We start from the raw sequence: 1,153,433 nt of genomic DNA on the forward strand, positions 1-1,153,433 counted from the left end.
CCTGAAGGACCGGACTTCTGACAATGTAGCATTCCCTCAATACCACACTGAGGTGTCAACTCTATAGAGTGGGGCTTCAACCTCTCAATTTCTTGACTTAGAGGCTACCCACTGAGTAGAATTGATACTTTTGAACATTCTAAAATTGGTCACAAGCATTTGTGAAACAAACAATTATTCGCAGCTAATTTTAAAAATGAACTATCAAAGAATAGGAAAAAATTAAATGAATGGATATCTCTTCAATATATTACTGTAGATGCACGTTAGGTCTTTATATCATAAATAAACTCAAAAGTATGAAAGATCAATTTACCCTTCTTCCAGCCTCATTGTTATGCAGATTCATGAATGTCCTGGCGCTATCATATGTTCCTTTCTGATAGATCTTCTCCCTCTCCCTGGCATCCACAAACTCCTTTGCAAACCGGTAGCCATACTCTACATTATCTCCACAGCCACCCCATAGCCAGTCACGTGGTAAATCCTTGGGCCGTGCAGCACGACTACAGCCACATGTGGCCAGCTCCCCTTCACGACAAGCCCGGCTGATAGCATGCACCACTCCAGCAGCAGAGATCCCATAGGTGAAAGCAGTCTCTCGGCTTCCTAATGGAAAATATAAATGGTATCAATGCAGAAGAGTAAATCAAACATTCTGTGTTTTAAAAACACACATTCAAAATCAGTTTGATAACCTAGTTCCTACATATAATCATGGCTATTTATGCAAGACCCAGAAGGCTCTTAGTAGTTGGAAAGATGAAATAATTGTACACATCACATGATAACTAAAGGAGGGAGAAGATGCTACCCTGCTAAAGTAATGCTACATGCCTCATTCTCTCAAATACATTGCAGTAGGGCTCTGGAATACATTTAAGAACGTGTGGATTATTTCTAGAGTATTATCAAGTAATGCACTAACCAAGATCTTCTTGGGGAATTAAGACCAGAAAAAATGGAAAATAGAATCTAACAGAGCTATTTGGAATCTTGTTCTGAAAATCCTTTGAAAAAGTAACAAGCATTGCTTTTGTAGGATAGAGCCATGTCATTGTCAGTCAACTTAACCAAGACTTTCCGCTTTGAGTATAATTGGAGATCCAGATGCAAATTGCGCTCAAAACTGTGCCACTTTTAAGACTTTTTTGCTCAAGTTCCCACTCAAACTTATTTGCATATCACCGAATGTACAATCAGCCCAATCAGGGAATGTTTTAGAACATTTTTTTAAATTTCTTTGCATCAATAAACATTCCTTATGTATTTAAGAGTAGTAAGCTAGTGTAGTTTTATTAATGCAGCTGAAAATGGACACATTACAAAAAGCAACCATTTTTAATCAGAGTGCTTAGTCCATTACCTATGAGTAACCCAATTTTAAATGACTTTAAAAAATCTACACAGAACCAGTTACGAGTTAAGTTGGTGGGACAGTAGTCAGTTTCTTAGTAAGTTAACAAAAATAAACTTTTAAAAGGTGCCTTCATTTTAAAAGCCTCTTCGTAAGTCTTCAAAGAGGAGCAATTAGCAGAAATTCGCAATAGTGATTAATTTGATCTGGGGCGTGGCCAATTTTGTGAGTTAGGGCCGCCTCCCAGTAGGTGTTACTAAAACTAGTGCAGAACATTACAGAAACTTGACTTGCACTAGACATAATTTGTGCTTGAAATTCCTCAATCTTCCAGCCAATTTCAAACAAATTGCACTGGAAAAACAGTGCAAACTAGCAGAAACTCCTGCCGCCTATTCAACTGTACCAAAATTCAAAATTCAGTAAACATTCAATAAGAGAAAAATACACACAAGTAACTCCAGTTAAGATTGGTACAGGATTTAGTGCCATTATTAGATAAAAGAAGTTTGTAAAGATTACTTGCCATTTGGGAATAATTAAAATCTAGATTAACTTTTCACTTGTCATTTGAAGAAGTAAAATTGTATAAAATATTGCTTAGGTATGGACAAGGAGCTTGACTGATGGTTATAGAAGTGCTACAAGGAGCCACATAAGTATCAGATGCAGAAGAAATGCAAAGAGATCACAAAGGATTCCACGTGGATGCATGCAGCTTGAAAACAAGCTGGTTCCTTTGCTTTTCAGCTAGCCAAACCTACAAAGTAATTAGCCCTGAGGCACTTTGCCAGTGGTGCCATGCAATAGCTAAGGCTAAAGTGAAAGAGGAAAGTAATAAAAAAAAGTAACATCATAAATTATACAGAAACAGATATAAAATGATTCTGAGTCATTATATCAGCTCGTGCACATGAGCGATGGGCAATATTTGTTCAGATTTATCGTCAGATTATGGTTTTTAACTGGTCTCCAATTTGTAGTAAAACACAAACAGGAATTGAAGTTATTGCAGTTCCCAATACATCAAAAAAACTAAATCTATGGTGTCACTGGACACTGGCCAAAACTGGATACGTGAACTACAACTGAAGGTGTAAAGAACACAATCCCTGCCCATGACTAAAAGTGCTGCTAAACTATAATTTTTCATAGGCTTGATTATGCTGAGGTTAATTAGGATGAAAGTTGCCTTGAACATACAACTTGGTTCCATGACAGTTCTTTGAGACTAGAAGTCAAGCTTCTCATACCTTATAAAAGAAAGACATGCATTTATTTAATGCCTTTCATGACCTCGGGACATCCCAAAGCAATTTACAGTCAATGAGTTACTCTTTTTGAAGTGTTGTCACAGTATTAATATAGGAAATGCAGCAGCCAATTTGCTCACAACTAAGTCCAACAAATAGCAATGTGATAATGACCAGATAATCTGCTTTTAGTGATGTTGATTTAGGGATAAATATTGAACTGAATTATAGAATCAAGTTAGCAAACATTAAGGGTAAATAAATGTATATGTTTGCATGAAAGATTCAAAAAATCCAATTTCAAACATAAATAGTCTAAAACCCCGGCAGTTTGAGCATGGCTCTTTTCCTGGTGTGATCTGCCAAAGGCCAACCCAAAACCAGATGAAGCCTTAACTGTCATCAAACCACATTCTTTATCTAATGCAACTGTGCTGCTCCAAAAGATGTGATATCTCCCCATCAAGTTGTGAAAGACATGTAGAATCCACATGTTTGATGAAGTCAATTATGGTGAAGGGATGAGTTTTCAAAAACTAAATTAAATAATGAAGTATAAATCTCTATTTGTTTTAGCTAATATATGCCCTTAACCAGTAACCAACTATGAGTAAAATAGGCATACCTATCCTGACTCTATAGACGTTAATACTTCTACCATCAAGCTGAACTCTGCACATGCACATGCAAAGATTTCTCCCGATGATGGAAGTGTTATTTGGAAACCAACAATGTAACATGGGTCTTGCTAGCTACTTTGCACACATTGGTCTTAGAGTGGTAGCACAAAGTAATTACAATTTATGTTTGGTCAGGTCTGTCACTGAGTGGAATATTTGAAATGACCTAATTTGTTTTCCTTTAAGTATGATGGGCCATTACTTGTAGTCAATTTATGTTTTTACCTGTTCTGCTGTTGTTTTGTTTTACTAAAGAGTTGTTGTCATTAAGATTTTTTCTCATACAGGACTTTGTGGAAAAGTGAAAAAAATATTAGTCATACAAATGCATCAGATGCATTAAAAGGAAAAAATAAAAGGTGAGCTATTCAATAAGAACAGAAGGGCTTCAGGAAATTCAAGCAGGAAAATAGTAAGGAAGTCTGCAACAGGAGCTGTGCGAACAAACACAGATAAGATGAGTAAATTTGTATATTTCTTGTAGTGCAATGAAAGAAATGCAAATATAATTATGCAAATATACACACATGCATGCACAAACTACAATTTCTAACACAACATGATTCTTTTGGGGAAATGTACCTATCTGCATGACCCTGCCGAAGACAGATGTGTTATCAACAGTGCTGCAGTTCCACCGTCGGTGTCTGAATTGATGTTGGCATTCCTTGATGCCAGTTTTGGCACCCTCTCCAATATACTGCATGTGATCCCGGTACAATTGGCAAAGCTTCTTCTGGCCTTGCGAAAGCCCAGCCAGCTGGCTACACAAAGGCTGGGCTCCGATAATGTACACCTCTGGTATTTGAATGGGATTCATGGCTAAAGACCTGAAGTGGAAAAAAAAAAGTTTGGCAAAAGATGTCATCTCCATTCACATCATTTCCATAGTTTCAAAGGAAGACCTCTAAGCATTTCATAATTTTGGCCAGGGAGCTAAAAAAAAGAAACATAATCTATGAGCTCTACAAGGGAGAGATTGCAAATGGTGAAGACAAAGTACTAAAATCATTCAGGATGTAGACTTTTGGTGTTTGTGAAAATTGACTCACTTAGCATACATTTGGAATAAAACATTAAACATTTGAAAATTAAATCTGTTTTAATAATTAGGAAGTGTTGCCAAACCATTTTTATTCCTCAAATATCCTTGTCTAAATCCATTCGAGTGGGAAAACGACAGCTATAATGTTCAAAAGTTGGTTGGGTGTAACAGCGAAAGGCATTAACATAGAAAAAAATCTCAGCAGTTTTTTTCACAGTTCGAATTGAATCACTTAAATTAACTCGACTTATATCCACTTTCTTGCAGCCAATAATAGTTGTCCCGGCGTTCTGCTTTAACAGTAACATTTAACATTGCCAAGTGATGTGCAATAGAAATAATTATCAGAATATTTCAGGCGATTGCGGCAAATCAGCTCTTTAGGAACATGCTGCAAGTGGGTTACGAGCTGTGTTAAGTAACAAAGCTACGTTCACTTTTATTAGTTAACTAGTACATGTTTCGACAAAAATGGTTGTGAGGAAGGACATGGTGAAATTTGAAATTGAATGACTATCCAGGCACAGGTTTTTTTTTAAAAACTCTACCGTAAAGTTACAGGAGAGGGGTAGAAATGTCTTTTCGTTCAAGAGGAATTCACTTTCCTGATGTGGCAGAATTCCTAAAAAAAAAAGGACAGCCGAGGAAAAATTCACCTGCACAAGGGAAGTCTTTCTTTCTGTCAATTACTTTGAAGTTCCCCGAACCTTCATTTCTTATCTCAGGACATTTCAACAATGCCACGAGTCCGCCACATCGCATAAAGCAACTCAAACGGCAGCATCCGCTTCGCCGCAGACAGTCCGATTTCCAAATTTTCTACCTGGACAAGCACTTTGGGGGGAATGGACCCTGGATTCCGCAAGTTGAAGCATAGATATCAGGGAATGAATTTCCTTTGCTAGTTAAAACCCACTAAACGGAAGGCTACACTGAGATAAGTATACACAGACGGAGTTGCACTGGGGTGATGTCTACGTGTGTACACATCGATAACACCAGTGTGTTTTAACGGCTTTGCCCCATAATGATGCAGCTCAGACACAAAATATGAACCCATGACGTTTATAATGAACACATATTCGCGCGTTAGATTTTAAAAACGTGGAACTCACCACCACGAGCTTGCTTCTACTAGGACCTGTTTGCAGCCCGATAAGAGAGTGGCAGTAACGAGCAGGTATTTCCAGGCCATGGCACTTTTTAAAGCTGTGTAAACCGCTCCTTGCACTGTCTCTCCTCCACTCTGCACAACATAAATCATAACCCATGCACATCAAGGAAGCCGGGGAGGATAGACAAACGTCCACAAGAATTATGACTAGTAATACAATAATGTTAACACGTAACTTTAGATGAAAAGGTGGCTCCTTGTGTTCAAGGACCATCTCTAATCTCCCATTGGCTGACCATCAATTACACTAGCTCACACACATCTGGAATAATTTACCAGATGTGTTCGAATCACTGTAATTGGCGGACAATTGCAGTCCAGACAAGATAGTCTTAAAAAGGAACATTTGGTCACAAAGCTGCTGTACCGACTCGATGAGGTAAAGAAAGGCGCAATATTCTGTACAGAAAAGAATATTAAAATGTGACCTGATCACCTACTTGGGACAAGTACCAGCAGCAATATATTAGCTTAGCTTGATCCTTAATACATCATAGTTAGGCAAAACTCTTGTCACTTTGGAGAGTTGCTGTCATTTTGAGAAGTCTATGTAAGTGCACATTTCAAGCCTCTCAACATCCCCAGCCCCGTTTGCTAAGACTCAATTCAACTGATCCTTGCACGGGGTTGTCTTTGGTAGTTTTGAAATATAGCCAAAGTAACCAAGCGAAAAGGGAGAAGTCTTCTTAATTATTCTCAAAGGGGGTGATAATTTATGTGTAAATATTTGCCAAGAGGTGGTAACTCCTAGTTTTGAGTCGGGAGCATAAAAACACCATGAGAAGATCATCGGAAGGGATTTGTCCATATACTGAAATGGGATTCTTCCAAATACCCTCAATCATTCTAATCTTCGTGAAGCAATACATATTAAGTAATAATTGTGCTTTAATGTCGTCGGTACTGTCCTTCAGCCGACCTTTTTACAAATTGGTCGTTACAAATTAGATCGGCTACGTAGAAGCGATCCAAAATGAGATGGGAGCCCTGGCGTCTAGAGAAGTTTATATTCACGAGGACCGAAACCATTAGCCCGTTTTGTACAAGAAACCGAACTGCAATAAGAAATAAGCCGCTGGATTTCATAGCAAGAGACTAAATAGGTGGTTCTTGTAAAAAACAATGTTTTTTTTACTTATTTGCCCCAGTAATTGTGCCGTTCCTTAAATTTATAAGAAGGACTTCTAACAATATTTGCACTACTGGATGGGAATGCAGCCTCTACTTAAAATTTCACAAGCGAATTTTGATAGTCAATTTAAAGATCTAATCAGATTTTTTTTGAAAGGCGAAGGTCGACGAATTACACGTGAAATTCTGTAAGGCTTTTATTCCATTTGCACAGGCAGTTTTGGCTAACTAAGTAGGACGGAAGACTTGAGTTCATGCCTCAACTGATGCGGGATGTTTCCCCCGGGAAGAAACACTTCACTAGCAGGTGGCAACTACTTAGAAAATCTTAAAACATTTTCCCGAACGATTTAAAACAAATTAAATATAGGAAAGGTCAGCCAGCGTCACTTTCCAACACAGATAAGATTTATGTATGAAAAAAAGAATGAGTCTATAATGATGCGACGTCACTTTAAAGTGCAGCAATAGGGAGACTGAAAGAAGGTTATACCAAAAAAACAGCACAGCAAGCAATTTTATTAACTTTCTATTGTGCACACACGTCACATCCTAAAGAAATCCCTGTGATGTGCAGGGAGAATGCTGGTAATTGAGAACATGTCGAACTACGGGCCATCCTAGAGAACGTACTGCCGCGTTTCTAGTGGAGGGACATTGCATTAAACCTCAAATTGAACCCCCTTTCCCTGCAGACCCACAACTAGCGCACAGCCTCGTGCACAAACGTTACGGTTGCGAATCAGAATTACGCACACACTTTCTGAAATACAGTCTGCCGTGCCTCACACAGAAAATAATTTATGTTAACAAACCCCAAATCTATCAGTCGACTATAATAGAAATCAACTCAATATATCCGCCACAGCTAAACTAGGCGGTTACAATCCAAATCGCACACCGCATCCAAAACACAAACGCTACTTAAAACAACCCTTTGGCAACGTTGGAACAAAGTAAATTTACTGACAAAGTACTCACCCAAAATGTATTTAGTTAGTGCGAAGTTAAGCCAAAACTTGAAAGGTTTGGTTTATTCCATAATTAGTTTATTCCCTGCACTTTGTCGACCCCGAGTTAACTGTCAAAGTATGAAATTTCTAAAGTATTTTATTTTCTACAACGCCATATAAATGCTTCCGTCACCAATGTTTAATCAAATTCGACCATAGAAACATCTGTTCTCTATGTTACCAGACTGCAGTGCAGCTAACTTTTTTTTAATCCTAAATAGAACTGCACCGCGCCCATAAATTAAAGACCCTTTCAATTTCCAGCCGAGCTGGGCTCATGTTTCCAATTTCAGACTGTAGTTCTACAGGAGTTGCACAACTCCTCTTGCTGGTTTCTATTGGTGAAGCTTGATATCAAATTGTTAGACATAAGTTTTCATCAGCAATTTACATATTCAACATCTCATTCTACTTTTGGCAGGCAGCGGGCAAACGACGTTTGTAATTCGTCCCATCTTAGGGCTGTACAACATCAAATACGTTTTGCAAGCATATTAAAATCTAAAGCAAAGGGCTTTCTCGAATATCTAGGTGACTTTTAAAATGTTTGGGTTTCAACTAAAACCCTCCCACTAAGCAAACAAATGGACAGAACAGGCAGTGAATTGCGGATCCACTTGCAAAGTAAAATATTTAGCCTGCTTGCCAGAACTGTGCATGCTGATATGATTGCATTGATCCACAAGTTGTACTTCTGGCGTGAAAATGTATGAGAACTTGCTGCCAACCGACCCATAATGCTGAACAATCATGACAATGTGGCAGGGCAATGCGGTGCGAGTACAGCAAGAAGGAGCCCGTTAACTGGGAAGAAAATTAATGGATAGCTTCTATTGAACTAAAGTACCAACACAAAGGTGTCGCTTTCAGATTAAAAGTTCCTAGTAGCCTTTCTTCTTATGGCCTGTAATAGATACCTGCAAGTTATAATAGGATTTTGAATAATGAAATTGGTTGCACTCATCTCGCCCATTTATTAACATAACATCTCTCTTAGTATAGTAAAGGTAATATAGCTTTCCACAAACTTAAAACGGAACAGTATTTTGCCAATAGATTAATTAACGGCGAATAATTAACCTTGTCTGTTTGAAATATACCCACATGTGGTGTAATACTGAATATTGAGGTACTGCATCAGTGCCTCTCCTCTAGAAAATGATCTTTCAGCTTCAAGCCGCCCTGCAAATCAGCTTTCGGTTAACCCAAGAAGAATACTGGATGCAAGAATTTTTTTTTTTTACCATTGGTAACAGGGACCACTCCAAGAATTATAAAGAGAACGTCATGCCTCATATCATTTTACAATACCGTCTAGTTTAGTTCAGTCTGAAAATAAATGTATTGCAGCAAATAGGTCCGCTGCTCTCAACAGGTACTCTCTCTAAATATTGCTAAGCATTAAAGAAAGTTATTTAAGAATGGAAATTAGATATTTTATTCCCTCCATTTACAGGCAGAGTTTAATAGAGTCCATTTTCAGGTAGCTTTAATTTTGGACCAAAAAACAATCTATGGTGTCACAAGAGATTAGAATAACACTGTTCTAAATATCTCTATCTTCCTCAAGGTAAACGTAAAGAAAGTCGTTTGCGCCTAAAATTCATTGGAATTTCCCCACCCACTTTTCAGGTATTATTTGCAGGCCAATGAAAGGTCTACAACAGCGCATGAACCTGGTTCCTTGCTTATAAGGGGCAGGTGTTCCTGTCCTCCTCTGTGCAAAAACTATAATACAAATGAACATGGAAAGGTGAAAAATCTGTCAGCAGTTTTTTCTTACGTAGCCTTCACTTATCGCCCATATTCACTCATGAGAATATAAGTGGAAGAAGAATTTGAAATATTTGAATGTTAATATCATTACTTCGAACTGCTGAAAGCGAAGTACTGCGTTTTGTATAGGTGTTAAAATATTGCATTGGATCAAACATTTAAAAGTTTATTAGGAGAGAATTCTGGGACACACTGATTTTCGCAACAACCGACCTAGTGTAGGCTAATTTGAGACAAAGGGCATGTTACAGGGCGTTTACAAGCGACTAGATAGCAAGGTGTAAACATTTAATCAACTAGTACTGAACATAGATAGAAACAGAAAGGTAAACTTCTCTAATCTTGAGCGCATCTTCGTTTTGAGAAACAGATTCTATGCATCAACATGTGCCACAAACTACCGACTAATTGACTACAATAAAGCACCAAACGCTAGCTCTGGCTTCCAAAATTTCTAAGGATAATTGAAACCTCTCGAAATAATTTCCGAAATTAAGTGTGAACTTTAAACCAAGAGGTTGTGATAGTATTGAACTAATTGACAGATCCTAATCAATGTAAACTTAGTTTATATTGCAACACGAAAGTCCCTTTTAAATGGTGAGAGGAAAGTAAACTGTGTGATCACACAGTTATACTATTAAAATTATAAAATTTATTAGCTACTACATACAGGAGTGTTCAAATACACTTTTTAAAAAGGTATATAATATCCGCCTTTGATCACAATGATGAAGATCAATGTAATCAACTTGAAACATTAAGAGTAAAATTGGCCTGACGCAACTGAGGTAACGTTTTTACTTTACCTCGAGAAAACATCTGCGAATAGCCGAATATTTTAAGGACTACTTCTAACAAACGAACTCACCCTGCAGAGAACCAAAGAAGTTGTTTTGTGGAAAACTGACCTTATGGTTAAAAAAAAATATAAACATAAAATGATCAAGCATGAAATATTTGTCTCTGTGCCCAGAGGCAGTTTACGGTAACAGAGGTTCCAGATAGTGATATAAAAATAAACGCAATTTCACCGGGGTCCCTAATATTTTAGTGAGCAGTACGGCTCACGTTAAATTCCAGTGTTTAGGCCGATAGATAACATGTTCTGTGGGCTCTGTACTGCTTTTTATGTTTTATCACTGAAATACTCAGACTGCAACCTGATACATTAACAGATGATAGGATTGTACGGAGTCAACCGTCCTTCCCTGGTTGTTTGATGATAATCAATGCTAGATAAGTGCACTACCGCTAGTCACAATATTTGTTTATATAAAATGTACTAAGTGCACTTAGTACATGTTAGAAGAGCATCAAAAAGTTATGTAAATATCTTCTTAAGCAGAAATATTTAAACAGGAAACTGATTCAATCACATCAGCTGGGTGGAGGTTACAGAACACACTCCAATGCGTCTCTAAAGTCCTGATTTCCAAATTACAACCAGTGACAGAGGGAAATGGGGATAATGATTGACAAGTAAGACACCGAACGAAGAATTATTTACACCTATATGGTTCAGTAGTGCCCTACACTCATCAGTTCTGGAACAGGAACCATTTATTACTACAGGCCCGCGGACAACCATTGGACTTGCTGGCCTCTTTATGCCGCTTCTACCGTTCCATTGGAGCTATCTGCACATCCCATTCCTGTGACCTTTCTGTTAGCTTTTTTATATTCTTAGAATGCAAGTAGTATCAGTTTTTCACTGGACCAAGTTAAGGATGCCTTTTTTTAGAAGTGGGAAGAGGGGAAGGAGATAACAGACTGCCGGCCAAACATCTTTACCGAGTTTGTTCCTGTCCAGTTCCCAAACATGATGGAGCACAGATCAACTTCACCTTATATCCGTATCCCGGTATCAATCACCAAGATGTCACAGCCTGTTCATTTATCACTAAACCTGTCTCCAGTTACACTTACTTATCTGAAAATTCCAATGTCCAAAGCCAAATTGAAAAGCAATATCGAAACCATCGCCTATGTACACGAGGTGCTGGGGCCGGAAAACTAGGGGCGCTCAGCTGTCAATTTATAGAGAAGGACTCAATGCGGTTTCCAGCCAGCGACCACTTTGTACAGCTCGGGCAGACGGCTGCACCGCAACTCGCAGAAAGTGGATGGATGAGGTTTCCTTACGATGCAAACTTTACTTCCGTAATACGATTATATGATAACGATCAAAATGAGAGACGCGAATTCAACCGTATTCATTTGGGGTTTTCATGCAGGAGCTTTTCAAAGGATATCCTGAGGGTATTTATTTACATTTTCTACAGCCATTTCTTTCATTATTTCGCTGTTTTGAAATCGGCGATTATTTGAAAATCACAACGCTGAAAGGGGAACTACCAGAGAGTAAGGTTAACTCGGAGAAAGGGGAATCGTAGAGGATGTGTGTTCAGTCAGAATCTATTTACTATGTTAAACGAATGCGGAGGATTTGAATGAAAAATCGGTGGCTGTTAAGAAATTTAGTTTCAAAGTGTGGAACCTAACCCCCCCCCCCCCCCCCAAACTTCCCGTCAAAGTGGTGAAGACCGACCGAATTTTCAAAATCAGCTTGGGGCTGGGGTTCCAAACGTCCCGTGTTCAACACACGGGGGCTCCCTTTCCCCTTGAATGATCGAGCGGGAGGGAGGGAGGGAGTCCACCCCCCGAAAACAAAGCATCTCTGAATGCCAATGGAGCCCAGTGAGGACACTGCTCACTTCCCGGCTGTGTGACTCCGGAATACTTCCCACTCTCTTTTTCACCAACATTAATCGAAAAGAGACCTTCGCCAAAATGGTGAATTAAACGCAATTGCTGCACTCCCCCAAAAAATTAACTACTTTCAAATTCAACTTATTTTTTTAATGTTGGGGAGTCGATTGCATTGGTTCAACTGGACATGTCACACGGCTTAAACTGAGATATGGGATTTAAAATATATATCTGCAACTGCTACAGTATACTTGTTACATTGCATTCTTTCAATCGTACAGGGTCCGTTTCAACATATGCAGCACTAATCATTTTAATAAGCAATTTAGAAATACCTCATGTATCGTTTTAACTGTTTTATAAGCGAAAATGTTTCGCGCAGATAAATTTCTACAAAGTTACTGGCATTGTAACTTTGACTGTCCAGTCAAAATGTAAACAAAACCAGTTAAGGAGGCAGGAGTAGTTAGTGGGATGTGATGTCTTTACATTTACAAAAAATAAACAAGTCTCAAGCATTGTTATAAGTCGGGACAATAATCATTATTAAAATTAATATGCAAAGATGTTGAACTTTGGAAGTAGTAATTATCTAGCAGTAAACACAAAACTAAGCTTTTTTTGTCTGAAAGCATCTTTTGGAGAAATTAGTCTCAACTATTCAACTGCTACTAAAAAAAAGTCTCTTTTTGGCGATTCACTTGGGGCTTGTTTTGCAGTTTATAAAGGTGGGGGGGGCTGGGGGTGGAGGTGTGTGGTATGGCGGGGGGGAGACAAGATAACCATCGCTACTAACACAAGTCCCGAAGACAGAGTTCACCGCGCCCACTAACATCCACTCTCCAACTCTCTTCCAACAGCAGAGCCTGCCACCCATACTCCACAGCACGCAGTTATTGACATTCACCCGCTTGCAATGGCAGGGATCTTATACTGTGCTCTTATCTGTCTCCCCTTCGCTTCCCCCAGCCCCCCATGCTAGTGCCTCCTTCTCTTTGAGGGATTCAGAAACACCAGCCAATTATAGCACGTTATTCCTACTATATATCTACTCACAGCAGATAGCCTATCGATTTCATTGACAACCATCACCACCTCCTTCCCCCCCAACCCACCAATCAACAGTAACAATAGCTTACTATTTCAGAGACTCGGGACTGCTATTCGGCTATAAACTACTCCTGTTAACAAGGCCCCTTCTTCCTCCACCCAAGCGCAAGCAACTCGCTGCTTCTAAAGACATGTCCCCCATTAGTGCCTAAACCCCTCTAATTTGAGATATGTGGGATTCGTTTATACATGTACAACCCCATTAAAAGTGAGTCGGCCAATTTTACGAATCAAGGCCATTGTAAAGGTTAAGGTCCGACTGAAATAATAATAATTGAAGTAATAATAATGCAAGTCTTTTTATTTTAAACTCGTCCTGCGTCGGTAAATAAAGCTTGGAGAGTGGGAGCCGAAAAGCTGCTTCATTCGACTATTTTATTATGTTTTGCTTAAGTCATTAGCGTTAAATTCGTGATCATCCGGGAGCCTTAAAAGACAAACAACCTCAACGTCCTACAAGCAAAGAATTTCAATCGTTCTGGAAAGTACTGTTGGGCTTTTTTATAGTGCGAATGATCAATTCAGTCAAGCCCTTCATTCCGCTTGGTTCAATCGACTGATAGAGCAGCTAGTGTTTTAGACATTGTGGTTTCCTGATAAATGTGGAATTCCAGCCACGCGATCTCTGCAAACTAAGAATATCTTGCATTTTAATCGTTGCTTTCCTTTCTAAATGATTATGTTTCCGCGTAGACTTGTGAATGTCATTTCCACGGCACTCAGAATGCAACTACCTTCAAATGCACCAATTTCATTTTTATTTGAAGCTGCTAGAAAATCCAGGCCTTGCCTTTGTCCACTCGGCCAAACTTTGATTTTGTTTGGAATGCCGTGGTTTCTGAACACATACATTTTATCTGTCATTCTTTGCCAAACTCCAAATCACAATCTTTCCGAAGTCCAGCGTGCCCGGGGTCAGCAAGCTGGGGTTAACAAGTACTTCAACTCACTGGTCATCTGAGACTAGTGGACGGCTCAATTTTCTTTGGCACAATTAAAATCGTGAAATTAACAGGTTGTAAACCAAATCATATTCGTTCTAGTCACGGGTTGTTGCTCTTTCGGCAGCAGTGGGCATGTTGAAAAACTAGGAATCATGGCATGGGAGCAGCTTAGTGTAGTTATAGTTTTCCACTTTTTCCAAACTGACAGGGGCCCCTTAAGTGGGATTTAAAATCACCACTTGGCTTTCAACCTGATGTCTGATGGGGAAGTAAAGCGTTTGTTTGCATCAGATCCGCCTTGTTAGTATACAATCCCTTGGCGTTATGGTGCTTTCTGTGACATTTTTAAAATCGTCTTTTGAGCTTTCTGTGGCTTTTTAGCTGGAACTGTGCGTGCTTAAAAAGATTTAACTTGAGAGGTTTTTTTTGGGAGAGAAACTATCGCACGAAGAGAACTCCACACTAGATGGAGCTGCACACCGTTTGGCAACACAGTTAGGTTACTGCCCACTCAGATTGAAAAATATATTTGTAACATTTCAAATATTTAAAATGTAATTAAGCACACACTCCGTGTTTTCACGTCATGAGTAAGTATTGTACATCCTAGAAGGGAAGTGGAGCATTTATACGCTGCGTGGACTGCAATACCTGCTCTAACATTTGAGACAATGTGCATGTTTATCCAAGTTGAAACGAGTTCTCTTCAAATCATGGTATTGTTATTACATCCTGTCGTACAAAAGTAGGCGCAATAATTAAAACTAAAATAAAGAACCCTTGAGATGGTGTTAGTGAGCGCTTCAAAGTTATATCAAGGTCTCAGATGGCGTATCAATCGCAATCTGCCCGTGTGCAACTTCTAAAAGCCACTTAGTGTCCGCAAAAGGCTCTTGTAATTTTTATACAGTACTGAAGCAAGAAGCAAAGGTTCCCGACTAAAGTTAGAGCCAACATACACTTGTAGTGCCCGACGTTAGTTTACTGTTACACCCGATGTTAGAAATGGTCACTATTCACACAGCTCCTACACGCTTATACAAAAGGCTGCGCAGAGCATAGTTGCAAGAGTCCCTTCGTAACAGAACAATAACAAAATGCACATCTCCGCCTAAAAAAGAGCCACGAACGATGCTGCAGTCTCAAGGCAGACCTACCCCCATATTTCTTTGGCAAAGCGGTCACCAAGTAATCCAAGATTACAGTATCAAGCAGGTAATTCCTCTGCGCTGATCTTGTGCTTAACGTCTTGATCCCTATCACCAAAGCATGAAACGGGTTAAGCACGAGATGTCCTTGGCGTAAGGGCTCCGAGGATCAACACGATGAAAATTGCCTTGCAGATCGAATGATTTAAACCCGGATCAATGAATTTAAGCGTCTCAACCGCAGTCCTTTTTTAACTGGTGCAAACGAAGAATACCGCCACTTAGTTCTCTTCCAAGGAATGAAGGTTATTTACAACAATGTCCATCTGCAATAGAAATAATTAGTGCTCCTAACAAACTGTGGGCGTGATGTGCGGAAACACTTTGGAAGAAATAAAATATTCAGGAACAAAATGCCTTTGGCCAGATCGTCAGCAATAAACTCCTAGCGCTTTACCCCAGCTTCCCCCCACCTCCCCCCCGCCCCCCCCTCTCCAAGCCCCCGCACACACACAACACATACACACACACACTCTTGATCTCCGCTGGCACAGGTTTCAAATAGGCAAGCTTCGGGAAGGTCTCCTTTTTCCAGTCCAAGTGAAGTTTTTTTGTGTGTGTGTGTGTGCTCGGATTTTGCAGCCGTTAAAAAACCCAATTCGCTGATAGCAAAGTGCCTCGCAAGCATGGTCCAGAAGTCCTCCCTGACATTCTGAGGCTGTGCTCAGAAGGCAGTGCTCCGGAGTTTGGAGATTCTTCCACCCCCAACCTCCTCCTCCCACCCCCCCCCCACCCCCCCAACCAAAAAAAAACCCCACCTCCCCACCCCCTGATTGCAGCCACGAAAGTATTTGCTGAGCTCCTCTCTGTGCGGCTCTCACCCTCCGGACCTGCTCCAGGAGCCCCAAGCCCAGCACATTAATCCACTCGCGTCTGCAGCAAAAGGGGGCAGCTCAGGCAAAGGCTGCGCGCTTCCCACCAGGATCGTTCTCCGCCACTGGCTTCTCGGCGCTTCGGTCCCTCTCGCCCCTCACCTGTCCGCTCTTGATTCTCACTCGGGCTCCTTCTCCTCTCCAACTCGGAAGCTCTGACTCCTCCCGCGGGCGAGCGGGGCGCATGCGCGCCTCCCTCCCCGCCCGCCCGCCCGCCCGCCCGCCAGCCTAACCCGCCCGCCCGCCAGCCAGCCTAACCCGGGCTCTGGGCAGAGCCGAGGCTTCAAGCTGGGCTGTCCCCCCCGCCCCCCACCCCACTGTGCCCGGCACCACACAAAGACAGTGGGGGGTGGTGGGGTGGGGGCAGCTGGAGAAAGCGCCCCTCCAGCGTCGGGAGAGCGATGGTCGGTTTCTCAATGAGCTTTTTTTTCAAACAAAACGAGGTTATTCTCAAAGTGAGCGATTGAGAACCACAGCATTGCTGCATGGAGCTGACAATTTCACTCACATTACAATTGGGAGTAAACTGTAAACAGGTAATTATAGTGTTTGTTACAAACTAGCGCAATAAGGAATGTGTGTTATTGATGATTTTCATGCAACCATGGGTTCATGTCTCTGGTGCGTTTTTTTAAAAATTCATTCACGGGATGTGGGGTTCGCTGGCTGGGCCAGCATTTATTGCCCATCCCTAATTGCCCAATTACAACGGAAGGAACCCCCACCACCCCCCCATTACAATCTACAGGCAATGCAGGGTGAAGTTCTAAGGGGAACATATGAAAAGGCCCAGTAGATGAGAGGTACCCAAACTTGGTTCTTGCTTACATACTCGGGTAACACGGAGCTCTTGGTGATGGACCTTTAGTTTGATATCATTAATTTACCCATGCATCAAGTTGCTGGCAGTTAGAGACGCTGGTGATCTGATTTATCGATCAGCGAGACAATTACATGAGCAAAGAGCCTTCTCCAAAACTCCAGGCGCAGAAAATTCGAACAAACTGAAGCAGTGAGCGAGAAATGTAAACACAAATCAGACCAAGGTTGCTTTGGGCTTTGGAGGACAAGAGCTCGTGGGCCGCATGCTGGACATCCTTGACTTTAGATGTCATGTCATATATGACCTAGATCAAGGTTCACAACTGATGAGCATGTTAAAGTTGCTAAAAACAAAAACATTGTGTCTCTCCGCAAACCCCCCTCCACCCACCCCCAGCTCCCCATAGTTTGTTCCAATGTTACTTTGGGACAAACAGTAAGGCAACAAAACGAACCCCTGTGTTTATTCTGGGCATCTTATTTTAGGGAACTGGAAAAGCTTCATTTCACGGTTCAAGGCTGCAGGAGAGAACAAGCGAAGGCTGCTACCCCACAGTCAGCGTCTCTGATCACTGAACTTTCCAACATCCAGGAAGTTGCAAATGAAGTTAGTGGAAAATAGTCGAACTCGGGCTGCGTTCAGAGAAGTGTCGCCCCATCATTGAATTACATCACATCAAGGTCGGCAGTCTCAACACACAACCGCTACAAGAAGATAGATTAGAATCGTTTCATACGACCGACTTCAGTATCAAAGCCACAGGATCGTTGGTTTTCTTATCATCTTTTATTGGCAGAGCCTGTGCCTCATACTCTGGTCTCCCTCAGTGTCGTTCAGTTCCTAATGCAGCTCCAATGCTGTAATTACAGACGGCCTTATTTCCGGAAAGGGTGGGAGACAGAGGGAGGGAGAAATCGCTGTGGTATCTTGTCCCCTAAGGCTAACGTTTTCGGGTTTACAGCAATAGCACATTACAAGGGTGATATTTTACACTAAATAGAGGTTTCTAATCAAACTAACCGTCTTAATGGCTGTTGGAAGGCGGTCCACCTTAGGAAAACAAAAGGGAACACTGCTCTGTTTATAGACGTATCTCTAAACAGGATGTAACCCCTTTAATTATTTGTTTGTCAATTGCAGTTTTCACGACGTTTTGACTTTTCTTTTGGATCGGCTGAAAGCAGCCGAGATCTGCAAACCGCCGCCAGAATTCATATCAAATGTGCACAATGTCTGGAAACAAAACTTTCAGAATTGCGGAAATGTCGCTGTATTGGTGCTAGAGAGCGGCTGATGAAAACATTACTCGCTGTTTAACCACAGGAGAGTGAAAACCAGATAAACACTCAGCTAAAAAAAAATTCTCAAGAGAAACACACACAATATATTAAAGCTTTCAGATGCTGCTAGACAATTTACCTAATCACAAACACTATGTAATAAAACAAAAAAAAAACATTCTTTAAGTCATAATTGGCTCGCCAGACAACATTTTGGTTTAATTTTTGTAACTGGAAAATTGAGTGAAATGCTCGATTCAGGAGGGTTATGCAATGTTTGTGTTTTTAATCGCGGATGTCATGGTTTGTTATATCTATGAATAACATTTCTAATGTTGTGATATGGTGTAAAGTTGGGCTGGATTTAATGCAGCCTTTTTCAGCGGGAATCATGGCGGCCGGGTTCATTTAATCTCAGGAGAGGCACCGCTTCAGTCTCCCGGCGGCGCGAAAACCTCCTGTGATTAAGTGGGAGGGCGGAAGGGGCTGAGGCGGGATCCCCGGCAGGCGGAATTAGACTCATTAATGAAGCAATTGGCACTAAACTTACTGCAACCTTGTGGTGCTTCAAGGATTAAGTGGAGGACGAATGGCAATCAGGTTGGTCAGAGGCTTCCCGGGCATCCTTCATAGTCAGGAACTCTATGCCCGATCAAGGGACCTGGCCTCTGGCAAGGGTTATTAGCTGAAAGCCACCCGCTACCCTTTCCGCTGACTACCCTGCCGTGCGACCACAATCATACAACCCCCATCCCGTCTTCACTCACTTTCGACCTGGGCCTTTGGTGAGTGCAATGCTGGCACCAGCCACCACTCCTGCTAGAGCATTTGATTGGCCAGCAGATCTCTGCGGTTGGGACTTGTGCTGCCAGGGAACCCAACTGCGGGTAAGGTCTGACAGTGGCCACTTAAGTGCCTGAAGGGCATTTGATTCCATCGGGCCTCCCCCACAAAACACATGAAATAGGAGCAGTAGACCTTATGGCCTGTCGAGCCTGTTCGCCATTCAATGCAATCATTGCTGATCCTGGACTTCAACTCCATTTTCCCACCGGCCCCATATCCTTTAATACCTGAGAGACCAAATATCTGTCTATCCCAGCCTTATATAGCATTCAGCGATGGAGCATCCACAACCCTCTGGGATAGACAATTCCAAAGATTCACAACCCTTCGAGTGAAGTAATTTCTCCTCATCTCAGTCCTAAATGATCTTTACCCTGAGACTGTGCCCCCGTGCTTTAGATTCCCCAACCAGTGGAAACAATCTCTCAGCATCTACCCTATCAAGACCCTTCAGTATTCTGTATATTTCAGTGAGTTCACCTCTCCTTCTAAACTCCAGAGAATATAAGCCCAATTTATTCATCCTCTGATCATAGGACAGCCCCCTCATCCCAGGGACCAATTTAGTGAACCTTCACTGTACCGCCCCAGTGCAAGTAAATCCTTTCTTAAAATGTGGGGACCAAAACTACGCACAGTATCCCAGAGGTGGCCTCACCAAAACCCTGTACAATTGTAGCACGACTTCTTTATTCTTGTACTTCAATCCCCTTGTAATAAAGGCCAACATGCCATTTGCCTTCCTAATTGCCTGCTGCACCTGCATGCTAACTTTCTGTGTTTCTTCTATAAGCACGCCCAAGTGTCTTTGAACATCAACACTTACAAGGTTCACACCTTTCTGCTTTTCTAGGACCAAGCGAATAACATCACACTTCCCTACATTATAAACAACCTCTCAGCATCTACCTTTTCAAGCCTCTTCAGAATTTTGCAGGTTTCAATGAAACCACTTCTCATTCTTCTAAACTCCAGACAATATAAGCCCAATTTACTTAGACTCTCATCATAGGATAACCCCTCACCTCAACCTTCACTGTACTGCCTCCAATACAAGTATATCCTTTCTAAATGTGGGGACCAAAACTGCACACAGTATTCCAGATGCGGAACTGATGGAGATTCACCACCTGTCCTTTGAATGGTGGCTGAGGTCCCTGTCAGCCTGACAAAATTCCAGCCTTTAATATTACTCATCTTAGAAATGGAATTTTCTACAGGATAAAATAGCAACTTGAATCTATTCATATACCTATTGTTGAGAGATAAATTATTCACAATAGCATGCTTACTGATCAGTCTTCAATGGTAATATATTTTGGGACAAGGTTACCAGAGTTTTCCACCAGAAGATTGTGGTACAAGTATATGGAGGTAGAACATGCAGCACAATCTAGTAACACAGTATCTGCATTAACTAATGAAAGGTTTGAGGCCTTTTCATGCTTTGTGGAAAAACACTATCAACAACTTATATTTATATAGCAACTTTAACGCAACAAAATATACCAAGGCATTTCACAGAGCATTATAAAACTAAATATGACACCAATCCACATAAGGAGTTATTAGGTCAGATTGTTAAAAGCTTGGTTAAAGAGGTAGGTAGTGTCCTAAAGGGGAAAAGTGAGGTAGAGAGGCAGAGGGGTGTAGGGTGGGGAATTCCAGAGCTTGGGGCCTAGACAACTGAAGGCACAGCCGCCAATTGTGGAGTAATTATAATTGAGATTGCGCAAGAGGCCAGCAATGGTATCTTGAATAGCTCTTGGTGTTTATAAAGCAATTTCCTTACAATAGAAGGTGCAAGGAAAACTACATCGGGATTACATAGAAGCAGGGATTATAAAAAGATGTCCACAAACTATTATAATACACTGTTACTCATTCTGAAATTTTCTTTTGAGCAACTCAAATTGCTTTAAACACAGTCAAATCAGAGGTATAGAGAAACAGGAACTTGCACAGAGGTATAATGAAACTACTAAACCTTCAAGGTTTATTCAAAATTCCAGACAGAAAAGATTTTAAAATAATGCTCACATAAAATGTGAGCTCAGTCCAGGTATAGCCCCACAAATGCTCTCTATTGTAATCGATTTTAATTTAACCTTTGAAGAGGCAAATAGATTGGCAGCTGAGTGGCTTTCTACTTTATCATTGGTTTTGCAATGCTAACTGGAAGATGTGGGGAATGCATTCCATTGGCAACCCAGCACTTCTTTCCCTAATGTGGCTTTGTTCAAAGTTTTCCTTTCATAGGATCAAATTATTTTTTGTACCTAGCTTTCAGTGATTTCTGTACTTGGAGTCTTAAATGTCTCTGCTCAACCATAGTTTCTTGTTTCTCATCATTTAGAAAATACATTGATCTACCTTCACATGCCCAAAGTGGATGACCTCACACTTTGCCACATTGAGCTCCATGTGTCACAGTTTTGTCCGCTATACCTGGACTGAGCTCACATTTTATGCGAGCATTATTTTAACATCTTTTCTGTCTGGAATTTTGAATAAACCTTGAAGGTGTAGTGGTTTCATTATACCTCTGTGCAAGTTCCTGTTTCCATCTACACTAGTTACTAGACAACTTAACTTAGTGTAACCAGTTAACAAAGATAACGGCTCTCTATTCTTTTATCCAAGTCACATATGAATATGATAATTGCTCCAGTAGAGACCCTTGGGAATATCACTTGTCACATTCTGCCATTTAAGTCTCCTCCCTAAACATCTACTGTTATTTTTTTTTTGACTGATTAGCATTCTAGTTGCAGTGGAAGAGAATGCTCATGGCAATAATGAGCTTACCATTTAGAAAACAATGTCTCTTTTAATAACCGATTTTTATTTGTAAATAGGATGCTGCAGAATCAAAACTCTTTTCCTTTCTGGGAAGTGTCCCATACAATAAGGACAGAGAACGAATGTCCAGTTGTAAGTGGCAGTTCGAAAGCCATGCATTCAATGAGCAAAGGTCCATGGTGCTATTCAAAAAGAGCAAGAAGTTCTCTCAGTGTCCTGGCCAGAATCTTTCCCTTAACTACATCTGCAAAAACTGATGAATTAGTCCCATGTCTAATTGCCATTTGTGGGATCTTGCTGCATACAAAATTACTTGCCAAATTTCCCTTTTGAAGAACAATCATCTCAATTTCAATACAATCCATTGCATGTGAAGAAAGTTGGAATGTTTTGGAGAGGTTAATATGCACTAAATAAATGAAGGCCTTACTGGTCTATGGAATCAATGGAAAGAAAAGAAGGATGGAACTGTTTTTAATATTTTATTCATAGACCTTTGAGGGATGACTCTGTTGGCTTTATTCCTGGAGCTGGAGCTGCTCAGTTTCCTATTTCCTTTCACGATGAAGTGACCTATCTGTCTGCAATACCATTTCTTGACTATCTGCTTTGCCACTTCCTGATGAGCCCACTAGCAAGGTTGTGCTGTTTTAATTTTCAGAAAAGTAGTCAATTCTCTGCTTTTGTCAAATGTTGGACCAATAAAGATATATTTTCAGATATTGTAGTGACACACGATATTCAGAGTATTTTGCCATCCAATTCTTATTTGATCAATTTGTGCTATGAGTCAACCAACCGATTGACCTCATATTTGAAGATGGAAAAATCAAGAGCCAGCCAAACTACTATTAAATGCAATCTATCTGTTTGCCACTTGAAAAAGAACATGTTCTCTTTGCTCATCTGTTCCACACATGTGTTGCCTAGTTAGTCAGGAAGGAATCTGGCAAATATCAAACCAGGCAATGAATGTCAAACGCTGACACCCGCCATAACTGTGTCCCTTTTCTCTGACCATTGAGAACCCTTTACAGATGCAATATCCATCCACACTAGGTGAGATGTAGGAGAGCCTTTGGCTTGGCATGTAATCTGTTGAGAAGTTTGCAAAATATTTATGGACATTCAGATTGCATTCTTTTTGCAGCAAGATTAATCCAAAGATAATATGGAATCTGGTACCAAGGAAGTTAATTGCCTTGAGGTTTTTCACTTGAGACTTCAAGAATCATGGAAACTAAAGTACAGAGAGGGGCCATTCAGCCCACATCTGCCACCATCAGCTCTTTAAATGAATCTATCAACTCTAGTTCAATTTCCCTGCCCTTACTCACATCCACGTTCTTTTAAAGATGCTGGAATTGTCTGAATACCCGCTGTATTTCCTTTATCAATATTCTCTAATAATTAAGTCGCTTTCATTAGTCAAGCACAAACTGTCCTTTAGAAATTCATGTTGACTGCCTAATCAGCCTTTGCCATTCTAAGTATTCATTATCTTCATCCCATATTATAGACTCCATCTCTAAATGACTATTATATAAATGTTCATTAGTGGTAGGGAGTCTGACCTATAAACTATGCACATCAGGAAATTGTGGATTGGCTGCTCATGATTTTCTGTCCATTCAAATGATTTGATGAATGCATGCTGCCCTTCCTATAATTGGCATCAGAAAATTGTCCCTTAGAAGTTTGCTTATAAAATATGGTCAGGCAAAATGGCCTCTTTTTTGAACATGGTTTCATATCTTTTACCTTCAATCCTTAAGCACAGAATAATTTTGGAAAAAATTTGATTACTTAAAATCAAATTATATGGAATATACAACAGAGAGCAAAAATAGGGCAGTCCTGTGAGGGGACGCAGTAGCATACTGGCAATGTCACCAGGTTAACAATCCAGGGGCCAAGGCTAATGCCCTGGGGACAAGGATTCAAATCCCACCATGATAGCTGGTGGAGTTTAAATTCAATTAATAAATCTGGAATTAAAAGCTAGTCTCCATAATGATGACCATAACACATTGTGATTGTCACAAAAACCCATTTGGTTCACTAATGCCCCTTTAGGAAAATCTACTGTCCTTACTTGGTCTGGGCTACATGTGACTTCTGACTGACAGCAATGTGGTTGACTCTTAAGTGCCCTCTGAAATTTCCTAGTGAACTACTCAGTTGTATCAAACTGCTATGTAGCCTAAAAGGATGGATCAACTTAGGCACCAGAAATGACAACGGCAAACCCAGTTCTGTTGACCCTGCAAAGTCCTCTTTACTAACAAGTGGGGGCTTGTGCCAAAATTAGAAAAGCTGACCCACAGACAAATCAAGCAACAGCTTGACATAGTTATACTCACGGAAGCATACCTGACAATATCCAAGACACCACCATCACCTGGGTATGACCTGCCCCACAGACAGGGCAGAGGTGGCGGCACAGTGGTATACAGTTGGGAGGGAGTTGTTCTAGGGGTAGAATTCTCCCCCATCGGGGGAGGTTATGCAAGGGCTGGTGCAGGCAGGCGCAGACCCAATCCGCACCCTCGATCGGGTCCGCACCACCATTTTACGTGAGCAGGCCAATTAAGGCCCAGCCAGTGTGACGCACGCCCAAAAGCGTTCCCTGTGTGGGCGGGGGAGAGGGGGGAGTTCCCTGAGTCAGGGTCTGCGCTCGCATGCGTGTGAATGAACCCAGAAATCTCCCTGAGGCACAGAGCCTCCTCAGGGAGATTAGTTTAAGTTCCAAAAATTTTAAATGAAAGACATGTCCCATCATGTGACAGTGTCACATGAGCTGGGACATGTCAATGAACTTTAATGAAAAAATAGATTTAATTTATAAACCATTCATAAAACCTCACCCAGCCCGTGGATGAGGTTCCATGAAAAATGCAAAGGCCGCCTGGGCTCTTTGCCTACCCACCAACCTTAAGGTTGGACGGGCAGCTTTCTCAAGAGGCTTAATTAGTTCATTAACGGCCTTAACAGGCTTTTGACAGTTCAGCAGGCGCACAGCTGAGTTAGCTGCGCGCCCGCCGAACTGAAAATCTAAATGACACCCCGCCCCCGCTCGCCGAGCCGAAGATTCAGCCCTAGGAGTCTTCAACATTGACTCCAGGCCCCATGAAGTCTTATGGCATCAGGTCAAACATGGGCAAAGAAACCTCCTGCTGGTTACCACCTATCAGACATTAACCCCCACCATCCACCCTGTCTCAGTTAATGAATCAATAGTCCTCCATGTTGAACACCACTTGGAGAAAGCGCTGAAGGTGGCAAAGGCACAATGTTTATTCTGCGTGGGGGACTTCAACATTCATCACCAAGGGCGGAATTTTACCGTCCCATGCTGCAGGGGTGGGGCTGTAAAATGTGGCGAGCGTTCAAAAGTCCATTGACTTCGGTGGGACATGAAAATGCCGCCAGTAGGAGTGGCTGTAAAATTCTGCTGCAAGAGTTGTTCAGTAGCACCAATGCTGACCGAGCTGGCCAAGTCCTAAAGGACATAACTGCTCAGCTGGGTTTGTGTGAGGTGGTGAGGGAACTAACAAGAGGGAAAAACCTACTTGACATCACCCTCACTAATCTACCTGTCACAGATTCATCTGACCATGGCAGTATTGGTAGGAGTGACCACCACACAGTCCTTGTGGAGATGAAGTCCTGTCTTCACGAGGATACCCTCCACCATGTTGTGTGGTGCTACCACCGTGCTGAATGGGATAGATTTCAAAAAGATCTAGCAACTCAAGACTGGGCATCTATGGCTGTGTGCCATGAGCAGTAGCAGAATTGTTCTCGAACACAATTTCTAACCTCATGGCTCAGCATATCCCCCACTCTACCATTACCATCAAGACAGGGGGATCAACGTTGGTTCAACAAAACTGCAGGAGGGCATGCCAGGAACAGCACCAGGTATACCTAAAAATGAGGTGTCAACCTGGTGAAGCTAAACACAGGACTACTTGCATGCCAAATAGCAGAAGCAGCAAGTGATAGCCAGAGCTATGCAATCCCACAATCAACAGATCAGATTCAAGCTCTGCAGTCCTGTCACATCCAGTCATGAATGGTGGTGGACAATTAAACAACTAATTGGAGGAGGAGGTTCCACAAAGTTCGCCATCTTCAATGATGGGGGAGCCCAGCACACTGATGTGCAAAAGATAAGGCTGAAGCATTTGCTACAATCCTCAGCCAGAAGTGCCAAGTGGATGATCCATCTCAGCCTCCTCCTGAGATTCCAGCATCACAAATGCCAGTCTTCAGCCAATTCGATTCACTCCATATGATATCAAGAAATGGCTGAAGGTGTTGGATACTGCAAGGCTATGGGCCCTGACAGTATCCCAGCAATAGTACTGAAGACTTGTGCTCCAGAGCCAGCCGTGCCCCTAGCCAAGCTGTTCCAGTACAGCTACAACACTGGCATCTACCCAGCTATGTGGAAAATTGGCCAAGTATGTCCTGTTCACAAAAATCAGGGCAAATTCAACTCGGCCAATTACCACCCTATCTGTCTACTCTCGATCAGCAGCAAGTGATGGAAGGGATCATCGACAGTGCTATCAAACAGCACTTAATCAGCTCACTGACACTCAGTTTGGGTTCCACCAGGGCCACTCAGCTCCTGACCTCATTACAGATTTGGTGTAAAATGGTCAAAAGAGCTGAACTCCAGAGGTGAGGTGAGATTGACTGCCCTTGACATCGAGGCAGCATTTGACTGTGTGACATCAGGGAGCCCTAGCAAAACTGGAGTCAATAGGAATCGGGGGGAAACTCTCCACTGGTTGGAGTCATACCTAGCACCAAGGGAGGTGGTTATGATTGTTGGAGGTTAATCATCTCAGTCCCAAGGCATCACTGCAGGAGTTCCTCAGGGTAGTGTCCTAGGCCCATCCATCTTCAGCTGCTTCATCAATGACCTTTCTCCAACACAAGGTTAGAAATGGGGGTGTTCACTGATTGCACAATGCTCAGCAGCATTTGCACCTCCTCAGATACTGAAGCTGTCTGTGTCCACATGCAGCAAGACCTGGACACAATTCAGGCTTGGGCTGATGAGTGGCAAGTAACATTCGTGCCACACAAGTGTCAGGCAATCACCATCTCCAACAAGAGAGAATCCAACCATTTCCCCTTGACATCCAATGGCATTACCGTTGCTGAACCCCCACTATCAAATTCTTGGGAGTTACCATTGACTAGAAACTGAACTGGACTAGCCATGTAAATACTATGACTACAAAAGCAGGTCAGAGGCTAGGAATCACGCGACAAGTAACTCACCTCCTGACTCCCCAAAGCCTGTCCACCATCTGCAAGGCACAAGCCAGGAGTGTGATGGAATACTCTTCACTTGCCTGGAATAGTGCAGCTCCAACAACACTCAAGAAGCTCGACACCATCCAGGACAAAGCAGCTCACTTGATTGACACCATCCACCATCTTCAACATTCACTCCCTACACCACTGATACACTGTGGCAGCAGTGTGTACCATCTACAAGATGCACTGCAGCAACTCACCAAGGCTTCTTCAACAGCACCTTCCAAACCCACAACTGTTACCACCTAGAAGGACAGTGGCAGCAGATGCATAGGAACACTACCACCTGCAAGATTCACCCAAGCCGCACATCATTCTGACTTGGAACTATATCGCTCTTCCTCACTATTGCTGGGTCAAAATCCTGGAACTCCCTTCCTAACAGCACTGTGGGTGTATCTACATCACATGGACTGCAGCGATTCAAGAACACAGCTCACTAATAAATACTGGCCTAGCCAACAACGCCCACATCCGTTGAAAGAAAGAATAAAAAAAAATGAGTCCAACTAGTTTGTGCTGGTGTGTTCAACTCCACATGAGCCTCCTTGACCCATCTACCTCATCTCAGCCTTGTAGTATACTTTTCTACTCCATTAGCTCTCGCATACTTGCCTAGTTTCCTTCTGAAAGAATCTAAGCTATTTTCCTGAGCCACCTTTTGTGGTCGCAAGATCCACATTCTAGCTACTTTCTGAGTGAGGTCTGTTCACCTGTATCACCAAATCCCTTTGCTCTTCCACCCTATTCAGTTTCTTATTTTCTCAGATGTAAGTGATACTTCTATTTTTCCAACCAAAGTTATCTATGCTAAAGTTCATTAGAGAAGACAATGCTGCTGATGTAGCAGTAAAGGAGGACACAGGATATTGGATAGGGTAAAAATGGATATGAAGGAGGTGCTTAAAAGGTTGGCCATGTTCAAAGTAGAAAAGTCACCTGCTTCAGGTAAGATGCATTCTAAGTTACTGAGGAAAGAAAGAGGGGAAATTGGGGAGGCTCTGGCCACAATCTTCCCATCCTTGTTGGATATGGGGGTTATTTCAGAGGACTAGAGGATTGCAAATATTACAACCCTGTTTAAAGGCCGGGGGAGAGATAAATCTGACAACTACCGACTGGCCTGTCAACTTAACGCTGGGGATTGGAGGGGGCAGGCATTTAGAGACAGTAGTCCAGGAGAAAATTAATTGACATTTGGAAATGTATGGACTAATTAATGAAAGTCAGCACAGGTTTGTTAAAGACAAATTGTATTTGACTAACTTGATTGTGTTCTTTGATAAAGTAAAAGAAAGGGTTAATGAGGGTAGTACAGTTGATGTGTATAAACTTTCAAAAGGTGTTTAACAAATTGTCACATAATAGACTTGTTAGCAAAATTAAAGCCCATGGGATTAAATGTGCTGTGGAAGTATGGGTACAAAATTGCTTTTCAGGCAAGAGGCAAGTGGTGTATTAGGAACATTGCTCTCATTTTAATGACCTAGACTTGGATATACAGGACATCATTTCAAAGTATGCAGATGATACAAAACTCAGAATTTGCTAAACAATCGGAGGATGATAACAGGCTTTAGGAGGACATTGACAGACTGCTTAAATGGACATATGACAAATGAAATTTAACAAAGAGATGTGTGAAGTGATCCAATTTGGCACCAAAAATGAGGGGAGGTATTATGAACTAAATTATACAATTTTGAAGGGGTACAGGAGCAGAGAGACTTTGGGCAAATTTTTGAAGGTGGGAGGACAAATTGAGAAGTACTGTTAAAAATATATATGGGAAGTTTTGCTTTATTAATAGGGGAACCAAGTACCTAAGCAAGGAAGTTATGCCAAACTTTTATAAAACACTAATTAGTCTTCAGGTGGAGTATTGTGTTCAATCCTGGGCATCACACTTGAAGAGGATGTCAAGGATTTGGCGGGAGTGCAGAGGAGATCAACAATTATGGCACTAGGTATGCAGGACTTCAGTTATGTGGAGAAACAAGAAAAGGTGGCATTGTTCTGTTTAAAAATAGAGAAGCTTTAGAGAAGATTCGATAGAAGTGTTAAAAATCCTGAATGGTTTGACAGAGTAAAGAAAGAGAAACTGTTTGCGGTAGCAGAGGGTTGGTGACCAGAAGGCACAGGTTTAAGATAATTGGCAGGGGCAACATAAGGAAAAGATTTTTTTACATAGTGAGTTGGTGTAATTTGGAGCACACTGCCTGAAGCAGATTTAATCGTAATATTCAAAAGAGAATTGGAGGGTGGGACTAATTATTTCGATCCACCAAATAGCCATCACAGGCACAATGGGCTGAATAGCCTCCTTCTGTGCTGTATCATCATATGATTCAATGATGCTATGATTCATTTGCTACTCGATTGTCCAGTCTACAAGTTTTCTGATACCATCTTGTCCCATGTTGCATGCTTCCTCAGCGTTAATTATACTTCTCAGTTTGGCATTATCTGCAAATTTTGATATTGAGCTATTTATTCCTAAATTCAAATCATGATTATAAATTATGAATATTAGCAGTCTCAACACTGATCCTAGTGGATCACAGTTTTCTACCTTCCTTCAATCTGAATAACTAGCCTTTACCCTCATTCTCTGCTTGCTTTTTTTAACTGATATGCCATCCATTCAGATATTTATCCTATAACTCCACATCCCTAATCGTCATGAGCATAACTGAAGATTAGTGTCTCCACCCCAACTTCTTTCAGTATTCTGGGTTGTATGTCATCTGGACGTGGTGGCTTCTTAATTTTTAGTCATATTATTGGTTCAATGTATTTCCTTTTGAATATTTAGTTCCAATAGTGGCTCTTTCACATCCTCCTCAGGTGCTCCTGCAGTCTCATTTACACATTCCCCTGTAAAGACTGAGGCATTTCTGCCATTCACTCATTCCCAAGTGCAAGTTGCCCCTTTCATCTCAAATTGGTCCTACCAATTCTTTGACCATATATACTTATTAAAAAGACTTGTTATTTTCATTTCATGTTGGCTGCTAATCTTCTTTCACGCTTCTGTTTAGGTTTCCTACTCTCTGGGCAGAATTTTATGCCCCACAGGTGGGCACATGCCTGACCCGGCTGGGAGTAAAATTGCATGCGATGACGCCAGGCGAGCGTCCCGACATCATCGCACACTCGCCAATATTTCATTCGGCAGGCGCACACAGGTGCCAGAGCGGCGGCCGCCATTAATTAAGCGGCCACTTAAAGCCCTTCACAGTCCAATTGACTGTAACTTTTCCTTGTCTGTGCGATTTTCTGCTCATCGCACGGGCAAAACGGGCAGGCGGCCAGCCGACATTTTCACAAACCTCATCCACGATTGGGATAAAAAGGATCAGCAGCATTGCCAGTGTGAGTAGTGATGGGTTTTGGAAATAGTTTGCAGCTGGTTGCTTATTGGTACTTGGCAGCTTCATATCTGCTCAGAGCTTCATTCTTAGCATTTCTAGGCTTCATTTCAGGACTCATTGCTGTCTGTCAGGCCCCCAGAAGATTCAGACTGTGTGGGCCCTTCCAAGTATCAGACAGCCTTCTGTTACCCTGGTAATGGGGATTGCTGGAGGCACCTCCTCTGAGGAGGAGGTAGAGAGGGACAGAAGGGAGAGGAGGCCAGGTGTCCCAATGCGGCTTCCAGGGGAGGGACCCGTGGGAGGAAAGGCACAGCCACAAGGGGCACAGGGCAGCAGGCAATCCAAGACGGAAGGGGCCGTAGAAGATGCCACTATCCTGCTGCCAGGGTTTACAGGCGGCAATGCAGCTACCTCAATATGTCCCAGTTGCAATGCCAAAGGAGGCTCCGCCTCTCAAGGGAGACCGTAACCTCCATTTGGTGAGGTGCGATGGCCACCTACTCTCATCCCTGGGGGCAAGGGCATCCCTCCTGGCAGCCACCTCCTCCAGAAGGATGGTGAGCCACTCATCAGAGAAGCGGGGGGGCCGAGTGCCCACCCGACCTGCCCTCCGGCCTGCCGTGTCTAGCTACACTTGGGTCCATAGTATCGGTTCAGGGGATGTCCTCTGTAGCAGCCCAGGATGCTTTTAAACTGACTGCTGGTTTGCCATTGAACCCAGCGGCCGACAGGCCCTGGCCCCTGCTCAGCCCTTCCCATCCAGTGCCGAGATGCATCATGGCGGCTGTCCATTTCATGGCCACCCCCGGGTGCAGCTGCTCCCAAGCCCGCCCACCGCGCCCGCATGACCACCAGAAAATCCTGCCCTCTGATTTTCTTGCCTTGCACATATTTTTAATATAGTTTCCTTCTGTCTATGTTTATCATATGCCTCTTTTTCAAATTTAATTAGAAACTAGTTTTGCAGTTTATCCAAGGAATCTGAGCCTTTTCTCATCCACTTTCTCCTGGGCATGTATTTAACCTGGACTTTATCCATCTTGTATGTGTTAACTTTCTACTGCCAGTTCACTGCTTCATCTGTATATTTTCTCTTGAGCTAGTTAATGTGAGCTAAATCCACTTTTATCCCATTAATATTATCTAATTCTAAAATTTTACCATTGACTCATCCTTTTTCTCAACCTATTTCAACTTTAATCTAATAAAATAATGGGAATAAAATTGGTTAGACTCAGAGAACAATCCCTGCACTGGAATAGGTGGGCCTGAGGCACACCAATATTGGGCCTTGGACCTCATTTAATTTACAGCAGGGAGCTGCAGATGCATGCTGCATATCACCAGGGAGCTCCTAAGCAAGGCAGATTTATATTTTGAGCTGCTACATCGCTGGTAGTGGCCCTCATACAAGTCCTGAGGTGGTGGAGGTGATTGGGTGTTGAGGGATGGGGAGATGATCAGGTGGGGTGTAGGTGATTGGGAAAATGAGAAGGAGATCCAGAGGGGGGAGGTGATTAGGATGATTGGAGGTGAGTGGGATAAGCCCAGATTGGGCTGGCAATGCTCACCTGATATTGCCAAAGAGTTGGGAAGAGCACTCTTGCCGGTTCCGGTTCCACATTCAGGTAAGCATATATTTTTAAAAGTTACCTTTTCAGTCGCAGCCACTAGGACTCTCTTCAAGGATTGTTGGTTAGGCCACATATAGACATGATTATCCTGAACATAACTATTTTGGCGCCCGAAACATTCATCACAGCTCAATTTCAGGAAGGTGGGCCTCAAACAGATGTTAGGCCCCCTTTTTTGCATATACAAAGGGTTTAGTGGCTGACTCAGATGCTAGTCCTGGTCACTACACTTCAGCTTTTACCACTATGTCATGTGGCACACTTCCAGTGTGGACTGCATGCACCCAACAAGCTGGAAGCTTATGCACCTGTTTTAAGCCTATAAAATGGGAGCAACATCAACTAATTTTTATGCATGGTCATTACTCCTTTGGTGCTGTCCTACCTTCATGCCATTATATACCCTGCTTCATCACCCAGGACCAAATTTGCCAATGCATTTTTCTTTGTAAGACATGCAACATATCAATTAAGAATATTATTATTATCAATTAAGAACTGCATTCTAAGAACCCCTCCTTGTTCTTATCACAAACATTTGTGTCATCCCAATTAGCCATATGATGGTTAAAGGTCCCACTGTTACAAGTCTGGTACTACTGAAAACTTCTCCATATTGCCTACAAATCTCAATTTCTTTCCCATTATTTAGTGGTCTATAACATACTCCGAATATGGTAACCAGATCCCTTGTTAATTTTAACTCAACCCAGAGAGGCTTCATCTGAATACCATCAGCAATGAAAACTTTTCTTTCTACAGCTGTGAACATGTGCTTCTCCTTTTTTTTCATTCTTGTCTCTGCTGAATGACAATCAGATTGCTACACATTCATGGCTACCTAATGAACAGTTCCCCTTGTCCCTTTTCTGAAAAATTGGTCTCATGAACCAGTCATCTAGATGTGGTTGCTCTTTTCAGTCACATGTGTATCAATGTTAGGCATCAAGTGTAGAATCTGGACTGAAGCAAGGCCAAAGGAAATGTGTTGTATTGGTACCATGTGCCTGCCTTTTTTATACTGTTCTTAACTTCTAAGTTGTTGTACGTACTACATCTTCTCTGAGAATGCTGAATTCTAAAGCAGGTTTAAAACGCAATACTAATCAGCTGCAGGCAAGGATAAAAGTCTCTGGAGAGATTGTTTATGAACTTCTGCTTGCTGATTTCAGTGCCCTAATGGCCCAGTCAGAACATAACTTCTAAAACATCACGGACTATTTTGGATCTGCAGATATATGCTTCAAGCTTGCCAGAAGACAAAAACAGAAGCAATGTTTCATCCAACCCCTGACAACCAGATAGTGGCAGCAGCTGTAAACAGTCTTCCAATTTGAGAAAAGGAGAAAAAACTTGCATTGATATAGTGCCTTTCAAGACCTTAGGACAACCTAAAATCCTTTTTAACCAATGATGTACTTTTGAAGTTTAGTCACTGTTGTAATATAAGAAAACTCAGCAGCCAGTTTGTGCACAGCAAGGACCCACAAATAGCACTGAGGTAAATGACCATTAGAATTATTGCTTTAATGTTGGTTGAGGGATACATATTCACCAGGACACCTACCTTAACAGCATATTTTGTCTAAACTAATGTTATCAGGACATGAGAACTGATGATGAGGGTATATCTTTAATGGCCAGGGCATGTCTTGCAGGCAGATGTCATGAGTTTGGCAAAACACACTTTCTACAGTAAAAAGCATGATGGTGCCTGCAACTTTCTCAATCAATGAAAGTGCTACAAAGATATCGTGAAGATAGCTCTGAAAGTTTGCAAAATACCACTAAGGAATTAGAAAGAAGCAGATTAGTCAAGTTAGTGAAATCAGCACTGACATCAGAGGAAATTTGCACAGGCAGTAAACTATTAGAAACTTGTCCAAATTCTTAAGGATGCCTGCAATGCCCATGGGCATTTATGGTCAATTTCTTCAAAATATGAGAAATTTGTACAACATTTGTACAATTACAAATATCGTTAGAAATTTGCACAAAAGCCTGCTTAAATGATTACTTATATCCATTTCCTAACACATTGCCTGCTTTGAGATTAAAGAATGCATGCAGGCAGAGGGAACAAACACATCTCTACTTGATTAGGGCCAGATCATTGTTTTCATCATCATGGCACTGGTGAGCTTTTTCAAGAATCTGCTTATTGTCACATTGAATAGCGCAAATAAGTAGTTGTGGAGGTAGGTCTTTTGTAGGTTAGATTTCTTTAGTTGAGAAGCAACAAGAGAGGGAAATTCAGAGGGAAACTGGCCATTGCAATCTTGACAAAATAGCAAAATACAAGAAGGTTATAATGGAGAAGGAGAGCGAGAGATTTAAAGCCTGTTGAATGACATGCTGTTTCTTACTTCTATCCAAGAGTAGGGGAGAAATGTTGGACAGGCCTCTCCATTGAGCAATGTTCAAGTCTTGGATAAAACTGTTTTGCAAGAACTATTGAAGGAAAATATGTTTTTCACGGAAAATAAGCCTCTTGAAAGCTATTTTAAAAAAAATGAAGATGTCAGAGTTCCATTTGAGATTACCAGATATGAAGTAAACAAAGTAACAGATGAAGTACTAATGCTGGAACTAATAGATGATTTCTGCTCATCAAACTTATGAAAGAAACCATGGGGCAGGATTTTCGTTGCTGAGGTGGGGAATGGAAGTCAGGATCGTCTCTGGGTCCCAAACCCAACCGAGTGAAGAAACAGTCATTGACACTGAATTTCACAGCAGCATCCCCTTAATTGGCTTGGAGATAGGATTTGGCAGCCGCAGGTCGGGGGGTGGGGGAGCAGGAACAGAGTCGGCCCTCAAGTGCAGATCATGGCAGCCATTAATGTGGTTGCCTTTTTAGTGCTGTAGCTTCCGTTTAGAAGATATTAGAGTGAAAGCAATTTGAAATGACTCAGGAGAGCCAGAGGCCTAGGATCCGGGGTAGGAAAACCCCTTGATTCTCTGACGTGGACCTGGAGTAACTCACCTCCTGACTCCCCAAAGCCTGCCCACCATCTACAAGGCACAAGTCAGGAGTGTGATGGAATACACCCCACTTGCCTGGATGAGTGCAGCTCCAACAACACTGAAGAAGCTCGACACCGTCCAGGACAAAGCAGCCCGCTTGATTGGCACGACATCCACAAACATTCACTCCCTCCACCATCAACGCACAGTGGCAGCAGTGTGTACCATCTACAAAATGCATTGCAGCAACTCACCGAGGCTCCTTTGACAGCACCTTCCAAACCCACGACCATTACCATCTAGAAGGACAAAGACAACAGATAGATGGGAACACCATCTGCAAGTTCCTCTCCAAGCCACACACCATCCTGACTTGGAAATATATGACCATTCATTCACTGATGTTGGGTGAAAATCTTGGAACTTTCTCCCTAACAACACTATGGGTGTACCTACACCACATGGACTGCAGCGGTTGAAGAAGGCAGCTCATCACCACCTTCTCAAGGGCAACTAGGGATGAGCAATAAATGCTGGCCCAGCCAACGATGCCCACATCCTGTGAATGAATAAATGGGAAACAATGTCCTCCTAGGGACTGTAAAGGATTGGAGAGGTCCTCGTCCTGGAGGATAGAAGCAGGAGAGCACACAGCCTGACTAAGCAGGCATGCATGAACAATCAGCAGAAGAAATGTGGTCTGAAAAAGTTGAGTCCAATGTTGGAAGATGGTCAATGATCTGATACACTCTGGCAAGGTGAATGCTACTCCCAACCCTCAGGGAAGGACAGGCCTCTTGGTATTCAACTTCCGGCAGACACACAAGCTGTGGAGTCTCAGGGTGCATAGCCTAATTACTTACTAACCCCTCAAAATTGCTCAGAACGACAGTGCTGCTGTAACCATGTGCAGCTTCTAATGAATAGGAGCAGTTGGCATTGGCCATGGCGGTCAGCAGTGCCTATCACACTCTCTTTTTTTTGGTGTAATGGGTTTATAATGGCTGGGAGAGGGCCCAGGCTGTTGGAGTGGCCCCCTACCTTCACATGATCACAGCCACCCACGAGGGAGCCATGGAAATAGCCAGGATCAGAGGCTATAAGGAGGTTGGCCATGGTGTGATCAGCACTCATGGTGGAGCTAGTGATTAGAGAGGGCTATGAGTTCATCAACGGGCTGCATCCTGCTCCACCCTATCTGACAGCAGGCCAGACGCTGAGTTGCACTGGGAAGCCTCAGCACTGCAGAGATTCTGCTCTCCAAAGCTATTTCTCATGATCTCTTCTTGTGTCTCCCACAGGCACAGAAGTCAAGCTGAGGAGCCATTTCTTTCACCAACATCAGGCCAAGAGGAACAGCAAAGCTCTGAAGAAGCAGTGTCATGCCTTACAAATTCACTGCCCATCAGTGTAGATACACTCACCTCAGTGGGTCCTTGTACATAGTTAGATAGGGTGGCACTGAGTAAGTGCATGGCACAGGTTTGCGGGTGGAAGTGCCAGAGGCAGAGGCAACTTTGGGCAGCTCCCCTCGGAGAAGGGATGGCAGACACAACTCTGCTCAGCTGGGTTCAGACCAGCAGCGGAAGATATGTTCCCACATGTCAGAGTTTCCTGAGGCATTGGGGTCATGGGCAGAGGCTGAAGGAGTCAATCTAGTGTATGTGCACCACAATGGCTCAGGGCCTTGAGTGCATGAGCTCACCCACTGAGAGAGTGATTAACTTCATGGAGAACCCTATGTAGCAGCACTGGGGAGCATGCAGGAACTGGATATACAGGATGCCTGCCACACTATGTCATCTGACCTGGTCAGTGGCATTGGTGGCAAAGGGATGTTTGGGATGCCAGTTGCACCTCAGCTGGTGCTCCCCGCCAGTCATCCAGAATGCCAGGCAAGGGCTGAGGATCTCACCAAGGAGGGTGAAGGGGGCACCCCTGGCATGGTGTCATCATCATCGGTTTTCATGCCCCTGCTGACTAAGAGCAGCTGAGCAGTAAGTGGAGGTGCCAGAGACAGAGGCAACTTTGGGCAGCTCCCCTCAGAGAAGGGAGGGCAGACACAGCCCTGCTCAGCTGGGCTTCATACAGGGCTTCAGGAGTCATTGCTGACTGAGAGAGGAGCTGGGCAGCAGGGCCCAGTGATGGAGACTGCCCTTGCTTTGATTCAGGTGCAGGCAGTCTCTGGATATCCCCTGACAGGCATCTCCATGACTAGGACATCGGCTATGTGCATCTCAGCTGCAGGCAGAGTCAAGTGAGCAGGCTGCATCCACCTTCTCCAAGGCCACAAGAAGAACACTGTGTAGAAGTGGCCCAAGTGCAGAGGCCACCACGTTGCAAAGAACACTGAGTGGGCCACAGGGGGGTCGTCTTCATGTAACTGTGCACTGTTTCCCTTTATGAGCACTGTGTAAATGTTAACACCTGAAGCCAGATGTGTGAGCATCATTTTATTAATGGTGGGACAAGGAAAGAAGTATGAGGTGATGAAGAAGAGCAAGGATTTCCTCAGTTCCTTGGCCAGCTTTGGGATGGCAGCTAATCAATCCTGGCTCTGCTTAACTAAGACTAGATCTATCCATAATTCAAAGTGCTGAGGATGAAGAAAGATAATGGAGGAATGCTCATGAAGGGGTTAGGATTGTTTACTTAAGCGTTATAGTTGGATCAGAATGAAACAGAAAATGGTTTGTACATTGGAATTTTCCAATCTCTGGGCAGATGTTCATCCTTCAGTAAGAGATTACATGTTCCAGCTGCATTCTCAATGAAAGTGTTGGCACAGGCGCCTCAGTGTGACTTCCAGACTACGCTGTTCATAAGTCAGTGGGACTTATTCCATACTTGCCTGTATCAGCCAATCCCTAACATTGATGATATCCTGATGAAACCCTTGAGCCCAGCATCAGTCCAGCCATCTCCCTGTGCAGTCAGTACACCTTGGTGTTCTGTATCCTCCCCCTCTGCCTCCTCTTCCATGTCCTTCTCCTCCTCTTCCTCCAATGAGCTGTATACTTCCAGGGTCTCACCATCCTCCAGGCCCATACTTCCCTGAAGGGCCTTGCAGGAGTGCATTGCAGGGTGCCACCCAATCTGCCCAGGCATTGGAACCAATGGCCTGCTCAATGGTTGCCCTATTGAGCAAATGGCTCCATTGTAGCACCTCTGTGCCTTTGTCTGAGGCTCACATTGAGGAGTGGGTAATCTCTTCAACGGGTAACCCTTGTCCCTTCGAGTTCATCCATGCAGTTTGATTGATGACTTGAAGAACTGTAGCAGCCTGGACTGCCAGAGGTTGAAGGAGTCATGGCAGTTTTGAGGAAATTGAGTGCAGACACAGAAGAAGCTCTTGTGGTTGTATAGCAGCTGGATGTTGAAGCACTAAAAGTCCTTCCAGTAGATAATTCTCACTGGGCACTCAGTCAGCATCCTGATGACCACATGGGTGTAGTCAATCCTGGAAAGGAGCCAGAAGTGAAGAAGTTCAAGGCCACTGGCAGGGCATGGTGAGCAGTGCTACGAGGTGTGAGGGCTTCAGTGTCAAGGGCACAGAACTCCGTGATCGGCAGCTTGGAGTGTCACAGTCTCCTGTGACACTGGTTCTGTGCGGACAAGTTTGTCTTCAGCAGTAGATTCTTTGCTGAGGATGTGGCATCCATGCCTTTCCTGCCCCTTATCCCTCTCCTCTGCCCTCCTGATGCCTGGGCTTCTGCCCTTCCTGCAGAGGGTGTTACTTCTGATTGCCACTGGGATCCAAATCTGAGAGTCATGTCCCTATTGCCAGCTGCAGCCTTCCTCATGCTCTGCTGGCCTCCAATTTTGTTTGGCAGCCTTGCCACAATTCCAGGAGGGCAACGATCCCTAGCATTCCTCAAGCACTTAATGCCCACTCTCTCCATCACCGTGCTGAGCCGATGGCACCTGTTTCCAAATGGCTGAGACCACTTTGCACTATTCACCCTTTTATGGGCTCCAAGTAACTCCCATGATTGCCTACCTGCTGTGTGTCTGCCTCCATTCGGCTGGTCGGTCCCAGACAGTGTGATATGTGAAAATCACAACGTGCCCATTAACGAGCTCTAAATGAGTTCTTTAAAAAATGTTAATTGGCCTTTGCAATGGATTGGCCGAATCTTGGGGCCACCCTCATCCCCCACCGCGTGAAACTCTCAGTATCAGAAACAGCATTGGGAAACCAACACACCGGCTGGTACCAGCTCCATTCATGCCCCCAGCAGGACCCGAAGATTCAGCTTGTGTCATTGAAGGACTAAAGTAAATTTCCAATGCTTTAAATAAGTCATGAGCAGATCAAAATGTAGGCTCGACAATGTAGCATCCTGCTGATTCACACATTCTCAGTGTGACATTCATCCCAATGCATTACGTGCAGATTTATCAGTACAGGTCACAATGATAAAGTCATAGCTGCACTCCCCTAATCATGGCTACACAAGGGTTAATCTCATCGTTCAGATTGATTTACAGTGGCTCAAGACAGACAGAGAAATAACAGCCTAAACCATTACATGTGGTACAAAATATAACAAAATAGCCAAACTTTGCACAAACACTTGGTTGCCTGTGACATATTTAGCTTATAGTCTAAACATAGTGATCTCTATACTGCTATTCTCTCAACATAGATACCTTATTAACACACTAAACATATTACATAATTGTAGAGCAGTTTTCTGGAATATTGACACAGGCTACCAGAGGTATGCTGTTGCCCTCAGGAAGCTTTCGAATTGTGATGTCAGACAAAGGAGCAACATACTCCCTGTACTGACGGGAGGTGAACTCTGCGGCTCCGTTAATGACCCAACCCAACTTTTTGTTGGCTTGAAGAATGGAAGTCTGGATACTCTGTGGAAAAGAAATCTATTTTCCCCCACTGGACTTCAAACAACAAGGGCCCACATTCATTTTCAACATGCTGCTGCAAGTTAAAAGGGAGGGTGGTGCTTGGAGCTTGCAGGTCTCTGCTTGAGCATCTCTGTCCTGCAACCTGAGCAAAAAATATAGTACTTTTTACATTTTCACCACTTGCTGGGGAGCGTTGGGGTGGGCAGGGGACGGGTTGGGGGTAGGTGGGTTGGCGGGGGGTGTCAGGGTTAATCTCAAAGGCAGTAGAACATTCCAGTTCAAGATCATCAATCGCTCAGAACAATAGGATTCACTGTCTCCTTAATACCCATTTCTATCTCTAAAAATTTTTTCTTTTGTTTTGTCAGATCAGCTAACTGGCCTATTTGGCTCACTTCACAGTTTCTTAATTAGTCTCTTCTAGCAGCAGAGAAAGTTTAATGACAGAACACTTCTTTTTTATTTGTATTTATTTGTCTGACTATATGACTACAATAGTTATAAGTTAAAACAAAGGCTGCCATTCCATTAGCAGAAGTCCACTACCACCCCATTTTGCTAAAGCATCTCACTGTATAAACAGACTACTTTAAATTCATTGTCAGGTTAAGAGGTAAAATGCTTTCAGATAAGAGATGTTTTTATTTTCATTTGAAACCTGGCAGGAGCCTTGCATTCCTCAGAAAGTAAATATGGTGGTGGTTTGAACTTTCCTGGCAGTCTGTTTCTGCTATGGGTTTGGGCAACGATAGTGAAACCAATGGTAGCTATAGTATGGGTAGCTTCTGTACTGGCTTTTGGGTGGTATTCTACTAGGTCAGATTCAGAGTAGACAGGAACAAAAGTAGAATAAAAAGAGACACTCACTGTAAATTCAGGGCAGACACCACAGAATATCAACAGGAGAACTTGTCAAATTACAGCGCCCCCCGTATAACAAAGAAAACGATCCCATCACAAAATTCCAATGTACAAACCATTTCCTGTTTCATTCTGATCCAACTATAACACTTAGGTAAAAAATCCTAACCCCTTCATGAGCATTCCTCCATTATCTTTCTTCATCCTCAGCACTTTGAATTATGGATGGATCCAGTCTTAGTTAAGCGGAGCCAGGATTGGTTAGCTGCCATCCCAAAGCTGGCCAAGGAACTGAGGTCAGTTCATATGCATTATCTGGAATTCATATCATGTTTTTGGCCTATAGTTGAAAGCCAGCCTAATGGCAGATGTGAAAAAAATGTCTAGCATTCAACTCTTAAAAGGCAGCAGCTCAAACATGAGGGACTGCAGCTGCTTAATGGCAAATGGCTGCATCCAAAGGCAAATATTGTTTCAATTCTGTTAAATATTTGTCAGACTTTGCAAAGGCTGGAGGGGAAGAAGGAGAAATCAAATGAACCCCAGTTTTGAGGCATGAATCTGACTTCCTGGACAAGAGTTGGAGTCGCACAGTAGACATGTTTGATGGCTGGTGAGGTGGACATGGTGCTGCAGGTGTTACCCTGTTTGACGCTCCAGGGAAGACACCTCAGAGGACAGCAGTGCACCGTTCCTGTCAGGAGGTGGCAGCCAGACTCAAAAGTCTACACAAGATCTGCTGCACCTGGGAACACATGCAAGAGATGATGGTATATTTTAAGTAGCATGATGAGGTAACATTTCCTAATTGTACCATTTACAAAACCAAGAGTCCAAGACATTACCAAAGCCTTGGGGTCACTAGAGCCATCACTGAGCACAGCATTCAACTGTTCAAACAATGCTTTCACTGCCTGGGCTGGTTTGGGGATTCTAAGCAGTACAGCCCACAAAGAATCTTCTGCCTTGTAGTTGTGCGCTGCATCTTGCACAATTTTGGTGTGCAATAGGGACTACACATGGAACCCACATAGCAAAAAAACCCCAGGATATATTGATGAAGATCCAGTTGATGGTGAGGATGGTGCAGAATCAGAAGGGTGCTGTTTTGGTAGGTGTCCCATCTTCCATGCTTCTTATACTTAAGCTCATCCAAAATCCTGCTGTTCATACCCTAGCTCACAACAAGTCGCATTTATCCATCATCTCTGTGTTTGCTGACATGCATTGGTCCACCAATGCCTTGATTTTAAAATGCTCATCCTCATATTCAAGCTTTTGCTCTTCCCTATTGGAGTAACCTTCTTCAGCCCTACCTATGCCCGAGAACTCATCATTCTTCCTACTCTGGCCTCTTGTGCATCCCCCACTACCTTCATTACACCACTGGTGGCCATTCCTACAGCCATCTAGGCCCTAATCTCTGAAATTCTCCCCTAAGCCTATTTGCATCTCTGCTTCTCTCTCCTCCTTCAAAACTTACTTCATTGACCAATTTTTTGGTTATCAGTCCTCATGTCCCTTTCCTTGGCTTCATGTTAATTTTGGCCTGATCAAACTCCTGTGACGTGCTTTGGGAGGTGTTATTATATTAAAAGCACTGTATGAGTGCAAGTCGTTGTTTCCAAAATTTCAGCTGATCTACTCCTTCCGCTCACTTTACCATGCTCTTCTACAATACAGTATCACTCTTCAATACTCTTTCACCCTGTAATAATACTGTATAAAAACCAACTATAAAATTAAATATGTATATTTTTTCACTTATTTAATGTGAAACTTGTTGCTGGTGCTGAGCAACAATTCTGCCAAGACATGGAGGTATCATCAACAAGCACTCACACAGATCATGCTCAATGTTCAAGCTAGCTCAGTTTTGCTTAATTTGGTAGACTGCTGTTGAGGCTGGTAGACTGTCACTGTAAGATTGGTAATGAGTCACTGAGGTTGGACTGTCACTGTGAGATTGGTAGGCACTCAACAAGGTTGGACTGTCATTGTGAAGTTGGTAGACAGTAGCTGAGGTTGGACTGTCGCTGTGGGATTGGTGGACAGTCACTGAGGTTGGACTGTCATTGTGGGGTTGGTAGACAGTTGCTGAGGTTGGACTTTCATTGTGAGGTTGGTAGACAGTCGCTGAGGTTAGACTGTCGCTGTGAGATTGGTGGACAGTCACTGAGGTTGGGCTGTCATTATGTGAGGTTGGTAGACAGTTACTGAGGTTGGACTGTTACTGTGATGTCGGTAAACTGTTGCTGTGAGGTTGGGGGACTGTCACTGTGAGGTTGATAGACAATCACTGAGGTTGGTAAGCTGTCACTGTGAGATTGGTAGACTGCCCACTTCTGGTATTTGTCTAGTAAACCTTCCCTGAACTGCTTCTAATGCATTTACATCCCTCCTTAAATAAGGAGACCAATACTGTACACAGTACTCTAGCTGTGATCTCACCAATGCCCTGTTCAACTGAAGGCTAACTTCTCTACTTTTGTAATCAATTCCCATCACAATAAACGATAACTTTCTATTAACTTTCCTAATTACCTGCTGTACCTGCATTCTAGCCTTTTGTGATTCATGCACTAGATTCTCCTGAATCTCAGAGCTCTACAATCTCTCACCATTTAGATAATAAGCTGCTTTTTCATCCTTCCTGCCAAAATGCACCAATTTCATATTTTCCCACATTATACTCCATTTGTCAGATCTTTGGCCACTCATTTAACCTATCTATATCCCTTTGTAGACTCCTTATGTCCTCTTTTCCTACCTATCTTTGTGTCATCAGCAAATTTAGTATCCATACCCTCAGTCCCTTCATCCAAGTCATTTATATAAATTGTAAAAAGTTGAGGTCACAAGGTGGGAGACTTCCACTGTGAGGGTGGTAGACTGTCACTGTGGGGTTGATAGACTGTCACTGCGAGGGTGGTAAACTGTTACTGTAAGGGTGCTAAGCTATCACTGTTAAGTGGGTAAACTGTCACTGTAAGGGTAGTAGACCGTCACTGTGAGGATGGTTGACAGTCACTTTGAGGGTGGTAGGCTGTCATTGTTGGGTTGGTAGACAGTTACTGTGAGGGTGGTAGACAGTTACTGTGAGGGTGGTAAACTGTCGCTGTAAAGGTAGTAGACCATCATTGTGAGGATGATTGACAGTCACTGTGAGGGTGATAGACTGTCACTGTGAGGGTAGTAGACCATCACTGTAAGGGTGGTAGACTTGTCACTGTGAGGATGGTAAACTGTCACTGTGAGGATAGTAGACCATCACTGTGAGGATGGTTGACAGTCACTGTGAGGGTGATAGACTGTCACTGTGAGGATGGTAGACTGTCACTGTGAGAATGGTAGACTGTCACTGTGAGGTTGGTAGACTGTCACTGTGAGGATGGTAGACTGTCACTGTGAGGTTGGTAGACTGTCACTGTGAGGGTGGTAAACTGTCACTGTGAGGATAGTAGACCATCACTGTGAGGATGGTTGACAGTCACTGTGAGGGTGATAGACTGTCACTGTGAGGATGGTTGACAGTCACTGTGAGGGTGATAGACTGTCACTGTGAGGTTGGTAGACTGTCACTGTGGCATTGGTAGACTGTCACTGTGAGGATGATAAACTATCACTGTGAGGTTGGAAGACTGTCACTGTGAGAATGGTAGGCTGTCACTGTGACGTTGGTAGACAGTCACTGTGAGGTTGGCAGACTGTCACTGTGAGGTTGGCAGACTGTCACTATGAATGTGGTAGACTGTCACTGTGAGAGTGGTAAACTGTCACTGTGAGGATAGTAGACCATCACTGTGAGGATGGTTGACAGTCACTGTGAGGGTGATAGACTGTCACTGTGAGGATGGTTGACAGTCACTGTGAGGGTGATAGACTGTCACTGTGAGGTTGGTAGACTGTCACTGTGGCGTTGGTAGACTGTCACTGTGGCGTTGGTAGACTGTCACTGTGAGGATGATAAACTATCACTGTGAGGTTGGAAGACTGTCACTGTGAGAATGGTAGACTGTCACTGTGACGTTGGTAGACAGTCACTGTGACGTTGGTAGACAGTCACTGTGACGTTGGCAGACTGTCACTGTGAGGTTGGCAGACTGTCACAATGAATGTGGTAGACTGTCACTGTGAGGTTGGTAGACTGTCACTGTGAGGTTGGTAGACTGTCACTATGAAGGTGGTATACTGTCACTGTGACGTTGGTAGATTGTCACTATGAGGATGGTAGACTGTCACTCTACGGGTGGTAGGCTGTCACTGTGAGGATGGTAGACTGTCACTGAAGCTGAGAGAGTGCTGGTGAGACCGATATGGTTAATGGCCACACTGGCTCTCATCTCTCCTCTTGATCTGAGTGTGCTTGCTCAGGCTGGATGGAATCTTCTTGACAACACAGTGGACCATTGACTTTGAGCTTCCGGGGCCAAGCAGTGGTTTTTGTTTCTTTACATGGAACTGAAGTGATACCTGGCTGGTGCTTGGATACAATAACCTTCGGGGATCAGCATTAAATTTACTTGAAATTGCAGTGGTGACAGGGAGCCACTGGCAGATTCCATAAAAACTTTGCATGGATTCCTGGTGGGGGCTGCAGATCCCCAGTTGAGAAAACCTGTAATAAAGAATCTCTGACCAAATTTCATTAAAAAAACACCTGACATTGCAGACTCAGTGGTTATTATGAAACCACATTGCAGACAAAGTTGCAAAGTCAAAAGCTGTGTTCTTTTGTAATGGCTAACATGTAACCATCATATTATATTGACACACAGGTGCCACTGCGTTTGTCTTAAGTGCCATCTAACACTTCCATGAGGTGCTCCCTGGGACCTACCGCCTTGGTGCTGGAAGGCCGGTGATGTTCAGATGACAGTCCTCGAGACACTTGTGGTCAGTGACATCTAGCGACTTAGGTCTGAATGGTGCTTAGTCAGGTTGATGACATCAGGCACAAAGCTAGATCACCCTGTCAACTGCCCTCTTATAAAACAGCTGCAATTAAAATTGTTCCTACAGTGCCTTGGAGTACAAACTCTGGTAACCAATATTCTAACATTTATACTGCTCCCATATGCATGCTTGCATTTTCTGTGTATGTCTCCTTGTATTTTTGTGCTTATGCTCCTGGATCTTTTGGGTTTTGGTGTTCACAAGGTGGCTTGCTTCTTTGTGTATAAGGCCTGCTGATTTATTTGTGTCAGGATACCTACCTACATCTGTATGGGCCTTATATTTTTTGTGTATACTTCTTTAAATCAACTCTTAAAGAACCAAAAGGAAAACTATGGCTAAAATGCAGGATATTACAGGATGATATTAGCAGATTAGAAAAGTGGGCAGACTAGCAGCAGATTTTCTTTTATTTGTTCCAGGTATGTGGCAAGGCCAACATTTATTCCTCATCCCTAATTGCCCTTGACAAGCTGGTGGTAAGCCACTGCAGTCTATCTTGTGCAGGGACCTCCAGAGTGCTGTTAGGAAGTGAGTTCCAGGATTTTAACCTAGTGACACTGAAGGAACGGTGATATAGTTCCAAGTCAAGATGGTGTGTGGCTTGGAGGGAAACTTACAGATGTTGGTGTTCCGATGCATCTGCTGCCCTTGTCCTACAAGGTGGTAGAGATCGTGGATTTGGAAGGTGCATTTAAAGGACCCTGGGTGAATTGCTGTAGCTCATCTTGTGTATAGTACACACTGCTGCCACTGTGCCCTGAATGTGGAGGGAGTGAATGTTTAAGGTGGCAGATGGGGTGCCAATCAAGTAAGCTGCTTTGCCCTGGAAGGTGTGGGCTTCTTGAGTATTATTGGAGCTTCAGCTTCACTCCTCCAGGCATGTGGGGAGTATTCCATCACATTCATGACTTACTACTTTTAGATGGTGGACAGGGAGTCAGAAGGCAAGTTAAGGATAGTATAAAATTAAAAGGAAAGACATACAATGTGGCAAAGATTAGTGGTAAACCAGAGGATTGGGAAAGTTTTAAAAAACAACAAAAAATGACCAAAAATAAATAAAGAGGGTGAAAATAAACTTTGAGGGTAAACTAGCAAGTAATATAAAAATGGACAGTAAAAGCTTCTTTAAATATATAAAAAGGAAGAGAGAGACCAAAATGAACATAGGCCCCTTACAGAATGAGGCTGGGGAAATAATAATGGGGAACCAGGAAATGGCAGAGGAGTTGAATAAACACTTTGCTTCAGCCTTCACAGCAGAAGATACTAATAGCATTCCAATACTAAATAATCAAGGGGAAAAAGAGAGGGAGGAAATAAATACAATAACTATCACTGGGGAAAAAGTACTAGGGAAACTAATGGGGCTAAAAGCCAATAAGTCCCCTGGACCTGATGGGTTGCATTCTAAGATATTAAAGGAAGTAGCTATAGAGATAGTGGGTGCACTGGTAGTAATCTTCCAAGAATCCTTAGATTCTGGAAAAGTCCCAGAGGATTGGAAAACTGTCAATGTAACACCCTTATTCAAAAGGGGAGGAAGACAAAAAACAGGTAACTATAGACCAGTTAGCTAACATCTGTCATTGGGAAAATGTTAGGGTCTATTATAAAGGATGTAATGGCAGAGCATTTAGAATTACATAAACAAATTTATTAGAATTCTTTGAGGAGGTAACAAGCAGGATAGATAAAGGGGAACCAGTAGTTGTAATATATTTGGATTTCCAAAAGGCTTTTGGTAAGGTACCGCACAAAAGGCTACTTAATAAGATATGAGTCCATGGTGTTGGGGGTAGTATATTAGCATGTATAAAGGATTGGCTAACTAATAGAAGACAGAGAGTTGGGATAAGGGGGCATTTTCAGGATGGCAACCTGTAACTAGTGGAGTGTCACAGGGATCAGTGCTGGGGCCTCAATTATTTACAATATATATTAATGACCTATTGATGGAAGTGAAAGCACTATTGGCAAATTTGCCGATGACACTAAAATGGGTGGGAAGGCAAGTGGTGAAGATGACACAAAGAGCCTGCAGCGGGATATAGACAGGTTAAGTGAATGGGCAGGAAATTGGCAGATGGAATATAATGTGGGAAAATGTGTTATGCACTTTGGCAGGAAGAATAGAGGAGCTGAATATTATTTAAATGGAGAAAGACTGCAGAAGGCTACAGCACAGAAGGATTTGGGAGCCCTTGTGCATGAATCCCAAAAAGCTAACATACAAGTTCAACAAGTAATAGGGAAGGCAAATGGAATATTGGCCTTTATTTCAAAGGGAATGGAGTATAAATATAGGGAAGTCTGGCTAAAACTATACCAGGCACTAGTTAGACCATACCTAGAATACTGTGAACAGTTTTGGTCCCCTTATCTAAGGAAAGATATATTGGCATTGAAGGCAGGCCAGAGAAGATTCACTACGTTGATTCCGGCTATGGAGGGATTTTCTTATGAGGAGAGGTTGAGTAAGTTGGGCCTGTACTCATTGGAGTTTAGAAGAATGAGAGGCGACCTTATTGAAACACACAAGATTCTTAGGGGGCTTGACAGGGTAGATGCTGAGAGGGTGTTTCCCCTTGTGGGAGAGTCTTGGACCAGAGGGCATAATCTCAGAGTAGGGGGTTGCCCATTTAAGACAGAGAAGAAGAGGAATTCCTTCTCTCAGAGGATAGTTAATCTGTGGAATTCTTTACCACAGAGGGATGTAGAGGCTAGGTCGTTAAGTTTATTCAAGGCAGAGATAGACAGATTTTTAATCAGTAAGGGGGTCAAAGGTTATGGGGAAAAGGCAGGAAAGTGGAGTTGAGGATTATCAGATCAGCCATGATCTCATTGAATGGCCTATTTCTGCTCCTATGTCTTATGGTTTAAGTTATTTGTCGCAGAATTCCCAACCTTTGACCTGATCTTGTAACTGCAGTACTTATAATGCTGGTCCAGTTAAGTTTTCTGGTCAGCGGTAAACCCCAAGATGTTAATGGTGGGATGGTAGTTGAGAAGGTTAGATTCTCTCTTGTTGAAGATGGCCATTACCTGGCATTTATACTGTGCAGATGTTACTTGCTGCTGAAGCAGCACAAGCCTCAATATTATCTAGGTCTTGCTGCTTGCTGGCATAGGCTGCTTCATTATTTGAGGAGTTGCAAATGGAACTGAGCACTGTGCAATCATCAGTGAACATCCCCACTTCGGACCTTATAACAGAGGGAAGGTCCTTGATGAAGCAGCTGATGATATTTGGGCCTAGGACATGAGGAACTCCTGCAGCGACGTACTGGAATTGAAATGATTGGCCTCTAAAAACCATTACCATCTTCCTTTGTGCTAGGTATGACTTCAGCTACAGAAGAGTTTTCCCCCAATTCCCATTGGCTTCAATTTTAATACTGCTATCAATGCTGCCTTGATGTCAAGGGCAGTCACTTTCACCTCACCTCGGGAATTCAACATTTTGTCCGTGTTTGGACCAAAGCTGTCATGAGGTCTGGAACTTTGTGGCCCTGGCAGAACCCAAACTAAGGAACAGTGAGCAGGCTATTGCTGTGCAAGTGCCGCTTGACAGTGCTGTCAATGACACCTTCCTTCACTTTGTTGATGATTGCAAATAGGCTGATGGGGCGTTATTTGGCCAGATTGGATTTGTCCTGTTTTTTTGTGAACAGCAGATACCTGAACAATCTTCCACATTATCAGATAAGTGCAATATTGTAGCTGTACTGGAAGAGCTTGTCTAAGGATGCGGCTAGTTCTGGAGACATGTTGTCAGCACTAGCCCTGGGATGTTGTTGGAGCTCATAGACTTCGCTGTATTCAGTCCACTCATATTTTTCTTGACATCATGTGGAGTGAATTGAATTGACTGAAGAGTTTTGATCTGACCCTTTGGCTGTGGGAGTGCTTATCTCTGACTATAGCATGCTGCTTCCACTGTCTCACATGCCTACAACCTTAAGTTCTAGCTTCACCAGGCTGGCACCTCATGTTTAGGTATGCCTGATGCTGTTCCTAGCATGTTCTCCTGCTTTTCTTATTGAACCACAGTTGGTCTCCTGGCTTGATGGTAATGGCAGATTGAGAAATATGCTGGGCTATGAGGTTACAGGTTGTGGTTGAATACAATGCTGCCACTACTTCTCCTGATGTCCCACAGTGCCTTGTGAATTTCCAGTTTTGAGCTGCTAAATTTCTGAATCTACCTCATTTAGCATGGCTGTAGCACCACACGACATGGTGAAGGATGGGACTTCATCTCAACAAGGACTGTGCGGTGGTCACTCCTATCAATACTGTCATGGGCGGATGCCTCTATGACAAGTAGATCAGTGAGGATGAGGCTGTTTTTTCTACAGAAGGTCAAATTCTACACAAATTATTCACCGCATGTAAACAGATGATGAAACAGTTATGTCCAAAGATTTTGTCCAAAGAACACATACAAGTTCTATTGTGCCTTTGTTTCCAAGTTAACCAAATTATAAGCTCTTTGAAGTGTAGGGAAAATTTCAAAAGCTGATTCCATTCCAACCACAAAAACAGAGGGCGGAATTTTCCTTGCCCACTGGCCTTGGGCGTAATGGTGGGAAGGCCAAAAATCCGTTTCACAATGCCATGAAATCAGTTTTCAATCGTCCACTCCACCCATCAATGGCAGGCCGCATTTCCCACTGCCGCATGCCAGGAACTTCATTGTAATACATCTGCATATTATTATAAACCCAGCTTGCTGGAATCATCCCCCTATAATGGATCATCCAGGTATGCTGGTGTGATCGCACGCCAATGCATTTCACAACTGTACATAAGCGACATGCATCTGGCGGGCTGCACTTCGCTTGGGCCTTTAAGGTTTGTTTATCTACCTTGCTTTGGGCAGCACTCATGGTCATCAGCGCCAGGCTTTGCAGGCAGCACCATATCACTTTTAGGGAGGCTCATGGGCAGGTCTCTACTTATGAGACCAGGTGTGGCTTTTCAACAGCTGCAGCGTTGGGCTTGCTTGGGGAAGGGAGAGAAGCGGTCTCAGGAAAGGGGAGAGGCTGCAGGGCAAGGGATGGGGTGGGGGTTTGACACAGGGTGTGTGTGGAAGTACATGTTGATCTGTGCAAGTGGCCTCAAGATGATGAGGGCTGAGGAGGCAGTCTCCAGAGGAGATGAGGCCAGATGGAGATGTGAGGGTGTGTGTGAGAGAGTGAGTGGTGATGTATCTTGAGCTGGCAGTGAGTGAGGTGCCAGTGAATGTGTGATGGGTTTGTGAATGTGAGAGTTTAGAGTGATGAGACGGTTGCCTTACCCTGGCGACCCTACCTCTTTCTGCACTGGATGGCCGACCTCTTCTGTTCAATGTTGGCACTGCCCACCTCTGCCACCGCCTCCCAAGCCGGAGCGGTGACACTATTGGGCCTCCTGCAGCCAGAGCGGGAGTAGAGGGCATTGCGGTGGGCTCCAACTGTGTCCAGAAGGTATCCCAGGGATGTGTCACTGAATCAGGGGCTGCAAGTCTTCTTGTCTTTTGGGGGTCATATATTCTGTGCAGTTGGAAGCACTGAGAGCTGTGCACACAGCTGCACTTCAAATATGGCACCCGGCATGTGGAAGCGGAAGGTGATGGTGTGGCGGGCGAACGAATGCCCGCCCACCACCGAAACGGTGTTTCCCGGGAATGCATGATTAATGAGGCAGGCATGGGACAATACAGCGTGAAAAGCTGCCATCATGGCCGGCAGTAAAATGTTCTTTTTCCCGCCCGCTAACGCACAGTGCAAATCTGGGACGATTCTGCCCAGACTCGTGTTTTCCAATTGTTTTCAGGTGTCAGAAACAAACCATTAGGCTGCCCGGGAACCTCAGTTCAGACCTTTCTCTCCTGAATGCTAAAAGCATTTTGGCTGTCTAGCAATAGAGAAGTTGTTGTTTGGCCCTCAAAGAAAAAGATACCTCATGATCAACTGTTTCTCGGGACTTGAGTTTCCTACATTTCCTTCACATTGAGCCAACATAGAAACTCGAGATGCAATGCTGTCCCATGATCAGCATCTGACCATTTACGAAAATTTACTGCAATGATTTTGAACATTTTTTGTTTCTAAACACTTCAAAGGTTATAGAGGTATCCTAGGTAGTTTTATGCTTGTGTAGTTTATACAATGTCTGGCTAAATCTAAATAGCTTGAGCCTGTGCATATTAGTCTACTGGTACATTTTTCCTTGCTGGTGATGAGAAAATGCAGTAGAGTTCAATGTATTCTTCAATGAGTGATATAATTGTTAAACTTGTTCTTCAATACACAGACAATAAATACACAGGCTCACAGAGACTCAGTCTACATGGGGGCTGCAGTCTAGTTGAGAATGCAAGAAAAAAATGTTGAGGATAAAACCTGAACTGCAAAAATAAGTTGCTTCCATACTGCATGCATCAAACAAATTACTATTTGTTTTAAACCAAAATTCCCAAACCATAAACTATTCAAAGTCTTTATCTTTATCGGTCCCAATCAGATCGGAAGATAGATTGACAAATGCTTCATATTAAAAAGATGATCTTCGTAAAATTAGTGTGGTGCTTTGCCACTGTGAACATCTTGAATCATGTTACGATGCATACTAATTTCAGTAGAAATACAACATAATTACTTTCATTTAATAAAAATAAAAAAATGTGTCTTGGAGGCGGTCCACTGATGCCACACTGCAGAAAGATTGCTACTTGATATTGTTGTATCACATTTCACTCAGTCATGCCCCCGCCCCCTCCCCCTCCCCAAATTATTCTTTTGACAACTTAAATCACACTTTATTGGAGACCGAGTGCTGAAAATGAGAGAAAAATTATTATCGGCGCTCCCTAAAATTTATTTCTGCGGCAAGTTTTGGGCCTGTGCTAATCTCTGAAAATTCACCTTAGTACATTCTCTATTGGCTTCAGGAATTTAAAAAACTCACTTCATTGTAGAGAACTGCAGTTCATCTTGTCCAGTGTAACCTAAGGATTAAAACCGTCAGCGTGGAGTTTGCTGCCTTTCAGATCTCCATTTTGATTAACAATCTTAACTCTGTGGTGAAATTTAATGGAATTGTCACCTCCTTTAATTTTTTTCACAACATCATTCATCCTGGTTCAATTCCTGACACTTGGTGAGATATGCCCTTCTCTCAGCTTGAAATATTTCAGCACTAATTTCTGTCTCTCTTAACTGTTATACAAAGATACTAACCAAAATTGGAGTGAATCATCTCAATATATTTGTTTCCAAATTAGTCCACACTGCTCAACATACAAGGGAGAAAGTCATGATAATGTTATCGAATCATTTTAAAATGTAATCTATGTCATCTTGGAAGATTATTAGCACAATTGTCTTCCTTAATGTCAAGAAGTGAAATGGCCTTTTTAATGACTTAGTTAATCTTCTTACTGAACTCTTACTCATAATCTTTAGTGGTCGAAGATTGGATTTATTTTGAGCTGTTCAGAGGTACTTTACAGTTGCCTTGTCCCTTTCATTAGCCATTGAACTGCAAGGGGTTTGAGTGGCAGGCAGGGTAGACAAAATAACCCATGTTGATGAAATTCTACACAAATGCTTCCTTTACTATCTGGAGTGCATTGAACAATAGGGTCTCTTCCCTGGGTATAAAATCAATTCTGTTAAGAACTCAGCCACTATATTTGGTGGTTAATGATTATTTTTCTCACTTCATTGGATGGCTTAGGGATTCCAGTATCTAGATGCCCACTGTTTCTCTTCACTTATGCCATCTTTATTGAATTGACCTTTTTTGTGGAAAACAAAAATTGGATAAGATCCATTCTCGGCAAGGTTTTGAAAATTGACATTCTGTTTAACAATAACTAACATATAAAATAACATAAAGAACTAGATTAAAGATATAAATCTTCATTTGGAATGTTACAAGGCCCCACATTAGTTGAAAGCACATGCAATTCCTGATGGAATGGTGTAATTTTGCATACACACCATGAATGGAGATGAAGCAGAAAAACTCATCCACCTTGCCCAACTCTCAATTACCTAATGATGGGACATTCCTATGGATGGTAAAATTCCTATGGAAATTCCATATCCTCATATCATTGAAACTATCTGTGGATCTGGTGTGACCATTTTCATATTCCTGACAAATAAAGCAACGGAATATGCAATAAACGGGAAGTTATTGAGGGTTGTTAAGGAAGTAAGAGACCTTGGAGTGCATGTCCACAGGCCCCTGAAGGTGACAGAACAGGTGGACAAGCTGGACAAGAAAGCATATGGAATGATTTCCTTTATTGGGCGAGGCATTGAATACAAAAGCAGGGATGTAATGATGGAACTGTATAAAATGCTGGTTAGGCCACAGCTGGAATTTTGTGTACAGGTCTGGCCACCACATTACAGGAAGGATAAAATTGCTCTGGAGAGAATGCAGAGGAGATTTACAAGAATGTTTCCACGGCTTGAAAATTGCAGCTATAAGGAGAGGTTGGATAGGCTAGGGTTATTTTCCTTAGGACAGAGGAGGCTAAGAGGTGACCTAATTGAGGTGTACAAAATTATGAGGCCCTTAGCTAGGGTAGACAGTAAAGTCTTGTTTCCCCTAGCTGAGGGGACAATTGCCAGGGGGCATAGATTTAAGGTGATTGGTAGAAGGATTAGAGGGGACATGAGGAAAAACTTTTTCACCCAGAGGGTGCTGGGTGTCTGGAATTCACTGCCTAAGTTGGTGGTTGAGGCTGAAACGTTCAACTCATTTAAAAGGTACCTGGATCTGCCTCTGAAGCGCTGTAACCTACAAGGGTACAGACCAGGTGCTGGAAAGTGGATTTAAAATGAGCGGTTAGTTTATTTTTTCTCTTTTTTGGCCGGCGCAGACACAATGGGCTGAATAGCCTCTTTCTGCACCGTAACTTTTCTATGGATCTATATTGTACAAAGTCTGGTCTTGTCATGGAACAACCCAGAAATTCCACTAGTTGCTAGTGGGCAACTTCCATAGATGACATGACATACCTTTTTCATTTAGTGGGAAGGGCATCTGCCTGGTCCTTCATCGTTGGACAATGATTTGCAGTTAAAGGTTTTGTAGCTTTGTGATATTGCAAGGTCTGCCATTTCCTTTTATCTCCATAAACTTCCTGTAAAATTTCTAGACAAGTGACAACCCTGGAATCCTTTACTTCTATTGCAAGAATTAAACTAATTCTGTCACCATATTTGCATATGTGCCAACCAACAGCTCCCTGAGCAGACAATAGTTTTACAACCCATGTGTCAACTTCAAAGCAGTTCACAAGGCAAATCTTTTTTTCTGCCGTGATTGGGGTTTAGTGGAATGAATCACCCAGATCAATTGGAGGATGGAGCTAAAAGCTATGAAAACCCATTGATCTCTCTCCTGTGCGCGCAAACTTGTGCCCAAGTTTGAGAGCTGCCCTTGCAGGTGTTTTTATTTATTTCTTGTACCCAAATGAAGTTGAAGATAACAAATACGCTGCTAGGTTGCAAATTTTAGGAACTTGCCATATTCCTGAAAGCTGTTATCATATACAAAGTTTGATTTTGAAAAACTGATGGCAGTCCTGTTTTTGAGATAAGGTCTTCCCTGCTCCTTGTCACTGCGCTGATGGAACAGCTGGTGGTTGGAAACATACATGCTAACCATCAAGTTTCACACGGATAGTAATGTGTTGGTAGCCCGGTCAGCATATCAGTGTTTGCTGACACAAATCAGCAAAACCAGACTTTCCTAGCCTCTTTGTGCTGTTCAGCCCGGTGAATGCATGGTGAAGAGACGGAGCCATGCATAGTAAGGCAAGGCTATGGAGGCAGACGTATATCAAGGGGAATGAGCAGAATTATGGCAAGGCTTAGAGGAGGTAGAATTGGTAGCAAGAAGGGAGGGGAAGGAAGGAGTGAATGACTATGAAATAAGGACAAGGCCAGATGCTAGTGAAAGAGGGTAGTGGATGGCAGTGAAGTAGTGGTGAAATAGGTTGCAGTGAAGGGGAGAGAGGAAAGTAAAAATGAAGGGCTGAGAAAAGAAGTAATGATAGAAATAGAGGGGAGGTAAATCTACGGCAGTAAAGGGAAGGGGGAATTTTTGGTAATGAAGGGAAGGGGCAGAATTAGCAGCAGGGTTTTGGTGTGAGGTTGGGGAAGAGGGGAGAGGCTAGGTGTTGCACTTCAGGGTGGGTAAGGAAGGAGTCTGCCAGCATTGACAGAGAGAGAGAATTCCAGCTTAAATTAGAGATGTCGGCAAGAACACGGGAAGGTGGAGCTGGTGGTTGGGGTTGGGGGTTGGGGGCAAGGTGGTGGTAAGAATGTCAATTTGAACAGAGAAATGAGTAAGAAAAGTATCAAATTATTTCAGGTGGATGGGGAGAAGAGTGCCAGGTTGAATTGAGGGAGTGGAATAAAAGTGCCCGTGTGACCTGGAAGGTTTGAAGAAAATAATTTCTCATAAGATGGTTACAGATCAGAAAGACTTTTGCTTTTGCTAATTGGGGTGTTGTGGGATTGGATGTGGAAGGGTGGTTGTTGTGAAAGCATGTGTTATTCCATTCCTGGACCCCAGATATCTTGGAATTAGAAACATATTAAATAATAGCAGGAGTAGGTCTTTTGTCCCTTGGAGCCTGCTCCACCATTCCATATGAGCATGGCTGATCATCTATGTGAACGCCATAGTCCTGCGCTCTCCCCATACCCCTTGACGCCATCTGTTAAACAGTTAGCATTCTTTTGTAATTTTTTGTGCTTGAACCAAGGTTTACCATTTTGGGGAAACTTAAATCCATAACATTCATCAGCTTTGATTCCAATCCCATTACTGAATCTTGGTCTGTGGCTTCCTGTCAGGAAGATATAATAATTGTCATCATGTTATTGGAATTTATTGTTAAACAGAGTAATAGTGGGGCTTGTGTCTATGTCTGTGTCTGTGTGTGAGTTAATTGAATTAAAGGCAGCTGGTCTGAAGGCTTTGATGTATTAGAAGATAGCTAGGTTTGAAATGTTAAGTAGGTAAACATTGGGGTAAAGGGAACATTTGCATTTTTAAATAAACCAGACTAGATTGTTTTCAAAGGTGAGGTGAAAAGTGTCACCTAGCCAGGTGAAGTTCAGAAACAGAGGGTGGAATTTTCCCAGATTTGCACTAAGTGCGGCTGCAGACGGGTAAAATGACGTTTTACCCGCCGGCCACGATGGTGGGTTTTCACGCCGTATCGCCACAAACCTGCCTCATTATTTATGCACTCCTGGGAACCATGCCATTTCCATGGAAGGAGGGCTCTCATTCGCCTGCCGGTCATCACCCCACCACTGCATCACGCAGGGCACCATGTTTGAAGTCCAGTTACAAGCACAATGTTCACTGCTTCCAGCTCACCACTGCTGCCTGGGAGACATGGCCAGCAAAAAGAAAAAGACTGCAGCCCCCCCCGCTTCAATGATGGATCTCTTGAGCGACTGCTGGATGCCGTGGAGGCCCACCGGGATGTCCTGTACCCCCAGCTCTGGCCGCAGGATGGGCAGCAACGTGACCGATCTGGCTTGGGAAGTGGGGCAGCGGTGGTCAGTGCCAATGCCCTTTAGAAGAGAACAGCCACCCAGTGCTGCAAGAGGATGAATGATCTCCTCCAGGTAAGTCACTCTACTCATCACTCAGCTCACACACTCACAAACCCGTCACATATCCACAGGGCCCTCACTCCCTGTCAGTTCAAGGGACATCACCATTCACTCTCTCACACTCACCGTCATTGTCATCATCCTGTCCATGATACCACTCAACACCCACACATGCCAGTCATACTTATCACCTGGCCTAGCAGACATCCTGCTTACACTCTCTCCATCTCTATCCATTCAGGACAAGCTGGCACATAACAAGAGAGAGAGGTTGCAGACCATTGGTGGAATGCCCACAGTCAAGGTCATCATGGACTTTGAAAACAGAGGCATCTAGCTGGCTGGCCACGGTCCGGACTGGTCCTGTGCTGATGGTGAGGTTGGCGCTGCTCTACCAAGTGAGGATCCAGCAGTGCAACATCCATCAGACAACCATGCCTTGAGTGATTTGTCCTGTTTCACAGGCCATTGCCATGCACTAATTATCTCTCCTTGCTTTGGTAAGGGAGGTGATGGCGTAGTGGTATTGTTGCTGGGCTGGTAATCCAGAGAGCCACTCTCAGAGGCCCCGGGTTTGAATCCCTCCACGACAGATGAGGGAATTTAAATTCAATGAAAAATGAGGAATTTAAAGTCTAATGATGGCCATGAAACCATTGCTGATCATCATAAAAAAAACCCATCTGGTTCAGGAAATCTGCCGCCCTTACCTGGTCTGGCCTACATGTGACTCCAGACCCACAGCAAGTGGTTGACTCTGGACAAGGGCAATTAGGAATGGGCAATAAATGCTAATGCCCACATCCCATGAATGAATTTTTAAAAAAAAGGCACATCTGGCAAACAGCCGACAGAGCCCATGACCCAGGGCCTCCAACCAAGCCCTGAAGAAATGTCTGGCGAGGAATCTGGAGGCACCCTCCCTGAAGTCCCGGCACAGCGGTCACCCACACGGGGGTGACCAGCGCAGAGACACACACCTCAGTGGGACCTAGCTTTAGAGTAGTCTCTGGATCACAATCTGATGAGCGCATCACTCTGTCTGATCCACAGCAGGTGGCAGAGATTTCCCTGGCCTCCGGAACTCGGAGGACAGCTGCAGCCCAGAATATTGGCTGAGTCCGAGTCAGATGACGAGCCTCTGAACTCGGTCAAGTCACAGTTGCTGGAGTTGCAAAGACAAGCTCAGGAACATCAGGAAGGGATGTCCGCTGCACTCCTCAGATTGCAAGGCACAATGGTGGAGTCTGTCCGCCTTCAGGCTGAGGTGATAGCATTGGCATGCCAACGCACTGAGTTCAACACTGGTAGGATGGCGGCCGCCATGGAGACCTTGGTCCAGGGCTTTGTTCCTGCACTGCTGCATGGGCTCAACTCTATCACTGATGTCATAGTTGGCCTCCAACAGTGTGTATGCAAGAGGGGTGCTGGGCAGCTCAATTTCACTCCAGCTACCCCTGCTCCTCAAGGAGTCAGCCTGGGGCCCCCGGGCACTCATAGGGAGGAGGATCAGCAGGTGCACACTCCGGGCCCATTCATCCAGGTGACTCAGATTGTCCAGCCCATCCAACTCCCCTCTTCCTGTGACCTCAGTAGCTCCAGCTCCACAGGCAAGGAGGGTGCCACAGCCACACAGCAGGACCCCGAAAGCAGGCCGGGGCCCTCCATGTCTCGGTCCTCCAGAGGACGCACGCCAAAGTCATCACAGATAGGGCGTTGCAGTCAGCAGGCTGCCTCCACCTCCGCTGTGGATGTCCAGAGAGGAAAGTTAAGGAGAATTAATTCTTTTGAGTCAACCAAATAAACTAAATTAACAAAATAAGGGACAAAATAAATGCAGCCCCTAAATTAGGGAAACTGCAAAAACAAAGACAAAGTTTAAACGAAACTTGCAAACATTAAACCAAAATGTGATTAACAGGGTCAATAAAGCACTCCAGTCCCCACGGTGCCCACCAGGCATGGAAGGCCTCGACAATGCCGGCAGACACCGTGCGCTCTGTCTCCAGAGGCACCCGGCTGTGATCATAGCCGTGGAAGAGTGGCACAGTCAGTCAGGTTGGACAACCCCCTCGATTGCCCGCTGTCTTTACCTGTTAATGGCTAATTTGGCCAGGCCCAGGAGCAGGTTCATAAGGAGGTCCTCCTCCCTCCCGGCCCCCCTCCACACCGGGTGCCCGTAGATCAGGAGCGTGGGGCCGAAGTGCAAACAAAACATCAGTAAAGGATCTTTTAGATAACTGAAAAGGGAGTGCAGCCTACAACACCCTATATATACATGGTCCACGGACTCCACAAGGCCGCAAAAGACGCAGGTAAGGAGAATTAACTCTTTTGGAGTCAACCAAATAAACTAAATCAACAAAATGAGGGATAAAGTAAATACAGCCCCTAAATTAGGATAGCTGTGAAACCAAAGACAAAGTTTAAAGAAAACTTACAAACATCAAACCACAATGTGATTAAGAGGGTCGATAAGCATCTCAGCCCCCGCGGTGCCCACTGGGCATGGAAGGCCTCGATGGTGCCAGCAGACACCGTGTGCTCCCTCTCCAGGGACACCCGGCTGCGAACGTAGCCGTGGAAGAGGCGCAGACAGTCAGGTCGGACAACCCCCTCAATTGCACGCTGCCTGGACCTGTTAATGGCTAACTTGGTCAGGCCCAGGAGAAGGTTCACAAGGAGGTTCTCCTCCCTCCTGGCCCTCCTGGCCCTCCTCCGCACTGGGTGCCCGTATATCAAGAGCGTAGGGCTGAAGTGCAAACAAAACATTAATAAAGGGTTTTTCAAATAACTGAAAAGGGAGTGCAGCCTACAACACCCTATATAAACATGGTCCACAGACTCCACAAGACCACAAAAGATGCAGGTAAGGACAATTAGTCGCACAGCCTGGGCACAGGTGTTAATTACTTGTACATACTGTTCACTATTGTCAATAAACTCCCAAGAATGTATCCCTGCCTATGGCTCCTTGTTCTGATGAGCAGAGTTCTTGTCACTCAGATGTGAAACCTTTCTGCACAAGGTAAAGGCAGGTGTCTCAGTCCAGGGCCTCTTACCTGTGCTCTGTGCAGCCTTCAGACCAAAGTGATGGTCCATCCTCACACTTCTTGGAAACATTATTGATGCCTGCACCTCGGTGGTGCTGGTCATTGCTGCCAGAAGATATGGGCAGGCACCACAGAGTTCCGTCATTCTCTCGATGTGCTCTCAGCACCGTTAAGGTGGGGCTGTCCCCCACCTCTTCAGTATCTGTGGCCACTGATGCTGTGCCCTGGCTCCTGAAGGGCTCAGGTGCTGAAGGCGGACAAGACATCAGATGCTTCTAAAGTTTCATGGCTGCGTCTCTATGATATGACCCTGATCATAGAATGCAAGTGAGCTGCTCTTGGCCAGACTGGATTCAGACATTCTCAGAGGCTATGTGAAGATTTGTAGGGTGTCCTCACTGCATGTCGTCATCATCCTCCTGCAATCGAGCGACTATTAGGGCCTCCACTGTCTCTCCATGACAGGAGCATTCTCACAGAGGGTATTGGCACTGCCATAAGCCAGACTGGAGTCAAAAGTTCATAAATGCAGTGAGGGACTAGGTCACCTCACTACATGTCTTCAACATCCTCCACAAATCAGCAGCTATGAGGGCCTCCCGAGTGCACCTGCCTCATCTAGCCAGTGCGTGGGCCTCATCCCCATCATAGTCGCCTCCAAGGACCTCCTCACCCTCATTCCCATTGGCGTCCTCCTCACTGGAGGAGACCTCCAGCAACTTCATCTTCTCAGCCAGCTCCTCTCCCTGTTGCAGTGTCAAGTTCTAAAGGGTGCAGCAGACGGCAACGATACATGACACTCTCTGTGGACTGTATTGCAGGGCTCCACCAGACCAGTCCAGGCACCAGGACCTCATCTTCAGCATCCCGTTGGTCTGTTCCACCAAGTTGCGAGCTGTTGTATGAGCCTCTTTATAGCGTCGCTCTGTTGCAGTCTGAGGCCGCTGCATGGGTTTCATCAGCCACGGCCCCCCTTGTCCCCGAGGAGCCAACCCTGCAGCCTCTGTGCCCCCTGGAAGACTCCAGGGATCTGTGACTGACTGTGGATGTAGGAGTCATGGACACTTCCTGGAAACCGTGTACACTCCTGCAGGATGCATTTCTGGTGGTCGCTCACCAGCTGCACATTTAGTGAGTGGAAGCCCTTGCAGTTGATGGAGTCCACTGAGTGTAGCAATGGAGACCTGAGCACCACATGAGTGCAGTCAATCAGACCCTGCACCTGTGGGAATCCCGAGATCAGGGCGAATCCAATGGCCCTTGCATCCTGGCTGTCCCGGTCCCGGGTGAAATGCACAAAGTTGTGTGCCATGGAGAAGATGGCATCCGTGACCTCATGGATGCTTTTGTGGGTGACAGATTGTGAAATCCCACAGAGGTCACCTGTGGAGCTCTGAAAGGAGCCACTAGCATAGAAATTGAGCGCCACGGTCACTTTCACAGCTTCTGGCAGTGGATGCCCTCCATGTTCCCTTGGCGCCAAGTCCTGCTGTGAGTGGCAGATGTGAGCCACCAGGTCCCTAGACATGCGCAGTCATCAGCAACACTGGTTCTCAGTCATCTGCAGGAATGACAGGCAGCGTCTATAAACCTTGGGTGTCACTAGGCACCAACCAGCCATGGCTCACTGTCACTCCTGGGCAGTGTGTGCGGGAGCCCCTGCTGCCCCTTCTTCATGAGGTTGCTGCTCCTGCCTTTGCGCAGCCCAGGAGCCTCAGTCGCTCTCTCCTCCATGTTCTTTGCTCTCCGTGGGCCATCAGGCATACAGCTAGGTCACCAGGCTCCATGCTCCTGATGTGGTCCCCCTGCGGCACGAAAGAGAGACGTATTTAGCATGGGTGAACTTAGCACCTTTCCTGACCCTGTGTGACGGCCCCTTAACACTTCCCGGAGAGTGCTGGCTACCCCTCGGATGGCTACAGATGAGAGCGCTGCATGACTGCCCTGTCAACCTGTGACATGGGAGAGGCTGCCTCTAACCAGGATGTTCAGATTGCACGGGGCTGTGACTATTACATTGCCAGCGTCAGCAAGGAGATTGTACAACATGTGCAGTCCAACTGCTCCGCGGTCCAGTAAAGTGGTGGTGGACTCGCAGTCTGTGCTGGGCAGGGTGTGGGGTAAAGTCTGGAACACTTGGTGGCACATTGCTTGTGTGGGTGGGCAGTCTAGGAGCCCGACCCCAATCATATCACTGTGGCTGCTCCTGAACTGTCTCAGCTGCAGAGGCATGGTCGGTTTGTTCAGGTGTCTCTATTGCGCAGCCACTTCTCTCACTTACCCTGCCCCCCACCTTGATTTCTTGTGCGCGGGATCCAACGCTAGGGAAGCAGTTGCAGCCCCCACCCCCCCACCCACAACAGTCCCCTCCAAGGCAGGGCAGCAGTTGCCCCCGGATACCCTCCCTGACGACAGTTGCCTCTGTGGCAGGGCGGCACTTCACCCCTGCTCCCCAGTGCCCCTGAAGCCTGCAAAGCAACAGGTGACCCTGGCGAGCTCTGCAGAACGATGCTGTTCACTCACCTCCAGTTCCCCTAAAGTGAAGGCCGTGAAGTGCATGTCGCCTGTGTGCTGTTGTGAAACACGTCGATATGCTTTCCTGCCGACGTAGACGGGCAATTTGGTGGGGGTGCAAGAGCCTGGCAGGATGGCCTTTTAATGATATGCTGATGTATTACAGTGAGCTCCCTGACGACCGTTGGTGGGAAACACGGCACACCGTTGGCAGGCTGAGCGGACGATCGAGACCTGCCTTCACGCCGTCGTGAAACCGATCGCGCCAAATTGTCCGCGCACTCCACCTATCACGCCCGCTGCCAGTGAGCACAGAAAATTCTGCACAGTGTGTTTATTTTTCCCAAAGATTACTGGCAAAATTAGTGCTATTAGATTTTTATTATCAGAGAGGTAAAGTCTAAAGACATGGTCGAACAATGGGAATTTGCATTCAAAGGGGAATATATGTATTAAGGAGTGAAGTGTGTGTAAGGAGAGGCATTCTAAGATCTAACAAATGAGGAAAGCCTTCAGCATCTATGCCTCAAGCTGCTGTCTATCAAGTGCTGAAGTTAAGGAAACTCATTTTGAATTGGATTGTTCAGGCTATCATGTTTCTTTGCCTTGGTCTTTTAAAATGTGTGTGTCTTACCATTGTCTTAACAAAAGTATAACTGGGAGTTAGATTGATTAAGGGATTTAGAAGTTATCATAGTAGCAATTTGTAGATCTATGTATGTATTTAAAATAATTTCTTCTATTAATAAAGGTTTAATTTAGTTTTGTAAGAAACCTATAAGACTTGGTCGTCTTATTGCTACTGAATTCAAGGCATGCATCTCGAAATTTATACAAATTGCAAAAAATTGGCAGTTGTTTTAAGTTTCCCTCTGGGATTTGAGCAGCTCAGTATTTACCATTGGCTGTGCCATAACACTTCTATCATTCCCATTAGACAGTTTGATGACCAGTCATATCTACCTTTGCATAAAGTTTTTTTAATTTTGGAACCTTATTTGTAAATTGTCATTTTGGAACATTTTTCGCAGTGGTGACCAATATAAAGTTACTATTGAATGATATTGCTACCTCAAATAGCTTTTTGCTGGTTTCAGCAAGGTTCAGTTGGTAAAACTCTTAAGTGAGGTAGCTGCCAGCTCAACATCTGCTTGCATACATAATCTGACATGTCATTTAAGTTCAGGGCTACAGCATTGCCGAAGTTATCACTTTTTGGATGAGATCTGATCTGCCTCTTCCAATGAACATAAAAATCCTATAGCATCGTTTGTTACGACTGGGGTGGGAGGAGAACATGAATTATCAAGCCCCACAACTCCGCAGGCCATACCATTAATTTACATGTTTAATTTTCTCACTGAAAAGCTCAATTGTGTACCTATACCTCTAGCACCCAAAGGAAAAGAGACTCTGACCAGGCTTCTTTCAAAAACTCAGAATGATTAATTTATTTTTAAAACCAAACTTCTTTTAACAAGTTGCAAGTTAACACATTGGTTAACACACAATTGTAATCAGGAAGTATAATGATCTATCTCTTCCTAAAAAATTCCCCCAGCATACGCACATACAAATAAAGGACAAACAGATAGAGTCTCTCTGCAGAGATGGGCTTTGGAGGATGGGCATAATAAAATAAAGGATAAAGTCCACAGGGTCTTGACGCTGTCGACCTGGAGTTCTGTCGTGAGCAGACAGGCCGCTGGTCCTGGTAGAAGCCTGGAAGTTTCTACCAGTTGATCTCAGCTTTGCAGGTCCGAATGCAAACTGGTTACACTCAGATGAGGGTTCTCTGACTACAGGTTGATAGCCACACACAATTTTAGCAAAGTAGAGAGAGGGAGCCTTCTTTCCTCAGCTTGTTCTCCAACAAGACTACCTTTCAAAAAAGCAGGTTTACAACTTAAGCTTTTCTTCTCTCTCCCCATATGATTGCCTTTTTTGTCTCCCAGCTTCATTAATTAAATTACTTTGCAGCTCAACACAAATAAAACTCCTTCTCAAATATCATATAGGTCAGGTGATTTCTTGGAAGAGGCCTACTTGTTAACAGTTCCAAGGTGAACTTATGACCTTTTAAAAAAAAATCCCAGGTTAACATCCAGATAATACCATGTCCTTCCATTTTGTAAAAGAAAATTTCAGTCTTGAGAGATATGATTCAAACACATTTGAAAACTAGAGTCCTGACCAAAATTTCTCTCTGATATAAGAACATAAGAAATAGAAGCAGGAATAGACTATATAGCCCCTCATGCCTGCTCCGCCATTTTGTATAATCATGGCTGATCTTCTGCCTCAATTTTACTTTCCTGCCCCTCTCCCCATATTCCTTGATTCACTCAGACAAAAATTCTGTCTGACACTGCTGAACACATCAATTTATTGCATTTGCAGGAACTTGCTAGGCAGAAATTTGTTGCCATATTATCCAAATAACAATACTTACAGAGTAATTATGTGAAGGACTTTGGGTGTCTTCAGGATGTGATGAATGAACTATATGAATGACAATTATTTCAATATTTTACAGGGCTATGTTCAGATGGAACTCACAACTGGGATGAAGCTGCTCAAAATGAAATGGTGAAAGCCTTCTCTTTCACTGGCTGCCAGGGCCAAATTATAAAGACATTGGCAGTTTCAACCTTTCCAGAGTTCTGATGACCTGTAAAGCTGCACAGATTTATTACCAAGAATATGTATTCATATTAGCAAAAAATTCCCAAGACATTCATTGATAGGGCTTAGGGAAATGGACATCAACCATAGAAGAGCATGCTTGAAAGTGTGATTGAGAAAATGGATTTTTAGGAGATTATTAGAGACGGAGGTGTCTATGGAGAGATTTCCAGGAAGAAAGATCATGGCAGGTTCCAATGCCAGCGCTGGTGAGACAAAGGAAGGTACACAATGGCACGGTAAGGACAAGACAGATGTGGGAAGGGATAGATTTTGGAGGATGAATTTGTAGGTGAGGACAAGGATTTTAAATTAAATTTGTGGGGAGCCAATGTAGATCAACAGGGATTAGGGTGGTGGATGAAAGGGACTTGATAAGAGACAGGATAGAGGTGGACAGAGTTCTTTGAAAGTTTGAATTGTGAAGGATGGGAGGCCAGCAAAATAATGCAGTGTTGTCTAGTGTGGGGATGACAAAGGCATGGTGATATTTTAGTGGCAAAGGATTCACGTTGACACAGAATAGGAAGCAGTGTGGCTGATAAACAGGCTGTCGGGTTTCAAGATCAGCTTGGCGTTGAACAGAACAGCAAGACTGTGCATGACCTGTTTCATAGTGGCTGGAGTGAGGATGGAGTCAATAGCAAAAGAATGAAGTTTGTGGTGTGGGATGAAGTCAATTCTTTGGCTTTCTTGATGTTGAGCTGGAGAAGGTTGTGACTCACCCAGGACTTAATGACGGATAAGCAGAGCTGCAGTAATGAGAACAATTTGAATTCTATTGCAAACTTGTAACACTGTATTTCCCAAACAGATTAATTCCTGAAAAATTAAACTATAAACCTAATATCAACTGATTCAATGCTTTCTATTTTATGGTCTGATATTTCACTCTTTATCTTGACTTCTCATCTAGTAGTCATCATTTGGTGGTTGCAACAGATGATAAAGATCATAACAACAAAAGTCAGCTGTGATTGTACAAAATCTCAAATTGCAAATGATGGCAACAGTGGGGAAAGATCCAAAACTCCAGCAAAATTTCACAACAGCAAATATTAAAACTGGGTCAGTATCACAGGTGCACAAAGTGAAAATCCTAAAATGAACATATTCTGGAAAGATGCTACACAGTATTTGCAAATTGTTAGCCTTCCCCCCATTTGTGCTCCTTGAACAGGAAATAATAATACTGTAACTTGAGTTCCATAATATGCAGCTTTGTCCAATGAATTGGAAAAAAAATTTCACTGTATTGTACAAACCAGCTAACTGAAAAAAAATGTTACACACTGACATGACGGGCCTGATTTTGACTTCTGTTCTGAGAAATTTATAAAACCAATTGAGTCTTGGCACTGCTGTTCAGGGCATGATTGGAAATCCTAACCTGAATCGTACAGGTTTGGAACACATCAACCTTCTTGTTCTATATGCAGTAAGTGTAGTCTGAATGTACACGCGCAAATGCTATGTGTTAAATATATTTTTGTTAACATTTAGAAGTCACAGTTGCACAATCCAAGTAACAAAAATTCCACCAAAAGTTCTTATGTAATGGTTACTTAGAAACAAACACCAGCTGACAAACAGGTCCTCAGACTGCACTGTAAATCGGCTACAAGCTCTTATGTTAACAAGTTGCCGAACAGGAAATCAGTTCCCCCACACACCAAATATCCTTAATCATGTCACCCTACTCCAATCGCACTGTATTAAAAACATTCACTGCAAAATTTTTATCTTTCCATAAAACACACCGCTCACCCCAAATTGAACCTGAAAGGATCCCCAAATTCAGCATCATAAAGCTGCATTTTCATTTTTTATTCTCGGTGCGCAACCCAACAGAACCACTTAAAATGCAGATTATTAGATATGTGGGTGACTTTTGTAGTATAGGGGTCTGACACATTTAGGGTTAATGTGGGGCTGAGTACAGACCAGCCACACAGTGATGTAAGAGAGCACATGACCTGCATCCAAGGTCAGTTAGTGTTGGACAGAGCTGTCTGTACCAGCAAGCATAGAGACAGCTCCTGGCCAAACCCTTCACTGTATATTTGTACATAATTCTAAGAGTTAAAATAGATTTGGGCCAGAATTTTCCCTGAATTGCACCAAGTGCGTTGGTGGCCGTGAGAAAAGACGTTCTTCCCGCCAGCTGTAAGGGCGGGTTTTGCACCATATTGTCCGCTTCCTGCTTCATTAATTATGCAGTCACAGGAAACATGCTGTATCGCTGGCGTGCGGCCTCTAAATCGCCCACCACATCGTTACCTCACTGTTTCCTCACTTCAGGTGCTGTGTCTAAACTGCAGCCACACTCTCAGTTCTCAATGCTTGCAGTCCCGGACTGCTCCAGTGAAGACATGGCCCTGAAAGCCAAGAAGTGTTCACTGGAATGCCTTTTGGAGGCTCGCCGTGATGTCCTCTACCCCCGCTCTAGATGCAGGAGGTCCACCAACTCATTACTCCGGCTTGGGAGCCAGTGGTAGTGGTGGTCAGTGCCAGCGCTGTACAGAAGAGGTTGGCCATCCAGTGCAGAAAGAGGATAAATGATCTCATCTGTGCCATCAGGGTAAGTCAACCCATCTCATCACTCTAAACCCTCACAAGGCCATCACACATTCACTGGCATCTCACTCACTGCCAGCTCAAGGGACATCACCACTCTCACGCTCTCATGCACCCTCACATCTCCATCTGGCCTCATCTCCTCTGGAGACTGCCTCCTCAGCCCTCACCATCCTGAGGCTACTTGCACAGATCAACACATGCCCACACACACCCTGGGATAAACCCCATCCCCAATACAGCCCTCGCCCTGCAGCTTCTTCCCTTGCCTGAGGCCACTTCTCCCTTCCCCAAGCTAGCCCTAGCCCTGCAGCTGCTGAAAAGCCACCCCTGCCTTACGCTGGTCCGGTAGGTACAGACATCACTTTTAGGGGGCTCATGGGCAAGATAGGCAAACAAACCTTGAAGCCCCAAGCAAAATGCAGCTCGCCAGGTGCACGTCACTTAGGCATAGTTGTGAAACTCTTCGGTGTGCAATCACGCCAACGTAGCTGGATGATCCAGCATGGCGGGGGTGATTCCATTGAGCAGGGCTTATAATGAGATGCTAAAGTATTGAAATTAGGTCCCCGGCGTGCGGCGGCAGGAAACACCACCCCTCCCTATTGATGGGTGGAGTGGACGATTGCAAACTGATTTTACAACGATGAGAAACTGATTCTTGCGATCACCCGATATTTTCCGCTCCCGGCCGCTATTTTCCGGAGTGGAAAATCCTGGCTTTACCGTCAACCTACATTTGACTTCTTCAGACCTACCGAACTGTAACCAACACCCTACAACAGGGGGACAGCTTGTGGAAAAAAAACCCCAAGACCTCCCTGAAAGTGCAGAGAAAAGCTAAAATGCTGGAAGTCAGAAAAAAAAAAAATTCAACAAAGCAGCCTGACCTGTGAATAAGATTCAGAAGCAGAGCTGCAGAGGAACATTCGCCAGGAAAAAGCTCCGGATAAAGATTTGGAAGCTGGAGGCAAAAATTTAAAATTCCTTACTGCAGCACAAGACTCCATTGAATCTCCTTTGGAAGTCCAGCTTCGTTTCGACAAATTCATGACTTTAAAGTAAAACACTGAGCAAGAATGCCGCAGACAGCCAATCCAAGCAGCCGTTGTTGAAATTTTTTTTCCAAGCTGAGTGCGATTGCCATTATAATGGAGCCTGCCAAAACTGGCAAGTGTGGGAAATCGCTTTGTCTCCAAGTGAACGGCGATGCCATCTTGAAATCCAGAAAGCTCTTAAAGCAGAACTTATACTTTCAAAAATTTAACCATGGATCAGAATTCCACTCTTCCAGAGCAATTTAGACTTATCCAGGGGCCAAACCTAACAAAAAATTGGGCATCCTGGAGAAGAGAATTTCCAAACCACTGGAGTACATCAGGTCGAAGTATGAAGTCAGAAAAAGTCCAGATTAACCCCTTTCCATACCGGTTTGGTGGACTTGCTGATGAAGTAATCCTAATGCAGTGCATTGATGAGTCCTCAACTGGCTTTGATGAAATATCAAAAGCCTTTGACAAATGTTTAACCTTCAAGTTGTGGAGTGCGCCAGAGCTTAAAGAGAGGGATAGAAAACCCTCAGTAAAGCTATGGAAGGTAAAAAGACAATACCCGAGCAAACCACATGTGGCCGCCAGAGAGGCAAAGAATTTTCTGGATGTCCCAAAAATATACCTTTTTGGAAACCCTGACACATTACTCGAACTGCAATAGCAGGTGGCAGTGCAGAGTGAGCAGCTGACTGTGAATGAAGGAAAACCATCAGATGAAGTCCAAAATACACAAAACCCTTCAAAGAGAAAAATGAAATAAGGTTGGAAAATGTTCGCATCAAAGCTGAATTGGAAGATTTGAAACACAAAACTCAAGTTGAGTTTATACCATTGAAAATGCATGATAAGCTTCAATGAAGCAAACTGTTCGAGATCTGGACAAATCTTGGAGTTGTCACAAAAGTACCAGGAATAAATAACAATTCTGAATTCCATTGTTGACAAATCGAAGCGGGAGTTAGGAAAACTCAACCAGAAATACAGCCAAGCATAATTGCAGGCAGAAAATGTACTCAAAGAAGTTGCGGCCTTGAAAGGACTGATGAACCAGTCGGCAGAGAAGACTCAGGAATATTCTACATTCCAGGAAGAAGCTAAGAGGTATAAAAGAGAGACTACAGAGCTGAAAAAAATGATTAGAATTTGGAAGAAAACTTGGGAAAACATTACATTTCCAAAGATATATATGAAGAGATGAAAATTATGAACCTATAATGGTAAGCGGAAACAGCGCTTCTCACAGAAGAGCGTGAAGAGTCTCAGAAACAATTGGCAGAAGTGCAATTACAGAATGAGAGCTTGAAGGATAGCACAGAGGAATTAAGCTGGGTTAAAGAAAAACTGATTAGCATAAAGAACCAGCTTTCACGTATGAAAGATGAGTTTGTAAAGGGAAAATGAGAACTGATGAGAACACTGGAATGTTGCTCACAGGAAATAGAACACTTGAAAGAGGACTTGAAATGCTTAAATGACAAACTTGTAGAAGCACATTCAATAAAGATGGATCTTCAATTAAAACTTGATGAACTTCAAACATCAGAAGTCTCTTGTAAGCATAGTGAAAAATGACTGGAAAAGGAGAAAGAATTGCTGATGCATCAGAACAGTTGATCGATTGCAGAATTAACGACCAAAATTGATGAACTTTGGTCCAATCTGAATAACATGAAGGGTGAGATATGCAATATGGAAGAGCAAACCCAGACTTTGAAAGCAGATAAGGGAAATTTTACAAAACAGATTGACGATCTAACAAGTGAATTGAAAGAGCCCGAGGAGCAGTGACCATGGAATAAAGATTCTGAACAGAACTGAATGCCCAGGTGAATTTGTCAAACTTATATGAGTTCTGCAGATAACTCTGAAACAAAGACAACTCAGCTTACCAGAGTAGTTGCTGAGCTGAAAAGATTTGTAAGCTCAAAAAACAGCTGGAAAATAAGAAAGTGCTCAAAAATTTGGTAAAACTGTGAAATAAGTGGGAATGAGGGTTCAGTTTTTGAAATGCAAATTTCCACATATATCGTGACGGACCACACGACGATGGAAGAAGTGAGAAAAGCAACAAGGAGACGAACACAATGTTCGGTCACCCCGCAAGAAACGAGTTGGAGTAGCAACCACTGACCGGCACTACAGCTGAAACAACCAAGTGCGATTCAACATGAAAGAATAGATGAAAAGGATGCAAACATACCCAGATGCCAGAACAACCTTCAAACCTACAGGAAGAACCAGCAGCAACAGAGCCTACCACTCCTCTGACAGTAATGTGAATGAGATATGGAAGGGTTATAAGGCCTCCAGACCGCCTGAACCTTTGAATTCAAGGGTTTGAGGGGGGAAATGGGGTAGTGATAATGTAGTAATGATAATATAAATGTATGATAGTAATAATAAGACTTAAGGCAAACTATAATCACATAAAATGCATTGGATAAAGACTTGGGGGAGGTGTAGTATAGGATCTGGCACATATTGGGTTAATGTGGGACTGAGTGCCTTACCGTCCACAGTGTGATGTAAGAAAGCACATGACCTACATCCAAGATCAGTCCAGTGTTGGACAGGGCCATGTGTACCAGCAAGCATAGACTGCTCCTAGTTTGAACTCCTTACTGTATATTTGTACATAGTCCTAAGTTAATGAAGACTTACAGTTAATCTACATATGACTTCAAAGACTTCTTTAGGCCTACCATACTGTAACCAACACCCTATATCAACTTTCATTGGCTCTTTCCTTCTTAATGTCAATTAAGCAACATGCTGTCCTTCAGTTTCTGATCCCTTGTATTCAACTGCTTAAACTCACATACTACTAGTTTCTCCCAGACAATTAATTTAGGCTTGCATTATTCCAGTAAATCTTCATTGTGTCCATTCCATGTATAATATTTTTCTTTTAATGGGCACTATTCCAAACGTGGTCTCATCAATGACTTACGCATCAGTATTCTGGAATGCATAGTCAGATTCCTCTAAAGTCTGCACCATGGGAGTCCAATTGTGCATGTCTCCTTTGTAAGGTTGATATTCATTGAGCCAAATAGAAATTGAGCCAGTTATTGATGAAATCTTATTTGCAGTGTTCCAAACCGATGTAGGTGTAAACATCCTGAAAATTAGAATTCTGTAGATTATGCAGAATATTACTTATACGAAGAAATTCCTCTACCTGCATGGAATTCCCAACTTAAGAGACATTGACATAGAAATTCAATTGCACCTTAAATGCTTGTGCTGGGGGTAGGTCGTGCAATGCCTATGCTTGTTCATGTGGGTGCACAGACAATGTGAAAATCATTTAGGCAGCTCATAATGAGTCAGTTGTGCAGCCAGAGCTACACATTGGAAAATCATGGGTCTCTGACACCATCATAAGGCAGCCAACATCTTTTAGGGGGGAGGGTGGGTGCAGGCTTCTCCTATAGTCAGCAGGGTAACTTCAGAGGTGGTAAAATGGCTTTCCGAGATGGCACCTAGGTCCTCTGATACAGTGTTAAAGGCCCTAGTCCAGGCAGTGAACTGAAGAAGGCAAATATATGGCTGATGGTGAATATGAACATCTGCTGTAGGATGGACACACAAACACTGCCCACCATGTTGGACCCTAAGGTCTCTGTTTTATACTGCTAAAATAGACTCAGCATGTTCCAATTTCTAGGACATAACGCAGAATGTGACTCTTCATGATAGTATTTGCACTAAGTTGCTTGTTTATACCACTGCCGTGAAAAAGAAGCTTGAAGGGTTTTTATGTATATTTACGTACAGTTTTTAAAAATGCTTTCTCTGGGTTAATGGCATTGCAACATTGGCAAGGTCATCTTATTTATTGCCCACCTGGGACTGAAATCACATGTAGGCTCGAGTGGGTAGCACATTAGTAAACCATTTAAGTTTTCAAGAATTGGTAGTTTTTATGGTCATTTTTTTCTGGTGTCCAGTTCACAAATTACTAGATTTAATTAACTCAAATTAATAACTTGCCAAAGTGGGATTAGAACTCATGAACACTGGAATCATTGGACTAGTCCTATAATTTTGATGTTACCATACCCAAAAATATATCTTTAATGAAATGGATATCCAGATATGCTAATTAAGAGGTTCAAACATAAAGATAACTATAAAGAAGGGGTTGATCAATGAAATTCAGACATGAACCAATGTATCATTTTGCCAATTAGGTCTATAAAGACCACAAGAGAATACTTCTGTTTTTAACATTGATCTATCATGCTTGGATAAGTTGCACATTATTTATCAATTTAATAAATTTACATGGTCTCATATAATCTATTAATAATGTATTAATGAATCACTTAGTAAAAATATATTTTGTTGAATACGATGTTTGCTAAACTATGCTGAATAATGTTTTTCCACAGTTATTATAGCATAACTACATTATTGGGCTGCGTATGGAGCTCTCAAATATTCAGCACATTAAAAACGTGTTTTCCTCATTGTTTTACAGAACTTCTTTGCTCCTATAATAACTGCATTACTTAGTCATGCTTTCATTCAGCTACCCCTTGATTTTTATTGGCCAGTATCTATTTAGTTCTACTTAAATTCTACCGTGATCTTTCCATTTATATTTCAAGCCTATAAATCCCTTACAGACTAGCAGCCAAAAATGAGATGGCATGGAAAATAAATAATTACTGACACATTTTACATATAATTTCAATACCTGGCACATGCAAAATTAAAACAGAACATCAAACTACATAAATATTTTCAGATTTGCTTTGTTTATAAAAATCAACATGACCTCTACAAGAGAAACAGCTAAACTGGAGAAAATACTGGAGAAATGTGTTCTCATTTTCCATTCTGACCTTTTTGAAGTCTCAAAATGATTATGTACTAGTAAATCATTTCCCTATATATAGCACAAAACATGTTGCTAGAATCAAGCCACTCAAGCAACTGGATGATTGACTTCCAGCAAGTTCGCCAGATCAGGACCCAGTTTACTTGTAACTCAAATTCAGTTGCTTGACTTTGGTGAGTTTTTGACAGTTCTCAGTTGGCTGGCCAAGGTGATGGAGTGCTAAATGAAAGCCAAGTTACAGCTTTGAGAAGGGAAAAATTGACGTCTTCTGGCTCACTCAGCTTGAAATTCATTCCTGCTGGCAAATCACAGTTATATTAATGCCCACTGTGGAGAAAGCAGTCCTGAGTAAAGGTCATTACATGGACAATAAGCAGTATATGAAAGGGGAAAGCAGAGAAGCTATTGTATGTTAATTTTCATATAATGATAGCTTTGGATTTCTCAAAATAAACATTAAAAAAAGCTGTATTCCACAAAAAAAAAGTTTTCTTTATTAAACAGCAACGGTGATATCAGAAAGAAATCTTTATTTAATGAATATATAAACAAGCTGGGCAACGCTAAATATTTCTTGCACATTGATAACAATGTTTTGTACTTTATATACCTCTAAATGTCCACGAGATAATGATGTACAGTAACAGTTTTAAATCATGCCCATGGTGGTTAACCATACTCAAGGATTCCTTTTGGTACCATGTCAACATCTTCACTATATATCAACAGCAGAACCCATGACATGCCACAAACTTGAAAATAATAGGACCAGAGGTGTTACTAAAATCTGACAGGACATTTAAAAGGGGCTACCTAGGGTATTACTGATCTACATATTCCAGCACATCACATTCAAACACCATTCTACACAATTACATTGCAGATAAGCATTGTGTCAACATTTTTATGATCTGCTTGTTCACACTATTTGAAAATTAAATTTTTAATCCACTTTCAAATGAAAGTCAAACTGAAATTGCGTGCTTTTTGATACACAAATCTCAAATACAAAAATTACTGTACAGAAATTGACACGGTATATCATACAGGAGTAATAACAATCAGAACACCAGTCAAGTTAATTATTTGAAAACAAGCCAAGAGAAAAGAGAATTTGTGTTAATGGTAATCATTTTATAACACTCAAAGCGAGATGTCTACCAATGACGCATAAATAAAACATTACTGTCAGTTTGTCACAGTGTTTATTTTAACCAGAGTTCTATGCCAAAGTATCAAAAGAAAATATCTTGAAATTCTGTAAAACATGTAACGAGAAATGTCCTTCTTCATTTGGTAGAACAGTTTTCTTTTGCCCAAAAAGTCTTGTTTTGATGCCCTGATTTATGATCCATATTTCTATAATCTGGGAACAACATAATTTCTCCCAATACAATAACTGTTCCAAATTGGCACATTACATATAAATGATCTAACAGCTAAACATCATTGCTTTTATGCTTTTACTATGACATTTACTTAACATTAGGTCCTTGTGGTAAGAATTTCCTACTTCAAGTATTCAGTTGTACTATAGAACAGAGAGAACTGCTTGTTAGGGCACTCAAAGGATCACAACCCCAATGTGACAACAATGTTACATACTACTTCTTGTTGCCTGCGTTCTCCAGGAGTGCAAAATATGCCAGATGTGCTGAACATATTCCAAAGAACTTTGCCCCCTTTACTGAAGAAAGCTCTGAGGTTTGGTTTCACTTAAGCAGTAAAAAGTTTTCTATTGCATTTCCACTCAAAGCAGTAAAGTTCCTCTGCCACTGAGTATGATTATGCATTAAGAACTCAAAATTATACAAATGCACAAGTTGCCATACGTAGAAATCAGCTGCAAGATGCTGTTAAATTTCTTCTGGAATCTTTAATAATGGCATAAAGTACAACCATTACCATCAGAGCACTTTGCTACATCAGCAAGAAAGAATTGCACAACAAATTCTGCTTCTTCTTCCTACTTGCTGACATGTGCTTTACATATAACAATCCCAAGCTAGTGGGCCAGTTCCAGAATTTTAAATACTCTTCCATTTTAACAACGCCTCTTGTAAATTGATCATCTAATGAACATATTCAGACGTACAGTACATTTTGAGAGGCACAGGTTTCTTTGTTCAGAAGGATAATCCTTGTCAACTGTTTGATAATTCTTTCACCTTTAAAACTGAACTTTTCATCGCACAAAAACAAGTTTTATATTTAATGTATTATCCACTAAAATGTTAAGATTATAAAAGTTCTTGTCACTTTCCTACCCACCTAGAAATTTAGATGTGAGTGTAGCTAAGGTACTAGAGAGCAAGGAAAGATTACCCGTGGAATTCCCTGAACCCATTGTAGTTGCTGAGCCAGCAGGAGTTGACAATAATGGGTTAAATGCTAAAGCTGGGTATAAAAACTCAAACAATAGGAATCTCAAGAAGGTAGTCAAGGCAAAGCTGAACACCCACCTAATCATAATAAAGGCTTTTCAGAGTACAGATTATTTCCATCTTTCTTGATAGTAACAGAGCATCCTATTATTTCCGGAATGATATTCCAAATACTGTTAAAGTATACACAAATATAGTTGGATGAAAATTGGCTTTGAAATAATGGTGCAGTGTTTAGTGGTGCAAATGCTGGATGGGTTTTTCCCTTTTAATCACTTCACAATGAACTAGCACAATTTCAATACTGCCTCCCTTTCTGCTACATCAGGCTGCTTCTTCCAGCATTTTGATGACTTGCTCCAGGACATCAGGACATAGATCGGAGATTCGTTGAAGCAAGTTGTCTGTGTACTCCTGTAGTGCCAGGTTTTCCTTTTCTTCTCTCTCCAACTCCTCTGCTAGCTAGTAAAAACAACAATAGACAGTTTAGATTTTGTACACAAATGGCTATTTAGAACAAGTTGACCTTTATTGTCTTATACTGCTAAGAGCAATGTCATTCATAATAATGAATAATCAAAAGTAAATAATGGTCGGGATTTTCTGGTCCCGCCAAAAATCAAGGGATGTTTTGCTGGGTCACCAAATTTTCCGTACCACCCAGGACAGGTCCTGGAAAATCCCAGCCAACATTTCTGTGCTATTGAATTTCTTAGACAACAAACACCCCAAGAGCTTGTGTAGATTCCACTCCAAATTCCTTAATGGACCCTTAATGGGTTCAAAGTGGAAATTAATGTAGGTTGTATATTTTGTTTCTTTTAATTATGTATGGAATTTTAATTACCTGAAGGTTAATTATTCAGGTATGTTCAAGCAAAGAAAGAAATGGCATACAGGTGCAATATGTGTTGTAATTTTAAGAATGATAGGTACTTTTGGCATTTATTTTCATGAGACACCAAGGCCTTCAAAATCGCCAATGGTTAATAAGCAGAAATATTAATTATTTTGCTTTAATATTACCAGGAAGATAGAAATAGGCACACATGTATTTGAATAATGAAATGAGTGATAAGATAAGCGCATTTCCAATTTAAAAGGGGATATATTGAATAAAGTAAAGGACAAAACCCCTAGGCCTGAATTTTTAGCTCAGCGGGTGGGTGTGATCGGTGGGCCTGGGATCCGATGGGAAACGGACCGCCAACCACCATTGGCCCCTGACCGCGATTTCACGCTGGCCTGTGCGGGTGAGCGCTGAGAGAAAGCTCCCTGAAGGCTGAGAGCCGCCTCAGGGAGCTGCAGATTCGAAAAAATTCCAATAAAGTTTCAAAAAGCGGAAAAAAAACGTCCGAGCATCACAACCAGGCACCTGAAAATATAGATGATAAATATGCTGCCCCGCAGATTTTTATTTTTACTTTATTTCATAACGGAAACTCTCATCCCACCCTTGGATGAGGTTTCATGATAAATGTAAAGGCCGCCTGGCCAATTCGCCCATCAGCCAGCTGTAAGGTTGGACGGGCAATGAAAAATAGCAGACAATGGCGCAGTTAGTGGGCTTGATTGCCCTCGTCGGTGGGTGCGCTTCCGACTTCTGCACACGTGCATGCACCAAGCGAAAATCACGCAAATGTGTGATGACGTCAGGACGCTCGCCCGACGTCATCTCACTCGATTTCATGCTCGGTCGGGTCAGGTGGGCGCCCACCTGATGAATGTAAAATTCAGCCCCTGGTTTGGGTGGATTACATCCATGTATTTTAAAAGAATCTAAGGAAGAGATAGCAGAAGCATTACTACTCATATCTAATAATTTGTTAGAAAATATAGCTAAGGTAATTCCTATATTTAAGAAGGAGGATAGATAGAAATGTCCAGGGAGTTGTAGACCAGTCAACCTAACATCAATGGTAGGAAAAGTAATGGAATCCTTACTAAAACAAAGAATATAAGAACATCTAGAAATGAGAAATATAATAATGAATAGTCAGCATGGATTTCAAAAAGGAAAATTTTGCTTGACCAACTTTATTGAATTTTTTGAGATGGTTACAAAGAGAGTAGACAATGGCAATGCAGTGCATGTAATTTATCTGGATTTTCAAAAGACCTTCGATATGTGCAGTCAGGGGATAAGTGGCAGAACAAATTTCTAGCTGGTTTCACGACAGAAAGCAGAGAGTGGGAGTAAAGGGCAATTATTCAGAGTGGCAGAAGATGGGAAGTGATGTTCTACAAGGATCAGTGCTGGGGTCACTGCTGATCACAATTTACATCAATAAGTTGGACTTTGGAATCAAAAACACAATTTCTAATTGCGTAGATAACACCAAAATGGTTGAGGATCGTCAATACTGAGGAGGACTGAAACAAATTATAGCAGGACATTAATAAAATTGCAGAATGGGCAAATAATTGGCAAATGGACAGTTAAATATAGGGTACAATATTCTGGTAGGAAGGTGCAAGTCTAGGTAGGTTAGAGGAACAAAGAGATCACAGATTACAACCACACCAATCACTAAAAGTTGCACCACAGATTAGCAAGGCCATGAAAAAAAAAGAAAGCACTAGATTTTATTTCTAGAGGGATAGAATTGAAAACAAGGGAAGTTATGCTAAAACTGTATTGAAACCTGATTAGACCACACTGAAGAGTACTGTGTGCAGTTCTGCCTACCATATTATAAAAAGGGTATAGAAGTACTGGAGAGAGTGCAGAGAAGATTTACAAGGATGATACTAGAAATGTAGGGCTACACACATAGGAAAGGATTGACATGCTGGGTCTCTTTTCTTATGAAAGGAGTAGGACAAGGGGTGGCCCAATAGAGGTCTTAAAAATTATGAAAGGTATTGATAGAGTGGATACAAAGAGAATGTTTCCTCTTGTAGGTAAGAGCATAATTAGAGGCCGTCAATATAAGACAGTCACCAAGAAATCCAAGAGGGAGTTCAAAGAAACTTCTCTACCTAAAGTGCTTTGAGAATGTGGAACTGGCTACCACAGGAAGTGATTGAAGCAAAAAGTATGATTAATTTAAGGGGAAACTAGACAAGCATATGAGGAAACGAGGAACAGAGTGTTATGCTTGTAGATTTAGATGAGAAAAGATGAGAGGAGGTTTGAGTGGAGCACAAACACCACATGGTCTAGTTGGGCCGAATGGCCTGGTTCTGTGCCGTATATCCTAAGTCATGAGATAAATCAGCAGCTGTGGACAGGTGATACAAAGCTCATGTTTCATAAGCTTTAAGATGGAACAAAGAAGGAAAATCTAAGGTAAGTAAGGAGTTCCAAAGCTTTAAAGTTCTGAGGAAGATCAAGTTAAAGTAGGAGGTTGCATGGTAAGTCTTGATTTCATCATAATGTGGCTTGTGGAGAGGTGAAGTAGTGTGGGGAAAAGTGTTTTTGCAGCTTAGGAGGGATGACTCAAAGTTGAGAAAAACACCACATGTAGCAGTCTTAATGAAACTGAGAGCCACTAAAGGCTGAGTGGTTAACGGCTATAAGTGCCTAAAGATATTTTTATTCACACGGGATGTGGGTGATGCTGATAAGGCTGGCATCTATAGGTCTAAAGCGTGAAGAAAGTTGACAAATGTAAACCATAGTCATTATGACAGGGAAAGATAACACAGTGATAAGTGGACATCATCACTGATGTAATAAGAGGTGCAGGAGAAAGGATAAAGCCGTGATAAAAGTCAGAGGATGGGCCATCAATTACTGCATCAAAACAGCGATTTGAGAGGAAGCGGAGTAAATCAAGCATATAGAATGGGTATGGGGCCATATTATAGCAACTGGTTTATAAATGCAAAGTGCCAGATGCCTGAGAGGTTTTTCCAATATTCAAGACAACAATGGACACTTTACCACTGTTTGGAATCAGAGACCCAAACGTTCTGAGCAGCGGCAATGCTGCTGTGCATTTCTTCCAGGATCTTCTGGAAGGAGATAGGACATGCCCCCTTTTTATGGTACTTGCTGCCATATTTTGTCTGGTAAGTTTAAAGGTCCAGGCTTTGAGTGTGGGATGGTGAATGGGTGAGTGGGTGAATTGGGTAGGTGAATTAGTGAATATGTGCTGAGGTGAGTAGGCGGATGAGCGGGTAGGCGGGTGAGGATAGGTGAATGGGTGAGTGGGTATATGGGTCTGAGTGGGTGGGTGGGTGAGTGAGTAGATGGGAGAGTGGGTAGCCAGCTGGTTGAAGGTAGTCAGGTCAGGTTGGAGGGGATAGTGGGGGTAACTGATTGGTTGGCATCAGTTGTGAAGTTACCCAGGTGTTAGACCAGGTTTTAGTCTGTCTAACATTTCCTGGGTAATTATCCAGATAAGTACCATGGAAATGCCTCAAGTCCTGACTTATCTCAGAGGTGGACATTTTCGCAGAGGGTTCCAGGGAGCAGGGGAATTGTTCATCAGAAGTTTAAATTTCCTGAGTAATACCCAGGTAGGTCATGTGTCAGGACATCCGCAGTGTCCTGGCACATACCTTCAGTTGATCTGGGGACCAGAAGATTTGGGCCAGAGTGTCAGCATAACCAGCCAGATCAGCGGAACAGTCATGCAGAAAATTTTTTACTGATGATTACTGATGAAGCCAAAACTTTCCAAATGACGGATAAGAAATGGGAGCAGGAGTAGGCCAATGGCCCCAGACCTGCCCTGCTATTCAGTAAGATCATGGCTAGTCTGATTGTGGCCTTAACTTTACTTTTCTGCCTGTCCCCATAATCTTTGACACCTCTTTGATGAAAAACCAGTCTAACTCAGCCTTGAATATATTAACGACGCAGCCACCACTGCTCCCTGGGGTAGTGAAATCTAAAGATTAATGACCCTCATAGAAGGAATTCCTCATCTACGTTTTAGATGGGAGTCACCTTGTTCTGAAACTGTACCCCGCCCCTTGGTTTTGGATTCCCCCACGAGGGGAAACAACCTCTCAGCATCTACTCTGTCAAGTCCCCTCGAATCTTATATGCTTCAATTAGTTCACCTATCATCCTTCCGAACTCCAATGATTATGGGCCCAATCTGCTCAACCATCATACCTAAGAAAACCCTTTCATCCTAGAAATCAAGCTAGTGAATCTCCTCTGAACTGCCTCCAATGCAAGCGTGTCCATCCTTAAATAAGGAGACTAAAATTGTATGCAGTGCTCCATGTGCAGTCTCACTAATGCCCTGTACAGCTGTAGCAAGACTTCCCTACTTTTATGCTCCATTCCTCTTGTAATAAAGGCCATCATTCCATCTGCCTTCTTAATTACTTGCTGTATCTGCATGCTAACCTTTTGTGATTAATGTATGAGGATACTCAGGTCCTTCTGTACCGCAGCATTCTGCAGTTTCTCTCCATTCAAATAATATTTTGCTTTTCTATTCTTCCCACCAAAGTGGACAACCTCACATTTTTCCACTTCTACTCCATCTGCCAATTTTTTGCCTTTAATTAACCTATCTATATCCCTTTGTGTCCTCCTCACAGTTTGTTTCCTATCTGCCTTTGTATCAGCAGCAAATTTGGCTACAAAACACTTGATCCCTTCATCCAAGTCATTAGTGTAGATTGTAAATAGTTGACACCCCAGCACTGATCCCTGTGGCACTCCACTAGTTACAGCTTGCCAATCTAAAAATGGCCCATTTATCCCGACACTCTGCTGTTAGTTAGCCAATCCACTATCCATATTAATGTATTACCCCAGACACCATGAGCTCTCATGTAGTAACTTTTTACATGGCACGTTATTGAATGCCATTTGGAAATTCAAATGTATTACATCTACTTGTTCCTTTTCATGAAGTGAATAACCACTGTCAGGTAGATTGTAAGTAGCATGCGGGCTATCAGACTGCCTTACTTTATCAACTGCCCTCTGTGCCAGTATTAAATACTGCCGAGATGGAAAACTCTTTAACCTCAGTTATCTTCATGCCAAAACTAAACCCACCACCATAGATATACACGATCTACAGTTTATGGATGACTGCAGTGTCATTGCCCACTCTGCAACAGATCTGCAAACCACTCTCCAATTCTTCAATTCTAGATTACATGGAACTTGGCCTATCCTTGAATGTTGCCAAAACAAAACTCATATCAATCCACACCTGGTCAGCTCCACCTCCCATATATGTTGAAGGAGACACTCTGGAATATGTTGAGCACTTCCCATACCTTGGCAGCTACTTCTCTTAAAAGGCAACCATTGACAAGGAGATCCAACACTGGGTCGGCTGCGCCAGCTCAGCCTTCTACAAATTACGGCAGCAAGTGTTTGACAACAAAGATCTCTGCAAGTCTACAAAATCTTGATGTACAGAGTAGTTGCTGTCACCACACTTCTGGTACTGCAGTGAGTCCTGGACCGTGTATCAGTGATACATAAGAGCTGGAGAAATTCCAGAAGCAATGCTTCCACCGCTCCTCCGGATTCAGTGGGAGGACCAAACAAACAAACGCTAGTGGCCATCTTGAAGACGGCTCCACAAGCATTCAGGCAAAACTCCTGCAAAATCAACTACGGTGGACTGGACTGCATCCGGAGAGCCAAAAAACATTTCCCTCGCCAGGTCCTGTTTTCTCAGTTCTCAAATGGCCAACGCTCAGAGGAGGACAAAGAAAACACTACAGAGAGACTCTGAAGCTCTCCTAAAAGCACAACAGCATTGGCATTAATGACTGGGAGGAGCTCACTGCTAATCGTTCAAAATAGTTCAAGCTGCATCACGCTCTGAGTCACAATGATGAGGCAGGGTGGCGGCAGGGAAGGGAAAAAAGGAAGCAAATCCTACACTCCGGATCCCACTGCTTAGTGGGACATGCTGTCCCAAATGCTCAAAGTTCTGTGGGTCGAGAATTGGCCTGATCAGTCACAAGACCCATGGCTGAAACTCGCGACCCTGAGTAGAACTCATCCCCAAATCGAGGGGACAGCTGACAACAATTGGTTCCCCTTGTTATATCCTCAAAGAGCTAATACATTTGTCAATCACTATTTTCCTTTCATAAAACCATGTTGATTCTGTGTGATTGTATTATGATTTTCTAAACGTCCTGCTACTCTTCCTTAACAATGGATTCCAGCATTTTCCCAATGACAGGTGTTAGGCTAACTGGCCTATAATTTCCTGCTTTTTGTCTCCCTTCTTACTTGAATAAAGGTGTTACATTTGCAGTTTTCCAATCCAAGTTGGGTTTTTCCCCAGAATCTCGGGAATTTTGGAAGATTACAACCAATGCATCCTCCATCTCTGCAGCCACTTCTTTTAAGCCCTACAAGAATTTAATAAATCAACATAGATTTCCATAACAATAAAAAGAACAGATGTAATAATAATAATATTAGAGTGGTTTGAAGGTTAAGATACATCGCTCTGCTCAGGGATTAGCGAAGGCAGGCAAACTTTTAAGGACAGCTGGGTTTGGAGTGCAAAATAATTGAAAAGTTTGTGTAACATACGGTTCAGTTTGGAGGGGCATATCATGACTTTGACAGGACAGATATGCTTGGAGATATTTTATTGGAGCGCAGAGAACGTCCAACAGATGGGGAAAAGTAAACCTGTTATCAGTCATAATGGAAGAGTAAGACCATAGGAAGGAAATTATTTGCCAAAGTCATGAAGATTAGTGTTGGCGGAGGAGAAGAAAACCAAAAAATGTTAGCTTTCCTCTTTGGGAAAGTTAACAACTGGGCCACCAAGGCAGGAGAAAGCTGCAAAAGAAGAACAGAAAGTACAAGAAGCATGTGCTGTTGTGACAGGAAGACTGCAGTTCATGCTTCTTCTCAGTAAAGTTTATCTGGCAGCGGTAACAGCAAATTTCTAGAAATTACGAGCAAAGATAAATTTAGCTTTGAATGCTGCAGACTGATCAAGACGTTAGGGGCCAAATTTTGCTCACAAGGCAGGAAGCTCAAGTTGGGAAATTTCCCAATCAGCAGGCCCGTCTCCACACAAATGGCGCCCCCACACAGTATTTTTGCTCCAGGGGATGGGGGTATGATCGAGTTGGGCCCACCGACCCTGGAGCAGTTTGGAGGTGGCCACAGAGATGTTTGAGTGCTGAGGCAGGCTGGTTAGAAGGGCTACCCTGCTTCTCGGGGTCTTCGGCCCAGTTGTATTAAAGACTACTAGGTCCTTTAGCCCTCACATCACTTCACTCCCCACCTCTATGCCCCCTCATATCCACTATGCCTCTTCAATGCCTCTGCATCCTCCATACTCAGTGTGCACAGTGTATAGAACCAATGAGCCATATAATGACAATAGCAAGTCTTGAAATGCTCATGGAAACAAACACCCATTCAGAAACCTGCTTTCAGAAAAATGCTGCTCTTACAGCCTTAAAAACTGTCAGACATTGCTATTTATAGTTCCAATAGCAGAAGCTTTACCCCACTTCAAACCTCTTAAATTTTGTCCAAATAAACATCGACACCGAAAAAAACTGGTCAAAGAAAGAATTATTGTAACCTCATAAAATATCAATAAATTAAAGCCAACACACAACTTCAGCACGTGTAAACAGACCCCTGAGCTGATCCATTAGTAAGTCTTGGAGCTCAGCCAAGCATTCATAATGAGGCCATCTAGCAATTGTATCAGCAAAAATAGATGGTCAGACATCTTTTTCTCCAGATGGCCTCATTCTGAATGCTTGATTGAGCTCCAAGACTCACCTATGGAATGAGCTCAGCAGGAGCCTGGTTATACAGGCTAAAATGGAGTGTTAGCTTTGATTGATTGACATCTTTACGAGGATATAAGAAGTTATTCTTTGATCTGGTTTTTCAATGTCTGAATGCTTATTTGGGCATAATTAAGAGGTATTGAAACTATGAATGGCAAGTGTTTGGCTGATACTTTTAGAAATTTGTAAGAGCAGCAGCTCTTTCAAAGCAGATTTCTGAATAGGTGTTTTTTTCATGACCATTTCAAGACTTGTTACTGTTATTGTATGGTTCAGTGGTTCTGTACATAGCGCACACTGAGTGAATGTGCATGAAGGATGCGGAGGGGGAGGGGGGCCGTTGCATGGGAGATAGGAGAGAGCATGGGAGGTATTATGGAGCATGAAGGGGGCATAGGGGACATGAGGAAGCATGAGTAAGAACTTTTAAAGACCTTTCAAAAGGTTCCTGAATCTGACCTATGGTCCATGACTCCTCTGAGGTGCCATGAAACACGAGCCCCTGAGAAGCTGGCTGGACCCCGCGAAACCAGTATGGGGTGTGGTAAGAGATGCCTAACCCCACAATGGAACTGGCCAGGTCACGAATGCAGGGTATGGGCTCGCTTCCACACCAGCAAAAATTGTCAATGCCGTGAATGAGGGTGGGAATCCTGGAAGCGGGTCTCGTCCACCCTTTTTAATGGCCTCCAGAGTTGACCCGACGCCAGGAAAATCCGGGCCCAGGTGTGATTAGCATACTAGATACAGCAGCATGGGAGGCATGATTTAACCAAAATGTAGTATATGATGGAAGGAAAAGAGTAGGGTAGAACACATTCTGTGCCAGCCAGAGCAACATTAGTTACCTTACAAGCACAGACAAGTGGATCAGAAGAAAGGAAAAAATAGCTGGCTAGGCAAAAATATGAAAAATTCTCAAAGGCTATTCCAGTTGGCTGACTTGCGAGTTCTTGCCCATGGCAAGGTACCAGACCCACTGCATATTCAGGTGAGAAAATCATGGGTCCACAACCTGTGATTTTCTGACTCACACTATCAGCTGGCCAAGTATTTTGCCACAGGCAAGGATTTGAACGATTGACAATATAATGCGAATAAAGATGGAAGTCGCATGCAGAATGGAATATATTCCAGGAGGAAGAACATAAAACAATGGTCAAGAGTCCAGTAATTATTGATAGAATGGGAGTAATGATATTTTAAATCCAAATACAAAAATGTCCTCAACTCAGTGTACACCCAAGATGCAACATCAAGTCTCAGAATGTCAATTCTGTTATTAATAATGGACATGAGCAAAATGTTTCAGAGGCGAGGTGCGTACTGGTGCAAGTGAGATCATTAAACACAGTTCTTATATCCAAAACAAAAACAGAATTACCTGGAAAAACTCAGCAGGTCTGGCAGCATCGGCGGAGAAGAAATCAGTTAACGTTTCGAGCCTTCATGGCCCTTCGGCAGAACTGAAGCATAGTTAGAAGAAGGGAGAAATATAAATTGGTTTAAGGTGGGTGGGGGGTGGGGGGAGAGACACATTGAGGGTGTGGTGATTGTGGAGATGAGCAGATAATCAAAAGATGTCACAGACAAAAGGGTCAAAGAGGTGTCGAAGGTGGTGACATTTGTCTGAGAAAAGTGCTAATTAAGAATGGAAGACAGGATATTCAAAGTACAGCTCTAGTGGGGGTGGGGTGGAAAGACTAACAAGGTTTTAGTTTAGATTTAAAAATAATGGAAATAGGTGGGGAAAGAAGAATCTATATAAATTATTGAAAAAAAAATTCCCCTAACTTTTCTAACATTTCCCCTAACTTAGTCTACTGCATTCGTTGCTCCCAATGCGGTCTCCTCTACATTGGAGAGACCAAACGCAAACTGGGCGACCGTTTTGCGGAACACCTGCCGTCAGTCCGCAAGAAAGACCCAAACCTCCCTGTCGCTTGCCATTTTAACACTCCACCCTGTTCTCTTGCCCACATGTCTGTCCTTGGCTTGCTGCATTGTTCCAGTGAAGCCCAACGCAAATTGGAGGAACAGCACCTCATCTTCCGACTAGGCACTTTACAGCCTTCCGGGCTGAATATTGAATTCAACAACTTTAGATCTTAAACTCCCCCTTCCCCCCATCCCCACCCCGTTTCTTCCCCCACCCCCCCCTTTTTTTTTCAATAATTTATATAGATTCTTCTTTCCCCACCTATTTCCATCATTTTTAAATCTAAACTAAAACCTTGTTAGTCTTTCCACCCCACCCCCACTAGAGCTGTACTTTGAATATCCTGTCTTCCATTCTTAATTAGCACTTTTCTCAGACAAATGTCACCACCTTCGACACCTCTTTGACCCTTTTGTCTGTGACATCTTTTGATTATCTGCTCATCTCCACAATCACCACACCCTCAATGTCTCTCTCTCTCTCTCTCTCTACCGCCCCCCCCCCCCCCCCCACCCCACCCACCTTAAACCAATTTATATTTCTCCCTTCTTCTAACTATGCTTCAGTTCTGCCGAAGGGCCATGAAGGCTCGAAACGTTAACTCTTTTCTTCTCCACCGATGCTGCCAGACCTGCTGAGTTTTTCCAGGTAATTCTGTTTTTGTTTTGGATTTCCAGCATCCGCAGTAGCTTTTAGCTTTTTGTTTTTAACAGTTCTTATATCACTATTTGATGCAAAGTTGCCACCTGAATAAAAATGACAAAACATAAGTAACACAGCAGGGATTAGGATTAATATATGTACTCTAATGTGGCATTTCCAAAGGGAAATGCAAACTTTGCTGTGCGTCTATGGTTTTAAAACAATTGTCTCCACACTACTTTAACATCACCTTCTCTTCTCTGAGAAATGTGGATACTGTTACCAAAAAAAATGACATTCCATCACTGTTGAAACTCAGGCTGGGATTTTCCAGCCCCACTGTGCCGGGATCTGCCACAGGGGATGTGGTGGGCCAGCCAAAAGTCCACTGACTTTTGGTGGGGCCGGAAGATTCCGGTGGTGGGCAGGGCTGGAAAATCCCAGCCTCAGTCCTTTTCAAGAACTTTTAAATTAATTTATTGCGCATTCAGGTTTCATCCTTTCAAAAGTTACTTTGATACCGATGCAGGAAGAATAATTAATTTAGAAAGAAAACTTGCCAATAAATGTTAACGCCCAGCATGACATTTCAAAGCTATCTACAAAACGAAATAATTAAAAGGGTACTAATGAAAACTCTCTCTTCAACACATGGCTTTATTGAACATTTTAACCTTCATTAAAGGGAGGAATCCAATGATTAATGATCTCAATAACCCAACTGAATTGCAAGGCCAATAGTACTTGTGACTATTTATTTTTTATGACCTCATTAACAAACAATTTCTCTACCCAATTTGCTAGGTTTTTAATGAGTCTGCTTTGTCAAATTTCATTTTAATATTTCTCCACACTGAAAGTACTTGCGTCCCTGCAGAGATAAAGGTCTTGCATACATGTAGATCTACTCCTCTCCAGAAAGTAAACTTTTAAAAAGTATATAATACAGAGAAATGGGACACAGTTATGATTGCAATTGGAGTCTTTATTTTTCTTTGGTTCAGCTACAACATTAAATGTTCTGAAGTCACATTACCTATTTTCCAATATTCAAATTACACCACTGCATTTCAAAATATTAAATAATAAATTTGTATTGAAATATCAAGTGGACCATTTACCAGGAACAACTGGTAGCCCTACTAAACTTTCGCCCACATATTTGTGAATCCAAGATAATAGGATCTCCTGACAAATCTAATTATGTCTTTTTAAAAAAAAGCACAGTAATCATGCTTGTTTTTCATAAAGATTCAGTATTTTGGTCCTAAAAATGAAGTATGAATTAAAATAATTTATCTATATTTCAACAGGCACAGTCAGCTTAAACTGGGCACATTTAAGCACACTTCCATTTCTACATACTTCACGTTCCATAAAGTATCTGTTTTGTGATGACCTCAGATCTGAAGTAAAAACCCCTCCCCAGTTACATGTGGCCAACAAATGTTGCTTTGAACATGTGTCCAGATATCAAAAAATCCAGGAACAGCATTTGAAGAAACAGCTTACCCTATTTCTAATAAGACACACATGGTACCTGAAGAAAAGACTAAATATTGATAGGATAAATTAGCTTAACAAAACAGAATAGTATTATTTTATTGTTTAAAATGGAGTTTCCAGCCGAGCTATGGTATTAAGGATGTCTCTATCTAAAGGTCCCAGCAGGCATTCTCTCTGTATGAATTCCAGAACTAAATGATCGTATCATAACTTGTCATCTTAGAAATACTGCCTCAATGCAATTCTTTCTTCCCTCGAGGTTTATTTGTTGTGTCTGTGATCAAAGGAAAAATGCTTTTTCTCAATTACTTATTTTTCTTGATGTGATTAGATTACTGCGAAAGTAGTAATTCAAAGATTTGACTTCTAACTATTATTCTTTGTGTCACCTTAAGCTAGCCCTGTGGTATTTAATTTAATAATGCAACATACTGAAACTGGGAAGCATATCCAAAACCCATGTTTTTGATGTGGATTTATATCTGATGCTTTTGACAGCCATGAATAACAAAAATTCTGCCAATATGTTTTTCATCACATTCTAATATAGTACAACGGCACAGTTAAACCTAGGTTTTACAGAACTGTGTACTTTGGAGGACATGATGACACGGTAGGTTAATGCACTGTCCTTTCACCTCTAGGACCTGAGTTTGATTCCAGCCTAGACTGATGGCATAAACATCAAATGCCTTTGTGAATTGAGTTCGGAAATTTTAATCTAGCTCCCAGTGACATGACCCTACAATAAAATCTGCCTTAGTTAATGATATTTTTGGATCTTACCCGAAGTGGCCACATGTAGAAATATAACCACTATACTGGCGTAACAGGAGTTGAGGTGTAGTGGCTAGATCTTTTCGAGGAAGACTGAGCTTGTATCTAAACCATGCACAAAAGGTGGAAAATTATTCAATTCCTAGCTATATCTATAATCCGGAGAACAACTTCCTTCTACAAACAACAAAAATACATTAAAAAAATTCTGATAACAACAGTTTAACGTTAATATTTGCAATATTTCCTCTCAAACTTCAGGCATTTTGTACTTTTAATCTCTTTGGATACAAGTAGCAGAAAATGACTTGTAATCTTGCTTTAGCTACATGGGAGTTTTGAGGAAAATAATAATTTGGCATTAAATCCATCCTCCTCTGGGAATGACTCACTAATGGTGTCCCCGATTCTGCATGATCCTTTACTTTCATTTTATTAATTTCTCTAGTATATAAGCACAATGTGTATCTGGGGGAATCCATAAAACCTATGGAGTTGGTGCTTTCCTCAATATGCTGTATTTTGGAAAAAAGCTTATTCCTGATAAAACATCGCAATACATCAGGTTCAGGTGTAGGATCCAGATCTTGAACCTTACACTGCTCTCTTCTCTGGATCATCATTTCTGCCAAACTGGCAATCATTTGATGTCAAATGGACTGCTCAAGAGAACAGTTGGACCTCTGATTATAATCATTGTGCCCAGAACTCATTGCGAAAAAAAACTAAGCATTTTTGTTCATGGTTCATTGGGGTATTAGTTTCTTTCTTCCTGTCATGGTACACAAAGTTAGAAACCAGATTCAATCACAGAAAATGGCCCAGCTTGTTTTGATATACAAAACCTTGAAAACAGATGTTATGTCTTTTTAGGTAACAGAGGAAGGGATAAAGCCAGTCAATTCAAATACAAGTACCAGTATGAATGTTTGATTGGAGGATCTTTTTGAGTTCAAAAAAAGCAAGTAGATTTCCTTTGTCCTTGTCATTTAAAAATATATTCTTAGGCCGTCTTGCTTAAATTGAAGAATCCTTCTGAAGGTAGCAGTGACAGAGAGATAGGTCAGAGAGACTCTGCTGGCAGTAAGCAACAAATCATGGGGCAGAATTTTTCCCTCATCGGGCGGGCGCGTGCCTGACCCGAATGGGAGTAAAATAGTGCGCGATGACACCAGGCGAGCGTCCCGACATCATCGTGGACTCTTGCGATGTTTCAAGCGGCAGATGCGCTCAAGAGGCCTGTTAAGGCCATTAATCAATTAATTAAATGGAATTTTCGCTGCCCGTCCAATCGTTTGGTTTGTGGGTGAGCGAATAGGTCAAACGGCCTTTGCATTTTTTGCGAAACCTCATCCACGGGCGGGATGAGGTTTCAACCAGTGATTAAAAACAAACAACTTTTAAAACTCATTAGCAATGTGTTCCTGAGGGGACATGTTTTCCTTATTTTTTAGGTCTTTATTTTAATGAGGAAAATTTTCAGCTCCGAGGCAGCTCTGTGCCTTCAGGGAGCTTTCTGTGAGCGCACCTGCTGACTTCCGCGCTTGCCCCCCTCCCCGCCAACCCAGGTAGCGCTGAGTGTTTCAGTGCACAATTCACACTGGCTGGTGGTTAATTGGCCAGCCAATGTGAAATCGCGGTCAGGGTCCGATTGTGAGTGGCAGGCTGTTGCGCGGCCACTCCCAGGCCCACCCACTGGCCCTGCCCGACTAGGGGAAAATCCTCCCCATGAAGTAAAGGTAATATTCAAAATCATGGGCTCAAAGTTCGTCTTGGACAGTAGCACAAAACGTATTGCTTTGGCACTCCACTTTACAGCCTGCCTGATATTCAGCTACAGGGACATCACCAACTTGGCACTGCCTCACAAGCCAAATTTCAACCCCCTTGTGTCCAGTCCAGCTTACGCTGCAGTTTTATGCAGTCGATACAACTTTCATTTTTTTTTGTCTTTTGAGGTGGGGATATTAAGCCTCTAACTACTGGAAATCCAATTCAATCTGTTTGGCAGTTTATAGCCAGAGTCCTGATCTAGTCAAGTTTATTCTATTGCCTTCCAGAATTGAAAAAGATCATGAAGACACATGATATGGCGAGCAAGCCAAAACACTATAATATGGTTTTTGCATTCGATCCCGGGGCTCAGTACAAATGGTTTTGATATGGGAAGTAAAGGAACACGCTGAGCCACAGGGAACGAGTGCTTGCCGATGGGAGAGATCCGAGATCCTGAATCCAAGAAAAACAAGTAGATTAAAAGCCTAGAATGCTGATATTGGTTATTATTACTTTAATAAATACTGAAGTTTTGTATTTTTTTTAATGTTGTTGCCAAAGCTGCTGGCAAAATTTGTTGGCAGCAAAAACAAGGAATTAATAGCAAGTCATTGTGCCTGTCAGTAATGTGGAAAGGTTACCTGCAATTAATGCAGTTTTAAATACCTTTCCTTCTTATGTCACTTCACACACTACATGTAATTCAACTGGAAAAATGAGAGGGCTGCATTTCTATTCATGTACTAATGCAAGCAGTATAATTGGCATTTAAGTAACATGTTGACCCAATCAGATGCACAATACTGTATCACATCATGCCCATTGAGTGATCTCTGTATTTGCACTAGAAAAGTTAAATCAACAAATCATGGTGCTTAAAACTTTTTGTAAGTCCTAAGTACCTCATTCCTTATCTATCTGATTAGTTTTTATTTCCTAGATAAGATCACTCTTATTAAGCAGAGTTCCAGGTACACATGTTTAGACATTGTTTTTGACACTTCTCTTTCAGATTTTGTAAGTAATTTACAATATTTACTGGCCCTCAATTTATTAAGACGAAAGATCAAATGATTTGTTCTGCTTTTCCATGCACCTTGACAAAAGACAACATGTGGCTTTAATACTAATGGGAGCACGGCCACATAGTTCGCAGGGGGATGACTACACATTTATTTTGACTTTGCCAACGTTTAAACCTGTGACTCACCCATTCCGACCCAAAATTGGTCTATCACATCCTACTGAAAATTCCCAAAGTGGTCAACCAAATCCCACTGAAAGTAATGGAAATTCCTAGAATGTCTCAGGGGTGAAAATTTGTAAACCACAGCGGCATTAAACTGTTTCAGATATGTTCAACATATTGGTTGGTTGAATTTCAATTAATATTCAAGATTTTAGTGGTGTGGACAGGGCAAAATTCACTTCTATATTAAACCTAACTAGATTAAAATGCAAAATGTAGAGACTATTAAAGTGTTTAATGGGTAAATGCACTGCATGGGATGTAGCAAGTCAAATAGACCAAGATGATCCTGGTTTGAATATCTGAGCCTTGCAGAGCTTGATCTCACCAAGGTAGGAACACGGGCTGATTTGCACTCCCCGGCACCCTCCATAAAGGTCTCCAACGTTGAGCTCAGGGTTGGATACGTGGGACTTTCCTGGATACTCACCTGTTACATAGTTTAATACTTGGTTTAACTCAGTGGTTAGCTAGGTAACTGAAGTGACCACCACAAGCAGCAGCCCCCGACTACCCGACTATCCCTCCGACCACCTGATTAACCCTCCCCCCAACCATCTGACAACCTCCCTGACAGGTTAGACTACCATCCTGACCTAACCAGACTAACCATCCCCAACCAACTATCCACCTACTCACCCACTCATCCATTGACTCACCTACTTACCCATTCGCTCATCCACTCATTCATTAAAAGACATGAGACCTTTAAGACTTAACTGAATGCGGCAGCTACCGTCACAAAAAGGGGCCGTTTTCTCCTCTTCCCCCAACTCTCCTATGCTGATCAGTCTTCTGCGTGAAAAGCTTTGCTGGTCCATTTCTACTTCAATCAGGATGGAAGTCCCAGCTGAAAATGAGTAGCATCACCGGGTTGGAGAAAACATTGGCTTGGCCAATGTATCTTCTCCCACTTTGATCAAATGCTATTCTTCCAAAGAGAGCACTGGAGGCTGAGCCATAGGGAAGAATTTTCGGGTCGACGAGCAGGGGTGGGGCCTGCTTGCTGACGCGGGGCGTGCGCCCCGATGGCACCGCGCACCATTTATATTGTCAGTTCGGCGGGCGCGCAGCTGACTCAGCTGCGCGCCCGCCGAACTGTCTAAGGCCTATTAAGGCCATTAAGAAAGTAATCAAAGTTGTTAAGAATGTTGCCCGTCCAGCCTTAAGGTTGGCAGGCAGGCGAGGAGTCCAGGCGGCCTTCACATTTTTCATGAAACCTCATCCACGGGCGGGATGAAGTTTCATGAAGGGTTTACTAATTAAATAAAAATTTTTGAAAAAATTAATGGACATGTCCCAGTTCACATGAGGGGACATGTCCTTACATTTTTTTTTAAACCTTTTTTCAATGTTTCATAAGTGAAAGTAATCTCCATGTGGGTCGGAGGTTTCTGCGCTCTTTCATGCGTATGCGGCGCAGGTCCTGACTCAGGGAACCACCCCCCCCTCCCCAATACAGGGAGCGCAGGGCGCTTCCGCATGTGCATCACACTGGGCGGGCCTTAATTGGCCTGCCCACGTAAAATGGTGGTGTGGTCCCGATCGGGTTTGCGCCCGCCTCCGCACAACCCCCCCAACGGGAGGAAATTTCTGCCCATAGGATATATTCAAGGCTGAGTTGATCTACAAGGGAGTCAAAGGTTATGGGGACAGGCAGGAAAGTGGAGTTAAGGCCACAATCTGATCAGCCATACTCCTATTGAATGAGGAAGCAGGCACAATAGGCTGAATGTCCTACACTTGCTCCTATATCTAATGATCTTATGATCTTACTTTAATGTTACTCTTTTACAGGTTTTACACATGAACAATGGGTACTTAGGCAAGCTACCAAGAGGTTGCCGAAATCATTTTTTTATTCACTCGTGGGATGTGGGTGATGAGTTATTGACCATCCTTAATTGCCCTTGAAAAGATAGTGCTGAGCAGCCTTCTTGAACTATAGGTACTCCTATATTGCTATTAGTTAGAGGGGGATTTCTGGAAATTTCACCCAGAAACTGTGATGTATTTCCATGTCAGGGTGGTGACTTAGAAGAGGTCTTGCAGGTGATAGTGTTCCCATACACCTGCTACCTGTGTCCTTCTAGGTGATAGAGGTGGCAGGTTTGGGAGGTGCTGTCAAAGAAACCTTGGTGAGTTGCTGCAGTGCATTTTGAAGATGGTACACATAGCTGCTAAGATGTTTAATGAATGTTTAAGATGGGGTGTCAATTAATTGAGTTGCTTTGTTCTGGATGGTGTTGAGATTCTTGAATGTTGTTGGTGTTGTACTCATCTAGGAAAGTGGAGAATATGCTATCACATGCCTGACTTTGTAGATGGTGGAAAGGTTTTGGGGAACCATGTTAAGAGTCTCTTGCCCCAGAATACCCAACCTCTGACCTGCGCTTGTAGCAGCAATACTTATGTAGCTAGTCTGGTTAAATTTTCTAGCCAATGGTGACCCCAAGGATATTGACAGCGGAGGATTCAATGATGGCAATTCCATTGAGTGTCAAGGGGAGGTGGCTAGATGCTCTCTAGTTGGAAATGGTCAATGTCTGGCACTTGTGTGGTGCAAATATTGCTCGTCACTTAGAAGACCAAGCCTGGACATTGCCCAGGCCTCACTGCATGTGGACACAGATTGCTTAATTATCTGAGGAATTACAAATGGAACCGAACACAGTGCAGCCATCAGTGAACATCCACCGTTATGAGTTTATGATGGGCAGAAGGTCACTGATGAAGCAGCTGAAGATAGTTAGGCCAAGGGCCTTGCCCAGGGACTCATGTCCCAGGGCTTAGATGATTTACTTTCAACAGCCACAGCCATCTTTCTTTATGCTTGGTATGACTCCAGCTAGTAGAGAGTTTTCCCCCCGATTACTATCAACTTCAATTTTACTAGAGTTCCCTGAAGCTATACTCAGCAAAATGCTGCCATGATGTCACCTTAATTCTGGAACTCAGCTCTTTTATCTCTGGTTGGACCAAGATTGTAATGATGTCTGGACCCAAAGGGAACCTAAGCAGTGCGCAGGTTATTAGTAAGTGCCACTGAATAGTCCTGTTGATGACACATTCCATCACTTTGCTGATGGCTGAGAATAAAAAGATGGGATGTTAACTGGTCAAGTTGATTTGTGGACAGGACATGCCTGGACAATTTTCAACTTTGGGTAGATGCCAGCGCTGTAGCTCTACTTGAATAACTTGGCTAGAGGCGTGGTTAGTTCTGGAGCACAAGCCTTTGCTGCATTCAGTGCACTCAGCTGCTTTTTTGCTATCACGTACAGTGGATTGCCTGAATAATGGCTTCTATGATGATTGGGAGTTCAGGAGGAGGCTGAGGTGGACCATCCACTCAGTACTTCTGGTTGAGGATGGTACAAACTTCAGCTCTGTCATTTGCATTCATGTGTTGGGCTTCCTATCACTGAGGATGATGACGTTCATGGAGCATCTTCCTCCCATTAGTTGTTTAATTATACGACAACATTTATGACTGGATGTGACAGGACTGCAGAGCTTTGATCTGATCCATTGGTTGTGGGATTGCTTAGTTCTGTTTATTGCATGTTTTCCTGTGTTGTAGCTTCACCAGTTTAGCACTATATTTTTCAGTATGTCTGGTGTTGCTCTTAGCATGCTCTTGAATGTGCCTCATTGAACCATGGTTGGTCCTCAGGGTTGATGGTAATGGTAGAGTGAGGCATATGCTAAGCCTCAAGGTTATAGAGTGTGGTGGAATGCCATTTTCCAGCTGCTAGATCTGTTCTGAACTTATCCTATTTAGCACAGTGGTAGTGCACAAAACAAGATGGAGGGTGTCGTCAGTGTGAAGTTGGCACTTTGTTTCCACAAGGACTATGCAGTGGTCACTCGTACCAATATTATCATAGACTGATGCATCTGTGGCAGGGAGATTGGCGCGAATGAGGTCAAGTAGGTCTTTTCCCCCTTGTGTTGGTTCTCTCACCACCCACCACAGTCCTAGTCTAGCAGCTATGTTCTTCAAGGCTCATTCAGTAGAGTTGAAGTTCCCCACACAGAGTACACTGTGTGGTGTTCTGCCCTCAGTACTTCTTCCAAGTGGCATTCAAAAGGAGGGTACAGATTTATCAGCTGAGAAAGGTCAATTGGTAAATTCCTTGCCAACGAGACTTTATGGTAGTGGAGTCAATGTGAGAACTCCTATGACAACTCCCTCCAGACTGTATACAACTGTGCCACTGCCTCTTGTGGGTCTGTCCTGCCAGTGAGACAGGTCATATTCAGGGATGGTAATGAAGGAGTATGGGACATTGCCTGAAATGTAAGATTCTGTAAGCATGACTATTGCCTGCCTAGTCTGTGGGACAGCTCTCCCAATTTTAGCAAAAGTTCCCCGATGAAACGAAAGAGAACTCTGCAGGGCTAACTGGGCTTGATGTACCTTTATCATACTCACTGCCTAAGACGATGCCAGATGATCCATCCATTTTTATTTTTTTTTATATAGTGGTTTGATACAACTGTGTGGCTTGCTAGGCCACTTCAGAGGGCAGTTAAGATTCAACCACATTGCTGTCAGTTTGAAATGACATATGGGCTAGAATGGATAAGCATGGCAGATTTCCTTGCCTAAAGGACATTCATGCCCAGATGGGTTTTTTTTTACAATAATCCACTAATTTGATGGCCAGCATTACAGATCTAGCTTTTTTATTCCAGATTTATTTAATTAACTAAATTTAAATTCTCCAAATGCCATAGTGGGATATGAGCTCATGTTTCTGAATCATTGATGCAACCTCTGGATGAGTACTCAAGTAACTTAACCTCCATGCTACATGGTAACAATACTATTTACGTCAGTAACTTTCAAAATATGATGGGAGCAAAGGGAAAGGAGGTAATTGCCTCCACATCATATGGTGCAATGACTAATACATGTCCAGAACTCGACTAGCAGAATAATATTCAAGAAGCACAAGTTGTGTCTGTGTGGTTTGTTGCGTCTTCCAATAGAAGATATGACTTGGGCCAGGAGGCAATTGGTGGGGGCGTTTAGCGGAGGATCGTGGGTTGATATTGCAAATGGGTCCGATGGACTTCTCTGGTGTAGTTTGCATGTTCATGTACTGTTTTGAATGTTGTTTTTTAAAAAAAAACAGAATTACCCTTTTATTTTAGGCCATATAATACCCCAGGCCTTTGCCTTAGGAATTGCCACAATTAGCACACTTCTAATTCTCTGTTCCAAATGGGTCACTTTGCAGAATCAGAGCCAAAGAAACTTTTTATTTTTTTGGCCTCACAAGTCCTTGTTAGTTGCAATTGCTTAATCCAGCTACTTTTAAGTACTCCCACACAGCATGAGCACGTTTACCATCTAGCACTTCATTCATTCACAATTGTAAAATACCATTGTTACTATTTTTCAACTCTCTGTGCTACTGTGTCAAAAATCCAGACGCTGGTTGCTAAGGACACTGAAATTCTAATAATGTAGATCAAGGCAAAGTGACATAAAACCATCAATCTTCCAAATGTTCAGCAAGAGCAAGGACATAGAGTACAATTTTAAGTGAGTGATTTTATACAGGGTATGGGGGAAAGGGATTATAAGAGTATTGAGGTTTTGAAAGCAGACCAAACCTCTAAGGTGGTCCTGTAAATCCAATATTTGGCAGTGGGGAGTACTGATCAGAGATTTAGGTTTAGGGAGGCATATATATGTGGCAAGATTGAAGTGGAATTTTTTTGGCCCATCTTCTGCTGGGAGTGCCATGGCAAGTAAGTGCATTCCTGGTATTTCATAAGAGGATTATTTCCTGCCAAATTTGGTTTTCAGCTAAGAGAAAAGTATAAGCCAGTATAAAAGATGTTTTCACTTTTTCTGCTTTCCCTCAAATCTGAAAGCAGCAGTTCTGGAAGAAAAGCAACAAGGTTTTAAATTATTGCACAGCTTAGTTAAGCTTCCTGGGTTTAATATCCTGTATGTAAACCAAAGAATCAACATTCATTTAATATACATTTGTTAAATCATACCAAACTTTACTTAATATTTGTGAAAGGTTCAGCCATAGGTAGTTAAACTCTAGACAACAAACTGGAGAACGACGCAAGGTGAAGATCATCTAGTTTGCTTGTGGAACAGGACAAATGTGTTAAAAAAAAACCTGGCTTTCACAACATACGAATTCGGAGCAGGAGTAGGCCACTCGGCCCCTGAAGCCTGCTCCACCATTCAGTAAAATCATGGCTGATCTGAATGTAACCTCAACCCCACATTCTTGCCTACCCCGATAACCTTTCACTCCCTTGTTAATCAAGAATCTATCTAGCTCTGCCTTAAAAATATTCAAAGACTCTGCTTCCACTGCCTTTTGAGGAAGAGAGTTCCAAAGACTCACAACCCTCAAAGAGAAAAAATTTCACCTCATCTCTCTCTTAAATTAGCGATCCCTTATTTTTAAACAGTGACGCCTAGTTTTAGATTCTCTCACAAGAGAAAACATCCGCTCCACATCCAACCTGTCAAGGATCTTAAAGGTTTCAATTAAGTCGCCTCTTACTCTTCTAAATTTCAGTGGATACAAGCCTAACCTGTCCAGCCTTTCCTCATAAGAAAATCCGCTCATTCCTGATATTAGTCTAGTAAACCTTCTCTGAACTGCTTCTAATGCATTTACTCTTTCTTTAAAAAAGGTGACCAGTACTGTACATAATATTCCAGATGTGGTCTTACCAATGCCCTGTACAAATGAAGCATAACCTTCCCACTTTTGTAGTCAATTCCCCTCACAATAAATCATAACATTCTATTAGTTTTCCTAATTACCTGCTGTACCTGCATACTAACCTTTTGAGATTCATACACAAGGGCACCCAGATCCCTCTGCAATCTCTCACCATTTAGATAATAAGCTTCTTTCTTGTTCTTCCTGCCAAAATGAACGATTTCATATTTGGCCACATTTTACCCCATTTGCAACATCTTTGCCCACTCACTTAACCTATCTATGCCCCTTTGTTGCCTCCTTACCTCCTTTTCACAATTTACATTCCTACCTATCTTTGCATCGCCAGCAAATTTAGCAACTATTCCTTCGGTCCCTTCATCCAAGTCATTTACATAAATTGTAAGAAGTTGAGGCCCAGCACTGATCCTTGTGGCACACTACTCATCACATCCTGCCAACCAGCAAAAGACCCATTTATGCCAACTCTGCTTCCTGTTAGCTAGCCAATCTTCTATCCATGCCAATATGTTACTCCCTACACCATGAACTTTTATTTTCTGCAATAACCTTTGATGTGGCACTTTATCAATGCCTTCTGGAAATCTAAGTACAGTACATCCAACGGTTCCCCTTTATCCACAGCACATGTGACTCTCTCAAATAACTCCAATATCGGTTAAACATGGTTTCCCTTCTCCTAAACCATGTTGACTCTGCCTGATTGCCTTGAATAAGTGCCCTGTTACAACAACTTTAATAATAGTTTCTAACATTTTCCCTATGACAGGTGTTAGGCTAACTGACCTATAGTTTCCTGTTTTCTGTCTCCATCCCTTTTAGAATAAAGAAATTATATTTGCTATTTTCCAATCTAATGGAACCTTCCCTTAGTCTAGGAAATTTTGGAAAATTAAAACCAGTTCCTCAATTATCTCACTTCTTTCAAGGCCTTAGGGTGAAGTCCATCTGGACCTGGGGATTTGTCAGCCCTCAGCCCCAACAATTTGCTCAATACCACTTTGCTGATGATTATAATTTTCCCCGAGTTCTTCCCTTCCTTCAAATTCCTGATTTACAGTTATTTCCGAGATGTTACTTGTGTCTTCTATAGTGAAGAGTGAAGCAAAATACCTGTTTAATTCATCTACCATCTCCCTACTTTCCATTATCAATTCCCCAGATGCACACTCCAGAGGACCAATGCTGACTTTGTTAACTCTTTTCTTATTTAAATATCTATAGAAACTCTCACTATCCTCTTACTCTTACTAAACTCTTTCTTTATATTACTAGCTAGCTTTCTCTCATCCTCCAATCTTTCCATCCTTACTAATATTTTTGTCATTCTTTGCTTTCTTTATATTCTTTCCAATCTTCTGACCTGCTTTGCCCACCTTTGCGCATTTAAACATATTAACATAAAAGAAGATAGGTCATTCTATTAACCAAATTTACTACGTTTTTCTGGGAGCAGGGTTCTCAATGAAAGTTTTTTTTGCTGAATTTGTGACCCCAAACATTGTTTCACCACAACATACAATCCATAAAAGAAGCCACAAGCTTCCCTTCAGTGCCTCTGGTTCATACCAAAAGGACAGCAATCTGAAAAGAAACTAAAGCATCTGCTGTTTGCTTCCAGAACCTTACACAATAAGCAACCACAGCAAATACCTAAAACATTAAAATCTGTGTCTGCACTCTTCAGACTAATGAGAGCAAACATGCTTAATTTCGTGACTTGACAATTGGCATTTTAACAACGTTGGGCCATGTGCATGTGAAAAGTCCAGCTTTTATGTAACTGCAGTCCATCAAAATGCACCCCATGTCACCTGAAACTGCTTTTCATAAAAGTTTCACATAAAATGTTAATCAGTAAAACATCTTTAAGTGTACCAGGAATTATAAAATCCCCCTTGCTTTTTTCTTTAAACTGTCCTAACACAATGACAATGTAACAAATATAATGGCTAAATGAAAAAAAGATGGAAATTGCTGTTCTGATTCTTCAAGCTGCCAGCGCAGTTTGAAAATTAGTAAATGAGGAGACCTGGTAATAAATAGTTGGCCAAGACTTTTTTCTTATTAGCGTGGCATGCCATTTACCCTTATGCAAGGGACTAATTAGGAGTCTATGAGAACATCAAGGTTTCAAAATCTCTGGTTTTTAATAACATAGTGTGCCTGTCTGCCATCTGGGAGTGGCCCAGGTTCTCTCCAACAGCAGGCACTGCCCTAGGGCAAAAGCAAGTGCAGACAGGAAGTCCAAGATGTGAACACTGCTGCATGTGTGACCCTATACACAGTGAACCCATGCTCTCCCAGATTTCTAATCAAATGGCAGGAATCTTATTAGGAAGTTGTCATGCTCTATTTGCCCTTGCCTGTGGCTTGTCTACTTTACTCGACTCCTGCTGGGACATTTGTGGTTATAGATGGTCACAATATATGAGCTGCATCTTCAAATGGACTGGCAAACTTGATGCTGAGTTTCCAAAATTGTAGCTTACAATGACACAGCTTTAACTGCTAAGTGCAAATGAGCTGTACCTCCTCTCTGCTGACATATTTTAGAGTCTGTGAGTTGTGATCATTGAGCCTATTAAAGCAACAATGTGGTAGCAACTACTTCAATGTGTTTTCAACATGTTTAAGTGACTGAACACATTTTCAACAATATATTTTTGTGAAACGACACCCTACAAGTCTATGAAATGGAAGAAAGACACCATAACAAATACTGAGCCCCTTCCTTCTCACATGAAAATACAAAACTCAGCTTTTGTCTGCAACAATTTAAATCTTTTAAATTAAATTTTTTCTGTAAAAACCTTCAGGAATGTGGTAAATTGTTACTTACAATCTTGGCCAAGCACCTTAAATGCAGCAATTAAAACCTTTACAGTTAACTGCCCGAGGAGATACTGTACCATACTTTTGAAGTTTTTCTACTATACATTCAACTAATCATGTTGAAATGTCCAAAACTTATAATCATTACCACATTAATATAGCAGAAAACTATGTGTTAGAAACATGAATGTTCCCACTTTATAAGGAAATGATTTTCTCTAGAACAAAGCTACTCTATCAAAACTTTTACTTACAATAATGAGGGTTTGAGATTTCTAATATTTAACTCTATAAACACAAAACATCAAACTCCAAGCATTAAACATTTAATCTTCCTTCTTTCCAAATGGCTGGCTCCAAAATGTTGCAGATGCCGGTTAACGAATATTCGACTCCAAAGAAGGGCTGCCTGCTTCTTTTGGGAAAGTAAAAGGATTTATTGGAAGCTTTTTCAAGGAATGTATTTTCTTGGGATGTGGACGCAGAAACTAACCCATTGACATTACCCAACCCTATTTTTGCTGCAACTGAGTGGCTAGCTAGGCCACTTCAAAGGACAATAATAGGCAACCACATATTCTGCGGCTTGAGTCATATGTAGGTTAGGCTGGGTGGGAGTGGTAGTTTCCTTTCCTTAAAGGACATTAGTGAATAAGTTTGATGTCAATGACAATCTGGCAGCTTTTATGGTCATTTTTTCTGATCTAACTCATGAATACTGGAAGACGTGTCAACAATTTTATTTTCACATCACCAATAAATGTCTTTTTAATATTCATAAACAAGGCAATCATTTTTATCAGGTGTAAGAGATGCGTAATAGATCAGAAATCTACCTTTTAAAAAAATATACTAATCTTTCTTTGCATAAATTTTCAGGAAGTTGGGGGAGGGGATGCGCGATGTAGGCAACAATCACTGTCCATCTACATTCCTGTGTTGACGGGCTAAGATCAGCTTCCATCTGGTCTTAATTCTGCCACTGGTAACAATGCCGTAAAACAAAAAAGTATCGGATAACTGGTTATTAATAGAATTGGCCACCAGCCTACTGTCTGACCAAAGCACTGTCAGTGAGTTCCTTATTTCCAGCTCTCGGAGATATTGGACAATTGCATGCTGAGCAGTATTATGGAAGTACCATCGCCACTCGGACATAAATCACCAATACCCTCGACAGTAGCAGTGTTTGCTGAGCAAGAAAAATCATCCATCAACTGTTTAAAAAAAAAAGCACTGTGGGATAATTTTGCAAGGGCCCACTCCTGGTGTGAAGCTTCATCAAAGGAAATTAGACTACAATGTTGTGGCTCCCTCTGTTCTGAGAATTCCATGCCAAGTGTGTGCCGCCACAAAATTTAGAACTTGATTTGCTGTTCAATTCATGTTTTCTTTGCACCAAAGTAACCAATTTCCTCTGATGGGGAAATCCAGAGCAAGAAATCACATTCTTTGGAGCTAAGCTATTAAGAAGCAAAATTAGAAAGGGCCTCTTCACATAAAAGGTGGTGGAAATCTGGAATGTTCTCCCCTCAACATAGTGAATGCTGGGTAAACTGAGATTTTCAAGACTGAGCTTGATAGATTCTGATTAGGTAAGAGTATCGAAGGATATGGATCAAAGCCCAGTAAACAGTTGAGGTATAGATCAACCACAATCTAACTGAGTGGGCGTGGTTATGAATAATGCCATAGTCCACAGATGGTGAACCAACTCCAGAACCCTGCAAGTGTGCATGACCCATGATTGCCATCTTCTGTACCATATTCATCTCTATGGTTAAAGATGATACAATATCTGAAAACAAGAACCTGACACCCCACCCCACCCCCCTCCAGCCACCAGTAAGTGAGGAGGAATGGCAAAATGTATAGAGGTCCCTTTCCCATACCTACAGAAAAATGAGCAAGGACTAAATTCATATATCTTATGTACTGCTGCACCCAACAAAATCCACAAACGTTATCCCTCTTTTCAGCCATCCTGTACAGCTGTCTAGGAGATCACAGAGGCCATGTTGAAGTTTTCAATTCCAGAGAACACAGCTCAGTGCTTGCTTGAACCCTGGACACTGACAGCCCCTGCAATGAACAGATTTGTGTAAATCTTGCAATTAACTACAAGAAGCTTCATCCTCTTTCTGTATTGAAGAACACCGCTGCCCAAAACAAATACATGAAGAACATGTGAGACGTATCCTAAAAAGAATGACGATGCCCAGCCTTGCCTAACACTGAATAAATACAGAACACCTGGATTCAAACAACACAAGCTACTCTCTCTTTCCCACCACTCACCAACATAGCAACTCACCTGCTGACAATGGAAGACAATGATTCCATTGGCTATGATGACGAGTAATCAGACCGCCTCCCAGCCTGAGACCTAGTTCCCAGAAACCAAGTTCAAACAAGGTGCCTCTGTCTCTGCATGCTCCCAATACATGCCAAGGAATGCAGATATATCGGTGCAATTTTCCCACAAGTATCAAAGAATCAAAATGTATAATGCTACATTTAACGTGAATGTACACTTTTGAGAAATCAATTTTAAAAAGTCACAGTTACATTATGTTCAATTCAAGCAGTTGGAAATTAAAGCGACTAAATATCAAGAAGCGCAAAAAACTTGTAAAACACAAAGGGCGGGATTTTCCGCACTCGCCCGCCGACACGGCTTTCCGGTCCCGCCGCAAGTCAACAGACTTCTGGCTGGGGCATCGCCTCGCCCGCGGCGAGTCCCGCCCACAACAGGGCTGGAAAATCCTGGCCAAGGGATCATAGAACTTGTTAGAGGCCAGGATGATGAATATACTTGAAACACAATGCTGCAGTGGTGATTAACAAGCACACAATACTTCATTTCAGGCAGTTTAAAATAATGCCAAAACCAATACCCCAAAGGAGGGAAAGATAACTTAAATAAATAAAGGGGAAACAACTAGATTGAACTTGTACATTTGAATTAGGGCTGTTATATCCCTGGATAAAGCATTCATATAGGGCACTCTTAATATAATATAGAATGCTTTCCAAAGGAGGAATATAAATGTGTATTGCTGAAAAAAAGAGACATGACTAAGCTTTTCGTCTTGCACTCATCAAGACACTTGCAGGAATACCAATATAAGGGGAAAAACAACAACTTATATTGGTATTCTTGCATGTCCTGATGAATCCAAGATGAAAAGCTTAGACATGTCTCTTTTTCAGCAATGCTCAAGTTCTGTACTACCAAACGACTATGAGTATAAATATATTGTGGGTAAATAAAAATAGAAGGTGCTGTTAGAATTTGAATTTTTTTCAGTATCAGCATGCAAAGAATGAGCATAATATTTGACTTGAACAAGATGTTATTGGAGTGGTGCTTATAGAAGGCTACCAATATTGCAGACAACTGGAGAGCTCACTTGGGAAGAATAATCGTGCGTGAGAAGGATGTTCTGCATGTACATAAAATGGCAAACTAGGCTGTTGACATAATTCGTAAAAAGTGGACTGGAGTAATTTAATCCAGATTTGGAGGGGAGCAGTAAACATAGAGGAAAGATTGAACACAAGGGTTATTGCTGGCCAAGGGGAAATAACATTGTTTTGTATAATGAAAGAAATGCAAATATATTAAAAGATGCAATCAGGGGTAACAGTGCTGGAAGGATAAGCTAAAATTCTAATGTACCAATGCAAGGAGCAATAATTAACTACTGAAAACTATTGCAATTTGCAAAAGTATTGGCATCATAGAAATATAATTGCAATTGGAAGATAAAAAAGGACTGGAGCAGAAGATAATCAGAGGGCTGATGTTATTCAGAAAAAAATAACTTCTTTTTTTACTATAGACAACAGAAGTAGTCTACCACAAGTATATAAAAAGGAGAATTGCTAAATTGGTCACTCAGAGGCAGAGACAAGAGCAATTGTGTGGAATGAGGTAATGCCAGGGCTGAATATTTTGTATCTGCCCTCACAGAAGATGACACAAATTATGTACCAGAGAGGGTTAGCAAGGGGCCAATAACAGTCAAGGTAATTAATTAAGGTAATTAATATCAGCAGAGAAAAAGTATTAGAGAAACTCCTGGACTAAAGGCCAACAAAACCCAGGATGGATGGCCCATTTCCTTGGATTCTAAAAGAGATAGCTGCAGAGGCTATGGATGGTTATGATTTTCCAAAATTCCCTCAATCCTATAATGGTCCCAGCAGACTGGAAGTTGAAAATGTACCATCACTATTCAAGAAAGGAAGGAGAGCGAAAACAGGGACCTACAGGCCAATTAGCCTTACGTCAGTTATAGGGAAAATGCTGGAATCTACTACTAAGGTGCTCTTGACAGCGTACTTAGAAAAGCACAGTGTGATCTGACAGACTCAACATGATTTTACAAAAGGGAAATAGTGTGAAATAAATTTATTTGAGTTTTTTGAGGCTGCAACTAGTAGGGTGGATAAAGAGGAGCCAGTAGATGTTGTAAACTTGGACTTCGCTAAGGTGCCACACAAAAAGGTTAAGATTAGGCTCACTGAGTTGTGGGTAACATATCTGCGTATATGGATGGTTGGTTAATGGGCAGGAAACAGAGTAGGGATAAATGGGGCATTTTCAAGATGGCAAGCTGTAACTAGTGCTGTGCTGCACGGGTCAAAGTGGGGGCCTTATAATCTATATTAATTACTTAAACAAAAAGACAGAGTAATGTATTTAGGTTTGCTGACAATACAAAGCTGAGTAGCAATTGTAAAGTGGACAAAGAGGCTGCAAAGAGATATAGACAGGTTAAATGAGTGGGCAACAAGGTGGCAGATGGAGTATAATGTGGACTATAAAGTGTGAGGTTATTCACACTAAAATAGAAAAACAGAATTTCTTTTAAAAGATGTATAGCTTCTAAATGTTGATGCTCAGAGCAGCTTGGGTGCAGTCTTCAAGGAACGTAGAAAGTTAGCATGCAGGTACAGCAATTAGGAAGGCAAATGGCATACTGGCCTTTATTCCAAGGGGGCTGGAGTACAAGAATAAGGAACTTTTGCTACAATTGTATAGGGCATTGGTGAAACCACACCTGCAGTATTGTGCGTAGGAAGGATATACATGCAATGGAGGCGGTACAGCAAAGGTTCACTAGTTTGGTTTCTGGGTTGAGTGTGTTGTCCCATGATGAAACGCTGAGTAAGTTGGGCCCATATTCTCTGGAGTTCAGAAGAATGGGAGGTATCTCATTGACGCGAAAAAGATTCTGAAGGGACTTGACAGGGTAGACATGGAGAGGTTGTTTCCCCTGGCTGGGGAATCGAGAACTCGGGGCATAGTCTCAGGATAAGGGGTCGATCATTTACGACTGAGATGAGGAGAAATTTCACCACTCAGAGGGTTGTGAATCTTGGAATTCTGTACCCCAGAGGGTTGCGAATGCTCTGTCATTGAGTATATTTAAATCTGAGATAGGCACATTTTTGGTGTCTCAGGGACTCAAGGGATACGGGGAGCAGCCAGGAAACTGGAGTTGAAGCATAAGATCAGCAGTGATCATACTGAATGGCGGAGCAGGCCCGAGGTGATGAATCAGTACTCTTCCATGTTGAACACCACTTGGAGGAAACGCTGAGGGTGGCAAGGGTGCAGAATGTGCTCTGGGTGGGGGAATTCAATGTCCATCACCAAGAGTGGCTCGGTGGCACCACTACAGACTGAGCTGGCAGAGTCCTAAAGGACATAGCTGCTTGAAGGGCCTTCGGCAGGTGGTGAGGGAACTAACAACAGGGAAAAACCTACTTGACTTCGTCCTCACCAATCTACCAGTTGCAAATGCATGTGTCCATGACAGTATTGGCAGAAGTAACTACCGCCCAGTCCTTGTGCAGACAAAGTCCTGTCTTCACATTGAGGATACCCTCCATCGTGTTGTGTGGCACTACCACCGTGCTAAATGGGATAGATTTCGAACAGATCTAACAACTCAAAACTGAGCGTCCACGAGACGCTGTGGGCCATCAGCAGCAGAACTGTATTCAACCACAATCTGTAACCTCATAGCCTGGCATATACCCAAATCTATCATTACTATCAAGCTAAAGGATAACCCTGGTTCAATGAAGAGTGCAGGAGGACATGCCTGGAGCAACACCAGGTATACCTAAAACTGAGGTGTCAACCTGCTGAAGCTACAACACAGGACTACTTGCATGCCAAACAGTGGAAATATGTGATAGACAGAACTATGCGATCCCACAACCAACGAATCAGATCTAAGGTCTGCAAGTCCTGCCAGATCTAGTCGCGAATGGTGGTGGACAGTTAAACAACTAACTGGAGGAGGAGGCTCCACAAATATGTCCATCCTCAATGATAGGGCAGCCCAGCACATCAGTGCAAAAAACAAGGCTGAAGGATTTGCAGCCATCTTCAGCCCAATGTGCTGGCTTCTCGGCCTCCTCCTGAGGCTTCCAGCATCACAGGTGCCAGTCTTCAGCCAATCTGATTCATTCCACGTGATATCAAGAAATGCTTCAGGCACTGAATACTGCAAAGGCTATGGGCCCTGACAACATTTCGGTAATAGTACTGAAGACTTATGGTTCAGAACTAGCCGTTCCCATGCAGCTACAACACTGGCATCTACCTGGCAATGTGGAAAATTGCCCAGGTGTGTCCTGTCCACAAAAAAACAGGGCAAATTCAACCTGGCCAATTACTGCCCTATCAGTCTACTCAAGATCATTAGCAAAGTGATGGAAGGTGTCATCAACAGTGCTATCAAGTAGCACTTACTCAGCATAACTTGCTCACTGACACTCAGTTCTGGTTCTGCCACGGCCACTCAGCTCCTGACCTCATTACAGCCTTGGTTCAAACATAGACAAAAGAGCTGAACTTGTGAGGTGAAAGTGACTGCCCTTGACATCAAGGCAACATTTGACCAAGTGTGGCATCAAGGAGTCCTGGCAAAACTGGAGTCAATGGGAATCAGGGGAAAGCTCTCAACTGGTTGGAGTCATACCTGGCACAAAGGAAAATGATTGTGGTTGTTGGATGTCTATCACCTTAGTCCTGGGATATCACAGAGTTCCTCAGGGTAGTGTCCTAGGCCCAACCATCTTCAGCTGTTTCATCAATGACCTTCTCTCTATAAGGCCAGAAGTGGGGATGTTCGCTGGTGATTGCACAATGTTCAGCACCATTCACAATTCTTCATTTCCTGAAGCAGTCCATGTCCAAATGCAGCAAGACCTCGACAATATCCAGGCTTGGGCTGACAAGCGGCAAGTAACATTCATGCCACACAAGTGTCAGGCAATGACCATTTCCAACAAGACAGAATCTAACCATCATTCCTTGACATTCAATGGCATTACCATCACTGAATTCCCCCCACTGTCAACATCCTGAGGGTTACCATTGACCAGAAGCTGAACTGGACAAGGGAAGGTGGTGGAATAGCGGCATTGTCACTGGGCTAGTATTCTAGAGACCCAGGGAAATGCTCTGGGGGCCCAGATTCAAATCCACCAGGGCAGATGGTGGAATTTGAATTTTTAAAAAATCTGGAATTAAAAGTCTGCTGATGACCACAAAACCATTGCTGATTGTTGTAAAAACCCATCTGGTTAGGGAAGGAAATCTACCGTCCTTAACTGGTCTGGCCTACATGTGACTCCAGACCCACAGTAATGTGGTTGACTCTTAAATGTCCTCTGAACAAGGGCAATTAGGGATGGGCAATAAATTCTGGCCGAGCCACCGACGCCCACATCCCATGAACGAATAAAAAAATGGTGCAGGAATGGGGAGAGAAGCCAGTGCAGGTGATTCTCTGGCTACAATTCGATCGGTAATAATGGAACCAAGCAAGGGGATTTCCACCTAATTGGATAATGGGAAGAGACTTTGGAGGAGGATGGCATGGTCAATTATGGCAAAGGCTGCCGATTGGTCAAGAGGATGAGGAGGAATAATTTACCACAATCATGATCGCAAATAATTACGTTTGTAATTTTGATAAAAGCTGCTTCAGTACCATAGCAAGACCAGAAACTTGACTGGAGGGATTCAAACATGGAATTGTGGGAAAGTTGGGCATGGATTAAGGGGGTGACAACATAGGCAAGGACTTTAGAAAAGATAGGACAATTGGGGATAGGCAATAGTTTGGTTCAAGGGTCAGCCCTTTTTTGGAGTGCGCCATAATGTTGATAGAAGAAGCCTAGAGCCAAGACAGTGAATATTACAGGCTTTTTATTCACAGGGGATTTCATAGCCATGTCAAATGCAGTCCTCACTCAATGTCCACATTGGTGATCAAGAGTAGGAACCCTAGCTGATATTTCCATACTTAACCAAGGAGACTGAGGCCAGCTGTAGCATCTCTATTGTTGCCTCAGCTAAACTTAGTTAATTCAGTGCAGGCAGTTGATTGAATGTAGGATTTCCTAGTCAAAAACCAAACATTATTGAGTGTAAATCCTCTCTCTTTCTTTTAGCCATATGGGTGATATGAATAGCCCCAATACCCATGTGGAGTCTTTACGCTTGAGGGAATCCTGTCACATAGAAAATCTTATATCCTATCCAACTAATGATTCCTTTTCCACAAAAAGTGAAGATCTTGCCATAGCATTTCTCAGTTCCCTGAACCATGTGTGCACTGCAGACTGTCCGCTGTGGTGGATGTCTCTTGGGGTGGCTTGGAAGGATGTGGTAGCATGAAAGCTTTATACTGTGGTAATAGTTATTTATCTGGTTAGAGTCAGGTCTGATCCAGATGTTTTATGTAAACCATTTTTGAACAGATGGTACAACTCTGCAGTAGCCTTATTCATTTATTCAATCTTGAGATGTGGGAGTTGCTGGCAAAGCCAGCATTTATTGCCCATCCCTAATTACCCGTACGAAGTTTGTGGTGAGCTGCCTTCTTAAACCGCTGCATTCTATGCAGTGAAGGTGCTCCCACAGTGTTGTAAGGTAGGGAGTGCCAGGATTTTGACCCAGTGACAATGAAAGAATGGTAATATATTTCCAAGTTAGGATGGTGTGTGACCTGGAGTGGAACTTGGAGGTGGTGGTGTTCCCATGTGCTTGCTGCCCTTGTCCTTCTAGGCATCTTATGAAGGGAATCTAGCAAAAACAGGGCTCTGTTGAAATGTCCAGGTACCATTCTGGGATAGTAATGGGTATGGCCAAAACGATTCAGGGGTCACTGCAACTCTTCCTCATCTTAATTATATTGTCACACCACTGCATCAACAGCCAAAGTACAAGGACCACTTTATTTGCGAGAGATTTGCATTTTGAGCCACAGTCTGCCCAATGGAATAAGATTGCAGTGTATTAAAATGAAGCCGTACATCCAAAAAGCTAGTTGAAAAATTAGATGTGAGAGATCTGGTGCCTAATTTTCTGACTTGCTTTGGCTGTATGCGAAGGCTTATAAGCCCAGTCTTACATTACTTGTGGCTTTTTTAATATCCAGTTGTTTCTGGAGTTGAATGTTAAATATAAGAGAATTGTCACCTAGCACTTTTTATTTTATTTTAAGTATGGTCAACAAATGAGTATCGAGCTAAAGTAAAAGGCTTACACCAAGGCAAGGATAAGTGACTAGGAGAATTAAAAAGATACAAGCAAAGTAGTGAGGTGCATTATGGGAATATGACAAAAAACTTTTAAATGATATCAAAGTTAACAGTAAACACTTTTTTGAATAAATAAAATAGATAAGTGGGGAAGGGAAACGTTGCCACATTAAAGATATAGATGCAGACAAAACTTTAATGTGCAACAGGGAAATGGCAAATCTGTTAAATTAGCATGTCGTATCTTTTCTCATCGTGGAGGAATAGGGCAAAATAGTACAAGAGATGGTACAAGGGAACCTAAAGATAAGTCTAGGGGAAGAATCTAGCGTATTTAGAAGCTTAAAAAAGTAACGGAGAAAATGATGGGATATCAAATATACTCATCTTTAGGACCTGATTGTTTTGATAAATGGTTTCCACCATAGGCTACTAAAGGAATTAGCTAAGGAAACTGTAGCTGCAATAGTCATAATTTTCCAAAATTCTTTGGATTCGAGGATTGTGCCGTTGGATTGCAAAATTGCAAATGGCACTTCATTATTTAAGAAGTGTGGGAAGAAGAAACTAGAAAGCTACAGACCTGCCAGCTTAACATCAATAATGGGAAAATTACTGAAACCTATCATCAGTGTAAGTGTGACAGAATACTTGGACAAGAAATAGCTGATCGAAGAGGGTCAGCATTTATTTGTGAAGGGTATGCCATGTCTGACTAATGTGCTTGAATTCTTTGAGGCAGTCGTTAACATGGGCGGATAGGGAAGTGTCTAACGATACGATTAATATGGAATTCCAGAATGTATTTCAGGCGGTTCTGCACAAGAAAATTATTGCTGAAAATGAGAGTGCACAGAATTGGAGGTACCTTATGACATGAGTTATTAATTGGTTGGAGGAAGGAGACAGAAAGTAGTGATAAAAGGTTTGTTCTCTGATTGTTGTAGGTGGCAGGTGGTGTTCACTGGAAATCTGTACTGCAGTGTCAACTATTCATATTAATGACTTGTACAAAGGAATAGAGAGTTGTGTATTCAAGTTTGCAGATGACACTCTTTTCAGAGGAACAGTAAGTTTTTGTTCGGGAGAAGAAAGTTGCAAAGAGACATAGACAAATTAAGTGAGTGGGCAAACCTACGGAAGGTGGATTCTCATGTGGGTTAGCATGAGATTATCCACTCTGACTTGAGAAAGACAAAGCAGGATGTTTTCTTAATCAAGAGAGATGAGAAGTGGTGGAGGAGCAAAGGGATTTAGGTGTCCATGAACCCAAATCACTAAAAGCTAGCTAAAAGATATAAAAGGTAATCAAAAAGATGAATGGGATGTTGGCTTTTATCTGCCTTTAATTCTAGTTAATTTAGTTCTACTGGTTATTAGTCAGCTGTTAAAATTCATTAACAGGCATTCAGGTCATATGGCACGAAGAGCAAATATTTTGCAAGCTACAAGAAATCCCAATACTCCAATGATTACAGTGTCAGGTAAAAAAAATGACAGCTCTGAAAAAAATCTGTTCTGCTAAAATCAGGCTCTGGTTAAGTACTCAGCAGGAAAGGAACAAACTGTATTGTATTAACAACGTTCAAAATTGATTAATTTATGAAATTGGAAAACAACAAAGTGATAAAAGTTGGAATTTTATTAGCTTTGGACAGGAGTAATAAAGAGCTCTACATTGAGCTCTTTATCAATTGATAATGTATTTAAAAGTTAAGTGGCTACAAACTACAACATGGATTACCTAAGGGGTTAAATTAGTGCCCTCCTTCTCTTCTGATTTTACTGTCACTGTTAACTTAGGTGTTACTGACAGAGTCCAGTCTCCAACAAAAGTGCGAGTTTATCAACATCAAAGGCTATGCTGTCTTCTTTCATTTTTTTAATTACTCAAACAGCACAAAAATAACCAGTGAGCAGCCTAGATTCTGCAAAATATATCCGAGAATGAAAAATCAGCATTGCAATCCTGATTTCTTTTTTTTTGTTTACTCAGAGTCAGATCACCGCTTGAGGTATGATGTAGTGTTACAGCAGGGAATACATTTTGCTGATGTTTCGGGAATGGTCGATCTGCGTTTCTCCAACGGTGCTGACATTTACTTGGAGAAGACTGAAAGTTAGAATAGTTTGATTCTGAGATAATTCTTTTAGTTTGTGTACTCAGTTACAGCTGTAAGTTACCAGTGTTAACTCCCTCTGGATCCTATTTTAAACTAATCTTTTCATAACATTCTTCAAACATTCACATTTCCACATTCTTCGAATTATTTAAGTATTGTTTTTACAGCCGATGGAAAGTGACAGAGCAACAAGCTTCTAGTACCAAGAAAGAATTGCTTTAAAAGAGACAGCATCTATATAACTTATGAGTAAAAGAGAGCTATGTTTGCTTTTCAGATAGGCCCAAATCACTGCAAGCTTTAGATAGGAGAAAAATATTTTTGCCTTTATTTGATGATTACTAATTTGATCTCTTATATCTTTCTCTCTTTGAAGCGTTAGACGTTTCAGATAAAACTAATGTCTGACAATCAAATCAAGCTGAAAAGATTTTGATGATTGAGTCAATTATTAATTGAGGAAGGGAGTGGGCTCTAAGGTAAATGAAAAACATCTCTCAAATAATATGGAAAGATCCCACTACTAATTACATAATTTTCTTCATCTGAGAAAACAGAAGCTGAGAGAATGCAAACAGTACCACACAGAATGATGGGATGAAGTACATGAATTGTGATCTCGGTCGCTGCCTCTGAACTACAGTGTAGGTTTTAGCAAAATGCATTTTTGTTTTTAAAATATTCAATAGCTTCATACATTTAAATTTTGTTTAAATGTTATTCTTGGATTACTCCAAACCTCAACATTAAAAAGGATATAACATTGTAAATTTGTGATTTCTCCAATACATAATACCCTTTCTACATTTATATTATAAAAATCTTTGGAATATCATTTTGCATTTCATTATTATATTTAGCATTTAAAGGATGTTAAATAACGTTCTTGTAGATCATTGTAATTACACACAATTTGTACTACAAAACATCAGGTAAATAACATTAAATCAAAATTGAGATACAGAACAAACTTACTTATAAGACCACTATGCTGAGGAGCAGGAGAAAGAGAAAACTCACGGCAATTTATATTTTCAGTAAAATCATTGACAAAGTGCAACAGGCCTAATAAATGTATGCTTTCTTGTTGCCTGGAGGAGGTAGTGGGTGGAGACTTCATTGAACTGCACATCTGCATAACATCAAACACATCTAATTCAGCAGTGCATCCTTTGTCCTCAAGGGACAAAGGAAACAAATAAATTAGAAGTTGAGAAAATTATGATGTTATTATGCAATTAAGATTTTGCTACATTTATTAACTGCAACATGTCAGTTCTTTGAATTGAATTTCGGCTTAGGAGAACAACTCTTTGTGGCAAAAACAATTTGTGTGTTCGCATTAGCAACAATTTGCTTTAAATAGTCATTGAACAGATGTAAAATATTGCTACACAACTTCCTGTTTCCCTGGAATGTATGTGGCAAGCTTCCTTGGGAAACATAATCTGTAACACCTTCTCACCAATGCTACGCAAACCATTAAACCATGAAAAAATCTGTTCATGTTCCTAGATTGGAGCATAAAATGTGGAATTCCAATCCTACAACACTTCAGAAAAATAAGGATTTGGATTTATTCTAGCTTCCTCATGTTTGCTGTGTCTAGATTTCCAGTGAAATACAGTTTAGATATAAATGCAGAGAATTGAAAAACGCACACTTCCAAATTGAATGCGTCTTCGGATCTGCCAACATCTGGGAACAAATCAGCTAATATATCATATAGTTACAATAAACTATTTCATCTTGACTATAATGAAGCACAGGACAGCCTAAACTGTCTGTCCAGTATATGGGCACTATCAATTACTCTCTGAACTATGGGGACTCTGGAACCTTGAAACGTTCTATGGTTAGGTGAGCTGATGCTAACCTTTAACTTGGAAATGATGAAGCTACAACGTTAGCTTGGCACCCCTGTGGACAGCTGATTGGTCGATTAAATATAGGTCACAGACTAGTGGCTCGAAGAATTCAGTGGTGTAAAGTTTCACACAGTGGCTATCTTCACACCCATAGGCAAAGTCATCTCTATGGTATAAACTGTCGACAAGACTGCTTGAAAGAAATGTCGCAGGGACGCCGGAGCCTCCCTTGCCAAACGAGAATAAAACTGCCCCGAAAATGTTACAGAGACTTTATTTACTGGAAGTGTTTGTGAGGCATGACTCAAATTTTGGTGTTCAGATAGTCACAACTGGGCTTGATAGCAATTTATTTTACTTTATTTCAATTACCCATTACAGACAGCAACAAGTCTCCATCTGCAGCTCCATAAAACCTAGTAACACCCCTAGTTTCATTACTCATTGTCTCGCTCTCTCCTTTGTCCTTGTTACAATGGTTAATGCTATAAACTGCTGCTTTATATTTGATATCGCTAAGTTCCATTCCAATGAAATCATAACTAAGGAGTGCTCCACAAAGCACTGCTCCCATTCACATTGCCCAATTTGTAAAAGGCTGTTTTTGGCAGTAAAAAACAATCCTGCTATGACCTTCTGACTCAAGAGAGAGTGCTATTAACTGAACTAAGCTTCCTGTACCTATGTATTTAATTTTTTAAAGCAGTACATACAGAGGAAGATGGTAGGCCACACATAATAGACAAAAATACAGGGGGAGAGGTACTGTGGTGATTTAAGACTGGTAATTGGGAGTGCTGGACTTTAATAGCAGAGTGCTAACAGAATTGTACAAAAGTTCAATAGTGCTTAGGGATGCAATGGAGATGGAGTTTATTGGGAGATTCCTGGAGTTTGACATTAATGTGAATATCAGGTATGGCAGCACTGGGTGGGGTGGGGGTTGCTGGGTGGAAGTAAGTACCACCATCTGTAGGCCAAAAGCGCAGTATTGCAGAGGATACTGGGTCCAGCATCATGGCAGGTGTCCTATGGTGTGCCAAAAGTGGAGTGATACTAAGGATTGGCAGCAATTTAGAGTCAGGTCTTGGGCAGGGGACTCTCTCATTTTTTTTGGGAGTGCGCGAATGATTTATTTAAGTGCATGGCTCCTTTCATTTTCTATTTGCACAGCAACTTAAAGGGGCCAGCTTGGGCACGGACTTTCGGGTTCCTACACAGCCTACAAGGAACATTGGTCCTGAGGTAACAAAGACAAAAAATGCTGGAAAAACTCAGCAGGTCTGACAGCATCTGTGGAAAGACAGAGTTAACGTTTCGAGTCCATATGACTCTTCTTCAGAGCTTGGTCTTGGGTATGTCTGTACTCAGCAAGAGGGAAGGCAGGGGGCTTGGGTGTATCAGGAGGTGGTGATAGGTTCTCCAAGCAACAACATAATGGGTATTCCAGAGTGTCGGAGCATTTTTGAAAAGGTTTTCCTGGGCCTAGGAATATTGGGGAATGGCCCCTGGAATCTAGCCAGTGGATTTCTGATATATTTTAGTATTGCTGAGGAGTGATCGACCTGGGACCACTGAGAACAGGTCCTAGAGTCTTCTAGCATGAATGATGAGATATGGCACTTCTGTTGGGATCTGAGAACAATGGAAGAAAGTTGTGGAATTTGGAAGCTGGGGGTTTCTGGGGGGGAAACAATTATGAAGCAAAGGTCAATGGCAGATGGGAATTTTGGATTTGAGAGTGGGTTGCACTTAGTGGACTTAAAATGTATTAGTTGGCTCCGGATTGTTATGTTTGTATCTTCTGTTTTTGTTGTGAAGGTTGGATGTACTGTTACTATGTTTTTATGTTTGTAATGTTAAGGTTTTCTTTGTTTATGATTATGTTTATTAGAGGTTGCAAACGTGGTGAGAACCATGCATAGAAATTAAATTATGAGGAGTGCAGTTGGTGGAGAAGGCCAAATGACATTAATGACATATATCTATAAAGATTGACAGCCATGCAATCCTACTATGCTTCACTGGCCTGGGTCCAGGTTGGATCTGTCCCCTCCTTAGTTACATCCTGCCAATAATGTCCTAGTTAAAATGAAAAAAGAAAAGAACCAGACTGAAGTAGTAAAAAGAGAGACCGAATCAGGTAGAAGGAATGAAGAGAAAAGAAAATGCAATTGGGAAACATAAGAGCACAGAGCCCAGCAAAACAGAACAGAAACAAAGAAACAGATTTGGACCCAACAGTAACAGAATGAGACCAACTCAATGGAAGAGGAAGAGGCAGAGAGAGAGAGAGAGAAGTACAAGACCAAGAGGAGGAGAACAGAAGAGAAAGAAGATGAGAACATAGACAGAGAAGCAGAAACACAAAGATGATAGTGACAGGTGAGAGAAAGGCACCCCAACTCACTGTTGCTAGTGCGTATTGGAACACCAGCAACTGGAAAAGGAGGTGAAAATGGATAAAGTTAGGTGGCCATGATAAATTGAGAGGTGGGGAGACAGAAAATAAATGACTGAGTTTGGGGAGAAGAGAAAGTTGTGAGGACACAGGAAAATCAGGGAGATAGAAGGAGATATATTCAAGTATATATATTTGGAGTACGAGGGAAGAAGCATAAATAAGTGACATATATTTGATGTAGTGATATTGTAGGCCATTTAAAAAATAAAAACATGCTTTTCTTACCATCTCATTTATAGAGAAAGGGGTGCATTGCTGCACAACCATACCTCCTGCCAAAGTATTAAACACATACTGAAAATTGCTGTTAAAATACATTATTGATTTTGAGACAATTCTCCAAGCTAGAATACTTAGTAAAATGCCTTATTTCATAAGGGTTACAATCCCCCATTTTGAGTTTGAGAGTAAACAGTCCGGCCTTTGAATAGTATCAGGCAGGCCTAAATACCTCAAGCTCCTTGCCAAATCCAGATGAAAATCCAAGCTTGTGTGTCAAACAAATAACTCTATTAAACAAAATGAACTTGCATTTATATAACACTTTTCATGTCACCAGAGTTTTTATCAAGTGCAATCGCCAATATTATGTAGGCAAACACAGCAGCCAATTTATGCAAAATAATAAATGAATGAATGACCAGTTAATCTGTTTTCGGCAGTGAACATACAAACAGTATATGCCAGAGTTTGGCAACAAGAACTGTTGATCTGCTGATGTGGTTTGCACAAGACCCAACAGAGAAGCCAGTTTAGCTATGCTGATTGGCACTGACCATGTTTGGAAAATCCACTGTCACTTTACTCCAAAAACAGAAATTGATGCACTGTAAAACAGATATGCAAGTATAACAATATTTCACTGGTTGAGAGTCTGGCTTAAATTGTACTGAAATTGTTGTTCACATTTTCCTTTTATTGTTGCTGCAGGCAATTGTTAAATTTTGAAAAAATACAGTAAATTCTTTACAGTTAAACGTACTGCTTTGTGGCATGCATACATTTTATAAACCCATTTTATGCCAGAACAATTATTTGTAAATTATTGATCTTGCTATGAATGAAAAAATATTTTGTCAGATCCAAACAGTTCTGAACTGCCAAATAGTGCTCTCAATCATTCTTCCAGTTCCATAAAGAGAGTAAATATACTTTTGAGCAACAAACCTAAAGTGAATAAAATTCTCACTAGCATACTGGTCAGTGTTTTTGGAGAGAGACTGTAGAATGTTGTGGTACAGAGGGATCTGGGTGTCCTCCTACACGAATCACAAAAAGTTAACATGCAGGTACTGCAAGTATTTAACAAGGCAAATGGAATTTTGGCCTTTATTGCAAGAGGAATGCCGTATAAAAGTAGGGAAGTCTTGCTACAGCTGTACTCGCTTTGATGAGACTGCACCTGGAGTATTGCGTACAGTTTTGGTCCCCTTATATATAGGAGGGATATATTTGTATTGGGGGCAGTTCAGTGAGTGTTCAGTAGACGGATTCCTGGGATGAAGGAGTTGCCTAATGGGGAAAAGTTGAGCAAGTTGTGCCTACACTTGTTGGAGTTTCGAAGAATGAGGGATGATTTTATTGAAATATATAAGATTCTGAGGGGGCTTGACAAGGTAAATGCTGAGAGGATGTTTCCCCTCATGAGGGAATCTAGAACTATGGGGCAGAATTTCAAAATAAGGGGACTCTCATTTAAGATGGAGATGAGGAGGAATTTCTTTCCTCAGAGGTCATTAATCTTTGGAGTTCTTGACCCCAGAGAGCAGTGAAGGCTGGTCCTTTGAACATATTCAAGAGTCAGACAAATTTTAAGGGAGTAAAAGGTTACGGGGGCAGGCAGAAAAGTGGGATTAAGACCACAATTAGAGTAGCCATGATGTTACTGAATGGTGGAGCAGGCTCGAAGGGCGAAATTGCCAACTCTTGCTCCTATTTCTTATGTCCTTATCGTCAGCTTGTGTGCCCACATACAAGTGTACCCTGTCATGGCAATTTAACTCATCTGGTAGCACATAATTGAGGCAGAGAGTTTAGTGCAGTAAGAGGGGAGTGCTGAGTTGGCAGAGGTGCTGTAAGGAGATGTTAATCTGAGGCCCTGTCTATCTGCTCAGACAGACACAAAACATACCATGGCACTTTATCAAAAAAATGTCGTTTGGTAGCACAGGACTTGAGTATTGCTGAAAAAAGAGGCATGTCTAAATTTTCGTCTTGCATTCATCAGGACACTTCACAAGAATACCATTACAAGGGGAAAACAACAATTTATACTGTATGTGAAGAGTGCTGATTGGTTGGCAAGTGTCTGTGATCAGTGGAGGTGTTGCCATGGAGAATGCACTGTGATAAAGGCTGACAGTTAACTGCCAAGCATTGTTTAACCAGGCAGCTTGACCCTGATCGGTCAAGGCATTGCCCTCAGGAATGAGTTGGCAAATGCTGTCACTCATTTTGTTTAGCTAAAACAGGCACAATATGTGTACATGTTCTTTCTGTCTGCAAAGAACAGGGCCCCATGTATTAATATATGTAACTTCCAGCACACACAAATGCACCACATTGCGAGCCTGACTGATAATCTTAAATTGGTTGTCAGTGTAATTCTTAGCACACTGAGGATTATCTAGCAAATGTTGTCCAATTGTGGAATCACAGCTAATGTTGGACACTGTGTTTTGTAAGCACGGGCTGGTTGGGAACAGTCTGTGAACAACGGCTAGGACATGCTGTTTTATATGATCCATCAGTCTTTGGGACATACGGCCTACATACCTAGTATCACACTAGCATTGAAATCCATATACCTCATTACTCATTTGTGACGTCTTTTTGGTTTGACAGAAGCATCCTGATAGTGGCAAATACCACTCATGTTGCCACCATATAATAGCAGTGTGAAACATCTAGCTTCACCTGTTGCTCAAATTTTTGAGTTACCTTGCCCTTCCAGGGCAATCTGAGGTAGGCTGGGCACTTTTCAGGGCTGAAAGCAATGGCCTTAGGCCTGCTCATGAGTTTGCATGGCATGCAGCATGAAATGATCTGAACAGGGTAGCCATTATCAAAATAAGTGACAGCCATTCACTAACTCATTCCTCAGGGCAATGCCTTGACCAATCAGGATCAAGCTACTTGGTTTAAATTTCAAACAATGCTTGACAGTTAACTGTTAGTCACCATCGCTGGTGCATTGTCCATGGCAACGTCTCTGCCAATCTCAGTTCACTTGCCAACCAATTAGCACTCTCTTCACATACAGTATAAATTGTTGTTTTCCCCTTATATTGGTACTCTTGCAAAGTGTCCTAATGAGTGCAAGACAAAAAGCTTAGACATGTCTCTTTTTTCAGCAATTGCAAAAAAGCAGTGGGTTTTCCTGGCAAACATTCCTCCGACAAACAATGTCACCAAAAAGATTAGCTGGTAATTCATTCACTTATTCTTTGTGTGACTTTACCTATAAAACATTGACTACACTTCAAAAGTTTTCCATTGGTTGCAATGTTATTTGGAATATCTTGAGAATCTGAAATACATCATATAAATGCAAGTTCTTTCTCTCCTGCATAAAAATTGCAAACAAATAGATGCATATATAGTGCTATACTGGCAAAGGTCAAAAAGGTATTCTTTAGTCTGGAATAGCTCCAATGTCTTTTTGGAGTGTTTATGTAAAACTTGCGTGATTATTGTCAGTACTTGGTGAATGGAATAAGCAATAGCTCTTATTCTATTACATATATGACTAGTGATGTCATGGAGGGCTCCAGATTTGCTGCTCCCTCCAATATTGTGGCTGCATCCTTGAAGAAATGCTGCCAACTACAGACTACAACATCTGGGTGCACTTACTTTATAAAATAACTATTTAAAGAGTTGTAGGTGGCTCCACTGAAATGATCCAAGAATTGTAACCAGATTTTGATGTCATCTTCAATTCCTCTGATTGCAGCAAAAAAAAACTTTGCCGTGGATAATACAAGCATCTGTTGAATACGCTGCCAATAGACACAATCCTACAAGTGAAATTAAATTATCTGAGAATATACTGCACACTTTTCTTATCTGCATCTTGTGCAAGTATAGACTATAAACCTTCTCATCTAGGAACCTTGAAGGCATGATTATTGCTCTGCAAAAGATGAACATATTTACTGAACCCAACAGCCTCAATACAGATACAGAAACAAAAAGTATTTACCACTTGTTGCAGTGGTTCCTACCTGCTCAAGCTGGGATATGTAAACCATGAACAAAATGCCATCCAATGATAAAGGCAGCTTGACAACATTAGTCTTAATGAACAGCACAGATTTGCATAATGCTGTGTTTCCTATAGTAATAGAGCAGATCCAACTAAAATCTAATCATGCAATGAACAGAAATATATTCCTTAGTTAGCAAAAACCTTGTATTATTTCCTGAATAATATCAATAGCTGTAGTGCAAAGGGTTAATGTTAAATATGTAAATAGACAGACTACATCATCAGTGATGTAAGATTACATGACAACAAAGCGTGGTGAGAGATAGTTCTATGGGAAGCCTTGTGCCAAGCCTTATCCTGTATACAGTTAGGATGTTTAATAAAAGATAACTTTTACCAACAGCCTTGCCTCCCACAGTCTCTATCAATCCTAACCAAGGAAACTAAAGCTAAGAACCACAGCGATAACAGATGGTGACAGCAGAAAAGACAATGGAGAAACCAGCAAGTAAAGAGCCCAGTGACTGGAAAACGCAGCAAGAAAAACAACTGCAAGGAAAGGACAGCATGGGGACAAATATCCAACAGAGTTCAAAGAATAGCTAGAGTGCTGAAAAGCCATGGAGAAAATCTTCCCCTTATCAGAGTGCTTTGAACACATGGAAGGCTTGGATCAAGCCTAGAGATGGCAGAACTGGTGCCATAAGTTTACCAGGTACAGAACTGCTTCGGGACTAACAGAGAAGCCTAGCAAGAAAGAGGGCAGCACCCTTCTCTACACCACAGGAAATAGTGCAGATGGTTTAGTGGTCAGACAAGGCATAAACGAAGAAGCAGTGACTTACAAAGATGTTATAAAAGCTTTTGATGCATTTTTCAGCCTTAGAAGGAACACAATCATAGAAAGGATGAAGCTCAATAGACATACCCAAAGACTGGGAAAGAGCATAGATTTCTTCATTAATGGTTTATATCAACTAGCTGGGAAATGTGAATATAGAGCCTGAAAGATGAATTAATTTAGGATCACATTGTTGTAGGAGACTATCAGATTTTCTATTATCAAGGGAAGATTTAACACTAGCAGAAGCTGCGCAGTTGACAAGGCAGGCAAAATTGAGAAAGCAAAATTGTGTATTTATTCAAGGTGACAGAGAGATTCCGTGGAGAGAAAAAAATTGACACTCCAGTTTCTAGAACACGGAAGTAGCAGCACACCTATGCAAAAACAGGGAAGTAGCAAAGAGGGCGTGGGAACCGCCATTACTCAGTGTTCTCGCTGCAGTGGGAAAAGGCTGCGTAGGCACGAAGAGCGTCCCGCTAGAAATGTGGAGTTCCATTCCTGTAAGAGGAGTGACATTTTAAATCTGTGCTGCAGCAAAAAGCTCCGAACATAGAAATTTGAGGAACCAATTAAGGCATGTAACATTCATGAAATTGAAAGTGTGAAAGACAATGAAGTGCCATTCTTGGAAGAAATTACAGGATCTAATGGGACCTATTGGAGTGCAAACATTATTGTCAATGGATAGAGAACTAACTTTAAATTAGACACTGGAGCAGAAGTTTCAGTTCTTTCTAATGCAGAACAGTGGCTAAAGTAAGACTGAATTCAGCCATCGACCATACAATTCCATGGACGAGGAGGCATTCAACTGAAAGTCAAGGGATAGTTGACTGCTATACTCCAGTACAAAGGAATAGAAATCGCAGGAACTTTGTATACGGTCCAAAACCAAGAGTGCTCACTATTAACCTGAAAAGCTTGTATAGATCTACAACTCATCCACAAAGCTGACATATTGGGGAGCCAAGTCAAACTGAAAGAATTCAGGAAAGAATTTCCAAACTTATTTCGAGGTCTTGAGAAGACTGAAACAAGTGCTCTGAAGTGGGATTGCCAGAACCGAATAGAATCAAGTGAAAACCTCGAGAAAACCAGGCAGAAGATTTTCCCGTGAGCCGTAGGTGAAGGAATCACATGTTAATTACAGGGAAGGGCAGCTTGCATCAAATAAGAAATGGATGGACAAACCGGAACACGAGAAGAGAGACATGCCTGAACAAGAGGACATAAACTTTGTCGAAGATGTGGAGTCCTATACTTCACTGACCCCAAAATTTCTATCAACAACAGCACAGAGGCTAAATGAAGTTCGAAAGACACAAGGAGCAGATGAAGAATGTGCTAAAATTTGGGAATACTGCATTAAAGATGGCCAGAATAGGTTCCCAATAATTTCATCCTGAAGCAACACTTTCAGCAATGAAGACATCTCAAGTGTCGTGGATGACATGCTGATTTATGATGAGAGATTGGTAATACCTAGAGTCTGCTCGAGAATACACCAGGGACACCTGGGCATTACAAAGTGTCATGCTAGAGTGCAAAATTCCATTTTGTAGCCAGGGATCTCAAAGTCATTAGGAGAAATGTTTTTAAACTGAATCACCTGTGCTATCGATTGTCAGGAGCAAAGAGAACCACTGATGGTATCCTCATTTCCATCCAGGCTGTGGAAACATCTCAGAATGGATATTTTTCGAGCTCAAAGGGAAGAGATGCCTCATGGTTGTTGACTGTTACTCCAGATGAATTAGATTAAGTGTCTTCGTGGTCCCACGTTGGAAGTTGTCATTATGATTCATTGCATTCCAGGCCTAGTCATTTCAAACGATCACAGAATCACACAGTGCACAGTTTGCCAATTAATGTTTTAAGCAGTTCACAGAAGCCAATGGATTAGTCCAAAAGTTTTGTTGAAGAAAAATGACAATATCAACTTGGCCTTATTGAGCTGCCTTTCCACACCACTCCAGGATAGTCTGGCTCTGTCCGCACTTCTAGTGGGAAGATGACTGCAGACTCAACTTCCTGTTCTTCGGGAGACACTAATGCTGTTCCTCAAAGCAGCAGACATAGAGAGAGTAAGGGAGAAGGAGGATTATCATGCAAATCAAACCAGAATCTATAATCAACACTACAGAGTACATGACTTACCAGAACTCCAGCCAGGGGAATCAGTACAGATTCGTGATCAGAATCCTGAAGGCCAGGTTTTGGATAAAATACTACATATACGATCTTGTCTTATGGAGGCAGAAAATGGAATAGTGAGAAGAAACAGAAGCACAAGACAACCTTCAATGGAATGAACTAGTTACCCAGAAGTTCAGGAAGGCAGCTCGAATAGAGAGCTGGCAGTCTCTGATGATTCACATAGTATTCTACCAAGATAATGAAGCAAATAATATATTCAACAGAGTCAGGGAGTAGGTGTGGTGTAAAGGGTTAATGTTAAATATGTAAATAGATAGTCTACATGATCGGTGATGTAAGATCACGTGATAAAGTATGCTGAGAGATAGTTCTACGTGAAGCTTCATGCTAAGCCTTATTCTGTATAGGGTTAGAAGAATGTTTTATAAAAGGTAAAGTTTACCAACAATGTTGCCACTCACAGTCTCAATTGACCTTGACCAATGACAACCTAAGACAAGACCCACAACGATGATGATAGCTTGGTTCTCTCTTTTTTCTAGAGATTATTTCTCAACATCATCTGCCCTCTAACATATTGCTAAATGACCATTCTTCATATGTGAGCTTTGATAGTGAGCACGAGCAGGGTATTTAAACAATGCCAGACCCAACAACTGAGCTCAATCAGCTTACTCAGCACAGACTAGACATCAAGTCTGCAGCCTCTCTGTGCAGTAAGGTAGTATTAGGTGCTAAATTTACCCACCCAGTCTTTAAGGTGAACTTGTTCTGAGGCCTTTGAAATTAATTCCAAAAGTTTGTGAAAATACAAAGGATAAGAACTGATCGCTGTTATAAAAATGTTAGGGGGAGGGATCAAGAGCTGTGTGATATCTCTGCAATAAACTGCTTTTTTTTGGTATAGTTTTACTTTCTGGATACAGGGAATTTTCTTTATATTTTGGATTAATCCCAATAAAGTTGATCTTGTATGTACAAAAAGAAACAAAGGATAAGAACTGAGTTTATTTGTCTCATAATTACCCATGTAACACTAATGCCGAGGTTGGGTGCTTTCTTTCCCATGGTCTTTGAAGTACATATCTTTTGTGGGGTCAAATATTTATTTACACATTGCAGCTGTTTACCAGTAGCACTTGTAAAAGTCCTTTGCTAACAGGCAAAGCATAGTCTTCGGGACATAGTCATAGGCTATATTCCTACAATAATGACAACTTGCGTTGAAATAAAGCCTTTAATGTGTAAAATATGCCAGGCACTTCACAGGAACGTTACTGAACAAATGTTGACACCAAACCATACAAGGAGATAGTAGGATAGATAATTAAAAGATTTTAAGGAGCGTCTTAAAAAGAGGAGAGGGGTAGAAAGGTGGAGAGGTTCAGGGGGGCAATTCCAGAACTTAAGACCAAGGCAGCTGAAGGCATGGCCACTAATGAATGATAAAGTGATTAAATTGGAGATGCACAAGAGGTTAGAATTGGAGGAGCACTGAGCTCTAGGGAAGATAGAGAGCTGGAGGCAACAGAGATTGGGAGAGGTGAGGTTATGAAAGGGTTTGGAAATAAGGATGAGAATTTTAAAATTGAGGCATTGCTGGATGGGGAGCAACATATGTCAGCAAGCACAGGGGTTATAGGTGAATGGGACTTGGTGCGAATTAGAATATGGAAAGCAGAGTTTTGGATGAGCTCAAGTTTATGGTGTGTGCAAGATGGGAGGCCAGCCAGGAACGTATTAGAATGGTCAAGTCTACAGGAAACAAAGGTATGTATGAGGATTTCAGCAGAGTTGGATGGTGTTATGGAGGTGGAAGTGGGCAGTCTTGGTAATGGGGTGGATATTGTCATGACCACGGATCATAGCCCCGAATTACTTATAGACATATTGGGCTTTAAAGTAAGATATGTTTTTGAAAAAAGGGCCTAGAAGCAAAAGCTGACTGAGACTATAAAGTAACCACTTGCTGGAAAATTCCTATGTGGATTACATGTGACCAACTAGTCCAGAGAGAACGGAATGTCACACCTATAAAGGTGTCAAGGCCTCCTTCAGACAGAGGCACTTCAAAGGAAGACATGCAATGCTAAAAAACTGATTACCATCCCAGCAGAAGTCATCCCCTGTTGAGTTATACCACAGACTACAGCCATGATTTGAGTTGAAAGAAAGCAGCTTCTGGCCGAAAGACATGGCTGTTTTTCCCTTCCAGGAATACACAAGAAAAGCCAACTGCAACCCTGGTTTCGGTGTGCTAGTCCAGTGTTCTAGTTCTACTGTGCTGGTGTGTGCTGTGAAGGTCACAGCTGAAGATCATCAACTCGGAATCCTTGTACTTGCAGGTAAAATTGATTGCTGGAAGCAAGTCACAAGTCAACAAAGGCACAGTCGAAGGTGAAACAGGACAACTCCTTTCAATAAACCTGCAGAACCAAGAATTTCCAAACCAATGGCTCAACTGCCCAAAGTCAGCTGGGATTATCCAACTTAACGGCCATAATTCCCCACGGACAAGCCAAAGGCTGATTTGTATATTTGTAAACTTCAATTTCTAGACTGACTTCTCATTTTTAATCTGTATGTATGTGTGTTGCGTTTTTATTATTTTTTTCTCATGTTTTAGTAACTAATAAACTCACTCTTTCTTTAACTCCAGAAAGCCTGGTTAAATTGGCTCCTTTTAAAACAAATACATTTGGACCAGGAAAAGGTATCCACGAGGGAAGGGCTCCTTTTTAAATTAACCTTGTTGCGATCAACTGAAGGGGTTGAATAAGGAAGAGGAGCCAGTTCATCCTTCCTCACCCGGGAGCATAACAGTTTGGGGTACCTCGTCCGAGATCATAGTCAATCTGGGGAGTTGGGGGGACCTCGCCCGGGACCGGTTGTGACAATATTTGGTTGCAAACTCATCTTGGGATCAAATGCAACACCAGAGTTGCGAATAATCTGGTTAAGCTTCAGAAAGTTGCTGGGGAGGGGCACGGAGTCGATGGCTAAGGAATGGAACTTATAGCAGGGACCATGCACAATGGATTCAATCTTCTCACTATTTAGTTTAATTTTTGTTCATCCAGTACTGGATATTGGACAAGCAGTGTAATGAAGTAGAGAAAGTGGAGGGTCAAAGAGGTGGTGGTGAGGTAGAGCTGGGCGTTATTAATTTACATGTTGAACCTGACGTGTTTTCAGATGTGTCAGCAAGGATCGGCACGTAGACAAGAAAGAGGATGGGGGGCCCCAAGAATAGATTCTGGGTGACACCAGAGGTAATGGTACAGGAGTAGGAAGAGAAGCCAGTGATTCCCTGGTTATGACTGGATAAATAAGAATAGAACCAATGTCTGAGTCTCAATCAGCTAGACGATGAAGGAGCGATGTTGGAGGAAATCTGGAACCATTTGTAACATCGGGCGCCTGCTGAACAGTTTGGAAATTTCTATAAATCTCCCTCTGAGCCTAAAGATATTGAGATCTTTGTGTGCTATAAATTGGAAGGAAATTTGGCCTTAACATCTTGTCAAGTGAGGATCAGCCATTGATTTGTTGGTTGTAATGCACCATTTGTGCTCTGAAGCAGAAGCGAATCAGTGATACTTTACCAAGCTGGGGTGGTGTCAACAATAGCTGGGAATATGATAACCATTTAAGGAAGGCAGGCGTACAACAAATAAAACTCTGCTGGAAATGAGGAAATAATTGCTTTGAAACTAAAAATCTATGAGATCTATCAACTGGAAATAAATCCTCATTGATTTTACTTTAGCTTTTTTTCAAAACTGAGCCTAAGTCTTTTGATCTTTTACTTTTCCCGTCCCTTTTCTCTCATAGGAACTCTGTCACACACCCCTCTATTGTCTACGTTATTTCTTGACTTCTGCCCTCCAGCAGTGTACAAATATTCTTTGAACGTTATTCAAAGACTTCCACATCCCCCAATTTCACTGTTGCTCCTCTCTGAAAATAAAATTCTAATACTTATGCAAGATTGGTTCAGAGGTCAAGCATCATGGTGCTGAAAGTATTCCAGCATCTTGTCGGTTGAGAATATAGCTTATGATTCTTGTCGCACCGCCGAACTATGCACAGCTCTGGTTGCTGTGACTTAAGGGGCCCATTCAGGTTGTAGAGGCAGCACAGAGGAGAACAATAAGGCTGATCTCTGGTGTCAGAGAAGGAGCTATGAAAAACAACTTGATAACCTTGTGCTCATTAGGCTTGAAAAAAGATGTCAGAAGGGACCCTGAAGTGGTAAACAATATACTAAACAGGATAAAGAAAGTGGAGTGAACCATTACTCTCAGATATGTTGCTTCAGCAATATGTATCTCTTTTCAGCAACTTTCAGATATGTCAGGCAACAGGACAATAGAACGGATACTCAAGAGTTTTCAATGGCAAATTCAGGACAGACATCAGGAAGCATTCTTTTCAATAGAGTGTGATCAACAGCTGGAACGGATTGCCAGAATTGGCGGTTGAGGCCAAGACACTGGACTCATTTAAGAAGCAGTAAGATGTTGTAATGGCAAGATGTCAAAGCTGCTATTTTATTTTGGAAGTGTGAAGTCAAGTGGGCTGAAGAGCCTTTTTCATCCAAGTACATTATGTGAACCAAGTGAAGTCCTAATTAACCCATAGGTCAAATTACACTACTGACTTAAATAATTCAGCAGACAGGAAAATGTCATTTTCTAAATACGAAGATACAAATAAAGAAAAAAAATCTTTAGATAACATGCTTTTCGCAACCCAAAATTAGAGGGTTAAATTTGATGGCCTCTGAAAATGGGGGTGGGGGTTGCAATGCATGATGAACCCAAGCCTGTTGCTTCCGATGCACACTGCAAACTAACTTTATGCCGACTGCTAATTATGCATTTACAGGATGCAGCCAGCACTAACTGAGCTAGTGAGTGGCTGCATGTCTCAGCAGGGGGTCCAAAATTGACAGTGGCTGGCATGATTTACAGCTAGTTTGCGTTACTTAAAGCCAGCCTTCACCTTTTAAAGGAGAGGTACATTGTGACTGCAGTAGGTGCTGGAAGTGATTTTACAACTGATTTTGACCTGGAGAAGACAGAGAAAGGAGATAATATGGGGGAGAGCCTGCTCCAAGATTTTCCGAGGCTGCGCTGGAGGCCTTGGTCAAGGGGGGCAGAGGAAGGGAAATGTGGTCTACGTGTAGGAGGTTGGGAAGGTCTCCAGGCAAATTCCCAGAAGGCAGTGGGAGCTGATAGCTGTGACAGTCAAAGCCAGGAGTCAAGCCCCATTCACCTGGATGTTGTGCAACACAATGTTCAATGCTTCAACACAAATTTTCAAGGTCAGTGAATGAATCTTCAAATGCCATTTTGCACCAACTACATCACTAGCCTCATACACTGCTTGATGCACTGCACCCCTATCGCTTACCCACCAACAATCTTTATCAATCAGGATTCATGCGTAATATTTATAGCTTCACTTCACCCTCACTTAGCACTGCTGTAAGCTTCTCACCCCCATCTCATAGCTTGCACACATTGCCAGCCATTCAACCATGACAGCCATATCACCTTTTTTTAATTCATTCACAAGATGTGGGTTACACAGGCTGGGCCAGCATTTATTGTCCATCCCTAGTTGCCCTTGATGGTGAGCTGCCTTTTTTAACCACAGTCCATGTGGTGTAGGTACACCCACAGTGCTGTTAGGAAGGGAGTTCCAGGATTTTGACCCCGGGACAGTGAAGAAACGGCGATATATTCCCAAGTCAGGATGGTGAATGGTTTGGAGGGGAACTTCCAGGTGGTGGTGTTCCCATCTATCTGCTGCCCTGTCCTTCTAGGTGGTAGTGGTGGTGGGTTTGGAAGGTGCTGTCGAAGGAGCCTTGGTGAATTCCTGCAGTGCATCTTGTAGATGATACACACTGCTGCTACTGTGCGGCGGTGATGGAGGGAGTGAATGTTTGTGGATGTGGTGTCAATCAAGTTGTCCTGGATGGTGTTGAGCTTCTTGAATGTTGTGGGAGCTGCACTCATCCAGGCAAGTGGGGTGTATTCCATCACACTCCTGACTTGTGCCTTGTAGGTGGTGGACAGGCTTTGGGGAGTCAGGAGGTGAGTTACTCGTCACACGATTCCTAGCCTCTGACCTGCTCTTGTAGTTACAGTATTTATATGGCTAGTCCAGTTCAGTTTCTGGTCAATGGCAACCCCCAACATATCGATAGTGGGAGATTCATTGATGGTAATGCCATTGAACATCAAGGGGTGATGGTTGGATTCTCTCTTGTTGGAGATGGTCATTGCTGACTCGTGTGGCACAAATGTCACTTGCCACTTGTCAGCCCAAGCCTGGGTATTGTCCAGGTCTTGCTGCATTTGGACATGGACCACTTCAATATCTGAGTTGTGAATGGTGTTGAACATTGTGCAATCATCAGTGAACATCCCCACTTCTGACCTTATGATGGAAGGAAGGTCATTGATGAAGTATCTGAAGATGGTTGGGCCTAGGACACTACCCTGAGGAACTCCTGCAGTGATGCCCTGAAGCTGAGATGACTGACCCCAACAATCACAACCATCTTCCTTTGTGTTAGGTATGACTCCAGCCAGTGCAGAGTTTTCCCCCTGATTCAGTTTGACTCCAGTTTTCCTAGGGCTCCTTGATGCCACACTCGGTCAAATGCTGCCTTGATGTCAAGGGCAGTCACTCTCACCTCACCTCGGGAGTTCAGCTCTTTTGTCCATGTTTGAACCAAGGCTGTAATGAGGTCAGGAGCTGAGTGGCCCTGGTGGAACCTAAACTGGGCATCAGAGAGCAGGTTATTGCTAAGCAATTGCCGCTTGATAGCACTGTTGATGACCCTTTCCAACACTTTACTGATGATCAAGAGTAAACTAATGGGGCAGTAATTGACCAGGTTGGATTTGTCCTGCTTTGTGTGTACAGGACATACCTGGGAAATTTTCCACATAGCCGGGTAGATGCCAGTGTTGTAGCTGTGCTGGAACAGCTTGGCTAGGGGCATGACAAGTTATGGAACACAAATCTTCAGTACTACTACCTAAACAAATGCAAAGCACTCACTGGCACACTTCCTCTCTCTTGCAGGGCAAGGTGGTGCAAAACTAGAGGCATCAGAAGCTGCTCAGCAAGGAACAGGCACAGCTGTTTGGACTTACATTGGCTATTATTGGAGTGGCCACTGCTGAGGCCATGGCCAAACACAGAGCTGAAACTATTTATAGTAATTATGGTTTTATTAATGTGAAATGTATGTTTAAGAATAATACTTGTTAGGCAAGATCATATGATTTCTAGTAACCAATAGGAGAGTAGCGCGGGTTACCTCAGCCGTCAGTGTAGAGATAGAGTTGGAGTTGAAAGCACACATGTTGTTGCTGCTGAGTATATTGTAAATAAAATTAATGTTTCCATCCAAGAAATGTCTGCAGATCAACTCTATCACTAATAGTACAACTCGGCCACCCTACAACAAACTGGCGACGAGGATAAAACAGGATTGAACAGAAGAGATCAAGTTAAAAAGAAATCGGCACTGTACCAGTGACTGTAGGTAGCAAGCGCCATTAGAATTGAAGAAGTTACCCTCTCTTCAAATGCCACAATTTGTGAGAACTGATCCTTTTCAACCAGTCACAGACAATTGGTCTCATTACATAGAATGCCTCTTGTTCTTTTTCCAAGTGAACAAGATTACAGAGGAAGAGAAGAAACGAGCGATCCTCTTCAGTAATTGTGGGAGCAAAATCTACGGTTTGATGCAAAGTTTGACGGCACCCAGTGCCCCAGATTCAAAAAATTTTGAAGAATTGACGGACCTCGTGAAGGGTCACTTTCAACCCAAGCCCTTATGCAGAGGTTCAGGTTTAACTCGCGAAATAGAGCCCTGGGTGAGACAATTGCATGCTACATCACAAATTTGAAGCAGCAAACGGAACACAGAGTTCGGTACGATTCTGAATGACATGCTGAGAGATCGTTTAGTATGTAGTGTGAAAGAGGACACTATTGAGAAAAGACAATTGTCTGAAGTGAATGTGGATTTCAAGAAGACGCTAAAGATAGCGCTGGCCATTGAAAACGCAGTAAGAGATTCAAAAGCAATACAGGATGCGCAAAATGGTGCCATCCTCTACATCGGGCAGGAAATCTCAGCCGAAAAAGGCGCGAGGATGTGAGACTCTACCAAAAAGCAGGAAACAGCCCCTTCTAGCCAAAGAATAGAGAAAAATAACTTAGCAGTGAAATCAAAGAATAATTTTAATAGAGGTGGAAAGTCAATCTTTTAGCAATTGGCAGTTTAAAAAAAATCGAATGCTACTATTGTCACAGAAATGGACATATGATGGAGGCAGTGCAAGGAAAGATTCAAGCAGGCTTGTAAAGAAAAGAAGCCCAATGAAATCTACAACGTAGAAGAGCCTGAAACAGCAAGTCAGATATTTACTCGTTTTTTAATCTGTAAATTGGAAAGACAGAACCAATATTTGTCATAGTGAAAGTAAATGGCAACCCTGTTAGAATGGAAGTGGACACAGGAGCTTCCACTACAGTAATTGGGCAACATACCTTCAGATATTTGAATAATGGTGAAGATCGATTAAGTTTAAAAGAAACAGCTGCCAAGTTAAAAACATATACGGGTGAAGACATTCAAGTAAAAGGCATAAGCAGAGTAACTGTCCATTGTGGAAGCCAATCGACAAAGCTACTCTTGATGGTGGTAGCAGGTGAAGGGTCAAGCCTCCTGGGGCGAAATTGGTTAAAGGAGATTAAGTTAGAATGGACTGAAATTTTCCAGTCGAGAGCAAGTGGGCTACCAGAGCTGCTTAAGAAGTACTCCACTGTCTTCAAGGACAAACTGGGGAAAATCCAGGACCTGCAGGCCAAGATTCATGTGGGTCCGGAAGCAACTCCTTGCTTCATGAAGGCGAGACCGGTGCCATATGCCCTGCGAGAAAAAGTCGACATTGAACTGAACTGACTAGAGAAATTGGGCGATATACAACCTGTTCAGTTCTCAGAATGGGCAGCACCCATAGTCCCCATCCTTAAACCCGACCAAAGCTTCCAAATTTGTGGAGACTACAAACTGACGGTCAATAAAGTAGCTAAGCTAGACAGGCACCCCATTCCAAAAATCAAAGACCTATATGCTAAGCTGGCAGGAGGGACAACGTACACAAAGCTTGACACGAGTCATGCTTATCAACAACTAGAATTGGATAATGCCTCCCGGGAATTTGTCACAATTAATACCCACAAAGGGTTGTACCAATATACACAACTGCCTTTTGGTGTCTCCTCCGCTTGTGTCATCTTTCAGAGAACAATGGAAAGCTTACTGCAGGGACTGTCCCAGGTTATAGTCTATTTAGACAATGTATTGGTGATAGGATTCACTGAAAAAGAGCATCTGGCAAATTTGGAAGTCTTAAAACGTTTCTTGCAAGCTGGGGTGCATTTAAAAAAAAAGTGCCCATTCCATGTGATGGAGGTAAACTATTTGGGTCACAGGGCCTCCACCTGGCTGAGGAGAAATGAGAGCCATAAGAGAGGCACCCGCACCAAAGAATGCCTCAGAGCTCAAATTATTCCAAGGAATGATCAGCTATTATGGGTGGTTCTTACCCAATTTGTCTACAGTGCTGTCCCCCCTGCATTCTCTACTCAAAAAGAACCAATGTTGGTCTTGGGAGGCACCTCAGAAAGAAGCTTTCATAAAGGTGAAACAATTGTTGCACTCGTCCAATCTATTAGTGCATTATGACCATTATGACGAAAAAATTGGTGCTGACAGGTGATACATCTCCCTATGAAGTGGGAGCAGTGCACTCTCATTGGATGGACGACAGCATAGAACGGCCAATAGGTTACATATCAAGAATGCTCACCGCAGTGGAAAAGGGACACTCGCAGAAGAAAAAGAAGGCCTCTCCATCTTTTTTAGTGTCAAGAAATTTCACCAGTACATACACTGCTGCCATTTTACAATTGTTTCAGACCACAAACCATTGCTAGGACTGTTTAATGAGGACAAGGCTATGTCACCCATAGCCTCAGCAAGAATACAATGGTGGGCTTTAATTCTGGCAGCATACAAATACACTTTCGTACATAGGGCTGGCAATCAAATCACAAATACCGATGCCCTTAGTCGTTTTTGCCTTTACAAGAAAATGATGAGCACGTCTCAGTTCCACAGGAACTTGTTTTACTGTCAAATTTCTTGGATTCCTCATTGGTATGTGCTCGACAGATCAGAGACTAAACAAGTTAGGACCCAGTCCTATCTCAAACACAAGGCCAATGCTACATGGTTGGTCACAGGAGCCCGTATCTGACTAAATGAAACCGTATTTCATTGGAGACATGAAAAATGCCAGGCAGGATGGCATCTTATTGTGAAGAGCACAAGTGATAGTTCCTCCAAAGGGAAGGGAGCCACTTTTAATTGAACTACACATTGCCCATCCAGGAATGTCCCAAATGAAGACCATAGCACGCAGCTATCTATGGTGGCCTGGTATGGATGGCGAAATAGAGAGTTTAGTAAAGCACTATGTGCATTGTTAGCAACTGCAAAGGTTGCCAGTGACAGCTCCATTACACCCATGGGAGTGGCCAGGTAGACCCTGGGTGCGGTTACACATTGGCTATGCTGGACCTTTCCTGGAAACAATGTTTCTGCTCATTGTTGATGCCTATTCAAAATGGTTGGACATACATGAGATGAAGTCACCAACGTCGGTTGTTACAATAATGCTGAATTTAAAGGGGGGAGGTGGAAAGGAGTCAGGGAAGCCAAAAAACTAACGACTGGCATAGTCGTGAGAGGAAATTTACCATGGGAGAGCCAGTATACGTGAAGAATTTTGGGGAAGGACCAAAGTGATTACTGGGTGAAATAAGCGCGGTGACTGGACCTCTATCTTACCACATGGAGGTGGAAGGCCAGATCATTCGTAAACTATTTAAGAAAGAGAGACACAAATCACCAAGATTTGGTTCCACTAGTGATCATGACCAGGTCTGCGTTTCCTGTTGAGGATACTCAACCCAGGACTGACGTGTCTGATGTTCCTGTAAGAGTTGAGGATACAGAACTGAAAGTGCCCACCGAAGCACCTGATGTTCAGGCAACTCTGGAAAACGAGTTTCCGGACAAAGAATCTGACGCTGTGGAGCTGCGACATTCCACATGTACCAGGAAACCACCTGAAAGACTGAACCTGTAAATTCCTTACCCAGCGTAAATATTATGTTGTCTTGAAAAACGTGTACTTGTAAATATAATATGGATAGCTGAGTTAAAGGGGGAAGAATGTAGTAATTATGGTTTTATTCAGTGTGAAATGTGCCTTTAAGAAAAATACTTGTTATGCAAGAACACATGATCTGTAGTAACCAATAGGAGAGTACCTCAGCAGGCAGTGTAGAGATAGAGTTGGAGTTGAAAGCATGAGTGTAGTTGCTGCTGAATATATTGTAAATAAACTTAAAGTCTGCTCCCAAGAAGTGTCTGCAGATCAACTCTATCACGAATAGTACAATTCGACCACCCTACAACACTACTGAAAAGGATGGTATCCTCATACCTAATCCTTCTTCTCACATCTCACTTCCCCTCATCCCACAATCTCTTCTGATTTAGAAGCTGCAGATGATATAAGTATGTGCCTCTTACTTCTCCCTACCCTTCCCTCCATTGCGGCACAAGCAGAAGCCACCAAATGTCTGGGTTTTATAGTGGAAGCTCAGACTGCTGCAGTGGAAGCTGAGACTGCTGACATCATGGCTGTGGAAATCAGTGTTCAAAAGGGGCTTCCAGTGTATCACAGTAGTTCAGCAATCTGTCTTCCAAGAGGTGACTAAAATTGTTGATGCGCTGCCCCAGGAGAATAGCAGGGGCTTTGTGCAGTATCATCCATTGTCCTCTCCAAGGATAACAGCATTCACCCTCCCACTACTGTTTCTCTGCCAATACCCTTGCTGCTTTTGATTAGCTAGCCTGCAGACCACTGCTGCACATGCCAAGATCGTGTAGTTCAATCAGCTGCTCAAGGATATTCTCCAAGTTCATCTACAGTCTCCTTGATTGAAAGTCAGGCAGCTTCCCAGCAACCACTCTGCAGCCACTGGGCTAACAGTGCACAATAACACTCAGACAGGCACTAATAGAAGGATGATAGGATGACATTTGTATGTTAAATAGCATGTTTTGTTTTATAAATTTGGTTTGGAATGTTTATTTCGTATTGTGATTAAGCAGATGTGGTGATGGTCAGTAATAGAGAGAAGGATAAATTGTGGGACTATTAGTGAAAAGGAAACTGGGGTTGTGTTTACTGGTATTACAGTCAAGTGAGTCATTCACGGGCATCACGGCCAGAGTGGGGCTGTTTCAGTTGCGTCCTCCTTTCTTCTTCCTCCTCAGCTGCTCACTGAATAGCTGGTAGCAGGACTGTGCCTTATACAGCAGGCCACCACGAATCTCGACACATAGTCTGCAAGTACAGGAGGCCTCCTTCAGAACAGTCCAGGCTGCGGATTCTGGCAGAGAAACGGTAGTGGGAGGGTGAATACTGTCATCCTTGGAGAGGGCAATGGATCATGCTGCACAAAGCCCCTGATGTTCCCCTGGGCCAGCACATCAACAATTTTAGTCACCTCTTTAGTGATAACTTTAGTCGCACAGTAGCCACCCTTTGGTTTATCGTAGTGGCTCAAATGTAGGTGGCATAGCAGACTGTCACAGAATGAAGGCATTATGATTGCTCCAGGATACCAGGCACTGATCTGCAAGATTTGCTGTATATGGTCACATGCCAGCTGGATGTGAGGGAGTGGAATCCCTTACTGTTGTGGTACAGCTCAAAGTTGACATGCAGCACCCACAGAGCAATGCACATGCAAACAGTGGCACCCTACATCATGGGAAGGCCTGCAATATTCGCAAAGCCATGTGCTCACTTTGCCTGCTTCTCTCTGGCAAAACAGAAGAAAATGTAGTCAGCTCTCTTTGAACAGAGCACGTCAATGACCTCCTTTATGCAACAGTGAAAAGCAATCTGCATGATGTTATAAATATTGTCTGCTCCAGACTGCAAGGAGCCCAGTACATACAAGTTGATGGCCACAATCACCTTCATAGCCACTAGCAAAGTGATTCTTGCCCTGCTCTTTGCAGCAACAGGTGGTAGATTTCTGGGAGGATGTCCTTAATGAAGCACATATTTCGCGCTGCACAGATATTGCCTCCTGCCGAGAGCCCTCCTCCCCCCCTCTTCTAGCAGATTGCTCTGCTGCGTGCCCTCTGCTAATTCACACATACTGTATCCTGGGAGCAACTGGTTTGTGCGTAAGCCTTGAAGTCAGGGCCAACTTTTTAAACAGCATAATAAAAGCATAATGCTGCGGATGCTGGAGATCTGAAATAAAAACAGAAAGAGCTGGAAAAACTCAGCAGGTCTGGCAGCATCTGTGGAAAGAGAAACAAAGTTAATGCTTCAAGTCCAATATGATTCTTCTTCACAACATTTTTAACACCTGCCATATTATTGCCTATAAACTTCTGCAACTTAAAATAACTCTAGAAAGCACTAAAGACTTGTAGAAATGTAGAAACACCAGAAAAAAAAACCCAGAAACTAACCTCAAGTTAATTGATTATTCCTTTTAAATAGTGATGGTATGGGGATACTTCCTGGTTGCTGAATGTGCGGTCAGCCGTGCATGGTCAAGAAGAGGCATTAGCTGAAGCATTGAGCTCCAAAATGGCAGTGCTGCACTGCACTGCACAGGAAAGTCAGTGTTTCATGCTGATTGACATCATAACCTTCCTACTCTGCATACCTCTGGTAGACGCTCACTACGTGCAAACTAACACCCTTACCATTTTGGCATCCCAGCGCAACTCGCACCAGAGTGTGGATGAGTGCTCCACTGGCACCATTTTGCATCTCTAAGGTCTCTCGTAGCAACCAAAAAACAGGCATTATGCACCTGAATTTTGCGCTGGCAGTCTTCCCTGATATTACAAATTCTTGATTTCAGCTGTTGGGAAGATGTGCAGGGTTAAGTCATTTGTCTATCAGCTGAAGTAGAAAATTGAAGGGCAAGGCAGCAAGAGGATCTTTCATGAACCTTAAGGCAGTTAAGTAAAAAAAAAATACTGATGCTTGGAAAGCATATCACCCGCCTGTCATGTGTATTGAGCACCAGGACAGAAGAGAGGCAAACATGTTGTAGAAGAGAGAAAACCATAGTCAGGATATGAATATGAGGAAAAAAATAACAACTAGAAATTGTTGAATTTTTAGAGTGGTTTTGTTTAATTTTTTTTAATAGTGACACTTTTTAAAGAGACACAATGCAGCAACTGTTTGGATGTTTGAAAGTGCTGTTAATTATTATCAACAGTATGTATTTGCTGAAATACTTGCATAATTGTTTTTGAAGTGAAAAAGTAATTATAAGATAGAAAATGGAAGTTTGTTAATGATGGAGGTGAAATTTTATAAATATATATTTCAATGCGCTGAGATTTCAGGTTTTTCCCGTTGTTCAGTTCACTGAATGCTTAAAAGGCGTTGTTTAAAGAAATGAAGTACTACACCTGGCCATTAAATCTTTCGTATATTTGCTAAAATTACAGATTGCTCTACTGTCCAAATCCTTCAGTCGCAATTGGTTATTTTTTTTTGAAGAAAGCAGGAGGAAAACAAGGCGTGAGAAGTGCATCAACATGTTTAAACTACTGGAGGAGATATCAGTGGTGGCTGAAGTGTGCAAATGTAACTTTTATTAACAGCCTATGAAAGTCAAAAAAATAAAGCACACTCCTTTCCACTATGGTTAAAAGATTTATGTCTTACAAGCCCACATGTGGGAAATGTTATCATTTATCTCACAATACACAATCTACTGCATGTGGTTTAGGATTTTTATAATAGAACTATTCTAAAATCTCAGACATTAAGTCTTAAGTAGTTAAACAAAAGAAAGCCAGTGTTTTGGTGTTCAACCGGAAAAAAAGAATTTTGCCAGCTTGTTTTTGAAACCTTTGTTACGTGCTAAGAAGAACAGGTGACTTTTCTGCCTAACTTGTTGTTCCATCAATCATAATCTGATCACTTGGCTTTCTCCGCCAGGTTGGTCATAGAAAACATTATCAGCACTCAGTTCACAGAACAAACAACAGAAATATGAGGAGACATTAAAAGATAATCAGAAGAGTATCCAGTAAACAAGTCATGAGGCCAGCACCCTCACCCCTCAACAATGAAAACTCTCAACAGATCATGGTCACAAATTTGTACGTGGCTTGATTAAAGAAAACAAATTAGGTTAATATCCAGCTGTAGATTATTTCAGTAAAATCTGGCAAGAGAATGTAAGAATACTTGGATATTGTGATAAGCTAAGTACTTAAAATATTTACAACACATAAGAAACCCCCATAACAAGTTCTGCATGTGCATCTAGCACCAGGAATCTAGCAAATCAAAACTCGTGCTTGCCGAACCATCTTTGAGGATGCATAAAGCACAAATTTCAACACAGCTTATGTTGGTATTCAAAGAAATAATGTTATCTCATAATATTGCTTTGAAAAATCTGATTGATGATCTGAAGCGCTGACTTTCCAGTGCAATTTGTACTAACAAATTTTGTGTAACGTGACATACATCGCCATACAACTGTGATGGCTGTTAGTGAGTTAGAGGTAATTCAATGAAGCCATAACTGTCTAGCGCACATGACCGCATCTCTTTGCTCGCCACTTATAACTCTTAGTTACAATTTGAAAAAGTTTACTTGCTACTCACGAAGATTTCTGTGACTTAACCCTTTTTATGATATTTCAGCCATATCTTCCGATCCTGGCTGAGATTGGGATTAAAATATCGCCTCATGATTTATGACATAGGTAGAAAGAGGGATGAGGTCTTGCATCAAGAATTCAGGGAGTTAGGCAGTAGACTAAAAAGCAAGGCCTCTCGGGTTGTAATCTCTGGATTACTCCCAGTGCCACATGCTAGCGAGCTCAGAAATAGGAGAATAGCGCAGATGAATACGTGGTTTAAGAGTTGGTGCAGGAGGGAGGGTTTTAGATTCCTGGATCACTGGGACCGTTTCTGGGAAAGGTGGGACCTGTACAAGCGGGACGGTCTACATCTGAACCAGAGCGGGACTAACATCCTTGCGGGCGGGTTTGCTAGTGCTGTTGGGAGGAGTTTAAATTACTTCGGCAGGGGGAGGGGACACAGATTGTAAGCAGAATAGGGGCACATCATAATACAGTAAAACAATCAAGTCAGAGGGAGTACAGCTGCAATAAGCTTCAAGGGAATAATGCAAGGCTGGATGGCCTCTACTTAAATGCCATGAGTATTACAGGTAAGACAGATGAGTTAAGGGTGAGGATTGACACGTGGAATTGTGACATAGTAGCCATCACAGAGACATGGTTGAGGGAAGGACAGGATTGGCAGCTCAACATTCCGGGATGTACAGTCTTCAGGCGAGACAGGGGAGTGAGTAAAAGAGGAGGAGGCATTGCATTATTAGTTAAGGAGTCAGTTACTGCAGTAAGGAGAGATGATATCTTGGAGGGGGCAATGAATGAAGCTTTGTGGGTAGAGTTTAGGAATAAAAAAAGGGGCAACCACATTATTAGGTGTTTATTATAGACCCCCAGATAGTTAGCGGGAAATTGAGGAGCAAATATGTGCACAATTTGTGGAGGTGTGTAAAAACAATAACAATAAGGTAATTATATTAGGTGATTTCAACTTTCCCAACATTAATTGGGATAGACATAGTGTCTTGGATGGAGTGGATTTCTTGAAATGTGCACAAGAGAACATTTTAGGTCAATATGTAGAGGGTCCAAAAAGGGGCAGTACATCGCTGGACCTAATTTTGGGGAATGAAGCCAGACAGGTGGCTGAGGTGGTGGTGGGTGAGCATTTTAGTGATAGCGATCACAACATGGTACAGTTTAAGTTTGTTATGGACAAAGAAATCAACAAGTTGCAAAAAAATGTTTTGGATTGGGGGAGAGTGGATTTTAGTAAAATAAGGCAGGATCTGGCCAAGGTAGACTGGGAACCGTTACTTGTGGGGAAATATACAGAGGAACAGTGGGAGTGTTCAAAAAGGAAATGGGGAGGGTACAGGCTCAACATGTTTCCTCTAGGGTGATAGGAAGGAGTAACAAGCCCAGAGAACCATGAATGGCCAGAGATATTCAGGTTACGATGAGAAGGAAAAGAGAGGCTTTTAGCAGGTACAAGGGGAGCAAATCAGCAGAGGCATTAGTGGAGTACAGAAAGTGCAGGGTGGAGCTTAAGAAAGCAATTAGGAGAGCAAAGAGGGGATATGAGAAAGCTCTGGCTGGTAAAAGTAGGGAAAATCCCAAGATATTCTATAAGTATATCAATGGGAAGAGGATAACCAGTGAAAGAGTAGGGCCCATTAGGGACCAAGGGGGTAATCTATGGGTGGAGCCAGAGGACATCACTAGAGTGTTGAATGAATACTTCACATCCGTCTTCACCCAAGAGAATGAGGATGAAGGTATTGAACTCGGGGAGAGAGACTGTGAGGTTCTTAAGCAAATTGATATAGGGAGTGACAAGGTATTGGAGGCGTTGGCAGGCATAAAAGTGGACAAATCTCCAGGTCCGGATGATTTGTGTCCCAGATTGCTGAGGGAGGCAAGGGAGGAGATCGCAGGGGCTCTGACCCAAATTTTTAATTCCTCTTTGGCCACAGTGGGGGTGCCAGAGGACTGGAGAACAGCTAATGTGGTTCCACTATTTAAGAAGGGTTGTAAAGATAAGCCAGGGAACTGCAGGCCAGCGAGTCTCACGTCAGTGGTAGGGAAACTATTGGAGAAAGTTCTGAAGGAGAGAATCTATCTCCACTTGGAGAGACCAGGTTTGATTAGGGATAGTCAGCATGGCTTTGTCAGAGGGATGCCTAACAAATTTGATTGAATTTTTTGAGGATGTGACTAGGTGTGTAGACGAGGGTAGTGCAGTTGATGTAGTTTATATGGATTTCAGCAAAGCCTTTGACACAGTCCCACATGGGAGACTTATAAAAAAGGCAAATGTACATGGGATACAGGGGAATTTGGTAAGGTGGATTCAAAATTGGCTTAGTTGTTGGAGGCAGAGGGTGATGACAGAAGGATGCTTTAGTGACTGGAAGCCGATGTCCAGTGGCATACCACAGGGATCTGTGCTAGGTCCCCTATTATTTGTCATCTATATAAACGACATAGATGACTATGTGGAGGGTAGGATTAGTAAGTTTGCGGATGACACAAAGATTGGCTGGGTGGTTAACAGTGAGGTTGAGTGTCTTGGGCTCCAGGAAGATATAGATGGGATGGACAAAAGGGCAGATAAGTGGCAGATGGAATTTAACCCTGAAAAATGTGAGGTGATACACTTTGGAAGGAGTAATTTGTCAAGGAAGTATTCAATGAACGGCATGGCACTAGGAAATTCTGAGGAACAAAGGGACCTTGGCATGTGTGTCCATAGATCTCTGAAGGCAGAGGGGCACGTTAGTGTGGTGGCGAAAAAGGCATATGGGACACTTGCCTTTATCAATCGAGGCATAGATTACAAAAGTAGGGAGGTCATGTTGGAGTTGTATAGAACCTTGGTGAGGCTACAGCTGGAGTACTGTGTGCAGGTCTGGTTGCCACATTACAGGGAGGATGTGATTGCACTGGAGAGGGTGCAGAGGAGATTCACCAGGATGTTGCCTGGGATGAAACATTTAAGTTATGAAGAGAGGTTGGATAGACTTGGGTTGTTTTCGTTGGAGCAGAGAAGACTGAGGGGCGACCTGATCGAGGTGTACAAGATTATGAGGGGCATGGACAGGGTGGACAGGGAGCAGCTGTTCCCCTTAGTTGAAGGGTCAGTCACAAGGGGGCATAAGTTCAAGGTGAGGGGCAGGAGGTTTAGGGGGGGATGTGCGGAAAAACATTTTTACCCAGAGGGTGGTGATGGTCTGGAATGCACTGCCTGGGAGGGTGGTGGAGGCGGGTTGCCTCACATCCTTTAAAAAGTACCTGGATGAGCACTTGGCATGTCATAACATTCAAGACTATGGGCCAAGTGCTGGTAAATGGGATTAGGTAGGTAGGTCAGGTGTTTTTCACGTGTCAGTGCAGACTCGATGGGCCGAAGGGCCTCTTCTGCACTGTGATTCTGAGTTGAAGTTAAATTGTTTTGTATAGCACAGACTATAGAATTACAAGCATTTTTGACAGTGAATTACTTAGAAATAAAATATATGAAGGCAACATTTTCTCTTCTGGCCTTATTATTACAGAGATTATTTTCTGCTTTACTTGGGGGAGGAGAGTTTATCAAATGAAATATTTCCATGGAATTTGGCTGAATGACTGAAGAACGTTAAAGAATTTGCACTTTGCCTTGAATAAAAGCATTTTCTGGTAGGTGAATTGTTGACCGCAGACAAGTCCATGGCCTCCAAAACTGTGCCTGCCACTCATGGCAATGAAATATGGCCCAAGGTAAACCCATGAGGATTTTTTCTCCCTTCTGATTGTCAGACAGTGCATATCCACTTGTTAATGCCCCAACTGACGAGTAAATAATAATTATGTTTGTTGTTATGTAACTTTTCAAATATTTTTTTTGAAATATACATTTGTAAGTTTTTTAGGTTGTCCATTCCTGACAGGCAGTCTCACGGACTTTAGACATTATGCTTGGTTAGGTACAGTGCTTTGCACGCTGTTATGGGCATGATGCCAGGCTGCAGGGGACTAGAATGCACAAATGGAATTCCCCACACTAATGAGGATTTAGGCTGGTAGCCCTGGCAGAAGAAGTGTTTGCTTTTTTTTAAAACATTAAGTGTGATGTGCTTAGCTCTTAGAGGTTAGTAGCTGAATCACTGTTAGTGACTCAAATGATGGAAGAAGGAATAAGACACTGGGGCCGGATGGTTTGCATCCACACATTAAAAGAAGCTAGGGAAGACAGCAGAGGCACTATTAGAAAGATATAAAAGATCATTAGAAAAGAAAATTGTGTCAGAGGACTATCAGACAGCTAATATGATTCCCATATTTGGAAAAGGAGAACGAACAAGTTCAGGGAACTATTGACCAATTAGGTTAAAGTAGGTGGTATGAAAGATAATGGCATCCTTACTCAAAGATGTAATTTAAAGAATCTAGAAACAAAAAATTATAGTTATCTGTATGGATTCCAAGGGGAAGGTCACATTTGACCAAACTTACTAAATTCTTTGAAAGAGTAATAGAAAGGGTAGATAAGGATAATGCAGTAGGCCGGATATATTTGGATTTTCGCAAGGATTTTGATAAGGTGCTGAATGGTAGGCTCATGACTAAGATCAGGACATGTTGAGTCAGGGGCAAGTAGCGAAATGTAACAAGCTGGCTACAAAACAGGAAATCAGGCTATAGGGGTTAAAGGAAGTTACTCAGGCTGGCAAAAGGTGGAAGTGATGTGCCACAGGATTAGTACTGGGGCCACTAATGTTCACGATTTTCATAAACAATTTGGACTCTGGAATCAGAAGTACAATATGGAAAATTTGTGAATAACTCCAATTTGGGTGATGTAGTTAATATAGAGAAGGATGGCAACAAAACACAATAGATTAATATACTTGCAGAATAGGTATGGAATTGGCAAATCAACTTCAATATAGATAATTGTGAGGTATACATTTTGACAGGAAGAATACGGATGCCACCTATTCCTTGGAAATTACCGCTCCATCTCCAACTTCCCTGTCCTCTCCAAAGTCCTTGAACACATTGTCAGCTTCCAAATTCATACTCATCTTTCTTGGAACCCCAGCTTCAAGTTCCCCTCCAAGCCAAATGTCATCCTGACTTGGAACTATATCTCTGCTTCTTCATTGTTGTTGGGTCAAAATCCTGGTACTCCCTTCAGTAGTGCAAGTACAACTGTGGTTGTACTTACACTACATGGACTGCTGCGGTTCAAGAAGGTGACTCACAACCACTGTCTGAAAGTCAAATAGGAATGGGCAATAATTGCTGGCCTAGCCAACGATGCCCACATTCCGTGAAAGAATAAAAAAGAATCCTTCAATCAGGTTTCCACCCCTGCCAAAGTACCAAAATACTTCTTATGAAAGTCATAAATTACATCCTGTGTGAACATGACAAAGGCAATCTATTCTTTCTTGTCCTGTATGGAGTCTTTGACTTGGTTGACCACATCATGCTCCTCCAAATCCTCTCAACTGTCATCCAGCTGGTTAGGGCTGCATTCTCCTGGTTCCATATTTATCTATCTATCCTTAGCTTGAGTATCACCCGAAATGGCTTCGCTTCCTATTCCTGCACCATTATCTCTGGTATTCCCCAAGGATCTACCCTTGGTTCCTTCCTACTTATCATCAATATGCTGTCCCTCGGCAACATCATCTGAAAACATAATGCTTGTTTTCACATGCAGGCTGACGACACCCAGCTCTACCTCTCCATCACTTTTCTCACTTCTCCACTGTTGCTAAATTAGGAGTTTTTATTTTATTCATTCATGGGATGTGGGTATCATCGGTGAGGCTAGCATTTACTGCCCATCCCTAATTGCCTTTGGGAAGGTGGTGGTGAGCTGCATTCTTGAACTGCTGTAGCCCATGTGGTGTAGGTACGCCCACTGTGCTGTTAGGGAGGGAGTTCCAGGGTTTTGACCCAGTGACAGTTAAAGAACGGCGATATATTTCCAAGTCAGGATGTGTGTGGCTTGGAAGGGAACATCCAGGTAGTGGTGCTCCCATGCATCTGCTGCCATTGTCCATCTAGATGGTAGCAGTCGTGGGTTTGGAAGGTGTTGCCTAAGGAGGATTGGTGAGTTCCTGCAGCGCTCCTTGTAGATGGTATGCACGCTATCACTGTGTGTCGGTGGTGGAGGGAGTGAATGATTGTGGAGATGGTGGTATAGTGGTAATGTCACTGGACTAGTAATCCAGAAGGCCCAAGCTAATGCTCAGAGGACATGGGTTCAAATCCCACCACGGCAGCTGGTGTAATTTAAATTCAATTAATTAAAAAAATATCTGGAACATAAAGCTACTCTCAGTAATGGTAACCATGTTGACTACCATCGATTGTTGTAAAAACCCATCTGGTTCACTAATGCCCTTTAGAGAAGGAAATCTGCCATCCTTACCCGGTCTGGCCTACATGTGACTCCAGACCCACAGCGATATGGTTGACTCTTAACTATCCACTGAAATGATCGAGAAGCCACTCAGTTCAAGGGCAATTAAGATGGGCAACAAATGTTGGCTTTGCCAGCAACACAAATATCCCTTCAAAAATTAATTTAAAGAAAGGCTGCTTGTCTGCCATCCAGTGCTGGATGAACAAAAATTTCCTCCAATTAAATAATGGAATGACCAAAGTCATCGTTTCCAATCTCCACTACAAACTCCATTCCCTATTCAGCAACTCCATCCTTCTCTCTGGCAACTGTCTGAGTTTGAACCAGACTGTTTGTGACCTTGATGACATATCTGACTCTGAGATGTCCATGTTATCACTAAGGTGACCTATTTCTACCTCAGTAACATTGCCTGGCTCTGCTCCTGCCTCAGCTCATCTGCTGTTAAAACCCTCACCTATGCCTCCGTTACCTGTAGACTTGACTATTCCAAAGCACTCCTGGCTGGCTTCCCACAGTCCATCCTCTATAAATATGAGGTCATCAAAAACTGCTGCCCATGTCCTTACTCACACCAAATCCCATTTACCCATCACCCCGTACTTGCTGGCCTACGTTGGTTCCTGGTTCAACAATGCCTCTATTTAAAAGCCTCATCCTTGTTTTCAAATCCTTCCATGCCCTTACCCCTCCCTGTCGTTGTGTTCCCCTCCATCTCCACAGCCCTCCAAGATTTCTGTGCTCATTTAATTCTGGTCTCTTGAGCATTCTCAATTTTAATTGCCCCATCATTGGAGACTTTGCCTTCAGCTGCCTAGGCCCTAAGCTCTGGAATTTGCTCCCTAAACCACTCTTTTCTCCTTTAAGATGTTCCTTAAAAGCTACCTCTGTGACAAAGCTTTTGGTCTTCTGCCCTACTTTCGCCTTATGTGGCTTGGTGTCAAATTTTGCTTCATAACACCCCTGTTGAAGAACCTTAGAATGCTCTATTATACTAAAGGCACTATAGATACAATTTTTTGTTATTGTTGGAAAATAAGTGTCTAAGAGGATAGAGAGTACAGGTGTACAAATCACTAATAGTAGTGGTATAGGTTAATAAGGCCACATAAAAAGCAAACAAAGCATTAGATTCACTTATAGAGGGATAGAATTGAAAAACAGAGACATTAAGTAAAATTTGTACAGGACCTTGGTTAGACCACACTTAAATCATCAACAGTTCTAGTCTCTATATTATGGAAGAAATATAGAGGCATGGAGAAGGTGCAAAGAAGATTTACTATAATGACACTAGAACTAAGAGGTTATACCCATCAGGAAAGATTGAACAGGCTGGGGATCTTTCTCCAGAAAAAGTCTGAGGGGTGAGCTTAGAGAGGTCTTTAAGGTATTGAAAGAGTTTGATCAAAAATAGAGAAGATGCTTCTATTTACAGGGAGACCAAAACTAGAGCCATAAATATAAATTAGTTACAAAGAAACCCAATAGGGAATTCAGGAGAAATGTATTTGCCCAGAAATGAATAAAATGTAAAACTATATCACAAGGAGTAGTTGAGGCGACTGTCATGGGTGCAGGTAAGGGAGAGCTCGGTAAATACCTGAAGGAGAAAGGCATACAGGGATTGTTATGGCACAGCCGATGGTAAATGCTGAGTTGTTCAAATCCCAAAGGGAAACTTGAAGCAACTGCCACAACTTGTTTTACAATTTGTACACATTTCAAGATGTGTGCCTTGAATTCAGTAGTAATAAGACCACCAAGTCTTATAGGTTTTTACAAAACCAGATTAAGCATTTATTAATAAAAGAAATGATTTTAAACACATACATAAATCTACAAATTACAACTATGATAACTTCTAAATCCCCTACTTAATCTGACTCCCAGTTACACTTTCGTTAAGGCAACAGTAAGACACATGGGGCAGGATCTTTAGGTGGGCAAGCGGGGGCGGGGCAGGCTTGCTGATGTGTAAAATGATGCGGGATGACCTCGGGCAGAACTCCCGACGTCATCCCACATCATCTCCATTTTCAGGTCAGCGGGGTCACAGCTGAATCAGCTGTGCGCCCGCCGATCTGTCAACAGCCTATTGAGGCCATTAAAAAAGTCATTAACCTATTTAATGGACCTGCCCGTCCAACCTTAGGGTTGGCAGGCAGGCTGGGAGCCCTGGCAGGCTTCAGAAAAAGCGGGCGGGATGAGGTTTCATGAGGGTTTTTAAATTTTTAATAAAGGTTTAAGTGATGGACATGTCCTAACTCATGTGACAGTGTCACATGAGGGACATGTCAGGGAAATTTTTTAAGCATTTACATTAAAAGTTTTAATTGTGAGCCAATCTCACTGAGGCAGCACTTAGCCACAGGGAGATCAGTGCACTCTTTCGCGCACGTGTGCGAAAGTGTACACTGCTGGCTGAGGGAATCTCCCCCCCCCCCCCCTCCCCCACCAACCACCACCCCACCCCCGTGCGCACAGGGAGCGCATAGTGCTTCCTGGCGGACGTCACACTGGGCGGGCCTTAAATTGGCCCACCCACATAAAATGGCGACTCGATCAGAGGTGCGCCCACCCGTGCCCGCTCCAGCACTTCCCCCCCGCCCCCCAACGGGGGGTAAATTCTTCCCATTGATTTTAAAAGACCGAGGCAAAGTGACACACAATACCCTGAACCAGTCGAATTCAAAGCGAGTTCTCTTAACTTCAGTTCTTTGAAAACAGCAGTTTGAGGCATCGATGCCGAAGGCTTTTTACACTTGTTAGATCTTAGAACGCCTACCCTTGGTCTTTACTTTTCTGATTTAAAAATCTCTCATAGCACTAAATTTTACTGTAATCTTTGGGGAAAAATAAACACACTGTTTCTAAACTTCACCTGGCTAGGTGACACATTTCACCCCTCCCCTTTGAAAACAATATAGTCTGTTTTATTTAAAAATGCAAATGTCCTTTTACACCTTACATTCTAAACTTCCCCCATGTTTACATCAAAGCCTTCAGACCAGCTGCCTTTAATCCAATTAAGTCTCTCTCTCACACATGCACAGATACCGCTATTTTATAATAAATTCCAATAATATTATGAAAATTATTATATCTCCCCGACAGGGATATGTTGATGGGGTTAGATGAAGAAGGATACAAAGAGGCTTGTGTGACGCATGAATACTGGATTGGTTCTGTTAGAAAGAATGGCCTGTTTCTGTGCTGTAAATGCCATGTAATCCTTGCACAGTCATTGACAGCGGAGAGCTGAATTTTTGCTCCCGGCAGAGGAGGGAAAATTCTCGACTCTGCAAACCCAAGTGAGGAGAAAGTTTTCTGAATGATCTGATTTTTGTTCCTGGGAGGTGGGTGCAAACTGGAGTTGGGCCCGATGCCCTTGGAAAGAGTTCAGAGGCAGCCACAGGGGCTGCCGGTTTCTGAGGCAAGCTAGTTAATAGGGTCTCCATGGTGCTCCAGGAAGCACCAGTTGTTCATCCAGTTGTTAAAAAAAACCAAAACAGCCCTCAAACCCTCACCCCTCTCACACTCCCCAAGCCCCATCCATGCCAACTCATGCCACCTTATGCCCCCATCCAACCTTCCATGGTCCCTATACCAACTTTGTACCAATTCATGCCAACCCATGCCCTCAACCACCACCATCTTTTGGTCCTGTACCCTCCCTGCCAACTCACCCAGCATCCAACATGAGCAGACCTCAGAAGCCATGGTGAGATGAAATAAAGTTTTAAGCTTATATTTTGGACTCAAAAATACTCATTTATAAAATAAATTTGTCACATTCAATTTTTTTCAAGTGCTTATCCTTTATAAAAATAAACATTTCCTTGAAGTACTTAATCCCTTATGAAAACAAACATTTATATCCGTAGCCCCACGTCAAAGACAGCTCATCTTTTTATAAGTACTTGAAGCTGTCAAACTGTGTACTTACAGCACCCCCTACTCTCTCTGGCTCTGATAGTGATTGCTTCCACAACCTATCACGCAGCACTGATTCTATAATGATAATCCTAAGGTTTATGGCAATTGACAGCTAGTGAAATTACAAGCAAAGTCACAGCGGGCTGTTTTTCTTCAAAAATTTAAAGGGCTTGGAGATTTAAATGACTTGACAGCTTGACAGCTCCACTGGGCTTAACCACTTTTTATACACTTTCATGTCTACTCTTAACCATCCCAAAGTGGTACCTCACCTCTCTCAAAGTGGTACCTTACTTTTCCAAAAAGGTACCTGGCCCTTTCCAAAGAACTATGGCAGTTTTAGACCTTTTCCTCAAATGTCTAAAGCCCACAAGTCATGTTTCGGATATCCCAAGAAAAAAAAATTACAACTGTCTTAAGGCGGCTGCACTTTTACATGTGCAGCTGCCTCCGTGAACCACGGATTTGAAAACTACAACCTGCCCCTGTGTCCACCCGCCGCCACCCCACCCCCACCCCCAGTGAAAATGGTGGCTGTTGGGTTGGGAGCGGTTCATCCTTCCAGCCTTGTGATAATTCAGGCCTAAGTGTTTGTTTCCACACCACTGATTGCAGCTGTGTGAGAAGGTATGGGTATGTAAATGTGATATTCTGTGTATTCAAGAAATGAGAATCAATTGCTCACTTGGGTTTGAAATGGTGAACTATTTTGTTCCCAACAACAATACACTGTATGGTTAAATTAGGTTGCAATTTGTGTGTTTTTCTCATTAATAATACCAGGCCTAGCCTTTCTCTAAAGTTGAAGGCTCTATGTAGTCAAATATTAATTGTTGTCTATTTTGGTAATCAGGTGCATAGAAGAAAAAAGGCCGCATATTGATATATACATTTCAGATGACCACATGTCAGTAATAAATAATCCAATGCTTCAATCCACACCAATGAGCTAGTTAGGACCACTTTCATGCTCATGCATGATCAAATATATAATCTGCTTATTTTCTTTAGCATTTTATTTTGTTCCATTCCTCATTAGATTAACCCTTACCAGCTGATGGGATGACCATCTGACGAGTGCTATTCTGTAAATCGTAACTGATAATTGCAAAACCCCACAACAGGGATTCCATTTATTTTCCATTTGATGTCACCCTCTGACTCAATGGGTTAAATCTTCGGCTCGGCGATCAGGGGCAGGGCCTGCTCGCCGAGGCGTAAAATGATGCGCGGCAACGTCGTGTCATTCAGACTTTCAGTTCAGTGGGCGCACAGTAGAGTCGGCTGCACACCCGAACTGTCAAAGGTCTATTAAGGCCATTTAACTCTCAATTAAAGTAATTAACGGAGCTGCCTGTCCAACCTTAAGGATGGCGGGCAGGCGAAGAGCCCAGACGGCCTTCGCATTTTTCATGGAGCCTCATCCACGGGCGGGATGAGGTTTCATGAATGATTCTAAATTTTGACAAAAATTTTTATTGAAACTAATGCACGTGTCCCAGCTCATGTGACAGTTTCACATGAGGGCACATGTCATAAAAATTTTCTCGCCACTTTATTAAACTTTTTGGACTTTCGCATGCGCAAAAGAGCGCACTCCCGACTCGGCAACCCCGCTGCCCCCCCCCCTGCTCGCACAGGGAGCGCACAGCGCTTTCGGGTGCATCTCACGCTGGGCAGGCCTTAATTAGCCCGCCCATGTAAAATGGCGGCGCAGACCCAAGCGGGTCCGTGCCCGCCTGCTCCCACCCAGCCCGCCCAGCTGGCAGAAAATTCTGCCCAATGTCTTATATCCTGCATGGCAGGATGTTGGATCCAAACCTAAATAATGGCTACTCCCTGAAAGATGCGGCAGTTCTATGTTCCACAGGCTGAATCTTAAATTAAGACAGCCTTATATATATGATGCCAAACATCACTTAAATCAACTTTTGTACCTATAGTGTTGATCCTCAATCAAGGTACAACATATATGCAAGAGTTATTCATGATTCTTAGGTGTTAGTAACTAATCACCAGCTGTTGTATTGCATTTATAGGTAAAGACCATGCATTGCTCATGGAATAGATTCACAAAGAACAGCAGGCTCAGAGTACCAGATTAGTGATTAGTGCTTAACATAATGGCCGATCTTGAAAAAAGAGGATTATGCACTTATTTTGCATCTTAATTTTTTTACATTCACTGCTAAACTATAGAATTTCTTTAATTGTACTGTTTCAATTTTCCAAATCTTCTCTTTGGTTCTTGTCGTTAACAAATGAAATAGTACAACTAATCACAGGGAGTTATTTCTATTTATAGGAATTTGTTATATACGGTTAAGGTTAGGATTGTATCATTTAATCCCCATGAAGAGACAGCTACTGATATTTGACAGGTATATTTATAACGTAAGGGCAGGAGTGTGAATCGATTTCTGCTGTACACCAATAGCAAGCATCCGCTAAGAGTCGGGATCTAACTTTACTTGCAAGAAAAGTGAAATGAGATTCCCTGGGGAGGAGGCAGTCTCATACCTCTTGGGTTAGATATCAAATGAAGTATAAATCCAGTGTTGTGTCAAACCTGGCTTACAAAATCATGAGTTACGCTGGACCACTGAACACTTTGTAAACCAACCAACTCTTATAATTGAAATGCATACAGACGGAATTTCTCCCTCTATGCCCTTTGCACAGTTACACTTTTAAAATGTTAGGCGAAAGTTCTGTATATGTAAATGTAGAACTCGCTCCTGGGCAGGATGATTTAGAGCTCCAGCCAGATAGGAGCCAATCAGTGTAAATAGGGTCCTGCCTGTATGAAATCTGAACTGCAGCTACTGGTCTTGTGCTCCTTTGCACGGCTTTAAATGAGTGAAAACAAGCATTTAAATTAAATATTAGAGCTGACCCTCAAACATGGTCCCCAATCTGCCAAAAAAAACATTTGCTGAACCCTTACAGCTCAATTAACATTTGTACACGGCTTGTTTTACTTCAGTTTGGCTCCAAGTTTGGAACTTGCATTCCTAATACGGAAAAAAAGCTTTGCAGCAACTAGCACCATACCACAAATAATATTGGAAGCGCGGAACAGATGTAATTCTCGATGGAAGTATTTTGATGCACAATCAATAGGCATCTAGCAGTGAACCTGTGAATGGCAGTTCTCAATGACACAAACCAAAGATAATGCTCTTATTGCTTTGAGCTAAAATTTTGAAATTGTGCATTCAGTGCCGCCTTGGGGGGACTGAGGACAATAATACTGCCTCTGCTATTGCATTGGTTGAGATCAAACCTGCAACTTTCATAGTTTGTATGGTTCAGCTTCTCAAGATAAAATTGCTGAAACTTTGGGGAGCCTATATTTATTATTTTGATAACATTTATTTCATTCTCTGATTATAGCTGCAAAAGATGAAGCAGATAGAAAAGGCCGTCGAGAGTGTCTGTCACACCCAGATATGTACCATGGGTATGGGTCTCTAACTCGAGGCTGGATTTGAAGCTTTTCAGTAAATATTCATCTCATTTAAAATACACCAAGCATAATGCCAAAAACAACTAATTACTTGAAATAAGATTTTTTTTCTTAAAGAAAATAAAAGAACTTGTATTTAAATAACACACCATAACATCAACACACTTTACAATGTCGACAATGTTGTGACGTAGGAAGCATAGCAGCCAATTTATACTTAGCAGAGTCCTACAAACAACAGATAAATTATTCTGTTTTAGAGATATTGGTTGAAGAATAAATATTGGTCAGGTCAATAAAGAAATTTCCTGCACCGCTTCAAAAAAAAGGTATTGGAATCTTTTATGGCCACCTGAAAGGGCTTTAGCTTCATGTCTTGGCAAGTCAGGCAATGCAGCACTCCCTCAGTACTGCCTTGAAGCGTCAGACTAGGTTAAGTGGCCAAGGACCGAATTTTGCCTCTGTTGGGCAGGCCCGGGAGTGGCCGAGAAACCGGCTGCTGCCTGCGATCGGCCCCGACTGCGATTTCATGCTGGCCGGCCAATTAACAGCCAGCCAGCATGAAACGCGCGCTGCAGCGCTGCCGGGGTGGGGGTGGGAGGAGCACGAGCGCTGAAGTTCGCGAATGCACACAGTAAAAGCTCCCTGAGGCACAGAGCTGCATCAGGGAACTGAAGATTTTTATCAATAAAAATAGAGACTTTTAAAATAATGAGCAGGGACATGTTAAATATGACTGTAAAAAGTTTTTTATTTTTTTTTAAATCACTGGTTGAAACCTCATCCCACCCGTCGATGAGGTTTCGCCAAAAATGCAAAGGCCGCTTGGCCTTTTCGCCCGCCCGCCAACCAAATGGTTGGACGGGCAGTGAAAAATTCCAATCAATTAGTTGATTAAGGGCCTTAATAGGCCGCTTAACTGTCGGCAGGTGCACTGCCGACTCCTGCACGTGCCCGCTGACCGAAATATCACGCGAGTGTATGATGAATTTGGGACGCTTGCCTGATGTTATCACGCGTCATGTTATGCTCAAGTGTGTTGGGCGCACGCCTGCACGCCAAGTGAAAAATTCTGCCCCATATCTCTGGGATGGGAATGTACTCCTGACTCTATGGGTGGAATTATGTGGCCCCATTGCGGTAGGGACAGGACCGTAAAACGCAGCGAGCTGTTCAAAAGTCCATTGACTTCAGCGGGACCATAAAATCCCACCGGCAGAAAATTCCGCCCTATGACTCTGCAGTGAGAGTGCAACCACAATGACAGTTGGCACCTAAAGTCAGCGATTATACAGGTTCTTAATGTTTTGCAACTACTGTTAAAATTCAGAATAGTTCAAATTTTAGGTTATAAAATTAAAAGCAACAGCCATTTATTTATGAATATTTATAATACTTTTTTTTCTAATTTAAACTAGGCTAGTTTCTGATCAGTTAATCCTACATGTGGGCTCGGCATTAGGAGGTGATGATTCACAGTTCAATTGCACAAATTCAATAACCCATAAATTGTATGGAACAGGTAGTAATGCTCTGTATTCATTTACTGCATAAATGCGATGGAAAATGGAAAGCATTACTGAGTACATTGTCGAATAAATTGCATTTCAAATAAAGCTTAAAAATAGTAATATTAATTCATACTGAAATTCAATTACTTAAAAATCATGCAATGGTATTTAACATTACAAAGTGAATTAAAAAAATTAACGGTCAGTATAGGGTAACTCAGAAGGCTGTGGGTTCAAGTCCCCCTGCAGGACTTGAGCACAAAAATCAAAGCTGATACTCCACAGCAGTTCTGAGGGGGTGCTGCACTATCAGAGGTGCTATCTTTCAGTTGAGACATTACGCTGAGGCCCCAGCTGCCCTTTCAAGTGAATGTAAAATGTCCCATGGCAATATTTTGAAGAAGATCAAGGGAGTTATCCTCAGTATCCTGGCTACTTAACTCTCAATCAACAAAAGCAGATTATCTGGTTATCACATTGCTGTGTGTGGGAGTTTGCTGTGCGCAAATTGGCTGCAGCATTTCCTATATTACAACAAAAAGTACTCCATTGGTTGTAAAGCACTTTGATGCTCTTTGGTTGTGAAAGGCAATATATAAATGCAAGTCTGTCTTTTCTTTTATTTGAAAAAGAAATTGAAAGATAATAGAATTTATAAATATAACCATCTTATTTATCCCCAAACCATTAAAAACGCGGCTTAGCTTTGTATTACACAAAGGTGAATGCTGGAAATAATCTAAAAATGGCATTAAGGCAAAACATAAAAATACTTGAGTTATATCTTTTTAAAAAAAGACTACAAATCACTGTACAAAGTTGTTGGACCAGAGTGAAAGCAGTTACTTAGTCTGAATTAATTGGTTATTGGCCATATGACCAAGAATTGAGAATTCATAATCACATTGGTACACACATACTATATGTGTACAGGTAATGTACAAGAGCTCCCGTCAGCTGTAATTCAATGTAAAGGTGCCAAAAGGGTAACATGAAACCTTGCTGGTGAGCGTGCAGGCGACTTGAAATAAAACCCCAAGTGAATGGCCCAGGCCTCTGTACCATGACTCCAGCACACCTGGCACCTTGACATTGATCGTCATTTAACTTGTTAAATGATATGCTATTTTTTTGCAGCCAGCCAAGGAATGGCACGCACTACAGGTGCTGGTGGAGGAAATTTGAGTGGAAGTAATATTTGTGTAGCAAGGTTTTAGCTGACTGTCAGTAATTATTGAACATTCCAGGTAGACTGTGCAACAAAGCACTCACCACTAGTCCATTTCTGGACAGATACAAACCTGACAGCAGTAAAAGATGTTCTAATTTAAATCTATATACAGAGGAGCCCCTGTCTGTACACTAACACTTCATGCAAGACCTGCATGTATTCAGTGCATATGCCATTTTTTTGACTGGCACAGTTCAAATAATGTTGAAGTCAGAGACTTCACCTAGACTAATACAACACACGTAATGGTGTTTCTGTGGGACTTAACATCTGTCTATCAGAGGAAAAATGCCAATAGAGTGCTGTTGCTTCAGGACATGCAGAGACATTCATTTTAAAACCTAAAAACAGCTGTGAACCTGGCAGTTTGCGCAATCCATATTAGAAGCAAACATTGTTGGAAGGCCAAATACTGTAGGGCACTGTTTTGGAGCAGAAGTTTACCTGGACTGACAAAATGTGAGACTAATTTAATTTTAAAAGATATTTTAACGATGATCAAGATGACCCTGCTCCTATATTGAAGTTTGAAAAGCATTGCCAACTGCAAGAGTATTAAATTTACAATGAAAGTCGGAATGCAACTTAGCATATCTTTAATTCTATAGTACCCTTATTAATATTCTACAATGTACAATTCTAAAGTGCAACTGTTCCTATCGTGCACAGCAAAGTCGCAGGATAGGACATGTTTTTAAAAATTTTGTTCATGGGATGTGGGCGTCGCTGGCTAGGCCATCATTGATTGCCCATCCCTCATTGCCCTTGTTCAGAGGGCAGTTAAGAGTCAACCACACTATTTGGGTCTGGAATCACATGTAGGCCAGACAAGGTAAGGATGGCAGATTTCCTTCCCTAAGGACATTAGTGAACCAGATGGGTTTTTATGACAATCGGCATTGGTTTCATGGTCATCATCAGACTTTTAAATTCCAGATTTTTAATTCAATTGAATTCAAATCCAGGTCCCCAGAGCATTAAACAAAAACAGAAAATGCGGTGGTGGGGTCATGGTCCAGGGGAAGGTAGGAAGAAGTATCTGAGAGTTGGTGTTCAGCCTCTGCGAGGTAGAGGTCAGTACGCCAGACAACAACCGCACCACCCTTGTCAGGTAGTGCTTCCGAAAATCAAGCCATTGTTTCCAGGACTGTAACTGACCTCATCTCCTCTGGAGATCTTCCCTCCACAGCTTCCAACCTCATAGTCTCCCATCCCCGGATAGCCCGCTTCTACCTTCTTCCCAAAATCCACAAACAGGACTGTCCCGGTAGACCAATTGTGTCAGCCTGTTCCTGCCCCATGAAACTCATTTCTTCCTAACTTGACTCCGTTCTCTCTCCCTTTGTCCAGTCGCTTCCCACCTACATCCTCGATTCCTCTGATGCCCTAGGTCATATCAACAATTTCCAGTTCCCTGGCCCTAACCACTTCCTCTTCACCATGGACGTCCAATCCCTCTACATCTCCATCCCCCGCCAGGATGGTCTGAGGGCTCTCTGCTTCTTCCTTGAACATAGGCCTGCACAATCACCATCCACCATCACTCTCCTTCGCCTGGCTGAACTTGTTCTCTCACTAAACAATTTCTCCTTAAACTTGTCTCACTTCCTCCAAATAAAAGGTGTAGCTATGGGTACCTGCGTGGGTCCCAGTTATGCTTGTCTCTTCATTGGGTATGTGGAACATTCCTTGTTCCAGTCCTACTCAGGCCCCCTCCCACAACTTTTTTCTCAGTACGTCGGTGACTGTTTCAGTGTCACTTCATGCTCTGGTCTGGACCTGCACAAATTTACCAATTTTGCTTCCAATTTCTACCCCTTCAGCACCTTCACATGGTCCATCACTGACACTTCCCTTCCCTTCCTTGACCTCTCTGTCTCAATTTCTGGTGATAGACTGTCCACCAATATTCATTACAAGCCCATCGACTCCCACAGCTACCTCGACTACAGCTCCTCACACCCCGCTTCCTGTAAGGACTCCATCCCATTCTCTCAGTTCCTTCGTCTCCGATGCATCTGTTCTGATGATGCCACTTTCCAAAACAGTGCTTCTGACATGTCCTCCTTCTTCTTTAATTGAAGTCCCCCCCATCCACCCCCACCACTGTAGTTGATAGGGCCCTCAGCTGTGTCCAACCCATCTCCCACGCCTCTGCCCTCACACCTTCCCCCCCCCCTCTCAGAACCATGATAGGGTCCCCCTTGTCCTCACTTTTCACCCCACCAACCTCCGCATTCAAAGGATCATCCTCCACCATTCCTGCTAACTCCAGCATGATGCCACCATCAAACATATCTTCCCCTCACCCCGTCAGCATTCCGTAGGGACCGTTCCCTCCGGGACACCCTGGTCCATTCCTCTATCACCCTCAACATCTCAGCCCCTTCCCACAGCACCTTCCTATGCAATCACAGAAGGTGCAACACTTGCCCCTTTACCTTCTCCCTCCTCCTCGTCCAAGGGCCTAAACCTTTCAGGTGAGGCAGCACTTCACTTGTACCTCCTTCAATCTGGTCTACTGCATTCGCTGCTCCCACTGTGGTCTTCTCTACATCGGGGAGACCAAACACAAACTGGGTGACCGCTTTGTGAAACACCTTTGGTCTGTCCGCAAGCATGACCCAGACCTCCCTGTCGCTTGCCATTTCAACCAGTCATCCTGCTCTCATGCCCATATGTCCGTCCTTGGCCTGCTGCAATGTTCCAGTGAAGCCCAACGCAAACTGGAGGAACAGTACCTCTTCTTCTGATTAGGCTAGAGATGCAGAAGTCCTGCTGAAATTAACGGGAAAACCTCATAATTTTTGGCAGCCAAGCAAAATCAATGGCAGGAGGCCTCAGCTAGGTGCTCTTGAGAATGGTTGGCTGCAAATCTGGGCTAGCAAGATAGAGCAGTGGGTTGCCAATCACAGCAGGGGCTGAAGAGAGGCCATGATCAGAAGGAGTTTTGAAATCTTCCCTAAGGGGCTGAAGACAGGACTCCTGCTCCCCTGGCCCATAGAGTGCGCTATAAAAACGTTCTTGAGCCAAGAGCTATTTTGCTACTGTTAAATTTAAATCAGACTCCTAATAGCACTGAATTAATTATGTTAATGAAGTGTCCCACTTCTCAGTGCTGGGCCACTTACAGACGTCACCATCCATGCTGTAGACTCCAATGGGTGCACATGTGGCAGATAGGGAAAGAATTTCCCATCTTTTACTGTAATATCCCACTCCAGCCTGGTATGGGGGATTTACTGTTAAGGCCAATAACCGTGGCCACCAAAGTGGAAGGATGGCTTGCTCTTAGATCTCTCAAATGTTGATTCAGAATATGGGGAATCCAATGACTCTCCTGAATCTTACAGAAGGTTACTACCTAATACTATAGTATCTTTCAATTCCATGGCACTGCACAGTAATACCTTGTGAGATGAAATCCAAAGATCAGTTTCTTTTCAATATAAATTGATCACAGAGGGCAGTTGGACTCTTCATTGTGATGAGATTTTCAAGAAGGCAGCTACTTCTTCTAGCAAAAGGTGAAGATCAGCTCATAAGTTCTATAAAAGACTAGAAGTACTTGTAATTTCCCCATAGCAAAATATTTTTTCTCCTCCAATATTCATTCTGATTTTCTCTCCTTAGCCTTATTCTCCTGATAAATGTTTGAATTCACTTCCATACGTAGTGGTAGCAGAAGCAGCTTGACAGCACATTGCCAAAATGGGTAGTCATGTGTGAACCTGAACACAGTCAGGAAGTTATTCAACAGTGGCGCCTTCATAGATCCTCACTGCATTCACACATGCCACTTCCAACATAAACATCAGAGAATAATCTGAAAGCAGGAACTTTACCCATTTTTTCCATTTCTCCTCAGTCAGGGTGTTGACATCAACTGTTATGCCCATGCCACCTCCATTGTGATCAGCTGAATCAACACTGCCAAGATTTATGCCTCAAAACTCCTGGCTTGTATGGTTCAGTACCATATCATATAATGCATTAGGTTTCAGGCATAGCTCACAGGGCAGTACTTTCACCTCCGAGTCCGAAAGCTGTAGTTCAAATCTCATTTTGGAGGTTAGAGCAGAAAATCGAGACTGATACTCCAATGTAGCACTGAGAGAGTGCTGCACTGTCAGGGCTGCCATTTTCGGATGACAAGTTAAACTGAAACCCTAACTGCCCTCTCAGATGGCCGTTAAAGAACCTATGCACTACTCAAACACTCCCCAGTGCCCTGGCAAAAAAGTATCCTTCAACCACTATCGCTAACAGAAATTATCTGGCCATTTTCTCATTTCTGTCTGTGAGACCTTGGCCTGAATTCTCACCGTGACGGAGGGCCTCTCCATTGTGCCAAAAATGGCAGATGAGCTCGGAAGTCCTAAGTTCCGCCCCCAAACATGGTACTTCCTATTATCGCGATGGTGGGACTGGAGTTGGGCCAAGGTTCACGCAAGAGAGACTTATGGAGAGAGCTGGCCATTTAAATCATCAGCTGCCTCCACTGAAGTGGGATTCTGGTAGGAGTGTGAAACCCGATGTCTGCCGATTGGGCTAGGTGAGAGCTGGTCTGAACTTGGTTTGTTTGGATAGCCAGGGTACCCCTTTGGAGAGGTAAGGTACCCCTTTAGATATTGCCCCAGGACCCTTTTGGGAGAGGTAAGGTACACTTTGCGGGTAGGTAAGGCATCCTTTGGAATTGTTAAAAGTATACATGATTGTGCATAAAAATTGCATGAATTCATTGGAATTGTCGAAGAACTCTCAATGCTGTCAAAAAAAAACAAAAACTCATCAGAGCTGTTATGCGATTTAACTCTGCTGGGCTTTGAATTTTGAAACAAGTGTGGAGTTTTTAAAAAATAGGTGCTTGATATTTTATTCTGTCTGTTGACATAACCTGAGGGTTATCATTATGGGTTTTTGTGCTGCATGACTGATTTTACAACCTAACATCATCAATGGGGCGCTTGTTAAATCATCAGTTTGATTGACAGCCCCAAGTGGTTATAGAGTAAAAATGTGTTTCCTTAAGAGATTTCACAAGGAATTTCAATGTAATGAATGTTTCTTAATCAATGAGAGAATTTTCTTTTAAATAATGACACCATCAATAGATACAACTTTATCCTATGTCAGCATAGCTCCTGATGTTTGTCCATGGTGGAAACTAGATGTGTTGGCCTGGAGGGGTTCAGGGCACAGTGTGGTGAGTGGTGGTCATGGGTTGACACTAAATTAGCATAGGGGCTATAATGAGCTATTGGGATGAGTGTGGGCCATAGGGGGTCTGAGTAGCCATGGGAGTGGATGGAGAGGTATGGGTTAATATAGGGGTATGAGGGGCATAGGATGGCATGGAGGATGTGAGGTGCCATACTGGGTTGGGTGGGGGCATGATGTGGCTTAGATTGGCATGGATGGGGCATGGAGAATGTGTGGGTAGGGGTGAGGGCTTTTTGTTGTTTTAATCATTTTCTTCATTAAATTCAACAAGGCGCCAGAGCACAAAGGCATGCCTTCTGCCCAACCCACCTCAGCAGCCTACGCAATTTTTCCAGGGGTGGCTGGTCCAAGTGCTAATAGAGCCCATTTCCCCGGAATGAAAAACAGAACTGCAGGCTATTGTTTGGATAGCCAGGGTACCCCTTTGGGGAAGTAAGGTACTCCTTTGGATACGGCCCCAGGACACTTTTGGGAGAGATAAGGCATCCTTTGGGGTACGTAAGGCACCCTTTGGGATTATTAAAAGTAGACACGACTGCATGCAAAAAGTGCATGAACTCATTGGAACTGCCAAAGAACTGTCAAAGCCGTCAAAGAACTGTCAAAACTCATTGAAACTGTCAAAGCTGCCAAGAGACTTAACTCTGCTGGGCTTTTAATTTTAAAAAAATCAAATTAGTTTCTGTATTTTCTATATTACAATAGTGAAGTCTGAGGTTGTGAAAGGTGCTACATAAATGTGGGTTAGAATCATAGAATGGTTACAGCACAGGCTATTCAGCCCATCAAGTCCATGCTGCTTCTCTGTGAGATCAATTCAGCTAGTCCCAGTCCCCTGCCCTTTTCTCATAACCCTGCAATTTTTATCTTCAGGTGCTTATACAAGTCCCTTTCAAAAGCTCCCACTGTCCTCTCAAGAATTGCATTTCAGATCCTAACTACTTGCTGCATTCAATAAATGCTTTCTCATATCGCCTTTGGTTTTTTTTCCAATCACCTTACATCCTCTGGTTCTCAAACCTTCCACTAAAGCAAAGAGTTTCTCTCAACCTACTCTGTCAGCACCCCTCACGATTTTGAACATTTCTTTTAAATTTCCTCTCAACCTTTCTGAAAGAGAACAGCCCCAGTTTCTCAAATCTATTCTTGTAACAGATCATCTCTGGAAACATTCTTGTAAATCTTTTCTGCACCCTCTCTAAAGTTTTCACATCCTTCCTAAAGTGAAGTGCCCAAAATTGGGCCAGCATTTATTGCCCATCCCTAGCTGCCCTTGAGAAGGTGGTGGTGAACTGCCTTCTTGGACCACTGCAGTCTATGTGGTGTAGGTACACCCACAGTGCTGTTAGGAAGGGAGTTCCAGGATTTTGACCCAGTGACAGCGAAGGAACGGCGATATATTTCCAAGTCAGGATGGTTAGTGACTTGGAGGGGAACTTCCAGATGGTGGTATTCCCATCTATCTGCTGCCCTTGTCCTTCTAGATGGTAGTGGTCGCGGATTTGGAACATGCTGTCGAAGGAGCCTTGGTGAATTCCTGCAATGCATCTTGTAGATGGTATACACTGCTGCTACTATGCATTGGCGGTGGAGGGAGTGAATGTTTGTGGATGTGGTGTCAATCAAACGGGCTGCTTTGTCCTGGATGGTGTCAAGCTTCTTGAGTGTTGTGGGAACTGCACTCACTCAAGCAAGTGGGGAGTATTCCATCACACTCCTGACTTGTGCCTTGTAGATGGTGGACAGGCTTTGGAGGGTCAGGAGGTGAGTTACTTGTCGAAGGATTCCTAGCCTCTGACCTGCTTTTGGAGCCACAGTATTTATATAGAACAAAGAACAGTACAGCACAGGAACAGGCCCTTCGGCCCTCCAAGCCTGCGCCGATCATATTGCCCATCAACTAAAACATTTTGCACTTCCGGGATCCGTATCCCTCTATTCCCATCCTATTCATGTATTTGTCAAGCTGCTTCTTAAACGCCACTATCGCACCTGCTTCCACCACCTCCTCTGGCAGCGAATTCCAGACACTCACTACCCTCTGCGTAAAAAAACTTGCCCCGCACATCTCCTCTATAGTTTTCTCCTCTCACCTTAAATCTATGTCCCCTAGTAATTGACTCTTCCACCCTGGGAAAAAGCTTCTGACTATCTACTCTGTCCATGCCACTCATAATTTTGTAAACTTCTATCAAGTCGCCCCTCAATCTCTAGTGAGAACAATCCGAGTTTCTCCAACCTCTCTTCATAGCTAATAACCTCCAGACCAGGCAGCATCCTGGTAAACCTCCTCTGCACCCTCTCCAATGCCTCCATATCCTTCTGGTAATGTGGCGACCAGAATTGCATGCAATATTCCAAGTGTGGCGTAACCAAGGTTCTATACAGCTACAGCATGACTTCCCAGCTTTTATACTCAATACCCCTGCCAATGAAGGCAAGCATGCCATATGCCTTCCTGACTACCTTATCCACCTGCGTTGCCACTTTCAGTGACCTGTGGACCTGTACACCCAGATCCCTCTGCCCGTCGATGCACTTAAGGGTTCTGCCATTTACTGTATAATTCCTGCCTGTATTAGACCTTCCAAAATGCATTACCTCGCATTTGTCCGGATTAAACTCCATCTGCCATTTCTCTGCCCAAGTCTCCAACCGATCTATATCCCGTTGTATCCTTTGACAATCCTCTTCACTGTCTGCAACTCCTCCAACCTTAGTGTCGTCTGCAAACTTAATAATTAGCCCAGTTACATTTTCCTCCAAATCATTTATGTATACTACAAATAGCAAAGGTCCCAGCACTGATCCCTGCGGAACTCCACTAGTCACAGCTCTCCATTCAGAAAAGCACCCTTCCACTGCTACCCTCTGTCTTCTATGACCAAGCCAATTCTGTATCCATCTTGCCAGCTCACCTATGATCCCGTGCGACTTTACCTTCTGTACCAGTCTGCCATGAGGGACCTTGTCAAAGGCCTTACTGAAATCCATGTATATAACATCCACTACCCTTCCATCGTCGATCATCTTTGTCACTTCCTCGAAAAACTCGATCAAGTTAGTGAGACACGGCCTCCCCTTCACAAAACCATGCTGCCTCTCACTAATATGCCCATTTGCTTCCAAATGGTAGTAAATCCTGTCACGAAGAATCTTCTCCAATAATTTCCCTACCACTGACGTAAGGCTCACCGGCCTGTAATTTCCTGGATTATCCCTGCTACCCTTCTTAAACAATGGAACAACATTGGCCATTCTCCAGTTCTCTGGGACCTCACCCGTAGCCAGTGAGGATACAAAGATTTCTGTCAAGGCCCCAGCAATTTCCTCCCTTGCCTCCCTCAGTACTCTAGGGTAGATCCCATCTGGCCCTGGGGACTTATCCACCTTAATATTCTTCAAGACGCCTAACACCTCCTCTTTTTTGATCTCAACATGATCCAGGCTATCTACACACTCTTCCCTAGACAAAGTCCTTCTCTTTGGTGAATACCGATGAGAAGTGTTGTATGGCTTGTTCAGTTCAGTTTCTGGTCGATGGTAACTCCCAGGAGGTTGATAATGGGGGATTCAGTGATGGTAATTGCTGGAGTCTGGAGTCACATGTAGGCCAGACCAGGTAAGGGTGACAGATTTCCTTCCCTAAAGGACATTAGTGAACAATACTCAGTTAAGGCTGGAACAGTGCTTTATGAAGGTTCATCATTACAACCTTCCGTCTATGCCCCTACTTATAAAGCTCAGGATCCCATATGCCTTTTTAAGCAGTTTCTCAGCCTGCCCTGTCATCTTCAATGATTTGTGCATATAGGTCTCCCTGTATCTGCAGCCCCTTGAGATTCCTTTAGAATTGTACCATTTAGTTTATATTGCCTCCCCTTGTTCTTCCTACCAAATGTATGACTTCACATTTCTCTGCATTAAATTTCATCTGACATGTGTCAGCCCATTCCACCAGCTTGTCTATGTGCTCTTCAAGTCTATCACTGTCCTCCTCATAGTATACAATACTTCCGGGTTTCTTCCGCTATTCTATGAACACATTTTGCATGAGATTATTCAATAGGGAAATTGCATATTTTTCTCGCTCACGGGGAGGGCTTGAACAATATATAATCACATAAACCTTCATCCATTAAGATATCTTACTGCATCAATTCATTCAGCTGGTGAGATGTGCAGTCACAGAACATTTAGTTAGTCGATTTTAGTTTTACTTTTAGTGAAGGATTCAACAAATATGTTAAACATCAGCAGAACTAAACATGCACAATTCTATGCAATCTTCTCCATCAATTAGCACAGACAAACAAGGGATTTAATAACTTGCGCACTATTTCATGCAACAGCATTCCTTCCAGGATACCATGGATGGCTTTCAAATCTAGTTCAGTGATCTACAAATTCTCAACTCAGCTTCAATGCTTAATTTAGTATCTGTTTCACAGTAGAAAAATGTCATAAATAAAAGAATATTGCCTCAAGTGAACTGAAAGAGTGTGCAGAGGGTGTTATAACAAGCATTATTGTACACAAGAGGCAACTTGAAACCAAGAGGGAGAAATAATTTTTCTACCTCTGCCAGAAACTAATGCAGTCACTGTTCGAGTATACCCCCAGGCTCAATTACTGGTCAAAACAGGAGAGAAATCTACTGCATGGTCATGGATAATCAGCAGCCAATATTCCCAGTGTATTTATGAATGTTTGGTTTAATGATACTCGAGGTCAACTACCTTGGTTCATTGAAAGTATGAGGGCAATAATCCTGTTTTAATAATAGCAAAGACAACACAAATACAACTGTGGTTCTTTAGGCAAGAAAACAGAGGAATTAAACGGAAACTATTTTACTTTTCATGACATTTCGCTTTAGGCTAAACAAATTTAACTTGGCCATGTAATATATTTACCATCTTCACCTCTTGTTGAAATCTCTCATCCTAGCTCATTTATTCTTTTTTAAAATCCTCAGTTTAATACAGTTTTCTTTTTGTGTGGTCTCTTAAAGCCCTATACTCAACACTGTATTACATTGTTCAACAGCTGATTCTTTTAGGTTTGTCCATGTATTAACACAACAACTTATATTTATAAAGTGCCTTTAAAATAATAAAATATCCTAAGGAGCTTCATAGGGGCATTATAAAACAAAGTTTGGCACATAAGAGATATTAGGTCAAATGACCAAAATTTGGTTAATGAGGTAGGTTTTATGGAGTTGCTTAAAAGGAGGAAAGTGAGGGAGGGGGCTCTGGTCCCTCTAAGGTGCGTGCGCGGGGGCTGAAAGTTGAGTCCCAAGTGCAAAAACTCAAGCAACTGGAAAGAGCAGGATAAATGCAGCTGCGATTGGAGGAGCTTCAAGCGTGGGAGCGAGGTATCTGATTGGAGAGGATGGAAAAGCGTGAAGTAGTATAGCTTTGACTGGACAAGCAGCAAGTTTGAGGGGAGAGCAGATATGTCCTGAAGTGAAAGCTGGACAAAGTCTCAAAGACCCACGATAGACTGAGTTTAAGAAGGTGAGAGTGCTCCAGATTCACAGGTCAAGGGTTGTGGCATGGGGAGGTTCAGGAAAATGCCCCAGTGTCAGTCAGCCTGTGAGGAGAGTGGGGGCAGGCTTGAACTGAATGAAGGTGTTGGGACCTGCGATTCAGGAGTGCTCAGATCAGCCTAATCCTGTTTCTATACCAATCACGAATGGAGACTTTGGTTGACTTTCCTTCTCTCTACTCTATGAATATAGTTATATTCCCAGCTAACTGCAGTGGCTGAGATCAGACAACCCGGCCCAGGCTAGTGACAGCGTTACGGTTTTCCTGGTTTGCTTTCGTTGTGCTACCTTCTTCACAGTTGAGTGGTTTTCAGCGAGTAAAGCTTAACTTTTTTTTTACAAAAACAAATGGCTTCATTCAAGAGTAACAACTTCAAGCTCTGTGTAATGAACCCAACAGAAACAATAAAACCCAGAAGATACATCTATGTTTTTTTTCCACATATTGTTTCAGCTCTCTCAGGCATTCAGTACAGAATCAAATGGTTGCCAGAAAATACTATCTATTTATTTACTTGTTACTTCTTATGCCTGACAATCGAAGACAATAAGCTTCATCAAGTGAGAGTTGTCAAAATGAATGAGACATTTTCTCTTCTGATTGCACTTTAATTTTGTTTTCTTTACGGGGTGGGGTGGGGGTACGGGGAGTCGGTGGAAGGTAAACGTCATTCCATTATTTTAAGTCAGCTATATGAGACATCCTTCTCCTCAATTGAAAATAATCAAGACTCTTTAGCAATTACTCTTCAAACATAAGGCACAACAATAAACAACCCCCTCAACAAGAAACAACGTTCTACTCAATATGAGAAGCTGAAATGTGAATTACATAAGGAATACTAGCAGTGCAGGCTAGTATCACACAATGCTGCAACACACAATGCTACGACCTGCAAGAATCCTGACAAGTCGATAACAGGCGTTCCACTGCAAATTAGACTGTACGTAGGCAGTAGAGAGGGTACAGGAACAATTTACTCGTCAGGACAGAGTAGATACAGTGAAATTGTTCCCATTGGCGGAAGGACTGAGAATCAGAAAACACTGATTTAAGTTGATTGGCCAAAGTACCAACGGTAGCATGCGGAAAAAACTTTTATGCAGTGAGTGATTAGGATCTGGAATGTACTGCCTGAGAGTGTGGTGGAAGCAGATTTAATCGTGGTTTTCAAAAGTGAATTGGATCATTATCTGAAGAGAAAAAAACTGTAGGGGGAGAATTTTCTGCCCATCGTGTGGGCTGGGCGGGAGCGGGCAGGCGCGCAGCCGATCGCTGCCCGCCATCAGCTGCACGCCACCATTTTATGTGGGTGGACCAATTTAGGCCCGCCCAGTGTGATGCGCACCCGGAAGCGCTCAGTGCTACCTGTGTGGGCGGGGGGAGGAGGGAGAGTCAGGGCATGCGAAAGAGCGCAGAAATCTCCAAGGCACAGAACTGCCTCAAGGAGATTAATTCCGTATTTAAACTTTGAAATAAAGAGAGAAAAAAATTATCTTCACATGAGCTGGGACATGTTTATGTATTTCAATAAAAATCTTTATTTAATTTATAAGGCCTTCATGAAACCTCATCCCGCCTGTGGATGAGGTTTCATGATAAATGTGAAGGCCGCCTGGGCTCCTTGCCTCCCACCAGCCTTAAGGTTGGACGGGCAGCCCTGTTAATTGTTTCAATTGGTCATTTAATGGCCTTAATAGGCCTTTGACAGTTCGGCGGGCGCGCAGCCGACTCCGGTGCGTGCCCGCCGAACTGAAGATCGGAATGACACGGGGTGACATCGGGACGCACGCCCAACGTGAATCCGCGTCATCTTACGCCCCCGCACGCAGACCAGCAGATTCAGGCCCAGGACCACGGGGAAAAGGCAGGAGAGTAGGATTAGCTGAGCTGCTCTCGCAGAGAGCCAGCACGGAAATGACAGGATGAATGGCTTCCTTCTGCGCTGTAACCGTTCTATGGCATATGTAGTACCTTTCATAACCTCAGGATGTCCCAAAGACAATTCAGTACTTTTCTCTATTCATGGGATGTGGGCATTGCTGGTAAAGCCAGCATTTATTGTTCATCCCTAATTGCTCTTGAGAAGGTGGTGGTCAGCCGCCTTCTTGACAAGTGAGTGGCTTGCTAGACCGTTTCAGAAGGCAGTTAAGAGTTAACCACATTGCTGTGTGTCCGGAGTTACACATAGGTCAGATAATTAATATATTACAAATAGTTTTTTTTTGCCTCTACTGGTGGAGCACATCTGCACATCACTTTGATATTGGTGCACATAACAAAGTTCATTCTGCCCAACACAGGAAAAAATGAGAGAGAAAATCTGTAAAGAGGCCAAGAGGAGCATGGAGGGTGTTCCAGAACTTAGGGCCTAGGGAACTGAAGATGCTGCCACCAGTGGTGGAATAATTAAAATCAGTGATCTCAAGAAGGCAGGATTAGAGGAGTGCAGATGTCTTGGAGACTTGTAGGGCTGGCACAGATTACAAACATAGGGGAGGGTGAGCCCATGGAAGGATTTAAAAACAAGGATGCGAATTTTAAAATCAAGGCGTTGCTTGAACTGGCCAGTGTAGTTCAGCAATCACAGGGTTGATAACTTGAATCAAGTAAGGTTCACCTAAGACAAGGGGAGCAGAGTTTTGGATGACCTCAGGTTTATGAAGAGTAGAATGTAGGAGACCAGCCAGGAGTGCATTGGAATAGTGAAGTCTGGAGTTAACAAAAGCATGAATGAGGGTTTCAACAGTAGATGAGCTGAGACGGGGCAAAGTTGGACAATGTTACAGAGGTATAAATAGCTGGTCTTAGTGATGGTATGAATATGAGGTCGGAAGCTCATCTTGGGGTCAAATGTGACACCAAGGTGGCATACAGACTAGTTTAATCTCAGGCTAGTGACAGAGAGTGGGATGGAGTCAGTAGCCAAGGAATGGAGGTTGGAGTGGGGACAGGAAACAATAGCTTCAGTCTTACCAATATTTAACTAAGGAAATTTCTGCTCAGCCAGTACTGGATGTTGGATAAGCAATCTGATAATTTCACAGAAAACCAATGCTGTGCTTTCAGATGTTATTGTCAAGGGGCAGTATGAGAAAGAGGAGGGGGGCAAGGATAGACCTTTGCAATTTTGAACTTATTACTGATATAAACAATGATACTATGGTAAAGTAGTTACAATGCTAACTCGAAAACAATGTTGCAGGTTATATTCTTAAGGTTGTGTATAATGGGAACCAACAATACAGATGAATTTGGAGGCACAATCATCCTTCCCACTAGGGTCACATAAACATGGACAAGATAAACGGGAATAGGAGAGGCTACTTCGCCCATTTTAGTTCATGCCCAGAAAAGACATAGACCTGTTATTACAATTACAAGATTATTATATTTTGGGACTACAACTTTAAATTTACAATAAATGAAGGGGGTCATAAAACCTGTTCTGAAGTCTGCCTGACAGTAAGCCTGGGTAGTTTTGTTAGAGATCAAAAGAAGACTTAGATTGTTTTACTGTGAAGATGATGCAAGGTATTTACGCTTAAAGACAATAGCAACAGTCTCTGAGTTTGCAATGAGTAGACTCTGAGCATCTCAAAGTTCCAGAAAGGTGTTACAGGTATTGGGTTGTAAACAGTTGTGCTGTGAACTGTCACTTTACTTTCAAGATGAAAGGGGTATTGGGGTCAAAATAGCTAATTATCATTTCTACCTGAATGCAAGGTTAACGTGTTTCATGTTGCCACAGGGAAGAGGGCAGAGGAAGCAATTTTTTGAGATCAGGCTACAGGCTTCCCTACAAATCAATGATTATCACAGGCAGACAGCAGACGTTCTGTGCGGTTAGCAGAGAGAAAAGGCTGCTTTGGCTTTGCGAGCTACTATAGTCAGATGTGGGAGGGAGATGGTCGCTAGTCAAAGGGACACACCCTGTAGCCTTTTATGGATTCCGGGAGATTTGTTCTGGAATGTCGGGGGAAGAATAATCATCGGAATAGTGCTGACGGGGGATTTAAGAATGTATCCGAAAGCCAAGTAAAGTGCCTAGAGATGGTTACGCAAAGTTACTACTCAGTAAAGCAGGGATACAGAAACCCACTAGAAGCTGGGAGCAACTGTGGTCTGCTAGTTAAAAGGCCCGTGATACCATGAAAAGTGCTATAGGTAATAAGTATACAAGGGGAATGCCACTTTCTGTAGTTTAAAATACAAGTTGCCTAAAAAAGAAAATAGTGTTTAGTCAACAGTTTTTTCCAAGTCATGTGTTACGGTAGAAGTTTTAAAACTTGAGATCTTAACATGTTCATTCTTTCAGCTGTTAACCGGAAGTTCGAATTTCTTTTTAAAAGTTTTCGGTCTTTACAGAGATTGTAACACCCTGTCATAACATTATCTAAATGTTTCTTACATGATTGCAAGGTCATTGCCTCTACTACATGACTTAGAAATCCATTGCATCCACTGTTCGTTTTCTGTGAAGAGCTTTCTGATGTCAATACTAACTTTGCCCTTCATCTGTTTGAATCTGTGCTCTTTGTCTTACTGCTACTGTTAGAATAAATATATTCCTTTAAGGTGAATAGGGGCTGCATTAAAATTTAGGGTTTCAGGAGTAATAGAGATTAAAATCAGGCTTAAAAAGAAGGCATGTGATAGTTATGGCTAACAATACTAAATATAATTATGAGGTATAGAGATAGGGGTAGAGAGAAGATTAAATGTGTTAAAAGGAAGTAAGAAAAAAATGAGTAAATAGTAATGATTTTTATAAGATTGTAAAACATAAAAGAAAATTGAAAGGGACAGTTGGACCACTCAGGAATGAAGGAAGGAGTTTAATCTACAGGATGAAGATATGACAGGGATATTAAATAAATATTTTGCTTTGGCTTTTACAAATGATGGTGGAGGCAAGAACAAAAATGTACTGGAGGATAATATGGCACAATTAGTAGGGTTAACAGTGGAAAGTAAATCAATCAGTTTAAAGAAAAGCAGAACTCAGGTGGAGAGGTCACCAGGCCCTAATGGACTGTACCTGAGACTGTTATGTCAGAGAGAAGACAACAAAGGCACTGGCTAAATTTATCATCGTAAATAGGAAAATTGTGTCATAGCATTGTAGAGTAGAGTTGTTTAAAAAGGGAGAGAAAAATAAACTGAGAAACTATCAACTAGTTAGTCTAACGTGAATTGTGGGAAAACTATTAAAGCGTATTATTCGAGATAAAATCAATAAGCAGTTCAAAAGCAAGGATGGTCCACATGGAATTTTGAAAGGCAAGGCAAATTTAATTTTTCTGAAGACGTGACAAATTAGACAGATAAAAGGAATGTAATTGATGTAGGGGTGAACGGAGTTAACTCATTTGCACTTTCATTAGAGTTGTGATTGGCATAAATCTTGTGTAGAATTGGTGTAATCTGCATGGAAATTAAAGTGAAGCCTTTTAAAATTCATTTCTGTCTGAACATGTCAGCAGCAGGTATGATGGTGCAATACTTGGCTCAGTCACCTGACTCTCAGAAAATTTCACTACATGCCTCATCACTCGACTGATATTTTGAAGAATAGCAGGAACATTGGAACAATCAGCTAAATATGGCAGCAGGGCATGGGCATACCATCCAGTATTTTACAGAGTTGTATATCCAAACACTTCTGGAGATAATAAGAAGACACAGACCATCTGGTATTGTGCCAGTAAATTTGCCACCTGGATAAAGCACTGATTGTCTCACCCTCAGAGCAGCAGGCCAATGCCACAAGAACTATGGATGTTAGCCTGTGAGGCTGACACAACCAAAGCAGAACAACTTCAATAACCTCACCAGGGGAGGCAAGGTAACACACCGGATGGCTCTACTTTTCTTTCCCTGCTCACTTTGGGCACCAGCACATTCTTCAACATTTTAAAAGAGGAGTACTTGTACATCCAACCATTCATAATGAATTCTGGTTATGGGGGGTTGGTGGGGGTGGACGGAGAGACTTGATTTTGGATTCTTGCACTTTAACGCTGCCTGTTCTCCTTTGTATTTCTGATCCTCCTCTTCCATGATAATTGCATACAAGGGTATGCTTATAGGGAATGCCATACTTGCTCCAGAAAAACTTTCATATGGACAGAGATTTGGGGGAATTTGGCAGTGCCGTCATATGCGGTGGGAAACAATTTTCAGGTCTGTAAAGGTAGAATACCAAAAATCATTCTGAAACATGTTTTTAGTGCTAGAAATCACTAATCAGATTCTCTAGACTCTTCAAGCTTATTGCTGCATGTCTCAGCTGATCCTGGCAACTGGTGTGTCAGATAAATCTCAGCCTGCGTTATCCTGAGTGCTTTGAGAATGCAAAAGCCATTGACCTTCATTACTATATATTTAAATGAGAGCACTTGGCTGGTTCAGGGGAAGATGACAGAAGTAAGCTAATGAGGGAAATCTGGCAGAAATTACCTCTGCTCAAATTTGCTTTCACAAAATTTTACTCGCCCTGATTATGAAATGGAAAAACAGCGAGGAAATCCCTTTCATGTACAGGCATTTTCAACAGGCATTCAATAAATTCAGGTGTGTGTTACAATAAGAAATTTGCACTATGGGTAAAAGGTAGTCTTATAGAGGGGAAGCAAATAGGCAAAATTGGTGGAGTTCAAGTTGGAGAAAGATTGTAAACACTGAACCCCAGATTAGTGCTTCAATCCACTTTTGGACTCTGTATACAAAGATGATTTGTACTTGGCTATAGGGAACACAATCTTAAAATTTGTTGGTGATAACCGAAATGCTCATTAGTGCAACAGTGACAAGGACTATAAAGTAATTTTGGGGCATGCAGGCTAATGGGATGGCCAAGCAGATGATAGATTTTTAAAAGGTTTTTCATGGGATGTGGATGTCACTTGTAAGGCCAGCATTTGTTGCCCATCCTTAATTGCCCTTTAACTGAGTGGCTTGCTAGGCCATTTCAGAGGGCAGTTAAGAGTCAACCACATTCCTGTGGGTCTGGAGTTACATGTAGGCTGGACCAGGTAAAGATGGCAGATTTCCTCCCCTAAAGGGCATCAGTGAACAAGTTGGGTTTTACAACAATCGATGATAGTTTCATGGCCACCATTATTTACTTATTAATTAATTGAATTCAAGTTCCACCAGCTGCTATGGTGGGATTTGAACCCATGTCCCAGAGCATTAGCCTGGGCCTCTGGATTACTAGTCCAGTGAATTTACCACACCACCATTTCCCCCAAATTTAATGGAAAGTTTGAGGTGATTCTTTTTTGTGAGAAAACAAGAATTGTAGGTATATACAATAAATGGAAAGGCACTGAAGGATGTGAATGAACAGAGAAACATAGGAATTAGTATCAGCTTGGTGGCTTAACTCACCTTTGAATCTGAAGACTGTGGGTTCAAGCCCTACTTCAGAGACTTACGTACAGAAATCTCAGCTGACACTCCAGTGCAACACTGAGGGAGGTGCTATCTTTCAAATGAGACGTTAATGCGAATTCCTGTCTGCTCTCTAAAGTGGTCATAAAAAGGTGGCAGCATCGGCGGAGAAGAAATCAGTTAACGTTTCGAGCCTTCATGGCCCTTCGGCAGAACTGGAGCATAGTTAGAAGAAAGGAGAAATATAAATTGGTTTAAGGTGGGGGGGGGGGGGGGGGGGGGGGGAAGAGAGACACATTGAGGGTGTGGTGTGATGATTGTGGAGATGAGCAGTTAATCAAAAGATGTCACAGACAAAAGGGTCAAAGAGGTGTTGAAGGTGGTGGTCTTTGTCTGAGAAAAGTGCTAATTAAGAATGGAAGACAGGATATTCAAAGTACAGCTCTAGTGGGGGTGGGGTGGAAAGACTAGAGGTTTTAGTTTTAGATTTAAAAATGATGGAAATAGGTGGGGAAAGAAGAATCTATATAAATTATTGAAAAAAAAGAGCGGGGGGGTGGGAAAAGAAACGGGGTGGGGATGGGGGGAGGGGGAGTTTAAGATCTAAAGTTGTTGAATTCAATATTCAGCCCAGAGGGCTGTAAAGTGCCTAGTCGGAAGATGAGGTGCTGTTCCTCCAGTTTGCGTTGGGCTTCACTGGAACAATGCAGCAAGCCAAGGACAGACATGTTGGCAAGAGAACAGGGTGGAGTGTTAAAATGGCAAGCGACAGGGAGGTTTGGGTCTTTCTTGCGGACAGACCGCAGGTGTTCCGCAAAACGGTCGCCCAGTTTGCGTTTGGTCTCTCCAATGTAGAGGAGACCGCATTGGGAGCAACGAATGCAGTAGACTAAGTTAGGGGAAATGCAAGTGAAATGCTGCTTCACTTGAAAGGAGTGTTTGGGCCCTTGGACGGTGAGGAGAGAGGAAGTGAAGGGGCAGGTGTTGCATCTTCTGCGTGGGCATGGGGAGGTGCCATAAGTGGGGGTTGAGGAGTAGGGGGTGATGGAGGAGTGGACCAGGGTGTCCCTCAGGGATCGTTCCCTCCGGGACACCCTGGTCCACTCCTCCATCACCCCCTACTCCTCAACCCCCACTTATGGCACCTCTCCATGCCCACGCAGAAGATGCAACACCTGCCCCTTCACTTCCTCTCTCCTCACCGTCCAAGGGCCCAAACACTCCTTTCAAGTGAAGCAGCATTTCACTTGCATTTCCCCTAACTTAGTCTACTGCATTCGTTGCTCCCAATGCGGTCTCCTCTACATTGGAGAGACCAAACGCAAACTGGGCGACCATTTTGCAGAACACCTGCGGTCTGTCCGCAAGAAAGACCCAAACCTCCCTGTCGCTTGCCATTTTAACACTCCACCCTGTTCTCTTGCCAACATGTCTGTCCTTGGCTTGCTGCATTGTTCCAGTGAAGCCCAACGCAAACTGGAGGAACAGCACCTCATCTTCCGACTAGGCACTTTACAGCCCTCTGGGCTGAATATTGAATTCAACAACTTTAGATCTTAAACTCCCCCTCCCCCCATCCCCACCCCGTTTCTTTTCCCACCCCCCCGCTCTTTTTTTTCAATAATTTATATAGATTCTTCTTTCCCCACCTATTTCCATCATTTTTAAATCTAAAACTAAAACCTCTAGTCTTTCCACCCCACCCCCACTAGAGCTGTACTTTGAATATCCTGTCTTCCATTCTTAATTAGCACTTTTCTCAGACAAAGACCACCACCTTCAACACCTCTTTGACCCTTTTGTCTGTGACATCTTTTGATTATCTGCTCATCTCCACAATCATCACACCACACCCTCAATGTGTCTCTCTTCCCGTCCCCCGCCCCACCTTAAACCAATTTATATTTCTCCTTTCTTCTAACTATGCTCCAGTTCTGCCGAAGGGCCATGAAGGCTTGAAACGTTAACTGATTTCTTCTCCGCCGATGCTGCCAGACTTGCTGAGTTTTTCCAGGTAATTCTGTTTTTGTTTTGGATTTCCAGCATCCGCAGTAGCTTTTAGCTTTTTGTTTTTATAAAAAGGTGGCTCTATTTGGAAAAGAGCACGAGAGTTATCACCAGTGTTCTCGCCACTATTTATCCTCAATCGGCTTCACAAAAACAGATTGTCATGTCCCTAAGACATGAAAGAGATCATAAACTGTTAAATCAAACCTTATCTTTTTGCTTATTATAAAAGTTGGCTTTGCTGAACCAAAAGATGGCTGGTACAGGTCATATAATTCACAAGTTGGCTGCAGTTTCTGGAAATTTCCAACATTAGTTGCAGGACAAAAAACGTAACCCTCATCCTTGTGGAATCTCACACCTCTCATTGTGAGGACACATGACAATCAATGAAACTAGGGACCAGCAGACAACTTGTCTCCCCAGCCTTAACTATAACAAAGGGAGAGCCATCAAAACTCGTTATACCTGCATAGGCACTAAATGCCACCATCACCTAAAGTAAACAATGGATTTTGACCAGAGGCACAGAACCTGTTTGTTAGCCTGCAACTGACTCATTAATGGGCCACATCACATGACATACACTTCTAGCCTTTGAAAAGTCATAAAATACACTTCGAGACTCGCAACTCAGCCTGCTGTCTAAACTTCAGCTTGCAAACATCAAAGCAGGGTTCCAGGCTGAGCAACAGTCTGCATCAAGTCTAAACTTCCTTGAACCCTGTTTCTCCAGGAGATTCCTGCCATCATCTGCTGAGCAGATCAAGTCTCTGTGTACCAACCTCATCTCGCTGCGTCACCACCAACTTTAAAAGAACTCTGCAAAACCCTGCTTCAGCTAGCTGAACTGTGGCTCCTCTGTGAAGGAATCCTCGCCTGTCTCTGACTTCCCGGACTCTAGCAATCACGTGAACTGATAACCATATCTGTGGTGCTTTTAAGTTATTCATAGTTGTAAGAACTCCTCTTTCTTATCCTCTTATTCTGTGCTTGTGCGTGTGTGTGTGTGTGTGTGTGTATGAAGTTGCGACCATTCCCGAGGTTTAAATTTGTGAATAAACTTTACTTCTGATTTAACCGTAAAGAGAGTTTGCTGCCAGTCACTTTAAAAATTGACTTCACAAAACAGTTTGGGTAAACACACCACAGCCTATTTCAAAAATTAAAACACCTCTGCTAATGGACAGACGGCGAGAAAAATAAAGGAATTCAGTTTTGCCTCCCTCCCCTGTCTGTAGCAAGGTTATTTGGCCATTATCACATTGCTGTTTGTGGGAGTTTACTGTGTGCAAATTGGCTGCCATGTTTCCTACATAACATCAATGACTACACTTCAGAAGTGCTTTGAGACGTCCGAGGTTGTGAAATACACTGTATTAAGACATAATTCTCTTAAGCGCTAAGTACAAGTAAATAAAGCCATAAGAGCAATAGAATTTTATGTTTTATAGATAGGAGCAGAGAACACAAGATGGAATGATTAATTTGTATAAAATATTGGTTAGTTTACAGTGCTGTGTGCAGTTTTGGTTGCCCCATTATAGAAAGGATGTTAAACTGACAGTGCCCAGTGTAGATTTAGCAGGATTATGCAAGGGACAGGAAACTATAGTTAAGAGGAGAGATTTGAGATGCTGAAACTATTTCCGCTGGTGCATCAAAGGCAGGAAATTTAATGGAAAGTTTTTAAATTATTAAGGAGGGACTAAGGAAAAATCTGCTCCTTCTTGTTACATAGTTAATAACAAGAGGGTTTAACTTTAAAGCTACCATTAAGAGAGTGAGGAGAGGAGCAATCTCTTCATACAGAAGACTGTTGGAGCACGAAATGCTTTATTACAGGGTTGAGAACAAAACCATTAATCTTTTAAGGGAAAGATTGGATGATTATTAATATCTACTTTTCCCCTTTTGCCACCAGATTTCCTTTTTTTTTCTTGGGGTAGAAGATATTTGATAAGATGCCACACAAAAAGTTAATGTCCACGATAAGGGGCTCATTGAGCGCCACAAGGATCAGTGCAGTGGCTTCAGCTGATTACAATCGATATTACTGGCTTCGGTCATGAGACCGAGAGCAAGATATCTAAGCTTACTGACGATACAAAGTTAGGTGGGAATGTAAGCTCTGAAGACAGAGGCTGAAAAAAATTTAGGGTTCGATTTTCAATCCGGGGCCGGGAACCCCATGCCTGGAAAATTTTCAAGTCTTGACCCTGCGACGCCATCTTCAAAACTTTAATACCCTAATTGGGCTGGCAGCGAGCTCAGCACCCAATCAGTGGCACTGAGCTCTGCCTGGAACTACCTGCAGAGCAAAAGCATCTAAGGGAGACAGGCAGACATGATGGTACCTGCTACTGCCTTGCAGAAGAGAGGAGGCAGCACATCAGAGGGCCAGCAGCCTCATCACGAAAGTGGCCATTTAAGGTCCAATACACAACAAAAGTCCCGTGGCAAAAAATCTTCATCATAAAGAACGTTATGTAATTGTTCCTCTCGTTGAGCCTGCCCGGTGTGCACCTATGTACACCAGGCTGTTCAGGTTTGATGATTTCTTTCTGGCTCTGAAAAACTCTTCCAAGAAGCTTAGTGGACAGTTAATTGGAGTGTGTTCTTGATTCCAACCTCATCCATTCTTGCTTTGAAAATTCCAGCGCCACCCAGAGGTGTCAAGATTTTGACATGCCATTCAGGAGCACTATTTTCAAAGCGTGCCCAAGCCCGACCCCATGAACCACAGGTGGCTGAAAATCCTGGCCACCAACAGATTAAGTGAGTGGGCAACAAGGTGGCAGATGGAATACAATATGGGTAGCATGAGATTATTCATTTTGGTATTAGAATAGAAAGGTAGAATTGTTTTTTTAAAAGGCTTGAAACCTTTTAATGTTGATGTTCAGAAAAACGTGGGTGTACTCATACAAGAAATAGAGAGAAACAGTATGCAGATGCAGCAAGCAGTTAGGAAGGTAAATGGCATGTTGTCCTTTAATGCTAGTGGATGGAGTACAAAAGAAGGCAGTTTTGTGGTCATTGTATAGTGCTTTAGAGCATACATGGAGTATGATGTGTAGTTAAAGGTCTCCATACCTAAGGAATGATATACTTGCATTGGAGTTGTTAGCATGAAGATTCGCTAGATTGGTCCCTGGGGTGAGAGGGTTTTCCTACGATGAGAGGCTGAGTAAATTGTGCTTATACTCTCTGGAGTTTAGAAGAATGAGAGTTAATCTCATTGAAACCTAAAAGATTCTAACAGGGCTTGACAGGGCAGACAAAGAGGCATTTTCCCTGGCTGGGGAATGTAAAATATTAAGGCATAGTCTCAGGGCTTTTGGAATTGTCTACCCCAGAGGGTTGTGGATGCTCCATCCTTCAAGACTGAGATTCATAGATTTTTGATCTTTCAGGGAAGCAAATATCTGAAACAAAGAAAAAGCTTCCCAGATGTTGCCACAGCCAAAATCTTTACACTCAAGAGTCACACTGTCAAGTTGCTGCATTTCCTTGGAGACTGACTTCAGAACCTGCAAGGAGGTAGGATGCTTCTCGAAAATCCTTCTTTTCAAACAAGTATCAGGTCTCATGATTCTGATGTTAGAAGCAACCTTCTCCTCAGCCTCCAGTGGAAAGATGCCACATCCTTACCCACGGGACGATGGGGAGCAGGCAGGAAAGTAGAATTGAGGCAGAAGATCAGCCATGATTGTGTTGAATGGTGAAAGAGGCTCGAGGGACTGTATGGTTGCTTCCTACTGCTATTTCTTATTTTATGTTCTTAACTTGCATTTTATGGTGCCTTTAACATAGAAAAACATCTCAAGTTGATGAGGCATAATCAGGCAAAATTCCACATGGAGCTAAAGGAGACATTAAATAGGATAACCAAAGGCTCCATCAAAGAAGTGTTTTAAAGAAGGTCCTAAAAGAGGTAGAGAAGGAACCTAGAACCAGAGTCACCTGGGATGGTTGTAGGACTGGAGGATGTTACATGGGGTGAGGCTAAAAGGATTTGAATCTGAGGATGAGAATATTAAATTGGAGGCATCAGGCTAGTGAGCACAGGGTAAGAGGGACGAGGTGTGGGATGGAATATGACCATTAGAATTTTGGATGAGCTGAAGTTTATGGAGATCAGAGGACAGAAGCTGGTTGGAAGAGTCGAGTCTGGAGGTGACAAAGATATGGGGCTGGATTTTATGGTGCCCCGCCGGGCCTGATTTTGGCAGGAGCGGTATGGAAAATATGACGGGTGGGTAGCGCCTTTCTTTCCCGCACATCCCCAACCCAGTCCCTAAAATATGGGAGGGTGGGTAAGGTGCCCACCAGCCTGCTTGCCCTTAGGCCTATTGTGATCCTTAACTGCCCAATCCGCCTGGACTGCCATAACACACTGGGCAGTGGAAAGTGGCAAGAGTGGGAAGGCTGTTTTTTTCACCAATGTTGGTAGAAAGGCAAGAAGGAAGGTGGGCACCTCCTTTGCAGGTGTCCTGTGAGCATCAGGGATTACCCCCTCTAAGATCGTATCCCGCCCCCCCTTTATGCCTCTCCACTTCCAAAATCCCTCTCTCCCTTGCGTGCCCAATCCCTCCCAGCACCAAAAGCCCAGGATTTATCTGGGTTCAGTCGCCATTGATCTTCTTTGTGTTCCTCCTTCAGTCCTTGCATCTGATTGGTTGGCAGTGCAGCTCCCGAGGGCAGGACCTCCTTCCAGTGAAGGGAGGAAGTCCCATTCAGAGCTTCTTAAGGCTTCCCACAGTGTAATATCGCTGCGGGGGCAGTCTTTTTTTTAAAAAGTTGGTTGGTTTGCGACCAGGGCAAACAATATGTTCCTTCCCCACAACCACCCCCACCACCTCCCAGTAAAATTGACCCCATGGATAAGGCTTTTAGGTAGGGTGGAGAAAGGCAACGTTCTGGAGGTGAAGGTCTTTGTAATGGAGAGGGTATGGGATCGGAAACTCAACCACGGGTGTAGATTAACTGAAGACAGGGAAGGGGCTGAAATTGGTGGGAAGGGTGCAAAGTTTATGTGGTGACTGCTCCCATTGGTAAAATGAAGGATTATGCTACTCTCCCAAGATTGGGTGTCCAACAAACAGTATTGGTTTTATAATATATTTATACAAGTAGTTTAATTTCCATCCTATTGATACACAAAAATGGCATTTGTAAAAATAGTTATCATTCTGAAATCATTTTAATTTATTTTCCGTTACCACTTGAGATAAAAATGCAATACAATTTAAGCAATAAAATGACCAGAATGGAGCCGTTTGAACTCAAAAACCACAGCCCAATCTCCTTAATTTCAGGTTAGAACAGGCTTTTAAGTAAATAATGTTGGAGTAAGCAAGCAGGAAAATAATCCATTCACTATGTGAAAATGCAACCATTACCTGTATTCATCATCCTGGTTAGTAATGATCAAGCCGCTGCCTTCCATAGCTGGAGCTACTCAAACAATGCCACTTCAATAAATTATTACTTGGTCTTATGCAGAGGACACTAATGCCACAAATGTATTGTTGTGATATTATAGATTTTGTAAAAATGCTAATCTTCCTTTTAAATGGACGCAAGAACCCTTAAAGATGGCTGCCAAAAGTCATCCGGCCTTTTACAATTGCAATGTGGTCAAGCTTCTAGAAGGCTCCAAGTGGATTGCAGGTGGACATGTCCAGATATGTGAAGATATTTGAAATTCAACGTGCATCGCCACAGGGGTAAACAGGAACTCATTGACAATGACTTCCCTGGAGGTGTGAATAGCTCTTTCCTATCTCACCAAACCTGGGAGAATGGGAACCATTCATGTTAATGGATGCAGCATTTATAAGGTTAATTACCTCAGCTAAAAAGACAATGGATGGGACAATGCCCCTAAGGCCAGGGTTAACCCAATACCTAATATGGAAGAAAAACAAAAAATGCTGGAAAAACTCAGCAGGTCTGACAGCATCTGTGGCGAGAAAGACAGAGTTAACGTTTCGAATATGAAGAAGAGTCATACGGACTCAAAACATTAACTCTGTCTTTCTCTCCACAGATGCTGAGTTTTTCCAGCATTTTTTGTTTTTGTTTCAGATTTCCAGCATCCGCAGCATTTTGCCTTTAACCTAATATGGAAGCATGATTCAAAAGTTTGGGATAGTTACCATTTTGTGTTTTTAGATTGCATAAAGGAGGCTGTAAGAAGCCATTTTGCATGGTAGTGTGAGAGACAACAGCAGCACACAGTTATCAGTTTAAATAGCCACGAGTCACACGGGAAAGCTGGGGTTCCCTGCCATCGGGAGTTACAGAATGAGGTATCCAGAAAATCATCCCCGAGCTGCTGAGAAGAAACCAGGCAATCTTCCAGTGTTGGAACTGCAGTCTCCAGTAAGGAAAGGGGCCTTTACACTCTTTCAGCATCTGCTCTGCTTCACAAGTCCACCTACAATGGAAAACTCTGACTCCAACTTCACAAGCCATCACAGCTGCTAAACAAAACCTCAAGTTTCAACTCCTTCACTTCGGAAAGAAACAACTGGCCTGCAACAGCATCCCTCAGAGACTGATTTGAAATCTCACCTTTAAGTATCTTCTTCTCTTTCTCTGCATTTTAATCCTTGTATCTGTATTTTAGTTAATAACTTTATCACTTTTACTTAAGTAGCTTACAGCAGTAGCTAATAAACTGGCCTTTATCGTGTTTAAGACTAAAGCTTTGCTGCTGGTTATTATTAAATTGAACCACTTATAAATTAAAAAGGGGCTACATTCAAACATACACAAATTCTTAGCTCATGGACCAATGAGGAAACACCTTTCACATGTCCCTGACACTAACAGTTGATAATCTAGGCAGGTCATTTGTTCTCTGGTACTTTAATGGTAAGCACGCGTCCATTTTTTTTTTGGTGAGGAGTAAGAACAGCATTTAACCACCATTTGACTAATGGCAGAATATTTGTACAATTACTGTGGGGGTGCTGGCCAGCTTTTTGGTCCAGGGGAGAGGCACCAGGTTTAGTGAGGGTGAATATGAATTGAATGTCTGGTAATGTGCAAGTTAGCATACAACTATGTTTGCCCAAGGTAACTTGTGGAATTGATTATTTACTTACTTATAACCTAATTAAAATCTTCGAAGTCAACGCTGTTCTTAACGCTAAAGAATCACAATGCGTTATCCATAATTCCTATCCTTTTGAAGGAATACTCCATAAAAGGCTGACAAAATTCTTACTTGAAGTTTTACCCCATGTATCTACCATTTCACTGTGTAACAAGTTAAAGTTCGAACTTGCTCAAATTACGCATTCGATTTTTTTAATCTACAAACTGTTAAACCATATTACAGAAGGATTGTAGTTATTAGTTTGCTCCAGTGCTGATTTTCAGAGCGTTATGGTACCTTAAAATAACATGAAATAAAATGGGAAAAGCAACTGTTGAGCCCAGCACACTTCCAATTTCAGTGCCGAGTCAAGGACTTAACTGAAACAAAAACTTCATTACATGATGCTCCCTCGGTGGTCAGCTCTTTCACCCCCTTCATTTGATGGGAAGTGTCAAAAGACTGTTTTCAGTGGGAGAGCAGTATATTGTCACCAAGAAGTTTTTTATTTCAGTTAAACCTTTGATTCAACTCTGAAGTTGGATGATTGCTGGAAATGCTTGGTTGAAGATGGAGGAGGACTGAATTTACTTTCGAACATTCCTATATCATACTACAATTCTGCAGCAATCTTAAAATTAACCCAGGAACGGGCTGATGGTTGTTATCAACCGGGCAGAGCTGGTTATGGATTACGAACAGAATTTGACTTCGCTTTCCAGAAGAAACTGACAAATATTAGGGAATAAATTCAAACAGGATTTCGCACAGCCTTGCACATTCCTTCAGGCTTTTAGTGTATGAAAATAATTTTGTTCATTGGGAACCCTGACTTTTTGTGGATACAGTGGGAATGTTTCCTCTACCTGTCAATCTTAGTGTCAGGCAACAGTATGGATTCTATTATCTCGGACTAGCTAGGATTCATATCCTGTGAAGGTCAGGGGTTAAAACAATGCAATTATTTCTTGTTGACAGATTCAACACAAGATCAATAAGTTAGTGTTTTCAAATAAATACTTCAAGAAATATTAACTTGGACCTTTGCGTCTGTAATATCAGACACCATGGGCTTGATTTTCAATTTGGGGTCGGGAATCTGATGTCCGGATAATTTCCAAGTCCCAACCCAACCATGCTATCTTCAAAAGTAAATGCCCATATTGGGCCGGCAGTGAGCTCAATGCCCAATTAGTGGCGCTGAATGTTTCCAGAAGGTGGGAGCTGCCTGCAGACCATGACCCATGAGGGGTAAAGGCAGACGGCAGCCATGAGGGGACCTGCTGCTGCCTTGCAAAAGTGGAGGCAGCACCTCGGAGGGCCTGCACCCTCAATGTGCACAAAACAAAAGCAACCAAAATCGCCAAATGAAAGGTAATGTGCTCGATCTGATGCAAGATTCCCCAGGTCTTGAAATTTTTCAGCATAACAAAGCTAACTTCTGCCTGCATTGAATTCGACAGCTGTGCACTAATGTGCACCAGACTATTTGGGTTAGGCAATTTACAAATTGAAAATCGCCTTCTCGTCCTCCCCGTCCTGTTAACAAGCTCCTTAAGGAGCTTAACAGCCCTTTAATTGGAGGCAAGCAGGTTCTCCACTCCCTTCTGCCCAGCCTCACTTTGAAAATTCTAGCATATTCCCAGAGGTGTTGGGACAATGGCATGCCACTTGGGAGCAGAAATTTTAAAGCGTGACCACTCCTGTTCTGGCCCCAACAGGAAATTGCAAATCCCAGCCCATGTATCTGAGTAAGAACCCAATCCATTGCAATCTCAAGAAATATCAGAACCACAGAATAATGTCTGCATTTCTTTATTTTTGGGTTTGAGTTCTCTACATGCATTACTTGAAAAAAAAAGACAATTGCTGCATCAGGAAGCAATAAGATAATACAATGCTCCAGGTCCTGGATTTTGTACAAATTATTGTTTTATAGCAGCCAGTTGTGCTTTCCAACTGTACACAGGTAGTTGTTAAATGTTTTGATGTGCTAATATATTGCTAAAAAATGCATCTTTTTGCAATGGCTGGGAAGGTCTGTGCAGACCAATGAGCACTTTAACTATTTCACTATCATGTATGGGCAGGATAAATGCTCAGCCTGTCAGCAGTTACAGAAAATAGCTGCTCCCATCTGCAAGCACACATTCTGCTTTTGTTACCAATAAAGCAACAGCAGAAACCTTGCTATCAGTAGTGAATGGATTGTTGCAAAGGTGTGCTATTCACATTGTCGGTTTTCCATGGGCAGCAAAATCTCTCGTTGATGCTGACCTACTGATGTAAATAGTACATAAGGCTCAAACACAGATGAGAATGTAGAAGGTTATTTAAAAACGCCACTTAAAAAAAAATGTGCTTCTTTATAGAACATAAAAAAGAATGTCGCACATTTTTTTAAAAAACGCAGTTACTTTTCAATGTTACCGCAACAGAGGGGTTCTCTCACAGTTATCTTTCATATTATCAGCTTTCTAAAATCAGAATGTGTTTGCAGTTACTCAGCTGTTCCCATAGTTTCACATTTCATGAGCTGTTGTTACAGTTTGTAGTTTCCCATGTGACTGGATTAAAAGCTACATAATGAGCTATTTAATAGCTCAAAGTTGCTTTGTGTACCCACTGGTGCATATGTTCAGATTGCTTAACTTTTATTATTGTGAAGCAGCAAAATCTGAAAACCTCTCTTTATTTTCAATGGTCCAGTACTTCAATGGATTCTTTGCGATTTACTGATACTACTCAGCATGGCTTGGGTGAAGAGGTCAAATACCTATATAACAAATTCTCCAACATCTTCTCATTCTCAGTGTCCATAAGTTCAATAGAAATACCATTCTCATTCTTTTATCTACAAATAATTCAGGTTAATCACAGATAAATATTCCATAATAGCACAAGCGCACGTTGCTCGCTTATTCACTCTGAAGCGACCAAATTTTAAGCTAATAAAGATTTTATATCTTACAATCAATTGCGAAGAGCACAGTGATCAGTCTTTGTCATCCTTGATTTTAAGAAAAATTAACATTTCTACCAGCAAATGAAATACTTTAACATCTTGCTTTCCCCAGCTGTAGGGTCTTAAGCAATTTTACAACATACAAGGCAATTCTGTGAAGGATGTAATTAGAATATCTTACCTGTTCAGGTGTCAAACTTTGCAACTGACGCTCCCGGGAAACCTCATCCTCTTCTTCCTCGTTGACTGGTAATGATGGCAATCCTGCCAAGACTTGTGGATTCCGCTCCAGGCAAAGTGTGGTCAGGTGATCGATGTACAGTTTTAATTTGATGCGGTGGTTGAATGCTTCCAACAGTGACTGGATCATCTTAACATAAAACAGGATTGAATTACAACAGAGAACTAAGGAGAAGTACAATTCTTCATCACATCTCTCAAACAATTTTGGGCTTCTCAATTATATGATATTACTCCTCATCACTCTTGTGCAAGCATTTATTTTGTGATTAGTTGTCATTGAAGGGCAGAATAAAGTTGGTTTCTCATCTTAACTATTACACTCAAATTTAAAACTACAAATGTGAGGAACACAAATTTAAATTTTAGCTAATCTGAAATATTGCAAAATTAGGCTGTTCGCATTTGTCGCACATTAAAAAATTTAGAGTTTCTACATTATTGGTGTAATTAAGCATGATGGCAACAATTAGTGAACCGACAGAGCTTTTGTAAACTTAATTACGTTCAATTATAAAAAGCACCATTTCCCTGGTAATATACTGATAAATTATATCAGAAATGATAAACAAATAGCAAAACATTTACGCTGGAATCTAGAACTACCTTAGGTCAACATGATTAATCTTCAAATGCAATTTATACCAGCAGCTACTGTAAGACTATATTTTACACAATAAACAATAGGCATTTGAAATAAGGTACAAGGGAGTGCCAGTAATTGTTCACAACTGTTTCCTTATAAAGGCACTTAGTTTGTACTTTACACTGTTTTATGAATTTTCAAAGACAAGAATGGAAACATCATATCACAATATTTTTCTATATTTCTTTGTAAACATAACAATCAAAGTTTGTCAGAGTGCTTAGAATTAGCTGGAGTATGAAAAAGGCATACATACCATTTAGGATAAAACATGCTAAATATTCTTGAAAGGAAAGGGGTTTGAGCTACAACATTTTACCTTAAACATCAGATGTAAAAGAGATTGTAAACAAAATATCACGGGCACATGATTGCTTTGAATTTGACAAATCCACTTATGTACATTTTATAATCCTGATGTGACTTTCAAACAACCATAAATTTCAACTAATTAAGCGCCGCTATTGTATAGTTAACACAGGTCAAGTTCCACCATCAAGAGCCCAGATCATGCAGAAAAACAGGTGTTTTGCACAGGACTTTTTGCATTCGAACAATGAATCCTAAAGACTGTAATATTTCTATTTCCAACATCTATAATCTTCATGATATTCTTGAGGTGAACAATCGTCTGCAGTCTTCAACCGCTCTTCAAGTTATGCAAATTCGCTGTACTTTTGCACTGTCTACTTACACCACCACAATGACAAATGGAGGTATAGACACTTTTACATTCATAATTAGTGACTTTCCCGATCAGAAAAGGGTGATGCCCATGTACTTGTTCCTGAAGGTAGAATCACAGGCCCACTTTTTGCTTTAGATGTTTATGATTTTATTGTCTGGATAAAGCTGATTTGTACCATGCTAAAAAAGCATCAGTTTAATAAACCCTTAAAATTGCAACTAATCATAAGGCCTAGCTGAATACAAATAAATCTCTCTAAGTGTTCTAATTAACCACACACCCCAGAAAAAATGTATTTGGAAATAATTGGTAATTAAAGATGTGCGACTTTATACAATGCCTTTATTATAAAAAAAAGTTCCTATGTGCTGCACAGATGCACAATCAGACAAAGGAGGAGATATTAGAAGTGGCCAAAAGCTTAGTTAAAGAGGTTTTTAACGAGGGTCTGAGGAAATCAGAAGAGCTGAAGGCACAGCCACCAATGTTGCCTGAAGGGAGAGGAATGCACAAGATGACAGAGTCAGAGGAATGGAAAGTTCCTAGATAGTTTTAGGGATGGGCCGGTTTGAAGACAGAGGTAAGGGTGATCCCGTGAAGGGATTTAAGCAGAAGGATGAGAACTTTAAATTGGATGTGTTGGGGACTGGAAGCCAACACAGATCAGCAAAGACAGAAGTGTTAACTGATTGGAACTAGGTGCAGGATAGGAATATGTGCAAAGTTTTGTTTGAACTGAAGTTTAGAGCATGGAGGATGGGAAAGCATTGCAATTGTTGAATCAAGAGGTAACAAAGGCATGGATGACAGTTTCAGCAGCAGGTGGTCAAAGGTATAGTAAGTTATGGGTGTGGAAGTAAGTGGCCTTGTAGCTCGAAGCTCAGCCCAGGGTTAAACAGAACACTTAATTTGCAAACAGTTGGGTTCAATCTGGGGCAGTGGCTGGTGAGGATGCTGGAATCAATGACAAGGTATAGAGTTTGTGGCAATGGCTAAAAACAATATTTTTCATCTTCCCAGTGTTCAATGGCTACAAATTCTGATTCATCCAAGGCTGGATGTCAATTAAGCAAGTACATCACTGATAGGGCGGAGAGGTAAGAGAGGTGGACCTGGGCGTTGTTTGTATACACGTGAATTCTGCCACCATGCTTTGCCCACTTTCTGAATTGTAAAATGAATGATTGGGAAATGCATTTTGGATTCTGATTTCTCATGTCCATTCTACAAGTATATCAGTCACTATATTAGAAGCAGGCTCCATTCAGTTGGTGTAGTATAAGGGTCTGGCACATATAGGGTTAATGCGGTACCGAGTACAATCCCGTCCACGCATTTGAGCGTTGGACAGAGACGTTTGTACCAGCAAGCATGGAGACAGTTCCTAGGTTGTACTCCTAACTATATATTTGTAAATAGTTCCAAGAGTCCATAAAGACTTAGAGTTAACCTACGTATGACTACAAAGACTTCTGCAGACCTACCGAACTGTAACCAACACTCTACAACAAGTAAAAACTTTATTGCTGGAAATCAGGATCCTAATACTGGTTGTGGATCTGCAACACAGAATTTGGGTACACAAATGGACATGTCTGGTTGCACCAGGTCCAGAGCGGTCTAACCTGCAGTCTTTAAAAAGACCACTGGAGGCTGCTCAAGAAATGGCCAGGCCAATTTTTATCAGTCAGTTCTTTGGAGGCAGGAGGGGCACTCATACTTCTCCTGGCTGCAAAAAAATACCGCTGGTTGCTGCCCAGGTTGGGATTTATTCCCGTCTATTTCTGCTCTTCCTGGAGCCAGGCAGAATTTGTCAAACCCTGACTGCTGATTCCCTTTACCACACACAATTAATGCCTTCAACTCTCCAGCTTCATCCAAATGAAATGTTGCCAAATTTTGCTTGCGGTGTCAGGCCAGCAGGTGTGTGAAACATTGTACCAGCTTGCCACCCATTTTGCGCACCAAGCAAATTTCTCATCCATTGTCTTTAGATGATGTGGTTGAGGGGCAGCATATAAACGGGAAAGGAATCATACATAGAAAGATACATACTCGAAAGATTCCAAACATAATGGCCTGAATTTTTTGGATGGTGGGGTCTCGTTTCCCGCTATCCAAAGAGTCTGCACATCCCTGCCGATTCCGAGTGCCCTGCGATGGCTGCAGGCTGGACTTGTGCCCGGGAAGTCCTGCCTTAGAGATTTGCCGACCAATCTGATTGGCTGGCAGCTCTCCAGTCCCTGAAGCAACAGCGATGCAGTGGACAGAAGAAATGCAGGAGGATGTCAGAGCCTAAGTGCGGGCACAAGAGGCCCAGGTAAGTTCAAGGGGTCGGGGTTGGAGTGGGGGGGGTAGTGAAGGCCTTATTATGGGGCGGGGGAGGGTGGCACAAAGAGGACGATTGGGGACTTGGGGTAGAAGCCTCAGGGGGAGGGAGGTCCGGAGGCCACTGGACCTTGAGTGGGGGCACCCCAAGTCAGAGAGGGGGGGGGCTCCTGATGGAGGCTCCCCCTCCATCCAAGGATCCAACTATGTTCTTTTCTGGGCTTCCCCCACAGATGTTCAATCCTCCTGCCAGTCTAAAAATTGAGGCTGGGTGGGAAACGGCCCTTAAGTGGCCGAGGCCTTACCAGCCTCAGCGTAAAATCTTTGAGTGGCCGGGGCAGATGGGAACCCGGAGGGAATCCCGTCCCTTCAGTTTCACGCTCCACACCACCCCCACCTAAAAACCTGCCAGTGGGGGAGCATAAAATTCTGGCCATTGTCTAGGAAGAGGGGAAAGGGAGGAGAAGCCACTGCTCTGGATGTTCTGGATAAGTGCTCCTGAGGCGGACAATGAAACAAAGATGTTGCAGGAGTATGGTATGGTTGATTGTGTTAAGGATGGCAGAGTGGTCAAAGAGATAGGCAGATGATATTAGTTTGACATCATGTGACGTTGAATAACTAGCATCCTTTTGGAAAATTCTAATTATTTCTAATCAAACTTGATAGGTTATACATCATTGTCCAGCTTAACTGCTGCAACAACCATGTCTGTGTGATCTGAAAAGTATTTTTTGATTTTGAAATTATTTAAATATCTTTGAAAAAGGGATGTTGCAGATTATGGAAATGTTCATTCCCCTCCATTACAACAGTGGCCATACTTCAAAAGTAGTCAAGTAGTCAAGAAGTAGTTCAAAAGTGTGAGATACTTTGGAATATCCTGAGGTTGTGAAAGGTGCTTGTAAATGCAAGTTCTACTCTTATTACATGCCACAATTTATTAAAGATGTATCTACATGTCTGGAGGAAACGGATATGAATAGCGAGAGCTATTGAAAAGTTATGTTCTGTGAAGGAAAAATGGTAAATTTTGATTTAAAAATTATTTTAGGAAACACTTTAAAAAAAAAAAATGGAGCATGCAGACTAAATTATTATCAATACGATCTGAAGTTGTGATTAGAGAGTATTCAAGCATGAAACATGCCTAGTCATTTTTCACTGCCCATTTTATCCAGCCAGACAGCTGTAGGTGGTTTTGTATAACTGGCAATGTGTGGTATGAAGAAAATTATAAATGAAGGTTATTCAAATTCAAGTAACAGCACTTAATTTTTTAATCATCCTCTCATACTTTAATGCTCTACCCCCTAACCTTTGGTGGTTAAAAGTAATATATAAATGACAGGCAATGCAAATGCATTTATTTCAGTTAGTTGTTGGGGTACACAACTAAACAAGTGCTGTAAATTGCGATTGAAAAATACTGCTAATTTGTTGGCCTGGTTAGTACTACAAAAAGGGTCATGACCACACATCTATCAATTTTACGCTGACTGAAGTGGTTTGGGGATAGGTGATGCATGAAAATCTTTATATAAATTCTGCATGTACACACATGTATTTGTATACATACTTGTGATTTTTTTTTGGAAAGTGTGATTTGAGATTGCATTTTGGATCATCTAATCTTCCTTTCTGTAAACCTTAAATAGTATCACATATATCACAGTAGGAATGAAATTCACTTTTAAATAAATATCATTGCCCCGCATGCAAACTTGCTTAGGTGTTTTAGAATATAAATATCCATCTTTCATCAGAAGCACTGCACTATTGAGGGAAAACCTCTGCCTCTCCTTAAAAAAAAATTTCCTTGATCTCTCTGTCTTTGCAAACAACAACTGCTTATCCAACCTCCCTTTCCTCTTCAAAGTCACTGAGCATGATGTCATGACCACATGTTTCAAATCTCTGTTTGAAACTCTCCAAGTTTCTGCTGCTGCCACACCACTAAAATTGCACTTACTGTGGCTGTGACCATGATGTATTACTCTTGTTCATCCTGTTGAATTTTGTCACAGAATTTTATACGGTTGACACAATCTTCCTCCAAAATATTTCACCTTAAACATTCAATTTCTCCACCACTAACACACCATGGCAACAGTGTACACCATCTACAAAATGCACCGCAGCAACTTGTCAAAGTTCCTTCAACAGCACTTTACAAGCCACAACCTCTGCCACGTAGAAGGACAAGCGTAGCAGTCGCATGAAACACCACCACTTGAAGGTGCCCCTCCATCACTATTGTGACTTGGAAATATTTCCATGTTCCTTCATTATTGCTGGATCAAAAACCTGGAACTCCCTTCCTAGCAGTACTGTGAGTTACCTACACAATATGGACTACAGCTGTTCAAGGAGGTGGCTCACCACCACCTTCTTGAGGGCAATTAGGGATGAGCAATAAATGCTGGCCTAGCCAGTGATGGCCATATCCCATGAACAAATTTTAAAAATCTCCAATCTATTATCCAAGCTCTACAACTCCCTCCCATTTCCCACATTACATCAGTGACTACTCATCAAAAGTATTTAATTGGTTATAAAGCGCATTGAGATGTCCAGTGGTCATGACAAGTGCTTACAGAAATGTAAATCTTTCATTCTTTCCAACTCTTCATTCCTCTGACTCTGGACTCTTGTGCATCACCCCTCCTTTTGCTTCATCATTAGCATCAGTATCTTCAGCACCCTGGGCCTCTTGGTCTGGTATTCTCACTGCCTTTCCACTTCCTTTTAAACCTATCTCTTTGACCAAGCTATTGATGAACCCTCCTAATATCTGTTTTTGGCTCAGCAATCATTTCTTTGCACATTCTTCTATACTATAGACGTTTCTATATACTATAGGTGCTATATAAACACACATTACTTTTCAATTTTTTCCACGCATTATGTTTCTACAACACTTATTTTTGGTTTTTCTCACTTTAACAGCATCATTCATTTCCTTCCTCCTTACATTTGTGCTGAGCCTCTTCTTGCATGTGCTGTCCTTTTTTACCTCCTCTGAATGAGCTAATTCCAATTTTCCATCCCCATGTTTCTGAGCTCTGGCCTCATTTTTGCTGGTGTTTGCTTCTGGTAATTTACTTTACTTTGAATAGCCTATTTTAGGTCTGCAGTTGAAACTTATCCCACACAGATGCAAACAATTACAAGTTGGGCACTCTTCCAATACTCTTTATACATGTCCAATTCAAAATGCAACTTCCTTGGCAGACTCATGCCTTCTATGATCCAAAACTTATAACTTTATGCATAGAGTGAATAGCCTCACAAGTCATAGGATTAACTAATAGCCTTTTAATGAGTTATATCACACCAATGTTCCATGTAGGTTGCTGACAACTCACTCTTGTCCTCTTCAATAAATGGGGAAAGGCAAAGCAACAAAAGCATCTGCATACTTTTTTGCAGTCTTTAAATTGAGCCTGTTGATCTTTATATATAGAGCATGGTATTTCCCCCCACAAAGTTCTATTTCACCACTGTGACATCAAAATACAGTTGGATTGAGTAATCCTAGAGACCTAGGATTGCCACTCAGATAAACTCTTCATTTCCTTTGATGTGAAGGCCATGATCTTTGAGAAAACACTTTCGCCAGATTAAAGCAGGCTTTTCCTGTCACAGGTGTTAATTTTGAGCCAACAACCACCTTCTCCAGCAAGATACTCCTAAGTAAGCCCTTGCAGATAATGACTGTTTCTCCACTCGCAGTGACAAAATTGCATATGCTGCCTAAGGATTTAGTTAAACAATTTCAATCTGGTCGGGTCTCGAATACAGGGCATACCATAAATAGAGGCAGGCTTTCCTCTTTGTATCAGAATTCAGCTTCTGGTCCACTGTTGACAATTACGTATACCCAGGGCTTAGTGTCAAGATAATAGAAATTTCTACACCCATAGTACATGTAATTCTATTAAAAATCCCAGTGTATTCAGCTACAATTTCAGATAACAGAAAAATTTTAATAGATGACACAGAAATAAACCCATGTCCATCACGCTTTTCTTATCCAAAGACAGATCAAATGCAAAAGGTTAAAAATACTGCATTTATATGCACCTGACAAAATACTTGGGTTCTATTCTTCAAACTTCAAACTGTTTTGTGACAACCCATTATCAAAGGCTTGACTCGCATTCTAAGCTAAGAATTTTTTTGATAAAAAAAGTAGAAATTGCAGAACAGCTGAATTTAATTAAAGGTCAAGGATACAAAGGTTCTTCAAACATGTGATTAATTCTGATAAAGAGAGTCACTGTAAACAGCAGACTGTGGATACACTAAATAAATCCTGTCAAGTACTGGCTTGCCATATAGTACTCGAATAAACTTATTAAATTTTCCTTTTACATTTCTAATGTGTTCTGTGAATCATAATTGCATATTCTATTAATTCATTTTTAAGGCTGTTGCATTTACATAGAAGTGGCTGAAAGCTTTGTCTGAAGTTAAATCTGTTTGAAAACGCAAGTCCTCCAGGATATTGTACTTCAGGTGATTCATTCGATTTTTGAGGACTACAGAGCCAAGAATTGTTCAATATTTTCTTCTCAGTAAGGGTTATTCTTCTAACACCATCATCACAGGTTATATTGCTATGTAATCATTGTCTGAGAACAAGAGGATACTTTGACCAGTGAAAGCATTGTGCTTAGCTGCTTTTAATGACATATCAGAAAGTGACTGGAAAGTGTGAAAACTTGTGTGTTGTATTCACAGAACACCACTCACAAGACAAAGAAACTGACAATGTAAGAAATGGTTTATGTCTAGTGTAACCCTACCTTGTCTGTACACTCATGATGAAGTATGTGCACATTATCACACATTTACTTCACAATCTATCACAATAATCTCTTTAACCCTGTGCACTCAATATTTTCAACAGTATTTCAAACTTTAGTCTCATTTTTGGGGAAAAGGAAGACTGATGACAGCAACTGGTTAAAATCAACATTAGCAGCTCAGTTCAATTTGTTCTTAAGTCTAGAATATATCATGAGTCTGAAAGATCCAAAACACGAAATCTGCCTTTTCAGTTTACTCAGCAAAGGAAAATTATTTAATCCATTCTAATCTGATTGACTGCTCCATAAAGTAGGCTCAAAAGGACTGTTCATGGGTTAAGATTCACTACATACATTTAATCCATGGGTTTATCGGCTTTTATTCAGGTACGCATACTTAAAGGAGCCATATTTGTAACTATATATCACTTTTATCCAAACCTGTCACTTTCACATGGGGGCAACACTTGATGTTCAGGCCTTTTTCACGAGATTAGGAAGACAGCTGAAAGATCAACCTAATTTAGGATCAACTACTTCTTCTCAGTTCAAAGGCAATGGCCCCAGCAATGGTTAAATCATAGGCTTTGCTTTGAAGACCTGCCCTCAGGTTCATTAAACAAATCTTGGTTAGTTATTGCAATTTTCATGTTATAAAAATGTAATTGACTTTTAAAGTGTTGCACTAGTTATGATAGTCTGCTTTACGTTAATATTAACGTAATAATAATATTGTCACAAACTTTGAACAACATGCCTTTGGGACAATATAATCCGCTGTTGCTGTTCCCATAGTACGATTTCTCTGTGCTTAATAAAATGTTTGTAGCCCCAACCGGAAATCCCTGCTGTAATAAAATATTTCAAACAAACATAAAGGGGCTAATTTTCCTGATCTTAAGTAAAAGTGGGCAGATATTGATAACATTCCTTTTAAACTGTCCTTGGATTTCCAGAGTTTCTTCTAAGGGGTGAGGCAGTGCCTGTAATATGTAGATGTGGCGAGGGGAAATTTACAACCTCCTGTATCAATTTCCTGCATTGCACCCCAGGTGTGCAACAAAAACTTTGTGCTGGGGCCTCTCTCAGTCTGGGGCACATAAGGATGTTGGCCAGCAAGGACTCCAAAATTTTTTTTAAAACAATGACCAACCAGAGTTTTGGGATCTTTCTGCCGTTTTCCAGGGTAAGCTGCTACGACCTTTCAGAATGATCATTTTCTGTCTGTTTCCAGCTAAACAGTTCTGCCAGGAGGCTGGCCTGTGACTGAGCCATTTCAATGACCCAGCCCACCAAACTCAGCTTGCCTGTTGTCATGATAATGAAGCAAACACATCAATTTGTGTCCGGAAATATTGGACTTTAAAAATACAACCAGGATTGTTAAAATGCACACAAGCCACTGGCTGGAATACTACAGGGTGACTCCCTAAGAGGCAATGGAACTCCACCCTGTTGCCAGACAAGGCACTTCTAAAGACATCCAGAAGCTAATTGCTCCCTCCGGTAGAGACAATGGGACACGATAGGAGATGAGTATCACCTCATCAAGAAATCCTTTGGGCAATGTCCAGATAGATTTGTGAATTTGCTTCCCACTTGGAATACACAAAGAAGGGGTTAAAAGTGAGCTGAAAAGCTGCCCCAGTGTCTATCTGTTGGTGAGCGTTCTGAGAGAGAGCAAGTGCTGGAAGTTTGACTCAAAAGTAACAGAGCTGCAACTGGAGGTGGGTCGTAACACTGTCCACACTAAGGCAGAGGTGGGGTGAAAGGCAGGTGTGTTGGGGGGGTTAAGGTATGCATGTATGTGAGGAAATTCTCTTCCAAAGCTCCTTGTACATATTTGAAGGTAAATTTCCCCACTTCAAATATCCTGAGTATTGCTGTAGAGAGAGAGATATTTTTTGTCGAAGCTTTTCATCTTGCACTCATCAGGGCAATTCACAAGAATACCAAATGTAGCACAATGCCTTGATCAATCAGAGTCAAGCTGCCTGGTTTAAATTTTAAACAATGCTTTGCAGTTAACTGTCAGTAACCATCAACTGGTGCACTCTCCATGGCAACACCTCTACCAATAAGAGTCCACTTGCCAACCCTTCTTATATAGTATAAATTGTTGTTCCCTTTACATTTGGTATTCTTGCGAATTGTCCTGAAAAGTGAAAAACCTCAAAGCTTTGACAAAAAATGTATCTTTTTTCAGCAATACTCACTTTCTGTACCACTAAGCGACGATTCAAATATTTTCTTATAACTGATGATTATTATTTCAGAGGTGCATAACTTACTTAAATATATTTAAAATGATCCAAGGGTTAACAATCCTGAATATACTGAATTTCCTCAAGAGTACCATTCAATATTTTGACAATTCATTTATCAGCTCTTATATCAATCATCTCCGGTCATTTATTATTTTATTATCATTACGTTATTTAGCTGCTATTCAAAATACATGTATTTCTGAATAAAACATCTGCTGAGGAACCTTGACCTTTCAATTTTTGAAGACCAAGATAAGCCAAGAAAATTAACTGTATCAAATGAATAGCCGTTAAAAAGCTAACTGTAATTAAAAGCAATGTAAGTAATAGTGGCACGGATTTCTCTGGTGGAAGACAAAGCTCTGTAATAGGAATCTTAGATCTTTATCTCGGTGCAAAGTCTGTCATCACAAAGCCAAGCTTCTATCCAGACTAGAGAGTAAATACCAAACTGATTAAAAAGTCATAGAGAAACTGATCTCCTTCCTGTCACCTAGCTTTAACAGATTTCACAAAAGATTGAAGTAGAATGCATGTTGTAAACAAAATGGAAAAAGCCCAAAACAAGTTTTCCCTTGGGTATAAGCACAGATTTACCACAGCTCTGGCTCTGTTATCAGTTTTTTTTCCCCTCAGTTATTGGTTTACCTCATGAATACCACAATCCTTCAAATATGCATCTTTATTTAAAGGCTTAAAAGGATTAAATATTGTAGACAACCTACTGCACTTAACATCCAAGTATCCGATTTCCAGATTTGCACACAAATGAGAAAAGAAACATTTCTGACCACAACTACAAATGACGCGTTTTTTTATAAAAAAACTGAATTCGTAAATTGTTGGCAAAACAGAATGGATTGTAAAAAAAAAACTGCAATGGTTGTACAGTATAATTCTTGTCTCACGTAACTAATAGAAAACAATCTTTCAGTTTTCATTGTTCTTAGACCCAGTTCAAATTTGTCAAATGTGTTTTTGATTTCTTCCTGCTGTAACATGTGTCAAACCAAGCTGCCATATCTCAACTGAAGATTGGCCTACACTTTAGAAGTCTTTTCATAATCGACATGCTAATTTCAATCCTTGAAAATTTCAAACAAGGAATGGTCTCAATGTGGTAACTTTAAGTCCTTTAGGCATTATATTAAATGCATCAATACAATTAAATCTTTATGAAAGTGTGGAAAGCAATATTCAAGTTTCAAACTTCTGTTATGAAATGGCACAGAGTGGGAACATTTAACCACTGAAAATTAGGAGAGCAAAGGGGATATGAGAAAGCTCTGGCTGGTAAAAATATGGAAAATCCCAAGATATTCTATAAGTATATCAATGGGAAGAGGATAGCCAGGGAAAGAGTTGGGCCAATCAGGGACCAAGGGGGCAATCTATGGGTGGAGCCAGAGGACATCGCTAGAGTGTTGAATGAATACTTCACATCTGTCTTCACCAAAGAGAATGAGGATGAAGGTTTTGAACTCGGGGAGAGAGACTCAAAGGTTCTTGGGCAAATTGATATAGGGAGTGACAAGGTATTGGAGGTTTTGGCAGGCTTAAAAGTGGACAAATCTCCAGGTCCGGATGATTTGTGTCCCAGACTGCTGAGGGAGGCAAGGGAGGAGATCGCAGGGGCTCTGACCCAAATCTTTAATTCCTCTCTGGCCATGACAGAGGTCCCAGAGGACTGGAGAGCAGCTAATGTGATTCCACTATTTAAGAAGGGTTGTAGAGATAAGCCAGGGAACTACAGGCCAGTGAGTCTCACGTCAGTGGTAGGGAAACTATTGGAAAAAATTCTGAAGGAGAGAATCTATCTCCACTTGGAGAGACAAGGTTTGATCAGGGATAGTCAGCATGGCTTTGTCAGAGGGAGGTCATGCCTAACAAATTTGATTGAATTTTTTGAGGAGGTGACCAGGTGTGTAGATGAGGGTAGTGCAGTTGATGTAGTTTATATGGATTTCAGCAAAGCCTTTGACAAGGTCCCACATGGGAGACTTACAAAGAAGGCAAATGCACATGGGATACAGGGTAATTTGATAAGGTGGATTCAAAATTGGCTTAGTTCTAGGAGACAGAGGGTGATGACAGAAGGCTGCTTTAGTGACTGGAAGCTAGTGTCCAGTGCCATACCACAGGGATATGTGCTGGGTCCCTTATTATTTGTCATTTATATAAACAACATGGATGACTATGTGGGGGGTAGGATTAGTAAGTTTGCAGATGACACAAAGATTGGCCAGGTGGTTAACAGTGAGGTTGAGTGTCTTGGGCTACAGGAAGATATAGACGGAATGGTCAAATGGGCAGATGAGTGGCAGATGGAATTTAACCCTGAGAAGTGTGAGGTGATACACTTTGGAAGGAGTAATTTGACAAGGAAGTAGTTAATGAACGGCATGGCACTAGGAAGTTCTGAGGAACAAAGGGACCTTGGCGTTTGTGTCCATAGATCTCTGAAGGCAGAGGGGTATGTTAGTGGGGTGGTGAAAAAGGCATATGGGACACTTGCCTTTATCAATCGAGGCATAGATTACAAAAGTAGGGAGGTCATGTTGGAGTTGTATAGAACCTTGGCGAGCCCACAGCTGGAGTACTGTGTGCAGTTCTGGTTGCCACATTATAGGAAGGATGTGATTGCACTGGAGAGGGTGCAGAGGAAATTCACCAGGATGTTGCCTGGGATGAAACATTTAAGTTACAAAGAGAGGTTGGGTAGACTTCAGTTGTTTTCGTTGGAGCAGAGAAGACTGAGAGGCGACCTGATCGAGGTGTACAAGATTATGAGGGGCATGGACAGGGTGGATAGGGAGCAGCTGTTCCCTTTAGTTGAAGGGTCAGTCACGAGGGGACACAAGTTCAAGGTGAGGGGCAGAAGGTTTGGGGGGTGGGATGTGAGGGAAAGCTTTTTTACCCAGAGAGTGGTGACGGTCTAGAATGAGCTGCCTGGGAGGGTGGTGGAGGTGGGTTGCCTCACATCCTTTAAAAAGTACCTGGATGAGCACTTGGCATGTCATAACATTCAAGGCTATGGGCCAAGTGCTGGTAAATGGGATTAGGTAGGTAGGTCAGGTGTTTCTCACATGTCAGTGCAGACTCGATGGGCTGAAGGGCCTCTTCTGCACTGTGTGATTCTGTGAAAACTTGGAAATCAATTTGAACCCAAAATGGAAACCCATCTGTTGGAGCAAAACAACCAAGGTCAGACAATTTTTTGGAAGCATCTAGATTCGAAGCATTTTCTTTCATATGCCGCTTTTACTGTAATAACTTTTGAAGACGGGAGAAGGACCTGGCAATGACAATAGGTACAATGAGACACTTAACCTCTGATTTTACAAAGAATCATACAGCACAGAAGATGACCATTCGACTCATTGTAACTGTACTGGCTCTTTGATAGAGTTATCCAGTTAATCCCATTACTCTACTCTTTCCCTATAGCCTTGTATTGTTTTCCCCCTTGAAGTATTCATTCAATTCTCTCTTGAAGATCACTATTGAATCTGATTCTACCACCCTTTCAGGCAGTGCATTCCAGGTAGATCACAACAACTGGTTCTACCTTTGGTTCTTTTGCCTTAAATCTGAGTCTTTTGGTTACTGACCCTTCTGCAACTGGAAACAGTTTCTCTTTATTTACTCTAAGCCATTCATTATGATGAATATCTCTATCAAATCTCCTTTTAACTTTCTCTCCTCATAATGCATCGATTTTTCTTTGCATACTGACGATTCTTCTCCATTCCCAAGTGTCTGCCCTTTTCTTAGCATTCTGAAGTGTGTTACTATAAGGTCCAATACATATAAAAGTTCCACTTTCTTGCAGTTTTTTTTTTAAATGAGGGAGGAATTTATGTGCCAGAATATCCAGACATTTTGTCATCTGGTTGGCCTGCGTAACCTGAGGTTTAACCGATGTACTAAGTATTGTGCTAATTCTGGACATTTCTGTTCACTGTCTTCAATTTTCATGAATCAGAAAAAAACATGCAAGACACAAATATCTCAAACTATTAACTAGCTGCGAATGCAAGTCCTTGCACATGGACAGCATATCACATTTACAAAGCAAAGATCTTAGAATAACTATTGCATACGTGTCTGCAACATTCCCTTAGCCTTTACAAAACATTCCTGCCCCTTTTGCAAAACATCCCTTGATGTTGAGTAAAAAGATGTCAGACGGAAAGCATCTGTACCAGAGCTAAGCTGAGTGAATGAGGACAGGAAAACTTTCCAGGACACCCATGAAATTAAATAGGATCAGCCTAAATTACTGGCTGCTGATGACTGCTGAAGCACAAGATCAGCCACTAACCAGACCACTCAGAGTCTAAAATAATCATAAGCATCGACCACTAACCAGACCACTCAAAGTCCAAAATAATCACGATCAGTCATGCATGATAAACAACTAATTTAAGACTCTTTTAGGCACATTGCTTGACCATGGCCAATGAGCTGAATAACGCAAGCAAACTATCTTGAGTTTTTTTTAATTCAATCATGGGATGTGAGCATCGCTGACTAGGCCAGCATTTATTGCCCATCCCTAATTGCCCTTGAAAAGGTATATTCAAATATATCCCAAAACTACAGGCCGTTTGTTTACAGCAGTCTAAAAATTAAAATAACTGTTTAAAATCCAAAATGTTAATTTTTTAGTTAAGGCTTTTAGTCTTCATTTTTGAACATAGCAAAAATTTGGAAAAGATAAATTTATATTAGAATACTGTATAGGCTCCATTTGAAACTTTTGCCCTACAGCTGCTGGGTCCTTTGTGTATGGTACAACTATAAAAACCCAAAGCAACTGAATTAATAGGTTGTGGGGTTTCATAATAATGAGTTAGTAAAATACGGGTACTTGATTAAGAAATTCAGCTTTTCTACCAGTTGTCATATTTATATTTGTATTTTATATGTCTGTTGGTTATAAATGACATGTCAAACAGGCAGGTTATCTAGGGTACCCATGCTCCATCACCATTCCTTTTAGTGCTATATACCCTGTGAACATGATGTCAAATGGCCAGACGTCCAGATACATCACAAAAAACCCTAAGCTGACACCAATGTTTGATAAAAGCAGCTGAAGACCAAAACCTTTGAAGTCAATCTGCAAAGCCAACCCACTTATTTAGCTAGCAGACAATTCAAAGCTGAATTACAACATTGCTGGAGACACACTGTAGACAATCTTGTTGAATGGAGAATCCTCTTCATCTGGTAAATATATACAAAGCATCTGCTATCAAGTCAGGTGTCAACATTAGGGCTTTTCCTCCCCAGTGTTTAAAAATATAGCCTCGTGAAATATGAAAGGCAAATCACCCATCTTAGGTTTGAATGGGATCTTCAGAATGTGAAAGGCTATGGCACAGGCCAACACATTTAGTAGATTTACATAGAAATCTATAATCTTTTAAGCAGCAAAAATGAGGGTTTTTTTTCAAAAGTGTAACTCTCACTCTTTTTCATTGACATTCTAACCTGTACATAAAATGTCTGTAACACTTTTATTCATGAAGAATAATTACAAAGCCATCACACCTATAGTACATATCCCTTACAAATGCTGACAAAAGAAATTGACTAAGTTGGCATCCAACTTTAAACTCAACATAAGATTGTTTCTCTGTAAACATAATACTCACATTATAACACAGAATCTGCACTTTACACACATCAGACATTTGAATTGTAAATTCTACTTAGATGGCAAAACAAAAATGGGGGACCTGGCTTAAAGCAGTGCAAAAATTCTGAACATGTTGAAGGAGAATTATAAGTACTGATTGTGCAGACACCTCTAAAGTCAGTGACTTTACAGGTGGTGTGGATAATTTTAAGTTTTACTACTGCAGCTGACACCACTAATTCTGGGCCCAGTGCAGACATCTGAGAGCTAATGGCAAGGCATGAGTTTGGTAAGCAGACTAGAAAACTGTTTTAAAAAAAAACAAAAAGGGGTAGTAGTGACTTAATGGCTGAATTCAAAATGAGGGATGGGGTGCGGCCAGGATTCAGCACAAGCTAGGGCAGGTCAAAAGATACCTTGATTTGACAAGCATCTGCTGCTGTTTATTTTAGGTCAGGAACTTAGAAGTCCATTTTATCAACAAAGTTCTTGAGACAGCCTGCTCAACTTGAAAGATATACTTACAGGAAGTAAATTTCCTCAGCGTTTCTCTGCTCTGTTGCCATAACTTCACTGGAAATTTGGCAGAAACACCATTTATGCAGGTAAATGGAGTTTCAATCACATTTCCAGCCAAGTTACTGCAACAAAACGGAAGAACCTGAGGAAATTTATCCCCATTGTTTTTAAATTTCAAAGTAAATTTGTCTATAAGTGACACCGAGACCCTGAAATTCCATGGGTGGTGGATACATGGAACATACAACACAGAACCAGCCCATGTCAGGATTTATGCTCCACTCGAGCCTACTTTCATCCTTCCTATTCTAACCTGAATTCTCACTCTATCGACATAACCCTCTATTCCTTTCTCCCTCATATGCTTACTTAACTTCCTTTAAGTGCATCTAAACCATTTGCTTCAACCACTCCCTGTGGCACCGAGTTCTGCATTCTCACCACTCCCTGAGTAAATAAGTTTCTTCTAAATTCCCTATTTGATTTCTTGGTCACTCTGTTTTTTTGATGCCTCTAGATTGCTCTGTCCCAAGAGTGGAAACACTTTGGGCAGGATTTTTCCGTGCCGTGGGGACCAAATGGAAGTCTTGAGCCTGCACTTGCTGAGAGTCAAAGCAGGGAAGGTATTTTCCCAGAAGTGGCTTCCTGTTTAGCTGCTTCCAGTCCAATCAGAGAGTTGGCAGCTCTGATGCCTCAGCAGCCCCACCAAGAGAGATGGACAATGCTGAGGCAGGTAGGAGAAAGCAAGGGTGCTTCAAAACGGAGGCACCCTCAGAAGAGTGAAAATAATTGCTATTGCTTTTAAGAGGGACTAAGCAAGTAGGCCCCTCCGATCTGAGGGGAAACCCCTCCAGTGGCAGCAATTGTAGCACGAGTCAGGCCTTTGCTGCCAGCTGCTCCCACTTTGAGAAATGGCATCTCTGGCTCTGATGGCATGCTAGACTATTGCAGGGAGGCTGCTTCCATTGAGGTGGCAGCCTCCCCACATGGCAGCGGGCTGTACTGCTGCTGGCAAAACTCTGGCAAGCATGCCAAATAGCTTTTTACTGGGGTCTTACATGTACAGATTGGCTGCACATTGCCTTGCAGCAAGCAGCCAATCCACATTCCTGCACAACTTTGGGGAAACTCATCTCACCTCATGGGAAAATTCTGGCCTCTTGTCTATCTTACCAAAACCTTCCAGAAATTTATAGATGTTCATTAGGTTACCCCCGCAACCTTCTCCTTTCAAGAGAAAAGAAACCCAACCTGTTCATCCTTTCCTGATAAGTATGGCTTTTCATTTCTGGGATCATCCTTGCAAAGCTTTTTTGTGCCTCTGTAAACATATAATATGAAATTAATATAACCAGAAATGTACACAGTATCTAACCAAGCTTGATACAAATTTAGCAAAATATCTCTACTTTTCAATTCTATCCCTCTAAAACTAAACCCTAGTGCTTGGTTTGTTTTTTCAAAAAGGCTGCACAAGGATCGTACTTCCTGGTGCCCTGCAACTCTGACCCCACCGGAGCTTCCAGGTCAGTAAGAGATCACCTCATTTATATGGGGCTGGTGGGTGAAAATAACGCTTGGGGAACACCTTTTGACGCCTCCTACTCCTTACAACAGGAAACGGAAACAGCCACCTATCTGCAGTTGAGGGTAAACTACCTGGATTTGCCCATCACCTCAATCACTGCATTAATCCAGAAAGCAATTTTCTTTAGGGTTGCTGGTCTGTCATTTGCCTTCTAAGCGGTGGGTTGAAGTCCCGTCTCCTACAATTCAACATGGAAACTGATCAAAACACTGAAGACATGAATAAACCTGGGTGCTCTGTCTCCTTTGGGAACTTTGCTGGTCTCCTACCGAAATGATGGCTGGAGACGGTTTGAATCTATGTGGCATTTTGGGGCCTGCGCACTCAAAGTACTGTAGGGAGTTTTCATTAATTTTCAAGATGAATCTTCTACAACTGCATTGCTCTCACATTACTTCATATACTCGATAAAAGTGAGACAAACTAAATAAATTTTAAAAAATTAATCCCTTCAAAAAATATTTTAACTTAGTTTGCTTATAAACACTACCTTTGCTTTCAAGACCATTATTTCAGCGTGACAAATATTACACAATGTCATTAAACTTGTTTATCAATCTTAAAACATAGCTACCCTAAGAGGACACTTTAAAAGTGTTCGAAGAACTGGATGGCATACAATGGAGCCAATCATGTAAAGGCAGCACTCTAGCTATTTTCTAATTATCATCTATTATCAGCTCTGTAAGGAAACATTGGTCTTTTTTTGATCTGCACAGCTTTGATTCCCCTCCAATTCTTTATTTCCATAGGCCGATGGTTGAAAAGTTGATATGCACCAAAACAGTCAGGGCCAAGAGAAAACATAAGTGCTCAAAGGGCAGCCAGCAGCCCTTCCATACCTACAGGTGCCTGAAATACCACCCCCTGTGATCTTGTTGAGCTCCTAGTGCATCATTATGTGCAGGGTGCCAGCAAACTATGCTGATTAGTCAAGCTCACGTTATAGGGCAAGGTCAGCACAGAGCATCTGACGAGCAGAGGTTTTGGCACCACCAGGACCATATTATTAGTCCAATGTGTCAGAACATGTGAATGTTTCTTTTCTAAGTTAAAAGGCTACGATTATCTGTTTCACTGCAGGTGAGACTAGTCATTTAAAAAATTGTTTCCAGTTTACGTGATACTAAACAAACACTAATGCTCTGGAAATAATGTTATTCAAAATACTATTAAGGTGTAGCCTTGTGACTGGATTATGAACTCTAAACCACAAAATAAAGTTTTAAATAAAAATGATTTCAAACATTTAGCTTACCTTGCCTAAATTTCCCTTCTCCCAATCTATTATTATTTTAATTTCTTTCCGCAATTTAACCTAAACCAATCTCTCTACTCCAACCTTCTCTCGAGAAGTAAGCCTCTAAAACATGTTTAACAAATGAACCAATGCAGGAATCGTAGTCACAGGAGTTACAAGGGTGAAGGAAGAGAGCACAGTCACACAGGATGTAATTTGTGACTTTGACTAGGACCGTTGCAATGCTCTGGCGGGGCAAATACCTGATTAGAGAGGTTCAAACGTGGGGCAGGATCTTTTGCTCAGCGTGCGGGCGCGCACCCGACACGCCCGAGTGTGAAATAAAGCGTGTTGAAGTCGGCCGAGCGTGCTGGTGTCAACATGCACTCTCGCAAAGTTAGGTTGACGGGCGCGCGCCGGAGTTGGCAGCATGCCCGCTGACAATTAAAAGGCCTATTAAGGCCTTTAAGTTATCAATTGTGCTGAACTTTTCATTGCCCATTCAACTTAATGCTTGATGGGCAGACGAAAAGGCCAAGCAGCCTTTGCGTTTTCTAGGAAGCCTCATCCACGGGCGGGATGAGCTTTCCTAAAGCAAATAAAAATAAAATAAAAATGTTATACTTGAATTAAAAACATGTCCCCAGTTCACGACATTTTTATTTTGTTCATTAGTGTTTTTAAACAATGCTTCATCTCCCTGAGGCATGGAAGCGCTCTTTCGCACGCATGCGCAAAGTTCACGCTCGGCCTGCTCACCACCCCCCCACCCCGCCCCCCCCAACCCGCCCGCACAGGCAGCGCTGAGTACTGCCACTCGCGCTCCATGCTGGGCGGGCCTCAATTGGCCTGCTTGTGCAAAATCGTGGTGCGGTGCCAATCACGGGTGGCAGTCAGCTTCCTGACCGCCCCCGCCGAGCACCCCTGCCAAGGACAAAATTCTGCCCATGGAGTTTTGGGAAAGATGGTTCTGGATTTGGGAGGCGGCAACAGGTTTAAGGACTTGAGGGGAAATGGAAATTAGAGGTAGTTTGGTAGTGTATTATAGCCAGAATAATTTGTGGAGGATTTATTGCTGAAACATTAGAGCAGTAAAAAAAAAATAAAATCCACCAGCAAATAGGAGTGTTCTGATTTCATGTTCATGTATTAGGAAATTTGCAGCCCACCTTGATTTTATAGTTCAAATACTGGCAAAGTAAACTGTAACATAACCCAAGTGATTTTAAAATGCAAGATGTGGTCCCACATGAGTTACCTGGAACCGATCTAAAATATGTACAAACATTCGTTAGAAAGAATGAATATGAATGACACAGCCACTTAATCCATTCATACTGACATCTCAGCTCAGGATTGTAAAATCAAACCATCACTGTAAATAGTTACTGAAGGAAGAATTAATCAAATCTTTGAATATTTTAAATGGCAAGCTTTGCTTTTCAGTAACAAAACTAAATCAGTTCTAATTTCTGTAGACACCTGAAAGAATGCAGAAATTGTTTCACTCGTGTGATTAAGCTGCTAATTCAGTACCGTGAAATCAAAAACCATGTTTTGTTGAAGCAAGTATCATTTAACAGTTTACAATCAAAGTTCAAGAGTGCATTCCAAAGCCTAGAAACATTCACTTATGCAATAGATAAAATATGGTACTGAAAAGGTATGTTCCTTGTTCTTCATCATAAGAAAAATACCTTATTGCTGCATGAGTGATCATTTTTAAATGCGTTGTCAGTAATGCAAGGTACTATATCAGATTTTAAAAGTGATTTACCCATTGTGGATTTCTTAGTTGAGGTTATTTTCATTGTCCTGGGCTGAAAATCTCACTTTAACAATGAAAGCTCATTTTCTTCACTCACCATATCAGAAAAAAAATCTTGTTTCAAACTCAAATGTATTTGAATCACCCTTGCATGCTCATATATATTTATTTAAATTTGTTGCAAAAACTCCCATCCTTTCAACAATCCTTCTTCCTAATTTACTTTCCTTTAAAAGGGATGCAATCGCATCACAGCTTTTATTTTTTTTGTGCTTTCCAATTGATTTTTGTGAGTTTTTACCTTGTCCTTTCTTTATACTATTCTTTAATCTATTTACACTCTTTCCTTTTCTTAGAAGTCCGCGTTCCTGGCTTGACTCAAACAATCCCATGACTGAGAATGATGATTGCAGTTCTTGGATTACTTAGGTTGACCTAAAGCCTGCAATATGTCCTTTTCTGTCTCACTCCACCTGACAATATTTTCAAAATTGACCCAAAAATGTTAAAAGTAGTGTCGTGGAACTAATTACAAAATAGTTGTGGCATGAAGGAGATATTTGGACTCTCTTGGTGTGGGTGTATACACATGTGATGATCAAAAAAAAGCTGATAAAATGTTATCTCAAGAGGATAGGAATACAAAAGTGAAGAAGTAATGCTTCTGTTGTACAGGACTTTAGTTATAGCCCATCTGGAGTACTACCAGTGTTGGCACTGTACCTCAGGAGAGTCCTGGAATGGACATAGCACAGATTCACCACCATTCACCTAAAGGATTAAATTATGAGAATTATCAGAATGGATTTCATTAACTTAGCTTGTACTCCTTTGGGTCAGAAGGCTGAGGGCTGCTCTAATCAAAGTCTTTAAAATGATAAAGGGGTTCAATAGGGTAGACATGGAGCAACTATTTCCTCTGGCAAGGGAACAAGGGGAAACAATGGTCAATGTCTTTTGGAGCTAGGCCTTTTAGGGGTGAAATTAAGCAACACTTTTCCAGAAAAGAGTACTGGAAATTTGGAACTCACTCCCCTACAATTAAATTTTCAAAGCAGATCAGTAGGATTTTGTTAGTTAAGTGCATCAAGGGATACGGAGCAAAGTCAGGTAAACAGACGTACAGATCAGCTGAGGTCTAAACAAATGGCAGAACAGGCCTGAAGGTTTGAATAGCCTACACATGTTCAACGCTTCCTCTAATTCTCCTTTTGGAATGTGTGGCCTTTTTATCTTTTTGTGTGGATGCACATGCATCATGCTTTGTTGCACGTAGCCTGCATGGGGACTTTCAGGTGGCTACGCGGCCACACAGCTCACAGGGAACATTGGTCAGGATCCTATGTTCTTATCACTAGACTATAATGTACATAGATTAAATGGCTGCTGACTTTTTTAATCAAGGGTAACACATGATCAATAACTACTTGGGCGAGATGCTGTACAATGACTAGATACACATGAAACTGCTATTCAGCAAGGACTCAATATCTAAGGTGAGAAGGCAGAAAAGGAGACAATTGTAGAGAAAATATACAACTCGGCAGTTTAGTGAAAAATAGCCATGGAGTAAAGTAGTTTATGTGATTTACTTGTTTTTCACAAATGTGGCTTTTGCAGCTTGACGTGGTTTATGGTTTGAGAAAATGCCAAGTGTGATTATGTCATTTTAATTTTGGTGAAGAAAGAACTTGCATGTATACAGCACCTTTCACAACCTTTCAGGACATGCCAAAGCATTTTACAGCCAGTTAAGTATTTTCTAAGTGTAGTTATTGTTGTAATGTAGGAGTGTAGGTAAATGTTACCTAGATGCCTGTATCAGCTGGAGCTAGTGTAAACTTGTACATCACTTTTTGTGATTTCATAGGCATTGCTTATAGTAGTAAGATATTGATTCTCAAAATATAGACTTATCAAAAAGGCATCAACTGTTCACACTTCATTGTATTAGAGTGGACCCTCGCCCATTAACCAAGGTGAATATCTGTGAGACAGCATAAAGCACACACTCATTACGTACTATACAAAGATGCTCACCATAAATAATTGCAAAATAAGAGCCTTTCATGAAGCACGGAATAGCCAATGAATTAAAGCACTACTTGACAGCAACTGAAAACTGAATTATTTGAGGAATTAATCTAGTTCTATCTAGAATATGGTTTTACATGTGCAGGTTTGGATGGGTATTGCAAGTGCAACAGTGTTCATAAAGCCATTCTGCCACAAATCATGTTTGATGCCAGGTCTTTTATAACCCACCAAAAAGGGAAAAATCACAATAAAAAGGCACAGTCCTGTAAGGTAATGTTGTTTCCTTATTTTGCACATTGCTTTTAAGAATTTCTTGCCAAGAAGGAGAAAGCAGAATATTTTGGTAGGCTATCCATCTAGTAAGGCTACAAATAAAATATCGGGTCAGGATTAATTTTGGCATTCATTAATTATAGCTAAATGTACAATGCCAAGTCGTACTTATTGAGAGATAACCGTAGAATATATCATAGTTATCACCATGGGCGGGATTTTCCACACCCGCCCGCTACCGTGATCTTCCAGTCCCGCCGCATGTCAATGGACTTCTGGCTGGGGCGCCGCCTCGCCCGCAGCGGGTCCCACCTCCAAGGCGGCTGGAAAATCCCAGCCCATAGGTCATTTCAAAAAGTCATGGTTACAGCCCAAAAGAAATTAGCCAGTAACTGTACGTCTCGGGAAGTTTTCAAAGCCATCATTCAGATGGCCAGGAGCTGCAGACCAATGAAATTTGATGGCTTCATTATCTCTGTAAAAAATTGGTGTGTAAAGTAGACGACAAATCCAGGGCTGGATGGCATAGCCAGTCTAAATGCTGTCCTTTTACCCTGGGCATGGATTCATATTGAATCTGTCAGTCCAGAAAATGTATATTTTCCAATATTTAAAATATATGCATTTCATTAGCTGCCTAAAACAGAAATGAATCATTGAAGCAATGTAAATAGCTGTATGAAAAAAGGATTCAAAAAGTGAGAGCTCAAGGTTCTATTTTTTTTTACTTAGGTTCAGGTAACTACTCTCGTCTCTGCACATCTAACTTAATCAGTCAATTACACCTAAAGTTGGATTTTTTTCTTAATTACCATCAACTTCTGTTAGAAGAATGTACGTCAATGTATATTTCACAAACCATTCGTATAAAACATATAGCAAATTAATAGTTTCAACAATACATAGCTAGCTCTCATTCTGGGGACCTAATTTTTTATCTGAAGCTTAACTTAGTTGAATTTTGTTATTGCAGTGGGTGAGTTTTCTTGAATCTAAGCCATTTTCCTAAGGCATAATAGTGGGAAAAAGGGAAAAATGCTAGCAGGTGACGAATAAAATATATGCCACATGATCCTGGTCACCAACCCAAACAAACATGATTTGTGTGTTTGTGGAGAGAGGAAATAGTGAATCGAGGCTGAAAAGTGCATATATGATTTTAAAAGTATAAAAACAATTTTCCAGAATTCTTGCACTATGCAAGACCTTCCCTGTTGCGCCATTATAGGGAAATGCCAAGTTTTCAAGTCAATATTGGGAAGAGAGAGAAAGTAGCCCTTTTGCTGTATTTATTTACCCTATGTGTTGGGGGCAAAGAGGAAAATTCTAGCTGTTGTAAAATTTTCTACCTTAGCCAGGCTGAAATGGCGGGATGAGGAACTACCTCATCTCTGCTCCATCTGGAGCTGTATCAGCGACTCACTAAACTGTGACTCCAGAATCTTACAAGGTTCCACACCTTGTTTTCACATTCATACTGTTAGGTTCCAACTGTAACTGTTCAGATAAAATGATGTCAACACTGGCATTTTGCTCATCCTGGCGTTTCAGCTAGTAACTATGAGGCCAGCTATGCTGGAGTATCATTTTCATAGATGACTCACTCAAAATCAGTACTAATATATGGTATATAATGATTCAAAGAAATTTTGACTCTTCTGGATTTTGTATGAAGTTTTCAGGATATTTAGAAAGCTAAGCAAAGAGCAAATCTTTTTAACTAATTCAGTTACCTCAAAGCATGGGTCTGATTATTTTTCAGTAGCACGTTGTTCTTTTAAGTTGTCAACTTCTATTAAAACTGTTAGGCTTTTTGAAGTATTACGTCAGCTTTTCTGCGGTTTGCAGATTGCCATGTATGTTGCCTGAAAAGCGCATGGCCAAAAGAAGAGCTGACTGGAATTGGATCAGTGCACAGTCTACATTTGTGGTTGGACAATTTATACTTTTTTTTAAAAAAAAAGGCATTTTAGTTTTTTTGAGGACATGCAGCTGAAGTTTTCAATGGAAGAAAAGCCCAATTGGCACATCTTTGGAAAACATTATACAACATATCTGAGTGAAGTCACTTCAGCACAATTTCTTCCAATTTGTTTCAGTTAAAAAAAACTTCCAAAGCTGAAATTATGGTTTGTGAATGACATTTCAGCTTAAAAGCTGTAACATATACTCATGTCTTCTGGTCTTTTTTAATCTGCCTAATTGAAATAGCCTGACTACATTGGCAGAATTTAATCTTTTCATTATTGTAAAGACGCAAATAAATTTTCTTGATGTCTACATTTTTCTAGAGTATAAAGAATAAACTCTTTAAATCTATTGTGGCCATTAAACCAGGTGGCCCTCTTCTTTTCTAGTCCCTCTATATCACCCATTATCAGAAAAGTACCAGTAAACTTTCAGGTAGGACCACCTATTCTGATACTGCATTAATGTGCAGGTCTACTATCAATTGCTTAGTGGGAGGACTCCAATCCCCAAATAACAAGATTTTTCGCTCCACTTCTATCAGTGACCCACAGTGGCTGGTCAATCATCAACTGACCAATTTTGTTGAAATGTGGATAATAAAATAACTTCTGTTGATTTTTGTCTTCTAAAAGCCAAACACCTCTTGGATTACTGCACACCTGCCTGGTTCAAGTATCAGATTACCAAATTTGTCAAAAGGTTGACTTTGTCCTGAATTTGCATTGAGTGACGTATCATCTGGGAGCCACCTCTACCCAATAGAGATTTTGCTCAACTCTTCTGTCCCCTCGGTGATTGACACTATTTAGTAATCTGAGCATTTGTGGATTCCATTCCATCCTTTTAATCTCCTCAGGGTAAGTCCTGCTTACATATTCCCTGATCCTAAAAGGTTATCAAGCAAAACTGCAGAGTATTCACCCATCCGTATGCCCTAGCATGCTACATTAGAAAAGAACCTTCTACCAAACCTCCTTCCCTGGCTTTACCTAACATCTTTTTGGAGTATCTAATTGTCTTTGTTTGAATTGCTTTTGTGGGAGACTTCCACATACTACTCTAGAGAAAAGTTTCTTCCAATTTCATGAGTTTCAATAATTTCAAATCTGTCTTTTATCTATCTATACTGAGTCTAAATCAACCAGGCTTCTTCCATCCACACAGTTTCTGTTTTTCAGACTATTGGTACAACTCGCACAAAAAAAATCAAAAAAAAACATACATTTTTGTCCCTAGGACAAGGAGCGTTACAACTAATAGTAACATGGGAGCAAGAATAGACATTTAGTCCCTTGCACTTATTCCACTATTCAATGTGTTGATGGCTGCTCTGCGATCTATCTACAAATACCTTTGCCCCATATCCCTTCACACCTTTGGCTAATAAAATTCTATCAATCTCAGATTTAAAATTTACATTTGATCTAGCATCAACTAGTGTTTGTAGTGATAACTTTTGAAGTATAGTCACTATTTGCCAGCAAAAATATAGGGTGGAATTTTACAGCCCCTCCCGCCAGCGGGATTTTCCAGTTCCATTGAAGCCAATGGACTTTTGAATGGCTCGCTATATTTTCTGGCCCCGCCCCGCCATGGCCAGGCCAGGAAATTCCACCCATAATTTCAGATTAATTCCCAGACGACTTAAAAAAAAATTGTGCACGTTAGCACAATTTAAGAAAAAGGTGATTTCACGTCGGTCATTTTATTTTAGAATCCATTAAGGAACAGAACGTCTGGGAAGAAACTACTTTTGCCCCTTTCTGACCAATTACAACGTGTACGGGTGCTCAGCTTAAAGCTAAATTCTGTTTTTACTTAGTTCTGTTGAAGGGTCATACGGACTCGAAACGTTAACTGTGCTCCTCTCCACAGATGCTGCCAGACCTGCTGAGTTTTTCCAGGTATTTTTGTTTTTGTTTTGGATTTCCAGCATCTGCAGTTTTTTGCTTTTATTTTTTTTAATTAAAGCTAAATGTAACTTTTTGGTGGTAGTAATATTTGAACAACACGAGCAATTTTTGTTGAAGTGTGTTTTTTCTTGCTTTATGGAACTGATTTTGAGATTGAGTTATATTTGAGACTAATTTTAAAATAAAGTTAATATGCATATTTAAATAAAAATCTACAGGCGTTGGAGAATGTGTATTCACAGTTGATGACAGAGGATAACCATGAATGTTAGCTCATTATAAACAATAATACATTGTGGCGAGGGTGATTTTTATTTATGTGGACATGTCATTACCTAAGTACAGAGGTTAAAATCCCGAGAGGAGGAAATCAATTTTATAATAGATATGGTTATGGTGTGGGAAGGTGATTATTTTATTATCTATATAAGTTGTATTAACAACACCACCCCTCCATTTCCTGAGAATAGAATTAACAGAGAAAAGAGATTGGAAATACAGGTTTTAAACAGGAGACTGCAGCTCACAAACCAAGGCTTGGTGCTGAATCCTAAAAGAAATACAGGTCAGTCAGTGTTTGCATTTGGTCATGGTCTGAAAGAAAGGTTATGCAAATAAGTCAGCCCTCAAGGGTATGTGTTTTATTACTTTTCTATGTTTACAAGGAGAGAATTGAAAATCAGCTACGTAAAGGGAATTTGCCTTGCCTCTTCATCTGCTGTCTGTGAAATCGAGCAGCACAACAATTTACATTTGGCTTCACCTCACTTAGTGTTTCTCAATCCTCCTTTGGGAAGATTGGAGCACTACCTGAGGGCACATGCAAAAGAAATGATATCTAGTTCCGATTATGAAGTGAGTCTTTTTATTACTCCCTTACACTATTGCACAGTTAGATGCACATCTGTAAACAAAAAACACTCAGACTGCTCACAAGACCAATCAGCAGTACACTAGGGAATATCTAATGCAAACTCCAAACTAGCAAACGCTCAAAACACCTCTCCTTGCTTTTGACCACTTATTTTTATCCACCAACAAAAGACATCCTCTCTATGTAATCCTAATTTTATTGTTCTTAAGTACGATAAACTACAAATCTAACATGTTACAGACTCGTTATTGATGATTTCATCCCAGTGAAAGACTCTTCTGCAATATATCTCTAAAGCATATTGCTTTCAATCATATTGGACAAGAGGGACAAGTCTGAATTAGTTTGTAATCAGTTTTCTAGAAAATAATATATAGAAAGAATATGTGCTTAAGCATTGTGACCAATGGTGCCAGTCACCTCCATTAGTGGTCTGAGTGGCTTTTATGGAAGGTGAGCCACAACACTCTAAATCTATTTGAAAGATAATGTAACCCCAGAACTTTGCAATAGCGTCCCATTGTGATCTGAATTAGATGCTCATTTCTTTCACAATTGTGCTTCTTCAATTTCTTGGAAATTGGACCAAGCAAATACATTTGTGAGATTAAGGCTGATATGAATTGATATTTCACACTAGGGGGAAAATACAGAATATCAGCATTAATCATGTGCATTTAATTCCATCAGTAACGTACCTTTGCATAATAACACAAAATAAAGAACATGCCATACATACCCACATTCGTGGGTCATCTTACTTGATTGAAGATGATGTCTGATTATTCTCCCCTGTGGTATTACCTTCTTGAAACATTTGTGGCCTGACGGCCTCACAACATTCCATTTAAGAAACCTGGCTGACTGCCTGCCTGTGCTTGATCTTTAATTATTCATAGCAGAAAAGGGGTTCAAAGGTACAATGGGTGTGAGGTATTTTTGATTACTCTGACAGGTGAAAGAATTGCTTACTATATTCTTAGCCTAAATCAGCACTAGCTTATTAGCATCTTAACTACGTATTGTCCACACCCTAGTTTTTAAACTCAAGTGAATGCACTAGGATTTTAAAAGCCCAATGTTTAAATAACTCTCTTTCTGAATCCTTTCAATGATAAAACATTAAAAAGAGACCCCAGATTGTGTCACAAGGCAGAAAATAAATTATTCTACAATTAACATACATTCACTCGGGAGGGGTTTTACAGTAGCCACATACAATCACGTAGCTCTGTGTCTGAAAGGGAGAAAGCAAGAATGATTCAGCAAGATATTTTTTCAATATTTGTTCTTAGGAGATAGACACCCTATGACACTAGGTAGGAAAGTTCAAGATATTGATTGAATGGCGATGAAGAAGAATGTTGATACAAGTCCAAATCAGGATGGTGTGCTGCTTAGGAGGCAACTTGGAGGTAATGTTCCCATGACATGACTGCTCTTGCCCTTCTGGTATAGATCAAAGTAACCATGATGTTGCTGCACTGGAGACTGTACTTACTTCAGCCACACTATGCCAGTGGTGGATGGGGTGGATGTTGCGCCCAGTGGCAAGGACACAATTAAAGTGAACTGCTCTAGGTTGGATGGTACTGGGAAGTGTTGCAGTAGCTGCACCTATCCAGGCAAATGTTGAATATTCCAATACACTCCTTGCTTAAGTTGTGTAGATGGTGCACTGGCTTTGCAATGAGCCATTTCTCACAGGGTAACTAACATCTGTTTGGTCTTGCATCAATGGTGTTGATCCAGTTAAGTTTCTAGTCAATGGTAATGCTCAATGCTAACAGCGGGGGAATGGGGATGTTAGTTGAGAAATTTCTCCAACTCCTGTACTAATGTGCTAAGGCCTTAATGACTGGTCTTTGACAACCATTACCCTTTGTGTCAGGCATGATTGCAGCCACTGGATCCCCATTGATCTCAGTTTTCCTAGGTCTCGCTTCAATGTTGACTTGATGTCAGAGGCAGTTACTCTCACCTTTCTACTTTCAGTCCATTCTTGTATCCACATCTGCTTCAAGGCTGTGACAAAATCTTGAGCTGAATAGTTCTGTCATACTTTAAGTTATGAAGAGAGGTTGGATAGACTTGGGTTGTTTTCGTTGGAGCAGAGAAGACTGAGGGGCGACCTGATCAAGGTGTACAAGATTATGAGGGGCATGGACAGGGTGGATAGGGAGCAGCTATTCCCTTAGTTGAAGGGTCTGTCACGAGGGGATACAAGTTCAAGGTGAGGGGCAGGAGGTTTAGTGGGGGATGTGAGGAAAAACTTTTTTACCCAGGGGGTGGTGACGGTCTGGAATGCGCTGCCTGGGAGGGTGGTGGAGGCGGGTTGCCTCACATCCTCTAAAAAGTACCTGGATGAGCACTTGGCATGTCATAACAGTCAAGGCTATGGGCCAAGTGCTGGTAAATGGGATTAGGTAGGTAGGTCAGGTGTTTCTCACGTGTCAGTGCAGACTCGATGGGCCAAAGGGCCTCTTCTGCACTGTGAGATTCTGTGATTCTGTGAATTGAATAATGGTGATCAGGTCATTGATGAGTAGTGAACCCTTGCTGGAACTATCAATGACTCCTTTCATTACTATATTGATTATTGGAAGAATGAGCAGATATTGGCTAGATTAGATTTACTGTAAATCACGGCATATAAGACGACCTCATTTTCCTTCCCCCAAAATCATGCTTTTCATATACTTGGCGTATAATTCGACCCTCCTTGCTTTTTCTGTCATGCATACTATACTTGCATTAGTAGTCACCTTTAATTTTTCTCCCCACAAATGCGTCTTTTACTTACCGGTACCGGTGTAAAGGGTCAAGCAGGCAATACGAGCTGTGTTGTAAAGCTGTGCGAGAGTTTAAGATATGCCCACTCTGCATTGGAAGCAGATGACTTTTCAAAATGCTGACCATCTATACTGGCATAACGCTTTTATACTCCGTGTATAAGCCGACCCCCATTTTTGGAGGGATTTTTCGAGGCTTCAATGGTCAACTTGTATGCTGACATCTTCGGTATCCTGTATTATGTGAATAGGACATACTGGGCAAGCTGATGCCAGTGTTTTATACATCTAGGAGTGACTTGGCTAGGGAAGCATATGGCTCTCGTGAACAGGTCTTCAGCATTACAGTCAATTGCTGCCAAAGCCTTTGCTATGTCCAGCCACTAAGAGATTTTATGAGATCTAAACTGCATCCTAATACACTGGAATCCCATTAATCAAACTTGGAATTCCAATAATTACTTTTATTTTTTGTCTCCTTTAATTTCTTCCTCCTCCAATTTTCTTTCTTTTATGCCTGTCAATATTGAAATCATGTGACAGATCACAAGGTTGGGATTCAGAGGGCTGCACCTGGACTAGGACCTGCATGTAACCAATCCATACATAGGTACAATATGGATAGGATCTTATCAAAAATAAGCTGGAACTGATTTAACTGAAGGTGTTACATTTTTCAACACTTGATTTTTCTCTATTTTTAAATATTGTACAATTAGCATTAAATCAATACTGGTGAGCAACAACTTAAGTTAGGTATCTTTCTCTGACAGAAACATAGGGCAGGATTTTCCCATCGGTGAGTGGGAGGCGGGGCCTGCTCACCGACGCGTAAAATGACATGCGGTGACTTCGGGCAGAGCTCCCGACGTCACCGTGCCCCATTTAAATTTTCAGGTAGGCGGGGGCGCAGCAAAATCAACTGTGCGCCCGCCGACCTATGAAAGGCCAATTGAGGCCATTGACAGAGTCATTGAAGCAATTAATAGACCTGCCCATCCAACCATAAGGTTGGCGGGCAGGCCAGGAGCCCTGGCGGGCATTAGAAAAAGCATGAAACCTCATCCACAGGTCTCATGTAGGTTTTTAAAAATTTAATTAAAGTGTTTTTAAAAGTTATGGACATGTCAGTGTCACATGAGGGGACATGTCAGGGAAATTTTTTGTTTCTATTTTTAATGTTTATGACAGTAGAGGCGATCTTCCTAAGGCAGCACTTAGCCTCAGGGGGATGAATGCGCTCTTTCGTGCGCATGCGTGAAAGAGCGCACTCTCAGGTTTAGGGATTCCCCACCCCACGCCCGCACAGGGAGTGCATTGCGCTTCCGTGCGGACGTCACGCTGGGCCGGCCTTAATTGGTCCGCCCACGTAAAATGGCGGCGCGCCTGTGCACGCCCGCACTTCAACTTCACCCCCAACAGGGGGGAAATCCTGCCCATAAAATAGATCAACTGAAAAAAAGTAATGATTCTGAAAATGCCTTTTCATGATAACATGATGCAACTGCAGTGACATTCCCATGTAGTCTCGTGAGAAATGGACAAATACATTTAAATAAAAATCAATGGAAATCATCTCAGATTACAGCTCGTCAAACAAACATTTCCCACTTGCTAAATACCTACTCTTGTTACAAATACCACCTTTAAAACAGTATCAAATCGAGAAGTATGGACTGCAGACAAGGGACTTTCTTTAATTAGTGACTTCTATTGAAGAGTAGATGCTAAAACATGCTGCTCTAACTAAAGTTCACACTTGATGCTAGTGAAAGGTGATAGGTCAGTGACATTCATGACCTACAGGTGTAACAAAGCCCAGTGGCCTTTCTGACAGGAAACACAGAAAAGCAAACAAATAGTCACCCCAGGCACTGTCCGCTTACTTAAGGCTCTATGTGATTGGCAGTTGTGGCATTATGTCAAGGGCTGGCTAGGGAAGGACACTTGTCAGTACTCCACAAAGCACCCAGATAAGAATGGTTTAAACAGCAACATAGTGGAATTGATCTTTTATTTAACACAGCAAGTTAACATGTAAACAGAACACTGAATAGCCTTTGAGCCCTCGAGTTTCACATGAGGTGACAGCACAAAACAGATCACTTAGTTCTGATCTCAGCACCTGTTTTGGGAGTGTACTTTTTAAATAGTTTTAGCTTGTCTGTTTCACAACATAAAAGGATTCTAGTGCATACTGACATTTACTAATTGTTTAGATGGTGTACAGAGTACAATAGAAGTTAATTATTTAAAAATGGCAACATCTACACTTAGTATATGTGGAAAAACTGCAATTGGGGTAAAAATAATCTTCAAATGATAGCAAAGCTCATTTTTTGATTACGTTTCTTTAAGAACTATCAAGCTGTCAATTTCAGACTAGTTTATTAATTTAGAATGAAATCACATAATTAAATTGGATTATTCCATTAAAAAGTAAGAACACAAGATATCAATTGACTCAGCAATGGGAATACAATTACACAAAGTGACCAAACCCTCCCACCTCAAGTTACAAAGTTATAGGACGAAACCAAATTTAATGGCACTTTTAGCATTTCTTTTACTCTTGCCTGAGGAGCTCCCAGATGTGTTGTGATACCTTAGATTCAGAGCTTTGTTAACTGATGCTAAAGAATAACAAACAGAGGTTTTTTAAAAAAAACTGCAGGGTTTTTGATAGGTTGTATAGGGAAAGACTATTTCCTCTGGTTGGAGAATCAGTGACAAAGGGCTGTCAATTTAAAATTGTCACAAAGGGAGTGAAGATAGGGGTTTGGAGAAATTTTCATTACACAGGAAGTTATTTCAGCATGGAATGCTATGTCAGTGGGAATAGTTAATGCAGGAACCATTGCATCTTTTAAGGGGCTAGCTAATAGAGAAAGATTTGGAATAAAAGAAAATACAGCACTATTGAGAGAATGCATGGCACTGGGGTTTAGATTGACCTAGCAAAGATTCAGCACAAATGCAATTGGCAGACTGGTCTCCTTCCACAGGGTGATCTACTCTGGTTTCTGTACAGGATGCAGAAGTCTCCTAAAACCCTTAAAATCATTTTTTATGATAAGGAAAAACTGAATATCTTCTATAAGTTACTCTGATTGAATATTAATTATACACAAACTTACTAACATTCACAAATAAATGTTATCAAACCTTTATCCTTTTCATTTTAAATGATGTACATTTGTAATTTAAGTTATTCTGATAATAGTGCAAATTTAACACCTCAAATGTTAAGGGTACACTCTGGCATCGTGGTAATAGCACTGGACTAGAAATCCATAGGCCTAGGCCATTGTTCTAGGGACATGGGTTCAAATTCCCCGCCATGAAAGCTGGTGGAACATAAATTCAATTAATAAATCTGGAATTGAAATCTGATTTCAGTAATGGTGACCATGAAACTAATGCCATCTAGTTCACTAATGCCCTTTGGGGAAGGAAATTTGCCATCCTTACCCAGTCTGGCCTACATGTGACTCTAGGCCCACAGCAATGTGGTTGACTCTTAACTGTCCTCTGAAATAGGCTAGCAAGTCACTCAGTCCAAGTGCAATTAAGGATAAGCAACAAATGCTGGCCTTACCAGCAATGCTACATTCCATGAAAGGATAAAGAAAAAAATGTATCTTAAACTGTCTGTCTCAGCTCAGTAGAAGCACTCTTGCTTCTGAAATGACACTCGAGAGACTAGAGTTGAATCATGCAGTTCTGAGTGAATGCTGCATCGTTAGGGGTGCTGCCTTTCAAATGAGACATTAAACCGAGGTCCGCTTGCCTTCTCAGATGGGTGCAAGAGAGCCAGTGACACCATTCAAAGAACAACAGAGGAATTCTGCTGTCTTGTCCAATATCTATCCCATACCCAATATTACAAACAGATAGTTTGATCATTCGTTTCACTGCTGTTTATTGGACAAGGCAAATTGCTGCTTTGTTTCCCTGGTGTGATTACACTCCAAAAGTATTTCATTTGGGACATCCCAATAATGTGAAAGGTACTAAATAAATGCAAGTTCATTCTTTTAAATCAGTGCAAAGTGATAACTTATTTTATGTATGCACATGTTACATACTGTATAGAAAAGGTGACAGTCTTGGTGCCAGATTCGAATTGGGGGAGGAAGTTAAGCTCAGAGTCAAGCAAGGTGATCTTGCTAGAAGGTAATTTCTAGACAGTGAAGTGGAAAGGAAGGAAGGATACAAGAAGGGACACATAACTGCTGACCAAGACAGAGCAGTGCCAAGAAGATAGGCTGCATTTGAAAATGGAGTAGGCAATGGTGGGGAAGATAGTAGAAAGGGTGAGGAATGTAAGGAATGATGGTGATCCATAATCACAATTACACAGGATGTCTGTGATTGGAAATTGCATTGGGTGGACTTGAACAGGGAACTGTGGAAGAGGTGAGGCCATAACTGGGTGATAATGGTATTTCCAGGCATGTTATAGAAGGTAGATTGGAGATGCAGCTGCAGAAAATAGTGGAACTGAGAGTGGGATTTTTAAGAAGGTGGGAAGGGAAGAGAGTTGTGTAAAGGACGGGGACAATTTCAGATAGAGATGTGATAACAATATTGCCACTTATGGGGCCAAGAATTGGAAAGGTGGGAAGTGAGTTGGGATAGGTCAAGGGAGCAGATGCTAAGCTTCATGAAGGTAATAAGTTCCATGAGGACCTGGGAAGATAAGAGGGAAACTACATGGTTGATAGAAGTGGGGTATAGGGAAAGGAGCAGGCAGAGGATACTGAAACAGCCATATGAATGGCCTTAATTTTGGGCACATTATGAGTGTCTCTCACATTGATATTAAAGGTAATGATGGAAGGTATGGGGAAAGAAGGTCAGAGAAGGTAGTTTATGGAGATCTTATCTAAGTTTCTTACAAATTTGTTCAATATAAGGACAAGATATCAGGACTTCACTCATTCAAGAATTGAACGTACTGTGGACTGGTTCCCAACATTATTTGCCTAGCATCTATAATGTGGGCTACTATGGCGATAGGAAATTTTAAAGGATTTATTAGCCATTTATAATATATTTGCAAATATCATATACTCAAAATAACATTGTTTCACCTTTAAAATAACATTAGACCATTTATTACTTGTTTCAAACTAACACAAGACAACTTTAGAAACATAGGAAATAGGAGCAGGAGTAGGTCTTTTGGTCCTTTGAGTCTGCTCTGCCATTCGATATGATCATGGCTGGTCATCTATCTCAACGCTGTACTCCTGCACTCTCCCCATTCCCCTTGACACCTTTCGAGACCTGAAATACATCTATTTCCTTCTTAAATATATTCAGTGACTTGACCTCCACAGCCTTCTGTGGTAGAGAATTCTATAGGTTCACCACCCTCTGAGTGAAAACGTTTCTCCTCATCTCAGTTATAAACGACCTACCCCGTATCCTGAGGCTGTGACTCCTTGTTCTAGAACTCCAGCCAGAGGAAATATCACCCCTGCATCCAGTCTGTTCATCCCTGTCAGAATTTTATATGTTTCAGTGAGATCTCCTCTCATTCTTCTAAACTCCAGTGAATACAGGCCTAGTCGGCCCAATCTCTCCTCATACGACACTCCTGCCATCTCAGGAATTGGTCTGGTAAACCTTCGCTGCACTCCCTCTATGGCAAGTATATTCTTTCTTAGGTAAGGAGACCAAAACGGCACACAATACTCCAGGTGTGGTCTCACCAAGGTCCTGTATAGCTGCAGTAAGGCATCCTTGCCCTTGTACTCAAGTCCTCTCGTAATGAAGGCCAACGTACCATTTGACTTCTTAACAGCTTGCTACACCCGCATGTTTGCTTTCAGTGGTTTGTGTACAAGGACACCCAGGTCCCTTCGTACATCAACATTTCTCAATCCATCACCATTTAGATAACGCTCCATCATTTTGTTTTTCCCTACCAAAGTAGACAACTTCACACTTATCCATGTTACATTGCATCTGCCATATATTTGCCAACTCACTCAACCTGTCTAAATTGCCATGAAGCCTCTTAACACCCTCCTCACATTCCCACCAAGTTTCGTGTCATCGGCAAACTTGGAAATGTTACACTTGGTTCCCTCAACCAAATCATTGATATATATTGTGAATAGCTGGAGCCCAAGCACTGATCCCTGCAGTACCCTACTAGTTACCACCTGCCACTCCAAAAAAGACCCATTTATTCCTACTCTCTTGTCTGCTAACCAATTCTCAATCCATGCCTATATATTATCCCCAATCCCATGTGCTTTAATTTTACACACTAACCTCTTATGTGGGACTTTAGCAAAAGCTTTCTGAAAATCCAAATACACCACATCCACTGGTTCTCCCTTATCTATTCTGCTAGTTATGTCCTCAAAAAACTCCAGCAATTTGTCAAACATGATTTGCCTTTAATAAATCCATGTTGACTTTGTCTAATCCCATTGATATTTTCTAAGTGTCCTGTTATCACATCCTTTATAATAGACTGTAGCATTTTCCCTACTACTGAGGTTAGGCTAACTGGTCTGTAATTCACTGTTTTCTCCCCCGCCTCCTTTTTTTATATACTTTTTAAAATAGTGGGGTTACATTTGCCACCCTCAAATCCACTGGGACTGTTCCAGAATCTACAGAATTTTGGAAGATGACAATCAATGCATCCACTAGCTAACATTTATTGATTGATTAAGAATTCTGCATTACCTGGTGGCTTAGTGGCAAATTTATTTTTAAAAATGGCATTAACATTCTTTCAGTTAGGTTGGATGAAATGTTTAAAGCGCACACATATTACCAGAACATTAAGACTGACTTTATATAGTTTCCATTTGAAGCATACATCTAGTTTTCTGGATTCTCCAGAACATAAATATTATAAACTGTTCCCAATTCAGTTAATTATATTTTAAAAATTCAATGAATAATGGCTACGGTAAGAATTGCTTTGCAGGTCGTGGTTCTCTCCAGTGACTTCTGGTGTCCACCCACCCTCAGCTCCTTCTACATGCTGCCCTTGGGTGACATCATCTGAAAGCAAAGCATCAGTTTTCACATGTTTGCTGATGATGCCCAGCAGTACCTCACCACCATCCCTCTCGATTCTTTCACTGTTGCTAAATTGTCAGATTGCTTGTCTGACATCCAGTACTGGATGAGCAGAAATTTCCTCCAATTAAATAGTGGGAAGACAAAAGCCTCGTCTTCAGTCTGTGTTACAACCTCTGTTCCCTAGCTACTGACTCCAACCCTCTCTCTGAAAACTGTCTAAGGCTGAATTAGACTGTTTGAAACCTTGGTGTCAAATGAGATGAGCTTCACACCACATTGTTGCGCCAACAAAAAGATTGCTTATTTCCACCTCCATAATTTCTCCCAATTCCACCCCTGCCTCAGTTTAGCTGTTACTGAAGCCCTCATTTATGCATTTGTCACCTCTAGATTTGACCGTTTCAACACAATCCAGGCTGGCCTCTCACATTCTACCCTCCATAAACTTGAAGTCATCGGAAACCCTGCTGCCTATGTCCTACTTACACCAAGTTTCTTTCATGTTATCACCTCTGTGCTCACTCACCTACAATGGATCCTAATTCAGCAATGCCTCAATTTTAAAATTCTCATCTTTGTTTTCAATTCCCTTCGCTATTTCTGGAACCGGCTTCAGCCTCACAAACCTCTGAAATCTCTGTGCTCCTCTAATTCTACCCTCTGAGCATCATGATTTTAACTGCTCAACCACTGGTTCAGCAGCCCAGGCCCCAAGCTCTGGAATTCCTTCACTTAACTAACTTTGCATCTCTTTCCTCCTTTAAGTTGCTCCTTAAAATCTACCTCTTTGGCCAAACAATTGCCTATCTGCCCAAAAATCACCTTAGATGATTCAGTGTCAAATTTTATTTTATAATGCTCCTATGAAGTGCCTTGGGACATGTTGTAATGTTAAAGACTTTGTACAAACACAAGCTGTTGTGCCGTTGATTCCAGAATCAGTCCCCTGCAAACAATAGCATCTACAAATGTAAATCTACAGACCTCTACATAAATGACACAAATAAAAACTCACTTTTTGTGGTTCTCTCAATTTACCATTGGAACCAGAACTTTTGCCTGCTGAGCTCCTAAATTCAGAGTTTAACTGAACGTTGTCGTGCATCATCAGGACACAAGGTTGCAAATATAAGGCACCATCTTGATGACACTGCAATATGTGTAGCTCATGTGCAGAACAAATGTCACTGCACCAATATAAGGGAACCATACATGCTCGGGACAGCACATTTATATAACTGGTTATACAGAGGTCAAAAGTAATTTACTGTGTAAGCACTCACTTGACACTTGAACCCTGATAAAAGTTAAAAGCAGCTATACTTGCCTAGCTCATTAAATCATTCTAACACACTTGCTCCCCTGCTTACTCCTAACTCCTTTGTCATTAATCTTAAGTAATTTCCACAAAGAAATGGGGCTTAAATATTGGACCAAATGTCACAGCAAAACTATATACATATAATTAGCATTTATTAATCTTCTAATCAGAAGTGTAAAGTAAAATCATAGAAACATACAATAATACAGCATAGAAAGCAGCCATTTGCTCACTGAGTATGCATCAGCTCTTTCGAAGAGCAACCCCGATATTTCCTCTCCCACACTCGTCACATTTCTGCATTTTTTTCTTCAGTTATTGATCCAGCTCCTTTTTGAAGACAATTTTTGAATCTACATTCACCCACCTTATCAGAAACTGCATACCAAATCCTAACTACTTAGGATTGCGTAAGAAAACTCTTCCTTATGTCACTTCTGGTTCTTTTGCCACTCACCTCAAATCTGTGCCTGCTCGTTATTGACATTTCTGACACTGGAAATAATTTCTCTTTATTTATTCTATATAAACCCTTATGATTTTAAACACCCCTATCAAATCTCCTCTGAACCTTCTCCGCTCTAAAGAAAACAATCCCAGCTTCCCCAGTCTATCCACAAAACTGAATCCCCTCCTCCCTGGAACAATTTTTAATAAATCTCTTCCGTACCATCTCCAAACTTTCAAGCCCTTCCTGATTTGTGCTGCAAAGGATTGGACATAATACTCCAGCTGGGACCAGAAAAATATTTTATATTTGTACAACTTCCTGTCTTTTGTCCCCTATGGTTGGAATTTTCCAGCCCTTCCTGCTGGCGGGATCTCCCGGTCTCACTGAAGTCAATGGACTTTCAGCTGGCTTGCCGCATCCACTGTGGCGGTACCTGCTATGCTAAGGCTGGAAAATCCCAGCCTATGTCTCTATTCATGAAGTTCAGGAACCCATATGCATTATTAACTGCTTTGTTAACCCATGCTATCGCCTTCAGTTATTTGTGCCAAGGACCTCCCAGATCTCTGTCTTCTTGCCCATCCTTTGACATTGTGCCCTTTAGCATGTATTGTTTCTCCTCATTCAACCTACCAAAATGTATCACCTCACACGATGCATTGAATTTCATTTGCAATGTGCCCTCACATTCCACCAGCGAGTCTGCCCCCTTGAATTCTGTTATTATCTTGCTCACTTTTTTCTGCACCTTCAAGTTTCGTGTCATCTGAAAATGCTGACATTGTGTCCTGTGCCCCCAAGTCCAAAACTTTACCACACACCAAACAAAAAGCAGTGTTTCTGGTACTGAACCCTTGGGACACCACTATATATTACCCTGCAGACTGAAAACAGCAAATCTGCAGTGCTGCATAATTACATTTTTCAATACAGGAAAAAACAATTCCTAAACTTGAGATTTTCTTTGTAATGCCATTTATTCTGCAGATATTCCAAATTCAGGATTAAAGCTGCATTGGACTACAAGTCCTAATTGCACTGTCATGGACTTTGGCAGTGTCTGACCAAGCGCTCCTCTAACTGAACTTTGCTAAGAAAACCTGGAAGTTTAAATAAAAAAATTGCCACTTATACATTGAGAAACTGTAATTATGGGGCACTGCAGCTGTAACCACACACTATTCATGGAAACATGATGCTCTTATTAAATAACTTACATCACTGGGGCAGCTTTAAGTACTAACTACTAGATAATAATAAAGACCTGAAATATTACCCTCATTTCATGCAGGTTTAAGTTCTCAGGTTTAAATCCAAAGTAGACTCTAGTCTAAATGCACAATTAGTTTTTAAAGAAACAAGTCAGTTGTGTTGCCTGATACTAATTCTGTACTTCTTTTTTAACCTTTACTTTCATTAGTTAAAATGAATATTGTAAACTGGTGTTGCAACACAGCATACCTTCATGTACAGACTTATTCCATCAATCACCAAGACTGCTGACTCCAACTCTGCAAAATCTTTCACCTCCGCCCTATCTCGCTCCCAGTGCTGCCAAAACCCTTAAACATGCCTTTTCCACCTGTAGGCTTGATTTCTCTTTGTTGACTTCCCATTCTTGAACCTCCATAAACTTCAACAATTGCAAAACTCCACCACCCACCTCCTATCCTGTGTGCTCAACATCTCCAACATTGTTGGCTTCTATTCTCTACTGCATCAAAACCTTATCCTCATTGTCAAGTCTCTCCATGATCCTGCCCCACCCTCCTCTGCAAACCCCTCAAGTCTTGTATCCCTGCAGTACGCTTAGGTCCTCCAACCCTTCTTAACCCTGCCATTGGTGGCAGAACTTGTAGCTGCTTCAGCCCCGCTTTCTGGAACTCCCTTCCTAAAACTACCATCTACCTACTTATCCCTCCATTTTTAAAAACTTTCTTGCAACACATCTCTTATTTATGATCATCTCTCCTACTCTGGATGCCATATTTTAGTTTCTGATCCATTTTCCTTTCTGTAGAGTGTCTTTGAATGTTTGTCAATGTTTCTGGTTACATAAATACAAGTTGTCCTGCTGTTTAGAAAACATTAACATTTCACTTACTTCTCAATGTTTATTTGGATGAGTTCCACAAACTGTAGACCCAACACTTAGCTAGGCAAGAAAAGTTGGTGGCATAAGTCACCTCAGGGCGCTTATAGAACTTCTTATGGACAGCTATGCTGCAAAATTGGCAGGAGCATGCTAAGCACCTGGCCTTTTGTTTGTGGACGTGTGTGTGTGTGTGTGTGTGAGATATCAGTATAGGTATGATTCTAAAGCAGGAGAGCAAATTAGGCTTAAAAAAAAAGTTTGTTCCAATTAAGTGTTCACCCTGGTTAAACGGTTTTTTTTTAAAAAAGGGCCAAATTTCTCTTTTCATTATATAATTTTGCTATAAACTTTGGCTGAAACTTAAATCTTTAAGCATCAGGTTGACAAATTTGGCTCTCACCTTTGCTATTGCAAATTTGCTAATTGTTCATTAAGGGGTCAGTTTAAGACTTCATTATTCACTAAATTATGCCACTTTTGATGTGGAGCAATAGGTTTCTAAATAAGCTTCTGTACTAAAGAATGTCTAATCTGTACTCTTTTAACATCATGTCTCTGTCAAATATATGTGTATTGTGAAAAAATAATCAGCTTGAAGTATAATAGGCTATTAAAAATTAACATGAAAACTGTGCTACAATAAGCACAAATACACCAGGAAAATCTTAAATTATCTACATACTTCCTTGTATGCGTAAGATGACAAACTTCAAATAGTTAACACTGCCTTGTCACTGTTGTTTAATGTGGAATGTACTTGTGTGTTAATCGCCTGCTGGGTGGAGGTAGGTAACCTGTCCTTTGATCAAAGGGACAAGTGATGGTTTTACTTTACATCCTGTCTCTCTTTAAAATGACCCATTGCTGCAGGGATAAATTTCAGGATTTCTCTTTATACTGAGTATTTTGTTACTTATTGCATACCATCACTCAAGGCATCAGGGTATAATCCAAACACTGTTTGTGGTCCTTTCACATGATGGCCATCAAAACCTTACCAATTCAAATCAACCTTAAAGGATTTCAAATGTTGAAAAAGGACTAACTCCTTTCATTGACCAAATTGTAAATGTTTGCTTAGAAATTTGTTTCTCTTTTGTTTACGTTATCCAAAATTCATGTCTACCATTGCCATGTTTAAATCGAATAACAGTCAAATTGGTTAAGCATTTATTGCTGATGGTTTCAACGAAATTACAGAGAAAATACTAAAAGCTACACCTGCAGTAAAACTTCATAGATATAATATTCAAGACAAATGAAACCAATAACAAGGCACAGTCATCTAGGACTATGCTTCACAAAACAAGTATAGTGTTATACCACTGGGATGGGAGGAGTGCGCGAATTATCAAGCCTCACTACTCCGCAGGCCGTACCATTAATTTAAATGTTTAATTATTTTTCACCAAAATGGCTAATTATGTACCTATACCTCTAGTACCCAGAATAAAAGAGACTCTGGCCAGGCTTCTTTCAAAAACTCAGAATGCTTAATTTATTTTGAAACAAAACTTCTTTTAGCAAGTTGCAAGTACTGGTTAACACACAATTGTAATCGGGAAGTGTAACTATCTATCTCTTACTAAAGAATTCCCCCAGCGCGCGCGTGCACACAAACACACACACACACAGACAAACGAAGGACAAACAGATAGGATCTCTCTGCAGAGATGGGCTTTGGAGGATGGGCATTATAAAATAAAGGATAAAGACCGCAGGGTCTGGCGACCTGGAGCGCTCTCGTGTGAAGACAGGCTGCTGGTCCCAGTGGACACCTGGACGTTCTTACCACTGGTCTCGCTTTGCAGGTTCAAATGCAGATTGGTTACACTCAGATGAGCGTTTTCTGGCTACAGTTGATAACCACACACAATTTTTGACAAGGTAGAGAGAGGGAGCCAGTCAAGGTAGCCTTCTTTCGTCAGCTTGTTCTCCAACAAGACTGCCTTCCTAACAAGCAGATTCACAACTTAAGTTTTTATCCTCTGCCATGTGATTGCCTTTTTGTCTCCCAGCTTTTCATTAATTAAAGTTCTTTGCAGCTCAACACAAATAACTCCTTCTCAAGTACCATAGAGGTCAGGTGATTTTGTTGGAAGCGGTCTGCTTGTTTACAGTTCCAAGGTGAACTTATGAAATTCTTTTTAAAAAATCCCAGGTTAGCATCAAGATCATGCCAAGTTCTTCAATTTTGTAAAAGAAAACTTCAGTCTTGAGAGATATGATTCTAACAATAAGTTTTCCATTTAAGGGCACCCCAGCTTTCAATACTTGCAAAATCTCACTGCTTCACACAAGTATTTGTGATGATTATTTTTGTTTACTTCAAGCAAAGTAGAACCAGCTTGAATACTCAAGTTGTTGAAATGGGACTCCATGGTTACCAAGAAATTAGTTAACTTTGGATCTCAGTTTATTCAGAATCTGTATTAATCTATCTTGATTTGGAAAACTAATCTGAAAAAGATAATTTTCAGTGGGATGACCCATTTAACAGGTTTCAATTTATTTTTCTCATCTTACATATCATCATATTCTTGGAGTGCCTAAAATTAGATAAACATATTCAGGTCCTTTTAAGTTCACTGTTCAAGACCATTTTGTGAAATGATCAGGAATTTGCAGTACAGGAAATGTCAGTGTGGCACGGATTATAAGTCTATATGTAAACTGAAAGTTGTGAGGAGAAGTTGCACTCCAGAGACTTGAACATAAAACCTAGGCTAACACGTCAGCACAGTACTGAGGGAATACTGTACTGTTGGAGTAGCGCCTTTTGAATTAATTGTTAAACTTGGGCCCCATCTGCCTTCTTAGATAGATGCAAAAGCTCTCAGGGCACTATGCAAAGTAGAACAAGGGAGATCCCCCCAGTGTCCTGGCCAACATTTATCCCCCAATCAACATTACTGAAATGGAAAACAAAAACAAAAATACCTGGAAAAAGTCAGCAGGTCTGGCAGCATCTGCGGAGAGGAGCACAGTTAACGTTTCGAGTCCGAATGACCCTTCAACAGAACCCTTACTCAAATGGAAAATCTGGTCATTATTGCATTGCTGTCTGTGGAACATACAAACAGAAGCAGAACCATTCAGCTCTTCAGCCTGTTCACCCATTCAATTAGATAATGGCTGATTTGTACCTTAACTCCAACATCTGCATTGGCTCTATATCATTTTATATCCTTGGATACTAAAAATCTATTGATCTCAGATTTAAAATCAATTGAGCTAACATCTATTGCTTTTTGGGGGAGAGCTCCACACTTTTACCACCCTTTGTATGAAGACATCTCTCCGGAATGACCTGACTCTGATTGTAAGGTTATATATCCCCTTGTCCTAAAATACCCCATCAATAGAAAAGGTTTCTCTCAATCTATCCTATCAATTCCTTTAAAAATCCTAAAAAAGCACAATCAATTTACCCCTCTTCACCTTCTATATTCTAGGAACTTTGAGAATGTATGAATTAGCTGCTGCATTTCTGACATTACAATAGTAATAATACTTCAACAGTACTTCATTGGCTGTAAAGCTCTTCAAAATACGTACAGATTGTAAAAGACCCAATATAAATGCAAGTCATTATTTATTTCTGTTTTCAGAAACGATTACCTAGTCCACCTGTTCAGTCCTGTTCAGCCCATTTCCTCAGATATATTTCCAATTCCCTCAATTTTTTTCACTCTGCAGTCTGTTCCATTGGTTTACCATTTGCTGTGGATTTAAAGTGAAACTTCCTGGGCACGTTCCCACTTCCAAATAGATCCTTGTTCCCTGGTTCTAGTGTTTGAGGCAATCTCAAATGTACCATCAGGGTTCAACTTATCTATTTCTATTGAGAATTAACTACATAGAATCTATAGTGCAGAAACAGGCCATTTGGCCCAACTGGTCAATGCTGATGTTTACAGTCAACCCAAAGCTTCAGCCAGTTCAGTTATTCTTCCCATTGGCCCCTTTATCCTTTACATATGCATCATCTTCCCCTCAAATACATCAATGCTATTTACTTCAAACAGTCTGTGTGGCCATGAATTCTTCATTCTCACTACTGTAAGGACACTTATTCTAAATTCTTTATTTAATCTCCAAGCGGCTATCTTACATTTATGTCCTTTGATTCCAGGCTCCCCCATGAGTGGAAATGACTTTTTTCCCCCAAATGCATCATATCAAACCTCTTCATAATTGTGAAGACTCCATCAGGTCTCCTCTTGGTATCTTTGCCAAAAGCAAAAATTCACAGCCTGATCAAACTTTCCTGATAGCATATCCCTTCAATCCTGGCATTGTCCTTCTAAATCTCTTGCGCACTTTCTTCAGTGCTTCAATGTATTTTTTGTAGTATGAATACCAGACAGCACACAGTACTCCAAGCAAGGTCTAAGCAAGGTGTTACATGAGCCACCGAGTTTATATTCCCATAATATATATTTCCCTTTCCAAGTCTTGTTAGCTTGTACTCGCCCATGTTAAATGCTGGTTTCCACTTATGAGTCCAATTCATCCAGATCCCTTTCTATTTGGTTTACCAGTTTTTAACTATAACAATATTTGAACTGCAGCAATTCTACCTGCCTTAGAAGGTTACATGGAGTTTAGAACACTGGTAAAGGAACAATACTTAACAAGTTCATTCATTGAAACAAAATTAAAACCCAAAGTAATTCAGTTGGTTTAATGATTAACTGTCCCTATCATATGAATAAATACTGCAAAGAACTCTGGCACTGTGTTCAAAAGCAAAAGTCAATTTTTGTCAGCTGACATGCAAGAAATTGCATTTATTACTCAAACAATCCCGTTTTGCTGGTCTGATTTAAAACCAGAGGTTCACTAGCAACATTTGACAAAAAAGTTTTGTGATTTTTTAAAAGGAAACAAATGCAGCTGCTGAACACCAACGTGTGAACTAAGGACTATTTATACTCTGGTGGTTTCAATGATCCAGATATTCTGATATGCAAAGGCAGCAAAACTGAGCTAGACCAAACGATCAGGTATGTTGCATCGACATGAAAGTGAAGGCCTCAGAGATGTTGATTAACAAATATTCTAACTTTACTTTGAATTTTTTATGCTATATAATTACTAGCCATTTTTCTCCAAGAGATCTGCACCGGTTTTTTGTGCAAACTTTGATAAACCACGCTATGAAATATAAACCATGTAGACCGGATGCATCAGATTATAAAAATCCACAGCAGCTGTTAAACTAGAGTCTTCAATGGATGTATTTGTTGCACATCAAAGTTCCATGTCCTTGCATTTGCTTATATATCAGGATTTTATAAACTAGACAAAACTCAAAACATCCAATAAAGAAAACTTTCAATGAATAGTGAAAGCTTATTAACACATATTAGGGATATGACACACAAAAACATTTGAGATGAATTAGTAAATTATCTATTCAAAAAGTAACCTTCAGTGACGCTTATCAAAATAATTCAACTCTTTTTTCTTAGGCACTTTACATTTGGGGCTTCCATTTGCCATCCCTACTCCTGGCCGTGACTTTAAGAATACACAACAAATTAATCTGAACACTGCACTTCTGCCATTTGTAAAGGAATCACGCTGTTTCTCTATGTAAGGAATGCTATAAACATACAAAAAAGTCACTGACTTGGTTCTATCCCGGCCTCACTCATAACCTTGTTAGTTCAAATTCCTTCTTTGCATTGATTGTATTTCAAACCAAGTGTTGCCACATGCAAAGAAAACTTGTTTTTTTCAGAACATACCACCCCCCCGCCCCCCGCACACCTCTCACCCACCACCACCAGTTGCAGTAAGTCACAAGTGGCATTGGATATGTTCAGGAACTGAAATAGATAAATAGAAGTGAAGAGCAAGCAGGAAGTAAGAAAAATCAAGCTCCAATTATTGCCGAAAAGGAAGACTTGCATTTATATAATGTTTTTCACGACCACCAGCCATCTCAAAGCACTATACTGCTAATTAAGTTCTATTTGGAGCGTAGTCACTGTTCTAATGTAGGAAATGTGGTAGTCAATAATGCACACCGCAAACACACACAAACAATAATGTCATAAATAATGACCAGATAATCTGTTTTTTTTGTGTGATGGTGATCGAGGGATAAATATTGGTCAAGCCACCAGGCATAATTCCCCTGCTCTTCTTCAAAATAGTGCTAATGGGATCTTTAGCATGCACCCAAAGGCAGATGGGCCCTTGGTTTAAAGTTTCATCTGAAGGACGGCACCTCTAACAGCGCATATAGTAAACTTCTCTATGCCTGATATCCCATTTCCTTAAATCTATTCCATCCCACAAAAAAGATGGTCAACTCCATGATTCTGTACTCCAACTGGGGAAGCCATGCTGAAAATGAGCACAGGTCTGAGACAGGGTTCACAGTATTCCCGCCCTGATTCTCTCACCTGCGGTCTTGCTAAGTGTAAATGTTACATTTTGCTGAAGACAGAATGGCACAGTGGATGAAGTATACTGTCCCTTTAGCTCTGTAAACTGGATTTTTAAGCAGTAAATGATGATGGGAATAGGTCCTCTCTTTCTGCTGACTGTAGAAGACCTACAAAAATTGCATTTACGTGCTTAATCAGTAGAGTTTATATGATAATTTTGTGCTGCAGCCCTTTTCCCCACTAATAAGTGTTGATCATGTTCCTGTGAAGTGCCATGAGACATTTTGTGTAATATAAATGCAAGTTGTTGAGACTTGCCAAAAACTTAATTCAGGTAGGATCCTTATGGGCAGTAGAGAAAGGAAATTTCTCATGCTATGAGTCTGCATTTCACTCTAACGCAGTGGTAAAAGAACAGTCTGGTTAATCCCAAGCATGAGTTACAAGTTTTACACTGCAAATATTCACTTATTTTTAATATTTTAAAACTGTAAATCAGTAGCTGTTCAAAACCTGCTGCTTATTGAAAAATGTGCAGTTATATTTATTTTATAGAGTTCAAATGTGGTTATAATGATACATGGAGATGGGTTATAGTCAAAACATTTTTCAACAGGCTGCCGGGGCCCAGCTTCTAATTAAATAACAAACAGTTCCTGACAAGGGTGGATATGGCTAAGAATGCATTCATATGTAAAAACAGGTTATTATGAACTATGAACATAAAATTATGTACCTTCAGAAATAAACAGAGCATTGTAAAGCAGCTTGTGCTGGCGGGTAGTGTTGTTTTCAGTATACCCAGAGCAAGTGATAGTGTATTTGAATGAAGTTTTTGTTCATTAAGTGCAAATTACCAGGTGGTGATGACATAGGTTATGTCTGTAAAAGAGTTACCTGCAAAACTATGATACAATTTAACAGGTATTAAAACCATTTGTATATTTATATTTGCATATTAACTATTTGCCAAAACAGTGAACTTTGCTATATTAGCAAACATTATAATTCAGCATCATATTGCTAAATTTCACATACAGTTCATTCGTATTTCTCATTGCACACGTTTCAGGATTCAATTTTATTCTTTTTTTCAGATTCCACATTGATGAGAGCTGGATGTTTACCCACACAGCTTTTTATTATTGCTGGATGGGGATATGCAAAAGTCATCCAGCTCTTGGTCCTAAAAGGCTTCAAGTACTCTGGTCCCTCAGACATTTGATCCCCACCTTAATATGACCATTTTATGTCAACAAAATTAAAAAGGTTTTGTATAATAACTTAACATGGAATGCTAGATGAACAACTGCAGCAGTATATATTTCAGTCTATATTGTGGAGGGCAGATAAAAATCTACAAGGTGCACACTGGATCCTGGTACAGGCCCCATCAGTTGAATTGTTATAGTGTCACAGGGGGAAACGAGAAGCCTATTCCATATCTTAGGGATATCCCTGTGTATCAAACCACACAAAAATAAAAACATGTCTGTTGAAATAAACATAAATAACAAAATGCCCTTTTATGACTTATTTAACGTAACAAAACACCCCAATGGACTTCACAGGAGTGTTATAAAACACAATTTGGCACCAAGCCACAAAAGGAGATACTAAGCCGATAAGGTAGGATTTAAGGAGTATCTTATAGGATGAAAGAAAGGTGGGGAGAGTTGGAGAGAGAGAAAGTTTCAGAGCTTAGGACTTTGGCAGTTGAAGGCCTGGACGCAAATGGTGAGGAATATCGCTGTATAGGATGCTATTTGGAGGTTCTTCTTGACCCTGGCATGGATTGCTATTAACGGTCAGTTCTTACAACATGATACTGTTGCTTTCTAGTCACATGTCACAAGTAATGAATGATTTCACTATGTTCTTCCAAGATGACATGGACAAGCTGGCTGAACCACTCACTCTAAAATTGAACCAGAAAAATTATACATTCACCTGTTCCCTTCCTGGAGTGATGAACAAAATCCCTAGGTATGTTACTGAAGATAACCTTCTGGATGCTCTCAAAGACAATGGAAAAAGTTGTAGTCTAGGACTTGTACCCAACCCATTCCCAAAGGGAGGTGATGGGGGTCACTGAGATTGCATCCACTGTAAAATTACTAACAAGAAATACTATTTGTTAAAATCTAACTTTATTATTAGAAACTAAAATCTAGATTTTATGGAATATTCTTTGTGGAAGAGTAAAGTGGGAAAACTTAGAAGTTGGACACAATATAACAAAGATGCCAAGGCAGAGGGATTCTGGGTGCTTGTGTCAAATTTGAAAATAACTTATTTGCAGCAAAAGAACAAGAGCTTGAAGGTTGTCTGTGGAAAACTGCTTGTGTGTGAGATTGGGATGTAGATGTCTCTCTTTACCAGGGAAGGAATCATGGCATATAAAAGCATTGGGATACAAAGTAACTATGTAAGGTTAGCAACAGTCAGGTAACCTATTCTTGGTTGGTCAAGGGAAGTGTCCTCACACATGGAGCTGAAGATGATTGGGGTGAGTGGGGAGTTAATTGGATAGCAGCCAAGATAAAGGATGACCTGAGTTTGTCTTTTTGGTGGCAGAGAGGAAGACCATCTAGTGTAAAGGAAATGTTTTGTCCTAGTATTACTGTGGGATACTGAAGCAGGCTTGTGTGTGCGTGTGGCTAATTTAATTAAACTGAAGACAGTCACACTGCAAGGTTTAAATCATCAAAGGGTTTAGGTGTGAAATCAGGCAATTTCAAATGGAAATGGATGAGCTAACATTTGCATTTGTAGATAAGTTGAGAGTTATTTGAATTTCAGAGACATTACCCGAAGTTTTACAACTGGCAAAATCATAAATAAATAACACAAAGTTATTGGGCAGGATTTTCTGACTGCTGGGCGGCCGGACCCGACCCAATCTCCGGCGGGTGGGGAGCCAATCCCTGCCAGAGAAGCGGGCCCCGCTGCCATTTTATATGGGCGGGCCAATTAAGGCTCGCCCAGTATGATGTCCGGCAGGAAGCGCTATGCGCTCCCTGTGCAGGCAGGGGGGGGGGCGGGGGGATTCCCCAAAAGCGAGAGTGCGCTCTTTCGCGCATATGCATAACAGAGCGCACATCTCCCTGAGGCTAAGTGCTGTCTCAGGGAGATCGCTTACACTTTTAAAAAGATTAAAAATAGAAAAACAAAATTCCCTAACATGTCCCCCTCATGTGACATTTTCATAAATTACAGTAAAACTTTATTAAACTTTTTAGAACCCTGCATGAAACCTCATCCCGCTGGTGGATGAGGTTTCATGTTTTATCTATTTGCCGCCGGGACTCCTGGCCTGCCCGCCAACCTTAACATTGGATGGGCAGGTCCTTTAATTGTTTAAATGATCCTGTCAATGGCCTCAACTGGCCATTGACAGGTTGGCGGGCACACAGCTGATTTTGCTGTGCCCCCGCCTTCCTGAAAATTTAAATGGGGCGGGATGACGTCGGGGGTTCCGCCCGACGTCATCCTGCATCATTTTATGGGTTGGCAAGCGGACTCCGCCCCCTGCTCGCCGATGGCAAAATTCTGCCCATTAAGTTTATTTTTCCCCAAAAGTGCTGGTCATAATGACAACATGAAAGATTTTTATATTCTGGGAAAGGTGACTTCCAAGGAAAGTTTAGAACAATGGATTTACAGTTCAAAGGGGATAAAAATATTTAAGGAAAGATTGAAAGCTGTATGGGGGTGCGGCCTTGTGGGATTGTGATAGGTGGGCTGTGTGAAGACAGGCCTGGGAAATGCAGCCTCTAGTCACCCCAGAAAAGTGCTTGTTTGTTTCAGAGAGCAAGGTTTTGTTAAAAGCCTTGGGTTTCCATTATCGAGTGAAAAGGAGAGATAAGCTGTGAGATACCCCCCTTATAGCAACAGTGGGTGCTTTGTGGTAATATTACTGGATGTTTTATAGATTAAGAATCTATTTGGACTGTTGCCTGGAAAAAGGTATATATTTGGGAGTCTAGTTAAGTAGGAGTCTTTTGGGAAATGTTGTAAGGCCAAGTTTAACTGTGTAACTGCAATCTTATGTGTTTAGGTTTTATTTTCTTTTGTTAATAAATGTTTTAATTTAATAGTAAAAACTCAAAAACTGCTAGTGGAATCTTTACTTCTAACTTCAGTGCACATACCTTCCCGTAATAAAAATACAAATTGCAAATTGTTGTGATAGCGTGACCAGGTTTCCCGTTGGGATTTGGTCAGCCCAGCATTATCACCTGCTATATCATAACACTAGAGAAAAGAACAAAACAAGACAAGAGACAAGGGAGAGAGAAAGAGAAGCTCAAAGACCAAAACTGAGAGAGAAACCATTTTGTGCGCTCTGCTGTCCAGATCTTGACACGGGAGTCGATTCCATGTTAAACTATAAATCACCACCCAAGTTTGTTAACATAGTTTATCTGAGAACTTAATAAACTTGTCCAGGTTTTGTCTCAATTAAGTCAATTCACAACAAAGCTTTCTGGCCAAGTCTGTTCCTGTCTTAAAGGGGTGCAAAGACCCCCAAAACATTACAGCACAAAGTGGTTTTTACCACTTAACTGTCATAATAACTCTTTCAACATATCTAAGTAAACAGTGCATGAAAAATCCTCCCACAACACTAAGTTGGTGTTCATCCTTGTCATGAAGCTATCAATGTATATATTATTGGAAAATATTTTTCTTTTAAAATAGAGGTTTAGTCTGTGGGTGTGTCTTAATTGGATTAAAGCCAGCTAGTCTGGGTGCTTTGATGTGTACTAGTTTTGATATGTAAGAGAGATAGTGTGCATTTTCACTTTTTTTGAATAGAGCATTCAAGTGGGGTGAAAACTGACACCTATCTAGCAGATACCAAGCAATATGTTTATATTACTAATAACATTGGTACTATGAAAGGGGTTTTACTGTTAGAAGAGGCTAGTGATACAATGAGAATTTACATTCAACAGGCAGTGGTAGGTATAACTTCAGCAGTTTTGTGTGTACAGGGCAGAGGCAATGTGAGATCAAAAGGCAGCTGCAAGCCTCCAACTGTCTCCACAGAAACCAAAGTGAAAAGAATCTCATTTGAATTCATAAGGTGAAAATACTTTGCCTGGTGTCTGGTTAAGTCTATGGATTGCTGTTGCCTTAATGGAGATTAGTTTAGGAATTTGTTAAAATTTATGAAAGCAGTAATTTATAGCCATGTGTATGTATATTTTAACCTGTGTAAATTAATAAATTGTTTTATTTAGTTTAATGTAAAACCTCCAGAACTGGTGGTCTGATTCCTGAATTTAGAGTCGCATCTCAAACATAACACTTAAAATTATAGGTTATGACAGTTGTTTAAAGTTTCCCTCTGGGATTTTTAAATAACTCGGCTGTACCAACTGCATCGGTCATAACATTCCTTCTTCCTAATTAGACAGGACAATCTTACCCTGACTTCCCAAGCCAAGCAACGACCTGGTAAAAGAAGCATTTCTTTTCACATGGCAAAAGAAGCATCAGGGGTCAGTGTAGGCCAATGAGGACAGTGGTGATGGGTGAGTGGACATTTGAGCATAGGATGTGAGCAGCACAATTGCGGATGAGCTAAAGTTTACAGAGTGTCTAGACTAGGAGGCTGGATAAAACATTGGAACAGTTGAATCTGATTGTAACAAAGGCATGGAAGAAGGTTTCACTGACAGTCGGGGTACAAGTTAAGGTAGAAAAGGAAGACTTAAATTTATATAGCGCCATTCACAACTATGGGATGTCTTAAAGCACTTTACAATCAATGAATTACTTATTGAAGTGTAGTCACTAAATATGTAAGAATGTAAAATGAAGAAAAATTGAATATAAGAAGTGGGTAATTTTATGCAGGTGGAAATGGCAAGCTTTGTGATAGAGAAAGACTTGCATTAAACATGGGCACCAAATGGAGAGTGACAACACGTTTGAAAACGTTGAAGAGGAAAGAGAGATTGCAAATATAACAGTAATATGCAAAGGCAGGGGGGGTGAGAAGTCAGGAGCATTTTTTTTGAGGAAGGAGGCAATAATGGTGCCTTGAAAAGAAAAGGGCACAGTACCAGAGGAGAGAAAAGCATTTAAAAAGTCAGCTAATATCCAGGAGGCAGGCTTGTACCAGTGGTCCAGCACAATCAATTGAACTGATAGTCTTAATGACAAAGGACCCCATGGACTTCATGCACTTGCTGTTGGTGCTAAGCCACATTCACACACTCCTTCACATCAATCATCAATGTCAATATTGACATTAATACAGATAAATATCAAACTTGCTATGATTTTTATGTTTAATGACAACAATGCATCTCACTCTCAACCTTTTGTGTACTTATATATACATCCAAAATAGAACTGTAGCAAGTTGCAAACAAGACAGACAGTAGCACCTGGTACAACCTCAATTCCTAAAACAGATCGCATAATTGAGGTGGCTTGCAAGTTTTTAATGTCACGAGTAAAGGCAATAATCTTCTTAAAATTTTTGGTCAGGCAGTAAGAGTGATTAAAGTTCTAAACACATCATGTCTGGGCATTACCACGATTAGCACAATCCTATTTCAGCAACTGGCAGATGTAAAATTTTGGTGCTATGACAGTATCCCTGATAGGTGTCCAAAGGAATCCAATTTAATTGTCTGATTACAGAGAATATTTGATGGATGGTTGTCTACCAAATCAAGGTTAGGTGCCTCGGCATCTGAAAACAGGTTTACCTCAATGCACTTCCTTTTAGAGGTTAATTACCTCATGCTGACCAAGTGTGAGATGAACGCACAAAATAACAAAGGTAGGTCTCTTTTTTGAAGAAATTAATTTTATGTTTGTTTCATAAGTACTATGATGCAGAGACCAAGAAAGGTTGACACCACAAGGAGGAGGATAATGCTATGAATTTCTAGTGCTTCTCACTAGCCTGCATTAGGCAGGAGAGTGAAAATGCATTTATGGAATGTGACTCTCAGCGCTTGGGATTTAAAACCTCACCCACCTGAGGCCTGATGGTATACTGGAGATGGTGGAATGACCGTTTCTTAATTTCCTTAAGTAGTACATTAGAAAATGTGAATGATTCAAAAGAGCACAGGGAATGTTGTTTATCAGGTGCAGGAAAGAGCTTGCACAGTTATGTAAGCTGTTGATAATTTGTAAATTGTTCGAAAGTATTGAATTGAATTTTTAAAAATTCATTCACAGGATGTGGGCATCACTGTCTAGGCCAGCATTTATTGCCCATCCCTAATCACACTTGAGAAGGTGGTGGTGAGCAGCCTAATCACTAAACTATTAATACAACTCAACAAAATCTCCAAACTAGTCCAAAACTAGGCACAATACTGATTGTGTGAAAGTAACAGAAAGGTGACCAAGAGGATGAAAAATAAAGGTTCATCTAAACAGTTGTTAATAAGTTAGCTCTGATGTTTTGGTTGCATAGTTCAGCTAAAGCATTGTATGGGGAAAGGCAAAAAAATAGATGCCCAATGCGGATGATATTGAAGAGAAATGGATTGGTGTGGCTGGGAGCCAAGATGGACAGAAGCTGTTCACTCCTCAGGAGTGTGAAACCTGAGAGATTTTAACTTCCAGGCCTCAGCTTTTGATTGAAGTCCATTTCCAACATGAACCCAGTGGAATAAACCACATGGCTGCTAAGAGGGAATGAGATTTCAGACAGCAGAAGGCTGCCCTTCAAATCGAATGGTCTCCAACTCTAAGTGAAGTGCTTGGGGCAAGTGGTTGGGCAGAGAGTGAAGCCTGGAGCAGGAGTGGGGGGTTGCAATATTTTTTCGTGGAACATAGAGGAGCACTCCTATTCTAGCTGGTCCACAAGGAAACAGGTTTTAAGAAAAAAATCCACCTTTCTGGGCCCCTTGTGGTCCTGGATTCGTTTCCCAATTGGCCTGGCCCAACAGTCAAGCCACCAGTGTTTCCCTGTTCAGGCTGATAGTTTAAGACTGCCGTGGGTCCCAATTAACATCATTGAAACTTGATCTACATATTGTTACAAATATGGATTTTGTAAGATTGTTATGGTTTAGGACTAACTCTTTTTATTTAGGGTAAAATGGAGAAATGAAGGGGTCATGTGACCTGCTCTGAATTCTGCCCAACAAGAAGCTTGGGCAGCTTGGTTGTTAAAAGTTAACAAAGGGCCCAGGTTGTCTTAATGGGACGAAGGTATGAGATATTCACACTTGTAAACAATGGCCACAGTAACCGTGCTGATGGTGGAGACTTTTGGTCTCCAGGTCTCACAGGTAGGTGTGAGGAATGTTAGATTTTATAACCAGTAGACTTTAAACGGTCTATTTAATTCCATGAATTGGGGGTCTGGAGGATAGCTCATTTGCATTTCTACCTGGATACATGCGATTCACATTGCCGTGGACATGGGATTTGAGAGGAGAAGAGTCCATAGCAAGCCATAATAGTATGGGCTTACACGGTTTTCTAAGATTTTTGTTACAATCCTGTTAGAACTACCAACGTCCAAAAAAGCATCCAAATGCCCAGCAATCATCTGAGAGAACTACACCATGTGACTTCACAGTTTTAAACAAGAACAAAGTTCATTGTATAGCAAAAAAAACAAGGCAAGCACCACCAGCATAACACAATAGCTTATAAACTTATACTACAAACTCAGTTCTACTTTTTACTCCCCCCCCACCCCCTGCCCCCAAAAGAGTTCCCATATCTTGTGACATTTTTAAGATTCGTTCACTTTCTTTGGGACCAAACTAAAAGGTACAACACAGCCTCCCAGAATTTACATTAATTCTCCTTGGTATTCCAGCTATTCTTCTGAGGTAGGATTCTATGGGGGTTCTTCAATGAGCTTACTGGTTACATGACCTTCCACGTTTTCCCTTACCAACCTTGTGACTGGGTGCCATAGCTTCTTGTTCAGGCTGTCGGCAGATCAACATCCCTTCTCACAGCTTCCCAAGCTAACGCTGCTGATTGTTTTCTGCCATAAGGCTCTGTGAGGACCACTGTAGATTATTTCTGCTAGCTGCAAGCTAAAGCCAAACTTCCAATTTCTTTTTCCTTATGAAATCCAAACTGAGATAGAGCCTCAGCCGCATTCTATGCAGTTCACAATGAAGTTAGTATCTTCTCTGCTTGAAATGCAGGTCTAACTGACTATCACCTCCTGTTGGCTCTCTCAATCCAGTGAGCTGCAGTCTTCAGCATAGCAAAGCTACAACTGCCTCTGTCTGTTCCCAAACTGAACTGAACTAACTACCTGCTTCTGTCAGCAAACATACACAGGCAAATTAAACATAAGAACCTTCTAACCAAGGCTATACCCTGAATCACTATTTCTATAACAACATGACACACAACCTGTTCCTAGATAGAAATGCAAATGAACTACCTTTTAATTCCAAAGCTTTCCTTGATTCTGGGAAACCATGTGAATAATTTCTACATCTAACAGAGTTTTATGATCCTTTTTCCCAGAATTGTTCAATTTTAGCTTTTTTTAAAATGGAGATAACGATAGGTACCCTGGCTCTACGAAGACATCCTCCCCCTCTGGCCTTGTAGGATAAACACAGGATAAATTTTAACTGCAATTATTGCCAATTTGTTTGAATTTCATTCATTTAAGGATTATTACTAGTTTCTCAATTAGGATTTTGCATTTACCTTACATTGAACACTTTAACTTACTAAAACTAAAAGTTATATTTTAAAACATGAATTATAAACTAGGTATTAATAACAATATCACTGACAGACAGGTCAGTTTGTAAAAAGTTGAGAGAGTGGGGAAGGGGAGAGAGAGAGGAGAGATGGAGGGAACGGAGGGGAGAAGGGGGCGAGGGAGGGGGAAAGAAAGGGAGGGGGGGGAAGGGAGGGAGAGGGGAAGGAAGGGAGAGGGAGAGGGGAAGGGAGAGGGGAAGGGAGAGAGAAATGAGAGGGAGAAGGGAGAGAGAATGAGAGGCAAAAGGGAGAGAGAATACAATAGGCATAGAAGTTATCTAGCTGGAAAAAGGAGGCAAGCTATCGGGAGCTGAAAATAGCCTTGGATTGATTCCTGGAGAATTAAGTGCCCACCTAATTGGCAGAGTAAAGTATAACCATGGGGGGTGGGGGGGGGGGGGGTTTCAGTCATTTTTAAAGTTAAATAGGGATCTTGATCTTGTCTGTAGTTTAGAGTATAAGTTGCCTACTGAATAGTGTTTAGATAATTTTGCTTTTAGTTTGTTTATTACAGTCAAAGCCATAAAACTTGAAACACTTGTTGTGTGATTCTTCCAGTCTGTCACTGGAAATTCAAGTGTTTTTTAATGTAGTTATTAGTCTCAAAAGGGATCATAACAATATTTATGGCAAGTCCTTGCTGTCTTCCAGCAGGTGCCCTGCACTCCTGCTAAAAAGAACTGGTTAATATTGGATTCTATAGGGAGATGGTGGAATCAGAGGGCATCAGCCACGAGGGGCATTTTAACTGTGCCTTAACTTTAACTCCCATCAGCATCCATCCTCACAATGTGAAAGTGCTGTAATCTGTGTTCAATACCCAATTTATTCCAAATGAAAATCTACTAAATATATATATATATGCGAAGGTAAGCTTGAAGCAGCATCATTACCCAGCAGTAAAATTATTTCTGGTAAAATGTTGAGGTAAGGAACAAAACTCAACAAAACTCTGTAACTGACACCTCCAGACATGAGAATGGAATTTCAAGATCAGATGAGAGCTCAACTGTTCGTACAACAAGATGACACACTGATTCAAAATGATTCTCTACAAGAATCTCTAGTTTCACAGACCATAAAAATTCCTGCACAAGCAACATAAAACTGTCAAAACAAATTTGTATTAAAACTCTTGCAGAGTACAGAGGCAGGTATCTATAGAAACCTTGGTTCTTCGTTTGTGTTTCCTTCCATCTAGATTCAATTGCAAAACCACAGGATATTAGAATTTATTAGTGATTTTTGCAATCGTGCAATCTTTATTTTCATGCGAAACAATTATAAATTAACAGTTAAGTAGCTCAGATCATCGCCATGCTATTTTGTTCAAACATTCCAGTTTTCGTTGAGCCAAAGTTAGTTTAACTTAATTTCCACCTCTTCGGGTCAATGTGAAAGCTGCTAAGGAATGATTTGCATTGTCTTTTGAACACAGGTGTGTAAAAGGTACGCGAACATCAACTTTCTTGATTTAGTCGATCACTATTTTTAAAAGTGCAGATATCTTAACTCAATACATGATTTCACAGAGCAGTTAACTACCTTTAGCATTTGCCCTCTAAATGACATTAGGGAAAATCTGCAAGGTTCACACAGTATCTCAATATGGCCTCTGCTAATCAAGTAAAGAACAAAAGTAATTATCTCGGCACAAGTCTGTGAGGGAAACTGTCCATGACTTGATCAGGTTAGGATTAAAAGTTCATGGGAGAACCTCCACTATGAAGTAGTAGGTTAACAACCTAGCTTTCAAAGTATAAGCCCAATTTTCCTTCCTTTTCCTTGACCTTCACTTCATTCTTCCAAACCTGTTTCCTCACATTCCTCCAGTGAAAAATTGGCCACAAATTCAATCCCTGATTTAAAAAAATTGCTTTGTGGAATTATCTGTTAGCAGATGCAAGTATCACAATTAACAATTTATTTGACTAATAGTAAATTTTATGTTTATATCTTCAGTAGAATGCATACTTGTGGTATGTCACTTGATTGTTATGTTACCAAGGCCTTAAGTATTACTTCTTTTAACATCACCAGAACTGATGCAAAAATCTACTGTTGTGAATAATTTCTCATGTGCGCTGCCACAAAATCAGTTTCTAATTGATGTTTCTTTCAAAGGCAATGTGGACAGAGAGACAGAAACAGTGACACAGGAACAACAAACAGTAAGTAGAACACACACAAAGAAACACTGCACAAAGAGCAGAACGTTTGAGCATTACAGCATCCAGTGCAATCTGATCTGAGAAGAGAAAATCCAGGCTCTCACCCCTCAGAACAAAACTGTAGCTTTGGTTCATGTGTACTGTTACGCCCATATGCCCTCCTCATCATCCTATTGGTCGATATGTTTGAGGACATGCATGGCAGCATTGGAATGAAACAAAGAAAGGGTTAGTCAGTTTGGTGCATTAGAACATTTTTTTATCTCTGTTGGTAGAAATGTGAGTTTGTTTAAAATAGACAGCCTGCAGCTTCAGCACAAAGACAAACAAACATACAGATTGTCTACAGAGACAATTTCACCCCACTGGAACCTACAAAATAGAAGCCAAAGCAAAAACAAGCAAAGAGTAACCAGAATCCATTTTTTGGAAGTGCTTACCCAGTGTAAGAGTTTATCAGTTTAAAGCTGCCTCTTGACTTTTGTAATCTCTATACATTCTATAATAAACAAATATTATCCTCATAAAACAGTATAGGTTAGACTGTGCATTTTCAAGATGCTGTCAGACATCTGCTGCAAGTCATTCAATTAAAAATATCATATTGTGCAACTTCATTTTCAACATAATTTCTTTGGAATCATAAAAAAACAAATTTCAAATCCAAATGGATTTTACCAACTACTATAATAGAGGAGTGATGGGCCATACTTAATAATTAATGTGAAAGATAGATTGCAGGTCCAGAAGTGTATTAAAAAATGCTTTTTTTTTAACAGAATACCAATTTGTTGCTGATTTTGGTCATCCCAGCAATTAGGGAAACTTAAGATTCAGCTATTTGGAAACATGTTACTGCATCTGAAAAGCCAGAGATTAAAATAAATAATCTGGACAGTGGAACATATTGGTGTATGTTCTGGCCAGGCTAGATGTGTACTAAATTCCTTTATATGCTTTTTAAATTCTGGTGTTTACCTGTTTAAAGTAAAAAGTTTAGCACATGTTAAAAAAGAATGCAATCAATTAGGTATTTGTAGGGGAACAGTACCGATTGGAAAATATCCCTGTAAAATAAAGATGGTATCTTTTAATTTCTAATAGAAACAATAACTTGAAATCAAGATATTCTTGTACACTCAAAATTCAACACACCAATAAAGTTCTAATATGTTGTAACAGTGCCTTAAAAATAGATTTAAAATAGACACACCAATCTTATTCACTCCGACATATAATTAACACATCTTGCACTTTGAAAATTTAGATAGTTGTGTTCCCATGGCACCTGGGTCAAAGGTGAATAACATAAAAAGGACACCCAGAAATTCAGATGGAGTTTTAGGTGTGAATTGGTTATATCATTGCAAGAATGGAGAAACCAATTTGAATATGCAGCTCAATAGATTCAACAAGGAGCCATGTTAAATTGTCTTTAGCAGTAGACTATGAGAACTTTGGTACTTCTAGTATTTCACCAAAAAAAATGAAGATAAACACATACAGGCTTAATCACAGCAACATTAGGAAACAGATGACCCAGCTAGATGCCTCTATGAACACCAACTGCAATTATCTACTTCTGCCACTTAGCATGGATTGGTAAGTTAATCACTTGCTTCTAGTGAAACAAGTACTGCCCATTTCACACACTAATACCTACCTTGTTACAGCCTCAGATCAGTTTGCTTTAATCTCCACTCAGAAATTGCAATAGATCTTCTCTTTGCTTTGGTGATTACAAGTCAGAGTCAACCCTTTTTTTTGAAAAAAACAGGGGGATGTTTTATTTTGAAACAGCAGGAGTGCAAAATAATCTTTTGTACTTGGTCACAGAACCAGTTATCCTTTTTAAGTACGTCAAAATGAAATGAACTAATGCTGCAACTATTAAGGTGTACCAGAAAATCCTTGGTACTGCCTGCTAAAATTTGCCTGCCGTCAATCTGAACACTGGAGGAAATGGTAGGACCCAGGAAATGTCATATTGCTCTTTTAAACATACATGTCTGTGATGTTTTTCAGATTCCTTAGCTTTTTCATTTTGAAGTTCTGATTAGCTCAAACTCTCTCTGCAAACGCAATGTTTCAAACCACTTCATTCTGAAAACACTTTACTATGATTGATGCAGCGAGGCTTCAGCTAAAACAAGTTAAAAGATATAGGAAGAACTTTCAATATTTTCAATAGAAATGTCAAATCTACTGAGAAAACTAGAAAAAGCTGCCAATTACAATAAAGTCGACGCAGCCTACAAAAACAATCTTACAGCACACAAAACCTTGCTGCCCAATCAATCTGATTATCAAAAGGCATTTGACAAAGTACCACATAACCATCTTATTCAGGATTAAGGGGATGACTGTAATGGGTACTTAATTGGATAAGGGATGGGGCATAGAGAGTAGTGATGAACTGATGTATTTCTGACTGGAAAGGCATATGCTGTGGGGTCCAACAAAGAGATCGTTACTAGGATCATTGCTTTTCCTGTTATATAAAACTTGGACTTGGGGACTAAACTTTAAAGTCTAAGGATGATACAAAGTTCGTCAACATAATAGTGAGGAGAATAGAAACAGACATCAGGAAGACGAAGATAGACCGGTTAGATGGATAGACACATGACAGATGCAATTTAATGCCAGTAAGTGTGACATGATGCACTTTGGGAGGAACAAGGTGGAGAGGCAGCATAATCTAAATAGTACTATTGTGAGCAAGTTTCATATTCACATGTCGTTAAAGATGACAGGGCAAGATGGTTAAAAAAAAGCATATGGGATACTTGGTTGTAAATAGGAGCATGAATACAAAAACAAGGGAGTCATGCTAAACATTTACAAATCACTGGTTAGGCCTCAGCTGGACTATTATGTACACTTCTGGGCCCACACTTTAGGAAGGATGTCAAGGCCTAGGAGAGGGCACTGATGAGGCTTACCAGGATGATTCCAGGAATGAGGGACTTCAGTTTCATGGTGAGATTGGAGAAGCTGGGATTGTTCTACTTAGAGTGGAGAAGTTTATTGAGACCTAATTGAGATATTCAAAGTTATGATGGGTTTAGACAGAGAAAGTAGGGAGAAACGGTTTCCTTTGGCAAATAGATCAGTAACAAGAGGTCATAGATTTAAAATAACTGACAAAAGAGCTAGAGGGAAAATTAGGAGAATTTTTTTTTTGCACAGGTTGTTAAGATCTGAAAGGGTGGTAGAGGCAGGTTTCATAGGAAATTTCAAAAGGCAAGTAGACATGAAGATGATCAATTTGGGGGGATATGGGGAAAAAACTGGGATGCAGGTTTAAAATCAGACATCAGACAGCTCTTTCAAAGAGCCAAATAACCTCCTTCTGTGCTGTAAGATTTTACAATTGGTTTCTGGTTGACTAAATCCCACCTTTCAATGGCTCTGGTTGTTTCCAGTTCCAATTTCTAACAAAATTGATTGTTGTGGGTTCATGTCCCACTCCCGGAAACCAAGAACTGTAATTGTACTTGGAAGAGTTGCAATCTGTGACTGTTGATAACTCGAAAGAATTTTTAATCCTACTAAATTATCTACCTGGATGAGATATGGTAAGAGGCTGGTCACTCTTCTGCAAAAAAACATATATGACTTTTTTTTTTAACCGATTTTCACTTAGGTTGAATGTATGATTAAATGGGCTATGGTCAAATGATCTGCAATGTGATTGTTTTCAGCTACAGGTTAAAGGCACAGAACATGAGTAAGTCAATCATTCCTTCAAGTCAGTCCAACCATTCTATTAGATAATGGAAGATCTGCACCTTAACTTCATTCACCTGCCTTTGCTCCATATTCTTCAATATCCTTAATAGACAAAAAAAAAATCATCAATCTCAGATCTTGAAAACTGTGTGTGTGCATGGAAACACAAATCCCTCTGGCTCCATCACAGCTCCTAGTCTCACACCATTAAGGTATTTTGAGTTGTCTTTCTCAGATCCACAGTAGATGACCTCAACTTCCCCACACTGAACTTCATCAGCAAGTTGTACCTACTTACTTGGTCTATATTGCTTTGTAACTTCCTGCTGCCATCTACACACTTTATTGTGCATTCTTATTTAGTGACATCTGCAAACCTGGATACACAGGACATTATTCCTTTACCCAAGTCATTTATAGTTGGTGAAACGCTAATGTTTCAATTTACTTCCCAGAGGAAGGCCACTTATCACACCCTGACAATCAGAGTACATTCCCTTGACCAATACTCACCAACACTCCTATCTCCCAACACAGAATTATGTCAAACGCCTTCCGAAAGTATATGTAGACATCAACTATGACATTTGCAATTTTCCAAAGCAAAAGAGTCTAGAGAGCTTTGCAAAATTATGGATGTCTCTACAATTTCCTTATCTACCTCATCAATTTCTTTTCATAACCTGGAATGAAGATCAGGTCCTGTAAGTTTGTCTACACTGATTCCCATTATTTTCCCCATTACCATTTAAAAAGCATATTACATTCCACCCCTTGATGCATTTTTAGGTTCTCTTGTGCCAATGACGTTTTGTCCTTCTCCTCCACTGTGGAAATGGATACAAAGTACAGATTTAACAAGTCGACCATTTCCTCATTATCCATTATAGTTCAGCTGTATCTGTCTTTAATAGGCCCACTGTATTTACCATTCTATTCCTCTTACTATGTTTACAAAAATATTTGCTGTGAACCTTGATATCACATTCCTTGTTTACACCTTTTATTACTTTCTTTGTACCTGTTCTTGCTTTTGAGGTGCTCTCAGAGGCTCCTTGCATTTGTGTAAGCTTTTTCTTTTTTAATACTGACTGCTTTCCTCTTTTATTGACCATGTTTGTTTAACAGCACAAGTCGAGCTTTTGCCTTTTAGGTGCTATGTATTCGTTTTGTTTTGTACCAAATTCCTTCTTGATGACTTCCCTCTGTTTGCCTGTAGGTTTACCCTGTTCAGACCAGTTTACTGTGCTCAATTAATTTCTCACCCTTCAAAGTTCACCTTAATTACATTTAAAACGTTGGTTTGTGACTCTCCCTTCTGCCCCTTAAACCCAAAATCAAAATCAAACATATTGTCGTCACTTTTCACAAGGTGCTCCTTTACAGTCAGATCATTAACAAATTCTGGCTCATTACCCATCACTAAATATAGTATGGCTGATTTCTTGTTAATTTTAAAACATATTGTTCTAGCAAACTGTTACATATACATTCTGGAAATTCAATGTCTTTCTATGTGAGCTGTTTGGTTTCTACCAGTCTGTACAATAACTAAAATCTCCAGATGTAATTACCTTGTCTTTGCTATGTGTTTACCTGATCTCCGTATTTATACATCTCCCAAATACATCAGTATTATCAGGAAGTCTGTTGAAAGTTCTTACCACAGTCATCTATCTTTTGCCATTCCTTTATAACAATGGCCTTAAAGGGGCATAGGGAGGTGAAGAGGCAAAGCGATTTTGGGAGGGAAAATTAGATCTAACCCACTCAAATGGATTAATTAAAATCCTTAAACCAATTGCAATTTTCTTATGAAGTTAGACCTTTACATCTTGTTCATTAGCTGAAATGAAGAATACCAAATAGAATATTTTAGAGACCTGAATAAAGCAGATCATTTACTTGGGAACTCTCAAATGTTATATCAAATGTATTCAATGCTAAAATGTACCAACACCTTTGAGACAGCACAAAATGCACATTTAAAAATACCACACAAGCAGTAAAACTATGCACAATATTTTATGGCAAAAAAGGTGTTACAGATATAAAGAAATGGACACTTTTTAGAAGTAAAAAGTTTACAATGGCTCCACAAACATTTTGATGATTGTATGATTTCTCCAATCGTCTGTCGGTTTTCTCAGTGGGAGGGAGATAGCGGTGGGAGAAGACAGTTCTTCTTTATAAAAATTCAAATACGTGGCACTTGAGAGTTTGTATTTATGAGCGCGCTAATAAACAGGTAACCAGTTTGCCATTAAATGTTATGCTTGGATTCAGATCTTCATTTTTCTTAATGGTGAGAGACTATGAACTGTGGAGGAGCAAAAAGATTTGGGTGTCCATGTACACAATTCGCTAAAAGCTAGTACTCAGGCACAAAAGGTAATCATAAAGTAATCATACCACGATCTGTACAGTGCGATGTTCATCCAGCAGAGCCACATTACAGGTCACATTGAGTTCTGCGTCTGCCCACTTGGATGCACACAGCTCTCTGTTCATGGGGCAGCTAATTTCCTATGTTATCACAGTATGGGTAAAAGTATTCAATACCAAGTTTATAAAGTTCAAGGGAGGTTCCACAGACCTGGATAATTTTTTAAAATGGTGTTGCATTGGGCTGGAGTTATAAAATACTCCATCCAAGTGGTATGAAATGACTTAAAAAGAGGGTGTCACATATTGGTTCAGTGCACTTAGGAATCAGACTGGAAAATGACTCCTGACTTCAGGGCACTCCAATTTTTTGATTTATATATAATCTGGAAACATCTCACATCAATACAAACACGAAGGCAATAATGGCAGCTTAAAATATCCCATTTCCATTTGTTATCCGAGTACAAATCAAAGATGTATTTTCACTATAAAATCCTTACAATCTATATACTTTTGAACCATTTAGTTCTGATTCCATGCTTCTCAGGATCTTTTTTTAGTGAAGCTACACTCTTTCATAAAGGCCACTGTGACATTCTAAAACTGTTACATTATCACCCAAGTCAAATTTATGAAGTGTGCTTATTTTGAATTAGAAGTTGCAAAAATGGTAAAAGACAAAGTTAAAGGTGCTGTATCTGAATGCACACAGTATTCATAACAAAATGAATGAATTGTTAGCACAGATAGAAATAAATATGTATGACCTGATATCCATTACAGAGATATGGCTGCAGGGTGACCAAGGCTGAGACCTGAATATTGAAGAGTATTTGACATTTCGAAAAGGCAGGAAGCTAGGAAAAGGTGATGGGGTTGCTCTGTTAACTAAGTATGCCATTAGTACAGGAGTGATAGTGTAATGAACGCATTGGAGACAGCGCAGAAGAGGTTTACAAGAATGGTTCCAGGGATGAGAAACTTCAGTTATGAAGATAGATTGGAGAGGTTGGGAATGTTCTGCATGGAGGGGAGAAGGCTAAGAGGAGATTTGATAGAGGTGCTCAAAATCATGAAGGGGCTGGACAGAGTAGATAGGGAGAAACTGTTCCCGCTCGTAAAAGGATTGAGAAAGAGAGGGCACAGATTTAAAGTGATTTGCAAAAGAAGCAAATGTGATGTGAGAAATAACTTTTTCCATACAGCGAGTGGTTCGGGTCTGGAGTGCACTGTCTGGAAGTGTGGTGGAGGCAGGTTCAATCGACGCATTCAAGAAGGCATTAGATGATTATTTGAATAGAAACAATGTGCAGGGTTATGGAGAAAAGGCAGGAGAATGGCACTAAGTCACAATGCTCATTTGGCGAGCCGATGCAGACATGATGGGCCGAATGGCCTCCTCTGCACCGTAACAATTCTGTGATTCTATTCTGTGATACTGTGATAGATGACCTTAACTTGAAAGACCCAGATGTAGAATCAGCTTGGGCAGGGATTTGGAAAGATAAGATGTCACTTGTGGGAGTAGTTTTAAAAGCTCATGGTTTAGGCCATAGCATATTAGCCTGGATAGAAGATTGGCTGGCTGGCAGGCAGAAAACAGAGAGTATGCATAAATGGGCCTTTGTCTGATTGGCAGGATGTAAAGAGTGGAGTCCCGCAGGGGTCTTTGCTGGGGCCTCAACTTGTTACAATTTACATTAATGATTTCGACGAGGGGAGCGAAGGCATGGCAGCTAAATTTGCAGACGACACAAAGATAGGTAGATAGATATGTTGTGATTAAGACATGAGGAGTTTGCAGTGAGGAGTTAGATAAGCTGAGTGAGTGGGCAAAGATCTGGCAGATAGAGTATAATGTGGGAAAATGCAAAGGTGCTCACTTTGGCAGGAAGAATAAAAAAGCAGAGTATTACTTAAAAAGAGAATGGCTGCAGAGTTAGGTGTTCTTGTGCATAAATCACAAAAAGTTAGAATGCAGGTACAGCAAGTAATTAAGAAGGCTAATGGAATGCTATCCTTTATTATGAGAAGAATTGAACATAAAAGTAAGGATGTTATAAGAACATAAGAATAGGAGCAGGAGTAGCTCATTCAGCCCCATAAGCCTTCCCTGGCATTCATAAGATCATGGCTGATCTGCCCCAGGCCTCAACTCTTCTTTCGTGCCAGCTCCTCATAGCCCTCAACTCCCCAATATTTCAAAAATCTAGCTACCTCCTCTTTAAATACTTTCAGTGATCTAGCCTCCACAACTCGCTGGGGTAGAGAATTCTAGACATTCACTACCCTCTAAGTGAAAAAATTCCTTTGCATCTCAAGTTTTAAACGAGTGCCCCCTTATTCTGTAACTATGTCCCATAGTTTGAGATTCCCGCACTAGTGGAAACATCTCAACTTCTACCCTGTCAAGCCTCCTCAGAATCTTCTACATTTCAATAAGATCACCCCTCATTCTTCTAAACTCTAACGAATAAAGGCCTAGCCTGTTTAGCTGTTCTTGATAAGTCTACCCCTTCATCCCAGGAATCAGCCTAGTGAATCTCTTTTGAACTGCCTCCAATGCCAGTATATCCTTTCTTAAATATGGGGACCAAAACAGCACACACTACTCCCAGTCCTGGTCACCCTGCAATCACGTCTCTGTAATAGCTATCAAGTCATATTCATTTATTTCTATTTGTGCCATCAACTCATCTATCTAGTTACAAATGCTGCGTGCATTCAGACAAAGAGCCTTAAACTTTGACTTTTTAACCATCATTGCTCATTCTGGTTCTGATTTTTGCTGCACTCTTATACTTATATTTTCTGCCCCTTCCTGTCACACTTTGATTATCATTTGCCTCTTCACTACCCTGCACCTCTGCTCTCTCGCTTCTTTTTGAATTTTTTAAACTTCCCTTCAATTGAACCCTCCCCCCCCCCACCAATTAGCTTGAAGCCCTATCTACAACCCAATTTGCCAGGACACTGGTCCCAGCATGGTTCAAATGGAGCACATCCCAACGGAGCAGCTCTCCTTCCCCAGTACTGGTGTCAGTGTCCCATGAATCAGAACCCATTTCTCCCACACCAATCTTGAAGCCACACATTTACCTCTCTAATCTTATTGACCCTACCCCAATTTGCACATGGCTCAGGTAGTAATCCAGAGATTATTACCTTTGTGGTTCTGCTTTTTGATTTAGCCCCGAGGTGCTGGGAGTCCCTCAGCAGAACCTCTTTCCTAGTCCTACCTATGTCGTTGGTACCTACATGGACCACGACAACTGGATCCTTCCCCTCCCACTCCAAGTTCCTCTCCAGCCCTGAAGAGATGTCCTTACCCTTGGCACCAGGTAGGCAACACAGCCTTCAGGACTCTGTCTTTGCTGCAGAGAACAGTATCTTATTCCCCTAACTATGCTATCCCCTATTACTACTACATTTCTCTTTTCTCCCCCCACTTGAATGGCGCTCTGGTACTGTGGTCAGCTCGCTCATCCTCCCTGCAGTCTGTGCCCTCGTCCACACCAGGAGCAAGAACCTTGTACCTATTGGACAAGGGCACTGGCTGAGGCTCCTCCAAAGCTAGTTTTGGATCCCCATACCTGCCTCACTTGCAGTCACACCATCCAGTCCCTGACCACGGTCCAAATTTGATGTAATTAATCTAAGGGGGTATGACTGTCTCCTGAAACACAGTGTACAGGTAACTCTCACCCTCCCTGATGTGTCGCAGTGTCCGCAGCTCGGACTCCAGCTCATCAACTCTAAGCTGAAGTTCCTCGAGCAGCCAACACTTGCTGCCGATGTGGTCACCATGGATCGTACCAGCATCCACCAGTACCCACATACTACAGCTGCAACACTTCGCCTGCCCAGCCAACTCTATTCTAATTAATTAATTAATTAATTTGGATGTTAAATATTTTAAAAGTGAATGTCTTAAATGTATTCTTCAGCTGTAATAACATCTCCTGATTTAAACCACTTGGCCAATCAAAAGAGACACAGAAGAGATACCCACCAATCACCTACCTGTTTTCCTTTGACGTCACACTTCGATTCTGACAGGTAGAAACAGGTCCTCCTCTTGCACTCTCCTCTAGGTGTTGTTGACTGCTTGTCCCAGGGTCCTCCTCTCTCACTCTCCTCTAGGTGCTGCTTCAGTTATACAGGGCATTGGCGAGACACGTCTCCAATACTGTGTGCAGTTTTGGTCTCCTTATTTATGGAAGGATGTAAATGTGTTGGAGGTAGTGCAGAGGAGGTTTACTAGATTGATACCTGGAATGAGCAGGTTGTCTTTGGAGATTGGACAGGCTGGGCTTGTTTCCACTGGAGTTTAAGAAGAATGAAGGGTGACTTGATTGAAGCATATAAGATCCTGACAAGGTGCGTGGAAAAGATGTTTCCTCTTGTGGGTGAGTCCAGAACTAGGGGCACTGTTTTAAAATTAGGGATCAGCCCTATAGAACAGAGATGAGGAGGAAATTTTTCTCTCAGAGGGCTGAGAGACTTTGGAACCCTTTGCCTCAGAAGGCAGTGGAGGCAGGGTCAATGAATATTTTTAAGGTGGAGGGAGATAGATTCTTGTTAGGCAAGGGAACCACAGATTAACAGGGGCAGATGGGAATGTGGAATCAAAACACAAACAGATCAGCCATGAACTTGGTGAATGGCAGAGCGGGTTCGAGGGGCCAAATGACCTACTTCTGCTCCTATTATGTATGTTCCTATGTTTATACATCCCCAAACGGTAGTTAGAATGTAGGTCAGAGTATACAGGAAGAAATAAATGGGGCGTGTAAGAAAGGTACTACAATAATCATGGGTGGCTTTAATCTGCATGTGGATTGGAAGAAGTAGATTGGCAAGGGTAGCCTAGAAAATGAGTTCATAGAGTATAATCGGGACAATTTCTTAGACTAGTGTGTTCTAGCACCAACCAGAGAGCAGGCTATTCTAGACTTGATAATGTGCAATGAGACAGGATTAATCGATAGCCTCATAATAAAAGAGCCGCTAGGCAACAGCAATCATACATGATAGAATTTCATGTTCAGTTTGAAGGTGAGAAGTGTGGGTCTAAGACTAACATTTAAAGGCAATTATAAGGGTATGAAGGCAGAGCTGGCTAAAGTGAAGTGGGAAACTAGGTTAAAGAGTAGGACAGTAGAGATGCAGTGGGAGACTTTTAAGCAGATATTTAAAAACTCTCAGCAAAGATTTATCCCAGTGAGAAAGAAAGACTTTAAAAACAATCTAAATTAGGCAGCAGATTGTGCAAAATGTTTGGTCAAAGAGGTAGGTTTTGATGAGCAGAGGAAAATGTAGGAGTTTAGGGAGGGAATTCAGAAGCCTGAGGGCTAGGTAGCTTAAAATTCAGTGCCAATGGTGGGATAAATAGAAGGGGAAATGCATGAGGCCAATGTCAGAGGAATGGGGTTGCCGGAAGCCACAGGAATAGGGAGAGAAGAGGCAATGAGGAGAATTTTAAATTGGAGGCATTGGGGGAACCCAAATCAATGCAAGTCAGCAAGGGTAAGATTGTTAGTTGAGCAGAATTTGGGTGATCTCAGTGGAGGATGGAGGAAGAAGGATGCGTGCCAGGATCGGAGAGTGTTGAAATAATCATGTTCAGAGATGACAAATATATGGATGATTTATCAGCAAAGATTGAGAAGGGGCAGAGGCGGTTGATATTAAGAAGATAGAAGGTGGTGATGGAGGCGGTCTTTGTGATGGAGAGGATGTGTCAAATAGAATACTGAGATTGGTTCAGCCAGAGGCAGTAGCTGGGGAGAGAGTGGGCTCAATGGCAAGTTTAGGTAGAGGATGAGACAATGGCTTCTATATTCCCAAAGTTTAACTGGACAAAACTGCCACTCAGCCAAGACTTTATGTCAGATAAGCAGAATAACAACACACAGGCCATGATGTGGTTGAGAAAGGTGATGAAGAAGTAGAGCAAGGTGTTGTCAAGGTACAGATGAAAGCTGATCCGTTGTCTGTGGATAATGTTGCCATGGAGCGGCATGTGTTAGAAGAGATGGCGGTAAGGATAAGCTCTTGGGGAACTCCAGAGGCAGTGGTGTAAACCATTACTAGAGATGCTTTGGGTATGATTGAATAGGTAAGAGTGGAACCAAGCAAAGGCAATCCTACTGACTGGATAATAGAGAAGAGTTATTGAGGAATATGGTGTGGTTAACCATGCCAAAGGCTGCACTGAGTTCAAGAACAAGGGAGGAAAGTACCATGATCAGGGTCACAGACAATGTCATTTGTAACTTTGATTAAGGTAGTTTCTTTCCTATTGCATCAGTCCTCTCTAACTGGAGAGACTCAAACATGGAGTCGAGGGAGAGATGCACATAGATTTTTGGGAGATGACATCATGTTCAAGGACTTTGTAAAGAAAATGGAGTTTGGAGAAGGGAATGTATTTTAAGGTGAGATAGGGGCTGAAAGTTTTTTTTTTGAGCATGTGTTTATGATGGCAGATTTAAAAGTGGGAGGGGCAGTGTTCAAAAAATAGGGAACTATTTTGAATGTCAGCTAGTATTGGGATCTGTAAGGAAAGAGTCAGTAATTGAATGGGAGTTGAGTCAACAGAGCAGGAGGTGGGTCTGGAACAAAATATGAGCCACAGAGGGCATACGGAAAGATGGGACAGAAACTAAAGAAGGGTGTGTGGTCTGCACTAGGCGCTATTCAACCCTGCCACTCCTCTTGCCACACCCTTAACCAGGCCAATGAGCCTGGTGGGAGGTTGGTGAGCAAAGGGAAAGGGCAGGGGTGAAGAGGAGGAAAGAAGCAGATCAGCTAAATGGTTAGTCACATTCTGAGTGCTGGAGGTGAGAGAATTGGCATGGGTGAAGGGACAAAGGAGACAAGAGCTGGAGTTATCTTTAATCTCCAGTATGATTCTGAAGTCATGGTGTGCTTTGGTTTCGCAGGGGAAACTACAGCACGATGATGGTTCAGTCAGATACGGTGATGGACAGATAAACTAATCACGTTTATATAAAAATAAAGAGCCAGTATTTAACCAGAGGCACCAATACAGATTTTTAGCTGATCACTACAACTATTTAAGGTCTGGTCTCTATCAACCAGGCCCTGGAGATAGTGCAGGGAGCAGGAAAGCTGATCCTTGGTGTGAAAGGAAAGAGCTAAGAAGAATGAGCTAATAATCTAAGGATCACTGACTTGCAAGGAGGCTACTCAAAGTGGATCTTGTAACAGTACATCAAGTAGGAGGGTTGTTCAGCAAGTTCGCGGATGACACGAAAATTGGTGGGGTGGTAAATAGTGAGGAGGATAGCCATAGATTACAGGGGGATATAGACGGGCTGGTCAGATGGGCTGATCAGTGGCAAATGGAATTTAATCCAGATAAGTGTGAAGTGATGCACTTGGGCAGGCCAAACAAGGCACAGGAATACACGATGAATGGTAGGACCCCGGGAAGTACCGAGGATCAAAGGGACCTTGGTGTGCATGTCCACTGGTCCCTTAAGGTAGCGGGACAGGTAGGTAAGGTGGCTAAGAAGGCATGTGGGATACTTGCCTTTATTAGCTGAGGCACAGAATATAAGAGCAGGGAGGTTATGCTGGAACTGTATAAAACAGTATTGTGTGCAGTTCTGGAATTTGCATTATAGGAAGGATGTGATTGCACTAGAGAAAGTGCAGAGGATATTTACCAGGATGTTGCCTGGGTTGGAAAGTTTTAGTTATGAGAAGAGATTGGATAGACTGGGGTTATTTTCCCTGGAGCAGAGGAGATTGAAGGGGGACATGATTGAGGTGTATAAAATTATGAGGAGCGTAGATAGGGTAGACAGGAAGGAACTTTTCCCCTTGGTGGAAGGATCAATAACTAAGGGGGCATAGATTTAAGGTAAGGAGCAGGAGGTTTAGAGGGGATGTGAGGAAGAATTTTTTCACCCAGAGGGTGGTGGGAATCTGGAACTCTGCCTGAAAGGGTGGTATAGAAGCAGAAACCCTCATAACATTTGAGAAGTATTTGGATGTGCACTTGCGATGCCATGGCATGGCATACAAGGCTATGGGCCTAGTGCTGGAAAATGGGAGTAGAATAGTTAGGTACTTGTTTGACCGGCGCAGACTCAATGGGCTGAAGGGCCTTTTTCTGTGCTGTACCCCTCTATGACTCTATAAGTACTGAATGAGAAAGAGGGAAGGAAACTGTTTTTACAGATGAGGCAGCATGGCAAGAAAATCCAGGTTCAAGGTTTTGGAGGGCAAAATTAGGACAATGTAAGGAAGGGTGTTTGGAACTAGGAAATCTGGGCAACAGCTGGGTTCTATGTTGGGAAGATTATTCAGTTGGTATTCTCAGATGATAAGACTATATAGACTTGAAGGGCCTTCTTCTTATGAGCTGGACTAGTGACCTTTTAAACGCTATACAAGTATCTCACTTGATTCAATTCATAAACAGTAATATAGCACTAAATCTAATTGTATTTGTACTTGTCAACCAGCATGCACTTTATTGACCATTAAAAATACTGCTCAAAAGCTCTTTGGTTAAACTTTTGATCAAGGCACATTCACTAAAAACATAACTTCAGCTCCGAGTAACACTTGTTATAAAACAGTCTTGGATAAAAATATAAATTATTGTCTGAACCACCAAGCAGCGATGAAGATAATCCATGCCTAAGTTTTTGACTCAGTGACCATGCCTACAAGGAAAGATATCTTCTGATAAAGGATGGCAAAGACAAGGCATTTCCACAAAATAATGGAAAACATATGTCATAATCTTGATTGAAAATATATCTTTAAATAACAAATCACTGAATTTTATCATTAATAAAATGAACATTGATTATCAATGATAGATCCATATAAACCTGGCATCTGTTGCGCAATCCTTTTATTGGTAAAATAATCTCTGAAGCATCCAGATAAGGAAAATATTATCATTCCTTTGTGAACCAAATTTCATATTAGAGCAGATGTTCATAATCCCATCATGTAGCACGTAGAGCAATTACTTTCTGGTTAACGAGGATTAGGGAATAGTCCTTCAATTATGCTATTCCATAGTAAACTACGAATGCCTAACCTCATTCAATTTGATGTAAATATATCCAAAACTATAAAGAATGATTTGTATTTTGCTGTGAATAATAGAAAAGTAAAAGGCATGTTAAAATCGGAAGATTGTTCCATGCGTGCGCACAAAACTAAACACCATTATTCACAAAGATTAGTTTTCCCCTTCTTGAAACTTAAATAACAGCAATATTCAGATGGCAGATGAGTACAAGCAGCAAGCACTTTCAGTTCGTGTAATATATTTGCCTTGTTGACTGAACTAGAAAACAACTGTGACAAAGATTGAGCTTGTGTCCTCAGTGGCTGGCGCTTCTTGTTCTAATTTGTCATGGACGCAAAATGGAATTTATCAAACGGTCGTTACAAACTGACCCAATAGAAGATTACAACAGTTTATAGATAAGACTGCTGAAGACTCACCTGATCAGGAGAGGGTCTATGGTTACTGTGCTGTGATCTTGCCGGTGAACGATGGTGATGGTGGTGATGGTGATGGTGGTGGTGATGATCATCATCATAATTGTCTGCCATAAGTTTCATCCGATTCTGTGTCTAAGGAAAGAAAAGCGACTAATTAAATGGTCTAATCTTTCAAAGACTTCTTATAGGATAAAAACAAAAATGCTTTTAGTATTGAGGCTGATTCAAAGCAGAGCCAATTACTAAAACAAATTAAATTAGGAAAAGAGCTGCATGCTGGAATTCCGCTTTAATTTGGGCTTTCATTCTGTAAGCATGTCATTGAAGAGAGAGAAGAAAACAGCCAACGCATCTCCTCCAAGTCATGGCAGTGCACTTGGTTTTCAGGTAGTCATGCAGAAATTAACAATATTTTTAAACATTAGTAGATACTTGAAGAAAAGCAACATCTGATTCACAATAGCCAAAGCTTTCATTTAATCACATTCAAAAGAAAATCCTAGAGGAATTAGAACATCCTACTTTCACAAGTAAAGATTAACCTGGTTAATTAAAATTAATCCTAGAAAATATTAGCAAGAAAATAATATGGCATTCATTCAGATAGTTACAACATACAATGATGGCTTCTACCATAAGCCTGGGCTGTGTGTCCAGGGCATCAATCAATTGTATGCCTTCCTCCATCTGGAAACAGGATACAGCATTAACACTAGATTCAATGGTACCTACCATTAGAAACAAAATGTACAGTGTCTCTCACTGCATTTATTCTTCCCAATTGTTGTTTCATCCTGAATGGTCAGGTCATCAATAATAAAACATTTGAATCTTTAAGTAACATTCTACCCTAATGTCAATAGCATATTTTAATTCAGGAAACCTGCTTTCCGGTATTTGGACCCAAAGTCAAGGTTTACTTGAAAGCATCTTTAAAGACCAAAGATTGCATGGTCCCATATTAAAATACTGGAAAACTCACCTACCATTTTCAACTAATTAAATAAAAACAGAAAATGATGGAAACTCTCAGAAGGCCAGGCAGCTACTGTGGAGAAAGGGAGGTAGTGTTAATGTTTCTGGATGATGAGCTTTCGTTGGGGGGGGTTCTGAAGAAGGATCATAGAGCTGAGACATTAATGTTACCTTTCTTTCTCCAGAGAAGTTTCCTGACCTGCTGCGAGTTTCCAGCATTTTCTTTTTTTATTTCAGATCTCCAGATATGGCTGACCTCATTAATGATGAAGCCAAGTCTTGTAATGAATGATTAGGTCAGCTCTGTTTCGAATGTGTTTTCCTTAAGTCTAATAGCCACAAATGCAATGTAGATCAGGCAAGGGTGCTGAAAGCATAGATTAAGAAAGCAAGTGAGTAGGTTGACAGTGGTAGAGGTGTCATAATGTGTGCAATATAAGAGGAAAGGGGTTTGGGAAGTTGAGAGTTAACGAGGAATCAAGGACAGTTCTATTCCATGATAAAGAATGAACAAAATGGAGGTGGAGAAAAGCTGAAATTCAGGGTGGTCAGGGAAGTGAGCAGTGGTCAGAGCTGGTCCCATTAGTGATTGATGAAGAGGATGAGAGATGTGGTGAAGCTGAGAAAGTCCTTAGGCCCATACATGACAAATATCCTCTCTACCTCAGCCAAAATGGGGACAAAGTGTCATCTATAACTCATGGGCCGGGATTTTATGACCCTTTCTGCCCAGTGGGGTATCAATGTCCCGCCGAACTGAATGGAGATTTAAATGGCTCGCCGCATCTGCCAGGGGGAGACACGCTGCGGCGGGGCTATAAAATCCTGGCCATGATAAATGTTGTGGAAAAGACAGTGACACAGAAACTTGGAAACAGTGAAATTGCCAGCATTTGGAATGAGCATAAGCAGCTTCTGCCACAATTGAGATTTTTGGGTTCCATCCACCCACTCCCCCCCCCGCCACTAAACAACGAGCAAAAAGTATTGGGCTGTACTCAATTCCTTACCCAATGGTCTGAATTCCCTTTCCTCAGCACTTCACCTTCACAGCTGGACAAAAGTTCCAGTCACTGGCAATACCCTTCCGGTTGCACGGATAGGATTTCCCAGATAGAGACATTCTCACCACTGTCGTGTATTGCACTGAGAAAAACTAACATGTTCAACTGCAGGCCACCATTATTGAACTAACTTTATTTACACCGCCTCAACAAAGCAGGGAGGACAGCTCTACAATCTATTACACCCTTTCCCCACTTTAAAATGTAAAATGGTACATGTACATAGTTTCCCAGAATATAATATGATTTAACCAATATCAACAATACCTGAAAATTTAAAAGATTGGGTTGCATATTTTTGCTATTGTAACCAAAACAGATATGACCAATACTGCCAGGGTAATTTACATGTCAAAAAATTTCCTTAACACTACTGTGTGTTTGCTAAAATTATAATTTGACAAGAAATAATGAAAAGAACAATTTTTTTCTTCTTTCTTCCTACATACTTTCAATTAACCTATCTGGCTTTGTTCTCTTTCTGTCTACGTATCTCTTTCCATTTCCATTAGCTTGACTCTGCTCTCTTAACATCTCTATGTCAAATCTGAACTTTGCGACTATGACATTGATTGATTTGCCTTAATCAAAAACCCTAACTCACTCTGCTCTACCGGTGGATTCTGTAATACTGGCAAACTTTTCGTTCCTTTTTGACATTCACTTTGGGCTGTAGGAGGAATTAGGACTACTTGAACTAATAGATTTCTCTTTTCTCCCTTTGTCAGATTTCCTCTTTCAAGCAAATGATCTACATGATGCTGATGGAGTATCTCTCCAATCTCCACTAGATATGTAAATGCACCCAGTCTCTTGACAATAACTCCAATCACATAACACCTTGGTGATTTTTCACCATGACCTTCTGACCAGCTCTGAAATCTCCAAGTTTTGTGTCTGGTATATCATGATTTATCTTCGATTTGTCTTGCTTTTCTCTTATTTTGCTATCGAAGTCAGGTTTAAGCAAACTAAACCTTGTCGCAGGAGCATGTTTAAACACTGACTCGTAAGGTAAGCAACCTGTTGTAGACTATAGGGCCATTATCTGACACCAACATCTCTGGCAACCCATAAAATGCAAACCAACTTCTCAAAGCCTTAATAATTTTGGCACTTGTAGTACTGGGCATAGACTCACCATTAACGCACTTGCTAAAGCTACCAACCAAAACAAAGTACTCTTTCCCTTCCAAGTCAAAGAAATCAATATGTATTGTACTTGTTCCCATGGTTTTGTGTTTGACCATGGAATGAAAGAAGCCTTGGTTGGATCATTTCTTATTCTGAGACACACTTCATAACTTTTCACCAACTCTTCAATATCTGTATCTACCTTTAGATACTAAAAATAGCTTCTTGTTACTGCTTTCATACAGATTATTCCTGTGTGCTCTGAATAAAGTTGCTTTAACAATCTCTCTCTAAACCTTGGCAGAATAATGGCTCCTAAACCCCATAGGAGACAGACTTGATCGACACTTAGCTCATTTCTCCATGTGAAATGCACCTGTAATTTCTCATCATCACACTCTTTAGACCAGCCATTCATTACATAATTGAGTACTTTACTGAGCACCACAGCTGTGTGAGTTTCTTCACTAATTTCTCTGGCAGACACTGGCATATCATTTGTGTATGTAAAGTAATTCACAGGCACCTCAGTAGTTAAAATTGAATTAGTCTTCATGGGAAATATTGAAAGAACATTTGCATTTGCGTGACCTGCTGACTTATGATATTTAATATCGTACTGATGGGCCATAAAAAATCAACACACATCTCTGAAGCTGTGCTGCCGCTATGGATGGTACTCCCTTCTTTGAACCAAACATGATCAAAAGGGCTTGGTGGTCAGTTAACAAAGTGAGCTTCCTACCATACAAGTATCTGTAGAACTTAGTAACAGCATATATGATCGCTAATGCCTCTTTCTTAACTTGGGTAATTTTGCTCTGACTTCATTAAAATGCATGAAGCATATGCTACAGGCTTCTCCACACTGTCTTCCATTGTGTGAGATAACACCCTGTGGTAAAACATTGCACACTAAAATCATTTTTTTCTTGGGATCATAGTGAGTCAAAACAACATCACTAGTCAGTACTTTCTTCACTTCTTCATATGCTTCCTGACACTCCACAGCTCACTCTCAATCTATTCCATCTTTCAGCAGTTGATACAGTGGAGCAAATGTATTAGCTAACTCGGGGATGAACTTAGAATAATACACAATACTCCCAATGAATGGTCTAAATTCTTCATTCTCTGGTCTCTTTGATCAAAATCTCCTCAACCTTCCCCTATGTTGGATGGATACCTTCACCATTTATTTGGTGACCCAAGTATGTTGCATGTGACACCATGAAGCAATGCTTGCACTTTTTAGTTTCGATGTCATACTTTCAAAGTCAATCTAGGACTTTGTTCAACATTACAATGTGCTCTTTCTCTGTTTTACCGCTAATTAGAATGTCACCGAAGGAGCACAATCCTTTCATCCCACTTTATACCTGATCCATGACACTCTGGAACACTGCAGGAGCAGTAGACACCCCAAATGGTAACTTTGCGTACAGGTACAGCTCTGTGCATATGAATGGTAAACAGTTCCTTGCTCTTGTCAGTTAACTCTAATTGAAAATATGCATTTGACAAATCTACCTTACTGAGCATCTTTCCATTGGCTAAATTAGAAAACAAATCTTCACTGGTAAGCAAGCAGTGGGTAAGTATCATTCTTGATCACCTTATTTATTGTTTGTTAATAATCTACACAAATCTGAACGGACCTGTCTGCTTTTTGAACGCCCGCAATGGGTGAGCCCATTCACAGCTCTTCATCTTCTTAATTGCTCAGTTCTTTCTGATCTATTCAGCTCCTTTGTTTACTGCTTCTAACTGTGTACAAGGCACTGGCCTAGCCTTGCAAAATGTTAGCTGTCCATTGCCCTTGTGATACCTAACCTTATTATTTGGCCTTCCTTGCTGAAAGACAACTTTGTGCTCTTCGCACTTTCTCACTGTCAGACAAATTCTTACTGATCTCAACTGTAATCTGTAACTAACTTGGTCCAGTTTAACTGTATCTTCTTAAGCCAATTCTTTGCCATCAGGGAGACGTTGTTCCATCCTACCACTACCAATGGCAAGTAATAGGATGCATCTTCATATTCCAGCCTAACACTAACTACACCTAACACTGGAATACTGTTATTGGAATAACTAGTCAGTTTCACACCAGCTTTGCCTAAGGCAATGTAATTTAGGGACTTTTGTATTCTTCTGAGATAACAGACACTGCTGAAGCATTACCAATGATGAACTAAAGTTGTGAATCTCTGACTTTTATTTCCACTGTGGAAGCTGGAACTATATCTTCAGCTCTATTACTCTCATCTTCATGTGCTGTTTTCCTTGCTCTCTGACTGAATACAACTCTTGATCTTCCTGCTTGATAACATCAACTTTTGTTTCCACATCTACCATATGCGCATTTGAGGATTTCCAGACTCCTGAACTAGACTTAATTCTACCACGACCTCAACCTGGTGCACGGCTGTGACCTGGAGTTTAACCATGACGTGCAGCATTGATGCTTCCTCTTTTCCTGCATGTCATCTGGATATGATCAACCCTCCCACAGGCATAGCACTTTGACTGGAAATGGGGCATTTAAATGGTTGGTAACTACCATGGCAATAGTAGTATCTAAATTTCTGTCCGAGACTATGAACCTGGCTGCCGTGGCCTGGATCCCACTGAAATCAGGTAGATCTCTCCTGCTGGCCCAGGAAAATAACTTGATCACATCCAGATGGTGTACTGGAATAGAAGAATCAGGAAAAGACCTCCCCTGCAATTTGCAACTCTCTCTTTCTGCCATTTCCATGGCTGTGGCCTCTTTGCAGGATTCCTTTCATGTCAACTTATTGCCTTTGCACAAAAGCTTGGCCTAGATTTTGTTTTTCTTTAGTGACACATTTGTAGGAAGCCTAAGGTTGAATCCCAAGTTCATGCCATACCCACAGTGATGAAAGAGCTCCAGTAACTCAAGAATGTAATCTGCAAGTCTCACTTGGCAACTGTTTCCTTTTATGGAATACAATTCTCAGTGCAATCTCTTTCTTAGTCATGTTCTAACAGGAATCCAGAATCTCACTAATTTCAGAATAGTCCATCATACTGGGGCATCATAGGCAACACTGGTTAGACACCACCTCAAAAGCACCTGGGCCCATCATGGTGAGAAAAGCATTTACTTTATCCTTATCTCCTATTTTATTCACTTTCAACTAAATGTGTAATCTTTGTTTGTAATTACACCAGTCCTCGTTGTTAGGGTTGAATTCCCCCATTGTCTCCAAATATGTCTTCAGTGCCATTTTTTCAATAACACACTATGCTACCTCACCGTGTACCTGAATATGATGTGCACACAGAATAGCCTTTCACATCCCGCTCAAACTTCTCAAAGTCAGAGTTTCAAAAAGTGTGACACAATGTTCTTCAGTCCTTAATTTCTCAAATTAAGTGCTTAAAAGCGTTCTATCCCAGCCTCGTTGTCATCTTTCTGCTGTCTATTGCACTGAGAAATACATGCTCAATTGCAGGCCGCCATTATTGAACTAAATTTATTTACACCTCCCCAACAGAATAGTGAGGGTAGCTCCAGTATATACTACTTCCATCCCTTCCCCTTCCCCTCTCCTCCACCTTTCCCTTTATCTCCTCCTTTCCCCACTCCCTCTCTTCCTCCATCTCCCCTTTCTCCCTCCTTCCTATTTGTCTCCTCCTCCTTCCCCACACTTGTTCTATTATTTCCCTTATTTATTACACACTCTTAACTTTGATGGACCTAAAAATTCAAATTGATCTGGGCTATCCAAGGGCAGAATTTTCCGATTGGCGTGCGGGGGCTGGCCCAACATGCCGACACGTAAAATGACGCGCGATGATGTCGGACATGCGTCCCGACACCATCGTGCTCAGTAGCAAAGTTTCGTTTGGCGGGTGTGCACCGGAGTCGGCTGCGTGCCTGCCAATATGCAAACGACCTATTAAGGCCATTAAGGATCTAATTAAAGTTATTCTAAACACTGCCCGTCCAACCTTAAGGTTGGCGGGCAGGCGTAAAGGCCGCCTTTGCGTTTTTTAGGAAACCTCATCCACGAGCGGGATGAGGTTTCCTGAAGCGTTTATTCAACAAATTTTTAAAAATTCATACATTTAAAAACATGTCCCAACTCATGTGACACAGTCACATGAGAGTACACGTTTAAGTACATTTTTACACCTTTTATTTAATAATTTTATTATCGATTCAACCTCCCTGAGGCAGCTCCATGTCTCAGGGAGATTGTTGCGCTCTTTATCATGCATGGGCGAAAGAGTGCTGGCCCCGACTCTCCCTCCTCCCCCCCGCCCACACAGGTAGCGCTGAGTGCCACAGGCTGCGTATGACACTGGGCACGCCTTTGCCCGCCTGTGTAAAATGGCGGCGTGGAGCCGATCTTGGGCAGCAATCGCCGAGCCCGCCCGCCATATGAAAAATCCTGCCTCGTGAATTTGACTAGCAAATTCAGAACAAAGGAGAGGAAAGAAATAAAATCTCTTCCTGTGGAGGAAATAATTGTAACAAGCTACAAGAAACAACATTTAATAGCAATTCTCATAGGAATCAAGTGCCACTTATAGCCGATTTTCTGCATGCCTGAACTTCCCCCATTTTAAATAGGACTTAATGTCTGCCAACAGTAAATAGCTCCTCTTTCTCTCCCTTCAGTTCCATGGATGGAGCACCTAAAAAGCTGTCTGATAGGCTGTGCATGGCTTTTAGAAATTAAATCCAGCATACGTGGATTTATTTCTCAATTTGTTCTGAGACAGTTTATCTCTACCTAATGTTTTGAGTGATCAGTTAGCAACAAATTATCAACTACTGATGAGACAATCTCTGAACAGAGAAACTGTTTCTTCACAAACTTTATTTGCTCTTAATCACTGAACGAACTTAATAGAAAATAGTCGCATACCAGTTAATATTATGTAAGGAACTACATAGATTAGAACATGATACCAGAATTTTAACTAATCATTTGATTGGGCAGCTAAATGCCTTTTAAAAATGATATATTACTAATAATCATCCAAACTACATGGAGAATAATGGGTATCCAGCTGTGATCACAAGGTACCAAACCATCATTTTCAAGTAGTTTTGCCAAGTCCCTTATGCTTCCACAACAAAATCAAAGAAAGAAATTTAACAAAGACAACTTTCTGAAATAACATTAAACTATAATACTACTTGCAGCTGGACTGTCACAGAATGTAGCGTGTGTGTTTTCAAGCAACTTCAAAGATGCAACTGAAGTTGAGAGAGTGATGCAGGATCCTGGAATACCAGGTTACCATCTGTTACAGAAATGCACCTGCAGATTCGGCAAGTTCTCAATCTTTCCCACAAAATGCCCAGTCATTTTAGAGGGGTTTGTCAGTGAGAAAAGAAGACAGGGTTTATACTTGCATCCCAGGACGACTCTGGAGTAATGAGCAGTTTTAGTAGAGACAAGCAGGGCCTGATAGTGCTTATTTGGTTAAGCCAGAGCTGGAAATGAATGGCTAAACCAATTTTGAACAAAGTACATTTAAGTCTGTGAGGAAGCAAAGATAGAGGCCATACCAGAAAATGGCCAGGGTGGAGAGAGTTAGGGTACTACTGAGGATGAAGACAAAGACCGGTGAGGGAGTGATAAAGTAGACTGACAGATTAGTCTTCTGGCCAACCGAGGGCCAAAGTTTGGGAGTTTGAAAATGCAATTGTAAACCACTTGAGGGAGATTTTTCAGGGTGGACACAGAAAGGATGATAGGCTGTGGGGAGGGGGATGTGTGTGTTCAGTGAAACAAGAAAGAAATCAAGGATGGTCTTGTCTGTGTTTGAAATGATGGAAATAGAGAAGGCAAGGTTGAGGGGGGTAGCTGTTAATATGAGCAGGAGTTTAAATGAAGGGAGAGGTTAAGAGAGTACATGGGGGCAATGAGCTCAGGGAAGGTAGGGAGGGCAAGTAAGTTGAGTTTGCAATTCAGATTACCAAGGATAAGGAATTGACCATTACAGTGGCTGAGGGAAGTAAGGAGTGAAGATACCTTGGTGAGAAACTCTGGATGAGGCTTGGGTAAGTAGAAGAAAATTGGGATTTTAAAGGAAAGGCAAGAGGGGTGCAACAATGTGAGGTGTTAGGGAAGGAAGATGCCAGAAGAGTAGTGGGGAAGAGACCAAGGTGAGATTCGGTGTTAATGGTCACATTACCTCTCCTGCTTTTGCTGCTGATAGGCTCATAGTGAGTGAGTGAGTGTGAGAGAGAGATAGAGAGAGAGGGAGTGTGAGAGTAGAGTGAATGAGAGAGAGTGAGTGAGAGTAAGAGTGAGAGTAAGAGAGATAGAATGAGAGATAGAGGGAGAGAGTGAATGGGAGTAAGAGAGTGAGAGAGAGAGAGAGATTGAGGGGGAGGGGGAGAGAGGGAGTGAGAGAGAGAGAGAATGAGAGAGCGAGAGAAAGAGTATGAGAGAGAGCTGGATGCACACACTCTGACCAACTAGTGGTCATCTTCATTAATTTTTTTTAATATTATCAATTTATTGCTTTGACATTGCTTTATTTTTGCTCAGCAAGTTGTTTATTTTCTTCATACTCGACTTTTTAAAAGATTCACGTATCTTTCCAAAATTTGCTCATCAGCCCCTTGAGTGAGAAAAAAAATGGAAATATGGGCCCGCATGCAACAAGGTTGGGCCAACCTGGTCTAAGGCATCGGTGATGGGAAGGGTGAGTGTGCTCTGTGCAGGAAGATAGGCAACAAGGATGGGCAATTGTTGCTCATAATAAGGCATAAGGATATTGAGAAAGACACTGAAAGTAGCTGTGGGCTTATCTAAGATGGTTTCAAATCTGGGATTGTACAGAGTGTAGGGCAGCAGAGGAATAGTGAAGATCAGGGTAGGGCAGTGGTATAAGGGTTTGGCCAGGGGTTTGGGGGTGGGAGTGGGTAGAAGGTAAAGTACCTGGGTGGGGAGAAATGACATGAGTATGTGGACAGGAAGGGTAGAAGATAGGAGAGAGGGACCCAAGAGGGATAAAGAAAAGAGAAAAAAGGGGAGACGGAAGAAATGGAATCCGATTCGAATATGCAGTCAGATCTGCATGTAAATGGAGATGGAGAAAATTCAAGTTACATAAGCATGTCAAAGATTAGGATAGATATGTGCCTGCTGTAGACAGAAGATGGGGATGAGATAGTAAGGTTGTGGGCAGAATTTTAATCTGCCAGGGTGGCTGAGTTCCTCTGTGGACGGCAGGTTAAAACACCAGAAACAGTGTGTCAAGAAGGCTGCAGGAATCTGAGCACATTCTTCACCAAGGTACAGGTGGGTCTGACACTTAACTATGTCCAGTGGTAATGAACTGCAGTTTGAACCCAAGATTCTGACTTTATGTGGATGGGTTTCCTGAGCTTCCTGGAACTCGCTAGGTAAAACAAGACAGGAGGACAGTGAGAATTCATCGGGCTAAGCAACTAAGACAGGAAAAGGCTTTAAATACTGAGATCTGCCAGCAGTTTCCTTGCCTAAGTGAAAGCTTTTTGCTCACAGGACTTGTTCTGAGAGTGTACTTTCGATGCTTTGAAAGTGATTTCCAAGGCTATGGAGCTAATTTCTGTTACGTTGGTGTTTTTACATTTGATCTGCACTTCACAACTGTCAGCCTTCACATCAGCTACTTGGGCATCTCTATCCTGGAACACTGATGAGGAACAAGATGAGAAATCACAGCAAAACCACCAACAGGAACAGCAGCAGTAACTGCTGCTCAACCACCTGCCACTCCACAGGACAGAGGGGCTCAGCACGGAGCTGCAGCTCCAACAAAGGTATGTAGGCAGAACAAAAATAAAAATACCTGGAAAAACTCAGCAGGTCTGGCAGCATCTGCGGAGAGGAATACAGTTAACGTTTCGAGTCCGTATGACTCTTCAACAGAACTAAGTAAAAATAGAAGAGAGGTGAAATATAAGCTAGTTTGGGGGGGGGGGGGGGCAGAGTGTAGAGCTGGATAGAGGGCCAGTGATAGGTGGAGATAGCCAAAAGATGTCATAGACAAAAGGACAAAGAGGTGTTGAAGGTGGTGATATTATCTAAGGTATGTGCTAATTAAGGGTAGAAAGCAGGACAAGCAAGGTACAGATAGCCCTAGTGGGGGTGGGGTGAAGGAATCGAAATAGGCTAAAAGGTAGAGATAAAAAGAATGGATGGAAATACATTTAAAAATAATGGAAATAGGTGGGAAAAGAAAAATCTATATAAATTATTGGAAAAAAAAAGGGGGGGGGATCGGAAAGGGGGTGGGGATGGAGGAGACAGTTCATGATCTAAAATTGTTGAACTCAATATTCAGCCTGGAAGGCTGTAAAGTGCCTAGTCGGAAGATGAGGTGCTGTTCCTCCAGTTTGCAGACAGAAGATCAGTTTCCTGGACATGACTGAACAACTGTCCCTCAGGAGGCCGAGACTTTTTTTGGTCAGGCGGTTGTTGACTTTGCAGCCTCCTGCAAGAAGATCTCCTGCCCAGTGGACTGGGTGGGCATGCATTGTCAGTAACCAGCAAGGTTCCCATAGCCCTTAATTTCTTCACCTCCGCACCTTCCAGGAAGCTGCTTGTGATATTTGTTGTATCTCTCAATCTGCTGCCCACAAGTACATCAACACAGGTGACCAATAACATGTTTGTCAGGGTTGGCAGGGTTCTTGCCACAGTTTCTGTCCCCTAGCCATCAATTCCATCCCTCTGCCTAGGAACCATCTGGAGGCTGAGCCAGACTGCTTGCAACTTTTGTGTTGCATTTGACCTCAAGATGAGTGTCCCCCTCATATCTGTGCTGTCACTAAGGCAGACTATTACCACCACCACAACAATGTCCGACTCTGCCCCTGTCTCAGCTGAGCTAATACCCTCATCCATGCCTTTGATGGCGCTAGTCGTGTGTATTACAACACATTCCAGGCAGGCTTCCCATTTTCCACCCTCCATAAACTTAAGCTCACCCAAAACTCTGCTGCCCACATCCAAACTCTCACCATGTCCTACATGCCTTGCTCCTCCCTATCTGCGTAATCTCGTCCAGACCTACAACCCTTTGAGATCCTGTGTTCCTAAAATTCAGGCCTCTTGCGCATCCCCAATTTTAATCTCTCCATTATTGTTGGCCATGCCTTCAACTGCTGAGGACTTAAGCTCTGGAATTCTCTCCCCAAACCTCACTTTCCTTCTTTGAAATACTCCTTAAATCCACCTCTTTGACCAATCTTTTCGTCATCTGCCCTAATTTCTCCTTATGTGGGTGGGTGTCAAACTTTGGCCGGGATTTTCCATGCCCGCTGGTGTTGGGTGTGTTCGGTGGCGTGAGCAGACAGTATGGCGTGATCAGCTTCACGACAGCATGAAACCAGTTTGCGATGGCCCGCTCAGCCCACCAATGGAGGGCTGCATTTCCCACCATCGGATGTCGAGAACCTTATTGAAATACATCAGCATATCATTATAAGGCCAGCCCGCTGGACTCATCTCCCCTACAATGGCGGGAAAACACGCCGATGTGTTTCACAACAGCACATAAGCGATGTGCAGCCCGCCAGGTGCACATCACTCAAGACTTCGAGGTTCGTTTTCCTACCTTGCTTCCGTCAGCACTCAGTCAGAAAGCGGGAAACTACAGGCCAGTTAGCTTAACATCTGTCGCAGGGAAAATGTTAGAAGCTATTATTAAAGAAGTTATAACAGGGAACTTGGATAAGCTCAAGGTCATCAGGCAGAGTCAACATGGTTTTATGAAAGGGAAATTGTGTTTAACCAACTTATTGGAGTTCTTTGAGGAAGTAACATGTGCTGTGGATATAGGGGAACCGTTGGTTGTATTGCACTTAGATTTCCAGAGGTATTTGATAAGGTGCCACATCAAAAGTTATTGCGGAAAATAAAAGCTCATGGTGTCGGGGTAACATGTTGGCATGGATAGAAGATTGGTTGGCTAACAGGAAGCAGAGAGGAGGCATAAATTGGTCTTTTTCAGGTTGGCAAGATGTAACGAGTGGCGTGCCATAGGGATCAGTGCTGGGACCTCAACGGTTTACAATTTATATAAATGACTTGGATGAAGGGATTGAAGTGATTGTTGCCAAATTTGCTGATGACACAAAGATAGGTGGGAAATTAATTTGTTAAGAGGACATAAGGAGGCTACAAAGTGACACAGATAGGTTAAGTGACTGGACAAAAATCTGGCAGATGGAGTATAGTGTAGGAAAATGCAAAATTGTCCATTTTGGCAAGAAGAATAAAAAACGAGCATAAATGGTGAGAGATTGCAGAGCTCTGAGGTGCAGAGGGATATGGGTGTCCTAGTGCATGAATCACAAAAGGCTAGTATGCAGGTGCAGCAAGTAATTAGGAAAGCTAATAGAATGTTATAATTTGTGAGGGGAATTGAATACAAAAGTAGGGAGGTTATGCTTCAGTTCTACAGGGCACTAGTGAGACCACATTTGGAGAACTGTGTACAGTATTGGTCATGTATTTTAAGTAAGGAGATAAATGCGTTGGAAGCAGTTCAGAGAAGGTTTACCAGACTAATACCTGGAATGGGTGCGATGTCTTTTAAGAAAGATTGGACAGACTAAGCTTGTATCTGTTGGAGTTTAGAAGAGTAAGAGGCGACTTGATTGAAACATATAAGATCCTGAGGGGTCTTGACACGGTGGATGTGGAGAGGATGTTTCCTCTTGTGGAAGAATCTAGAACAAGGGGTCACTGTTTAAAAATAAGGGGCCATCCATTTAAAACAGAGATGAGGCGAAATTTTTTCACTCAGAGGGTCGTGAGTCTTTGGAACTCTCCTCCTGAAAAGGTGGTGGAAGCAGAGTCTTTGAATATTTAAAGGCAGAGGTGGATAGATTCTTGGTAAGCAAGGGGGTGATAAGTTATCAACGGTAGGTGGGATGCAGATTTCAGGTTACTATCAGATCAGCCATGATCTTATTAAATGGTGGAGCAGGCTCAAGGGGCTGAATGGCCTACTCCTGCTCCTTGTTCGTATATCAGCGCCAGGCTTCACAAACAGCACCACATCATTTTAGGAGGGGCTCATGGATAGGTCTCTACATACAAGATCAGCCATATGTGGGTGGCTTTTCAATGGCTGCAGGGCAAGGTCTTGCTTGGGGAAGGAGAAGAAGTGGCCTCAGGCAAGGGAAGAGGCTGCCAGGTGAGGGCTATTCTGGGGAGGAGGGTATCCCAAAGTGTGTGGGGGGCATATGTTGATCTGTGCAAGTGACCTCAAAATGGTGAGGGCTGAGGAGGCAGCCTCCAGAGGAGATGAGGCCAGGTGGACATGTAAGGGTATGTGAGAGAGAATGGGTGGTGATGTCCCTTGAGCTGGCAGTGAGTGACATGCCAGTGAATGTGTGATGGGCTTGAGTGTGAGAGTTTAGAGTGATGAGATGGTTGCCATACCCTGGCCGCACGGATGAGATTGTTCATTCTCTCTCTGCATTGGATGGCCTACTTATTCTGTGCAGTATTGGCACTGACCACCGCTGCCATCGCATACCAAGCCAGAGTGGTCTTGTAGCTGCCCCTCCTGTGGCCAGTGCAGGGGTAAAGGACACAGAAGGCCTCCATGGCGTCCAAAGGCGCTCGAGGGCTGCAGTCTTCTTGCTTTTCAGGACCATGTCTTTCTTGCTGCAGTTCTGGGCTGGAAGCACTGAGCATGGCTGTACTTTAAATGTGGTGCCTGGCATTGTTTTACCCACCCACTACTGCACGTAGTGCAAATTTGGGACAATTCTGCCCTTTGTTTGATAATGCTCCAGTGAAGCACCTTGGGATATTTTACTATGTTAGAAGTTTTTATATAAATGCAAGTTGTTGTTGTTGTATTAAGTGACAAAGCAAAGGTAACTTGGCAGTTATGAAACAGAAGCCAGATAACAAGATGAAAGCCAGCAGCAACAGACCAGGGCGAGTTCAGTGGAGTGGAACATTTTCAAAAGAAGGTTCTTCACTAAAGTACTTGATAAGAATGCAAGAGTAAAAATTTGTTAGCAGATGAACCATTCTAGGGCTCCTAACTCTTAAACCACAATTCAACTCCTGTTACGTTCTATTGATTTTTGCAACCAAATCCATTCAGTTCATGCAGGACTGCAATTCACTAATCAGGGTACAGGGGACTAATTTTATTGATTTTAGTTACAAAGAAAACATCGGTACAGTGAGTAGTACAAACACTAGGGACAAGATAAAAATGTTGGCAATGTATATCTGTAGACATGCATTTTCAACATCTGGTGATTTACTATTATATCTAAGTTTACAAACTGGGTTCTGATTGGATGGCTAGTCTTTCGTGTTCATCCTTGTTCTCTATCAGGTTGCTATGGGATGTGAAAATGTTCCACTAGATCTCTTAGGGTAGTTTTCAGGATTCTCTCACTGTTTTACAAAACCTCCACCTTGCTTAGCAAGGGAAGCACAGAGTAAGTAATACCACGCATTGTAAATCAGTGAGGAGAAACTTCAGAAGGCAGGAGAAAAAGGCATTCCACATCAAATTGGCAAAGCCAGATTTTATTGCCAAGACAGTTCTAACTGGCATTCCCATGAGTTGTTACATTCTTTACCCGCAGCAGAGCTGTGCTCAACAAGGTGCAAAAAATCTTGCTTGTCTGTGAAACACTGAGAAAAAAAAAATCACTGCTAATCTCACTGAAATCCTCATGATCATCATAAGCAAGGTCAAACACACTTGCACACATAGGAATGAATTCATAAAGTAAGATTTGATCTGTGGAGTCGAATGGTCATTATGAGTGGTGAACATTAAACCTGAATTTAACGGCAATGGAATTTTGGCTCACCTCTGGACAATGTGCCAAGAGGCAGCATCACAGGTGGGACATTAAAACCAGGAATGCACAGAAATGACCGAGTAGATGGCTGATGCTGCTGGAACTTCACAGGATACCAGCAGCATGCATCACCCACCACTTCTAGGAATCCTGGTGGAAAGCACTGCCAGGTGGAGATTCTTGATAAACTTTTGATCTTTTGGAATGCAGTATAGTTAGAAAAACTTGAAATTGAATCTGGCTACACCAGGGAATACAGGCTGAAAACAAACCTTATGCTGATAAGCTTGTGCTGGTTAGGGAGCACTTAAAACATGAACCCACACTTCTCCTTCAAATACTGGCAGACCTTTGCATTTGCAGAAATTTCTGATTTTACACTTATCAACGGCTGAACTTTTTCACAAAAACCGCACCCAGAAGTGAAAAACCTGAATTCAGAATTAAAAGCCAATATAGTATTTCACAAATTCCACTATGTGGGGCCTACCACATAATATAGATTTCAAAATATGAATAAACAAATGCTCTCCAATTTTGCTAGAATAAAGCTGTGATTTTCAAATGATCTCTAGAGTAGCCAAGAGTCACCCAGAAAGGAAAGATCCTGCACATGTGGAATGCTGCTACTACTTCCAGCAACTAGTCTAACAGCAAAATACTGCAGATTCTGCAAATCTGTAATAAAAGCAGAAAATGCTGGAAATACCCAACAAATTTAGGCAGTGGCTGTGGAGAAAGAAAGAGTCAATGCTTCAGGTTGATGACCTTTCATCGGGTGTTTTCTCTCCACAGATACTGCCTGACCTGCTGAGTATTTCCAGCATTTTCTGTTATTATTTCAGCAACTAATATATCTGGCCTGTCTACAGAATATCTACTTTGTTGGAATAACTTAGTGTGTTGAATATAATGACAACATCAAACAAGTCAAACCTCTCCACATGCAAATTACTTTCACCTTTGGTGCACATTTTGGTACACTAATTTTGTTTAAATAGATTGGAATTGAATGTTTCTAATTTACTATGCTTACCCTTTGAGACTGCAACATCTGATAATGATACGAAACCAAACTTTTCCACAGCACACTGTTTCCATATTTCTTTTTATATCCTATTCTGTAATAGCCAGTAGTATCTTCACACAATACTATGCACATCCAATCACTTAAAAACAAACATGCTTGTTTCTCAGCGAGATTCAAATATTTGAATCCTCAACCAGAAGTAAAAAAAAAATAATTACAAAAAACTACAGGCCAACAATTAAAATTTTGGTCCATATGAAAGTTTTACGTTATAGTCAACCGTTCATGTATTAACAGACTCTTTCACATGAAAGAAAGTGAAGTATTCCTGCATCATTAATTTGTCTCATTTGTATCTGACAGGTTCTTTGAAGGCTTGTGACAAACCTGCATGATCTGAAGAGCCTGCATTAATGATACTTTTTTTTTTAAAACAGAGAAGGAATTTAAAACGTAATCTTTTAAAACATTAATAAGGTAAGGTAATTAGCAAGGCTTCTTTTACAGGACAGTTTTTTTTTTTCCATCACCATGTAGTTCTTTCTGATTTCAACAGGACCATCATCAAGGCATCTTTACTGCATATTCCTGTTTATTTGTGCAATTGTCCCTTATATTTTAGTCATTCTGTGTATGTTTTATGCAATAATTGTATGACTTATAGAATCTGTTGAATGATAGTTGGTCATAAAATTGTAGAATTAAAGTGTGTATTTTTGTTGCTTTTGTAGAATGGTTTAGCACAACACCAAACACAATGGAACTACAACACCAAACACAATGGAACTACAACACCAAACACAATGGAACTACAACACCAAACACAATGGAACTACAACACCAAACACAATGGAACTACAACACCAAACACAATGGAACTACAACACCAAACACAATGGAACTATAACACCAAACACAATGGAACTACAACACCAAACACAATGGAACTACAACACCAAACACAATGGAACTACAACACCAAACACAATGGAACTACAACACCAAACACAATGGAACTTGCCTGCTGTTTCAGCTGTTGTACTAGTCGGTCCTTCTCACGTTTAAGAGCTATCACTTCATCTTGTGTCTTTTTCTTTTTAGAGGCAGACAATTCTAATAAGGCGATGTTTGCATCCTTCTCACTGATGGCTGCGAGCAGTGCTTCTTGCCTGCAACAAAAATTAGTCTGGTTAAAGAATCGTCACCATTATCTGACATTGGCTATGAGGAGCCAGTATTGTCTGTTTATAAATTTCACCGTTCACACAGGAAGTTCCTATTAATATTCGGGTTTCTACAAATATGTTCATTTTTGGAGGGAGGGGAAAATAATCTGTTTGTTAATTTCATAATTCTCGTCCCCAAATGCACAGCAATACTTCATCAGCTTTGCTCCAACAAGGTACTTCAGCTACAAACTCAAAAGACCACTCCCTATAAACCAGAGTGGCATATTATATCCATAGCAATTACACTAGCTCAGTCAATGCCAACTTAAATGTAGTGTTGTGCTGTAGGCCCATGCCCACTAAAGTCTTGCAAACATGGGCACTAATCTGCAACTAATTTTGTCACTGGCGGATCAAAGGAGGCTGCTGTAGGAAATTGTAAAAATATTACGCTGGTGTAGTAGGAGACGCCCCTGTGAGAGTCTGAAGCACTTTGTTGAGGCAGCAAGGAGGGAGTATGTCTCTGCATTTATCTATGCTGCACATGAACGGGAAAGGTTTGAAATGGACACTTGAGGCCAAATTTTTGTGGAGTCGTAGGGATTCAAGGGCAATTTAAAAACGTCGGGCAGGACCCAGTTCCAGGATTCCCATCCCCACTCCCGGCATCCCAATTTTTGGTGTTGTGGATTAAGATTATGCATGGTGAGCCCATACCCTGCACTCCCAAACCTGGCCGGGTCCATTGCAGGGGTAGGCATCTCCTGGGCCCCTGCAATTTCCATGCAGTTGGCCAGTTTCCCCATGAGGACTCCTGCCCTCAGAGGAGTCATAAGTCATTGTCTGGATTTTGAAACCTTTTGAAAGGCAAGGTCAAATGCCCCATGCCCCCTCCATGCCAACTCATGCCCCCACCCAACCCCATGGCCCTTCAAACCCTCCATGCCAACCCATGCACCCCACCCATGCCCCCTCCCTCCATGCCAACTCCATGCCCATTCACTCACAGAACCAATGAACCCTATAGTAACAATAGGATGGAAAGTGTTTTAAAAAACCACCCGTTCATAATTTTCTTTAAAAAACTGCTGTTGCTACAGCTTTATAAAGGTATCAATCGACCAGACCTTTAAGATTTCAATTACAGAAGTTGCAAGCACTTCTTTTTCCTGTGCAAAAGAGATCATAGAAAAAAAAATATGATAAAGCTTTCAATCCAGCAAAGGTTTCCTTTCTCTGCATCTGTGTCAACAAAATTAATCCTTTTCTGGGAGTCTGGGGCTCTCAGCGAATCGTCATTATGCATGAGCAGGCATGGAGGGTGGCATGGGAGTAGGTGGGGGGGGGGGGGGGTGGTGTTGGTAAGGGGTTGTGATGGGTGTGAGGGCTTGATGGCCTAAAATAGAAGGAAACAACTGCGGCAATGTCCCAGAGAGCCGAGGCGGACCTGTTAACCAGCCCACCTCAGCACCTGGCTGCCCCCGATCTGCTTCCGGGGGCAGCGGGCCTGACTCTATTCTAGCCCCGTCTCCCTGATGTGAAAATTGGGTCTGAGAGGGCACTTCCTACTGAGGCGAGTCTACTGAGTTGGGAAATTTCCCGACTCGAGCTGCCCTCCTCAGTAATGAAAAATCTAGCCCTTGGGGCAGAATTTCCCCATCCTGCCAATGGTGGGTTTCGTGGCGGGTACCAGCGGCAGGCAAAAAGTCAGAAACCTGCCGGTGTAATAACAGTCTGCAATTCTTCCGATGGCGGGTTAATGGTGGGTCGGTTATCCCGCCGACTAGTGGCGTAAACTCCATTTGCATTCATTAACATATCACGAATGCTCACCAAAACAGCTGCCCACCAGAATCTTGCCGCGCCTTCCAGTCTCACATCATGCCTTTGGGAAATTACGTCAGCCTCAAACCAATTTGAAAAGGAGTGGGCGTGCACAAGTCGGACTTCAGCTCGCTTATAACTTCGAAGTAAGTGCAACATACATAGCCAACTAGCCATAGCACTGAGATGAATGCCACACCACTGGGGCTGCAGGGTTGGTTTGCTCCTGCTCTTTGCCTACATTGTACCGAAGAACATCGCTGTGTTGTGGTACTCATGCAGGCCTCCGCTTTCAGACAGTGACCAGTACTGCAGCCGGGGTTGGGGACTGCAGGGTTCTTCTACTCCCGGTGGTTGAGACCGTTGTCCGCTGTGCAGTGGTAGTCAGGCAGAACTTCACTTTCAGAAGCTAACACTTCAATGGGCTGTGTGGCGAGAGTGGGGATGACGAACACAAGGTGAGCAATGGGGAAGGGAAGCTGTGGAATGGCAGTGAAGGGGAAGGGCAAACAGAAGTGGGCCTTTCTGGGGTCGCCCTCTAACTTGTTACCGCAAGAGTGAACAGGAGTCTGCTTGGAAAGAAAGGAGGAAGACCTCCTTGTGATGAAAGCCAATGGCTTCATTAGCACTGTTAAAGGGCTACTCAGAGCTCAGTGGCTTCACATCACAGTCATTGCATCTCAAGAGTAACACACAGGAATTTAGAACTTGGGATGCAGGAAATAGTGAAGGAGGCACAGCTGTATCATATATGGCATCCTATCAATGAAGGCCTGTCACATGTTCACCAGATTTGACATTCCTAAAGGGTCAAAGGACATCCAATCAATGACCAGATACTGGAGCACAGAGCTAAATTGGGTCACTCATCTCAATTAAACCTCATCATCCCACGCAGGGCTCAAGATGTTACATATCTGTGACGCCATCTTGGGCACCTCGATGTGTGTGCTAGTGTCTCAGGGACAAGGCAGCATCAGCCACCATGCAAGTAGGGCAGGAAAAACTATGGACCCTTACAGTTGGCATATGTTTCATCTTCTGAGCTTCACTTTCTTGCCCCTTGAATCATTAATGTCTTCAATGTTTCCTTTCTGAGAGAAGGCAAAAGCACAAATGGATCCAGGGCTCAATGCTGCCTTTGTCAGGGTCCTAATGCAATGGGGGAGGTGAAGGAGGGAGAGGTGACACCATGTGCAGCTCCAGCAGGACGCCATGGGGGATATGGTCAAGCGGAGCCAGAGCATGGACAGGAGGGTCAAGGGGTGAGACCCAGACAATGGAGACAAATCGACAGACCTAAAGTTTATCATAGAAGAACTTCCTATTTACAAATGAGTAAGTGGCAATGCTGTGCATGTCTGCGCCTTTCCCAAGCTCTGGTACATCACATACGTCACAAACTTCGTGGAGTTGGAGGGTATTCCCTGCCAGTGGCTTTGAAGGTGACTGCAGCGCTCAATTTCTTTGCCTCTGGGTCTTTCCAAGGATCAGCAGGCGACCTGTACAGTACCTCTCAGTCCGCAACACCTTGATGCATGAAGGCGGTCACAGATGCCCTTTACAGGATGGTCCATGTCAGGTTTGCTCTGGATGAAGATAGCCAGGCTGCGAGATTGACTGGCTTTGCCACCTTCTCAGGCCTCCCAAAAGTGCAGGGTGCAATAGACTGCACCCATGTAGCTATATGGGTTCCACGCCAGCAGGCTCTAAATGTTTATAAACTGCAAGGGCTATCATTCCATCAATGTACAACTGGTGTGTGATCACCGGAAGCACATACTGCACCTCTGTGCACGGTACCCTGGGAGTTGCCATGACTCCTACATCCTGAGTCACTCCCAGGTGCCTGAGATTTTCGAGGGGCTATTACATCTGCAGGGATGACTGCTTGGGGATAAGGGGTACCCACTGAAACGCTGGCTGATGACACCAGTGCATCGCCCACTGTGTCCTTGTGAGGAGAGGTATGACGCTGCTCACATGTCCACATGCTCCCTTATAGAGCAGACCAAAGGGCTTCTGAAGATGCACTTCAGATGTTTGGACCGCTCAGGTGGCTCACTCCAATACACTTCCGACAGGGTTCCCCGCATCATCGCAGTGTGTTGCTCCCATCACAATCTGGCTATGCGAAGAGGTGACCCCCCTGCCAGAGGATGACCTGGAGGAGGATGAAAACTCATCAGAGAATGAAGATCAGGAGATCCAGGAACCTCAGGAGGCTCCGAAGGTCAGTATGAGCACGATCACGCCATGAAGGAAGGGAGACTTTCCCGTGATAATTTAATTGCTGACAGGTTCCAGCAGGAGTAAAGTTAAGTGAGGGAACATGACCACATCTCTCCTAGCCCTCAATGCCATTTACTTTCAACTCAGGGGATGTCCAACCACTTGCGAGAACGAGTCCCGCATTCACACTTGCGCGTTCTGGCCTCATGAATCGCCAGGCCATGATCTCTGCTTTGGTCTGCGATGCCCTGCAAGTGAGCTCACTCTGGGAACTGAGAGTCCACTTAGGAGCAAGAGCGATGCAAGAGAAGACTTGAAACCTTCGCTGCCATCTAATGATGCAAACACTGCTACGACTGATGTGGACATGCCTGGGGATCTCCTCCTCCCGTGCATGTCTTTTCTTCTGCCAATGCCACTGAGGAGACACAAATGCTGCTAGAATATCAATGCTGATGAGCTGCCCTCACTCAATGGTGTTCCTTGAGAAGAAGGATTAGAAATGCTTACATCACACACTTCCAACAAAGATTTAAACACATCTCCCTAATTCACACAAGGGGTGCGGAGACCAGTTAACCGAGATTGCCACCACAGGAATGCTAATCACTAGGTGGGACACTATCATGGAATGGGAGGATGGCTAAACCTCGACATAAGAGAATTCCAATGTACAAATTCACAATGCCTTCAGTTGATCAAAACATTTACATAACAATCAGATGTATTCACAGAAGTGCAATTTCTTTACATGTCTAGCACACCAGTGACCCAAAAGTGACATCATATTTTCTTAACTTTCCTAATCCTACCGCTACACCTGGGTGCAGTCCTGACAGCAGCAGCAAAATTGGAGGGAGCCTGCTGACTGCAATGTCCTGATGTCTGTGATGACCTTGGTGGACGTCTGCTGGTGGCCTGAGGCCCTGAGGCCTGGAGGGCACCAGCCTGATAAGGATCACTTTCTCAGGGGCAGAAGCGTCCTCAGCAGCCTGAGCAGCTGGTGTGGATGGGGTCACAGGCAGAGGGGACTGTGAGCGGCTGCACACCTTTGCAATGTCCTGAATGGAGGTCCCCCGGGGTGTCCAGATGATGTTCAATCTCCGTGTGTGCCCGAGAGCCCCGCTCTAACTCATGCAGGAGATGGTGCACTTAGAGGGAGGTCAAGGTGCCTTGTCCTCATGTTGCCTATACCTTGATGGTGGTGCGAACCAGGGCGTGTGGCCATGGAGTGCAAGGCCAAGCACAAATCCGGCAGGACCCACTGGACCAAGGTCTCCATGGTGGTCGCCAGCCTTCCCATGGTGACCTTGAGGTGCTCGCATGTCAGAGTCACAACATCAGACAGAATGTGGATGGACTCCTCCATCATTCACTCTAGTCTGCTGACTGACTGTTGAATATCTGCCTGATGTTCTGTCTGCCGTTGCATCTCCAGCATTGGGTTGGCGGTCACTTCCAGAGGCTCATCATCTGACTTGGACTGAGCGGGTGGCTGGTCTCCAGCAGCCCTCCAAATACCCAATTGGGCTGTCCCTGACTCCGACTGCTGCGGGGACATGTCAGTGAGGTGTTCTCGAGAAAGTGAGCGCGAGCCTAATCTACATCTGTGCCCCACCGACATGTGTCTCTCTGAGTTGGTGGAGGGTGCGTGTGAGTGCTGCAGCGTTTCTTCCAGAGTTTCCTCTTTGGACATGGTCTGAGGCCTCGGATTGGTGCTCAACTGCCTTGGGGACCTCCATCTGCTGGTGCCTAGAAAATAGAATTTCAGTTAATGAGCATGAGCTATATAAGACTGCCTGTGAGTCAGTGTGATTGTCAGGATTTGATGAAGTGATGGAGCTGTGATCCATACTAGGTTGGTGGGAGTGGCCGATCTCTCCTACCCCACAGGAGCGATCCTTGTCCTCCCCAGCCAGCTCGGCTGCAGCCTCCTCAAACTCATTGGCGACAATGATGTCAGCTGTCCCTCCCTCCAGTCTGTGATCTCTCGTGTCTTGTGCAGCAGCTTGGCCTGTGTGAAGGTGAAAGAAAGGCATGTGATGAGACAGGGTGGAGCAGAGTTTGGGGTAAGATGCATGTCCCGTGTATGGTGAGCCCTCCCCAGAAGGGCCAGAGGATGGAGTGTGAGCAACATGATAGATGGGATGGTGGTGATGTGAAAGTCTTGATGAAAGAATGAGCGTTGATATGTCTCCCCGCTAATGGTTGTGTGAGATCCCTGAAGAGAGTAGCCATTTGAGTGCATGATGCCATGATGAGAGTTTGATATTGGAGGGAGTTGAAGGACGATTAACCCTGGTGAAGTGGATGAGATCATTCAGTCCGTTCCTGCATTGGATGGCGTTTTGGGTGCGGTTGCCAACTGCACTGACCTGCTCTGCGACAGCCTCCCAGGCCGGAGACGTGAGGCTTGCTGCACTTCCTGTGGCCATCTCTGGGTTACAGGACATGACTGTGTGCCCGCACTCCTCTCGTCAAGGCCTCGAGGGCCTGGTGGGTGAAGCGGGTGCTGACTTCTTCTTGTGGCTGGAAGACGTCTCTGCCTGTGTTCTGAAGACAGGTGGGCTGGAGAGTGAGATGTGTGTTGGAATGGCGCTTGGATCTTTGACCTCGCCAGCTGACGGCGGGCAGGTGAATCAGCTCCCGACCTGCCAGGTGATTTGGCACGATACTTGCCTGTGCATAGTTAATGAGCTTCCAGGTGTGGAATCCGAAGTGAGTTCCCACCATTCCGGTCAGCGGGGGTAGGCGCTGCCAAAACTGTCCGCCACCACACTTAATCCTTTAAATGAAAATTTCTGCCCTTGGTGTCTGACGCCAATTCCCCAACACTACTATTCCATACCCCTCACTTTGAGTAATATAATCTGTTTTTAAAAGGCATGAGATACATTTGCTTTAAATTTTCTGTTAAATTAGATACATTTTTCTGGCCATTTCATTCAATGTTCTCCTAGGTGCCAGAGTAATTATTCAGCGATAGTTCAAGGCGGCACTCACCACTACCTTCTCAAGGGCAGTTAGCGATGGGTAACAAATGCTAAGACTCTAACATCCATTGAAAACATTTTTAAAAAGCCGCGTATTACAAAGCTTTGATAAAGAAGTGTTTTCCAAAAAAAAACCCCAATATTTTTCTTAGTGTTTCTACATTTGTATATTTTTGCTCTCTGCACAAAGGAGTAGTCAGCTGTTTCAACTTCAAATCAAGCAGAGTAATCTCAATTGAATTAGAATGATTGAATTTTATTGAATAATTTACCCTGTACAGGCTGTATTACTCTAGAGAATAGACTTTTGGCTTGAAAGGTTATGCACTCAAAGCAGCTGGGAATCCTTTCAGTGGTCAGCAGATAATGAACTGGATTGTGGTACTGCACTGATGGCAGTGTTCTTAGCTGGGGAATTCCCAGCATGGAACAGGAGTGATGTCATTAACCTGCCCAGGGAGCCAATCACATTAAAACATTTTCACAGACACACAATCAGGAAATAAAAGCAGTAAAATAAAATCTTTCATCTTTTTTTACCCACAGCAAATTAAAGACTGGGACATACAAATGGGATGCTGCTAAAATATTCTGAATAAAATGTTTATAAAAATATTAGAACAACTTGGTTTTAAATAATTCTGCTAATTGATCTACTAACAGCACTCCATGAGCATAAAATTAAGTTTTCAGGACCAGTGATATTGTTCATCAAATTTTGTTAATCACATTGTTGTTAAAAAAGCCCATTGCACCTGACTGAACAAGGTGTATTCTTTTTATGGGGTTTCTGACAGTGATGTGTAAGTGGGAAAGTTGAAGTTCTCACTAATTTCAATGATTGCTGGGTCCCACAGAGCAACCGATGTCGGAACCAAGTCACAAACTGCAACTTCCAGGTGACCACGCTAACCTGTGCACGCTCAGCAACCGGAAGTTATGGTTATTTTCAGAAGGGTACTGTCAGTGAATGCTGACAGTTTGTCATCAACCCCTTGCTCCCATGCAAAATCTAGACCAATATGACTTTGGGGAGGCTTCATCTTCTGTTCAAAAACAAAATCTAGACTAAGGAATCGGGGCTGAACTATATGAGGTGCCAAATTCCATCCTCCCCATCCCCCAACCCCTGGCTAAAATGTCATTGGCTTGTTAATAGGCTGAAGGTGAGATTTCCATCCCTCAGTAACAGGAAGTCCCACCTCAGAGAGCTGCCAGCCCATCAGAGTCTAGCAGCTCCCTGGTACTTTGGGACAGAGATACACGGTGTTAGATCAGGATTTGGGTAAGAGTTTGGGGGTCTTGCTGGGTGCCTCAATTGGCCCACTGGCAGGCAAGCCACCTGATGCCACCCTGATCACTTGTATAACTGCAGTACGGTCAGGGGCAAGAGGGTAGGTGACAGGCAGGCAACCCACTGGATGTAACAAGCTCCCCTGTCTTCAGACCTGCTGGAAGTGGAGTATAAAATTCAGCCCTTGGTCTACTTAATGCACAGCTCATTAAGACATTAAAGCTTTGTTGGAGCCTACATTGACTTTTTATTAACTGTTAAAGTCAAATCTAACTGATGCCATTTTAAACCGTTTCTAGTCTAAACAAAGCACGTGGTTTCCACACATTTTCTACTATTACTGGGAGCTTAAATAAAAGAATGAAGTTAAATCCATATTGAATGTTTTGTTTACCATATAGCGGTTTCAAGAGTCAGTTCAAAATGGATCCATGCGGTTTCAAAAGGGATATGCACCCTAGTTCATCTAGTCCACTGAACATTGAAAACATCCAAGGATAGGCACTAATTTTTTTTTTTAATTACAGTATATAAGGCTTGGGTTTCTTGTCTGCATTCTACAAACACTCTAAAAAGACATGAGAAGCATCCATTTGCTGTTGGCCATCCAAGTAAACTTTGGCTGATAGAACAAGGGAAACAACAGCTACACAACACTTCTGGTGCATGCCACCCTCATTTGAAGTGGCTCTTCAATTAAAAATATCAGCCATCCAAAATTTCTTCTTTAAAAATAAAGGTCAGTTTTCACATTTTAATCCATACAGTAACTTTGAAAATAAACAACATTACTCTTCTGGAATTCAGCACTCACGATTTTGGGTACAATTATCTGAAGAAAACATCTGGACTTGGCTAGTATATTCAATTAACTATGTCTAGCACAGAATCCTGGCTCTGATTCTATGCCTAATCGCAACATTAATCATTTGATTCAACTGCCTCAACTTAATATTGCTCTGTCTCCAAATCCTTTCATTCTTAGTTTACTCAAAAAGAATGAACCAGAATAAACAAGCAACTTGAGAGTAGTGGAATATAAATCCACAAAATAATGTCTAGGGTTACAGAATATGTACTTAGCTTAAGAAGGCTATAAAACAGAAAAGGTATACTCATGCAAAACACAATTCTTGGGGCAGCTGGTAAATGATAGGGAAATAATGGGGAAACCCAATACCACAAAAAAACAGATAAGACGACACACGACCAAAGGGCAAAACTCCAGAAAACTGGGCTGCTGAATACTGATAAAAAGGAGTACAGTGTATTATTTTATCAAACTCTAGCCTAAACAGCTGTCAAAGGAATAGTTCTTAAACAAATATGGGCAAAAATGGAAGATGGTGTGTAGTGCACCATCAACTTATAACAAATGTCAGAATTGTCAAGTTAATAGCTGTCAAAAATAATGAAAAAGAAAGGTAGAGAGAACTAATTGGTAAATAGTAAGAAAGTTATTGAAAAACTTTTAACAATTGTACAAGTCAAATTTAATGCAATTCCAAAATGCTGCAACGCCATCAATGTTATTTAAAAAAAAATTATCACCCATTTTTCTTTTCTCTGAAAACAGTGTCTCCTTATAGTTCCACTAACAACAGTTACCCACTGGTACTTCATCTATGTAGCCATTGTTCATGTATGAGCTTTCACAGCCATTTTCACAGGATGCTATTCAGCCAGTTGTGGGAGGGTGGGGGATGGGGGGGGGGGGGGGCTGTGGTGGCATTATGAATTCTATTCATATCCAATGTATTCTTAGTGCACTCCAAACAGAGGTTGCTGATAACATATAGCGAGACCCATGGTCGATTTTCCCCTTCCTAACCCAAAAGGCACTGGAGTTAATTGCTGCGTCCCTAATGAAGCCATGACCGAGAGTTGCTAATTTAACATGGACCAGAGATTGATCCTGGGGCCTTTCTGGGTTCTACAGCTCAGCTATTCACTCTAAAGTTTACTAAGCCACCAGGGTGGCCACCAACAATATTTAGTCTAGAACCAGTAGTTCACGTTTAGTGAAGCTCTTTGCCCTCAAAGAAATCCTGCAGTAAAATTATTTTTAATAGATTTACTGGGGATAAGCAAACAAAATAGGCTAAATATTACACAATGAGACCCAATCTAGTTCACAGAGTGGTCAAGTTATATCCTACATTAAGGCTTTGATGTACTCAAAAGGAACAGCCACATTTAAATACTCAGACTCTGTACACATTCTTAGGTTTAAGAGTGGGTTGAAAAGAATGACAACTCCTAATAAGAGCAATCTGTGTGTAAGAGAAAAACAATCATGGCACACTACACAGGACACTGTTGTATCCTGAAAAAAATAGTTTTTCAACGACATCACAAACTGGCTTGTGTAAAAAAAAATGGTATACTGTTTATCAAACTCATATGTAGGACAAGTGAAAGGGAAACAACAGACAATTAATCAGCGCACAATAGTAAAAAAACAAAAAAAAAAATGAAGCACAAAATAAATAGCCTGAAGGCATGCATTTCAATCCACTGAATTCCATCAATTATGATATTTTTCAAGTAATTTGAAATGTTCATTTATTTTACTATATTGGGTCTGTCTACATGTATCAAACAGAACTCTTGCCAAATATTACAATATAGCAATAATTACCAGGCCTTGCACCAAATTTTTAATAGCATTTTGGAGGTAAATTCTTGGAAGCTAACTGATGTTATTGTTGAATCTAGCTCTAAATATGAGCTCACTCAGCTTTCTACCAAATAACAGCTTCCCCTTCCAAAAGATCAGACTGAAAATCAGTTAAGCTCCTGTTTGGAATGGAACATCGAAAAACATGGATAGTAATGTGCTGAGTGAGCTGGAAAAAACATAGATGGCACAGGTTACAAAGGACCAGAAGGAACACAGCCGTATGATATCCAGTGACAGCCAAGATCTGTTGTACACTGTCAACATAGAAGCAAAGTAAAGCAAGGTCATACTTTAATCATTCAGAAATATTTTACATTGAAATTAAACTGCAATTATGCTACCTTACCAGCTGTAATAATTTTGCTAGACTAGTGATTTATTTGAAACAAAAACACATATCTTTAGTCATTACAGGTTAACTATGTTTAGCTCTTACCCCTACTGCACTTATTTACTAATTATTTGGACAGACCCACTAATTTCAGGATAATTTCAAGGATTTGTGAACAGGTTTCCACAAAATGACAATCACGGAAACACAGAGAATTGTTGGGCTGGGAAATGATGCAATATCAGCATGAAATCTAATTTACTGTGCAAATTCCACCATTACAATTGCCATCATAATCAGAACAGAAAATAATCAGGAAACTGGATATGTGTGAGGTTCAGTTACCTGAAAAAGCACAAGAATACAGAATTGCATTGCACAATATTAAGATTACCCACAAGTTAAAATGGTCGCAGCTTTCAAGTACTTGCTTTGATTATTATTGTCCATTCCTAAAACAGTGGTTTAACAGTCAACAGTTCTGCTCAACAGCTCAAACTAATTTATTTAGGTGTATGGCCAAGACACTATTTCAATCATAACTGGAAATGTTTTGCACCCCTTCTTTGCATCGATGATACCTAACACTTTTTTCTACACTCAGGCACTCAGCCAAGTCTTGGAAATATTCTGACAATGCATTAAATTACTCAATACCTGAAAGTAATATTGCTTTTGATTAAGCAACTTAGTATGCAAATGATTCTTCTACAATTGTGCAAAATGTTCAGGGTCATACAAACTCTGCATTCTGACCGCTGCCTTTTCTCTACTCCTCACCAATATCCACTGGCTCTCTATTCCCTAACAAATCAAATTCAAAAGCCTGCCTACTTTTCCAAATCCTTCTACGGCTTTGTTTGTTTGATTCTAGCCCCTCCTCCGATTCTATGTCTGAGGCCATGCCTACAGTACTCTCAATCTTTCAATATGTGCTTCTCTTTCTTTCAGCCTTAATTATTCAGTGGCAAAGTGCTCAACAGTCTTACTGTCTAAAACACTCCCTAAATCTTGGTCTTTCTAATTCTCTATCTACCTTTAAACATCTCCTAGAAGCACACCTTTTAGTCAACTTTCTAGTTCTTCTACTACTTGGTGATGCTACCAGCTGTCCTCAGAATATATTTGGACTCAGACACTCAGACCACATTGTAAATAAGAATATCTAGACTAATTTGAAATAGGCTCGTCTGCTCAAATTTAGCAAGTGCGATGGGCAAACTTTCAAGAATTCATAGGATGAACATGTATACTTCATCAAATTACCCATGAGAAACAGAGTAACACACTATAAACTAACAATTTGAAATACTGCACAGGGAGGTGTGTACTTTTCCATTGTAGGATAATCGGTGACAATATCATCAAATTGTTATTCAAAGTTGTGGAGACACTGTGTAACTGCCTACAGTGCTGTATTGAAGGATCGCATAATATTTTTCCATTACTTCAGCACCAAAAAGCTGCAGGACATACCAGAGACACTTGATAGTCAACATCCAAAGTAATGGCGATAAATTAAGTGATACAGCCAGCCAACTGAAGCTTAAAAAAAGAAAAGTTAATTCACCACATTGGACATTTCACTCATGCTTAACATGGTTTTGCAACAATATTCTGTAAATCATCAACTATCTCATGTTCTGTCCTCTTATCTTGTGTCCAATTTTCTTCTTTTGTCAGCAGTGCAGCTTCCCCTCAACATTTCATGAATTTTCATTTCACTTTAATTCTTCTCACTGGCATTCAAATTCTTTCACTTCCTATTCATCAAGGTAGTGTGATAGAAACAAAAGGGGAATAGAGAAGGAAACCAGAGCACTACGAAAGAATACAAATGGGGGCAGAGGTGGAAGAGAACAAGAAAAGTGAGGAGAAAAACCAAGAAAATATAAATGGGGGTAAGGAATATTGATGAAAGCAGCTGATAAAAGAGTGAGAGTTCAGAAGAAAATAACAGGGTCAGCGCAAAATCAAAGGAGTGCCATGAAACCCAAAGAAAGCACACAGGGAATGATGCAAACCACCAAGTCAAAGCACATCAAACAACATATATGATGATGAAAATAGGGACTTAGTACAATATGAAAATGAATAGCCATTGCTGAAATTCTCAGTATAAGGGCTTTCATAGCAAGCACAAGACTCTATTTGTATGTACGAACAAGTAGTAGTCATAAGTCTGGCAAATTAATCAGTCAACTTAATAAGAATAGCTCACTTTAAGCATCTGAAGCTCAGATCAACTGAACAAAGCTTCACAGATTAAAAATAAATAAATATGGAATGTTATGCACTGTGGACACATGCCAGCTATGGATCTAGTTTTGAAAACCCAAACAGGGGCAATTTTAAACCTGCTTGCCCAGAGGGAAAAAAGCCAAGTAGGCAGTTAAAATTGACTGACTTAACCACTGATGTCCCTCCTGGATCCTGCACTCTTCTATTCTAACCTGCATTTCTCAGCAGGCAGTAAAGCCAATGGAATCCTTCCCTAAACATGCAAACATCATTGGGCTGCCACTAGAATTTTCTCTCTTGTCGGAGGGGGCAAGCAACCCCAACTTTCCCCTCAGGTGCGTTTTCTTTTTAATGTTCCTTTGAAGGGCAGAGCTGTAGCGCTCTGCCCGGCCACACAAAAGAATAGGCCTTCCCCTTTCTTGCCATGAGACACATCTGGAAACCCTCCTACGGCTTACCACGTTGCCAATGAGCCTCCTTTTGGCCCTGCCAGGAAGCCTCCTGCCACCCAAACCACTGCTCTCACCTGCCACTTTCCAACTGTTTAGGGCAAGAATCTGATCAGTGGCATGAAACAGTTGCCCTAGAGTTAAAATCACCTGGGCCTTACACAGCCAACATCGGGTGCATTGGCCACTCATGCTGTTTCCCAACCTCGCCCCTCCCCTACTGCCACTGCCAATTAAAATTTGCCTTTCAAAAGCAATAGAACTGGTAGACAGGAAAGAAATTTACAAACTGAGAATTTTTAAATCAAAGATTTCTTAAACAATAATTAAAAAAGATTGTTTCTATATTCATTAAAAAGCCTCACAAAATAGTTAAAAGACTTGGAGATTGTAAGAAGTTTTAGTGCTCACGCTCTGGCTTTCAGCATTTCAAAATGGATTTGCAGATGTTAGTGGCCATGTGAAATTTCGGAAACAAGATCTAGTTAACATACTGATTCTAGAATTCCAGCATGTTTTTAAGAGGAGTTAGATACAAGAGCCTTACATGACTTGTTAAGGCTGTTATGTTAAAAGAATGTAGAGATCAGAAAATTAGTATACAATGACATACCTGGGCTCAGCTATATAGGAATGCCAGGTTAAAACTAGTAGCTGAAGTGTGTGAAAAGTTGCTGGCAATACCCAAGTTATAATGTGGCCCGCAACCCACTCTTTGCCAAGAGTGGAAAGCTCTGCGCATGAATATTTACACACATGTGGGGAGCTCTGTTTCCCCATGGCTATTATGTTATACTTTGGGAGAAAGAGGTGGGAGCATCTGTTTTCTCATAAGCATGAAAAAAGTTTAAAAAGAACTCAGGAAATCCAACAGACAATCTGAATGCTTTTGAAATTGGATGGAACGTAACACTGCTCCTAGGCCCAATGGCTTGATATGTTCTTCTGCAGGTGGGCTCACGAAACTTTGTCTCAGTGCGCTACTGCCCTAACTCCCAAGTTGTACTGTCATTTGTGTCAACCTGTCCCTAAAACTGTCTTATATCAATGCTTATATGATTGCAGACTTGGAACAAAAATTCTTACTCCACTACCGGATCTTTTCCAAAACATGAATATACAATTATCTTTTTATAAATTATCTTTAAATCAGAGAGTGGCATTAATCAATAATGCACAATGAAAATGACAAAATAGAAGAATATTTGAACAGAAGGAAAAATAAAATTTAAATAAAGGAGCTGTGTTGTGGAAATTGTGAATTTCCCAGTAGATTGCCTCTCTTCTCTGGCTATGTGCTATTGTCAAATAAATACCAGTAATTTAAATCCTGTGTGTAAATTGACATGTTATATTTACAAGAAATATGGAATTCCTCAAATACCATGTTGTGTATAATTTGCTTTCCAAACTGAATTTGAATCAAGAGATTGTGCTTTGATTACTTTTTGCTGTTCAATATATGATTGGTTTCTCAAAATGCTACAGTATGAAGTTGGTTAATTGCCAACATCCCATCCCATTATTCTCATTCCAAATCTTCATACCAGTTGGTTCTGACCAGGGGTGTAGTGAGAACCAGAATACTAGTGGATGTCAGATATATTTATTTCATCCAATTTGTAACAATTAAATTCTGCAGGGGTGATATAGTCAGAGGGATTGCTGCTTTTGAGGAACTTAGGCTGTTTATCTGATGGGGCAATAGTACCTTCAATTCAGCATGAATTCAGGTGACTTGATGGGGCAATAGGTTCCACTGTAATTCATTGCAAATTTTGTCCTGTTTTACACTTTGTGTACTCAGAAATAGTGGTTGTTAAAAGTTCTGTTCAAAGACCTGCACAATAAAAATCTTCACAAACATGAAAACTGAAAACAGTAACACAGCATTTTTACGAATCATGCTTGAAAGCTTTTCACAGTGAAACCATGATAGTGCCACTTCATGCTCATCACTTTTTTGGCTGCTAAACTGGAAGTGACAGCAATAGGAACCCAGTGCTCCCTGGCTGAATTCTGCTAAATATTTGGCACGTTTGCAGAATATTTTATGCTTGGATCAGGATTTCTGTAAACTGCAGATGAAAGGGCCAACTTTTGGATCTTTGTATCAGAGCTTATTAGTCATCTGTCATGCCATTTAATCAAAACAAAAGCAACAATAAAAAAAAGTACTCTATACAAAAAATAATTTAGGACTTCACAAACGTGTTGTTGCCTCCAAGTGAAATTTGACAATGTTTGAATCATACTTAGCTTGCAGATCTTTATAAAATTGATATCATAAATTAATTTAATGCATAGAGACTAAAGAAGCTGTGATCTGCCACCTTGCACCTCAATGTTGGGATCATGCATGCACTTACACAGGACAGGCGCAATTTGCTGTCTCCCCTCCCAGAGGAGAGTTCGGGGGCGGTGAGGGGCAGAGGATGTCATTTGACTGGGTGGGACATGGAGACCCTGTCACCTTCCCCTGGTCAAGGTCTGGGAGGGGAGTGGTGGCCTTCCTGCTGCAGGACAACTGAGCCCCTTAAGTAGCCACTTAAGAGTCTCGTGCTGTTGTGACTGGAATTCTACTAGCAGCTAGTGGATAACTCACCAGGCGAGACAACTGCATAGGATGTGCCTAGGCCAACTAGGGCGGTTTCTTGTACTCGGTCACTGTGTCCAATTGAGGGACCTGGCATCAGGAAGAGGGGAACGAACCCCCTGCTCTAGCTGTTGACCAGGATCCCCACCCCTCCCCTCACTGGTATCCACATCCTGCCCCACTTACATCTCTGCAGGGTTCCATTGGCGATAGAGTCTCATCCCGGCATTTGGCACCACTCCTGGTGGCTGTGCTGCTGCTGGTAAGCTGCTGACCTCTGATTGGTCCGCAGCTCTTGGGGGTTGGAGGTGGGATTTCTATCCCGCACCAGGCTTAATTCAATGGGAGATCCAACACTGCCCAGGTAAATGGCTGCTTCTTACTAAATTGCACTGGGGCTCCTGAAAATGTTCATTGTGGGGTTCCGACCGGGTTTCCAGCCTGTGGGCTGGAACACCACCTTGAACATTAAATTCTGCCTTTTCTACTTTCTTTGATTAGTGTGTTTGCTGCTTACAGCTAGAAATTCTTGGAATGTGTTTTTACAAGTTGCATTTTAATAAATCCAGAAGGTTAAAAAAAATACAAGCTTCACAATAAGGTCATGAGTAGACTAGCTTCATGGAGGGGAAGAGCAGGATGACAACTTTCTCCAAGGTCTCCTGCTAATACTACATTGTTTTGGGCTCCTGATTGCTGTGTGGACAATAGTCAGCTTGACGTACCATTCAACCGAGCAATGTATCCTGCCTCCATCAGAGGCAGAATTCAGAACAAAGTGTATTTATGGGGAATGATCACTACAAAGCCACACCATTTGCCACCATTTTTGACTGTTACTTACAATTAGATCATACAGTATATTTTAATTTGGTGAAAAGGGGAAAGATATTCTTGACATGGCTTGCAAATGATCACAATGTTGAGTTGTGTCATAGTCAGTGTCATTGAAAAAGAAAGTTAAAGCTTAATGTAAAATCAGTAATGCATGATGGTAAGATGTATAGCATGAGTTCCTAAATTACACATCATGATGTGATATCAAATTCATTTAAAGATAAATAAATTCATAAATCTGTCAAAATGACAACAACCTGAAATGTTAACTGTTTCTCTGTGCTGCTAGACCTACTGAGCATTTCCAGCATTTTCTGTTTTATATTTCAGATCTTCAGCGTCTGCAGTAATATGCTTTTAAATAAATGTAATAAACTGGCTCAGCCCCCAAAAGCAAAAGGGAAAACTACATTTTAGTTTTTATACCTTGTGTAGCAGAGGAAGAAATTATAGTCGTAACAGTGGAAATCTTTTAAATTTTTAATCTCAAAAATCATAAACCTTACAGATAACCTGAAATGAATTAAATGTGTTTAACTCAGGTCAATCCAATTATAATAGTCTCTGACCAGGAATCACGATTTAGCTTAAATTTGCAGTGTACCAATCGTACTGCTAAGAGAACCATTTATTTAACTTTCATTAATAGCACCTTGAAAGATGTTTTAAAAGTCTCACTTCTTTAAAACCTTTAACTTATTAAACTAAATGTACCTTTTACACATTGCTGTGTAACAGGAATAACCCCAATCATATGCCTATTCTTCAGATATAGCACAATATTTTCAATGTGTTTCGAAATCCAGTATCACTAAAAATCTGCTTTCTATCTTTGGTTGAAGCTTTTGTTGCATTTTTCCAACAATTGAAAGAGAGAACTGTTCCAGGGGACAAAAGAAACAAACTTCTGAACCATTTATACCAGCAAACACAAGCTACATTAACCCACAACCCAATTACCAAATATAAGTGGCACTTTTTTTTCACTAATTCAACTTAAAAGATATTGGAGAGTTTCAGGTCATAGATGAAACATTGCATTCAACACCACCAGAATTTACTGGCTGTAGAGTAAAATTAACACAGATTTTGAAGTCAGTGGTGAAGGAATGGCATCGCCATTCATCATGTTTACAGCTGTCTACATCCTTTTCATAAACTTTTGCCCAGCAGCTTACCATTACTAGAGATTATTTTCAGCACTGAGTCATCTATGGGGCATCTGTTGCGTGTATGAGCTGGGCAACCTGGGCACATTTCTTCAGCTTGAAAGATTCTCACTGAGACACAGAGCTAAAATTTGGTTATGGCCCATGTCAGGCGTGGGGAGTCATGGTTTGTGAGCTGCAAGTGCCCATTTCCATTCAGTGGGTAGCACTCACACTTGGTGCTGCCTCCCCACTTGCCTGATTGTAACATTGGTCTGGACTTGCCTGTAATATTGGTCTGTACTCAATGGCCTAAGCTGGCTCTTGGTTAAGCAAGGCCTCGGTTTTTAAATTCTCATTCTTGTTTACAAATTCTTCCATGGTCTGAATTGATCTGAAAGCTCTACATGGGGGCCTAACAGTGAGCGCCGATGGAAAGTGGTGTAACCAGCATGCTCCTCTTAAAAACAGCATGTCCTTCTTAGAGGGAACCTGCACTGAATCACAGAAGGCTGCTGATAAATGCCAGTGCTGCAATGCTAAATATGAGTTCAGTGCCCTTCTATCATCCCTTAATCTGTCCCTCCATGTATACCCCCCAACCCATATCCATGGCCTCGTTACTTCCATAGCATCAATTACAGATAAGGCCATGTCCAATAACTTCCTCTTATCGCTCTCCACCCACGTGCAGCTTCCCCTCCAAAACTTACTCCCTTTTGTATCCGCCTTTGGAAAAACTATATGAAAGTCACCTACAACTGCACTCTCAAAACCCTAACTTCCTAGTCTTTGGCCCTTTGTTCACCTCGACATTTCTGCAGTTACCAGTTTGCTCAGCCAAACCCTCACTCCACCTTTCATGCTCTCTTCCCCATTAAAGCCACTACTCTCTCTGACCCTGACCATGTCCCGGGAATGGCCCTCACCTCTGCTCCCTTAAGACAAAGATACACAGACTTGAAAGGATGTGACGGACAGCTACTTTAGCCATTCCCTTCTAGATCTGGCTGGACCACCTAAAGAACTATTAGGTTTTGCTCTTGCCTGTGAAAACTGATGGCTATTCTAAGATCATCCTGGAAAACAAAAGTGACCCCCACCCCCAGCTTCTTTTCTTTACTGCAACCCACCTTCTTAAACCCCTGTCCTCTGCAGTCTCACCTCCAACTAGTGAGAGGAGCTCAGGGACTTCTTTGACACAGACATTGAGACAATCCAATCAACTGCTTCTGCCAGTTCCCTCCATTCCCCTAGCCTCCCTGGCCATCCATAATGCTTCTCCCTGACCTAGCCCTCACATCTTCCTCTAGTTTCTCTCCTAAATCCCCTCGTGCCCCCTCTGAGCTCACCTTGTGCACCTGAGCTCACCTTCTGTTCTCTGAACTGTATTCCCACTAATTTACTAACCACTTGACTTCTCTCTCTGGCTCCCATGTTATCTGACATTGTTAATGGTTCTCCATCCTCAGATTCTGAGCCTTCATCCTTCAGGTGTGCTGGCAACACCTCTCTCCTCAAAATATTAACCTGTGACCCCTCTGTCCTTGCAAACCACCATCCCCAAACTTCCTTTTCTCTCCAAAGTCCTTGAACGTGTTTTCACCTCTAGAATTTGTGCCCATCTTTCCCAGAACTCCACGTTTGAATCTCTCCAATCAGGTTTCTCCCCATGCCACCGTATCAAAAGGCTCTCATCAAAAGTCACAAATGACATCCTCGAGACTGTGACAAAGGCAAATTATCCCTCCTTGCCCTTCTCAATCTGCGTTTTTTATATTCGTTCATGGGATGTGGGCATCGCTGACTAGACAGGCATTTATTGCTCATCCCTAATTGCCCTTCAAAGGGCATTTTAAGAACCAACCACATTGCTGTGGGTCTGGAGTCACATGTCGGACAAACCAGGTAAGGACAGCAGATTCCTTCCCTAAAGGGCATTAGCAAACCAGATGGGTTTTTACAACAATCGGCAACAGTTTCATTGTCATAATTTGACTTTTAATTCCAGATTTCTATTGAATTCAAATTTCACCATCTGCCATGGTGGGATTCGAACCCTCGTCCCTAAAGCATTATCCTGGATCTCTGGATTTCCAGTCCAGTGAGAATACCACTACATCACCGCCTCCCCAAAGGCTGTTGGCAGCCATTGAAATAATTTATCACACCACCTTGCTCCAACCCCTCTCCACCATTGTCCAGCTGGGTGGGACTGCTATCACCAAGGACCTACCCTCAGTTCCCTCCTATTTTTCATCTACTGGCTGCCCCTCGTGAGGTCATCTGAAAACACAATGTCAGTTTCCCTATGTATACCAATATAACCCAGCTTTCCTCCCACCACTTCTCTCGATCCCTCCGTTGTCTGTAAATTAACAGACTGCTTGTTTGGCATCCAGTTCTGAATAAACAGAAATTTCCTCCAATAAAGACTGAAGCCTTTGTCTTCGCTTCCCACACAGACCTGGCTCTCTGGCCACGGACTCCAGCTCGCTCCCATCCGACCGCCTGAGGCTGAACCAGATTGGGTGCAATTTTGGTGTCACATTTGATCCTAACATGAGCTTCTGACCATGTGGCCATGCTGTCATTAAGACAGCCTAATTCCAATACCGTACCCTGCCTTTGTTACTTCTGGACTTGACTATTCTAAAGCGCTCTTGACCAGCCTCCCAGATATATCCTCTGTAAACTTGAGGACATTCAAAATTCTGCTGACCTGTATCCTTATTCATACCAAATAACATTCACCCATCAATCCTGTGTTCACTGACCTACACTGGGTCCCAGTTAAGCAAGGCCTCAATTTTAAAATTCTCATTTTGATTTTCGAATCCTTCCATGGCCTGTTTCCCCCCCCTATTTCTGTAATATCCTTTCGCCCTAGAATCCTCCAAGCTATCTGCACCCCTCTAATTCTGTTCTCGAGCATCCCTGATTTTCATCACTCCACCATTGGTGGCTGTGCCTTCAGCTGCTTCGATCCTAAGTTCTGGAATTCCCTCCCTAAATTTCCCCACTTCTCTACCCTGCTTTCCTCCTATAAGACGCACTTTAGAACCTACCACTTTGGCTTAGCTTTTGGTTATCTGCCTAATATCTCCTTATGTGGCTTGGTGCCATAATTTGTTTTGTAATGTCTTGGTAAAGCATCTTGAGGCATTTTATCATGTTAAAGACGTTTCATAACTGCAAGTTATTGTTAAAACTGGAACACCAGGGCAGATAACGTTCCCAAGTTCAGCAATGCAACACTGGGGGCCTTAGTGATGGAAATGGAAATGAGGAGAGAGGCCATGTTCCCAAGGAGAGCCAGGGGGCCCCCCAAGTACCAGCCTCTGGAGGAAATGGGAGCAAGTGGCCAGGTAAGTCAATTCCCAGCAGCTGGACCCAAGGAGCTGGCAGCGGTGCCACATGAAGTCTAATGATCTCATGTGGGTGTTAAGGTCAGTGAATGCATCTCCACATGACATCTCATTCACACCTCTCACATTGCTCAATGCAACACAGCTCCATATCACTAACCCAGCACCAGTCCATAGCGCTCAGGGCCAATGTCCCCTCTATTTATTTTCCATTTTGCATAGCCTGCTCATTTCAATGCATGGTACTTTTAAATTTTTTTGTGCGGTGTATTAAACTCGGAACGTCAACTCTTTTCTTCTCCACCGATGCCGCCAGACCTGCTGAGTTTTTCCAGGTAATTCTGTTTTTGTTTTGGATTTCCAGCATTCGCAGTAGTTTTTTTTTATCTCTGTGTTTAATTGACTGCCACTCCTCTTCAAGAAATGCCTACCTTGAAGAAGTATTGCTCTGCTCTCCGACAGGATTTCCGCCTGTCTCTTCTGCCTTGTTCACCTTCATTGCTTTCCATTTCTCTCCTGGTGTTTGACAAGGTGTTTACTAAAACCCGCTTTCACAGCCACATTTCCTTTCTCAGTGACTGTCTCATCTTTTGATTATCTGCTCCTATCACTGCTTGCATGTCCCTACAACCACGCCCCCCCCCCCAACTCTCCCCCACCCCCCCCCCACCTCAACCAGCTTATATTTCACCCCTCTCCTAACTTCACTCCGTTCTGCTGAAGGGTCATGAGGACTCAAAACATCGACTCTTTTCTTCTCCACCGATGCTGCCAGACCTGCTGAGTTTTTCCAGGTAATTCTGTTTTTGTTTTCGATTTCCAGCATCCGCAGTAGTTTTTTGTTTTTATCTCTGTATTAAAACTGCTTGATGCCTTCTGGGTTGCTACATGGCCATACACATGCATAGCTTACAGACAATATTGCTCAACACTATGCCTAACATCCAGATGCTTCATCTCCATCTCACACACCCTTTAATAATGCCAGGTTCACACCTACCTCTCATTGATTCCAAGCACTTCCAGCTATTCAGTTATTTCATTCGCAGGGGAGGTGATGGTGTAGCAGTATTGTCACTGGGACTAGTAATCCAGACACCCAGGGTAATGGTCTGGGAACCCTGGTTCAAAACCCACAGCAGATGGTGGAATTTGAATTCAATAAATATCTGGAATTAAAAATCTAATAATGACCACGAAACTATTGTGAATTGTCGTAAAAACCCATCTGGTTCACTAATGTCCTTTAGAGAAGGGAATCTGCTGTCCTTACCTGGTCTGGCCTACGTGTGACTCCAGACCCACAGAAATGTGGTTGACTCTTAACTGCCCTCTGAAAAATGGCCTAGAAAGCCACTCAGTTGTATCAAACTGCTAAAAACAAGTCAATAAGGAATGAAACTGGACGGACCACCCGGTATTGACCTAGGCATCGGAAAAGACAATGGCAACCTCAGCCCGGTCGACCCTGTAAAGTCCTCCTTACAAACATCTGGGGGCTTGTGCAGACTAGCCAAGCAACAGCCTCACATAGTCATACTCATGGAATCATACCTGACAATGTCCCAGGCACCACCATCACCAATCCTGCGTATGTCCTGTCCCACTGGCAGGACAGACCTGGCAGAAGAGGCGGAGCACTAGTATAGAGTCAGGAGGGAGTTGCCCTTGGAGTCCTCAGCATCGACTCTGGACCCCATGAAGTCTTATGGCATCAGGTCAAATATGGGCAAGGAAACCTCCTGCTGATTACTGTACTGTCCCTCAGCTGATGAATCAGTACTCCTCCATGTTGAACACCACTTGGAGGAAGCACTGAGGGTGGCAAGGGTGCAGAAAGTGCTCTGGGGGGACTTCAACGTCCATCACCAAGAGCACCACTACTGACCGAGCCCTAAAGAACATAGCTGCTTGACTGGGTCTGCGGTAGGTGGTAAGGGAGCCAACAAGAGGGTAAAACATCCTAGACCTCATCCTCACCAACCTACCTGTTGCAGATGTATCTGTCCATGGCAGTATCGATAGGAGTGACCACTGTAAAGTCCCTGTGGAGACAAAGTCCTGCCTTCACATTGAGGATTCCCCCAATCATGTTCTGTGGCACTACCATCGAGCTAAACGGGATAGATTTCAAACAGGTCTAGCAACTCAACACTGGGCATCCATGAGGCGCTGAGGGCCATCAGCAGCAGCAGAATTGTACTCAACCACAACATGTAACCTCATGGCCTGGCATATCCCCCACTCTTACCACCATTACCACCAAGCCAGGGGATCAATGCTGATTCAATGATAAGTGCAGGAGGGTATGCCAGGAGCAACACCAGGCATACCTAAAAATGAGGTGCCAACCTGGTGAAGCTACAACACAGGACTCCATGTGTGCTAAACAGCATAAGCAGCAAATGATAGACAGATCTAAGCGATTCCACAACCAGCGGATCAGATCTAAGCTCTGCAGTCCTGCCACATCTCAGGCGTGAATGGTGGTGGATAATTAAACAACTCACTGGAGGAGAAGGCTCCATAAATATCCCCACCCTCAATAATGGGGGAGCCCACACCAGTGCAAAAGGTAAGGCTGAAGCATTTGCTACAATCTTCAGCCAGAAGTGCCGAGTGGATGATCCATCTCGGCCTCCTCCGGAGGTCCCCAGCATCACTGACGCCAGTCTTCAGCCAATTCGATTCACTCCAATGATATCAAGAAACGGCTGAAGGCACTGGATACTGCAAAGACTATGGGCCCTGACAATATTCCGGCAATAGTACTGAAGGCTTGTGCTCCAGAATTTGCCGTGCCCTTAGCCAAGCTGTTCCAGTACAGCTACAACACTGGCATCTACCAGGCTATGTGGAAAATTGTCCAGGTATGTCCTGTACACATAAAGCAGGACAAATCCAACCTAGCTAATTATTGCCCCATCAGTCTACTCTCCATCATCAGTAAAGTGATCGAAGGGGTCATCAACAGGGCTATCAAGCGGCACTTGCTTAGCAACAATTTACTCACTGACGTTCAGTTTGGGTTCCACCAGCATCATTCAGCTCCTGACCTCATTACAGCCTTCGTTCATACATGGGCAAAGGAGCTGAACTCCCGAGGTGAGGTGAGAGTGACTGCACTTGAGGCAGCATTTGACTGAGTGTGGCATCAGGGAGTCCTAGCAAAACTGGAGTCAATGGGAATCATGGGGGAAACTTTCTGTTGGTTGGAGTCATACTTGGAACAAAGGAAAATGGTTGTGGTTGTTGGAGGAACTTCTCAGTTCCAGGACATCACTGCAGGAGTTCCTCAGGGCAGTGTCCTGGGGCCAACCATCTTCAGCTGCTTCATCAATGACCTTCCTTCCATCATAAAGTCAGAAGTGGGGATGTTCGCTGATGATTGCATGATGTTCAGCATCATTCGTGACTCCTCAGATACTGAAGCAGTCCATGTCCAAATGCAGCAAGACCTGGACAATATCCAGGCTTGGGCTGATAAGTGGCAAGTAACATTTGCCCCACATATGTACCAGGCAATGACCATAGCCAAGAAGAGAGAATCTAGCCATCGTCCTTCGACATTCAATAGCATTACCATTTCTGAATCCCCCACTAGCAACATCCTGGGGGTTACCATTGACCAGAAACTGAACTGGACTAGCCATATAAATACTGTGGCTACAAAAGAAGGTCAAAGGCTAGGAATACTGTAGTGACTAACTCACCTCCTGACTCCCCAAAGCCTGTCTACCATCTACAAAACATAAGTCAGGAGTGTAATGGAATACTCTCCACATGCCTGGTTAAGTGCAGCTCCAATAACACTCGAGAAGCTTGACACCATCCAGAACAAAGCAGCCCGCTTGACTGGCACTCCCTCCACCACCGATGCACAGTAGCAGCAGTGTGTACCATCTACGAGATGCACTGCAGGAACTCACCGACGCTCCTTAGATGGCACCTTCCAAACCCACAACCGCTACCATCTCGAAAGACAAGGGCCGCAGACACATGGGAACACCACCACCTGGAAGTTCCCCTGTGAGCCACTCACCATCCTGACTTGGAAATAAATCGCTGTTCCTTCAATGTCGCTTGATCGTACACAGGGAGTGTACCTACACCACATGGACTGCAGCAGTTCAAAAAGGCAGCTCACCACCACCTTCTCAAGGGCACTGAAGGATGGGAAATAAATACTGGCCTTGCCAGTGGCGACAACATCCCATGAGGGGATAATAAAAGAGCACAAACACAATGCCACATAATCAATGACATTCTACCCTCTCTCATGCAGGACGAGGTTTCTCACAACAGAGGGCAGCAGAACAGGACCAGTGAGTGACAATGATGCCTCCATCCCCTGAACCCTCGGGAGGAGATGATTCGCTGCACCATGGGACTAGCTGCAAGGAAGCCTATGACATCAGGTATCACTGAGGGTGGTCTAAAGCAGGAAGCATAAGATAGAATGTTTAGCTCAATGTACAATCAAGTGCATAAAGCAGAATACAGAGAGGGAAACAAGGATGGGATTAAACAAGAGATAAAAGAGAAATAAATCTCTAACAATTAAATTCAGAGGGAATAAGGTCCAAACTTGTAAAGTTACATTTTCAGTGCCAGAGTAAATTAAGACTTATTATTGTGTTAAAACATCACTTACACCTAAATATACCAGCCTTAATTTTTTTCTGGTGCATTTAGTGGGTAAATATCGCAACGTCACACCCATCATTTATTTTAATGCCAAACCTATTGGCAAGCTACCGGTGTAGCAAAGCTCATGATGGGACAGGGAAAATCGGTTAGCAACTTCCTGAGTTTTTGCATTTACTTGTACATGGGTGAACGCCAGATCTTGCAGTCTGATTTACTCCATAATAATGGTAAGCACGGATAGCCTTGCCATTATTCTTACTGCAAAATCCGGGCCATGCAGAGAAGTGAAACTTTCCAGTAAGTTATTCCAGAGTTGCTATTCTTGCCACGTGTGCATACTATTAAGTGAACCAAAAACAAAAATCAGTAAGTTGCTTGAAAGCAGATCGTAACTGCTTCACTGCTTGTACCCGATGACTTTTCGATATCTCATACATTTGAAATACTGCTTTCTGTTCCTAAACTGATCATTCAATATCATTGAGAAAACCTGAGTTTCAGTCCACAATGTGTATGTAAACAAAGCACATGACATAAAAATACTAGTTGGAAAGGGATGGTTTATAACATAAGTTTCAAATTGGAAACCCTGGGCTCTAGGGGAGGAGATCAATGAAGAGATGCCAAGATTCCCACAAGGGCAGATTTCTACCCATCTGCTATCAGGTTTCCATATTTGTCTGCATTTGTTGACTTATTAGGATGTTATTTCCTTCCTGTATGGACTTTTTTTTTTGCAACGTAGCAGTTTTCCTTTAGGTAGCCGACATTGTCTTTTCTAAGTAAAGACAGGAAACCCCAGGAGTGTGTCAATATTTGCAGGAGATTTCCGACACAAAATTTTTTTGGGGTTATCTAACAACTTAATTCATGATACTGACTTTAGAAGGGATTTTTATTTACCAAGTATGACAGTGTTTTCTTTCTAAATCATTATCACATATGCTATACTAATGAAATGCCATCTCTACTGATCTTTTTAAACAAAGTATTGATACAATCACATCCAAATATTACTCTATCATAACACAACAGACATCTGGTACAATACACTGAAAAGAGAACAGTTGAAATCAAAACTATTTCAGTTTGTTCAATCCCTGTGTGGTATAACCAGAATATACACGGGAGACCGCCGAATACAAAATTTGCTCAACTAGTGATTATGACCTCAGCTCACTTGACAGTTTACAGAATTAATTCTGATTCCCAAAGGCCACCATAATGCATTCTGTTCATATGGAATACATTTAATAAAATCTGATGAATTAAAATAGACATTCAGAACTGGTTTCTTTTGAAAAGGCAAAGTCAATATATGAAAGTAATCAAATATAAAATCAAGGTGCCTAGCTTTAATCCCCTTTACTTTTGGGGGCAAAGTAATGCTGACTTAAGTTTGCCAGGCTAATGCTGTTTTAAGGTGCACTAATAATAGCCAATATCCTTCATGTTTCTTTTTTTTTAAAAAGTCAAAAGATCATTTTTACCTCATGGTCCGTGATAATTAATTCCAGTTCTTAACACAGCCATTTAAAACCTAAAATAAGAATACAGAACACATGCAAGAACCAGACCACTCCAGTTACTTGGATGCAATAAAATTTTGTTAAGTAATATATAGATGTCTCATTAGCACCACAATGCACTACACCAAACCTCAGAGATAATTAGTGCGATTTTCAAACATAATGGAGTTAAAGAAATCCCGTGTTGCCCAGCATCTGTTCAACTTGCCTGGGTCCATTCTTATCCATCTAACCATAGCCAGAATATCACCTGAGGTGGTTTCTCTTCCCACTCGTGCATAGTTACCCCTTGTGTCCATGGATCTATCCTTGGCTCCCTCTCACTTCTCATTTAGATGCTATCCTTCCACAGTATCAAAAACACAGCATCAGTTTTCACATGTATGCTGTCACCACCCAGTTCTACCACAACATCTCTTCCGACTGTCCCACTTTTGCTAAACTATCATACTGCTGCCAGACATCCAGTACTGGATGATCAGAAATTTCCTCAAATTAAATATTGGAAAGATAGAAGGCATTGTCTTAGCTCTTGCTACAAACTCCATTCCCTAGGCACTGACTCCATCCTTCTCCCTGGCAACCATCTGAGGCTGAACCAGACTGCAACCTTAATCTCACATTTGATCTCGATATGAGCTTCCAACCATATACCCATGCCATCCGCATGACTGCCTATTTCCACCACCATAACATCGCCAACTCTGCCCCTGCCTCAGCTCATTAACTGTTCAAAGTCTCATTCATGTGTTAAGATCCCCATGGAGATCGATAACTTTTTAAAAGAGATACGAATTTCCCAGTGACCAACTCAGGGAATCACACGACAAGATTTCATGCGTTAAGACTTTTACTGTAACAAACTAAAATCAACAGTGACTAAACATTACTTAGTTGGCAACCAATATACTTAACTACAGGCAACCAATACACCAAATTAAAAGGTATCCCCCTTAACTTATAAACACAACAGAAAACCCACACCCTGTTTATATATTATACCACACACTCTGTGGACATGTAGTCTTAAGTTCAAAGTACAAATCCTGACAGAAGGACAGGACAGAAGAGCCTATTCCATTTCAGTTTTAAAATTGTGCGAATATCCAACGTCAAGTGAAGAATGTGCTTTTTCAGTATATCAAATTATTGTATTATATTATTGATTCTGTGGATTTCTTCAAAGAAGATATTACTAAGTGTGAACTACTTACTTTTCAAAATGTGAAAGGCATATAAACAAACTTAATTTTTAAAACTGGAACAGGGCAAGTGCCTAAATTATTGATAAAATATTTTAAATTTCTATTCACAATATAGTGGAGTGGAATTCTGAATTCTTTCCTCTTTATAAGAGTAAAATGCAATTAATCCTACAATGACTTATACATGAAAGGTTTTAGTTATAGACTATGACCCCTGAAGGATGGCATACATGTTCAAGTATTTAATTTCTATTAGGTTTAGATTCTGTACCTTGACCACCTTCAGACTTTGTTGCAGTTTTATTACCCTGGTCCACTTTTAATGGAAAATTATTTGTTAAGGTGCTAACTAAAGTCTTCTACAGCTAAACACTGTGAATGAGTTCCATACTGCTAACATGTGGAGAAATGCCAATTGGCACAATCATAAGTGGCCCATTCTTCTTGATTCAGCCATCACCATTAGTTTCTGGATATATCCCCAACAGACTGAAAAATACTTAAATGCTTCTTCTTTTTGTCAGGAAACCCATGCACAAGTTGCAGTCTAATTTATTAACTGTTTTATATCCATGACAAGTAGCATCAGAAGAGAGAGAAATGCAATCTGTAGTGGATATAACATGATTTATTAGTTGGAAGTCCTCCAAACATATTTTTAAATCATTAGTTTCTTCGTATTCCAAAGCTTGGCTTGCCATAGAGAATTTAATGTTAAGTATAAAAAACATACTATCGATACTGTGCATGGTTTATGTTTATTCTCCAGTATGACACATTTCTCAGGAAATGAGACAAGTTGAGAATAGTTAACACTAGTACCCATGTCAGCTTACAAAAGTAAATGCGTAACTACAAAAGAAAACCCAAGTGAACATCGGATCCAGGCTCAGCAAGCTAAATCTAAGTTTGAGGAAAACCACAATTAGGAGCTTTCCAAGCTGCAACTTAAGCTCGGATGAGATGCTAACTCACATTATCAATGTACTGGAGTCATTTTATCTGATCTAGTGATACCAAATACTACTTTAACCTTTTATAAATCTTTGTGTCAGCTGTGGCTCAGTTGGTAGTACTCTCACCTCTGAGTCAGAAGGTAGTGGGTTCAAGTCCTACTCCGGGACTTGAGCACAAAAATCTATGCTGACACTCCAGTGCAACACTTAGGAAGGTGCCATCTTTTGGGTGAGATGTTAAACTGAGGCTCTGTCTATCCTCTCAGGTAGATATAAAAGATCCCATGGTGCTATTTCAAAGAAGAGTCAGGGGAGTTATCCTTGGTTTCATGGCCAATATTTATCCCTCAATCAATATTACAAAAACAGATTATCTGATTATTATCACATCACTGTTTGTGGGAGCTTGCTGTGCACAAATTGGTTGGCACATTTCGCACATTACAACAGTGAGTACAGTTCAAAATTATTTTATTGGTTGTGAAGTCCTTTGGGATGTCCAGTGGTAATGAAAAGTGTGAAACAAATGCAAGTCTTTCTTTCTTTAAAGAACAGAGCATATCCTGGATTTTGTCCAAATAAAACTGCAGCCCATTTATTTTCCCCAAACAGTGATGATCAAATAAAACCCACAAGGTTCAATGAAGCTGTTTCTATGTTGACTCTAAAGGCTAAGCAAAACTGCTCTGTCACAAACATAGTTAACTGAGTTAAAAGCAAAAAACTGCGGATGCTGGAAATCCAAAACAAAAATAAAAATACCTGGAAAAACTCAGCAGGTCTGGCAGCATCTGCAGAAAAGAACACAGTTCACGTTTCGAGTCCGTATGACTCTTCAACAGTTCTGCTGAAGGGGCATACGGACTTGAAACGTTAACTGTGTTCCTCTCCGCAGATGCTGCCAGACCTGCTGAGTTTTTCCAGGTATTTTTATAGTTAACTAAGTGATAGGACTACTATAAGAAGTATGTGTGCTAAACCTCCAAAGGAACACATTTGCTTTAACTTTATTTTATTTAGAGTATCAGCTTTATCCAGAGTAGTTAAGTTCTTTTTTAAAGAGGAAACATGATTGCTGCTGTAACAAATCTGCAGCTTCAGAAGAAAAAAAAACAGGTAGACAGAGATAGAGATAACAAATGGTGCAAAGGGAAAAAAATCCAAGTATCTTAGTCCTGCAAATAATCTCATAATGTTACATGACAGTGTTGTGCTGAAAAATGTTTCTAACCTTTACATACAGAAATACAAATGCAGAGTTAACCAGAATTGAATGAATTCAAGTTGGAGCAAGGATTTGCCCAAATGAAATTTGTTTTGCCTGGTGACAGTTTGTAAAATTAGAGCCAAGCAGTTATTTTGCTAATATTAAGCTGTGTGATTTAGAACCACCCCTGCCACTGCCATCCCTTACACCCCTCCACCCAAAAGGAATAAAGAAAAATTGCTTCTTTCTCTAATTTTAAACTTTTTTTTTAAGGTGAAGTAGCATAAATTGTTAAATCACTAAACAACTTCTTGCATTTACATTGTGCTTTCAGCATAAAAAACATTCCCAATATTTTGGCTAAAGGAACATGGGAATGACATTAAGATGGTAGAGATTAGAAGAGGTGCCCAAAAACTTAGCTAAAGAGATGGGTTTGGTGGGTGATTTCAAAGGAGGAGTGTGAGCTGAAAGAGGAAAGAATTTGGGAGGGAAATTGAGAATAAGACCAAAGTGGCTGAAGGTCCTGCATCAATGGTGGGCTCGAGTCAGAGGAATGATGTGTTCAACAGGAGTCATAGGGTTGAAAGCGATTGTAGAAACAGAATGAAATCAGGATAATTTGTTGGGGCATTGGGAAATAACACAGGCCAGCAAGGTCATGAATGATGGGTGAGCATGACTTTGCGTAGGATAAGCTATATACAGCAAATTTCAAAAAATTAGTGTCTTTGGATGGTGCAGGATGGAAAGTCGCTAAGGAGAATGTTAGAGTAGTTAAGTCAAGAGAGTAACAAAAGTTTATATAAGTGCTTCAGGGACCGAGCTGGGCATGATTTAATTCTTAAAAAAATATAATTTAAGCCCATTTCCAAAATGTGGTAAAGTTTCAGATGTTGTTTATTACAATGTTATCTATAGTCTTATCAATGCAATGTGAAAATTAAGATTCAGTACTAATTTTATTCAGCTAAGCATAAAAAATTACAAATCACTCCAGGTCAGTACAGGCTAGGAATGGAATTGTATATAACCTGAAAAGTGACAGTTTCCCAAGATCTGTTATAGTTGAATGAAACTAAACTTGAAATATTATAGACTTCAGGTAGAATATATGCTCCAAAAAATCTGAACTCTCTTGCTATCAACTCATTGTTTCGATTCAATCCACAGGATGAACCAGTAATTTCATTAAATTGAAAAAAGTATACCTTTTCAGGATTTACAATTTCAGGACTTCAACTTAATGTCAAAAAAATTGAAATCAATAGTCTAGCCAACCTAACAGTTTGAGTCAGAATCAAACTTCTGACGATTGTTAAGTTATTTGAAGAGTTTCCTAGCAACATGAATATCTGTCATGTGTGAGGAGTCAGCGATAATTGCAATGCCGTTCTGGGATTGGGAATGGTACAATCCAAGATTTGAGGAATGAGTTGCTGTCGGTATAGCAACAATAACGCTGTCCTGACTTTATTCTGTCTCCTGCTCAACCACAATTACTAATCCCAGTCTCTTGTCTGCACTTGGTTTAAGAAGTGCCAGTCTCCAAGACGAGGAGGTCTCTTTTGTTTGTGACCTCTATTATTTGATCTACTTTTCAGGAAACAGATATCCTTCAGCCAACTCAGCCATCTGCTTTGCAGGCTACATTTTAGTGCTTTAATAATGGGAAATGCAAGCTTTTAATGGGGGAGGCACATTTGCTTTTTTTTGTTCCGAAAGTTCTCTCCAATTCCTCCCTTAATCTTCAGACGGCACTAACTTCTTGCTGGAATACTTCTTAATGGTTGCTGGAAACTTTCTAACGCTAATACAACTTACATCTATATAGCAATGTTAACATTGAAAAACACCTTTAAGCACTTGACAGAGGCGTGAGAGAGTCAGAGAGCTGACAAGTGTCCATTTGCCTTAGTTGCTGCAAATCTCGCCTCAGAGCCTAAAAGTTGTGTATTCAAGCCCCACTCCAAGATTTCAGAAAATAATCTAAACTGACACTTGTACCAGAAATGCTCTCTTTTTAATGAGACATTACACTAGGGGCCTGCCCACCTGCTCAGATGAACAGAAAGATTCCATGGCACAATCTTAAACAGAACACTAAGTGCTGATGCTCCAGATCTACTGAGTATTTGCAGCACTTTTTCTTTATTATAATAAATTGACCTGACCAAAATTTCTCCTTCAACCAACATCATCAAAGGCTCCAGATTAACTGACCATTCACCTATTCTTTTCCATTTGGTGGGGCCTTACATGCAACTGACCCTACGTTGTCTTACATACCAAGCGATTTCACTTCAAAGTAATTAACCTGTTGGAAAGTACTTTGAGGAGGCATGAGGAAATAATAACATGTCATATAAATGAAATTTCTTTCTGGCCTATGGTGCCCAATAGAAATTATTTATATGTGAACTTCCATAGTCCAAGGGATGCAGACGTGAAAGGATATGGTCGACAACTGGTTTAGCCATCCGCCGCCAGATCTGGTTGGACCACTTAAAGCTCTGTCAGGTTCTTCTCACTTGCTAAAATCACTATTCCAGGATTGTCCTGGAATGCAAAGATAACCACTGGCTTCTATTCTCTACTGCAAGCCATCTTCTTAAACCCTTCTCCCTTCACCAACAATAAGTGCAAGAAAATCACGGATACATTTATCACTAAGATTGAGACAATCCAATCAGCTGTCTCTGCCCTTCCACTAGCCCTCCAGTTTCACCCCTATCTCCCCTCAAGTCGTCTCTCAACTCCTTTTGTCCATCAGATCTACCTCCCATGATCCTATTCCCACTAAACTACTGACTGTCCAACTTCCCCTCCTGGTCCCCATGTTAGCCGACATTGTTAATGGTTCTCTCTTCAAATGTTGACCCTCTCTCCTGTAAATCTGCCATCATCACCCCTCCTCAAAAAATCCCAACCCTCTCAACTCCGTTGTTGTTGCTAACTACTGTTCCCTGTCCAATGCCCCCATTCCTCTCCAAAGTCTTTGAATGTATTGTCTTCCAAATCTGTTGTCATCTTTCCTGGAACTCAATGTTTGAATCCCTCCAATCAGGTTTCTGCCCCTGGCACAGTGCTGAAACAGTTCTTAGCAAAGTCACAAATGACATCCTACGTGACTGTGGCTCATCCTTCTTGGCTGCCTGCAGCCTTTGACAGGGTTGATCACACCATCCTCCTCCAATGCCTCGCCATTGTGTCCAGCTGGGTGCGACTGTTCTCCCCTGGTTCCACTCTTATCTATCTAATTGTAGCCAGAGAATCATTTGCAGTGGCTCCACTTCCTGCTTGCAGACAGCTGCCTCTGGTGTCCGCCAACGATCTTTCCTTGGGCCCCTTCTATTTCTCACCTACATGCTTCCCTGCAGTGACATTATTCGAAAGCACAGCATTAGATTTCACATGTACGCTGATGACACCCAGCACTAGCTCACCACCACTTCTCTCTCTCTCCTCCACAATTGCTAGACTATCAGTTTGTTTATCCGACATCCAGTATTAGAAGAGCAGAAATGTTCTTATTGTTTGAATTAATTATTGGGAGGACTGAAAGCATGGGTTTCAGTTCCCTTCCAAACTCTATTCCATACCTACTGACTCCATCCCTCCCCCTGGCAACAGTACGTTCACAAACTTGATGTCATAGTTCACACTAAGGTGAGCTTTGAACCTCATATTGGCATCATCACAAAGACCACCTATCTTCACCTCTGTAACATCATCAGCTTTGCCCATGACTAATGAAACCCTCATTCATTCTTTCATTACCTCTAGACTTGACTATTCGTATGCACTCCTGGCTGGTCTCTCACCTTACATCCTCCATAAACTTCAGATCATCCAAAGCTCTGCTATGTTTTAGCTTGTACCAATATCTCATATACCTATCACTCCTTTGCTTGCTGACCTACACTGGCTTCCAGACAAGGAAGGGTTTTAAAATTCTTATTCTTGTTTTGAAATCATTCCATGGCCTCGCGTCTCTCTATCCCTGTAATCTCCGTCCCACAACCCTTCGAATATCTGTGCTCCTCTAATTCTGGGATCTTCAGCATCCCCAATTTTAATCGCTCCATCATTGATGGCTGTGCATAGACCTTAGGCTCTGGAATATCCTCCCTACACTTCTCTGCCTCTCATACCTTGCTTTCCCTCTTTAAGATACTCCTTAAAGCCTCTTTAAGTAAGCTTTTGGTCATCTGACCTAATATCTCTATGTGGCACAGTATCATATTTTATTTTATAATGCTCCTTTAAAGTGCCTTGGTATATTTTAATACTTAAAAGGTGATATATAAATATTGAAGAGCAGGCAGGATGTAACAATTTTGGTGTGAGTCATAAGCTCGCTCTATAAGCAGACAATATTTGCTAGCATCTAGAGTGCAAAGGGACTTGGGAGTCCTAGTCCAGGATTCTCTTAAGGTTAACTTGCAGGTTGGGTCGGTAGTTAGGAAGGCAAATGCAATGTTGGCATTTATTTCAAGAGGACTAGAATATAAAAGCAGGGATGTGCTGCTGAAGCTTTATAAGGCTCTGGTCAGACCACATTTAGAATATTGTGAGCAATTTTGGGCCCCGTTTCTCAGGAAGGATGTTCTGGTCCTGGAGAAGGTCCAGAGGAGGTTCACGAGAAGGATCCCAGGAATGAAAGTCTTAACTTATGAGGAACGTTTGAGGACTCTGGGCCTATACTCGATGGAGTTTAGAAGGATGAGGGGGGGATCTGATTGAAACTTACAGAATACTGAGAGGCTTGGATAGAGTGGACGTGGGGAAGATGTTTCCATTAGTAGGAGAGACTAGGACCCGAGGGCACAGCCTCAGAGTAAAGGGAAGACCTTTTAGAACAGAGATGAGGAGAAACTTCTTTAGCCAGAGAGTGGTGAATCTATGGAATTCATTGCCACAGAAGGCTGTGGAGGCCAGGTCATTGAGTGTATTTAAGACCGAGATAGATAGGTTCTTGATTGGTAAGGGGATCAAAGGTTACGGGGAGAAGGCGGGAGAATGGGGTTGAGAAACTTATCAGCCATGATTAAATGGTGGAGCAGACTCGATGGGCCAAATGGCCTAATTTCTGCTCCTATGTCTTATGGTCTTATGAGTCTGAACTAGAGTTTTTGTGAAAGCAGCACTTTATAAACAGAGTGAAGTTGAGAATTTGGTGCTGGTGGGAGTTCAGTGCAGAGGGGGAAGAAATACTGCCTTTTATTCTTTTTGTTTTACATCTAACAGCTGTTGAGTGTTTTCCTTTTGTCTCTAGGCTGGGAAACTGTAACTTGCTATTACTTTACTAAATTAGTAACTAATCAACTAAAAAAATAAATAGACAGACACGGTCAGGCACGTGGAGTGCCTAGCTGTGGGAGTTTGTGGACAGCGCTCAAATCCTGGACAACCATATCTGCCGTAAGTGTCTGCAGTATGAACAAGTTCATTTCAAAGTTGCTGAACTGGAGTCTGAACTGCAAACATTGTGGGGAATTAGAGAGCTACCTGGACACTTTGCTCCAGGTGGCAGTTACACCCCTTAGGTTAAATGGAACTTTTAGAGTTGGTCAATGGTCAGGGATAGGAGTGTGTGACTGTTGGTATTGGGACCCAGGATGTAGTGATGGGGGAGCTTCAGTCCTAGACTTTGACTATAAACACAAGGTACTTACTACCTCTGTGAATGGGCAAGCTGGCCATGGTGCAGGATGCCATTCAAGCGGAGAGAGTTGTAAAGAATATGGTAGTGATAGGGAATGGTTAAAGTCAGGGGGGATAGATACTGTCCTCTGCAGCTGCAACTGGAGTTTGTAGGTTATGTTGCCTACCCAGTCAGTACTAGGGCTAAAGACATCTCCTTACAGTTGGAGATGAACTTTGAATTGGAGGGGAAGGACTCAGCTGTCCTGGTCCATGTAGGAATCAAAGGAATAGGTAGAACTAAGAATGATGTTCTGCTGAGAGGGTTTGAGGAGTTAAGAGTCCAAATTAAAAACACAGAACCTCAAAGGTAATATTCTCTAGATTGTTAACTGAGTTACACGTCAGTTAGCATAGGGTGAAGCAGATTAGAGAATTAAATACATGGCTCAAAGAGTGATGTGAGAAGAAGGGGTTTTGATTCATGGGCACTGGCGCCAGCATTGGGGAAAGAGGAAGCTGTTCCAGTGAGATGGGTTCTACTTAAACAGTGTCCTGGCGAATCATATAATTGGGGCTGAAGATAGGGCTTTAAACTAAAAAGTGGGGGCAAGTGCAAGGGGGTCAGGTGAATGGAGATTTAGAAATCTAAAGAGAAAAGTCAAGGCAATAGAGCAGTGTAGTGATTTGGGTAAAGACAAGTAGAGTGGGACAGGTAGGGATGAAGGGTTAACGGCAATGGTGCATCAGCAAATAAGGCCCATGCAAAAAACTGGTTAAAAACATAAAATTAAAGCCTCCTTTATTGAATGTACAAAGCAATCATAATAAGGTAGATAAGGTAGCAGCACAAATAGAGATAAATGGATTTGACATAACAGACATGGGGCTGAATGTTACGTACCTCAGCAGTGGACGGGAGTATGACCCAGAAGTACATGGATCACCAACTCCCAACCCCGCCTTTGAAAGATATTGGATAATGCATGTAGGGGCCAATTAAAGGCTACCTGGTGGGAAGCCGGCAAACTGCATGCTGGAGGGGTGAGCAAGCACGCCCAATCAACGATCGGAAGCAACAGAAGAGGCAGATGGTGAATCGGAAGTCAGTTACCGCCAACCATTTAAAGGCACCCCTGGCACGGGACTGTGGCGGATGCGCTAGAAAGCATTCTTTGGAGGAGTAAGCTTTTTGTATGAAAGAATATGAATTCCAGTATCCTACTGCAGTAGTTAAGAGTTCTAAGTATGGATGATTATTTTGCTAGTTTTAAAGCATTCAGACCTTTACCAGGGAAGAAATTCCTTCTTAACTGCGGCTGACTCATTCCCCTGATGAATAGCAAGTGTTTAGGGAGTTATTTAAATTTTTGTCTCTCCACAGATGGCCAGGAAAATGAAATCAGGAGCTGGGGAGGGCCCTAGACCACCTATGGGAAGAGGAGACCTCCCAGCCAGACAAAAGCAGCATGGACAGAGGTTGCAGGAGAGGTCAGCAGCCTTGCGGTCAGCCAGCAAACCTGGCTGCAGTATGGAAAAGGCTCAGTGGCCTTTTGGGATCTGCAAGGGTGAGTGTGTCACCATTCTGGTGTGTAAGGGTGTGATGTGGGTCAGTTATGGGATTGTCTTGTGTGTTGCCCAAGTGTGTAAGGCGGCATGATGCAGGCATGCCATGCTGCATGGCAACAAGGGTCTTGGTTGGGGAAACTGCAACACCTGTTAAGTTGGTAGAGAGCACTGAGAAATGTGCACTGACAAAAAAATATATAATGGTCACACATTTGAAGTCATGATTGTAGCAGAGCATTAACATTACAATTTCCCTCTTTATTTGCAGGAGAAGAGGGCGCACAATGACAGGAAGAGGAACACCGGAGGTGGCATACAAAATGTGGCCATTTTGACAACCATTGAGGGGGAGGTCCTGGAATTGACTGCCAATGATTAGAGCTGGGCCATAGGTCGAGGCAAGGATGGAGGAAGGTGGTGAGATTCCAAGGGTGCATATCTATAATTCTTGCAAACAGTGCTGAAGGGGCTGGGATGGTGAGGGTGTTGGAAACTGGGAAGCTGTCAGGAAGGTAGCATTGATAATTTGTGACTTTGAAGGCTTGCAGAATTCAGGGAGGAAGGTATGCTTCTATGTTGAAGGGTCTAGGGTTCAAACGCTAGTTAACATCTCCCAATGGTTCCAGCATTTGCAATGAGGAAGTGTCTCTCTGCAAACTCACTTTAAAAGGATGAAGGTGCCCCTATTTCTCCTTTTTGTTTTTGGTGCAGCATTGGCAGCTGCAGTTTACAGCCCTGAGGGACTGAGTCTTACCTCTGAGGAGGAAGAGGAAGCCTCAGAGGGTGCAATGTCATATCTTTGCTCCGCACCTAGCAATGGTGCAGATACATGCACCAGTATGAGGAGGTTGGGTTCGCAATCTGACGTCATGATACCGGATTTTACACATGCGCGGGGCTCTGTGAACGTAAAATTCAGCCCATGGCTACAAGCTGACCAGAGTTGGGAAATTAATATTCCAGACGCACAACATTTCATAAAGACAGGCAGAATGTAAAAAGAGCAGCCGCCTGATAATAAAAGACAACATAAGAACATTAGTGAAAAAGGATCTTGGCTCAGAAGTTCAGCAAGTAGAATCAGTATGGGTGGGGATGGTGAGAAAACAGTGATAGGATAGTTTATAGGCCAAATGATTGGTAGTTATACCATTGTACAAAGCATTAAGTTGTAACAAGGGCAATGCAATAGTCATGGGGGACTTGAATCATCATATAGACTGGGCAAAGGAAATCTGAAAGATGAGATTCTGGAATGTTTTCATGACTGTTTCCTGGAACAATACACTGTGGAACCAACTCGGGACAAAGCTATTTTAGATCTACTATTGTGTAATGAGGCAAGTTTAATTAGTACTCCCATAGTAAAAGAACCTTTGGGAAAAGGTCATCATAATACAACTGAATTTTACATCGAGTTTGACAGCGAGATACTCAAATCCAAAGCAAGAATCTTAAACTTAAACAAAGTCAATTACAAAGGTATGAGGGGGGAAGCTGGTTAATGCTGATTTGGTAAATAGAGCAAAAGGAATGGTGGTAAATAGACATAGGGAAACATTTAAAGAAATTATTCAAAACTTTAAACAAAAATACCTTCCATAAAAAAACAGCACGAAAGATCCATTCCTGGCTTACTGAGAAGTTAAGGACAGTAGAATATTAAAAGAAGAGACTTATAATATTGCGGAGAATTGCAATAAACTTGAGGACTAGGAGAACTTTAGAAACCAGCAAAGCAAAACCAAAGCACAACTTTTTATAGAGCTTTTTATAGTTTGGTGTTGCTGGGGGAAATTGGACCTTGGTGAAATCCAGGGGCAGTACCAGCCCAGTGAAGCTAGCTGGCTATTAAAGGGCTAAAATTGCACCATTAAGTAGAGGCTGCAACGCAGACTCAGAAATCCAGAGGAACGGCGTCTTAGGAGACGAGGTTGAAATCCTGGGAGATGCAGTCATTGAGACAGTTCAAATTGGAGCAGCTTTGAGGGAAATCAGAGGTTTGATTTTTGAAAAGGAAAAGTCTGGAGTCTCTCATGAGTGAGACAGAATTTCAGTGAGATTAGTTGACTCACAGTGTTTTCTGATGTCTGGGTGGGTTGCTGAGAAATCCTTGGGATCTGTCTTGGTCACATTAGTTATTTATTGTACACTGCGGAATGTTCAACTGCAGTCTGTCCGTTAATTCATGTGTGCCTCATATTAATCCTGAATGTTAGCGTATAAGGTAGATATTGTCAATTGTTTTATCTTTCTGACCTTTCATAGTAAAGTTCATTTTTGTTTATTCATAACCCGTGGAATCTTGTGACTTTATTCTCTTAGCAAGTGTCTTGAATCTCAAACCTTGTCTACTTTAAACAAAATGTTTCTGGACCCTAACCAGATCTTACCAAAAACTTGGGGGTCTGGTCTAGGATCATAACATGTGTTGAACGTATGGTAGCTAAAGTTGCTGATGACCCAAAGATAGATAGGAAAGTAAGTTGTCAAAAGAGGTAGAGAATCTGTAAAGGGATATAGACAGGTTAAGTGGGTGGGTAAAAATTTGGCAGACAGAGTATAATGTGAAAAAATGTGGACTTGTCTGCTTTGGCAAGATGAACAGAAAAGCAGTGTATTATTCAAATGGAGAGAGATTGCAAAACTCAGTGGTACAAAGGGATCTAGGTGTCCTGGTACATGAATCATAAAAAGTTAATATGCAGGTACAGCAAGTGATTAGGAAGGCAAATGGAATGTTGAATTTTATTGCAAGGGGAATGGAATATAAAAGTAGAGAAGTTTTACTGCAGCTATACATGGCTTTGGTGAGACTACATCAGAGATTTTGTGTTCAGTTTTGGTCTACTTATTTGAAAAAAGATATAATTGCATTAGAGGCAGTTCAGAGAAGGTTCACTTGACTCATTCCTGGGATGAGGGCTTATTTTATGAAGAAAGGTTGAACAGATTAGGTTTATGCCCATTGGAGTTTAGGAGAATGAGAGGTGATCTTAAGTTCCTGAGGGACATGGAGAGACAATAGAAAATAAAGGATACAATAAACACCCAGGAGCAAAGCAACCTGGGTGTATATGTGCATAAGTCATTGGTGGTGGCAGGACAGGTTGAGAAAGGGGTTAATAAAATATACAGTATCCTAGGCTTTATTGATAAGGGCATAGATTACAAGAGCAAGGAGGTTATGTTGAACTTGTATAAGTCACTAGTTTGGCCTCAGCTGGAGTACTGCGTCCAGTACTGGGCACCATACTTTAGGAATTGGAGGGCAAAGGCATTGGAGAGAGCACAGAAAAGATTCACGAAAATGGTTACAAGGATGAGGAATTTGAGTTCTGAAGATAGTTTGGAGAAGTTGGGTCTGTTTTCCTTGAAGTAAAAAAGGCTGAGAGGAGATTTAATAAAGATATTCAAAATCATGAAGGGTCTGTAAAGAGTAGATAGGGAGGAACTGTTCCCGCTTGTGAAGGTTCAAGAATGAGAGGGCACAGATAAAAGTAATTGGTAAAAGAAGCAAAATTGATACAAGAAAATACTTTTTCATGCAACATGTGGTTAAGTCCTGAGAGTGTGGTGCAGGCAGGTTCAACTGAAGCATTCAAAAAGGAATTTGATTGTTATCTGAAAATGAAGAATATGCAGAGTTATGGGGAGAAGGCAGCAGAATGGCACTAAGTGAATTGCTCATTCAGAGAACCTGTGCAGATATGGTGGGCTAAATGGCCTCCTTCTGCACTGTAACAATTCTGTGACTTGATGTTTCCACTTGTGGGAGAGACTAAAACTAGGGGATGCAGTCTAAGAATAAGAGGTCTCCCTTTTAAGACGGAGATGAGGAGAAATTTTCTCTCTCAGAGGGTCGTTAATATGTGGAATTTTCTTCCCCAGAAAGCAGTGGAGGCTGGGTCATTGAATCTATTCAAGGCAGAGTTAGACAGATTTTTGATAGACAACGGAGACGAGAGTTACAGGGAGCAGACAGGAAAGTGGAGTTGAGACTACAACCAGATCAGCTATGATCTTATTGAATGGTGGACTAGGCTCGATGGGTTGAATGGCCAACTCCTGTTTCTAAGTCCCATGTTCCTGTGTGCCTGTAAAAATGCTGTCGAAGGATCAGTTCATGTGACATGTAGGGACGCTGGAAATGAAAACCTGACAGCCTTGTCATGGCAACAACTGAAGGGGAGATTGAGGGTAAAAACAGAGCAGGAAGAAGAAAAATCAGATGAGTGGATAACATTGTGATATTGACTGAGGGAGGCTTGAAGAAAGCCAGAGAAGAAGCAAGATGATGCCAATTGCCCAACCAAGGCTATGATGACAACGAACAAACAAGACATGTTCTGGCAGAAACAAGCTATACAGATGTGACGGGCTTTACTTAAATCAAATAGTAGCAATATATTAGGATTTACATAACCATGGCAGGAGGGAGGAACAAAGTGCACAAATCTAGAAAGACGGAAAACAAAGGGTGATGAATGTAAAAGAAGACCCAGAAGCTAGACATTATTTAAGAGAGAAGAATCTGATACAAAATTTTGGTACAGCATAAGGAGTATAAAGATAACAGGCATATGGGCACCAAGAAAAACATAGTTAGTGTCCTAACACACAGCAAACACAGTTTGCCCATCCCCCCCCATGCTTGCTGGCCTACACTGACCAGTTCCCAGTCAAGCAACACATTGATTTTAAAATTCTCATCCTTATTTTCAAATCCCTCCACGGCCTCGCTCCCTCCTATGTCTGTTCTCCTCCAGCTTCATAACTTTCCAACATATTTGCACTCCTCTAATTCTGGCCTCTTGAGCATTCCCAATTTTAATCACCCCAACATTGGTGCCAGTGCCTTCAGCTGCCTGGGCCCTACGCTCTGGAATTCTCTTTCTAAACCTCTCTACCTTGCTTTCCTTCTTTAAGGCAATCCTTTAAACCTACATCTTTGTGGTCATCTGCCCTAATATCTCCTTATGTGGTTGCATGTCATATTTTGTTTTATAATGCCTAAAAGCACCTTGGTATGTTTTATTATGTCAAAGGTGCTATATAAACACAGGTCTGTTGTTGTTGTTGTGGACCTTGCCTAAGAACTCATGCAGTTTTTATGAGTGACTTCAGTTTATCACGGAACTACGTGAAGCCTATAAAGGATGCAACTGAATGAAGACTTCTTCCAGACACAATATTGGAATGTTAAATGGAACAAGTAGTCATGGGCCCTGAAAAAACAGGGACCTGATTTTGAGAACCAGGGAATGGTCAAACAAGTCAGAGAACACCTTAACAATAGTAACTCGCAAGTGATTTAGGAAACTGAAAATTTCAGATCTCTTCTTAATTTATAAAGCAAGTAACTGTTTTCCAGGTGGAATTCCTGAGTCCATACACTATTCAGCTGTGACCAAATCTTCACTCAAAACCTGAGACACAAATATGGAGGCGGTTCTAACTTTGAATCTCCCTACTCTTCTGTGGGATATACTTGTTTTCTGCTCACTTGCCTGCAGCAATAGGGCTGAGATCAAGAATGAAGTGCTGTGGCAGAAATACAAAATAAGCCCATACCCTATCACTTCAGACAGCTTTTGAAATAAAAATAAGCTTTCGAGTTTTTCTGTTTTTATTCCAATTTTTTATTACAGGTTCCATAAGCTAAAAAAAAAACATGCTGTGATTATTTTATGATTTATTAATTGCATTTCTTATGAATCACCTTAAAAGAGTGTGCTACAAATGGATTGCCCTTTGAGAACTATAAATGGATCACAGACTGTTTGCTATAATAAATATAATAATAATTATTACATCTTGCACAAAAGGTGTGTTCACCCTGTCACAAAATAATTAATGGCATTCGAACAAACACATACCTTCAACCAACAAAAGATCCAGGACTCATTTTCAGCCCTAGAAACCACAATTCAGGAACGTAATGCAAAAGTTAAAGAGCCAGATATACGTGAGCATTAGGTCTGTTTACATTTATAAGGTACCAGTAAAAAATAAATAACATCAAAGGAAAACATTATTAGTACTTTTTGTTGATACTGGTCTCAAACGTTAATGTCCGTGCTTCATGTATAAAAGTAAAGCAGATGAAGCCACACTTACACATTTTGAAATTATTAGTTTAAATAAAACATTAACACTTTAAAAAAATGTTCACCACTGCATCTGTTACTTAAGAGGATGTGAAGAGAAGAGTCTGGGTTTTAAACTGCCTGGAGGCTACAAATGTGTGTGTCTTTGTTGTTGGTGCCAATTATGGCATGCCTGGTTTATTTGATACCACAGTTGCATGGATGGAAGAGTTTGCGGCTGTGAAAAACAAAGTAGCAGGAAGAGTTTATTTTTTAATAAAAATCCATAGCAACTTTGGTCCTTTTATCCTCAGACACGCAAGAGGTAAAAATAACTATCCCATCCTGTTTTAAACCTTCTGGCAGATTTAGAACACACTGCCAAGTATCATTTCAGTGTCAGTACCAAAGAAATCGAATAGTCACAAGGAAATTAAATTTATACTGCATCCTGCAAAAACAACACTGACAGAACTTAAGCTTAATTGTTACTGTGAAATTTTATCTAGAACACAGACTGGAAACCTTTTTAATATAGAGAATCCAACATCTCAGAAAAACAGTCTTGAATGTTTTCTACCAGATATGTGATTGCGCAGTTTAACCTTTCTTAGAATAGAACATGTCTTGAATCAACTTATGTAATAGTGAACAAATAATGCGAACAAATCACATCAACTGCTGTGCGCTAGAGCCATAACATGCAGCATTATGGACAACAGTGCATTGAGTAGTTCTCCACAATACCCCTCTCCATCTCAACCTCGGCATTCTGTGAAATCTTTAGTAGATTCTGCTTAATTTTCCCAGTTCTGGTGGCGGAGAGGCCATGCACTTTTTAAATGACTACCGGACACCAGGTCATCCCTTTTCCTTTAGGTGGCAATAGCGTGGTCCACCAGCCAACCACAGGAAGCAGCAGGGGGGGAGGGAAGAAGAAAAGAAATCTCTCTCGAAAATGTCAGTTAAACACAGATTTATGTAATAGAATGTGTTACTCAGTGCTACTTTAAGCATGGCAGTAAGTGGTAATTTGGGCAAGATATGGGAGGGGGTATAGCTCACAATAGTCCCAGATATCTGCAGGCTGTGAGCACAAGTGAGGATAGATTCGACAGGGGTTTCTCATTCTCTTCTTTCACATCTCCAATTCCACAGCTTAGCACTAAAGGTAAATGGCAAGCAATCTCAGATTGCAACATTTAGATGCACACGCTTTTAGCACTCTTTTTTACCCTGATTTTCTTCACCCTCTGCTGAAAAGCCCAAGTGAGTCAGATATTCAATTCCTCATGGGCTGAGAGCCTGCAGCATTAGATTAATTCTAGGAAAGCAGAACACTGGAAGAGATAGATGCTTGTGAGGGAGCTGGCGAGTTGAGGTCATTTGGCTTTATTTTCCCTCCTGATTTTCGATACTGGCAATCATTTTTCTAGATTCCTTAGGGGAGATTGCCTAACAGTGAAATGACATGAGCCAAGTTATATTTTATACTTCTCAATTCACAGTCTATTACTACAGGAGCACTAGGTGGTTTAAAAAAAATAGCACTTGCCTTTGCAAACAGTGGTGATTTCACTATGCAGCAGGTCAAGCCAAGTCATGACTGTTACCATGGCTACTGACACCTCCATATGGAGAGGGGGGTGACTGTATTATATAAAACAGCAAGAGATGATAGATTGTTACACAAAATCTTGGTGCTTAGACTGCCCTCCAGCTTTGTTCTTTCAATCTTCATATCATCTGACCCCTTGAATTGTGTAACTACTTTACAATTCACTTGTACAAAGATAATAGACATGAACCCTTTCAAAACAGGGGATTCTTGTAGCTGTCATGCTCTAGATGTCAACCAAAGAAATGACAAGCGGGTGACAAATAAAATAGTATTTCACTCAAATAAAATGCAAAGTGCATCTCAGAGAAATATTCAAGATAACCCATTTACAAATAAAGTTGCAGATCGTTTTATATCAGTTGACTGACCAAATAGGTTTAAAATTTAATTGGATTTGAAGCTTTGTATAAAATTAGAAGTTAATAGGGGAGCACTGGCGTGCAAAAAAAAGAGGGTGAAATTCAACTTTGGTGGTAGCAAAAAACGGGTGATAGTAAATTAGCGATCAACTTTACATCCTGCCTGATATTCTTATCTGCTGATGAAAAACGGACAAAGTCCAATACGGGCAGCAGATTTGCTATTGCCCATTTTGTACCACAACAAATTTGAATTTCGCCCTCAAAGACTTACAAGGATCATAAGGTGGAAAAACAGTTCTATTAAAATGCTGCAAAACATGCTCTCAATGTTTTAAGTCAGAACACGTGACCACACAAGTGCACTTGTACTGTCATTTCATATACTGATAATGTTAGGCAATCCATGAAGAGGATTACTGCACTTCAAACAGAGGGAGGGACTACCTCCCTAGGCTATTCTCATACACTTCCTATTATACAACTCAATAGTGGCATTGCAGACATCATCAACATGTTGCCTTACCATAGAAGTTTAGGAGGGGCTTAAAGATACGTGATCAAATGAAGCAAATAAAATCAAAAATTCAACACAAAATTTCAAACGTTTAGTTTTGTTTTTACCCTGTTTCTTCACGGTGTGACTCCCCCCACCCTATTGGGGCCAACAATAAAGAGTAACAACTTGCACCAAATAGTTTTCCCTATTCAGAGAAACGTCTTAGAGCACTGCCTTTCGTAAAAGTTGGGGAATTTGAAGTGAGCAGGAGACACCAAAGACATGGTGAAGGAGATGGATATTTAGGACACCTTTGAAAGCAGGAAGAGAGGCAGCAAGGTGAAGATCTTTTGGAAGAGAAGTCTAAAGGCTTGGGACACAGCAGCTGAAAAACTGACCATCATTTATAGAGCAGGGAACACGATGTAATTACCTAATGACGTAATAATGTGACCCGCAATTTTTAAAAAATATACTTCCCACTGATCTTAAAAGTGACGATAACTGTGAAACTACATAACCCTCGTTACAATAATTATTTCAAAAAAGCTAAATATCAACTAAACTACTCTTGTAAATTATTTGTGCGAATAAAATATTTTAAACCTCGCATTCACTTCTGAAAGATTTCCAAAGTTGTGTAAAGCAACAATTGAGGTCAATTAACAAAGTGTTAAGTAAATATAGGCCATGTGATATTCTTAAGAAAACAGATGAGCCTTGGTTGTGTTTTCTTTGTATTAAGCTACCAAGACACATTAACAGAACAAAACATTATTAAGTGTATTTAATGATATGACAGCAATAGGCACTGGACTTGTACTTACATTTGGAGGTTTTTTTTTGACTCTTTATATTTTAAATGAGAGGCAGCATACATTACAAATTATTCAGGTCAAAATTCTTTTTCAATACATATAAACAGAAAAGGTTTTCTATTCCTATTTATTTATTCAGGTTAACTTCAATGGCTACTGTAACTCGTGTCCTGCTTTTAATTGGCACCTTTTCACAGATTTAAAGAATGGAAATGACTTTAAAATCTATATCCTTGAAGTGGTTTGTTGGATGAAAAGCATTGGCAATACAAATAAAAATGTTAAAGAAAACAATGCCCTTATAGCAATATTGTAAAATTCAAAGAAGTGATTCAAAAAAACATGCAGATCCGTAACACTGCCCTCTGAAATGGCCTAGCAAGCCATTCAGTTTGAGGGCAATTAGAGTTGGGCAACAAATGTTGGCCTTGTCAGCAATGCCTACATCCCATGAAAGAATTAAGAATAAAAACATCGAGACCAAATTTCATTTTAACAGTAAAGCAAGTTTTCAGTATAGTTGACCATCTCACCATTAATTAAAGCCACATAGTCATAAAATGAGCAGAGCATAATCCACGGTTGTTTCAACACATTCCAGTTGCCTCTCAAATTTCATATTTTAAATTAAACATACCAAATCAATACATTAGGGTAGATTCACGCTGCACATAATTAAAATAATTGAACATCGTTTTCACGAATGACGTTCAATTGGAGTGTGCATTTAAAATTAGCATCAACTTTTGTATCTGCTACCAAGCTATAAGCAAAATGACTAATCTCACATTGCACGTAAAGAAAAGGAAGCCATCAATCAGTTATAATTACTGCTCTCTGCAGCAAAACATGGTAAAAATTGCAGTAACTAGCTGTCACATTTTTGCAATGGCACGGAAATCTTAATACTCCAAAAATGTAAAGTCATACCTCCTTCTAAATCCATTACCAGACTGCATTAAATATTTGTGTGTGTGAGAAGCTCTGAACATCAGCATTTAATCTACAGTAACTGATGAGGCTCATTCATCAATCAGTGCAACTCTGTTTGATCACTCTGAAGTATTGGTTGGTGTTAGTATTTAGGGAACCTTCACAGTTGAATCGCTTGGAATGGATTCTAGCCAAGTTTACTTTTTCCTGCTGCTAATGCTTCCATAAGTATGCTGAAATTAATTAGACATACTTACAACAGTTTTAGACGCATTATTAAGAGGTTTCTGTGCATTAGGTAATGGGCAATAGGAGACGGACAGATAAAGATGAGCAAAGAACTTGAATTTGACAGGCCTGTTTAATGGGCACTTAATGCTGGTATTTCAGTGTTTTCTGTCAATCCTGTGCACCTAAAAGTGCTATATTTTTACACTGCATTCTTTTGTTCCATTATCTTACCTCTAAGAACAAAGAAGAACTCTTATGTGGATGAGAAAAATGAGGGATGGAGAATGGTTTATTGTGGTTTGACTTGATACGTTACTGTAGATTTAGTTTATTTTATAGCTTTGGGGGCAGCAGACTTTATTTTAATAAAAGCACTTGGAGAGTGGTTTTATGTCGGTTTACATAAGCATTTGTTGTTACTGTAGACATAGGTTGCTAGAGTACAAAACTAATTTATACGTACACATCTGTTCTGATGAGAGGTCATTGACCTGAAACATCAAATCTGTTTCTCCCTCCACAGATGCTGCCTGACTGGTTGAGTATTGCCAACAATTGCTTCTTTTTAATCAAGGATGCATAGCTATACTGCAAGTCTTTGGGAAGGTTTGCAAAAGATCAGCCCAAGAGACTGATTTATCTTCTCTAATTTCCAGTTCCGACAATGGGTTTACACTCCAAATATTAATCTGTTTTGTCTTTCAAGATGTGGATGAATCTGATGTGCACTTTTAGCATTTTAAGTTCAATTTCAGAATTCCAGCATTTTTCATTTTCTTCTTTTTTAAGAAGTGTTTTTGATCGGTTCTTGAAACTTCTTGTGCCTGGTGCAGCTCGTAAAAATGCCCTTATACCCTTCTCATATCATATCAAAATAAATAAATACCTGCAAGTATCTTGGGGGAGTATTTTATTTTTATATGCTTGTCGCTGTGAGTTGCTGGCAAAGCCAGAATTTATTGCCCAGCCCTAACTGCACCTGAGAAGGTGGCAGTGAGCTGCCTTCTTGAACTACTGACATCCATATGGTCTTGGTATACCCACAATGCTAATAGGGAGGGTGTTCTGGGATTTTGACCCAGCAACAGTGAAGGAACGGTGATATAGTTCCAATTCAGGATGGTGGGTGACTTGGTGGGGAAGTTGCAGGATGTAGCGTTCCCATGCCTCTGCTACCCTTGTTCTTCTAGGAGCCAGAGGCCGTAAGTTTGGAAGGTGCTGTCAAAGGAGCTTTGGCAAGCTGTTGCAGTACATATTGTATATGGTACACATTGCTGTTACTGTGTGCTGGCGGTAGAGGGGCTGAATGTTCAAGGTGGCAAATGAGATGCTGATCAAGTGGGCTGTCTTGTCTTGGATGGTGTTGAGCTCCTTAAGTGTTCCTGGAACTGCACTCATCTAAACAAGTACAGTGTATTCCAACACATTTCAGATTTGTGCCTTGTAGATGATGGACAGACTTCAGGGGGTCGCAATGTGACTTAATTGCCGCAGAATTCCAAGCCTCTGATCTACTCTTAGCCACAATATTTATATGGCTGGTCCAGTTCAGTTTCTGGTCAATGGCAAACCTCAGGGTGTTGATAGTGGGGGGTTCAGCGATGGTAACGCCATAGAATGTCAAGGGGCGATAGTTAGATTCTTGTTGGGGATGGTCATTGCCTGGCACTTGTATGGCACAAATGTTACATGTCCCTAAACAGCCCAAGCCCGAATGTTGTGCAGATTTTGCTTATCTGGGCGTGGACTGCTTCAGTGTTCTGAGGATTTGCAAAAGGTACTGAATCCTGTGTAATTCTCAGCGAACATCCCCACTTCTGACCTTACATTGGAGGGAAGGTCATTGATGAAGCGGCTGAAGATGGTTGGGCCTAGGACACTACCCTGAGGATCTCTTGCAGAGATGTCCTGAGACTGAGATGGTTGACCTCCAACAACCACAACCATTTTCCTTTGTGCTAGGAATGACTCCAACTAGTGGAAAGTTTCCCCCCGCCGATTCCCACTGACTTCAATTTTACTAGGGCTCCTTCTCTTTACCTTTAATATCCAGGGTGTGGATTTTGATAATAAAGAAATGCATAAAACTGATCTTTATATGAGGTATAAAATGATCAGTGGGGATTCAGGAAAGGCCTTGTATGAGCCAGTGGCTGCTGTGTTTTCTGAACCCAAGAAGAATGCTGACCAGAGTAGGCAGTGTGACCAAAAACCAATGTTCACACCATTACAGCTCAATTTCTTTTCCAGGCTTTGACCTTTAAACAAGAGTAAACAAATTTGACCCTATGCAACCCTGAGCTTTGTTTCTGATCCCATATCTTCCCTGTTATAAAGTCCACCTATTTCAACCTCCATATCATCCATCTCTGCTCCTGCCTCAGCCCATCTGTCGCTGAAGCTCTCGTCAAGTTTTTTGTCATCTCCAGTCTTGACTCTGCCAATTCTCTCCTGGCCAGGCTGCTTTTCTTCGCATTCTGTGAACTTTAGCTCATCCAAAAGACTGTCGGAGGGATCCCATCCAAAACTGTCCCACTTACCAATAACTCCTGTGCTTGCTGACCAACAATGGTTCTTCTTTTTCATTTAATGATAGATTTTGATAACGACTCCTACTTTGGTTTGTTTTTAAATATCCTTAATAATTGCGCTATTTTCATTTTCTACCTATTTTCCTTGTATTTAATTAGTATGTTTTCTTCTTCAATTGCAATGTGTTGCTTCTTTTGCACACAAACTTCGAGTGAATCAGTTACAAAAAATCCCTTTTATATATATGTTGGTGTGTTAGGTTGCATTTTAAATATAAAATATTCATTAGTAGACCTTCCTCGTCATCGCTAAGAGCATTCTGATGGTATGCTGCTTTATGACAGGAAGGTTATATTATGTAATGCATGGTGTATTATCATTTTGCTGCGGGGGAACTTTTTTTCAAGTAGCCTCTCCTTTTCGGCAAGCTTGTAAGGTAGGTTTAAATAGCTTGAAATTAGTCACAATGTAAGTGATTAAATGTACTCATTTTATGTAATATTTTGATCAAATTTATGGCAACTTAAAGAAGTAGAGCTTATTGCAGCATAGGATTATTTTCTGCAGCAAAGGCTTAGAACCTGGGAAATGCAAAATTAGATTTGTTCAGCACCGTAATGGTGAAAACGTATAACTACAGCATGTCAAATTTACTTTTATTTATTTGTTCATGAGACATCACTGGCAAGTATTTATTGCCCATCCCTAGTTGTCCTGGAGAAGGTGGTGGTGAGCTGCCTTCCAAACCTGCTGCAGGCCTTCTGGTATAGGTACACTCACACTTCCTTCACTGTCACTGGGTCAAAATCCTGGAACTCCCTTCCTACCAGCACTGTGGGTGTACCTACACCACATGGACTGCAGCGGTTCAAGAAGGCAGCTCACCACCACCTTCTCAGTGGCAACTAGGGATGGGCAAGAAATGCCAGCCCAGCCAATGAAGCCCACATCCCATGAATGAATAAAAAAAAACACTGCTGTTAGGGAGGGTTTTCCAGGATTTTGACCCAGCAACAATGTAGGAATGAAGGCAGTTTTCATTATCACAGCAGACAGAGAATACAAAACAAGAAAGCAACACATCAAAAGAATACAAAATATACAGACAAGAAAAATTCAGTGATGTCTGAAAAATGCAGAAAATTAGGGCACAACAGAAGTGGAGAACATCAATGAGGTAGAGATTGAGGACAGGCTTATACAAATAGAAAAATAGCACTGGGTCAGAACCAGCCATAACAGCTACTGGATTTACAAACATACTTATGTCAGTTCTTTCATATAAAATAATTTAGCCTATGTCTGTGGCAAAAGGAAGCAAGTTTTTTTCTGACATCAAGGTGTGGAACTGCTTATTCCCTACTTCTGGCACAAACTCCCATGCCAAATATAGCATACATAGTTATAGAATAGAATTTGTATTCAGATAAAAATATGCCTCAGCCACAACATCCGAAAAAGCACACCTAATGTACAGACGTGCATTTTATTTCTCACACCAATCGTTCCTTTAAATTTTTTAAGTCAGATAGTCAATTTAGTAACAGTTTGTGTGTTATGAACCAGGTTGACTACAAAACAGGTCAAGACTGTTGAAACTCATTGGAATATTGCAGAGAAAAGACTTTTAACCCATTGGCCTGAAGGGGAGTCATCACGGACTTGAAACGTTAACTCTGTTTTCTTTCCACAGATACTGTTAGACCTGCTTAGTTTTTCCAGCATTTTTCTGTTTTTGTTTAACCCATTGGTCTGGAACATAGTTTGAGCAGTAAGTCATTCGGCCCATCAATCTGTCCTACAGTTTCTTTGTTTATATCAGCACTCTTTAATCCCAATTGTCTTCCTTTTCTCCAACCTGTAATACTTTTATTCCCTTCTAGCTCCCTTCTAAGCACTGCAATTGGCTTTGGGTCTATAATCTACAGAGCCAGAGAATTTGCATTCTCATAATAAGACTAAACGTCACAATTTTAAAGGTGGTGCAGGAATAGAGTGTTAGAGAGGATGCAGGAGAGATTTACTGGAATGGTACAATAACATACAGTTTCAATTATGTGGAGAAGCTGGGGTTGATCTCCTTAAAGCAGTGAAGGTTAAGGGGAGATTTTAAATAGGTGTTCAAATTCATGAACGAATGTTCATCACATGAACAAAGTTTTCCTGGATTTTAACTGACTTACCTTGAAATTTAAAGGTAATGTACTCATACCCTGGATTTCCTAGTGAATATTTTTTTCTAATTATCCTCATCAAGGACTTCCATTATTTGCATCACATCAATCAAACCATCCCTGAACTTCCTTATCTCCAGGGAAAGCATTGGCCAAGCCTGCCAACAGCGCATGGTGGCCTGCTTAATGCAGCTGTGTACTGCAGAGTGGAAGATATGACTGATGGCCCTTGAAGAAGACTAGAAGGAGCTGGTGGTAAAGAAGCTAATGACTGTAGTAATTTTCATAGTCACTGGCAAAGCATGATCTCTGGTCCAACCAGTAGAAATTCCTGCTGCAGGAGGCTGCAGAGATCTGAGCACCTTTCTGATGCACTGCTCTTCAGAAGAAAATAAGTCTTGGCATGTACATCATGTGTACTGGTGGGGCCTCCTACAAGCAATAGTTACAGAAGCCCAGCTGCTCCTGACACTGGTTGCTGATGCTGCACTTTTTCTCCCAATGTTCCTCCATCCAAATTAAACTAGCAATAATAGCACCCTAAACAAGATAAGGCTTACACATCAAAAAAAAGAGATAGGAGTGTTCTGAAAGCTGAGAATATAAGTCGTGACAATATAAATAGCCACTGATCCTGCAATCCAACCAGTTACAGGTGAATATCCAATTAAAGCTTCTGTGACTCAGAGCAGTCCCGCCAGCCTTCACTGAAGTTTGGGCATTGGGAAGGTATTGTGTGATTTATAGTTAAGATGGCAGTCGATGGGAGAATGTTGGAAATGCAGCAGCAAGCACTGTGCCATTATTTTAACCACCTGCCCATCCCATTCTCATTGGGTGGGCAGCGTTAAGATTGGGGCTTAATCACATATCACAATAGTGCACTATAATGAAATCCTGAACGTGAACTTAATGTACTCCATGCCCACTCCACATTTTATTTCTAACACTGGAAATTTGACTGTGCAGTAGTAATACTCAAATAAAACCAACTGATGCATTTGTACCATGGACCACCTACCTTATCACAAAAAGCACTGTACCTAGATATGAACAAAATAAGTCTGCACAGAAGATAAATGGTGGGCTAGAACAATGCCCCAGAATTCTTCTTTGATGAAATGTTCATCAAAGTTGTTCTTTAGCAACCTTTATGTTATGGGTAACCTCTTTGGCAACAAACACAAAATAAACACTGCTGCAGCTGGAACTCAGAAAATGTAGGCTTATTTCAAAACTTTTTAAGCTGAAGTTTGTGTGAGATAACTATGGAAGAAACATCTAATCTATCACTTCTGGCAGTCTCCAGTTTTGACATCCAACTGATCCAATTGTTTGATACTGACAATCTATAATCCCAATGAGAAAAAGTACATTTTTCTTATGAGTTCAGATGTTGATTGCCAATTTATAGATGTGTTAATTAAGGAAACAAAAGTAGTTACATGGGCTTCATTTCTTTCGTTGGTGATCTAACCTCAAAAATTGCATTAACCAAAATCTTTGACAAAATGCACCTACACCAATTCTAATCAACCATGCATTCTACATTCACAAGGCAAAATTTGTTCATTATCACATCTGTCCCTGTCCTGGACCCCATGGCAGCCAGATGAGAGATTACCTAGATTGTTAGTTTGCCGATCTAATTGCTTTAAATAAGCAACTACTTTCAGGTAGTAAGGTAAGTGAATATCAAAACAAAAATCTTTAAGCTGACTTCCAATCAAGGCCACACCTGAACATGAACCCACCTTTCTCTCTTTAAGAAGCTGTTCAATCTACTGCACAATTCATGCATTTTATATTTTTAAAATGTTATAAAGCACAAGGTTAGAAATTATTCTTGGTGATGAACATTTCAACATATTGATTTGTTCTTCCTCTGTCCTATTTCTATTTAAAGTAGGCATTAACCCGTGGGCTCGTTCAGATTTTTTGCAAACCCTGCAAGCAAACATTATATACAGTAACAAAATAAGGCCACCTTTCTTTGTTCTTCACTTGCAATGTGCATGGGTGACTAAATCCCAGACTGGTGTCATGAAACTAACATTTTTTTTCAAAATATTTTTCTGGTTTATTGTGAAGTTAGGTTTATGGGGGTAAGTATAGTTGGGTCTGTGTGTGATTTAATTACATTTGTAGTCAAGTAGACTGCAAGCTTTAAATCATCAAAAGAAGCCAGGTGCTTGACATGCTAATGAGTAAACATGAATGCTGGCTTAGCATGTAAGGTGTAAAGGGAATTTACATTTTTAGATAAATGAAGGGAGATTTGGATTTCAAAGGGATCTTAATCTGTTTACAACTAGCCAGATAAGCAAGGCTAAGGTATGCTTTTATTTTTCCCAAAGGTTACTGATAACATTGGCAACATTAAAGTTTTTATATTATGAGGAAGATGCAGTTTCAAAGACATATGGAATAATATAATTTGCATATTAAAAAGAGAGAAACACATATAAAGGAGAATTAAAGGTTATGTGTGAGAAGACCATGTAAGATCTAACAGGTGTGTGTGAAATAGCCTTAATGAAGCCTCCAGCATTTGTGCATAAGTCTGCTATCTAACAAACCTGAAGCTGGAGAAAAGCCATTTGGAATTTCATTGTCCAGTATACTGTGTTAACTTAAAAACAAAAAGCTACTGCGGATGCTGGAAATCCAAAACAAAAACAGAATTCTGTTTTTGTACCGTGTTAACTTGCTGAGTTTGTTTTAAATCTAAAATCTATTTTTGGACCACTGTCTTAAAGCGAGTGTAACTGGGACTCAGGTTAATTCGAAATCTTAGGAGTTGTTATAGCAGTAATTGTCTTATGTATGTACTTGAATTCTTATATTTTGTTAATAAATATTTTAATTTAATTTTTAAAACCTCTAAAGGTCTTGGTGGACTTACTACTTCTGAATTCAGTGTACACATCTTGTATTAAATACAAATTGCAAAACCGTAGTGATAGCATGACCAAGTTTCCCTCATGGATTTGGTCCATCTGGTGCACATCATCTGCCACGTCATAAGGCTGGCTCATGTTCTAAATTCCAATTGGTACTAATTGTTTCAAAATGGTATTTACTGGCCCGAATGGAATTCGAAGCAGGGATGATGAGAAAACAGAAAAATTGAGACATCTGGAAACAGTGGCAGTTTATTAACAATTTCAAATTCATCGTTTAGCTGTGTGTAAAAGATTTGTTAATTATGCCCATTAACAATTCTGAACAGCAAATAAATTCCTCGTATCTAAATGTCTGATGTTAGTTAAAGAATCTTCATGAACATAAACTGGTGTTAATTTTGAGATATCATTTTGTTCACAGAATGCTTACAGCACAGGAGGCGGCCATTTGGTTTGTCGTGTATGTGCTGGCTCTCGGAAGGCACAATTTACATAGTCTGTCTTCACCCCATAGCCCTGAATATTCTTCTTTTTCAGATAATAACTCAATTCTCCCTTGAATGTCTCGACTAAAACCATTTCCATCACTCAGACAGTGCGTTCCAGATCCCAACCACTTGCTGTGTGAAAAAGTTTTTCCTCATGTCTCCATTGCTTCTTTTGGCAATTACCTTTAATCTGTCCCCTCTTGTTCTTGACCCTTCTGCCAATGGGAACATTTTTTTCCCTTATCTACTCTGTCCAGACCCCTCATGACTTTGTATATCTCTATCAAACCTCCTCACTACCCTCTCTTTTCCAAAGAAAACAGTTCCAATTTCTCCAAACTATCGACGCAACTGAAGTTCCTCAGCCCTGAAACAATTTTCATGAATCTTTTCTGTGCCTCTAACGCTTTCATATTTTTCCTAAAGTGTGACACCCAGAACTGAACACAATATTGCAGTTGAGGCCGAACCAGTGTTCTACAGAAGTTTAACACAACCTCCTTGCTTTTGTGCTCTATGCACCTATGAATAAAGGCTAGGATGCTGTATGCTTTAGCAACAGCTTTCTCAACCTGTCCTGTCATCTTCAGTGACTTATGCACATATACACCCAGGTTCCCCTGCTGTAGCCCCTTCAGAATTATTACCTTTATATTGTCTCCGCATGTTATTCCTATCAAAATGAATTGCTTCACACTTCTGTATTAAATTTCATCTGCCATTTGCCTGCCCGTTCAACCAATTTGTCTATGTCCTTTTAAAGTTCTACACTGTCCTTCACAACAATGCTTCCAAGTTTCCTGTCATCCACAATTTTTGAAATTGTGCCCTATACACTAAGGTCTCGGTCATTAATATATGTTAGGAAGAGGGATGGTCCTAATACCGACACCTGGGGAACTGGATGAAGCAGTAAGTAGTTGTCTCTTGACAGCTTGGATGAATCCACATGGGGTGAAAACTTTATTGGCAGAGTGAACACAAGTGCAACTTCTGATGCAAAACACTAAACATTTAACATTGATTAATAGCGAGGTAAAGACCTACCGTCATGTCTTCTTTGTAGCTGAAATGTTTGTAGTTTAACCAAACATTTTATTTTAAAACCTCTCAGAAATGTGGAACATCTCTGGTCAAGGGTTTAATTATTTAAATCAAAATTCTGCGGGGTAACATCTGAAATAGAGAAATTAATTCTTTTATAAGACTAATCATCCCAAGCAAGACGATATTCCCATCTATACATAGCAGTGGAAACTTTGCAGGTATTTAATAAATGAGGGGAGGAAAAACAGTGCATAACGGATACAAAATTCACTGGAGCAGGGCAATAGAAGAACACTGGAAAAGGAAATTGTTATGTTTACTATGGGGTCGCTTTGCTTGTGAACTGGTTGCAAGCTAATCTGTCTGCGGGTGAGTTGCTAATACTATACTGCAGACGCAGAGACCAATATGAAATGAAGCGCATACTATTTATTTACACAAACAACAGAGCACTAACATGACGTGTGCTTCTCCAACCAGACCCTGCTGCAGACTAACATTAACAGGGTGGCCCGCGCTTCACAGCTTTTGGGTCTTACAGTCACGTGGTCAACCGGCTCACCTTCACTTAAAGGTGAATATTACGCATCAGATTAGCACATCCCTCGCCCTTTGCCTGAAAGTACATTTTACAAAATATTAACTATTTACAAAAATGAACTATTTACAAATTTAGTCTGTCAGGAGGCTTTTTCAAACGTGTCGACCATCGTAGTTCTACGACTTCGGATGGTTTATCTGAGGCCTCCCTCTGGGGAGTTCTGGGCTCCCCAGAAAGAACCTGCAAGTTTGCCTTTTCGACTCTTTTAGGCTCAACGGGTTCTACAGGTACTTCCAAAGCAAGAGGAATTCCATCTACCTGTGGTGTAGACTCCATCAGGAATGTTTGGCGCACCTTTTCTTGTGGATCTGTTGCCCGTTTCCTGAGGTGATCTACATGTCACCTGATTATCCAACTTTCAACCGATATATGGTAGGTCAGGGGTCCTGTCACTGCACTATCACCTGATAGCCATTTCGGCCCATCTAAAAAGTTCTTTGCAAAAACTGCTTCTCCTACAGTGAAGTTTCTTTCCCGACTGTAGTAATCGTGTTCATTTTTCTGGGCCTCCTGACTTCTCTTTATCCTCCCCGCTACATTTGGCCTTATGAAGCTTAACTGTGTCCTGAGATGTCTCTTCATTAATAACTCTTCAGGGGCAATGCTGGTGGTTGTATGTGGCGTAGTCCTGTGGCTGAGCAGGAAGCGTGATAACTTCGTTGCTATAGAATTCCCTTCTAGTTTCTTCATTCCGGCCTTGGAGGTCTGCCCTCTTGGCCAACCCATTGGATGCAGGGTGGTATGGCAAGGTCTTGACGTGTTATACCGTTGAGAGTTGTAAATCTTTGGAATTCCCTGCTAGTGAATGCCATCAGACACTATTATCTCTGGTAAACCCATGTATTGTGAAACTCTGACGCAATCTGTCTATGGTGGCAGATCACACCTCATATACATCCATCCATTTGGCGTGGGAGTCGATAAGTAAGAGGAACATTGTGCCCGAAAAAGGCCCCACCTAGTCAAAGTGGAGGCAGACCCATGGCCTTCCTGGCCATTCCCAAGGATGCAGTGGAGCAGGAGGAGGCAATTTCTGCACCATTTGGCACTGCCTGCAGCTCTTGGCCATGTTTTCGATTTCAGTGTCCATCCCTGGCCACCATAAGTAGCTGCGCGCCAACATTTTCATTCTGGAAATGCTGGGGTGAGCGCTATGCCATTCCATCAATAATGGTTGTCTTCCTCTGGGATGCAAATGACTCTCGCTCCCCACAATAAGATGCCTTCCTGACAGGTGAGCTCGTATTTCTTGTTAAAATAGGGCTTCATTTTGTCTGACTTTGGCTCGTTAGACCATCCCTGCAAGAATAGTTCCCTGACGTGAGGCAAAACTGGATCGCGGTTTGTCCATTCTCTGATCTGTTTGGCATTCACTGGTGAAGAATCCAGACAGTTTAATAACAAGACAAGTTCTTGAGGGATGGGGATGTTTGCATTGCTGTCCTTTAGAGGCAATTGGCTCAGCGCATCGCCATTGGCAATCTGGCTTCCCGACCGGTGGATAAAAGTATATTCATAAGTGGCTAGAATCAGAGCCCACCTTTGGATGCGCGTTGAGGCGATTGGGGGCATTGCCTTATCTTCCCCCAACAAGCCTGGTAGTGGCTTGTGGTCGGACACTATGGTGGAGTGGCGACCATGGATGCATTGGTGGAATTTCTTAACTCCAAATACAATGGATAAGCCTTCTTTCTCTATTTGTGATTATCTTCGTTCTGCCACACTGCGTTTTCTTGCAACGTAGCCAATGGGCCGTTCGGAGCTATCCGCCATCCGGAGGGAGAGCACTGCCCCTGTCCGTAAGGGGAAGCATCGCAGGTTAAAATTGTTTCTTTGGGTCGAAATGTACCAACAGGGCTGATGAATGTAGTAACTGCTTTACTGCCATAAAAGTCTGTTGTTGTGGGGCTTGCCAAGTCCACCTGTAGTTTTTCGAGTAACCCGTATAATGGAGCCAGTACTGTCGACAAATTTGGGAGAAAACGAGCGTAGTAGTTAACCATTCCCAAGAAGGACTTGAGTTCTGTGGCATTTTTCAGGGCTGGCACCTCATGAATAGCTTTCACCTTGTCTTCCACTGGGTGAAGGCCCTGCGAGTTGACCCTACGACCTAAGTAAATCACTTCTTTTGCTTGGAAGATAGGTTTTTACCTTTTCAAGCATACTCTGGTTTGTGAGAAATGCTTCAAAACCTCTTCCAAGTTAGCCAGGTGGTCTTCATCAGTTAGTCCTGTTACTAGGAGATCGAGATAAACCACCACATGGGGTAGATCTTGGAGCAAATTTTCCATAGTCAGTTGGAAAATGACACAAGCCGATGAGGCCTCCGAAGGGTAACCTGGTATACTGGTATAACCCCCTATGTGTTGATAGTCACAAAATCCCAAGAGGCCTTTTCTAACTCGATTTGCTGGTAAGCTTGGTTCATGTCGAGTTTCGCATATGCGGTGCCCCCCTGCCAACTTGGAGCACCTGCCAACTTGGAGCACAACTCATTAATTTTTGGTATAGGGTGCCTGTCAAGTCTGGTTACTTTGTTAATGGTCAACTTGTAGTCCCTGCATATTCGCAGACTCTGGTTAGGCTTTAGCACTGGAACAATGGGCGCTGCCCATTCGGAAAATTGTACAGGTTGTAAGACTCCCAACCTTCCCAGCCTGTTTAATTCAACATCCACTTTTTCTCATAACGCACTGGGGACTGGCCTCGCCTTCAAATACCTGGGGGTTGCTCCGGGATCCACGTGGATTTTAGCTTGCAGTCTCCGAATCTTCCCGAGCTCTTCCCTGAACACGGGTCTATTTCTGTAATAATTTTTGCAGATCCTTCATCCTGATTTGAAAAATCTCAGTCCACTCCAACTTTATTTCCTTAAGCCAGTTCCGACCAAGCAGAATTGGACCCTCCCTGCTACCATTATCGGGGATAGATTAGCAGAACGGCTTCCATATTGTACTGGAACCTTGCATATATCTTTCACTCATATGAATTCGCCAGTATCTGTCTTTAGCCTGGCATCTGAGTTTTCCAGCTTTAGTGAGTGGCCTCCTCCATTCGGATACTTAAACGTGTGTTCCCTTATGACTTGTCGTGGGTGCGTATCCACCTCCATTCGAAGGGGTTTTCTGTTGGCTTCTACTGTCACGTAGATTGGCTCTGTTTTACCTATTTTTAAATAGTGTAGCGAATAAATATCTGACTCGGTTTCTTCTTGCTCCTCCATTATGTAAATTTCTTGCCTTCTGTCTTTTTGTTGGAAATTTGGCCTCAATCTTTCTTTACAATATCGCACAATGTGCTCATTGCGATGGCAGTAGAAGAACTCGGTTCTTTTAAATTGTCGTTTGTTTGTAGGCTGTCTGGTTCCAATCCTGCTATTATGGATGTGGTTTTTATCCGTTAAACCATTGGTTTTTGCTGGTCTGTTAGTGGCATCTGTTTCCCGCCTTTCCGCGGAGCCCTGCGCATCCGCGCCATTTCTAGCTGGCGCCTCCCTCCTGATGTGATGAACGGCATAATTTTGAGCTCCCTTGATTTCTCCTGAGTCCCTGACTGCGCTTTCCATTGCGAGCACCAACTCCAGTGCCTTGCTGAAATCCAAATTTGTCTCTGGTGGCAACATTTTTTGAATGGTGTCTTCGTTAATCCCACACACTCTTAACATGTCATTAATTGACGTCCCGAACTCTCAGTGCTCTGTCAATTGTTTTAAGGCTGCTGCATAACAACTGACTGTTTCTCCAGGGGCACGACACCTCGAATTGAATTTAAAACGCTGCATTGTTACCCAGGGTTTCGGCTGAAAGTGGCCTTTCACTAGATTCACCAACTCATCAACGCTCTTGGAGTCTGGAGTGTTGGGTGCCATTAGGCTATGAATTAGGTTGCATGTTTTACTGCCACATGTTGATAAGAGGATCGCTCGCCTCTTCACCTCCCCCAATATGTCGCTGGCCAAAAGGAAAAATGCAAGGCATTCAATATAATGTGACCAGTCATCAGTGGTCTGATCAAACAGTTTGATGCGGACAAACTGTAGCATACTGGAGGGCGATAACTTTGACAACTATGGTGAGGGTTTACAATTGTAATGTACTTACAATTGGCCTGTAGAGCATGGCTAATTCAGCACAGTTGGTTTTCCTTGGTGTCGTCGACTGGTCGTGTTTTGCCTCGTCACTAGTTGTTATGTTTTACTATGGGGTGGCTTTGCTCGCGAACCGGTTGCACGGTTATCTACCGGCAGGTGAGTTAATTACAATATACTGCAGACGCAGAGACCAATATGAAATGAAGCACGTACTATTTATTTACACAAAGAACAGAGCACTAACATGATGTGTGCTTCTTCAACCAGACCCTACTCTGGACAAACATTAACAAGGTAGCCCAAGCTCCACAGCTATTGGGTCTTACAGTCACATGGTCAATCGGCTCACATTCTCTTAAAGGTGTGTTACACCTCAGATTACCACAGAAATATGTGGAATTAAGAGTCAAATTAGGTATAAAAGGAGAAATAAAGGGGGAAAGAAACATTGGATTATGAGGCAGAGAATAAAAGAGAAAGGAAAAGCAAGAAAGAAAATAAAAATGGGAAAGATCTCTAAATACAATTTCCAACCTGCAGGACTGAGACTCCACATTTCAACTGCTCCATCTCAGGGCGTAGAGGTTGAGTGGCATTGCAGGAGCATAAATATCGTCATTAAAAGGTTTCTTAAGCTGTTAACTCTCAGCTCCAATGTTTTGCAATGAATTTAATTCGCATTCACTGCACAAATACAATAATTTCTTGACGCTGACAACAAGGTTGACGGCCAGCTGCAATGTCCCCGAGTCTTAAGAGTGGAGTGGCACATATTGTTCAGTAATTTGTGATGATTCGCAATTCACGGAATATCACTTCCTCTCTACATAATAGTTGGATGATTTACACTTTAATAATGTTGTGCCTTAAACTCACTTATTTTCCAAGCAAATTCTGTGCCAATTATCATTCAAAGAGTAGTCAGAGATAACTGGACATAAAAGTGCTCTCAAAAATGCAAAAGGCAAAAAAGCATGAGTTAACTATGCAGCTTGAGCTCATAATTGCGCTGCATTTATACACTCAATAATGAGTTTTCAGTGCAAATATGATACAAAATATGATAAAGCGATAAAGTTAAAAAAATCAGTAAAGAGCCAAGCACGATTTTCTGATTAAGGAGAGAGATGTCTGCGCTGAAGTATAGAACATTTTCCTACATTAATCTACCAATGTCAGCATCAAGTGCCCTTAGGTTTGGCATTTCAAGACCTTTTACACAAACAACATGCTGTGAATCCAACCTCAGCACTGCACCAATGTGCTAATACATATTTCATATTCTACAGCAGCCGCCCATGCTGTCATTTTGAGTGAAGTTTTCAACTTAGTGCTAATTGGTATAAAATTATGGATACCTTGACCTGATTTCATCACCATTGAGAACTGATTCTAGGCAGCTCAACCTTGTTTTGGGAAGGACACTATGCCAGAAGAACAGACATATCCCAACAAGGCAGCTGCACTTCACACCCAGGTTCCAGAGGTGAAGTGTGTCACTGGGATAGGCTTTTGTCTTTACTGCTTGGATGCTAATAATTGCCTGGAGGAAGTGCAGAAAGGAAAATTTGGCCGTCGGGATTACTAGCCATTTACAGAGTCAGCCCGATTTTCCTCTATGAATTTCAACGCAAGGAAAATCAGGCACGTTCTGCCACTAACGTGTGATCTTCACCACATTTTCCTTTCTGGGTTCCACCCAGGTGATAATTAGCACCCGGGCATCTTCTAAACAGAGGGATCTCTCATGCCTTTATGTGAAGTGTATTTTATTGCTCAACAGAAAATTATGATTACCATTTTGAAAATAGGAACTAATGTTCAAAATTATACGCACGTACAAGCCATGATAACTGTTTTACAAAATCATTTTAAATTTATAACTTCTTTAAGGTCACAACAAATATATTTTGCTACTAATTTTATCTCTCAGTCCGTGTACAACTCCAACACTGTGATAGAACTGTATTAAAACGTTCAGTTTTACTTGATCTCAAAAAAGTAACCACAGGCATATTTCCAGATACAATGGAATGGAAGATCGTCCATTTCTGGGCCTACAATCGCAGGTGTGTAGACAGCCTGCAGCCCAACCAGGAGGCACACAATCGGCTCAAAGTTGGACTTTGGATTCAAAATTTTTTGCGTAAGCTACTGGCACCTGTGACACCTCCACAAGCAGCTCAGCCATTTACTAACAAGAATATTGCCGCCAGTGGCCTGAACTTGAGGCCCAAGGCTTTGAGTGGGCAACAAGGGTGGGGGCAGGGAGGAGGATTGCAAAGAGATTGATTGTTAAGGACGAGTTGGGGGTGATCTCCTACTCCACTTGGCTGTATAGGAAGTTGTTTATAAAAAAAATCAAAAATCTACCTTTACTTGGAGGATGCTGAAGTCACAGCAGCTGCTGAAGACTCCTGAGTGAAGCAGGTCCTACAGCCCTTGTTTTACATATTGAAGCGACTGAACGCCTGTTTTCGACGCCTGAAAAATGGCCTCAACCAATTTTAGGTTGGACTTTCTTTTTTAAAGGCATCCTTGCATTGCAAAATGTTGATGCTCATAATTAAACCTCATTGCGTCCTTTATCGACCTATAAAATGAGCACAACAAAGTTCAATTTCTAACTTTTACCTATTGATCAGTTTTCAGGATCTGTTCACAGTGCTGAGTACAGAAAACAAACCAGGTACTCAAAACAATAGATTTTTAGGACCACCATGTGTATAAATTATTCAAGAACTTCAATGTGTGTTTTGTTTTTTTCAAAAAGGTGTATTTTAATCGATTTCCCTTAAATTGCCTGAAGCAGTTTTTTTTTTATATATTTGTTCTTCAAGGTGTGAATGTCACTGGCGAGATCAGCAGTTATTGATCATCCTTAATTGCCCTCGAGAGGGTGGTGATGAGCCACCTTCGTGGACAGCTGCAATCCATGTACATTGACAATGCTGTTAGGAAAGGAGTTTCAGGATTTTGACCCAGCAACAGTAAAAGAATGATAATGGCCCGGGTCTTCTGGTTAGTGTCAATGCTGTGCGTGATTTCCACGACCCAGCCTTTTTGCGATTTTTCAGCCAGGACTTCCGAACCCGGCTGAAGTATTGGTGGGTTGGCGCAGACATCCATGGAGAAGACCATCACGTGCAAGGTTAGACTGGTGAAGAGAGCACACACCCCCTTTTCTATGTTTTCACGACATTGCTGCTCTATTCAGCTCAAATTTTAAGAGTCTCAAGTCTTCGAATGGGGGTGACTGAGGAGGGCGTGGGTGGCGGCATGGGTGGGTGAGGGGGTGAGTGACTGAGTGGGTAGTCGGATCAGGGGTGGAGGTAGCCGGGCCTGGGTCGTGAGATAGTCAGGTCATGGGCGAGTTGGATCGGGGTCCATTCAGGTTGGGGGATAGTTGGGTTGGGCGCTAGTTGGAACATGTTGTTGGGTAGTCAGATCGGTGTTAGTTGGACCCCCCCCCCCCCCCACCAGTTGTCAGGTCAGGGAGTAGTCAGGCTGGTGGGCTAGTGGGTTCGGATGGGGTATGGATTCGGTTGTGGTGTTCAATACAGTTACACTGGCTAATCACCGAGTTAGGCCAGGTATTAACCAGCGTAACATTTCCTGGGTAAGTATCCAGGTAAGCCCCACATATCTGGCTCAAGTCTCTGGCACTGAGTTCAGCATCAGGAGACACTAGTTGGGGGGTTCCTGGGTGGCAGAAATCAGGCCATTGGAAGTTTAAAGCTCCCGGGCAATTTCTGTGCAGATGTGTGCGTCAGAACCTCTGCAGAGTCTTGATGCACATCTCCCAACTTAGGTCAAATCTCCGACGATATGGAGACTGGAAGGTGTGCGCTGATATAGTTCCAAGTCAGGACAGTGTGTGATTTGGAGGGAACTTGCAGGTGGTGGTCTTCACTTGCTCTTCTAGGTGGCAGAGACCACAGGTCTAGAAGATGCTATCAAAGGAGCCTTGGTGAGTGCATCTCATGATGGTACACACTGCTGTCACTACATGCAGTGATGGAGGGAGTGAATATTTTGGGGGGTGGATGGCATGCCAATCAAGTGGGCTGCTTCGTCTTTAATGGTGCTGAGCATCTTGAATGTTGTTGGAGCTGCACTCATCCAGGCAAGTGGGGAGTATTCCATCACATTCCTGACTTGTGCTTTGTAGATGGTAGACAGATCTTCAGGAGTCAGGAGGTGAGAGACTCGCCACAGAATTCCCAGCCTCTGACCTGCTCTTGTAGCCACAGTATTTATATAGTTGGTTCAGTTAAGTATCTGATCAATGGTAACTTGTTGGTCTTCCAGCGCAAAGAGTTGTCCCTGACCGAGTGTTGCAGACTGGCACATTCCAAAGTCCAGGACTATGTGCTGAGGGGCGCACTAAAGCTTGGGGCAGCCGCCGCAAAGGCGCAATGGGGAAAGGTCGCTGTCTAAGACCTTTCTGCCACAGTGCACCGAGGGGCTGGGAACTGTTGAGAGCCCCTTGCGCTGTACAGCTCAAAATGAATGTATGCAGTGAATACTAATTGTATTATAAATGTACTGAAGCACCTCAGAGTGCAACATGATGCATGTTGATAACTCCAATACCTTTGTCTGATTGTCTGCATTGACCATATTGAAATGATTGTAATATTCATTGATTGTATTGATGCACCTTGTGATCCATATGTAAAAGTTGAATCTGATTGTACTTATGTGATGGTGATTTTGAAATGTTTTGGAATGTTCTTCCAGATATTTTATGAATAAAGTATATTTTTCAAAAAAAAAGTTAAGTATCTGATCAATGGTGACCCACCCTCCCCCCAGGATGTTAATAATGTGGAATTCAGAAATGGTAATGCTATAAAATTAAGGGAAGGTGGTTGGATTCTCTTTTTTTTTAAAGGAGGTGATCATTGCTTGGCAATTGTGTGGCATGAATCTTACTTGCCACTTATCTTATCAGCCCAAGCCTGAATGTTGTCCAGGTCTTGACGCATGCTAGCAAGAACTGCTTCAATATGTGAGGAGTTGTGAATGGCACTGAACATTGTACAATCATCTGTGAATATCCCCACTTCTGACCTTATGTTGAAAGAAGGGTCATTGATGAAGCAGCTAAAGATGGTTGGGCCTCGGGCACTCTCCTGGCGAACTCCTGCAGCGATGTCTTGGGGTGGAGATGATTGGTTTCCAACAACCACAACCATAGCCATCTTTGTTTGTGCTAGGTATGATTCCAACCAATGGAGAGCCCTCCAATTCCCACTGGCTTCAATTTTGCTAGTGCTCCTTGATGCAACATTTGGTCCAAAGCTGCCTTGATGTCAAGGGCTGTCACTCTCATCTTACCTTGAGTTTAACTCTTTTATCCATGTGTGGATCAAGGCTGTGGAATGGAGTGGAGCGGAATGATACTGCTGGGGCCCAAAATGTGCAACGTGCAGCAGGTTATAGGTGAGTAAATGCCACTTGATAGCACTGTTAACGATACTTTCCATCACTGTGCTGATGATTGAAAGTAGACTGATTCGGCTGCAATTGGCCAAGTTGGATTGGTCATTTTTTTTTATGGATGGGATAGATTGGAACAATATTCCACATGGTAAGGTAGATGCTAGCTTTGTTGCTGTACTGGAACAGCTTAGCTAAGGACACAGCTAATATGGAGCACAAGTCTTCAGTAATGCTGTTTGGATCTTGTCAGGTCTCATTGCCTTTGCAATATCCAGTGTCTTCAGCTGTTTCTTTATATCACATGAAACAAACTGAATTGGCTGAAAGAAAACTGACATCTATGATGATGGGGACATCAGGAGGAGGCCAAGATGGATCATCCACTTGGCACTTCTAACTGAAGGTGTTGCAAATTCTTCAGCCTCATCTTTTGCACTAGGGTATTGGACTCTGCCATTATTGAGGATGGAGATGTTTTTAAAGTCTCTTCCTCCAAGTTAGTTGTTTCATTGCCCACCACTTTTCATGACTGAATGTGGAAGGACTGTTGAACTTTGATCTGTGGGATTGCTTAGCTCTGACTGTAGCATGCTGTTTCTGCATGTAGTCCTGGATCATAGCTTCAGGTGGGCCTGGTGCTGTTCTTGGCATGCTCTCCTACACTCCTCAGAACCAGGTTTGCACCCCCCCTCCCCCCGCCCGCCCAACAGCTTGATAATATTGGAAGAGTGAGGGGATATGCCAGGCTATGAGGTTGCATGTGGTGGTTGAATACATTTTTGCTGATGGTGGCACACAGTGCCTCATGTATGCCAACTGTGAGATTGGTTTTGGGTCTATCCCTTTTAGCATAGTAGCAGTGTCATACAACATGATGGAGAATGCCTATGTGAAGATGGCACTTTGTCTCTACAAGGACTGTGCAGTGGTCACTCCTACCAATATTGTCATGGACAGGTGTATCTGTAACAGGTAGATTGGTGAGGGTGATGTCAATTAGGTTTTTCCCTATTGTCCTGCTAAACCTGCTGCAGGCCCAGTCTGGCAGATATATCTTTCAGAGCTCAGCAAGTTTGGTCAGGAGTGGTGCTACCGGGCACTACTCTTGGTGATGGACATTGATGTCACCCATCCAGCATATGTGGTAAGATATGCCCATTTTATCCTCAGTGCTCCTTGCAGGTGGAATTCAAAATGCAGCATGATTCCTCAGTTAAGGGAGGGGAGTAGGTGGTAATCAACAGTAATTTTCCTTGTCCATGTTTGATCTGATGCCATGAGATCTCGTGGGGTCCGGAATCAATGTTGAAGACTTCCAGGGCCACTCCCATCTGACTACGTACCACTCTGCTGGGTCTGTTCTGCCAGTGGGGTGGGAGATACCTAGGGATGGTGATGGAGGAGTCTGGAATATTGGCTGCAAGTCACAGGCTGTTGCTTGACTTGAGTGCAAGACCAGCTCTCCCAATTTTGGCACACGCTCCCAGGAGGAGGACTTTGCAGGATCAACTGGGTAGGTGTTCCTTTGTCATTTCTGGTGTCAGGTTGATGTTTGGCGCTCCATCACGTTTTATTCTTACTCAACCTTTCTCTAGTGGTTTAATGTAACTGAGTAGCTTTCTAATCCATTTCAGAGGGCAGCTAAGGGTCAACACATTACTGTGGGCCTGGAGTCACACGTAGACCAGACCAGGTAAGCATGGCAGATTTCCTTCCTTGAAAGACATTAGTGAACTAGATGGTTTTACATCAATCCGGTAGTTTCATGATCATGAAATAATTCTTATTATTCCAGGCTTTTAATTGAATTTAAACTCTCCCAGCTGCCTTGGTGAGATCTGAACACATGCGTCTGGAGCATTACCACTCTGCTACCATGCCTGTTATGTGTATATAATGACAACAACTGCAATTCTGTATTCCGAAAACCCCAGGGTAGCAATGTTCAAGATAAGAAAGTGTATAAACAGAAAAGCATATATAATGTACTGATGCAAATATAAATCCAAGTTTCAGAATACAGAATTACAATTGTAGTCATTACCTCCACATAAAGTGATGCAATTTTCAAATTGGTGCAATTACATCAGTTGAGAAAGAAAAATTTGCATTTCATATATATATATATATATATATATATATATACACATATATTAAAACATCTCACAATTTTAGGCCGTCCCCAAAGTGCTTGTTTAAAATTCTTTCTAGGGATGTGGGTGTCACTGGCTAGGCCAGCATTTGTTGCCCACCCCTAATTGTCCTTGAGAAGGTGGTGGTGAGCTGCCTTTTAGAACCGCTGCAGTCCATGTGGTGTGGGTAAAGCAATGAGGCGCTTTTGAAGTGAAGTCACTGTTGTAATCTCAATTTACAGAGCAAACACTCACTTTAAATGTAGCGACTTTTTCTTAAATCCATCATAGAAGACAGTAATGACACAATTAGAAAAAGAACTGATGCTGCTTGCACAGATCACTGCCTCCAAGTTATTTGCATCATTTCCTCCAACTACTGCCAGGCCAGTAGCTGTATTATTCAGGTACTTATTTCATCACAATGCCATTTTTAAAAAACAGTTCCTCAAAACCTTGGATTTTTAAAATATTATTCAAATTATATTCATGTACACACATACATAACATTGTTTCTTTTTGTAATTGTGACAATAATAGTTTTTTGGGTCTAACATTAAGGGTAGTGCTTAAAGAGCTGTGTAGTTATTATTGCATTCTATAATCATCCCACGTTGACTTTTATTAAAACAAAATTGCTAATATAGGAACTTACCTTAGCAAATCTGAACTGTTTATATTGTTTAATTGTACCATGAATTAACTTAAGTTTTATATTCACAAACATATTTTGCTCTGTAGTCACTCTGCACAATTTTTTTATATTTTTCTAAGGTTACTATGCAAGTACTGTTTATGTGTTTATTTTAACTTAATGTCGTACTGACGTTTGTGCTTACATAGTCATTACAACTTAGTCCCATTTGTAAGAATTGTTTGCATATTTAATTTTACTCAATAGTGGGCCAAAGTTTCAAATAAGCAGAATCATAAAAACATGACTTAAGGCCAGATTTGCCTCAGGCAAATACCTTCCCTTCAAGGGTGCTGGGAAAGAGTTTGTTAGACCATTGTTTTGTATTAAAAACTCATGTGTTTGTTCAGCACAACATGGGTCGTTGCAATGAGTGAATGATGTCTTTGACATGGCAAACCTCTAATTGTAACAAGTCCATACCGACTAAGTTTTACCAGATGCTGCAATGGGTTTGATTAACAACCACACTGGATTCCATGTACAATCTGATAATGATGGTTTTACTACTCAATATTAAAAACCTCAGCTTTTATAAAGGAAACATTATGTCAGCAAAATCAGGATTACAATTTTCAGACTAAAGTTCACCTCTACCCTACTTACCATGGAATTCTTTTAAAGAGACAGTATCCTCTTTCACAGGCCTATCCAAAATATTTTATTCCATAATAAATATTTTTTTAGAATTGACTATATTTTGCTGATATTAGAAATTTGGTGCATATTGGTTTATCCTGGTTTCACAAACAATAATACTATAGGATCAAGCACTTATGATTAGTCTCTAAAAGACCAAATGCAATACTCCTGACAATACACATTTACATACCTGTGTATAAATGTAAATATTGCTTAATTATTCAATGAAAATATGTCAAGTTGAACACAAAGCATACAGTTTATACGATTGATAAAATGCATTTGGTCTAACATTCCTTTAAAGGCATGGCCAAGTTCAGTAATGCTGTAACTTACCCTGCGTAAACTTATTTAACATACTTTGACCTTTACACCAAGCTGACAGGAAAGTTACATAGGTCAGGACCTAATCTATATGAACCAACAATGCTTCTAAAACATAATCCTTAAAGCAATACAGCTACTCTCTTTAATCTCAGTCCTAGATTTCATGAAGGCATGTGCACTTCATGACGCTTTTCATTCAAACTGCCTTAAGTTTTCTAATTTTTGTTCATGTTTTGATGCCAAGGGTTGAATGATTGAAGAGTTTAAACTGGACTCCACACAATGCTCTCAATTCTCAACAGGAATGCTACAGATAAACAGTCTTTGCAATTTCAAGAATCATATCTGCTAGAAGGAGCAGGTGTTCTACTCTTCTGCCAGAAAATGAATTTCCTAAGAGCTTACGCACGTAAAATGGAAAAGAGCAGTATAACTGTTTCACTGCTGGTGCACAGGTCAGTGCTTGAAAGATATAAATTAAGGTTCTACCTTAGTTTTTTTCAAAGGTCTACTGAACAATCTTATTTGAACATATTCTTCCTTTACTTGAATTTAATGAACCAAATAGCTGCAAGTTTAGTGAAACAACTGCAGAAGAGGCCACAGGCGCAATCTTCTGTCAATTTTTCTGTCATGAAGGCCAAGAGTGCAACATTCAAGAAAAACAACTGGAATTCTTATCTCTGGAAATTCTAACTTTCTACAATAAGAACATGATGATCATTAGTAACAATGAAACATTAATAAGGATATACTGCAAGGTGTTGGGTGGAGATGGGGCAAGTGATTGGGTATGTGCATTAACGCAAGAAAACATTACACCACCATGGAATCAACGCCTACTGATGTTAATGAAGATAGTGAAGATCAAAGGTTCTGAATAATGATCTTTCATTTTCTAATGTCGAAGAAACAAAGCTACTTGTATTTGCCACTAATTGGGCTACATTTCTACAATTCTTAGGATAGTTACTCTAGGAAATTGAAAGATAATAATCACACAACAGCAGGTACCTTTCGAAAACTGAGATTTTAGTGAACTGATTATAGGTGAAAGCATTTTACTCACGCAATATCAGAGCTGAGAGTAAGCTTGTACCTGGAGATAACACCAGAAGGAAAAAAATTCAATACATATTTGAGGATGGTATACAATGCTCAAAGGAAGTGTGAGAATTTTATGAAACTATAGAATTAAAATAAAAATCAGAGATAATCTTTGGGGTAATTTTTTAAAAATTCTTTCACAGGATGTGGACATCACTGGCTAGGCCAGCATTTATTGCCATCCCTAATTGCCCCACCTTCTCAAGAGCAATTAGGTATGGGCTATAAATGCTGGCCTAGTCAGCAATGCCCACATCCTGGGCAGCATTTTCCCCCATCAGGGGGGTTGTGCGGGATCGGGCGGGTTCCTGATCGGTGCCCCCGGTCGGGGGGCGTGCCGCCATTTTATGTCCCCCCGGAAGTGCTGAATGCTCCCTGCTCGGGCGGGGGGGGGGCATTCCCTGAGCAGGTCTGTGCGCTCTTTCGCACGTGCGCGCGGAAGAGCGCACAGATCTCCCGGAGGCAAAGTGCTGCCTCAAGGAGATCAGTTGAATTTTTAAAAATTTACTAAAAAGGTAAGAAAAAATTTTCCTGACATGTCCCCTCCTGTGACACTGTCACAAGCTGAGACATGTCCATTACTTTTATTTTAAAATTTTCTGAACATTTTAAATCCCTCATGAAACCTCATCCCGCCCAAGGATGAGGTTTCATGCTTTTTCGGAAGGCCACCTGGGCTCTTCGCCTGCTCGCCAACCTTAAGGTTGGACGGGCAGGTCCATTAATCATTTTAATTACTTTTTCAATGGCCTTGATAGGCCGTTGGCATGTCGCCAAACTGAAAACCTAAATGACGCGGGGTGATGTTGGGACGCACACCCGATGTCACCCCGTGTCATTTTACGCATCGGTGAGCGGGTCCTGCCTCTGCTCGCCAACCGGAGAATACCACCCCCTGTGAAAGAATAAAAAAAATTTGCGGTTGACCTGGTGAACAATCAGAATTTTTTTTATGGGGTAGAAATTGGATCTCAATGTGCCCTTTAACACAAGTAAAACGGGCACAACATGGGCTTTTTTTGGAACGAAGTCCTGTGTTCCAAGGAGACATGTCCAAACCAAAATTGTGTCAGACCATTTCGCAGGCGATGGCCAAAGAATGGTGTCAGACTCTTTACATATGTAAGTGAGAGGGCTGATATCTGTTTTAGGCCCACTTACAGATATTCAAAATCATGGATCCCTTGTTCAGATGGACAATAAAGATCACGCTGAATCATTTCGGAAAGATCTTCCAATGTCCTGCCAACATTAATCCCTCAATCAACACCACAAGCAACCAATGCCACAGAAATCTCCACAGAATAGCCAGTCATTCGTCTTATTGCTGTTTTTGGTACTTGGCTCTGTGCAAACTGGTTGTCACATTTATTCGCATGAAAACTGTAATTGCTCTTCAACAAATTCATCAGTTGTGAAACGCTTTGAGATACAGTGAGGAAAGGGAACATCTATATAAATAGAAGTTCTTTTTGCCTTTCTCTCTTCATAAAGTTCCTAAGTTCAGCATGTGAGAAAATTCAGGTTTCTGTGGGTCCTCTGTTTCTTCTCCATTACTTCAGTTTTTGATTTACTTCTGATATAGTTTTTGCAACCATTTTCAACCATAAGTGCCAAGTGGGTGATCCATCTTGGTCTCCTCCTGAGATTCCCAACATCAGATGCCAGTCTTCAGCCAATTCTATTTGCTCCACGTGATATCAAGAAATGGCTGAAAGCACTGGATACTGCAAAGGCTATGGGCCCTGCTAACATTCCGGCAATAGTACTGAAGATTGTTAACTGGATCCACGCTGTTTGGTGAAGTTAAATCTGAGGCACAGTACCTTTCTTTGCTGGAGAGAGTTTATTGACTCAATTCACAGTCAACATTACTCCCCCAGTGTCCCAGCTATCCCCAGTTATAGGTGTTCCAATGCCCATCACCCATTTAACAACATAATTGACATTAAACCCTAACAATGCAATTGATAAGACATTGACAAAGACTTGTGCTCCAGAACTACCCACGCCCCTAGCCAAGCTGTTCGAATACAGCTACAACACTGGCATCTACCCAGTTATGTGGAAAATTGCCCAGGTATGTCCTGTACACAATAGCAGGTCAAATCCAACACGGCCAATTCCTGCCCCATCAGTCTACTCCCAAATATCAGCAAAGTGATGGAAGGGGTTGTCGACAGTGCTATCAAGCAGCACATGCTCAGCAATAACCTGCACAGTTTGGGTTCCGCCAGGGTCACTCAGCTCCTGACCTCATTACAGCCTTGGTCTAAACATGGTCAAAAGAGCTGAACTTCAGAAGTGATGTGAGAGTAACGACACCTGATGTCAAGGCAGGATTTGACTGAGTGTGGCATCAAGGAGCCTTAGCAAAACTGAAGTTAATGAGAATCGGGCGAAAACTCTCCGCTGGTTGAAGTCATATCTAGCACAGAAGAAGATGGTTGTGGTTTTTGAAAGTCAATCATCTCAGTCCCAGGACATCACTGCAGGATTTCCTCAGGATAGTGTCTTAGGCCTAGCCATCTTCAGCTGCTTCATCAATGAACTTCCCTCCATCATAAGGTTAGGACTGGGATGCCCGCTGATTATTGCAAAATGTTCAGCATCATTTCTGACTCCTCAGATACTGAAGCAGTCCATGCCCATATGAAGCAAGACCTGGACAATATCCAGGCTTGGGTTGATAAGTGGCAAGTAATATTCGTGCCACACAATGCCGGGCAATGACCATCTCCAACAAAAGAGAATCTAACCATCTCCCCTTGACATTTAAAGGTATGACCATTGCTGAATCCCCCACTAACATCATCCTGGGGGTTACTATTGACCGGAAATGGAACTGGACGAGTCATATAAATACTGTGGCTGCCAGAGCAGGTCAGAGGCTGGGAATTCTGCAGCGAGTAATTCACCTCCTGATTCCCCAAAAAAGCCTGTCTACCATCTGCAAGGCACTAGTCAGCAGTGTGATGTTATACTCTCCACTTGCCTAGATGAACATACCAACATAGGAATTAGAAGCAGCAGTAGGCCACTAGGCCCTTCAAGCCTGCTCCACCAATCAATGAGGTCATGGCTAATCTGAATGCAACCTAAACCCCACATTCCCACCTACCCTTGATAACCTTTCACCCCCTTGCTTATCAATAACCTATCTACCTCTGCCTTAAAAACATTTAAAGGCTCTGCTTCCACCGCCTTTTGAGGAAGCGATTTCCAAAGATTCAACCCTCAGAAAATATTTCTCCTCATCTCTGCCTTAAATGGGCAACCCCATTATTTTTGAAGTAGTGGCTGCTAGTGCTAGATTCTCCCACAACAGAAAACATCCTGACCCCATCAATCCTGTCAAGACCCCTCAGGATCTTAAAGGTTTCAATCAAGTTACCTCTTACTCTGCTAAACTCTAGTGGATACAAGCCTAGCCTGTCCAACTTTTCCTCATAAGCCAACCAATCCAGGTATTAGTTTAGTAAACCTTCTCTGAACTGCTTCCAATTCATTTACATCCTTCCTCACATAAGGAGGCCAATACCGTACACAGAACTCCAGATGTGGAGTACATTTCTGTGTTTTCTCTACCTCAAGTTTGTATTAGTGTTACAGGGATATGCTTTTTAAAGATACAATTTCTAATGTTTTCTTTTTCTGCCTGGATTTGAAAAAAACCGGAACCCTCTAAGAGACAGTGATAAAACTGTCAAGCTGCTACAATGCAGAAAATTTTGCATCCCACCAAGTGGGATGAAAAAACACACTCAACTCCTTTGGGAGCATGAAAGACCCCACCCCCTGTTGACTTCCTGAGACTTTACAAATGTTTCTGAAATGAAACATCATAATGCAATTACCTGCTCTGAAATAATAACTGCAGCAGACATGAACTCTAGAATATACAGCCAGCAAAGTACTTTAAGGACCCTTTACCAAGCAGGACTGAACCTAGGTTGCTGAACCTGTGAGCCTTGTCTGCCTCTCTCTCTCAGAAGTGATGTGTCTATTTTTGCAAAGTAGCTATCCTGAAAAGAGAAATCTACCGCGACCCGAGAGCTTTTGACAATAAAATCTGGCTCCATACAACTACACCCAGGAAGACAACTGAACAAAACAGCAGCAACGTGGAATCACCGCATTGAGATCAGCCAAGGAACAACCAACCATATAAGCCTTTGTTTTATTTTTCACGAACTGCAAAAAATCCTATAGGCCTATTCTCTAACTCCGTCATCTGTACCGATGTGTGTGTGAATGTGAGAGGCATATAAATGGTGGTTGCGAGTACAGCTCCAACAACAACACTCAAGAAGCTCGACATCATCCAGGACAAAGAAGACCACTTGATTGGCACCCCATCCACCACCTTAAATATTCACTCTCTCCATCACCGATGCACAAGGGCAGCAGTGTGTGCTATCTACAGGATGCACTGCAGCAACTCACTAAAGCTCCTTCAACAGCACCTTCCAAATCCGTGACCACTACCACCTAGAAGGACAAGGGCAGCAGATGCATGAGAACACCACCACCTGCAAATTCCCCTTCAAGCCAAACACCATCCTGACTTGGAACTATAACAACATTCCTTCACTGTTGTTGGGTCAAAATCTTGGAACTCTCCATCCTAACGGCACTGTGGGTGTACCTACACCACATGGGTGCAGTGGTTCAAGACAGCAGCTCACCACCTCCTTCTCAAAGGCAATTAGGGATGGGCAATAAATGCTGGCCCAGTGATACCCACATCCCGTAAATACATTTACAAAAAATATACTGACTAAATAGTTCCTTTTTAGTAACTTTCTGAATTTTGTTCACTGTAAAAACATTTCTGATGGCTCCCTTTTTATTTTTTCCATTTTGCTTCTAATTCAGGACAAAGAAAGACAACATTGATGATGAACAGAGATTTTTTAAATTAAAAACTAGGGATTTTTTATTCATGCCTTTTACCTCAAGGTTATTGGGAAAGGAAGTCGACCAACCCTTTACCAAATATATAGCATGTATTTGGTGTTTTTGTCAGCTTGTGAATGAATTTCAAGTACTTGAATTGAAGGTCAAACGTGTACAGCAGAGAAGGCCATCACTCGGCCCTGGGTCTGCACTTTTGAACAGCCACCAGTTAGTAACACTTGCTCGCTCTTTCCCCATATTCCTGCATTTTTTTTGTCCTTCAAATATGTATGAGATTCCTTTTTAAAAGCTACTATTTAAAACGTTCCCACCACTCTGTCAGGGACTGCATTCCAAATCCTAAATACTTGTTACGTAAAAATGCTTTTCTGCATGTCACCTCTGGTTCTTTTGCCAATCACCTTAAAATCTGTCTCCTCTGATTATTGATCCCTCAGCCATTGGAAACCACTTCTTCATTTACTGTACCTGAAATCTTCATGATTTTAAACAGCTCCATCAAATCTCTTAACCTTCTCTGCTCTCAGGAGAACAATCCCTCTAAGTCTATCCATGTAACTATAATCTGTCATCCCTGGAACCATTTAAGTTATGTGAGATAGCTCTTGGTGCAATGTAAGAAATGAAGGCCAATGAGCAATACACTTTAAAAAAACAAATTTAAGGAAATGTGAGGCATTGGACTATCATGCGATCAAAGTTTTATTGAGGGAGGGAGAGAGGGGGAAGAATTATTTAGATGGTATGAAATAAAACCAAGTGCACCACAAGCAAAACTTGTCAAGAGGGTGAGGAAAATTGTCGAGGGTGAGAATAAAAGCCAAAAATTAATAAATAAAATCCTCTAAAGAAGTTGTTTGGCATTAAAATAGTAGAAAAAAGTTTGTAAACTCCTAAAATTTGGGATCAACTGTAAGAAAAGTTAAAGAGTAGATTTCAAAATAAATGTGCAACCAGAAATGTCAATTTCTAGAACGAATGATCAAGAATACCTTTCAGCATCTTGCCTTAACAAGTCCTATTGAGGTCTAAGAAAAATGTCTTGCATCTGCGCTACAAACAGAAAATGTTGCAGCCAGAACTGGACAATGTTAACTCTGTTTCTTTCTCCACAAATTTTTCATCACTGCCACTTCTCTTCCAGGACTGGCCCACTTGAAGTTTTTATTCTCTTATTCTATTTCATTCTTTCTTCCCTTCCTCCATCTATCTTTCTCTGCCTCTGTGCCTACTTAAAACGTGCTACATCTGTAACATTTTCCAGTTGTGGCAAAAGATCACCAGCCTGAACCGTCGTTAGCTCTCTCTCTCCCCAGATGCTGGCTGAGCTGTTGAGTATTTCCAGCATTTTCTGTATATCAGATTTCCGGCATCTGTCATATTTTGTCTCTGGCATCTGCGCAGTGTGTTGAATAGAGCATGCATCTGTTTATGCACACTGAAGATAATCTCTGTACATTATCTCTGTTATATATCTTTCCATTATAATTATGCCCATTGCCACACACACTTGTTGACATTTTGTATCATACCTTCTGCATTGCTTCCTCGTAACATTTCACACCCAAGCATAGGCAAATTGATTCTAGCTATTATAGATATGCCCAAATGTATTAATCTATAAATTCCTTCCTCTGGTTAGGTCATTTTATCACATCAGTGATCACCAGCCCTGAATCTCTTAAGTCCCAAGCTTTGACAAACATTAATGGCTTTGGAAAATCAAGTTATTACAACTTTGTTCTCACTAAAATTATTATTAATAAGTTCATTAATTGTGACTTTTGTTGGCAGAACAGCCTTACCGCCTTTTTATTTATTTTCTTGCCTTTTTTTCTACATTTACTTAACTGAAGCATGACCTTTCCTGCTTACTTATTTCCCTAATTACTGTCACTTTGAATAAACTCTCATCCCACATCTAGTGGGATTGTGAGAACAGATATACAGCAAGTTTAAATTATCAACTAGACTAAGCATCGGAGTGAATACTGAAGTCACAGTCTCCACTGATCACACAGATGGCATCATTAACACCTGTCTCTGTAACCCAAACAGCAGGCTCTTAACTTTTTTTTATTTGTTTATGGGATGTGGGCGTCGCTGGCTAGGCCAGCATTTATTGCCCATTTCTAATTGCCCTTGAGAAGGTGGTGGTGAGAGGCCTTCTTGAACTGCTTCAGTCCATGTCTTGTGGGAACACCCACAGTGCTGTTAGGAAGGGAGTTCCAGGACTTTGACCCAGTGACAGAGAAGCAACAGCGATATATTTCCACGTCAGGATGGTGTGCGGCTTGGAGGGAAACTTGCAGGCGGTGGTGTTCCCATGCATCTGCTGTCCTTGTTCTCCTAGGTGGTAAAGGTCGCAGGTTGGGAAGGTGCTGTCAAAATAGCTTCGGTTGAAAGTGCATCTTAACTCACTGCAGTGCCAGTTGCAAAACATTCTAATTTCACCTTGCTGGCTCTCCGGGAGCACAATTCATTCATGATTTTCTTCACAGCTCTCATTTCTCAGAGAAGCTTCTAACTGGAGCTTCACAAAAGCAATTATCAAGTAAGTGACAGTAAGTAAGCATTTAACTCATATTTCACTTCGCCACAGCAGTCTGCGCTAATTGCATTCAGTGATCCTGAAATTATCCGTTACATATTTGCTTTGTGTACCATATTTCTTTCAATATCTTTTTTACTGTCCATAAGTAAAAATTAAGTCGCAACTTTAGTGAAATTGCACGGATAGATCTCTAAAGCACACAATTTTGCTATTCCCAAATTATGTGAGGAGAGTGTAATGTGCATGCACTGTATGCTGACACCAATCAATAACTGACAACATTAGGTATGATAGTACGGAACTCTGCTGTTATTTTCTCAGTTATTAATTTTAAGGTGCTGCTTAACAAGCCAAGTTTACAATTTCCCAGCAGCACCTAATTTGTATAACAATTATGTAGTAATTAAGGTAGGCTTCTTGGGCTGGCTTCTCTGAATAACAATTCTATGATGTGTGATTAAATGTATCTATGGTGCTTTCAAAACTTTTAAGACAATTATCTTCCTCATGAACTTCATCTACTGGTATAATGGGAACCTGTAACCAATTTGTTAATGACATCTGCTCAATAACATCCACCATTTGAAATGGGGCAGGGGCAGGCTTGTCTGAGGGATTTTACTCCATAAAGACATAGGAAACCAATTTAACTTGTCAAGGTGGCAGCCATTAGCTCGGAAAGGTTATGCAAATACTGTAGAGGGATGAGAAACTCCAGGCCTCTCTTACCGTGTCAAACATAAATAAACCCCAAAAGGAACCAACAGCTAACATGTTTGTTGTGCATTTCAGGCAGGTGAAGAAACACCTTCATGGTAGATTAGTCTGGTGACTCCCAGAGGCACCGGGTCCCCAGATTAAAATCTAAGGACATTTGATTTAACTGCAAAGCTCAGGGAATTTCAAGTTCTTTTTGCCTCTCAGCTGATATGTCCAGGCTACACTATACAAGCCCATGAGCTTGTTGTACAAGCAATTTCATTGCATTAAAACTATTTCATAGAGAAACATATACAGCAATGCAAAAGGTAGTTTAAACTTTTCAAATAAATCCTCATACTGTAAATCTAGATTTAAAGTCTTGCATCTGCAATATCGATACTGCAATGAGCCACGTAATGTTAAGTCACATAACATTAATCTCTGATTTATGCTAATGACATACCAAATGGATCCCAAAATTAGTCAATGCCAACCACATACCACCACAGACGAAAAGAAATCAGCCTATCCCTCTCTCCATAAAGAGTCTCCCTCGAACCTTTTACCCAGCCTCTGCTGTCTTTCTTTTTAGACCCCCTCCTCTTCTTTTTGCATAGATCCACGCTACCTTATCACTGCACGCCCCCTCCCTCCCACCAAGATCATCGCTGTGTGTGCTTGGAGAACGGTGAACCAGGTACTGCCCAACCAAAGCTTGTGCAGGAACCAGTTACCCACCAGAACCACTGTCAGCTCCATTGCAGTTGGCAGAAGACCCCCACCCCCCGCCGCCCCCACTGGCTCAACCTAATCACGATCAGTCCCTGGGAACCCCTACTCCACCTGGAATGTACTTTCATCAGCAATGGACTGTTAACTATTAAAATTGCAGTATCTTTTTAGTTCTTTCTGTTATGACTATGTTTACATTCTTCATAGCCAAGTTTATTTTGCTGCTTGCAATGCATTTTGAAGCTTTATGTCTTTGAAGCTTTGAATATTTATAATATTTACTGATTTATTTATTGGATGTGTGTGTCATAATTTATAATAGAATAATTCAATTATTCTGTGCCTGGAGAACGGATACAAGAAGACTGCGTTGACATCCAGCCATATTCTCGCCTGATGGCAGCGGAGTTTCACCTCAAGGCCTGAGCTGATGCCACCACCACCCACTCTGCCTTCCCCACAATCTTAGCTCTGACAAACAGGAGACCAGACTCTGTCCTCCCAGTACTGGATTAACATCCAGTGGGGAGTGGTATGGTGAGCCCTCCACCCTGTCACTGATTTATGGCCTCATGTTTGATTCATCTGCAACAAAATTCTATTAAGCATGAGATGAAATGTATTCTCAACTGGGATATGCCCTGAATGCAATCACAATTTTCATTATAAAAACAAACTGCTGAAAAACTCATGCAGGTCTGGCTGCACCTGTAGAGAGGGGAACAGAGGTAACGTTTTGAGTCAAATGTGACTTGAAGAAGTGTCATATTTGACTGGAGACATTAACTTTGTTGCTCTCTCCGCAGATGCTGCTAGGCCTGCTGGGTTTTTCAGCACTTTCTGTTCTAATTTCAGATTTCCAGGGTCTGTAGTACTTTGCTTTTATTTCACGATTTTTAATAGCTCGCGGACTACATTGACAGTTCTCAAAATCTCTTATCTATCTGTTTAAGTGTTTCAGGAAATTGGAACAAAACATGAATAATCTGTGTTCAAAATTTCTTCAAAAACTTTATTTTGTTGTTTCTTGATACTTCTGCTTTTAAGTGAACTTTTAGTGAACGTATACCCAGCTCCCAAAGTATACACAGACTTTCTTCAACACAATATTTACACATCATTTCTATAGACTGTCAACATTTAGCAATATATCAAGGTGCAAAGTGCATGTGTATATTCAATATTGAGATCAAAATATTAATTTAATAACATAGTCACATTTTGAGATTTTTTGAGCAATTGCCCTCAGGAAAGATTTGGAAAATGGAAAAATAACTAATTGTTGTGCTCTGAAGCTTGGTGTATTCAAGAAAACCAGAGATCTGAGGTAATAGTTTTCACATTTCCTCAAAAAGTGTGAATAATAAGCAATTCACAACTTGCCTGGTTACTAGAGAAACACTTCACATCCATTTTATTAAGATTTTGATTCCGTTTTGTTGCTGTGAACAGTGAGAGATACAAGATGGAGTCAGGGACTCAAACAGGATGTTGTGCAGGCAGTTTTTTTTAAATCCCTAGAAAACAATGAAGTAGTGAGTCCCAGAAAAAGACTTAAGAAAAGTATACAATGCAGGGGCAGCTAGATATTATAACCAAGTATTTATAATGTTAAGTCATCAATTGTTAGAATACACATGTTACAATTCTCATAATATTACACTAGTGACTGGCTCTGAATAGGCTTGATGTGTTCACATATAGTTAAAAGGCATATAATGTTATCATTAGTCTAATGTTCTACGTTGTCTCGTGTGATGCAAATATATAGCCACAATTAACAAAAGATTGAATAATGGCATATGCTATTTCAACCAGCAAAACAACTTGCTTGGTGGAGATTAGAAAGAGATATTCTGGTTGTAAATATAGGACCTTCCCTTTTACTCCAGCTGCCCTGTATTGAATGGGTCAAAAATTTGTTTCCTGAATGTTACAATAAAATGTTACAACCATCAGCCTGTAAGTCCACAACTTCCCTGGATCAACAACCTCACCAAACATTAAAGCACTCAACAAGTAAAGTTCAGTCAGATTCTCTCTGCGAGGTCAATGGGCAAAGAGCCTGATTGCTTGTCTGTTTTAATTTTATTGGGTAAAGGCACCTTGGTGTTCAACTCTCAGTCAGTATATAGTCATCTTTCTCTTTCTAAGTTCCTGTCGGTTAAGGTTGCAAGTTATCATTGGACATATACCTGGGGATTTAATTGTGTGGCATTTGTCTTTAGCTTGCATGCACTAATACATTTACTTTATAATAGTTGGATCTTCCATGGATGAGAGCCTTTATTCCCTTTGATCCTCTGAAAATTGTATTTATTCACTAGCAGGGGCAAACTGAGTTTTAGAGAACTTTGAGCATTCCTCTAAGAGTTGATCTTGCTGACCCCAGAGACCCCAAAAGTTACTCCCTTGGACCACAAGTACCTGAAGAGTTGCTCTCTCTCACCCCTTGGTGCCCTGAGGGTTGCTCTCTCTGACCCCCCCCACCCCCCAATGCCCAGAGAGTTGCTCTCTCTGACCCCAGTGCCCCAAGAGTTGCTCTCTCTGACCCCAATGCCCCAAGAGTTTCTCTCTCTGACCCCAATGCCCCAAGAGTTGCTCTCATCACTTAGAGTGATCTCATTTAGAGTTGGGATCTCCGATCCCCTATCACACTATTCAAGGAAGTACAGAAAAGTTCTCCCAAGTGTCCAGACCAATATTTGTCCCTCAGTCAACACCCAAAACAGATGATCTGATCACGTAACTCATTGCCGTTTGCGGGACCTTGCTGTTCACAAATTGGCTGCCATCTTGCCCTATACCATAACAGTGATGGCATTTCAAAAGTACTTCATTGATTGTAAAACCCTTTGGGATATACTAAGTTGGTGAATGGAATTATAATAAAGTGTGAGCCTTTTCCTTTCTTTTAATATTGGAAAACATTAAATTTAAAGTTTAGACTGCGCATGTGGAACTGATGTGCCACAGGCATCCACTTAGAAAAGAGTTACAAAAATCATTTTGAAACAAAACAAGCCAAGGTGTATAGTATTTTGTAAATTTAATATATACTGTTATTCTCTACATTTGCAATTTCCATGGGTAGGCTTGGCATTTGAGTTGATTTACATAAGTTTCTTTTATAAAATTTATTAATTGCTGTTTTTCAAATTATACTAACAGAACTGTAAGTAAGCCTAAAAAAAGTGCAATATTTTTTTTCAAATTATATGGATTTTTTTCAAATGCTAAAAAAAATTTAGTACCACAACAGCTTCATGTAAAATAAAACGTAAAGTAAAAATATTATTTTGAGCTCTGTGGATTCCAGGTCCTTTCTCACTACTAGCTTTCAATATCGCAGCAAAATGTTCTTCAATTCTCTAAAAGCAACATTTTGAAGGCAACGCTAGGGCAATATATTTTTATGGCTGGTTCTGTTTGCTTTGCAATAAAAGTGCAGGTCTGTTTGAGTACATTTCAGTGTTATTGGACACATACACGGTCACACACCTACCAGTCCATTTGCAGGAGAGAGTAAAACACAGAGACATTAGCCAAGTTGTTTAAAAGATAGTGAAGCATTTTCAGTTGAGATGACTCCTTACAGGTTTTCAAACCTGACTCAAGAGCAATGTTCCCTCTAAGCTTCGCAGCCATGCAACAACTGGGAAAGTGCCATGGAGAGAATAAACAAGCTACATACAAGCAACATTCCCTTTTAAGTACATGCATGCTCAGCCACATATCAATCTTAAAGATTTGCGCAGTACAAAATGCTGTCCATGTACAGCAAACAGTAGTTAGAGAGAACATTGCTCAGGGATAGTGGAATGCATAACCAGTTCTGAAAGGCGTGCAGCATTTAACAAACTGAAGACACGAACAAAGCTTGGTTAATATCAAGTGTTTCATAATATAACAGCAACTTAAATTTATGTAGTACCTTTAACATAATCAAATGTCTCAAGGGAGCATTATAAAACTTAATGATACTGAGCCACATAAGGAGATATTAGGTCACATGCCAGCTACACTCACATCCCATGAATGAATTAACAAAAGTTGCTTTTGTGCTTGAAGAAGTTTATCTTACAGGAAAAGTCGGATCGCCAGAGACACGTTTCAAGGTGTAAGACCACTTCTTCATTATGTTAATCTATTTCTTTTGTGTCGTCAGAATTCAGAGCATTACTCTGAAGTCACTTGCTCTAAAGAACACTTGTTAGCTGTGCAATGAGCAAATCAAATAACAATCAATACCTGTGTCCACAACTTCCTATACACTATTTCCCCTGTTTTAAAATTACAAGGTATATCTGAAAATAGGCCAGTTCTGCCAGCTAGCCATGAGACCACTGTAAGCCTCTGGCTCTAATTGGATGATGTGGTGCACAGTTAGAATGAATAAATGCTTCTTCCACAAGGACCTAATGACAGTAAGGCAAGCCTGGCGGTGTACAGGGATGACCACAAGCTCCACATGTTGGTTCAAAAATGCAAATATCGGGATAAATGTTCTCGTGGTTATCAAGAATCTTTCTTTTGCAATTTACAGCGATCTTAAGTTAACTCAGGTTCCCATTCACTTTACTCAGTGCAGTTTTCAAATGAATAACCAAACTTCTGGTGAATGACTGCACAGCAGTCACATTAACCGAATTATATTTGGAACAATTTAGGGAGAGTGCAGTTGACGATACATGTCCCCAAGTATACATCTAAACGTCTGGATTCGGTTCGCATTCCAAAGATCAATGAATGTTTTACTTCAAGTTGTACTCATTCGTTATGGATATAAGAAATAGCTTTGCTAGAATGCAATGCCTGCTGGCCACAGATAAAAAATTATCTTTTTTTTCTTTCAAACAACTATTTAGCTGTTAGAACTTAGTCTTTCCCACGAGACGGAGTAGCTTGCCAACTACAACCATGCCTGTAAAATGCAAATTGTCTAGACGCATTTTCCACACTAGAACTAAATAAAGATCGACAGAAAGAATATTTCACTATTATCCCAAGCAAAAAAATGAAATAAACTTTTTTTTAATAGTATGTTATGGATGAAAAAACAAGTTTTAACAAACAGCTTATTTCTGGCACACGCTCATCAAAGTAATTTTCAATTCTAATGCAACATTTTGCCACGCATTTTTGTACTATGAGTGAGATACAGTGCAAATCCTACACAGAACATGCAAATATAATGGGGAAAAAATAGAACTTAAAAGTAATGGTGCCTTTGTTCCACAATCTGCTGAGATTTGTTCATAGAAGTGGAAATAGATCTGAAACTTTGCAAAGTAATTCAGAATTTATAACGCAAAAATATTTAAAAGGCTGTACTTACTATTAGACCTGTAAGGCATCTTTATTAAATCATGCTTACTACTGGAATTTGTATTAATAGAAAATCATATTAAAAGACACAGTTACTTTAGCACACCTTTTACAGGAAACTATACTGCTGACATCATCTGAACCCCAATTAAAATGTTTAAATCAACCAAGTGCATTTGCTTTTACAATAAAGTTATTGTAGGCTCACAAGACCGCATTTGTAAATAGAGCGGACTTGCATGGCCCATTCACAAGCTCATAAAGTCTTAAAAGTGCTGCCCAGCCAATGAAGTGCTTTTGAAATGTAACCACTATTGTAATGTAGGAAAGCACAATGGCCAATTTACACATAAAGTCCCACACAGCAATAAGATGAGTAACCAAAAATGGAATGTTGGCAAGGGGTCTGGAATTCAGAAGTGATTGCTGCATAGAGATGGTCAGGTCCCGTCTGGATTATTGCATTTAGTTCTGGGCACTGAGCCTCTGAAAATTTATATTGGCTTTGGAAGATATACAGCAAAAATCCACCAGAATAATACCAAGGTTTAAAGGGTTAAACTATGGTGACAGATTGCATAAGCTTGGCTTGAACTGTTTTGAGTTTAGAAAATTGAGGGATGTCCATATCAAAATATTTAAAGTGATTAATGGACTCGATAAGGTAGATATACTGAAACTATTTCCTTCAGTGAGAAAATCCAGAACAAGAGGGCATAAACATTATGCTGCTTTGTGAAAAATGCTTCCTGATTTTTGTCCCAAAGGGAAGTGGAAATGCAGAATTCTCACTCCCAAAAGATTGTGGATGCTGGATCAATTGTAATTTAGGGAAGGTGTAAGTGACTGCTATATCAAGGCAGCATTTGACTGAGTGTGGCATCAAGGAGCCCTGGCAAAATTGAACTTAATGGGAATCAGAGGGAAAACGCTCCACTGGTTGGAGTAATATCTAACACAAAGGAAGGTGGCTGTGGTTCTTGGAGGTCAATTATCTCAGTCCCAGGGTATCATTGGAGGAGTTCCTCAGGGTGGTGTTTTAGGTACACGCATGTTCAACTGCTTCATCAATGGCCTTCCCTCCATCAAAGGTCAGAACTGGGGATGTTCGCTGATGATTTCAGTGTTCAATGCCATTCCCATTGAAGTATTGAAGTAGTCCATGTCGAAATGCAGCAGGACCTGGACAACATTCAGGCTTGGGTGATAAGTGGCAAGTAAAACTCATGCCACACAAGTACCTTCTCTCCAATGAGAGAGAATTTAGCCATCTCCCACTAACACTGAACTGCATTAACATTGTTGAATCTCTACTATCAACATCCTGGGGGTTACCATTGACCAGACACTGAACTGAACCAGCCACAGAAATACTGTGGCCACAAGAGCAGGCCAAAAGCTGGGGGTTCTGCAACAACTAACTCAACCCTCAAGAAGCTTTACACCATCCAGGACAAAGCATCTCACTTGATTGGCACTCCATCCACCACGGTAAACATTCACTCCTCCCACCACCAATGCACAGTGGCAGCAGTGTATACTACATACAAGATGCAGTGCAGCAACTCATCAAGGCTCCTTCAACAGCACCTTCCAAACACGCAGCCTCTACCACCTAGAGGGACAAGGGCAGCAGAAGCATGGGAACACCACCACCTGCAATTCGCCTCCAAGCCACTCACCACCTTGACTTGGAATTTTAGTGCCAATCCTTCATCATCACTGGATCAAAGTCCTAACAGCACTGTAGGAGTACCCACGCCAGTTGGACTGCAGCTGTTCAACACGGCAGCTTACCAGCACCTTCTCAAAGACAATTAAGGAGAGGCAACAAAGCTGACCTTGCCGGTGATATCCACATCCCATGAAAGAATAAAATAAAACTAGACAAGGTCAATAGAATTTTATTAGGAAAAGGTATCAAAAGATATGGAAAGGAAGCTAAAATGGAATTGAGGTATAGGTCAATTTTTAAAAATTTATTTACGGGATGTGGGCATCGCTGGCTAGGCCAGCATTTATTGCCCATACCTAACCACTGTCCGTCGGTGGTGGAGAAAGTGAATGTTTGTCGAAGAGGTGCAATTCAAGTGGGCTGCTTTGTCCTGGATGGTGTCGATCTTCTTGAGTGTTGTTGGAGCTGCACTCATCCAGGCAAGCGGAGAGTATTCCATCACACTCCTGACTTGTGCCTTGTAGATGGTGGACAGGCTTTGGGGAGTCAGGAGGTGAGTTACTCACTGCAGGATTCCTAGCCTCTGACCTGCTCTTGTAGCCACACTATTTATATGGCTAGTCCAGTTCAGTTTCTGGTCAATGGTAACCCCCAAGATGTTGATACTGGAGGATTCAGTGATGGTAATACCATTGAATGTCAAGGGGCAATGGTTAGATACTCATTGGAGATGGTCATTGCCTGGCACCTGTGTGATGCGAAGGTTACTTGCCACTTGTCAGCCCAAGTCTGGATATTGTCCAGGTCTTGCTGCATTTGGACATAGACTGCTTCAGTATCTGGGGAGTTGTGAATGGCGCTGGACATTGTGCAACCATCAGCGAAATTTGCCACTTCTGACTTTATGATGGAAGGAAGGTCATTGATGAAGCAGCTGAAGATGGTTGGTCCTCGGACACAACCTTGAGAAACTCCTGCAATGATGTCCTGGAATTGAGTCGATTGACCTCAACAACCACAACTATCTCCCCCTGTGCTAGGTATGACTCCAACCAGCGGAGAGTTTTGCCCCAATTCCCATTGACTCCAGTTTTGCTAGGGTTCTTTGATGCCACACTCAGTCGAATGCAGCCTTGAAGTCAAGGGCAGTCACTCTCACCTCAACTATGATCTGAATGAATAGTGGAACAAGCTCACCCTAATGTAGAATAATCTGTATTTGCAATGCTGTTTGAGGGTTAAAAATCAGACAGAACACAGGGGCAACTTCCTGCTCTTTTTCATGTAGTACCAATTTTTATGCCCACCTGAGAAGGCAGCCAAAGTTAAAAGCAGCACCTCCAACAGTGCAGATGCTTTGTTCACTAGTCACAATAGAACATATGCCTGGCCTTCTCTTCCAACTATTTCCATAGGCGAACCAGCTCTGTGATACACCACTGAATAGGAAGTCGAGAAAGGATGAGGGACGAATATTGCAGCACGAAAAGCTGGTATTGGAGGAGATGTGGCAAGTGCTGGACAGAACAATAATTTATCCATGAGCTGTACAACTTTCTTTTTCAGATGTTTTGAATGAAGCTGTACAGCCAATACGGATGTGCGGTCAATAGTTATAAAAGTGGTAGTTTTGAAGGGACATTATTGTGCATCAAGGCCACGGAATGCACTCACATCTCTGTCTAGTACAATAACATCAGACAGGGATTTTAAGACTGTAATCTAAACTTGAGATTCAGATACCAGTTATAAACTGAGAGATTTTGGCCCTTGACATCACCCAATTTTTAAATTAGATGACAGCTTTTTAATCACTCTTGTTATCTGTTATGTCCTGGTAATTAGCCATGCCATAAATAACCATAAATATCATAGTATACAATAAAAACAACTTTGGTAATGTATTGTAATTTTAAATTGTCACTGCAAATTATGTAAAAGCACTGATTTCAACATTAAGCATAAAATCCTGAGCGCAATTTCCTCGGGTGACAACTATGTTCGATTTCATCAGCTAAAAATTAGTTTGAGTGTTTAACAGGTACAAGTACTTGTAAAAACACAAATTAAACGCTTTTGCTCTCTTTTAAAAGAATCCAAATTCTGCAGAACAATATCTTTGTAATTTTAGCTTGACAGTTTGACTTTACTCTCTCTTGCCTTCAGAAGTCCCACCAGGGTTCTCTATACCCTGTGGTACAACTATTTAGGTCTAACCCTTTAGCTGAATAACTAGCTCAGTGATGTTACAGATTTCTTAATGTAACAAAACAGGATTATTTAATGCCATTCTGAACATGGAGCTGAGCCAAATTACATGAAAGAGGAAAAGACTGTCAAGAATCCTATCGTAAACATATTGAAATTGTCCCATCATAACCTAATTCTAGATTCATACAGACAAGCAATTAAGAAATAAGTGGAATCATATGGTGTAGAATAGGAACACTTACACTACATGGGAAACCTTTTTGGAGTTGGTCTGTTAATATACCTTTGTTAGCAAAAAAAATCCCCATTTAAAATATGAATAACATCATTACTACCAACAATTTGTAACACAGCACAACATGATGACTAGGCACACAGGTGTTACAAGAAAGAATGCCAACAACTGCCCACATGTTAAATTTCAGCAGAATTAACAAATCATATTGTTGGCATGAAATACAAATTATCTGTTTTTCAGTCAAACAGTTAAGTGAGGTTGCTAAAAAAATGCAGCATTTTCAAATTACGGATTCCAAAAGTAAAGCCATGTTTTATTTCAAGTGCTTTCTTTTAAGCCTTTCTCCATTGAAGGTCACATTCCAAAAACTTGGAAAGCATTCATCTTTCACTTGCACCGTTTAATATTTGCAGTTTTTCAGAGGTTGAATTTCTTGTCCTTATAAATGGTAGAGCCATTTCTCCTGGATTAAATGTATTAGACTGTTGGATGTCAGTATGAGAAATATGGCACGCTATAGGTGGCTCTACTGCTGGCATGCGGTTCTAATCTAAGCTTGCTTTCCTGCTGTTGAATGTGAAGCCTATTACAGCTCCAGCACTCAATACTGCATGAAGCCCCATAGACTTATATGTAACTCATTTCCCCTTTTTAAAGACCACACAGAATGCTGTACACAGCTGAAAAGGTTACCTGCGTACAAGAAAACGTCCTTAAAACAAGCACTAAGACTTAAATCTTAGGAATGCATTGTAATTCATTTCATACATAGTCAAAATGATTCGTTTTTAAACCTTTCATACCCATACCTATTAGTAGCCATAGCCACAGACATTTAAAACAATCCAAGTTACAACTCAAGAACATATTGCACTAGCTCAAAATGAGATAGAACGAACTTTGTTCTCAACAATTCAGACTATCAAAACCACATGACTCATGCTGAACTCAAGGGAACACCAAACTCAACCAACCCATTTTATAATTTTCAAGTACATGCTATGTGAAATCTATTTTAGTACTTTGAGGAAGTATATTTTACTTTAATACAACCAGAATCATAAATTATCCTGTTCTAATTTAAAACCTGCCATGGTTTTTCTATTCCTTCAACTAATATTCCTTACTGCTAAAAAGAATTTACCTAAATTTCATCTGACACCCCCAATTTTAAACTGCACCCTCATTTCTTGAAATCTTGCGCTGTCCAGAAATTGTCTAGATCTAAAAATGTCCAAACAGAAAACATCTTGAAGCCTCTACCAAGTTCCACTCATCCTCCTCTTCGCCAGTAAGTGATGCCCCCAAGTAAACAATTTTTCTTCATGATGCAGCCTCCTCTTGAGCAAGAATCAGATTGTCAGCTTTCCTCTGGACACCCTCCACTAACCCTACATCGTACCTGTTACTCCAGATGGAGCTTTACCAAAGGCATATGTAACTTCAACAGCACAGTCGTTAAGTTTGTAAGACACACCCTTGGCTATACATTACAAAATTTGATTTCCTTTGACATGTCTGACGAGTCCCCACAACCTGAAGGCCTGTATCCAAGGGTCTTAAAAGAAATGGCTGCTCAGATAACAAATGCATTGATTGTAATTTTCCAAAATGCCCTAGATTCTGGAAGATTCCAACAGATTGGAAAATAGCAAATGTAACTCCGTCATTCAAGAAAGAAGAGAGATGAAAACAGGAGACTACAGGCCAGTTAGCCTAACATCTGTCATAAGGATAATGCCAGAATCTACTATTAAGAAGGTTATAGCAGAGGACTTAAAAAATCTTAAAGCACACAGACAGGGTCAACATCGTTTTGTGAAATGGAAATCATGTTTGATTAATGTATTAGAGTTCCTTGAGGAAGTGGCATGCAGCGTGGTTACAACACAAAATAAGTGCTCGTGGTGTACGGAGTAATATATTAGCACGAATGGAGGATTGGTTAGAGAACAGAAGCAGAGACAAGGGATAAATGGGTCATTTTTGGGTTGGCAAGCTTTAACTAGTGGAGTGCCACAGGGATCAGTGCTGGGGCCTCAACTATTTACAATCTATATCAATGACTTGGATGAAGGGACCGAATGCATGGTTGCTAAATTTGCTGATGACACAAAGATATATAGGTAGGAGAGTAAGTTGTGAAGAGGATATAAGGATTCTGCAAAGGGATTATAGATAGGTCAAGTGAGTAGGCAAAAATTTGGAATATAATGTGGGGGAATGTGAACTTGTCCACTTTGGCAGAAGGAATAGAAAAGCAGTACATTATTTAAATGGAGAGAAATTACAGAACTCTGCTATGCATAAGAATCTGGGTGGCCTGGTACATGAACCACAAAATGTTAGTGTGCAGTTGCAGCAAGTGCTTGAGAAGGCAAATGGAATGTTGGCATTTATTGCAAGGAGAATGGAATATAAAAGTAGGGGAGTTTTGTTACAGTTGTACAGAGCATTGGTGAGACCACATCTGGACTACTGTGTACAGTTTTGGTCTCCTTCCTTAAGGAAGGATATAACTGCATTTGAAGCAGTTCAGAGAAAGCACACTCAACTGATTCCCAGGATGAAGGAGTTATCTTATGAGGAAAGGTTGGATAAGTTGGGCCAGTTATCCATTGGAGTTTAGAAGAATCAGAGATGATCTTATTGAAACATATAAGATCCTGAGGGGACATGACATGGTGGATGCTGAGAGGATATTTCCCTTTATGATAGAGATTATAACTAGAGGACACAGTTTAAAAATAATGGGTCTCCCATTTAAGACAGAGAAGAGGAGAATTTTTTTCTTTCATTGGGTTGTTAGTTAGTTTATAGGGAGTAGACAAGAAAGTAGAGTTGAAGCCACAATTAGATCAGCCATGATCTTATTAAATGGCAGAGCAAGCCAGTGGGGCCAAATGGCCTGCTCCTGCTCCTAATTCGCATGTTTATACCTATGTTCATATGTTTTCTTCAAACACTGAAAAATAGTTATAATGATCTACCCACCAAAATCCCCAAACCTTGACCTATCTGCTACTTTAAGCACCTTACCATATAATACGTAAACTATATCTTTGCTTCCTCTACTTAATCTCATGGCTTTACACTTAGCTGTGTGAGAACTGTCACCTCTTTGGCCACTGACCCAGGCTCTCCAGATCCCTTTAGATTTTCATACATGACTTAACATCACTGACCAATGCATCCAATTTAGCATCATCTGTAAACTAAAACATATGGGACAAAATTCTGATTTATGAAAATTATAAGCAACTGTGGCCACAACAATACCCCTGTGAGCTTTCACTGGCAGCTAGTTTTCAATCTGATATGCCTCCAAACATCTCAACCTTGGATGCTTATCTTTCAGCTATGTATCACTACAAAACATTTCATTCACATTGTTATGTAGCTTGGTGTTAAACAGCCCCCCTGAAATCCAGGTAGATAATATCCACTGTCTATCATTAACCACTAAATCAATGCAAAAGTCATGCAATAAATTAACTAACGTGACCTCCCATTTCTTAACCAATGCTATCCCCTGGTTGTACGATCTGCATAATCAAGGTAAGACTCAGACCTGGAAATTGAGGGTTCATACATGTCCCCTTTTTAAATAATGGAGTCAAAAATGCAATTTGCTGATCGATTGGGAATTATCGTATCTAACACGCTTTGAAAGATATCAGTGAATTGCTTTATCCAACTACACCAACATCCTTGGATGGAATGTCATGAGCCTGGAGCCTTGTTTATCAGTTTCCTGAGCCACAATACAATGATTTTCCTTGTGATACTAATAGTCAGCTTTCCCCTTTATATTACTTTCTTAAATCAGGCATTTCACGATTTATTATTTCATGGGATGTGAGCGTTGCTGGCAAGGCCAGCATTTGCTGTCCATCCTCAATTGTCCTTGAACTGAGTGGCTTGCTAGACCATTTGAGAAAATAGTTAAGAGTCAACCACATTGCTCTGGTCTGGAATCACATGTAAGCCATACCAGGTAATGATGGCAGATTTCTTTCCCTAAAGGACATTAGTGAATTAGATGGGTTTTTTTAAACGATTGACGATAGTTCCATGGTTACCATTGCTGATACAAGCTTTCAATTCCAGATTTATTAATTGAATTTAAATTCCACCAGCTGCCATGGTGGGATTTGAACCCCTGTCCCCCAGGACATTATCATGGGCCACTAGATTACTAATCCAGTGACATTATATTTCCTCCCCCACACCCCACTGGCTTTCACTGACACCACTTTCCAATGTTAATGACAGTCACAAAGTAATTCTTCAAGTTCCCTGGGTTCAGACAAAAAAGTAGTTTTAATTCTACCTGCTTGCCAGGAACCAAGCAGTAGATCACTAAAATCTCCCAGGTTAATTGGCTTCCACCAGTTCCAGGACAGGCAGTCAGTTGCAACTTTAACCTACTCAATTGAGCAAATGGCAAAGTCAACAGGGCCCTTTTTTGCTAAATATAACATATGCACGTTGGGCCCCGATGTTAATTCCCAATAATTGGGATCTGAAATTAACTCGGCAACCTGAGTGGGAACCAGCTGTGGGTTTCCCGCCAGGCCAATCCAGCAGTGAAGTTGATTGAGACCAGAATGGACTGAAAAATACAAATATTTTCCTCTTTCCTTTTCTTTAGCTTTCCTTGCCTAGGATCGACAAGGAAAGCTTTGATCTCCTATACCCATGGACTGATAACACCTTTCCATTCTTGAGACCCTCATTTCTGGAGTAGTGACTAGGTTTCTAATTCAGGTCATTGCCAACTTGCCCCTACACCCAAAGACAACTGTCAGGGAGTTAAAAACAGGGCATACTTCTTCACTAGTAAACTACTGAACAATACCTTAAACCATTCTTTTGCTCCAGACAAACTTAAAATTCTTTGTTTTTTTGCGCTATATTCTGCACATGTTGCCTCTAAGTATCTCATTAGTTTCTTGACCTTTCCTGCTCCATACTTCATTTATAGCTCCCTTTAACCTATTGCTTTAAATTACCTTCCTTTCTTCATAATTATTGCTTTCCGTAGATTCAGCTTTCATCCTTTCATCCAGTTTTTCTCTTTTGTTTGGTCCTGAACTTGTTTTTTGCTGATGGAACACTCCCATTTTCCCTATACATCCTTCCATTTCATCTTTGTAAAACATTACAGTGCATCAAGGTTTGCTCTTCTGAAACTGAATGGCTTCATTGTTGATTTTATTTGTTTTACTTTAATTAGAATCTTAAATATTGACAACTTTATGATCACTGATCACCTGACCACCCCTCCAGCAGCCCACGCAACCCCCGCCCCCCCCACCCCCCCAACAACAAACCCACCCAATTGGTCTCATTATTCCCTTCTTTAGTATTGCCTTCCTCATTGAGTAAGAGAACCTTACAACTAGTTTCTCTGGACTGGTTTCAAGCAGCAGTTTGTGTGGTGCAGAAGGAATTGCTAGTTTAGAGAAAAAGAGAGGTTCGAGGATTAGATATGACCATTAATCAGTTTTTGAGGAATCTGAGCCTCAAACATCAATGTGGCGTATTTGAAAGAGAACAGATCACATTAGTTGTACTGGTTGAAATGGGACATAAAGAGCTTAAAAGAAATTGAAATAAATGCTTATGGCCATCGACATAAAATCATCACAGCAGTTGAGCAACTAATAGCTGGATAGCAAGGCATCAACCCATATCTAAAAATCCTTGTGGATTCCATCACCTGTCATTTAAGAACTCACTAATTATTTAAGAAAAAGTGCTTTAAGTGCTACAATAAACTCCTTCACACACAATGACGCCCACCAATATACATCCCAGTCCACGTCAGGAAGATGACATGTTTGCAACTGAACCTTAGTATCATTATTTTCATCAACTCCTACAGTAGTATATTATCTTTGTTTTACTTATAGATTATTTATTTAAAAATGCAATAAAATAACTTAAAAATCTAGCACAATATTATTTGGTAGCCACTAGTGATTAAAGACATTTTATGGTTAGTTAGCAAGGCCCATTTACAAAAAGGACACATTTTTTATCTTTAAGTGATGCATTTTAAATCATCCTCTAACTGCCTTGTGGAAATTCTACCACTTCAACAGATCTTGTATGAAATGTACATTTTTTTTGAACAAACAAGGGTTACATGAAGCAGTCTATAGAATATGTAGTTAGCACTTACACAATTTTTAAAATAAGATTTTTAAAAATAATTTAATGAATGCAACTGCAAATTAACATTTGGTTTTGCTATAGCTATGTACATTTCTTTCCTACATATTGCAGGTAGGAGTGCTACTTCTTTCTCGACAACATCAACAAAGTGAATATGAAAAACGGAATGACAGTATGATTCAGAATAAAATTAAGTCCCTCGATTACCCTTTGCGTTTCATAGGTGAAAGGAAAACTCCTCTCGAGCACAGTTCATCCTTATTCCAAATGAACACCCCTAAAGTAAATATCCTTAAATGACGATGATCAAAATAATAATGCTTTAAGGAAGTGAGTATTAGCTGTGCTGCAATGCAAAATGTCCTCCAATGCAGCGTTCTTTTAATTACTTAAACTGATCCACTGGGTGGAATGTTACAGCCCTGTTGCGCAGGGGCAGGGCTGGAAAATGCGGCGAGCCGTTCAAAAGTTCATTGACTTCCGCAGGACCGGAAAATCCTGCCGGGGGGAGGGGCCGTGAAATTCCGCCCACAATTTCCATTTGGCAGCGGGGGCAGATACATTCTACCATCTAAAAGACCCAGTATGTTACACCAGGTTTATTTAATGCCTTATTTTTATAGATGGTACACAACTGAAGCAATTTCCCAACACTTCATTCCGTCAACATAGCAGTTGCCTTTTCATATCCACACCCCAGATTCGTCTGAATGAGAAATACTGCTTTCCCAAGGGAAAATTCAAGTATGATCTCCAGCAGATATTCAGAATAAAATCTGAATACTGCTTCTTCCTAATACCCAAACCGCCAAGGCAAGTAACTCAAAAGAACTGGATTTTAATCCTTTATTTAGTAAACTTTCCAGATACGAAAAAACTCTCATCACATATAATGGGATTATACACTTTATCCTGGCATCAAGTAACTTTTTTTTCCTCAGTATACCTATGTATATATGTTTTCTAAAATCAAAAAAAAGTATGTCACCTATAGAGTAGCCCACAAACAGTTAATCTCTTTTGTTAGCTATTCAAACAAAGCCTATTGCCAATGCAAAGTGCCAAACCTCTCCTACTTATGAAAAGTTGCTCTTCCTAGCCTGGTTTAACAAAGAGGTGAAACTCCAGGAGGAAAAGGAAGTTTGAGAACCACATTTTGCATGGCCAACATTCCTCTGGCAGGGAGACAGGAATCCGGGTTCCATGCAGGTTATATAACATAAATTCCATCTGGGATTTGGCCAATTTACCAAGAAAACAAACTGCCTTAAAGTGGAAATAATTTGCCAACAGCTTTCATTGCTTAGTGTGTGTTATCATCAGCCAAATACGCACTCAACTCCTTCTGGCACTGACATCTCACTGAAACATATACATTGTAAAGATTCTGGACTCTGATGCTATAAAGGGTGTCATCCAGTAACTGTAACACATCCAGGATTTTGAAGCAACGAAGTTGAAGGAACAGCAATATATTTCAAGACAGCATGGTGTGCAACTTAGAGAAGAACTTGCGCGTGGTGGTGTTCCCATGCACTTGCTGTCCATGTTTTTCTAAGCGATGAAGGTCACGGATGCCTCAGTGCATTGCTGCAGTTCATCCTAAAGATGGTACATATGGCAACCATGATGTGCTGTTGGAGGGAATGAACATTTGGCCTAGTAGGTGGATGGGGTGTCAATCAGGCAGGCTGGTTTGTCCTGGACGGTGTCAAGCTTCTTGAGTGTTGTTAGAGCTGCATTCATCCACATAAGCGGAGAGTATTCCATCACACTCCTGACTGTTGTCTCGTAGATGGTGGATAAGCTTTGGAGAGTGAGATGTGTTTTCCACTGCAGAATTCCCAACTTTTGACCTGCTCTTATAGCCATAATATCTATGTGACTGGTTCAGTTTAAGTTTCTGGTCAATGGTAACCCCAGGATGTTGATGATGGGGGTGGGGGTTTAAGGCTGGTAACATAATTGAACATCAAGGAGAGATGGTTATACTCTCTCTTGCTGGAGATGGTCATTGCCTGGCACTTGTGTAACATGAATGACACTTGCCACTTATCAGCCCAAGCCTGAATGTTGTCCAGATTTTGCCGCATATGGACATAGACTCTTTCACTATTCGAGGAATCTCTAATGGTACTGAACACTCTACAATCATCAGCAAGCATCCCCACTTCTGGTCTTATGTTGGAGGGAAAGTCATTGATGAAGCAGTTGAAGACAGTCGGGCCTAGAACATAGTCCTGAGAAACTCCTGCAATGATTTTCTGGAGCTGAGATAATGGGCTTCCAATAACAACAAGCATCTTCCTTTGTGTTAGGTATGGCTCACAGTCAGTGGAAACTCTTCTCGCTTAATCGTATTGACTTTAATTTTCCTAGAGTTCCTTGATTTACAGCCAGTCAAATGCTGCCTTGATGTCAAGGGCAGTTATTCTCACTTCACCTCTCAAATTCAAGCTTTCATTCATGTTTGAATCAAGGCTGTAGTGACATTTGAAGCCAAATTAGATTGGTTCCTGGTGGAACCCTAACTAAGCAATGGTGAGCAGGTTATAGGTGAATAATTGTTGCTTGATCGCACTGTTGATAACATTTTCCATTACCTCATTGATGACAGAGTAGACCGACAGGGTAGTAATTAACCAAGCTGGATTTATCCTGCTTTTTCTGGATAGGATATATCTGGGCAATTTTCCACTTTGTCACGTAGGTTATGGTGTTGTAGATGTACAGAAACAGATTGACTAGAGGCACAGCTAGTTCTGTAGAACAAGTTTTCAGCACCTGCAGCCGAGATGCCGTCAGGGCCCATAGCCTTTGCTATATACAGTGTGCTCAGCCATTTCCTGATATCACATGGAGTGAGACAAATTGGCTAATGATTAACTTCGATGCTGGTGAAGAGGAGGCTATGTTGGATTATATACTCTGGCTGAAGATGGTTGCAAAGGCTTCAGCCTTATCGGTTGCACTCACGTGTTGGGCTCCTCCATGATTGAGGATCTGGATGCTCACGTAGTTTCCTCCTCCCATTAGTTATTTAATTACCCACACTAATCATGACTGGGTGTGGTAGGGCTGCAGAGTTTTGACCTGATCCATTGGTTGTCGAATCACTTTTGTTACAGACAGGAGGGGAGTTAATTTAAACGCCTGTTATCTCCTCTCACCACCCCTCCGTAAACAGAAAGGTGTTTTAATTCGCTTCCCCCTCTATAAGTGATGACGTATTTCCCAACCCCTCAGTTTTGGTGTGATCCAATTTCTATGAATAACCCCACAGCAAACTTGAGATAGGATAAACTCAGAGGGCTAGTTTATTTTGCATACACTCAAAATGTGGGAGAGGGGTGGTCACAACGTAACCCTTGGCGCACTCATACAGCAACAGAGGGATAGGGAAAGAAAGTTTTACCCGGCAAAGACCACAGAGAAATGAATTATGGACTCATGTGTACCCAGAGTACAGAATCAAAGTCCAATGGTATATTCCTTCACAGAGGTCGGCAGGCTGAACTGATGCTTGATAATTCACTTTTGTTGGTTCGCTTCCACGATGAGGTAGGTACGCGGAGGTGAATCAGTTTTGAAGGCGATGGTACAGGAGTTCCAGTCAAAACAGTGTAGATGGGGCCAGGCATTCAAACCAGTACAAATCCCCTTTTCTGTGCTGCTGCTAGGTAGATGGAAAGGCAGCAAACTGAGCTTTGCAGCTCCACAAGGCAATATTGCAGGTTTCACCAGCTAGGGGGTCAAGTCACATGACTCCCATCTCTCCACTCTGGCTTTGACAACAGGTGTGCGTCCTTTTGTCTGGGTCCATGAGACTGTTAATGTTCTAACCTTTAAGCTATAAAGGGAGCTCGTAGGATCCTTTGTCTTAGCAGATGAATCGGCTTCAGTTAGCCATGGCTGGCTTATGAAATGTAGATGGCCTTGTACGGTTCCTTTTGATTTTGGTCTCTGCAGCTCACAGGGGGTTGTTAGGGTCTCTTCAGAGATAACGAGGTGTAAGCTTCTTCAAACCTGCTAAAAAGCTCCTTTTGTTCAGGCTCACAGACAGACATAGCTTCAGCCATTTTAAAAGATCATTGTAGTTTTTTTAATTTTAGAAATTAGCCATCTTAGCCCCCGACACTTAGCTCAGTCTACAACATGCTGCTTCCACTGTTTAGCATGCATGTAGCCCTGTCTTGTAGTTTCACCAGGTTGGCATCTCATTTCTATGTACACCTATTGCTGTTACTGGCATACTCTTCTATATCTTTCACTGAGCCAGGGTCAACCCCCTGGTTGATGGTAATGATAGAGCAAGGAATATGCCTGGTGTGGTTACAGATTGTGATGAAATACAATTCTGCAGCTGCTGATGACCTGCAGCGTCTAGAGAATGCGTGGATCATAAATTGGCCATAACATGTCAATCAAACTATCATTCAGAGGTGCCTTTGCCACATATCCTTTAATATCTTTGGTTAACAGCTGTAGCTGGTAGTATTCTTGCCTCTCAGGTGGTTATGAGTTCAAGTTCTACTTCTAGAACATGAACACAGAGATCAAAGTTGATACACTAGTGCATTACTGAGGGAGTGCCTCACTGTTGGAAGTGCCAACTTTCAGATGAGATGTTAAACCAAGGCCCTGTCTTCCCTTTCAAGTGGACATAAAATATCTTATTACAGTATTCCAAAGAAGAGCAAGGGAGTTATCCCCGGTGTCTTGGTCATTATTTATCCTTCAATTAATATGACAAAGACAGTGTTAAGTCATTGTCACACTGCTATTTGTGGAAGTTGGCTATGCACAAATTAGTTGTTGTGTTGCTTACATTACAACAGTGACCACATTTTAAAAGTACCACATTGGCTCTAAAGCATTCTGGGTTGTCCCGCAGTTGCCAAAGGCACTGTATAAATGCAAACCTGTTTTCTCTTTTTAACAATAATCTATCAAACCCAAATTTAAAATTTACCCAGCATTAACTGCCACACGCAGAATAGAACTCCAAACTTATACCATCCCATGCATGTGGAAATGTTTCCTAACCTCACTGCCTAAAGGCCTGGCTCTATTTTTTAGGCTATGCCCTGGGTCCTAAACTAGCCAACCAGCAGAATTAGCTCCCCTTTATCCACCCTACCAGTTCCCTTTAATACTTTAAACAAATCACCCCTTAACCTTATAAATTCCATGGAATAGAATCCCAGTTTGTATAATCTCTTCCTGTAATTTAACCCTTAGAGTTGAGATTACCATTTTAGTAAATCTATGATGCACTCCCTTCAATGTCAATATATCTATCCAAAGGTTTGGTGCTCAGCACTCCAAGGTTTCTGCTTGGTAACTTAGCAACTTTGAGGCATTTTTACTCAGAACAGAGATCATGCCACTTGTTTTCAGTCCAAACACAACCTTTAGTTCATTGTTGTAACCTTTCAAGCTCTTTTAGTCAGTGGCTGCATACAATACCTCAGCATTCATCTTCCTTCAGAGAGCAAAGGTTAGTTTGAGCTTGCTGCTTTAATTGCTGGTATGTAGTCATCTTCAACAAGCAGCTTTTGTCATTAATCCAGGAAAGGGGGGCTGTGTGCGTAGAATCCAGAATTCCTGGTCATTGTCATCAATCCAATCTTTTACATTTAACAAAGCCAAATGCTTCTGTGGATTTTGCGTATACCGCTTTCTTGATGATTGTCTATCTGCTTTCAACTCATTTGTTGCTCAGGTGTGTCACTCTATAGCTCACTTGATTACAGGACTTTCTCCACCTTACTAATTAGCTCAACACAGGTTTGGTGATCTTTGGGGGAATGGACACTGAATGAATAGTAATGGAAGCTTTATTGGTCTCTTGTCTTTCCCAATGCTACATTTAATGAAAATTTATTCAGTGTGCTTGCATTATCGGAAGGCGAAGTGAAGATGCATAACCATTGGTTTTGACAAATCTGTACCTGCCCCAAATAATGACTATTGTATTTATCTATATTGCTGCTCATTGGAAACGTATTTCACAATGAATGTAACCTGTGTTCGGTGGTACTGGAATTACTTTAAACGAAAGGTGCACCATGAGAATGACCATCTGGTCAGACCAGCAATTAGAACCATGCAGTATATGGTTTATTCCAACATCCTGAATGTTGCACTGGCACACAATAATGCGGTACAGTAAGGTGCCAGTGGACAAAATGAGGAAATTGCCTTGTGTTTGTTTAAACATGGTATAGGTGATGGTTAGCTGGTGCTCCATGTATCTGGCCAGGAGAAGAGTGCTACTGGAATTGTTGCTGTCAATTCTGTAGAAACACGCTCTGGGAGGCTACTTAGTCAAACAAAACAAACTTTATTTACACGAGAGCTTCCATGGGTGCTTGTATACAGCCAGCCCTTTACAGCCATCTTCCCCACGAAACTGCTCGCTAGAGTTTATTCCTCCGCACTAGCCGCGCATTGGTTAACAAATCACGTGACCCCCCTACTCAGTTGAACTGACCTTAAAAAGTGACAGTCATCACAAAGTCCACGCTGTATAATTACCTTTTTCGTGAAATGTGATTGTAGCAAACACAGGCATTCAGGTCTGAGGAGTATTAGCTGATCCTTTCTTGGGAGTTGATCTGCTAATTTTGGCGGGAATGACTCATTGGTGACTCCTGACATACACTGCCACTTTTGTATCAATGCAATCTTAAAACTGCTTCTGTACAAAGGCAAAAGTTCCAATATAATTTCACCCTTGGCGTAATTCAACGTTTAAAGGGAGAACTTGGTGACAAAATATTGTACCTGATTTATGTACATAGGTTATATTCACTGCAACTAAGTTTCCAATGGGAGGTAACCATATATAGATAAATAACAATAGTCATTATTTGGGCAAGGTAGAGAGAGATCTGTCAAAATGTACAGTCACGCATCCTCATTTCATTTTCATGCATGTACACTGAATAAATTTTCATTAAATGCGGCATTAACAAAGACAAGAAATCAATGAATTTTGCTTAATTTTTCCATTTTTATTATGGATATCATATTATCCAATCCAGTGACAAGCTTTTTAAAAAAATCTTTTGACCCTAAAAGAATAAGCTCTCTATTAGTGATTTGCCTACTGAAAATTGATATTAAGAGGGCTTTCAAAACTATTGTATGATTGCCCCATAAATTGAAGTTTAAGTAGCGTTCATAAAACGTACACAGAGAAAGAGAGAGTTGGCAGTGTGCTGCCAAAACAGACTAAAGCTACAATGCTGTGGTGAAGTGGTGGGGAATGGGTTACATCTTCAATGTCCTACACAGTGAATTGTTGATTTCAGGGTGGAGAGAGGTGGTGGGTGAAGCAATTGACAGAAACCAGGTTCACCACATAAAGAACAGAACAACAATTAGTGATGGAGTCATCCACCCTTTTGGACCTTCTAATCACCACTTCAGTATCCCTTTTTTAGCTGGAGCTATAATACATAACCTGAGACACCAAAAGACAAGAGGAAAATTAAAATATTATGTTGTGCAAAACAAGGGAGAGGAAGGAAGTCGAAGGGGCCCTGAACCTTAAAAATGGAAGTGCCACATCAACATGGGTGTAAAGTTCAGCATTTTGAGTTATTGAAATATTATGAAGTATGGCTCCATGCATAATGTTAAAATGCATCCAAAAAGTCAGAGAGAGACATTATAGCTGGTAAAATATAAAAAAATATTAGAGCTAAGAAATCACATAGACAGTCAAGACTCAATGTGCTCCTTTTTAAAATGGAGCCTACAATTTAGGGTTGAAACCTTGTCGGACAGTTATGGGAAGATAAGTGGCACTATACATAAAATGCGATTGTTTTGAAAGGTCAAAATTTAGTTTTAAAATATCTTAAAATGACAGGCTTTTTGAACATGTTATTTTAATGCTCCCTCTAGCATTAAAAAAGACTGAGCCATATTGTAGTCTCGGTGCACCAGCAAATAAAAATCAACCACGTTTTCTCTTCCTGATCACTATCCATTGATCCCTACTTGGAACTGCAGGTGCGTGGACTGAAGGAAAACTGCAACAGTGAAGCCTCCATAGTCAAATAGCTTCCTGGCATTCACTAAGCCCATACATGTAAAGTGGGTACTTGCGGAAAATAATTGAGGACTGTCACTGTTAGAATGTCATTGCCTTTGGGTAAGAAATTTGGAGGTACAAAAGGAAGGCTAAACAAAACTATACTGTTGCCTAAAAACATAGCACTGGTGTGTTGAAATTTGAGATCCTGCAAACTATTCATTTTAATTTGCTGTATAAGCTCTGACATAACCACATTCCAAGCAAAATTATTAGAAATGCCCCAAGCCATGTTTAAACTCTATATTTCTCAAGTTCTCACTGAATTTAATTTTAAGGAGAGTCTTGATTATTTTGATGTGCTGCTGCTGCTATCTCACTATGAATAGATTTCAGCCAGGAGAAGATGTATGACTTGGAAACATTCTCAATTAAAATACTTGGTTGGGTTTTCAGAGGCAACGCAGGCACACAAGAAGAATCTCTAGAAAAAAAACAAATCCCAAAAATGAAAACTACAATTGCTCAATCTGATGCATGAGTCTCTAAATGACATTTTGGGAACCTTGCTGTGAATATGGTTCTGTCCAAGTCTATAAATTTTACTGCTTAGTACTTATATCAATTTTCCCAAATTGTTGCCACTTGGGGAGAAAAACCTAAATTTACAACAGTATATAACCTTTTATTTTGAGGGGGAAGTGCTAAATGAAAGAAAAGGTATAATTTCACATTGAAAATAGGAATAAGCACTTACAACGGTCCTTAAAGGAACACTTGAGGATATTACTGATGCCTGTTAATTTTGTTCATGCATGTGTAGGGCGAGTCGCCTCAGCATGACAATGCTATTAAGAAAATGTCATGTTGTTGTATACAGCTTTAGAAATGCCACAAAAAAGTAAAAAGGAACACAAACCATTTCAGAATGGGTTTTCAGAAAGGAGATACACTTAGTAACATATAAAAACATTGATATGGCCACATTTTCAAATAAATGTTTAAGTATGAGTCCAATACTAGGGTATCCTTTAAAGACTACACATTATCCCAAAGCAAGGGTAGGTGGCAGGATGACTACAGTATCAATTTCATTATAAGTATCTTGATTTAGGATCTTTTGACTATTTTTCCACAGAAAGGATTTGAAAGGAATAAGTTATTCAACTGTTGTTTTGTAAAAGTATAAAGAGAGAGAGTGTTCAGTTACACAGAGGCATACGGGAGTTTTGCAGCAGGAATGCACCATACCCCATGCAGGGAGTCACAGCCCTTGTCTATATGAGAGAAGACATGGTAAGTCACACAGCTCACTCCCTTGCTAAGGACAGCCACTCACTGCACACAGCTACCTCATCCAAATGGTGTATGAAAAGGTGGAGGCAACTTGTGATGGAACCCAGACGAGCACCCATCTGGGATGAAGATGGGTGTCAGCTGGAATGAAATGCTAGATACAATACTGCCAATTCAAGACAAACCATGCAGTTTGGCTCACATAGTGAGAGCAGCTCAGTGAGCAAAGGGGTGTACCTAGTGGAGATGACATGTTGTATGGCTCACAAGCAAGGGATCCACACAAGGGGTGGGAGCAATTTAATGTATCTTTGATCTTTTGACCATTTTTCCAGAGGTAGGATTTGAAACAAAAGAGTTCATCTAAATGCAATTTTTTAAAGGAATAGTGTATTTGAGCAAGTTTTAAAATTGGATCTGAGATAGTAAATAACTAGCTCAGAATGCAGAAAAGTTAGTGCATTTTAAATTATAGAATCATAGAATGTTCCAGCACAGGAGGTCATTTGGTCCACCGAGCCAATGCCAACTCTTCACAAGTGAAATTTATCTAATCCCATTCCTCTGCTCTTTCCTCTTAGCCTTGCAATTTTTTTCCTTTCAAGATGTTTACCCAATTTCCTTTTGAAAGCCATGATTGAAGCTGCCTTAATTTCCCTTTCAGGCAGTGCATTCCAGATCATAACCTCTTGCTGCATAAAAGAGTTTTCCTCTTGGTGCTCCAGCCAATCACTTTAAATCTGTGTATTCTGATTCTCAACCCTTCTGCCAATGGGATCAGTTCCTCTATTTCTACTCTGTCTATATCCCTCATGATTTTGAACACCTCAATCAAATCTCCTCTCAACCTTTTCTTGTCTAAGGATAACAACCCCATTTTCTCCAACCTGTGTAATTGAAGTCCCTCATCACTGGAATCATTCTCATAAATCTTTTCTGTACCATTTCTAAAGTCTTTAACATCCTTCCCTGAGTCAGATGATCCACTTAGATAGGATAGAGTAGCATATCATTAGTGGGGGATTCAGTGATGGTAAGGAGCTTGAATGTCATGGGGAGATGGTTCTCTCTTGTTGGAGATGATCGTTGCCTGGCACTTGTGTGGCACGAATGTTACTTGTCACTTAGCAGCCCAAGCTGGAATGTTGCCCAGGTCTTTAAGTATGTTGGCACACACTGCTTCAGTACCGGAGGAGTTAAAAATGGTGAACATTGTGCAATCATCTGTGGCCATCCCCATTTCTGACCTTATGATGGAGGGAAGGTCACTGATGAAGAGGCTGAAGATGGTTGGGCCTAGGACACCACCCTGAGAAACAAGCAATGTCATGGGGCTGAGATGATTGACCTCCAACAACCACAACCATCTTTCTTTGTTCTAAGTATGACACTAACCAGTGAAGAGTTTTCTCCCTGATTCCCATTCCTAGGGCTTTTTGATGGCAGACTCGGTCAAATGCTGCCTTGACGTCAAGGGCGGTCAATCTCACCTTAGCTCGAGTTGAGCTCTTTTGTCCATGGTTGTATGAAGGTGTAATGAGGTCAGGAACTGAGTGGCCCTTGCGCAACCAATGAGCATCAGTGAGCAGATTATTCAGAATCACAGAACTGTTACAATGCAGAAGGGTGCCCATCTCACCTGCACCAGCTCTCCAAATGAGCAATTCACTTAGTTCCATTCTCCCGCCTTCTCCCTGCACATTCTTCCTTTTCAGATAACAGTCCCCTTCAATTCCCTTCTGCATGCTTCAATTGAACCTGCCTCCACCACACTCTCAGGCAATGCATCCCAGGCCTTAACCACTCACTTTTTCTCATATCGCTTTTGCTTCTTTTGGCAATTACTTTAAACCTGTGCCCTCTCGTTCTTGAACCTTTGAGTGGGAACAGTTTCCACCTATCTACTGTGTCCAGACCCCTCATGATCTTGAATACCTCTATTAAATCTCCTCTCAGCCTCATTTTCTCCAAGGAAAACAGATGCAACTTCCCCAATCTATCTTCAGGACTGAAGTTCCTCATCCCTGGAGCCATTCTTCTAAATCTTTTCTGCACTGTTTCTAATGCCTACACATCCTTCCTAAAGTGTGGTGCTCAGAATTGGACGCAATACTCCAGCTGAGGCCAAACTAGTGTCTTATACAAGTTCAACATAACCTCCTTGCTCTTGTAATCTATGGCCCTATAAATAAAGCCTAGGATATTGTATACTTTATTAACTCCCTCTTAACCTGTACAGCCACATTCAATGACTTATGCACATATAAACCCACATTGCTCTGCTCCTGCACCTCGTTTAGAATTGTACCCTTTACTTTATATTGTCTCTCCATTTTCTTCCTACCAAAATGAATCACTTCACATTTCTCTGCATTGAACTTCAATTACCACCTGTCCATCCATTCCACCAATTTGTCAATGTCCTTTTGAAGTTCTGCACCATCCTCCTCACAGTTCACAATGCTTCATAGCTTCATATCATCCACAAATTTTGAAACTGTGTCCTACAAACCAAGGTCGAAATCATTAATATACATCAGGAAAAGCAAGGTTCCCTACACTGACCCTGGGGAACTCCACTACAAATCTTCCTTCAGACCGAAAAACCACTAATCTCTGTTATCTGTCACTCAGCCAATTTTGTATCGACGTTGCTACTGTCCCTTTTATTCAATGAGCTACAATTTTGCTCACAAGTCTGTTGTGTGGCATTGTATCAAATGCCTTTTGTAAGTCCATGTACAGCACATCAGCAGCATTGCCCTCATCAACCTTCTCTGATATCTCTTCTGCAAGTGAACTAAACTATTTTCTCTTAAGAAATCCCTGCTGGCTTTCCTTAATTAACCCGCTTTTGTCCATGTGACTATTAATTTTGTCCTGAACTAATGTTTTTAGAAGTTTCCCTATCACCAAAGGCCAGTAGTTGCTGGGCTTATCTTTATACCCTTTTTTGAACAAGGGTATAACATTTGCAATTCTCCAGTCCTCTGGCGCCAACCCCATGGCTAAGGAAGGCTGAAAAATTATGGCCAGTGCCTCTGCAATTTCCACTCTCACTTTGTTCGGTGTCCTTGGATGCATCTCATCCAATCCTGGTGTCTTATCAAATTTAAGTACAGACAGCCAATCTAAAACATATTCTTGAACAATTGTAAACCCTTCTAGTGTCTGAATTACCTCCTCTTTCACCATAGCCTGGGTAGCATCTTCATCCTTGGTAAAGTCAAATGCAAAGTGCTCATTTAATACCTCAGCTATGCCCTTGGCCTCCAAGTGTAAATGCCCTTTTTGGTCCCTAATTGGCCCTACTCCTCCTTTTATCACCTTTTTACTATTTAATGCCTATAGGAGAGTTTGGGATTCCATTTTATGTTGGCTGACAGTCTCTTTTCGTAAATAAAAACGAAAAATTCTGGAAAAACTCAGCAGGTTTGGCAGTATCTGTGGAGAGACAAACAGAGTTAACGTTTCGAGTCTGTATATGGACATACAAGTTAACATTTCAAGTCATACGGAGTGCCTAATGGATGCCTAGTTTTAAGCTGCTAGATCTGTTCCAAATCTATCCCATTTAGTACTGTGGTAGTGCCACACAACACAATGGAAGGTATCCTCAATGTGATGATTGGACTTTGCCTCCACAAGGACTGTGCAGTGGTCAGTCATGTCAATACTGTCATGGATAGATGCATCTGTGACAGGTAGATTGTGAGGATGAGATCAAGGAGGTTTTTCACTCTTGTTGGTTCCCTCATCACCTGCCGCAGGCCCATTCCTGTAGGATTCGGCTAGCTCAGTCAGTAGTGGTGCTACCTTTGGTGATGGACCCCACCCAGAGACATTCTGTGCCCTTGGAGTGCTTCTCCCAAGTGGTGTCCAACATGGGGGAGCACTGATTCATCAGCTGAGGGCAGTAGGTTGGGGAGGGGGGGTGGTAGTGACAGGGGTGGTAGGTGCTAATCAGCCAGATTCCTTGCCCATATTCGACCTGATGCCATGAGACTTCATGGGATCCGGAGTCAATAGAGACTCCCTGGACATCTCCTTTCCAACTACATACCCCTCTGTCGCCATCTCTGAAAGGTCTGTCCTGCTGGTGGGACAGGACGTACCCAGGGATGATGATGCTGTGCCTGGGACATAAGGTATGATTCCATGAGTATGACGATGTCAAGCTATTGCTTGACTAGTCTGTGAGACAGCTCTCCCAATTCTGGCACAAGCCCCCTGATGTTAGTAAGGGGACATCGCAAGGTTGACAGGGCTGAGTGTGCTGTTGTCGTTTCCAGTGCTGAAGTCTATGCCGGAAGATCCGGCTGGTTTCATTCATTTTAGACTTTGTAGCTGATACTGCTGAGTGGGCTTGCTGGGCCATTACAGAGGGCATTTTCAGAGGGCAGTCAGGCCAGGAAAGACATTGGTGAGCCAGATGGGTTTTTTACAACAATCAACCATGGTTTCATGGTCACCATTACTGAGACTAGCTTTTAATTCCAGATCTTTATTAATTGAATTTAAATTCCACCAGCTGCCATGGCGGGATTTGAAACCACGTCCCCTGAGCCTTAGCCCATAATACTAGTCAAGTGACATTACCACCACGTCACTGCCTCCCTCAGTGACTTAAAATTATTCTGTATGACTTAAGCATTAAGAAACCAAATAAGAACTCAGGCTGTACTTGAAGAGAAATGGCCATCAAGCTCAGGTGGCAGATATGGCTGGTAGCGAAAGTATAACAGACTACAAATGTCTCTATTGTTTCATGTTAAGGAGTAGCTTGCTGGAGATAATTCAGAACAATTTACGAATATGGTCACTTGATATGTCTATAAAACTCTTGAGTAGCTAGGCATACATACTGATTACTTTACAGCCTCACAAAAAATCGCACGAGTTGGAGATCAGATACCTCATGATATCCTACCAATAAACTGCTCAGGAAAGGGAGAACAACTACGGGTGGTCTCTTGGTTGCTCGAATGGTACTAAGGCAGAGTTAAACAGTTTCTGCTGATATAGCCTGGTTGACTCTACCTTCACCCAAATGCAATGCACCAGAGGAAGCTGTGAGGCACTGACTGCTCATTCACAGTAGTATATGGCAGAATGCTGAAGGGCTACCGCTACATAAATGGAAAAGTTTTTATTTGGGCACTGTAGATGACCACAGACGTACACATGGCCAAAGACTGACTGTAATATTTTGGTTATGTGGGGGCCATACCAAGAGGAGATCACATATCCATTTTATTTTATGGTTTAATAAGAAGTGAAGAAGTTAGAAAAAGGATTATTGACAAACACCTCCAGGAGGAGGAGAGTTTGGTGATGTTGTGTAGAGTTGGCCTAATGAACCTAGCACAGGCTACCTCAGAAGGTGCTGACCAGGTTTCACAATGCCTAGCGTTTCCCACAACTCTAGACCTTCAGGAACTTAAGGCAATTTCAATTGGAAGGCTTGCTGGATCAACTTCAAGCAGCATGGAGGTGGACAGGGAAGCAGCAAGCAGGACAAAATGATTCCAGTGATTTCAAAGTCAATATATCAGAGGATAGTGTCATGTCCAGTACAGATATGAAGGTATTAAAAATTTTAAAACTATATTTTAAAAAAGCGAACACAAAAGCTATAAACATGGCTGCAGCATACCATGTGACTTTTTGGCATTTGAACTATAGACAGTAGAGTCTGTAGCCAATGCCTCATTAAATATGGACCAAAACCTACAGGCAACGGGGTCCACAGACAACTTGTCTCAATGTTTCACCAGGGACATTGAAACTCAATGGGTGTCAGACGAATGTGAAATGGATCCCATTGACCTTTCATTGTATTGAGCTGGTCCCTTATCCAAACACAAAGACCTTGGCTGTCTCAAACTCTTAAAGTGGGAAAAGCCCCAACACAGGATGTTTATTAGCCTAACGCGCCACCTTATTTGGAAAAGGAGTTTGGACTTGTAACAGGTCACAAGGGTGAGACAGCCATGTTCGTTGGCTGCTTTTAAAACAACAAGAATCAGCTCTGCAGAGACAGAGAGATGAGCAGAAATCTATCAAGCTGACTGCAGTCAAGTAAACAGCCATGGTAATAAACAGAAATACCTTGAAAATGGAAGGAGGGCTCACTCCAACCTGTTCCAACTTCAAGTTCACCTTAAAACCAACCTCCTGGCAATTAACTACAAGAAGCCTCACAGCTTACTGAGAATCCTCAGTTTTCAAGATGTTCACTCCAGCTAAAGCATCAACTCATGTAAGAATCTACAGGCCTGCTACGAAAGAGACTGAAATAATCCCAAATTGTAACCGTATTGCTTTTTTCTTCATCTGTATCTAATCTTTGTATGAGAAATAGTGTGCACGAGGTGAAATGCTTTGCAATCTCCAAGCAAGCATGGGATAATAAATAACATTCCTTATTTTAAAACTCGCAAAAAATCTTGCTGTGGGAATTATTTAGACTGGGACAACCACTCTGAGGGTGAGAAAACACACATACCTCACATACAAACACTTTGATCACAGGCAAAAGTAAAACACACAATCTCAGTCTGTGACAATAGATTGTTGTCACACAGTGAAACGGGTTTTCAGGCAGCATGTTTGCACTGTACCTTGTGCAGGAAGACATAGTGTGTTCTGTCTTGACAACTCAAGTGAAAGACATGGTAGGCCATGTGCTTCTCTAGTTGGGGGCAGGGAGACCCAATGACTATGTGCATCTACTTTATCTAGGTGGTGTATAGGTGGATGGAGATAAAGCAAGTCAGGACCCAGGAGCTACACCCAGTTACTATTCTGGAACAAAGCTGGGGTTGTGTGGGAAAATGACTAGACGAGCAACAATGGCAATTTGGAGGTTGCAAGATGGTGCAGACATACCCCATCACACAATAAGTTACTGCAAGGGATAAGGGACAGAAGGAAAAGGGACTGCATGTCCTCGAGCAGTTTTCCATGCAACACATGGTTTCTGGGTGATTAGCAAGCCTAGACCATTTTTATTTCTTTCAAATATTTCTCTGTGTGTTTATATGTTGTGTTTTAGAAGATATAATGCTAGTAAGCTGACTTTGGTGATATTTTCTCAGATTATAAATAGTAAGTAATTTGGTCACTTATTTCTGTATTTGACAATGGATTCTGTTAGATTTGCTCTTGGTCTGTGTACAGTCAAGAAAAAGAGCAAAGCAACTATATCTAAAAGGCAGCCCAGTTGCTACAATAGAGAAGCCACCAACACAGGAGGTTCACAGAATGAGCGGGTTCGAAGTGTCAGTATAAAGAGTGATCAGATATGGCCCAATCTATGACTGGTGCAGTGAGGCCATGCGAGATGGTGATTTGGGAGTGGCTGTGAATTTGGGTTGGGGAGCTTATATGGAGGGAGGGTTTAAGAGAAGTTAGGAGGGTGGTGAGCTCAGGAGAGAGAGCAGGATGAATTAAAATGGAGGTTGAAATCACAAAGAATGAGAAGTCACATGATGCAGAGGCCGAGGAAGAAAGAGGAGTGAAGACATTTTGGTGAGAAATTGTTTTTAATGATACTTAGAGGGCAGTAAAGAATAATGATTTTAGATAAAAGGTGAAGGGGTGGAACTAGGTGTGATGCTCAAAAGAGAAGTGCCAGGGGAGCAGGGGAGCAGGGGGATAGACCAAAGTGTGATTTGTGGATAAGAGTCACACTTCCGCAGCGACGGTCTGGGTTGGTTAAGTAGTGTAAATTAATGCCAAGTAGGGAGGTTTCATCTAGGGGGAAGGTGTCAGCACCCCTCAGCTAGGTTTCCATCAGGGCCATGATGTCAATTCAATAATCCACAATAAACTCATGGATTTCAAAGGTCTTGTTCACAAATAAATGGACATGCTGGAGAGAGATATGGAGAAGGGCGATGATAGCTGATCACTGGCAGAGACCACAGGGACAACAGGGGCAGGTGAGTGTTAGACAGGGAGGTGGTCGGAAAGGTCAGCTCCCAGCAAGCATGTTAGATGGGACGATCAGCAAGAGAGGAGGATGGGGCATTTCGAACCGCTGCATATCAGAAGACAGTGACAATGCCTCGTAGGCCTTTGGAAGGATGCCAAGAGAGAGACACAGAGGAAAGCTGCAAGCTTATCTTAGAGAGAGTCAAAACCTGGGATCTTGATTATGATGCAACGGTTGCACAATGTGGGTGTGGACACAGTTATTGCTTCGTATATTCCCCTTCTGGTAATATAAAGTTGCTTAATGGTTCCAACCAAGCGTTGCCTGATATCATGTTAATTTGGTCTTGCTTCAAAGGAACTGGTCAAATCCGTGTGCAAAAGCAACAAAGATCCAGTTCAGATTACAAGAGATACTATTACTATATCACTGGGTTATGTTCTTGTACAAGTAGATTTAGGGCAATATGAGCCAACTTCCAGAGACATTCAGACTTTTTAAAAGGAAAGACATCAGCGAACCCAAGGTGGTATCTATGGCAGAATTTGTAACCAGATGATGGGATAAATTGTTGTCCATTAAAATCTGATCAAATATGTTTCTCAAGAGTTCAAAAATGCAATCAAACAGCATTTTTCAGAGCCCTGTACACATGAAGCTAACACTTTCACATATTTTTCAAAACAGAAGTTAAAATTGCATTCCCACTACAACCTTCAATATTTCAATTTCTTTACAAACAAGAACTTATTTGCCTTAAGTTTGCATTAAACAATGGATTCAGTTAGTGGATGTAATCTACAACTTTTCAACACTTGACAAAAAGGCCATTCCTATTTCGAAAGCTAATTTAAGTCATTATATAATTTATTTAACGGAGGGTAACATTTTGCTTTTGTACCATTTTATTATGTAGTACTTCCGTTACTATGTTGCATTCCTCAAAATATAACAATTCATCACCAAAACAACAATATACTGGCATTGTATGACTATAGTTCCATGGCATACATTGGGAATGTGTTCCAAACATAGCCTCGATTTTATTACTGGTGAAGCAAGAACTTAACTCACTGAACTTAAAGAAAGCCTCACAGAGATCTGGCCATCTTTGTGTTGAGAACTTTACCTCTGTTTCATTGTAATGTTCTTTAGGCGAATTCTCAACATAGAGCTGCAATGATGTCATCAAGCTGTCCAAACAGCCAATCACATTAAAGAATTCTCACAGACAGCAAATCGGGAAATGAAAAACTCTAAGATCAAATCACTTATTAAAAGTTTTATATAGGACAAAGGAGAGTCTGGGACATACACAAAGGGAGAAGGTAGAGGTTGAAATATCATGAAACAAACATTTTTTTAAAATGTAAAATATCTAGCAATTAATCAAAAAGGAGGCATTTAACAATATTCCATATATTGTTTCAGGGTCAGCTCGCTATTAAAACCTGGCTACAGCTATTGAATAAGACTTAACTTTTTATGGAGTTTCTAACAGTGATACGAGCGCAGAATAGGGGAAGTTCTGACGAGGCCAATTGATTTAACTGATTTGCTGGGTCAGGGTGGGACTACACTGTGCAGCCTATGGCATTCATCTGTGTTTATGCCAAATCCTGAAGTTGCGGTCAGATTCAAAGCAGTAATGGCGATGAACCCTGACACTACACCGTCAAAACCCCCGCAAATTGTGGGTCAATAAACACTGCAACAATGTCATAGCAACCACACTTTGTTTTGAATTGATTTGAGTTTTTACTGCCAAATAAATGACCACTATCCTTGGATACATTCTTATTCACAGGAGTTTACTGCTTTCTGCCCATTTGCTAGATCCTTTCACGTAAGAATTGCCTCACCTTACTCCAATATATTTCATCTACGCTGTGAACAAAGCCTTTGTTTAGGTTTCCTCTAATCTTTACAATGTTTACAAGCTTGTGTGAAAAGAGTTGGTCAAGGACTGTTGTCTTACAGGCCTGCTTAGGTGCAAACACTGTCATAGACTTTCCACCAAGTAGGTGGTTTTTTAAGAATGTCTGCTACAATTCAAATAACTTCCTGTGGAAGTCACAGTTGTATCAACATCCTGCTGTTTTGTGTGTCATGAAGTATTTAACTGTGGATATGACTTTATGTTCCCAGCATGAATTCTACAAACGAACTACTTGAGGGCAATTCCCTTTCTGTAGAGCGTATTCCAGTTCCAGATGGAAAATCCAAAAGAAAGTAATTAGGAATTTTATATATGTACATTAATACGCTTTCTTGATCAATTTATTATGCAAATCTATCTTCAAAACGTTCACCCACAAGCTGATTTTGTAACATGACATGTACCATGGTAAACAGGTTTCAGGAATTACTCAAATTTAAATTGATATTTCAGTGACATCACAATGATATGCAAAGTGAATCAGTGCAATATTTTTGGACATTACTTCCCATGTGCACAGGATAACTATTCAAAATTCTTTGTAGCTGCCGCAGTCGTGAATTTATTGTACAAAACTTGCATAATCCAAATATTATCCAAAATAATAAGTAAAATGTTAGCTGTATTGCTCAGCTGTACTTGTAAAGATGCTAAATTCATAAGTTGCTGTTTTTCAAAATATGTATCATTTAGTACAACTGACCTCCACTGTGTTAGTGTTCATGGGTTTTCTTTACCTCTTGACCCCCTACCAACCAGCTGGCTACAACTGATTTCTGTCTGTCTCCTCATGGCTTCATCCATTTTCAGTCTCAGTGAAAGTAATGAGTCTTATAGCTAGGCGGCTACAGTGTTAAATAGACCAAGTTCAAATCACAGTCTCATACTTAGCAGTTCTTTAGAAGGAACATTTTAATAGTTTTGGCTTTATTATATGAGGAAGGAGAGAAAATCCATTTAGGGAAGGAAGCCACTTCTGAAGTACACCACCTGGTGGGTCAAGTTAGGACTAACATTCACCATGTCCATCAACTTGCCTGCAGGCCAGTATAAAATATTAGCACCTGACAGTTGTTGAAAACATAGCAACTGAACAGGATTTGTCTGTGAATCAAGTACAAGCATTGGCTGAAACAGAAAGTTTCAAGAATCTGGGCTGTGCCAAAGTCAAACATTCCAGCAAATTTTAACTCCAACGTAGACTGAAAAGCATTGCTCCCAAATAGCCCAGTGAACAGGAAAACTCTACTGAAAATTTTCTTTGCACAGAAACAATAAAATGTGATGGTGGCATAAAGGTAGTGCCAGTGGACTAGTAATCCAGAGGCCCAGGCTGATGCTCTGGGGACACAGGTGCAAATCATGGCAGATGGTGGAAGTTAAATTCAATTAATAAAGAAATCTGGAATTGAAAGCTGATCTCAGTAATGATGACCATGAAACTATCACTGATTGTCGTACAAACACATCTGGTTCATTGATGCCCTTTAGGGAAGGAAATCTGCTATTCTTACCTGGTCTGGCCTACATGTGACAGTCTAAACTGCCCTCTAAAATGGTCTAGCAAGCCACTCAGTTCAAGGACAATTACAGATGGGCAACAAATGCTGGCCTTGTGACTGATCCCCACATCCCATGAAAAAAGAATAAAAAAACAAATGCATACTTCAGTCTGGATCAGGCCACTCATAGCTAATGTAAGCACTTCAAACTTGAGAGCAATAGGGCTACATATGGCCTTATAAATGAACCAGCTAAAAACCAGACAACATTTTTTTATACCACAAAATAGTCTAATTGCAAGTATTTCTTTTTACAAGCTATGTTCATAGTTTTTGATAGTTTACAGGAAAATACACAGAGATTGCTTAGTACTACCCAGGGATATTTTGGAAAAGTACAAAATTGAGCTGGAATTCAGTTAGTGTAGCATTATCTGTTTTCTATGCTGATAGTCAGAGTGCTCTAAGGTGATGATAAGACAGTACAAAAATGAAACCCCAGGTTGAATAATGAGCTGGAACGAGTGTGTATCAGAGTTCCCTGTTGCCTCTTCAAAATACAGCTTTCAAGATGCATCATTTCAGCATCTGTCAGTGCGCTTCAATGACCAGAACAGGAAGATGACGGGAAAATAAAAACATGAATTTAAAAATCAGGTAAATAAAAAAATACAGATTTTAATAAGACGTTCTTTTTAACACATTATTGGTACCTTTATTAAGACTAACTCAAGATGCAATTATGTTGTCACTTTTGTGATTTTACCTCAATCTCACACTCTGACTTGGAATATGCTAAAACCAAGTAAGATATGAAGCCAGGGTAAAAGAAAATGCTCAGTCCATTAGACTTTATGGACACTTTATGAATTTACTGTAAAGTCTTCTTAATATTAAAGAAGTCTGACCATTTCCACCTGTACTTGCAGATGAACGAACATTTGCTAATTGAGAAGAGGAGCATGCATCTGAGGCAAAAACGCAATATGGTTTTGACATTAAAGCATGTGGTTTTGACATTAAAGCATGTATTTTAAGTTTCTGTACTTTTTTACAAGAGCAATATTGACACTTACTGAAGCCTCAATGTGTTAATAGTTGAAACTAATATTTGCAAGTTAATTTCATTTGCACTGATCCTTAGCTGGGATTTCTCAACAACCTTACTCAGCCATTGAATATAGTTTACTCTGACTCAAAGCTTTTTTTTTTACAAATTATAAGGCCTCAATAATAAAACAGTGAAATGTAACTCATTCCACAAACCTTTTAATCAGCTAACAGATCAATTTTAAGAAGCTTTTGTGACTTAAAAATCTTACTTGTTCCACACTTTCACTGAGCATGTTCAGATTTGAAAAGAGAGAATTTGCTAGTCTGTTCCATTCCTTTCACAATCAAATAATTTGAAAATTACCCAATATGATAACTTTCACAAATCTTATAATCCCAATCTATGAAAAACTGGCTGGTTGACAACAACTGATGTTGACAACATGTTCAAGCTTCATACAGCAACTGACTATTCATGTAATCTCATCAAAGAATAAGTCATTTTGACCAATACAACTACAATGACAACTCATTTAATTTTGTTAGAGAACACTCATGAAGAAAATCTTTGCAATGATGGCAATCGCTGAAGGTAATATTGCTTTAGATAAATCACAATAAGAATTTTAACGCACATTTGACCTTGGCAGAAGTGCTTTATCATTGTACTTAAGTCAGTAGGGCGGTCTCTAACCATTCATGGCTACACTGGTTTACTCTTAACCCAATCAGAATAGTGGCATAAGCATTTAAGTTGTAACTCCAACATCAACTAAGAAAGCTATCTACTAAATTGAGCCAAACCCAACAACTGACTCACTCACTTTGCAAAGTGTGAATATGTTGTTCTACAGGGCTCTATCTGCCACAACTCCATTAGGTGCAAAATTAACAACACCAACACTATAATGGGCATAATAATGAGAGCATTCCAACCTATGTAAAAACAATAAATAGAACAAACAACATTCAGTTATATAACAGTACTGATGTAGTGAAACATCCCAAGACACATCACAGGAGTGTTAACCAAACAAAATTTGATACTGATACATAGAAGACAACATTAGACAGATGAGAAAAAGATTGATCAAAGAGGTAGGTTTGAAGAAGCATAGGTGGTGGAAATAAAAGAGGACAGGTCAAAGCAGGGAATTCGAAGCAGCTAAAGACACAGCCACCAGTGGTGGATGTGCAAGGGGCTGCAAGTGGAGGAGCTCAGAGATCTCAGAGGGTTATATGGATGGAGGAGCTTAGAGGTTGAGAGGGGCAATGCCATGGAAGGATTTGAAAACAAGGTTGAGAGTTTTAAAATGGAGGCATTGCCAGGCTATGAGCCAATGTAGTAAGTGACAACAGTGGTAATGGGTGCATGGGAATTGGAGAGAGTTGGGGCAGAGTTTTGGATGAGTTCAAATTTATGGAGGGTGGAAATGGGAGGCCAGCAAGGAGAGCATTGGAATAACAAGTTCAGAAGTAACCAAGGCACGGATGAGGGTTTCAGCAACAGAGGAGCAGAGTCTGGGACCAAGGACAATTGCTTCAGTCTTCTCAATATTTAGTTGGAGGAAATTTCTTCTCACCCAGAACTTCTTGTTGGACAAGTAGTGTGACAAATTAGGGACAATAGGGGGGGGGGCAAGAGAGGTGGTGGTAAATTAGTGTTGGATGTAATTGTCACCAGACATGCAAAACCAAACTTCTATTTTTTTGGATGATGTCACCAAGGGGCAGCATGTAAATGAGAAATAGGAAGGGGGTCAAAAGTAGATCCCTGGGGTCACCAAAGGCAACGGTTTAAGAATGGAAAGAGAAACCACTGTACATGATTCTTAGAGAGATAAGAATGAAAACAGGCAAGGACAGTCCAACTCAGCTGCAGGGGAGCTTTTGGAGGAGGAGGGTGCGATCAAGATTGATAAAGGAGACAGATAAGGAAAGATACTTTACCTTTGTCACAGTCACATGTGATGATTTATGACTTTTATAAGGGCCATTTCAGTACTGTAACAAAGGAGGAAATTTGATAGGAGAGATTAAAACATGGAGTTCCAGGAAAGATGGCCATGTATTTGGAAGACGGCAACACATTTAAGGACTTCTGATTGGAAAGAGGTTGGAGATGGGTGGTAGTTTGCAAGGTCATGGGTTTTTTTTTGATGACAGGTGATGACAGAAGATTTTAAGTGAAGAGACGCATGACTGGAGGAGAAGGAACCATCAACAATATCAACTAACATGGTGCCAGGATCGGAAGTTGGGTGGTCAATGGTTTGATGGGAATAGAATCAAGAGAGCAGGATGTGGGTTTCACGCACAAGAAGAGACCAGAGATGGCATGAGGAGATACAGGAGAAAAACTGGATAAAGATGCAAGTGCAGGACCAGGGCAGAGGGGAACTTTACAGGGAAGTTTAATCCAATGGGCTAGGAGATAGAAGGGAAGCAGCAAAGGCAGCTGACCAGATAGTCTCAATCTTAGTGACAAGGACGACCATGATCTTACACTTCTAGTGATACTATGAATTCCTAGTAAAATAAAACTGAAAATCACAACTTGAAAAACTATCGTCAATTTATGTTCAAAAGAGCACTATTCTTATTTTGTAAGCATCTTTCATTCCATTTACATGAAATCTATAAAGAATTAAAGCAATTAAAGCAAACAATTTTTCAGTTAATACTTACTTCATCTCTAGCACCTCTTCTAGTTGTTTTCTCCGCTCTATCCGTAGATTCGCAAGGTGTGCCTCCCTCTCAGCAAGAGATTGCTGTGTTGAGGTCAACTTGACCTTGGTGGAATCCAGTTCCTGTCTAGTCTTCTCCAGAGTGGCCATTAACTCTTCTAACTGTAAGCAGAAGCACAGTAAGACTTCAAATAACATCTTAAATTCACAAGCTAGAAATAGTTCTGTGATCTATATCAAAAGCAATGATGTCGTGACATTTGCTTATCTGAAATTTCTGACGGTGTCTAACAACAGTGGAGCATACCAAAGCTTGTTGGCAGATAACTGAAGTTATTTAACCGTGTTCAAATGACCCAATCTTTTCATTTAAACTCATCTATATTTGAATTTTAGACATTGAGAAGATTACATAAAGAATTGAGGCAATGATCCAAGAATAGCAACAGGTCATTGACTGTTGGCAGGTCTCCTTTTGAACTAATATTGGGTCAGAGGATATGATGTTTTATAAGTAAAGGAGAATTATATGATTTAATGAGCAATCTATGTGCAGGTTACTGTACCCCTTTAAGGCCACAGGTGTAATCAGCATGCATTGCTTAGAACAGTGAGACAAGGCCAGCTCTCTTGCATTTGTTTTTAGAAACATGTGGCATAAAATTTGAATATTTGATACCTGACATGTGACGGAGATAAACTAGTATTGATTGATTAAATCCTATTCAAAACTTTCCAGATCAGAATTCTCTAATTAGATCATAAATAGGTCGCACTTTGTCCCAAATCAATAGAAAAATCAACGCATGAATAAAGAGGGTCATAGCTCACGTGGACCGACTAGGTTTTTGTTCCATGCCCATACTGGCATAAATTCCAGACCTGTGGTGATTGGGGAGGGAGAAATGTGCCTTTGTACAATAATACTATCAATACCTTCATTGTAGCATTATAGTAGTCTCCCATTTTCTTGAATTAAAAGCAAAATAGCCTAGATTTTCTGATCAGCATTGACACTGATAGTAACTATTTATTTTAAATGGGTCACCATGACATTAAAATGATGCTAATTGGAAAATATAGGTTGGTATGTCAAGAAAAAGAATGCTTGTGCAAACATGAGCCATATCCATATAATAGTGAAATATAATATATGCTCTTGCAAAAGGGCAACAAATACACATCATTATGTGTTATATAGGTTTGTTTTTAGCACCCTTGGTATTATCTCTACAACTTTTCATCTCTAGCATGCGCATCCCATTTTCTGTTCTTGGGAATTTCGCCCACTGAACCCAAGACAAGAATGCAGTCGGTACTGGCTAATTGCACATTTTGAAGGAAATTAAATTCACATAATTTAAGTGATTTAATATAGTGTAATTTATCCTCTAATTTATAAAAATAGCTGATAAAGCATTGAGCGAGTAGTTTTTACTTTCTTAGTCTGGTGTTTGGCAGACTGGCCCAACAACATCAAGATAAACAGGAGCCTGGGATATTGGATTTTATCCACCTTTTGCGTCACTTTGGCGCAGCTATCAAGGAGTTAGGAGAGAAGTGACCCGGATCTCTGGAAAATCTGTGCTTTGATCACAACAGGGATCAGCAAATTCTCTCGATTATGTAGTGTGTGTTTGGCAGCAGGGGGGGGTAGGGGGGTGGTGGTAAGAGAGTGTGAGGCTAGCATGTGTTTTAGCTAGCCACTAGTGCTTAAAGGCAGTCTGTCCCTCTTAAAGGGAAGCTACACTGGAGAAGAAAGCTGAAAAAAATAGAATGTTGAAGATCGAAGGTGAAGAAAAATGAAGGCGAAGGAGAGGGTTCGAGGATGCAGGGTTGTCATGCTGGAGAGGCACTAGTCTCAGAAGTGCACTCAAAGTGACAGGGTATTCAGCAGCGCCGGAAAAAATTTAATGGCCTCACATGCATGGTCATTAACCCCCATTAATATTTACTAGCACTCAGGACTCACACCTAACATTCACAAACTCCACCTCATCCACACCATCCATTGATGCGAGCCGACACATAACCCCAGCTATTCGACTCTGGCAGGCACATCACCTAAACAAAGTGCCACACAGTCACTGCCATTCTGACCTTTTTCGCAGGGCAAGTTGGCCCATAACTGCAGGGAGAACCAAAGAAGCTGGCCAGGGAGATATCCCGTGTCACTGGGACCATTGAGGATGACAGTAAATTAATGCCTTCCCAGCTCTCTCCTCAGTCTGAGATTCGGAATAAAGTGAAGGTGCAGATGGTGTGACAATGGGACTTGTGCTTTTCTCTCCAGCCTCCTCACTTGCCCCAACCCTCCCCTTCTGCTTTTAAATACCCAATGACTGCTGCCTGGCCAGCCACAGCAGACCCAGGAGGAGGAAAGAGAGCAACCCCATGCCAGAAATGAGGTAGTACCAGCAATTGGTCTGACACTCTTGGCCATCAGCTCAGATACTGGCTCTGTGAGAGGCTTAGAGCCCAGTATGGAGTTGGGATCTGATGTTTTGTGTCAATGGATATAAGTGAACCAGGGCAGGGGAAAAGATAGTTTGTGTATCAGTTCACCAGAGAATGAGGTTAAAGAAGACTTCTGCTACAGGGGACTCAAAGGAGGACTTTTATGGAGCAGCATACACAAGAATGTCGATGAGCAAGCACAAGATGGCAAGTCTGTTAGATAGCCTGTCATGGTCAAGGAGCATGGAGGAGAGCGTGAAGCCCATCCTTTCCAGTGTGAAACTAGAGGTCAACCCCATGGCTGCGCTAACAGAACCAACTATGATTGACTGTTCATGAAGGGGAAATCATGCCTGAAATTTATTAGAATTCTTTGAGGAGGTAACATGCAGGATAGATAAAGGGGAACCAGTAGATGTAATATATTTGGATTTCCAAAAGGCATTCGATAAGATACCGCACATAAGAGCTCATGGTGTTGGGGGTAGTATATTAGCATGGATAGAGAATTGGCTAACTAATAGAAGGCAGAGTTGGGATAAATGGGGCATTTTCAGGATGGCAACCTGTAACTAGTGGAGTGCCACAGGGATCAGTGCTGGGGCCATAATTATTTACAATATATATTAATGACATGAATGAAGAAAATGAATGTACTATCGCCAAGTTTGTGGATGACACAAAAATAGGTGGGAAGGCAAGTGGTGAGGATGACACAAAGAGTCTACAGAGGGATATAGACAGGTTAAGTGAATGGGCAAAAACTTAGCAGATGGAATATAATGTGGGAAAATGTAAGGTTATGTACTTTGGTAGGAAGAATAGAAGAGCTAAATATTACTTAAATGAAAGCCACAGCACAGAGGGATTGGGGGTCCTCATGCATGAATCCCAAAAAGCTGGCATACAAGTTCAGCAGGTAACAGGTAAGGCAAATGGAATGTTGGTCTTTATTTCAAAGGGAATGGAGGTATAAAAATAGGGAAGTCTTGCTAAAATTATACAAGGCACTAGTTAGACCACACCTAGAATACTGTGAACAGTTTTGGTCCCCTTATCTAAGGAAGGATGTACTGGCATTGGAGGCAGTCCAGAGAAGGTTCACTAGGTTGATCCTGGGTATGGGGGGATTTTCTTATGAGGAGAGGTTGAGTAGGTTGGGCCTGTACTCATTGGAGTTTAGAAGAATGAGAAGCAACCTTATTGAAACATATAAGATTCTTAGGGGGCTTGACAGGGTAGATGCTGAGAGGTTGCTTTTCCCTTGTGGAGATTCTAGGACCAGAGGGCATAATTTCAGAGTAAGGGGGTCACCCATTTAATACAAAGATGAGGAGGAATTTCTTCTCTCAGAGGGTAGTGAATCTGTGGAATTCTTTACCGCAGAGGGTTGTAGAGGCTGGGTCATCAAGTATACTCAAGGCTGAGATGTACAGATTTTTAATCAGTAAGGGAATCAAAGGTTATGAGGAAAAGGCAGGAAAGTGGAGTTGAGAATTATCAGATCAGCCATGACCTAATTGAATGGTGCAGCAGACTCGATGGGCCAAATAGCCTACATCTTATGGTCTTACGGTTTGGTGGCTGCTATCACAGTTTCCACAATGCTGCAGTGGCAGTTCAGGCAGAGATCATGAGATGCATGCAAGCCCAGTTTGGTGCCATTCAGCCTCAGACTGCTGCTTCGTGGCTAAAGATTGCAGTGCTCAAAGAGACATGCAGACTTTCACAGAAGTCCAAAAAAACCATACTGCAACAGGTTATTAGGATTGCTGAGGTGCGGTCCAGTGGAATGGCAAGGGCATCAAGGTGCACAAACCTGCTGTCCTTTCTCAGGATAACAACATTCATGGTCCACCACGGCCACTCTGCCTGTGCCCTTGCTGATGCCGTTCAGACAGCCAGCCAGGACTGCTGCCACCTATGCTGAGGTGGGGCAGTCTGAAGCTGTGCCCCCAGGGTCCAGGACTACTCAAGGAAGGGCATGCTGCAAAGCTATCTACAGCCTATCCCACTGAAAGCCAGCAGCCATCCACCAGCTATGCCACAGCCACTGGGTAGCACAAGAACAAGCACTTGCAAAACCGGCACTAAAGGCACACACAAAAGTGGATAGTTAATTTTTCTTTGTACAATTGGATGTGTTGTAGAATAAAATGTATAATGGCTTTTATTGTTGGATGTTGGCCAAAGGGTTGCTGCGATGGGGTGTCTCCAATGGATGCAATTGTGGGCAACAGTTCCATGTTGGAGTACAAAAGTTCATCCGATCTCTGTCCCTCTGGTTACAAGGGACCTAGGATGCCTCTTCCCCACTAACTCCTTCTCCTCCTCCTCATCCCTCCAGAGATGGACTCTGGATTCTTGGAGGTAATGACTGCAGCTCATAATGCTAAATTTGTGGAAAACAGCAGAGCAGCACAAACTGCTCAAGTCTCACTCTGACATGTACCCCAGTGCCCCCCAAGCAGTCAAGGCAATGGGACTATTGTTTGAGGAGGCTGGCTGCCTTCTTGACAATGTTCTGAGTGGCTCTGTGGCTCTAATAGCCCCGCACTGTTCATGTGATGGGCTGAAAGTGGGCGATCAGCTTTGTACAGAGGGGATTGCCCTTCTCTTCGAGCAGCCACCCTCTGGTTCCTCTAGGGGGACTGAAGAACGTTGATAGGGCTGATTGGTGCAGGCTGCTTCCAATGTGGCTGCTGCCAGGATAATTGGCATCCACCAAAATGATGGTCTTAACAAGAACACACACACCAACCATCCATTTTTGAAATGAAAGCCCTTCTGGTTCTTAAACCTTTCCCTGTTGACATGTGGGGCCTGCAGAGTGCAGTACGTGCAGTATCCTACACCATCAAGAATCTTGGCAAAGCCACATGCCCTCTCATCCTGCTTGCCCTGGCTCAATGAAAAGATGTGAACCATCTTTGACTTGTCTCCATGACTTTCAAGATGCTGTGATGGACGGGATACTGTGAAATGTTGCCAATGCCTCCCACTCCTCTCCAGAGACATAAAGATGGAAGGTGACAGTGACCTTCATGGCCACCAGCACCTCGTCCTGCTGCAAGGCTCCAGGTTGAGTTGTAGGGATGGCACAGTCCAGTGACTATCTCCTTGTTGAACCCAGGTCACCTCAGACACTGCTCCTGCAAAGGTTTAGGTCGCAGGCGTGTTCTCAAGAAACTCTTGGTGAGTAGGACCTTCTGAGTAGAGCCCTTCTTCTCCTCCACCTCACTGAGCTTCCCCTCTCTGCATCGTTGGTTTCATTTCCTATTCATGTTGCAGACCAAGAGACAGCGTCACCATGCCCACGTCAGAACCGGGATCAGATATTCCTTTGTCCCCCAGCCCTCAAAAACCAACTCCAAACAAAAATCAGGCGATTCCACAAACTCAGCCTAAGCAGAACTCTGTCAAAAGCACCTCAACTGGAGCTTGTTGACTAGCTCTGTAAACAGCGCTGCTGCAGGACCACCTTGCAGCTGAATATGCTTGATCTTTGTTGAGTGGCATTGAAATTTGCTGAATGCTTTGCGTAGTCCAAATTTGGGCAACAGGTGGCACATGAGTTGGTATGGCTATGCCATGTCACAATCACGCCAGTTCCGTTGCTTCCAGCACTCGAAGTGGACGCCCACGTCAGTGCCTTTCTCAAGCTGGAGCACCACACAGACCACATCGGAATCAGCTGGCAACATAGCACGCACCCCCAAGGGGGCATTCGGCTTTAGTATGCCACCTCCTGACCTAAATCGTAAACTCTTTTAAAAAAGTGGACTGTTTTAAAATTTTCTTTATTCTGCAAAAATTGATTTTTTTTAAAAAGAAATCCATTAATTATTGAAAAAGAAAAGAAAAATGTATAACCCAATGGACAGAAAACAGTTAACTTAAATCAGGTTTGTAGTTCAACAAAATCAGTTTCCTATAATAGAGTGTTTAAAATTCTTTATTGGATTCAAATCAACTCATGCTAGCATAATTTAGCTCTAGGACGTGGGAAACCAGATCACATGTTTAACACAATTATAAAAATACTGGTCCAGATTTTGCAGTAGTAATGACAGCAAAACTGTCAGTGTTTGCTGTCCTTACTCCTGAAAATGACAGCTACTTCTGGAGTCCGCACATGCGCAGTTAAACGCAAAAAGCCAGAAGTTGCTGTCAATGAGTTTATGCTTTCAGAGGGTGCGCCCCACAGTAATTAATTGGAACTCATTGAACTGGTGAGAACTTTCACTCTTATGCTCTTTGTCTCACTGTAAAAATCCTTGAAAAATTTACACCTTATTGAATGCAGTGTAACTGGGGAACTAAGTTCATAATTACTGCTAAACAGCTTCACTGCACTTAAGGAGTGATTTTATATTTGATGACTATAAAATTTCTCCATTATAAGAAGTTTCATATTTTTAAAAAGTTTGATACTTTAGCTTCTACCTAAAACCCATATGTATGTTTCAATCATTTATTTTGTTATCTGTAGAATTTATAAGTGAAAAAATACAGTGGTTTTTCACTTCTGGTTTGCCTTATGTGAGACTACTTTGATGTGACTGGCTACTTACCCTGTTTCATGACATCATTGTTGCTGGACACCTGGAGATCCTTGATAAGTGAGGTCAGGAAAGGAGAAGTCTGCTCTACAGAGATCGCTAGAGTTTTGTGGAAAACTTTCTTGGAGGTCAGTGGCTTTGCCAGAGACTGTAAAATCCAGTCTGTTGGGTTATTACTAAAGCACACAAATTTCCTCCAACGGTCACCTACTGGGTTAAAGTACTGCTCAGTATATCTTCCAGGTACTGATTTTCATTTTGTGTGGAGTCTGTTGGTCTCAGTCAGTATATCAATTGTGAAACTAAAATTAACTTTACTACCTTGGGATAAGGAGGCCAAAAAAGTCAGATTTGCCACTGCTGGTTGCTATGACTGTCTGACCATGCTGGAAGGTGCATAGGGCTCAGCTAAATAGTGCATATGGTCAAAGAGCATGTCAACATTCACCTGACTTGTGTTTACATAAGGCAGTTGCCTGGGCAAGAAAGCTGCTCAAGAATTTGGCATTTTTCCACACTTACATCTCTCCTCTTATCTATGGATTAGAAATTTAGATAATAATCCACTACAGCTTCTGGTCCCAATTCAGCATTCTCAACTGAGGGGCAGGAAAGAGATTTCTAAATATTAAATGATACTGTGTCACTTTTTCCACAAAGGCGACTTAACAGTACAGTACAGTGCTAATAAAACCTCAGCGCACATGTGGTTGGCAGTTTAAGAGCCTCAGATGCTGTGCTACCCAGCTTCTTTTAACAAGTTAATTCATTTAAATAATGTACATACTGCAGGCATGACCCAACTCTTAGGTTGAAGATTTTAAGTAGAGGACAACTAAATTTCAGCAGCCATTTTTGCCTGGAATTTCAAGTTAATTTTGAGGCGGTTAACTTGCAGGACATCATAATTTCAAGATGACATAGCAAGTGACCTAAAATGCTTCACAGAGGCAAGAAGTAACAGGAGAAGGATTAGGGAGGGGGAAAGCTTTGAAGAAAGTTTGGAAAGGTGGATAGTGAAGCAAGGAGTCAGGGAGAACGGAGAGGTCAAGGACGCTGAATGCTCCACCATCGGGTGGAGTTGGGGAAGGGAAGGCACTTTGTGCCCCTAAACTCAGAGAAGAAGTGAAGTCAGTCATTGCTTACAAATTTATTCTCTCTGAAAAACACACTGGGCAAGAAGCCAGGGGAGTAGCGAGGTGGAGGAAGGAGGAAAGGGAGAGGTAAATGACATAGCTGAATAAAATAAAACCAAGATCTGTTGTTTTCCAGTGGGTTTAGATCAAATGTGTCATATACTTCGCTTATATTCACAGAAAATAGTAAAGGACTAAGGACAGAACAAACCAGGCCCTGTTTTATTATTTATACACTAAGTAAGATGAGTGACGACTGTCTGGTGAATGAAAACTTTTTTTACTTCAGATTTGTGTGCTGACATTCAAAGTCAGATAAAGGACAACAAAAATAGCCACAAATGCTTCAATTAAGGGTCTTAGAAAATTACTTCCTATTGCATTTGTGTTGGCACTTCCATTCTTATCTCTTTCGGAATCAGATTCTAGAAATAGTGAGGAATTTGAGCAGTCTTGTGCTGGAATGACTTTTCCACAGGGAACTACATTCAGTTTGCTGACACTTATTTTGCTATATCACAGGTATATATTTTAAATAATTCAAATATATAATCCTATAAATGCCAGAGAAAATGCACCCATACTTTTAAGCAGAGTGTCAAATGTTGCATTTACTCAATGTGAAACTCTGGTCTTGAGTCTGTACTCGCTAAGTTTTTTTTATTCCATTGCACTGTTACTCCAGGAATTTACGAGCTTTTATTGCAACTTAGCTAGCCATTAATGCCCATTTGCACTGCATTTTTAACCCTGTCAGTAAAGAGAGATTATCTGAAGCTGTTCTGTGATGCACATTTGTTTATGTAACAGTGTGTGACTGGAATTATCAACCCACCCCCATTATAAAGAATTGTCTGGAAAAGCTCACACAGAAACAAATTCTTCTGATCTTGTACTGACATAGCCTTCATATTAAGTGAAAATTGCTCATGAGAGATATTAACAATTATAAAATAGGCAAATGGAAATTTGAATAAGATAACTTGGTTCCTTCTGTCGCTTAGCTTTTCTGCTGTCTTGAGTAACAAGCAGATTTTTATTTTACTTTTACCAAAAATTCATGTTTATATGTCAAACCACCAGGTTTGCAAAAATGGGGGGGAAATAGGCACAGCTACTCCTTTCTGCATACAAGGATTAAACAAACAATATTAACTTTACGTGAAATCATTTAGTTTAACATCCCTCTTTAAAACATAGGGAATTGGCGGCATGTGAGTGCCAGTGAGAGGAGCTGGATTTTACACCATGCAATTATACAGTACCGTCAATCTGATCACTGCACAATGTCAGCAGCACTAAGTGCAGACCTTAACTAAGGGGTGCACCGCTGCTGAGCTATAGAAAATGCTTCAAATAATATGGCACAGTTTTCGTCTCTCTTATAACATGGCCATAGTAAATCAGGGTGAATCAAGGAAAAATTATGCAAGATAATTGAGTGATTAAAGATGATGGCTTCACTTGGATGGCAATAATGCAGAGGTAAGGTATAAACTTTATGTTAAAAGCAGTGAATTTTGGTGCCTCTAGAGCTGTCATTTTTTTTTCAATGAAAGCCACCTGGATTCTTCTGCAGAAATACTGCAATATTAAATACTCTTTGGTTATGATTGTGTCATGCTGCCAGAATGCATGGAACAGCTGCACAACTGAGCTCTTGCCTGAGGTAAAATGATCATCAACACCTGTGTGCAAAATTACTGGATGCTGGTAGGTACTGAACCCATCCTGCCACCCATCCCCCTACCCCCAACCCTCTTGTGGATGTAAAATTTATGATATTAGGGTAAAAATTACTTCAATTCAGAATATTTAATTCAATGCATCCAATTATCAACTATATAATGTGAAGAGATTTGGATTTTTCTATGTCCTTTGTAAAAATTGTAGCAAATAGATTTTGTTTGCAATTAATCATTTATTTCTTCAAAATATTAAATCAATCATGGGCTAGACTGTCTGCTTCTTTAAAAATGGGTAAAAATACTTGCTTATCATTTTAAGCTATGAGCCTCTAACAAAATTAGTGAAACCTACATTTCTGAAACATGATTCCTGAGAGTACAATTTCATTAGCAGGAAAGGAAAATTAATCATGATAGCGATCCTGTAACCCTTTTCAAGCAGTTAAGCAGTCGCTTAACTGGTATAGATGGTGAGAAGCTCATTAATCCAGCTGCAGAGTGTGTAACATTCTGCTCAACGAAAATTGTGAAAAACCCAATTTTGCAGCAGCCACTGGTAATCTCTGACATGGAAAACTGAGAAAAGTCTGATGTGGTATTACCTCCCATACATATAGGTAACCTCTGTAATGTATTATCATAATCGGATTTTGGCAAGAGAGGACAGTGCTGAAATATGTCAATGAGCTAACAGGTTTGTCAATTCATTACTGTAAAAGAACTCCTTGTCAGACACACAGGAGACCTGCCAGAATGTACAGAAGTTACATGACTTAAAGAGTACAAAGGTAAGATCTTTAGAATAGTGAAAGCTTCATATTCAGTTAAAGTCAACAAGTTATTTAAATTGGACATTGAGCAGATGACTGAAAGAAATAATTCGCACTTAAAAAGAGCTTTTTGTGTCCTCAGATATCCTAAAGCCCTTCACAGTGAGTTCATTAGTAAATAAGTTCAACGTCAATATTAAAAAGGGAGGCAACAGTCAGAGATCATGGTACTTTACCGAAAAATTGATGAAGAAAATGTAGCAGATGTTGCATGAGCAGGAAGGTGGTTAAAGGAATGAAATAGAAGTAATGGTTAATGGATATTTTCTAAACTGAAAGGGTGAAAGCAGTTGCGCTCCTTAGTTCAGCATTCGGACCACTGTTCATCTCTATATGCACAAAAATAAACATTCCGAGTTTGTGAGTAGAAGGCACAATATAAAACCATACAGAGGACAGAAAAATAGCACGCAAACTTAACTGTGAAGGAGACTGTAAGCAACTTCAGGGAGGCAAACAAAAGTTAGCAGATTGGACAGATATCAAACAAAAATGCAGAAAAATTCCAACTGATAGACTTCTGAAGAATAAGAGCACTAATTAGTTCATCTTAAAAAGGATAGTGTTAGGTGTTCAGATAAACATTTAAAAGTTGAAGGACAAGTTACAAAAGCTGTTAAAATGCACGAGATCCTAAATTTTACAAAAGGGGTACAGAGTATAAAAGCAAAGAACTAATGCTAAACATTTACGTATCATTGGTTTGTCCACAGTGAGGGTGTTGCATCAGGTTTTGAGTGGTTTAATTTAAGTTATTCATCAAGGCCATGGAAAGGACATAGAAGAGATTTACTATGATGATATTATGGGTTGAGAGGTTTCAGTTATGATGAGAAACCAGAGAAACTAGGGTTCTTTTCATAAGAAGGTTAAAATGTGATCAGATAGAGATGTTCAAAATTATGAGGTTTTGACAAGGTAAATCCGGAAAAACAATTTTCACTGGTTATGGAGTCAGTAATGAGAAGGCAAGAATTTAAGATTATCACCAAAATAACAAAGGGAAACATTAAGAGATTTTTTGTTTCGTTTTATGGAGGAAATTTGTTAGGGCATGGAATGTCTTATCAGAAATGTTGCTGGAAATTAAATCTATAACAGTTTTTAAAATGGAATTAGATAACTATTTTGAAAAGGAAAAAAAAGGTATGAATGCAAGAAAATGGGACTGAGCACATAGCTTTGCGAGAGTCTGTGCAGATGTGATGGATCAAATGCTTCTTTATGTGTTGATATGACGTTTTAAAGAACTGTTTTGATATTTCTTGAAAAGGAGGGTTGAGGGTTGTAGAGATATTAGTAGTAGCACTGCTTAATTCTTTACCCCCACCTCTCTCTGGCCAGGTAGGAAAATTAACCAAAATCCTCGGACATGCATGATTCTATGCTCAAGAAACCGGTGGCAAATGTAGACTAGCAGAGGAGTGCTCAGTGGATACTCATCTATGTGACAGTTCCTTGCCATCGCATAGTCCCGGATAAGAGGCAGTAGTGCCTCTGAAAGCAGTAAGCCTACGTCAACTCCAATAAGAAGTCCTGAAGCATTGATGCAAGGATGAGAATCTGCAATTAACTCTACTTATTCATGAACCTATGCAACTCATCTTTGTCATAAATACTAATGAAGGAATTTTAGCTCCTTGCTCCAACATGGAAATCGGAGTGGGGGGAGGGAGTGGGGTGGTTAAAATGGACCAAGGCACATCCCTCTAAAGTCTGCTGCCCCAAGTTAACCATCTGCAATTTTAAACTGCAGGGACCAAGGAAAGCACCCTGCTCTCTCCACTACCACCCCCTCACCCCCACTCCTGCTCCCTCTCCAGTGGAGGTGTTGGTTAATTTGGATTGATTTGTATAATTATGTCATTGAGTTATGCTCAACTCAAATCATAACAACAATAAATGCCCTAGTGGCTTATGGTCAACCAGGACAAACCTATCGTGAAGTGAATCCAGGTCAGAAAAGGCCTGGAAAAATAATTATTTTTTAAAAATTAGGTTTCCTTGTGGACCAGAAGCAGAAGGTGTGCCTTCCATCTCCACCCTCCCTGTCCCTGAACATGGTCCCATCAGAACTCATGCCCTCAACCCTTCGTGTCTGCAACCATTCTTTCATGCCCTTGGTAGCAACCTCTGTCTATAGAATCCTGCTCATGCACGCTGGCCAGGAAGCGAATCCCACCAGGGCATGGCAAAAGTCTAACCTCCAATATGGAGATGTAGTCCAGGAGCTGAAATCCCTCCATCCCTCTGGGCCTCAAGCAGCAGCAGGTTTGGCAATCTATTTGTCTCCCTCCACACCCTGTCAACCAGTACTACTTACCCCGCTCCCCACCTCTCCCCCATCCTGAAACATACCAGCCCCACTGGCCAGTAAAATCACCTGCCAGAAGTACCCACCTTACTTCAAGTCTTAGAACATAACACAACACAATTCAATCACAATGATAAAACATTGGTCTTTGGCTTGACTTAAAGATGCTATTTCCTGAATTGTCAAATTGAAATAAAAAAAATTCCTTATTATTTGAACACCTCTACCAAAAAGCAACAGCTAAAGCAAACATGACAATAAAACTGTTCACAAAGCAGTAACAGAAATGACAGTTGCATACATTTCTTAATTAAGTAAATGGCCTCATTAGCAGATGAAGCAATAGCGAAATCATTACTTCATTTTGGATTTAACTGCTTAGCAAGTAAATGTGCAGAAAGAGAATAAAATAATTAAAGTTAACCCCACAGTATTGTTATGCTGATGAGCTACACACCAATGGAATAAAATAAGAAGAAAATAGTAAAGGTATTTAAGGCAACTGGAAGAAATCAAGAGGTTAGTTAAGGTTTCTTTAGCAGTCCTACAGTCATTTGTGGGCACAAAGACACCATTTTCACGTGGACGAAGATAAACAAAAGACCAAAAAGTGCAAGAGTCAAAGGGGTACCTGGAACACAGTGGGGTTCCAATATATGTTTGGCTTTGGTCAAGATATCCAGATAAATTACATCAACAGTCACAATATAACTCTGATACGGTTAGTTTTAGAGAGGACATGCAATTGTAGATAGATAGAATCAAGAACAGAAATGTGTGATTACATGTTGTAATCATACAAATCACACGTGATAAAAGTAACAGGTGCTTGGTGCAAAAAACAGAAATAGAATTACAAGGAAAAAGTACAAACAGTAATAAGAGGTTAGAAACTTGCTTTAGTAGGTATGCAGCTGATTCACTCCAACAGCATATACTGCATGTTTCTAGGCAAGAGATTCATTACTACAATTGCCGTTTTAGCCATCTGTGTCAACCTAATAGCTCTCAAAAATAGTGAAATTGTTTTACAATCGGTCATTTAGCCTAAACTGTTCTAACGTTCTCAATTTAGTTTTATTCTGAATATGACCACTTTCCACTCTTAGAATCAACACTTTCTTTAGTGATCTAAGCTGGTCTGAGACTATATCAAGATTTATGCTATGTAATTTGGCTGCTTAGAGCCATTAAGAGTGAATTTCACTTCATTTGAAAAAAAAGAGACATGTTTATATGACATAAGTACGTTTCCTCATGTGAAAATCATGAAACTGTTATTAAACTGAATAAACAATAAGAGCCATACTTCCACTTCACAAACTAAAGCTGTGCAACAGAAATATTTCCTTAAAAGTATTCATATACGTTTTGATTAATCCTTGTGTAGAAGTTTACCAATAGCTTACACTCTTTACAGCGTCTCTGTAAAGAGAGGAGCAGAAGAAGAGCTAGTGAATCTAGTGGCACTGGCCAAGACCTAGTAGCATTCATCTTGAACAAGTTATCTGCCTGGCTCCATGCTTACAATTATTACATGAAGCCTGGCTGAAAGGTACAGAGAATGAAAAATACAGGACATGAAAGAACTTTAGGCTTCTGTCAGGGAACAATCACTGGTTTTATGACGGATGACAAGTATGGCGACACTGAAGGTATGGGATCTCATGAAAATACCTGTGAACTATGTTTCCATGGTTCTGAATTCAGACTATAACAATAGAGAAAATACACAAACAATAAAAAATATTTACATGATTAACATGTAAGGGTTATTGCAGTTTTAAAACAAAGCCATAATCTAGCTGAAATACTCTGAAAATGAAGCATTTTGGTTGGTTGTTCAAATCAAAGCACAATGTAAGATTCAACTAAAGATGAACAAAAATGGCACTTTCACGAGCTTGAAAGGATTCTGCCAGTGGGTAGTAGAGCATGAGTTCTCTGAGAGAGAATTGCAACTCTCGCTATGCTATTGCGGGAAGGCTTGGAGCAGAGGGCAGGCACATCCTTAATGTGGAATTTATAAGAGAGGCAAACACCTCCAGATTGCCATCTTGTGCTCTATCAGTCATTTACAGCGCAAATCCGCAGTCTGCATTCTTTGTCTAGTGACAGGATTTTAGAACGAAATTAAGCACAGCAATTTAGTGGGAAAAAAAGGATACTTTATGAAAAGGAAATCTAGCACTGCACATTTAATGCTGTCTATATCATTGCAAATTATTTGCATGATGTCAAAAAGGGAACAATTAAGCTGAACTCTTACAAAGGGACATTTATAAAGTCTTTAAAATTAAGTTTCAATCTAACTATAGTATTCAACCTAATGAGATACATACTCTTAATTTTTTTTTTAGGAGGGTCAAAAAGTAAAATATTGCAGAGGCTGGAAACCTGAAAGAAGCAAACCGAAAATGCTGTAAGTACTGAGCAAGTCAGATGGCATTTTTCTAGCCAACGCAAGTTGCACTTGAGATTTGGAACCCTTTCTCAGAAGTGAAAGATGTTACAAGTATTTAAAATTAATGAAGCAATTTTCTTAATAATAAAAAAACTCACACAATGGAAAGGTGTGTGGGGGGATTTTAAGAGCCACTGAATGTCCCCTGACATTAAACCATCAAAGGCAAAGAGTGAAAGCAAGTTCTCTCATGCAGACCTGTTTCTCTGCAGAAGATCTAGAAGCTTCTTCCTGGGCGAGAATCACCTCTCTCTCTGCAGTTATCTGCACACTCTCACGCAGGGCTTCTTCCAGCTCCTCAATTCTCTCGTCTTTCTGTTGTACTGATTCCTGGGAAAAAGCAGGAAAACTATGGAATATTATTCCAATGGATAACTGCAATAGATTGTTAGTAGGTTCGCCAAACCTTTTCCATGGTGCAACTCTACTCATTAAAATATCAGGATCAAATCTGAAATGGTAAAAAAGGTAAATTATCACCATCTACCAAAAAGTTATTTTATATGCATTAAACACAGCACTGATTAATGGTTCTGCCCTGGAATTTTCAACTTTCTACCGCTCATCTGTAAATGTAAGATGAGTATAAAGGTAAACCTGCAATTAAAAAAGGTTAAGAGAGGGCCAATTCAGTCCAAAGTATGGAACTGTTGGTTTATAGGCTAGACATTGAAAAATGGTACACATAAGACGAAAGTTAATCAAGTCATGAAACGGTAAGGAGCTGTAGACTTCTAATTTCTGAAAATGGTTCTTTTCACAACTATAAGTGAAAACAAAACAAAAACAAATAAAAGATACATAAGCTGTTGTTGGAACTGGCTGGTCACACAGGGACGCTGTGTGCTGGTTATCCAACATACAAATTGAATTTGACAGCAGGCTAGCAATTTAATTCACCAAAATCAACAGTGAACGTGTTATCCATCTCAGTACTGAAGGGCCAATTTTAAACCCATATGTGGAACCTGACAATGGTGGTATTTTCAGAGTTTTGTAGCACATTGGTGAAACAAATAAAGGCTTTTCAACAGACTGCTTTTAACTGAGATATTTAAGTACAGTCAAAAACAGAATAACAAAAGCAGAGACAAATTATGCAAACTTAGCGCTAGTAAGCATTGTACTTGTGGAAAAAGAAGTGCAATTATGATTTCAAAGTCAAACCAAATTATATGATGGAACAGTGATGTACTTCATAAATGCTACCTTTCAAGATAAACTAATTATATACTTAGCAAAAATATTATGCAAACAAAATTTAGTATTAAGATTTTATGATATAGGTCATTAAAATCTTAGTGTTATTTCATATTTAAACTTAATGTTCAAAGAATGCATCATACACCTTTAAACTACTCTTAACAATATATACATTTTTAAAAATGCTCTTCTGCCTGATGCTCAAGTAAATTCAACCTCACAAAGAAAGCAGCAGGGAATGAGGGTATTTAACCACCGTGTCCATACCAACTCTTCGCTAGAACAATCCAAAATAAATTCCACTATGCTACTTTCTCTCCATAGCCCAGCTTTAATTTTATTTTTAACCCAAATCCTCCAGCACTTCATGAGGATTTTAAAGTGACGATTCCTCTTCACTTAATTCCCAAGCAAAAAAGAGAGATACCATTCACCCCATCATAATTTTAAAAGTCTCCACTAAATTTCCTCTCAACGTCTCTGCCACAGTGGAACTACCTCGGATTTCATCTTATCACTGTACATTCACCTGTGGCCATCCATCTTAGTTAATGTACACCGTACATTCCCTATAGTGGAGTGCCCAAAATGTACACAGCACTCTATGACATAGTCATTGCCTTGCAACAAATGTATTGTTCCTTGTCATCCTTACACTCTGTACCCCTGGATTTAAAACACAAAATACTACTGGCCTTTTAAGTGGCAATATCTACTTACGCCCGCATTTTTAGACAATTGAGTATTTGAAATCTCTAGGGGGAGAGTTTTCTCCCCATTGGGGGGGTTATGCGGGAGCAGCCATGTGCGCAGCCGATCGCCGCCATTTTACGTTGGGGGGGGGGCCAATTAAGGCTCGCTCAGCGTGACGTGCGCCCGAAAGCGCTGAGTGCTCCCTGTGCGGGCGGGGAGGGTTGCCTGAGTCAGGGCCTGCGCTCTTTCGTGCGCAAGCGCAGAAATCTCCCTGAGGCACAGAGCTGCCTCAGGGCGATTTAGTTAAAGTTTTTAAAAATTTTAATAAAGGTAAAAAAAATTTAGGACGTGTCCCCTCATGTGAAACTGTCACACGAGCTGGGACATGTCTATGAATTTTATTAATATTTTCTTCAAATCTTTAAAAACCTTCATGAAACCTCATCCCGCCTGTGGATGAGGTTCCATGAAAAACGCGAAAGCTGCCTGAGCTCTTCAGCTGCCCGCCAACCTTCATGTTGGACGGGCAGCTCTGTTTATTGTTTTAATTAATAGTTAACTGGCCTTAATAGACCTTTGACATTTCGGCAGATGTGCAGCTGACTCGGGTGCGTGCCCGCCAAACTGAAAATCTGAATGACTTGCAGTGACGTCGGGACGCACGCCCGATGTCACCACGCGTCATTATACGCCTCGGCCCCGCCCCCACTTGCCAAGCTGATGATTCTGCCCTAGGTCTCCATCTTTCCACACCCTTCAGCACCTTTCTAAATGGGTACTTCCATTCTTTGTTTTTCCTCCGAAAATCAAACTTAGTATTAAATTGTATTTGCCAATTATCCACGATTTCCTTTAAACTATCCATGTTCTCTGGAAAACATTGCAGTAGATTTAAGTTCTTTTTTCCCCCCACTGTCAGCATTATGTTGTATTATGCTGCTCATACCCAAATCAAAATCACCATCTATAGCAAGAACCATGAACCATGGGGTTATCATACTTTCAATCACGCTTCCAATCCATCAACAATCCATGAACTCCTTACTTTTTGCCCCTCCAGCACCTTTCTATCCATGTGCTACATTTCTTAACACATCTATTCCATTACTTTTATCTACTAGTCTCTCCTTCAAAAGAACTCTTATTAAATATTTAAGTTTGCACATGCACATTGAAACAAATTATATAAAGGTACTGCATTTTGGTGTGATTACAGGATATTTCAAACTGAAGAATTGCTTCAGATTCCATGTGTCCCTGTTCACTCGACATGGAGGAAGCATTTTGCTGTTTGCTGTAGGACAGAGACATTCATAATTTAATTAAAAGCAGTAAACAATAATTGCCCACACTAAATCGATTAAAAGTAAAGTTACACACAAATTAAAACATAGGTGTATTCCACATTATGGACTAAATGTATGGTAGACTCAGCTCTCAAATGCACTTGTACCATAAAGCTTTGATTGCTTAGCCTAGAAGATTTGTTTATGGGCTTATTTCAGCAAATTTTAAAATGAATCCTTGGTAAAGCTGTAAAATTAAAATAGGTAATGGGTGAATTATTATTTTTCCAGCAGCATGTCCTCCTTGTATAGTGAGTGTGAAGACTTACACATTATTTATCAAAATGGCATCATGTTGAAATATTGCAATGCATTTCAATGCAATTTATGCTATCATGCTCTATTCTTATAAAAAATGAAAAGGATTTCCTAACACACAATTTTACACAAAACAGCACCTCTTTAATTTAGTGATTGGAGTCTCTGCAGCTATACAGGACCATGGGTTATATCCACAAGCTGATTTACAACATTCCTGGTGTTGCAAATCAAAGCTTTTTTACACATTAAAGATGTTACTGTCAATACAAATTTAAATATATTGGTGTGAATTGCTAGATTAATCTCAAAAAAGAACCTAGCTTGACCTAAAAGAAAATTATTACATATCTGTGTGCTCATCAAGGTAAGGTGATGGTTCTCAGAAACAGAGCATGTTTCCACTGCACGCTTGGATCGAGGGGCTGCATTATTGGATATTTCATTAGTCATAATCTCTGTCAATCTTGGTTATAAAGTTGGCAGGGAAATCAGGGTTCTAATTTCAAAACATTGTATTTTTTGTCTAATTCCTTAGTAGATTGTGTGACCGCATTCAAGATTTGCAAATATTTCTCAGTTTTTCAAAGCCACACATCGGCCTGGATTTTGCTGTCAATGGCAAGGAATAGCTTTCACTGTTCACCTCGCATACAGTTACCCAGACTCGCCAGTGGAAACTTCTAGATCTCCAGTGATTCCTTTTAGAAGGCATCGCAATGAAACAACCTGTGGTGTCTGAACAGGGCAAGCAACGGCAACGTTCTTCAACCAGTCTGAAGAATCCCCACTGAGCCACAAATACTAAACCATGAAGTAAAACACAGGGAATATAAGTTACATTTAAAGCATGTACAGAAAGTGAAATAAAGATTGGAAAATGCTGGAGGGATCAAGAAGGTAGTCGAAAAAGAAACAGGAAAAGTTAAAAAAACATTTAATCTATAACATTAATTTTCTTCTGAGGGAATGATATTCCACGTTTGTTAAATTAATTTTTCAGAGCCAAAGGAGTTATGTATAAGTAATTATCTCTTATTACGAACTCGCTTGTTCCTGAATGCATTAGCCCTAACTTTTTCAACCGCTTTATTGTGGAACTAGCGGGAAATACAGCAAGTTCAGGACATTACAGGGATTTTAGTGCTGAGTCCATCGCCGAAGACGGCAGCAATGCACTCCGTAACTGCGCATATTTGGATACCAGAAGTTACTGCCAGATATACACTGTAATAATGATGAGTGCTGATAGCTCTACCACATCAGATCAATCAAGTATATGAAAATTAAATAACAAATGTCAATGTCACTCTGACATTCTAAACTCAGTGAATCAGGAATAAGTTTCCCCATTACATCACTGTAATCCAATTCACTGCAATTTGGCTCCTACTGGCTTTTGAATTAATTTAAAATTGATTCCAATGAGCAAAATGCATGTAGCATTGCCTGGAATTGTGGAGAAATACTTGTGCAGCATTTACACATTCACAATAGAAAATATGGGGCAGAAATTTCCCCCCATTGGGGGGGTTGTGCGGGGGCGGGCGTGAACCTGATCAGCGCCCCCGATCGGGGCCGTGCCACCATTTTATGTGGGCAGGCCAATTAAGGCCTGCCCAGCGTGACACGCGCCCGGAAGCGCTGAGCGCTCCCCGTGTGGGCGGTGGGGGGATTCCCTGAGTCCAGGCCTGCACGGAACTGCCTCAGGGAGATTAAGTTCGGAATGAAAGTTTTTATTAAAGACAAAGAAAAATTATTTAGACATGTCCCCCCTCATGTAACAAGTCTCACATGAGCTGGGACATGTTTATCAAATGTTTGAAATTTTTAAATTTAATTAATAAACCCTTCATGAAACCTCATCCCGCCTGTGGATGAGGTTTCATGAAAAATGTGAAGGCCGCCTGGGGGCTCTTCACCTGCCCGCCAACCTTAAGGTCAGACGGGCAGCATTCTGAACTACTTTAATTACTTTCTTAATGGCCTTAATAGGCCTTTGACAGTTCGGCGGGCGCACAGCCGAGTTAGCTGCGCGCCTGCCGGACTGGAAACCTAAATGATGCGCGGTGACGTCGGGACGCCCGCCCGACGTCACCGCACGTCATTTTATGCCTCGGCGAGCGGGCCCCGCCCCCACTTACCGAGCCGAAGATTCAGGCCATTGTATAAGACGAGAAAAAAACCTTTCAAATTCCTCAATGATCCGGTTGTACCATAAAAGCTGTGCCAATTAGCTTAACACGCATTATTTTCTTCATTTAAGACAGCTAGCATTTCTGTTCCCATCTTCAACTCCTATAGTAAGGTACATCTGCTAACCGTTGTCTCACTCACAAACAAGGTGGTCATGCTGTTTTAATACTTAAAAAATGGGCTTTAAAAATTCCGATTGGCACTTAATGTCTGACTGTAGCTCAGTCGTTCCCTGTAAAGTCTGATTAGATTATCTCTTCCTGCGTTTAATATTTGTGGCACAGAAGCATTGGCTTGCATTTTGTGGTCGGTGGAGAATGAACAGCACCAGCTGTTCAAAACACTTACACACTTGTCCACAGACTGAGGTTTTGCACTGGGACCTGCTGTAATTGGAAAGTCATTTAAGCACAGAATCCTCTCGAGGGGATAGATGACCTGTGTGAACAGGACAAACCACTGTTGATCTCCTCAACGAATCAGACTGAAGAACTGTTACTGAGCGGTGCAGAGTCTGAACCAGGAAGCTGAAGTTAAAATATTTAATTCAATTACAAATCAAGTGGAGAAAGCAAAACAATGAGTCAGAAAAATGGGATTAAGTGAGAGATAAGAGACAAAGGAAAAAGAAAATAATTTTTGTTAAGTTTTGAGATCTCCAACAATAACTAAAACCTGAAGGAGAGAAATTTCACAATTATGGAAGTTAATTTTGTGTGTTAGAGATGTTGTTTGACAGTAATTAAGACTTAACACGCCATTAGATATTAACTTACACTTGAATGGACAAGCCCTAGCCTTTTCTGGCAAGCTTCACGGATTATCATGTAAGTATAGCAATTTAGGACTGTTCCATATGTTTTAATGCAGAGTCCCTTGACAAGATACTGGTGTAGCAAAGCTTCTGGAAGAATGGGCAACTGGGACAGAAACCTCCTGATTTTGACATTTAACTGCCGGAAGTTGCTGTCTGCTTGACTCTTGAATAATGGTGAACACTGATAACCTCACCATTATTTTCACCACAAAACCCAGCCCTTTAAGTATGGCATGGATTGCTATTACATGATTGAAATGGGTGTACCATACACTTTTAAGTGAAGAATCTAAAGATGATATTGTTTTTAATCTCCATTTGCTCTAAATGTTTGGCTGTTTTAATTTAAAACAGCAATATGCAATTGAAAGTGTAGTCTTAGTATTAGCTGTGAAAAATCAGGATCCAGGTCTTGTTTATCCAGACCATGTACAATACCTAACATGCACACAGAAAGGCAAGTCGTTTGGGAAATCACATCTGTCTATTTGCATTTTCACCTGTTATATGCTGGTAAACCAAGCCACACCATGGAGTATTTTGCACTCAGACAAACAAAACAAGCACAAAAAACATGATTTTGAACAGTTCAATTTTTTTTTTGGCTCTGCTGGCATCTGCTGATGTGGGGTCTCATCATCATGCTTTAGAGTCTCCAAACCTAGATGCTGAGAAATTCAGATAGGTAAAATTTCAATTGGCCTGATTTGGAGTGCACATTCTATCCCAACAGTAATACATCTCACTTACCCAAGTTAAGAGAGCAGAGGCCAGATTCAAATGAGCAGCAGGGAGTTTATCAGTGTTATATGCCAGTAAGCTATAAATAAGCACACAGCACTGATAAGTTTCCTGCTGCTTGTCCAGCTAGGACATTTCTACCTGTTAGGCTAATAGTTTACAGGGCTATCGGAAGTCAAATGGTAAAAATTCCAGTGGCTAGCCTATCACTATTTCTGATTAACAAGGTGGTTATTAGCTAGTTGGTCAGGTATCAATGATACTCTGAAATACTTGAAGGTTAGCTCATTTTCTATTGGTAGACATGTAGCCTTGGAGCCAACTCAACCCACTTCCAGAGGTGATAATTACTTTTTGGTTATGCCTATTTATAGAAACGTTAACATAAATCACGGATCTTAATAATGTCATTTCATATGCATGCATGTGTCTTCATATTGCAATGCCACTTTATATAAATGGCTAGTTATTTTTCTGTTAAGAATGACTAAAATAATCAGTTACTTGAAGTAGATTCTATTACTGTTGGTACATACTTATGTAATTAGTCTGTTAAAATTACTACAGATTACCCATGTGCAGAATTTTCTCCAGATTGTTGCATTTAATACCAGACAGCTTTGTACGTTGAAACATTTTCCATTTGTAACATCTGAATTTATGAAGTCAGCACTATTTACAAAGGGATAAATATCACTTTGTAGCTGCCTCTGTGGAAGTCAATATTTGTACATTAGTTTGCTCTGCACTGACTTTAATGACCTGTGCAAACTTGGCTTTTATAACCTTCCTGAGTTTTCCCCTCAGCTGCAGATTTCTTCAAATTAAATTCTTTCAACAATGGTACAGTTTTTCTCCTGAGCAGAGGTTTAAAACTTTGGCTGTAGTTCAAAACACATTTCAGCAGCACATATGGAATTTATCCACTACTTAATAGAACCCCCACTGGTCAAGTGAAGACAAATGCATACAAGCTCATCAGAGTTAACAATCCTGAAATATTAATATTTTAGTTAGTAACTAGATAAAGGCCAATTGGTTTCAAACAGTGATTGATTTAAAATGCGGCCACAGTGAATTATATTCCATTGCATATTAATCATTTATAGATGTTGGTCTAATTTTCCTTCATTGCTTTAGGATGTCACGTTTGGGACTAGGCTTACTCCATATCATGTGGCAAGGCAGAAAAATATCCTTTTACAGAGAAGATGCTGAGGTTGTTTCTAAATCCTTATAAAGCAAAATTAGATTGAAGAAAAATATTTTATGCAAGAGAAATTTGGAGTCTGATGCACCAATTCTCACCTTTACCCTTAGCCTTGCATTGTAATTAAGCAAAACCATCTAAATCAGTTTTCAGCTGTATCATCCATGGAGATCTATGCAGCTAATCTAACAGAACTTTCAGGACTCTGTTTGAAATAACCTTAGACCATCTCATAAGATAGCCAGAAATCAAACAAGCTGAAACTGAGAGGTCCTGTAGCACAACAGCCATATTAATATTTTAAGATATGCCCATGTGTTAATTTTTGTTATCCTCATTTGGAAAGCCTTTGTGGCATACAAATGTTTGGGCAGAAAACTACAGCAAGCAATGAAGAGCGTGAAATTTGGGGGTGAAGCCAGCGTTGAAAGTCTTGCAGTCTGATAGACATATTTTAAATAGTGGAGAAAAATGCAAGTTCTACAATGACTGTCTAGCAGTTGAATATCTACAAGCTAACACAAGTAGACTAATTTTCAGTGGAAAAGAAAAAGTAAATCATATTATATAAATGAAAGGGAGCAGATATTAGCAAAGCTTAAGTAGGTAAATCAAGGGTTGAAACTGAGAATACTACAATTTCTGATATATTTTAAATCCAGATGTTTAAATTAACCATTAGCCAGGTACACACTTCTATTTTCTTGGCACATAACACGCCAAAAATGTGCAAATCTATCAAGCACTGAAACAAAAGCAATTTAGCATGACAGATGTTATGTATATTATAATCATCAGATCTTGCAACTTTCTGAGAATAATGTTGTCCACTGTGATTTCATGTTCAGACTGATTCATGATTTGCCAGACTGTACCTAATGTGGCTAAAATGGGAAAAGGTCCTCTGAACCACTTTCCTATATTGACATTACATTTATGATCTACATGGAAATTCTCTCTGATATCTACAATTGGTTTCACTAAAGGAAACAAAATCCAAATGTGAACAAGCGACTTTAGTAAACCATTTGGGCCTAATTTTGCCTCAGCAGTCAACTTGCACAGAATTTACAGCACAAAAATTGGCTATTTGACCCAACTTATCTAAAGGACATTTCCACACTGCAGTCACAAATGAAAATCTAGTAAAGCGGCAGCATCCAGGGAACTCCCACACTGGCTGTCCTGCCACAATGCAAAGGAATTCATCAGTCAACACTACAAATATCCAGCTTTCTGATTTTCCTCCTTCTACTTCACTGGATAAGGCTATCACCTGAAAATAGTTTCTAATTTGCTGTTATAACAATTTTACTGCAAAACAATACCCAATAGTTTTTAAAAATTCTATCCACTGATACAAAAAAGTTAAGCTTCATAATACTTGCTTTAAAACTCCGTAGGGTTATCTGTTATTTTGAAGACCTTGTTCCTGAACCCATTTCCAACTGTGCACCAATATCCAATGACATTTCCTAGCTCAAACACTGTGGTATGCCAGGGAACATCAGATTAGCAAATGATGACTGGAGACCTGGTCGACAGAAAAGCTGAGTTTTATAGCCGCTTAGCTACACAAATAAATCGTGGGTCATTGTAGAGAGCAGAGACAAGAATGACTTGACATCTAACATTTGAAAAAATGATTAATCATTCATTTTCTTCACAATGCTTTGAAAATTTAAGTTATGTATTTGATCAGCATCTTAAGATTAAATTGTCCTGAGTTGACTTTAGATTCTTTAGGTAAGTTTGTATATAAATGAAAACTTGATTGTTATTACTACTTTCCTGGGGGTTAGATCTCTAATCTATATCCATACAAAATATTGCCTGTTCATCTTGAGCTTTTAAATGTACATTTGGAATTCAAGGGTGTGTGTATATAAATAGCGAAGATAAGAAGCACTGAGGCGGACTGACAATCTTACACAAAACGGAGATCAATCAACCCACCTCCATTTGCTGCGAGTTATCGGTCAAGTTGTCTTCCCGTTTGCGAGCTTCCTCCAATAATTGCGCATTCTTCTTCTTTTCCATCTGCTCTTTGTGTTTCAAGTTGGCGACTTTTTTATTCTGGTCCTTTACTTGTCTGAGAATTTCAAAGAGGAGTCACTCAAGTAATATAGGTTAATGATAAAATGCTATCTTATTTTATTCTTAAACTTTCACCCCCAACCACAACGACACCCACCCAACACGTAAAAATTTCAGGAATTACTTTCAATTATACCATGTGCTCTGACTAGTTTGAGAGGGCCTTGCAGCCATTTCTCCATGTTCATCATCAAACATGGCACCAAAGGTACCCGAAAAGGCCAAAATCTCTGGCGAAGTGTCAGTTCCATGTTCAAATAGCAGTGCATTATAATTTTTATGCTCAATGTTGAATATTGGAATATACTTGTAGAAATGCTCATGCAATTGTAATATCCCGATAAGAGCATATAATTTAACTGTTAAGCTTATCATACTAAACAATGAACAGAATATTCTGAGCAAATGAATGATAAAGATGATGAACATTCTAAATTATGGTTAATTAACTGTAATTTAAAAAACCTTTAAGAGGGGTTCACACCACTTGCACTGCATTTAACAAAGTCCTCCAGTACTATAAATGGAGGAATAAATTGATGCATTTGCCTATGTGAACAAACAGCATTTGTATTTTCCTCCACATAAAATTATTTTTAATAATATGCCAGTTTGACTTAAAAGGTTTTACAGACAATTAATTATTAAATTTAAGCAAAGATATCACTAAATTAATATGCACTGTTATAACAATTCTCAAGGGCAATTAGGGATGTGCAATAAATGTTAGCTTTGTCAGCAATGCTCGCATCAAGGACAAATTTTTTAAAAATAAAAAAAATACAATAAGCCCAGTGTCTGTGTTTGCACTTGGCAAGTTCAGAGTTGTAGTTTCCATTTGCACATCTATGTTACACAACCATGAACAAAACCAGTACTCTCTTTAAAGCTGTAACTTCAGTAGCAACAAAAAGATCATTGTCATTTTTTAAAAATAGACTAGCATCACTTCAAGTAAATGTTCTTACGAGGACTCGATCCACGCAGAAGTTCTTGAAATCTGTTGCTCACCAAACAGAAAGGTGAAATACAGAGACTACACAATAGTTCTCCTGCCACACCTACACCATATTTCAAGCAAAGTTAGAGAACTGTTTTCCAATAAACAGATTTGCGCTATCCATGCTGCATCAAAATAAAGAAATGCTGAACACAGCAATTTAAGTTTAACTATTCATAATGAAACTGAACAATGTATAATTATTTAAAGAAAGCTCTTGCTAAAATTGCCAAATCTATAATCTACACATTCCACTTCATTTTTTTAATACATCAGTCCTACCATCCTGAACCCACAAAACATTTGACATATTATGTGGCAGGGCTAATTCTTTTAAACCTGAATGAATAATGTAAAGGCTATGTAACACAATGATCTGAATCATGAACCATTCACACAAGATTCATTTAAGTATTTAATTATTAGCATAAATAAAAAGTGGAAACATTCTTTTTACAAATAGATACAGAAATACAAAGTATTGCTTATCCACTTTGCTAAAATTTCATATCAGCAGTAAGTGGGTGCAAGAAATCTTTTTCAAAGGGAAGTGTTTTTTTCACTGTTTTTTGGACTATTTAAGTGATAGCATCTAAATGAGGCACAAAAATTATTCCGGTTTTAGATAGAAAACTTCAAAAAGCATGCTTGTTTTTCTTTTAAAACCAGTTTACTATCTTGCCATCATTGGTGTGTGGTTGACCTGAGAAAAAGTTTTCCTTTCACCATGCACTTCAAGGCTGTAAATAATTTCCTGTTCATACAAAAAACAAAGAAAGGCCTTTCTACAGAATTAAGCACCTAGGCTTAGCCATTGAATGGCCATCAACTGAGTGGCCATTGGCTCATTAACCTACTTTTGAACTAGAAGTGGATATCAACTCTAGTTTCAATGGAAGTTTTAAAAAATGTAATGCAAAGTGCACAAATGCATACTTTTTGCAGAGTTTAATGCCTATTCAAGACACACAAAACCAATAACAGGGTAAATTTGAACAGTGAATAGTTCAATTGGTGAACTACAAACTTTTTCTTAAATTGTCTAAATTTGCTTTATAACCTAACTTTCCAAGGTTTGCTAAAGGATAAATTAGATAGGTTTCAAATAACCTTAAACACATATTTCTTATTTACATAATCATTATCCTACATAAGCAAGCTATCAAATTTACTAGAATGTTTGATGATGTTAACTAGGATACTATAATAAAATCACAGCTCGATTTTTAAAGTATCTCAACAAAGCCTCGTCAACTTAATTGGCATAATTTACCGTGGAAGTACTGTCTACCCCAAGGAGGGCTGGGAGCCCTGAAGCAGAATTGTAAGTGATTTCCAGTTTATTGGCATGCTATCTGGCCTGGCACAGAATAAAGCTATCACTTAATTTGTTACCCAAAAGAAGCACACATATTCATCATAAGTCCAACAAGCATGAAATGTTGACAGAGATTCCTGCCATAAATATTACTTCTAAAAATCAATCACAGTAACTTCTGTTAAGAGAGTCTATAACATGTGATGAATATAAATATGGATGATCAGAATGTCAAAGCTTAAACTGCAGTGATATCCTCAGACACAGACATGTAAAAGTATGGAATCTGTAGCCAGGTACACCTCCAATGCTCTGATGTAGAAATTAGCCAAAACTCTTCTGCCCTTCTGGAAATTAATCAGATAATTTTGATGCTTTAGAAATAAGTTTTCATGCAAGGACATTCTCTGAACTTTTATCAGAAATCTGACTTCCACTAGTGGAATATCTTGAAAATTCCCTAATATAAACTCTCTCCATTCACGAAGATCATCTACTTATCATTTGGAAAAACTACCATCTCTTCTCACTATCCCATAACATCTGAAGAATAAAATCATAAGGTTTTCAGGATACCCCAAAATATTCTGTAGGCTCTTAATAGCAATAATCAAGATGGAATTTTTGGGCTTAACGTTTTCACACTTTTTTGTGAGAAAAAGAAAATCCAAATTTCCTCCTCAGTCCCTTTGACTTGCCTCAGCTATGCAAGAGGAGAACAAGCAATTTACTCCTACATAGTCCACCAAGGACACTCTAAATCATGCTCTAGTTTATGTCCAATGATGTTGACATTATGATTGAAAACTTGCAAAGTAGAGATATTCAACCTCAATTCAATATTCTCCTGGCAGCATCACAGAATACATCAGATATTTCAGTCTATCTTTTATTATTTTGTAATCAACATTTTTGTTCTATCCACTTCCCCGTCACACTTTTCCTTGCTCAATCATCATTCAACAAGCAACTCAGAAAAATAAAGCAAGTTGTGTCACACAAAAGTGCTTTCCAATGGGGCAGAAACTACAATTTTTCAGTTTGACAGAACAGTATTTATCTGGTCTTGTGGTATATAGTGACGGAAAGAAATGCATCAGCATTAACATTTATTGGTTGTTTTTCCATAATGCAATGGAAGAAAATCATCAGGAAAAGGAGGGAGAAACAAAGACCACATATATAAACTGTCTAATACATTTTTCTGTAACATACTGATTTGGAAATATTTTTTTAGTTTAAGATGTGATTTGTCTGGAATGCCTTTATTGATATTAACAAATTTAAAAATGTTGTGCTGATTTATATATAGACACATAAAACTCTGATAGAAGCATAAAATCATGCTTACATCATTTTAAAAAAATTCTGGCCTCGAGCATCCCTGATTTTTAAATCGTTTCACCACTGGTGGCTGTGCTTTCAGCTGCAAAGGACCTAAACTCTGGAATTTCCCTCTAAACCTCTCTTTTTCGCTTTCCTGCTGCAAGATGCTGTCTAAAACCTACCTCTTTGACCAAGCTTTTGCCCATCTGTCCTAATAGCTCACTGTGTGGCTCAGTGTCAAATTTTTGTTCTCTAGCACTCCTGTGAAGTGCCTTGGGACATGTTACTATGTTAAAGGTGCTACCTAAGTACAAGTTACTTTAAAAAAAACCAAAGTTGAATTGTGACAGGGGGTGGAAGCAGAAGGAGGACGCTGGTTGGGGATTAATGGACCTATGGTCTCTCAGCAGCAATATTTGGAGAGAATAAGTGGATGGAAGCTTAATGCTGAGGTGAATAACGATGAGGAGGGGAAGATAAAAGGGCGGGGGCGAAAGGAAAAATGAATTCAGCAGATAGCTTGGAGGGAAAGAGGTAGGGGTAGCGATGGGATGAGGATGTGGTAGAAAGGAGATGGGCATTAGGAACGTGAATAGGTAAGGAATTAAATGGAATTGAGAGGTAGAGAGTGAAGTATTTGTGATGGGGGGTGGGGTGCAAGAAAATGAAAGGAAAGATGCTGAGAACCACATTTTCTCCCATCCCTAATACAATCTGTAGTTGTAGATGGCGCAGAAAGATCAGTTCAGGGCAGAGAAACAGAGGAAAAAGAAACAGACAGAATCAGAAAAGGAGACAGAGAATAAAACAGCATTTAGACAACAGAAACAGGTAAGCAGGAGACTGTATTCTCTGACTTACCATGTACAACCACAGGATGTTAATTAGTAATATATTAAAAGCTATTACAAATTTCCTGTAAATTTTTTTCCATTGTAAATTCTACACTCACAGGAGGGTGTAATAATGGTGTGATATGTTTGCGTAAATGTTTCCATTATAAACGTGGATGTAGGAATTTATGATAGAAATATAAAAATAAGGACATATTGTATGACTTTGAAATAGGGTGGGAATTGCTTATGCATACTTTGGAGCAACTGTCCTGATTTTGAGCCTGTTTCGCCTCAAGATTACGCTTTGCCTTAACTTGGCATGTGCGATGCCATAGAAGATCAAATAGCTCAAAAATGATGTTTAACAATGTTTTTTTTTTTGCTTTAATTTTGAATTTGATTTATGTGTTTCTCAACTGCTGCACTTCACTGATTAAAACTTTAGCAGTTGGTTTATGTCAAGAAAGGTGCTAAAGTAGTCCAAAGCACCTTACACTCCCATTCTTCCCCCTTTTCCCTTGAGCAGGACGTGTCCTTGACTTGGCACCTGCCTGGCAGTGTTGCTGATATCAGGAACTTGGTTTGTGGGTGTTGTTGATTTGATTCAATGTTCCACTAAGCATCCATGGAGGTGTTGATAGGACTTCTAGGAACCAGACAGATTTCTAAAGCAATCAGCAAACTACAAGGACACGGACAAGATTTCCTTTAAACTAACACATATTTTTCCCAGAAGAGATAAATGATCCACACCCAGAAATCCAGTTCTATTATTTAGCAGTTTAATAGCATAAATATATAAATGTCAGGTATGTACCATTTGTTATACAGATGGATTCTCAATGCTGATGTGTGTACAAAACAAAATTCAAACTGTCATAAGGAGGATTTCTGAAAAAAAGGCAGTTAATTTAACTGCGAATTAATTTGGTGTGAAGAAACAGTACTAATGAGCAAGAAAATATTGGACTAACAGTGAAGTTGGCTCAACATCCACAGGACCAGTGGTTGGTCCCTATAATTTCTGAACTATATCAATGAACTAGACACCAAAACTAATTACAGACTTAACCAATTTGCCAACTACACCAAAACAGGAAGTGTGGTGAAATAGTGAAAAAAGTTACAGATTTAGATTCGCTATGACATTTGTCTGCTTAGTGGCAAACAAAAATTAACACTGATAATTATTGCATATCAGTCAAAAAAAGTACACAGCAATGTAACAAAGCATTTTTTTCAAGATAATGATATTAGTTTTAGCTCTGAAACAGTGCACGAGGGATTTAAAACCAGCTTCACTCATAGAAATCATGTTCCACTTTAACCTGATACAATTGATTTCAGTCTGTTCCTGATATTCAGAAGGAGGGGCCTGGTGACTGAATTCAAATATAAACATCTGTTTTGTGTGTTTGGCAGCTTTTTTGAATTAAGAGTTATTTAAATCTGTTTGGACTCAGACACTTTTTTGTAGGTATTTCAGAAGCTGTCCTATTCAAACCAGGAAGTCTTGTTTGAAGCTTTAGCTCAGAAGAGAGAGTGAGTCAGGGCAGAAAAGCTTTGTGGATTATCAGATCAGCCATGATCTCATTGAATGGTTGAGCAGACCCAATGGGCCGAATGGCCTACTTCTGCTTTTATATCTTATGGTCTTATAACCAGTCAGAAACAGAAGCAAACTGCTTTGCAAAAATATTGCTAAAACATAGTTTAGAACAGCGGTTCTAAAATATCCATGCTCTACTTCGACCAAGCTAAGAGCTAGTTAAGTATATTAATTACTGTAAAAAAAATCATGTTACTACTACTCACTTGATCTTTTACTATTAAATAAAGCTTAATTGCTATTAAAGCCCAAGTCAAAGTTCACGGTAGAGTTAGTGATTTTCCTTGTAGTGGTAAACTAATTAAAAAGCAGTAGCTGACAAACAAAAGGCAGTTCACTGTTCAATCCCTGGTCTTGCCTATCTAGAATGAAAATTTTCACTGGGAAACAAGAGTGCTAGAGCTCATCAGCATATCAGTCTGAGACAAGCTGGTTATAAAAAAAATCTAAAATTAAAAAAACGTTTTTTAAGCATAACAATAAGTATACAATAAATAATGGAAGAGGGAGATTTAGAAAGGAACGTGGAAGAAAGTGTGCTATTATCAATTTCAATGTCCAGGGAAAGTGGCTATATAATTATAAACGTAAATAGAATGCCGTGCTGTAAAGCAGAGCATCAGAGGACAATTGTTTAGAGGTTATGTTATGCATTTACATTGCATTTGCCAGGCCTCACTTGGAGTATCACATTTAATTCTGGTCACAATGCCAGAAATAAACGGTGGGCCAAAAGGACATGAATTTAAATTGGTGAAAAGAAAATTTGAAAACAGATATATTAGGAAGGACTTCCTTACTCAAAAAGTACTAAATGTTTGCAATAATCTGCCAAGTGTGTAGCAATAAGAAAACATGTGATAGCTGTTCAAATGTACCTGGGTGCAAAAATGCATTTGTTTTCATATTGACATTGTGTACAATCACTTTCAAAGCGCCGCAGCTCTTTTGTACCATTTGAGAATACGCCAGAGCTCTATGACATTTCATCACAAGGACATTATGTGCGAACGGGGACATCAGAGTGCACTTCAAAGTGATTTGTCATTGCACACTGTCCCTAATGACATACATCAGGATTCAAAATACACTGGGGGGCGACAGGCGAATTTATGCTGGACAAATGGCCGAACGGATAGCAAATTGGCTTTTAAAAAAGCAGAGAGTAGGGGTAAAGTGTATCATTCAGTTTGGAGCAAGGTAGAAAGCAGTGCACAATGATTAGTCCTGGTACCATCGTTTATAATTTACATTAATAATTTGGACTTAGTAAAGAAACTCAGTACCAAAATTTGCAGATGTGACTCCCAAACTGTGGGTATATAGCTAACACTGAGAAAGATTGCAACATAATACAAGATGACAGAAAAGTTGCAGGCTGGACAGTTAACCAGCAACTGAACCGTAACATCAATAAATGTGAGGTGTTGCACTTTATTAAGAAAAGTTGAATCATAACCTATACCTTTAAAAATAAGAAACTGAATGGGATAGGGGAGCAAATGAATCTAGGGATACTGGTAAACAAATCATTAAAAGTTGCATCGCAGGGCAGCAAAGCAATTGAATAAAAATACTAACAAAGTGCCAGATTTATTTCCAGCGGTATAGAATTCAAAACTAGTGAGGTTATATTAAAACTGCATAGGAGTCTAGTCAGGTCACATGAATACTGTAGACTTGTTCTTGTCTCCAAACTTTAAAAAAGACATGGAAGCACTGGAGAAAGTGCAAAAACAATCAACAAGAATAATACCAGAACTGAGAGATCACAGCCATCGGGAAAGATCGATCAAGTTAGGACCTTTTTCTTTAGAAAAGAGAAGACTTAGAGAAGAGAGATCTTTAAAATTATGAATGCATTCGATGTGGCAATATGGAGAGAACATTTCCATTTGTGCGAGAATCCAAAACTAGGGACCATAACTGTAAAGTACTTACTAATAAATTCAATGGGGGAATAAAAAGGAATTTCTTTACTCAGAGTGGCTGAATTGTGGAACTTACTACTACAGGAAGTGATAGAGGCAAACAGCTTAGCTTATTTCAAAAGGAAATAAGATGAGAACATGAGTAAAGGAAATAGAAAGTTATGCTGGAAGATTGAGCTGAGGTAGATGGGATGGGAGAAGACTTGGTGGTGTATAAAAACCATCACTGGCAAGGTGGCTGAATGGTCCGTTTCTGTGCTGTATATTGTATGTAACTGAAAACAAGTGATTGGTTCTGAATAAAGTAGGCAGTGATGAGTAATACGTACATCTAAAAACTGTATATGTTAAATACCAAAATCAAACATGTGGATTCGAATCAGTTAAATAGGTACTTGGATGAACACTACCTCCACATGCAGTACTAGTGATTGGTCCACTTACCTGCACCAGTGAGAGTAAACACCAAATATGTAAATGCTTCATTTTGATACAATTAATGAGTTTTCCATGGCCAAATTAAAGTTTATTCAATATACATCACCATTCATCTAACTTTCAGATCAACCCCCAGTCTGCTTAGCTGCCACGATATGAAATTAAAATGTGCTCCCAATCCCCAATAGCAAGCAAAATGCTCAATATAAGGACATTTGGCTCAACTAATGACACCATGTTAATGAGATTGCTTAAAATTTTGGTGACTGGCATGCTTCCATCTGTGACAGATGATGGGACACACCTCAGAGCTTTGGTGAGGAAAAATGAGATCATCTGCTGCACTTCTCTTGATTGCTGAACAAGCCGGTTCTGGAAAGGCAAAGTCTGCCACGAGTGCCACTCATCAAGTTTTCTGTTGCCGGTGGCACAGGATAATCTCTGCTGACCTCTTTGTTTGCAGGGCTGGCATCTGCTTTGGAGCTTCTGAATCCACGTGTGGTGGTGATGGTGAATTCCTGTTATTGTTACCATTCGTATTGACCATCAACTAGAGGTTCCCACTGGTCATGATTGATGTCGATGGTTTTCATGCCTCCTTTGATAGAATCCTTGAACTGCAGCTTTTCGCACCCTCTTGGCACACTCTACCTCCACATATAGCATATTCTTGGGGCTGTGGCCATCTTCCATCCTGTGCACATGTCGAAGCCAGGAAAGCCTTATTTGCTTGATCAGCGCTAGCATGCTTCACATGCTTCCTTGGTGACTTGGGGCTATTTTTTTACGACCGAGGTGGGTAGTTCAAATCAGGAAATTTCCCTACTTGCCAAAGCCAAAACCCACCTCGGTAAAGAGTACCCTGAGAAGCGCAATTTGTGTGTGTGTTGGTGTGCGCGTGCTGGTTGTGCGGGGGGTGCTGCCAAGCCTGGAAGCAGAGCATAGGCAGCCTTGGGGGTGGATGAGTGCTAAGAGGTACTGGTTAGAAGGTTGGCCTCAGTTCTCTGGGACTTGGTCCCAGTTGTTTTACAAGCTGTTAGGCCCTCTGGTGCTCACCCCTCACCCAACCTCCCCCCACCGTGGCCCTGCATAGTTCCCATGTCAATCCAATACCGACTCATGACCTCCAACTAGTCACCAACTCCCCCCATGTCCCATCATAGTCCCCATACCATCTTAATGCCAGTTTATGCCTCCCACCCACCATGTCACCAAATAGCCCCCATGCCAACTCAATGCCACTCACCCAGAATCTGCCATGGGAGACCATGTGAAGATTTTTAAAAAAACTTTTAACAATCTAGCTTTCACTCATACACACTTGATAGTGAAAAACTTCCATTCATAAAATCCATTCAAAGCTTTTAATTCTCAAGTACTTAGTCTCTTATAAAAACAAACTTCTACTCAGACCCCATTTCAAAGACAGCTAATTCTTTAATAACCTCTTTAAACTGTCAAACTGTGAACTCAGAACCCCTACTGAAACAGTTATAGATTTTGAAACTCAGCCAAGCATTCATGACATAATAATAGCCTTGGGAGATGTTTAAAGAACCCTTCTGAAACTACCCAACCAGATGCTATTGTTTTTTCCTAACCTACACCAGATAGTCTGTCAATAAAAGCAGTTGAGCACAAATGTTTTTTTCAAACTGTTAGTGACAGCTTCAGCCTTTTTTAATGTTTAAAGAGCAGGACATTTAAAAAAACTTCAAATCATAACACTTAAACAGACCTTATCTGCTTCCAAGAACGTTCTCATCGACTCCACCAATCTGAGACTCCCACACTGTCGGTTAAGACCCTTGCAACAGCCAAAATGGGGTCTGTTTGAACTCAGCACTAAGTTCAAATGGCCCAGCTGATTTTGGGTTTCCTGCCATGTGAATCACCCTTTCCCCGACTGGCAAAAATTGGGTCTGTCAGAAATGATGGGAGGGACTTCCGCATCTGTGTCCCGTCCACCATTTTTAAAAGATGGGCAAAGTCTTCCCAACCTCGCAAAAATCTGGCCCTTTGATGCCAAGGATGCATCATAGACACCAGAGACGGAAGTTATTGAGCCTTTTATCGTGATAGGTGCAAGCTATCCAACTTCACTGCCATACAGCAATGTGCTGAGGATATAGGCTTTGTAGATAAGCATTTGGTTCTGCAGGTCAGTTTTTGTTTTTCCATCTTGTTTTGTTAGTCGGCCGAAATTGGTGGTGTGTGGAAAGTTCAGTGTTTGTCAGAGAGTGAAGACAGGGATTTTCAGCTCTGAAATAAGAAATGCTACAAGGCTTCTGAGAGACTGAGTTTAGGGAGCTCATGCGTTTGCTCTACAGTTGAAGCAATAGTAAGTGTAAAGTACAGTTCTGGGTGTCTTGGAGAAAGATACAAGTTGGGTGAGAGGCATCAAGTGAATGCACATGTACCAATCGCAAGCAATGAGCCTTTGTGTCAAGCTGATGGTAAATTCACTTGTTTGTGCATCTGTAAAGATATTGCTGGGTAAAGGAATATTGGGAAATTGAATCACCTTGTATTGAGATCTTCCCAACCTTTTTGTCTGGTGTAATATAGTTTATTTTTCTTGTTTTAATAAATATTTTATTCTATGTGTTAAAAGTTCATTAACAAACTTCTGTGAACTTGTGCAGTAACTTTCCTCCATGGTTTAAAAAAAATGTTAGGATCTATCAAGCCAGGTTTCACTATGGGATCGGACATGTCCAGTATCAACATCAGCTGTGATCAAAACACTATCCATGCTGTATTCTCATGTCATTTCCTCACCAAGGACAAAGATTGGTTACTTTTTATCAGGCCCATGTAAAATCTGCTCTTCAACACAGCATAAGTATGTAAGAGTGGGAGTGATTTGCTAGTTGTTAAATATTACTCAACTAAGCCCTAAGGGAAAAGAATATGGATAATTCTAAATAGGGGGAAATGGGAAAAAAGAGATTTTGTAGATGATCCAACCCTGGGTTAGTGAAGGTTCTTGAAGTGCCCAGTCATCGCTCATTCCAGAGAGTGATCATTCCAGACAGTCTTTTTTGAATTGTGAAATTCTTAGGCTCCCTAGACTCGGGATCATTGACAGAGACATGGAATGGAGAATGCTTAAATGTGGCAGAGTACTACACTTAGTGTTGACACTGGCAAGGAATTAAGTCCTATAGCATTGGAAAAGCACAGCTCCAAATGGAAAATTAAGAGTGGGTCAATGTTATTAGATATGGCCAAGTTCGAACATATTGCTTTTATATCAAGAGGCCAATTTTCTTAAATCTAAGAAATTGTTGAAGAAAAATACTGAAGAGGAGATAACACAAAATGGTACCAACGAGCAACCATTTGCTTAAGACAATTTTTTCGTGAAACTATAGTTAACAGGATTTTCATATATGTGAAAAATAGATTTTTTTTTTAACAAAAGAAATATAAATTACTCTGCTGGATTTGAGATCATATAATTATCATCTCAACAAATCAAAATGTATGCATTAACAAGTATAAATGCAAATTTATTGTTATTGTTTCATGGGATGCGGATGTTGCTGGCTGACCAGCATTCCTTGCCCATCCCGAACTGCCCTCGAAATTGCCTTTCTTGAACCACTGCGGTCCATGTGGTGCAAGTACACCCACAGTGCTGTTAGGAAGGCAGTTCCAGGATTTTGACCCAGCGACAGTGAAGGAACAGCGATATAGTTCAAATTTGGGATGGTGGCTTCAAGGGGAACTTCCAGGTGGTGGCAATATGCTATTACGGTACTTAAGTACTAATAGGTATGCAACATAGAAACTCTTGACCATCAATTTGAGCTCACAGCACTGGCCTCAAGTAAAAATTTAAGAGTTAATTTCTATCTACAGCCTTGCCTTTCTTTAATTAAGTAATTAACTAAAAGTTGCTCTTTGGGTTGGGAGGAGGAGAGTTTTAGTCTAGCCTTAAAACATGACTCATTCAGGCTCTGCTTGCAGCTAGTTAATTGGATAACTGGTTTAAACAGGTTTTCAGAAGCTAGATGCAGGGGCCATAAAAGCAGGCCATCTACAGTGCTGCCTTGGGTGCACAGAGTGCTGCCTAGGGCTGCATTTGAGTGCTTCAGTTGGAGTTTGGTGAGTAATAGAGTTCAGGGAAAAGGGGAGGTGATAATTTAATTTTCTACTTTGCCAGAGAAAAAAAGAGCAGTGGCCTTGCTAAGTAGGACTTGTTCAGTATTTCTACTGTCCTTAATATTCTCTAAACTAGAGGAAGTAAAAGTAAAGGGAGTAATTTAAGGGTAAGTCATGGCAGGGCAGCTCAGTGACATGGAATGCTCCTCTTGTGCAATGTGGGAAGTCAGGGGCTCTTCCAGTGTCCATGGTGACCACATGTGCAGGAAGTGTCTCCAGCTGCAGTTACTTGAAATCTGTGTTTTGGATCTGGAGCAGTGGCTTGAGTCACTGTGGAGCATCTGCAGGGCTGGGATCTTCGTGAATAGCACGTACAGTGAGCTGGTCACACCGCAGGTAATGAGTGCACAGGCAGAGTGGGAATGAGTGACTGCCAGACAGAGTAAAGGCACTAGGCAGGTAGTGCAGGAGTCTCCTGGGTCCATCTCCCTCTCTAACAGATTTTCTGTTTTGGATACTACTGGGGGAGATGCAGCAACAGCCAAGTCCGCCGCACCATGAGTGGCTCAGCTGCATGTTTTTTTGGGGGCGGGGGCGAGTGGCAGAGCAATAGTGATTGGGAATTCTATCTTAAGGGCAACAGATAGATGCTTCTGCAGCAGCAAACATGACACCAGGGTGGTACATTGCCTCCCTGGTGCCACGGTCAAGGATATCACTGAACAGCTACAGGACATTCTGAAGCGGGAGGGTGAATAGCTAGAGGTCAACATCGGTACCAACGACATAGGTAAAAAGAGGGATGAGGTCCTGCAAGCGGAATATAGGGAGCTAGGAAATAAATTAAAAAGCAGGACCTCAAAGGTAGTAATCTCAGGATTACTCCCAGTGCTACGTGCCAGTGAGATCAGGGGAATAGGCTGGATGAATGTGTTGCTGTAGAGATGATGTAGGACTTTAATCTACACATAGATTGGGTAAACCAAATTAGCAATAATACTGTGGCGGATGAATTCCTGGAGTGTACACAAGATGGTTTTTAGACCAATACATCAAGGAACCGACTAGGGAATAGGCTATCCTAAATTTGGATTGTTGCAATGAGAATGGCTTAATTAATAATCTTGTGTGCAGGGTCCTTTAGGGAACAGTGACCATAACATGACAGAATTTTTCCTTAGGTTGGAAAGTAAAGTAGTGCAATCCGAAACTAGGATCCTAAATCTAAACAAAGGAAACTACAAAGGTATAGGGCTTGAGGAAGCTAAAATAGACTGGGGAACTTCATTAAAAGGCACAATGGTAGATAGGCAATGGCTAATATTTAAGGAACAAATGTATGCATTGCAACAGTCATATATTCTTTTCTAGTGCAAAAACACAACAGGATAAGTGGCCCAACCATGGCTAACAAAAGAAATTAAGAATAGCATTAGATCCAAAGAGGAGTCATATAAAGTTTCTAGAAAAAGTAGCAAGACTGAGGATTGGGAGCAGTTTGGAATTCAGCAAAGGAGGACCAAGAGATTAATAAACAGGGGAAAAATTGAGTATGTGAGTAAACTTACAAGGAACATAAAAGTGGATTGTAAAAGCTTCTATAAGTATGTAAAAAGAAAAAGACTGGTGAAGATGAATGTTGCTCCCTGACAGTCCAAAACGGGAGAATTTATAATAGAGAACAAGAAAATGGCACAGCAATCAAACAACTACTTTAGTTCTGCCTTCACGGAGGAAGATACAAATAACTTCCCAGAAATAGTAGGGAATGGAGGGTTTAATGAGGAAGGGGGAATTGAAGGAAATTAGTATTACCAAGAAAACAGTGCTGGAGAAATTAATGGGACTGAAAGCCGATAAATTCCCAGGGTCGGATAATTTACATCCCAGGGTACTAAAGGAGGCAGCCATGGAAATAGTAGATGCGTTGGTTGTCATCTTCCAAAATTCTGTAGGTTCTGGAACAGTCCTGGCAGATTGGAGGATGGCAAATGTAACCCCACTATTTAAAAAAAGTAGGGAGGGAAAAAACAGGGAATTATGGACCAGTTAGCCTAACATCAGTAGTAGGGAAAATGCCAGAGTCTATTAAAAAGGATGTGATAACAGGATACTTAGAAAATATCAGTGGGATTAGGCAAAGTCAACATGGATTTATGAAAGGAAAACCATGTTTGTCAAACCAACTGGAGTTTTTTGAGGATGTAACTAGCAGAATAGATAAGGGAGAACTAGTGGATGTGGCGTATTTGGATTTTCAGAAAACTTTTGATAAAGTCCCACATAAGGAGTTAGTGTGCAAAATTAAAGCACATGGGATTGGGGATAATATATTGGCATGGATTGAGAATTGGTTAGCAGACAGGAGACAGAGAGTAGGAATAAATGGGTCTTTTTCAGAATGGCAGACAGTGGGGTACCACAGGGATCAGTGCTTGGGCTCCAGGTATTCACAATATGTATCAATGATTTGGATGAGGGAACCAAATGTAATATTTCCAAGTTTGCTGACGACACAAAGCTAGGTGAGAATGTGAGCGGTGAGGAGGATGTTAAGAGGCTTTAAGGTGATTTAGACAAATTGAGTGAATAGGCAAATACATGGAGGATGCAGTATAAGATGAATAAGTGTGAAGTTATCCACTTTAGTAGAAAAAAAAACAGAATAGAAGAGTATTATTTAAATGGTGATAGATTGGGAAATGTTGATGTACAAAGGGACCTGGGTGTCCTTGTACACCAATCACTGAAAGCAAGCATGCAGGTGCAGCAAGCAGTTAAGAAAGCAAATGGTGTGTTGACCTTCATTGCAAAAGGAATTGAGTACAGGAGCAAGGATGTCTTACTGCGGCTATACAGAGCCTTGGTGAGACCATACCTGGATTTTTGTGTGTAGTTTTGGTCTCCTTAACCAAGAAAGGATATACTCGCCATAGAGGGAGTGCAGCGAAAGTTCACCAGACTGATTCCTGGGATGGCAGGATTGTCATATGAGGAAAGATTGGGCCGACTAGGCCTGTATTCACTGGAGTTTTAGAAGAATGAGAGGGGATCGCATTGAAACATACAAAGCTCTGACAGAGCTGGATGCAGGGATGATATTTCCTCTGGCTGGGGTGTCTAGAACAGGGGGTCACAATCTCAGGATAGGGGTTAGACCATTTAGAACTGAGATGAGGAGAAACTTCTTCACTCAGAGGGTTGTGAACTTGCGGAATTCTCTACAACAGAGGGCTATGGAGGCCAAGTCACTGAATCTACTTAATGAGGAAATAGATAGATTTCTAGACTCTAAAGGTGTCAATGGGTATGGGGAGAGAGCTGGAGTATGGTGCTGAGATAGAGGATCAGCCATGATCATATCGAATGGCAGAGCAGGCTCGAAGGGCTGAATGACCTACTCCTGCTTCTATTTTCTATGGTTCTATCAACAAAGATAAAAGCCTTACATACAGTACAAGGCAAGATATAAAGAGATTAAAATAAATTCTACCTTAAAGTTTACTTTCAAAAATAATCATGATTAATAGGTCTCCTGTTGAGCCATCATGTTAAAAATTAAAATATGTATTGCAACTCTACTGAATTAATGAAGTTATGATGCCCCAGTTTGTTGCATCACTGGAGTTAAGACACTAGATGGTAATTAACTGAGATTCAACTCATAACATCCTCAGGGTGCTATTTCACTAACAGCAGAGCAAACAAAGTGAACTAGATGATCTCAGGACACCATTTCAATATGGAATCAATTAGTGCTCAGGAATTTTAACATTTGGAATAACATATCTTACCCAAGAAACCCCCCAGAAGACACAAGGCAAGATAGGTTCCATTCCTGTTACTATCGTAACTATTACATACAAATTAGAGTACAAAGACTAAGGACACATGCATGATTAATGTGTTAATGTCTTGTACTAACACTCTCCCAATTCCACCCATTCATTTCTAAGGTAATGCTATCACAAATGTCATGATCTTGGTTGAATCTGGGATGTGCCCTATTACGGTGGTGCAATACAGTTTTAAATCATTACACATTTTAAGTGAATGCAGAGATGCTTCCGAGATGGCAGTTCTCAAGAACTTACTTCAGGCTGTTTTAAAATCCTTGCTTATCATCAACCACGAGGATACTGCAACTTACTGAATCCAACACAATTACTACTTCTTTCCGGAACTAATTACAGAAAACTTTATACATAAACAGTTTAATATTTTCTTGAACTTCTGAATGGAAACGTATCAAAATAATGCATCTTGAAAAAAAAATATTCCCTATTCATCACAATAGTATGTGAAGTCATAGAAGTCAAGGTTCCCAATCTTTAGCAGTAAATCCTCCTGGGAAGCCAAAACTAAATGACAGAAATATAGGGAATGCAGCCAAAAACAAACTTGAAAGAAACATGAAACTAGAATTCTCCATGGACAGCTGATGGAGTTCAACAGTATGCAGTTTTAATTCAACTTGCCAATCAAGCAATTTACAAACTGAAGGTTTTTTTCTTAAATCATAGAACTGTTTATGTTGGTAACTACAGCTATTTGCAAGACTGGTGAATAATTGTTCCTTTTGATATTAATTAGTGATTTGTAAATGAGGCACCAATTTAACCACAATTAAAGTAGTTTTATGTTCTGATGCTTCATCTAGGTGGTGCTAACCTGCCAAGTCAAAGAACCTCTGGGCAATGTTCAAACCAACCAGAAGAGCTGTCAGAGGTGGATATTTATAGGAATAAACCTATCCTACTACTTGTGAATGTCTTTTGGGACATTATGTCAGAAGACCCATTGGAGCGACTCAGGTGATTTGCAATTTCAATTATCTACGACCAGCTAGGGCAGTGGTTCTCAGTATTTTTTTTAATCAAAAGACCCCTTTTCAAATGCATTAGTAATCACAGGCCCACCATCTAAATTATACTATATAATACTCATAAAAACACAAGATCGTCCAGATATTATGTCCTTTCTTTGGGTTTAAGTCATATGTAGTACCGGGTAGTGCTTTGACATTTAAAAAGAAACTCCCCTTTCTTGAACAATCAACTCACCTGGTGCTCACCAGCAGCCTTGTTAACCATTGCAGTCCAAGAGCATAAGAAATAGGAGCAGGGGTGGGCCCTTCAGCCATTTGAGCCCACTCTGCCATTCAATTAGATCATGTCTGATCTTCTACTTCAACACCATTTTCCCTGTATCCCTTGATGCTTTTAATATGTAGAAATCTATTGATCTCAGTTTTGAACACACTCAATGGCTGACCCTCCACAGCCCTCTGGGGCAGAGAATTCCAATGATTCACCACGGAGTGAAAAGATTCCTCCTCATCTCTGTCCTAAATGGCCTGCCCCTTATTCTGAGACTGTGACCCCCAGTTCTAGATCCCTAGTCAGAGAGGAAACATCCTTCCTGCATCCGCCCTGTCAAGCCCTGTAAGAATTTTCTATTCTCTGGAGTGCAGAAAAATGAGAGGTGGTCTCATTCAAACATAAAGGCCCAATCTATTTAATCGTTCCTCATAGGACAATCCCTCCATCCCTGGAATTAGTTTGGTGAACCTTAGCTGATCTCCCTCTATGGCAAGTGTATCTTTGCTTAGACAAGGAGACCAAAACTGCACACAATTCTCCAGGTGTGGTCTCACCAAGACTCTATATAATTGCAGTAAGAAATCTTTACTTCTATACTCAAATCCTCTTGTAATAAAGGCCAACATACTATTTGCCTTCCTAATTGCTTGTTTTTTTTTTAAAACGAAGGCCCTTTCTAATGCTCCAGATAGTTCAGATGAACATCGAAGATCCCATTCCAATATTCAAAACAGGCAGCTCCGCCAGCCAACCTTCCTCCCTCAGCTAACACCATCAAATTGATTAGCCAGTCATACACTACATTGCTGTCTATGGAATCTTGCTGTACAACATTTGTTTATAGAATAGCGTTCTGAAGTCATTCATAAAGTGAAATATGAGATTATGTAAGCATGTATATATCATACAACATATATATGTGAACACAATTTTTTAATGAATGAAATTTGAAGTGCAATGAATTCAGACTTAGACACATGAAAACACTTTGAGTTACGTGTAATTTTCCTAAATAAGTCTGGTGCCAACATGTCTACCTGGCAATCTCCTTGTTGCTCTCAGCACTTCTCCATGCACACTGCCCTCTGAGGTGAGACCACTAGCATGCTCTGCACTGTACATGGTGGCTGCACTCCATTCCAGGTACCCAGTTCACACCAAGCATGCCTCCAGTCGCCACTCATTCGTGTAATGATGGATTATTTCGGCAGACCCCTGGAAAGTCTCTACAGAAGCCACTTTTTTAGGTACACTAAGCCAAAAGGCACATTCTTCTATTGTTCTGCAAAAATATTCCACAGATAAATGGAGCATATTCTACCCAAATCACTCCTGTTCTTTAGGCACCCCTGTCCCCTGCCCCCATGATGGGCATGGTTAGTTAAACATTGAAATATGTTTTCTGTGACTCCAACCCAATGCATATGAGCCTGCCAACATTTTCACACAGTGAGACATTCGAGTGTTCAGGATTGAAGGCAGGATACTTCAACAACATATTTAAAGCTGGCTCCCATAGCACAACTGGAACCTTAATTTAAATTCAACTCATGCTGTGTGGGTTTCCTAAGGTTTGAGAAACACAGCAGTGAAATGGAGGCTGGAGTTGCTGGCTCCAGTCGTTAAATGCATTTGATAGTGCCTCTTGTGGGCAAGACAGGCCAGGAATGATCCCCCAGCCTTCAAAGAAGCCTTTGTCCTCGCCTCTGCAAATTGCTGCCTCTTTCTAGCTCCTGCCACAATCACCAACTCCCCCACGCCCTCCGATGTGCAGCCTGTGATCACAACTGTGCCCAATCTGGACCCCTACCACCCGGAACCGGGGCCTATGATCACAGTTGACATCACTGCACAAGCACCAATCTGCAGACCATGCTTGCGATGATACGCCCCCAAACCACCTAAAGCTCCAATCTGTGGACTGCTCCCTTTCCGATCGCTGGGACAGTTCCCAAGGGCCCCCTCCAGCTGCAGCCCTCCTGTCACTGGCTTTTCCACCTGGCAGGCAACCTGTCAATTCAACTTGCCTGCTGGGCAGGAAACACAAAGAAAATTATATTGCCTCCTTGACCTTTCCTTCACCCTACCGTGCACCTCCCTACCTCCCCTGAAATATCAGAGGATTTATATACCATCACATTTTCCTATCCATTCCACTGTCAGAATTCATACTTGGCTAAAATGAAGAGTCAAATTTACTTGTAAGTTAGATAATTTTAGTCAGGCAGAATAAAAAAATCAATTTATTAATTGCACGTCTACTTTGAAAACAAAACTTGAAATCTGTTCACATAAGGTTAAACATCATCTTCCATATGTCTTATTTATTGCACAATCCAATAGTTTGCAAGGTTTTGCAAGGATACAATCCATCACAGACTGATACAATCTTTGCACATTAGTCAAGTGATGCTCCTGTTCAGCACAGAGTGCAAGTGACAGTTACAGTAACTGACAGAGTTAACTGCTAAAGAGCAGAACTGAAACACTGCAGCAAGCCAGCACATATGTCAGCCCAAAAGCCAAATGAACCTTAAGCTCTCTCAATCACATTCAAAGTTACAAAAGTGCGTTTTGTGCACAGAATCACATAATTACAGTAATAGTTCTCATTTTGTCCAAACCTCACATTTCTGTTAATATTTAAACCACACATCAGGCTGCTATGCCTAATATATATTGAAGATTTGTATCTAGTACTAAGCAATAGCATCCTGACTACTGTAAAGAATCTTCCTGCATTAGCACAAAATGCTTGACACTTCTGATTACTGTAAATATTCTTAGAACACAAAGACAAAATAACTCTTAAATGTACAGTCACTTGAAACCAATTTCAAAACACAAGTCCCAGCTTCAATACCCCAATCTAGCCTGAACTATCTAGGATTTCAATAGAGATGTTCTGGATGTACATCAGCTCAATTGCAACGCTGTCTCTGCAAGCTTTTAGACAGAATAGGTGGGGGAGGAAAAATCCTGTACAGAGCTTGGGCATAAGTGTCTTCCCAATTGTTCTGCAGCTTAATAGAATGGCAAAAAAATCTAAAATTTCATGTAAAGCTGAGGGGCTGAAAACCTACAACCCTCCCAACGCACTCCTGCTATGAGACTAGTGAGTATGCAAATTTGGCCAGATCCTACTTTCTCCAATAGATACCATATGCTCTTGTTAAGTGGAATGTAACTGGAGAAGTCTCCCAGCCCAGCAGCAACACTGTCTCCAGCTTAGCAGCCTTTCAAAGACCTGGTTGGCTGGAGACAAGGATGGTAGGCACAGTGGCCTGATTGGCAGAACAAGGCCAACCTATGGTTACAGGCATGGGTTCATGGTGAAAGACTGTGAAAATAATGCCACTATTTTTCTGTTTCCTTATAAAGGGGACCAATAGGTGTTACAGAGATGTTTTGTGAGGTTTAGAGGGATGATGAACCTTGGCTCACATCTCAACCCCATGGCACGTCTGGCCACAATTTTCAGCCTCTCTGGCAAATGAATGCTTGAGATGCTTCCCTAGTAGTGTGGGGCCAGATGTCTTTATATTAATTAGCAGAATATTGTTTAAATCTCACAAACGCACTTCATACACCTTGCTTTGTGCTCAACAGTACAGAAGAATTTCACAGCGAGCTTCTTAAAATATATATATGGAAGTGGTATAATCCTGAAATTCAGGGCCAGAATTTTACATCCCGCGGGTGGGCGTGTCCGACCCGCGCAGCTGTGAAATAGCACCTGACAACGTCGGCCGAGTGTCCCGACATGATCGTGCACTCGCGCAATATCTCGCTCTATGGGTGCATGCGGCAGTTGCCACTGTGCCTGCCGACAATTAAGTGGGCAATTAAGCCCATTAAGGAGGCAATTGAAAGCGCTTTTTCCTGGCCAATCGGCCAGGCTGCCTTCACATTATTTCCTCAAACCTCGATCCAGGGCGGAATGAAATCTCTGTGGGGAAATAAAATAAAAAGAGAAATATTTGGGGACTTTTTTTTTAAATGGAGGTATGTTTTCAGGTGTTTGGCTGTGCTGCATGGACATATTTTGCAGCGTTTTGGTTGTTTTGTTTATTCTGTGGAGGTCTGCAGCTCCCTGAGGCAGCTGTCCGCCTTCAGGGAGCTCATTGGAAGCGCTCACCAGCACCCATGATGACATTGGCACCTGCCCCTACCAGCAATGCTGAGCCTCTCTCAGAGCGTGTTTCACACTGGCTGGCCGTTAATTGGCTTGCCAGTGTGAAATCACGGCCAGGGGCCAATTGCAGTCAGGGGCCCATTTCCCATCCACTTCCGGGCCCAATGATCACATGTGCCCGACGAGTGAAAAATTCGGGCCCAGGTTACACATACAAATTTTTGCACTTCACTCATATGATCTGAATATCACTAAGATTGCCTTGTAGTCTATTCACTCCTTCTGTATCTACATGTTATTCCAAATCTGTCCAACTTCTCAAGCATAGCTGTGAAATCTGCAAAATTGCTGCATTCTGCTATTAAGCTAATTCCTGGATTTTGGTTTTAGCCATAACTGAAAAATAAAGCTCCATCTTGAATATAAATTTAAGCATAATTTTCCACCATCACATATTTTGTACACAGTTATTAAGACGAGATTGTTGGTAAAAAACCTAAACATTAACCAGGTCATGCTGAATATTCAAGTGATGTGTACATTGCTTATAATGGCCAAGAAACAAAAATGTGACTTCTGCATTATGTATCTCTTCCATTTTATTTCAGTATGGCTTGCCATTTGTTACCGTGCATCAGAGTTCTGGATAACATTATTTATCAAAAAAGCTGTCTGCAGAATGAACTTTAAACATTAACCAGAATGCACACTGAGTCAGAGTGTTGCACAATGATTGTAACACAAAACTTGGATTCATGAGAAAAGTAAATATTCTTAATTCTCTACAGTGTCATGGACAATAACACTATGTAATTATAGTCTTATCTACATAATCCTAGACAGGAGATACAATGATACAGCACTAGGATAAACCAATGCATTGCAGCATGAATTACATCAGGCTCCTAATCTTGAGCATGTCATTAAGAAAGACATTGAGCAAAGGAAATGTAATGAGCATAGGAAAGAGAGAAAAACAATAAGTTAGGCACCTTAGCCACCTTCTCAAGTCTTTGTTTCAGAGCTGGTGCCAAGTCCAAGTCACCAGCCTATATGAGCAACTGTATTTTGTTTGAACACAAAAGGACTGACTGCAGGGCAGGATCAATTTTTTTTTCAATGCCTGGTTTGGAGGAGTACCCTGTCTGAACAGCCATACAATAACCACAATACTACACACAAAAAAAACATAAGTTATTTTGTAGGTACAGTATACATTGGAGATTTGCACTTTATTGGAATGGTTTACAATTAGAAATACTTCAGTGCTTCAAGCTGCATGTACTGATGAAGCTGAACTTTTCTTGTTAAAAACCAAAATAACCAGCTGTTTAGTACAACAACCTATAACAAGATTGTAGGAAGCACATTATTGTTTGTGATTCCTCTGTGTTTGAATGGCAACCAAAACGTGCAAACAAATTAATATAAAGAAAATTTTGGTTGCACAGGCGTGACAGAGATTAGACAAGATATGTGGCAGTTGTAAACTGAGAACATGGAAAAGACTATATGAAACAGTCCAAAGTCTGAAAGCCAGGAGACAGTAAGGGGTGAAACTTGACTACAGGCAACACAAGGTCAACTTGGAGCAGCCACCAACCAATGACCGGAATCAATAGTGGAGAGTGGTTAGATCAAATAAACAGTTGACAGGAGGAGAATAATAGCTGACACATTTGTGGAAGGTTATCTAGTGGGTTGAGGGAATTAAGGAGGACAAGAGTCAGTAAAGGATGATTCTGAGGTCCACTGGAGAGGTATGGTGGTCTCAGTTACTCAGAGTTCCCTCCAGCAGTGTAAAGCAGTAGGAGTGAAATCTACAGACTAGGGGCCACAAAGGTCATGGAGTCAGGGTAAGGTAAAATGTAAATCTGCAGGTAAAACTTAAATCCAAGGGTCAAGTCCAAGGAACAATGAGAAGCGTGCAAAATCGGAAGCAGTAGTATCAGCACGTGAATCAGTATAGCCAAAATTGATGGAGAGGTGCAGGAGACATAGCACAAAGCAGATTAAGCGGCCATGGAATAGTGACTGATACTGGAATTGTTTTTGCCCTGTCAGTATGAAGGGACCAACAGCCACAGCAGGATGGGTGCCAGCAGAAGTCAGAAGAACAGGAGTAGGCCATTCAGTTCCTCAAGCGAGTTTTGCTATTAAATAAATTTACAGCTGAAGTATACCCTCAACTCCATTTATTCACCTATTATCTATATTGCTTAAGCCAGCTGTAAGTGCAAAGTTTCAGTGGTGGAGCAGAACCTCAGCCTGCAAAAACAAATAGAAGCAGGTCATATAGTTGAAATGAAGAAAGGGGATTTCCCACCGAGAAGCCCATTATCCCAACACTGAGGAAATTAGAAAAAAACCAGTGTCAGAATACTTGGCACAAAGCCTTCTGATCAACTAAGTGAAAATAAACAGAAAAAAAGCAAGGTGACAGCTTGGAAAGAATCTGAACTGGTGCTACAATTCTTATAGGGCTCTTTAAATGCACTTTCATAGAGCACACTTTAGGAGCCAGGATACTTATTTTTATGGGCTGGTAGACAACAGAGGGCTATATCAGTGGAAACATTGAGAAATTGTGTGGACTTCTAAATGACAGAATTAGAGTCCAATTTTAATCTAATGAACTGTAAAGTAGGGTATACTTCTGCTGCCAGCCAGAAAACTAATTGGGTGCTATAAATGGATGGAAATTTGGCATTATGGAACTCCACCAATTTTTTGATCAATTGCACCCAATTTACATCCATTAATCAGGTGTAACCAATTCAAAACTACTTTAATAGTTCCCCAGGAACTGTCTTAACACCGTTGTTAAACATACACTTAGTAAACTTTTTTTCTAAATAATTGCTGGGTAAGTTCTGGGGAAAAAAGGTACAAGTGTAAGATACTATATACACTATTTATTTAGCATGATCACGTACGATGGACTGCATTAAAAGCTAGTTAACAAATCAGGGGATTTTATGAAACGTAAAATGAAGAAAGTGATATTTGACTAGATGAACAACACAACTCACTCCAGAAAAGGGCTTACGCTGGAAATGCTATAAATTGTTCTATTTGTGGAGTATATAAACATTTGTGAGGTGGTTTTATTTCATATCCATTGAGGGTTTTTTTCAAACTGGATTAGATGGCACAGCAAACAGGGTCTTGCGATTGAATGGCACCATCTGAACTGCAGCGTCAGCTTGGTTCAGTTGGTAGAACCCTTACCTCTGATGTAGAAGGTTGTGGCTTGAGATCCCATTCCAGGTTTTCAGGAACTCAGCACATAATCTAAGCTGATCTTTAAGAGCTGCACTAAGGAAGTGCTATGTTGCAAGTGTTATGAATGTGAAATTTTATATGATGATTATGTTTTGGGACTCTCTTTAATTTAAGGTAAAGTGGGGTAGTGAAGAGAGTCATATGATCTGTTCAGAGTTCTGCCTGACAACAAGTCTGGGTGGCTCAGTTACCATGCGGACGGGAAGACAGGGGATGGGGCAAGTCAAGAGTTACTAAGAGCAAGCTGCAAAATGTTCACACCTGAAACAAAGGCAAGAGCAACTGAGGCTGACCGTGGGCAGACTTTCTGTCCCCGACATTTTGAAAAGAATGATAAAGTGAGAGAGTGAGTTGGGGGGGTCCCAGAGACAAAAGGCTACAGCTAGTGTGGTCAGCAGAGAGGAGTATGCTGCTTTTCTGTGAACTCTTAAGCAGAATCGGGATGGAAGATGTCCCTGGTCAAAGAGCCATATACTGTGGTAATCTAAGGAATTTAGAAGATTCATCCTGGTACGGTGGTGGTTTGGGGGTGGGGTCGCAGAGAGGGAGCAGGGAGGTGGTGGAGGGAAGAATCGCCAGATTGGGCCTTACTGCTGATATTTGGTTTGGGACTTTTCGGGACACTGAGAGAAGCGCCTTTTGACAGTCACTCAATGTTATCACTTAGCAAAATGGGGAGAGGGCTACTCGTTGGAAGCTGGGAACAATGTTGGACTGATTACTGTGAAAACTGCAATTCTGTGGAGCGCAGGCAGTTAAGTGTGATGTGGAGTTATTGGTCAAGTTAAAAAGTTACAGAGAGGAAATATTTTCCATAGTTCAGTGTATTAGTTGCATACTAAGTAGTGTTTGATTTACCTGATTTTAGTTCATTTGTTACAGTAAAAGTTTTAAAACTTAATGTTGTTGTGTGATCGTTTAAGTTGATGACTGGGAATTCGAATCTCTTTAAAAGTTATCGGTCTCTACTGTGATTGTAAGACAAGATGAAATGTTAAACCCTGCCTCTGGCTGCTTGATATGAAAAATCCTGTGGGCAATATTTAAAGAATGGCAAGGAGTTCTCTGGCCAGCAGATCACTCTTCAACCAACACCATCAAAATAAACACAGAATAACAGGTAATTATCTCACTACTGTTTGAGTGATTCCATTGTGTCACAATTACCTAGTGGCTAGAAATCAAAAATGGTTTCTTTGAAGCCTTGACATATTTCTCAGAGATATAATGAGATGGTACATACAATGCCTGATACAAAAGCAAAATAATGTTCCAGGTTGATGACCTTTCATCAGAACCTGTAATACTATATATGTATTTCTCTCCCCCACCGATGTAGCCAGCCATGCTGTGTACTGTATTTCTGGCATTTTCTCTTTTTATTCCAGTCTACTGCTTAAGTAATTTTGCACTCAAAACAAAATTAGCCATTCGCTTAAATTAAGCAACATATATAACTAGAAAAGTCTCACAAGGCCATGAAATGGATAGCCATTCAATTATAAGCTTATCCCATTATATGAAACTAACAGTAGCAAGTAAAAAAGTGGGAATTCAATGTTGGAAAAAATTGAAACAACAGAAAATTGCTAATTAGTTAACTTTAAACGAAGAGTAGATTGTAAATAAATGCATGCCTGTCCATTTGTCTATCTATCTCAGTGACATCAAGATTTATTTCACTGGGCAGAATTTTCTGAATTTTCGGGGGGGGTTGTGCAGGCGCGTTTGTGGGCGGGCGGTTTCCTGATCGGCGCCCTCGGTCGGGGACACGCCACCATTTTACGTGGGCGGGCCAATTAAGGCCTGCCCAGTGTAACGTCCGTCATGAAGTGCTGCCTACTAAAATTGGAACGATACAGAGAAGATTAGCATGACCCCTGCGCAAGGATGACACGCAAATTCGTGAAGCGTTCCATATAAAAAAAAAATGAAGTGCTGCCTGGCTCTCTGTGTCTGGCCGCCATGGGTCATCAGCAGCTTTAGTGGTCCCAATCTAGGAAATTCGGCCAGGGCTCCCGCTCATGCCGAGTCTGTGCAAACCGACACGGCCTGATCCGGAAATATGGCCTCAACACGTGCCGCCAGTGCTGACAATACGCTAAAGATATCGGCTTCGTCAAGCTGGACTAAATTACAAAAGGAGCAAGAATGCATTCCAATGTAGTGTGAAATGGAAACACAGCATGTGTTGAACAACTTTCTACTGTCTTCACCGGGAAGAAGCAAACTTGTGATGCTCCATTTTTGTAAATAAAATCAAATTGTCCTTTGAAAAAAAAAATGAAGTGCTGCCTGTGTGGGTGGGGTGGGGGGAATCCCCTGAGCAGGTCTGTGCACTGTTTCGCGCATGCTGGGACATGTCAATTACTTGAATGTTAAAACTTAATAAACATTTTTAAAACCCTCATGAAACCTCATCCCGCCCGTGCTTGAGGTTTCATGTTTTTTCGGAAGCCCGCCTGGGCTCCTGGTCTGCCCGCCAACCGTATGGTTGGATGGGCAGCCCTGACAATGACTTCAATTAGGTAATTAACAGGCCTTAATAGGGTTTTGACAGTTCGGCGGGCACGCAGCCGATTCAGCTGTGCACCTGCTGAACTGAAAATCTAAATGATGTGGGTGATGTCGGGAAACACGCCCGACGTCACCCTGCGTCATTTTACGTGTCGGCGTGCAGGTCCCGCCCCTGCATGCCAACCGGGAAATTCTGCCCACTATGTTATAAAGGGACACTAAGGCAAGTGTAAGTCTGAACTGATGAGACACTCCTGCAAGCTAGTTCACTGTCACCAAAAATCCCATTCCTGCCTTTGTCACTTCCAGGTTGATTACTTCAGTGCACTCTTAATCTTGCCACTCAACACCCGCCACAAATTTTAACTTATTCAAAACTGTGCTCCCCATATTCTCTTCTGCACCATGTATTACATGGTCATTTCACTCACGCGCATTGACCTACATGTGTTCCTAGATCCCACTTAAATTCAAAATTATCTTATGTTTAAATCAGTCCACAGTGTTGCCCATGCATATCACTGTAACCTCCCTGGTCCTCGAATATTTTCCCTGAATCTCTGTTCCTCTGATCCTCCCATCCTCTTAAGCTTTGTTTTGCCTTGTGTCATGACCATTGATCATAGCCCCGAATTACTTTTGGACATATTGACATTTGGACATAAGTAAGACATTTGTTTTTTTAAAAAAGGCCTGCAAGCAAAAGCTGACTGAGACTGTAAAGTAACCACTTGCTGGAAAATTCCTATGTGGATTACACGTGACCAACTAGTCCAGAGAGAATGGAATGTCGCACCTAAAAAGGTGTCAAGGCCTCCTTGAGACAGAGAAACTTCAAAGGAAGAGATGCAATGCAAAAAAAATGATTACCATCACAGCAGGAACCATCACTTGTTGAGTTATATCCCAGACTGTGGACATGATTCGAGTTGATAGAAAGCAGTTTCTGGCAAAAGATGTTTGTTTTTCCCTTCCAGGAATACAAAAGAAAAGGGATTAAAAGCTAACTTTAACCCTGGTTTCTGTGTGCTAGTCTGGTGTTTTGTTCTGGTGCTATTGTGTGCTATGAAGGTCACAGCTGAAGAACATCAACTGGCATCCCTGCAGCTGCAGGTTAAATCTCTCCTCTCTCTGATTACTGTAAGCAAGTCACAAGTTATCAAAACCACAGTTGAAAAGGAAACAGGACAACTCCATTCAACTAACCTGCAGAACCAAGAATCTCCAAACCAACTGCTCTACTGCCAAAGCCAGCTCTACCAGAATCACTCAACTTAACGGTCACAACGTTTCGCCATCTACTCCTCGCAGTCAAGCCAAAGACTGATCCGTATATTTTTTTTTCACTTATATTTTTGGGCTCAATTTCTCATTTCTAATCTGTGTGCATGTGTGTTGCATTTTTATTATTTTTTAGAACATTTTAGTAACTAATAAACTCACCCTCTTTGACTCAAGAAAGCCTGGTTAAATTGGCTCCTTCTAAAACATAAATACATTTGGACTGGGAAAAGATATCAATGAGGGAAGGGATCCTTTTTAAATTAACCTGTTGCGACCAACTGAGGGGATTGATAAAAGAAAGGGAGCCAGTTCACCCTCCTCACCCGGGAAGCATAACAATTTGGGATATCTCATCCAGGATCACAACAAATTGGGGGGAACCTTGCCCCGGGGTTCGGTCGTAACACCCAACACTAACAATCGTGTCCTCATTGTGTAAGTGGGTGAGGAGGTAGGATAGCAGGTGGGTGGTTAAGGGTGGGTCTGGAGGGTAGTCAGGTTGTCATGGGCTGTAGTTCTGGTGTGGTGGGGGGGGGGGGGGGGGGGGGGGGGGGCGACAGTTCCATAATATACTAATCCAGAAGTTAGAACTGGTTTTAATCATTCTAACCTTTCCTGGGTAACTATTCTGGTAACTAAGTCGGAATCATCCAAAGTGTCCGACTCTAATTCAGAGTTTCAGTGGGTTCCAGACACAGGGTAATTGCCCAACGGAAGTTGAAATTTCTGTTTCTGTGTCTGTGTGTTGGGACTTCCAAAGGATCTCCTCGCACATCTTCCAGGGCACCTCTGGGTTATGACCGCCCAGAGACTGGAAGATCTGGGCCAATTTGTTGTTGTAGTCTATTTGATTTTCTTCAGGCAATTTTTTTCAGTCTTTTATAAGTCTTAGTTCACAGGAAACCAGAAGAATCTGCAAAATCCTCCCAAATTATTTTTTTTAAAGATCTCCATGAATGCTGTGAACATAAAGGGAGGTTTGTGATGTAAAATAAAACATTTAATCATGGCATCATTCCACCAGCAAGCACTTCTGGGTTAGGTATAGCACAATTACATGTAGCATGAAACCCTCACTACTAAAAAGTATTTGCACTTATATTATGTGTTATGTTAAAATTCTTCAAAGTACTTCACAAAATTCATTCCTTTTTGAACAGCAATGACTTGGATCCAGAAAAGTCATGCACATAAATTAGGCAAATACTTCTCTTGTACTGCTAGTTGAGTGACACTTTCCATTATATTCATCATGTTACGTACAAGTGAGATTGTCAATTTACTGCTAAATCAGAGGTGTTGTGATGCTGCAGACTGATGTCCATTGGGGCAATTGGATTAAGACTGTCATTTCACATAGGACCTATACAGCCCAGAGATGGTGGAATGCTTAAACGATTTGAATGTAGCGAAAGCTCACTATCTAACTTACTGCCTAATTTAGCCCAAAACAATAACTCTGTAATCCCATCCAGGAAAAGAGGAGATCGTCCTTTCCCAAGAGATCGTCCTAGCATGAGCTCCTCCGTGCTAATCTTTTCAGCTGAAGACCTGCAATGGTCTTTGGAGCCCAAGGCTTCCAGGTCTTAAATGACATGAGGCTTGCATCCATTTGCTGCTTCATTCTAAAAATTCAGCTGATAGTGGTAGTTTGGTCAAGTGTATCAATCTGCTTTCTGGCATTATTGTGTTGTAGTTTGCTGAGGCAGCTAGCTGACTTGCCCTTTTGTACTAGCTTTTAGTTTAGCTTCATCTTATAGTTTGGTTGAGTATTTTTTTTGGAAAGGTTTGCTACATCCTTCCTACCCAAGGTACAAAATTTTTGGTTGGAATCCTTACATATTGTGTGAAAAAAAACTGATACAGTAATTTGTACTTAACCTACCGAGTACCATCCAACATAATTGGAACTTGAAGCTATTAAAGAGTTATCCATTTGTCTGTAGCGGTTCTGATTAATTCTACCAAGTATGGTTCTGAAGTACTCCTGTACACATTCTGGGCTTTGACAAAAGAGAAGTGCTTGGTCCAATATCTTTGTTATAAGGGGTGCACTGTATTCTGCCCATTCTCTGGTAAACCACAATCAAAAGCAAATAAGTCAATCTCAAGTTTGTGTGCCATGTTTAGATATCAACAAACCTTGTGCACATAAAGAAATATATTAAATGTCTGAGAGTAAAGTCTAGTTTCTCACTGGTTATTGCACAATGGAACAAAATTGCCACTGACAGACAAACAGAACTGAGAAAGTGCAACATGCAGCTCGATACATTCGATCTAGAGTCACAATTAAGTTAAATTCTTAAAAGAAAAGGCACAAAACAGCTCTTGCTATGCAGAATAGACTCAAAATTAAGCAGAGTTTAAATGTTTGAGCTGCGAATTTATGAGATTATTTACATTATTGTACATGCTATTATCTTAATTGGGCCTGTTGTAATTTGAATTATAAAGATAAATTCAAAGCAATTAAATAAAACATTTAAGTAATTTCAAAATGAAACTGCTAGATTAAACAGCCTCCACTTTCTGATTTAAGGGGTTTTCTTTAACATCTGGCAAGCTGAAAATTGTTCTAATGGTTTATCACCATTGGGCCACTTATTCTGGAAAATCTGTTCTCCATAATAAGTTAGTCTACATTTTACTTGCAACTGTTTCACTACCTGGATAATTATAGCGGTAATAAGACACACTGATTTTCCTATCACATATCAGATGTACAAATCAAGTTTTCTCTTCGGTTGAAACATCAACATAAGCTCTCTGGGACAGCTTTAACACCTCTCACTCAGACCATTATTAGGAGGTGCAAGGCTCGAGTCTCTGACAGGGGGAAAAAATTAGAACCAGTCCTGCCTTATGGAAGCACATTTTTTACCATCTAATGGCAATTAAGAATGGTAGTAGTCCAACCGGGAAATCTGCATCTCTGCCACCTTATGCCCAACTTCACAACAGTGGAATATTTTGTTTTCTTTTGGGAGTGATGCTCTGTTCACTAAAGCTGAATCTCTAGTTATTTGATTATGGGGTGCGGCAATGTTGTTGTACAGAAATCCATGATTCAGACTCTTTCCCCTTTGTGAAAGACGACTGCATGGAAACAAACAAAATTTTTGGTTGACAGAGAACAATGGATTAAAAGATCATAGATGTAGCTTCCTTGACATCTCAATAGCTGAAGCCACTAAATGGTGGTCTGCTGATAGGGGTCAGGAATGTCTCAGGAATGTCTCAGGGTTCATCCATGTTATTAATTGAGCCAGCCAGGGTAAAATAGGCTGTGTTTCTGATATATGAAGAAAATTACAGAAAGGATTCCTACTCCTGCTTGATATTCATTAAATATCTGTTGGAAGTGCAAATACATGTACAGGGCAAGGCATGCATAATGCCTCCAAGGTTGCACAGCTTGTTGGCGTAACCATGAAGAATGGACATCAGTAAGATTGTCGAGAGCTACTGCCACTTGCAGAATTATATTCCAGCATGATAGGACAAGAGAAAGGAAAACAAAAAGCTACAGATAACAATACATTTATAAAGGGCTAGTTTTGTCATACACTTCTAATCAGAGACAGAAAGAGTGGAAAACTATTTACCATTAAGGAAATGCTAGGTCAATAAATATTATCAAGGCCTCTTTGGACCCTTGCTAAAAAGTCTATTTTCAATTTTGAGCTCATGTTACAAGTCAGGCTCGCACCTTTTTTTCTCCAAGGAAATTATCTTCAATCAACACATTCAATCTGCTCTTGAAACTACAAAGCTGTCATTTGTCAATGCTACATTTGGTCTAAAGCCGAAGGCTACTAAATTCTCTTCAAGGGCTGAGTTAACATGAGTCTTTGCAGTCTCTTTTCACCTCCCCAAAAACTACATTCCATAAAACTAAAGCCAAGGATGGCTGCACACTCATTCTGAAATCCAGCTACTGTAGGTGAGGTTTAACCCTTTCACCATCACAACCCAAGATTTATTGAAATATGTAGAAAAAGTGTCTGTTTTTTTCCACTCAATTTTTCCCTTAAATAATTATTTCACACGTGCATGAGAAAAAGTCATGAACTTAAGAAAAAACAACACTCTTGACAACTACAAGAAGAAAATATTAACTTGCAAATTCTTGTTGCATAATGCCTGGTCAATAAAAGGATTAATTGCAAACAGAAAAGAATGGTGACCTATTTGAATTGATTTAATGAAAATGTGGCTATCAGTTTAAATTCTTAATGGAAAAAATACAACATAGATTGCTTAGCTTTTGAGTACTTAATAAACTAATTTACTATGGTATTCATTACACCGATATCTCTACTAAATCAGACAGGAAATTATCACACCGCTGATTCAAAAGCAACTATTCCAAATTTATTTCTGGCTTTGCAGGTAGCTCCATTTTTCTGAACAGTGGGTAAGGAAACAATTATTCAGCATCAAAATAAAAAATGCTTTTCAAAGTATGCATCAAATGGCAACCCATCATTTTTCACAGTTTTGTATTAGTGAAATAGTTTCAGAAAATTGATATTTATTCCTATTGCATGAAATAATTGAAGTTTGTTCAATCTTATGACACCGCAAAGAAACAAATTCACAAATACGTAATTGTAGAATGCAGACACTACAAGAACTAATTTCCTGTCTCCTGACACCAAAAGCATATGCACACAAAGAATATTTTACTGAGAAGAGACAGGCATGTTTATTTTATAGCATGTAACGAGAAAGCATAATATGTAAAACCCACTCTATTAGGTATGTGTAGAAATAGTACAATTTCTGTCTATGAGTTAAGGAGTACATGTTCAAAATTAATTGCAGGAATGTCAACCCCTCCTACTACCTATTTTTCACAATTGTAATGAAATGGAAAATTTCTGGTCTTATCATAAAACAAATAATGAAACTTCAAGAATGACAGATTTAATATTTGAGCTATCTTTCCTCCCTTGGTGGGTGAGTATGAGGCATGCAGGGGTACCTCTGTAGCTTATAATTCCCACAATAGTGCAAAGGTTACCATGTATAAAACCACAGGGCATACACAACAAAAAAAATCAATTTTGTTCCCCAATTATTGCCTATTTTTGAAATCCTCACAAGTGTTGGTTTAATTCACAAGCTCCACAATAACACAGGAAGTTTTGTGTTAAACTTGGAATTAAACGCAAACAGGCTTTACCTTTAAACAATGCTCGGTTGGAGCTCTGTCTAGATCATTCAGCTCTTGACTTCATTGCAGCCTTGGCTCAAACAAAGAAACAGGTGAATTTGAGAGGGGAGGTGAAAGTGACAGCCCTGGACATCAAGGCAGCATTTGACCCAGTGTGGTATCAAGGAACCCTTGTAAAATTTAAGTCAATGGGAATCGGGGGAAAGGCTCTATACCGGTTGAAGGGTGGTTATGTTTGTTAATGGGCAATTATCTCAACCCCTGGACATTGATGCAGGACTTCCTCAGAGCAGTGTCCTAGGGCCAACCATCTTCAGCTGCTTCTTCAATGAACTCCTTTCCATCATAAAAAATAGGAGCAAGTGGTAAGCCATTTGGCCCATTAAGCCTGCTCCAACATTCGTAAGATCATGAATTGATCATATACCTCAACTCCACCTTCCCACAAGGTTAAACTGGGGTGTTTGCTGATGACTGCACAAAAGTTAGTTTCATTTGCAACTTCAGATTATGAAGCAGTCTGTGCAGCAAGACCAGGACAACATTCAGGCTTGCACGGATAAGTGGCAAGTCACATGCACACCACACATGCGCCAGGCAATGATCATCTCCAGCAAGATAGAGAGATATTGTAACCAACACCCTGCAATCTCCTTGACATTCAACAGCAAAACCATTGTTGAATCCATCATCAACATCCTGGGGGTCATCATGACCAGAGTTTAAGGGGACCAGCCACATAAATACTGTAGCTACAAGAGCAGGTCAGAGGCTGGGTATTCAACAATGAGCAACTCACCACTGGACATCCCAAAGGCCTTCCACCATCTTCAAAGCATAAGTCAGGATTGTGATGGAATACTCCCCACTTGCCTGGAGGAGTACAGCTCCAACAGCACTCAAGCTCAACACCATCCAGGACACTTGATTGGCACCCAACCACATGTGACTGACACGTTCACTCCCTCCACCAGAAACTCACTTAGGTTTCTTCAGCAGAACCCCACAAACCCACAATCTCTATCACCTAGAAGGACAGGGCAGCAGGCAAATGGGAACACCACCACTTCCAAGTTCCTCTCCAAGTCATGCATCATCTTGACTTGGAAATATACATGTTCCTTTATCGTCACTAGGTCAAAATCCTGGAACTCTGTCCCAACCAGCAGTGTGGGGAGAACCTTAACCACACAGGAATTTGGCAGTTCAAGGTGGCGGCTCACCACTGTTTTTTTCCAAGAGCAATTCAGCATAGGCGATAAATGCTGGCCTTGCCAGCAACGCCCAAATTCCATGAATGAATAAAAAAAAAAATCGAATGAATCTCTCGATACAAAATAAATAGATCATTTCATATACGCAGACCATATAAACTTACTTATAAAAGTCTGGAAAGTGAGCAACCTTCACTACAAGTTGCTGTAACTATACTGTAAAGTGTTGTACATTATCACTTGATTAATGCCATAATTTATTCATTTAACTAGATTAAATGATTCATGCTCTAAATCTTATGAAAGCTTGTTTACTTGTAAAAGTAATAGGCTAAATATCGGAAAAATTATAATATTCAGCAAGCAGTTGTCAGTTAGTCTTTCTAGTTTATTTTATTACTGCAGTCTAAAAAAATGTGTTGGAACCAAGTAGTACAACACTTATCAAACACTAGCTAGACAGGGAATGGCACAAAAGTGAAGATAGCAGAAGGTACTGACCTGGAAGCCAAGCTGGTTGAAGCAAGGAAGATAGGAGGTTGGAGTATAGACAGAAGATATCAGAGAAAGTTGAGAATAATGTAGGAAAAGATTAGTTTAGGGTTACTCAACATAATTATGCAAACATAAGCAACTAAGAAGCATTCAAATATTCTAAAGGACCTGGCAAAGTCAATATAACCAAACAGGTCAGATTAAGTTCAGAAATTTAGAGCAACTTTTACAATAGTCACTAAGATTTTGATAAATATTTGGTCATTGAAAATATCCAGATGCTTGATAACTGATCAGTACAATAATATCTAACATGCTTTTCAAATTAAACAACACAAAATTCTATAACTTAAGGCATGAAAATTTTCCACAGCTGTCATATATGCACATTCTTTTTTTTTTTTTACACACTATTTTATGTAAAGTAAATGTTGCAAAGAGCCATGGAGGTAACAGATTTTTAAAAATTACTGACCCCCATACTCTATGCTCATTCCTCTGATTTATGTTTATTGTACAGCAAAAATAAGGGTGGAAGTTGTGACAGATGAGGGTCATCCAGTCTCTGGTTCTTCCCACAGCGGTTAGGAGAGTAACAAAGATAAAGTGGTTGAATGTTTGACTCAATTTAACTTGCTCAGTGTGTTTTTTTTTTAAAAAAAAAATTATTTAGGATTTTTTTGTTGGCCTTCATTTTTTTTTTTCCTAACAGGAAAGGACGATAGTAAGTAGTTGCATCATTTTAAAAATATATTTTAAAAATATATTGTTTTACATAATTGCCGGGGCAGAAATATTTACTATGGTACAATCGATAATGCGTAATTGTAAACTAAGCTGTCAGGTGACCAACTCTTTAATGTGGCCATTTGTTTAATGTCCTGAAAATATATACAATCTGGTCAAGTGTTTGCAATGACCAATATTAAAGAAAGGACTGGTGTAGGTTCATTCTATCAGTATGGAACGAATTGCTCACTTGGCAGATGAACAGCAAAAGATTGCAGTGCAAACTTTCAGTGTTTTACAACTGGCTTTACTGAACCAGGACTGCAGAGATATATTTATATTTATGCCACTGATCCATGTGGTCATGAAACAAACAAATACAGAAGCAAAAAAAAGCTTTTTAAACAAAAAATCAAGCTCAGTAAGAATTAAAAAAATCAATGCAATGTCTCATTTTGATTAGCAATATCTAACAGGTCAAAGTTTAAACCCTCCACAGGTTATTTTCCGACTGACTGTTCCATGAAGCAAATTTCCCAATACACAGTTAACTCACATTCATGAGATTTCAAAATGCCACTATGAAAAGTTTTTTTTAAAAAAAGGAAACAAAACTATCTTCTCTATGTCCCTGAAAGTCTTAATTCTAGTTGGAAAGGGTTAATCGTTTGAGCTGGTTGCTGTTGGTACTGCTCTGTAATCAGTTATGTGAAGCATAACTTAAAAAGGGGGTAGACAGGATCTGCCAATTCACCCTTCCCCCTCCTAAGATAAAATTCCATGCTTCTGTATGGTGCCCCATCCAGCAGCCAAGTTGAGAATGTAAACTTCAATCAAACAGTGCAAAGATGTATTTTTTCCTCCTTTCCCCTCCTGAAGACATTGACTCTTTGCTGCGATAAACTTCAATTGGTAATTAATTTAATTGGTCCTTTCTCACGTGCGCCTGCCAGGAAACTATTCAACCACAGGACAATCCAAGCCGAGCCTGTCCTTACCTATCATTCATATCTGTGGGCACGTGCACACTTCCAGTAGTGTGACTAAGTGGCAGCCTAGTAGAACAACACTTTGCCAGCCAATCCCAGCTCGCTTCCATCACTAGCCCTCTGCCTTTCTAACCTCTTGCTGCCATCTGAGACTTGAATCTGTTTTCAATAAGACCACTGTGACCCTCTGCTGCCTCTCACAGCATTTTCTGAAGAGCCCATCATGGCACCTACAGCTTTCTTGCAAGTAGCAAACCCAACTGCTCCATTCTCTTCTCAGCAACCTCTCTGTCCTATGCACCCTGTTGAGGGGCAAATCTCCTTCCCATCCTGCATATTTCTTCCACTGCTGAGCTCCCTCCACCCATCCTTTCAGCTTTTGCCAGCCCATAGAAAATCACCAAGCCTCTTCACATTTCTCTCCAGAGTGTCTTTTCAGTTGTATTCTACACTACTGCATTAACATCCTGGCTTTGAACCATGAAGTCACCCCCTCGTTGAAGCCTCCCTACTGCCTGTTCCTCCAAAACTGCATGGGTATCGGTTGAGTTTTTATCATCAAATCACACTTTGCTCTCTCTCCCTATTCCAGTGGCACAATTCCTCCAAAATCCTCAATCTCTATCACTCCCTACGAACCCTACCTGAGCTTCTTATCAACATCTCATTTCCTTTCTCAGCCTCTGCACTATTATTTCTCGTCTTTAAAGATTGGAGTCTCCATCTCAACTCATCTTGCCCTCTGCTATGATTTCACAGCTTTCCTATCCTCCCTTAGTCTCTCCCCTCACATACGCTCTTCTACCCACATTCATGGCCATTCCTTGACCTCGCTATCTTAAGTGGACTCTCTACTCCCACCATCTCAATTACATGAGGTTATCTCTGACCACTTCCTTGAATCCCTTACCTACCTCGCTTCAACCCCACTTCCTTCTTCAACCAGAAAAAAGCTTCCCACATATCACTGGCAACCTCACTTGCAAATACCCATGTGTCTTCTTCGACCCCCGCACACTCATCTCCAAGGTGTGAGGAGTTCATGAGCTTCTTTGTGACCAAGATCAAGAATATCTATTCAACTGCCTCTGCCAAATCCTTCTTCCCCATTGCCCATTCCAAGTTTTCCGAGGTTTTTCCTACCAAAGCCCTGAACCAGTATCTTTCACTCATTTCCGCCAACTCCCCTCATGCCTTTACAAATCTCGCCTCATTCATGAGACTCATGTCATGCCCCATTTCAAATGAGCTTCTGATTGCCTTCTGACCACAATATTTGCCAGCATCGTAAATAGTTCCCCCACCACATGCACTGTGCACTACCTTTCAAAACCAGCATCACTCCTTAGCAAAAAATATAACCTGTCAAATCAGTGCCCCATCTGAGATCTATTTTTTTTCTCTCCAAAGTCTTTGAACATGTTAATGTCTCCAAAATCTATGCCCAAGTTTCCTGCAACTATCCGCATGAATTGCTCCAATCAGGCTCCCGTCCCCACTAAAACACCTTGAATCAAAGTTACAAATGACATCCTCTGTGACTATGGCCGCAGTGGGCCATAATTTAAATCTCTTCATGACATCACCCTATCTATATAACCTTTGATATGTCTGCTAGGCTTTATAGGACGGTTATGTTTTAAGCTGTCGCTTTTAAGTTAAGGTAAAACGGAAAATCCTGGAATGGGGGATGGTATGGAGTTGTACTGATCTCTGCTTGAAAGTTTGTGAAAGGGAGGGCGAGAGCGTGTGCATGCGCAAAGCGGGGAACTACAGCTGTGAAAGCAGAAAAGTGGACCTTATGTTCGATTATGCCCTGAAGATTGAGCGAAGCGGACCTGTGTTTGACAGTGAAGACTCACTCTGATGTGGCAGGGAGAAGAGAGCTTGCCGAAATGCCGGGAGGGATTTGGACTAGGATTTGGATCTCTTCAGTAGTTTAGTTTATTAGTTGTCTACTAAGTAAAGTGTAGTCGATGTTGTTGATTTTAGTTTGTTATCGTAAAAATCTTAAAATGATAAATCTTGTCCTATGATCCTTTTCGTCGGTCACTGGGAAATTCACATCTCTTTTTAAAAGTTATCAGTCTCCACAGGGATTGTAACACAGGTCCTTGTTCTACAACCCTCCAAGAACTCGTGTTCCTTAAACTCTGGCCCCTTATGCATTCCTCACTCTTTACCTTCACCATTGGCAGTCATGCCTTGAGTCATCTAGGCCCTAAATTCTGGAATTTTCTTAATGTCTCTGCCTCTCTCTCCTCCTTTAAAACTCATACAGACCAGGTTAGTCACACCTTGTAATACCTCCTTTAACTCAATGCCAATTATTGCCTGGTTACACTTTGGTGAAATATCTTGGGACTTTGTTAATGGAGTACAATATAAATGCAAGTTGTCTTGTTGCTACTTAAGACTTGCTTTCCTCTTGTAACCCACATGCACTCAAACTAGCTAACACTGCACACACCAGGAATTAAACTTTGCCTCCTCTAATCCAAGACATGACCACTTACTGTTGTAAGGAGTTGTGGCATCAAAAGAACTTTCGTAAGTTTTAAATTAAAATTTACAAGAGTACACGTACCTAATTTTGACACATTTGAGACTAAATTAGGTTTAGCCTTATCCCATAAAAACTAGCATGTTGCAACCACATCATGTGGCATATTCACAGTGGCAGGGCTCCAAGATTTGACTCCCATGTTTCTCACATTCTCATCTGAGTTGCAAACTCAAACTCTACCAAATGCACACTAGATGCTTCATCATAGAAATGAATGCTCTTACACTCTTAAATATCTCGTAGTGACTGGAACAGAACAACATTAATAGAGGTCTGATGTGAGAATTTCACCCCCATCTCAGCCCATGGAGATTTATAGGGTTTACTCTCAAAGTAATTTTAAAGGGCAATGTTAATGTCTCTTTGTGCACAGTGCTGTTTTCCTAATCCTAATAAATTCTCTTGATGAAAGAATGAATGAGACAAGGACTTTTTAAAATAGCATTTAAGTTTATTTGCACATGTTTTCAAAATAACTGTTGCAGCGTAGACAAAATGTCACGATTGGTCTTTCAGGTGAGATGATGTAACATGGCGTAGAATAATGGGACTAAGGCTTGAAAATACAATTCATCATCTCCACTAGCAGGCAGATCTCATCACATAGGCAGTTTGATTATAAATGCGGACATAAGGCGTTACAGTAGGAAAAAGTTGACAGGAAATGTGCAGATATAAGACACCCAAACTTTTACACCTGCATGAATTTCCTGTCAGCTGGATCTTATTTCCTATTGTCAATTTTCCTATTATACTTTCGTATATACACAGTTATAATGGAAACTATCTTAGTAAACTTGTCATGATATAATTGTACCTTTTCACTAGTGAAGATGCAACCATGCCTTGTTTTACACAGTTAGTTTCCGAGCCTGCACTATAGAGAAATTCACTGGTGATGTGGTTGTGCCTGTTTCTCCATGTGGTGTAATTTAGATCAAGGGTGAGGTTGCATTTTTCTTTGGCAGTTCAATTTCAAGACAAAACAGATTGTATTGATCTGAAGAAAATTATACATTTGGACACTCATTGCTCCTAATAATATGGCATCCCAAGAGTAGAGGGGACTAAGCAGTCTTATTTCAAACTTTAATGTTGCAGAGAGTGGTATTATTTATTTTCGGCACAGTGGAAAGATGTCTGTCTATCCAGCAGATTATAGTCTTGGGCACTGGCTAGTATTATGTTTGAATTTGAAAACTAAGGTTCAATAACCTGCCAACATTCACTGCCTTGGCCCATGCATGAAGAAAGCCCAATTGGGTACAGTAGTGCAGATAGCCAATGTCCATGTCACCACCTTCAAGAGAAAAGTTTAAAAAAGTCACAGAAAACAGAAAAGTGCCAGAATATCCAGGGATTTTGTTTCCTTAATTAAAAATCTAAAAATAAAACAAAGAAAGAAATAAATGCACTCACTGGTTATCTCACCTCTCCTTTCAAAGGGAAGTGTTAAGAAAATATTGAAACCGCATTTGGTATTTTTACCTTCAAAATGAACATTCTGGTCCAGATTTTGTGGTAAGTCTTGAGTTAGCTATTGATCAAGGTTATTGAACTAATTGGACAGAAATTTCTGCCATCCGACATATGCAGTTAAACGCAGAAACCAGGAACTGGTTGTCCAATTTATGCTGCTTTTCCACAAGCTTTGCTCTGACAGTACCTCACAAAGAGGTTCGGCATCAAAACACATGCAAAGATGTGAAGTTTATTTACTTATTCAAAAAATGGTCACTGAATACACCAAAAAAAGTTAGGGTTTATCCATTAAAGTATAAGTGAATTTTTAGCTCTAAGTCTTAACCACTGCCAAACAATCTCTGGCATTGAAAAGTTACTTTAGATGTGTGGAGTTTTATTCCTTTAGTTGCGAATTATTGTTGGAGATTTGAATAGAAGTTTTTTTTTTAAACTTTGTCTCTTATCTCTCTCCCAATCGCATTTTACTTTCCCCCTCTTAATTTTGATTTCTGTACATGATTTTACATCGGATATTCTAATTTATATTCCCTGGTTTAAGCTCTGCATTCCTGAGTAAGAATTCTTTAATCTGATTGGTCGAAGATACATTTCTGTTGCTTGTCCTACTCACATAGATCTCAGATCCCCTATAAAGGGTGCTTTGCTGTTTACATTGTCTGATAATAGCAAACTGCCATGTCAAAGCCCATATGAATTCTATGGGCAACTGCAAGTGTAATGTTCACCATTGACCATAGCATCCAGGTCACTGAAAACTGCAGCATTCCTAGAGCTACAGAAACTGCATATTTCAGGAATCCACATGGATATTTTAACTGAATTGCAAGTATGATTTGATGGAAGCATGACAGAAACATGAGAAGAGCAGTAGCGAAAAGAGGAAGACAGCACAAGAAGCTCCTTGGAAAAGGCAACAAAGCCAAAAAGTAGGAAAAAGGGAGTGAAATTGCACAAGAAGGAAGAGTGCAAGAGCACAGGAGAGGGGCAGTGAGTAATATGGAATGGGGAAAAGAGCATCAAGGCTGAGATAGTAGGAGAGCATGAGGATGAGAATGAAAGTGGAAAGGAAAGAACAAAGAGGGAGAACTCAACGATTGAGAAAATAGGCAAACCAATAACTCTATAGAAAAGTGTTAACTTTTTAAAGTTCAGTTCTAGTACGATATGAAATTTTTCCTGTATTTTGTTGGTGATCTTTGCTACACATGTACACAGGTTAATTACTTCCATACTTGGTGTAAGCTCACTATTGTGTGAATGAGAAAATACACACTGAACCCACCAGGGAAATACTAAAAGTAATGAATCTCCGGGAAATGTTTGATCAGAAAGGAATAGATATACTATTATCACCAGGAAAGTGAAGCTACCATTAAGGACAATCTTTATTTAGTTTTACCCAACTATGATATAAAGAACTAATTTGTGGCAGAAGGATGCAGCATAACATTTGCTACCATTTAAAAACATTAAGGCAAACACACTAAATTCCCTTAAAGATCAAAGCACGATTGTTGGTTATATTTTACTGCACCAGATCAAATACAGTTTTAAAATGAAGACAACTTCTGATGGTAGAAAGTCAAACAAAAGTTTGCAGCAGTCACAAAAATATAATGGACCAGTCATGGTTATATAATGCCTCATCTGATTACCCTTCCCTTTCAAAAGGAAGCAAGATTTCAGGGATTGATAGTCACATAAGACTTGGTAAAGTCTAAATGCACAATTTTAAATCTTAGCAGGGATGTTTTCTGCTTTTAGAAACCGAGATGCTAATCTCATCACTGTCATTTTAATGGCAGTGGCTAGAAATATTCATTCAGTTTTTTTGGTGGGTAAAGTCATAAAGGCTGAACTAGCAGATACCTAGGCAATCAGAATTCAATAATATTGTTCATGCCTCAAGAGCCTTAACAGCTGTGTAAATGCTTCATCAGGTCAATTCAGCTCAGGGAAATATACAGAATTAACAGTTGAAAATTCAGGGAGTCCAATTTAATGACATGGTCATTCCCAGATTTTGAAAGAATATTTTATAAATATATGGCACTTGAACCAAAATATTTGTTCTTCTGCATACGATCAACCACTGAGCTCTGAAATCAGGGATACTGAATAAATTAGAATTCTGGTTTTAAAACTGTGTAAATCATCTCCTCTGAATCATCTGTTTGGTTAGTTTGTACTGAAAATTTTATTTGTTCATTTGGTTAGTTCTGGTCATCTTTGTCTTGCAATGATTTACTTAAACACCCAAATCTCAAGATTTTTGGACAAAGAAAATGTAGCTGAGCAGCGTACCAAACAGTTTAAAGAGCTTTTAAACAGTTTGCCATTCATCAGTTTAAAGTTCCCATGGGTAAATCACTGCCCAGCTAATTGAAATGGTAGTGACTTCAACATAGCAGAATGCTTGGAAGCCCTGATAGTAGTTGGTGGAATGGGTGCTTTAGTTCTGGTGGGTGCCACCTCGCATCCATCAACAGCAACATACAACTAGTTAATACAATAATTGCAGCAAAATTCACCTGGAACAGATACTCTGCCAAAGAGGTTAGCTGCTCCATCACTGAAATAACTCTAATTTATACTGTAAGCTGAATTCTACATGATTGTTTTAATTTCCCTCAGCTGAAAAATGTCACCTTTCTCCAAAAGCTCATCAACAAATCTTTGATGGGTCTTCAAATGATTTGGTGAATCGGTTGTTGCCTATTGTTACAAATTGTGGCAGCGGTGGAGGGCAGAAGGTGGGGGAATATGAAGGAAATGTCTCTATCCCCTGTTCTCCCTAATTCTGGGCTGTCCTTTTTCTCAGATGGCTCAATATGTAATAGAAATTTGACATATTTGACATACTCTTGATAGATGCAAGAATGAGAACACAGGAGTGAGGATCTATCCACCTTTAAGCAGTATTTCCTCATCAATTTTTTTTCACAACAGTGTTAATCAATTTTGCACTCCTAATCTAAAGGTGTTGGGATAAAATTCCATAGGCAAGAGAAAGAACTTGCATTTATATAGACCGCAATACATCCTGAAGTGTTGTAGTGCTGTACTTTCAACAAAGTACTTTTGAAGTATAGTCACTAATGTATCATATGAAACACAGCAGCCAATGTACGCACAGCAAAGTTCCAAAAACAGTAATATGAAAATGGCCAGATTATCTGTTTCAGTGATGTTGTTTGAGGGGTAAATGTAGGCCAAGACAGTGGGGAAAACTCCCCTCCTGCTCTTCGAATTGTGCCTTGGGATCTTTTATGTCCAGCTCGGAAGGTCTCCATTTAATGGCCTCCATTTAAGGTCTCATTCAAAAGATGGTACCTCCAGCAGCATTGCACTTCCTCAACACTACATTAGAGTGGGACTTCAATCCCACAATACTTTGTCTCAGAGGCAAAAGTACAACGACTGAGCCATGGCTGGTACACTCTAATAACTGAACTAAGTAGCCTCAATTCATGTGTGCACCTTATTGTCAAGCGTCAGCAAGCTATTCATTGACTGGGACCTGGATTCTATCCTAGCCAAAGCATTTATACCAAGGATCATTCTGGACCAAGGTAATTGATCTCAGCTTTAATGCGTTAAATTAGGAAGTGCAAATTTCAGCCAAAGCATAAAGTTTTTCAGTTTCAACAATAGGAGCATCATATTACTTTGCTTTTGTTTATAACAGTGTTTATTATTAGCTGTTGTTGATGTATCAAGGGTAAAGCAATCAATAGAATGGGGAGAATTCATATCTTTAGATGTTTGCTACTGTATCCAACATTGTCTATCATTTGAAATCTTAATACAATGCAGGTGCCAATTAAAAGTTCCCATTTGACTTGATACTAAAAAGCTGTTCATTTTTTTGCCGTGAATTAATGGTTGTTGTAGGCCAACAAAAACTGGACACTGCATGTTTAACAAAATGCAAAGTGTAGGAAAACCACAAGGAAGTCATAAGGCGATTTGCATAAACAGCACAGCATATTGTACATTTGCAATGCATGCTGGGGCAAAGCACTCACTTTCCCAAGAAATCCCAGGCCAACCCCCCTATCTGCTGTTGGGCTGAGACCGAGAGGTGCTGCTGAGTGCGTGCTCTGCTACTGAACAGGAAGAGATAAAAATAGCAAGACAGATCTCATCAACATACTTATCAACTTTATACAATACTACACATAACATATCAGCAATACTGTTCTGCGAATCTCCATGTATAGTATGCTTAGAATAGTGGCAGAACAATTTATACAAATCTCCATATATTTTGGTATCTCAAACAAATCGCAGTTGCAAATAAATCAGAATCTACTGCCTCTAATTTTGGTTTCCATAAATGCTATGTTTCGCAATTACCTTCATATGTAAACCCTGTGACGATGGATGATGGTGAATGATTTCGTAAACTTATTTCTGGTTTAGCTGTAAATGTAACCCGGAAAACTGAATATTGCACTCTCTCTGGTGTATTCAAAGATACTAAGTACCTTCTTTACCTTCATTCTTTCAGGAAGTCAAAATGTTGATTATCTAATCCATTCTTTCAAATTTGTTCTTATTCGGATATTGACTAAACATCTATTACACCTTCCACACTAATTGTCTCTGATGCCCATTACAAGTGTACCTAACATCAATAAAACAAAATCCTTATCTGCCTCAATGTATTGTATGGCCAGACATTTTCAACATTTTAATTGTGTAGTATAATCTTCTATAAATGGATATAGGCCAATTATTTTTCACTCACTCAGTTGGTCATATAACTATTTTTTCAGACCAGACTGATTTGTATGACTCAGTAAGAACAAGTTTCAATATTACATTGCTTTTCAATGCTGTAGCAAAATGTCTTAAAATCTACAAATTAACAGTCTATGAAATTTCAAAAGTTAAGGCATGGTCTTGTAGGAATAAATATTATGTAAGCCAATTTTTTTTTAAATAAAAGTTGGAATTCACATAAAGAATAGGTAGTTCCCAATTGGCTTGCTGACTCAATGGTAACATTTTCCTATAAGCTGTACAAGTCAATTAACATTTCTGAAAAACATCCATTCACTTTGCCCCAGACCTCATTACAGCCTTGATCCAAACATGGACAAAAGAGTTGAATTCAAGAGATGAGCATGACTGCCCTCCATGTTATGGCATCAGCTGGCCAACTGTGGCATCAAAGTGCCCTAGTAAAATTGAAGTCAAAGGGAGTCAGGGAGAAAACTCTCCACTGGCTGCTGTCATATAGTGCATAAAGGAAAATAGTTATGATTGGCAGGGGGCCAATCATCTCTGCCTCAGGATATCGCTGCAGGAGTTTCTCAGGGTAGTTCCTAGGCCCAACAATCTTTAGCTACTTCATCAAAGACCATCCCTCCATCAGAAGGTTAAAGGTGGGAATGTTTGCTGATAATTGCATATTATTCAGTTCCACTCACAACTCTTTCAGACAATGAAGTTCATACCCACATGCAGCAAGACCTGGACCACAGTCAGGCTGGTAAATGGCAACTAACATTCATGCCACATAAGTGCCAGGCAATGACCATCTTTGCCAAGAGGGCATCTAACCATCTCCATTTATCATTCAATAGCATTGCCATCATTGAATTCCCTACAACATACACCCTACCAGGTCCCAACTGACCAAAAGTTTAATTGGGCTGGCTATATAAATACTGGACCTAGGGAGCAGGTCAGAAGTTGAGTATTGGGCAGTAAATCACTCACCACCTGACTCTCCAAAGCCTTTCCAAAAAGTGCAGGGGACAAGTCAACACTCTTCGTCTGCCTGGATGAGCGCAGTTCCAACAATCAAGGTCGATCGATATCATCCAGGACAAAGCAGCCCACTTGATCTGCACTCCATCCTCCACCTTAAATTGTAACAACCTCCACCATCAGCATACTTCAGTATATACAACCTACAAGGTCCATACCAGCAACTTGCCAAGACAATTTCAACAGCAGGTCCCAAACCCATAATTTCTACCACCTGGAAGAATAAGGGTAATGGATGCATGGAACACCACCACCTTCAAGTTCCCCTCCAAGTCACACACCATCCTGACCTGAAATGATACCACTATTCCTTCACTGTTGCTGGGTCAGAATCCTCTAATTCCCTCCCTAACAGCACTGTGGGAGTACTTCCACCACACAGACTGCAGCAGTTCAGCACCACCTTTTCAAGAGTAATTAGGAATGGGCAATAAATGCTGGTTTTGCCAGCAATGCCAACAGCTCATGAATGGCTAAAAAAGTAATTACAATTGAGAAATAACCAAAGCCAAGGCAGGTCTATGTGGTTGACCAATTATCACCAAATAACCTCCGGGAACAGTACTTAGTTGAGCCTGAGATCTATAAACAGGTTATATGACTTTGTCATATTCTATAGTTATATTTGTTATGTCTCTAACAGAACTGAATAGAAAAAAAATTGCATCAAAATTGCTCAAACCACTAGAAACTTGAATTTTTTTTATTCATTCGCGGGATGTGGGCTTGGCGGGTTGCCCTTGAGAAGGTGGCGATGAGCTGCCTTCTTGATCTGCTGCAGTCCACGTGGTGTAGTTAGCCCCACAGTGCTGATAGGAAGAGAGTTCCAGGATTTTGACCCAGCGACAGTGAAGGAATGGCCATATATTTCCAAGTCAGGATGGTGAGTGACTTGGAGAGCTTCTTCCAGGTGGTGCTGTTCCCATCTATCTGCTGCCCCTGTCCTTCTAGGTTGTAGTGGTCGAGGGCTTACATAAGAACTAGGAGCAGGAGTAGGCAATTGAGCCCCTTGAGCCTGTCGCGCCATTCAATACAATCTTGGCTGATCTCATTTCAGCCTCAACCCCAATTTCTCGCCCTCTCCCCATAACCTTTCAACCCGTTACTAATTAAAAATCTGTCTATCTCCTCCTTAAATTTATTCAGTGTCCTGACATCCACTGCACTCTGAGGTAGTGAATTCCACAGATCCACGACCCTTTGAGAAAAGTAATTTCTCCTCATCTCTGATTTAAATCTACCACCTCTTAGCCTAAAACTATGTCCTCTCTTTCTAGAATGCCCCACAAGGGGAAACATCTGCTCCACGTCCGCTTTGTCTATCCCCTTTAGCATCTTATATACCTCAATTAGATCTCCTCTCATCCTTCTAAACTCTAGCGAGTATAGGCCTAAACTGCTCAATCTCTCCTCATAAGACAAGCCCCGCATCTCTGGAATCAACCTAGTGAACCTCCTCTGAATCGCTTCCAATGCAACTACATCCTTCCTCAAGTAAGGGGACCAAAACTGTGCACAGTACTCCAGGTGCGGTCTCACCAATGCTTTGTACAGTTGCAACAACACTTCCCTATTTTTATACTCTATTCCTTTAGCAATAAATGCCAAAATTCCATTTGCCTTCCTTATTACCTGCTGTACCTGCATACTAACTTTCAGCGATTCATGCACGAGGACACCCAGATCCCTTTGCACTGAAGCATTCTGAAGTTTCTCTCCATTTAAATAATAAGTCGCCTTTTTATTCTTTAGGCCAAAATGGACAACCTCACACTTATCCACGTTAAACTCCATCTGCCAGATTTTGGCCCATTCACCTAACCTGTCCATATCCATTTGTAAATTTCTTATTTCTTCATTGCAATTTACTTTCCCACCTCTTTTGGTGTCATCTGCAAATTTAGCTATAGTACCTTCTATCCCTGAATCCAAGTCATTAATATAGATTGTAAATAGTTGGGGCCCAAGGACCGAACCCTGTGGTACCCCACTAGTTACAGCTTGCCATCCAGTAAAAGACCTATTTATCCCGACTCGCTGCTTTCAGTTGGTTAGCCAATCCTCTATCCAAGCTAATATATTACCTCTAACTCCATGTGATCTTATCTTGTGTATTAATCTTCTGTGTGGCACCTTATCAAAGGCCTTCTGGAAGTCCAGATATACTACATCTGCAGGATCCCCATTATCCACTTTGCATGCCACATCTTCAAAGAACTCTAGCAAATTAGTCAAACACGATTAACTCTTCGTAAAAACATGCTGACTCTGATGGATTGCATTTTGACTTTCCAAATACCCCATTACTACTTCCTTAATAATGGATTCCAACAATTTCCCAACGACAGACGTTAAACTAACTGGCCTATAGTTTCCTACTTTCTGCCTTCCCCCCTTTTTGAATAAGGGCATTATATTAGCATTTTTCCAATCCACTGGAACCTTTCCAGAATCCAGGGAGTTTTGGAATATTATAGCCAATGCATCCACTATCACCACTGCCACTTCCTGTAAGGCCCTGGGATGTAGGCCATCGGGTCCTGGGGACTTGTCACCCTTTAATCCCAATAGTTTGCTCAGTACTTTTTCTCTAGTGATGGTGATTGTTTTAAGTTCCTCCTTCTCTATACCTTCTGCACTACCTGTTACTTTTGGGGTGGTACTAGTGTCCTCCACTGTGAAAACGGAGGCAAAATATTGATTACGTGTCTCTGCCATTTCGGCGTTCCCCACTATTAACTCCGCAGTCTCATCCTCCAAGGGGCCAACATTCACTTTAGCTATTCTCTTTCCTTTTATATACTTGTAGAAGCTTTTGCTATCAGTTTATACATTTTGCGCTAGTTTTCTTTCATAATTTACCTTTGTTCTTTTTATTATTTTTTTAGTAACCCGTTGTTGATCTTTAAAAGTTTCCCAATCTTCCAGCCTGCCACTGACCTTTGCAATTTGGTATGCCTTAGTTTTTGCCTCTATGTTATCTTTAACTTCCTTGCTTAGCCATGGATACTTTTTCTCCCTCTTACCATCTTTCTTCCTCTTTGGAATATATTTTACTTGGGAGGAATTGAATATCTCCTTAAATATCTGCCACTGTTCATCAACTGTCCTACCTTATAGTCTTCCTGCCCAGTCCACTAGTGCCAAATATGCCCTCATGCCTATGTAGTTACCTTTGTTTAACTCCAGAACACTAGTGTGGGATTCTCGCTCTCAAACTGAACTTGAAATTCTAGCATGCTATGATCACTCTTCCCTAGAGGATCCTTTACTGTGAGATCATTAATTAATCCCATCTCATTACACAAAACCAAATCCAGAATAGCTTGCTCCCTGGGCAGTTCCACAACATATTGCTCCAAGAAACAATCTCTAATACACTCTATGAACTCTCTCTCGAGGTTACCCTTGCTAATTTTATTAGTCAAGTCTATATGCATATTAAAATCACCCATGATTATTGCCGTGCCTTTCTTACATGTTGCCAGTATTTCCTGTGCCCTACAGCTGAACTACGGTTTGGGGACCTATAGATTACTCCCACCAGGGCCTTCTTTCCCTTGCTATTTCTTATTTCTACCCAGACCGACTCTACACCTTACTCTCCAGTGCCTATATCATTCCTCACTATAGCACTAATCTCTTCCTTTACTAACAAAGCTACACCACCTCCTTTTCCTTCCTGCCCATCCTTCCAAAACACTGAGTACCCTTGGATATTCAACTCCCAAACCTGTTCTCCCTGTAACCACGTCTCAGTAATCGCCACCAAATCATACCTATTTATCTCTATTTGCGCTGTTAACTCATTAGTTTTATTCCGAATGCTACACGCATTCAGATACAAAGCCTTTAAGTTTGCCCTATTGTCAATTTTCCCTACTCTTATATGATTCTTTGGTGCAATATAACTTTCACACACTCTGTCCCTTCCTTTCACTTTTTGGTAACAATCAGCCTCGTCACTAACCTGCACTCTTACCCTCTCCTTAAACTTTAATTTTTTATATTTCCATGCAACTGAACCCTCCCTGCCAATATTTAGTTTGGAAGGTGCTGTTGAAGGAACCTTGGTGAATTCCTGCAGTGCATCTTGTAGATGGTACACACTGCTGCTACTGTGTGTCAGTGGTGGAGGGAGTGAATGTTTGTGGACATGGTGTCAATTAAGTGGGCTGCTTTGTCCTGGATGGTGTCAAGCTTCTTGAGCGTTGTGGGAGCTGCATTCACCCAGGCAAGTGGGGAGTATTCCATCACACTCCCGACTTGTACCTTGTAGATGGTGGACAGGCTTTGGGGAGTCAGGAGGTGGGTTACTCGTCGCACAATTCCTAGCCTCCGACTTGCTCTAGTAGCCATAGTACTTATATGGCAAGTCCAGTTCAGTTTCTGGTCAATGGTAACCCCCAGAATGTTGATATTGGGGAATTATGTGATGGTAATGCCATTGAACATCAAAAGGCGATGGTTAGATTCTCTCTTGTTAGACATGGTCATTGCCTGACAATTGTATGGTACAAATATTACTTGCCAATTGTCAGCCCAAGCTTGGATGTTGTCCAGGTCTTACTGCATTTGGACATGGCCTGCTTCAGTGTCTGAGGAATCAGGAATGGTGCTGAACATTGTGCAATCATCAGCAAACATTCCCACTTCTGACCTTATGATGGGAGGAAGGTCATTGATGAAGCAGCTGAAGATGGTGAGGCCGAGGACACTACCCTGAGGAAATCCTGCGGTGATGTCGTGGAACTGAGATGACTGACTCCAACAACCACAACCATCTTCCTTTGTGCTAGGTATGACTCCAGCCAGTGCAGAGTTTTCCCCCGATTCCCACTGACTCCAGTTTTGCCGGGGCTCCTTGATGCCACACTCGGTCAAATGTGGCCTTGATGTCAAGGGCAGTCACTCTCACCTCACCGCAGGAGTTCAGCTCTCTTGTCCATGTTTGAACCAAGGCTGTAATGAGGTCAGGAGCTGAGTGGCCTTGGCGGAACCCAAACTGAGCATTAACGGGCAGGTTATTGCTAAGTAAGTGCCGCTTGATAGCACTATTGATGACCCCTTCCATTACTTTACTGATGATCGAGAATAGACTGATGGGGCGGTAATTGGCCAGTTTGGATTTGTCCTGCTTTTTGTACAGGGCATACATGGGCAATTTTCCACATAGCCGGGTAGATGCCAATGTTGTAGCTGTACTGGAACAGCTAGGCTATGAGCGCGGCAAGTTCTGGAGCCCAAGTCTTCAGTACTATTGCCAGAATATTGGCCAGGGCCCATAGCCTTTGCAGTATCCAGTGCCTTCAGCCGTTTTTGGATATCATGTGGAGTGAATCGAATTGGCATCTATGATGCTGGGGACCTCCAGAGGAGGCTGAGATGGATCATCCACTCGGCACTTCTGGCTGAAGATTGCAGGACCTGTTTCAGCCTTATCTTTTGCAGATGTGCTGGGCTCCTCCATCATTGAGGATGGGGATATTTGTGGAGCCTCCTTTTTCAGTGAGTTGTTTAATTGTGCACCACCATTCTTGACTGGATGTGGCAGGATTGCAGAGCTTAGATCTGATCCGTTGGTTGTGGGATCACTTAGCACTGTCTACCACTGGCTTCTAATGCTGTTTGGCATGCAAGTTATCCTGTGTTATAGCTTCACTAGGGTGACACCTCATTTTAAGGTATGCCTGGTGCTGCTCCTGGCATGCCCTCCTGCACTCTTCATTGAACCAGGGTTCATCCCCTGGCTTGATGGTAGAGTGGGGGATATGCCGGCCCATGAGGTTACAGATTGTGCTCGAGTACAATTCTGCTGCTGCTGATGGCCCACAGCAGCTCATGGATGCCCAGTGTTGAGTTGCCAGATCTTTTCGAAATTTATCCCATTTGGAACGGTGGTAGTGCCACACAACACGATGGAGGGTATCCTCAATGGCTGTGCTGTGGTCACTCCTACCGATACTGTCATGGATCTGCGGCAGGCTGAGGATGAGGTCAAGTATGTTTTTCCCTCAGCTGAGGAAGGGTGGTAATCAGCAGGAGGTTTCCTTGCCTATGTCCGGAGTCGATGTTGAGGACTCCCTCCCGACTATATACCACAATGCTGCCACCTCAGCTGGGCCTATCCTGCTGGTGGGACAGGACATACCCAGGTGATGGTGTGTTTGGGACATTATCTGTAAGGTATGATTCTGTGAGGATGACTATGTCAGGCTTTTGCTCCCAATTTTGGCACTAGCCCCAGAGGACTTTGCAGGGCTGAAACTGCCGTTGTCGATGCCGGGTGGTCCGTCCGGTAACTTTGTAGCAGTTTGTTACAACTCCTGGCTTGCTAGGCCATGTGAAAAGGCGTGTAACAGTCAACCACAGATTTCCTTTCCTGAAGGACATTACAACAATCTACAATCTTCTAATTCCAGATTTTTATTCCATTCAAATTCCGCCATTTGCCATGGTGGGATTCAAACCCGGGTCCCCAGAGCATTACCCTGGGTCTCTGGATTATTAGTCCAGCGACAACACCACTACGCCATCGCCTCCGTCCCAAATACTTCATTTAGCAAAAAATCCAGAATTAACGCTGCTGTAGTTCACATCTCAAAAATCACCCCAAAATTTACGAAAGCACATAATATTATGTAGTATTAATTAACTTTGTCCTGAAATTACAAGTGGCACAGTGAGTGAACTGATCAACTGCAACCTATGAATTTACAACATATTTCAACAGAATAGTGTGCTTTGTAATATTTGTTAATAGCTGCAGCTATTATAGTCTGTATGTAAGGTTCAAAATACGTAAGAGGAAATGTTGGCGTTCTACTTGGAGTTATAAATGGAGGCAACATTCCTCCTGAGGACTGCATATATAGCATTTTTCTTCAATTCAAAATATTAATCTTTCACAGGCAAAACATTTTACTAACTAAATACATTGAAAAGGTTAAATAAAAACAGAAAGCGCTGGAAAAACTCAGCGGGTCTGGCAGCATCCATAGAGAGAGAAAGTAAACGAGTCATATTCGACCCGAAACATTAACTCTATTTCTCTCTCCACAGATGCTGCCTGACCTGCTGAGCTTTGCCAGCAATATATTTTTAGTTCAGGTTTCTGGCATCCTCGGTATTTTGCTTTTATTTTAACAATATAAATATTTGTTCATTGCACTAAAATCTAAGTAAAATCATTACTATTAAAATACTATTTCAGAGATTCTCCTGCAGTGGCTTCTCTTACCACCCCTGCACAATTACCTCTGGAGAACACCAATGATCTATCCTTGGCCCCCCTCTTATTTCTGATCTTCACGCTGCCCCTTAGCACATCACCTGAAAAAACAGCTTCAGTTTTCACACGTACACTGATGACACCAAGGTCCATCTCACCTGTGCCCCCCCCCTCAACCTGCCTTTATGTTATAATATTGCTCATCTGACATGCAGCCCTGGATGTGCCAATAAATCCTCCAATAAAACACTGAGAAAACTGAATTACTCGCCTTTATAACGCACATTTAACGTAGTAAAACTTGCCAAAGCACTTCACAGCATGTAATGAGACAAGTTTGCAACAAACCAAAAGAGGAAACATGAGAATAGGTGGCCAAAAGCTAAGCCATGGAGTTAGGGTTTTAAAGAGACTCTCAAAGGAGAGGGAGGTGGCGATGCAGAATGGTTTAGGGAGTTGGGGGGGCAGGGGATTGGAATTCCAGAGCTTAGGGCCTAGGTGTCATCATTGTCCAGCAGTCCCGGCAACAAAATCTATTCCCCAGCTACTGAATCCATTCCCTTCCCTTACCACCGTCTCCAACGAACCAGATTGTTTCTCACCTCCAGACTTGACCATTCCAATGCTTTCCTGGCCAACCCCGCATCTTCCACTCTCCATAAACTAAAGATCATACAAAACTCGGTTCCCCCTATCCAGCCCCACACCAACCCATTCGCCCATCACCCTCAGCCTCCCACTCCCACGCTTGCTGACCTATATCAGGTCCTTGTCCACCAAGGCCTCGATTTTAAAATTATCTTTGCATTTAAATCCCTTCATAGCTTCGCCCTCATCCATAACTCTGTAACCTCCTGCAACTCTACAACAATCTGAAACCTCTGCGTTCCTCCAAATCTGGCCTATTATGCATTTTCCCCCACTTTGTTTCCCGCCACTTGCAGCCAGGCACCTGAACTTCTTCCGTAAACTTCTCTGCCTCTCTCTATTTTATAATGCTCTTTAAAGCCTACTTCCATGACAAAGCTTTTAATCACCTCTCCTATTAGCCCCATTTTTGGCTTGGTGTCAACTTATGTCTGTTTAGGCTGCTGTGAAGCCCCTTGGCTTGCTTTCCTATGTTAAAGGCAGTACATACATGCAAGTTGTTGCTACCAAAAAGGTTGCAAGTGTTTCCCTGGAAAACCATTCAATAGTACTTCAAGACAACCTGCTTCAGAAAACATAGTTCTACATAACATAAAATAAAAAATAAAATATATTTTGTGCCAAGTGGCATGGCATGATTCATTGTAGTGATTTCCTACATATTGTCAACACCCCAGCCCACTGGTGTGCCAGAAGAACAGGATGTTGGGGGAAGAGAAATGATTATTCAAGAAGCCAACTGTTGGTTCAAGTGGAGAAACAGCAGGCTGTTGCTTATGGTGAGCATAAGAACAGTCTTGACAGAGGTTGACGAACAGATCTCCAGTTCATCTCATTAGCGAGCAAGGGAGTAGGGCATGCAAGGGGAACTGATAATCATGCAAGAAAACAAACAGGTTTCAAAGAGAGAGAGAGAGAGACAGTAAATTTAAGTGACATTTGAAAGATCTTACGCCTTATTTATCTTCTTGAACAAATTCTTGTATAAATTGAGAATGGCATTACAATAGTCATGCTTTAGATATAGCAACAGCTCAGCTTTAATTTTCATTGTACCCCCTCCACTTAATAATTTTAACAATAGAACATTAACTTCCAGCTACAGTAAAACTACTTGCCCTGGTATCAGGTTTACTTAAGTTCCATTATCATGTTAATTAAAAAGCTGATGCTTACCTCTCAAGCTCTGCTATTTTCTTATCTCTCTCGTTTTTCTCAGTCTCTACTTCCTTCAAGATCTCTAAGAGTCTGTCAACTTCAGCCTGGGATTTTCCAGACTCCTCTTTGTAGTATGCCACATCCTTCTCAAGTTGTCTCATTTTCTCACCCAGCTCTGGGTTCAAATGAGCATCCTCCTCAGCATCATGAGCCTTTGCATGAAAAAGTAAAGAAAAATGAAAGTGACACCATAAAAATAAATACGTTTTAATTTCGGAAATGATATTATAGCACAGCACTTCAAAATTCATTGAAAACACAAACGCGCACACACAAACTCCATGAATTTCATAACAAGCCCACCACACATGCTTTAAAGTAGAGCACAGTTTTACCAAGAAAAGAATTCAAATACATTATCTTGGATGGGGACTGGATTACTATGAATGACAGTGCAGGAACATTTGCAGCCAAGGTTTTTTTGGTACTTTAGACTTCAAGCAGGCACACACAAAATAACAAAACCAAAAAAAAAAAGCACGGCAGTATTTGGCCTACCCTATGTTCCTCATAATTCCTAATTGGTATCTTGAAAATAAAACCAAGCACATAAGACAAACAAAGATGAAAACAGAAAGCAAACTAAAACAAATTGCAACTTACAGGATGAGAAAAGTATAGCATTATTCTTCTGAGGATGCTAAATTTCTTTGTGGTGATGTTTTGTATTATTAAATTGTATTAGATGCTAAAATGACCAAAAGGGTAAGTGTATGATCCAATCAAGTATTGTTAGTTACTTTAAACATTTTTATGTGTTGGATAGAAACTGCTGGGCTTTGTTAACACATTCCTAAACATTAGGAGCACTGTTACTAATTATGTGCATTTTTTTCAGTAAACTTGATTCTGTTGTAAATTTTACGGCCAAACTAAGCAACATTCTGTTGTGTATTATCATTCAGAGCTATCTAAACATGTGCCATTAAAACCAGTGGTTTATTACCTCTTATTTATTAGGTATGTAGTAACTGATTGAGAGAGAGGAGACGAGAACAAATTCATCATTCATTACCAATTTAAATACAACTGAAATAAATCCAGAAAAGAAAATGCAAAGTAGATTTTGTGGCACTACAGACACGTCAGCAATAAAACATCTTAATGTCTGGGTTCAGCATTGAAGTGTTCTTCATTTATTGTCCTTTATTTATATTAGAATGGCAGGATGAAGAAAAGCAGATTGACCAGCTTTCCAAAAGGTAATGAACACAATGAAACGAGTTACTGTTAACAGTATTAATTCCATGATCTGAGTCTCAAGAGAGCATAGTTAACATATACTAGTTCATTCAGATGCCAGCAGTACATGGATTCAGTTTAAGAATTAATTGACTTAAGCTAATTCTTCAATTATTGTCTAATCTCAAAAGTTGTTGTATGTTTGTGAGAAAGCACATGCCCAGACATAAGAGATCACAATTTGAATTTACAAGAACCTAAAAACAGTGATATTTGTGTAGCATTCACAAATTTGCACATGAAGTTCACAAAAACAGCAAGAAAAGTAAATACAAATCGTTAAAGCTGATGAACAAAATTAGCTACTTAAAATATTAAGATTCTGAATAATTTTGTGAAAATAAATCAGTCAAGTGCAGAAAAACAGGAGTTTAAGTGATTGAAAAACAAAGAAACTGAAACATGCAAACTTGAACTAATTTAATTTGATTATAAAAAGTTAACCCTCTAAGTGCTCCCAATTCTGCAATGAATTCCTATGTCTGACAACAGTCTAGGCACAGAACAAAAGGTGTCTGTGTTCCTCATTATGGTTCTTCATGACAATCAAGGATTTCATTAACAAGAATTTTGAATGTAAACCTTTACTATAAAACTTGCCAGTGTTACCAATTTGCCAATTATCACATCCTAACAAGTTGAAAATATTAGGGCATGCCAAAATAGAACTAAATTTGGTCTGTGCATAAACTGTCAGTCTGCCAAGGCTTTGTAGACTTAAAGGCAGTACCGCAAGAAACAATACCATGGTTTCACTATGCCAGATTCTAAATAGTTAGCATTTAAGCATCTGCAACCAAGACCTTGAAGTCTACATAGCTTACTTATTCCAGTATGACAGAAAATTGCAATCGTTTGAAATGTTTGCAGAGCTGCACTTTGGTATAAGCACAATATTAGGTCAATGGGTCCTCATGCTTTCAAATGTTACAGAGGGCATTTTAGAACCACTTACTGGTATGTACATCTGATTGAACAACTGCTCAGCTTGCTACATTGCAAAGTTGGGAAGGAATGAAGCACAGACAGGAAGAAGGAAAGATTCAGGAAAACAGCATTAGCTCAACAAATCCAATGAATTTACACAGAAAATGTCTCTTAAAAGTAGAAATTTAAGTTTCCAAACATTCCACAGTGAAAGTGAGAGGCACTAAGGAAACATAAATGTTGGTTTTGGCTCATAAAAAGAATAGCTAGAGTAAGAATTTTTAGCTTAGTGTTACTTTACTCTTTTCTCCTCCCAGAGCTAAATATTCCATGAAATAAAGCAAGCTTCCAACCACTGATGATACATTTAAACGTTCTGCTCAAGTGATGAATCACTAAAAGCACTATTGGTTTATAAAGGTTATAATTAATCAGAGGGCTTCAAAGTTGGTTGTGAAGATAAGCTTGATTAAATCAGGTTATTAAATTTGAAGTATATTATTTTTAATGCAAAGGTAATTTATTTAACAGATTTCAAAGGAAGTGCAATCTTGGCAGGACAACAATAGATGTTGATTGTTCTCAACCCGATTAACTTTGGAATTCGTCATCAACATGCTACTTCTTTAAAGTGTTAGTTTACTTCTACAATAAGTTTGCATTCGTTCAATTCTGATACTTAAATTTTACATTTTAAAACTCTCCAAAAGTCAAAAGGGCAGCTCTTCTAATGGAAAGGCCCATTTTGTCAGGTCAACTCCATAAAACAATGGCATTATATCATGTAAAGTGTTTCAAAACAAATTGCACATTACAAAAAAAAACTTACAATTTTTAATAAACAACATCACGATTTCTTGCTGAAATCAAATTAATTTGGTGAAAATTCAGTGGCACATTTGGTCAGAGAAGGAAATGCCAGGATTGTAACAAACAGGACTGCAGATTTTATGGTAAAATATGACAGTTTGATTGACTGCACAATTAAAAGCAAGTTTATGTTATTGTTCTAATAAAATTTGTGTTACATTTTCATGGTAACTGTATTTGTACCAGCATTGTATAAATGTAGGATATAACTTGTTCACAAAATGAGTCATCATTTGAGATTTTAATGAAATACATTTCATTGTTATTTTCAGTCTAAAGGAGTATATTAAACAGTTTGTCCTCATTATCATTGCACTGCTTCTGGCTATGTACCAGTGCGACTGCGAACTATATGGCTATACCGCCATTCACTCCACTGTGCGGAATAGGAAATGGATACATGTTCAGTGCAAACACTGTCAAGCACATGCATGGGACTGTGATTTATGTTGTATTGCCGTTCTATTGCTTTCTGATTCAGAGTTGCCTTTTCTATTAATTTTACAAACATTCAGCCAGTATGCATGACACTGAAAGAGAATTTTCTACAAGATAAAGTGAATTCAACTGTAGGATGCATTTTTACAAAGGTCATTGCAGTATTGGTACTACCATGGTACACTTAGAGGATCGGCATAAGGAAGGTCTGTGACATAATAGCAGCCCCAGGGATGTACTGCAAAAGATAGGCAGGGGTGGGGGGGTGGGTGGTAAGGTTTGGATACTAAGTAACTTTCCTTCCATAACTTAAAAAACAAATGAATGTAATTACTTTAAGCAATAAACTGCGTTTGGTTATGACATAAATGTTGTTAAAATGTAAATTATTACAACATTTTATAGCTTTAACTGTGCCAACAAAATGATGTAAAAGTAACCATATTGTGTACAGTATAAAAAGCTGTACACACCAGGTTCAGCCTCCAGTTTGAATGCTCATACTGATCGTTTGTTTGTAATATTTGCCTTTTTTTTAAACAAATGTTGTGGTTTCCGAATTCAATTAAGAGTTTTAAGAGTGATAATGGGAACATTCGAGCTTTGTTGCATTAATAAAATCCGATTCTTCTGAAAATGTGGGTACAGCAGAACTTCTGGAATTAGTGCTATACAATTATGGAATGCTGTGCAGGAAGAACTTTAAATTTCAGTTTTTTTAACAAAAGGGTGCAAAACTATTTTAATGACAGTCTGACTAATGATTACATAAATTGCTCAGACATTTTCTAACATTCTCCACCTTTTTTCTTGGGGTGGGGTGGGGGCAGTGGTTGGAAATGGAGAAAAATGAATGCCATGTGATGACAGCTCTATGAAAAGTATTTTTAAAAATTAAGCAGACCCTATTTGCTCCGCATGATTTTTTTTTCAAGAAAAAGTTACATGTAATAACAAATTGCTACAAAAACCACTTGATAAATGAAAAGGATTTTCTGAAATCTAATGTATTCAGCACTAAGGAAGTAACCACCAAATTATTTAAAGAAGTTTCTCATCCATGTTAATGTAATTTTGTATTTTATTTTATTCATGTGTTTTGATATTCTTATTGCAGACTTTCTTATTGGACAAGTTCAAACGTTTTTAAATTAACATAGATACATTATAAAAATCAATTGGCCATTTGAATAGGGATTTTCTTTAAAAATGCTCATAACTGAGCTGAAAACCAACAATAATAAAACATCAAACAGCAGACATTTGGATTCTGTCTACATGACTTTCAGCCAAAATAAACTAAGTTACATCACAAAAGGAGCCAGCAAAAATCACAGGGCCAGTGGAATGCTTATCATCACATTATTTTACATTTCTAAGATAAGTATCACTTCACTGAAAATCAGCAGCAGTGATTCATATGCTCTAGGTGAATGGTATTCAGCTTTCCAAAGGTTCTTCCAGAGCAGATTGAAAATAGTTTGTTTGTATTTGTTATTTGTCTTCATTTGGTAATGAGCATTTGCCAAGTGTTTACGTGAAAATTCACATGTTTCAGTTGTTGCTTTACAAACTCTCTTTGTACTTTGCCTGTTTTGATAACAATCAGTTTGGATTCCAGAAAGTAAGAAATTGCGAAGTATTGTGGATCTTTGCAATGTTTACTTTAAATAAAATTGTATGGTCTGAAAGTTCCTCTTTTAATGAGCAATGAGAGAATGCATGGTGCTCTCTGCAACTAATGCCTTGCCAAAGAAATTGCAGGAATGTGCAATTTCAAAACGTGCTATTTCTGGGAATGCAATTTTTGCTAATTGCAGTGGTAAAAACTGCATTTTACAATTTTTCATCAAGAGTCTCACCCCAACATGTTAAAGATCCAATTTACCTCTTGTAAATCCACAAAATCACCTTACAGAGGGGAAATTCATTCTTTCAACGGGGAAAAGGTATTTTCATGCTGGGATTCGGTTAGACATTTTGGAGATCAGAACTAAACAAAAGTTAGGTTTTATTGCTCTCTCCTATGCTAAGGCGCTATCCTCTCTATACTGAGTGACACAACTCCTGAAGAGATCATCCACTGTTCTGCAGAGACTAGACAAGAGGAGGCAATTTTTAGTAGTGTAAAAGATACTTCTATACGCTATGACATAGCAAAAAAGAGAATGAAAGCTATTTAAGGCATTTGGGTATCAGCTAATGACCAAACAGAGTTCAGCTTCACAAAATCACTTCTTTATGTGCATAAGTGCTGCTCCACAAAAGGAACAATAATATCCTCACACTGAGGAATCTGGTTAGATCAGGGGTTGGAGAAGAAAAACACGTATAATATGAAACCATGACTGTAAAGAACCCTATTATCAATTGCTTTCTGGAAAATGACTCGTCTAACCAGTTGTGAGTGACCTCTCTCTCCTGAAATTCTAAGAGCTACATCAACAAGCAAGCTTGAGGTGCATCTTGGATGATTTAACACATTTGTAGCATCCACAGTAAAAACATCAAATACATTATTTTAAAACAAACTGCATTAGAAAAAATCTAATCTGAGTTTTATTCAAACCTCTCACACATCTGAATTTCAAGGGTTCCTTTCAGTTTGGGCTATTCTGAATATTCATCAATGTCTATAGCAATCCTTCTTTTATTAAAAATTTATTGGATAATTTCCAAAATTATAGTTGAAACCTTGCAATAAAACCACATTCATTAGCTTTAGTTCCAGGTTACAAAAAACGTGTAATTGCATCCAATAAATTTATATTTCTAGAAGGTAATTTGCACGGTAGCAGGTCTATCTCCAGATGGATTTCAGAAATCCTATCTCTTGAATAATCAGTAATTCAGGACTCGTAATATAACTATGTATGCATCATGTGGAGATCACATGAGAATTGGAGTTTTTGCTTGCTAAAGTATAATTATCAAGCTAACTGGAAATTTGTTGCACATTAACTTACCAAAACTATTTTTCTACTTCCAATAATTTTTGACATTCTTGATAAATATGTTCAAAAGCAAAAGATAAAGCAACAATCCTATATAATCAATCATGAAAGGGCAAACAACTCAAATCTCTTGAATTATGTGTTGAAAAATCATGGAAAAAGCCTCCTTCCCACCAGGAAAAGGAGCGTGGGAAACCTGAGGAAGAGCTCCTCTGAGCAAAACAGTGAGAAAGTTATAAGGAATCCAGAGTGAAAGAAAGGTACTTTACATAGAAAAGTAGAAATTCCATTTCTACCAGAGTCAAGGAGAAGTATAGGTGAATATGCAGAGAGTTACAGTGCCGTTTCCTTAAATGCAAAGGCAATCTAAATATTTGGTTAACACAATATAATTTGGGGGAGAGGAAATTCATGGTCTTTAAGACATGTGGCCCACACTGATTCAATGTCAAGGTCTTAATTTTTTTGATTATATCCTAGCAGGAATTCTTCAGTGATCCAAGATTAAGACATGAAAAAATTTCGGATTAGCACCAGTCTGTACAAATATTAACCAAGAGAACGTTTTTTCCCCCAATTTGACACTTACCTTCTTTAATTGTGCTTCCAACTTACTACATTCTTCTTTTTTTTGCTCTATGGCTATTTCTAGAGATTTTAATTTGGAATCTTTCTTTAAACCTGTTGAAGCCAATGAGGATGCATGTTCCTTCAAGTCAATCAAACTAGACTGAGAGAAAACAAATAATTATTATTGAAAGTAATGTCCCGTAGATTACAATCGATTTTTACAAAAATATTTTCTCAAGTGTATTATTTAATAGTATTTAATTCTGCATATATATTTAAATCATTTTCCTTTTAAATCAATAGTAATAAATTGTTTTATATAGAACTCTATAGGATAGGTTAGCATTCCCGGTGGCAAAACTGCATTTGAAGGGAATGACAATGAGAGAAGGCTATAACATTGCAGCCCTGATTCTCTGAATTTCACTGCCTTTGAGTGTAGCTTCCAACTGAGTGGAGTAAAATTGTTGAACCTTGCAAAGTATTAGGGAAACTCTAATCAGCTGAAGTGGATTGCAACAAAACTACGCTAGGCTGTTAAAATTTCTCAATATTTAGCTCACTAAAATGTAGCTTCAACACAGCAGAAATTCATCCAGCAGTGCTAGATTTAAAGATTTTCTTTAAAAACAAGGTTTTACCCCTATGCCCAGATTTTGCAGTCAGTGACAAAGTGACGGTGCTCACTGCTGACCTCAAAGAAAACTGCCCACAAAGATTTAGCAAGCTTAATGGCATGGATTTCACCAATCCCGATGTTAATTTCATTCTGGCACCAGTTATCGGAAATCTCTGGCATCCAGCAACAGTGATGCCATCAAGCAGATTAAACAGCCAATCTCATTGAAGGGCTATCACAAACAGCAAACCAGGAAGTAATAAGCAGGTCTTATCATTCACTTTTTATAATCTTACAGAAAGTGAAATAAAGATTGGGATATGCAAATGGGATTAAGATAGAAGCTGAAATATCAGAAACTTTTTTTAAAAAAAGTTATGGAAGATTTACGATAGAATTGAAATATTTGACATTCCATAAATACAGAACTAGTTTCTTAGAGCCAAAGAGTTTGTTCATCAGTAATTATGAGTTAGTGCACTGTTAAAAACCTAGTTACACCTCATCAACAAGGCTTAACTTCTTCAAGAATTTTTACAGTTAGGCTAATAGCATTAAAAGTAGAAGTTCACATCAAATCAGTGATTTCTAATTTATTTCCATCTGCAGGGGCTTCAACACCACATCCTGTGGCAGAACCAAGAAATCACTGACAGCAACTTCTTGATTTCTACTTTTAATTATGCATGTGGGGGGGCACCAGAAATCAGTGGCAATTTCACAGAGTAATGACGGTGAAAACTGAGTTTCATTATAACCATGAAATCTCGGCCATTGTTAGAAGGGCTACTGTGACAACTCTTGAAATTCAAAACATAACCTCAGGTTACTAACTAACCTCTTTTTCTGCTAGCTCAGCTTGCAAATTGTTAATCTTCTCTTTAAGGTCCTTATTTTCTTTTTTATATGACTCAACCTCTTCCAGTCTTTCACGATCATCTCTTTCACGTTGCTCCTTGAGACGTTCTATAATTCTTTCCTATAAGTGCCAAAAGTGAACCAGGCAATTAAAGGCAAAGTCATTTCAAATTTTCAATCACAACATGTGTATGAAAGATATATATGTTTTTTATCCACTATAAGTTTATCAATATTAGTATTTATGAATGCTTTAACAAGCTATACATTGGAACCTATCCAGTCCAGAAATCTATTGAAATACTAGCTGTACGAAAAAACTTTCAGCAAACCATCAATGTCATTGGCATCATTTTGGTGCAGTACTTTGGGAACAGAAACATGGAAGATACAATATTTGGATAAGCAAAACAAGTTTTATTACTGCTTTATAACATTTTATCATGGTTTTATGTTTCAGGTAAATATATCTAGGGCCAGGATTTTATGGTCCCAACGCAGCATGTCTCCCCCTTGGTGGATGCGGTGAGCCATTTAAATCTCCATTCACTTCGGCGGGACCGTAATATCCTGCTGGGTGGGCGGGGCTGTAAAATCGTGGCCCATGGTATTTCGGGTTCCACACATGTGGTTAGGCAATCCTATGTCATTCCATACTTCAAAAAATTCCAAAGTCCAGAAATGACTTGTTCCCAAGGATTCCAGACTGGAGAGCTTACAATGTAATAGGCATTTGATACATCTTTAAATCTGGTATTGTAAATAATTTCAGAGTGCAAAAGTTTCTAGAATTTATAACCCTGTAGTAACTACTTAATAAAACATTGTTTTGAGTGGTGTAAGCATTTATATGCTGCTATCAAGTCATAAAACTTGAATGACGAACTATTATTTTGCATTGGAGAGATTGAATTTTCAGTCAGCATACTTTCAGAAAATATTTGTATAGTTTCCTAAAAGTGCTTGAAAAATGTTTCTGGTTAGATATAATAAAAAAACACCTTTGATATTCAGATTATTTTAGTCATAGTAAAAATTGCATCCTTTCAAAGTGACCGTATTTCTTGCAACAGTCAGATCAAAGATTGGAGCCAATAACTGCCAAATTACAACAATGTTGTACTAACAGCTTTTAGCAAAACACCTCATTGAGAAACAACTGAATCTCATCATTATAAACTTGTGGGGACCCGGGAAATATCAATTCTAATCATGGATTCATGTAATTGAGGTTTGAAGTCCTCTCTTGACTGTAATGGAGCCTTAAGCAGAACCATGGGGGATAGGGGGGAGGGGAACAAAGAATGCAATAACAGAGTTTATTATAATAAGGTTCTACGATAGGCCACAGCTTCTACAACTCAACCACAAAAATTTTTGTTGTTAAAAAAATGTAATCAAGCAGTTGGTTTTGAGCCTCCAGGGACTTTGAATGTTTAAAGAGGCAGCACAGATGGGGAATGATCTCTGAGGCAAGCTTGCTTCTTGGCAAGCTCCGTTACTCCCTGAACTTTCGCCAGGACTGGTCAACTTAGGTCTGCCTATGCCAGACTTGCTATAGCAAGACACTTGGCTCAAGGGGAAATAAACTTCGCAAGTGATTGGGTGTTAAAGTGTCCTTCATTTCTGACAAAGCTACCATCAACTGAGTTCTCAAGGAATGCCTTACTCACTCCCCACTAATTCAGCCAGGGCATCCAAAAATGCTCGAGGCATGCATGTATCGAAGGAAATTGTAAAATTTCATCTATTCCGGCTGCAGATTCAAGTGGAAGCAAGAAGCTCTTTCTGTTCCAAAGTGAATTGAGATGTCTACATAGTACTCTTTTAATAACATGATTTGCGGATACATTTGGCAATTAGAGATGCTCCCTTTGCAATCTGAACTGAACAGGCGGGATTTTACAGCCCCATCGTGCAAGGGCGGGGCCGTAAAATGCGGTGAGCCGTTGAAAAGTCCATTGACTTTGGCAGGTCTGGAAAATCCTGACGGCTAAAGGGGCTGTAAAATTCTGCCCAACATCTTTGATTCCTTGTCTGCAGGAGTGGCTCTGGAAAAGTTAGTTCAGGCCAGGTCCTCTAATCTTAAACTGTTACTGTGTCAAAAGTGAAATAAATAACTTAACCAATTACTTCTCAAAATATAAAGTATATGCAATAAGCTATTGCAGTATTCTATGAGCGGAATCCTGTTGATTGGTAATTCTTGAAAATGCTGCTAGGAAAGCACAGCAAGATTCTCAATCCACCCTTGACCTAGCAAGTCGTAATACAATAAACAAGCACCATCCTTATAATCTAGAGTCAAGGGCAGAACTGAGGATCTTGTGCGGGTTCCATCTTTGTACTTATTGCACAATTAGCTTCTTGATACCAAAACGTCTGAGACCAGCTTAGACTTGTGGAGTAACAGGAGTCACCAGGTGAACTGACAAGACATATTCCTCAAGTACTACATCAAGATACCCTGTTGCAGTTTATGCAATTGTGATTATATTAACCGGTTGAAAATTGCTTACATTCTATCCTGCAACACAAGTGCCAGGGAACTCAGTATTGACAGCCTATAAATTGGCTTTTCAAAGTAACTATTTAGCATTCTGAATCTGAGCTGATTTACTGTTATTAGCAACTTAATTATCAGGGAAGCCAGTAATCTCACTGCTATTCTTTATATGAAAGAAAATCATAAAGCCAATCATATGATGAAAAGAACTAATTGGTCCAGATGGAGGAGGATAGGTAACAGTGCCAGAAGTCAGATAGGATCAGTTGAACAAGTGCTTAAATACAATAAATTGGACGAAAAAAAAGTTGGTTTACATTGTGCGAGATCAGAGCTTTTGACAACCTAAATTTGGTGTCTCAGTTCTGTTGATTGCAGAATCTCACTTCTTTGTTGTATTTTTTAATGCTCTATGAATTGTAGTCTCAATTTTTTTTTACATAAAAATTACTTATCATTGGCAACCTATTTATTTTAATCACGTTGATTAAAAAACATAGGCTAGTGATTGTTCTGAATTTGAAGGGTGAGTGTAGAAAGTGTCATTTATGGCATACAATTACTGGATGGGTCACATTGATCCAAAAGCAAAAAGATAAATACCTGGAACTCTATAAGTAGTGCTGAAACAAACAGCAGCTGAGAATATACCAGTTGCCACTGTTATTTATTTATTTTATTTTACTATTGGTGTAACACAACAATGCCATCAGTAACGATACTACACTAATACCTTTGCTCAGTTTTTAACAGATGTTTATAAAATAAACATGTACTCAGTATGAATACTGCTCAAGGTACTATCAAATGCAATAGTTACTTCACTTAGAAAAGAGGCTGGAACTTGAATTTGAGAAGATGTAAAGATCTCCTTTATGAATTAAGATCACATTTAACAATTTTCTTTGCAATATGCTTTTTCTGAACCAAAACAAAAAATACTTGGAAAAACTCAGGTCAGATGCTGCCAGACCTGCTGAGTTTTTCCAGGTATTTTTGTTTTTGTTTTGGATTTCCAGCATCCGCAGTTTTTTGCTTTTCTTTTTGCTTTTTCTGAATACGAGTGTTGCAGGCTAAACAAAAATAAAACATTAATGCAACTTGCATTTTATGAACTTTTGATCTGTGGTCTCTATCTTGCACAAATAACTGCATATTAAGTCAACATTAAATGTAGCGAAATCCATTACAGTCAAGAGAGGAAAGTAATTTATGTTCTAAACAAGTCTGTGTTTCCTCAATTATAAGCGAAACAAAAGCATCCTAGAATCTAAAAGAAGCCTAGTTCATTCGCTTTTCATGATCATAAGACATCTTTGACTAACCATCAGCAGAAAAAGCGTGGCCTTTACACCTTTCAATGGTCTCTGGCTTACACCCAAGCAACGCTTGTCTTTGGCAGGACCATATTGATTGGACTGGGGTCGGGGGTGGGGGGGGGATAACAAAATATACTTAAGCTGAAGATAAATAATTTTAGTATTCCATTGTACTGACTGAAATTTAAGCAAGTACAATTCCTGGAAATTGCAATACTAAACAGATGCAAGATAAACTGCAAACATCCTAGGATGATAAGATGGTGCACTGTTAATATCATCGCTCTAATGGAAAGGCAATGATACAAATCACGCCAAATGGCAAATAACAGAATCAAATTATAATCCATCATTTTAAATGCACAAATCAGAACACAGAAGCAACTAAATCTCACTCAGCCCTATACGAAAGTAAATAACCATAACATTCCACCAAACCAATTCTACAGCTATTAAGATAACAGAACGTGTAAAAAAAATAAATACATAAAGCAGAATCATACATCAACACGACTTTTTAAGGTGGCTAAATGTAACTTGAACTTGGGCATTTGATTGTTTTACAAAATTATCAAATTCTCTTGGGTACCGTATTAATGCCTTTATGATACTATTTATTTTCCTGGGATTTTCCAAGTTATATTATGTAACGCAGACAATCTTCCAATGTTATATTTTTACCTTTCTTCACCAAAATGTAAATTACAAAACACAATCATCCAAATGTTGAACATGGGAACACTTCTGGAAAAATGCATATGCCACGAGGATGAGGTTCAGGATATTAATTGAATTGGCTTTCGTCACAGTAAAATTACTTCATGACCAAGCGCTTAAATATAAGGTAGATCAATTTATCGCATTATTCTCTGCCTTCTGAGTCCTGTTAAGCTGTCCTAATCTGGGCTAACTTTATCTGGGTTGAATAGATGGCTTGATAAAAGGCTTGCCTGTGGGACAATTGACTTTTCACCCTGTGATGCTACACTGGTATGCTTCAGGCCATAAAACAAGTAGCACACCTGTTCAGCTGCAAAGTGCTTTATATTCATGATCAAGTAAGCATATTCTTAAATTATCTGAATCTATTTCCAAAAATCTATCACTTAACATTAGGTGACACGCATGTTGTAGTCTGTTATGTTTTCATTCGCTAGTCAAAGCTTCCAATGTGTTCCAATTCAACAACCAAGTCTGTGTACACCAATCAGATTCTTCCAGTTTCCTAAATTTTCACTTGCGAGCTTCTGGCATTAATGATAATTGTAACTATAATAAGGCCATAAGACGTAGGAGCAGAAGCAGGCCATTCGGTCCATCAAGTTTGCTCTGCCATTCAATGAGATCATGGCTGGTCTGATAATCCTCAACTCTACTTTCCTGCCTTTTCTCCATAGCCCTTGACCCCCTTACTGATTAAAAATCTGTCTATCTCAGCCTTGAATATGCTTAACAACCTAGCCTCTACAGCCTTCTGCGGTAAAGAATTCCGCAGATTGACTACCCTCAAAGAAATTCCTCCTCGTGTGTCTTAAATGGGCACCCCCTTACTTTGAGATTATGCCCTCTGGTCCTAGGCTCTCCCACAAGGGGAAACAGCCTCTCAGCATCTACCCTGTCAAGCCCTTCTAAGAATCTTATATGTTTCAATAAGGTCGCCTCTCATACTTCTAAACACCAATGAGTACAGGCCCAACCTACTCAACCTCCATTATTTACAGGTTGCCATCCTGAAAATGGCCCCTTATCCCAACTCTCCATCTTCTATTAGTTAGTCAATCCTCTATCCATACTAATATACTACCCTCAACACGATGGGCTCTTATCTTATTAAGTAGTTTTGTGTGCAATTCCTTACCGAACGCCTTCTGGAAATCAAAATATATTACATCTACTCATTCCCCTGGATCTATCTTGCTTGTTATCTCAAAGAATTCTAATAAATTTGTTAGGCATGATTTCCCCTTCATGAAGCCATGCTGACTCTGCTTGATTATATTATGTATTTCTAAATGCTCTGCTATTACATCCTTTATAATAGACTTAAACATTTTCCCAATGACAGATGTTAAACTAACTGGCCCATTGTTACCTGCTTTTTGTCTCCTTCCTTTTTTGAATAAGGGTGTTACACTGGTCGTTCTCCAATCCTCTGGGACTTTTCCAGAATCTAAGGATTCTTGGAAGATTACTACCAGTGCACCCACTATCTCTGTAGCTATTTCCTTTAATATCTTAGGATGCAACCCATCAGCTCCAGGGGACTTATCGGCCTTTAGCTCCATTAATTTCCCTAGTACTTTTTCTCTACTGATAGTTATTGTATTTATTTCCTTCTGCCCCCACCCCCCAGCTTTTCCCTCTTGATCATTTAGCATTTTTGGAATGCTATTAGTATCTTCTACTGTGAAAACTGAAACAAAGTGTTTATTCAACTTCTCTGCCATTTCCTGGTTCCCCATTATTATTTCCCCAGCCTCATTCTCTAAGGGGCTTATGTTCACTTTGGCCTTTCTCTTCCTTTTTATATATTTAAAGAAGCTCTTTTGATAGGGTATTTCTATTACTTGCTAGTTTACCTTCAAAGTTTACTTTCTCCCTCTATTATTTTTTAGTCACCTTTTGTTGGCTTTTAAAGCTTTCCCAATCCTCTGGTTTACCACTAATCTTTGCCACATTGTATGTTTTTTCTATCAATTTGATACTGTCCTTAACTTCCTTGGTTAACCATGGTGGTTTATCCGTTTCCTTGAATCCTTCTTCCTCACTGGGATATATCTTTGTTGCGAGTCATTAACTATTTTCTTAAACTTCAGCCATTGTTTATCAACCGTCTTTTCTGCTAACCTGCATTCCCAGTCCACTCCAGCCAACTCTGCCCTCATTCCATTGTAATTACCCTTATTTATGTTTAGCACAGTTGTTTCTGACCCAAGTTTCTCACTCTCAAACTGAATGCCAAATTCTACCACATTATGGTCACTGTTTCCTAGGGGATCCTTTACTCTGAGATCATTTATTGAACCCGCCTCATTGCACATTGTCAGATCCAAAATAGCCTGATGCCTGGTTGGATTCACAACATATTGTTCTAAGAAACTGTACTGAATACACTATGAATTCTTGCTCATGTCTACCTCTGCCAATTTGATTTTCTCAGTCTACATGAAGGTTAAAGTCAGCCATGATTAATGTACTGCCTTTTTTCACATGCCCTCATTAGCTCCTGATTTATTCTTTGTCCTACAGTATAGCTACTGTCAGGGGACCTATAGACTACTCCCACCAGTGTCTTCTTTACCTTGTTATTTCTTAACTCCACCCGTATGGATTCTACATCTTCCGATCATTTCTTGCTATCATACTTATTCCATCCCGTACTAACAAAGCTACCTACCCCACCATCCTTTCCTTCCTGCCTGTCCTTTCAAAAATTCACTTACCCCTGAATATTTAGTTCCCAGTTTTGATCTCCTTGTAACCACGTCTCCATAATGGCTATAAGATCATGCCCATTAACCTCTATTTTTGCCCTTAATTCGTTTATCTTGTTTCGAATACTACGTGCATTTAAGTAAAGGGCCGTTAATTTTGCCTTTTAACAGTTTTTTCCCCCTTTGACCCTATTTGCTGCTTTTTTTTAATGTTTGTACACTCTGTCCCTTCCTGTCACGCTCTGGGTATCATTACCTAAATAGCTGCCCTACAAGGCTGCCACATCCTTTTGCTTTCAAATAGCACATTTGGCAAAATAATTCTTCACTAGATCAACACTAGGAAATATAGTACTTTTCTGTTTACTGATGGTAGATAATTAACTATATGCTTTTCTTACATAGGAACACAGGAATGGGCCATTCAGCCCTTAAAACCTGTTCCGCCATTCGATAAGATCATGGTTCTTTTGATAATGGTCTCAACTCCACCTTCCTGTCTGCCTCCCATAATCCTTGACTCGCTTGTCTTTCAAAAATCTATCTAACTCAGCCTTGAAAGAATTCAAAGACCCAGCAGCTTCCACTGTTTTCTATGGAAGAGAAGTCCACAGACTAATAACCTGCTGAGAGAAAATCTTTTTCCTCATCTCCATCTTAAATGGGTGACCTCTTATTTTTAAACTGTGTCCCCTAATTCTGGTCTCTCCCACAAGGGGAAACATCCACTTGGTATCCAACTTATCAAGTCCCCTCAGGATCTTATATGCTTCAATGAGGTCACCTCTCATTCTTCTAAACACCAATGGTTATAGGCCCAACCTGTTCAATCTTTCTTCATAAAATAAACCCTTCATCCCAGGAATGAGTTGAGTGAACCTTCTCTGAACTGCTTCTAATGCAATTATATCCTTTTTCAAATAAGGAGGCCAAAACTGTACACAGTACTCCAGATTTGGTCTCACTAAGGTCCTGCATTAAAACTTTGCTACTTCTATATTCCATTCCCCTTGGAATAAAGGCCAACATTCCATTTGCCTTCCTAATCATTTGCTGTATCTGCATACTAATTTTTTGTGATTCATGTACTAGGACACCCAGATCCCTCTGTACCACGGAGTTCTGCATGTTCTCTCCATTTAAATAATATACTGCTCTTCTATTCTTCCTGCTAAAGTGAACAAGTTCACATATTCCCACGTTTATACTCCATCTGTCAATTTTTTGTCCACTCACTTAACCTATCTATATGCCTTTGTAGACTCTTTACCCCCTCTTAACAACTTACTTTCCTATCTATCTTGGTGTCATCGGGAAACTTAGCTGCCGTACATTTAGTCCCTTCATCCAATCCTTGATATAGATTGTAAACAATGAGGCCCCAACACTGATCCTTGTGGCACTCCAATAATTTCAACTTGCCAACCCAAAAAATATGTATTTACCCCTACTCTCTGCTTCATGTTAGCTAACCAATCCTTTATCCATGCTAATATGTTACCCCCTACACCAATGTGATGAAAAACTAAGAACTGAAATAACTGAATAAAATCACGAATATCACCTCCCTCTCTAAAATCTGAACTTCACTTTTTACAAAACTGAGTCAAATGTTGCGCAACGTCACCTGCCAACGATAAACACCGCCCTGCTCATTCAAGAACAATTCTCCTTGCTATAGAATCTGCAAAATTTACCTGCTCACTGCTGCTCTCCATGTCACAATAAATTACACAAACTTGCCCTTTGAAATGTGTATATTTCATTTTATAAATGAGTATCGCCAAATTTAAGTTCACTAATTTAGAAGGCATAATCCCTTTGCCTCTCTTCAACTTTCCAGACTCCGACCTGCTGGAAACTAACCGTTCTAGAAACACTTCTCTTCAAACCACTCCACCCCCTCCCCTTAGCTCTCACGACTGAGGATTGGTTTGCCAAGCTGCCAATCAAAGTGACAACCTTGAATAACTATCTCGGCTTGGTGTTACAGCCATGGCAACGTACAATGCCTGCTTTTATTCTTCTTGCAGTTTTATGAAGCACATTAGGAAGTTTTTCTATGTTAAAGGTGCTAATTAAATGCAAGTTGTTGCTGCTTTTAGCTAAGCTCCCTGGTGGTAACTCTGAAAGAAAACTAAACCAACTTTACAGCTGCAAAACTCTCTGGAATGTGCTAATAACAACCTGTCCCTCCCCATTCCGCCCCTTGTCTCAAAACCAGTATGGATAACAGTTTCAATGGCTAAGCCGTTTCTTCTTGGGAAGCCATGAACATTCTGAGCCACAGAATTGCAGTTTGGCTGCAGCTTGAGTTTTTTTCTCGCAATCAAATCAGAAAAATACGCTGGAATTCTGGAAATTATTGCTTTGCAACCTGAATTTGACATCAGAAATATGTAAAAATATCAAAACGTTACATACACAACTAATGCTTTAGCAGATCGTATATTAAACGTGTTTCAATTGGTAGAGGAGGAAAATGGGTTTCTGAAATTTTCAAAAACAACTAACTAATTAAATTTTAAAAATAGCATTCACAATGATTATTGATGTTTGGGATAATGTTCTCAACTGCTATTTTTCTCCAAAGCAACTAGCTCAATTTTAGGACAATCACACTTTTCAGAGAGTTAATAACTGTTATTTATTAATAACTCAGATTACTTTTAAAAGATTACTTTTTTATATAATAAATGGCACAAGTCATTTAGATTGGCTCTCTAAAAATAAATTATAAAACCAAAACATTAAAATGAATATCTTACATAGTTAATGACATTGAAAACATTTCAGAACACCAGAGAATAGACTAATTTGAAATCTGGTTACGTATAGGACAGATGTCAAAAGTAATCTAAACAGCCTATGCTAAATGACTGTAATATTGTGTTATACTACATTCTACTCCATATTTCAGAGGCAGTAATCGCAACAGTATGCTCTTTTATCCATCTTATTTGCATTGGCAACATTTAACTTGCACATTAATCCAATCCCATTCATCATAGGAGCAGGAACTGAATTAAACCAATATGTAGTTTATTATAAGGCTCGTCGCAATGCTTATCAGCTATGTGAGTTTTACTTTGTTAAAGTTCTTTGCTAAAGCTAACTTAAGCAAAGATAAAGCTAATTTATTCATATTTACAATCTAAAACTTCCTCAGCAACATTTTTCCGCTTTCCCCCAAAGCTACGTTATAGGTTCAACAGCACGGCATTATAGCCATGAGTGGAACTCACATACATCCATCCACATTTGGCAAAACTTACAACAAATCTGACTCAAAAAACAGTATAGGAACTCAGCTCCCCTAAAAGAAACAAAATGGTAATAACTCAAGAAATGGAGACAGAGAGTCGTAATAGCTATTTGGGCAATTCAGGTCTGTAATTTGGGATTCCCTAAATCCAGAAGGTCAAACAAAAAGCCAGTGACTTGGAAACATAATTTCTCCAATCTACTATGGTAAGATAGGTAACCTGTTCTGCAAATGAAAATGCCAGACAGCACCACTATGAGAATTGTCCAATCCTAATACACTAAATCACCATAAGAACAACATAAGAACTGCAGGAGAAGCACTGACTACATTAAAAAAATCTTCAAAATAACATCCAGTGCATAAATCTGGTACTGATAAGAAATAATAGCATTACTTTTCTGTGTGATGCATGCAGGAGGATACACGTTGATTGAAAAGTCCTACAGATGCCAAATAATGATTTATGTAAAAACTAGAGTGCCTGGTCAAAACCAATGTGGGTCTAAAAAGGCTTGACCATGTCCTAACAAACCACTGCTGAAAATAAATCTCTGAGCCTTTCCTTTAATCTTTTGATGATGATCTTAAATTTATGCCTTTAAGTTACCTATTTCCAATTCATGAAATAAATAAAACAGTTTTCTCTATTCAATTGATCAAATGCTTCCTCTTAGCTTCTATTATAAGTGCCCAGATGTTCTCTTCATAACAAAAACTTCCCATTCTCGATGTAATTTTAACAAATCTCTATTACCTTCTCTATCTCCTTGGCATCCTTCCTAAATTATGCATCCAAAATGGATACAAAATACCAAGACTGTTTAGCCAGTGATTTGTATAGTTTAACATTCTACCTTTGATTTTGTATTCTATCCTCCTATTTACAAACCCTAGAATCACCCAGGCTTTCTGTAAAATAAAACTTTATTAACACATCCTCCTCAATTTTAAAGAATTTGTACTTGAGCCCTTAAGTCATTCTGCATATCCACTCCTTTTAAAATTTTACAATTTCGTTGCATCTTTACCCTCATCGTTATGATGGCCCATGAGCTTTTGGGAAAAGCCTATATTTTATGTCGGGGTGACGGTCCCTTTAAGAACTACGCATCTCTGGAAGATGATTTCTGGTAAAAGGCAACTTGCTGCTAGTAACTGATCATGTGACGAAGCTGCCTTAGAGATAAACAATGTAAACAACAGTAAAAATGGTAAACAAGGAGTTAATTACAGGGGGGAGTAGATTCCTGTGGGTATGGTTCTGATTTGAAGCAATTTAGTTCAGAACAAGATGGCTGCAGAGAACATTTCCTTCAAGCCAAATTCAGTTGAAATTCTGTGTATTGGCTAAAAGGGTTTAAATCCTTTGATAGCTTTAGTAACAGTGAGTTGGACTTCTGAGATAGCCAAGTGGAGGGAGCGGAGAGAGTGAGAGAGAGAGAGAGAGAGAGGAGAGAAGGAGAGAGAGGAGAGAAGAGAGAGAGGGAGAGAAAGGGAGAGGAGAGAGCTCCTAGATGTAAGATTCCAGAGTTAAAGAATATTACAACCTAGATAGTTTTTTCCCCCTTAGTGTCTCTACACTTAAGGCACTCATGATGCTCATGTTGAACTAGGAGTCTACAACCATGGGGTGTGTGAAGGAGACTTGAAGGGATAACCTTGCAGAAGCAAGCAGGGGCCCAAGAAATCTTAACCCTCATTGGAATCATTGAAATAGTACTCAGACTAAGTGGTTAATCTTCCAATTTCGAATGAGTATCTGATGAGTTTTTTGGGAGGTGTGAATCAAATGGGTGAAGGAGGAAATTGAATTAAGTTCATTTTAGAGAATAGGTACTTAGTATTTTTAATATCTTTAACATAACTGACTATTTAAAGTGGAGTGTAGTTATTAGTATTCATGTTCTTCGATTTTTGTTTAAAACAAAATAAATTTTACTGCAATGAACCTTGTGGCTTCAGTCTTTTAGTAAGTAACTAAGTTTTTGAATTTCCAAACAAAAACAAAATGTTACTGGTCTCTGCCGAGGTCATAAAAAATGGGGGCTCTAGCAGGATCATGAATTCACAGATTGTGATGAATGTGCTGGGATTTGCTTAAATTTAGGCTAACAGGAGTTCATGGTGAATTTTACTATACTTAGTAATCAGCAAGATGACTGTGTCAGTTGCCAAGACTATTCAGGAGAGAAAAGATTTATTCCTGGGTGTTTTGCAACAATTAACCAAAGTTAGGCTAAGAGACTTAGCAGAAGAGTTGAAAATGTAAGTAAAAGCTGGCACCTAAACAGCCAAAAGAGTGCATATTTTAGCATAGCATTTGGAATTGGAAGAGGCTAAAGCAGATAAAACACAGCTTGAGATAGTTAAAAGGCAATTGCAGATGAGGCAACTTAAATTGGAAAGGGAGGTGTCAGCTGTGGCTCAGTTCATAGCACCCTCGCCTTTGAATCAGAGGGTTGTGGGTTCATGTCCCACTCCTGGAAACCAAGAACTGTGATTGTACTCGAAAGAGTTGCAATCTGTGACTGTTGATAACTCGAAAGAGTTTAAATTGGAAAGGGATCGAGAAAAGCAAAAACTCAAAAGCAAGAAAAAATGAAAAAGAAACTGGAATTGAAATGAAAGGTAAGAAAATAGCAAATGGAACTTTTAAAAATTTGAAATTGAATGCCAGAGAGAAAAGGCAGCAAGGAAGGCCCAAAGAAATCTCAACTCTTATACAAATCGTTGAAACAGTGCTCAGGCCAATTGGATAATCCTCCAATTTCTGATGAGTATCTTACTTGAGTGTTTTTGGGGATGTAAGTCAAAAGGGTGTAGAAGGAAATTTGAGTTAACAAGTTTGGTTTAGAGTGCAAGTAACTGTGTTAATAACTTTAATGTAACTGACTACAATACAGTGTAGTTATTAGTATTCAAGTGCTTTGATTTTTGTTTTGTAATTTTTTCTTGTAATTGTGGCTTCATTCTTTTAGTAAATATCTGGTTTTTCAGATTTAAAAAACAAAATGATACTTTACCAAGATCACATATCATTTTTCCTCTCAAACCCCATCACAGAATCACTACATTTCATGCTCTACACATTTTTGTGTTATTTGCAAAGTTGCCTCCCAATAACAAGTTCAATTCACTTATATTTTTGATATGACCAACAGTCCCATACTGACCCCAAAGGATTTACATCCGTTCAGTCCAAAAATCATGCTTGGATATGTATATCCTACCAGGGGATTGCATAGGTGCAAATCTAACACTTCTCTTAAGAGGGGGTCGGTACTAGAGCCACTGTTTTTCTTGGTATATATTAATGGCTTGGGTGCGCAGGTCACTTCTTCAAAATACTGAGATGTCACAAAACTTGGAGCTGTAGTGACAGTGGAGAGAGTGATAGAATTCAAGAGGACATAGACAAGCTGGTGGAATGGGCAAACACTGGGCAGAGGAAGTGCAAAGTGATACATTTTGATGGGAAGAACAAAGACAGACAATATAAACTAAAGGGCACAATTCTAAAGAGGGTGCAGGGACAGAGAAACTTGCAATTACATGTGCACAAATTGTTGAATTTGTCAGGGCAGGTTAAAAAAACAATTTTAAGAAAGCACACAGGATCTTGGGTTTTTCAAATAGAGGCATAGGGGACAAAAGCAAGGAAGTTATAATGAACCTTTATAAAACCACATAAATTATGAGGGGCCTAGTCAGAGTAGATAAGAGGGAAACTGTCCCTATTGGCGTAAGGGTTGAGAAACCAAGGGCAGCAATTTAAGGTTTTCAGTCAAAGAACCAAAGGTAACCCAATGAAAAACTTCTTTGCGCAGTGAGTGATTATGATCTGCAATACATTGCCTGAAAGGCTGGAGGAGACAGATTCAATTGTGACTTTCAAGAAAGAATTAGGTAAATGCATGAAGGGGGAAAAAAAAATATAGGGCTACAGAAAATGGGCAGGGGCATGAAACTAGCTGCGTTGTTCTTGCAGAGTCAACACGAGCTCGACAGGCCGAATGATCTCTGTCTGCGCTTTAACTGTTCTGTGATTCTGAGAAGTTAACATCACTACTGACCAGCAAGGTTAATATCAATGGTGGATAAGCTTCTGATGGCAGGGTAAAATTAATACTAAATTAGAAAGGTGTGGATTAATTAAGGGGAGTCAGCACAGATTTGAGAAAGGCAAATCATGTTTAAGAGCTCTTTGAGGAAGTAACAGTGTATTCATAAAGAAAATGCAGTAGATTAAAATAAGATCAGAAAATGCTGGAAAAACTCAGCAGGTCTGGCAGCCTCTGTGGAGAGAGAAACAAAGCCAACATTTTGAGTCCAATATGATCCTTCTTCGAAACTTGCAGTGGATGTTTGTATGGATGCTTGTGTGGATTTTTCAAAATGTATTTTTAAAATGCCTCTTCAGAGACATGTTGTTGAATTCAGGTGCATGATATCAAATGGAATGTAGCCCATGGATTGACAGAACACAAGACAGTAATGATTTATAAATCAAATAATATCACAATGTATTTCATTATAGACTGAAGATTTAGCCACGTGCTTGTTTTTAAAGTCTAATTTTCTCTTGACCTCATTACTTCAGAAGGGAGATTTGTTCTCAATATTTCCAATTGGCCAGGTTTGGCGCTCAGTGGCAAACAAATGGCAGCAACCATTCACTACCCTTGCCCACATACTTTCTATGTGGTTTTGCACTCGAATTTACTGTCATTAGGGGTCCAAAATAGCATGGCACCCTCTACAGGGGATTTGGCACACGTGTTAACAGAGCAAGCAATTGTATCTCCTTAACCAATCAGACTGAGGAATCGCTAATGGGCAGCACAGATCCTGAACTAGGAACTTTCTAAATCAATACCAAAGTACGTACAGAAAGGAAATTAAAGCAAGGAAAACAAGGATGGGATTCAGAGAGATACAAGAAGCAAAAATAAAAAGTTCAAAAATAATTACTTAAATTATTTTTTAAAACCTCCAACAATAATTAAAACCTGAAGGAATGAGACTTGGCAATTATAGAAGTTAATTTTCAGTGCTGCAGAGGTCATCTGGCAGTAATAAAGACTTCATTCAAGATATTAAAAATTTACTTCTGCTGGAATGGACAAACCCAAATTATCCTGGTGAGTTTAGTGTGCATTTTTCAATGTGTATTAGCAGAGCAACTCTATGCCATTCCATGTATTTCAATGCTGAGTCTCTTGGCGAGCTACTATTACAGTGCAGCTTCTGGAATAACAGGGCAACTTGCTGATTTCACATTTAACTGCACATGCATGGTTGCCAGAAGCTGCTATCTGATTTATAATTTGAAACCAATGAGTGCTGTTAGCTTTATTATTATTTTTAAACAAAATGCAGCCTATGATAGCTGATGTGCTCTTGGGGGAAAAAAGCCTCTATTTTGTGTTGTAGTGATGGTCCCTTTAAGAACTAGATTTCTCTAGGATGAGATTTCTGGTAAAGTACCCAGCTGCCATTAAATGATCATGTGACCAGTTTGCCTGGGAGAGAAGCAATACAGGAATAAAAGGCCGACATAAATTCATTACAAGAGTGTGATTCCATGTTCAAGAACAAGCTGTTTGCAGAAGTGAAAATATCTTAGAAACAAAGTTCAGTTGAAATTGTGTGTTGGCTGAAAGAGCTTTAAATCAAGAGGGCGAGGGAGCAATGACAATACTTAAGATGCTAGTGGCACCTATGTTGAAGGGGGAATTTGCAATCATAGGATGGTTGGAGGTGATTTGAAGGGAAAACCTTGCCAGAAGAAAGCGGAAGGCCCAAGGATCTTAAACCTTATACGAGTCTTCAAAGTAGTACTTACTCTTCCAATTTTTGCTAAGTATCTGACTTGAGTTTACTGGGGGTGTAAGTCTAATGGGTGTAGAAGGGAATGTGATTAAGGAATTTGGTTTAGATTATACATAATTGAGTTCATTGTACTTTTATTATCTTTAACGTAACTAACCATTCAAAACATTCACATTATTTGAATTCGGTGAAATAAAATTCTTTTGATTTAAACCATGAACCTTCTGGTTTCATCCTTTTAGTAAATACCTGCATTTTCAGATTCTAAACAAATAAAAACGCTACTGATCTCTACCAAGTTCATAAGTCCAATGTAGAATAATAAGACAAAGTTGACAACATCCTACAACAGGAATTGCAAACCTTTCCCTTGGGAAAGTTAAATAAATCAACTAAACAGATCAGATAAATAAATCAGGTAGAACTTATGGCATAATTATATTGCATATTGGCTGCCACAATCGCTATATATATATATATATATATATATATATATATATATATATGTATATATATATATATATGTGTATATATGTATATATATATATGTGTATATATATATATATATATATATATAGTGTAAAACAATGTGCTTGTATTTATACTGTAGTAGCACTTTGTGTAAAATAGCAGTGTGAAACTACCATTGATGATGGCAGGCCACAACAAATCAAATTTTAAAGATCCTTGTAGCTGTAAGAAAACAGAATTATTATTCTGGTGTTTACTGATTTGACTGTGTGTTAAGACTGCTCAAAATGCTGAAATAACTATTGTACAAGGCCCTCAGATCTCCAGCAATGCTGCTTGTAATTTGGCAGCTCAAAGGTGTGCAAGATCAATTTCATTCCAAGACTGATTTCATTTTTTCCTCACTCCCGGGGGGAAAGTATCCACATTCTGCTTGGTTCTTCTCCCCAGTGGCATAATCGAGATCAACTGTGTGGGAAACTGCAAACACAAAGCTGCATCCTACTGCTTTATATTATAGCTGGTGTAACCGGGTGCAGTATCAGCTCAAGACATTTGATGATGAATAATTTTCTTTTATTTCAATATGCTTCATGAAGTTGATATCAAGCTATAAAGTAAGCTGGTTCTATCTGGCAGATGTAGGAAAATTGATTCATACATAAGCCCGTGCTTCAAGAACAAAGGAACTTTTGCTTTAGCAAATGTTAAAAGTTCAAAGTGTCAGATTGAGCAAGGTCTGTGATTTCCAGAGTAACTTGATGATTTCTTCTGCACGAGCATACAGCACTGCATTTCCACTAGCATTGCCCAAGGATTTAATAAGATGGTATTCCTTTTTCTATTTTATTTGGAATATTTGTACTTTAACCAGTAACTGAAGATGAAAGCAAAACATGGAAACAGAGTAGAATATAGCTGTTGCAATGTAAAAGAGGACTGGAGAGGAGATCCCAGCAGAGACACAGATGAAGTCCCTTCACATGTGAGATGACAATGACAGTGAAGAGCTGGCACGTCTCAATTCTTTCAAGTGGATAATGGACAATTCATTTGTCCACAAAGTGAGGAAAAATTGTTACTTTCAGGTCACATATTTGAACTCACATGAAGACCATTATCTTACTGCAACAATTCCTGTAGGAATATAGTCTTTTGCTATAGTTACTAAACCACTCTGACTCAAGTCTAATATGTTCTGAAGACAAAAAAGAATTTTAAGGATTTTCCCCATATAGCAGGACATTTTTTTCTGGTGTCACATTCTGTCAGAAAACCTATGCTTCTTGCTGTCAAATACCACTTGGGTGGTAGGTTTTCTTTATGTAATAACAGTCAGAATTCCTCTTTCTGTAGGCCACTAGCACTTAACCCCTCTCACTCAATTAGCATGCAGTCAGTTGGGTTGGCGTGTGGAGAGTTCAGAACCTCCCTCCCATATGGGACTTTAAATGTTCATCGTATGGTAAAGAAAAGGATCGAGTTTTTAACTGCAACAGCTGGTACAAGAATCTAAGCCTGCATGGCCACAAAGGGGCTATCAGAGTGGTTTTCCTGAAGCCAATTCCTTCAGTTTCGAGAGACCTGAGAGGAAAGGGAGGAACTTCATTCAGTGATTTTCCCAACCAGGGAATTAGCAGGCTGTCAAGAGCTAAGGCCCTGCAACGTCAACCTTTGAAAATTTTTCATCTGGGGCTCCCTCAAATGTTTTACTGAATAAATTCACTTCATGGTGTACAGCTGATGCACAAAGACCAGAAAGGTCCCCAATTCAATTTCTAATCTCCACAGACACTAAAATTGGCCTCTGTGCTCAGATAAACGTTGGATAAAAATCTTGCCATGATCACTTTCCACCAAATTCCACTGAGAAAATTTGACTTATTTTTGTGCACATGGGTGGGTATCGATGGCAGCATTGGAACGGTGTCATTGCTGCATGAGCAAAATGCAGCCAGCCAACCGCAATCACGCAGCAGCTGTCCGGTTAACAACCTGGGGGTGCAGGGCCCATCCAATGGACAAGTGAGGGCGAGCCACAGGGCACCGAACTTTTCGACACCTGACAGAAAGGCACAACTTTAAAGGCCTACCAGTCCTGCCATGCTTAACTGGATCACCACAGCAGCAGTCCTTAGGAAGCGTTTGCCTCTAGTCTGCACCTCTGTCACTGAAGTCAAGACCCCTGAAGAATCCTACAGGCTCAAACGAGAACTCAAAGAGCAGACCAGGAGGCAATGTGGGCAGCAATCAGGTGGCCTCCTTGATGCCTCCCTGCAGGTTCTCTTCCAGGCTGCAAGGGCAAGGCAGGAGGGCCTTTTCCCAAGGGGACAGCAAGAAGAGACCTTGCCATCTGACCAAGCAAGTGTGGACAGAGACTACAGAGGAGATGAGCAGCTTTAGGATCATCCACCCCCCACCTTCGCTCCCCCAGGGTGAGTTCTCCATACCACTCTTGCATGTGGCAACGCAAGTTGGGGGAGGAATGACCACCCAGAGGGTGGCAAGGGAGTGCAGCAGTAGCAGATCCTTTCAAATGCTTGGCTGCATCTCAACAGGAGGCAGCTGTCTGCCTTTGGAACACCATGAGTGTGGATGTATGTCAGAGGTGTTCAGGAGCCCTCATCATGGGCCAAGGGGATGCCACTTGCTTAAGTGTTGTGCTAGGCTTCGTGGGAAACTTCACAGTGTCCTCCTTCTGCTTGCAAGAAAAACAGGCCCAAAATAACAAAGGGACAGCCCAAGGTTGGCGGAGGCATCCACAATATTCAATCTCTGATGTTGACAGAGGAGGCAGCCCTAGAGCTGGCTCACTTGGAGGAATTGCACAATTGCTGATGGTGAGACATGAGTGTCAGCCCAACAGAGTGAGGAAGCACAGTACCTGTATCCACCACTGGACACATGGAGCTCCACATCAGCCATCGTTGGGATGAGGAGACGTGAAGCCTTTGAACACTACATATTCTTGTGTTCTCTCATGCAGGTCTAGGCAATCCTGAAGGATGTGCAGCTGGAAAGCGTAGGTGTCATCTATCCACCTGTGAGGAAGAGGCAATATCCAGAGGGTGCACTGTCACATCATTTCCCCCACACCCTTCACCAGCACAGGTACTTTCATGTTGGTGGGACTGCACTCATGATTAGATTCAGAATCACAAGCTGTTGAGCCCATCATAGGCGTGTCAAAGCAGCGGACAAAGGCAGTGACAGTAGAGGTCGCTGATAGTCAGACTCTGTGGGACACCAAACCCATACTGACTTCCAGGCTGGTGACATGCTCTGAAATCAGCAAAATGGCACCTGCTGGAGCTGCAGTGTGAGCTGAGGGAACACAAGGTGATACTGCCAGATGCTAAGCACAGCCATGCGCCGACGATGAAAGAGTCAGGAGTGCTGCCATGTCTCAGGCGTGTGCATGCATGGCTTCCTCCATGATGAGGCTGGTGACCTTCATTAAGAGTCAGATCTAGCAGATTACTTAGTGGATGCCAAATCTGCGGGCAGACCTGCATCCCATCACCTTGCCCATGAACTCAACGCAGCGGTGGCAAGCTGAGAAGGAGATGAAGCAAGTCTACATCAGTTCTTTGTCCTTCTCTGGTCAGCAGGGAGGTGCAAGTGTACTTTTAAAGGGAAGAGGGGTGGCTGCATTTGGCTTCTGGGGGTTCCTCTCAAGGTGCTATCAGTGATAATGGCAGCTCGTCAACCCCTCAGTCCAGTAGCTGCAATGACAGGGGAGGGTCCTCCACCTGTGCCGCCAAGTTTATCCTAGTCGATGGGGCAGCCCGATCGGCTGCCTACCTCCAATTCAGCTGTGAGACAGGGGTCGCACCTCCTAGGAGCACTTGTTCAGAAGAATACGTAGTTGCACTTAGGGTTCATGGGTGTTTAAACTTTGCACTTAAGCCCTGGTAGAGTAGTGCAAATAAATCTGTGTCACAGTTACTGTTGTCAGTCATCCCTGCATTTCCTGCTGCCTTGTCAGATGTCATCCACACCCTTGCTCCCTCAGTGTTTGACCAGCTCCCCAGCTGCATCAGTGCAGGCCGTGAACCCACACACTAGTAAATGGATGTGAGATGAATGAGGTGACAGCAGTCTGCATTAAAGTAAGTCTTTATTGCACTAAAGTGCATCAGGGTCACAGGAACTGGGTATGTATGAGTGCCTCTTTTCATGTCTGTCATTGTCCCTCATCTCTGGTGCAAGGGGTTCCTCATTCTGTACTGCCTACTCAGCAGCCTCCTCCACATCCTCCTCATTGGATGAAGAGTGACAATCAATGATGTCCTCATTCTGCAAGGCCTCTCCCCCTTTGCAATGCTAGATGGTCTGCTATGCTCTGCACAGTCACAATACATGAGCCCCTTGCTGGGGAATACTGAAGAGCTCCACCAGATAGGCTAAAGCACAAGACTCTCATCTTCAACAGCTCAATGGTTGCTCAGGTGGCCCCATGGCAGGTAATGTACATCATCTCTGCTGCAGTACAAAGGCTCCTCATATTCATGAGGAGCCGTGCCTTCAATGGGTAGCCCTAGTCCCAGAGAATCCATTGCTGAAGGTGCACAGGGGGTCTGAAAAAGCTGTGGCATCTGGGACTATCGAAGTATGTAGGTGTCGAGCCTACTTCCCAGGAACCGTGGAAACACCTGAAGGATCGTCGGTGGTTGCAGACTAGTTATACATCAATGGACGGCTGGCCTGTTCATGGGAGTTTTGATAGCTGATGACACCCTTACACCTGGAGGAATCCAGCAATGGTCCCCACTCCAATGGGCCTCACTCCTGACTGTCTGGATTGGTCCGGTAGAGTGGATAGTCACCGTCCCGCCCGAGCATGGAAGGGGCCATGCCTGGGAGATCCCACATATGTCTCTTCAGGGCCGTGGGCATTCGTTGTCTGCCAAAGCCACTGTGTCTCACCTCATTCTGCAGCGTTTTGCAAAAGTCAGTTACGGACTCCTTAGCGAGCCTCAGTCTTCACTAACATTGCTGCTTGGGCATCTGCAGATAGGTGAGTCATGTTCAATACACTGTCTGCTACAGATAGTCCCTTCTTTGCATGGCAGGCTGTTGGCCCTCCACTCTGCACTTCTCCAGCTGGCCCTCTTGCTGCTCCTCCTGTTTCTGCTGCGGAGCTGTTGATGCTTGGTCCTCCTTCCCTCTGCACTGCTCCTCCTCGGCACAGGATGGTCCCACAAAGACTGCGTGTATCATTCCCACGTCACTTATTCTCTTTCCCTCTCGTGCGCTATTCTTGCAGTTGACCTCCCCGGAGCCTTCTCCTTGCCACTTCCTTTTAATGACGTGCCAATGCCCCTCTGCATTCCTTGCAGGCCCCCCAACACCCGATGCAGCTTCCATTCTTCAAGGTCACTGGTGTCTGCCTTCCACTCTTCCCTTTCTTACCAGCGAATATTTTCACATTGGCTGGCTTCCAGAGACGGCACTGACGCCACGCCTCACTGCCACCACCTTTAACTAGTCAGGGATCTGAAGCCATGATCTCTGTGCATCGTTCATTATATACATGACGCCCCATAAAGTTATACTCAAGTGCATGCAAATTCAGCTTAATTACCTTCTCAACTTGCTAGATTGATGCCCGGGGAATTCTGCCCCCTATCTTTCCCTCTGGTCGTAAAATGCGGGGTTCCAGACGAGAATGTCCCCTCGCAATTTTTCATCTCACCCGCCTCCTACCCTGCTTTTCCAGGACCATTAAACATCAGCCCAACATATGTGGATGATGGGAACGTACAAGATCAGGCTCGGATGTTTTCCCTGGTAATTTGTTTAATAAATTCGCATGTCAACAACGATACTTGGGTACAGTGCCAGAGAGCTGCTGTAACCCACAGTAGCATGCTCTAGAATTTTTTTGTATTTGTTCATGGGATGTGGGTGTCACTGGCCAGGCCAGCATTTATTGCCCATTCCTAATGGCCCTTGAGAAGGTGGTGGTGAGCTGCCTTCTTGAACTGCTGCAGTCCATGTGTTCTAGGAACACCCACAGTTAGGAAGGGAGTTCCAAGATTTTGACCCAGTGACAGTGAAGGAACGGCGATACAACTCCAAGTCAGGATTGTGTGACTTGCAGGTGGCGTTATTCCAATGTATCTGCTACCCTTGTCCTTCTAGGCGGTAGAGGTTGCTTGGAGGAGCCTTGGTGAGTTCCTGCAGTGCATCTTGTAGACAGTACACACTGCTGCCAATGTGCATTGGTGGTAAAGGGAGTGGATGTTGAAGGCGGTGGATGGGGTGCCAACCGCTGCTTTGTCCTGGATAGTGTCGAGCTTCTTGAGTGTTGTTGGAGCTGCTCTCATCCAAGCAAATGGAGAGCATTCCATGATACTCCTGACTTGTGCCTTGTAGATGGTGGTTAGGCTTTGGGGAGTCAGGTGGTGAGTTACTTGCTGCATAATTCCCAGAATCTGACCTGCTCTTGTAGCTGCAGTATTTCTATGACTAGTCCAGTTCAGTTTCTGGTCAATGGTAACCCCCCAGGATGTTGAAGTGGGAGAGTCAGCGATGGTAATGCCATTGAATATCAAGGGTAGATAGTTAAATTCTCTCTTGTTGGAGATGGTCGTGCCTGGCATGTGTGTGGCATGAATGTTACTTGTCACATCAGTCCAAGCCAAATATTGTCCAAGTCTTGTTGTTATATGGACACAGGCTGCTTCCGTATCTGAGGAGTTGTGAATGGTGCTGAACATTGTGCATCCCCACTTCTGACCTTATGATGGTGGGAAGGTCATTGATGTAGTAGCTGAAGATGGTTGCGCCTAGGACAATACCCTGAGGAACCACTACAGCAATGTCTTGGAAGTATTTCTCAAACAAGAAACTGCACTAACACACTGAAGCTCAGTTCCCATGATGGTGATCAAATTGATAGAGCACAGGAGGTGGCCATTTGACCTACTGTGCATGTGCCCTAGTTTCTTTTCAAGAAAATTTCTGTTTTGAACTACAGTCCTGAAAAAAGTGCTCAAAAATGCCTGATTCACAGATCTGAACAAACATATAAAATTGAAGAATGCTGATTGGACAAAGTGCTCTAATTGAAGGCTATGGATCTAATTTTACCCTGAGGAGTAGTAATACCTTGAGTAGTTATACACATAGAATTGTTTTGAACCATAAGAACCTTTCTGTGGCTTCTCTGATGGTTTGCAGAAGTGTAACTTTTTGATACAGCTGTCTGTGTCACACATACTCATTCGAGTGACGACAAGCATCATAGCCAGACAAAATAACCAAGATTAGAGTGGGAAATCTCTGATGCAAATCCTAATTCTGTACAACTGGTCTGTTTGTTGTTACAACAGGGAGACAATGCTGAATATCTACAGTTTACAATCTTGCCAAGATCAGGGAACGCTGATGGGATACACAGTGCTAAGAAAATCACTAGAAATCATAGGTGTGGACCCGCGTCCTACCAGTCTGGGGTAATTAACTAAAATATGTATAGTTTTGACAGTAATCTACCAAGCCATCATTACGTATTTGTTGGGGGAATGAAGGGCTCTCTCTCGCCATTGATTGGGATTTTCTTTGCCACTTATAGGAAGAGGTCTTTAGAGGAAAGTTCATAAAGCAGATGCACATTTCTGTCAATATTTTGATGACTGATACTTCAGGAAATAATTGTAAAATATTGACATTGGCAGCCTGACGCATGTTCGACATTATTGTTTCAGCCAACTTGCATTTTCAAATCTCCTCCAAGGAAAAATGTTGATAAAAATGTACAAATACATATTTGTATTCCAGTGGAAGGCACCAATTCCAACTATGTGACAGAGAAAGTATCTGTAACTAAAATCAATTTTAAAGCCAGAATAATCCAAAATATTTGCAAATTTTCTATTTGAAACTAACAGAATGTTAAGATATTGTAACTAGATACTAGATAGCCCAGCCTAAAATAGAACATATTACTTCTTCCATGCTGTCAGCGCTGAAAATGCAAAAATAAACAAAAAGGTAGAATTGGTAATGCATCACTAGAGAGAATGAATAAATGGAGCCCATTGCACGCTAGGATAGTACAATATTCTATTGAGTGCACAGCTGTACAGAAATTTTTGCTAGTGGAGGTCAAGTATGTATATATGTGTTCAAATTGTCAGAGTGGGAGGGGCAATAACCAAGGTTAGCACATCACTGAAGAGCTAACATTTATGAAGTTGTAAATATTTGCACCACACATCTTCTCAGCCATCAGTCAGAGATTGTTAAAAAAAAGCGGCTGCCCTGTCAATAGCTGTTTTCAAGAATGCATATTCTCAGTCAATAATTCATTTTTGTACAATGCAATGAAAAGCTGCTTTTGGAAACGAGCTTTAAACCAGCACGACAACACAGCCATTATTTCATTAGCCCCCTTAAAGTATTTCAATCGGAATTAAGGCCTCAATCTTCAAATTGTGAATGCCCATGATTAGTATATTGGTGGTAGCAAGTGATACTACCGTTCGTTTTTTTTATTTGGTCACAGCCATTTCTTCAGCTATTTACAGGTCTTCCCACTCCACCCTCATCTAAAATATTAATAAATTGCATACTTCTACATCTGCCACTTTATTATCAATTGTTTAGCAGATGGCAAATGTGGGTAGCTATAAAGAACAACATTTTTCAAAGATATTTTGGTTCTTGATGTAATGCATATATCTTGTGCATGGTATGGTTGCTTGGAATAGGTAGGGCCAGAGAGAGAGAGATAAAAGCCATCTACTGATAGGTACATGCTCCAATCCGGCAATCTAGTGGATCCACTCTCCGTTCTCAGCATCACTATTTTTCAATTCAAAGCTCCAGTCAGGATTTCCAAATTTGGTGCTGATTCTTGAAATTCATATATTGAAAAATCTATAACTTTATCAAAGATGCCTCGTGGTAATCTAAATTACTATTTTTTTTTTTATTCATTCATGGGATGTGGGCTTCGCTGACTGGGGCAGCATTTAATGTCCATCCCTAGTTGCCCTTGAGAAGGTGGTGGTGAGCTGTCTTCTTGAACCGCTGCAGTCCATGTGGTGTAGGTGCACTGTGGTTTCTTTACAATCCACTGGGGCCAATTTTAACATTTTTCACCGTAAATGCGGCAGTGGAAGCCTGAAAATGGCTTGGGTTACTCACTGACCCATTTACACTGGCAGGCTGCTTGGGTAGCAGTCCTTGCAGGGCTGAGAATGATCGCCTAATTCAGGTATGAAGCTACCTCTAAAGGTGCAAATTAGGGTTTAGAACATGGGATCCCAATTATAATTCTGAAGTAGAAATAGGCAAAGTGCGTGCTGCCAACACTCAACCCAGTCGTACTAACGTTGAGAAGCTTCAACAATGATCCTTAAAGGAACAGCTAGATGCTGCTCCAAAAACTAAAGAAACTTTCCATTTGTACTACTGTGAGGCCAAAAGAAGCAGGAAAGCACCCCTGGCCACCCCCAGCAGCACCACAGAAATATTCCCCAACATCGCTAGCCCCATTTTTACCTTCTCCTAATACATAGAAGTCACGTAGACATTCTGCAATTCCCTGACAGTCTACAGTTATGCTCATTTGTTATTTCATAACAATAGGGGTGTCTAACAGGTCTAACACCAGTGCTGCTAGCTTAGCTACTAAATAAATAAAATTCCATTTTTATTAAATGCAATTCTTGGATTTTTCCTGGCCCTTTGGGGATTGAATTGCACCACTTAGCTTTTTTTTTCATTTTACAGCTTTCTAGGGGCTAAATGAGAACCTTATGGTGAACCCCATAAAAGTGGTGTCTGCGAACAGCATTAATAATTACAGGATGTCATTTAGCTTAAATTTATATTTTTTAATCTCTTGCTTAATTGCTTGAGTTTAGGAATGTTCAAAATAAAAGCTGGAAACAAACCAGATTTTTAAATTGGTGATAAAAACTGCCCTTAAGCATTTTGTGCACTGCAATAAAATCATATTTATTGAATTTTGTATTTGTACAAGTGTCACTTCCTGTGCTGGATAGAAGGTTGTGTTTATTTTTGGTGAGCATATGACAGTGGGTGTGTCAAAGAATTCTCAGGGAGGTTGTGGTCATCTTGTAATTTGTTATGAGAGTGGTAAATTGGCAGTGTCATAGTTGGGTGGGGGTAGGTTAGGGAATGTGGTCTGAGGGCTGGAAGGAGCAAAGTAATTTCTCCCCATTTAGTGCAGAGATGAGGAAAAATTTCTTCACACAAAGAATTGTGAATCTTTGGAATTCTCTACACCAGAGGGCTGTGAATGCTCAGTCATTGAATAAATTTCAAGATGGAAATTGATAGATTTCCACAAACCACCATACATCTGCCACGGATTCCATCCCCTTTCCTGGCCAACATCAAGCTGAATCAAACTATTCACAATTTTGAATTTATTTTGTATCTACTTATTGGTAACCAAGTTAAAAAGGACTACAGGGAAAGGGCAGGGAAGTGGATTAACCGAGTTGTTCTTTCAGAGAGCCAACAGGGACACAGCGGGCAGAATGGCCTCCTTCTCTGCCTTAATCATTCTATGATCCTTTGACTACAATTTACGCATGGCAGCTAAACTTACTTAAATTTTCAATCTTATTTTGCCAAAGTGAGACAGAAAATATTGGTTAATGTATCCCTTCCAATCCATCCTGAAACGATGTGAAGAGGGAAAGCGCCACTAAACTTTCATTATTTTATATTGGAAGAAAAGTTTAAATGCTTCAATAAAATTTAGCAAATATTCATCCATTAGATATGTTTCATCTGAAAAGTAGATGTTTCAGAAATGCTTATTGGAAAATGTTAATTTTGTTTTATGCACAAACGCCATAATAAATACATGAATATTGCTTCAAGGGTTACAACATAATCCATTACCTTCTCTGATAAAGCTTCTTCTAATGTTGCCAAAGCTGTATCTGTGTTGCTGGAATCTGTCTGCAATGACTTAACACGGTCTTTCAAATTGTTAAGTTGTTTATCTTTGTCTTTAAGTTGTTCCTGAAGATTTTCTATCTGTAGGAGAAAACAAAGAATGCATTTTAGTTTAAATATGTATTTCCTTCCGTTTCACAATGTATACACAATATCTGCATCTGAAACACCAATAGATTATTTCCTGCCATTTATCATCAACATAATTAGGAGTCAACTGGGCCACAGGCACCTAAGATTTTTTTTTAAAAATCTGTTCTGTTACCTTATGTATTAACTATAAATATTAGAAAATACAGATCACCTCCAAAATGTAATAATTCATAAGAATAATTTTTTTATAACAACTGATTAAACTGGCAGGTTGGAGATGTGCACTGGGATGAAATCCGGGCCAATGAAGCTCTAAAGCTGGCATTTACAAAAATGATTAACTTGGTTCTATCATTTAAATAAGGGCAAGGTTTGTTTCAATGCTTCATAGATGCATTTCTTGTAAATGTATAACAATTCAATTTATATTATTAAGTCACAGAACAATTTTGATTACAGTTATGATTTTTTTTGTTATTTCCTTTCTTCATTTGAAATAATTTCCTGGGGCAATTAAATAAATTTAATTGAGCACTTTAGGCAATCTTTGAACAAAATACATTTTTAGCATCTAGGACTGTTCAGTCTTGTGAATAAGGTCAATACGTCCATATTTTTGGATCACCTTTCTTTACATCGCTTTAAATGTAGGCAACAATAATTGACAATTTACCAACAAAAAAAAAAGCAAAACCCATTCATGGAACCTTGTAATCGCAAACTGCTGTGCAAGTAGCAATGAAAAACGACAGTTGCTAATTTGCAGGATATAATAGTTGCACACAAGTTGTTAAGAATTTTCCACTGTTCTCATACTTTTAAAAAGTCTCTTCTTTTCTAAGTTTTCATGTACAATGTAAAAAAAAAAAACAGCAAGCTGGCCTGTTGCTTTGAGGTCTGTGCGAATCAGTTGCCAGGAGGTGACTTCACAACAAAAAGAGTGTAAGTTGGATGAGAAGAGATACCTGCCTGCCATGCTGCTCCCCAAATTACAGAGTTTAGTATTTTTTTTCAGTCATTCACAGGATGTGACCATCAACAGCAAAGTCAGCATTTATTGCCCATCCCAAATTACCCTCAGAAAGATGGTGGCGAACTGCCTTTGTGATCTGGAGCAATCCACATGGGGATGGCTTTCCTACAACGTTGTTAGGGGTGGAGTTTCACGATTTTATCACAGCAACAATGAAGGAACGGCAGATGTTTTCCAAGTCCAGATGGTGTGTGACATGGCGGTGGTGATGCATTCCCATTCATCTATTGCCTTTGTCCTTCTGGAGGTCGCAGGTTTGGAAGGTGCTGTCGAAGAAGCTTCGACAAGTTGTTGCAGTGCATCTTATAGATGGTACACACTGTAGCCCTGGTGCACCACCAGTGGAGGGAATGAATGTTTAAGGTGGTGGATGGGGTGCCAATCATGTGGGCTGCTTTTCCTGAATAGTGTTGAACTTCGAGTGTTGTTGGAGCTGCTCTCATCCAAGCAAGTGGAAGGTATTCCATCACAATCCTGAATTGTACCTTGTAGATGGTGGACCGGCTTTGGGAAGTCAGGAGGTGAATCACTCGCTGCCGAATACCCAGCTTTTGACCTGCTCTTGCCATATTATCTATGTGGTTTGTCCAGTTAAGTGTCTAACCAATAATGACCTCCCACAGAATACTTGATGGTGGAGGATTTGACAATAGCAATGCTATTGAATATCAAGGGAAGGTGGCATGGCACTCTCTCTCACAATTAGTTATTGTGTGGCACAAATGTTATCAGCTGAAGCCTAAATATTGTTCAGATCTTGCTACACACAGGCATGGGCTACCTTATTATCTGAGGAGGTGCAAATGGAACTGAACACTGTGCAATCATCAGCAAGCAGCACTTTAACCTTATGATGGAGGAAAGGTGATTGATAAGGCAGCCAAGGTGGCTTAGCCTCAGACATTGCCCTGAGGAAATTCTGTAGCGATGTCCTAGAGCTGAAATGCTTGGTAACCATCTTCCTTTGTGCCAGCTGTGACCCCTGCCAATGGAAATATTTCTCCCAATTTCCCATTGATCAGGGATTAGTAGTCTGACAGCACAAACCTGCATTCTACAACTTTGGAATACATGTTGTAGCACCAGAAGATCGTCCAGTCATTTAAAAATACATGTTTATTGGCTAAAATGAAGTTCCACTGAAGTACTGCAGCTTTTTGTGTTACAAGTTCAAAGTTCTATACCTTCAGAAAAATTAAAGCAATAATATGATGTAAGACTCTTCCAGCAAATTTACCAGACTGAGTTCTTTTTATAAAATCTGCATAATTTCTCCAAGAATCCTAATAAATCCAATCTATAGCTTGTCTAAAATGCAACATCAAGTATAATCCACAGATTGCAGTGATGATATGCAGTGATTCCAACACCCACATTTCTACAATTGAGTCCAACTCAATTGAATCATGCTCCAAAATGTTCTGAACATAGAATGGAAAGGTGAACACTTTATGCTATTTTATATCTACACCACTCTGCAAAATATTATGTATTTCATTAAAAATATGGTCAACAGTGTGCACATCTATCTTACTTCTTGAATTACAATTTTCAGTCATGCTTTTTATGCCAATTTCTAAGGCCCAGATTTTGCTGTGGGAATGATGTCATTACTCCACTGAAATTGACAGCAACTTCAGGCATTAGGATATGTGTAGAATAATGTAGAAATCCAAAGTTAATGTCGGGTAAGTCTATACTCCTTCACTGAGTGTACTGTAGAGGATCCCACACAGTGCAACCTCCATTGCAATCAGGAATTGACAAGAACTTCCACTCTTATGCTGGTAGTTTCTCTGGAAAAACCATGGAAAAAGTTACACCTTGTTGAATGATATGTGGCTGCATTTTTAAACATTGTACTAACTTCATAATTACTACCAAACATGCTGACTGGCCCTGAAAAGTTATGATTGGGAAATGTCAAATTTCTCCACAATGATTAAAAATCCCCCATTTCTTAAAAATCGGTTTACCTTTAATTTAGCTTATATCTTAATACAGTCAAATATTTATTATGCTGCCTTAAAATGTAAATTAAAGTGAAGGATTTTAAGCGTTTCTAACTTCCTGAATTGCTGCCCGAATACTTCAAATTTGGTTGCCTACCTGTTTACTGACATCACCTGTGTTGGGAGATCCCTTGATTTGGCACCAGATTCAAACTGCTTTGAGGAGAGGGGAAAACCATGCCACAGAGATCACTAGATCTTTGTGGGCAACTTGCTTTGAGGTCAGCAGCAAGCACCCTTGTTTAAACATTTAGGCCAATGCTCATAGTGGAAATCCAGGCATCTGTATTATGCTCAATGCCAACAGTTCACTGTCATGTCTTGTTGATGAGCCAATCGAATCACTCAAAATATTTTTTTTAATTAAATTTGTTTGCCCTTTTGTTCCTCTCTGAAGTTGTAATTTTTAATGTACGAAATAAGATTTTAAACATTTTTAACAATAAAAATGTATATTCACAATTACATGACCAACATTAATTTTTTTCGTATCTATTAATCCTCATCTTTACTACAGACCTTGGCATCGCAAAGCTTAGATTTAGATGTGCTAATTCTGCCTAGAGTGGAGACTCTATTGGCTGAATGAGAATCCTGCAATCTGAGCAAGTGTAGTATGCAAATTCCCAGGATATATCAGTAGTATTTAATTAGCCAGATGTGAGAAACAGTGAGAGAGTGAGTAAGAGTGATATACTATCAAAATCTATTCGGTTGTTTTTCGAAATTATTTGAAGCAAACCTGGAGGACAAATTTTATTCAGGTGCACGTTGAGCTGAGTTCTTTTTTAAAAACTTAAGTGGTGAGCTTGCTTGAACTGATTGGAAGAGAAAGGGAACACAGGAAACCATATACTAATTACATGCCTGTTAGATCTCTTGTTGGTTTCAAATTATAACAACACTATGAACTTCAGAAAGCATAAACAGGTCGTGTGTTTAGGCATGTGTGTGACAGACAGTGAGGGAGAGGGAGACAGGAAGAGCAACTGATGGCGGGGGGGAGGGGGGAGGAAGCGATGGAGGGCGGAGGGATAAGAGAGAAAGCGACGGAGGACGGGGGAGGAGAGGGAAAGCGACGGAGGGCAGGGGGAGGAGAGGGAAAGCGACGGAGGGCAGGGGGAGGAGAGGGAAAGCGACGGAGGGCTGGGGGGGAAGGGATAGAGCAACAGGTGGAGGTGGAGGTGGAGGTGGGGGGGGGGAGAGAGAGCCAGGGCAGGGGAGGGGTGCGGAGGGGAGTGAGAGCGACAGACGGTAGAGGGACAGATGGTAGGGGGAGCGAGAGCTACATAGCTGAAGCATAACGTCCCTACTCTTATATTCAATTCCCCTTGCAATAAAGGATAACGTTCTATGAGCTTTGCTGCACCTGCATACTAACCTTTTGCGATTCATGCACTAGGACACCCAGATCCCTCTACATCTCAGAACAATCTATCACCATTCAGATAATATGCTTCTTTTTTTTATTCATCTTGCCAAAATGGACTACCTCACATTTTCCCACATTATGCTCCATTTGCCAGGTCTTTGCTCACTCACCTAAGCAATCTATATCCTTTTGTAGCCTCGTGTCCTCTTCACAACTTACTTTTCTTCAATCTTTGTGTCATCTGCAACTTTATGAACCAGTCCCTTCATCAAAATCATTTATATAAATTGTATAAGTTGAGGCCCCTGCACTGATCCCTGTGGCACACCACTCACCACATCCTGCTAACCAGAAAATTACCCATTTACGCCTGGCCTCTGTTTCCTGGTAGCTAGCCAATCTTCTATCCAAGCCAATATTACCCCCTACACCATGAGATTTTATTTTCCGCAACCTTTGATGAGGCACCTTATCAAATGTCTTCTGGAAATCTAAGTACAGTACATCCATTGGTTCCCCTTTATCCAGTGCATCTGTTACTTCTTCAAATAACTCCCATAAATTGGTTAAACATGATTTCCCTTTCAGAAAACCCATGTTGACTCTGCCTCATTACCTTGAATTTATCTAAGTGCCCTGTTATAACATCTGTAATAATAGCTTCTAACATTTTCCTGTGACAGATGTTAGGCTAACTGGCCTGTAGTTTCTTGCTTTTTGTTTCACTCCATTTTTGAATAAAGGAGTTACATTAGCTATTGGAATTATTATCTAATGGAAACTTCCCCAAATCTAGTGAATTTTGGAAAATGAAAACCGATGCATCAACGAGCCACTTCTTTTAGTCCCCTAGGATGAAATCCATCAGGACTCGGAGTTGTCAGCCCACAGTCTGCTAATTACCCTAGCATCGCTGGTGACTGTCATTTTCTTGAGTTCCTCCCCCCAATTCACCTGCCATTTCCTTATTTTCCATTATTAATTCCCCAGACTCACTTTCTATAAGACCAATCACTTTGTTAACTCTTTTTAAAAATATTTATAGAAACTCTTACTATCTGTCTTTATATTTCTAGCTAGCTTTCTCTCGTACTCTAATTTTTCCCTCCTAAATCAATCTTTTAGGCATTCTTTGTTGTTTTTTCATATTCTGCCTGATCTTCTGACCCACCACCCATCTTTGCACAATAAATGCTTTTTCTTTAAGTTTGATGCTATCTTTAACTTTTTTAGTTAATCACTGATGGCGAGTCCTCCTCTTGGAATTTTTCTTTGTTGGTGGATAGATACATGCTGCATCTATTCTGTGTACTCTGAAATATTCTCTTAAATTTCTGCCACTGCATTTCTATTGACCTACTACTTAACCTAAATTGTCAGTTCGCTTTCGCTGGCTCTGCTTTAAGTTTAAAATACTAGTCTGAGACCCATTCTTTTCTCCCTCAAACTGAATGTAAAATTCAATTATATTATGATCACCGCTACCTAGGGGCGCCTTCGCTATGAGGTCATTAATTAATCCTATCTCATTGCACAACATCATAGCCTACACCCTCGTTGGCTCCAGAAAGTGCTGATCTAAAAAGTGATCCTGAAAACATTCTATGAATTTGTCAGCCACATTACCTTTGCCCATCTGATTATTCCAGTCTGTGTAGATTATAATCCCCCATGACAATCGCCATAGTTTTTTTTGACAAACTCCCACCATTTCTCTTTTGATACCTTGTCCTACCATGTGATTACGGTTCAGGGGCCTGTACACCATTCCCACAAGTGACTTCTTGCCTTTATAATTTCATCTCTACATCCTTATTTCCTGAACTTAGGTCATCGCTCTCTATTGTGCTAATACTGTCTTTAATTAACAGGACCACCCCTCCACCTTTTCCTAGTTTCCTATCCTTCCTAAAAGTCACATGCCCTTCAATATTCAGGTTCAAATCTATGCCATCCTGCAGCTAAGTCTCTGTAACGGCTATCAGTGCAAATACCGATTTATAAGCATGATCTATCAGTTCATCTGTTTTGTTTCGAATGCTACGTGCATTCAAATACAGAGCCTTAAGTTTTGTCCTTTTATTATTTTTGTAACCTCTAGTAACCTCTTATCTGTTTATTTACTCTTAGACATGTATGCTCTGTCCCTTCCTGTCACAGTCTGTTTATCATTTCCCATATTAATACCTTCCTCTCTTCCCTTGTTTCTATTCTTTGATATACCACATCTGCCCACGTTTGACCCCTTGCCCATACTATTTAATTTAAAACCTGCTCTACTTCCCTTGTTATGCCGTTTGCAAGAACACTGGTCCTAGCACGGTTCAAGTGTAGACTGTTCCAACTGTACAGGCCCCACTTTCCCCAGTACTGACGCCAGTGCCCCACAAACCAGAACCAACTTCTCCGCCCAAAGCCTTGTATGCCATGGCATCGCAAGTGCACATCCAAATACTTCTCAAATGTTATGAAGGTTTCTGCCTCTACCACTCATTCAGGCAGCGGGTTCCAGGTTCCCACCACCCTCTGGGTGAAAAAATTCTTCCTCACATCCCCTCTAAACCTTCTGCCCCTTACCTTAAATCTACGCCCCCTGGTTATTGATCCCTCCACCAATGGGAAAAGTTCCTTCCTGTCTACCCTATCTATGCCCCTCATAATTTTATATACCTCAACCCTCAATCTATTGTCTAGCTCCTCATACTCTCTACGCAGAACCTCCTTCCTAGTTCTACCTATGTCGTTGGTACCTACATGGACCATGACAATTGGATCCTCCTCCTTACAGTGCAAGCTCCTCTCCGGTGCCAGGGTTCAGGACATCTGCTCAGGGCTAGCCAGGCAATACAGCCACCTGGACTCTCTCTTTGCTGCAGAAAACAGTGTCAATCCCCGTCACTATACTGTCCCCTACTACCACTACATTGCTTTTTGCTCCCCCAATTTGAATGGCTTCCTGTGCCACGGTCGGTTTGCTCATCCACCCTGCAGACCCCACTCTCATCCAAACAAGCTGAGAACCTCAAACCTTTGGATAACTGCAGAGGCTGCCACTCCTGCTCTCTGGGTCCCCTTACCTGCCTCACTCACAGTCACATCCTCCTGTCTGTGACCAAATCAGAAGACCCTATCCTAAGTGGCGTGAGTGCCTCCTGGTATAAAGCATCCAGGTATCTTTTCCCTTTCCTGATGTGTTGCAGTGTCTGCAGCTCAGCCTCCAGCTCAATGACTCTGAGCCGAAGCTCCTCAAGCCGCAAACACTTAACGCGGACGTGTTTGCCCTGGATCACACCGGCATCCAGGAGCTCCCATATGCTGTAACCTTGACACATCATCTGTCCTGCCAACATTAATGCGTTTTAATTAATTATTTCACTTATTTCTGTTGTTTTCATATATTTTATTAGCTTTAACAGCAGTTTATATACTATTTGAAACCTTAGGGCTGGAGCAGACCTTAACCACTTCCCAGATACCCAACAAGCAACTAGCTTCTTTCACTGTAGCAGAATAAGAAGCAATTTCTGCATTGTGGGAAAGGTAGAAAATGTGGCCGAGAGGCGGGGAGGGGGCGCGGCCGAGAGGCGGGGAGGGGGCGCGGCCGAGAGGCGGGGAGGGGGCGCGGCCGAGAGGCGGGGAGGGGGCGCGGCCGAGAGGCGGGGAGGGGGCGCGGCCGAGAGGCGGGGAGGGGGCGCGGCCGAGAGGCGGGGAGGGGGCGCGGCCGAGAGGCGGGGAGGGGGCGCGGCCGAGAGGCGGGGAGGGGGCGCGGCCGAGAGGCGGGGAGGGGGCGCGGCCGAGAGGCGGGGAGGGGGCGCGGCCGAGAGGCGGGGAGGCGGCGCGGCAGAGAGGCGGGGAGGCGGCGCGGCAGAGAGGCGGGGAGGGGGCGCGGCAGAGAGGCGGGGAGGGGGCGCGGCAGAGAGGCGGGGAGGCGGCGCGGCAGAGAGGCGGGGAGGCGGCGCGGCAGAGAGGCGGGGAGGCGGCGCGGCAGAGAGGCGGGGAGGGGGCGCGGCAGAGAGGCGGGGAGGGGGGGCGGCAGAGAGGCGGGGAGGCAGGGCGGCAGGGAGGCGGCGCGGCAGAGAGGCTGGGAGGGGGCGCGGCAGAGAGGCGGGGAGGGGGCGCGGCAGAGAGGCGGGGAGGGGGGGGCGGCAGAGAGGCGGGGAGGCAGGGCGGCAGAGAGGCGGGGAGGCAGGGCGGCAGAGAGGCGGGGAGGCGGCGCGGCAGAGAGGCGGGGAGGCAGGGCGGCAGAGAGGCGGGGAGGCGGCGCGGCAGGGAGGCGGGGAGGCAGGGCGGCAGAGAGGCGGGGAGGCAGGGCGGCAGAGAGGCGGGGAGGCAGGGCGGCAGAGAGGCGGGGAGGCAGCGCGGCAGAGAGGCGGGGAGGCAGCGCGGCAGAGAGGCGGGGAGGCAGCGCGGCAGAGAGGCGGGGAGGCAGCGCGGCAGAGAGGCGGGGAGGCAGCGCGGCAGAGAGGCGGGGAGGCAGCACGGCAGAGAGGCGGGGAGGGGGCGCGGCAGAGAGGGGGGGAAGGGTCGGGGCAGAGATGGGGAGAGGGGTCGGGGCAGAGAGGGGGAGGGGGCGTGGTGCGGAGGGGGGGAGGGACGTGGCAGAGAGGGGGAGGGGGCGGGGCAGATAATGACAGGAGGAACGAACGGGGATACAAAGTTTCATTCCCAGGGAACAATAACAATCTCAAGGCAGCAGTTTTACTGTTTGTAGCAGTTGCTTAACAAAAAAGAAAAAGCTGCATTTATGTAGCATACTTTACAAAACCACAATTGCCATAGTATTTGACAGCCGGTGTTGTACTTTTGAACTGCAGTCCCTGTTGTAATCTTGGGAATGTGGCAACCAGTTTGCACACAGCAATCTCCCAAAAAGAGTCATGTGACAATGACCAGAAGACCCCTTTTCCATAGGGCTGGTGGAAGGATAAATATCGCAGGGCACCAGCAACCACTCTCTCTGCTCTTCTTTAAAATGTCGTGGGATTTTTTATGTTCACCTGAACAAGTGCATGGAACCTTGGTTTAACCTCTCATCCAAAAGACATCACCTCCTCTGGTTCCACACCCCCTCAGTGCTGCAAACCAGTGCTGCCAGATTTCAGTCACTGCATTATCTCCCCCCTCCCCCACCCCACACCACCACCACCAGCCCCACTGTTCCCACCCACTCTCCCAACCAGAATCAGGTTTGGGATTCCCTCTCCACAATGTTGACAGCAGCAATCCATTTGCAAGTAAAATTCGCCATTGCCTTTTCCACCAGTTTTGCCAAAATCCAGTCTTCCCCTTCATAGTCAAGTCAAGCAAAAGGATCCTTCCTCACATCCGGTCAAATCCTAGCATCCCCAACACAGTGCTGCCAGGCCTTCCCTCTTGTTCTACTAAAATCCAGTCCTATTCTCCAGTGCTTCAAAGCATGTCCCTAGGGCCATCGAGGTAGACTGCCTTCAGAACAGCTCGGCCCAAGCTCACCCATCCCTATACTATGAAATACCAAACATTTCACTCCAACTGGTACATATTACATACCACCTTATTATGTATTTTTAGTTATGTATCCTTTAAATCTAGTAACAGATAAAAATTAGAGTCTAATGATCCCATATATATTTTTTAAATCTTATGCCATATTTTCTGACAACTTATTCCATCCGGCTAACACTTCATAGTACACCACCACCATTGGCAGAAGTCTATAATTACAAGTTTATGTAACCAGCTTCCATTATACATGTGGATATAGAAATGTGTCTTAGAAATATAAAAAAAACGGACAGAATATATCATTTTAAAATTATGACTGGATATTCTGGTCCAATTATCTGTGCGTTTTAACTCAATTTCACCTGAAGACTACATTTGGTTTGATCCCTTGTGCGTGAAACGATGAGAGATTGATTAGTATGTGTAAAACAAATGCGGCTCATTTACCAGTCAACAACTTGCATTTATAAGGCACCTTCAACTTAGTAACAAAGCCCACAGTGCTTCAAAAGAGAAATTCAATTAGAGCTTCATTTGGACTTTATTTGAAGTCCAAAGTCAAGATATTGTTTAGCACTTGGTTTGATGATTTTAAAAAGTCCGATTTTTAGAATATTTAAGGACTTGAACTTTCATTGTTAAGGCTAAATAATTGCATGCAAAGTCTCAGCATTTTGCTAATGTAAAATGACCACCAGCAATACAGTGGCACATTAACTTAAGTGATACTCGTCTCCCACCATTGCAGTCATAGATTTAAATTACAGCATTCCCAGACATTCAGATCTACTTTTCACATACATATTGCATTTTATTAGTTATAACCTAGCCTGCCAGCTGGACTGCCTCACAGAAGGAGAGTTTCATCTGAGGGAGGAGAAGGGAGATCTGTCATATTGTGTCTTGCCTGCAGCAAGTGCACTTTAACAGCTAAAGCAAAAGGATAGTTATGATGAAAGCTGCAGAGAGGCATGTAACCCTTTCCCGCAACTGTAAAATGGAAGAGAGCTGGGAAGGACATGACTGAAGGGGAAATCGGGGATAAAGATCTATATGAGCAAAAAACGTAAGAAAATGGATCATCTCAATAACATTTAAAAGCAGCCTGAGGAAAAGGCTATGACAACATGTTTGGTGACAAAAAGTACATATTTTAATTGCTTGCCTGTTTCAATCAAAATTTTTACGATTGAAAAACGCAATAAATTAGTTTGAAGTACAGTTCTGAAATGTTCATTTGGAAACTTTAAATCTGCCACCTTGTGGTTGGTCAGAGCTACTACATATTCAGTAGTCTCATATTTTTCTTCCGACAAAAGAATTTCAACATTGAAGGCAGCTCCAATAAGTTTGCATTCAATTGAGAGTTCTCACTACATAATTCTAAAATATATGTGCGTAAAACAGGTACATTTCTTATAAATGCAAACACAGTACATGTAGAATCATAATAAATTACAGTCATGACTGAACTCCTATGCTGGCTGAGGGCCAGCGTCTGCTGAGCATGTCACACTTGCACACACAAGCCCAAAACTAACAGATCTACAAATCATTTCCCTGCTACCCACCATAACATATACAGGTATGTTTACATGCCTAGCTTGTGCAAAAAGGCTAATGCAGTGCCAAAGAAACATGACTGCACAGGTGAGATTACTAATCAGAGAGATACATTGCAATGAGTTTATGATACCAGAGGTGTAGAATTATTAAAAATAGTTGTAAATTCTGACAAAGAATATAAAAAGACCTATTTATTTGGAAGTAGAGGGAGATGAATCAGAAACTACAATACAACCCCGTGAGTTAAATTTACAGTCAACATTTTTAGGGTTCATCATTCCATTTGCATCTGATCAACATACTTTCAATATTTGCCAGTTTTAAACATTTCTAGGCATCAATCACTAACAGTATTAAGAGGATACAACACATAGGAAATATATGTGGATGTTCAGTTTTAACTGCTGTTCTAATAGAATATTCCAGCTTCCTTGTTTTGTATCTATTAACTTTTACTCTAGAATATTTTCAAATAAATACTACAGTTGATTTTGGATGAGTACTTAAAGAAAAGGTATATGCTTTTCACACCATAACACTTCAAATGCCCATTCAATACTTCATACCGACTCAATTATATTAAATGCAGCCCTGGTTTCTCCAAACACATTTTAAAAAATATTACAGGGCAAGATATAAAAAGATTTTAAACACCAAGCCAACCTTTAATATTCTTTTTGCATCGTACAAAAATCAGGTCAACTCCAAGCATTCTTTCACGTTATCTATTCTGTCAATAAACTGAATGTGCTAATCTTGTTGTTTTAGTGACTGGATGCTGAATGCCCCTTAAGTACTCTGGGGATTACAGTAAATCTTACCTATAAACAGGCTGCATTGCTATACACTAAGCTTTTGCACTCAACTGTATTCTGCATGTCTAGGTGAACCAAAAAAAGTGAAAATGGGGGAAGAACAAATTCTGAAAGCACACTTCAAACTTTATGTTCCAGCTGTGGAACAGAAGCTTTTTTCTCAGTACCAACATACACACTACTTATCTTTTTCTGATTTCTATTGAACTTTGTACAAGCTTACAAGGTGCAACATAAAAAAAGATGCTCAGGCGTTCTTTATGCTAGATGGCACCAGTTCCTTTTCGAACCAGATTCCAGGAAAATTTAAGCATTTCGCTCCAAATGAGCTTACTGCCCAGCATTAAAAAATCAAATCTATAAATTGGTGGTTGAGAAATATTATCCTAAATGACCATACAGCCCTTTACATGGTTTATACATCAAAACTTTCTGTAACATGAATAATTCTACACACTTATTGAACAAGTGAAAATTGTACATTGCATAAAGGAGCTGAATTTAAGAGACAAAGTGAGAATGGCTGCTTTTGATATCAAGACAAACTTGGAATGAATTTGACTTAAAGCAGCCCTCTGACCAGGTCTTGTAGCCACAATATTTATGTGGAACAGCCACAAAAATACTGTGGCGATAAGAGTAGGTCAGAGCTGGGAATTCTGTGAAGAGTGACTCACCCCTCATGATTCCCCAAAGTCTTTACACCACTTAAAAGGCACAAGTCAGGAGTGTGATGGAATACTCTCCACTTGCCTGGGTGAGTGCAGCTCTAACAACTCGAGAAGCTTGACATCATCCAGGAAAAAGCAGCCTGCAAGATTGGCATCCCATCCACCACCTTAAACATTTGCTCCTTCCAACAGCAGCTCACCATGGCAACAGTGTGCACGAAATACAAGATGCACTGCAGCAACTCATCAAGCCTCCTTCAACAGCACCTTCCAAACCCACAATCTGTACCACCTAGAAGGACAAGGGCATCAGGTGCATGGGAACGTCACCAACTGCAAATTCCCCTCCAAGCCACACACCATCCTGACTTGAAACTACATCGCTGTTCATTCACTGCTCCTGGGTCAAAATTCTGGAACTCCCTTCCTAACAGCACTGTGGGTGTACCCATACCATGGAGTACAGCGGCTCACCAGTGTAGTGTAAAGGGTTAACATCAGGAACGTACATGATACTGATGTAATAATGATGTCAGGTCACATGACAGAGAAGCAAGAAAAGTCTGGAAGGAGAAGCTCCAATCTCGTGTAGAGGTCCAAATGTGTAAATTCTTTGCTGCAAATAAAGGGTAATTGTTTTGAGAAATTCCAGACTCGGGCAGCATACTTTGGGAGAATAGACAATCTAAAAAACACCCGTCTAGATTCCGACCACACAACAAAACAACCAACACCTTCTCAAGGGCAATTACAGATGGGCAACAAATGCTGGCTTAGCCAGCAATGCACACATCCAGTGAAATCATTTTTTTTTAAAAAAAAAGCTCAATGTCCTCAACATGTGTAATTGTAACTTCAAATGTCATACCCCATCAATACACTGCTAGCCTCAGACACTGTTGAATGTGCCACATCCCTAACATCCACTTACCCACAATCTCTATCAATCATAACTCTTACCAAACATTCATAGCTTCACCTCACCCTCATTCACTTAGTACTGTTGCAAAACTCACACCCATATTCATCAGCTTGCACGCACTGCCAGCTATGTAACTATGACAGCCACATCACCCAACACTCATCAACACACTTCATGCTCTCTTGCAGTACATGGTGGCACATAACTGGTGGCAGGAGCATCTACCGGACTGGGGACAGGCATGGCTGCATGCCCTTACCAAAACGAAGGAGATGGTGGCTGCCACTGCTGGAATGGCCATGATTGAGACTGTGGCCAGTGGCAGTATTAAAACTATGTCAGACGTCTACATCCTCATACCTAATCCTCCTCTTCACATTCACAATGTCTTCTGAATGACAAAATCCATTTGGTTTAAGCATCTCTGGTTTCCCTGGCCACCCCTCAGCTGCACACTCACCTCATCACACCTCAACCTTACCCTTGTACTTTTTTCCTTTCAGTTACCCAAGAACTACCCAACTGGGGTGATAGTGGTAGAAAAGCAACAGGTAGAGAGGAGTAAGGCGATGGAGAAGAAACAGTCACTCAGCCTCTCACTTGTGCTCAGATACTGGCACTCCACATAGTTTAGAGGATAGCGGTGAGGTAGGATCAGCAAGTGGCAGGTCACTGGGCACAAATGACCTGCAGCCAGAAGAAGAGTAGCACATGTGCCAGCCCACTATAGGGCAGAGTCACACATGAGTTCTGCTGCAGGGGCCCAGGCAAAGATTGAAAGCTATGTCAGACTTTCTGACAGTCTGCCAATGTCAAGGAGCACAGAGGCAGCAGCAGCACCAAATTGACACAGAGCTTTGCGCAGGGCCTTGATCTATCATCATTCCCAGCATGGAGGTGATGGCCAACTACATTAACACTTGACGACCTTAATCCAGCATTTGGTGGCTGAGGTGTAAGCTTATACTGAAGCAGGATCACAAGCCATCCAATGTCTGGGTGTTACAGCAGTAGCTCAGATTGAAGCCACAAAACTCAGACTGCTATCATCATGGCAATGAATGCCAGCGTACAAAGGGTGTTGCAAGGTGTCACAGCAGTCTGGTAATCTTTCTTCCAACACGTTACTAGGATTTAGTGGTTTGATACAACGGAGTAGCTAGCTAGGCCATTTCAGAGGGCACTTAAGAATCAACCATATTGCTGTGGGTCTGGAGTTGCATGTAGGCCAGGCCAGGTAAGGACAGAAAATTTCCTTCCCTAAAAGGGATTAGTGAACCAGGTGGTTTTTTATGATAATCAAACTGCTTTCATGGTCATCATTAGACTTTTAATTCCAGATATTTATTGAATTCAAACTTGGGTCCGGGTCCCCAGAGCATTACCCCGGGTCTCTGGATTACTAGTCCAGTGACAATACCACTACACCATTGCCTCCCCATCACCTGTCCACCGACAGGACAGACCCACCAGATGAGGTGGCACAATGGTATACAGCCAACAGAGAGTTGCTGTGGGAGCCCTCAATATTGACACTGAACCTAAGTAGTCTCATGGCATCAGATCAAACACGGGCAAGGAAACCTCCTCCTGGTACCACCTACTGCCCCCCCACAGCTGATGAATCACCCTCCTCCTGAAGCCCCTAGCATCACAGATGCCAGTCTTCAGCCAATTCGATTCACTCCACATGATATCAAGAAACAGCTGAAGGCACTGGATGCCGCAAAGGCAATGGGCCTTGACAACATTCTGGCAATAATAATGACAACTTATGCTCCAGAACTTGCCGCGCCCCCAGCCAAGCTGTTCCAATACAGCTACAACACTGGCATCTACCCAGCAGTGTGGAAAATTGCCCAGTTATGTCCTGTCCACAAAAAGAACAAATCCAACCCAGCCAATTACCACCCCATCAGTCTACTTTCCATCATCAGTAAACTGATAGAAGGGGTCATCAACTGTGCTATTGAGCAGCACTTGCTTAGCAATAACCTGCTCACTGACACTCAGTGCCAAAACCAGAGCCTTGGTTCAAACATGGAAAAAAGAGCTGAACTCCAGAGGTGAAGTGAGAATGACTACCTTGACATCAAAGTAGCATTTGACGAAGCGTGGCATCAAGGAGCCCTAGCAAAATTGGAGTCAATGGAAATCAGGAGGAAAATTCTCCACTGGTTGGAGTCATACCTAGCACAAAGGAAGATGTTTGTGGTTGTTGGAGGTCAATCATCTCAGCTTCAGGACATCACTGCAGGAGATCCTCAGAGTAGTGTCCTAGGCCCAACTATCTTCAGCTGCTTCAATGACCTTCTCTCCAGCATAAGGTTAGAAGTGGGAATGTATGCTGATTGCACAATGTTCAGCACCACTCGCGACTCCTCCAATACTGAAATAGCCAGCAATGCCACATCCCGTGAAAGAATGAAAAAAAAAGCTGCTGCTTTCAATATTGAGATGGTGTAGGCATTGTATACCCAGAGCTGTGCAAGGTCATCATCATCCATGGACATCTGCAGTCTCCCCACTGAAAGCCAGCAACCTTCCAGCAGCCATGCCTCAGCCACTGGGGTAGGATTCGGAAACGCAAAGACAACCACAAGCCAGGCACTAAAGGAAATGCACAAGGTTGATTAGTTGGCTGTTAAATGCAATAATGGTATGGGTTTGGTACGTTTATTTTCTGGTAGCTTTTACTTTTGCATTATGTCTAAGCAGATAGTGATTGTTAGTATCAGAGGGAAGGTAATGTGTGAGACTACAGAGACAGAGGGGGCGGCAGACAGAGCGCGAGTGAGCAAGAGAGCAATGGGGAGAGAATGAGTGTGAGGGAGAGAGAGAGAAATAGATAGAGCGAGCAAGAGAGAGAGTGAGATAGAGAGTGAGGGAGGGTGAGAGCAAGATAGAGAGAGAGAGAATGATAGAAATAGAGAGGGGGAGAGAGAGGGGGAGAGAGGGGGAGAGAGAGAGAGGGGGGGAGAGAGAGAGAGGGGGGGAGAGAGAGAGAGAGGGGGAGAGAGAGAGAGGGGGTGAGAGAGAGAGGGGGTGAGAGAGAGGGGGTGAGAGAGAGGGGGTGAGAGAGAGGGGGTGAGAGAGAGGGGGAGAGAGAGAGAGAAAGAATCGGTTTATTGAAAAATCATCAAGGCAGCAGGTACCAAATTGTGATGACAATACAATTAAGGCAGTAATTGACTCATAACAGATATAGATAATTAAAATAAAAATAAAGTATAAAATAATAAAAGAACTGCACAATTATGATCATTTCAATATACAAATAATTACAATATGTTGCTCTGCTGAGTACTGCTGAGTTCCTCCAGAGCCATCCAGGCAGCAATATTGTTTCAACCTGCCAACGATCTGCTCGATTACATTTTGAGTGGCAGCATGGCTCTCCTTATATGCATGCTGTCCTTGCGTGCATGCATTGCATCCTAGAAGCATAAATCATGCCATCAATGATAGGCCCCATCACCAACATCCCTGTGGGATTGGCATGGTGGCTCAAAAGCAGATGGCATAGTGGACTGCCACAGAATGAAGGCATCATGACTGCTTTCAAGACATTAAACATTAACCTGCAAAACACACTTCCTATAGTTGCACACCAGTTGGACATTGTAGAATCCTTTTCGGTCGAGGCACAACTCAGACTTGTCATGCACACCTGCAAAGCGAAGTGTGTGCAGTCAATGGCACCCTGCACTATAGGGAAGCATGCAATCCTCTCAAAGCCACGTGCTCGCTCAGCCTTCTCTCTGGCAGGATAGAATTAAATGTATCCAGCTCTCTTTATGTACAAAGCCTCAGTAACCTTTGTAATGCAACAGTGGGCAGGAAACTGAGGGATGTTGCAAATATCACCTGCTACATGGACCCAGAGCCATAAAAGTTTATGGCCACCTACTGAGGCTGCAGTTTTGAATGTAGCGGGTGACAGATTTCAGTGAGGTCATCCTTAGGGAAGTGGAGAATTCTGACAAGCTGTACCTCACTGAGGTTCAAGTAGCAGACTTGCAGATACCCTGGGTGGATATGGACTCCTACTGAGAGCCTTCTTCTCCCCTCCTCCTCTTCCAGCAGCTTGTCATGCTCTGTGTCACCTCTGTTCATTCTTCCCATCATGCAGTACTCCAAGGGGGATGCATTCTACTGACACCCATGTCTGGGAGCAAGTGATTCCTGTAGAAACTGTGAAGTCAGGACAAAGCACATGCTACATCACATCCTATAGGCTTCAGCAACTTATAACTACCCTGGAAACCACCAATCACATACGCAATCACAGCAACAGCCAGTATAAATCAATCAATCAGTAACAAGCCAAAAGCTAATTAATGATTCATTTAAATTGCACTGGAGGAGTGGTCCTTCCTGCTACTGAATGCATATACAATTGTGCGAGGTTAAGAGAGGGTATTAGCTGATGGGGTTGAACTCCAAAATGGCAGCACTAGCATCAAATCAGCATTACATGTTGAGTGATGCTGCAATCTTGCTACTCTGCATACTTCTGGCAGACACTCCCTGCATGCACAGGAACACCCTCAACAAAATGGTACCCAACATAGATAGCACCAGAGGTAAAAGCATGCACTGCAGGCACCATTTTGGAGGCAAACTGACACTCAGCACCAAAAGATTGGGCAACAAGGAGCCAAATTTTATGGCACTTATGTTCAGTGTTAAAGTAAAGAAAGCAATTGAACCTGCATATAGTCACAGACTGTGAACTCTGAATGTTTCCACACAGAAGCTTGAGTTTTTCAAGCTCTACTGATTCAGCCAGCAGCCATGTTGGCCAAGTTAAATAAAGGTGGTAACTATTAAAATATACAATTAGATTTTAAAGTTCTTGTAAATTTTATTGCTGATTAAACCGCACCTCCAGTCCCCTGATCACACTTTGTGGCTCCCCTAACACCCTTCCCCTGATTAAATAATTTTGTCCAGTCCTATCCACTTGAGATCCATCTCACTACCCAGCACATGCCCTTAAAGCGTCTTAAACCATCTAGTTACTCAATCACCAAATTGTTTCACTTATCACATCAAGCGGCCAGAATGATATTGCTCCCCACTTCTGATCAACATCTTGACTCATTTCCACATTTGCTTTTTTTTTGACTTTGCAAACCCCTCCTCTCTTGCTCTGCCAACTTCTCCCCCTCACCCCCCTGCACATCATTATCTCTCCCTCGCAGTGACCAGCCTTTAGAGTATTAGCTTTGGCAACTCCCTGCATCCTGCACCCACTTCCCTGCTCTTCCTTCTATACTTCTCTTTTTCACTCTTCTTTTACCCTTCCCCTCCACTGGTTTCACTATCTGCCTTCCTTACTTCCTAGTCCCTATACCATCTATCTCCTCCCCTCCCTTTAACCTTCTCCCACCTATGTTGTTATCTCCCTCCTCTAACCTTGCTTGGTCGCTACTTGAATGCAATTCCCCATGTCCAATTCTACAGGAGATCAAGTAATTGTTTTTAAAAATCAACAAAAAATGTGCAACGCTTAGGCATTCCTAAATGTATATTCCAAATTGTTCAGTCAAACTGGTTGACCAATCTATGGTTAATCATGAATACAGCGTGGATTTTCAACTGAAGCTTTGATGATTTGCGAGTATCATTATATCAAGATGGCTCAGGATGATTAAAATAAATCGGGCAAGTGTGGGTATATCTATATTATTTGTAGCTGCAAGAATACAGGTTTTTTTTAAGGAATTAATGAGGAGTAGGAATTTATGATAAGTTCCCCATCAACTAATCAGATTGCAGAATCAGGAATCAAAGCATATGTGGAAACCACACCTCTAATGCAATTTTTGACTGAACCTTTAAAAGATCAAACTCTATCCAAAAAATAAATTCTGTGCCATGAGAATTGACCATTTCTCCTTTCCTCATCTCCGAAATTGCTGTGCATTCTCCTGCACGTCTCCAGGTCCTACTACTGTTTTTAGCCATTTGCTAGCACAGTAGCATCACTGGTGGGAGGGTTTAATTGCAATGAAGCAAGGTTATGTTAGCAGTTTGCAAACAAGTGTGGTTAAAAGAACTTTAATTTATACGGTCTTCATGCAGAACTTTAAAATGGGATTGAATTGTATCTTCATGCCCATCATCTCGAGCCTTTAACCCCACTTCACCTGAAGACCACATCTGGGCTTGGTTTCTCATGCACAACATAACAGGGGATATTATCATCTAGTGATAATCTATATTAAAAAGGCACAGCTTAAATCCCATGGTGTTTCGGAGATACAATGATGGGAACACATTTCTCCCCCCAGAGAAAACAACATTTACCACAGTGTTGAAGATGCTGGTTCAGTTTTGAGCAAGAACAGTATTTGGCATTTCCTAGTATTATAATGAACAGATGCTTATAAGATGCATCTTATCCAAGATCACCGGAACATGAGGTCAAGTCGGTCAGGAGTTTGACATGGAGATTCTGATCCAAGTGAAATAATATTGTATACAGTGTATGTTTGCTTCTCTGAATGCCTAAAATATATGTAGTTGTTACTGTCTTTACAGCAGTACTGCACTTCATTCCAAACTACAGAAGGTCTACTCCTCCACATTTTATGTAATTGGTGTCATATGCAATACTTTCCACGATGGAATTTGATTTCTCCTGACCTGCTTGTGACCCAAGATTCTAATCTCCTTCCACTCATCTTTTGGCCCCGATCTCATTCCCAAACTTTCTGGCCTACAGTGACTAAATTATCCACAGCATCTATATTATCCACAGCATCTATATATATTTCCAATATGATCTTTACTTTTTCAGTGCTGTTAGTAAGAAATGAACTTCGTATTGATGAATACCTTGCTGGAATCCTGACTTTCATACAAACCTATTCTTGCTAGAAAAATATCTGAATGATGTTTTATCAGGATCTGCATATTAAAGTCACGACCAATTAATAAAATGGATAATCACTAGTCAACCTCCTTTGCCAAATATACAGTTGGCATGTTGTGCCCGACATGCGGAGGTGTTTACATCTTAAATCTGTATAGGGTAAAATATTTAATACTAGCACATGATATATGCTCCCTCAACAATTTTCCAAATATTTTTGCTGCTCTTTAGACAAGATTTCCCACGAAATGGAGGCAAGCTGACCAGCAATGCAAGAAATCATTAATCCTCCCCACTGTATATTTTTATAAACAAATTTCAATACAAAGCTGGAGCTGTACATAAAAAAGAATACTCGATCAGGATGGAATTTGGACTTCGGTCATAGTTGGGAAAGCTCTCAAACAACTACAGCTCATCAAAACATCAATAAAAGCACCAATTTCATCCTTAACGGTGTATATGTTTAATCTACTTTTTTTTAAATCAGGTAGGTTATTTACTTTTATGAAGAAACAGCATTGAACTGGTTTATCAGATTACAGATAATATAACCAGTATTCCAAATAAAATTCCACACAGAGTTACAAGACTGGCATCTATTCTACACCATACAATGACAAATGACTTAGAATGTATCATTTGCCATGAAGCCCATGGTTTAAAAAACTGTAGCAAATGAAAATAGATTTTTTTCCCCCCAAGCAGCAAACACTTCACTGGTGCAGCATAAGTTAGAGTAGGTGGTTTGAGAAAAAGAACAAGAGCAGCTCCAGCAATAAACATTTGAGTAATTTCACCAAGGAATCCAATTGAAAACCTGTGCTTACCACGAGTATTGGAACATATTGTGGCTACATAGTCTATCATAGCCAAAATAAGACCAGTTGCTGTTTAAAAAGTATTTATGATCAGTACAAATTCATTGTCACCAAGTAACCCTCACTCAATATGGCAAATACAACTTATTTTGGGTTTCCAGTTAGGAGTGATTACTAACGTACAATCTTCAGCAGCCTATTTGTTTGTACCAAGTGCTACAACTTAATTTCATTTTCATCAGGGCGAGCGTGTTTGAGAGAAATATTGAACCTCATTATCAAAATTCAAATGGCAATATCATGAATTTGACAGTTCTTATACTTTTTTGGGGGGAATGAATGCTAACAGTATCCGGCCTGGATGTACGAGGTCACATTTTCATGGACCATGTATGGTATCATGGATGGTCCATTATTTAACTGATTTAGGGTAGGGTGGCCACTGATGGGCCTCAGGAATACTGGACACCCCTGCCAACACTCAATCACACATGCGGACCTTTTTTAAAATTAAAATACCACACAATGTGTCTTAGAGAGAGCTAAGCTTGAAGAGCTTATTCTAGCTAATGATGCATCTTGGAGTTTCTAAGGCAGGTTAAAAACAAAAACCGAATAAAGTTTTTAATCAGTTTTTACCAAGCTGTCATTGTACCCCTCACACTCTCTCCTCAGACCTCATGGTAACTACTCTCTCGAATGCAACATGCTATATGCATCAGTGTGCCTGTATGACACAGCGTTAGTACATCAAAATGGACGTAAACACTGATGTGGCCAGTTCCCACCCTCCCCACAAACACAGCCAGAGCTCCCTTCTCCTGAATGCAGCCAGGTTTTCCCCCTCCCACCTGCCTGATAGGCCTGAGGATCTTTGCAGGGGTGATACAGTGCTCAAGAGACAATAATTTCAACTTTAAACGGTTCCCTAGAGGCTGAGGTGGTAGGTGCTTTAAAAATACTGGACAATAAGACGTCCAGTTCAAATTGGGCATTGGACAGGGCACAACCCACCTGAACACCTGACTGTCTAGTATAAAACCGACAAATGACCATACTAATTTAGAGATATGAATATTTATAAGCAAAGCTTTGCAGAAAAAAAAGACAATTTTTCCGCATTAATAGAGAATAGTGATAATTGGTTGTTTTTCAGATTGTAGGAGGGTTTGTAGCGGAGTTCCTCAGGGGTCAGTGTTGGGACCCTTGCTCTTCACATATATTAATGACTTAGACTGTGGTGGGAAGGGCATGATTTCAAAATTTGCAGATGATGCGAAGATTGGAAATGTCCATTGTGAAGGGGATAGTCTTGAACTTCAAGAGGACATAGACATGTTGCTGGATTGGGCAGACAAGTGTCAGATGATGTTCAATGCAGAAGAGTGTGAGGTGATTCATTTTGGCAGGAAAAATACAGTGAGATAAAATAAAGGGAGAGCCTCTAAAGGATGTGGAGGAACAGAGGGACCTCGGTGTATACGTATATAGTTCACTGAGAAGATGACAGGGCATGTTGAGAGAGCAGTTAATAAAGCATATTGTATCTTAGCCTTTATTAATAGAGGCATTTGAGTACAAGAGTAAGGAGATCATGTTGAACTTGTATAAGATACTAGTTAGGCCTCATCTGGAGTACTGCGTCCAGTTCTGGGTGCCATACTTGAGGAAGGATGTGAAGACATTGGAGAGAGTACAGAGGAGATTCATAAGAATGATTCCACGAATAAAGAACTGTAGCTACAAGGATAGATTGGAGAGGTTGAGACTCTTTTCCTTGGAGAAAAGAAGGCTGAGGGGTGACTTGATAGAGGTATTCAAGATCCTGAGGGGTATGGACGGGGTAAATAGTGAGAAACTGTTCCCACGCAAGAGAACATTAAGAACTAGAGGGCACAAATTCAAAATAATTGGCAAAAGGAGCAGCAGTGATGTGATAAAAAATGTTTTCAACCCAGAGGGTGGTTGGAATTTGGAACAAACTTTCTGAAAGGGTGGTGAAGGCAGGTTCGATCGACATATTCAAAAGGCAATTGGATTGCTACCTGAAAATAAAGAATGTGCAAGGGTACAGAGATAAGGCACGGGAGTGGGACTGGGTGGAATGCGCTTTTAGAGAGCCAGTGCATATTCGATAGGCTGAATGGCCTCCTTCTGCACTGTAAACATACTGTGGTGTGGTACCTCAACCTCGTGAATCATCTTGGGATCATCTGTGCATCTGTTTGTGTTAGCTTTGCACAACTTCCCAAAGTGTCCTAAGTGGTTGCAATTAAAACACTGCTGGACTGGTAGACATTGCTCACGCCTGTGGAGCTGCTTGGCCTCCTTCTGCACTGGAAAATACTGTGATACTGTGATTATCTGGCCTAAATATATATTCTTATGCTTACCTCTAATCAGCTGATTTTTTTAATGGGTTAATAAGCACACTAGTAAGTTTTGGTGGGATTCTATCCACATATGTACATATTCCTACAACAGTGACTACAATCCTTCCCTAACAGCACTGTGGGTGTACCCACATCACAGGGACTGCAGCGGTTCAAGAAGGCAGCTCACCACCACCTTCAACAAGGACAATAAATGCTGACCTAACCAGTGGTGCCCAGATCCTATAAATGATATTTTTTTTAAAGCTGTAAGTAGTGAATTGGCTGCAAAGTGCTTTGTGGCACCCAAACTTTGTGAAAGGCGGCATATAAATGTAAGGCTTATTATTCTTAATAATGTACATATCCATAAGGGATATCTGACTGCAGTACATATTTTGAAGTTAAAAATTTAAATAAGTTGTACACGGTATATAACTTACAAAAGATCTACAATCCAGGTATATTTTTGAGCCCTTTATATTACAAGTAGTGGTTTGACATCGTTACTAATTTAACAACGATGTAAACCAACAGAACTGAATTACACTTCTGACTACATTGTACTCAAACCCTGCTGGTGATGTTCTGACTGCCATGTTGGTTACTTGAGTGCAACGAGTGTCAAACTCAAATATTCCTAATTTCCTTCAGGTGAATAAAGCTTAAAGCTTTTTAAAAATAACCTTAAGAAATTTTCTTAATTTCTCATTTTTCCATTGGCCACAATATTTTGCAGTAATAACCATTTGTTCTAAACTCTAGAGCTTGAAAAATGCATAATTTGAGATTGAATAAATACTCATGTTCCACTTTGCTTCCTCTCGCATAACTGGATGCGCAATTCATCACTTCTCCATTCATTTGTCTCCATGATCATACTACCACACATTTATATTACGACTGTAGCTTTTTGATGCATCAAGAATTTGTGTATATTTAGGAATGAAGTTAAACAATTAATCAAATATGACAATCTTCTGCTTTACAGAAGTATTCACATTGGACACAAAATGTCTTAACTCTGTTTCTCTCTCCAAAGATGCTACCACACCTGCTGAGCTTTTCCAACACTGTTTTTATTTACATTGGTTAACCTGGATTATAGCATAAACAAAATGTGCATCATCATCCTAACCATGTTACATATATGTAACATACTCCTGTTCTTGCCGAGATCAAAAAAAGCTAGATGATTAAAATATCAGCTGTCTTACTGCACTGTTTAATACTCTTTGCAAATAAACAGAATCAAGCTTGTACCATGTAATCATGCTGAACTGAAACTCAACGCACTAACAACACTGACTTGAAATACTATTTCAAAATATCGAGGGATGTGGCTTGGTTAAAAAAAAAATCACATTTTTAACTACAGGTAACTTGCTGCAGAAGTTAAAAAGATTAAACTAAATCTCTGCCAATTCAAATTTATGCTGACAGGTTCAATGCAGGAAATGATTTAATCTCACGTTGAACTGAAATTATTGCACCAAGGGAGATATTGAATTGCAAAGAAGTTATCAAGTTTTCTATTTGACAATGGCTCATGCAGTGAACTCAAACTTATCTAATGAACTGGGGCAAGAAAGCTTTAGTCTGGAGCTTGCAATGTTCTCTGACCACTGCACAAGTGAAATATCTGTAATATACCGATAATAGTCAACAACATTTCTCAGCAGGCAAGTAAAATGCTCCAGGGCATTACAACGGGCTGTCACAGTACTAACTTAATTGAAATATCAGTTTCCACACAAAGTTAAAATCACCTGCAATTGACTGATTTGTCCCAGCTCAAGGGACATGTCTCACGAATTACACTGCAAAGAAGGTGTTAATATACTTTCGTCCCAAAAAAAAGTCATGAATGATGCCAGCATGAAAACCATTAGATACATGGGGCGGAATGTTACAGCCCTGTCGCGGTGGGACAGGGCCATAAAATGTGGCAAGCTGTTCAAAAATCCATTGACTTTTGCAGGACCATAAATCCCACCGGTGTAAAATTCGACTCATGGAATTCCAATATTTCTCTGGGAAATCTACCTCAAATAGTGCTTGGTGTTAGACGTTATTGATTTATTTTCGAATAAATCCTACCCATCCATTCTTTCAAGGGCTCTCAACTGGACCAGGCCAGCCTGCTGAAATGTATTTTTTTGCAGCTATAAGACATCTTTAAGAAATACTATCTATATCTATTTTAATGCAGCCTATTTTAAGTTGAGAGGTGAAGCGTATTGATCAATATTAAATCTTTTGTTAAGTTAGTTGTGGTCATTTTGAGAATGTTCATGAGTTAAATTTTGATACTGTGAAATGTGTAACTAACTAAAAATGCAGAGGCAATCCCAAGTCAAGGTTTGCTAATACTAATTCATTTACTGCTTTATGATAAAAGGGAGTTCTTTATTTGCTGCAGGGAAATACAGTTCCCATTGTGAAAATACTTCAAATATACTATTTTTAATCAATTGTTAAGAGACCTATTATGTAGGCAACCTTCCAAACCTTCAAAAAAAAAGACCTGAATGATGGAAAGTGGTATTTTTGAAATTTTTGGAGAAATGTTTTGAACTCTGTCAGAAAGCCAATTATTTCTTCATCCTGGGGAATTAATAATGGAAACAATATAAAGACTAAGAAAATAAGTTAGTGCATGGAGTTATTTTATCTGTTATTATCTTGTTATTATATACGTCACTTCAGAGGGAAGTTAAGAATCATTGCTGCAGGTCTGGAGTCACATGTAGGCCAGACCAAGTAGCGATGGCAGATTTCCTTCCCTGAAGGACATCAGTGAACCAGATGGATTTTTACGACAAGTGATGGTAGTTTCATTACGGAGACTAGTTTACAATTCCAAACTTGTTAATTGAATTTAAATTCTACCAGCTGTCATGGTGGGGATTTGAACTCGTGTCCCCAGAGCATCAGCCAGGGCCTCTGGATTGTTAGTCCAGTGACATTACCACTATGCCACCATCTCTGCCAATAAACACATGCCCAAATTTCTGACAATGCTAAGTAGGTTTGTACCTACCCATCTCGCTAACAGTTAAAATTAGTGAAGTGTTGATGAACATAAAGGTACTCATTTAACCTGAAAGAATTCCAATGTCAGATCAAAATAACATCTAGTTTGTAAACTTATAAAAGTTGCTGGGGCATTGACTGATTTTGCGCCATAGACTGTAACCTCCTTTTTCTTAGGTGCTCTGGATCGAGGATGACGTGCTTCCACTCCAAGTTTGATGGGTTCGGAGATGTCTGGTAAGTCCAATGCGCGATCGGCAGACTCAGCCAAACTTGGGGCAGCTGGTGCTTGAAGGGTTGAGTAAGTGAGTTGTTTGGAGGTTTGTGCACTCCCTCTTTCTCCTTGACTTCACCTCTGCAGGTTCTCGACAAAGTCTCTCAATGTGTTCAGTTACTTCCCGAGTGAGCCTTCTCCATTTTGGTGAGTCACAAACCTAGATCTCCCATGAGCTGTTGGGTATGTCTGACCTCTTCAGGGATGCTTTGAGGACATCCCTAAAGCGTTTCCACTGTCCTCTGGGGAATCTCCTGCCACGACTAAGTTCAGGGTAGAGCAGAAGGTTTGAGAGACTAGTGTCAGGCACGATTGACATGTACCACGTAGTGGAGCTGATTTTGAATGATTAGGGCCTTAATGTTGGGCAAGTTGGCTTGGGAGAGGATGCTGCAGTTGGGCCGTCTTTCTTGCCATTGGATTTGGAGGATCTTGCAAAAGCACTGCTGATGTTACTTCTCCAGTGCTTTGAGGTGTCTGCTGTAGGTTGTGCAAGTCTCCGAAGCAATAGGAGCACTGGGATCACTGCTGCTCAGTAAACCATGATCTTGGTCTCAGGTTTGAGGTCCTGATCCTCAAAATCCTCCTTTTCTCAGTCTCAAACCCATAGACAGTAATATAGACAAACTGACCCAAATACCTGAGTTCTGCCCATTGTGCAAAAAAATTAAGGCTACAGTGAATATTTTCTGAATAATACCTTCATACTTATTTTGACCAATTAAATCTAGGCCTTTACATTTACTGGAAATACTTTAGTGTGCGAAAAAGATTTAACCTCCTTAAATAAATATATACTTAACATTCATCCAAGCATAACAGATAATCAATTTCAATTATCTTAAGATTAGATCAACCTATTTTTCTTTCAAACAATGAGCTCAACTTTTACAAGTTTAACTGAGTAAAAAAAAAAACATTCATTACTTTGCTGTCCCATTGTCACATTTCTGTCTCGAATACGTATATCTGTGCCACAGGAAGAGCATCTGTAGCAACACTGAACCTATTTTTTAGAATTACAGGTTTCCATGCATTAATTCATCCTATTCTTCATACAGAACCTGTTGTTAGGCCAGGACAGACGTCTGATATAGATTTTTTCAATTCTTTTAGCATAGTGGTAAAAGTGGTTTTCAAGAGCTGTCAAATTATTTGGACTCGGAGGGATTAGGAAAAATAATACTTAGACAACAAAGAATTTTCATCACCGCTGCCAAACGAAGGAACAGAAACAGCTGCTACTTTGTGACCTGGAATTTTCTGAAGTGCCTTTTTTGTTATTATCTAATTGCCAGACAGCAGTAGGAAATCCAACATTCACACAAATGTGTAATGATCTATCCACAACCTTTGGTCCTTTTACAGATCGTACCATTTTGAACGTTTCTTAAATGAAAGATTGCTGGCTTCATTCAAGAAGCTCGTAGATCTGAGTTGGCTACACTACAAAAGGGTTAATAGGAAACTTTACAAAATCATTAGTAAAGCTGATTGAGCTCCAAATAATTAAGTAGCCGTCATAGGTCGAAGTACTACCAAAATCATTTAAATTGGCTTTCTTACACGTAGCATCATTTATGTCAATTATAAATGTTTCTTTATCAATTTGAATAATTCAACATTATTCAAATATCAAATAACAAGCACAAGTTGTCATATCTGAAGTAATTAAAATATTAATTAACTAGATGCTTCCTTACTCGCTCAAAGTAAAAGTCAGCAAATTAAACATACATGCATCTGGAAACATTATTTTTCTACCACCAAAATTTTGGAAAGCTATTAAGGCTAATTTGGATACATTCAGCCAGGAGTTAGATACCATCTTTAAAAGAATATGCAAGAAAAAAAAAAAATCACAGCCCACCCACCCAACACCACCATCTATACAGCATTTAGAATACAACTAATAATATGTATATAATACCACAACCTTGCCATAACCTGGCCACATTAGGTTATCAGATAACCCGATGCTCCAGAATGTTCTACTTATGCTCCTTATATCTGATCCTCAGAACTCAGATGGAAACCATTAAGATGAAAGAATTAAAAACTTCTATGATCTTCCCAAGTTGTGTTCTTACTTTGACCTCTGGCTACAGATCAGCAAAGCCCTTCTGTACACAGGAATCTTATTGTTCTACATACTGTTCTTTAGTAAGTTTTTTTCTACTTTTCAGAAATGGTATTTGCTTCATAGGCATTCTTTCCTTTTCAAAAAAAAGACTGAAACAGATTTATATTTTATCAGGATTCCATTGCTCAGATCGTACCCACTTTTCTTCAAAGTGAGCTGGAACAGCAATATTCACATATCAAAGTGCCCCGTTTTCTGACTGACAAAATAGCTGCAGAATTTTGACTCCATTTTATTTTGAAAAGTAAATTGCAAACCTACTTTCAAAATACATACTTTTCTTTAAAGTATTGTATTGAAAGTGGATCTGGACCCTGTTGAACAACATCCATTTAATATAATGGGAAACAGGAATACTTTCAAATGGCCGAATTTTATTGATGTAATCACACAAACTCCTTTGGCAAAAATACAATATAAAACTAAAAAAATCCTAGATTTTGGAAGATTTTCATGCTATAGAAGAAAATGCATCTATATTAAAAAGTAAAGTTCTGCTTACACTGTTTTTCCAGAAAGTACCAAAGAAGACAGTGTTACCCAGGCCATGGTGAAGGAGGAGGTAATTCAGATGCTAGAACTGATAAGGAGGTGGCACTGGACAGGCTATCTGTACTTAGTATAAAATAAAAACAGAAAATGCTGGAAAAACTCAGTCTGGCAGCATCTGTGGAGAGAGAAACAGGGTTAACATTTTGAATCCATATGGCTTCTTCAGAGCTTCTACCTGCATTTAAAGTTGATAAGGCACCAGGACTGGATGAGATGCTATCCAAGGATACTGACATATAGAGACTGGCAATTGTGGAGGCGCTAAACATAATTTTTCAGTCTTCCTTAGATTTGGGGTGGTGCCAGGGGACTGGAAAATTGCAAACATTACACCCTTGCTCAAAATAGGGTGTAAAGATAAGCCCAGCAACTGCAGGCCGCATGGAAACCTGCGGATGGGGGAGGGGGCTGCAAAATTCTGGCCGTGGGTTTCAACTAAGCAGTACTTAGAGACAGATGCCCCTGTGGTTTCCCAAATGAATAGGGTTCTGGAAGGTTGCATTTTTCAGATTGTCATCGGATTGTAAGCTATCTGACGTTTTGTACCTTCTGGAAAAACAGTGTAAACCGAACTTTATGCATTTTTCTTTTATACCATGAAAATCTTCCAAAATCTAGGATTTGTTTAGTTTTACATTCAGTAGCAGGAAACTTCTACAAACAATAATCAGGGACAAAATTTATAGTCACATGGACAAATGCAGATTAATTAAGGAAAGTCAGCAGGGATTTCTTAAGGGGAAATTGTATTCAATTAACTTGTTGAAGTAGTATCAGAGAGGGTTGATGAGTGCAATGCAGCTGATGTGGTACATATGGACTTCCAAAAAGGCATTTGATACAGTGCTGCACAACAAACTTGTGAGCAAAGTTATAGCTTGTGGAATAAAAGGGTAAGTAGCAACATGGACATCAAATTGGCTGAGTGAAAGGAAACAGCAAGTAGTGGTTAATGGATGTTTCTCGCACTGAAGGAAGGTTTGTAGTGGAGTTCCCCAGTGCTGGGACCCTTGCTTTTCCTGACATATATTAATGAACTAAAGGTCACAATTTCAAAATTTGCAGATAATACGAAACTTGGAAGCATTGTGAACTGTGACGAGGGTATTGTAGAATTTCAAAAGGACAAAGAAAAGTTGTAGGTATGGGCAGACAGGAGGCAGATGAAGCCCAATGCAGGGAAATATGAAGTGATTCATTTAGGTAGGAAAAACAATGTAAAGTAAAGGGTACAGCTTTAAAGGGGGTGCAGGAGCAGAGGGGCCTGGATGTATATATGCATAAAAGTCATTGAAGATAGATCAGGTTGAGAGGGTGGTTAAAAACATACAGTATCTTAAACTTTATTAATAGGGGCATACAGTGCAAGTGCAAGGTTATGCTGAACTTGTATAAGTCACTAGTTCGGCCTCAGCTGGATCCAGTTCTGGGCACTGCACTTTAAGAAAGATTTGAAGGCATTGGAAAGAGTGCAGAAAGATTCACAAGAATGGTTCCAGGGATGAGGAACTTCATCTGAAGATAGATTGGAGAAGTAAGGACTGTCTTCCTTGGAGAAAAGAATGTTGGGAGAAGATTTGCTAGAGATATTGAAAATCAGGAAGGGTCTGGACAGAGTAGATGGGGAGAAACTGTTCCCAATCTTGAAAAGATCGAGAACAAGAGGGTACAGATTTAAAGTCATTGGCAAAAGAAGCAAAAGTAATATAAGAAAAATCTTTTTCATGCAGTGTGGTTGAAGTCTGGAATGCACTGCCTGAGTGTGTGGTGGAGGCAGGTTCAATTGAAGCATTCACAAGGGAACTAGACAATTATTTGAAAAAGAACAACGTGCAGGGTTATGGGAGAAGGCGGGTGAATGACACAAAATATATTGTTCATTTGGAGAGCCAGTGCAGACACCGTGAGCTGAATGGCCTCCTGCTCTGAAAGTTCTGTATTTCTGTGATTCCAAAGGGTTTTTCTTTTAAAATGGTACAGGAGAATAACATTGAAGCTGAATTTTGGCTACAAAATTAAATCAGTTGGTAAAAAAGCTTTCATTACAACCAACATGTACCTCCCCTCACCCTTAACTAATATCTTCGAGATGTTCTTATGCAAATTTTGGGAGCATTCAATATTTTTTCTGCACGCTTTCTTAAATGCTTCAGCATTTCATCAAACATCGGTTGGCCATGGCTAACTCGGTTTAAACCGAGAAATACTAGTTGAAACATGTCTTTCCTTTGTTTCTCCATGCGCATTTTCACTACTTGGAGTTGGTGAATATTCATCAATTTTTTTGCCTTTGAAATATTGAGCCAGCTCTTCCACTTAAGGATTGGATTCTACTGTCCCATAGGTAGCCTGCCAGATTTCTTTAAAACTTCCCTCAATACCGGGAAATGTCCCCATCATGATTTTAGTTTGTCAATGTTGAAGGCATTCATTAAGACATGTCCTCCTTACGGCCAATGTTGTGGAAGTCTCTGCAGCAAACAGGCGAGCTACATGGCAACACAATTGAAATAGTGCATCTCTGGAACCCATACCAGAGAGGTTGAAGGGGAGTTGAAATATTATAAATTTCTTACTCACTAAAAAAACCGCTAAGTTCCTGTATACCACAATACTTATGCTGAATTGTACTCAAAGCAAGATGACAAAGGCAACACCACAAAGGTATTTTACAAAGATTAGCTAATGATGTGTGAACCATAAATAACGCATGTTATCTAAAAGGCCACATTATGTTAAGGGCATCGGTGAAGTTCCAAGTATTTATTGCATAACACAATTTTAAAAGAATATGCTTATTATTTCAAGTACTTATTTAATATCTTCATTAAATGCCTTTACCATTGGGTATCATATATATAAACAAATATGGCTGGCTTTGAACAAGTGAAATATTGCAAAATCAACAGAATGTTCACAATATTTCAATGGGACTAAGTATTCTGATCTGGTTGAAACTTGAAATACAAAGGAGCAGGCAACTTGGAAATGCAAGGCCAACGTCCCTCCAGCAGTTGGTTCACTACTAATCTTTACAGTGGGTTAACAATATTGATCCTTGCAGGCACTAGTACTGGTCTTGTTTTGCGGAACAGACAACTAACTTCTGATGCATTCTTCCGTTCCTAGGGCGGGATCTTCTGATCCCACCCACCGCAGATCATCCAGTCCCACTGAAAGCCAATGAACTTTTGACTGGGCCTCGGAATCTCCTGCGGTGCATCCTGCCGCGGACGGGGCCAGAAAATGCCGGCCCTGGTTTCCTCATTGCACCTGCTTCATTGATTGCGAGCAAATAATGGGAACTGCTCTTATGTGGCAATGAATCAGGTCATCTCCTCCTTGCCTTCCTCCCTCCCTTTGCCCCACCCACATCTGCAATGCCTCCAACCTCCCTCAACACTGCAGCCCACCTCTGGGCCTAACTTAAAACTGGTAAACCGACACATACTGGTTGGAAACAAAAATAAAAATTGCTGGAAGAACTCAGCAGTGGATCCACAGAGGCTGTCAAGGCCTGCTGAGTTTTTCCAGCAATTTTTGTTTTTGTTTCAGATTTCCAGCATCTGCCGTATTTTGCTTTTAACATACTGGTTAGTGCTTAAATGTAAAGGCCGTGGTCAGAATTTGAATATTTATCCAGAGGGAGAGGATGTAAACGTATTTGTGCAAAGGATATGAAAAAACATAAATGGTAATTAGCACATTTAAGTGTGGGAAGGCCACCCATGGTTTAAAGCGTCATCAATGTAACTCAGATATGTACTGGTGTCACTGGCCTTGGACTGCAGCTATTCTTGTAAAGCTTCTGATGTCTTGCAGCACATTTTTTAAAAAAAAAATCTTTTCAGCACCCCAAACTCTTACCCTAATAAGGATCAGAAAACAGGAGGTTGTCTTGATAACGAGATATACGGACCAAGCAACACAAATTGTATCAGCTGGAATTACTCCGATGTACTGAAACATTTCCTTGCACATAAATATACTTGGCAGAGGACAAAAGTACAATGTTGCAGTTCATTTTTCTGTTAAAGTTAAATAATTCATCTCTGCAAGACTGACACTTTTAAAAGCACCTGGGGCGAAAACATGAAAAATTACTTTTCCCTTTTCAGTCATCAAACTTTCTCAACTGTGGTTTTCAGTTTCTTAATTCTTGAGTAGTACAGTTAACATTCTTTTAAGATTGTAACTATAAAGGAGAGATTTGACCCGTGAGATGAAAGTGAGAAACAATATAAAAGTGCAAATTTTATCCTAACAAAATTTGAACATATTACAGTGAATTTGATGGATGCTCATTTAAACCTTGAGTACTTTTTTTTTTGCTCTTTAACTTTTTTGTAGCACTTGTCAAAAGTCTCTCCTCTATCTCTGAAGACTTACCCTGCTTGAGCGCAGTTTTAAAAGCCTAAACACCCTTCAGTCCACCCCAAGGATCATTCTTCATCCGGGAGTCTCTACAGTTATTGCCAGCTGGCTGTTCAACTAAAACTGGTTTCACATTTACACATGATCCGCTCCTTAACTGATATTCAGGCATGAATACTTCTACTAGGATCAGAAGATAACAATTAGCAGTGGAAATTTTCCCTTCTGTTGAGCGCAGAAGGCTCAAACCTTTGTAATGCCCTTTTGGCTCCTCTGCCCAAAAATCAAGTAACTCAGCACATAGTTTTGATCTAAGTGGAGGCCTACTTAGTCTACATAATCACTGGGAAACACTCAGCCAATACGGGAGTCCTTCAGTGGGAACACTTCGAACTCTGAAAATATACATGCCTTCCAAACCCGTATAACATAGAAACATAGAAAATAGGAGTAGCTCATTCAGCCCTTCGAGCCTGCTTCCCTATTCAATATGATCATGGCTGATCTTCTATCTTAACGCCATACTTCCGCTCTCTCCCCTTACCCTTTGACACGTTCAGACACCTTAACAAGGAAATCTATTTCCTTCTTAAATATATTCAATGATTTGGCCTCCACAACCCTTTGTGGTAGAGAATTCCACAGGTTCACCACCCTCTGAGTGAAGAAGTTTCTCCTCATCTCAATCCGAAATAGCCTACCCCGTAGCTGAGGCTGTGACCCCTTGTTCTCGACCCCCCCAGCCAGAGGAAACATTATCCCTGCATCCAGTCAGTCCAGCCCTGTCAGAATTTTATACGTTTCAATGAGATACTCTCTCATTTTTCTAAACTCCAGTGAATACAGGCCTAGTCGGCCCAATCTCTTCTCAAACAACAGTCCTGCCATATCAGGAATCAGTCTGGTGAACCTTCGCTGGACTCCCTCTGCAGCATTCAGTAAAGAGTGCTAAATTAAGAGTATTCTTTAACTGAACGCTCAAGTTATGAAACTTGAATCCAGACTTCCACCAGCATTCATCCTGAACATGCATCGGGAGTTAACTTTGCTAATCTTGGCTGGGTTTCACAAGGGCAGAGGAGGAGAAACACAAATACTGCGGCTACAAGAGCAGGTCAGATGCTAGGAATCCTATGGTGTATAACTCACCTCCTGACTCCCCAAAGCCTGTCCACCATTTACAAGGCACAAGTCAGGGGTGTGATGGAATTCTCTCCATTTGCGTGGATGAGTGCAGCTCCAACAACAGTCAAGAAGCCTGACACCATCCAGGACAAAGCAGACCGCTTGACTGGTACTCTATCCACAAATATTCACTCCCTCCGCCACCGATGCACAGTGGCAGTAGTGTGTACCATATATAAGATGCACCACAGGAATGCACCACAACTCCTTAGACAGCGCCTTCCAAACCATGACTGCTATCATCTAGAAGGACAAGGGCAGCAGATACATGGGAACACCACCACCTGGAAATTCCCCTCCAAGTCACACACCATCCTGACTTGGAGGTATATTGCCGTTCCTTCACTGTTGCTGAGTCAAAATCATGGAACTCCCTCCCTAACAGCACTGTAGGTGTGTCTACACCACGTGGACTGCAGCGGTTCAAGAAAGCAGCTCACCACCACCTTCCCAAGGGCAATTAGGGATGGGCATTAAATGCTGGCAAAGCCAGCGATGCCCACATCCCATAAATGAATTTTTTAAAAATGCTGCCGAGGAGATCGGCTTTGAGAGGGGAAGAGTCCATTGCAAGCCATTGTAGTGTTGGCTTATAAGGTTTTCTTAAGGTATCACTGAACCTAAGAGAAGTAGGTCAGTCCGCAAGAAGCAGAGAGAGAGTAGAGATAGAGGCAGCCGGTCTCTATTGGTAACCCGCAGAATGCAGGTGGGAGCTTGGTCAGATTGAAGAGACCAAGGTCATGAGGATTTAAACTCGGCTGGAAGGTTCACCTAGCTTCGGCTAGAGGGAGGAATTTCCAGAGTAACACTCACCGTGTAGTCAGTTCGGGGATTAGAAGTTACCTTGTTGGAAAAGGAAAACTAAAGTTATCAGGAGCCGAGAATAGCTTTGGACTACTTCCTGGAGAATGAAGTATCCACTTAAGGGAGACAGTAAAACCGTGGAGGGGGATTTTCAGTAATTTTATAAGTTAAATGGGGATACTTTATTGTAGTTTAGTGTATAAGTTGCCTACTGTCATAGTGTTTAGTCAATATTGCTTTCAGTTTGCTTGTTACAGCAAAAGTCTTTAAACTAGAAATCTTGTTGCATGATCCTTCCAGTCTGTCACTGGAAATTCAAACATCTTATTTAAATATTATCGGTCTGCACAGGCTCATAACATTTTAAATCCACTGAATTACTTGTTGACATTTAATCAGTTGTGTGGGTTATCTGTTACTATGAATACATAAAACAGCTCATGGATAATCGAGTGTGGAAAATTACATGACTGAAACTGCTACAGATGTTGCAATTAATTCCCTTCCTTTAATCCATTTTTAATACAATGGCATAATGATGCATTTAGCTCCAAACTCACTCCCTCACCTTGACCTGTGTTGATTATACTTGTTCTCTGCAAAGCCCTCTGTCTGCAATGCCAGCTGTTGCTCCAGTACAGTCCCTTTGTTGCTGCCTGAATCCAACGGGCATAGTCGTGAACAGATGCAGCAGACAATTGGCTTAGTCCTCGCTTTCCAACTCTTTGTCATCAACTCAAGCAATGGCTCCTCTTACCGCCCTGCCTTTTGGGCCTTAAAGTGACCCATTATTAGTTTGAACCCATGCCCCAGTTCTATTCCACAGTTTAATTTAAAATACTCAGTGTTAACCAACAGGCCATATTAGATTTAGTAATGCGTAATGTGCTTGAAATTGTCAATAATCTAATGATAAGGAAACCCTTAGCCATTTTAAAAATATTCCTAGAGATCATAGATCTTTATTTCACATTAGCCTCCTGGTCTGGCCTCTATTGCTTCTAGCATTAACATATATATGCTTTAATACAGATCTAACTCAGATAAAAAAAAAGTTGTCTGCTTATTCATGCACTCCTACACTGTTGCTAAACTATCTGACGGCTTATCCGACATTCAGTATTGGATGAGCAGAAATTTCCCCCTCCAATTAAATATTGGGATGATAGAGGCCATTGTTTCCAGTCCCAGCTCCAAGCTCTGTTCCATAGCCACCAACTCCATCCCTCTCCCTGGGAGATTAAGCCATTCTGTTCATAGTCATGGTGTTGCATTTGACCCTGAAGTGAGCTTCTGCCCATACATTCATGCCATCACCTATACTGCCTATTTTCACTTCTGTATCATTGCCCAACTCCGCTCCTTCCCCAGCTCATCTGCTGCTGAAACCCTCCTACATGCAGTTGTTACCTCCAGACTAGGTTACTGCAACACACTCCTGGCTGGTCTCCCACATTCTACCCTCTGTAAACTTGAGGTCATCCAAACCTCTGCTGCACATGTCCTTAATTGCACCAAGCTGGTTCACCCATCACCTATGCTCGCTGACCTGCACTGGCTTCAGCTCAGACAATATTGTGATTTTAAATTTCTCATCCTTACTTTACCATGGCCTCACCTCTCTCTGTAATCTTATAATTTCAAAGCTAAACATCAAGATCTCTCCCTGCTGGATGCCCGCAAAGCAGGAAGGTCAAGAAGCGTCTCACTGTCTCAAGGCTCAAACAGGTCGCCATGAAGAAATCTTTCTCAGAGAAACTTAAAGTTGCCTGTGTACAACAAAAATGGACACTGTATTGAGGATGACCAGGTGACCTTCAGTGATACAGTGTACTCAAATGCTCTAGAGGCCCTTGGCCCTACCTCTCACAAGCACCAAGACTGTTTTGGTGAAAACAGTGAGGTAATCCAGAAACCACTGGAGAAGAAAAATTGTCTCTACAGAGCTTTGCTCAGTGACAAGTCATCACTATTCATGAATTATGCCTACCAATACATCTACAGGACTGTCCAATGCAAGCTCAGAGGGATGCAAGGCATTTGTCTGAATCAGAAAGCAGACAAACTTCAGCTACGTGCATCCATAAAGACTGGAAAAGATTCTATGATGCTCTGAAATCTGTCTATGGGCTGCAGTCTACTAGTTCATTGCCAATCCTTATGCCAACAGGTCAACATTGCTCACAGGAAAAGCCCAAAGATAAAAAGATAGTGTTACGACCACAGCGGATGTTATTTGCTGAGAAAGCCAAATCCTAGAGGGAAACTTGCCTTACTGGTCATAAACTTTATTTTTGTATTTTGAAAAAGAGGGAAAAACTACTGATCACAGAAGCATAGAATCCCAGTGGGGGTCGGTTAGCTTAGTTGGCTGGATGGCTGGTTTGTCATGCAGAGTGATGCCAACAGAGCAGGTTCAATTCCTGCACCAGCTGAGGTCATCCATGAAGGTCCCACCTTCTCAACCTTGCCCCTCACCTGAGGCGTGGTGACCCTCCGGCTAAACTCACCACCAGTCGTCTCTCTCTAATGAGAGCAGCAGCTCTGGGACTATGGTGACTTTCATTTTTCAGAATCCCAGTAACACTTATTAACAAGAAAAAACAACTTAAGCACACAAGATTAAAATTACACACTTGAACAGTCATACAAAACATTCTCCCCCTAGCCCCCCCAAAAAAACACTTTGTCAGAACACACAAGTAAACTACTTGGCAACAGCTCCCTTATATATTTTTAACCATAAAAATCCAGTAATATTAACCAAGGCACAAACTGCTGCTACTTTACTAAAGTATACTATACAATTTCTCACTCTCTTCCACTCTGCTGTGGAAATCAAAAAGAAAGGTTCAGAAACAGGCTGCTTTTTGAAAACAAAAGACTTTTCTGGCTTGAAACTGAATGGCTGCTTCAAATACACAACGATTCTTGGCACAGGACTGGTCTCAGGGCATCTCCCCCACACAGCCAACACAACTCAACTAAACATCTTTCTTTAAGTATCCTTTTTTCCTTTCATCTTAGACTCCATTGTTCTCAGCGCCTCTTTGAACTCAACTTTTCCAAAATACAAAAATCTATGCCTCCACTTTCGGGTCCAATAAAATTTAATAACTTTCCCTTGTTTACTTATGAAACCTTTATAAGTTGTAAAAGTCCCTTAAACTCCCTTTGAAACTTAGCAGCTGAAAAATCAAATCCCTACCTATCACCTAATGCTGCCTCCATTGTCCATCGATACAAGTGGAAAGGAATTTACCAATCCTGTGACAATCTCTATCACTGGCAAAATCTTTGTCAGAATCCTTCTGAACCGCTTAGTGCAACATTCAACCAGGATCTGCTGCCAGAGTCAGTGCTGTTTCAGAAAAGGCTGAGGAACCACTGATATGGTGTTTGTAGTTAGACAGCTCCAAGAGAAATGCCAAGAACAGAACATGGACCTTTACACGATGTTCACTGACCTGATTAAGCCTTTGGAAGGTAATGGAGAAAGTCGGTTGCCCGAGAAATTCATCACAATGGCTTGATAGTTCCATGACAGCATGCTCACAATTGTCCTTGATGATGGGGAGTCTTCTAACACATTTCCAATCACTAACAGAGTTAAACAGGGCTGTGTGCTAGCACCAACCTTTTCTGCATGTTTTTCTCCGTCATGCTCTCCAATGCCTTCCATAATGGGTGGTGATCCTGGCATTGAAATAAGTTTTATGTGGACAGGAAGCTACTCAATCTGAGATGACTCCAGGCAAAGCCCAAAGTCTCCAAGGACATACTTTGCAATTTCCTGTTTGCCGCTGACTGTGCAGTAGCTGCTGGTTCAGAGCGCAATGTAGCATGGACTTGTTCTCCAATGCACGAGACAACTTTGGCCCTATGATTAGCATAAAGGAAACTGAAGTAATGTACCAGCCTGCTCCAGGAAAGCCCCAAGGATTCAGTCCACGACCAGAACCCTTCAGCAGTGGAAAAGTTAATTATTTCAGCATCACACTGTCTCGAGATGTCTACTCGGACAATGAGACATGTGACAATTGCAAAAGCAAGTGCAGCTTTCAATAGACTTCAAACATAAGTCTGGAAACAAAGAGGTTAAGTCTGCCCACCAAACTAAAAAGTCTATAGAGCAATAGTCCTGCCCACTCTGCTCTATGCATGTAAGACTTGCACTATGTACCAAACATCATGGCAAGAAACTCAATCACTTTCACTTGAGCGGCCTTTGGGAGTTTCTGAAGATCAGATGGCAGGACAAAATACCAGGCACTGAGATGCTCAGCTGAGCTGGCATGCCAATCATGCACACCGTATTGAGACAGTCACAACTGAGTTGGACTGGTCATGTAGCCAGAACCCCTAACACTCATTTACCAAAGCAAATCTTCTTCCCTTTGAGAACTTGAATCTGGGGTATGCTCTGATGGAGGACAGAGAAAGCATTGTAAGGTCACTTTGAAGGCTTCACTTCGGAGCTTTGACATCGACTTTGAGTCTTGGGAGAAGTTCACCCAGGAGAAAAATGATGCTGCCTCCTTCGAAAGCAGACAAGAAAAGTGTGGAGAGGAAATCCTTGGACCTTGTCACAGCATGAGAGGGCTGCTATAAGCAGAAATGGTTAAGGGATGTCTGGTCACAGAATGTCAATGAGATTCACATTGACTTGGACAAGACAAGAAGGGTGCACAATGAAAAGGATGCATGGAATTTCATGGACACCATTCAAAATATCGTTAAAACTTGTGATTCTTACATGGAGACAGATCAGTTGTATCAAATTACATCACATAAGGCAAGTTTCACCAGCACCTGTAGTCAAGGACCTTATAAAGGCCAAAGAAAAGGGAGAGGAACAATTCATGACATTTTGTTAGAAGTGACTATAACACCAAGATGTCAACTTTCATGATCCTGTCAAGATGGAACTGAAGACTTTTCAAGGACACAGGAAAATATACAATAACCAAAATTAAGGGTGGGGAGATTGCTCAGAAAGATGATCAAAACTTGCCTGTCAGAATATTAGTTGTTGGAGCAGTGAGAAAAGTGGACAATGATGAGATGCCAGTTCAGTCATTGGGAACAATAGCCTTGCCCTTTTCTCTTTAAATGTATTTTAATGTTTTTTAAAAAATTATTTCACAGGATGTGGATGTTACTGGGGCTAGGCCAGCATTTGTTGTCCATCCCCACTTGTCCTTGAGAAGACGGTGGTAAGCTGCCTTGGTTCATGCTGCAGCTGTATAGAACCTTGGTTAGGCCACACTTGGAATATTGTGTGCAATTCTGGTCACCACATTACCAGAAGGATATGGAGGCATTGGAGAGGGTGCAGAGGAGGTTTACCAGGATGCTGCCTGGTCTGGAGGTTATTAGCTATGAGGGGAGGTTGGAGAAACTCGGATTGTTCTCACTAGAGCGACGGAGATTGAGGGGCGACTTGATAGAAGTTTACAAAATTATGAGTGACATGGACAGAGTAGATAGTCAGAAGCTTTTTCCCAGGGTGGAAGAGTCAATTAATAGGGGACATAGATTTAAGGTGAGAGGAGAAAACTATAGAGATGATGTGCGGGGCAAGTTTTTTACGCAGAGGGTAGTGAGTGTCTGGAATTCGCTGCCAGAGGAGGTTGTGGAAGCAGGTACGATAGTGGTGTTTAAGAGGCAGCTTGACAAATACATGAATGGGATGGGAATAGAGGGATACGGACCCCGAAAGTGCAAAATGTTTTAGTTGACGGGCAATATGATCGGCGCAGGCTTGGAGGGCCGAAGGGCCTGTTCCTGTGCTGTACTTTTCTTTGTTCTTTGTTTGTTCTTTGTTCTTGAACTGCTGCAGTCCAAGTGGTGTAGGTACACCCACAGTGCTGTTAGGGATGGAGTCCCAGGGTTTTGGCTAAGTGACAGTGAAGGAACAGAGATATAGTTCCAATTCAAGATGGTGTATGGCTTGAAGGGCAACTTACATGTAATGGTGCCTCCAGCTAATCATGATGGATCCCTCATCAAGACAAACAAAGCAAAGCTCTTACACTTTCATGGGGAGTCAGTCAACCCATCTCCATCCATTGATGTGATCCTAAGTGGTACATTTGTGTGGGCTGCTATGGCATTGATTAAAGACATGAAAGCACAATCAACATCTGCACAGTTTGCTGGCAAAGCAATGAGAGTTCTTGAAATACACAAGTGATGTCTTCAAAACATGCCAGAAATCCTATTCCAAAGACCATGGTTTGAAACTAGAAAATACTGTAATTGTCAGAGTCTGGATGACACTCCAAGCACCAGCAAGTGTAATGGAGACGGCACACTGTTCATGCAAAAAGACACCGTGTGCACAAGGACAATGCTTTTGTCTTCTCAGCAAATTACCTCACACCGACATCTGCTCACGTGTAGATTGAGAATGTTACGTCTTTGCCTGAGACTTCTAGAGCTCAGGAAGTGGATACCCTCAACTCGGATAATGATGATTCATAGATGAAAATGTTAGTCAAAATTTGTAAAGAAGTAATCATGAATGAGGAAAAAAATTATGTGGAAAGATACCACCCCACCTTGGCCACCAATCTCAACCTCTTTACACTTTATGACCAGAAGACTATATTCAGCTAAATGGACAAATATGGGTGTGTTAAATGATAAATTAGCACAAGAGTCCCTCTGAAGTTTAAGCAATCTTGCATGGAAGAAATGGTTGTTATGGTAGCTTTATTCCTTAGCAACAGATATGAAAACAACTTCGGTTTATGTATACGTGCACCATAGGAAAATTCCACATCTCAGATGTCATCGGTTATACCTCTTTTAACCATTTCTTACGCTACCAGTGTTCAAAATTTAGTAGTGGTAATGTGTCACCATCGCTGGCAAAATGAAAGTCCTGGAATGTTTGTTTTTCACTTTTTTTTTGATAATTTATCTGTAACATTCAATTTTCAGACTTTGGAACATGCAGTTGTTACTTAAGGTACATATTTTAAACAAATTTACACTGGTTCTAGGTACTTCACAAATAGGACCACTGAATTCAAACACATCAAAACGGGCTTTGACCCATGGTCTATAAAGTTTACAGATGATGGGAGGCCAGCCAGGAGAGCAGTGGAGGTGTGGAGTCAGCAGGTGACAAAAGCACGGCTCTGGGTTTCAGCAGATGAAGGCATAGATGGTGACAGCTGCTGTTGTGGAGGTGGCAATAGGCGACCCTCATGATGGAGGGAATATGGGATTGAAAACTCAGCTTCGGATGAACGACAAGGTTGCAAAATTCAACTACTTCGTGACAAAGTTCAATTCTCTTACACATTGCAGATAACTGGTCAGTCACTTCTTGCTTTTAAGAGGCTATATATGATTAATTATGAGCAATCTAAGTAATGACTTATGATCCTGATCCACATTAATCAAGTACGAGAAAATATTACTCTTCTGAATCTCGAATATAAGCAGAAACTTGCTCATCTTAAACATTTTCACTCATCGAATAATTTAAAGATGCTAATCATAAGAAGCCATGGATAAAGGTAAAAATAAAACCTTTCAAAACTCCGACATCTTCTAAAAGCAAAACAGAACTGCAAAAATCTTCCAAAACAAAAATAAAAATACCTGGAAAAACTCAGCAGATCTGACAGCATCTGCGGAAAGGAACACAGTTAACGTTTCGAGAACTAAGGAAAAATAGAAAAGAGGTGAAATATAAGCTGGTTTAAGGGGGGTGGGACAGGTAGAGCTGGATAGAGTCAGACCTGCTGAGTTTTTCCAGGTATTTTTATTTTTGTTTTGGATTTCCAGCATCTGCAGTTTTTTGCTTTGGCAAAAATCTTCCAGTTGCCCAGTTTTTCATATGCAAAGAAGTTTAACATAACACACTTCTAGCTATGCCAAACCAACCAGGTTATGACAGCAAAAGATTTCAAATGGCAGAGAGAATCAAAAGAATGGCATGTGTCATGAAAGACTTTTGGTAAAGGAGAAACAAAATCAATGCTGTCAGGTTTCATGGTGACCTGCAGTGCATTGCTAGTGCCATTGCCTTTAATATATAATACAGGAGTCTCACTCTCTTGCCACCCTGCTTAGCGAATGATGTGACAAACAACAGGCGTCCTTATTTAATTATCTCGGAATACGCGAGTGATAAGCAATCATTTGGTGTTAGTTCTGTTGAAGAGTCATACAGACTCGAAACGTTAACTGTGTTCCTCTCCGCAGATGCTGTCAGAGCTGCTGAGATTTTCCAGGTATTTTTATTTTTGTTTTGCATTTGGTGTTAGCTTTGACTTAGTGATAACATTCTTGGCAGAAGTTTATGGGCTCAAGTCGAACTCTAGACATTTGAGCATATTGTCCAGGCATTTCAGTGCAGTGGCAAAGAACTGCTGCACCGTTGGAGGTGCTTACATTTGGGATAAGACATGCTTATACTCGGAATTCAGAAAAATAATATTTTCCCGTACCTGGTTAACGTGGATCAGGAACATAAGTCATCACTTCGATTGTTCATAATTAACCATATATAGTCCCTTAAAAATGAGAAGCGACTAATTATCTGCAATGAATAAGAGAATTGAATTTTGTTCACAAAGTAGTTGAATTTTGCAACCTTGGCGTTCTTTTCCACCCGAAGCTGAGCTTTTAGCCTCACATTTCTTCCATCACAGGGACTGCCTACTGCCACCTCCAAAACATTTCATATTTTCCCTCTCTGGTGGACATAAAAGATTCCATGACATTAGCTGAAGAGCAGCACCATTTTCTGGGTGTCCTTGCCAAAATTTATCCCTCCACCGCCATGACTAAAATAGACCAATGGGTCACATACCTCACTGCTATTTGTGGAATGTTGTTGTATGTACATTGGCTGCCACGTCTCCATACCTTAAGAGTCTACACTTCAAAAGTACTTAGTTTGTTGTAAAGCACTTCAAAATGTCACAAGGCCGCAAAAGAGACATTATTTCTTAGCGTCGAGTGTGACAAGTTCTCATTATCAAAGTCAGCAGTGAAAGTAAACATTAAAAAAGTGCTTCAGATGTCTACCTGATCAGTCAGCAATTATAAAAGATGAATAAGTTAACATTTTAAATGGAATTCCTCTCAAAATTGCTTTCACTTTTAAATGCAGATACTTTTCCAATATTCACAATTGCTTTCTTCTAGGCAATTGTTGATGGATGATGCTGACAAGGCCAGCATTTATCACCCATTTCTAATTACCCTCGAGAAGTGAGAAGGTGCTGGTGAGCTGCCTTCATGAATGTCTGCAGTTCCTGCAGTGAAGGTACAGGTGGTATTAGGTAGGGAGTTTCAGCATTTTGGCCAGTGATGATAAAAGAATGGCAATGTATTTCCAATGCAGGATGGTATGTGGCTTGGAGGGGAACCTGGAGGTGGTGCACTCGCTGATCTTGTCCTTCTAGGTGATAAAGTCATGGGTTTGGGAGGTGTTGTCAAAGAAACCTTGGTGAGTTGCTGCAGGGCATCTTGTGGATGGTACACATTACTGCCAATGCGTACAGGTGATACAGACGGTGGATAGGATGCCAGTCAAGTAATCTGCTTTGTCCTGGATGGTGTCCAGTTTCTTGAGTGCTGTTAGAGCTGCACTCATCCAGGCAAGTGGAGAGTACCCCATTATATTCCTGACTTGTGCCCTATACACGGTTGTCAGGCTTTGGGGAGTCAGCTGGTGAGCCACACTCCACACAATATCCGGCCTCTGACCTGCTCTTGCAGCCACAGTGTTTGTAACTTGTCCAGTTAAGTTTCTGGTCAATGCTGACTGCCAGGATGTTAATGGGTTGAAGTAGACAATGGCGATGCCATTAAATGTCAAGGGAAGCTGGTTAAATTCACGCTTGTTGGAGGCAGTCATTGCCTGGCACTTAAGTGGCACAAATGTTACTTACCATTTACCAGCCCAAGTCTGATCATTGTCCAGGTCCTGTTGTACGTGGACATGCACTGCTTCAATATCTGAGGAACTGAAAATGTGGCGAAGCACTGCAATCATCATTAAACCTCCACACACCTATCCTCATGATGGAGGGAAGGTCACTGATGAAACAGCTTAAGATGCAAAATCCAAACTGAACATCGCTAAGTAGGTTATTCCTGGATAAATGCTACTTGATAGAACTGTTAACGACACCTTCCATCACTTTGCTGATGATTGAAACTGGACTTATGGGTGGTAACTGGTTAGATTGGGTTTGTCCTGCTTCTTGTGGGACAGGACAAACCTGGAGGATTTGTCCCTTTTGTCAGATAGATGCCAGCATTGTAAATGTATTGAAACAGCTTGGCTAGAGGTACAGCCAGTACAGAAGCTCAAGTCTTCACCATGACAACCAGGATGTGGTCAGGGCCCATTGACTTTGTCTTATTCAGAGCACTCAGCCATTTCTTGATACCACGTAGAGTGAATCAAATTGGTCAAACACCAGTTTCTGTGATAAAGGGGACCTCAGCAGCAGGCAGAGGTAGATCAGCCACTCAGCAATTCTGACTGGATGTAGCTGCAAACACTTCAGCCTTGTCTTTGCTATGCTATCGTTGAGGATGGGAATGTTAATGGAACCACCTCCTCCAGCTGATTGTTTAATTGCCATACGCCAGGGTATGGAAAGATGGGAGAGTGATCTGATCTGTCGGTTGTGAGATTGCTTAGCTGCTTACAGCATGGGGCTTCCCTGTTTAGCATGCATGTTGTTCTGTGTTGTAGCTTCACCCAGGTTGGCATTGCTTTTTTAGGTATGCCTGGTGCTGCTCCTGGCTTGCTCCTCACAGAAATAGGATTAGTCTACTGGCTTGATGGTAATGACAGAGAAAGGGATATGCTAGGCCAGAGATGGCAGGATACAATTCTGCTGCTGCTGATGGTTCCATGATTTATGGGTGCCCAGTTTTAAGCTGCTAGATCTGTTCTGAAACTATCCCATTTAACACAACATGAAAAACGTTGTCCTCAATGTGAAGGCAGTCGTTAGTCTGTGGAATTCTCTTTCCTTGAGAGCAGTGGAGGCTGGGTCAATGAATATATTCAAGGCTGAGTTAGATTTTTGAGCGACAAGGAAGTCGAGGGTTATGAGAGATGGATGGACAGGAAAGTGGAATTAAGGCCACAATCAGGTCAACCATGATATTAGTGAATGATGGAGTAGGCTTGAGGGGCTGAACAGGAACATAGAGCTTAGGAGCAGGAGTAGGCCATTTGGGTCTTCAAATGGCCTACTCCTGCTACAGTTCTTGTGTTCTCTGCAATAGGTAGGTTGAAGAGGATGAGGTCAAGTAGGTTGTTCTCTGGGGTAGGTTCTCTCACCATCCAGTCAGGCAGCTATCTCCTTCATAACTTGTCCAGCTTGATCAGTTGTGGCGCTCCGAGCTACTCTTGGCGATGCCCTTGTTCGTCTCAGTGCTTCTTCCAAGTCGTGTTCAACGTAGCAGAACAATGACTCAATAACTAAGGGAGGGAGGTAGGTAGGTAGTAATCAACAGGAGGCTTCCTTACACATGTCTGACCAGATGTCATGAGGCTTCATAGGGTTGCGAGTCAATTTTGAGAACTCCCAGGGCCACTCTTGCACAAATGTATACTACTGTACTGTCACTTCTATATTTTGGTGGGAAAGTATATACCCAGAGATGGCGAGAGAGGAATATGGAACGCTGATTGAAAGGTATGATTCTAAGAGTATAACTATGAGGTCTTGCAATTTTGACACCAAGTTCCCCGGTGTTAGTGAGAAGGGCATTGAAGGTTTTACTGGACTGCATGTGCCTTTGTTGTGTCCAAATCCAAAGTCTAGATCATGGCCAGTGACCTGTCCAGTTTTATTCTTACAATATTGCACTTCTCTGTAGCGGTCTGGTACAACAGAAGACAATTAAGAGTCAATCACATTGCTTTAGATCTAAAGTCACATATAGGCCAGACCTGGAAAGAGCTGCAGATTTCCACTCCTAAAAAATCTTGGTGAACAATCTGATAACTTCCGGTCACCATTAATAGCTTTTAATTCCAGATATATTTAATTGACTGAATTCAAATTTGTAAACTACTTACTAAAGTGGAATTTGAACTTGTGTCTCCAGACTGCCCAGTAACATCACCACAGTGCCATCATAAGTGACATGTTAGTCACATAAGTAAAATTCAGATCTCAAGCCAACTTTTGGGAGAATCTAAACTTGCTCATTTACTAACAGTGTTGATTTCCTTTATCTGTGGGTGTACAGTGGGCTAAGACAGTGAAAATGCGACAACATTAATCCTCTAAAGTCAGCTGTGAACTGCACTGAAAAGCCAGTTAATCATCTGAAATTGTACTGGGAAACCAAAGCCAGCTGCTTATTCAATGTGTTGCCAAATGAGAAAAGCCAATTTAGCATATCAAGAGCCTGCAAATGAACTTGCAGGAACTCAGGGAGAGAATGCATGCAATTTAAAGGACTGAGAAGCTAATTCTCCCAGAGGCACCTAATGCATCAGGCAAAGAAGCAGGTAACTTACAGTAAAATTACCAGTCGACCATATTTTTGGACATGCACATGACTCAAGTGCTTAACCCTCAAAACATCGAGCCCATGGAAGCCAGAGCTCTGAATGAAACCATAAAGCCAGCCTTCACAAGGCAATTACTGAAATGGAGCAGTTGGTGAAGTGGTGCACTTCAGGAATGAGGCATTAGAATCCTATTCTGTGCCAAAGCAAACAGCCTATTTTCATGCATCATGTAGTTGAGAAAATAAATGCATTGTGTTGATGTTTTATTTGTCATTGGTTATAATACAGTAGAAGTCTAACAAAAGATAGGTTTAAAAGCTGGGGGGGGGTGTGGGGTGTGTATAAATTATCAAAAGCTGACGGACGGGCACAAGAAAAAAGTAGAAGGCTAATGGCATGTTTATTTGGCGGGGGCTGGAATACAAAGTGGGAGGAATGCTTTGTTACAGCTGTACAGAGCTCTACTTGATCCCATCTGGAGTACTGCATTCAGTTCTGGACACTGTTCCTCAGGAAGTATATACTGGTCTTCGAGGGTGCAGAGCAGATTCACCAGGACAGCACTGGAGCTAAAGGGTTAAATTATGAGGAAAGGTTGCATAGACCAGGCCTGTATTCCCTAGAATATAGAAGATCAAGGAGTGTTATAATTGAGGTGTTTAAGATAATTAAAGGATTTGATAGGATAGATATGGAACAACCATTTCCTCTGGTGGGAGAGTGCAGAACAAGGGGGCATAACTATTAAATTAGCCAGATAGTTCAAGGGTGATGTCAGAAAGCATTTCTTGACACAGTAGTGGAAATCTGGAATCCATGCCTCAAAGCGGTGACACTAGGTCAACTGAAAATTTTAAAACAGATTGTTCGATTTTTGTTAGGCAAGGCTATTAAGGGTTACAGAATCAAAATGGGTTGTTGGGAGTTAAGATACAGATCAACCACAATGTAATCAGTTGGTGGAACAGGGCATAAGAGCTGAATGGCTAACTCTTGTTCCAATGATAGCGAGAGATTGTATTTGAAAAACTGTGTATGAAAGTATAAGACAGGGTACCTTGAGCATAGTTACCTAGCAGGCATAGCTCCCCCTTTAACAAATAGTCTGCCAGCCCTTAGAAGGCACCAATTTCCCCTTCAGAATGCTAATTCTTCTCAGGCATTTTCACCATCTTAATCTATTACAGCTTTTACAGCCATCAACATGTATGCTGAGGACTTTATTGAAGGGGAAATTATGAAGCATGCAGCAAACGGCAAATTCTGCTGGGAACCCTTCCGAACACGTGGGTGCAGGGGCATTTGCACTGCAAGGCTGCCCCAAATGGCCGACACCTGTGAAATACTGCTTCAAAAGTAAAGAACTTTATTGCACTTCTATTCTATTTCTAAGGTTACTGCATGGGTGGTTTGATCACAGAGGGAAGCTTCTATCTCCTTGGTGTCATCTTTCCAGTCTTCATTCTGCTTCAAATAAGGGCATCACAGGTGATTGTCATATAGCGTGTATATAGTAGTACAGTGGTTATTGGTACTGGAGTTGTAACCTCGAGGTCAAGAATTCAAATTCCTCTGTGGCAAATTGGGAAACTGAGTTCGCAACCTGTAAACAACAGCCACAAAAACAATGGGCTCAGATTTAGTGCTCCCAATGCAGGTCCTGCTCACTGGTTGGGGGGAAGTCCGATCGAATTAAGTGTCTATCAAGTCCTTAAGTGGCTAGTGTCAGCCCTCCCCCAGGTTTAAGGACCCGGGGGGCAGAAATCCTGCCCGACAAGAACTGCCGGCCAATCAGAGGCTGGCAGCTCTCCATTCGAAGTAGCACCACCAGGAGCAATGGCTGCTGCAGGTACTACAGTGAAAATTTCACCAGAACTCATTGTGGGATTCCTGGAGGGAGGCGAGTGGTCAGGTTGGTGGTCGCAGGCATTGAGTTCCCAGCAAGGGGAGGGAGGGGAATCTAATGCAAGAGCAGGGGAGAGACTCTCAGTGGGCACTCATCCCCCCTTGCCAAGGGAGCAAATGTCGTGGACTGATACGTTCCATCACTTGATTATACTGGGGTCTCCTGTACGAGATAGAAGTACTTGGTGATGTGGGATGTGTCGAAGTGGCTGAAATTTTACAGGGATTCATTGGCAGAGCTGTGCCACCTCCTTCATAAAGATCTCAGCACCATGTGTAACATCTGTACAGCAGTGCCATCAGGCACCAAAGAGGCAACGGAGCTCGCTCAGGGGGCCATTAGCAGCCCTAATGGGGTTTGCTGGGCAACCTTCAGAAGTCACAGGAAACCCATGCGGCGTTGGGGAGAATTCCGAGCCCTCACTAAAATTCATTGGGCTCAGGGATAATTACCTTAAGTGGCTTGGTAATGAGCTAACTAGTTAGTGGCAGGCACCTCACACCAGCCCATTCTCGCCGTTGATTTAATCGAGATCAGTTTTCCTGTCGATAGGAATGGGATATGCAGCTTCCCCCACAATTATGTGGGCCCACCCGCCACCTAGCCCACTCTAACGGGTTCCATTAAATCCTGTTCAGTGTAACCGTTTTGGAAGTTCCACCATATTAAATGGATAAAAGCATCCTTGCCATGTTGCCTACATCCAGAGACGAAATGAAAAAAATTTTAAAATACATATTTCATGTATGGCTATGCACTGCCAATTGCACAACATGCTCACATTTGAATTAAACCATTCATAGTCTTGTGCCCAGAAACCAATAGCAACAATGGGCACAATTAGAGACCCTCTGAACTCTGTAAGCTGGCAGTCTTTTTGAAAATACCTGTGGGCACCAAAAAAGTTTACACAACAGATATTTCCCCAGTGATAGCCTGGAAGGAGCTTGATACATAAATATTGAGAGCCATAATGACTTTGACAACTGATGGCACTGCTGTACAGATGTTACACATGGTGCTGAGATCTTTATGAAGGAGGTGGCACAGCTCTGCCAATGAATCCCTGTAAAATTTCAGCCACTTCGACACATCCCACATCACCAAGTACTTCTATCTCGTACAGGAGACCCCAGTATAATCAAGTGATGGAACATATCAGTCCACGACATTTGCTGCCTGACACAGGCAGCTCTTTACTGCTCTTGCATGTTCTACATACGAACTAGGTGCAGGAGTAGGCCACTCGGCCCTCAAAGCCTGCTCTACCATTCAATAATATCATGGCTGATCTGATTGTAACCTCCTGCCTACCCCTGATAACCTTTCACCCCCCCCACATTTATCAAGAATTTATCTAGTTCTGCCTTAAAAATAGTCAAAGACCCTGCTTCCACTGCCTTTTGAGGAAGAGTTCCAAACACTCAGGATCTTCTGAGAGAAAGAATTTCTCCACATCTGTGTCTTAAATGAGCGACCCCTTATTTTTAAACCGTGACCCCGTAATTCTAGATTCTCCCACGAGAGGAAACATCCTCTCCGTCAAGGCCCCTCAGGATTTTAAAGGTTTCAATCAAGTCACCCCTCACTCTTCTAAACTCTAGTGGATACAAGCCCAATCTGTCCAACCTTTCCTCATAAGACAACCTGCCCATTCCTCGTATTAGTCTAGTAAACCTTCTCTGAACTGCCTGTAAAGCATTTACACCTTTCCGTAAATAAGGAGACCAGTACTGTACACAGTACTCCAGATGTGGTCTCACCAGTGCCCTGTACAGCTGAAGCATAACCTCCCTACATTTTTATTCAATTCCCCTTGCAATAAACAATAACATTCTACCAGCTTTCCTAATTACTTGCTGTACCCACATACCATATTTTGTGATTCATGCACTAGGACACCCAGATCCCTCTAAATCTGAGCTTTGCAATTTCTCAGCATTTAGATAGTATGCTTTTTATTCTTCCTGCCAAAATGGACAATTTCACATTTGACCACATTACTCTCTATTTGCCAGGTCTTTTCCCACTCACTTAACGTATGTCAGTTTGTAGCCTCCTCACACCCTCTACACAATTTACTTTCCTACTTATTTTCGTGTCGACAGCAAATTTAACAACCATCTGTCCCTTCATCCGCTACTCAGTCCAATGCCACTAAGGCACTGAATGTAGTCTCTCTGGTGGCTTGAATGTCAAAAACGAGAAAGAAAATTAAAATTAAGATCAGCTTTTGAATGACAAACACTATTTTCTTTGTGCGATCTTTCCCTTTACTCTATCTGAAGAAAACTAATATATTATACCAGCAAATCATTACTACAGCAACATGGAACAACTTCCCTCTAAATATCAAATCTAGCCTCTTAATTACTGCAATGCACAAGTACAGCACATTTGCCCTGAACTTCTAAAAATGTTTTTAGTGTAGAGAAAAATGCAGTTAGCAAATGCTGTACCAAAACTTTTGGTTTGCGGAACATCGCAGTCAGTTTGAAAGCATGATCCAGGGCACCTGGTCATCCGTCATTTCAATTCTCTGTCCTACTCTAACCTCTCTGTCCTCAGACTCTTACTTCTTCATAAAAGCTCAAGAGCAGCATATTTTTATTTTAAGTATTTTACAGCCCTCCAAGCTCAACATTGAGTTCAACAATTTCAGAATCTAACATCTACTATATTTTTTCTGGACAGCAGCTGTTGGTAATGATTTTGCTGTCCCTATTTACACCTCCTCTGGACCCATCTTTTGTTTCTTTACTTGTCCACATTACCAGCCTCTTTTGCCTTACCCTATCATCCATTTTGTCATTTAATATATCCTGGTTTCCACCCTATCATACACTTTTCCCTTTTGTTCTTTCCCCCCCCTCCATTCTTTCAATGCATCTGTAGTGGCTTAAACCCTCTTACACCTCTAACCTTTACCAGTTCTAACGAGAGACTGGTGACCTGGAATGATGGCCTAGATTTGCAGTCATACTGATAGCAGCGCTGTCAGCATCACTGTCGATACTCCTTTGAAACTGAAAACAACTGTAGGAGCCCACGTGGAAATCCAGAAGTTGCTTTCAGTGATTCGCACTTCTCCATAGGGTGTGTTGCCGAAGTCTCCACAGATGGAAATCAGAGTGTAATCACCAAACAAGACCTTCCCCTTTTACACTGTAATATCGCTAATAAAAATCCCAGGAAAAGTTACACTTCATTAATGATGTTTAACTGGGTTTTTTTTAAACAGTGTACTAAATCACAAATACTGCTAAGCAACCTTTCTTGCTCCGGAAAACTCATTTTATATTTATGTAATGTCAAATTTTTTCATCGTGGTAAATTTATTTTAACAAATTTCATTTTAAGAAAAAATATCTTGATGATATTTCAGCTTTTAATGTGTCCTCCCCAATCTTCATTTGGGGTTTTCTATAAAATTTGAAAGGATAATCAGTGCAGTTGACTTCCTGGTTTGCTGTCATAGAGAATTCTTCAATGTGACTGGCTGCTTATCCTTCTCGATGACATCACTGTTTCTGGATACCTGGAAGTCCCCTTGACTAAGCTCCAGGTTCAAATTATGTCAGGAAAGGTGAAAATCTGGGCCACTAACTTGGATTCTCTCTCCATAGATGGAGCCTGACCTGATGAGCGTTTCCAAGTATTTTCTGTTTTGCTTTAAAAATGTTGTTGAGTCCAAATACTATTAAATACAGAGGAGGAAACAGATTTAAATCTAAGACGCTAAATCTAAAATCACGGCTGATAATTTTAGGGATAAATTACATATAATTGTGTTTTAACAAAACTTAAGAGTAAGTTTCAAACATTCACAGCAGTTCAAAACTCCCCCGACATTATTTAGAATATACACTTTATGGCCATTAATTATAATGTTGAACAAATACACATTATTGATCAATCTTGACGTACTGCCAAAATGTCCTATTTTTAAATCCAATCAAGTCAGTGTTGTTGATGATTTGGTCATAAGTTCACAAATAATTTAATATAAAGACTACGGAGAAAGGACCAGAGTTTGAGGGCATGAAGGAATTTTGTTTTTATTTGTTCATTCACAGGATGTGAGTGTTGCTGGCCAGGCCAACATTTATTGCCCATCCTTAATTAACTTTCAGAAGGTGATGGTGAGCTGCCTTTTTAAGCAGCTGCAGGTCATGTGGTGTAGGTACACCGACAGTCTGGTTGGCAAGGGGGCTCTAAGAATTTGACCCAACGACAGCTAAGGAATGGCAACATAGTTCCAAGTCAGGATAGTGTATAGGTTGGAGGGGAACTTGCAGATTGTGCTGTTCCTATGCATCTGCTGCCCTTGTCCTTCTAGGTGGTAGAGATCGTGGGTTTCGAAGGCGCTGTCAATGGAGCCTTGGTGAGTTGCTGCAGTGCACCTTGTAGATGGTACACACTGCTGCCACTGTGCATCAGTGGTGGAGAGAGTGAATGTTTAAGGTGGTAGATCAGGTACCAATCATGCAGGCTGCTTTGTCCTGGATGGTGTTGAGATTCTGAGTGTTGTTGGAGCTGTAATCATCCAGGCAAGTGGATAGTATTCCATCACATTCCTGACTTGTGTCTTGTAGATGGCGGACAGGCTTTGGGGAGTTAGGGTGCGAGTTACTCGCTGCAGAATTCCCAGCCTCTGACCTGCTCTTGTAGCCACAGTATTTATAAGGCGAGTCCAGTTCCGTTTCTAGTCAATGGTTACCCCCAGGATGTTGATAGTGGGAGATTCAGCAATGGTAATGCCATTGAATGTCATGGGGAGATGGTTAGATTCTCTCTTGTTGGAGAATTGGTCATTGCCTGGTATTTGTGTGGCATCAATGTTTCTTGCCACTTATCAGCCCAAGCCTGAATGTTATCCAGGTCTTGCTGCATATGGGCACAGACTGCTTCAGTATCTGAGGAGTTGCTAATGATGCCAAACATTACGCAATCATCGGCAAACATCCCCACCCTTGACCTTATAATGGAGGAAAAGTCATTGATGAAGCAGCTGAAGATGGTAGTTTGGCATTATCAAAACCTATTTTAGGAAATAGAAAGGCTTGCTTCAGAATCACTTTGAAAAAAGCTGTGAAGATGTCAAGAAATGCGAAACCCAATGTTGATCCTTACAGAACACAGATGATTGACCAGATCACCAGAGGGATTATGTTACATTATAATAGCTATTTGGCTGAGCCCTCTTCATGCCCTGCATGCAGTATTATTTGAAAATAAGAATATGTGTATTTAAAATACTACAGTGGATTAAAATAGTATTATTTCACCGATAGAATGTGTATAGAAATATAGCTTAATTAATGGAACAAAAGCTTCTTCTGATATAAAAAAGATAAATAAATCTGATTTGTATGGATTCTAGGGACATATTTAACAATGCCTATGCAGTTCATCATAATTAAGCATTAGTTGGGCAATCACCCTCAGGGGTCAGCTGAAGTGTAAAATTGAAATGTTCTAGAATGTCGTGGCATTTTATAATATTAATCAATCAGTGGGAAAGGAGCTATAGACTGCACATTTCACAGAATCTCAACATTTTAACGGCACAGGAGGCCATTTAGCCCATTGTGTCTGCACCGGCTCTCCAAATGAGCATTATGACCCAGTGCCATTGCCCTGTCTTTTCCCTGTACCCTTGCACATTGTTTCTATTCAAATAATCTTCTAGTGTCCTCTTGAATGCCTCGATTGAACCTGCCTCCACCACACTTCCAGGCAGCGCATTCCAGACCTGAACCACTTGTTTAAAACCTTTTCTTCTCACATCACATTTGCTTCTTTTGCAAATCACTTTAAATCTGTGCCCTCTCGTTCTTGATCTTTTTATGAGCGGGAACAGCTTCTCCCTATCTACTCTGTCCAGGCCCCTCATGATTTTGAACATCTCTATAAATCTCCTCTTGGCCGCCTTCTCTCCAAGGAGAACAGTCCCAACCTCTCCAATCTATCCTCATAGCTGAAGTTTCTCATCCCTGGAACCATTCTTGTAAACCTCTTCTGCACTCTCTCCAATGTGTTCACATCCTTCTTATAAAGTAGCACCCAGAACTGTACATAATATTCGAGCTGAGGTCTAACGTGTAAAAATTCAACAAAACCTCCCTGTTCTTGTACTCTATGCCCCTATTAATAAAGCCCAGGATACCAAATGCTTCATTAACTGCTCTCTCCACCTGTCCTGCCACCTTCAATGATCTATGCACATAAACACCCAAGTCTTTCTGTTCCTGCACCCCCTTCAAAATTTCACCCCTTATTTTATATTGTCTGCCCATGTTCTTCCTACCAAATGCATCGCCTCACTTTTCTGCATTGAACTTCATCTGCCACCTATCTGCCCACTCCACCAACTTGTTTATGTCCTCTTGAAGTTCCACACTGTCCTCCTTGCAGTCCACAACACTCCCAAGCTTTGTATCATCCACAAACTTTGAAACTGTCCCCTGCACACCCAGACATAGATCATTAATATATATCAGGAAAAACAAGTGTTCCAATACCGACCCCTGGGGAACTCCACTACAAACCTTTCACCAGCCTGAAAAATAACCATTGACCATTATTCTTTGCTTCCTATTTTTCAGCCAATTTTGTATCCACGTTGCTACCATCCCTTTTATGCCATGAGCAATGACTTTTCTCACAAGTCTGTTGTGTGGCACTGTGTCAAATGTCTTTTGAAAGTCCATGTACACCACAACAACAGCATTACCCTCATCAATATCTTCTGCTACCTCTTCAAAAAATTCCAGTAAGTTTGTAAGCACGATTTCCCCTTTAGAAATCCATGCTGGCTCTTCCTTATCAACCCATATTTTTTCATGTGACTACTAATTCTATCTTATTGTTTCTAGAATCTTGCCCACCACTGAAGCTAAACTGACTGGTCTGTAATTGCTGGGCTTATCCTTACAACTTTATTTGAACAAGGTAACATTTATCTGACTTGGGAGGTGGAAGGACTAGCAGTGACATCATCCTTAGCTTTCACAAGTACAACATTTACCCATTCAAATCCAACAATAGCTTGCATTTATATAGGACCTTGACCATAGTAAAACATCCCAATATCCTTCAGAGGAGCATAATAAGACAAGAAAAACCCAAAACCCATTGGTTTTGTTCCATACGTGTCAGCAAAAGGATATCTATATTGACATACTGGACCTAGGGAAAAATACAATAACAGGCCACTGTTTTATTTGGTCAATCACATAATGTTGTCAAGTAAATTGCTTGTGGACCTACACCTCTCCCCAGTCACTGCCAGCATCTATTTAACGCAAGGTTTCAATTTTGAAAAGTCCATTTACGTGGGATGGAGAGAGAAGATGAAGCAAATTGTGAAGAAATCTAAAAAAAATCCAAAACTCTTTTGTGGCATGGAAAATGATTTTCCATCTTGCATCACTATCACAGTGTCTATGAATGAAATCAAAATAAAGAAAAATTAATTTTCTTTAGCTACCAAGCAAAACAGCCTATGAGTTCAGCTGGGCAGCACCCATTTTCAGGCACTGACTAGCCTACTAAATTTCTAATATGGCAGGCAGAAAGCACAGACATATTTCTGGTTGCAATTGCATCATTGGCTCATTAGGAACAGAGGTTGCCCTGATATCATGTCATTTTGTCAACAACTTTGAAAGGAATAAATAATTTATTTAAATTAGGGTCCTGCACTTCTTACAAACTTTGGCCATTTCGTAGTCAGTGTATAAGCATTCACTTTGGTGGTCTTGACAGGAAGGATAAGGGTTGTAAAATAAACTGGAATTACTGGGATTAGATTTTTGGACTCAATTTTCCAAGTCTCAATATTCAAACGCTCATTCTAGGACATTTGAGGACCAAAAATCTAAGGGAAATACCATGAATGTTATTATACATAGCAGTAAAACACCTAAGACAAAAAAGGTTGCCTCTTGTCAGTCTGATAACAAGTTGGATGCGTTCAGATGAATGTTGAATAGCAGAGGTATACCAAAGCTTTTTTAGTTGATGTCATCAATACTTTGCACTTTGGAAATGGCTTATTTACAATAGCATGGAATCCACCCAAGAAGAAACAATTTAACACCACAGCACTTACCCACTGCAGTTATCTTCTCTTTTAAAAGAAAAATGGAGAACATGCCTGGGAATTTTGGAAGAAAATTGTTGCAGCATAGCAAAATAAAATGAAAAACTATTTGAACAATTATCTGAAATGCATAAACAATGAATGGCACATGGCACTAGTAAGGCAACATTTGGCACCACGTGGTCCATAGAGATGGACACTAACCCAAAAATCTCCACAAGCAAGTTTTACACTTTTCACCAAAATCCAGTTAGAAATGCGTTAGAGAGACTGGGAGTAAAATCAATACATTCAGCTAGAAATAGATCTGCCAACATCAGCAACACATTAGGCATAACACATAACCAGTATGTGGCCAAGTCAAATATATGGCATTCTGCTCATTTATACAAGGGAAGCCAAACAGCAAATTAGGTGTATTTTAAGTATTTGACACCTCTAATGTCCTAACACCAGATTTCCTGTGGTGTTGTCCACAGTGATTTGGAGGACATGCACTTTTCATAACTATGGAGCTGATTTTGTCACCTGTGCAATATCAGAGGCACTGATTTACAGTGGCTGAATAATCCATTTCATTTATTAAATGGCATCCTGGGATTTTTGCTGGTGCTTTCAGGAACAAATTCTATGATTCTGCCCATTATATAGTGACAACCACAAATGAGTTGCACATTGCATATTGTATTCCTTGATCAATGCATTTCATTTTTATTTTAAAGGTTTCAAAATACACAGCAAGACACATCTATACTGCTAAATTAGTGGTTTGGAAAAATATGCATTAACCTCTACTCTGTTCCTACACTTTAGCAAACTACCTTTGTATGCTACCATAGCCCTTAAATATCATCATTCACCAGCATGCCTCCTAGCCAGTAATTCTTTGAAAATGTACATACACGATGTCCACTATTTTGCCTATGTCAATACACTAAATTTATCAAACATAACTTGTCCTTTACAAATCCTTACTGGCTGTCTTTAATTAATCCAGGTCTAAGTGACAATTAATTTTACCCTATATCATTGTGTGGAAAAGTTCAGGTGACTGGTCTAGTTACCTGGTTAATCCCTTTGCTGAGGCATCTGAGCTGAGCCCAGTTACAATCCTCCCCCAGTGACCATGCACACAAGTACTCTCTAGCAGCAATCATTAGGGCAGAATTTTTCTTCTGCTTTACCCAATGCTGCTGAAGTAAACTATAGCACCGTCACCACCTGCTTTGCAAATGCCAAATCAAATCTGAGATCTTTTGGACATGTAAGGTTAAGTTCCAGAAAAATGATACATTTAAAAAAAATAATTAATGCTAATGTTCCAAAATGTAGATCAGTGCATTTTTGCCCTGCAGGGAGGCCATGATCTGAACATTTTAGAATTTGAAGATGTGTTGAACAACAAAATCTCCATTTCAGTGAACAATACATTTCCAATCCATCGTTTCCAACAGTTGTTTATAACTATTATTGAATTGATCAGGTGCCAATAAAGACAATATATTTTTCAGCTTTAACCCTTTAATACAAAAGTGTTTCTACACAATCGCTAAAAATAATCTAGGATTTTGTGTATTTTAGTTCCCACTGCAGTGAAGAATATTCTGCAGTCTTTTACATCTATCCTTTTACAACTAGGGTAGCTAATGAAATGCTTTCTAACTTTCAAACTACATAAGGCTTGTAAGTCATAGAAAGACATTAGTTTTGATGCAAGCAGTTACTTGGCCATCAAGCAAAAGTTTCTTTCTTTAATCTTTGAAGTATTTATTGAAAAAGGGAACTGAACTCCTACAGTAAAAGTAGTTCCTTTCAAAACTTGAGTCACATTTCTTTCTTTTCAATTATTATTTTTCAGCTGTTTCTTATTCTACTGCATGGTCAGAGCACTTTGTACTAACTGATTCATGTCATCCAGGTTGCATTGACATTTTTCCTCCTGCAAAGAATTATGGGAAATTATATTGTTGCACCCTCACACAATTCCATTCCCTAGAGTTGAGTCCAAATCTGAAGTTGAAACTTAGTGCCATTCAAATCCAGCCACTTCAGATAAATCTGAGTTTCATCTGCTTCACATTTAGGTTTTGGAAAGCTTTAAATTCTTGCTTATGCATTCCCCCTCTCCAGTGAAATGCATTGGGGTCATGCGTGTGGCTGGACTTTTTCACGTAGGGTCTCATTGTGTGGCTACATGTGCTCAGCTGCAGTTTTTGATTGGCTGGGTGACATGAAACCCCCACATGCTCACAAAGGTTCTGGCATTTGGATAGTTGCTTGGCTGCAGATAAGACATGTTGCTTGTTGCTGTAAATAAAAACAATGTGTGGAGAGAGAATTAAATTTTGAACTTGCCAGAAGCGCTTTAGCAGAATTGAATTTTATGATTCAGTAGGAAGTGGTGAGATTTGGAATGTAAAAAAGGTCATTTATCTGTGGGGTTTCGTTGGGCCTATTGGGTCTGTTAAATGTAATGGGGGCATCACTTGGAAAAATAAAGATTGCCATTTCATATTCAAAAATGATGCAGTGAACATGCAAGCAGGACAAAAATTATACTGCACAATTAAAGCAGCGGCAGAAATGTTTCCAGGATCCAAACAAGAACACAAAATAAAATGCAACTTGGTTAGAAATAGATGCGTTAGCAAGACTTAAAAGCATTGCACTTACTAAATACGAACCTATTGCTGGAAATTTTGGTTTCTGTGCCACACAAGCTCATTACCTCTATCTCCCTTCCCCACCCTCCATTCTCTTGTAGCTTCTTGGGCCCCTCATTCACATCTCCTCCTCTTTCTCTGACCCAATCATGTTTCTTCGTTTCTCCCCTCTCAAGTACCGTACTCCTTTAAAAACTTACCCCAACACTTATTATACCTTGCTCTTCCTACTCTCCTACCACCATCTCAGGCTTCAATCTCCTTTGGATAAGCCGAAAGCTGAATTCCATAGCTCTCTCGGCAAAACATACATGTGCTACATAGTTTAACTAGTCTCAAAAGCAAAATTTTTATTAAAAATTACTAATGCTATTATCTTTGTAAGTTCAGCCTCTTATCACAGACAGGCAGAACATCAACGAATTTTACTATTGCGGAATTTTATCCAGCAACGGTCTTCAAGGTAGGGTAGAACACAGTGCAAAATTGGGTGCTACAGGGACAAAGGATACCAATGACCCAATTGACATTCTTCAGTTCGTCTTGACAATTCAAATCCACTTTTGTAATACAAACACTGTCCAGAAAGCAGAAAAATATCTACTGGTTTTTTTGTTCAGAACTGAGATTTTAAATGATTATCAAAGAAACTTGGTTTATGTTTGAATCCCTCCAATGAGGCCATAATACCTGCCACAATACAGAAACACCTCTCATAAAATTCACAAATGACATCTATTTTCTCTTTATTCTTTCTTAGGATGTGGGCGTCACTGGCAAAGCCAGCATTTGTTGCCCATCCATAATTGCCCTTGAACTGAGTGGTTAGTTAGGCCATTTCAGAGAGCAGTTAAGAGACAACCACATTGCTGAGGGTCTGGAGTCACATGTAGGCCAGACCAGGCAAGGATGGTAGATTTCCTTCCTTAAAAAGGACATTAGTGAACCAGATGATTTTTTACAACAATCAATAGTTTCTTGGTCACCATTACTGAGTCTAGTTTTCAATCCCAAATTTCATTAATTGAATTTAAATTCTACCAGCTGCCATGGTAGGATTTTAACCCATGTCCCCTGGACATTAGTCTGGGCTTCTGGATTACTAGTCCAGTGATGTTACCACTATACCATCGCCTCCCCCATATCGCTGTGTAACTGCGATAAAGGTAAGTTTTCCCTCCTGATCCTTCTCAACCTGTCCACAGCTGACCACACGATCCTGCTTCAATGCCTCTCCACTGTCATCCAGTTCAGCAGGACTGCTCTCACCCGGTTCCATTCTTATCTATCTAAACATAGTCAGGGAATCACTTGCAGTGGCTTCTCTTCCTGTTTCCGCACTGCTACCTCTGGTGCCCCGAGGAATATACTCTTGGCCCCCTCCTATTTCTCATTTACATGCTATGCTGCCCCATGGTGACAGCATCTGAAGGCACAGCATTAGTTTTCACATGTACACTGTGACTACACCACCATTTCTCTTGACCCCCAACAATGTTGCTAAATTATCAGACTGCTTATCTGACGTTCAGTACTGGACAGGCAAAAATGTCCTCCAATTAAATGTTAGACAGACTGAAGCCATTGTTTTCCTTCTCTGCTCAAAACCCCATTCTTTAGCTACCGACTCTATCCCTCTCCCTGGCAACAGTTTGAGATTAAAGTAGTCTGTAAGCCGCCTTGGTGTCACATTTGACCCCGAGCTGAACTTCCGACCTCCTATTCATGCCATCACAAAGACCACCTATTTCCACCTCCATAACATAACCCAACTTCACCCCGTCTCAGCTTACTTGCTACCATAAGCCTAATTCATGTCTTCATTATCTTTAGTTTCGACTTGAGGTCATCTACTTGCAGTAAATTCCATTCCCCTGACCTTCAATGCCTCCCAGTCAACCAACATCTTGGTTTTAAAATTTTCAACTCAGTTTTTAAATCCTTACACGGCCTTGCTTTCTTTATCTCTGCATCTCCTCCAGCCCCACAACACTCGAGATATCTGCACTCCTTTAATTCTGGCCTCTTTGCATCCCCAATTTTAATTGCTCTACCATTGCTGGCTGTGTCTTCAGTTGCCAAAGGCCCCAAGCTCTGCAATTCACTCCCTGCCCCTCTCCACCTCGCTTTGCTCCTTGAAGACATTCCTTAAACCTGTCTCTTTAACCAAACTTTTGGTCATTTATCTTAATATCTCCTAAAGTGGCTCAGCGTCACACTTTGTTTCATAATGTTCCTATGAAGCACCTTGGGAGATTTTATTACGTTGAGTGGGTTGCATAAGTTGTTGTTGTTGACATTAATAGACGTGGCTGGAGTGAGCCTCGATTTGCACTTAAAATTTGTACACATCTCTACTTTATGCACTTAAGTTAGAGTTCAGTGGTAGTTTGTGGAAGAGAGTAGGCAAAGAAAGAGCCATCAACTAAGCTCAACAATCTTCTTTTTAACTTAGGGGCAGCAAAGAGAGACCTCTGAAAACTGCCAATAACTTAAACTGGTAACTTCTGCTTACTTTGATATTTCAATTAAACTGATATCCAATGAAATGATTAGTAAAGAATGCATTGGCCTGAATTTTTCCGTCGGCGATTTGGGGGCGGGGCCCGCTCGCCGATGGGAAAATGACGCGGGATGACGTCAGGAGGAATCCCCGATGTCATCCCGGTCCCTTTAAATCTTTAGGAAGGCGGGCGGACAGCGAAATCAGCTGTTCGCCCGCCAACCTGTCAATGGCCAATTGAGGCCATTGACAGAGTAATTAAGATAACTAAAGGCCCAGGAGCCCTGAAAGCTTCTGAAAAAACATGAAACCTCATCCACTGGTGGGATGTGGCTTCATGTCCATTTTCAAAAACTTTAATACATTTTATGTGATATTTATTAACATGTCCCATCTCGTGTGACATTGTTACATGAGGGGCATATGTTAATAGATTTTTAATTTTTCTATTTTTAAAGTTTTTGGGACTGTCAGTAATCTCCCTGAGACAGCACTTTGTCTCGCGCATGCACGAAAGGGCGCACTTTGACAGCTGGGGATTCCCTCTCCTCTCTCCGCGCCCCCCCCCCCCCCCCCCCCCCCCCCCTATAGCGCATCCTGTCGGGCAGGCCGCTGGGCAGGCCTTAATCGGCCCACTCACCCAAAATGGCGGAGGGGCCCCGTTTCGGTGGCGGGGGTCAGCTGTCCGCCAGCCGCCGAACCGGTGGGGCCCGCACACCCACCAAGGGCAAAATTCTGCCCATTGTCTCTGTGAAACAACTCAGGATCAGACACAAATTCAACAATAGCATCAACCCTAACTTGCTCTTAAAAATGCACCTTTAACATAGTAAAACATCCAAAGGCATTTCATAGGAGCAAAACCAGAATAAAAATTGACACCAAGACAAATGGGGACACATAGCTACAGGTGACCAAAGGTCCTCTGAAATGAAGTAATGCGATCTTTTACTAAGCTACTGTTTATGACTTCTGCTAAACATTAGAATGTCGTTTCAATTAATAACGTTTTAAAATTAACTTACATGAGCACATCAGGTGCGAATTTCAACCCTTAAAAATACAGGGGGTGGATTATAAATTTCGCTGCCAGGTGGAGGAGTAGCAGATGGACTTCAATAAAAAGGAAAATTGGGCAGGATGTATAATTGGCCGTCAATCTACTACAGTCAGTTTTCTGCACTTCGGAGAAAATTAAAATCTATCCCTAGCTGTTTTCTTTTTTAAAGAACAGTGATTAGCTGTTTACAGCCCTCCACAAAAAGGTTAACATACTATTTTACTACATGCAAAAAGCTTACTTTAAACACAGGCATTGGCACAGCATAGCTGAATCAATTTAACTTTTACAAACCATTATAATCAGTACAGGGTATTTCAGGTTAACTGCTGTAAACTATTTTCTCTCAAACTTTTTCACCAATCATGAGTTATCCAGTGAGTCACAGAGTCCTGCAGACAAGCCAAATTTTATGCTTCATTCTTGCTTTGTGGTAGAACAGCTTTAGAGAGCATCAGAATTGGCCTCAACATGCCTAGATTAAAGGAGGGAGAAAATTGCCAGGGTTCTGGCTTATCACTATCCAGGGGCTGCTGATAGAAATATGTTTTAACAGACTTAAAATAAGGGCGAGATCAAACCTTGCTCTGGTGCCCCTATGTAAAATAACCTGCTGACACACCTAGCCTTGCAGATTAAAAACTGACACTGGGGCAAAGTACCAGAAAGGGCAGCTGATGGCTTGGAATCCAACACGAACAAGAAGCCAACACTTTTAGGACAGGTGAGAGAATGAAGAAAACAAATTCTGAACTAGTACTGGCTTTACAGAGGAATGCAATAACCTTCTTTGAACATTATCTGCACTGAAATGATTGTCAAAATAGCCCCATATGCTGGAACATTCATGATAAATTTAACTCTAAAGTTCCATAAAATCACAGCAAATGAAAGGCTGCAACTTAATATTGGTGTTCTGATAGTGCTTCTTTTTTTATGCTGTTAATTCCTTGGTTAACTTAGAACTTGTCAATCTATTTTGGAATTAAATTACTATCTGCTTGTAATATTGACTAGAAAAAGCTACAGTTGCTGAATCATCACAAACAAGTGGTACGACACTTGCCTGCTCTGACTCTGGAGAGATATAGAAACAGGCTATGAGAAAAATCTAATTTTCACATAAAAGCCAATAAGAAAAATAAATAAAAACACAAAATGCTGGCAATAGTCAGCAGGTCAGGCAGCACCTGCCAAGGGATAAACAGAGTTAACATTTCAGATCGATGACCTTTCATTGGAACTGGGAAAAGTTAGAAATATAAGAAGTTTTAAGCAAGTGATCCGGGGGGAGGTTAGGGAGAAGAATACAAAGGAAGCTCTGTGATAGTGCAGAAGACAGCATGGATTAAATGATAAAATAGTTGCTGGTGCAAGGCCAAAGGGAGTGGTAATGGGACATGTCAAGAAATAAAGTATGCATCTGGAAGAGGTGTGAATGGCAGAATGAACAGCTTCTGTGCTGAAGCAAAAAGAAAAAGGAGAAAGAGTGAGTAAAAGCAAAACCAGCAATGAAAAAGGACACAAACTGGAAACAGAGGTTATGGTCTGAAATTCTGGATCTCAATGTTGAGTCTGGAAGGCTGTCAAGTGCCTAATTTGAAAGGTGAGGTGCTAATTCCTCAAGATTGGAGGCAGAGGACAGGGAGGTCTGGATAGGAGCAAGGCAGAGAATTAAAATGAAGTGACTAAAAGTTCAGGTCATGCTTGTACACTGAATGGAGGTGTTCAACAAAGTGATCACCCAATCTGTCTTTGGTCTCCCCAATGTAGAACAGACAAGGTTATTACCAGCAAATACAGTACACTAAATTGAAAGTAGCACAAGCAAATCACTGCTTCACCTCGAAGGTGTGTTTAGGGACTTGGATGGTGAAAAAGGAAGAAGTATATGTGTTGTATCTCCTGCACTTACATGGAAAGTGCCATGTGAAGGGGAGGGAATTTTGGGGATGACTGAGGAGTAGACCAGGGTGACATGGAAGGAACGGTCACTTCATAATCCTGAAGATGGGGGAAGATGTGTTTGCTGATGGTGCAAATGGAGGAAGATGATCTGATTAATACATGACTGATGGGGTGAAAGGTGAGGACAAGGGCGATCCTATCTTGATTCTGGATGGGAAGGGAAAAGGGTGAGAGCAGAAGTGCAGGAAATGAGACAGATATGGTTAAGATCCCTGACAACCATGGTGAGGGGAAATCTTCAATTGAGGAGAAGGGAAGACATATCAGAAACACTGGTATGGAAGACAGAATCATTAGAACAGATGCAACGAGGTAGAGAAACTGGGAGAATGAAATGGGGAGTGTAATGGAGTGTAGTCGTGGAAGCTAAGAGAGTCTATGGGCTTATTGTGAATATTAGTTGATAGCCTATCCCCAGAAATGGAGACAGAGAAGTTGAGGAAGGAAAGGCATAGAGTCAAAGATGGGCCATGTGAAGGTGAGAGAAGGGTGGAAATTGGAAGCAAAGTTATTGAAATTTTCCATTTTAGGGAGACAGCAGGAAACTGCACTGATACCGTTATCAATGGACTAGGAAAAAGAGGTGAAGGAAGGGGCCTAAGTAGCACTGGAACAAGGAATGTTCCATGTATTGCAAAAAATGATAGGCATAGCTAGGATTTGCATAAATACACATAGCAACATCTTTTATTTGGAGCAAAAGAGCAGAGTTAAAGGAGAAGTTGTTCAATGTAAGAACAAGTTCAGTCTGGCAGGGGGGGGGATTCGGCCTCCAGTTAAGGGAGAAGCAGAGAGCCTTCATTCTGTCCTGGGCATGGTGGAGGTGTGGTGGGTGGATGGTTGGAAGTATAGAAAGATTGCATATCCATGGTGAGGAGGAGATGGTTAGGACCAGAGAACTGGCAACTGTTAGAGTGATGGAAGGGCATCGGAAGAGTCACGAAAACAGGTAGGAAGAAGTTGGAAAAGGGGAGAAAATGGAAATCTGTTTAATGTGGCAGAAACAGGCTGAAATTATAGGTCTACAAGGGCAGCCCTGTTTGTGGATCTTGGGAAGGAGGTAGAAGTGGGCTGTTTGGGTAGGAGGCTCTGATGGGAAGTTCTCCAGGAGAGATGACATCAGTGAAAGCCCTGGAATATCAGCGGTGGCCTCAGCCCACCGAGAGGTCAGAGGTAGGATGTAGAGGTCGGTTCACAAGGCAATAACATCACCAACCTTGTCATTGGATTTGATGACAATGTTAGGGTTGGACCTAAGCGAGCAGAGTACTGCAAGTTCAGAGGGTGGCAGATTAAATTGAGTGACTGGAGCAGAGAAATTAAGATGGCCAAAGTCACACCAGCAGATCTCAGATTCAGACTGAGAAAGGAGAGGGGGGTCCAGGCGGAGGGAGAATACTGAAGATGGGTAAAAGGGTCTGCCGTGCAGGAAGGCAGGGGAGGACTGGTGTGGGAAGACTCCTCGCCAACAAAGTGGGGATGGAAGCGAAGGCCATGGAAGAAGATATTAGCCAAGCTTGAAATTCATTGATGTGGGAAGGTAAGAACATGAAGCTGGGCCTTTGCGGAGGATAGACTGTTCAGGGTCAGAGGAGGGAAGGTCGGAGGGTATTGTAAATAGGTGGCAATGGTTATTAGGAACAGGGATGGAGTCAGAGGAAAGTGAAGGGAGGAGGAGGATCCGGAGGGGCGTTGGTACCCGAGTTGTGGAAATTAGTGACCCTTCATATCTGAAAGGAAGGAAAAAAAAACTATTTTTGCAAAAACATTGAATGAGACGAAGGATAAAATGAAACTGCAGACGAGGACAGCTTTGAGATTGAGTAGTCAGTGCTGCTGAAGAGAGAGGTCAAGAGCTTGCATGCAGCAGAAACATGGCATTGAGTGCAGACCTCAGGATTCAGCATGAAAGGCAGTTCAAGAAACATCAATGTCTAGGAGATTTATGTAATCACAGGTGGATCCAAAACACAAAGGGTAGAATTTCAGTTTCTTTCTGCTTCTCTCCCCACAGATGCTGCCTGACCTGCTCGTCTTTTCAAGCACATTCTTCTTTTATTTCATATTTCCAGCATCCACAGTACATTGCTTTTGAGAAAGGTAAATGCCAGCAGAGGACAAAATTGCAGATAGATCTGGTTCAAGATTGAAATAAATGTTACTTTAAAAATCATATGAAAAAATAGATATTTAAAAATACAAATGACTATATGAACATACAGGGGATAGATATTTGTATTTATTATCTGGGTATTAGGCATCTCCAGGGCAGAGTGTTACAAGACAAATCCAGGAAGATCACAACGACACTAATAGAAGCCACCCAATTTTCTTTCTATTCCATTCAATACAGGAAAAGCTGGCATGTTCAATAGGAGGGGAGGTACCTTCTTGATCAATCTGTGCTCTCCCTCAGTAATCCTTATGCAACAGATGAAAATCTACCTATTTAATCAAATTCACACCAACCTCATCACAATGTTCCTTTTTATATATAAAAAGAGTCCATAAGGTGGGGAAAAAAATTGTTTGAAAATTTTTTGACCATACAGGGACTTAAATGTATACGAAAGCAATATTATTTATTGTTATTTACTCATTCACAGGATGTGGGCATCTCTGGCTAGGCCAGCATTTATTGCCCATCCTGAACTGACCTTGAGGTGACGATAGGGAGCTGCCTCCTTGAACCGCTGCAGGCCACCTCGTGTAGGTACACCCACAGTGCTGTTCGGAAGGGAGTTCCAGGATTTTGACTCAGTGACACTCAAGGAACAGCGATATAGTTCTAAGCTAGGATGGTATGTGGCTTGCGGGAGGAATTCTCAAATGTTGGTGTTTCCATACACCTGCTGCTCTTGTCCTTTTAGGTGGTAGAAGTCACAGGTTTGGAAAGTGCTGCTGAAGTAGCTTTGGTGAGTCGCTGAAGTGCATCTTGTAGACGGTATACACTGCTGCCACCATGTGTTGGTGGTGGAGGGAGTGAATGTTGAAGGTGGTGGATGGAGTGCCAATCAAGTGAGCTGCTTTGTCCTGGATGGTGTCGAGGTTCTTGAGTGTTGTGGGAGCTGCACTCATCCAGGCAAGTGGAGAGTATTCCATCACACTCCTGACTTGTGCCTTGTAGATGGTGGACAAGCTTTGGGGAGTCAGAAGGTGCATTACATGCCGCAGAATTCCCAGCCTCTGACCTGCTCTTGTAGTCACAGTATTTATATGGCTGGTCCAGTTCAGTCTCTGGTCAATGGTAACCCCCAGGATGTTGATAGTAGGGGATTCAGTAAAAAGATTATATTGAACATTGCATTTATTCTGAACATCAAATCATTAAACAATATTGCATTAGTCTTTTCTTTCTTCCTAACTTCAAAATACAGAAAACAGTTTTAAACTTCTCCCAGGACCAGGGTTTCACGTCTCACAGGCAGGCACAAGTCCGACTGCAAAATAATGCGCAATGATGTAGGGCGAGCATCCCAATGTCATTGCGCACTCGCGGGATATCTCGCTTGGCAGGCATGCGCAGCAGTCAGAAGCGAGCTTGCTGACAATTAAGCCCATTAAGGAGGCAATTGAAAGTGATTTTCGTGGTCCGTCCACTTTTACGGTTGGCGGACAGGCCAATCGGCCAGGTGGCCTTTACAGTTTTGCTCATCCAGGGCGGGATGAAATCTCCATGGGGAAATAAAACAAAAAAAGAGATATTCGGGGACTGGTTTTTTTTTTAAAATGAGGTACGCTTTCAGGTCTTGATTGTGCTGCACGGACACATTTTGCAGCATTTTCTGTTGTTTCGTTTATTGTGTGCGGGTCTGCAGCTCCCTGAGGCTGCTGTCTGCCCTCAGGGAGCTCACTGGAAGCGCTCACCAGCACCCGTGGTGATGTCGGCACCCACCCTCTTCCCGCCCCCACTGCTAGTGCTGAGCCTTTCTCAGCACGCCTTTCAGGTTGGCTGGCCATTAATTGGCCAGCCAGCGTGAAATCGCAGTCCGGGTTCAATCACGGTCGGGAGTTCGTTTCCCATCCAATTCCAGGCCTGCCAATCGCACATGCCCAACGAGCACCGATGAGGTGTACAGGATTGCTTGATTCAAGCACAATATTCTTGCTATACATTGCAGCATTTATAATATACTAGATTCACTCAGTGTTACAATTTACAATTGGATCATGCTGCAATGCGGTGACAAATTATTAGCAAAGAACAGGCAGCATTTGGGGAAAATATTTCTGGATTTCTCCCCTTAATTGGACTGAGGTTTTATTTGGCTTTACACCTCTCCCAGGAGATTACATTTCTCCTGGTGTATTGTAGACTGCACATGTTACAAAATTTACTGTATGGAGCAAGCTGCATTGGCCAGAAGGATTTTTATTAAAATGGCCAGAAGGATTTTTATTAAAATGTTAGCCACTTTTGCATGATCAAAAATGCATTCATATCAATTGCTTTTCTCGGCAACAGGACAAAACATTTTCAAGGGCTTGCATGAGTCATTGAAAGCTAGGCACAGCAAGTAATCTGCCATAGAGACCAAAATCAATATGAAAATGCAATTAAAAACACAAAATACAATTATGGCATCAGGTAGTTAGCCTTTACTAAAGATCTGAATAAAAGTTACTGCAATGTAAGGGTCCAGCATAGAAAGGGTTAACATGGGACTGGGTACAGTACTGCCCACACTGCAATGTAAAGGAACATATGACCAAGTCTAGAGTGCAATCTTGTACTGGACAGAGACATGTATAGAAGCAAGCATGGGGACAGCTACTAGTTTAGGCCTTGTAACTGTATACATGTATATAGTTACAAGTAGTTGATAATTACTTACGTTAAACTATACAGGAGTCAGAACCTCTTTGTGAGACCAACAAAACTACACAAGACATCTTATAACATGGAGGCAGCTACTGAAATAACCAAGAACCTTACAGAAGCTGGAGCAGAGATTTAAAACCTGGAAGATTGAAAAAGCAGCATTCTGACCTGTCAAAAAACACCAGAAACAAAAGCTCAGAAGGAGATTGACAGAGAAAAAAACCAAAGCAGGGCTGGAGGCACAGGGCAGAAGTGGGGCTCTGTGCTGCAGCAGAAGACGCCATTGAATCCTGCGGATGTCCAGGTTCAACACCCAGAGAGTGCAGAGTCAGAAGACCAAGTAGGATTGAGCTAAAAACTTAAATTCTTGGCCACAACGAGTTTAGTAAAGCTCCTAAGTCAGCAGCAGTCAGAAATGCCATTTTAAAATGTTCTGTGAACAGCACAAGTCCCGAATCGGTGCCTGAGCATGTGGCTGCCAAGCTCGCCCCAATCAAAAAAAATATAATGAAACAAATAATCAGCAGTTTCAAAAGGAACCAGTACTTAGACACTGAGGGAAAGACTCGGAATTGTCGATCAAGGGAGTCATTGCTGAAAATTTTAAATCTCAGAAATTGCGAAAGCCATTACTGAGGGAGCCCGCCGAAACTCATAAGCGCGGGAAACCTCGCTAAGAAGCGTACAGCAGCTCCATCTTGGATTTCCTAACAGCATTAAAAGCTATACACACATTTAATTTTAAATGACCATGGATCAAATATCTACCTTACTGGACCAATTTGGACCCATCCAAGGCCCAGGCCAGTCACAAAATTGGGGACACTAGAGAAAGAGATTACTTAGATACATGACTGTTTCAGGTCTATACAAAAAGACAGAAGCTGAACAGGTTAACACACTGCTTTATTTGGTAGGCCTAATAGCCGACGATATAATAGCTTGACAAGCAATCAATGAATCCTCAGCAAAATTTGACAAAGTTTTAAAATCCGTTGACACATATTTTAATCTGAGTAGCAACAAGATTCTTGAAAGACGAACATTTAGCAAACATGTCCAACAGCCAGGACAACCTGTTGACTCTGTCATTAATGAGCTGTACAGAATGGCTGAAGGCTATGACTATGTTGACCCAAATCAAAGCTAATCAGGGACAGAATTGTTGTTGGAGTGCTGGACAGTGCTCTCTTAGACATGCTTCAAGCTAAGGAAGATTTTACTCTTGGAAAGGCTATTCAGATTGTCAGGCAATCTAAAATCTGTTTACAACACAGATCCATCTTAAGGAGAAAAGGCAAATCAGGTACAGAGCAACCCCCATTGTCCAGCTAGTAAAACAGCAGAGGAGCAAGGACACTCTAGGCCGAGGGAAGCAATACCCTAACTGACCACTAGAGGGCGGATGAGCATACCAGCGCTGTGCAGCCAAGCAACCCCATGGGCGTGATCAATGTCCGGCAGTCTCAACACAGTGGTTTAATAGCAACCACTTGGGACACTTCGGGAAGTTATGCAAAGCTAACACAACCAGATGCACAGATGATCCCAAGGTGATTCATGAGGTCGAGGTACACACCACAGTATCTTTACAGTGCAGGAGGCCATTTGGCCCAACTAGTCTGCATGAAGGAGCATTCCACCTATTCCCACTCCCCTGCCTTATCCCTGTAACCTTGCACATTCTCTCTTTTCAGGTAGCTATCCAATTCCCTTTTGAATACCTCGATCGAATCTGTCTCCGCCACCTTTTCAGGAAGTTCGTTCCAGGCTCCAACTACCCTCTGGGTGAAAACATTTTTGCTCACATCACATTCACCCCTTTTGCCAATTATTTTGAATCTGTGCACTCTAGTTTGGAAGTTTCTCACTATTTACCCTGTCCATTCTCCTCAGGGTCTTGAATACCTCTATCGAGTCTCCTCTCAGCCTTCTTTTCTGCAAGGAAAACAGTCTCAACCTCACCAAACTATCCTCATAGCTACAGTTCTTTATCCCTGGAATCATTCTTGTGAATCTCCTCTGTACTCTCTACAATGTCTTCACATCCTTCCTCAAGTCTGGCGCCCAGAACTGGATGCAGTGCTCCAGATGAGGCCTAATTAGTGTCGTTCCAGGAACTCTTGCCCCTCTTGTCCCTTTGTATTATTCCTATCCCAGTCTATATTTGGATAATTGAATTCCCCCATTATAATTACTCTACAATTCTTGCACCTTTCTGTAATTTCTTGACAAATTTGTTTCTCCACATCCCTTCCACTAGTTGGTGGTCTATATGCTACACCAATCAATGTATTTTTATTCATTCATGGGATGTGGGCTTTGCTGGCTGGGCCAGCATTTATTGCCCGTCCCTAGTTGCCCTTGAGAAGGTGGTGGTGAGCTGCCTTCTTAAACTGCTGCAGTCCATGTGGTGTAGGTACACCCACAGTGCTGTTATTCATTTATTTTGACTCAGCGACAAGAAGGAACGGCCATATATTTCCAAGTCAGGATGGTGAGTGATTTGGAGGGGAACTTCTAGGTGGTGTTCCCATTTATCTGCTGCCCTTGTCCTTCTAGGTGGTAGTGGTCGTGGGTTTGGAAGGTGCTGTCAAAGGAGCCTTGGTTAATCACTGTAGGGCATCTTGTAGCTGGTACACACTGCTGCTACTGTGCGTCAGTAGTAGTGGAGGGACTGAATGTTTGTGGATGTGGTGCCAATCACGTGGGCTGCTTTGTCCTGGACAGTGTCAAGCTTCTTGAGTGTTATGGGAGCTGCGCTCATCCAGGCAAGTGGGGAGTATTCCATTGCATTCCTGACTTGTGCATTGTAGATGATAGACAGGCTTTGGAGAGTCAGGAGGTGGGTTACTCGTCACACGATTCTCAGCCTCTGACCTGCCACTGTAGCTACAGTATTTATGTGGCTAGTCCATTGCAGTTATTGCACCTTTTTCATTCCTTACATCTAGCCAGAGAGATTCCTTCCTTGAACACTCTGGAGCATCCTCTCTCTCCAGTACTATAATACCATCCTTAATCAATTCTGCTACTCCACACCACCACCCCACTTTCCTCCTTTCCTGTCTCTCCTAAACACCTTGTCCCCAGGAATATTTAATGACCAGTCCTGCCCTTCTTTGAGCCAGGTCTCTGTTATAGCAATAATATCATAATTCCATTTGTCAACCTGTGCCTGCAGTTCACCAGTCTAATTAAACACTCTCCGTGCATTCACATATTTTCATATTAGCCCCAATTTAGACTTTTTTTTTACTTTTCCCCTTATTCTGGCCCCATGTAATGACTTAGTATTGCCTACTCTAATTCTACCAAACTCTCCAAGTATTCTGTCTATCTTGATACTGCTCTATGATACATCCTCGTTATCAGTTGAAACTTCGCTACTTCTCTCTGCCAGGTTTCTCCTTTCTGCTCAGGGTTCCCATCCCCCTGCCAGTCTAGTTTCAAACCTTCCCCAACAGCACTAGCAAACCTCCCCATGAGGACATTTGTCCCAGTCCTGTTAAGGTGCAACCTGTCCTTGCACAGGTCCCACCTGTCGCAGAACCAATCCCAATGCCCTCAAAAAAAAATCTAAAACCCTCCCTTCTACTCCATTTCTTTAACCTTGTGTTTAATTGCTCAATCTTCCTATTCTTATGCTCACTAGCATGTGGCACTGGGAGTAATCTTGAGATTACTGCTCTTGAGGTCCTACTTTATAGTTCCCTTCCTAACTTCCTAAAATCTGCTTTCAGGACCTCATCCCTTTTCCTATCTATGTCATTGGTCCCAGTGCGGACCACAGCCTCTGGCTGATCACCCTCTCCCAAAAGACTGTCCTACAGCCGCTCTATGACATCCTTGACCCTGGCGCCTCGAAGGCAACAAACCATCCTAGATTCACGTCTATGGTCACAGAAACAACTGTCTGCTCCCCTAACTATGGAATCCCCTACCACTATAGCACTTCCACTCTTTCTCCTCCCATCCTGTGCAGCTGAGCCACCAGCGGTGCCACGAACCTGGTTCTTAGACAGTCCTCTGAGGAACCATCTCGTTCACCAGTATCCAAAATGGAAAAGCAGTTAGAGAAAGAGAGAGATAGTCTCAGGGGATTCCAACACTACCTGCCCATTTCTCTTTGAAACTCTGGCGGTCACCCATTCCCTCTCTGCTCGTGTACTTTATAAACTGGTGTGACCAACTCTCTAAATGTGCAATTCACATAATCCATAGCCTTGCGGATGTACCACAGAGACTCCAGCCGCTGCTGAAGCTCCGCAGCTCGGGAGCTCAAGTTTCTGCAGCTAGCGCCACTTCCTGCAGATGTAGTCATCGAGGGCCTGCAAGACTTCCCACATCCCACAAGATGTACATTCCACATTGCCGAGCTGCATTACATACCTTAAGCTTTATATAAAACGTTTACTACAGTATTTATTTACTGATTTATTCTGATTTACTTTAATTATTTTCTTAATTAATTTGGAATTTTTCTATGTATACTACAATTTACTGTGTTTGTTAAAAGCTAGTACCACCCACAATTACAACTAAAAGTTATACATTTCTTAATTACACAGTTGAGTGTTTTAGATATTTATTTTCATTATTCTATTTTAACCATTGTTTGCTATTTATAGATCTACCTTAGCTCCTGTATCGTAAGCCAGCATTTAACACACTGTCCCTTACACCAAGCCCTTACCCGGCCGATCAACGTACTGGCGTCCTGTGATGTCACAGTCCTCCTCCTCCTGTGATGTCACAGTCCTCCTCTTCCTCCTCCTGTGATGTCACAGTCCTCCTCCTGCTCATGTGATGTCATAGTCCTCCTCCTCCTCCTCCTCCTGTGATGTCATAGTCGTCCTCCTTCACCTCCTCCTCCACCGCCACTGCCACCATTACTACTACCACTCAGTCTCTTCAGAAGCTGAAACGTTCCCAGTTCCCAACCGGTCTCTGCTCCGGTCCCAGGTAGGAAAGTACATGCTCCAATCCCCAGGCTCTATTTATGCTGCTCCTGGCTCCCGACCTGCCTCTGCTCTGGTCCTAGGTAGGAAAGCCATAAGGAAACACAACCATGTTTCTTAGGTGAGGTCAAAGGTCAGGGATTTTCGTTCTAGAACACGGACAGCTCAGTTAATGGTCATCTCGTAAACTTTAAATTGCACATGGGAGCCAGTGTTATGGTCCTCGCAGACAAGGAACAGTGGCTGAGACACCTCTGGCTACGAAAGTCAGACACATCACTATGGGCCTGCAGGAATCTGACTTCTGGCTTATAGGCATGATTCTGGAACCATTAAGGTACGGCAGCAAACAAATCTTTGAAGTCACGTACATCATCCATAACCAGTCTTTTTCTCTTCTGAGCAGAGATGCGTGTGATATCCTGAGCCTTTTTAAAATGGCAGAAGACACCAGAACAACCTCTGTCATCAATTACGTCAAACTGCAAATTCCCGAGAGCCCCAACAGAAAAGATACTCTCCACTGGGACTTCAGCTAGGAACTGTCTTCACTATTTGCAGAACCAGTTTGTCCATTTTCTTTGCAGAGGCCAGAAGCTCCTCGTTGGTCAGACCAGCCAACCACTCAGATGGTTACCATGACGCCTCGAGTGGAAGACAACCAAGAGATGAACCAGCAGCAAGAAGAGCCTCAGTCTCCAGCTCCGACATCTGCTGGGAATGTTACGGACAGGAGGGGGGTTAATTTGAACAGCTTGGATTTCTCCTCTCACTACCCATCCATAAACAGAAAGACATTTTTCATTTTTGATTTTTGATTTCCCCCTTTGTAAGTGGCGGGTGTATTTTCCCCAACCCTTCAGTTTTGGAATGATCCAATCCTCTATTAATAGCCCCACAGCAAACTCAAAATAAGGTAAAATAATGGGGACTGTTTATTTTACACACACACAACACACCAGAAGGGATTTCACAATGTCCTCCCCTTTTGCATTCATATAATAAAAGAGGAATAAGGGAAAGAAAGGGGTTCAGGGCAAAGACCACAATAAAAATAAGAATTATGGTTTCACGGGAGTCCAGAGTTCAGAATCATTGTCCAAGGAAGGTTCTTTTAGTTGGCTTTGTCTGGCAGAATTCCTGGTCTTAGTCCTCGGAACTCGGTTGTAGGGAGAGTCCGTTGAAAATGCAGTAAAGTGTTCTTGTATCCTGGGTGTTAGTTCACTCTGTAGGTGAAATACAGGGTTCTTTCCAGAAATCAGATTTGGAGAGAGACGGACGTCAAAGGTAGGCTCCTAGCCTAGAGTCACGTTCTCTTTGGAGGTTGAGGGGCAACTGAAGGTAAAATTCAAAAGCTGTATAATTAAAGGAATTCAAACTGCTCAAGTCTCAGTCACGTGACAGGATGGTTTTGGGTCGAGCTGTTCAGCTAACTGAAGAACCATTAGTACAATGTTGGAGATGCCTTTGTCCAGAGCTGGCTGGTGCAGACGTATTGTCTATGAATCCTTTGTGTTGGCTTGGCTGGAATATTTGCAGAATACAAGTCACATCCCAGGAGGATGATGAGGTGGTGTTTGCCTGTTGGAATAGCTTGGAATCTTCCAGAAGTACAAGCATGTGATCAGCAGCAGCCATGTCATCAGCCCAGCAACTGTCCATTTTGAAAAACAGAAAAAAAATAATTCCTGTCTCCTGGGTGGGACAGTAAGATGCCTCAAGACACCATGACACAGACTCTGCAATGTCCAGCCAGTAGAACCATTAACCAGATGATGCTGGAACAAAAACAGCCATCATCCGACAGCAGCACACTTCAGGAATTAAGGTCAGCCAATTAACCACCTAAATGACCACATCCAAAACAACTTCCTAATCATCAAGGTTGACTAAGTATAACAGAGTCTAGCGCTCCCCCAAGTTTTGTAAAGACAAGATCTGGAAGAATTATAAAGCCTCCAGACCGCCTGAATCTGTAAACACAGAGACTTGAGGAGTGGAGAAGGGGTAGTATAATGAACTCCGATATTTACCTTATGTTTAAATTGAAGTTGCAGTTTGGGGGAGACACTTCCCTGCGGGCCTCAGGAATTCTATGTATGTGCCAGCCAGAAAATTGCCGCACATGCGCACTTCACTGATTTCACGTTCTTTAGACCGGGACCTGGCCCTTTATGCCTGTGCAGCAAAGATAAAAGTGAAAGAGTGCAAAAAGCAAGTCAGGTGACCCAGAACCAGAGCGCCATTAGAGAGAAGATATCCCAGGGAGCAGGAGCCGGGGAAGGTCACAAACCAAGAAGGTGGTCCCAAACCGAGGAGTGGGGCAGAAAGAGGTCCCAGGAGAACGTGCCGGACATGGGAAAATGACAGGGATCAGAGATAGATCCCACTGAGTCAAGATAAGCAACAGGAGCAGAGAAAACGGCTCCAAGTTGAAGGAAGAGCTGTGGGGTCAGATTGAGAGAGAAGCAGGCTTAACAGAGCCCTGAAGATCTGAGGTGGCAGCCGAAGGCTGGTAACTCGTGCTGTGGGCAGTTGGGACAAAGGTAACCTTTTGGACTAGTGATGTTCTGCTTGGCACGGTCGAAGATCTGAAAGTGTACTTGGAAGGTGAAGCTTAAGATTATTCGGAGATCCAGGAATCTCGGGAGGCAAGATTGAAACCCTGGAGACCAATCCTGGTTGAAGCTGTCTGAGTGGGAGTAATGTTTGGAGAGAATTCCAAGGTGAGTTCTTCAAACGTGGAGACTGGAAACCCTCATAAGACAGAGTTTCAGTGAGACCAGTTGGCTCATGGGGTGACAAACGTCTGGGTGGGCTGTTGAGGAATCCATGGAATCTGCCTGGGTCGCATCTGTCATTTACTTTGGAATGTGGTGTGTCTGACCACAGTTAGCCTGTTAATTCACATGAACCGCATACTTACCCTAAATATTAGCGTATAGATAGATATGGTAAATTGTTCTATCTTTCCGAAAGTGTCTGTGTTTGTAAAGGGATAGCTGGGGTGAAAGAATAGTGAATATTTGAATCATTTTCTTGTGCTTGTATTGAGGTCTTTCCAACCATTTTATCTGGTGTAATATAGTTAATTTATCTTGTTTAATAAATGTTATATTCTGTGTGTGAAAAGCTCATCAGCAGACTCCAATGAATTTGTTCAGTAACTTACTTTCAGGGGGTTTCAAAAAAAGATAAAAGTTAGGATCTATTGAGCCAGGTTTCACTCTGGGATCTGCCTTTTCCAGTATTATCAGCTGGGATCATAACAGTAGTAGAAGTAATGTCAATATGCTGGGTAAATAGGAATGTATTCTAAATACATTGAATAGACTTGGTGGGGTGGGGGGGGTGGGGGGGTGGTTGTGGGGAGGCTTAGTATAAGGGTCTGGCCGAGAAAAAGGGACTGGGTACAGTACTGCCCACACTGAGTCTACTGGATAGGGGTGTGCAGGGAGGCAAACATGGAGACAGGTCCTAGCTTAGACCTTATACTGTATATATGTATATGTAGTTCATTCACACTTCCTAATAAACCATACAAGACTCAGAACCTCTTCATGAGACCTACCCGAACTACACACATCTTACAATAGTTACTTGAGACTGATTATGCTATGCTACAACCTATCAGCAACAAATTGGAACATTTAAACAATCGTTGCAGGCTCCAGGCCCATGAACCAAAAGAGTTTCTGCAACAGCTGCACATAACAGGGATCCAAAGTCAACTGACTACAAAGAAACATACTCATTTCAGGCAACTCAGCATCTAAACATCACATCTGACTCTATGTCAGTTCATATATTTCCTTTATATGACAATTTATTTATTTGCTTTTATTTGAACTCTTAGTCACTAAAACATTACATAAACAGACCACCATAGAGCTTCGCATATGAAACAACAGATACTTGAAATCACTGCTAGTGTGTTGTGACCTGTTTTGTTCATTGTATTAACTGTTGTATCATATGGGACGCATCTGTTATCCTCCATACACTCCCTAAAGCAGGGTAATTTCTCAGAGCTTCATTAAACATTTTCAAATGCTATCACTTGAGAAACTATTGCAAAGCTTACAACTACACGGCAACAATTTACTTCAGCATCATTTAAGAAGTTTTCTTATAACCCCTTCAGAAGATTGAAGCATAAAACTACAATGGGAGGGGAAAAAAGAGGGGATTTCAACTGTGTGGGGGAAGGCTGCAGGTCACATAGACTGTTTGCCCAGAGGCAGGTGCAGCAATGGGATGGTTGGCCCATTTTAACGTTTAACCTCAAAATTCCAGTCAGTCAGCTGTCCATCCACAGGTAGCTTACCAGCTTGGCTTCAAAGTCAGTCAATCCAGAACTCTCCAGGGCAGTTGGCCTGGAGAGCAAGTCGCTAGATGGGGGGAGGATGGGATGTTGATTTTGAACAACAGTTACTTCATTATACTATGCTACAACTTATTAGCAACAAAATGGAACAGTAAACAGACTCCAGGCCCATGGGTTGGCATGGGGAGGTTGGAGCCCAGGGTTGCAGTTGGCCAAAGTTTCTTTGTGGGACTCCACAAAAATACATCTTCCAAATACCCTAACAGGGCAGGGCGTCTCCAAGATTTTACACTTAGTAGAGGGTCTGCCACAAATGCCCTGAGTAGGCAGTTACAAATGTGTCAAGGTCCAATCTAAGTGATACAACCCTAATTTGCATATATTTGAGGTTCCTGCAAAAAAAAAAATGGTCTACAGGACTGGAAAGAAGTGTTAAGAGGACTATGTTGATTTTAATTTCTGTTCCATCTAGTTTCTATCAGGTTGATCGAGTTAAGTTCCCCCTTATGTTTATCACTATTTAGTTGAAGAACTTAAATGAAAATGTGCTGAGGAAAAAAATATTCCCACAAGGTGCCATGTGTGCCATACATTCTCAATATTATTTCCCAGAGTAAAGAAGCAGTGTTATTAGTCCATTTTAAAATGCATACAAGAAAAGGTTGGATAGAATATAAATAAGAATTAACATTAAAGATTTGTCTACTTTAGCAACACAAATCATGAGTTTTGATAGGCTAAATAAGTGGCCCTTGCAGCAGGCTTTCAAAGCAGTGACAGCTGTATCACATTTTCCCAGAAGCAAAACTTCTGAAGGGTCCGAAGTTTAAAATGGATGTAGAAATCCAGTCGCATTAGGAAAATAGGGAAAAGAAAATTAGTGGGAGTAACCAAGGAAAAAAAAATTCAAAATTAAATTAAAATCACAACAAGCATATAACAGGAGACAGCAAAGACAGAGCAAAATTATTCAAATGATTATAAATCAAAAAGTTTTGAAGTGTTTATTTTAATATACAAACATAACACTTCAGTCAGAACAACAAACGTTGGAGCAAATATATTACTGTATATATTAAGATTTGGTTCAGCATCACAAGGCACAAGTTGAAATCGAAACCTTCAATGGGTTTGGGGAATTTGGAATACCGTGAACTGCCAATTGTCAAAGGCATAAAATGGGGAAAATTCAAAAAAAGACAAAGCCCTAAAATTCAATCAAGAATTCAAGTTCCAAAACCTCGGTGGAAAGAAAAAAGGTAAAACTCAATGTGTACAGTAAATCCTGATGAGTCAAATCCTAGAGGATCCACCCACAAGTGTGTGTTAAGTGGGCCTTTGTAATAGTCGAAGAGGCCCCAACCCCACATGAGTGCATCTCTGTGTAACCCAATGCCTACAAACACAGTCTATGTCAAAAACAACAGATTCAAATCTTAATTTATCAGGCTCTTCAGGGTCATCGGCCTCCTCGGTTGAATAAGGTATTGCATCAGCTGTCAGTTCCTTCATGCACGGTATAGCGTTGCTCACCTCCACATAAGTTTCCATGGTTGTCTCTGTTGCAATTTCCATGCCAGCCTCCTACGTGTAAGCAAAAAATGCCTCGTTATTGGGTTGGTTGCCCTCACCCTGCTTCTCCTCATTCTCGATGTCTTGTCCAGTTGTAACTTGTTTGAACCCAGCGTGGTGGAAGCAGCTGGTGATTGTGGCTTCTGTCACCATCTTCTATGCCTTCTTCATCATGAATATGGCATCCAGAACAGTTGGATTGTCCTCCTGCTTCTTATCGATGACCTTGATAATCTGAGAGATCAGCTGCTGTCGGTAGTGGGTTTTCGGGTTCCTAATTGCCCACTCAATCCATTGGCTGGAACTTGGCCATGCTGCTAAGAGGCAAGAACATGAGCTTGAAGCTCTTGAGGCCAGCGATATTGTGGTGTGCAAGTCTGTAATGTTGACAATCTTCTTTTGCTGATACATTTTGTCCAATTTCCAGATCCATGCCTCAAAAATGCCTGAGGTCATCCGAGCGGTTTCGTTAGCCTTTTACTGTGTGGGTACTGTCTTGACATTCCCGAAGCAACGCAGCTCTTGGACTCTCCAATCACAAGAAGCGGCAGCTTTTTGATGCTATTCATGTTGGCACAGACCTTAGCAGTGACACGTTCCTTCCTCCACTTTCCAACGTTACATCTTTCACCTTCAAACATCAAAGAGCGGTCTGGCAAAAGACAGTAAAACAGTCTGGTTGCATCCACATTAAAAATGTCCAGTGGTGCATACTGGTTCAAGATGTGGGTGAGGCCATTTTGGAGCTAATAATCTATCATTTCTGCCGTAACTACCACACCCTCACCTCTTACCATGTGGAAGATGAGTTTGTGCCTAGTCTTGAATCGGTCCAGCCATCTGTCGCTGTAGGTAAACTCCATGTGGCCCAGCATCTTTGCCAAGGCAGCTCCCCTTTCCTGCAGGATTGGACTGGAGATTGGCATGTTTGTTGCTTGGGCTGTCTTGATCCGCATTAGCAGAGCTCCTTCAATGTCGCGATAAGCAGCTGTTCTTTCCTCTTCCTTGCTGCAGAGAATGTCTGTCTGTCGAACTGTTCCAAGATGTTCGCCTTGTGTTACATAATCGTGGACAAACTCAATGGCTGAATCTCCCACTCTTTTGCGATGTCCACTTTCCACTTCACTGTTTTCCACTTCCTCTATCAATTTCCCCTTCTCTCAGGCTGACAATACTTTTAACTTTCTCACAGGTTTGGCCATACTTGCAGGCTTTGCACATCCTTTCACAGGGAGATCTCGATGTCAAACGACAGCTTGACCAACAGTCCATGATTATACGCTTCTGCGGTGTAACTCTGCTCTGATTGGTCGGTGTGGTCACATGACAGGCTTGGGCAAGTTCGGATAATTCTGGGTTACCAGTGCTGAATTTTGGCTCATCACGGGCACCATTCTATGGGATTTCCTATTCTGCCGACGCGAATGGTCGACGGCTTCAACGGAACCGGAATTTCGTGTCGTCCGAGTTCGACTCATCACGATTTCACTGTACTCAATTAAATCTTCAGGTATGGTTGAACATCAAACCCACAAAAATTAATGTGAAGTGAAATTTCTACTTACAATTTCAACAATGGGCATATATCAGAGCAAATACAAAGAACACCACAGAAAATTCCCAGTACCTAGAGGAAAGTATTTTGAAAGGAAAATCTCCATTCTGAATCATAAGCACTACACAAAACTAAGTATCACTGGAAACACGTTGGTTAAAATGCTCTCAGTTCCAAAGCACTCTTTAGCTTCTGATTCCAAATGTGTAACACCAGTATTTTAGCATTACCAGTAATTATAAATGACTCAGTCACCTCTAACGAAGTGGTCAGCGAGATAAATTTAGATATATGTAATACACTGTTTTATATTCACCATAGAGCAGGAAGGAAATAATTAAACTAAATATGTTCTGCTATGAAATCACAGGAAATAGCATTTAGCTGGAACAACTATCATGCGAAGAACAGATTTATGTCATCAGGAACAAAAGGCCACATTATACACATATGGAGAAGGTCACATAAGATACCAGTGGGCCACAGGTGCTCAGAAAAATCAATACATAACCTAAATTGGAAACAGAGAGCTTTTGCTAGTGATTTTTTTTTTTGTAAGCTGTGTCTTCCAGTGCTTTCAAGACAGAAAGATTATGCAACACTTGATTGATCTATATATTTTCAAATTAATACATGTGCATATAATGCGATTAGCAGTGCAGTATGGTAGTGTACACACTACTAAAGGGGCCCCAAAGTATTGGAAAATTCGTATACAGTAAATGCAATGCTTATTGAGGCACATGTTCGGTTACACTTTTTGTGTGAAATGCGGACAACTCAGTAAAGGAATGTTTAGCCTGCTACTACAAAGGTGTTCTTAATAAGGGTCTTGTACCATATTTCAATTTGGATATATGTTGTTTTGCAACCAATTAGAGTTTCTATCCATGATCATATGAGACGTGAGGTAGGAAGAAAATATTATTCAACATTAATGTAACTACAGATAAAGTAAAAATAAAAATTCTGAACAACAGCCTTAAAAATCAATTTATCTGCTTCACTACTGAATATGGCTAATACATGCACTATAGGAATAGTCAGAATTGAACATAGCGAGGCTGTAACAATTGAGGCCACTGACACTCGGCAGGGCTGTGGGAGGCCAGGCCCATGCTGATTCCCCGGCTGATGACACATTTCTGGACTCATCCTTGAGGCTGGAAGTCCAGCATGAGATGTGAGAGATGATCTAACAGAGCTTCCAGTGGGTATCTGTGCCCAGGTTTGGAGAGTGGAAGAGTCCATCCAGGCCATGAGTGCTGCAATCTCCCCTTCATCTGCACACATGGCCTCCTTCATTGAGAGATTGGTGACTGTCATGAAGGCCCAGAGTCAGCAGATCAGTCAGTGGCTACCAGAGATACGCACAGACCTGCATACCATCGCCTGTGTCTAAGCACAAGGGAGCAGTGGTAAGGCGAGAGATGGGCGAAGCACCTGGAGTGTCCACCAGGTCCTCATCCTTCAGGTTTGCAGGGAGGCACAGCAAGGGTGGTTCTAAAGCGTGCCTTGAAAGGGAGAAAGAGCAGCTGCCTTGTGCATCTGGGTACTTTCCTAATGCAAACAGCAGTTCCTCAACCTCTCTGCCAGTGACACCAGTACCTGAAGTTACCATGAAAAACAGAGGCGACTCCTGTACTCATGTAGGACCCCCTCAGCATGCCAAGCCCACCAGGCCTCAAGCAGCCAGAGGACAGCTGTCAAGGTCAGTCCAGGCTGTGGGGCAGCAAGGTCAGCAGCCAGCCACCAGGGCAGCTGGCAGCAAAGGGGAAGCACCAGGTAGGACCGCTCAGAAAAGAATTAAGAAAGCACATTAGATGCACTTGGATCTCACAGATGATTAGACAGTTAAGGACTCTCTGCTTCTGTGTTCTGATTAATGTAATAAATGTCTGATTTGGTTTATGAAAGCTTCCATTCAGTGTCGGTGACCTTCCAGCAGTACAGGAGCAGCATCGGGTGACCCAAGGGCTGGCTGGGATTGACCACGACTTGCTTGTTCATCATTCGCATATTACAGGAGCAACAGGTTTTAGTGGACAAGGGGGTCAGGTCTTACAGCAGAGGTGAGGGGCTTGCACGTGCTTGGGAGTGTGGATCTATATTTGGCTGGATGGCTGAAGCGTCAGCCGAAACGTGAGTGTGTAAGTGCCTCCAGGTCCACCCTTGCTCATATACCTTTGCGCCCTCCAATTGGCCCTCATGTCTGACAGGGCGCTGCAGCTCATCAGCTTCCTGATCTTCCTCCTAGTTGCCGAACGCTTCACTGTGTCTTCAGCAGCCAGGGCCTCCCCCCACTGCAGTGCCAAGTTGTGTAGAGTGCAGCAGACCACCTTCGCTGAGCATACTGAAGAGTGCTATCTGATTGATCCAGGCACCTGAATCTCACCTTGAAGACATCAATGGTCAGCAAGCATCCATCATTGCAGGATTACAAGGATGTGGTGGGGGGTGTAGTGGAAAAGTTGCAGCACTTGGGAGTGCCTGAGAATGTAAACATCGTGGCTGCTCCCAGGGTAACTTGCACACACATGTAGGGTCTGCTGGCAGTAGCTGCAGAAGAGTTGAATGTTCAGGGAATGAAATCTCTTCCTCTTAATGGAGGCCAATGGTTGGCCAGTGGGAGCCTTGGTGAGAGCCTGGGGAAATCTAGCAAGGGCACTGAACTCTCTGGCTCTCTCAGTCTCACTGTCCACATCAGTTCTGAAATTGATGTATTGGCTGGTCCTCCTGAAGAGGGCATTTGTCGCTACCTGGCTGCAGATTTGTGCAGCTCTTTGAAAAATCAGCCAGGGGGAGAACTAGGTGGCATAGTGGTAATGTCACTGGACTAGTAATCCAGAGGCCCAGGCTCATGCTCTGGGGACATGGGTTCAAATCCCACCATGGCAGCTGGTGGAATTTAAATTCAATTAATAAATCTGGAATATAAAGCTGGTCTCAGTAATGGTGACTATGAAATTATCATCACATGTCATAGAGACCCATTTGGTTCACTAATGCCCTGTAGGGAAGGAAATCTGCTGCCCTTACCCAGTCTGGTACATGTGACTCCAGGCCCACAGCAGTGTGGTTGACTCTTAACTGCCCAATGAAATGGTTTGCTAGGTCACTCAGTTCAAGGGCAATTAGAGATGGCCAACAAATGCTGGCTTTGCCAGCGACACCCACATCCTATGAGAAGAAAATGTCTCAAGTGGGTCCGTGGAGTGAAGCGGAGGCATAGAAATTCAGAGCCTCAGTGATCTTGAGAGCCATTGGCATCGGATGACCAGCAATACAATTGGAGCTCACCACCTCGACCCATCATAACACATGGTCTTGACCTCTCAGGTGCAGTCTTTGGCAATGCTGGCACTCCAACATCTGGAGAATTAGATTTTTGACTAAATTAGGTTGATACAAGAGAGATGGGCTGAATCTAAGTGAGCATCGCCATAGGGATAGACTTTCAATAGAGTTAGAAAATATGCTGCATTGAAACGAGATGCGTAATGTAACACTGTAAAAAAAAAATAGATAACAAGGGAGAGACTAAATCCAGGCAAAGAAATCAAACATAAATGGACTAAAGGTTCAAACAAAAATGTAGGGCATGGTTAGGCATCCAAAATGCTTGACTTAAAGATCTACATATAGCAGGAGGGAATTATGTTGTAGAAATTACAGTTTAAAGCAAGTGAAAAATACAGCAGTTGCTGGAAATCTGAAATAAGAACAGAAAATTCTGGAAATACTCAGGTCAGGCAGCACCTGTGGACAGCAAAAGAGTTAATCAATCTAGAAAGATGCAAAAAGGACAGGTGATTTTCTATGCTCAGTGAAACTGGCAAATTAAATAAAGTGAATTGACCTCCCAAGAGAAGCCACAGAATTTTGCTCTGAAAAGTCATTTGGACTCAAAACATTAACTCTGTTTCTCTCTCCACAGATGCTGTCAGACCTGCTGAGTTTTTTTCAGCATTTTCTATTTTTGTTTCAGATTTACAGCTTCCGCAGTATTTTGCTTTTATCACAGTATAAAATTGCCTGGCTCCAGTTAACCGCAAAAGACAGAATTAATAGAAAAAGTATGATCCACTATAAGAGATGAGAATTTTTTAAATCAATGTTATTGTAATAATGACTGACTTCAAATCAACTCAGTACAAATTGGAAATACGTAAGTGGAATTAAAGCAACAAAATCAGACTTGCAAATATGGCACAATTATGTCAAGGACCATAATAAACATACCATCTTGATTGGTTTGCACCAGTGGTCAGAATAACATCCATAGTACAGTAGTGGGATAAAGATGATGACTAAATGTTATTTAGCTATCAGCATCAGTAAGCTCAAGGCTTTGATATGTCCGTTTAATATGCCGTTGGTATGTCCTATATGCTTTTCCTATGCTTTTATGTTCAAGGCCTACCTTTTTCTGGAGGACATTGATCTTTCTCTCTTTTACTTCCAGCATATCTTTCATATCACGTATCTCTCCTGCTAGTGTTCCTTTTTCTTCTGTAAGGTCTTGGAGCTGTTTTGTCTTTTTGTTAAGGAAGCTTTCTTTTTCCTCAAGTCGCAACCTCAATGCATCTACCTGGAGAAGAAAACATATCATGTTAACTGGATCCACACAAGTTGGTAAAGTCAAAACTAAGACACAGAGCCTTTCCTTGCTGATAGAGTTTATTGACTTTGTTCAGCATCAACATGCCTCACCTCCACCCAGTGTCCCAGCTATCCCTTAATTGTGTTCAAATATCAATCACCATTTTTCCCTTAATGTAATTGACATTAACAAACCTTAACAATATAAATAATAAGACATTGACAGAGAATCCAATCTGAAAATACTTGAGGTCTCACAAGCAAATTTACTGCTCTGGCAAAAGAAAAAAATGCCTACCACTTTCGATATACTAAGGATTTTATCCTGTATTTAAAGCATAATTACAATTTCAATATCCTCAAATGGAATGACCATATTGCACTACACATCAGTTACATAGAAATTACCACATGGAAGCAGACCATTTGATCCAACCAGTTTGATTAGTGTTTATCCTCCAGGTGAGCACTCGTCCCAATTCCAGGTGTTTGCATAGATCCACTATCCTTTTATCTTATTTCCTTCGGCCAGTTATTTAACTTATTCTTAAAAAGTGAAATATCCCCTACTTTACCACCAAACTCAGGTTCTGCTTCCTACAGCCTTGCACCCCTCTGTGGAGAATCGTTTCTCCTATTTTCTGCACTAAATCTTTTTCATTTAATCTTATATCTATGTCCCTTCATCCTGGACCCATAAAGTATCAGATACAGTCAGTCAATTTCTATCTATATCATTCCATCTTTTCATAATTTTAAACACCATGATTAAATTGCTTTGTGATTGCTTTCCTCTGTTCTAATGAAAGCAGTCACAGTTTTTCCAAGTCCTTTGTCCAATTTGTATTTCCTCTTATGATCCCCACTGAGGTTACCTCTGGACAAGCCTGATCCCAGGGCAGATGCAGCTTGATAGATCCTAACTTTTATTTGCTTGTTTAGATATGTGGAGAGTGGCTACTGAACAGTGTCACTGGAGTCAGCTAATGAACTTTTAACAAAAGAATAAAACATTTATTAAGAAAAGATGAACTCTATTACAATACTCCTTCACTCACAACTATACCATCAGAAATATATACAGATTTGAACACAAGTTACAAAAGCTATCTTATACTCTATTGTCCACAGCAAGTACACAGTCAATGTAAACCTATGGCACCCTGTGGTCAGACACACCACACTCTGAAACCAAGTGACAGATGCCACCTCAAACAGATGAGATGGATCTCTCCTGAACTCCCCCCAGATGCTTTTCATACCGTGAGCCAACCAGTCTCACTGAATTCCATCACATGAGGGTTTCCAATCTCCATTCTTCAAGGACCCACTTTGGAATCTTCTCCCAAACCAATGCTTCCTCTCAGGTGCTTTCCTCAAGGGTTCCCCTCCAGGATTTCTAACTCTTCTTCTGATGTTCCTCTTCCCTGGGTCACCACATGTATTCAAGCTGTCTTCCACGCATTATCTCTCAGTCAACAACAGTACCATGCTTCACATGCCCATAGCAAAGAGTTACAGACCTTCAGCTGTTTCTTTGGACCACCTTCCTTCTTGCAAGCTGTTCTTGCTTTAAATCTGCTTTCTGCAGCTTTTGTCTCTTTAAATCTGAAGCTTGGAGCCTTTCTCTCTGCCCCACACTCTTAACTTCGCCTAATAGGACTTTTTCCAGCTTCCTGTCCTTCCTTTGACTAGAAGGTCTTCTTGGGACTTTCCCCTGTTCCACTTACCTGGATTTTTGGGGTCTTTCCTATAGCTTGGGACTTGATATCTGTCCCTTTTGCTCCAATCTCTCCTGGCAGCTACTTTCAAACAACTTTAGCTTGAAGTTGGCGATCTGTCCCCTTCTAGGCTGCTCCTCCCTGGCAGCTATCTTCAAAACTGAACTCCAGGAGCTTCAAATCAAAACTGCAGCCTCTAGCTTTTCTGTGTGTCTGTCGGTGGGACCTGCCTCTCTGGGCCCCAGTTGCTAGGAAACAACTCAATTCTTCTACTGTTGTGTTTGCTTAAGTCTTAAGCTCTCATTAGAAATGCAAGCACCTTTTTAAAGTGAAACTAAAACTCCATTTGACCTTTCTTAACACGCAGATACAGAAATGCAAATCAATCTTAAACTTTAAAGCTAAAACTCATTCCTAACACCTACAAATACCAATATAACTTACTTAAACTGTCTCTATTTCCTAACACCTCATACCAGGCAGCATCGTAGTGAAATAAAAACAAAATGCTGGAAATACTCAGAAGGTCTGGCAGCATCTGTGCAGAGAGAAAGAGTTAATGTTTCAAGTCCAATACGATCCTTCTTTAGAATTGAAGGTGGGTAGAATGGGTCATATGCCATCAAAATGGGCAGACAGGGAAGAACAAAAGGGAAGGTCTGGGATAGGGTAGAGGGAGGGAGAGATTAAATGACAAAAATCTCACGGAACAAAAGGCAAAGGGAGTGGTAATGGTTGCAGTAAATGGACAAAGTTATTTGTCCAGAGTGAGTATATATGCCAGAATGATGAACATCTCTGTCCAAAACCAAAAACATGACAAACAAGATTCATATCGGCACATGGCAAAAAAAAATCAAAATGGGGGACAAGGGTTCATGATCTGAAATGGTTGAACTCAATGTTGAGTTCAGAAGGCTATAAAGCACCTAATCAGAAGGTGAGGCACTGTTCCTCGAGCTTGCGTTGAGTTCACTGGAACATTGCACCAGGCCGACGACAGAAATGTGAGCTTGAGAGCAAGGTGGTGAACTAAAATGGCAAATAAGTGGAAGCTCGGAGCCAGGCTTGTGGGCTGAGCGGAAGTGCTCAGCAAAGTGGTCCTCCAATCTTGTGCGGTCTCCTCAATGTAGAGGAGAGCACATTGTGAGCAGCGAATATGGTATGCTAAATTAAAAGATGTACAAGTAAATCATTGCTTCACTTGGAAGGAGTGTTTGAGGCCTTGGGAAGTGAGGAGTGAGGAGAGAGGAGGTAAAGAGGCAGGTTTTACACCTTTTACAATTGCATAGGAAGGTGCCATGCCAAAGGGTGAGGTCTTGGGGCAATTGAGGAGTTGACCAGGGTGTTGCAGAGGGCATGGTCCCTTTGGAATGCTGACAGGGAGGGGAGGAAAGGATGTGTTTAGTGGTGGCATAATGCTGGAGGTGGCAGAAATGGTAGAGGATGGTCCTTTGAATGTGGATGCTGGTGGAGTGGAAAGTGAGGACAATGGGAACCTTATCATGGTTCTGGAAGGGAGAGGAAGGAGTGAGAGCAGAGGTGTGGGAAATGGATTGGACATAGTTGAAGGTCCAGTCAACCACAGTGGGGGGGAATGCTTGGCTGAGGAAAAAGGAAGATATTTTAAAAGTGCTGCTATGGAAGGTTGCATTATCAGAGCAGATGCAACAGAGATGGAGAAACCAGGAGAATGGAATGGAGTCCTTACAGGAGGCAGGGTGTGAGGAAGTGTAAGTCGAAGTAGCTATGGGAGTCATGGGCTTCTAATGAATGCTAGTAGACAGCCTATCACCAGAAATGGCAACAGAGAAGTTGAGGAAGAAAAGGCAAGTGTTGGAGATGGACCATGTGAAGGTGAGAGAAGGGTGCAAATTGGAGACAAAGTTGATTAAATAACTTCTGGGCGAGAGCAGGAAACAACACCGATATGGTCATCTATGGAAAAGGTGTTGGGGGAGGGAGCTAGAATAGGACTGGAACAAGGAATATTCCGCATGCCCCACAAAAAGACAGGCATAACTAGGGGTTCATGCGGGTACCCACTAAATCATCTTTTATTTGCAGGAAGTCAGACAATTCAAGTTTTTTCTTTATTTGTTCATGGGATGAGAGCTTCGCTGACAAGGCCAGCATTTGTTGCCCACCCCTACTTGCCCTTGAACTGATTGGCTTGCTAGGCCACTTCAGAGGGCAATTAAGTGTCAACCACATTGCTGTGGTGCTGGAGTCACATGTAGGCCAGACCGGGTGGGGCAGCACATTTCCTTCCCTAAAGGACATTAGTGAACCAGATCGGATTTAACAACAATCAATAAGGGTTTCATGGTCACTATTATTGAGACTAGCTTTCAATTTCATATTTATTAATTTAATTTAAATTCCACCAGCTGCCATGGTGGGATTTAAACCCATGTCCTCAGAGCATTAGCCTGAGCCTCTGGATTATTAATCCAGTGACATTATCATAATGCCACCATCACCGTCGTGAGAACAAATTCAGCCATGTGGTGGTGGACAGACATTTGCTATTCAAGGAATAAGCAGAGAGCCCCAAGACTGTCCTGTTGAGGGATGGAGGTGTAGAGAAAATGGATGCCCATAGTGAAGAAGTGGGTCAGGAAACTGGAAGTTGTTGAAATTAACTAGGGTGCTGGAACAGTAACTGTCATTGGTATGAAGAAACTGGACCAGGAGAGAAAAAGATAGAGTCAATATAGGAATAAATAGTCCAGTGGGGCAGGAACAGGCTGAAACAATAGGTCTACCAGGACAATCCTGTTTGTGGATTTTCGGAAGGAGGCAAAAATGGGCTGTACGGAATTGAGAGTCTATGAGGTGGGAAACTGTGGAGGGAAGATCTCCAGAGGAGAAGGTGAGGTCAGAGGGAAGTTAAGGGGAAGATAGATCTGGAAGGGTATTGGTAGTCTCGAGTTGTTGGAGTTTGCGTTCCTCAACACCTGAAAGGAAGAGGAGTTTTTTCTTGAAGCGTCAGGTCAAACGAAGGATGAAATGAAACTGTGGATCAGGACAGCTTTGAGATAGGGTGCAAAACAAAAACAGAAATACCTGGAAAAACTCAGCAGGTCTGGCATTAGCGGCGGAGAAGAGGAAAGTTGACGTTTCGAGTCCTCATGACCCTTCAACAGAACTAAGTAGAAATAGGAAAGGGGTGAAATAAAAGCTGGTTTAAGGAGGGGGGGGGGGGGGGGGAGGAAGAAATGGGGGTGAGTTGTTGCTGCTGGAGAGAGAAGTCGAGTGTGTACACATAGCAGCACATGGCACCGAGTGTAGATCTCAGGATGCAGCGAGAACAGCAGTTGAGAACATTTAGTGTCTTGGGGATGCATGTGATCCTTGTTGGAATTGAAACATGAAGGATGGAGTTTCAGTTGGAATCCACATGGAATAATTCGGAGCCAGAGACAGTCGCTGAGGAAGAAGATGCGGCTGTGAAAGCAGGTATCGGCAGATGTCTTATCAAGCATCATGAGTGGAAATGAAAAGCAGTGAAGGAGAACGAGGTAAAAGAGACAAAAATCTTGGAGAGAAGAGCAGGACTTCTTCAAGGTAGGCATAATGAATCTGTGCTGATCCCTCTCTCTTGCATCTCAACATCCTTCTTATAGAATGGATCCCAAAATTGTAACCAGAAGTCCAACTGTGATTTTAATGAGCTTTATACAGATTCACCATTACATTTCAACTTTTCTATCCTTTTTGAAAATTATTATATTGCCCATTCTCAGTCCTTCAGCACATATCCACTCTCAATACATTAAATTTGTGAGGCCTCTGATATTTCTTTCCTCAGTTCACTGTCGCTGGGTCAAAATCCTGAAAATCCCTTCCTAACAGCACTGTGGGTGTACCTACACCACATGAACTACAGTGGTTCAAGAAGGCAGCTCACCACCACCACCTTCTCAAGGGCAATTAGGGATGAGCAATAAATGCTGGTCTAGCCAGCGAATGAACGAATTTTAAAAAGTGGAAACATTTGTTCTTACTTTTTTGTATTCTATGTTGCATCGCACGATTAACCAATTCACGATTTCCCTCCTCCCCACTATCCTTCTCTTTCATAAACAATTTGGCAAAGAGCTTGTAATTGTCAATCTTGCCAATTTCTGTTTATCTGCTGTAACTCATTATCTTTCCCTCATGGGCTCTACCCCATATTTAACAAATTCTCTTGTTACTGATATTTGTAGATTTATTAATAAATACTTTGAAATTCTCTCTTCTTACCTGCTTTCCCTGTCGACTTTTTTGTTGTCATATTTGTTCTTAGCCTTATCATTTCCATCATATTTATACATTATACGTTCACTTTAATTTGATTTGTTTTGAATCTATTTATTTATCTACCCTATCTAGAAGCTCTTCTTTAATATGGGGTGGCTTGAAATTTGTAATATGAATAACAGTAAGCAATCAGCATTGTTACAATACTGTCAGGGGCTGTTAACATTTAAAGAAAAATGCGAACACTTAGTTTTAATTTATCGAACAATGCCACAAGATTTCACAGTTTTAAACCAAAAGAACTTATGAAAGACTTAAAGACTTAAAACTAAACAAGTATTAACTTAACAATATTGCTTATAACTACATGTGTTATGCACCCAGTTTTACTTCTTACTTCCCCCAAGAATTCTCTTGCACTTTATGATATCTTAAAAGTTATTCACTTCTGTCGGGACCACCCAAAAGTATGTCATAGTCCTCTGGAAACTACTTTAATTCTCCTCATTTCCAGCTATTCTCAGAGGTAACACTTTCAATTACTACCTCTTGACTGCAAATGCCTCAATTCCTGTTCTGGCTGCCTTCTCAATAGTTCCAAGCTAATCTGTTGGGTGTTTTTATTATGCCATAGACTCGGAGAACCACTACAGATTTTTGTACTAGCTTCAAACAAGGCAATCTTCCACCTTCTTTTCCCTCATGAAATCCAAATTGAGATTCAGCCCTACCCACATTTCAAGTGGCGAATGCGAAGTTAGCTTTTTCTCTGCTTACAGTGCAGGCCTACTAACTATCATTTACTTTAGCTATTCTCTATCAGTAGGCTGCAAACTGCACAGCCAGGTCCAAACTGCAACTAACTTTCTCAGCAAACAGCCAGATAAATTGAAACCAGAGAACCTCCTTAAGCTCCCCCATCTCCATGACGATGTAGCATGCTCTGGGATGTTATCAAACAGACCTTTAGGTTAAGTATCCTCATTTAAAATTCCTTGTTGGATCTGAAGGAAGAAATGGATTTTACAACCCTTCAGGGTTTACCAAATGCCTTTAAACTAATTTAGCTGTAATCTATTTTTTCTGGACTGCCCTTACTGCAAGGATTGTAGACGTCATGTCTCCAGGTCTTTAGCTTTGCAAGCCCACCAGCTGTTTTAAGATCTTCCCATTCTAGCCATTAAGCTCAAGTCAACATGCCCCCAATTTTTTAAGTTTAGTAGACTCCAAGTTTGTTTTAATTGCATTCACTTCAAGGCTGCTTTCACCAGTTTCTCAACCAGAACCCCATTTTCTTCAGTTTAAACTTTAATTCCTAAAACTAAAAGTTATATTCTACATAACATGAACCATTGACTAGATCTTCGCAACAGCGTTCACTATTATAATGAAGGAAAGTTGCTGATGAAGATTCCACATGGTGCAGTGTTGCAGTCCTTACTGTTCAAGGAAGTACTGAAATGACTCTCAGTTTGAAGTTGTTGTACTTGTTCACTAACTGCACTAAAAATGGCTCGAAACGTTAGGGCTGTTTCTTTCAGAAGTGAGTGAATTTTTAATGGCATAAAAGTGATAATTATTACTGAAAAACCTCGCTAGCTCTGAAAATATTATTTTATAAGTGTGGAAGCTTGCTCCTATTCAAGAAAATTAGTGTTAAGAGATTTAAATTTTTATTTCAGCTTTTCTGTCTCTCATTTCCCTCTTAATCCAACCTGTATTTCTCAAACTTCTTTCTGCTTTCCATGTGCGTATAAATACATGGCAGGACTGATAAAATGGCTGCAGCTGACACATGATGGTAGCTCTGGATGTTTCTGAGTGGTTTAAAAACGGAAAAGACTAAGACATCAAATCCCTAGAATGGAACACTCCTTGCTTTGTATAAACATTCCAGCTAAGCCAACACAAAGGGTGGTAGACCGAGGTGTCTGCACTAGCCAGTGATGGACAAGGGCAGAGTTATTTGTGACTCCTCATCTCCAATGTTGCGTAAATTTTTAGAAATTCATTCATGGGATGTGAACATCACTGACTAGGCCAGCACTTATTACTCATCCCTAGTTGCCCTTGAGAAGGTGGTGGTGAGCTGCCACCTTGAGCCGCTGCAGTCCATGGTGTAAGTACACCCACAGTGCTGTCAAGGAGGGAGTTCCAGGATTTTGACCCAGCGACAGTGAAGGAATGACAATGTATTTCCAAGCCAGGATGGTGAGTGTCTTGGAGGCGAACTTCCAGGTGGTGGTGTTCCCATGTATCTGCTGCGCTTGTCCTTCTAGATGGTAGTGGTTGTAGTTTGGAAGGTGCTGTCTAAGGAGTCATGGTGAGTTCCTGCAGTGCATCTTGTAGATGGTACACACTGCTGCCACTGTGCATCAGTGGTGGAGGGAGTGAATATTTGTGGATAGAGTGCCAATCAAGCGGGCTGCTTTGTCCTGGATGGTATCAAGCTTCTTGACTGTTGTTGGAGCTGCACTAATCCACGCAAATGGAGAGAATTCCATCACACTCCTGACTTGTGCCTTGTAAACAGTGGAAGGTTTTGGGGAGTCAGGAGGTGAGTTATACACCATAGGATTCCTAGCGTCTGATCTGTTCCTACAGCCATAGTATTTATATGGCTAGTCCAGTTCAGTTTCTGGTCAATGGAACCCCCAGGATGTTGATAGTAGAGGATTCAGCAACGGTAATGACATTGAATGTTAAGGAGCGATGGTTAGATTCTCTCTTGTTGGAGATGGTCATTGCCTGGCACTGATGTGGCGCAAATGTTACTTGCCACTTGTCAGTCCAAGCCTGGATATTGTCCAAGTCTTGCTGCATTTGCACATGGACTGCTTCAGTATCTGAGTAGTTACGAATCGTGCTGAACATTGTGCAATCATCAGCAAACATCTCCACTTCTGACTTTATGATGGCAGGAAGGTCATTGATGAAGCAGCTGAAGATGGTTGGGCCGAGGACACTACCCTGAGGAACTCCTGCAGTGATGTCCTGGAAAGGAGATGATTGACTTCCAACAACCACAACCATCTTCCCTTGTGCTAGGTATGACTCCAACCAGTGGAGAGTTTTCTCCATAATTCCAATTGACTCCAGTTTTGCTAGGGCACCTTGATGCCACACCCGGTCAAATGCTGCCTTGATATCATGGGCAGTCACTCTTTCCTCACCTCTGGAGTTCTGCTCTTTTGTCCATGTTTAACCAAGGCTGTAATGAGGTCAGGAGCTGAATGGCCCTGGCACAACTCAGACTGAGTGTCAGTGAGCAGGTTATTGCTAAGCAAGTACCGCTTAATAGCACTGTTGATGACCCCTTCCATTACTTTACTGATGATCGAGAGTAGACTGATGGCATGGTAATTGGCCTGGCTGGATTTGTCCTGCTTTTTGTGTACAGGGCATACCTGGGCAATTTTCCACATTGTCAGGTAGATGCCAGTGCTGTAGCTGTACTGGAACAGCTTGGCTAGGGGCGCAGCAAGTTCTGGAGCACAAGTCTCTAGTACTATTGCCAGAATGTTGTCAGGGCCCATAGCCTTTGCAGTATCCAGTGCCTTCAACTGTTTCTTGATATCAAGTGGAGTGAATCGAATTGACTGAAGACTGGCATCTGTGATGCTGGAGACCACCAGGGGAGGCCAAGATGGATCATCCACTTGGCACTTCTGGCTGAAGACTGTTGTAATTGCTTCAGCCTTATCTTTTGCACTAATGTGCTGGGCTCCCCTATCATTGAGGATGCAGATATTTGTGAGTCTCCTCTTTCAGTAAGTTGTTTAATTGTCCACCACCATTCACAACTGGATGCGCCAGGACTGCAGAGTTTAGGTCTGATCCAATGGTTGTGGGATCGCTTAGCTCTGTCTATCACTTGCTGCTTATGCTGTTTGGCAGGCAAGTAGTCCTGTGTTGTAGTTTCACCAGGTTGACACCTCATTTTTTGGTATGCCTGGTGCTGCTCGTGGCATGTCCCCCTGCACTCTTCATTGAACCAGGGTTGATCCCTTGTCTTGATGGTAATGGTAGAGTGAGAGATATGCCAGGGCCATGAACTTACAGATTGTGATCAAGTACAATTTTGCTGCTGACGGCTCACAGCGTCTCATGGTTGCCCAGTCTTGAGTTATTAGATCTGTTCAAAATCTATGCCAGTTAGTATGGTGGTAGTGCCACACGACACGATGGAGGGTATCCCCAATGTGAAGGCGATGCTTCGTCTCCACAAGGGCTGTGCAGTGGTCACTCCTCCCGATATTGTCATGGACAGATGTCTTTGTGGCAGGCAGGTTGGTGAGGTTGAGGTCAAATATGTTTTCCCTCAACACCTGCCGCAAATCCAGTCTAGCAGCTTTGTCCTTTAGGACTAAGCCAGCTCGGTCAGTAATGGTGCTACCGAGCCACTTATAATGATGGACATGGAAGTCCCCCACCCAGGGTGCATTCTGCGCCCTTGCCATCCTCAGTGCTTCCTCCAAGTGGTGTTCAAGATGGACCAGTATTGATTCATCAGCTGGGTGGTGGGGGAGGATGGCACATGGTAATCAACTGGAGGTTTCCTTGCCCATGTTTGACCTGATGCCATGAGACTTCATGGGATCTGGGTCGATGCTGATGTTCTGCAGTTACCTGCACAAAACACAATGGGTTTTAACAAGAGGCTTCATTAGCCGAATAGCTCGACCCGAAACCACCCTGCCACATAACCGAGACTTGAGCTGTTTGAATTGCTTTAATTATACAGCTTTCGGATTCCATCTTCAGTTTGCTGTTTAACATATGACGGGCAGGCCATACAGAAGCATGCTCTGGCCAAGTTTAGCAACTGGCCCGCATCTAATCTGACTCTGCTGGGAAGATCTGTACTACCACCTACAGAACTGATTCAATCTCTGTGTGCCTACTTCATCTTGGGACATAAACACCACCAGAAAAGTGAATCTTACACCACAGTCTTCAGCCAGCCGAACTCTCTGAAAGAATTCCTCATTGGACTTTGATTCTGGACTGTGGACTCACGGGAAACCATAATTCTTATTATTATCGTGGACTTTGCCCTGATCACCTTTCTTTCCCTTATTCCTACTTTATTGCATGAATGCAAAAAGGGGCAGGCATTGCGAGACCCCTTTCTGCGTTTTGTGTGTGTGAAAAATAAACTATTCCTCTTACTTGTACCTTATCTCAGGTTTGTTGTGGGGTTATTAATAGAGGATTGGATCACTCCAAACCTGAAGGATTGGGGAAAATATGCCACCACTTATGAAGGGGGAAATCAAAAATCAAAAACACCTTTCTATTTATAGATGGATAGTAAGTGGAGAAATCAGAGCTGTTCTAAATTAAACACCCCTCCTGTCCGTAACATATATATCATTTAAATCTAATTTGTATTTCCTATTTTGTACATCCTTGAATTGGACTATGCATGTTTCAGTGAAGATCCTTCACTCGGATTGATTGAAGAGCCTCGCTATGGCTTGCCTTGTTCACACATTCCAAAGATCCCTGTGGAGGATGCCATGCTGAACCAACACACAATTCAGGGGAATTGCCAATAACAAAACCAGAGGTCCTTGTGCCGCTGTCAGTAATGTCACTGGTGAGCACCATTCCTTCACCCTTGAGAACAAAACCTGGACCATTCATCATTCATCTTTGCAATCTTTTGTGAAAGATCACAGTGTTGATTAGGAGTCTTGTTTTCCACTTCACTTCACCTCATCTATTTTATTCCTTTTTCTTTTTCCTATTCCAATCTAAGCTCTTTGTACTTCTATTAATACTTTCCCGTTCTATTTGAACCTTAAAATCTTCCACGATGCTTACCCACATCTAATCTATCCACCTGATCTTTTTTTTAAACCCTCAGCTACATCTAGCAACGCCCTTATCTTTGTCAGCAAACATACTGCAGCATGGAATCCTGCAGGTATAGGAATTCAAATACTTTGTCTCCTTTTACAGTGAGCCCCAAATAATAAGTGGATAGCAAAAATCTCCTAGAACAATAATTTTGTTCTTGCTACTCATCTCCTTGATATTGCCACAGATTTCCTCATTTGTTTCCCTACCACAATTAAGGGGTCTGTAGTACAACTCCACAAATACAACAACCCTTGTTAACCTTTTATCTCTAAGCTTATTAGCTTCATTTGAAACACTTATTTTTTTAGCACATCAGTTCTTCCTACTTTCTTAAACTTTACTCAAAATCCACCCAAATAGGTGGAGTAGCACCAGGTCAGTGCCAACATAACAAGCCCAACACATACACCACCTCAGGGCTCAATGCTCATTATGATCATCACAACATCTTGAAATGTCCCTTAGCATTCCTATTGGTACAAATAATCATGAGTCCAATCCCATTCATCAACTGTCAACTCACACACACCAATATGGTGATTTATAAATATGGAAAATCATAAGCAGCACAGCCTCCAAACACAAGCAATAGATACAGCATTGTTCTACATGCCACTTTATCTTCTTGTTCACGTTGGTTCCCTAGTCCTGTAATTCAACCATATCTTTCTCATCTGTCCAATTTAGACATTTTTGATGTATTAATGCCATAAGCCCCCACTGACATAACGCCATCTGGAAGAGTCATAAATGTTAACTTGATTTTTAAACTTTCAAGAACTTGGATGATGCAGTGGGCTGTCTATGAATTTCTGCTAATTGGAAAAGAACAATGCGTCTCAGCAACTCTTCTTTAAATCGATACGAACGGATCTTAACTAAGTTCACCAGACAAGATGTACAAATGGCACTCCTCTGTTTCCAATAGGATCTAAAAATGAATTTTAGATTTAGATTTGTCCTTCTCCCACCTAAAATAGGATATTCCTTCCCAACAACTGTGATATTGAAATTTCAACAGCTGTCAGGCAGACCGCATAATCTTATAGCAGCCTTAAGATGCATCCAAATTGCAGCAATGACTTTTATTTTTTGTGTCACATAGCCTGGATCCACACTATAACTGCGTTTGGGTGTGGGTGCTTTACTGACTCACCAAACTGAAATACCATTCCAATTAAACATGTTCAAGATAGAAACCTTCAATCAACAATTGCTGGATTGTCTACTCCTGATCACTTTCTCGCTCCGAAGTGCTGCGACCAAAATCAGATTCCTGAAATATTTTCCTTCTGCCTCCTCCAAGCCAGTCCAAAAGTTTATTTGGATGTAAAAATAAAAATAAAAACAAAAACAAAAAACTGCGGATGCTGGAAATCCAAAACAAAAAATAAAAAATACCTGGAAAAGCTCAGCAGGTCTGGCAGCATCGGCGGAGAAGAGTACAGTTGACGTTTCGAGTCCTCATGACCCTTCAACAGAACGTCTGTCTCCACGTTCTGTTGAAGGGTCATGAGGACTCGAAACATCAACTTTATTTGGATGTACTAGCCGCTTTAATCATTTTTCTTACTTCAAGGGGGCAATGGTGCTGCTTGTCACCAATTGCCAATTTAATAACACCTTTCAAGTTAAAGGCACAGGTTTATCATCTTGGCCTGTCAATTTGCTTCTATTTCTCTTGCCAGGCATATGCATATCTCCTTTTGCATCACAATCTGTGCAAACCAGCCAATGTGAACCAAGTTCAACCACTATTATTTATTTAAAGAGAGGACTAAATGCGGCTTTTGGGAAAGATTACCGTCAGCATCCTTGTGACCCAATTTCTACATCATGAATCCACTTATTTTGATTTAAAGATTACAAGACAATCAAGACCAACAAAAACATTCCCTTATATGGTTTCACTCTTAACTGTATCTGCAAAAATCACAGCATCCTCACTACTTGCAACATTATACTTCATCTGCTATATTTCACCATTTTTCTACAAAAGATAAAACCAGTTGGTCACTACAGCTACTCAGAAAAAGAAAAATTAAGTTTTTTCATTCAGCATGGGGCTGGAGAAAAAATACTACCTCTCAGAATAAAATATTTGGGCTGTCACTCAAACTGAGTGCAAAGTGTGCAAAAAGCTTTCTGAACTGTGAATTCTGTAAACAAAGAATGAAGCTTAGGTGAAGAACATTGGACTTCCACATCAATGCTTAAGCCAACTTTTTCCAAAGTTTTAGTTGCTACATGGAGCTCATGTTTGCATTTCACTGCTGTGGTTAGCATTGGAACTCACTCGATACCTACCAACTACTGTGAAACCCTTGATTTCCTTGCAACCAGTGTTTGCTTTTCTTATAAGTTTCATTTATGGTGTGAAATAGAAACTTTCGCTTTAAAAGGTGGTCCTAAATGTAATGTATAGTAGCGATTTAAATGTAATATTTGCACACAAAATAACAACGTGACCAACAGAACTTAACTTTAAAATCCAAAAGGTAGAAAGAGTTCAATTTTAAATTTATGTTTATTTGGGGGGATTTTTTCACCATATTGGTTCAAATAATAAGTATGCCTGACGTCATTACAGAAAACTGATCAGAGACCAACAGATAAATTAACAAAACTCATCACCACTGAGATATGTTTATTAGCCCAATGTGCATTTAGGAGGATGAGTTAATTTGGTTTGTTAACCTAAAAACTTCAGCAGCAAACCTGCAGCTACATTAGCTCATCTGTTATTACACCAAATGCCTTTATTGAACCTTGCACAAAACTAATGCCTTCAGGTTGGATGTGTTGAAATTTACCAAAGAAAAGTTGCAGTTACATCATTCTTAGTTATGGCGAGGAGAAACATCGTAGTCAAGTGAGAGTTATAAAATAGGTAATTTAGACAAATATGGGTTCAATATTATATCAAATGTACATCTGTCAATAATGCAATGGGAGGTCTTGTGGTACAGTGGGTAGAGCCTGCCTCTGGGCAGTTCTGGTTCGAGTCCCACTCAAGGGCTTGACAGCCATGGAAGGTGCATTCATAACATCACCAAAAAGGTTGATTATCAGCCTGTAAATCCTTCCAATACACCTATGCCGTAACAGCAGGATAGTCTCCTGGTTAGCTATGCTCGATGCAGAGTGACGCCCCTCAAGCTATAGCCTTTGGTGACAAAAACATAATTACCTGGAAAAACTCAGCAGGTCTGGCAGCATCGACGGAGAAGAAAAGAGTCGACGTTTCGAGTCCTCATGACCCTTCAACAGAACTGGTATTACTTCTACTATTAGAATTACTAGAACAGTATTACTTCTAATCATCTTTGTTTCCTTTGTCCCTTGAACAGTCACTGGCAGTCCTGTGTCATTCACCCGTTCATGATTACCATGTCCTGTGGTTTTAAGTTTGTCCACCTTCAGTGTTGAAAACAGATTGAATAATTCTGCAGTTCCCTTTACTTTAGTCTACATTTTTACAAATCTACAGTTAGTTAATATTTGCCCTGCTGTCACGCTCTCTCACTTTCTTATTACTGACAATTCCAAGGAAACTAGCCAGGGCCTAGGAGGGGGACAGCAGCTATAGGCAGAAAGGCACTGTGGTTCATCATGCAGTAATGCATGTGGGAGCTTGCGCTCGGATTAGAAACATAGAAATATAGAAAAATAGGAGCAGGGGTAGGTCATTCGCCCTTCAAACCTGCTCCGCCATCCAATATGATCATGGCTGGTCCTCTATCTCAGCCTTTGGTGACAGGCTGACGACCTTTCCAGCAAAAACTAGCCTTGGAACCAGGCACAAGGACATTATTTGTCTGCCTCATGTGCTATTTAGTGCGAGAAGGGAACTTAAGAAGAAGAATGCAATACAGAAAATTCATCTCATCACTGGATGTTCCATTGGCAGATAAATAGACATAAATGGCCCACTCTATTCATCAATTATACATGATTTGATCATACTCAGCTACAGGAGCAGGATTACAGCATTATTACAGAAGTGGTTAGGGCATAACAGGCACCTGCATTTATGGCTAAAACAAATAAAAAAGGATTCTGCATTCCAAATGTCTGCATGAAATGCAACGATGAAGGTTTGCACATTTCTTCTGTCTATTGAACACTGTCCAGATTGTGTTGTTGTCTAAACCCTTACGTGTGTGTGCCAAAATCCAAATGCTAATTCATCATTTGCTGGACCAAGATTACCGAAGTCTGCATTAAAGTAGGAGAGGTTTCCTGTTCTTGCTTGAGGCAGCTCAGTAAAATTTTTCAACCTCTCTGACCCAAACAACCAAAATGGGCATGTAATTCACAAATACTTTCAAACAAAGACAAGTGCGAGGTGGTGCCTTTTGGTAAGAATAAGAGGCTCAGGTTAAATGGGGTAGACGAACAAGGAGATCTAAGAGTACACATTGTCATGAATGCTGAACTTTACAAGATGATTATGCTTTGAAATGTCCCCTTTAACTCAAAGTAAAATAGAGAATTCTGGAAAGGGATGCATAATTAAAATTTCTGATAAACACCTCAGTTCAGAGAAATGCCCATGTGATCCTGTTGCCATGCAGACAGAGACCGAAATAGAAACTCATTGAGATGGAGTGCAAGTTTTTACACCTTTCACACAATCTCTCAGCACCAGGACAGCGGCAGTAAGACACAGGACAAAGAAACTACTGCTGTTGAAAAGCAGAGAGAACAGTTTTGTGTTAATGAGCAAGTGGATGCTCTTAAGAGTTCAGTTCCTGTTCAAAAGAAAGCGAACAGAACAGGCAGCATGCTTGAAGTTTTAAGGAACAGGGAGTCAGCGAGGTTTGCCTTGCTGGTGATAATCGTCTCAAGGAAAACTCGGGTGGAGCAGAACTATTGTCCAAAGACACTAATTTTCAACCTGACCTGGGAGGGTGAAGTGAATCTATGCTGAAGAGCTGGGGGTGACTTTAAGACTGTTCCTTTAACACTATACCAGAAGCTAAAAGAGTTTCATAAGGCATATTTCAGATGCAGTAGTTAGCGCGCAAGTACCTTTCCTTTACTTTGATGTGTTAGCTGCCTGTTAAATCTATGTTGATTTTAGTTTTTTGTTATAGTAAAAGTCTTAAAAAATGAAATCTTGTCCTTTGGTTCTTTCTGTAGTTGGTTGGGAAATTCATCTCTTAAAAATCAGTCTCCACGGGCACCGTAACAATATTTACAACTCACTAAAAGTAACAGTGCAGGATAACAAGGCCATTTAAAAAAGCAAACGATGTACTGAGATTATTTAATAAAGGGATAAGATAATACAAAACTCTTACTGAATCTTGCTGAGGCTACACTTGAGTATTGTGCGCAATTCAATAGAAGCATTACAAAAGGTGCAAATCAAATTCATAAGGATGATTCCAGAAACGAGAGAACATATTCATCAGGAAAGTCTAAACTGGCTGGACTCTTTTCTCTGGAAAGAGAAGACTGAAGAACATTGGATGGGAACCTTTAATACTCTGAAAGGGTTTCATAGGGTCAATGGCAAAAATGTTTCCATCTGTGGGTAATTCTAAAACTAGAGGGCAATATAAGGTCACTAATAAATCTAATAGGAAATTCATAAGAAATTTCTTTATTTGAGAGTGATCAAAACGTGGAACACGCTACCACAAGCATTTGAACAGCATTTGTGATGGCCCATGTGCTTTTGAGGAAAAACCTATGTTTTACCTTGGGGTGATGGTTCCTTTAAGAACTTGGCTTCCCTAGGAGATAGTTTTTGGTAAAGCACCTTGCTTCTAGCAACTGATCATGTGACAAGCTGCCTGGGAGATGAACATTAGGAGGTTAATAGAGCAGAGTAGATAGCAGTGGTGGCTCTGCTCTCAAGCAGGGTTTCAGTTTTTAGTTCAGAACAAGCTTGCAGCAGGAAAACATCCTTTCAAATAGAATTCAGTTGAAATTCTATGTGCTGGTTAAAGAGATTAAACATCTTGTTAACTGAAGGACTCCACGAATAATAAGTCAGACTTCTGAAATAGCCAAGTTGAGAGGAGGAAGCAAAAAGATCACACGCAGGTGGCCGAACGATAAGGAGCTGGGGAGCGTGGGTGAGGGGGTGCGCAAGCGACAGAATGAGAGGGTACACGAGCGAGGAGGTGTGAGGATGAGCGCAAGAGAACAAGGGGAACATGGGACCGGGATGGCAAGGGGTCGGGGGGAGAAGGACAGAGAGGGGCTGGGGGGCGGGTGGGGGGGAGAGAGAGAGAGAGAGAGAGAGAGAGAGGAGAAGGGCGGTGGGGGGGGAGGCAGGGAGGGGCTGGGTGGAAGGACAGGGAGTGGGGTGTGGTAGGGCATGAGGGACCAATAAAAGGGCCAAAGAGAGAGAGAGAGAGAGCGAGAGAGAGAGAGGGGGAGAGGTTTGATGCAAAACTCCAGAGTTAAAGAACATTAGAGCCAGGAGAGTTCTGACCCGACGTAGATACACTTAAGACGCTAGCGATGCCCATGTTGAATTGGGAGTCTAGAATTGTAGGACAGTTAGAGGAGATTTGAATGAACAACCTTGCTGGGAGTAAGTGGCAGACCCAAGGAATCTCAACCCTTTTATGAATGTTCAAAGCAGTACTCGGACCAAGTGGTTAATCTTCCAGTTTCTAGTAAATATATGCCTTAACTTTTCAGGTGCAAGTCAAATGCGTGTTTAAGAGAATTTGTGTTAAAATGTTTGGTTTAGAGAACAAGGTAACTGTTAATTTACTTTGTATTAGTCAATTATGCATTTTTTAAAGTGTAGTTATTAATATTCCTGTTTAATTTTTGTTCAGTGAAATTTGTTTGATTTAAACCATTAACCATGTGGCTTCAGTCTTTTACTAAATACCTGGGTTTTCGGATTTTCAAAATAATATAATAAAATTGTTACAAGTCTCTACCAAGATCATAACACATTGATGCATTTTAGGGGCATTTTAGGGCAAGCCAGATAAGAATGATGGAGAAAAAAAAAGGTATTCTGATGGTCTAAGGTGAAAAGGTGGAAGGAGTGTTATGATCCCAATGGCTGATGTTACGATCGGACAAGCCAAATCCCAGGATGGAACCCGGCTTGCTAGATCCTAACTTTTATTTTTTGTTTAGATACGTAGAGAGCGGCTACTGAACAGAGCCACAAAAGTCAGCTGATAAACTTTTAACAAAAGAACAAAACATTTATTAAACAAGGTGGCTATATTACAATGCTCCTTCACCCACAACTATACCTTCACAGATATATACTGATTTGTAAGGATAACCTAAGTTACAAAGGCTATCTTATACTCTAATGTTCACAGTAAGTACACAGTCCATGTAAACCAATCGGCGACCTGTGGTCAGACACACGACACTAAAATGAAGTAACAGATGCCACCCGAAACAAAAGCGATGGATCTCTCCTCAACTCCCCACAGATGCTTTTCAGACCATGAGCCAACCAGTCTCACTGAACTCCATCTTTCACATGAAGGTTTCCAATCTCCACTCTCAAAGAACTCGCTTTAAAATCTTCTCCCAAACTGATGCTTTCTCTCAGACGCCTTCCACAAGGGTCCACCTCCAGGGTTTCAAACTCTCCTTCGGATGTTGTTCTCCCCTAGATTGCCACACGCATTCAAGTTTTCTTCCACGCATTCTCTCTCTGACTCAGCTGTGCCAACAGAACACCATTGCTTCACATGCCCATGGCAAAGAGTTACAGACCTTCAGCTGTCTCTTTGGATCTTCTGGCTTCTCAAGCTGTTTTTGCTTTAAATCTGCTTCCTGCAGCTTTTCTTTAAGCTTGAAGCCTTCCTTTCTGCTCTTTACTTTCACTTCCACAGAACAGGACCTTTTCCAGACTCCTGGCTTCCTTGGACAAGGTGGTCTTCTTGGGACCCCTCTTTTCTGTCTCACTCCTTGGCCTTGGGACCTTTCAGTTCTTTTGGGAAATCTGTTCTCTCTGCAGCTCCCTCCCCAGTATCCAGTCTCTCTAGAATCGAGACTTCAACTTCAGTTTGGGACTTGCTATCTGCCCCATCTCTCTGGCAGATGCTTCCAACTGAACTCAAACTGCTGCTTTTAGTTTTCTGTGCGCACGTGCGCGTGTGTGGGTGAGTGGGTGCGCATTTGCATGTGTGTGGGGCCTCCCTCTCTGGACCCCTGTTGCTAGGCAACAGCAGTTTCTTTTTACTCTCATTTGCTTTACTCCCTTCAAGAGTGATAAAAATCTTATTAGAAATGCAGGCATCTTTTAAACTGAAACTAAAACTCAACTTTTCTTAACAAGACAAATAAAGAAATACAAAACAAACTTAAACATTAAAGATATACCTTATTCTTAACACACCCAAAAACACATACAACTTAAACTCTCTTTATTTCCTAGCAGGAAGTTCATATGGAGCATAAATTCCACCCAAACAGGTGGGTTGAACGACCTGTTTTGTGCTTTAGACTTTAGGCCTAAATTTTCCAGTCCCACCCACTGTGGGAATTGTAGCAGGTTGGACGGATAATTTAACACAAAAGGTTCATTGACTTTGGGTGGGAAGTTTTGCTCTCGTGGCAAGCAGAACTGAAAAATCCCGTCCCAAGGGGCTGACAACTTGATCTAAAATGATTTCACCATTTAATATCTCTAGTGAATAAGAAAGATGAATATAAACATTAAGGGCATGATTTCACTCCAAATACCAAACAGATGACATTTTCAGATGCCAATCATCCAATTAACATATGTCATGCCTTGCACTGCATTCACCATTGCACTGCATCCCCCACCAGGATGGTCTGAGGGCCCTTAGCTTCTTCCTTGAACAGAGGCCTGAACAATCCCCATCCACCACTACTCTCCTCCGTCTGGCTGAACTTGTTCTCACACTGAACAATTTCTCCTTTAACTCCTCTCACTTCCTCCAAATAAAAGGTGTGGCTATGGGTACCCGCATGGGCCCCAGCTATGCCTGTCTCTTTATGGGGTATGTGGAACATTCCTTGTTCCAGTCCTACTCCGGCCCCCTCCCACAACTCTTTCTCCTGTACATCGATGATTACTTCGGTGCTGCTTCAAGCTCTCGTCGGGACCTGGAAAAATTTATTAATTTTGCTTCCAATCTCTACCCCTCCATCATTTTCACATGGTCTATCTCTGACACTTCCCTTCCCTTCCTTGACCTCTCTGTCTCAATTTCTGGTGATAGACTGTCCACCAATATTCATTACAAGCCTACCGACTCCCACAGCTATCTTGACTACAGCTCCTCACACCCCGCTTCCTGTAAGGACTCCATCCCATTCTCTCAGTTCCTTCGCCTCCATCGCATCTGTTCTGATGATGCTACCTTCAAAAGCAGTTCCTCTGACATGTCCTCCTACTTCCTTAACCGAGGTTTTCCACCCACGGTCGTTGACAGGGCCCTCAACCGTGTCCGGCCCATCTCCCGCGCATCCGCCTTCACGCCTTCTCCTCCCTCCCAGAAACATGATAGGGTCCCCCTTGTCCTCACTTATCACCCCACCATCATCTGCCATTTCCGCCAACTCCAGCATGATGCCACCACCAAACGCATCTTCCCTTCACCCCCCCGGCGGCATTCCATAGGGATCGTTCCCTCAGGGACACCCTGGTCCACTCCTCCATCACTCCCTACTCCTCAACCCCTACCTATGGCACCTCCCCATGCCCACGCAGAAGATGCAACACCTGCCCCTTCACTTCCTCTCTCCTCACCGTCCAAGGGCCCAAACACTCCTTTCAAGTGAAGCAGCATTTCACTTTCATTTCCCCTAACTTAGTCTACTGCATTCGTTGCTCCCAATGCGGTCTCCTCTACATTGGAGAGACCAAACGTAAACTGGGCGCCGCTTTGCAGAACACCTGCGGTCTGTCCGCAAGAAAGACCCAAACCTCCCTGTCGCTTGCCATTTTAACACATCACCCTGCTCTCTTGCCCATATGTCTGTCCTTGGCTTGCTGCATTGTTCCAGTGAAGCCCAACGCAAACTGGAGGAACAGCACCTCATCTTCCGACTTGGCATTTTACAGCCTTCCGGACTGAATATTGAATTCAACAACTTTAGATCTTGTACTCCCTCCTTCATCCCCACCCCCTTTCCGTTTCTTCCCCCTCCCTTTTGTTTTTTCCAATAATTTATATAGATTTTTCTTTTGCCACCTATTTCCATTACTTTTAAATCTATACCTGTAATGCCCTGTCAGTCTTTCCACCCCACCCCCACTAGAGCTGTACCTTGAGTGTCCTGCCATCCATTCTTAATTAGCACATTCTCTTAGATAATATCACCACCTTTAACACCTCTTTGTTCCTTTGTCTGTGACATCTTTTGATTATCTGCTCCTATCACTGCTTGCTTGTCCCTACAACCACCCCCCCCACCCCCGCCCCCCACGCAACTTCTCCCCCCCTCCCCCCATTTTAAACCAGCTTATATTTCACCCCTCTCCTAATTTTACTCAGTTCTGTTCAAGGGTCATGAGGACTCGAAACGTCAACTCTTTTCTTTTCCACCGATGCTGCCAGACCTGCTGAGTTTTTCCAGGTAATTCTGTTTTTGTTTTGGATTTCCAGCATCCGCAGTAGTTTTTTGTTTTCACCATTGTTTGTTGTGCATCGATATTCACTTCCAATTCATGACTCCATCCAGGCAATACTGGGTTATTTCAGGTAGGTTTATATTCAACACAATTAATTCGAGAAAACAAGGTTGCTAGGGTTTTGCAGCCCTACAAGATTATACTAATGGGGAACATCTATGCATAAATTCTTTATGAGTCTTTTGATTACCTTGGAAATTTGTATCCCTTTTGATGCCTGTCCAGTAAATGACAGTGACCTGTTACAAATCCCATGACATTATTCATTTAATGTCATTAGTGCTGGTTTGGTCCAGCTGTGTAGAAGAGAGATCTCAACTGCTAAGGTTAGATGAGGCTTAAATACAAACAGTACATGGTTTTAGGACTTCAAGAACCTTTGTACTGTGAGAACATGGTTTCTCATTAAACTAGTAATAAATTCTAGTAAAAGCATCTTATTTTCAGATAAGCATATTGAGGGGAGACTGAAATAATAATCATACCAACTGTGGTATTCTTATTCACTGTAAATTAGCTTTGAACAGGATATAAAGTTCTGGAAATTACAAAATAATAAAAAAAGTCATCTCTTTCTGTATTGTTCTTTCTGCTTTGTATTGCATTGCAGTTTGTTTGCGTACTCTTCATTACTTGTACATTGATTTTCAAAGTGGCTTTTTAAAGTTTGTTCTAATCTATTTTTAATATGATGTTGAAATAAAATGTGGCACTGATCATATTACAGATTCACACCTGAATAGAAATCTTTGTTTCAATGTTTCAATCAACACCATATAATTTTAAGGGTCACGAAGAAGTCTCCTGATATTAGCTACTGTACCTTGAATACTTGGCAGTCCTTTAAGAAACATTAAGGATTATCATTTGAATGCTGACTATGGCAGCTAGTTAGAACAATGGTTTTATTAAAAAAAACAGATACTACATTGACAACTTAGAGATGAAGTTATCTTATTCCCCTAAATCTCAGAAATGAGTCTGGCATCCTTTACTGAGTCCTTACCATGGCACCAGACCCAATGACAAAAGCAACTAGTTAAGACCCACAGGCAACAAATGACAGTAATAACATGCTGGCATCCCTGTAACTAAGTCTTAAATATCCATTCAGAGGGAGGTGCATTGAAGCTGCCAAGTTCAGACTTAAGTTGCTCCAATACACGCACAGTGACATCCATCTAATACTAATCTCTTTCCTTCCATTCATTCTCTTCAGTAAGTTCATTTACAATCCAGAATAATTCAATAATGTTCTACGTAACAGTAAAATTCATGAACAGGTCATGACTGTAGATGCATAAATGCAGGACAAGTTTGGTCTAAACAATCAATCATTCATTTTTACTATTAAGATTGTTAAGTAGCAACAACTGTTTCACCCTGTGGTTCAGTAGAGCAGTTAAAACAAATACCTTCCAAAAATATTAGCCCTTATTTAGAAAAAGTATAAAAATATATATTTTGAAGTGTTGATTACTTTTGGAAAAGGCTATGACGAACAGTTTGAAGGGAGACTTTTGCTAAAATGTTCATTATAATGCCTTATCAAATTCACTGGAATAGATACAGTTCCATGATTGCAGAGTTTAGGAGCGATTGGATCTATTGTACATTCTTCCACTTTTCTCCAGACCCTGAAAAAATTTCAATGCTGCATATCCCAGCTGCAGTACAATCTATTCCAAAGATGAATATTGTTATGATCTCAGTGGAGGCCAGTAACTTTTTAAAAATTCAAACTCCCAGTTATTAATTGAAAGAATTACATCACAAGGTTTCACATTTTGAACAAAAAAACTTTTCCTGTACCACAGCTAAACAAAGAAAGTGCTACTAACCTATAACATTTTGTAAACACTTATACGTTACACCCAAAAATCACAATCTTTGTTGTACTTTTATTTCAATCCAAAAGTTCTCCAAAACTTCCAGGATCGTGAGGGTTCCACCACTTCTCCTGGGTCCAAACCAAGGTGTGCCACAGGCATCGGGAATTCATTTTTATTCTCCTCAGTGTTCCCACTCTTGTCCGAGGTATGAAATTTCTTGGGGTCCATCCACTAGCATCTTATTCAGTGACCCTTCAATTCTGCTTCGGCACCTCATGATTGTGGACACTCCAGCTCAAGCATGGACCTCACTGCATTCTTACTTAGTGATTCCAAATCAGAAAACATCCTTGGTCTATGTAAATATCTTTCAATTGTACTGTGGCCAATAATAATAATCAGCATCCCCCTTATAGATGGTAACTAGCTGTATTTCACACATCCCCGAACAGGATATTTTCCAAAATGGTGGATAAAATGTTACATTGAGAAAGTGTTCTTTTATCTTCAATGGACTAAACTTTGATAAAGAAACAAACATTCCCTGCCACACCAATAAAACCTGCTGAATGTTAACTGAACATTATAAATTACAAATGAATTTAGTCTTAAAGTTAAGTTTGAATATTGCTGAAATGTGGAACACATTTCCGAAGTTTTTTGTGTTGCATTCATAAGGCAAATGCAAGAATGCCAAATTTCAAACAATCACAATAATTTATACTACATGATAAAAGGGTATTGATTGGTTGACAAGTCAACTCTGACTGGCCAAGGCATTACCATGGAGAAAGCAATGGGGAACAATAGGCTCCCTATGCCTCTGGGTAATTCAAATAATGCACAAGGCTTGAACATATTCCTTTTGTTTGCAGAGAACGGGTTCCATGTATAAATGTAACCTAAATGAGCCACATTATGAGCTTGACTGATTATCTTAAATTGGCTGTTAGTGTAGCTATTCACATACTCAAGTTTGTTCAACAAGTGCTGCACAATCATGAAATCACATCTGACGGTAGGCGTTTTGTTTTGAGTTTTGCAAGCATGGGCTGGTTGAGTATGGTATGTACTTAACCTAAAACAAACAACCAAAGGAATATGCTGTTTAATTTGATCAGTCAGTCGCTGGGACATATGGCCTATGTACCTAGCATCACACCGGCATTGAAATTCATACACGATGTTGCTTAATTGTGTGACAGGCAAACTGGCTTTTTTGGTCAGTTCAGTTGGTATCATGGTTCATTTACACTGGTTAGAAGCGACATCCAATCATAAACAGGGAATAATTCTCTGCAAACAAAAGGAATATGTTCAAGCCTTGCACCTTTTTTGAATTACCCGGGAGCTTGGGGAGCCTATAGTTCCCATGGCTTTTGCCATGGTAACACCTGGTCCAATCAGAATCAACTTGCCAACCAATGAGCACTCTTTTCTCCTGTAGTATAAACTGTTATAATCATTTGAAATTTGGCATTCTTGCGTTTGTCTTGATGAATGCAAGACGAAAATCTTTGCCAACTTGCCTCTCTTTTTAGTAATACGCAAATACTAGCAAGTGGAAGTTAAGTTTCTGGAAGATCCAAATCAATTCCAAGGCGCTCTGGAAAAAAGACTGGAATTTTAAATGATATCTCAAACCCTCAAAGCACTTCAACATTACTTTCAGTGACTATTATCTGGGCACATGTGACAACCATTTTGCACACACAAATTAGTTCAACAGCAGAATTAATTTGCTTCCTCAATCAATACCATCAGAAGCAATGTTGCCTACTGAACCAGGAGTACTTCTGTAAATCATGCCATAGGATCTTTAGCATCTATCTGAGCCACCAGAACAGGCAGACAGGGCCTCAGGTTAATGTCACACCTGAAGGATGGCACCTCTGACAGCATCAGCCAAAATCACTTAGTCCAGGAATAAGGTTTTAACTGCCTAACCACCTGAACCAAAGAGTGCTGTCAACTTGACAATATTATTTGAAAAACTTATTTTGAAAGACAGAAAAATTATGCAGAACCAATGTAAATGTTAAATAGTATACAACAGTTGGTGGGAGCAATCTAAATATTCCTTGTGATATTTCCAATAGCCACAAATAGCTACAAGTCCAGTTGTGGCATTGGATTCAAATGTCCTACACATTAATAAAATCTATTTAAAAAATCTTAATGTTTTGGGATAAAACCAAGAAAAAATAATTTGAAATAGCATATCCAGAATATTGGGCAATGAGATAACGGAGTGAAACTGAGTCGGAAGATGCAAATCCCTGCCTTCTATCACTTTGAACAAGGATTCACCAAGCAGAGGGGGCAGCAACTTCTTGCAGGAAACTCTTTCGAGTTACCAACAGTCACAGATTGCAACTCTTTTCGAGTACAATCACAGTTCTTGGTTTCCGGGAGTGGGACATGAACCCACGACCCTCTGATTCAAAGGCGAAGGTGCTATGAACTGAGCCACAATGAAAATCTCTGTGTAGTACTTGTGCCTAACAGATAGTTATGAAAAGTTCTGGGGAACGCTGGGAGCAGAAAGTCAACCAGCCAATTCAGTAACAGACACCCTACTCCAACAGGTTTTAAAAAATTAAAATAAATTATATTTATAAAAATACATTTGTTGAAAAGTAAATCCTGAATATCTATCATCTTTTCTTCACTACAGCAAATATTAACTATAATGCACTAATATTACTTCCATCATCTGGACAGCTCAGCTGCACAATGCTCCGGAGCTTTGGCTTACCATAGTAGAATTACAGAACATGTGTTCATACCTACAATTTCATAGATAGGTGCTCCCTAGGCAATCAGTGGAACCAAGGAGGGAGAAAAACCAAGGGTGCATAACCAACACCACTCTTGTAGATGTATGAATATATGAGTAGACTGTCAGAGATCTGGTGATAGATTACCTACCCAATCTTGACTGAGGTGAGTCATAAGTGGCAGAAACTGAAGGTGGACAACAAAATATAAATAACTTAATAGATTCTACACTGCCAAAAATAAATTATATCGCTACGATTTTGCACCCTTTCATCTTGCAAACTGAATTTCACTGTATACTGACAAACTAATGCTCTGTCAAATTCTCTGGTAACACTATGCAGAGCAGTCATCTGGTGTTTAGATCTCGATGATAGACTATATACACTGTATACATGAATTGCAAACATGAGATATTACATATTTGTTCACTGGCGACACACCATTATATGCGACCTCTTAAATTTCTCTTTTAAACTTGATCCTAACTTGCCGATTTTGTTCATTTCAGCTACAGGTTACATCCTCACCTCTCCTGCATCCCTTTACTTCTGGAACATACTAAACCAAGCTGACTTTCCTTCATAATTTTCTGCTTTAGCTCGTCTCTTGCAAGAATAGTAGGGTGGGGATTCACCTACCCTATGCACTTAAGCCCATCATAAGTGAACATTCAGAATACACGATCTTGAACACGGAATTCTGAACTTTCCAAAAGGGAATTTTTTCCTCAACACAACACAACCCAACACAAGGGCCAGAATTGAACTTAAGCCTTTCTAATTTATAAGGATGAATGTCATATTACAAATAATTTCAGATGCAAAAGCATCAGGGAAAGGTGATGTTTATTCTTAAAATGAGCAGGAAGATTATCTAATGTAGTTTTATTTATCACTAGTTAGCAAGATATGGGCATCACTGGCAAGGCCCGCACGTGTTGCCCATTCCTAATTGCCTTTAAGGTAGTGGTGGTGAGTCACCTTCTTGAACCACTGCAGTCCATGTGGTGTAGGGTACAGCCACATGGGGAAAGGTTTCCGGGATTTTGACCCAGTCACAGTGAAGGAACTGCGATATATTACCAAATCAGGATTATGCATAACTCAAAGAACTTCCGAGTGATGGTGTTCCTGTATGACTGCTGCCCTTGTTGTTCTAAGCTGTAGAGGCTATGGGTTTGGATGATGTCAAGCCTTTTGAGTGTTGTTAGAGCTGCATGGATTCAAGCAAGTGGAGAATATTGCATATCATTTCTGACTTGTGCCAAAGTATTCCCATCCTCTGACCTGCTCTTGTAGCCACAGTATTTATGTAGCTGGTCCAATTCAGTTCCTGGTTTATGGTGGCCCCCAGGATTTTGATGGTTGGGAATTCAGCACTGGTAATGTCATTGAACGTCAAGGGCAGATGGTTAAGACTCTCTCTTGCAGTAGATGCTCATCGTTTGGTACTTATCTGGGACGAATATTACTTGCCATTTCTCAGACAATGCCTGACTGTTGTCCAGGCCTTGCTGTAATTCTTTTGGAGTCAAACAATTAAATTAACAAAAATCAAGGATAAAGTAAAAGCAGCTCCTTAAAGGGAAACTGCAAAATTCAAAGGAAATTTACCAACATTAAATCAAAATGTAATCAAAAGGGTCTATAAAGCACCCCAGTCCCCGAGGTGCCCACTGAGCATGGAAGGCCTCGACAGTGGAGGCAGACACCGCGTGCTCCCTCTCCAGGGACACCCGGCTGCAAACATAGCCACGGAAGAGGGGCAGACAGTCAGGTCGGACAACCCCCTTGATCACCCGCTGCCTGGACCTGTTAATGGCCAACTTGCCAGGACCAGCAGCAGGTTCACAAGGAGGTCCTTCTCCCTTCCGGTCCCCCTCCGCATCGGGTGCTCATAGATCAGGAGCATGGGACTGAAGTGCAAACAAAACAGTAAGAGGTTTTTCAAATAACTGAAAAGGGAGTGCAGCCTAAGACACCCTATATAAACATGGTCCATGGATTCCACAAGGCAGCAAAAGGCACAGGTATCTTGCGAGTTTCTGAACCAACACATCCTACGGTTATATGGGGCTGCCGCGTGCAACACCCTCTACCCCAGGCCCCTGATGGAAAATGGGAGGACAACCCCGGAGAGGGCCCCTCACTGGGGACCTCTGCTGCCGGACAGCAACAAGGACGCCAGGGCGTGTCTGGGCAGTGGGTGAGGGCAAGGAACTGAAGGGTGTGCAGCAGCAGCCCATACAGGAAACCCAGTGCTAAAGGCCCCTGGAGGGTATTTTCGTGAGGCGACTCAGGTTGCAGGGTACTGGCTCCCAAGGAAGGATTTGGGGCTTGGGGCCAACATGGAATTCTGTCCAAACAGGGGTACGCTCGGACGGAAGACCACCGCGCACCTGCGCCACCTTGAGACCCAGAATGACGTCGGGGCCCAACACGACCGTCTTAAGGTCTTGAATGGCACTGGCCACGAACCAGACATCCACGGACGCACAATGCGGCAACTCCCGTGGTAGCATCCAGCCCACTCCTCCGCCATCCAGCATGTCCCCAATCCTGGTCACCCTGGCAGTCACAGCCCTCCTCTCCGCCAGCCACTGAAAAGGGCGGAGGGGCGGATTCCCAAGCAGCGGCTCTGACGATAGTTGCTACACCTGACATCAGAGAGCTGCGTCACAGGGCAACCGTGTTCCAGGCTTTGATCAGGTCTTGGTAAAAGACGGACAAGGCCCCTCAGGTCAACAAACAAGAGTTGCACATCATAATTCAGGCCGTACACCTGGTGGGAGAAATACATCGCCAGGGCACAGCATCTCAGAGAGAGCTCGACGTAAAGGTATCACTGCAGGACCTGGAGGTGGAAAGTCACCACCTGGGTGCGTAGGCACATCAGCGCCTGACCACCCTCCCTCAGAACCTCAGCAATGACCCAGTGCAGCCTTTTGTCCCAGAAAAAGTCGACGAGCACTCTCTGGATTTTTGTGACAAATTCCAGGGGAGGGGGTCAAAGTGACCAGCTGCTACCACAACATGGCGGTAATCAGCTGGTTTGTGACCAGCACTCAACCCCAGTAAGACAGCACTCAGAGCAGTCCTGTCCAGTGCCTCAGGCGAGTGGTGACTTTGGCCTCCAGCTCCTGCCAGTTCGCCAGCCAGGATTCCTCAGCAGGGCAGAGGTGGACACCCTGGTAGAGGAGGCTGGTCTTGCTCCAGGTGAAAGGCCTCAGGTAGAGGATCCATCTGCCACTGACCAACCAGGAGTCCAGGCTTGCTCCAGTTGATCCTGGCAGAGGGCAAGGCAGAGTAGGCCTCCTGGCACTCACGCATCCTCCACAGGTCAGCTGGGTCAGTGAACAGGAGGAGCACATCATTGGCCTAAGCCGAATGGCCAACCCTGATGCCTGGCCCACGCAGAACCAATCCCCACAACTGCCTTCACAAGAGGCGCGAGAAAGGCTCCATGCAGATGGAAAACAATTGGCCAAACAGGGGGCAGCCCTGACGTACCCCACTCCCAAAGAGAAGGGATGCTGTCAGGGGCCCATTAACCTTAACTAGACACTCTGCGGCAGCGTACAAAAGTCAGATCCGGGCAATGCAAATGCTTCATGAACCCAAATGCTTGCAGAGTCCTGAATAAATATTCACCCTGTCGAACGCCTTCTCCTGGCCAAGAGATAGAAAGGCACTCAACAGGCCATTACTCTGGGGAAAAATGGATGACGTCCTGAGCCAGCTGGATGTTGTCGTAGATACTATGGCCTGGGACCGTGTAGGACTGGTCAGGGTGGATCATGTGGTCCAGCACTGTGCCAACGTGAGAAAACATTGCCCTGGCAAAGATCTTGTAATCTGTGAGGAGAAAGACTGGGCGCCAGCTCTTAAGATGGCGGAGATCCCCCTTCTTTGGCAGCAAGGCAATTGCAGCCCTGTGCCACAAGAGGGGCATCTCCCCCAGGACCCTCCATAGTCATTCCCCAGGACATCCCCGAACGCCCTGAAGAACTCCACAGTCAGCCCGTCCAGTCCCGGGGACTTGCCCCTGGAGAGGCTGTTGAGGGCGCCGGTCAGCTTCCCCAGACTTATAGGAGGGTCAAGCTTTCCGGCGCCCTCCGGGCCGACCTGCGACAGGTCCTCCCACAAAACTCTGCGAGCATCCTCACCTGGATGGATCTAGAGAGAACAGGGCAGTGGAGTGGGATCTGGCAATGGCCCTGGTGCCCTCCAGATCCGAGACAATGGATCTGTTGTCGGCCAGCAGCATAAGGAGCTGCTGACGGACCCCGTGCCTTTTTTCCAGTGAGTAGAAGAAGCGGGAGCCGCAGTCCAGGTCCTGGAGGAACCGGATCCGCGACCTCACGAACGCGCCCTAGGTCCCGATGAGTTGCAGGTCCTGCAGCGCGCCCTTCCTCTCATCGTACACCGCCCGCAGGGCCAGGTCCGAGTCAGGCTGACGGAGACCTGCCTCCAGGTCCCGCAGCGCGCCCTTCCTCTCATCGTACACCGCCCGCAGGGCCGGGTCCACGTCAGGCTGACGGAGACCTGCCTCCAGGTCCCGCAGCGCGCCCTTCCTCTCATCGTACACCGCCCGCAGGGCCGGGTCCGCGTCAGGCTGACGGAGACCTGCCTCCAGGTCCCGCAGCGCGCCCTTCCTCTCATCGTACACCGACCGCAGGGCCGGGTCTGCCTCGGGCTGACGGAGACCTGCCTCCAGGTCCCGCAGCGCGCCCTTCCTCTCATCGTACACCAGCCGCAGGGCTGGGTCTGCGTCGGGCTGACGGAGACCTGCCTCCAGGTCGAGCACCTCCTTCTCCAACTCCTCGACACTGGATTTCCGCCTCTTTGTCGTTCCCCTCGCGTACTCCTGACAGAAGAGTGGACGTGAACCTCGCCCACGTCCCACCATAGCCTCAAGGAGGGGAAGCCTCCCCGCTTCCTTCTCCAGCTGGCCCAGAAACGATGGAACCAGACCAGGACCCGCTCATCCTCCAGCAGCAGCTTGTTAAAGTGCCAGTACGCGGACCCCGTCTGAGCACAGAATGGAGCGAGCTCTGCCCACACCAGATGGTGGTCCGTGCACGGCACCTGCCGCACAGAAGCCAACGGAACACAGGACACGTGCGCCCTCGAAACGTAAATGCGATCGAGTCTGGACGCTCCGACTCCAGGTGACATGAAAGTGAAAACGCTGGAATCAGGATGGAGATGTCGCCAGACGTCCAACAAGTCGAAGGACCTGACCAGGTCCCGTAACTTACTCACACCTAGCGTGCGGTGCTGAACCGTGACGGTCCCCGGTCTCATGGGTGCAATTAAAATTCCCCCCAAGACGATGCACTCGCCCGCGTCGGTGGAGCCAAGATGAGTGGACACTTCCTCAACGAAACTCACTTGCTGCTGTGCGCCCAGGGGAGTGTACACATTCACAAAGTGAAGCGCTGCACCCTCCAGGTGCACAGTAAGGTGCAGCAACCAGCCTGGCACCAGCTCCTTGACCCCCAAGATGTCTGGCTGAAAATATGGAGCCAACAAGACCCTGTCAGAACTGGAGGCCAGGTGACTCATGTAGACCCCTCCTCCACCCCCACCACTCCAGGAGCAACATAGCTTTGTCTCCTGGAATGGTATGGATTTCCTGCAGGAAGCACACTGCATACTTCCCATCCCTGAGGATCGAGAAAGTCTGGAACCTGCTGCCATTGATGTTGAGGCTAGCTATGGTAGTCTTCATTGTCAGACGTATATGCTACCATCACCATGCCTAGTGTAAGGACAGGACTATTTTAATCCTTCCTCTCCTTCAAGAGCCCAGCGAGAAATGTGTGGATTCTCCTCTTAGCGTTCCGGTCCAGCCCAGAGGTCTTGAGGGAAAGAATGCCACCAGTCCAGGCCTGACTGGACCCTGTTTCGGCGGCTGCGATTACTCACTAAAAAATCCTGGAGCTCCCATAAAAGGGATGAGGGGAGAATTGGTGGGGGGCACCATGGGATCCACCACCTCACCCGACAACGACTCTACGTCGTCCCCAGTGCTCACCACCGAGATCCCGCCCTCCTCCAGGTCGTCGCCTCCAGCTTCCAACCCCTCCCTCCGCATTGAGTACAGGGGCTGGTTTGGAGCTGCCAGTCGGCTCCACCCCCACCTCGATTCTTCCGCCAGGATCAAGGGCAGATGGGTCCTCTCTGGCCTCCTCTTAGGGTTAGGGGCCAAAGGGCGATGGCAGCTCTGATCCCCGCTCCCCGTTAGGCATTGGGTTGCCTGGCGAGTCCGTAAAAATCTCCAGGCCTAGCCTAGGACGGAGGTGCCCGGTGCTGAAGGCTGGGAGGGATTGGGGAGGCCTTCCTCGCCACTGCCGTCCGATGACCCAGCAGTTGGGGGGTCATGAATGGGCTACCGCAGTCCCCTGGCGGGCCAGGCAGCACCTCGGGGATACAAGGTGGGTCACCATGCTCCATTTTCTGCCGAGTTGCAAATGGAACTAAACAATGGGCTATCAGCAAGCAGCCATTACATCAGAGGGAAAGTGACTGATGAACCAGTTGGAGTTGGGCCTAGGGCATTGCCCAGAGGAACTCCTGCGGCAATGTCCTAGGGCTAAGATGTTAGCAAATTACAATAAAAGTGACAATCGCAGCCTATGAGATGACACCCAACTGCAAACCATCTCAAACTTTCAGAAAACTGCCAATTTGCAGGTATGTCAGCTTAAATACATAGGTTGTCACTATTACATTAAGCAACTCTGAAGTATTTAAATCTATAGAATTCAAAATTCATGACCAAAATATCAACTTTCTTCAGAGAATAGTAAGATTTGTTAGTATTCCAGAGTTCTGCATATGACCTTCAAAATTATCCTCAACACACTTCCTCTACTATAACAGGGATACACTAAGCTCATTTAATGTATATAAGCTATCGCTAAAGCAAATAAAAATTTATGTGTGGTCTAGTCTACCAATAAGAGTGCCTATTTTAACCAGACAGCTATGGGTTAAGAGTGAAAAGGCTGCCTACTTTTCAGTCAGCTTACAACCGTTGCAAACACATTTTATCACACGGTATGCCATATGAATGGCTGAATGACTCATCTGATGATCACCTCATAACAGGGAAACTATGACACAATGGCAATCCTAATGCTGATGATACATGACTTTGTCAACTATTTCCAAAGCGCCCGTGCGGACTCACCAGGCATCTTTTCTGAAGTCATAGAATACAGCAACATTTGTGCAGCAAAATGAAGATACTTCTGAATAAAATCATAAAATTAACAAAAAGACGAAGTTGCAAATCTGCGAAGTATTTTAAAATTTCAAAATCACTAAAATAATCATATTGCTTCAGTTAAGTATTGTAAAGGTCGGTAGAGCATCCAAGAAAGACTAATTAAACTGGGGATTGAATTTAATTTTAAAATCATAGATAATTGTAAGTTAATTTACGGTAGCATAATGGTGGTATTGCTGGATGAGTGAGCCAGGGGCCAGGCCTCCTAATTTGAAGGGTGGTTCAAATCCCACCATGGCAACTGGGAAATTTAAATTCAGTTAATTAAATAAAATCTGGAATAAAAGATCAGTATTTGTGACCATGACATCATAAAATTCCATCTGGTTCACTAATTAATGTTCTTTAGGGAACAAAAACTGCCATCCTTACCCAGTTTGACCTAAATATGGCTCCAAACTCTCAGCAACGTGATTAACTGTAAACTGCCCTCTGAAATGGCTGGCGAAATATCAGAGAAGGGGCTCACCAGCTCTTACTCAAGGACAATTAGGGATGGACAACAAATGCTGGCCTTCCCAGGGGCATTCATATTTCAGGATTTTAAAAAAAGACTTCAAGGATCTTTAACCTCCCTCAATCTTTCGTCTAGTGTTTCATCTAGTGTTTTTCCTGGCTTTGGGTCAGTCCTTCAAGCTGCAAGTGTACTTTCTTACACATGGCTCCACCGCTTCAGAAACTTCAAACATCCTCCTACACCAACTTGTTTTCCGCCCCCCACCCAAGGTGGCAGCGCAATGGCAGGGGCAGCCCCTAGGAGTTCTTAACATTGACTCTGGACTCTGTGATGTCTCGTGAGATCAGGTCAATCACAGGGAATGAAGCATTCTGCTCATTACCACATACCGCCCTTCCTCAGCTGATGAATCAATCCACGCCCATGCTGAACCATCACTTTGAAGAAGAATTAAGAACACGGAGCATTAACAATCACCCCTCGACATTCAACATCATCACCATCATCAAATCCCCACCATCAACATCCTGGGGGTTGCCACTGACCTGAAACTTAACTGGGCCAGTCACACAAATACTGTGACTATAAGAACATGTCAGAGACTTGGAATTCTGCAGCGAGTAGCTCAGCCCCTGACCACATATCCACTAAATTTTCTTTGTCATGCACAGGCTCTTTACATTTCACACTGTAACAAGGTGCCAAATTGCGCATGACCTGCATGGGACATTTGGTTTACTGTGTGGCCGTGTGACTTCAAGGAAACATTGCTCCCGACTCCCCAAAGTCTGTCCAGCATCTATAAGGCACAAATCAGAAGTATGATAAAATGCTCTCCACTTACCTGGGTGAGTGCAGTTCCAGCAAGAATTTCAACATCTTCAGGGCAAAGCAACCTATTTGATTGGCACCTCATCCACCACCTTAAGTATTCACTCTCTCCACCACAGGCTCACTCACAATGGTTACAGTATGTACTGCAGCAACACACCAAGGCCCCTTAGACAGCACCTTCCAAGCATGTGACCTCTACCAACTGGAAGAACAAGGGCAGCAGACACATGGGAAAACCACCACATGCAAGTTCCCTCCAAGTCACACACCGTCCTGACTTGGAACTATATCACCATTTCATCATTACTGGGTCAAAAATCTGGAATCTCCTCCAAAACAACACAGTGGGAGTGCTGTTCCTGCACCACAGTGGTTCAAGAATGCAGCTCACACCACCTTCTCAACGGTTATTAAGGATGGACTTTGCAAACAATGCCCACATCCCATGAATTAATAAAAAATGTTACGGAAAAAAAATCAAATTCCTTGGGTAGACCCCAGAAAAGGGATGCTGCAAAATGGTATTTTATAGGACTGATATGGTTAAGAAAATACTTTGTTAAATTTTTAGTGAAATTATGTTTCATAACAGCTTCAACCGAAAAATGCTGTAACCGCAAGCTTCTAAACTTATCTCTGTGAACATCAATGCAATCTCAAGTCTAAAAGGCTACAAACTGATATTTCTTTCCAATCTCATTAACACTCCCTGAAATTTCACACTGCTGAATGCAGAAATCTTTGTACTCAAGTACACTGTGCATGGAACACATTTAACTCACAGATTAGAGGAGTGTTGAATAACATCATTTCTGCTAAAATTGGTGGGAACCTTTGAAGATTTTGGGCCCGATTTTAACTCTGATCATTAGGGCTTCAAGTGGGTTAAAATCGGGCCCTTTGAATCCAAAATGGAGTTGGTTGCAAAAACTGCACTGTGATTCTAACAATTATAGTTCAACTCCAGAAAACTTAGTTGTCCAATCTGTATAGTTATGCCATAGTTTCCATTCAAAGATAAAAAATGTTTTGGAGGCATTTATCATTATTTAGACTGAAAAGGAGAGTAAACAAGCCTTGTCCCAAGTATACAGAGATTAGTCACTTTTAACCATCTGTCAATCTGAAAAATATCCTGCTCCTTATACCTTCAATACTACTTAAAAAAAACTTAAACAAAAATTTGCTTTAATGGAACTAACAGGAACAGTTTAGCATATGTTAGTTTAACAGAAGTCTGCAGATGCCTTAAATGTTTACAGTTGTTTTGTCAGTTAATGTAACCTATTTAGAAACAAGAGATAAAGAATGTTTTACAGTTCATTATGGTTTTGATTCCGTCAGTAATATTGGCCACATTCATCAGATGAGCAAAAACCAAGCTGTGAAACATATAACATTCAATTACATAACTAAATGAGGTTTTTACGGTTTACAGTAAAGGTCAATACTAATAACTTTCAGGTGTAACCAGCCTGGTTGCAACAAAATTACTGTCCACTTACAGCCTGATCTAAGCTGAAATCTTCCATAAGCAACAAGTCAATGGGAATGAGGTTTCAAACTAATGAACTTTGTTAACGATTTTGACACCACCATCAAGTCTGTGCAATTGCTTGACAAGCAAAATTCTGCAGATTATTTTTATTCTTAGCTTTCCCTGGTTACATTCATGCCGTCAATGAATGTGTACTGTGCACCAAAGAGTGGAAAACCTATTCACACAAAACTATGTCACAAGGAAATAGCTTTGATTTCTGTAAAAACAGCTCAAATTAAGTTTAAGAAATCTCTCTTGCACATTTATTTATCTGTTATATATGGAGATTAAATAGACAGTTATACCTAAGTAGTAACTTTCTGGGGTTTCGGTTTTACCGTGTCACACAGTGCGTTGTTTAAAATGAGGCAAGCCATAATTTTATTGACCATCAACATTGAGAGAGTGTTAAGACAAGAACACTGAGCTCTGTACAAACATGCTGAAATTCACACAATCACTGGCCTCCAAATTAGTGACATTTCCACTGACAGAAGGGAGATGCCAAGATAATGAATACTTTGATCACGAGAAATGGAATGGCTGGTATGGTTTTCCAGTTCAGATTCTAAAACTTAAACATCTGGTTTCACAGCAACTGCAGTCATATTAAATGAAACGCAAGGGTAACTTTTCCAGGAGGCATATGAAACAGGAGCAGGAGTAGGCCATTTGGCCCCTGGACCCTGCCCTGCCATTCAATAAGATAATGAATGATCTGGTTGTGGCCTTGACTCGACTTTCCTATCTGCCCCCAATAACCCTCAATTCCCTTGTAGATTAAAAATCGGTCCAACTCAGCCTTGAATATATTCAATGATCCAGCCTCCCCCACTCTCGGGGACAGAGAATTCCAAAGATTAACGACCCTCATAAATTCCTTCTCTCCTCATCCCCATCTGAAAAGGGAGACCAATGAGTATCAGCTCAACCTGCTCAATCTTTCATCATAAGATAATCCCTTCATCCCAAGAGTCAGCCTAGTGAACCTTCGCTGAACTGTCTCTAATGCAAGTATATTACTCCTTAAGTAGACCAAAACTGTACACAGTACTCTAGGTGTGGTCTCATCAATGTCTTGTACAGCTGTAGCAAGATTTCTCTGCTTTTATTCTCCATCCCCCTGGCAATAAAGGTCAACATTCCATTTGCCCTCTTAATTACTTGTTGCACCTGCACGCTAACATTTTGTGATTTATCTACGGGGACACCAAAGGTCCCTCTGTATCGCAGAATTATGCAGTCACTCTCAATTTAAGTAATGTCCTGTTGTTCCATCCTTCCCACCAAATTGTACAACCGCACACATTCCCACATTAAATGCCATCTGCAAATTTTGCCCACATACTTAACTTATCTATATCCCTTTGCAGACTCAGTGTACTCCTCACAACTTGATATCCTACCTATCTTTGTATCAGCAGCAAATTTGGCTACAATACACTTGGTCCCTTCATCCAAGCCATTAATATTGTAATGATCCTTGACCAGACCCCCCAAGCCTTTTGTAAGATTCGGCAAGGGGCCAATGACGTTTTGTTTAAAGTAGACAAAGTTTAAGATTCAAGATACTTGATTAGCAAAGAAAGCCGCAAGATTCTGCAGGTTTTGAGTGAACAAAAATGAATTTTACAATACAAGGTCAGAAAGATAAAGCAATTTACAATATCTATCTTATATGCCAACATTCAGGGTTAATGAGGTACATATGAACCAACAGACAATCTGTGGTCAAACCCACCACATTGCACAATAAATGACAGATGTGACCAAAACAGATTCCACAGATTTCTCAGCAACCCACCCAGGCGCCAGTAACATTGTGAGTCAACCAATCTCACTGAAACTCCGTCTCTTTCACAAGGGGTTCCAATCTTCACTTTTGAAGATCCCACCTTGGAATTCTTTCCAAAAGTCACTCCAACTCAGGTGGCTTCAACCACGCCAACCTTGCAGGGTTTCAATCTCATCTCCCGAGATTCCGTTGCCCTGGATTCCCAAGTCTAAACTCGGGCACCGACTCTCAAGCACAATTTCAGCTCTTCAGCCATGCCAAGCAGAATGCTACTGCTCCAAAGGGGTACCCTTGCCCCACTGGCTCACAGCATGGAGTCACTAACCTTTGGCTGCATTCTTCAATCTTCAGGGATCCTCTTAAGCCTTCTTCAATTACCAGACTCAGACGGTGTCAACAAGATGGCATCAACAGTGGCCCACCTCACAGGATTTCAATCTTGCCTTCAGAGATTCCGTTCCCCTGGGATTGCCGAGTATGCACTCGGGACAGTAATTACAGGCACAATTAGAGGTCATTGACCACGCCCGGGCAGGACATTACTGCTCCAAAGGGGTACCTTTGCCCCAATGGCCCATAGCATGGAGTCACCAACCTTGCCTTCTTCACTTAAAGTCTGCTACCCACAGCTCTTATCTTGTTTGGGGCCTGTTTCTCTGCTCCTCTCTTTTTTCTTAATTCAACTGGGACCCGTTTCTGTCCCGTCTCTGCCCCCAGCCTGGGCTTCCTTTTGGGGCCTCTCCTCGTCCCCTGCCTGTCTTTCATGGCGCACCACTCCCAGTAACCTGGCCTGTGTTTCTGCAATTTTTTTCTCCTCTCTTTATGCCCAGGCGCGCAGGGCAAGTCCTGGGCCCGAAAAATTTAAGGAGGCAGATCTGCTGAATAGCACATGTGCAGCCTGCTCCCTGATTGCGCATGCGTGGGAGGTCTGAGATTAGTCAGAACTTGGAGTTCCTGACCACCGCGCTCAACATTAAGTTTGGATTTCATAACACCCATTCCCTTGGAAGAAAGGAAACTTCACTACAGTGGAGGTTTCTTTACAAATGGGGTAGATTTCAAACAGATCTAGCAACTCAAGACTGGGCATCCCTGAAGCGCTGTGGGCCATCAGCAGCAGCAGAATTGCACTCGAACACAATCTGTAACCTCATGGCCCAGCATATCCCACACTCTACCATTACCATCAAGCCAGGGGATCAAACCTGGTTCAATGAAGAGTGCAGGAAGGCATGCCAGGAGCAGCACCAGGCATACATAAAAATGACGTGTCAACCTGGTGAAGCTATAAAACAGGGCTACTTGCGTGCCAAACAGCATAAGCAGCAAGTGATAGACAGAGCAAAGTGACCCCACAACCAACAAATCAGATCTAAGCTCTGCAGTCCTGCCACATCCAGTCGTGAATGGTGATGCACAATTAAACAACTCACTGGAGGAGTTGGCTCCATAAATATCCCCATTCTCAATGATGTAGGAGCCCAGTACAGCAGTGCAAAAGATAAGGCTGACGCATTCGTAACAATCTGCAGTCAGAAGTGCGGAGTGGATAATCCATCTCAGCCTCCTTCGGAGGTCCTCAGCATCACAGATACCTGTCTTCAGCCAATTCAATTCACTCCACGTGCTATCAAGAAACGGCTGAAGGCACTGGATACTGCAAAGGCTATTGGCTCTGACAATATTCCAGCAATAGTACTGAAGACTTGTGCTCTAGAACTTACCATGCCCCTAGCCATGCTGTTCCAGTACAGCTACAACACTGGCATCTACCCAGTTATATGGAAAATTGCCCAGGTATGTTCTGTACACAAAACAAAAGCAGGACAAATTCAACACAGCCAATTACTGCCCCATCAGTCCACTCGCGATCATCAGTAAAGTAATGGAAGGTGTCATCAATAGTGCTATCAAGCGGCACTAGCTTAGCAATAACTTGCTCACTGATGCTTAGTTTGGGTTCCGCCAAGGTCACTCAGCTCCTGACCTCATTACAGCCTTGGTTCAAACTTGGGCAAAAGAGCTGAACTCCCAAGGTGAATTGACTGTGACTGCCCTTGACATCAAGGCAGCATTTGACCAAGTGTGGCATCAAGAAGCCTTAGCAAAACTGGAATCAATGGGAATCAGGGGGAAAACTCTCTGCTGGTTGGAGTCATAACTGGCATAAAAAAAAGTGGTTGTGGCTGTTGGAGGTCAGTCATCTCAGCTTCAGGACATCACTGCAGGAGTTCCTCAGGGTAGTATCCTAGGCCCAACCATTTTCAGCTGCTTCATTAATGACCTTCCTTCCATCATATAGGTCTGAAGTGGGGATGTTTGCTGATGATTGCACAATGTTCAGCACCATTCACGATTCCTCAGAAACTGAAGCAGTGCATGTCCAAATGCAGCAAGACCTGGACAATACCTAGGCTTGGACTGACAAGTGGCAAGTCACATTCGTGCCACACAAGTGTCAGGCAATGACCATCTCCAACAAGAGAGAATCCAACCATCGCCCCTTGATGTTCAATGGCATTACCATCACTGAATCCGCCACTATCAACATCCTGGGAGTTACCATTGACCAGAAACTGAACTGGATTAGCCATATAAACACTGTGGCTACAAGAGCAGGTCAGAGGCTAGGAATCGTGTGACAAGTTACTCATCTCCTCACTCCCCAAAGCCTGTCCACCACCTAAGGCACAAGTCAGGAGTGTGATGGAATACTCCCCACTTGCCTGGATGAGTGCAGCTCCTACAACACTGAAGAAACTGGACATCATCCAGGACAAAGCAGTCCAACTGATTGACGCCACATCCATAAACATTCACTCCCTCCACCACCGATGCACAGGAGCAGCAGTGCGTACCAACTACAAGATGCACTGCAGGAATTTACCAAGGCTCCTTAGACAGCATCTTCCAAACCCACGACCACTACCACCTAGAAGGACAAGGGCAGCAGATAGATGGGAACACAACCATCTGGAAGTTCCCCTCTAAATCACTCACCATCCTGACTTGGAAATATATCGCTGTTCCTTTACTGTGGCTGGGTCAAAATCCTGGAACTCCCTTCCTAACAGCACAGTGGCTGTACTTACACCACATGGACTGCAGCGGTTCAAGAAGGCAGCTCACCACCACCTTCATAAGGGCAACTAGGGATGGGCAATAAATGCTGGCCCAGCCAGCGAAGCCCACATCCCGTGAATGAATAAAAGAAAAATGACATAACACTTGCTTCACAAGCACTGATCATAAACTTCTAACAAATTGCTCATTAAAAACTATACAGATGCTCTTTTCATTTTGTTTCACAATTACACATATCATGTTCCAAAGTAATAATGGTTTAGCGAAAACAAAAGCCAGTACATGTAACAAGTAGGATTAGCAGGATTTAAAAATCATAGAATTGTCCTAACTCAGAATCTGCCTTTTCTCCAACACCCTTTCTTTAAGCTCCGAATAGAACACCAACAATTACATGTTTTTTGGCCATAATCTTTTCATGGTCAACCAAAGGTCATGAAGATACATTAAAGTTTTCTTTATCAAAAAAAGGCCAGCTTTTTTCTCTATTTTATACCAGGGTTTTCAACTTCACTGATGTAACAGCAAACCCATATTCTGATGGTCTTCCCCTCTTCATATGCAGATCCGAATTAGTCACGTTATATGCTACAAATGACTTTCGCATGGGTTTCCCAACTTTAATACAGAAGAACATGGTATATCTCTTACTCTTCCCTTAATGGAAGCATGCCTTCAATGGGCCCTTCAAGTTTGCAACAGAAACCATGTATGTCTGATTGGCAACCAGCTTCAAATTTGTCTTCTTCATGAACTCCCTCCATAATAATGAAAAGAGGAAGTCTGCTTTGATCAACACCAGATGAATTAATTTGATTAACCAGATGTATTATCTTGCATGGAGGGAGCTTCCCTCTCTTTGCTCTAGGGTAGGATTTTCAGCTCGGTGTGCGGGCGCGTGCCCAACACGCACGAGTGTGAAATAGCGTGCGATGATGTTGGGCGAGCGTCTCGAAGTCATCACGCATTCACACAATATTTCAGTCGGTGGGCACACGCAAGAGTCGGCAGCATGCCCACCGACAATTAAGAGGGCGATTAAACCTGGTAATCAATCAAATAAGTTGAATTTTGCGCTGCCCGCCTAACCTTACGGTTGGTGGGTGGGCGAAAAGGCCAGGTGGCCTTTGCATTTTTTGTGAAACCTCACCCACAGGCAGAATGAGGTTTTCAACAATGACTGAAAAAACAATAAAATTATTTAAACTAATTTTTCACATGTCCCTATTCATGTGACAGAGTCACAAGTAGGGACATGTTTTCCTTATTATTTGAATCTTTATTTTTCATTTTAAAAATCTTCAGCTCCCTGAGGCAGCTCTGTGTCTTCAGGGAGCTTTCAATGAGCGCACACCCATGCATGTGCAAACTTCAACGCTCACGCTCCTCCCGCCCAACCCCAGCAGCGCTGAGGCTCCCAGCTCGAGTTACATGCCGGCTGGCCGTTAATTGGCCAGCCAGTGCGAAATTGCGGTCAGGGCCCGATTGCCGGTCCCAGGCCCGCCTGACGATGGGAATTTCCTCCCCTAGTAATTTTCTAGTTTTCCCAAGAGGCGCGTTTCAGTCTTCTGCACACGTTCATATTCTTCCCGTTGATGATTGAGAAATGGAACCTTCATCACCATTTCTTTCACAATTATATCAAATATTTGTTTACTCTCTTATTTTCCAATTCTTTTTCAAGCTTATTAATCTTTTAATTCAGCTCAGCATCCACTCTGGTGAGTTCAGTTGTCTTTGTTTCAGAGTTACCTGAGGAACCCTTATACAAGTTTAACAACTTGGCCTGGGCATTCAGTTCATTTCGAAATCTTTCTTCCATAGTTGATGACTGCTCCTTAGACTTTTTCAATTTACTTGTTAGATCCTCAATCTGTTTCTTTGATTTTTTTTCTTATCCGCTTTTGAAGTCTGGATCTGCTCTTCCAAAACACACATTTCATCTTTCATGTTCTCCAGATTGCATCGAAGCTCAAGAATCTCATTGCTCTTTTCACGGTGAAGTCCCAACAGTTCATCAGTCTTGGTTTTTTTAATTCTTCATTCAATCAACAGTCCTGATTTATCAGCAATTCCTTTTCCTGTTCAAGGCATTTTTCACAATACTTACAGGGACTTGTGATACTTGAAGTTCATCAAGTTTTACTTGAAGATCTATTTTTTGCTGAATTTGCTTCCACAAGTTTATCATTCAGACATTTCAAGTCTTCATTCAAGTGTTCAACTTCCTGTGACCGACACACAAGTATTCTCACCAGTTCTCATTTTTCATTAGCAAACTCATCTTTCATACATGAAAGCTGGTTCTCTACACTAATCAGTTTTTCCTTAGCAAAGCCTAATTCCTCTCTCAGCCTTTGATTTCCTGCATTTCTGATACTAACTTTTCTTGGTCCTAGGCTAGTGGTTTTTTCACTTCATCCTGTCTAGCTTTACCAGCTTGGGCTCTATCTACCGTGCAGTTGGGGAACAGTCCAGAACTTTCCTCCTGCAAAAGCTCTGTTTCTCTCACCTCCACTGGCTCTCGAGACACGGAGATGGTAAGAATCTCAAACCTGCCAAATCATCACCCAGTATAAAATCTATCCCTTCCATTGGTAAACTTGGAACAATTCCCACCGTAACAATTCAATTTACTAAGTCATTTCATAAATTAACTTTGTGCAAGGGAACAGAGTCATAATTTACACAAAGATCCCCTATTAATACTTGTTCTTCCCACAAGCCACCTGGGAACAAATCATATCATCAACTATCATCAATGACTGATCTGCCTAGTAGCTCTCAAGATATTAATTTGTTTACATGTTTTGTTGGAGAAGTAAGGGAACACATCTCCCTGTGAGACAAAACCTCTACATCCTTCATTAACCCGCCTACCGTTAGCAGCATTTAAGGATGAATCACCTTGGCTATCCTTCGCCGCATTCCCCATTCTAGGAGGTTCTCAGAGAACACGTTTCATTTGTACCACTGACACTCTTAATACCCATTTCCTTTTCTGGTACAGCCTTTTCTAAAGACTCCTTAAGAGTTCCTATTACTGACACCGATTTACCATTCAGCTCCCAGCAATTTGCTTTTACATGCCTCATCTTACAGCAACAAATACATGTTAGTTTCTTTACATCCCTTTTATTCTCTACACTACCATTTTTATTGACTGCAACAGCTTCTCTTAAACCAGGTAACATAAGCTTTCCTTTATCCAATTCATGCTGCTTAATTTCTTTCTCCCTCTGGAGTTCAAGTTCAAGCTTTTGCCTTACCATTTCCTTTGCTTTTTTTTATTTCCTCCTTTTTGAGCTTTTTCATTGCTTTTCCATCTCAAGCTGCTTCATCTACAACTGAATTCTAGCTAACTCAATGGAATTTCTATCTGGATTAATTTTTTTCTTCTTCCAATCCCAGACGCTATGCTATTACCTCAAATTTTCTGCTATCTTAGACCCCGCTATTAATTCCAACTTCAACTTTTCTGCTAATGCAATTAAACTGCCCTTGGTTAATTGTTGCAAAATCCTCCCACTCCAGAAAAGTCATAGCAATTGACAAAGTCATTCTGCTTTTCAATCAGCACAATAAAATTCACTGCGGAAATGTTATCAACCTTAACCTCAGCAAGTACCAGCACTCTTATTTGTCTGTGGATTTAAAATCCCAAAAGGCCTCCAAATCTTTGGTAAGATTCAGCTAGGACCAATAACGTTTTGTTTGAAGTAGACAAAGGTTCAAGACAATTGCTCAGTGAAGAAAGCCACAAGATTCCACGGGTTGTGCATTGTGCAGAAACAAAAATAAACTTGGCTATATAAGGACAGAAATATAAAACAATTTACAATATTTATCTTATATTCTGACATTCAGGGTTCATATGATGTACATAAGTATCACCAGACGAACTGTGATCAAACACACCACACTATCCAATAAATGTCAGATGTTACAAAACAGATTCCACGAATTTCTCAACAAACCACACAGACGAGCACTGAGTCAACCAATCACACTGAAACTCTGTCTCCCTCATGAGAGATTCCAATCTTCACCTTCAAAGATCTCGCCTTGGAATTCTCTCCAAACATCGCCCCAACTCGGATGGCTTGAATGACAGCCCACCTCGCAGGGTTTCAATCTCGCATCCTGAGACTCCGTTCCCCTGGATTCTCGAGTCTATGCCCGGGCACCAACTCAAGTACTATTTCAGTTCTTCAGCCACGCCAAGGAGAACACTACTGCTCCAAAAGGGGTACCCTCGCAGCAACGGCTCACAGCACAGAGCCACTAACCTTTGGCTGCCTTCTTGGATCTTCAGGGATCCTCTTAAGCCTTCTTCAATTACCAGGCTTGGAGCATCGAGGTGGCATCAACAATGGCCCATCTCGCAGGGTTTCAATCTCGGCTTCAGAGATTCTGCTCCCCTGGATTCCTGAGTGCGCACTCAAACACCAAATTAAAGGCACAGCTTCAGGTCTTGAATGCTAAAGAGATACTCGTTGCCCCATTGGCCCACAGCATGGGGTCACCAACCTCAGGCAGCCTTTTTCACTTAAAATCTGCTCCCAGCAGTCCTCATCCTGTTTGGAGCCTGCAGAGCAGACTCGATGGGCCGAATGGCATCATTTCTGCTCCTATGTCTTATGGTCTTTCTGCTCCTCTCTTTTTCCTTAACTCAACTGGGACCTGTTTTGATCCCATCTCCGTCCCTGAAGTGGGGCTTCCTTTGGGGACCCCCCCCTTTCTCGTCTCCTTGTCCCCTGCCCGGGGCACTAGTCTTTCATGGTGCTCCGCTCTTGGTCACCTGGCACGGATTTTCGTACTTTTTTTCTCTCTTTACGCGCACGTACGCTGGGCCTGTCCTGGGCCCAAGAACTTAGAGTCAGATACAAACTAGGGGCAGGAGTAGGCCACTTGGTCCTTCAAGCCTGCTCCGTCATTCAATAAGATCATGGCTGATCTGACTGTAACTTCCCACCTACCCCAATAACCTTTCACACCCTTGTTTATCAAGAATCTATCAAGCTCTGCCTTAAAAACATTCAAAGACCCTGCTTCCACTGCCTTTTTAGGAAGTGTTCCAAACACTCACAACCCTCAAAGGAAAAATTTCTTATCGTTGTCTTAAATGAGCAACCCCTTAGTTTTAAACCATGGCCCCTAGTTCTAGATTCTTTCACAAGAGGAACCATCCTCTCCACATTCACTCCATCAAGACCCTTCAGAATCTTAAAGGTTTCAATCAAGTTACCTCTTACTCTTCTAAGCTCCAGAAGATACAAGCCCAACCTGTTCAACCTTTCCTCATAAGCCCATTCCTGGTATAGCCTCGTCAACCTTCTCTGAATTGTTTCTAATGCATTTACATCTTTCCTTTAACAAGACCAATACTGTACACAGTACTCCAGATGTGGTCTTACCAGTGCCCTGTACAACTGAAGCATAACCTTCCTACTTGTGTATTCAATTCCCCTCGCAATAAACAATAACATTCTATTAGCTTTCCTAATTACTTGTTGTACCCACGTAATAACCTTTCGTGATTCATGCACTAATACACCCAGATCCCTCTGAATCTCAGAGCTCTGCACTCTCTCACCATTTAATTAAATGCTTCTTTTTAATTCTACCTGCCAAAACGGACAATTTCACATTTGCCCACATTATACTCCATTTGCCAAATCTTGCCCACTCAGTTAACCTATGTCCCTTTTTAGCCGCCTTACGTCCTCCTCATAACTTACGTTCCTGCCTGTCTGTGTGTCGACAGCAAATTGAGCAACCATACCATCTGTCCCTTCATCCAAGTCATTTAAATAAACTGTAAAAAAGTTGAGGCCCCAGCACTGATCCCTGTGGCACACTACTTGTTACATCCCGCCAACCAGGAAAAGACCCATTTATGGCTACCCTCTGTTCCCTGTTAGCTAACCAATCTTCTATCCATGCCAAAATGTTACCCCCTACATCATCAGCTTGTAATTTCTGCAATAACTTTTGATGTGGCACCTTATCAAGTACCTTATTGAAATCTAGGTACAGTATATCCACCAGTTCCACTTTACCCACAGCACTTAACTCTCTCAAAGAACTCCAAAAAATTAGTTAAACATGACTGCCCTTTCACAAAACCATGCTGACTCTGCATCATTGACTTAAACGTTTCTAAGTGCCCTGCTATAACACCTTTAGTTATAGCTTCTAACATTTTCCCTACGACAGATATTAAGCTAACTGGCCTGTAGTTTCCTGCTTTCTGTCTCCCTCCCTATTTGAATAAAGGAGTTACATTTGCTATTTTCCAATCTAATGGAATCTTGCCCAAATCTAGGGAATTTTGGAAAATACAAACCAACGCATCAATTATTTCACTAGCCACTTCTTTCAAGACCCGAGGATGAACTCCATCAGGGCCTGGGGATTTGTCAGCCCAAACTCCAACAATTTGCTCAATACCATTTCTCTGGTGATTGTGATTTTCCTGAGTTCCTCCCTTCCATTTCCTGATTTACAGCTATTTCTGGGATGGTACTCGTATCCTCTATAGTGAAAACCGACGCAAAATACCTGATAAATTCATCCGCCATCTCCTTACTTTCCATTATTAATTTCCCAGGCTCACTTTCTAAAGGACCAGCACTCACTTTGTTAACTGCTTTCTCATTTAAATATCTACAGAAACTCTTACTATTTGTCTTTATATTTCCAGCTAGCTTGCTCTCATACTATAATTTTCCCCTCCTTATTAATCTTTTTGTCATAGGTGTGCTGAATTGCACATGTGCAGCCTACTCCCGATCTGCGCATGTGCGGGGAACTCCAAGGTTTCTCAGGACTCAGAGTTCTCAACCTCCGTGCGCAACATTAAGTTGTTTAGGTTTCATGAAATAGATTGTAAATAGTCAAGGCCCCAACATTGATCCCTGTGGTACCCCATCAGCAACAGTTTATTAGCCGGAAAATGACCCATTTATCCAACACTCTGCTTCCTGTTAGTTCGCCAATCCTCTATCCGTGCAAACATATTACCCCAAATTCAAGAGCTCCTGTGTCATAACGTTTTATGTGGCACCTTGTCGAATGCTTTTGGAAATCCAAATACACTGGACCTACTGGTTCCCATTTGTCCAGCCCATTTGTTACATCCTCAATGAACTAATAAATTTGTCAAACACGATTTCCCTCTCATAAAACCATGTTGTCTCTGATTGCATGATGATTTTCTGAATGTCCTGCCATTACTTCCTTTATCATGGATTCCAGCATTTTCCCAATACCAAATGCTCGGCTAACTGACCGATAGTTTCCTGCTTTTGGTCTCACTCCTTTCTTAAATACAGGCCATACATTTGCAGTTTTCCAACGCGCTGGTATTTTTCAGAATCTGGGGATAAGAATACAACCAATGCATCCACAATCTCTGCAAGATTTTCAGACCCTAGGGTGAAAGCCATTATGTCCAGGGGAATTGTCAGCCTTTAGTTCCATTAGTTTTCCTAGTATTTTTCCCTCTAATGATGGTTTAAATCCCACCCTCCCTTTATCCCCTTGATTTTCTTCTATTTTCAGGATGCTTTTAATGTCTTTTACCATGAAGACAGATACAAAATACTTGTTCAAAACCTCTGCCAGTTCTGTTTTCCCCATTAAATCCCCAGCCCCACCCTCCAAGGGGCCAATGGTCACTTTAGCTACCCTCTTCCTCTTTATACACTTGTAGAAGCTCTTACTGTCCGTTTTTATATTTCTTGCTAGTTTACTCTTATATTCTAATGTTACATTCTCTGTAAGAACCGATAACCTTGAACTCCTGGTCAATAGCTGGAAGGATGACACAACAAGGTTACACATTTCAAGACTTTTACTATAATAAAAAAAACTAAAAGCACTATTGACAAAACACTACCTTTCTAGGCAACTTATACTTCAAAATGCACAACCAAAAACATGCTTCATAGAAGTACCGTACAATGTCCTTTAAGTGGAGATTCAATCCTCCCAGAACCACTCCAAGGTGATTCTGAGCTCCTGAGGGTTTACTCTTGTCCTTTCTCAGCCTGGGAACTTTTAATCTCAGAATGGCCTTTCAGTGAGGTTTTCCCTCCTGAGATTCTTCCTCCAACATAAGCTAGGCAAATCTTCCAGCTTGTTTTAACTTCTCACGAGTTCCATCTTTTCATTCAGGCGCAAGCTACCACATGCATTCCTATAGCACCTTGCTGCCTGGAGCTGCTCTCCCTTTCCAGGATCCTGCCGGCTAATCTTGTCTCAGAGTTTCCAGCAATATCTCAGAAACCTTTTCTCTCTCAATGCCCATCTTCATGACGTGAATAACATGGGCCTAGTATCCAGGTAGAAATGCTGATTAGCTATCCTTGAGACTCCCAACTCTATCCTGGAAGTAAATGGATGACTTAAAGCACAACTGTTTATACCCAACATTCTCAAAACTTTTATGGGACTTTGGAGACTCACAGTATATCCTCTATTAGCACACAGTCCTCTCCCATTGTCGCCAAGTGTAAACACCTTGCACCTTCTTCCCAGTAAAATAATCTGGGCTCCCTTTAACCTCTAACAATCAAAAAACCCAGGTTTGCTGTCGAGCAACTTCAAAACAGGTCACAAGACCCCCTTCATTTTAATGTTAAAGTCGTGGTGCGGGATTTTCCACATCCGCCTGCCGCCGGGATCTTCCGGTCTCGCCGCAAGTCAATGGGCTTCTGGCTGGGGCACTGCCTCGCCCGCGATGGGGCCAGAAAATCTCGGCCATGGTCTCTAAATATAACTAACCTCATAATTGTAAAACTAATTTGTCCATTGTTTGATGGCTTCTGATTTTTTAATCGATCTTCTGGCGAACCACTAATAAGGTTGTATGCCTTATGTTTCAATTTGATACCTTCCTTAGTTAGCCACAGATGGTAAGCCCTTCTTGTAGGGTCTTTCTCATACAGCCTCACTCCCAATAAGCTGCTAATGTGTGTGAAACAAGTAGCATTATAAAAAAGGACTTACATTTATATGATGCCTTTCATGACCTCAGGGCATCCCAAAGCATTTCACAGCTAATGAGGTCCTTTTGAAGTGTATTCACTGTTTTACTGTAGGAAACATTGCAACCAATGTGCGTACATCAAGGCCCATAAACAGCAATGTGATATTAACCAGATCATCTGTTTTTGATGTTGGTAGAAGGATAAATATTAACCAAGACACCAAGGAGAACTCGCTTGCTCATCAAAATAGTTCCATACATTCACTTATGTCCACCCAAAAGGGATTTTTACATCCACAAGGGAATAGGCATCTTTGTTTAACTTCTCATCTGAAAGGTGGCACCTCCAACAGTACAGCACTGTCTCACTAGGGCACTGTAATGTTAGCCTAGACTTTGTTCTCAAGGAGTACAAAAGGCGGTTACACCACTGCTCAACATGCATTATAATTAGGGCATAAAAAGGAGGAAATACTAATCTACAAAATCCTGAACAGTGGGAACCATCACTTTGCCAAAGTTCATCCTTTATTTAAAGCCAAAAGTAAATAATTATCAATGAAAGTAAACAATTTGGGGGAGGCAATGACACAGAGGTATTGTCGCTGGACTAGTAATCCAGAGACCCAGGGTAACACTCTGGGGACCCAGGTTCGAATCCCACCACAGCAGATGGTGGAATTTGAATTCAATAAAAATCTAACGATGGCCATGGAACCATTGTCAATTGTTGTAAAAACCCATCTAGTTCACTAATGTCGTTTAGGGAAGGAAATCTGTCATCCTTACCTGGTCTGGCCTACACGTGACTCCAGGCCCACAGAATAGGTCTGTTAAAATGCCCTCTGAAATGGCCTAGCAAGCCACTCAGTTCTAACAAACTGCTACAAAGTCACAAAAAAGTAATGACCGGACGGACCACCCAGCATCGACCTAGGCACCGGAAACGACAACAGCAATCTCAGCCCTGTCAACCTGGCATAGTCTTCCTTACTAACACCTTGGGGCTAGTGCCAAAATTGGGAGAGCTGTCGCACAGACTAGTCAAGCAACAGCCTGACATAGTCATCCTCATGGAATCATGCCTTACAGATCATGTCCCAAGCACCACCATCACCATCCCTGGGTATGTCCTCCGGCAGAACAGGCCCAGCAGAGGTGGTGGCACAGTGGTATACAGTCAGGAGGGAGTTGCCCTGGGAATCCTCAACATCAATTCCGGACCCCATGAGGTCTCATGGCATTAGGTCAATCATGGGCAAGGAAACTTCCAGCTGATTCCACGTACCACCACCCACCCACCCCCTGCCACCTCAGCTGATGTATAAGTGTTCTTTCATGTTAAACATCACTTGGAGGAAGCACTGAGGCAAGGGCACAAAATGTACTCTGGGTGGGGGACGTCAATGTCCATCACCAAGAGTTTCTCAGTAGCATCACTACTGACCAAGCTGGCCGTGTCCTAAATGACATTGCTGCTAGACTGGGTCTGTGGCAGGTGGTGAGGGAACCAACAAGAGGGAAAAACATACTTGACCTCATCCTCACCAACCTACCTGCCATAGATGACAGTTTCAGGAGTGACCACCGCACAGTCACTGTGGAGACAAAGTCCCGCTTTCACATTGACAATACCCTCAATCGTGTTGTGTGGTACTACCACCGTGCTAAATGGGATAGATTTCGAAAAAATCTAGCAACTCAAGACTGGGCGACCATGAGGCTCTGTGGGCCATTAGCAGCAGCAGAATTGAACTCGAACACAATCTATAACCTCATGTCCCTGCATATCCCCCACTCTACTATTGTCATCAAGCCAGTGGATCAAACCTGGTTCAATGAAGGGTGAAGGACATGCCAGGAGCAGCACCAGGCATACCTAAAAATGATGTGTCAACCTGGTGAAGCTATAACACAGGACTACTTGCATGCCAAACACCATAAGCAGCAAGTGTTAGACAGAGCTAAGCAATCCCACAACCAATGGACCAGATCTAAGCTCTGCAATCCTGCCACAACCAATTGTGAATGGTGGTGGACAATTAAACAACTCACTGGAGGAGGGGACTCCACAAATATCCTCATCCTCAAATGATAGAAAACCCAGCACATCAGGGCAAAAGTTAAGCATCTGCTACAATCTTCAGCCAGAAGTGCCAAGCGGATGATCCACCTCAGCCTCCTCTGGAGATCCGCAGCCTCACAGATGCCAGTCTTCAGCCAATTTGATTCACTCCACGTGATATCAGGAAACGGATGAAGGCACTGGATACTGCAAAGGCCATGGGCCCTGACAACATTCCGGCAATAGTACTGAAGACTTGTGCTCCAGAACTTGCTGCACCCCTAGCCAAGCTGTTCCAGTACAGCTACAACACTGGCATCTACCCGGCTATGTGGAAAATTGTCCAGGTATATCCTGTACACAAAAAACAGGCCAATTACCGCCCCATCAGGCTACTCTCCATCATCAGTAAAGTAATGTAAGGGATCAACAACAGAGCAATCAAGCAGCACTTGCTTAGCAATAACCTACTCACTGACATCCAGTTTGGGTTCTGCCAAGGCCACTCAGTTCCTGACCTAATTACAGCCTTGGTTCAAACATAGACAAAAGAGCTGAACTCCCGAAGTGAGGTGAAAGTGACTGCCCTTGACATCAAGGTACTATTTGACCGAGTGTGGCATCAAGGAGCCCTAGCAAAATTGGAGTCAATGGGAATCAGGGGAAAACTTTCCACTGGTTGGAGTTATACCTAGCACAAAGGAAGAAGTTGTGGTTGTTGGAGGTCAGTCATCTCAGCTTCAGGACATCACTGCAGGAGTTCCTCAGGGTAGTGCCCTAGGCCCAAACATCTTCAGCTGCTTCATCAATGACCTTCCTTCCATCATTACGGCTGAAGTGGGGATGTTCGCTGAGGATTGCACAATGTTCAGCGCCAGATACTGAAGCAGTCCATGTCTAAATGCAGCAAGTACTGGACAATATCCAGGCTTGGGCTGACAAGTGGCAAGTAACATTCGCGCCACACAAATGTCAGGCAATGACCATCTCCAACAAGAGATAATCCAGCCATCGCCCCTTGGCATTACCATCACTGGATCCCCCACTATCAACACCCTGGGGGTTACCATGGACCAGAAATTGAACTGGGTTAGCCATTTCAATATTGTGGCTACAAGAGCAGGTTAGAGGCTAGGAATCGTGCAACAAGCAACTCACCTCCTGACTCCCCAAAGCCTGTCCACCCATCTACAAAGCACAAGTCAGGAATGTGATGGAATACTCCCCACTTGCCTGCATGAGTGCAGCTCCCACAACACTCAAGGAGCTTGACACCATCCAGGACAAAGCAGCCCAACTGATTGGCACCACATCCATAAACATTCACTCCCTCCACCACCGACGCACAATAGCAGCAGTGTGTACCATCTACAAGATGCACTGCAGGAATTTACCAAGGCTCCCTCGACAGCACCTTCCAAACCCACGACCACTATCATCTGGAAGGACAAGGACACCACCACCTGGAAGTTCCTCTCCAAGTCACTCACCATCCTAACTTAGAAATATATCGCCATTCCTCTACTGTCGCTGGGTCAAAATCCTGGAACTCCCTTCCTAACAGCACTGTGGGTGTACCTACACCACATGGACTGCAGCAGTTCAAGAAGGCAGCTCGCCACCATCTTCTCAAGGGGAACTAGGGATGGGCAATAAATGCTGGCCCAGCCAGCGAAGCCCACTTCCCATGAATGAATAAATAAAGTTTGTACTGAGCTCACAAATACCCTCGGACCCTACAGATTTCACATTAACTCAAGTAGTGGCTACTGCTCTTCTCAAACAACCATAATTCTCATCAACAGTGTTCTTTTCTAGATGGTTAAGCTGTAGTCTGGTGGTGGGCAAGTTTTCCCTGATTTGTATGGTTCAGGTGCTTAAACTCACTTGATTTGTGCACACTAGCTGCATAGTACGATTCACATTTTGGGGTCTTTTAAAAACTTTTTCCACAGAAAGGATTTGAAGAGAGTTACATTGAAGAGCTATGTTTTGAAGTGAAATGAATTAAGATACCAAGATGAAAAACTGATAAAGCTCTACTGAGCTGAAAACTTTAATTCTGTTTTTGCAAAGATCTTAAATTAGGATTTTTTTTTTTTTTTATAGCTATCATGGTAATTATTAAACACCTCATGGCCATGTCTTTGCGAAGTCTCTTGTTCCAGGCCTTCAGCAGAGACTGCCTGGCATGCCTGCACTTCTGGCTGTGAACACACGGTTAATAACCGCGAGAAACACACACTGACTGTAAGGTTCAGCAAAGGCTGAAAAGTCAATCAGGTTTGAAAACAAAGCTGAGGGACCAATCTTTCACCAAACTCAGAAGGAGAATGTAGGAGGATAGTTTTAATTATTTTGCTTCACTCAATTTAGATGGCTTTCTGGTGTGGGGAGTGGGGAAGCATGTGTTCATTATTTTATATGAAAATGTTGTACTGCAGACCATTCTTGCTGTTTGAAATGGAATCAGGTATAAATGTTGTCCTGTATATTCACTTGCTATGAAGTAATACAGCTTGGCATTTAATTTGTCGACTCACCTCATCAGTTGCTTTCTGAGTCCACCTTCAAAAAGATTTCAAAAATGGGGGATACATGAGAAAGATACATATATCCGGTTCAGCTCACAAGGGGTACATTCCTTGGTAACTATCAAACAAATAGGTAGTGCGCCGTACAAATCTAGTCTGGAATGTAAGTGGGGTTGGGATCCACTTCTGGAAACAACTGTTGCCAGTGAGCCCAAGAAGACATCTATGATAAGCCTGTATTTGTGGCAATGAGTGATCAAGAGGACTTGTTTTGTGCATTTTAACTGCTTGGTGAGCTTTCAGACATCATGAAGTAATATTTACATCTTAAAGTGTGTTTGGATTAGAGAAAGCACATACCAAAGCCATTGGAAACGCTTCAAATAAAGTGACAAAAATTTTCTCAGAGGCATGCCCAGGCTCCAGGGGAACCTTCCTTTCATAATGTCCAGAATACTAAAATTACTACTACACCAAAGTGTAAAAATACTTTAAAAAAAAGAAATCCAGTCGGCTGGAGCTGAGAGTTTGATAAATTATAAAACAAGCAAATACAGATGTAAAAATGGGTTAAAGAGTTCTTATGCTCAACAACTTAAATTAGTCAGGGGAAGCTAGAATCTGGTTCCCATCGAATGGGAAATAGTTACTTCACATTTTCTTTTACCCAAGAATAGACAGAATCAGATTTTAGATTTCCACACAAAGCAGAAAGGTAGAATGCAAATAAATGACCTTATTACGAAAAGGTTAATTATTCTCAAAATAGACAAAATACTTACTCCAGGCAACTTGCACCTAAGAGTTCTAAAAGAGATATGGAGTAAAATTAAAGGTTTATAGTCTTGTGAACCATGATATTTTTGATCTATTAGTGGATCTCCTGCAGAACTGCTTATGGATAATAAAATGATTAAATGAAGTGTGTTCTAACCTACTGCAAGTAAAAATGTGCCGAACTCTCTGTGTATCATAGCTGTATAAATATAGGTCTGTACTCCATCAGTTGAATGTACATACTTCATCCTGTTGTATCGCTTTATTAGAAATCAATGGCATTATGCATAACTATGTAAAAATGTAAATGTCCACTTACTGCAACATACATCTGTCCCCCTCCAAAGCTACTTCTACTTATTAGTAGACCTTCACAGACATAAGGTGGTGACTGCCATAACTTTTACACAACCAACCTTTACTGTCAGTCAGTTCCCAAACTTATTTACTCAAACATCTAACCTGGAATTGGCACTGAGCAAAAATTACAAACTTTTCCTGCTTCCTTCAATCCATGTAGATCTGATCTTGCAGAAATCTGGCCAATTAAGTTACAGTTTCACTTTTTTTTCCCCATCATCTACGATATAATAAACTTTTATTTACTGTTATTCAACATCTCAATAGAAAAACAAGGAGGAAAAAAGGTCAAATTAATGCAGAATATTTATTTGGTGCAACACACTGAATTGCTTTATCCACTTTTACTCTGAGTGTTCATCATTTTAAAAACTGGGAATGACAGCGGAGGATCATGAGCATTCTCTGTTTATCATCAGTTCTGTGGCCAGGGTTGCAGGAGGTTGAAATACAATTAATTACTTTGAAGGGCAATGGCCACTGCATAACAACACACAACTGACTATTTTGCACAAAGGTTCCTCAACAGCAATCAAACAAATGCCTAGTTAATCTGTTCTGATGGTATTCAGTATATTGAGTAGTCCTGCACCTTTAGAGGTTCCTTCCTTCTAGAGAGACGTTAAATCAAGGCTCCATAAGATGTAATTGTTCCTCCATTTAATAGTGCCATGGGATTTGAGATCACAGGATGGTTACAGTATAGAAGGAGATCATTCGGCTCGTCATGTCTGCGTTCACTCTCCGAAGGAGCAATTTACCTAGTGCCATCCCCGGCTTTCTCCTTGTAGCCCAGCACGTTTTTCCTTTTCAGATAATAACCCAATTGCCCTTTGAATGCCTCGATGGAACTTGCCTCCACCACACTCTCAGGCATTCCAGATCCCAACCACTCGCTGCATGAAAAAGTTTTTCCCACATGTCTCCATTGCTTCTTTTGCCAATTACCTTAGATCAGTGCCCTTATGTTCTAGATCCTTCCACCGATGGGAACAGTTTCTCCCTGTCTACTCTGTTCAGACTCATAATTTTGAATACCTCTATCAAATCTCCTCTCAGCTTTCTCTTCTCTAGTTCCAATCTATCTACATAACTAGAGTTCCTCATGCCTGGAACCATTTTCATGAATCTTTTCTGCATTCTCTGATGCTTTCACATCTTTCCTAAAGTGTGGCACCCAGAATTGGACAATTCTCCAGTTGAGGCCGAACTAGCTTTCTACACAAACTTAACATAACCTCCTTGCTTCTGTGATGATATGTGTATATTTTCATTTTTTTTAATGTAATGTATATGTTATGTATATATTGTGAGTAGGTAAGGGAAGCTGTGTCTGTGTATCTCCAGGGCTAATCAAAGGAGAGGCTTTTGGAGTCAAATTGTCTGTGGAATTTAAGGGATGAAAGAGTAAAAGGTGTTATCTCTTTGCATTTGTAATGAGGCCTTATGGTGTGTTTTAATTTACAAGTAAACAGAGTAGATCTGAAATTTACATTTGGGGTCAAGTGTTGAATTTGATGTGTTGCATTTCAAAGGAGGTTCAAAGGTCACAAGGAACATTCGCATCTTACAGGAGATTCGTGAGTAAACAAGGGCAGGCATTTTAAATTTTATTGATCCAAAATGTAGGTAACACAGGAACATAAAAGGTTTTAATTTTTGTGCAACCTAAGTTTAACGGGATTTGAGAAGACAATGGAGAACAAAGATGAAAGGGGGGAAAAGTATTTCTGGGAACAGATTTTCAGCTGGAGGGAGTTGCTGTGGGGGAGGTTTCACTGAAGGCCAGCTCCTTTGTTTTTGGCTGTGAAAGATTTTTTAACTGAAGAAAGCAACTCAGTCTTAGGCCAGGAGAATATTTGTCCTGTGAAAGAGTTTGTTTTGAATCTGCCTTTGGCAAACCACATCAGCGTGTTTTGGTTCTGGGAATTTGTGGATAATACTTCTGGTTTTGGTGTAAAGCAATTTCTTGGTTTGGATAATATTTCCTGGATTTTACAGTTAAGAATCTATACGGGCTGTTGTTGAAAATATAGTCTCATTGTGTACCTTTGGTAAGACATTTTTGGAGGCTATTTTGTAAGATCGTTTCTAATTGTGTATTTTGTGTGTTGAGGTTTTATATTTTCTTTTAATTAACATTTTTTATTTCTTCAAATGTTAGAAGTTATCACTGAAGTTTCATGCTTTTGAGTCCAGTCGCTATCCCTCCTTTACAAACAGTCGAGCCAGGTGTCAATCTGAGATCTGGCTTGGTCAACATTACCATCAGCTGCAGGTGTAACACTTTTCTGCTTTAGTTGCATTGGCATCACAGACTGATATCCAGATTCCACCAACATTTATATGGGTTGTGCTAGCTAAACCAGGCATGACCTGCTGCGATGGTAACCTTGATAATGAAAACTTTTAAATGGAAAGAATCTAAAGATGGATCTCGAATAGTTCAAGTGACGGGGCTGTGACTATTTCCTTTGTCAGCTTGTTCCATTGTCGGATTGTTCTTGGGAGAGAAAAAAAGATTTTTGGTGCACTTGTCTTGGAAACAAATGGTCTTTGTAGCTTATGTGGATGGTTACCTCGTGTTTTGTCATTGTCAGAGGGCACCAGGTGCTTCTTTCTGTCAATTCCCAGCAGTCCATTCCATGTTTTATAGAATATGGTCAGTCTATTTTTCTCCCTCCTTCACTGTAGTGATTCCCATTCCAAATCTTTGATCAAGGTTGTGACACTGGTGTATTTCCCATACTGCTTAGTGCAGAATCGTGCAACATGTCTTTGGTTTTCTTCAATCGAATTTCTATCTCTCGCCATATAAAGGACCCCACACAAAACATGCCCACTCCAGGGTTGGATAAACAAATGTTTGGTAAGCTATAGCTGATACCTTTGTTGCAATATCAAAGATTCCTTCTCAGAAATCCAAGAACCCGGTTTGCTTTGGACGTTAACTGCTGAATGTGGAATTCCCCACTGAGTGTTGCTTTTTAAGATGAACTCCAGGCATGGTTGTGTAACTATCCGTTGGAGAATTTGAGTACAGAACTTAAAGCTATCTGTTGATGGATCCTTTTTGTCAGTAATGTACATGACATGGCATTCAATGCCAAAAACGTGCTATCTCCTAATAGTTCTGCCATTTTTGCAATACCAGAAGATTGTCTTGCAGTGAATTGATATGATCTTGAGTTTTCCCTGCAGCATAAACCACAGTCATCTGCAAATAGTCGCACCCTGTTTTTTAAAAACGTGCTGGGAAGAGTAAAGGCCCCAACACAGTTCCCTAGGGCACTCCCAAGAGGACATCTCTAGCAGAGGTTGATTACCATCATACGCCACTCGTCACTGTTGGTAAGGAAGTGCTGGATCCAATTTAATAATGTCCCCCTGATTCGCCTGAAAGCCATGCTGAATATCTACCAGGATATTGTGAGCATCAAAGTGCTTCATGACATGAGAATGAACAATACGTTCAAGCAATTTGCAAATGACGCTGGTGGGGGATACTAGTCTGTAGTTTCTGGCTGACTTTTTTATCCTTTTTTTGAATGTGCCATAGATGTTCGCTTGTCTCCAATGGCCTGGTAGGCAGCCAGTGGTGTTTGACTCTTGACAGAGATTGATCAAAATTGGACACAGATGTTAACTTTAAAATCCAGGGATGTATTTCATCTGGACATGGAACTTTATTTGGATTTATTTCTTGCAATAACTTCAAAACGTCCTCTTTACTTATAACGAGGTTCAGTGTGTTTTAAGTGGTCACTCTCTAAGTTGGATAAATCTTCTCTGGTAAATACACTGGAAAATTGATCACTTACTGCTTCTGCTTTACCCTTAGGATCACATATAACTCAATTGTCTATTTTGATATCTGAAACACCACTTCTTCCTTTTTGATTTTCTTAGTGAATGACCAGAAGCTTTGAATTGTCCTTAATAGAGATTACAAAATACACAGAAATAATTTTTCCTTGCTTTATTGAGAGCTTTCTTTACTTTCCTCTGACAGGTTTTGAATTCCTTCCTGTTCTCCCCATCCCCGGATGTCTTAGCCTTATTGAAAAGACACTCGTCTTTCTTTCTGCATTGCCTATGGTGTTCTCTATGGTACCATGGAAGGTTTCCTCTGTTGGATGAAAACTTGGATGGTACATATTTATCAAGGGCTTCAATCAAAGCATTTTGCAGTTTGTTCCAATTTTCTTGCAATGAATGAAATTCAATTAATAAAGTAATAATGACTAAAATTCTGAAGGTGTTTTTATTCTTTCCTTGTTGATTTTTTTCCCTAATGATTTTGTGCTCTTATGCCCCTATTAATAAAACCTAGGATTCTGTATCAATTCTGTAACAATTTAAGCTTGTTATGGACAAAGTAATAGACAAGTTGCAAAAAAATGTTTTGGATTGGGATTGGGGGAGAGCGGATTTTAGTAAAATAAGGCAGGATCTGGCCAAGGTAGACTGGGAACAGTTACTTGTGGGGAAATCTACAGGAGAGCAGTGGGGGGCATTCAAAAAGGAAATGGGGAGGGTACAGGCTCAACATGTTCCCTCTAGGGTGATAGGAAGGAGTAACAAGCCCAGAGAACCATGGATGACCAGAAATATTCAGGATACAATGAGAAGGAAAAGAGAGGCTTTTAGCAGGTACAAGGGGAGCAAATCAGCAGAGGCATTAGTGGAGTACAGAAAGTGCAGGGTGGAGCTTCAGAAAGCAATTAGGAGAGCAAAGAGGGGATATGAGAAAGCTCTGGCTGGTAAAAATATGGAAAATCCCAAGATATTCTATAAGTATATCAATGGGAAGGGGATAACCAGGGAAAGAGTAGGGCCCATTAGGGACCAAGGGGGCAATCTATGGGTGGAGCCAGAGGACATCGCTAGAGTGTTGAACGAATAGCTCACATCCATCTTCACCCAAGAGAATGAGGATGAAGGTATGGAACTCAGGGAGAGGGACAGCAAGGCTCGAGCAAATTGATATAGGGAGTGACAAGGTATTGGAGGTTTTGGCAGGCTTAAAAGTGGACAAATCTCCAGGTCCAGATGATTTGTGTCCCAGACTGCTGAGGGAGGCAAGGGAGGAGATCGCAGGGGCTCTGACCCAAATTTTTAATTCCACTCTGGCCACGGGGGAGGTGCCCGAGGACTGGAGAACAGCTAATGTGATTCCGCTATTTAAGAAGGGTTGTACAGATAAGCCAGGGAACTACAGACCAGTGAGTCTCATGTCAGTGGTAGGGAAACTATTGGAGAAAATTCTGAAGGAGAGAATCTATCTTCACTTGGAGAGGTCAGGTTTGATCAGGAATAGTCAGCATGGCTTTGTCAGAGGGAGGTCATGCCTGACAAATCTGATTGAATTTTTTGAGGAGGTGACCAGGTGTGTGGATGAGGGTAGTGCAGTTGATGTAATTTATATGGGTTTCAGCAAAGCCTTTGACAAGGTCCCGCATGGGAGACTTATAAAGAAGGCAAATGCACATGGGATACAGGAGAATTTGATAAGGTGGATTCAAAATCGGCTTAGTTGGAGGAAACAGAGGGTGATGACAGAAAGATGCTTTAGTGACTGGAAGCCAGTGTCCAGTGGTGTACCACAGGGATCTGTGCTGGGTCCCCTATTATTCGTCATTTATATAAACGACATACATGACTATGTAGGGGATAGGATTAGTAAGTTTGTGGATGACACAAAGATTGCCCGGGTGGTTAATAGTGAGGTTGTGTGTCTTGGGCTACAGGAGGATATAGACAGGATGGTCAAATGGGCAAATAAGTGGCAGATGGAATTTAACCCTGAAAAGTTATCACCTAAGGTGATATACTTTGGAAGGAGTGATTTGACAAGGAAGTATTCAATGAACGGTATGACACTAGGAAGCTCTGAGGAACAAAGGGACCTTGGCGCATATGTCCATAGATCTCTGAAGGTGGAGGGGCATGTTGGTGGGGTGGTGAAAAAGGCAAATGGGACACTTGCCTTTATCAATTGAGGCATAGATTACAAAAGTAGGGAGGTCATGTCGGAGTTGTATAGAACCTTGGTGAGGCCACAGCTGGAGTACTGTGTGCAGTTCTTGTCGCCACATTATAGGAAGGATGTGATTGCACTGGAGGGGGTGCAGAGGAGATTCACCAGGATGTTGCCTGGGATGAAACATTTAAGTTATGAAGAGAGGCTCGATAGACTTGGGTTGTTTTCGTTGGAGCAGAGAAGACTGAGGGGCGACCTGATCGAGGTGTACAAGATTATGAGGGGCATGGACAGGGTGGATAGGGAGCAGCTGTTCCCATTAGTTGAAGGGTCAGTCACAAGGGGGCATAAGTTCGAGGTGAGGGGCAGGAGGTTTTGGGGGGTGGGGGGGGGGGGGGGGGGGGATGAGGAGAAACTTTTTTACCCAGAGGGTGGTGACGGTCTGGAATGCACTGCCTGGGAGGGTGGTGGAGGTGGGTTGCCTCACATCCTTTAAAAAGTACCTGGATGAGCACTTGGCACATTATAACATTCAAGGCTATGGGCCAAGTGCTGGTAAATGGGTTTAGGTAGGTAGGTCAGGTGTTTCTCATGTGTCGGTGCAGTCTCTTCTGCACTGTGAGATTCTGTATCCTTCATTAACCATGCTCTCAACCTGTCCAGCCACCTTTAATGACTTACATATATCTACACTAGGTCCCTCTGCTCCCGTACCCCTTTATACCCCTTTTGGAATTGTACACTTTATATTGTCTCTCCATGTCCTTTCTACCAAAATACATCACTCCACATTTCTCTGCATTAATTTTCATCTGCCACTTGTCTGCCCATTCCACCAACTTGTCTATGTCCTTTTGAAGTTCTACACTATCTTCCTCACTGTTCAGAGTGCTTCCAAGTTTTGCATATTCCGCAATCTTTGAAATTGTGCTCTATATACCAAAGGTCTGGACCATTAATATATATCAGGAAGGTCAAAGGTCCTAACACCGATCCCTGGGGAACTCCACTACAGACCTTCCTCCAGTCTGAAAGACAGCCACTGACCACAGCTCTCTTTCCTGTCACTCAATCAATTTCACATCACATCCCTTTTATTCCATGAGTTATAACTTTACTCAAGTCTTTTGTGCAGCACTTCATCAAATGCCTTTTGGAAGTGCATGTACACCAATCAACAGCATTGCCCTCAACAACCTGCTTTGTTACCTCATCAAATGTCAGCAATTTAGTTAAATATGATTTGTCCTTAACAAATGCGTGCTGGCTTTCCTTAATTAAACCACATTTGCCCAAGTGACTATTAATTTTGTCCCGAATTACCATTTCAATAAGCTTCCCCATCACTGAAGTTAAACTGATTGACCTGTAGTTGTTGGACTTATCTTTACTCTCCTTTTTGAACAAGGGTGCAACATTTGCAAATCTCCAGTCCTCTAGCACCACTCCAGAATCCAAGGATGACTGGAAAATTATGGCCTGTGCCCCTGCAATTCCACTCTCACTTCTATCAATATTCTTGGATGCATCTCATCCGGTCCTGGTGCCTTATCAACTTTAAATAAAGGCAGTCTATCCAATACCTCCACCTTATCAATTGTAAAACATTTCTAGAGTCTGAATTACCTCCTCTTTCGCTGTGACCTGCACAACATCTTCTTCCTTGGTAAAGCCAGATGCAAAGTATTCATTTAATATTTCAGCTATTCACCTGGCCACCATGCATAAATATCTTTTTTGGCCCCTAATCCGCCCCATTCCTCCTTCTGCTGCCACATTTACTCTTTAAATGCATATAGAAGGCTTTTGGATTCTGTTTTATGTTAGATAGCTGTCTCTTTTATTATTTGCTTTTTCTCTTCCCCTCTGAACCTTCTATATTCAGCCTAGTTCTCAACTGTATTATCCATCTAACATCTGTCATAGGCACACTTTTTCTTCAGATTAATCTCCATCTCTTTCATCATTCCTCTCATGACCTGACCAGCATTTGTCCTTCAACTAACGCCACAAAAACAAATCTAGTTATTTATATCATTGTTGTTGGTGGGTCTTTACTGTGCACAAATTAGCTGTCACATTACCCACATAACAATAGTGGCCACACTTTAAAATTCCCTGACTGTAAAATGCTTTGGAATGGTCTGAGACGAAAAATGCTGTTATACTTTAAGTTATTCCCTTTTGATTGTGGGAGAAATGTTGGCAAGCAGAAGAAGAGCAGCTCGCTGCCTTGCTTCAAAAAGTAGCATACGGCCTTTGCTGTCCCACTGAGCTACTGCAACAAGCAAAAGAGACCTCGGTTTAATATCTTAACCAAGGAATACCAGTAACTGTGCAGCACTTCAAGTGTGACAATGAAATGTCACAGTATCCTGACAGTGCAAAAGGAGGCCATTCGGACCATCAAGTCTGCACTGGCTCTTTGAAAGAACATTCCACCTAGTCCCACTCCCCTGCCTTATCCCTGTAACCTTGCACATTCTCCCTTTTCAGGTAGCAACCCAATTCCCTTTTGAATACCTCAGTCGAACCTGTCTCGCCACCCTTTCAGGAAGTTCGTTCCAGACTCCAACCACCCTCTGGGTGAAAAAATGTTTCCTCACCACTTTTACTTCTTTTGCCAATTATTTCGAATCTGTGTCCTCTAGTTCTAGTGGGAACAGTTTCTCACTGTTTGTCCATACCCCTCAGTATCTTAGATGCCTCTATCAAGTCTCCTCTCAGCCTTCTTTTCTCCAACAGTCCCAACCTCTCCAATCTATCCTCATAACTACAAGTTGTTCATCCCAGGAATCATTCTTGTGAATCTCCTCTGTACTCTCTCCAATGCCTTCACATCCTTCCTCAAGTATGGCACCCAGAACTGGACACAGCACTCCAGATGAGGTCTAGCTAGTGTCTTATACAAGTTCAACATGACCTCCTTACTCTTGTACTCAATGCCCCTATTAATAAAGACTACGATACTATATGCTTTATTAACTGCTCTCTCAACATGCTCTGCCATCTTCAATGACACATGTACGCATACACTGAAGTCCCTCTGTTCCTGCACCTCCTTTAAAAGGTTCTCATTTATACTGTCTCGCTGTATTTTTCCTGCCAAAATGAATCACCTCACACTTCTCTGTACCGAACTTCATCTGCCACTTGTCTGCCCAATCCACCAAAAAGCTTGAGGCTGGTTGCACGAGATGCAGAGCAGTTTTCTCAAAATGTTCAGTTTGCCCACCAGTCACCCTACGGTATCTAAAATGGCTAGGTTCCCTTTGTTATTATTGTTTCTAGCAGGTAAAAGGGCAATTGTACAATCATATTTATCCTCTGAAAATAATTAGAAACAACCTTTTCTTCCACAGTACCTCATTTATTTTTTGTCCAATGAAACCGCAGCCTTATTCTTCATAAAACCCAAAAAAGATACAGATTAAAGCCAGTCATATGCATGGTTAAAGAGTGCAGAATTAAGATAGGCAACTGTTGTTTTCTCCTTCCTGTAACTTAAGGGTTTTAGAAAATAGTTTTCAAAATATTCTATTAAAAATAAGAAATACAAACAAAGCACTCAAAATACTAATTATAAGTGCAAAAGAAAAATACCCAAAGGGTAGAGTTTCTGCTAGTTTTATCAGTGCAATAGGGTGATATCAGCCAAACCAGCACAAAAGATCACAGAAACTCAAGCACAAGTCACTTCAAGTGCAAACTGAGTTCACACAACCTTTAACACTGTTTTAAAAATAACTTTGCTAGGAGCCAGCCACTTCCACAAAACTGACCATGCTCCCAGTTATAAAAATAATGGGGAATGCTGAGTTTCCACCTACTGCGCCTGTTTTTGGCTGTTCCTGGAGAGTCCTTCAACTTGAGCTTGTTTTTCTTAGACACACAAGCACTAGCAGGAACATTTTAAAGCTTCCATGTAATAAAAATATTAAATTTACTAAGAAACTGGCTAATGTGCACCACTGGAAATAGTAAATGACCTGTATAGTACTTTTAAAGTCATTTTCAGTGATTTAAAATTAAGTTACTCACAAGTGGAGAGCTAGACACTTACTAGAAATGCCTACGTTTTGGGATAAATGCACTTTCAACCATATAAATAATATATGAATACGACTGTGCCAGCTTAATACGTCAATGAATGTGTTTTTATGCAGAGAAAATAAACAATTTCATCTTATTAAGCTGGTTCATGGGATATTTTACATTTGTGACTTAACAAATGCATCTTAGCAGAAACTTGAATGGTAACCTAACCAGCACCATTTCCACCCAATTTCCTTTTTGTGCCCAAAGTGGAAACTCTATCCCTAGGTACTCACATAATGCCAGAACAGAGCATCAAAAGATCTCAAAATGCTTTTGTGCATTAATTACTTTTGTTTTCAGCAATGGAAAACAAACAATGAGAAAAATGATCAACTAGAAAAGGGAGTACTACCAAACACTGGGCTGACAATAACAATGGGAAAAGATGCAGATACTTCATAAATTCCACCTATTACTTCAGGAGTCTTGGACTGTACACAGTAAATGTCTGATAGCATCTTTTTTGGACACAGGGATCTCACCACACAAAAGGTTTTATTTATCACCTTTAAGAATATTTACTGGCATAAAGTAAATGACTAACAGCAGCATCTAATATTGGAAAATAATATTTCATGTTTCTTTTGATCATTTTGATGCTGCTCATGTAGTTCATCTTGAAAATTTCATTTACAGCCTCTCCCTCTCACCACGTGGGAGCAGACAACAAAAAGATGACAATGCTTCCCCCTGCTTCCTTAACATGGACTGACCAGTGCCCAGCCAGATCCTAGTTCAACAGTCCCACAACTTTGACAGACATCTCTGGGCAGTAATAGAATCAAAACTATGCCTGAAATGGACCATTATCCTTTTGATATATTGGATCAAGTGCCGCTACTGTGCAGTACAACCCAAGAGCATTCACCAAACCTCTAGCATGGTACAGGAGACAAATGCCACCTAACTCTGCTGCACACTCCCTTCTTCACAAGTCCCCATACAAGACCAGCTGATGCACAGAAACATTCAATCATACCCCTGATTCTGACATCCTGGAGGGAAGCTAGTACTATACAAAGTGCCAGTGGATCCATGAGCCCTCTCCCCACAGTGGCCTACTGAACGGTCCCAACCTGCAACTTCAAATTGTAGCATGAGAAGAGCATCATGGGGTTAAACAAACTACTGCATCAGGGCCAGGTCATATCCTTTCAGCAGTTGGGTAACAAATTTTTTCTGTAGAGAAGCTGGGTTTCGCTTAAACATACTCTCCTGGACCCATCTTGCATACTCAGTCCATTACCAAGAGGGCAAGGAACTTCTAATATTCAGAAGCTCCCAGAGATTTCACTCGTAGCAGAAACTGCATTGCACTATTGTGGTACAATCAACATCCCTTCATGTGGGTCAAAAATCTTCCCCAACTCAAACACAAATACATTAATCTAATCAACCTCAGATTATTTGCTGAGGAGGCAAACACTGCAACGCTTAATGTCTACCTGTAGTGCCTCATCCCCCACTATCCATAATATCTCTCACATTAATGCATAGAACTGCATAAATATTTCACCATATCTACTATAGCAATTATCCTCAGGAGTAACTAAACTTCTTGTATAGGACTTAAAAATTGAAAAGAAAAGAATTTTGCTGAGAGGTTTATCATTAACAGTGTCTCCATTGTACCAAATGTTGATGAAAGCAAAAAACTGCAGATGCTGGAAATCCAAAACAAAAATAAAAATATCTGGAAAAACTCAGCAGGTCTGACAGCATCAGTTCTGTTGAAGAGTCATACAGACTCGAAACGTTAACTGTGTTCCTCTCCGCAGATGCTGTCAGACCTGTACAAAATGTTGACACTGGTAGGTCTCACACATGCTGCAGTGTGACACAGACATCAGTGTCCTGACTTTGCAGATTCCGTTTTGAGTGCTTCTTTTTGTAGATTACTCCTAAAAGCAAGAGCTAAGATTCCCTTCAGAAAATGCTGCCTTTAAAGTACTTTGAAAAATACCATATTACAAAAGAACATGAAATGTTTAATTATATCCAGAAATCTATGACAAAATTTCAACTTTGAGAGGTAATGGATCTGCTGCCTGGTATCACCGCACCTGGCTTTCTGGTCCATCGAGGCGAATAGAAAAGGAAATTGGGCAGGGTGTCCAACAAGCGGCTGATCTCGTGTGTCATTTTTAAGCCCCTTCCAGGGTTGAAAGCTCCACCCATGACCGGAAGGGCAATTATTTGTTCACACTTTGTCCATCTTCTGAAAGAAAAACTATACTCGTGGCTTCTTCTCAGAAAAAAGTGCTCATAAATACAGAAATTGAAACGTTATTCCAAAAGTAGAGATGTTTTACAGAATTTTAAAACACATGGTTTGGGCTAAATAACTCAAAAAATGCTGCCTTTCCTGTGGTGAAGTAGCCTGAATATTTTTTAAAAAAGCAAATGTATGCATTCTATTTTTCTTTGGGTTTTTTTCAAAGAAGATCACAATATCTAGGATCTAAGTAAAATATATGAAAATGCTTTTGTTTGATTGGTTCACTAAGTGCAATCTGATACTGATAGTGTCACTTTCAGTCTGTACAGAGAGTCACTCTGTACTCCCAGTCTCAAATTCAATGCAGATAGCTGCTTTGAAACACCAGGTTTCACCAAGCAAAAATCAATGGAATTTTTTGCCAGACATTATTACAGACCGTGATAGTTATTTCACTTTTGAGGCAGTGCTGAATGACATACATCTCACACAACTATAGCTTTCATGACTAAGAGTGTACCTCTGATTTAATTCCTCCCTGAAGCAACAGAAAATGGTAAAATTGTTAACACATGTCAACAAACACTGATGCACATTGGTTTTACTTCATTCTGCGGAAGCCTTGGGCAACAGAAATAAATCCCTGCAATGGCCCACCATGGCAAAGCAGTCCCACGCAGTGGACTTACACCAGGATATGCCTCAACTTTGTGTATAATCAAAGTCTTGTTAAAAGGCCTCATTTTAAACATCTAAAATTAAAAATCTGATGTTTCTACTTCAAACAATACACGAACTGAACTCCTTTTTATCAAGTTTGCTCACGGAGATGTAATCCTGCATCTTCAAAAGACTGCTAATGCTGGTACCAGGCAAGTGCTACAAAGGGAACAATGTTTTTACACATTCTCCAAACAAAATCTAGATAATTTTACAAAATTACCATGACTTCAAGCAAACTTCTATTTGCTTCCAGGGGCGAAATAATCATGTTCGATTTAACTCCTTCTATTGCATTGCGATGAAACAGGCAGAGGTATTAATATTACATTCTTCAAGAAAAAAAAATCTGTGCAATTTATGGAATCCAATCATCGCATTGTTAAACTAATTCTACATTTAGCAGGATTCAAACATAGCATGACGGAATGCAGTTCAGGCCAATTACGAGAAAACAAAGCCAGTGTTTTTAAAGAACAGGTTTAGGAATTTATACTCTATTGTTTTGTTCAAATACATTTCATCTGTTATAGAATATTTCTAGATTATTTTGTACTTATTATTATGCTAGAATGCTAGAAATTGAATAGGGTTCAGGCTGCATTGTCATGGCCAGTCATCAACATTCAAGCATGGTTTGTGGAGTCAGGGCAATGTGAGGCCCCACATTTAACTGCAAAGAGCGCCACTACTAAAGTCAGTTTATATTTTCAGTGTCTGTGCACACTTCTTGCCAAATCACTCAAGGCTAAAGGTATCAAATAAGTGTCAGTTCTGTTCTATAGAGTTAGCAGTAAAGTAAGATTTAATCCTCAACATCAAAAAAGTAACCAAATGAGAATGTGGATGCTTGTCTTGCACTATATCAATCAATCAGAACACACAACCAGCAGTAAGATTCAAATTGAGAAATTTTAGCAGTGGGTTGATGATTGCTGTATTATGGGAGCATAGCGTGCTTCCCATATACCATCAGTAAATGTGTACTAGCTGAAAGCACAGTTAAGTACTGTATATACAATTGTGCTTCGTAATTATTGTCATGAAGCTATTAATGTATATAATATTTTGGAAAATATTTTTCTTTCAAAATGAGGTTTAGTCTGTGGGTGTGTCTTAATTGAATTAAAACCAGCTACTCTGGGTGCTTTGATGTGTACTAGTTTTGATATGTAAGAGAGGTAGCGTGTATTTGCATCTTTGAATAGAGCATTCAAGAAGTAGGGTGAAAATGGACATCTATCTAGCAGCTACCAAGCAATATGTTTGTATTATTAATAAAATTGGTGCTATGAAAGGGGTTTCATTGTTAAAAGGTGAAGTTCAAAGAGGCTGGTGAGACAATGAGAATTTGCATTCAATCAGTGGTGGTAGGTATAACTTTAGCAGTTTTCAGGTATACAGAGCAGAGGCCTGTAAGCCTACCACTGTGTCTGCAAGGGACCAAAGTGAAAAGAACCTCATTTTGAATTCGTAAGGTGAAAATGCTTTGCCTGGTGTTTGCTTAAGTCTATGGGTTGCTTTAATGGAGATTAGTTTGGGAATTTGTTAAAAGTTGTGATAGTAGTAGTTTGTTGCCATGTGTATATATATTTTAACCCGTGTAAATTAATAAAATGTTTCATTTAGTTTAATGTAAAACCTTGAGAACTGGTGGTCTGATTCCTGAATTTAGAGTTGCATCTCAAACATAACACTTAAAATTAGAGGTTATGACAGTTGTTTAAAGTTTCCGTCTGGGATTTTTAAATAACTCAGCTGTACCAACTGCATCAGTCACAACAATTATAAACTAAGATTTCACCTAGGGTGCAAACATTGAAAAACACCAGAGATTCCTGCACATATTTAAGTGTGTGAAGCTCACAAATATCTCTCCAAAATTAATTATCTTTACAAAAAATGGCAGAGCTTGCATTCAAAAACAAAACAGCTATTACTGGCAATATCACATCTATCCAGATGACATCTTGAAATGTTTTGCATTATTACAGAAGATTCCACTGGGGGAAACCTGATTTGTAAACTTGCAATGACATCATACACCACTGCATATTCATTTTTTCTATGTCACCACATTTATATTCTTGAGTCTAGCAGAAACACCTGTAATTCAAGTAGGAACTTCAATATTGCTGAAAAGAGAGACATGTTGCCAAAGATTTTCGTCTTGCCCTCATCAGGACAAACTCAAGAATGTCAAATTACAAACGATCACAACAATTTATACTATAGGAGCAAAGAGTGCTGATTGATTGGCAAGTTGACTCTGATTGGCTGTGGTGCTGCCATAGAGGAAGCAACAGCTGTTCTGATCAGGTCATTGTTTGCCAAGAACCATGGCTGAGTTTGCTGCCACATCAACTACAGGAAGTGCATTCACCAGATTTGCAGTCACAATGCCTGTGACGTCAATGATGCCTCAGGTAGTGGCCTGCAGCAAAGGATAGGACCAACCTTAATATTGAGCAATGTAAATATACTTTAACAAGTGCAGCAGCAATGAAATGTGTTTTGCATTCACCAGGGTTAAGGACTGCAGTTTTCACAGGACATTGAACCCCAACTAGTTAAAAAAACCTGGGACCACAATTTGCTCACTGCCCTGCTCGCTGCCTCAGATGGCTGCCCCGATCCCAACTGCTCTGTGCCTCCCTCTATTTGCCGCCTTGTTCCCTCATGGTCTACAGGCAGCAAGCAGGGTGGCACACGAAGTGACGAGTGAAGTGGGGAGGGGGTTAACAAGTCACCAGTGAGTGGAACGGCGAGTGAAGCAGGAGATGGGGCGGCGAAGAAGGAGGCGAGTGAAGTGATGGTGGGGGGTGGGGCGAATGAAGCAGTGAAGGGTGCCGCAAGGCGGATGGTGAGCGAAGCAGCAAATGGGGTCCTGCAATGAGAGGGGCAGCAAGTGTGCTGAGCAAGTGGGTAGCGAACATTCAACAGGAGCACAACATTGGTGCCAGCAGCACTGCGCATCACCTATGGGCGAAGTGGGTGCCAACTTCCTGTTCTAGGCACACAACGCTGATGTCAGCGGCACCAACTTCCTGCTCCAGTGCAGTGGCAGGAAATACGCTGATGTATTACACGAACTTGCAAATGGGCTAAAGGTCAACAACTCTGGACCTGAAAAATGCCCAGTCTACCTTAAATTATCCTGCAAAGGCAAAGTAGGTCTAAAATTTTGACAAAAGATTAAGCAAGCCACTTCACACTGCTACTATGCACTGGTGACGCAAGTGGTGCTTTGCACCAATAGGATGCTCCTGTAAGTCCAAAAAGACATTCTGCCTAACACACAATTTAACAATGTTGTGTATGAATTTCAGTGCTGGTACGGTGCCCAGTATGTAGGTCGTACATCTCAATGAATGGCTGCCTGAATTAAACAACATCTTTCTCTAGCTGTTTACAATAGGCAGAGTACAGACCATACTCAACCAGCCCGCACTTGCAAAATCCAAAACATCTACTGTTAGATGTGATTCTGCGATTTGGCAGTACTGGCTGAACAATCCTGAGTGTGCTAATGATTACACTAACAACCAATTTAAGATAATAGGCCATAACTTCTTTGGAGTGGCAATTAGCATTGGATTGCCACTCTGTGTCCACTTACCTATGCCAAATTTCTTTTGTGCCTGTCTCACCCGACCTTCCACCTCAGGCCAGGCGAGATCCAGGCAGCATAGCTGTCTCCTTAGCCCAGCGTTGCAGTCCAGCACTGTCAAATTGAAAGGGGACACACCCCCTTTTATATGGCACTAGCTGTGGGGGAGAGGGGGGGTGAGAGTCGGGTCTTTACAACTGTTACCCAGAAGTTACAAGAGGTTTTAATTCTTTCAACTTTGTCTTGATAACTATTGGTGTAATCCTGTTGGAACCACCTGAAGCTGGCGTTTTAAATTGCATTTTCGGATGGTTCCCAGCACAGGGCAATTGCCCAGAGGAAGTGTGCACTTCTGGGCAATTGCCATGCAAATGCTTACTTGTGAAGTTCCGAGAGGGATACCCCAGCGCATCTTTGGGGTACCCCTCACCAATCCGATGCTGGGGAGTTCAGAAGTTACGGCCCAGTAACTCGAGCTCATAACACGCTTTACTTATGTTTGCCAGACACTACTTAAATTCACATGCAGAGATCCATTCAATGCACATAAAAGGGGTACATTCAAGCCTTACACCTTTTTCAAATTAGCTGGAAGTATGGGGAGCCTATAGTTCCCCGTTGCTTCCTTCATGGCAACGCCTTGGACAAAGTTGACTTGCCAACCAATTAACATTCTTTTCCTCCTGTGTTATAAATTGTTGTGAACATTTGAAATTTGACACTCTTGCATTTGCCCTGATGAATGCAGGGTGAAAAGCTTTGGCAACATGTCTCTCTTAATATTATTAAAGTAGGAATGTCAGATAAGGTTTTAAAGCATGACTTCCAAGCTAGAAAGTTATCTGATCAGACCAGACTTAATCACCAGGTACCAGAATGACAGATATTCAGGTAATTTCCCAAACAATTCATTTGAACTACTGGGCTTAAATGTTCCTTAGCACTACAACTTTCATTTCCTCTCAATCCATGTAAGGAACGTTCTTACCCCCATCTCAATATCTGCTTTCCTTCATATGAGGGCTTCACTTTGGTGGAGATCAATAACAATTATCTTAGTGCTCACACGAAACTCAAATACTCAAATTTCAAAAGCTACCGTCAGTAAAGCTGGCCAAATCAGGAACCTTCAAGTTAAAAAGGCAAGGTTCACCTGGTAACCAATGGAATTACAATGTGCCATAAATATTACATCTTGGACTGCATCCCAAGAAGTGCATTGGGCAATGATTCGCCCCCATGGCAGTGAATAGCTGCATAAATATCCAACATCAATGAATATACACATGTGCCATCATGAAGTGTAGTGTGTGTATTCTCAGCATTTTTCAACTTTTTCATGGTGTATCCTACACCCCCAATAATTTGGGAGGATTCAAAATTCATAATTTGTAGACTCAAGTGACCGTCATTCTCATTTATTATATTTTGCCTCATTATATAAATATCATATGGGTTAGTCATCAATTGTAGAGACAACAAAATATTCACAAGTTCTCCTTTGCGTAAAGGCAAAATAATACAGGAATGAGAAAAGTGTGGAATCCAGAATGAGAGGAACGAAGGCATGGTAGCTAAATTTGCAGCCAACAGAAAGATAGGTAGGTAAGCATGCTGTGAAGACGACAAGGAGTTTGCAGACGGATATAGATAGGGTAAGTGGGCAAAAATCTGGCAGATGGAGTACAGTGTGGGAAAATGTGAAGTTGTTCACTTTGGCAGGAAGAATAAAAGAGCAGAGTATTACTTAAACAAAGAACACCCTTAGAATTCCAAGCTGCAGAGGGATTTAGGTGTTCTCGTGCATGAGTCACAAACAGTTAGTATGCAGGTACAGCAAGTAATCAAGAAGGCTAATGGATGTTATTCTTTATTACGAGGGGAATTGAACATAAAAGTAAGGATGTTACGCTTCAGTTGTACAGGGCATGGCGAGACTGCTTCTCAAAAGTGTGCGCAGTTTTGGTCTCCTTATTTAAGGAGGGATGTAAATGCTTTGGAGGCAGTTCAGAGGTGGTTTATTAGATTGATATCTGGAATGAGCAAGTTGTCTTCGGAGGATAGGTTGGACAGGCTGGCCTTGTTTCCACTGAAGTTTAGAAGAGCGAAGGGTGCCTTGATTGAAGTATATAAGATCCTGAATGGTCTTGACAAGGTGGACGTGCAAAGGATGTTTCCTCTTGTGGGTGAGTCCAGAGCCAGGGATCACCCTTATAGGGTAGGGATGAGGAGAATTTTTTTCTCTCAGAGTTGTGCGACTTTGGAATACTCTGCCACAGAAAGCGGTAGAGGCAGGGTCATTGAATATTTTTTGAAGCAGAGGTAGATTGATTCCCTTGCCTAGCAAGAATCTAAGGTTATTGGGGGTAGATGGGAATGTGGAACTCAAAATACAAACAGGTTCTTATGTTTGTATATTTCACGATAAACATTAATCTCTTAACAGTGCTGATAATTTTGCAATAATTAAGATTTTCCTTTCAAAATCCTGCAAATCAGATCTCTGATTAGATTGTGTATAGCATGCTTTGATGGACGAATGTACATACGAAATAGGGGCAGATGTAGGCCATTCGGCCCCTCAAGCCTGCTCTGCCATTCAATAAGATCATGGCTAATCTGACTGTAACCTCAATTCCACATTCCCATCTAGCCCCGATAACCTTTCACCCCTTTGTTTATCAAGAACCTATCTACCTCTGCCTTAAAAATATTCAAAGACTCTGCTGCCACCACTTTTTGAGGAAGAGAGTTCCAAAGACTCATGACCCTCTAAGTGAAAATATTTCTCATGTCTGTCCTAAATGAGCAACCCCTTATTTTTTAAACAGTGACCCCTAGTTCTAGCTTGTCCTATCAGAAGCACAGAATCAGAATCACAGAATTGTTATGGTGTGGAAGGAGGCCATTTGGCCCATCATGTCTGCACCAGCTCTCTGAATGAGCAAACATCCTTTCCACATCCACCCTGCCAAGACCCCTCAGGATCTTATATGTTCCAATCAAGTTGCCTCTTACTCTTCTAAGCTCCAGTGGTTACAAGTCTAGCCTGTCCAACCTTTCCTCATAAGGCAACCCTCCCATTCCAGCTATTAGTCTAGGCTATATATTTTGTTCATTATTCATTCAACGCTTTGGATAGGTTTAAATTCCCAAATCTCAAGGCAAAACGTTCTGAAATGGTAAAATTAGTGCAAAAAAGATTGGTAAACCTGTTAAACAGCAGAAAAACATGCAGCGAATACTTGATTTTCAATGGATTTTCCTACTAAGCATTACTACCCCCCTTCAGGCAAGCAAACACATTTTGTACCAATAAATCATGTATTTCACTGAGCTATCCATAAATTATCATATTCTAATGGCTTAAACCTTGCAGCAGTTAAAAGATTTAAAACATTCCACCAGCATTTTACAGCAATTTCACAGGTTGGGCAAAAAAAAACAAAGCTATCAATTTTTATTTCTGAACCCTCCTTAAAAAAAAAACCTTCACAACTTTTCCAGTCTATTTGTAAATCATTAATGTATGCTCCTCGTGTCACATTTGATATAGATGAGCCAAGGTAAAGATACCTGCCATAGGTGAAGCTTGGTCTGTGGGTTTAAAATCAAGCCACGAGAAAGTGTTCCATAGTTATACCCAGTCAATTTTCTTAAAAACGCACATGCAAGGGATGACTTTTTTTTTTGGTTTATGCTTCTTTCAAGCTTAGAACAGTTACATTTTGAACAGACCAAAAATGGGTTTTCCTGCCACGATCAAGTGATCCATCTGTCTACATGGTCACAAAGGCTGATACTCAACATATCTATTGTGTTCAAAGATAAAACACCAAACAGTCCGGTGACAAGCACTGCTAAAATCTATGGCACTGTACAAAAATCTATTAATTGATAGGTTAATAATTTTGCCACAAGTAAACAAATAAAAATATTACCAATGACTTAAGAACAGAAATACGCTTTATGATTCAGGCATTGCAAAAAAAGTTTGAATGCAAAGTCATCAGCCTGAAACATTAACCCTAAGTTTTGGTTCCCTACAGGTACTGCCTGAGCGGCTGCCTGGGATCCACCATTTCTACTTTTATTTCATATTATCAGCACCTGCAGCATGTTGCTTTTTGTTTTACAGTAAACCTAGCGCTGGTTGTAAAGTTAAATGCTGCACAGCTGATTTATTACAAATACTGCAGTAATCCTACACAAAGGCTCTGCATAAAAAGTTGAGTCCAAAAGGCTATTTCAAAAAATTGGCCAAAAATTGAAAAGTCAATGGGTACCTTAGCTTCAAATGGTATAGCTCTAAAGATAACCAATTCTAATAGTGTTAATGCCCATTTCTGTTTTGGCTCATGTAGAGATGCAAAGAATGATAATGCTGTAAACAAAATTATGAATTACTTTTTCGTTAATAACTCATTAATCTTGCCATTTAAAATTTAGAAATCCCCTATATCTGGCACTATAACTAAATTGACATTGGAAAAGGTGAAATCCATGCCACAGATCAGCAGATCTTTGTGGGCAGATTTCTTCAAAGTTTCTGTCAAGTGCCGCTACTTCACCACTGAATGCAAAATTCTGGCCAAGGTCACACTGAAAGATCAGTGGAGAAGGTCAATTTTAAAAATAGAAAGATTTCTGTTGAAAGCCGCTTTGTGGAGGGCAAAGCATTAGTGCTTGGCGCAGGTGCTGCATCACTAAAATTTGGCATCCATAGGGTATGGCGGTTAGTTAATCAGATCTTGGTCCAGAATTAACTGCAAGGGCAATAAGTTAAACCGTTAATCCTACTAACCCTCCAGTAGCGAATTTGTGCAAAAATATGAAGAATTATTTAGAATTCAATGCATGAAGCACAGGAGTGACTCAGAAGCAGCATGGCTAATGGTCAAAATATAAACCCATTGCAATGTGATGCTACTCAGGCAAGGGAGTGTTCAAAAATGGATATTTAAAGGTTGAACCAATGGGCAGAAACAAGCACAAATTCAAATTATAGACAGCTAATTCAGCTTCAGAACTTTTCTGTTTATTTTTGTTAGCTTATTAGATGGAATGCCTTCTTATAGAAGTTGTATGAACAACACAAATATTTTTTAGTCTTCAGTTGCTCAAACAATCCACAATCCCTGTGCTATTGAGAGTTGCATTGTACTAAGATACAAATGGGCACATAGAGCTCACTGATGCCACATTCACTAACTGCCTCGTTACACAAAGTTAAGGAAGCAAGGGGCTAATTACATTTCATTAATACTGTTTAGATTTAAATTTCAGTTCCATTCCATACCATTGTGGCAGAACTGGACTTTAAAAAAAATTTAAATTCTCCTAAAGACAGGAACTCAAGATTGTGTTGTAACCTATTATAAATTTAATTATATTTGAAAACTTACACTTATAAGAACATATTTCCATACTTAAAGGAGCAGAACTGAGGAACTTAGAGCTGAAGAGCTGTTAATCTTTGAAGGCACGATGTAAAATAGTTAGAATCAAAGTCTTTGCCAAACACCTGAACTGGATTGCTGTTGATGTTAAACTTATTGTATGCACTATGTTCAGGATACCGATCACCTTGGAACTACAAAACGTTCAGATGAGTACAACGGCATTGATATTTTAGTTGTATTGGATTCTGCAGTAAGAACTAACAATCGAAACTTCTGCAAATATGACTACTAGCCTCAAATGACGCAGTGCTTCCCTAAGGTTTGCACATTGAGCAAGTGAGTAGGTAAGGCCCAACAGCAAAAAGGATGCACAAAGGCATTGAGGTTCACAATACAGCCAATAATATAGATTGGTGTAGGATGGAAGTCCTACGCAAGGAACTTAGAGGAAACATTAAAGATATTATCACAGAGTTATTGAATTATTCCGTGGTGCACATTGGACCGAAAAGAGATTAACTAGGTAGGTGAATGTATAGTTAAACACATACTGTGAAAGTGAGATCTTCAAATTCTTGGCCCACTGAAAACACTTCAGGGGAAAAGCAAGGTTTTATATCAAGATGGCTTTCAACTAAACCAAATACACACATTCAGCTTGGTTTAATTAGGATAAAATAAAAACAGTTGGGAAGGATAAGCTAGGGAATCTAGGGGAGGAATACGAATGTGGACCAATTATTACGAAGACTCAATGTATACTGCAAGGACAAGGAATGAACTACGACGTACGTACATTAAAGTCAGCAGCGCAAGAGAAAAAACAGATGAGTTAGAAGTGATTTTAAGTTGAGAGTTAGTAAACAACATTCTAGGAATCAGTGAAACCTTGGGCTAAATTTCACAGGGAGGGGTGTATTGGTTCCCCTCTCTCCCTTGCCCATTGCAAGTGACAGACCTAAAAAGAAGCCCACCCCACAGTGATAATGCACTGCCTGAAGGCCAAACAGGCTGAGGGTGGGCTTTCACACCCTCAGAACTGAATAGTAGGTGCACACGAAGAACTGTGATGGATCCTAGAGCCAGGCAAGTCCCAGGCTTTCAGGGCAAGGAGGGATTAGGCAAACAAAGGAAGAGGTTCCAGCAGGTGTGAAGGTCGGGGTGGAGGTGGCTTGGAGGCCAAGCTGGGAGGACCAAGGGGGTGCCCCTAATGAGCAAAGAGCCCTGAATGCCCCTTCCAAAATAATTATTCCAAAAGTGGGATCCCCATTCCAGCCTGCCTGCCCATGCCAACCATTTTAATAGTGTGAGCTGCATGAAATATGGGTCAACTGGCTTCGTAAGAAGCTCAATTGCCCGTTAATTTTTTTTTTAAAAAGGTGGGTGGGCTGCCGAATTCCGTATTATGAGGACCAGTTGGGGGTGAGATGATAGGCCTGCCACCCTTCATTTTACATGCCCCCCCCCACCCCTCACCCCACCGAAAAGAGGCCCGACCGTAATATCCAGCCCCTTATTTACAGGGCTGTATATACATCAGGAAAGTTTAAGGAAACAAAGGGGATGGGGTGCCATTGTTTATCAGGGGAAGTTGCCAAGAGGAAGGAAGTAGGAATTAGCACAAAAGTTTGTAGAGAGAGATCTGGGGGATAATGATAAAAATATATTACAGGCCACCACAAAATAAACATTGAGTGGATGTACTGTTATGCTAAGGCCTCGGTTGTAATCAGAGGAACTTCAATCTTTCCGAAAGAGTCTGAGACTTACAGTGAGGGCGATCTGTATGTGTGAGGATGTTTATTGAAGCAATTCTGAAACTGTTAGTATTAGAAGGGAATAGTCGAAAGGTTTCGGAAGCTGAGAGTAAACAAGATTCTGGACTCTGGCAATATTCAGTCAACAATGCTAGTGCAGGTAGCTAAGGAGATTGCAATTTCTTTCCCAATGCTCTTGCAAAACTCAATGGAATCAGATGACACCCCAATGGATTAGATTTCCATAATTACGAAATGTTATTAAAAATTGGGCAAATAGTAAGCTGCCAGTTTATAAACCTGTCAGCCTTACTAGATTGTGCAGAAACTTCAAAAATTTGATAAGAGAATAGCATAAAAAAATTAGCTGGAAGTGTCTGATTTAGGCACAGCCAGCATGAGTTTTAAGGGGTCAGACCAACTTAATGCATTTCTTGATGGGTTTAACAGATATGGAGGGCAAGAGTAAGGCGTAGGTGTTACCTATCTGGATTTGGGGAGGATGTAAATCTTGTCCCACCATCATAAACTGATTTTAAGGATCTCCGTCAAGCCACCCGCTCAGCATTCTCCTTTTTAGGAGAAAAGAGCCGCAGCTTATTCAGAACCATTAAGTCACTACTACAATCAATGAGAGATGAAAGGTCCCCAAGTTTGAGGCCAACACCAAATTGGGCATTGTGGCAATGATCTGTGATATTCAGAAGGATCTGCAGAGGCTAGGTCATTGGATGAAGAGATGTCAGGCACAAATCAACATGGATGTAAAAAGTCACTGCATTGGATAAAAATGTGAACATAGATTACATAGAAAATGCTGGTGTGCTTGAAGTAGCAGGAAAGGATTTGGGGATTTGGTAGAGAGATCATTAAAATTATTACTTTAGTATTTGCAGGTGGTGACAAAATTTAATAAACTCTGTTGCGAAGCATAGCTAAATTGTGAGGTAGCATGAAAGTTCTATCTGGCCTTGGTGAGGCTGCATCTGAAATAGGGAGTTCAGTTTTGTTGCCTGTTTTACAAGATAAATGAAAAAAATACTACTGAAGGAAGTCCAGTGAAGGGGTTAGTAAGCTCAAATCAACATTGAGGTTCACATAAAGTTTAAAACTTAGAAGCTAATATCAATTAAAGTTTGAGCAGTACATTAAAACTCTGAACTTAGATAAATATTCCCGATCACAATTTATACTTCAAAACTAAACAATACTGATTCACTATTTGCTAACTCAAATTGTCAAATGGGGGGCCAGGACAGCGGGGAAAGTGTCAGCTGTATTATTAGGGCTAATAAAATAGCAAATGGCATGCAGGGGAGGCGGCTGCCAATTAAGGAAACTCTTTCGAGTTAACAACAGTCACAGATTGCAACTCTTTCGAGTACAATCACAGTTCTTGGTTTTCTGGGAGTGGGACATGAACCCACAACCCTCTGATTCAAAGGCGAGGGTGCTATGAACTGAGCCACAGCTGACACCTCTGCCAATTAAGAAAGGTGGGCCTTCCATGCTGCTGGTCCAATCTATCAGAGTTTCCTCCTTGGGCTAAGGTGTCTCCGGTGGCCCTGGGAAAGCGGCCCTTAATTAGGTCTTCAATTATTCAAATCGGTCACTCACCTCAAGTCGAGGTGTCGACACAGCTCCCTGGCATTTTACCAGCTCAACCATCTCCTGGGCATTAACGGCTGGGCTGGTAAAATCCTGGCCGATATTTTGGAATCTTGAAAACAATTTACTTTTGAATTGCTATAATCAGAATTTTAAAACAAGCATGATGGCTGTTGAAATAGAAAATGCTTCTTTAAAGAAATAACAGCAAACATTGTGTTGCTAACAGACCTCAAAGTTAAACTAATATCTCAGTTCAGTAAACACAATGGATTGGATGCAATACGTATGAATGATCAACAGTGTCCCATATCCCAACTTTATCCATGACATGTACAGCAGAGATGATTGAGATGAGGACGTGCTGAAGAATTACCCTTCAGCATATAAATAATCCTTAGTTAACTCCCAGCCCTTCTGTCCAGATGGAAACTTAGACATTGACTATTTTATTTTGTATTTAGATAGCTTGAAAACTGGAGTCATTTTTCACCTCAATAGTCAGAATATTTTTTTCAAAAAATAAGGATTACTCCTAAAATAAATAGAAATATTAAAATTCTAGCTGTGTGAACTTTAAAGAAAGAAAATGGTGCACATCCAAGAGAAAATGCTGTTCAATGACCCTGCCCCCAACACCTCAGCTAGTTTGTCCATTACACAGCTGAGACATAAGAAACAAATCAGTACTGGGTTTGGTTCCTAATCTGCTGAGTTTAATCATTTCAACCAGAAGTGGCAGGAACACCAAATTGGTCTCTTTGACCTAATCACCATCTAATGGTCCCCATTAGAAGTGTTAGTGTATGGATATCAGGTGAATATTTCAGAGCTTGTTTGCACAGCTTCTCACAGTTGAATAGCCAGCCAATATCGTTAAGGTTCAAGTATTAAACAAGTGCACTTGCATGCTGCAGCAAGCCAATAGGTTCCCAAAGAATCAAATCCAAGCAATGATCTAATGTACAAGATGAAAGAGAAGTTGGTAATGAGAAGAAAACAAACAGTAAAAAGGCTACTTGGATTCAAAATGTTTTGCAATCAAAAAGTGTCCTTTTAGATGACAGCAATACAACTACGAGGAATGCAAACAATCTAGTCCATCTACTTCATTTTGCTATCAGCAAGAGAGTTCATTTCAGCATTTCCACACTTCAGCTCAAACACATATTGGAATTTTAAATCCATTTCACACATCTGTTGTTGATATCCAGACATATTCGAAGTAAGTCTGTGCTCCCTTATTTCCCTCAGATATACTAAGCTCCTTACAAGTCACTCCTCAGCAGGACATACGTGATAGGATCCTTACTAATCTTTTCATGCCAGTGTATCCTAATCAGCAATCAAACAGGCAATGCCTTGCAGAAGAATTGGCCTAGCACATGTAGAGGTAAAATAATGGATTCCTTTCTCCAAGTCCCAAGTTTAAATTCCAAGCTTCAATGATATTTAAGTTCATCTAGCCAGAGTGGATCATTTATGAAATTCAGTCTTGGTTGGTCATTCTGCTAGTTAAAATGCTGCATCATTTTCAAGCATCTAACTCTAGCTAAGGGAAAGTAGGAAGGAAAAAGATTGTTAAGCATCCTATCATGTACCATGAAATCACACCCCCTGCTCCATAGTCACCAAGCAAATAAAATCAGACATAGGAATCAGGTGGTCAGTTTGTCCCATTGACTGAGGAAATGCTAACAGCGGCTGAAATAGGGTTACTGAAGCAGAAAACTTACAGTAGGTTCTTTTTTCCAAATCAAGCAAAGCAGTAAAATAAGAAAAAAATGTCATTTAAACTATGTTAACTGATGAACAAATACTTTTTTTAAAACACTATCTCAGGATAAACACTGCTTTCATGAAACACAAGTAAAATTTAGTATATTGTATAATTTGATAGGGACCACTGAAATCGTCAAAAGGGACAAAAATAAGTTTTGCTGAAGCACTTATTCTATAATGTCGTGCACTGGTAGCTGTGGGTGGGGGTGAGGTTGGAGGTTAGGGGTTAATCAGCATTCAGCCGCAACACAGGATCATCTTAAGACTCATAATTGTAACCGGTACTAAAGCACATCTAATGTTACTCCATTTCCTGTTGAAACCACAGCATACTCACGTACATTAATGTTTTATAAATACTTCTTTCACAGATGGTAATCATTTTGTCAGTTCGTTTACATTTTTGACACCCTGATTTATTGGCACTCCACTAAACAGCCCTATTAACCAGGTTACTTGCAATTATTAGATCTCTTTATGTAGTATGCAACCAAAAAGTCATGGTGGTCGCACAACAAAATACTTTTTCTCCCACTTTCTAATTCCATCAAATATATGTGCAACTTACAGCCATCAAATTTTTACTAAAAAATACTCAACATAAAATCAAGCCTTCAGGTAATATTCATTCAACAGTAAGCTTAATATAAAATTATTGATAAAAATGCAATGTTTATGCAACTGCATAAAATATACCTGGATATTATATGTATCTATTATATGATATTATAAGTAAGATGGACATGTTTATCTATCAATGCCAAATAAAATTCCGAGATTTTTGATGCAATTCTGAAAAATCCTGTTACACATTTTTCAGTCCCTTTATGTTGTATTGCAAGTCAGCAGGCTGGTTAACAACTTTAGTTGGTGACTGGAGGGTTCTACAGCACAGGTGCATGACAGCAGAGTAATATTCAGTGATCAATTTTTAATCAAGGAAAAAAAAAAATCACTGATAAAAGTAAAACCACATTACATTCCCCTGGAACTTTAAACTGCAAAATCAGATCTTAATGGGCCAATTTCTATCAGAAAACTACAATTGCCTTACACCCCGGATGAGTAGCTAGTTCATGACCAATTTTCCTTTTTAAGGGATGCTCATTTTAGTATCAGGAGAGTCAACACAAAGAATGGAAAATTCTACCAAAGAAATGTTGTTCGGCTTTGATTGTATTTCCATGCAATTATGCTGATTTATTTCCACGAGACTTTTAACAGTTAAGATTTCCAAAACATTTACAAAGACAGAATTTCATTCTGATTATATCAGTCATTGAGATTGACTATTTAGTCTGGAAAGGATGCAATAAAATAGGATAGCATTTTTCAAACACTGATGAATTTTTTCCTTTTATGAAGGGAGGATGAGAGCTACAAACAGACTGAGAAATACATTGATATTTGGAGGGCTATAGCCACATGAAGTAGTTTTATATGGTAAGGCATATCCAACAGCTGCAAAACATTGAAACATTCATTGTATCTCCTTTCATCCTATTCAAACAACATCTTTGTAGAGTTACTACAATTTTATAATGTTAGGCAGTTCTTGCAATCTGACCTAAGCTCATTTTTATCTGACCCCAATGTTTTCACATCATTAATAAAGAAAGAATCTAAACAGAGACTACATATATTGGTACAAGAAAAGTTTACATAGCTTCATTTAACCCTCTGAAATCTGCTGAAACAATTTGCTATTCTTCAAGCACACAGTAAAATGTAAGGATATAAAGTAATACACATTTGTTGACCGGGGTCACGAGTCATTTGGTATAATCATACACCACTTACAACTGAAATTCTGTCTTAAGAATTTAAAGCAAAAAGCAGGTTGGTCCCATATTTTAAGACAACTATCTATTTGGACCATGCCAAAAAATTAAGTATGAATTAAATGACTATATGTGGCAAGCTTACAGTGCATCATAGTTTACCAAAACACAAATTTATTCATCATGAGGAAGCTCTGATCCACTTAACATAGCTCAAGTGCCTTTACCTTGTCTAAAAGTTAATAGTCTATTCCATAAACTTAAAACTACAATTGCCTTAAACCCCAGTGCAAACATTTAAGGTTAACAAATCATTTAAGTTTTAATGGAAATTAAAACAATACACTTGAATATATAGTTGCAGTAGAATTAATTCACTTTTATTCTGCTTATCTGTGATTAGAATCATCAGACATTTATTGGGATATTTCCCTGGTTTCAATTCAACTGAGAGCAGTTTCTGGTATTTTCTACATTTATTTGTTACAGCATCCATGACTCCAGTAATCCTCCCCACTCCCCCCAACTCTCTCAGTTACTTGCTGAACTCACTGATTAGCCTAAGTGTTACATTCTTTCTTTGTTTACCTAAAAGCTCTAGCTTTCACTTTCCAATCATCATCCTGGTAAAAGGAAAGCATTTATGAAGTTTGAAAATTTGGCCAAACATTATTGAAAAGTGACCATGTGCAAATGCACAAATCGGCATATGGATTGTCACAGCATGCATCTGCTGAGACAAAACTACTTAGTTGTAATTTAGTGAAGTAATAAAAAGATAACTTACCAATATAAAGGCAGTCTGACAATGCTCATTGGACAACTATCTTCCAAACTTCTCCAAATCCAAGATTACACAAGCACAATCCAAGGTACACAAACAGTGCTTAAAATGTAATCCATTTACCCACATCTAAACACACCTCACAGTATAAAACAATCCATTGTTTTAAATGTTTGGTTTAATGTTGCATTGGAATTCAGAAATTCTATCTTTTCCTAAGCCACCAACTATTCTAGGGCTGTCCTATAGAGAAAAGATAACCACAAACTTCTTTTCTCAACTACCAACAAATTCCTAAGCCTCTCTGCCTCCACGCTCACCTCTAACAAATGCAAGGACCTCATCGATTTAGTGAAAAGTACCCGCTAACATCTAATCTAATTCTATACTTGCATGCCTTGCCCCTACCCAAACTATCCAGCTGGAATAGCTCCCCACATGTCTAAGGCCTTAAATCAATTCTTCTTGAAGTCTACATTAAGCAAAAAGCCCCAGTTCTTTTAGACTATTGTGGCAAGGGAGGGTCCTCAAACAAAGCATGAATCTAGTTTCCATCCTTTAAATCTTTCTTAGGGCTCTACATCAATGTTAAAAGCAAGTTCAAGTTACTGTTGTTGTTCGAGACCAGAACTGGATACACAATTCTAGATGTGGATTTACCAAGGCCTTAAACAAATAACAGATTTAAATAGATTTAATTTAATTTTAGATTTAATTTTCCGCCAATATATCATAAGACCCTATTTGTTTTTGCAATAGCTTTAACGCGCTAGCCATGCATTGTAAAAGCGCTGGCCATGCATTGTAAAAGCTATGTGCTTCTCACACTCGGCAGTTTTTAACATGCAACTCTTGAAAGTGTATAAATAATACTTAAGTTCATCTAGCCAGAGTGGATCATTTACAAAATGATAAATATGCTCATAAAAATGAGGCTCTAGTCAAATGCATCAAACTATTTTGTCCAAAGATACCTGCCAGATATAGAATCATTCCCCATACATCTAGCTCTGCTTGCATTCTCTTTTTCTCAAAAAAGATCCTTACACCTGCATATATCCTTGTATCATCCTCAAATCTGAAAACAGTTCCCCAAAGCCTTCATCCAGATCATTAATTGCAGCAATTCTAATACTGATTCCTGTTGGACTCCACTAGCTGACAGTCCCCATGCAAAATAACTACCATTACTAACTACTGTTAATAACTAGTTTTGTCATAAAATGTCAACTATTTCCTTTTTCAACTGAATATGTGCCTGCCAATCCACATGACTCTATTTTATTCAATAGATTTTGGGTGATACCTTGTCAAAGGGTTTTTCAAAATCCAGGTGTTGAATATTGAATGGGTTTTTAATTCACAACTTTGTAGCCTACACAAAAAATTCAACCAAGGGACAGGACCTTCTCTAGAAACCATGCTCAGATTCCTGAATAATCTCTTCCAACTGGTACTAAGTGCATCTCTAATGATCCCTTCTAGCAACAGTGTTAACAACCAAAGTCAAACTAATGGACCCGTAATTGCCTGGTTATAGCACTTAGTGCATTTTAAAACACTGGTAGCTCATGGGCTTCCCTCCAGTCTGTGGGAACAATCCCAGTTCCCAATGATTAAGTAAATATGAGGAAATGGCTCACCGAGCACAGAGTCCCCTTTTTTTAAAATATACACAGGTGAATGCACCCCTATCTTTTTTTCCCCAATTTGCATCTACTTGGCACGTTTAATTAGAGCATCAATCTTATGCTGCATTACTGATAAACCCAGCATCATCTTGAGTACTGAAGACTAATACATTTAAAATTATTACCAAATCCTTGAAGTTCACTTGAATTTACCCTGAATGATGGCCCTACACATTCCTTAATGACCCCCTGAATCCGGACATAATTTAAAAAAAGGGGCCTTGCTATTATCATGCCTTCTCACAATCCTTTTCTCCAGTGTTCCGTTGGCTGCTCTGAAGCAGCTTTTGTTGCCTTCAGTTGAGTTTGATACCTATCTTTGAGCATCTCAATTTTCTTTATATCTATAAAAATATTTCTGCTTTAGTTTGATTGAGGCGGGGGGCTTCCCTACCTCTGAGCCAGAAGCTCCGGGTTCAAGTCCCACTACGGAACTTGATGCCCATGGAAGGCGCATCCACTATGTGACCCAACAGGTTGATTGTCAACCTATAAATCCTTCAAATATGTCTATGGCAGGCGGTAAGAGAAGGCCAGTCTCCTGGTCAGCCAGAACCTGCAGAAGGCAACAGCAAACCACTGCAGTACCTTGCCAAGCATAATCATGGGCCAACACAGAAGTCCATGGTTGCCAACGCCCTCTTAGGGCATAGTACCTGAAGAGAGAAAGAGCCTGGTTGGATTTTTGGACATGGTCAGTTCACCAATTTAATCTCATTTTACTTTGTGCCCCTCAACTCCAGAGACATAGGTGCCTCTGACATAGATCAAGAAAAATCGGATTGAGAGGGGTGGAGAAACAGGAACAAATGAAATGTTTTGAAAAATTACATTTTAAATTTGACATTTTTAAAATCATCAATAGCTATTATGGAATGAAATTCCAGACATGAGTGTTAATTTCCAGGAACAGAGTGGCTGATTGGCAATAATTAACAATTATTGCAATATGCTTGAAACAACTAAACTTGACATTCTGTGGAGTGTTTAATTTATATCTACTATGTAAATACATAAACTTCATAACATTTAATGCACGTCAATGGTAAGATAGACAGCGAAAAGCCATATTTGCAAAGTCAAAGGTGGAGCCTTGGCATGCTTGCTTGCGGGATGCTGGGGGTTGGAGAGTGGGGTGGTCACTCATTCAAAGGTACTCAAGGCACCCGGCTTCAGGAAGCGGGGACCCAATGAGAGCCAGCCCCCGCCCTTGCTGTGGACTTCATGACTCCCTTCCTGCCATCACTCACTTTTGCCTGGGTCCCTCCTCAATCCTAGGCCTTGGGTGGGTGTCGTACCAGTGGTGGGCACTGCCTCCCCGCTGGTGCAGCTGAGTAGAGAAGAGCTGGCAGCTTCTGACTGGCAAGCAGCTCTTGATAGGCATGACTTCCACCCCCAGCAATGCACTGGGGGAGTGGGAAGGGCCAACATTGGCCTGTTGAGTGCCTGAGCAGCACAAGATGCAAGATTTCAGGCTCTCCTGAAAGAAAAGGTGATAGAGGTCTTGCCAGCTCTCCAACCAATGGCCAAGACCCCCATCACTTTCACAAAATTCTGCCCATGATGATTACACATGGTTAGTTTATTTTAGCAGCAGCCCCTGTCTGTATTCTTTCTTTTGTACAGGAAACGGCTACTAAATATTGGACTTGAGTTGCCAACCCTGTCTGATTGCCTGGGAGTCACCAATCTCCCGACTCTGCTGCCAACAAAGCTTAGAAAAGTAATTTCAGTCGCTTAAGAACTAGAATTTTGGTTTCAGTTTTTTCTGAACACTTTTGTTTATAAGTATAAATGATCTTTGTGATGAGGGCAGGGCTGTTGGAGGCAAGAGGTTTTTTCCAGATGATAGCTCCTGAAATGGAGAATTACTGATAATTCAACAAAGCTAATTGCAGATTTAGTGGAGGCCGGTTAATTCAGGTGGCTAGATGGTCAGTGTGTGGTCCAGAATAACGCCAACAGTGTGGGGTTCAATTCCCATTCCAGCTGAGGTAAATCTGAGCCCTGGTTCAAATCACGGCATAAGCCATAGTTTGGGGACCCTCGAATAATCAAGGATGCTACCGGAGGAAGAATTACAGATTTAATCATAAAGAAGTCGTCAATAAATGGGAAAACTACCAAACCTTTACTTAGTGCAGTGCGCTGAAAGGTTTTAGATATAATAAAATGTATGTTCCGAGAGGAGCAATGCAGCTGTGATAAAATCAACAACCAACTCAGTGATGCAATTTTCTTACAGTGCATTGATTAACTGTATTATTTTAACAGTGTCGTGTTTAAAACACAATTATTGTTGTCCCTGTTTCAACATGAATTCTTCTTTTGAGTATTTGTGGTCCAGCATACTATTCCCACACCCAGATGTGGACCTCAGGCTGTAAAGTTCACCCACCCTTATACTTAATCCATCAGGCATTGAGTCTTCCGTTTCCAGAAAATATCCAACTAATAGCTTTGAACATGACGTACGTGGCCTCCATACTGCCAAAATAATTTGCATACACAGAGACACAATTACACCTAGGCTAGGATTTTTTGGCCCCGCCGCAGTGTGTCTGCCCCCGGCGGACACGGCGAGCCATCTAAGTTTCCATTCAGTTCAGGGGGACCATTATATCTTGCTGCTGCACAAGGGGGCCGTAAAATCCTTGCCCTAATTTTTTCCCCAAAATTGCTGGCTGTGGTGAAGAGTGGACACACACTAGCATTCTCCATTTCTGCCACAATTGGGCCACAAGTAATCTTTGCAAACCAATCATGCAAATAAATTGTTAATACAGTTTTTGTAATGAAAATCAGAAAATCCATTCTCGCTTGAAACGTAAATGTATCAACTTTCAAGAAGCACTGATTCTTTCAATACTCAAATATGTCGATTTTGTACTTCGGTTCCAACTGTTGCTTGAAATTATTTCTTCACACCGTCCAAACTAATGTGGGTCAGAGCAAGAGTATAATTCTAGAATATATAGCATTTAAATTTTATTATGAAAATGAGTAAATCCTGCGCAGTGTTTTTCCACCAATTTTCCAAATTTGATTGAAAGAAAAGCCGAAAACTCCATCCTAACAGAAATATTCATCTTTTGGGGATTGTCGAAAGATTGCACTGATCACTGTATACAGAAATCAAGAGTCAGACAAGAAACACGTTTTGTCAAGTTTGGTGAAAATCCTAAACGTTTTCAAGTCGGAGGGAGGGAGGGGAGAAAGAGAGGGAGAGAGAGAGAGACAGAGAGGAAGAATTGTGAACAATCCCTCCAAGACAGTTAAGTATCTACTTTGAAACATGTTTGTCATTGGATAAATCACAGATTCTAAACATAATAAAGTGAAGCAATATAACTGCCCTGAGCACGTGGGTTAGACAGGGACAGAAATAAATTAAAATGTAGGGCAGGGTCCTCGATCCATCAAATCAGAGACATTTAAGCACAGGAGTGAATTATCGTGCTGGTGCCACTGCTGTGTACTGCGATCTTATTTTCCTGCTCCATTCCCATACCTTTAACATTTTTCCTTCAACTCTTTATCTAACTGGTTCAAACAGTAATTGAATTATCTTCTACAGACACGTGAGATCATGTATTTCATATACTAATAAACCAATGTGAAAATATTCCTTCCAACCTTCCCCTTGTCGATTCGAAGTTTCTGCTCTCTCATGAGTGATTCACCAATTAGTTGAAATAACTTTTCACCATCTCTCAAAAGTGGAAATACATACTTTATGGACCAGTGGGTCTTATCCTATCCGTCTTATTTAGCAAATGAATCTTCTCATAATTTTGAAACCCTTACTTAGGTATCCCTCAACCTCCTCTGCTTCAGTAACATTTTTCAAGTCTGAGGCAAACTCCTTAGCTGGATATTGCCAATCTGGGAAACATTCATTATTCCAATTCTCTGCCTTCAATCCTTCAAGCTTTCCCTTTATCCACAATACTGCTTTACCTTCAATACTGTGGACTTTAACCTTTTACAAATTTATCATTAAAAAAAAAGCGCCAAATGTATCACATCTTCTTTGTTCTGTAATTTTCTAAAAGCGTTCCATTAAATTAGTCAAGCATAATCTGGTCTCGACAAATCTATGATTACAGTCCCTAATCAGTCCTTGCTTCCTCACTTTTTTTGGTCAATTTTTCCCACCAAGGGTGGCATGTTAAATGTTCCAGAATGAACATTTTTTATTTCAAACTCTTTCAGATTGTTTATGACATAGCTAGATGCAGATGGAAAATAGCCCTGCTCTGCCCAGCAATGTTTCTCAGCTCCAACCCCATAAGAGTACCCCACAACATTCATTATGGCATTTTTCAATTCCCACATCTTGTATATTTTCTGAATAAGATTACCAATTAGAGTCAAATTAAAGACAGTTTTGCTAGGTCAATACCAATTAGGAGGTTTTCCTAGGCTGCTCAACCTCATTCCACATAAGAGACTTCCAACCCATCATCTCGAATTACACTTCAGACGAAGTCCCAGAATTGAAATACCAATGTACTTGACCCACTGTGACACGGAGTTCCCCCCAAGCCCTATCTTATGAAAGGGCTCACCAATATATTCCATACTATTGCCTCTAACACTTTTCTCACCAACAGTGATCCTAACCAGTTAACTGTTAACTCGTTCAAAGAGCCACCACAGGCATAATGAGCCAAACTGCCTTGTTATGTGCTCTATGATTCTATGAAAATTCACTATCTTCAATCTTTTGATACAGCTTCCACTTCAAAAACATCTGGTTACATCTATTACCTCCCCACAAACTTATCAATTCTAATTCCAGTCAACCTTTAATGCAACTCTTTTCTTTCTTCATACACATTTCTTAACCATTTCTCCATATTTTCCTGCCATCCTCCTTCATAAATACAGTGGCATATACTTGTTAAGCATCCCCATCATTCTTTTACTTTCTGCTATCAGAACATCACCTTGGTTATCTATGAGCCCATCCCTTCTTGAACTATCTACCTGTTTTTCATGTGCCGAAATAAGTCTTAGTTTTTTGTCAAATTGACCACAAATTGCTCCAGGCCCTGCCCACCTCCCAGAGGGCTCTCAATTCATCAGCAAGAACTCAACAAATGGTAAAGAGGAAGGGGCAGGAAAATAAGCACAAAAAATGCATATGTTCAACCCCAGAAATGTATCTATTATGGTGCAATGTAATAGGTGAAATGGGCTATATTCAAATACATATTCAATATCAAGTTTAACACCTTCAAAAAAAGTTTTAATTTTGCATTTATTAACAATATGTGCATCATGATTCCACATCACAAGTTCTCAGCTAGCATTTGAAGTATGGCAGCTGGCTGTTCTTTGGCAGTGAGTGATTCTTTGAGAACTTCAATGTGTTGTTTACAATCAGAATTCTGTACCATCCAGGTACATCCAACCATGTAACAGAGATGGTAGACGGCCTCTAAAAATGCAACAAAATGTGAACGGCAGAGGGAGGGAATCTTTCATTAGAATAATGTTGAATTACTATAATAGGGGGAAAAGTGCTACCCATCTCAAGTGTTTACTCCAAATTAGTATCATGATTGTTTTTCCTTCCATTTAAAATTAGTTTTAAAACAAAATATTCTCAGTTCTGTTCCCTTGTAGAGTCTTGCACACTCACAATTCTATGTATTGATGTGAAGTGGTACAAACAACAGTAACCACATCTACTTTTTAATTTGACATCAATGTGCCAATATACCGCAAGGCGATTGCAAAGAGTATTATTTTATGTTCTCAGTCTCCACAGGTGTTCATTAGCTTTATAAGCATAAGCTTAGAGGGGAAAAAAGTAGTTAATCTCCCCATTTTCTGTTTCTGCTTGACTGGTGTCTACTAGAAACATCTTGAACAATACAGACGGCATCTCAGTCTAAGTGTCATCACAATTAAGAAGAGATGATATGCAGCACTGTGGGTTCATCCTCTGAACCTAACTGTTAATTATAAAATTCACTGAAATGCACCAAGTCTCAGTAAAGTTAGCTAGGAATTAACCACAAACTTTTTACACGCTGAAATTTCCTTCTAACAATCAAAGTAAATGTGAGTCCTGTAAGAGTGCCACTTCAGTAAAAGTTTCAATTCACTAAGAAAGCAATGCAGTGATTCATGGAACATAATTGTTTAAAGTAATTTAACGGTATCTTTAATAATTTTTAAAAGGCTCTGAAAAATTAAGTCCTGGAAACTTTCTAGAGGGTGATTTCGTCACCACTTCAACGCCCACATTTTTTCCTTCTTCGAAAGATTTATCCATCACCTTCTCTTAACACCTTCCGCGTTATTTGGCAAACACAAAACCATTTCATGTAGCACATAATAGCAGCATACCCATATATCTATAATAATAGAAATCTTGTATGAATGCACATTTCCTTTCAGCTTTTCCTACTATAAATTCTTATATCCATGTATAATGGAAACTATTGATCTATAATCCTACCATACCTAAGGATGCCATTTGGCCTTGATTCCCCTATGCAATTCTAATGGAGATTAACCACATATAAAAGTCATTGATTTACAGTTTTGACAAAATAATGGTCAGGGGTTATATCAAATTCACCTATCGAAAGCTGAGTGCGAGTGTCCTTAGCTTACCTCTGTTTGAAGTATGGCAGCTCGCTGTTCTTTGGCAGTGAGTGATTCTTTGAGAACCTCAATGTGTTGTTTACAATCAGAATTCTGATTGTTCAATGTTTCAAGCTTGGTTTGTAAGGCAAGGAGTTCAGATTCCTTCTTGGACAAATCCTGTTTTAATTGATCAATCTGTAATTGAAATCAAATACACCATCATAAAAAAAACTATGAAAAAGGCAATTTCTAAATTAATACAGCATTTCTCTAATGATATAACTTAAGTCAGTGTGCCCCCTTCACGTACCAGTGTTACAGCTTATTCAATCCAATAGTCACTTGTTTTCATTATCTGACAAAGAAGCTAAAAAGAATATTTTCAAACGATCTGTAGTTTAATCTTTCAGCAAAGAGATTTAGCCAATGCTTCAGAAATTATACACAACATAGTTCAAAATGACTAAAGTACACAAGCATCCAGTACCTTGTTTATAAACCAAACCGAAGTAGGTTAATGAGAATTTTTTTTAAAAATTGATTCATTTATCGGATGTGGGCGTCGCTGGCTCAGTCAGCATTTATTCCCATCTCCAATTGCCATCAAGAAGGTGATGGTGAGCTGCCTTTTTCAATCACTGTAGTCCATGTGCTGTGGGTACACCCACAGGGCTGTTAGGGAGGGAGTTACAGGATTTGGCCCAGTGGCAATGAAGGAACAGTAACATATTTCCAAGTCAGGCTGGTGAGTGGCTTGGAGGGGAACTTCCAGGTGGTGGTGTTCCCATGTGTCTGCTGCGCTTGTCCTTCTAGGTGGTAGAGGTTGTGGGTTTGGAAGGTGCCGTCTAAGCAGCCTTGGTGAATTCCTGCAGTGCATCTTGTAGATGGTACACACTGCTGCTACTGTGCGTCGGAGGTGCAGGGAGTGAATGTTTGTGGATGGGGTGCCAAACAAGCAGGCTGCTTTGTCCTGGATGGTGTCAAACTTCTTGAGTGGTGTGGGAGCTGCACTCATCTAGGCAAGTGGGGAATATTCCGTCACATTCCTGACTTATGCCTTGTAGATGGTGGACAGGCTTTGGGGAGTCAGAAGGTGAATTACATGTCGCAGGATTCCTAACCTCTGACCTGCTCTTGTAGCCACAGTATTTATATGGCTAGTCCAGTTCAGTTTCTGGTCAATGGTAATGCCTAGGCTGTTGATAGTGGGGATTCAGCGATGGTAATGACATTGAATATCAAGGAGCAATGGTTAGATTCTCCCTTGTTGGAGACGGTCATTGCCTGGCACTTGTGTGGTGCGCATGTTAGTTGCCACTTGTCAGCCCAAACCTGGATATTGTCCCGGAGATGCTGCATTTACACATGGACTGCTTCAGTATCTGAGGAGTCGCGAATGGTGCTGAACATTGGTGCAATCATCAGCGAACATCTCTACTTCTGACCTTATCGTGGAGGGAAGGTCATTGATGAAGCAGCTGAAGGTGGTTACGCCTAGGATACTACCCTGAGGAACTCCTGCAGTGATGTCCTGGAGCTGAGATGATTGACCTCCAACAACCACAAAAAAATGAGGCTTCTTTTGTGCTAGGTATGACTCCAACCAGTGGAGAGTTTTCCCCGATTCCCATTGACTCCAGTTTTGCTAGGGCTCCTAATGCCATACTCGGTCAAATACTGTCTTGATGTCAAGGGCAGTCACTCACCTTACCTGTGGAGTTCAGCTCTTCAGTCCAAGTTTGGACCAAGGCCGTAATGAGGTCAGGAGCTGAGTGGCCCTGGCGGAACCCAAACTGAGCACCACTGAGCAGGTTATTGCTAAACAAGTGTCGCTTGATAGCACTGTCAATGACCCCTTCCATCACTTTACTGTTGAGGCAGTAATTGGCCAGGTTGGATTTGTCCTACTTTTTGTGTACAAGACATATCTGGGCAATTTTCCACATTGCCGGATAGATGCCAGCGTTGTACCTGCTTGGCTAGGGGCGCAGCAAGTTCTGAAGTACAAGTCTTCAGTACTATTGCCAGAATACTGTCAGGACCCAAAGCCTTTGCAGTATCCAGTGCCTTCAGTGGTTTCTCGATGTCACATGGGGTGAATCGAATTGGCTGAAGACTGGCATCTGTGATGCTGCAGAACTCCAGAGGAGACCGAGATGGATCATCCAAATTGGCACGTCTGACTGAAGATTGTTGTGAATGCTTCAGCCTTATCTTTTGCACTGATGCGCTAGGGTCCCCCATCATTGAGGATGGGGATATTTGTGGAGCCTCCTCCTCCAGTAAGTTGTTTAATTGTCCACCACCATTCACGACGACTGCAGAGCTTAGATCTGACCCGTTGCTTGTGGAATCACTTAGTTCTGTCTATCACTTGATGTTTACGCCAGTCGGCATGCAAGTAGTCCTGTGTTGTAACCTCATTTTTAGGTATGCCTGGTGCTGCTCCTGGCATGCCCTCCTGCACTCTTCATTGAACCAGGGTTATCCCTTAGCTTGATAGTAATGATAGATTTGGGTATATGCCAGGCTATGAGGTTATAGATTGTGGTTGAGTACAATTCTGTTGCTGCTGATGGCCCACAGCACCTCATGGATGCCCAGTTTTGAGCTAGATCTGTTCAAAATCTATCCCATTTAGCACAGTAGCAGTGCCACACAACATTATGAAGGGTATCCTCAATGTGAAGACAGGACTTTGTCCACAAGGACATTGCAATGGTCACTCCTACCAATACCATCATGGACAGACGCATCTGCGGCAGGCAGCTTAAGTATGTTTTTTCCTCTTGTTGGTTCCCTCAACACTTGCCGCAGACCCAATCTAGCAGCCAAGTCCTTTAGGACTTGGCCAGCCAATCAGTCGTGGTGCTATCGAGCCACTCTTGGTGATGGACATTGCAGTCCCCCACCCAGAGTACATTCAGCGCCCTTGCCATCCTCAGTGCTTCCTCCAAGCGGTGTTCAACATGGAGGAGCACTGATTCATGGTACGTGGTAATCAGCAGGAGGGTTTCCTTGCCCACGTCTGACCTGATGCCATGAGAATTCATGGAATCCGGAGTCGATTTGAAGATTCCCAGGGCAACTCCCTCTCGCTTGTGCCGCCACCCTGCTGGGTATGTCCTGCCAGTGGGACAAGACATATCCAGGGATGGTGATGATGTTGTCCGTGAGGTGTGTTTGATACAACTGAGTGGCTTGCCATTTCAGAGGGCATTTAAGAGTCAACCACACTGCTGTGGATCTGGAGTCAGGTAAGAGTGGCAGATTTCCTTCCCTAAAGGACATTAGTGAACCAGATGGGTTTTTACGACATTCGACAATGGTTTCATGGCCAAATTTTTATTGAATTCAAATTTCACTATCTGCCGTGATGAGATCTGAACCCCGGTCCCCAGAGCATTACCCTGGTTCTCTGGATTACTAGTCCATTGACAATACCACTGTGTCAATGCCTCCCCAATCATTGTTAGCTCTTAAAGGTGCAGGAACAAAGTGAATTTATTAATAAGTCACTACATTATATTTACAACAGTGGGCTTTAGTCAAATGGCATTAAGATCCAAACATACAACAACACTTGCACAAATATACTGAACGCGTTTAGTAAAAAAATTCAGTACAGTATTTCCATACTTTGTTCTTAATACTGAAGCCAATGAAATTATAAGTGGCACCAAAGAAACATAGCAACCCATAGATAATACCATAGTCCATCTAATTTACCTCTGCCACCCTGGTAGCTGCATGATACAAAAGCACCAAATATGAACTTTCGAAGAAAACTCCACTTAAACAAATTATAGTCAAATGCTTTAAGTATTTTGAGTGGTCAAAAGATCTCAAGTTAGTGCTAGCAAACAAAACCCCTGTTCTTTTATTGAATTGGGAAAGATGATTAAAGACTCTGCTTTGAAACTGCTCATATCAAATAATTGGATTTGAAGAAAATAGGAATGTATTTTTTGCTCATGCAAAAATTACAACAATGATCCCATTTCCATTGAAATTGCCAGTTGTAAATGATCAGCAAGACATTTCCAAGCCACTTGACTGAAGTGTATATTTACAAACTAGACTCACCCAGACTGTATACTTCTAAGAATCCCACTAGGGCAATTAGGGATGGGCAACAAGTGTTGGCCATGCCAACGGCACTCTCATCCCATGAAAAAAAAATGATGGCGCAAACTGCTTATTTCTGAGTCTAGGTGGCAGACAATAATGCAAGTGAACAGAAAAGCTATAGTAAATGCAGGTCTGAAATCACAGTATAGATTTAGTCAGGCAGCATTCAGTTCATAATACCAGGCTGGAACTGTATTTATTCTATTCAGCAGTTAAAATGTAAACATTTAGACAGTGTGGCAAGAGCTTCTGCACTAACTTGAAATCCTTGGGACCGTTTATCACAATATATTAAAAACTATATCTTATTAAAAATCCTGCACAAAATGCTACCCTCAAACCTTACTTTCTGTTATTAGAATTTTTGGTTGTACTTCTGTGTTAACTTGTCCCATTTTTAATTGATGCACTGATGTTTACCATTCAATTTTGTTTTGTCAACTTTCACCATTCTGGTTCTTGATATACAAACTGACTCGCTCAAAATAGTTCTTCAAACAATTTTGACTATCATTTTATTCTCAGAAACTGGAATTTACAGGGTCGTGAACAAATTGGAAACATTCAGAAAATTATGCATTCCACAATATGGCTGCATCAATCAACTGAATTTGCTTTTGGAACATAGGAGCAGAAGTAGGCCATTCAACCCATCAAGCCTGCTCCGCCATTCATTCAATCAGATCATGGCTGATCATCTATTTCTTACGCCATTTTTACCACTCCCTCCATATCCCTTGATGTCCTTAGTATTCAGCTTTTGCACCATTTAACTTGGGCACTCCAGTTTCCAGGATCTAAGGGCTCACTAGTTGGTGTGCAACAAATTCACTGGTTCTGTCACACTTGGGTCCCACACTGTCTTCCTGCTAAGACAATCTTCTGGTTTCTGCTGCTTGCTTGGTTTCACTCTGCCCACCTCTGCTGCTAAATTTAAAATACTTGCAACTCTATTTTCCTCGTTTGTTCCACTTGAAAAAACAAACTGGCCCACGTCCCACTTTTGTCCATCAAAGTTACTTCCTGGTCGAAAAAACTGCTCCGTTTTATAAATAAAAGCTGACAATTATGGCTTTCACAGAATAATGGGAAATGTTGTGGAATTCAACCCTCAAAGGACCAGTAAAAAAATCTCAGAATGCCATTTAATGAAAATGGAATTTGGCTTAATTAGTTACTGTAAATCAGTGGGACCAAAAGTGAACAAACACATGCACCCCATGGTTATAATCCTTGCAATTTCAAGCCCACAAAGTGTGAAACCGCCTCCTCCAGGTATCCCTGCAGTCAGGTCAAGACCAAACCCTGAACTTCGATTGAAATTTTAGTATTGCTGTGAAGCTGAACTATGTTGCAGCAATGCCGTTGTTAAAATATGAACACACCCAAACAAAAGCAACAAAAATAACTGCAAAAAGAGAAAAAAAAGCCATGGTTTTCTGCCATCCCAACTCTCAATGTTCCTTGTCTATTAAAATGAATAGGGTGGAAAACCCAGACTTTGAAACATGCAAATAGAAAGCTTCAAATCGATTTTCAAAGGCAGTTACCGCAAACCAAAATAAGGAGCTTAAGAGAAGCCATGGTAGAGTGAACACAAAATAATAAAATTTAAGATTAAACAGGAGGGTAGGAGAGAGATACAAAAACTTCTCAGTGCATACTGGTTAAATCGGTCTTTCAATCAAACACTCAAAAATCAACTCATCATTGAACTCATTGCTGTTTGTTGGAGCTTGTGGCTCAGCACGATTGCTGTTTCAAATACTTCAGTGTCTGCAAAATGACCTGAGTTACAGCAGGTGTGAATTCAGAACAATCATTGCCTCCCCCCTGCCCCCCGTAAACAATCGGAATTTTACCAGTAGATTTTCTTGAAAAAAACTTGAGAACTTGAGAAACTGCAAAGCAAAAGTGCTAAAAAAACAATCCTTGATCTCAGTGACTCAACCATACTAATGCATCCTGGAAAATTAGGACCCCTAGTACACTCAGGCTACAAAATGCAAATTCACCTGACAAAGTCAAAGTTTTGCATAAAAATACCAAATCAGCCATTACTTTTTACAGGCGCTGAGACATTCAAGTAGAAACCATACTGGAGGCATGTAAAACCACAACAGATGATTTCATGGATGAAATTAAACACAATTGTGGAGTAAACAACGTTTTCTGACATTAGAAATTTCAACTGCTGAGAACAATAATAGCCAATTGGTGAAAAAAAAAGGATAATTTTGGGAACACAAATGGCCAAATTGTGAGTGACGAGTTTATCTTGGCATTTCCCATTAGAAATGCAACATCAGAATTTATGATGGTAAAAGGTGATACAAATAGTGTGACAAAGACATTACAACAGGAAACCAAGCAGTACAGACAGGATCTACACACAAATACAAGTTCCATTAATATACTATAAATTCATACTTTTTATTTGCTCATGGGATGCCAGTGTCACTGACAAGGCCAGCACTTATTGCCCATCCCTAACTGCCCTTGAAGTGGTGATGAACCGCCTTGTCGAACTGCTGCAGTTCATGTGGCATAGGTTCTCCCATCGTGCTGTTAGGTAGGGAGACCTGGGGTTCTGACTTAAGGACTATGGAGGAACATTGATATTTTTCCAAATCAGGATAGTATGTGGCTAGGAAAGGAACCTTCATATGGCAGTGTTCCCATGCAGCTGCTGTCCTTGTGGCAGAGATTCCTGATTGTAGGAGGTGCTGTGAAGATGTCTTGGCAAGATGCTGCAGTGCGTCTTGTAGGTTATACGCCTTGCAGTCATGTTGCGCTCATGGTGGAGGTAGTTAATGTTTAAGGTGGTGGATGGGGTGCCAATGAAATAGATTGCTTTGTCCTGGATAGTGTCAAACTTCTTGGGTGTTGTTGGGGTTGCACTCATCCAGGCAAGTGGAGAGTGTTCCATCACACTCCTGACTTGCGCCTTGTAGATGCAGTGAAATCGCAATGAGTCAAACTCGGATGACACAAAATTCCAGTTATGTCGAAGTCGTCAACTATTCCCACTGACAGAATAGCAAATCCCATAGAAGGATGCCTGTAATGAGCAAAAATTACAATCTGGCAACTCCGGACGAGCCGAATTTGTCTAATTTTGTCAAATGACTCTCTGGCCAGAGCAGAGTTAGACCACACAAACGCACAAAATCATAGGGCGCTGGGCAAACCATCATTTGACATAGAGATCACCCCGTGGAAGAACATACAAAGCTTCGGAGTATGGCTAAACTTGTGAAAAAAGTAAATGTATTGACAATCGGAGAGAAGGTGAAGTTGATACAGCAAGTGGAAAACCGTGGCGTGAAGTGGAAAGCAGACACTGCGAAGGAGTGGGAGATTCCCCATCAGGTTTGCCCACCATTGTGAAGTTTAACAAGCAGGCACTCTCTCAGATTATCAAGACCATCAATAAGAAGCAAGGGTACAGTCTAACTGTTCAGAGGCCATGTTCTTGATGGGGAAGGTGTGGAAGATGGTGACAGAAGCCACAATTGTCAACTGCTTCCACCACGTTGGGCAAGTTATGACTGCACAAGACATCAAGAGCGAGGAAGAGCAGGGTGAGGCCACCAACCCGATGATAAGGCACTTTTTGTTCGCCTGTGGGAGGTCGACATGGAAATTCCAGCAGAAACAACCATGGAAACTTACGGAGGCGGACAATGCTGTACACTGAACTGACAGACGATGCAATAACAGGTGTAATACTTTCTTCAGCTAAGGTGCTGGGGAAGCCAATGACCCTGAAGAATCCGATGAATACCCGCCCGCTCACCCACTTGTTTCCCTAGCCAATGCCACAAAGGCTGTAGAAATGCTCTGGGGATTTCGCGCTACAGCACGAAAACACCAAAAACATGTTTGACTGCATTGACAACATGGCGGACTGTATCGCGCACATCAGAAGACAGGATGCTGAGCAAAAAAAGATTATCCAGTTTTCACCGGAGCTAACTCCCAACATTCTTCAATACAAAGCTCCAGTCTTTTACGAGGTCAGGCCATTGCAAGGTGTGAACAAATTGAATAAAGACCTTTTCATACATCTACTGCTTTACTGTATTTTCATTTGAAATTTGGATCTGTTGTTTTTGACATCAACCATGTTTGAAGGCATATCGGGTTACACAAAGATGCATTCACCCCTCTCCTATTTTTACTTAGTTCTGTTGAAGGGTCATGAGGACTCGAAACGTCAACTTTGTTCTTCTCCGCCGATGCTGCCAGACCTGCTGACTTTTTCCAGGTATTTCTGTTTTTGTATGTGAGAATGGGGTTTCCTCAGTTATCACAACGCTCTGCTTAACACTAATTTGTGGGCGGATCTGTTGGGATTTGATTCACCAGTATTTTACTGTGGGTGGAAAAAGTTTTGGCGAGTCAGGAAGTGAATTAGTTGCCTAAGAACACCCAGCCTCTGACCTGCTCTTGCAGCCACAGTATTTATGTGGCTGGGCAAGTTAAGTTTCTGGTCAATGATGAACCCGAGGATGTTGATTATCTGAGAAATTATGAATGGAACTGAACAGTATGCAATTATCAGGAGACGTCCCCACTTCTGATCTTATGAAGATGGAAAGTTCATAGATGAAGCAGCTGAAGGTGGTTGGCCTAGGACACTTTCCTGAGAAACTCCTGTAACATTGTCCTGAGGCTGAGATGATTGGTTTCCAACAATCACAGCCATCTTCCTTTGTGCTAGGTAGGACTCAAGCCTGTAGAGAGTTTTCCTCCTGATCCCCATTGACTTTAATTTTCCTAAGGTTCTTTGGTGTCATACTCCATGGAATGCTGCTTTGATGGCAAGAGCAATCACTCACCTCACTTCTGGAATTCAGCTTTTTTGTCCATGTTTGGACCAAGACTGCAATGAGGTTTGGAGCACACTGGCCCTGGGAGAACACAAAATGAGCATTGGTGAGCACTGTCAACAATGTCTTCCATCACTTTGCTGATGACTGAGAGTCAGCTGATGGGGCGGTAATGGATGCCCTGCTTTTTGTGAACAGGACATATCTGCGCAATTTCTTATTTTGTCAGGTAGATGTTAGTGTCATAGTTGTACTGGAACAGCTTGACTAGGGGTGCAGCTAGTTCTGGAACACAAATCTTCAACACTACATCCGGGGTGCTGTCAGGGTCCATAGCCTTTGCTGTATTCAGTGCACTCAGCTGTTTCTTGATATCAGAGTGAATCAAATTGTTTGAAGACAGACATCTGTGATGCTTGGGTCCTCAGAAGTAGGCAAGATGGGTCATCTGCTCTTCTAGCTGAAGATGGTTGTAAGTGCTTCAGGGTTGCTCCTTTGCGCTCACATGCTAGGGTCCACCATTGTTGAAGATGGGAACTTTCATGGAGCGTCCTCCTCCTATGTAATTGTCCACATGGATAATGAAAACTGCCTACATAACTCTGTGACAGTAATTACACATTCCCTCTACTGCTGGCACTGCAGTGTTTCCATTGGCTTGAAGAGGCAATTAAACATGACAAGTTTACACAGCCGGTTCCCATTATAAAGGTGGACATATGTAGTTATAATCAGAAAAGTTGACAGGATCTGCACACGTATGTAAAATTTATTTTGAAATATATCTAAAAATCCCTTGTGCACCTAATTAGTGTGAAGAGGACTTAAGGAACAAAACAGTACAACAAAAGACTCTCAATTCCTCAAGAAGATATTCAGACTGACGCACCAAGAGATTATTTGCACCCAAAATTCAAATTCAATGAAAAGACCTTTGTTGTACAAACATTGGCCAACAATCAGGTTTCTATTTTTTTATCTATTCTTTTCATACAATCTGAACATAGGCCTTTTATGAGGGAAAACATTAAGGGCAGATAAATAAATACTACTTCCACCTCAAAAGGTCACCAGTTGAATGGAGGGATTTGTAACACATTTAAGAACCCACATAACACAAAATTAATTATGGATGGATCTGGTGAAAGAACCTTGTGGAGATTCATCAAAATGTTACTGCGTTGACAAGGGACAAGATAGGCTCATTTTGTTGAAAGTCCTTCTTATAAATTTTTAAGTAGGCAATGACAAGCTTAATAGAATACTTGCCTTCTGAAAACTAATTTAAAAATCTAAGAAATACTAAGTCTTTCTGTTGGGTTATTTTGCTCAGTTAGTGCAGTTCAAAGGTTAATAACACTAAGCATTTTTTGATTCAGAGATAGGGTATAAAGAACGACAAAAATGCACAGCCTGAAGCAATGTTTTCATGGGCCTCATTGTCATTTATCTGTCACAATCTTGCCATTTTGTCCAGCATTTATTTTAGGAACACAGTATTCAAATTCTGTTAACAAAAAATTCAAAGCCCAAATTACAATCCAGTTAGCTTGTTTATATTTTTACCTTGCCAAGGTTAATGACTTTATAACTGACATACAAATGGGCAAATTCACATAATCTGTTTAGAATCAGTGAGGCATTCGCAAGGACAGTATTTGTTTTTAGTGTTACTTCAAAGTATACCATGCCAGTTTAAGCAGCAATGAAAATGAAAAATGGAAGTAGAGAAACATCAAGCGATTTTCTCATTCTCCACTAAAGAATAACAAACATGACAACTCAACAAATCAACCTTAGTCTATTTACCTTCTGCAGACTACATATTAAAAGCACAAGAACATTGAAATGGGTGCAATAGGCCATTCAGCCCCTCAAGCCTGCTTCACCATTCAATAAGATCGTGGGTGATCTGATGCTGGCAGGGCCCTCGACACCTCAGAGATCAAAAATCTTTCCACTCAGACTTGAATATATTCAATAGTCCAGCCTCCACTGCTTTCTGGAGTAGAAAATTGTAAATATGAATGACCTTCTGGGAGACAAAATTCCTCTTCGCCTCCAATTTAAATGGGAGACTCCTTATTCTGAAACTATTCCACACTACCACATCACCACCCACACCGCCCCAAGTTCTGGATTCCCTAGGAGGGCAAACATCCTCTCAGCAGATACCCTGTCAAACCTCCTCAGAATACCAGGTTTCAATAGGATCACCTCACATTCTTCTAAACTCCAATAAGTATAGGCCAATCTGCTCAACCTTTACTCATAAGACAACTCTCTCATCCCAGGAATCAAACTGTTGAACCTTCTCTGAACTGCTTCCAATGCAGGTACATCTCTCCTTAAATATCATCAAAACTTTACTCTAGCTATGATCACACCAACGCCCTGTATGGTTGTAGCAAGACTGACGGCAAAAGACATTTTGCAAACCACACAACTGAGCAACATTGGGCATGAATCTCTGTGCCAGTGTGATGGCAGGTACGTAGGTCATACGTCTCAATGAATGGCTGATCGAATCAAACAGCATGTTCCTTTGATTGTTCACAATAAGAAATGTACAGACCAAACTCAAGCATTCCATGCTTGCAAAACCCAAAACAAAAATGTCTACTGTTAGATGTGATTTCACGATTGGGCGGCACTTGGTGAACACTCCCGAGTGCACTAACAGCTACATTAACAACCAATTTAAGATAATCAGTTGAGCTCGAAACATGGCTTATTTACGCTTGCTAGAAGTGAAATACATTCATATGCAGACTCTGCAAACAAAATGAACATGTTCAAGCCTTGTGCCTTTGAGTTACCTGGGAGCTTGGGGAATCTATAGTTCCCTGTTGCTTTATCGATGGCAATGCCTCGGCCAATCAGTCAACTTCCCAACTAATTAGCGCCCTTTTCTTCTGTTGTATAAATTGTTATAATTGTTTGAAACTTGGCATTCTTGCATTTGTCCTAAGTGCAAGATGAAAAGCTTCAGCAACATGTCTCTCCTTTCAGCTATCTATATCCCTTTCAAACTCCTTGTGTCCTCCTCAAACTTGCTTTCCCACTACTTTTGTATTGTCAGTAAATTTGGCTATGATGCAGATTATATTAATGACTTGGATGAAAGGACAGAGTGTAAATAGTTGAGGCACCAGCAGTGATCCCGTGGCACCCCACTAGTTACAGTTTGCCAATCAAAAATGACCCATTTATTCCGACTCAGTTTCCTTTTCGTTAGCCAATCCTCTATCCACGCTAATATATTACCCCCAACACCATGAATATTTATCTTGTATAGTAACCCTTTATGTGCACCTCATCAAATAACTTTTGGAAATCCAAAAACGCTACATCTACTGATTCCCCTTTATCCACCATGCTTGTTACATTTTCAAATGACACCAATAAGTTTGCCAAACATGATTTCCCTTTCATAAAAACAAATCAACTCTGCTTGATATTAGGATAATTTTCTAAATGTCCTGCTACTTCCTTAATAATGGATTCTAGCATTTTCCAATCACAGATGCTAGGCAGACTAGCTTAAAGTTTTCTCCATTTTGCCCCCCTCCTTTCTTGAATTGAGGGGTTACATTTGCTGCTTTTCAATCAGCTGGAACCTTTCTAAAATGTAGGGAATTTTGGAACATTACAACCAATCCATCCACTAGCTCTTCAGCGACTTCTTTTAAGACCCTAGGATGCAGGCCATCACATCCAGGGAGCTTGTCAGCCTTTAGTTCCATTAGCTTGCCTAGTACTTTTCCCCAGTCTCATCCTCTAAGGGACCAATGCGCACTTCAGTTACCCTCTTCTCTTTTATATACTTGAAGAAACTCTTACTGTCCGTTTTTATATTTCTTGCTCATTTACTCTCATACTCCAATTTCTCCTGTTTTTGTTTAATGTATTTATTAATTAAAAGTGATTTATCAATATAATTAAAAGTCATATATCCAGGCAATGTTCTCTCTTGGCTGTGCAGGTGCATACCAGCGCAGCAATTGGCAATGTACTGCTAAGTGCAATAAACAGGATTTGCACGAGCAACTTTGCTGCAATCCACAACATCCTGTGCAGAGCAATAAAGAAGCCACGCACAAATAAAAATTAGAAGGAACATTGCACCTAAGTAATATTATACCTTAAGCATGCAAGTTATATTTGTCATACTTTAACAATGGTCTTAAATAATCATTCTCTGTTCAGGTGTGTGTGTGCGGATTTGCTCAAATATTTGATCATTTGACATCATGGGACACTGGCCTTGCTAGTGACACCCACATAACATGAAAGAATAAAGAAAAAAAAAGGAAAATCTAGCAAAAGTTACCATTCCTAATCAGAAATCTACAACACTCAAGGCCAAGCAATCAAAACAAAATGTTTTGAAATCTACTAATCTGGAAATGACATTTACCATAAAAGAACAAATTCTTCAAACATTTTTTTCCCCAATTTGCTTGAGCAACCATGTTATTTCCTCGGGTACCTGGCTATATACATCACAAGTTAAAATTTATTTTATGAGGCAAACATAAAAACTTAAGTTACCAAAGTAAGGGAATCAAGGGTTATGGGGTAAAAGCAGGAAAGTAGAGTTGAGGATTATCAGATCAGCCATGATCTCATCGAATGGCGGAGCACCCTCGATGGGCCGAATGGTCGATTTCTGCTCCTACATCTTATGGTCTAAATATTTAGAAACTTATGCATAAAATTGTTGACAGTTGGAAACCTGTAAGTTTTGCTTCAGAAAATTACCTACCCTCTCTCCTAACCTGCCTTTTGTTCCTTTCCTGGTGCTTCCTTTCTTGAGTGAACAATCCATTTTGTGTTTTGGTAACCATGCATGCACAACCCAATGATCCCAGTGCAGCAGGCTATTGATATTTCCACACTCCTCTCTCACTTTGACCGACTATGGCCCCCAACATAATTCCTTCCAATCCAAGGGGCACACACCTCATTTAGCCACCCCTCAGCAGATTTGTCCGAGCAAGATCAAGCATCTTTGGGCCTTGCCCTCCTCTGCGAAAGCTGCTCACTATTCTAGAATCATTCTGGAATGCGAAGATGACATCTGGTTTCTCTTCTCTGCTGCCAACCATCACCTTAAACCCTCTCTCACCTGCTTCCACCCCTCATCTCCAACAAGTCACTTAGATGGAGAACATACATTCAGCTGTTTGTCACTTCTGAACTCCCCCCCCGCCACTTTCCCTACAATCCCCACACCACTTTCCCTACAACTCCCACGCCAAGCTTGCTCTACATCTTTCTCTAATTTCTATCCCTCTCCAAGCTCTCCTTTCTCACAAGACCCACATCTTGCTTTCGACACCATTCTCCATTCCAATTCCCCTCCTTTCTCACGTGGTTATGTCATTATAAATGGGTGCCTCATCTCAGAAGTTATTCACCTCCCTTTGAAAACCACCATAATCACTCACCTCCAAAACAGGCTCTCAATTCCTCTATTGTTGCAACTGCCACCTCATCTTCAATCTTCCTTACATCGGGAAAGGTCTTATCTTCCCAAATCCACGTACATTTTTATAGAATCAGACAATCTCAGAATGGTTACAGCACAGAAGGAGGCCATTCAGCCCATCATGTCTGTGCCGGTGCACCGCAAGATCAACTCAGCTAGTCCCATCTGCACACCCTTACCCTGTAGCCCTGCAAATTTTCTCTCTTCAGATAATTATCCAATTCCTTCTTAAAAGCTATGACTGAATCAACCTCCACCACACTTACACAGGGCATTCCAGATCCTAGCCATTTTCTTTTCACGTCACCTTTGACCTTCTTGCCATTCGCCTTAAATTGGTGGCCTCTGGTCCACGCCCCTTCACCAATGGAAACATTTTCCCCAAGCCTACTCTGTCCAGACCCCTCATGATTTTGAATTCTTTCAAATTGCCTCTCAACTTCTCTTCTCCAAGGAGAACAGCCCCAGCTTCTCCAATCTCCATAACTAAAGCTCCTCACCCTGGAAACATTCTCATGAGTCTTTTCCACACCTTCTCTAATGCCTTCACATCCTTCCTAGGGTGCAGTGCCCAGAATTGGACACACTACTCCAGTTGAGGCCAAATCAGTATTTTATACAAGTTTATAACTTCCTGGCTTTTCCTCTATTTACAAAACCCAGGACCCCAAATATATATTTTTAAATCACTTCACAATTTTATGCACATATATCCCCAGGTCCCTCTGCTCCTGCACCCCTTTAGAATTGTACCCTTTATTTTATATTGCTTCTCCTCATTCTTCCTACAAAAATGTATCACTTCAGACTTGTCTGCATTAAATTTCATCTGCCATGTGTCTGCCCATTCCACCAGCCAGTCTATGTCTTCTTGAAGACCATCACAATCCTCCTCAGAATTCACAATAATTTTTCTCACAACTCCATGTTTGAATCAGGTTTCCAACCCTGCTACAGAATTGTTACGGCTTTAATCAACACCACAAAAGGACATCCTGTGTGACTGCAGTGCACTGTTCTCATTCTTTATGCACCTCTGACACAGTCAATGATACCAACTTCTTCAAGCAGCTTTTCCTCCATTGTGTAGCTCAGCGGTTTGGTCCCACTCTTACCTATTGGATCACAGCCAGAGAGTCTCCAAACATTGCTCCTCTTCCTCATCTGTTTGTTGTCCCATGGCAACATTATCCAAAAGCATGGGACCATGTTCCATATGTACATGGACAACAACTACTGCACCTTTCTACCACCTCTCTTTCCCATTCCAGTGTCAACTTGCATGTCTGATTTTTTTTCTTGGATGCATCACAATTTCCTCCGGTTAAATACTGGGAACAAAACCAACATTTTCAGCACCTGGATAAACTCCAAGCCTTTGCTACCGACCATCTGCAACCTCAGCATCCCATTTACAATGTTGTGAGCATAAGTAATAAGGACTGTTCATTTTCCTACATTCAAATATTATTGATAAATGAATATATTATTTTGAAATGCCATTTCTAACCCCAGTTATAAGGTGATAACAAACTTAGCGAATATTACATTTGACTGTTAGCACATAAGCAATTTTAACTCACGAGCTATGATTCTCCAATTAAAAAGTGAAACATTCCAAATTTCGCTTTTATTTTAGTTATCTTGTCATCAGTGCTAAAAAATAAATAAATATGGCTTTTGTAAAAGATCTAATGATAAAATGATGCTGTCCCAGGGCAATAACTGATAAGTCGTATTTTCCAGACACCAGGAAGTTCATTCATTTTAACCTTCAAACATTGCAACCTCCCTGTTCTGATGAGGTTTCACAAAGGGCTTTCAAAATATCTTTTTTTTTGTTATACTTTCAGCTTTTAAACCATGATGCTAAAACTGACTGCAATATTGCACAAGAATATTTTTAAAAATAGGAGGAGTAGACCACATGGACCCTCAAGCTTGCTCTGCCATTCAACATGATCATGGCTGATCTTTTGCCTCAATTCCACTTTCCTGCCAACTCTCCATATCCCTTCATTCCCTGAGAGAACAAAAAAAATCTGTCCATCTCAGACTTCAGTATACTCAACGATGAAGCATACACAACTCTCTGGTGTAGGGAATTACAAAGATTCAAACCCTTTGTGCGAAGGGAATTCTCCTCTCAGTCCTAAATGATCAATCCCTTATCCTGAGACTGCGCCCAGTATTATAGATGTCCCAGCCAGGAGGAACAACCTCTGTGTCTGTCAAGTCTGTCAACCCTGTTAAGTCTCTTCAGAATCTTGTACATATCAATGAGATTAACTTCACATTCCAGTAAACTCCAGAGAGTATAGGCCCAACTAACTCAGCTATCATAGGACAACCCCAGCAATCAACCTAGTGAACCTTCAGTGCAGCGTCTTCAATGCAAGTATATCCTTCCTTAAATATGGAGATCAAAACTGCGCACAGTAGTCCACATGTGGTCTCACACAAGCCCTATATGTAGCAAGACTTCCTTATTCATGAACTCCAATCTTTTTGCAATAAAGACCAACATGCCATTTGCCTTCCAAATTGCTGGCTGTATCTGCATGCTTATGCTGTGTTCCTTGTATGTGTACCCCTCCACCCCCCCAAGTCTCTCTGATGATTAACATTTAGAAGTTTTGTCGCTTTCAAAATAAAGTTGTATTTTTCTGTTTTTACTACCATAGTGAATAACTTCACACTTAGCCACATTATACACCATCTGCCACCTTGTTGCCCGTTCATTTAACCTGTCTATGCCCTTTTGCAGCCTCTGTGTATGCCTCACAGTGTACATTCCCACCTAACATTACATCATCAGCAAACTTCAATAAATTACTCTCAGTCACTTGGTCTAAATCATTAACATAGATTATAAATAGCGGAGGCCCCAGCAGTGATTCTTGCAGCACTCCATTAGTTACAGCCTGCCAACTTGAAAATGCCCCATTTATCCCTATTTTCTGCTTCCTGTCCATTAACCAATTCTCTAACCATGCTAATATATTATCCCCAACTCCACATGTCCTTATAGTTCCTCTTTCAGCTTTTCCCATGTGACATAGGGTCACCACAATGCTGGTTGATCACCTTCATACCAACCCTCTTTTTTTTTGGATTTGGCAGGTTTTTCTTTTAAAAACAGCCAGATGTCCTTCCTGCCACTAACCCCCCACCACCACCATTTATCCAGGCTGGAGACCAGCAATGATACACACAGGCTGATCTACATTAGCAGCTGGATTCTTTCATAGCCAACAAGTCCAACTCCACATGAATTTATCTTCCATATTAAACTTGTGTGGCACCTTATTGAATGCCTTTCAGAAATCCAAGTACACTACATCTATATTAAAAGCAAAATACTGCGAATGCTGGAAATTTGAAATAAAAACAGAACATGCTGTAAAAACTCAGCAGGTCTGACAGCATCTGTGGAGAGAGAAACAGAGTTAACGTTTTGAGTCCGTATGACCCTTCTTCGGAGCTCTGAAGATGGGTCATACGGACATGAAACGTTAACTCTGTTTCTCTCTCCACAGATGCTGTCAGACCTGCTGAGTTTTTCCAGCATTTTCTGTTTTTATTACACTACATCTATAGTTCTCGTCTACCAGTTACATCCTCAAAAAACTCTTAATAAATATATCAAACACTATTTCCCTTTTGTAAAACCATGTTGACTTGACTAAGTGCATTGGTAAAATTTCCTTAATAATAGATTGTAGCATTTCCCAGACAGCTGATGTCAGGCCTGTAGTTCCCTGTTTTCCCTCTCCCTCCTTTCTTGAACAGTGATGTTACATTTGTTAACTATTTAAGAATCTAGGGAATTTTGAAAATCATAAACAGAGCATCCACTACCTCTGCAGCTACCTCCTTTAGAAACCTAGGATGTAGGCCATCAGGTCCTGGGGATTTGTCAGATTTTAGTCCCTTAAGTTTCTCCAGTACTTATTCTCTGCTGATAATAATTATCTTAACTTTCTCATTTTTATTAGCCCCTAGATTACCTTATACTTCTGGATTTAACTTGTGTCTTCCACTGTGAAGGCAGACACGAGATTTATTTAATGTCTCTGCCATTTCCCCGATAATTTCTTCTGTCTCTATTTCTAAGGTACCAACATTTACTTGAGCTGCTGTCTTCCATTTTTAACGCCTGCAAAATCTCTTACAATCAGTTTTTATATTCCTGGCTAGTTTACTCTCATATTCTATTTTACTTATTTTTAATCAACGTTTTAGTCACCCCTTGTTGGTTTCTAAATCTCTTCCAATCCTCAGGCTTACTACTATTCTTTGCAACAGTAAGCCTCTTCTTTTAATCTCATACCATCTTTAACTTCCCTAGTAAACGCTGGATAGATCTTCCTTGCTGAGTTTTGTTTTTAATGTAAGATATTTTTATTAAACTTATTAAATTCTCTTTAAATATTTTCCACTGTTTATTAACTGCCATATCTTTTAGTCAATTTACTCAATGAACCTGAGGCAGCTCTCCCCTTATAATTAAACTTACCTCATTACACAATACTAGATCTAAAATAGCTTCAAACTATTTGGTTTCACTGCGAATTATCCCAGGAAACTGTCATGAATGCATTCTATGAACTCATCTTCCAAACAATCTTGATTCATATGAAGTCCTCCACAATTATTACATTGCCTTTGTTACAAGCTCTAACTGTTTCTTGCTTAATGTTCCGTCCAACAGTCTAACTACTGTTAGTGGGCCTATAAATTAATTCCACCAGCTTTTTCTGACCCTGGTTATTCCTAATCTCCACTCATCATGATTTACTTCCTATCTTCTGAGCTGAAAGTCTTTCTCACCACTGTCCATTTGAGATCCTTTACTTTCAGGGTGACTCTCCTCCTTTCCATTCTGTCTTTTCTAGATGTTGTCATTCAGGAATATTTATCTCTAAATGTTGGTCACCTCGTAACCATGTCTCTATAGTGGAAATTAGATCTAAATCATTTATCTTGTGCCATTAGTTCATCTATCTTACTGCAAATGTTTCGCACGTAATGAGATAAAGGGCCTTTAATTTTTCTTTATTACTATGCGTTACGTGGACTTCATTTGGTGCTACACTATAACCATTAAACTCTGTTCCTCCCTGTCCCACTCTGCGTGGCTTTACCCAAATCGCTATACTGCTCTATCGCCTTGACTTTTCTCTTTAGATTTCAAATTCACCCTTCACGTGACTCTTCCCACCACCACTACCCCACCCTTTTAGTTTAAAGCCCTATCCATAGCTCTAGTCATAGGACACTGATCCCAGCCTGGTTTAAGCCGAGTCCATCCCATCAGATCAGTTCCCCCTTTCCCCAGTTGTCGTCTTGTGCTCCAGAAATCGAAACCCCCTCCTTTCCCTTTCCACACTGCTCTTTGAGCCATGCTTTTAATTCTCTAACATGCTTGACCCCATCCAATTGGCACATGGCTAAGGTAACAATCCAGAAGCTATTAGCTTTGAGGTTCTGCATTTTAATTTAAACCCTAATTCTATTTAACCTAAGGGGAATGTGACTGCCTCCTGGGACAAAATGTCTGGGTAACTCTCCCCTTCCTGATACCCCATAATATCAGTAGCTCAGACACCAGCTCCACAAATCTGAGCTGAAGTTGCTCAAGCTGCAAGACACTTGGCACAAATATGGTTGACCAGGATTGCAATGCTTTCCACAAACTCTCCATATGCTGCAGTCACAGCACACCACACGCCCTGATATATCTGTCCAACCTTACTAATGCAGTAACATTTACATTAAATATAATTTTGAGCCAAAATCCTTAAACAAACTAATGAAAATGAGAGACAGGGAAAGACCATTTGTTCTAACAAGCCTGCCCCATTAGGGCTAGCCTATAAAGAATGTTATCAATACACACAGCTCTCCAAAAACAAAACAAGTGACCATTTCCGGAAGTCATAAATAAACTGGTAATATTTTATTAAATTATTTAAATTATCTACAGTTCGGGGGGCATTCTTGGATAATTACTTGTACGTATATGAAGAGACACTTATTGACACTGGTGGGGGGGTTATTTTAGGGTGAGGAGTTTTACATTTGTTATGTTTCACTTTGTGGATAAATCTAAAACCGAGTAAAGGGTGACTTCTCGTCTCCTCCTTCACCACCTGGCTGTAGAAAGTTTAACAGCACACAATCATTAGTGCATGAAACAGCGAAAGCAAGAAGCCTCAACAGGACACCTATGTGATTACTTACGAATCTTACACCTAACTAAAAACAAAATGTCACCTTATTTTTCATGAACTTTGAATGACTCTTGTAAACTTCCATCTGCTTAAGCTCTTCTTCCCGGTCCTCATTGCTCAGAGCTCCATTAGTCTTCAGCATTTGAATTTCATCCTCTAAATCCCTAATATTTCTCTCCAGTGAGGCAATCTTGGTATCCTAATACAGAAAACAAAATTACAATTTTAAGCTATTACCGTTATTGTTATATACCACAAAACAGAAAAAAATGTGCAATAATTCTAACAGCCATTGAAGTTAAAACAGCAAAACACCATTTGCAACACAACATCTGTAGCAAACATATCTACAAAAACAAGGACAGCAGGTCATTGAGGTTTGGGTCACAGTGGTCTCCAGGAACTTATTTGATTATCAGTGGCAATCGGACAGGAAATTTCCCAGAGCTTCTTTCGTAAATTGACCCATGATTTCTCCATACTTTGGCCTTGACCAAGTGGTCATATGGAGAGGAACGGAGGTGATGGTGTGCAGAAGCTACACTAAGCCAAGATGGGACAGGCTCAAAGGACAAGCTAATCAAAAAACAGAATACTGCGGATGCTGGAAATCTGAAATAAAAACAGAAAATGCTAGGAATACTCAGCAGGCTATGGCAGCATTTGTGGAAAGAAACAGAGTTAACGTTTCAGGTCTGTGACCTTTCATCAAACTGGGGAAACTAATATTCATTATAAGCCCATTAACTCCCACAGTTGCCTCCATTGCACTTCCATGCAACTCACACCCTGTAAAGATTCCATTCCATTCCCAATTCCTCCATTTTCATTGCACCTGTTTTGACTGCCCTTTTAACTCCTTCCACAAAAGCACTTCTGGGATGCCTTCCTTCTTGCTCAACCAATAATTTCCCCCCACCCACTGTGGTTGACAGAGACATCAACCGTGTCTGCTACATTTCCTGCAATTCTGCTCTCAACCCCTTCCCCTCCCTCCACAACCACGATAGGGTTCCCTTTGTCCTCACCTTCCATCCTACCAGCTTCCATAGTCAACAGATTATTTGTCGCCATTTCCGCCACCTCCAGCATGATGCCACCACCAAATATATCTTCCCCTCCCCTCCCCTTTCAGGCATTCCGAAGAGACTGTTCCCTCTGTGACACCTTGGTCCACTCCTCAATCACCCCCAACACTCTATCCTCTTCCCATGGCATCCTTTCATGCAAACGTAGATGTAATAAATGAACCCCTGGCCATTTAACCTCCTACATCTAAGGCCCCAATCACTCCTTCCGGGCAAAGTGGTGATTTTAAGCGTACTTCTTTCAATCTAGCATACTGAATTCACTGCTCAAAAGTGGTCTCCTCTACAATGTGGAGACCAAACGTAGATTGGGTGACCACTTTGCAGAACACCTCAGTTCAGTCCGCAACTATGACCCCAAGCTTCTGGTAGCCTGTACTTTTTAATTCTCCACCTTCTTCTCATTGAATATCTCTGTCCTTGGCCTGCTGCACTGTTGCAATGAAGCTCAACATAAGCTCGAGGAAAATCACCTCATCTTTCAAATGGCACTTTGCAGCCTTCCAGGCTTAACACTGAATTCAACAATTTCGGGTCATAATCTCGGTACCTATTTTGATTCCTTTTCTTTGCATGTGTCAGTTTTCTTCTTAATTTTTGTTTGTAGTCAGCAGCACACCTGCTCTAGGCACATCTTTTGTTTCTTTCCTTGCCCCATCACCATTCCCTTTGGACCTGGAAGACTAACTCTTCTGTCATTCAATCTGTCCTGTCTTCTACCCTATCACAGACCTTCCTTTTCTCCTTGTCCCACCCAAACCTTGCTCAAAACCTATTACTCATCTAACTTTTCCCAGTTCTGATGAAAGGGTCACAGACCTTAAACGTTTTAAAAACAAAAAAATGAGGATACTGGAAATCCAAAACAAAAACAGAAGTACCTGGAAAAACTCAGCAGGTCTGGCAGCATCGGCGGAGAAGAACAAAGTTGACATTTCGAGCCCTCATGGGTCATGAGGACTCGAAACGTCAACTTTGTTCTTCTCCGCCGATGCTGCCAGACCTGCTGAGTTTTTCCAGGTATTTCTGTTTTTGTTTTGACCTTAAACATTAACTGTTTCTCTGCACAAATGCCAATATAAAATGCTGGAAATCCTCAGGTTCTGTGTTTATTTCAAAGGACAAGCTGGTGTATGCTACAGTTCCTCAATACTCATTAATCTTGTTTGGAGAAAGATGCACAACAGTCTGGTTCCCAGGTTCCTCCATGAAACCACACTCATACCCAGTTAGAAGGAAGAACAAATTTAAAATGCCCCACTTTACACTTCATTCACCAAAGTGAGGCACTTCAGTTACACAGCTAGATACATGAATCAGAGGTGGCTTAATTATGTACCCAGGTTTGATGTGGAAACAAGGCCATGATTGTTGACTGGCGTGAGAGAAACTCAGACATGAGAGAAAATCAGATGTAAGGTTGAACTGGACTGCAGTCCAACTTCAGGCAACTGAAGACAGGCTAAGGCTCAAAGTTCAACGGTAACCTTGAGGACAGCATTTGGCAGGGAGGCCACAAGAAAGCGTAGTAAGCAATGCATTGTATGAGTCTCCATGTTTTCTTTGCTGTTTCTCCAGTAAGTCTCGGCCCAAGGCTCTTCCTTCAATAGAACTTTATAGACAGTAATCGTTAGGGGAAAAACCTTCTAAAACATCAGATGCTTTTTTTTTTAAAATGGTGTTGAATTCCAAAACATTTAGACAATTCAATGCATCTGTCAATTTATACCAACATAAATGAAAGACTTAAATTCAATCCAAAGATTTTGAAATATTCAACTTTAAAAATGCAACTAGTAGTTAAATTTTTAAGTCCTTATGCACGTTATTTTTCATAATCAATAACCCAGCACAGTACATTTTGCAGTCAATTGACACGTGAATCCACACTGCTCACACAAGATGACACACTCCAATTTGGCTTCCTCAATTAAAGGTATAAATTGGACAAACCCAGTCTGAAAACGGAGCAGAGATCTGAATCTCAATCCATTTTTTTGTAACACATGCATTTTTGGCAATGAATGGAGGTAAAAGTTTCACAGCAAAGCTTAAATTAAAGTATATTGACACAATCTAGTTTGTGATTTTCTGGCACTTATGCAGCCATTTACACTGAGTGACATACCTGCTCATATTACACAGGCATCTAGGATTACTGAAAAATGACCACCATACTCGTGTTTGTTTAAAAGGCATAATATGAAGATTCTGTGAACAGTTTTTAGGATATGTCTACCATCTTATTTTCACAGTCACTTTAAGCTCTAAAAGCCTTGGTGTCAACTGTTGTCCTACAACAGTTCCACTGGCATCAAAGGGGAATTCCTTTTGGTAAATCCATTATGAACAAACCTTTTGGTTGAAGGAAGGGAGCAGAGATGTACCAAGTTGGTAAGACTGCACCAGGGGTGACCTGTGCCACTTGACACTCATACCTGCACTTACACAAAAGGATGCGCATTCCCTCACTTTATTAGAGGTTAATGGGTGGCACAGTGGTTAGTGCTGCTGCCTCACAGCTCCGAGGACCTGGGTTCGATTCCGACCTCGGGTGTGTCTTTGTGTGTGGAGTTTGCACATCCTCCCAGTGCCTGCATGGGTTTCTGCCGGGTGCTCCGGTTTCCTCCCCCCATCCAAAGACGGGCTGGTTAGGCAGACTGGCTACAGTTAAATTGCCCCTGTGTGGTGTGTGTGTGTGGAGGGTATGTGTGCGCACACGCACTGTGATGGACTGCTGCATCCCGCCTAGCCCTTATTGCCTGTTGGGATAGGCTCCGACTCCCCACGACCCTGAATTGGATAAAGCGGTTCTGGAAAAGTGAGCAAGTCAATTTGAGGTTAGCGCATGCAAATTACCAAATGTTTTGTATTTGCAGTGAGTGAGGAATGGGTTGTTTTTTGGAAGCCCCCAAAGGGGAGCGGTAGCATGGCTGTTTTGCCACTGGTTTAGTATTCAAAAGACCCAGGGTAATGCTCTGGGGAACTGGATTTGAATCCCAGTTCGAAGGTGAAATTTAAATACAATAAAGATCTGGTGATGACATTGCCAATGTTCATAAAAACCGATCTGGTTCACTAATGCCCCTTTTGGGAAGGAAATCTGCCGTCTTTAGCTGGTCTGGCCTACATGTGACTCCAGACCTACTCTTTATTAGACCAACACATCTTTTCACTTTCCTTTCAGCCTTCACAAAGGCTATTAATACATCACAATGTTTTTTTTAAGCCTTTCCAAAGTTTGTGGGGGAGATGGTGGCATCCTGGTAAAGTCACTAGACTAGTAATCCAGAGGACCAGACTAAAGTTCTGGGGGCAAGGGTTCAAATCCCATCACGGCAGCTGGTGGAATTACATCAGTGACGGTGACCATGAAACCATTGTTGATTGTCGTAAAAATCCATCTGGTTCACTAAAGTCCTTTAGGGGAGGAAATCTGCCAATCTTATCTGGTCTGGCCTACATGTGACTCCAGACCCACACAATGTGATTGACTCTTAACTGTCTTCTGAAATGGCCTAGCAAGCCACTCAGTTCAAGGGCAATTAGGGCTGGGCAACAAATGCAGGCCTTGTCAGCAATGCCCACATCCCATGAAAGAATTTTAAAAATCCCATTAAATTTCACTGAAATTTTCCATCATTGGGCTACCATCTTTCACGAGGTCAAAGCAGTGCATAGAGCTAATTAATTATGTTAATTAGTTTACGACTGAAAAGTGTGTGACATCAGCATATTAGAATACATTTTGCACTCATTTCTAGTTGTAAGTAAACCATACCTATGCCTGAAAACCTAAGGTCATGTATTGATGTTAACCAGTTTTCAAGGACCAACTCAAAATTAAGACATGCTCGAATCCCAAGGGATGGCAGATTACTATACTCAGTGACCTGAAGTTAAAATTGTGTGCATTACACAAATCAGAAACTCACTGATGTTCTTTGACGCTTAAAAAAAGTTCAACCTATACATAATTCAAAGATCTTCCAAGTATGTGTCACCAATGCTGACCACCGAAAATCAGATAGGTCACGGATTTTGATGCTTGTAGCAGGAAAGACAGCACGCCCCCAATGCTAGCTGATGGGGTGGTAAGTGGCCGATTGGACTTGTCCTCTTTTCTGTGGACAAAGCATATCTGAGGCGGTGTCCATGTTGTTGGGCAGATGCCAGTGTAGTAGCTGTACTGGAATAGCTCAGCTAATGGTGCGGCTAGTTCAGGAGCACAAACCTTCGGTACTTTTGCTGGGATGTTGTCAGGGCCCATAGCCCTTGCAGTATCTAGCGCCTTCAGCCGATTCTTCAGATTACGTGGAGTTAAGTGAATTGCTGAAGACTGGCGTCAGTGGTGCTGCGGACCTGCGCAGGAGGCCAAGATGGATCATCCATGCGGCACTCGTGGCTGAAGACGGTTGCAAAGGACAAGGGCAGCAGACACATGGGGCAGAATATTACACTCGGTGTGTGGGCGTGCACCCGACACGCCCGGGCATAAAATGACCCGCAGTGACGTCGGGTGAGTGTCCCGACATTATCGCGCAGTCTCGCGATATTTCATTCAGCGGGCACTCACCACAGTCAGTTGCGCGCCCATTGACAATTGAAAGGCCTATTAAGGCCATTCAGAAGCTAATTAAATTCAAATTTACGCTGCCCGTCCAACCTAACGGTTGGTGAGCAGGCGAAAAGGCCAAGTGGCCTTTACATTTTTTTTAAAAAGCCTCATCCACGGGGGTGATGAGGTTCCCTAAAGCAAATAAACATCAAATAAAAATGTTATTTTTGAATTAAAACATGTCCCAGCTCATGTGACAGAGTCACACGAGGGGACGTGTTTTATGACAATTTTATTTTCTTTATTTTACTTTTTTAAAACAGCGCCTCATTTCCAAGGCAGCTCTGTGCCTCACGGAGATTGAAGTGCTTTCTCAGGCATGTGCGAAGTTCACACTCAGCCCGCTCGCCCTCTTCCCCCCCTGCCCGCACAGGCAGCTCTGTGCCTCGGGGAGATTGAAGTGCTTTCTCAGGCATGTGCGAAGTTCACACTCGGCCCACTCGCCCTCCTCCCCCCCGCCCGCACAGGCAGCGCTGCCGCTCGCCATCCACGCTGCGTGGGCCTTAATTGGCCCACCCGCATAAAATCGTGGTGCGGAGCTGATCGCAGGTGACAGCCGGCTTCCCAGCCGCCCCCGCCGAGCACCCCAGCCAAGAGCAAACTCCTGCCCATGGGAACACCACCACCACCGGGAAGTTCCCCTCCAAGCCACTCACCAGCCTGACTTAGAAATATATCACCGTTCTTTCACTGTCGCTGAGTCAAAATCCTGGAACTCCCTCCCTAACAGCACTGTGGGTGTACCCACCTCACAGGAACTGCAGCAGTTCCAAAAGGCAGCTCACCACCTCCTTCTCGCGGGCAATTCTGGACAGGCAATAAATGCTGGCCTAGCCAGTGACTCCCACATCCTGTAAATGAATTTTAAAAATGCTTCAGCTTTGCCTTTTGCACTGACATGCTCGGCTTCCCCAGCATTGGGGATGGGGATATTGGTGGAGCCTCCTCCAGTGAGTTGTTTCATTGTCCACCACCGTTCATGACCGGATGTGGCAGATTGCAGATCTTAGATCTGATCTGTTGGTTGTGGGTTCGCTTAGCTCTGTCTATCACATGCTGCTTCCACTGTTTGGCAGCAAAGTAGTGCTATGGTGTAGCTTCACCAGATTGCCACCTTATTTTTTGGTGTGCCTGGTGCTGCTCCTGGCATGCCCTCCTGCACACTTTGTTGAACCAGGGTTGATCCCTTGGCTTGATGCTAATAGCAGAGTGAGGAATATGTAACATGAGGTTACAGATTGTGGTTGAACACAAAACTGCTGCTGATGACCTGCAGTGCCTTATGGATGCCAGTTTTGAGCTGGTAAATCTGTTCTGAATCTATCCATTCAGCACGGTGGTAGTGCCACACAACACAATGGAGGATCTGCTCAGTGCGAAGAATGGGCTTTTATCTCCACAAAGACTGTGATAGTCACTCCTACCTATATCAAGGACAGTTGTATCTGCAACATTGGCAAGTGCCAGGGCTAGTAGGGTTCCCTCGCCAGCTGTCCCAGGCCCATTCTGGCAGTTATGTCCTTCAGGATTCAGCCTGCTCAGTCAGTAGTGGTGCTACCAAACCACGCCTGGTCATCAACATTGTAGTCCCCAACCAGAGCACATTCTGTGCCCTTGCATTCTTAGTGCTTCCTCTAACTGGTGTTCAACATGGAGGAGAACTGATTCATCAGCTGAGAGAGGGTGATAGGTGCTGGGAAGTGTTGGGATTAGTTTGGTAGGTCTCAAGTTATTTGTAGACTTAAGTTCAACAATAAGTGTTTATTAACTACTAAAGGTACAGTAAAGGTCTAAGCTCGGAGCTGTCTCCATTGTTACTTCTACACATGGCTCCGTCCAGCCCGACTCTGACTCCTAGGTGCAGGTCATTTGTTCTTATATCACTGCGTAGGCTGTACTCAGTCCCATGTTAACCCCTTTTATGGGCCACACCCTTACACTACACCTCCCCAAGTCTTGATCCAATGTATTTACAAGTTATCCCAGTTTACCCCATGTATTTACATCATGACACTACCCGGTCTCCCTCCCTCAAGTCTGAGTTCATAGGTTAAGGGAGTCTGAAGGCCTTATAACCCTTCCACATCTTGTCCTCACTACTGTTGGAGGAGTTGGAGGATCTGTCGCGCCGGGTAAAATTTGTTGAATAGGTGGTTCTTCCGGCATCTGGGGATCTTCCTCAATTTCTCTTTTTCCTTTCTTTGGCACTGAATCGCTCTTTGCCGATTTCCCAATTGTAATGAGATGGGGGTTGGTTTATCCCACACTTTACGGGGCGGATGACTTCTGGGCTTGTTTCGAAAGTGTTTTTTTCTCCTCTTCCTTCGTGCATCTCGCCCGTGATGCACACTGGGATGCAAGATGGCTCTTCCTGTTGTGAGGGTGTGACCTGGCAGTAAGTTCACCTTTGCATTTGGCTGTGTGGTGTGCTGTCATCAATGGATGGTTGCTATTCAGATCCCGCGCTGTTTGTGGCATTATCAGGCTGACTGGGATTCCTCAGCGGCCTCGGGGTTTATCTCTCCAACTGCCGGAGGTTGAGGCTCTTCTCATTACTGGTTCCTCTCTCGACTGTCATCTACTCGAGGTGTCATGGTAACTATCTGAGTGGTTGGCTGGTCTGACCAATGAGGGGCTGCTGGCACCTGTAACGATAGTGGACAAGCTTGCTCTGCAAAGAGAGAAGACAATTTGGAGCTGGAGTCCCAGTCAAGAGAATCTTTCTTGTTGGGGCTCTCAAGAACTTGCAGTTCTACATAATTTACAACAGAGGTTGTCTTGACATCTTCTGCAGTTTTGAGGGCTGCACAGATTCCTCTGCTCAAGAGAGAAAAAGACTGGTTACGATGACATGCATGAGCTCGAGGATTTGTTTGCCACCGTACCGCAATGGTTCCAGAATCACGCCCATGACTGGAAGTCAGGTTCCTCCAGGCCCAGAAAGCAGTGTGTCTGCTGTCCATAGCCAGAGGTCTCCCAGCCACAGTTCTTTGTCCAACTGGGCACGGGAGCCAGTGTTGCGGTCTTATTTAAAGTTTGTGAGATGGCCATTAATACAGGTGTGAGCATTCCAGAAGGAAAATCCAGGATCGTTGACCTCACCAAAGAAGCATGGTTGTGTGTGTCCTCTCAGTGTGCTGTCTCGACCTTGTTAATCCTCTTGAGATCTTCTGTGCATTTTGGTGGTTTGACTTTGCACAGCTTCCCGAAGTATCCTATTCAGTTACATTGAAAACACTGGCCTGAAATTGCTGGACATTGATCATGCCTGTGGGGACACTTTGCTCCACAGCACTGGCATGGTCACTCTACCAGTCAGTTAGGGCATTGCTTCCCTTGGCCCGGAGTGTCCCTGTTCCAGTGCTGTTTAACTATCTGGACAATGGGGTTTACTTTGTACCACGGTTTGCTTTCTCCCCTTAATATGGATCTGTGCTGCAAATGGATTTCTGCTTGCCTGACAATCTGGGTGGCTCTCTCAAAGGTTAGGTCTTCCTTCGCTTGAAGCATGTCTCAGTGTGTTGTCTGCCACTCCTACTGCTATTCTGCCCTTGATTAACTCAGATTTCAGATCACCATAATCACAGCCTTCAACCATTCTGTACAGCTCATTAATGAAGGAGTCAGCAGGTTCTCCTGGCTGCTGGACAAATTTATTAAATTTAGCCTTTTCAAGGATTTTGTTACTCTTGAGGTTAATTCAGCATAGAATGATTTTAAAACTTCATTACATTTTGCAGACGATTCGTTGATTCCTTGTCTGGCTATTATATCATCGGCTATCAAGCCTACCGAATAAAGCAGTGTGTTAACTTGTTCAGCATATGTCTTTTTATCCAGGCCTGAAGCAATTATGTATCTAAGGAATCTCCTTTCCCAAAGTCCCTAATTTGTAATTGATATGGGCGTTGGATAAGTCCAAATTGATCACCAAGAATGGATTTCAATCCATGGTTAAAATATTTAAATTGCAGGTTCAGCTTTAAGAAGTTGCCAAAAATTCAGGAGCCACCATATGCTTCTTCAAAAAGGGTTTTCCCATGATTGCCAGTTATGGCAGGCTCCTGCAGTAATGACATTCGTGATCTCAGCATTTAAATTTTTTCAACAATGGCTGCCTGGATTGACTGATTAGAGTGATCCCCGCATTAGCGCAAGGTTCTCAGGTCTTGGAAGCATCAAATCCGAGCCTTTGCTGGGTTTTCAAAGCTGCCTATTTAGTCACGATTAATTTTTAATTAATTATTTTTTTCTTTCGAAGCGAGCTCGGCTGCTATGCGTTTAGGCACCGACTCGGGAATCAGTTTTCTCGGACTGCAATTTAAATGTCAATTTCACTATTGTAGTTACTTTTTTCCGGACTTGTGTTGTCCAGGGATTTTACATTTTTAGCTCACCCCTGCTAGGTCTCCTGACTCTGCACACTCTGGGTATTGATGCTGGACGTGTATGGGATTCAATGGAGTGTCCTGCTGTAATGAGGAATTTAATTTCCGCCTTCAGCTTCCAGGCCTTTCTTTGGAGCTTTTCTTTCGCAATTTCCTTCTGCGCTTTCGGTTCTTGAACTCTTCTTCAGGTCAGAGCACTTCTTCAATTTTTCCTTCAGTTTTCCAGGATTTTAATTTTCTTCTGTAGTCTCTGCGAAGCTTCGAGTTGTTCCATTCATTGCCACCATGTTGTAAGGTTATGGGTGTAGTTTGGTAGGTCTTAAGGTATTCATAGTCTTAGGTAGTTCAACAATAAGTATTTATTAACTACTAGAAACTACATACACGGGTACAGTAAAGGTCCAAACTAGGAGTTGTCTCCACGATTGCTTCTACACACTGCTCGATCCAACACCACACCGACTCCAAGGTGCGGGTCATGTTTGCCAGGCTGCAATGGCACTACAGGTAGCGAGTGGACAAATCAATGCTCCTCTGTCATTTCAAGAGAAGAGAAGCCATAACACCAACGAAAGAACTAAGACAGGCAGAGGGCCCCCCAAACCTCCTCAATTTGACGAGGTACAAGATGGATGCCTTGGAGCTGGAGTGCCGCAACCCACCTCGGTCAGTTGTGAGGAGGCAGGGGTCTCTGACGAAGGTAAGAGTGCAGTGCGCAGAGGTGCACATCGGAACGTGCAAACATTCTTGTGTAATCTCATCATTAATGGGAGCCTCAAACCTAGAGTCCACATTAATCACTGAAAGACAATGGCATCATGATGCGGATCGCCATTGTCTCACCAGGGCGCTGGCATGCACAGAGACAGTGTGATGACTTTAACTAATGACATGTCATTGTTCTCCCCTAGAATGCCAGCTCACCCACAAATGCAGGAGCCCAAAGAACCACCCTTGGCACCAGGGGACCACTGGGCTTTAGATGCACCTGCGTCACACCCGCTCTCTGAACCAGGCACCAGTGCAGATACCAGCACCTTGGTGGGCATTAGATTATCGGCTAGAATGTCAGTGCAAAGCGGTGGCAGAGAGTGCCCAGGGCACCAACGGTCAGAGGACTACTGGAAACCGGGACAATGCCGATTCAAAGGCAGATGATGAGTCTCTGGAGTCATCCATTAGGCGGTAGATGGTGGATGTCCACTGGGATGTGCGGGAGAATCTGGCACAGATCCATGAGGGTATGCATGTCATGGTCTCTGTTGTGGAGAGGTCCATGCGGAGCATGAGCACTGTGTTGATCCTCATAAGCGAGCCCTCTGCCTCCTCCATTGAGAGAGTGGCAACTCTTATGGAGATGCAACTCCAAGGACAGAATCAGGGGTTCCTGGGGATGCGCTCAGACCAGCAAGCCCTCACACAGGCAATGAGCTGAGGAGGTCAGTGCCTCTGTGGAAGATGAATGAGACGCCCAGCATCCAGGCTAGCTGCCCGTCCATCAATGGCGAGCAGGAAGGTCCAAAGCGACCTCACGTTGGCACATGAGCTGCTTGTCGTCTCTGTGGACTCCTCTCATGGCACTCCGGATGACAGCAGCAGCTCCCCCGCCCCTCTGCCAGTGACTGTGGCATCTGATGAGGCTGCGATGACTGGGGAGATGCCAGTTATGGCACTGGCCACTCCTTCCCAGGCAGGACCAGCACAGGTTCCACTGGCCAGAGGACGACCGCCATGGTCATCAAGGCCAACAGGGCAGCACAGTCAGCAGCCTGTCTCCAATGCGGGCGGGCAACAAGACGCATCATTCACAAACCTAAGTTTAAGGCACCATGAGCCCCTGGCTAGAGCCAGATTGTGGAGAGCGCAGCATGCAACCACTATCAGTGACACCTGCTCTTAAGAGTATTGTAGTGCCCCCCCCCCCCCCCCCCTCTGAACAGTTCAGGCATCGGAAGTGCATCTTTAGAGGACCTATGGTCCTCTCTATCACCACCCTTGTGGAGGCATGGCTATTATAATGCTGATCTGCCTCTGTTCATGGGTGGCAGAGAAGCATCATGAGCCACCTTTTGAACAAATAGCCCTTGTCACCCAGCAGCCATCCATCCAGTCGGGCTGGAGCACTGAAGAGCCTCAGCATCTGGGAACATCTCAGGATGTAAGCGTCATGGGAGCTGCCAGAGTACCTTGCACAGACTTTCAGAATCTGCATCTTGTGGTCACAAATTATCTGGACGTTCATTGACTGGAAGACCTTCCTGCTGATAAAGGCACCCGGCTGATACACTGGCACCTCGATGGCTACATGTGTGCAGTCGGTTGCACCCTGGATGCAGGGGAACCCAACAATCGCTGCAAAACCTCTGGCTTGCTCAGCCTCATCCATATGGAAATAAATAAATGTCATTACCCATCTGAACAGAGCATCAGTTACCAGCTTGATGCAATTGTGGACAGCTGTTTGGGACACTCCACAAAGATCCCTCCACTGACCCCTGGAAAGAGCCAGAGTCATAGAAGTTGTGACCTTCAGAGCCATTGGCATGGGATATCCACCTACACAATTGGAGGTGATCTCAGGCCCAATCATCTGACCAATGGAGAGCACAGTCTCCCTGGAAAGGCAGAGCCTCCTTTGGCATTACACCTCGGACATATTGAGTTAGCTACATCACTGCCTGTAAACCTTGGCAGCAGGATAGTGGCATCTTCTGCAGCCCCTTCTGCCTTGGACTACCTGCTGGCTCTGTGCCGCTTGTGCCTGCGCCTCTCCTCCCACAGGTTGCTCCCCTGGTAGCTGCATAGGGACACCTGGCCTCCTCTCCTTTCTGCCTCTCTCTTCCTTCTCAGAGGAGGTGCCACCAGCGAAGACCACAATCCCCATTCCCAGGGTGAGGGAAGGCTGTCTGGTACCTGGAAGGGTCCACATGATCAAAATACTCCGAGGACTTTGGAGATGCCAATGAGCCCTCAAATGAAGCCTAGAAATGCTAAGATTGAAGCCCAGACCAGAGATGAAACTGTCAAGTTCAAATAAGCAACTAAATCTCCTAAACTCCTCGCTGCTCTAAATGGCAATGCTGCAGATCTTTTTTATCCCGCCCTTGGACGAGCTTTCATTAAAAGCAGCCTGCCCGTTTTGCCCGTGCGACAAGCGCAAAACCGCATGGGCAACATAAAATCAGGATCAATTGCCTTTTTAATGGCCTTAAGTGGCTCTTGAATTACTGGCGGGCACGGCTCCGACACCCGCACGTGCCTGCCTACCTGAAGACTGCTCGCATGCGGGATGACTTCGGGACGCTCGCCCGGTGTCAGCTTTTGCGCTATTTCACGTCCGCTCAGGTCAGGTGAACGCCCACCCAGCTTTCATTTTTAAATTGCATTTGATTAATTCATTCATTTAAATTCCACCAGCTGCTGGGGTGGGATTTGAGCCCATGCCCCCACAGCATTAGCCTGGGCCTCTGGATTAACAGTCCAGTGACATTACCATTGCACTACCATCTCCCCGTAGGCTCTGTATTTTACCAAGTTGCTTTTAATTGCACGCGTGGCCAGCTACAAATTCAAAAGCAAACTTGATTTCAAAGCAGAAAAACATGGTCCCACATTATTGCTGAACAGATTTTAACAGCGATGTGAAAAATGATTGCCCAATAGCGTACAATTTAACATATAAAAACTGGACAGGGGAACTGCTCAATCGAGAGTTTGTGCGAATTCACTTTTGGGCCTTTAAATATGCATGGTTGCATAAAAGAACAGAAGATATTTGACAGAGCTCGCACAGTAGAGGAAAGTCTGTAGGCAATTCTTTCCTGAAAACTGATAGGCCTTGTTGCCATGGTGGCTGGCTTCAGATAAGCATATGCTATCAATATTGCTGAGCCTAAGACCATGACAACGCATTAGCTGGTTAACCCTTATATTTCTAGTTTATAGGATATTCTATAATTCTCAATTACAACAGATTTAAATTAAGCAAATAAAGTATTGCAGTTTAAAGAATGCAATACTTATACAGCCCCACAACTGACTTATTTTAACAAATAATAAAATTGCATTGCCATGACAAAGTCCTGGCATATCGTGATTGTGTGCGCTTGATTTTTATTCCCAGCTGGAGCACAACAAAACAAACCTGTGCTCATACAGGAGCGGCAGGAGGCAGGTTCAGCCTACTTCAATGGTCAGGCCTCGTCAACAGTACTGTTTGCTGACATTGATCAAAAGGGCTAAGAAGTCAGCGGAAAGTGGTTGCCAAGCGACTAAAATTGGACAGCCTGAAGGTGCTGCTGAAGACCCATGGGAATGATTCCAGGCACAAGTTAAGTGTTACAAAAGGGGAATCCTTGCTAACTGAGGGATAGCCAAAAGGATTCCTGTAGAACCAGGGGCCTGTCGGCAAAGCCATCATTGCTCACCCACTCAAACCTTAGGTTAAAATAACAGATCGAATATCATCGGACCACTATCTGCATATTTAAAGTAGAGCCCAATGGCTTCAGGAGGTATCTTTCCCACCTCTAATCTAAATTTGCAGTCTGCCAGATTGAGGGAGTAAGTCTACTTTAGCTGCCCATCTCACCTGTTTACCACCACACAGGGAGCCCTGTATGTTTATCTGTGCAACCAGAATGATTGCTACAGAACATGGGAATGCCAAATATTAACATTCAATAATGATGCAGAATTACATATGGCCATGTCACTTTTCCATCAACAAGCTGCACAGTTCCATGACAAGATTTCAATGGAATTTGCATATGGTCATAATTATTGTATCCAGCAGGTCAAAAAGCTAACTTGGTTAAGTAGACCATATCCCAGTTCAAGCATGTTCTGGATTCTTAATTTTTAAGTATTAAAATTATTTTCTTCTGAGATTTTACTGTAGCTTTCGTGTACCTGGGGAAATTTTCCCTTTAAAATGTGTTCAATAACACTTACTACATTCATTGAAAGTAATTCTCCCACATAGATCAGGAGGTCCAAAGTTGCACTCCGGATCTGTGCCTAAGTTTTCTAGTTTTGACCAAGATAGTAGTTGAGGGGTTGCACTTGATCTTAGTGCCATTGATCCAGGGGTGAGGAAATGGGGCAGGATTGCTGCTTCTGATTGTTATCCAGAAATCACTGGTGGCAGCATACATGTGTGAAATGTGAAGGAAGTATCAGATACAGCCATTACGACCCTGTGGCAGAATTACAGGTTCCTACAGGAGGAATAGTCACTTAGATAATGTACCAGGAGGAGACTGGTGTCCAGGGAATAGTACCCCAGGAAACTTAATGTCTCAGAGTGAGAAGAGAAAGAGAAAGAATTACTTCTCGATTTAGAAAAGATAATTAACTTTATTTCCCCCTTATCACTGAACCACATACAGCTTCTTGAAGAACGCTGGCACAAGTTCTATTCCTAGGTGTCTACAAATGGCTTAAGCAGCCTGGGGCAATTTAATCCAAGTATCATCCGGGCTCTGTACCTTCCCCAGAGCTAGAGCAGAAATCGGGAACTGCTGGCAGCAACTAATCACATGATCCTAAAAGCACTGTTTGTATTCTTTGAACCTAATAAAGTCCAGCAACATCTAACAGATCATGTCACATGCTAATGCAGCTGCACATCTGGGACCAGCATTTTCTTCATATAATTGTATAACAAAGCTGGAGAGAGAGCGCGGCTGCCTTGGATAAAAATCAATTAAAAATCAGTTATGATCGAACATTATACAAGGGTTTGTTCTAGTTGGAAGCAACAATCTTTAAATCAGTCCGTGGGAATTACCTCTGTATAAATTACGTACTGTACTTTGAAGTGAGATTTGGGAATTTTTTAAAACTGAAGTTATTTTAATTCCTTTGTAATTAAGGAAAATCACAAGTATACAAGAGATTATTAAGCATGTGCAAAGCCTACTGACTTCAAAATAATTGTGATTTAACCATTAGAGAGGTGCATGTTACATACATTGCACACAAACATCAAAATCTGCCACCTGAAAATGCAAGTCTTTTTGTTCTCTCCCGAAGAGCAAGACCGCAGCATTCCCTAATTCAGTGGGGCACGGCGATTCTTCTTCCCACTTTCATTGTATGGGTGTCGGGTAAGGTCAGCATTTATTGCCACCAGAGTTGCATCATTTCTGAGGCAATTAAATCAAAATTGTGTAGGACTCTGTGCAAACTCTGGCTGGAGGCATTCCTTGGATGTCAAATGACATTCTGACCACATGACATCTGAATATGTGATGTCCAATCACAGGGATTCTACAAATGTTCCTGTATTTACCTTCCAAAGGTTAGGTCTCCTGTAGCTGAGTGTTTTTTTTTGTGAGTGGTTTCGTGCAACAAGTTCCCAGAACTGTGGGGTTAGCCCTGAGGGAGGCGGGGCCACAATTCACAGGGGGGTGGAAACTAGAAGTGGGAGGAACGAGTGGTAACTCACTGAAATTCCACTCAGTGGTGGCAACTGGGAACCTCAGCCAGAGTTGCCCTGTACTTGAACTGACCAGAACCAAACTGGGAGACTGCACAAAGAGCAACAGGCTAAGTGCTTGGGATGGTTCTCACCGGACGCATCGACTTAAACTCAGTTCAGCACCAGCATTTTTAAACTAAAGTACTCACTAAGCCCAGATCCAAGAAAGGAGGATTGGCATAAAATTATGGAAAGTACAGCACAGGATGAGGCCATTCGGCCCCAAGTACAGGCAGCTCTCAAGTAACCCCATTTCCCTATCTCACCCCCACCAGTTTCTTTATATTCCTCTTGCTCAAATATCTATCCCATTACCTTTCAATGGAGTTTTATTTCTTCCTATCGATAGCCATATGTGGTGAAGGATCCTATAGTTTAAAAGCCCTCAGTTCAAGAGCCATCTTCCTCCTTTACTCGATTTCTTCCAGTAATAATCATTAGCCTCCGTTCCCTAGGTCTCAATTCGCCCATTAATAGAAAAAAAATCTCATTATTTACCCACAGTTAAGTCCTCAAGGTTTGACTCGCCTCTTTACCAGCTACTCCTCTCTCAGTGCCATTCCCACTCACCACGTTGTTGCTGCTCCCAGTTTTGCAGAACAAGCCAGTCCGCATAACCATCTGCTGACGATTTTCCACCCCTAGGCCCATTGCCACACTCCACCCCTCAAGTCCCAATTCATTGACAGTGTTCCCCCTCCTTTTCTCAATCCTTATTCCCTCTCTCCTCATCTCTCATTCACAGATGCCCCATTTCTACTCTTTCTTGCTCCATGTCCGTATTCCGTAGTCCCCATCTCTCCCACAGAGCCCCCAAGTCCTAAATTCTCCTCCAGTCCCATCTCTCCTCCACAGCACCCAGAGTACCCGTCTCTCCTCCAGAGCCCCCGCCGGACACCCCTCGTCCCCATCTCTTCCCCCAGAGACCCCCCAGTTCCCCATCTCTCCCCCAGAGCTCATCCCCAGTCCCCCCCCATCTCTCCTCCATTGCCCCTCATCCCCCATCTCTCCTCCAGAACCCCCAGTCCCCCCCATCTCTCCTCCAGAGCCCCCCCAGCAGCTGTCTCTCCCCCCCAGACACCCCTCATCCCCATCTCTTCCCCCAGAGACCCCCCAGTTCCCCATCTCTCCCCCAGAGCTCATCCCCAGTCCCCCCATCTCTCCTCCATTGCCCCTCGTCCCCCATCTCTCCTCCAGATCCCCAGTCCCCCCCCATCTCTCCTCCAGAGCCCCCAGTTCCCCCATCTCTCCTCCAGAGCCCCCCAGCACCTGTCTCTCCCTCCCAGACACCCCTCATCCCCATCTCTTCCCCCAAAGACCCCCCCAGTTCCCCATCTCTCCTCCATTGCCGAATCCCCCATCTCTCCTCCATTGCCGAGCCCCCAGTTCCCCCCATCTCTCCTCCAGAGCCCCCAGTTCCCCCCATCTCTCCTCCAGAGCCCCCAGTTCCCCCCATCTCTCCTCCAGAGCCCCCAGTTCCCCCCATCTCTCCTCCAGAGTTCCCAGTTCCCCCCCATCTCTCCTCCAGAACTCCTGGTCCCCCCATCTCTCCTCCAGAGCACCCCCACACCCCTAGTCCCCCAACTCTCCTCCAATTATCCCCAACATGCCCAAATTCTAGACTCTTCAGCTGCCCTGCCTCAACAATTCCCAGCACACCAGCCAGTCACAGCTCCCTGTATTGATATCAGCTGATGCTGCTGAGCCAGAGGCTACTCTGAACAGCAGCTGGTAATGTCATGGTGCACTGAGGATGCATTGTAGCAGGAACTTTAATGAGCTGGTCTTTTGAGCTGCTGGAGGCAATGCTTAAGGGGAGGAATCTCCAATTCTGAGAATCTCCCACCTAAACCTGGATGGGTTTGGGAACTCTAGATTGCAATTACATACAGGAGAGTTTCATGGTAATTTTTGTTTTAATTGATACTAGCTTTATCTCAAATTTTCTAACTGCCAGGGTGAGATTTAAGCTCACATTCCCTGTATTATTAGTCCCGGCTTCCGGATTACTCATCCGGTCAGACCCATCACACTGCAGTGCCACAAAAACAAAACACTGAATGCCAGAAATCTAAAATAAAAGCAGAAAATGCTGGAAAAACGCAGCAGGTCTGACAGCATCTGTGGAGAGAGAAACAGAATGAATGGCCAGGATTCTCCGTGTCCTCCGGCTTCAGGCATGTTGGGTGGCGTGAGCAGACAATATGGCGCTACGGGTTTCACCACGGCGTTAAACCAGCTTGTGATCGTCCGCTCAGCCCGTTTCCCACTATCGGACGTCAGGAACCTCACTGTAATACATCTGCATATCACTATTAAGCCTACCTGCTGGAATTGTCCACTCCCCGCTGGATTGTCAACCCACATGGGGCGGGAAAGCACGCCAGCGTGTTTCACAACAGCATATGAAAGGTGTGCACTTGGCGGGCTGCACTTTGAGAGGAACTCGAAGGTGAGTACTCAGTAACATTGTGCAGCGCTCACCAGGGTCGCCTGTTGGACTTCAAGCTTGAGGCGCTTGAGGAGGGGGGCAAGGGCAGCCCTACCGTTAAATGTAGCACACAAGCATTCGGGGTGGGTGGGTGGGGGGGGGTTGGGCGAGAGAGACAGCCACGCTTTAGGGGCACATTAAGTAAAGTGGCCATTCCTCTGCAACTGAGACAGTTCAGGCGCAGCCACTGATATGATTGGAGTCAGGCTTCTGGGTTATCTGCTCACTCAAGCAATGCAGAGGCATCAAAGTACCACCAAGTGCTCCAGAGCTTTTCCCCACCCCTAGCACAGACTGCAAAGTAATGAGCATTTTAGTGGACTGCAGAACAGTTGGATGACTGGACACGTTGTACAATCTCCTTGCAAAAGCTGGCCATGGAGCAGTCACTGGTGGAGACGCTCACAGCCCCTTGCAATGTCATCATTCAGATTTGGACCAGTCTCCCTCTTGATTCAAGCTAACAGTGCAGCCTTGCAGTCTGGGTTAGGAGAATGCCTGCACCTGAGCTGAGAGCACAACATGCAGTCCAGTGAGTAAAGCTGCCGCCAATCAGTCGGGTGCAGTGGGGCGGGGGTGGGTGGGGGTTTCGGGCAGCCATGCAACGCACTAAACTCTGGCCATCCAAGTGGTGGCCGGCACTCTCCGGGTTGCATTAAGGGGCCTTCACACTTAACCAGGACAGGTTCTTAGTACACCCATGCTAACTAACATTTCATCCTGCAGGAGTACATCATCAGGATCATGGATCATGGTGAACTGTGTGCCTCGTGGCATACAGAGATATGAGACAATGGAGGAGGCAGCAACTTAGGCACCTGGCTGCGCTTAGCGAGGAGTAGCACCCTCAAGAGGAGAGGCAGCTAGGGCTCCCGCACATGCCGTAGAGCCACAGCAAGCCATCACTGGTCGGCGCTTAGCGACACCCAGGGTCTATAGACGCCACCTTTAATTCCTGCAGATGACCAAGAACCAGCATCACCGAAGATTGCACATGTCTAGGGAACTGGTCAGTCTCATCTGCCACCTGCTTCAGGATTTGGCACCACGGGGGCATGGAGGGCATCCACTGCCAGTGAAAGTGACAGTGGCGCTCAATTTCTACACCAGTGGCTCCTTTCAGGGCTCCATAGGTGACCTCTGTAGGGTATCACAAGCCTCCACCCACAAATGCATCCATGAGGTCACGGATGCTATCTTCATGGAGGCATACAACTTTGCGCATTTCACCCGGGATCAAGACAGCCAGGATGCAAGAACAATTGGATTTGCCCAGATCTCGGGTTTCCCATAGGTGCAGGGTACCATCGACAGAAATCGCGTGGCGCTCAGTCTCCATCACAACATGCGGTCAACTAAATCAACCACAAGGGATTCCACTCGCTGAATATGCAGCTGGTGTGCGACCACCAGATACGCTCCTGCAGGTCTGCGAAGTTTCCAGGGAGTGTGCACAACTCCTACATTCTCAGTCAGTCACAGATCACTGACGTATTCCAGGGTCCACAAAAGGTGCAGCGATGGCTCCTCGGGGTTAAGGGCTACCCACAGAGGACGTGGTTGATGACACCTGTGCGGTGGCCTTCAGACTGCAGCAAAGCGAAGGTAGAACGAGACTCATGCTGCAACTCACAACTTGGTGGAGCAAACCATCGGGGTACTGAAAATGACACCGGTTCCGGTGCCTGGATCGGTCTGGTTGGAACCCTGCAATATAGTCACACATTGTCGTTGCCTGCTACACCCTTTACAACCTGGCGCTGCAATGGGGAGAGGAGCTGGCTGAGGAGGAGATGAAGGAGCTGGAGGTCTCCTTGGGTTGGGAGGAAGGCGAAGGGGATGAGGGTGAGGAGGTCCACGAAGGCGGAGATGAGGCCCTCATACTGGCTCGATGAGGCAGGTGCACTCGAGAGGCCTTCATAGCTGCTGATTTGTGGAGGATGATGATGACAACTTGCAGTGAGGACACTCCATATATCCTCACATTGAATCTGTGAACGTTTGACTCCAGTCTGGCTTATGGTAGTACGCACACCTCTGTGATAAAGCTCCTGTCATGGAGACGCATTGGAGGCCCTAATAGTCATTTGATTGCAGGATGCAGGGAGGACACTCCATACATCTTCTCAGTCTCTGTGAATGTCTGACTCCTGTCTGGCTGAGGGCAGCTCGCTTGCACTATGATCAGGGTTATATCATAGAGACGCAGCCATGAAACTTTAGAATCACCAGATCCTTTTTCCGCCTTCAGCACCTGACCCCTTCAGGAGCACAGTGTCACTGGTCACAAATGCTGAAGAGATGGGGGCCAGCCCCACCTTTAAAAAGGTGCTGAGGGCACTGAGAGAATGACAGAACTCGGTTAAGCCTGCCCAGTACACTCTGGCAGCAATGGCAAGCACCAAAATTCAGGCAGCAGTAATGTGCCCAGGCAGAGAGAGGCCAGACCATCATTTTGGTCTGAAGGCTGCACAAAGCACAGGGAAGAGGCCCTGGACTGAGACACCTACCTTTATCTTGCGCAGAAAGATTTCACATCTGAGTGACGTGAACTTTGCTCATCAGAACAAGGAGCCATAGGCATTCTTGGGATAAAGGCAAAATACTGCGGATGCTGGAAATCTGAAACAGAGTTAACATTTTGAGTCCGTAAGACTTCTTCAGAGCTCTGAAGAGTCATACGGACTTGAAACATTAACTCTTTCTCTCCACAGATGCTGTCTGACCTGCTGAGTTTTTACAGCATTTTTTGTTTCAGACATTCTTGGGAGTTTATTTACAATAGTGAACATTACGTACAAGTAATTAACACTCGTGCCCAGGCTGTGCAAGGTGTCAGCTGTGGCTCAGTTCACAGCACCCTCACCTTTGAGTCAGAAGGTTGTGGGTTCATGTCCCACTCCCGGAAAAAAAAAGTCAAGAACTGTGAATGTACTCGAAAGAGTTACATCTTCTTAATTTTCCTAACCCTGCCACTACGTCTTGGTGCTCCCTAGACATCCACAGCGGAGGTGGAGGCAGCCTGCTGACTGCTAGGCCCTGTCTGTGATGACCTTGGCAGGCACCTTCTGGAGAGCTGAGACCTGGAGGGCCCCGGCCTGCTTTCGGGGTCCTGCTGTGTGGCAGTGGCAGCCTCCTCAGCCTGTGGAGCTGGAGCTGCTGAGGTCACAGAAGATTCGGATGAGCCCAACACTCCCGGAGACACCTGGGTGGGTGGCTCCAGGGGGGACACCTGCTGATCTTCCTTCCTAAGGATGCCCAAGGGCACCATAGAACCATAGTAAAGTTACAGCACAGAAGGAGGCCTTTCAGCCTATCTTGCCCAGGCCAGCCCGAGGACACCCAGGTGCCCTTTCTAATCCCACCTTCCTGCACCCAGCCCATAGCCCTGCAGCTTACAGCACTTTAAGTGCAGATCCAGGTACTTCTTAAAAGAGTTTAAAGTTTCTGCCTCTACCACCAACTTGGGCAGCAAATTCCAGACACCCACTACCCTCTGCATGAAAAAGTTCTTCCTCATGTCCCCCCTACACCTTCTGCCACTTATCTACTTATCTGGAATCTATGTCCCCTGGTTCTAGAATTCTCCATCAAGGGAAACAATTTTATCCTGTCCACTCTATCAATTCCCCTCATAATTTTGTACTCCTCAATCAAGTCACCTCTCAGCCTTCTTTGTTCCAAGGAGAGCAACCCCAACCTATCCAATCTCTCCTCGTAGCTACACTTTTCTAACCCTGGCAACATTCTTGTAAACCTCCTCTCCACTCTCTCCAGAGCTATTACATCCTTCCTGTAATGTGACGACCAGAACTGCACACGATACTCCAGTTGTGGCCTTACCAGTGTTTTATACAATTCCAACATTATATCCTTACTTTTATATTCTATACCTCTGCCAATGAAGGAGAGCATTCCATGTGCCTTCTTTACAACCTTGTCTACTTGAACTGCTGCCTCAGGGACCTGTGTACTTGTATGCCAAGATCTCTCACTTCATCTACCCCTCTTAGTATATTCCCATTTATTGTGTAATCCCTGTAACTGTTTGACCTCCCTAAATGTATGACCTCACACTTCTCTATGTTAAAATCCATCTGCCACTTTACCGCCCACTCCACCAACCCATCTATATCGCTTTGGAGATTATGGCTATCCTCTACACTATCCACTACTCGGCCAATCTTTGCGTCATCTGCAAATTTCCCAATCGTGCCCCCCACGTTCACGTCCAAATCGTTAATATATAACGCAAACAGCAAGGGTCCCAACACCGAGCCCTGTGGAACACCATTGAGACAACTTTCCATTCGCAAGGGCATTACCCTTTGTTACCTGTTACAAAGCCAACCTTTTATCCAGTTTGCCACATTACCCTGAATCCTATGGGCTTTTACTTTCCTGACCAATCTGCCATGTGGGACCTTGTCAAATGCCTTGCTAAAATCCATGTACACAACATCCACTGCACTACCTTCATCAACCTTCTTGTCACTTCCTCAAAGAATTCAATCAAATTTGTGAGGCAAGACCTTCCTTTAACAAATCCATGCTGACCATCCCTGACTCGTCCATGCCTTTCCACATGACAGTTAATCCTATCTCTCAGGATTGATTCTACTAATTTGCTCATCACTGATGTAAGACTAACTGGCCTATAATTGTTTGGCATTTCCTTGGATCCCTTTTTAAACAATGGAACTACGTTTGCATTTCTCCAGCCCTCCGGTATCTCCCCTGTATCTAGTGAAGATTGGAATATCATCCTCAGATGATTCTGCTATCTCCTCCCTGACTTCCTTCAGCAGCCTCGGAAACAATCCATCTGGCCCCGGTGACTTATCAACTTTCAAGGATTTCAACCCTTCGAGCACTTCATCTCTCTTCATGACTATCACGTCCAATATCTCGCAGTGTTCCTCCTGGACTACTATATCTACATCCTCCCTTTCCTTTGTAAACACAGAGACAAAATATTCATTCAAAACCCTTCCCACAGCCTCTGTATCTACACACAAGTTTCTATCTTCATCTCTGATAGGTTCCATTTTTTCCTTAACTAACCTTTTAGCATTAATGTATCACCAAGCTGACTCCCTGAGGAGAAGAGGTAGATAGAGTGAGATCGAGCTGCCCCGCACCCCTCTCGCATACGCACTGTTGGAGGCCAACTATGGCATCAGCAATGGAGTTGAGCCCACACAGCAGTGCAGGAACGGCGCCCTGGATCAAGGTCTCCATGGCAGCCGCAATCCTACCACTATTGACCTCAGTGCGTTGGCATGCTGACGCTATCACCTCAGCCTGAAGGGAGACGAAATCCTCCATTGTGCCTTGCAATCTGAGGAGTGCAATGGACATTCCTTCCTGATGTTCCTGAACTTGCCTTTGCAGCTCCAGCAACTGTGACATGACCGAGTCCAGGGGCTCATCATCTGGCTTGGACTCAGTAAGTTTCTGGCCTTCAGCAGTCCTCCAAGTGCCGGACACCTGCGAAGTCCCTGCGCCGCCTGCTGTGGGTCAGATAGTGCAAAGTGCTCACCAGATTGTGATCCCGAGGCTATTCTAAAGCTAGGTCCCACCGAGGTGTGTCTCTGCGTTGGTGGAGAGTGTGGGTGAGCGCTGTGATGGGACTTCAAGGAGGGTGCCTTCAGATTCCTCTTCAGAGGTTTCTTCGGGGCTTGATTGGAGGCCCTGGGTCATGGACTCTGTCGGCTGTTTGGCAGATGTGCCTCCGGAAGCAATGGAGATAATTACTGCATGGCAGTGGCCTGTGAAACACGACACATCACTCACAGCATGGTTATCTGATAGATGTTGCACTGTTGGGTCCTCACTTGGTAGAGCAGCGCCAACCTCACCGTCAGCACAGGACCGGTCCAGATCCTCACTGGCCAGCTAGATGACTCTGTTTTCAAAGTCCATGAGGACCTTGATTTCAGGGATTCCTCCACCGGTCTGCAACCTCTCCCCGTTGTTGTGTGCCAGCTTGTCCTGCATGAATAGAGATGGAAAAGGTATAAGCAGGAGGCCTGCCAGGCCAGATGATAAGTATGCCTGGGCATGTGCGGGTGGTGAGTGGTCCAATGGATGGGATGAGGGCAATGAAGTTGTGTATGAAAGACTGAAGGTGATGTCCCTTCAACTGGCAGTGAGTGAGGTCCCTGTGAATGTGTGATGGGTTTGAGAGTGTGAGTGTTGAATGTGAGCAGAGTGACTTACCCTGGAGGAATGGAGATGATCATTCATCCTCTTGTGGCACTGAGTGGCTGTCCTCCTTTGAAGGGTCTTGGAGCTAACCACAGCTGCCACCACCTTCCAAGCCTGGCTGATCACGCTGCTGCCCATCCTGCGGCCAGAGCGGGATAGTGGGCATCGCAGCAGGCCTCCGCTGCGTCCAAAAGCTGCTCGAGGGATGTATCACTGAACCTGAGGGCTGCAGTCTTATTGCCTTTCAGGGCCATGTCTTCTTTCCAGCAGTCGTGGGCTGGAAGCACTGAGATTTGTCCCCGTGGCTGGACTTTAAATATGGCGCCCGGCGTGCTGAAGCGGCGAGGTGATGGCATGGTGGGCGACTGAGAGCCTGCCCGCCATGGAAATAGCATGTTTCCCAGGAAGGCATAAGTAATGTGTAAGGTGTGGGACGATACAACGTTGAAACCCACCATCACGGCCAGCAGGTAAAATGCCATTTTACCCACCCACCCACTACCACAATTAGTGCAAACCTGGGACAATTCCACCCAATGTTTCGAATCCAATATGGCTCTTCTTCAGAATACGCTAGAAATGCTCAGCATATCTGGCAGCATTTACGGAGATGACAAGACATCTTCAATCTAAAATGTTAACGCCATTCTCTCTCCACAGATGCTCCCAGACCTGCTGGGCATTTCAAATATTTAGTGATTTTGTAACTGCTTTGGCTACCTTCTCCAGCCCGACAATTCTCCAAAAGCTCTGCGTTACCCAACTCTTGCACCCCCTACTCCTTTTGCCCTGCTATTGGTGGCTAAGCCTTTCAAGCTCCAGGTTCTACCATTCCCTCTCCATGAGCAAGCTGCTCATCATCCCTTCTAATATCTCCTTTGGCTCAATAAAACATGCAAAACAAAAATAAGAAATCCTAAATACAAAACCAAAATATTGCGAAGAATGGAAACCAGAAATACAAATTGTAAATGCAGGAAAAGCCCAGCAGGTCACACAGCACACAGTGGAGAGAGAAACAGAGTTAACATTTCAGGCTGATGGCCATTGGTCAGAACTGGAAAAATGTAGAGATGCAACACGTCTACAATAAGTCGACAGCTACCTTGACTACACTTGCTCGGACCCCATTTCTTGTAAGCTCTCTATTCCATTCTCCCAGTTTCTCAGTCTCTGTCATATTTATTCTGATGGTGCCAGCTTCGATACCAGTGCTTCCGATATGTCTTTTTCCTCAACTGAGGTTTCTCCTTCACCGTAGATGACAGGGTCCTCAACTGTGTCCATTCCATTGCCCACATTTCTGCTCTCATTCCTTCTGCAGCCACTACACCCCCTGGCCGCAAAAAAAAAATAAGATTCCCCTTGTCCTCACCTTCCACATTCCACATTCAACAGGTCATCCCATGCCATTTCTACCACTAAACACATCTACCCTTCTGCTCCCAGCATTCCAAAGGGACCACTCCTTCCACAACACCTTTGTCCACTCTTCAATCATCCCCTTCCCACAGCACTTTCCAGTGCAAGCACAGAAGATGCAACACCCACTCTTTTACCTCCTGCTTTCCAACTGTCCAGGTTAATCAGTGATTTGCTTGTATTTCTTTTAATTTAGTATTCTGTATTCACTGCTCACAATTCAGTCTCCTTTACACCGGGAGTCCAAATGCAGATTGAGTGATCACTTTACAGAACACCTCTCAGTCCACAAACGTGATACTGAGCTTCCAGCCGCCTGTTATTTTAATTCTCCACCCCATTTCCACTCTGACCTAACCTCTTACTCTTACACTCAAGCACTGTTCCAACAAAATTCAACACAAGCTCGAGGAACACATCTGTCAATTAAGAACTTTACAGTCTTCCACGCTCAACACAGAGCTGAACAATTTCAGATCATAACCTCTGCCCTCATTTCTTCAAACAACAGCTGTTGCTGATTCTCATGGGCTATTCCCATTTACACCTCCTCTAGATAATTATTTTGTTTCTTTACTTGTCCCAATACCATCTCATTTTACCTTGTCATTTAATCTCGCTTTCCACCCTGTCAAAGGCTTCCCTTTTGTACCTCTCCCCACACCTATCCCCATCTCTGTACTTCTTTAAAACATATTAGATATCTAACTTCTTCCAGTTCTGACCATAGGTCATTGACCTTAATCAGTAACAGTGGCCCTCCCCACAGATGCTGCATGATCTGTTGAATATTTCCAACATTCTCTGGTTTTCATTGCAACAAGTGTTGGATCCCAATGTTCCGTTTACCTTGAAAAAGGAAAATTACAATTGGAACTATTTAGAAATTACATTTTTTGGGCAGGGATTGTTCAATGTAATTTGGCACAATTTTCATTAAGGATGCTTCAACTTTGATACCATGCTGCATTAATGCTAAGTCATCATCAGAGCAGACAGCACAAAACACACAGCTGGCATGCACCAAATGAATAGATTTTTAATCAGCAATTTTATCAAGTTTAATTTACTGTTTTTAATTAAATTATGAACTGTTGCACACAAATGCAAAACAAACTCAACATCTCTTCACACAGTTATGGAAAGAAATAAAACAAAGCTTATATTTAAAATCAAAGCTTGTCTTTAGGTAAGGGATGCCACAATAAAAATACAGCAGTGAATACTAATACTGAAGCATACCACAACAATGCATTTACATTGGGCTTCCACATGCCACACAAAACATATTTACAAATCACAACAGGAAAATATTGAAAAGTGCCAGAGAGTTAATGAACCTTGAACCTGGTCTTGAACAAATCTAACAGCAGTGGTGTATTAACTCAGCAGCAAAATATCCATATTGTGGCAATACTTAAATTTCTCTGCAAGGATTTCCACTGAAGAAAAGAAATGGGACACACGCACACACACACGGTCTGGAAATTCAAGTTAACATACCTGCCATATCTTATCGGGTCCAAAATCATACGATGCTGAGCGCTGTAATAAGCGTACCATTAGAAATGCTGCAATATTCAATTTCCATCCAGTGATGGGAGGCACTTAAAACATTTCAGTTCTACATTTTTAAGTTACTTAATACTTAAGGCTTTCAGTTCCAACAAGCCAAGGGCCGAAATAATAATTCATCAGTAAATAACTTTACCCTGGGACTGGTACCAATAGCTACTTGTTCCAAGGAAATGTTGCCTCTGGCAGGCAAAACCACACTGTCAAAGCCACTATAGTACTGACTGAGTCAGGGTACAAATGAGTTTTATTTTAGAAAGTGTAAAATATATGCTAAAAATATTTTCTTCAGCATTATCTCCCCTTCATGGAAGATATAAAAACATAGAAGGGAAGCAAGGAGTGAAATTAGAAAGGCTTAAAGAAGAGAGAAAAAGCATGTTCAACATGAAAGGAAAGGCTTTTCAAAGCACATAAGTGAAAGATACACAAAGGGTTGGAGAGGACTTGTAAAACTAAATTAGCCCAACTGGCTGCTGTCGAAAGGCATGGATGTGCACAAAAAATGTCAAAATTGGAAGCTACAAGGCAACAACACAAGGAGAAACAAAGGAAGAGATTAAATGGCACAAACTTGGGGCAAATAAGAACACCAGCAAAGATTTGAGTTGGAGAAGTTCTATATAAATTCAAGAGGAAAATGGTAAGTAACAAGTGAAAAAGGAAAAAGAACATTGTCTTCAATTTGAACAGGCATAGAATGCCACAGCATCAGCAAGTCTGGCACAAGGATATAATTGAACCAGCCAATAACTTGGTACAGGATAATCGGTTAAATCCAATCTGATAACAGAAATGGCATGAGTATTGTGAAACAAAAAAAGAGAGACATTGTTTGTCAAAGCTTTTCACCTTGCACTCATCAGGACATTTCACAAGAATACCAAATGTAAAGGGAATAATAATTTACATGGTATGAACTCAGCAACTCGTGCAGTTGAGTTCAGCTTTAATGAATCAGTGTAGGCCCAAATATGTGGTCTTGCCATGGGATCCCCTCTAGGGCCAGCTCTTGCAAACATCTTTGTTGGGTTCCACGAGAAACATGTCTTCTAACCTCCTACTCCTTGCATATTTTCGATATGTGGATAATACGTTTGCTATATTTAAATCTGCAGCTGCATGTAATAATTTCCTTACATGTCTTAATGGGCTCCATCCTGTGCTCAAATTCACCTTTGGAATGGAGCAGTCAAATGAACTCCCTTTCCTTGTCATACTAATTGAGAAATCTCTATCACAGTCAACTGCAAGTCTACCTTCACTGGTCAATATATGCGTTGGGATTCTTATACTTCCACATGCTATAAGAATGGCCTTATCGGCAACCTTGTAAAGAGGGCGTGAGCTACTTTATCACTATGCAAGCTTGATGCCGAAATACAGCAAATCTAAGGCATCCTTACAGGATAATGGCTACCCTGAGCAGATCATTTCATGCTGTATATCGCATTAGCTCACGAACGGGCCTAAGACCATCACTTTTGGCCCTGAAAAGTGCCCAGCCTACCTCAGATTACCCCGCAAGGGCAAGGTAACTCAAAAATCTGAGCAACAGATGAAGCTAGCTGTTTCACGCTGCTACTATGCAGTAGCAACACGAGTGGTATTTGCCATTAACAGGATGCTGGCGTCAAACCAAAAAGACGTTCTGTCTATCACACAAATGAGTAATGTGGTATATGCATTTCAGTGCCAGTGTGATGCTAGGTATGTAGGTTGTACATCCCAAAGACTGGCAGATCGTATCAAACAGCAAGCCCCTTCTGTTGTTCACAATGGGCAAGGTACAGACCATACCCAACCAGCCTGTGCATGCAAATCTCAAGACACAAGGTCCAACATTAAATGTGATTCCGTGATTCGACAACATTTGCTAATTTATCCTCAGTGTGCTAAGAATTACGCTGACAACCAATTTAGTATAGTCAGTGGGGCTCGCAATGTGGCACGTGTGTGTTCTGAAAGCTACATGTATTAATACACAGGGCCATGTTCTATGCAGACAGAAAGAACATGTACACACATTACACCCGTTTCAGCTAAACAAAATAAGTGACAGCCATTTGCTGCTTCATTCCTCAGGGCAATGCCTTGACCAATCAGAATCAAGCCGCCTGGTTTAAATTTCAAATAATGCTTAGCAGTTAAGTCAGTCACCATCAACTGGTGTATTCTCCATGGCAACACCTCTACCAATGAGTCCACATGCCAACCAATCAGCAGTCTCTTCTCAAAGTATAAATCGTTGTTCCCTTTACATTTGCGAATTGTCCCGATGAGTGCAAGATGAAAAGGTTCAACCAAAAAAATCTTTTTTTCCAGCAATACTCAAGTTCTGTACTACCAAACAACTATGTGTATACCAGAAATGGCATGGGTGAATTTTTGTGGGCCTTTGTTGCACTTATAGTTTAGTAATTCTAAGAAGTTTGGGCATAGCAATTTGCATTATTTACCAGTAACCGCTCAAAGTATTAACACGGATTATGAATCAACCTTGCTATCCTAACTGCTTATGATTTGTGTAATTCTCCTTTTAGTATATGCAGAATACGGCTGTTGGAGCTGCAGAGTGCTTAAAAATTGCGGTTGCATCCATTGAATGCGTTATTAGAAAAGCACTACATTAATTAATGTTAAATGATTGATTCTGGATAACAGTTCCAGATGATCTAAGAGCTTGGTTGCTCAATAAGGAATGCAAGACTCTCAAGCAATTACATGATTATTTTCCGGCCTTTTGAATGCCAGCAAACGATTCCACAGGTGGGAAATCAAATGGTCCATCAGGCCCGCTGACTCAGCAGATCTGCTTACATTAAAACAGGACACAAAAATACCATGACAGGGATATTTGAAGAGTTTTTGGTGGGGGATTGGGGAGGTGCTGTTATTTTCAACTGCCAGCTGCCCAGTTCTCACCTCAAAAAAATAGGGAACCAGCAAGGAAAACGATGGGCTTTAGCATCCTATTGACACCCAAGGCCTGCCTGATGTAGTGGGCTTATAAATGAACAAGTAACATAAAACATCATTTGGAAATTTATGCCTTACACCAATTATAGGGTCTCAGCTGCAATTTTCAGGCAGCAGCAGCCTAACCACCAGGCCTCAAAAGGATTCACCGCAGAGCATGCACTGAACAGCCTAAGGAGCACAGCATTTTTGTGTGGCTAAGCCATAAGGAAGGCCAAAAAAGCTAAGCTCATTCAGAGTCCTTCCCCAACCCAACCTAACTGCTGGCCCAGAATGAACACCAGCTGATTTCCTACCCTCCCACAACCCCAAGGAGTTGTAGAGGGTGCCTGCAGCTCGCCACTCAGCATAAAGCATTTAAGTAAGGTTCTGCCCTTAAAATTGCTTGGGATTCATGTGGGCAATGAAGCCACTTCCAGTGACCTAAACCCAAAACTGACACCACTTCTTAAATGCAGCAGGGGGTCACAAATCAACAACTGTTGATTCTACAAAGGGTTGCAGTACATTTGCAGGAACGAAGTGCAGCCATAATATAAAAGTGTGTTTGAACAAAGAAGAGGCATTGTGATGACTATATCCACCCTCAGAGAAGGTAAATGTGAGGCAAACACAGGGGTTGTGTGATACATGGTGGCCTTTTCTTTAGAGCAAACACGTTTGTGGGGATACCAGTGTGTAAAAAGATGGAATTGGTCAGATTCGAAGTGTTAGAGGAATCATAAATGTACCTGTGGTTCAGCTGAGATATGCTACATGGTTTCAGCAGCTGTAAATTAATGGCTTTAAATGGGCATACCGAAGGTGTTATGGTCAGACTACACAATAGGATGCAGCCAAGACTGGGAAATAAAGCACAAGTGAGCCCTGGATAGCTAGCTAAGTGGTTGCTGTTAGCATGTGACAGGGTTCTGTACTTCATCCATTAGAAAAAGGAGTCCAGGGCCAGCAGTTTACCAACTATTTCAGTTCCAAGCGCAACAGTGCAAACACAAATATTTAGTTCTTTTGGGATAATAATTCCTTTGGAAGGCTGTATATTGCCCTTTGAGAAACTAAAGGTGGTACAGATAGCTGACTTACCCAAAGGATTACAATAAATTGAATTAGAATGACATGGGTTCTCTGTATTTAATCCAGGGTCTATGCGACAGTTATTTAGATAGATATATTGGGCATATAAAGGCAGATTCTCATTTGTAAGAAACTTGAGATCCACTTATGAAAGTGACAATTGATGCTGCGCCCCAAGGGAAATATCCAGTATAAATCTCCAAAAATCAAACACTTTTTGTAAGACATTTCTTGAAAAGGCTAATTACCCAACAGGAGCAGTTTCTTTTTGTTTACTTATTGCACTGTTTATTATTTGGTTCATTTCTCATGGTTTTATCCTTCAGGTTGCCATTTAATTTGCTTTATAAAAAACACATAGTTGCTTCATTTGTGCAAGCAAGTAGCACGATAGTGGTCAATTTATGACTAATCTAGTTGATAAATGACTTCAAATTAACCCAGCTGATAAATGGCTTCAAATAGGGTAATTGTGGTTCCTACACCTGGAAAGTCTTAAAAAAAAGTGCAGCTTCTGGGAACACATTTCACTTACAGAAACTGCTGAGCGAGAGAGAAATGGCACTTTAAAAACCCAAAATTGCAAAATCCAATAGAAGCAAAAAACAAACTGGGGGGCTATAATTTCAGGTTAAAAGACCACTAAGCCTTGAGGAAATTGATAAGAAATTCCAAAAAAAACAAGAAAACCTACCAAGCATTTCTTCAAAGCTTAATGTATTGCTAGCTATAGGTTATCAATATCTGACAACATCCAGAAATTAAGCAACCATTTTAAACTGATTAGGTTAATAAAATAGGAACATCTTTCCTCCATTTCAGCTTTAATTGAACGTTTAATGGATGCCAACTTTCCAATAAAAGGCAAAGTGATAGCGAGTTTACATCCTGTATTATTTCAGCCAGACATATAACTTTTATCGTATGAAGTACATAACAAATATTTCCATTATTGGGTTCTTATTTCTTTTGTGCATTTCACTTTTGATCGCATTTTCACATTAATGTGCTAACAGAAATTGCCTGATCTGTTAATGTTGTGGGAGTCTTTTTATATAATTAATATTTTAAGTTGAGAATTCTAATTTTTCCCCACATTTAGTCAAAAATTGTACACCTGCTGGCCTTTTGGATTGGAACAAACTTTTAGCAGAAGTAAAATCCCGGACATTAATCAGAAAAAAATAAACACTGCCTGTACTGCAATATTGAAGTGTTTGACAAATGTCACCACTGCTTCCTAGTAAGCTTCAGGCATACAATGTATTAATTTGTCTTTAAAAGCAAATTATCAATTCACAAGTTCAACTAAACATGAAACTTGCACAGGACTGCTACCACAGTTTCAACTCAATTAGTTTACAGCAATCACATGAATTTTTTTTTCAGCATCACACTACAGTAACCTGTTGATGTATTGTAAACGACCTTACCTTCATTTCAATAACTGTCTGAAGAGCCTTCGTCTTCGCGGACTCTGACTGGATTGGTGTTCTCCTGTGCAGTTCCTGTGGAGGTACACGATGAAAGGAAACTTGACGACTCATTTAAGTAATGGAACAATGTACCCTACAGATATAAATCAACTATTTTAAAAAATGGAGAAATTAAATGGCCTACACGCCACAGGTTCAGCCTTTGATAACCTCCCCAACACACTGCAGTTTCTAGCTTATATTACAGTCATTGCTACCAGCACATGCGCTATGTCAGCTTCTATCAATAATTAATGTCAATTGTGACAATGACAGCAAGCAAACGCTCAAACCATTTAATCTAACAGCACAACTTCTTCATAGTCATTGAGCCATACTTCATTGCATTCTTGACAGCTAATTGATGCTTATTAAACATGTCAATACTTAAACATACAGACACAAATCAAGAATGTCACAAACGTATTTACTCTAGAAAACTAACTTTCGCTAGTAGAAATTAGGCACTCAAGAGAAAGTGGGAATTAAAAAGTATGAAGTTAATATTGGATAAATACATTTTAAAATTTATGATATCAAAACTGCCCAGCTCTTCCAAATCATACAAAAGCTAATCATCACAGAAAAAATCTATTTGGTTTTACTTAGTTTCAAAACAGCACAGTGACTGCTAAAATAGTTGAAGCATCATTCTTCAGATAGCAACAAACTACTGATACAGCTCTGTAAAGGCTCCTGGCAGAAAATTAAAGGTATGCAAAAAAGGGCAACTGAAATTTTAGCCAGTGCTATCAAAGCTACCACTTTATTTGCAATAATTCTTATTAAGTGCTCAGAAATGTAAAAGATGTTATTCAAAACTGCACATCAGCCTTTTACTTTGGCTCATGTTACAACTCATTTGACAGAGCATTAATTGCTTTTAAACCATTGCTCCCCATATTACCATCATTTGTCTTTCAACTGGCAAACAGCATTGATTGGGAAGTTAGATAGGTGCATGAGGGAGAAAAGAATAGAAGGCTTTGCAGTTAGGGGTTAGATAAAGGAGAGTGGAAGGAAGCTAGTCTGGGGCATATAAACACCAGCACAGGCCAGTTGGGCCAAACAGTCTGTTTCTGTGCTGTAAATTTTATATGATTCTATGTAACTATACTGTAAACCCTATGCATCCAATAAAACTTAGTGAAGCAGAAATACTTTTAATCCAACAAACATAAGAACAAATGAAGTGACAACCCTTTGAAGATCAGACCAGCCATTACAATAAAATGCATCTGCAAGTAAACACGTAAAACAAATCAATTGGAGCATGTAATTTTTGTAATAGGGTGTAATATTTCATAAATTCAAGGAAAAAGCACACTGCCATTTTAAAGGGGCCAAATCATCCTGTTGTAATGTTGTGCAACAAACGCCATTCAAAAAGACAATGTACCTAATGAGATCCTCCAGTGACTGACGTCTTGTATCAATGTGTGAGCACATCTGTTTCAAATTTAAGAAAATACATCTGTGGAAATGCTCGAGAAAAGTTCTCGCTGCAGCAGCTATAACAGTGTACTTTCCCAGCAACTCTCGGCATGGATTTGCAACATCAATTGTTCCTGGACGTTTCACGAAGCGAGGTCACCACAAAACTCCACAATATGTTAATTACCTCTTTAACTGGAGGAGCAGTTACAAACATTCCAGGCTGTGTTTCTTTAATGGGTTTTCCAAGTGGACTTAAAACTGCAATGTGCAGGGAATCATTTGAGAACCTGTTTTATCTCTGCAAAGCTAATATTCTAATAAAACGAGTTAAAAGACAATGAGTCACTGGTATGTTGCACTGATTTAGGAGCACTCTATTCATTCTGTATTTCCACACCCCCCCACCACCCCCCCCGCTTCAACCAAGTATGATTACCTATCATAATTTGCAGATCAAAGTTCCTGAAATGCATGTTAAACCATTGCTATCAAAAAAAAAACAAATCACTGCATTGCAGCTTTTGGTGCAAATAAAAAAATCTTCACACACTGCAGCTAATTTTCTTTAAAAAAAAAAGTGAGAGTTTTTGAAGTTCTCCTGACTCATTTGTAATCTTGCTTAAGTTTGGGAATTATTTTGGGTTTTCGATGGTATTGCACCAAGTTGGAAAATTCTGTTGAGGCCCATCATCAATAACCTGTACATGGTGGATTAACTTCATTCACTGTCATCAAGAGAAGATAGCTTTGGATTAATTTAAAAGAATATACATGTGCAACTCTTTGCTCTTGTTCAATATGCACACAGCGAATGGCTAAGAGGTGCAGCAAGCAAGTTATGCCCAGGGCTCTACCAATGTAGTTCCTGAGTCACCCATTACGAGATGTGTAACAGCTCGCATCCAATTTTATATCACCTAAGAGAAGTTGCCAGGCCTTCATTTTGCACATGCAGCAATACAGAAAAACACTTAGATGTTGTAAGGAGACACCAAGAATTGTATTTAACATTGTAGTATACATGGTTCTGGTCATTAATGGAAATATTCGTAATCACAATTGAGTTAGCTGGTATAAATCAGAAACCTTTAGAAATTCTAGTAAATTAAGAGCACTGCATCACACAGGCATCATAACTTTCCTCAACTTCAAATCCACATCATAATTTCCTCGATCATGTTGGATGACTATCTCACAGCTATACCAGTATTGCTCATGACCAACCCACCAAGAAGTCAATCTAAACAATTCAAATAAGGAAGATCTGCATAGCTGCTTTTCCCTTTTATCACATGGAACACTAAAAAAGGCTCACTAAAAAAGGATTTAAAGTTGCACATCCTCGTCAAGAATCTGCAACGTCAAAAACCGCTGCCCTTCAGCAGAAAACTGGTAAGAAAACATTCCCAATTCTCCCCCCTTAAAAATTAAGTTAAATGGCACTTAAAGAATTATTTTATTGCACAGCTTACAGGGTTGTATTTACTTGATCTACTTCTAAAATCCACAGTGTCAGCTTCACAAAGTGGTAGTTCTTTTGTTCGAGTCAGAAGGTCACAACATGCAAAATAAATGGAAGGATACTGAAAGGTATAGAGAAAGTGAGGAACCTTGGAGTGGATGTCCACAGATCCCTGAAGGTAGCAGGATAAGTTGATAAGGTGGAATCCTTTCATTTATTAGCCGCGACACAGAATATAAGAGCGGGGAGGTTATGCTTGAACTGTATAAAACATTAGTTAGGCCACAAGTTGAGGACTGTGCGCAGCTCTGGTCACCTGACCAGCATGTATGCCTCAAAAAAAAATGTGCTTATTGCTGCTTGCCTTGTTTTTGCCTATAAAACACTGACATTTTTTCCCCAGAGTTAATGAATTGCCTCTCTTACATTTATATAAACACTTTCACAACCTCAAAACATCCCAAAGCTCTTTACAGTCAATGAAGCGCATCACTGATGTAATGTAAGAAATGCAGCAGTCAACTGACACACAGTAAGGCTGTACAAACAGCAATGAGATTACAACCAGGTAATCCAAGCTTTTTTTAAATCAAGTGATTTTGGTTAATGAACATTGGCTAAGACACTGGGGAGAGCTTCTTGCTCTTCTCAAATAGTGCCATCCGATCTTTTACAATCAACTGAGCGGGAAGACAGGTCTAGCATCTCATCTGAAAGGTGACGCCTCCGACACTGCAGCATTCACTTGACACTGCACTGGAGTGTTACCCTACGTTTTGTGCTGAAATCTCTGGATTAGACCTTCAACCCAAAACCTTCAAGTTTAAGAGGGCGAGCGTTCTACCAATTTGAATGAGGATATGAAAGGCTTTCATTTCTTTTTGCAAAAACTACTTTTTGAAATGCAGTATATTGCACAGTTAGTTGATTTCATGCCCATGAAGAGAACTAGTTATGAAACCTATTTTTCAAGAAAACCTAAGTTTGAGAAGAATTTGAAATACAAATTATGAAGAAAAAGTGTGAGGTTATTCTGTTTTAACATCTTCACTTCCATTGTCAAACCTTGGGTACTGCTCTTCCAGAAAACTGCATCAACTTCCAAAATGAATGGGACTGCACAGCTCCCAAATCTGCTGCTTATAGTGTGGTCACATTGAGGTCATTTCCAACATAACCAACAGGGTCATATATTTTGCTGCAACATCATATTAAAATCAAATCAAGTAATGACTGTTAATCTTTCAATGTATTGTTCCCAGTGCAATTCACAATTTAATTAACATATGAAAATGTCAAATCGCTAAAGGTTGTTGAAAACTTCTAAGTTATTCTAGGAATGAATGCAAACCTTCAGTTACAACTCACTGTTCCTTTAATTATTAAAAATCATGTTTACCTGATCCTACCATACATAGTAAAATCAATGATCTATTGATAGGTAATGTAGGAACTGCATTAATCTGTTGGAAGATCCTTGGGCAAGCTTACTGCAAAAATGACTATTTAAGTACTTGCAGGCACTCAAAGATTTGTGATAAGAAAAGTGGCAGTGGTTCCCAAAGTTTTTGGTCATGTAAACCCATTCAGACTTACCAACCTTTTGCATACCTCTACAAGCAGTTTCTCTCTTTTAAACTGCCCCTCTAATGACAACACATTTTGTAAATCATTATGATTGCACATTACAGGTAAACTTATGTCTCTAATATATTTTTTAACTTACCACTTAGCAGCCCCTCTTCCCAAATCCCCTACCCCCATTCACTCCTTTGTAACTGTGCGGGACAGCTCAGCCAAGGTGATGGCCTCGGCCAAGCAGGCCATATCCGCCCAGCCGTCCGCTGACCTGCTGGTCAAGCAGCAGCCTCTCCCAACTGGACAGTGTTTCAACAGCTGCTCTGGCACCAACGCTGCACCAGTGATCAAGGTCGTGCACCATCACTCATCTTCTTACTGCTTCTCCAATCATAGGTTGTTTCTCTTCTATGTTTGCTGCTAACAGGCACAACTGCATCTCACTAGTGTGCCCATTAGGAGCAAGCACAGGAGAGGAGCCACCTGTGATTGGAGGAGCAGCGAGCAAGGTGTGTGGCAGGGGATTAGCCTTAGCAGCAGAGACACTTGCATTTGGGACGACGTGAACTACACAGAAGGGCAGGCGGAGGTCAGAAAAAAATTCTCATACCTGAAAATTCACCATTACACAATTAAGAGATAAGTGGAGACATCTGCTGTATGCCAGGGATACACATACCACACTTTGGGAACCCTACACCATTAATATAATTAATTCTTCCTAAATGACGCCATAAATCCAAGTAAAATACAGAAGATTTGATGGTAATTCTTTGTTCTCAACACAAATATTGCCCCTTTTTTCCCTGTCACTGATTCTCTGAAGTATAAAAACACAGCCTTTAGTTACCCTTAAACTAGAAATTAATCCTGGGGCCCTCGTTTGTGCCTTTCCAAAACTTCAGTCAAAACTACCATGTGGGGCCACCAAAATATTACACCGTATTCCAATAGAAACAAAATCAAGACCATGAACAAAGACAAAATGATATGCTTTGTTTTATGGTGAATTGAATTGAGCGTAAGGAAGATTAAGAGTCACAGAGAGGGGGAGGGGGCTGAGAGAGAGCGCGCGAGGGGGAGCTGGATAGAGAGCAAGCGAGTGCGAGATCGAGCAAGGCAGGGGGGTCCTGAGAGCCCGAGAGGGAGGGGGTTGGAGCAACAGTCCGAGAGGGAGGCCCTGAGAGCTCATGGCGGGGAGGCAGGGGGGCCAGTGAGAGCCCGGTGAGGGGGGGGGGGGGGGGCTCAAGTGTGTGTGTGTGTGTGTGGGGGGGGGGGGGGGGGGGGCAAAAGCCTGAGGGTGGGGGTGTCCAAGAGCCCAAGGAGGGAGCCCCAGGGGGCTTGAGGGAGACCCAGAGTGAGACCACGCGAGAGAGTGGCAGTGAGGAGGGGGGCAATGGGGCAAGGAGACAGAGAAAGAAAGAGAAATAGAATGAGAGGCAAGGATGCAGAGAGAGGGGCAGAGAGAGAGAAAGGAATTGGGAAAAGGGGCAAAACCCACAGATGGAAGTGCAAAATGACTTGCATTTATATAGCACCTTGCATGTCTTCAAGGCCTCCAAAAACACTTCACAGCCATTAAGAAATTTTGAGTGTTGCCACTGTTAAAATGTTGGAAACACAGCAGCCAATTTATGCACGTAGACCCACAAACAGCAATGCGACAATGATCAGCTAATTTGTTTTTGTGATGTTGATCTTAGGGATAAATATTTGTCAAGACATTGGGAATAACTCCCTGCTCTTCTTCAAACTAGTGGCCATGGAATCTTTTACATCCACCTGAAAGAGCAGATGGAGCCCCGGTTTTATGTCTCATCCAAAACACAGCACCTCTGACAGAACAGCATTCCCTCAGTACTGCACCAGAGTGTCAGCCTAGACTTTTGTGTGCAAGACTGTGAGTGGCAAAGCAAACAGCTGGGGGTGATTTGAGGTAAGGGAAAGGGGGCTGGGCAGCAGAGAGAGGAAGCAGGATGGAGCAGAGGGAGGAGAGAGGCAAAAAGACAGAGAAAGGAAGAGAATGGGCAGACAGAGATAATAACTGGCAGAGTCACGTAGGAATAGGGAGAAATATAGCCAGGTGTAATAAGCAAACAAAAGGTAGCGGAAAGAGAAAATGGGAGGAGTAAAAAGGGGAGCAGCAAAAGGGTGAGAATGAGGGAGAAGTGCTGGAGATTGTAGTGGAAAGATTGAAGAAACAGAAATAAATGAAGAGAGGAGAAAAGTGAAGTGGAAAGGGCAAAAGTGACTGAAAAGGAGAGAGGGCAGCAAATGGTAGAGGGAAAAGAGTAGAAAGTGAGGAGAAATACAGAGATGGATATTTGTAACAGTACAAATGCAGCATTAGATCTTATTTTTCCTGGTCCTTACCAGTGCAATATTCCCAATTTTGCTGGTGATACCCTTGGAACATGCAGGCCCAACAGTAAACTGTTGGTGGGATTTTAAAATGTTTTCAATCAAGCCATTTGATAGCTTTACTGTATTATATTCACTCAGCTATGATAAAACATCAGATGTGTTGCTATGATAAAACATCAGATGCATATTTCATTACCTCAAAGCATACATGATAAAATAATTTACTACATAATTTTTATACTCTGCTGTGGTCAATTTTCATACTAAAAATACTTGGAACTCTTCAACCAAGCAGATCTGCATAATGCTTACCAAGATTCCATTTACATTACAGACAAGTCAGCATTGTCATTAGGCTGACAATCCAACAAAGACAAACCATAGGCTGCTTTGTGGCTGGGAAACTTAACCCTCAGATGGAAGATGCTCTTGTCCATTAACAGCTTATCATTGTTCATCAGGATAAGATCATCCAATGCCCCCTCATTTACTTCATTAAAGTGTCAAGATATGCTACAAAGATCCAAAGTGTAACAGACAGTAACTGTATACTGAAAGGTTTATGAACATCCAGTCTCTAAAGCCTCAGTAAACTCAGGGTAAAACAAAACTGCTTTGTCCTGCACTTCAGTTGCTGACCTTTGGCTCAAGGGTTACTTTAAGTGTCCCTAACCCCACTGATGTAGTAAAAGTAACTCCCGCCTCATTGAGCTCTTAAAGGGCTAAATAGTTACTTTACTCAACATCTACATCTAGCACTCAACACAATGATTAACTTTTCAGTAGGCATTTTAACTACTTCACCTGACATGTACTGCTCAGTGGAGCTCTGTTATGGTATACACACTATTCATAAACAATACAAATGATTCACCTACCATTTCCTATTGTAAGGAACACAACTTGGGGTTTTAATAATTTGCACATTGTACTGCTTGCAAGTAGAATTTTCGTTATTAGTGAAATAAACAAAAGTCTACATTTTTATTGTGCCCAAAAAAACTTCCAAATCCAAGGACGCAGGATAGCTTGCAAGAAGGGAAGTGAAGGAAAAGATGGGCTGAAGTCTGGCTTTGTAGAAATATTAAACCATGCAAGAAATACGTTTGCTTAAAAGAATGAAATGCCAAAGAAAATATAAAATATAGTAGAGGTTTTTAAAGTCAAGAAGAGTTTTGATAAAGTAAACGTAGAAAAGCTGCTCCCACTTGTGGGGGAATCCAATATTAGGAGCCGTAAATATAAGAGTTATTAATAAATCTCTAACAGTAAATTCAAGAGAAACTTCTTTATGCAAAGAGTGGTTAGAATGTGGAACTTGCTACCACATGGAGTGGTTGAGGCAAACAGCATAGATCCATTTAAGGGGAAACTAGATATCTAGTTAAGTATGTGTAAATGGCATGGAGGAGTAAAGGGATCTGGGAGTACAAACACACAAATCACCAGAAGTAGCAACGCAGGTTAATAAGGCCATAAAAAGGCAAACCAAGCAAACTAGGGTATATTTCAGGAGGGATATAAAAGTAGAGAAGTTATGGTAAACTTGTATCAAACCTTCGACCACACAGTACTGGGTACGGCTCTGATCACCATATTATTAAAAAGCACTGGGGGAAAGAGTGCAAAAGATTTACAGGGATGATACCAGAAATGTGAAATTATACCTATCAGAAAGGGATAGGTGAAAAGAGAAAGATGAGGGGTGACTTAATAGGTCTTTAACATTATGAAAAATTTTGGTAGAATAGATAGTGGGAAGAGCAAACCTGAAGGTCATCAGTTTAAGAAAGTGACCAAGAAATCAAATAGAGAGTATTCTTTACCTAGAGAATGGCAAGGATGTAAAACTCTGCATCACTGGGAGTGGTTGAGGCGAATAGTATAGATGCATTTAAGGGGAGGTTAGATAAGCATGAGGGAGAAGGTAACAGAGGGTGATACTAATAGAGTTAGAAGAAAAGGAATAGAAGGCTAGAGTGGAGCTTAAACACTAACATGGATGGTTGAGTCAAATGGCCTGCATGCCTCTGTGCTGTAAATGCTGTAGGTCAAAGAACAGGGCAAAGAGGGGAGGATAAACAGAATCGTGTGAAGATATAAAGACTTGTTTTTTTTTTAATTACATTTCACATTCATAATAACAAAACTTGTTGAAATATTTGAACAGCTATATTACTTAATTGCTAACAACTACCATCAAAATAAATGATCAGAGAGGGGAAGCGAAAGGGCATAAAAGAGATGGAGTGAATTTTTCAATCGTGTACACAAGACTCCTTTCCGGTCCAACATGCAAGAAGCTCAAGATAGAAGCACTGCTAGACTTTCAGATGATTTAGCATCGGGAAATCTTCTCCCAAGATAGGAAGAGAGAGAGGAAATCAAGGGAATCATGATCACAATGGGCCAAGTTTTTCTGAAACAGGCCATCTAACTGCATCTGGCATTAGGTTTGCCCTTGCAATCCCCAGTTCAAAAAAATATTTGCCCACTAAGTTGCTGGAAGCGAGAACTGATAACAGCACAGTGACAGATACAGGGCAATCAAAAAAGCATCAATTCAACCAATGAGGTTTAGGCATTGGAAAATAAATGGTGGAAGGAGGACTGAGAACAAGGGTGAATTAAAGTAGGTGAAGTCCACTGTCAAATCAGGTATTGAAAGAAAAACCAAGAGAGGCAAAAAGGAATGCTAAGATTTTAATTTACACTTTTAAAATCTACCCCAAAAATTCAAAACCTAAAGGAATGAGACTCCGCATTTGCTAATTTTTACATTAAGAGGGTGCTTGCATGACAAATTACCAGTCCTAAATATCTGTGGCAGGTTTAGTTCATATCTACCATGCAAGTACAACAAATTCATGACACTGTATGTTAATGGGGAGACAGATGGTAAATGCCATTTTTACAAAGCTAATGGCAGAGTGGAACAAGTCAGATAGTAACTTCTCAATATTGGCATTTAAGGTGAATCCTCTCCTCATCTGAAGTTGCTCTATAGCACTTACACAAGTAATGAATGCCATTAGCTGTGCCATTATTGTGATGCAAAATCTGATCCAACTTTGTGCAATTTGATCTATATTCTATAGAAAATGATCTTGAAGAACTGGAGAAAATGCAAAAACCTGCAATTGAGAGAATGCTACTATCAGAAAAAAAATAGAGCTCTTTTCTCTGGAAGACAGAAGACCAGCGGACAATCTGATAGAGGTCTTTAAAATTCTGACGGGATTCATTTAGGTCAATTTAGAGAATTTTTGTTTACTGTGAGTGAAAAGACAGCTAACAATATGACAGAATTCAGGAGGGACTTCTTCATAAAAAGAGTGGGGAGAATACACACAAAAGGCTGACGAGATATGGACACTGGGTGGGAAGTAGTAATTGGAGTGCAAGGAGGCTGTTATGGATACAAAGCACATAGGTGGTCGGGCCAAATGGCCTGTTTCCAAGATATAGATTCTATGTAATTCTAAGTGACTTTATGCAAAAAAGGACTTCCAATATTTCCAGCACTGAATGTGGCTTTTGTTCAGGCTACAAATTGAAACGTGGGTGTGTTAATCTCCCTCACAGGCAGCAATAGATTTTGTGGTACACTTAGAACTGAAAAGATTCACTGCTTCCCACAACCGCAGGATTGAATTATAGATATCAACTCAATGAAGTTTACATGCTGCAATGAACCAGCAGGCCACCCACTGAGGAATTTCTTTCCCACAGTATAGAGACTTACACTATTGCATGGTTGGACTCCTCCCTAAAGTGACAAGGCTCTTGGTTGTATTGGGCTTTCGAGAGATGACACTTGGAATTTGTGACACTTAGCAGGCCAGGTCAGAGGACAGCGAGAGAGTGAGAGCGCGCAATGCACCACTCTTCTGCTTTTACACTGAAACCAGGGCAGTAATATCTGTTAGCATGTTGGGTTCTACTTTTCTTCTGGGTGTCATAGCCAGCCAGGTTTGTTTACAACTTAAATCTGGAGTGGCTCAATCTGTAGAACACTGCAAACAAAATTGCAATTCTATTTGGTCTTCAACCTGTTGTTTCCCCTTTCCCTTCTGTGTTTTAATAGCTGCTCCTGTAACTGTTGATTATCTACCTCCTCCTCTGAAGGATCAAAAAAAGTGAAGTACAAAAATAAGTAAACTATATTTATAAACACCTCTTCACATCTCTGTGCCTCAAAGTGCTTTGAAACAAATGAATATGACAGGCATTTATGTTGCAACATAAACATGTAATTTCCACTTGGAAGCACCACCAAATGAATGACCAGGCAATCTGTTTTTGGTGGCACTGGTTGAGGGAATAATGGTGACCTCAGCTTCAGAAGTACTTGATGCTGTTCTGCAAGTAGGGCCATGGGATCTTGCACTTCCACCTGAGCAGGCAGGTGAATTCTCTGTTTAACATTTCCTCAGAAAGACAGCACCTCTGACAATGCAGCATGTCCACAGTATTACACTGTATTGTCAGCCTGGATCATCTGCTGAGGTCTATTCTAAGGCTTGAACCCACAGTCTATCAATTGAGCCAAGCTGACAATGAAGGGAATAACTCACACTGGCATCTGTCTGCCACTTCCTGAAATAGTTTCTTGATGTACGAACCTGGACTATGAGCAGTAGCAGGGTATTCCATCATGGGAGCATAATATTCATAATTCCAAGTGTCAGTAAGTGGCTCAGGCAAGATTGCTATCACTGAGTCAGAAGGTTGAGAGTACAAGTCCCACTCCAAAGATTTAAGCCCACAGTCTAGGTCGACATTCCAATGCAGTACTGAGGGACTGCAGCCCTCTCACAATTTCAGAGAGCAGCAAGGGATTTCGCCACTGGATTCCTGGCCAATATTTATTCCTCAACCAACACCAAGAACATATTAATATAAAAACAAAAAACTGCAGATGCTGGAAATCCAAAACAAAAACAGAATTACCTGGAAAAACTCAGCAGGTCTGGCAGCATCAGCGGAGAAGAATAAAGTTGACATTTCGAGTCCTCATGACCCTTCAACAGAACCTGCTGAGTTTTTCCAGGTAATTCTGTTTTTGTTTTGACCAAGAACATATTATCTGATCAGAGGTTCGTTTGGCATTGCCATGCCCAACCTTGCTGCTACAATTTTTATGTCACAATATTGATTACATTTTAAAAGTATTTTATTGGCTGTTAAGCACTTTGGAGCTTCCTGAAGTAGTGAAAGTTGGAAAACCAACAACCTCCGGACCGAGGCCGTGCCGGATTTCAGATCAGGTGGTTCAGGCCAAAGGTCACTTGGAGCACAGGAATAGACTGGCGTGCAATCTGCAAAGCGGACAACTAGTCCAGTGCCACACCATGCCAATACAGTACCTAGACAAATTGTCCAGGTGAGTTAGTTTTTTCAGATTTTACTCAATTAAAATTGATGCATGGTACTTTCTTTAAAAAAATGTCCAGTTTTTGGTCAACTGCAGTTCTGGACAGCCGGATTTAAGATACTGTATCTGTATATAAATGCATGTGTTTCTTTATGCGAGCCTCAACTGAGCATAGGTGCATACATTTCCCAATATCCTGAGGGATAATTAGCTGCTTTCAGGAATGGGAACCCAGCCTAACCTTTCCCCTCCCAAACTTGGGAAACTAGAGGAAGATTAGTCCAACTTAAGCAGGAACATACCTCTCAGATATCCTAATTTCAGCAACAAACAAAAAAGAAAAAATTGTCCCACTTGTATGAATTATTTAAGATGGTTAGCTTTTAGCTTACGAAGTCTCTTAGATTAGCTGTTCAAATTTTCCATGCATCTCCAATTCATAGCACAAGGAAGAAAGGACAGGCTGCTGGAAATGTTCAGAGGATTCACTAGCATCCATGAAGAGAAAATATGCTATTATGGGGAAAGGATATTCATCAGAACAGTCTGAAAGCTTCACGTCTTTCTTCATTATAAATGCTCCCAGGGCTGCTCTGTCTTTTCAGCAATTTGTTTGAGTTCCAATTTTCAGCATTTGAAGCTTTTGTTCTTTTAAATTTGTACCCTTACGTATTGATCTGGCAGATTTTGCATTTATGAGGATGATGAATATCACTGCTGGGTAAATGAAATTATTTTTTGAAAGGCAGTACAAGTAAAATTCTGTTTTTATTGGATGGCTTTTTAGAATTTTTAATCAGTCTTTTGGCAATTGAATGCCACAACCCGATAAGAGGCCTAAAACACTTTATTGGATTGAAAACCAGAGAAGCAAATGGTTTACATTATCAGGTTGGTACATTAAAGATTTTACAGAATTTTTGGTATCTTCCACACCACAGCAAATAATTTGAATTACACTCACCCAGATCAACTGTATAAACAAGTCTCATTTAAAAATTACTCAATGTAAACAAGGAATATTATCTCCCTCTACTAGTTCAACATCCTTCTAATGTCAAATTGAAGGTTTAGAAATTTGGGTCTGCCATAAAAACCTTTTCAGATTCAGTGGAATCAGCCACTCTAAATTGTAACAGAATTAGAATCAATCTTTTTCTTATTTGTTCACATGGGCATTGCTGGCCAAGCCCATGTGAACCACAACTGGAGTTGTCCGAGGCCAGCATTTATTGCCCATCCGTGGTCTTGAGAAGGGAGTGGTGAGCCAGCTCCTTGAATGCTGTAGTCTTGTGTATTGAAGTTACTCCCACAACGCTGTGAGGTAGGAGGGTTTCCAGAAATTTGATGAAGGAACAATAATATTGGCCCAGGTCTTATGGTTAGCATCGGAGAGAGTCTGCCCACCCATGACTGCGATTTAATCTGCCCACTTACCATTTTACATCGGAGCATTTGCACCTTCTGTCACCAGCTCCAGAGATGCAGCGATGAACTGATTCAGGATGCCAAGCAACAAGCATAATTCCAGCACAGCCATGTCCCTTTTTACATCATGAACTGAAGGCAGTCTTCAGTTCATTGACTTGCACTGTTTGTAATGGACCCGTCAACCCAACACAACGCTGCCTCCTCCTCACTGACAGTACTCACTCCTTCTCTCATCCCTGACAGTGCTCACCCCTTCCCTCACCCACCAGCCCCCAAAAATGCTCACTCTCAAAAATACTCACCCCATGAAAATGTTCAAAGCTCCCTTCACCCCAACAGTGCTCACCCTCATTCACCCCTTATACTCCCCAACATTTGCTGCTTCTTCAGGTATCAGCCAGACAGAAGCCAGGGATTCCAGGTGGTGAGTTGGTGCGGGCAACTACTGTCCAGAAGCAAGGGGGTTGGGCGGAAGATGAGCCAGGTGTGGGGGCTGTGAACACTGTTGGGTGGGTGCTGAACAGTCGGAGCAAGGATGAATACGGTTGTGGTTGCCATTGCGCTATCACACTGCCACTGATTTACTCATCGAGTTACACTGCTCAGCAGGCTTTACACCTGCCATGAAAAGCACCAAATTCTTGTAAAAACCAGCATAAGTATAGGGTAAGTCAGTATAGTTCTGATCATCTGATTCCACTGTCGTAGGGGATCACGAAGCAATGTGGGCAAGGTAAAACAGCTTAAGTACCGCACATGTCGGGACTTCTTCAGGGTCCCAAGGGTGTATCAGAGGATTAAGTTGAGTCATTCACCTCTCACTACGTCGGAAGATTTGGGTCATTAGTTGCAAGTCAGAATGATGTGCAACTCGGAGGGGACTGGGACTTGCAGACTGGGTGACCGCTTTGTGGAACACCTTTGGTCTGTCCGCAAGCATGACCCAGACCTCCCTGTCGCTTGCCATTTCAACACACCACCCTGCTCTCATGCCCACATGTCCGTCCTTGGCCTGCTGTAATGTTCCAGTGAAGCTCAACGCAAACTGGAGGAACAGCACCTCATCTTCCGACTAGGCACTTTACAGCCTTCTGGACTGAATAGTGAGTTCAACAACTTTAGATCATGAACTCCCTCCTCCATCTCTCCCACCCCACTTTCCGATCCCCCTTTTTCCAATAATTTATTTATTTTTTTCCCCCCACCTATTTCCATTATTTTTAAATGTATTTCCATCCATTGTTTTATCTCTACCTTTTAGCCTATTTCGATCCCTTCCCCCCCACCCCACCACCACCAGGGCTATCTGTACCTTGCTCGTCCTGCTTTCTACCCTTAACGTCACCATTAGCACATTTCTTAGATAATATCACCACCGTCAACACCTTTGTCCTTTTGTCTATGACATCTTTTGGCAATCGCCAACTATCACTGGCCCTCTATCCAGCTCTACCTGTCCCACCCCCCCTTAAATCAGCTTATATTTCACCTCTTTTCTATTTTTCCTTAGTTCTGATGAGGAGTCATTCAGACTCGAAACATTAACTTTATTCCTCTCTGCAGATGCTGTCAGGCCTGCTGAGTTTTTCCAGGTATTTTTGTTTTTGTTTTCGAGGGGAACTTGCTGGTGGCAGCGTTACCATGTACGTGTTGCCTTTTTCCCTCTAAGCAGTAGAAGTTGCAGATTTGCAAGGTGATATTAGGAGAGTTGCTTCAATGAGTCTTGTAGATGATAAACACTGCAGCCCATTGTGCCAGTAGTGGATGTACCAACTACGAAAGCTGCTCTTTCATGATTGTGTCAAGCTACTTGACTGTTGTGGAGCAGCATTCATCTAGATGTGTGGAGAATATTCCATTGCACTCCTCATCTGTGCCGTGTAGATGTGGAAAGACTTTGGGAAGTCAAGAGGTGAAGTGAGGTGAGGCGAGTCACTCATCACTGAATGCCCAGGTTCTGGCTGCTCATGCTCGTGTAGCCACAATATTTTCTGTGGCTGATCAATGATGACCCAAAGGATGTTGATGGTAGGGATTCAGCAATTGTAATGCCATTCAAAGTCAAGGGAAGACACACTCGTAGATATTCATTGCCAAGCACTTAAGTGACAAGTAACATTCATGTCACAAATGAAGCTAAGCCTGATTGTTTACCAGGTCTTGCTGCACGTGGACAGGAGTACATCAACTGAGAAGTTAAGAATGGGACTGAACACTGTGCAATCATTAGCAAACATTGCCAATCTTGACCTTACAGTGGCAGGTAGTTCATCGAGGAAGCAGTTTAGGACACTGGCTTGAGCAATTCCTGCAGCAATGTCCTGGGGCTGAGGTGATTTTTCTCCAATAACCACAACCCTCTTCCAATGACCCATGTACAACTCACAACCAGTGGAGATTCTTCTCCACCCACCACCCCCCCCAATCCGAATTCTCATTGATTACAGCTAGAGATTACAGATGGAGCTCTTATATGCCAAAGTCAAATGCTACCTTGATGTCAAAGGTAGTCATTCATAGCTCACCTCTGGAATTTAGCTTTTCTGTCCACGTGTGGTCCAGAGCTGTAATGAGGTCTGGAACCGAGTGGTCCTGGCAGAACACAAATTGAGCATCAATGAGCAGGTTATTCGCGAGTAACTGCTGCTTGACAGCACTGTTCACAACATCTTCTTTCGTTTTACTGATGATCAAGACTAGATTGAAGGATCAATAATTGGTCTTGTGGACAGGATACACTGGGGCAATTTTCCACATTGTTGAGTAGATGCTAGTGTTATAGCTCTACTAGAACAGCTTGGCCAGTTCTGTAGCATAAGTATTCGACACCACAGCCAGGATGTTGTCAGGGCCTGTAGCCACTGTAAAAACAGAATTACCTGGAAAAACTCAGCAAGTCTGGCAGCATCAGCGGAGAAGAAAAGAGTTGACGTTTCGAGTGCTCATGACCCCTCAACAGAACTGAGTAATATTAGGAGAGGGGTGAAATATAAGCTGGTTTAAGGTGGGGGGAGAGAAGTTGGGTGCGGGGGGAGGTGGGGTGGTTGTAGGGACAAGCAAGCAGTGATAGGAGCAGATAATCAAAAGATGTCACGGACAAAGGAAAAAGAGGTGTTGAAGGTGGTGATATTATCTAAACAAATGTGCTAATTAAGAATGGATGGCAGGACACTCAAGGTACAGCTCTAGTGGGGGTGGGGTGGAAAGACTGACAGGGCATTAAAGGTATAGATTTAAAAATAATGGACATAGGTGGGAAAAGAAAAATCTATATAAATTATTGGAAAAAACAAAAGGGAGGGGGAAGAAACGGAAAGTGGGTGGGGATGGAGGAGGGAGTTCAAGATCTAAAGTTGTTGAATTCAATATTCAGTCCGGAAGCTGTAAAGTGCCTACTCGGAAGATGAGGTGTTGTTCCTCCAGTTTGCGTTGGGCTTCACTGGAACAATGCAGCAAGCCAAGGACAGACATGTGGGCAAGAGAGCAGGGTGAAGTGTTAAAATGGCAAGCGACAGGGAGGTTTGGGTCTTTCTTGCGGACAGACTGCAGGTGTTCTGCAAAGCGGTCGCCCAGTTTACGTTTGGTCTCTCCAATGTAGAGGAGACCGCATTGGGAGCAACGAATGCAGTAGACTAAAGTTAGGGGAAATGCAAGTGAAATGCTGCTTCACTTGAAAGGAGTGTTTGGGCCCTTGGACGGTGAGGAGAGAGGAAGTGAAGGGGCAGGTGTTGCATCTTCTGCGTGGGCATGGGGAGGTGCCATAGGTGGGGGTTGAGGAGTAGGGGGTGATGGAGGTGTGGACCAGGGTGTCCCGGAGGGAACGATCCCTACAGAATGCCGCCGGGGGGGGGGGGGGGTGAAGGGAAGATGTGTTTGGTGGTGGCATCATGCTGGAGTTGGCAGAAATGGCGGAGGATGATCCTTTGAATGCGGAGGCTGGTGGGGTGATAAGTGAGGACAAAGGGGACCCTATCATGTTTCTGGGAGGGAGGAGAAGGCATGAGGGCGGAAGCGCGGGAGATGGGCCGGACACGGTTGAGGGCCCGGTCAACGAAAATACAGGCTATTCCTGTAGCCATTGCGCTCAGTCACTCCTCAATATCATGTGGAGTGAATTGACTTGGATGAAGACTGGCATCTGTGATGTTGGAGGCCTCAAGGCGTGGACGAGATAGTTCATCCACTCAGCACTTCTGGCTGAAGATGGTTTCAAAATTTTTACCCTTGTTTTTTTTTGCACTGACATGCATCTTTGCGGATGGGGATGTCCATAGAGCTGCCTCCTCCCATTAGTAGGGCTGGACATGGCAGGACTTTGCAGATTTAATCTGATCTGCTGGTTGTGGGTTTTTTTTTTTAACCTTTCAATAGCATCCTGCTCCCATTGTTTAGTATGTGTGCAATCTCGTGTTGTAGCGTCACCAAGATGACACCTCAGTTTTAGGCATGCCTGGTGCTGAATCTGACATGCTCTCATGCACTGCTCATTCAACCAGCTGGTCCCTTGGTTTGATGCTTGTAGACTGAGGTATCTATCAGTCCTGGAGGTTAAATGTTGTGGTGGAATACAATGCTGCTGCTATAATATAAAAGCAAAATACTGCAGATGCTGGAAATCTGAAACAAAAACAGAAAATGCTGGAAAAACTCAGCAGTTCTGGCAGTATCTGTGGAGAGAGAAACAGAGTTAATGTTTTGAGTCTGCATGACTGTCACATGGACCCAAAACATTAACTCTGTTTTTCTCCCTCCACAGGTGCTGCCAGAACTGCGAAGTTTTTCCAGCATTTTCTGTTTTTGCTTCACAATACTGCTGCTATTGCTGATGGCCCACAGCACCGCATGGATACCCAGCTCTGATTTGCTAGATCTGTTCAGATTCTATCACATTTAGCACAGTGGTAGCACCACATACTCATGGAGGGTTTTTTAAAAAATTCATTCAAGGAATGTGGGCTCCGCTGGCTAGGCCAGCATTTATTACCCATCCCTAGTTGCCCTTGAGAAGGAGGTAGTGAGCTGCTTTCTTGAACCGCTGCAGTCCATGTGGTGTAGGTACACCCACAGTGCTGTTAGGGAGGGAATTCCAGGATTTTGAACCAGCGACAGTGAAGGAACAGCGATATATTTCCAAGTCAGGATAGTGAATGGCTTTGAGGGGAACTTGCAGGCGGTGGTGTTCCCATCTATCTGCTGCCCTTGTCCTTCTAGGTGGCTGTGGTCGTGGGTTTGGAAGGTGCTGTCTAAGGAGCCTTGGTGAATTCCTGCAGTGCATCTTGTAGATGGTACACACTGCTGCTACTGTGCATTGGTGTTGGTTGGAATGAATGTTTGTGGAAGGGGGTGCCAATCAAGCAGGCTGCTTTGTCCTGGATGGTGTCAAGATTCGAGTGTTGTTGGAGCTGCACTCATCCAGGCAAGTGGATAGTATTCCATCACACTCCTGACTTGTGCCTTCCAGATGGTGGACAGATTTTGGGGAATCAGAAAGCAAGTTACTTGCCACAGGATTCCTAGCCTCTGACCTGCTCTTGTAGCCACAGCATTTATATGGCTAGTCCAGTTCAGTTTCTGGTTAATGGTAACCCCCAGGATGTTGATAGTGGGAGATTCAGCGATGGTAATGCTATTGAATATCAAGGGGCAATGGTTAGATTCTCTCTTCTTGGAGATGATCATTGCCCGGCACTTGTGTGGCACAAACGTTACTTGCCACTTGTCAGCGCAAGCCTGGATATTGCTGCATTTGGACATGGGCTGCTTCAGTATCTGAGGCATCGTGAATGGTGAACATTGTGCAATGATCAGCAAACATCCCCACTTCTGACCTTATGATGGAAAGGAGGTCATTGATGAAGCAGCTGAAGATGGTTGGGCTTACAACACTACCCTGAGGAACTCCTGCAGTGATGTCCTGAAGCTGAGGTGACTGACCTCCAACAACCACAACTATCTTCCTTTGTGCTAGGTAAGACTCCAACCAGTGGAGAATATTCCCCGATTCCTATTGACTCCAGTTTTGCTAGGGCTCCTTGATGCCGTACTTGGCCAAATGCGACCTTGATGTTAAGGGCAGTCACTCTCACCTCACGAGTTCAGCTCTTTTGTCCATGTTTTAACCAAGGCTGTAATGAGGCCAGCAGCTGAGTGGCCCTGGCGGAACCCAAACTAACCGTCAGTGAGCAGGTTATTGCGAAGCTAGTGCCGCTTGATAGCACTGTTGATGACCCCTTCCATTACTTTACTGATGGTGTCATCAGATGAGTCTTTGCCTTCAAGGGGCTATGCAGTGGTCACCCCTACCAATATTATCATGAGACAATGCATTTATGATAGGCAGAATAGTGAGCATGAGGTCAAATTGGCTCCTTCAAGCTTTAGACACATTGGCTCAGTAGCACCACTATTGACCACTCTTGGTAATGGACATTGCACTTCCTCTTCCAGAGAACATTCTGTGCACTTGTTACCCTCAGTGCTTCTTCCAAATGTTTTTCACTATGGAGCAATACTGATTCATCAGCTGAGGGAGGGTATTAGCTGATACCTACCTAATGCCAGGAGGCTTCTTGGAGTTCAGATTCAACGTTGAGGACTCCCTTGACGATCCCCCCCACCCTTGATTGTACAACACTGTGCCATCACTTCTGTTGGGTCTGGTTAGTGAGGAGAGCTTTGCAGGGCTGACTGGGCTGGGTGTGTCTTGGTCTTGTGTGGTGCGTTGGTCAATGCCAGTCCAGTTTTATTCATATTGTGCTTTCTCATTGTGATCTGATGCAACTGAATGGCTTGCTAGGTCATTTCAATGGATAGTTAAGAGTCAACCATATTGCTGTGTGTCTGGAGTCTTACAAAGGCCAGGTAAAGGAAGGACAGAATATTTCCTTCCTTAAAGACATTAGTCGACAACATTTTTAAGGCAATCCACTAGTTTCACGTCACCATTATTGATAATTAAATAAAACTTCCAATAAAAAAAGTGAATTTGAACTCCCCAGTTGCAATGGTGGGATTGAATTTATGTCTCCATATCATTAGTTGAGGCCTCTGCATTACTAGTTCAGTAACATAACCACAATGCTAGTGTACCATCTTACAATAAGCTAGCAAAAATCTTGGGGAGTAACAATAAAGTCCCCTCCAATTTGAACCAGTTTTTTTTTGTCTCCAGCACATGTATTTTCTCAGACTCTCTGAAGGTGGATCAAGAGAAAACAGATAGTACAAGATCAGTTTGAATCATTAAGGCAAAGTATTCAGAGTCACTTAGTCCACAGGCGCTACAGCTTGTACGATACAAAACGGTGAACGAGCAACGCTCTGCCCACTGTGGTGGTTCACCTTACTTAAACAGAATAACTTCTCTGCCTCCTATTCTGCACTCCTAGGCAGAACCTCACTCTCAGAAGCCTTCTATCTTTTTCTACCTTCCTACAGCCCTTCACTACCTGACTGCCTGTGCAGTATGTTTCCAAAAAAAGAGAGCAGTTTGGCCAAAAAAGCCATAACACTTCTGAAATTTGTTCGGTCTCAGAATAATTCAAAATGCTTAGAAATCAGACAAAAATTACAACAGTGAAGATGTGTTAAAAGTACTTAATTGACCACGAAGCATTTTTGGGCTTTCTCAGGTTGTGAAACGAGTAGTGTATGTTGATACATATGGCAAATATGAGGGCATGGAAGAACTTGTAAATGAGGGAGGGGATTTTAAATTCTACGCACTGGGGGAACTCAACATGAAGCTGAAACAAATGAAGCAAACTAAGCTTTATGTTGAGCTCCCTAAATGTCCAATATTGAAAAGGCCCAAAGAGCCATTGTGAACTCATCAAAAAGAAACATTAACACTTGTTGAGGTGAGATGAGTTGAGTGACTGACCTTAACATTAAGGCTCAACAGAAAATGGCACCAAAAAGCCAGAGGGAAACTAAAGCATCAGGTACCAGGTAAAACAGGAAGCTGGAAGCATACCTAGCACGAAGGAAGATGGCTTTGGTTATTGGAGGCCTATCATCTTAGCCCCACAACATCACTGCAAGAGTTCCTCAGGGCAGCGTTCTACAGCTTTAAACAAGAAACAGTCTAACTACCTTTCCTTCATATTCAATAGCATCGCCGTCACTAAATGCGCCAGATAGCGCAAGATCAGTTTAGCGCCATTCACGACTCCTCAGGCACTGAAGCAGTCAGTGTCCATACACAACAACACCTGGATAACATCCAAGTTCAGGCTGACAAGTGGCAAGTAACATTTGCACCACACAAGTGTCAGTCAATGACCACCTCCAACAAGAGAGAATCTAACCATCACCCCTTGACAGTCAACTGCATTACCATTGCTGAATCTCCCACTGTCAACATCCTGGAGGTTAACATTGACCAGAAACTGAACTGGACTAGCCATGCAAATACTGAGAGTATAAGAACAGGTCAGAGGCTGGAAATTCTCACCTCTTGACTCCCCAAAACCTGTCCACCATCTACAAGGCACCAGTCAGAAGTGTGATGGAATATTCTCCACTTGCCTGGATGAGTGCAGCTCCCACAACACTCAAGAAGCTTGACACCATCTAGGACAAAGCAGCTCAGTTGATTGGCACCCCATCCACACAAGACATTGACCCCCCACCACCAACGCACAGTGGTAGCAGTATGTACCACCTACAAGATGCACTGCAGCAACTCACCAAGGGACAGCATCTTCCAAACCCGCAATCTTTACCAACTAGAAGGACAAGGGCAGCAGATGCTTGGGACCAACACCCCTTGAAAGTTCCGCTCCAAGCCACTCACCATCCTGACTTGGAACCATATCACCATCCCTTCACTGTCACTGGGTCAAAATCCTGGAACTCCCTTAACAGCACTGTGGGTGTACCTACACCACATGGATTGCAGCAGTTCAAGGTGGTGGTTTACCTCAGGCTTCTCAAGGGAAATTAGGGATGGACAATAAGTGCTGGCCTAGCCAGCGATGCTCACATCCCGTGAAAGAATAAAAATATTCTTCATCATCACTATCCTGCAGGTCCTCATTGACTCACAATTCAACTGTATCAGCCAAATAAATACTCCCAAAAGTCACCTATAAGCTCATCAGGAGTGCGATGGCATTCTCCTCACTTGCTTGGATGGCTGAAGCTACAACACAATTCAAGAAGCTCAACACCATCCAACACAAGTTGTCTGGTTGATGAACACCCTATCAACCAGCCTCAACATTCACTCTTTCCTCACCATCATGATATGGCTGTAATGGGTACGATCTGCAACAAACCACCATGTCTTCTTCAGCCACACATCCCAACCCCATAATCTCCACCACCTAGAAGAGCAAGAGCGGCAGATGTGTGGAAACACCATCATTTCCAAGTCACCCTACAAGTCACACCATATTGTCTTGGAAATATATCAGCATTCCTCCATTAAAGCTGGATCAAAATTCTGGAACTTCCTTCCCAACAGCACTGTGGGAGTAACTTCAGTATCTGGCAGATCACCACCCCTTCTCAAGGTCAACTAAAGGTTAATACCAGTCTTGCCCTTGACACGCATGTACCAGATTGAAATATACAACATATTCTACAAATGGCTCTTCCTCAAAATAATTGCTGTTGCTTTGTAAAGTCCATTTGCTCTCTTATGGCAACTCTCCTAAGAATGCTATGGATTTCTCAATGCCTCAGGAACATTAAAAGCATAAAGTAAACAACTGCTTTATTTCGCATCAGGTGTTGAAAGACGAAACAGACAGACTTTCTCATGAGTTCTTAGTACTAAATCAATGGCTTGGTGAGTACTTTTTATGATTCAACATTTATAGATTTTTATACAGAAACAATATTGCGTCCTCGAGGAATGAATGGTGATGTCAACGCAGTTGTGAATTTTTGCAATACTTGTCAATAGACTATTAGATGGATTTGAACAAATAAATCGGGGGCAAAAATTACTTTTAACTACTGGGGAACGAATTAAATACGAAAACTTGAACTCAGGCTTTAACATGTTTAATTTCATTACAAATATCAAAATGGTGCTCCACTTTCAAATATGTTGCTTCAGTTTTCTGCTTGACTGCAAGGAGTTGCAACAAAATAATTAAAAATTAAGAATTTTTGTTGCCTGCATGGGTAGAAAAGGAAACGATTATATGGGTAGAAATTCAGTAACAATTAGAATTTGTACATTATGTTTGACAGCAAAAATGTTGATGTTTTGTTTAATGGTGGGAGAATGGAGGACATGAATAAGAACAAAATTTGGCATTAAGTGCTTCTTTCTTGCTCCGGATAACCTAAATTAGACAGGTTAAGTAGAACAAACAAAAATGAAATGCAGTCAAACAGTTACAGCATAAGGGCTTCAATGGCTGGCCACAATGCAAGGCTATCATGACCTTTTGACAAGCTCAGGGTCTCAGTAGTCAGCAGTTGCAAGGAGGAAAAATTAAACAGGAAAAAATATAGAAAAAACAATGCAAGAAAGCGTAAAACAACAAAAGGAATTTAACTCAAATAAACTACAGCATATCAAAAGGTCACTGTTGTAATGCGTGTTCAGCATTTCAGGAAGCTTTTAGCCTTGTTCATTGAGCAATAACATAATTTGGAATTTATGGCCAATACACCATCACATTTTACTATCCCAGCACCGCGCCCCCCCCCCCCCCCACCCCTCCACCCCCAACCCTCCCCAATCAATAATAGCTAAAAAGTCTTGGGGGTCACAAACTTAAATTAAAACTGCTATGTAAACATTTTCTATGGGAATTCCCAAATTCAAGTGTTACATTTAGCCATTGCATTTCCTTGCTCTACCAGTAGATGGCGACCTGGTTGAAGTTCCCAACTTCATCTGTAATGATTATCTGCACAATCACCAGAGAGCATCTGGTGATCCTTCAAAACCTTTACAGTTTCAATTTTTTTATAAAAAAAATTCAAACTCAAATTTAATTTTGAATTGTTTAATTTCCTTTTCCCCTGTTTCCCAGCCTTGACTCTTTCCACCTGCAAGCAATTCTCCTTACCCTGCTGCTGTTCACTGCTTGACTAGCTGTCGACATTCAGACTCTGGTTTCCAGCTTCGCTCCCAGCCTATTGCCCCTGACTTTTATCATGACAAAAGTTTCAGCCCAGTCCTGATTAGCGCAATGCAGCCTCCCACTGCCTGAACCGACCACACAACAGCTTCAAGCTCACATTTCTTCACAAGCTAATAAATGCTGCAAAAACACCTCCTACTATCTGAATCCACCATATGACAGCTCCACGCTCACACTTTTCCTCGGCCATCAAGTGCATCAATACAGCCTCCTGCTGCCCAACCACTGTACGACTCTGCCCATAGTCCAATCGACATATCTTCCCCATTTACCGCAATAAAATAAACACGTGTTCTCCAAAGTTGCATTACGCATTTTCATTTGGAGTACTTAAAAAGTGTAGGTTCGTCCTATTATAATGGCCACAGCATGCATTCCAGCCATTTTGTTTCTGTCCCTTTTCAAACATCACATCATCTTTCAGGAAATGGCAACCACTGATATTTAGAAAGGGTCCTTAACATAATAAAACATCCCAAGATGCTTCACAGGAGCAATATAAGATAACACTCAGCCACGTATGGAGGTATTTGGTCAGATGACCAAAAGCTTGGTCAAAGAGGTAGGTTTCAGGGATTGTCTTACACAAGGAAAGCGAGGTGGAGGGGTGTAGGGAGGGAATTGCAGAACTCAGGGCCTAGGCACCTGAAGGCACAGCCACCAATGGAGGAGTATTAAAACCAGGGACGTGCAGAGGCCAGAATGAGATGAGTGCCAATACCTAGGAGTGCTGTGTGTGCTGGAGGAGAATAGAGGTAGGGAGGGGCCAGGCCTTGGAAGGATTTGAAAACAAGGAAGAAAATTTTAAAATCAAGGCATTGCTTGAGTGAGAACCAATATAAGTCAATGAGCACAGGGGTTACAGGGAAACAGGACTTTGTGCAAATTAAGACACGGGCACCAATTTTGGATGAACTTGGGTTTATAGAGGATAGAATGAGAGAGACCGGCTAGGGGTGTTTTGGAATAGTCAAATCCAGAGGCAACAAAGGCATGTTTCAATAGATAAATTGAGATAGTGGTAAAGTCCGGCAATATTACGGAGGTGGAAATAGGTGGTCTTAGCGATGGTGTGAATGTGTGGTTGGAAGTTGATCTCAGGCTCAAATATGACAAAGGTTACAAACAGATAGTCTGCGATTAAGCCAGTTACCTGAGAAAGGGATGGAATCAGTCGCTAGGGAACAGAGTTTGGAGTGGAGACTCAAAACAATGACTTCAGTCTGCTTAATATTTAATTGGAGGAAGTTTTCTGCTCATTCAGTACGGAATGTAGGATAAGCTGTCTGATAATTTACTAACAATGGCAGAGTAGAACGCGACGGTGGTGAGGTAGAGCAGGGTATCGTCAGCGTACACCTGAAAACTAACTCTGTGCTTTCAGATGACATCAAAGAGGGCAACATGAAGATGAGAAATAGAAGGGGCCCCAAGGATAGATCCTTGGGACTCACCAGAGGTAACTATGCAGGAGTGAGAAGAGAAGCCATTGCAAATGATACTCTGGCCACAATTAGATAAGAATGAAACCAGGTGGGAGCAGTCCCGTCCAGCTACAGGCCAATACAGAGGCATTGGAGAAAGATGGTGTGGTCAACTGTGTCAGGCAGGTCGAGAAGGGCGAGGAAGGATAGCTTACTTTCGTCATAGCCACACAGGATGCCATCTTATGAGAGCCTTTACGGTACTTTGGCAGAGGCAGAATCCTGACTGGGGAGATTCACATATAATAGAGTCCCAGGAAAGATAGGCATGGATATGGGAGGTGGTAACACATTCAAGAGCTTTGGAGAGGAAAGGGAGGTTGGAAATGAGCAGTAGATTGCAAAGACAGTGGGATCAAGAGTTGGATTTTTGAGGAGACGAGTGATGACAGCAGATTTAAAAGGAGAGGGGGACAGAACCTGATGAGAGAGAATCGTTAACAATGTCAGCGAACATGGGGACCAGGAGGGGAAGTTAGGTGGTCAGCAGTTTAGTGGGAATAGTGTCAAAGGAGCGGGAGGTGTATCTCATAGGCAAGATGGGCTCAGAGGGCATGAGGAGGGACAGGAGAGAAACTAGAGAAAGATCAAAGTTCAAGACTAGGGCAGGGGGGAGCTTTAGAGCAAGTTTAGTCAGGCAGGCTAATGGAAGGAAGAGAAGCGGTAGAGGAAGTTGATGGAATGGTTTCAATCTTAGTAAAAAAGTCCATGAGCTCCTTGCACTCGTTGTAGGAGATGAGGGTGGAGGGGATAGGGGAGAGGGGCTTAAAAAGCTTACGTGCAGTAAAAGAAGCCAGGGTTTTTTTTTAGCCAGGATGATCCTGGGATAGTGAGCAGTTTTAACAGAGGAGAGCAGGACCCGATACTGCTTTATGTGGTGCAGCCAAATCTGGTGGTGAATGGTTAAACCAGTTGTCCAGCACATCCTTTCAAGTTTCTGTCCTTCACGCTTAAGGGGGCAGAGATGAGCAACTTACCAAAAACAATGGCCCAGGTGAGAAAAAGCAAGGGTTTTATTGAGAACGAGGGCATTAAAGATGGGGGCAAGGATGGGGTTGAGCAAATTAGCCTCTGTAGAAATATTATGACAAGCATAGGGCCAAAGACTAGATAGTTGGGATTTTTAAAGTGCAGTTATAAATAACTTGGATGCAGAAGGAAGTAGAGTCCAGGCATGGAAGGGGGATGTGGGTGGAGACTGACACATGGAAGAGATTAGAGATGATCTTATCTGTGATTAAGGAGATGGGGTTAGCAAGACCACATGAGATGGCAAGATCGAGGGGGCGGCCATGAATATGGGTTGGGGAATTTACATGGAGGGAGAGATTTAGGGAGGGTTAAAGGGCAGTGAATTCAAGAGGAGAGAAAACATGATGAGTTGAGATGAAGGTTGAAATCACTAAGGATGAGAAGTCATTCAATGCAGAAGCTGAGGAAGGAAAGCAGTGAAGATATCTCGGTGATAAAATTTTTTTTAATTCTTGGGAGGGGATAGAGAACGATGATTTTGAATGAGAGAAAGCTCAAGATGTTCAGTGATCAGGTTTTGTACGTTTTTCAGGTAAAAAATTCTGGATGAGACTGGCTCAGTGGTTGTTTAATTTTCTCTGTACAGTGAGAAAATATCCCAGTTAACATTACATTCATTGCATAGGCTCTTTTAGATTATCCCAAATGTGGCTTCAATCCTGTGCCTTCATTGGATTCTCCTCCTCCTAGTTAATTATATATTGTGGAGGCTCACTAATTAAACTTATAATTAGTGAAGTAATGTTATATATAATGGGGGCATTTTCATATTTTTACTGTCCCATTTGCACATAGATAGCAGTGGTTGAAAGCAACATGGAAAACAGAAGCACCAAATTTCACTGATTCCAATTTCTGAGATGACATCTACTAGACAGTCAGACCTCCCACAGAGACAGATGGGACGCATATATAGTGGTGTGTGCGTCTGTGTGTGTGTGTGTCTGTCTCTCTGTATATAACATATATTTAGCATGTTGTCCTTGTATGCTGGATACTGCCAATTCGTACTCCCACCTATGAAACGTGGACAGTATGGAAGTCAACAAAACCCAGTGGATGTAGTTTAGGACAAAACTCACCCATGGACTTTGCGCTTTAAAGGCTTCCACACTTAATGTCTTTGTAGATGTAGGTGCTGCAAAAATGGCACAGGGTCCCCATCTAAAAATTACATTATCACTACACACTACTTGAAAATCTAGCATCCAGTAAATCATATTGCAAGATCAAAGACAGTCTTTCAAAAATAGGTCCAAAAAGTGGGAATGGATATAATAAAGCACAAACTACGACTACAGAGTCAGTAATGAAACACTGGTTACAGCAGATTTGGATAGCCTTTACTTTCAGCTGCCTGAAACTGTCCATCTCTCAAAAAAATTCATGAAAGTTATTGCATGTACTTAGCTCTAAATAATGACTTGTCATTATACAAAACAGATCAAATAATTAGGAAATAAATTTGGAAATCCCAGGACAAAGTGGATTATATAAAAATAATACACCAACTTAATTTGCATCCATTCAAACACTAATTAACAACATCCTCAACAGTAAGATGCTTGACAAGAAATAAATTTAAACCTCAGGCTCAAGTTAGATTAATCAGCACCTCCAAGTGGGCTTTAATATCTCCTGTCATTATGGGTTTGTTTCACATCCTCAGTTTGAAGCATGGTCTTCATAAGCCACTATGCACTGCCACTAATTTGTTCTTAAAGCTTTGACTGCCTTTATTAAAAGTCAGCATGGGCTCAAAATATTGCTATGGCCTTGCCCATGTAAAACACTGCTCCTGGTTTGGCTCTTGTAAGGCATATGCTACACGCACAAATCAGTAAAAGTATGCCATAACGCCACACACAAGGCCACTCATTCACAGCTTTCTGTAGGCCAATTATTGCCTGATGTTGCATTTTGAACCAACAGGATGAATGACGAGTTCTGAAAAAGACACGAGCTTTTTCTTTCTCTCCTTTCTAGACAGCATGCCTTTTCCCAATTATCATGCTTAAACAAAACCACTAACATTCCCTTTAGCAAGATATAAAACTGAGGCAACTCAGATACTGGGGAAAAAGATGGCAAGATAATTAGAAACAGTCCACTAATAACTATGCCGAGAAAAAGAACTTTTGCAAATTTTTAATCCCTACAGTGTTTTCCTGTAACTAGCTGCGTAAATTGAGGAAGAAATTCAGACATACAGTGATGTTAATCAATTCAATTTGCTTCAGAAATGTGACTGCATACAAGGCTTCAGGGAAAAATGTGTTTCCAGTATAACTCAATATTCTCTGCTTTCGGTCTCAAGAAAACAAAGACCTAGAGTTTGTAATGTTCCAATTCCTATAAACCCCAGATGTACTATCAAAAATAACATTTAAAATAATTGCTGTCTGATAATTTTCTGTAATTGCTACACTTCAAGAATGAGCTTCCCATCTCCTTAGCCTTTAAACAGCTTACTAATTAAAACCACCTATGGAATAAATTTGTTAAGCAGATTAGCCGGACAGAAAGAAAATGCTTTATTACAAGTTTCATTATACTGGAGACCACAGGACAAATTTCTACTGAACACTAGTGGATTGCCCATGGCATTCCACATGGTTATGTTTGGGACCAGTACAGTGTTTGATGTTTACCATGGTCTCAAGCAGCCGAAAACATCACTAATACAGCAAATTAAAATGAAGAAATAGATAACATGACTGACATTACATATCTTACACCCTTCACACCCAATAAAAACAATCTTAGATAAACTATTACTTTAAAGAACTTGGTTAGAGACTTTGCTAGTTCTTCCTTCCCTAAATTCTCTGATTCTGTTGTCTGGTTTTTTTCTAATATAAATAATGGTAGTTTTTTTTATTGGCTTCAGATGCCAATATTCTCACTAATTCTACCCTCCTCTCCTGAAAACTGCCTTTTTTTAAACTACTTCCCTCCACCCCACACACCTCCTGTTTATTTCCCACAGGGGATTTCCAACTCTTTGCTGAACCCATTGTTGACATAGTGCTGAACCAGGGAGACTTTTCCCACCATCAAATCTTCCAAAATCAGCACCTTGAACAAAATACTCGAGCTCATCATCTAAGCATGCAAATATTTGTACTGTGGGGAGGGTATCAGTCCTCCTCACAGTTACCATACCTCACACTTACTTGTGCCTTTCACAATTTGTCACAGTAGTACAATAATTCCACAGACTCAGGCAGAAAACTACAACCCCTTGCATGTGTCAAGAAATAGGAACTTACCCAATTGCCGAGCAAAGTTCAGGAGCTTCAAGTCCCGGCATGCCACAGATGCGCGAAACCAGAATGGGCTGCGCATGCACAGGTCAGTGTTGTGAGACCTTCAGGCTGGGCACAAGTGCCCAGGGGGCCTGTGTAGATAGACAAGCCAAATCATAGAACCAAAGGTGGGGCACCATAACAGAGGAGGTACCGGGACAGAGGACAGGGAGAGGTCCAGAGAGGTAAAGGGAACAGGAAAAGGAGCAAGAGCGCACCAGGGAAGGAGCCACCGGGAGGATATCATCACCGGGGAGGCCACCTGGGAGAAGGGCAAAGGAGGTGTCTCCACGCAATACAAGTGCTGCGGTTGCCGGGCTCCAAGTAATGAGTGCTCGGGAGAGGCTCTGGAGAACAGAAAGGCCAGAAGGCTGGTGACTCCAAGCTGCGGGCCGTTGGGAAAATGGTAGCCCTTTGGTGTTCTACTCGTGTGGCTGAAGAATCGGAGTTGAGTGCAGGCTCAAGAATCCAGGGAAAGTAATCTCAACCAAGACCTGAGCAGTCGCTGAGGAAGTCCAAGTCGGAGCAACTTTTGGAAGGAATTCAGAGATTTGGTCTCCACAAGTGAAAAGTTTGCAATCTCTCATGAGGGAGACAGTTTTAACAAGATTCTGTAACTCTCAGTAGATGGGTTGCTGAGAATTTCATGGGATTGAGCTCAGTCACATCTGCCACTTATTGTGTAGTGCTGTGTATTCAACCACAGTTTGCCTATTAATTCACATGTACCTCACAATAATTCTGAATGTTAGACTATAAGATAAATGTTATATATTGTTTACATTTCCAACTGTGTACAGTAACGTTTATTTTGTTTGTTCAAAAACCGTGGAATCTTGCGGCTTTATTCTCTTGGTAAATACCTAGGCCAGAATTGTTAGCTCATCAGGCGGGCACACGCCCAACCCGAACAAGCGTAAAATGACGCATGATGACGTTGGGCGAACGGCCCGACATCATCGCACACTCGCGCAATATTTCAGTCAACAGAGCACCTGGCGACAATTAAAAGGCCTATTAAGGCCATTAACAATCTAATTGAATTAAATTTTTCGCTGCCTGAACAACCTTACGGTTGGCAGGCAGGCGAGAAAGCCAAGCAGCCTTTGCATCTTTTGCGAAACCTCATCCACGGGCGGGATGGGGTTTCGATCCATCATTAAAAAAAAAGTTTTCATGCTAATTTCTAACATGTCCCTGCTCATATGACAGAGTCACATGAGGAAGTTTTTTAATATCTTAAAATTCTTTATTTTTAAATTTCTGCTGTCCTTACCTGATCTGGCCTACATGTGACTCCTGACCACAGCTATGTGGTTGACCCTTAAATGCCCTCTGAACAAGGGCAATTAGGGATGGGTAATAAATACTGACCTAGCCAGCGACACCCACATCCCATGAACGAATAAAAAAAAGCTTGTGTAAACTGGTCGCCATGGCGACAGGGGCCCAGGTCAAAACATATTCAAATTCAAGTACCAGATTTAGCAGCTGAATGTGAAAGGAGAGAGGCAGCTGTTCTTACTGCTTGCAGGGACCATGGACTGAGAGATAGAGTCCTGGGGAGAGAAAAATAAACAGGGGAACCACACTGTTGTAAATAGCCACTAGGCAGGATGCTGGTGGGAGCTCGCTCGCTGACCAAAGAGGTGGGGCAGGTGGAAATTTAGGGACATTGGACAGTTTGCCCTGGTATGGCCAGGAGAAGGAGTCGCCGGAGGGGGCCTTGCTGCTGGAACGCGGTTCAGAGATTCTTAATAGGCTAAGGGAAATTACTTTTGATGGACACTGGATGTTCCCAGCAAAAGAGGAGAAGCGAGCCTGTTGGAAGCTGGGAATAACTTTGGACTGGTTCCTGTAAAGACTACAATTCTGCAGGGAGTACAGTGTAACGTATAAATGTGGTGTGGGTTTTTCGGTTGTGTTAGAAAGCTAAGTGGGGGGAGATATCTTTTCTGTAGTTTATAATGTATTAGCTGCCTACCAAGTAATGTTTAGTTGATGTTGATTTTAGTTTGTTGATTTAAGTTTGTTTGTTACAATAGAAGTCTTAAAATGTGAAATCTTGTCATGTGATCATTTGGGTTGGGCACTGGGAACTCAAATCTCTTTAAAAGTTGGCAAACTCTATGGGGATTGGAACACCATCTCGTTTGTCATATAAAATTCAGTTAGTCGCACAATATCTTGGGAGCCTCTTCTCAACGAAGGCAGACAAACAGTGAAATTTATGATCACCTCTAATGTGTCAGCTCAGCCATCGGCCAACTGAGGAAGACAGTATTTGAGGACCAGAATCTCAAACCTGAGACTAATGTCATGATTCACCAAGCAGCAGTGACCTCTGTGCCCCTACATTTTTTGGAGATTTGGACAACTTACAGCAGGCACTTCAAAGCACTGGAGAAGTACCATCAGCAGTACCTCCAATTCCAGTGGAAAGAAAGGCAATCCAACAGCAGCATCCACTCTCAAACCAACTTGCCCAGCATCAAGGCATTAATCACTCAAAACCAGCTCCACTGGGTGAGATATGTTGTTCTTATGCCCGACACCAAACTTCCGAAGCAACTGCTCTACTCATAACTCGGTCACGGCAGGAAACTCACAGGAGACAGTGGAAACGCTTTAGAGATGTCCTCAAAGCATCCCTGAAGAGGTCAGATATATACAGCAACTTATGGGAGCACTGGCCATGTGACCGACCAAAATGGAGAAGGTTCATTCGGGAAGACACTAAACACACCTGGAAACTTTGCTGGGAATATGCAGGGGTGAAGTCAAAATGTCAGGGAGAGCCTTCAAACAACCCACCTACCCAACCCTTCAAGCACCACCAATCCTGTATGTGGCATAGTATGCAGATTACACATTGAACTTAGCAGCTATTTCAGAACCCTTTGAATTGGAACAAAAGCAAGTCATCCTTGATCCTGAGGGACCTTCTAAGAAAGAAAAGAGTCGCAAGATAAAATAATGGAGTTGTTGACTAATTACAGCAATTAATCTCTACCAAACAATCTGGAGCACACTCTGGCATGACACAAGAAAAACCAGAGTGGTAGAGCACTTTGAGAACCATATGTCCAAAGTCACCTGTTCCTTCCAGCATACTATATTTCCCACATTCTAGGTCTCAAATTGCTCACATACGATTTCCCAAAATGATCTTTTCTGCAAGAAATCTAACCTACATTTTAATTTATCAATACCACTGCTTCCAACCAGAAGCAATGCTGGCTATTGAAATCAAAGCATGGAAACCATTAAGGCCACCAACTGTGACGATTCATGCACACACAGCACGTTAATGGTTTTGAAGAAGCTACAAATTCCAAAGATGATAAACATAGAATACGGATTGTTTGTGTGCAGCAACTTCATCAATTGGTGTGTCTTTCTTATGTCAGTTTTGTGGTCAAGTAGATCTCTCTTGGATTGGTTTACAAAACCACCTTAAATGCTCACCAAGGAATGGCCAATCATAAAGCTCTATAATCTTTGCCCTACAAACAATCTTGCACAATTATCAAGATTGACAAAACGAACTGTTCTACCAAACACCAAGATAAAAGCAAAAAAACTGCAGATGCTGGAAATCCAAAACAAAAATACCTGGAAAAACTCAGCAGGCCTGGCAGCATCTGCGGAGAGGAGCACAGTTAACGTTTCGAGTCCGTATGACTCTTCAACAGTTCTGCCAGACCTGCTGAGTTTTCACCAAACAATCTGGAGCACACTCTGGCATGACACAAGAAAAACCAGAGTGGTGGAGCATTTTTTCTTATTTGTTTAGGGAGCTGTTCCATAGATTGACCAGTCGCTCACTAAAATATTGCTCTGCAGATTAGTTTTGAATTCACCTCCCCTTCAAGTGTCATCTCCCTTGGTTCTATTGTTCTGGACAAGTTAAAATAGCTCAGCATGGTCCACCTTACCTAGCCCCTTTAGAATCTTAAACACAGCCATTATATCGTCTCTCCACAATCTATTTGCAGCAAAAAAAAAAGACCAATTTACATAATTGCTCCTCATAATTCAATCGCTCCATCCCCCCAACCATTGGCTGCTTTTTTTCTGTATCTTTCCAGCAGCTACAACATTTTTTTTGTACTGTAGCAGCCAGTGTATTCCAAGTGCAGTCTCACTACCGATTTAGAAAGGAACAGGATTAGCTCACTATTTTGGCTCAATACTGATCTTTTAATACTTTCCAACATCTGATTTGTTTATTCACTGTAATAGAGAATTAATAGCTGCAATTTATTGCCAACCAGGACCCCCCAATCGCTTTCATTTTCCATGCACATTACTTTTTGATTTAAGTAATAATCAAATAATCCCTTCTTAGATTGTTACTGCCCCCAAGTGAAGCATTTTGCATTTCTCTGCATTGAATTTCAACTGCTACCTGCTTGCCCAATTCCCAGATATATTCAAATCTTCCTCGATCTTATCTGCTCCTTTCACTAATTTTGTGAAAATTTAGACACTATGCTTCTTAGTATTAGCTTCGGATCATTCATAAGGGTATTAAACAAAGAGGTCCCAAATCAGACCCATGGAACACGATAAGTACAATTCTCCACAGCTGATAACAATCCCTCTACCACTATCCTAGGAGTTATATTGGTCAACCAAATGCATATGCATTGTAAGATATTGTCACTGATTTCCACATTCGTCATTTTCAGTGCCAAAATTTAGAGGCTGTATTAAAGGCCTTGCTGAAATCCAACTACACCACACCCACTGTTTTACTTCCAAATTCCTTCGTCACACTTTCAAAGAAAAACACTAAGTTAGATTAGCAAGACCTTCCCCTTTGTGAACACATATTGACTATCTTATGATTTTAGTTCTAAAGGACAACTCTTCTGCTCCTCTTCAAAACAAAAGTCACAAGATCTCTTCAGTTTACTCTAAAAATCAGGAAGGGCTTTGGTTTTAGCAGCTCTTCTGACAATGTAGCAGACCTCACTACAGCAATGAAGTGTCAGCCTTGATTATGTGGTCAGGTCTCTGGAGTGGGGCTTGAGCCAACAATTCTCTGACTTGGAGATGAAATGTTACCACTGAATCCAAGCTAAGAGAGAGGAAGGTCCCTGGAAATCTGAGCACTGGGAAGAGTTTGTGTGGGTCAAACACGGAAGGGTGGACATGGAGTTTGGCTGCATGAGGATGGCAGAGGCAGATTTTGGGAACATTGGAGTTGGAAGGTGTGGTGGGGTGGGGGGGAGGGCACTCAAAGTTCAGTGAAAACAATTTTCTGGGTAACAGGACAGCAGTGTAAGGAAAGCCATGGTTGTTCAGCTTCATGGCTTTGGATTGGTGAAACGGCAGAAAGAAAAGACTAAGGCAGTGGGGGAAAAAAAGAGAAGCAGGGTGCAGTTGCTCAGGGTAGGAACGTTCCAACAGGTAGTGGTAACAAGAATCCAATCCTGGCTCAAAAGGAATGGAATGGGCAAGAGGTGGGAAGGGTTGAAGGTGCTCCCTTGCAGCAGGGAAGCCTGTGTTACGGCCTTGACATGACTAAGAATTTCAAGACACAAATATTGCCAGCCTCTCATCTAGTGGCTGAATTAATGTTCCAGCCATTGCTGGTGCAGTGTTTTGTTATTCTGTCCTCTCTGCTGAGGAGTTGTAAACAAAGTTAGGTCAATAATGGTTGCTTGCTCCAAGTCCACATGGTGACCCTTTCCTCGATGCAGTACACAACAGCCGGGTGCCAGCTTCTAGATTCTTAGAAGTTCAAAAGTTCAAAGGAGCTTGGATGTCAGTTCCAGGCAATGGCTGACAACCCATGCAGTTACTCTGTAAATTTGCTCATCCATACAATAGAGGTGGCAAAGAGCCATTCATGATTGAAAATCCTGGTGCAGGTGAGCAAACTGTTCCCAGATGCAACTGTAAATACTGGCTTATAAAATCACAATAAAACATACTGAACCAAATGTATCAACTGCAATAATGCTTCATAATACTGAATACTATATACAAATAATCAACCACCCTAATCACAATATCACTTAGTTTTGGAACAAGTAACAGTTATTAAATTGTCAAAGGCTTATTACTACTAGGAATTAGTAAACAAAACAGTCCCTAGTCAATTGGGTATCACAATTCTTGCATCTCTCCAGTTTTAACTGATCAGCTCTTGTGGACAGCTCAGTTCATTACAGATTACACATTCGAAAATAAACAAATGCGCTTGGGAGGACCATCACTTCCAAGTTGCTGCTAAGTCACACAGCATCCTAACTTTATTATATATTGCTGTGCATCACTGCTGTGCCAAATTCCTGGAATTTCCTATCTATATATAAACACCTTCACCAAGCAAAGTGCAGTAGTTCAAGACCCACCACCACCTTCTCAAGGGCCACCTAGGGTGAACAACAAATGCTGCTCTTTCTAGTAACGGCTATGTCAAATAGTCATTTGGACATACAGAACTTGAGTATCACCGAGCAAAGAGACATGTTGAAGCTTTTTGTCTTGCACTCATCAGGACATTCTCAAGAATACCAAACGTAAAGGAAACAACAGTTCATACTTCATGAGAAGACAGTGCTTATTGGTTGGCAAGTGGACTATGCCTGGTAGAGGCATTGCCATGGAGAATGCACCAGTTAACTGATGACTGACAGTTAACTGCCAAGCTTTGTTTAAATTCAAACCAGGCAGGTAGACTCTGATTGGTCAAGGCATTGCTGTGAGGAATGAACCAGAGAATGGCTGTTGCCATGAATAGGGCCCAAGTCATTTGCTTACTATGCAAGCTTGATGCTGAAATAGGATGCAAAGCTATCCTGCAAGATAATGGCCACCCTATTGAGGTCATTGCTCATTGTATATTGCGGAAACAAATGAATGGGCCTAAGGCCACCATTTTCGGTCCTGTAAAGTGCCCAGTCTACATCAGGTTACCCTGGAAGGGTAAGGTATCTCAAATATTTGAGCAACAGGTGAATCTAGCCGTTTCACGCTGTTACTATGCTGTAGCAACACAAGTGGTGTTCGTCACTAACAGGATGCTGACGGCAAGCCAAAAAAATGCTCTGCTAATCACACAAATGAGTAATGTGATATATATGAATTTCAGTGCCAGTGTAATGCTAGGTGTGTAGGCCTTACATTCCAAAGACTGACAGATCATACAAAACAGCTTTGGCTGTTCACAGCAGGCAAGGTACTGACCAGACCCAACTAGCCTATGCTTGCAAAACTCAAAACCCAGGTGTCCAACATTAGATGTGATTTCGCAATTGTACAATATTTGTTAAACAATCCTGAGGGTTCTAAGAATTACACTAACAACCAATTTAAGATTATCAGTCAGTCTCACAGTGTGGCACACTTACACATGCTAGAAGCTACATATATTAATACACAGAGCCCTGTTCATTGCAGACAGAAAGAACATTTACACACATTGCGCCTGTTTCAATTGAACAAAATAGGGAACAGCCATTGTTTGGTTCATTGCCCGGGGCAATGTCTTGGCCAATCAGCGTCAACCTGCCTGGTTTGAATTTAAACAAAGCTTGGCAGGTAACTGTCAGTCATCAGTTAACTGATGCATTCTCCATGGCAACACATCTACCCGAGTCCACTTGCCAACCGCACTCTCTTCTCATGAAGTATAAATTGTTGTTCCCTTTACATTTAGTATTCTTGCAAGTGCCCTGATGAGTGCAAGATGAAAAGCTTAGGCGTCACTTTTTTTGAACACTACTCAATGGTTATATCCCAAGAATTGACTTATTTTTTAAAAAGTGCCCAGAAAATCTGATACTGATTGTTTAAAACTAATGAAATGTTCCTGCAATCAAAAAAAATGGGAAAGCTCAATGGAATATCTTAAAAATCAAATGTAGTTCAACATTAGAAAAATATTGACAGCTTTGTTCTTTGAAATTTTAAATGAACTGTATATTGGGGACTTCAGAATCTTGAGAAATACAATCTTGAGAAAAGCAGTTTAATTCTTCCACTCAGGTTACACTTAATTCTTGACCAAAGGGAACTTTGGATGCAGCCAAAAATAATAATTAAAGTAAAAGCTAAATATTACTTATAAATAAAAATCTACTTATTACATGTGGCTGCTGAGAACATCAAATGTATTTTTGTACAAATGGGACAAAGAGAGAATTTATTCTGCTTTTAAGAGAACATGACAATTTACATCTCCAATAGTCAAACTAGAAATTTCTATCAGCCCAGTTACCAGTTGACATTTTATAAATTCCTAAGGAAGGATAAGAAAATCATGGACCACTGATGTCAAAACATATCATACATTCCATCATCAAATAAGGTTTATCTGCTCATTATAAAATCTGAAAAAGTACAGTACTGACGAGTCAAAGCAGACTAATTCTGTAGAATAGCCAAAATCCAAATATATTATATATCATGGGACTCCATCCCATTCTCTCAGTTCCTTCGCCTCCGTCGCATCTGTTCTGATGATGCCACTTTCAGAAACAGTTCCTCTGACATGTCTTCCTTCTTACTTAACCGAGGTTTTCCACCCACTGTGGTTGACAGGGCCCTCAACCGTGTCCGGCCCATCTCCCGCGCATCCGCCCTCACACCTTCCTCTCCTTCCCAGAAACGTGATAGGGTCCCCCTTGTCCTCACTTAACACCCCACCAGCCTTCTCATTCAAAGGATCATCATCTGCCATTTCTGCCAATTCCAGCATGATGCCACCACCAAACATATATTCCCTTCACCCCCCTGTCGGCATTCCGTAGGGACCGTTCTCTCCGGGACACCCTGTCACCCCCTACATCTCCTCCATCACCCCCTACACCTCAACCTCCTCCCACGGCACCTTACCTTGCAATCGCAGAAGGTGCAACACCTGCCCCTTTACTTCCCTGCTCCTCATCATCCAAGGGCCCAAACACTCCTTTCAAGTGAAGCAGCATTTCACTTGCACTTCCCTCAATTTAGTCCATTGCATTCACTGCTCCCAATGCAGTTTCTTCTACATTGGAGAGACCGTGAAACGCAGACTGGGTGACCACTTTGCAGGACACATTCGGTCTGTCCACAAGCATGACCCAGACCTCCCTGGCGCTTGCCATTTCAACAAACCACCCTGCTCTCATGCCCACATGTCCATCCTTGGCTTGCTGCATTGTTCCAGTGAAGCTCAACGCAAACTGGAGGATCAGCACCTCATCTTCCGACTAGGCACTTTACAGCCTTCCGGACTGAATATTGAGTTCAACAACTTTGGATCATGAACTCTCTCCTCCATCCCCACCCCCTTTCCGATCCCCCTTTTTTCCAATAATTTATATAGATTTTTCTTTTCCCACCTATTTCCATTATTTTTAAATGTATTTCCATCCATTGTCTTTTCTCTACCTTTTAGCCTATTTCAATCCCTTCCCCCCACCCCACCACCACTAGGGCTATCTGTACCTTGCTCGTCCTGCTTTCTACTCTTAATGTCACCTATTAGCACATTTCTTAACTAATATCACCACCTTCAACACCTCTTTGTCCTTTTGTCTATGACATCTTTTGGCAATCTCCACCTATCACTGACCCTCTATCCAGCTCTACCTGTCCCACCCCCCCTTAAACCAGCTTATATTTCACCTCTTTTCTATTTTTCCTTAGTTCTGTTGAAGAGTCATACGGACTCGAAACGATAACTGTGCTCCTCTCCGCAGATGCTGTCGGACCTGCTGAGTTTTTCCAGGTGTTTTTATTTTTGATCCAAATATATTACTCCTTTCTGTCCTGAAATCACGTTACACAACTAAAACAATTTAGCTTGTTTCATGATTGACCGTTACACAGGTAGAGTACCTCAAATCTGGCTGCACAAAAACCAACGGTATCTGAAAATCAGACATTTTTTCTCCCGCCCAATCTGAGCCTTCATGCAGCTGGCCCAAGAGAGTTCTTAAAATGTATCATACAATCTAGCACGAATAAAAAAACCATTCATTTTCAGTGACAACTACGGGGTATTTTTAAACACCACTGCAGTTTGATTGATCTTTTCTCATTTTAAGCAGCTAACGTAGGGAAGTGGGGGAGCAATGAAAGAGTTATGAATTCACTTCTTACGCATTGGATTTAATATCAGCAGTGACATGGCCATTAACCTAAAGTGCTTTGCAATCATATGATTTGGGGTTCTAAGGGAACGAAGGAGCTCCGATTTTTTTGTCCTCCCAAAAACTGGCAAGTTCTGAAATCCGACACAGACTCTGTCCCAAGGTTGCTGGATTTGAGGTACTCTTACCTGTAATACAATCCATTTTTCAATTTTTCCAAGTTCAATTTTTCAACCCTAAAGGCATTTTCAAAATGGATAAAGAGAGAGAACGAAAGATAGAAAGGGAACACAATAAATAGAATCCAACGTTTGAAATTTGACATCTTTAAAATCTCCCCGAAATTCTCAAATCCTGAAGTAATGAGACTCCACACTTGTAATAGTTAATTTTCAAATATTAAAGGGTATTTATACTACACCAAGTTGGATGCTGTTAGAGATGAAAGCACGCAGAGCCACCGAGGCTCAGGCCGTTGCCAAGGAGAAGAACGGAGTCTGTGGTCAAGGAACGGAGTCTGTGATCAAGGAACGGAGTCTGTGGTCAAGGAACGGAGTCTGTGGTCAAGGAACGGAGTCTGTGGTCAAGGAACGGAGTTTGTGGTCAAGGAACGGAGTTTGTGACGGGGACCAAAAACCATGGCTAATAATTACTAGCTCTAAATTTCTGCAGCAGATTTAGTTTGTGCCTACAACTACAACGACTTGATGACATTTAATGCAGGCCAACACTGAGGCAGGCAGCTAAACGTTTTCATGAGCCAACGGTGCAGCAGCACAACTCAGCATCTTTTGGGCATTCGTACTGAACTACATATCTGCTCCCAGTCTGTAGCTGTTGTACAATTTATTCACTAATAATGGGGATATCGTTGGCCTCACTATTACAATGATAGCAAGCTCTGCCCCATTATAAATTTGTACAATTGCCACCAGAATAGTATGGGACACAATAGCTCATGAAACAAGATTTATTCCAGGTACTTGTAAGAATGGTGCCAACCAAAACTGACCAAATCTTTGAGTTACCAAGATAACAAATAAAAATTGACCATCTGTGCATTGTCTCATCTCAAGTCAGCCCTATTTGTAATTACAGAAAGTGTCTCACCATGGCGACAAACAAGCATGTAACTGGGTGAAGTAGAGGAAAAAAAATACATATCCGCTGCAATTAGAAAGCTGACCAATACCTTACATTTTCAAAGCACTTGGGTACAAAACACCATGTGACTTACAGGAAGGGGACAGGAAGGGTGAGGAAAAGTGGATGGCAAGAAAGAGGAACAAAATAAAATCAGAGTTAGCTGAGCCAAAGGTAAGAATTTTCAGCGGGCTTTTGAAAGAGTTGGATGGTAGTACTTGAGGAGAGATCTAAAAGCCAAGTGCAACATTACCAAAAGTGGCTACTAACTATGAAGCAGACAGTAATCATGAACAAATGTTACGTTACATAGAGATAAATAACTTTTCAAAAGAGATGAATTGTCCAGCAATGGAAAGAACTGAAGGACAAGGTTTCACATTTCAAGACTTTTATTGTAACAAACAAATTGGAGTTAACATTAGATGAAACACTACTTAACAGACAACTAATACATCAAACTAAAGAAAAAGGTACAGGCGAAATACTGCAGATGCTGGAAATCTGAAACAAAAACAAAAATGCTGGAAAATCTCAGCAGGTCTGACAGCATTTGTGGAGAGAAAGACAGAGTTAACGTTTCAAGTCTGTGTGACTCTTCTTCAGAGCTAAAGGCAAGTAGAAAGATGGTGAAATATATACTGTTTAATGGGGGGATGGAACAGGTGAAGCTGGATAGAAGGCCAGCGATAGGTGGAGGCAAAGGAGAGAATCTAAAAGATGTCATAACCAGAAGGTCAAAGGATTGTTAATAATGGTGGGACTGGCTAAAGGAGGTGCTAATGGTGACATTAGGAATGGAAAGCAGAATGTGATAATGGCCAGACCAGGATAAGCACTCTGGAAAGTGGAGGTGGGTTGGGGGGGAGGGGATGGTGGTGGGAAAAAAGATCGAAAAGAGGCTAAAAGCTGGGGATGAAACAATGAATAAAAATGGAACTAAACTTTGAAAATAATAATAATGAAAATAAAAGTGGAAGATAAAAATTTAAATATAAATATAAAAAAGGGGGATCAAAAATGGGTGGGCTTGGAGGAGAGAGTTCATGATCTGAAGTTGTTGAACTCAATGTTAAGTCCGGAAGGCTGTAAAGTGCCTAATCGGAAGATGAGGTGCTGTTTCTCCAGTTTGCATTGAGCTTCACTGGAACATTGCAGCAGGCCAAGGACGAACATGTGGGCATGACAGCAGGGTGGTGCTCGGAAATGGCAAGTGACAGGGAGGTCTAGGTCATGCTTGCGGACAGACCAAAGTTGTTCCTCAAAGCGGTCATCCAGTCTGCGTTTGGTGTCTCCAATGTAGAGGAGACCGCATTGGGAGCAGCGAATGCAGTCGACCAAATTGAGGGAAGTGCAAGTGAAGCGCTGCTTCACTTTGAAAGGAGTGTTTGGGCCCTTGGGTGGTGAGGAGGGGGGAAGTAAAGGGGCAGGCGTTGCACCTTCTACAATTGCGTGGGAAGATGCCATGGGAGGGGGTTGAGGTGTTGGGGGTGATGGAGGAGTGGACCAGGGTGTCCGGGAGGGGACAGTCCCTATGGAATGCCGACAAGGGTGGGGCGAAGGGAAGATGTGTTTGATAGTGGCATCATGCTGGAGTTGGCGGAAATGGCAGAGGATGTTCCTTTGAATGCGGAGGCTGGTGGGGTGAAAAGTGAGGACAAGGGGAACCCTATCATGGTCCTGGGAGGGAGAGGGAGGTGTGAGGGCAGAGGCGCGGGAGATGGGTTGGACACGGCTGAGGGCCCTGTCTACCACTGTGGGTGGGAAACTTCGGTTAAGGAGGAAGGAGGACATGTCAGAAGCGCCGTTTTGGAAAGTGATATAATCGGAACAGATGCGACGGAGGCAAAGGAACTGAGAGAATGGGATGGAGTCCTTACAGGAAGCAGGGTGTGAGGAGCTGTAGTCGAGGTAGCTGTGGGAGTCGGTAGGCTTGTAATGGATATTAGTGGACCGTCTATCACCAGAAATTGAGACAGAGAGATCAAGGAAGGGAAGGGAAGTGTCGGAGATGGACCATGTGAAGGTGAGAGAGGGGTGGAAATTGGAAGCAAACTTGCTAAGTTTTTCCAGGTCCAGACGAGAGCATGAAGCAGCACCGAAACAGTCATCGATATGCCGAAAAAGAGAGTTGTGGGAGGGGACCGGAGTAGGACTGGAACAAGGAATGTTCCACATACCCCATAAAGAGACAGGCATAACTGGGACCCATGCGGGCACCCATAGCCACACCTTTTATTTGGAGGAAGTGAGAGGAGTTTAAGGAGAAATTGTTCAGTGAGAGAACAAGTTCAGCCAGACGGAGGAGAGTGGTGGTGAGTGGGGATTGTTCGGGCCTCAGTTCAAGGAAGAAGCGGAGAGCCCTCAGACCATCCTGGTGGGGGGGTGGAGATGCAGAGGGATTGGATGTCCATGGTGAAGAGGCGGCGTTTAGGGCCAGGGAACTAGAAATTGTTGATATGATGCAGGGCATCAGAGGAATCAAGGACGTAGGTGAGAAGAGACTGGACAAGGGGAGAGAGAGAACGGAGTCAAGATAGGAAGAAATGAGTTCCGTGGGGCAGGAACAGGCTGTCACGATCGGTCTGCCGGGATAGTCTTGTTTGTGGATTTTGGGGAGGAGGTAGAAGTGGGTTGTCCAAGGCTGGGAGGCTGAGGTTGGAAGCTGTTGGAAACCCAGAAAAGGTACTTTGCATTAACTAACTAACGGCATTGAGATAAGCCTTACAACCCATTTCACTGAGCACTACACTTCTTGCATTACAGGAACAGCTCTCCAGCAGGCTCACTTCTCCCCACCATGCTAGATCAAAACTGCACGTCCTTCGAAAATTGTTCCGCTCAGCCAGAGTTTCCTGGAACCAATTTTCACCAACAAAGCCCACCTTGGTGACTCTCCATTCCTTAAATCCCCAAGAGCCTTGTCTATTCTGTTCCCTTCCTGTCGAACAGAAAATATATGTTGGTTGTTAACATTAAACAATCCTTATCTTCTCCATAGCAGTATCTTCTTTGTCTCTCTGATTCTCAAAAAGGAGCTGTTTTTTTTCTGAGGCGCTTGCAAAGGTATTAAGATTGTCATTTGACATTTCAGTGGTTTCTGTTAGAGTCCCCAACCCCCCACTACATAGCAACCAGATCATATGAGCATGTTTCCAAGTTATCTCCCTTGTCAGAATGTTCTGTTTCACTTTATGTTAAAGGAGGCATTTTAAAAGATTATTGTCTTGTAAAATCCAGCGTCGATGACACAAGGAGCTGAGGATGACTGTGAAGAGACGTGGTTGAAGCAGATCTCCAGAGACAGGGGCAGGATTTTCCTTCCGGGGGAGGAAACTGACATCAGGACCATTAGAGAGTCCCGATCCTGCCCCGGGGAAAAGCAGTCACCCCCCCCCCCCCACCTTCAAATTCTTATTGGGGGCAGACTGCTCATTGGCTGGAGGGTAGATTGGATGGCCAATTAGCAGCCATGGGGGCAGGAACAGAGTCAGGACCTGATTTAAACCCACCATGGCAGGTATTACTGTGGCTGGTGTTTTCATGATTAAACATGAAACGAGAAAGGCTGGGGGCTGGAACCCAGAGCAGGTCTGCCCTCCTTTTGCTGACACAGACTTGCGGGTCCCCAGGAGGTGGTGGAGGAGAGGAGAGGTCCTCTTTCCGGATGGTGTTTGGAGAAGGTCGCTCTCCAAGACAAAGCAGGCCTGAGTTGATGTGGCAGAGGTCATGAGCAGATGGAGTGTGGTCCATAAGAACTGGGTCCAATGCAAGAAAAGGTTCACTGACCTTATTTACTCTGGCAAGATGAGTACAATGCCAGACACTCAGGCCAGGCCTCTGGATATTCATTCTCCAGCAGACACACCAGCTGAGGAGCTTGAGGGTGCATGTTGCTGTTGAACGTTGGAGTAACTTGTGCCTAAGGTACCTATGACCCCTCAGCAAGGTTTTAAATGCTGTTCAAGACCCGCCAGCATTGATACATGCAGCTTATGAAAATGAACTGTTGCCACTGGCCATGAGGGCCAGCAGTGCCTTAACTCTCTCTCTCCCTTTTGTCCTTGCTGGAGAAACAGGCTCACAATGCCTGTGAAAGGGCTCTGACAGGAGGAGGGGTACCCTTCTTACACATTATCACCACCATGAAAGACGGAGCTACGGAGTTTGCCAGTGTTGCTGATCACAAGCATGTCGGGGAAGGCAAGATGGGTATTCCTGGTGGAGATAGTGAATTGATACTGCAGTGCATAGATTAAGAAGGTGCACTGCATTCCAACCCATCTCGCAGCATGCCAAAGTTTCTGCTCTCTAAGGCTAGTTCTCAACCTCTTCTTGCTTCTCCCACAGGTTCTCCCATTGTGGTACAAAATCCTGTACCATCACCAAGCCAATCTTTGCCAGAGGAGATCAGAGGCAGCACTGTCATATCAGGAAGCACACCCTCCACCAGCTCAGATACAGTCCTCTCATAGATCCTCAAATGTGCACAGATAAAGGTGGCATTATGTGATGACCATGTCAGGTGTGTGCAGGAGGTGGTGACAGAGGCAGAAGCAGCTATGAACAGTTTCCCTCAGAGTGGGGAGAACAGAGACAGCCCTGCTCAGCTGGGCACAGATGAAGGACCTCAGCAGCCACAGGAAAGGAGGCTCTACCTAGACCAGCAGCAACAGATGTGCTCCCACGTGATGAGTTCCCAGAAGCAGTGTGGGGTCATCAGCTGAGAATGGAAGAGTCCATTCGGCTCATGTGCACCACCATGGCTCAGGGCTTCGAGCACATGAGCTCCACTGAGAAAGTGGTCAACCTCACGGAGAGCTCTATGTGGCAGCTTGGAGTACATGCAGGAACTCCACACTCAGGCACAGACTGTACGTCACACTTTGAACTTTGACTGTTCAGTGGCGCTGGTGGTGCAGAGATGTTTGACGGTGTTTGCCCACCTTGGTTCCCAACCCCTACAGGATATAAAAACCCAGCCTGGGGTCTGTGACCGGTAACAAAGGTTTTGCTATGCCAGCGACATCATTATTCTGCCGTCTAACCTTCTTCCTCTCCAACTCTGAAAATCTGAGCTCCAGCTTGTGCAAGCCACTCAAAAATCAATGATCCCCATCGCACAGCGTGTAATACAAGCCCTGGGCCTTGCTTAGTTGTGTCAGGGGGTAAATGGCCACAGTGGCCCTGAAATTACAAGGTGTTGGTGGGGTGGGGGGGAGGGGTTTTTTTTTACAAATAAACCTGACACTGATTGGTGTCCAGCATCCCTGTTGGAGTTTGAGAGTGTCGGTGTCAATGCTGATGGAACCTTTAGCACAACACAAGGAGAGAAGAAATAATTTTTGTAATGTATACAGCTGCAGGTTAGCTGCAGGGCCATGAAAACAGCAAAGCACTGAAGTTCATTTCTAGAAGGATAAAGTTGAAAAGCAGAGAAGCTATGTTAAACTTTATTCAAGCACCTTTAGGGTACTGTGAACTGAGTACTGGAGTTCTGAATCCCATATTATAAAAAGGATTGGGGCAGGTGAAAAAAAATATGATACCAGAACTGAGAGGTTTACACCTATCAGGAAATATTGAATGGGTTGGGTCTTTTTTCCCCCTAGAAAAAAAGACCAAGGTATAATCTGATTGAACTCTAAAAATTGTAGATGGGTTTGACTGGATAGGTGTAGAAGACCAAAACTAATGGCCAAAAATGCAAGCGAGGCACCAGCAGAGAATTCAGGAGTTACTCATAGAGTGGTGAGAATGTGGAACTGCCTACCACAAGAATATTTGAGGCAAATAGATTGGAAGCATTTAAGGGGACGCTAGACAAATATACAAGAGAGAAAAAGATACAAGGCTATGCTAATAAGAATTAGATGCGGAGACTCAGAGCATAAATACTGGCATGGACCAGTTGGGCCAAATTGCCTGTGTCCATGCTGTACATTTTATGTAAATCTATGCAACAATGCTCCCAAGGAGATTAAATTCTAATAGACAGTACATATATACACTCCGCCACTGACCAATCACTGACCAACAGTGGTGTTTACTATCAGTGTGCTGATCGTGTACCAAAGCTTCTGAGTTGCCATTTTTATGCACCCTTCCCAATTCTGGGGAATGAAGGTTAGAAAACACCAATGTTCAGTACGCTCTAACAATAGAAATATTTACTTTGAACTTGTTTCCCCTTACTCGCAGCTGGTGTTTTATTTGCAGTAAGACACAATGTATGCAGGAGTTTAAGATGGCATTTTGGGCCATTAGTTTCTGTTAAATTCAGCCACTGTTTTTCTACTTTGGAAACATGGCAATAATACCACAGGTGACCATCTAAAGTACTTTATTGATGGTCCTACCACTAGCAAAGAAAAACAGATGTTGCCATGTTCAAACCTTTCCAGACAGTAGTAGACAGAGTTACTCACTGGATAGTAACATACTGCGTTTTAAATTCAAATTTCATATTTAAAGCCAAAAAAATCTCATAATTGGAAAAGGACAGGAAGCAATTCTTTTCCCTGTAATATTTTAGGCTTTAGATTGTCTCAGTCTTCTGCAAATAAATAACGAAAACACAATCTTAGCCAAAACAAACTGAAGAATGCCAAGCACTCACTTCGGATGAGTTGCAAATAATGATAAGTGTTTTGAAAGCTATAAAGTCATTTTTCCAGTTAGGTAATCTTCATACATTTTTGATTTATTTCTTGTTTCTGTACTTAAAGATGCTCAAATTTATATTCATATGATAACATTAAAGAGACATGCAAGCAATACATCAAGGAATTATCATAAACAACAACAGTCAAACTTAAATATACATCAAAACCAAGATGCATTAACACCTTGGAACATACTCAGACCCATTTTTTTTATGGAAGGGCTGTAGGAACAAAAGCACAATTCCCAATTACCCAGAATTGTCTCTTAGTTAAAGGCAAATATTTAATTAAAATGAAATCATAGGCTGGGGTCAGGGGATGGGCCGGGGGCAAGGACAAGAGGGTGTGGGATGAGCAGGATGGGGAAAACATTAAAGTTTAGAATAAATTAAAAACTTACATAAGATTTTCCCAGACCATAGATGTAAACTTTGTACAGGTTAAGTCCTAATTTTATGTAAACTCTCAAATTAATTTCTTATTGCTTTTTCAACTCATAATTGACAATTGTCAATTAATTATTCAGTTCTTCTAAAACTGACTCTTCAATATACAAAAATAAAATAGCTGGAAAAACTCAGCAGGTCTGACAGCATCTGCGGAGAGGAATACAGATAACGTTTCGAGTCCGTATGACTCTTCATCAGAACTGAGGAAAAATAGAAATGAGGTGAAATATAAGCTGGTTGAGGGGGGTGGGGGGTTGTATTCCTCTCCGCAGATGCTGTCAGACCTGCTGAGTTTTTCCAGCTATTTTTATTTTTGTTTCAGATTTCCAGCATCCGCAGTATTTTGCTTTTATCTTCAATATACAATTCAGGCCTAAGCATATATAATTACATAGTCAATGGTACTGTATATATAATTTTCACTTGGTATATAATGACAAATATATTTACATATATCAAAACATTTTTCAGAAGTGTTCTGACGCCTGTACCGTTTCTTCCCGAGAATCGATTTCTTATCGTTCGTTATACTGGAACATAGATCAAGCAGTCTAACTTTTGAAGAATGAGATAAGATGTCTCTCTCAGCACGAGGTTCAACGTGTCTCAACTTTGGCAATTCAAACAACTGACTTTCCAGAGCTTCATTCCTAAAAATCTACCAATATGAATTATATAACATTCGCCCTAGAAAGTTGTTTCGTCTCTAGAGGGATTCACAGATGGTAAAAGCAGATCAAACAGTCACCACCTTTTATGCTTTTTCAGGGGAGAGAGCATTAAGTACAGTAGCTTCTTTCAAGATGACATCATTAAATTATTCAATCTAACTATGACATGAACTTCAACTTAAAACTGGTATTAGTACTGTAAACCACATGTTTCTCTGCACTAAAATCAAACATCATTACAGATTAATCAAGAACATAAGGTAACTTTTCAAAGAGGAACAGAATCAATTACTCAGTCTATTTGCAATTTCTTGTCAGGTTGGCTGGAAAAAGAATGAAAGCTTGCAGAAATGTATTAACTACAATTCATTATTTCAAGAATACATGCCTCACGCATCCCTCATGGCCACTTCTAAACTTATCCTGCCTTTATGTGCAATGTATGTAGCTTGCATGAGGATTGCTTTCTAGATGTGGTCAAATTCCATCAGTCCTGATCTTAACTTCAGCATCATAATTACACCAGGTATCTTCTTATATCAGATATCTCAAGGCCATCATCATTATTCCCCATCTTGAAAGATTCAAATGTGTGTGTTTCAGCACATGTTCATCAAGTTTTCTGCCATTACTCATTCCATGTATTTTTGTCATTTATGCTCCATTACTCCAAGTTCCAACAAATATAGCTAGTAATAGTGAGACATGAACATCTAGTCAACAGATCAGTCCCCACTTCCCCCACCGCCCGGCCCTCGATAGAAGCAGCTCTCCATGCATGCAAATAATTATGCAGAGTTAATTTCCCAAACCTCTGAAATAAAACAATAGAAGCAAGGTAAAGAGGGTAAAGCGCTTCCAAATAATGATTAGAAACCATACTTAACTCATTCTTTACTCTTTAATATTCCATGTACCTTAAATATGCTAAACATGGTTTCTTAACTATGGTTTAATGCCAAGGTGTGTTTAAAAGTGATATTTTAACAAGTATATATACTTTGCAAGACCTGATCTAACAATGGTATTTAGTAGAGCAGTGAATGTTACTCCATTTGTATTGTTACAAAATGGAATCTACAGCAACTTTTGACAAAGGATGATGAAATGATCACTGTTCAAATCAAGTGAGCTCAATTTACCTGGTGATTGCTGAATTGACAGTTCATACCTTACACTCCTATTGGCTGAGGTATTTAATTGTTTATAATGAGTGCCTCTAAACCGTTACCAGACTAGTTATTCTTAAACATAAACTTCAGGGCTATTTGAATAGTACATCAGAACTTCAAAGATATCTACATTTAATCTTGAAAGAATGCTTTGACTGAAAGCTCAATATAATCTGTTGAGAGAAAAGAATTCAGAAAACAATTTTAGGTATGATGGGACTATTCGGAGGTCAGAGAAAAGTCTATCAGAATGACAAATAAAATATGATGGTCTACTACGAACACCTGAAGTTGCCGGCTCAGTGCACCCAAACCAGTAACAGAAGCGAGACTCTTAAACAGAACACACTTAATGCCACAAGATCTCAAAATGGCAACAATATTTGCAAAAAAAAAGCTGCCGGGGGCGAAACTGTCCTCCACTGACAGCGCAAAAGTGACGCACAGTCAATCAGCATCCCATTTTACACCAAGCCCCTGATTTTCTTTACCACTGAACCCTATCATAACCAAAAACCAAATAATGAACTCATATTTTTAATTTAGAAGAGAGGATAAAAAGCTGCAGTGACCACTAAACGAACCCTTGTAGAATTAGGTTTGACGTGCCAGTCAACCAAATCTTGCAAGTAAAGCAACCAAACCATATCTAGTTCTAACAAATTAACTCTACATTTCCTAGTAACGTTGAAGCAAAGTACCGTGGTTGCTGGAAATCTAAAATAAAAACAGAAAATGAAGGGAATACTCAGCAGAATAGACAGTATCAGGTCAGTGGCCTCGCCTGTGCAGTAACATATTTGATTTCAATTTTTCCTGAAACATTCAAATTCGGTGACAGTGTAAGATTTGGAACTTGAACTTCCTTACATAAGAATTTGTGGCAGGAGATGGTCATATGGCCCCTTAAGCCTGCTCCATCATTGAATAAGATGGCTGATCTTTGACCTCAATCCCATTTTCCCACCTGATCCTAATACCTCTACATTCCTTTAGAGTCCAAAAATCTATCTCAGCCTTGAGGATGCTCAACGACTAAACACCCACAGCCCACTGGGGTAGGGAATTCCAAAGATTCACAAACCTCCAAGTTAAGAAACTGCACCTCATCTCAGTTTTAAATGACCAACCCCTTATTCTGAGACAATGCCCCATCATTCTAGACCAGTACATCCCAAACCTTTTCCTGGTTTTTATGTTTTGGGTTATCGGGTTCGTTGTGTCCCGTGAACGCGAGCCGTACCCTTGATATCAACACGCTAGCCAGTGCTTGAAACAACATTGGCAGAGAGAGACTGATTTACTTAAACTGGTGGTTTATTGGAATTAAGAACAGAACACTACCACAATGTGTGCTTCTTCAATCACCTCCAGCTCTAGACTTATAATGACCCACGTAGACCACGTTGTATAGTGATTGGTCGATACAGTCACATGGTCAATTAACTACATTCCCTTAAAAGATATATATATCACTCCACTTTACCACACTGGTGTGACCCCATTTTAATGCCTGAGACTTTGTGTGACCCCAGGAAGCGACCGGGGGGGGGGGGGGGGGGGGGGGGGGGGGTCGGGGGGGGGGGTCGGGGGGGGTAGCTTCAGCTGCTGAGTGGGGTGGGAGGGAAGAAGTTCACTGTAGTGGGAATTGTTTCAACTGCAGGGCTTTTTTTTTTAAAAAAAACATTTACCTTTTCATAGGCTTTTTTTTTTTGCAGCAGTAATCAGGCCTCAAAAGATTTGTCCATTCGGCAACGCCCAAGAAACAAAAAGCAAGGAATTAAAATGGGGATCACGGCTGTTAGAATTTAGTCCGAACTCCACAGTAGTTATTACTGCCTTGGAGTTGGCAACCCCAAAATCTCATCTTGGGACCCAATTAGGCTCTTGACCCACAGTTTGGGAAGCGCAGTTCTACACTTTCCAGCCAGAGGAAATAACCTCTCAGGAGCTAACCTGTGAAGTCCACTCAGAATCTTCTAAGATTCAGGGAGATCACATCTCATGCAACTACTTGAGATTAGATAATCAGGGTTTATACTGAACCCCCAACTGACTCTCTAATATAGGGGGAAAAAATAGCTTATTTGACAAATGGTAATTAGCTGGATTTTACCAGTGGTCTGGAAATGGCTGAGAGGCAGAATGCCTCGTAAAATGGCAGCGAAATGTTCAGCCCACTAACTGAAGGGGAGGGGGTAATTAAACCGTCAGTTAAGGACTACTTCCTATTGCTGGAGGGTGCACCCACCTCCAATCGCCAGGCCCTGCCTGACCCAGTCTCGAATAAAAGGAAGAATTTACGTGGCCTTCAAGGATAATTAATTACATTTCTAGTTACAATATAATTAAGATTCTTGGAAATATATCAAATATTTGTAAAATAATTCCAAAGATAACAAGTGTCTTAGTTTGGGTGATCAAAAAAAAAGGATTCCTTCACACCAGGAATGTAGGAAAATATAGGCCTAGCAAAGGCCACACAGTCCATCTGGCTACCACTAAACAAAACTCTCAAAAGCCTCCAATATTGTCCAAGTCCCTATTAAAATTTTCCACTCTGTCCAACTCCAAAGCCTTCTTTCAGTTCATTCCACAAGTTCACCACACTCTAATTTTCTTATTTCTAGATGCAGAAACACATGGTCACATAATCTCCCCCATATTGGGATCTTTCTTTGTGTGTGAAATTGAAAGGTTTTTTTTGTCATTCTGTACTGCACACAGGCCACAGGAGTATTGGTCCTGGAGAATAACCTGGGTAACTTATAAGATCTCAAGGTTAAAATCATTTCTCATGCACACCACCACCCGCAACCCCACCCCCCTCCCCCCCCCACCCCCACCGACCCGACCCTCACCAAACCCCAATGCTCAAGACTATTTATTAAAAAGGCAGAGGCCTAATTTACCAAAGCTTTTCAACAATGATTGTAATTTGCAAGAAACTCCTCCAGAGTTTCCATGATCAAAACTTATAACAGTAAGTTTAAAGTACTTATTGTTTGACACTTCAAGCAAAGTGTTAATGTGATTCTACGATATTGCATGAAATAAAACAGTGCAGGAAGCCATTCAGCCCGTCATGCCCATACTGACTCAGTTACTAGAACTAAACTATTTTCACAACATTTGGAGCTGAAACTAAGCATTATTCAAGTTTATGTTCCCTTTTTTTCATCTCCTCATGAACTTCTTTTGCCTGTTTCATTAGCAGTTTAGCTACTGGGGTCATTTATCATATAGACGACGTGTGAATTCTGCCCCCTCAGACTTTTCAGTATGTTCAAACCTGGCACATTAACTGTGTTTTACCAAAAATGATGAATACGCCATTTAAACCGATGAATTCATACGACTTGGAAAAATGCCTTTCTGCTAACAGTGGTTTCCAAAGACTGAATTAGTGACTTACAAGCTCTCATTATAGAGAAACCACATTTGCTATGGCTTCCAGACCCTGTAGTTCTCAAAACTCATTTTAATTTCAACACTAAAGTAGCCTCCTGTTTTCTATTTAGGACAATAGATTATTCCTTCATTTCTTCTTCCTCCTTACAAACTGAAGTTGCATCACCAAGTCCATTTAGTAGATGCCTGTAGGGCTTTATAATTCTATCTTAACGTATAGAACTCTTTTATAAGCCACGACAATTATTCATTTCTTATGGGACTAAAACCACAGGTAGGCCATTAAACCAAGCAATGTATAGCCAAATGAATAATAGCACGTATTCTCTGTTGCAGCCTAGGGGATAATGAACCCAAAAAATGAGTAGTGGCCCAAACCACAAGTTCTAGGCCTCATCTTGGACTTCACTGAATCATATGCCAAATGAACATATTTGTAGAGCTGAAAAAATTCACTCCTTTGCAAAACAGTGTTGTGACAGATTCCCAGAATCTAAAGTTTGGCAGATCTGTCCTTATAAGCCGGTGCTGAAATATCATTCAAAGCCTTCGTCCTACTAGATTTTCGCACTTTATCATCTTCCTGCAATGTACAGAGAATGAAAAGAAAAACAAATCCACTATCTTGGTAAGCATTCATCCTCATATCCAATCCCAAAGGCTTTAAAACTTACAACATACTATCTCCAAATAGTCTAACTTAGGTCAAGATGAATTATCAGGTACACTGATTGCCTTTTTAAAGAGAACAGGAAAAGCCAGTCATTTATTAATGATAATTTATGTTAGTTTGTAATTATCCCCTAGTACCAACAGGAAAAAGGACAAGGTTCTTCGGTTTAAAGAATATTTCATTTTAAGAATTAAGACTAGACCAAGCTGAGCTATCATAAACCGACTCAGGAAAAGAAACTAACATTACACAAAAATGAAATATCATATTGCTGGTTAAAAAACAAAGAAGCAGCTGATAGCTACATATAAAATGTTATTGCATTGAGTTTGAAAATGTTGAATTTTGTCTTGCCATTTTGTTCACCCAGATGCATAAAAGAGTTTCTTTTGCTTCAGAGAATTGTGTGTTGGACATTTTCCGGGTGATGGGGTGGGTTGGGGTGGGGGGTAGGAAGAGCTGAATTATAGCGTTAACTTTTCTCCACCAACTTCCCCCTCACTTGAGACATCAGCATACACTGGATGACACTTATCTGGCTGCTGATGCCGACCACTACTTTTCCCAGTGGCCATTCTTCATGTAAACTTAGACAGCGAGTATTGGCAGACTGATCCATCACAATGACATCCCAACATGTCCTAACTTAACCTTTATCCAGGCAGATAAAATTTCCAGTAACTGATTAGAGATCAGATAAGGTTGGTTTTTCCCATCTCAGCTCACAATTTAGATGAACTAACTATACAGATCAAAAAGCAAATTTAGGACTTTATGGTCTGTATGACTAAGTGAACCATTTATTAAGCAGGTTTTAATCTTTTCTGAAACAAAATTACAGCACTTCTTCAACTCACATCCCAAAGAGGAATTATTTTCTCAGAAGGTAACCTTATCGATTTTCAAGTCCCTGTTCTCCAAGTGCATAATTCAATGTCTTGGAAAATAGAGTGTTCTCAATCTCAAGGGCATCAATGGCACTGCTTTAGTTTCACCCATCTGTGTTGCTATCTTTCATATAGACCCGAGTCATCCTGAAAATAAGTAGAACAGGAACAATCCAATGCAACAGTAAAAGTTCAATAGGTTTGACGTATTTTTCCTTCCATCAAAGATATTAAATCAGATCCTTCCAAATTAAGGCCATAAACAATCCTAGGAATAGAGAAATGTAGAAAGGCAAGCCAGGTTGGCCAGCTCTTCCAACAAACCCAGAATTGAATGATGACCTGAAATGTCAGCAACAAAAGGGAAAGAAGCACCTAAAACAGACATTTAATTCAACAGGAAAGAGCTTCAGGGTTAAAATGCTGCTAAAAAAGAAAGGCACCCAATTGTCATTCCAAGCTTCTTTGAATCAGGAGCACCCAAGGGCTTATTTGCGTTGGCAAGTTCCTCAAGACCTCCCAATGTTGGCCAAAGTCGACTGAACAATAAAACTTTCCAGTGAGAATACAAGACCAACAACAGGCCTTCTTTGGTAAAGTCCCGGATGAGACCACAAGTTTTTTGAAAATCGGAAAGAATCTGATGATTCCAGAAAGGAAATGTTTAAAAAAAAAATATTGGTGAAGCAGAGATCATAAATGAATTAGCCTACGTGCACACAATGACTATATTGGCGTTAGTAAGCCAGAGCATGAAAAATCAAAAATAACTTGCACTGCATCTGAACTTCTGAGAAATTATAAAATAATATAGCATTGCTTTATTGAAATGCCTCTGCCAAGACATTTAAAAACCCAATGACAATAATTAGGAACATATTATTTTCATAGACATTTCAAAAACAGTATTTTGAAGTCTTGCTGAGCTATAATTTGAGCAGTGTTGATGTTGCCAACCTTGACTTTTTTTTTTTAAAGTTGTTACAGTACCACACCCAGTTTACCCATCAACTTGAAGGGTATGACTCAGCTTGCAAATTGGGTGTCTCCCACTTACATCAGGAGTCTTGGGCACTTTGCAGGCTGAAAGAGATTACGATAGCTCGCCTCCACTAAAGAACCATGTCTAGAACGCTAGCAGACATCTCCTTACTAGAAAAACAGCCAACTAACAATCACTTGGAGTACGCAACTTTCAGTAAAGCCAGCTTTCTTAAAGGTGCACCTCAAATGATCTTGCATCAAGTTTAATGCAAAAATGAGGAGGAAATTTGTAGACAATCAAAATAATTTTCAGTTTCGTCCATGGGCAAAGGAAGCCTCCAAATTCAGATAGGTTTATTCATGTTTTATAATTATGCCTGGATAAATGAAGCATATGAATCTCCATTTTCCCACAAGGCACCAGAGAAATAAATTGTGGGGGTGTTCTCATATTTACTGATCAGCATATGCAAAGATATTTAGGGAAATTACCTTAAAACATTTTAAATATAACTAATTTATAATTACAGTTTTGTAATGATACTACCAAAAAGCTGCAAACTAACTTGCGTAACCGCCAGGAGTGTTGGGACAATAGCAAAACACAGTATTTTAATTAATGAATGGCATCACAAATGAAAATAGCATCCACAAGACAATGTGGACTACAACTGTATCAGCAACATAGCCAAACTGTATACGACCTCTCCTGCTAGATAGCACATGCCCATTTCTGACCTTCGCAAATTCACTTCCAATTAGAATCAATCCCAAGAAACTCAACAGCAGGAAGCAAGCTAAAAAAGTAAATAAAATACTTAATTTTGTTTTTTAAAGTACATAAAAAAATGAAAGTAGGTATCAAGCAACTGGAGAGAGGTAGAAATGTGATGGAGGACAGTTTTGAAATTTCGAAATTTCATTTTGAATTTTTTTCTCCAACTGCCAGTATGTACCTTGCTCTTATGTTTTTGTTTTCAGACAGCACTGACACTTTTTCTGCTATTAACACATTCTGCTATTTTGCTTTCAGACAGTGCTGACCTTTATTCCGACATTAACACCTATCCTAGACTAAAAATTTAGTCTTTAACACTATCCTTTGTTGTGTTTCATGACATCTTTTGTCATTTAATCTCCCCTGCCCTCTAACCTACCCCTGACCTTTTATTTTACTCCACTTGCCCCTCCCCCTTTCTCAACAGCATAAAACCCATCACATTGCTACCTCGCTCCATTTCTGAAAAAAAGTGTCTTAGTGGAGTCGAAACGTTAAATCTGTTTCTCTCTCCACAGATGCCACCACACCTGTTGAGTTATTCCAGCATTTTCTGATTTTATTTCAAATTTCCAGCATCTGTAGTATTTTGCTTTTATCAAGCAAGAGAAATTGGTTATGTGAAAAACTGTTTTAAAAACAGCAGCAAGGAATTAAGGGAAATGGTGACAAAGATAAATAGCACACACACACACACACACTCATTTATAGGTTAAGAACAACAAGTAGACAACATAGCTCTGTGCAAGTTGAATTTAACTGTTTTCAGTAGGATGCACTGTTAAGCCCACTACTTAATACTTAACAATAATATAACAATAAAAATTAATTCCAGGTAATGTGCTCACACTAATTATTTAAGTTTAGTGCATGGACTAAAAAAAATCCACATCTATTCAATCATATACCTATGCCAAAGTTTATAATAAACACTGCCATCTAGTGAACTAACACCGTTAAAGACAGAACTATATTTCTACTTCTGATTCAAATTTGTATTTTGAATCACTTAATAAATTGTGCTATAAAGAAGAAAAATACTCATTTCTACCAACTGCAAAAAGAACAGATTTTGTTATATTGTAAACACTGCACTTTATACGAAGTTAAAAAACTGGAAAACTTGTTCCCAGGTTCTTACAAACCCTTCGTGGTCCAAACAAAATACACTAGCGGCCTCCAGCCACTTTTCACACAAACATGTAGGCTAAATGACGCACTTTGTCATCTGCCTCTTGCTCGACAGCTGCTTGTAATCAACAGTTTCCCTTCAAAGCAGGTGCAGAAACTCAGCCCATTTTTGACATTCACAATCAAACCATTTTGAGAGAAGAACGTTAACCTCCAAATACTGCTTAAAGGCAAACCAATTTGGATATACAGTAAATAGCCGCCACTATTTCTCTAGCTTAGCAGTCTAGTGACTAATAACCACAAATGCTTCGAACATGTGGCACTCTCACACTCCTATCAGTATCTAGACATATTATAAGTCAACTTTCAGAACCTGCATTTAAAAAACACATTTGTAACAGCTGCTGTTGCCATCTTAAAAATTCACAATTGCAGGAAGTGATTTCAGCCATCAACTTGTGGATGTCTGAATACCTTTCAACTTAGAGTACCAGACTGTTAATCATCCACAGCCAGAATGTCATGATAACCAAACCTGTATCATCAAACTATATAGCTCAAATACATCAGTCTTAATATTAACAATTTCACATGTAATTTTTTTTTACAATATTCTAGTTCACCTCAGCAGAAAAGTAAAAGTTATAAAGCTCCTTCCCATTAATATTGAGGTGACTTTCTAACAACATATCTAGAAAGTCTTGAAACATAAGACTATGGAAAAGTTTAGTAAATGCAATGAACTATGCCGTACCATGCTATAACATAACTAGTGTTCAACAATCTTATTTGTACAGGCTATTTAAATATTCTAAATAAGTTAAGAAAGTAAAGTTAAGAAATGCATTCAAGATCACATCACCATTCCCAATACTAAACAAATTTGAAAATAGCCAGAATTAATTAACTTTAAACCATATCTTGCCAGAAGTTCACAGCCATTAGACTAATAATAATTTGTAATACTTAGTAAAACTGATTTTGTATTAACGTGAAGTCATATTAATCTTGTTTTTAATTTGCAAAATACCCACGTGAACAATGGCACAGCACAACAAAAAATTACACTCATGATGTAGAATTTCAGGAATACCAATAGGTTAGCACTGTAAGCTGCTCTATATGGAGTTACGACTTCAACAAATTCCAACAGTAAGTCCCAGTTGTATTTCTCCACAGACACATATACAACCATAAAAAGCAACCAAAAAAGTTACTGATTTTGAATATTCAATCTTCAAAGAGTATTGTGATGCTTGTTTAAAACCTAAGTAAGTTGGATCTCTTTTGGAAGAATAACACCACGATGATAACTGCCTATAAACAGTGGTGTACAAGCTGAGCATATTTGGTCCAAAGGGTTTACTTTGAACTTGAACTGGTCTCTACTATTCCTTGTTCTAACTACTGGCACAACAATAACTTTTCAACCATTCTTTATTTGGTGGTCACGAATGTAATTTCAATAGTCTATAACATTTTTAACTGGATACATAAAGAATTACTTGTGTTATTGGACACTCATGCATCTGAAAATCTTCTATACATCATTAGCAACATACAATACTTATACAAGGGGAACTGCAGTGGAACGGCCTCCTTAATGAAGCATTCCCTCATTTAAGGCATGCCTACACCGAATGTTAAATGGTTAATTAAAACAGAACTGGTATTAGGAAAATCTGCTATATTTTTACGCTACAGTTTAAAATTTAAAAATGGAGGGGGTGGGGTGGATTTAAAAAAAAAGGCACTTAATGTTGGCTTTTATTGTTCTGACCAAAGGCAGCTGGCTTCTAACTCCTGTGTCAAACAAATTGCCTCAGGCAACATTTCACATTTCTACAGATCCATTCTGAAAACTCAATTTCACAACAGCAGTCTGAAAATCAGGAACGTCAGTCTCTGTTTTGACTATCATGTCCTATAGATGTATCTGCTTATGGGAATGAGATGAACCCAAAGAAAACAGGTCACAAGATTTCAAGGTCAACAGATACTGCAAAATAACTTTTTTTGCCAGAGAACTTGATCCTGTGGCAGTGAAATGTCCATACTACTCATATTTCTTCACAGAAGAAAATTAATTCTATAAAGTTGATTCACCTACATCCAAAACTTAAGTGGAATATCAGCACCTGGACATTAAATACCTAGAATATATAACTAAAATATCCTATTCATGCATTTATAGAAAGGATAACATTATAATTCTTCCCCAGGTTTGAGGTAGACTAAACCCAACTTTAGGAAATCAATTTCTTCCAGAGATGGGGAAAGAAAATCCAAAAGAGTGAAAAGCAAGGTAACTGGGATCATTTTCTTTCCAGCTTTTGCTTCAAGAAGTGCTTCCAGTTAATTGCTCCCACCAGCACAGTTGAAATCAGGAACTCTAGAGCCATTGCCAAGCATGAGTAATGTGGGACAAAAACAAAAATACCTGGAAAAACTCAGCAGGTTTGACAGCATCTGCAGAGAGGGATACAATTGACGTTTCGAGTCCGTATGACTCTTCAACAGAACTAAAAAATATAGAAATGAAATGAAATATAAGCTGCCGGGGGGGTGGGTGGGACCGGAGGAGCTCGATAGAGGGCCAGGATAGGTGGAGGCCAGGGAGAGACTGCCAAAGATGGCATAGACAAAAGGACAAAGGGGTGTTGACGGTGGTGATATTATCTAAAGGATGTGTTAATGGGGACATTAAAGGTAGCAAGCAGGACAAGCTAGTGGCAGATGGCCCTAGTGGGGGTGAGGTGGGGGGAAGGGATCGAAATGGGCTAAAAGGTGGGGATGAAACAATAGATCGAAATAAATTTAAAAATAGGTGGGAAAAAAAATATATATTTGTAAAAAAATTATAAATTATTGGAAAAAAGGGGGATCGGAAAGGGGGTGGGGATGGAGGAGAGAGTTCATGATCCGAAATTGTTGAACTCGATATTAAGTCCGGAAGACTGTAAAGTGCCTAGTCAGAAGATGAGGTGCTGTTCCTCCAGTTTGCGCTGAGCTTCACTGGAACATTGCAGCAATTTGTCCTTTTGTCTATGATGTCTTTGGCAGTCTCTTCCTGGCCTCCACCTATCACTGGCCCCCTATCGAGCTCCTCCTGGCCCACTCCCCTCTACCAGCTTATATTTCATCTCATTTCTATATTTTTTAATTCTGATGAAGGGTCATACGGACTCGAAACGGCAACTGTATCCCTCTCCGCAGATGCTGACAGACCTGCTGAGTTTTTCCAGGTATTTGTGTTTTTGTTCTAGATTTCCAGCGTCCGCAGTATTTTACTTTTATCTAGGAGTAATGTGGGTGTTGGGGGCAAGAAGGCCAGCCCCACTCCCAATCCATACTTAATTTGTCAGGGGTTCTTTCCAAAGGTCCTCTGCAGACCTGACCCCAGGCTTGTCCCACCCACTTACTGATGCCATTCCACCAGTTCAGAGCTGGGGCATGGAAAGGAGGAAACTCCCAGGCCTTGCGCTCCGGATGGCCCTACAACTTGCTACGCACTTCAGCCCCTACATCCTGGATTCCTGCTTACTGTGTACAAGCAAACATATACCTATCAATTTGCATGACATTGCAACACATTGGAGTTTCAAAGCACCTCACTACCAACCCATAAATAGTTGAACTTTGAACTTTTGAAAAACGTCCACATGAAGTGTGACATTACAACAACAACTTGCATTTATAGAGCCTTTTAAATGTGGTATAACATCCCAAGCTGTTTCACAGGAACGTATTCTGACCAAAAAATTACACCAATCCTAAGAAAGCAACATTAGGACAGGCGATCAAAAGCTTTGTCAAAATGACAAGTTTTAAAGGAGTACCTTAAAGGAGCATGGTGCAGAGACAGATTTTAAGAAAGAATTCCTGTATTCCGGGCTTTACTACAACCTTATGAAAAAGTTTTACAAATGATTCCATCTGCTAATTGTATATAAGTTTCTAGCTCAAATAGAATACCAGTCTAACACTTGCAATTTCTATTAAATGATGTGAAGCAGTGACTTCAAATATGCATTTTACACAAACATGAAACACTTACACAAGAAGATTTGTAATTAAAAACTTTGCATAAAGAAGTGAATCAACTCAGATGTATGCTTTTCGCCTTGATGCTCACTTTCCCATTGCAAGAATAATTCAGCGAGCAGTATTATGATGCAGCCTATTGTTAAATCACAGTGCCACGGGGTGCTGGGATCCTTCCCCTCCACTGATTCCACAATCTCGAGCTATGCTGCAGTGGGAATCGTTAAGTTAGCTGCTACCTAATAGAAAGGGAAAACTGGTAGCATCAACAAAAATGTTTTTGTGCAACTGCTGGTGCCTCTCTCAGAGTAGTACAAAAAAATAGGGAATTTAACACACATCCATTCCCTACACTGCAGGAATGTGCAACTAGATGAGAAAAACAGGAGGATAAAGTCAAAGAGAAACACAAAAAAGAGACAAAAATTAGATTTCCAATGCAAAACTACAACCTTAAGACAAGTTGGCATTTTTCAATCTCTTGCAATGTCCTGTGCATTAACACTGTTTATTTGGAACCTTAGAAGTGCAAAACCAAAGCTAGCCAAATCATACTAAAAGCAGCAAAAGCTCACATTTGCTCAATTCAAATCAAATTTCCTTCCCCTTTCAATGGCCTCAAACTCACTCGTACAATCTGCAGATAATTTATCCCATTTGTAGTACTTGCATTACCTTAGCCTACACAAACCCAGACATAACATAGAACTATACTTTCTACAGTGAAGTGTAGAAACAGGCCAGCGTCTGCAGCTGTCTCACCATCATAACTGGTAACATTAAAGACTGCTAAAGCTGTCTGCCACAGTACAGTTCCTATATTAGTGATTTACCCTCAAGCTATGACCTAAAAATCCTCGAACTATGCATTACACTCCATAACAGGTTTTCAAGTTGCTAGCGGATCCTTCAGTAGAAAATGTCAATAGTAACATTTTTCATTGTTACAAAACCTAGCACCAGGATGTTGCTTTGGAGGTTCAAGAGGTTTTCCATATCACTTCCAGTTTATACAAGGAAGGACTTAAAGCATCAGGATGATTCCTCACTTTTTAAGTTGTCTTTGTAACAATTAAGTTAATGAATTAGTTAAAATTAATTGAGTGCAATGATTAACGACAAAGCCTGAGCAAGTCCTGTGTAAGAGCAATGCTTTTCCTAGAACTAACTGTGCAGCTGACACTATCAAGCATCTTGTTTACCACTGACTTAGATCAATCTGTATTCCATTGTTTTATTATATTTAAGGCAATTAATTTAAGGTTTCTGTTATCCTAATTTTACAAATGTTGAACTTTATCTGATATGTTGCTCATATATAGTTTAAGTTAAGAGAGTGAATGTAGAAACATATCAGATAAAGTTCAACATTTGTAAAATTAGGATAACAGAAACCTTAAATTAATTGTCTTAAATATAATAAAACAATGGAATACAGATTGATCTAAGTCAGTGGTAAACAAGATGCCTGATAGAGTCAGCTGCACAGTTAGTTAATTTGGTAGCTAGTTAGAACTGGCTATCTGGTCAACAGGGGCTGACTCAGGTCTTTGGATTTTTTGCTAGCATAAATACTGGAGGAGGTCGTCCTGTGGTGCAGTGGATAGCGTCCTTGACTCAGAGCCAGAGGGTCCGGGTTCAAGTCCCACTCTTGGACTTCATAGCCAAAGTGCGTTCATAACACAGCCAAACAGGCCGAGTATCAACTTGTAAATTCTTCCAACGGCAGGTGGCAAGAGCGGAAGAGATGCTTGGTCAAGTCATGTGATGGAAAAAAATTGGAGCCTCAACCATCATTGTCCATAGCTGCCGGTTACAACACGCATATCAAGTGTATGTTGCCACAACAACTCAGACTCCTTGGAGGTGCTGGTTCACTTATTTGGCTGGATGACCAGCGTGGATCAGATTGGTGCCAACAGCATGGGGGTCAATCCCCATTCTGGTTGGGATGGATTCGGGACCTGCTTCCTTGTCCTACCTGTGGTGGAGGTCATAGTGCTGTGGGTCAGACCTGCCTTCAGGCAGAGAGATCAAGTAGTAGTAGCAGTGGAGGTTTTTGCTTACAGACGAAATCCAGCTTGACAGAGTACATGTTCAATTAAGCAAATTGGCAAATGAGGGAAGAGATACTGTTCTGGTCTTTTACAAGGCAAGGAGTGGTCTGGGAGAGGGAGTGGGAGACAGCGAGGCCAGAGAGCTAAAGTCCAGAGGCGTAATTTAGGTAAGCAGGTAGGTGATTAGTTGCTGACTTTTATCGGCTTTTTCCCCCTCTAAACAAGGGCAGTCATTTAAACTTGGATCAGGAAAGTGTCAGTACAGTATTAAATTTATAGTTTAATTAGTTAAACTGCTTGATAGAACTAAAACTAATCATTGAAGAAAGATAGTTTAATTAAATAGGTAAAAGGCGGCTATTCTAAAATACGGCAGACGGATTGTGTGCCTCGATTGCAGGATATGGGAGTTTGTGGACTGTGAGACTATTGTGAGCAAACATATCTGCAGGAGGGGTCTTCAACTCTTAATCCCTCCAGCTCAGAGTTATTGAGTTGTAGTGCGAGTTGGAGAGACTCTTACATATAAGGGAAGGTGAGGAATTTCAGGGCAATTTATCCAGAATGGTCACACCCCAGGGGAAAGTGCAGGTTCAGGAAATGGAGGGTGTGACCGATAAGGAGCTCAGTAGTGGGGATTTAGGAAAGGTTGAAAAGAGGTCTCGCAAGACACTAACTCTGTCTACCAGGTGCAATGTACTCACTGCCTGTGAAGACAATGAGAAAGATTGCAGAAAGGACAGTCACAATGCAGACCAAGGTACCATGGCTCAGAAGACTGTCCAGGGATGGGGGTTGGGAGCAGAATAGAAATGTAATAATAATAGGGAACTCTGTAATTATGGGAATAGATAGTGTTGTCTGCAGCCAAGGAAGAGAATCCCAAAGGATGTTTTCCCTGCCCAGTGCCAGGATAAGGGATTTCTCACAGCGGCTGGAGAGGAACTTGGAAAGGAAGGAGATAAATCCAATTGTTATGGTCCATGTTGGAACAAACATGATAGGTATGGGCATAGAAGAGGACTGCTGAAGTAGTATCAGGATTTGGGCACTAAATTAAGAAGCAGAATCTTGAGGGTAATAATCTCTGGATTACAGCCCCAGCCACATGCAGATTGGCTTTGAAGCAGACAGATCAGAATTAATGCATGGCTAAAGGACTGGTGGGGGAAAAGAGAGATTCCTTTGCTTGGAACACTGGCACCAGCTCTGGAAAAGGAAGGAGCTATACCGATGGGATGGGCTCCACCTGAAACGGGATGGCATATGTGTCCCAGCAGAAAGGGTTATAAGGAAGGTAGCAAAGGCTTTAAAGTAGAAAGATGGGGCAGGGGCAAGGGGGGTGGATCCATAAGAAACATAAGCATTCTAAATGTAAACAAAATAAAACAGGAGAGATAATGAAAGAATAAAGTAAGAGAGAGATTGGCAAGGGAATAAATAAGAATTGTAGAACAGGAGTCTAAAAAGAGGGTTCAACATAAAGTAAGAGGCAATCCTATTCTTCTGAAGAAGAGTCATACGGACTCGAAACATCAACTCTGTTTTCCTCTCCAGAGATGCTGTCAGACCTGCTGAGTTTTTCCAGCATTTTCTGTTTCTCATGGGATGATTCATTATTGGGCCTAGTAATGGGGAAAGAACTAGAACAGGTAGGAGAAGTATAAGTAGGGTAATAAAAAAAAACGTTGGAAATACTCAGCATGTCAGGCAGCACCTGTGGGGAGAAGCAGCATTAACTTCTCAGGTCGATGGTGACCCTTCAAAGTTTTGATGAAAGGTCAAAAAAATCTGAAACCTGAAACAGATGCTGCCTGACCTGCTAAATATTTCCAGCATTTCCTGCTTTAATTTTGGATTTCCAGCACCTGTAGTATTTGGCTTTTGTCAAAAGCAGAGAAACACCAGGCAATTGTGCCCATAATATAATACTCTTAAGATGACAATAGAGGGGGACATAAAAATGACAAAAACTAGATTGGACAAAAGCTGATTTTGAGAGGCTGTGAATAGAACTTGGGGAGATAAAAAAATGCAAATATATTGGCAAATAATGTAGATAACAATGGGAAACATTTAAAACATTGTCCAGGGTACAGGAAAAATATTTCCCACTAGAAGGAAAGAACAACCTCAACACTCGTGGAACTCCATGGATGAATAAAGACATATGGGAACAATTGAAGGTTAGGAAAGAGACATGCATTTAGTACATAGCAGAGGAATGCATGATAAGAGAGAATACAAAGAGATTAAGAGAAAAGTCAAAAAAAGCAATTAAGGTAAAGAGGAACTATATAATTAAATCATCAAGGAAGATAAAATGAAATGGTAAAATATTTTACAGGCACACTAAGAGAAAAAAGGAAGGCTATGATGGGAATAGGACAATTAAGGGATAGACAGGACAATACCACAGGTAACAACAGAGAGATGGCAGATATATTAAATATTTATTTTACTTCAGTATTTACTGGAGAGATAGAACAGATAGACATGACATTGAATGATGAGATGAGCAATGAGATAAGTGCATTTAAAATATAAAAGGATTGTACTGAATAAACTAACAACTTCAAAAAGGATAAAACCCCACGGATAGATTGCGTCTATGCATTTTAAAAGGATCGAGGGAAAGGATAACAAAGCAAAATAACAAAGCATACTCATATTTAATAATTTGGGGAAAAGGTATAGTGCCAGAGTACTGGTAGATAGCTAAAGTAATTCTTATGTTTAAGAGGGGGTATAGAACATGTCTAGGGAATTATAGACCGGTCAGCTTCACATCAGTGGTAGAAAAAAATAATGTGATCCCTACTAAAGGAGAGAATAGAAAAACGGCTAGAAACAAAAACCTTAATAGTCAGCATGGATTTCAAAAGGGAAAATCTTGCTTGACCGACCTTATTGCATTTTGCAGGAGATAACAGAAAGAGCAGACAATGATAATGCAGTAAATGTCATTTGTATAGATTTTTCAAACAGCCTTTGATAAGGTGCCCCACAATAGACGAATGAATAAGGTCAGAGTCAGGGGACAAGCAACAGAATGAATTGCTAGCTAGGTTCAAGTAGAAAGCAGAGAGTGGGAGTAACGGGCAGTTATTCAAATTACAGAAAGATCAGTGCTGGGACCACCGCTGTTCACAATTTGCATTAATAATTTGGACACTGGAATCAAAAACACAATTTCTAAGTTCACAGATGACACCAAATCAGAAAAGGATAGTCAAATCTGAGGACAGCAACAAATTACAGGAGGACATTAATAAAAGGACCAAGCACCTAGTTTATGTGACCTGTCGTTGTAATTTAACCCTTTTTACTCTATCATTCTAGTGAATCGGCAATGCACATCTCTTTCCTGATGTGCAGTGTCCACAACTGATTATAGTCTTCCAGATGCGGTCTAACTAGGGCTCTGTACAGCTGTAACACATCTTCCACCTCCTTGAGGTAAAGGTCAACATTCCATTAGCCTTTTTATCTCCACCACTTAAAGTGGGTAATGATAATGTTGTCATCTGTTTGTTAGTCTGTTTGTCTATTAGTAAACAATATATCTCAAAACCTATTGGCCAGATTTCAACAAAACTTGATACGAGGGAGAACTGTTCAGTTTTTGAAGAAGCTGTGGATCCAGGTTCTTTTTTAAAAAAGGGTCCATTAACAATGAAAGATAGGGCAAGTTGATTTTTCTTTTTAAGAATGATGTGGGTTCTTTTATTTTAGAATGTTGTTGTTTTAGAATGTTATGAATTATTTCTGCTACTGTGTTGGAATTTGTCACAGCTGTCAACATGTGAGCAGATTGTTGGATGTGGATTGACCTGAAGACTTCTCAGTGAGATAGAAGCTCTTAATAGAAATATTTCTTTTTTCAACTTTGTAGTTACAGAGCATCAACCAGGCAGAGATAAGATTCAAGCAAGAGTTGCGTAGTTGTAATAAACGTCAAGTTAACATAGCATGGCGGAAGTATGTGCTCTACTGAGTGCCCTCTTCGCTTGTCAATATTGTTTTAACCTGTTGGCTAACTTTTAGTGATTTCAGTATCTAGACCCCCAAATCTCTCTGCTCACTCATTTCCTAGTTTCTTATCATTTAAGAAAAATCCTGATTTAACTTTCTTAGGTCCAAAATAGATGGCCTCAGACGTCCCCACATCGAATTCAATCTAGCAGGTTTGCCCATTCACTTAGTCAATAACTAGTTAGCCATTTGGTAGTACAGAACTCGCGTATTGCTGAAAAAAAAGTATATTTTTGTCAAAGCTTTTCATCTTGCAATGCCTCTACCAGAGTTCACTTACCAACCAATCCATACTCTCTTCTCATACAGTATAAATTGTTGTTCCCTTTACATTTGGTATTCTTGCGAACTGTCCTGATGAGTGCAAGACGAAAAGCTTGGACAAAAAAGTCTCAACTTTTTCCGCAATACTCAATAGCTTTTTGCAATTTCCTGCTCTAATCTATGCTATTTACTGTGCCACTTAATTTATTGTTGTCAGCAAACTTGGATAAATGCTGTCTGTGCCATCATCCAAGTTATTTACAAATACACTGAAAAACAGACTCCCATTATAATCCCTGGGAGATACCATTAGTCACACCCAACAATTTTGAGTACATTGCCTTTGTACGTGTAGGAAAGTATTTTAGTGCCACAGTATAACTTGACCTAAAGTTAAGAAATCTTCCATTACTTCGCATTTGTTATGATACCAAAATAGTGCTTTACTCTACTGTCCTCAATCTAAATTAGGAACAGTTTATCAAAAACTGGTGCAACAAGAGAGATGCTACTACTGGCCTCAGTACCCTAGGCTCAGAGAAAATCAACTACCTTCCCACTCCTAATCTCTACGCACCAACCCCTGATGAAAGTGCAAGTGTGCTGACATCAGGTGAGGATATGATTCTGCAATAATGTGCCATCAACAGAGTCAAGAGAGCAACAACTTGCACTTATATAGCACCTCTAACATCTCTCCAGGTACCATGCCATAAGAGGGCTTTGGCAACCATAGACCTCCATGTTAATCTTGCTCTAGAGGTGTGGATCATCTTTGTTGGTGGTACATTCATCCAGTTTGCAAGCCTCTTTAAAAAGGTCGTTCTTTGTTTACCTCTCTTTTACCATTGCTATTTCCCATCAGCGTCAGACCTTCTAATAATGATTCCTTATTACTTGTCCAAGAAATTCCAACTGTCTCTTCCTAATCTTGGTCAGCAAGTTCTTTTACTCTCAGATTTTACTAGCACCGCTTCATCGGTCATGTGACTTAACCAAAATATCTTAATTCTTTGCCTCAAAAACCACGACTCTGCAGCCTCAATTTTTCTTTGCATTGCTTCACTGATCATCCAACACACAAAATTGGTGTGATGTAACATTGCAGGATTCTCAGTCTTGTTTTCATGGTTAAGTTTGAGTTGATCATAATCTTGTTCATTTTTTGAAATGCACCTTTGGCCATTCCAATCCTTCACTTTTTTTCTCAGTCGCACTTTCCGTCCAATGTTAACATACTTCCTAGGTAACAAAATTTGTCTAACCGTTTGATATTTTCATTCATCACTGTGATCTTACATTCTGGTACGATTTTCTTTGTGGACATGACTGGACATTTTGTTCCCTTACAATGTACGCTCAGCCCCTTCTTCTCATTTTCACTCACTACTCTATCCAAAAGATTTTGCAGTTTCTCTTCAGAGTTAGCAATAAGAATGGTGACATCACGCATCTTATATTAAGGTTGTAACCTCGAACTAATAATCCTCGAACATCACAGCAGCATCAAACAAAATTTGATGTCAATATTGGCCACCGGGGCAGAGTGAAAGGCTGGTCATTACCTGAGAAAACAAACTCAGAAGAGAGATGAGGATGAAAAAGGCCTTTGATTAGAATTCACTTTCTTTCACAATATTGTCTTCATATTGCACCTGGTAGAGTAAAAGGTTACTCAGCATACTGAAGGTGTGAGGGCAAAATTTGAAAATTTACAGTAAAGCTCAATACTATTTGTTTAAAATCAGTCTCAACTATTAAGATTAAATTGCATTCAATTATAGAGATTCACGTGATATCAGCCAGGGTGTAGGTGCAAAACTTTAAAAGAAAGAAAAGTCAGTCTGGTTTCAAGATGCAGCGAATCTGGGGATTATGAAGCACTATGAAAAACTTGACAGCCAAGACATGAGGTGTGGATATGGTGGAACGATTCAAGGGCAAAAGTGGAAAAAAAACACGAATATTACCAAATGCCTAAGTCTTATATATACACAAACGCACACACACTGCAGCAGTTATTAAAATATTATCGTTTCACAATGGCTTCAGGGAGTAATGACACAATCTGCCTAAACTTTAAATGACCCTTTTCTGTATTTTCCTTTTTCTATGTTTTATTTAATACTCTTCAGGGACAGATCAAGTACAGTAATGTTACAGATTGCTGGTTGAAAAATATGAGTTTATTCAGGCGACACCACACATAACCCAGCATAAATCATTCATGTCTATATGAGCTACATTTTTAATGACAAAGTTATGGTTCAAGAAGCACATTTGACATCTGCAGAGTCTTGTATCCTGTGCCCAACTTGGCCTTCCGTTCTTATATCCATTGACAGCAATTACATCAGTGCCACCATTCGTGTGTTCTCAGGCATGTACCAAAAGCATTAAGCCATTGTTTGATGCAACGCATCCAATCTTAGTAACATAATTTGCTGGAGTGATAAAAAATTTTTGAATGTTACCCTTTGTCACTAAGTTATTTTTATCCTTTACGCTTAATCAATAGGCAATTGCAGTGTAACAAAACTTGGGTTCACAACCCTCCCGCTTTCAACTGGAGTTTACTGGAATGGGCGATTAGCCTTTCAAGCTGGCAACTCAGGAGAGACTTGCCTTGTATGCACAGTTTGCACATGTGCAGTACCCTAGCTGCCGTGGCTGGCAAGCAAACCAAGTTGCCTAAGCCCTGCTGGGCCCACCATTGTTCAAAACATATTGCTTCATTGAACTTGCGAAGGTGACTGATCACAGGTGAAAAAAAAATTATTGGAATCTGCACTAGCCCTGCTAAAACAATTTGGGGAAGGAAGGAACAAAAACAGAAAATACTGTAAAAACTCAGCAGGATTAACAGCACGTGTGGAGAGAAAAACAAAGTTAACGTTTCGAGCCCATATGACTCTTCTTCAGAGTTAAAGAGAAGTAAAAATGTGATGAAATTTATACTGTTTAAGGGGGGGTGGAGCAGGTGAAGTTGGGTAGAAGGCCTGTGATAGGTGGGGAAAAAGGAGGGATTGACAAAGATGTCATGAACAAAAAGGACAAAGGTGGTGTTAATGGTAGTGGTAAGGGCTAAAGGAGGTGCTGATAGTGGCATTAAAGTAAGAAAGCAGAATGTGATAATAGCAGGACAAAGACAAGTACTCTGAAAAGAACAACATGAACAAGTGGCAGATGCCCTTGTGGGGAGGGGTGGGTGGAGGGGACAGCAGTGGGGGAAAAAGATCAAAAATAGGATAAAAGGTGGGGATAAAATAATGAATAAATGAATAAAAATGAAAATAAATAAAGTGGGTAAAAATTAAAATTAAAATTGAAAAAAGGGATAAAACAAAGGGGGCGAGGGTAGAGGAGAGAGTTCATGGTCTGAAGTTGTTGAACTCAATGTTAAATCAGGAAGGCTGTAAAGTGCCTAATCAGAAGAGGCCTTAACAAGAAACTTTGTCTCTTCCTTTCAGATGCTAAGGAACGCAAGCTCCAACAACTTATTGATACCAATGCCCGTCCAGGTCTCTCCACCCCTTCCTGTCCCTTTGACCCCAACCCGTCTTCTAATCCCAGCCCTTGTTGTGTATTCACCATACCCTGTGACTTTCCCCTCTCTGATGCTGAACGTTCAGTACTCAACAAAGGACTCAGTTTCATACCCTTACATCCTCACTTCAATGAATTCGGGCTCGGCACAATGCTGAACTCTTCTTCTGCTGCCTTTGTCTCCGTGCTCACTTCTTTGGGCAGGAGTCCTCCCCCCCGTTCTACGGATCCTTTCACCTGCCTCCAGTATTGTCCCTCCACCTGGACCCCTCCCTCTGGCCTCTTACCCGCTCTTGATCTTTTCATTGGAACTGTCAGCGTGACATCAGCCGACGCAATTTCTCTGCTCCTCTCACCCACTCTAACCTGTCTCTCTCTAAACTTGCCGCGCTCCGCTCTCTTAGGTTCAACCCTGACTTTATCAAACCTGTCAACAAGGGTGGTGCTGTTGTTGTCTGGCATACTGACCTCTACCTCACAGAGGCTGAGTGTCAACTCTCAGACACTTCCTGCAACCTCCCCTTGGACCATGACCCCACCACCGAACATCAAGCCATTGTTTCCAGGACTGTCACAGACCTCATCTCCTCTGGAGACCTTCCCTCCACAGCTTCCAACCTCAGTCTCCCAAGCCCAGACTGCCCGCTTCTACCTCCTCCCCAAAATCCACAAGCAGGACTGTCCCGGTAGACCAATTGTGTCAGCCTGTTCCAGCCTCACGGAACTCATTTCTTCCTATCTTGACTCCGTTCTCTCTCCCTTGTCCAGTCTCTTCCCGCCTACATCCGTGATTCCTCTGATGCCCTACGTCATATCAACAATTTCCAGTTCCCTGACCCCAACCGCCTCCTCTTCACCATGGATGCCCAAACCCTCTACACCGCCAACTCCACCAGGATAGTGTAAGGGCTCTCCACTTCTTCCTTGAACAGAGGCCCGAACAATCCCCATCCACCACCACTCTCCTACCATCTGGCTGAACTTGTTCTCTCGCTGAACAGTTTCTCCTTAAACTTGTTTCACTTCCTCCAAATAAAAGATGTGGCTATGGGTACCTGCATGGGCCCCAGTTATGCCTGTCTCTTTACGGGGTATGTGGAACATTCCTTGTTCCAGTCCTACTCAGGCCCCCGCCCACAACTCTTTGTTTGGAAATGCTAGAGTCTATTTAAAAAGGCATGGTTACAAAACTCTTGGAAAGCATTAACGGGATTAGACAAAGTCAGCATGGGTTTATGAAAAGGAAATCATGCTTAAATAACCTACTGGAGTTTTTTAAAGACGTAACTAGTAGAATAGGTAAGGGAGAACCAGTGGGTGTGGTGCATTTGGATTTCAAGAAGGCTTTTGATAAGGTCCCACAAAAGAGGCTAGTGGGCAAAACTAAAGCACATGGGATTGGGGGTAAAATACTGGCATGGATTGAGAATTGGTTGACAGACCGGAAACAGAGAGTGGGAATAAATGGGTCTTTTTCCAGGTGGCAGGCGGTGACTAGTTATGTACCACTGGGATCATTGCTTGCGCCCCAGCTATTCACGATATATATATAAATGACTTGGATGAGGAAACCAAATGCAATATTTCCAAGTTTCCTGACAACACAAAACTGGGTGGGGCTGTGAGTTGTGAGGAGGATGCAAGGAGGCTTCAGGACGATTTAGACAAGTTGTGTGTGTGTGGACAATCACATGGTAGATGCAGTATAACATGGACAAATGTGATGTTAAACACTTCGGTGTGAAAAACAGAAAGGCAGAGTATTATTTTAATGGTGATATATTGGGAAATGTGGATGTACAAAGGGATCTAGGTGTTCTTGTACACCAGTCAATGAAAGCAAACAGACAGGTGATGCAAGCAATTAGGAAGGCAAATGGTATGTTGGCCTTCATTGCAAGAGGATTTGAGTTCAGAAGTAGGGGTGTCTTACTGCAGTTATATAAGGCCTTGTTGAGACTGCACCTGGAGCATTGCAAGCAGTTTTGGTCTCCCTACCTAAGAAAGGATATACTTGCCATAGGGGGAGTGCAGCGAAGGTTCACTAGGCTGATACCAGGGATGGCAGGACTGTGGTGTGAGGAGAGGTTAGTTCGACAGGGCCTGTATTCACTAGAGTTTAGAAGAATGAGGGGGGATCTGATCGAAATGTACAAAATTCTAACAGAGCTAGACAGACTAGACGCAGGGAGGATGTTTCCCCTGGTTGGGGAATCTAGAACCAGGGGCCACAGTCTCAGGATATGGGGCAGGCCTTTTAGGAATGAGATGAGGAAATATCTCTTCACTCAGAGGGTGGCCTACCTGTGGAATTCTCTACCACAGAAGGCGTCCGAGTCACTGAGTATATTCACAAAAGAAATTGATCATTTTTGGGATTTTAAGGGCATCAAGGGGTATGGAGAGAAAGTGGGGATATGGTATTGAGATGGAGGATCAGCCATGATCATATTGAATGGCGGAGCAGGTTTGAAGGGCTGAATGGCCTACTCCTGCTCCTAGTTTCTATGGTACATTGATGCCGGTTTCAGTGCAGCTTCATGCTCTCATCTGGACCTGGAAAAATTTATAACTTTTGCTTCCAATTTCCACCCCTCCAGCACCTTCACATGGTCCATCTCTGACACTTCCCTTTCCTTCCTTGACCTCTCTGTCTCAATTTCTGGTGATAGACTGTCCGCCAATATTCATTACCAGCCCACCAACTCCCACAGCTACCTCGACTACAGCTCCTCACACCCTGCTTCCTGTAAGGGCTCCATCCCATCCTCTCAGTTCCTTCGCCTCCGTCGCATCTGTTCCGATGATGCCACTTTCCAAAACAGCGCTTCTGGCATGTCTTCCTTCTTTCTTAACCGAGGTTTCCCACCCACTGTGGTTGACAGGTCCTTCAACTGTGTCCAACCCATCTCCTGCGCCTCTGCCCTCACACCTTCCTCTCCATCCCAGAACCATGATAGGGTCCCCCTTGCCCTCACTTTGCCTCTGGCCCCCACCAACCTCTGCATTCAAAGGATCGTGCTCCGCCATTTCCGCCAACTCCAGCATGATGCCACCACCAAACACATCTTCCTCTCACCCCCCATCAGCATTCCATAGGGACCGTTCCCTCCGGAACACCCTGGTCCACTCCTCCATCACCCCCAACACCTCACCCCCCTCCCACAGCACCTTCCCACGCAATCGCAGAAGGTGCAACACCTGCCCCTTTACTTCCCCCCTCCTCACCATCCAAGGGCCCAAACACTCCTTTCAGGTAAAGCAGCATTTCACTTGCGCTTCCTTCAATTTGGTCTACTGCATTCGCTGCTCCCAATGCGGTCTCCTCTACACTGGAGAGATTAAACACAGACTGGGTGACCGCTTTGCGGAACACCTTCGGTCTGTCTGCAAGCATGACCCAGACCTCCCTGTCGCTTGCCATTTCAACACACCACCCTGCTCTCATGCCCACATGTCCATCCTTGGCCTGCTGCAATGTTCCAGTGAAGCCCAACGCAAACTGGAGGATCAGCACTTCATCTTCCGATTAGGCACTTTACAGCTTTCCGAACTTAACATTGAGGTCAACAACTTCAGACCATGAATTCTCTCCTCCATCCTCACCCCTTTTTTATCCGTTTTTTTCAATATTCATTTTTATTTTATTTATTTTTTTAATCCACTTATTTTTTTTTATTTTCATTTTTATTCATTGTTTTATCCCCATCTTTTATCCTAATTTTGATCTTTTTTTCCACCACCCTCCCTTCCCGCCACCCCACCCCCACAAGGGCCATCTGTCACTTGTTCACGTTGTTCTTTTTGAGTACTTACCCTCGTTCTGCTATTATCACATTCTGCTTTCTTACCTTAATGCCACTATCGGCATTTAGCCAATACTCCTTTAGCCAGTATCACTACCATTAACACCCCTTTGTCCTTTTTTCAGGACATCTTTGCCAATCTCTCTTTTGCCCCCAGCTATCGCTGGCCTTCCATCCAGCTTCACCTGCTCCACCCCCCCCCTTAAACAGTATAAATTTCATCACATTTTTACTTCTCTTTAGCTCTGAAGAAGAGTCATGCGGACTCAAAACTTTAACTCTATTTTTCTCTCCACAGATGCTGTTAGATCTGCTGAGTTTTTACAGCATTTTCTGTTTTTATTTCAGATTTCCAACATCCACAATATTGTGCTTTTATCTTGGGGAGGAAGGGAATGAGTGAACAACAGATCCTGTGGAAGCAGGGGGAAAGAGAATGCAAAATAAACTGGGGTGGATGAGAATGAGAACGCAGCACAAACTGGATAGGCAAGGATAGACTCGTGTCAGCCTGTGATGTGCTCTGTTGCATAAAGGGTTTCATTACGGGAGTTAGATAAGTTTGGTTCTGCTCTCTGAGGATCGAGTCCCACCTCCCTAAACCCCTCCTGGGCTTTAGCTCTGAAGAAGAGTCATACGGACTCAAAACTTTAACTCTATTTTTCTCTCCACAATGCTGTTAGACCTGCTGAGTTTTTACAGCATTTTCTGTTTTTATTTCAGATTTCCAACATCCACAATATTGTGCTTGGAGTCAGTGAATTGAAATAGGTTTGTTTTTTTTTATAACTTGCCATGTGTAACAGAAAGTCATAAAATTGTAGTTACAAGTACTTATATGGATGATGTTTTTGCTGAATCATTGAAATTTAGCTGGTGTTTCACATTGCCTTTGATATGTAGGAACGCCAGTGAAGTAGTTTTTAATTAAACATTACTTCATTCTTAAAATGTTCTATTCCATTTGGTTCTTTCATTTATAAATGATGTCATTTACCTTATTCTTAAAGAAAATGCCAATTTTTTTTGGGAGCTTAATATTACTGAAACACTCAACTAAGATAAATGCAATAACATCTGCAACCAGTGGACATATTTCACATGATCAAATCCATAGGAATACAGCAAACCAGAGTTGGAAACCCTAATCCGGACTGGAAATAGAATCAATACTCATAATATACCTTCAGTAATTTGAGGCAATTGAGTGTGCCTAAACTTGCGAGCAATACACAAGTGTGTTTGGGCTTTGGAATGGGGTCAGTGGAAAATGAGTATGTGAAAGCGTGCGAGTGAGACAGATAAAGTGCAAGAGTAGAAGTGGTCTGATCAAGGATGGCCAGGTCAGTGAAAAGGGAAACTAGGAGCTGGACAAGTCAGGAAATGACACCACTCTCCTGGAGGGCAGTGAGGTTTGTTGGGTGCAGCACCAAGTTATGGAGCAGTCCAATTATGCTTTTAATCAGTGGACCATGGAAGGGCTGGTAGGGAAGTTTGACCACCATGGGAATGCCATAATTGATGCACACTTTGTTCTGGGCATTCTCACCTTGTCAAGCTGAGACAAAAACTTTGAACAACAGAGGAATAGGAGTTCAGCAGAAAAGCAGCAACAGATAAATTAGGTAACTGACAGAAGCATGATGCAGTGAATCAACAAGAGTAAGGCTTATAATGAATTAAGGCAATGATTGTTGTTTTTAAATATTAACGTGTTGAATCAAAATGGGCCTTGAGAATTCAGACTTGGTTTTGAACACTTGGGACTTTTTTTTTTAAAAAGACAACATGTCTATCATCAATTATTTAATTCACTCACAGAAAGTTCAGCCAATTCATATATAGATTGCATAGTGCTCCTCAGCATTACAAAATTACAACTGGGTTTCATCACAGAAAGGTCAAACAATTTACTTTAAATGTAATTAATGTCCTATACAAATATAAAGTTGAAGTATATTAATTATACACAGTCTTCCTTAGTGCAGCATTGAATTATTCATTTTTGTAGAAGATGAATTCCAAACAAGTCAAATTTCAAAATAATCATTTTAGCAAAGGAGAGGTTTTTTAAAGTAGTTTCTTTGGCTTCACTCATTTGAAGCAAAAAAAAGTTTCTGTGATCCACTATTGACATAATATTTGGAATTTTGCAGACAAATCAAGAAGGTGTATAAATGAGTCAAAGAAATAAGTATTGTGGGGCAAAAACTAAGATATTACTGCAATCTCTGAAAGTATTCCCTGACAAAATTAAGCAACGACAAAATGTACTGTTTATGCCACATAGTAAAAAGTAGAAACCCACACAGATGTTTTAGCATCTTTGTGCAGCTGTTCACAAATGAATTTGAAGACTTCCCACCCAAACAAGGCAAGTGAAAAAAAGTTGATTTAGAAATTTCCCACAAAGAGCTCATAGACAAAAAGGTACTAAAGATAATAAAAGCACCTAATCCTGATGAATTTAGAAGTAAAATAGTCAAAGTAAGTGTCAATGAAACTGTTACATTTTAAGGGACAAGAGAGGAACCACTGACAGGCCAGTTTATAAAATGAGGTGGAAGGATAACCCTGGGAATAAAGTACTAAGTTCAGTATCGATAATGGACAATAGAAAGTAACCCAAAACAGAGAGTACGAGGCATTAAGTGAAAAACACAGTCTAAGCAGTCTACTTGGCTTTGCAGTTGCTGGATCTTGCTTGACAAATGTAATATGGCTTGAGAATACAATGGTGTCAGCTGACAAGAGGAGCTGAGTAGATTTAATACACCTTATTGATAGCAAAACCTTTTGCACCATACAATACAGAAAAGGTATGAAATTGGAGGGAAGCTTTTGAGGTGAATACTTAAATGTTTAGAAAGAGAAGGCACAAAGGGTCATTGTAACTAGGGCAACATCAGCATGAAGTGATTAGTGGGGTAGTGCAGGGACCAGTATTGTTCTTGATGATTTGGAAGCGAAGACTCTAAGAAAGTTCTCCAAATTTGCCAATAGATAGGTTGGAAATGTGATCCAAAAAAGGGAGAGATATTGTTTAATATAGAAATTAAACTCATGATACTGCAGAAAGGAAAGTGTAAATACAAATTAAATCAGAACAGGGGATTTAACTGGCAGACTCCTGTGGAGCATAAACACTGGCATAGAGCAGTTAAGCCGAATGCCTATTGCATTGCTGTAGATTCCATATAAATATTGCAAACAATAAAGACATGGCACCTAGAGGGACATCCTGGTCCTGTAGGAAGTAGAAAAGATAGCAACTAGCTTTACAAATGGAAATAAGCACCAAGAATCAAAGCATGATATACGACAGAAATAGGCCATTCAGCCAGGAGGCTTTTTCATTTGTACAAAAGCCATCCAGGCTAATCCTGCTTCCCATTTCCTTCAACATTTCTTTTTCTAATTCCCTTTCAAAGTAATTTATGCTGCCGTCAGCCATTAGTGAGCAATCCACACACTCTGTACAAAGTGGCCTTTGCTAACATACAACATTGCCTTTAATTGTTTGTGAACAACTTAAATTTATGCCACCTCAGCCATTTAACCAGTGGAAACAATCTATTGACATTATCATAACCCTTTCAGGCTTCAGTTAAACCATTCCTTAGCTTTCTCAGCATACAGTAACTTGGATTTAAAAAAAAACACTTGAGCTATGAGCTATAGGGAAATTGATAATTATACTCATGGAAAGAAAAGGCAGTTTAGATGTGATCCAACAGTATAAACAAGTGGGATTCCAGAAAGTTGTTCAATATGAACAAAAACACAATGGATTCGATTCTAGATCACTTTGCACACTACATGAAATGTTAAGCCTCAAACCAAAATGATAAACTAGACAACTTGGCAATCTGCCACTGCTGTTATGGTGGCTGATTATCAGCAACTCCTCTGGTTGGACATGTCAAGCATTGCCCTGTGTCTGACAATGCCAGTACCACAAAAACAAAAGAGGCCACAAGGCAGACCCAAAAGATGGCATGACTCCTTCAGCCACTCATCGCAGATTATCAAGCTTCTTGTATGCTTTTGTACCACATTTTTAACATGGTTGTTCCAGTTAAGGTACTGATAAGTTCTCATGTCCAAAATGTTGATGATGGGGAACTCAGCCATTGTAATACCATGAAAGACCAGGAGGACATAAGTGGGCCTTTTCTTCTTTGAGATGGTCACTGTCTGGCACCTTTCTTGCACTTACTAGCCCAAGTCTAGATGTTCAGTTCCTGCTGTAGACTAGCAAGGGCTACTTCATAACCAGAAGAGTCAAGAAGATAAAAACAAAAAACTACTGCGGATGCTGGAAATCCAAAACAAAAACAGAATTACCTGGAAAAACTCAGCAGGTCTGGCAGCATCGGCGGAGAAGAAAAGAGCCGACGCTTCGAGTCCACACGACCCTTCAACAGAACTGTTGAAGGGTCGTGTGGACTTGAAGCGTCGGCTCTTTTCTTCTCCGCCGATGCTGCCAGACCTGCTGAGTTTTTCCAGGTAATTCTGTTTTTGAGTCAAGAAGAGTTCAATTCTGTAGAAATGTCACCCAACAGGTCTACTCCAGACCTTATGACCAAACAGCTGACGATGGTTTGGTTAAGTACATTTTCCCAAGGATCCTTTGTGTCTACAATGACTGGCCTCTGACATCCAAACCTATACTTCTACAAAAGCAAAATATTGTGGATGCTGGAAATCAAATTAAAAAACATAAAATGCTGAAAATATTCAGGTCTGGCAGCATCTCGGTGAGAGAAACAGAGTTTACATTTCAGGTGGATGAAATGTCATCGACCGGAAACATTAACGCTGCTTCTCTTCCCACAGATGCGGCCAAATGTGTTGAGTATTTCCAGTATTTTCTGTTTCTAAACCCATCAATTCTGTCTCAGGCATAACACTATGTACTAGAGGATATATCCCTGACCCCCACTGACATCAGTTTTGCTGGTTGGTGCCGTACTCAGTCAAACTTGGCTTTGATATTAAGGGCAGCTACTTTCAAATCTCCTTTGGCAATCAGCTCTGGCATCTCGTTATTCATGATAAAAGAAACAGAGAATCTGACATACTTAAATGTGAGCAAAAAGAGGAGCAGATTTTCTCAAAATCCCAATTCAAATTGGTTGACAATTGATGATTGATAGCAAACGCCAAAAATAAAAATGTAATATTTTAAAAGCTGCAAACATTGGACCTCACTATGCAGGCTAAGAAATTCTGTATTCTGAAATCCTTGAAACACAAGTCTAAATACGAACATAAGTGCCATCTAGTGTCTTTCTGAAAACTGACAAAATCAGTTTCCTTTGTACAAAATTTAATCACACAAGTTCCCACAATTCAAATTTTCAAAATAACACAATTAGCCTCAACAAAATTTATTTTCCCCACTGGTGAGGCAACTTTAAGGAAAAGTACAAGCCCCTGTTCAGATAAAATTCCAGGACAAAAAGTAAGTTTGCTACCATAGGATGAGAGCCAACATCAGAGAAGGAAGCTATTCATTGATTACAATTAATCCCATGTGAATGGAGGAAACTCTTTCGAGTTACCAACAGTCACAGATTGCAACTTCTTTCGAGTACAATCACAGTTCTTGGTTTTCCGGGAGTGGGACATGAACCCACAACCCTCTGATTCAAAGGCGAGGGTGCTATGAACTGAGCCACAGAATACGAAGTTCAGCAATCACACTGTAAATTGGTGCATGGCTTAGTTTCAATTGGACATGGCAAGTTAAAGGTAAAAACAACTGAAACAGACCCAAGGTTCTCAGCTAAGCCAAGTCTTTTATATACTAGAAACACAATACCTATGAATCAGTAAGAAATTCACACTATTCCAGCTTGATATTCACTTGGATGCATATTTCACCCTCATCTCTCACAGTTAAGTATTAAAATGTGCTCTCTGTTTAGATTAATACTCGTTTGCCAATACATTGTATATGGTGAAATAATGATTGATACATAGCAGAATAGATCAAACTGTTGGGGGGTTTTTTTTATACAATTAATCTAGCAAATTTCAATTTTTTATGCATAAAAACTCTAAATAGGGATATCAATCAGTACAGTCAGAGTCATGTGAAGAGCAGTTTGCACAAACTGCAACAGCAGCTGGCATCTAGAAATAGCTGCTCATTAATCTATTTCTAATCTTTATTCATGCAAGATTTCAGCCTCTCCACATTTTTACATGCAAAAAGAAATGATTTATATTCGTAAAGTAACACACAACATTAAAGAACTTAGATCTAAAGGTGAATTCTAAAGTGAAAACTGTTTAATGCATTAAGAATTTAATTGGGTTCCTGTCCCAAAGAATCTCATTACAAAATACATTAATCTGCTGTTTCATTCAAATATTTGCTACAATATCCTCAAAAGATTCCCAATTTCAAACTTTTTCATGGCTCAGTATACCTGTAGACGAAATGAAACAAAATAGGGATAAGGGGCTTTCCAATTGGCGAAATGTGACAAGTGCTATTCTATTCCAAAACATGTGAAAAAGTCATTTGGATGAAGGACAGAGAGGTGTACATCCAATTTGACAGATGAGACTAAAGTTAGGAACGTAGTAAATTGCATAGATGGGAGCAGGAAACTACAAAGGGACATGGACAAATTAAGTGGGTGAAATTGCAGCAGATGGAAGTCAAATGTAGGAAAGCAAGAGGGCATCCAGTTTGTATACAAAAAAAGCAGAGAAATATTTCTTAAAAGTTGAGTCAGGATTGTGAATGAGCGAAGCGATTTAAGTATCTACGTCCGTGAAACACTAAATATCAAAAGTAGAAAAGCTAACAATGTTGGCATTCATTTCAAGTGGATTGGAATACAAAAGTGAGGAAATGATGCTTTGCTTGTACAGAACCTTGTTCAGATTTCATCAGGAGGACTAGGTTCATTTTTGGGCACTGGACTTCATGAAAATTATGGTGGTTTTTCAGGGGACATGGCACAGATTCACAAGGATGGTACCAGGGCTAAAAAAGGTTATTATGAGGACAGGTTGCATAAACTTGGTTTGTATCCACTCCATTTTAGGACAGTTGAGGGGTCATCTAATAGGGAAGTTTAAGATGACAAAAAGGGTGGAATCAAACTGTTTTGTCTGGTGGCGAATTCAGACAAAAAGATATAGGCCCAGATTTTCAAGGAGTTTGGCCCGAGTCGGAAGACCTTTAAAAATGTCAGGCAAGACTCGAATCGAGCCCCATTCCCGTTTCCTGCAAATTTTGCCGACGCAGGACAAAAGCGCAGGTAGTGCACCCACACATAATGTCCCCATCTTTACAGGCTCCATTTCTGGGTGGGCATTTTAAATCCTGTGTAATTTTGATGGAGTCAGACCCATTTTGTTTGTAAACCTCAGAGGAGTTGTGAACCATATGGTGGGGTAGGGTGGTGCCTAGTCTTGAGTCAGGAACCAAAAACAACATCCATTCAACATTCTCTTTGAAATACATTCACAGATTTATGCGAAGGTAAAAGGGGAATCTCACACATCCATCGTATCAATGACTAAAAACTTTAATCCACTTTACACCTCTTAATTTTCGAACAAAGGAGGCTGAGGGAAGATTTGGTTGAGACGTACAAAATTGTGAGGGCCCTGGATAGAGAGTGAATAGGAAGGGCCTATTTACCTTAGCAGGGAGGTCTGTGACTAGGGAGCATAGATTTAAAGTGATTGTAGAAAGATTAGAGGGGAGATGAGGAAAAATCTTTTCACCCAGAGGGAGTAAGGAGTCTGGAACTCACTGTCTGAAAGGATAGTAGAGGCAGAAGCACCTCAACTCATCTAAAAGGTGTCTGGACATGCACCTGAAGTGCCATAATATGCGGGCTATGGACTAAATGCTGGAATGTGGGATTAGGCTGGGTGACTCGTTTTTTGGCTGGCACAGATACGATGGGCCAAGTCGCCTCTTTCTGTGCCATAAACTTTTTATGATTCTATGATAAACTCACAGGCATTCAAAAACTTTCCAAAGAAAGATCAGCTTGCAAGGGAGTGTCAGCTTTGTTTGACTGATATCTTTATTATCTTGTAATAACCTGATCTTTCTTTGAAGAGTTTTTTTAAAATGCCTGTGTGTTTATTTACATAAGATTAAGAGGTGTGAAGTGGATTAAAGCCTCTGCCCTGCTCTTGTAGCCATAGTATTATATGGCTGGTCCAGTTCCGTTTCTGGTCAATGGTAGCCCTCAGGGTGTTGATAGTAGAGGAATCAGTGATGGTAATACCATTGAGCTGGAGGATCATCAACTCGGTGAAAGACGCTCTTTGGTCTGCCCGAAACTTGTTGGTCTTCCAGTGCAAAGAGTTGTCCCCGACTGAGTGTTGCAGACTGGCACATTCCAAAGTCCAGGACTACGTGCTAAGGAACGCACTAAAGCTTGGGACAGCCGCCTCAAAGGCGCAATGGGGAAGGGTCGCTGTCTAAGACCTTTCTGCCACAGTGCACCGAGGGACTGGGAACTGTTTAGAGCCCCTCGGGCTGTACAAATGATTGTAATATTTATTTATTGCATTGATGCACCTCGTGATACATGTTGTAAAAGTTGAACCTGATTGTACCTTTGTGATGGTGATTTTGAAATGGTTTGGAATGTTCTTGAAGATATTTTATGAATAAAGTATACTTTTGAAGAAAAAAAAATCAGGGATGGTAATATCATTGAATGCCATGGGAAGATGGTTAGATTCTCTCTTGTTGGAGATGGTCATTCTTGCCACACAAGTGCCAGGGAAGAATGTCACTTGTACTTAGCAGCCCAAACCTCAATGTTGTCAAGGTCTTGCTGCATAAGTGCACAGACTGCTTCAGTATCTCAGGAGTCGCGAATGGTGCTAAACATGGTGCAATCATCAGTGAACATCCCCCACTTCTGACTTTATGATAAAAGGAAGATCATTGCTGAAGCAACTGAAGATGGTTGGGCCTAGGGCACTACCTAAGGAATTCCTGCAGTGATGTCCTGGGACTAAGATGATTGACATCCAACGATCGCAACAATCTTCCTTTGTGCTCGGTATGACTCCAACCAGTGGGGATTTTTCTCCCTGATTTGCATTGACTCCAGTTTTGCTGAGGCTCCTTGATGCCACAGTCAGTCAAATGCTAATATGAAGAACAGTCACTCTCTCCTCACCTCGGCAGTTCAGCTCTTTCGTCCATGTTTGGACTAAGGCTGTATTGAGGTCAGGAGCTGATTGGCCCTGGAAGAACCCAAACTGAGCAGTGAACAGGTTATTGCTGAGTAAGTACTCCTTGATAGCACAGTCGATGACGCCTTTCATCACTTTGCTGATGATCTTGTTGATGGGGCAGTAATTGTCTGGGTTAGATTTGTCCTGCTTTTTGTAGAAAGGACATATCTGGGCAGTTGTCCACATTGTTGGGGAGATGCCAGTGTTGCAGCTGTACTGGAACAGCTGGGTTAAGGGCACAGCTAGTTCTAGAGCACGAGTATTCAGTACTATTGCTGGAATGTTGTCAGGGCCCACAGCTTTTGCTGTATCCAGTGCCTTCAGCTATTTCTTGATTTACTTGAAATGAATTGAATTGGCTGAAGACTGGCATCTGAGATGCTCGGGACTTCCGGGGAAGGCAGAGGTGGATCATTCACTCGGCACTTCTGGCTGAAGATTGTTGCAAATATTCAGCCTCATCTTTTGCACTGATGTGCTGGGCTCCCACATCATGGAGTATGGGGGTATTTGTGGAGCCACCTCCTCCAGTGAGTTGTTTAATTGCCCCCCAACATTCGCGAATGGGCGTGGCAGGACTGCACAGCTTAGATCTGATCCGTTGTTTGTGGGGTCGCCTAGCTGTCTATCACTTGCTGTTTTCTCGGTTTGGCATGGAAGTAGTCCTGTGTTATTGCTTCTGCAGATTGACACCTCATTTTTAAGTTACAACTGGTGCTGCTCCTGGTGTGCCCTCCTGCACTATTGAACCACATTTGATCCCCTGGCTTGGTGGTAATGATAGAGCGGGGAATATGTTGCGCCATGAGGTTACAGATTATGGTTGTATCCAATTCTGCTGCTGCTGATGGCCCACAGCTCCTCATGGATGCCTAGTCCTTGAGTTGCTAAATCTGTCCCATTTAGCACAGTGGTAATGCCACACAACACAATGGAGGGTATCCTCAATATGAAGACGGGACTTTGTCTCCACAAAGACTGTGAGGTGGTCACTCCTACCAATACTGTCAGGGACAGATGCTTCTGTGATTGGTGAGGTTGAGGTCAAGTAGGTTTTTTCCTCTTGTTGGTTCTCTCACCACCTCAAGGAATTTACAACTGAGAAGGAGGTGGTGTTAGAAAGGCTATCTTTACTTAAAATAGATAAGGTACCAGGACTGGATGAGATGCCTCCAAGGGTACTGAGGGAAGTGAGAGTGGAAATTTCAGAGGCACGAGTGATAATCTTCCAGTCTTCCTTAGACACAGGGGTGGTGTCAGAGGACTGGAGAATTGTGAATGTTACACCCTTGCTCAAAAAGGTGTGCAAGGTTAAAGCTGGCAACTACAGACCAGTCAATTTGACTTCAGTGATAGGGGAACTTCTGGAAACTATAGTTCAGGACAGAATCAATAATCACTTAGGCAAGTCCAGGATAATTAAGGAAAGGCAGCATGGATTCATTAAGGGAAAATCATGTTTAACCAACTTGGTGGAGTTTTTTGAGGAAGTAACAGAGAAGGTTGATAAGGGCAATGCTGTTAATGTGGTGTATATGGATTTTCAAAACGCATTTGATACAGTGCCACACAGACTTGTGGGCAAAATTCTAGCTCATGAAATAAAAGGAAAAGTAGGCACTTGGATAAGAAATTGGCTGAGTGACAGGAAACAGTAGTGATAAATGGTTGCTTTTCAGATTGGAATTAAGTTTTTTTTCATCCATGGGATGAGGACCTTGCTGGCTAGGCCAGCATTTATTGTCCATCCCTAATTGCCCTGTTCAACCACATTGCTGTGGGTCTCGAGTCACAAGTTGCAGTTATTGTTCTAATAAAAGCAGTCTGAAACTTACAAGGCTTTCTTTGCATTTGCTTTTCATCATATTAGAGAATCTGTGCAGTGCCTTTGCCCCAACATTCTTCCGATGGTGAAGCCCAAAACTGTACAATGTACTCCAACTGTGGTCTTACTAAGATTTCAGATAGATTCATCATTATACTTTAACTTTTATATTCTATAGTTCTTGCCATAAGATGCAGTATACCGATGACTATATTTATGGTTAATCCACCTTAGGAGCTGCTTTTGATGTCTTCTCAGTCAAAACGAATCAAGAATCCAATCAAAAAATTTTCTGAACTACTGACAGGAAACAATAATTAGAGGGGACTTTTCTCTTAATGTGATAATTTATTTCTCCTGGTTCTATGGTGTCATGGTTCTGTGGCATCATGCATAATTAGACAGTGGCAAAGTGGTATTGTCATTGGACTGGTATTCCAAGACCAAGGGTAATGCCCTGGGTTCAAGTCCCAACGCAGCCAATGGTGACATTTGAATTCAATTTTAAAAATCTGGAATTAAAAGCAGAGAATACTGGGTGTTTCCTCGATCATTGAAGGTGGCAGGACAGGTGGAGAGAGCAGTTAATAAAACATACAGTATCCTGAGTACAAGAGCAGGGAGGTTATGCTGCATTTATATAAGACACTAGTTAGACCTCAGCTGGCATAGGAAGGATGTAAACCTCTTCTGCACTCTCTCCAATGTGTGATCACATCCTTCCTATAGTGTGATGTGAATGAGAAACTTCAGTTATGAAGATAGGTTGGAGAGGTTGGGACTGTTCTCCTTGGAGAGGGGAAGGTTAAGAGGAGATTTGATAGGTGTTCAAAATCATGAGGGGGCTGGATAGTGTAGATAGGCAGAAACTGTTCCCGCTCGCCAAGGAATCAAGAACAAGGGGGCACAGGTTTTAAAGTGATTTGTAAAAGAAACAAATGTGATGCGAGGAAAAACTCTTTTCACACAGTGAGTGGTTTGAGCCGGGAAGGCACTGTCTGGAAACGTGGTGGAGGCAGGTTCATTTGAGGCATTCAAGAGGGGATTAGATGGTTATTTGAATAGAAACAATGTGCAAGGGTATAAGGAAAAACCAGGAGAATGGCACTAAGTCATGATGTTCATTTGGAGAGCCAGTGCAGACACAATGGGCCGAATGGCCTACTTCTGCGCTGTAACAATTCTGTGCTTGTGAGATTCTGTGATGATGACCATGAAACCATTGCCGATTGTTGTAAAAACCCATCTGGTTCACTCATGTCCTTTAGGGAAGGAAATTTGCTGTCCTTACCTGCTCTGGCCTAGATGTGACTCCAGACCCACAGCAATGTGGTTGACTCTTAAATGCCCTCTGAACAAGGGCAATTAGGGATGCACAATAAATGCTGGCCTAGCTAGCGACGCCCGCGTCCCATGAAGAAATTTTTGAAAATTATGCTCCTATAATCCTTGTTCTTATATACATCACATATTTTCAGTGCGTGAAAGCAGGGTCACTGTTGTGCTTCAATAGACTGGTTTGCCACAGGGGCAACTTGGATCAATAACTGAGAAAGACTCACGCTGAAACCTTAAGGATGAATTGATGGCTTTCGTTGCGCCGTTGGATATTGTGCAAAAACCCAAGCAAAGGCAACCTGGATCAGGAAAGGATTAGAGACTCTCAAACGCACTGCGACTCTTCAATCACTAAACCAGTAGTAACAATGCAAACCATGTTTATGCAATACTTTAACAAATGCTTCTTGGCCTCTTCTAGAGGCCCCCAGCATCACAGATGCCAGTCCTCAGCCAATTCGATTCACTCCACATGATATCAAGAAATGACCGAGTGCACTAGGTACTGCAAAGCTATGAGCCTCGATAGCATTCCAGCTGCAGTACTAAGCGCTTATCCTCCAGAACTAGCTCCAACTTGAGCAGTTTCAGTACAACTGCAACATTTCCTGACAATGTGGGAAATTGCCCAGGTAAGTTTTGTTCACAAAAAGCAAACAAATTCAATTTGGCCAATTACTGCCCCATCAGCCTACTTTCAATAATCAGCAAATGGGCTACCTTTAAAGAGGAAATGTTCAGGTGCAGTTGAGGTACAGGAGGGAGAAAAGGTAGGGTAAGCAAAGCCGGAGCTCCCTCAATTGCAGAGGGGATAGAGCACAAGATAAAGCAGAAAAGGGGTACAAGTGACAGATGTCAAGTGCATAATACAATTGAAAACCAGACTGAATATAGAGAAAGTTCAGAAAAGAAATGAAAAAGGAAATCAGACAGGCAAGAAAGCTTAAGAGGCTGATAGCTAACTTAAAAATGAATCCAAAGTCCCCTACAGTATTTTTAAGGAGTAAAAGGGTAGTAAGAGCAGGGTTTCAGCTGACTAGCAGCCAAAAAGGGAGTATACACATGGAGACATAGGTAAATGAGTACTTTGCATCTCTCTTTAGCAGGGGAGATGCTGCTGAAGTCAGTGAAGGATGAGCAGTTGAGACACTGTTGGGCTATCGTCACTGGACTGGTATTCCAGAGACCCAGGGTAATACTCTGGGGACCTGGGTTCGAATCCCATCATGGCAGATGGTGAAGTTTGATATCAATAAAAAGAATCTGGAATTATAAGTCTGTTGATGACCGTGAAACCATTGTCAATTGTCATAAAAACCTATCTGGTTCATTAATGCCCTTTAGGGAAGGAAGTCTGCCATGCTTACCTGGTCTGGCCTACATGTGACTCCAGACCCACAGCAATGTGGTTGACCCTTAAAATGCCATCTGAACGAGGGCAATTAGGGGTGGGCAATAAATGCTGACCTAACCAGTGACGCCCACATCCCATGAATGAATAAAAAAAATAACAGGCTTGTCAGCAAAGTTAAGTTCATGAAATAAAAGTGGCAGCATGGATATGAAGTTGGCTGAGTGACACAAAACATAAGTGGTGAACAGTTGTTTTTCAGGCTGGAGGAAGGTATACAGTTGGGTTTCCCAGGGTTCAGAACTAGGGCCACTGCTTTACTTTATTTATATTAATGGTGTGCAGGGCACATTTTCAAATTTTGCAGATGACAAAACTTGGAAGTATTATGAACTGTGACGAGGATAGGGCTTCAAGGGGACACAGACAGGCTAGTGGAATGAGTGGACGCATAGCAAATGAATTTCTATATAAAAGAAGTGCAGCTGATACATTTTGGTAGGAAGAGCAAGGAGAGGCAATAAAAAATCAAGGTTGCAATTCTAAAGGGGGTTCTGGAACAGAAATACCTGGAGGTAAATCTGTAAAAAATCATTAAAGGTGGCAAGGCACGTGTGATCTAACCAGGGCTTTGTATAGCTGCAGCATGATTTCTAACCTCTTGTATTCTGCTCCTCCCGATATTAAGGCCAGCATTACATTTGCCTTTCTGATCGTCTTTTGTACCTATTGATGACATTTTAATCATCTATGCTCATGGAACCCGAAGTTTCTATGGGTCTCCACTGTTTCTAACTTTCCACCACTTGGAAAGTACTCTGATATAACTTTTTTAGGTCCAAAGTGGATGGCCATAGATTTGCATGTGCTGAAATCCATTTGCCACAGTATTGGCTAGTCATCTAGTCTCTAATTTTATACTTCCATCTCCACTATTTACATTACCGCTTTTGTGTCATCAACAAACTTGCAAATGTGGCTCTATATCCCAAAGTTTTTAATAAATAGTGATTAGTTGGAAGCCGCAAAGTAGATCCCTGAGGGACACCATGAGTCACATCCTGCCAATTAAACTACCTGCCCATTATCACTACTCTCTCGGTTTCCTACCATACAGCCAATTTCCTAACCAGGTCAATTATTTGAGCTTCAACTTTAACTAAAAGTTTATGAAAAACTCTTATGCCTCCCTTGAAACATTTTAAGCTTGAACTAAGTCAAATATTGATCCTGGAGCTAGAACAAACTGAATTTAAGGAATTCTGCAATCCATTTAAACTATAATTCACGTTACAGCTAAAGGATGCAGGTATTTTTCTGATAATGCAAAGTATCACTTTGCAAAATAAGGAAAAGGACAGAAAAAAATGCTCAAAACACTAATTCTTTGCATGCAAAAAACGCTAATGCAAACAGGAAAATACTATACTCCGACAATGAATTACCAATTAGGAGTGTATAAGATTTGGACACTGTCCAAATCAATTACTCTCGGCTTTGCAAATGTAACTGGATAATCAGGCATTAGTACCACCAAGTGGTCTAAAGCTTGAACATTCATCAGTAAATCTCGGCCAATGAAACAGTCAAAATATACAACTGAAAAATTAAAGCTCTAGTGGTCCGCATTCATATCACAATTTAGCAACAAATGCATAGGCTAGAAAGAGTACGGATTTACAACAAATAAAACAACATCTTGCGCCATTCGTTTGGGAGACTTGCAAGCTTTTACAAATGGAGGTTAGAGAAAGGTACGGCTTGCAAGCCACTGTTACGGAACCCCACTCAAGTGCTAGTCCTGCAACTGGCAGAAAGACAGAAAAAGCGCATGTGTCAAAGTGTTTACGCCTGTAACAGATCTTTGGCTCCATCCTATACATGCAAAAGACAGACCTGAGGGCATATTATCTCTAAATAATTGAGCAAAGCAAAACAAAACATGATGGCACATGACATAAACTACGTACCATAAACTGGTTTTCGAACACCAACTTACAGAAAACTAACACACTTCTAATTTAGTTTTGATCTTGTGCATTACTGGCGAACTGATCCATAGATTTGTGTTGATGAAGGAATTTGGGCCACATTCAGCATGACTGCAATGTATAGGTCATTAAGATTTAAACAGATTTTATTTAAACTCAATCAATGATTTCTTTTTTATGGTTTCCAAAACAACATATTAAAATGTTGCGCTTTATTCAATATCAAAATTAGAAAATAAAAAAAAATCACAGACACACACAACATGAGAAAAACATGAGAGATATATATTCCAAATCTGACCAGGACAAAGCAAATCTCAAATATTGCTGCCAATTAAAATTACATTCAAAGCAAAACCCATGGGAGAATTGTATTTTACTTGAAATAGCCTGGCCCCTCCCAAAATTATTTTCAAGATTTTTTTGTAAATATTTGGTAGGAAATATCTCCCAAGAAATGGCAGAGTAAGAGGCCAGCTGCAGCTACTACATGCAGCTGCATTGGGAACAGGGCTGACGAGGGTTATGGAAAGGAAACAGATCTAGGATGCAGAAATAATGGAAGGAGGATTGTTAAAAATTTCAGGCCTGTCTTCGTCATTTCCTCAGCTTCAGCAGTAACTGCTGTAAATGGTCTCTATGTCTTACTTTCAGGAATGTGCCAACACAGCAAAATATCTCATCATGAAATAATGCAGTGCCTCCAAAACATGTTTCTGCTGTTACCCCATTTTATTGCTTCATACTTGGTGCGACCCCAGAGTGAAAATGGAGTTGTTGAGCAGGTTGCGGTTTCAAACAGCAGCACTAGTTTTTTTAGTCGTTGTTATAGCAACAACAAGCAAGACAGCTACAGTTTTGGCAGACTCTACTGGTGCCAGCGATTGGGCCTCAAAGCTCATTGGGTTAGGCCAGGCCCACAGGCAAAATAAATCACGCACATTTTAAAGGAGTCTTGCAGGTGATCCCAGAACTGTCAAATCAGAGTCTCTGCTCCACAGCCGCCATTACTGCCTCGGAGCTCGCAACCCCAACTGCTCGCCCCAGGACCATACTGGGGATCGCAACCCACAGTTTGCAAACTCCTGCAATAGTGTAACCAAATAGATAACAATAGTGTGGCAGTGTGATATGTCACATCTATCATATATGCTACTCCAATCAAATGAAAAGGTTTCACTAGGACATGGCCAGATGCTTTGCCTGAATCCTACTCGATTTCCCAGCTCCTCTGCGACCTTAACACAATCTCAGCAATTACATATGTTATGCAAAACATTCACTGAAGGTGCAACAGAAATAGTTATCACAAAAAAGTGTTACTTAACAGAAGTGCAAACATATGCCGCACCTAATAAGAGTTAGATTTTTGTTTTCTTTTTGAGATGTTAGCGCTGGGGAATAGAACTCTTCCAATTTCAGGCATAGGATCAGCATTTAGCATTCCCAAGTCATAGATAGCGCAACCAGATACAGTTAAACACCCTTACTCTTCCTTAACACGCCCCAAACCTTCATCTCAGAAAAGCATCCAGTATTGTACCAGTGGGGCAGTTTTTGAATTTTTCACAACAGCTATCCTGTGGCCTCAGTAGGAATGCCAGTTATTGCTGAATTATGGGACAACATTTGTATAAGTTATTCCAATCAGCAACTTGACTGAGTGCCCAAATTATTCCCATGCCACGAGCAAACATTTACCTAGGTCACAGAGGCGAAAAGTCTCTTTCTAACCCAGTGCACCACCCAGTTCCCGGAAATGTTCTGCTTTTGCAAGCCTCATCAATATCCCAAAATATTGCAGAAGTTACTTTGGTAATCACTAGAATATTTGGCTTTGGTACTTGGCTTCTGAATTATGCTGAATGTGATTTAACCAATTTACTACCAAAAGAGATTGATTTACCAAAATATGAAAAGTAAAAGCTTCAAATGAAAAACTTCTGTTGAAACACAATACTATTCAAAAATAAATCGTACCTCTTTAAGATGATTGTTTTCTTTCTCTTTCTGGTCCAGTAAGACCTCCAGATGATTAACTTGAGATTCTGCCTCAGATATTCTCCGGCTTCTTTCATGTTCCTCTTCCATGGATTTAGAAGGCAATCCTTTGCTCTGCAACATTTCTAGTAGTTTCTTAATTGATTCATCCCTTGCATTCAACGTCTGCTTCTGTGTTTCAATCCTTAGCTCCATTTCTTCTAAAGTCTTCCTCAAAAGAAAGAGCTCTTTGGCCTGACGTTCGTGTTCTGCCTGCAACCTGCGAAAGTTCTCCTCAGTGAGCTCAATGGTATAATGCTCGGCACCTCGGTTAACATTCTCCTGCTGAAGAAGATGATTAAGATCTCGTTGAGTTCGAAGTTCATCTTGCAATGCTTGAATGGTCAACTGTAGGTGCTGCAGAAGTAATGAAAACAGGTTGCTCAAAGTTTATACAAATAATTCATACAAAACCACACTCTATAGGTTGTACCACAAACCAAAGCATAATACTGTTAACTTAAATCCACTTCTAATCTATCTGCAAAATCATTTCCTTGTTAAAAATCACTTTCAGCAGTTTGCACCACAAGAGGATTCCTTAGGTCTCCTATGCATGACCAATTCTTACTAATCAGAACAAACTCTAAATATCATCTCTATCCTCTTCATTTCCTAATCTTAGCACAAAAAGCAACTTTTTTTTTGGAGAACAGACAGACTGGTGAATAAAATGCTCTGGAGATACAGGTTACATCAATAAACTTTAAAAGCATCTATACATCCAACTATACTCTCTCTCAATTTTATACTCAGAATCCAACTTTCCTCCACAGGGGAATTTCTCCTCTTTGGAGGCAACCTACGATCAAATCTTCTGGTCCAAAGTTAACTTTTTCCACAATTATCATCAGTGGGACTACTTAATCCATTCAAAGAAGCCATAATTCACAAGGGTCTAATTGACTGAGATCAACTCTCCCCTTTCCCAACACAAGTCAATCAATTCTCTATTTTGGTGTGCCATCTAATAAACAAGCTTAAAAATAAGAAAATTCAACAATGTAACTCAGGTTAGCAAAGTAAAAAGAGTGTTACAGGATCAGCAGACTTCTCGTTGGGAGTTGATCACTAAAAATGTCACACTACCAAAAGAATTCATTTAATTTTACATGGGGCAGAATGATTTCCAACTTTAGCATGCTAAAGCAAACAGAAACTTAACCATTACTTCACATAATACATCTGAAATACAATATTTAAGTCATCTCCAGCAGGTGGCTTATCTTAAGAAACACTACACAATCATTAACAGACTGTCACGACCATTTGCTACAAGGTCAAACATGAATGCCTTAATTACTGTTTTAAGATTCCTTTCGAAAAAAAAATACTACAACCAAGAAAATCCTTCAGATTTCTTGTAGATTTATTGAATATTAATGTCAGTTCACTGTAAAACCAAATCTAAACATTTAAAAACAAACGAAGAATTCTCACATCTGAATTGAAATATTACAATTCATGGTACCATATTTGACAGCAGATGCATAACCTTTGCCAAAAAAAATTCTCCTTCACATTCAAAAGTATAGACTGCATGTTTTTGTTTTGGTCTGAAAATCTGAAGAAATTTTCAAAAAAGGTTTCCAAATAGAGAGAATTTTTCTACTTTATTAGCCTTACAGTTATAATAAAGGATGCAAAAATTCTAATGTCACTGTCCATCAAATATGATGTTTTCTTGGGACACATAAATGATGCAATGTTAGATTACACCTAAAATCTTCAATTCAGAATTTATAATTAAGAAAATTATATTTGTAAATAAGGATCCATTAGCGCATTAGTTCTCCATTGCCACCAATTAAATGTTAAGTACAAAAATTTCTAGCACTGTTTTACAAGTGCTTTAAGATCTTTTGTAGTGTGGACTCTGTTATTAAAAGGCGTAATCTAATATGCTCACCAATTAAAACTTCAACATTTAATCTTGTATAAAGTAAAATACAAATTAATCACAATGCTCCACACATCACTAGAACAAGTAAAAAAGCAAATTGCACTATTTTATGTTGTGCAAACTGAACTGTTGCAAACATAAGCACAAACCTTTGATCTCCTTGCATCCAAAGGCTGAACAGCATGGCAAATAAAAAAAGAATGTAGCAAAATCAACAAATGAATACAGAGAATGCAAGCAGGAATACTGCACGGCAACAGCATGAGTGCTAAAACAGCTCAGCAAGAGATTAATAGCAAACGATTGATTATAAGCAGGGTTCAAAGTTAAGCTTTGCCAATGGATCAATCATAAAACAATGGCTCATCAGGCTCAGAAATTCCAGATTTTTGGGTGTTGGATCATTGAAGATAAAATCTTAGTTCAGAGGAGCTGGGAGGTTCAATATTATTTCTTGCATTATAATGGCCATTAGAATAATTACTTCTGGTTTTGAATAAAATTAAGTATATAAAATTTAAAACTGAACACAACAACAACATTTCTGGACACTTTACTGGCCAACATAATCTCCTCTCAAACACTATCAGGTACAATAGTGTACTGCACCAAAGAAGTCTGTTAGGGTAACAGTATTGTAGTGCATTTGAGTTTTGACCTTGGACTCTCATTTAAACAAGTTTCAAAGTTGACTCGGTCATCCACAGATGTAAGACGATTGGTAGAAGGATTAATGAGGAAAAACTTCTTCACCCAGGAGGGTGGTGGGTGTTTGGAATTCACTGCCTAGTTTGATGGTGGAGGCAGAAACCTTCGACTCATTTTAAAAAAAGGTACCTGGATCTGCATCTAAAGTGCTGTAACCCGCAAGGCTACGGACCAGATGCTGGAAGGTGGGATTAAAACGGGCAGCTACATTTCTTATTTTTTCACTTTCGGCTGGTGCAGAAACGGATGGGCTGAATGGCCTCATTCTGTGCTGTAACTTTTCTGTGGTTCTATCCAAGGGTGAGAATAAGAGAATGGACACTAAATACCTCCACAGAAGTCAACCTTAGCCATATTTACGCAACGGTTAGCAAAACATAGTTCCAGGCAGTGTGACAGAAGTTGAACAGGAGGTCGAGTAGCAACCCTTTCAGTAGAAATGAAAAAATTTAAATTAAGGTAAACAGGAAATAAGATATAAACAGCAAAAGAGGTAGACAATCCAAAGCAATTAGCATTGTATCGGAAATATCAGTCACATATTCTGGCAGAACTAACGTCTCTGATAAACTTGTACAGATTCAACCATCACATTTTTTATTCATCTGATGTGCCAAAACCCTTTGCACTTCACGTGAAAAAGTATTTCATAATTGGGTTAAAAAATATGCACCACTGGGAATAAAAAGAATGTGAGAGACATACAATGGTAATGAACATTAATTTGACAGTTTAGAGAGAAAACAGGAGTATTCCAATGATCTAGCACATCAATCATTAATGGTTACAATTACTTGGATTGAATCCTAATAGAGAATGTTACTCCTTCAAGGTGAAACAGGCACAATCACCTGAGATTTGCAGACCTTCTGCAAGAGTGTACAATCAACCAGTTTTAATCAAATATTTCATCTTGAAATATGATCGAGTCCTTTAACAAATTGCACTTTATAATAAAGCCAAGACAGTGACATTAATATAAAAGACATGGGCACTATATATAGAAACACAGGACTAGGGAGTAGACCATTCAGCCCTTCGAGCCTGCTCCGCCATTCAATAAGCTTATAGCTGATCTGATTGTGGCCTCAACTCCACTTTCCTGTCTGTTCCCCATAACCTTTGACTCCCTTGTCTATCAAAAAAAGCTAACTAACTCAGCCTTGAATAAATTCAATAGTCAGGCCTCCACTGCTTCTGGGGAAGGGAATTCTGCAGACTAACCATCCTCAAAAAAAATCTGCACCTCCACCTTAAAAGGGAAACCTCTTATTTTTAAACTGTGTCCCCTTGTTCTAGTGGAAACATCCTTCCAGTATCCACCCTATCAAATCCCCTCAGGCTCACATGTTTCAATAAGATCACTTCTCATTCTTCTAAATGCAAATGTGTACTGGCCCAATCTGTTCAACCTTCCTTCATAAGCTAAGCCCTTCATCCCAGGAATGAGTCAGGTTAACCTTCTCTGAACTGCTTCTAATGCAATTATATCCTTTTTCAATAAGGAAACCATACACAATGCTCCAGATGTGGTCTCACCAAGGACCCAGGCAGCTGCAGTAAAATTCCTATTTTCATATTCCATTCCCTTTGCAATAAACAGCAAATTTCCTCTGGCCTTCCTAATCGCTTGCTGTACCTGCATACTAAAACTTGTGATTCAGAACACACAGATCCCTCTGTACCACCGAGTTCTGCAATCTCTCTCCATTTAAACAGTATCCTGCCTTCCTACTCTTCCTGCCAGAGTGGACAATTTCACATTTTTCCACATTATACTCCAACTGCCAAATTTTTGCCCACTCAACTTAACCTATATCCTTTTGTAGACTTTCTACCTCCTCTTGACAACTTACTTAGCAACCTTGGTGTCATCAGCAAATTTAGCTACCATACCTTCTGTCCCCTCATCCAAGTCATTGATATAGATTGTAAATAGTTGAGGCCCCAGCACTGATCCCTGTGGCACCCCACTAGTTATTGCTTGCCAACCTAAAAAATACCCATTTATCCCTATTCTCTGTGCTTCCTGTTAGCGAACCAATCCTTTATCCATGCTGATACATTATCCCCTATACCATGAGTTCTTATTTTGTGTAGCAACTTTGATGAGGGACCTTATCATATTAAGATGCCAATAAAATTGTACTCTAAGGAGTAAATAATTGTGTTTGCTTTTTTTTTGGATGAGTTTGTAAAATATTTTGTTTCCTTCTAGTCTTCCTAAGGCTTGGTCAAGTTAAGAACTGTCACAGCAGGACATTTCCACACTCTGTCTTACATACTCTATGAATGAGTAATCACACATAATGACATTTATTTAGTTGGTGCAGCTGAAGATTAAAACCAGAAATTTTCAATGCTATGTGAAAATGTTGAAATTTATATTTCACTCATTCACACCACATGCAAGACTGCAATACCAAACTTGAATATGGTAAAAGCCCCATAAAATATATACTGATGGAGCGGCAGGTGAAGGTCAAGTCCCTTCACCTCATAAAACTAGGAAAAAAATAAAAATTCAATCTAGCTGTGCCAACTTGTACAACGCGTTTATTGGACAGTTTGCTAGATTTCTGTCCAAGAGAAGAAATATTCCAACAAATGTATTAAATAAAAATCCACTGGTCAGCATATATTTCACAGCCATTCTGATACAAAAGTAGAGAAGGATACCAGAAACATTATCTCTGCTTATAAAAGGATGCTTATGCAAGTGTTTCTGCTCACGTATGGCATACATGTTCCAATAGTAAAAAGGATGAAAACATTTCTAACTAGGATCAAAATTTCAACTGGAAATATTTTCCAAATTAATAAGTAGAAGTTTATAAAAGAAAAGCGTTGAAAAAAAACGCTTAATCTATATACTACACTAATGTAACTATAACCAGGTCATCATCATGCTGTGCACTCAGTTTCAACTTGTAATGCTAAATTCCAAGCAAGATGGATTCACCCTCCCTCAAGGCAGCCAGATAAATATAAAATGTCTACTTGAGGAATAAACACAAAATTGAATGGTATAACAGGATCTCTTTAGTTCAAAATATACATGTTCAATTGTGATTGCAATTTGTACAGTTATCAATTTTCTTAATCCAAATTCACTTAACTCGCATCACTGGGCCATTTGAGTTTTTTTGGGGTGTTACAAAACTTCCCGTGATGTGTTATTACAATAAATCAAATTACCAATTAACTTGAAGTTTCTGGTGTAAAAAGATTTCAAATCAACAAACTCGCTAATATCTATTTTCTGTTATTTGCATTAGCGCCTTAACTTGATATATACATTTATCCCTCTACTTGTTCCTCCATTTTGCCCCCTTTTGTTTCCTTCAGGCATAAAATGGCAGCAAAACTGCACTTGCGGCCCAGCCACTGTCAGCACTTTGAACTGGCCACAGGATGAGATGCAAGGTCAACCTGTGGATAACTCTCATCATAGGGCATCAAACCGCTGCATGACAAACATTTAAACATACCAAAAGGCTTTCTGCTATCATTTCCAGGCTTATATTCACTTACATACGAATTAGGAGCAGGAGTAGTCCACTCAGCCCCTCGAGCCGGCTCTGCTATTCAATAAGGTCGTGGCTTTAAATACAGACCTAAGATAGCTCAGTTGACAAAACTGAAAGCATGTGTGGATAAATTTTAAAAATAGACCTGATGCAGTGCTTTATTCAATGGACACCACTGGGATCAAGCAACAGGACAACACATCAGTCTTTGCAATTCTTCATGGCTTCTCACTCATGGCGAGAGGGGTATTAATTGGGGAGCTTTTTTGAAAATAGTCTAGAATACAGAGAATAGCATTGCAGGTTAATAAGGGATTGGTTAAATGAACTGTGTAACTGCACTGGAAAGATGGGGAAGTTGCCATTTGGGTATCGCATGTTGGAAGGGGTTTCTGGAGGGAATGGGGGAGTAGGTGTACGGAATATAGCTTCAGAGCCTAATGCAAAGGCAAATGGATAGCAGGGTGTGAATGGGAAGAGGAGTCCTGTGGTGAAAAAAAGTGGATCCAGTTATGCTATGTAAAATATGGATTTTTTTTAAAAAGGGTATAAAAAGCTCTAAGCCAGTTTCTGGCAACAGCTGCAGTGAAGGAGCTGAGAGCAGTGGGGAGAACAGCATGCACGAGAGATGGCAGCAGGGAAGGGCAGGTAATTGTTTTGCCATACACACCTGACTGTAACAGTTTCAAAATGGATATGCTGTAGACTCCCAGATGGAGTTGGGAGGTCTCAAAGTGTGACCATATAGCAACACCACGTACAAGGTTGGATCACTCAAATGAAGATAAATAAAATTAATTGGCACATTAAACATGGATGGACAGATGTGACCAGACATAAGTATCATATTCACAGGAAATGTGCACTGTACACCAAACTTATATTATGTAGACTGACAGCAAACAAACCAATCCATTGAAATACAGAATAAGCAAATAATGAAAACATCTTATTGACGTAATTTAAATGCATTTATATAGCCAATATCATAAGATACTTCACTGCTTCACAAATTAATAAACTTTGTCACATGACTTCATGCAACAGCCTTGAGATGAATATATTAAGAATTAATACATTATTGCAGTGGTATTGGTTGGTGTAAGGTTGAAAACAATATGCCTCAACCTAGAAGCATAGAATCAGGGACGAGTGTAGGTGAAGACAAAAATGGTCTGAAATTGAGACACAAGGAATTAACGTACACATTATAAATGCAAGGCGGCGAAGTCACCACAGCGTGAGGGGCCTGAAAATTATAGCACTTTTTATGATCGGTAGTGAAATGTAAATGCTCAAATGCTTCTAGGTCACTTCAAATGGGTGAAATTATTAGACTTCAAGTGGGTCGAAACATTAGTTTTCCCTTTGTTTACTTTCTATTACCATCAAGACTATAGACCAATGCATTTGTATAAATTCACTGGTGACCTCAGCATTTCAAAAGTTCAGCATTTAGTGCAGTTAGCACAAGTAACACAGGACGAAGTCCATATTTACAACAGAACATGACCTTGCTGGATGATGTACATGCAAAGCAAAGGACTACGAAGAGTGGGAGGCAGAGGTCGACAAAACATTTTAAAGGATGGAATTCCATAACTGAAAAGTTAGAATTCTGCCAAAAGGTGGATATTTCTCATCCCTGAAGAATGTTTACACAGCACAGAAAGAAGCCATTCAGGCCATTGTGCCTCTGCTGGTTCTTTGAAAGAGGTATTTAATCAGTCCCACTCTTCCTCCATAGCCCTGCAAATTTTCATTAAATTTTTGATGATACATGGGTGATGTATTGTCCCCTGCCCCTGCTTTCCTGCATGCCCAGAACCCCCATAGATTTTGTTATCTTTGGGGAAGTGAAATGGCTGCACCAGTTTTTGATAACACTGGTCCAGATGAGCTAATACACTAAAAGCTCTCCCAAATTTGGATTGACAAAATTTCTAGAACACCATTGAGCTGTCTCTCTAAACACCCTGTACACAGCGCTATGGAATAATAGATGAAGGTTTTAAGTTTGAGAGGGGCACAATTTCTCTCAAGAAGTGAACCACTTCTTGTCAGAGAACTCAAGGCAGAGTACTGCAAGATATATTTTTGCAGTTGACTAGAGCAACTATGACAACATTTAAAGCACAGGTCCCCTGGTACCCCCTAAGCAAGAGAATTGGAGAGCAAATAAAGAGAAATGAAGGGGGTGAGGTGTTCTGGTCCCTGTAGAGACTGCTAACTTAAAAAGAAATTCGACTTTCCAATTAATAGCTGAAAGGGTGACACAAAAAGACTTTACATTTTAAGACCTTTACTGTAACAGCCAGACTAAAAGCACTATTGACTAAACACAATTTTTGTGGGCAACTTATGCTTCAAACGACAGAACAGAACTTTCCCCTTTTTAATTTTAAAAACTATAAAACCCACTTTACAGACATATTTTACACTGTCCCCTAAGTAGTCATTCGACTTTCATGACCCAGTCCAAAGTGATTCCCAAGAGTTTACTTTCAATTTGTTTCTTTCCAACCTGGTAGCTTCTAACCACCCAACTGTGTTTTAGTAAGGGATCCTGGCAATACTCTATGGGCAGAATCTTCTGGTTGGCATGCGGGGGTGGGCCCCGCACTCCAACGTGTAAAATGACACACGGTGACGTCGGGCGTGCGTCCCCACGTCACCGAGCGTCATTCCGATCTTCAGTTCGGCGGGCGTGCACTGGAGTCGGCTGCATGCCTGCCGAACTGTCAAAGACCTATTAAGGCTATTTATCAACTAACTGTCTGGGCTGCCCATCCAACCTGAAGGTTGGCAGGCAAGCGAAGAGCCCAGACGGCTTTCACATTTCTCATGAAACCTCACCCACGGGCAGGATGAGGTTTCATGAAGGGTTTACAAATTAAATAAAAATTATTAAAATACATAAACATGTCCCAGCTCACGTGACACTGTCACATGAGGCGACATGTCCGAGTATTTTTTTTTCTTTTTCGCAATGTTTTATTCTTAAATTAATCTCCGAGGCACGGAGCTGCCTCAGGGAGATTTCTGCGCTCTTTCGCGCGGGCCCCGACTCTCCCTCCTCCCTCCCGCCTGCATAGGTAGCGCTGAGCGCTTCTGGGTGCACGTCACGCTGGGCGCTCCTTAATTGGCTTGCCCTCGTAAAATGGCGGCGTGCAGCCGATCACGAGCGGTGATCGGCCGCTCACCCGCCCGTGCTTGCTCCCGCCCAGCCCGCCCGACGGGGAGAAAATTCTCCCCTACAACTCAATTCTCCATCGAGCGCAAGATAGTGAATCTTCCGGCCTTATTTCAAATCCTCACAAAGTTGGTCTTTGCAATCCAAGTGTGAGCTCACACCCTAACTGTTTGCAACCTGACATTTTCAACATATTCCTTGGATTTTGGAGACTACCAGTCTAACCACTGCAAACACAGATGCTGCTGCCATTGTCTCCAAGTGCGAACACCTTACACCTTCTTCCCAGCAAAACAACCCAGACCTCTCTTTAATCTTTAACAGCCCCTGAGCCAGGCCTATGACAGGCAGACTTCCAAACAGGTTACATGACCCCCTTCATTTTACCCCAAATTAAAGACACAGGCCAGAAACTTAATCTTACAAAACTTCATATTTGAAAAAATGGGAAGAGAAAGAAGAGGGAGCTATAAATTATTTTTAAATTACAATGAGTATTTACTGCTTTTCTGAAACTAGCTGTAAAGGATTATTTTAATAAATCAAAACACACACTAATTAGTATTAGCTTTGACTATTGTGAAAGCCAAAGTAATTGTTTTACAGTGCTTGCCAAATATTCAAAATTAAGCACTGCAGTACTAATCACTTCACACAAGGGACATTAATAATTAAAAGTCACAAAGTTGCTACTTTATGATGCACATTGCCAAGTTCCACACTATTGCATTTTCCAAAACAGATAACTTTTTTTTTTAAATTCTGCCCTTCCATCACTCAGGATCAATTTGGACTTTGCCAAATAAGCTTCCAGTTCCCTATCGTATTAATCAAAGTTAGAACAATACTTCATAGAATATCCACCATCTGGCATTTAACCTCACTTTTCCCATTAGCCAAATAATCAATTATGCATATTTTGAAAGGGGATCAGTAGTAACAAGACATCACTAAATGTAGGTGTTATGAAAGCAAACAATTAAAATCTGCTAGCAATTACCTTAATAATGCTTCCTCTTCACATTATACGAACTTAACACCCACATTGTAATTTACCACAGTGGCACAAGGAGCTCTTTTTCAGTCATAAGAATTGCACTTAATATTCATCATGCAAGAGTTGCTACATTTCCAAAAAGGTAGTATGCAAATAAAATTTTTTGTATATATTTGCAATGTTCCCAGTATTACTTTGTTTTAAATTAACCCTTTTTCTTAGAATTAGCAACATACAATCAAAATTCATCTTCATTACACCCAGATTACTGGACTCAACTTTATTCTAAAATCACTTCAAATAGAAATATTCTTGCATGCAAGGTGTGCCTTATCTCAACATAGAATCATGGAATAACATTTGGTTTAGCAGGCTAATTTCCTCACTGAGCACATGCAATTTTCTCTACCATACCGTCCATCTAAACCTACTTAATAGTCAAGAAAAATGTGCCCTTCCTGCCAAAACCTAAATGCTGCATCTCAATCTATTTTTCTCTAATATATAAAAAGGAGTGCAACTACAGTAAGCACTGGTCCCTTAGAAGCAGAGACAGAACTTATGAGGAATTCGCTTAACCATTGAACAAATATTTTATACTAAAACAAAAATAAAAATACCTGGAAAAACTCAGCAGGTCTGACAGCATCTGCGGAGAGGAACACAGTTAACGTTTCGAGTCCATATGACTCTTCAACAGAACTAAGTAGAAATAGAAAAGGTGAAATATAAGCCGGTTTTGGGGGGTGGGGGGGTGGGGGGGGGGGGGGGGTGACGACAAGTAGAGCTGGATAGAGGGCCAGTGATAGGTGGAGATAGCCAAAAGATGTCATAGACAAAAGGACAAAGAGGTGTTGAAGGTGGTGATATTATCTAAGGAATGTGCTAATAGGTGACATTAAGGGTAGAAGGCAGGACAAGCAAGGTACAGATAGCCCTAGTGTGGGTGGGGTGGGGGGAAGGGATCGAAATAGGCTAAAAGGTAGAGATAAGACAATGGATGGAAATACATTTAAAAATAATGGAAATAGGTGGGAAAAGAAAAATCCAAATAAATTATTGGAAAAAAGGGGGATCGGAAAGGGGGTGGGGATGGAGGAGAGAGTTCATGATCTAAAATTGTTGAACTCAATATTCAGTCCGGAAGGCTGTAACGTGCCTAGTCGGAAGATGAGGTGCTGATCCTCCAGTTTGCGTTGAGCTTCACTGGAACAATGCAGTAGGCCAAGGACGGACATGTGGGCATGAGAGCAGGGTGGTGTGTTGAAATGGCAAGTGACAGGGAGGTCTGGGTCATGCTTGCGGACAGACCGAAGGTGTTCCGCAAAGCGGTCACCCAGTCTGCGTTTGGTGTCTCCAATGCAGAGGAAACCGCATTGGGAGCAGCGAATGCAGTAGACTAAATTGAGGGAAGTGCAAGTGAAATGCTGCTTCACTTGAAAGGAGTGTTTGGGCCCCTGGACGGTGAGAAGAGGGGAAGTAAAGGGGCAGGTGTTGCACCTTCTGCGGTTGCATGGGAAGGTGCCGTGGAAGGGGGTTGAGGTGTAGGGGGTGATGGAGTAGTGGACCAGGGTGTTCCGGAGGGAACGATCCCTGCGGAATGCCGCTAGGGGGGGTGAAGGGAAGATGTGTTTGGTGCTGGCATCTTGCTGGAGTTGGCGGAAATGGCGGAGGATGATCCTTTGAATGCGGAGGCTGGTGGAGTGATAAATGAGGACAAGGGGGACCCTATCATGGTTCTGGGAGGGAGAGGAAGGTGTGAGGGCGGATGCGCGGGAGATGGGCCGGACACAGTTGAGGGCCCTGTCAACCACCGTGGGTGGAAAACCTCGGTTAAGGAAGAAGGAGGACATGTCAGAGGAACTGTTTTTGAAAGCGGCATCATCAGAACAGATGCGACGGAGGCGAAGAAACTGAGAGAATGGGATATTTTATGCTGATAGTAGAAGGCTATAAATTACATACCAGAAATAGAGGGCAACCAAAGAGCTAATGAGAGTGAGAAAATCAGCAGAAAAGGGAGAGAGACAGACAGAAGCTTAAGGGACAAAAAGCTGCCAAATCCCCAGGACTTGATGACCTACATCCTCAGGTTCTAAAAGAGGTAGCTGCAGAGATAATCGATGCACTAGTTAGGATTTTCCAAAATTCCCTTTCTAGAACGATGCCAGTGATTGGAAGGTAGAAAGGAGAGAGAAAAAAAAACCCGGGAACTATAGGCCATTTAGCCTGACATCAGTCACTGGCAATGTCGGAATCAATTATTAAGGAAATCTTAACAATGCACTTAAAATATCATAGTATGATCAGATGTAGCCAAATTGGTTTTACAAAAGGAAAATAGTACTTGACAAATTTATTAGCGTTTTTTGAGGATGCAACTAGTAGGGTAGATAAAGGGAGGCTAGTGTATGTAGTATACTTGATTTCCAAAAGGCATTTGAAAGATGCCACAACACAGTAAATTAGCACAAAGGCACAGAACACAATTAGGAAGGCAAATATCATGTTGGCTTTTATTGCCAGGTGATTGGAGTACAGGAACAAGGAAATCTGGCGACAGTTGTATTGGTCTTTGGTGATATCACAACCTGTAACAATATGCACAGTTCTCGTCTCCATGTCTAAAAATATACTTGCCCTGGAGATAATACAGCAAAAGGTTCACAAGATTGGTTCCCAGGATGACAGGGTTGTCCTATGAAGAGAATCTGAGTAAATTAGGCCTATACTCTCTGGAGTTTGGATGAATATGAGTTGATCTCATTGATCACAAGATTCTGAACAGACTTGACAGGGTAGACGCAGAGGCTGTTTCCCTTGACTGTGGAATCTAGAACACAGGGGCACAGTTTCAGGATAAGGAGTTGATAATTTAGGACTGAGATGAGGAGATGTTGTCATTGAAAAGGGTGCAAATCTTTGGAATTCTCTATCCCAGAGGGTTGTGGTAGTGCAAGGTAGTTTCCACAAACAGACCTGCATATCCTAGATATTGGCAACTTAATGCACAAACTGAACAAGATAACTTGGAACAGAACTAAAAGTTATCTTTTTAATCAGTCTTTCAGCACAAGAAACAAGAGGTCCTTCTCACCATATCCAACGACCTAAGTAACTGTTTCAACACAATAAAAGGTGAGGAGTCTTTAAATGTTCATTCAAAACAACTCGAATAGAGTCACCGATGAAATATTACAGGTAATTGATGACACAAGACCCTTTCCGTCACCTGTGAATGGAAACCGTTAAAATGAGGGAAGTGAAAGTTTTGAGGGTCTCCAAAGAAATAGGTGTCCGTCCCCCCACCCCCTCCCCAAGATCAAAGTTCTCATGAAATGTCAGGTAGAAAATTAATTATTTCTGCCACTCAAGAGATAAGGTGTGACCAGCAGCTTCTTGGTGTCCTGCTGAGTAATTTGCTTATAGCACTTAGCTGCAGCAGAAAATATCTCAAATGTTTGTCCTTACATGGCATATTTTCACAACTTTAATATTCCAAGCAATTAAATGTCACAAACAAGTTTGACCTGAAAAGTTTCTGATCAAGCAAAACAGTAACAGGCTGCCTGATTCCCCACAAAACTTACAATTAATAAACAATAACTACTTTTATATAGCTTAGTGTAGGGTGTTTTTCCCACTGAACAATTATTTCTTACATTTATACAGGAAACCATCCCAAGGTGCTACACAGGAGCAGAATCTGACAAGTCAAATAGCTATTTCTCATTTCAGACAGAATGAGCAATGCATTTCTTTCTTAATCAGTGCACTGCTGTTCAAATTCAGCCTTGATTTGAGATCTTGTTTAAAACAGCAGGCATAATTTATAATCAGAAAAAGACGTCAATTTGAAAAACAAGTGTGGGTGTGACTGCTTATACTCAAAAGATAAGGCATAAATAGCATTACTTGGTAGCTGTAGTGGGTTTCCTGAACAAGATATCTCAAAGTGTCACCTCTCCAGTAGATGGCAGCAAAGAACTCCACAGTTTACACAATGCCAAACAGGGAAACAAAAATATCTACAAATATTAATACAATGATAGCGATTCATCAATGTGTAGATTCAACTGATTTTCATAGGACTGCTGACCTTGACCTGTTCTTTGCAGACAGGAAGAACATGTACACACATTGGACCTGTTTCAGCTAAATAAAATAAGTGACAGCCATTCACTGACTCATTCCTCAGGGTTAAGCTGCCTGGATTAAATTTCTAACAATGCTTGACAGTTCACTGTCAGTCACCATCACTGGTACATTCTCCATGACAATGCTTCTACCAATCAGAATCCACTTGCCAACCAATCAGCACTCGCTTCTCATACAGTATAAATTGTTTTCCCCTTATATCAGGACACTTCACAAGGATACCAATAAGTGCAGAGATAAAAAGCTTTGGCATGTCTCTTTTTTTCAGCAATATTCAAGTTCTGTACTACCAAACTATTTGATTTTCATAGGTTACAAATACTTGGAAAAATGGGATTTGTTTCTTTTTCTTGTCAAAAACCCGAGTGCTAAAACCAAAGTGCATCATACACCATATCGTGTGACCAGTAATAATTCACCCCTTACTGTCCCAGTATTTCTTCTAACCCTACTCCCGATTTCCCAGGCCAGCCATCCAATGGTCTGAGTGAAAATGCAAATAAATTATAAAGTAGTGGCAGCTGATAGCTATGTGCTTTGGGCCCATGCTCACAAGGAACTGGAAAAAGACTACCCAAACTAATTTCATGTAAGACCAACAGACATCAGGTTTTCGTCTCATCGTTTAGGCTTGGATGTGAATCAAAAGTTTTAAGCACGAAAGGCCAAAGTCTAACCTATTGCAACATCCGTCTCCTATACTCTCACTATTTCACAGTCCCCACATATATCTTGCAATGTTCTCAGAAAATCCATTACAATTATTTCCCATTAACGGTTCATCTTCAGTGTGTAGAAAGAGAAATATAGCCAAAATACCATAGCGTAGTGGAGGAAGCCAAAGTGAAAAAAAATTCCAAGTGGAAATAACAGGCGCTTTAGGGGAGTCAACAAGTCTACGTGATACTTTATCAAATGCCATTTTAAAGTCAACACACAGCACATCAACTACACTGCCCTCATCCACCTTCTGTTACCTGAGCAGAAAACTCAATTAAGTTAGTTGAACACAATTTGTTCTTTACAAACCCAGACTTGGGCTCCTTTATTAGTGTATGCTTGACCATGAGGCTGTTGTTTCCAAAAGCTTCCTCACACTGGACATTTGATACAAAAACAAAGTTTATAAAATTGTTATGTTTTGGGGACTATTCTTTAATTGATGGGAAAATAGAGGAATGAATTGGCGGTGGGGGTAGGGGTGGGGGGGCATGTGACCTGTTCTAAATTCTGCACAAGCTTGGGTGGCTTGGTTGTTAAAGGTTATGGGTGAGGACGGGGTGGTGGGGAGGGGGTTGTTTTACTGGGAAAAAGGTCCAAGATGTTCACACCTGTAGATGATTGTAATAGTGCAGGTAAACTGATGGTCTCTGAGTCTCACAGGGAGGTGAGAGAAATGTCAGGTTTTATAAATGGTTACACTTTAAACAACTTAATTCCAAGGTAGGGGTCCAGAGGATAGCCAATTATCAATTCTACCCAGGGGAAAAAAAGGCTCATATTTCAAAGCAAACCATTGTAGTATCGGCTAACAGGATTTTCTAACATATCACTAAATGTGACAGAAACAAGTCAGGCCTGGGAGGGAGGGAGAGAACAAACATAGTACTTACATGTGAAATGTAAATTAGAAAGTTAGGTTGAAAGGTAGGAGAGTAGAGATGAAGTGGCAGACTTTTAAGGAGATATTTAATAACTCTCAGCAAAGATTTAGCCCAGTGAATCCTGTGTCACCGCACTGCCTGGGATGAACTTCGACAGAAACCACTGCATCTCTCTCCAGACCTTCTTTGCAAAGGCACATTCCACAAGGAGGTGAAAAACAGTCTCGTCCCCACCACAGCCACCTCGAGGGCAACGTGCAGAGGGGGTGAGACTCCTGGCGTGTAGGAAGGATCTGACGGGGAGAGCCTTTCTCACCACCAGCCAAGCTACATCTTGGTGCATGTTAGAAAGTTCTGGTGATGATGCATTCTGCCAAGTTACTTTGGCAGTCTGCTCGGGGAACGATCCAACAGGATCCACCATCTCCTTTTCCCGCAGGGACTCTGGGATATTACGTGCCAACCACTGCCTGGTGGACTTGTGGTCAAAGGTGTCTCTCTGCATAAATTTTTCCACGAGGGACAGGTGGTACAGCACAATCCAACTACTTGGAGCGTTCCGCGGCAGCGTGGCCAGACCCATCCTTCGCAACACCGGGGATAGGTAGAACCTCAGCACATCGTGACACTTGGTGTTTGCGTACAGAGGGTCTACGCACAGCTTGATGCAGCCGCACGCAAAGGTGGGCATCAGGATGAGGGCAATGTTGGGCACGTTTTTTCTCCATAAGACCATAAGACATAGGAGCAGAAATTAGGCCATTCGGCCCATCAAGTCTGCTCCGCCATTCAATCAAGGCTGATAAGTTTCTCAACCCCATTCTCCCGCCTTCTCCCCGTAACCTTTGATCCCCTTACCAATCAAGAACCTATCTATCTCGGTCTTAAATATACTCAATGACCTGGCCTCCACAGCCCTCTGTGGCAATGAATTCCATAGACTCACCACTCTCTGGCTAAAGAAGTTTCTCCTCATCTCTGTTCTAAAAGGTCTTCCCTTGACTCTGAGGCTGTGCCCTCGGGTCCTAGTCTCTCCTACAAATGGAAAAATCTTCCCCACGTCCACTCTATCCAGGCCTTTCAGTATTCTGTAAGTTTCAATCAGATCCCCCCTCATCCTTCTAAACTCCATCGAGTATAGACCCAGAGTCCTCAAACGTTCCTCATATGTTAAGCCTTTCATTCCTGAACCTCCTCTGGACCCTCTCCAGGGCCAGCACATCCTTCCTGAGATACGGGGCCCAAAATTGCTCACAATATTCTAAATGTGGTCTGACCAGAGCCTTATAAAGCCTCAGCAGCACATCCCTGCTTTTATATTCTAGTCCTCTAGAAATAAATGCCAACATTGCATTTGCCTTCCTAACTACCGACTCAACCTGCAAGTTAACCTTAAGAGAATCCTGGACTAGGACTCCCAAGTCCCTTTGCACTCCAGATTTCTGAATTCTCTCCCCATTTAGAAAATAGTCTATGCCTCTATTCTTCCTACCAAAGTGCATGACCTCACACTTCCCCACGTTGTATTCCATCTGCCACTTCTTTGCCCATTCTCCTAACCTGTCCAAATCCTTCTGCAGCCTCCCGCCTCCTCAATAGGAGTCCCTCCACCTATCTTTGTATCATCTGAAAACTTAGCCAGGATGCCCTCAGTTCCTTCATCTAGATCATTAATGTATAAAGTGAAAAGTTGTGGTCCCAACACTGACCCCTGTGGAACTCCACTAGTCACTGGCCGCCATCCTGAGAAGGACCCCTTTATCCCCACTCTCTGCCTCCTGCCAGACAGCCAATCTTCTATCCATGCTAGTACCTTGCCTCTAACACCATGGGCTCTTATCTTACTGAGCAGCCTCCTGTGCGGCACCTTGTCAGAGGCCTTCTGGAAGTCCAAGTAGATAACATCCATTGGCTCTCCTTTGTCTAACCTGCTCGTTACCTCCACAAAGAATTCTAACAGATTTGTCAGGCATGACCTCCCCTTGATGAAACCATGCTGACTTTGCCCGATTTTACCACGCACTTCCAAGTATTCTGAAATCTCATCCTTAATAATGGACTCTAAAATCTTACCAACGACAGAGGTCATGCTAATCGGCCTGTAATTTCCCATCTTTTGCCTCACTCCCTTCTTAAACAGGGGGGTTACATTAGCGATGTTCCAGTCCTCTGGGGCCCTTCCTGACTCCAGTGATTCCTGAAAGATCACCACTAACGCCTCCACTATCTCTTCAGCTATCTCCTTCAGAACTCTGGGGTGCAATCCATCTGGTCCAGGTGATTTATCCACCTTCAGACCTTTCAGTTTTCCTAGCACCTTCTCCTTGGTAATGGCCACCATACTCACCTCTGCCCCCCGACTCTCTTGAACTTTGGGGATGTTACTCGTGTCTTCCACCGTGAAGACTGACGCAAAGTACCTATTCAGTTCCTCCGCCATTTCTTTGTTCCTCACTACTACTTCTCCAGCGTCATTTTCCAGTGGCCCAGTGTCCACTTTTGCCTCTCTCTTACCCTTTATATATCTAAAAACTCTTGCAATCTTCTTTTATATTACTGGCTAGTTTACCCTCATGTTTAATCTTCTCCCTCCTTATTTATTTTTTAGTTGTCCTCTGTTGGTCTTTGTAGGCTTCCCAATCCCTTGTTTCCCATTGCTCTTCGCCGCATTGTATGCTTTCTCTTTAGCTTTATGCTGTCCCTGACTTCTCTAGTCAGCCAAGGTTGCCTCGTCCTCCCTTTAGTATGCTGCTTCTTCCTAGGGATGAATTTTTTCTGTGTCTCCCAAATTACTCCCAGAAACTCCTGCCATTGCTGTCCTACTGTCTTTCCTGCTAGGCTCATCTCCCAGTCAATTCTGGCCAGCTCCTCCCTCATGCCTCTGTAGTTGCCTTTATTCAACCGTAATACCGTTACATCTGATTCCAGCTTTTTCCTCTAAAATTGCAGGGTAAATCGTATCATATTATGGTCACTTCCTCCTAAGGGTTCCTTCACCTTAAGCTCCCTTATCAAATCTGCCTCATTACACATCACTAAATCTAGAATTGCCTGTTCCCTAGTGGGCTCCACCACAAGCTGCTCCAGAAAGCCATCTCGTAGACATTCCACAAATTCCTTTTCTTGGGATCCACTACCAACCTGATTTTTCCAATTTACTTGCATATTGAAATCCCCCATGATCACTGTAACCTTGCCTTTCTTACACGCCTTTTCTATCTCCTGGTGTATCATGTGCCCCTCATCCTGACTACTGTTCGGAGGCCTGTACATAACTCCCATTATGGTTTTTTTACCTTTGCGGTTTCTCAACTCTACCCACACAGATTCTACATCATCTGACCCTACGTCATTTCTTGCTATCGATATAATTTCATTTCTTACTAACAAAGCAACCTCACCCCCTCTGCCAACCTGCCTATCTTTTCGATAGGATGTATATCCTTGGATATTTAGCTCCCAGTTCTGATCCCCTTGCAGCCAGGTCTCCGTGATGCTCACCACATCATATCTGCCAATTTCAATCTGCACCACAAGCTCATTTACCTTATTTCGTATACTGCATGCATTCAGATACAACACCTTCTGTCCTGTATTTCCCGTCCCCTTTCTCATTGTCATCCCTTTATCTGATGTGCTTGAAGTTAGATTCCTAGCCCTTTCCAAACACTCTGTCCTATTTTGTGTTCTGGAGAATTTAATAGCCTCTCCTGGGCTCTCCTTTCTTTTCAGTTTTTTCATAATTTTCCATGAAGTTGAATCCACCCCCCCACACGCTAACCTGCTGCTTCGTTTCCCATTAGTCATACTTCTTGGAGTTTTATCCTTCCCTTCCCCCCAAATTTCTAGTTTAAAGTCCTGTTGACCACCCTATTTACCCTTTTCACTAGAACATTGGTCCCAGATCAGTTCAGGTGGAGACCGTCCCAACTGTACAGATCCCTCCTGTTCCAATACTGATGCCAGTGCCCCACGAAATGGAACCCCTCTTTCCCACGCCACTCCTTTAGCCACGTGTTTACTTCCCTTATTCTCACGTCCCTATGCCAATTTGCACGTGGCTCGGGTAGTAATCCGGAGATTATAACCCTTGAGGACCTGTTCTTTAATTTAGTTCCTAGTTCCTGATAATCCCCAAACAGGTCCTCTTTCCTAGTCTTACCTACATTATTTGTTCCGACGTGGACCACAACAACTGGATCCTCCCCCTCCCTCTCCAATATCCTTTCAAGCCGGTCAGAGATGTCCCTCACCCTGGCACCGGGCAGGGAACATACCATGCGGGACTCTCGATCCTGCTTACAAAAGATGCTATCAATTCCCCTAATTATAGAATCCCCTCCAACTACCACTTATCTTTTTGCTCCCCCCTCTTGAATGGCCTCCTGTGCCACGGTGCCGTGGTCAGCTGGCTCATCCTCCCTACAGCCCTGTTCCTCATCCACACAGGGAGCAAGTACCTCGTACCTGTTGGACAAGGTCAAGAGCTGAGGCTCCTCTGTTCCTGAACACAGGATCCCTCTACCTGCCTCACTTGCAGTCACACCCTGCTGACCCTGACCACTGACTGAACTTGAGGTACTTAATCTACCGGGTGTGACCATCTCCTGAAACAAAGTGTCCAGGTAACTCTCCCCCTCCCGGATGACCCGCAGCGTCCGGAGCTCGGACTCCAGCTCATCAATTCTGAGCCGGAGTTCCTCCAGCAACCAACACTTGCTGCAGATGTGGTCACTGCGGCTCGCAATGGGATCTGCCAGCTCCCACATCATACAGCTACAGCACATCACCTGCCCAGCCATCTCGACCTAGTTAATTAATTTATTAATTATCTTTGCAGTGTTTTTTTTTCAAATTTGGTGCAGATTTCCTACCAACCAATCAGGTCACAGCTTTCCTGTGATGTCACTTTTTCAGTTTTGGCTTCAGTTACTCTGTGCCCCGAGGTCACCGCTCCGGTGCTCCTCCCTCCGAGTCTGCTCCCTGGAGACAAGGCCGCGACTCCCTAAGGTAAGCTAGATTTATACTCACCGCTCCAGTGCTCCTCCCTCCATGTCTGCTCCCTGGAGACAAGGCCGCGAATCCCCAAGGTAAGCTGGATTTATACTCACTGCTCCGGTGCTCCTCCCTCCGAGTCTGCTCCCAGGATTTACTCACCAATCAGCTGCTTTTTCTTTAAAATCCACTTTCAGAAGAGTGTCCCTCGCAGGTCTAGTGCACTCCTGAAGGCACTGCCTCTCCCTCTCTCTTTTTTTAGGCTTGAGGAGAGGGAGGGATGGAACCACCGATCGTACTCAGTCCTCAAAGGATCACCTCCTTCCCTCCTCACCGAACTCCCTCAGTCACTCCTGCTCTTCTGGCTCCTCTCATGCTTCTCCTCAACTCCCGGCTCCTCTCGCGCTTCTCTTCCTTTATCTAGAGGCTTGTACATCGCGTCCCTGCGGACAGGATCCATTTTCGACCTCCAGATAAAGCAAAAGATGGTTCGGGTGATCGACATCATGCAGGAGTGAGGAATGGGCCAGACCTGCAACACCGAGTGTGTCTCACACCTGATGACCAGGTTCTTATCCGCAATGGAGAGGGAGTGTCACTCCCACATGCCCAGTTTTCTTTCCACCATAGCCACTCGCTCCTTCCAGTTTCTAACACATGCCCCAGTCCCTCCGAGCCATATCCTCAGCACCTTCAGGCCATCAGCCCTGACGGTGAAGGGGACAAAGGATCAGTCAGCCCAATTCACAAAGAACATGGCCTTGCTCTTGCCATGATTTACCTTGGCTCCCGAGGCCAATTCGAAATGGTCGCAGATATCGATCAGTCTGCACACCGACAGCGGATCCGAGCAGAAGACGGCGACATCTCTGTGCTCTATGGGCAGTTCCCAGGGACACACCGAGGCAAACATCAACTACAGCTGGAGGATCATCAACTTGGTGAAAGACGCTCTTTGGTCTGCCCGAAACTTCCAGTGCAAAGAGTTGTCCCCGACCAAGTGTTGCAGACTGGCACATTCCAAGGTCCAGGACTACATGCTGAGGGATGCACTTAAGCTTGGGGCAGCCGCCACAAGGGCACAATGGGGAAGGGTGGCTGTCTAAGACCTTTCTGCCATAGTGCACCGAGGGACTGGGAATTGTATAGATTCCTTGGGCTATACGACTCACAAAGAATGTATGTTGTGAACACTAAATGTATCATAATTGCATTGAAGCGCCTCAGAGTGCAACATGATGTATGTCGATAACTCCAATACCATGTTACTGTCTGGCTGTCTGTAATGACCATGTTGAAATGACTGTAATATTGATTGATTGTATTGAAGCACCTCGTGATCCATGTGTAAAAGTTGAATACAATTGCACTTTTTGTGATGGCGATTTAGAAAAGTTTTGTAATGTTCTTCCAGATATTTTATGAATAATGTATATTTTTGCAAAAAAAAAGATTCATCCGTGAGAAACAAAGACTCAGCAGGATGCATCATCTGTGGCTAAATAAGGAAGTTAAGGATTGTGTCAAATTGAAAGAAACACTTTACAAATCTGCAAAGAATACTGGTGGGTCAGAAGACTGGTCAGATTTTAAGAACCAGCAAAGAATGATTTAAAAATAATAGAGGGAGGAAGTAGTGAATGAGAGAAGGCTAGAAGTATTTAAGTAGGAAAAGAGTAACTAAAGCTCATGTCGGTCTTCCAGAGAATGAGTCTGGGGAATGGATCATGGAAAACAAGGAAATGGCAGAGGCAATCAACAGCTATTGTGTGTCTGTCTTCACTGTAGACGAGTTAGAAAACTTCCCAAAGGTAGTTGAAATTCAAGAGGTGAAAGGGAGGAACTTAAAATAATCACCATCACCAGGAAAAAAGGGGCAGGGAAAACTAGTAGGCCTAAAGGCTGACAAGTCCACAGGATCAGATGGCCTGCATCCTAGGGTCTTAGAAGAAGTGGCTACAGAAATAGTAGATGCATTGCTTCTAAGCTTCCAAAATTCCTTAGATTCTGGAAGGGTTCCAGGGGATGGAAAATAGCAAATGTAACAAACACCTTTATTCAAGAAAGGAGGGAGACAGAAAGCAGGAAACTATAAACCAGTTAGCCTAATATCAGTCACAGGGAAATTGCTAGAATCCATTATTAAGGAGGCTATAGCAGGATATTTAGAAAATCATAATGGGATCAGGCAGAGTCAACATGACTTTTGAAAGAGAAATGGTGCTTAACTTATTTATTACAGTTTTTTTGAAGGTGGATAAAAGGGGAAACTGTAGATGTGTTGTATTTGGATTTCCAAAATGCATTTAACAAAGTGCCACATCTAAGGTTAGTCCACAAGATAAGGTTACATGGTGTAGGGAAAAACATGTTGGCTTGAATAAAGGATTGGTTAGCTAACAGGAAGCAGAGAATAGGGATAAATGGGTCTATTTCAGGTTGGCAAGCTGTAACTAGTGTAGTCCAACAGGGATCAATGCTGGGGCCTCAGCTATTACAATTTTGAATGAGGGGACTGAATTGTCTGGCAGCTAAATTTGCTGATGGCACCAAGATAGTTAGGACAGTAAGTTGTCAAGACGGCGTAAAAAGTCTACAAAGGGATATAGATAGGTTAGGTAAGTGGGCAAACGTTTGGCAGATGGAGTGCGATGTGGGAAAATGTGAACTTGTCCACTTTGGCAGGAAGAATAGAAAAGTAGTATACTACTTAAATGGAGAGAAATAGTAGTGCTCAGTGATACAGCGGGATCTTGGTGTCCTGGTACATGAATCATAAAAAGTTGGTATGCAGGTACAGCAAGTGATTAAGGTGGCAAATGAGATGTTCACATTTCATGCAAAAGGCAAAGGAATATAAAAGTAGGGAAGTTCTACTGCAGCTGCACAGGGTGAGACTACATCTGGCGTACTATGTAAAGCTTTTGTCTTGTTTGAAAGAAAGGATATATTTGTGTTCGAAGCTGTCCAGAGAAAGTTCATTCGGCTCATTCTTGGGATGACGGCCTTATGAAGGAAGGTTGAATCTATACCCATTGGCACTTAGAAGAGTGAGAGGTGATCTTATTGAAACAGAAAAGATCTTGAGGAGACTTGATAGCGTAGAAACTGGGAGGATGTTTCCTTTCATGGGGGCACAGTTTAAGAATAAGAGGTCTTTTTAAAATGGAGAAAAATTCTCTCGGACAGCTGTTCATATATGGAATTCTCTTTCCCAGAAAGCAGTGGAGGCTGGGTCACTGAATTTATTCAAGGTAGAGTTAGGCAGATTTTTGATAGACAAGGGAGTCAAGGGTCATGGGGACTGGGCAAACAGCAAAGTGGAATTGAGACCAAACAGATCAGTGAATGACAGAGCAGGCTCAAAGAGCCAAATGGTCTACTCATGCTCTTAAGTCCTATGTTCCTATTTCACTTGTCCTCTGTATAAATTCTTCTTTATTCAGTCTGATTCTCCCTTGTATTATCAAGCAGATAGCTGTCACATGCCTTCCTTTGTCTGCTTCACCTTACTCTTCAACATCCAGAGAGTTCTGATTTGGTTGCCCTCCTTTCAGGAATGTATCTAGATGGTGCTCAAATCATCTCTTCTTTAAAGGCCACCCATTGCTCAATTATATTTCAAGTAGCTTGAACACATATCAGGGGAAAAAACGTAAGCCAAATGTAATGCCACTCAGTTTTGGTTGAAACTGTATAATAGTAAGTGCAAGCATACAGCCTGAGCAAAATCTTACCCAGACTGATAAATATGGACAACAGATGCATGAATTGAGGACAAAGGGCTGGAAAACACAGGGGGTGATGGCTGTAAAATGGTGAGGGAAGGCAGAAAGGGCACTGCCATCATCTTTTTGCCATCATGCCATTTTACCAATGGCAGGGAAGGTGGAATACAGTCTTTCTGCCTAGAGGCCAAATGAGCCACTTAAGTGGCCATTTAAGGGTCTTGTCCTGCCACCGCTGGCATTTTACCAGTGGTGGGTAGGCCCTCAGCCACATGAAGAGAATGCCTGGTGAGCCTTGGTGACATTGCTTCCCTACAGGTTTGGGAGGGAGCCCTCCTTTTTGGGCACTCCTTGGTCCACAGAGGGTATCCCTGGCAACCCGCATTCAATCACACCTCCCCCCGCACCCCCCATACCCCAACACATCCTTAACACACCCAGCCTTCCCAGGGGCTGCCCGACTGGCCCTGGCACCCCCAGACCCCACTTACCTGGATGGTGTCCTTCCATGGCATCCCCCTTCCAGGCACAGTTCCAGCCATCCTTTAAAAAGGGATGATGGGGCCCCGATGGGAACTAATTTTTTTGCCTGACCCCCAAAAAACACAGCCAAATTTCCCACAAACCACTGAGATGGGGTCGCTGCCATTATTGGGACGCTGGCTGTGACAACAAAATTCAGCCCAAAGAACCTAGTCCTCCAGTAATGACATCCCTTAACTTATTAGAACACCAAAACAATGTTTTTTCAATTTAAATCTTCCAGATAGGTATAATTTTATTTTTCAAATTAGAGTAAATGTGACTCTTTTTCTCCTGATGTTATTTCCTGTATCTAGTAATTACTATCCGTTGCTTTCTACAGCAAGATTTTTTTCTGGCCTATTAAAATAATTTTGCTTACATGATTGTGTGGGAAAGTAGATAAATATGTGGCTGCATAAGCATTTAAAGCACTGTTGCAAGGAACCAAAACTTGAAATCTAAAAAAAAACTTGGGAATTTCTATTCAAGTCACTCATTCCAAAGTATTTAAATGAAACCAAAAGCAGGTCCAGAATAACTTTAAACATTACATTAGGTCAGAACTTGACTGGTTTTAAAAATTAATATTTCTAAGGTGACTACAAAATCCAAACCGTAATTCCATCATCCAAGGTCACTTCCTTCAGATTCTAGTTGCTAGTAATTCTAGAAAATGGTGATTGTAAGAGAGAGTAGTTAACCAGCTGTCTAAAACTACAGGCTTTTCCAAATTCAATAGCAGTAAAAGATTTATGCTTACTCAAATCAGTCTGAACAATTGACCTGTATGAGAAATCACTGCTTTCTTAAAAACACGCTGCTTTCACTTGCTGCGGCAAGCTTTACACCACAATTAAATTACATAAGCATCTTAGTTATTGACAACAGCTCTGCCACTAACCAATCCCAGTCTCTGACATAGTAAGAACACAACAGTGTGGGACACTATCAAAAACAGGAAGCTGTTATTTATACATTCCAAATGTGTATCAGTTCTTGACACATAATAATGGTAGTCTTGACGGCCTGATTAGTAACTATACAGGCCATTAGCAGGATTGACCAGGTTGACAGAACAAACCTTTGGGGATCAAAAAGTTCGCTACATCCAACGAAATACTTTTGAAGTGCAGTCACTGTTGTAACATTGGGAAACACAGCAGCCATTTTGCACACAGCAATGATATAAATAGGTGATTTGTTTTAATGTGTTCATTGAGTGTTAAATATTGGCCAGGACACCAGGGGAACGCCTGTGCTCTTCTTCAAATAGTATCAAGCAATCTTTTACATCCTCCCAAGAGGGCAGATGAGGCCTGAGTCTTACATTCCATCCAAAAGATGGCACCACCAAAGCAGCACATCCTCGGTACTGCACCAGAATGTCTCGTTGTTTCAAATGCTAATCTCAATCCTGCACTGAAGTGTCAATCTAGATTTTTGTATTCAAACCTCTGGTCTAGGACTTGAACTCACAACCTTCTGACTCAGAGCTGAGGGTGCTGGCACTGAGCCAGTGCCAACATCTGGGCAAGCTGGAAGCAGGAATTTATGGGCTTTCCATGGCTCAACTTCTCTGAACCAGCAACTGGTTTACACAAACAATGCGCTGATCCACACATTCATTTAGAAACCAGCAGCTTTCCCATTTCTATAGAGTCTCACAGCTTTTAGTGGATCTGACACTTCAAAAACAGAAAAACAAGGTGCTAAAAGATAAAATAAAATTGCATTTGCCCAACATAATGGGATGAGATCTGAACATATTTTGCATTTTGTAACCTTTTAAATCACATTGATTTATTCATCCATCCATAATTCCCCATCTTTGATGAAATTCCAGAGGAATGTTCCATTTTCCATCATTGTATCCGTTTACACAAGCTTCAAGTAGCTGTGCTAGTCATTCACTGCCTTGAAAATTGCTATGCAAGTAATGAAACATGAGCGGAAAACTCTCAAACTCTTACTTTTTTCACCAGATGTTTACTTCCCCATTACGATGCCATTTCACAAACATTCACAGTGCATACTTGTTGCAGAACACAAGATGTTACCAATATGCAAATCTACAATGTGATTGCCACATGGGGCAGATCAGTAAACTCATTTCAAACAAGCCTGAATAACAACCTAAAAACAAAAAGCTAAAAGCTACTGCGGATGCTGGAAACCCAAAACAAAAACAGAATTACCTGGAAAAACTCAGCAGGTCTGGCAGCATCGGCGGAGAAGAAATCAGTTAACGTTTCGAGCCTTCATGGCCCTTCGGCAGAACTGAAGCATAGTTAGAAGAAGGGAGAAATATAAACTGGTTTAAGGTGGGGTGGGGGTGTGGGGAGGGGGGGGGGTGGGGGGGAAAGAGAGACATTGAGGGTGTGGTGATTGTGGAGATGAGCAGATAATCAAAAGATGTCACAGACAAAAGGGTCAAAGAGGTGTTGAAGGTGGTGATATTTGTCTAAGAAAAGTGCTAATTAAGAATGGAAGACAGGATATTCAAAGTACAGCTCTAGTGGGGGTGGGGTGGAAAGACTAACAAGGTTTTAGTTTTAGATTTAAAAATAATGGAAATAGGTGGGGAAAGAAGAATCTATATAAATTATTGAAAAAAAAAACGGGGGGGTGGTGGGGAAGAAACGGGGTGGGGATGGTGGGAGGGGGAGTTTAAGATCTAAAGTTGTTGAATTCAATATTCAGCCCGGAAGGCTGTAAAGTGCCTAGTCGGAAGATGAGGTGCTGTTCCTCCAGTTTGCGTTGGGCTTCACTGGAACAATGCAGCAAGCCAAGGACAGACATGTGGGCAAGAGAACAGGGTGGAGTGTTAAAATGGCAAGCGACAGGGAGGTTTGGGTCTTTCTTGCGGACAGACCGCAGGTGTTCCGCAAAACGGTCGCCCAGTTTGCGTTTGGTCTCTCCAATGTAGAGGAGACCGCATTGGGAGCAACGAATGCAGTAGACTAAGTTAGGGGAAATGCAAGTGAAATGCTGCTTCACTTGAAAGGAGTGTTTGGGCCCTTCCTCACCGTCCAAGGGTCCAAACACTCCTGTCAAGTGAAGCAGCATTTCACTTGCATTTCCCCTAACTTAGTCTACTGCATTCGTTGCTCCCAATGCGGTCTCCTCTACATTGGAGAGACCAAACGCAAACTGGGCGACCGTTTTGCGGAACACCTGCGGTCTGTCCGCAAGAAAGACCCAAACCTCCCTGTCGCTTGCCATTTTAACACTCCACCCTGTTCTCTTGCCCACATGTCTGTCCTTGGCTTGCTGCATTGTTCCAGTGAAGCCCAACGCAAACTGGAGGAACAGCACCTCATCTTCCGACTAGGCACTTTACAGCCTTCCGGGCTGAATATTGAATTCAACAACTTTAGATCTTAAACTCCCCCTCCCACCATCCCCACCCCGTTTCTTCCCCACCACCCCCCCCGCTTTTTTTTTCAATAATTTATATAGATTCTTCTTTCCCCACCTATTTCCATTATTTTTAAATCTAAAACCAAAACCTTGTTAGTCTTTCCACCCCACCCCCACTAGAGCTGTACTTTGAATATCCTGTCTTCCATTCTTAATTAGCACTTTTCTTAGACAAATATCACCACCTTCAACACTTCTTTGACCCTTTTGTCTGTGACATCTTTTGATTATCTGCTCATCTCCACAATCACCACACCCTCAATGTCTCTCTTCACCCCCCCCCCCCACACCCTCACCCCACCTTAAACCAGTTTATATTTCTCCCTTCTTCTAACTATGCTTCAGTTCTGCCGAAGGGCCATGAAGGCTCGAAACGTTAACTGATTTCTTCTCCGCCGATGCTGCCAGACCTGCTGAGTTTTTCCAGGTAATTCTGAATAACAACCTGATGCAGCAAAAAGCTGCAGTTTCAGTAGTTAATGCCTGGTTTTCAAGTACACCATACTATAGGAAAGTCAGATAGAAAAGCCAAGCCAACAAGATAGCACGATTTAGTGTTTTGAAAGGCTAGACAGATTTAAATGTAACGGTGACCTATACATTGGATTTTCAGATCTGTATCAAATTGAGATCATTATGACATGCATGAAAATGAGTAGCTTTATTTAACAGCAAAACCAATAATTGTCATTTGTGCTGTGGATGCCCTTCCGAGCTACCATCTGGTTTTAGCCAATTTGATACCCTCAAGAAACAACACAGATTAAGTAAAATAAAACTAACATTTGAATATTAGGAAGGATATATCAATTTTAAGTGACAAATGAGATTTATTGCATGCAATAAAACCATAAACGAGTTACAAACGCTATTGCTTTGTGCATGATTGCAATAAGTTATAAATGTCAATATGATTAAAATTTCATATTTGAATATTGCTGAAAAAAGAGACATGCTGCCAAAGGTTTTCATCCAGCATTCATCAAGACAAACAAGAATGCCAAATTTCAAACGATCACAACAATTTATACCACAGGAGAAAAAGGGTGCTGATTGGTTGGCAAGTCAACTCTGGTTGAGGCACTGCCAGGAGAAAGCAACAGGGACCAAAAGGGGGATTGACGTATGGCATATGAGAATCATGGGATACTTGGCTTAAAACTGTAAACAGCTAAACCTTGTATAATATGTGAGGCAGAGTGTCATATGAGAAGATCTAATCAAGAAGCAACGAGATCAGGGGAAGAGACAGAAGGCAATGAGATCAGGGAAGAGACAGAAGGAAACGAGATCAGGGGAAGAGACAGAAGGAAACGAGATCAGGGGAAGAGACAGAAGGAAACGAGATCAGGGGAAGAGACAGAAGGAAACGAGATCAGGGGAAGAGACAGAAGGAAACGAGATCAGGGGAAGAGACAGAAGGAAACGAGATCAGGGGAAGAGAGAGAGAGAGAGGCATATACAAGAAGACAATGATTAAGAGAGGACAAGCTCAGATGAAGAGATCTAATTAAAGACGAGGCAGCTGGTCAAGTGAACTTTTTCTAACAGTATAAATTGACTGCTTAAACATTGTACTGCAGAACCCCTACGATCATCCGTGAGAGTGGGCTTCTCCTCGCATGCGCAAAATAAAGATCGCTCGTTTGTACAAGTCATCCAACTCTCGATGCACTTCTGGTTTCCAGTACAAAGGGTTTCCACACCCTCCTATGCTTCCGGGTAATTCAAAAAAGGTGCAAGGCTTGAACATTTTCCTGTTGTTTGCATATGAATGTATGTTGCTTCTAGCAAGCGTAGATGAGCCATGTTACGACTTAAACTGCTTATCTTAAATTGGTTGTTAGTGCTCAGGATTGTTCAGCAAGTGCTGCCCAATCATAGAACCACAATCTATCGGTAGACATTTTGTTTTGGGCTTTGCAAGCACAAGCTGGTTGAGTATGGTCTGTACTCTGGCTGTTTGTAATAGGCAGAGTTGTTGTTTGATTTAAATCAACCAATTGTTGGGATGTACGTCCAAACCCTGGATATGAACCGACCCAAACTGTTGGACTGAAAGTCTTGCTTTTTTCTGCAGCTTGTAACTGTTCAATATGAAACAAGTTTGGGCAATCTTAATCTACTCCTTATTGAGCATGGGCTTGGAAAACAAACTCCTAGTTCAGCATTAAATTAATCTCACTCAAAAGGTCACAGAATGGGAGCTGAAAGAAAATATCTCACTGGTGCAGCAGCCAGAGTTAGCTGCATTCTGCATAAAACCAGTGTTTGCTGCAGATACTGGGTGTTCAATATTGAACAAGTGTTCCAATTCACCAATACCAACACTCCTCACCTTGACGAACACAAAATCATTAAACATTGTTTAGAAACAAACTGTGAGTACCTTGTACATATGAAAAATGACATGCTTCAATTGGAAAATTATCACGGAAGAAACCCAGGGACTAATTTGAAGTTCCTCCTTAATCGGATTTGAGGATCTGTTTCCCCAGCCACAGGCTCCATCCTTCTCTCCGGCAACTGAGGCTGAACCATACTTGGCCCCAAGATGAGCTTCTGATTACACATCCACACCACCACTAAAACTACATTATTTCCACCTCGAATATCACCTAACACTGCTCCTGCATCAGCTCATCTGTTGCCAAAACCCTCATTCATACCTTTTGTTACTCTGGACTATTCAAATGCATTCCTGGCTTGGCCTCTCAAATTCCACCCTCTGTGAGCTTGAGATCATTCAAAGTTCTTATATCATATCCTAACCCACACATTCACCTATCATTTCTGTGGTCGCTGACCTATATGGGCTCCCCTCAATTTAAAAAATTCATCTTCATCTTTAATCCCTCCATGGCCTCACCTCTGCTTATTTCCATAATCTCCAATCTACAATTGCTATGACCACAGCCGAAGTTATTTGCTGCGCAAACCAAATCCCAGATGAAAAAACTTTGCTTTCGGGCCATACCCTTTTATTTTGTATTCTGAAAATGAGAAGAGGATGTACTGATTTCAACAGTAAGTAGTGCAGTAACACTTCTGGGATTTTAAAAGTTAAAAGTAAAGCTTTTATTAACAACAATAAAATAAAACTTAAGCACACAAGATTACAGATCCGCAGCTAAACTTAGTCTAACACAATATTCCCCCAAAAAGACTCTCTACTTGGTCAGACCCACAAGTAAACACTTACCAGGCAGAGCTCCCTTATAGATGCTGAACTATGAAAAAAATCCAGTAATATTACCCAAGACAAACTTCAGTAAAGGCATACCACATGACCTGTAACTCTCTTCCACTCTGTTGTGAAAATCCAAACTTCAGAATAAACCTGCTTTTTGCAGCCCAATACTTTTCTGGCTTGACTGGATAGTTGGTTCAAACTGCATCTTCTCTCAGCCACAGCTCCTGCTGCTACATCTCACCGCTCCAGCTCAACAGTCCAACATTAAAATATCATTTTTTCATCTCAGGTTTCATTGTTCTCGCACATCTTTGAAACTCAAATCCTTCCAAATATAAGATCTATCATGCTTCCATCTTGTCTTTGCTTTCAGATCAATAAAATATAATATCCCCACTTCTATTTACCTATGGAACTACTGCAAGATGCAAACATGTTTCTTGGCACCTCTGACCTTCAAACTCTCCACTCATCTAAAAATGCAAACGTTAGATCTAGCTGATTCACTTGTACCTCAAACATTACACGTCTATTCTGTTCATATTTTTAATCCCCACAGCTTAATTAAATCACACACACACACACAGACACACACTCTCGCCAAAAATATTTTTAAATTAACATCCATTTCTCTCACAATCCTGAGATATCTGCACTCCTCCAGTTTTGGCCTCAATGATCCCCAATTTTAATCTCTCCACCACTGGCAGCTGTACCCTCAGCTGCCAACGCCCAAGCTCTGGAATTCCCTGCCTAAACCCCTCTGCCCCTCTTTCCTCTTAAAACACTCCCGAAAACTTAACTCTCAGATCAAGCTTTTGGCCATCTGCCCTCCCATCCCTGTATATGGTCCATTAACGAATTTTGCTTGATAATGTTCCTGGGCATTTTACTATGTTGAGATCACTATATAACTAAGTTGTACTTGTTAAGGACTAGTTACATAATGAATCTAACCAGAACACACCCGGAGGCAAATCTACCAGAAAGGCTGTAAACGTGGCTTTCAATAACCCAGGGAAACAGGATTTGACTGACAGGTTATATAGAAAAAAAGCTTAATCTTAACAATACTATAACTTGAATTTTTTGAGGACATGACCAGGTGTGTAGATGAGGGTAGTGCAGTTGATGTAGTTTATATGGGTTTCAGCAAAGCCTTTGACAAGGTCCCACATGGGAGACTTATAAAGAAGGCAAATGCACATGGGATACAGAGTAATTTGATAAGGTGGATCCAAAATTGGCTTAGTTGTAGGAGGCAGAGGGTGATGACAGAAGGATGCTTTAGTGACTAGAAGCCAGTGTCCAGTGGCGTACCACAGGGATCTGTGCTCGGTCCTCTATTATTTGTCATTTATATAAACGACATAGATGACTATGTGGAGGGTAGGATTGTAAGTTTGCGGATGACACAATGATTGGCCGGGTGGTTAACAGTGAGGTTGAGTGTCTTGGGCTACAGGAAGATATAGACAGGATGGTCAAATGGGCAGATAAGTGGCAGATGGAATTTAACCCTGAAAAGTGTGAGGTGATACACTTTGGAAGGAGGAATTTGACAAGGAAGTATTCAATGAACGGCATGGCACTAGGAAATTCTGAGGAACAAAGGGACCTTGGCATGTGTGTCCATAGATCTCTGAAGGCAGAGGGGCATGTTAGTGGGGTGGCGAAAAAAGGCATATGGGGCACTTGCCTTTATACTGTGTGCAGTTGCCACATTATAGGAAAGATGTGATTGCACTGGAGGGGGTGCATAGGAGGAGATTCACCAGGATGTTGCCTGGGATGAAACATTTAAGTTATGAAGAGAGGTTGGATAGACTTTGGTTGTTTTCGTTGGAGCAGAGAAGACTGAGGGGTAACCTGATCAAGGTGTACAAGATTATGAGGGGCATGGACAGGGTGGATAGGGAGCAGCTGTTCCCCTTAGTTGAAGGGTCACTCACAAGGGGGCATAAGTTCAAGGTGAGGGGCAAGAGGTTTAGGAGGGGGGATGTGAGGAAAAACTTTTTTACCCAGAGGGTGGTGACGGTCTGGAATGCACTGCCTGGGAGGGTGGTGGAGGCGGGTTGCCTCACAGCCTTTAAAAAGTACCTGGATGAGCACTTGGCACATTATAACATTCAAGGCTATGGGCCAAGTGCTGGTAAATGGGATTAGGTAGGTAGGTCAGGTGTTTCTCACATGTCGGTGCAGACTCGATGGGCCGAAGGGCCTCTTCTTCACTGTGATTCAGTCTTAACAATTCATATCTTAATATTTTAGGAAACGTTTAGCAACTAATGCCTTGGAAATTAGATTATTTAGGGAGGTAAGAGCATTCAATTCTATCATACTATCTGTGAATTGTCAGTCATAGTAGAGTAAAGGGACTGCAACTGCTAATGTCAATTTAGCAGTAGGTTGGTGCTAGAATTTTTAATATTCTATCTGTATGTGTTTGTGGGGAGGCGGTGGTATAGTGGTATCATCACTGGACAAGTAATCCAGAGACCAAGAGTAATGATCTGGGAACCCAGGTTCGAATCCCACCATGGAAGATGATGGAATTTGAATTCAATAAAAATCTGGAATTAAAAGTACAGTAGAGTATCGTTAGGAGTGACCACTGCACCATGAATCAATTGTTGTAAACCCATCTGGTTTACTAAGCAATGTGGCTGACTCTTAACTGCTCTCTGAAATGACCTCAGATCAAACATGGGGAAGGAAATCTCCTGCTGATTACATACTGCCACTGCCCCCCCACTCCCCTCCGCCCTCCCTCAGCTGATGAATTAGTACTCCTCCATGTTGAATACCATTTGGAGGAAGCACTGAGGATGGCAAGGTTGCAGAATGTACTCTGGGTGGGGAACTTCAATGTCCACCGCCAAGAGCAGCTCGGTGGCACCACTACAGATCGAAATGGCAGAGTGCTAAAGGACATAGTCTGCAGCAGGTGGTGAGGGACCCAACAAGAGAGAAAAAACATACTTGACCATATCCTCACCAATCTGCCAGCCACAGATGCATCTGTCCATGACAGTACATTATCATTAGGAGTGATAATGTACTTTGAGGATACCCTTAATGTTGTGTAGCACTACCACGATGCTAAACGGGGTAGATTTCAAACAGATCTAACAACTTAAGACTGGGCATCCATGAGGTGCTGTGGACCATCAGCAGAACTGTACTCAGCCACCATCTGTAACCTCATGGCGCAGCACATCCCCCACTCTACCATTACCACCAAGCCAGGGGATCAACCCTGGTTCAATGAAGAGTGCAGGAGGGCATGCCAGGAGCAGCACCAGGCATACCTAAAAATTAGGTGTCAGCCTGGTGAAGCTATAACACAGGACTACTTGCATGCCAAACAACATAAGCAACAAGCAATAGACAGAGCTGAGCGATTTCACAACCAACGGATCAGATCTAAGCTCTGCTGTCCTGCCACATCCAATCGTGAATGGTGGTGGACAATTAAACAACTCACTGGAGGCAACGACTCCACAAATGTCCCCATCCTCAAGGGGATGGGGGAGCCCAACACATCAGTGCAAAAGATCAGGCTGAAGCATTTGCAACAATCTTCAGCCAGGAGTGCCGAGTGGATGATCCATCTTGGCCTCCTCGAGAGGTCCCCAGCATCACAGATGTCAGTCTCCAGCCAATTCGATTCACTCCATGTGATATCAAGAACCGGCTGAAGGCATTGGATACTGCAAAGGTTATGGGCCCTGACAATATTCCAGCAATAGTACTGAAGACTTGTGCCCCAGAACTTTCTACATGTTAGGAAATAGAGATAGTTTAATTAAGTTATTTGTATTTGTGGGTGTTAGGAATGAGTTTCAGCTTTAAAGTTTAAGTTTGATTTGTATTTCTCTATCTGTGTGTTAAGAAAGGTCAAATGGAGTACTACTTTCACTTTAAAAAGATGCTTGCATTTCTAATGAGGAGTTTTATGACCCCTAAAGAAAAGGTAAACATACAAGGATAGAAGGATTGGAATGTTGCCTAGTAACAGGGATCCAGAGAAGCAGGTCCCTCCCATAGACACACAGACAGAAGAGAAATAGCAGTTGTTTTGGAAGCTGTTTGAGTGCAGTTGGTTCTGAAAGTTGCTGCCAGGAGAAGCTGGAGCAAAGGAGACAGATAAGCCAGTCCCAAGCTAAAGAAAAACCCCCAAAAGTCCAGGGGAGTGGAAGAGGGGAACGTCCAAAGAAGACTGTCTAGTCAAAAGAAGGACAGGAACCTGGGAGAGGTCCTTTTAAGTGAAGTCAAGAGTGTCGGGCAGAGGGAAAGGCTCCATGCTTCAGATTTAAAGAGACAAAAGCTGCAAAAAGCAGATTTAAAGTGAGAACAGTTTGCAAGAAGTAAGGAGGTCCAAAGAGACAACTGTAGGTCTGTAGCCCTTTGCTATGAGTATGTGAAGCATTGGTGTAATGTTGACGGCTGAGTCAGAGACACAGAGTGTGTGAATGTATGTGGTGACCCAGGGAAGAGGGACATCAGAAGGAGAGTTCGAAACCCTGGAGGTGAACCCTTTTGGAAGGAATCTGAGAGAAAGCGTCGGTTTGGGAGAAGATTCCAAGGCGAGGTCTTGGGAGAGTGGAGATTGGAATCCCTTGTGTGAAGGACAGAATTCAGTGAGACTGGTTGGCTCACGGTCTGATAAGTGTCTGGGGAGAGTTGAGGAGAGATCCATAGCATCAGTTTGAGGTGGCATCTGTCACTTGGTTTCAGAATGTGGTGTGTCTGACCACAGGGTGCCATAGAGTTACAGGGACTGTGTACTCACTGTGGACATTAAAGTATAAGATAGTTTTTGTAGCTTGTGTTATCCTTACAAATCTGTATACATCTGTGATTGTATAGTTGTGGGTGAAGGAGTATTGTAATATAGTTCATCTTTTCTTATTTAATAAATGTTTTATTCTTTTGTTAAAAGTGCCTCTGCTCAGTAGCCCTTCTCCACATATCTAAACAAACAAATAAAAAAGTTAAGATCTATCAAGCTGGGTTCCACCCTGGGATCAGGCTTGTCTTGGGGTAACCTCAGCTGGGATCATAACACCACACCCCTCGCCAAACTGTTCCAGAACAGCTACAACACTGGCATCCTCCCTGCAACTGGAAAATTGACCATGTGCCCCTTGTACACAAAAAGCAGGACAAATCCAACTGGGCCAATTACCACCCCATCAGTCTACTCTACATCAATAATAAAGTGATGGAAGGGGTCATCAACAGGGCGATCAGCAACACTTGCTTAGCAATCACCTGCTCACTGATGAACAGTTTGGCTTCTGCCAGGGTCACACAGCTCCTGACCTCATTACAGCCTTGGTTCAAACATGGACAAAAGAGCTGAACTCCCGAAGTGAGGCGAGAGTGACCTTGACATCAAGGCAGCATTTGACTGAGTTTGGCATCAAGGAGCCCGAGCAAAATCGGAGTCAATGGGAATCAGGGGGAAAACTCTCCACTGGCTAGAGTCATACCTAGCACAAAGAAAGATGGTTGTGGTTGTTGGAAGTCATCTTCCGTTCCATGCCAAAATACCTCAATTACTCCAACTGACTCAGGAATTCAAATCACTGTCTGAAGCAAAATCAACTTGCATTAGTATGGCACCTTGAAATGTGAAATACAGCAGTATCCAAAGGCACTTTTAGCGACTAAAGTGATCCTCAGTAAATGGGAAAATTTAATAGGATCACTGGTAGCTCAGTCAAAAGGAGAGCTTTTTAAAACGGTGCGGCAGACGTAGCATGGTTTAGGGAAAGAGCTGCAGAAATTGGCTTATGCTGTGCTGCCGCTGAAGTCTGGGAGGGTGTACAAGAGATCAGTCAGTGAACCAAAAGGCAATGGCAGAAATATGTTGTACAACATACCATAAAGTGTCAGAGATGCACAAATATAGAGTACACTGGAAAAAATGTGTATATTTTATCCTGAGTGAACTCTATTTTGGCCCCTGGATTCTGATCAACTTGCTGAGTATTTCCACGTGTTATTTTTGAGCACCTGTGTAGCTAATGTACTGAATTAATACTTCGAATGAAAAGCGTGAGGGGGAAGAAAAGGGGGAATAAAGAAAACAAAATCAGCAAGGAAAGATTTTAGATTTAATTTCAAGGTTTTAATTTAAAGTTTCAATTAAGGTAGCATATTAAAAATGTAACCAAGATCACAATTAGTTTATCGGAATCAATTTAATCCTCAACTCACTGTGGATATAAGTTTTCAATTGAGTGACTTAATACTTGAGCTGTTATTCACAGTATTAGCTGCTTGTGAATTATAATGCAGGATGATGTCTACAAATATGTATGAAAGCCTTATAATACCAAGCACAACGTACTTTTAAAAGTGCAGTTGGTACTTTGTTGATATAAATCAGTTATTGTAATAATGTGCATTACATTTTAATTCCTTCATTTCACATGTAATTTTCTTAAAATATTGTATTTTAGTTTCAAATATCAGTTGATTTTTTTTTTTTAAACCTAATTTTCAATAAGATGAGTTACTTAACGATATAAGCCAGGAACATCCATCATATTACACTCTAATACTGGTGTTAACAGATCTTACAGAAAAATATAATAAAGAGAAGGCAAGTTTTATTTTACTATGACCTTTCCTGTGCATTCTTTATTTGAAGAGCATTTTGAAGTTCAAGTCTTTAAAAGCTAATAAATACTATTTTTATTGCCATACAAGAATCACTTATTACAATGCAATTGATATTTAGATGTAAAACAAACCATCACCTTCTTAAACAAATAAGTACCTTATATCTAGGTTTATTTTAAATTAACACCATCATTACTAAAGTGCTAGATTATAATGAAAACTTTAACTTCAGTTGACTTCCTTAAAGAAAAATTATATGCAGATCGCTTATTTGCCATTATTTATGCCTGCTAGGGATAGACTATATGCGCAACCTTTAAATGTCATCCACAACCCAAAATGAAAAGATGATGGGAATAACTTTGAATGGGTGAGTTAGTGCAAAGACTGACAATAGTAAAAGTTAAAACTGTGTACAATGTAGATAACTGAACTGAAATTTTATACTGCAGATCTTCCACTGTTGGTAATTAATAGAAATTAGCCAAATTTCATTAATTCAACTGCCAGTCAATTAATTGCACAAATTAAATATCGATTTAAGTCACCAGCCAAACCAATAATGAAAAAGGGCAGCACAAATTTTAATAGCCCAGCAAAATCAGCATATTTGGAGGAGCATAGTGCAACGAAACCACTTTTAATGCACGTTTCAGCTCCCCTTTATATGCAAGAGATGCCGTCAATAAAAATCTATTTATTAAATATACAAAATTGTTCTGTTTTATTCAATGTTTGCATTCATATTCACCATTTGAAGAAATGGTTTTAATATTTAAAAAACAGATACAATCATTCAAGTGCTTGCCAATTTCCCTTGGCTCTGTCCACAGTAAGTTGGGGAAGATCGTCATTCCCACCTGTGCATTTGCATCATTTGGTGCCATTTCTTTTCTACCTCTGTTTCTTGCCTTCTCTTCCTTTAACTCTTTGTTCTATTTCAGTGCTCTGGCACTTCTCCCTCTGCATTTTTCTCCTTCACTTTCAAATGGGAGGTATAGCACAGTGTGCCAGGTCGGGGTCAGCTATCAGCCATAATTAGGGTAAGACAATAATGTGGCTCTCAGTGACTCCCTACCCACCCCTCCCCAAATCACTAGTGCATCCTCTAACTTTTCTCAGCATCCCATCCCTAATTATACATGTCTCTTCCCCTTCAAACTTCTCTTCTCTCCTTCCTGCACTGACATTTCTTACTGTTCATCCTCAATGTACACATACTTCTTACTTCCAAGAGACCTCTCCCTCTCACTCTTCCAATTTCTCTCATTCTCCTTCCTATCTGTTGCCCTCAAATCAGCTTTGCCGGCGTTCAATATTTAATTTCCTATTTTGAGGGGGTCTTTTTTTAAGTATCAGGAAGAACTCTTTCCTTCTGACCCTCCCACTCTTGTCTGAGCTCCTACCTTTTGCAGTTCTGTAGCTATACTTGAAAATCTTTGCTCTCTACAACCCTCCCAGCCCATCACCGGTCCCACCCCCCCCCCCCCCCCCCCCCCCACCCAACCAGCCGAGCTACCCTTACCTCTTTCTTCCTTCAGTCTCTTCGTCCTCAGTAATTTCATTCGCCATCTCAATTAATCTTGCCCTTTTTTCTACCATGGAAATTCTCCACTGCACATTCACGGCTACCCCGAGACCATGTAATCTCATACAGCCTCTCTACTCCAATTGGCTCAAAAGACGAGCCACTGCCGAACACTTTTGTGAATCCCTCAATATCCACATGCCCCGACCAACCCACTTCTTCAATTTTTGCCCCTGGGAAAGGCTCTTCCCCAAGTCACTTGCAACTGCACTTTTAAACAATCAGCTACTACCTAGCTTTTATTCACCACAATACCATGAATTCAAGCCCCACTCCAGAAACCTGCACATATATTCCAAGTTTATGCTTTAGCATGATACTGTGGAAGTGTCTTTCATCACCTTTCCGATGAGACATTAAGCAGAGTTCCCATCTTGCCCTCTCAGGTTAAAAAAAAAATCCATGGCACTATTTGATGAGTATGGGAGTTATCCCAGTGTCCTGGCTATTATCCCTCAGATGTTACCACTATAATCATCCACTTTATGGGATAGTGCTCATGACAAAATTGGCTGGTGCATTACCCTACATTACAGGTGTATCTATACTTCAAAAGGTATTGTAATTCATTTGCTGTATAGTCCTTTGTGCCTTCTGGATGTTATGAAAGTTGTTATATGCAAGTCCTTTCCTTTTCCAAGGGTGCATCCAATAGCCATATATATTATATATAGTTTATATATAAATAATATAAACATACATCCAGAAATAGCAAAATATCTAGCGTAACTTTCAAAAGCTAGGCTTAAATGTTTGTAATTAAAAGCCATTGTTTAGAATAGCTTCAGCAGAATACCTGCACAGCTTTACTGTGCAATTCATTCAAAGTTGTGGTAACTAGATACACATGATGGAAACATAGTTATATCTGTTTAAGAGGTTTTCAAAATTAAATTATTTCTGTACTGAAACTGTTAGAACGACTGTAACTAGTTTTATGCCCATAGTTTAAATGGCTGCTGCTTGATTTATTTATTTCATTGCAAATGACCTTGTTCGTGTTCATTCAACTATCCTGTTACACTATCTCTCTGCTAATAAAAGCCACAGCTGCCTAATAATATACCAATATTGATTTTGTGGGATGTGCCTGTGACATCATCCTGACTGAAAAATTTCCAAGAATTAAAAGAAATTGTAGGAAATTACACAGGTAGATATGAAATTCAAATATGAGAAACAATATAATACATGCATATAAAATATACATAATAACGCTTCTGAATGAACGAACTCTGACAACACAGGTATTAGATCAAAATCCACTCCTTTCATTCCTTATCCTCCTTGCTTCCTCCATTCTGTCATCAGTGGTCAGTTGATTCACCATAGAACCTCAGCCCTCTAGAACTCTTAATTCCTTCAACCTGCAAAGTTGGTCTAAATTATAGAACATCCTGAAATTCTTCTTTAACTATGCTTTCAGCACCTCCACTTCCATTTCCCTTTCCATTCGCCACAGATTCCATTTTGTTTGTCCTGCATTCAGGCATGTTTAAAAAAGGCAGGAAACATGACAATTTTATTATCTCAAGGCTGCACCCCCCATGTTTTCTTTCTAAAGAGAATTAATCAGCCACCATCAAGCTTCGCCATCAATCCCATCTTCTCTGTCTACATTCCTGAAATCACAGGTGGTTTGAAAGTGGAAGCAGGGGAAGAGATAGACACTGGAGGATCAAGGGAGACTGTAAATTGGGGATCAGGAAAAAGATCAAGACTGGGGAATGAACACAGGAACCTAAGAACTAGGAGTAAGCCATGTTGTCTTAGAGTCTACTCTGCCATTCAACAAGATCATGACTTATCTTTGTAGAGTAAAGAGTTAACTCTAATAATAGGCACTGAGCATATGCATAAGGAGCTAAGCCATAGTGATGTCACTCACTGAGACATGAGTGAGAAGCACCTCAGAGAGGAGCTGTAGTTACATCCTGATGCTCTATAACCTTGTAAATAGTTAGTGATAAGTAATAGGTGGTTTGAATGAAAGACTATCGTCTCCAGCAAGACCACTTCTAGACTAAAAAACCAAGGAATCCCAAGGCCAACCCACAATAACAGAATCTTCTACCTCCCTGCACTATCCCCATATTTCCCAATTTCCTTAGTATCCAAAACTCTATCAACCTCCGTCTTGAATATAATCAACAACAGCTCTCTGGGGTAAAGGATTTCAGATTCATAATCCTTTGAGTGAAGAAATTTCTCATCTTAGTCCTAATGGCTGAACGCTTGTTGAACCCCTAGTTCTAGACTCCTCAGCGAGGGAAAACATCCTCCCAGCATTTATTCTAAAGCCCCTTAAGAATAATATATGGCTCAAAGAGATCATCACCCATTCTTCTAAACTCGAGGGAATATAGGCCTCATCTACTTAATTTAGCTTCATAAAACAATCCAGTCCCCTCATCGAAGGAATTAGTGTAGGGAACTTTTGTTTCCCTTCCTTTAAGTATATCCTTCTTTAGGTAAGGAGACCAAAACTCTAGGTAGTACTCCAGGTGTGATCTCACCAAGGTCCTATATAACTGCAGGAAGGCTTTTTCACATACTCCAAAAGCTAACATAACATTTGCCCAATTACTTGTTGTATCTGCATATTAACTTTCCATGATTTGCATACAAGGACACCCAGGTCCCTCTAAATATCAACATTTACTAATCTCTCACCATTTAAAAAAATATTCTGCTTTTCTATTTTTACTACTGAGGTGCATAACTTCACACTTCCCCACATTATACTCCATCTGCCATGTTCTTCCCTACTCAGAACCTGTCTATATGGGATAGGAAAATGGCTTGGGGGTGAGAGTGGAGATCAGCATTTCCCACAGAGCCAAGAGCAGCAGCAAGATGGTGAATGGACGCAGCACTGAAAGGTGAGCAGCAACTTAAAATGGGTAAGTGAAACGGTGGGTGAATAGTGAAAGAATTCCATAGGCAAGCATGGAAAACAATAATTATCACTGGAAGGGAGCAGGAAAGTTCTGGAGGGTGATTAGAACACAACATACTTCACATGGTGACTGAGGTATGCCCTATGATAAGTGCCCCAAACCCTGAGCCTGCATGACCTTTATGTAATCTCTTGGTCAGGTTCAGGTTGGCCTGTGCCACCCTGTTTTGATCTATGAAGTCCAAGTACAGATCAGCTCTGACTGAGGCTCCCAGTTCGGAGTTGTCACCTTCACATGGAGCTAGTGTCCAAGAAGAGAGCAAGCATGAGAGAGTGAGATCAACAATGGTGACCATGAAACTACCGGATTCTTGTGAAAACCCGCCTGGTTCATTAATGTCCTTACCCAGCCTGGCCCGTGTAGGACTTCAAACCTACAGCAACGTGGTTGACTCTTTACTGCCCTCTGAAATAGCCTAGCAAGTCACTCAAGTGTATTCAAGGCAGCGCCTGAACACCTTTCCAAGGGCAATTAAGAATGGGCAATAAATGCTGGCCTTACCAAAAACGCCACATCCCTTGAATACGTGAAAAAAAACTAGACAACATACATTGTGTTTTCATTTATTCTGATAGTGAAAGAAACCCACAGCTTCCACCATCCTACAGGAAGAAGCTGCAGCACAGAGGGATTTGGGGGATGTCGTGCATGAATCCCAAAACATGTGCAGACAAGCTCAGCAGGTAATAGGGAAGGCAAATGGAATGTTGGCCTTTATTTCAAAGGGAATGGCGTATAAAAATGGTAAAGTCTTGCTAAAACTATACAAGGCACTAGTTGGACCACACCTAGAATACTGTGAACCGTTTTGGTCCCCTTACCTAAGGAAAGATATACTGGCATTAGAAACAGTCCAGAGAAGGTTCACTAGGTTGATCCCAGGTACAGAGGGATTTTCTTAATGAGGAGAGGTTGAGCAGGATGGGCTTGCACTCATTGGGAGTTTAGAAGAATGAGAAGCGACCTTATTGAATCAAAAAAGATTCTTGGGGGCTTGACAGGGTAGATGCTGAGAGGTTGTTTCCCCAGTGGGAGAGTCTAGGACCATAATCTCAGAGTAAGGGGTCGCCCATTTTAGACAGAATGAGGGGGAATTTCTTCTTTCAGATGCTAGTGAATTTGTGGAATTCTTTACTGCAGAGGGCTGTAGAGGCTGGGTCATTAAGTATATTCAAGGCGGAGATGGGCAGATTTTTAATCAGTAAGGGAATCAAAGGTTATGGGGAAAAGGCAGGAAAGTGGAATTGAGGATTATCAGATCAGCCATGATCTCATTGAATGGCGGAGCAGACTCGATGGGTGGAATGGCCTACTTCTACTCCTATGTCTAAAAGGGCAGCAGGCATATGGGAACACCATTACCTGCAAGGTACCCTTCAAGTCACACACCGCCCTGGCTTGGAAATACAACACATTTCCTTCAGTGTCGCTGGGTTAAAATCCTGGAAGGCACTGTGGAAGTGCCTACATGACATGTACTGCAGCACAACCACCACTTTCTCAAGGGCAATTAAGGATGGGCAATAAATGCCAGCAACAGCCACATCCCAAAAGCCAACATATGAACAAAAGAAACAGAAGTAGGCCATTTGGCCCCTCAACCCTACTCCGCCATTCAGTAAGATCATGGCTGAACTGTTTGTGACCTTAACTCCACTTTCCTGCCAGCTCCCCAGAACTCTCAACTCCCTTGGAGATCAAAAGTCTGTCTAATTCAGCCTTGAAGATATTCAATGAACCAGCCTCTTCTTCTCTCTGGAGTCAAGAATTCCAAAGAATAATGACCCTCAGAAAATAAATTCTTCCTCATTTCAGTCTTAAAATGGGAGACCCCTTATAATCAAACTGTGCCCCCTAGTTCCAGATTCCCCCACGAGGGGAAACATCCTCTCAGCACCTATGCTGTCAAGCCCCCTCAGAATCTTACATATTTCAAGGTCACCTCTCATTCTTCCAAACTCCAAAGAGTATCGGCCTAACCTGCTCAATCCTTCCTAACAGGACAACTCTTTAATCACAGGAATCAACCTAATGAACTTTCTCTGAACTGCCTCCAATGCAAGTACATCCCTCTTTTAGTCAGGAGATCAAAACTGTATGCAATATTCCAGGTACGATCTCACAAATGTTCTGTACAGTTGTAACAAGACATTCCTACTTCTCTGTTCCATCTCCCTTACAATAAAAGGCTAACAGTCCATTTACTTTCCTAATTAATTGCTGCAGCTACAGGCTAACTTTGTGATTCATGTATATGGGCACCCAGATCTCTCTGTACTACAAAACACTGCTCATCTATTTTTCCTGCCAAATTGGACAACCTCACATTTTCCTACATTATACTCCATCTGCCAAATTTTTGCCCACTTACTTAATCTATCCATATCTCTTTGCAGACTGTCATAAGTCTGTTGTCCTCATAACTTGCTTTCCCTCCTATCTTTGCATCATCGGCAAATTTAGCTACAATACTCACTTCACTTCATCCAATAAACTGAACAAAATCGTACAACATATTTTTAAGACCTGCAACTGAGTTTGCTTTACATATAATGTTCCTACGACAGTACAGGACAAAGAAAACACAAACCAATTCAACTTACACCATTGTCTAGTTGTACAAGTTGATCGTAAACAGCCAAGATTGTTTTTTCAAATCGCTTACATGGAACAAAATTAGAATTTTTTGTATTATTCATTACAGCCTAATAAATTTACCATTCAAAGCTCCCTGATAGCTCAAGAAGACTCAGAAGGTCCTCTGCAGGAGAGAAATAGAAGAGGATAATTCTGGGGGCTCAAATCACCCACTCATTGCGTGCGACAGGAAAGGAATAAACTGAAAGAGAAAATGGAATTCCTAAAACATGTGCAGCATATTTATATGCCTAAAGGAGGAAAACATCTGGTTGTGGGTGATTAAATGTGGGTACACTCCAAGGAGTAGTGATCACTGTTGAATAGTAAGGGAACAGATTGGTATAGGGAAGAATTTAAGAAGATGGATAATCTAGCTGAGGCGAGGTACAAGAAGAAATTAGCACACGGGGCTGTAGATCAATAATGGATTTAATTTAAAAACAGAAGATTACAAGTTTTGCAGAATAGAGCTAAGCAATCCCACAACCAACAGACTAGATCAAAGTTCTGCAGTCCTGCCACATACAGTGGTGAATGGTAGTAGACAATTAAACAATTAACCAGAGGAGGAGGCATCACAAAGATCCCCACCCTCAATGATGGGGGAGCCTAGCACATCAATGCAAAAAATGAGGCTGAAACATTTGCGACCATGTTAAGCCAGAAGTACCAAGTGGACGATCCATCTCAGCCACCGCCTGAAGTCCGCAATATCATGGATAGCAGTCTTCAGCCAATTTGCATCACTTCACGTGATATCATGAAACGGCTGATGGTGCTGGATACTGCAAAGGCTATGGGCCCTGACAACATTCTTGCAGTAGGACTGAAGACTTGTGCGTCAGAACTAGTTGTGCCCCTAGCCAAGCTGCTCCAGTGCAGCTAGAACACTAGCATCTACCCGACAACGTGGAATGTTGCCCAGTACACAAAAAGCAGGACAAATCCAACCCAACTAATTACCACCCCATCAGTCTACTCTCGATCATCAGTGAAGTAATGGAAGGGGTCATCAACAGTGCGATCAAGCGGCACTTGCTTAGCAATAACCTGTTCATTGATGCTCAGTTTGGGTTCCGCCAGGGCCACTCAGCTCCTGACCTCATTACAGCCTTGGTTCAAACATGGACGACTAACATGGTTCTGCCGAAGGGTCGTGAAGACTCGAAACGTTAACTGATTTCTTCTCCACCGATGCTGCCAGACCTGCTGAGTTTTTCCAGGTAATTCTGTTTTTGTTATGGACAAAAGAGCTGAACTGCAGGAGGGAGGTGAGTGTGACTACCCTTGAACTGAAAGTCAATGGGAATCAGAGGGAAAGCTTGCTTCTGGTTGGAGTCATAGCTGGTGCAAAGGAAGATGGCTGTGGGAGGTCAATGATCTCAGTCCCATAACATTGCTATAGGAGTTCCTCAGGCCCAGCCATCTTCAGCTGCTTCATCAATGACCTTCCTTCCATCATAAGGTCAGAAGTGGGGATGTTCGCTGATGTTTGCACAATGTTCAGCACCATTCAAGACTCCTCAAATACTGAAGCAGCCTGTGCCCATATGCAGTAACCTAGACAACATTCAGGCTTTGGCAACTAAGTGGTAAGTAACATTCATGCCATACAAGTGCCAGGCAATGACCATCTCCAACAAGAGAGAATCTAACCATCTCCCCATGACATTCAATGGCATTATCATCGCTGAATCCCCCCACTTTCTACATCCTGGAGGTTACCATTGACCAGAAACAGAATTGGGTCAACTATACAAATACTGTGACTGTAGAGCAGGTCAAAGGCTAGGAATTCTGCAGCAAGTAACCCACCTCCTGACTCTCCAAAGACTGTCCACCCTCCACAAGACACAAGTGAGGAGGAGTTTGATGGAACACTCCCCACTTGCCTGGATGAATGTGGCTCCAACAACACTCTAGGAGCTGGACAGCATCCAGGACAAAGCAGCCTGCTTGATCAGCAACCCATCCACCTCCTTAAACATTCACTCCCTTCACCACTGAGACATAGTGGCAGCACTGTGTACTATATACAAGATACACTGCAACAACTCACCAAGGCTCCTTTGACAGCACCTTCCAAACCTACGACCTCTATCACCTAGAAGGACAAGGGCAGCAGGTGCATGGGAACACCATCACCTGCAAGTTTCCCCTCTAAGCTACACACCAGCCTGACATGGAACTACATCACTGTTCCTTCAACGTTATTTGGTCAAAATCCTGGAACTCCCTTCCTAACAGCACTGTGGATGTATGTACACCATATGAACTTCAGCAGTTCAAGGGAGCAGCTCACCACCACCTTCCCAAGGGCCCTTAGGGATGGGCTACAATTACTGGCCTTGCCAGTGACACCCACATCCTGAGAAAGATAAAATAAGAGTGGCCAATGTAATACCCATTTTCAGAAAGAAAGGCAGAAACAACATGGATAATTAAAGTTTATCAGTGGCTGAGAAAATTTTGACATCTTCAGTTTTAAAAAAAATGAAATTACTAAATATCTTGATAAACAAACATAATTAGAAGCAGCCACCACAGATTTCAGGCAGATGGTGCTTAACAAACTCGCCTTGGTTAACAATGTGGCAGAGAAGCAAAAATTATCAACTAAGTTCCCATGTTCCAATTCCTCCTGAAAGCATATGTGTGGGGAAATGATCAGCATCATCCAGAATCATCAGTCAAAACCTGCTGAGAATCATTAAAACTTGCACGTGAATAATGGCCATTTGAGTGAGTTATTGTAAGCTGACAACCATCTGAGAAACATTTTTCCTCCCATGTTACAACCGTAGCAATATTTATGCGCAAAAAAAAAATCATTATTTTTTTCCTCAGTAACTAAAAGCTCTAGGGCCAGATTTTCATGTTGACGGCAGGTTTAGTCCCACCTCCATGATTCTTGTTGGCTTCGACTGAAACAGCATACCCCAGGTGGGACAGCCCTGGAGCGGGACCGCTGAAGGGCCCATCTTGATTTTTTTCTTTTAAAAAGAGTTCCAATGAGCTGGACAACAGATATGAACCCCGGTTGCTGCACTTAAAAATGCAGATATGAACCTCCTGGACCAAAAAAAAAATCGATGTTTGCCCAAAATTTGACCCTTCTATGGAGTCGTCCCCCTGCCTCTACCACCACCCTTACTGACCTCCCTCAACATTAAACTTACCTCAAATGCCACCCTTAAGCCTCTATAACTCCTCTAACTCAACTTCAAAATTTTCTGACCTCCTGTTCTGCCTGCATGGCCTTTCCTACCTGTTCACTCGGTGGGGTCATGCAGGGCTTCCAAAGACCTCCTGCCCCAGTGAAATTCTTACAAAGCCTGACCTTAGGCCTTTCAATAGGGGTGGGCCAGCTTCCTACACCGCATCCTTTCCCGCACCCTCAAAATGCTGTTGGCTGAAACAGCAGCACAGCTTACATCTGCACTGCTCAGTGGCCATTATTTTTCCATCCTGCTGCCCTGTGATCCCATTTCAGGACTGCAAAATCCAGCTCCTAATGTCTGAAAAAGGGATTTAAATAAAACCTTCAAGTTCATATTTCACAAAAGCAATTACATTTATCCACTGAATTGTTTTGTGCATCTTCTATTACCTTCACTTTTATATTGACTGAAATTACTAATAAGAACAGGATATATGACTTCAAACTGTGGACTGAATCACGTTACACATAGCCACTCCAGCTATTCTCAGCCTCTAGCTCCACTTGACATTTTGTCACTCCCCCCTTCGCACTGCTACACAATACCAGCTAGTTACACAATATTTTGCCACCTAGTTTATCTCTTTTACACTTCAATGTGATGCACTCTATTCCAGATTCAAAACTCTCTACAAAAATTAGTTCAAATAACCAAATCAACCTCTTCAATGAAGTGGTGAATTAAACAAGCTAATTATTACTTTCTCCACCATATACTACAATGTATTAAGTAAGTTAATTGACTGTTGACAGCTTTAAAAAAAAACAAGAATGGCTCAACATTATAAACAGATTTTAGAGGAGAGGAGCAGAGTTACATCAGTCAACACACTTCATTCCATCAGACATCCAGCTTTCTACACCTGCACCCCTAACCAGGATGGTTCGAGGGCTCTCTGCTGCTTTGAAGAACAGCCCGCTCAGTCCCCATCCACCACCACCCTCCCCCGACTGGATGAACTTGTTTTCACAACTTCTCAACTTTATTCACTTCCGCCAAATAAGAAGTGTTGTTATGGGTACCATCATTTCCTAGCCATGCCTGCCTGTCTTGAACATTCACTCATCCAATCTGAGGCCCCCTCCCTCAACTCTTTTTCTAGTAAATTGATAACGGTATCAATGCCATTTCCTGCTATCACCTTGAACTGGGTATCATCAACTTTCTTTTCAATTTCCAGCCTTCTCTGACCTTCACATGGTCCATCTCTTAACTTTTTCCCTTCTTTCCTTGACTTCTCGGTCTCCATTTCTGGGCACTGAGCCCACTGCTCCCATAGTTACCTCGACTACACTTTCTCACACCCTGCTTCCTGTAAGGACTCCATTCCATTGTCTCAGTCTCCATCTCAACTGTTCTTATGATGCAACCTTCCACACCAGTACTTCTGATGTCTTCAGTTTTCCTCAAACAAGGTTACAACCCACCATGGTTAACAGGGCCTTCAACTGCATCTGTCCCATTTCCCATGCTTCAGCTCTCGCTCTTTCTCCTTCCTCCCAGAACCATGATACGGTTCCTACCTTTCAACCCACCAGCTGCCGTCATCCTCCAGCATGATGCTATCAAGCACTTCTTCCCCTCCCTCTCAGTATTCCAAAGAGCCCATTCCCCCAGTGATACATTCCTCGCTTACCCCAACACCACCTTCCCAATAGTACCTTTTCATGCAGGAGCAGCATATGCAACAAATGACCTTTTGTCTCCCATTTCTTGACTGTCCAAGCTCCCAAACACTCCTTCCAGGCCAAACAGCGATTTACATGTACTTCTTTCAATTTAGTATATTGTATTCACTGCTCACAATACAGTCTTCTCTACCGGCGAGGTCAAATGTAGATTGGGTCTCAGTTTTGCGGGACACCTACATTCCATCCGCAAGCAGTTGAAACTCCAAGTTTCTGCTCATTTGCCATTTTAATTATCCAACTTCCTCTCATGCCCCACAGTGTTCCAATGAAGTTCAACATAAGCTTGAGGAACAGCACCTCATCCTTCGATAAGGCACTCTACAACCTTCCAGATTCAACACCGAGTTCAACAATTTCGGTCTGTAATCTGCCACCATTTTGTTTCCATTATCTTTGCAGGTTTTTTTGTTTCATTCTTGTGTGTGCTTTCAGAAGGCAACTGTTCATCTGTCTGCCTCTTCTAGACACATGTTTTGTTTCTTTACTTGTCCCATTACCACTCTCTTATATCAATGACTTGGATGAAGGGACCGAATGCACTGTTTCCAAATTTGCCAACAACAGAAAGATAGGTAGGAAAGTAAGCTGTGAAGAGGGCATAAGGGGTCTGCAAAGGGACATACATAGGTTATGTGAGTGGACAAAGATCTGGAAAATGGAGTATAATGTAGGAAAATGTGAACTTGTCCACTTTGGCAGGAAGAATAGAAAAGCAGCATATTATTTAAAGAGAGAGATTGTAGAATTCTGCAGTACAGAGGGTTCTGGGTGTTCTGGTACACGAATCACGAAAAGCTAATACGCAAGTACAGCAAGTGATTAGGGAGGCATTAAAATGTTGTTGTTTATTGCAAGGGGAATGGAATATAAAAGTAGCGATGTTTTACTGCAGTTGTACAGAGTATTGGCGAGACCATATCTGGAGTACTGTGTACAGTTTTGGTCTGCTTATTTAAGGAAGGATATAAATACTTTAGAAGCACTTCAGAGAAGGTTCACTCAACTGATACTTGGGATGGAGGTGTTATCTTACGAGGAAATGTTGGACAGGCTGGGCCTGTACCCACTGGAGTTTAAAAGAATGAGACGTGATCTTATTGAAACTCAAGATCCTGAGGGGACTTGACAGGGTGGATGCTGAAAGGATGTTCACCCTTGTGGGAGAGACTAGAGCTAGGGGACAGTTTTAAACTAAGTGGTCTCCCATTTAAGATGGGGATGAGAAATTTTTTTCCTCCGAGTATCGTGAATCTTTGGAACTATCTTCCCCAGAAACTGGAGGAGGCAGAGGCGCTGAATATTTTTAAGTAGAGATAGATGGATTCTTGACTAAACAAGGGAGTCAGAGATTATCGGGGGTAGACAGAATGTGGTATTGAGGCCACAATCAGATTAGCCATGATCTTATCGCGTAGTAGAGCAGGCTCAACGGCCCAAATGGCATACTCCTGCTCCTCATTCGTATGTTCGTACATTCCTTGGCCGGGCACCACAACCTCTTAATCTTTCCTGTCCTCCACCCTATCACACACCTTCCCTTTTGTTCTTCTTCCCACCCTCCCTCCACCCCCTTTTCATGTGTTTAAAATCTATTACATTTACAACTTTTCCCAGTTCTGATAAAAGGTCACTGGTCGGAAGCATTAGCTTTCTCTTTCCACAGATGCCACCTGTCCAGAGTATTGCCAGCATTTTCTGTTTTCATGTCTGATTTCCAGCATGTGCAGTATTTTGCTTCTGTCATTCAACTTTAACACTGATTTTCAAATCGTCAATTTCAAAGAAAAGCAGTGGCCAATATTTATCCCTCAGCTAACAGTGCTAAAAACCAAATGATTTTGTCATTATCACATTGTAGGACTCTCCTGTGCATAAATTGGCTGATTTGTTTCCAACATTACATGTGACTGCACTTCAAAACTACATTACTGGCTGTAAAGCACTTTGGAACATCCAGAGTGCATGAAAGGCGCTAGATAAATGCAAGTCATTCTTGCTATCGCAGAAGTCATCCCACTCAGCAGTCTCCTGTATATTCACCCATGCCCACCATCCTTCTGAGTGCGATATGCCAGTCACCTGCCAGCTCCACCCAATTAATAAATGGAAGTGATCAATCACCTCCTCCTAGCAACATACAATTGCCTGGGATCTTTTTATGACTGACCAACCATCAATTGTCATCTTCCAATTACTTGATAAACCCACAATAACCCACCATTATTCTGATTGATCAAATTCACAAAGCATCCTTCCCTATAAAAAGGGGCCTTGCAAACATGCAAAAACACAAAAAAAAGGAACAATTGGCAGTTTTGCTTCAATTATTTAACTGTAAAAAAATACTGATGTTTTTTAAACTTGTAAGAAACTGGTTGTCCAGCTGACATTTTCTGTCTTCGAAGATTAAATAAAAATGTGGTGAAAATCCTATGTAAATTCCACTAAGGAACTTACCTCAAACAGACTTAAATGTTAAATATAGGCTATGATTAGTTCAGAAATCCAGAAACCAAAGATTTGAGTTCATATGGCATGCATCCCACTTATGAAACCTGTTATTTGCCTGTTTCAACAAATAAAAAGATAGTTTTGAAAAACCTAAACTTGGTATCAGGGTAAAGAATACATCAGAATCTTCTTTACATTCACTAAATTTGATAACTCACAAGCGGTATCCTGAGAATGATGATCAGTAACTAAAATATGAAACATATCCCACTGTTATTTGTAACATGGTTCACATTTCTGATAATGTATAACTATAATCGTTCTACAATTACTTTATACAGGAACACTACAGCATTAGGAAGTGCCTAGACTGTATCAGAAATTTTAAGATATACATTTTCAATTAGTCCTCAACTGGAATATTGTGGACAATTCTGGGCATACACCAAAAGAAATGCAAAGGTCTTAAAAAGAGAGAACAGAGGAGTCTACCAGGGATGAGGAACATTGGGGGGTTGGAGGGGAAATTTTACAGCCCCATCGCAGCGGGGGCTGGACCGGAAAATGTGGCGAGCCATTCAAAAGTCCATTGACTTCAGCAGGACCGCTAACTCCCACCAGCGGGAGGGGCCATAAAATTCCACCCTAGGTCCGAGAGGTTGGAAGAAAGTGAGGACTGTTCTTCTTGGAACAGAGAAGGTTAAGAGATGACCTGACAGCAATTTTCAAGATGAGAGGTTTTGATTGTTTTTTACTATATGCTCTATCAAATATAATTGATTTTAAAACATTGGCAAACGATCTAGAGGGGAGATTAGGGGAAAACTTTCACTCAGTTATTGGGATCTGGGACACACTACTTGATAGAGGTAGAAGTAGTTCATGTCGCAAATAATTTTAAAGGGATTTTGGGCAGCTCAAGGTGCTTACAGAGTTATGGAAAAATAATGTGGAACTAATCACGACTGTTCTTTCAAAGTGCAAGCACAAGCACGAATGGACAAATGACCTCTTCTAATCTTTCAATGTAATAGTGTCAATTTCAATATTTTTTAAAATTGTGAAATTGCATATAAATATGTAACTCTCAGAACAAGATTACATCACTGCCACAAAACAGGAAAAATACTTAAGGCTGAAAAAAGGAGACATATCAAAGCTTTTTGTCTTGTACTCATCAGGACACTTCGCAAGAATAAGTGGAAAACAACAATTTTGTGGAGAGTGTGCTGATTGGTTGGCAAGTGGATTCTGATTGGTAGAGGCATTGTCATGGATAATGTGCCAGTGATGGTGACTGACAGTGAACTGCCAAGCATTGTTTGAAATTTAAACTAGGCAGCTTGACCCTGATTGGTAAAGACATTGCCACGAGGAATGACTCAGCGAATGGCTGCCACTTATTTTATTTAGCTGCAACAGGCCCAACGTGTGTACATGTTCTTTCTGTTGCAAAGAACAGGGCCCTGTGTATTAATATATGTAGCAGTCAGTACACACAAATGCACCACACTGCAAACCCGACTGAATCTTAAATTGTCAAGGTACGGACTGTACCCAACCAGCCAGTGCTTGCAAAACTCAAAACAGTGTCCAACATCAGATGCGATTCCGTGATTGGTCAACATTGGCAACCAACTCAGGAATATCAATTGGGTTCGCACTGTGGTGCATGCGTGTGTACTGTAAGCTACATATATTAATGCACAGGGCCCTGTTCTTCACAGACAGAAAGAACATGTACACACATTGTGCCTATTTCAGCTAAACAAAATAAGTGACAGCCATTTGCTGACTCATTCCTCATGGCAATGCCTTGACCAATTAGGGTCAAGTTGCCTGGTTTAAATTTCAAACAATGCTTGGCAGTTAACTGTCAGTCACTATCACTGGTGCACTCACCATGGCAATGCCTCTACCAGAGTCCACTCACCAACCAAGAAACACTCTCTTCTCAAAGTATAAATTGTTGTTTTCCCCTTAAAATTGGTATTCTTCAGGTGTCCTGATGAGTTCAAGATGAAAAGTTTCGACATGTCTCTTTTTTTCAGCAGTACTCAAGTTCAGAAAAATACTTAATGCAGGACTTCTTAGAATCTTAAATTCTAACAAGCTGTTTTCCCTGGATGGAGCATCTAGAACTAATGACCATAGTCTCAGGAAAAGGCATTGGCCTTTTAGGACCAAGATAAGGAGAAATTTCTTCACTCAAGCTTCTGAAACTTTGGAATTTTCTACCCAAGAGAGTTATGGATATTCAGCTGTTGAATATATTTAAGCAGAAATTGATAAATTTTTGAGCACTGAGGGAATCAAGAGATTTGGAGATAGGGCACGAGTTTATGAATGAAATCAACCACAATCTTATTGAATGGCAAAGCAGGCTCAAGGGGCCATATGGCCTCCTCCTACTCTTATTTCTAATGCTCTTACCATACCACTACAAAAATATAAAAAGATCCTATTTACCTTTTTTATTTGTATGGTAAACTCACGCTACCAGTTCAAAATGTTAAAGTGTCCAGATAAATTTGTGGCCAAGTCATGTGATTCCAAACACAATGTTAAACAATACCATATTAAGAAATAGTATAGCAAAAAGTTTCAATTCTGTAAAATGACTTGTGAAATCAAATTTAAACTTTCCATTAAAATGACGACATTTGCTTCAAGTTAATTTTTTTAACAAATCAGTTCAATTGATATCACAAATTAAAACGTAGTAGCTTTGCATTAAAATACTAGCAAAAGTTGTTAGAAATTAAGGAAAAATTTTGTGATAATCAAGTGCAAATATAATAAGTATATATTTATTCATGTCAAAATGCAACAGGGGGAAAAGTTATTTTTAGTATCAAAATTGGGAGAAATAGAACAATTTCATTTTAGGTATCCACATACTTGGATCTTCAGGTTCAATATGCTTATTTAAATTGTTAAACTTGGGGCAAACAGTGAATAACCTTGGAATGAAATTCAACTCTAATATAGAGCGCTGTATTACCAAATTAGCCCCACAGTCTCAATGACCAAATTTATGTTTATCTGGAAATAAAACTATGATTTTTCTATTGATCTTGTGCTGCTAGCTCTGAATGTGCTACAAGTCTTGCACTGCCAGCAACATATTGAAGCAAACACACCAGATTTTTGTTATATTTAAGAGCAACTGCCAAGAAAATCTTGTTTTATTGGGTTTTCCGAACTCCATTAAGCATTTTGTTTTGGAAGCAAAACCATCCCAATGTGGAAACAGAAGTGGATACTTCATGTTAGTCTGTCCAGTGTTCTATCATGGACAGTCTGCACATTCACAGGAATCAGCAATGATAAGATGCACTATACAAAATGTTAATGCAGAGCAATAGCATACTTTGATCACTCTCCCAAGAGCTGGTTTGCAATATAAAAGCAACATTTTCTATTATTCTATGATAGCTGGGTGTAGACTTGGAGCTCCTACGCAACTTGTAACTTGTTGGATTCACTAAAGCTGCCCAATGGGAAGCACCCCACTAAGAATAAAGCTTGTCATGGAAGTCAAAAAAAAAGCCATTGTAGCTGACACCACATTCAAGTTACACAGCATCAACATCAAATTCCAAATTCTTGTCAATAGTTTGGAATTCAAAGTCATTTCTGTACCTGTACAGGACTAATCACAGTTTTGACTTTCCCACTGGTTAGACCTTAATAATAATAATTAGATTAATTTCAGGCTTCAATCTGCATTAGAACACCTGGAATTAGTAGAGAGAAGCAGAAGGCTATTGCAGACAGATTCCATTGCAGTTGAAGTGAAAACAAGTAGTTTAGTTAGATGTCAGATTCAAATTGGCTCAATGAATTACCATCTTAAATGCTTACAATCACTCCACCACCATCTTACAAAGATTTTGTTGGCATCGAATAGCCAGGCATTTAAAGCTCCAAGCAGCTACCGAAAGTAATTGTGTTCATTTATTGTTGGCAATTTATTACAACTCTGAAACAAAAAGAAATTTTAAAAATATTTTGTTCAACAACTTTTGATTTCTGCACTCCTATTACCTACATAAGATGCATGGCAGCACCTAACAGCTCAGCAGAAAAAAGGCGGACACTGAGGATTTAGGAGAAGTTGGAAGGAAGAGGGTTTGTGGGAGAGCAAAAGCACAAAGAAATGAGTCTCAAAAGGTTTCTCAAGGTCAAGAAGAAATCTCCAGGTGGGAGCAAGGTGGCTGAATGAGTAGTCACTGATGGTGGAATGGAGAAAGCACTCCAAACAAAAGACAGGCCAGCACTGGAGGACCAGCACTCGGAGACAGAGCTGGAAGAAGGAGGGAATTGAAGATGAGGATGAACTCAGTCTTAGATAATGGTCAGGAAGATATAATAATTATCATAATGTTATTGGAATTTATTGTTAAGTAGAGTAATAGTGGGATCTGTGTCTATGGGTCCAAGCCTGTGTGTGACTTAATTGAATTAAAGGCAGCTGGTCTGAAGGCTTTGATGTATTAGAAGATAGCTAGGTTTGAAATGCTAAGTAGGTAAACATTGGGGTATAGGGAACATTTACATTTTTAAATAAACCAGACTAGATTGTTTTCAAAGGAGGGGTGAAATGTGTCACCTAGCCAGGTGAAGTTCAGAAACAGTGTGTTTATTTTTCCCAAATATTACTGGTAAAATTAGTGCTATGAGAGATTTTTATTATCAGAGAGGTCCAAAGACATAGTGAAACAATAGGAATTTGCATTCAAAGGGGAAAGTATGTATAAAGCAGCAGAGGTTGTGTGTTAGGGCAGGCATTTTAAGATCTAAGAAGTGTGAAAATCCTTCAGCATCTATGCCTCAAGCTGCTGTCTACAACAAACTGAAGTTAAGGGAACTCACTTTGAATTGGATTGTTCAGGGTATCATGTTTCTTTGCCTTGGTCTTTTTCAAATCTGTGTATCTTACTGTTGCCTTAAAGAAAGTGTAACTGGGAGTTAGATTAACTAGGGGATTTAGAAGTTATCATAGTAGTAATTTGTAGATGTATTTAAAATCATTTCTTCCATTAATAAAAGTTTAATTTAGTTTTCTAAGAAACCTATAACTTGGTGGTCTCATTACTACTGAATTCAAGGCATGCATCTTGAAATTTATACAAATTGCAAAACGGTTGTGGCAGTTGTTTCAAGTTTCCCTTTGGGATTGGAGCAGCTCAGTGTTTACCATCAGTGTGCCATAACAACAACTTGGGTAGTTAGTGGGGTATGACCTGGACAATGGTAAAGGGGACCCAAGTATGCGTATAGGCAAGTACAGCACTCTGGATGGCATCATTTGAATATCGGAACAAGGAAGACAGCAAGATGAACATTGCAAAATCACAATAGCATGGATCGAGGTTTTGTTTCTGGAGGAGAGGTAGGAGTAAAGGTGAGCAAAAAAAAAGTGTTGGTTTTTTTCAATTGGAGGGCAGTAAAAACAGCTGGGGTGTTTTGTTTGTTTTGCCCTCCTTTCCTCATCTCTTCTGTTTCCCCTCCTTCACATCATTCTCCCTTCCCCTAAGTTAATTTCTCTCTACTGCCACCATCTATTCTCTTCATTCCCACCCCATGTCCCCCCCCCCCAATACTTCTTCACTTTGCTCTTTTCTCTTTCCAATTCTTGCTCTCCTGTCTTCACCCACCTCTCTGGCTCTACAGCTTCAGACAATGAAATGTAGACAGACAATGTAGCTATTGAAATGTGTGGCTAAATTAGAGGCAGTAACAGTTGGGAACTCGAGCAATGGGTAGAGCACTCGGGTGGGTGAGCAGGATAAAAAGATGACAGCGTCTTTGCCACCTGTCTGGGCATGGTGAGAAAGGTTACTCATCAACTAGCAGTGGCTCCAGTCTCTTGGCTGATGTCCATCTGAGTCAGTTGCTCCAAGGTGAATTATCCTTCTTGCTCTAAAAAAAAGGTTTAACAAAAACTGGCACAAACCACGATTTAGACATTGTCAAAGCATCTACTGTCTTGGGAAGATTTGATCAAATCATAAAAAAATAGATACCTGGCTTTCCTCATGGGACACTCTCATCTGTTCCTTAAGCACGGACATCCTGGCCGCCTCCTCTTTCCTCAGCACCCGTTCCTTCTTCAGCTCGGGGCTCCAGAAGGTTTTGATGCTGTTCATGGATGATCCCAGCTTGGTGTCTTTAATCTCCAGCTCCTTCCGGAGGATCTCGTTCTCCCTCTGCAGATCCTTGAGCTGCGCTTGCATGTCGACCATGGTGTTATCGCGGACCTGCCTCAAGGCGGCGGGCACTTGGTGGTGGTGGTGGTGGTGAGAAGACGGGGTCACCATGCCGCTGTGCTGGTGGTGGTCGCTGAAGGACAGGGCATCTCCGCCGGGGGGGAGCCCGGCCGAGGCGATGTTTGGACTGCTGCCCATGGCCGTAACCCGCCCCCCGTAGGTGGCTCGGTTGGTCGCCCTGCCCAGGGTCATGGTCCCTTTGGGGAAGCTGGTGGAGGCGACCCCTTCGTGGTCACTCAGGTACATGGGCCCCGATGTGGCGTAGGCTGCATTGAGGGACTGGATGTTCTCCATGGACAGGGTTTTGCCAGCCCCGCCCGTCCCGCTGCTGTTGGTTCTCCGGTGTCCCAGGCGAGGGGACCGGGGAAGCCGGGGAGACCGCGATGGGCTGCCCTCCACGTGGCTCACTGCCCTGGAACTTCCGTACATGGTGCGCTGTGTCTGGATCAAAGGCGGCAATGTTACAGGGCTCGCCGTCAGCCAACGCCTTTTGCTTGTGCTGCCTGTTGGAGCTTGTTACTGCATTTCCACTAGCGCCGAGAGACAAGGGTTTGCCCCACTCTGCACATCTAGAAAACATTAAAAAGACAATCATTTTTCCTGACAAAACGAACAGATGAGACATTTAGGGGGTAGATTCAATCAATCAAAACTTATAGGCGGAAACAAAAACTGAAATCCCCTTCAAAAACTATACTACATATATATGTATAGAGAGAGAGAGCGTTCAACACAGGTAAAGTGTCCATGTGCATTTTAAAACTAACACCTCATCTAGAAAGAGAGTGAACAACCTTTAGTACTTGATCTTTTATCAGCTGAAAGTTCACAAAGGAGGGCTTTCACATCCAATAAAGCCAGTGTCAAGCTGACTCTTTTCATTTAATGATTGTTTAGGCGAGGCAAAAACACAGACTTAGTGATTTACAAATATTGAAGTATGCAATCGGTTAATGTGGAAGTGTCAAAAGGAGCCGTGGGTGAGATCTTTACAGCATTAGTCATGAGTAGTCCGCTTAAATTGTATTTTGAGTTAGTCAAGTAAATGTGACATCCTACTTCCAGTCTAATTTGCAATCCGTGGAGGAATGCATTTCCTCTCATTTCACCCCCACCTCCAACTGGCATGGACAAGATGGGCCGAATAGCCTCCTTCTGTGCTGTAACTTTTCTATGGCTCTAATCTTTATGTCTTCCCCAGCTCCTTAGTTTTCTCTTCCCTCTTAGTTTAACTGATTATACTATCTTTTAATTTCCTCTCCCACAGGCAAAAAGCTACAGCAGCTTCGATACTCTCGCAAAAGTAACTTTTATTTATATAGCACCTCTAAAGATGGTAGAGCATCCCATGGCACTTGACAGCAGCATTATAAGGCAACATTTGACACCAAGCCACATAAGGTGACATTAAGGCAGATGGTCAGAAGTAGGTTTTAAGGAGCATCTGAAAAGTAGAAGAGAGGAGTAGAGAGATCTATGCTGCACCCACACGGCTTACCAAGGAATATCGGTTGTTGGGCTGGAGGAGACTACAATGAAAGGGAGGCACAAGGCTGCTTGAAAACAAGGATGAGAATTTTTAAAGAAATCAAGGCATTGCTTAACTGGGAGTCATGGCAGATTACCCAGCAGAGGGGTGATAGGTAAGAAGGATTTGATGTAAGTTAGTACATGGGCAGCAGAGTTTTGGGTCAGTTTATGGAGGGTAGAACCTGGGACAAAGACATGGCTGAGGGTTTCAGTAGCAGGCGAGCTGAGGCAGGGTGGAGTCAGGCAACATTACAGTGGTGGAAATAAGCGGTTTTAATGATGACACAGATGTGTGACTGAGTCACATATGATGTCAAGGTTGCGAACAGGCTGGTTCAGCCTCAGGACAATTGCAAAGGAGAGGGATTGAGTCAGTACACTACAAACTGTTTTCTAGCTGAGACTGAAGACAATGGCTTTGGTCTTCTCAATATTTAGCTGGAAGAAATTTCTGCTCAACCAGTAGTGGACAAGCAAACAGCTTGATAATTTAGTAACAAGGGAAGACTTGAGAGATGGTGGTGAGGTATAGCGGGTGTTGTCGGTGTGCATGTGAAAACTAACACTGTTTTTGCATGATATCACCAATGGGCAGCATGTAGATGAGAAATAGGAGGGGACCAAGGACAAATCTTCAAGGAACATCAAAGATATTAATTCAGCAGCAGGAAGAGAAGTCATTGCAAGCAATATTCTGGCTATGGTTAGATAGATAAGAATGGAACCGGGCAACTGCAGTCCCACCCAGATAGATGACAGTGAGTGGAGGGGTATTTGAGGAGGGTGGCATAGTCCAACATGTCAATTACACTACAGGCGAGCTTAGAAAGTCAAGGAGGGATATTTACCTTTCTCCCAATCACACAGAATGTCACTTATGACTTGAAGAAGCACATTTTGGAATTATGGGAGGGACGGGAGCATACAGCACGCAAATGGGTGTGCCTAATCCTTAGCTCGTGGTTAGAATCTCATCTGCTTCCTAACAGCATCTAAATCACATAGCTCTGCCAAATTGATTCCTTTTGCATTGTGTCAAAAATAAGCAATGCAAAATATGAGCTATTAATGAAAATGCTCATCTCCAGAAAAGCCTACTGGCAAAAAAATGCTCTACTTGTGTGGTCATAAATAGTGATTTATTGAAAAAATAAATAGGTGATGTCTTTAACAGGAGAAGAACAACCTGACATAAGCAAAATAAAAGCAAAATACTGCAGATGCTGGAAATCTGAGACAAAAACAGAAAATGCTGGAAAAACTCAGCAGGTCCAACAGCGTCTGTGGAGAAAAAAAAAAAGAGTTAACGTTTTGAGTCCTTATGCTGTTAGACCTGCTGAGTTTTTCCAGCATTTTCTGTTTTTGTTGTCTGACATAAGCAAATGCTTCCAATATTGCTACACACCACCTCAGGTCAGACTCTGAAGAAATATAGTTAACTCCTGGTTAGAACCTGAGAGGGTGAGAGGAAGGGAGCTGTTGGGAGAGCACCACATGTCAGTTAGGAAAAGCTAACAACACAATCTGATATTTTTTTCTCCTTCTCACTACGCCACAAATTTCAGTTGTGACATTTTTCCAGAGAACTGTTCATTAATCGGGTTCAAAAGCTTACCTCTGCACAGTCCAGAAGGGATTAGTTAGATACAAATTCAGGGAATAGCAAAATTGGGCCTCATTCAATTCACAAGACATTCCAACCAATATATCATTTTCTGGACATAGAACATCCTCCATAACTTCTGTCAATACCTCCAAGGGCAACAAACCTCTCTACAGGGATCTGTCCAGCTTTTATTTGCTACTTTCTTCCCAATCATGAAGACGATGCATTGTGTGACTTGACAACTTACTAATAACCCAGTTTTGCGCTTTTAAAAATAGTAAACAGCATGTATTTGAATCACAAACACTAATCTATTAACACTCGAGTAGGTGTTGCATTTTCCCATTGTGTAGCATTTTCTTGCAGTAGCAGTTGTCCAAGATATTTTATCAAACTGAGCTTATGAATATATCTGTTTCCCAGGAAATAAATCACACTTTTTTGATCACTAACTTGTTAACTTTAACAGCTAAATGAATTAAAATTTATTTTTTAAATCATGTCCACAATGCATAAGTGTAGTTATTATATATTTCTTCTGCAAAGAAAAAGGCCAGTGTGTGTGCAATGTACAATGATAGCAACTGGAATATCCATGTTTTGCCATCAAATTAATTGTTTTGCATTCCAGTTCATTTTTGTTCTAGCGTGCAAGCTCATTGCAAAAAAGGAAGTCAATTACTAGGACAGGTCCAAATTTTAGATTAATCATTGGTCTGAAATTGCTTTTATGTCTGGGCATATTAAAAGGGTTTGTTGTTGTACATGAACTGATTACTTGCTCCAAAGTTACAGGCCATATCAACATCCCACAGACATTGTTACAGGATGGAGTGAGTCCAAGTTATCAGTCATTACTTCAGACTTTACAGCAAACAAAATTCACATTTCTAGGCTTATTATGAAGTTAAACTTGGGAATTCCCTTTAAAAAAGGAAATAAAAAGTAATGCTGCTTCTACTTGTGCACAATTGAACAAGTGAATTAGGTTGATATTATGCTTGATAGTACAGAACTGAGAGTATTGCTGAAAAAAAGAGACATGCTGAAGCTTTTCATCTTGCACTTATCAGGATAGAATGGCAAAAATACCACATTTCAAAGGGAACAAATTCAGACTGCATGAGAAAAGGGTGCTGATTGATTAGTCGAGACATTGCCATGGGGAATGTGTCAGAGAACAGTTGTTGCTCAAGCTTTTGTTGCTTCTGCAATTGGACAACACTTACTGAACAATCGAGTGTGCTGAAAATTACATTAACAGCCAATTTAAGATTATCAGTCTGCAAACAAAGGCATTGTACCTTTTTCAGCTAAACAAACGCTTGGGGGAATAACTGCTCCCCGGTGCATCCTCCATGGCAACGCCTCAACCAGAAGCCACTTGCCAACCAATCAGCACCCTTTTCTCATGGTATATAAATTTGTTCTTCACTTTGAAATTTGATATTATTGTGATTCTGTCCTAACAAACGCAAGACAAAAAGCTCTTACAACGTGAATTAGTTTAGCTAATTAAACAATGGAGGGGATGTGAATCACTGTGCCTGTAATTCAATTCATGGGTTAGCAAATTTGCAGAAGGATGTAAAGTTAATTTTTTTCTGTTACTCTTCTCTGAGTGGCTTGGCACTATACAATTGCAAACTGTTGTTTTTGCCCAAGTCGAATTATCTAAAAGTTACCATTAGAAAGCTCTTGCATAAACAGCTATTTGGAGCTAACAAGGTTATTGTCTTTTCATTTTGACAGCCTAAAATATTCTTCTAAAACAGTTATCATTTAAGCACTCCCAGAAATCATAGACTGTAGTCCTTAATGTTTCTTACAATTCCAATACTTAATGGACATGTCAATGGCCACGTTAATAATCTACTCAAAAGCAAAATACAGCAGATTCTGGAAAACTGAAATAAAACCAGAAAATGCTGGTAATACTCAGTAGGTCAGTCAGCATCTGTAGACGGAGAAATAGGACGGGATTTTCCGGCCTTATCATGGTAGGACCCGCCGCAGGAGATTCGGTGGACCAGCCGAGTTAACATTTCAGATAGATGATTTTTCATTAGAACTGGGGAAAAAGTTAGAAATGCAACAGGTTCTAAGAAAGTGAAGGGGTTAGTGGATGGGAGAAAGAACAAAAGGATGGGTCTGTGACAGGGTGGAAGGCAGCAGAGATTAAAGGACAAAAGTATTCATGGTGCAATGCCGAAAAGAGGGGTAATGTGGCAAGTAAATAAACAAAGGATGTGTCTAGAGGATGTGCAAATGGTAGAATAATGAAAAGCTGCTGCTTGAAAGCAAAAAAGTGAGGGAAAACAAGAGAGTTGAATCAAAACCAGCCAAGAATTGGGACAAGAGATTACAATCTGGAATGGTTGAACTCAGTGTCGAGTGCAGAAGGCTGCAAAGCACCTGATCAAAGGATGAGATGCTGTTCCTCAAGTTTGCATTGAGGTTCACTGGAACACTTCAGAAAAGCAGAGATGTCGGCTTGGGAGCAAGGTGGAGGATTAAAATGGCAAACGACCAAAGCTCAGGTCACATCTGCAGACTGAATGGAGGTGCTCTACAAAGCGGCCACCCAATGTGCTTCCGGTTTCCCCAATGTAGAGCAGACTGCATTGTGAGGAGCGAAAACGGTATACTGAGTTGAAAGAAACGGGAGTAAATTGCTGTTTCACCTTAAAGAAACATTTGGGGCCATGGATGATGAGAAGAACAGGTATCGTATCTCCTGCACTTGCATGGAAAAGTTACCATGTTTCAGGGTGTCACAGAGGGAACGGTCCCTTCGGAATGCTGCAAGGGGAGAGCAAGGTGTGTTTGGTTAGCAGCACTGGTTACTCCACCAATGTGTGGCAGTCCCGAGGAGCATGGGCAGGCTAAATTAAAGAGTAGAGAATTGGCAGGCAGAATTCAATAGTTGAATGTGCAAATGTATCACATTAGATTAAAAAAACCTGTGGAATACATTTTTAAAAAGGCAACATGTCGGAGGTGAGAGCAGGAAGGAGGTCAAAGGTTTTGGTAGATAAGTCATTTAAAATATTAGTTAAGCGTTCACGGTGATGAAGAAAAAGAACAAAATGTTGAGATATGTAGTAAAGAGTACAACTTACAAGTCCAAGGACGTTATACAGAAGTTATATCTGGCATCGACGAGGTTGAACAAGACTTCAAAGTCGGGATTCGGGAATTGCAGGAAAATGCTGATTTATTGGAGAAATTCCAGATGACTGCTTTGAGGACAATTCCCCAAAATTAAGACAGCAGAGTTGTCTATCCTGGGATTTTATTCTCTGGGGGGACAAAAAAGAGACGAAAATAAAGAGGGCTTCGAGAAAGATCTTTAAAAATTTTAGAACAATATTCTCTTCCACTCAACCCACAAAAACATGCAACACAATAACAGAACTACTCATGATCTGGCACAGATGGACGGTGAGGGTGAAGGAAAGACTGCATACTTCCAATCTGTATCCAACTCATGCCAGCGTCTTATTTAACCATAATTGAGACAATAAAAGGACAAGAGAGTAGGCACATTACAGAATCTGGCCTTTGTTGCAATTACATGGTAGCCAAATGATATTAAAAAAACAATATAAAAAAATGCCACTTATAGCTCCAAGCATGATTCTAAAATCTTAATATTTGTACTGCAAAAAAAATGTTGAATTCAGTCCACTGCCAGCTTTGAGCCTAAAAGAATCACTACCTCCAGACAGTGATCACTCTTCTAATGTACTCTGTGTTACCAATTGAAGACAATAACATTTTACACACTTCAGCGCTGATGAAATTGACTCAAGAGTAAAGGACATTTCTTGCTGAAAGATCATGAACTACAGACAATCCTTTCAAATCTAGTATCTATTGAAAGTACTCAACTTCCAGAGGAGTTATTTTAATTTGTAGGAAATACTATCAAAGTTAGCTACTGGTACCACCTGACTAGGTAAAAACAAGGCAGGGAACTAGAGACAAACTGTCCAATATTTAAAAAGGAGGAAACAGATAGAAATTAGGTATACAAATGTTAAAATGGTTTGTAACACATCCTCTATCAGCTGCCATACAATATTTTTTCCCCCCAATTCACAGCTTAAAACTTTTCTGACAAGATTAGGCCATCAAAAACATTACTTGACATTTTCTCCATTTAAAAAAACACTGCCACTTGACACAAGCAAAGGGTCACTCTCTGCCCCCTACATTATTTCTACAGCTCCAATGGCACTCCTAACAGAAAGAAGGCAAAGTGTTCCAGAATACAATGTGTCAATAGCTAAAGGCCGTTTCCAATAATATTTTTACAATTCCAAAGCCTTTCTTCATGAAGTCTATTTTGCTGTGACAGCAGATGGTTCACTGGAGGCCTTCTGGCTGTTTTTTATTCATTCATTCATGGGATGCAAGCGTTGCTGGCAGAGCCAGCATTTACAGCCCATCTTCAATCACTCAAGCAGGTGGTGATGAGCCTCCTTCTTCAAACTGTGCAGTTCATGTGGTACAAGTACTCCCGCAGTGCTGTTAGATTAGGAATTCCAGGATTTTAACCCAGATGATGAGGGAACAGCAATATATTTCCAACTCCGGATGGTGTGTGGCTTGGAGGGGAGTTGTGCAAGTATACCTTGTAGATGGTACACATTGTAGCCATGCTGTGCTAGTGGCGGAGGAAATGAATGTTTAAGATGGTGGATAGGGTGATCAAGCGTACTGCTTTGCCCGGGATGTGCCAAGCTTCATGAGTGTTGTTGGAGCTGCACTCATCCAGACAAGTGGAGAGTATACCATCACAACATGCGCCTTGTAAGTGGTGTAAAAGTTTCGGTGGGTTGGGGTGTGGATCAGCTTGAGTCACTTGCTGCAGAATGCCCAGCCTCTGACCTGCTCTTGTAGCCACATTTTTTATGGCTGGTCCAGTAATGGTTCTAGTGAGTGGTGACCCAATGACAGGCATGCCACCAAACGTCAAGGAGAAATGGTTACACTCACTCATTCGGTGATGGTCAAAACCTGGCAGCTGTGTGGCATAAATGTTACTTGCTACTTAGCCCAAGCTGGATGTTGCCAGGTCCTCCTCCATGGGGCCCAAACTGCTTCATTATCAGAGGATGCTAATTGAGATTCTTGACTGGGCAATTAATGCCCAATTAAAAGCCTCATTCCACCAATCATAAAGCCCAAAAAGCAAACTTCATCGGGTTTGTTTGAGGGCTTCTGGGGGGTGTCCCTCATTCAAAAGGCACTCAGTGGTTTATTGAGGGACCCCAGCATCAGGAGAGGGGACCCACAGAGTGTGAACTCCCTAGCCTTTCTTCCAACACCCTACCCACCCCTAGCTAACAAACTCCTCCCCACAACCCCCATCCTGCTTTCTCTCAACTATGGCCCGGGTCCCTTGGCAATCTTAGGCCTCTTGTGGATGCATTACTGGCAGCTGCCACTGCTCCTATTTGTGCTGACAGGGAATGGAGAGCTGCTGGCCTCCATTTCTGGGAGCGTAAACCTTGATGAGGGTGGGCACTTAATTCCAGCAGGCCTTCCCCAACAGAGGCGAAGCAGGGCTCCTGCCAGTCCTCATGGCACTTGGCAAGACACCCGTCACCAACACTAAATTCCACCCTTAGTTTGTTCAGAGAATGCTGCAATGTGCATTCTGCTGTTGGCAGCCTCAGCAAAGTGAAGACCCAATAAAATGAGGGAGGAGGCACATAGGTATGATTCCTGCCTCATGAACATCCTTTCAGGGAATCTCTCCGAAGCGCACAGATCCAGCATAAAAGGTTGTTCTTTTTGACTTTTTTGTGCCAGAGAATAGGTGTTCTCAGGGAATAAAGCAATGGAAAAATCAGCCTCCTGATTGTTATCTGAAGATTGAAAATAAAATAATGTTACTGCCAAGGAATAATACTCTTCTCTACTTTTGACTTCAACCACTTTTCTATGTCAGATAAAGCTTAGATGGACATTAAAACTTGAAATCTTGAAGACACATCTATTGATTATTTCCATTTATAAGTTTTCATTATCATGATTACCATATCAGGTCATATTTGGATCAGCTGGCACTAACCACATAAATGTTGGCGGAATACGCATGTTAGTCTGTGATACCGACACAGCCAAAGCAGAAGAAGCAGAAACTCCTCCTCTGCTCCAATAATGTATTTTAATTTCAGCCTCAAAAGTACAGTATTCAAGTGAACTTGCAATCCCTTCTCTCTCCATCCAAGTATGTACTATTTTGCTTGTGACATCTTTGCTAGAGATTTCTGACGGTTTTGTTCTTCAGACCAATACCTACCGAGAACTAGATGATGGTCTCCCAAGCTAATTTCATAGGCAATCACAGTCAACAGAGACAAGACTTTGATCAAGCCATTGATCTCAGGTTTCTGAGGCAAATACACTATGTGCTAATCCATTCAACAACTGCCCCTTTCACTACATCTTTTTCTCAAATATTTCATTAAGCAGGGAAGAATGTAACTTAGAGAGTAAATTAAACACCTCCAACAATGATGTACTGCTGAAATACTAATAGATATACAATATAAATGTAGATTCACAATTGAGTACAATGTATCAAAAACAAAAACAAAATGTGAAGCTGCTGCCAACCCAAAAGTGATTGTGGTCTTTGTGCTGTTTTGCTGGAAATATTTGGGTTATTGCATAAATTTCCCGAGCAATTTGCTCCATATTAGGTAAAAAAAGTGCTGTTATTAAAAGGAAAGATAAAGCCAACAGCAAAATGAGAAGGAAATGTACAGGGTAATTGTGGGAAGTAAATTTGATATACGCTATCCAAAAAATTACCAGTTTCACAGGTAACCAAGACACCAATACTAAATATGTACAATATGTGAATTAATATGAGAATGAAGGGATAATCAGCCAAATGACATACAATTTTTTGGGCTTGTCAGTGAAAGCAATTTGCTAGTTTAGTTCATTACAAGAGTTAGAAGCAAAAAGGGCTAATATTACAAGGTATTTTTTTAGATATAAACAGCTTTTATAGCCAATAACCAACTTTAATTTGAAAAAATACAAAATCAGGCTTTGCACTGACCTTATATCTTATGAGGGACTTTCTAAAAAAGCAACAAGTTAGAATGCTGAAGGAGCACAATAAGAACTGTACAAATGCTTGGAATCCAACATCCCACAACACGCTGCGGCAAGAGATTGAAGATAGCCATACTGCAATTGCAACAGTCTCTTGTTAATTCAATATAGATTCAACTATTTAGCTATAACTTAAAACATCACAGTGAAAGCCAACTTCAAAATTCCAAGATAAGGCAATTAAAAAATTATATCTCAGTGTGCATCCTCTATTCCCAACACCCACTCAATGAGGAGAATGGGAATGTGTTAGCAATAGTGTCTGGGCAACAAAATATATTTCAGTGCCTTAGCTTGAGAAATTTTGCAACAATGGCCACCGTGTGTGATCTTAAGTCTTTTTAAAAAATTAAATACATGGGGTGGATTTGCAGGAATGGTCAACAATAAAAAATCTATTGTGAAGACTTAGGAGTATATTAAAATTTTCTTTTATTTTAATCTAATTTCAAATTATATACATTTCACACATATGCGAAATGAAGAATGCTGGGATGATAATTTTACTTAGGAGTCAATACTACATCTTAAATAAATGCAGGCATTATTCAGATTTTTGGTAAACATTACACCACATGGACTAGTGAGAGGGATACACAAAAATCAATAACTTACATTTATGGCACCTTTAATCTAAAAATGTTCCAGTAATATTATAAAACAAAAGTTAACACTGAACCACATAAGGAGATACTGGGTGAGGTAAATTGGATAAAGAATTTTAAGGAGCAACTAAAAAAGAGAGGGGTAGAGGCATTGACAGATTTAAGGATGGAATTCCAGAGCTTAGGGCCTCAGTATTTGAAGGCATGCCCAACAATGGAAGAGGGATTTAAAAAACAGGAATGTGCGCGAGGCCTGAATTGGTGCAGCAGAGAGATCTAAGGGTACTGCAGAGCTCGAGGTGATTCCAGAGATAGGAAGTGGTGCGGCCAGTGAAATTTGAAAACAAGGATCTAAATTTTATAATCAAGATGTTGGTTGACAGGGCCAACATAGATTTGCAAGTACAGCAGAGATGTGCGAGCAGAAATTGGTGCAAGTTCGGAAAAGGGCAGCAAAATTTTGAATGATGTCAAGTTTGCAGAGGGTAGACTATAGGGCGCCAAGAATGCATTGGAATAATCAAGTCTATAGCTAACAAAGGCATGGATGAGGGTTTCAACAACAGACAAGTTGGGGAATGGGGACAATCGAATTGTGTTATGGAGGTGGAAATAGGTGGTCTTAGCTATTTTGCAGGGGTATGATGGAAACTCATCTCAGGGTCAAGTAACACCAAGACTGTGAACAGTCTTGTGCAGCCGCAGTAAGAGGGATGGGATCAGTGGCAAGAGAAAGTTATTTGTAACAGGTCTGAAGGCAATAGCTTCATCTTCCCAATATTCAGCTGGAGGGAAATTTCTGCACATCCAATACTGAATGTTAGACAAGCAATGTGATCATTTAGAAACAGAGGAGCAGTCATGAGAAGTGGCAGCAAGGTAGAGCCTGGTGTCGTCAGCGTACACATGAAAACTAGTGCTGTGTTTTCGGATGATGTTGGCAAGGGATAACATGTAGATGAGAAATAGGACAATGCCCAGGATAGATCCTTGGGAGACAAGAGAGGTAATGGTGCAGAAGGAAAAGAGAAGCCATCACAAGTGATTTTCTGACTACAAGTAGATAGATAAAAATGAAACCAGGCAAGTGCAGTCCCACCAAGCCAGATGACAGTAGAGAGAGGCATGATACAATTGACCATGATATTCTGCTCCAACGACTGAAGACAGATCAAGGAGGACAAGGAGGGATGCTTTATCTTTGTCACCAATTTGGGTGTCATTTGTGACTTTGTTAAGAGCCATTTCACTACTACAACAGGAGTGAAAGCCTGACCAGAGAGATTCAAACAGGAAGTTGCGAGAAAGTGGGGCATGGATTTGGAAGGCAGCAATACATTCAATGCCTTCAGAGAGGAAAGGGAAGTTGGAGATAGGGTCATAGTTTGCAAGGACTGTGGAGTCACGGGTTGGTTTTTAAGATGGGCGATGACAGTAGATTTGAAGAAAAAGGGAATAATATCCGGGGTGGGGGGTGGGGGGAGAACGACACCATTAATAATATCAACATGGGAGTCAGAAAGGGAAGCTGAATAGTTAACAGTTTAGTAGCAAGAGATTTAAGAGAGGCACAAGTTGGGTGTCATGGACAAGATGAGCAGAGAGGACAAGGGGCACAGAAAGAGAGAATTCAGGGTTAGGGGTAGGAAGTAGCAGAGACAGCCGAACATGTGTCTCAACTTCTTGAACAAAAAAAATTCCATGAGCTTTTCGCACTTCTTGCTAGAGGCAAGGGTGGTTTGTTATCTTTGCCTTCCTGGATGATCGTTGAACAGTGGGCAGTTAGAGATGGAGAGCATTGGCTGGTAATGCCTTAAGTAGCCTCATCAGATTTGGTGATGAATGATTAAACCAGTTTTCAAAGACATCCAAGTTGGACTTAAAGGAGTGGAGATGGAGATGAAGGGTATATCAGGGGAATGATTAAGGTCAGAAAAAAGTGAGAAAGAGGAATAGTTCTTGTGGTGACATGGTGGCAAGAGTGTGATTTAACAAATCATTAGTTACCAAAGCGTCACGATGAATCAACGGCCAAATGCTAGGTAATTGGGAATTTGAGAGTTCAGTGCCAAGTGACTCAAGTTTTCCACCCCGGGACAGACACAGAAAGAAGTGGGCTTGTAAGGGATTGGCGATGCTGGGAAGAGGGGAACGTGGGTAGAGAGAAATACAAGGAAATAATCACAGATTGCCCCATCAGTGATAGTGATGATAGGGGTAGCAAGACCTCGTAAAATGACAAGATCAAGTGGGTAGTCATCTTTGTGGGTTCGAGAATTTAGAGAGGAATGGAAAGCAGTAAACTCAGGAGAAAGAATAACCAAGGTGGGGTTTGAAATCACTGAAGATGAGAAGTAGCTCAGTGGACACAAGCAGAAAAGGTATCACTGAGAAATTTGGAGTGATATTTGGGTGGGCTGTACAAAACAAGGATTTGAAATGGAAGGTGTGGAGGATGGAACAAGGCAAGATACTTGAACGAAAAGGTGCCAGGGGAGTAGGGAGAAATACCAGAAAGATTTAGAGGTAAGGGTGATGCCACTACTTTGAGTAGAATGAGTATAGTTGGGCAGGGAAGTTTCATTAAGCAGAAAAGGTGACATCACCCCTCAGACATGTCTCCGAGAAGGCCATCATGTTAATGTGACCATCCACAATAAGCTCATGGATAGCAAGAACTTGATTACCAAATGAAGACACATTCTGGAGGGGAATACAGAGAAGAGCAGTGATAGCTAGTCTACTGGCAGAGTCCACAGTGACAGAGCTGGGAGCAATGAGAAAGGCGAGAAGATTAGCCCCTGGCAGGCAGGTAGGTGTGGGGATAGAATAGAGAATACGATGAGACAATTCAAGTTACTGCTCATTGGGAGGCAGGAATAAGTGCCTCAATGGGTCTTTCTGAGGATATCAAGAGGGACACACACAGAGGGAAACTGTAGGGTTACTTAAGGAGGGAATCAAATCTGGGACGACGGCATTAAAGCAGAAAATTGATGAGTGCTAAAGAATTACAGTTTTGAATTTGTGAGAATGAATTGCCCGAGGGCAGGGAAAAGAAAGGGGGTACAATAACAAAAAAGAGTAAAATAAAAAAGGGGAGAAGGGAGGGAAGTGATGGCCTCGGATTTGAAACATCAGCCAAAACATACACGAACAGGTAAAGGGGAAAACTAAGCTAGTTAAGCAGCAAGGTCATAAATTAGATCAAGATAGCTAAGCTTTGAAATACATGGGGAGAGGAGCTAACATGTGGGTAAAAACAAGACTTGTAAAGTCAAAAGGTATATAAAATTGATGTAGTGAAACCAGCAACGAGCTGAAGACCAGGTGCTGACACAGCTGAGTGGAAAGTTGCAATTCGATCCATCGAACAATGAGGCATGTATTTCCAAAAAACTTAAATATTTTCGATGTCTGTATTGGAATAACTTTTGCTGGAGCCATCACTTCCACTGGTGCCTGCAGATGAGTCCCTCAGGAAACACTGCAGATAAATCTGATAGTTGAAGTAACAAGGCGCCATATTCTTCAACTGTCAAAACAGTACATAAAAACCATTGTTCAAACCACTGTTTGAGTTTTGAAAGAGACTAGCCAGAGACTGTGAAGAATTTCTCAAACGACGGTCTCGATGAGTAGTCTAAAACAGCAAATTGACAGGAGCTGTGGGATAAATCAATGCCTACATCAATGTCGATATTATCAATTTCAGTTACTGCACCGGTTGAGGTGATTAATGAACAGCAGCGTTTAAATCCAAAGGATGGATCTGTCTAAAAGAAGAATGAGTAGCAATGATTCCACTAGACATTGCAATCCTCTCCCCACTGATGAGATCTGAGATCCCAGGCACCACTCCACCCGCCCTCTTTAAATAATCCACAGGCCAGAAGAGGTCAGAAAGACAGTACTATAGCATTGACAACTGAGGAACACCACGACAGATCAATGATAGGGCTGCCATGTACAAAGGGCAGCATCATACCATCACACGGAATATAAGGCAAGAAAAATTAGCTATCTACAGATCAGATACACTGGGACGCCACTATAACACAAAATCTGTATAACATCTGGGACCCCAAAAATTTCCCTTTCAAAATATCACCACCCAACAAGCAAATCAATAAAATTAAACTGTTAAATTTAATAATTTCAGGTCACACTTCATATGGAAAAATTAATTCAAATAAATATATTTAATTTCACAAACTGTGCTCTTTATTAACTGCTGGATTATCAGCTAAACTTTCATTGTTATTTTAATAACTTTTTGACAATTAAACATTGGTTCTAAATCTAACTACATGAGAGGGCAGCCTTGTGACTAATTAGAGGGGCTTAGTCTGTGAAATTTTTCTCATTGTAAGTGAACGTTATTTTTATCCGTGTAAATACGGGTCAAACTTAGGATAGGGCTCCCTGTACTTTATTGATCCCTACATAATGATCAACACAATATCACCTCTACTGGCTCACAAAAGAAAATATTTTATACCTTCCCCGAGAAGCTGAAAATCATCAACCCAATAAAGGAAGGAGCTAAGCAAATATCTGTTGTTTCGAAAAGAACGGGGATCATTGAATCAACACTTTTGTGGATGGGTTAAAGATGAAGAGAAATAGAGAAGGGTGTTGATCGAGATGGACAAAGATGGCCAAGAAAGAAAGTCTGAAGAGCTGACAACACATGTCTCAGCTAGGCCATGTACACATAGTTCACCCAGCAGAGAGCCAAAAGCATACCCATATCCACTCCTGGTGTTCAAGCTCAGGGTAGGAAGTTTTGCCATGAAAAATATAGGTACCAGCGTCCCAGTACAATGTTAAGCCAGCAAAGTATGGTTAGTAATATTCAAGAACTGGCATGGCATTTTGTAAGTTGCTATAACAGAACAATGGTCTAGTAGCAACATAATTTTTTGCCGAATTAGAGGTGTTAGACGAAGGAGGATCCATGAAAGAACAAATCTTTAACTGTGATGAGATGGCCTTATACTACGAAACATTACCAAAGACAATAGTGTCAACAAAGAACACCAACAAAAAGCCTGGCTTTAAACAGATAAAGACAAGCTTGACAGTCCTCCCTCATTGCAACAAAACTGATTGACAAGCTGATTCCGTTCATAGTCAGAAAATTCACCAAACCATGCTGCTTCCATCTTTTGAGTTGAAAATCACTACTATGCCAATACTCCTAACACCAAAGCCTAGATGACCTTATCAATTTTCGAAGACTGGTTCCAACATAATTTCATACCAAACTTCAGAAAACATCTCAGACAGAACCAACTACCAAAGGCTGCTTGGCAACTGCTCTGCACACCCACCCCCCATACAACCTGGTACCATGAGCCAGACCCATTTAATGTTCCTTTCTACTGAAAAAAATGACCTCAAAAATTCAACTCTTTGACCAAGGCATCATACCAACCTTCAAAACGTAACTATAGAAGAGAACCAATCAAGAGAATGGGTGGACAGTAAAGGCAACATGACAATTTGCCTGAAGAAACAACGTGAAAGAGGGAATCTACATATCCAGCCGTGCCTGGCAAACAGTGACAAAAAATCTTCCTTGGAGCAGAGTTAGATGTTGATGCCATCAATGCATAGCTAAATATCGATAACCAAGGAGGCAACAATAAGATGACAAATGAAGAAATATAGGCCAATGATGTTAATGCCTTGTCAATTAGATTGTTAAGGCCAGGAGAAACAGGCGATGGGTATTAATTGTCTTTGAGCACATATAAACAGGGGACCCTACCAGGGCTGTCACCCCCTTTGATTATTATTTAATCATCCGTCCTTTTAAAAGAGGCTATAACTTGGGGATCTGCAACCTGGCAGTGGGGGAGGTCCCAGTAGAGGGCTCTTTACACGGAAGTCCTCCTGCTTTCCATCAGGGACCTGACATGAAGCAGTACCACGCAACCGTAGGTTAAGATGGTTCACGGAATCTCAGGCCGCATGTGTTTCCTGCAGCCAAGGCGAGTCCGTGTTCCACATGTATGTAGATTGTCAGAAGTTGCAGCTCCTTTTTCACTATTTGATGGGCTGCTCCTCAATTTCTGGTTGCACTTCAGCCCCACGCTCCTGATCTTTGGCCATCCGGTGCAGAGGAGGGCGGGGAGGCTCCTGGGCCATCAACACGTCCAGGCAGTGGGCAGTCAAGGGGGGTCGTCTGACCCAACTGCCTGCTCCTCTACCGCTGCTATGTTCACGGCCTGGTAGCACTGGAGAGAGAGCACACAGTGTCCACTGGTATGCTAGAGGCCTTCCGCGATCAGTGGGCACCACAGGGGCTGGAGTGCATCATCCCTGAAAATGATGTTTTGATTTGATTTGTTAAGTTCCCTTTGATGTTTTGTGTTAGTTACAGTGCCCCATCAGGGGCTGTTTACCCCGACTTTTTTTGTCAGCTTGATTTGTTGATCATCTGTTTTATTCAAAAAAAGAGTCTATAAATAGGAGATAGCTGTGAGAATTAACAAGTGAATAAACTGTCAATAAAGAAAAGCTCTATGCCTTGTTTTCTGCTCCACCACCCAGCTTGGATCCTATTAACAATTGTAACGAATCCAAACTCTCAAAACAGTGATGATGGCGACAACACTGAAATCGAGCCTCTACCTTCCACTACTGAGAAGAATCGCAGAGATGATTGGAAGCCAATGAAAAATCAAGTACAATAAGCGTGACACAATTTCAGAATATCCTACATCTGGCAAAGGCATAAGTAGTAAATGTAAAGTTAAAAGTTACTGATTTCTTCAACATGCATCCATCCATTCAAGAAAAGGACTATGATATTGTCTCAAAATATTTTTCTAATCCATATAAGCAAATTGCTCCACTGTTTCTACTAGTTTTCCATGAACATGCAAATGGTGTTCAATTCAGTGCCAGTGGGTTGCACAAAAGGAATGGAATTATTTTATTTCTGCATAAACAGTTTCAAACTATCACTAGTCAAAACAGCAGTTTGTTTCGGTTATCTAAAATAATGCAGCACATTTGTGAAATGCCAGCAATCACTAAAGCAACATGCTCATAACTGGTGTTCACAGGGCTTCGGAGTTATGAAGGTATTCATCTTAACTGGGAACAAAACCCCAGGGGCACAACAAAGGTCTAACATTCTGCAAGCCATTACTCAAATCAGGTTCCAAACTATTCTGAAACATAGCCCAACATGTGGACAAAAGCCACAAAACATGAAGCTATTCATCTTTTAATTTTCAATCATATAGTTTATCTGTACATCCAAAAACCACTTGTACAGATCAACACAAAAGACACAAGCAGCAAAGTGTTGAGACACAAATCTACCCAATGATTACCGACATATTAAAAATGACTGTCATAGTTTCTTCGTGATGGACAAACAATTTACATAGTTGAAAAATACTTCTAAAGAAAGAAAAAAAAAACTTTTATGTGGTGCCTTTCATGACCCAAAGCACTTTATCATCAATTAAATACTTTTTTTAAAGTGTAGTCATTGTCAACTCATGGCAAGATAGAGTGGAGTGTAAAACTGATTGAAATGGCTCACACCAATGGCAGTGTAATCCACTGGACTGGGAAAACACAGAAAACAAAGGAACACAAAGAAAATATAAAGAACTGTAATAAAGGAATACAAAAAAAAACTTAGCAATATTATAAAAGCATAAATATAAGAGTAAGAAAGTGACCGAGAGAGATGTGGGCTCATTAGCTGATACTGAATAGACAACAAGGGAATGACAGATTTCTTAAACAAATAGTTTACCACTATTGTGAAAGCCAAAAGAGAATAAAATACCAGTGATAAGGGGAAACTAAAAATAAGTCAAGGAGAGGAACTTATATTTTAAGTAATAACATGCTAATGGGGAAAATTATGGAACTTCAAGCAGATAAATCTCCAGAACCCGATGGTTTCCACCCCTAGCGTATCAAAAGTAGTTCAGAGTATTACAGAAGTATTAGTCATAATCTTTCAAAGGCCTCTTGATTTGGGAATTGTTAGGTTGGACATTTGCTAAAGGCACTCCATTATTTTAAAAGAGTGGGAGAGAAACCATTAAGTATAGACCTGACAGTAAAACATCAGTTCTAGGGAAGCTACTTGATATCATTAGGGATAGAGTGAGTAAGCATTTGAACAAATATGAGCTGATCAAAGAGAGCAAACAAGGCTTTGTTAAAGGTCAAGTCATGTCTGACAGAAAAATTATTTCCTCCAGTTGGGGAAATCAATAACAAGGGAACATCTTGAAATTAGAGCTGGATCATTCAGAAGTGAAATCAGGAAGCACTTTTTCCCCCCCAGAGTAGAAATTCAGTACTTGCTCCCCAAAAATTCAGTTTTCAAGACTGAGAAAACTGATATGAAGCAAAAGGTGGGAAAATTGGGTTGAGACGCAGATCAGCCATGATCTAAGTCAATGATGGAGCAGGCCAAAGGAGTTGAAAGACCTAAACTTGTTCCCAAAAACTTTTCCTATCAGTACCACAATTTCCCATTTTCCATTTATCTTTCAGCTGCTTCAATGGCAGCATTAGTTTTTTTCTCAAATTGTCATGCATTATGTACCTTTAAAACAATGTTTACATCTTATGTGTCATTGTACATGAAATGATTCCCTGCACAGCTAGCTCCTGATCACAACTGCTAAGGAATATTTGGTGGAAGCCCAGCACCTCTCACAGATGAAGGAAATAATAGAAAATGGTTAGCCAATCAACATTGAACACTCATTCATTCTCCTAGGGATTGTTTACACAGTGCTAGTGGCCGGGTGTGAGTCAATTGACGTGTTCAATGCAGACAGCCTTCTTCATATGGCCATACACATTGAACTAGCAGTGATACCCATAGCAACACAAACACGGGTGTATCCATTTTGCAGTTGTTATAGAAACAGCAGCAGAACAGTGTAGGAAAAATGAGCAGATTAAGGTTAAGAGGAACACTGGATACACATCCAAAACCCCTAGTTTGACCATTCCTCATCCACGAACTTACCCAGTGACAAACAGCAGACATTTGAACAAAGTGCATCATCACAGCAAAGTCCAATCCTGTCCTTACACAGCCACATACTTTCATAGTATATACAAAATAGCAGATCGCAATCAAGGTTGGGAACATTGGCTGCCTCTTTACCTTTCTAACTGGAAATATTGTGACCAACTGCAGTTTCCAATCACTGACCCAGCTGAGATTAACCGTATTTGTACAGGAAGGCCCAAGATGAACCCTGGGACTTTATTTGTCAGCATGGCTCAGTACGAAACCATTTTCTGCTTTTACCCAATTAATCATCTGGGAAATCTTAACCTATCATTTTTGAATGACATACATCGGAAACAATTCACCATGAGTGGGACAGGTAAGGTATACAACAGGGGACAAGTTATTTCATGTCACTGTCACTCACCTACTACAGGTAGCAAAAAAAACTCAAAAATATAAGCCAATCCAAACTCACTTTGTAAAGGGTCCCTGCTCAAGTTTACCACTTTTGTATCTGTTATGATTACTTCATTCTCTTGAGTGTCCCCCCGACCATTTAATATTTCTCCAAGGGGAGTAATCAAAATCTGCACTAGGCATTCATCGATGTCACTTTAACCAGCAAAGGCTGACTCACCCTCAAGGAGTTGTCCGTTTCCACTTTTAAAAATACTTTTAGCTTAATTTCAGCTCCTGGATAACGTATCCCAATTCAGTTTGCAATGGGAATGAAAGCTACAAGTACAAATCTGAATGATAGTGTGATTATGCAAAACCTGTATTCATCCAGAATTATTTTATATCGATAACGTCAGTGGATTTGTCATTTGATATATTTATATGGTTGTGTTTGCATCCAGTGGTATTGCTTTGAGTTGGAAAGTTCCCATCAGCCAAAGTTAGCATCATTAACTTTCCAATGTTGTATATTTCTTCAGTTAGTTCTTTGAAATAAAAGCTCACTTTCTATGCCTTGTAGCGTTTATTTTAAAAAAATTAGACAGAAGGTTAAGTTGCGTGGCAATAGTGAGAACTCACATTGCAATTTTCAAGAACAATATGTCGGGCTGTGACAGCAGTGCACACAATGTTGCCTTGGTTACGAGTATATGTGGCGCTGTGGTAGATTTTATGCAATTTGTTTGATGATTTTTGAGCTTAACAGCAGTAATGGGGTATTGAATTTTTTTAATTTATCATCAGCCCCCAAAATAAATATCCCCACAAGTAAGTATAAATTAGATACAAGGTACAGCTTCTTTTACTCAGCATGGCACACAGTCCCACTGTTCCACCTCCGGCACCCCATAGCTTCTACAAGCTCTGAGCCAGGCTGGCAATTAACACTAAATAATGGAAAGTTGTGCAATATAGATTCATCACTATGAAGTAGAAAGGAATTGATCGGACTTGTATTTTAGGACTTTACAGTCATTAGGAGAGATTTTCACTCTACCTATCTGGGAGTAGATACAAATCCAGATCCCAGTACATTAAAAAAAAACTGCATACAATCCTGCCAACCCAAATAACTTTACTGTTTTTGTAACTTTAATTCAAGTGGTTGTGGTATCACAATTTAAGATACGGCACTAGCAGCATTTAATTATTTGGCATATGTTGACGCTGGGGTCAGTCATGCCCAAAGGTAAGGACTCACAACTGAAACAGATGCCATTGTGCGCCAGTAACTGGGCTGTTATAAAATCAAGAAAATATATTATTTTAAAAACACTAACAACTAAAATTATTTGTATACAACCAATGGTGATTTTTTTTTTTATGAGTGATGCAGTATGAACATCCAGGCTCCCAATGACTGCCAGCCATTCTCCTGGCATCACAAGATTTTCACATGCCTAAGAACAAAAAATCACGTCAGTGAAATACTTAATAAAAATAGACTCGGGAAATATTTCCACGGCAAAATGTTAAACAGCCACCACCTGCTAAACGAGGGAAGAGTCTCATGTTTGATTTAACATCCCCCTATACATAAAGGCACATTTGAAAAAAAAAATATATATACAAAAGCGTCTTTGATCGATTAAGCGATATGGGAATGACAGTCCATAAATGTTGCTAAAGAGGGAAAGACTTCAATGGGTTAAGGCCAACATTGACTGGAATGCCTTTAAAAAAAAGAGGGCTCACCCAAAAAATAAATAAATCGAGATTGCAGCCAAACTTGACATGGCCAAACCCCGACCTCATCGATTGGCCAAAAACAAGCCTGGATCTCTAATTTTTTTTTTTAAAAAACTTGCTGAATTGTCCATGAAACGTCAATCCGAATATCTCCCACCAGCCACATTACCAGGTTAGGTAGAGAGGCAGCAGATTCTACCGACCCATCAAACACCAGGGTCGATGCTGAGAGAGGGCTGTGCCCAGGAAACCGCCTACAAATCAATACCTTCATTAAACCTTAGTTACTTTGAAGCAAATATGATTTTTTTCCCACCCCCCCCAAAAAAAAACCCCAGATCTAGCAACGGCGACCCCCCCCCCACCCCCCCTCAAAGGACATGTTAAAAAGCACCGCGATGTCCAAACCCATTTATTCTGACAATGGGCGTTTTGCTGCAACTCCTTGTAGCTTAGCCGTAACACTGTATCCATCTAACATCAATGGCATTTTGCGGCCTTCTGCCGAAGAAGAATACGCACTGAAACCTTGGTGAAACTGCATTTAGCACACTCGCCAAAATGTCACGTTTCCGCTGCCTTGATTTGCAACCAAAAAAAAAGATGTCTCGCCTTCCCGGGAAGCTGCAAATAATGAAAGCCAGTCGCTCACACCTCCGATCATTGCATCTGTCTCTCTCCCTCTCTCACTCACACACACACACACTACAAGCCCAGTTCACAATGTTAAAAAAAACCCCTCTCTTAGCTCTGTCTCACTCTCACACACACACACACACACCAGGATTCTAGTTGCTTAAAAAGAAACTCAGCATTAGCCGCACTGAACCCGAATGCGGTCATCCCCTGGAGAGAGAGAGAGAGAGAGGGAGGGAGGGAGAGAGGGAGGGAGGGGAAAAAACGAGCACAAAATCAGAACCGGTTCTTCAGAGAATTATTTTTTTTTTTACCTCGGGAATCCCTCCTCACTCCTTCACCATTCAGCTTATCCCAGCCAGGGCTTGACTTAACATTCCCAGCATTCTACACCTTCTCTACAATTGGCTGGAACCGCACCATCCAGCCAGAAAATTTAAAGAGACAGTCACATCTATTTTCTGCTTTCTGACCTCGATCTTTTTTTTTTAAATGCTATAATTGTTCACGTCGCGCGCGTTATTGAATGCACTTGTGTGTGTGTGTTTTTTTTGGGGGGGGGTGTGCCGGCTATTAGTTCCAATTCGGCAGTAAAATTTGACAACACGGTGCAAGTACACTGTGATCCACTCTTTTTTAAATCTCGTGTTGTCTTCACGAGCTGCAGTCGCCTTTTATTCTCCTTGGTTGAAGTTTTGACACAGTTAGAGGGCGTGGGCTGGCATTATGAAATAGAGGTAGAGCTACAGTATTGCATTCCGCCCTGAAATATATTTGTACTGCTCGAAAATAACAATTAAGATTTTTTTTTTATTAGTCACCTGACGATTTTTAACACCTCTCTTCACTCATGGGAAAACAGTATTACACTCTGCCCCTAACATGCATTTGCATATTATCAATGAAAAAAAAATCCTTGTTCTCCAGCCAATTTTTTTGGCTTTCTAGCACCCACCAACACGGTAATTGGTGGAATCACAGGGTCATTTGAGACCTCAGAAGATGGTCATCCCTGCTCTTTTGTGAGCTGCCCGAGGCCCAGGTACGAGACCCATGCTCAGCGTTACAAGCCATGGGCAATGATGGAACAAGCAAATTTTTGGCAGTGATGGTGGAACATCTAGAATCTCAAGGGACAACAGCTGCTTACAGGCAGAGGACCTTCGGGGAAGAAGACTTGTGTTTCCTTAGGCACACATGAGGAAGGCAACCAGAAACCACCTCATATATTCTTTTCCCTAGTCACATTGCAAATTGAAAATGAGAACAACTGAAGAGGAAAGCATAAGGCATGGAGAAATGAGCAGAGGACCTGACCTTAGGCAGGTCACTACTACTGCTACCATTATAAATGAGGAATGAGGATGGGATGGCTACTACTCTCAAGCCTGTCTATGGCAGAATGACAAGCAAAATAGATCAGGTATAATTTAATAGATCTACTGTTTTTCTTTCGTAGAGACTTACTTTTTATGCACATGGATGTCCGACACACAAAAATGCCACGCATAAGAATTTCAAAACGAAGCTACTGAGAAATCCACACAGATAGGTATGTTTCCACTTGGTTCACTTGATAGTACACTCACTTTCAAATCGAATAAATTGTGGATTGAGAGCACACCCCAGGCGTCAGTGCATTATCCAGGCTGACATTGCAGGTCTGAGAAAGTCACATATTGTTGGAGTTGCTGTCCTATGGCAGAGATGTTATACTGAGGACGTGCCTTCTGTTCAGGTGGATGGTAAAGATTCCAAGGCGCTATTTAAAAAAAGGGAGCCCCAGCGCTGTCCTGGCCAGCAATCTTTTTTCAAGCAACGTCACCAAAAATTGTTTAATTAGTCCTTCATCTCCTTGTCGCTTGTAACATGTGTCCATATGAAAAATGGTTGCCATGATCATCAACATCAAAAAAAATCTATTCAAAGTAACTAATTTTATGGAGAGAGATTTAGGACATCTTGAGAGATTTGAAAAGATTCTTTAAAGATGCAAGTTCTTTCCATTACTTTTTCCTGGTGGTGCTATTTTCATCCTCCAAATTTCTTTTGTTTCCCCCCACCCCCAGCCATCCTATTCCTTTTTTCAAATTTGTGACACGTTGACATATAGTTCCAAAAGTAGAGGCAGAGCCTAAGTTACAGAACCAAGATTTTTTGTTTGGGGAAAATGCCAAGTGGAATAATAATAAGACACCATTTAACCTCACGACAGTTTCTGATGTCAGCCTAATTTTAGTAATCCTTGTGAATCCCCACCAGTTGCACCACTACTCACCATTTGGTATGGAGGGGTGAGTACAACTTACTGCTACTCCATAAATGTCAATAACACATGGCAACAGTCCCTTTCCCCACCACCAAAACTCTCAATAATTCCTTCCATCACATACATCACCATCTATCATAAGAGTATATTGTATCACCTCTTAGCATCATTACAAACATACCATCTCCTCTCACTTACTTCTTTCAAAGCAGCTTACTTGCAGAATTTTCTTACTTTGCAGTCTTTCCAGGATCAACAACTTACCTTACAGATCCTTTTTCTATTCACATTCCAGACACCTAGATTCTGATGTTTATGGGGAGGTAGGGAGGATGTGTAGCATGTGTTTGTGGCTGGGAAACCCCAAAATGCCAGGCACATGGAAGCCATGCCAAATTTAATAGCAGCACCTCATTAGCATTACATTTAACCCTGTTTCCCACCCAGCAGTTGGCCAGAGTGAGAGATTGGCCGAGTTATGGGTGGGAAAACCAGCAGCAGGTTACATCACTGGGACAGAGGAGTTTGGGGCTTGAGTGATGGGGGACAGAACACAGCAGCGAGGAGGGATCGAGAGATCGAATGTGGAGCTCACGGAGAGATTATGGGTAGAGAGATTGTAGGAGGAGTCTATTAATCATGGTTGGGTTTAGCCAATTACATGGAAGGAAGAGATCATGGCAGGTTTGTTTTTGAGGATAGGGCTCACTCCTGCTCCTCCTGTCCCATAAGCAGTGCTAAAGAAGCAATTAACTGCTGGAGCTGACAGCTCTGGGAAATGTAGCCTACAGATTCGTTACAGCACAACAGGAGTCCACTAGGCCCATCGTGTATGTGCTGTATTATAAAGAGTTAATGTGCATATATAAATGTTACAATTCACAATTCACTTCTGGGGAAGTGGTGTTAGATCACATGATTATCATGATCTGGTTCTCTCTTGTAGCCTCATGGCATAGATGAAGTTTCATCATAGATTGTTATGTTTTGAAAAGAGTTGATGTTAAATCCGACCTCAGAGGATTCCAACAATAGTCACTAACAACACCTCAAATGCAACAACATTAAATGGCAGCAGAAGGTAAACAGACAGCAGGAAAATGAACAGCCAGTGACTGAATAGCACGTGGACAAGCAGCAGATTAAAAAGAAAAAATATGGAGAAGTCATTGCCATTACCAGGTTGCTTTGCACAAGTTGCAGGTCCAAACCAAGCTGAAGCGTGGCTAAACTGGCACGAAAGATTTGCAAGGTACTGCATCACATCGGGACTCACTAAAAAGCTGAGCAAGGAGCAGGTCAGTACACTTCTGTATGCAATGGGTGGTTATGCAAATGACACCCTAGTCAGACAAGAGTTCAACGAGGAAACCGCTGCATATGGAGTAATGTAAGCATTCAATGCTTACTTCAATCTCAGGATAAATACCATTGTTGAGTGGGCAAAGTTTAACGGTGCACCCAGGAACTGGGGGAAAGCATTGTTTAGTAATGATCTATACCAACTGGCAGAATGCGAGTATGGCAATTTAAAGGAAGGATTCATTCAAGATAGAAGAGTTGTTCGAGTCTTAGGCAAAAACTTGTTGGACTTCTTGCAGTCAAGGGATTACTTAACATTAGCCGGACTTTGTTCAGTTGACCAGGCAAATTGAGGTTAGGAAACACAAGCGTTCAATACTTCGAGGTGACAGGGAGACTCATTTGCAAAGAATGACCAAAATCTTTAAGTTTCAGAGTAAAAACGTGGTTGTACAGAAACAGGTGAAGCCTGAAGGGGGTGTGGCAACTGCCATAACCAAGTGTTATTGGTGTGGTGGGAAAAGGTGGCATCGATGTGGAGATTACCCCACCAAAACTGCAGAGTGTAATTTTTGGAACAAGATAGGTAATTTTAAAGCAGTGTTGTAGCAAGGAGTTTACTCTCCAGAAACAAAAAGAAAAAACTCTCACTGTTGGATCCTGGTCACTAATTTAGTTGGACTAATGGATCCATGTTGCATGCTTGTTTCTGGATGGCTGAGCTGGTACCAAAGGCAGAGTGGATCAGCAGACAATTCTTATGTAGAACACATTCTATTTATTTACAAAGGAACTCAGCAGCTACACTTGTGTGCTTACAACTCAAACCCTGTCTCTACATTACAGACTCTAACTCTAGACTGCTCGCCACTGACTACTAAAATAGCCCACACTAGTCTGCTATTGGATACTAAGATCATGTGATCTTCCATTATAACATTCTTCTTAAAGGTATATTACATGTCAGATTGCCACATTAGCAAAATCCAACAAGTTAAACATATTAATAATTTAGAGATGCCATTCCTGGGCAAGATTAAAGGGTCAACAGAAAGTTGTTGGAGTGCTGAAATTTTTGTCATCGGACATAAAACATGTTTTAAGCTGGACATTGCAGCGGGAGTTTCAGTTCCTTCTGACACTGAACTGTGGCTGGAGCGAGATGTTCTTCAGCCATCAAGTGCACAACACCTCAAACATAAGAACATTAGATGTGACAGCTTTCTGAATGAACAATGCACCCAGTGCTATTCCCCTACAACTCTCCCCATAACCCTGCACAAGCTTCCTTCACAATCATTAAATTCAAATGGCTCTGAAAATCTGGAGAACACAGCCTCATTTTAAAAATAGGATTAAAGACAAGACTCTTGAAAGCAGGTTACTCAAATGCCTCCAAACCCATCATGCTTAGTAGGCATATTTGCAGTAGGTTGGGGTCAGTTATCATATTTTTACCCCTTCTCCCCCCATGAATTTTCCTGCATATTGTGGGCAAGTTAAAATTCCTCCAGTACTTTCCATTCAAAACTTCCTCCACGTGCTTACATCTTCTTCCTCTCAGCATGGAAGCAGAAGTCCCACAGATGTGCATTCTCCTTTGTAGTAGTTACTCATTAATTCACGCCCCCTCTTGCTGCAAGATTAAATGATACACAACACAAGGGAAAGGAATAAGACCAGGAGAGGATCAACTAATATTATGAACCTCCGAGCTAGAGCAGCAAGCATTAGAAATTCATTGGTCACTCGTGATCTGTGAAAATAGGAGATTGAGGCCAGGTCATGGTCCCTGATTATTACCTTGTTATTATTCATAAACCTCATAAAAATGCACAATCAATTATGATGCCTGTCATCTGCTCCTGTCTGGCCCCTCTGTGTCGCCCTAATTATTGTCCCTCTTTTCTTTCCTCTAGGTCTTTCTCAACAAGCATAATCAGCAGAAGAAGACCCCTCAGATGAGGAGAATCTTATGAAGAGGCGCAGTCAAACTTTCCCACACTCAGATTGACACCCTGGGTGGAATTTTCATTCTGGAGACTAAGGCTGGTGACAAGTGGGAAAGTTGGCATGATTCCCGCTGGATGGTAGGGCAGGTGAACACACGTGATCTTTTGCTTTTGAGCTCATTAATTATGCATCAGTGAGGTGCTCAGTGAATAACAGTGGGGCAGGTAGGAAGTCAGCCACCCCACTGTTACCTCATGGGGTTGAAGGTCCTGGCACCATTTTTAAAGGACATCCAGACAGACATTCACTGATTACAGGCCAGAGCTCTGCACTACTCCTCCAGACTCCTTGCAGCCGCAGCTTGTACTGGAGAAGCAGGCAGGTGTGAGCAACCACATCCTGGAACATACATGGGTGCCTCCAGCATTACTTTTCACTCATCCCTAGATAACAGCATTGCCAGCGATACACCCATGGTCAGGCCAATGCTCACCATTGCAGAGGTCCATGTTCACCAGCCTCCTGACCTTCTAGAGGCCCCGCTGCCTCTTGCTGCTCAGGGCCTTGCTCCTCCTGGCCCTGTGCCAACGGACGATGTGCCCTCCTGCTCCTCATCTGGATGAGAGCCATTACCAAGGCAGGGTTGCCTGCATCATCAACGCTTCAGTGGATGTGTGAACAAATTTAAGTGATACAGTGAGTGAGCATGTCTTTTACAGGTTTTCCTCCATCTGAAAGCCAGCAGGTAAGTGCTAAGCCCTTCACCTGGCCTCCATCTAGATGTGGCATCCCCACCCCTTCCAGATAAAGGACATCCTGGAGGACCAGAGATGGGTGCTTCTCCCATTCATACATTAATATATATGGGCGCATTGTTCTTTGACCAGGGTGATGAGAGCCAGGAGCAAGAAGCCTCACTTGGACACTCACCCACTTGTCTCCACTATCCTCTAAACTCTATAGAGAGACCATTGCTTTGGCAGTATACAAGACCCACCTCATGAGCCCTTGTCAGCCATGACCATTCACCCAGGAGGATGGAGGTTTGAAGTTGCGAGTTGGCTGCCCTCAACCAGCTGTTCCCCTTCGAGTCGTTCCACCTCCCTCCCTCCCTTTATCTCTGCCTCTGACTGCAGCGATGGCAAATGACACAGAATGAACAGCAGCTGGGATCTCGATGTTATGAGACCCACGAGTCAGGAAAAAACCTGTTGCAATGTGGGCTTCACCATAGAGAGGAGAACACGTGAGCACATTTGACACCCAGTTACCTCATAATTATTATTGTGTCTCTTTAGTCTGCCAGTTGTGCTGACCCACCAGAAAAGACCCTCCTCCCACCTTGAGGGATCTCACTGCCTGACTAACTGTATGGTCATGGTCAATTTGGAAAAATGGTGTGTATAACCTTTCAAACTCGGTCCACTGCCTTCTACCCTCCCCTTGTTACCCAGCAACTTCCCCCATCAACATAGACCCACCCAATATCACCATTCCTCTTCCCTCTGTCACCCTTGAACCTCTCCTCATTACGCTGGACCCTATCACGGTCCACCTCTACATGCCTTCCCTCTTCTCAGAGCCAACACCCTTTACTGTTCCCATGTCCACCCTGGCTGTGCCTTCTCCCGTTATCTGAGCCACCTGTCTAGTCCCTCTGTGACCCACACCCTCATGAGACTTTCAGCTACCAGACCCTCACCCTGGACCTGCCAGCCTACCACATCCCAACCCCACCTCTGACTGTGACTGTTCCCTCCTATCACCAGTACCCTGAATTCTATCCTCAGGATCCCACTGTCGACACCACTGACCCCGCACTCTAAGATATGCCCCCCCCCCCCTTTCCCAGACATTCCTTCCCGACCCATTCCCTAAACATTCTCCCCATCCTTCCCTGAACAATTCTCCCCACTCCCTTCCCCAAGCACTCTCCCCACCCCCTTCCCCCTTACATCTGCCTCCCCTGCCTAGCCTTCACTCAATCCTTCCACCCTAATCCCCCTTCCAGCCTTCGCCTGTCTCCCTTGTCCAGCCTCGGTGCGTGTTTGCTAACAGCACTTGGGTGAATTTATGCGAGGTCCCCAGGAAGGAGAAAGCAACATCTATGGACCTCAAAGTCATGGAAGAGGTGAAGCTCACCAGCTGCACGCCACTTGTATATGTTCATAACACTGAATGTTCTAAATTCTCGCTGGCAGGGAAATTAATTTGGAGAGATGACTTAATTCTGGTGAGGTGACCTTTTAATGAGTGTGCATGAGATGCTGATGGATGCAAATGGGTTTCCTGATGGGAAGCTTGACCCACCTTGAACCTGCCATGAAAGTCGGGAGAACAGAATTCCAACAGTTTATCCCACCATTGGGCAACAGACTTTTTGCCAAATTAAGTGATCCTGCCTGCCACGCTTCCTGAAGCTGTCAGGAGCAAACAATTCCACTGCCAGGGTCTGTTACCGAGCGTGTGAGAGGGGTCTGCAAAATGGAAACCATAAGAAAATACAACCAAGTCAAAGTGGAGGCCCTACAAGGCCAACAGCCACACAGCGATTTTGGAGATTGGCTCCCATTGTACTGCTTTGAAAAGTGGATGTTACCAGCAGCAACAGTAGAATAATGAATAATTAACTCCAGGCAGAACCTGCTGCAAAGTGGTTATCTGTTGTGTATATCAGTCCTGCGCACATCCCACTAATGCTATGACCAGCCTTAGTTTTATCATCACAGAGCACAGGTTTGACATGTACACTGCTATTTCTAAATTATCAATGGTAATAGAATCTGGAATGAAGTCTGCAAGAACAAATAGTCCAAGAAGAGCCCCCTATATTTCTCTCATGGATGTTCCACCTACTACAGTTGAATAGCAATCCAAGATACATAATTGCACATGTGACAAGAGAACTATTCATGGAAAACTTAGGAACCATGTGGCAGTGTTTTCTTCCAATCTCACCAGATCAATGGTTATTTTACAGATTAGTAGAATATAAAAACAAGAACCATTCAGTCTCTCAAAACTGTTCCACCATTCTATTAGATTGTGGTTGGTCTATGCCTCAACTCCATTTACTCACATTTTTTCCATATCCTTTGACACCCTTACCTAACAAGAATCTATTGATGCACACGGGAACAGCATTCTGGAAAATCACTGTACACATCAGCTTAGAAAATATGCAGGCCACAAGCGTGCCCACCAGCACGAATACCAGCGTAGTTAGTGGATCATCAGAGGCATGCAACTCAGGTGTATTTACACTTCAGTTGCTCATAAGGAGACAATCCCATAGAAAGATTAAAATATTTGGCCTAGCTTATGCCTGACAAGGTCTTCATGTGGAGATGAAAATTTATCAAGGAGGCCATGACAGAACTGTACGGTCAACTGCAACTTGAAATGAATTTGCATTCCAAAAAACAGCGACATAATAAGAAGTCAGGAGTGTGATGGAATACTCTCCACTTACTTGGATGAGTGCAGCTTCAACAGCATTCAAGAAGCTTGACACCATCCAGGGCATAGAAGCCTGCTTGATTGGCACCCCATCCACAAACATTCACCCCCTCCACCACCGAAGCATAGTGGCAACAATGTGTACCATCTACAAGATGAACTGCAGGAACTCACCAAGATTCCTTCAACAGCACCTTCCAAACCCATGACCACTACCATCTAGAGAAGGACAAAGGCAGCAGATACATGGGAACACCACCACCTGGAAGTTCCCCTCCAAGCCACTCAACATCCTGACTTGGAAATATATCACCATTCCTTCACTGTCGCTGGGTCAAAATCCTGAAACTCCCTCCCTTATAGCACTGTGAGTGTACCAACACCACATGGGCTATGGCGGTTCTAGAAGGCAGCTACCCACAACCTTCGCAAGGGCATTAGGAATGGGCAATAAATCCTGGCCTAGCCAGCGATGTCCACATCCAATGAATGAATTTTAAAAAAGTAGGCCACTCGGGCCTTCGAGCCTGCACTGCCATTTAACATGATCATGGCTGATCTGATTGCAAACTCCGCTCCACATTCCTGCCTACCCCCAATAACCTTTCACCACCCCTCCCCCACCTCCCATTTATCAAAATTCTATGTAGCTCTGCCTTAAAAATATTCAAAGACTCTGCTTCCACGCCTTTTGAGGAAGAGAGTTCCAAAGATTCACGACCCTCTGAGAAAAAAAATTCTCAACTCTGTCTTAAATGAGCATCCCTTTATTTTTAAACTGTGACCCCTAGTTCTAGATTCTCCCGCAAGAGGAAACATCCTCTCCATATCCACTTTGTCAAGACCCCTCAGGACTTTAAAGGATTCAATCAAGTTGCCTCTTACTCTTCTAAGCTCCAGTGGATACAAGCCTAACCTGCCCAACCTTTCCTCATAAGACAACCCGCCCGTTCTTGGTATTAGTCTAGTAAACCTTCTCTGCACTGCTTCTAATGCATTTACATCCTTCCTTATCCCTGTTATGGCTGTTATCTACTAATGGTAATAATGAATATTGTAATATGTTTCACATTTGGTTCAAGGACAGAAAACTTATTAAAATACTTTTCTTTCTTGTGTATTAGTTGTTTCTCTGACTCCAGCTTATAACACTGGAACATACATTACAGCTGATGGCTGGGCAAACCCCATACTTCAAACTTCAGGAAGTAGTTCTGCAAAACCAACTGCTGCTATTGTTGCTGTAGAAATTGGCCTGGTTATGCTCCTGGGAACATATGTATCCTTCAGACCTATATTAAAACCGTGCTCATGAAAGATTCAGCCAATCATCCCATTGATGGTCAATAAAAAAACCACTTCTGCCTCAGTGACAAATCACTGGGATTGACATTGCTGTTGGGATTAATGTCATGTTGCTGTTGGAGGAACAGGCCAAAATTATCTCCTTTGGCACAGCCATTGCTTCTGGTTTGCAACCAACTTTATGCCATTTTATGGAAAACTGTGTGGTAATTCCTTTCTCTGCATTTGATCATGAAGGTGTAGTTGTTACAGATAAATATGCAACGCTTCACGAATTTGCGTGTCATCCTAGCCCAGGGGCCATGCTAACCTTTTCTGTATCGTTCCAATTTTAGTATATGTGCTGCCGAAGCGAGCACAACCAACTTTATGGCTGCATTTGGCAGAAAAGCAATAAAATAGGTGCATTGATTGATTTGGAGTGATCAATTTGAAATGCCAAGTTCAAGCTATGGATCACCACAATTAAAAACAAATTCACAGCACTGAAAGAGTTAATATTTATCCAAAATACTGGAGAAACAGAGGACATGTTCTAAACTAATCCTGCTGCTAATGACTGTAGTGTGTCATTGAATTGTCTTTTCTTTAGTGGAAAAACCTTTGATTAAAATAATTCTGGAAGAAATTGATATGCTTTGTACTAGTTTTTCAGGCATAAAATAGGCACAATGTATTCCAATTTCTGGGCAGGTGGTCTTGCACCCAATCTGTGCCACTAGCATGGCCACTGCTATATTGGTCCTCATTGTTTTTAGGTGCCTGAATGCAACCAATTTAAATATGCAATGAAGGGCCTTAATCCTATCACAGGACCCTTCTGCATCTTAGGACTGTCACGAAGATACTCTTGATGCCAAACAATGATTTTCAATCCACCAGCTGGAAACATGAAATTGGACTTTTAAAAAACACACTTTTTAAAAACACAAACCAAAAATGACTTGAGCACAGACAAGATGGCCACTTAATCTGCATTCCAATACATCCCACGTTCTAACCTCAACCTCATTGGAATGAAGACGTGAGTCTATAAAATCCACCAAAGGCAATGACCCCCTAAGTGTGAAAGACCCCACATTTTTGCCTCATTAGCGAGGCACCAATGGGATCACCTGAGGGATTCACCTGTTGGAGATGGACCATTAAAGGCTAATTGCTTAAACAATGGATCCCTGGTTTAGTATAATTTCCAGACTATGAGCTAATTGAGTTATAATTGGAATACAGGATCATGTTTGAATTATAGCCAAATATCCTTTTCAGACAAAAACCTGTTGCATTCAAACAAGGAGAGGAACGAAAGGGGAGACATTTGGCCCCTGCTCACGTGGTTATAACAGACCATTCACATTTCACAACCCTTCTGCAGAATTCTGCAAAAACAAGACAAAGCATACACTGTAGATGTGCCAACTAATTTTTCCAGATCTTTCGCATTCTAAAAACAATTTTTAAAAGATGAACAATTTTGGAGACTGCAGAAAAAGGATAATTCATTGTTTTTAACTCATGTTTATGTGGAGCCAGTTCTAATCTTGAAACAGCAGAAAATTAATTATAACACTACCACCTGGAAGTTCCCCTCCAAGCCACTCACCATCCTGACTTGGAAATATATTGCTGCTCCTTTACTGTCGCTGGGTCAAAATCCTGGAGCTCCCTCCCTTTGGGCGTACCTACTTCACATGGACTGCAGTGGTTCAAGGACACAGCTCACCACCACCTTCTCAAGAGCAATTAGGGATGGGCAATAAATGCTGGCTTAGCCAGTGACACTCACATCCCATAAATGAATAAAAAAGAAAAAAATACATCTCCTTGATGTCATTTAAATATGTGCATAATTCAAAGCTGCTTTATTGAAATATATGGTTTATGAACTTCTAAAATGTAATGCACTGCTTGAAAGGACATTGTCACCAAATTTAAAGTATTGGGGCATAGCAAGTCCAAACAAGGATGAGGAATGGCCAGGTCTACACTCATTTGCAATTATGCATACTGTTGATCACCAGGTTAAGTATTTTTTGTCGCAAAGAATATGTCTACCATTAGAGAAACCTTTCTGGTATGTTAGAAAATACTTTCCAATTATTTGTTCACTTATGGATACTTATGTTTTCAAACCAATATAAGTGACTTTGCAAGTCAATTTGCCAGATAACAATTCTTGTTTAAAGAAACTAAATGTATTAATTTAAGAATCTGCAAACTTACATAACATTAAAATAATTATTGTATTTGTTTCAATTGCAGGTGATGTAATTCTCCTGCCACACTGCCTTAAACACAATTTTATCTGGGTAAGATGAGTCGTGAGTTTCAGCAAAAGCCACAACAGGCCCACTGACAGAATCTGAACTGATTGACAGAATTAAGGGGCCAGTTCCCATTGATACTGAGACTGGAGGTGTCAGCTGTGGCTCAGTTCATAGCACCCTTGCCTTTGAACCAGAGGGTTGTGGGTTCATGTCCCACTCCCGGAAACCAAGAACTGTGATTGTACTCGAAAGAGTTGCAATCTGTGACTGTTGATAACTCGAAAGAGTTTGCTACTGAGACTGGAGGTGTCAGCTGTGGCTCAGTTCATAGCACCCTCGCCTTTGAATCAGAGGGTTGTGGGTTCATGTCCCACTCCCGGAAACCAAGAACTGTGAATGTACTCGAAAAGAGTTACATGCGATCTTTTGATAACTTGAAAGAATTTTTTGATACTGGGACTGATTGGCTTATATAATAGATCAGACAGCTGGTAAAGGATAGCCAGATAAAATCAGAAAATTCTCACCCAGAAATCACACAGGAGCTTTCACAGTGTATAAGCTAATGCTGATTGGTAGTTTTATTTAGGGAAACAAAATGGTGAACAAAATGAAAATATTGCACTGATGGGCTGAGGTTGGGTTAAGGCATGTTGTTGATCAATGTCGAGGGTTTTGCCTTGCATTCTAACCATGCTGAGCTTGATTCCAATGTTAAATGTGAACATGATAAAATATTTCATTCCCAACACAGAAATTCCTACTGAACCCAAAATTCTCACCTCCCTAAATCAAACATCTCATAATGCTTATGTAATCAATATACTGAATTATTTTGTAACTCAGCTGGAATGAAAAACACTGCATAGACTACAGATTTTTAATCTTTGAGGAAACATGAAATACATGTAATTAAGGGCTTCTCTAATGTCGACTGTACTGTAATTATGAACAGGCAGAAAGTACTCTACGCTTGTGGTTATGAAACCTGTTTATTTGTGGAAGTCTCAAGACACTCTCTTTGCACAATGATGAGGATGGGTTATTTGGAGGACACCTTAGAATTTTATCTTTATATCAGATAAAATTAATTGAAAATATCTGAAATAAAAATTCCAATCTGCAAAACTATGTATTCTTGTATGCACAAAGCTATGTATTCCTGCTGCTATGAAATTAAGGTAGTTATGTACCAAGTGTGTGTTTACATTTTGCTAGTTCATAAGATTTTTCAGACCATCAAATAACAAAAAAGTTATATTTTAAACATGAAACTGTTATCAGAAACATTTTCCACATTGGCCTTTACAAAACAACTTAAACATTCACTCCCTCCACCACCACTTGCAGTGGCAACAGTGTGTACCATCTACAAGATGCACTGCAGCAACTCACCAAGATTCCTTCAATAGCAGCTTCCAAACCTGCGATCTATACCGCCTAGAAGGACAAGGGCAGCAGATGCATGGGAACACCACCACCTGGAAGTTTCCCTCCAAGCCACTCACCATCCTGACTTGGAACTATATCGCCATTCCTTCACTGTCACTGGTTCAAAATCCTGGAACTCCCTTCCTAACAACACTGTGGATGTACTTATGCCACATGGCTGCAGCGGTTCACGAAAGCGCGGCTTACCACTACCTTCCCAGGGGCAATTGGGGATGGGCAATAAATGCTGGCCTAGCCAGTGAAGCCCACACACCGCGAAAGAATAAAAGAAACAAAAGTGGTGTTTCTCTTACTGCAGAAAGGAAATGTCACAAACGGAAAAATACATTATCTTGTTTTGTTAAAGTCATACAAATTTTTCTTCAAAAATATTTAGTGGTTATTTGCCAAAGGTAAATTAGTTACCAATCTTTTAGTTCTACATCTTTTCCACAATGCATAATAACAGGAGTTGCTAACACAAAATTATGCCTTTGAAGGTAACAGGAAAGAATTTGTACATTGCTATTGTGAACGTTACAATGGACCCACATTGGCTTTGTGTTTCTAGTCAGTGCTGTATAGCTTCTTTAATTATAACATTAGCAGTGGAAAATCCAACTCAGTATTCTTATTGAATTTATTACGAATGCTGAACTTTATAAGGTGGTTATGTTTCAAACATGCTCCTTTAATTCAAGGTAACATGAAGTAGTTTGGAGAGGAGGTGCGACCTCCTACAAAATCTGCCTGGAGATAAACCTACTTGTTATGGAGACAGAAATTCAAATCAAAACTTATCGGAAGTAGGGTGCAAGTTGTAACACCTGGACACAAAGGAGGAGGCAGCTGGTCTTGCAGTGCACATACTGACAGACTCTCAGAGTCAATCAGACCAAGAGTTTTGGGGAAGAACATCCACAACAGAAGCTGCTATGCCAGGCAGAAGAAAAAGACTGTTTTTTGGGTTAACTACCAAGCAGAGTGCTAGTGAGGACAGGTTCTCACTTCAAAGAACCGAGGCTTGTGGAAAGTTAAAGAGCGAGAAGCTGCCAGAGGGTGAGGATGCCTTTGCTAGTGGAAGCCCATTTGATTATGCTCTGAGGAATGAGTAAAAGGACTTTGTTTAAAAGGACACTGGAAGATTCACCCTGGTGGGGCAGGAAGAAGAGATCTTGTTAAAACTGAGAGGAGGTTGGGGCTTTATACAGAAGGCTATGCGCAGAATTTTCCATTCCTGCCAGCATTGGGAATCATGGTGGGCAAGGGCACAAAATTTGGCGTGATGGAAAAAGTCAGTTTCCCGCCAGTGGGAAATTAGTTTGGAATTTTAAAACAAAAACAAAAACAGAATTACCTGGAAAAACTCAGCAGGTCTGGCAGCATCGGTGGAGAAGAAAAGAGTTGACGTTTCGAGTCCAATGACCCTTCAACAGAACTCAAGTTCTGTTGAAGGGTCATTGGACTCGAAACGTCAACTCTTTTCTTCTCCACCGATGCTGCCAGACCTGCTGAGTTTTTCCAGGTAATTCTGTTTTTGTTTTTGTTTTGGATTTCCAGCATCCACAGTAGTTTTTTGTTTTTTGTTTTTATCTCTTAGTTTGGAATTTTGTTCTCCCAACTTTGATGGCAGGTTAAAGGTAGGTTGAGTTTCCCACTGATCTATGTCGGGACCGCATTTACGTTCATTTGCATCTCATGAATGTTCATTAAAAGGCCAAATCACCAGAATCACGTTCCCTCTCCAAATTTAGTGCCCCGCTAGCAGATACTTAGAATGGCCTGTTTCCCAACTGTATATAAATGGCATGCACCTGGCGAGCCTCAGTTTATCAACAACTTTGAGGTCTGTAGACACTGTTTTCACCTACCTTTAAGAGTGGTCCCTGCGAGATTTCAGGTGCCTGTATCACAAGCTGCACCAAGGCTAAGTGCTGGAGGCAACATCAGTGGGGAGGGGGGAGGCGGTGACAGGACTTGTGGGGGTGGAGTGATCACGGGAAAGGAGGGGGAAGATCAAGGCAGGATTGGGGGAGCGGGGGGTGGTGGAACATGGGAGGGGAGGGTGAAGGCAGGACTTTGGGCGGGGGGAACACTGGAGGGGAGGGGGAAGACCGAGGCAGGACTTGGGCGTTGGGGTTGGTGGTGTGGAACATGGGAAAGAAGGGGGAAGGCAGAGGCAGGACTGGGCTGGTGGGGATGGAACATGGGAGGGAAGGGGGAAGAGAGAGGCAGGACTAAGGGCTGGTCAATGAAGAGACTAAAGTTATAAGACTGTCCAGGGATGAGTAAGAAACTGTGCTGGGGCCAAGGCCATGATGTGGGGGCATATTGAAGAGACTGTACTGGGGCTGAGGCCACGCTGTCGGGGGATTTTGAACGGACTGTCCTGGGCCTGTGTGGGCCAGGCTAGAGGGCTCTGCATGGCAGTCATGTCTCGGTCCTGGTCTTGGGCAGGGGAAGGCCTCGCTGGGCAATGACGGTCATGGCAGAATGGTGTGCAGGGCACGGTCAGTCAACTAAGGATTTTGGTCCTGGGGGCTAGGGTCATGGTACTGTGAGACAGATGGCACAGTCATGTTTAGGGGAGGCACCTGCATCCTGTAGGTAGCTGAAAAGTCATGGTGGGTATTGGATGGTCTCATGGGAGGGGTCTCGGAAAGTAAGGATGCATGTAGCCTTGAGAAGGGGAGTGGTCGGATCAAAAAAGTGCATGGGGTCATCAGCATTAAAGGGTTCAGGGGGAAGACAGGAATATCAACCTGGATAATGATGGGTTCAAGTTTAATAGGGGAGGCTGGATAATGATAGAATTAAGGGGAATTAGGAGGCAGTGAGGATGGAAGATGATGGGAGGAACTTGGTGGGTGATGTGGGGGGGGCTTGGAAGCTGGTCTCCCAGACAAAGGTCAGTAGCATCATTTTCAAGATCACTTTGCAATGATGCAGTTCGAAAACCAAGCTAAAAGAAAATCGGTTATGGAGGGGTCCCAGAGCAGTTGGGAGGAGTTCAGTACAGCAAATCCTGGCAGATTGAAGGAGTAACCTATAACTGTCTTGCTCAAACCGTGGAGAGCATGACCCAGCTGAGTGCTGGACCTGAGGATGTCATACACAATGAATGAACTTGGCTCCTTGACTAATGATGCACATGCAGGTGACAATCCATTAAGTTTAGTCCTGTCATACATATGGTCTTAAATGGCATCTGACAGAGGCATGTCAGAATGGATGCCAGGTTCAAGAATTAATGCACACGTCTGCTGCACAGAGGCAGCATGGGCTCTACAAGCCTCCATGTTCCCAATGCACTGGTCATGGCATTCAAAGCACCATGCTTGCAGCCAAGGCATAAGTGAAAGGATTGGCTATTCATAGTTGTAGTAAAGGCCACTGGAGGGCAACCAACACAAGGCCGACAGTGGCTCCTAGGGCTTGAGTCTTTTGACCCTAATGAAGACCCTCATTTTGAAGGCGCAGTTATCTGTGAGGGGAAAGCTCAGCCACCTGTCATCCTCCAGGATGACATCATTCTGGAAGGGATGGCCTTGATATGCAATGTGCAGACTAAGGGAAAGTCAATGGATGGAGACTGCATAGCTGCCCTGTATATGGAGGGAGACAAATCAACAGGAACCAACATTGATTGCTCAATTGTATCCATTCACAGAAACAAGGAGGAGTGGAGAATGCAGGCTGCAGGGAATGCTGCCTTCTTGATAGCTTTGATTAGAATGAAGAGAAGAAGTTGTTGATTGGCACAGCTCAGGAAAGGGCGTCACCCTAAGGAACAAGCACCACAGGGCCCCAGGAAGACCCAGTTACTGATGAAGAGGGACCAAATCTATGAAGATATTTGGTACAGCCAAGGATCTGCAGAAGATGCAGCTCATACATGGAGATGAGTGAAAGGCAGTGCCATAGATGCCTTCGCTTGTCTAGGGATGTGGTAGCTCATATTTGCCATACTCTCCATGAGGAACTGATGCCACACAGATTTGGAGGACATCCAAAGCTGGTTGCTCTGAAGGTTACTGCTGCATTGAACTTTTTAGCCTGTGGATCCTCGCAGGGCTCCATTGGGGACCTTTGTGGAATCTAACAATCAGCGATGCACAAATGCATAAGGGAGGTGACTGATGCCCCTTTCAATAAAACTCACTACTACATGCAGTTCCTCATGGATGAAGCAAGCCAGGCTACCGGAACTGTGGGATTCGCTGTGATCTCAGGCTTTCTGCAAGTTTAGGGCACCATCGACTGCACACATGTAGACTTGAGAGCTCCCTGGAGCAGCCTGAGAGATTCATTAATAGAAAAGGAATTCACTCTGAATGTCCAGATAATTTGTGATCACAGAAGAAAGATCATGTATGTTTGTGTTAGGTACCCAGAGAGCTTGTACATTTGGAGTCACTCCCAGGTGTCAGAGGTATTAAGGGAGCTTGGTGCTTAGAGGGTTGCCTCCTTGGTGATAAGGGATACCTTCTAAAGACATGACTGATGATGCCCGTTTGTTGTCCACAGAGTGCATCTGAGGAGAGATACAATGCTGCACATTCAGCCACAAGATCCTTAATAGAGCAAACTATTGGCCTCTTAAAAATACATTTCAGATGTTTGGACTGACCAGGTGGCGTCTCCATTACTCATCACAGTGGGTGTCCCGCATCATTGTTGTTTGCTGCGCCCTGCACAAAATTGTGCTGCAAAGGGAGGATGTTCTGTGACGAGAAGGACAATGAAGGGGATGAATCTGAAGATGGTGAGGATGACATTGCATGGGCACAACGTGGAAGACGTACCTGTTGTTATGAGTGTAGTTCTCTTCATGCCTCAATGCAGGGGACACTACAATACCTTCATTATCATCTTCAGCATGCCGCAAAAGGTCAACAATCTCACAATTAACACTGAGAAAGCATAAGTCACCTTCAACCCTAAAGATGGAGTCATCCTTGGAAGGCACGGTAGCCTAAGGACCATATGGCCACTGAATAATGTGCTTGGTATTACTCAAGCAACTGCAAATAGTGCAGTCCTTTCAACCATGGCTTCAACAAGTGAATGGCTATGACATCCTTACTGAGGCCAAAACATTATTGCACATAGAAAAGCACCCATGCACGCATTCCAGAAGCATATCAAGATGGCTCTAAAAGGAAAAACATTTGTCAGCAATTAGCTCTGGATCATCTCAAGAGGGAGCTACATCCAGACATCAACATCGCTCCAAATGCCAGCTCTCAAGCATGATTAATGCAGAGGCTGCATCTTGATACTGTGCCTGGAAATGTCCAGAGTGGATGCCCCCATGTTGTCTGGCTGGCACTCCTCCTCCCTTTGGATGTCCAAGGACCCCTCCCTGTTTCCTTGAGGAGGAGGAGCACCTGGAGGAAGGTCGAGGTGCCCCTTCCCCCTCTCGCCTAGTCGCTGCTGGAAAGCACCCATGGCTAGAGCGACTGTGTGCAGGTTTGAGCACAAATCTGGCAGAAAATGCTGGACCTGGGTCTCCAAGGTGACCGCCACCCTTCCCATTGAGACTCAACCCTGGAACCATTCTTATAAATCTTTTCTGCAACCTCTCTAAAGCATGTATTTGTTCTTAATTTGAATTAATATTTTCCTCAGGTTAATGCTGCATTACTGCAATGAAAATAAATATCAATGTGCACTACACTCAATCTGTGAGAGATGGCTCCACCAATATTGTAGTGGAGGGGCTCTGACATCAAACAGTCCCTCTTTATCAACTCCTATGGTGAATATTTGACTGTACTCATTCTTGGAGCAAAATAAATGTCTTTTCTCTGCAGTTTAGTAAGCATGGCTACAACATTTCATCATGAGGCAAATGTTGGCTTTGTAGAATTTACTGAAATTGGTAATGGTGACATATAGGGTTAAGATTTCTTAAGTATTCCTAACAGCTTTGCCTGTTCCACTTGCCAACTGCTTACTCCAGAATAAATCAGGTATTGTTAACAATGCGAGTTGTTGAATGATTGTAACGAAAGAGAGTTTGCTTTCCTTGTAGAGATTGGTGAACAAAATTATAGACCATTTTCCTCAAGTTATTGATTTTGCTTTTTCATTACCAAAGATAATTAATGCATGTTGTTCTACTTTCTGCTTAGGTCGGTCAATATTTGTTTTACAGATCTCAGGTTTGCACTAAATTTTGTCTCAGTTCTCTCCTGTAAGCAGATGCAATGTCCATTATGATCAAGAGATTATCTACACCATCCAATACTTAGCTGTATGACAACTTAGTAGTGACTTGTCCTCCCAAGTTTCAGACACTGTTGCTTGACAGCTAAATCCAAGTGATTAAGGCTTGACCCCTGGCCTCCTAATTAAATCATGGCTGGCAATGGAGATCAGAGACTCCTTATCAACCCACAGGAGCTCACAGGGAGATTCACTTCAGGTGGAATTAGAGCCTAGGAAGAGAAACAGAATACTAGACTCTTCCATGAAGGGAAGATAAGGTTCATTCACCAAACAAATGCCATCTCCTACTGCATGACAAAGATTTCTAGCTGAGGCAATATCTCCAAGACACTGTACTTATCACCTCCATGATCAAAGAGACAGGATAGAATCACCTGAGGGAAGGATGTCCCAGAATTCTTCATGACCAATGAGTTACTTCTGAAATATAACCATTGTTGTTTCATGTGCAAATGCAGCAGCCAATTAGCAAGGTGTAACCAACAACAAATGAGATCGTTACCAGAAAATCTTTTGGTGGTGTTAGTTGAGAGAGGAATATTGGCCAGGACACCAGAGCCTGAATTTTACGGCATGGGTGTGGGCGCATGGCACTCCCGATGTGCCGTGAAATAGAGCGTGATGACATCAGGAGGGGTTCCTGATGCCATCATGCCGCATCACGATAGTTCAGTGGGTGGCCATCTCCGAACGTTGGCGACCCGGCCAACATCAATTAAAGGACCAATTGAGGCAATTAAGTAGGCAGTGCATGGCAACTTGAAGAGGCTGTGCGTTTTTACAGTCGGTGCATGGGCTGAATGGGTGGTGGGGTCACACAATTTGCATTTTCTCAATTCAGGGTGGGATATAAGGCTGAGGATGGAGCAAAAGAGTATGGAGTAAACATTTCTTGTGTAAGTCTGGACTCCCTTGATTGCTTGTGAACCACAAAACTCATATTTTCAGGAGGTAAGGTGGTTTCTGTCCTTAAAGGAGCATTTACATACTAGCCATAGCATCATTAAGTCAGCACCTCAGCAATCCAAAAGCTTAAAAATAGGAATTGGTATGTCAGGTGGAGGCTCTTCCTCAGTTGAGGAGGAGCGGGGAAGAAGGGGGAGGAGGCCAGCTGCCCAGAGGCACCATCAACGTGTCTGCCCACAAGACCAAGCAGCACACCCTGAAGGGGTTGAAGGGCAGCAAGGCTTGCAAGGGAGAAGGGGCCAGCAGATGTGCCACTAGCCTGCTGGAAGAGTGTACAGAGTTAGATCCAGCTCTCTGGATATGACCAAGGTGGATTTGCATCTCTAGGGAGACAGTGACTTCCATCTGTGATATGATTGGGCTGAGATCACATCCAACCATGTGGGTGGGCATCCAATGCCTGTCGTGCTGAAAGTGACTGTTGCCCTCAATTTTTATGCTTCAGGCTCCTTCCAGGTACCTGTAAGAGATCTCTGTGGAGTGTCACAATCCGCAGCACACAGCTGCATAAAACTTTCATGGACGCACTCTTCAGGTGGGTGAGCACCTCTATGTATTTCAAAACAGATGAGGATAGCCAGGCAGAGTGTGCAATAGGATTTGCAGCTATTGCAGGCTTCCCAAAGATTCAGGGTGCAACTGATTGCACCCATGTGGTGATCAAGGCACCTGCTGGAGAGCCAGCGCTTTGTGAATCATAAAGGTTTCCACTTGCCTAATGTCCAACTAGTGTGAGATTACCAGCAACAGATCCTCCAAGTTTGTGCAAGGTGCCCTGGGAGTTTCCATGACTCATATATTCTCCAACACTCCCAGGTTCCAAGGCTTTTTATCCCCCTGCCCGATTGGATTGCTGGCTGGTGGGGGTTAAAGGATAGCCTCTGAAAAGATGGCTGAAGTCACCAATAAGACATCCATGGACACCCGCTGAAAAGAGGTACAACAGAAGTCATGGCTCCATGAGAGCCACGAGGGGCCTCACAAACTCCTCAAAGTAAGGTTCTGTTGCCTGGCGTGGTCTGGAGAATCCCTTCAATATCCTTCAGAGTGCATGTCGCTCATTTTGGTTGTGTGCTGTGCCCTGCAAAATCTAGCTATCTCTCAGGGAGGTCAGATGGAGGGTGAAGACTGTGACATGCAGCCACAAACATTTGAGGATGATTCTAACACAGACTCCAAGGAAGAACCTGCACAGCCGTAGGCTCAGGCTGAAGACCCAGCAAGGCAGCAGGTTTTGGGGGCCAGGGAGACGAGGGAAGATCTCATTCAAAGGAGCTTAAAGTAGGCTTCCAAAGTCAACATTCCATATCATTGAAAAGCTGCAGTTACATTATCGCTCAGAGCTCATGAAGCCCTCCTGACACCCTCTTTCTCCTGCGCCTTCTCCTGAAAGAATCTACCATGCTCAGTTGCAGTTTTGCTTTGAGTTGCAGGCCTCCTATTCTTAATGCCACTCATAGCACAAGAAGGACATGTGACATGAAGTGAGATTTTAATAAAGTGATGTGGAACAACAATACACAACAATACACAAGTCTCACGGATAAAGATTTCGCCTGTGATTGCCCTTTTGTGTTTACAGTGATTTCTAAAACCATTTACGGGTGCTTCATTTTGGTGCACCCCCATCAGTGGCAGTTGTATTGGAGGCAGGCTGCTGACTCAGGCTGCTGACTCAGGCTGGGTGACCTCTGGTTGCCGGAGGCTGTGAGGGCCCCAACTGGGTGGGGGAGTCCTGCACAATGATGGGACACTCCTCAGACATTGCAGTCTCTTCAGACGAAACGGTCACTGGCAGAGGGGCGGAGGAGCTGCTGTCATCATCAGGAATGCCCTGAGAGGAGTCCCCAGATGCAGATAACTGCTGCTCATCCGCCAGCATAAGGCTTGTTTGTACCTCCCTGCTCACCATAGTTGGACAAGCAGCTAGCAGAGACACCAGGTACCTCATCCATCTCTCACACAGACAATGCCCTGCTGAAGTCGCTGCCAGTATGCGGGCTTGCAGGTCTGAATGCAGCCCCAGAAACCCATGATTGAACTCCTGGAGCAGGCTCTTCATGAGAGCCGCCAACCTCTCAATGGAGGATGCCGTCCGTTCAGAATTGAGGGTGACTGCAGTACTCATGCTACACATGGACTCTTCCATTGCATGAACCATGGAACGCAAACCCTCAGGAATCTCTGCCAGTCCTCCATGTACATCCCTCTGGGCATTCAGCATTTGCCGCCTAATGGACGACTCCAGAGGCTCGTCATCTGCCTGGGGCTCAGCATCCTCCTGGTCTCCAACATTCCTCCGATTGTCAGAGGCCTGGGAACTCTCTGTCTCCAACAGCTCCTCAGGCGAATGTGACATGATTTCCCAGTATGAGCACTCTCCCCCCCCATCGAAAGTGTGTCCCCTTCACTCTTACCCTCCTCTGAAACCCCTGCCTCTCCTCGACCAATAGATCAACCATGATCCCAAGCCAACTCTAAAATGTCCTCCTCCATTGGTGCCAGATTCAGGATACCACCACCCGCACGGCTTTGTTTGATCACATTATGCTTCCTCTTCTCCTGTGATGGCAAGAGCGGATTCATGAGTCCCTCTTTGATATCGCTAACGTTTACATGCTCCTCTCCAGCATCACTGGTCCATGTGCCCAACACATTGCAGGACATCGCTCTCTAGGCATGATTACCATCCTATCTAGTCCTAGATAGTCTTTTTGGGCACAGGTCAACTTGGTGACTGGAGCTGATTGCTTACCACTTTCCAGTCCCACCAAATGCATGCCCATATACATACATTCATTCAAGATGCAAAGGGGCTTCCTTACTCACCCTTGCAGCGTGGAAATAGTCATTTACCCTCTTCCAACTGTAAGATTTTGACAATACTGCTAATTTTTAGGGTCTGTTGTTGGTCTGAAGTAACATCTATGGGTTATATTTTTAACCACTTTTTAAATAGTTCAGTTTGAATTTGGGAACTTTACAAGATGACAGCTGTTGCATGTGAGAAGCTACATTTAATGGATTTATGACTTTGAGTTGCCTGAGAGTCTGGGTTCAGCAGCTGTATGTTGTCTTAATTGTATTGTGGGCAAGTAAGAGTCTTTTTAACAGCTCTGATGAAATGGCTGATGGAAGACACTATCTTTAACAATACCCATGCATGATTCAGTTGATTAACCATATTTGTAAGGCAGAACATCTGTATTAGCAGGAAAGTTTTCTTTTTGTTTTGACATTATAGTAGGTATTGTTATTAACATTTGGTGTTAATGGCTTTATTATCTATGGAACTTGGGTTAAAATATGTTGAAGAGGATATGACATTGCTTGTAACTGTTCTGTAGCTAAAGGAAATGTGTAATTTGTTCACAATGGAATGTAAATTCTGGGTCCAGGGACCAAGGGATGGACATTTGTCTTCAGTCTACATGACTGTAGTTACAGAGGCGGGGTGACACCAGATGACCCACACCCTAAGCCAATGGAAGAGGTGAATTTGGACTATTTCCAAATAAGGGATTCTGGTATAATGAGAAGTGGGGATAAAAGTTGAAAAATCGGAGTCTTTGTTGGCACAATTTTACCATGGCTACTGTGGTATGATTCTTCCAAGACACAGTTCAACATCACTTCAGAGACAGAGGAAGAGAAAGATATTGCCTGTGCTGACAATGCTCAAGGAATCCTAGGAACCTGAGGGATAAGAAACTTGCATGTTGTCTTCACTGTTTTTTGTTAAATATATGTAAAATCTTGCTTAATAAATTCTACTTGATTCATAAATACTACTTATTCATACTTTGTTAGGTCAGGCACAACTGAGGACCCTAAAGTTAGAAATTAAGAATTCAGAACTTTGAGATTTTAATTAGAAGGGTTTTATACCTTGAAACCCTAAAATCTTACACAGCATTGCATCCAGGTCCTGCAGATGACCCCAAGGCTGCTGACTATAGCTGCCATCTCTGTCCAGGCTTTCTAGCTGATATGTGGAGGCTTCTATTGCCATCACGTGGCAGCAGTATCTCCTGTCACTCACTTATTGCCTGCAGGAGGGTCCGCAATCAGTCATCAGAAAAACGAAGGGTTACTTGGCTGTGGCCATTTCCTTTGCTACTCTCTTGGCTCAGTCCTCTGGGTGACATGATTCAAATCCTTGGTCAAGTTGGTCCTGCCTTTGATTCCGGATACTGAGAATTGACAGCCTCCTGCCATTGAACAAACTCCCAAAGCTCCTCACCACAGTCTTCACAGCGTCCTTCCTGGTGGCCTTTTAAAACCCCACCTGCAGCTGACTTGTTGGAGGAGCTCACCATGTTCGTGCACACCGCTCTCTGCCTGGCAGCACTGGCCTTCTCAGGGAGCGAGTTTCACGCTGGGTAGCCGTTAATGGCCAGCCAGCATTTGATTGCTGTCGACTGTCGAACTCAGGTGGGAGTGGAGTCTTTATCCACTTCTGGGCCCGTCAATCGTGCATGCATGCTGATTGAAAAATTCAGGCCCAGAAGAAGTCCCTGCTAATGCTTTACTTGCACTTGAACAGGAAGATCAGGAAGATGCAGGGCATCGCCTCAGACAATATAACATTCTTTCAGTGTTGCACTGAACTATCGCTTATTCAACTTCTGGAATAGTGCTTGAACAAATAACCTCTGACTCAGAGGCAGGAGTTTTACATTGAATCAAGATGACACTGGAAGCCTAGCAATGAGCTATAACCCATCTGTTAAATGATGTAAATTGGCACAAGATATGCAAACAGACCAGCAAAACCATTGGCTGCAACAAATAATTCAAAGGCCAGCTCAAGAGCAAATATCATAGATATTACACCTCATAGTAGCTCCACAAATATCCCTCTCTATATCCAAAAAATAGCAGAGAGGGCATGGCCAGAAGGCTCTGGTTATGCTCTTACACTGAGTCATGCCAGGCAATAGTCCAGATGACTACAGCACTATGACTTGCCTTTTAACAATACAACCCAGATCCAATACTTGCTGGGTTGACCCACTACAAGACTTCACAAACTAGCAGACTAGTAATAATCACTACCAGCTGCAAGAAAGTGGATCCCACCAAGTTAACCACAACAAACATGTGGCTGAAGTATTTCCCAATCAAATTGATTGTTGTCTAGCCTCTTCCTGCAGCTGAAGAAATCCCAACCAGTGCAGCTGTAAATCACCTCCCAGCACAGCCAGCCACTCACTGACCATGAAGGAGAATGTTTGTAACTGGCTTGGCCACTAATCAGCCTGGTCTTTGCCCCACTACCTGCCCCCCTGGCCCTAGACCTATCTAATTGCCAGAAACCAAGATCAAACAAGTTGCCTCAACCCCTTGACTCACCTAATTTTAAGCACAAGCACAGTCGTGTCAAGAAACCTAGATATATCTATACACTCCTCCCACAAGTATCCGGTAATTAAAATGTTGAATAGCTTCATCATATATTCGTATATATATATATAATATATGTATGTATATATCTAAAACATAATATATAAATGTATGAATGTATATTCTTCAGAATTCAAGTAAAAATGTTTATAATTAGTCAAAAGTTTAATAAGGTCATCCATGTTGCAAAAACAATTTCTCCTCATACATTATCTAAAATGGTCTGCATATCTTTGACATTCACTTCTGCTGATGAACTCAAATTTAACTTGTAGGCTAAGTTATCTCATGTGACTAAATAGCGATATGTATCATTCCTGACTCATTCTTAAATCATGAATTGTCTTCTTCATAAATCTTTTGGAACTAATTCACATTGAATCATTACCGATAGCTGCATTCATAAGCATGTCAAGAATGCACTCCGTGAGGAGATTCATCCTGGCAAAAGAAATTATTTAATAATTTTGTAAACAGTCTTGAGCACTAATCTGTGCAGCATAGACCCAACTGTAATAAGATGAGAATTATAAACTATCTGGCTCTGCATGGTCTAATTCATTTTTCCTATTTGTTCCCCAAACCACTTCACTGCCTCTGTTATCCTAAGCTCACATATAAAAATGCACAAAGATCTAACTTAGACACAGATGTTTATTGTATACTGTAACAAAAAAAAGGCAGAGTGAATCAACATTGGGAAATTTAACTGTCAATTTACTCATTTTTCAACAGTATACCTTCCATGCAACATGCATTTCCTGGCACCTCACTAAGATAGGCATAATTATTCAGATATCTGTCTATGGAGAGAACATAATATTTAGGGTATCTACATTTTTAAAATTTCTACCTGGGATGTAGGTTATTATGACTGAGTATTTAGACAGCTGAATCTCCCTCCCTAAGCCTTTCTGTCTTTCTCGCTATTCCAAAAGCCACAGAATGAGCACGTTAATGAAGATACAAAAGACAGTTTTATTCTTAAATTTAATAATACTATGAAATATTAAGCACTTTTAAATTTGTTCTCAGGATGTAAGTGATGCAGGCAAGGCTGTATTTATTGCCCATTTCCAGGGTCCTGAGGAGCTAGTGGTGGGTCTGTCCCTGTTGCAGCAGTCCTTGTTACAATGGAGCTTCCACAATGGTGTAAGGTAGGAAATTCCAGGATATTGAACAAGTGATGATGAAGTGGCAATTTATGTTCAAGTCAGGATGATGTGTGAACTGGACATGAAGGTGTTCCCATGACATTGCTGCTCTTGTCCTTCTCAGTAGTAGATGTCACAGGGGAAGGATGTACTGTCAAAATGACTTTGGTGAGTTGCTACATGCATCCTGTAGCTAGTACATACTACAACCACAGTGCCCAAGTGATGGAGGGGTTGCTGTTGGGTCTAATGGCAGGAGCACTCACTGATCAAGTAAATATATCTTCTTGAATGATATTAAGCTTCTTGAGTATTGTTGTTCGCATACCCATCATGACAATCAGTGAAAATTCTGTCACATTGCTTATCTGAGCCCTGCAAATGGTGGCGACCTTTTGAGGGATCAGGTGGTGAGTCATTCCTTGCAGCATATATATGTTTTGCCCTACTTTTATAGTTGCAATTTTGATATGGCTGGTCCAAATCAACTTCTAGTCAATTGTAGCCCCCAAGATGTTTATGGTGGAGAACATAATGACAGTGATACCATTGAAGGTCAAGAGGAGAGGGCAGGACTTCCTCACTTTAGAGATGATTGGTCCATTTGTCAGCTCAAGTATAAATGCTATTGATGTCCTGCTTTAGGCTAACATGGGCTGCATCATAACTGAATGAGTTGTGAATAAAATTGAATGCTTTGGAATCATCAGTGAATTGTCTTACATCTAGCCTATGATGGCGGGAAAGACAGTGATGAAGCAACCAAGGGTGGCTGGGCCAAGGATGCTTTTCTGAGGAAATCCTGAATGATCTCCTGGTGTTACAATGATTGGCCTCTGACAACTGTAATCATCTTCCTTTGTGTCACAGTTTTCTCTTTAATGCCTGTAGGCCTTAGTTTTGCTAGGACTTCATATTTGGTTGAATGCTGCTTTGATGTCAAGGGCAGCTACTCTCACCTTTCCATTAGCATTCAGTTCCTGCATCCATATCCGAATTAAAACTTTAATGAAGTCTAGAGCATAGTGTTTCTGACAGGAACCAAACTGGATGTTGATGAGCAGGTTATTATGGAATAAGTGTTATTGGATGGCACTACTGATGAATCCTTCCATCATTTTACTGATGATCGGGAGGAAGCTGATAAAGTGGTAATTGCTGTGTTAGATTCATCCTTATTTTTTTCTGAAATACCTGGATAATTTGCCACACTGTCAGTTAAATGCTATTGTCAGAAACTGTTTGTTTTTCTCCCTACTGTGTATTTCTGTCTCTCTTTCAATCATACTTTTATCTTTCTATTTGCCCGTCTCTGTCTGACACATATTAGATAGTGATGGATGTTGCATGGGTGTAAAACATTAGCATTGACCTTTTCCAACTGTCAATACAGCATAAGCAAGGTAATTAGATAGATTCTGCATTCAACAAGTGTCTTTTTAAAATGAACTGGTGTTACATGAAGGCCAACTATCTCTCCTGGGGAATAATTTTAACCTAATCTATTCAACAGGAAACTGACGGATTCAAGTCAACCATTAGTTTTACATCCCATTTTTACTCTCCATTGAATCCTAAGCCTTGGGACTAATACCAGTTTTAAGTAGATGTCCTTGATGACCACAGGACACCCGATGCAATATTTTGTGCAGCACAAATCCAGTGTGAACTGAGCGCATACATGGTACACATCATATTCATGGCTGTGACACTCACTTTTTACCTGAATTTCTTTGTCCAGATATTTTCATGATAGCATATTTTTCTTTTTATTACCTGTGCATCATTAAGGATTGATTATCTGAACTGATTAGTTTAGTGAATGAATACATAGTGCATTGTTGTACTGAGCTACCTGATGTCACTTGGGTGACAAGTCTCCAGCCCGTTATTTCATGACTGCTCTTCAGGACTTGTGCTAGAAGAAATGTACACTGTGTCAGGGCAGGATCCAGATCAACTACAAAGTGTCTCTCCGACAACCACACCTTCCCCCTCCACCCACCCACCACCTCCTTTCACCAATCTGCCAGCAATGATTTACTGGGCAGACACATAAGCAGATAGGTATTAGAGAGCTACAGTGCCTCCGTAGTCATACTTCAGCATAAATCCCTTCTTTAAGGAATGTAAGAGAAAACAATAAATTGCCCTTACTTTTCTTAAGTTTTAAAAAATTCCAGAGGGAATTCAGCAAAAAAGTGCAGTGATAGCAAACAGGTTGTTCTCACTTTTAGAATTAACTGATTTGTATTTTTCTCTCTTTTCATCATATATAACTTGCAGCTTTTCTTTAATTGCTATTCTTTGTTTGTCCTCTTTCCTTTCTCCATCAAAGCTGATGGCCTCCGTACATCATTCCACCTTATAATTTATTTGTCAGGAGCTTCATTTACTGAGTGTCAATTTTTTCATGAGATCCAACAACTAGGCTGTACAGCATCAAATCACATCACACACATGGCTGGAGAATTCAATTGTCAAGCACCAGTGGGGCTTGAACCATGAAGCAAATGTCCTAAGTGATACATAAGTCTATGCAAATTCATTAAATACCTAAATACAGAATCATAAAAGGAAATCACAATTTATAAGGAAGATGCTTTATTTTGAAGCACAGATTAACAGAATACAATTATAATTAAATTTGATTAGGTGGAAAAGCTGGCACTTGTTTTTTTTATCAAAAGTTAACATTATTCATATTGATGAATAGGAATTTAAAAATTAACATAAGCTGAAACCTTGTCCTATTGTCTGTATTGTTGGATTTGTTGCACTGCCTTCTGTTTTTTTCTTGCCATCTGACTGAATATAGCTGGTGTTAAATGCAGGATGCTATGCACTTATTGACAAATCAGTTGAGCTATAATAGATATGAAATAAAACAGCCATCTCTAGGAATAAATAAACATTGCATAAAGGTTTATTTAGTATTGGTTTTGTAGGTGAATATTAAATGGGCAATTCTTTATAGTTAAACGAATAGACATAATGACAAGGCAAATCATTATTGTTTGAGATTCTTAATCTCCAAAGAAATGACAGGGTTACTATGCAGTACATCTAAATGGGGTGAAGGCATTTGTTTTTTCCCATAAAATGAACAGTGATGCGATTGTTACTCCTTGGGCAATGTCAGAGGTACTGCTTTGGTAGCCCTTTTCATCTCAACCAATCACCAGAGGGTACAACTCATAGAAGCGTTCGTGCCTCCTTTGGTTGTGACATATAAAATCCAGTATGACCATTAAATGAACCTGTCAGGGCAATTGATCATTGTACAGTTGTTCCTAATCATTGACCTTTTCCATTTATTTGACTAAGTTAATAATTGATAACTACATTAACATTATTATGCCATTGTCAAGACTTCTAGGATGCTAACATATCATGGTGGTAATCTAATAAAGATTCAAAATACATAAACTGCATTTATTACCTTATTGGGATATAGCATTAGGATGACATAGCAAGACATGTCAAACTATATTCATTGACACATATTTAGCAATTTAGGCTGAAGGCAGCATATTTGGAAAGCTAGTAGGATTTGAGCAAAATTGTACAGAATATGCCAATATACTCCTATGTGCATATTTATTACATCATGTCATGTCAGGAGTTACCAACACGTCCAAAGTGCTTTGTTACTTCCACTGTTCTGATGCGCACAATTATAGGGATAACCCAAGGTGTTACATAGAAGCAAAATCAGGCAAAAATTGGCAAGGAAGGAGGTATTAAAAGGGATGACTAAAAGTTTGATCAAAATATAAATTTTAAGGAGGTTCTTAAAGGTGGAGAGGGCATTGGAGATGCAAAGCTCCTTAAGCAAGGAGTTCCAGAGTTTATGGCCTAAATGGCAACGGACATGACCATGAATGGTTGGGCGAAAGGGAAGGGTGATGCCACAAGAGGCCAGAGTCAGAGGAACATAGTTCTTGGGTCTGGATTTGTAGGAGGGAATTTAAAAGCTTATGACCTAGATGGTTGAAGATGAGGCAACCAATGTTGGGCCAGGGGATTATGAATGTGTAAGAGGTCAGACTTGGAGCAACAGAGTTCTTGGAAGCTTGTAGGATTGGAAAAGGTAGGAAGGGGTGAAAGGTATTGCAGGGACTAAGAGAAATGTAGGTGATTGATTGGGCACTAATGTGGGATAGAAAATGGGCATCAGAGTTTTGGATGAATTGAAATTTATTTGAAGCAAGCCTCAAAATAGGTGGCTAGCATTCCCATATAGCCCTCCTATAACATAGAAAGAGCCCAAAGTCTTTTTAAGACTAAAATGTCCAGTATCTACATTGTGCAAGCCCTAATCATTGATCCCAAACAGTTCAATAAGACTTTTTAAGGCATTGCAGGAGCCCACTTAAAAAAAGGGAAAAACAAGTTTTCTGCACGGTATTTTGCAGGAAGAGCCGGATTGATTTTTTGTGCTTCCACAAAAACTTGCTGATCATTGCTTAATCTTGTGCTGCTTTCTCCTCGCTCAGGCTGGTCCTCCCACGTCAGTATCTCCTGCCGACTCAGTTCTATGGATGGGCTGCTGGATTTCCTGCTCCTTCCCGTCTTGGTGAGCTGCCTATCAGCATTTCTTTTAGCTCTGGCAGCTTGCCACTTTCATTTAAATGAGGCCTGACCACGAAAATGGTTTGTGCCTCTGGGGAACTACATCAGGCTGGCATTGGCATGAAAAACAGAAAATGCTGGAAATACTCAGCAGGTCTGGTGGCATCTATGGAGGGAAAAATAGAGTAAGTGTTTCAGGTCAATGGCCTTTTACCTAATGAAAAGCAGATTGGACCCAGAACTAGAATTTTCAAATTTTAACTGATGTGGGATAGAAAATGCACATCACTATTCTCACTGGCTAATGGGGTAAAAATCCTGGCCACATCAGAAAGCTGATTTACTAAGGGTGGGATTTTCCAGCCCCATCCACTGCCAGGATCATCGGTTTCCGCTGAAAGTCAGTGGACTTTGGCTGGGCCGCCAAATCTTCTGCGGCGGGTCCCCCCTCAACACGGCTGGAAAATCCCAGCCAATGTCTATGCTTGATCATGTAACAATAGGCTCATCTGAATGCAGATATATTAGTTGTACTATAGAGTGTTAGTGACAGCAGAAAGACAGCTTGGAAGATACTAGTTTTATAATCTTTAATGTATTATTAATTTACAAGTAACAACTGGGAATAAATATATTTTTTACCTGAAATATTACAGAGAAATTAACCAGAAGAGAATCAATGTGACATTCAAAACTAGCCATTTGTGTCAGCTACTTGTAGCTCTTACTTCTGAATCTGACCTCACATCTGGAAGCAACTTGAGGACTTAAAAGGTCAGTTTTTAGGAAATTAAACGTTTTCATTCAGATCTCCTAGTTTGCTTCTGGCTCTGATGAATCAGATCATTGATATTTGAATCTAAACTTCCTTGGGTTTGACTTCATATGTGCCCAAACATAGAACGTTGCTCTTGTATTTAGGGTAAGAGTCACATAAAGGCTGCCACAAATGCCCTTAACATGTGCATATCTTTTCATCTGGTCACCCACTGTGCTGCAATTTATCATGAATTTAGAAAAAGCGGACATCAGCTTTTCGATCATAGTTAAACACAAAAATCTAAGCTGACACTTCACTGATGGAGTGCTGCACTGTCAGAGATATCGCCATTTGAATGAGAAGTTAAACCGTGGCCTCTGCCTGCTCGGGTGGATGTAAAAGATGCCATGGCACTATTTTGAGGAAGAGCAGGCAAGTTACCCCCAGTGTCCTGGCCAATATTTATCCCTCAATCAACGTCATAAAACAAATTATCTGGTCATTATCACTTTGCTGTTTGTGGGAGTTTACTGTGTGCAAACTGACTGCCACCTTTCCTACATTACAACATGACTACATTTCAAAAGTACTTTATTTACTGTAAAGCGCTTTGGGACATCCAGTGATCATGGAGTACCCTATTTAATGCAATTCTTTCCTTTTATCCTTTTTTTGTAACAATCCATTTGTTGAGGTTCAACAAACCCTTTCAATTTGAAGCAATTGATACAGTCTTGGGACCCCACAACAGTGTGAGGGTATTCTTCAGAAAAGCATATTCAGAGATGCCTCACAGTCTCTTGGGAAAACCATCAGATTGAAGATTTTGTTCCTCAGAGTCAGTCTTTAGTCATATATTAGTCACACCATGCCTCAGAGCATTTCAACTGAGTTTCCATCATCAACATTTGCTGTTTTAAAATTTTAATGTCACCATGCTCCCTGCTGATCTGCCATTGTTTATTTATAAGATGTATTGCACAGGTTATGTAAGTGACTTCCACAAATCATGACTGAAATGATGTAAAAGTCACATTGCATTGTAATAGGTTTATACCAGCAGGCACCCGCAAAACATTTGTGGTGCAATTAGTATCTTTATTGCAACAGTATTTAACATCCCCAACTCATGCAATTCCTCCAGTGCCATATCCATCCCATCTCCCATCACACCCATTCTTCCAATGCTATCCTTATTCCCCATTCCATCTCTCCAGTACCATACATCTGCATCCCCCATTCCATAAATCCCACACCTTAGCCTCCATGCTGTTTTCCCATGTCATCTTCCCTCTTCCATGCCCTCCCTCTCTCATGCCATTCTGCCCACAATGCCACCCCACTCTCATACCATCCCCCCAATGCTGTCACATCCCATACTGTCTCCTCCCATGCCATCTCCCCAATATATATGTATCAAAGTCTGAATCTTTAAAGTATCTTTGAGGTAGTACATTGTACATATTTACAACAGATGCAAGTATAGACAACACTGTAGGTTCATCAGTTATTACTAAGGAACCATATAAGCTTACAACAAAGAAGGAGGCCATTGTGTCAACAATGCTGGCTTTTGCTTTAAGCAATCCAAAACTAATTTTGTTGATCTGCTCCCTCCTCATCATCTTGTACTTTTCTCTGCTTTGAATATTTATCCAAAGATCCCTTCACAAAAACAAGCATTTATTTAGCGCCTTTAGAATAGATAAACTTCACAGGAATGTTATAAAACTAAATGTGACATTTTAGCCACATAAGGAGACATTAAGACAGGTGGTCAAAAGAATTGGACAGGTAGGTTTTAAGGTGTGTCTTAAAGGAGGAGAGAGAGGGGTAGAGAGGCGGAGTGGTTTAGGGAGGCAATTCCAGAGCTTATGGCCTAGACAGCTGAAGGGACAGCTGCCAATGGATGGTGTGCCACAGAAGGCTATGGAGGCCAGGTCATTGAGTGTATTTAAGACCGAGATAGATAGGTTCTTGATTGGTAAGGGGATCAAAGGTTATGGGGAGAAGGCGGGAGAATGGGGTTGAGAAACTTATCAGCCATGATTGAATGGCGGAGCAGACTCGATGGGCCGAATGGCCTAATTTCTGCTCCTATGTCTTATGGTGTGATTGAAAAATCAGGAATGCACAAGAAGCCAGATTCGAGGAGGGTTGTAGGCCAGGAATACCAGAGAAGGTTATAGAGGAAGTGAAAGGCTAGACCATCAAGGGATTTGAAAACAAGGATAAGAATTTTTAAATTAAGACAAAGCTGAAGCAGGAACCAATGTCAGCAAACATTGTGGTCATGGGTGAATTGGACTTGGTGTAAGCAGGATAGGGGTGGCAGAGTTTTAGAAGAGCTCAAGTTTGTAGAGAATGTAAGGTGGGTAGTTGGCCAGGAGAGCAAAGGAAGAGTCGAGTCCAGAGGGAACAAAGGATGAGATGAGGGTTTCAGCAGCAGATGTGATGTTATGGATAGGATGTGATATTATGGAGGTGGGTATGGGTGGTCTTGGTGGTGGAGCACATATGGGGATAGAAGATCATCTTGGGGTCAGATAGAATGCCAAGATTGCAACAGTCTGGTTCAGCCTCAGAAAGTGGTCAGGCAGCAGAATGGAGTCAGAGTGTAGAAACAGAATTTGTGTCAGAGGCTGCAGACAATGGATTTGGTTTTCCCAGCATTTAGTTGAAGGAAATTTCTGCTTATCTAAAACTAGGCAGTGAACAAGCAGTGTGACAAAGTGGAGTCAGTGGAAGGATCAAGAGAGTGGTGGTGAGCTAATACTGGGAGGAAGGGGTGATGATGGCAATTGTAAAGGGAAGTGGACAGTACCTGTGGAGAAGGAACTGTTAAAATGACCAATTAACATAAGGGCCAGGATGGGAAGCTGGATGGTCAGCAGTTTGATGGGAATAGGGTTGAGGGAGCAGCAATTGGGTCTAATGGACAAGATAGAGAGGGCATGAGAGGGAAATGGCAGAAAGATATGAGTTCAGGGCTTGGGCAGGGAGAATCTTAGTGGAAGTTTGGCTTGATGGGCATCAGGAAGGGAGGGAAGTGACAGAGGCAACTTAAGTGATGGTCTCAATTTTAGTGACAAAGAAATCCATGTGTTTCTCCCAATTTTTGCCTTAACCACTACATGCTCCAACAATCACCCTAGTGATAATTTAAAATAGTCACAGTGCACCTCGAGGAAATAATATTTCTATATTAATTTTATCAAAACTCTTCATGATTCTTCCATTAAATCAACACCTAGCTTTCTCTGCTCATCATCTTGGTTAATGAATGTGGAACGTAAATGTGCTTGATGGTTTCAATGTCCTTCCTATAATGGAATATCCAAAACTGTACACATTACTGTATTGTAGCCTAACTAATATTTAGTTTTAATCAATCATGACGTGTTTATTCTTGTGCTCTATGTCCCCACATCAAAAACTCAAAAATGTTACATTGCACAAGTTCATCATTAGCATGCATAAAATTAAAAATTAATTGGTTTCCATTAGTCGTTTTTGGAGTAGAAAATATTAGCCTCAGCCCCAGATATAAATAAATAGCTTTTACTTCCAACCAATGTTGCACCTTTTTAAAATCTTATCTTCATTCTTGTTAAAATTATTGAAAGAATGTATGTAGCTTAAAATTAAAAGTTCTCTCTCAGTGAAGTGGAATTGTTGAGATAGTGTAATTCAGATAAAATTTTATGGCGCATTGCAATGAAATATTTATCCTTCTCTAGACATAGTATTGTTGCCTACGTAAGCTACTTCAGCATTCCATTTCAGCAATTCTACTTCACTAGGAGTCAGATGCTATCAAGTCAGTTACTGCTGCATACTGTGTCTGTACTGGCGAAAAGCAGACTAGAAGTGACATGTGTCCTGAGATGATAAATCTTTAGTTATACAAGCTGAACAACTGAGCTATAATATATAACAGAATTTGCAGTGCATTTTCAAAACCAGGCTCTTAAGAGGAGACCACTTCCACTGATAGGCTATACCAAGAAATTTGCGTTTCCAGCATGCTTGTTTATGTCGCTGCATGCTTTGCCTACTAAAAATGTATACAAAATGCACCAAGGCCTTTATATAGGCAGTGCCACAGAACTATTTTTCATTCAATGTTGATTAGTAACATGTATCAATGGCAGTGGTATTGCTTTTCCCTGCATGAGATTGCAAGAATCACTTTCAGTGGATTTAGGTGTAAATCCTCCCATGGAAATGTGTGACTGTAAAATTCCAGCTAGAAGTGTATCATGCAGATTGAGAATCACAATTTCTGATGAACATACATAAATTGAGATAACTGTCATCATTCAGACTTACTTCGACTTTAAGTCTGAAACACATGAATAGATTTGCTGGACATGAACGGAAATATGTATAAAGGTAATACATGCAATCACAGTGGGGAATTCTATTTAGAATATATCCAGTTATGTCTCCTAGACTATAGTCCAATAAGGAAAGTATTGCTCAATTTTGCTCTTGGAAATGAAGTGGGTAAAAAACTCATGTGAGAGCCAGAGAACCATTGGCAATGAATGGCCACGAATAGTTAAATTCAAGAAATATATAAAAATAATGAAAAGTCAAAGGTAATGATGTCATACTGGATAAAGTTTAGTGAAATAAAAAGGGATTTGGTCCAAATTGTCTTGGCAAAAAGTTAGAAGACATTGCAAAATCAGCCTGGGAGATCTTCAAATATAAGATTCAAAGTACAAAATAAATGTATTTCTTTCGACAAAGAGGAGGTGCATAGATATATGGAATTCCTTAGATAAATAGAGATCAATATTAAACTGATATATTGTATAGAAAATGTAGCAGGAAGATGAAAAGGAAGATTTGAAGGGGTAAAAAATGATATTAAAATGGACTTGGAGATGATAAAAAAGGAAGTAATAATGGATTTAGAAGTACATAAAAAGTACATTAACATTTAAAGAGAGGCTAAGACCACTCGGAATGAGGACGACATCTAATTATGGGGGATGAAGGTCTGGTAGAAATATGCTGCAGTCAAACAAAACTTAGAAGGGCTCCAAGTAAATCTTCTAGAAAAATGTATAAATTACATACTTTTGTGAATTTAGGGAAAAATCTTTCATAAAACAAATTTATTGGATTGGATGCAGAATTTACTAGGGTCATTGACGAGCAAGCGCCACTTGATGGCACTATTGATGACTCCGATTATTTGCTGATGATAGAGGCAGGCTGAGATGTCAGTAATTTGCCAGAATAGATTTATCCTGCTTTTTATGGATAGCACCTCCCTGGGCAATTTTTCACATCATCAGGTAGATACCAGCTGGAGAAGCTAATTCTGGCAGGCAAAATGCCAGTTGGGATGTTGTCAGGGCCTATAGCCTTTACTGTACCTGGAGTATTTAGGTTCTACTGAATGGTTTGTGAAATAATTCAGGAGTCAACCAAATCATTCAATGTTGCTACTATCATACCATTCTTGGTGAAGTCCCCATCCAGAATATATTGTCACAGACAGGGACGAGAGAATACTGAGGTCCTAATTCTATTCCCTTACCATCTGTATTCAGTGTGTTTTTTTTTGGAAAGGAAGACGTGTGTGTTTCTGAACCACTGAGTGTGTGGCCAATGTTTTAATAATCAGCAGCAAGCTTTCATGTGTTTAATAAAGAGGATTATTTATTCTCGCATTCACCCAAAAGTCTAATACTATGTCAATCCTTCAGCACTCACACAAGTGCTGGAGAAAAGATATTATAAGTTGTAAACAAAGGAATAGTTCATAGTTCATGCGTTTCGCTCATTGTGTGAAAAACAGTCATTGTGAGCCATTGAGGAAGGCATTTTCACTCCTGGATAGTCCAGGCGGCTTCAATGTGGGTGGAGACGTATATTGGGATTATTGCAGGATTCCACCAAAGAGATGGATATTCAGCAGGTCACAAAGTGAGTCACTTAGTTTCCTCATCAGGAGTTCAAGTTTCTGCGTGAGTGGACTTTGAAAAGGAACAGCTGGGGGACTTTAAGATGTAACTGTCTCCAGGCAAAGAAGTTACTGTCTTTTTTCTGCAGCTGCTGTTTTTTGCCATGTTCTCTGTAGACAGACCAGTTTCTCTCTGGTTCTTGGGATAACAGATTTGTTAAACCAAGACAGTTTCAGTCAGGTGATCACCTGATCAAATACTTCCATTATCCCCCAGAATGGTTCAAAGGTAGCAGCCGTTACTATACAATGGAGAATATATGGGGTCAGGGGGTCTGTTCACACCTACCTTGAAGTCAGTTTTGTTGATTATCAAGGTCCAAGCCAAGGAGTCTCAGGGTCTTTAGACTGAGTTTTGGGTGAACCCACAAACAATAGCAGGTGTAAACCTCTCAGATAGGTTTCATCTTGGTATGTCCATTTGGGGGTTGGCAGGGCTGGCGGCTCTCATCTGTGGTTATTCAATCACAAACTTTCCAGAGACTTGAGGCAGAACTTGCAAAAGTCACCTGACCTTTGACAGCTGTCCTAGCTGTCTTGTTAGTGTCCATTTTGAAATAAAGGACAGTTCCAGAAAATTATGTACTGAATGCAGACTGTCTTTAAAGTTATGAATAGGACATGCTTTCACTGGGCATGACAATATTCTGTGACTGTACTTCCCTCAATGCTTCTTCCAAGTGATGGCTCAATATGCAATGAAGAGCGCAGGAGGGCGTGCCAGGAACAACACCAGGCAAAGTGCCTAAAAATGAGGTGTCAACCTGGTGAAGCTACAACACAGGACTACTTGCGTGCCAAACAGCATAAGCAGCAAGTAATAGAAAGAGCTAAGCGATCCCACAACCAACGGATCAGATCTAAGTTCTGCAGTCCTGCCACACCCAGTTGTGAATGGAGATGGACAATTAAATAACTCACTGGTGGAGGAGGCTCCATAAATATCCCCACCCTCAATGATGGGGGGACCCAACACATCAGTGCAAAAGATAAGGCTGAAGCATTTGCTACAATCTTCAGCCAGAAGTGCCGAGTGGATGCTCCATCTCTGCCTCCTCCGGAAGTCACCAGCATCACTGATGCCAGTCTTCAGCCAATTCGATTAATTCCACATGATATGAAGAAACGGCTGAAGGCACTGGATATTGCAAAGGCAATGGGCCCTGACAATATTCTGGCAATCGTACAGAAAACCTGTGCTCCAGAACTTGCCACGCTCCTAGCCAAACTGTTCCAGTACAGTTACAACATTGGCATCTACCCGGATATGTGGAAAATTGCCCAGGTATGTCCTGTACACAAAAGGCCAGACATCAGTCAGTAAAGTAATGGAAGGGGTCATCAGCAGTGTGATCAAGTGGCACTTGTTTAGCAATAACCTGCTCACTGATGAACAGTTTGGGTTCTGTCAGGGCTCCTCAGCTACTGACCTCATTACAGCCTTGGTTCAAACATGGACAAAGAGCTGAACTCCAGAGGTGAGGTGAGAATGACTGCCCCTTGACATCAAGGCCGCATTTGACCAAGTGTGGCATCGAGGAGCCTGAGCAAAACTGGAGTCAGTGGGAATCAGGGGCTAAGCTCTCCACTGGTTGGAGTCATACCTAGCACAAAGGAAGATGGTTGTGGTTGTTGGAGGTCAGTCATCTCAGCTCTAGGACATCGCTTTAGGAGTTCTTCAGGGTAGTGACCTCGGCCCAACCATCTTCAGCTGCTTCATCAATGACCTTCCTTCCATCATAAGGTCAAAAGTGGGGATGTTCGCTGATGATTTCTCAATGGTCAGCACCATTCGCGACTCCTCAGATACTGAAGCAGTTCATGTTCAAATGCAGCAAGATCTGGACAATATCTAGCCTTGGGCTGACAAGTGGCAAATCGCATTCATGCCACATAAGTGCCAGGCAATGACCATCTCCAACAAGAGAGAATCTAACCACCTCCCCTTGACGTTCAATGGCATTACCATCACTGAATCCCCCACTATCAACATCGTAGGGGTTACCATTGAGCAGAAACTGAACTGGACTAACCATATAAATACGGTGGCTACAAGAGCAGTTCAGAGGCTCGCAATCCTGTGGCAAGTAACTCACCTCCTGACTCCCCAAAGCCCATCCACCATCTACATGGCACAAGTCAGGAATGTGTTGGAATACTCCCCACTTGCCTGGATGAGCGCAGCTCCCACAACACTCAAGAAGCTTGACACCGTCCAGGACAAAGCAGCCCACTTGATTGGCACCACATCCACAAACATTCACTCCCTCCACCACCACAGTCGCAGCAGTGTGTACCAACTACAAGATGGGAAAGGAGTTTAGCAGAAAAGACATTTGATGAACAATGGCAGATGTTTAAGAAAATAGTTCATGACTCACAACAAAGATATATCCCAGGGAGGAAGAAGGATTCTAGGAAGGGGATAAAACAACCATGGTTAACCAAGGAAGTTAAGGATAGTATCAAATTGAAAGAAAAACATACAATGTGGCAAAGATTAGTGGTAAGCCAGAGGTTTGGGAAAGTTTTAAAAACCAACAAAAGATGACCAAAAGATAATAAAGAGGGAGAAAATAAACTTTGAGTGTAAGCTAGCAAGTAACATAAAAACAGACAGTAAGAGCTTCTATAAATATATAAAAAGGAAAAGAGAAGCCAAAGTGAACTTAGAGAGAGAGGCTGGGGAAATAATATTGGGGAACCAGGAAATGGCAGAGGAGTTGAATAAATACTTTGCAGCAGTCTTCACAGTAGAAGACACTAATAGTATTCCAAAAATATTAAATAATCAAGGGGCGAAAGGTGGGGAGGAAATAAATACAATAACTATCGCTAGAGAAAAAATATTAAGGAAACTAATAGGGCTCAAGGCCGATAAATTCCTGGACCTGATGGGTTGCATCCTGGATATTAAAGGAAGTAGCTACACAATTAGTGGACGCACTGGTAGTAATCTTCCAAGAATCCTTAGATTCTGGAGAAATCCCAGAGGATTGGAAAACTGCCAATGTAACGCCCTTATTCAAAACGGAAAGCAGACAAAAACAGGTAGCTATAGGCCAGTTAGCTTAACATCTGTCATTGGGAAATTGTTAGAGTCTATTATAAAGGATGTAATAGCAGAGCATTTAGAAATGCATAATATAATCAAGCAGAGTCAGCATGACTTCATGAATGGGAAATCATGCCTGATAAGTTTATTAGAATTAGAGGAGGTATCAAGCAGGATAGATAAAGGGGAACCAGTAGATGTAATATATTTTGATTTCCAAAAGATGTTCGATAAGGTACTGCATCTAAGGCTACTTAATAAGGTAAGAGCCCATGGTGTTGGGGGTAGTATATTAGCATGGATAGAGGACAGGTTAACTAATAGAAGACAGAGAGTTGGGGTAAAGGGGGCATTCTCAGGATGGCAACCTGTAACTAGTGGAGTGTCACAAGGATCAGTGCTGGGGCCACAATTATTTACAATATATATTAATGACTTAGATGAGGGAAGTGAATGTACTATTGCCAAGTTTGTGGATGATACAAAAATAGGTGGGAAGGCAAGTGGTGAGGACAACAGAGTCTACGGAGGGATATCGACAGGTTAAGTGAGTGGGCAAAAACTTGGCAGATGGAAAATAGTGTGGGAAAATGTGAGGTTATGCACTTTGACAGGAAGAATAGAGGAGCTGGATATTATTTAAATGTAGAAAGACTGCAGAAAGCTGCAGCACAGAGGGATTTGGGAGTCCTTGTGCATAAATCCCAAAAAGCTAGCATACAAGTTCAGCAGGTAATAGAGAAGGCAAATGGAATGTTGGTCTTTATTTCAAAGGGAATGGAGTATAAAAATAGGGAAGTTTTGCTAAAACTATACAAGGCATTAATTAGACCACACCTAGAATACTGTGAACAGTTTTTGTCGCCTTATCTAAGGAAAGATATACTACCATTGGAGGCAGTCCAGACAGGGTTCACTAGGTTGATCCTGGGTATGGGGAGATTTTCTTATGAGGGGAGGTTGAGTAGGTTGGGCCTGTACTCATTGAAGTTTAGAAGAATGAGAGGCGACCTTATTGAAACATGTAAGATTCTTAGGGGGCTTGACAGGGTAGATGCTGAGAGGTTGTTTCCCCTTGTGGGAGAGTCTAGGACCCTAATCTCAGGGTAAGGGGTCAGCCATTTAAGACAGAGATGAGGAGGATTTTCTTCTCTCAGAGGCTAGTGAATATGTGGAATTCTTTACTGCCAAGGGCTGTAGAGGCTGGGTCGTTAAGTATATTCAAAGCTGAGGTAGACAGATTTTTAGTCAGTAAAGGGATCAAGGGTTATGGGGAAAGGGCAGGAAAGTGGAGTTGAGGATTATCAGATCAGTCGTGATCTCATTGAATGGTGAAGCAGACTCGATAGGCTGAATGGCCTTCTTCTGCTCCTATATCTTATGGTCTTATGCACTGCAGGAATTCACCAAGTTTCCTTAGATAGTACCTTTCAAACCCATGAGCCCTACCATCTAGATGGACAAGTGCGGCAAATAGATGGGAACACCACCACCTGGAAGTTCCCCTCCAAGTCACTTGTCATCCTGACTTGGAAATATATTGCCTTTCCTTCATTGTCGTTGGGTCAAAATCCTGGAACTCCCTTCCTAACAGCACTGTGGGTGTACCTACACCACATGGACTGCAGCAGTTCAGTAGGCAGCTCACTACCACCTTCTCAAGGGCAACTAGGTATGGGCAATAAATAAGGGCCCAGCCAGCAAAGCCCACATCCCGTGAATGAAGTAAAAAAAAATGGATAAGTACCAATTCATCAATTGATAATTTTTCATACCTTTGAACAGGTTTCCTTGGCTGTGACAGTACTAAGTATTACCCATTCATGATCAATGAGAAGAAATAGTTCTACAACACATCACAAGTCACTGGGACCAAAGTGCTGGTAAATGGGATTGGTTAGGTAGGTCAGGTGTTTCTCACGTGTCGGTGCAGACTCAATGGGCCGAAGGGCCTCTTCTGCACTGTGATTCTGTGAATTTATAAGGCTGTTAAGAAAACATATGGGATTGTTGGCTTTGTAAATAATGGCATTGAATATAAAAACAAGGAACTCATGCTAAACCTTTACAAATCTTTGCTTAGGCCTCAGCTGGGATATTATGTACAATCATTCTCCTTACAACAGAAAATGTTAAAGCAGGTATTCCCAAACTGTCGGCTGTGACTGCAATTGGGGTGGCGAGTTCCGTCTCCTCCGTGGCAGCAATGATGACTGTGGAGTGGAGACTCAGTTAGGACAGTCCTGGGATTGGTGCTGAGATCCCTTGACATGCGTGCGCATGATTTTTTTCTTGCCTTGGTCCAGTGTACATGGCCTAATGAAATCAGCTCCGAGGCCTGGTCAACAGAGCCTGCAAAACGATCGGTGAAAAAACATTGCTGCCTGTTCTTCAACATCCCCTCCTCTCACACCTTTACCTCTGCCCAATGCTACCCCACTTTCACAACCCTATTTGCCCTCATGAGTCTGGATGCATCTTCTCACAACTCTACCCACCACTGCCCTGCTCGCACAGCTGTACTCGCCTCTCCCTCTCTGCTCATCTCTGGGATCATGGCAATTTTCAAGTTTCAAAATAGGGTCACAGTGGGAAGAAGAACTAAGCAAAGCAATATTATTCAAATGTATTGGCCCTAAATTAACTTCAGCCAGCCTTGTGTGAAATATTGGGTTCATTCCATTAGGTTTGCCCGTAAACAGGCCTCCAGTGTCTTTACCAAGATTTTTTGGGTGATTGTGCATATGTCGTCTCTTCATGTAGACCTGCTTGAACAATAGTGTGTATTTTCCTTAAAATACAAGGAGTTTTGAAGCTGTCAGATCCAAAGTTACTAGCTCCAAAACCGAATCCTGTTTATAAACCAGGTGTGTAGCCATTCAAGGTACCAGATGGGTGTAAGTCGAGGAAAAGAAAGATTTGTACCAGAGTATTGAGTCCAGTTCTCGTCACACTTTAGGAAGGATGTGAAGGACCTTGAGGAGGTGCAGAGGAGATTTACCAGATTAGTTCCAGGAATGAGGGATTTTTGTGACAAGGTAAGGTTAGAGAAGCAAAACAGTTTGAGGAAAGATCTGATAAAGGTGTACACTATTACAACAGGCTTATAAGATAGACAAAGAAAAGCTGTTCCCATTAGGACTAGGGAAAACAGATTTAAGGTTAAAGCAAAATACTGCAGATGCTGGAAATCTGAAACAAAAATAGAAAATGCTGGAAAAACTCAGCAGGTCGAACAGCATCTGCGGAGAGAAAAACAGAGTTAAAGGGCAGAATTTTGCCGTCGGCGAGCAGGGGGCGGGGCCTGCTCGCTGACGCGTAAAATGACGTGGGATGACATTGGGCGGAATCCCCGATGTCATCATGCCCCAAGGAAGGTGGGGGCGCAGCAAAATCAGCTGTGGGCTCGCTGACCTGTCAATGGCCAATTGAGGCCATTGACAGGATCATTGAAACAATTAAAGGACCTGCCCGCCAACCTTAAGGTTGGCAGGCAGGCTAGGATCCCTGGCGGGCAATAGAAAAAACATGAAACCTCATCCACCGGCGGGATGAGGTTTCATGCAGGGTTCTAAAAAGGTTAATAAAGTTTTACTGTAATTGATGAACATGTCCCATCTCATGTGACATTGTCACATGAGGGGGACATGTTAGGGAATTTTTTTTCTATTTTTAATCTTTTTAAAAGTGTAAGCAATCTCCCTGAGGCAGCACTTAGCCTCAGGGATATGTGTGCTCTTTCATGCGCATGCACGAAAGAGCGCACTCTCGCTTTTGGGGAATCCCCCCCACCTCGCCTGCACAGGAAGCACATAGCGCTTCCCGCCGGACGTCACGCTGGGTGGGCCTTAATTGGCCCGCCCACGTAAAATGGCAGTGGGGCCTGCTTCTATGGCGGGGATCGTCTCCCCGCCCGCTGGAGATTAGGTTGAGCCTGCCCACCTGGCAGACAGAAAATTCTGCCCAAAGTTTCAAGTCCGTATGACTCTTCTTCAAAGTTAAAGAGAAGTAAAAATGTGATGAAATTTATACTGGTTAAAGGGGGTGGAGCAGGTGAAGTTGGATAGAAGGCCAGTGATAGGTGGGGACAAAGTAGGGATTGACAAAGACGTCATGAACTAAAGGACAAAGGGAGTATTAATGGTAATGGTTAAAAAATTGTGCTGATAGTGGCATAAAGGTAAGAAGGCAGAATGTGACAAATAGCAGGGCAAGGGTAAGCACTCTGGAAAGAACAAGATGAACAAGTGACAGATGGCCCTTGTGGGGTGGGGAGGGGATGGTGGTGGGAAAAAAGATCAAAAAAAGGATAAAAGGAGGGGATAAAACAATGAACAAAAATGAAAATAAAAATAAGTGGATAAAAAATAAAAATGAATATTGTAAAAAGGGATGAAAAAGTGGGTGAGGATGGAGGAGAGAGTTCATGTTCTGAAGTTGTTGAACTCAATGTTAAGGCCGGAAGGCAGTAAAGTGCCTACTTGGAAGATGAGGTGCAGTTGCTCCAGTTTGCGTTGGGCTTCACTATAACATTGCAGCAGGCCAAGGACAGACATGTGGGCATGACAACAGAATGGTGTGTTGAAATGGCAAAAGGTCACTCAGTCTGCATTTGGTCTCTCCAATGTAGAGGAGACCGCATTGGGAGCAGCGAATGCAGTAGACCAAATTGAAGGAGGTGCTGCTTCACCTGAAAGGAGTGTTTGGGCCCTTGGATGGTGAGGAAGGAGGAGGTAAAGTGGCAGGTGTTGCACCTTCTGCGATTGCATGGGAAGGTCCGTGGGAGGGGGATGAGGTGTTGGGGTGATGGAGGAATGGACCGGAGTGTCCCGGAGGGAACGGTCCCTACGGAATGCCAACAGGGCCAACACCAAACACATCTTCCCTTCACCACCGCCCCCCCCAAACTTGTTGGCATTCCGTAGGGACCGTTCCATCCGGGACACCCTGGTCCACTCCTCCATCACCCCAACATCGTCCTCTCACGGCACCTTCCCATGCAATCGCAGAAGGTGCAACACCTGCCCCTTTACCTCCTCCTTGCTCACTGTCCCACCACCGTCTCTTCCCTCTCAAGGGCCATCTGTCACTTGTTCATGAAAACAAAAAACTGCGGATGCTGGAAATCCAAAACAAAACAGAAACAGAAATACCTGGAAAAACTCAGCGGGTCTGGCAGCATCGGCGGAGAAGAGTACAGTTGAAGTTTCGAGTCCTTATGACCCTTCAACAGAACCCTTCCTGAATGAGGACTCGAAACGTCAACTGTACTCTTCTCCGCCGATGCTGCCAGACCTGCTGAGTTTTTCCAGGTATTTCTGTTTCTGTTTTGTCACTTGTTCATGTTGTTCTTTCCAGAGTGCTTACCGTTGTCCTGCCATTATCATTCTGCTTTCTTACCTTTATGCCACTAACCGCTACCATTAACACATTCTGTTTTCTTACCTTTATTAGCACTGACCACTACCATTAACACACCCTTTGTCCTTTAGTTCATGACATCTTTGTCAATTCCTCCTTTGTCCCCACCTATCGCTGGCCTTCTATCCAGCTTCACCCTCTTAAACAGTATAAATTTCATCACATTTTTACTTCTCTTTAGCTCTGAAGAAATCATATGGACTGGAAATGTTAACTCTGTTTTTCTCTCCACAGATGCTGTTAGATCTGCTGAGTTTTTCCAGAATTTTCTGTTTTTGTTACAGATTTAAGGTTTTTGAGTAAAAGATGGAGGGGGTGGGGAGAATATGAGAAAGAACTTTTTTTATGCAGTGAGTAGTGATGACCTTGAACTTGCTACCTATGAGTGAGGTGGAAGAAGATAGGCAAACAATGATTTCAAAAGGAAACTGGATAGGCACTTGAGGGAAATAAAGTTGCAGGGTCCCAGGGATTGAGCAGGGGAATGGGACTGTTTGGACTGCTCTCCAGAGAGCAAAAGTCAATGGGCTGAATGGCTTCCTTCCATGCCCTTATGAATCTCTGCCTCTCAGGACCACTGGATGTCTCCGATCAACAGATGTGCTTTGCAGCCAATGAAGCACAGACAATGCTGTAGGGTAGGAAATGCAGCAGCCAGTTTGCACACGTCAAGCTCCCACAAATAGCAATATGATAATTACCAGATGGTCTGTTTTCTGTGGTGCTGATTGAAGGATAACTACTGTCCAGGACACCAGAGACAAGTCCCTTTCTTCCTTCAAATTGTGACATGGGATTTTTTTACGGCTACCGAGGGACTGTAGGAGGCCTCGGTTTAACGTCTCATCCAAAAGACAGCGCCTCCCACAGTGCAGCATTCCCTCAGTACTGCACTGGAGAGTCAGCCTTGATTTTCATGTTCCAAGTGCCTAACAACAACAACAGCAGCAGCACTCACATGAGGGGAGGGGGGTAAATACGACTAGTGAAAGTATTTGGAAATTATTAAAGCTGTTCTTGGTAACCTTCCTGCCATCGCCGACCATATAGAGCACATCAGGTACACGCTGTGCAGCACGACCCGAGCTCTGCCCATGCGCGCCTGGACACGGGAGTAAGTAGGTTGCTGATTGGTGGGAGTTGGGCAGAAACTATGACCAATCAAAGGGCGGTTTGTTGTGTGAGGCCGGTAACGGAGATGCGGAGTTTGTGACGGAGCCGGGTTCAGGATCCGGGGCTGAGGGAGTCGCTGCCCAACTGACTGTCATCAACGATCTGCAACCAGCTCCCATGTCGATTGTGCCATGAATTTGGGGTAATTTGTGACTTTTTAAAAAAGATATATATCACGTTACTTACCAACAAATAGCTCTCCTGTTGTAGCGATCTTCCCTCCCCGGGCCCCCGGGATTTAAAACCGCCGGAGAAAGTTTAAGGGGCGGCCGGCAGCCGAGGTTATTCTGCGAGCTGCTTATCAGGGAGTAGATTCACTGTCATTAATGAACTGGATCGCCGACATGTAATAATATTGCAGCTGATGGATTAGCTGAGTTTATTGCCTGTCTCGCCTCCTAATGAATTATTTTTCATAGGCACATGCTGTGGGCAGTTTGCACACCTAGAATCTTAACAGATAAAAGCAAAATACTGCAGATGCTGGAAATCTGAAACAAAAACAAATATTGCTGGAAAAACTCAGCCGGTCTGACAGCATCTGTGGAGAGAAAGACAGAGCTAACGTTTCGAGTCCAGATAACTTTTAAGTCATCTAGACTTGAAACGTTAACTCTGTCTTTCTCTCCACAGATGCTGTCAGACCTGCTGAGTTCTGGACTCGAAACTTTAACTCTGTCTAGAATCTTAACAGCGCAGTTTGAGGCCATTTGGCCCATGATATCCCCATTGACCCCCTAAAAGGGCAACATGGCTGGCTCTCGCCTCCCACCCTTCTAGTCCTGTGAATCCTCTCTGTTCAGGTGCTTACCCTTTCGAAAGCCATGATTGAATCTGCCTCCACCACCCTTTTGGGCAGCAATGGATTAGCCACTTGTGTAAAAATGTTTTTCCTTATTGGTGAAAGATCCTTTAACTTTAAGTTAGTGTCCTTTGATTCATAACCCTTACGCCAATGAAAACAGTTTCTATCTAGATCTGTCATGATTTCGAACATCTCTATCAAATCTCTTAATATTCTCTCTGGAGAACAACCCCAGCTTCTCCAATCTACCCACGTAACCGAAGTGCCTCCTCCCTGGAACCATTCTCAAAATAGTTTCTGTACTATAGAGTAAACCTTTACATCCTTCCTAAGGTGTGGTGCATAGAATTGGACTCGATACTCCAGTTGAGGCTAAACTAATGTTTTACAAATGCGTAACACAACTTCCTTGTTTTTGCACCCTATGCCATCATTTATAAAATCCAGAACCTGTATTCCTTTTTCACTACTTTCTCAGCCTGCCCTACCACCTTCAACAGTTTGTGCACATATACCCACAAGTGTATCTGTTCCTGCACTGCCTTTAGAGTTGTATCCTTTCTTTATATTGCCTCTCCTTGTTATTCTCATCAAAATGTATCACTTCACAGTTCTCTGCATTAAATATGACCTGCCTTGTCTCTGTCCATCCCATCAGCCGTTTGTGTCCTCTTGAAGTCTATCGTGATCTTCCTCATGGTTCACAACACTTCCAAGCTTTGTCATCTGCAAATTGTGCGATTGTGTCCTGTACACCCAAGCCTAGGTCATTAATATATATCAAGGAAAACTGGTTCTAATAGTGTCCCCTGGGGAACCCAACTGCATACCTTCATTCAGTCTGAAAAACAACCACTCACCACTGATGTTTTCTGTCATTTGACCAACTCACTATCTCTTTCCAGGGAGCTCTAGCTTTGGTTGCCTTACCTTCCCCCTTTTGGGAATGTACCTTGATGGTGCCTGAACTATCCCCTCTTTCAAGGATGCCCATTGTTCCATTACAGTTTTACCTGCCAATTTTTGATTCCAATTTACCTGGGACCAATCAGTTTTCACCCCACTGAAATTGGCCTTCCTTCAATCAAGTATTTTTGCTCTAGCTTGCTCCTTGTCCTTTTCTGTGGCTAACCTAAACCTTATAATACAATGATCGCTCTCTCCTAAATGTTCCCCCCACTGACACTTAATCCGTTTGACCACCTCATTCCCCAGAACCAGATCCAACAATGTTTCCGGATGCTGGAAATCTGAAATGAGAACAGAAAATGTTAGAAATACTCAAGTCGGCCAGCATCTATGACGAGAGAAACAGAGGTCACAAGCTGAAATGTTAACTCTTTCTCTCTCCATAGATGCTGTCAGAGCTGTTGAGTATTTCCAACATTTTCTGTTCTTTCTCATGTTTCCTCCCTCTTTGAACTGGAAACGTACTGATCTAGAAAATTATCCTGAATATACTTCAGAAACTCTCACTTCCTCTCCGCTCTTAACATTAATTATTCTAATAAAGGAGTGGTAATAAAGTCCCCCATTACCACTATAGATTTTCCATCTCTGTAATTTCCCTCCAAATTTCCTCCTTCGTATCTTTCTTGACGATAGAGTATACCCAGTAATCTAATGATACTTCTCTTGTTTCTTAACTCTAACCAAATAGAAACTATCTTCGACCCTTCCAGGGCATCATCTCTCTTCAGTATACTAATATTCTCCTTAATATTACCACCTCTCTTCATTTCTTTCCTTCCCTCTCTTTCCTAAAGAGGGAAAAAAATTCCTAAATATCCAAGAATATTTAGTACCCAGTTCTGCCCTTTTTTGAGCCAGATCTCTCTCTTCACCACATCATATTCCCATATGGATATTTGTGCCTGCAGCTCACCAACCTTAATAACCATGCTTTGTATGCTTACATATAAGCACTGTAAATTTAGACCTTATTGCATTCCTTCTTAGTCTAACCCCACCTAATACTTTCCTATTTCTTACCCTAGTTCTATCTGTTTCTCCCAATTCTTCATGCACCTTATTTCTCTTTTCTAATGCTGCATCCTGATTCCCACCTTCCTATCAATTTAGTTTAAACCCTCCCCAACCGCACAAGCAAACTGCCCTGCAAGGACATTGGTCCTGGCTCTGTTGCAGTGCAACCCACCTGGCTTGTATAGGTTCCACCTCCCCCAGAACTAGCCCCAATGTCTGAGGAATCTAAAGCCCTCCGTTTTGCACCACCTCTCCAGCCAGGCATTCATCTGCTGTATCCTCCTATTTCCACACACTCTGGCGTGTGCCACTGGGAGTAATCCAGAGACTTCCACATTTCTCTCCTCAGAGTGCTTTGTAGCCACTCAGTGACATCCTCGACACTGGCACCAGGGAGGTAACCTACCATCCTGGAATCACGTCTGCAGCTGCAGACACTCTACCTGTTCCTCTAACTATAGAATCTCCGATTGCTATTACTTTCCCAATCTCCTTCCTGCCTTCTGTGGTGCCAAGCACTTGGTTCTGGCTGCTGTCCATAGAAAAATTATTGTCTCCAACAGTATTCAGAGCGAGACACACCCTGGGGACTGCTGTAGTACCTACCTGGTCCTGCTTGACTGTCTGGCAGTCACCCATTCCCTCTCTGCCTGCACGTCCTTAAGTTGTGATGTGACAACCTCTTAAAATGTGCTATCTATGAAACTTCCAGCCTCCCGGATGCATGAAGTGATTCCAGATGCTGCTCAGGCTCTTCCAGCTAATGACAATTCCTGCGCATGTAGTTGTTCAGGGGATTAGAAGTGTCCTGGTGTTTCCACTTGGAGAAGGATGTGTATCTAACAGGACTGAGGTGCCCTGCCACCCCTTCATTTATTGAAATAATATTCAGAAATAATAATTAAGACTGTTAAAACTAACTTAAGATTTAAAACAGGATTTAATTATTCTAGTTTCTTATCTTAGATTCTTAGCTCAATGCTTGGTATTCAATACCTCTATACTGGTCTTAGTTCCCTTGAGTTCTGCTACCCCTTCCACTCCACACTGGCTAATTGCTCTGTGACGTTATTCTTTCAATTTCTGCCTATGCTTCTCCAGGCCCAAGCCTGATGTACTACTGTGCCTTTTATCCTGCTCGACTCCCACAGCTTCTACTCCTCCTAGTCTGGGGCCTGCTCTGCTTTTTTATCCTGTTCTACCTTTGCTCAGTCCCAGCCCCTCCTGGCCTGGCCCCTGCTCCTCCTGCCCTCAGTCCCTGCCACTCATGGCCTCACACCAAGTAGATCCTATGAATGGAGATAAATGGCCAGTTATTTTTCGTGTTTGTTGAGACACTCATCAAGCAGTATAGGGGAGCCAGACGGTGGTGTCATGGTAATGTTGCTGAAGTAGTAAGCCAGAAACCCAGGCTAATGCTCTGGGGTTATGGGTTCAAATCCCACCATGGCTGTTGGAATTTGAATTCAGTTAATAAATCTGGAATATAAAGCTAATCTCAGTAATTGTGACCTTGAAACCATCATCCAGAGTCGTAAAAACCCATCTGGCTTGATGGGCACTCTGTCTTGGGGACATGCCACTTGCCTAAGTTCAGAGAGTTTTGGTTCACATTCGTAAGAGCAGAGGCTTATGGATGACCAATTGTGCAGAAGAAGACCAGCTAGGAGACTGACAGGACTCCGCCCTCTATATGTTGTGCAAAATTTGGGAAATTATGGCAACGCTGCCACACTCAATTTATTTTCATTTTTCCTATTTTAAAAAAAGATATAGGTTTAATGAAGCTGCTGGCCATTTGCTTTCTGCTTTCATCTTTAAAAGAATCACATGAACATTTATCAATCTGCATTGTCAAAATTTGGTTTATTGTAACTTCCTTCAATAGTTTTAACTGGAACAATGTCTTTCAATGGAATAGAATTAAACAATGATATTTATGAATTTTCCATTACAGTTCTGTATAAAAACTTGCCTCTGCATTTGGATTGCTATTTCTAAAGAATACAAAGAAAAGTGTTCTCGTTTAGTTAACTTTCTGACCTGCCAAAACCTTCTGCAACCCCCTGTCACCAGTCCAAATGATGTAAATTTCTGGGAGGTCCACGTTCGCTGGTACCTCATACATTGTTCATTTGTGAGGCAATAAGTGGTAGTGGACTCTGGTTCTCATCTGGCCTTCATTTGACAATGCCTGTTTCCCAGCAGGAATCTGTTGATTCTGATCAGGTGTGGAAACGTTGACAGGTATTTTTCACTTCCTGCCAGACTGCTGAAGCTAACTCGTCCTGCTTACTGAGATTGACAAACTCAGATGAAACTGAGAATTGAATCTGTGACTTTCTGGTCTGTACAGCTAAGTTACATGTTGACTTTGTCCACTTAGTATGACATTTCAAGGAATGTCATACAATATATAAAGTGTGATCAGGAGTCTGGCCTTGCAGATCAGGTGGAATTGACTTATTTTTTTAGTTAGGTCATGAGTTCAAGCAAAAATAATGATCAGATATGTAAGTTAAATGTGAATCCATCTGAAGGCCATACTGCTATGCAGATATGTTTTTTATGCATATAAATTTATTTAATCAAAGTTTTCCTGAATAAAGAATTACTGGTTGACTTTGCTTTTATAGTGGTACACTCAAAATCCGGCCACACTCCTGTATTGTTACCGGCAGAGTAAATTTGAAATTTTTAAATGATTAAAAACGAGTACGAATTGGCATCAGGCATGATTGGTAACAATAATTACTTCCATCTTTATGCCCTTTGTTGAACTATTTTGGAACACTAATAAGATGAACTACTTCTTTAAGCTTGATTATGTTCTCAGAGATTAGAGTTAAGTCAGGCTATAGTCTGTTTATTAATTAGTTTACCAATAAGCTACTTTCTGATGTGCAATAAAATAAAATGTTTTGTGGGTACTAGTCCCATAAAGTAAATGATCTTGACTTATCAAATCAAGAATCAAATGTTACTAAGCAAAAATATCTCTTTGTAAAGTAAGTAGCATTGCCATGCATGACTGTACTATGGGAGAAACAAATAGGAAACTACTTCAACATTTGTATAGAAATCTGCAATGGACAAGAATAATGAACTTGATGGGTACTTCAGGCCTGTGCTACAATGGATTAACATTGGAACAGTTGTGTAGTTACTGTACTGACCTTGCTATCCAAAGCTTGAGAGTCTAAATTCCTTAACTTATAAGTTGTGGGTTTGAAATAAATATGTTTGGTAATTTACTAACTGGCTTTATTATTGAAACACCAAAGCTTCATACCACATGAAGGTCCAGCACACTTCAGAAGGGGAGACAGTGGCGTAGTGGTATTATCACTGGACTAGTATTTCTCCGGGGACCTGGGTTCGAATCAATAAAAATCTGGAATTAAAAGACTGTTGACCACAAAACCGTTGCCGATTATTGTATAAACCCATCTGGTTCACTTATGTCCTTTAGGGAAGGAAATCTGCATTCCTTACTTGGTCTGGCCTACATGTGACTCCAGACCCACAGCAATGTGGTTGACTCTTAACTGCCCTCTGATCAAGGGCAGTTAGGGATGGGCAATAGGTGCTTGCCTTGCCAGTGGTGTCCACATCCTATCAACAAATATAAAAAAACTACTAGGGAAGGTAATCAATAAAGCCTTTCCAACATAATTCGCATAGTGAGAACATTAAATTTTTAAAAAACCAACTGAATAGTGATGTCAAACGTCATGTTCAGATATTGCTTCATGCCATTGTCAGTTTTATGCAACTATTCAGATGTTACCAAAATTTGAGCAAAATTTATGATACTGCAAAAAATTGCCAAATATATTTTGGGATGTAATTGGTGTGAGCAGTACATTGTGGCACCATGCTGGATCTTACTTTGCTGTTAAGGAAGAGAGCAAGTATACCTCTCTTTAAAACTATTAGCACATTGAAAGAAAACTTTAATCAGTAGTTTAGTATAAACAATATAAGCAGACTAGTAACAGTGAGTTAGTTATCTGGCTGTGAAAATATGTGGCCTGACAATAAAATGTTCTTATCTCTTAAAGAAAGAACTTGCATTTCCAAAGAACTACACAGCTGGTGAAGAAGTTTTGAATTGTAGTCAATGTTGTAACATAGGAAAAGCGGTACATAATCTGGGCACAGCAAGATTCCACTAATAATAAGATAAATGATCTGATTATTTGTTTTGTTGGTGTTTGGCTGCAGGTACTGGAAATGTTGGGCAGGACACCAGGACAACTCTTGTTGTTCTTCAGATAGTGTTAGGGGTTCATTTATGTTCAGACCAAATGAAACTTGGGTTAACGTCGCACTTGAAAGACAGTACCACCAACAGTGAAGCACTCCATTAGTCATGCAGTCAAGTGTCAGCTTATTTATATTCTTAAGATTTTGAAGCCGCATTGAACCCATGACCTTGTGAGCTGGAGGAAAGAGTTATACTGAGTTGAGGCTGATAGGTTTTGAGTTTTGTGACTTTGACCCTTAATTACCACTTTAATGCATGTCTAACATGGCTAACATTTAGTCAGTATTTTAAGCAGTGATATATGGCACAGTTTTTCAGGATATTAAGTGAGACCTTTCTGCGAGTCTACAAAATGCACTTTACTTTTCCACAAGAAAGTAAGTTTAATTAATTATTATTTTGTGAAGATGCCTTGTGTGTGGTAGACTCATCTTATGTGTGACTTGCAGCATGAAAACATGGAACATGGGGTTACATAGAATATATGACACAGAAAAGGGACATTTGGCCCAACTAGTCTATGCTGTTGTTTATGCTCCATGCAGCCACCTCCCATTTTTTCTCACCTAAACCTACCATCATGACTATCTATTTTCTTCTCCCTCATATATTTGTCTAATTATCCCTGCCATTGACGGTGGGCGGAGATATTGTTTTCAGCAGTAAAAACAAAAAACTACTGCGGATGCTGGAAAAAAGCTTGAAGGGTCATGAGGACTCGAAACGTCAACTCTTTTCTTCTCTGCTGATGCTGCCAGACCTGCTGAGTTTTTCCAGGTAATTCTGTTTTTGTTTTGTTTTCAGCAGTGTTTGTTTGTTCGTAAGTAAATAACATATTTCACAAAATAATAGGTGGGCTTCAATGAAATTTGGTACACAGATAGGGTATGGTCCAAGGAAGAACTGATTCGTTTTTGCCAAAGATGTGGATCTAGATCCTGGAATTTTTTAAAGGATCTGTTAACATTGGAATATAGGGCAAATTGACTTTTAGAATGTAGGTTGTTTTATTTCGAATGTTGTTGATTATTTCAGAAAATGTGAGAAGAATTTTTGGGGCAGGTTATTATATGTGGATTGGCCTGAAGCCACCTCAGTGAGCTAGAAGCTCTGAATAAAAAGATTTTATTTTGCCTTTTTAGTTACAGAGCATCAGGCAGGAAAAAGCCTCAACAAAGACCTGAGTAATTGTAATAATGTTGAGTTCACACTGCGTGGCAAAAATATGCAATCTACTGATTTCCCATAAATGCATCTATGCTGATTGCTTGAACCACTCCCTGTGGTAGCAAGTTCCACGTTCTAACCACTGTTCGGGCGAAGAGATTTTTTCTGAATTCCTGATTGGATTTCTTGGTACTATCTTATATTGATGGCCTCTAGTTTGCTCTTCCCTGCAAGAAGAAACATTTTCTCTGTATCTACTATATCAAAATCTTTCATAATTTTATAGACCTCTGTTAGGGCACCCAAAAGCCTTATTTTACTGAAGAGAGGAGTCCCAGCCTTCAATCCTTTCCTGACCATGTAAATATTCTCTTGCACCTTCTCTATTATCTCTGTGTCCTTTTTATATATAAAGCAGAACTGCACCCAAGTGTGGCCTAACCAAGGTTTGATACAGATTTAGCATAATAGCCTTGTATTTCAATTCTAACCTTCTAGAAATAAAGTCTAGTGCTTGGTTTGTTTTGCTAACCTGTGATGCAACTTTGTGATTGATGTATTTGTACCCTGAGATTCCCTTGTTTCTCTACTGTAGTGTGGTGGTTATCATGTTCGCCGAACATGCGAAAAAGTCCTCAATTTGAAACCAGGCAGAATAGTGACTGCACCTAGACTTGCACCTGCCAAGTGACCTCCCTATTCTTCCTACTAAAATGTACTACCTCACATTTATCTGTGTTTATTTGCCCATTCTACAAGTTTGTTAATGTCATCCTGTAATTTTTTGAGGTCCTCATCAATACTGGCGATTCCTTCCATGCCCCCCAACCCCACACCCCCAATTGGTGTAAGCTGCAAATTTAGAAATGTTATTTTTGATCCCAAAGTCCAAATTGTTAACAGAAATTGTGAACAACAGTCATCCCTGCACTGATCCTTGTAGAACACCACTTTGCACCATTTGCCACTCTGGATAACTATGCTCATTTCCCACTCTGTTTTACATCTTGAAGCCAGCCAGCAATCTATTCCTCCACTTTCCCCTAACTGCACATTCTCTGACCTTATTAGTCTGTTATGGGACATCTTATCGAAGGCCTTTTGAAAATCCAGATAAGTTACGTCCACTGCATTACTGTTGTCTACTGCTTGAGTGTGATGGGGGCAGGTTCAATTGAGGTATTCAAGAGGGAATTGGACTATTTTCTGAAAAGGAATAATATACAGGACTATGAGGGGAAGGCTGGGGAGTGGGACTAGGTAAATTGCTCCTTTGGGGTGCCAGTGCAGACACGATAGGCCAAATGGCATCCTGTGCTGTAACAATTCTGTGATTTGTGACCTCCTCAAAAAAAATTCAACTGGTTCGATGAACCAGCTGGTCTTTTCTGGTCTTTGGTTTTCACATGATCCATAGGAGCACTAATTAGCATTGGTTTTGGGATTGGTTGCTGTTTTAGATCCTTTTCATTCTAGATAGGTGATTTCCTGCGGGGATGTAATTAAACTTGTGTTCTATAAGGTGAGGGAACTTTGCAGTTCAGCTACAATTCTGAGCATCTTGTTTTCTAACAAAATCTACTATTTCTGGTCCTGGCTACATGGCCTTGTTACCTGTAAAAAGGTGCCAAAGCAGCCTAAGTATTTTACAGGGCATGGAGTGAGTAGGGAGTGAAAGCCAGTGCTTTCTCCTGACAGGGACACCAGACTACACCTGAGTGAGACATACATTGAATGAGGAGTTGGAAATTTGGTGCAGAGGGGGAAAGAGGTGCTCCTTTTTCTACTTTTTTTCACTCTCTAGCCGACAACTTAGGCAACTTTGGCTCCAAGTTGCTGAGCTGGAGTCTGAGTTGCAGACATTGTGGGGCATCAGGGAGGGGAAGAGCTATCTAGACATTTCGTCCTAGGAGGCAGTCACTCCACTTGGGTTAGGCAGAACCTTAGCGTCGGTCAGGCAGTGACATAGTGGTATTGTCACTGCACTAGTATTCCAGAGACCCAAGGTAATGCTCTGGGGACCTGGGTTCAAATCCCACCATGACAATAAAAACATCTGGAATTAAAAGTCAGATGACCATGAATGTCCACTAATGCCCTGTAATAAAGGAAATCTGGCATCCTTACCTGGTGTGGCTGACAAGTGACTCCAGACCCACACCGATTTGGTTGACTGTTAAATGCTCTTTAACAAGAGAAATTAGGGATGGGCAATAAATGCTGGCCTAGCTAGCGATGCCCACATCCCATGAATGAATAAAAATAGAGTCAGGTGGGTTTGGGGAAACAGCATGTTCTGATGGAGGGGCCTCAGCCCTAAACTTTTTCCACCAGGTGCTTGCTACTTGAGTGGATGAGGAGAAGGACTGCAAGGTGGATGAGCAGATTGACCATGGCACCATGTTGAAGGATGCAATTCAAATGGAGGGAGCGAAGAGGAATGTGGTAATGATAGGAGACAGTATAGTCAGGGGGTTAGATACTGTTCTCTGCAGTTGAGAGCCTGAGTCCAGATGGCTGTGTTGTCTGCTCAGGGTTGGAGAGGAACTTGCAGCGGGAGGGAGGATCCAGTGGTTGTGGTCCATGTAGGTACCTACGACATAGGTAATACTAGGAAAGAGGTTCTGCATAGAGAGTATGAGGAGCTAGGCACTAAATTAAAAAGCAGAACCTCAAAGGTAAGAATATCTGGATTATTACCTGAGCCATGCGCAAATTGGCGTAGGGCAAATAAGATTGAAGAGATGCATGTGTGGCTCAATGATTGGTGTTGGAGAAATTAATTTCGATTCATGGGGCACTCGCAACAGTACTGGAGAAAGTGGAGCTGTACCATTGGGACAGTCTACACTTGAACCGCGCTGGGGCCAGTGTTCCTGCAAGGAAGTAGAGAGGACTTTAAGAGGGGGAAGGGATCATGTAGGGGAAGATTAAGTAAGTTAGAGGGAAATGAGGCAATAGATCAAGGTAGAAATAAAGGTCATGATAATCAGAGTATGGCATAAAGGGACAGTGATTGCAAACTTGAGTGCAGCAGCAGAGAGGGCCAGAGTTTACAAAAGTTTTTTTAAAAAAAACCTCAATTAAGGGCTCCATATCTGAATGCCTGCGGCGTTTGCAATAAAACAGATGAATTGTCAGCTCAAATAGAAATTCATATATATGACCTGATAGTTATTATAGAGACATGGCTACAAGGAAACCAAAGCTGGGACCTAAATATCCAGGTCCCATTGTGACATACAGGAAGGACAAGAAGCTGGGAAAAGGTGGTGGGATAGCTCTGTTAATTAAAGAAGACATTAGTACTGTAGTGAGAGATGACCTTAGTTCTAAACATCAAGACGTAGAATCAGTTTGGATAGAACTAAGCAACAGCAAAGGGCAGAAAACATTGGGAGTTGTTTATAGCCACCAAACAGCAGTGATAATATAAATCACAGTATAACCCAGGAAATTAGAGGTGCATGTAACAAGGCTAATTCAGTAATCATGGGGGGGTTTCAATCTACATTCGGACTGGGTAAACCTAATCAGTATTAATGTTGTGGAGGATGAATTCTTGGAATGCATGCAAGCTGGTTTTCTGGAGCAGTACATCGAGGAACCAACGAGGGAATGAGCTATTTTAGATCTAGTATTGTGCAATGAAAAAGGGCTAATCAATAATCTTGTTGTAAAGGAGCCTTTAGGAAAGAGTGACCATAATACGATAGAATTTTACCTTGAAGTTGAAAGTAATGCAGTTCAATCGGAGACTCGGCTCTTAAATCTAAACAAAGGAAATTATGAAGGTATGAGGAATAAATTGGCAATGGTAGATTGGGACACTGTTAAAAGGTATGATGGTAGACCTGCAATGTCTAACATTTAAAGAACTAATACATAGTTTACAGCAAAAATACATCCCTTTAATGCATAAAAACCCAGCAAGGAAAGTGTTCCAACCGTGGCTAATAAGAGAAATCAAGGGTTCCATTAGATCAGAGGAAGAGATGTAAAGTTGCCAAAAAAATCTAAGCCTGAGAATTGGGAGAATTTTAGAATTCTGCAAAGGAGGACCAGGAAAAAGTTTAAGAAGGGGAAAATAAAATATGAGAGTAAACTAGCAAGAAACATAAAAATAGACTGTAAAAACTTCTATAGGTATGTAAAAAGGATAAGATTAGCAAAAACATGTGGGTCCATTACAAGCAGAGTCAGGAGAATTTATAATGGGGAATAAGGAAATGGCAGAGAAAAAGACTTGAAAGTAGATAAATCCCCTGATGACCTACATCCCAGAGTGTTCAAAGAGGTAGCTGCAAAAATGATAGGTGCATTGGTGCTCATCTTTCAAAATTATATAGACTCTGGTATGGTTCCTGCAGATTGGAAGGTGGCAAATGTAACCCCACTATTTAAGAAAGGAGGGAGAGAGAGATCAGCAAACTACAGACCTGTTAGCCTGACATCTGTCATAGGGAAAATGCTAGAATCTATAATAAAGGATGTGATAACAGGACACTTAGAAAATAAATGCAGTGTTGGGCAGCGTCAACGTGAATTTATGAAAGGGAAATCATGTTTAACATGCCTGTTGGGAGTTTTTTGAGGATGTAACTAGCAGAGTAGATAAGGGGGAACTGGTGGATGTGGCATGTTTAGATTTTCAGCTTTTGATAAGGTCTCACACAATAGGTTTAGTAAACAAGATCAGAGCACATGGGATTGGGATTAATATACTGGCATGGATTGAGAACTGGTTAATGGACATAAAACAGTAGGACTAAATGGGTCATTTTCAGGTTGGTAGGCTATGACTAGTGGGGTACTGCAAGGAGATCAGTGCTTGGGCCCAAGTTATTCACAATCTATGTCAATGATTTGGATGTGGGGATTAAATGTAATATTTCCAAGTTTGCAGATGGCACAGAACTAGGTGGAAGTGTCAGTTGTGAGAAGGATGCAAAGCTGCTTCAAGAGGATTTGGAGATGCTAAGTGAGGGGCAAAATTTGGCATTTGGAATATAATGTGGTGAAATGTAAGCAATCCCACTTTGGTAGGAAAAACAGAAATACAGAGTATTTCTTAAATGGAGAGAGGCTGGAAAGTGTTGAACTTCAAAGAGACTTGGGTGTCCTTGTTCTTGAGTCACTGAAAGCTAACATGCAGGTACAGCAAGCTATTAAGAAGGCAAATAGTATGTTGGCCTTTATTACAAGAGGATTTGAGAATAGGAGTAAAGATGTCGTACTGCAATTATATAGAGCCTTGGTGAGACCACATCTGGTGTGTTGTGTGCAGTTTTGGTCTCCTTACCTAAAGAAAGATATACAAGCATAGAGGGAGTGCAACGAAGGTTCATAAACTAATTCAGGGGATGGAGGGATTGTCCTGTGTGAAAAGATTAAATAGATTGGGCCTTTCTTCTCTGGCGTTTAGGATAATGAGAGGTGATCTCATTCAAACATACTAAATTCTTACAGGGCTTGATAGGTTAGATGCAGGAAGGATGTTTCCCTTGACTGAGGCTCTAGAACCAGGGGCCACAGTCTCAGAATCAGGGGCAAGCCATTTAGCACTGAGATGAGGAGAAATTTCTTCACTCAGAGGTTGGTGAATCTTTGGAATTCTCTGTCCCATGGGATGTGGAGGCTCAATCGTTGAGTATATTGAAGAGTGAAATCGATAGATTTCTACATATTAAAAACATCAAGGGAAATGGTGTTAAAGCAGAAGGTCAGCCATGATCCATTGAATTCAAGCTGGCTTGAAGGGTTGAATGGCCTACTCCGCCAATTCTTATGTTCTTATGTTCCTCTGGGTAGTGTCCTAGGCCCAGCCATCTTCAGCTGCTTCATCAATGACCTTTCTTCCACCATAAGGTCAGAAGTGGGGATGTTCGCTGATGATTGCGCAATATTCAGCACCATTCGCAATTGCTCAGATAGTGAAGCAGCCCATGTCCAAATGCAGCAGGACCTGGACAATATCCAGGCTTGGGCTGACACGTGGCAAGTAACATTCATGCCACATCAGCGCCAGGCAATGACCTCTCCAGCAAGAGAGAATCTGACCATCGCCGCTTAATATTCAATGGTATTACCATCACTGAATTAAAATCCTGGGGGTTACCATTGACCAGAAACTGAACTGAACTAGCCAAATAAATACAGTGGCTACAAGAGCAGGTCAGAGACTATGAATTGTGTGATAAGTAACTCACCTCCTGACTCCTCAAAGCCTGTCCACCATCTACAAGGCACAAGTTAGGAGTGTGATGGAATATTCTCCACTTGCCTGGATGAGTACAGCTCCAACAGTCAAGAAACTTGACACCATCCAGGACAAAGCAGTCTGCGTGATTCACAAACATTCACTCCCTCCACCACCAACGCACAGTGGCAGCAGTGTGTACTATCTGCAAGATGCACTGCAGCAACTCACCGAGGCCCCTTTGACAGCACCTTTCAAACCTGTGACCTCTACCACCTAGAAGGGCAAGCGAAGCAGACGCATGGGAACACCACCACCTGGAAGTTCCCCTCCAAGCCACTCACCATCCTGACTTGGAAGTATTGCCGTTCCTTCACTGTCGCTGGGTCAAAATCTTGGAACTCCCTAACAGCACTGTGGGTGGGTGTACCTCTCCCTCATGGACTGCATGACTTGCAGTGGTTCAAGAAGGCAGCTCACCACCACCTTCTCAAGGGCAGTTAGGGATGGGCACTAAATGCTGGCCTAGCCAGCGACACCCACACCCCATGTTCTCCCCAAGTTGCTTTGCAAATGAGCAACAGAACTCTGTTGATCAATAATTACCGAGCCTACAGGAGGAAGACAATACATATTTTGAACAAAAAAAATCATGCCTTCATTGTGTAAACTTGAATTAAGAAATAAATCTAAATGTTGGGGTTTGGGCTCCATACGCTTCTCCATACCAGGTCCACAAAAATTATTTGCAGAAAGTGTGCAAATAACTTTGTGTAAACCTGGATGATGTAATTTCAGTGTAAGTAACTATTTTCAAAGAACATACTCTAAATAAGATAAAAGCAAACTCTGAAGAAGAGTCATACACACTTGAAACATTAACTCTGTTTCTCTCCACAGATGCTGCCAGAACTGCTGAGTTTTTCCAGCATTTTCTGTTTTTTATATTCTAAATAAGGACAGCTTTGGTAGATGTGTAATGTTATGCATACTAACAATTTATGCTTGCTTGTAGGGATGGTTTGAAGCTTGAAAGACATTTTTTGAATGGAAAACCTAAGTTAATTTTAGCATCTTATGGTAAGTGATAATTTAGTAATTGATAGTATATTATACGCCATTCATACAAAATACAAGTCACCATTTTGGACTCATTAAGGCCTTATTTTCCTTGTTGAAATAGGATAATTGTAATTTATTTCCATTCTCCCCATGTCATTTATGAAGATGCATGCTCTATTTGCACTGTAGTTACCAAGTTCCACATCCAGACTACACAAAAGTTGATTCCAGACAAAAAGGTTCCATTAATTCAGGTGGATTTCTGAAGCCAAAGGGCAAAAAAGCAGTGTGGGATAAGTCTAGGCTAAAGATTGTCTACTTCGCATTTTAGTTTGTCAAGTTTTCAGCCCAAGCTCTTGTTCCATATCCCAGGAGCATTTCAAGTGGGTTGTTATTAGTGTTGAAGATTGGGGAAAAAAAAACTAGGTCACTGCATCTGAACAGGTATCTGAGGGAGGACCCAAACTATTCAATTCAAATAAAAGTGCCCTGTTGGCACTAATCTGATAGTAACCTGAATGTGAATGTTATTGTGTACAATCTTGGAATTCCCTGGTATATGTCCTGCATGACATTTGCTGCTGAGAAAAAATAAAAGGTAAGCCACCTGGAAAAAGAACAGAACATTTCAGAAATTCCACATAAAACATATGTTTAAAGGAATTGATTTCAAGGCTGTTACCTCCGTTCAAATGAGTTATAAACTCAAATGGCTTGACATATAATCACCTCCGTGCAATCACGAGCAATCCAGTTACTTGTATTTTCTATGGGCAAACTTTCAAGCTGATCGGTGGCCCATTATACGCACTGTTGGAAATTCGTGGAAAAGGAAATCAGTGTGCCATATCATGTTTGGTATATTTGCCACTGCCTATTTTATTACCTCATTGAAATTGAAAGATCTGCCCTATTGAGGTAGATTTTAACTATTGGGTGGTGAGAGGAGCCTGTTGGCTGACCTGATGGTGCTAAGGAAAACCTTGTCTCTGTTTTGAGGGCTAAGCCTCATTATTATGTCGTGGGTGAGCACCACGCGAATGTTTTTGCAGCTCCAGACCAGCAAAGTATCAGGATTGCATATCAAGATAGCACATCAAGATGGACCCAGGGCTTTGGAAGAGGGCAGATTTGCAATTTGCATAGTGAAGGGACCTATTGATTGAATTAGGCAGGGGGGGGAAGTGAGAGTGACTGCCCTTGACATAATGGCAGCATTTGACTGAGTGTGGCATTAAGTAGCCTTAGCAAAACTGAAGTCAATGGGGGCCAAGGGATGAAAGCTCTCGACTAGTTGGAGTCCTACCCCGCACAAAGAAAGATGATTGTGGGCGTTTGGGGCCAATAATCTGAGTCCCAGGACATCACTGCAGGAGCTCCTCAGGGTAGTGTCCTAGGCCCAACCATTTTCGGCTGCTTCATCAATGACCTTCCCTCCATCGTAAAGTCAGAAGTGGGGATGTTCACTCAATTGTAATGTCAGTACTATTCATGAATCCTCAGGTATTGAAATAGTCGTGTCCTTATGCAGCAAAACCTGGACAACTTCAGGCTTGGGCTGATAAGTGGCAAGTAAAATTTGTGCCACACAAGAGCCAGGCCATGATCATCTCCAATAAGAGAGAATCTAACCATCTCCCTTTGACATTCCAAGATGATATTATTACTGAATCCCCCACTATCAACATCCTGGAGGACGCCATTGACCAGAAACTGAACTGGACTCGCCAAATACATAATATGGTTACAGGAGTAGGTCAGAGGCCAGGAATTCTGCCGTGAGCAGTTCACCTCCTGACTCCCCAAAGCGTGTCTACCATCTACAAGGCACAAGTCAGGAGTGTGATGGAATACTCTCTACTTGCCTGGATGAGTGCATCTCCAAACCCACTCAAGAAGCTTGACACCATCCTTGCCAGCGACGCCCACATCCCATCGAAGAATTTTTTTAAAAATTCTGGTTTAGCTACACTGACAGTGCTGTTAGGAAGTGAGTTCTAGGATTTTGACCCAACAGCAGTGAAGAAACAGCAATATAGTTTCAAGTCAGGATGATGTGTGGTTTGGAGGGGAAACTTGCGGATGGTGTTCCCACCTGTCTGCTGTTCTTTTCATTTAGGTGGTAGATGGTTTGGAAGGTGCTGTCAAATAAGCCTTGGTGAGTTGCTGCATTATACCTTGCATATGGTACACGTTGCCACTGTGCATCAGTCATGGAGGGAGTGAATGTTTATGGTGGTGGATGGAGTACCTATCAAGCAGGTCATGCAATCTTGTTAAAACTCTGTCTCCCTCATGAGGATTGAAGGTCTAGCCTCTGAATTCCCTGAAAAGCCACACCGACTGCCTCAATGACTGCTCATCTCTCGATGGTTCAGTCTCTCTTGAGACTGCGCTCCATGGGAGGCTGCACTCTTGCTTCTAATTACCCACACACTTCCAACTCTTTTGCAGACTAAGCTGGCACTGCCCCTAGGTTTCACCAAACTCTAGTGCCTGGCTGCACCGAAATATATATGGTTCCCTGGGCTTCTCTGAGTCCTAACTGCCTGACACAGAGCCAGCAACCTTCTGCCACCTTCTTAGCTTCTAAGTTCCAACTGCATTGAAGAACCCCCAAGCTTCTCTGAGGTGCAAACCACATCAACTCCAAACGGCAACAAAACCCCTCTCCCTTTAAACATGCAGATAAATTGAAACCAGAGAACTTTGTTAAACTCCACCCATCTCCATGATGATGTAGCCTTTCAGGGTTCACTGTTTTTAAACTAATTTAGCTGTAATTTCCAAACCAAAATATCTCTCTGAATTGCAAAATACCTCTCTTAGCAAGCAGTGTAGACATAATGTTTCCAATTCTCCAGCTAAATAAGCCCACCTGTTGTTTTATGGCTCCATCTCTTTTACTCTGACACTATTAAACAAACATGGGTAACTTTCTGAACTGCCATATTCTTTTAAGTGTTCTGGCAATCTCTAAAGCCCAGCATTTTAGTTACCCTACCTTCACAAAAATAACCTTCCCAGAACTAAACATAACTTCTAAAATATTAACATGAACCACGAACTAGATATTCGTCACAGGTATCAGCCAAATACAGAGTGGGATTTTGGTGGTAAGCTTTTCCCCACCATTGTAGGGATACTATTACCCTGTTTCCACCCAGCGGTACCAGTAATACACTTCCTCTATGTAATTTATTTGTTACTGCTATTAAATACTATGGTACAATCTAAAGTCTTCTATTTCTTTGGTTTATTTCACTTTGTGGGTGATGATGACATTCCCATTGGGGCACCAAATTTGTCAATATATTTAACAAGGAGAGAGAATTTAAAGGGCCATTTACAACTATTGTGCGATAACTGAAGCTACAATGGGAAAGATTTATTCCTTAGTCCTTGTTCCAGTGTTTCCTCCTTTCAAAATTTTGACCCTCTTCCAAGTGGGATTGGTATGGCCAGTTTCATGGTGCATTCCATACGTGTTTCTTCCTTCCTACTATTTTTACTTGCCTGAATTCCAGAGGAGTGGCGGTGTAAATTAGATGGAAATCTTATCTTCTGGCGGCATCATTGGGTGTGCACACTGTTTTAACAGTGGGCCTGATTAAGATTCACACAGTATCCAGTTTAACAGTGAAAGCTGGTAACAGCAAAGATTCAGGTCACAGAAAGCCAGGTAAATGGGTTTTAATTTTGCTTTAAAGGCTTCTTGTGGGCCATAGGAACAGGTGTGCTCCTCCTAGTCCCACAAGGATACCTTGGGCATCTCCCTGGTGTTATGGCACAGCAGATGATAAATGCTGAGTTGTTCAAATCCCAGAGGGAAACTTGAAACAACTGCCACAACTTATTTGCAAGTTGTATAAATTTCGAGATGCGTGCCTTGAATTCAGTAGTAATAAGACCACCAAGTCTTATAGTTTTTTTTAGAAAACTAGATTAAACATTTATTAATAAGAGAAATGATTTTAAATACATACATAGATCCACTATTATGATAACTTCTAAATCTCCTACTTGTTCTGACTCCCAGTTACACTTCCGTTAAGTAAGTTGCACAGATTTTAAAAGATCCAGGCAAAGAAACATGATACCTTGAACAAGTCGAATTCAAAGTGAGTTCTCTTAACTTCAGCCCCTGGAGACAGCAGCTTGAGGCATAGATGCTGAAGGCCTTTCACACTTGCTGAATCTCAGAGTGTCTCCCTTACAAACAGCCTTCTCTCCTTTTATACATATTTCCCCCTTTGAATGCAAATTCCTATTGTTTCACTATGTCTTTGGACTTTAGCTTTCTGATAATGTCTCATAGCACTAAGTTTTGCCAGTATTCTTGGGGAAAAAGAAACACACTGTTTTTAAACTTCGCCTGGCTAGGTGACACATTTCACTCCCTCTTTTGAAAACAATCTAGTCTGGTTTATTTAAAAATGCAAATATTCCCTTGACACCTGTTTCTAAACTTCTCCATGTTTACCTAATATCATTTCAATCCTAACATCTCCTCTTACATCAAAACACCTAGACTAGCTGCCTCCAATTCAATTAAGTCTCACACACGTAGACACATCCCACTATTACTCTATTTTAGAATAAATTCCAATAACATTATGGAAATTATTATATCTTCCTGACACTGGGCTAATCCGCTCATTCACCCACCCCTGATTTGTACACCTGGCAGTGATATTTTAACACTTCCTCCCCCGCCTCCCCCCCCCCCTCCCCCCCCCTTCCCCACCAGTTGCCAGCATGTTAAATTTGACCGTTTTGTGTATGCAACTTGCTCCTCTCATATGGTTTTTCTTCTGAAAAATAACAGTTAAAGCCGTAATTCAGAGGAAAAACATTTTTTCATAATTGAGAAACTAGGGAGAGTTGCATAGTACAATATGGTGTCATGATTGGAAAGAGTGTAGTTACAGTATAATATATTTAAGCTGGAAATTCATTCTCTTTATTGTTGTACAATTTTCATTATTGGTCTAATCTTATTACAGATGCTTCATCAAAAGACGCTAAAAGGGTAAGTGGTCCAAATTAATTTGTCTTTTGTTGTATCAGAAAAGATCTGTAATTACAGCATTCCATCCCCTCTCCATCGATGCCAAAAATTGGGTTCTGACTACCACCAATTGGTTATGACAGCAATTAGCCATTATCTCAGCTGAAGCAAAATTTGGATCCCACATATTACTTCTCCCCATTCCTCCCACTCACCTCCCCACACTGGAAGTCACAATGACATGCTGACCCTGCTGAATCTAAAAATACGTGTACTCCCTCATGCCCCTCCGCCCTCCGACACAGAGACTTACCTCCTGCTGAGGCAACAATTGCCTCCCTTCTCTGCTGTATCATTTTATGACTCTTGAACTGAGGCAAAGTCACTCCCCAGCAGTTTCACCCATTTAATGAAGAAACCTTCAGGATGAAAAGTATTCACACACACAAACCCCACCCCACACCACTGTTGATGCAAAAGACCCCTACAGAATTCTCCATACGAAAAATTAGGGAAACGTGGCACCATGCAGCACCACTGACTAAGATGTTGACTCCCGTCTCCTTTCCCCTGTTCTTCCTCTTCCTCCCTCACCCTTTCTCTCCTCTTTCCCTCTCCCCCTCTTCAGTTCCACCTCTTTCTTTCTTCCTTTATTTCCCTTCATTGTTTTCAGAAACAATATTAGTGTTGAGGGAAATATACAGATTGCTTTGTTAGTTATAGACTTATATGAGCATAGCTGACAAATCTTTGGCAGTGCTACAGGAATTTCAAATTATGGAGCAAGTTGAAAGGAAGTTAGGTTTATTTTCTTTTCCAAAGAAAAATTGAGGTGACTGAATTGAAGCTTTCAGATTATGAAGAAAAGTTGAAGAAGCTAATCCAGGTAAATGGTACAAAAGTAAGAACATAAAATGAGTATGTTGGCAGAATTTTTACACAGAAGAATCCTGTGGAATATGGATATCATGGAAAAATATTGAAACAGGCGATAATAAATGTGTTAAAAAGGTAATTAGGTTTGTTTTTAGAGTGAATAGATTGAAAGATATGGTGAGGGGGTGGTTGATTTGGTAGAGATTAAAACCAATAGCCAGTTTTTTTTACATTAATTGAACTGCATATAACTTCAAAGTGTTTTGTGTTTTTACTTTTGAAATGTGTTATCTCTTCACCTTGGCCTTATAGAAGAAAATGTAAATTGTAACCTGTTGACATTCTACAATGTAATATCTAAATGCTTTTTCAAACTTTGCATAAATAGGAGCCTTTAATATTATATCTGCTGACAGTTTTAAATATTTGTCAGATAAAATACAAGAACAGAACAACAACACAGCTGCTGAGATCTAAACAAGTTTTACAGGAAGTTCCTTCAACCCATGAAAGTAATTCTGAGACTGAGAAGCCTTTATTGAAACACACTGTAACTAATTCTATTGTTACATCTGGGAAAGGAGAAAATGCAGAACAGTTGATTACAGTTAAAAAGACAGATAACAAAACCAAAAATAATGGTGAAACAGCGAAAAATGGTCAGCCTGGAAATAAAGCTACTGTGAAGACACTTGTCATAACCAAGCAACAGCCACCAAAGAAGCAAAAGATCTCTGAGGTGTTAAAAGAGAGCTTGGTATGCCTGACCCAAGAGCAACTCCAGCAAATTTTAGCATCTATAAGTCAAGTGAACGAAAATTCCAACCAAAACCAGCAAAGAGTCAAAAGTACAAAGCCAGGTAGGTGTCATGGAGGAGCCTCTAACGCTTTGGAGTCAAAGATTTAAATAGCAATTTATTTTCTCCACTTGTAATTCTCTTCTGTATGCATTGGTATTAACAGCTTTCCTTTGCTGCCTGACCTGCTGAATATTTCCAGCATTTTTTTAATTTCAGATTTCCAGCAATCGCAGTGTTTTGCTTTTGTATTAGCTTTCCTCTGATACTTTCTCCAAATGGTAATTCTTCACATGTGAACTTGGGCATTGAGGGTCAATAGATAATTCAATTATGGGGCGGGTAGGGAAGGAAACCTTGCCAAACTTGATCTTGATTGGTACACGTCCTTTTGAGAAGGATTCACTCAACGCAAGACCCCCAGCGAATTCTGTTTGTCCTACCTTCCAGTTAAGGATCTCTGAGGCCAATTGCAACACCAAACATCGGCACTTTGGCTGAAATGAGGTAACTTAACACAAACCAGGACAAAACCTGCAATCCTTCTAATCAGTATCACACTATGAAAGAGCTGTGAGCATTCTTTTTAGGAGCTGATACTATTATTTTACTGTCCAAAATGTAAGCATAACTCTTCAAGCTGGTCTGAGGGGATTTCATGTAGTCTCAGATTGTTGTAGTTTACTGTATTTGTTAACTCATTAGCACGTTATTCCTGTTGTTTTGTGCAATCATAGTTCTGTTTGTGTAACTGATAAAGTTGCTGGAAGTGGGACAAGGGATCCCAGGAATGTCAATGTTTGCAGAGGATCCTTGTAGACAAAATTTTGAAAGTAGTGTCCTAAAGTGGGTTGCTGCTCTTTACTGTGGAATAGAATAAAATATCAATATTTTCTTTTTGAAATTGTTGGACCTTTAATCAAAAGTAATACTTCAAACAAAAAAATCAAAAATACCAAGTTTAATTGTGCTGATCACACTTATTTTTACCCAACCAATCGATGGTGAAACAGTACAATCTCAGAATTGTTACGGTGCAGAAGGAGGCCATTTGACCCATCGTGCCTGCACCAGCTCTCCGAACGAGCAACTCGCCTAGTGCATTCCCCCACCTTTCCCCTTAACCCTTCATGTTCTTTCCTTTCAGATAAGAGTCTAATTTCCTTTTGAATGCTTCAATTGAACCTGCCCCCACCGCACTCATAAGCATTGCATTCCAAACCTAAACTACTCACTGTGTAAAAAAAAAAAAGTTTCTCCTCATATCACTTTTGCTCCTTTTGTTAATTACTTTCAATCTGTGCGCCCTCGTTCTTGATCCTTTCACAAGTGGGAACAGTTTCTCCCTATCTATTCTGTCCAGACACCTCGTGATTTTGAGTACCTCTATCAAATATATATGAACTATGAGCAGGAGTAGGCCACTCGGCCCCTCAAACCTGCTCCACCATTCAATAAAATCATGGCTGATCTGAATGTAATCTCAACCCCACATTCCTGCCTACCCCAGATAGCCTTTCACTCCCTTGTTAATCACGAATCTATGTAGCTTTGCCTTACAAATATTCAAAGACCCTGCTTCTACCGCCTTTTGAGGAAGAGAGTTCCAAAGACATTTTCCCCTCTGAGAGAAAAAAATTCTCCTCATCTGTCTTAAATGAGCGACCCCTTATTTTTAAACAGTGACCCCTAGTTCGAGATTCTCCCACAAGAGAAAACATCCTCTCCACATCACCCTGTCAAGACCGCTCAGGATCTTAAAGGTTTCAATTAAGTCGCCTCTTACTCTTCTAAATTCCAGTGGATACAAACCTAATCTGTCCAGCCTTTCCTCATAAGACAACCTGCCCATTCCTCATATTAGTCTAGTAAACCTTCTCTGAACTGTTTCTAATGCATTTACATATTTCTTTAAATGAGACCAGTCCTGTACACAATATTCCAGATGTGGTCTCACCAATGCCCTGTACAACTGAAGCATAACCTCCCTACTTTTGTAATCAATTCCCCTCGCAATAAATGATAACATTCTATTAGCTTTCCTAATTACCTACATACTGACCTTTTGTAATTCATGCACTAGGACACCTGGATCCCTCTGAGTCTTGGAGCTCTGCAATCTCTCACCATTTAGATAATAGGTTCTTTTTTATTTTCCCTGCCAAAATGAACAATTTCATATTTGCCCACATTATACTCCATTTGCTAGATCTTTTCCTACTCACTTAACCTATCTGTATCACTTTGTAGCCTCCTTACATCCTCTTCACAATTTACTTTCCCACCTATCTTTGTATTGTCAGCAAATTTAGCAACCATTCCTTCGGTCCCTTCATCCAAGTCATTTATATAAATTGTAAACTGTTGAGGCCCCAGCATTGATCCCTGTGGCACACCACTCATCACACCCTGGCAACCAGAAAAAGACCCATTTATTGCCAACTCTCTTCTTCCTATTAGCTAGCCAATCTTCTATCCATGCCAATATGTTACTGCCTACACCATGAGCTTTAATTTTCTGCAATAACCTTTGATGTGGCACTTTATCAAATGCCTTCTGGAAATCTAAGTACAGTACATCCACTGGTTCCCCTTTATCCATAGCACATGTGACTCCTTCAAAGAACTCCAATAAATTGGTTAAACATGATTTTTCCCTTTTACAGAACCATGTTGATTTTGCCTGATGACCTTGAATTTTTCTAAGTACCCTGTTATAACATCTTTAATAAAGCTTCTAACATTTTCCCCATGACAGATGTTAGACTAACTGGCCTATAGTTTCCTGCTTTCTGTCTCCTCCCTTTTTGAATAAAGGAGTTATATTTGCTATTTTCCAATCTAATGGAACCTTCCTTGAATCTAGGGAATTTTGGAAAATTAAAACCAGTGCATCAACTATTTCACTAGCCACTTCTTTCAAGATCTTAGGGTGAAGTCCATCCGGGCCTGGGGATTTGTCAGCCCGCACCCCCAACAATTTGCTCAATACCACTTCCCTGGTGATTTTCATTTTCCCGAGTTCTTCCCTCCCATTTCCTGATTTGCAACTATTTCTGGGATTCTACTTGTGCCCTCTATAACGAAGACCAAAGCAAAATACTTGTTTAATTCATCTGCCAAATCCCTACTTTCCATTCTCAATTCCCCAGACACACTTTGTATAGGACCATTGCTCACTTTGTTAACTCTTCTTATTTAAATATCTATAGAAACTCTTACTATCCACATCTACATTACTAGCTAGCTTTCTATCGTACTCTAAATTTTCTCTCCTTATTAATCTTGTCGCCATTCTTTGCTGTTCTTTACATTCTGTTCCATCTTCTGACCTGCCACCTGTCTTTGCGTAATTATATGCTTTTTCCTTTAAGTTTGATACTGTCTTTAACTTTTTTAGTTAACCACGGATGGTGGGCCTGCAACCCCTACACTCATCCAAACTAGCTGAGGGAGCCTCAAGCCTTTTGAACAATTGCAGAGGCTCACGCTCCTGCACTCCTGCCCTCTGGGTCCCCTTATCTGCCTCACTCGCAGTCACATCCTCCTGTCCCTGGCCACTGACCAAGTCGGAAGACCCTATCCTAACTGGTGTGACTGCCTCCTGGTATAAAGCATCCAAGTAACTTTTCCCCCTTCCTGATGTGTTTGAGTCTGCAGCTCAGCCTGCAGCTCAATGACTCTGAGCCGAAATTCCTCAAGCCGCAAACACTGTAGATGTGTTTGCCCTGGATCACAATGTTATCCAGGAGCTCCCACAGGCTGCAGCCTTGACACATCACCTGTCCTGCCATCCTTAATGCGTTTTACATAATTACTTAATTATATTAATCACTTATTTATGTTGCTTTCTTATTTTTTTATTAACTTTACCACCAAATTGTGCACTATTTTAAACCTTAGGGATACTTACCAGATACTCAACAAAGCTATCTCCTTTCCCTGTAGTAGAGCAAGAACCAATTTCTATGGGGTGAGAAAGATAGAAAGAGGAAACGAACAACTCCTTCTCTTTCACCGAACTCCCCTCTCATCAAACTCCAAGTCTTCACTCAGTTAGTCAGCTGCACTCCTCCTCTCAACCTTATTTTCCCCAAGGAAAACGGTCCTAACATCTCCAATCTATCTTCATAACTGAAGTGCCTCAGCCCTGGAACCATTCTTGTGAATCTTTACTGCGCCCTCTCTAATGCCTTCACATTCTTCCTAAAGTGCGGTGCCCAGAACTGGACACAATACTCTAGCTGAGGCCGAACTAGTGACTTGTACAAATTCAACATAACCTCCTTGCTCTTGTACTCCTTGCCCCTATTAATAACACCCAGGATACTGTATGCATAATTATTTGCTCTCTCAACCTGTCTTGCCACCTTCAATGATTTATGCACAAATACACTCAGGTCTCTCTGCTCCTGCACTCCTCTGAGAGTTGTACCCTGTATATTGTCTCTATGTGTTGTTCCTACCACAATGAATTACTACTCATTTCTCTGCATTGAATTTCATCTGTCACCTGTCCGCCCATCCCACCAATTTGTCTCTGTCCCTTTTGGAGTTCTACGCTATCCTCCTTATAGTTCACAATATTTCCAAGTTTTGTATCATCCGCAAGCTTTGAAATTGTGCCTTATACACCAAGGTCTAGGTCATTAATGTATATCAGGAAAAGCAAGGGTCCCAATGTTGACCCTAGGGGAACTCCATGCCTTCCTCCAGCATGAAAACATCCATTAACCACTGCTTTCTGTTTCCTGTTGTTTAGCCAGTTCCGTATCCATGTTGTTACTGTTCTTTTTATTCCATGAGCTATAAACCTTGCTCGCAAGTCTGTTGTGTGGTGCTGTATCAAACACTTTTTCGAAGTCCATGTACAACACATCAACAGCATTGACCTCTTCAACCCTCTCTGCTACCTCTTCAAAAAACTCCAGCAAGCTAGTTAAATATGATTTTCCCTTAAGAAATCCATGCTGGCTTTCCTTAATTAACCCACATTTGTTCATGTGAAATTTTGCTCCAAATTATTATTTCTAAAAGTTTCCCCACCACTAAAGTTAAACTGGCCTGTAGTTGCTGGGCTTATCTTTACATCTTTTTGAACAAGGGTGTAATGTTTGCAATTCTCCAGTCCTCTGGAACCACCCTTGAGTTTAAGGAAGATTGAAAAATTATGGCCAGTGCCTCTGCAATTTTCACTCTCACTTTCCTCCGTATTTTTGGATGTATTTCATCTGACCTTGGTACCTTATCAACTTTACTTACAGATAACCTATCCAATACCATCACCATTTCTATTTAAAACCCATCTGGTGTCTGAATTACCTTTCTTTTACCATGGCTTGGATAGCATCTTCTTCCTTGGTAAAGACAGATAGATGCAACAAAGGTAGTAAACAAGAGTTTTTGCTTTGAACTGCTGATGTTTTGTTTCTTAATAGGTAAAGAAGTTAAAGAAGCTGAGGCCACACGTAAAGAGCTTAAAGGGGAAGAGAATGCCACTCTGAAAATTGGTGTTGACTGTGCCAATAATGAGGCCTCGCAGGACAATAGTTCATCCCAAAAACCACAGGCAACTAATAAATCCAGAGCAAATGTCGAACAATCAAACCCTGTGCAAGCTGAAAAGACTGTGGATATTAGGTAGGTATTGAAAATAAAGCAATTAAGTACCATATGAATGCACTAAATAAATCAAGAATCTCAATTCTATTATAATAATCTGCAGTGTAAGGTTGCACAATTGGTCTGCATTATGATATGATACACCTGTAAGGTCAGTTGGAACGTTGATGATGCCAATTATTGTAGTGAGTGACCTGTGCCACCAATACTGCTTTGTAATTAGCTGTTAGTAGCTCTACAACAACAACAGCTTGCTGTCATCTTGCAGCATCTTTAATGTACGAAAACATTTTAAGGCACTTTGCAGGAGCATTAGCGCACAAAAATTGACACAATTGGTCAAAGAGATATGTTTTAAGGAGCATCTTAAAGTGGAGAGAGGGGCATAGAGATTTATGGAGGGAATCCTAGAGCTTGAGCCTTTCATGCCATGGTAGAATGATTAAAATCATGGATTTTGAAGAGGTCAAGACAGCAAGTGCTTGGAGATCTTGGGAGGGTTGTAGAGCTAGAGGAGGCTGCAGAGATAGGGAAGGGTGTGGTCATGGAGTGGTTTGAAAATTAGAATTCGAAATGAAAAATTGCTCCAGTTGGCTACTTACGTGGGATATTTTTCCTGCTTGCTTTTGTGAGCTGCCTTCCCCCTGTCCCTGACAATCTAACTGATAGAAACAATCATTACATGGTATCTTTATTGTAGAAAAGCTTGATTGGACATAAAGCCTTCAAATACAGCAAAAGAAGCATTGAGTTTAGGAAACGGGTTCTGGATTCGGACTGAGATGACGAAAGACTTTTCCACCAATGATGGAGCAGAGTGAAGAAGCAAGGAGGCTCATAAAAGTAGCATCCGAGGATTGTACTGTACAGGAAAGAATGTAATGCTGGTGTTAGTTGTAAAGTATGCCAAATTCATTAGAAATATTTATTGATGAAGATGCGTGGTAGCTTATTGGCCGTGGAATATTCAGCATTTGATTGTCATTGAATTAATTGAAGCCCACGTTTGCTTTGTTTAGTAAAATTCAGTGGAATAAATGGAAATATATAATTTCAGAATAGTAGTTATTTTTGAGTTGTACACCATTCAGAAGTCCTTTGTAAACAATTAACATTGTGCATTATTCCTTCTGTCCTCTTGTCTCTCTTATTCTCTTGTACGCAGTTATTCATCTCTCTTGCCAAATTTTCATATGTGGTGTTATGTCATGAGTTTTGACTATTCAACTGTAGAAATTTGTTCTTATGTACAGCTTTCTATGAAGGTTGATTGAATAGTTATCATGAGTGGAATCCCTAACTGCTTTTCCTCAGTCATGCCTCTGTTGCCTCTGGACACGGCTTTTCTAATGCACTCCTGGCTGGTCTTCCACATTCTGCCGAATGTAGACTTGAGGTCATCCTAGGCTCTGCTGCCCATGTGTTGGCTATGTCCGGTTCTGTTCACCAACTGCTCCTGTGGTCCCCAACTTAAATTCGCTCTGGTCAAGCAACCTCTTGATTTTAGAATTCTCATCCTTGTTTATGGGTCCTGCTGTGACCTTGTTCCTCCCTTTCTCCTCTGGCCCCACCACCCTCCAGGATGTCTGCTCTCATCTAATTCTGGCCTCTTGAGCTTCCCTGGGATACAGGGTAGTTTGATAAGGTGGATTCAAAATTGGCTTAGTTGTAGGAGGCAGAGGGTGATGACAGAAGGATGCTTTAGTGACTAGAAGCCAGTGTCCAGTGGCGTACCACAGGGATCTGTGCTCGGTCCCCTATTATTTGTCATTTATATAATCAACGTAGATGATGATGTTGGGGGTAGGATTAGTAAGTTTGCGGATGACACAATGATTGGCCGGGTGGTTAACAGTGAGGTTGAGTGTCTTGGGCTACAGGAAGATAAGACAGGATGGTCAAATGGGCAGATAAGTGGCAGATGGAATTTAAACCTGAAAAGTGTGAGGTGATACACTTTGGAAGGAGTAATTTGACAAGGAAGTAGTTAATAAACGACATGGCACTAGGAAGTTCTGAGGGACAAAGGGACCTTGGCGTGTATGTCCATAGATCTCTGAAGGCGGAGGGGCATGTTAGTGGGGTGGTGAAAAAGGCATATGGGACACTTGCCTATATCAATCGAGGCATAGATTACAAAAGTAGGGAGGTCATGTTAGAGTTGTATAGAACCTTGGTGAGGCCACAGCTGGAGTACTGTGTGCAGTCCTGGTTGTCACATTATAGGAAGGATGTGATTGCACTGGAGTGGGTGCAGAGGAGATGCACCAGGATGTTGCCTGGGATGAAACATTTAAGTTATGAAGAGAGGTTGGATAGACTTGGGTTGTTTTCCTTGGAGCAGAGGAGACTGAGGGGCGACCTGATCGAGGTGTACAAGATTATGAGGGGTGTGGACAGGGTGGATAGGGAGCAGCTGTTCCCTTTAGTTGAAGGGTCAGTCACAAGGGGGCATAAGTTCAAGGTGAGGGGCAGGAGGTTTAGGGGGGGATGTGAGGAAAAACTTTTTTACCCAGAGGGTGGTGACGGTCTGGAACGCACTGCCTGGGAGGGAGGTGGAGGCGGGTTGCCTCATCCTGTACCTGGATGAGCACTTGGCACGTCATAACATTCAAGGCTATGGGCCAAGTGTTGGTAAATGGGATTAGGTAGGTAGGTCAGGTGTTTCTCACGTGTCGGTGCAGACTCGATGGGCCGAAGGGCTTCTTCTGTGATTCGGATGTTCTGTGAATAATCTAAATTGAATGGCTTTTTGGATTCAGTACATTTATTCACATAGCATGGTGATACAACTATGGCCCACAAAGAGGCAATTTCATTGATTTTAGAATTATATTGCAAGTTTATAATTCTTAAAAACAAGTAGCAAAAAATATACTTCTGCTTCTTTTTTATGTGAACGGCATTACTTTGATAGTGCGTCCAACCAAGTCCGAGATGGACTTTTCAGGCACCTTGGAGAACGAGAAAACGAAAAGGATCAGCTGGAAGCCAGGCGAATCCAATGGAAAAAAGAGCTAGGTATATGATGTTCCATGTTTGGAAAAATTTGTTTTTTTTTTTCTTGGTGTCTCCATTGTGAATAATGGTGAAGCAATTGGCTTTCACCATTATTATGAAGTAAATAGGACAGAAACTTCTCATCTCCCCACATGTACGGTTAAATGTGGAAATTGGTGTCCAAGTTCCTCTGTTCCTCAGCAAGCAGGTTGTGTTATAATAATACTTTATTGAGAGTAATCCATGTAAAGACATGTATGTGCTGTACCTAGTTAACCATTAAATAATGCAAATAAAGTTAGCAATTGTGCATGCAGGCATAAGTGAATTTATAATGTCGTAATTATTACAAAGCAATCTTTCTAGCACTGAGCAGTTAAGTTTGTAAATTTGGAGAATCATTCCTTCAGAACTTGGTGTTGGAGATTTTAAGGGAAAAATTATTTTTTTGTACTGTTTTCTGTCTGTCGTTTATCTCTCTTTCCACATCTCTCTTGCTTTCTGTCATGATTTTACATTGAATTAAACTTAATATATTCCACCTGGTTTAGACTTTTTGGTCCAATTTTAACTTTGAGCAAGAGGGCGAGTTTTAAATGAGTTAAAATTTCATCTTGTGTATCTCAGTGAGCATTCCTCGATATGGTTGTTTGAGGAACTATGCTGCTTCTTGCCCTGCTCCTATGAGCCTCATACGTCCTGTTGAGAGCATCGCATTGGACCTGGTGCTCAATCACAGCAAGTTGCTGTTCAAAAGCCTGTGAAAACTCAGTGGGAAACTGTCAGCGTGATGCAGGGCAAGCACCATTCCTTCACCACTGACCCCAAAATCATGCTAATTATATTTGAAACTTCATCTATTGAAGAAACTGTTGTAAGCCTGTGTACTGTAGGTGTGATTTTAATTTACTTTGATAAATTTGTGATTGATTTCATTTAGTTTATCATAGAAGTCATTGTGGTGAGGAAGATTTTTTTTTAGATGGTCTAAAAAAAGGTGGAGATATTTAATAAATACAGCTTTGCATTAGGCTTTTCTGATTAGCAAAGAGGTAAAACCTGAAGTGGTAGATAGGAAAATGAGTAGTATTATGATGGATATAAGGATATTTTTACATAAATTAGTTGGGTTAAAGGAAGACAGGGCCCAATGTCGTTCATCCTGAGGGAGATGAAGGAAGAAATTGCTGAGGCCTTAGACATAATGGCCCAAATCTTAAGAGTCTACGGATGCATCAGGGCCCGACAGAAGCTTTGACATGTGGACTCGTGGAAATTGCCCAGGAAGTTAAACTTCTGATGGGCAACTCCACACTTTCCAGGACCCTGCACGAATGTCTCCGACTGAGCTGGAATTGGAGACATGGAACAGATCCATGGGACTTACCTTAACAGTTACCCAGGAGATTTTAGAAACTCTAAAGTCTGGCCTAACACCTGGGTAACTCCACAACTGGACCCCCGCCCCCCACCACCACCACCCCGGACCACCCGACTACTCCCTGACCTGACTACTTGCCCACCAGCCCTGACAACCCTCCTGACTATATCTCCAAACAGACTTGACTAACACCCCACTACCCACTGACCAGATTGACTACCAATCCTCTACCCACCAACCTGACCTGACACCGATAATCCCCAACTACCCACTTGGTCACCATTCACTTGCCCATTCACTTAACTCACATTCATTAAATGACCTTTAAATACTTACCAGAACGCATCAGCTAATAGAATTGCAGGTTTTATGAAGTATAAAATATAAAAGTCAAGTTGTATAATGTATAAAATGTATCAGTCTATATGGGATCTTAAGATCTCAGTTAGAGTGCTGTGTATCTCATGTGCTCAGCATCATTGGAAGAATAATGGGGCTTTAGTGGGATACAATGCATATTCACTAGGAAGTAATTACAAAGAAAGACTTGGGTCCATTTTCATTCACAATGCCTGTAATCTGTGTTGTGTGATAGAAATGTTAGTGATGAAAGGAAAGAGTAGAGTCAATAGAAGCAAATTTTTTCCAATGTTTGAACTAGGGACCATAAATACAGATTAAATACAAAAGAGTTAACGTAGAGAACAGAGAGAATTCGTCACACAGAAGATGTGATGGTGACACTGTGCAAAATCATAGTGGTTAAGTTACTGGACCACTAGTATAAAGATCTGGACTAACCATCTAGAGATATGAGTTCAAACCGCACCATGGCAGCTTGGGAATTTAAATTCAGTTAACTAAATAAAATCTGGAACAAAAGCTAGTGTCAGTAATGAAATGACCATGAAACTACCAGATTGTCAAAAAAAAATAAAAGGGAAGGAAGCCTTCCCTGGTCTATGTGTGACTCTGGACCTACAGCAATCTGGATGGCCTTTAATTATCCACTGAAAAGCAAGCCATTCAGTTATGTCAAACCACTACAAAAACAATGCATAGAATTGGATGGATCACCTGGCATTGACTTATGCACCGGACTGGACAAAGGCATCCCCCTCAGCCCAGTCAACCCTGCAAAGTCCTCATGAACATCTAGGCCTTGTGCCAAAATTGGTAGAACTCTCCCTCAAAATGGACAAGCGACAGTCTGACAAAATCATATGTACAGAATAACCTTTTCAGCCAATGTTCCAGATGCCTCCATCACCATCCCTGGATATGCCCTGCCCCACTGGCAGAACAAATCCACCAAGCGGTACGGTGGCCCTGGAGTTCCTCAATATTGACTCAAAGCCCTGGAAGTCTCGTGGCCTCAGGTCAAACATGGACAGGGAAACCTCCTGCTAATTACCACCTGATGGTGAATCTGTTCTCTTCTGTGTTTCCTTGGAAGAAGCACTCAGGGTAGCAAGGACATAAGCCCTGGTAAGGGCTTTAATGTCCACCACCAGGAGTGGCTTGATAGTACCATTACTGACTGAGCTGGTGGATTCCTGAAGAACATAGCTGCCAGTGTGGGCCTGTGAGATGTGGTGAGAGATCCAACAAGAGGGAAAAACCTACTTGATACTTTCCTCACTAACCTACCTGGCCATGATGATATTGCTAGGGGTAAAGACTGGCAGTCCTTGTGGAGACTATATCTCACCTTCACGCTCAGGATAGCTGCCATCATGTCGCTAAATGGAACAGATTCAGCAGCTCAAAACTGGGCATCCACTGATGGACACTGACACAAGAGCCACTACAGAATTGTATTCCACTACAATGTGCAACCTTGAGACCTGGCATATCCCTCACTCTACCATTACCATCAAGCCAGGGGACTGACTCAGGCTCAATGAGTGTAGAAGCGCATGCAAGGAGCAACATCCAGCGTACCGGAAAATGGAGTGCCAGTCTGGTAAAGCTCTACAACACTGGAATACATGCATGCTAAACACTGGAAGTAGCATGCTATAGACAGAGCTAAGTGATCCCAGAACCAATGGATTAGATTCTATAGACCTGCCACACCCAGTTGTGAATGTGATGGACGATTAAACAACTAATCGAAGGAGAACACCCTCATCCTCAATGATGGCAGAGCCCAGCACGTGAGTGCAAAAGGCAAAGCTGAAGAATTTGCAACCACCTTCAGCTAGAAGTGCGGAGGGGATGATCTATCTCAGCCTCCTGAGATTTCCATTATCACAGAAGCCAGTATTTAGCCAATTAAATTCACGGCATGTGATAGCAAGAAATGCTGTGCACTGGGCACAGCCAAGGCCCATTAACATCCTTGCTGTAGTGTTGAAGTCTTGCACTGCAGAACTAGCCACAGCTCCATCTATGCTATTCCAGTACAAAGACAACACTGCTATCTGCTTGACAAAGTGGAAAATTGCCCACCTGTGTCCTGTCCACAAAAAGCCAAACAAATCCAATTCTGCTAATTACCGTTCATTCCCTCAGCCTACACTCAATCATCAACAAGGTATTGGGGTCATCGACAGTGCTACCAAGTGGCAGTTTCAGTAACCTTCTCACTGCTCAGTTTGGGTTACACTGGGACCACTCTGCTACAGACCCCTTCACAGAGTTGGGCCAAATGTGGACAAAGGAGCTGAATTTTCCTTCAATTCCACGTCCTTCAACTTTAGCAAACAGATGTGTATTCGGGTCTTTATCAAATGCCTTCTGGAAGTCCATATAAATAACTTTCAGAGACATTCCCCTATTCACTACTTTAGTCACCACTTCAGAAATTCAATCCAATGCATCCGGCATGGTCTACCCTATAAAAATCCATGCTGGCTCTCTGATCAGCTGAAAATTTTCCTTAGCCTACATCTGTTGTCGGAAAATTACTAGAGTAATTGGTCTATAATTTCCTGGTTTCCTTCTCTCACCTTCCTTAAACAGTGGAGTGACATGTGAAATTTTCTGGTTTAAAGGAACAGTTCCTGGATTGAGAGAACGTTGGAAGATTATAGTTAGGGCATCAGTAACATTCTCACCAACTTCCTTAGCCCTTGGATGGAAAACATCTGGTCCTAGGGATTTGGCACTCTTTCATGCCACTGTTTTCTTCATTACTGTCATTTTGCTTCTATTAGTTTGGACGAGTCCCTGACTGATTCAGTATTAGTTTCCTTGGAATGTTTGGCATGCTGACCTCTTCCTCTACTGTAAATACTGGCACAAAGTAATTATTCAGCTTGTCTTTAATTTCTTTATTTTTATTGACAATATCACTGTTAGCAGTTTTTAAGAGGTTAACATTGCTTCAGACCACCTTTTTCCCCTAATGTAATTGTAAAGATGTTTTTGTTGATTTTGATATGTCTTGCAAGTTTCTTTTCATACTCCCTTTTTGTAGCTCCATCTCTTTTGCCAGGATCTGTGCTATTTTTTCATTTTTATATCCTTTTTCTTATAGTTTTATGGTGTCTCTCCTCTTTAGTTATCCATGGCTGCCTTTTTTGGTAAGTAGAGCTCTTGCCCCTTAGGGATATAAATTGGTTCTGTATCGTGTCAAATTCTTTTTGGGCATCTCCCACTGATCTTCTGTCATTTTTTCCCAATTTGCAAGTATTTCACAATCTACCACTTCATAGCTGCTACTGGAGTCCGAAACGCAACTCCCACTAGAGCCTTGAATCCTTTTTGATTTCTTAATTTTATCCGTAAAGTCTTTACTTCCTGCTTACCTCTCATCATACCTTTTATCATCAAATTGATTTCATCCTTAATCACAAAGGCTGCTCCTGTGCCTCTGCCATTTCCCCTCCTTTTCCTGTAGATCTTATAACCTGGTATATTTAGCTCTCAGCTCTAACTATTTTGCAGCCATGTTTCAGTAATAGCTACCATGTCATACCCTTGAGGTTTAAATTGCAGACACAAATTATTTGGTTTGTTTCTTGTACTCCGTGCAGTTGTGTAAAGAATGTTCATCTGGGCCATACATTGTAACCTTCACTTTGTTCTACAGTTTTTACTGATGCATTTCTTATTTCTCCCTCTTGGTTTAATTACTTTATTTTAATTACTATTTTTTAGCCCTCCTTTTACCTGGAGTTCCTAAAACACAATTTCTGACTTGTTACTCTACTTGTTACACTCTTTTGTTATTTGACATGTTATTTATGTTACCTTTCCACCTGAGGCTTCCCTTCCACTTAGTACAGCCCTAGTCCCTAGTCCTTCATCCTAACCCATAGTCCTTAAACAGTCCTAGGCCTAGTAACATACATATGCCACTCCTTGGAAATAATGGCTAGCAGTGAACCTATATGAAGGATTGTAATTGTATTTTTCATGTTGTAGAGAAGGAAATAATGGTAGTGGTTAGCTTGATTTCATCTTCCATCAGAGATATTGACCTAATGCGATTAGAATAATCTACAACTAATACCGTTCCATTCAATTTGCTATAGAAAACCGAGTTGTGGCAAAGGCCTACAGTAAGAAAAATAGGAAACTATCTGCTCACTTGTGAATGAGACTATTGACATCCATGATCTTTTGCAGTTGAACATATTGACACCTGGGCTTTGTAAACTGGTTTACAGGTGGCGACGCCTATCGTCTTACTGAAACCTCTCTACATGCCAACACTTTGCACCATCTTCCCTGCCAAACTGTCTCATTGATGATGTGTTTTCTATTGTCATACCTTAGCCTCTTTACCTATCTCTACCTCTCCCACCTCCATCCCCACCACTTCAGTCCTCTGATACTTCCCCTTCCATGGAACATCTCATTCTGTACTTGCATTTTCTTTAACGTTCTAATTGCTTACAACCTCTTCCCGGCCTTAACCTCTGATTTCTCCCTGGGATACCACTCTCCTTTCCTCCCTAAGCATCTGCACTATTACTCTTTATCATTGATGATTTTATTTTTGAACTCTGCTGCTCTTGCCCTCTCTTCTGAATTTGCTGACTCCTAAACTTCTTTATCCATATAAACTCCCCTAGACATATTTCCAGCCATCTGTTCAACCTCACCTCCTCTTTAGGCACCTTTCTCCTTTTCCACACCAAGTCGCTTATGGTTGCACTCAAACTCCCAGCTGCCTTGCTGTTGGTCCTTAATTTCACCATGATAACTCTACAGCTGTTGATTTACTTGATGACTCTTCTGCCTCTACCTTCATCCTCCTCCTTAATCAGTATCCCACCCCAGTCCTTCCTGTTACAACGTTCACCTTCACCTGTTCCAGTCCAAGAGTTGCAAACTTTAATGTTCCTGGTGAATGAATGAGTTAACTTCCCAGCTGCAGTTCTGGCTAGACTGTGAAATGCTCTACTGGGTCTCAAAACTTTGCATAAACCACCCACTGCTCTAGGATTAGACTAGAAGGTAACAAGATAACCTTAATTCAGATTACTTCCTGCCAACCTCTGGAACCTCCTATAGCCCTGCAATCCTCCACAAACTTTGTGTTCCTTCAACTGTGGTGTATTGTGTGTCCCCCATTTCCTTGTTCTCATTGCTTTCAGCCATTGAGACCCTAAGCTCTGGAAGCTCCTCCCTTGACTTCTCTGTCGCGCTCCTTCTCTTTCCTCTAAGAATCTCCTTTATAAATCCACCGCTTTCTTCAAGTTTTTAATCAGCCTTCCTCATATCTTTGTTTGATGTCCATTCCATTTTGATTATGTTTTAGTGACTCGCTTTGAGATGTTTTTCTACATGAACAGTATGATATAAATACAAGTTGTTAAAATATTCTGGGGACATGCGATATCAATGCAAGTCCTTTTTAACAAACTGAAATAGTTTCATCTTGGGACTTTTAAAAAACTTTTAGTAAAGCTGGCTAGAGCTGGAAATGTCAGACTTTGATATTTGTGCTAATTTTTTTGAGGCTGCAACTAAAGCAAGTTGTTGGAATATTGTATAGAGGTTTAAATAGTGTCCATCAGTGCTTACACAAAACATTTAAATAAAAGTTTTCCATTACTACATCCACTGTCCTGAAGAGAAAAATATTATTTTTTTTCTCTTCCCATCTTAAAAAATGGAGACTAAACTGTGGTTCCATGGTCATAAAGTTGATTTTCAGAATCAATAATACTGCCAGTAAGACTATCTGACGTAATTGACAATATTTTTGGTTATTGAAAATCTGCAGATGAACAGGTGGCTTTAAAGAAACTGTTAGAAAAAGATAATGCAGCTTCAGAATTTTTGGAGTGGAATCCGTGGGGAAGGCCTGGTGCAGGGGCACCCCTACAATCCAAAACAGAGAAGATACTTGCAACATATGAAGCAAAGGTAGGAGTTTAAAAAAAAGTTTATACTTTTACTCTCCTTTGCATGCTGTTCCTCCCCTTTCTTTCTTTCTCTCCCTGCCTGTGTTTTTTCATGTTTTATCTCTAACTGAAGAAAAATAGGCAAATGCTTATTTTTTAATTAAATCTGTAGTCAGACTTGAGTGGTCACAATATTATTTATAATGTTGCTGCAGCTATTTTGTTGTGCAGACGCACACATACAGAAATGTTACTTTGCCCAATTTCTTAGATATTTTCCCTATTTGTCACATTGAGAAGTTCAGGAAATGGATTTGCAGGATCCCTGTTTGTCTAAAAATAAAATAATACAAGGTCTTTCAGTCACAGTAGAAGAGGAACATTGTGAGAAAGGTACTACATGTCCTTAAAGTGTTATGACATAATTTTTCTCATCAAAACAAAAAATATTTCTGCTTTTGTATAGACTGCTGCTGCTGAAAGTACACTTATTAGACATTAAGTAAGGACAGCATCAGGCTTTACTGATGCTTCTCTATTGTTGAGTAACTCACTGTGAAGCCTGGCTGCTTGGGTGAGGTACTTGGAAGAATTTTATAATGGTGGATATTAGATTATTAATTTTAAATCTTTATTACTAGTAGCAGCATATGAAGGGTTAAAACAGGTTCACACAGAAAATGTCCAGGCAGTGTGCAGTTGCTAGGACCTAGATAAGTTGTCCGTATGGATGTTAATGGGCTATGTAAATTAGTAATCGTAAACGTGCTACCTGGCGTAGTAGAGAGCTTAACATGCTAAAGTTGACTGATTGCAAAGTGAAGTGTCTTCGATAACTGACTGGCCATTGCTGGTATTCAAAGTAGTTGATAGTCAATCGATGTATGAAAGAAAAAACTTGCATTTATGTAGCACCTTTCATAACTTCAGGACATCTCAAAGCATTTACAGATACAATACAAAATTAAATAATTTTGACGTGTAGTCACTGTTATAATATAGGCAAACATGGCAACCAGATCTCTCACAGCAAGTCTCAGAAACACCAGTGAGATAAATGACCTCAAAATCTTTTTAGTGATAGATGACAGATGAATAATGGCCAGGGCACAGGGGTGAACTCTCATGTTCTTCAGATGGTATTATGGGGATATTTTACCTTCACTTAAGAGAACAAAGGGGCCTTGGTATAACGTCTCATCCAAAAAATGGCAGCTATAACAGTGCAGCAATTCCTCATTACTGAATTTGAAAAATACTTTGTAGATGCCCTTTGCTCTGACATGTCTTTGCAGTAGTTAAACGGTAGTTCCAACTCATCTCGTGCAGATCAGAAAGCCAGGCCAGCCTGCAACAATGGTTTTGCTTGACAGACCTGTAAACAAAAAAAAAATTAGTGCAATGATTGGGACACTGGACCTAAAAATTCATAATGTGGGTTTTTCTGTAGTTGAGGAGGTCCAGGCCAGTAGTCAATCCACAGCCAGTAGGTGGCCTGGACTAGTTTGACTCTGGTAGAATGTTGCCACACAAAAACTAAGCATCTGTTTTCAGGGATCTAGTTTATGTTGAAGGATGGCCCAGAAGATGTATTGTTGTTTTGACATATGAAAGATGGCAAAATTTGTATAATTAAATGTCATAATCTACTTCCGTTTCTTTAGGCCTAAATTTAACTAATTGGATTTCCAAGATGGTACTTTTACTATATAATTGCTCAAATTTCATATTTGTTTGGAAGTTTAAAATGATTTTTGCTACTTAAACAGTAAAGTACATTGTAATTGTCCTCTGACTAAAAGATAGCCCCCTGATACATTAAAACTTTGATGGATCAGGATCTGAACAAGTGTCTGTGAAAGGTTCTTCATTGTGGAAACTTCTAAGGTGGAAATGTATTTGTCAAGCATTTCTCTTAAATCTGGAAGGAATTTTTTTCTTTTAGTTTTGTATAACCATTAACACTAAGACCTTTCTGAGATAATCTAGTATTATGCTGTTATATGTAATGAAATTACAACATGCAGATTGTTGCCTTCATTGTTCTTAGACACGAGCAACTTTACCGGCTGCATCTGGCCCATATACTGATGGTCGAGTGATTAGCACTGCCCCCACTGTGGCGAGCACTGCGAGTACAACCGTTCCTTCAGATCGTAACGTCGGCAAAGCTTCTAGCTTTAGTTCTCCAGATTTACCTGCTGCTATCCGTTCAGCCTTTGTGCTTGGGGTAAGAAGTACTTTTTCTCCACATGCTCCCTCCCAGCGCCCGACGTCACATGAGAAAATAACGTATCATTTGCTGTTGAACACTAATGAAGTGCGCAGTATTACTTAGGAAAAAATTAATCACAAATGACTAATTCTGCTTAATGAGAATAGTTCATTATTTTTGAGCTGGGCCAGCAAAAAAGATCTATTTGAGAAAGCATTTCTGCTGTTATGAAGAGTGAAAAGCAGACCTGCTATTGTATGTTGAGGTTTTGATTAAGTACAACTAGTAGACCAAGGTTACTGTTTTGGTATTTTCAAACTCTTCCTTTGGAGAGCACTGTCAAGTAGTGGAGGGATTTGTAGACTGATTGACAGTCTGAGATACAGGTACGGGAATACTTCTTCCAATATTCTTCAAAATCAGGTTAGCTCCATATGATGGGAGTAGTTTGAGCTCCCACAATCCATAAATTGGCAGGGAGAGTTGGGGTGGCAGCACAGGCACTCATTCTCACTCCAAATGGATGTGAATATTCTACAGTTCAGAGCTGGATTGTGGATCTTCACTTGCCTGAACTGCCTGGAATGGGACTTGATCTTTGTGCCTTCTGATGTGGAGCCAAAGCTTATTCCCTACTTCAGTATTTGAACAATGCATTACTTTCATTTATCAAAGCCATGTTGTTGTCGTTATGTCAAATTGCTATCAAATATTAGTTTATTTTACTACGTTTATACCACAATTTCATTGTATACCATACAATTTCATTGCACATTCTGCATTGCAGTGTAAACCTACCAGTCTAAAGTGTTATGAAAATTCACTGCTCTGATTCAGGATACAGTTGTGTATTTTATATTGATATATCAGAAATATGACTCCCTATATGATGTATATCTGGACTGATGCCAAAGTGCGTCCTTTGATCCATCATACTTGTCTTCAGACAACAACAGATGCTAGTTTTATTACTTGAAGTTATTGCTCCAGTGTATTTATGTTGTGTATACAGGAGTGAACTAAAATATGCATCAGTGCAACCATTGCAGAATGAGAGCCTACTAGTTATCCCACTGCCAATATAGTTTGATAGCTTAAAACATTCAAATTGCAAGTAGGATGATTTCTGCCTTTGAGTTAATTTAACTTACGAGAGTGTTATTTTGAAGTGCTCCCTTTTGATGTCATACAGGAATCTGTGCCATTAGAGCATCCTTTCAGCGCAATAAAACGTGAACAACAAAAGAAGTGGCTCCAAGAACTGGATAAACAAAGAGAGGAAGAAAAAAATAGGAAACTGCAAGAAAAGTTAAAATATACAGAGGTATATTTTCAGGAAAGCATAGTAATACACTGGGAAAAATCTTGCCTATCCTCTTGGTAGTACAGAACTTGAGTGTTGCTGAAAAGAGAGACATGCTTTTGAAATTTTTCATCTTGCATTCATCAGGACAGTTATAAGAATACCAATTTCAAAGGAAGCAAAAATTTATACTGCATGAGAAAAGTTTGCTGATTGGTTGGTCAGTCAGCTCTGGTTGGTTGAGAGCTGACTGGCCAACCAATCAGCACCCTTTTCTCATACAGTATAAATTGTTGCTTCCTGTTAAATTTGGCATTCTTGCATCTGCCCTGATGAGTGCAAGATGAAAAATTTCGACAGCATGTCTCTCTCTTCAGCAATAATAAGATGTTTTTTGCTATGCTGCATTGTGGGCATTCTATGCTACTTGCATTTTATTTAACTTAAATGGAAAATATCTACTTAGACATACCTTCAGAGTATACATGTTTGTTTTAGTCCTATTTGTTCTCATCTCTTGAAGACCAAATATCCCCTTCTAAATACAATGCTTATTTATGCCACTGAAACAACACATCAAAGTCATTAATTACATGTGTGATTATGCCCCCTGTTTGTTTCCTCTCTTCATCCTCCTTGATCTCTGTGAAACTTTTGACAGTTTCTGTCCTCTTCCAGTATCTCTCTTGTCATACACCACGTATTACATTACCTCTAACAGTTTTTTTCTTCCCTCCCTGCACAGTCCTTTCTAATGTACCCCAGGGTTCCATCCTTGATTATTGACCTCTTCATGTGCTATACCTTAACAATATCACCTAGAAACATAAAGCAATATTTTTCCAGCCCTGGGGTGGGAGACTGGGTAAACTGCCTTGTTGGGACAGCTCCTTGACACATTGCTACCTCCAGGGAAGTTTCCCACCAGCGGGACCTAATGTGCACTGGCTACCTGCTGAATGCAAGTGAGCAGACAATTTAAATAATCGAGGCTCCTACTAGGTGGAGCTGGATACGCCATTCCCCAAAGAGAGGGCTGCCAGCAGGGAAGGCTGTCCCTGCAGCTCTAATGGGCCATCTGGGGGAGCCTGCCAGCTTGACCTCTCTGATTTTTACTTTTATGCTTAGCTCTTTGAGAGGGCCTCCATGTTGATGCACCCTCTCAATCTGAGAGCTACCTCAGCAGGTCCCTCAGGGGCTGCAAAGGCTCCAGACCTGCTGGCCTTGTTAATTGGATGGCAAGCCTGGAGGCAGCCATTTAGGAACCACCTCCAATAAAATTGCTGAGCTGGTCCTGCTGTCAGCAAGTGCGAGCTCGGGTCTCCTGTTTTGGCCGATGTTAGGATTCCAAACTCCACAACAAAATTGTGCCCTTAGGATCAGCTTCTGACTTTTAATTTGAATTCAAATTCTACTATCTGCCGTGGCAGGATTTGAACCCGGGTCCCCAGAGCATTACCCTGGACCTTTGGATTACTATGTCCAACAATGCCACTACGCCATCACCTCCCCCTAGGATCAGCTTCTGTATATACGCTGATGGCACCCAATCGTATCTCCAAATGCTCAACCAATCAATCTTGCAGCCATTAAATCTAGATTAATCAGCATTTCTTTCACTTGATGCAAGTAAAACCAACGACATCATCATCAGTTAACACTAGCACCTACATGTCTCTGTAGGTCTTTAGCGTCCTTGGCTTCCATGTCGACATCTGTGGAACCTTAATGAGGTGTTTAATCCCAAGCTGAACTTTCTTCTCCTACATTTATTCAGTTATCGATATCACTTGTTTCCAGTGTTACAACTTTGCCTGCCTACTAATGCTGAAGTCCTACTCCACACCTATATTACTCTCAGCTTCTTTTAACATGCTTCTGCACCTTCATCATCTCCATCTCCTCCAAGCTGAACTTTCTCCCTCTGCCTGACTTGTTCTTGCTTTTACATTCCGCTATAGGCTTAACCCAACCTATTTTAGCAATTGACTTCAGTTGCACAAGCTTCAATATGTATTAATTTGAATTATTTAAGCAGCTTACTTGTGGTTTCCACCTCCTTATCCACTAATGTGACTGCTGCTTAAGCGGTTAGGCCTCTGCCCAGTGAAGCTTCCTCCCTCCCTCTATCTTGCCATCTTTCTCCATGCTTTGGAAGATCTCAAAATTATAACCTTCAACCATCCATTCCTCCCCACCTCTTCTCTGAGTTCTCAGTTCATCTTTTATATGCTGTCCTTTTACCCTAATGTAAAACACTCTGAGATATCTTCAAGTATGAGAGGAATACCATAGAGAAGTAAATTATTGCTTTTTCTTAGTTTTTGTTAAGGCAACTTTGGTATATTTAGTTCCCACTCAAGTGGGATATAAAAATGATTTCCCAATTTGTAACCACAGCATTTTTTTTTCATTTGTAATCCATTTTAGTAGTATATGCATTCCTACTAAGGCTTATTATTTCCATTTAGTATTTTCATGTTTAGGTAGACTTTATTTTTAGGTAAGTTTAAAGATATTGCAAGATATTCAGGCTTGACTGCCTGAATTGGGTCATTTGGTTTTCAGAAGTGTTGATCTAAGTAATTCTGAATTCCTTACAATTTATTCCTCAATCAACTTTCTAAGTTCTAGGTCGCAATAAATTGCAATCACAAATGAGTGCCTGAAGAAAAATTATTACTTTTCTTCACAGAACAATGAGATTCTTGGGCATTTTTTTTACACATAATGTATGAAGTCTTGCATAAGCCACGTTTGAACACTTGCAAGCTTCCTAAGATCCTCTTCCTTGCTTTAATGATACGATTACAGAATGCGTGAAAATGTTCAATCTAATGCTATCAGGCTCTCTAGAGGTTAACAGCTTAATTACAGACAATGCCATCGATAGTGAGGGAAATACACATTTACTGTTAACTGTATTTCTTTTAACATTGAAATTCAATGGCATTACCATCACTGTCCCACTATCAACATCCTGGGGTTTACCATTGGACAGATTCTGAACTGGACTAGACATATAAATACTGTGGTTACAAGAGCAGGTCAGAGGCTGGGAATTCTGCAGAAGAGTAACTCACCTCCTGACACTTAAAGCCTGTCCACCATCTACAAGACACAAGTCAGGAGTGAGATGGAATACTCTCCACTTGCCTGGATGAGTGCAGCTCCAACAACACTCGAGAAGCTCAACACCATCTAGGACAAAGCAACCCATCCACCACCTTCAACACTCTCTCCCTCCACCACTGATGCACAGTAGCAGCAGTGTGTATCATCGACAAGATGCAGTGCAGCAACTCACCAAGGCTCCTTTGATAGTATCTTCCAAATTTGCAAACCCAACCACCGAGAAGGACAAGAGCAGCAGATGCATGGGGAACACCACCACCTGTAAGTTCCCTTCTGAGTCACGCACCATCCTGACTTGGAAATATATTGCCGTTCCTTCACTACAGCTGGGTCAAAATCCTGGAACACCCTTCCTAACAGCACTGTGGGTATACCTACATCAGAGTACAGCGGTTCAAGAAGGCAGCTTACCACCATCTTCTCAAGGGCAATTAGAGATGGGCAATAAATGCTAGCTGAGCCAGTGATGCCCACAACCCATGAATGGATTTAAAAAAAAAACTGTCTTTAGAAACTTTAGTTTTCAGCCTGTAGAGTAGCTGCCTGGGGAGAGAAAAACTAATGGAACAGTCCATGTGTACTTTTGTGTTACTAATTGGCAATTCTATTTTTGGTGGAATATTGATTATAGTTTAACCATGTGATATCAAATGCCTTTTGTGGCTTTGAAAATGCCCCCCCTTTTCTGTCTCTCCCCCCCTCTTTTCTGTCTCTTCCCCCCCCCTTTTCTGTCTCTTCCCCCCCCCCTTTTCTGTCTCCCCCCCTTTTCTGTCTCCCCCCCTTTTCTGTCTCCCCCCCTTTTCTGTCTCCCCCCCTTTTCTGTCTCCCCCCCTTTTCTGTCTCCCCCCCTTTTCTGTCTCCCCCCCTTTTCTGTCTCCCCCCCTTTTCTGTCTCCCCCCCTTTTCTGTCTCCCCCCCCCTTTTCTGTCTCCCCCCCTTTTCTGTCTCCCCCCCTTTTCTGTCTCCCCCCCTTTTCTGTCTCCCCCCCCTTTTCTGTCTCCCCCCCCTTTTCTGTCTCCCCCCCCTTTTCTGTCTCCCCCCCTTTTCTGTCTCCCCCCCTTTTCTGTCTCCCCCCTTTTCTGTCTCCCCCCCTTTTCTGTCTCCCCCCCTTTTCTGTCTCCCCCCCTTTTCTGTCTCCCCCCCTTTTCTGTCTCCCCCCCCTTTTCTGTCTCCCCCCCCTTTTCTGTCTCCCCCCCCTTTTCTGTCTCCCCCCCTTTTCTGTCTCCCCCCCTTTTCTGTCTCCCCCCCTGTTCTGTCCCCCCCCTTTTCTGTCTCCCCCCCTTTTCTGTCTCCCCCCCTTTTCTGTCTCCCCCCCTTTTCTGTCTCCCCCCCCTTTTCTGTCTCCCCCCCTTTTCTGTCTCCCCCCCTTTTCTGTCTCCCCCCCTTTTCTGTCTCCCCCCTCTTTTCTGTCTCCCCCCCCTTTTCTGTCTCCCCCCCCTTTTCTGTCTCCCCCCCCTTTTCTGTCTCCCCCCCCTTTTCTGTCTCCCCCCCCTTTTCTGTCTCCCCCCCCTTTTCTGTCTCCCCCCCCTTTTCTGTCTCCCCCCCCTTTTCTGTCTCCCCCCCTTTTCTGTCTCCCCCCCTTTTCTGTCTCCCCCCCTTTTCTGTCTCCCCCCCTTTTCTGTCTCCCCCCCTTTTCTGTCTCCCCCCCTTTTCTGTCTCCCCCCCTTTTCTGTCTCCCCCCCTTTTCTGTCTCCCCCCCTTTTCTGTCTCCCCCCCTTTTCTGTCTCCCCCCCTTTTCTGTCTCCCCCCCTTTTCTGTCTCCCCCCCTTTTCTGTCTCCCCCCCTTTTCTGTCTCCCCCCCTTTTCTGTCTCCCCCCCTTTTCTGTCTCCCCCCCTTTTCTGTCTCCCCCCCTTTTCTGTCTCCCCCCCTTTTCTGTCTCCCCCCCTTTTCTGTCTCCCCCCCTTTTCTGTCTCCCCCCCTTTTCTGTCTCCCCCCCTTTTCTGTCTCCCCCCCTTTTCTGTCTCCCCCCCCTTTCTGTCTCCCCCCCTTTTCTGTCTCTCCCCCCCCCTTTTCTGTCTCCCCCCCCCCCCTTTTCTGTCTCCCCCCCCTTTTCTGTCTCTCTCCCCCCCCCTTTTCTGTCTCTCCCCCCCTTTTCTGTCTCTCTCCCCCCCCCCTTTTCTGTCTCCCCCCCCCTTTTCTGTCTCCCCCCCCCCCTTTTCTGTCTCCCCCCCCCCTTTTCTGTCTCCCCCCCCCCCCTTTTCTGTCTCTCTCCCCCCTTTTCTGTCTCTCCCCCCCTTTTCTGTCTCCCCCCCCCCTTTTCTGTCTCACCCCCCCCCTTTTCTGTCTCGTCTCCCCCCCCCTTTCTCTCTCTCCCCCCCCTTTCTCTCTCTCCCCCCCCCCTTTCTCTCTCTCCCCCCCCTTTCTCTCTCTCCCCCCCTTTCTCTCTCTCCCCCCCTTTCTCTCTCTCCCCCCCTTTTCTCTCTCTCCCCCCCTTTTCTCTCTCTCCCCCCCTTTTCTCTCTCTCCCCCCCTTTTCTCTCTCTCCCCCCTTTTCTCTCTCTCCCCCCCTTTTCTCTCTCTCCCCCCCTTTTCTCTCTCTCCCCCCCTTTTCTCTCTCTCCCCCCCTTTTCTCTCTCTCCCCCCCTTTTCTCTCTCTCCCCCCCTTTTCTCTCTCTCTCCCCCCCCCCTTTTCTCTCTCCCCCCCCCTTTTCTCTCTCTCCCCCCCTTTTCTCTCTCTCCCCCCCTTTTCTCTCTCTGCCCCCCTTTTCTCTCTCTCCCCCCTTTTCTCTCTCTCCCCCCCTTTTCACCCCCCCCTTTTCTCTCCCCCCCTTTTCTCTCCCCCCCTTTTCTCTCCCCCCCCCTTTCTCTCCCCCCCCTTTCTCTCCCCCCCCCTTTTCTCTCCCCCCCTTTTCTCTCCCCCTTTTCTCTCCCCCCCCCCTTTTCTCTCCCCCCCCCTTTTCTCTCCCCCCCCTTTTCTCTCCCCCCCCTTTTCTCTCCCCCCCCTTTTCTCTCTCCCCCACCTTTTCTCTCTCCCCCCCCTTTTCTCTCTCCCCCCCCCTTTTCTCTCTCCCCCCCTTTTCTCTCTCCCCCCCCTTTTCTCTCCCCCTTTTCTCTCTCCCCCCACTTTTCTCTCTCTTCCCCCCCCCTTTTCTCTCTCTCCCCCCCCCCTTTTCTCTCTCCCCCTCCCCTTTTCTCTCTCCCCCTCCCCTTTTCTCTCTCTCCCCCCCACCCCTTTTTCTCTCTCTCTCTCTCCCCCCACCCCTTTTTCTCTCTCTCTCTCTCCCCCCCACCCCTTTTTCTCTCTCTCCCTATCTCGGTGTCTCTAGGGGAGGGGGGTCTGCCGAAAAAGTGCATGGGGTGGTGTGGCAGCAGGAACTGGGACTAGCAGTGGATGATGCCAGGTGGGGGGGTGGGGGGAATGGTGCTCCATCCCTCCGCTCCAGGTCACTGACACCTCATCGCCTGATCACTGGCCAGCAGCTTCCTGTCACTGCCTTGCATTCCTGCTGTCACATCTCAGGCCTCACTCCCTTCCTGCATCGTGGGCCTCTGGTGACTGCAGCGGTGGCTGTGGCATCAGAACATGGCGGCCAAGAGCCAGCATGGGGTTTTGGGGTGGGGGGGTGGGTTGCTAGTGTGCGGGCCAGAGTGCAGACGATGTAAGGTGGAAAATGGCAACATAAATCAAAAGTAATCCTAAAGAGTAAACGATGTTAAAGCAAAATGACTTCAAGGCAACTTATAGTGAGGACTTCATGTATCCTGTTTAAGAATAAAGCTTCCTTGCTGGGTTATTTTTTAAATTTAATCACTCGGAAATTGAAAGGGGGCTATATATACACACACACACACACACACACACACACATTCTTAGCTCATGGACCACTTTAAGGAAATGCCTTTTACATGGTTGTGACACTATACATATGTTGCTGGAATATATCTTGATTTATCGATAAGCCAAATGGTAATCTCTGGAAATACCTTCCAAATGGTGTTCCAAATGTAGTTAGTTCCTGTGATCCTTCTGATAAATGCATAAACCAATAAGCATGTTTCACATCTAATTTGGAGAAAAGCTTTGCTCTAGCACGAACACAAGAAATAGGAACAGGAGCAGACATAATCACCTGTCAAACCTGCTCCACCATTCAGTATGATCATGGCTGATCTTGGGCTTCAACTCCATTTTCCTGCTAGCTCCCATATCCCTGTACTGCCTGTAATGTATGTATCTCCTTTCTTAAATGTGGAGACCAAAATTGCGCACACTATTCCAGATGTGGTGTCACCAAAACCCTATACAATTGCAGCGAGGCTTCTTTATTCTTGTACTTCAGCCCCCTTGCAATAAAGGCCAACATGCCATTTGCCTTCCTAATTGCTTGCTGCATCTGTGTGCTAACCTTCTGCATTCCTTGTACAAGCACACCCTTTTCTTTGGATATCAACACGTACAAGTTTCTCACCTTTTAATTAATATTCTGCTTTGCTATTCTTACAACCAAAATCGAATAACTTCACACTTCCCTACATTATATTCCATCTCCATCTTATTACCCACACATTTAACCTCTCTATATCTCATTGCCACCTGTGTTCCCCCCCTCCCACACCTGCCCACCTAGCTTTGTATCATTAGCAAACTTTGATACATTACTCTCTGTCTCTTCATCTAAATCATTAATATAGATTGTAAATAGCTGAGGCCCCAGCATTGATCTTTGTGGCACTGCACTATTCACTGCCTGTGATAAAGCAAAACTTGGGTTTAATTCTTCCATTGTCGGAATTTTATGTGGACACCAAGTGCACGATTCAAACATTTCGGGTCCAAACACACCCGAATTGTATCATCTTTAATTATTACACATGTAATAGAGCTATACCAGTCAGTGTGTTTTTGCACTGGACGAATAATGCCATTTCGTTCCTTATCATCTAATTCAGTCTTTAGCTTTTCCTGAATAGGTACACTGCACTTGGTAGGTGGCTCAATTGAAGGAATTGCATCTTCCCTTAAAAGCAAAATAGCATCACCATTGAAATTTTCCACAGCATCAAACCTGCTTGGGGACTTCAGTTGTAAGTCATGGACTGACGAGATAGGGTCATTTCAAAATATTTTCTTCCCCCAGTGGTGCATTGTTGATTTCGCATATGGTTGCAATTTTGAGCTCCCTACATGCTGTCAATCCTGCTATTGCTGGAGCATTTGTGTCTACCAAGTAGAAAAGTTGCGATGACCATGCGGGCTTGTCAAAGCTGCATTTTAATGTCAGTGTACCAATAAAATGGATTGGTTACCCATTGTAAGCTGTCAACCTGGCTATTGTAGACTGTACCGTTGAATCCCATTTGTCAAGATGCATGTCTTTTAAGATTCTTAATGGCAGAATGTTGGTACTAGCTCTAGTGTCTACATTGGCTTTGAACATATGTTTGCCGTTCTTGTTCGGATATATAATGTTGATTGTGACAAAAACATCTAGCTATATAATCACATCCACACATCGTGCCACATTTACGGTGTAGAAAGCCTGCTCACTTTAATGTTTAAGTGCTTTCTTCATGGTGTTTTCCACCTGGTCTGTCCTATTGCCGACCTAATGTGTCTGTGCTTGCATTGACTTTTGGTACACTTCTTATTACTGCTGCCAGTACACTGAATACACTTTTTGACCGTAGCTTATTATTCAGCTCTGATCACACTGTCGTAGCCAGATTTCCTGCACTGATGTGCCCACTGGCCTTTCAAACCCCACATCTTGCAGTGGTCTTGAAATGCTGGACATTTCCACAACTGGTGGACGAGACTGCACCGCCCACAGGATTTATTCTGTTTTGGCATCTTGGACACTTTGCCAATACTTGCAGCCACACCCACCACTTGCAAACGTTGCCTTCCTGCCACAATGGCTTCATACTTCCTACTGTTTTTCAACAAGGTGTTGATATCATGCTTTTTCTTTCTAATAGGTCTCTCTGGGAGGTTTTGATTGGCGTTGAAGCAATGACAAGTTCCATAATTCACTAACAACTGGGCTTCAGAAAATCACAGCCTCTGCCCTTATCACAGCTTACAAACTGATCAGTTGACTCTTTAGGTTGTTGTCTGAATGCCTTAAGCTCTAACCAATGGATCCTGAAATTCACCTGTACACTGAATTCATCTTCGTGTTGTATTCCAGAGTTTCACCAGGTCTTTTTGATCCTCATTGGATAGTCCTGATGTGTTAATTTGATGAGTCCCTTGTTTCCAATGGTTATTTTAATCTTCACTGCCTGTCTGTCAGGTTCAGCGATCGATAAATCCAAAAACATAATTCCGTTTTCTGGTGATAAAGCTTAAACTTTGATAGGGTATCCAATTCATGACAGGAAATTTAGTAGTCATCATTCTGATGCTGCTTGCTTCTCAAGGATTTTTTTGATTTACTGTGGGTTCAGTTTTTTTTGGAAATACTGAGGCTGTGTCTTTGTATTGCTTAGTTCTGTGGCACCGTAGCCTGTATCATGCACTTTTTCTTTGGACTTGCCCACGAATCTATTTTTGCCAAGAACTGCAACATGACAGCCAAATGGCTTTGCAACCTGTCAGCTCATTTCCAAACTGACTTTCACAGGCTGATCCTGAACCAGCTTAATATTCTTGCTGAGCACCGATCCAGTTATCCTCCTAGTCAATTATTACTGTTTTTCGAGCACTAATCTGCAAGGGCACTTCTATCTCCTAGTGTCTCGCAGTATTACTTCTACTTTTGTAGCAGACCGCTTGTGTTGTCCCAGTTTCATATTTCTGGCTTCTCCCAATCTTTGTAATGGCTCCACTCCGTGATCTCTACCCTGAAGCCAATCACCATGATTCCAGTCTTCACTGTTGTACTTCAACTTTACTTATGTAACGTTCAAAAATGCACAGCTGCCACATGTTGTGCTACTGGGCTGGTAACACAAACTTACCAATCACACACGGATGAATGGTAACAAATGCTTTGGGTTCTTTTTACTGAAGACTCTCAATATTATAAATAAGTTACAGGAGAGCTCTACATGCACATCTTACTAGGCAATCAACACAACTACAACTATCACATGCTATGTGACATCACTTCCTTCAGTGATGACGCACATTCATCATTTACATATTCCATTAAAGCAATAACATAACAAGTATTAGCTATTTAATTTTCCAAGCTAACATTATGTGACCAATCTTTTAACAGTGTATAAGTGTATGCACCATCTACGTGTAATTTGTATGACAGGTGAATGTTGATATTTTTAAAAATTGATTTTCAGTTTACAAAGCCTTATAAGAATTTTCAATGTATTTTGGGACATAAATCTACAGCTGACTAAACAGCTTTAATACATAATAAATTATTGGGGATTTGAACTAAAACCAAGCTTTGAGAAGGTGTTGGAGGATTTAATGTCTTCAGTTTGAGGCTCGATAATTTTAACTCCTGAGTCACCTTTACAACCAGTCAGCCAGCTGTGCACTCAAAAGGTCAGAAAGAAGCAGCTGGCTGGCTACAGCTAGGTCAAAACTGCAGAGCCCAGTGTCCATCTACTGGTAGTAAAATATATCAGGGAGTGGATCAAGGCCATTTTGCTATCTCTTTGAGTCCTAATTACACCACAGGATTCTGATTTGCAGCAATTAATGAGGCTCCAACTGAGTGAATCTTTGACTGCATTAAATCATGGCTCAGTTCAAATAACAGCATGGGGAAGTAGAGTAGGAATGGGCGGTAAGTCTTTGCTGAGTTTTTTTTAACTAAGCGCCACCTTGATACAGACAGCTGGGCTGGGTTAAAATTTTCCCATGCTTTTCTAATTATCAATCATTGCCTGCCTTCTGTTTTAATAGGGTGATGATCACAACAGATGGGCTATGCACTTTGATTCTTACCAGAAAAAACCTGACCAGCAGACTCCAGTTTTTGTGAACACTTGTGGACCAACACTGAAAAGGTCATCTGAATCAGGGCATGAGCAACAAAGTGCATTATCTGAGTTGCAGCAGTTTCCTACTAAGGCTGTTTCTGTACTCAGTCATCCTAACTCTTCCACTGGAGAAAATACAGGGAGCATAGGCGTTGACATGGGATCTGATGTACTGCCTAACACACACAAGACCAGGTTAGGTTCATTTTCAGTTTCTTTATATTCCATTGCCTCACTCCACCTCCTGCCTCAGCTCATCTGTTTAAACCAACATGCTTGCATGTCTTTGTTATCTCTTGACTTTGACTATTCTAGCACACCCCTGGTTGGCCTCCCACGTTCTACCCTGAGTAAACTTGAGGTCATCCAAAATTCTACTGCCCATGTCTTTATTTACGATAAATCCCATCCAACCATAACTCCCTAACCTGCACACTCTCCCTATCGAACAAAACCTTGGTTTCAAATCCCTCCATGGCTTCACCCTTTGTCTCTGTAATCTCCTCCAGCTCCACAACCCTTCAAGATAACAATGCTCATCTAATTCTGATCTATTGAGCATCGCTGATTTTATTTGCTAACCACAGGTGGCCATGCCTTCAGCTGCCTGCGATTTAAGTATTCCCTTCCCACCTCTCCACCTCATGATCTTGCATTCTTCTATTAAGACGCTCTTTAAAACCCACCTCTTTGACCAAGCCATTGGTCACCTATTCTGATATCTCTATGTGGCTCAGTGTCAAATTTTGTTTTATAATGCTCCTGTGATGCACCTTGGGACGTTTCATTGCATGAAAGGTGCTCCATAGATGCACATTGTTGTTAACCTTGTTTTTTTCTAAGTGATATTTAATGGCAAGCATAAGTGAGTTGCTTGGCTGCTGAGTTCAGTGGGAACCTACTGGGATTGACCTGAGGAATAATGGTGCTCATATTGCAATTTTTTTAATGCACTTCATGGGTGTGTACACATGTATTTGTACCACCTAAAACTAAATTTTGGTTGAAGAAAATTTTAGGTAAAGGTATTTTTAAAAAACCAGGGTGCCAAGGTTTTTAGTTGCAATTTGTGCCCTGTAAATGCATGAGTGCATATCAGAAGAATTCAGATAGCTGCTTTGGGACTCTGAGTGGTTGAAACACCTTATGGTATGCTTACTCTACTGATCTATTTGGTATAATGATGGATAGCTTTATTTTGGTTGACCTTGTCTCATCTGCAGTTATATGCATTTTGAATAGTGAAAATATCATTATTGCTTTATGCCACCTCCTCCCAGGCTTTTTGGAGTTTGGTGCTACGGAGAGGATGCTCTGCAGTTCCAAAGAAGGGTAACTCTTACTACTACTTGCAACAGGAAGCTTTGATGTGTGGGCTTATTGTTCCTCCATTCTCAAATCTGAATTTCAGCAAGTGTTGCAAATCTTGTTGTCATGAAAAAATCCATTCCCACTAATTATTTAGTACAAAAACTGTGAGCTCCCACTCACTGACAGATTGCACACCAGTAGCTTGTGAATGTGTAGTAAAGCTTCACTCTGGAAGGTTCATTGAGGTTGACTGTACCTAATTCAGGCAGACATAGCATTCTCACTGCAACATTTCCACTGCTTCTATCTTCAGTTTAGAAAATTAAACTCTATTGGCCTGGCTTTTGTGGGGTCTCAGGGGCCTTGCCCATCAGGTGGAGAACCGATGGGGAAATCCTGTTGGTTCCATGGGGAGGCCTGACAGAATCAACTGACCTTCAGGCACTTAAGTGGCCACTGTCAGGTCTCCCCAAGATTGAGTGTCTCCTGCTGAGAGCTGCTGGCCAATCAGAAGCCGACAGCTACTCATTGCTGCCAACGGGAGTGGTGGCTGCTGGCAGCACTGCACCCACCAGAAGCCCAAGAACATCTTGGGACCTCAGACCAAAGATGAGTGAGGGCAGGATTGGGGTCGCAGTGTGGGGATTGCCGGATAGAGATGGGCAGGGGCATCAGAAATGAGGGCAGTGGGTGGCTTTCAGTTTTCAATGATATACTGCTTTTGTTTATTCCAGTTATTTTGATCAACAGAAGCACTTTTTCATCTGTAGTTCTGTTCCCTTATCTTTTTGAGATACATTGGTTGTTAAATCAGCAATGGGTTTGTGACTAGTTTCAAAATAGAATGTATTTGAATTTGGTCCAAACAACAACTTTATCATTGCTGGGAAATAACAGAATTGTATTTTGACAAAATCCTGAAGCTACCTATGCCATCAGGTTTATTGTTCTAGGAATAGATCACACGTTGGAAAATGATTCCGTTTGCAATGTTGGAGGAGGCAAGGGGCTATTTTATCCTACATGCACCCAAATGTTGCCCCTCTCTCCTCCCCCACCGCCCCCCGAGCCCTGACAGATCATCAAGTGGCAGTACTGACAGCAATAGAGAAATCTGCAGCCAAAAATATCCAACTAGCCCAACCAAAAGAACAACTATAATAGCACTGTCAGCTGTAGTGAGCCAAAAGGTTTAGTGTTATTGTAGACATTTTAAAAAAAATACTGCCTCAAGATTTATTTACTGGTAAAATTATACAATTAGTCTGACAGTCAAGTGCTACATTTATCTGGTGGCGCATATAATTTGTTAGTTTTTCCAATGTTTCAACATCTTCATGTTCTATAGAGGATACTAGAAATTTTGCACTATTATTACATTTCAGCTTTCTGCGATCCATGACCGCCTTGTTAGACCCAGCGCAGATTGAGGAACGAGATTTACGTCGAAAGAAGCAACTAGAACACCAGGTGACCAGTATTATCCTTGTTTTTAATAAGCAATAGTATCATGTGTACATGATTTAAATTATACAAATTTTTAAGCCTGATTTTTTTTTTCCTGCTATTGTTTATTGACACAGTATTTCCCACTGTCAAAATGTGTAGAATTTTCTTTTCATTACTCCTCTATGGCATCACATTAAAGAATAACATTTTGTGGAATTGGGCAAGAATTCAGGAAAGTGCCATTAGCATCGAAGTTTGTAGCAGATTTCCCTCATTCTTTTCTTCGGTTGCTGCACCCATCTCCAGATCCAAGAGACAAAACAGTATGTATTACTATCGGTGCGTGAGGTTATCTTCAAGTCATGATGATGTGCAGCTTGGAGTGGTACTTGCGGATGGTGGTGTTCCCTTGGGTTTGCTGCCCTTGTTCTTCTTTGTTGGTAGAGGTTGTGCATTTGGAAGGAGCTGTCGAAGAAGGCTTGCCGAGTTACTGTAGTGCATCTTATAGTTGGTGCAAACTGCTGCCACTGTGTGCTGGTGATGTAGGGAGCAAATGTTTAATTTGGTGGATGTGGTGCCAATTAAATCGGCTGCTTTGTCCTGGATGATATTGAAGCTGCCCTCATCCAGGCATATGAAGATTATTCCATCACCCTCCTGACTTGTGCCTTGTAGATGTTATTGATGGTGTATATATTCAATTATCTTTTGAAAGTTACTATTGAATCTACTTCTACCAGCTTTTCAAGCAGTACTTTCCAGAGCTTGGCAACTCACTGCATAAAAACAGTTATCCTCCTCTCCCCTCTGGCTCTTTTGCCAATTGTCTCAAATCTGTGTCCCCTGGTTACTGATCCACCCACCACTGGAAACACATTTTGTTTACTTTATCAAAATCCCTCAGAATTTTGTTTATCTCTATTAAATTTATCCTTAACTTTCTCTGCTCTAAGAAGAACAATCCCAGTTTTTCTAGTTTCTCCACGTAACTGAAGATGTTGCTGGCCGTACATTTGGATGATTTTCTCCTTTTCAAGCAATAAGCTTCATACAGCAGTTGAGCCCATTACTTGGACCTGGAGAGGTATTTCTGAATCTTACATACTATAGATCATATCTCAGACTCACCACTCAAACAACCTTGACATTCCTCCTACTTACGACGAGCAGAGTTTCTGGAAGTTGGTTTGATAAAGACCATTGGGTGCCTATCCCTGTTATCTGAAGTACACTCTATTCATTCCTGATACCAAGGAGCATATAAACCACATGGTTACTCTTGAGAGTCATAGCCATCCATGTCAAGGGTGTTACAAATCGCAGCAGCTGAAATGGGATCGCAGTTGAAAAGTACGAAAAGTGGAATTCTAGCATAAGAGATAAAGATGAAACAACAATATGAGAAATAAACTAAAATGGCTTATTTTTCCTTTTATTTCAATGGAAAAAGGTCTCGTCACTCAGGTTTTCACAAGATCCAAAAAATGTAAACCAATGTAGTGATATTTAAGAGGATCATTGGAAGATTACAATTTCTCATAACATGATAGCTAATGTTTCTTTAATCTTGTGTTCTAGAAAGCTATAGCCATTCAGGTGGAGGAGCGCCGCAGACAGAAGCAATTGGAAGAAGATCAGAAACGAAAAGAAGAACAAAAAGAGGAACTTCGTTTGGTAAAGGAGAGAGAAAGGTTGAGACAACAATATGAGGAAGAAACTCGAGCACAAAGGGAAAAAGAAGTAGGTGTTATTAACGATTTAATTTAATGTTATAGGAGGAGATTCCAGTTGAGCAATATCTTTACTGTGTTTAAATGGTACTACCTGGCCTGAGACCAAAACACACTTCTTATTTTAATCCTTTTCGCAATGTTATATCGCTCAGTAATAAACACCTCCTGATCTTGATACTCTGACTTAAAATTGTATTGTTATTGCAACACTTAATTTAGTGTTCAGTTTTCAAATGTTAGCTGAGGCTCAGTTAGTGGAACACTTGTCTTTCTGTCAGATGGCCATGGATTCTAACCCCAATCTGTGACCTGAGCACAAAATCTTGGTGCACACGTAAGTGCAGTCCTGTGAGAGTGCCGTATTTTCTTTAGGATAAGGTATGGAACTAAAGCCCTGTATACCTGTTCAGATGGAGAGAGTTGGCATAGTGTTCTGACGAAGATTGTTCCCCCAAACAGCACTACCAAAACAGATTAACGTGTCATTCATTTTATTTGCATGGTATCTTAGTGTATCCAAAGCTGTTGGAATATGTGCCCGCAAAACAATGGTGGCTACTTTAAAAGTAATTCACTGGATACGGGGGACTTGAAGATGTACTGAGAATATGAAAAGCACAAAATAAATCATGTTTCTTTTGATTGTAATGGGGCGCAACAGGCTCTGGGCCGTTTAAATGTTAAAAGACCAAAAGGTCAATGTAATTGCTTGCATAGCTCATTGAACTTAGCTCTTTTTAAAAAAGAAAAGGCTTTACAAAAATTTGAGCAGGTAGCGGACAGGCCACCAACAAACTATTGTGTGGAAGGCCTCTAACACCTGCTGCAGCCAATCCTGGCCCTCATCCAGTTGGACACTGAATAGAGCTGACCTAAAAATATACAAATAGTCTGGATTATGGATAAATCGGCCGAGGTCAGGAATATAGCCTTAAGGTGCATGGAGTTCCCATCCACCAAATATGCACCTTGCATCCACTGTATTGAAAAATCAAGGCTAAGATGTCCATTTGTTTGCTTCTGTGCTTTGGAAATAGTGCCAAACAACTTCCCTTGTGCTTTGTGTTGTCAGCAATATCTGAGATTGTACTTCCTATATCAAAGCCCAAATCTAAATGTATTGAAAAGTGCCACTACTTCTGAAGAATATGATTGTAAACCTCAGTAGAATATTGTTCTCATTTCATTCATTGAAAACACTAATTGGTAGACAAAACTGATTAATTATGAATTTCTAGTTAACATGTTGGAATAATGACTCCTTGATCACTGCTAGCAATACTAAAGAAAATCATATGATCTTAAGGCATCTTTGATCTTCTAGGAGCTTCATAATCGGAAAACCAATCTGCTTTATGAAACTGTGCAGAGGGCACAAGAGGAGGCACAAAGGCAGAAACAGGAACAGCGCATTAGAGAGCTGGTTCGCAAAGGACATGACATTTCAAATCTTCAGAAGAATGTAGAAGGCACGTAACAGCTGGCAGATTTTAGAGTTTGTGCTTGTTGTTCTATTGTCAAAGAATGTAGCAAATACTGTTCTCATCATTTTTTCACTTTTAATTGACACACTATTTTTGACTGACAGATACCATTAGTCGCATAAGCCCCTGTACTGTACCCAATAGTCTTGTTTGTGAAGAAGTTAGTGAGGTACTGGGACAAGTCTTGATGGAAAAAGATTCTCCAAGAAAAGACAGAGGTATCCAAACTGGTCAGTATTTGTTTAGCAAAAAACTATTGGTGCATTTTATGACACTGTAAGACTGCCTCAGTATGACTGTAATGCCATCTTTACACTGAGACTGGTTGGTTTACAAGAACTCTGAATTTTTCTCTCCTAAGTACTTCAGCCCATTTGGTCTGCTATAGTAATAGATGTAGAAACATTGCTTGCAAGTTATTTGTGCTAAGTGCAATATGCTGATCATTTTAAAGCAAAATTTATCATTTTTTTGTATTGTAGATTTAAACATTGTAGTTAATATTCAGCTGTACTATATTGAAGTACCCATTTTCCTATTCAACATGCATAGAAAGGTTGCATGGTCAATGTCATGAGGGGCAATATAGAATGATAAAATAGTACAGCACAGAAGGCAACCATTTGGCCCATTGAGTCCGTGCTGGCAATTTCAAAGAGCAATCCAGTTGACCCCGCTCCCATGCTCTTTCCCTATACCTCTGCAAATTCTTCCCCTTTTAAGTATTTATCCAATTTCCTTTTGAAAGCTACTTTTGCATCTGTAGCCACCATCCTGTCAGGTATTGCATTCCAAATCCTAACCACTTGTTTTTTCCAGTTTACCCACATATTTGTAATCCCTCATACCTGGACCCCCTCTAGTAAATCTCTTCTGTATCCTCTCCAAAGCCTTCACATCCTTCCTAAAGTGTGGTGTCCAGAACTGGGGACACAGGTCTAGCTGAGGTGGGTGGGAGAAAGGTAAAGATCTAAGTAACGATCAACATTTGAGATTAGATCAGATAGATTGATGAAGGAATTTTTAACAAGTTGGGTAAAGTAATTAGAACTGTTTGCTCATGTGGAGGGTTTACATCAACAGGGATTGGTTGGGCTGAATGACCTGTCACTGTGGTGTAACTTTCCTGTCAAATAAATGAGTAACCAGACACTACTTGTATTAGTGAATACATTTTAGCTATAGCGAGGATAATGGTACAATATGCACACTAACATAAAAGTGCACCAGTGCTTCGATTCCCCTTTTAAATGAAAAAAAAATGATGTTCATTTTCAGAATTTGAGAATTTAAGCATTTAAGCATTGGTAACTTGCAGGAGACTTGCATTTACATACGTCACAGTGTAAAGCGAGCAGTTCAGAAACTGCACTGAACACTCAGTACTGTACTCCAATTATTATTTCACATGACGGTATTGGTAGGACTGACCACCGCACAGTCCTTGTGGAGACAAAATCCCATCTTCACATTGAGAATACCCTTCATCATGTTGTGTGGTACTACCATCATGCTAAATCGGAGAGATTTAGAACAGATCTAGCAACTTAAGACTGGGCAACCATGAGGCGCTGTGGGCCATCAGCAGCAGCGGAATTGTGCTCGGCCACAATCTGTAACCTCATAGCCTGGCATATCCCTTACTCTACCATTACCACCAAGCCAGTGGATCAACCCTGGTTCAATGAAGAGTGTAAGAGGGCACGCCAGGAGCAGCACCAGGCATACCTAAAAAGGTGTCAACCTGGTGAAACTACAACACAGGACGACTTGCATGCTAACCAGCATAAACAGCAAGTGACGGACAGAGCTAAGCGCTTCCACAGCCAACGGATCAGATCTAAGCTCTGCAGCCCTGCCACATCCAGTCATGAATGGTGGTGGAAATTAAATAACTCATTGGAGAAGAAGGCTCCACAAATATCTCCATCATCAATGATGGGGGAGCCTAGCACATCAGTGTAAAAGATAAAGCTGAAGCATTTGCTACAATCTTCAGCCAGAAATGCCGAGTGGATGATACATCTCAGCCTCCTCCGTGGTCCCCAGCACCACAGATGCCAGTTTCCAACCAATTCGATTCACTCCACATGATATTATGAAATGGCTGAAGGCACTGGATACTGCAAAGGCTATGGGCCCTGACAATATCCCAGCAACAGTACTGAAGACTTGTGCTCCAGAACTTGCCATGCCCCTAACCAAGCTGTTCCAGTACAGCTACAACACTGGCATCTACCCAGCGATGTGGAAGAATGCCCAGGTATGTCCTGTACACAAATGGAGGACAAATCCAACCTGGCCAATTACCACCCCATATGTCTACTCTCGAGCATCAGGAAAATGATGGAAGGGGTCAATAATGGTGCTACCAAGCGGCACTTACTTAGCAATAGTGTGCTCACTGGCACTCAGTTTGGGTTCTGCCAGGGCCATTTAGCTCCTGACCTCATTACAGCCTTGGTTCAAACATGGACAAAAGAGCTGAACTCCAGAGATGAGGTGAGAGTGACTGCCCTTGACATCAAGGCTGCATTTAACCGAGTGTGGCATCAAGGAGCCTGAGCAAAACTGGAGTGAATGGGAAACGGGGGGAAAACTGGTTGGGGTCATACCTAGCACAAAGGAAGGTGGTTGTGGTTTTTGGAAGCCAGTTATCTCAGCTCCAGGGCATCAGTGCAGGAATTCCTCAGGGTAATGTCCTCAACCCAACCATCTTCAGCTGCTTCATCAATGACCTTCCTTCCATCATAAGGTCAGAAGTGGGGATGTTCGCTGATGATTGCACAATGTTTAGCACCATTCACGACTCTTCAGATACTGAAGCAGTCCATGTCCAAATGCAGCAAGACCTGGACAATATCCAGGGTTGGGCTGACAAGTGGCAAGTAACAGTCGCGCCACAGAAGTGCCAGACAATGACCATCTCCAACAAGAGAGAATCTAACCATCGTCCCTTGACATTCAATGGCATTACCATTGCTGAGTCTCCTACTATCAACATCCTGGGGGGTTACCATTGACCAGAAGCTGAACTGGATTAGCCACTGTGGCTACAAGAGCAGGTCAGAGGCTAGGAATCCTGCAGTGAGTAACTCACCACCTGACTCCTCAAAGCCTGTCCACCATCTGCAAGACACAAGTCAGGAGTGTGATGGAATACTCCCCACTTGCCTGGATGAGGACAGCTCCAACAACATCGAAGCTTGACGCCATCCAGGACAAAGCACCCCGCTTGATTGGCACCCCATCCACAAACATTCACTCCCTCCACCACTGACGCACAGTAGCAGCAGTATGTACCATCTACGAGATGCACTGCAGAAACTCACCAAGGCTTTTTGATAGCACCTTCCAAACCAACAACCACTACCATTTAGAAGGACAATGGCAGCAGATACATGTGTACACCACCAGCTGGAAGTTTCCCTCCAAGGCACTCACCATCCTGACTTGGAAATATATTGCCGTTCTTCAGTATCACAGAATCTCACAGTGCAGAAGAGCCCCTTCGGCCCATCGAGTCTGCACCGACACGTGAGAAACACCTGACCTACCTGCCTAATCCCATTTACTGGCACTTGGCCCATAGCCTTGAATGTTATGACGTGCCAAGTGCTCATCCAGGTACTTTTTAAAGGATGTGAGGCAACCCGCCTCCACCACCCTCCCAGACAGCGCATTCCAGACCGTCACCACCCTCTGGGTAAAAAAGTTTTTCCTCACATCCCCACTAAACCTCCTGCCCCTCACCTTGAACTTATGTCCCCTCGTGACTGACCCTTCAACTAAGGGGAACAGCTGCTCCCTGTCCACGCCCCTCATAATCTTGTACACCTCGATCAGGTCGCCCCTCAGTCTTCTCTGCTCCAAGGAAAACAACCGAAGTCTATCCAACCTCTCTTCATAACTTAAATGTTTCATCCCAGGCAACATCCTGGTGAATCTCCTCTGCACTCCCTCCAGTGCAATCACATCCTTCCTATAATGTGGCGACCAGAACTGCACACAGTATTCCAACTGTGGCCTCACCAAGGTTCTATACAACTCCAACATGACCTCCCTACTTTTGTAATCTATGCCTCGATTGATAAAGGCAAGTGTCCCATATGCCTTTTTCGCCACCCCACTGACATGCCCCTCCGCCTTCAGAGATCTATGGACACACACACCAAGGTCCCGTTGTTCCTGAGAAATTCCTAGTGCCATGCCGTTCATTGAATACTTCTTTGTCAAATTACTCCTTCCAAAGTGTATCACCTCACACTTTTCAGAGTTAAATTCCATCTGCCACTTATCTGCCCATTTGACCATCCCATCTATATCTTCCTGTAGCCCAAGACACTCAACCTCACTGCTAACCACCCGGCCAATCTTTGTGTCATCCGCAAACTTATTAATCCTCCCCCCACATAGTCATCTATGTCGTTTATATAAATGACAAATAATAGAGGACCGAGCACAGATCCCTGTGGTGCGCCACTGGACACTGGCTTCCAGTCACTAAAGCATCCTTCTGTCATCGCCCTCTATCTCCTACAACTAAGCCAATTTTGAATCCACCTTATCAAATTACCCTGTATCCCATGTGCATTTGCCTTCTTTATAAGTCTCCCATGTGGGACCTTGTCAAAGGCTTTGCTGAAATCCATATAAACTACATCAACTGCACTACCTTCATCTACACACCTGGTCACCTCCTCAAAAAATTTAATCAAATTTGTTAGGCATGACCTCCCTCTGACAAAGCCATGTTGACTATCCCTGATCAAACCTTGTCTCCAAGTGGAGATAGATTCTCTCCTTCAGAATTTTCTCCAGTAGTTTCCCTGCCACTGATGTGAGACTCACTGGCCTGTAGTTACCTGGCTTATCTCTACAACCCTTCTTAAATAGCGGAACCACATTAGCTGTTCTCCAGTCCTCTGGCACCTCCCCCGTGGCTAGAGAGGAATTAAAAATTTGGGTCAGAACCCCTGTGATCTCCTCCCTTGCCTCCCTCAGCAGTCTGGGACACAAATCATCTGGACCTGGAGATTTGTCCACTTTTAAGCCTGCCAGCACCTCCAATACCTTGTCACTCCCTATATCAATTTGCTTAAGAACCTCGCAGTGTTGCTGGGTCAGAATCCTGGAACTCCCTCCCTCCCTAACAGCACTGTGGGTGCACCTACACCACATGGACTGCAGAGGTTCAAGAAAGTAGCTCACCACCAGCTCAAGGGCAATTAGGGATGGGCATTAAATGCTGGCTTAGCCAGTGAAGCCCACATCCCTGGAATGAATGAAAAAAAAAATCCTGTACTATCATTTGTCTCCTTGCATGAACCTTTTCACTTAAATTTAAACACTAGATGATGATCTCCCTCTAGTAACTTATTTTGCTTAAAAACCCACTTTCAAAAAATAAACAGCACAACCTGAACTACATCTTTCACTCAGCCAGGTTTCCCTGGACTCTCCAAGTCATTCCATTTACTTTTTTTTAAATAACAGGATGTTCAACAATGGTTATATTAGTCTTTTTATGTTGAATATAAAGGATTAACCACCACCTTGGGGAGATGGTAATGTCTATGTCACTGGACTAGTAATCCAGAGGCCTGGGCAAGTGTTCTCAGGATGTGTTGTTCAAATCCCACCAAGGTGGAATTTAAATTCTGTTAATAAAATCTGGAATAGAAAACTGGAATCAGTCATGTTAACTATGAAATTATTGTCAATTGTCATTAAAAACTCATCTGGTTCACTAATGTTCTTTAGGGAAGGAAATCTGCCATCCTTACCCAGCCTGGCCTACATGCGACTCCAGACCCACAGTGATATGGTTGACTCTTAACTACCCTCTGAAATAGCCTGACAAGCCACTCAATTCAAAAGGAATTGTGGGTGGGCAACAAATGCTGGCCTTTGTGATGCCCACGTCCCATGAAAGAATAGAAAGAAGCAGTAGGTTTCAACAATGCTGGGTTTGGCAAATTTTGCAAATATCAAGGTTGATCTGACAGTATAGAATATTCTATCAATTGATCAGATTGGAAATGGGCATCCTTTTGTGTTAATTATGTCTTGTACTATAATCGTCACCATCCTGAAGATATGAAAGAACTTGCATTTATAAAACTCATTTTGGAACATTGGGATGTCCCAAAGTGTTTCACTGATAACAAAGTACCCCTTGAAGTGTAGTCATTGCCTTAGGAAACGTGGCACTTAAACTGTGATCGCACAAACAGCAAAACAGCAATGACCAGACAATTTTTTTTTAGTGTTGGTTTAGGGCCAAATGTCGCCCACGATACCTATCTACCTCTGGAACAATGCAGTGAGATTTAATTGGGACTTGAACCCACAACCCCCTAAGGACCACTCATTGAACCATGGCCAACAATAGTCAATCTACTAAACTTACTAATTATTCATCACTAAGGGCCAAATTATCACAGAATCATAGGCCAGGACCTTTAGGTTGGTGGATGGGGCCCGCTCGCCAACATATAAAATGACGCGGGATGACGTCAGGCGGAACTCCCGATGTCACCCCGCGTCATTTCAATTTTCTGTTCGGTGGGGCCACAGCTGAATCAGCTGTGCACCCGCCGACCTGTCAACGGCCAATTGAGGCCATTTGAAAAGTAATTGACATAATTAATGGCCCTGCCCGTCCAACCTTAAGGCAGGATGAGGTTTCATGAGGGTTTTTTAAAATTTTATAAATGTTTGATTTAAAGTGATGGACATGTCCCAACTCATGTGACAGTGTCAGGGAAATTTTGTTTGTGCACCTTTACCATTTTTAAATTTGGCGCCAATCTCCCTGAGGCAGCACTTAGCCTCAGGAAGATGAGTGTGCTCTTTCGTGTGCATGCGCGAAAGAGCGTGCGCTCAGCTGAGGGAATCACCCCCCCGCCCGCACAGGGAGCGCATAGCACTTCCTGGCAGATGTCATGCTGGATGGGCCCTTAATTGGCCCACCCACGTAAAATGGCGGCCCAACCCCGATCGGGGGCACCAATTGGACATGTGCCCACTCCTGCACTTTCTCGCTTTCTCTCTCTCTCTTTCTCTCTCTCTCTCTCTCTCTTTCTCTCTCTCTCTCTCTCTCTCTCTCCATGTGGAGTTGAGAGCGAAGGAGAAGCTCAGAAAGTGCTATTAACTTTCTGAAAAATGGCTGGACAACTAGTAATTTAATACCTTCACCAACGAGAATACAAAAGGGTACCAATTAGACAGATTAATATTTTGAAGTGCGACCAATTTTATGACTAATTGCTCCCTCTAGTAATTTAACTTGAAATGACAGATTGATTGCCACGAAACCCATGTTTGCAGAGTAGAATTTAAAAAGACACAATCAAAAAGCTTGATTAACTTTACAGGATTATAAAAGTCAACTTAACCAATGTTTCAATTTAAAAACATTTTAAAATGACAGATTAAACCAGATTTACACTGATATTTACAAGAAAACACAATCACTATGAAATTTTGTGTTGGCATAAAATCCAGAATGAATTTTATCTAATTGAAACATGGTTGTGAATTCAAAAATTCAATGTACTGTACATAGTTTGAAACAATACCTGTGTTAACATATGGTTGTGAGATCTCTCAGATAGATAGATACTTGCGTAGTAAAATGGTTCACAAAATACCAAATATTTTATCTATTTCTGGATTATTGAACAGACTCCCTGTGAAAATAATGCTCAATGCCCTACTAATGGAAATATCATTTCAAGGGTAGTGTTTCATAATAATAGGCAAATACGACATCATACAGGAAGTCCGGTGTATTTGTATACTTGCCACTGTTGGCCTGATTTCTGCCTGAGTATCATACAGGAGTGAAGATATCAGCTTCTGACCAATAGCAGATCACTTGTTTCATTCATCTAATTACTTGCCCCGCATATTTACTGCATAAACGGTACATATTTCGATTTTAAAAATTATTTGCCTCGTAATTAAATTTTAAATTAGCATTTGTTGATAGAAGCTCATTTTACTTTGGTTTGGTGCTTCCCTATAATATCATCATAATACAATTCTCTTTTTCTTTCACGGTATAATTTTGTAACTATAGGAAATGCCATCTTAATCATTAATTGAAGTAGAGAATTGCAACGATTTTTGTGTTTTTCTAGAGGATTTTGAGTTGATTGGGAAAATTAAGGACAATGCGCAAGTTACAGATCACATTGCGATGTCCTATGCACCTGATACAGCTGCAGAATGCAACACTCTATCAAATACAAAAAAACCCAAAGAGAAGCCAAGTGAAAAGATTGTGGTGATTGAAAAAGAAAATGTTTTACTCTCTGATGACTCATACAATCAATTTGCAAGAACTAAGAAAGGGAAAAATGAGAAACGTCCAGAATGGAATACAAACAAAACAAATAAGCGATACGTCCCTGCTTCAGAACGATATCCTAAAGGGTTACAAATAGAGAGAGAAGAGAAAAAAATGAAAAGACAGATGGAACTGTTGCAGTTGTTGGAAAAGAATGCTCCAGAGCATCGAACTAAGAAAAAGCAGCCATCAAAAGAGCCGCCAACAGAGCGATTGCCATCGCCAGTGGTGCCTGCACTACAGGCAAAAGTAGCTGTTGGTGTGTCACCTCAGCCTGTAGAAAAACAAGGACTATCTGTTCTGCAACAGGTAATGAAATCAATTTATGACTTTATAGCAACGTGTTCAGAACTATTGTAAGAAGACTATTAGATACTTTTTACCCATTCTATAGAAACTGGTGATCATTTCCATGCTTCTGCACTTGTGATGTGATAAATATTGGAATAATTTTAAAATGTTAAACATGATTTGAAGACCCCTAATGCCCTGCTGGGGAGAAAGTACTGCTCAATATGAAATTGAAACATTCAAACAGGAAGTTCTTGTGTTGTATGCTTAACGTATACAGTACTGGCCAAGCCAAGGTAAATTTGGGATATTGTTAGTGACATCACCAGGTTAAGGTGGGAGAAAATCAGACAGTGTTCCAGCTAATAATTACTATCCAGTAATTCCCACTACTGAGAGGTTAGCCATCTTCCAGTATTCACTGTCCAAGCTCACAAATGAGGAATGACCATTTGGTTAGTGCACGAAAGGGTTGCTTAACTCGACCTAAGTCACACCTTCTGAAGAGGAGAGCAGTAGGGGAAGAAAGTGGAGGGAGAATGTAAACATGATCTAAGCAAACGTGTTGTAGTCAATAGAGAAATTTTACTGTTGTAGGTAAAGTATCTTGTCAGCTTCGTGAGGTTTGTATGCAATTTAATTTTTCACATCACTTTTTAAACTTCGTGAAAAGTTCAGTTATAGCCACTCAATGTACTCTTACTTCTGGTTTAAAAAAAAGTAACTTCTAATCTGAAGAGTTTAACATGAAAACGAAGCTTTTTTATCATAAACTTTTCCATTTTCTAAACAGCATTAAGCTCTCTAAAGTCAAGGGATTACCCCTGTTTACATTCTTTTTTAGAAGTGTTGAAATTCAGGCTTATTTAGTTGAACAGTAATGCTGAAGTCAAAACTCTACCACTAAAGAAAAATAGAAATAAATAAATATAATGTCTGTTCTTTAGGAACTTCATAAGGGTTTCAGTATTACTGTAATTAATAAATTGAAAAAGGTTCAAAGCTAGATGATGTTGGCGATGTAGTGTTAAATGACAAATTGGGAACAACGGGGACAGCAGATAATGGCCCAGATCTTCCGGCCTCCAGATAGTTGGAGAACGATAGTTGTGGGGAGGCGATGGACTAGTAATCCCAGGGACCAGGGTTCAAATCCCGCCATGGCAGATGGTGGAATTTGAATTCAATAAGTCTAATGATGAATTAAAAGTCTAATGATGACCATGAAGCCATTGCCGATTGTTGTAAAAACCCATCTGGTTCACTAATCCCCTTTAGGGGTCCTTATCTGGTCTGGCCTACATGTGAATCCAGACCCACAGCAATGTGGTTGACTCTTAAATGTCCTCTGAACAAGGGCAAATAGGGATGGGCAGTAAAAGTGATGCCCACATCCCATGAATGAATTTAAAAAAAACTGATGTACCCCTCCACTCACCAAGATGCGCTACAGGACCCCTCAGAAGTCCCAATGCAGTCTCTCCGTGGGAATTACCTGGGAAGTTTGAACCCCTGATGGGCAATTCCCCTGCTGCCTGGGACCCTCCAAAAAAAATCTCCAACCTTGAACTGGAATTGGACATTTTGGACAGTTCCGACTTGCTTACCGGAGTAGTTACCCAGGAAGTGTTAGATAGAAAAGCCCACGTCTAACTCCTGTGTAACTATACATTTCCCCCCCCACCCACCCCACCCGCTGCAATCACTCACGCTGACTTCCTCAATTTTCCCCTTGACTCCCACAAACCCCCGATTAGCCCTCACCGCCTGACTTCCCCTCCAATTCACCCAACCCCATAACACCCACCCTGACCTGCCCTCACCAACTTACCCAGTTGCCAGCCACTTAGCTCACCCCCTTAACCACCCTGATTCTCCCCCCTCCACCCCTTAACCGCCCTGCGCCCCCTCTACCTCTTTACTTTCTCTCTAGTTTTTCAAAGAAGCTTTGGGACAGTTAAACTCATTCCTTACCAGAATACGGCAGCTGGTGGCATAAAAAGGGGACGTGGTTCTGCATGGATTCCCTTCAATGATGCCCCTGAGGTTTCCTGCACTGAGTGAGTTTGGAAGAATCCTCCATCGGAAGATTGCCCAGAAAAACTAGAGGAAGATAAGTGGGTAATTCTTGGTCTGATCAGGGTTGGAAGTAGGAGTTCTGACCCTGGACAGAAGATTTGGGCCAATCTGATGTGAAAGTAGAAAAGGTATTTTAAATTGATCCTCAAATTAGGAATAGAAGGTGACATAACTGATAACATCAAATATAACCTACATAAATGAAAAACAGCTTACACAAACCTAACTAATTCTAATTCAAGTCTGCCAGGTCACCCACTGCCTTAACTTCCCCCAACCCACTGTCAATCAAATTTTCATCTCTTAGCCATGGGGCAAGTCAGCACACTGAGCACATCTCCTAAATATCCTCAAGTAACATTGTCAGAGCTCCACCCTGTCTGCTAGTGCAAGTTATCACTGCTGGATACATCTCTCCTACCAGCACCACCACCTCCATCCAATTTTTGTTCCAACCAGTCTGTTAGTTGCCAATTACTTCCATCCCTTCTCCTCCCCCTCCCGCCCACTGCAGCTTCCCCTCATAAGCTACTTCTAGCCCTTCCATCAACTGACTCCATTTTCCATTAAAACCTCCACCTTCTCCTGCCCTGATCACTGCTTGTCCTATCTCTCAATGCCCTGAAAATCATTTGTAAAACTTTTTGTCTAGAGAAATTTAAAGATTAAACATCTGGGGATAAAAGCTAAAGTATTCCAAAAAAGCTTTACTTTGATATGTTATTTCAAAGATTAGCATAAATCTACGAATTAATCATTTTAATATCATTCCTTGGTTAAAACATAATTTTTCAATAAGTGATTTCAAACAGCAATGTGGGAGCGATGAAGTTTAAGTTTGACTCTGGGGGAGTCTAGAGGGCAACCTATGGCAAAGACCTGAGTGACTACTGCAACTTTAGGATTTCCACATTAATCTGCACAGGCCTGACATCCTGAATGTCCGGTCAGTTTCAGAGGGGTAATAATAACAAACGCTAACAGTTTGCCATCAAGTCTCCCACACAAAACCGTCCCATAATTCACTGAAACTCTGTTTAACATTACATGGAAGCACCATTATATTGACACTGAGCAATTCATTGTTTCCCAACTAGGTTAAAATTTCAAGTCAAATTGCCATAACCTGTTGCTACTTTACTGTATTTATGATGAATTCTATTGTAAAGTTTTGCTCCTCAGCAAGTTAAAGATCATCTTCAGAAATCAGCCTGCAAGCAGCACCTAATGACTGGGCTGTCTGAAAAGGCATTTTTGAAGCCAGGAGACAGAAGGCTAAGAACCTAAATAAATCACTTCAGGACATATACCACCAACAAAGGTACTACTGTACCTCGATATTGGGTCATTTTGGACTCTGAAGTTTACCAGTTCTCTTTTTACTTCACATAACCCCCACCCCTCTGTGTGCAATTCCATGGGAGATTGACTGGTAATATACAAAATCTGGTACACGAGCCATGAATTCTACTGAGCTCCCAAGTCCATCTGTCTGGGAAATTCTATTATATAAATGTCCATATTTTCCTCTTATATCATTTGGTGGCACTGTGTTAAGATTTTTAATGTTAAAGCTCTCACCTAATTCCTTCCTGCCACATAACACCTGTGGGGACTGGCTAGCTCAGTTGGCTGGATTGCTACCGTATTGTTGAGAATAATGCCAACAGTGCAGGTTCGGTTCCTGTTCGAGCTGAGGTTGACTTGGGATCTATCTTCTTGCCCTGCCTGTGAGAGTGGAAGGCAATGGCAAACCAACACTGACAAAAACTGCCAGGAAAATGGCTCAGGATGAAGTATGAGCAGACAATGAGCCAATGTGCCTTCGGACAGAGCACACATGACATAACATCTGGTGTGATATGAGAAAGAAATGTTGATATGCAGTTGCTGGCTTTGGCAACCAGGTGGTTCTACTGTGCAGTTAATATTCTGAAACTCCTCCATGTCATCCAGATTGCTTTTCCCCAACAAAGAAAACACTGGATTCTTTTTTCACGTTTCTTTTTCTTTCATAAAGTGTTTTTGTGCCCCAAATGCCTTTTCGGCTAGAATTGTGTTCCTTTTAGACATCATGACCCAGCTGTAGGACCAAGTTCTATTCTACATCATGTCTGCTTTGGCAGCTACAGTCCAAAAAATAATTCTACTGTGCTATTGGGAAGTTATGAAACTGCTGTAATCTCGTTGCTCCCCCTCCCTCATCCATAAAAGGCCTCCCCACTTTTCTGAGCCTGCTCTGGGGCCATTCTGTCTAACTTGTTTGTTTCTGACATTTGGCTTAATGCATTGGCTCTCTTGCTATGTCTCTCTGCCCCTACAACCCCACCCACCCACGTGGCTCTCAGATCTTCATCACAACAAGCGATAAACTATGCCAACCGCGAGGGCTTCCATTTGCTGAATGTTCAGCTGGTGTGCCCCCACCACAAATGCATCCTGCAAGTCTGTGCACGGTTCCCAGGGAGTGTCAATGACTCCTGCATTCTCAGTCGTTCTCAGATCCCTGACGTCTTCCAGGATCCACAGAGGCTGCAGGGTTGGCTCCACAAGGTAGGGTCAAGGGCAACCTGCAGAGGATGTGGCTAATGACACCCGTGCAGCAGCCCCAGACTACAGCAGAGCGAGGGTATAACAAGGCTCGTGCCACAACTCGCACCTTGGTGGAGCAAACCATCGGGATGCTGAAGGTGAGGTTCCGGTGCCTGGACCGGTCTGGTGGCAATACAGTCCACAGAGGGTGTCACACGTCGTCGCCTGCTGCGCCCTTTACAACCTGGCACTGCAATGGGGAGAGGAGCTGGCTGAGGAGGAGATGGAGGAGCTGGAAGTCTCCAATGAGGAGAACACCAACAAGGATGAGAGTGAGGAGGTCCTCGAAGGCGACGATGATGACAGTGAGGCCATTGCACTGGCCATACAAGGTTATCACCCTCGGGAGGCCCTCATAGCTGCTAGATTTGTGGAAGATGTTGATGACATGTATTGAGGAGACACCTTAGACCCTCACATTGCATCTGTGAACATTTGAGTCAAGTCTGGCTGATGGCAGTGCACATACCCTCTGTGATAAGGCCTCTGTCATGGAGACGCAGCGGAGGCCTAATAGTCGCTCGATTGCAGGAGGATGATGACGACATGCAGTGAAGATGCTCCATAGCTCTTTGCATAGCCTCTGTGAATGTCTGACTCTTGTCTGGCCAAGGGCAGCTCGCTTGTGCCCTGTGATCAGGGTCACATCATGGCGATGCAGCCTTGAAACTTTAAATTCACTTGATCCTTTGTCAGCCTTCAGCACTCGACCCCTTCAGGAGCACAGTGTCACTGGTCACAGATGCTGACGAGGTGCGGGCCAGCCCCACCTTAAAGATGCTGGGAGCACATGGAGAGAATGACAGAACTCTGTGGCGCCTGCCCACAACATTCTGACAGCATGACAAGTACCATCAAGATGCAGGCAACAGTAATGTGTCCAGTGAGTGAGAGGCCGGACCATCACTTTGGTCTGAAGGCTGCACAAAGCACAGGGAAGAGACCATGGATTGAGATACCTGCTTTTGTCTTGTGCAGGAACCAAGGTTTCACATCTGAGTGACAATTACACTGCTCATCAGAACAAGGAGCCATAGGCAGGGAGACATTTTTGGGGATTTATTTACAATAGTGAACATTATGTACAAGTGATCAACACCCGTCTACATCATCTTAGCCTTCCTAACCCTGCTGCTATGTCTTGGTGCTCCCCCGACATCCACAGCAGAGGTGGAGGCAGCCTGCTGACTGCTACGCCCTGTCTGTGATGAGTTTGGCGGGCATCCTCTGGAGGGCCGAAACCTGGAGGGCCCCAACCTGCCTTAGGGTTCCTGCTGTGTGGCACTGGCACCCTGCTTGGCCTGCAGAGCTGGAGCTGGGGTCACAGGAAGAGGGGATTTGGATGGGCTGGATACTCCCCGAGTCACCTGGCTGGATGGCCTTGGGGTGTGCACCTGCTGATATTCCTCTCTATTGGTGCCTTGAAGAGAAGGGGTAGCTGGAGTGAGATTGAGCTGCCCCGCAGCCCCCTTGCGTACATACTGTTGGAGGCCAACTATGGCGTCAGCGATGGAGTTCAGCATGCGCAACAGTGCAGGCCTGATGTCCTGGACCAAGGTCTCCATGGCAGCCGGCACACTACCAGTGTTGACCTCGGTGCGTTGGCATGCCGGCGCACTCACCTCTTCCTGAAGTTGGACGGACTCCTCCATCATGCCTTGCAATCTGAGGAGTGCAGCGGACATCCCTTCTTGATGTTCCTGAGCTTGCCTTTGCAGCTCCAGCAACTGTGACATGACCGAGTCCAGAGGCTCGTCACCTGACTCGGATGCAGCAAATTTCTGGCCTCCAGCAGTCCTCTGAGTGCTGGAAACCTGGGAACTCCCTGCCTCCGCCTGCTGTGGTTCAGACAGTGCGAAATGCTCATCAGATTGTGATCCCAAGGCTATTCTCAAGCTGGGTCCCACTGAGATGTGTCTCTACATTGGTGGATGGTGTGGACGAGCGCTGTGACCGGCCTTCAATGAAGGTGCCTTCAGATTCCTCTTCAGAGGTTTCTTCAGGGCTTGATTGGAGGCCCTGGGTCGTGGACCTCACCAGCTGTTTCCTCCACCAGTCTTCAGCCTCTCCCTGTTGTTGTGTGCCAGCTTGTCCTACATAAATAGAGATGGAGAGGGTGTAAGGATGCCTGCCAGGCCAGATTATAAGTATGCCTAGCATGTGAAAGTTGTGAGTGGCCCCATGGACAGGATCAAGACAATGAAGGGGTGTGTGTGTGAATGGTGATGTCCCTTGAACTGGCAGAGAGTGAGATCCCTGTAAATGTGTGATGGGTTTGTGAGTGTGAGGGTTGAGAGTAATCAAAGTGCGGCTTGTCCTGACGGAACGGAGGAGATCATTCATCCTATTTTGGCACTGGGTGGCTGTCCTCTTTTGTAGGGCATTGGCACTGCCTCCCATGCTGGATTGGTGATATTGCTGCTCTTCCTGTGGCCAAAGCGGGGGTAGAGGACATCACGACGGGCCTCAACTGCATCCAAAAAGTGCTCGAGAGATGCGTTATTAAACTGGGGTGCTGCAGTCATCTTCTTGCCTTTTGGGGCCAAGTCTTCGCAGCAGCCCTTGTCTTTAAGCACTGAGAGGTATGCGCACAGCTTCACTTTAAATATGGTGTCCGCCCGCCATCCAAACAGTGTGTTTCCTAAGAATGCATTGTTGATGAGGCGAGATTGGGATGATACAGCGTGAAAAGCCCCCGGCAGGTAAAACGTCCTTTTTCCCATCCGCTACCGCACTTAGTGCAAACGTGGGACGATTCTGCTCATTGTTTCCTACTTCACTGAATACCTTAAATGAACATAAAAGTAAAAAACTGAGGATGCTGGAAATCCGAAACAAAAACAAAGATACCTGGAAAAACTCAGCAGGTCTGACAGTATCTGCGGAGAGGAACACGGTTAACGTTTCGAGTCCGTATGACTCTTCATCAGAACTAAGGAAAAATAGAAAAGAGGTGAAATATAAGCTGGTTTAAGGGTGGAGTGGGACAGGTAGAGTTGGATAGAGGGCCAGTGATAGGTGGAGATAGCCAAAAGTTGTCATAGACAAAAGGACAAAGGTGGTGATATTATCTAAGAAATGTGCTAATGGTGACATTAAGGTTAGAAAGCAGGACGAGCAAGGGACAGATAGCCCTAGTGGGGGTGGGGCGGGGGGAAGGGATCGAAATAGACTAAAAGGTAGAGGTAAAACAATGGATGGAAATACATTTAAAAATAATGGAAATAGGTGAGAAAAGAAAAATCTATATAAATTATTGGAAAAGGGGAGATCGGAAAGGGGGTGGGGATGGAGGAGAGAGTTCATGATCTAAAGTTGTTGAGCTCAATATTCAGTCCGAAAGGCTGTAAAGTGCCTAGTTGGGAGATGAGGTGCTGTTCCTCCAGTTTGCGTTGAGCTTCACTGGAACGTTGCAGCAGGCCAAGGATGGACATGTGGGCATGAGAGCAGGGCGGTGTGTTGAAATGGCAAGTGGCAGGGAGGTATGGGTCATGCTTGCGGACAGACCGAAGGTGTTCCGCAAAGCGGTCACCCAGTTTGCGTTTGGTATCTCTAATCTAGAGGAGACCGCATTGGGAGCAGCGAATGCAGTAGTCTAAATAAAGCGAAGTGCAAGTGAAATGCTGCTTCACTTGAAAGGAGTGTTTGGGCCCTTGGACAGTGAGGAGGGGGCAAGTAAAGGGGCAGGTGTTGCACCTTCTGGGGTTGCATGGGAAGGTTCCGTGGGAGGGGGCTGAGGTGTTGGGGGTGATGGAGGAGTGGACCAGGGTGTCCCGGAGGGAACGATCCCTGCGGAATGCCACCGGGGGGGGTGAAGGGAAGATATGTTTGGTGGTGGCATCATGCTGGAGTTGGCGGAAATGGCGGAGGATGATCCTTTGAATGCGGAGGCTGGTGGGGTGATAAGTGAGGACAAGGGGGACCCTATCATGGTTCTGGGAGGGTGAGGACGAATGCGCAGGAGATGGGCCGGACACAGTTGAGGGCCCTGTGGGTGGAAAACCTCGGTTAAGTAAGAAGGAAGACATGTCAGAGGAACTGTTTTTGAAAGTGGCATCATCAGAACAGATGCGACGGAGGCGAAGGAACTGAGAGAATGGGATGGAGTCCTTATAGGAAGCAGGGTGTGAGGAGCTGTAGACAAGGTAGCTGTGGGAGTTGGTAGGCTTGTAATGAATATTGGTGGACAGTCTATCACCAGAAGTTGAGATAGAGAGGTCAAGGAAGGGAAGGTAAGTGTCAAGAGATGAACCATGTGAAAATGATGGAGGGGTGGAAATTGGAAGCAAAATCAATAAATTTTTCCAGGTTCAGATGAGAGCATGAAGCAGTCATCGATGTACCAGAGAAAGAGTTGTGGGAGGGGGCCGGAGTAGGACTGGAACAAGGAATGTTCCACATACCTGATAAAGAGACAGGCATAACTAGGGCCCATGCGGGTACCTTTTATTTGGAGGAAGTGAGGGGAGTTTAAGGAGGAATTGTTCAGTGAGATTAAATGAACCTTAAATGAACAATTGAGTAAATTTGTTTTCCAATTTATTCTGTATTTGTGAAGGTCCACACACAAACGTTCAAAAACAAAAGTTATGCATCTTTCAAATTGTGTAAATAATTGTTTAACTTTATTGCTAATAACTCTATTTACAGGATGACCCTGCCCTAAGAAGCAACTCAAACAGTAGATTACCTGCTGACAAAGGTTACAGGTTAGTTTTGCTGAAGTTTGTGTTTAGATTTCGAGAACAGTGATTATTCAGCCATGGAGCAAAGAGTAATGTAATACAGAAAACATTTAAGGAAAAAAGTAGCCTGCTATTTATTCTTTATTTCTCAAGACAGGAACATCTGTGCAAACTGCCACCAAATCGCTTGCATTGTACCAGCCAAAAGCTGCAATTAAAACCACAAACTAAAAATTGTAGACAGCCTTCAATGCAGCTGATTGGCAGCTTAAACTATGAGTTCTTTGGCCAGCACCTGTAGAGCAGTTTCTGTGGTGCTATCTCTTGGATTGAATACATTATCCCAGGGAAAGCCATTATGGATGCTAAATAACTCCACATTCAAGAAAAGCTGGGAATTGCAACACTGCATCTCATTCTACCAATATGTCAGCTACTTATGTGCTGCTAGCAGCTCTCTACCCACCCCACAATGCTCTCTGCACCCTACAGCGGACATTGCACCCTCTGTAGCCTGTCAATGTCGCAGATCCCAGAATTAAAAGGAAAAGGACCCTGGGAAACCCAACAAACAGAAAATCAATTGAAACCACACCTTGTGGGCAAAGCTCCAGAATTGGTCACAATGCCAGCTGAGGGTGAAAACATAATGGACACTAGAGGAGACGCAACCAATCCTGTGATCTTTGGCTCATTTGGTTTATTGTATGTACAATGACCATTGAGGGAGGAGGGAAAAAAATGTTGATGGGGTGAGATGAAGTGCGGTGGGAGGCGGCTAATATGGAACATAACACCTGCATGAATCTGTAATTAAAAAAAGTACTGGAAAAACTGGCAGCATTTGTGGAGAGAGAAACAGGGTTAATGTTTTGAGTTAAAATGACTTCTTCAAAACTGAAGGAGGGTAAAAATGTGGGTTTTATGCCTCTCCCATGTTTAATTTCTTCCCTGTCAGGTATTCTGACCTCCCAAGTCCCTACCCAGCTCTTCAGTACTCCTTAACCTTTTTAATCTCCTGCAGCCATCCCAGTCTTGACTTCCTGTTAGATAAGTCTATAACTTCCCCCTGTTCCTTCCTGGGCATCCTTCAAAGGGCCCATTGAAGCGCTTGTCATTGCTTCCTTGCAACAGCAATCCCAACTGCCCCATCCTACTCTCTAGTTGACCTTCCTGCCCAGTGTGTCCACTGGGGGCTAACCTCGTCAATCTCCTTTCCTTTGATTGTTGACCCTGTGGACTCAACCAGTGGATCAGCTATCACTGCACCTCTCCCTACCTCCCTCCAAAATGATTGTTCACTTGTGAACAATGCCCTTGCCTTCCATGAACTTATTGTGGATGATTTCATCAACTTTTCACTTTATAGGTTAATGATCTAGATGAAGGAACTGAGGGCATCCTGACTAAGTTTGCAGATGATACAAAGATAGGTGGAGGGACAGGTAGTATTGAGGAGGTGGGGATGCTCCAGAAGGATTTGGACAGGTTAGGAGAATGGGCAAAGAAGTGGCAGATGGAATACAACGTGGGGAAGTGTGAGGTCATGCACTTTGGTCGGAAGAATAGAGGCATAGACTATTTTCTAAATGGGGAGAGAATTCAGAAATCTGGAGTGCAAAGGGACTTGGGAGTCCTAGTCCAGGATTCTCTTAAGGTTAACTTGCAGGTTGAGTCGGTAGTTAGGAAGGCAAATGCACTGTTGGCATTTATTTCAAGAGGACTAGAATATAAAAGCAGGGATGTGCTGCTGAGGCTTTATAAGGCTCTGGTCAGACCACATTTAGAATATTGTATCTCAGGAAGAATGTGCTGGCCCTGGAGAGAATCCAGAGGAGGTTCACGAGAACGATCCCAGGAATGAAAGGCTTAACATATGAGGAACGTTTGAGGACTCTGGGTCTATACTCGATGGAGTTTAGAAGAATGAGGGGGGATCTGATTGAAACTTACAGAATACTGAAAGGCCTGGATAGAGTGGACGTGGGGAAGATGTTTCCATTAGTAGGAGAGACTAGGACCCGAGGGCACAGCCTCAGAGTCAAGGGAAGACCTTTTAGAACAGAGATGAGGAGAAACTTCTTTAGCCAGAGAGTGGTGAATCTATGGAATTCATTGTCACAGAAGGCTGTGGAGGCCAGGTCATTGAGTATATTTAAGACCGAGATAGATAGGTTCTTGATTGGTAAGGGGATCAAAGGTTACGGGGAGAAGGCGGGAGAATGGGATTGAGAAACTTATCAGCCATGATTGAATGGTGGAGCAGACTCGATGGGCCGAATGGCCTAATTTCTGCTCCTATGTCTTATGGTCTTATCAACATCATGGCCTTAATGGAAACTTGGCTGAGAGATGATGACACCTTCTCCCTAAATGAAGCCTCCTTCCGCCATTTTCCTCTGACTGTCACCATCACAATGTAGCTTTTACCACCAAATCATACTGTGTTTGTCGCCAAATTCCTTGGCACTTTCTTCTCCTTTTGAGCATCTCATCTTGTTCCGCCCCTCTCACCTCTGAGAAAATGTATGTTATTTAGATGGTCTTAAGAGAATAATGATTTTAAATCACTGACCTATCTTCATTGCTTTCCCCCCTTAGCCTCTGCACTGAGTGATGTCTCGTCCTCACTGATTTCAAGCTCCATCTCAGTTCACCTTGCTGCCTCTCCTCTGAGTTCACTGTCCTCCTATGCCCTCTTAATCTCTCTCTCACAATATAGACTCTACAACCTATTCACAGCCATTCCTTGACCTCCCCATCTCACATGGTATCGCTACTCCTATCATGTCAATCACAGTTAAGGCAATCATTGATCACTTCCTTGTATCACTGTACCCACATTCCCCTTCCCCTCCCCACCCCACTTCTTTCTGAGTTCACCCAGATAAATCTCCTTAATTTACAGTTGTACTTCAAAAATCTCAACTAGCTCTCCATTCCCCACAATGTTTCTGCAGTTGCCAATCTGCTCAACTGCACCCTCACCTCCACCTTTGCCTAGGTCCATTAAAACCATTACTCCCTCTCACCCTAGTCCTTCCCCCGGTACAACCCTCATCTCCACTCCCTTAAGCCCAAGGGACTCAGACTGACAGGCAACTGGTTTAACTGTTCACTGATCTGGCTGGACCACATAAAGCACTAATCAGGTCCTCTCATCCACCAAAACTGCTCACTTTTCCAGGATCATCCTGGAATGCAAAGGTAATCGCTGGCTTATTTTCTCTGCTGCAAACTATCTTCTTTAAACCCCTCTCCCCATCTCCTTTACCCTCACTTCCAACAAATGCAAAGGGCTGATGGACTTTTTCGTCATTAAGATTAAGACGATCTGACCAGCTTCTCTCTCTTTTTCCTCTAGCTGACCAGGGCAAACCTCCTCTAGGGTTCTCCCCTACCCTATCTCTGAACTGACAGTTTCTCTCCTATCCACCCTTTTGCTCTCTCCAAGCTCATTTTGTCAATGAGACCCACCTCCTGCTCCTTCGACCCTATTTCCTCTGAACTGCTGACCATCCAACTTCCCTTCCTGGTTGCTTATTCAATATTATTAATGGTCCTTTCTCCTAAGGTACTGTCTCTCATCCCTTTAAATCTCCCATCATCATCCTCTTCTCAAAAAGCAACCCTTGACACTGCCATCACCTCCAATCTCCTGTTCCTCTCCAAAGGCCCTGATTGGGTTGACATGACCGAAATCTATGCCCATGTTTGCTGGAACTCCAAGTTTGAATTCCTCCATTAAGATTTATAGCTGTCTCAGTACTGAAAGGGCTCTTGTCGAAGTCACAAATGACAATTTCTATGTGGGTGACAAAGATAAACTGTCCCTCTCATTCTTTTCGACCTGTCTGCAGCCTTTATTGGTTATTGGGATAATTTACTGAGGAAAATTGTAGGGAGAGGTAATTTAGACATTTGAAGGCAACATCAGGTAAGTACTTTTGAGAAGAAACACCATTGAGAAGTATGTTTACTAGGATAGCAGAAAGGCACACAAGATGAACCTATTTTTTTTTCTCCATCCTTGGAAGTTTTGCATTTTGAGTGAAGATGATTGGTTTTTTCTAAAAATGCAATCCACATGATATTTAAGATATTCATGAAGGAACTGAACTTTATAGTGTTGGGCTGATGGTAAAATATTTTCTGCTTGGTAATCTAGCCTACTGTAGTACATTTAAACCATGTCTAAAATAAATAAATACCATTTTGAAGCAGAAGTAAAGCATGTAACACTATATAATGAATGAAAACTATTTTGCAAACATAAACAATGAAATAAAAAGGAGATTTAATATAAACTTTTTTCTCTAGGTGTGTATCTCCACCAGTTCCTGCACTGAGGAACAAATATCTTCAAATGGAACGGAAGGAGCTCCATGCAGTTCCAAACATGAATGCAAGTGAATGGTGCCAAAGGACTCTATCTGCTAATGAATCAGACAATGATAGACCACCATCATCAAACTTTGTTCCTTATGTGCGCACAGATGAAGTGTACCATTTGGATCCTGATGCCCCAATGTCAAGGCCTTCAACAAATGACCCACAGTACAAACATTACAATGGTATTTATGCAGTCTTGTTTGTAATTTAGGAGCTCATTTAAAAAGTGGTAAACATATTGTACCTCTGGTACAGTTTGCCACATACACCTGCTAGGGTCACGGCTTCCATTTCTCAATCTCTTTCATTCTTGAAACTGCTGCAGTTTGAAGTGCCTTTCTTGGCTTATTGTCCTCTTAGTTTAATATTCTTTCAGCATATCCATTAAAATATAAACGGTTTTGTCACAACTTGTAGTAAATTCTGGATCTCAGAAGGACCCATTAATCATTTTTAACAACCCACACACTGCTGTTGTGGCTTTTCTACCTTAGAACATATTTAAATTGGAGGGTAAGCCTTTTGGGTTCATATGCACACACAAAGTGATTGATGTCTATAGCAAGAATGCACTGCACTATTCAATCATCTTTAAGGTGATAGATGTGAATCTGGGAAACTGTATTAAGCCCAGTATTGATAGGCATATCCAATTTTCTATTGCACTCTTTTTTCAGTTACAGATCACCGACAGCATCAAAGCTATAGTTCAGACCATCCAAAAGATCCTCTTCTGAACCCTGATCTGGTGAGAAACCGGGAACGACAGCAAGCTATTCTCAAAGGGCTTTCTGAGCTTCGCCAGGTAAGACTCATTCCATACAGCAGCTATTGATGCACCTGTATAAATTTTTAAAATTGTTAGTACGAATTTTCTATTTCAGGCAGTCTTATTGCTTATGTAACTGCCAATTCATTGGTTCCTGTCAAACCAAATATAATCAGATGTGATGCACGATTCAGCACTTTAGTTACTATCTTACTCGGTGTCTGCAGCCAACCACAATTGTGGCTTCCCAGTCCTGACTCTCAGTTTTCATACTTCCACTTGGCACAAACTAATGTCTCCTCACCTCCACCCTCCACAAATTGTAACTCTCTCCCAGCCCTGGCTCGGGGCAAGGTTCTAGGCAAGTCCATCACAGGTCCTCTATATCCACGAGTAAGCTGAGGGAGTTCCATAAAACAAATAGCCTGGACTGTAAGTCAGCACTGAAATGATAAGAGTTTTAAACTGCAAGGTTATTTTAAAATATGTGCTTCTGGAATGTTTTTGTACTAAAACCATTGAGACTGGATTATTCTTTTGATTTACTGTGTCATTTGGTGACACCCACAAAGTACCGGAAGAGAAATTATGTGATATATATCCAATAACAGGAACAAACTTAGAGATTAATGTAAAATATAAAACGTGCCTCTTTTTGAAAAATGAAAAGGTCAGTTAATTTTGGCCAGGATATGATGGCTGAACGAGAGAGTGGATGGCAGTCTTGATCAAGAAGATAAGTGAATTGAATCAGAGGACTGAGTGCATTAATGGTACCAGTTGACATGAACTGCTAATGAAATAACGTGCTTTGAAAGGTACAAATTCTGAAGATGCGGTTTTGGCAGTCAACAATTAAGGGTTGATATGTGTTGATTTTAAGAATGGTAGAGAGCTGTAGATGCTGTATTTTTGTTTGGAGACCATAGTGCCAATGCAAAGATGAAGGGGTACAAACACTGCAAGGAAGAGTGTTCATTTTAAATATTAATGTACAAGAACCATAATTGCCTGAAATCAATATTCTTTTTTGTTTTTAGGGCCTGATGCAGAAACAAAGGGAGCTGGAAACTGGTCTAACATCCAGTCCAGTACATCAGGATGAACAATATTCAGTACCTTCTCAACATTTATGATCGGTTAGATGGACTTCCCCTTCTCCCCACCCTCCACCACAAGGCTGCAAAATAATATCCTCCAATGAATCAAGTTTATGTTTATGGATAAAATAGTTAAAGCACTTTGATAACACTAGATATCTGTAGCCTGTTGGAAATTATTGTAGGCTGCTATTTTATGTTCTCTTTGATGGTGTTATCTATAAAGTTTAAATATCAATATGCAAAGGATGTATCCATGGTCAAGTTGTACACTGAGTGCTATGTAGAAAGTTGTGTACCCTCGGGTATAACTACACAAAGAAACTTGCATTTACAAAGCACCTTAGGATGTCCCAAAGTACTCCACATACAGTTATGTACACGAATGTTGTTGACCTTTACCGAGTACCTGCAGGCTGAACAGGAAGTTCGCCAGCGTCATGTACGTCATTTACTGATGCAAATGACGGAAAGGCTGCTTCATTATTTGATAGTATTTTAGAGGGATGCAGCTTCCAGGTACCCTTGGGTTGTTTTCCCAATTTGAGTAAAGTGGTGGGAAAGGCTGAAGGGAATTGCTAATTAGATTGCTCCCAAATATTTCACTCTTGTCAGGATGTGGGCAATACTGGAAGGATTTATTGCCCAACTCTGATTTCCCTAAGGTTGTTTTCTTGAACTGCTGGTGTTCTTGTGTTGTCATGCTTATACAATGTTATTAGAATGAGCTGTGTTGAAAAATGGCTGGATTCCATCTATGAAAGTGCATTAGCGTGGAAAATTGTGTTCCCTCAAAAATCCATTTTTCTTTTTATTTTGTGTGCTCCTTAATTTGTAAAATACCAAATGTTTCCCTTAATTGGTATAGATATTGCTAGAACATTATTGATACTCATTGTTTCCCAGTGGCAAAATAAAGTGGATTTGAAGTACTAAGGCGAAGGTTTGCATTTACAGGGAGAAAATAATCATTCAGGATCAGATTCTTCTGTGTTCCAGTAGCCAACTACAGAGTAGCATCAGTAAAGTTCAGGGACAAGATGCTTACCTGCTCTTTCAGCCAGGCAGTGATGCCTGTCATGAAGGGACTGAAGAGCTGGGTGAGCATAAAAATGGCAGATGCATATTTCCTCAATCATTAATCTTCAATTTAACTACCTGTAATTTGAAGTTTTTAAGGCATCAGTAAATGTGTGTTGATGACCAGTTTTATAAAATGTTATATTTAAAGGGAACTTCAATTTTGTGTGATTCAATTACAAATGTTTTATTTATGTACAAGCATTGTTTTAACTGTTCCGAGTGAAATAAATTGTGCCAATGATCTCTAAAACTGGTTCTTTAAGGCTCCTTTATAATAGATCATTTATTTTAGTATTTTCTTCCAAGGATATCTTTTTTCCCCTCATTTGCTTTTGTGCAGAGGTTTCTGCAAGTGTTTCTCCAAAGCTGAAATCAGGTCATCTCAGTGGAGTGGTGTATCTTGAATCATATTTCCCCTCCAGTATTATGTTCTTAAAACACTTTCTCTTTAATAGTGTTTAAGTTGTAATGGATGCCACTGACATTTATTTGGAGGATAATAGCAAAAGAAACCTCAACATTTGTGACAAGGTGCAGATTAAATCTATACCATAAAGTAGGGTAATAAAATTTAGATCAAAATGGGGAATGGATTATAGAATTATAGGGAGGGCTCTGGTGGATAAGATAGTAACACTCAGTAAAAGAAAATAACAAGATGTTTGTAGGAGATGTTTGTAAAGAGAACGAAGAAATGTGTGTATAAAACATTAAAGCTGAAGGACAGCTTAGGGTGAATGACCCAAAAAGTCTAAGCGACAAATTGAATGAATTACAGGTGCAAATCCAACTTGGAGAGCATAGCGTGATGGCCAGTACTGAGTCATAGTTGCAAGATGGTTAGGAACTAAATATATGGTTTTAAGGTTAACAGGAAAAATAAGGAAAATGGCAGAGGGGAGCAGCCTTATTAAGGATGAAATTAGTTCAATGTTAAGAGAGGATTTAACAAGAGGTAAGCAGACAGTGGAGAGACTAAGAGTAGACTTGAGAAACAAAAGGATTTAAGATGATGGGATAGAAAGGCACTTATCCAAATTTGCTGAAGACACAAAGCAGCATTGTAAACAGTGGAAATGGAAGCATAAAATTACAAAGAAGGATAAAGTGAATGGGGAAAAACTGGGGCAATGTAAGCAAATTAGAGGTCATCTCCACTTTGGACCCAAAAAGGATAGAATAACATGCTTTTCACCATTTATTAAGTTAGTAACAGAGGTCCAAAGAGACTTGGGGGTCCAAGAACATAGATCATTAAAATGTCATGAGCAGGTACAGAAAGTAATCAAAAAGGCTAGTAGAAAACTGTCCTTTATAACTAGAGATTAGATTACAAGGGGGTAGAGTCCTGCTTCAGCTGTGCAAAATATTGGCTAAGCCACACCAGGAGTACTTTGAGCAGTTCTGGGTATTACATTTTAGGAAAGGTATACTGGCCTGGGAGGGAGTGCAGCATTAATTTACCAGAAGGGTACCTGGCCTCCATCAAAGTACAAAAGTACAAGGAGAGATTATATAAACTCAGGATGTATTCCTTGGAATTTAAAGTGATATAATTGAAGTTTTCAATTTATTAACAGGAAGAGTAAGTAGAGCAAAACTATTTCTGCTGTTGGGGGCGGTCTAGGACCATGGGAATACTAAAAATTAGAGTCCGTCCTTTCATAAGCAAAATTAGGAAACACATTCACACAAAGGATGAATTAAAATTTGGAATTCTTCTGCAATTGCAACTGATACTAGGTCAACTGATAATTTTAAATCTGGGATTGATATGACTTTGATATCAAAAGATGATATGCCAAATGAGGCAAAGGCATCTGGATGGAGCTAGGTTGCATATCACCATGATCTCATTGGATAGCTGATCAAGCTTGGGGGAGCGGGGGGCTTAATGGCCTAGCCCATGAAACTGCATAGCAGAAACCACAATAGCCAGTCTAGTTGATTTTTATTCCTGATGTGAAATCAATATGTTGAAGGCTTGTTGCTTAGTCTCTCAAAAAATTCCATAAAAGCATATAGCCCTTTTGTGGAATCAAACCAGGAGGCCAACAATGACACACCTGAGATTGTAGAAGGGTGTGCCAAGGGTATCAGGTAGGCTTTAGAATGAAATGCAATCAGAGTGAGGCTGTTAGCTGGAGCCATCTGCAGGCTAAACAGTAAAAGCTGCAGCTAAATAGCTCAAAGATCGGAGCAAAGTCTGCAGCCCTGCCATATGGAGCATAAACACATGATTACAAGAGACGGCTGAAATATCAAACAGACAATCCTACTGTTAGAAGGTTCTGCATGCAAATCCCAGTCCAAGACTTCAGAAAAATCAAGGTTGATACTCCAATGCAGGATAAGGGCAGTGCTGCACTGTCAGAGGTGCAGTCTTCAGGAAAAAAATAAACCACGGCCCAACTGCCTGGTCAGGTGGATGTAAAAAATGCTGCAGTACTATATCAGAGAAGAGCTAGAGTTATTTGCTGTGTCCTAGTCAATATTTTACCTCAATTACCATTGTGCAAAAATAAATGACTAATTATCATATTGCTGTTTATAGGAGCTGGCTGTGACAAAGTTGGCTGCCATATTTACTATGTAACTTCATTTCAAAACTATTTCAGTGGCTGTAAAACAGACATCTGGTGAATATGAAAGGTGCTACAGAAATGCCTTTTTCCTCCATGACTCCTATCATTATTAATACTGCTGTCCAGCCAATATTGTTCATGCAAGACCTTAATTGGCTAAGTGCCCAGACACAAAAGGCTAAGAGTCCAATGTCCATCATGTAGTGAACAGCCATGCACTGGAGCTAATCAGTCCCCTAGCTAAGCTGTTCCAATAGAGCTACACACATCTGGTAACATGTAAGACTAAACTGGTGTGTTCTATTCACAACCCACCTGGCCAATTATTGCCATATCCACCTCCTCCCAATCATCAGTAAAATAATTGGAACACAAGTGGCACAAAATGCTTACGGCATTAATCAAAATATTGGAAACAGTTATCTTTCAGGTCTGTAACCTTTCAGAGTCAAGGAAAGTGAGAAATGATAATAGGTTGAAAAATGAAGGGGGAGGGGTGGCGTTGGGGAGTTTGGAAAGAACAACAAAAGGGAAAGCTCAGTTTTCAGAGTGGGGGCAGAACAGATTTAATGACAAAAGATTTCATGGCTCAGAGCCATGGGATGAGAAACAAAATGTGTTTAGATGATAGGTGACTAGACATTTTTTTTTCATTCATAGGATGTGCCGTTGCTGGCTGGGCCAGCATTTATTGCCCATCCCTAATTGTCCTTGAGTAGCTGAGCTGCCTTCTTGAACCACTGCAGTCTGTGGTGTAGGTACAGTCCCAGTGCCATTTGGGAGGGAGTTCCAGGGCCCATGAAGTTACCCACTGCAACACATTTTCTTTGGAGGAATAGAGCAGATTTGAAGAAGCTTTTCAATATGAGAACAAGTTCAGACAGAGGATGGTGGTGGTAGATGGGCCTCTGCTCAAGGAAGGTGAGAGCTCTTAAGACTCTCCTGGTGGGGCTTGGGTGTTCATAGTAAAAAGGAGACCAAAGTCCATGAGTTGCAAGAGAAAAATGGTGCAAATGAAGATGATTATGATCATCAGAGGCCAATTCTAGGACTTGAGAAGAACCACCTCCTTAGGGCATAACCTCAGCCCAGACAACTTCAACTGCAGCATCACCATCACCTTCTGTCAGTCAAACAGAATGGTACTGTTTGCTAATGTTCATCTAACCAATTTGTGGTAACTTGTAAAACAGGACTGAGTCGAACACACATTTTAAAAATTGAAAATAAAGTGAATGGTGATATAATTCACAGGATCAAAATAGCACTACTTCTGAATTGCTTCAGAATCTGAATTCTGAATCATTCTGGACTTGGCACATACGATGAATTCTCCAGAACATTTTGGTCTTAAAAATGCCCTGATCATTCAGTGGTGAATTAACAGTCTATTAGCACTTGGGGCCAAAATGCTATTTTTGCAAATTCTAGGCTATTGCACAGTACTGTAGAGAATAATTTATATTTCACTTGTGGTTCTCATGTCTTTGGTGAGATCAGTGACATTTCTAATTAAGAGTTTGAAAAAACACCGATGAGACTAACTTGATAGGTCTAAATTTTTAATATACAACAGTGTAAGAAAAACAGTTTTAATCTCTCTCTATATATATATATTTACACACATACACAAATATCCTGAAGTAATTTGTATGCAAGTGTTTTATTTAATGCTCAATTGAACAAGTGGCAAAATAGGCTCTACACTTGAAAATGAGGTATATGAATATGTTTAGTTAACAAGCAGTTCAGTGTACTGCTGTAAGGCCATTAAATAAAACACTATTACCAGACAGCAACCACACAACTTGAATAAAAAAAAGCAATGGTTCATGAAACATTTGTACAAAATAAATTAAATCTATCAAAAGATTAACTGCAAGTCAGGAGTATTTTTGTGGTATTTTTCTGAAAAATTAAAAATATCTTTTTAACCAAAAAGGTTAATTTAGATACATTTCAGATTTTTCTTAACATACATCAGGCTGCTAACATGAAATGGATTAAACAGCCAATAACCATTATACTTAAAGTTTACACACAGACTGATTGTATATCAGTGTAACATGCTTCAAAGAAGTGCTTACAGTAGAGTTGTACTGAAGTTTACTCAATTTCTCTTTAAAAAAATTAAATGTATAATGGCCAACAGTTACAACACAGCAGCTGTAGCCAAGATTCAGATCTTTGCATAATTCTGACTGCTAGATCTGAATTTCTTATTTAAAGGAAGAATATGCAAGAAAATGATTGACTTTTTTTTAAAAAAAAGCAGAAATGTGGTTCAGAAACAAAATAAACTTGCTTTTGAGCAAGTAAAAGCAATTGTAAAACAAATGTCTTAAATCATTTAAGGAGCAAATGCAAGAAGAAACTGTAGCCATCATACCAGAAATGAAAAGGAACAAACTCTAGTTTCCATCTGAAACAACAGAAGTCAATATAACCAACATATACAGGGTATGCCACGTGTTAGCCAATGAAGAAGTCCTTTCAGCACCAAACAAAAGATGAGGAACAAATCCAGAAATACACTGGTGTCTGGAAACATGAACTAGGTACGTTTCAAATGTTAGCACCTTCATAAGTTTCCGAAGTTCTCCATGAAAGATAGTACAAATTGGAATTTAGTGATAGCGCTGCTGATGTTGTTTATGCTGCTGCTGCTGGTAAGACAGGCTTGATGCACTACCAGCATTCCAGGAATTTTTCCAGTTATTTTTATATGGTAAGTTTTGATTGTATCCAGATGAAAAATAACTACTGGTGTCTTGACTATTCTGGCTCAGAGGAGGAATGTATGATTGCCCAATTCCACTTGTTAGGAAACTTTGATGAGTAATTACATTAAAGTTCCTATAGTCTGATTCTATTTGTGAATGAGAGTAGAACGGACTACTGTTGTATGTAAATCCTTCTACTCCTTCTGAATCTTTATCTCCTTTGACCAATTGCAAAGTGGAAGCAGGAACATTGTTTGAAGTCAGTTCAGAAGTTACATCCATTGAGGGGGTGATTTGAACATCACCTGATGCCTGCTGTAAGGACTCCTCTGAATGGCTCAGTGTTCCTTTTGCTCCCTGTACCTCAGTTTGAGAGTTATTAGCAATATTCAGATCTTCAGGTTTCTTACTACAGATTTCTATCTGTGGTGAATTATCTTCAGAATCCAATGACATATCCTCCTCTTCATTGTTTCCTTCACTTCTTCCCAAGTTTTCCGCATCAACACTTTCCACTTCTGTCAATTCCAATGACTTAGAAGAAAATGTACCTAGCCAGTAGAAATTACTGATGAAAACATGTCAAATTATTTAGAAAAAAATTTGAACAACTGTAAAGGGGTTAAATCAGTACCACTTTAAAACAGAATTACAACATTTACTGGGAAACTTCAATTTTAATAGGATATGCCAATACCACTAGAACCTAACTGAGCCAGATATTAAAATTTCTTGTGTGTGCATCCTGCCGCTCTACGGGTATACTGCTTTCTGTATTAAAAGTCGAATGCAAGTAAACAGAACCAGTTCCACACTTCCACATTACAGAAATTGGCTTTGCCTGAGTTTACAGGGCTATTAATTATGGGAACATGAACCTGTTTACTCTATTGATTGTGATAGACATGGGAGGATACAAAACAGTCTCAAGACTGTTTCAGCAATCATGTTGGTTGTTTTAGCTCTGTTGCCTGTTGAGGCTCAGAACTCCAAGGCAATTGCCTCAATTAGGAAACAAGTACCATTTAAACAGAAACAATTCCAAGAAAGTCTTCTCTGGTTTAGGGTTACGCTCTTAAACTAAAGGGGGAAAAAATTTCCAGACAGTTTTTAAGCTTCAGCAGCTTCATTCTGCTGGGACCAAACTTTTGGTTTTGCAGATAAATGCTCTATTTTATAAATTGTATGATGTAATGTTTTGAGATTAACTGTATCCAGGATATTAAACTCATCTTTTCTAAACTTTCCTCATTTGTGCAGGATATGTCTTACTTTTTCTCCATTCTAATTAAAGCACATGCTTTTGTGGCATGCTGATCAAAGCTGAACATACTAAGTGCTATATGACTAATGAAATACCTTTTAGCTTTCAAAGTAATTTTCCATATAATTCATTGAGAACAATGTTCCCAGCATTCCCAGGTATTTTCCAATATAATTGATATAACTTGAATTTAATTTATTGTATACTACTTGTCACTTTTCACCCGAAAACGCACTACACAATTACTCAATTTCACAACCATTGTAAATCTTTGCCTTGCATCAGGTCTATGGCTTTCCTTACTTTTGTCTTCAGTAAACTCAAGCAATTTAAATTCAGGTCATTTATGCAGATTAGAATACAGGTTCGAGCATTAATCTTGTGAAATTTCATTCAATTTCCTGTAGTATTAAAATAGATGTTCCAGTACATTTCACTTGCCTTGCAGGCCATCTTGAGATCCTAATCCTAACAGCTGTTTATCTTCCATGCTTGAACTATGGTAGCCAATAAGGTTTTTGAAGTTTTTCACAAGATCATCAATACTGGTCACGACCACTCCACACTCTGAGTAATTAGAAAGAGGCTCCATATTTTTCTCTGAAAAATACCAAATTATATTAATAAACTATATTAATAACACTCTATTTGTACAAAAGGTAAAAAATTATAGCTGGGGCTTAATGCTTACCAGTCAGGAACACTGCATGTCTGTGCTGTATTGTCTGAGCTTGAAGTTTGACTAAACAATCTAATTCAATAGTGTTCCGTGATCTGGAGTCACAGTCATGGTAAGATAGAACTTCTACTAAATTACATTTCTGATACTTATTCACAAGTGATAGAATATTGAAGGCTGCTGTATTTGTTCTGTAATAATAAGTAAGCAAAAATAGCTCCATTATTCACAATACCTAGTAAAAACACTACTAAGTATCACCATAGTTTGATCACACTGAATCAGTTCACACTAACAAGTAAACATGAAGGACATTATATTTATACTGACAGTAGACTCTAATGATGGCACCTCCATGTGCACCATTGAAAATCTTCAGTTTCATTGTTGTGTTCTATACATCCACAAGGGTGAAAACATTTATTTAAAAATCTCCAGTCCCATTTGGTGTTTGGTAATTTTTACTTTTATACCCATAATTCGGCACTATATCACAAGTTAAACAGTCTGACCTTAGAAGAAAAGATGTCATGTCAATCACCTTTCCTGAACAGTAGCAATTATATGTTAATTGGGAAAGTTATTTATTTACGTAGCCAGTTTTGTATTCAAATTTGCTTGATTATATATAACAATTTTCTTCTACTTTATATCAAATTATTTTAACACAATGGATCTCGCAACCATTGTGCAGAAGATACATTTGCTCTCGTACAAGTTTCTATTTTGAAGCTTCTTTATTTCCTCTACTGACTGTACATCTTACTTTGGTTATTTTAATGCATTTTAAAAATATTTTCCTGTTTCATAGTGTCCTTTAGGTTGGGAGGTAGTTGGTGATAGCGGTGCAAGGCATGGTGTTTAAGACATCTGACTAGTGGTTACAGGCTGGTAGGTTGTGTATGCCTCACAGGTTAGAGAGGGATCCAACCCAAGAACATAAGAACCCAAAGGCTGAATTTTATGAGAGTGAACCAGGGGTAACAGTCAAAGATTAAAGTAGGCATGGTAGGGAGCAGGGAAAAGGCAAGAAGAGAAACACAGGCCGGGATGGGCAGGTGTTTAAGGTAAGAATAGGAGAAAATGAAGGAGAATGCAGATGTGAAGGTATTAGGAGGGAAAGCAAGAATATTAAATTATCTTGCAGTTGCAGATATAGGCAAGAACTTTTTACTTAAGCTTCTGTTGTTTAAGTAACAAGGATTTCTACCACAGGAGAACAGCTTCCCTTTTATAATTCAGAAGTGGCTTCCAAGTCTTTACTGGAACCCGTAGGATTGCCTAACATGCCTCTCCGGAACATTCAGTAAAGTCCTATTAAAAAAGATTACCGGGGCTCTTTCTCCAATACCCTGGGGGAGCCCTGTCCACTTATTTTTCAAAAGTCAATTCCTAGCAAAGGCCAAGAAATGGTGCTGTGCTGCTTATGGTCCAAGAGAGGCCATGAAGGACTATCTGGCTTACGACAGAGGCTGGGCAACTTGTTCAAATTGGAAGTCAGGAGGAAGAGTTGGCCCACACAGGCAGGAATGGGTCAGCCTGGGAACAGGAAAACTACTGGAAACGTTTACATAACAAATTTCAATGATGCACATGGCCTGTGCAATAAAAGAGTCAAATTTAATCAATATTCAACTATGGTAATTTAAATGGAGTAAAGTCGATTTGTTATTGTTCAACAGTATGAACTAAGACACAACACACTGACCTTGCCAGCTCCTTCAACTTTTTGTATATTTTGCAGTGAACTTTCCAGACCCACTTGCTTTCAGGAGTGCTCAAATCTTTAAGAAATTCTAGAAATACCTGAAGTTTTTCTGGAAAAAATGTTTTGTATTGTTAAACAAAGTATAATAATACTTCTGCAACTAAAACAAGGTATTTGGGATTGCCACAGAGAAACATGCTAAAATGTCAGCGTAGCACAGCAGAGTGAGAGGATTCAGGTTTTCAAGCCATGTCATCTAGGACTTTGAAAGCTGGGGATGCAGAGGGAAGGAGAGTGACACAGGGAGGCAATGAACCACATCATTCATTTTCAAACTTTTCTTTGTCAATTTCATTATTTGCCCTGCAAGCTGAAGCCTTTAGAAGACAGCATAATTCTTTACTATCTAACTTAAAACTATTACCTAACCTCTTATCAGACAATACTATAGTGCAATAAAAACAAGAACATTGGAAAAGCTCAACAGGTCTGGCAGCATCTGTGGAGGGGAGAAACACAGTTAACGTTTCAAGTCTGTATGACTCTACTTCAGAGTCCTATATTGCAATCCTGCTCAACATAATAAAATTCAGTGATTAAAATTGTCAGTAAACATTGAGCTGTAGCAGACCAACTTACCAACAGTAATACACTCTGGATTCAGGACGGTTTCATCTGACACCATAAATCCACCAGACACAAATAGCTCATTGTATGTGTGATTCTGTACATCATCCAAGCTATCCACTCCAGCAAAACTGACACGAGACAACTTCTTTAAAGATATCAAGGATGGGACCTGCAATTAAATTAAATGCTTTAAATAAAAAGTACCTCTCAGAAACAAGCATGAATACTTCCATATTAACACAAACCTGAAAGCAAATTTGAAATAACCTTAGTTATGTAAATGCAGCCTAAGTTTGGTATCAGGGACTGAACAGACACTGGGACAATGTGAATGAGAGTTACTGCAAGCTGAGCATTATCTTTGGGCTAACACTGTGCAAATATAGCACCTGTGTGAAACAGAAGCTTCTTTACATCAGTGCTAAACTCTATTACCTAAAAAAAAGTGTGCTCAAACAAACACACCTCCCTCAGACTACACACACTACAAGAGTTCTTTAGAAATGTATGCCAACAAAGCCAGTCTGTTCATCGAGTCCGGGAAGTTCCATTCAAATTTTCTACTCATTAAAGAAACAGATGTTTCATTTTCATCATAATGTACATCACAAGCATGGCATTTACATAAATGACGAAGGAGACTTTCTGCAATAAATTCAATACCTCAGAACAGTAAATTACTTATGTAGAAATATGAAAATATAAAACATGGAACTTCCCAGTATTTCATTTTTGTGTAATGAAAACCTTCCTAGATAAGTGATCACAATTTACATCTGGTTGCACTTCTTCAGTGGAGTAGAAAATACCATTGAATGCAAAAAGATTTTTGAAAAGGGATGCCTTCACCTTGTGAATGTGAGATGCAATGTCTTCATTTTGAATTATAATCAGTAATTTATCCATCGAACCATCTTTTTTTTTCAAAAACTCCTCTGGATGACACTCCTTATTACCCAATCCAGTCAAATATTCCTGAATGATTCAGAATTAAAGAGTTATTCACATTGTGTCACAATTCAGAAAACCTTAAAGCGAAATTCCAATACAAACAAATCTTGTGAGCATATTCTTCCACTTTCTCTATGCTCAAAGTGGTCTTTTACTAACACCAGGTGTTCTGTATTGTTCACATTGACTGCAGATACCATTGGTAAGGAGATGTGAGAAGTCCAATTTACTAATGTCAGCTAATTACAATAATAAGCACACTGACTTTAAAAAGTGAACATTTTGCAAAACATTAGAATGTTATAATTTCCCTACTCCTATGTACATAAAAAAATCACAAAAAGCACGAACAGGTCTAATGATACGGTTATAAAAACAGAACAAGAACATTCTCAATCAATAAATTCAAGATGGAGCATGCATGAGGCAACTTATTTCCCCTTTCATGTCATTTTGGTGACCGAAATTCCTCAATTTTCTTCCAACTTCAACACTCATTCCCCAAATGAGGACAAATAGGTGTTAGAGCTCGAGTTATTTACAGGCTCCCCATTGGTTCTCTCCAGGAAAGACTTTGTATGTCCCAGCATTGCCCAGAGAGCTTGGAGAAGACCAAAAGTTTGAGGGGGAAGGATATAATTTCCACTACTTAACAGTACAGGAGGTCAGTGCATCACAATATCACATCAGCAGATTGAGATAGTTTGCAGAAACATCACTTGTAGTTGCAGGAATGTTATGTTTCAGTGCAACTAACCTATTTGCTAAACACAGAAATACAAGGTGATTTTAGACAAATTTTTAAAGAATATTGGGTATTTCAAGAGGTATTACTATGTTATGAGAACAGCTAGTAACTTGAATTAAATAAATTAAACTAGAATAACCAGCCCAGGGGAGGAAGGTCAGCTGCTTCCCACTAACGTTTTTAGCAGATGCAAGTTGCAGGACTGCCCATCTTGTGAATCTGCCAATCAACCAACCTCAATTCTAAGTTTCAATGGATATAGTTAGCCCATTACATGGAGCAGCAATGTGAAACAATGGTGCAAATTGCTTTTTTGCTCAGTGAGATAAGAGTCAGTGTTAACAGTAAGATTTCAGTGTATTTCCATACCATATCCATTTCAACTTTGAAAAACCCAAAGTACAATTAGAATTGGTAGAACATTAGCCATGATCATACATAATGGTGGAACAGACCAAAAGGTCCATGTGGTCTACCCTGCTTATGTACAGTATTTGGAAATATGAACCTGTATTTATATAGACTCTTTATGCAGTAAATGCTTCCAATGAACATTTGTAGATCATTCAGCCCCTCTAGCCTATTCTGCCATTCAATTAGATCATGGCTATTTAGTTATCTTAACTCCACTTACCCATCTTGGTTCCATATCTCTTCATATCCGTACGACTAAAAATCCATCAATTTTAAATTTCCAACGACCCCGAATCCAGACTTTTCGGGGAGAGAATAGATTTCCATCATCCACTGCATGGGAAAAGTACTTCCCAATTTCACTCCTGAATGGCCGAGTTCTAATTTTAAGATAGTCTCCTTTCTTCCCGGAATCCAAAGGAAATAGTTTCTCCATATCCTATCAAATCCGTTCGTGATTTTGACATGTTAATTAAACCACCCCTCAACTATCTAAACCAGTGGGTCCTTATTCCACAGCCCTCACCTTTCATTTAAAATCCTCATTCTCTACTACCCAAATACAATAAAATTTTTGAGATATCTTCACTGTTTTGTTCCTAGTCTCTGCACCGAACAACAACTTCATTTTCTGTGGTTTCAACCCCCATCTCAACTCATCATGCTCTCTCACCAGAATTCACTGCCTTCTTATCCTCCCTAAATCTCCATGTACACTCCCCAATCCACAGCCGTTACTTAGCCTTGCCATCTCACGTGGTCTTGCTACTCCCATCACATCAAAGGTAAAGCCATCTTTGATCACTTCTTTGTATCACTCTACCCACATACCCATTGCATGCCCCAAACCTATCACTTTCTATGTCCAATCCAGGGGGGGAAAAGAAACTATCCCTCAAATCAGGTATAACTACACTTCCAAAATCCCAACTGTCTAGCTTTTGGCCCTCCACTCTACAACATTTCTGCAACTACTGATTTGCAGAACCACACCCTCATCTCCACCTTTGATGCCAGAGTCCCCAATGAAAACTATTACCCTCACTCATCCTGGTTGTTCCCCATTATGGCCCTACTTTCCTCTCCCTCAAGTCCAAGTGATGGAAACTTGAATGGATATGGCAAACAACTGGTTTAGTCATTCACCACCAGATCTGGTTAGAGCACAAAGCACCACCAGGTCTTACTTCCATCTCCTAAAACCGGTCACTATTCCAGGATCATCTTGGAATGCAAAGATAACCCCCAGCTTCTTTTCTCTATTGTAAATAGTCGTCTTAAACCCTTCTGTCCCCATCTCTTCCACTTTCACCTCTAAGGCCAAACAATCAACTGCCTCTTCTGCTTCCCTATCTTCCACATCATCACCAGGTCAAACTTCCTCTAAAGCTCCCCCATACCCTAATCCCGAGCCCAACCTTTCTCTAGATTCCCCCAATTCCCAACCTTATCTCGTTACCTTCTGCTCCTTCGACCATATTCCAACTAAACTGCTGACAATCCAAACTTCCCTTTTTGGACCCCATTTTGGCTGATATTGTTGAACAATTCACTCTTCAGTTACAGCCCCTCTATCCCTTAAACCTGCAATTATCACACCCCACTCAAAAAACCAAGCTTTGACCACAGGATGCAGGAGCAGAGGGAGTGTACATGGACGTTAAGTCATTGAAGGTGGCATTGAAGGTTGAAAGAGCAGATAACAAAGCATAAAGCACCCTAGGCTTTTATTTTAACTGCTCTGCCATGGTAGCCTTGTCTTTGGCTGTCTAGGCCCCAAGCTCAAAAATTCCCTCATAAACCTTTCTGCTTCTCTCTTTCCTCCTTTACGATGCTTCTTATAACTTCCTCTTTGGCCAACTTTTGGCCTCATTTAGCTCAGTGTCAAATTTTGTTTTGCATTGCTTCTGTGAAGCACGTTGAAACACTTCATTACGTTAAAGGATCTCTATAAATACAATTTGCCATTTTATGGAGATATAAATCAAATATGTGCAACCACTCCTTATAACTTAACCCTTTAACTGCTGGTATCATTTGAGTGAGCGTGCACAATACCCCCTTCTGAGATGTTGTGCCCAAAACTAACTGCAGTACTCCAGATGGGGTTAGGCCAAGGCTTTGTACAACTCTGTACACCCATGATAGAAATGGAGACAAATTCTTATGAAACACAAGGTGACCTAAAATTCTTTTAAGATAGTCAACATTTGGTTAACCCGTTTATTGAAAACATGAGAAAACCAATTTGAGTTTAATTTGACATTATGAGTGTCATTGTACCTTTATTTCTGCACAGACAGAAGTCTTCTCCACTTCATAAATGTAAAACTTCACCGTGTTCTTCTGAACATCCTTAATAATTTCAACTAAGCTGCAAAAAACTTCGGGATTTAACTGCTGAATTAAGTTGGTTAAACACGGCTGTGTTCCAGGAAGTCCGACAGTTCCAGTGGTTTCTTGCAATGGATGCACCATCTCCTGCTGGTTCCCAAAGCTTGGGATTTGCTCTGGTGATAAGCTTTTGTCCTCCCCTACCGCAGCTATGGAATCTGAATCATTGACTGAGCTCAAAGTTTGTCCAGATGTTTCTGATTGCACTATACTCTCAGACAGGGAAGCACCAGTTTTTGAATCCTTTTCAGATCCCCGAGGCTTTTCACAAGGAATCGGTTCTTCATACACAGAGTTGTCACAGTGGTTAGACTCTTCTGTTGTACACACTAATGTATTTAATTGAGAACCGGTGGATAGGAATGGCTCCTGTACGACTCTACTGCAGGTTACAATCTCTTCTTGTATCCTCTGAACTAGTAGTTCTGGAGGCGGTGATGGATAAAGATTCAAATTTGTATGAGACAGACCAGAACATGCATCAGCAATTACACAGTTCATCCTCTTGCGTAATTTATTGATATAACTTTGCACAGAGACTTGGTGTGACTGGGCATTTGAATACCTGGAAAGTGCCAGAACCTTTCGTGGAGAATAAAATATTGGCCGTTTGTTGTCAGGACCATATCGGACCTTTTCCTTCTTAAGCAATTGCTTCATTTTGTCTGAGAATTTGCTGTACTCCAACAGAACAGTATTTTCAATTGCTGAAGCTGAATCACCTTTCAAATCAAACAGATGGCCATTGGTCTCATAAGGTGCAAAATACTGCTGGAAATCCTTAAAAATGTTGCCTAGTCCAGTGCCAGAGTCTGAAGGCGACTGATAATGATTAATGTTCGACTGTCGATTTATGACCCGTGGATCATCAGGACATGAATCCTCTGGTGGTAAATAGAACAGTTGTTCAATCCGTGATTTCATATCTACAAACGAAGACAACTATTATCGCACATTCTATAAACTAGACACACCAGGTGTCTTAAGATTTGATGTTAATCACTGTTATTCAATCAGAACACCAATAGCACAGACTATAATTTTAAAATCAACATCCCAATGAATATAAGCTGGAATAAGAGACAGCATCTGTGCTTTGAACGGGTGTCAATGTTTCATTAGGAGTTCTAAATTAATTCCTTCAGGATCCAAGAACCTTCTCATTTGCTCAAAACCTTTGCAGTAGTACAACTCCAGTAAATTTTAAAGAAAGCCGTAATGGCATGCAGCATGGCAGTGTGTAATTATTGATAATCCAGTTACAGTCAAAGGAGTACATTATCTTCATCTCAACTCCTTTAAACAACTCAAAGCAATGAGTTCCATCATATGATGCTGAAACATTATTTTTTATCACCAGAAAGATTATATTAATTCTTACAATCTTGTCAGTCTCAAGGAGTTAACTATCTTCATGAAGGGAGATGAGAAAAATTGTTATTAAGTAAGAAGGTTCACAGGATAATCAAAAAGTGTGGAAACCTGGGAGGAAAGAGAATTCTTGAAAAATCTAATTCCCCTCCCTGACATTAAGCATTTAATACATTGAAGTATGACACCACAAACACAATGACTATACAGTGTTTCTCAAATATCAATTAGACAATGTCTTACCAGTTATGGGAATAAGTTTCCAGTTAATTTCACTATCACTTGGACAATCGGAGGTGGTCATCTTCTTGCTGTACAGCTGTTCAAGGGAGGCATTTGTACATGGACTACAACTTTCAGCACTGCCTACACTTCCCAAACTCTGCTCCTTAGCAAGAGACGATGAGCATTAGAACAAATTCACTAATCTGGATTAAAGTTGACATCACATTAATACATTTTTACTGTTCTGTGGGAGAGTTTATTCTTTTCTAGATGAGTTGAAGATTCCATTCTGCAATTTAGCAGCTCAGCTTTCTGCAGAAGGTTTGAAGTAGTAATCCAAAATAAGACCGTAAATAATTGCGGGCATGAAAAGATCCCATAATTTATTCTCAATTTATTGCATGTCAGACTAATTATCCAACACTAATCATATACAGTAATTTCTACTAATGCGCGCATTAGTAACAAAGGCACATGTAAAGACAAAGCCAAGGTGCCTGACTGGTAAATTACAAGGCAAATTAGACATTAAAAAGCATTTTCGTAGATTAAAATATGTAGTTCTCAGGAACATACACATTGCGCACCATTTAAAGAAAATAAAACTGCGATTGGACCAACTAAGTCACTGAAGAAGAGGATAGTAGACAGCAATAGCATGGGTAAAAAGCTTTTTTAGCTACATTAACAGACTTATGTTTTGTAAAGACTGTACAGGGCTACTGAACGTACCCAGATACAGGACGGAATGAATTCCCAGGAAATGATAAGAAATGTTAAATAACTATTTTGCATTAGCCATTTGTATTGAAGACAACACTCACCTATCAGACAGTTGTGCTGTTTACAATCATAGATGTTATCATGGGTGAGGATACCATCTTAAACTTTCAAACAAATCAAACTGCTGGTCAAAAGGACATTCACCCAAGGGAGACAAGGCATTAGTACTGGGGCGCTATTGGTTTGCCTTCAAGAATGATTCCTGAAGGGATCATGAAATTCTCTGTATGATCACCCTGACAGTGCAGTCATCATTTAGGGCACCCAACACTGCTTACGGAAAAGACAGTCCTACTCGAGTGAATGTTTTGAATTCATTACTAGGTTGATGCATCAGGGTAGCCACATTATCTAACTGAATTTTCATAAAACATGTTATAAAAAAGGTACCTTGGAATAGGTTATGCCACAAGATAGAATCATAAGTATCATTACAACAGAGGAGTCCATTCACGCGAGTCCATGCTGCATCTGTGTACAGCATTTCAATCTGCCCTATTACCCCCTCTAATCCCATAGTCATGTAAGTTTATTTCACTCAAGTGCCCATCCACTTTCCTTATGAAATCATTCATCATCTCCACTCTCATAGGCAGCAAATCCCAAGGCATTATCAATCTTGTAGAATAACTCAAAAGCTGATAGAATGGATTAATTGGCTGCATTCTACGGGCAGAAAGTTGGATCTGCTTGGAAATCAGTTCGCAGTGTTAAAGCCTTTGCTGTTTACCATCTATTATTAATGACACAGATGATATTGGGGAATGATTTGCAAGTTTGTACAAATGTTAGGACTGTGGAGAACACGTAACCCAGTATCAAGTCTGGCTCACATGTACAATGGCTCTGAAAGTTGGCATCTAGTGTGTCTGGAAGATGATGATTGTTGATCTGTATGATGTTAGGGACCATGTACACGTTGGTTACTGGTCTGTCAGTGGTGGCAGTGATTTGAAGCACTAAAATCAAACAAATAGAATGAGATACAACTGCATTTGCTCCTTTTCTCACCTCACACTGTCTCAAATTAGTACCAATTTATAAATTACAACCCTACCATTCTGAAAATCCCATTATAAATTAGATCTTCCTTTCATATAGAATGACATGGATTTTGGCAAAATCCATTCGCAATCATTATTCCACTGAAACTGACAGCAACTTCAGGAGTTTGCACATGCGCAGTTGAAGGAAGAAACCCAGAAGTTACTATCAGTGAGTCTATGCTTCTCCAAGGATGCACTGTCAAGGATCCCACAGACTACAATCACCATTGTAATCATGAAATGTCCACCTCTTTAACACTGTCAATCTTGCTGGAAAAACCCTTGAAAAAGTTACACTTTGCTGAATGAGTTGTAATTGTGCTTTTAACTTCACAATTACTGCTAAACACACTAATAGGCTGAGAAAACCTATTTATTTCTGGAACATCAAATTTCTCCACCATAAAAAATTCAATTTAAAAAAAATTAAACATTTTCACTATTTTAGCTTCCATTTTAATCCAATCGTTGCCACTTATTTCACAATCTAAAAATTTAAATTAAAAGTAAAGGGATTCAATGGTTTTAACTTCCTAGATTCCTGTGTGAATATGTCATTGCGATTGCCCTCTATCTGCTTGCTGACATTACTGTTTCTCCACACCAAAAAATCCCCTTGACTTGTCACCAGATTTTATCTGCTGTCAATAAAGCAGAAAACCCCAGCACAGAGATTGCTAGATCTTTGTGGGCAGCCTCCTTGGAGGTTAGCAATGAACACCCTTGCTTTGCAGTTGACTGCAAAATCCAGGTCATTGAACTCATTCCCTACTTTATAAATTTCCAAGCAGTAGGCAGCTACAGAAACATGGAATAGGCAGTCCTTACCTCTGGGTATTCTTCCCTCAAATTGTACTGTAATGCATGTTCTCCAGAAGGCTGGTCAATTGTTTTTACTCTGAAATGAATGTCATCAACATATGCTAAACCAGAACTACTTCCACATAATCTTGGACTTTCTTGCTCGAGGCCAGGTACAAAGCTTTCCTGGGAGTGCTCTTGTTTTGTTGGTTCATTGTGTGGGGTGTGGTCATCAATGCTTTTCTGATTCAGTTGTGATTTCTCATTAATCAAAGCATTACTTTGGTCCCAGCAAAAACCCACATTGTTGCTTTGTAGATTATCACCACTGGAGCAAACCGGCAACCTTATTTCCTGGTTTAATGAAACTGAGTCAGAACTCTGACAAGTGGAAGATTTAAATACTTCAAGCAACAAGCCAACCAGTTTGTCAGTATCTGGAGCCAACGTCGTGGCAGGTTCACGTTGCCTTATGTCGGTTTCATTGAAGCCAAGCCCATTTATTACTTGAGGAGCTTGATCAGGTAACCTTGATTCATCCACTGCCACTGACCCTGCAAAGAGATTACCTTTTTAAAAAAAAAAGAGCCGTGCATTAATTGCATATTCATTAATTATATGCCAATAGTGGGCATTAACTGGAAATTCATTTATGTCTGCTCCTATAGAAGTAGACAAACTGTTGGGTTTGGAGGTGCATGTTTGCAATTTTCATCTCTGCAAATAAAAGCTTACGAAGTCCAGTTTTATCCTTCACCACCTGCCTTTCTTGAATAAAACACCAAGTAAATCTTAAGATTGTTCCACTTCACTCAGTCCATTAGCTCCATCACACTTGGTGAATGAATACTATATGAATAATCATGTCTATACAATAAGGTGAAGAGAAAAACCAAGAATCCTATTGGAGAAAAACAAAATCTGTCCCAACTTCCAACAAAAATGCTGGCACTGCAGTAGTAAGTTTTCCCATGTAGGACAATGTACTCTACATTTAAGGAGCTCAGGTTAGTGACCCTTCAATCAATGCTAGTTCAGCTCACTTAAACTGGCAGTTTGGTAGAAATCTGAAGTATATACAGTATTTTTTTTTTGTATGTACATGGTCCTTATGCATCACAATACCAAGTCACAGCTAACTCATGTCAAGCGGGTGCTTTTTGTCCTCACATATCTTAAGTAACTGGCTTTGAAAGTAGCCAAACCCATTTCAAACAGAATCCTTCATCAGGGAAGAGAATTTTCATCTCACTGGTTAGGGTTACATTCAAGTTAACTCTCTGCCCAAAAGTGAAAAGTCATTTAACCCACCATATTACCCGTACTATTGTATGAAGTTTAATATTAAATACTATTTAAATTAAATGCTGTGGTCTATTACCTTGAGTTGTCTTCATATGCTTGTGGCTCCTCTCAGAAACAGATTCTAACTTCCTCTTCAATCCAAGGTTATTTTTGTCAGATATACAATGTGCAAGTCCTTCAATATTCATTACACTAGCTTCCCCTGGGCCATGCCTTTTCCTGCTGTATATCAAGTCAATGAGCTCTTGGATTTTATCAGGATCATAATCAGCCATATTATCAGAAGGCATCACAAAGTTACCATCAGCTATGATGCTACTCGTTTGAGGATCCACTGGTTCCTGAGCAGCGATCTCTGGAACTGGATTCTCAAATTTCTGTTCCTCTGCAGCACATGCGGCAGGGGAGCTGAGCAACTCGGTATCAGAAATTGGATATTGGTCTAACACTTCTCTAGCTTTGGAAACTTCAAACTGATACCGAAGAGGGTGAAAAAAGTAAGAGCGCAAGATTCTTGATAAATTTGATCTCTTTTGCCTGGTTGAAGAGAACCTTTTCTCCTCGTAAGTGGGAATGATAAATTGACTAGGCTTTCCATTTTCAGCACAAGACTCTTTTCCTTGGGAATTCTTCAGGTAACCAATTACATTATTTTCAAATGCAGCATCCATGGTTGAATTCTTTAAGCTACCAGGCAGCTCTTTTCGAATTTTATCCAGAGCAAAGTACAGTGCAGGTATAAACTTGGATAACTGCGGCATAACCTCTGGATCACTGTATACAGTTGACACAGATTCGGCATTTCTCTTGATCTCATCTACAAAAGGAACACAAACAGCCACCAACTTATTAGGCACATTTACATAACAGACTAACAGGTTAAAAATGCAGGACTGAAGAAAGGAAAAGAAAATTTGAGGACAATTTCTCCAAATTTATAATGCTTTTGAAACAATTTTCGCAACAAAGGTGTCAAATTTTATTATGCTTTTTAAAAAAAATTGCGCTTTACACTGCCTGCTTAAAAACTTAAGTGAAGCAATATTTACATTGAAAAGATAGTTTTAAGATGCATGTCAATTTACAGTGCAACATGGGAACTGTCCTCATTTGTTTAATTGGATAAAGGTGATCTAAAATATAATTAAAGGGAAGCATTTTCACCTATTAATTCCCTGAGACAGGCCAAGCAATTACTGCTGTTGCATTCAGCCCATCTACACGCTACCACGGAACTTCTACTTTCATTGACATGGTGATAACAGAGTAAAATGCAAAGATGACTAAAGTAGGTTCTGAGTATGATATCACTCAAATAATTTATTATAACCAGCATGCATATTTAACAGGACTTAACTTATCATATTCATAGTATAAATTGCTTCTGGACTTATTTGCCACTACTCCATACTGAATTAACTTACCACCAATCAATCTAGACTCTGGAAACAAAAATAATGCTTGAAGAAACTTGGGCTTTGAGCTTGGAGAACCTGATTTAAAAAAAATACATTCATAAATGAGAATTATGAAATACTGTAGCTGTACTAAAGTTTAAAAAATTCAAATTCAGTTAAAATAGTTAATAGAAATCTGAGCAATCACACTTACCGTTATCCACCATCTCTAATGGAGAAAATAAAAGCAGAAATCCTCGATCACCCAACGGTTTGATGAGAACCTATGCATAAAGATATTAAATCTTTAAAGTGCTACAAATACGAACAAAAGGGGATTGGCCCAAGGGAAATGGAGCTGGGGCTGGCAGGTGTGAGAAAGTGATAATGCCAGGGTGCTGGGCATGCAAGTACATGAGCAGGAACAACAGCAAACATGCATAACACTTTTAAGCATTAATCTTCAGTTTGTTAACTGAAGAGCAGGCATGCTTGAGCTGAAAGAACTAACCAAAATGAGCTGAGCTTCAATCATTATGGTCACTCTCTAGGCAAGATGCAAACATTTACAAATGATGGTTGCATTTTATTCAATGGAATTACTGAAAAGAATTCCGCACTTGAGGTTTGGTGAATGATTTAATTTGTAACTCACTAGTTTTTCCTCTTCCAGTTTATGAAGCAGAGACTCCAAATTGCTTCCTGTTTTTCCTTGTTCCACAAACTCATACAAGCTATAATACAATCCATTCTTCAGTGCTGGAGAAAACAAATAAACTGACTCTAAACATCATTTAGCAGAACTTATTAGCCTGACATTTTAATAAATGAGACACATTTACAAGTGAATTCACTTCAAGGAAAGCAGGCAATTTGAAGTGCCTGCATTGTGGGTTGCTTTGAGTGGGGAAAAAGGGGAGAGGAAGAGAGGGAAAAAGCAAACATGTAAGTTTTCACTCCGGCAGCGTTTGAACGGGAAAAGCAAGAAATAGACATTGGTTAGCTATCCTCTCCCTCTCCACTTCCAATTACACAGCAACAGACAGCACACTGAGGAGCTGGCGACTGTCTAGAAATACAGCTGTGTTGCCACATCAGCTCAAGTTATTTACTTGAGTGATATGCAATCCACAAAAGGCAGGAGAGTAAATTCTAACAATATAAAAGGTCAATAAAATGGTTAATCACAGACTAAGCTCTCACCTTCTCTTGTCCCTGAGAAAGTTGCTTTCCGGAACACTGTCATTGGTACTTTGTTTTTTAAGCTATCAACACTCATAACTGTTGCAATGTCAAGTTTTTCAGGCCTTAAAAAAGAAAGAGGATCTACTTGGTAAAAAGCACAACCTACAAATTCAACTACAGTGATATCTGCATAAATATCAGTTGCCCCATTTAATTAAATTAATCAGCACAAAACATTTAACCATTTGGTTCTACATTAATGGAAATTATCCCAGTTTAACAGTTAAATACTATGTTCTAACAAGTTCTTCATTATAAACACAGACCACAACAAGCATAAAAGGATAATCACTTTAAATTTGGTTGTATATAGTGTCAACATTCAAGGCTGTGAAAAGTGATTAAGATCCAACATTGTCAGTTTCAAGATAACATTTGGCATTTATCATAGCATGTCCTGTCTGTCTGGGAATGAAAGGTAGTAATGGTAAGCAAGGATGGTGAACTGCAGGCACAATTCGCCATGTGGGAATATGAAACATTAGCAACAGCAGACTTGGCTCAAAGGACAGAAAATCGGCAACTTAATATTCCTGGTTACAAGGTATTCAGGAAGGAAAGAGAAGGACAGTATTGATTTAAAAAACAATTGTAGTGCTGGAGGGAAATAATATAGTTGAGCGGTCAAAGACAAAGTTTATTTGGTTAGAACTGAGGAGTTAGAACTAAGAGGAGCTACTGCACAACTACATATTATACAGGCCACAATACAGTGGGAAGGAGATAAAAGAGCAAATTTGTAGGAAAATTACAGAAAGATGCAAGTATTAAGAGTCGTGATAAAGGGAACATTAATTAGCTTAATATAGTTATAGTAAGTAACAGTGTAAAGGGCAAAGAGGAGGAGGAATTCCTGAAATGGGTACAAGTGAACTTTCTCAATCTGTGTATTTCCAGCCCAATGGGGAAGTAGTACCGGATCCAATCCTGGGAAATGAAGTGGGACATGTTTCAGTGAGAACATTAGGAGAATAATCATTATACCAGGTTTAGAATAGCAATGGAAAAGGATGAGATACAATCAAGTACAACAGTAATTGAACATACTATGAAGTCTATGCCCACATTGAAGTAAGACCTTCAAAAGGTGGTTTGAGTAAGGAATAGACACATTCGCATGAGGGGTGGGGTATCCAAAACTAGAGATCCCTGGATGACTAAATAGAAAAGGTTAGGAGTGTGACAGAAATGGAGGCTTATGACAATTGTATGGTTCATTATACAGCAGAGAACCAAGCTGAATACAGAAAGTACAGAGAAGATCTAAACAAATGGAATAGGATGGAAAAGAGTACAAAATAAATCAGCAGCTATCATAAAAAGGAACACAAATCTTTTATAAACACAAATAGTAAAAAGATAAATCAGAGATGGTGGATTTGATTAGGAGCCAAAAAGTAGGTATTCTCGAGGAGGCAGTGGGCATGGTTACGGTATGGAAGGAATACATTATATCCATCTTCACTAACAAAGTGAGTGTTGCCCATGTAGCAGCAAAAGGAGGAGGCATCACAGATATTAGATAGGATACAAACAGATAGAGGAGGAACTTAAAAGGTTGGCAGTCCTTGAATTAAAAAAGTCACCCATTGCAGAAGGGATGCATCCTATACATTAGAGAGTAGCAAGGGTGAAAACTGCTGAGACTTTGGCCACAATTTTCCTTGGATAGGAGTGCAGTGCCGGAGTATTGGGGAACGGCAAATGTTAAAACCGCCACTTATAAAAGGGGAGGGGATAAACCTGGCAACTACAGGCTGGTCAATTTAAAATATTTCCCACTGTTGACGTCAGAGGCAATAACCTGGGCCAAATTTTACTGGCACTTAAAAAAAAAAGTATGGACTAACAAATGAAAGTCAGCAGAGGTTTGTTAATGCTAAATGGTACTTGATTAACGATTGAGTTCTTTGATGATGTAAAAGGGAGGTCTGATGAGGGTGGCGCAGTTGATGCTATGTATTTAGACTTTTAAAAGGCTTTTGACAGAAGTTACACATAATAGGCTTGCTAGTAAAATTGAAGCACTGGATACAAAATTGGCTAAGGAACAGAAAGCAGAGAGTAGTGGTGAACAGTTTTTCAGACCGGAGGAAGGTGTTCCCCAGGATTGATACTATTCTTTTTGACATTTATAAATGTCCTAGACCTGGTTTACAGGGAATAATTTCAGAAGTTTTCAGATGATACAAAGCTTAAATGCAGTAAACAATGAGGAGGATTGTAACAGACTTCGAGGAGACAGACCCACGACAGACAGGGGTGCAGTGGTAATGTCTTTGGACTAGTGATTCTGAGGCCCAGGCTTATGGTCTGGGGTCATGGGTTCAAGTCTCACCGTGCCAGCTGGTGGAATTTAAATTCAATTAATTAAAAAATCTGGAATTGAAAAATGGTCTCACTAATGGGACTATGAAACTAACCACTGATTGTTGTAAAAACCCATCTGGTTCCCTATGTTCTTTGGGAAAGGAAACCTGCCATCCTTACCTGGTCTGTTCGACATGTGACTAGACCCACAGCAAATGTAGTTGACTCTTAAATGCTCTCAAGGGCAATTAGGGATGGGCAAAAACCACTGGCCTTTCCAGCAATGCCCACATTCCATGAACAAATTTAAAAAAAAGAAATTTAACACAAGTGTGAAGCAATGCATTTTGCTAGAAGAATGAGATGCAATCGAAACTAAACTGTATAATATTAAACAAGATGAAGGGACAGAGAACTGAGGTTACATGTACACAAATCCTTGAAGGTGGCAGGACAAGTTGAAAAGGGCGTTAAAACACTGGGATCCTTCGCTTTACTAATGGAAGACAAAATGCAAGCAAGTTATGCCAAACCCTGAAACTGGTTAGGCCCCAACTAGAGTTCAAATCTGGACACTTTAGGAATGGTGTCAAGACTTCGAAAAGGAAGCAGAAGAGATTTGCTGGAATGGTACCAGGGATGAGAGACTTCAGTTAGATAAAGACACTGGAGAAGCTGGATTTGGTCTCCATAAAAAGAGAAGATTAATAGGAAATTTGATAGAGGTATTCAGAATCACGTATGGCTCTGAGAGTACCAGTAAATGAAAAGAAACCATTTCCAGAGGCAGAAAAGTGGTAACCAGAGGTCACATTTTTATGGCAATTGGCAAAAGAACCAGAGGCAACATGAGGAAACATTTTCTTTACAGAGTGAGTTGTGATCTAAAATGCACTGCTTTAACAGGCAGTGGAACAAGATAAATAGTTAACATTCAAAAGATAATTAACCAGCCTCCATCTGTGCTGCATCATTGTGACTCATTACAGAAGCAATCCATTATTTAGCACTCACCATTTTGCTTCATTTAACCATTACTGCAATTTTCTGCATGGTATGCTTTGTGTTGAAGTACTTAGGGCTTTTTCTACTTAAATTATCCCACCTTTGTGCACCCACTTTGTACAATGGTAGTTATAGTAAAAGTCTTCAAATTGCCTAAAGGATTTAGTGGCACATTTTGAACTGACTTAATAAATTGTTGCAGAACCATATAATTTTGATATTATAGGGTGTCCTCAAAACACCATTCTAGGTACTATTTTTGACAGGTTTTAACTTTTTTAAAAATTAACATTTCAGAGCTACAAATTACTTAACATACCAGAACTAGGATATTAGCAAGTTCTTCTGTCTTCACCCATTACAAAATCTTTGCACTTCACTGCTTTGTAGTTTCTCTTTCCAGGAACCCTTTCAAAAACAGTGCAGCTTAGGAAAGTGAAATACTACTCTATTTTTGACCAGAATTAGGCTTCACCATTCTAGTCACTCCCAGTTAATTCACAAACTTCTCCATTGAACAAATAAAACTAAAATGCATAAAAGCATTGCTACTTACAGTTTGAATGGCAGAAATGGCTGGGTAGCTGATCGTAACAAGCCAAAGCACAGAAACCTCCCCTTGTTCATTAGTTGTCCTTTCCAGATGGTGTAAGACTTTCCTAAACAGACAAAAACTTTTAACTCTCAAAAAGTTCTGTTAAAAAATAAAGTTAAGCATATGTTGAGCAAGTAGTTAATGCTAACCTTGGAGAAAAAGCAAATTTCAGAAAAATATAGAGATATGAACCCAAGAGAGATGATGAGGAGTTTAAAGTGATCAACGTACAAGAACGAAGGGTTGTGTCTGAAATGCGATATTGTAATGGCCAGGAAAACTTTCATAAAACCAAAGGGAGGAATGTTAATTTCAGAAAGCTGGGTCAAGGGTGGACATGAGGAAAACACAGGATCAACAAAACTAGTAATTAAAAGAATAGATTTGCTTTAGGTAGTGGGGGGGCCAATAACTAAAAGTTACTTTCAAACATGAGATGAGCAGTCTTAAATGTTTAGCTGGTTAGGTACATTAGAAGTAAAAACAAAGTGCTGGAAATACTTAACAAGTCACGCAGCATCTGTGGACAGAGTTGACGTTTTTGAGTCAAATATGACTTCTTCAGAATTGACCAGTTAATGTTAACTGTTCCTCTCTGCCAGACCTGCTATTTCCAGCAGTTTTTCTTTCAGATTTCTAGCATACACAGCATTTTGTTTTTATATTAGGTGCTATGGAAATGCTGACTAAACCCAAATTCAAATATATATCAATCATAGCATGAAAATTGGGTACAGAAGTATATGGGTGATCGAATATTGGGTGCAAGTTATTTTATCTTTGTTACAAATATCTGTGATAATTACACACTCAATAAAGTAAATAAAAATTTAGAGCATCGAGTAGAATGTGACAGATCCTGTAAACAATGGACAAGGTGATCTTGCTGCAAAAAGTGATGAAGTTAACATGACATAGCTGTGCAGTGCTAAATGTTATTAAATTGACTATAACCAAAGAGTGGTTTCAAGTTGTGTGTGAAATCCTTTGTACCAACTAAATTAAACTATTTCAAGAGTCTCAGAATAAAAAGGTGCATGTGTACCATGTATACCACTTTTCATAACCATGCTGCAAGAAACCAAAGCCTGCAGCCAAACATGTCAAATTAACTCTGAAAAAGATGAGAAGGCTGCATATAGGATGGCGACTTTAAAGACGCCAAGAGGTCTTGCAATCTTCCTTTCTGAAATGTGGAATCCTAACAAGTGCAACCAAGAACCCATAATAGCCTTTGAAAGAGAGAAAAGACAAAGAATGGCTTGATTTACCACTACTGTAATTACAAAAGCACAGAAAGAACGCTTACTACTAATAATAAAAGGAATGGATTAGATATCCTAAGAAAATGACTGCAAACTTTAAAGACCGCATATCTGTATGTCCCAAATTTAACGCCTGAAAACAAATGTATTGAAAACAATACAGAGAAACAAATTCTCCACCAAACACTGGAGATCTCGCGCGCAATGCTCATTACAAGCCTGTATTTACAAATGAGCTCACAGTCAGCATGCTCTTCACAGAACCTATCCCACTGCACGGAAAAGACTCAAAGCAGCCCTGCTGAGATTCAACCGGAAAGATCAGACAGGGAAACACAAGTCGGATGTTTGAGTTGGAAATTTTAGCATAGGCCTTACAAGATAAGGAACTAAATAACTGATATTTAGGCTGCCAATGTGAATGTAATTTTCAAATGGTAATGAAGCTCACCAAACCATTCTACAGTTTCATTTATGTTGTACTTCACCTCAGTAGCTCAATACAGGGCTCTTGCAGTCAGTAGCAACAAAGTAAATGTATTAGGTTCATTTCGCTGATAAGATCCATTGTTTTAAAAATTATGTCTTCCTGGCCTTAGCAAACCGGAAATGTTCTTTTGGTGCCACTGCCAGCTGCTAAAGACTCAAGTCAAGCTCGGTGTGACTAGCACAGCACTAAATGCAACACAACAAATCTGGTTACCACTGAAGACAAAGCTATGAGTTGTGAAAATTTATTAGATTTATGTGGTCATGGCTGCCCTCAAGTTGAAAGATCTGATTCTACTTTGGTTCTAGCCAAATTAAGGAAACCCACCAAGTACATATTGCTCTTTGATATTTTCCTTTCCAAACATACAAATGAGAATGAACATACCTGATTGGGTGCCGTCAATGCTGCAAGAGCAAGAAAAGCATATTACTATACATAACAAGCAATCCCACCTCACAAATAGCCTGAATTGGAAGAGAAATGCAGCCTGTCTTATGAACTTTACAGGTCATACCAATGTTTGAAGAAGCCAGAGCAGTTGCTGACATTTCTGTCATAAGTAATGGCCACTTGGGTGAGCTACAGGCGTATATGGGGAGATTTTGATATTTTATGAACGAATGGCTACAGAAAACAGTTAATGTTGTACAAAACAACTCAAAAATGATAGAAAATGGGATAGGAGGAGGGATAAGACCATGAATAAAAATAAAAATAAGTGGATAATAAATAAAAATGAATGTAGAAAGAAAGACTCAAAAAAGGGGTGAGGATAGAGGAGAGAGTTCATTGTCTGAAGTTGTTGAACTCAATGCTAAGGCTGGAAGGCTGTAAAGTGCCTAATCGGAAGATGAGGTGCTGTTCCTCCAGTTTGCATTGGGCTTCAACTGGAACATTGCAGCAGGCCAAGAACGGACATGTGGACATCAGAGCAGGATGGTGTGTTGAAATGGCAAGCAAGTCTGGGTCATGTTTGCAGACAGACCAAAGGTGTTCCGCAAAGCAGTCACCCAGTCTGCGTTTGGTCTCCTCAATGTAGAGACGACCACATTGGGAGCAGCGAATGCAGCAGACCAAATGTATTTGGGCCCTTGAACAGTGAGGAGCAAGGTGGTAAAGGGCAGGTGTTGCACCTTCTGTGATCGCATGGGAAGGTGCCGTGGGAAGGGGATGAGGTGTTGGGGGTGATGGAGGAGTGGACCAAGGTATCCTGGAGGGAACTGTCCCTACAGAATGCTGACAATTGTGGGGGAAGAATGTGCATGGTGGTGGCATCATGCTGGAGTTGGCAAAATTGGCAGAGGGTGATCCTTTGAATGTAGAGGCTGATGGGGTGAAAAGTGAGGATCCTATCATAGTTCTGGGAGGGAGCGGGAGGGGAAGATGTGAAGGCAAAGGCGCGGGAGATGGGTCAGACACAGTTGAGGGCCATCAACCACAGTGGGGGGGGGACCTCAGTTAAGGAAGAAGGAAGACACATCAGATGCGCCATTTTGGAAAGTGACATCATCAGAACAGATGCGACGGAGGCGAAGGAACTGAGAGAATGGATGGAGTCCTTACAGGAAGCAGGGTATGAGGAGCTGTAGTCGAGGTAGCTGTGGGAGTCAGTGGGCTTGTATTGAATATTGGTGGACTGTCTATCACCAGAAATGGAGACAGAGAGGTCAAGGAAGGGAAGAGAAGTGCCAGAGATGGACCATGTGAAAGTGATGGAGGGGTGGAAATTGGAAGCAAAACTGATACATTTTTCCAGGTCCAAATGAGAGCAGGAAGCGGCACCGAAACAGTCATTGACGTACCGAACAAAAAGTTGTGGGAGGGGGCCTGAGTAGGACTGGAACAAGGAATGTTCCACATACCTCATTGATGGAAGGCATAACTGGGACTCAAGCGGGTACCCATATCCACACCTTTTATTTGGAGGAAGTGAAACGAGTTGAAAGAGAAATTGTTCAGTGAGAGAACAAGTTCAGCCCAGGTGGAGGAGAGTGGTGGTGGATGGGGATGGTTCGGGCCTCTGTTCAAGGAAGAAGTGGAGAGCCCTCAGCCACCCTGGCGGAGGATGGAGGTGTAAAGGGATTGGAGGTCCATGGTGAAGAGGCAGCGGTTAGGGCCAGGGAACTGGAAATTGTCGACATGACGTCGGGCATCAGAGGAATCGCGGATGTAGGTGGGAAGAGACTGGACAAATGAGAGAGAACAGGCTCAAGATAAGAAGAAATATGTTCCATAGGGCAGGAACAGGCTGACACGATCGGTCTACTGGTCTTGTTTGTGGATTTTGGGAAGGAGGTAGAAGCGGGCTGTCCTGGGTTATCCAATTATTTTTATTCATGGTTTTATCCCCCACTTTTCCCCCCTTCTATCCCACCACCACCCTCCCCCCACCCCATACCCAAAAGGGCCATCTGTTACTTGTTCCATGTTGATCTTTCACACAATGCTATCCTTGTTCTGCTATTATCACATTCTGCTTTCTTACCTTTACGCCACCATCAGCACCTTTTTTAGCCCTTACCACTACCATTAACACTCCCTTTGTCCTTTAGTACCTGACATCTTTGTCAATCTCTCCTCTGTCCCCACCTTTAGTACCTGACATCTTTGTCAATCTCTCCTCTGTCCCCACCTATCGCTGGTCTATCTATCTCTGCTCCACCCGCCTCAAACAGTATAAATTTCATCACATTTCCACTTCTCTTCAGCTCTGCAGTCGTCATACGGACTTGAAACGTTAACTGTCTTTCCCTCTACAGGGGCTGCCAGAATTGAGCTTTTCCATCATTTTCTGTTTTTGTTTCAGATTTCCAGCATCCGCAGTATTTTGCTTTTATCCTCATTTAGACTATGCTCATTAACAATTCTTCAATCTGATTGGTTAAGGAGATAAATAGTTGCTTGCCTTGTTCACACAAATCCCAGATCACCTGTAGGGGGCTGTGCCATTTTGGTTCTTTAATTTACAGCAAGTTGCAATGCAAAACTCCATAAAAATCAGTGAGTAAGTGAAATTGGAATGAATGGCTAACATTGTTCATTCACCACAGCGCAAAATCTGTCCCACAGTTAACTGCATTCTCCATTATTTTGTTGGAACACAGAGGATGTTTCAGAAACATGAGAAATCTTCCACATTTAAAAAAAATCTTTTTTTTAAAAAAAATTCATTCACGGGATGTGGGCTTCACTAGCTGGGAAACAGACCATAAGGAAACAGAACCATGAGAGATGGTCGGTTTTCTGCATCTACTTTACCAAAACCGGTGCCAGATGTACATATAGTTGTTGATGCTGTGCAGTGTAGCCTGTTACCTGAAGGATTACCTTTGTCCTGGCCATTTTGTGACTTACAAGTGCCTTCTGGACCTATTACCTCCAATGGCAGTAGGGGCTACTTTAATCTAACTCCAACATTGAAAACAACTAAAGCTTCTTATAAAAAGAATATTATCAGACACCCTGCAAAAGTTTTTTTAAAAAAGAAAATTCATCAAAACTAGGAACATTTCTGCAATTGATTCTCTTTTTCCCTCCCTTCTAAAGGCAGCACTGTCACTGTCACTAAACCCAACTATTCAGCATCTTCAACTTTCCACCCAGTTCTGTCTCATTTATACTTATGGTTTTAATATTAAAAATTAATACTCACAACAGTCCAAGAATGTAAAGTGGGTCTGATTAGCATATGAAAATATTTACAGACTTAAATACATTTCACACTTAAGTTACTTGGTTGGTGCGCACACTATTCATTTTTAACAAGTGCTTCAATTTTCATGTAAATCTAAAAGAATTTTGTATGTGAATTTGCCAAACTGCTTGAAATTTCTCACTAGTTTTGAAATTAGGTTAATAAAAATTTCAAATCAATAACCTTGATACTTAAACAAAAACAAACCTGAGCACTAAAGTCTTAGTCCACCATATATCGCATTTCTGTAAAAATGTTGCAAGGCTGATCACTTGCCAGCAAGTAGTTAGTAAGCATCTTTAAGTAAAGACTGGTGAACCAGAAATGATGTTAGTTGTTTAAATTGGGAACTAATTGGTGTTTTTGGAAGATTAAATTCTATGACCCAGAGAATTCTGCACTCCAAAATATCATTCATTTCACAGTAGTGCTAGTTTTAGACTAAGGAGGCTAACTGGCAATAGAAGCTATGCAAGATAAAAGGAAGTATAATTTGGAGATCCATAAACCCATCTTAATGTGTTAATTCACCAGTCTATGAGATATTGAGCCACAAGGAAATCCAAGATTCAATCCCACATCTGTGCTCACTCAGTTGATCTCATCTAAGTCAATATTTTTCCAGGCAGATGAAACCAAAACACGCAAATAAAATTGCAAAATACCTAACTACGTGAGTTGATACTGTGCCTTACTCTCTAGGAAGTCCCTTTTCATACTGACAGTATAAAAACTCACACACACTTCCCTTACCTAAGCACAAGTGGTTTGGGTATTTTGGGAATTTTATTTTCCTTGTAAACAAAGGATACCACGGCATACGGGCAAACATGTCTTGGATACTGTCTTATGCCTTCATTTCCAAATTCATAGAGATAAAACTGAAAAATGAAAGTGACAATATTAATAAACTAATGAAGCAAACAGTTCATTTGTCTGTTCCTTTCAATCACATGGCATCAACAGTAAACTGATTTCTCAGCTTTCCAAAAGTACTAACAAATCAAGTCAAATATTTATCATTTTAGGACTGGAAGTTACAATTCATAGCTTTTAAGATACATAAAGTTTTCAAAAGGTACCTGTGTAAGGTCAAATGCTCTGTAAGTGAACAGCGAAATGACCCGGTTAAGGTTTCTAAAAACATGGCAATCGTGCTTTGGAGTTGGAGGGGTGAAATTCTTGGTGGTGTTGTCAAAAACAGCTTTTACCCTTCCCTGAAAAAGTAAACAAGTCAAAATCAGACGTGTGTTAAAGGCATCATATAGTGCATCATTTTCAAATGAGCAATTTGGCAGGGATCAATTCACAGCCTCTCACAATGCTGCTCCAAACTGTTCACAGAAGGACGACCTGCCCTTTATACAAGGACGAGGACCAGCAAACTAGCCTCCACTCACTGCCTTCCCTCAGCAAGTAAAGATTCAGTGCCACATTAGAAATTAAAATGATTATTCCACTACAAAATTTTGTATTTTAACTCTGGAATCTTAATTCCTCGATCTCCTGCAAACTAACAGTAAAACAGTTAGAATAAGTGTATTTCATTGTAAAGGAATGAAATGAGGTTGGGGTAGGATGGAGAAGAGAAGTGAAACAAAAGAGAAAAAACAGCTGCCTTAGAAGAAATGGAGTCAGGCTTTACCTTTATAATTTTGAAAATTATCATCTCTGCCTTCCTTCCGCTATCCAAAGGATTGGGCTGAAGTACATCACAGTATTTTGAAAGGTAAATACCTGGAGGGGGATGGTGGAAATCATCAAATCATCAGACATTGTTTTAAAAACTTTCATTAGGTTAATGAGAAAAAAATTCAATGTTCAAAAATTTCAGTAAGAAATTAAGCAAGGTAATTTACAACACTATGCATCTTTAAAAATACCAATTACTGTTTCAGTGAAGAATTATTTTTTTACCCATTGTAGGATTTCCGAGAATTGTTACTTTGGAGTGCCCCACAGGCAACCCTTTCTCACAAATAATGGGAATCTAGCAGGAAAAAAAGAGGTTATTGAAAAGTCATAGATTCATTTTTGAACATATAAATAATAAAAAAAATAAGAGCACCTACTTTATAGGATTTTCACTACATGCATCCTCCACAATGTAGAAAAAAAACTTCCCTAGCTGATTCTGAGGGCACTAAATGTTGTGGGTGCACATATAAATGTTGTCATGACATTGTAAGTAGGCATGGCCACATGCGATCTCCTATAGCACACACGCTCCAGGGCCTCCACCTACCTATTTTGAGCCGAGGTGAAACTGAAAGACAAGTTACAAGATACGCTGCAGGAATGAAACAAGGAAACCAAAATTGCACCATCTGCGTGAATCTTTCGAATGTCTTATTATTTGAAACAAGAGAAAATGCCATTTTAAAATTCATTCTTGGGGTGTGGGCATCACTGGCTAGGCCAGTATTTATTGCCCATCCCTAACTGCCATCGAGGTGGTGATGGTGAGTTGCCTTCTTGAATTGCGGCAGCCCAGGTAGTTTAACTACACCCACAGTGCTGTTAGGGAGGGAGCTCCAAGATTTTGACCCAACGACAGTGAAGAAAAAGCGATACATTTCAAAGACAGGATGGTGTGATGCTTGATGGGGAATTTCCAGGTGCTGGTGTTCCCATACATCTGCTGCTCTTGTCCTTCTAGATGGTAGCAGTCGTGAGTTTGGAAGGTGCATCTTGTAGGTGGTACACACTGCTGCCACTGTGCATCAGTGGTGGAAGGAGTTTGTGGACGGGGTGCCAATCAAGCAGGTTGCTTTGTCCTGCATGGTGTCAAGCTTCTTGAGTGTCATTGGAGTTGCATTCATCCAGGCAAGTTGAGAGTATTCCATCACTCTCCTGATTTGTGCCCTGTAGATGGCAGACAGGCTTTGGGGAAATCAGGTGGTGAGTTACTTGCTGCAGGGTTCCTAGCCTCTGACCTGTTCTTGTAGCCACAGTATTTATATGGCTAGTCCAGTTCAGTTTCGGGTCAATGGTAACCCCCAGGATGTTGATAGTGGGGGATTCAGCGATAGTAATGCCACTGAATGTCAAGGGGCGATGGTTAGATTCTCTCTTGTTGGAGACGATCATTGCCTGGCACTTGTTTAGTACAAATGTTACTTGCCACTTGTCAGCCCAAGCCTAGGCATTGTCCAAGTCTTGCTGCATTTGGTCTGAACTGCTTCAGTATCGAGTCATTGTGAATGGTGCTGCACATTGTGCAATCATCAGCGAACATCCCCACTTCTGACCTTTTCCTTATGATGGAAGGAAGGTCATTGATGAAGCAGCTGAAGAGGGTTGGGCCTAGGACACAACCCTGAGAAACTCCTGCAATGATGCCCTGGAACTGAGATGACTGACCTCCAACATCCACAAACATCTTCCTTTGCACTAAGCATGACTCCAACCAGCAGAGAGTTTGCCCCCGATTCCCATTGACTCCAGTTTTGCTAGGGCTCCTTGATGTCACACACAGTCAAATGCTGCCTTGATGTCAAGGGCAGTCACTCTCACCTCGCCTACAGGACTGCATTACGATAAAGGAGACCATTGGGTTTACGAGCTGAGGCAGCCTTCATTTTCAAGCAGAAATTTTGTCTACAGTGCAAACAGATCTATTTTGGGGCATTCTTAAATCCTTAAAGATTATTTGAACACATATGGACATAATACATCCAGGCAAAGGGAATGGAGTTCATGTAGTGAGCTATGGTAACATTCTCAGACAGCCTCTCCGTCATTGCGAAAATGGCAGAAGAGGCCTGAATCCATAAGTCGCCCCTCCGATTCCCCCCCAAACAGGGCACCTACCATTTTCACAGGTGCAGGAATGGGGCCAGGTTGGGATTCGCACATGCCCATTCCCGGAGGCAGCTGCCTCCACTCGTGTGATTTTTGTGTGAGCAGTGTCTAAAACCCAACATGTGCAAATTAGACCTGACAGAAGCTCTGATGTTTGTGGATTTGTTTGGATAGCCAGGGTATCTTTTGGAGAGGTAAGGTATCTGTTTCGATGTGGTCCAGGGTCCTATTGCCACTCCTTCACTGTCGCTGGGTCAAAATTTTAGAACTCCCTCCCTAACAGCACCATGGTTGTGTCTACATAAGGATTTGCACAAGTTTAAGGTAGCAGCTCACCACCCACTTCAAGAGCAATTAGAGATGGACAATTGCTGACCTTGCGACATACAAATCCCATGAATTAATAAAAAAACTTGCACTAACCACAAACACTGGACAAAAATCAGAAAGGCTTATTGCCTCAAACTTAGAGAGGAAAAAAGATGCTGAACCAAATGTGGAGGCAAATATTTAAATTTTAAAAAATATTTGTGTGGATCAGTACTAAATGGCATCGCATTACTAGTCCAGAAAAAGCAACATGCTGTACTGCGTAAAATTATGATTTCTGATACTGTCCTCTTATGCGATCCTCATATTTGCCTGGTTAATATTCCCTCAAGGGTTTAGGAAGCACAGGATTAGGTGTATAGGTTTGCTAACTTTCTCCACCGACCTGCTTTTGTAATGAATGTTTCGCAAATGGACCTATCAAATACAAGAGCAGGGAATAAAAGCAAAATACTGCGGATGCTGGAAAGCTAAAACAAAAACAAAAATTGCTGGAAAAACTCAGCAGGTCTGACAGCATCTGTGGAGAGAAAGACAGAGTTAACATTCTGAGTCCGTATGACTCAAAGGTTCTGAAGAGTCATCATACAGACTCAAAACGTTAACTGTCTTTCTCTCCACAGATACTGTCAGACCTGCTGAGTTTTTCCAGCAATTTTTGTTTTTGTGTACAAGAGCAGGGAAGTTATACGAAACCTTTAAAAAGTTCTGATTAGGCCACAAATGGAGTAATGCACACAGTTCTGGTCACCATACTTTGGGAAATATGTCAAGGTCCCTGGGACTGTGCAGAGGAGATTTACCAGAACGTTTCCAAGGATGAGGGATTTTAACTCCAAGGTCAGCTTGGAGAAGCTGGGGTTGTTCTCCTTGGAGCAAAACAGATCTGATAGGGCATTTCAGTGTGATCCACAGCCTGGTCCAAAATGCAAGCTCCTGAAGTATTCGGTGAGAAAGGTTTGATGAATTTTTGGTTTTAAATACGGCCCGAGTGTCCTAGACTCGGCGCACATCTCTGGGGTGCTTTTCTCTTTACCTTTCATGGGATGTGGGTGTCACTGGCAAGGCCAGCATTTGTTTCCCCATCCTTAATTGCCCTTGAACTGATTGGTTTGCTAAGCTATTTCAGAGGGCAATAGCAGTCAACCAGACCAGGTAAGGATGACAGACTTCCTTCCCTAAAGGAACCAGGCAGCTTTTTACAACTGATGGTAGTTGTCATGGTCATCATTACTGAGACTAGCTTTATATTCCAGATTTATTCATTGAATTTGAATTCCACCAGCTGTTGTGGTGCGATTTGAACCCATGTCCCTAGAACATTAGCCCGGGCTTATGGATTACTAGCCTGGTGACATTGCCACTGCACCTTCGCCTCCCCCTGTTCCTAACAACATACATCTGCAAGATCAAATTTTCAATATGACGTTGAAATCAAAGAGGAGGAACTGGCTGAATGTGGAGTCTGACATGAGACTCAAGCTCTCCAGCTTGGAACCATACACCACCTCATCAAAAGCAGCACCATTCTTCCCATTAATTCTAATGGGTTTTTGTTGTGGTGACAAGCGAAAGCCAGTGGGGTAGGACTGGTAGGCAGTCCGCAGGAACTTTTACATTGCCTAAATGGTCCGCAGATGAAAAAAATTTGAGAACCACTGATTTAAGAGGCGTACAAGATTATGGCAGGCTTAGACAAGGTAGACAAAGAAACCTGTTCCCATTGCTAAGCCAATTAAGGTTTGAGCAAGAGATAGAGGATATGCAAGAAGAACTTTAAAAAAAAATACGACACATGGTAATGACCTGTAGGTCAGAGAGCTGTGGAAGTGGAGATGATCAATGATTTCAAAAGAAAATTGGACAGGCACGTGAAGGAAATCAACTTTCAGGGCCATGGGGATACAGCAGAGGACCAACTCGATTGCTTTAAAGAGCCAGCATGAAGTCAGTAAACCAAACGACGACCTTCTGTGCTGTGATGATTGACTTTCTCTGTGAACCAGCAGCATGCTGAAATTAATTTTGTTCCTCTGAAGGATCAGTGACCAATACATTTCTGTAGTATGTCACAGACATGCTTCAAAGCACTTAACACAGCAATATAGAAGCAACAGGGAAAGAGCAGAACAATTAGGAAGGAGTAAAAGCATAGCCAAATTAAGGGTGTTTAACAGACTTTTGAAAGCAGGGGGAAGCATGATGTTAAGGGAGCAGCCATAAATGGAAAAAGAAACATGCAAGTTTTATGGAAGCAAAGGGACACATGATTAGACCGTTTATGGAGGGTGAGGAGATGAAAGGACAAAGATTTTGAAGCCTATTTTGTGACACATAGAGAATTGGAGCAAAGGAGAGTAGCAAACCTTTGGAGACAGAGAGAAGAGAAAAAGAAAACAATGCAGGGAGTCAAGTCTAGGAATGAGCACCTTTAGGCTTGTTGCAAGGTGGTGGCCAGAGAAGTCAATCAAGGAATGCAGGTATTTTCAGTAGCTGAAATGGATGTATTCAGTTTTGACAAAAATTAACTAGAGGATCATTTGGCTCATCCATGTATTAATGCCAGATAGCCAATTATAGAGTGACAACAGCCCTGGAGTTGATGGTGAATTCAGTCAACTCAGGTGCCACCCTTCTGAATTATGATGCTAAGTGGTTCTCCAATTTTGGACTCCAAAGCTATATTAGATGTGGACATGATGGCACTAGAGGACATACAGTAATTATGACTCAAGAGGAATGAAACAACAAAACAGCAGTGTCATGGCTGTGCAGTGAGACCAAGGGATGGAGTTGTCAATTGAAATTAAGTCAAAGATGAGGGGGAGGGACAGCAATTCATAATGTAGGTCATGCTGGATATTATTAAATTCGATCAACGAGGTCTTAGCATTGTGGGTGGGGAAGGTGGTTTATCTTGGAAGCTCACAACAGGGAGTAAATGGAAAGAGATTAAAGCAAAAATGCTTTCTATGACTTTAGAAGGAAGATAACAGCAGGGTGGAAAATCCATTTTTAAAGAAGTATTTATATTTTTAATGGCCTATGACAGATTGATGTTGCCAAACATGAAGGAATTTGGGAGCAACAAGAGGAGCAGTAAATGTAAACTTGTGCTTGGAGAACAAGCTGGCATCATGGCACTGGACCTGGACTTCATATAAAACATGGGTAAACCTCTTAACACCTCTTATCTGCAATGTCATGACATTTTTATATGCTTAGCATTTGACTTCTGCAGAACCAATCAAATTTGGCTTCACCTCTACAAAGTGTGAACGCTGCTTAAATGAATAGTAATTGGTATGCAATTCCAAATTTTCAATTAGGTGAATAACACTGCACTAACAGACAACAATAAATACATAAGTATAGAGATCCTGGATGTTAACTGTTAAAAATTTCCAGAGTGGACACTTGAGCTTGTTGGCAGCAGTCATTAATGGGCACTCAGTTTTGTCACACTGCTTGAATTATATGCAAATACTTTATGAATTCATTTGGCATCAGAGGACAGAATTAGAACAAAGAAAATTCTCAAATTTAAGTTAAAGCTATCTTGTGCAATTTATGGAGCGGTGCAATCCAATGGTGACTGAAGTCCAATATTGACTCAGGCATATTTGGATTTAACATGATTCATATGAATGTGTTGGAAGCTAAACATAGGCAAACGCACCTGTTGCACAAATATCAACTGTTGATAAGTGGCTCAGTTGACAACATGGGCAACATAAAAGCAGCACCCAGCAGGCTAGTTTTAAACATTACACAAAATAGAGATGTGATATGTACCTGTGAAGCATCAAGGAGCAAGAATGCATATGATTCCACCAACTCCTTTTCGGTTCGACCCTCATTTCTCAGCTCCTTCCTTTTTTCCATGTACTGGGAATTTAAAAAAAAACATTTCACTCACATGGGTGCAACCTGGAAAGAACATATGTAACAAATTAAGTCAAAATGATGAAATTTACTAACCTCTTTTTCTAATCGTTCATTGTGAACCATACTAGCTTTCACATAGTTGAAGTTAGAACTGGATGAAGCATCCAAGCAAGATGAATTGAGAATTTTCAAGATGTCTTGTTTAAATTCCCTGGAGCCCACTGGCACCAGTTGACAAAGCTCTGAAAACAAATTTATTCAATTAATACAACAACAGCACATTTTCAGAGTTTTTATATTTCCGTTACTTTGTATTGTGAACATTTTTGTTACTGTAGACTGCAATGTATCAGTAAGTATTTTGTTTTTTGCTAAAAGACTTGATGCACAAATCATTGAGTTATCGTGAAAGCACTTCGGTATGCAAGATGTGCTGCTGCATACATCCAAAGATCTCCACAAGCTAAATTCCTGAAATCAGCCATACCACCAAAAAGATGCACACTGCTACAGGGAAAAAAAGTCATATAGTTCATTTTGCACACAAGAATGTGAAGTAAATAAGTTACCTGCTGGGTTTTTTTAAACCAAAGGCAGGGAGAACAAGAGCCTTTAACAGAGAAGATAGATATCTACTCAAACACTTTTAGTAGTGGAAAGTTTTGAGCCATAACAAAGACAGAAATTAACTGTAATTTGGAAAAATATGCCATAAGACAAATCTTGTTGACTGATTTGATCGAGTTCATTGATGATGTAATGAAGTGGGCTGATACATTTATGGACTTTCAAAAGGCTTTTGATAAAGTACAATGGGCTTGTTAGCAAAACTGAAGCTCTTGGAGTTAAAGGTATGGATCCAAAATTGACTAAGGGACAGAAAGCAGGTAGTGGTGAACAATTGCTTTTCAGACTGGAGGGACGAATACAGTGGTGTTGCCCAGATCAGTATTGGGGTCACTATTTTATGTATTTACAAGGTATAATTTCAAATTGAAATGGGAGGCACACAGATGAAAATTAATGCATAGAAGTGTGGAATTATATATTTTGGTAGGAAGACAGGCAACATAAACTAAATGACAATTTTAAAGGGAGTGCAGGAACAGAAACATCTGGATGTCTATATACATAAATCTCTGCTGGTACCACGATAAGTTCAGAAAGCAGTTTAAAAACGGTTTTAAAATCTGACGACCATGAGAAAAGCTTTAAACAGCCACAAACTATGCTGAATTAGCCGATTTCAAACAGACATCTTTAATCCAGCCTCGGGACGCCAAGAAAACGACAAGTTGTAAATTCAGTGGCTATGTTTAAGTCAACTTTGCAACCGAACAGACAGAATCTGATTTAAATCTGTATTGTTTCGAGGGACTTTAAGTTGTAATATTAAAAATCTGTTGCTTGTCACAAACTGCATTTTAGAAAAGATGTTAAAACATAGATGGAGAAAAGGCCTCTTACACACAGAGCACACTTTATCTATCTGTAGCTCCATCATATAAAGTTAATTTTCTAAAGAAAACATTTAGCCAAGGCCCTCCAGTTTAAAACCAGGCAAAATTCAAAATTACCTTACTTTACCCTTCATCTTGTATTATACATCCCATTTTTGATGGCATTAGTTACTTCATTAAAATGTGATAAAAAATACACCAAAATTTACAGTGCCTAGGCAGGCCATTTAGCCCATTATGTCTTTGCCAAGTACTACTTAAATGCACTAAAAGCTTCAGTCTCTACCAGCCTTTCAGATAGCAAGTTCTAGATCCTCACCATCCTCTGGGTGAAAACATTTTACATCCTCAACTCTCCTCTAATTCTTCTGACAAATACTTTAAATCTATGCCCCCCGCCCGGTCATTGGCTTCCTTGCTAAAGAAAATAGGTCCTTCCTATCCACTATCTAGGTTCTTCAATTTTAAAAACCTACCCGCAGCCTCCTTTGCTCCAAAGAAAACAAGGCAAGCCAATCCAATCTTTCCTCAGAGCTAAAGTTCTCCATTCCTGGCAACATCTTCATAAAACTCCTCTGTACACTCTACTGTGATCACATCCTTCCTGTAATGCTGTGACCAGAACTGTACACAATGTTCTGTGGCCTAATTAGTGGTGTAATACAGTTCTAAAAGAACCTCCCTGCTCTTATGCTTCAGTTAATAAAGGATGTGGGACCTGTGGGTGTGCAAAATCTGCCACCTTGTTTGGCTTTAAAACAATCACTACACTTTAAAAATGCTTAAATGGCTGCAAAGCACTTTGAGATATCCTTACGGCATGAAAGGTGCTACACAAATACAAGTACTTTCTTCCTTTGAGTGAAATTTAGTTGACCATATCTGTACCCATGAACAAATGACTGCAGCAACCACAACTAATAGCCACAGGAGAACCTGCAGGCTTAAGCTGGTTGCTACTAGCCATAATGTAAAATGCATTAAAGGTTTCAAATGTAGCACATCAGCATTTATCCTTGAGATGTTAATATGATTGAACTAGGATTTATTAAATTACATAAATTTTACAACACAAGGCATTTGGTTTACGATGGTGCTTATGCTCCACACATGCTTCCTCCCACCCGACTTCATCTAACTAATCAGCATATCCTTCTATTGTAGCTATCTAGCTTTCCCTAAAGTGCATTGATGTTATTTGTCTCAACTACTCCATGTAATAGCAAATTCCACATTCTAGCCATCTATAGGTAAAGAGGTTTCTCCTGAATTTTATATTTATCAGTGGCTATCGTATACACTGTAACGTCTCCAATCCAGAATCTTGGGACCAAATCATTTCTGGATGGAGTGTTCTGGATTATAGAACGATATTAGAATGCCTAGTCACAGTGTGGGAACCAGAAAACACTGTAGGTATAAATACTTACCTGAAACTACTGATAAAACATTAGAAAACAGTGAGAAAAATTGTATAGTAAATAAGATTGGTGAGTTACAGGCACAGATTGCCATGCGGAATTATGATGTTGTGGCCATAACAGAGACCTGGCTCAAGGAAGGGCAATACTCGTTACTAAATATTCCTAGGTACAAGGTGTTCAGGAAAGATAGGTCAGGAAGGAAAGGAGGAGGGCACTGCAGTGCTGAAGAAAGTGGACATCCCAGAGGGTTCAAGGACAGAATCAATTTGACTAGAGCTAAGGAACAAAAAGTGTGCAATTACATTGCTTGGTGTAGTCGATAGGCCACCAACTAGTGGGAAGAACGTACGGGAACAAATCTGCAGGGAGATTACAGAGAGGTGCGAACATTATATAGTTATATTGGGGGACTTTATACTATAACTGTAAACTGGGATAGTGTTACCATAAAGGGCAGGGAGGGGCAAGTGTGTTCAGAAGAAAGGAGGCACTGCTAGATCTGATTCTTGGAAATGAGGTGGGCTAAGTAGATCAAGTATCAATGGGGAACATTTAGGAGACAGTGATCATCGTGTCATAAGGTTTAGGATGACGGTAGAAAAGGGCAACCAGAGTAAGAATAATTAACTGGGGAGACAGTAGACTGCAATGGGCATGATGGGAATGGCAGGAAAAACTGTAGCTGAACAATGGGTTACCTTCAAAGAAGAAATGTTCAGGCGCAATCAAAAAGGGAAAGGTAGTGCAAACAAATCCAGAGCTCCTTGGATGTAAAAATAGATAGAAATTAAGATAAAGAAGAAAAAGTAGTGCTTATGACAGGTGTGAGGTAGAAAACACAATTGAGAACCAAGCTGAAAGCAGAAGTTCAGAGGAGAGGTGAAGAAGCAAATAAGATAAGTGAAGAGGGATTATGAGAAAAGACTGGCAGCCAACACAAAGGAGAATCCCAAAGTCTTCTATAGGCACATAAATAGTAAAAGGGTGATAAGAGGAGTTGTCGAGCCGATTAGGGCACAAAAAGGGGGTTTATACATGGATGTAGGTGGCATGGCTGAGGTGTTAAATGAATACTTTGCATCTGTCCTTACAAAGGAAGCAGGTGCTACCCAGACCATGGTGACAGAGATGGAAACTCTTGTCACTAGAAGAGTTCAAAATTGATAAGGGGGTGGTATTGGATAAACTGTAGATACTTAAAGTTGACAAGACATTGGGACTGGATGAAACGCATCCAAGGATATTGAAGGAAGTGAGTGGAAATTGCAGGGGCACTGGCCATAATCTTTCAGTCTTCCCTAGACACAGGGGAGGTGCCAAAGGACTGGAGAATTGTAAACATTATGCCTTTGTTCACCAAAGGTTGTATGGATAAGCCCAGCAATTACAGACTAGACAGTTTAACTTCGGTGGTGGGGAAGCTTTTAGAAACAATTATTCAGGTTAGAATAGTCACATGGAAAAATGTAAGTTGATTAGGAAGAGCCAAAATAGATTTCTTAAGGGAGAATCATGTTTAGCTAACTTGGAGTTTTTTGAAGAGGTAACAAAGAGGGTTGATGAGGGTAATGCTGTTGATGTGGTGAATAGGACTTCCAAAAGGCATTCGATACAATGCCACACAATAGGTCTGTGAGTAGCTCTAGCGCATGGAATAAAAGGGACAGTAACAACCATGGATACAAAAGTAGCTAAGTAATAGGAAACTGCGACTAATGGTTAATGGATATTTTTCAGGCTGGAGGTTCGTAGTGGAGTTTCTAAGGGGTCGGTATTGGGACCCTTACTTTTTCTGATATATATTAGTGATCTAGATCTTGGTTTGCAGGGGTTTGCGACAATACAAAACTTGGAAGCACTGTAAACTGAGAGGACGACAGTGTAGAACTTCAAAAAAACATAGAATAAGTTGGTGGAGTGGGAAAATAGGTGGCAGATCAAGTTCAATGCAGGTGTGAGGTGATTCATTTCGGTAGGAAGAATATGGAGAGACAGTATAAAGAGTACAACTCTAATGGGTGTGCAGGAGTAGAGGGACCAGGGTGCATATGTGCATAAGTCATTAAAGGTCGCAGGACTGGTAGAGAGCGCAGTCAATAAAGCATACAGTATTCTAGGCTTTATTAATAGGGGCATAGAGTACAAGAGCAAGGAGGTTATGTTGAACATGTATAGGACACTGGTTACACCTCAGCTGGAGTATTGTGTACAGTTCTGGGCGCCACTTTAGGAAGGATGTGAATGCATTGGAGAGAGTGCAGAAGAGGTTTTGAAAAATGGTTCCGGAGTGAGAAACTTCATTTATGAAGATAGATTGGAGAAGTTGAGACTGCTCCCTTGGAAAGGAGAAAACCAAGAGGAGATTTGATAGAGGTGTTCAAAATCATGACGGGGGCAGGACAGAGTAGATAGTGAGAAAAGGATCAAGAACAAGAGGAAGTATTTTGGGTTTGGAATGCACTGCCTGGAAGTGTGGTGGAGGCAGGTTCAATCGAGGCATTCAAGAGAGCATTAGATGATTATTTAAACTGGCAGAATTTGCAGGGTTACAGGCAAAGGGCAGGAGAATGGCACCGAGTCATTGCTCATTTGGAGAGCCGGTGCAGACACGATGGGCCAAATGGCCTCCTTCTGCATCATAGCAATTCTATTAACCAAATATTGTATCTTTCCTATTTCCACCCAAAAAGTACCATACTAAAATGATGCCAATGACAGAAGGAATCCTTGCTCAAAATTTCTGGACTGGAGAGGTTATAGTATATTTATGATGCCTAGTTTTGACCTCCCAACAAGTGAAATCATGACTCCCGCATCAAGCCCTTTTATAATTTTAAAGGCACCTATCAGGTCTAATCAAAGCCCTGTACAGGTTTAACGTAACATCAAAGTTGTTCCATTCAATTGCTCTAGAAATATTCAAATAATGGGATGAGCACAATCTTTGGAAAGAGGACAAATCTAGTAATGACATAAGGAAAAACTCCTTTGCTGACTATGCAAATCTTGTCTAGAGTTTGGAGAGCTGCTGCAATAAGACTACAGCATAGAATTTCGTAATCTTACTCAGACCTTAGAGGTATTGGTGTAGCAAACAGAAATTGAATGTCTCTGGTCAATTTACTTTTATGGGGCAGATATAACAATCTTCACTGTGCATTATAAGTGGGTTGAATGGTGAAGTTACAAGCGTTCAAGATCTTATTCAGAGATGGGTGTGTATTAAGTTCCATTACCCTCTCACCCATGCACTTCTCATTTGTGAAACAGCTGCAATTCACTCACTGTTAGGGAATGCAAAGTTTCACTACTAAACCTCTTCAATGTTGCCCAATACTGAATTTATACTGCACATGCAAGCTGCACTGCCCACTGTGGAATTATCCAAAGCAGAACACCATCCACAAATATATCCAGCTTGAACACAGTCACTTTTAAACCAATTTTTCAGGCACCTATTTTGAGTCAAATCTTTTCAGCAGGTAGATTGAAAAGCAGCCTGCTGCTTTATCAGCCTCCTTCTGAAAGTTTAAAGGACATGAGTTTAAAAATAGGCTTAGCTACACAGCCAATAATTGGAAAACAAAACTATAGCTTGGGACTCTTGCTTACTTAATTCCACACATCAGCTTTATATAACCCTTCTGTGCCAGCATATTAAAAATGTTAAAAAGCACTAATGCTACTAACACTAAAATCTTCCTCCTCAACCTAGCTGACATATAACACATGAACATTTTGTACTTTTGTACTAGCGGCTGTTTGGACATATTTTCAAATAATAGAGGAAAATATCGGTGAACTTTCAAGTAATGTCACAAAATTACAAACCAACAAAAACTGAAATTGTACTTCAGAAGTCATTAGTCTTGACCAGTCAGTGCCACAAATTATGCCCCTGAAACAGGCAACAAGAAATGCCTGGCTATATCCACTTATTCACTTTTCCCTGTAACACTGGAATGAAGATTGTAAAGTGAAGCCATGGTATGCAGGCCACTGAATTTTGAGTAGTTGCATAAAACAATGTTCAATACTAGTCTTCCTTGGATTACCAGAGGGGTGGCCTATTATATGAAATCTGAGCCAAAGATTTCAGTTCAGATCCTGCCTAATTAATTTCTCATTTAAAACCAGGCCATTATTAAAATAATCTATGATCTGGTCTCCAAAATTATCTTAAGCAGAACATATCTCTCACACCTAAAAAAGCAAAACACTGCAGATGCTGGAAATCTGAAATAAAAATAGAAAACGCTGGAAATACTCAGCAGGTTAGGCAGCATCTGTGGAGAGAACGTTAACATTTTAGGTCAATGATGACTTCATCAGAACTGATTAAGGGTCCTCATAAACCTGAAACATTAACTGTTTCTCTCCACAGACGCTGTCTGACCTGCCGAGTATTTTCAGCCTTTTCTGTTTTTAAATCACACACCCAATCTCTTCTCCCTTTTGGAATGAAGACCCCGATGTTGCTAGGGCAGTGCTTCCCAAATTTTTTCCTCACTGTGACCACATTTTGAGGCTTGAAAAGTTCCATGATCCCAGAATGAGAGTGAGCTAGTTGCGGAGGTGGGTATGAGAATGGGGGGTGGGGGGACAGTATTTAAACTACTGGGCTTTAAAAACAAAATCACCTACCTTTTCACTGGCTTTTTTGGAGCAGGAATCAGGCCTCAGAATGGTCAGTTAGGCCATGTCCACCATTGGAAAAAAATGTGTGGATTTAAACAGGCCTCGCAGCTGTTACCACTTAGCCCAAGCTCCATGGCAACCCAAAAATCTCATCTCGCAACCCTCGGTTTGGGAAACTCTGTGCTAAGATATATCAAACCTTTAAAAGGACAGCTTAATGATGGATTTCAATAACTCCTTAGCCAAATGTAAAGAATGCCAAAAAACGCAAACAAATTTAGCCCACGTCTTGTTGCTGCAAATCCTGTAATTTGATATAATTGGTAGTCTCATTCAGAACTCAGGTGTGGTGCAAAGAAATTTGGAGTTACCACATTGCTCCAACAATGCAACTGGGCCCCATTTCATGTTTTCATTTTTTCTACATTGCACATGTTGATCCAGATACTGGACAAAAGAAGCCTGACTGGATGTCCTTCAACTTGACCACACAATTGACCCTCCCCCAAGCACTCAAAAACTGAATTAAAGGGGAAAACTAGCTCATTACTGGTGCAATCCAACAGGCTTCTAGTTAAGGCTCACTTCTGAATGAACATTACCTGAAATTGTATTTACAAGCTTACTATTTTTAACATATTCATCCACTTAATACAATGTTCAAACTCTTGTGCAAGATACTTCCTATCTACAAACTTTAATTTCTGTTGTCAAGACTTTTTAATGCTTTTTTGGTCAACATTACCAATATCAACATTTCTCTTTAATTTTGCTATGGGAACCTTCATTATGTAACCTGACATTCATGGCATTGAAAGAGTTTTTTAATTTTCATTTTGATTTAGGGCGAAGTGGACTTAAAAGCCTATATTGAGATAATACTGTTGATCTTGGTCTGTCTTCAACTTTATTTATCCAATCATGCCTTACTTGACCACAGTACAGCTCAATTAAAATAAATATTAAAAGGGTGCCCATGTAACTGTATATATGAAAAAAGTTATAGTGGGCAACACCACGGGCAACATACTAGTCCTTCATGCCCTATTCAAGTCGACTACCAAGCAAAATACCTAGCCATCAAGTCTCAGGCAAACAGCCAACTGCTTACATGTGCTGCCTCCAGTGCACAAATCAAAATTAAAATGTATCAACATGATATTATCTTTACGGTTGGTTGTATCAATATATCAAACTGTACCTTACCTTACCACTTGAATTGAAAATGTAAGCTACAGCCATTTGTATTTGAATACATCTAGACCCTCTGGAGCAATGCAAATGCCTGAAAGGTAACGTGTGTTGTTTTTGGAGGTGGCGATAAGACTGGAGAAACAGGGGTATTCCGTTCAGAACCAAAAAGTTTGAAATATTAATAGTGGGATAATATAATAGTAGGATCCAAAACCATGACAGGTTTTGATAATATCTTTGTTTACTGTTTCCACTGGTAGAAGGATCGGTAATCAGAAGATAAATTTAAAAAACAATTGGTAAGAGAGCCAGAGGTGAGCATTTTTAATAAATGCAGCAAGTTATCAAATTGTAACTTTCAAAAGGTTATCGGATAAATACTTGAAGAGAAAATCATAGCTTTGTGGGAAGAGCAGGGAGTGGGGTTAAATGGGTGGCTCTTTCAAAGGACCGAACAGACTCTTGTGTTGCAAGATTCTACAAGATGGTATTTCAAATTAATTCTAAGGCATCTACAAATAGCTACAAAGCTTGAACATCAGGTGACAACTCAATTGTGATGATCACGGTAGGTACATCTTAAGCCTGGAAATTGGTGCAAAACAATTTTGCAAATGTTGCAGCTTACAAAATTTTTAATACAATGATGTGGATATAGTAGATTGTACAGCAATACTTTCCCCAATTTATAGTAGTGCCATTTATTCTCGTCTGCTAAAATTGATTATTCCAGGGTCATCCTAGAATGCAAAGATAATTCTTTTCTCAACTGAAAACTTCTTAAAATGTTGCCTCCAACAAGTGTGAGGAGCTCATGAACTTCTTTGTCACCAAGATTGGGATTATCCGATCAGCTACCTCTGCCATATACTTCCCTTCCACCAGCACACCTGGTCAAACTTCCAATAATGTTCTCTACTGCCCTAGCCCTGAACTTGAATCTTTCTCTAGATTCTCTCTTCCATTTCCTAATGCTCTCTCCGAGCACATCTTGTCCATGGGGCCCAACTCCTCTTCCCAATCCTCTTTCCATTAAACTGATCATCCAATTTTCCCTTCTAGACCCCAAGTTAGGTGATATTGTAAATGGTTCTCTCTCTTCAGGTGTTGTTCCTCTCCTCTTTAAATCTGCCATTGTTGCCTCTTCCCTCCAAATAATAATCCTTGAACCCCAATCTACAACCTCCCTTTCTTCTCCAAAGTTCTTAATCGTGTAGTCATCTTCCAAATTGGTTTCCCAGAACTCCCATGTTTGAATCCATTCCAATCTGGCTTTTGCCTCTGCTACAGTACCAATACAGCTTTTATGAAAGTCACAGTGACGTCCTGTGACCGTAATAAAAAGAAACTTCCGTCCTCATTTACCTGTCTGAAGCCGATGACCTGGTTGGCCCCACCATCCTCTTCCAACACCTCTCCACTGTTGTCTAGCTCGGTGGGACAGTTCTCACCTAGTTCCATTCCTTTCTAATCATAGCCAGAGAATCACTTGTTTTCAGTCCCTGCTCCAAATCCCATTTCCTCGCTACCGACTCCATCCCTCTCCCTGGCAATGGTTTGAGATTAAGCCAGTCTGTTCGCAACCTTGGTGTCACATTTGATCCCAAGGCTGGCTCCCGACCTCATATTCATGCCATCACTAAGGCCACCTATTTCTTAACATCGCTCAAATTCACCTGTCTCGGCTCATTCGCTGCCAAAATCCTCATTTAAGCCTCATTTATTCATTGTTACCTCTAGACTCAACCATCCCAACGCATTCCTTCCAGGATGGTCTCCCACATTCTACCCTCCATAAACTTGTCATCCAAAACTCTGCTGCGTGTTTTAACTCACAGCATCTCGTTTCCCTATAACCCCTGTGTTCATTGGCTGACAATGGCCACCAGGCAGGCAACATCTTAATTTTAAAATCCTCATCCTTGTTTTCAACTACCTCCATGGTCTTGCCCCTTCCTATCTCTAATCTCCTCCTGCCCCGCAGCCCTCAGAGATATCAGTGTTTCTCTTAATTCTTGCCTCTTGTGGATTCCCAATTATAACTGCTCTACAATTGGTGGCCGTGCCTTCAGTTGCTTAGGCCCGACGCTCTGGAATTCTTTATCCACGCCTCTCTGCCTCGCTACCTCCTTTAATACACCCCATAAAACCTACCTCTTTGATCAAGCTTTTGGTCATCTGACCTAATATCTCCTCCTGTAACTCTGACTATCATACTTTGTTTTATAATGCACACATTACTAAGCTATAGTGCATGCACCAACAACAACTGCTAACAGAAATAAAGGAATAACACACTTTTATACAACACCTTTCATATTGCGTCCCAAAACATTTTCCAGCCAAAGTATATATAAAATGTATTCATAGTAATGTAGGCAAATATGGTAGCCAAATGGCAAGCAATTTACATTAAACCAAAAAAAGTTCAGAAACACCTCAATCTCAATTTAAATGCACTGCTGGTATCATGGTGTTGAACATTAATTACAGGTAGTATCTCAGGCCAGCAACCTCAGTACGAAGTCCATCCAAATTTCAGATCTTGCCATTTTTGGAGAAAAAAAAAAATTGGAACTTTAATTCAATTAGTAGGAGGCATGTGAAATCAAATGAATAAGTTTTTTTTTACTAAAGTTTGAAGGAATACATAATAGTAAAGAAATAACGTTTGAAAAAAATTAAATAAGGTAAAGAAGGCTGACTCACGGGCTGTGCTGGATTGAAAGTACGAGTGCGCTAGTAAAGGTACCATAAAACCGCAGCTTCGGTTGGGTGGGGTAAAGGATCACTTGGAACATGGGAAAAGACCAGCACACAAAGCCGATAACTAGTCCGGTGCAGCGCTGCACCAATGTAGTACCTAGCTGAATTATCCTGCTAAGCTATTTTATTAATTTAATAACAAGTAAAATTGATGCATGGCAGCTTATAAAAACATCTGGTTTTCAGGCAGCCAGATTTGAGACACTATCCCTGCATAATCAAATTGTGACAGTGGTGACAAACATTAGCAAACACTTATCAAATTACCTAAAGAATTGCTCTGAAAAAGTGGAATGATAAGCAAAAACAGTCACTGAGTGTTAGGTAATAACCACATTACAATTTCATGAGCACTTTGAAGGCTAACAAACTAGCTGCTAGATAACTTTATATTTTCAAGAATATTGCATCAAGTAGAGATAAAATACCGTGGATGCTGGAAATCTAAAAAAAAACAGAAAATGCTGGAAAAACTCAGCAGGTCTGACAGCATCTGCGGAGAGAGAAACAGAGTTAACATTGAGTCCATATGACTCTTTTTCTTTCTGAAGAGTTATGGACTCGAAACATTAACACTATTTCTCTCTCCACAGATGCTGTCAGGCCTGCTGAGTTTTTCCAGCATTTTCTATTTTTATTTAAGTAGATATACAATAGTGGTTAGAAACACCAGAATTTATCTAGCATACAAACAACACAAATTATAACCACAAAATCAAAGTTGGCTCAGGTACGTTACAAGGTCTAGAATCATTTCACACGCAATCAAAACAGAAAAGCATTAAGACTTCAAGTTTTATGCAGATTCCAAGCAGCTAGCTGAAATATATGATCATCTTTCATTGCAGTCAGCAATCAAGCACAAATTGTATTTACTAATTTGTTTACAAGCAGGGGGTTATCCTGGTATCCTGGCTAACATTCATCCTTCAACACCAAAGACAATCAACGGATCATTCAATGGCCCAGAATTTGTTGGAGCAGCACATCTCACACAAAGCACCATGAATTTGATTTTTATTTCCTGACCTTTCAGATCGTGTTATTTTTCTGCCACAAAATGCAAAGAATGCAAATTGATAATGGCATGGCAATATCAACAGGGCACTTGGGATCTCATGAGCATTGGATTCAACTGTCCATCTCCTTAACTAATTAAGCTTAAGGATAGACAAACTGAATGACAGCAGAAACTGGGACGAATTAAAGTCAAATTAGATGCAGAAAGAGAAATAGAGGGGGAAAGGAAGACTGGATTGAGAGAAAGAGACAAAGTATTTTTTTTAAAAGCACTTCTGGAATTAAGTGACTGCCTGCAGGAATGCAACTCTAGCGCTTCAATTATTCGTTTTCTAGGCTTCCAAGGTTGGAGTTAACGTCGGGACACATAAATCCCATTATTAACAGGGTCCTTATGAAATAAAATACCAGCCCTAAATGTCTGATGAGATTCGTCTACATTTACAATGCAAATCAAGCTATTTCTCAGCACTCGGAGTTCTCAGTTTTGTAAGAACAAAGAGAACAAAGAAAGGTACAGCACAGGAACAGGCCCTTCGGCCCTCCAAGCCCGCGCCGATCATATTGCCTGTCAAACTAAAACATTTTGCACTTCCGGGGTCCGTATCCCTCTATTCCCATCCTATTCATGTATTTGTCAAGCTGCCTCTTAAACACCACTATTGTACCTGCTTCCACCACCTCCTCTGGCAGCGAATTCCAGACACTCACAACCCTCTGCGTAAAAAACTTGCCCCGCACATCTCCTCTATAGTTTTCTCCTCTCACCTTAAATCTATGTCCCCTAGTAATTGACTCTTCCACCCTGGGAAAAAGCTTCTGACTATCTACTCTGTCCATGCCACTCATAATTTTGTAAACTTCTATCAAATCGCCCCTCAATCTCTGTCGCTCTAGTGAGAACAATCCGAGTTTCTCCAACCTCTCCCCATAGCTAATAACCTCCAGACCAGGCAGCATCCTGGTAAACCTCCTCTGCACCCTCTCCAACGCCTCCATATCCTTCTGGTAATGTGGCGACCAGAATTGCACGCAATATTCCAAGTGTGGCGTAACCAAGGTTCTATACAGCTGCAGCATGACTTCCCAGCTTTTATACTCAATACCCCTGCCGATGAAGGCAAGCATGCCATATGCCTTCCTACCTTATCGACCTGCGTTGCCACTTTCAGTAACCTGTGGACCTGTACACCCAGACATATGACAAAGCGTAGCACATTGGCCAACTATTTGTGGCAATTCACAACTCTCATGGCATACATCTCTTCCTCACCACAAATTGCTTTTTTTTAAAAAAAATGCACCATGAACGTGTCATTATTTTTCCAATTTCAAGGCCATTGTTGCAACATATAAACCGACTGCCAAGTTTGCTTCGAAGTTACTTGTTGCAAAAAAATGATTCATTGAAGTGCTCTTGGACATTGCGGATATGGAATGTGGTGGACGAGTGGAAGTCATACCTTTATTTACAAATTTATTACAGTTGTCGAGTTGGGCAACAACACATTAAAATTTAATTCCATTGGATCCTATGGAATTTAATCAGGTAACTGGGGAAATAGGAACGTTCGTTATTTCTTAGCTAACAGCCCACCCAATAATGGGTAAATGATAATTTACTTCAAAAGCAGATTTGCTGTCATGTACTTTGGACAAAATGAGATTATAACACCTACATAGCCTTTTGAGTAATAAAAGGTCCCAAGGTGCTTCATAGGAGCATTAAAAAGCCAAGTATAACATTAAGCCACATAGGGAGATATTAGGTAAACTGATTAAAGCTTGGTCAAAGAGGTAGGTTTTAAGACAATAAAGGAGAAAAGCAATGTAGAGAAGCAGAGTGTTGTTGCGAAGGTACTCCAGAATTTAGAGCATAGGCAACTGAAGGCAACAACCACCAATGCTGGTAAATGTAAATCAGGATAATGGACCTTGATGCAAGTTGAGAATGGGCAGTAAGTAGAGTTTTGAATTACATTAAGGTTGGATGACAAAAGGGGCCAGAATTAAAGTGCAGTTATCTTGGAGGGTTGTGGGGCTAGAGAAGATTACACAGACAGGGAGGGTGAGGCCATGGAGGGATTTGAAATCAAGAATTAAAATTTTTAAATCAAGGTGTTACTTGATTCAGGAGCCAATGTAGGTCAGCAAGCCCAGGGGTGATAGGGCAATGGGTCTTGGTGCAAATTAAGAATGGACAGCTGAGTTTTGAATGACAGCAAGATTGTATGGCCCCAAGTCTAAAGAGGTTAAAATATGGGAGACCAGTCAGGAGTATATCGGAATAGTCAAGATTAGAGGTAACAAAGACATGAACGTTGGATTCTGCAGCAGATGAGCTGAGACAGGGCTATGCTATGAAGGTTGGAATAGGGGGTCTTAATGATGGCACAAATAAGGTCAGAGGCCCATCTTGGAATCAAATGTCACACTAATGCTGTGAACAGACTGGCTTAATCTTAGGCTATTGCCAGGGAGAAGGATGGAGTCGGTAGCTAGGGAGTGAAGTTTTGAGCAGGAACCAAAACAACAGCTTCAGTCTTCCCAATATTTAATTGGGAGAAATTGCTGCTCATTCAGTACTGGATATTGGATAGCAATCTGATAATTTAGTAACAGTGGAGGAGTCACAAAAGGTAGTAATGGTGAGGCAGAGGAGAACTAGGAAGGGACAAAGTATGGATCCTTGACAACCAGAGTTGCAAGGGCAGGAACAGGAGCCATTGAAAGTGACTCTCTGGCTATGACTAGATCGTTAATAGAACCCGGTGAGAGGAGTCCCACTCAGCTGGATGAAAATGGAGAGGTGTCAGGGGAGGATGGTGTGATCAAAGGTTGCAGACAGGCTAAGGGGGAGGAGAGCAAAGTTTCTCTGCCAGTCACATTCGTGACTCTAAGAACCAATTCGGTAATGGCAGGAGGAGAAACCTGAATGGAAGGATTCAAATATGCAGTTCCAGAAAATATAGCAGAAAAAAAGGGAGATTGCAGCTGGGGACAGTAACTTGCAAAGTGTGTGTGGAGTCAAAGTTTTTTCCCAGGAGTATGGGGGGTGATGACAGGTTTTAATTAATAAACCTCCATGACATTTTGTCACAGCCAACTAGTAAGCAATTATGGAAGCCAATCAGTCCAGATACTAGTAGCAGTACACGTGCTGCAAGTTATCAATTGGTCAAGTATAGAGTTCCAGTTATTTACTCCACAAATCAACACAGAGATCCTAAGCAATGAACCTCGTGCAGGCAACTATGTCCAAGACCATAGTTCAGTAGATAATACATGATATTGTAACAGATATAGCAAAGGATCAGGGGAAGGAGATGAGGGTTTTTTTTTAAGACACAGCAAGCTGTTATGATCTGTAATGTACTGCCTCCACTACAAAAGATGGTGGAAACAGATTATATACCTTTCGAAAGGGAATTGAATATATATTTGAAAAGGTAACATTTGTGGGGCTATGGGGAAAAACTAGTATGAGATGAGTTGGGCAACTCTTTCAAACAGCTGGCATTGACAATTGGCCTCCCTTTGTGCAGTGATTTCAAGAATAATGAAACGGAATGTAATCATAATTTCTTCAAGTGAAATATGTCAACTGTACACGAAACATTTTATTATGGCTTTAAGTCCATTGATTGCATAACTACATCTTGTATACCACTGATGTGACAAGGTAGTTTATAGACCAAATAATAAGAAAGTTGCACTTCCTCTTAGACTTTATGCAGTACACCACAGAGTGTTACAAAACTGAAGCTGACCTCCCAAATTTGGTAGCTTTTCAAAGGTGCATATTTGCTATAAAGGAAACCACTAGTAGCATCCCATCCAAGCTCAGTCAATTCCAACGGCATTTGGAAATGCAAAAAGGAACTATTTTCAAGATTATAATAAATAACCACATACTTCCAGCGTCTTCCACCTGGCCCAAAACCCTACATAAGGCCGGGACGAACTATCCCAACTCATATGGTCGGGTTAACAAGACAAAGAAATGGATGTTCCGTCAAATAAAACCGAGTGAAAGGGGGTCAGTAATGCCCCACTTTCCATTGCATCAATGTGGATGAAGATGAAATCTGAAGCGTGAATAAACAGGTCAGAGTCTCTCCAGAAGACCTTGCATAAAGGCAAGTACAAGCGCCCCATAGGCTTGGAGCTACAATGAAGGTCTGGCCAGGTAACCATGCTAAGTTCCGAATTCCACATTTCTGACCACAGACCACATGCTGGCCTTATATGGTCCACTTACCTGTTCCAAGGGCCAGAAGTAGAAATAAAGATTGAGTATTTATTTTCTTATTTGCTAACGTTCCCTATCAAGAAAAAAAATGGTTCCCTGTCACTTTCCAGCAACGAGCAAATGGATTGTTGGCTAGCTGCATCAAGAAGCAAAACTGCGCTGCGTGTTAACATATTAAAGCACCTTTCTTTTCTTTGTTCTTCTTGGGGATCTGAAAACTCTTCCGAACATGATCTTCGGCGGTTTTCTGAACGGCGGAGGCTCCATGCTCCTCGCTTTCTGCAGCGAATGGGTGAGGAGCAGGAGCCATATCGGCTCGGAGCAGCCCGGGGCCGCCGCTTGCTTGTTCGCCATTTTGTTGTTTGGATTTCGAGGCGTTTCGGAGGAGAGACGATGGCTTCGCCCTGCCGCCGGCTCTGAGACCGCTCTCACTGCTCGGGTGCCTCTCCCGACCGTCCTCTTTCAGAACCGGGACCCCTTTCTCCTCAGTGTCGCTATGAGAAGCCATTTTTATAACCAAGTGAAGGCAGTTGTGTATATGTATCTGTGAGCAGCGCTGCTGCTTCTCTAATCTCCCTGCGCCATGCTTCCTCCGCTTCTTCTCCTCGCGCACAAGGAGGCGGAGCCTCTGCGGCCCGACAGCCAATCAGCGAGCGTCTGGCTGCACACCGTATAAAAGGGGCGGCTGGCGCAAGGAGGCCATTATTTGAACAACCATGGAAATAGGTAGGGAGCGAAGCAGTAACTTGCCCTCTCTATGCCTGATATTGAATATGAATACAGAAGTATTGAAATTGCATTGAGGTACCTCAGAGAGGAACACGTTGTGTAAAGGAAAATCGAATTACATTGCACCTTCTGTAATTTTCAATTGGGAATGTATGTTGAAAATATCAAAAGAATTACAATTGTATAGAGGCACCTGAGAATGGAACACCGTGTATGGAGACAAGTCGAGTTTCATGGCACTTCCTTTAAATGTCATGTTGAAACGTTTTGTAATGTATGTTTTTTTACAAATTTTTGGATTCCTCTTTAAAAGACCCTGACTTGCAACTCCAGAGAAATAATTTAGCAGTTATCAGAAAATAACCCCAAGACATTTACAAGTGACCTAGCAAAAAAAGAAAATGGCATTATAGGTACCAAAATAATAGCAACAGAACCAAAACAATATCACCAGATAAATGATGAAGTAGCTCCCAAAAAGAAAATAATCTAGGTTACAACATCAGAGTGGTATCATCAAAACCAGAGCCCAGCAGCTTCATCAAAATGTAATTCAGGATTGTAACACTTGAATAGTAGCGCAACAGTTCCCTGACAGGCACTGCTTGGCACTAAATAATATTATGATTTTAATTTATTAAGTTTCCTTGCTTTGTATCATTTGGGTTTTATTGTTTATGTCCACATTGGAGATTGCTTTAGTTAGCTTTTTGCAGTTGATGACATTGGAGAAGTGTCTCCTCTAACAATTCAATTAAAAGAGTGGTTAATCTCTCATTTTCCTGATGTAGGTTGTAGAAAAGGGGCAAAAGATTTTCTAATATCCCTTGATGTAGATTCTTTACAGCTTTGGGTTTTCCAATTAAGTAATTTTGCAAGAGAAACAATCTTGCAGTTAAGCGACAGCTTTGAGGATCTGTCCTGCATAAGAATCTTTGTAATGACATTAAAGTTCTTGCACCTAGTGTCTGCAACTCTTATTTTTTGTTGTTATGCTTTTAAAGTCAACTATTATGTTGAAAACTTCTTATTATCACGCCAACATTTTATGTTGGAAAAATCTTTATCCTGTCACAATGTAGTTGCAAGCCTCTAACAATTGAATGAAGCCAGATAGACCAGCTTTTAGAACCATTGAACCATAGAAAAGTTACAGCAAGAAAGAGGTCATTCAGCCCATCGTGCTGACTGAAAAATAAAAAAACTAGCTGTCCATTTTAGCTGTCCAGTCTGCCATGTAGGACCTAGACAAATGCAAAAATGAAATCCATGTAGACAACATCCACTGCACTGCCCTCATCAATGCTCCTTGTTACTTCCTCAAAAAATTCTATTGAGTTAGTAAGACACTACCTTCCCCGAACAAAACCATGCTGGCTATCCCTGATCAATCCATGCCTTTCTCAGAATTGTTTCCAATAACTCTCCGACCACCGAAGTCAGGCTGACCAGCATATAATTTTCTGGTCTATCCTGCACACCCTTTTTAAAAAACGGTACAACGTTCGCAGACCTCCAATCCTCTGGGACCTCGCCTGTATCTAGTGAGGATTGGAAAATGATCCTCAGAGCATCTGCTGCTTTCTGGCTGGCTTCCTACAACAGCCTGGGATACAATCCATCTGGCCCTGGTGATTTTTCCACCTTCAATTATGTCAGTCCCTCCAGTGCTTCCTCTCTCACTATGCTTATTGTATCTAATATTTTGTAGTCCTCTTTAGCGAGAATGTCTGCAGCATCCCTCTCCTTAGTGAAGACAGAGACAAAGTACTCATTGAGGATCCTGCCCACATCTGCATCAACCCACAAGTTACCATGTACATCTCTGATAGGCCCTACCTTTCCCTTAGTTATTCTCTTGCTCTTAATGTACTGGTATAACATCTTACGATTTTCTTTGATTTTACCTACCAATATTTTCTCTAATCCTCTCTTTGTTTTCCTAATTTCCATTTTTACTTCACCACTGTACTTTCTATACTCCTCTAGGCTTTCTACAGTATTAAGCCTTTTATGGCTGTCATAAGCTTTCCTTTTCTGCTTTATTTTCACCTGTATGCTTCTGGATAACCAGAGGGCTCTGTATTTGGCAGTACCACCCTGTTTCTTTGTGGGGACATGTCTACACTGTGCCCGTAGAATTTCACTTTTGAATGCCAATCTGATTCCCAGCCCACTTCTCGAAAAATTCCTTGGTGGAAGGAATGCATTAGAGAGCCATCATTATCGATCTCCCCTCTATTTTCCAAGATTCCCATCCCACTGTGGGGTGGGCATGGGGGGCTAGGGAGGGAGATGATGGCATAATGGTAATGTCATTGCACTAGTAACCCAGAGGCTTACTAATGTTCTGGGTTCAAATCCCACCATTGTAGCTAGTGAAATTTAAATTCAATGAATAAATCTGGAATATAAAGCTAGTCTCAGTAATGTGACCTTGACAACTACCGTTGATTATCATAAAAACTTATCTGGTTCACCTTTAGGGAAAGAAATCTGCCATCCTTACCAGCTCTGGCCCTGCCTATATGTGACTCCAGACCCACAGGAATGTGGTTGACTCTTAACTGCCCTCTGAAATGGCCTGGCAAGCCACTCAGTTCAAGGGCAATTAGGGATGGACAACAAATGCTGGCCTTGCCAATGACACCTACATCCCATGTAAGAATTTTTTTTAAAAACCCAATATCACAGGGTCAGGAAATTTCAGCCCCAAGGGTTAAAAGCATAGCAAAAACTGCTATATATACTGACTCCTGAAATGGGCAGATGCCCCTTACCTGAGTGATAGGACTGACATATTTTTCAATCCATCCTTTTGCAAGGCTGACTCATTGTACCAGCTTGCATTATGATTAACCACTAACTAGATCATCTGATTCTAACATTATCTTCCTGTGTGAACAGACTTGATGACTGTCCCCAGATTGTCTTTCTTGAATTGCCTGATTCTAGAACTTCCTTGAACTGTCTGCTAGATTGCTAGTGGTCAAGGGTCTTGGGGAGTTGAGAGGTGGGGGAATGTGCTGACTTGCACATTTGCCTAAATTAGGCAGGGATAATCAAACAAGAAAGAAATAGTTTATGTGATAATATATGAGGATGTGGTTAGGTAGAGAAGTTGAGCAGTTTGAAGTATGTGGGCAAGAGGTAGTGTTATCACATGGCAGATGATGTGTGCTAGGCAGATCAAATCCACAAGGGAAACTTGATCATGCGGTTACAACTGTTTTTCAATTTGTATTTTATTTTGAGGTGCATGCCTTGACTTCAGAAGTAATAAGATACCACGCCTTCAGAGGCTTTTAGAAAACAAAATTAAACATTTATGAACAAAAGAAAAGATTTCAAGCACAAACATAGGTCTACAAATTACTACTATAACTCCTAAAACCCTGAATTAATCCGGCTCCCAGCTACACCTACATTAATACAACAGTAAAAACAAATAGATTTAAACAGACCCGGGCAAAGCAACACAATACCCTGGACAGTCACATTCAAAATTAGTTTTCTCAGCTTCGGTTTCTGTAGACAACAACTTAATACACAGAGGCTGGAGGCTTTTCACACTAGTGTTAGATCTTAGAATGCCTTCGCCTTACACATAACCTCATCTCCTTTATACATGTCTCTCCCTTTTAATGCAAATTCCATTGTTCCCATATGTTTTTGCAACTTTACTTTTTTCATAATATAAATCTTTCATCTTTCTAATTTTATCAATAACCTTTGGAAAAAATAAATGCACTGTTTGGCTTCGCTTCTTTTAGCTAGGTGTAATATATTACCATCTCTTTGAAATTCAGATTAACCTAATTTATCTCTAAATGCAAATTTTCCTCACACCTCACATTCTAAAACTTCAGCCACATTTACATATTTAGCATTTCAAACCCAGCTTCTTTGTTGAAAACTCAAAACCTCCAGACCAGCTGTCTCCAATTTAATTAAATCCCCCGCACACACACATCCACACAATGAAACTAATCCAAACCCCACTATTAACCCACTTTTACAATAAATCTCAATAATATTATGAAAATTATTATATTTTCATGACAGTAGGAACTGGAGGGCCAGGTTATTCTTACAAGTAAACAGGCCAACTTTATAAAAGCATAATACTGCAGATGCTGGAAACCTGAAATAAAAACAAAAATTGCTGGAAAAATTCAGCAGGTCTGACAGCATCTGTGGAGAGAAAGACAGAGTTAATGTTTCTAGTCTGTATGACTCTTCTTCAGAACTGAAGGCCAACGTTATACTGCCTGCTCCTTAGAATGATTTCTGCATGCAGTCAATGTTAACCACACTTTTGAATGGCTGCACATACCATGGAGCCTAAAATCTTAACTTCTTAGCACCACTTAAACCTAACCTGTAACTCTTAAAGTGTTGGTACATTCTGGCTGAAGGAGGTGCTGATTGCAGGAAGTGAATCTGTCCTGGGAAACAGTAAATAATGACACAAGATGGGATAGCACGGACTACAGGGTTTTCAGACACTGCACTGGAGGTCTTGACAGGAGAGGAGGCCAGATGCTGTATTACTGCAGGGGACCAGGAGGCACTCCAAGGACATGGTGCTCAATTTTAACAATGTGTAAGTGAATGCATTTTGAGTGAGTTAAAATCAGACCCCATGTTCAAATGCCAGTGGAAGCAGATAGTCTTGGGGTTCAATGCCAGGAGTCAAAACCTGAATGCAGTGCCGCAAGTTCCATTATCTCACATGAGTGATCATGGTCAAGGGATGCATCTTCAAATGCCATATCCTACTATCGGCCGCTGCAGAATTTACCATACCCACTTCACTCGGCTGCCAACAATCTCTATCATTCAGCACTCATACCTAACATTCATATGCTTCAACACACCCTAACCCACTTAGCACTGCTGCAAACCTGACACCCACATCTCTCAGTTCGCAGATACTGCCAAATATTTAACCAGACACCGACATCATCAAACACATTGCACAAAGTTCACTCACCCACTTCCCTCTCTCTTTCAAGACATGGTAACACACAACCACCGGCAATAGGAACTAACTTGAAGGGGACAGCACATCTGCATGCCCTAACACTGATGGAGGAGATGGTATTGGCCATTGTTAGAAAGGTCATTGCTGAGGCCATGGTCAAGATAGGGCTGAAATCATCAAGGGTTAAGGCATCCTCATTCCCAATCCTCCTTCTCAAATCCCATTTGCTCCTCATCCCACAATTTCTTCTGATGTACAAAGTGAAGTAAGCAAGCTTGCCTTACTTTTCACACACCCTCCCCACCACCACCTCTGACAACCTTACTGTGGAGCCTCTCTCCATTCAGATACCCAAGTGGCACAACCTAGTTTGGCAATGGAGGAACACCAACAAGAGAATGGGAACACCAACAAGAGAATGATGACGAAGACACAGCATTGTCACTTGATTTCACACTCACAGCCACCATTTCATATACTGACAGCTCACATATCTTAGAGGATAGATTAGAAGTGGGATCTGCACTTGGTGAGGCATAGCGCACAAATGAGCTGCAACCAGGGCAGGGAGCAAGGATAGCACAGGTAGCAGCTTGTCAGAGGGCAAGGTCACACACTGGTTCTGTTGCAGAGGACTCAGGTGAAGAAATTGTTGGAGCAGCCGATGGAAGATTGTGGATGGATATGCAGAACAAAACACTTGGTTCATTGGGAGGCCGGACAGAAAGTTTACATTCAATGTCAAGGAGCCTGGAGAAGTCCAGCACCAACTTGGCATGGGGATTTTCACAGCACTTGGAGCTCTCCTTTCCCAGCGTGGGAGTGATGACCAACTCTGTTTTCACAGTTTCAATCTCAACTGTGATGCAGTATTTGAATTCTTTTATTACAAATTCCATTTTCCATTTGGAATGGTCACCCAACATCTGAATTGTAGGATAAGAATCCCCTCCAACTGGACTTTATTAAATATAAAAACCCCAAAGGCCTCGCTTCATGGATATAAACGCTGCAAAACAAAACAGGCCAAACCTCAACACAGAGCCAGGCTACACGGCAAGGGGTTAGTCTTCAAATATGTCAATACCGAAACCAAATCGATAATGTGTAAAGTTACTGGGACGTTATCATCTCAAAGACACAAAGCAGGTGCCAACAGACAATCCAATTAAAGAAACTGGGAAACCATCACAGCAAATAGCTCCAGACAACAGCCATCACACAAACAAACATTGACAACAGCTAAGGAGAAATGGATCTTATCACATGCACATTAACTTGAGATCCAGAGACATCACACTGGGATGGGGTCCATGATTTCGGTCATGGAAACAACATCATGATGGATGGGTTGTCTGAACCAAGGCAGGAATCAGACTAAATAGATTAAGGGGTGCTAAGCACCAACCATCCAAATAGAATGTGCTCCAGGAAATGTTCTTTGATACTATAAACAAGGTTTGAATTAAAAAGTCCAAGGCTGTGGGGTCTGACACTGCAGTCACCAAGGAGGATCAGGAATGGTCAACCTGATTCATGGACCTACAGCTGGCACAGGAACAACCAACCATGTGGGGAGCTGTAAGTATCAGCCAGATCCACGGAATTTGGGGCTGAGAATTAAGGAAAGCTTTAAGGGTAATAACTAAATCCTGAATGGGGTTTTGAGTTGGACTGAGTAAGTTTTGGGCAGAAACGTGGGGTTTTGCCTGTGGTTCTACTTTTCAGTGGAGTTTTAGAAATTAGTTTGTGTGGTTTAGAGTGTTGGGTAGCGTTATTACACTAGCTTAGAGCTCTTGTATTAAGGGCAGTGGAGGTGTTCTGTCAATAAATAAGTTTGTGGTTGAGCCTAAACCCCTGTGTCCCTGTGAGTTTGTCCTTTATAAAATTTTGAAGTCAAGAACCAACAGTAAGGGTAAACGAGCACAGAGGAGCATGGTGGAATATTTGCAATGCCAGGCTACAGAAAGTAAGAGGGAATGCTAGACTGAATAGGAACACAGTGCCAGGAATCTGGAGAGAGCTGGAAAGGCTGAGGGGCAGCTGAAAGAATTTAAGACAGCTGACAAGGTAGCGCAGAGTCAGGCACATGAAGAGGCTGACCACGGACCCTGTAGGGAAAAGATCCGGAAGTTGACCCTAGCATTATCAGGGGCCAGTGGTACGGCCAACCTCATGGCACTGGGAGAATGTGGTATAGACAAGAATGAAGTGGGGAAAGAGTCTGATGATTGGGCTCGGTATAGCGTGAGTCGGCCGGCTCCTGAAGCACCTTGTCCACCAAGACCGATGTGCCCTCTGCGACAGCAAAAGTTTGGCCCACCTCCAGTAGGCGGTGGTCCGGCACCGTTGCAAAGTGACTATGTTGTCCCATATACAATGCTCAAGTTGCAGGAGATGCTGGTCAACATGCCAAAGTTAAAACCCGTAGGGGATGCCACTGTCCACTTCACGAGTATAGAACAGATAGGGGGAATTAACAACTGTGATGAGGATGAGATGAAAAAGCAGATCTTGTTCTCCCTGGACAGGAAGTTATATCAGAGTTTATTGGCAGCTACTAAGATGGGGAGTGGAAATGCGAATGGATTGATGGACAAGATTTTGATTGTATTGGGACACGGCCAGGGTAACCCGTTCTTGCAGGTCGAACCGACCTGGCAGCTAGTGGGGGAGGCACTGGACACGTTTGCAGACAGGTTATGGCCTGTGTATCTGAAGGCTATAGGAAGCAACCAGAGTCAGTTACAACTAGCAGGGGCCGCTAGGTACCATTAGCTGAGGACCCTGGTATCCCACTGCCTGCCACAGATTAGAACGATGGCAGAATCATGGTTTGACCCCGAGGACCTGACGAATACAGGGATATTGAGGAAGCTGACCCCAGCATTTAAAGCGGGGGGAAGATTTCAAGCAGAAGGGTAAAGTGCATGAGATGAAGGGAGGCCAAGGGGGCAGAAGGGAATGGAAGCAGGAAGGGACTAACACTGACAAAGCACGTTTTAATAGTGGGAAGACGGAACACTGGATCAAGGAGTGTCAGTTTCCAAAAGGGGGTAAACCAGGAAGAGGGAGTTCCGCAGGGTCGAAGCCACGGGAAACAGAGGTGGAGCCTCAGCAAAAGGAAGCAGAGAGGGAGAAGGCAGACGACCAAGTAAAAATATTGGTAACCACATTACAGCAGGTCATAGGCATGGGACAGGGGAAACTAGATGCCGTTGTAAGCAGTGAGAAGCCCAGCACCCCCGCTCCCTCCCCCTCCCAATGACTAAGCCGTGCCCAGCCTGAGCGTCTGTGCCCACTCAGGTACGAAGAGTGGGGGAGGCCCTGTGTAGAAATGAGGGTGCAAGATGTTAGGGGGGAGTATCTAGTGGATACCAGTGCGTCCAGCACAGTAGTCCAAGTGCCCATCCCAACCACTTCTCCCTGGTCGAGCGGGACTCTGTTTAGGTTAATGGGCTTCACGGGAAAAGAGCAGGCTGGGACCGTATCAAACCCCTTGCTGATAGAGTTAGTACCCCTTGCCACAAAGTGGAAATGTGTCCCGGTGAAATGGGAACAGGCAGGTGCGGGGTTCCTGGAGCCCGACCTCATGCTGGCCCACCATGTCATTGTAGACATGAAAAACCACTATCTACGGGGAGCAGTGGACTCAGACGATTCAGAAGAGGTTTTTGTCATTCCCAAGGTCAACAAGGTGAAGGGTAGTGCTTGCCCCATGCAGCTGAGGGGCAGCTACAATTTGGGTCAATTAGTCGAAAACACCCTGACCGTTTATCAGAAGTGTGTGCGAGACAATCTCGCTGTATTCGCTACCCACAGACATTACTGCGGTAGGGTAGCAGGGGTAGAGGTGAGGATACAGGGAGATCCAATGTCACAACCTCAGAAGCAGTACAGTTTCCCCAGGGCAGCAGAGAGGGGCCTGGAAATAACATTAAACTCCTTGGTGGAGCAAGGGGTACTGCGAATGATAGCAAACCATGTAAACTGTCCCCTGTGGCCAGTTAGTGGAGGGCCACGGTGGACTACTGGGTACTCAATAAGAACATTCCTGTCTGCACACCCACTGTAGCAGCAGTGGCGGATTTAATAGGGAATATCCCTGCGGAGGCGACAGCATTCACAATGTTGCACATAGCCAATGGGTTTTGGTCCACCCCTTTAAGATGGGAAGACCAATACAAATATGTGTTCACATTTAGGGCAACAGTATACCCGGATGTGCCTCCCACAAGAGTTTGTGGTTGAGCCTAAACCCCTGTATTGCTGTGAGTTTGTCTTTTATAAAATCCTAAAGTCAAGAACCAACAGTAAGGGTAAACGAGCACTGATCGAACCCCTTACAGAGAACTGCCGTGAAAATTCAGACTGCTGTAATGAAAGGTCAGCTTGCTGCTATCAAAACTCAGACCGCTGTCATCATGGCTGTGGATACCAGTGTGCAAATCCACTTGCAGGATCTCACAGTAGTCCAGCAATCTGTTCTCCAATAGATTTCTAGGATTGCTGAGGTGCTGCCCCAGGTGATTTACAAAAGGCTCAACGTGCCACATCAAAGGTTACTACACAAAATAAGTGCCATGGTGTGGGAGTGGGGGTAACATAGTTACATGGATGCAGGATTGGTTAGCTAATAAGAATGAGAGAGTAAGAATAAATGGGTCATTTTTGGGATGGCAAGCTGTAGCAAGTGGAGTGCCACAGGGATCAGTGCTGAGGCCTCAACTATTTACAATCTATATCAATGACTTTGATGAAGGGAATGAAAGTATGGTAGCTAAATTTGCTGATGACATAAAATATAGGTAGGAAAGTAACTTGACAAGAGGGCATAAATAGTCTACAAAAGGATTTAGAAAGGTTAAATGGGTGGGCAAAAATTTAGCAGATGCAGTATAATGTGGGAAAATGTGAACTATTCCACTTTGGTTGGAAGAATAGAAAAGCAATATATTAGTTGAATGGAGAGAGTACAGAACTCTATGGTAGAAAGAGATCTGGGTGTCTGGTACATGAAGAACAAAAAGCTAGTCTGCAGGAACAAGAAGTGGTTGGGAAAGCATATTGAATGTTGCCGTTTATTGCAAAGGGAATGGAGTATAAAAGTAAGGAAGTGTTGCTACAGCTGTACAGGGACTCAGTGAGACCACATGTGGAGTATTGTGTACAGTTTTGGTCTTCTTACTTAAGAAAGGATATAATTGCATTAGAAACCTTTCAGAGAAAGTTCACTTGATTGATTCCTGGGATGAAGGGGTTAGCTTATGTGAAATGTTGAGGAGGTTGGGCCTATACCCTTTGGCACTTAGAAGAATGAGAGTTGACCTTATTGAAACATATAAGATCCTGAGGGTCTTGACAGGGTGGATGCCAAGTGGGTATATTCCTTTTAGGCAGAGTCTAGACCTAGGGGACACTGTTTAAAAATTAGGGGTCTCCCAGCTAAGAGTGAGATTAGGAGAATTTTTTTCTCTCAGAGTGTTCTCTTCCCCAGAGAGCAGCAGAGGCTGGGTCATTGAATATATTCAAGGCAGAGTTAGATAGATTTTTGATCAACAAGGGAATCAAGGGTTATGAGGGGACAGACAGGAAAGTATAGTTGAGACCGTAGTCACATCAGCCATAATCTTATCGAATGGCGGAGCAGGCATCAGGGGCTGAATGTCCTACTCCTGCTCCTACTTCTTATGTTCTTGTGAAAGTGGCAGTGGCTTCATGGAGCAGAAGCCTGCTGCCCTCTCTCAGGATGACGACATTCGTCCTCCCATCTCTGCCACTAAACCGTTGCCTTTCAGCCAACCAGCTCAGACTGCTGCAACCCAGGCTGAGAAGGTGCAGCCCACAGCCAGGCCATTGAGGTCCAGAACTGGTCAACAGCATCCTCCAGGGCTATGTGTTGTCTCAACAATAACAAATACAACTTAATTTAAATAGCGCCTTTAACATAATAAAACGTCCCAAGGTGCTTCACATGTTCATTGGAAGGCAAAGTATGATAGTGAACCAAATAAGGAGATATTAGGTTAGATGACCAAAGGCTTGGTCAAAGAGGTAGGTTTTAAGAATTGATTTTAAGAGAAAAGCAAGGGAGAGAGAGGAGAGGTACAAGGAGGATACTCCAGGTCTTAAGGCCTAAGCAACTGAAGGCACAGCCACCAATATTGGTGCGATTAAAATATTGGGTGTGAAACTTGTAAATGTTGATGTTCAAAGAGAATTGGGTGTGCTCGTACAAGGAACACAGAGGGCAGAATTTTCTGCCTGTCAGGTGGGCGGTGTGGGAGTGGGCGCGGGCAGGCGTGGACCTGATCGCCGCCCACGATCAGGCCCGCGCCGCCATTTTGCGCGGACAGGGCAATTAAGGCCCACCCAGCATGAAATGCAGTTCCCAAAGGCAGCGGGAGTGGGTGGGCGGCGGCGGGATTGCAATGAGCACCAGGTCCAATGGTGACCCGACGGCCTGTTTTAAAAAAGCTGCTGCAGCCTTTCAAAGGCTGTGAATCATGGCCAGTGGAAGGGCTCCCCAGAGCGCTGCTGGTGAGCAGGCCAGGCAGGAGGGTGGGGCAGGGGGGGCACCGTGCTCCTCGTTTTTCTCACGATTGCTTTGCTGCCCTCCTCTCAGGACGCTCAAGGCAGGAGCATCGGGGGAGATACATGAGGCCATGCTTGGCTTGGTATCCGTGGTGGAGGAGCCTACACGGATGATCGCCAATGCAATGAGTCTCATGGCCGAGCGCCATGCGTCCTCCATGGAGTGAGTGGTGACTCTCGTGGAGAGGCTCCTCCAGGAGACCCATCAGGGCTTCCTGGGGATGCACTCCGACCAGTAAGCCCTCAAATCGGCATTGTCCTCAGTTGGTCAGTGCCAGTGTGGGAGATGGTCTGGGCACCAAGTTTCCCAGCTCGGTGCCCATCCATCCACGGTGAGGAGGGAGGTCCGAAGTGACCTCACGTCGGCGCGGCAGCTGCCTGTCATCTCTGCGGGCTCCTCTCAGGGCGCTCCGGATGAGGGCGGCAGCTCCTCCGCCCCTCTGCCAGTGACTGTTGCATCCGGTGAGGCTGCAACGACCGGGGAGATGCCAACTGTGGAACTGGCAGCTCCCTCCCAGGCGGGGCCAGCACAGGCTTCACGGTCCAGAGGAAGGCCGCCAAGGTCATCGAGACCAACAGGACAGCAGAGTCAGCAGGCTGTCTCAGATGCCACCCCCAGCGAGGGGACAGCACCAAGATGCAGCACCCGGAAATGAAAACATAAGGCATCGTAGGCACACCACGGGTTTATCACTGGTGCTTTTGTGTTGGCCCGTAATGAGGTCTTTATGAGTTGGTGTGATATTTAACACCTTTGTCATTTTGTTTTCTTAAGTTCCTTTAGTTGTAATGTTAAATTCAGACATTTCACCATGGCTGAGGGTGCCTCTTTTCTTCTGCAGGTGGATGGTTACCAATAATGTTATGAGTGATTTGTGGGACATTCAGCTTTATTAACAAGGCTCTTAGTTAATGTTCCTATCCAGGCATATCTTGCACTTAGGTATCGAGTATGGAGCCTGCAGCCCAGGCTTGTCCTGGAGGTCCATCTGTGGTGTGCTAGCTGAAGGCTCGTTGGATTAAAGCCTCCCGGGTTTCCCTGCCTCCCTGGAGTATGCCCGGGTCAGCGTCTACACCCTCAGCATTTCCCTCTGCATGCTCATCCTCGGACTCACTGCTGGACTCATTGCCACTGCGTCTACATCTTCTTTGTCCACAGCGTCCCCTCTTTCCAGCGCAAGATTGTGGAGTGCGCAGCATGCAACCAGTATCAGCAACACACGACCTGAGGGGTACTGGAGTGCACCCCCTGAGCGGTCCAGGCATCAGAAGCACATCTTGAGAAGACTGATGGCTCTCTCCACCACAGCCCTTGTGGAGGCGTGACTCCTATTGTACCACTGCTCAGCTTCTGTTCTTGAGTGGCAAAGAGGCGTCATGAGCCACCTTCGCAGGGGATAGCCCTTGTCACCCAGCAGCCATCCATTCAGCTGGGCTGGTGCACTGAAGAACCCCGGCACCTGCAAGTGTCTGAGGATGTAGGCATCGTGGGAGCTGCCTGGGTACCTTGCACAGACTTGTAGAATCTGCATCCTGTGATCATACACTATCTGCACGTTCATGGAGTGGAAGCCCTTCCTGTTGACAAAGGCACCGGGCTCACCTGCTGGCGCCTCGATGGCCACATATGTGCAGCCTATTGCACCCTGGACACAGGGGAAGCCAGCAATGGCCGCGAAGCCTCTGGCTCGCTGTGTCTGGCTTGCCTGGTCCCAGTGGTAGTGGATGAAGGTCAATGCACGCCTGAACAGAGTGTCTGTAACCTGCTTGACACAAGTGTGGACAGCTGATTGGGAGACACCGCAAAGATTGATATTCCAGATCACACAGGCAAGTATCAGTAACTTTGAAACATCAACATTTGACAGAGCATACTCATGACCCCACTAAGCCCTCTTATCCCGCCCATGGATGAGGCTTATACAAATGTGTCCTACCCGCCAAGCCCATTGCACCCGTGCACCGACCCGAAGAGTGCACGGGCGCCAAAAAAATCGCAGTCGATTGGCGCCTCAAGAGCCTTAAGTGGCCCGTTAATTAATGGCGGGCGTGCATCGGATATCATCGCACGCCCGCCCAACAAAATATCGTGATGGTGCGCGGTGACGTCGGGACACTCGCTCGACATCACCGTGCGTCATTTTATGCACGGGCGTGCGGGGGCGGGGAAATTCTGGCTAGACAGTTTTCATGCAGGTACAGCAAGCAATTAGGAAGGCAAATGGCATGAAAACAGAAAATGCTGGAAAAACTCAGCAGGTCTGGCAGCATCTGTGGCACGAGAAACAGAGGTAACGTTTTGAGTCTGTTTGACTCTTCTTCAACCCCTAAGTTTGTGGTCAACCTTTGAATGGCATGTTGGTATTTATTGTAAGGGGATTAGAGTTATTGCAGATAGGGATGAGAGAGAACTGAGGCTTCAATTCCCTTACCATCCATAATCAGTGTGTTTTATTGGAAAGGAAGGTGTGTGCGTGTGTTTCAACCCTTAAGTTTGTGGTCAATTTTTGAATAATCAGCAGCAAGCTTTTGTGGATTTAAATAAAGAGGATTATTTATTCTCACAGTCACCCGGAAAGTCTAACACTACATCAATTACACAGTACTCAGCCACACACACACACACACACACACACACAAGAAAAATTAGAGGTAAAGAGGGTAGTGCACTTCTACAAGTTGTAAACAAGAGAATATTTCATAGTTCATGTGTTTGGCTCATTGTAGGAAAAACAGTCATTGCGGGCCCATTGAAGATGGTGCTTTTACTCTGAAAGGGTGACAGAGTAGGTGGCTTCAATGGCTGGAGTTGTATATCAGCATTGTTGCAGGATTCTGTCAAAGAGATGGATATTTCCAGCAGGTCTCGAAGTTGCTTACTTGTGGATTTCTTACCAGGAAGTCAAATTTCTGTACAAGTGGACTTGGAATAGGAACCAGGCTAAGAGACTTTTAACGTGTGGCAGGCTCCAGGTTTAAAAAGTGATGGGTCTACTGCCTTTTTCTGCTGCTGTCCTGCAGCTGGTGTTCTGTGTGGACTGGCCAGTTTCTCTCTGGTCCTTGGGATACAAGAATTTGTGATCTAAAGTCAGCTTCAGTCTCATTATCAACTGCTATTGTCCACCCAGAATAATTTTGAAGTTCGAAACCATTGCGATGCTATGGGAGATTGATGATGGCCATTCATGCCTACTTGTGATTAACTGGTTTCTGCAGCTCTCTTTTGTTAAATATAAAGCTCAGAGATGGTCAATCTAGGTGCCTTTGAACTTGAGTTTTTGGTAAACCACAAACAATAGCAGGTGTAAATCCCAGTGATGGGTTACTTCTTGGTATGTCCATTCAAAGGGGAAGCCTCCCAGTCAGGGCTATTCTACTGGAAATTTTGCATTAACTTGTGGCAGAAATTGCAAAAGTCACCTGACCTTCAGCAGCCATCTTAACAGTCTTGTTAGTGTCCATTTTTAAATAAAAGACAGTTCCAGAATATTACATACAGATGCAGTCCATGTTTAAAGTTATGAATAGGACATGCCTTCACTGGGCATGACAGGATTACAGGTCTTGGTACAGGGCTTTGGTGAGACCACACCTGGAATGCTGTGTGCAGCTTTGGTCTGCATATTTAAGGAAGTGGTACAATGAAGGTCCATTACATTGGTCCCTGGGATGAGAGGGCTGTCCAATGGTGAGAGGTTGAGTAAATTGGGGCTATATTCTCTTGAGTTTAAAAGAATGAGAGGCAATCTCATTGAAACATACAATATTCTGAAGGGGCTTGATAGGGTAGACACTGAGAGATTGTTTCCGCTGGCCAGAGAATCTAAAACACGGGAGCACAGTCTCAGGATAAGGGGCTGGTCATTTATGACTGAGATGAGGATAAGTTAGTTCACTCAAAGGGTTATGAATCATTGGAATTTTCTACCCTAGAGCTTTGTGGATGTACCATCACTGAATACATTTAAGGCTGGGTTAGACAGATTGTTAGTCTCTCAGGGAATCAGGGCATTTGGGGAGCAGGCAGGAAAGTAGAGTTGAAGCCCAAGATCAGCTATGATAATTTGAATGGTGGAGCAGGCTTGACGGGCCAAATGATCTCCTTCTGCTCTTGTGTTCAAGAAGCCAGAAGTAGAGGAGTGCAGATATCTCAGAGAGTTTAGGGGGGTGAAGGAGATTACAGAAATAAAGAAGGCTGAAGCCACAAAGAGATTTGAAATCAAGGATGAAAATTTTAAATCGGCATTGCCTGACCAGGAGCCAATATACATCAGCAAGCACAAGGGTAATAGCTATATGGGACTTGATCTGCATTAAAGCAAGGACAGCAGAGTTTTTGATGATCTCAAATTTATGGAGGTTAGAGTGTGGGATGACTAGTCAAGAGTACGTTGGGATAGTCAAGTCTTGAGGTAATGAAGGCATGACTGAGGGTTTCAGCAGCAGATGAGCTGAGACAGGGGTGAAGTCGGGCAATGTTCCGGAGGTGGAAGAGGTGGTCATAGTGATGGCATGAATGTAAGGTCAGATGTTCATCTTGGGGCCAAACATGATACCAAAAGGGGAAGCTGGATGATCAGCAGTTTAATGGGGATAGGATCGAAAAAGCAAGAGAGGGGTCTCATGGACAAGATGAGCTCAGAGATTGCATGAGGGGAGATAGGAAAGAAACTAGAGAAAGATGCGAGTTCAGGGTGAGGACAGTGGGGACCATTACAGGAAGTTTAGCCAGGTGGCGAGTGAAAAGGAAGGACAGAGGAAGCTGATCAAATGATCTCAACCCTAGTGCCAAAGAAGTCCATGAGCTCCTCGCACTTATTATTGGAGGTGAGAGTGGAGGGAAAAGGGGAGAGGGATTTATGAAGATGGTTTTCAGTAGAGAAAAGAAGCTGGGGGCTTACCTTTGCTTTCCAGGATGATCAGTCATGCTGCAGCCACTGGGGTAGCCCTGCGAAGGAGCGCTAGGACAGGCAAAGGTACACAGAAGACAGGGCGCGTGGGAATGCACCATGGGTGATTAGTTTACATTGTGCATAATATAACATGTTTTGATTTGTCAATTTGGTTTGGAATATTTATATTGTGATGGATTTTATTTTTGCATTTTGATGATCAGTGATAGAAAAAGTTGAGGAGTTAAGATAAACTTCAGTGCGCCTAATATAAGCATAGATTCTACAAGGGGCCATTTCCTCCAAATTTGAGAAAGGATGGTAAAAAGACAAATAAGATTTAATCACTTCACTCAATCAATTGTACAAGCACCTTCAACAGATAGTTGGATAAGTAACTATCAAAAATTTTGTGAAGAAGAATATTGTGGGATATTGTATTTCCTAAGCACTGGGACTAGCTAGATAGACTGCAATGGTCTTTTCTGGTCCTGTTAGATATTTTGATCCTCCTCACATCTACAGTCAGAGATGAGAATGGAGGCTGTGGGAGCGCAACATTAAAGGAGAATGTTCCTGGTATTGAAAAGTGGTTTCGCGATGATCCTATAGTCATGGAAGAATTTGAGTGAGAGGTGCTAGTGCCTGAGGTTGTTAAATAAAATTTGATAGTGGATAGCCTGGCTGATTATAAGCCATGTGCAATCTTGTCTGTGATTCACAGGCTTGAGACTCTATAGGTAGCCTTTTAGCCAAAGGGGATACTGCCAGAAGGAGATCATCTAGAAATTGGTGGGCATGAGCATCTGTAAGGCCAGGATTTCCGGTGGTCAGGCGGGCTCGGTGGACAGACCCGGGAGCGGCCGGGAAGCTGACTGCCGTCCGCCATTGGACTCCGACCGTGATTTCACGCTGGCCGGCCAATTAATGGCCAGCCAGCATGAAACGTGTGCTGCAGCGCTGCCGGGGTGGAGGGCGGGAGGAGCCCGAGCGCTGAAGTTCGCTCATGCATGTGTGTGCGCACAGTAAAAGCTCCCTGAGGCAGCTCTGTGAAGAATTTTAAAATTAAAAATTAAAAACTTAAGCAATGATAAAAACATGTCCCCTCATGTGACTCTCTCACATGAGCAAAGGACATGTTATGAATGAAATTTAAATATTTTTATTTAATTTCTATTTACTGTTGGAAACCTCATCCCGCCCATGGATGAGGTTTCCTAAAAAATCCAAAGGCCGCTTGGCTTTTTCGCCTGCCCGTCAACTGTAAGGTTGGAAAGGCAGTGAAAAATTTCATTTAAATATTACTTTAATAGCCTTAATAGGCCTGTTCATTGCTGACTGGTGCGCTTCCGACTCCTGCGTGTGCCCGTCGACCGAAATATCTTGCGAGTGCATGATGATGTTGGGACGCTTGCCCGATATCATCGCACATCATTTTACGCTCATTTGGGTCGGGCACGCGCCCGCTCGACAAGTGCAATATTCTGCCCTAAAAGTACTCTAAATTAGTTATTTAGTGGATCAATGGAAGTTTCAATTTAAGTATGCGAAGCAGTTAAGAGAAGTGAAAGAGTGGGAGGGTGGCTTAGAGGTCAGACAGGTGACATATATGATGAAATAAATTAAGTGATGACTGGAGGTGGACTGTGATCTTGAAGTTAGTGAGCTTTGTGTGATAGCAATACACATGTGATTGTCAATGTTAGTTGGACAGTTTATGTGGAATGTGAGAAAAGCTGAGAGGTTGTGGTGTGTTATAATCTTAGCCTCTTTTTGGACAATCTGAGATCAGGCGTGACTCTCAGATGACTCCCCTCAATGTCGAGTTGAGATAGACTGATCCCAGAGATGTTTAAATGAGCCCAAAGGACTGATCTATCGGCCCCCCAAAGGAAAAGTGTCAGCTGAGATTATTATTGTACCACAGGCAATCTTTTAGTAAATTAAAGCCAGATTATAATTTTCCCGAAATTATAAATGGCTGAGTAAAAATTCCACAATGAAGAGAATATGGAGTTGTGTTCTTAAGTTAATGATACAGAAGGGGAATGCAGTACATGCTGCTCGCCTTGCATTCCAAGATGCCAGAACACTTAGCGCAAGGTCACTTAAGTTGTGCCAGGGGACCAATGTCAGAACCTCTTGCCAAGGCCATTTTTTCCATGCCTGCCACCATCCACTGCCCACTCTGCACCTGCCACCCCCACTCCCCAGTGCTACAAACATAAAGCAATGCTGCAAACAATCAACCACCCTTTGCACATTCTACTCCGTTGATCTTCTACAATTATTGTCCCCCCATTCATCATCAAACAAATTAGATAGGGACTTGCCACCCAGCAACCAACAATGAGAAAGATGAAAAAGTAGTGCAAAGGGAAAAAATGTATGCGATTGAACAAAAGAGCAGAAACTTCACAATGTCACATTTTCTCACATTTTCTCATACACCCAATCCCATTGCTGTCCCTGCCACCACCATCTGCTCTTGCTCACTTGTGAAGTGTGAGTCATTAGGTGAAATTCTAACTATCTGACTCAGTAGCTGAGTTGGTGCATGGTATGCATGAGTTCTGTCACAGTGCACCCTCAAAAGGTTTAGCTCCTCTGAGGAATTGTCACTCATGATGTCCAGTGACTGCTGCTGCACACTTCAACGCCCTGTCAGAGATAAAAGGTATGAGTTAGTACTGACAAGAGAAGAAGGGTGCAACTTATCATTATGAAGGGATTATATTTCACTTGCTGTTGAAGTCAAGTCAACACGACTGAGCGTTGCATTACATGTGGGTCACCAATATTTAATTGTCACCTGATATCTTGGTGCTCCCCTCTGCAATGGCCAGGGGCTCTGAAATGCTACTGACCTCCACTGCTTTCTCCACTGTGACCAGCAAGATCTGTGGAGGCCTCTCTCTGGTTCACTCCCTTCTCCTCATGTTCTGTGCTCTCTTCTCTTACACTGAGGGAAAGAACGGAATTATGAATAGAATTCTCTTCCCCAAAAAGCAGTGGAGGCTGGGTCATTGAATTTACTCATGGCAGAGTTAGACAGATTTTTGAGAGACAAGGGAGTCAATGGTTATGAGGGGCAGTGGAGTTCAGACACAACCTGATGAGCCATGATCTTATTGAGTGGTGGAACAGGCTTGAAGGGCTGAATGGCCTACTCCTGTTCCTAAGTCCTATGTTCCTATAAGGGTGGTAGCAGTGGTGAGTGGATAGATAGGAATGTGAAGAGATGATGGGTGCACATGCGAGATAAAAATAATTTAAAAAATGAATAAAATAAATGGGTATGAGGAGTGACGTGATGGAATAGGCTTGACAAGGCAAAGTGAAGTGTTAGGGTGATGCACACAGTAATAGGGGAATGTATAAATGCAATTGCCTTTCCTGACCTCGTTAGGTCACTAAATCAATTCCTGCAATCTGAGACTACCTGTGGGGCTACCATAATTAATTTGTCACAAATAATCTTGTTATCCAATTCAATAATGTTTGTTTTATTGTTTGCATAAGTTATGGTTTGGGTAAATTTAAAGGTACAGCAGCTTGAATTATCTTTTCAAAGTATGAATTACCAGTCTGACCAGAGGTCTGTTTTAAACCCATTGCTCAAACAAATTGATTATTTTTAGAGAAGTACTTATGATCAAAGTATAAGCAACTACCATTGTTTGTGACAAACTGCTAAGTTAAGTCTCCACCAATCACTGGCCCTCTATCCAGCTCTTCTTGTCCCACCCCCTCCCCCACCTTAAACCAGATTATATTTCACCTCTTTTCTATTTTCACTTAGTTCTGTTGAAGGGTCATTCAGACTCAAAATGTTAATTGTGCTCCTCTCCGCAGATGCTGCCAGACCTGCTGAGTTTTTCCAGGTATTTTTGTTTTTGTTTTGGATTTCCAGCATCTGCAGTTTTTTGCTTTTATTTTTGCTAAGTTAAGTTGATAACTGTCACAATGGGTGATCATTAGACCAGACAAGCTAAGACCACAAGGCTCAAAAGGGTAGGGAAACAAGATAAAAGACCGAAGAAGAAGGTAATAAGGAAAAGGGGATTTCTAGCGAAAGGCGTAGGAGAGAGGAATCAGAGAAGATCAACACCAGCAAGAGGAGCCTCTGAATTTTTGTAAGGTGGTCATTAATGCAGGCTAATAAAGAAGCCTGACAGCTTCTAAACTTATCTGCACATGCTATCCTGACCAGTCGAAATGCAGGTAGTGCCTAAAGCCAACTGTTAATTACTACTGTTCTGTTGAAGGGTCATTCGGACTCAAAACGTTAACTGTGTTCCTCTCCGCAGATGCTGCCAGACCTGCTGAGTTTTTCCAGGTATTTTTGTTTTTGTTTTGGATTTCCAGCATCCGCAGTTTTTTGCTTTTATGTTGATTACTACTAATCAATTATGTGCATTTTGATTAATTTCTGTATTGATTGCTGCAATAAAACATTAATCAGCTAACCCAGTGCTTCCCAAAGTTTTTCCTGCTGTGACCCTTTTTTAATGTTTCACACTTGGTGCGACCCCAGTGTGAAAATTGAGGGGGGGGGTTGCAGGTGTTGGGGCAGAAGTGTTGAGCAAAGTGGGGGTTCAAACAGCAGGGAGACAGGCATAAAAACAACTAAGACACCTACTATATTGCAGGCTCTGCCGGTGTAAGCGATCAGACCTCAGAGCTTTTTGGATTCGGCCACACTCACAGGCAAAAAAAAGTGCACATTTAAAGGGCCCTCGCAGCCAATCCCAGGACCATTAAATCTGAATCACTGCTTCACTGGCGCCATTTCTATCTCAATGCTTGTGACCCCAGCTGCTCATCCTGCGACCCCAATGGGGGTCGCAACCCACAGTTTAGGAAGCCCTGATCCAACTAACACAAATTTGTGAGTCAGACTGAATCCTTACAATAATTAAGGTTCACAGGAAGAGTTACATTCCTGCAACTATAGCCTCCATTAGTGAAGCAGCCTTTCCCCTGACAAGGCTTTTAACTCCTCTGATCTCCTAGTCAAAATCTAGCACAAACCCCATGAAAGTCCAAAGGTTTGCAAAACTCCTCTAATACAACAATATCTTATATTTATAAAGCACCTTTAACATAATGAAACATCCCAAGGTGCTTCACAGGTAGATTTTTAAAATTCATTAATGGGATGTGGGCATCGCTGGCTAGGCCAGCATATACTCTCTATCCCTAATTCCCCTTGGGAAGGTGATGATAAGGTGCCTTCTTGAACTGCTGCCATCCCTGTGCTGTAGGTACACCCACAGTGCCGTTGGGGAGGGAGATACAGGGTTTTAACCCAGCGATAATGAAGGAACAGTGATACATTTCCAAGTCAGGATAGTGTGTCGCTTGGAGGGGAACGTCCAAATGGTGGTGTTCCTATGTATCTGCTGCCCTTGTCCTTCTAGATGGTAGCGGTCGTGGATTTGGAAGGGGCTGCCTAAGGAGCTTTGGTGAGTTTCTGCAGTGCATCTTATAGATGGTACACACTGCTGCTACTGTGCGTCGATGGTGGGGGGAGTGAATGTTTGTGGATGTGGTGCCACTCAAGCAGGCTGCTTTGTCCTGGATGATGTCAAGCTTCTTGAGAGTTGTGGGAGCTGCACTCATCCAGGTAAGTGGAAAATATTCCATCACACTCCTGACTTGTGCTTTGTAGATGGTGGACAGGCTTTGGAGAGTCATGAGGTGAGTTACTCACCCCAGGATTCCTAGCCCCTAACCTGCTCTTGAAGCCACAGTATTTATATGGCTAGTTCAGTTCAATTTCCGGTCAATGGTAACCCCCAGGATGTTGGTAGTGGGGGATTCAGCGATGGTAATGCCATTGGATGTCAAGGACGATGGTTAGATTCTGTCTTGTTGGAGATGGTCATTGCCCGGAACTTGTGTGGTGTGAATGTTACTTGCCACTTGTCAGCCCAAGCCTGGATATTGTCCAGGTCTTGCTGCATTTGGACATGGACTGCTTCATTATCTGAGGAGTCGTGAATGGTGCTGAACATTGTGCAATCATCAGCAAACATCTTCACTTCTGACTTTATGATTGATAGAAGATCATTGATGAAGCAGCTGAAGATGGTTGGGCCGAGGACACTACCCTGAGGAACTCCTGCAGTGATGTCCTGGAAAGGAGATGATTGACCTCCAACAACCACAACCATCTTCCTTTGTGCTAGGTATGACTCCAACCAGTGGAGAGCTTTCCCCCTGATTCCCATTGACTCCAGTTTTGCCAGGACTCCTTGATGCCACACTCGCTCAAATGCTGCCTTGATATCAAGGGCAGTCACTCTCACGTCACCTCGGGAGTTCAGCTCTTTTGTCCATGTTTGAACCAAGGCTGTAATGAGGTTAGGAGCTGAGTGGCCCTGGCGGGACCCAAACTGAGTGTCAGTGAGCAGGTTATTGCTAAGCAAGTGCTGCTTGATAGCACTGTTGATGACCCCTTCTATCACTTTACTGATGATCATAAGTAGACTGATGGGGTGGTAATTGGCCAGGTTGCATTTGTCCTGCTTTTTGTGTGCAGGACATACCTGGGCAATTTTCCACATAGCCGGGTAGATGCCAGTGTTGTAGCCATACTGGAACAGCTTGGCTAGGGGCGTGGCAAGTTCTGGAGCACTAGTCTTCAGTAATATTGCTGGAATGTTGTCAGGGCCCACAGTCTTTGCAGTATCCAGTGCCTTCAGCTGTTTCTTGATATCACATGGAGTGAATCGAATTGACTAAAAACTGGCATCTGTGGTGCTGGGGACTTCTGGAGGAGGCCAAGATGGATCATCTATTCGGCACTTCTGGCTGAAGATTTTTGCAAATGCTTCAGCCTTATCTTTTGCGTTAATGTGATGGGCTCCTCCATCATTGAGGATGAGGATATTTGTGGTGCTTCCTCCATTCATGACTGAATGTGGCAGGACTGCAGAGCTTAGATCTGATCCACTGGTTGTGGGATCGCTTAGCTCTGTCTATCACTTGCTCCTCATGCTGTTTGACACAAGTAGTCCTTTGTTGTAGCTTCACCAGGTTGAATCCTCATTTTTAGGTATGCCTGGTTCTGTTCCGGGCATGTCCTCCTGCACTCTTCATTGAACTAGGGTTGCGTGCCTAGCTTGGTGGTAATTGTAGAGTGTGAGGTTACTGATTGTGTCAGATTTTGTACAGTTCTGATGCTGTGGATGGCCCACAGTGCCTCATGTTTGCCCAGTCATGAGTTGTAGATCTGTTCGAAATCATTCCCATTTAACATGTGGTAGTGCCACAGAACACGATGGAGGGTATCCTCAATGTGAAGATGGGACTTCGTCTCCACAAGGACTGTGCTGTGGTCAGTCCTATTGATACTGTCATGGGCAGATGCATCTGCAGCAGGCAGCTTGGTAAGGATGAGGTCAAGTATGTTTTCCCCTCTTGTTGGTTC

General features: G+C 41.6%; 4 protein-coding genes, 3 long non-coding RNA genes, 2 other non-coding genes and 1 pseudogene across 20 annotated transcripts; 6 read left to right on the top strand and 4 right to left on the bottom strand.

The window, feature by feature from the left end:
* Positions 1-292: 292 nt before the first annotated feature.
* wnt5a (wingless-type MMTV integration site family, member 5a) lies at positions 293-15,826 on the bottom strand. Of its 3 annotated transcripts, none has more exons than XM_078543516.1 (4): positions 15,353-15,826; positions 5,451-5,581; positions 3,873-4,120; positions 293-609 (listed from the first exon to the last, which is right to left on the bottom strand). In XM_078543516.1, the coding sequence occupies exons 1-4, from the start codon at positions 15,356-15,358 to the stop codon at positions 308-310; spliced, it is 687 nt and encodes a 228-aa protein (XP_078399642.1). In that variant the 5' UTR covers positions 15,359-15,826; the 3' UTR covers positions 293-307. The 3 variants fall into 3 exon arrangements, with proteins under 3 accessions (XP_078399642.1, XP_078399644.1, XP_078399643.1); XM_078543518.1 differs by lacking the exon at positions 15,353-15,826 and adding an exon at positions 11,359-11,682; XM_078543517.1 differs by lacking the exon at positions 15,353-15,826 and adding an exon at positions 7,622-7,801.
* An 815-nt stretch (positions 15,827-16,641) lies between these two features.
* On the top strand, positions 16,642-22,744 carry LOC144681686 (uncharacterized). The gene is made up of 2 exons (XR_013576823.1): positions 16,642-16,811; positions 17,584-22,744. It is a non-coding gene; the product is annotated as an uncharacterized LOC144681686 (long non-coding RNA).
* A 52,172-nt stretch (positions 22,745-74,916) lies between these two features.
* On the bottom strand, positions 74,917-939,726 carry LOC144681687 (ERC protein 2). Of its 3 annotated transcripts, XM_078543512.1 has the most exons (20): positions 939,213-939,406; positions 922,901-923,080; positions 916,400-917,211; positions 859,279-859,302; positions 857,167-857,583; positions 763,006-763,080; positions 729,287-729,442; positions 708,575-708,742; positions 613,527-613,694; positions 524,674-524,811; positions 496,931-497,071; positions 495,493-495,633; positions 488,431-488,624; positions 431,903-432,038; positions 421,681-421,812; positions 406,033-406,193; positions 283,382-283,529; positions 265,329-265,460; positions 189,048-189,236; positions 74,917-77,254 (listed from the first exon to the last, which is right to left on the bottom strand). In XM_078543512.1, the coding sequence occupies exons 3-20, from the start codon at positions 917,069-917,071 to the stop codon at positions 77,117-77,119; spliced, it is 3,330 nt and encodes a 1,109-aa protein (XP_078399638.1). In that variant the 5' UTR covers positions 917,072-917,211; positions 922,901-923,080; positions 939,213-939,406; the 3' UTR covers positions 74,917-77,116. The 3 variants fall into 3 exon arrangements, with proteins under 3 accessions (XP_078399638.1, XP_078399639.1, XP_078399641.1); XM_078543513.1 differs by lacking the exons at positions 859,279-859,302; positions 939,213-939,406 and adding an exon at positions 939,641-939,726; XM_078543515.1 differs by lacking the exons at positions 763,006-763,080; positions 859,279-859,302; positions 939,213-939,406 and adding an exon at positions 939,641-939,726.
* Positions 236,204-255,813, top strand: LOC144681689 (uncharacterized). The gene is made up of 5 exons (XR_013576824.1): positions 236,204-236,403; positions 239,685-239,784; positions 245,011-245,070; positions 249,655-249,701; positions 253,415-255,813. It is a non-coding gene; the product is annotated as an uncharacterized LOC144681689 (long non-coding RNA).
* On the top strand, positions 412,594-429,571 carry LOC144681690 (uncharacterized). Of its 2 annotated transcripts, none has more exons than XR_013576826.1 (3): positions 412,594-412,720; positions 421,379-421,533; positions 425,521-429,571. It is a non-coding gene; the product is annotated as an uncharacterized LOC144681690 (long non-coding RNA). The 2 variants fall into 2 exon arrangements; XR_013576825.1 differs by lacking the exon at positions 412,594-412,720 and adding an exon at positions 413,077-413,178.
* LOC144682361 (U6 spliceosomal RNA) lies at positions 458,951-459,058 on the top strand. Its single transcript, XR_013577011.1, has one exon. It is a non-coding gene; the product is annotated as a U6 spliceosomal RNA (small nuclear RNA).
* Positions 459,099-459,417, top strand: LOC144681310 (small ribosomal subunit protein uS14 pseudogene; annotated as a pseudogene).
* Positions 939,727-949,866: 10,140 nt separating the features above from the next.
* Positions 949,867-949,973, bottom strand: LOC144682357 (U6 spliceosomal RNA). The gene has a single exon (XR_013577008.1). It is a non-coding gene; the product is annotated as a U6 spliceosomal RNA (small nuclear RNA).
* A 38,049-nt stretch (positions 949,974-988,022) lies between these two features.
* On the top strand, positions 988,023-1,072,636 carry ccdc66 (coiled-coil domain containing 66). Of its 2 annotated transcripts, XM_078543527.1 has the most exons (19): positions 988,023-988,178; positions 1,003,479-1,003,543; positions 1,008,532-1,008,557; positions 1,009,846-1,010,272; positions 1,015,648-1,015,849; positions 1,018,749-1,018,852; positions 1,026,397-1,026,539; positions 1,028,568-1,028,747; positions 1,029,925-1,030,056; positions 1,040,986-1,041,257; positions 1,043,759-1,043,843; positions 1,045,401-1,045,562; positions 1,046,880-1,047,024; positions 1,047,144-1,047,269; positions 1,055,187-1,055,704; positions 1,065,008-1,065,066; positions 1,069,363-1,069,616; positions 1,070,112-1,070,239; positions 1,071,244-1,072,636. In XM_078543527.1, exons 1-19 carry the CDS (start codon positions 988,168-988,170, stop codon positions 1,071,337-1,071,339), a joined length of 3,135 nt encoding a protein of 1,044 aa, XP_078399653.1. In that variant the 5' UTR covers positions 988,023-988,167; the 3' UTR covers positions 1,071,340-1,072,636. The 2 variants fall into 2 exon arrangements, with proteins under 2 accessions (XP_078399653.1, XP_078399654.1); XM_078543528.1 differs by lacking the exon at positions 1,047,144-1,047,269 and having other exon boundaries at positions 988,039-988,178.
* A 3,880-nt stretch (positions 1,072,637-1,076,516) lies between these two features.
* On the bottom strand, positions 1,076,517-1,129,400 carry LOC144681691 (protein TASOR-like). Of its 6 annotated transcripts, none has more exons than XM_078543524.1 (23): positions 1,128,977-1,129,400; positions 1,112,133-1,112,281; positions 1,111,947-1,112,039; positions 1,105,935-1,106,007; positions 1,105,663-1,105,754; positions 1,105,100-1,105,234; positions 1,104,771-1,104,898; positions 1,100,708-1,100,727; positions 1,098,527-1,098,629; positions 1,094,614-1,094,717; positions 1,094,066-1,094,169; positions 1,093,625-1,093,694; positions 1,093,438-1,093,506; positions 1,092,090-1,092,830; positions 1,090,736-1,091,262; positions 1,088,097-1,088,241; positions 1,086,372-1,087,408; positions 1,082,825-1,082,950; positions 1,081,985-1,082,144; positions 1,081,346-1,081,454; positions 1,079,650-1,079,828; positions 1,079,407-1,079,558; positions 1,076,517-1,078,252 (listed from the first exon to the last, which is right to left on the bottom strand). In XM_078543524.1, the coding sequence occupies exons 1-23, from the start codon at positions 1,129,299-1,129,301 to the stop codon at positions 1,077,599-1,077,601; spliced, it is 5,295 nt and encodes a 1,764-aa protein (XP_078399650.1). In that variant the 5' UTR covers positions 1,129,302-1,129,400; the 3' UTR covers positions 1,076,517-1,077,598. The 6 variants fall into 6 exon arrangements, with proteins under 6 accessions (XP_078399650.1, XP_078399649.1, XP_078399651.1 ...); XM_078543523.1 differs by having other exon boundaries at positions 1,088,097-1,088,235; positions 1,090,736-1,091,277; XM_078543525.1 differs by having other exon boundaries at positions 1,086,372-1,087,366; positions 1,090,736-1,091,277.
* Between the last annotated feature and the right edge of the window lie 24,033 nt (positions 1,129,401-1,153,433).

This window comes from Cetorhinus maximus, chromosome 6 (assembly GCF_964194155.1).
Source record: "Cetorhinus maximus chromosome 6, sCetMax3.hap1.1, whole genome shotgun sequence".
Classification (NCBI taxonomy): Eukaryota; Metazoa; Chordata; class Chondrichthyes; order Lamniformes; family Cetorhinidae; genus Cetorhinus; species Cetorhinus maximus.

Excerpts from the sequence above, each read along its gene's own strand:
- wnt5a (XM_078543516.1), bottom strand. Across the intron at positions 4,121-5,450 it reads GTAGAAGCAAGCTCGTGGTG|GTCTTTAGCCATGAATCCCA; the intron begins GTGAGTTCCACG and ends TTTCCACTTCAG. Across the intron at positions 610-3,872 it reads CGGCAGGGTCATGCAGATAG|GAAGCCGAGAGACTGCTTTC; the intron begins GTACATTTCCCC and ends ATTTTCCATTAG.
- LOC144681687 (XM_078543512.1), bottom strand. The coding sequence starts at position 917,071 with ATGTACGGAAGTTCCAGGGCAGTGAGCCACGTGGAGGGCAGCCCATCG. Across the intron at positions 859,303-916,399 it reads TGTCCCATGAGGAAAGCCAG|CCTTTGGATGCAAGGAGATC; the intron begins GTATCTATTTTT and ends CATGCTGTTCAG. Across the intron at positions 265,461-283,381 it reads TACAACAGCTGAAACAGCAG|ACACAGAATCGGATGAAACT; the intron begins GCAAGTTCCATT and ends TTCTTTCCTTAG.
- LOC144681691 (XM_078543519.1), bottom strand. The coding sequence starts at position 1,129,301 with ATGGCTTCTCATAGCGACACTGAGGAGAAAGGGGTCCCGGTTCTGAAA. Across the intron at positions 1,082,145-1,082,824 it reads TTGCATCTCACATTCACAAG|GTCCCATCCTTGATATCTTT; the intron begins GTGAAGGCATCC and ends ATTTAATTGCAG. Across the intron at positions 1,079,829-1,081,345 it reads AAGTTGAAGGAGCTGGCAAG|AACAAATACAGCAGCCTTCA; the intron begins GTCAGTGTGTTG and ends TTATTATTACAG.
- ccdc66 (XM_078543527.1), top strand. Across the intron at positions 1,008,558-1,009,845 it reads CATCAAAAGACGCTAAAAGG|ATAAAATACAAGAACAGAAC; the intron begins GTAAGTGGTCCA and ends AATATTTGTCAG. Across the intron at positions 1,055,705-1,065,007 it reads GACTATCTGTTCTGCAACAG|GATGACCCTGCCCTAAGAAG; the intron begins GTAATGAAATCA and ends CTCTATTTACAG.